General features: G+C 32.8%; 5 protein-coding genes and 1 long non-coding RNA gene across 9 annotated transcripts; 4 read left to right on the top strand and 2 right to left on the bottom strand.

Moving 5' to 3' along the window:
• Positions 1 to 252239: 252239 nt before the first annotated feature.
• LOC126886763 (uncharacterized) lies at positions 252240 to 253891 on the top strand. The gene is made up of 2 exons (XR_007698764.1): positions 252240 to 252603; positions 253097 to 253891. It is a non-coding gene; the product is annotated as an uncharacterized LOC126886763 (long non-coding RNA).
• A 58313-nt stretch (positions 253892 to 312204) lies between these two features.
• On the top strand, positions 312205 to 458468 carry LOC126886311 (zwei Ig domain protein zig-8-like). The gene is made up of 4 exons (XM_050653185.1): positions 312205 to 312360; positions 344413 to 344623; positions 442472 to 442768; positions 456841 to 458468. The coding sequence occupies exons 1-4, from the start codon at positions 312205 to 312207 to the stop codon at positions 456948 to 456950; spliced, it is 774 nt and encodes a 257-aa protein (XP_050509142.1). The 3' UTR covers positions 456951 to 458468.
• Positions 458469 to 505126: 46658 nt separating this feature from the next.
• Positions 505127 to 506453, bottom strand: LOC126885905 (testis-specific serine/threonine-protein kinase 3-like). The gene has a single exon (XM_050652700.1). It carries the CDS (start codon positions 506349 to 506351, stop codon positions 505194 to 505196), a length of 1158 nt encoding a protein of 385 aa, XP_050508657.1. The 5' UTR covers positions 506352 to 506453; the 3' UTR covers positions 505127 to 505193.
• A 70900-nt stretch (positions 506454 to 577353) lies between these two features.
• Positions 577354 to 765414, bottom strand: LOC126886762 (A disintegrin and metalloproteinase with thrombospondin motifs 12-like). The gene is made up of 17 exons (XM_050653786.1): positions 765261 to 765414; positions 746735 to 747108; positions 743363 to 743435; positions 737589 to 737851; positions 672073 to 672287; positions 658119 to 658268; positions 647181 to 647327; positions 645257 to 645497; positions 643718 to 643927; positions 641021 to 641126; positions 640460 to 640584; positions 635960 to 636080; positions 631312 to 631438; positions 619886 to 620006; positions 591221 to 591480; positions 584589 to 584868; positions 577354 to 578015 (listed from the first exon to the last, which is right to left on the bottom strand). The coding sequence occupies exons 1-17, from the start codon at positions 765364 to 765366 to the stop codon at positions 577536 to 577538; spliced, it is 3399 nt and encodes a 1132-aa protein (XP_050509743.1). The 5' UTR covers positions 765367 to 765414; the 3' UTR covers positions 577354 to 577535.
• A 13732-nt stretch (positions 765415 to 779146) lies between these two features.
• LOC126886755 (A disintegrin and metalloproteinase with thrombospondin motifs 7) lies at positions 779147 to 1064185 on the top strand. Of its 4 annotated transcripts, none has more exons than XM_050653778.1 (14): positions 779147 to 779468; positions 806739 to 806886; positions 922971 to 923296; positions 943061 to 943254; positions 948832 to 949093; positions 953068 to 953432; positions 974589 to 974735; positions 980077 to 980317; positions 992080 to 992395; positions 1008180 to 1008307; positions 1045155 to 1045405; positions 1049130 to 1049247; positions 1058318 to 1058659; positions 1064005 to 1064185. In XM_050653778.1, the coding sequence occupies exons 2-14, from the start codon at positions 806796 to 806798 to the stop codon at positions 1064143 to 1064145; spliced, it is 2922 nt and encodes a 973-aa protein (XP_050509735.1). In that variant the 5' UTR covers positions 779147 to 779468; positions 806739 to 806795; the 3' UTR covers positions 1064146 to 1064185. The 4 variants fall into 4 exon arrangements, with proteins under 4 accessions (XP_050509735.1, XP_050509734.1, XP_050509732.1 ...); XM_050653777.1 differs by having other exon boundaries at positions 806736 to 806886; XM_050653775.1 differs by having other exon boundaries at positions 806688 to 806886.
• A 41684-nt stretch (positions 1064186 to 1105869) lies between these two features.
• LOC126886758 (uncharacterized) lies at positions 1105870 to 1135190 on the top strand. The gene is made up of 5 exons (XM_050653783.1): positions 1105870 to 1106232; positions 1115407 to 1115503; positions 1118540 to 1118644; positions 1126048 to 1126203; positions 1135013 to 1135190. The coding sequence occupies exons 1-5, from the start codon at positions 1105946 to 1105948 to the stop codon at positions 1135151 to 1135153; spliced, it is 786 nt and encodes a 261-aa protein (XP_050509740.1). The 5' UTR covers positions 1105870 to 1105945; the 3' UTR covers positions 1135154 to 1135190.
• Positions 1135191 to 1153433: the final 18243 nt, after the last annotated feature.

Raw genomic sequence — 1153433 nt, 5'->3', positions numbered from 1 at the left:
CGAGTAGCGAAAAATAAACAATACTTTGTAAAAACATTCAACATTGGTTGATATTCCGCTGTTTTCATATTATTTATTGACCTAAGTTTTTGTAAAATGCACTAGTCTTTTTTAAAGATATCATTGGACAATTTACTCACTGTTTTTGGATTTTACAAAATCGCTTGGATTGGCATGAAATTTGACATAAGCATAGCTAACATGTCAAAGAAAAAAGTGATATTGTGCCAGTGTGTGCTTTTTTCTGGGGATGAGTACCACCCCCTTCTCGAGTGTGAAAAAATATAGGTAAAAATATGTCCGTAAGTGGATAAACTAATTAAATTCCTTGTATTTTTTGTTTTTAGATGGTTTTTCGTAAATAAATCAAAAAGTAAGTATTTGATCGAAAAAACTATTCTTAGCAAATATAAAGCTTATAAAACAGTAAAAAAAATTATGTATGTATGAAGTCTGGACACACAATAAAAACAGAGTTGGAGCTGAACAACAGTTGGTTCTTATTCGTCGAATTCCAAATCGACTAGTTCAACGTAAAATATCCAAAAAATAACGCACTTTTCGGGGAAAACTCGCCACAAATTTTTTAAAGTGTTTAAAAAAGTTTTATTTTTGTTATTTAAAAAGTATCTATTCTATCACCATCAGCATCAAAAGTAAGTTACGCTTTAAATAAAATATGTCCCTTTTTTTGCTAAAAGAAATCGTGAAAATCACCACCTAATTAGCATTCCATATGAAATTAATAGTTACCGCCCTAGTTAATTTACTTATATTATACTGTTTATATGATCTATAAGATTTATTGGCAAGAAATGCTTATTAAAAAAAATTGGTTTTAAAATAAAAAAATTTTAATTTTGAAAAAAAATGCCTTGGTTTAAAATAACTTAAACATTAGTGATACTAAATATCTCAAAGAGTAAAAAATGTACATATCACATAAACAATACATAAGTAAATTAGGCGGTGATTTTTACATTTTTTTAACAAAAAAGAGACTTCATTTTGATGCTAACTAACTTTTGATGCTAGAAACGTTTATAAAAATACAAATAAAACTTTTTAGACATTTTATAACAGTTGTAAGTCATGAGTTTTTCCCGAAAAGTGCTTCGTTTTATGGTTATTTCATGTTAAAATATTCGATTTGTATTTTGACGAAGTAGAACCTGCTTTTCATTAAGGTGATACAGTAGCGATCAACAGGTAGCCAAAACGCGTTCCAAGATTGCGGCTGTAATTTTGAATATTTTTTCGAGATATTTGGCACACGTATTCGTAATATAATAAAGAATGGCGGTACAGAGCCGAATTTGAAAAATATATTAATATGTGGAAATTACTCTGTAATTAAATATAATATTAAAAAAACGAGCCTGTACCGCCATTAAGAAGAACAAAAAAATACACTTTCTTCAAATAAAATTTTTATCCGATGCCTAGATTTTGTGTCATTTTGGAACTACTAATGAAATACAAAATTTTAGTAGTTCCAAAATGACACAAAATCTAGGCATCGGATAAAAAAGTTCATTTGAAGAAAGTGTATTTTTTTGTTCTTCTTAATGGCGGTACAGGCTCGTTTTTTAAATATTGTATTTAATTACAGAGTAATTTCCACATATTCATATATTTTTCAAATTGGGCTCTGTACCGCCATTCTTTATTATATTACGAATACGTGTGCCAAATATCTCGAAAAAATATTCAAAATTACAGCCGCAATCTTGGAACGCGTTTTCGCTACCTGTTGATCGCTACTGTTTCCTCTTAACTACAACTCTACTTTTACAGGGTCTACAGACTTCATACATACACCATTGTTTTCACTTTTTTATACGCTATATTTTTGCTAAGAATATTTTTCGTTAAAATACTTTTTGAGTTTTTTTCTAAAACCGTCTAAAAACGTGACTTTTTTGTTGAAAAACGAACATAATATATTCACTTGCAAATAACTCAAACAGTATGTTAAGAAAAAATCTATAGAACAAAAACTAGCTTAGAATTACTCAGTTTATCCACTTTAGGACTTATTTTGAATGTATGTCTTTTCACATTATAAAAGTGGTTGTACTAACTCCCAAGGCAAAAGCACACGTCGGCACAATATCACTTTTTCTTTGACCTGTCAGCTATGTGCATACCCAATTTCATGTCAATCCAAGCGGTTGTTTAAAATTCGGAGGTTTTGCAATATTTACCGTGAGTGGATGGACTACAGATATATGTATATTAGATAAAAATTATAGTCTCAGCGAATCTTTGAAATATCTCCATTCCTTTGAAATGTTACATTTTTTAAGCCTTGAGGGAGTAGGCGCAAAATTATGACCAATGCTATTTAAATGCATTCAGTTTATTCGAATCCTGAGAAAACTAATAAGAATTTTGGAAAAATTTAAACGCAGAATGAAAGATTACATTATAACCGAGGGCGAAACTCTCTAAAAACTTTTATGTTTATATTGATAAGTGAAAGGGTGAAAAAAAAAGAAAATTTAGTGTGATTTTTTATTTCAAATATTTAATTCAAAAGAAATTTTTGTTTATTCTATTCTTTTTGACATGAGGCTGTATTTGATTTCTCTATGTCATTGTATGCTATTGGTTAGTTCCTATCATTTCAGCCGACGTACGTCACGATTGGATCAATAGGGCCGAACATACATAACTAAGGCCCTTTTGGCATGATGCTGTATTATTTTGAAGTCGATACAGCCTGAATATTTTTTTTTATTTTTTTACGTTCTATGTGATTAAAAAAATTAAGAATCACCGCAATTTTAGCCCACCACCCCCTTCCCCTTTCCCCACATCAAAAAATGTCAATTTTTCGATTTTATTTTTTTTTAAGTTGGTTTGCAATTAAATTATAAATTACAAAAAATTCACACGCACAGCTGAGGCTTTTACAAAACATATATTTTTATGGACCCGAAGGTCGAGTGTACATAACCTCAATGTTTTTTGTTTTTTTAATAGGTACGTATAACTTTTTTTGGCGATGGCTGCATGTCTAATTTTTTTGCGTTTTGTGAATTTTATCAAAATCTGTATTTCTGACTTTTTTCAGATTTATTCGTAAGGTGCGCCATCTTCAAAAATCCGGAAAACTGGTTTTTTCGGTAGTTTTTTGGGATTTTCTCCATTTTATATACTTCAAAATAGACTAACTCAAGGTTTTTTATAGGTTACGTATATATAATTTGAAATAACTGAGTTTTTAGGGATATTCAAAAATTGTGTAAAACACCCAAACCCCCCAAAAACTATGTTTTTTCAAATTCTTAAAAGTTTCTTAATTCTTTCGTACCCCATGAAGTTAAATTACAAAGCCATTAAAATATAACTAGAGGTGATTCATACCTACTTACCATCTCAATTGAATGCAATCATCGGCAAAGCCATCTTTTAGTGTCATTGTGTCATCCCCAAAAATCTACCTGGGTCTTAAAATGCAGGTATGCATACTTGTTCCGTTATAACTCTTATCTTTTAAAATTTTGTAGTAAAAGCATTTCTATAGCTATAGTGAGTTTATTGCCCTACCTCTTTATGTGGCTTAATGATTTGGATTGTAAACACAGATAAGAAAGGGTGTGATAGACCAGAGAAATTAGCAAATAAATGGCCTCTTTCGTGACATCCGTTGATACAGGTATCTAAGAACTGCTTATGGCATTAGGGTAAATTTAGTTACAACAGTATCCAATATAAAAATTATGCAAAAAATCAAACGTACTTTTTAACTTATAAACAATATATAAACAATTAAAGATCGCTATTTGATTGTAAATATTAAAGGTGGAGACCGGTATGCTGTATGGAAAGGTGATACAATTTTACTGAAGAGCATAGAAAATTCTTTAAAATGAGTGTTTGGAAAGTTCTTTTTGTTAATTTGTTGCTTAGTTATTGGGAAAATAGCTTCAAAAGTCGATTTTTTGAAAATAATTAATAACTTTTCTAAAAATACACTAAAAGCTTTATTTTCGCGTAAGTAAAGGAACAATATTAGAAGTATTCAGCCGTTAAAATTTCAAGAAGTTTTACCTAATAGTTATTGCAAAATTGAAATTGTTTATCCCAAAAAGCTTCTATCTACAGCGTTATTATGCATAAACTATTAGGTCAACATAAATTCTAAAGACATCAAACCAAAGAGAAAGGTTCAATTTATCAAATTTGATCAAGTCTTGAATAAAAAGTTTATAATAAATATTATAAATAATTATAAAATAATTTTGAAAAAGTAGTGTTATTTTAAGCTTATTCGCGAACTCAAGCGAGGGTGCTGCCGCTTATTTTGAACTAGAGGAATTGGGATGAAGATTTAAACAAAACATCCGTTAACCTATATATCAATGTCGATTGAATGCTTGTCTGGTGTGTTCATTTAATGAATGATTTATTTATATTAATTAATTACATCAATAAAAATATTAATTATATCAAAATGCATTATCCCAATTACATCGGCCATTTTCATGCAACTGCACTGCCACCTATAGTCGATTGAGTTCGCGAATAAACAATTAAAATAACAACCGCATTAACATGTGGGAATTAACTAATTTTGATGGGAAATAAGCCACAATTTTACTAAAAAAAAATGGTTTTATTTTGACAACGACACCCGATTTGAGCGTCGAAACGTTAATAAAATCAGTTTTTTTAGTAAAATTGTGGCTTATTTCCCATCAAAACTAGTTAATTCCAAAAATGCCACAAGAAAATAGCTTCAGAACAACACGTAGGAAGTTAATTTTTTTTATTCGACATGTTGGTATTCTTATAGAAACTGAAACAAAAATTTAATGCCCTACAACCCTTAAAACCCGAGTTAGCCACTTTTTTCAAAAATTCACCGGGGCTTTGTTTATAAATATTAGAAAATTTGAAAAGCAACATTTAAACGAATGAAAGAGCATGTTTATACAAAAAAAAATTAAAACGATTCTTTTAAAAACGAGCCGTCCATGATGCGCCAAAAGTGAAGAGTTTAAAAGTAAAGCGATTCTTACCCTCTTGATTTTATTATCAAAAACTTAATTCACAACTACACATTTATAAAAGGCGCAATACCTCCGGTAAGATTTAGGTACAAAATTAACAAAACCCAAAAAAAAATATATAATACAATATTCCAGTTACCCGTCGTTTGTCACCATTAATCCCTTTATCCTAAAGATAAATAACAGTTTGTCGACGAAAATTCCATTCGATCAAATGTTCGTCGATGAATTGTCCATTCGATGAATTGTGCATTCGACCAACTGTTTGTCGACCAACTGTTGTCGACCAATTTTCCGTCGACGAAGTGTTCTCGACCAGCTTTCCGACACCGGATTTGGGTGTCATTGTATTCTGTTGGTTAATTCCTACCATTTTAGCCACCGTACGTCATGATTGGAAAAATAGCAGCGAATATACGTAACTAAGGCCCTTTCAATATTTTACTGTAATTGATTTTTCTGTGTCATTGTATTCTGTTGACTGATTCCTATCATTTGAGCCGCCGTACGACACGTTTGGACCAATGGGAGTGAAGATACGTAACTAATACCTAACAAGAGGTTTACTCAAACTTCTTTTTTGTACTTATACCACTCGGTAAAAGTACAAAAAAAAGTTTGGGTAAACTTTTGCACAACTGTGTAAATACTAACGAAAAATCTAAAATATTAAAAAAAATTAGTGGAATCCGTTAATCTGTTCTCGAAAAAATTAGCTATGAAAATGAGCATAATTTTCTATATCCCTAACTTTTGACGAGCAGTTTAGCTTAAATGGGGAAAAGCGGTAAGCTTAGACCAAACACCAGTAGGAGGCATTCAATTAATTGAGGAAAAAAATTAAATGGATAACAATATTTATTTCAGTTACACAAAAGGCATTGTCCCGCTAGAATGTTTGAAATCACAATTAATAGTCCTACAAAAAAGACAGGCGTTTAAAAGTGATAAGACCATTGAACAATAAGCCTGTGAGCTACCTTTTAAACACATTCTTAAAAATAATCCATAACACAATTAAAAAAAGGTTTGTTAAGAAATTCTTTTATAGACTTCAGAAATTCAACAACTTCTCCTGATTATGTTTAAAAAACGTACGGAATGCACTAAATGAAAAAAAAAAAAAGAAAAAGATTTATCATACCGTTATACTATAATATATCCTTACGTTGAATATTTGATGCTTCCCTGTGGAGTATAAAACGGACAGTTGTGTTTTTCCCGTGATCTGCCTTGTTTAGTCTTCTTTGTCGTTTTATTCGTTAAATCCTATCCTCTTAAGTCACAGCGTCAGAAAGCAGTGGGTATATGCAGTGAACGGGAGGCCTATGTCGAACAGTGAACGTTGGGGCCCTTTCGCGTTTATCATATGTAGAGAAGTCGCTTGTCAAAAACTGGACGTATGTAATCGTATTCTATTTGTTAAATACTCTCACATAATATGTCATACCATGTGCGTTAATCCATTTTATTTCTACAATTTTAAAGTGTTATTACATGCCGTCATTTTCATTTGTCTACACCATCGTATTCTGCCAGTTAAATCCCATCGTTTCAGGCGCTGTACGTCACGATTGAACCAATAGGACCGAAGATACATAACTAAGGCCCTTTTGACCTGCTGCTTGTTTGATTTTTCTGTGTCATTGTCTTCTATGATGCCTAAGGCATATTTATGACATGTCTTGTTTTTAAAGAAAACAAGTAATTGGACTTCGTAAGTCCTAGGTTTTCACCCAAAGTAATCGAAAGTAGAATTGGAAGTCGATATTTGAATTCTTCGTGTAACTTTGCGTGGATTGATATACAAATTTACTAATTTTGAGTCATTTTTACTAAACTGTTTACACAGAAATAACTCTAAAGATTCAAACCTTTCAATACGCTTCGATTTATGTGTTCGTATACTATTTCTGAGTCTATTGGGACCGTGCAAGTTCGGCAAAACGACACCTGGTTTCTACGTTCTGCAACTTTATTCGCACTTTTAATTATATTGGCCAATTATATTAGTCCTGGTTACTGGATAATTGTCAAGGCCATAATCCAAAAAAATAATAAGAAGAAAAAATAAGATTCAGGTTATGTTATTAAAACGTAAACAATTGTATGTAGTAAATAAAATTAGTTATTAAAATGCAGTACTGCAAGCAAAATACAATTAATTTAATTTGCCTTCATATAATAATTGCATATAATATCAATATTGCAGAGCAACATATAATTTTTCTTCTTCAATGACAGTAGGTATGAAATGTACGTCAATTTGACAATTTCAATGGACAATATGAATTATTTAAGAAAGTTGCAATATTTCTCCGCTATTCGCGCACGATCGTTTCTCGTATCCGTTCCAAGTACTTGCACACCGCGAATAATGGCATTTCCGGTTATAACTTTTTAAGCGGAAATTACGTAAAAACCAAAATTTTACATTTGTTCTCATCTTGCTAAGCCACGTTGAATAATATATCACTTATTCTCTTTCGGCAACTTTAAAATAGTAAATACTTACGGTTGCAACTCTAAAACCGGAACTCCGACGTCAAATTTCTCATCTTTAATAATACCATCCTTAAGTTAAAAGCTTTCATTCGACACCCGATTTGTCATTCTATCTGTATTAATAACGGAGGAGTTGTATTCGCGGATGGACAGACATACGGACAGACAGCCTAGGTAAAATTTTTCATCTTTAATACCATGCTTGAACTATAAGCTATCATTTGGCACCTCATTTGCCATTATACCTGGTATAATGACGGAGGATTTATACTCGCGGTCGGAGGGATCGACGGACAGACAGCCTAGGTCAAATTTTTCACCTTTAGTATCATCCTTGGATTATAAGCTTTCATTTGACACCTCATTTGTCATTCTACCTGGTATATTGACGGAGGAGCTATATTCGCGGTCGGACGGACCGACGGTCAGACAGCGTAAGTCAAATTTCTCACCTTTAGTACCATCCTTGGATTATAAGCTTTCATTTGACACCTCTTTTGTCATTCTACCTGGTATAGTAGAGGAGTTATATTCGCGGTCGGACGGACCGACGGACAGACAGCCCAAGTCAAATTTCTCACCTTTAATACCATCCTTGGATTATAAGCTTTCATTTGACATCTCATTTGTCATTCTACCTGGTATAATGACGGAGGAGCTATATTCGCGGTCGGACGGACAAACGGACAGACAGCCTAAGTCAAATTTCTCACTTTTAGTACCATCCTTGGATTATAAGCTTTCTTTTGACACCTCATTTTTCATTCTACCTGGTATAATGACGGAGGAGTTATATTCGCGGTCGGAAGGACCGACGTCTCACCTTTAGTACCATACTTCGATTATAAGCTTTCATTTGACATCTCATTTGTCATTCTACCTGGTATAATGACGGAGGAGCTATATTCGGGGTCGGACTGACCGACGCGACGGACAGACAGCCTAAGTCAAATTTCTCACCTTTAGTACCATCTTTGGATTATAAGCTTTCATTTGACACCTCATTTGTCATTCTACCTGGTATATTGACGGAGGAGCTATATTCGCGGTCGGACGGACCGACGGTCAGACAGCGTAAGTCAAATTTCTCACCTTTAGTACCATCCTTGGATTATAAGCTTTCATTTGACACCTCTTTTGTCATTCTACCTGGTATAGTAGAGGAGTTATATTCGCGGTCGGACGGACCGACGGACAGACAGCCCAAGTTAAATTTCTCACCTTTAATACCATCCTTGGATTATAAGCTTTCATTTGACATCTCATTTGTCATTCTACCTGGTATAATGACGGAGGAGCTATACTCGCGGTCGGACGGACAGACGGACAGACAGCCTAAGTCAAATTTCTCACTTTTAGTACCATCCTTGGATTATAAGCTTTCTTTTGACACCTCATTTTTCATTCTACCTGGTATAATGACGGAGGAGTTATATTCGCGGTCGGACGGACCGACGTCTCACCTTTAGTACCATACTTCGATTATAAGCTTTCATTTGACATCTCATTTGTCATTCTACCTGGTATAATGACGGAGGAGCTATATTCGGGGTCGGACTGACCGACGCGACGGACAGACAGCCTAAGTCAAATTTCTCACCTTTAGTACCATCTTTGGTTATAAGCTTTCATTTGACACCTCATTTGTCATTCTACCTGGTATAATGACGGAGGAGTTATATTCGCGGTCGGACGGACCGACAGCCTAAGTCAAATGTCTCACCTTTAGTACCATCCTTGGATTATAAGCTTCTATTTGACACCTCATTTGTCATTCTACCTGGTATAATGACGGAGGAGCTATATTCGCGGTCGGTCGGACCGACGGACAGACAGCCTAAGTCAAATTTCTCACCTTTAGTACCATCCTTGGATTATAAGCTTTCATTTGACACCTCATTTGTCATTCTACCTGGTATAATGACGGAGGAGTTATATTTGCGGTCGGACAGACCGAAGGACAGAAAGTTTAAGTCAAATATCTCACCTTTAGTACCATCCTTGGATTATACGCTTTCATTTGACACCTCATTTGTCATTCTACCTGGTATAATGACGTAAGAGTTATATTCGCGGTCGGACAGACCGTCGGACAGATAGTTTAGGTCAAATTTCTCACCTTTAGTACCATCCTTGGATTATAAGCTTTCACATTTTTTCAAAATTGGGTGAAAACAACTTGATGCCAGAATGATTTGTTGATGAAAATAATATATACATTCTCAAATTGCCTATTTTTCGTTGTGGATAATATTGTATTCAACAGTGATGCCAAATTTCTGATGCCAAAATGATTGATAATGAAAGTGGGATATACGTTTTCATGTATATAGCGGCAGCGACAAAACGGTAAAACACTGAACTAAATGTATATAATATTTTCACTGTGCCATCATTTTGAACTCAAACATTTTATGGAATAAACTTATATAAGTCAGTAAGGAATAAACAAAGAAAGCTGATATATTAAAGTAACATCAAGGAATCAAATCTCTAACTACAGAGTTGATTAGACTTCTGCTAACAAGTACAGGAAAAAAGTTATTAAGGTAGTGTAAAGTGGCATCGATATACAGATGCCACTTTGCAAGACGATGCCAAATTGATGGTAAATGCATAATGTATCGATGCCAAATTGATAGTAGGATTTATATATATATATATATATATATATATATATATATATATATATATATATATATATATATATATATATATATATATATACATCCCGCTATCATTATGTCATCTTTTCATGTTGCAGTCATTTGGCATCACCAAGAAATACTATCATTTTCGAATTTTAATTCGTGTATGTTTGTTGAGCGCATTTTTTAACGCCCTGTATCGTTCTCAGTTTTCTAAAATTTTAATTTTAAAAATTTAAATTATATACAAAAATTTTTACACTTCATAACCATTTTGACTTCCACCACATAAAAATGTGTATTTCCCATCATTTTGCCGCTTTTCGACGTTGCCACGAGTTACAAATACCGATCTTTTGAGGACAGGTAGAAAAGGTCTATTGTAAACTTAGAGGATGGAATATTTTGGTAAAATATTCCATCCTCTCAGATTATAAACTACATAAAAGGTAGGTTCTTTACCTGTTCAGCTGGATTACCAAGCAAGGGTCTAAATATTTTACGAGTTGAATTGTGTTTATTTGATTTCATCTGTTAAATTAAAATTTCTCATACCGACTTAAAATATTTGTTTGAAAAATTCATTTTATATTTTCGTTTAATTTACTTAGGGTTTTTGGTCAGAATTTTGAAGAAACGCTTGGTTTGACATACAATTTGGGACACGTACCTATAGCTAATATGTTAAAGAAAAAAAGTGATATTGTGCCGATATGTGCTTTTGATCTGGAGGTGAGTTTCGTCGGTTATAGGGTATGAAAACAAATACGTTCAAATAAGTCCGGAATTGGATAAACTGACTAATTCTAAGCAACTTCTATTTTATAGCGTTTTTCACTAAGTCAATACTTTTAGAGATATTTGCGAGTGAATATGTTCATTTTTCAACAAAAAAAAAAAAAACGTTTTCATACGGTTTTTCGCAAATAACTCAAAAAGTAGGTACTTTATTGAAAAAAAATTAGCAAATAGTACCTAAATATAGCTTATAAAAAAGTGAAAAAATGGTATATGTGTCAGGTCTGTAGACCCAGTAGAAGCAGAGTTATTGCTAAGCTTTGTTTTAAAACCAAGAGGAGTAGGTAAACTAAATGGCAGATTCACATCCAAGAAAGTCACTAGAAATATCATCAGATAAATCTTCTTTTTTGGTTGATCATATCGGCCTTTGACGGTAATCTTGACTAAAAATCTAAAAATAAAAGGAAGAACGCAGAAAATACAAAAATTGCTGATAAAATAAATAAACTGACCTATGAAATGCCAATAGTGTCAAAATTTGATATGAGTAAAATTTCCTGAGGTTGTACCAATTACAAACAAGGTGTACGGCGCGGGAAATTTGAATGACTCCTCTTGTTTAAAAACAGACTATAGTGAAAAATAAGCTCTTATATCTCAAATTCCAAATCGAATATTTTAACGTGAAAAAAAAAAATGAAACACTTTTCTGGGAAAACTTATTACAACTTTCTTAAAGTGTTTAAGAAAACGTTTATTTTTATTTTTTTTTAAAGTTTCCAGCAGCAAGAGTAAGCAGGTTACGCTCAAAATACAGTTGTTCCTTTTTTTTTGGTTAAAAATATTCTAAAAACTCCCTCTAATTAACAGCCCAAATGGAATTAATCGTTACCACTTCACAAGTAACTTTATGTATTGTTTGTGTTTGTAAGTTTCATCAGTTCAAAGTGCTTATTTGTGGAAAAATTTGGTTTTAAAGTAAATTTTTTTAAATCTTTAATTTTGAAAAAAAGACTTTTGTCAAAATAACTTAAAAATTATTAGTGATACCAAATATCTTAAAGAGTAAAAATGTAGGTGTTGCTTTTTTAAATATTTGGAATTTTTTGATTTTCTGGAAGACAAAAATTGGTTAAGATATGGCTGTTCAAAATTTGCATATACATACTCGTGACTAGTGATTCGTTCGAGGCCTTTCAACAAAACCCCTTTCAAAAATAAGCATTTTGAACCAATGCAACTTACAGATCATATACAGGGTTTCCCCGAAAATAGTGCGTTCCTTAAAGGTATAGATAGAAAGCACAATGTAGAGCAAAAGAGTCTTATAACATTTTATTCTAAATTCAGCCGTTTGACCAAAAATCGAAAATACATTTTGATATGCAAATTGATACTCAATTAGTAAATAAACAAGGGGTCCCATTAGATTAAATTTCACAGTCACAGGTTCTTCTACGCCATGTTGCCAGGTCATATAAATTTATGAAAATAAAAATTTACTCTTATGGAGAACAACGTAATTTTTGTTGAAACGGTTAACTTTAGGAAAAAATGTTACAACACCTTTTTGTTCTAAATTGTGTATTATATCCACACCTTAAAGGAACGCACTATTTTCGGAGACACCCTGTATAAACAATACATTTATCTAAAGTAACGTGTGAAGCGGTAACAATTAATTTTCATGACTTTCTTTTGCCAAAAAAAAGGGAACGATTTTATTTTCAGCGTAACTTGCTTACTTTTCACGCTAGAAACTGTTTTAAAAACACCAAAAAAAATTTTTTTAAAAACTTTAAAAGAGTTATGATGAGTGTTTCCCGAAAAGTGCTTTATTTTTTTGGTTATTTTACGTTGAAATATTCGATTTGGTATTTGACGAATAAGAACCTATTTTTCATTAGCTGCAACCCTGCTTCTACTGGGTCTACAGACCTTATACTGACACCTCTTTTTCATAAGCTATATTATTGCTAGGAATATTTTCTTCGATAAAATATGTACATACTTACTTTTTGAGTTATTTGCGAAAATACGTCCAAAACGTGTTTTTCTATGAAAAATAAACATATTCACTCCCACATACCTCGAAAAGTATTGACCTAAAACTTTTATAGAACAAAATTTGCTTAGAATTAGAATTAGTCAGTTTATCCACTTCCGGACTTATTTTGCACGTATGTTTTTTCACCTCCAAGAAGGGGTGAAAGTCACATCCAGGACAAGAGAACATATCGGCATAATCTCACTTTTTTCTTTGGCATTTTAGCTACGTGTGTGCCAAATTTTATGTCAATCCAGGCGGTTCTTTAAAATCTGGAGGTTTTGCGATATTTTATCGTGAGTGAATGGAATAATAATTATTACAACGGCAATTATTGCCGTTGTCACTTTTAGATAAGAAGTCATTATCACAATGATATAGTCAGGTTAACTGAATTGTATAATTATTGTTTTTATCATTAAATGTGAAAACCTAGAATTATCCATGTCTGTCCGTCAATAAACACAACTCGTCTATTAGTAGGACAGAAAGAATGACAAATAAGGTGTCAAATGAAAGCCTATAACCAAAATATGATATTACATGTGAGAAGTTTGACCTCGGACTGCCTGTTCCAGAGTTGCAACCGAAAGTACTGTTTTAAATTCGTCGAAATAGTACAAACTATTGGTCAACACGACTAAGAAAGACCAGAACAAATACATACTTCCGATTTCATGCCTGTCTGTTCGTCCATATCTGTAGGTGAACAAAATTCATCCGTCATATCAGCTGACAAAAAGTTACACGAAGGGTTCAAATATCGACTGCCGGTTCAACTTCCGGTCACTTTTTGTGAAAAATTAGAACTTACGATGTCCAATTGCTTGTTACAATTTTTTTTATAAGTGTTCTACTCTATCTATTCTGACTTTTCATTAACTTACTTAGATCACATATAATTTAATACAGTTTTGATGTCAGGGTCTTCAAAATTTATGTGGTGAGTTCCGGTATGTGATGAATGAAAAACGACTCCATAAGCAGAAGAAAAAAGTGTTCTCAAGACCTAAGACAATACATCGACTCACAAGAGCGTTGTGACAGTAGCAAAAATTCGAGTTGGGGTTCTAATTACTTTCTCATGCTGCTTACTCTCCTGACTTGGCCCCCTCCGATTATTAAGTGTTCCCAAATCTGAAGAAATGATGGGCGAGTCACAAAGTTTCACAAAAAAGCGAATATTTCGCGAAATGAACGTCAGATCGAAAAACTAAAAAATGCGTGTTCAATATTTTTCAAAAGTCTATCGAATGATACCAAAAACGAACCCCCACGGAAAGGGGTGAGGAGTAAATTAAAAATTTTAAATACGAACCCTGCGATATTTCGCGAAATGAACATCAGAGTGCCAGTGTGTGCTTTTTTTCTGGGGATGAGTACCACCCCCTTCTCGAGTGTGAAAAAATATAGGTCCAAATAAGTCCGTAAGTGGATAAACTAATTAAATTCCTTGTAACTTTTGTTTTTAGATGGTTTTTCGCAAATAAATCAAAAAGTAAGTATTTGATCGAAAAACTATTCCTAGCAAATATAAAGCTTATAAAACAGTAAAAAAAATGATGTATGTATGAAGTCTGGACACACAATAAAAACAGAGTTGGAGCTAATCAAAAGTTGGTTCTTATTCGTCAAATTCCAAATCGACTAGTTCAACGTAAAATGTCCAAAAAATAACGCACTTTTCGGGGAAAACCCGCCACAAATTTTTTAAAGAGTTTAAAAAAAGTTTTATTTTTGTTATATAAAAAGTATCTATTCTATCACCATCAGCATCAAAAGTAGACCGGGCAGTATCGTCGCCCCCGCTAGCGAAATTATTCCGATTCGATTTTTTTGCACAAACTTACTCAAAAAGAGGTCCTTATAACATATCCAAAGGGTGCCGGGCGGTGCATTGGTCGAAAAATTGTTTAAAAAATTTGTTTGAAACAAATTCACAAAAACAATTTTTTCATTTCGAACAATTTTTTTTAGATAACTTGTGTCATTCTGGGCAAAAAAGGTGTCTTGCTATTTTTGTTTAAAATTGATTGTTGTCGAGTTATATGCGATTAAAAATTTGAAAAATGCGAAAATGGCCATTTTTAAGTCTTAATAACTCGATTAAAAGTTATTATTATGAAATTAAAAAGTGAGCAGATCAAGTTTCAAACCCTTGCTTCAAGGTCCTTAAGAGATTTTTGTCATTATTTTATTACAAAGCTGTTATTTTTAATTATTAATAATTAGCGCTATAGTCCCGGATTTATCGTCGCCCCTGTTAGTGAAATTATTCCGATTCGATTTTTTTGCACAAACTTACTCAAAAAGAGGTCCTTATAACATATTCACAAGGTGCCGTGGTCGAAAAATTGTTTAAACAATTTTTTAAACAAATCCACAAAAATAATTTTTTCACTTTGAACAATTTTTTTTTAGATAATTTTGGACATTCTGAACAAAAAAGGTCTCTTGTCAATTTTCTCTAAAATTGATTGTTGTCGAGTTATACGCGATTTAAAACCTGAAAAATGCGAAAATGGCCATATAACTCGACAAAAATCAATTTTAGAGAAAAATCTCAAGATACCTTTTTTGCTCAGAATAACCCAACTTATCTAAAAAATCGTTCGTAATGAAAAAATTATTTTTGTGAATTTGTTTAAAAAATTGTTTAAGGTGATACAGTAGCGATCAACAGGTAGCCAAAACGCGTTCCAAGATTGCGGCTGTAATTTTGAATATTTTTTCAAGATATTTGGCACACGTATCCGTAATATAATAAAGAATGGCGGTACAGAGCCCAATTTGAAAAATATATTAGGTAATATTTGAAAATTATTCTGTAATTAAATACAATATTAAAAAAACGAGCCTGTACCGCCATTAAGAAGAACAAAAAAATACACTTTCTTCAAATAAACTTTTTTATCCGATGCCTAGATTTTGTGTCATTTTGGAACTACTAAAATGTTTTATTTCATTAGTCCAAAACAAAATTTAAATTTTTTAATTCGACAAAATATTTCCACGCACAGGCTGTGGTCTGTATTAATTCGAGAACCAAGAGAGACAGCTCATTAACCGCCTTTCATTTTTTCTTAGAAAATAAACGATCTCTACACAAAGTACTTATAGGATAATACGCCGCCGTTATGAAATGATTGTAGGATGTTAAAATGACGAAGGATGTTTTACCCGGAAATCCGAATTTTATATACTTTTGTTATATTTAATACCCTAATAGCACACGACATCCTTTGGACGTCCAAAATAGGTCAATTTTTGGTCCTAACGTCCATGGACCATAAACGGACGTCCTTTGGACGTCCGACGCTGGACGTACTTCGGGTGTACTAAATATGTACGTCCTTTGGACGTCCGGCGTTGGACGTCCTTCAGGTGGACTAAATATGTACGTCCTTTGGACGTCCGGCGTTGGACGTCCTTCGGGTGGACTAAATATGTACGTCCTTCGGACGTCCGGTGTTGGACGTCCTTCGGGTGGAATAAATATGAACGTCCTTTGGACGTCCGTACTCGGACGAAATACGGACCTTTTCCAATCGTCCATATTGGACATATTCTACCAATAAGGGGATTAAACAGCAAAATTATTTAATAAAATATTAACTTAATTATGTTAATAAAATAGTTTAAATGGAAAAGATTATAAATCATATTTAATTCAAAACTGTATATGTAGTTTAATATCTAATACATGTTTTTGTTTTTATGTAAAGTGTGAAAATCTGATCGGTAAATTATTCGTTATGTCCACTCTACATCAACAATAAATTGAACAAGAAATTGACGAAGTTATTCAAGGCCAAATTTGACGAGTACAAAATGTATGATTTGTAAAAGAAAATGAAGGAATTTGATGAAATAGAACAATTGGATATGTTTTATTTTGTCAAATTTCTTTATTTTCTGTTTATTCACGGCAAAATTGGAAGTAGAATTGTGTTTTGTATAAGCCAAATTTGACCTTGAATAACTTGTCGTCAATTTCTTGTTCAATTATTGTTGATGTAAAGTGGACTTTATAATGTTTTATTATTCCCGTTACCAAGATGATAGAAGTTTGGTGGTTAATTCTAATAAGCAAAAATATAATTTTTATCAATGTATCCTTACTACAGATGAATATTGAGAGCATCTTTTTGAAGTTGAGCGTACGTGTGCCCAAAATAGGTCCAGTTTTAGTCCTAATGCGGATGGACTATAAATGAACGTCCTTCGGACGTCCGACGTTGGACGTACTTACGTGTTGAATAAATATGAACGTCCTTTGGACGTCCATTGGACGTCCGTGCTCGGACGTCCGTTGGACATTGACATCGATCCGTGAGCGTCATCTGCAAAGAAGAAAATCACAAGCCAGGACAACCAATCCAAATAGTGAGTGTTTCAAACTTTTGTGTTGTGTTGTCAAAAGTTTATTTAATTATTTATGTTTTTCCTTACATACTTACATATTTTTTCAAGCTTTTTGGTATATTTTTCATATTTTTTACTATATTTCGATAAAAAAATTCTTCGCAGTTTTATCCTAATCAACATCATCATCATTCTATCCAAAAAGGCAAATCGCCAAAATCGCAATTTTATCATAATATGATATGTATATTTGCATTTTACCACATTTTTTCGATGTTTTGAAACATTTTTGTATATCTTTTGTGTATCTATCTATATTTTGTATATCACCCCTCCTCGGGGTGAAACTCACCCCCCAAATTCACATACTAATTTGTAAGTACACATACTTTGTAAGTATGGAATAAAGGTTGCTTAATATTAATCAGTTTATCGAAGTCCGGACTTATTTTGAACGTTTTTCACCCCAGAGAAAGAGTGAAACTCACCCCAGGGCAATAGCACACATTGGCACAATATCACTTTTTTTCTTTGGCATGTTAGCTATGCGTATGCCAAATTTCATGTCAATCCTTTAAAATTTACAGCAAAAACCATCAAAGAATGTAGTAATACTTGTTTTCATGAAGTCGGTGATAGAGTTTGACAAATCTTTATGGTTGTTAAATATCTTTTAATTTGTGTATTCGATTTTTAAAGGTAGGTACTATATACGTCCATTTGGCACAATAAAAAATAAACTTCGACCGGTACATATTGCTTGTATCGATGCTCGGTGCATTGTTCAGTCATAAATTTTACCTGTCCCTATAGCGTCGGCCGTCGGGTCCTATTGTAAATTATTATAATAATAGTCCGTCTCGGTATTTTATTATTTCTGTCATAAGTATCTCTGTGGAAATACAAATGCTGCTTGTAACATCCCAAAAACCAGCTCTACTATTAATTGTACTCGTATAAATAAGTGTATAATATGTACCTACCTACTTATTTATTGTATTCATTTATAGACCTGGATCCCGCGTAATAAAAAAAGTTGATTAACAGCAAGCTGAAAATTTGTTAATAGCTTCACGGTGTCTAGTCGGACAAACTTTGATGTACGGGAATACTGGAACCGGGGAAGTTTTAATTGTGGAACAGGTTAAAAACTTGGAACATCAGACTACCGAAAACGTTCCATGTATTTTGTCGGACAGAACTTCCAATTGATTTGTTACCATTTCATTAAACTCTTATGCAAAAATCAGACTGCGTACCAGTCTACTTTTATTCTCTTAATATTTTTACTTAAAAAAAGTGTACTACAATCATCTCGCTAAACTTAATATAACTGTTTTCGAGATAAACCCATTTTAAATCTGCGATATAACATAATTTTTTGCATAATATTGTAGTTAAATCCGAAAAATCAACTTAAAACCATAATAATAATTGTGCCAATTCTCATTTATGTCATTTATATTTTTGGAGATTTTTATGGTTTATAAGTTATTTTTCGAGTTTAGCGAGACGAATGTAGTATATATTTTTTAAGTAATAATATTAAGAGAATAAAAGTTTTGATTCGAAAAGTATATGTAATGTAGAGTTCCCTCAGCGATGTGATATAATATTATTACAGTATAGCTCCCCGTGCATGACAAGCTTATGGAGGTAGCCCATATAGCCTAGGATATAATATTATTAAAAAAATCACTTAGATGGGACAATGGCTTTAGGAAATTCGAGACATCAAAAATGGCCCATTTTTAAGGTGGTGCGTTAATTTCTTGGAGAAATGTAATTATAATTTAATGTAAATAATCTAATATCCAATAATTGTAAATTAATATAAGATGTAATATAAGTTCCTTAAAAAATATATTTTTTATTTCCCACAATACATTCTCCACAGGTATAAATATCGTCTCTAGACGTCCACCGAACGTCCTCCCAGGACGTTAGATGGATGATCGGCAGCAATACATTGGACCAAACTGGGACGTCCTATGAAGGCCCAATTGACGTCCACCGAACGTCCCTTCGGACGTTAGGTGGACCTCCATTGGGCGTTTGGCAACGTGGAATTTGGACCAAAATTGGACGTCCTGTTAAGGCCCAATTCACGTCCCCTAAGACGTCCGATTAAGATCCAATTTACTCCGATTAAGGTCCAATTTACGTCCAATTAAGGTCCCATTTACGTCCGATTAAGGTCCAATTTACGTCCGATTAAAGTCCAATTTACGTCCGATTAAGGTTCAATTTACGTCCGATTAAGGTCCAATTTACGTCCGATTAAGGTTCAATTTACGTCCGATTAAGGTCCAATTTACGTCCGATTAGGGTCCAATTTACGTCCCCTAGGACGTCCGATTAAGGTCCAATTTACGTCCGATTAAGATCCAATATATGTCCCCTCGGACATTAGATGGACGTCCAATGGACGTTCGGTAGCGCGACATTTGGACCAAAATAGGACGTATAAAGGACGTTCCTCGGACGAAAACGGACGTCCAATGGACGTCCCTAAAGTCCGTGAAGGACGTCCATTGGACGTCCTTGTGCTATTAGGGTAGGTACCTACCTATAATTCTGGTGATTTTTTAAATCCTCTATTGTTAAGAGAATTTACACCTTTAGCCAAAGTTTTACGATTTTCTAACGGAAATTAACAAGTTATTTTAAATACGCACCAATTATCGATGTTGAAAGGAGTTTTTCAAGTTATAAAAATATTTTGTCTGATCAAAGAATATGTTTCCTCGTAAAGAATTTGGAAAAACACATTGTAGTGAATTATAATCGAAGATATATTTATAGTGATATTGTTGTTTTATTTTAAATAGGTAACTATTGGTAGCAGTTTTTGTAAAAACTGTGAATAAATTGCATATATAAAAAATGATTTTATTTGAAAAATAATAAATAAGATTACTAAATAAGACAGAAAATTTGTGGTTTCCCGAAATGCGCATTTTTTGAATTTTTGTGCATATCTTGCGCATATTTCGTAATTTTTTACCGCATATATATGCGAATATTTCATCAAAATTGATCGCATATAAATCCGCTCCCTAGTCATTGTATTCTGTTGGCTGATTCCAATGATTTGAGCCGCCGTACGACACGTTGGGACCAATGGGAGTGAAGATACGTAACTAATACCTATCAAGAGGTTTACTCAAACTTCTTTTCTGTACTTATACCTACCACTCGGTATAAGTACAAAAAAGAAGTTTGTGTAAACCTTTGCACAACTGTGTAAATACTAAAGAAAAATCTAAAATATTAAAAAAAAATAGTGGAAACCGTTAATCTGTTCTCGAAAAAATTAGCTATGAAAATGAGCATAATTTTCTATATCCCTAACTTTTGACGAGCAGTTTAGCTTAAATGGGGAAAAGCGGTAAGCTTAGACCAAACACCAGTAGGAGGCATTCAATTAATTGAGGAAAAAAATTAAATGGATAACAATATTCATTTCAGTTATAGAAAAGGCATTGCCCCGCTAGAATGGTTGAAATCACAAGTAACAATTAAGAGTCCTACAAAAAAGACAGGCGCTTGAAAGTGATAAGACCATTGAACAATAAGCCTGCGAACTGCCTTTTAAACACATTCTTAAAAATAATCCATAACACAATTAAAAAAAGGTTTGTTAAGAAATTCTTTTATAGACTTCAGAAATTCAACAACTTCTCCTGATTATGTTTAAAAAACGTACGGAATGCACTAAATGAAAAAAAGAAGAAAAAGATTTATCATACCGTTATACTCTAATATATTCTTACGTTGAATATTTGATGCTTCCCTGTAGAGTATAAAACGGACAGTTGTGTTTTTCCCGTGAGCTGCCTTGTTTAGTCTTCTTTGTCGTTCTATTCGTTAAATCCTATCCTCTCAAGTCACAGCGTCAGAAAGCAGTGGGTATATGCAGTGAACGGGAGGCCTATGTCGAGCAGTGAACGTTGGGGCCCTTTCGCGTTTATCATATGTAGAGAAGTCGCTTGTCAAAAACTGGACGTATGTAATCGTATTCTATTTGTTAAATACTCTCACCTAATATGTCATACCATGTGTGTTAATCCATTTTATTTCTACAATTTTAAAGTGTTATTACATGCCGTCATTTTCATTTGTCTACACCATCTTATTCTGCCAGTTAAATCCCATCATTTCAGACGCTGTACGTCACGATTGAACCAATAGAACCGTAGATACAAGACTAAGGCCCTTTTGACATGATGCTGTAATTGATTTTCATACGTCATTGTATTATATTAGTCAAATCCAGTTATTTTAGGTGCTGTACGCCACGATTGGACCAATAGGAGCGAAGATACGTAAATAAGGCCCTTTTGACATATTGCTGTATTTGATTTTTCTGTGTCATTGTATTCTGTTCATTAAACCCTACCATTTGAGCTGCTGTACGTCACAATTGGACCAATAGGACTAGATATACATAACTAGGGCCCTTTTGACTTGTTGCTGTATTTGATTTTTCTGTGTCATTGTATTTTATTTGTCAAGTCCTATTATTTGAGATGCCGTACGTCACGATTGGTCTTATAGGACCGAAGATACGCGACTAAGGCCCTTTTGACATGAGGTTGTATTTGATTTTTCTCTCATTGTATTCTGTTTGTCAAATCCTATCATTTGAGGTGCTATACATCACGATTGGACCAACAGGACCGAAGATACATAACTAAGGCCCTTTTGACATATTGCTTGTTTGATTTTTCTGTATCATTGTCTTCTATGATGTCTAAGGCATATCTCTGATATGCCCTATTTTTAAATTGGACTTCGTAAGTCCTAGGTTTTCACCCACAAGCTTTTATTTGACACCTCATTTGTCATTCTACCCGGTATAATGGCGGAGGAGTTATATTGGCGGTCGTACGGACCGACAGAAAGAGTACTCAGCTCAAATATCTCACCTTTAGTACCATCCTTGGATTATAAGCTTTCATTTGACACCTCATTTATTATTATAGCTGGTATAATGATAGAGGAGTTACATTCGCGGTCGGACGGACCCACCGACAGACCGCCTAGGTCAAATATCTCACCTTTAGTACCATCCTTGTATTACCAGCTTACATTTGACACCTTATTTGTCGTTCTACCTGGTATAATGACGGAGAAGTTATATTCGCGGTCGTACGGACCGACAGAAAGATTGTCTAGGCCAAATATCTCACTTTTAGTACCATCCTTGGATTATAAGCTTTCATTTGACACCTTATTTATCATTCTACTTGGTATAAAGACGCAGAAGTTATAGTCGCGGTCGTACGGACCGGCGGAAAGACAGCTTAGGTCAAATCGCTCACCTGTAGTACCATCATTGGATTATCAGCTTTCATTTGACACCTCATTTGTCATTCTACTTGGTATAAAGACGCAGAAGTTATAGTCGCGGTCGTACGGACCGGCGGAAAGACAGCCTAGGTCAAATCGCTCACCTGTAGTACTATCATTGGATTATCAGCTTTCATTTGACACCTCATTTGTCATTCTACCTGGTATAACGACGGAGGGGTTATATGCGCGGTCGTACGGACCGACGGAAAGACAGCCTGGGTCAAAAATCTCACCTTTAGTACCATCCTTGGAATATAAGCTTTCATTTGACACCTCATTTGTCATTCTACCTGGTATAATGACGGAGAAGTTATATTCGCGGTCGTACGGACCGACAGAAAAATTGTCTAGGCCAAATATCTCACCTTTAGTACCATCCTTGGATTATAAGCTTTCATTTGACACCTCATTTGTCATTCTACCTGGTATAATGATGGAGGAGTTATATTGGCGGTCGGAGGGACCGGCGCACAGATCGCCTAAGTTAAATATCTCACCTTTAGTACCATCCTTGTATTATAAGCTTTCTTTTGACACCTCATTTGTCATTCTACCTGGTATAATGACGGAGGAGTTATATTTGCGGTCGGAGGGACCGACGGAAAGACAGCCTAGGTCAAATATCTCACCGTTAGTACCATCCTTGGATTATATGCTTTCATTTGACACCTCATTTGTCATTCTACCTGGTATAATGATGGAGGAGTTATATTCGCGGTCGTAAAGACCGACGGACAGACCGCCAAGGTCAAATATCTCACCTTTAGTACCATCCTTGGATTATCAGCTTTCATTTGATACCTCATTTGTCATTCTAGCTGGTATATTGACGGAGGAGTTGTGGTTACAGACAGACGGACAGACGGACGTGGATAATACAAAGTTTTCACATTTTTTCAAAATTGGGTGAAAACAATAAAACATGATGCCAGACTGATTTCTTTATGAAAATAATATATACATTCTCAAATTGTCTATTTTTCGTTGTGAATAATATTGTATTCAACAGTGATGCCAAATTTCTGATGCCAAAATGATTGATAATGAAAGTGGGATATACGTTTTCATGTATATAACGGCAGCGACAAAACGGTAAAACACTGAACTAAATGTATATAATATTTTCACTGTACGATCATTTTGGACTCAAACATTTTATGGAATAAACTTATATAACTTAGTAAGAGGTAAACAAGGAAAGCTGATATATTAAAGTAACATCAAGGAATCAAATCTCTAACTACCGAGCTGATTAGACTTCTGGTAGTAAGTACAGGAATAAAGTTATTAAGGTAGTGTAAAGTGGCATCGATATACAGATGCCACTTTGCAAGACGATGCCAAATCGATGGTAAATGCATAATGTATCGATGCCAAATTGATAGTAGGATGTATATATATATATATATATATATATATATATATATATATATATATATATATATATATATATATATAATGAAAAGTTGTTTGAAATTAAAGACTATGTTTAAATATACCATTACGTCACTCTAATCGAAAAAAAATTGAATTTTTTCTCAAATTACGGATATAGCAATCATCATTTTATTACAATTATTATGATAACTATTTTATTATCAATTTTACGAAAAAAGTTATTTCTCATAAAATGCTCAACCTGGTCTGAAATCTAAGATAAAATCATCAGATATCAAACTTTTTCAACTTTGTACGAGGTATGTAAAAAATATAAATTTTTCTTAAGGGTTAAGTGCCTTTATTTGTTACAATATTTTAACTAGAAGGAGGTAATTGAATTCTGAAACATATATTGTAATTCCAAACATCTTTTCTTTATAACAATTTTCGATATTGTGAAATATAAAGGTACTTTACTCTTAAGTGAAATTCATATTTTTTGACATACCTCGTATAAAATTAATAAAATTTGATATTTGATGGCTGCATCTTAGATCACATATGATGCAGAGTATTTTATAAGGAATAAGTTTTTTTCGTAAAACTCATAATAAAAAAGTTATCAATAGGTTCCCAGTTACGCAGACATACTGTATAAGAGATAAAAAAATTTTTGTTGGACATTTATTATTGTTGAAGCTTATTATTAAATGTATTTTAGGTAAGTTTTACAGAAAAAAGTTTTGATCGTATAAACATTTTTTTAGCAGATAATTTTCGGTTTTTGTATTAGATTTGTGTTATCTTTCTTAATTTTCTCAAAAAGAAATAGTTTATTTTACTTCTAAAGTAAAATAATTTAGTGCATTTTAAAGACTACATCCTAACTAATCTTTCAAAAGGCATGTATAAACTTATAATAAATTTGTTCAAACTTGAGTAATACCGTCTAAAATTGGTAGTAATTCTGTAAATCTACGAAGTTTTCAAAAATTACATTTTTTGAGACGTAGTATCATTTGAATTAAATTTCTGAATTTTTTTTAATGAAACATCGTTTATAAATATATTTGAAAGTAAAGTTGTGCAAAATTGAGAGCTTTATAAGAAAAATTGTAGTTACACATTTTTAAATCATTTTTAAACAAAATTCATTTAAGTCTCATTTTCCGCCCACACCGTACTTATGTCCAGATATTTTATTTCTTTTTATTATAACCGTAAGATAGCTTAATTATTCTTCTTTGGGGTCCAATTTGTAAAATTTGATTTCATGCATTAGTTAAAAAATTACATTAAAATAACTCAACCGTGCACTTCGCCCAACGCTAGTTTACCGTGCGCCAATGTTTGTGAGAAGGGTCACTTTAGCGTTATAAATAAAAAATTATGGAAGCTACAGATTTAATTTTAGAAAATTCTTTATAAAAGGTTTTTTTTTTGTAAAATTTTCTGAATTTTTCAATGGTCAACTCAGTTTTTTGTAAAATTTATATTTTCGGAGTTATTTAAAAAAACATCGAATTTCGCAGTTCATTTGTTTAATAAAAAATGAAGCACCCACTTCTCGAGTAGAACTTTTTGATATGTTGTTTATTAAACATTTCTTAATGAAATTTCAAAAAGTTCTATCTTGTTTGATTTTTTCCGAAGTAAAAATCTATATGCAATCCCCTATATTTTAACTTTAGATACCTACTTGATAACTTCGAAGAAGAGGTAAAATTGGAAATTAAAAGTATGCGTACTAGTTATACTTGTGAGTTAACAAAGATACAACGGTCAACCAAAAGCGGCTCCTAAGGCTTATCTTCTTAATACCCATGATTGCACCCATCAACGATGTCATTTCCTACGTATTATATACTGTATTACGAGCTTTTTTTTTCGATGATTCTTTTATACATCTCCTAAACGTATGACTTCATTATAAACTTACGACATCTTTCAAAGCATATGTGTTAAACAGTTCCTTTTCAGATTGTTTAAGTAGCATGGCTTTCATTTCCGCTTCATTCCACCAAAGTGATTCAATTTGGTTGAACCGTGTAATTTCGCCTAGACTATATACGCCGTGTGCAAGTACTTGGAGGGGATACGAGAAACGATCGGGCGCGAATAGTGGAGAAATCTTGCAACTTTATTAATGAATTCATTGTCAATTGAAATTGTCAAATTGACGTATATTTCATATCTACTGTCAATGAAGACGAAAAATTATATGTTGCTCCACAATATTTATATGATATGCAATTATTATATAAAAGTAAATTTAATTAATTGTATTTTGCTTGTAGTGGTGCATTTTAATAATTAATTTTATCTACTACATATAATCGTGTACAATCCGACAAGCGATAGCTGTCGTTTACACAACGAGAAATACACAATTCGAGAAGGTCATCCGACAGGTCTCGCTTGTCGGATTGTACCTTTTAATAACAAACTTAGTATTACTTTTCTTCTTATAATTTTTTGTGCTATGGCCTTGACAATTATTGTCCAGTAACCAGGACCAATATGATTGGCCAATATAATTAAAAGTGCGCAAACTGTTGCCGAGCTATGAAACCAGGTGTCGCTTTTCCGAACTTGCACGATCCCAAAGGACAGAGCTAAAAGTGCAGGTATACGACGGAGATGCAAGGTATCATCATCATCAGTGGCGTTACAGCACTCTATGAGCCAAAGCCTTCTTCAGAACAATCGTCCATTCGCCCCTGTCTCTGGCAACTCTTCTCCATGCTCCAATTCCAATAGATTTCAAATCATTTTCTAGGTTGTCTTGGTACCTTAGTCTCGGTCTTCCTTTTTTTCGTTGTCCTATCGGCCCTCTTCGGTCAAAAACTTTTCTGACTATGGCATCTTCCTCTCGTCTGATTACATGACCTATCCATCTAAGGCGTGCTACCTTAATGCATTTTACAACGTCAGGTTCTCCAAAACTTCTATACAACTAAAAGTTGTAACGCCTGCGCTACGAAACCTTGTTCTTTTATGCCTTCATATCGACGGCTCCTAAGTATACTGAGTCAACTGCTAGAATAGTAATTGATGGAGAAGAGCGATTTTAATAACAATTACGATATTTCGATGTGTTTCTACGCAAACATATAGATTTTTTCTGTGTAAATATAATGATATAAGACCTTTTTACTTGTGAAAAATTATTTTAAATTATTTACTTAAATAAAAAGATATTGCATATACACCAGTATATATCGTAATATTATAATGAATATTGGATCAACTACCAGTTACATTTATATACGCCGTTTCTAATAAATGTGGTTTAAAATGAATAAGATAATTATTTTACACTGGCTAGAAATTTTCTTACCTTTTCATAATATTTTAAAATAAGTATTATATATTCAGCGACCTCAAAAATCCCGCGAGTAGTCCAGTCGCATCAATTTAGTGCCAAAATAGCGACCCTGGGCACCAGGTACTCCGGAGGTCAATTCTTATAGCATATTCGTGTTTAGCGACCCTAAAAACCCGTGAGTAATCTGTTTACATCAGTTTAATACCGAAACCCATCGAAACTCTAGAAGATGACGTTTCACTGACCTTGGACACCAGGTGATTCGGGGTTATTTATACGATTTTGTTTAAAACTTGACTTACTATACGGGGTAAATAATCTTATAATGTTAAAAATTGTATACTGGTCTAATAGCAAAAATAAAAAAATAGTATCACTTTTGGCTTTAATAAAAACTTAAAAGTTTATTACAATATTTCTTTACAATAAACAATAGCAGTCCATATGCAGTTATAAACAAAAATCAACAATTTTTAATAAAAACGGAACCTAAACTAATTATTATTTTTAGATTAAGGTACCAGGTACTTGATTTACTGTAACAAGTTGGTAAAAAAAAGAATGTGTGTGTACTTTGTACGCACGTAAGAAGATATTCTTCTATTATATAATAAATAATTTAAACAAGTAAATATACTTAAAAGGTTATTTGTATTTTATTTAAAAATCAAACTAACTTATCTACCACTTTCAAAAAATTTTTATTAAAACAACCAAAAATAAAAAAAAATGAATCGCCCAGGAATTGAAACCGCAACCTTCCAATCTCAGTGCTAACGCATTTCCCACTACTCCAGCGAGGCCCTAGAAATAGACATGTAAGTTTCGGATATAATTACACAACACGGCGACATATAGTGTAAAAATGTTATGCTTATATAATATTTTATTATTTTACTACAGGGAAACACAAATCCAAAAACACAAGAATTATAATAAATAATACATTTCCTAAAACCACTAATATATTCTTTTAATGACTTATTTGCACGGTTACAGATACATACATACCTATCTTGAAAGATTAGCAATGAACTACATACTGTCAGAACTACATACTGTCAGTGTGCGCAGGCGCGCAGATCACGTACAATTTTACCCTCAATCGATTCGCCGCTAAAGAAGAATATCTTTAATAAAAAAAAAATAAAAATAATTCTTTAGCATAAGATAAACAATGTAACATCTACAAAGCATCAACCTCAGAACTTAATTAGACTTAATCACTTTCCTCTCTGTTAGAAAATGTTACTCATAAATGGTTAAAAAATAAATGGTATTCTTTAGGGATTAACAAATTTTTACAAAGATCCAATAGATCTTTATGCTTATTTTTGTCAATGGGAATGGTTTTGTCGTAACAGATTTTTATGTCATTAACATCAAAATTAAACTTTTTTCTTCTTCGTGTAGCTTTAGTGTTGTTCACGCAATCTATCTATTTGTTAGTATTATCTTGATAACTTGTTTTAAATAAGATCTTAAAAGGATTTGCAGCTTCAATTTTGATTTGACAGAGGTAATCTTTTGCCATTGCATTTTAGATCCATCACCTGTAGTTGTTCAGTTATTAATTCCTTTCAGTTCTGCTTTAAAGTTTTTAATTAAATCTTGTGATATCTCCCTGACTTTGTACGGCTTATCATCTGTTTTAACAAATCTGAAAGCAGTGTACCACTGTTCAGAAGTAAATAATATTTTGTTCTTGGTCTCTCTTTCTATTAACGCATGCATACTGTCACCTTCATTTTGAGTATGACCAACTATCACAAAGCGATGCCCGATGTCGATGTTAAACCTAGAGCAAGCTATCATGTACATTAAGAAAACGATCCTGTTCCTGTTCTGACCTCCACAGTTATCGGACCAGAATCGATAATCTTTGATACCTGCACCTACTGTGTCTTCTATCAATTTATATATACAGCTAGCAATCTCAAAAAATGATTAATAAAAATCAGGTATATAATCATATATCAATTTTTTGTCATAATCTTGACGATGTACCGTTAGTGGTCAAAAAATAATTGTAGATTTTTTAGTAATATAGTGGAATTTTTATTATTATTTTTATTTTCGCGTTTAATTTTAAGTAACTCTAATAGATTCCATTAAGTAGCGGTTTTAACAAAAAACATCAGTTATCATAATGATGAAAAATAATATAAAATAATAGAATCAGCCTGCAGAAATTTTCCCTTAATTTAAATACGCATTAAAAATTTTTAATTTAAAAATGTTAATGTGTTCCATTTAAAAAAGAAAGGAAATAAGAGATTTTCTTTATTTATAGGAACCATTCAACAAAAGAGATAAACTTCGTCTAGTTTCTCATTCAGAGCTTTCTGTAGGTACTACTTGGACAAATTTCCTTTTACAGCTTTTCCCCTAATTTTAAAAAACACATTAAGAAAACTTTTGCAAATATACCCACTTATTTATTTCAACTGATTCAAGTACAATCTACGAAAAATACTTCTCTCGTATACGGGTGTATCTTAAATTACACCAGTATACGAAGTAAAGTACCTTTAAATGAGCTTACAAAAGATCAAGTTACTTACCGCTGTCATCCATAATCTGAACATTGGTATCGGTGATATTCTTTTTCTCATGATCATCTTTCAGTGCGTCACAGTTTTTCGATTTCTTTCTAACGCATTAAATTGTATATGACAGAAAATAAGGCACGTCGAGTATTACTTTGGTAATTATTCTAGTTCGGTGATTATTCTAGTTGTCGATAGATGGCGCCATAATAAAAAAAATAATTTTTTTTTAATTAGATAATAATATTACAAATATAATCTGTATAATTTATAAGACTATACAAATCAAAGAAAATACCATTTTATAAATGCAAGAAACACATTTGATTTGGTTTTATTCCAAATTGAAAATAAAATGTGACAACTGTCAGATTTAACTAAAATGACATGTTAGAATAAATGTCATAAATGTCTATTATCACGGACCTCCCCTTTTTCCTATCATTTGTTACGCACTGAAAAATGATCATGAAAAGGACAATATTTTCAGGTTTTCCGTTGATATCGGTGACATTTTTTTGTTTTTCGTTCATATCGGTGACATTTTTAGGTTAATACTGTTATATATTAACCCTTAAGTACTAATACACCGTCTCTCAGACGGCATCGTTTGTTGAAAGTGGGATATTTCCCTTCCTAGAAAAATTTGAAGGTCATCCGTTTATGACTTTTCAAGTTGGGTTGTTATTTACTAGTATTGGATTCGGCAATTTGCTGCAGGTTGTTATTCGAAAGATATTTAGACTCAAAGTGTGATTTCCGTCTAATAGACGGTTAGTGTTTGTGCCCAGTTCGTCATTTAACATAATGTGCCCCAGTCCGTCAAAAAGTTCAAATAAGGGGATAAAGACTATGAGGAAACTCTTTTGAAATGACTTGATGAGGTAGAAGACGACGTAAGCGAAGTGGGATCAATTTGTGATGAAAATGTTGCCACTGACTACCATTGCTACACTGTACAAATTTTAGTGCCTGTCAGTTTTTTTTTGTTTTAATATTTTTTAAATTTTTTTTTATTTTCATGTTTATTACTCTTTGTTTAACTCGATTGTAAATTTTTATCAAAATTCTTTAATTTGTTTCATTTTTATCCCACTTTTTTTCAGGAATAAAAAGTCACACAAACAATCCTTCCATTCTTGTTATAATGTTTTGTAGTTTAATAAATACAGAAAAACTAGATCAATTACTGTGTTTTTTAGATAAGTAATACTTTCAGTAAGTCATCGAAATATTTTTTTGCATTATAATATTTAACAAAAGAAAAATAACCAGTAAAATGTGAAACCCGTCTGTCAGGCGGTTAGTTAGTGTTTGCGCCATTAATTTAAGATGTTAGTACTTAAGGGTTAATAATAAATCAATACTGTTAAAATCATTTTAAGTAAAGTCAATATTTTTCGACCCCTTTCACCCTGCATTTTACTATTTAAACTTACAGTTATAATAAAAAAACACCACAACACTATCTATAGTTTTAGTAAAGAATAACTAACACACCAATAACGTATCGAACCCTCGAATTATGTATTTGATGTTCGAGAAAGAGTTTTTAAAAAAGTATTTTATTTTCAAAATATAAATCAAAATGTGAAACAACAGAAGTGTTAAACAAACTGAACTAAGTTAAGCAAAAGTTGAATACAAGTAGCAAAAAGTTATTATGATATGAAAGTCCCTCTATTTATAAGGTATTATTGCGCAGATTCTAGTATCGTAGAATCTGCAGAATCCAGTGGCGTAACTCTCGTTCATCGTACACTGAGTCAGGTGACACTTGTACCAGGATGAATCCCTCCGGATGCGGCGTATACAGGTACTACTGTACTTGGCTCGGTATACGGCGTAAAATAATTAATGAAGCTGCAGTTATACCAATTGACGCCACTTTATCTCGGTTATTTTTTTAAATTTTCGATTTTTTTATATACCTGTCTATAGGCAATGAATTGGTATGTCCATAACAACAAAAAATGCAAAATACCTTAATTTGTTAGTTGACTCAGTATACTTAGGAGCCGTCGATATATTCGTCTTAGTATTTTTCGCTCGAAACGTTTGAGCAGTTCTTGGTCGTTCTGTGTAAGTGACCAAGTTTCTGAACCATATGTTAACACTGGTCTTAAAACCCGTTGTCCTAGGTGAGCGACGGAAAACGACGCGACGCGATGAGATGCGTTGCGATGCGATGCGACCAGTAATTCACGCGACGTGTGGCTTATGTAGCGTCGCATCGCGTCGCTTTCCATCACTCAAACCAGGACAAACGTGATGATGTCCATTATTCATTCCTATTCTTAAGTGTGGGGAAGTATACGGCAGTGTTACTAGAAAATTCCTATTTTAAATATTTAGCTAAAATTTCCATAAACGAAAAAGAAAGACAACAAATGTCATATATTTAGAACGAGTAAATTTGGAGAGTTTAATCATTTATATCCAAAATTAATGAAATAATCCACGTTGGTTTAAAGAGTATTGTGGCTTATTCACTTTCGATTATATCATTGCAGCTGTTAAACTCAGTATTATTAAAAAATTGGAAAGAAATCCTTTGTAAAAGGTATAAAATTTTTTTTATTAAAAATCCCTTAAAAGGGCTACATCACAACAAAACGTTTTCGATTTTTTTTAAAAATCATCATCAGTGTTCGATAAACTGGATGCTAGCTGAGCCACAAAAGAAAAATATTTGGGTAGAAACCCTTTACATAAAATATAGATGCCTTAAAAGTGCATACTTCAGTAAAAAGGCCTGTGATGGTCACATGGCAAACAGGATAATGCCCTAAGGTAAGGTATACAGGTTTCCCAACACGTGGGATCCAAATTGAGTTGATCACATTTCAATGACTTAATGGCATCCCACGTGTTGGGAAACCTGTATATCTTACATTAGGGCATTATCCTGTTTGCCATGTGACCATCACAGGTCTTTTTACTGAAGTATGCACTTTTAAGGCATCTATATTTTATGTAAAGGGTTTTTACCCAAATATTTTTCTTTTGTGGCTCAGCTAGCATCCAGTTTATTGAACACTGATGATGATTTTTTAAAAAAATCGAAAACGTTTTGTTGTGATGTAGCCATTTTAAGGGATTTTTAATAAAAAAATTTTTATACCTTTTACAAAGGATTTCTTTCCAATTTTGTGATTGATGGTATACAGCCAACTACAGGAAAACCTTTTTCTTTTCCTTGTGGATTCAGTATTATTAACTGAGCTATCAATAACTATCAATAAGTAATTTTCAAAAACCAAATTCTATTGAGGAGAGGCTGTTACTGACTTTAAGATATGTTAATGAAAAAACACTGGTAACATATAGTTATTATTAGTTTTTATTTATTTATTAAACTATCGTGTAGCATAATTTGAATTGAAAAAAGCAATGGGACGTCACACTGTGTCGTGTCTCGTCGCGAACAAATCAAGTTCGCACTTCGTCGCGTCTTGTCGTGAACTGAGTAACCCGAAAACGTAGGCCATACACAAATACAACCATTACTTGATATTTTCGCGTCGCGTCGCGTCGTGTCGCGTTGTCGCGTTTGTCGTTCACCTAGGACAACGGGTTAGTGTTTTGTATACGGTCAGTTTCATTTTTCTAGGCATTTTTGAGGTCATCTGTCTTCTTAAGTCATAGTAACACTTATTGACGACCACTATTCTTCTTTTAATTTCTTCACTGACATTGTTATCTTTAGTTAGCAGCGAGCCTAAGTATATGAAGGTGTCGACACCTTCCAGTTATAGGTCATCAATTATTATGCTTTTAGGTGTCGGGTTGCTTGACCTAGTGCAACACATATGTATATTTGGTCTTTTGAAGATTTATATTTAGTCCCATTCTCTGTGCAGATGCTCTGAACGACCGAAATGCTTCAGTCAGAGATTCTGTGGGCCTCAGTGGCGTAACTAGTCTGACCTGCGCCCCAATGCAAATATTCCTCGTGCACCCCTATTCCCAGACTTATTCTCAAAGTCAAGACTTATCAGCAAAGTCAGGCAAATATGCAGGCTTACTTACTTTCCGTGTCCGGAACACCAACAACTTTAAATTCTGTATTTCCAGTGGTTGGCCACACAGATGGCCCTGCCATTTGCTATAATTAAGTCTTCTTCTGTGCAGGTCTCTCTCATCTCTGTGCATGATAGTAGATGCCGGCTGGTCTGAACCGCGCCACAGTCGCAGGTATCGTCCTCCTTGTATCCCCATATTTTTAGGTATTAGCACAACGTGAAACGCCGGTTCTTAGTCTGTTTAGCGCTTTCCAAGTCGGATACGGTAAATTGTGTCCAGCAGCCATTTCCTCTGAGGAAGGAAAATGTGTCGCGATAGCTGACGCTTGATGTTTTCAGGAACCTTTTCCGAGATCATAGTCTGCTTGGCTGAGTTTGGTGGCCACATAAGGGGTGTCTTCGGTCCGTCTCATGCTTTTTTCGTTCTACCTCTGACGTGACCTTCCTCCTGATAGGTGGTGGAGCAATCCCAGCTATGGGGTATATCTCTTCGATAGGTGTCGGTTTCAGGCAACCCGTTATTATACGAACCGTTTCATTTAGAGCCACGTCGACATTCTTTGCGTGAGCAGAGTTTGCCCATACTGGTGCTCCAAACTCCGCGGCCGAAAAACATAATGCTAAGGCAGAAGTACGGAGAGTGTGTGGTTGTGCTCCCCATTTTGTATTAGTTAGCTTGCGGATGATATTATTTCTGGCACTTACTTTTTTCTTGACAGTGGTATCGGTAAGACAGAGTTCTATCCAGACAGACGCCAAGATATTTTGGCGTTTCGTTGTGTTCCAGCATCTGACCACGCCATTCCACCTCCAGCGGACTTCGGGCATGCTTGTTTCTAAGGTGGAAAGCACATACCTGGGTTTCTGTGGGATTGGGTTTCAGATGGTTTTTATCGTAGTAGAGTTTTGCGAGTAGCCGTTGATGGTTAACTGTGTCATAGGCGACAGTTAGGTCTATGAACGCTACTCCTGTTATTTCTTTCCATTCAAAACCATCTTCAATATGTTGGGTGAGATTAAGAATTTGACTGCAGCAGCACTTTCCGTGTCTGAATCCTGCTTGTTCTGGAATAATTTTAGTCTCCACATATTCAGTGATCCGGTTCAGTATCATTCTTTCAAATGCCTTGTAAAGGTGACACAAAAGAGAGACAGGTCTAAAACTCTTTGTATCCGCTGGTATACCGCAGAATATACAGAATCGACCTGGTTTCTTCTTAAGCTTCTTTCATTTGGAATATTCCAGTTGCGGTATTTTATTCATTCCAAGAAACATGCGCAGTTCGTTTTGAAAATCTCTTGTATATGCACCGTATTTTTAAAAATACCACTATATGCAAAATTCAAAATCAGAGAAAGATTACTCAAAGAAATATTACAGTAATTTTAAAGTTAATTATTAAAAAACATTATTATTCAAAAAATTAATTAAAAGTAAAATTAAGGGGCTATCCTAGTGTAAAACTACGAAATTCACATACTTTTTTGTTAATTTCTAAAATACGAAGAACTGTACTAATTGTTTTGAAAATTTGCATTAGAATTTACTATAAAAAGAAGTACATGTAAAATAATTTTCATAAAAAAATTTCGAAAATTAAACGATTTATGCGCCATCTACTTGCACCGTGAAAATAAAAACATAGCTACACTGCCGCAGTAATTGGGACTAATAGAGACCCTGAAACATGAAATTTCAAAGTTATTATTGAAATATAAGTTATTTTCTATACCATTAACTAGAAGTATTTGTGGCCGGCCACAGTTTCTCGTCTGTGATGCAACGTCAACGCCACATAAGAACTCACGGTAAATCATCGGAAACTATTTTTGTGGATCCACAGAGTGCCCGGCCACAGTCGCCCGTCTGTTATTGCGCTAACGGAATAAAATTCCACGAATATTTTTTTTTCATTTTGTTTTTTCGGGAAGCTACAGGGAGTTTTGCTTCAACATATTTTTTGCTAAAATATTTCCAGAATATCAGTTTTTTACGCCCCCCTAAGGCCTGCGCCCCAATGCACCGGATTGGTTGCATTGGCGTTAGTTACGCCACTGGTGGGCCTACCTATGATGTCTATGTCATCTGCGTACCCGACAAATTGTACTGATTTGTTAAAGATAGTACCATTCGTAGTAATCGGGGACTCTCGAATTATTTTCTCTAATGCCAGGTTAAATAAGAGACACGATAGTCCGTCACCCTGTCTTAGTCCATTTTTGCAATGGAAGGGTCTTGAGAGATCCTTTTGGATTTTTACCATATTCTCTGCACCTGTGAGTGTAAGTTCAGTTAATTGGACAAGATGAAACGGTATTCGAAATTCTACCATAGCAAGTAGAAGTTTATTTCTATTAACGGAGTCGTATGCGGCTTTGAAGTCAACGAATATGTGGTGGGTGTCGACTAGGGTGCATCGAAAAAATAAAAGTTGGAAATGTTGCTAGTAATAGCGTGAAAAAGTTGCTAGTGTTATTTTTTAGCATACTAGTATTTTTAAATTTTTTTTCTAAACGAATCTTCTGCCCCCCAACGGCCTTGAATTTTATCAAATATCTGATTTTTAGGGAAATTTCAATATCTTTTATTTGGAATAAAATATGTGCTAACTCGATCTAAGATCAATTAAAGAAAACATAAAATGTTGTCAATTGCAAATTTAAACGATATTTAAAGTTTTATTTGTTTTTTCAGTCTCCCCAACCCCTTTGAAATTTCCCGCTTTGTGAGTCCGTGCGTGTAATTTTCGCTTATGTTTGGTGCAGTCCGTTACTTTGTTATTATTATTGTTTGTAAATTAAAGATTTTTAAAATAGATAAACCAGGACCTTGGGGTATAAAATCAAGATGTGCTAGCTGTGGACCGCCTTATTTTTGGGGCGGTCCACAAGATATATTTGGTACCACCAAATAAACCTGAAAATGTTTTACCGAAATATAAACAAGTGATGAAGTTTTCTGGTTGATTGAGGATAAAAAACTCATCAAGAAAGAGCCAGAATTTTGTGGTATTGCCGAACAGGTTGCAATTAAATTGGAGGGAATATGGAAAAGGCTTTAATTCCAATAATTTAACATACAAGAATTATTCAGTTTTTAAAAGCCTATCATGACAAACATATGAAACTTATGAAACCATTTAAGAACATGCAAAACCATGAAATTTTATTGAAATAAAATTCAATGCTTTAATTAACTCTTGTCTTTGTAGCAAATCTCAAAAAGTTCCTCTGGATTACCGCGAATTTCTATTAAATCAAAGAGATCCCAGAAAATGGTGATAAGCTCGATTGATAGGGAAAACAAAAACAAATATAATCAGAGAGAACAACGGTAAAAGAAGAAAGTTACCGACGCAAAGACAAAACTTTAGCTCAAGTAAGAAACAGTACCAAGTATTATGGTCAATCGATCATGGAAGAACACATAACACTTGTGCATGAGCCAGGGTGCAAATATTTCGGATATGGGTATCCGCTGTCTGGTATATCAGAAAGTATCAAAATCCAGCTGTTGCATGTGACGAAACAGTCGTAAATACTGGCGATAATGGTGATGTAATACGGCTGTTTGCCAGTGACCAAATCAAAAAACGTTTGGGTCTTCAAGCTTTCTCCTATAAAAATTTTGATTCAAACGAGTACGTTGAGTTAATTAATTAACAAGAATATCACCTTACACAACCACCTATATTCTCTAGATTTTCGGGTGGCAATCTGCGAGATTTTATTAAAAATCCTAACTTAGACCCGTTTAACATTGGGATTGAGAAATATCACTGCCACAAGCAATGTGTAGAACGATATGTCAAGCTTGTGACACAAGCTTCTCTAGCAGTTTGTGGAGCGTATTCGAGGGAAGGATTTATAAAAACTCGAATTGATTCCAGAAAAACTATGCCTGACTTTAATGCTAAATCGGAAGACATCTTCGAATAGAATGCTTTTACCATATTTTTTTGTAATATTTATATACCTAATTTTGTAATTTGCTTTATATTTATTTTAGTATTAAAAAACTTGGGTGACGTCAGGGAGATGGATAAGTTAGGCTATTTTGTTATAAAAAGAATGTTTTAGTATACTTTTCGTAAGTAAAATTTTTAATTGCCTTGTGAAACGAGAAAATATTTTCCAATTTAAACCGAATTTATTTATTTAAGTTCTATAAGGTATTACATTTCCCTTACAACAGAAATTTGTATATTAATGTATTTTTTCAAATTTTTAGTTGCCGTGGGGGGCAGAAAATATTTTTTTATTTCAACGCAATTTTACTAAAATACTAAAGAGTGTGTTAGGCAACTTTTGTCAGCTATTACATTTTCGTTTCGAAATAAAAATTTTTTTCGTCTGTTACCATTTTTTCAAAATTTTTAATTGTCTTGGGGGAGCAGAAGATATCTTCGAATTTAAAAAAAAATTTACCAAAATACTTAACAGTTGATTGGGCAACTTTTGTGAGGTATTACTTTTCCATCGCAAAAAAAAATTTTTCACCTTTTTTGATGCACCCTACTGTCGACGCCGAACTATATAGTCCTGTCGCCAGGGGGGGTACAACGGCCTCCTGTATTCAGATGGACTTACCCAAAAAAAAATTTTTTATGTATTTTGACCTGTAGAACACGAATTTTTTGGGTAACAGTTGATCCGGATGTCGATAAGATTGTTATAAACCAAGAAGTTGAGGAATCACATAACAGCGATTTCTCGCAAAACAAAACATTTTTTTGTATTTTTTGGGCCATTCTAACAAAAAATGTTCCAACAAATTTTTTCGTAGGATGCATAGTTTTCGAGATAAACGCGGTTGAACTTTCAAAAAATCGAAAAATTGGAATTTTTGAACCCGAATAACTTTTGATTAAAAAATAAAATAGCAATTCTGCTTACCGCATTTGAAAGTTCAAGTCAAATTTTATCGGTTTTAATTATTTGTATTGCTAAATATTTATTATTTTATTGTTAAACAAAGCTATAAACAGCTAGTGCTTGAGTGATGTTTTCAATGATTTCTCATTTAAAATCGAACGAGTAGGTAGCCGAGGTAGAAGTGCAAGCGGGGCTATTTCTATGTAGCATGCATTAAAACGCATGTATTAGGCACGGGAAACACTATGTGTTTATAGCTTTTTTTAACAATCAAAAAATAAATTTTTATCAATGCAAATATTCAAAACAGATACAGTTTGACTCAAACTTTTAAAGGCGGTAAGCAGAATTGCTATTTTATTTTTTATTCAAACGTTATTCGGGTTCAAAAATTGCAATTTTTCGATTTTTTGAAAGTTCAACCGCGTTTATCTCGAAAACTATGCATCCTACGAAAAAACTTGAAGGAACATTTTTTGGTTAGAATGACCCAAAAAATACAAAAAAATGTTTTAGTTCTCGAGAAATCGCTGTTATGTAATTCCTCAAGTTCTTTGTTTATAACAATCTTATCGACATCCGGATCAACTGTTACCCAAAAAATTCGTGTTCTACGGGCCAAAATACATAAAAAAAACTTGGGTAAGTCCATCTGAATTAAGAAGGCCGTTGTACCCCCTCTGGCGACAGGACTAATATGGTTTTTTCAAGGATCTGCCTCACTGTAAATATCTGGTCCGTTGTTGATTTATTAGGACGGAAACCGCACTGATATCCTCCCACTATTTGTTCGGCGTAGGGGAGGAGTCTTTTGTATGATACGTTGAGGTACGGAGAGGCAAGGAAGAGAACATTAAATGGGTAAGAAACAGAATAGTGGAATGGAATGACCATATAAGCCAAACGACAACAAATGAGTAAGGACGGCGAGAGACGGTTTCGCAATAGGAAGACGATCAGTAGGAAGAGCACGAAAGCGATGGCATGACAAGTTACTGGAGGCACATTGAAAAAACAAACAGAGTCATGGATATACAAAAAGAAGAAGAATAAGAAGAAAAACAAGAATAATAAGAGAACAATACTAAAAAAGAAAAAACAGATACGAAAATCAATACATAATCTTATTACTAAATAGATTGCGGTCCTCGATTAAATCCAAATAATTGATTACTCAAAAGGTAAACGAGTACCCTTCGAACTAGTTTTGAATGATATAATATCTTCATTCATTTATCAACTACTCATAGGGAGAAACTTGAAAATAGGGCGTAGTCTCAGTTTACGAAATATTATGGGTAGGTACATGACTATCAAAACTTTTAAGGGCTAGGAAAATGGAATGCTACAAATATAACAATCTTTTTCTATTCTCATACTATATTAGAGTCCTTTTCATGAGCACTTTTCAGTGCGTCACAGTTTTTCGATTTCTTTTTAACGCAATAAATTGTATGTGACAGAAAAAAAGGCACGTCTGTGATTACAGACATTTATAACATTTATTATAGTTATTCTAGTTGTCGATAGATGGCGCTATAATCGAAGCAGAAAATATTTACGAATTATATAATATACCTACGAATATACTCTGTACAATTTATAAGACTATACAAATCAAAGAAAATACCATTTTATAAATGCAATAAACACAATTGATTTGTTTTTATGCCAAATTGCAAATAAAATGTGACAACTGTCAGATTTAACTAAAATGTCATGTTAGAATAAATGTCATAAATGTTTATCACGGACTTACCTTTTTTTCTATCATTTGTGACGCACTGAAAAATGCTCATGAAAAGGACTCTATAAAAATTATAATGTCACTACCTGTATCATAATCAACCTCATTAGAATACAGATTTTCATTACGATACAGATTTTTAACCAATAGAGTCGCGATAAAGGTGGCACACGCGCAGTGGCCAATGGCAAGTCAAATACATAGGCTTTGACAGTTCTAAATATACAGTATGTCCCTGTAAGTTGTATCCATATGGAAAACTTTTTTATTATTAATTTTACGAAAAAAAGTTATTCTTTATAAAAAGTTCTGCATGGTCCAAAACCTAAGATTTAACCATCAAATATCAAATTTTTTCAATATTATAGGAGGTATGTCAAAAAGTTTGAGTTTCACTCAAGAGTAAAGTAGCTATATTTTTCACAATATTGAAAATTGCTATTATGAAAAGTTGTTTGGAATTAAAAACTGTATTCTAGTATGCAATTACATCCTTCTATTTGAATTTTTTTTTTTTTTTTTTTAATTATGGATAACTAACATTATTTTCAGTTATTTTAATTTAGATAACTCTTTTATTATTAATTAAAGTTATTCATAAATGGTTCTGCATGTTTTAAAATCTAAAATACAACCATCTTTTGTCAAATTTTATCAATTTCATACGAGGTATATCTAAAAATATGAATTTCGCTCAAGAGTAAAATACGTTTATTTTTCACAATATCGAAAATTGTTATTATGAAAAATTATTTAGAATTACAAACTATGTTTCAGTATGTAATTACATCCTTCTAATTGAAATATTCTGAACTATAAAGGTACATTACTTTTGATCTAAATTTATCTTTTTTGACATACCTCGTATAAAATTAATAAAAGTTGATATAAGATGGTTGTATTTTAAGTTTTAGACCATCCAGAACTTTTTATTAAGAATCACTTTTTTTCGTAAAATTAATAATAAAAGAGTTATCAGAATTGAAATTACTGAAAAAATAATGATAGTTATCCATAATTTCTCAAAAAAAAAATTTTAATTAGAAGGATGTAATTGCATATTAAAATATAGTTATTAATTCCAAACAACTTTTCGTAATAGCAATTTCCAATATTACGAAAAATAAAGCTACTTTACTCTTGAGTGAAATTCAAACTTTTTGACATACCTCGTATAATATTCAAAAAATTTGATATTGGATGGTTAAATCTTTGGTTTTGGACCATGCAGAGCTTTTTATAAAGAATAACTTTTTTTCGTAAAATTAATATTAAAAAAGTTTTCCATATGGATACAACTTACAGGGACATACTGTATAAATAAACTGCCAAACTGACAAACTACTTAATTTGTTTGCGTTACAAAATTAATAAATTTGAATATATTTTTTGTTGTGAATGGTCATAAAAAAATCGTGTATGCAACTTGCATTTAATTATCATTGTGAAGCTCGTACTCTATACGAAACTCGACGCTAGCCGTCTCATTTCGTATCCCTCATACTACCTTCATAATGCCCATCATTAAATGCTCGTTGCATAACATACTATTCTAGTGTTAAATAAACAATTTTTGATCAAAAATAAAATTATGCCACTTCCACTAATACAGCACACCGATAGAGCTCCAAAATTTAATACAGAAACGCAGAAAAACCTCATAATATACTACAAATAATCCAAACAACAACACAGCGAATTTTTCTCGCTCGTTCGTTTCAGCCGTATCTCGTTCCCAGCCGCTACAAGCAATATCTTTCCGACATTACATACATAAATTTCTCTTATGAAAAGTGGCATTACACTCAATTCTGCGGGAAAAAGGGTCAATCCTAATTTGAATGATTTTCCGCTTCATGTTCCCGGCCAAACCGTCCGAAGATATTAGGCGGACCTTAAAGAATGTTGAGCATTAAGTCTGGGAATAGTCTGCTGCCTGAGAGCGCCACTGGACGTTGGGTAACAGGTATTAGTGAGATTTGTTTTTAACGCAAATATACATTTTTGAATCACTATAATTTTCCAGTTATAATGTATAGGAGATAACGTACTCAGCTTTGAGTGTAGAATTAATTATCAGCCAATACTTTCGAGTATAAATAATAACAAATTGAAAAGTCTAAGATGCAGAATTTACCACTAAAGTAAAATTAAAATGGTAAATAGTTATTTAAATCTGAAACTTTTCGTGTTGAAAGTTCTTTCTGGTACATCCTTTTGTGTGTGTGTGAGAGAGAGTGAAAAAATGGCTTGGATGCGGGTCCGTTAGCCACAGATTTTTATTTTATTTTTACCTCAATTTATTAGTTTTGTTATATTTATACCTATTTCACTTGGTACATCCTTAATCTGCGAGTTTTACAATTTATAAGACCGCAGACGACGAATATAGAAACAAAAAGAACTCCACTATATGCAATCAAATTCTGTGAGAATGGTTTAACGGATCCTCTGCATCCCTTTACCGAGCTCCCATCAAAAAAATAACTATAATTAATTTGATAGCCAACGTTCAATAATCGAACAGGGCACATAAAAAAGAAGATTATTTTGTGTTCAATTACATAAATTTCTGTAAAACTGATTATAGAGTATTATATCATGCCACATACCCCCTTCATCCATTCAGATAAAGGATAGTTATACAAACTAAAATTAACGGAAGAAGGCGGTATGTACAGTTTTTATTTATTTGTAGGAAAAATACTAAAAATAAAAACAAATTATCAACATTATATTTGTAATGGAATGCTTATAGCAATGTAAATAAAACCGAATAACACAAACAACATTTTCCTGAAAAAAGTAGACGAATAAAAATTTTAACTGCCCATATTTCAAAAGGTAGGCTTTGTAACATACCTCCTTCTTTCACTTAGGTCTTTAATTATCTATTCTGTAAAGCAACCAGCTGTTACTAATTTCCACAAACAGTTTATACACTTTGTTTAGAAGCTTGTTGGTTATTCCGTCTGGTCCTGGTGACTTTCTATTTTTGAGTGAATGCTACTTCCTAAAAACTGATTTCTATTTTGTGTCTTAATTCAGATAGGTTATTGTTTTGATTAATATTTTCCTTTCCTTTAAACAGTTTCGTCAAGTATCTTTCCCATTCGTTTGCTGGTATGTTATTGTATTCCCTCAATTCTGCCATTTCTTTCCGTTGGTTTCTTATCTCCATATTTGTTTTTGTATTCCCATTTTCAATGTGCCTATATGATACCAAAGAGCCGGTTCGTATACTGGATAACTAAAAAACTTTTTGTAAATTCGTATTTTTGTGTAAATAAATGTTTTTTAATTCTTTAATTCTAGTTTTTTGCTGTATTCTATTAAATTGTCTAATTATAAAAATTGCAATGTTATTAAGGGTGGTCTTTAAGGGTTGAAATATTATGATATTATATCCTAAAGCATAAAACAATCATTATGTAACCAGTCAAAACCAAATTTTACTTATATTAAAATTTACAATGTTTTTATAAAATTTTTGACAATAAGGGTAGTTTATACCCCTAAAAATAATCAACGCCCTTAAGCATGATATAGAATATGAAGTACAGGGTAAGATGATCCTAACTCCAAATTTTTATGTAAATTGATGTAAGCCGAAATTATTCTTTTAGGATACTTAAACTTTTCATATATAGCTCCAACAAGGGTGGTTTTAAGGGATGAAATATTGTGATATTATATCTTAAAGCACAAAACAATCATTATGTAACTAATAAGAAGCAAATGTTGACAATATTAAAGTTTAAAATGTTATTTTAAAATTTTTTACAATTAGGGGTGGTTTTCATCCTTAAAAAACCAAAAGCGTAAAACGGCTCAATATAGAAAATGAACTAGAGGGTAAAATGAGCCTAATCCCAAATTTTTGTACAAATGGATGCTGGACGAAAAAATTTTTGCCATTTTTCCAGCTTCATTTCCTCGACTATAGGTAATAAATATTATTTTTATTTTTCTAACACTCAGATAGGTTTTTTATATCGTATTTTTTATCATTGGATTTTATTAGGCATTCTATGTAAATATTATATTTTTCTTCTCGTTTTTATACTTATTTTTCCTCTTATAATATTTTCCGTTCCGACCGACGCGACGCAACCAATGGCTGCTGTTCATGCGAAACAGTATAAACATATATTTCGGAGGAAAAAGTTCGACAGCAACATATTTCCAAGTGTGACCCTTTTATAATATAACTTGAAGGTTATTCTAGGCCAAAATATACTTTAGGTGTATATAAGTTAAAGAGAAAACGAAATATTAAAGTATTTTTCACAAAGTTACAAAAAATGAACTTTGTTTTTGTGATGTACTTTAATAAAAATAAATTAGGCACTACAATATCCAATATATTGTGTAAAAAAATATAATAGAGTTCAAGAATCAAATTCAAAGAAATAACCCGTGTCAAAAAATAACTCCGAAATAAAATAGAACATCATTAAGCAAATAGTAGTAAACAATGGGTACAACGAACAAACAATTAATAAAATTTTAAACTAAAAACTCCATAAGACAACCCTGAAATTATTCTTCCCACTGCCACAGAAAAAACCCAGTAACTTCTGCTCTATCACATATGCTGGCAAAATATCAACAAAAATAGTCAAACACATAAAAAATAACGGAGTGACACCAGCTTTTAGAACAAACACCTTAAGCAAATACATTAGGAACAATAACAGCTAAAAGAACAAGCAATTACTGAGTGGTGTACACAGACTGACATGTCGTGACTGACCAAAAACTTACATCGGTCAAACTGGCAGAACCTTTTACAAACGGATAGCGGAACACAGACGGGCTTTCAATAATAGAAAAACAGAATCTACGTACACACGTCACCTTCTAGATCATAATCATTCTTTTAATAAAAAGTTTCAAATCTTTTATATTCAAAATAAAGGCCTTAAGCTATCCTTGTTAGAATATTTATCATCATCATCATCATCTTGGTTCAACAGCCCTTAGAGGGCCTCGACCTTCTTAAGCTTTCTACGCCATTCTGTTCTGTCCGTTGCTTGCATTTTTCAGTTGCCGACTCCGATCTTCTCGGCATCTTGTGTTACCCCGTCCATCCACCTCAGCTTTGTTCTACCCCGTCTTTTCATTCCCATGGGTTGCGCCGTTAAAATCTTTTTCTGTTTTTATCATGTTCGATTCAGGGGCCCAGGCTACATGTCCTGCCCGCTGTAGGTAGTTTCGCTTAATTATAGTAGTAATATCTTTTCCACCAAACGTATGCTTGTAGATATTCTGCAGCTCAAAGTTATATCTACGCCTACATATTCCGTTATCACAGACCGCTCCGAATATCTTGCGTAGCACCTTGCTTTCAAAAATCGATAGAGCGGATTCATCTGTTTTAGTTAACGTCCATGCCTCCGATGCATATGTGAGAACGGGGACTATCAATGTTCTATACAGCCTTATGAGAGTTTTTTGAGTACTTATTAGAAATCTATGGAAATTAAAATACATGAAATAAATAAATTAAATAACTCTGAATGACCAACTTGGTACAAACAGTTTCCCATTCCTCATCCTATTCAATTAGAGACTTTAAAATGCAAACACATAGTATAGGGGAGTGCAATTAGAACGAAAACATGCATTGGTTCGGAAAAATTCAAACAAGCTTATATTTTTCTAAAACTTTTTTTGTTAGTTTATGTACAGGTTAAAGTAAAAAGTTCTACTCGCGGATTTGGCCGCTAATTGTTTATTAATTGTTTAAACAATGACAATTCTTTTTTGTATTAATAATTTTAAAAATATCGTTAAATTCATCATTTTACTTTGATCAAATATGTTTCTATTTTGTTTTTGATTATACTGAATCCGAATATGGCATTACAATTTGAAAATTCTTATACAAAAGCTCTTATACAGTATGTCTGCGTAGCTAGGAACCACATGGAAAACTTTTTTATTACCAATTTTACGAAAAAAAGTTATTCTTCATAAAATGCTCTGGATAGTCAAAAGACTAAAACTCAACCATCAGATATCAGATTTTATCAATTTTATACGAGTTAGGTCAAAAATATCAATTTCGTTTAAGAGTAAAGTACTTTTAATATTTCAGAATATCAAAAAATGCTATTATGAAAAGTTGTTTGCAGTTAAAACCTATGTTTAAATATGCAATTACATTATTCAAATCGAAAAAATTTTTTCAATTTTTTCTCAAATTACGGATAGGTACTCATCATCATTTTATTACAATTATGATAACTATTTTATTATCACTTTTACGAAAAGAAGTTATTCTTCATAAAATGCCCTCCTTGGTCTAAAATCTAAGATACAACCATCAGATATTAAACTTTTTTAATTTTATACGAGGTATGTAAAAAATATGAATTTTTCTTAAGAGTTAAGTGCCTTTATTATTCACAAAATTTTAATTAGAAAGATGTAATTAAACACTAAAACAATTTTTTTAATTCCAAAGAACTTTTCTTAATAACAATTTTCGATATTGTGAAATTGAACGATACTTTACTCTTGAGTGAAATTTATATTTTTTATCATACCTTGTATAAAATTCATTAAATTTGATATTTGATGATTGCATCTTAGATTATATACGATGCACAGTATTTTATAAAGAATAACTTTTTTTCGTAAAACTGATAATAAAAAAGTTATCAATAGGTTCAAAGTTACGCAGACATACTGTATAAGAGCTAAAAAAAAATTTTTTTGCTGAATTTTTATTATTGTTGAAGTTTATTATTAAATGTATTTTAGGTAAGTTTTACAGAAAAAAGTTTTGATCACTTTATATAAACATTTTTTTAGCTGCTAATTTTCGGTTTTTTTATTACATTTTTGTTTTCTTTCTTAATTTTCTCAAAAAGAAATAGTCTATTTCATTTCTAAAGTAAAACAATTCAGTGCATTTTAAAGATTACATCCTAATATTTAAAAAAGCACTTATAAAACTAATAGATTTGTTCAAACTTGAGTAATACCGTCTTAAAGTGGTGGTAATTCTATAAAACTACGAAGATTTCAAAAATTACATTTTTTAAGACGTCATATCATTTGAATTAAATTTTTGAGATTTTTTGAATGAAACATCATTTAGTACGATGCAGGAAAGGTAAATTGTGCAAAATTGAGGGTTTTATAAGAAAAATTGTATTAGTTACACATTTTTAAATCATTTTTAAACAAAATCCATGTAAGGCTCAATTTCCGCCCCCACCGTACTTATCCCCATATATTTTATTTCTTTTTATTATAACCATAAGATAGCTTAATTATTCTTCTTTTAGGTTCAATTTGTAAAATTTCATTTTATCCATTAGTTAAAGAATTACATTAAAATAACTCAACCGTGCACTTCGCCGTACGCTAGTTTACAGTGCGCCAATGTTTGTGAGAAGGGTGACTTTAGCGTTATAAATAAGAAATTATAGAAGATACAGATTTACTTCTAGAAATTTCTTTATATAAGGTTTTTTTTGTAAAATTTTCTGAATTTTTCAATGGTCAAGTCAGTTTTGTTCTAAAATTTATATTTTCGGAGTTATTTAAAAAAACATCAAACTTCGTAGTTCATTTTTGTTTAATAAAAAATGAAGCACCCGCTTCTCGAGTAGAACTTTTTGATATGTTGTTTATTAAACATTTCTTAACGAAATTACAAAAAGTTCTATCTTGTTTGATTTTTTCCGAAGTGAAATTCTATATGCACTCCCCTAGTAAAATAAATGATTTGAGAAAGGCAGCCTGCCGAAACATGTAGTGACATTAGGTTATAATAGATTTTGTGAAAGTCTTGAAAATGTTTTATTGTTAGATGAAATGAATTTCCATCAAGTAACGGTCGAATCTCTCAATTATATAAGAGGTATTCATAATCTGATCTTCACCGTAGAATAACTTGTCAGTTGTTTTTATAGTTATATAAATAATTATCCAAAACCAAAATTAAATTTTATGAAGCAAGCTCTTTGATATCCCTATTTAATATTTATATTAATCTATTACTAACCGCTGAATTCAGTTAATATTGAAACAGCAAATTAATGACACTATTACCAAATGTACATCCATTTGAGCTTTTTAAGAAAACATAATAATTTCTGTCTGTTCATTGAACACGAAATGTAATTTTCTGTTTATTTTAACCTATAAAATAATAAAAGCTACAGAGATCAAAATGTATATCAATTGTTGAATAATATGTTACTGTCAGAGTTGAACGAGTTTGTGTGTTCCGATTATATAAAATTATATATTCTCCTTTTCATGAACATTTTTCAGTGCGTCACAAATTATAGAAAAAAAGGTAAGTCCGTGATAATACACATTTACGACATTTATTCTAACGTGACATTTTAGTTAAATCTGACAGTTGTCAAATTTTATTTTCAATTTGGAATAAAACCAAATCAATTGTGTCTATTGCATTTATAAAATGGTATTTTCTTTCATTTGTATAGTCTTATAAATTGTACAGATTATATTGATAATAGTATTATTTTATTTAATAAATAATTCTTTTCTGATTATGGCGCCATCTATCGACAACTAGAATAATCACCAAACTAGAATAATTACCAAAGTATTCACAGACGTGCCTTTTTTTCTGTCACATACAATTTAATGCGTTAGAGAGAAATCGAAAAATTGTGACGCACTGAAAGATGATCATGAGAAAAAGACTAGTTTTAATTAATGTATATTTAATGTATATTGCTATTGTCATAATCAAAACAGATTTTTTATTGTTATTGATTTGTATTAGTATATGTTATTGATGAAATATTTTCTGATATTTTTCTGAAGCTAATTAATTGACATTTTAATATTATTTACCAGTCATTGACCTAGAGTCCTAGAATCTTTATTCGGAAAAGAAAATCTAGTCAGATATATAAAGGCCCATAGACTAACATGGACAGGGCATGTGATGCTCAGTAATGACAATCGCCTCATAAACAATGTGTTCTGGGAAAGACCAGATGGAAGAAAGTCTGCAGGCCGGCCTAGAAAAGGTAAAAAGGTGCAGTCAAAGAAGATCTAGAGAAAATGGGAGTGCGACAATGGGAATTAGTGGCACAGGACCGACAAACATGGAAGGCAATAGTAAACGCGGCAAAGACTCACGAAGAGTTGTAGCGCCATTGAAGATGATGATGGTCATTGACCTAATGTTATCCGGTTTGAGGTCTGCCTCTACTTCTTTTATGTGCCCTTGGTCGCCATTTAACAACTCGCTTCGCATAACCGTTGCCTTCCATTCTTGTTGTGTGTCCTGCTCAGTTCTATTTTAACATGGCACTTAATTATGCTTTTGGATTAAATCTGCTACTTTTGTAATTTCCTCTTCTTATTTCTTTATTAAATTTTTGATCGCTGAGCTTAATGGTGTGTATTCTCCGTTCCATTGATTTCTGAATCACGTAAAGTTTGTGTACTAAGTCGTTGCTAAAATCCCATGTTTCAATTCCATGTGTCGGAAAGTTTTTCTAAAGCATTTGGCACCTTTAATTTAAAATTTGTAACTGTTTGTAATCTTCCAACTGATGCCCATGCTAAAGAACATCTTCTACGTAAGTAGACGTAAGTCATAATTGGCCTATATACTGTCCTATATATCTTGGCCTTTGTTTATGTCCGTAGATGTTTGTTGCGCCAGATATTGTGTTTAAGACATCCTGCTATTCTGTTGGCTTTGTTTATTTGTTGGGCAACTTCCGCTTCTGTATCTCCATGACTGTGCATTAGCACACCCAGGTAGCTGATACTTCTTTCTTGCTGGATTATTTTGCTGTCCACTTCCAGCTTGCACCTTATTGAATCTTTAGAGATTACCATACTTTTTGCTTTATTTGGTGATATTATCATTTTGAACTTTCCTGCTAATATATTAAATTGATATAAAAGTCTCTGAAGGTCATCCTCACTCTCTGCAATAAGTATGGTGTTATTTCCGTAGCATACTATAGAGATAATATCTTCACCCATTCTGTACCCTATACTCTGGTTTTTGATTTTATGAATAATTTCATCCATGATTAGGTTAAACAGCAGCGGACACAATGAGTCTTCTTAACGTATGCCTCTTTCCACTGGTATCGGCTGTGTTAGTTTGTCTGGCCTGTCTGACTATCTTGTTAATTATGTCAAACCTCATGATTTATATTTATACATAATGATGACATGAAATGACCAGTTTCAACAACATAATCAACTACCCTCGTATTAGAATTTTGAACGAGCTTAATGATATTAACGTGATTAAAGATGTCAATAAACGTGTAGGAATAATAAACAAATTGCACCAGCTATGAAATAGCACGATATTTGCATGTTGATACATGTTCAAACTCGAAAATAGCCGTGTGTACATGGGACTGCAAACAAGCCTCGCACAGACATTACTCAATATTACGTTCCGCAATTGCGATACGACTAACTATAAATAACTTGAAACAAATATTTACTGCGACAAATATTTAGCACTGAATATCGAATTAAATAAAGGTCATCGGGGAATTATTCTCTGTAGATGTTTAGTTTAACCCATTAACTCCCAGCGTTGCATACACGTAACATTTTTAAAAATATTTTTTTGAAGTGAAAACTTCTTTAGGGACGTTGTGCACTTTTGGATGGGGGAAAAGTATTAAATTAGCGACCGTCATCACTTCGGCGAAATAAATTTTTGAAGTGGAAATTCAGAAAAAAGTATTGAATTAGAAAGAGTGTGTACCCGAAGGCACTTGACTCGCCAGAAGTTTTGACTCCTATCGGCACTACCCCGAGTGCCTTAAATTTTTTTTATCATCATCAATCTGCCAATCGCGTCCACTGTTGGACATAGGCCTCCCTCAGTGTTTTCCAGTGTTCTTTACACTGGGCCACTTGTAGCCAATTTCCCGCTACTCTTTTTATGTCGTCGCGTCGGTATATCTAGTCGTCCTCGTCTTCTTTTATAGTTTCTGGGCCTTCGCTCCATGATTCCTCTTATTCACTGTCCATCTTGTGTTCTAGCTAAGTACCCTGCCCAGTTTCACGAAAGCGTCGTTGCTCTTTCAGTGACATCTTGAACTCCTGATCTTTGCCTGATTTGTCCGTTTGTTCTGGAAGATGTGGTCTGGAAGGCTCACAAATCAGCATTGCGCGTTCCATGACTGATTGTGTAACTGAGTTTATTCGCGGATTTTTGCGTCAGTCTCTGCTCCATAAGTTTGTACGGGCGAATCACATTGGTTATAGACCTTTGGCTTGAGGCACATGGAAATTGAACCTTTTAGAATATGGCTTAGTTTGCCAAATGCTGTCCATGTAACGCATATTCGCCTCTATATTAATTTCATGTGATTGATTATTATCTTTGCTTATTTTGATCTCATGTCCCAGAAATTTATAAGTGTCTGTTTGTTGTATGATATTATTTTAAATAGTTATATTTCCATTCATTACGGGATTTGTCATTAGTTTTCTCAAAGTATAAAATATCAGAATAAAGATAACAGGACGAAATGATGGTACCCCTTTTTTATATGTTATTAATATATGTATGCCTATTTTATGCTGCAAAAAAAACTTTTGTACTGGAAAATCCCATTGTTGCGTATACGCAACATATTTTTATGAAAAAACTAAGGACTTTTATTTTTTTTTAAATAATAAATGACTATTCAGATATATTTTTAGCAGTTAAATTGCAATAAAAAAACACGTTGTTTTTTTTCAAATCTTTGGAAATAATGAATTAATGTTTTACTAGGAAGACCCTCTTTTTGTTTTTCTCTAAACTGCTTTTACCCATTAGGTTGTCGGATTTTTTATTGTGTTGGTGTCTGTTCTCTTCTTACATTTGGTTTTTCTTATAGATATCATTTTCATTTCTGTGCAGTTATCTCTCAATTTTTATTATAATTTCGTTTGTCTAGATTTTTCTTGTCCGTCCTCTCTTTCGTTTCTGTACACTTTTAGTTTTTAATATTCTCTTTTGCTATCTTTTCTCTCCCATCCTCCGTACGTGCCCAAAACTATTTCATTGTTTTTCTGGTTATTACTTATTAAAGATTTTTTGAACTAGTTTTTATAATTTCTTATTTTGTCGTTTCTAGTGTTGTGTGTTCTTTTCCTTAAGAGGGTAAGTGCAAAATCTTGGTGCAATGATATTTAAATGAATTAATTTTTTTTTGAATCTTGAGACAACTAATAAAGATGTTTGAAAAATTTTAACGCAGAATGAAAGACTATATTATTGCCAAAGGCCGAAAGTCCCTAAAGACTGCTATAATGTTTATTTTAATAAGTCACCGGGGTGAAAAAAAAGAGAGAATTTAGTGTGATTTTTAATTTTAAATATTTCATTTAAAATAAACTTTTTTTTATTCTAAGGGACTTTCAGCACTCGCTAATAATGTATTCTTTCATTCTGCGTTTAAATTTTCCAAAAATATTTATTACTTTTCTTAGGATTCGAAAAAAATTAATGCATTTAAATAGCGTTAGACCAAGATTTTGCGCGTACCACCTTAATACTTTAATTTCATTAGAATTTCATTTACATTCATGCGTCTTTAGCAAGACTGAACTATCTACAAGAAAAGAAAATAATCGTTTCGTTTTGATTCAATTCGAGACTCTTGCCATCCTCTGACATCTGCTGTTTCGGAATCTATTCCTTGTCAAAGAGGCTTTGCAAGAAGACTGAATTGGACCATAAAGAAACGAAAAAGATGGTGCAAATACTAAAATATTTGCACCGGAGTACGGTTAGACTGTCCTCCAACGGGGACCGATGAAATGAATGAAAATAATTTCGACCACGAACCAAGAAATCTGTTAACCGATGTACACAGTACCAAGCAGCGCCGCTTGGAAAATATTCCAATAATGCGTCGCAGATTACTTATATGAAACGCGTCATTTTGTACTCTAAGGGCCAAACCAGTCGGACCACTCTACAGCGCTACTCTGTGGATCCACAGAGTGGTTGCAACAGGCGATTTTCTAGCGCCGGCGACTACGCTGCAAAGTGGATCGTTTGGAAGGATGCGGCGTTTAATGTAATGAGTGAAAAAAAAGGAAGCTTGTTCAAATGATTAAAAACTTTCCGGCTAATAATCTTTTTTATAAAAGTGTGTTCGTCAAAGTCAGTGTTTGTGATGTCCTTTAGTTTTAAATATTTTTTAAAATTTCTACCCTTTTAAAAAAATACCAATAAACTCCATAAACGAAATTAGGAAGAACCAGACAAAAGAAGCTATATCACTGAAAGAAGCACATGAACAATTAACCAGTACATCTGGTATCCTACCGCCGTAAAATAGTTTGATACAATTTTCAATATAAAAAAAAACACACATAAATAGTAAGACTCCCATTACAACTGACTGAATGAGGTCCTGTTTTTAAGGAGATGATGCCATTAAATATATTATGTAAACATGTTAACCTGCAACCCTCTTTAACCGATATCTTATCGTTTTGTTTTCTACAACAAACAATAAAACCTTTTTTTGGCAAAGGTTTGGACCCCACTATTTAACATAAATAAACAAACAAGATTGTGAGTATTTGTTTTGTTCAGTTCAATGATGGATTCAGACGAGGAAAGTCTTCTTACTCGTCAGAAAGCATAATTAAATGTAAATATAAATAGAGAAAATATTGTTTACCCGATTTACTCTTTTCGATAGGGCTACCTTTCAAATTCAAATCTCGTCCCACGCTTTTCCTTTCAATCCCTATAATTATACCCTCGGGTTCTTTTATCCCATATAGCCGGTCTGTTTTGAAATTCAATTAAAAATCTTTCGGAATCAAAATTCATTTTACGTGCTCACCGTGTAAACTTTCGTCAATATTTTTGGCAGCTACAAAAGTGGTTCGTCTAAATGGGTTTTGCCACTAGTGGACGCCACTGGCAGTACTTACTTACTTTCCGTGTCCGGAACACCAACAACTTTAAATTCTGTATTTCCAATGGTTGGCCACATAGTTGGCCCTGTCATTTGCTATAATTAAGTCTTGTTCTGTGCAGGTCTCTCTCATCTCTGTGCATGATAGTAGATGCCGGCTGGTCTGAACCGCGCCACAGTCGCAGGTATCGTCCTCCTGGTATCCCCATTTTTTCAGGTTACTAGCACAACGTGAAACGCCGGTTCTTAGTCTGTTTAGCGCTTCCCAAGTCGGATACAGTAAATTGTGTCCAGCAGCCATTTCCTCCGAGGGAGGAAAATGTGTCGCGGTAGCTGACGCTTGCCATAGGTGTATTCGGCGCGTCTCTGGCGCTTCGGGGATGGATCTTGATGTTTTCAGGAAGCTTTTCCGAGATCTTAGTCTGCTTGGCTGAGTTTGGTGGTCATATAAGGGGTGTCTTCGGTCCGTCTCCTGCTTTTTCCGTTCTACCTCTGACGTGACCTTCCTCCTGATAGGTGGTGGAGCAATTCCAGCAATGGGGTATACCTCTTCGATAGGTGTCGGTTTCAGGCAACCCGATATTATACGGACCGTTTCATTTAGAGCCACGTCGACGTTCTTTGCGTGAGCAGAGTTTGTCCATACTGGTGCTCCAAACTCCGCGGCCGAAAAACATAATGCCCAGGCAGAAATGCGGAGAGTGTGTGGTTGTGCTCCCCATTTTGTATTAGTTAGCTTGCGGATGATATTATTTCTGGCACTTACTTTCTTCTTGACATCTTGACAGTGGTATCGGTAAGACAGAGTTCTATCCAGACGGACGCCAAGGTATTTTGGCGTCTTGTTGTGTTCCAGCATCTGACCACGCCATTCCACCTCCAGCGACTTTCGGGCATGCTTGTTTCTCAGGTGGAAAGCACATACCTGGGTTTTTGTGGGATTGGGTTTCAGATGGTTTTTATCATAGTATAGAACTAAGTCTCCCAGGGCATCTGTCAGTTTCACTTCGACTTCATTGAAGGTTCTTCCCTGAGCTGCCACCGCTGTATCATCAGCGTAAATAAATTGCCTTGTTTGTTGGTGTATGGGTTGGTCGTTGGTGTATATGTTGTATAGAATCGGCGCGAGGACACTTCCCTGTGGTAGCCCATTTTTTTGGTCCATCCACCGACTGTTCTTGGACTGGAGCTTTACGTAGAAGCGTCTATTCTGGAGGAGACATTTCACTAACCTTGTTAGTCGGAAATCCTTTGTAGTTTCGTATAGTTTTGCGAGTAGCCGTTGATGGTTAACTGTATCATAGGCGGCAGTTAGGTCTATGAACGCTACTCCTGTTATTTCCTTCCGTTCAAAACCATCTTTAATATGTTGGGTGAGATTAAGAATTTGCCTGCAGCAGCACTTTCCGGGCCTGAATCCTGCTTGTTCTGGAAAAATTTTAGTCTCCACATATTCTGCGATCCGGTTCAGTATCATTCTTTCAAAGGCCTTGAAAAGGTGGCACAAGAGAGATACAGGTCTAAAACTCTTTGTATCCGCCGGATCCTTCCCTGGTTTTAAGAGGGCTACCACTCTAGCTTTCCTCCAGATTTTGGGCATTTGTAATGTACGGATGCAGCAATTCATCATTTTTACGAGCCACTCTACGGTTTTTAGTCCAAAGTTCTTTATTTGCTCTGTTCGTATGTCGTCCAGGCCAGCCGCTTTATTATCTTTCATTTGATGGATCGCGCCTCTCATCTCCTCTAGACAAAAAGAGGTACCTAGAACATCTCTTTCTTCGTCGATATTCCGTTGAGCTCTCACCTTGTTCTTTCTTGATGTCGTCTTACCGTTCATTAGAAGATGATGGGCTATCTGATCGGGTGTGACTTCTGTCATGTTGACTGCCGGAGCAGCGGGAGGCAGCTGGCAGTGAGGCTCGGCGACTGTGGCTGGCCGCAGTTGCTCGTCTGGGGTGCAACCTCCACTTCACATAAGAACCCACGGCCAATCATCGGAAGCTGCTTTGTGAATCCACAGAGTAGCGCTGCAGAGTGGTCTGTCTGGTTTGGCTCTAATACAAAGTATGGTATGACAAAAAGGAAAATAATCGTTACGTTTTGATTCAAATCGAGTCTCCTGCCATCCTCTGACACCTGATGTTTCGGAATCTATTCCTTGTCAAAACGCTTCGCAAGAAGACTGAATTGGACCATAACGAAACGAAGAAGATGGTGCAAATATTAAAATATTTGCACCGGAGTAAGGCTAGACTTGGTAAAATTCTTTTCACTCATTTTATCTACAAGAAGCATAAATAAGGAATTTCGCAGCCAAGTCTAACTAATATTTTTTTCGTCGTCTCTATATATCTTCAGAGTCAGAGATAGATTATTTTTCAGTATTTGTTCCCGCACTACTTAGGGGAGTGCAATTAGAACGAAAACATGCATTGTTTCGGAAAAATCCAAACAAGCTTATATTTTTCTAAAACTTTTTTTGTTAGTTTATATACATGTTAAAGTAAAAAGTTCTGCTCGCAGATTTGGCCGCTAATTGTTTATTAATTGTTTAAACAATAACAATTGTTTTGTATAAATAATTTTAAAAATATCGTTAAATTCATCAGTTTACTTTGATCAAATATGTTTCTATTTTGTTTTTGATTATGCTAAATCCGAATATGGCATTGCAATTTAAAAATTCTTATAAAGAAGCTCTTATACAGTGTGTCTGCGTAGCTAGGAACGCAGAGCGTAAAATGCTCTGGATAGTCAAAAATCTAAAACTCAACCATCAGATATCAAATTTTATCAATTTTTTACGAGTAATGTCGAAAATATGAATTTCATTAAAGAGTAAAGTACCTTTATATTCCAGAATATCAAATAATGCTATTATGAAAAGTTGTTTGAAATTAGAAACTATGTCTAAATATACAATTATATTACTCTAATCTAAAAAAAATCAATTGTTTCTCAAATTACGGATACTCATGATCATTTTATTACAATTATGATAACTATTTTATTATCACTTTTATGAAAAAAAGTTATTCTTTATAAAATGCTCTCCCTGATCTAAAATCTAGGATACAACTGTCAGATGTCAAACTTTTTAAATATTATACGAGGTATGTAAAAATATGAATTTTTATTGAGTTATGTGCCTGTATTATTCACAATATTTTAATTAGGAGGACGTAATTAAACACTAAAACAACCATTAAACACTAAAACAATATAAAATTTTTTACTTCCAAACATCTTTTCTTAATAACATTTTTCGATATTGTGAAATGTAAAGGTACTTTACTCTTGAGTAAAATTCATATTTTTTGAGATACCTCGTATAACATTAATTAAATTTTATATTTGATGATTGCATCTTAGATTATATGCGATGCAGAGTATTTTATAAAGAATAACTTTTTTTTCGTAAAACTTATAATAAAAAAGTTATCAATAGGTTCCAAGTTACGCAGACATACTGTATAAGAGCTAATAAAAAATTTTTTTGCTAAACATCTATTATTGTTGAAGCCTATTTTATTAAATGTAAGTTTTACAGAAAAAAGTTTTGATCACTTTGTATAAACATTTTTTAGCTGGTAATTTTCGGTTTTTGTGTTACATTTTTGTCATCTTTCTTAATTTTCTTAAAAAGAAACAGTTTATTTCATTTCTAAAGTAAACTAATTAAGTGCATTTTAAAGACTACATCCTAAGCTTTAAAAAAGCACTTATAAAACTGTAATAGATCTGTTTAAGCTTGAGTAATGCCGTCTTAAAATGGTGGTAATTCTATAAAACTACGAAGATTTCAAAAATTACATTTTTTGAGACCTCATATCATTTGAATTAAATTTTTGAGATTTTTTTAAATAAAACGTCATTTAGAAGATGCTTGAAAGGTAAGTTGTGCAAAATTGAGGGTTTTATAAGAAAAGTTGTATTAGTTACACATTTTTAAATCATTTTTAAACAAAATTCATATAAGGCTCATTTTCCGCCCACACCGTACTTATGCCCATACATTTTATTTCTTTCTACTATAACCATAAGATAGCTTAATTATTATTCTTTCATGTTCAATTTGTAAAATTTCATTTGATCCATTAGTTAAAGAATTACATTAAAATAACTCAACCGTGCACTTCGCCATACGTTAGTTTACAATGCGCCAATGTTTGTGAGAAGGGCGACATTAGCGTTATACATAAAAAATTATAGAAGATACAGATTTAATTTTAGAAAATTCTTTATACAAGGTTTTTTTTGTAAAATTTTCTGAATTTTTCAATGGTAAAGTTAGTTTTTTTCTAAAATTTATATTTTCGGAGTTATTTAAAAAACATCTAATTTCGTAGTTCATTTGTTTAATAAAAAATTAAGCACCCACTTCTCGAGTAGAACTTTTTGATATGTTGTTTATTAAACATTTCTTAATGAAATTACAAAACGTTCTATCTTGTTTGATTTTTTTCCGAAGTACAAATCTATATGCACTCCCCTAATTCGTACTATTCGAATTCTATTATTATTTACTTTTTATCGACCATAAGTAAGCCTAAATAAAACGCTATATTGTTCGAATAAAATCTGGGCGGCAAGGGATAATTATAGACAAATAAAAATAAATTGGATAATAAAAGTATATATTTCGCAGTCTCTCGTTTAAATGTAGTTTATTATGCAATAAAGGATGCTTATATCATCAGATTTTTCTACTCGACATTGCTGAACGTCACAAAAGTGTAGGACTTTCAGCTTTTATGCGCCATATTTTCCAAGTATTGGACTATACTCGGCTCGCTCGTTTACGTTTATGAACTCTAATGATGTTTATCTAAAAATGTAGTTTGTGTTTTAGCCCCACTTAACGTTAATACGACCGAGAATAAAGTGGAACTAAAGCTTCGGAGCCATTAGGTCGCACAAGAGGGTTTTTCTACGCAATTCTGATATTTGTATTGAAACTAGAACAGAAGTACGTAACTTGGTTATGCCTTTAGTGTTAAATTAAAGTATGGCTTATTTCCCATCAAAACTAGTTAATTGCAAAAATACCACAAGAAAATGGCTTTCGAACAACATTAAATTAAAGTGTCAAGATGAACTTTTTGCCTTGTGGATCTAGGCGTATAATTTCACGCACGATTTATAAATATTTCCATATAGTTTGTATATTATTTAACTGACAACAAGAAATAGAGACTAAAAGAGAGAAATACAAAAAACTATTTTTATACAACGGGCAACGCTGAAAAACATAAGGATACACAAACCAACCATGATGGACAACTCTTAAACCATCTAAAGTACGCTGATGACATCGTTTTATAAGCGATAAAAAAGAAGAATTGTTTGCAATGATGAAAGAACTGGACATAGAAGCTGGAAAGATAGGCCATAATATGAATTTCAGCAAGACCAATATCATAAAAAATATAGTTGAGGAGCTCACAATGAAGATCGGACACGATGAAATAGAACAAGTTCACGATTATACAGTATGGTCCAAATGAAAGGAATAAATTCGATATTTCGTAAACCAACTATTTTAGAGAAAAATCCCGAAATAGGTCGATTTTTATTTTTAAATTATGATATTTTGGCATATATGTCATACCAGTGACGTCAACCATCTGGGTGTGATGACTGATGACGTAATCGATGATTTTTTTGAATTGGAATAAGGGTCGTGTGCTAGGTCATTTGAAAGGTCATTCAATTTTCTATTTAGTAATATAAACATTTATATAATTATTTGTACAGGGTGTCCAAACAAATTTTGTTAATTAAATTATTTGACAAAGAAAAAGAAGAATGTATGTAATTAATTTAATTCAAGATACATTTTACTGTTGCCCAAAAACAAAACAAAAATGTTTATTTCACAAATAATCATTGCTTTTCGATTAAATTATATGTTCATGCAAGTTACCGCCAACCACCTGCATCTTGGAAGTTTGAACATTTAATTTAAGCGAAAAGCAATGTTTATTTGTGATCTAAACTTTTTTTCTGATTTCTGACAGCAATAAAATGTATTTTGAAGTAAACAAAGTACATACATTCTTCTTTTTTTGAAAAAAATGTAATTTAAACAAAATTTTTGGACACCCTGTATAAATAATTATGTTAATGCTTATATTACTGAATAGAGAATTGAAGAACTTTTCAAATGAGCTAGCACACGCCGCTATTCTCATTTAAAATATCATCGATAACATCATCACGCCCAGATGGATGACGTCACTAGTATGACATTTATTCCAAAATGTCACAATTTAAAATTAAAAATTGTCTTCTTTCGGTATTTTTCCTTAAAGTCGCCGGTTTACGAAATAACGAATTTATTCCTTTCATTTGCACCATACTGTAATAGTATATCTGGGTCACATTATAAAGCTTAACAAGCAAAAACCAAACAGCAGAGATCAACATACGAGCAACCACCCCAAAAAAAAGGAGAATTAATAAAGAAAATAATCAAAAATTGATTTTAGGCCACCACTGTGGATTTAGGCTGCAAAGAAAATAAAATATGCATAGGCAATAAAGTGTGGCAGATAGTGTGTTGCTTTATTTTCCATAAATACGTTATCCATAAAATGAATAGGTGACGAAAAGAAAAACAAAAACTGGAGTGCGCCAAAGCATTTCTGAGGTTTACGGCGCCACTGTGCCGTAACGGTTCCTGATACGAAAAAATGCATAGGACCTTATTTGTATAGAATATAGTGTTCTTTAATTCTGTATAAAATTTGTTTTAAAAAAATGCATAGGTAATGAAAAAATCGTCAAAACATGCTCTCCAAGGGATAGGGGTAGTTTCTGCAGTTTATTTTCAAGGATAGGAGTAGTTTCCGCAGGGATGTTGCAATAATCATATATGTATATATTTATGAAAAACCCTATTGATGGAGCATATGTCCATATGTGTCAAAAAGCAAAAAAAAATGTTTCAACCCCCCTTTATGTATTTTTTTGGCTACAGGGGTTGCATTAAGAAATCGCTTTTGGTGTCCATGCATGGGTAATAAGAACGTGCACAAAATGATATATGAAGCATTTTAATAAAGGGCATGGTGTGTGAAGGATTCCAACAAAATCACTTTCTTTATTAATTCTCCTTTTTTTGGTGTGGTTCCGGAAAAAAAATAGGGGTGCATTATAGAAATTTGTAAATAACTTCAGTACATGGATAATCGCTGAAAGCTTTTTTTTCTAGCATAGACCGTTCAGATGGTATACAAGGGGTTTTTTTTTAAATGGACCACCCTGTAATTAAAAAATGGGTAATTGCCCTTAAATAAAACCTATACCAAAGAATCGGCCACTTATTTGTGATTAATCTCCCCATGGTTTCTTCTTAATTTTCATTACAGTTAGGGAAAAATAATTTTTTTTAAACACATCTTTTTTAAAAACTTGTCAACTCTGGGGCGCCATCCTCGCTAAACGGTGGGTGATAGACATATGCTGTGGAAAAATGAATAGTAGGAAATATAGTCCTCTTAATTTTAGTATTAAGTAAATTTTTTGCAAAACGTACAGGAAGGGCTACGTTTCACAAAAACCACAAATTACCCCCTTTAAAGAGATGAAAAGGGGTGTTTCGGGGCTAATTGTTTTAAGAAAAAGTTAGTCTTATAATAAGCACTCCTTGATATACCAGAAAAAAATAAAACCGGACTTGTGTCCATTTTGCGAGGTTCAACCTTTGTTTCCTACCCTAATAAGTTTGTTTAAATTTTATCCGTATACTATACATTTTTTATTTTTAAAGTAAATTTACACAAAAATGTGAATAAAAATTCAACTAAACGGTCTATCTACCTTTAAACAGCATCTCCCACACATCCACGTTTCCTCACCACTTCCGGAGTCCTAGGTCGTTCCTTAACTCGCACCGAAGTCTCTTCCCTTTAAATCCCACAAAAGATTTTCGAGACAGGTCGAGTTCATAATAACAATTTTGTTCATACATCGCGAGTAATTGAAGGTGAAAGCTCAGAAGGAAGCAGTGGCGGCTCGTGGCCTTGGAGACAGTGTCGGCAAGGTTTTTTTGTCTCCTCATACAGGTATACCATCAAACTAAAAGGCTTAAATCATCATAGGAGATTTTGTTGTTTTTTGTTTTTTTTTCCTTGATGTATTTGACATTCTCTCTTGTTTCATGGTGTTTCGACCATACGTGTTGATTCTTTTGAGACAAGATAAATCCCGTTTATTTGAGGCAGAAATTGGTGGTAGTGGTGAAAAGATAATTGATGAAAAGTTTGTTATAATGCATTGCAGTACTTACTACATAGAATTATACATACATATTTTGTAACTTATCCCACTGTCTAAAAATATTTGGATCGGCATAATTTTTAAGTACCTAACTTGTTATAATAAATATCGTGGAAATTCTTTGGCGAAGGTAACTTTTAAATTTTGAATCGTCACAGAGGTCAAAAATTTGCAAATCTTCAAAATTCGAAAAACGAGTATCTATTTGCATATATTAGTAGGTATCCAAAATTTCAAGATATACCTATTCGTTTTTCGAGATATGTATCATGTTGTCTTTTTTGGAATGGTTCGGAAATATCAAGCGAGTCCAAAATGTCACTGCGTATATATTGGAAACTACTATCATTACGAAAATCTCTGAGATTTTGCACCAGCTTTCGTATTCTATTTTCTGAATAAATAATGTCAGTTGACTGATTTTGAAGAATAATGAATATCTTGGGCAAACTCTGTCTTAAAAATATTTAAAAGAATTTAAATTTAAAAGAAAGTTCTCAAATCGATTGCTTCACGGATCGAGGTATCGCCAATTTCAAAATCGTCGCTTCGATAATAAAATCAAAAACTTCCAAAAGCTGTTCACGAAAATCTGCTACAGATACTAAAACTACCAGAGATAATCTGCTTAGATAAAACTAATCGAGATTTAAAATTTCATCGCGTCTGACAAACTGTTCGCTTTTTTTCGAAGCAAATTTGTTCTAAAGCAGTAATCCGTTTAGATGAGCTAAACTGGCAAGAAAAGACGATATTCTCTATTTTTTACACGTATCATGCAAAACTAAATTCATTATATGCGCATAATAGTGAGTAAATAAAGCTTGTGATGCAATATGTAGTTTTAACTTTTGCCTGGAGACCATGCAATTCACCACACATCACAGCAACGCCGTCATAAGATTGCCCCAGTTTGACCTACCAATTTATTTTTGAGATCAAAAAATTTTTAAAAATTCTTTAAAACATCAAAAATATATTCTGCCTTATTGCTTTTACTCACGTTTCTAAAACCTAAAAACCTCTCATAAATATTACCACGTAACGACGTAACCCGTATCGAACAACAATAATTGATAATTGTGAATGACATGATAATCAGAAGTTTCATCTACTTCCAGCGAAAAGCAAATGGTTTTCTAAATCTCAGATTCAATAACGTTATTCAAAATGTAACTATTTGATTATATTTATTAGTTCATTCTGTATTACGAATACACTTCGAATCAGAAAGTAAATATTTCTAAAACAATTTTATTATTTTCTCTATAATTACTTTGATTTTTAACAAATGCTTCGATCCATCATGTCCACTAAATGATAATTCCCGACAACTTAAAAACATTACAATATCAATTAAACGACGTAAAACGGCGTGATTATTTTTGACAATTTCTGCCGATGCGATCTGGCGATGCACTACCGACCGGCAGATTTAAATATGCCGTACCTGCCTACGGAGAGAATGTATGTTCGCTTGCTCATCGACTTGTTATTTCGTTGAGTTTTACGTGTAAATCGTCAGCTACAGATGCGTTGGGTACGGCTAGCCGAAAAGTCAGATGAATGGCTCGGATCATTCATTTTTTGAGAAGTCTGTTATGCGCAGGGATCACTTAACGCTCGGATTGATCAAATCCTTTTAAAAACCACGAATAAAATTTAGTCTGTATTATCTGACAGATTTTTTTTACTTCACAGATACAAATATTAAAAAAATCTATCTATATAAATGTGTGGGTCGGCACTGCCGACCCTGCCGACCCTGACCGGCCGCCACTGGAAGGAAGGAATTACAGCGTAGCGTAGGCGTGAAAATGCGGCGCATTTGGGTGTCGGAGACTAGCAGTATGTTTGTGTGGTTTGCCTTTGGCTTCGGCCGTAACACCTGCCGACTCTCGTCGCTGAAAGGACCAAAATTGATGGCTGGGAAAGGATTTCGTTGCGGGTAGAGATGTGAGTGCATCAAATATATATGAAGTTTGGGTGTTTGGTGCAGGAAAGCATCAATCACTTTAATATTGATACGAGTAGTAGCTCTCATAAACGAAGAAGTCGAATAAAGAAATGGGATGCTTGGTTCATATTTGTCCTGTATAATAGTATGGTATAACTAGACCCAAACCCAGACATACAAAGTGAAAGTTATCCTCCAACACCAAATTATTGTACCAGTATATGGTCCACATAATGTTCAGAAAAAAGTCACACCATTTTGAGCGTCGGGTTGGGGGGGGGGGAGGGGTGAAACGGTAAATTCGTAGTTTTTTATTACGTTTTTCGTCAATATTTCTAAAACTATGCGGTTTAGCATGACCAATCCTCCATACAAAAATGTACAAAAATGGAACTAAGGAAGGTCCTATGCATAATGCTTCTAAAATGATCGGTTCCAAAGTTACGGAGGTAGTATTAGTCCATGTGGTGAGACCGCTCCCGTCTGGAAACATTTCTGATTCGTTTTCTTTGTGGATTCCTATTCAAAAATGTCCCCTTTAAACAAATCTGAAGGGTGCCGGGCGGAATTTTTGAGGAGAAATTGTTTTAAACAAATACAAAAGATCACGTTTTTTTTGCACCGGAGCATAAATTTTGAAGTTTTGTGGGTGATTCTAAACAAGAAAGGTATCTTGTAAATTTTCTAAAATTTTGATAGTTTTCGAGTTATAGGCGATTTAAAATCTGAAAAATGCGAAAATACGCATTTTCGATGCTTAAAAACTCATATTTAAATTAGTATTTTTGAGGTTACCAGACACTTAAATTATAGTTTAAACATTCAGCTTCAATATTATGAAAAGTGATTGCTTCTAGCCCTAATTTAAACCCTTGTTTTTTAATTGTAGTCCATTCTTTCACGGTTTTTGCTCTAAATTTTAAAAAAACCGCAACCGCTTGGATTGACATGAAATTTGGCATACGTATATCTTACATGTCAAAGAAAAAAAGTGATATTGTGCCGATGTGTGCTTTTTGCCCTGGGGGTGACTTTCACCCCCTCTTGGGGATGAAAAAATATATGTCCAAAATAAGTCCGGAAATGGGTAAACTGACTAATTTTAAGTAACTCTTGTTCTATAGAGCTTTTTCGCCAAGTCAACACTTTTCGAGTTATTTGCAAGTGAATATGTTCATTTTTCAACAAAATAACCACATTTTTAGACGGTTTTTCGCAAATAACTCAAAAAGTAAGTATTTTGTCGAAAAAAACGTTCTTAGGAAAAATATAGCCTATAAAAAAGTAAAAAAATGGTGTACGCGTTAGGTCTCTAGATCTCGTAGAACCAGAGTTATAGCCAATGAAAAATAGATTCATATTCATCAAATTTCAAATAGAATATTTCGACGTGAAATATCCAAAAAATTAAGCACTTTTTGGGGAAAATCTATTATAACTTTTTTAAAGTGCTTAAAAAATCTTTATTTTTGTTTTTACAAAAAGTTTCTAGCATTAAATTTAAGCAAGTTACGCTCAAAATAAAGTTGGTCCCTTTTGTTTTTTCAAAAAAAAAAAATCGGGAAGACCACCCCCTAATTAGCAACTTAAATTAAATTAATCGTTACCGCTCCACAAATTATTTTACTTATGTTGTGTTTATATGATCTGTAAGTTTCATCGATTCAAAGTGCTTATTTTTGAAAAAATTTGGTTTCAAAGTAAAATTTATCAAAATTTAAATTTTGAAAAATATGCTTTTTTCCAAAATAACTTAAAAATTGTTAGAGATACCAAAAATCTCGAAAAACAAAAAAAGTTAGATTTGCTTTTCTGAATATCATGTATTTTTTTGTTTTTCTGTTAGACAAAAATTGATTAAGATTTGGTGTTTCTAAATTTGCATACATTCGTGATCAGTGACTCGTTCAACCCCTTTTAACTACAGCCCTTTCAATAATAAGAACTTTGAACCGATGAAACTTACAGATAAATATAGACAATATATACGAGTCAAGAAACTTGTGAAGTCGTAACGATTAAGTTCATTTAAGATACTAATTAGGGGGTGATTTTCTCGATTTTTTTACCAAAACCAAAAGGGACTAACTTTATTTTGAGCGTAACTTGTTTAATTTTGATGCTAGAAATTTTTTTTATAAAACAAAAATGAAGCTTTTTTTAAACACTTTAAATAAGTTGTAATGACTTTTCCCCGAAATTTGCTTCATTTTTTTTATTTTACATTAAAATATTCCATTTGGAATTTGACGAATACGAACCTATTTTTCATTAGCTATAACTCTGCTTCTACTGGGTGTAGAGACGTGATATATACACCATTTTTTTTAAATTTTTTACAGTCTATATTTTTGCTGAGAATGTTTTTTTTACAAAATACTTACTATTTGAGTTATTTGCGAAAAACCGTCTAAAAGCGTGGTTATTTTGTTGAAAAAATGAACATATTCACTGCCAAATAACTCGAAAAGTATTGACTTAGTGAAAAAACTCTATAGAACAAAAGTTGCTTAAAATTAGCCAGTTTATCTATTTCCTGACTTTCTTTAGACGAATATTTTTTCACCCCCAAGAGGGGGTGAAAACCACCCCCAGAGCAAAAGCACATATCGGCACAATATCACTTTTTTTCTTTGACTTGTTAGCTATGTGTATGCCAAATTTCATGTCAATCCAAACGGTTCTTTAAAATTTAGAGGTTTTGCAATATTTTACCGTTAAAGAACGGACTATTGTTAAATATGCATGTCCATCCGATTGTTTTACCGGTGCGGCGCGCTCTATTTCAAAAATCTCCAATTTTCATCCGAAAAATATTTTTTCTAGATTCTTTAGGACATTCGAAATAAAATAAGTTTCTTGACATTTTTCTCAAAAGTTAACAGTTTTAAAGTTATAAGTGATTTAAAATCCAAAAATGCGTTGTTTTGGCATTTTTCGCATTTTAAATCACTTATAACTTAAAAACCATTAATTTTTGAGAAAAATGTCAAGAAACTTATTTTATTTGGAATATCTTAAATAATATAGACAAAATATGTTTCGGAGGAAAATAGGAGATTTTGGAAATAGAGCTCGCAGCACCGGCAGAAAAATCGGATAAACACGCATATTTAACAATTAAAAAACAACGGTATAAATTAAGGTTAGACGTGATCACTCTTCAGAATCTTGAATATGAATGTTTAGTCTTCAATTTAAGTATCTGGCAACCTCAAAAATACTAATTTTAAATATAAGTTTTAAGCCTCGAAAATGCGAATTTTCGCATTTTTCAAATATTAAATCGCTTATAACTCGAAAACTATCAATTTTTAAGAAAAATTGTAAGATACCTTTCTTGTTTAGAATGATCAAGAAAATCTAAAAATATATGTTTCAGAGCAAAAACGTGATCTTTTGTATTTGTTTCAAAAAATTGTTTAAACAATTTCTGCCCCTTCTGCACCCTTCAGGTTTGTTTAAAGGGGACATTTTTAAATAGGAATCCACAAAGAAACCGAATCAGAAATTTTTTCGAACGGGAGCGGTCTCACCACATGGACTATAATATAGTATAATAATTGGTCCAAAAAAGGCCTAACCCAGACATCCAAAGTGAAAGTTTTCCTCCAACACCAAATTGTTTTCTATGGTCCACATATTGTTCAGTAAAAATTTACACCATTTTGAGCGTCCGGTTAGGGGGGAGATGGGGGAAAATTGGTTAAATTAGTAGTTTTTTTACGTTTTTCGTCAATATTTCTAAAACTATGCTTTAGCGTAAACAATATTTTATACAAAAATGTTCTACATAAAATTTAAAACAATAAAGGTCCTATACATAATTGTTATAAAATCAACGGTTCCGGAGTTACGGAGGGTGAAAAGTGGAGGTTTTCGATAGTTTTTATATTTTTTGAGCAATTTATAATAGATATTATTACTGACGAAAGAAATTTTCTTTAACAGGATTGTGTTTTGTAAATAAAATTTGCTACTTTAGTGGCCGATGGTATGTTAGTGACAAGCTCTTGAAGAAAAGTCAACCTCACCATACTAAAACATCATCAACTGCCCAAATAATATAAAAAGTATCGAAAACTTCCACTTTTCACTCTCCGTAACTCTGGAACCGTTGACTTTATAACAATTATGTATAGGACCTTTTTTGTTTTAAATTTTATGTAGAAAATTTTTGTATAGAGCATTGTTTCCGTTAAAGCTTAATTTTAAAAATATTGACGAAACGTAAAAAACTACGAATTTACTTAATGACGCCCTGTATAACATCTATTTTCTATTACGTAAGTATCTATACATTTTGGCGTTTATTTATAAAACACCCTTCATTTTGCAGAATGGTAAAAAACAGTAAATTGTTATATTGATTTAACAATGTTTACATTAATAATTTTACTTATATTTGACAGTTATATTGTACCTACTTGTTAGTTTTAGTTCTGAAAAATTTTGTTGGTAATTTACATAAATAAATTAATTAAAAATGAAAAAATGACTTGTTATGTGAGGAAGGTGGAAAAACCATATATAACATGGGAGTAAAGTGCCTTTTCCTCCCTTGAATGATTACTTCATTCTCGGGAGGAAAAGTAGCACTTTCCCCCCTTGTTATACAGATAACTATATAAGATATAGAGGGTTTTCACTCACATATCCTGGTGGCTCAATCATGTGCTTTAACCGTTAAGTATCTTGTAATTTTTAACCTTAGTAAAAATTGAACGTTACCTTGTCTTCATTAAAAATATTTCACATATTTCAGGTAAAAAGCGCTGATGATAGATCTCTTATTCCGACAACGTTATATGGTATTACCCTTTTTAGGGATTTTAATAAACATATCATCTATAATCGATTTTAATAATTTTTTAAATGCTATTATGATGTTTTTTGTATATTTCAGATGTTTTTTTTGTAAAACGTTTATTTTAATTTATTTACGTAAGCCATTACATCATTACTGCATCAACAGGACAACGAAAACAAAGCTTTTCAGTTTTATAGCTTTTATTAAGATAAGATTTTGTAGTTTACTTGTAGTTTCTCATCACAATCGATGAGAAGTCTTTTGACTTTATATTTCTTCATAAAGAGATTGCTGCAAGCGTACATTGGTACATTATGTATTTAATAATATTCGCCAGGTAGATTGCTCGTTCCTATTCAGCTTTAGAATTTAGTGCTATGATTACACAAGGAGCAATAGGCAGCCGTTAGGACTGTATTACTAGGATTTAGCAAAACTGATACAACGTCAAAAGTGACCGCTTAAATATACATAGCGAGTTAAAAATTGAAAATTTAGCAGAGTAAGGCTCAAAGATATCATCGATCTTCTATATAACAAAAACTATTGAAATCATCCACTAAAATAAGAAAAGAAATGGAGGTCAACATAGATAGACAACCTACAGTCTGTAGATATAATGGCATAATCAGCGGAATAAGATAGGGGGATTCATTGAACGCTATTCTGATCAATTTAATCATGGATGAAATGATCAAAAGTGGCAACAAAATAAGATGATAAAAAAGGAAAAAAGTAAAAAGGCTTTGTTACATAGACGACCCAATATTGATAACCCAAGATAAAGGTAGTCTGCAAAACTAGTCCACAGATTTATCATAAAAGCAAAATCATTTAATATGACAATCTCAATTTACAAAACTAAAAATAGTAATCAGCAGAGAACCAATCAGACGTAAAATAGAAATCGATGGCATCAACATTGAACAAGTAATGGAAATAAAATAACTTCGAATTACAATGTCTAGCTATAAAGACCTTGACAAAGAAGTGGGAAATCAAGTAAAAAAGCACGTGGGCTAGCAGGATGCCTTAATAACAATATAGCAAAACCTACATATTATTAACCCTCGAAGCTCATACTTGGGTGTGAGATACCCACGGAGGCACTTAACTGAATGTAGCATGCTCAGTCGCATTTCAATGGTAATTCCACTTCATGTACTTCACTTCAGTCTGTAGTCTACCAAGGACGTTTGTGTAGTTGCGGTCTCATTTGAGCAATATTTCCAATCACGAAAATTTATTGAATACAGGCTAGGGTATGTAGCACCCATGTGTGAGGTTTGCAATCAAGTGTGCCTTCAAGTTAAAGACCTACCAACACAACATCCCACAAGATTAGTAAATCAGCTAGGTGTTATATCTTCAAAGAAAGAGATAAAAAACAAAATGTGTATACTGGGCTAGCCATAAAGCATTCTGCATAGAGCATAGAGCTAAACTGTGTTATGAATGCAGTCACCAAAATGAGTGGAATTGAAATACCTGGCTAAGAGTGAATATGAGCTCTATAATCAAAAAGTGTTACCTTTTATTTATAAAGACCATTTTGTTGTTAAACTAAGCTTAAATATTTTGAATTGTGTTTTTGGTTTTTAGAAAATATTTTTTAATTGTTTTTATATATTTTTCTTTTTGTATTACTACAATTAACAGAGAGAAAATAAAATGAATGATTTAATCCTTCTTGTGTATTCAATAGTGATTAGACAGTCTCTGGAAATCATAAAATGTTTACTTTTTTTTTTATTTCTTCACAAAAAATCATTGGGTATCTGATACCCATGTGTACGGATTATGTTAAAAAAAAGTGTGATCTTCCAGGGTTAATATTGAGATGAAGTCAAGAATTAATAAAGTAAGTATAAGACCAATAATGACATACATTTCAGAGACAAGATCCCACGCAACCACAAAACAAAAAATACTGGAAACTGCAGAGGTGATAGTACTGCGAAGGTACAGGAACTATGCAGAGATATCGAAAGAGAATTGAGGAGTTTTGAAGAAAACGTAATACACCTTGTATAAACGAAGGGACATTTAACAGAAAGAAAGAATGTGATAACTACATAAGCAAAATGGGAGATAATACAATATATAAATCACCAATCGGTAAAAGAAATATCTGGAGCCCGCGCAAAAGACGGAATAATAACATTACATAGACACTTCTATGCGTCAATGAACAAGAATAGTTGCTTATAAAAAATAAGGAGAAGAGGAAGAAAAATATCTGTAGGCAACATAATACAATCTACGGACGTTCCAATGCTTGATTTGTATAAAAGAACCTTTGAGAATATCAGTAATGTGGGCAGACCACGGAAAATATGGAGTAACAATATTACATATAGGCAAAAACTAAGAACATAAAAAAGGACAGAATTACCTAATAATAAGGTAGAAGAAGAAGAAGAAGAAGAAGAAGAAGAAGAAAAACAAGTAGATGAAAAAAAAAGGAAAAAGAAAGGGAAGAAGAAGAAAAATGATTTACTCACTATTTTTACCAAAAACTACAGCAATATTTTATATAGCGATTATATTGGCCATAAATTAAAATTTTTTGCAAAATATTTTACTGTAAAGATAAAATTTTTATTTAAATCAAATATTATTTTCACTTAAAAAACGAACTATCTCGTTATATTTTGCTGAGCTATCCGGTTTTATAGAAACGTCTGCAGGGATTTTATAGTTTCTACTAAAGAACCTATCAATTTTGATTGATATTTAGACCTAGTCGTAAACATTTTTATTATCTCGATTATTTACAATGTCGTAAAGTTTGCTAACGATAAAGTTGGCGAAAACGATTTTCTAATAAAAACCGTCCTAATCAGGGACGCTGCCTTTAACGGAGGGTTTGATGTTGTTCCAATTAAAATGAGATAATTTATTTATTTAGAATGTGATTTTTTTCCATTAACGACAATAAAAAATGTTGGAGACCGGACCTGATTCCGAACCACTTAGTTTGTTTAATTTTAGCTCCCATGTATTTGCAATTTTATACAGTATTCTCTTCTTCTTCTTTTCCTTCGGCCTTTCCCCATAATGAGTTTGCCGTTCTCCTCATCCACAGTGCTATATTCTCCCAGTCACCTTTTCTGAGGTCTCTATCTATCATACAGGGTAGCGAGAAAGTATGGAAACACGATAATTTCTCGGATACCGCTTGAACGATTTTTATAAATTTTGGTGGGCAAGGATGTTCTAATGTGGCCGATAATATAGTGGTAATTACATTGTTGTCAGATCTTCCGTTTTTCTGTAAATCTAATGAACTTTCTCATTTTAAATCGAACACCCTTTATATTTTTTGCGCTTTAAAGTCCTTAAGAAACACTGATTATTTTTAATGTTATATTCCCTATACCTAACTGCCGTAATTTCGAAATTATTGCTACATTTATTAAAAAAAAATTTAAACAAATTATAAAAAAATGTTCAGCCCGGGTAGATATTATTTTAGGTTCTTTGTATCATTGGAAACAAAAAAGGTCTTTTGTAATTTTCCTCTAAAGTTAATTATTTCCGAGTTATAAACAATTTAAAACTGAAAGACATCGAAAAATGACGATGTTCAAGGTTCAAAAACACAAGTAAAAAATCATTTTTAAAATTAGAAAGTACCTAAATTCAAGCTCAAACCTTCTTGTATCAGATTCCTGTAAGAACTTTTGGCATGTTTTATTCTAAAATACTGTTTTGTTTTTTAATTTTTAATGAAGCTCATACGAGAGGACGGGCGAACGGGCATTAACAATTAAAAAATAATATTTTAAAATAGAATAAGACCAAATCACTTATCGGTATCTGACACAATAAGGTCTGAACTTGAATTTAGGCACTTCGTAATTTCAAATATAATATTCTTTTACATGTGTTTTTAAACCTAGAAAATCGTCATTTTTCGATTTTTTGCAGTTTTAAATTGTTTATAACTCGGAAACGATTAACTTTTGAGGAAAATTACACAAGACTTTTTTGTTCCTAATGATCCAAGAAACCTAAAATAATGTCAACCCGGGCCGATAAAATTGATTTTTATAATTTGTTAAATTTTTTTTTTTATAAATGGAGCAATAACTCCGAAATTGTGGCATTAAGATATAGGAAATATAATATAAAAAATAATCAGTATTTATTACGGACTTCAAAACGCAAAAAATATACAGGGTGTTCCATTTAAAATAAGAAAGTTTATTAGATTTCCAGAAAAACGGAAGATTCGACAACAATGTAATTACTACTATAATATTGGCCGAATTAGAAAACCCCTACCCACCAAAATTTATAAAAATCGGTCAAGCGGTTTCCGAGAAATTACCGTGTTTCCATACTTTCTCGCTACCCTGTATAATTTTTTATGTTTTTCATCTCCTAGTCTTCCTTTCCGTCTTCCTCCTGGCTGGCCTCAGTCCAATATTCTTTTCGGTCACCTGTGCTCTAGCATTCTTTGTACATTCCCGTACCACTGAAGTGCTCTCTTTTTAAATTTTTTTGTAATTTATCATTCTACTTCCAGTCTGTTTCATATTTCCTCTGTTCGAATTCTATCCTCTCTGGTGATTTGTTGATATCTCATATATTCCAATTCAACTGTTAAACTATTAACAAATTTTCAGCTTGCTATTAATTAACTTTTTTGGTACGCGAGATCCATGCCTATTATTATTAAAAAAAGACATAAAAACGTGAATAATAAAACAATAAATAGATTGAAACAATATACCTATCTATTTTTAGAAACGGATCGAAATCATCATATCCAGATTTAGCCATACGGCTCACACTCCCTCTAAGGGGAAAATTAACTCATCCCAGATACCTACGGTATCAAAAGGATTGAGCTCTGGTGGGAGTCTTTCTATGTTATCGAGCCCTAGGTGACCTGGTATGCAGGTGTATCTCCCAAAAATTTTCGTACACTTCTGGCCGTCGCGAGTAGTACAGCTTTCTGCATGATCTTATAAAGATGTTCATTGAGACCCAACTTTTTTATGCTTTCGAGAAGGGTCTTCGGAATGACTTCAGTAGTAGACAATAATCGGTATTGTCTGGGTACTTTGCATTCTCCATTGTCTCCGTATTTGAATTTGCAGATTTCTGTACTTGGCGATCTTTTCAGTAAATATAGTACGTAGATTATTGTTGTTAGAAATTGCCTCATCAACGAGTGTTGTTTGTGTCGTTAATTTATTGATTAATACGAGATCTGGTATATTGTGTGCCACTGTTTGGTCTGTGAGCACAGTGCAGTCCCAGTAAGGCTTATAGTTGTCATTCTCAGGCATACTCTCAGGCACATATTGATAATATGGGAGATGGTCCGCTTGGAGACATCCCAGTTTGATAGCTATCTCTTGATGAAGGATCTTTCCAACTGAGTCATGCCGTTCCTTGTTTCCAACTGAGCCATGCCGTTCCTTGTATTCAGTTGCAGCAAATGCCTGGCAGCCCCCGGTAATATGTTAAATGATTTTTTGGGCTTGACATCCATATCGGCATCTGTCGTTTTGAACCTGAGGGTCTTTGATGATATATTTCAGGTAATTGTTGGTTGGTATAACCGGATCCTGAATGGCCAGTAATTAATCTTCTGTTTCGGGGAACATCTTTCCTTATGTCCACCAGTAGTTTGACGCTATATTGTCGACATAATCTTGGCTGACCTCATTGGGATGTCGTCCGTACAGAGGTTTACCCATCAAGGTACCTATTTTTTCGTCCTTAGTAAGGTGGTTTATGCGCATTTCTGGTTACCTCAGTTTGATCGGTGTTATGTCATCTACTGCGCAGATAGCGCGAAGTAGAGTAAATGTCTCAGCCTGCATCTGAAAATAAGTTCTTAAATTAGCAATTTATTTATATAATTGCTCACCTATATCCATAAGTCCTCTTCCTCCTAAATTCCGTGGTAATGTCGTTCTTACTACTGCACTTTTTGGATGGTGTTTTTGTGCCTATGTGAGGTGTGTACTTACTTTTCGCTGAAGATTTTCTATGTCCGTTTTTGTCCACCTAACAATGCAAAATGAATAGCTAAGCGCGGAACATGTGTAGGTGTTTAGTGCCTTACAGAATTTTCTACTGTTAAGGTGTGAGCGAAGCAGTTGTTTTACCCTTCGTATAAACTCCGTAGTTATCTCTTTTTTCATTTGTTTATGGTCAATTTTCCGCGTTTGCTTTACTCCAAGATATTTATACATATTTATTTATTTAATCATCATATTATTAGTAACATTACACCGGGCCGGTTTTTTATCAACAATTAACACCAGAGCAGTATAATATGGATATTATTATAACTAATTTTGTAATTAAGAAATTTTTGCTATTTTTGGTGTTGATGTTGTATGCAAGAATGCATGAGAAGACATCTAATGGAAGACCGAGAAAGCAATAGACAAAGAAGCAAGAAATCTTGATGGTCTATCGTGGATGAGAATGGCTACAGACCGTAACGAAGGAAGAACTTTGCTGAGATAGGCCAGGACTTATACAAAATTGGGCCGTATTATGTTGCACGGAATTCTTCAGATACCGTATGGAAGCTTAATATTTTTATAGTTTTATTGATAAAGTTTGTCCACCCCTGTGGCTTGTCCAAAATAACTGTAAAACATATTTAAGATATTGTTCTGAAGCTATTTTCTTGTGGCATTTTTACAATTTTAACTATTTATAATGGGAAATAAGCCACAATATTATTAAAAAATGATTTTTATTAACGTTTCGACGCCCAAATCGGGTGCCGTTGTCAAAATACAAAATACTATTAATAGGGGAGTGCATTTAGATTTTCACTTCGGAAAAAATCAAACAAGATAAAACTTTCTGTAATTTCATTAAGAAATGTTTAATAAACAACATATCAAAAAGTTCTACTCGAGAAGTGGGTGCTTCATTTTTTATTAAACAAATGAACAGCGAAGTTAGATGTTTTTTTAAATAACTCCGAAAATATAATTTTTAGAAAAAAACTGACTTGACCATTGAAAAATTCAGAAAATTTCACAAAAAAATCTTATATAAAGATTTTTCTAAAATTAAATCTCTAGCTTCTGTAATTTTTTATTTATAACGCTAAAGTCACCCTTCTCACACACATTGGCGCACTGTAAACTAGCGTTGGAAGAAGTGCACGCTTGAGTTTTTTTAATGTAATTCTTTAACTAATGGATCAAAAGAAATTTTACAAATTTGACATGAAAGAATATGAAATGAGCTATCTTATAGTTGTAATAAAAAGAAACAAAATGTATGGACATAAGTACGGTGTGGGCGGAAATTGAGCCTTACATGAATTTTGATTAAAAATGATTTAAAAATGTTTAACTAATACAATTTTACTTATAAAACTCTCAAATTTGCACAACTTACCTCTAAATAATCTTACTAAACGATGTTTTGTTCAAAAAAATCTCAAAAATTTAATTCAAATAATACGATGTCTCAAAAAATGTAATTTTTGAAAACTTCGTAGTTTTACAGAATTCCCACCATTTTAAGAAGGTATTTCTCAAGTTTGAATAAATCTAATACAATTTTTTTGATATTTTTTTAAAACTTAGGATGTAGTATTAAAAAAACACTGAATAATTTAATTTAAAAATGATGTAAACAATTTATTCTTGAGAAAACTAAGAAAAATAACAAAAAAGTAATACAAAAACCGAAAATTACCAGCTGAAAAAATGTATATACAGAGTGATCAAAACTTTTTTCTGTAAAACTTACCTAAAATACATGTAATAATAAGCTTCAACAATAATAAATGTCCAACAAAAAAAAATTTGTTAACTCTTATACAGTATGTCTGCGTAACTTGGAACCTATTGATAACTTTTTTAATATGAGTTTTACGAAATAAAGTTATTCTTTATAAAATACTCTGAATCGTATAGAACAAAAGACGCAACCATCAAATATTAAATTTTGTTAATTTTTTACGAGGTATGTCAAAAATATGAATTTCACTCAAGAGTAAAGTACCTTTATGTTTCACAATATCGAAAATTTTTATAAAAAAAAGTTGTTTGGAATTAAAAACTATGTTCCAATATGTAATTATATCCTTCTAATCGAAAATTTGTTTTTTTAAATATTGTTTCAAATTAATTATACCCAACATCATTAAATGTTCACTTATTATTTATGATAACTCTTTTATTATTAATTTTATGAAGAAAGTTATTCGTCATAAATAACTGTGCATGGTCTAACACTTAATATTCAAATATAAAATATTATATTTTATCAATATTATACGAGGTATGTAAAAAAATTTATTTCGCGCAATAAATATGTACCTTTATAGTTCACAATATTTCGATTAGAAGAGTGTAATTGCATATTGACACATCGTTTTTAATTCTGAACAACTTTCCATAATAACATTTTCAGTATTATGAAAAATATAGGTATTTTACTCCTAACTGAAATTTTTATTTATTGACATATCTTGTACAAAATTGATAAAAATTGATATTTTCTGATTGCATTTAAAGTTTTAGAATATGCAGAGCTTTTTACTAATAATAACTTTTTTATTTATGATCCAATTGCAACAATTTTTGAAGATGCAACCAATCTTCACTTTAAACGAATTTATTACCAAGTTTAAGCTTGGTTAAATATATTTTTGCCAGCTGACAATTGGGGCTGGAAAAAAGATAACTCGGGTATGTCACCAATCACCATGACGCAAGATCCCGCCCCAAGTGAACTGCTGAAAATGATTTTTTGTGCATGCAAAACTGGCTGTGGGAGTCAATGTGGATGCAGAAAAGCTGGATTATTCTGTACCACTGCTTGTTCTCATTGTTTCGGACAAGACTGTTTGAATTGTCCCGTTTTAAATGAACAAGAAATTGAAGAAAGCGAAGATGTCAGCGTAGTTGGAGGTGATATTGAAGAGATAGATTTTGAATAATTTGTTCTTTCTTTCTAATACATTTTAATTTTTAATATTATTGTGAAAATTATTTGGTTATCTTCTTTTTAAGAATGAAATTCCATATTTGTTTGATTGGATTCTACTTGTTTTTCATTTAAATATCCGCCATTTTGGATCCGCCATTTTGAAATTTAAATTTTTAATCTTTAATTCAGATTCAACAACTTTTTAAAAACAAAGAAAATAGATGTTCTTTTTAGAAAATACGCATTTTGGATCCGCCATTTTATAGTTTATAATGTTAACATTTAAGTTAGGTTTGTCAAAGCTCTCAAACATAAATATATTATGTAGAAATAAATACATTTTTTAAAGAAATTATGATTTTACAACTATTTTTTAAGTTATCCGCCATTTTGGATCTGCCATTTTATAATTTAAATTATCAAAATTTGATTCAGGTTCAGCAACCTCTTAAAAATATCCACATAGGTATATGTAAACAAACACGTTTTATAAAAAAATTCGGATTTTACAACTACTTTTTAAGGATTTTTAGGAAAAAATCCGCTATTTTGAATCCGCCATTTTGAATTTGCAAATTGTAATGTCAGATTCGGGTTCAGCATAATCAAAACTAAAATAAAAATATTTTTTATCAAAATAAAATGTTGAATTCACCCATATTCTTAACATTATTTATACAAAACAATTGTTATTGTTTAAACAATTAATAAACAATTAGACAATTAGCGGCGAAATTTGTGAGTAGAACTTTTTACTTTAACATATTTATAAACTAACAAAAAAAGTTTTAGAAAAATATAACCTTGTTTGATTTTTTCCGAAACATTGTATCTTTTCGTTCTAATTGCACTCCCCTAAAAAGTAAAAAGGAAGAAATTGTTTACCTGGCATTTTTACATTTAACAATTAAACAACTATTATATAACTATTAAACAACTATTAAACAACTGTAGCAAATTATAGCCGGCACATTAGATCTTGGCCTTGAGTTGGCAATGTTAACTGTGAATGAGCTGGTCATGATAAGATACGGAGGTCGCCAACTAATTTTTTTGACAGAAGTGATCCCCGATCTAAGAAAATTTGGGAAACACTGCTTTAGACTGACGTCAAAACAACTGTAGTATCTAGATTTGTTAACACAAAGAACAAAATAAATGAACACAGGTAATATAAATAATGTAAATAAAATAAAAAATTAATGAGGGAACTTAATACAAATGACCTGTGCCTGAATTTACTACAGCAGGATAACACGTTGTTTAATTAGTTTAATTACTTTTAATTACGTTTTCCCGTTTACATAGAGTCGAACTTACAATTTCAGAAAAATTTAGACACAAATGCAGCGCCGGAAATGTAAGAAGGAAGAAATTGTTTACCTGGCATTTTTCTGTAGTAAACAACTGTACCGTGTACTAGTGTACAACTGTTAACTGCGAATGAGCTGGGTATGATAAGGATAGGGAGGTCGCCAACTAATTTTTCTGCCAAAAGGGGTACCCTAAGAAAGTTTGGGAAACACTGCTTTAGACTGACGACGTCAAAACAACTGTAGCATCTAGATTTGTTAACACAAAGAGCAAAATAAATGAACACGAGTAATTTAGTGTAACATCCAGTAATTTGCCTCTACAAACGTTCGATTTCAAAATATAGGTCAAATAATTACTGGCAACGCTTGGAGATAAACAAAATTACACGAGTTAGTTTTCTAAACGTGGTTATTACACTTTTCGTGTGATGGTTAATTACAAGAGTTACTCTTAAACGCCCGGTATTTGTCTGGAGCTCTAAAACTTTTCTTCGTATTTAACTCAACTCTGATTACGGAGTTGAAAGTTTCGATGTTTTCCATTTACACGCAGTGCGCTGAGACATTGAGTTTTTGGGCTGAACAATTAATGCCAACTTTATACGGGACGATTCTAAAGTTAATTATAAGTGAGGGGTTGTAGTTTGTTTAGAGGTTTTGTTTCTGAAACTGGTGAAACCTTGTTTTGAGTTTTAGATCGGCTATTCAAATATTAAGGTATTCGTTTTCGTATTAATAGAGTTTAATTAGTTTTGATATCTAGGCCAATGCTACAATATAGACTTTGTTTCCATGTTCTTTGATTAAAAGGACTGGCCTTGCATCGACCCAGTATCATACATAATATGTGATATTATTATTAACACCAAGCTGTGTTTTTATATATTTTTCTATAAATTTTTGGTTTTATAAATATATATTACTGATATAGAAATCAGCTACAGACTCACGGAAGTCTCTTAAATGTGACAATATATTAGTTTCGTTTAAAAACCATTTTACGTTTTATATAAATATTATATTTTTACGTTTTATATATTATAAAAAGCTCCACAGGCCTTAAAGGGATGAAAAGTTTAATTTTCCATTACTATTAATATTTATATTTATTATTTATATAAAATACGTTCATTATTTCTAACAGTTTTCCATACTATTATTAAACACTACTGTCACCTTCTAAAGCCGCCTGCTCCACTAGCAATTTTGCTCCTCCATCTTCATTACTCTTAATATCATACTCTTAAAGTAACTCCCATGCCCCCTAAAGGGAGATTCCTTTGTCCTGAAGAGGCTCAATGTTTTTTCTCTATAAGTAATCCTCAAAAATACTTTTTGTAACCCTTAATATTTTTTTTTTTGCTTTTTTGCTTTGTTCTTTTTTGCTTGTTTTTCATTCTTTTATCGGTTTTCGCGAGAGTTACTTAAGACAATATGTCCTTTCCCAATATTTAAATGTTTCAATCCTTTCCGAAATATCGTATTCTTTGTGCTTTGATTACCATCGATATTTTTTATATTTTATATAGTTCTTTCAATCCTTTATTATTCCTCCTTCTTCATTGGCCATCTATTTTTACATCTCCATATATTTTGCTCTTTGATATTTTCCTCTACCATCTTTATAAAAGGTCTGTTCCTGATTTTTTAAGCATCCACGTTTCACATGTTTATGTAGCTCCCTGATTTGGTAGATTCTAATTTTTGTTTGAGATATATTTGGATTTCATTGCTAATTGCAATGCTCCATATTTTTTGATTCGTTTTGCTATTTTTGTCTTTATCTTCCGTTGCTTAGATCCCTTTTTATCTAGTTTTATATCCAGGAAAATAAATTATCAAACTCTTTTGAGCATGTATGTATTTTCTCGTTCTACTTCCAATACGCAATTATCTTCTTTTTCTTGATGTGTTTCTCTCATTATTACATATTTTGTCTTTTCCTTATTTGTTATAAATCCAATTTTTTTGCATCTTTTTTATATTTTTCATTAATCCTTTTATGTATTTATTTATTAAGCGCAACAGGCCTTGTAGGCCTAGGGCTAAAATGTTTACATTTCTGATTACATAAATAATAAATAACTTAATATTTTTTATATAACTTATAAATTTTAATTTTATTACACTTCAGTTTATTTATACGCTCCTTCACCACCTCCTTCCATCTCCTTCTGTCCAATGCTAGTTCTATCCATCAATCAATGTTACTTTTCTTCAAGTCTTCGTACACACTGTCCTTCCATCGTTTTCCATTATCTCGATGGGCCCCAAATATCGTATTCGTTGTGCTTTGATCGTCGTCGTGATCGTTGGCTCTTTATATAGTTCTTAAAATTCTTTATTGGTTCTTCTTCTTCACTGACCTTCTATTTTCACACCTCCATTATATTGCTCTTTGCATTTTTCTCTCCCATCTTTCTAAAAGGTTTCTGACTTTTTGAGCACCCATGTTTCGCATTCGTATGTTACTGTAGGTCTGATAACACTCTTATAGATTCTTATTTTTGTTCTTCTTGATACGTATTTGGATTTTATTAATTTGCGTAATGCTCCATATTCTTTATTTCCTTTAGCTATTCCTGCTTTTGTGTCCCTTTCCTCATGCCCATTTTCATCTATTTTGGCTCCCAGGTAAATAATTTCTTTGGCTCTTTTGAACGAGTGTGTTTTTTCTTCATCTATTTGTACTAAGATGTTATTTTCCTTTTGGATCTCTCCCATTATCATATACTTTGTCTTTTCTTCATTTATTTTAAGTCCCAATTTATTGGCTTCTGTTATTATATTCTTCATTAACTTTTGTAGTTCTTTATTGCTTGTTGCTAATTGTGCAAGATCATCTGCAAATACTGTGCATTGGTGGCCGTTTTTAAATATCGTTTCTTGCATGTTTCTTCTGCTTTTCCTGATTATTATTTCCAATGTTAAATTGAACGCAGTTGTTGATAGTGGGTCTCCTTACCGTAATCCGTCCTTGGTTTTAAACTTTTTGGATGTATACCCTTTCCATATTATTTCATTTGTTGTGTTTTCCATCATCATCTTTACCATCCTGATAATTTTACTTGGTATCCCCAATTCTTTCATCAGCTCGTACATCTGCTATCTGTTTACTGTGTCGTAGGCCTGCTTAAAGTCGATGAACAAAGCATATAGTACTGTTTTATATTCGTAACATAAAACCATATTAATCCTTTAGATTTTTCTTATTTTTCATCAATAGTGTTAGACTATCGGCGAATACTCTACATGGATGGCCATTTTTAAAGATTATATCCTGCATATTTATTGTGGTTTTTCTGACTATTACTTCCAGTATCAGATTAAGAAGGGTAGGTTATATTGGGTCGCCTTGTTGTACTCCTTCCTTCGGTTCAAAATTATTTGATTTATATCCTTCCATGCTATTTTGTTTGATATTTTATCCAGAACCGTTTTTACTATCCTGACGATATTACTTGGTAGGCCGATCTCTTTCATTAGTTAGTACATCTGTTATCTATTTAGCCTATCATAACTCTACTCAAATTCAACGAACAGGACATATTACTGTCACGATTATTTGTTAAATTCTTTATTGTTTATTTTTCTATTTCACTTTTTAGCATTCCGTATCATACAATTCATTTGATTTGTATTTTCTATTAGTTTATAGAAATGGTGTCTTTATTCGTGTTTAAAACTGCTTCATATAAATATGCTTTTCTACTTTTGTCCTTGTCGGTTCCTGGTTCTTCGTTTAGTCTGCTGGTTATTTGTTGTTTATACTTCTGCGGTATCGTATTATCTTTTGGTATTTCTGTGTGAAATCGTTTTCTAATTTCTTTGTTTGTTTTATTGGTTTTCTGATTGGTTTATCTTGTTATAGCATGTAGCTGATGTCACCTTGAAGACGAAATACAATTGAAATTAATATTAAAAAAGGACAAGGAACATACATCTTACTCCATTTTTAAGTTTACATTTCTAAATTTACTTTTTTAAGCTTGTATCTGCCTCAAAGTACGCAATATCATTTCCCTTTGGTGTTCAATGATTGAGAAAGTTTTTTTCGAAATCCCAATAGAAGGGACGCATTGTCAATCGTAATTTTGCTCTAGCATCCATTTAAATGCACCATTCAGCAGTGACGCATTTACATTTTATTCGGCAATAGGCGTGATAGAAGTGAGAATGTTTTTGTCGCGGTATACAAAAAACATGTAAATTGTTCCATTCAAATGCCAAGGGTTACATGGAAGTCAGGTTTGGCTTCCACATTTTCTCTTTTATTCATCATCATTATCTTTTTATTTAAAATTCGTAGCAATAAAACTAATGAGTAATTTTTGTTAGTATACTTAGTATTCGAATAGAATCTGCAATTTTGTCATTTTGTTTATGAAAACTGACAATCGTCATGACCACTCTAATTTTTTAAGCAATAATGAGGTGGAAACTTTTAGCTCTAAGATACCAATATATCTGAAGAAAAGGGTACTCAACAGTTGTACTCTATCAGTTATGACTTATGAAATATGGCATAGAGACCGTAGCAAGTGACCTGACTTCCACCATGTAATCAAGTCACACTACAGCTCAGATGTTACCTAGGGCATAATGGTAAAATATTTCTAACATCCATGTTTTAATTGGCATCTTTAACCGATGTTTCCTTAACGGACCACGTATATAGGGCTTTTACCCACATATTTTTGTAAAATTATATCTTGGTGGTTAGCATGTAAACTTCACGTAAACACTGATGATGAATGGTAAACCAGTCGAAAACTAGTTCTGATTGTGATGTAGCCCTTTTTAGGGATTTTAAATATACCTTTTATAAAGGATTTACTGTTTTTTGTATTACATGGTATATAAAATACAGGAAAACTTTTTCCTTGTGGAATTTTATAAGCACTTTCGATCTGATGAAACTTAGAGTTCATATAAAGTAAAGCAACTTATGAAGCGATAACGATTAATTTCATTTGAGATGCTAATTATGGGGTGATTTTCCCGTTTCTTTTTTACCAAAAAAAAGGACCAACTTTATTTTGAGCATAACTTGCTTATTTTTGATACTAGATCATTTTTCATAAAACCAGAATAAAGTGTTATTAAAAGCTTTAAAAAAGTTGTAATGAGTTTTCCTTAAAAAGTGCTTAATTTTTTGGTTATTTTATGTTGAAATATTCAATTTTGAATTTGACAACTATAAACCTGTTGTTCATTAGCTACAACCCCGCTTATACATTATTTTTTTCACTTTTTTATAGTCTGTATTTTTGCTAAGAAAATTTTTTTGAAAAAATACTTACATTTTGAGTTATTTGCGAAAAACCGTCTAAAACGTGGGTTTTTTGTTGAAAAATGAACATATTCACTCGCAAGTAACAACTCGAAAAGTATTGACTTCGTGAAAAAAGAATGTGTGTGTACTTTGTACGCACGTAAGAAGTTATACTTCTATTATTATGATTTCAACGAAATTAATATACTTAACCGGTTATTTGCATTTCATTTAAATATTCAACTAATTTTCTTACCTACCACTTTTAAAATTTTTTTATTAAAACGATACCAAAAATAAAAAAAAAGAATATGAATCGTCCGGGATTTGAACCCGGGACCTCTCGATCTCCGATGACACGCTCTACCACTGAGCTATATACCATTTGCTTTGACAGGTTTCAAGATTTCTCATACATACTGACAAATTTAATAGACCAATTGGTCTATTCAATTAGCTCACTTAAGTGAAGTATACAAAAATGATTTAAATATACTTACTATTATTATAAAATATCTTATTCTCGAGGAAGACAAATCCAAAGACACAAAAATTATAATAAATAATACATTTACTAAAAACACTAATATATCCTTTTAATGACTTATTTGCGCTGACAGCGCTGATACATACATCTTGAAAGATTAGCAACGAACTACATACTGTCTGTGTGCGCATGCGCCAGGCATTATAAAAGTTCACTCTCGATCGTAAATAAGTATAACTTTAAAAACTGTATAGAACAAAAGAATGTATTGCTTAGAATTAATCAGTTTATCCACTTCCGGACTTATTTTAAAGGTTCTTTTTTAACCCCGAAAATGGGTGAAACATACCCCACAGGGTAAAAGCGCACATCGGACAATATCACTTGTTTTGTTTGACATGTTAGCTACGTGTATGCCAAATTTCATGACAATCCAAGTGGTTTTTTAAAATTCAGAGCACAAACCGTGAGCAAACGTACTATAAACCGTTATTTTTGCAATAATTTATTAATAACAAAGTCGGAACGTAGTTTAAGCTATCACGATTAGTGGCAATCGATTTAGCGTATAAAAATACTATGAAAATAACTACAAACTTGCTGTAGATGTTCATTATTTCGAGCTTTTCGGCGAATAAACAACTATTTGGTTATCAACAAAATAAGAACATATTTTGAGTAATCGCGACTAGTTGCATTCGATTTAGCGACCAAAAATACACCAGAGACGAACTTAACACTATCAATTTATTTACAGGGCTCCTAATAATTCCTGAAAAATACCTAATTTTACCATAGTTTGTTAATAACAATTAAACGCAATATATTTGGGCTTCCAGACCAATTCAATTAGATTCAGCGGCCCAAAAACCTATAATACCACCATCAAATCACGGCCAGCTAGAATTTCCCACGGGACCCCCTATGTTGCGATTAGACTATGGGCTAAAACGTCTACTGCCGTATTTGTCTGCCTACGGCAAACAATGTATTTATAAATTTTATTCTTTAAACATCTCTAATCCGGACCTGTATCGAATTGCCTCCATTCGGTGCAAAGCTAGAAGAGAATAACTACATTTCATTTGAATTCTATAGCAAAAGCTTCAGAACTTTTATTCCTACTTTTTGGGACCGTTCTGATCGAACTATGTTCAATGTACGAGGAGTTTTTGTGCCGCAGGAGCCACTGAAATTTTACTTAAAGTTAAAAATTGTTTCCACGACGTACCTTTTAACATTTCGAAGATCCAATTACGTTTGCCAGGTTTACATCTGGAAATGCACAAAAAGGAGAATTACAGATACTGTTCTGAAGGCATTTTCTTGTTGATTTTTGCGTTTGAAATACTATAGTTTCTGAAATTGCACCATGAGTAACATTAAAAGTTTTCTCAGTTATTCTGGAATAGAGAGTTGCTAATTTAAACTTTACAGTAGATTTTATTATTCAAATAATTTAAATTATTTTTGCAGACAAACCTTTGCTTTTTTTTAAAATCCAAAATCAAATGAAACTTTAACCAAAAATTGGCTTTATCTTGTCATGTCATGTCACTCTTGTCAAATTGTATATCCACTTCCTAATTTCTCAGTTGGTCTGTGCCCATTGAATTGGCAAGTACCTAGCATCTTCGAGCAGGGAACATTGGCAACCTTTTAGCATGTGTTCCATTTTATCTATCAACATCGGCTTGTAGTCATTAAATTTTAATATATTATATTATGTAAACCATATACAATGAGGTTAACACTATTTACAGTGTGCTAGTTTCAAACTACTCGGCAGGATGTAAGTATTCCCACATTTTTCATTTTAACAGTCACAATTTTAACCTTTTGCTTTAAACTAACGTGGAAATACTTCATTCTAGGCACTGAAGATGTTCTGTATAGAACGAAAACGTTTTGCAATCCATGACATTTTATATTTTTAAATAAACAATTTTATACCAGAATACATCTCGAAGTTTTTACTTCTGTATTGGTTTATTAAAAGTTTTATTTTTGACCTTTCAATTTTTAGCTTAAAAATTATTTTTAATATAAGAATTTACTAGTAATAGTCCAGGGCGCATCTGTTTTGAGATGGACGTTGAGAGGTGACTCAATTTTTTTTGCAGAAATTGCTTGAAAATAAATCAAATAATAATATTTGAGTTATCCTCCCTCTCAAGAAGGTCCGGAACATTGTTTAAATAATCAAAATGTCAAAAAATTAAGGAAAAATTCGATATTTTTCTCGGTTTTTTGATTATAACTTAAAAGTTTTCATTTTCGAGAAAAGTTGTAATGGCGTGAAAGTTGCGTAATTAAATTTGATACAATATAGAATTGGTTAAAAATTTAAAACATAGTCACCCTAGCTGCAAAATAGCAATAATTGCGAAAAAAAACCATACAAAAACAAGTATTGGCATTTTACGTTTTTCAACCATTTATGCTACACTTAGGACCTTCATATTTCACCCAGAAAAACGTTATGACACAGTAAAACAATACTGTAAATTTAATTAAGATCGGTTCAATAGATTTTGCAAAATAAATTTTGCAATCCAGCTTTCGCAAAAAAAAATTATTTATTCAAAATGCTACAGGACTGAAAATAAAGCAGATAGCAAGTTGAAATTTTTTTTGCTTATAGAAGTGTATTGTACCTTTCATTTGCAGTTTGCAAAATTAAAATTGATTAATTACCACGGCGTCAGGAAATTTTTTAAATAAACATTAATTTTTGGTGCTACGCGCAGGACAGCGGTGTTCGATTCACACAAGTTGATTTTCACCAAAATTTCTTCCAATCTTTATCTAATATATTATTTTTTTACTCTATATTTTGTTGTATTTTAATATTTTAATTCCACAAAAATCAAACTAATTTTATTATTGTTTGTGAAATATTGTTTAAACAATTGCATATGTTTTAAAAATAATAAACTTTTATTCTCTAAGTTAAAATATATGAACAAAGAAAGTTTTTGCTAATAAAAGTGTTATTTCAAAGGATAGAAAATGTGTTTTTATTTTGCAATAAACAAATTTATTTATTTATATCGAAATGTAATAAAAATTAAAATGTACCAATCATTATCAAAGGTCAATGGAATGCCCAATCAGAGCAAACTATCCGCTGTCCTGCGCGTAGCACCAATAAATTAATGTTTAATTAAAAAAATTCCTGACGCCGTGGTGTTAATCGATTTTAATTATGAAATATTGCAAATGAAAGTTACAGTACACTTCTATACGCGAAAAAAATTTCAACTTACTATCTGCTTTATTTTCAGTCCTGTAACATTTTGAAAAAATGAATTTTTTTTGCGAAAGCTGGATTGCAAAATTTATTTTGCAAAATCTATTGAACCAATCTTAATGAAATTGACAGTGTTGTTTTACTGTATCATATAGTTTTTCTGGCTGAAATATGAAGGTCCTAGGTGTAGCATAAATGGTTGAAAAAAGTAAAATGCGAATACTTATTTTTGTATGTTTTTTTTTTCGCAATTATTGCTATTTGGCAACAAGGATGACAATTTTTTTAATTTTTAACCAATTTTATATTATAGTAAATTTAACCACGCAACTTTTATGTTAGTACAACTTTTCTCGAAAATGAACACTTTTAAAGTTATAATCAAAAAACGAAGAAAAAAATCGAATTTTTCCTTAATTTTTTGACATTTTGATTATTTAAACAATGTTCCGGACCTTTTTGAGAGGAAGGATAACTGAAATATTTTTATTTGATTTATTTTCAAGATATTTCTGCAAAAAAATTTGAGTCACCTCTCAACGTCCAAATGTACTAATATTTTTACAGATGCGCCCTGGTCTATAAATCATTCCAGTTTCTTTAAATTAAATCCACGATGGTAAATCGTGACTATTCTAAAAAACGATATAAGGTCGAACTTCACCTAGCTGTTTATCCGATATTTATTGGATATTATGTAATTTAACACGTTAACAATTACAAAAAACAAGTGGTGTCCGATCTAATGTTGTTATAACACTAATTAATTAATAATTAAAAAGTGACTTTTTTTATTTTGGCCCAGGCATATTTTACTTCAGATTTTTTGGATCATTCTAAACAAAAAAGATCTTTTGTAATTTTCCTCTTAAGTTGATCGTTTTCGAATTATAAACAATTTAAAACTGAAAAAAGAACGAAGGATGGCGATTTTCAAGACTCAAAAATAAGTATAAAGTATCATTTTTGAAATTACGAAGTAGGGATGGCGGTTTTTGACAAAAAACCGGTTTTCGATTATACCGGTTTTTTTTGCTTACGGTTTAACCTGGCGGTTATAACCGGCCAAAAAAACCGGTTTTTGGAAAAACCGGTTTTCGGTTTTTTTAATCCAACAGGTTACAAAGTTACATTTACAATTACAATTTTCCTCTCCTCCCAAAATCAAAGAATTCCCCAACCATTTCAACTTCAAATTTCCCAGACTCTGAAATGGGATTTAAAAAAAAAATATTATCAACATAAATATTTTACTTAAAAATAAATTGGATAATGCAATATATCTTTTATTTTTGCTACCATCAAAAAAAAAATTATCATGTATTACTTTTAACACGTTTGTATACATTTCTAGAATAGGTACATTTTAACTCATTTAATACTTCCTGTATGGGTGTATCGTTTTGAAAACGTAGGGAAATTCTTAGAGATTCGTATTCGTAATCAGTAATACGATATGCATAGGCAGAGCATTATTTTTGGTAATCAGGTAAAATCATTCACCGACTTTCAATGTCAAGAGTTAAGAGTTTAGTGTGAAAAATAGATAATGTTTGGCTTGCGTCTAATTCAAACAGACACTTCTTATGTAAATATTATGATTACAAATACATTTTCAAGGAAATATTAAATAAAACTTCATAACTGATTCTGCTGGCTGATGTGAGATTGCACTTTCAGTTCGCTTCTGTATTTATAAAATAAAATAAAATTTGAATTATGGTTTTGTTTGGAATAGTTACTTGAGAATAATAATTATGATTGGGATCCCAAATAATACCTAACCTAATCCTAATCACCGTAAAAACCTAATAACCGGTTTTTTCTTTAAAAAGAAAAAACCGGTTATAACCGGGACAAAAAATAACCGGTAAAACCGGTTATTGCGAAGTAAAAAAACCGGTTTTAGGTTTAAACCGGTAGGTTTTTCCCATCCCTATTACGAAGTACCTACCTAAATTCAAGTTCAAGCCTTACTCTATCAGTTCTTGAGAATTATTTTGGACATAGTTGTTAATGCCCGTCTCCCCATACCTTTCTCGTTAACAATTCAAAAAAATATATTTTAGAATAAAGCATGGCTAAAATTCTTCTTCCTTTACAGATTTGAATTGTTTGTAACTCAAAAAGGATTAACTGTAGAAAAAAATTACAAAAGACCTTTTTTGCTTAGAATCTTTTTCTTCATGTGCCGTGCTCGATTATCGAACGTTGGCTATCAAATTGGCTATAGTAATTTTGTTAACGGCAGCTCGGAAAAGGGATGCAGAGGATCTGTTATACCATTCTCTCAGGTTTTTAAGCCATGACGTTCTTCTTCGACCTGGCCCTCTTCTTCCGTCTACCTTGCCTTGTATTATTAAATGGAGTATATTATATCTCTCTGGGTGTCGCATAACATGGCCAAAATATTCAAGTTTTCGATTTTTAACTGTTCTGACGACTTCTGTGACTTTGCCCATCCGGTGCAAAACAACTTCGTTACGAACTCTATCCACCCAACTTATTCGTAGGATTCTTCGGTATACCCAAATTTCAAAGGCTTCCAATTTCTTGAGAAGAGTATCTGTTAAAGTCCAACCTTTGACACCGTACAAAAGAGTAGAGAACACATAACATCTCACTAATCTAATTTTAAGATTCAAAGTAATGTTGTTTCCACATAAAAGTTTCTTTATCTTAAAGAATTCAGCTCTGGCCTTCTCCATACGTATTCTAATTTCTTTGCTCATGTCCCAGTTCTCATTTAGATTACAACCAAGGTAGGTGATACTGTTAGTTCTTTCTAATTGTTCACCATAAGCTGTTACTACTTCCGGTTGTATTGGCGTCTTACTGACAACCATCACCTTGGTCTTTGCGGTGTTTAGCTTGAGTCCATATTCATCACACGTTGTGGTAATCATATTCATCAGATGTTGAAGTTCTTCATAATTGCTCGCAATTAACAACGTGTCATCCGCATATCTCAAATTATTAATATTGACGCCATTCATTTTGATACCACATTGAGCATTATCCACTGTTTTATTGAAAACAAACTCAGAATAGATGTTAAATATTAGTGGGGACAAAATGCAGCCCTGCCTTACTCCTCTTCGTATTTGAAGTTCTTCAGACGTGTCCCAGCCAATCCTGATGTTTGCACGTTGATGCCAGTAAAGATTTTTGATAATGCGTAGGTCTCTGTCATCAATACCCACTTTCTGAAGAATAGCAATCATTTCCGTATGTTTTACCCGATCAAAGGCCTTCTCAAAGTCAATGAAACACCTATAAACCGGATGTCCGACATCTCTGCATCTCTGTACCATAACCTGAATACTAAACAGTGCTTCTCTGGTCCCAAGATTATTGCGGAATCCAAACTGTGTATCACCAAGCTGTTCTTCTATTTTTTGGTACATCCTAGAGTGCAAAATTCGTAGAGATATCTTTAAAACATGACTCATCAAGCTAATGGTTCGGTAGTCACTACATCTTTTCGCGTTTGCTTTTTTAGGTATCGTCACAAAAGTCGACAGCAGCCAATCCGTTGGTATATAGCCAGTTTGATAAACTTTATTAAAAAGATGAAGGAGAGGCTTTATTTGCTTAGAATGATCCAAAAAATCTGAAATAATATCTGTCCGGGCCGAAAAATTTTTTTAATTGATAAAAAATCCATTTTTTAAATATTAATTAATTATAGCTACATTGCTAAATTGTAGCTAAATTACATTTCCAATAATTTTTATCCAATAAACAGCTAGGTGGAATTCGACCTTGTATCGGATCCTCTATCATTTGTTATACATTGATAATAGATGAGCCTTGGATGCTAAATTTGAATTTACTAGAGTGTTATGGGGACCTATTGCGTTGTGAAGATTAGGTCCTAAAACCAAAAAAAAGTTAAGTTAAGTTTACCAATTTTTAAATAATTTTTTTATTTTTAAAAATCGTTTTTTTCTGAGTATATCGCCATAGATTCATCGTAAAAATGTTTCGAATAAAAGTTACTAATTTTTACCTAAGAAATGTAAATCGGCAATAAAAAATGGAAGTTCCTATATAAGATTTTAAAGTAATCCCCCACCCCAACTTCGTGGGGGTGGTGTTTGATAACATTCGATAGATTTTTGAAAAATATTTAACATGCATTTTTCAATTTTTCGATCTGATGTTTATTTCGCGAAATGTCGCGAGCTTCCTATTTAAAATTTTAAAGTTACTTACCACACCTTTTAGTGGGTGGCCGTGTTTGGTATCATTCGATAGATTTTTGAAAAATATGGGACACCTATTTTTCATTTTTTCAATCTGTTGTTTATTTCAATAAATATTTGCGTTTTTTTGTGAAACTTTGTGACTTAAGCCCTCTCCCCGCTCAAATCGAGAGATTTTTCAAATATACAAAGTATATGCCAGCTATACAAAGTTGAAGTATATGCCAGCTATTTCATATTATTTACGAGAAATATTCACGGCGGAAAATCTGATGTTATCTTCCAGTACATTATTTTCATCAATTTTCTATTTTGGGTGCCATATGGGCCTTGTTGTGCAAAAAGCAACCAACCCACATTTTTGAGAAACATAAGGTAATGTCACATATCAATTTAAAAATGTGTATTCTACATTGTGTAAAAAGCAATCAAGCCATCCTAAATTTTAAACCGTGAAAAATACTACTCCAAATTATTTCTGTTTAATAATACTTCACTTATGATTTCGCATAAGACAACCAACCCACTTGTATTGTTTGTGTGACTGAATTACATTGCACTGTCGAAAAGTACCAGCCAAGTGGATTGATATTGTTACGCCGATTACGGTTCCTGGAATGTTGCATCTTTTTGTTTTTACGTGTAGGCACTGACCAATATTAGTTCGTGCTTAAATATTAAAATATTTGTTGTGTTATATCTATTATATAGGGTGTCCCAAAAGTAGTGGAACGGTCGAATATTTCGCGAATTAAACATCGGATCGAAAAACGGAAAAATACGTGTTCAATCATTTTCAAAAATCTATCCAATGACACCAAACATCAACCCCCACTACACCCCCTGGAGGTGGGGTGGGGGGTAACTTTAAAATCTCAAATGGAAACCCCTAATCTTTCTTGCAGATTTGGATTCGTTACGTAAAAGTAGGCAACTTTTATCCAAGACATTTTTTCGAAATGTGGATAGATGGCGCTACAATTGGAGAAAACGATTTATCCTGATACCATAGGTAAATTATAGAAACGGTCTAATATCTCGAGAAATACACTTCCAAATGAGAAACCAAAAAACAGGTTTTTAATATTTTTCGAAAACCTATCGACAAACACCAAACATGACCCTCTAACCCACCCCGTGGAGATGGGGTGGGGGGTAAATTTAAAATCTTAAATAGCAACCCCCACTTTTTATTGCAGATTCGAATTCGTCATGAAAAATTAAACAACATTTATTTGAAACATTTTTAAAATTGCTGATAGATGGCGCTAATAAATCGTATTTTTCCAATTAAAGCGCCATCTATCAACAATTCTAAAAAATGTTTCGAATAAATTTTGCTTAATTTTTCATGACGAATCCGAATCTGTAATAAAAAGTGGGGGTTGCTATTTAAGATTTTAAAGTTACCCCCCACCCCACCTCCAGGGGGTGGGTTGGAGGGTCATGTTTAGTGTTATTCGATAGGTTTTCGAAAAGTATTAAATACCTTTTTTTTTGGTTTCTCATTTGGAAGTGTATTTCTCGAGATATTAGACCGTTTCTATAATTTACCTATGGTATCAGGATAAATCGTTTTTCCCAATTATAGCGCCATCTATCCACAGTTCGAAAAAATGTCTTGATTAAAAGTTACTTACTTTTACGTAACGAATCCAAATCTGCAAGAAAAACTAGGGGTTTCTATTTGAGATTTTAAAGTTACCCCCCACCCCACCTCCAAGGGGTGTAGTGGGGGTTGGTGTTTGGTGTCATTGGATAGATTTTTGAAAATTATTGAGCATATATTTTTCAGTTTTTCGATCCGATGTTTAGTTCGCGAAATATTCGACCGTTCCACTACTTTTGGGACACTCTGTATGAAGAAATCTTTGAATCTTTAATGCGAAAAATATGTTTAAATAAAGAACTGTTAAAATAATTAAAGCGGCTCGCGAAACTGCAGAAAATGGTAAGTTTTAGGATTAAGGCTATGTTTATCTTACTTTTTAAATATTATGGTTTGTTGTTTTGACCGATTATCGCATATATTTTATTTGTATTGATATTATGTTTAATAGTAGAAATTCTACTGTATGGTATTACTGAGTTGACTGAAATTATTCGGTTTTATTCATGGATTTTGTCGGTTGGTTGGATTTTGCACATTGCATTTTATTAGATATATTTCCAACAGCAAAAAGAAACTAACCCTCAATATGGCTATTTTTTTTGTAAAAATTTATTAGGATAATTTTGATACTACTACGATAAAATTGCTATAAAATAAACTATTGATTAGTGAAGTTATCGTTTAAAAAAATATGACGGAAAATTAAATATTTAGAAAAACATAAAAAGTTAATTTTCTCTTAATTTACAAATTGACGGTTGGTTGCTTTTTGTTTAACATGACCCGCTCCCCGCTCAAATCGAGAGAGTTTTGAAATATACACTATTCTTCATGTACTTGTCTTAATCTGACGTTTTCTAGTTTTTATAAGGGTAGATTTTTTTACGGATTGCCCCCCTACGCACGCCTCCGTATTAAGAGTCCATAGTCCATATATGGTGGGGGTACATTTACAGTGTACAAGGCTTCTCCCCATGTGACTTTCTGACGCGCTCTAGTAACGCGCAAAATCCCCCCTTGGATTCCCCTAGCGTTGAAGTATCTGCCAGCTATTTCATATTATTTACGAGAAATATTCACGGCGGAAAATCTGATGTTACCTTCCAGTACATTATTTTCATCAATTTTCTATTTTGGGTGCCATATTAGGTTCTCCTAACGTTAGTATTACATTGACGATTTGTTTGCGGTCTTCAGTTCAATTGTTGTTCGGTACTTTGTATTCCTGTGCAATCGTAAATGTTCTTCAGGCGTGACATTTGCCTCCTTCCAATTCCTCTGTAGACCTCAACTTTACAATTCATGATAAGCTGAAGGATTCTGTACCTGTCTCTTTAAGAATATGCTCTAGGTAAGAAATGTTTCTTATGTAGTTTAACAAACAACCATTCTGTTGGTGTTTCTCCAGATTTGTATATTTTGTTAAGCATCTTTATGATTATTGCTATTGATTCGTTGTCCATTAATTTGAGTAGTTCAGCTTGAACATTATCAAGGCCTGCAGCTTTGCCATCATTTAGCTGTATTATGGAAAAACGCAATCCAGGCCGTAGAAGAATGTCATGGTTGCGGAATTTGAGAGAGTGGTTTGGCTGCACCACTAATGAACATTTAGGTCAGCTGTAAACAAGGTCACGATAGCCTTGATGATTTACAACCTCCGATAGGAGTGGCACAAGAAGAAGAAGAAGAAGAAGAAGAAGAAGAAGAAGAAGAAGAAGAAGAAGAAGAAGAAGAAGAAGCTGTATTATTGCTGAATAAACTTCCTGTTATAATATGTCCATCATTTACCTCTTCTTCAAGCTCAAACGTGGTATTTCTGCGTAGCTGCTGTAAATAAAGTATAGATAGCTGTGATGATAATCAACCTTTGATAGAAGAAAGAGCCACAAGAATTTTATTTATTATTTTATTTATTATTTTTTCTATTAGTTTTTCTATTTACATTATAATAATAATTAATAGCAAAGGATGTACCTACTCAATTACTCGAGATATTAAAAATTTCGGACTGATTCTTAAGTAACAAAAATGTATTTTAAAAATGAATTTTAATTTACATATTTAGTTACCTTAACTTAATCCAATACATCAGTTATTTACAATGAAAGTAAAATATTAAAACTAAATAACATTTTTAGTCGCACTAAGGTCTCCATCAACTGAAAATTCCGATCAACAATTCAGAAGCTTTCCTAATGATGTTTTTTTACTTGAATAACAAAGAGCGATTTTTTGACATGATTCAATAGCCAAAAAGTAAATAAAAACGAGGGGCGGATAAAAATAAAAAGCGAAAGAATGAAGAAAAAAAAATGTACTTTGCATATTTCTGCTTTCATGGGTTAGGATTTTTGCATATGAAACAGCAAACAGCAAAAAATGTTTTATGCAAGCTTTAAGTAAATTTTTTAACATTTATTTGGTTAAAAATTGTGTGCCAAAAATAATAGTCGATTTCAGATCAGTGTAGAGTACTATATACAGTAGTAGTAAATGCGCTAAGAACCGAAAAATGAACGCAAAAGATGGAAGACATATTATATTATGTTGTGAAATAAAAAGGAATGAAACTAGTAGAAGTGGAATTTACCGATTCTTCTTCTTCTTAAAGTCCGTCTCCTATAGGAGGTTGGAAATCATCACAGCTATTCTTATTTTACTGGCGGCCGCCCTAAATAGGTCGATGGAACTGCAGCCGAACCATTCCCTCAGATTTCTTAACCAAGATATTCTGCGCCTACCGATACTTCTCTTACCCCTGATTTTACCCTGAATGATCAGTCTCAGCAGCGAGTATTTGTCACCTCTCATAACATGGCCAAATTATTCAAGCTTTCTTCTTTTAACAGTAAGTACAACTTCACATCCTTTTCCGATCCGACGTAAAATTTCGGCATTCGTCACGTGGTCCACCCAAGATACACGTAGCATTCTACAGTAACACCACATCTCAAAAGCTTCAATGTTTTTAATGCTGCCCATCTTCATGGTCCATAACTCAACTCCATATAATAAAGTGGAGAAGATATAACACCGCAGCATACGCACTCTCAGATCAAGATTTATGTCACGACTACAGAGAAATATTTTCATCTTGTTAAATGCTGATCTAGCTATTTCTATTCTTGCTCGTATTTCTTTTGTTTGATCGCCTGTATGATCCAGGCAAACTCCAAGGTATTTATAGGAGGAGACCCTTTCTATAACGGTGTTATTGACAACCAAATCATTCTTGGCGTGTGGATCTTTTTTATTACCGATAGAAGCCTATAAATTTACTTTATGGCCAACCCGCACTAAAGTCATTCATTATTGTACTCATTTGCCCTCATTTGCGGCAGTAAAGTAACACTTTATTGTACTGAAAGAAGAATTTTACTTTACCTACCGCGATTAAACGAGATTGAATGTAAGTGGTCGATGGCAGTAATCTATCACTTATTTGAGTAACTTACAATTTATTTACTTTAGATATTTAAAAATATTGTACACAATTTGCGATATTACCAATTAAATTTATGTCAAAAAGTGAAAGTATGTAGTATTTCGCAATTATATTCATATAAAGTAAATTAAAACTTTACCGATTTACTAAATATTCAATATTGATAACTATCGTTTAAAAATCGAAAGCGACCATCTTGCAAAATTATCTGTCATCAGTGTCATGAAATTATTATGACGTTTAAAATTTAAAAAGTTCTTAAATTGTAAATTGTAAGTACCTAAGTGTTGAAACCAATATAAAATGCGATAAAATTTTGCATGCACTACGTCAGTAAAGAGTCTTTATCTAACTCGTCTGTTATTCTCCTCGCACGCTATGCTCATTCTGCTCATAATATCAGACTCGTTCGATAAAGAGCAACTTTACTAGCTCGGTACATAAATAAATATTATCGCCAACCGTCACTAAAGTCATTCATTATTGTACTCATTTGTCCTCATTGGCGGCGGTAAAAAACACTTTATTGTATTGAAAGAAGAATTTTACTTTACCTGCCGCGATTAATATAATTAACCGAGATTGAATGTAAGTGGCCGATGGCAGTAATCGAATAGCGAGTATTTGAGTGGACTTTATTTATTTTAATTATTAAAAATATTGTACGAAATTTGCGATATTATCAATTAAATTTATGTCAAAAAGTGAAATTCTGTAGTATTTTGTAATTATATTCATATAAAATAAATTAAAATTTTATCAATTTAGTGATTATTAAATATTAATAACTATCGATTAAAAATCGAAAGCGGCCATCTTTTAAGTTATCTCTCAGCTCTGCCATGAAATGAGTATGACGTCTAAAATTTAAAAAGTTCTTAACCCTGGAAGATCACACGTATTTTTTTTTACATAAACCTCACACATGGGTGTCAGATACCCAATGATTTTTTGTGAAGAGATAAAAAAAAAGTAAATATTTTATGATCTCCAGAGACTCTCTAATCACTATTGAATACATACGAATAATTAAATCAATAATTTTATTTTCTCTCTATTAATTGTAGTAACACAAAAAACAAAATATTAAAAATACCTAAAAATAATTAAAAAACATTTTCTAAAAAACCGGAAACATAATTCAAAATATTTTAAATCAACTTAACAACAAAATGGTCTTTCTAACTAAAATATAACACCTTTTGATTATAGAACTCATATTCATTCTTAGCCAGGTATTTCAGTTTCACTCATTTTAGTAGCTACATTCATAAGACAGTGTGGCTCTATGCTCCATGCATTATGCTTTATAGCAAGCCGAGCATGTACGCTTTGCTTTTCCATCTTTGCCTTTGGAGGAATAACACCTAGTTTTCTTTACTAAATTTGTGGGATGTTGTGTTGTTAGGTTATTAACTTGAACGCACACTTGATCGCAAACCTCACACATGGGTGCTACATACCCTAGCCTGTATTCAATAAATTCTCGTGATTGGAAATATTGCTCAAATGAGACCGCAACTACACACCCGTCCTTGGCAGACTAGAGACTGAATTTACATAAAGCAGCATTACCATTGAAATGCAGCTGCGCAAGCTACATGCAGTTAAGTGTCGCGATGGGTATCTCACACCCAAGTGTGTGCTTCCAGGGTTATATTGTAAATTGCAAGTAAGTGTTAAAACCAACATCAAATTATGTTGGCAAATATTATTTTATATCAATAAAACATATGTTAACGGATTGTCAGATATGCCAGCAAACGAGAAGTAAACTCAACCTTCCCAGGGACATATCTGAGCTTCTTAGATACAATACAAATATCAAAAATATCATACAGTTTTTAACGGAAATAGGAATAAAAGACATTTAATTGTATCACAAATTTTTCAGGTATACTTTTTGTTAGTACATATTTATGTATCTACTTAATATTACAATCTCTTTTTATTTTCAATATGTATTTTCCATTGTTGTCGTTTATAGCCCAGTGGTTCGAACGGCATTAAATTTAAAAAATATATGTTTGCGATAAAATTTTGTATGCACCACGTCAGTAAAGACTCCTTATCGAACTCGTCTGTTACTGGCCTCGCTCGCTACGCTCGCTTTTCTCGTAATATCAGACTCGTTCGATAAAGAGTCACTTTACTGACTTGGTACATAAATAACTATTACATTACATTGCCACTATCCACTATCGATAGTTTCCTCCTTTAGACGTTATCTTGAGAGTTAGTTGACTTTTGTCATAATTATTACACGCTTATTTTGAACATTAACATTCTTTTAAATATAAAGTAAAAATTGATTGAAGAGAATAAAGAAAATGTAAATAAAAACAGTTTAATTAATAGTAATTTTTTTATACAATTTAATTTTTGATCAAGAGTAATTTCTACTATGATATGAGAGGTCGCATACATTCTTGTCAAGATGACATGGGGAATTAAAATAAAAATGTTTTTCGCCGCCATACGTTATACATATGACTGAAGTCAATTATCTACATAAGAACACGCTTCATTTCGTACTATCTCACCACTTTTAGTTATTAAGTTACCAAAGGTATTATACCGACGACCGAAAGCGTTATTATCTATAATATCCGTGGTGCCTTCAACGTTTAATGTCCTACTAAATTATTCTTTGTATGCAAAAAATTTGAATGAATTTTGAATTAATACATTTCAAATAAGTACATTTACCAGCAATAGTCGTAACATAATTGTGGTAACCATAGTTTTACTTCGGTTTTTTTTGTCAACTTGACAGTATTTAACTAGTTATTTAAATTTAACGCTCTAGGGCGTTATTTTAACAGCCTAGTGCATTATATCATATTTAATTATGAATTTTAAAACATACTTAATAAACATGTGTCAAAGTACTTAGAAATATCTATCAAATGAGCCCCCTAACAAGTTGATAGCATTAAAATTTATGTTCCAAAAATGTTTCAAAATTTATCTTTTAAAATTTTTTCCAAAAAATGTTATTTTTTTTTTAAATAACTCCGTTAATTTTTACGATAGCAGGTTCACCTAAAAATAATTTGAAAGTTAGTTACAAGGGTTATTAAACCACGTTGAATTTTATCTTTTAAACTCCTACCTTTTTTTTTAAATATAAGGTTAACTGGCCCCGGTTATATGGTTCTCGTAGCAAAATTTAAGCTTTAAACGTTTCTATCTCAGTTATTTTTTACCTCACAGAAATAGTAAAACAGGTAAAATACTTGGTACAGAAAAAACTAATATTTGGGTGTATACAGTATGTCCCTGTAAGTTGTATCCATATGGAAAACTTTTTTATTATTAATTTTACGAAGAAAAGTTATTCTTTATAAAAAACTCTGCATGGTCCAAAACCTAAGATTTAACCATCAAATATCAAATTTTTTGAATATTATACGAGGTATGTCAAAAAGTTTGAATTTCACTCAAGAGTAAAGTAGCTTTATTTTTCACAATATTGAAAATTACTATAATGAAAATTTGTTTAAAATTAAAAACTGTATCCTAGTATGCAATTACATCCTTCTAATTGAAAATTTTTTTTTTGAAAAATTATGGATAACTAACATTATTTTTAGTTATTTTAATTCAGATAACCGTTTTATTATTAATTTTACGAAAAAAAAGTGATTCTTAATAAAAAGTTCTGCACGGTCTAAAATCTAAAATACAACCATCTTTTGTCAAATTATATCAACTTTATACGAGGTATGTCAAAAAATATGAATTTCGCTCAAGAGTAAAATACGTTTATTTTTCACAATATCGAAAATTGTTATTACGAAAAATTATTTAAAATTAAAAACTATGTTTCAGTATGTAATTACATCCTTCTAATTGAAATATTCTGAACTATCAAGGTACTTTACTTTTGATCTAAATTTATCTTTTTTGGCATACCTCGTATAAAATTGATAAAATTTGATATAAGATGGTTGTATGTTAAGTTTTAGACCATCCAGAACTTTTTATAAGGAATCACTTTTTTTCGTAAAATTAATAATAAAAGAGTTATCAGAAATTAAGTAACTGAAACAATAATGATAAATATCCATAATTTAAAAAAAAATTAATTAGAAGGATGTAATTGTATATTAGAATATAGTTTTTAATTTCAAACAACTTTTCATAATAGCAATTTCCAATATTACGAAAAATAAAGTTACTTTACACTTGAGTGAATTTCAAACTTTTTAACATACCCTGTATAATATTCAAAAAATTTGATATTTGATGATTAAATCTTAGGTTTTGGATCATGCAGAGCTTTTTATAAAGAATACATTTTTTTCGTAAAATTAATAATAAAAAAGTTTTCCATATGGATACAACTTACAGGGATATACTGTATAATTTTTTACGTATATTGAGTACTTTCGGGGTTATTATCAAAAGAAAATGAAAATTACGATACTTTCAAAAATTCTGATTCTTTTGAATTTCTTTTTTTTCAAAAATATGCATTCTAAACCGGTCAAAATTCTTGAAATTATTACGTATACTAATATAAAGAAATTGTTCTAAGGATTTCTATAAATTTTAATTTTTGTTGAAATGGGGTATGTTTTATTTTTCACTTTTTCCTAAAAAATTCGAGGCGGTTCTTTTTTATTCATCATAACTTGCTTAATTTTGATGCTATAAACTTTTTCTGGAGCTCAGTTGATAGGTATTCCAAATTACTATGACAAAATTACTTAGTAGGTTTATTTTAGGAAATGCATCGTTTTCCCATTATTCAAGCTTTAATACTTAGATTTGAGTACTCGTCGAAAAAAATATACATTAAATTACTCATAACTCACCTTGAATTAACATTATGTAGTTTAGTTCATTAAGTGAGGAGTGTATTCAATTTTTTATTATCTTCAATTTTGGTAATAATAATTTTTTTGTAAAAGCTTATATATTTAGCTTTAAAACATGAATTTTTTACGAAAAAATAAAATCTTTGATTTTTAATACCTCAAAAAGTATTGATTTATATTCATAACTTTATATAACAAATATTGCTTAGAATTTGTCTCTCTATCGATTTATGGTATTATTTTTTATAAAATAATTTTCACCCCCAAGAAGGGGTGGCATCCACCCCCAGGGTAAAAGCGCAAGTTTGCATGATATCACCGTTGTTCCTTGATGTATCCTCTAATTACTCACCAATATTCATGAAAATCGATGGAGGTTCAACGAAATCGGAGGTGAAAACCTTCAGTGACTGCACTAATACTTACACGATATTTTTATAAAAATTGGTTTACGGAGATACCCCGTGTTATGACCAACTTAAAGAAAATATTTTGACATATATGCCACGTGCGGTTATACCGAAAGTGAATAGAGAGTGTAATGGAATACTTTATATACAGGGTGTGCCAGACTAATTTATCCAGGCTATATCTCTTAAACGAATAGAGATCTTCGAATGGGACAAAAACTGATCTATTCCATTTGTAATACACTATAATATGACGTAGAAAAATTATCCCCTAAATATTCATCCCTTAGTTACAACCCCTAACTTTATTTTTTTTAATAGCACCCTGTACATATTTTTATAGTTTTGGACGTGATCTTCTATCGTCTATTCAACACATTTTTTTTTAAATTAAATCGGATGTTAAGTAATCAAGAAAATATCAATTTATTTTTGATAATAATTATGTTTCCCAGACTAGTTTATCCAGGCCCTATTTCTTAAACGAATTGAGATTTTTGAATGGAACAAAAACTAATCTATTCCATTTGTAATACACTTTAATAGAAAAATAGAAAAAACTTTAATTTATTAATGGCACCCTGTATCTAACTAAGGGATGAATATTTAGGGGATGATTTTTTTCTACGCTATATTAAAGTGTATTACAAATGGAATAGATCAGTTTTTGTCCTATTCGAAAATCCGTACTTGTTTAAGAAATATAGCCTGGATAAATTAGTCTGGAATTAATAATCAACAAAAATAAACTGATATTTTCTTGATTACTTAAAAACCGATTTTATTTTTAAAAAATGTATTGAATAGACGATCAAAGACCACATCTAAAACTATAAAAAAATGTACAGGGTGCTATTAAAAAATTAAAGTTGGGGGTTGTAACTAAGGGATGAATATTTAGGATATAATTTTTTCTACGCCATATTAAAGCGTATTACAAATAGAATAGATTAGTTTTTGTCCCATTCGAAAATCTCTATTCGTTTATGAGATATAGCCTGGATAAATTAGTCTGGGACACACTGTACTATTGCATTTTTGGTTTTGCGCAAATGTTTTCCAAATTTCTTTCTTTTCCAAATATCAAGTATAATCAGATGGCGTTAAAATGATCAATTGTAGCTTGTCAAACGTTATACTTTTTTTTTAAATAAAGTTTTCTAATTTTTGTCAATTTTTTTCAGGTAAGTGTTCCATTTAATTCTGTCAGAAACTTTTTGGTAAGTACCGTTCTTCAATTTCAAGTACTTATGTCTTACTTTTCAGTACCAAATAGATTTGTACAGTAGATGTATACAGTAACATAGAAATCTATGTTGTGTATACATACCAAGGCTCTTACCAAGATAAGTACTTAGCCTCCAAAGAGTAACAACAATTTTGGAAAGTGGCGATTTATTATTCAATATTATTTCGCCTTATAGCTCGATAAACTTGACCCAGGGATGCTCCAACTTGCTTAATACCCCAGGCTGTGGGTGAAAAAAGGTGATATAATTCAGGAATTTTTGAAACCTATCAGGTGTTGTAAAGGACGGTGCCAGGAATAACTTTTGGTAAAATGTGACCAAAAATATTGTGAGCTTTTTTTTTATTGCGATTTTCATTTGTTAAATTTGCAATTTTTAAAGATTTTAAATTTTGCAGCTTAGGATATTGATTTTAGAGAAAAACTTTTTTAATAGAAAGTTACAATCTACACTAGAAAGAAATCTACAATTTGAGCTATGGTAAGTTTCATTTCGTGTATTGGTTATTGCAAAACAGCCTGCGAAAAGTCCAAAATGGCCGTTTTTTACGATTGCGTTATTTTAAGCGATTTGCAAAATTCGGCCGCTCGCAAAAGCACCGATTTTAAAAATAATTTTTAATAATTAAATGTAACTATATTTTATAATAATTTTTATTTTAAGATAATATAAGTCTTTCTTTAGTCAACGACTGTAAAATAATTTCTTAGTTGTTATAAATAAAGGCACTACGATTTAAGAAAAAAGAAACAATTATCTCGGCTTCAGTTGGTTGTAGAAAATTTTAATTTTTTTATAAATCTTCGTTTTGTCTTCAGTAACAATAATCTGTAAGTTAGAAACTCATAGGATGCACAGGGCCGCTTCAGCTCTAAATGTTTATAACGAAATTTGCCTCCTTATTTTCAAACCCAACATTTAGCTCGGCTTCAGTTGGTCGTAGAAATTTTTTTATTTTTTATAAATCTTCGTTTCATCTTCAGCAACAATAATATGTAAGTTAAAAACTCAAAGGATGTACAGGGCCGCTTCAGCTCTAAATGTTTATAATGAAATTTGCCCCCTTATTTTCAAACCCAAAAATTAGAGGTTTAAAAATGTTTTACGCATTTATTTACATCAGAATATGAAAATATAACTCATTAGAAGGAGATTGAATGTTTCACCAACTCTCTACGATTTTTTTTTCAAAAAGTTATAGCCTTCGACATTTGACCTCTTGGGATAAACAATTTATAATATCTAAGCAACAAATTCGTTAATCCGGCCTTACAATTTTTTTTATGTTTGGAATTGAAAGATCTTCATTTTAAAGCTTTAAAAAATAAAAAAAATTATTTGTACAATAAATAACGCAATTGTAATAAACGGCCATTTTGGACCTTTCGCAGGCTGTTTTGTAATAACCAATGAACAAAATTAAACTTACTATAGCTCAAATTGTAGGTTCTTTAATTTACTACAACTTTCTATTAAAAAGTTTTTCTGTAGAGTCAATATCCTAAGCTGCAAAATTAAAAATCTTTAAAAATTGCAAATTTAACAAATGAAAATCGCAATAAAAAAAAGCTCACAATATTTTTGGTCACATTTTAGGAGAAGTTATTCCTGACATCGGCGTTTACAACACCTGATAGGTTTCAAAAATTCCTGAATTATATCCTGAAATCGACCTATTTTTCACCCACAGCCTGGAGTATAACCCGTCTGGAAAATACGTTTTCTCCGTCATTCGATTTAAATTTCTTCTCATTTGACTTAAATTTCTACACGACAAGTAACTTTTTCAAGTTTGGAAAAAAAGAAGACATACAGGGTTAAATCTGGAGAATATGGTGGATAGCACAGCAGTTCGTAGCCCAAATCGACCAGTTTGGCCATGAAAACGTCGGGCGTATGAGCCGGTGCGTTGTCGTGGTTGAAGAGCACTTTTTTCCTCAATTGGGACTATTTTTTCTGCAAGACGGCGTCGAATCGACCTAATAATTTGGCATAGTAAAGCCCTGTGACCGTTTTGCTCTTTTTCAGGAATCTGATACATCATACTTGGTGAATCCCAGAAAACAGTAGCCCTCATCTTTCTGGCCGATAGGACAATCTTCGCCTTCTTCGGGGAGCGCTCTCGGAGTGACGTCCACTATATATTTGGGTTCTGATTAGTACTGGGTCTCATGGTGCATAGATAAATAATATAGTATATACGGATAGATAGGCAACTCGGACATCTTGGATTTAAAGCACCCTATGTAACGCACAGCTGGCACAGCTGAATGTGGCTGCATTTTTATGTTTGTGCATCACAGTGTTGCCATGCTCTTTTCTATATATTTCTTTCATAATTTTAATCAATGTTAAATATACCTACAAGAATAATAGAATAATAACATTTACTTCTCCGTCATTATACTAGGTATAATGATAAATGAGGTGTCAAATTAAAGCTTATAATACAAGCATAGTACTAAAGGTAAGAAATTAGAGCTAGGTTGTCTGTCCGTCTGTCTGTCTGACCGCGAATATAACTCCTCCGTTACTATATCAGGTAGAATGACAAATGAGGTGTCAAATGAAAGCTTATAATCCAAGGATGGTACTGAAGGTGAGAAATTTGACATAGGTTGTCTGTCCGCCTGTCCGTCCGACCGTGAATATAACTCTTCCGTTACTATACCAGGTAGAATGACAAATGAGGTGTCAAATGAAAGCTTATAATACAAGGATCGTACTAAAGTTGAGAAATTTGACATAGACTGTCTGTCCGTCCGACCGCGAATATAACTCCTTCGTCACTATACCAGGTAGAATGACAAATGAGGTGTCAAATGAAAGCTTATAATACAAGGATGGTACTAAAGTTGAGAAATTTGACATAGGCTGTCTGTCCGCCTGTCCGTCCAACCACGAATATAACTCATCCGTCACTATAGCAGGTAGAATGACAAATGAGGTGTCAAATGAAAGCTTATAATACAAGGATGGTACTAAAGGTGAGAAATTTGACATAGGCTGTCTGTCCACTTGTCCGTCCAACGACGAATATAACTCATCCGTCACTATAGCAGGTAGAATGACAAATGAGGTGTCAAATGAAAGCTTATAATACAAGGATGGTACTAAAGGTGAGAAATTTGACATAGGCTGTCTGTCCCGTCTGTCCGTCCGACCGCGAATATAACTCCTTCGTCACTATACCAGGTAGAATGACGAATGAGGTGTCAAATGAAAGCTTATAATACAAGGATGGTACTAGAGATGAGAAGTTTGACATAGGCTGTCTGTCCGTCTGTCCGTCCGACCGCGAGTATAACTTATCCGTCACTATACCAGGTAGAATGACAAATGAGGTGTCAACTGAAAGTTTATAATCCAAGGATAGTAGTAAAGGTGAGAAATTAGACCTAGGTTGTCTGTCCGTCTGTCTGTCTGTCCGCGAATATAACTCCTCCGTCACTATACCAGGTCGGACGGACAGGCGGACAGACAGCCTATGTCAAACTTCTCATCTTTAGTACCATCCTTGGATTATAAGCTTTCATTTGACACCTCATTTGTCATTATACCTGGTACAGTGACGAAGGACTCATATACGCGGTCAGACAGACAGACGGACAGACAGCCTATGTTAAATTTCTCACCTTTAGTACCATCCTTGGATAAGCTTTCTTTTGACACCTCATTTGTCATTCTACCTGGTATAATGACGAAGGAGTTGAGTTTGCAAACAGACAGACAAGACGGACGGACGGACAGACGGACGGACGGACAGACGGACGTGGACAATTCAATGTTTTCACATTTTTTCAAAATTGGTGAAAACAACAACATAATAAACTTTACTTAATTGGTGTTTCAAAACTACTTACATTTAACAAATTAGGTACACAATATTACAAGGTTTCTAGCAAGTTAAACGTCACAATGATTTAAAATAATCAAGTAAAAACCTATGTATACATAACATATTAGAATATACCTAAAATACACAAAAATGATACATTTCACACACAAATATAATATCACAAAAAATTGTAACGTGATAGTATGAAAAAATAGAGGATACGGCAACGGTGTTACATGTGACGGTCGGCCCGGGTCGGATTCAATGCCAATATCTACCCAGACATATTTTAGGGTGCTTTAAAATCCAAGATGTCCGGCAACTCAATGTATAAATTTGGTTCATTAGCGCCTCTTGCGACCGTAGTGATTACTAATCACAATCACCATTTGGCGGGAAATTCAAATGTACAAACATTCATTTCATCCGTATAGTGCATCTTGCGGGCCATTTCGTTAGCTACTAATTAAATTATCTTATTATTTTCCAAGGAATTATCTCACATCTCACCTATATTATTAAAATAAAATACCAGAACTTACTAAGCTTGTTAAAGAATGTTATTTAAATAATATTTAAGTAATACTCATGGATTATTCGACATTCTCAAGTTACGAAATATGTTGTTATTATTTTGGCTGTCAAATTTAGTAAGGAAAAGGGATCTAAAAACGTTATTCAATTTTTTTTAAATAATATGCGTGTATTTATTTGTTGTTTCAGACAAACCAGTTATAAACTAATTACATATTTACCTATGCATTTTTGTAACTTTTCTATGATTTGTACACAACAATAATAAATCATGTTTAGTTTTTTTACTAAAACAACGCAAAAGTTCTTTCCCACAATAGGTAACTAAACCTAAACTTTATAAACGACGGATAAGGAACCAACTTAAATTACAATTGCTAAGAATAAATCGTTAAAGACAATATAATCAAAATTAAAACCATATTAAAACTGTAAACTAATAGAGTTTTTCATTCACAGTCATTTGTTTCGAGCTTCTGTCATGTGTCACATATTATTAATATATCTACGTCATACGTCTTTGGTATATACCAACCATACAAAAAAAAAGACGTATGAGGTAGATTTATTAATATTATGTGACACATGACAGAAGCTCAAAACAAATGACAATCGATGAAAAGCCCTATGAAAGACATATTTCAACTAACTGACATTAATTTTGACAGAAATTACATTTTCTACAACTCCTTGGACTTATCTGTCCGGATTTGGCCTTAAAAAAATATGGTAACCCTACCAATAGCGTGCATACGGGTAATGACCCGAATTTTTAAAGAAAAAATAGTACGCCACCGAGATAAGTCAAATTAAAAATAATTTTTGCATTCCTCGTTAAATTTACGACAAAAAATCGTTTTTGTCTTTTCTTTATATGAGGCGCCGTTTTTATGCAAAAAATATAATATCTTAACGTTTACAAAGCATTTGAAATAAGTTTCTATGCATATAGAATTTACCTCGAAAAATTTATAAGCGTTAGGATGTTTTATTCTGTTGCATAAAAATGGCGCCGCATATGAAAAAAGACAGGAATGATTTTTTGTCGTAAATTGAACGAGTAATTAAAAAATGATTTTTGATTTGACGTTTTTCAGTGGCGTACTATTTTTTTCAAAAAATTCAGATCATTACCTGTACGGGCGCCAATGGTGAATATAAAATTATTCTGTCACCTTTAAAGGAGGTAATTTTGAACATTTGTTGTAGCTTTGCACCTAGTTAAAATCTTTTTAGTAATATTTTTTGTTATTGTTCTACTTTGATATTATTATATTGGAGAGTTCTTGATAATGTGTTAAGAAATGAAAAATACGCTCGAAGATATTTTATTTTTTCGCATAAAAACGGTGCACCATAGGAAAAAAATACAGGAAAAGTCCTTTTTGATAAATTAAACATGAAATACAAAAATAATTTTTAATTTGAAATATCTAAGTGGCGTACCATTTTTTTTTAAATTCAGACCATTACTCGTAGGCTGGCCCATGATGAATATAAAACTGTTATTTGCTTCCCAAAAATGCGCAATAACTACATCTTGAAACCCACCAAATGTAATTTTCATATTTGAACCAGTCTTAGGGCAGTAAAAAAATTGGCGGATTGAAATAAAAATTTCAACACCTTTTATTTCGTAAACAAAGCAATTGCGGACATACGTTTATAGAGCAAACTGCCATTATTTTTTCATGTAGAATTCTACCTTAAAGTTTTTCATACTTATTTACTAACACCCTGTATATACAAAAATTCTTCGTATATCTTAGTGGTATCATATATCAGCGGGAACTTATCTATCTATTAGCTGACGTCTCTCTGAGACCTAAACTAAAAACAGCACATTAAAGCAGTTTATAACTATACAAGATACACAATGCCGACACTCCAATGTATATCTATTAGTTTAATCCAATGTTACTATGCTACACTATACCGTCGCATTCCATCCTTTTGACTAGTTTCATTCCGACCACGACTAGAGCTTCCTTTGACTGCCGACCACTGTGATCAACATTGAGCTGGTGCGGCGTGGCCACCCCGTTCACCAGATTGAAATCATATCGAAAGTGTGTGGAATATCATGAGAAGAAAACTGTTCACTTTGCATCATCTTCCACAGATTCTGGCCCAGTTAATCCAGCAAAAATTTTGCCCACTTGATCATTTCATTCTGGATGTAAATCTACCAATCCATTTATCACCTCCATTTTTAATAACCACTTCCTATAAAGTCAATAGTAAATAAAAATGGGTCGCAAACATTTGTTATTTTTTTTTAATAAAGATGGAGACCTTGTAAATATACAAAACTTCTTCGTATATCTTAGTCGCATCATATATCAGCGAGAGCTTATCTAGTTGACGTCTCTCTGCGACCTAAACTAAAAACAGCACATTAAAGCAGTTTTTAAATATAAAAGATACACAATGCCGACACTCCAATGTATATCTAGTTTACAGTAATCAATCTTCTTGAATGAGGTTGGTCTAGAGTCTAGAGGATGCAGTGAATTTTTAGAGAAATGCATTTGTTATCTCTTTGTTACAGAAACAGATTGGATGGAATAATTTTTATATAAATTAAATATCTTTATGTGGAAGAAATGTTGTTTACAAAAGTATAATAACCAAATAAATATTTAAGTTGACATTAATAAAGATATTTGCTTAATGAGTCTGAGTTCTAAATTCACTAAGTGGGTACCCATCCCTAGATAGAATCTAAAAACCTATTGTTCAACCTAAGCATGAATGAAATAATAAAAAAAGAAAAAATTAGAAAGGATACCAAATGGGAGAAAAAAATATCCTTAAAATAATCTGCTACGCAGGCGATGCAATACGAATCGGTCAAAGTGAAGATGATTTACAACGTACGCTGAACCAAGTTAATATAACTTCAAAAAAATTTAACATGTTAGTTTCCCCAAAAAAGACATAATGCATGGTTAGAAAAGCAAATCTACTAAGATATAAATTAGAGCTGGATGGTCAAACAGTAGAACCACTGGCGTAGTTTATACAGTGATGACCGCGCTAATAACCGGCAAAATAGCACAAAAGATGGAAAAGTATTAAGTTGTGAGATAAAAAGGAATGAAACTAGTCGAGCTGGGAAATTTAGCGATATTTACCCAAAAATTTCATTATACAGTAGAACCCGCTTATTGGAATAGCCTTCGTGCCAATCAGAAGTATTTCTATAACCGGGATATTCTAATAACCGATCATTAGTCGGTAGTAGAAACGTTTTGTGCCCTCAAATTTCTATTCCTTAAACCGGGATATTCCTTTAAGAGGTATTCAAGTAAGCGGGTTTGACTGTATTTATTGTTTCCCACCTTTAGACGTATCGGACGAGCTTAGCAACTGCTACTGTCACTGTTGTTTGGTTGACATACTGTTGTTTAGTTGACATACTCCACTGAGACGTGTAAAGGTGGGAAACAATCAATAAAATGTAAATTTATATGATCGCTATATTTACCAGCTCGACTATTTTCATTTCTAAAATGTATAAACATTTTTAATTTCTTTGTAATACGAAAATGCAGCAGCTGCATAATACTCTGGTTAAATCGAAGAGTGCAGGAAGAGTCTATATCGGTTTCGGAGGTTTTCTCCTCCTTATCAGTAGACACAATATCCTCTTCTCTCCGATTTCCCCAGGTATCATACTTTTACCGAAAAACAAAATAAGTTATCAATCGAAGTAGCACAGAAAATGACAATAAATATCGTTCCAATACCACAAGATTGACAACAGGTGGAATACTTCCTTTGGTTACAACCTCCCGAGACTTTCAAAAATTATTAATCATACAGGGTGACGAGGAAATTAAGATGAGAGAATTTTAAATAATTCACAACCTATCTGCTCAGCATGGTAAAAGTTCCAACAAGAAAGATTCCTTAGTGTTCAACAAAAGAGTAAATGAAATAAAATGTATAAACATTTTCAATTTCTTTGCAACAGGAAAATGCAGCAGCTGCATAATACTCTGGTTAAATCGGAGAGTGCAGGAAGAGACTATACCGGTTTCGGGGGTTTTTTCCTCCTCATCAGTAGTCATATAACCTCTTCTCTCCGAGACTCTTCCTGCACTCTCCGATTTAACCAGAGTATTATGCAGCTGCTGCATTTGCATGTTGCAAAAAAATTGAAAAGGTTTGTACATTTTATTTCATTTACTTTTTTGTTGAGCACTAAGGAATCTTTCTTGTTGGAACTGTTACCATGCTGAGCAGATGGATTGTGAATTATTTAAAATTCTCTCATCTTAATTTGTGATTATATAATGATTTATAAATTTTGAAAATCTCAGGAGGTGTAACCAAAGAAAGTATTCCACCTGTTGTCAATCTGGTGGTACGGAGGCGATATTTATTATCGTTTTCTGCGCTACTTCGATTGATAACTTATATTGTTTCAGTTTCATTTTTTTTTATCTCATGACTTATACGTTTTCTATCTTTTGCGCTATTTTGCCGGTTATTAGGATGCTCATTACTCATTAGTGTATGTCTGAAGGCATCACACTATCTAGCTACGGAAAGCTCAAAAGAGAAGTGGAAGACCAAATGCATAAGTAAACAGAGCCGCAAGTTGCCTGAATGAAATAATACGGATAAATAAAAATGGAGGAGGAAACGAAAAACAGATTTACAAAACAGTCATCAGACTAGCAAAGACATACGCAGCAAAAACATTATCTGACACAGACAAGACAAAAGTAATGCTAGAAACAACACAGATCTATGATAGAAACTTTGGGACATAGGTAGAAGTACAGATATTGACGAAGTTTCAAGATGGAGAACATTTAGATATTCGTAAGAAACAAAAGAGTAGAAGGAATATATAAACCTAATGACAACAAATAGAGTAATAAAGACGGCGAGAGACGGTTCCCCAAGACAAAAGTAATGCTAGAAACAACACCGATCGATGATAGAAACTTTGGGACAGAGGTAGAAGTACAGATATTGACGAAGTTTCAAGATGGAGAACATTTAGATATTCGTAAGAAACAAAAGAGTAGAAGGAACATATAAACCTAATGACAACAAATAGAGTAATAAAGACGGCGAGAGACGGTTCCCCAATAGGAAGACGATCAGTGGGAAGGCCACGTTAGAAGAAGAAAAAGAAGCTTAAATAATATATTTTAATTATCTCGTCTTTTTTCTGTTTCTAGCACTTTTTACAGTTTTTTATTTATTTGTAGTTTAAGTTCATCCATTGGATGTTTGCATCTTAATCTTTTCTATTATCGGTGATAACTCGTATAGTCCTGTCGCCAGCGGGGGTACAACGGCCTCCTTAATTCAGATGGACTTATCCAAGTTTTTTTTATGTATTTTGACCCGTAGAACACGAATTTTTTGGGTAAAAGTTGATCCGGATGTCGATAACATTGTTATAAAAAAAGAACTTGAGGAATTACATAACAGCGGTTTTCCTCAAAACCAAACATTCTTTTGTATTTTTTGGGTGATTCTCAGCAAAAAATGGTCTTACAAAGTTTTTCGTAGGATGCATAGTTTTCGAAATAAACTCTGTTGAACGTTCAAAAAATCTAAAAAGTGCATTTTTTGAACCCGAATAACTTTTGATTAAAAAATAAAATAGCAATTCTGCTTACTGCATTTGAAAGTTTAAGTCAAATTCTATTGGTTTTGATTATTTGCATTGCTAAAAATTAAGTTTTTATTTGTTAAACAAAGCCACAAACATATTATAGTGCTTCCCATGTCCAATGCATGCGTTTAAATGTACGTAATCTACGTAGAAATTGTCTGTATACTCGCCTACGCGTTCGATTTCAAATGAGAAATGCATTGAAAACATCATTCAATCACTATGTGTTTATAGCTTTGTTTAACAATAACAAAATTAATTTTGAGCAACGAAAGTGATTAAAACCGATAGAATTTGACTTGAACTTTCAAATGAGGTAAACAGAATTGCTATTTTATTTTTCAATGAAAAGTTATTCGGGTTCAAAAATTGCAATTTTTCGATTTTTTGAAAGTTCAACCGCGTTTATATCGAAAACTATACATCCTGCGAGAAAACTTGTAAAAACATGTTTTGCTTAGAATGACCCAAAAAATACAAAAAGCGTTATGTTTTGCGCAAAATCACTGTTATGTGATTCCTCAAGTTCTTTGTTTATAACAATCTTATCGATATCCGGATCGACTGTTACCCAAAAAATTCGTGTTCTACGGGCCAAAATACATAAAAAAAGACGGCTGTGTTTTCGTTTTGCAACGAAAATGAAAGTGGTTATTCATTTTTGATTTACATTTACTCTGTGTGGAGTATGAAGGGAACCATTCTCGTTGGAACTTTACCGCGCTGAGCAGATGGGACGTGAATTGTAAATTGTAGAATTCCCTCATCTTCCTTAGTCTCAGCATCCGTATGGCTTGCAAATTTTAGAAGCCTCGGAGGTGTAACCAGAGAAGGTTCCCATTGTTTTCATTCTGGTGGGATGTAGAATAGCGTTATGTTGTTTTATATGCCATTAGAGTGAAAATTTAGTCTTTTTGCTAGCAGTTGCCGCTAGGGCATCTATGCCATTTCGTTCGTTGCAATCCGGGACTGCACGCTGGGGTTTGTTTTGGTTGGATCGGGGAGAGCAGCATATGTGTCTCCTGATGAGAGACTAATAAGTTTCGAAACTGGTAGGGGTGCTTGCAGCACTCTCTGATTGGACTAGAATATGGTTCGGCTGTGTTTTCGTTTTGCAACGAAATTGAAAGTGGTTATTCATTTTTTTTACATAAAAAGAACTTGGGTAAGTCCATCTGAATTAAGGAGGCCGTTGTACCCCCACTGTCAATAGGACTAGTAGTAGTTCTTGATGCATCCTTTTTCAATATCGTTTTTTATGACGGTTCGAGTTACCGTCATTCAGAAATGTTTTAAACCCTCAGTATGCTGTTGGTAGGGGAGCAAAGTATGCTAAATGTGCAGTCACTCGAGCGCTTTGGGGACCTATTGGGTTGTGAAAAGTAGGTCCTAAAACCAAAAAAAGTTAAGTAAAGTTTTCCATTTTAGTGGGCGCTTGCCATTTTTTAATTTAATTTTCCATTTCCAACAATGGTTTTTTCCGATTATAAAGTCATCTATCCATAATTCGAAAAAATATTTCGAATAAATGTTACTTATTTTTACGTAAGGAATCCAAATCTGCAATAAAAAATGAGGGTTCCCATTTAAGATTTTAAAGTAACCCCCCACCCCACCTCGGTGGGAGGTCGTGTTTGGTGGCATTCGATAGATTTTTAAAAAATATTGAATAAGTGTATTTTACAGTTTTTCGATCTGATGTTCATTTCGCGAAATATCGTGGGATTCGTATTTAAAATATTAAATGTACCCCCACCCCTCTCCGTGGGAACTCGTGTTTGGTATCATTCGATAGATTTTTAAAAAATATTGAGCACATATTTTTTAGTTTTTCGATCTGTCATTCATTTCGCGAAATATTCGCTTTTTTCTTGTGAAACTTTGGGACTCGCCCAATTCCTTACGCCTGGCTCAAATCGTCAGATTTTTTAAATATACACTATTTTGCATGTACTTAACTTACCTTATCTTAATCTGACAATTTCGAGTTTTTTTTAAGGGTAGATTTTGTTTTTCGGACCCCCCTTAACGAACTCCCCTGTGTTAAGAGCCAATATATGGTAGAGGTACATCTACAGGGTACCAGGTTTCTCCCCATATGATAATCTGACGCGCTCGAGTAACTGCAAAAATCCCCGCTTGGGCTCCCCTACCATGTCTAGAACGTATGCACTGTGTTCTGCTTGATGATTTTAGTATTTTACCATTGTTTGGTTTTAAATAAATAACTTATCGCAACCATATCATCCCCTTCTGTTTGTTAACACAAAAAGTAGTTTAAGCTCTCCCCATTCGCTTCGACATGTTCCCCCAGGACACCTCGAACCGCATCGAGGGGATGTCAACGAAACTCGCAGCGTCAAAAATTGTGCAAATACTCAGTTTCACACTCGCGAGTTCTATGTTGTTTTTGTGTCAATCGTTAGTTCAAAGCTAAAGGGCTTATACGCTGGAAAGCTCTGTTATGCTATTTATACAGTTAAAATTAATTAAAACAACACACTCCACTTACAGGTGTTACAAATTTACATTTCCTAGGTTTGTCGGTCTGTCATAAACAAAACACTTGATATTGCGTAAACGTTTCGGATATTTGCCATTTCCAATAACCACTTTAAAATTTACAGTTGCACACATTGGCGATGTTAAGTCACAATGACGACCTCTCGTGGATTTTGGCGGAACTAAAATAAGGGCTTTTTCGTTTTATTGGCCTGCACAATGGGGATCCTTAATGTCAAATCGTTGTCAGTATTTTCTAAAATCAATATAATTAATAAATTTTAATACAAAACATTTAATTAAAAGCTTACAAAAGTGTCTTTTAAAGAACATGTTCGTCCTAGATTTACTCCAAATATTCTGCAACACAACATACACATAAGAACACTTTTGATAAAAGGTTTGTAAGCTGTTATAGGTCTAAATCCCGCGTATGAAAAGAAAGTTGATTAATTGCAAGCTGAAAATTTGTTAATAGCTTAAGGGTGTCTAGTCAGACCAGCTTTGATACATGGGAACACTGAAACAGGGGAAGTTTTAATTGTGGAACAGGTTAAAATTGGGAACGGTCAGCCCACGAAAACGTCACATGTATTTTGTTTGACAGAACTTCCAATAGGGCTTTTCATCGATTGTCATTTGTTTCGAGCTTCTGTCATGTGTCACATAATATTAATATATCTACGTCATACGTCTCTGGTTTGTATCAGTGTTATATACCAATAACGTATGACGTAGATATATTAATATTATGTGACACATGACGGAAGCTCGAAACAAATGACTGTAAATGAAAAGCCCTATTGATTTGATATAGTCGATGTGGTTAGACCGCTCCAGTCTGAAAAACATTTAATTTCTAATTCAGTTTCTCTGCTGATTCATATTCAAAAATGTCCCCTTTAAACAAATCTGAAGGGTGCCGGGCGGAATTTTTGGGCAGAAATTGTTTAAACAATTTTTTTAAACAAATACATAAGATCACCTTTTATTGCCCCAATCCATATATTTTATGTTTTTTGGGTCATTCTAAACAAGATAGATATCTTGTGATTTTTCTCAAAAATTGACAGTTTTCGAGTTATAGGCAATTTAAAATCTAAAAAAATGCGAAAATAAGCATTTTAGAGGCTGAAAAACTCATAATATTTAAATTAGTGTTTTTAAGGGTGTCAATAACTAGGACTAAAGTTTAAACATTACTTTTCAAGATTCCGAAGAGTGATCTGGTCTAACTTTAATTTAGACCGTAGTTTTTTAATTGTTAATTATGCGTGTCCGTCCAGTTTATTTGCCGGTGCGGCGCGCACTATTTTCAAAAATCTCATATTTTTCTCCGAAAAATATTTTTTCTAGATTCTTTGGGACATTTTAAATAAAATAAGTTTCTTGACATTTTTCTCAAAAGTTAATAGTTTTAACGTTATAAGCGATTTAAAATCCGAAAAATTACAAAAAAACACATTTTCGCATTTTAAATCGCTTATAACTTTAAAACCAGTAGCTTTTGAGAAAAATGTCAGGAAACTTATTTTATTTAGAATGTCCCAAAGAACCTAGAAAAAATACTTTTCGCAGGAAAATATAAGATTTTTGAAATAGAGCGGGCCGCACCAGCCAAAAAATCGGATGGACATGCATAATTAACAATTATAAAACTACGGTCTAAATTGAAGTTAGACCCCATCACTCTTCGGAATCTTGAAAAGGAATGTTTAAACTGTAATCCAAGTTATTGGTACCCTTAAAAATTCTAATTTAAATGAGTGTTTAAGCCTCGAAAATGCGTATTATCGCATTTATTAGATTTTAAATCGCTTATATCTCGAAAACTGTTAATTTTTGAGAAAAATCACAAGATACCTTTCTGGTTTAGAATTACCCAAAAAATCTAAAAGTATATTTTTTGGGTCAATAAAAGGTGATCTTATGTATTTGTGTAAAAAAATTGTTTTGACAATTTCTGCCCAAAAATTCCGTCCGGCATTCTTCAGATTTGTTTAAAGGGGACATTTTTGAATATGAATCCGCAAATAAACCGAATTAAAAATGTTTTTCAGACGGGAGCGGTCTCAACACATGGACTAATACCCTTTCATTAAACTCCCATGCAAAAATCAGGCTGCTGTAAATCAAACTAAAATAGATAGGAAAAAATCCAACTAACATTCGGTACAAGAGAAAAATACTTGACAGGCATGACCTGAGTTTGCAACTCAAATTATGCATACTTAATTATGTATACTGAGGTGTATGTATTTTATGTATTATTGATGGATTGGATGCCAAAAAGAATATAAGTAACAGAATAAAAGTTTCAGGTGTGGGCTTATAGAAAAATCTTGAAAATAAATTGGGTCGATAGAGTTATGAACAACGACGCTTTTATATTAAGGGATGAACAAGGAAAATGAGATATTAACTACAATTAAAATAGGAAAATTTCAGTATCTGGGCCATGTCATGGTAAGTGAGACATACGTTGCTATAGCTGTAGATCACTATTTAGGGAGAGGTATTAGGCAGAAGAAGCATAGAAAGTTGACATATATCCTGACTAAACAAATTGAGAAAATTGTTACAATTGTAGTTCTGTTAAGCTGATTAGAACAATAGTATCAAAGGTAAAGGTAACCATGATGATAGCCAATCTTCTTAAAAGGGATGGCCACTTGAATGATAAGAAGAACCGTTTTTAAAGTATCTGCAAATTGTGTATTTACAAATAATGTCAATTTATCAAATTGTGATATATATGTTGAAAATATCCTTGATATCAGTCTTATTATTAATGCAAGTTTGATTTTCCTTATGTGAATCATTTCCAATAAACATCATTAGTTGTAATTCTGCTCTTTGTTCAAAATTTGTACATTTTCAAAATCAAAACCATAGTTATTTTCTATAGAATGTGTGGCTAAGGCGGTGGTGTTTACTTTGTTAGCTTGTGTAAAACTCTTCTATATAGATATTGGTTTGTTTGACCAATATATGTCAAATTGTCTTCACCATTTACTTTATAAACAACATCTGACTGCTGACTGCTGTATAATGATCTACAGAAACGTATATCTCCTTTACGATCAAAAGTAATAGGAACGGAACAAAGTTGTCAACAGTTTAATTTGATACACATAATGTTCCTAAAATGTTCTGTAGGGTTGCTAGTTTACAATATACAGCGCGAAAACCATTTTCGCCCAAATTTCCAAGATGGACAGTTTTGGCAATCCGACAAACATAAACTTAAGCTTATACTAACTTGCACTAGACATCAAAAAAATAAAATTGCGTTCTCTGAAAAAGTCAACCCTAAATATAACTTTTCAATGGACTAAGACTATAATAAGAAAATTTCAAAGTTTGTTTGATCACCACTAACTTATTTATTTTAGGAAAAGGACCGAAAGACAGTTTCTACATACTCAAATCTGAGTAAAGATGAAAAATAATAAAGCCAGTTTTTGTTTTTATTCGATTCAGAGTTGGACCACCATCTCAATATATGTAGCTATTTCAGCATCCCATGTATCTTCAGTGAAGGTATGCAGTCGCAACTCTGAAGCGAATATTAACAACCCTGCCCATTTAAGAGAAACCATCGCAATACAATGATTCCACCTTTTGAGACGCAATCTAGCGACATCTCTCGCCATCGAGGAAAACAACGAAAAACCGTAGATACAAAGTTTACTACTTTTTAAACAATTAGAATAATTGAAATAAAAACATATTAAATAATATTTTAAATCCAAGATTTTTCGTTAATAAACTGCTTTCTGCATCCTGTATCTCTGGCTCTTACAATATATAAGCACAAGAGACGACGAAAGTAGGAGAAAGCAAATAGAGGACACTTTGGCCACGCATTTACCTTCTTGCCGTCTAGGAAAAGGACCGAAAGACAGTTTCTAAATACTCAAGTCTGAGTAAAGATGAAAAATAATAAAGGTAGTTTTTGTTTTTATTCGATTCAGAGTTGGACCACCATCTCCTATAGCAATTTCAGCATCCCATGCATCTTCAGTGAAGCTATGCAGTCACAACTCTAAAGCGAATATCAACAACCCTGCCAATTTAAGGGAAACGATCGCGATACAATGATTCCACCTTTTGAGACGCAATCTAGCGACGTCTCTCGCAATACGAGGAAAATAACGAAAAGCCCTATATACAAAGTTTACTACTTTTTAAACAATTAAAATAATTGAAATAAAAATATAATAAACAATATTTTAATTGTTAATATTATAAATTTAATAAATATAATTAATATTGTTTAAGTATTATATTTTTATTTCAATTATTCCAATTGTTTAAAAAGTAGTAAACTTTGTATCTAGGGCTTTTCGTTGTTTTCCACGTATTACGAGAGACGTCGCTAGATTGCCTCTCAAAAGGTGGAATCATTGTATCGCGATGGTTTCCCTTAAATAGGCTCTTCTTCTTCTTAAAGTGCCTATCCGTGCCGGATGTTGGCGATCATGATGGCTATCTTGACTTTGTTTACCGCAGCGCGGAACAGTTCAGTGGTAGTGGTGTTATACCACTTTCGTAAATTTTGAAGCCAGGAAATGCGTCTTCTTCCCGGTCCACTTTTACCATTTACCTTCCCTTGGAGAATCAGTTGGAGAAGGCCGTAACGTTCTTGATTTCTCATTACATGTCCTAGATATTCTAATTTTTTTGTTTTGATGGTTATGAGAATTTCACACTCTTTCCCCATTCTACGCAGGACTTCCACATTAGTAATTCGGTCAACCCAGGATATACGTAAGATGCGCCTATAACACCACATTTCAAAAGCTTCGAGCCGATTCATAGATGCTTAAATAGGCAGGGTTGTTAATATTCGTTTCAGAGTTGTGACTGCATAGCTTCACTGAAGATGCATGGAATGCTGAAATAGCTATATGGAGATGGTGGTCCAACTATGAATCGAATAGAAACAAAAATTGCCTTTATTAATTTTGATCTTTACTCAGATTTAGGTATTTAGAAACTGTTTTTCGGTCCTTTTCCTAGACGGAGAGAAGGTAAATGCGTGGCCAAAGTGTCCTTCCTCTATTTGCTTTCTCCTATTTTCGTCGTCTCTTGTGCTTATAAAATATATTTTAAAAGCCAGAGATATCGGATGCAGCCAGAAAGCAGTTTATTAACGAAAAGTCTTGGATTTAAAATATTGTTTATTATATTTTGATTTCAATTATTCTACTTGTTTAAAAAGTAGTAAACTTTGTATGTAGGGCTTTTCGTTATTTTCCTCGTATTGCGAGAGATGTCGCTAGATTGCGTCTCAAAAGGTGGAATCATTGTATCGCGATGGTTTCCCTTAAATAGGCAGGGTTGTTAATATTCGCTTCAGATTTGTGACTGCATAGCTTCACTGAAGATGCATGGGATGCTGAAATAGCTATATGCAGATGGTGGTTCAACTCTGAAACGAATAAAAACAAAAACTGCCTTTATTAGTATTTATTTTAATATACAGGGTGTCCCGAGAAGATTGGTCATAAATTATACCACAGATTCTGGGGTCAAAAATAGGTTGATTTAACCTGGCTTATCGTAGTACAAATGTGCACATAAAAAAAGTTACAGCCCTTTGAAGTTACAAAATGAAAATTAATTTTTTCCAATATATCGAAAAATATTAGAGATTTCTTATTGAAAAAAACATGTAGCATTCTTATGGTAGGAACATCTTAAAAAAAATTACACAGTGAAATTTGTACACCCCATAAAAATTTTACAGGGGTTTTGTTTAATGAAAGCCCCCCCCCCTCCAAAGTTTTGTGTACGTTCCAATTAAATTATTATTGTACTACCATTAGTTAAAGAGAATGTCTTTAAAACTTTTTTCGTCTTAGTACTTTCTCGAAAAGCCAGTTTTATCGATATATTTTGAATATTTGACAAATCCACCACATATTTGTATATGGTTAAGTACGATTATAGAGACCAGGTAATAATATGAAAAATTTATAATTTACATTTCTATCATATGAAAAAAAACAAAGAGGTAAAAAAGTTTTAAAAACACTGTATTTAACTTACGGTACAGCAATACAAGTTTAATTGGAACGTACACAAACATTTGGGAGGTTTAAAGGAACGAAATCCCCATAAAATTTGTATGCAAACATATTAAAAAGAAGCCGCATCTCGATAAAAACTGACTTATCGGAAAAATACTAAGAGGTAAAAAAGTTATAAAAATATTGTGTTTAACTAATGGTACAACAACAATAATTTAACTGGAACGTACACAAAAATTGGGGGGGGGGGGTTTAATCAAAATCCCATAAAATTTATATGGGCTGTACAAATTTCAGTGTTGTTTTTTTAAAGATGCTCCTGCCATGAGAATGTCCATTTGCAATAAAAAATCTCTAAGAGTTTTCGATACACGAAAAAAAATTGATTTTCATTTGGTAATTTCAAAGGGCTGTAACTTTTTTTGTGCGCACAAAATCTGTGGCATAATTTATGACCAATCTTTTCGGGGCACCCCGTATAGAATAAACAGCATTGATTCTTTGTGAAAACACAACAATGGCCCCCGTAGATTTACGCACAATCTCCACAACTCTACTCAATGTATATACTGACACACTGACTCCCCGGGAAAGTTTCGCAAGGAAATTCAGTCAACCACAAATTACGTAACATATGTAGAGCACACCTCGAGACTTTCCTGTAGAGTAAATAAAGTTGCTACAGGAACGTCTCGCTCTTCCAGAAGAAAAGTGACGCAAGTCAAGAAATGCACAATTCTAGTTTTCTTGCTTATTTAGCTCCAGAAATCCTACTCTTTTGTCAGGAAAAGTGTCACATATATGTTTATTTCCAACTTCGTAAAATGAAGGTAGTGTAGTTATTCCTTTGGCTGTAAAATAACTATTTTTAATCAGGAACAATGACACTTTTCAGTTATGCTCTGACGTTTGATGTAAATGTATCGTTATTTATGACGAAAACCATTGTATTTCTATAAGTGTACTAGGCATTTTTGTTAATGTTTAAAAACTGACCAATATTTTAAAATTAAAGTGACATAACTCAAAATATTTGTTTTTTCCCTTGTTAAATCAGATATAGTGTTTTTGTGGTTTTGCTTCTTATGGAATTACTAATTTGTCTCTCCGGAAAAAAGATGTTTTTGAGTTGTGACACTCTTCTTCCGAATGAGCGAATAGTACATGAACAAACACTGATTATTAAAAAAATCCCTTTTGAAAAATGCCAACACAACAACAATGGCCCCTGTAGATTTACGCACAATCTCCACAACTCTATTCATTGTATATACTGACACACTGACTCCCCTGGAAAGTTTCGCGAGGAAATTCAGTCAACCGCAAATTACGTGACACATGTAGAGCACACCTCGAGACTTTTCTGTAGAGTAAATAAAGTTGCGACAGAAGCGATTGTAGTCAACCGGGGTGCGTAACTTTCTCTCTAACAAAACAACATAAGTTAGAGGAGTGTGTTGTTCTGAATACGAATAATAGGGAAGTTTCTTTATTTCTGATGAAATTTATAGAGTTATATTAGTTCAGAGAAATAAGGGAAAAAATATCCTGTTGGTGACATAACCCTCTCCAGGGATAAACCAAATTTTTGAGTAGTATGGACATCTATAATAATAATCTATATGTTTCCTGCAGCCGCTTTGGATGATATACATAGCTATAAACAAATGAAGATCAAAAAACTGTAAATTTTCGCTTTTTTCGTCTATTACCAAAGAGTTAAGTATTTTAAACAAATTTGAGAGTAAAAAACTCATAAATCGTATAAAAAGCTTCAATATGGCGTTTACTGAATATATCTGTCCTTATTGGTTGCTAAGAAAATTGCAAAATAAATAATAAATTTTGAGATTTTATAAATATTCATAACTTATGTAAAAATTAACTTAAAACCTTCTTATTACACCGAATGCTGATACTTTTGGTGCTTAAATCGTACCCTCAATTTCAATGCAATTGGTCAAATATTTTAAAAGTAATTTAATTTGTTTTCGAACATTTTTTTTGCAACACCATACCTAAGTCAAAAAATGATTAAGTTACAATAATATTTTGGATAGTTTATGAAAGGAGAAGATTTACACTATTATTTTAATTAAAAAAAAAATGACAAAAAATAATTATAAATATTGCAAAATTGTTTTGCAAGGACAAGTCTAGGAAATTGTTTTTCTTTCTAAATGTGTATAAAAATTCAGTCTTTCAAAATATAAAAAAATAATTTTTCTACGGCTAACGGTTAAAAAGTTATTCTAATTGTTTTTAGGTAAGCAAAAAATCGATATTTTTGTCAAATAATTTTACACTGTTTACAGTTACTTTTGGTAATTTTTTTTTATTAAGTTAATAGTATAAAAATGTTCTTCTTTCATAAACTGTCGGAAGTATTACTGTAACCTCATAATTTTCTGACTTATAGTGTTGCAAAAAAAAATGAATTTGGGAAAAACAAATTAAATCACTTTTAAACTGTTTGACCAACTACTTTGAAATTTAAAATATGATTTAAGTAGAAGAAGTCTTAGCATTCCATGTAATAAGAATGTTTTAACTTAATTTTTACATAAGTTATGAACATTTATAAAATCTCAAAATTTATGACCTATTTTGCAATTTTCTAAGCAACAAATAAGGATAGACATAATTCAGCGAACGCCATATTGAAGTTTTTTATATGATTTATGAGTTTCTTATTCTCAAATTTGTTAACAATGCTTCACTTTTAAGTAATAGGCGAAAAAAGCGAAAATTGACCGTTTTTTGATTTTCATTTGTTTATAACTATGTATATCATCAAAATTGGCTGCAGAAATCATATAGGTTATTAATATAGATGTCCATACTACTCAAAAAAATTGGTTTCGGCCTGGAGGGGGATGTGTCACGAGAAAAATCTTATTTCTCTCGACTATATAGTTTCCTTAGTAAAGGACGCCGGCACTTTTTTAACACATTTTGAAAAAATATGAAATCGTTAAAGTATCCATGTCGGTCTGTTCCAGATACTTTGCCAACACAATTCATCCGTCATTATACCAGACAGAATGACAAATGAGCTGTCGAATAATAGCTTATAACCCAACGATGGTATTAAAGGAGAGAAAATCAGAAGTACTGTTTTAAAGTCACCGAAACGATACAAGCGATATAATATCTGATGCGCCGTAGTAAGACGGTAACGAATATACATTTCCGGTTTTATGCCTGTCTGTCTGCTCCTCTGTCTCTTCTCGAATATAACTATTTCGTTATTGAAACAGAGAAAATGGCAAATGAGATGTAAATGAAAGCTAATAACCCAAAAATATTATTAGAGGTGCAAAATTTGACTTCGAACTTCTGGTTTAAGAGGTTTTAAGAGTTTTTCGACGTGCCTTAGCCAGAAAAGAACAAATCGGTTTATCTTCGTCGGTCCGTCCATCTTTCTGTCCGTAAACACAACTCCTTCGCCGTTAGAAAATATAGAATGAGAAATGGCGTGTCGAATGGGAGCTTATATCCAGAAACTGATTCTAATAGTGAGAAACCTCGGACTTCGGTCCAGAGTTGCAATAGGAAGAGTCGTCAAAATAGTCGAAGCGATATATTATTCGACGCGTATTATTAATATGAAAAGAAATGTGTAATCGGAAGTCCCACATAATAGTCGCAAAAGTAGTACATGTCATAATATATCAATCATCGTATGTTGAAAAGTTGAGCTCGAATATTTCTAGTTTGACGCCTTTTCCGGTTAAAATTTTATATCCGGAAGTTTGGAAAAAATTACTCAAAATTAGTGAAATCGTATATCAATCGACGCGCGACGCAAAGGTACATGGAGGGTTCAAATATTGACTTCCAGGGTGAAAACCTAGGACATACGAATTCCAATTGCTTGTTTTATGTAAAAGTGGTTTCGTTAAATTGTCTAAAATTTTGCAGAGGTAGCTTTAAATTAGCAAACGTTTCTGGCTATTACCAGAGGCATACAACGGGGGAAAAGAATGGTTGACCTTTCCTGAATTCTACGCCACTGACGGAACTGCTTTTAGTATAATTTTTAGATTCTTCAATAATCTCCATGTAAATAATATACTCTTCATTTGTAACGATAAAATCATGATAAATTAATCAAAATAAGTGTTCCGTTTCATTTTTAACTTCAGATATCTCAAAAAGTAATAACTTTATCGATATATGTTTTGCATACAAATTATTGGAGAGTCAAAAAATTGCATTAAAGCAGCAATTCGGCCAGTGGCTTAGAATATGGGAAGGGTCGACTAATGACTTTCCCCCGTCGTACTCCTCTGGTAGTAGCCAGAAATATTTGTTCAACATAATTTAGTAGTGTGTACAGTACCTACACTTGCTGTCAAGTATGACAAGAATATATTATATGAAACTCAGTGTATTCTCACCCTGTAACTCAGTAAGGAGCCACATTTTATTTGAATCATTTTAGATTAACCTTCGTCGGGCGGCATAGGTACAATTGTAACTTTTGTGTTTTAAAATTGTGATAACTTTTTTTGTTAAAGAGATAGAATCTTGAAATTTTGTGACATCCCTACAATTATCCAGTAGATTAGGTGAGCCAAATATAACAAAGAAATCTTTATCCAGTTCCCAACAGGGGGCTCAAATTTTTCTTACCCCCATAAACGACGGCATAGATTCATTTGTAACTTGTATTTTTTAATATTATAAAAATTTAAATGTTAAAATTTAAATATTTAATCTTATAAAAAATCAATATATTTTGTATTTAAATGATAGTTTATTTGAATCAAAATACAAAAATTAATTTTAGTGTGGATCTTCGCAACATACATGTCGTTTTAGACAGAGAATGTTCGTCACACGTAGAAAACAAACTACACAATTTTTTCTCGTTTTAGGTTGGTTTTCCGTTCATTTCAACAAACATGGTAACTTCCGATTACTGCAGTAGATCCATGAATGCTGTGAGATACTTGAGGAGGAGTATATACAGCAAGACAAATATCTTTATAAAGATCCTTAAAAACTTCTTGCGTTGGTCCTTTTTGTGTATTGGATTGTGATCTCGATATAATGTAGGATGCTAAGCAAGTAACGTCAATCATATAAAAAAGGCCAAGTACCAACGCAATATTCGACGCTTGAGCGTACATTCACCCAGCATTTTATCCATGGTATCAACCCTTCTTTGGCTTTACTCTGATACTTAATTATTTCAGGCTACTTGTCTTGTCATATGGAAGGACGAGAGTAACACTACTGCTTTGTTTTTCTTTATCAAATAAGAGCATACGGTAGCATCATGATTGTATGCCAGATTTGTGGAAAAACATATTGTTGAACAGAAACACTTGCTTGCTTTCATATTGGTGAACATAAATCTCTATTTTTTTTTTCTAAATGAGGCCACTAACGTTTAGACTTTGACATAAATTGGTAAAATTCAGCTGAAAAGCTGCTAAAAAGTTATATGTGGTCACCTTTCGCCCAGAACCTTTATAAGACGTGACTGGATCCAAAACTGTTCGTTTGTCAACGTTTTAAAAAAACATATAATATACGTCTGAATTGCCAATATAAATGAGTCAGATTAAATAAATTATCAGAAGAATTTTTTTTACTTAGCAACAACATTTTTGTTTATTTTAGTGTATTTTGTATTTTGACAACGAAACCCGATTTGGGCTTCGAAACGTTAATAAAATCATTTTTTTTTGGTAAAATTGTGGCTTATTCCAATTAAAAATAGTTGATTATAAAAATGCCACAAGGAAATAGCTTCAGAACAACATTTTTCCCTCATATTTATATAAAAATTATATATATTTACCCCCTTTGTAAAATAAGCTAATGTGTTCTTGTTATATACCATATGAATCAATTGAAAATATCTTCCTTTTATAAACAACTTACAACCTAGTAATTTGTTAAGAATACTTGCGTGATTGGAAAATCGATGGAAGAGGACGGAATACTTGAAAGACGCCGCCTGTGAAAAGAAATATCATCGTTGGTTTTTATTTGGACGTCGACGATTGCGTAGTTATTGCTAAAGCGCGATCATTATCTCACAAAGTGATATCAACAATTCAAAGGAGTTGACTGTCAATTCCAGTGTCGGCATTTTCTGATGCTTAATAATTGCCTTTAGTGCCTTTCGCCACCGTTTCGGTTGGAAACTTCAATGAAGCAACTCAATAATCAATTCATAAAGGGGGAATGCGCGTATGGGGATTCTTTAGAAAGTAATTTGGGGGGATTTTGTCGAGTTGTTGGATTTTGTGGAGCTGAATCACGCACCCGAACGGGTAAAGTTAGGGGAGCAAAGTGGGTGTGAAATAGTTTCTGTTGAGGCATTTCACGTTCGTTCCGCAAAATTTTATGAAAATCATTATAGGTTGCTTTCACGGCGTACAGCAAAATCGAAGTTGGTTTCTATATACTGTATAACGATGTGACTTTCTGTCGTTAAAGCACCGCCTACTTCTGTTTTCATCCCTCGTAATAGGCCAACTGTTTGTTTTTGATTTGAACATGATATTTCTATAATAATATACAGGTTGTTTCATTAATAATTGGAAATATTTTAACTGTAGATCATTGGGCTCAAAATATTAAGATTTAACCTTTGTCGAGCGGCATAATTTTACAACGGTAACAGACGGCATAGGTACATATTATCTTGAATTATCCTATTATATATTATCTTAAAAATTCCACATATATTGAAACATAGTTTTCATCCACGTTTATTTGTTTGATGTTTGTCAATATGTGTATACCTACAAATGATCATTAGTATTAATGAATCTACATCTAGTTTGCCAAAATTCCGACAAAAGAGGTATAAATAGAATCAACGAACAAAACTTGTGTGAGATGGGAAATATGGAGTCTCTGCGACTCATACCTGCAGCTGTATCTCGTGACTATCTCAAGACTATGCTAGTATTTATAAGATTTGACAACGAAAATACCCGCCAATAAAACCAAAAATTCGATAAGGCTGCACTCATACGAGATATCTGCACAATGCTGAATAAAAATGTGTAACAAGACTACAAACCATCCCAATGAATAACCACAGATGAACAATTGTTTGCGTTTAGAGGCCACACCTACACAATTTCACAATATATATCTTCCATTACAGTTGCAGTTCTAGCCTGGGGCGGGAGGGCAGTCGCTCCCTCAGTTTTTACAGGACTTTTGTACTATAATCTTCGTTAAGAAGGCACGTTATCCTGTTTATTGACCGGTTGTGTTCCCTTGCCCCCCAGTTTTTTTGGTCTAGAACCTCCACTGCTTCCATACCCACTAAACATGGTATTTTGGATTTGTAATGCATCAAATACCTTATCCCATACAAATTCGTCTTTATACAGGGTGTCCCGGAAAATAGTGCGTTCCTTTAAGGTATGGAGAGAATACACAATTTGGAAAAAAAAAGTCCTATACCATTTTTTTCTAAAGTTAACCGTTTCCAAAAATAAGTTAACATTGTTTTCCATATACCTGTATTTTAATGTTTGGAAATTTTAATAAACTGGCAACATCGTACGCACTACGGAATAATAACATAATAAGAACTCGTTTGTGATTGTGATTAACAGTATTTAAAATAATCCAACCTAATAGTAGGTAATACTTATGTATTTACTATTTGTTTACTATTTTGAAATGTATTGAAATACCTATTGCATAATTTTAAACGAATTACACATCTTTTCTTTTAACATAAAAACACATCTTTTAACTGAACTAGTATTATGTATTTAGTAAGGTTTAAATAGGTTGAATGCTGAGTATTGCTGAGGGCTTTAACTGAATTACATAGTTTTAATAGTTTACAGTGGAACTTAAATACACCAGATAATGTCTCAGTAATTTGTTTACTTGTGAACTGAAATAACTAAGTCGTACTTACTTGAAAATAATTATTATACCGAATAGATGTTTCAAGTAACCTTTCACAAACACCATTCATAGGTAATAACATAATAGGTAATAGTTGTCAGATTTAAATTTGCCTACCAAAATACATTTTAATTTTTTGGTCAAACGGTTGCATTTAGAAAAAAATGTTATAAGAGTTTTTTGTTCTACATGGTGCCTTCTACCTATACCTTTAAGGAACGCACTATTTTCCGGGACACCCTGTATTTGAAAAACAGAATATGGTTCCCGACAAGTTAACGTTGACAAACGAACAGTTTTGGATCCAGTCACGTCTTATAAAGGTTCTGGGCGAAAGGTGACCACAGATAACTTTTTAGCAGTTTTTCAGCTGAATTTTACCAATTTATGTCAAATTCTAAATGTTAGTGGCCTCATTTAGAAAAAAAATAGAGATTTATGTTCACCAATATGAAAGCAAGCAAGTGTTTCTGTTCAACAATATGTTTTTCCACAAATGTGGCATACAATCATGATGCTACCGTATGCTCTTATTTGATAAAGAAAAACAAAGCAGTAGTGTTACTCTCGTCCTTGCATATGACAAGACAAGTAGCCTGAAATAATTAAGTATTAGAGTAAAGCCAAAGAAGGGTTGATACCATGGATAAAATGCTGGGTGAATGTACGCTCAAGCGTCGAATATTGCGTTGGTACTTGGCCTTTTTTATAATATGATTGACGTTACTTGCTTAGCATCCTACATTATATCGAGATCACAATCCAATACAAAAAAGGACCAACGCAAGAAGTTTTTAAGGATCTTTATAATTTTTGTCTTGCTGTATATACTCCTCCTCAAGTATCTCACAGCATTCATGGATCTACTGCAGTAATCGGAAGTTACCATGTTTGTTGAAATGAACGGAAAACCAACCTAAAACGAGAAAAAATTGTGTAGTTTGTTTTCTACCTGTGACGAACATTCTCTGTCTAAAACGACATGTATGTTGCGAAGATCCACACTAAAATTAATTTTTGTATTTTGATTCAAATAAACTATCATTTAAATACAAAATATATTGATTTTTATAACATTAAATATTTAAATTTTAACATTTAAATTTTTAAAATATTAAAAAATACAAGGTACAAATGAATCTATGCCGTCGTTTATGGGGGTAATAAAAATTTAAGCCCCCTGTTGGGAACTGGATAAAGATTTTTTTGTTATATTTGGCTCACCTAATCTACTGAATAATTGTAGGGATGTCACAAAATTTCAAGATTCTATCTCTTTAACAAAAAAAGTTATCACAATTTTAAAACTCAAAAGTTACAATTGTACCTATGCCGCCCGACGAAGGTTAATTTAAATGATTTAAAATATATGATCATCTAAAATATGATAAAATATATGATAATCTAAAATGACAGGATAATGCCCTAAGGTAAGGTATACAGGTTTCCCAACCTGTAAACCTGTATACCTTACCTTAGGGCATTATCCTGTTTGCCATGTGACCATCACAGGCCTTTTTATTGAAGTATGCACTTTTAAGGCATCTATATTTTATGTAAAGGGTTTTTACCCAGATATTTTTCTTTTTTGATGTAGCCCTTTTAAGGGATTTTTAATAAAAAATTTTTATACCTTTTACAAAGGATTTCTTTCCAATTTTGTGATTGATGGTATACAGCCAACTACAGGAAAACTTTTTCTTTTCCTTGTGGATTTTTTAACACGTTAATTTCCGACAAAAGAAAAAATACAAAGTTATAGCAGCAACTCTACTATGGTTCATTCCACCAACATACGACTGTTTTGGATTATCGCGACAACGAATATTTCAGTGTGCAACATAAGAAGTACGAAAGTAAATGGCGCTAATAAATATTCCAATAAACAGCAATGTAATTTGCAATTTATTTTCGTTCTTCATATTTTGCACAATGAAATATTCGTTGTCGAAATAATCCGGCACAGTCGTGGAATAGGGTATAAGATGTAAATTAGAGCTGGATGGTCAGATAATAGAACAATTAATGATGAAGTTACGGAACGGCTACCGAAATCTCGAAATATGAGCGGAAGATCTAATATATAGATCAAACAGCCGCAGGTTGCCTGAGTGAAACAATATGGAGAAATATCGGAAAAGAAATGAAAGGCAGAATTTACAAAACAGTCATCACTAAAGCTCGGATTATAGGCAAAATGCCTTTTTTGCCTATTTTGCCTATTATAATTGTTTTTTGCACTTTTTGCCTTTTTTCGTAAATTCCGCCTATTTGTGCTTTTTTAAAATTTCATGGTACTACCCATGATATTATTCTATTACTAAACCATTCTATAATAAAATTTTGGGTCAATAATAAAATATCAATGATTTGTTTATATAACAGATTTCTAGGAAAATGTACCTGATCGAGACTTGAGGGTTAACTATTTGGAAATCCCTAAGCTTTATTAGTTTATTATCAGTTGTACAGTCGGTTACTGTATCAGAGTTTAGTCACAAATTGCTATATCCTAGTTTAGTTTTGTTGCGTATACCGAAAAGCAAAAAACACGCTTTAAAACGTTTTAGATATTTGTGTGAAAAGATGACATCTAAATTAAGGCTATGGATCGCACCTTATTCGGAACTTTCTCTAGAAGGAGATGGATCATTTTGTAAACCATGCGGCAAATCGGTAAGTTTTATTTTTTCTCTTTTTTTCTCGTCCCACAACATAACTAAATTCTAAAGCGGTTTTAGAGTTCTAATTATTTTTTTTTTAATTCTCAGATTTTACTTCATAAACGTAATTTGGAAAAATTAAATTCCTCTAAGTTAGCCCAAATATCTCTGCGGGGTAGTTTAAGCAGTTCAAAAAAAAGGAGGAAGACGCATTTAAATTTGATTTATGCCAGATGATGATTGCATCCAACATTCCTCTATATAAAGTTAATAAACCTAGTTTTAAATGCTTTTTCGAAAAATATCTTAATAAATCCTTACCGGACGAGAGTACATTGAGAAAAGATACTGTGGAAAAATGTTATGTGGAATGTAGTTCAAAAATTAAGAGGGAGTTAGAGGGCAATTTTTTGTATATTATCGTGGATGAAACGACAGATGTATGCGGCAGGTATATAGCTAATTTAATGATTGGAATTTTGAACGAAAACTTTGCGAGAAAACCTTATTTAGTTGCCGTTAAAGAATTGGAAAAAACAAACAATTTATCAATAAGTCGATTTATACAAGATAGTTTAACACACCTCTTTTTACCCAACCCTATACCAGTGAATAAAATAGTTTTAATGCTTTCAGATGCTGCGACATAATATGTTAAAAGCTGATGTTAATTTAAAGATTTTTTATCCTAATTTAATTCATTGCACTTGTGTAGCCCACGGGGTCAATAGAATTGCTGAAGAAATAAGAAATCTATTTCCGTTGGTAAATAATTTTATAAATTTTATGAAAAAAGTTTTTGTAAAGGCTCCGTTGAGGGTGCAAATATATAAAGAAAGACTTCCCGATGTCCCTTTGCCACCTAAACCAGTAATTACAAGGTGGCGAACCTGGCTCGAAGCAGTTTTTTTACTTTGAACACTGCAATGAAATAGAATTAGTTATGTCAGAATTTTATGATGATATTTCCGAAGCGATTCGAGAAGCAAAAAAAAATATTAAAAAATCCCAAATTGAAACAGGAACTCGCTTATATCAATGACAATTATAAATTAAAATAAGAGATAAATTTATGTGAGTCAGTAAAATTAATAGATAATTTAAAGACGAAAATGAAATCGGCACCTGGAAGTAACGGTCAATTAATTTTTAAAAAAATGAAATATGTTTTCGACAAGAATGAAGGTTTTTCGTTTTTATCTAATGTTGCTAAAGTTTTGAATGGGACGTTTTCCGAGGAATTACAAATTATGCCAGATTTATTATCCGCTCTGAAATATGCTCCAATTACATCTGTCGATGTCGAACGTTCGTTTTCAATGTACAAATTAATTTTAAGTGATGGAAGACATAGTTTTAAGACCGAAAATATTGAAAAATATTTAGTTGTTTCTATTAATGATAAAATTTTAAGTGGTTACAATGTTTAATTATTAATTAACAGTTATTTAGTTACTAGTTTATTTATACTAATGTTATGATTAGGATGTGTAAATGTACCTGCCTTAAGTTAATATTACGTTAATTCACTTTGTACAATAAATAGTAAGTTATATTCTTTATTGCCTATATTTTGCCTAAATGTTAATATTCCTGCCTTTTTTAATAAAAATCCTTTGCCTATATAGGCGCCTTTTTCTTCAATTTTTGTTGCCTATAAATCCGAGCTTTAGTCATCACACCAATAAGGACATATAAGGCAGAAACACGACCTGATGCAGAGAGGACAAAATAATGCTAGAGACAGCAGAATAAAAACCCTTCGAAAAATTAAAAGTACAGATATACGATAGAAAAGTGAGGTGGTGAACATTAGTAACTGGATAGGAACCAGAAGAGTAGAATAGAATGACTAAATAAGCCAAATAAAAACATATAGAGTAGTGTCTTAGATTTACTTACACCAGTGAACAATATTTATATACCAAAACATTACCAACATTAACTTCAGGGATTACAAGCTACATAGGGAACGAACTAACGTCTCCAGAAGAATTCCACCACAGCTCTATATATAAACGTCTTACTATTACACAACTAACCAGTTCATTACAGGAGATGAAAGACTCAAGCCCAAGATCCGACAATATCCCAGTCGTGCTCCTATAGCAACTATCAATCTAAGCAAAAAAACACCTACTGCGACTTTTCAATCAACTTTGGCAACACCGGCAATATTTGTCTATATGGGCAAACACCACAAATCTGCAGTTCTTAAAAATCAGAAAGCCTGAAATACGGTGGTCAAAAACTCACTAATTGTCTCAAATCATTTAACAAAATATTGGACAGAGCAAAGATACCACAAGATTGGCATACCAGTATCACAATACCGATTTTTAAGAAAGGACAAAAGTCATGTCCGGACAATTACATAGGAATAACTTCCTTAAATACGATTATGAAGTTATTCACAGGCATACTCAAGGATAAATAATTGGAATCACAGATGTAGAATAGAGAAGAACAGCAAGGATTCAGAAAAGACAGGTCGACGACAGACGCAATATTTGTCATGAAACAAGTGAAAGAGAAGTCAATAGAATATAACAAACCCGCATATATTTGCTTTCCAGTTTTTTCGAACACTAATTCGAAAAGTGTGTAACCTATTGCTGAGTTCACAAAAATTTTGTATTAAAAATAATAATATTGTACCCACGTACTTTAATTTGCAGGGAATTTTGACACTTCCATCGTAAGATACGCACTTAAATATTTACGAATATTTTCCCAAGCTCCAGTTGCCTGGTGATGATACGCTATGGAGCTTAATTGCTCTATTTGTAGCATTGCGCATGTTTACATAAACATTCTGTCCAGACACTCTGAGCCTTGGTCTGTTACTATCTGGGTACTCGGTAATCCATACCCCAAAATTAAATTTTCTACTAAAGATTTGGCTACTATTTTGGCTAAATTATGTGTTAGACAAGGATGCGTATTGTCACCTGACTTATTCAACATTGAAGGTGAACCTGTCATGAGGCTGGCTATAGAAGGATGGGCTGGTGAAATAACAGTAGCTGGTAGGAAAGTATCCAGTTTAAGATTTGCTAACACTACACTACACTACACTTACTACACTTATAGAAGCAAATGAGCAAGAAATGATTGATCTCCTGCGTAGAGTTGAGTACGAAAGCAATAAAGTTGGTCTGAAAATCAATCAAGCTAAGACAAAAATAATGGTGGCCGACAGATTCCACACTATTCAACTGACTAACACGTTACAGGAATACCTAATAATAAGCGACTTTTTCTTTCTCGGGTCTAGTATAACTAACGATGGTAACTATGAAGCAGAAGTTTGGAGACGTATTGGTATGGCAAAAAATGCGATGAGACGTCAAACTAAAGTTTGGAAACACAGATCTACCTCTCAAAATATCAAGATGAGACTGGCGAATGTCCTTGTATTCTCAATATTTCTATATGAAACAGAACAGCTGCGCATACCTCGGACAGGTCAGAGGACAAACGTTTCCATTCTAAATCAACTCGAGAAAATGGCTGTCCACAATATGTCTGCAACGGTTTCTGTAATTCTTCAATCACGTTATTCGCAGATGTGACGATAGTTTAGAGAGGCTAATTGGTTCTGAAGGCGTTCCGGGGAGAGGATCAAGAGTCACCAACTAGATGGTCTGACCAAATTAAGAAATCAGCTGGAAATCAATTCTGCGAACTTATAAGAGCAGCTGAAGATAGAGACCGCTGGAGAAAAATTATTAGGAGAATAATTAAAAAAAATGACGATCATCGGTAATGGGGAAACGACTAAAGGGAGAGAGAGAGAGAGAGCCAGAGAGAGAGAGAGAGAGAGAGAGAGAGAGAGAGAAAGAGAAAGAGAGAGTTTGGAGTCGTATTGTTGTCTATCGATGTATCAGTCAGTGGTTCTTTAGTCATATTTGGGTACTTCTGTGACCCAAAATATCTGCTGATTCTACATCTAGATGGCTGAGTACCGGTCCCTCTAAACGCACGTTTTGGCTGTAAACGCACGTTTTGTCTATTATAATTCACATTATTTGCAAGACACCTACTATTTTAATAATTGTGAATTTAACCAAAATATTTGACAAACCCTGTGTGGAATATTGCACAGACGGAAAATACATAATCTCGTTTTAATTTCTGGTAGACATCTCTTCTCTTTCAACATTTATACTGGAATAATTAAACCGAGCCCCCTAACGGTCGCGCCAATGAATCAAACTCTTGAAAGTTTCTCCATTGAGCGCAATTTGTGTTCATTTCCCGTGACCTTCTGACGACAGCTTGTGCGTTCCTTTTGAAGACTTTCGGCATCTTTTCATCTTTGATTTTATTTTTGATCGCGCTTCAAGAGCCGTCTCTTCGGTCGGGTGATATTCTCTAATGAAAAAAACTTAAAAGGGAGAAAAGAAATTTGGTTCTAGGCTGGTGATAATTGTACTTAAATTGGGATCTAAATAATGGAATTTATTAGAACACACGACGAAAACAATTTAATTGAATCGTTTGTTATCAAAAGGGGTAAAACAGCATGTAAACTTTGTTTCGAGATATTGTTGAAATAGTCTAAGTTGGTGAGTTGTTTGGGCATATATTTAACTTTTTCTATTCAGACATTTTTTGGGACCAACAACACCGCAGCAATATCCACAGTTGACGTCATCGGGAATCGTATAATAAATAATAAACAAAAATATATTTCTATTCGCTTGTTCTGTGGTCAATCCGCAAAACATTTAGTACGTTGTTTAAAGGTAAAATATTGCAAAATCTCCAAATTTAAAAAAAAAGCTTGGATTTACATGAAATTTGGCATACACAAATACACATTAGGGTGGAACGAAAGGATAGAAAAAAAAATTTTTTCTTTCATGGAACTTTCTAATAGCACTCGAAAGTTGCCTTATCACGTCTACAATAAAACTACAAAATATTTTTGTTCTAGGTTTACATCTTGAGGTGCCGCAGGAGCTTTGAAAAGATAGGTTTTTAACAAAAAATACAGAAAATTTAAAATATTTTTTATATATAACCTGGTGACGTACATTTCTTAGTACATTTGACTAACATTTCTTAGTCAAATATTTTTTCTAATAACAGTTAACATTGCTATCTGTACACATTGCTATAAGATTTCTTTAGTTACAATATTCATCTTGATACTTAAATAAAATGGTCTTTTGTCTCAAACTTGGGCATGATCTTTTGAAGCGATTTTTGCTTCAAGACCACAGACACTAAGATATGACACAGTCACCAGCTTTATGGCTCTTTTCACTGCCTTTGTATGACAGGCAAAACACGAAAAATCCACACACTGTACCTGACAACTAGGGTCTCTTGCTTCACTTATATATTTTTTAAGTCCTCGTCAGTTCTATGTTTTGTCATAGGAGGCTAAGTAATTTTATGCTACCGTCCAGTTAATTATATCTATATCAATGTAAGTCATTGGCATTAAAGTTAAGCTTCGGAACAACAAACTTCCTTACACCATTTATGAGTTCCGATCTTGCCTTCAAAAGTCGCAGCAGACCTAGCTCCCTTATATGTTTTCTCTTGTCCCATTCCTTTGAATTACTGGATCAATTATTTAGAGATGTTCCTCACAAAGATAACGTGAAAATTTGATGAGTCTCCATAGATGTTTTGATCCATTTACACAAAATGATTTCAGTTTAATATGAAACCAGACTGGGACATACACCTTCATCACATACATAGCTACAGTTTTCGGATTATTTGAAGGATTCTCTGTTGCAACATATAACCGAAGAAGGCGATTGGCCAACGTAAGCCATCGTGAATAAGCTAATTTCCCATGGTTTTTTTAAAGAAAGATCAGAAGGATATACACCACTGGAGATTGCTTTGCACATTTCAAGTAAATATTTTTGATCTGTGCTTAGATCATCCTTAATCTCTAGAGTAGGGAGGTTGTTTTGTATGGGAACGAAATTAACCACATGAAGCTGGTTACAGATTTCAAGTTCTTTGCCTAAAAGCCCTCCAAATTCGTTAAGGCCTTTAGTTTTTCCATCCAATGTGCAAAACAAATGATGCAAAGGCAATTAATTATTCATTGGTATAGAACAAACAAATTGGCCACTTCAGCGGCTTATTTTGGTTTTCTTCTAAAAAACAATTACACCATTGTTAATGCCGGTGTTAGTGGCAGTTCCACCAAATCCGACAGCTGTTATATTGGAAATGTTCAAAAGATTGTCCTCTTGAAAATGATCCATTATCTTTTATAGCTTCACCTGTTCCGGAAGCAGAAGTTATATACCCTAGCAAGGTTGATCCAGGTTCCTCTACTATTGAAATGTGCTCTTCTGCTATAGTCAGAATGTTAAATTGTATTAAGGGATGAAATAAATATTTCCTATTAAATATTTCTTTAAATGTGGAATTCGAGTTTAAACTTAGCCAGTTTTAGTAAAAATAAACAATGGATTGTTGTAAGTTAAAACTAAAATTATCTTGAAAGAGTAGTTTTAGAGTGTGTACTTATCATTTAAAATAGGAATTAAGACATTACAATAGCTATTTTTTACCAAACCAAAATCATCAAAATTTGCAAAATTTAACTAAAAATTCTAACTTTCATCCCTTCTGCGGCACCTCTAAAAATATTTTGTTTGGAACAATATTTTATTTGTGGCTTCACAATGGCTATAGGCAACTTTCTATCACTATTACACATTGAAATTATAAAATAATTTTTTTCGTTCCACCCTAATACACATAGCTAACAAGTCAAAGAAAAAAGTGATATTGTGCCGATTTGTGCTTTTGCCCTAGGGGTGAGTTTCACCCCCTTTTGAGGGTGAATAATTTATATTGGAAATAAGTCCGAAAATGGATAAAAAGACTAATTCTAAGCATTTTTTGTTCTATAAAGTTTTTTCACCAAGTTAATAGTTTCGCGTTATTTGCGAGTGAATATGTTAATTTTTCTACAAAATATCCACGTTTTCAGACGGTTTTTCGCAAATAACTCAAAAAGTAATTATTTAGTTGAAAAAAAAAATTCTTATCAAAAATATAGCACGTAAAAAATTGAAAAACATGGTGTATATATTAGGTCATTATACCTAGTAGAAGCGGAGTTATAGCTAATAAAAAATAGGTTCATATTGGTCAAATTCCAGATCGAATATTTTAACGTGCCATAACCAAAAAACCCAAAACACATATTGAAGCAAACACCAGTAGGGAGAAGGTCAAAGGGAAGACCCAAACTTAGATACATGGAACAAGTGGAACAAGATCTGAAAACACTTGAGATTACCCACTGGAAGAACAAAGCAAGGAACAGAACAGAATGGCGGAAAATCCTAGAACAAGCCAGGACCCAAAAGGGTTGTCGAGCTACTGATGATGATGATGATGAAAACCAAAAAACGGAGCACTGTTTTAGGGAAAACTCATTTTAACTTTTTTAAAGTATTTAAAAAATGCTTATTTTTGTTTTTTAAAAAAATTTTTAGCATCAAAAGTAAACAAGTTACGCTCAAAATAAAGTTGGTCCTTTTTTTTGGTAAGAAATCGGAAAAATTCACCCCTTAATTAGCATTTCAAATGAACTTAATTGTTACCACTTCACAAGTTTTTTACTTGCGTGTGTATTATTCATATGATCTGTAAGTTTCATCAGTTCAAAATCCTTATTTTAGAAAGAGCTGTAGATAAAAGGGCTTGAACGAGTCACTTATCACGATTGTATGCAAATTTAGAAACACCGAATCTTAACCAATTTTTGTCTTACATAGTAACAAAAAATACAAAATATTCAGAAAACTAAAGCCGACTTTTTTTTATTGTTTAAGATTTTAGGTATCTCTAACAATTTTTAAGTTATATTGAAAAAAAGCATTTTTTTCAAAATTAAAATTTTTATAAATTTTATTTTAAAACAAAATTTTTTCAAAACTAAGCATTTTTAATCGATTAAACTTACAGATCATAACATAAACACAACATAAGTAAAGTAACTTGTGATGCGGTAACGATTAATTTCATTTAAGTGCTAATTGGGGGGTGATCTTCCTGTTTTTTTTTTGCCAAAATAAAGGACCAATTATATTTTGAGCGTAACTTGCTTACATTTGATGCTAAAATTTTTTTATATATAAACAGAAATAAAGCTTTTTTAAACACTTTACAAAAGTTGTAATGTGTTTCCCCCAAGAATGCTTCATTATTTGGATATTTTACATTGAATTATTCTATTTGGAATTTTTCCAATATGAACCTATTTTTCATTAGCTATAACTCTGCTTTTGCTAGGTATAGAGACCTAACATATACACCGTTTATTTTTTTCACTTTTTTATAGGCTATAGTTTTGCTAAGAATATTTTTTTCGGCAAAATGTTTACGTTTTGAGTTATTTGCGAAAAATCGTCTAAAAACGTGGTTATTTTGTTGAAAAATGAACATATTCACTTGCAAATAACTCGAAAAGTTATCCATTTTGGGACTTATCTTGGACATATAATTTTTCACCCCGAGATGGGATGAAAGTCACCCCCAGGGCAAAAGCACACATCGGCACCATCTCACTTTTTTTCTTTGACATTTTAGCTATGCGTATACCAAATTTCATGTCAATCTAAGCGGTTCTTTAAAATTTACAGCAAAAACGGAGAAAGAATGTACTTATTGGCATTAGTTCGCATTATCTATAAATCAGGATCTCCGATTGTATTGGCGGGTTTCATTTCAGTTCCAGATTCGATAGAAGAAACATCTAATTTAATTTGGTTCAGTCAGCTAAGCGTAAGAACATACAGGGTGTAATAAAAAGATAGATTATAAATTAAGTCACCTATTCTGAAAGAAAAAACGAGAAAATCCACCACATATTTGTAAATGGTTAAGTAAGATTACAGAGACCATAACAAAGCCACATGTTCATTTTCAATGTAAAATCCCTAACGGTTTTCGATATTATTGAAAAAAAGGGCTGTATCTTTTTTTGTGCATATTTTTAATGTTAGAAAGTCCTGAGGATTCCAGAGCACAACTAACACTTCCACTGAGGAAGCTACAGCTATTAACTGAGGAAAGGAACACCAAACGCTTATAACGTTTCAAACAATTAAATAATATAGGAAATTATGTATCTGAGACTTTCCTATTTTCTTTAATTTATGTCACGGCATAAAAAAAAGTTGGTTTAAACATAAATTTTGGAAAAACACAATACATGACAAACCTGGTACCAAGGAAAATTCAAAAGTCGACGTCAACGAAATAGCATTGGTCCATAAATATAAATACTTAGAGCATGAAATCCAAATTGCCAGGAAAAATCAAACTACCGAATTACAGAGAAGGATCACCTTAGCATGGGCAGCATATGGAGCTCTATCAGACATCTTCAAGAGCAACTTGCCAAATTATTTGTAAAGAAAGACGAAACTTAGAGAGGACCAAAGAAGAATGGATCGGTCACTACTTGGACTGACTCTCAGAGACAGGATCGGAAACGAAGAAACCAGAAGAATAACAGGCGTTACAGATGTCATAGAGCGAGTAGAATGGCTGAAGTGGAATTGGGCGGGCCATGTAGCCAGAATGAAGAACGGGAGGTGGACCCAAAAAATTACAGTGTGGAGACCAAGAGAAGACAGAAGAATTAGAGGTAGACCACCTACACGATGGACAGACGACGTCAAAAGGATTGCTGGGAATTGGTTGCAGAAAGTCCAAGATCGACAAAACTGAAAGAAATTAAGGGAGGCCTATGTTCAACTTTGGATGCAGAAGGCTGGATAATGATGATGATGATGTCGCGGCAGCGAGCGGATTTTAATCTATTTTTGAAATTCACCTTAAAAACAATTTTGTTTCGTTTTGATTCAAAGGCGGCAAGCATCTGCACTGATGAAGTTTATAATAGAAACCGCGCTGTCTGTAGATTTTGCCTTTCCTCTGAATCGAAATTAAACATAAATTGTCTTCAAATTCACTTCTATCTTTACTCAGATTGCGAGTACTAAGAACTTTTTCTCGTACCTTTTCCTAGACCAATGAAAACTGAATGTGATTGCAAATTGTAGAAACCTTTCCGTTTTCTATATTCGTCGTCTCTATGCCCTGTAAATTGTGTAAGGCAGAGATTCAGGATGTTAACAGAAAATGGTTCTAATACGGAAAGTTTGAGATTTAAATTAGTGTCTATTATTATTTTTAATAATGTATTCTGTATCTGAGACTTTCCTATTTTCTTTAATAGGAAAGTTCTCGACAGCATTCTCATAGTAAATTTCACTCTATTTTTGAAATTCCCCTAAAAAGACAATGTCGTTTCCTTTTGATTCAGAGGTAAGCAAACATCTACACTGATGAAGTTTATAACAGAGAGAGCGCTGTCTGTAGATTATGCCTTGCCTCTGAATCGGGATGAAACATAAATTGCCTTTTAATTCAAACAAGGAAAGGTTAATGCGAGTTAGTGGTAAAATCAAAGTAGGAAGTATATATCGGCATGTCTCGCACAATGAAAAGAGCAAGGATGAAAAAAAAACAAAATATGTATAAGATGGAAATCAACCGCAGACACGTGCTTCTGACTCAGTAGTCGTCATCAGTACGGTATAGCCAAGTTAGAATAGGTGTGTGTTAACTTGGGAAAAGATCACTACAGGGGCAATGCAATCAATACATACAGCTATTCTAACTTAGCTATATCGAACTCATGACGACTAATGAGTCAGAAACCCGTGTCTGCGGTTTCATTCCATCTTATACATATGTTGTTTTTTTGTAATCCTTGATATATATATATACTTTTTACCTTGATTTTACTTTACTACTAACTCACAATAACCGTTGCTTGTTTGATTGTTTGAAACGTTCTAATCGTTTGGCGTTCCTTTCCTCAGGTAGCTGTAGCTTTCTTAGTGGATGTGTTAGTTGTTGCTTTGAAATCCTCACGACCTCCTAACATTATTACCAAAAATTGGTTGCGTTGCTCCTGTACTGATCTTTTGCTAAGTTAACACACACCTATTCTAACTTGGATATACCGTACTGACAGTTGTCTGCGGTTGATTTCCATCTTATACAAATTACGTTTTTTTTTTATTCTTGTTGTGGGACAAAAAAGTGAATCTTCTTCTTCTTCTTTGTCTAGCTATTCACGTTCACATCTGAAAATAAGCCTCTTCAAGTCTTCCTTTCCATTGTTTTTTGTTGTATGTTACTTGTAACCAATTTTTCCCGGCAGTTCGTTTCAGATCATCTGTCCATCTCATAGGAGGTCTGCCTCTGGGTCTTTTGTGTTCGTATGGTCTCCAGGTTAGAATTTTTCTGTGCCATTTGTTTAGATCGCTCCTAGCTACATATCCAACGTATTCCCATTTCAATTTTAATGGTTTTTGTACCACATCGGTGACTTTGGTTTTCTGTTTTATCCATGTATTTGTTTTCCTGTCCTTAAGTGATATGCCAAGCATTGCTCTTTCCATCACGTGTTGAGTGACTGAGTATGTTCATATTCTTTTTTGTGATTGTCCATGTTTGTGCCCCATATGTTAAAATCAGAATAATGTATGCATCAAAAACTTTAGATCTAAGATGTAGTTAAATTTGCTGATTTCTGAGTATATAGTTCAGTTTGCCGAATGCTACCCATGCTAACTTTCTTCTTATTTTTATTTCTTCCGTTTGAATTTCCCTATTTAGTATTATTTTTTGTCTTAAATTCTTCAACTTTTTCTATAACTTTGTCGTTTATTATTGTCACGGTTTCTTCGGAGTGCAAGACTTTTGTTTTGTTTAAATTCATTTTCAGTCCTATTTAAGAAGATTCTGTGTGTAGTTCTGAAAGCATGGTTTGCAGTTCTTGTAGGTCAGTAGCTATCAGGATTATGTAATCCGCAAATCGTAGATTACTGAGGTAGCGTCCATTGAGGTTTATTCCCTTATATTTCCAATTTAGATTTTTAAACACGTCCTCCAAAACTAAGGTGAACAGTTTGGATGATAGAGTGTCTCCCTGTTTGACTCCTCTGTTTAATGGTACAGGGTTCGTGTATTCATTTTCATTTAGGTAGTATGTAGCTGTAGCTTGGTTCATAGTTTCTTTTATTAAGTTAATATATCTGCTGTTTATGTACTCTACAATTTTGCATTGCGTTTATTACGGCCGTGTATTCTATAGTGTCGAAAGGTTTTTCGTAGTCTACAAATGCTATTAAAACTGGAAAATTGTATTCGTTACATTTTTCTATTAATATTTTTGTGGTTAACAGGTGATTGGAAAGAAGGCCCGAGGATTGGAAAGAAGGCAGAATTATATCAATATTTAAGAAAGGAGAAGTAACTGTAACAATTATAGAGCAATAACTGTAACAATTATAGAGCAATCTCTCTACTGAGTACAACATATAAAATTCTAACAACCCTCATCAAACAAAAACTCAATAAATTCACAGAGAAAAAAATTGGGGACTACCAACAAGGATTCAGAGAAGGCAGATCCACTACAGATGCGATCCACATAGTTACACAAACAATCGAAAAATGCCACGAACACAACATAGAACTCCACATCATTTTCGTAGACTTCAGACAAGCCTTTGACTGTATTGGAAGAAATAAATTATTTATTGAAATGAAAAATCAAGATATACCAGCAAAATTAATCAGATTAACAAAAATGACCATGGATGGAACTCGAGCCAAAGTAACAACAGAAGAAGGTAGCACAAAATCAATTGCAATAGAAACAGGAGTGCGACAAGGCGACTCCTGTCAACCACATTATTCAACATAGCACTAGAAGGAACAGTCAAGGCCAGCAAAATTAAAGGAACTATAGCCCACTCCTCAACACAAATATTTGCTTATGCAGATGATTTAGTTCTTATGGGAAGAGACAAGGAAAGATTTAAAGAAGCAGTAGCAATCCTGGCAAAAAAAGCACGGAAAAGAGGTCTAGAAATTAACGAAGGAAAAATAAAATATCTACTCTGCTCTAGAAGAGAAGCTAACAGGATGAGAAAAATCAAAATAGAAAACTACACTTTTGAAAGAGTCCAACAATTTAAATATTTGGGAGTAATAGTGAATGGCCAAAACAAGAGAAGTGAAGAAGTAAGGAAACGAAAACTAACAGGCAACAAAACATACTGGAGATATCATAGGCTTATGAAGGGCAAGAACTTATCCAGAAATACAAAACTGAAAATATACAGAGTTGCAATCAGACCAGTAGTTACGTACGCAGCTGAGACAATGTGCCTCACGGAAAAAGATGAAGAAAAATTGAGAATATTCGAAAGAAAAGTCCTCAGACGCATCATGGGCCCGATAAGAATGGACAACGGAGAAATCAGAAGAAGAATAAACCATGAACTAAGAGACATAATGAAGGGAGAAGATATAGTTAGATTTATTAAATCACAGAGGCTGAGATGGCTGGGACACATAGAAAGAAGGAAAAACGACCGACTGATTAAGAAGATCACCAGATGGAAACCGGCAACTGAAAGACCAAGAGGAAGACCCAGAGAGAGATGGGAGGACCAGGTCATGAGAGATATCAAAATTCTGGAAGTGAGAAACTGGAGGGAACTATGCACATATCGAAGTGAGTGGAAGAAAATAGTAACGAAAGCCAAGTCATACAACAAACTTTGACAACATACAAGTGGAATGCGGAGTGATTCACCGCAATAAGCAAATCTGAGAGCTCTAAGTAAGAGCGGCAAACATTCCACCTAGAATGAAAAGCCCCGATGATGATGATGATACCTGCTGTATATGTACTCTACAATTTTGCATTGCGTTTATTACGGCCGTGTATTCTATAGTGTCGAAAGGTTTTTCGTAGTCTACAAATGCTATAAAAACTGGAAAATTGTATTCGTTACATGTTTCTATTAATATTTTTGTGGTTAACAGGTGATCGGAAGTTGAATAGCCTTTTCTAAAACCTGCCTGTTCATATGGTTGGTATTCATCTAATTTCCTTGTTAGCCGGGTTTCCTTATTTTTTTTTAACAAAAAAATTGAATAATTTAAGATAAAAACTTCCTTATTACACATCGAACCAAGTGCGGGCAAGTTCCATACCTAATAAGTAGTCTACTTGCTTATCACCGTAAAGTTTTCTATCAACGACACAGCATGAATTAGGTATGATATTCTTATGTTACATTATTCAAACAAGGAAGTTCGCCAAAGTTATTCACTGAGACCCGAAAGAACTCTCGCTGTGTTTTATTTTTATATCTCAGGGCAGGTAATAAACTTCTGATGGTATTGATAGAATCTGAGGAGTATTCGGGATGATCTAGCTAACTTGAATTTACATAAAACCAATGGAAGCGTGAATTTACATTATTTATAGTAGGGGAGGAAAGTATGCTAAATGTGCAGAAACTCGAGCGCTTTGGGGACCTATTGGGTTGTGAAGAGTAGGTTCTAAAATCAAAAAAAGTTAAGTAAAGTTTTTCATTTTAGTGGAGGCTTTCCATTTTTAATTTAATTTTCCATTTCCAATAAGCGTTTTTTCCGATTATAGCGCCATTTTTCCATAATTCGAAAAAATGTTTCGAATAAAAGTTACTTATTTTACGTAAGGAATCCAAATCTGCAATAAAAAATGGGGGCTCCTATTTAAAATTTTAAGGTAACTCCCCCAGCCGACCTCCGTGGAGGTCGTGCTTAGTGTCATTCGATAGATTTTTCAAAAATATTGAATAAGTATATTTTACAGTTTTCGATCTGATGTTCATTTGGCGAAATATCGCAAGATTTATATTCTCAGGATAAATATCGTATTTAAAATATTAAATTTACCCTCCACCCCTCTCCGTGGGAAGTCGTGTTTAGTATCAGTCGATAGATTTTTAAAAAATATTGAGCATATATTTTTTAGTTTTTCGATGTCAAATTCATTTCGCGAAATATTCGCTTTTTTCTTGTGAAAGTTTGGGACTCGCCTTACGTCCGGCTCAAATCGTCAGATTTTTGAAATATCCACTCTTTTGCATGTACTTAACTTACTTTATCTTAATCTGACAATTTCGAGTTTTTTTAAGGTAGATTTTTTTTTCGGGCCCCCCTTAACGAACTCTCCTGTATTAAGAGCCAATATATGGTAGAGGTACATCTGCAGGGTACCAGGTTTCTCCCCATATGTTAATCTGACGCGCTCGAGTAACTGCATAAATCGCCGCTTGGGCTCCCCTACCATTATTTTTATGTTTATTTTTAATGAAATAAATATTAAATAAATATATTCGTTTTTGTAAAAAGTTGTATAAATAGTATGTTAATTAAGTTGAAGTAGAAAGGAAGAATTCGTATACCTACTCTAATTACTTTTTTTTTACAACAATATTTTACTGAAATGAGATAATATTGATTCTCTCAAACAATACTTGGTTATTCCTACAGCCAAAATAAACCAGCGTTGAAGATCTATCTCTCTCATCGCTTGTTTGGTTAAAATATTTGAACGAATTATGAAAACCAGACTATAACGGTGGTGTCAGAACAAAAATACATTTAGTCCATTCATTAACGGTAAAATATTGCAAAACCTTTAAATTTTAAAGAACCGCTTGGATTGACATGAAATTTGGCATACACACAGCTAACAAGTCAAAGAAAAAAAGTGATATTGTGCCGATATGTGCTTTTGCCCTGGGGGTGGTTTTCACCCCCTCTTGGGGGTTAAAAAATATTCGTCCAAACAAAGTCAGGAAATGGGTAAACTGGCTAATTTAAAGTAACTTTTGTTCTATAGAGTTTTTTCACTAAGTCAATACTTTTCGAGTTATTTGGCAGTGAATATGTTCATTTTTTCAACAAAATAACCACGCTTTTAGACGGTTTTTCGCAAATAACTCAAATTGTAAGTATTTTGTCGAACAAACATTCGTAGCAAAAATATAGCCTATAAAAAATTTAAAAAAATAGTGAATATATCACGTTTTTTTATTTAGTAGAAGCAGAGTTATAGCTAATGAAATATAGGTTCATATTCGTCAAATTCCAAGTGGAATACTTTAACGTGAAATAACCAAAAATGAAGCACATTTCGTGGAAAACTAATTTAAACTTATTTAAAGTGTTTAAAAAAAGCTTCATTTTTGTTTTATAAAAAAAATTTCTAGCATCAAAATTAAACAAGTTACGCTCAAAATAAAGTTAGTCCCTTTTGGTTTTGGTAAAAAAATCGAGAAAATCACCCCCTAATTAGTATCTTAAATGAACTTATTCGTAACGACTTCACAAGTTTCTTGACTCGTGTATATATTGTTTATATTATCTGTAAGTTTCATCGGTTCAAAGTCCTTATTATTGAAACGGCTGTAGTTAAAAGGGGTTGAACGAGTCACTGATCACGAATGTATGCAAATTTAGAAACACCAAATCTTGATCAATTTTTGTCTAACAGAAAAACAAAAAAATACATGATATTCAGAAAAGCAAATCTGACTTTTTTGTATTTCGAGACTTTTGGTATCTCTAACAATTTTTAAGTTATTTTGAAAAAAAGCATATTTTTCAAAATTTAAATTTTTAAAAATTTTATTTTGAAACCAAATTTTTTCAAAAATAAACACTTTGAATCGATAAAACTTACAGATCATATAAACACAATATAAGTAAAATAATTTATGGAGCGGCAACGATTAATTTCATTTAAGTTCTTAATTAGGGGGTGGTCTTCCCGATATTTTTTTGCAAAAACAAAAGGGACCAATTTTTTGAGCGTAACTTGCTTAAATTTAATGCTAGAAACTTTTCGTAAAAACAGAAATAAAGCATTTTTTAAACACTTTAAAAAAGTTAAAATGGGTTTTCCCCAAAAAGTGCTTAATTTTTTGGATATTTCACGTCGAAATAAATTATTTGAAATTTGGTGAATATGAATCTATATTTCATTGGCTATAACTCTGGTTCTACGAGATCCAGAGACCTAACGCGTACAACATTTTTTTTACTTTTTTATAGGCTATATTTTTGCTAAGAACGGTTTTTTCGACAAAATACTTACTTTTTGAGTTATTTGCGAAAAACCGTCTAAAAATGTGGTTATTTTGTTGAAAAATGAACATATTCACTCGCAAATAACTCGAAAAGTGTTGACTTGGCGAAAAAGCTCTATAGAACAAAAGTTACTTAGAATTAGTCAGTTTACCCATTTCCGGAGTTGTTTTGGACATATAATTTTTCACCCCCAAGAGGGGGTGAAAGTCACCCCCAAGAGGGGGTGAAAGTCACCCCCAGGGCAAAAGCACACGTCGGCACAATATCACTTTTTTTCTTTGACATGTAAGCTATGCGTATGCCAAATTTCATGTCAATCCAAGCGGTTCTTTAAAATTTAGAGCAAAAACCGTGACAGAATGGACTAATTCCCAGTATCCCAAAATTACTTTCGTAGAAACAGAAGAATTACGGATAGTGATTCTCAATTAAAAACTAGTATTCAGCTATCCCGCTCAAATAATGATTATTTATTTCAAGTCATTTCTCATTCATCCACTATTACCTTTCCACCTTAAAATTTCGCACATAATTTTTCTTGTTTACTTTGACCTATTTTTTAAAAATTTTCAGTAGTAATTGCACAAGAGCTCTAAAATTATTGAATTTTTCCCGAGTGACACTTTGACAGTTTTAATTTCACGAGCCGAAGGCGAGTGAAATGTCAAAGTGTCACGAGGGCAAAAATTATATATTAATTTTAGAGTTCGAGTGCAATTTGTTGCGATTATTTCATGAATAAAACTGTTCAAAACCAAAATTTTATTGTAATTTATATGTAAGTACCAATTAGTGAAATTAAACACACAGTTGTTATAAATATGTATTTAACGGTTGAAAGTCATCACTTTTATAATTTTTAAAACATTTGTCATTAATAAAGACCGGATTATATGTTCCTGTTTTGACTGAGATATGTGGATATTATATATGTCTGAAATATGAGTAGAATATGTTGAAAATATTCCCTAAAAGTTTAAAATATGTTCAAAATATGTGGAATATGTGAAAAGCATTTTAAAGTAACAAGAAAATATGCATTAAAAATGTATAAAACTTTATTAAATAACGGTAAGTACATATATTATACCGGGTGTCCATCTATATTTTCCCCCATTTTAACTGCCGATAACTTCTAAACCGCTCAAGATAGAAATATGCGGTTTTAGCTAAAATGTTTTATTTTAGTAAAAGTTTTGTCTGAATGGATTAAATTTTTTACATCGCTTTCAAATACGAAAAAAAAATGGCGGATTTTTTAAAAAAACTTTGTTGACTTTTTTTTAATGAAACACCCAGTATATTTTTTTGTAAATTGAAAGAAAGGTCATTCATCTATCCAGCGATATAAAGTTTTTCAAAGTCGGTTGTCAAATGACTGATTAATTAATTTTTAAAATGAGAGGTGCAACTCTCTAACTAAGCAAATTGATATTATGTTATGTGATTTCCACATTGCATCTCTCATTTTAAAAATTAATTGGTCAGTCATTTGACAACCGATTTTGAAAATTTTTATATCGCGAGATAGGTAAATGATCGTTTTTTTCAATTTTTTAGGTAAATGGCCATTTTTCATATCGCTTTTAAATAAAAAATGGCGGATTTTTGAAAAAAAAAACGTTGTTGACTTTTTTTATTAAAACACCAGTATATTTTTTTTAACTTAAAAAAATGGTCATTTACCTATCCAGCGATATAATTTTTTTTTAAAATCGGTTGTCAAATGACTGAGAAATTAATTTTTAAAATGAGAGATGCAATGTGAAAATCACAACATAATATCATTTTGCTTAGTTACATGTTATTTAGGTATGTGGTATCCACGCTGCACCTCTCATTTTAAAAATTAATTACTCAGTGATTTGACAACCGATTTTAAAAAACTTTATATCGCTGGATAGGTAAATGATCGTTCTTTCAATTTGCAAAAAAATATACTGGCTGTTCCATTAAAAAAAAAGTCAACAAAGTTTTTCTCAAAAATCCGCCATTTTTATTTTCGTAATTGAAAGCGATATAAAAAACTCAATCGATTCATGCGAAACTCTTAGTAAAATAAAACATTTCAGCGAAAACTTCATGTTCCTATCTTGAGCCGTTTAGAAGTTATAGGCAGTTAAAACGGGGGAAAATATAGATGGACACCCGGTATTGACAAAATTAACCTAACTATACCAATGTATACCTATCTAGTACCTATTACTTACGTTTCTACATTTTATTCCTTCTTGTAAAAATAATTCACAATCAAATGTTTTTCAATATTTTCAATAGTAAAATTATGTCGCCTATCCGTTGGTAGTAATTTGTATGTTGAAAAGCTTCGTTTAACATCAACTGATGTGATTGGTGAAAATTTTAAAATTTTAAAAATCTCCGCATTTAAATTGGTATTAACATCAAAATCGCCACAACAAATTTGGTTTGCTTCGTGTAATAATTTTAAATCACTATTTTTCTGTAGAGTTTCAATACATTTTTTATTTATTCATTGTCCAATTTTTCCAGAAACTTTCTCAACGTTTTCCTTAAATGTCTGAATTAAATTAAGAGACTCTTGTAGGGGAAGCGATTCAGTTTAAAGATTGAGGATGGTTTCATAAACAAATTCATAATTCGATTTAATAAAACAAAGCTCATTGTGCAGTGACCTGTTTTCTAAAATTGATTTGCATTTCCTAAAGAAAGAAAAAATTTACCCGCTATTCAATTTTGATGGTGGGTTTTTCCTAGGTCTGCGACGATTCTTGTGACATCAACAAAAATTTCGCTAAAATTTGTTAAAAATGTGCCAAAATATGTCAAACGGTCGAAAATATGTTCAAACCATCCAAATATGTTAAAAAAAAACGAAAATGTTCTAAATATGTAAAATTAAGTTAGTGTTAAACGCCTTTAATTATCATAATTCGTCCACATCCTGAAGCGTTTGATTGTATCTTTGATGGTTATCGATATGCAAAAAGCATATAATCCGGTCTTTAGTCATTAATGTCACTGAATGTATTTTTTCGTAGCAACGAAGGGCATCTGACGTAATATGCTTAACGACGGGAGATTATCAAAAATTATCACCTTAATTTGCATGTCTGTAGCTTTGTATTGGTCAGAATCTCCTATGAATGAAATAATCTATATTAGGCAACATTCTATTAACACAATAGTTATTTTCCTAACAAGTGCAGAAAGTCTTTTTTTTCCGCACGCGACTGCAGTTTGCCGAACGACGCGAAGTGGGAGTTCATTTTTGCAGGCTCGTAGAAAATATATTGCAGTTACCATATCTCACAAATATATGTCAAAATAACATCAGTCATTTCTCAAGCCAATGTTCAATATAACATGTTAAACAAATTTAAATTATCACTTTTGTAAGTAATCAAATATTTAACTTTTTTCCATTTTTAATCTTAATAAATTTACAGTTTTCTCCTGAAGAAATCACCAAATTGTGATGAAATATTGAGACCTAGAACATTTTTATTTCATCTGATCGAATCGCCGCTATTAAAAAAAAATGAATGTGTGTACTTTGTACGTACGTAAGAAGTTATACTTCTATTATATGATTTAAACGAAATTAATATACTTTTTATTTATATTTTATTTAAATATTAAACTAATTTATACTTACTACTTCTCAAACATTTTTATTAAAACAGTGCCAAAAATTAAAATAATAAAAGAATAAAACACACACAAACACATTAAAAATGCCACAAATGATTTCTGAACATTAATTGTCGAAAATTTTTTTAACTAAATACGTATTTTCTGAAAATAAAATTATATAATAAATATACTTACAATCATAAAATGTATAAAAAAAAATTAAAATATAAAAGTTTTTATATCAGCGCGGTTGGTATATTGTGGTTCATTCGCCTTAAACGCTTCGCCACGGAGGCAATGTGTCATTATGTGCGAAGATCGACTAACTAAATGGATTAAGCTTTTGACATTTTTGAATTAAATTAAATTATTTTGATTTTGAATTGAAATCATTTAGAATTGAAAAAATACAACAAAACATAGAGTAAGAAAACAATATATTAGGTGAACATTGATAGAAATTTTGATGGTAATTAAATTATGTAAATAAAAGTATTACATACTATGTATTTTGGTAGGTTCAAATTGGTAGGTACCTATGATACATTTACAATTATTACGTACCTGTTGCTTTTAAAAACTATTTAAATGTCACTACAATTATAAACTTTTGGTTTCTGTCCTCACAACAATAAAACTAATATATTATACATTTGTTTACCTTCATATTGAACAATTATTTATTATTAACAGATCATTTCAACACCCAATCAGAGCCCGTATAACGACTAATACCATACTGTCGGTGTGCGCATGCGCGCAGATCAATATAAATTCACCCTCAATCTCAATCACGCCTAAAGAAGTATAACTTCAAAAATACTATTTATTTAACAATGCAGTGAACTCTCTCTTGAACGGACAGTAGTCGTTCCTCATAAAGTGTCCGTTTAAAGAGGTGTCCGTTAAAGAGAAAAAAAAATATGTTAACTTAAATGTTTTAAAAATAATTGCATGTATGTATGTATATATAAACAGAGATACTGGGTTTAATATTACATAACACAAGTTGTGGATGACCATGCAGCATTGTCTATGAAGATTGAATATTGAACTTTTCGCGATTTTCTCTCTGCATTCTTCTATCAAAATATTATATTGGTACAAAATAGAATTGTGATACCGAATATTTAGAAGCCTTGCCTCCAATGCCCCTTCCTCCTTTCAGGGTATAAATTTTCTTGGGTAATGCTCTAAACTCTAAAAAATAATCCTGTCTCACCTGCGTTAATAATAGGTTTCTTCCAACAAAACGAAAACCATCCATGTAACGATTACTGTCCTGCGCAGTGAACAAAATAAATCATGGAACGCACGATATACAGACACAGAATGCATGGAACGTATTATTTTATAGTAACGTGATCGTTACATGATGGTTCTTCGTTGTGTTGGAACAAAACTCAACGCTTAGTTCCCTTGCAACTTCTAATGAATTTTATTGAATAATTTTACCAGAAACAGGAATATTTTTAGACCGCACTTCACAAAACCAATCGAAAACAATTATTTATAGGTCTAGTACAGTAGCATCGGTTTTCAAAAATTTTCTTTTCGCTTCCAGGTGACCGTACGCGATTTATAGCACTCGCTCCGTTGTCGCTCGTACTCTAAAAATCGCGTGCGTTCGCAAAAAGCATACTTCACGAACTGTTTCATAAACAACTATTTTACATTAGTTGTTTTAATTCAATGAACGCAACATTGAAATAAATTACAATTCATTGAGTGAGTCGATTTTTTTGCTCCCAAGTGTAGTTCTTCGTCCATTATCCTAATGTATCTCTCTATTTTGTTTATTAACACTCTAATTTCTGTATAGAATTTAAAAACGTTCGTAAAAACAGTGATAACTATTTTACAGAAATACGATGTCCTATAAAATAAAATCTTAAGATCTTCTTTTTGTCTTCGGAGCAATCTTTGAAATACCATCCTCGCAATTTTCCTGCTTTCACATCGCCAGGAACTTTTAGGACCAGCAGTTGCTCTCGCGATAGTGGAAAATGATGACCCATATTTATTTCCAGATCTTTTTCAGCGATGCAATCTACGTTATAAAATGTTATAGTGCAATATACTCCTGGGAAATAATAGTGTCGTCCAGTCATCGTAATAAAAGGAAATAGTTCGTAATGTAGAAGAGAATAGGTTTATAATTTGTTTGAAAGACAAGGGTTTAATGGAATTTGTTAAGGCAAAGATGGTAATATAATTTAAAGAGAAAAGTAGCTTTATTTAACGAATAAGAAAGCGCTACAGAAAATACAGGGAATAATTCTCGTCGTGGAATTGTGTAGTAACTATTTCGATGAATGAGATTCTTCTTCTTCTTAAGGTGCCGTAAATTTCTAAGTATACATCTACCGTACATTGTTTTGTCGGATGAGACCCGTCTTACCCTTCATATTTCCTTTGAGTTGGTACTGGTTGAAGAAAAGGTCATCAATCTCCTCGTAATATGTGCCTTAAATATGCAGTCAAGTTTTTACATTATGAAAATAATTGATGGATTCGACCGTTACTTGATGGAAGTTCATTGTATCTAATAATAAAACACTGAAAACGTTTGTTTTCTATACTTCCACAGAATTTATTATAACTAAGTGACTACAGCTGTTTCGACAGAGTGCCTTTCTCAAGTGATATAGTTTACAATGTGTTTGCCTTTTTAAGTCTTCAACTGAAGAGGTTCAGGAGTGGGGAGCTGTTTGTCTCGAGTTGGTCATTCAGAATTATATCTGTATTTTTCAGTTTATTAATTTCCATAGATTCTAAAAAAGATAGCTTAAGGCCTTTATTTTGAATATGCAGAATTTGAAACTCTTCATTGAAAAAATGATTATGATCTAGAAGGTGAAGTGCGTATGTAGAAGTGTCTGTTTTTCTATTGTTGAAAGCCCTTTTGGTTTCTGCTATCCGTTGGTCAAAGCCACCACACGTTAGTTTGTACACACCACTCTGTAGTTGCTTTCTCTTTCGGCTTTTATTGTTCTTAATATATTTGCTTAAGTTGTTGTTAGTTCTGAAAGCTGGTGTTATTCCTTTCTTTTTTATGTATCTGGCTATTTTTGTTGCTATCTTAGAAAGGCGCTGTATCTGAGAAAGGCACTCTGCCGAAACAGCTGTAGTCACTTAGTTATAATAAATTCTGTGGAAGTATAGAAAACAAACGTTTTCAGTGTTTTATTATTAGACATTATGAAAAGTTGTCTATCTCTTGGCCCGCTCTTTTTAATACTTCCTTATTTCTGATTGTGTTCTTCCATGATATTCTTGCATTTAATGTTGTTCTGAAGCTATTTTCTTGTGGCATTTTTGCAGTTAACTAGTTTTGATGGGAAATAAACCACAATTTTACTAAAAAAAAATGATTTTATTAACATTTTGACGCCCAAATCGGGTGTCGTTGGCAATATACAAAAAATATTAATGAATTAAACAAACATAATAAAAAGAAAATACCAGGATTAGTAAGTCAATAACATATAGAGTTAGTAAATATTTTTTATTTTAGTATTGTTTATATATCTATGTATTATTAATATTATTTATAATTTAAAGTAACTACATATTAAGGTCATAATTTGGTATTAGTTTTGAGAGTAAACTAAAGTAAGACCTAATACTTACGATGTCGGGATAGTGTCACGAGGTTTTTTCCTGGCTTTCCCTCGTGATTTATTATGGAACCTTTAGAGCGAGAACTTAACTGTCACAATTACATGTGGTTGTCTTTTTAAAGACAAATCACATGTTATGATTTATTTGTGACGAATATGCTTGAGTTGGAGGTGATTTCATGTAATCGAATGAACTATCTTTCAATAAAGTCGTCGAACGCAACTCATAAAAATATTGGCAATATCATTTTAAAGTCTCCTACTTAAAATATATGATATATTATGTCTGAATTGCCGATATAAATAAGTCAGATTAAATAAATAGTTATTAGAAGAATTTTTTTACTAAGGAACAACAGTTGTGTTTAATTCATTAATATTTTTTGTATTTTGACAACAGCACCCGATTTGGGCGTCGAAACGTTATTAAAATCATTTTTTTAGTAAAATTGCCGCTTATTGGTTGTGGAGATTGAAGCTGTCAGAGTTTATATGGATTTTATACGGTGCAAATTGTATAATGCCCATTTTCTTTATATATTTCGCTACAAGTTTTTGTAGAAGTAGTCAGCTATATTTTGTTATTTTATATCTATTCTTGACAAGTTAGATATAGATCTTTGTACGCTACCTTTTATGTTGTCGTCTTTTTCTTCCTAGTACTAGGCTGGTTTGCTGTTTTCTGACACTTTGTTTGGTTTAGAAACTACATAAAACTGTGTTGACTGTGTTCACTGAAAGCTTATACACATATCTGAAGAATGCGTGTATCTGCTTAGCGTGCCCAATCTCTCTCTTAAGTGGAATTGAGGTTGGGGGTAGTGCCTAGAGGACCGTATTGGTACGTGATTAAAAACATTCATACATAAGGTTGAACTAAATAAAAAATGAATAATTATTTTATTTAGTTCTACGTATTCTTATGTACGGTGTTTGTGTTTGTTTTGCGCTAGTAGTTGCCTTCTTTTCTTCATTAGTTAGCTAGTTTCGTTGTTTATTTTGTATTTTTAATGTTGTTCTGAAGCTATTTCCTTGTGGCATTTTTATAATTACGTATTTTTTATGGGAAATAAGCCACAATTTTACTAAAAAATGAATTTATTAACGTTTCGAAGCCCAAATGGGGCTTCGTTGTCAAAATACAAAATACTATTAAAATAAAACAAACATGTTGTTGCTAAGTAAAAAAATTCTTCTAATAATTTATTTAATAAATGAGTCAGATTAAATAAATTATTAGAAGAATTTTTTTACTTAGCAACAACATGTTTGTTTTATTTTAATAGTATTTTGTATTTTGACAACGAAACCCGATTTGGGCTTCGAAACGTTAATAAATTCATTTTTTTGTATTTTTACTTTTAGTTTTCTTTCGGATCTGTAATAAAGCAATACAGCGTGGAGAAGGTTTCTATTTGTTTGTGTTAACAAATTTTGGCTTCAATTTGGTTCTGATTATATGGAGGATTTAGTTCACATTTACTATTAATGTGTCTTAATAGGAACGAAACCTGAATAAAACATTTTTGAGTTACGCACTCTGTAAATAAAACAAAAATGTTTCAACAAATACCTCAGTGAACAAACTACTTCAGCTTCTCTTAATATTCAGCTTATTTTATATATAAAAAAATCACAACAAACTTCTTAAAGTATATTTAGGTTTAAAAGTTATAAACTTAGAGTGCGTTGTTTTAAATTAAATATTGTAAGCTACTCGAAGTTTTCAAAAGAGAACTCATCCAATTAGTGCTAAACAGACTTCTTTTAGTTCTACAAACTTTACAAGTTTTCTAAATCGTAGAAGTCCTCGTCTTGATGTAGATTTTTAAATAGGAGAATCCCATTTTCACATTGATACTAGATAAATAGTGATAAATGTTAAAAAGCTTTTAAGTGTTTTTTTGATGGAAAGTGTATTAATTTAGCTACAAAAAGCGAACAACTGGGAATAAGTAGTTCTTGCATAATTTATTAAATATGTTATTGAGAACAACTTCTTTTAAAAATATGTTAGGGTATAGGAAATCTAACACTTACAATATTATTTGAAGGTATATTTTAACAGTTTGTGGGCGACCAGTTTCGGTATTCACAATTTATATGCCATCATAAGGGCCTTGTCAAAATTAACAAGCTATGGTTCATTCCACGAATATACGACTGTTTTGGATTATCGCGACAACGAATATTTTAGTGGGGAACATAAGAAGTACGAAAGTAAATGGCTCTAATAATTATTCCAATAAACATCAATGTAATTTGCAATTTACTTTCGTTCTTCATATTTTGGTCAATAAAATATTCGATTTTGAGGTAATTCAACACAGTCGTATGTTCGTGGAATAGGGTATAAAAAAGTTATTTAAGTGACAATACAGTAGACCTAGTTTACAATTATGGGTCTAAGGTTTGTATGTTAGTTTGTAAATAACAAAAATGTGTTCACACATGCTAATGTTAATTGTTCTTCTTCTTAACGTGCCCTATCAAATCCCCTTGACGTTGGCGATTAACATGGCGAAACTGTCTCTGTCTCGAGCTATTCTAAATAGGTGTGATGCTTTCTTTATTCCCGTCCACTCCCGGATATTCTTCAACCAAGAGGCCTGTTTTCTACCAATTCCTCTGCGTCCTTCGATTTTACCCATCATAATAAGTTGAAGAATATTATACCGGTCTCCCCTTACTACGTGTCCAAAATAGGTCATGTTTCTATATTTGATGTTATCAAGCAGCTCGCGGGCAGCATTTGCTCTCTTAAGGACTGCCACATTTGTCAGGATAGCCGTCCATGGTATTTTTTTTAAGCTCCATTTAATTTACAATCTGTTATCACTCGTAACAACAAGTAAATTTTATGACAATTATTAGAAGAACAAATGACATGTAGGAGTTCTCTCCAGTGAGAGACGGTGGCCAACGGTGCAACCAAATGCAACGGTGGCACTGAAATTCTCGCGTTAGAGATTCCATAGTAAATCACGAGGGAAAACCAGGAAAAAAAGTATGTAGAAAATAAAATGCAGTAAAATAGGGTAATAAATGTAAAAGTAAAATGCAGTAGGATGTGGTTACCCATATTAAAGGAGGAAGTCAATAGAAAGAAAATACCACAATTAGTAAATCAGTAACATATCGAGTTAGTACATATTTAGTATTTTAGTATTATTTAAAATTTAAAATATCAAGTCAGAATTTGGTATTAGTTTTTAAGAGTAAACTAAATGTAAACCCAAATACTTACGATGTCGGGATAGTATCACGAGGTTTTTTCCTGGTTTTCCCTCGTGATTTACTATGGAATCTCTAACGCGAGAATTTCAGTGCCACCGTTGCATTTGGTTGTCTTTTTAAAGACAGATCACATGCTATGATTTTTTGTGGCGGATATTATTGAGTTGGGATTGATTTCATGTAATCGAATGAACTATCTTTTAGTAAAGTCGTTCCAGGAACGCAACTCATCAATATTGGCAATATCATTTTAAAGTCATCTACTTTAAAATGTATAATACGTGTCTGAATTGCCGATATAAATGAGTCAGATTAAATAAATTATTAGAAAAATTTTTTACTAAGCAACAACATTTTTGTTTATTTAGTATTATTTTGTATTTTGACAACGACACCCGACTTGGGCGTCGAAACGTTAATAAAATCATTTTTAGGTAAAATTGTGGCTTATTTCCCATTTGAATATACTTGATTATGTATTTTGTTTTTGACCAGTTTATATTTAAGCCAAACTCTCTTCCCACTGTGTCAATGGCATTTAACAGGTGTTGTAATCCATTCATATCATCACTTAAAATAACTGTATCGTCTGCATATCTGATTGTATTTATCAGAATTCCATTAACTTTCACACCTCATTACAAATTAAGCAGTGCTTCCTTAAATATTCTATCTGAATATAAATTAAAACAGTGGGGACAGTGTACAAACCTGTCTGACACCTCTTTGTATTTTGCATATTTCTGTTGATTTTCCATTTATGCAAGCTGTCGCTGTTTGACGCCAGTATAATTTTTCTATGATTCGTACATCTTGACTATCAACTCCTTTATCCTTTAATATTTTAATTAATTTGTGATGTTGTACTCGATCAAAGGCTTTCTCACAGTCAATAAATACAGCAGAGACGTCTTTCCTTTGATCTCGGCATCTCTTCAATAATACATTTAGTGCAAAGAGTGCGTCCCGAGTTCCCAGTCCATTTATGAAACCAAATTGTGTTTCGTCCTGGTCTTCTTCACATTTATCTCTGATTCTACTGTGGATGATACGTAGAAAGATTTTCAAAGTGTGGCTCATAAGGCTTATCATTATATAATCGCTACAGTTTTTCGGACGTTATTTTTTTTTGGTAGGGTTATGAATTCGGACTTTAACCAATCTTCAGGGATATCACCAGTCGAATAAACATCATTAAAAAGTTTGACTAGTATTCCAATGTTTTCCTCATTTATGAGCATTTAACATTTCTCTAAGTATGTTGTCAGGACCAACGGCTTTCTTGTTTTTTGCCAATTTTATAGCATGTAGTATTTCTGATTTTAGTTTTTCTGGTCCTTCACCTTCATCTAAAGTCTCCAGTTCTTCGGGTCTATCATCATTACACAGTTCATTTATGTAATTATACCAGGTAGTTCGATTTTCGTGTTCGTCTATTATCATTTTTCCCGACGAATCGGTTATAGTACGTGGAGTTTTCTTATGATAAAGACCAGCTACTTCTCTAACTTTTTAAACATATTAAACGTATCATGTTCTTTATTCAACTTTTCTAATTCCTTGCATTTATCCTCCATCCATTTTTCTTTAGCTACCTTTATTTTTTGTTTAATTAGTTTCTGTTTTTCTTTGTATTATGTCTTGTTATCTTTCAGTTTTCTTCTCTGCTCCATCAATTCCAGGATTTCATCAGTCATCCATTGTTGTTTTTGGTGCCTCTGCATCGTTGTATATTTTTCCATTGCTTTTCAGGTAAGATCTTTAAACGTGTTCCATATTTCTGTATTGTTTTCATTTGTTGAATTCTTTAGCTGATAATTCAGGTCATTTTCTATTAGCGTTTTGTTGGATGCTGAGATGTGTAATTTTGGTGTTTTGGCGCTTTCTTCGACTTTTTGAGCTTCACTTGGATGCCAGCTATTAGAGGGTTATTGTCTGAACCGATATCTGCACCAGGATACGTCGTTGATAATATGTTAGTTAACTTAATGTTAACTGTTACAGCTCATATATTATAGGTATGTTATCAGTACAATAATAACAAAAAGTTCACTATGATGTTATAGTGCAAGCCTATTATTTGTCTTGGTCGATTTCAAACTCATAAGTATTACCACCATGTAATTGCATTATGTTGATGTAATATATCTTTCTCTTGACGTATGGGTTGTATATAGAACTATTTTATTAATGAATGTACCTGTCAGCTGCTGAGAAGTAAATTTGGAAGTTCAGTGTTGCAATAAAATTCCTTTATGATATAAAATAAAATCATCCAAGTTGATTTTGGACGGCACAAACATTGTTTTTTGTAATATTTCATTTAAATGAAACTTTTTGTTGACTCTAAGGGACTTTCTGGCGTCGGTAATAATATAATCTTTCATTCTTCAAATTTTTCAAAAATATTTATTAGTTTTCTCAGTATTCGAGAAAAATGAATGCATTTAAATAGCATTATACCAAGACTTTGCGCCGGACCCCTTAAATTATAGAATACTCTTCATTAATATATATTTCAGTATAACAAACTGCTGTATTACGGTATTATTTGAGAGACGAAATTTTTGGTGCAAATAAAAATGAGTTAAGGCCCCGCCGGAAATTTAGGTCAAACATCAAACACAGCTCGCGAACATGAAGTCCATGTACAACAATAGTACATGTTCAAAATGCTACTACAAACTAAAATCCCACTAAAATTCTATTGTTATCGTCGTCAAGAGAAACGCAATCGGAACGTTAGTGACTGAAACGTATATGAAATGTTTGCTCTGTTAGCTTGCCATGATAAATGGGAAATTTATTTGTCTCGTTTATTTTATAGCTACCGGTTAACGAGATGGGATTAGTTTTAAAATTGCATGCTAGCCAGACTGGCCGCCACTTAAGGGTTTTACATTGACCAGTTGGCGAATGCTTTCAAAATGAATGGAGTGCACTCGAGCAAAGTGCTTTTAATAAGTGTCAATAGGTACAGATGAAATCAATACCGGAAAATGTTAAAAAATCTATTAAAGGTGCATGTTTATATTTTTATTTTTATAAAAAATAGACCACACGATGTCTGTCATCACTAAAAACAGGCAAATATGTAAAGCAAAAAGCTACTTTACTAACGTCGCAAGACAAGATATTTTAAGACTTATCATAGAGAAAAGTAATATTTATACCTCATCTAACTCGCCATTCTGTGACATGTGTTTCGCTATTTTTAGCTATTCAGACAGACTTGACTTCAAAGAGTTCTTCTTTTTCTCCTTCCTGCTTCCTTAATAGGCTCGCGCCTGTTCTATCTTCGGATGCCTCCTCGTCAGATATCCAGGTTGTCACTCTATCTCTTCTTTGGCCTTCCTATAATCGTTTAGCCGTTTGGTGATCTGCCTCGTGCTATATTTACCAGTCCTCCTTCTCCCATTCTGCTTATATGGCTATACCATTCTTTTATTCTTTTCAGTGTCCAGTCATTTATGTTCCCTATACTGCAGTTTTGCCTGATAGTCCTGTCGCCAGTAGGGGTACAACGGCCTCCTTAATTCAGATGGACTTATTCAAGTCTTTTTTATATAAAATCCACAAGGAAAAGAAAAAGTTTTCCTGTAGTAGGCTGTATACCATCAATCACAAAATTGAAAAGGAATCCTTTGTAAAAGGTATAAATTTTTTTTATTAAAAATCCCTTAAAAGGGCTACATCACAACAAAACATTTTCGATTTTTATAAAAAATCATTATCAATGTTCGATTTAAAAATAAGTATAACCGATTTAATGAATATAAAGTTATTATTTAAATTTTGACAAAGGTTAGAGCAAGTTGGTTATACTTACAAACTGGATGCTAGCTGAGCCACAAAAGAAAAATATCTGGGTAAAAACCCTTTACATAAAATATAGATGCCTTAAAAGTGCATACTTCAATAAAAAGGCCTGTGATGGTCACATGGCAAACAGGATAATGCCCTAAGGTAAGGTATACAGGTTTCCCAACACGTGGGATCCAAATTGAGTTGATTACATTTCAATGACTTAATGGCAACTGAATGCGAAATGAGTGATGTTTCTGAAAGGTGTCAAAAGACAGATGGACAACGTGACGAGAAATTTACCCTGTATTACGACAGCCAACTAATTGTTAGTAAAATATTTAATGAAAATTTACATAGTAATAACAAACATCAACAAAGTTGTGGCTATAATTACATTTAAGTAAGTACCTTGAATATGTAAGATGAACGTGAAGTATGAAATGATTTTTATAATAAGAAATAGCCAGAATCTATGCAGCCATCTATACATGTTCCTATTCAAATTGAAGTAAGTCCAACTGTGCTGTTGTTTGATTTACTATGAATTAAAAGGAGTGTTTGGTTTAATTGTACCAATGGCAGAGTAAATTAGAGAGTCTGTAGTAAATGGAAGTCTGATATTAAAGTAGTGTTGAAATTAAGATAAGTTGTATGAGTCACAGGAGGAAACTGATATGATATAACGATATGTGAATTAATTGGTTAAGGTACCTGAGTGTTGATATTGGAAGTGAAGAAGAATATCAATTGAACTAATAACCTGGCAAAAGTATGAGGTCCTTTTATGTAACATAAGCATCTAGGACTAAACATGTTTATGAAATAGGGATTTTTTCTATTTTTTATTTTTTATACCAAGTTATCGAGTTGAATTGAAAAAGTTTAAAACTGGATGGATGTATGAAGGTGTATTGGAAAACAAGCAATATGTGTAAAATTAGAAGGTAGTGAATAATTTGTGATTTGATATCAGAATTGTTTACTGTAATGAGTTGTGATAAAAAAGGCTGGGCGCCCCAGAAACCAGACCCCACATCCTATGGGTAAGAGAGTGGAAGAATTAGTATAAAAACCTTTTATAAATATTTTTCTGAAGTTTAGTTGGACCTATAACGAAAACCTGATCAAATTGCAATAAGTTATGAAATTGGGTGGAAGAGATCAAATAGTGTTAGAGTTGTGACTGGTCGATTTAGTAAAAACTGTGGAAAAAGTTAAAGTAGATTATTTTGGAAGACTAGTAGAAGTTAAGTTATCACAACGTTTTGTTGTGATGTAGCCCTTTTAAGGGATTTTTAATAAAAAAATTTTATACCTTTTACAAAGGATTCCTTTCCAATTTTCTTTTTTATATATTTTGACCCGTAGAACACGAATTTTTTGGGTAACAGTTGATCCGGGTGTCGATAAGATTGTTATAAACAAAGAACTTGAGCAATCACATAACAGCGCTTTTTTGCAAAACAAAATATTTTTTTGTGTTTTTTGGGTTATTCTAACCAAAAAATATTTTTACAGGTTTTTTCCTAGGATGCATAGTTTTCGACATAAACGCGGTTGAACTTTCAAAATATCGAAAAATTGCAATTTTTGAACCCGAATAACTTTTGATTGAAAAATAAAATAGCAATTCTGCTTACCGCATTTGAAAGGTCAAGTCAAATTCTATCGGTTTTGATTATTTTTATTGCGAAAAACTAATTTTTTTATTATTAAACAAAGCTAAAAACACATAGTGATTGAATGATGTTTTCAATGCATTTCTCATTTGAAATCGAACGAGTAGGCGCGCATACAGACAATTTCTACGTAGATTACGTACATTAAAACGCAATCATTGGGCACGGGAAACACTATGTGTTTATAGCTTTGTTTAACAATAAAAAAATTCATTTTTAGCAATGCAAATAATTAAAACCAATAGAACTTGATTTGAACTGTTAAAATACAGTAAGCAGAAATGCTATTTTATTTTTAGTCAAAAGGTATTCGGGTTAAAAAATTGCACTTTTTCGATTTTTTGAAAGTTTAACCGCGTCTATCTCGAAAACTATGAATCCTACGGAAAAACTTGTAACAACATTTTTTGCTGAGAATCACCCAAAAAAATATAAAAAAAAATGTTTTGTTTGCGTAAAATCGCTGTAAAATACATAAAAAAAGAATGGCTAAGTCCATCTGAATTAAGGATGCCGTTGTACCCCCCTGGTGACAGGACTATGAGGTAAGTGCTACGTTGTCTATTCCATAATGATTCTCCTGTGATATCTCGGACTATTTTCATTTCACATGTTCCCATCAGTCTTTTTGTCCTTATGGTGTCAGGTCTTGTTTCCGCAGTGTAAGTCGTAATTAGCCTACTGTCCTATAAATATTGGCCTTTGGTTCTGTCCGTAGACGTGTGTTGCGCCAGATAGTGTGTTTAAGATATCCTGCTATTCTTTTGGCCTTGTCTATTTGTTGGGCAACTTCCGCTTATGTATCTTCATAACTCCACCTGCAAGGGCTTTGGGTGGATTGAGTAGCTTAGTGGAGGAAGCCCAAATAGCACAATAAAAACATTTTAGTTTTATTTAAGGTTTATAAGTGTTTTATTGTGGTAAATAAGATAATGGTTTTAAAGTTACCTTGTTATATAGTGCCAGAACCTTAAAACTGTTAAGCATTTGTCACCAGTTTTAAAGTATCTAATATAAGTAGCAAATAATACTAATTAATCTTAATAGATAATTAGTCTTATTGCAGTTTTAAAATGGTTTATTCTCAGTTCACTTTAAAACTAATCAGTTTTATGAAGAACTTTCGGGCTGTTTGGTTTTATTAGATTCTAGTTTGTTACCTTTTAGTTTTATTACAGTTTTAAAGATATTCCTAATATGACTAATAAAACCTATTATTAAAACTACTTGATCTCAAGACTATTATGTCAGTAAAACATATGCCTTAAAACTATTTTTTTAGTTTTCTTTAAAGTTGCTTTCTTAAAAGCAATTAGTAGGCTAAATTAAAACCAAACGCTCTTAACTGAATCAAATTGGTTACCGTAAAGCCTAAACTATGCTTCTTGTTAGAAACAATAGAACTAAACTCATCACCTCTTCTTTAATGTCCAAAATGGTCAGCCATTTGTTTTAGAGCGAAACAGTGGTGTAGTGTGTTGTAAAAAGTGGAAGTACAGTTAGTATGGAAGAAACAAGTCGTCGCAAGTACTTAAAATATAAAAGAACTGGTCATTTTAAAAGTAAAATATAACACACAGCACTACGACCGCTCGATTTTAGGTTAGATTCACATTAAAACCGAGTGGCATTATTGACAGCAGCATTAAAACTAAATGGTTTTAATTCTAAGGCAACCTTGCTTTTATTTAGGTTATATGCTCCTAGAAAGGTATAAAATAAAACCATTTGATCTTAACAATTTTCTGTCGATAGACCAAATAGTTTGATTTGGATTTCGGCCATATTGCTTTCTGGAGATGCTGAAAGCCATGATAGATTATAATATGAGGCTTATATAAAAATTATAAATAAGCGTCTTAAAGATATAAATTCGATTTATTTTAACATTAAAACATTAAAATTGTAGATAAAATTATTTTTCTTTCAAATTAATATTTTTCTAATTTAAATTTTTTTATTATTTTTATTTTTGAATCGCCAAAAGTCAGAAATTTTAGGGCGCGTGAGTTATTTAGACCTATTTTTGTTAACGTTATCAATAAAGTTGGGTGCGAAAGTGTTTTTCTACCTTGACAAGTAATAATTTTTCTACCTTGAAATAACCAAGTAATTTTATTATTTTATGGTTACAAATACGTATCTACCTATCATAACACATGTAAAAATTTGTTAGCCTATATGGAGTATATGGGTTTAAAGAAACATTTACTGTGGTAAATTGTCTTTAAAAGTCTCCATTGAAGAAACATTTTTAAGTTTGCTATAAAACTGCCTGCACTTAAAGTGTCTTTTAACATGGTTTTAAAAGCACCTTCACAGCAGCTTTAAAACCAGTTACTGAAGAAAACAAAGTTTTAAGAAGGTTTTTATTTTTGATTTTATTGACCTCTTTCAGAGTGGGCCCTTTTATGCTGAAAGCGGTTTTTATTGCAACCTTAAAGTTTACTTAAAAACCAAATGGTTTTAATTTTAGTTTTATTCTACAGTTTTAAAGCATCATTAAAAGACTTAATAAACCCGTTCGGTGCTACTTGGGAGGTCTCGGGTGAGTCTAGTAACCTACCCGGAGTAAAAAGAAATCATACTCACAGACACTAAAATGTGCCTCGGAGTAGGACTGCTTCAAAGACGAGGCAGATAATACCTTTTCGAATAAAAGTGGCTAATACACAACCATGGAGTCATTAACAGATATGACCCATCTGTAATACGGAAGCAACCTACTAGCTTGACATTAATATGTCCTTTTCCGTTAAGGACACTAAATGGCGTCTGATATTTATTAGAAAATATCTAAGAACACCATCACAAGTAGAAATATTTGCGCTTTGCTACTTTAAAAATAGAATAAAGATAATGTGCATTTAATATTTCACGCAAGGTCCGTCTGTAAAGCTAAAAATAGCGAAAGAACTATCACAGAATGGCGAGTGAGACGAAGTGAATATTCCTTTTCATATAATCGGAACGTTAGTGACTGAAACGTGTATGAAATGTTTGTTTTGTTAGGTTGCTATGATAAATGGGAAATTTATTTGTCTCGTTTATTTTATAGCTTCCGGTTAACGAGATGGGATTAGTTGTAAAATTGCGTGTCCGCCAGACTGGTCGCCTCTTAAGGTTTTACATTGACCAGTTGGCGAATGCTTTCAAAATAAATGGAGTGCACTCGAGCAAAGTGCTTTTAATAAGAAGTGTCAATATCTATAGATGAAATCAATACCAGAACATGTTAATTAATAATTTTAATATATCTATTAAAAGGCGAATTTTACTATTTTTGTTTTTTTTTTATAAAAAATAGATCAGGCCATAAATGTCATAACTAGTAACTTAATTTTAACTTTAACTAACTGAAATAATCAAAAGTACTCAAAACCGGGAAGCAAAAGTGAATCATCTTTATTAGTGCGAATCTTGGTAGTGTAAACAAAAACAACTGTTGTCCTCTGTTCAGAGTGGTTAATATTTTTGTCATTTGTGTGTTGGAGTACTTACAGAAATTGCCAAGAAACGTAAAACATCTTATCTTGGACACATATTTAGAGACGACAGGTATATTTTCCTTCAACTTATTATGGAAGGGAAAATAGAAGGAAGACGCGGCCCAGGTAGACGACAAATGACTTGGCTGCGCAACATCAGAGAATGGACAGGATTAGACTTTCAAAGTCTAATAAGAAAAGCCCAAAATAGAGACGACTTTGCAGAAGTCATCGCCAACCTTCGTTAAGAAGACGGCACCCAAAAAAGAGAAGAGTGTTGGATATCTCAATATAATTAGCTGGACAAAATGTTTTGTCGTATGTTTGAGAGAGGTGTTATGTTTTCTTGGGGTTGGAAGTGATCCACGACGGTCTAAAAATTCAGTGTGCGTCTTTAAGATTATGTCATCTCTTTCACCCGGCATATCTTTCATTTAGGTGCAATGAACATATATCAAGTTCTTTCGATAAATAGTCAAAAGTTAATTATCAGTAAAACAGATACCAGTAGCTCCATTAAACTTACAAAGTTTCAAGTTTTTGTTTTAAATAAAATGTGAGCAATTCTTTTTCGAGAACTAATTAGTGCAGTCAACGAATATAAAAGAAAATTGCAGTCAATAAATTATTCATTTATTTAAGTCAATAAAATATTGTTTATTATTTTTATTTCAATTATTCTAATTGTATAAAAGTAGCAAACTTTGTATCTAGGGCTTTTCTTCTTCCTCGTATTACGAGAGATGTTGCTGTTTTGCATCTCAAAAGGTGGAAACATTGCATTGCAATGTTTTCCCTTACATAGGCAGGATTGTTGATATTTGTTTCAGAGTTGTGACTGCATAGCTTCACTGAGGATGCATAGATGCTGAAATAGCTATATGGAAATGGTGGTCCAACTCTGAATCAAATAAAAACAAAAACTGCCTTTATATTTTTTAATAAATTATTGTTGCTGAAGTTGTCACAATGTACCAGTCATAGAGAATTTAAAATTGTGCTTTAAAATCAGTATTGTTTCTTTGTTATACAAAAGAAGAACCAGTGAAGTGTAAGTGCTGCGAACTTTTTCATCTGGACTTAGGAAGCGAAGAACAATAATTGCAAAGCGACACAAAAGTATTTAATATTGCAAATTTTATATGTGACAATGGAATACATATTTTAAATTGTAAAACCAGAAAGAGGTCCGTCTGTTTAATTACTATCTAACTCTCTTCTCTTGGTCAAATAAGCAAGAAAAATCTAATTAAATTACCTAGGTTATATTTATTTTTATATAATTTTTTACCTTTATATAATTTATATTTATTTTGTAAAAATCCAAAAATTTGTAAATATTTAGAATAGAATAACATAGCTCAGAATTGTACATTTATGTAAACATTAAACAAATTCTGATATCCTAGACGTGTTACATAAAAGGCCTTTTTAATAAGTCTATTTTCACATTTGTAATATCCTAATGTATTGCTGACTGCATAACTCCAAGTACCTATTTATCATTTTTCATGTTCATATATATTTTTTTTTTTTTTTAATCATCGTATCCCGAATGAAGTACGTGCCTCCTAGTGGCGGGATACGGGCAACAATACATTGGCTTATAGGGCAGTCCTTACAGTAGGGATCCTGGCCTATACAGAAAAATGCAGGCGGGTGTGGGGTAATACTGCACTTTGGTTGCATTGGTGGTGTATTGGCTAAACGTGCAGGACAGGGCAGGGTATGGTGCTGATAGAAAAGGCATTCAGGCATCAAATATCCAAAAATCTTTTCAGGCCATAATAATGAAAAGACCTTCTCCAAACGAAATAAAAACTTATACTGAAATGATGGCATCTCCTGAGGTAAAATGTTCCGGAAGTAAAATGAGCCTCCATTCGGATCTCCGGGTGAGGACTATCTCAGGGGGAACACCATTACAGGTTAGAAAAATCAGGATAGGGTCTTGGAATCTTGGTAGTCTTACAGGTAAGAGTCTGGAGTTAGTGGATGCGCTCAAACGAAGAAGAGTTCAAATTGCTTGTATTCAAGAAACTAGGTGGAAAGGACAAAGGGCGAAAGAACTAGGTGATGGATATAAATTGTGGTATGTAGGGAGTAGTAACACTAGAAATGGAGTTGGTATAATTGCTGATAGTGAAATGAAAGATAACGTAGTAGAAGTTGTAAGAACGAGTGATAGAATGATGTCAGTGAAATTTGTAATTGATAAAGAGGTATTGAATGTTGTGTGTGTGTATGCTCCTCAAACAGGTCTGGGTGAGAATGAAAGAAGAGCTTTCTATGATCAATTGGGAGACATACTGAGTGATATTCCAGCGGAGGAGAAAGTTATAATAGGAGGTGATTTCAATGCACATGTGGGCCAAGCCAAGACAGGATATGAAACAATACATGGGGGATTAGGCTTTGGAACTAGAAATGAAGCTGGAGATGACATGCTAGAATTAGCAACAGCATTGGATATGGCGATTGTTAACACATTCTTTAAAAAGAGAGAAACTCAACTTATTACCTACAAAAGTGGACAACATCAATCCCAAATAGACTACTTCATGATAAGGAAAGAAGACATACGTGAATGCAAGGACTGCAAGGTAATAGTTAGTGAGACAGTAAGCCAACAACATAAGCTGCTTGTTCTGGACATCGAAGTAAAAAGCGAAACTAAACAAAAATATCGGAGAGGACCACAAAATATCAAGTGGTGGATGCTAAAAGATGAGAAGGAAGGTCTATTCAGGGAAAGAATAGTAGAAAAAATATGTTGGAACATGAAAGGAAGCCCTAACACAATTTGGAGAAAAATGGCCAATATTATTAGAGAGACGGCTATTGAAATACTTGGGAAAACGTCAGGAAAGAAGTTTGAAGATAAAGAGACTTGGTGGTGGTCAAATGAAGTACAAGGAAAAATAATAGAGAAGAGAAAATTATATAAAAAGTGGCAAGAAACCAGATCGGACATAGATCTTCAAAACTATATGGTCGCCAAAAAGGAAGCGAAAGTAGCAGTAGCAAAAGCTAAAGCAGAAGCGTATTCAAACCTATACGATCAACTTGATACCAGGGAAGGCGAAACGAAGATATATAAAATAGCCAAACAGAGAGCAAAGAAAGCAAAAGATTTTAATCAGATTAGATGTATCCGAGATGAAAATAATAAAATACTAGTTCACGAAAGGGATGTCAAAAAGAGATGGAGAAAGTACTTTGACAGCTTATTAAATGAAGAATTTGACAGACAGCCTGTAGAGTCAACGGAGACAGTAGCAGCAATGGTCACCAAAATAACCAATGAGGAAGTGGCTCAAGCGCTTCAAAAAATAAAGAAAGGAAAAGCGGTAGGACCAGATGATATTCCTGGGGAAGTATGGAGAGCATTGGGAGAGACAGGAACAAGGTGGCTAGCAGGTCTATTTAATAGAATTATGGAAGTTGGACAAATGCCAGACGAATGGAGAAGCAGTATACTGGTACCTGTTTACAAAAACAAGGGAGATATACAACAATGTACAAACTACAGGGCTATAAAACTGCTTAGCCACACCATGAAAATATGGGAAAGAGTAATTGATAGACGGATACGTGAAGAGACCGAAATATCCGAGAATCAATTTGGCTTTATGCAGGGTAGATCAACAACAGATGCAATTTTCACTATAAGGCAGTTGATGGAAAAATACAGGAGTAAAGAAACAAACGCTCATATGGTATTCATTGATCTTGAGAAAGCATATGATAGAGTTCCTCGAGAGATTCTGTGGTGGGCACTCAATAAGAAAGGAGTCCCTGGTGAATATGTAAAGATTGTGAGGGATATGTATGAGGGAGTAACGACTAGTGTTAGGACAGGTGTGGGAGAGACTGATAAATTTCATGTGAAAGTAGGATTGCATCAAGGTTCTGTGCTTAGTCCGTATTTATTCTCATTAGTTTTGGACCAGATAACAGCGAAAATACAGGGTAACATTCCATGGTGCTTAATGTATGCTGATGATGTCGTGTTAGTAGGAAATAGTGAAAGAGACTTAGAACAAAAACTGGAACAGTGGAGACAAGCTCTGGAGGAAAAAGGTTTAAAACTTAGTAGGACAAAAACAGAGTATTTGGAATGTTCATTTAAAGATGGAGCTACTACAAATAAAATGGTATCTTTGGATGGTGAAATGATTGTAAAAAGCAATAGTTTTAAGTACCTAGGATCGGTATTACAGAGTAATGGAGAAATAGATGGAGATGCATGCAGTAGAATTAGGGCTGGATGGATGAAGTGGAAAGAAGCGAGTGGTGTGTTGTGTGACAGAAAAATTCCAATGAAGCTGAAGGGAAAATTCTATAAAACAGCCATAAGACCAGCTATGATGTACGGAACTGAATGTTGGGCAGTGAAAAAGAAAGAGGAACAGCGAATGCATGTGGCGGAAATGAGAATGCTTAGATGGATGAGTGGAGTGACAAAGAAGGATAAAATTAGAAATGAGTATATTAGGGGAAGTCTAGGTGTGGCACCAATTGATGCCAAAATGAGAGAGCATAGGTTAAGATGGTTTGGTCATGTTCAAATTCGAGACGTTAACCACCCAATACGAAGAATAGCTGAAGTGCAGATTCCTGGAAGGAGTAGGAGAGGAAGACCAAAGAAGACCTGGGGGGAGACGATAAGGCAGGACATGTTGGTAAAGGGGATTAACATTGATATGGCCCAAGATAGAATTGTGTGGAGAAATGCAATTAGGGAAGCCGACCCCGCATAGGGATAAGGCAAAGAGAATGATGATGATATATTTTTAATCATCACATATTTCACAGTTTTTTAGATTTAGTTTCGAATATTTTTAACACCATTATAGGGATATTTGATAATGTTTTATTTTAAACATCAACATAAACTTTAAATTCGTTGGCTGAAGTAACAAAACACTTTATAACGTCGCATTGGCAGTCTGTCTCTGACATACTTCTAAAGTTCCTTCACCTTTGAGTTCAGTTGACACTCAATTTTCAATATGTCAGCTTTATCCCTTTCATATCACATCCACATCGATTTTATTCATAATATGTAGTATCATTTAAGATCTCGCAAGTTTTAAAGGGTTTTTACCCATAACTTTTGGTGGTCAGGCATGCATGCTATTGTAAGTATGGCCCCTGTCAATTCTTAACCTTAGTTAACTTTTACAACATTGTCTTTTATTAATTAGGTTATACTTATCATTTTAGGGCTTAACACTGATGATGTTAATCTTGTTAATCCGAAAACGTTTTGTTTTGTGATGTAACCCTTATTGGGGTCTTTTGAATATACCTTTTACAAAGGATCCTGTATTTTTTTTATTTATTTATTTTGTGATTCTGATTTGTCTCTAATTCAATTTCACTTGATTTGGTTATCTACACCTCTAAATTTAAACATCGTTGGATATTTCATCCAGTCATAGTTGTCTGTTTTTTGACATGGCTAAGTGATTCTCTAACTTGCTACGCCTCTGTAGCTACTGCATATTTTTATTGTAAAACTTCTAGACAAATATTATCTTTCAGCATGCAACTGTTGCAGCTTGTTTTCTTAAATTAAAACACTTCATAAACGTACCAACTTCCAAAGTTAACATACGCTCCATGCAGCCGTTGCTTTTAGTACGGAACTAATAGTTTACCAAAGCAAATACGAACTCCCTTTTGACCTTTCCGTGAAACTTTTTGCTCATCCACTATAAATCAATGAGCTTCAAGTGTATTTTCTTTTACATATATCCCGATTTCCAAGTTTCCAAGTTTACCTACAAGATTGAATTTACTTTCAGTAGCTGAATTTTGCATAACGTGATTGAATCGCGGTATTACTAGAAGTTGTTTTATGATGTCCATCTGCCATCTGCCTAGTAGGTAATAAGCGTTTTTTCTGATAATGAAGCTGATGACAGATGTATAGTGTCATTCCAATAAACAATATCTTTTAAATTTATCTAAAACCAAGTACAACATTGTTTTTGTGAGTTTATAAATGTTTGCCCTAAAACCTAAACTGAAGTCTGTGTAATGCAGACAGGTCGGATGGCGGTAGCCGTTTTAGTCTACGAACTTTGGCATCGTGCACGTTTAGTTGGGTGTATAACCGATTTAGGTGCACTGATACTCTCTCACTATAGTTGTTACTAAAACGATGTAGGGCTTCTTTGATGGATTCTAAAGGGATATCATGTTAAATGATTTTGTTATTTACGTAGTAGGGAGCATCTACAGTGACTCGTAGTATTTATTTTTGAACTTCTGCCAGATGGATATGTTGGAGTTGCCAGCAGTTCCCCACAGCTGGATACTGTGGCTCCACAAAGGTTTCAAGACTTTTTTATTAAAAAATATTATGGTATTTAATGATAATCCAGGCTTAGACCAATTATTGTCATGCTTATTGCAAGTAGATAATCTTTGGAGAAGTTTTCTATTTCATGGTGTTTTATGCTGTCTCATAATGATTATTGCTGTACCTTCACATGCTTTGTCATCTGGATGTTTAGTAGGTACAGTTTATATTTTGGGAATCGAAGATCATTTTTGTCTAGTGGTCCAAAGCAGTGGTGAGGAGGTTCAATATTGTGCTCATTTGTTCCATAAGTTTGCGAAGCATATCTTCATATATCTTTGCTGTGTTGCTGTTGGGTGGACTCTCGATTGTAAGTTGCTTCTTTCTCTTAGAACTGGTTATAATTTTTGTTGTAGTTGTTTATCTACTAGACACCCTCTGTAATTTGCCTTGTGTTCACCCCCATAATTAACACATTTAACATTTAACTTTGTAGCATGTAAAATCTCCACATTTGCTCATTTACAGGATTTTCGGCAGTAGTATTTAGTGTGTTCAGATGGCTGGCATCTTGTGCATTGGGTTATTATCCTCCTAGAATATGGAGGTTCACATTTTATGATTGCCAAATTTTTCTTTTTTATACATATGTTTGTGATTTTTTTTTATTGTATGTCTACGTAGAACATCGGCGCTTTATGTTATGATATTACTGGAAGTAGGAATATATTAATGAAGCCGTTTTCAGTACGGAAAGAATAGTTTACCAAAGCAAATATGAACTTCCTTTTGACCTTTCCGTAAAACTTTTTGCACATCCACTATAAATCAATGAGCTTAAAGTGTACGTTCTTTTACATATATCCCGATTTCCAAGTTTCCAAGTTTACCTACAAGATTGAATTTAGTTTTCAGTAGCTGAATTTTGCATAATGTGATTGAATCGCGGTATTACTGGAAGTAGTAATTTATTAAAGAAGCTTTCTAAATTTCATACTCCACGCTAGAGCAGGTACGCGGTTCAAGGATTATATTTAAGAATTTTGGTGTATATTCCAGCAAGTTTGCCGTGGAAAACGAGGCTTGATATTAAGTTACGGTTCGGGAAGTTCTAGCTCGAGAGCGATACAGTTCACTCTCTGTATGACACGGAAATAGTTTTGGAATTCCATCAAACTTATTATAACTTAAAAATAGTAAAGGTTAGATTTTACAAAAGTTTACTCAAGTAAAGGTAATATTGCCTACGCATATTTGAAGCTACAAAGTTAGAGAAATACATATATGTACCATACTATAAAAAAATGAGAGGTTTAGAGCAATATAGTAAATTTGGATTTAGCGATTCTATATGCACACAAGTGTACTGGCATCATAATAATTAACATCATGACATCTACACTCCTAGCGGAGAGATTGCCGCCCTATTTGGGTTCTTCACATTTATTTATTCATTAACATTTTGATTTGACAATTGGTTGTGGGACTTGCCGTCTTCTACAATATTTCTCCGTTCGTTGCTGTTTTTGCTTATGGTTGTCTATTCTCTAACTCATTCTTTTAAGGATCCAAATTATCTGGTTATCCTATCTCGTATTCGATCTTCCTCGTGATCTGCTTGATACTGGTCTGTATTTGCTGAGTTTCCTGATAACTTCTTCAGATTTCTCCATTCTATGTGTCCCATATATCTGAATTTATTTAAGTTGAAGAATCTGACGATGTTTTCTCTTTTCAAAAGTTCTCTTACTTCGGAGTCCATGAATTTTCTAAATTCATTATTAGTTAACACCTTGGCTGCTTTGCGGGACAAATAGGGTATACGGGGCCTACATGCCTCGTAACGTACTCTGTTTAAGTCTAAGACTAAAAGTAGTGATAAGTAAAGACCGGATTATATGTTCCTGTTTTGACTGAAATATGTGCATATATATGTCTGAAATATGAGTAAAATATGTTGAGAATATTCCCTAAAAGTTTAAAATATGTTCCAAATATGTGGAATATGTGAAAAACATTTTAAAGTACCAAGAAAATGTGCATTAAAAAATGTATAAAAGTTTTATTAAATAACAGTAAGTACATATATTAACAAAATTTACCTAAATATACAAATGCATACCTATCTAGTACCTGTTACTATTACTTACGTTTCTACATTTTATTCCTTCTTATAAAAACAATTCACAATCAAATGTTTTTAAATATTTTCAATAGTAAAATTATGTCGCCTATCCGTTAGTAGTAATTTGTATGTTGAAAATCTTTGTTCAACATCAAGTGATGTGATTGGTGCAAATTTTATAACATTAACAATCTCCGCATTTAAATTGGTATTGACATCAAAATCGCCACAAATAATTTGGTTTGCTTCCTGTAATAATAATTTGAAATCACTATTTTTCTGTAAAGTTTCAATCCATTTTTTATTTATTGATTGTCCAATTTTTCCAGAAACTTCTTCAGCGTTTTCCTTAAATTTCTGAATTAAATTAAGGGACTTTTGTAGTGGAAACGATTCAGTTTCAAGATTGAGGATGGTTTTATAAACAAATTCATAATTTAATAAAACAAAGCTCATTGTGCAGTGATCTGTTTTCTAAAATTGATTTGCATTTTGAAATTGCACCAATATTTGTTTCTTCAAAACATAAAATTAGTTCTTTTATAGGGAGAAAATGTAACCGCATAAAAACAGGCAGCTTTTAAATATGTTCCCCAACTTGTGATTATAGGCTCCGGTGGCAAAGGAGTACTTGGTAATTTTTCTTTATATATCTGAATCCTTAAAGGCGATTTTAAAAATATTTTCTTTAAGTTGCTAATTAAACTATTAAACGTAGGAAATGAATTTCGAATTTCTTCCGCCACTCTGTCTAAACCATGCGCCAAACACGTCACATGAATTAAATTGGGATATAAAACTTTTAGTTGTTGGCCAGATTTGACCATGTATGACGCAGCATCGGAAACCATAAGCAAGATTTTGTTAGCTGGAACAATGTCGGGAAGGAAAAAGTTCATGAATGCATCATTTATAAACCTAACCATTGTTACATGGTTAACTGTGTCAAGCTGTTTGTAGCCAAAAATATGTCAAAATATGCCAAAATATGTTAAAAATATGCCAAAATATATCAAAAATATGCCAAAATATGTCAAACGGTCGAATATATATGTTCAAACCATCAAAATATGTTAAAAAACCGAAAATATTCTAAATATGTAAAATTAAATTAGTGTCAAACGCCTTTAATTATCATAATTCGTCCACATCCTGAAGCGTTTGATTGTATCTTTGATGGTTATCGATATGCAAAAAACATATAATCCGGTCTTTAGTGATAAGTTTAAATTTTCCTTTAAACTGTTTAGGTTTCTGCTAAGCAATGCTATGCCATCAGCGTGAGCCACAAGTTGCGACGTCGATGATATAATTGTACCTTTTATTTCTGTAGCTCTTTTTGTTAATTATATAGTGACATTAAATAGTGACGTTGTGAGAGAGTCGCTCTGTCGTACTCCAGTTGCTATTTCTTTAATTTTTCGTGATTCCGTCATCTGTTGTTATTGCTGCTGTCGATCCTTCCATTGTCATTTTCGTAATCTTTATGAGTTTCGTTGGGATGTCTAGGTTTTTATGTCTTCTATTAGGTCGAGTCTGATTAAGCTGTCAAATGCTTGCTGAAAATCTGTGAAAAGGATTAGTCGATATCATGTTCGTAATATTTCTCAAGTGACTGCTTGAGTTTGTGCATTGCGTCTATTGTTGACCCTTCCTCTCTAAATCCCTGCTGGTAGTTTCCAATTTTAGTTTCAACGTATTTTGAGAGTCTTTGTCTAATTAAGGATTTGTAGCAGCTATTTAACAATGTTATAACCCCTCTATAATGTCGTATTCTGTGGTGTCACCTTTCTTAAGGATATTAAATATCCACCCTGTTTTCCATTCCTTCAGCATTCTTTCTTCTTCCCAAATCCTTATTATTAGTTACCATACTTTCCTTTATTACATTTCTATTCCTAGTTCGTTATTTACATCCTAGTCTCCTATAAGTTCATGAATTCATCTCTTTTTTGATTTGTACAGCCTGAGTCTGAGTCTTTTTTTCTTCTCCTATATTTCTTCATGTCTTCTTATATACAAGTCTCTTTAATATCACTGTATTTGTTTTTCCAATCAACTATGGAATGATTCTTTACACTGCTGTAGAATATAATACTGCTCCAAATAAAATAAATTTTTGTGTTCAAGATGCAATTATGAACGCATGCATATTAAAAAAAATAGATGAACTTACTGCCATACTAATAGCGAGAGAATACACTGAACTACTTTAACTATAGAAACGTAAGCAATGACGTGCGGTACGTTATAGCGCAAGAAAATTTCACGTCAACGTAGATCAAAGACTAAAGGTACACAAATGGTGATCTGGGAATCCTTTATAAACACGTTTTACAACCAAATATGTTTTTGGCGCAGTATGACATACCGCATGTCAGTGGTTAAGGCACGCTGGTCAGTGATTAAGGCATACCGACACTCCATAACGATCGTTGCGTTTAATAAACTTGTTTTAGTAAAATTTTTAAAAAGGCATAGAAATAAATGGCCTACCCATATGTGAAATTAGACACGCCGATGACACAATTAATACTAATAGCAGAAACTATTACAGATCTACAAAGAATTTTAGATAAGGTTTTCTTTCGTTTAAGAACACGAAATTCATGGTTATGTCAAAGAAAAATATTAGAAACATCAATCTACACGTAAATAATAAGACGATAGAACGATTTCAGAATTATAACTTTTTAGGGACAAACATTAGTGAAACAAACGATTATACCAAAGAAATCCGAATTAGAATAGAAAAGGCTAAAAGTGCATTCACTAATATGAAACAAAAATATTATGTAGTAGAGACCTCAGAATAAATCTTAGAAAGCGAGTACTAAAATGTTATGTATTTTCTGTTCTTTTGTATGGTGTGGAGACATGGATTCTCAATAAACAATTCCTCAATAGATTTAAAGCATTTGAAATGTGGACGTATCGAATAATGCTGAGAATCTCCTGGACAGACAGAATAACCAATGAGGAAGTACTAAGGAGAATACAGAAGAGCAGGGAGATACTGAATTCCATCAAAATAAGAAAACTTCAATACGTGGGTCATATAACACGTGGTGACAGATATGAACTCCTAAAATTAATTATGCAGGGAAAGATTCAAGGAAGGCGCAGCATAGGTAGGAGAAAAATGTCCTGGCTGAGAAATCTCAGAGAATGGTTTGGATGCAGCTCAACTAAACTCTTTCGGGCTGTAGTGTCAAAAGTGAGAATAGCAATGATAATTGCCAACCTTCGTCGCGGAGATAGCACGTGAAGAAAAAGAAGAAGAAGAAGAAGAAGAAGAAGAAGAAGAAGAAGAAGAAGAAGAAGAAGAAGAAGAAGAAGAAGAAGAGTAAAATTTTAAAGTAAATAAATTTGAAGCACTTTTTCTTTACAAAGAAATTTATCGGCCCAATTTGAGGAGCTGTTACGTGTAATTTAATCAAACAGTCCAGTTGACAGAGTAATTTTCATGGCATGGCTTGATTTATAGAGAACAAGTTTTCAAATCGAATTGAATATACAGTGGAACCTCGATAACTCGGATTAATCGGGACCGCGGCCGATCCGGGTTATCGAAAATCCGGGTTAGCCGGAGAGCATTGTAAAAATTAATAAAATACGGTATACTTATAAATAAAGTCCGTTATAATTAAAACAACATGAAATATATATGCATATTACACATCTAACTTACCTATTATAGTTGTAGTATAGACAGTATAGATAGAGTATTGTTCATTTCTAGGTAAAAAAACTCATTCAGTTTCGGTTGTGTCAATTTCGTCTGCCATGCGATGTTATGTTATTTACGAACAGTGGCTCTTTCATTGTTTAAAGTTTAAAAGACCATTGTTCTAAAAATAATTTTTTAAAAGACAGTTGAAAATAAATAAAGGAATAAAAAGTGCCTGTTGTTTGCGATAGCCCGATAATGGATAATGAACGTTCTGCCGCCGCGCGCCGTGTGCCATGAGTCATTTTTACATATTATATTATGGTCAAAGCCAAGTTTTATCAATGAAACTCGATATTTTTAAGACATTCCAGAAGCGGCTACAGATAAAATGTTTTAACATAATACATACATTTTTATTGTTGAAATGTTTGTCTGATGAAAATCGGTCCGGGTTAGCCGGACTTCCGGGTTATCGGGGGCCGACTTATCGAGGTTCCACTGTACTAACAAAAAACTTTTTAGATTTTTATTGGAAAAGTGGAATTATAGTGCTGTAGTTTTAGCTATGTTAATATCCGACAATCCTATCATGTACATATTATATTGAAAAAACAATTTTTCAGATCTGACAGCAAAAAACATCGACTAAATTAAAAAAAAAACGTTTGGTTGTAATTACACCCCAACCCAACAGAGAGGCAGCGTGACAATTTTGGTCAAATGTATTATTATAACTAAAAAGCTGACGTTTTATTTTTACGGGTCACATCCATAACTAGCGAACCGTGTAATTTATTTTGTACATAAAAAGTCTCGAAAAACTTTTATTTCTTAACGAAATTTGTTCGACAAACACTGTGATGTTATAAAAACAACCTTTCTAGCATTTTTTGCAGAAAGTGGTAAAAGACGTAGGAAAATTTTCAAGTTTTTTATTGACAAACCTTTTGTAACAAAATTATAAAAGTTAATTGCGAAAACTTGTTACAACAATCATCCGGCGTTTTCAAAAAATGTTTACTTTTATTTAGTTTTCCTTGAAAACCATATAGTCCAGGAATCGAAGCTTTTCACCTCGCAATTTTTACAGAATGAATCGATTTGCTTGAAAATAAGTGGTGGATAGTCCAAGGATCAAAATATATATGATGCCGAAAGGCACTTTTACCATGGGAGTGGTTGCCACCCCATCTCGGAGGTGGAAATTTTTTATTATATTTTGACCGCAAAAGTCGATAAAAACATTCATTCTAAGGTAAAAATGCTCTATAGATTTTTTCGATAAAATTAATAGTTTTCGATTTATTCGCCATCGAACTTGTTAGTTTTATATCGAAAAAATCAATTTTTTTCGATAATACTCATTTACGACTCACTCAATTTTTGCCGTAGAAAAAAAATTTTCAAACCAAGTTCTTGGGAATTAAATAACTTACAATTTCATATTTAAACATTTTTTCGTATCTCTGATGCTTATCTTTCTATTCTGAAGAAAATGGCATTTTTTACCAAACTACAAAAATTCGTTATTCGTTTTAAACTTCAGTTTTTTTAAAACTAATCATTCTAAGCCAGCCAAGTTTCTAGAATCTATTAATAATACATAAATAAAGAAGAATGAATAAGGTCAACGACTAAAAACACCGCTAACTTACATTATTATGCTTCCAATTGGATTTCTCCTTTTTTTTCAAAAAAATATCGATTTTTTAACCGTAACTTTTTTATATTTTATCTTAGAAAGTTTAATAACAAAAGAATTTTGTAGGTTTTTACAAGATCTATAAGGCTATTAATAATAAATCCTTTAAAAATATTCAGTTACAAACAGAGGTGACATTGAAAGGGTTGATAAAGGTGGTTTTTGCATGTTATTACAAGTTTTAATTGTCAATAGCTCACTCAATTTTTGCTGTAGAGAAAATTTTGTCAAACCCAGTTCTTAGAATTTAAATAAGATACAATTACATATTTAAATATTTTTTCGTATCTCTGATGAAAATCTTTCTATTCTGAATAGAACGTCATCTTTTACCAAACTACAAAAACTCGTTTTTTGCCTTTAATTCCATTTTTTTTAACTAATCATTCTTAGCCCATCAAGCTTCTAGAACACATTAATAATACATAAATAAAGAAGACCAAATCAGGTCAGTGACTAATTATAATTAGGGTGGTGATTAGGCAGTTGTTTCCGATTACTTTTTGTTGAAAAAGAAATAGGGGCTGACATTTTTCTTACTGATTCTTTTCATTATAAGTCACTTAATTTTTGAGCTAGTGACTTTTTTTATTTCTGGAGATAGATATTTTTAAATACATACTTTTAATTAGTTTAAACAAATTATTCTCGAAAAAATGCATAGCTTTCCCGTGTTTTGACTTTGAAACTACAATATTTAGGAATTGACGAAGAAGAGCTAACATATTATAATAAAGTATAGCTCGATTACTATTGCTCTTAAAGAAAATAAAAAAAACGGTTTTGTTTATTTTTTCAAAAGCTTCATTTTTGTTAAGTAAAATTGTTTTGGTCAAACGAAACTTTTTGAGTAATTAACAGAAAACTGATTAAAAACATTGATTTTTTCGATATAAAACTAAGACTTTCAATAGCGAGTAAATCGAAAACTATTAATTTTATCGAAAAATTGTATAGAACGTTTTTTGCTTATAATGAATGTTTTTACCAACTTTTGCGGTCAAAATATAATAAAAAATTTCCACCCCCGAGATGGGGTGGCAACCACCCCCATGGTAAAAGTGCTTTTCGGCATCAGATATATTTTGATCCTTGGACTATGCACTATTTATTCTCAAATGTTCAAGCAAATCGATCCATTCTGTAAAAATTGCGAGGTTTTGTCCTATTTTAAACTTCATTAGGTACTTGGACTAATAGCTTTTAAAAAACTATTTGACTTTCTAGGAGCCTTTTTGCCATCAGTATAATAAACACTTTTAAAAATTTATCAGAATAACCACAAGGTATACATTTAAGAGTGTTAGAAAAATCTACCAACAATAATAGACCAGTATTCCTGTGTTTTGTAAACTAGGTAAAAGTTATTCGCAGATGTCATTTGTAGCCCAGTAAATGACCGGTTTGGCATGTAATTTTCAGGGGCAAGACGGATTTGCTTGAAAATTTGGATTTAGGTTCTACTTACCCTATATTTCAAAGTTGAAATTGTGCCGTTGGTTCCTTTTACTATGTTTAAAACATAGTAAACAGTTTAAAACATAGTTTAAAACATTTAAAACAACATATGTTTAAAATAAGTCTGAAAATGGATAAATTGACTAATTCTAAGCAACTTTTGTTCTATAAGGTTTTTTAACTGCTTTAATACTTTTCGAGTTATTTGCGAGTGAAAATGTGCATTTTTCAACAAAAAAAAACACGTTTTCTGGCAGTGTTTCGCAAATAACTAAAAAAGTAAGTACTTTATCGAAAAAAAAAATCTTAGAAAAAATGTAGCCTGTAAAAAAAAAGGAACAAAATGGTGTATTCACTTGGACTACAAACTCAGAAGAAGCAAAGTTGTATATCATGAAAAATACGTTCGTACTCGTAAAATTCCGAATCGAATGTTTCAAGCCGAAGTAACCAAAAAATGAAGCACTTTTCGCAGAAAACTCATAAATACTCTAAAGCGTCTAAAAATATATTTATTTTTATTTTTTATAAAAGTTTGTAGCATCAAAATTATGCGAGTTACGCTCATAATAAAGTTGGCCCTTTTCTTTTATATATAATAAGTCGTAAAAATCTCCCCCTATTTAACATTCCAAATGAAATTAATCGTTACTGCTTTGCCATTTACTTTATATATGTATTGCTAATATGATCTGTAAGTTTGAGCGGTTTGAAGTGCTTATTTTTGGAAAAATTTGGTTTTATATTAAAAAAACTTTTTTTTTAATCTTGGAAAAATTACACTCTTTTCAAAATAACTTCAAAAGTATTAGTGTTAAAAATCTCAAACAGTAAAAAAATATAGTTTTTACTCGCATAAACACTACGTTTTTTTTTAATTTTATGTAAGATAAAAATTGGGTAAGATATGGCTGTTCATAATTTGCATACACTGGTGATTAGTAACTCGTTCAAGCACTTTTAACTCAAACTCTTTTAAAAAATAAGGGATTAAAAAATATATTTAAGTAATCTTATTGCCCTTAGAAAAATCTACAAATTGGTTTTTTTTAGCACTTTATAGCTTAAAAAGTAACCTAGTTATTAGTAAAAAACCAACCACATACAAGATGAGGCATTAGTGCCAGGAAGTCCAATTACTCGTTTGTAGAAGAGATACGAAAGAAGTTATTTAGATAAAGTTGGGGCACAGATAGGACCATACTCTAAATATATTTTCAAATATACAGGGCCACTCGTATTGACAGGGTGACACAAACCTATGTTTTTTTAAATGGAATACTATACTGTATGTTTTTGCATTTTTGGATTCTCCTTGATGCCTTTTCTCTCAAAATAAAGGATTTTGTACTATTATATGAGATAGTTTAAAAGATATTTATCTATGGTTTTTGCCATTTCGTTGTAAGTCCATAACATATCGAGGATACATTTATATTTTAAAATAACTTACATATAAAATCAGAGTTTGTAGTGAATTTTGAGAGTAAACTAAATGTAAGGCCAAATACTTACGATGCTGGGTTAGTACAATAAGGTTTATTTTCCTGGTTTTTCCCTCGTGACTTATTATGAGATCACTAACACGAGAATTTTGATCAAATACTACAATTTTTACTACAAAAGTTAAAGTTGATTTACAGAGGAAAGGACTATCTTCCAATAAAGTTGTCGAAACAACGCAACTCATAAATATTGGCAGTATCATTTTAGTCATCGAATTTATAATGTATAATTCAAGCAATTGAACTCCGTAATTATGTTAATGTTACCATTACTGAATGGAGAGTTGAATAACCTTTCAAATGCGCTACCACACGAGTCCTATTCCCTATTTAAAGATAAGGGTTGGGGGAAGTGGAAGGGAGGGGGTTGACAAATGACAGGTGTATGTACCGTAAAAATGTGTCCCCATTAGATCAAAAATCAACCTGTTTCGTCATTTCGTTAAAATCTAATAAATACTGCCAAATATCGAGGTGGACTGTTTTCTTTGGCCCACACTGTATACACAATGCAACTATTCGAATTTCTTCGCAAGGGGTCATTTTCATAACGGTAGAAATTATGTGGCAACAAATTTAATCAGTAAAGGAATCTAAGTTTAATGTGACCGTATAATTAAATAATTCCAAATTGCTTGAATTTACAATTATATAATTTTTTTATCATAGGGGTATTTTTGACCCCTAAAAAATTTAAATCAACTAACGGCAGTATTCAAATTTTGAAATAAAAGGTAAGTATAACCTAAATCCAAATTTGAATGCAAATCAGTAACGACATGGTATTCAATTAGGTACACTGCTTGTTTGAATTGTAACTATTCTAGGGGGTGAAATTTAAGGGTTAAACTGTGATAAAATCTTAAACTATGTTATTTCATGTTAATTGACATTCATTCATTTTATTAAAATATGATTTGAATCAATTACCCGCTTTAATTTACAATTATACGATTTTTTTATAATAGGGGTTGTTTCCTCCCCTAAAAAATAAAAAGCAACCAACGACACAAATTCAACTTTGAAGTGGAGGGTCAGTAGAGCCTAAATCTTAATTTTCATGCAATTCGGTGTTGCCCCTTAAAATTACACGGTACTGGGCTATTGGTAGATGCAACGAATTAAAGCGCAATAAGAAAATTAAAAATATCTTTAAAAAAATTAGCATCTACAGCTTTGATAAAAAGCTCTCAAAGAGTTCTTTCGAAAAATTTATTTTTTTATTTATGGTACTTTTTGGTTCACAAATGGTTCAAAGGTTCGACAAACCCATCAAAATGGTTTAGGGGACAAGCAATGAAAGAAATTAACTTTCAAGAAGCAACATTTTTCTGGTAAAATAAATTTGTTTACTAATGGTTGGACATATCACAATTTACTATAACGGATCATGTTTAGGTGTTCTTAAAAATAGGTATATTTTTTGAAGTTTATCTATTCAATCTAACAATATATTCAGTACAATTTTTGTTGCAAGTATAGTTAGAATTTTTTATTATTGTGGTTTTATCTAAGTTATATGAAAAGAAACTATCTTTATCGTGAAACACAGCTACAAGATATTGGAATGACACTGGGTGGTATGAACATAAACAAAACAAAAGTACTCTACATTTTCAAGAAACTGGAGATGTAAGGGAAATGCATATTGGTCCAACAAGAGATACACAACCGGTACATGACAGGTTTTTTCGCCTTCAGGCATTAAGGAACCCCAATGTTGCCACTATCCAGCTAAGAAGTGAGCTTCAAATTATTCTGCTCAAACTGTCAGAAATAGGTTGCATGAGAGTACGTTTTACTCTTACTCTAAACCTCCCATTAGAGTTCCAATATTATCCCGTGGGAATCGCACAAGGAGACTAGAATGGGCTGAAGAAGGTCAAATTTGGCAAAAACGAGAATGAGCAAAAAATTTTCAACGATGAATCCAGGTTTGGCAGAATCAAGAACACCTGAGAACGCATCTCGCTTGCAAACCGTTCAAGAAGTTGACAGATATCAAGAAGGAACTTTGATGGTTTGAGTTTTAGTTTCAATAGGTTTTCGAACTGATCTCAATCATACTGAAAGATTAAGAGCACATGAATATGGAAATCATATTCTTGAACCCATTGTTCCTCCACATGTTGCACAATTCGGAGAAAATTTTGTGCTAATGCAAAACAATGCACGTCCACGTGTTGCAAGAATTTTGAGAATTTTTTATAGCAGAACTATATTCAGGTATTGCCCTGGCGTGCTCAATCCCTTTACTTGAATCCCCTAGAGCAGGTTTGGGATATGCTAAAAATACGTGCACAATAGCAAGGGTTAGTGTTCCAGGGAAGCGCTGCTAAATTATATGCAAGAGCAATTGCAACAAATTGAACAAGACAATATTGACAATTTGATAAGAAGTAGGCCATATCGATGTCAACAGATCGCTGTGAACACAATCGAGGTAGTCATACACTCTACTAACAAGAGCGTACGATTTTTTTTTTAATTTTAGTTGAGAGTTCTTTTTAATAATTGTTTTTTATTGAGTCCTCTGTATACAACAACCAGTTGTTATGTTATTTACAATTTATCATTTAGCAGCGTTCAGATTTGTTGAATTTCAATATTTTCCATATAAATTGTCAATTTACCATTTAATTATTAAAAAAAAACAATAAAGTCCATGTGGTGAGACCGCTCCCGTCTGAAAAGAATTTCTGATTCGGTTTCTTTGTAGATTCCCATTCAAAAATGTCTCCTTTAAACAAATCTAAAGGGTGACGGGCGGAGTTTTTGGGCAGGAATTGTTTAAAAAGATTTTTTAAACAAATACAAAAAATCACGTTTTTTTGCTCCGAAATATATATTTTTAAGTTTGGTCTGTCATTCTGAACAAGAAAGGTATCTTTTAATTTTTCTCAGAAATTGATAGTTTTGGAGTTATAGGCGATTTAATATCTGAAAAATGCGAAAATACGCATTTTCGAGGCTTAAGAACTCATATTTAAATTAATATTTTTGAGGTTGTCAGATACTTAGATTGAAGACTGAACATTCAGCTTCAACATTCTGAAGAATGATCGCGTCTAACTTTAATTTATACCGTTGTTTTTTAATTGTTAAATATACGTGTTTATCCGATTTTTTTGCCGGTGCGGCGCGCTCCATTCAAAAATCTCCTATTTTCCTTCTAAAAATATTTTTCCTAGATTCTTTGGGATATTCTAAATAAAATGAGTTTCTTGACATTTTTCTCAAAAGTTGATAGTTTTTAAGTTATAAGCGATTTAAAATGCGAAAAATGACAAAAAACTCATTTTTGGGTATTAAATCGCTTATAACTTTAAAACTATTAACTTTGGAGAAAAATGTCAAGAAACTTATTTTATTTAGAATGTCTCAAAGAATCTAGAAAAATTATTTTTCGGGGGAAAATAGGAGATTTTTGAAACGGAGCGCGCCGCACCGGCAAAAAAATCGGATAAACACGCATATTTAACAATTAAAAAAGAACGGTATAAATTAAAGTTAGACGCGATCGCTCTTCAGAATCTGGAAGCTGAATATTTAGTCTTCAATTTAAGTATCTGGCAACCTCAAAAATACTAATTTGAATATGAGTTTTTAAGCCTCGAAAATGCGTATTCTCGCATTTTTCAGATTTTAAATCGCCTATAACTCGAAAACTATCAATTTTTGAGAAAATTTACAAGATACATTTCTTGTTCAGAATGACCGAAAAAACTTAAAAATATATATTCCGGGGCAAAAAACGTGATCTTTTGTATTTGTTAAAAAAATTGTTTTAACAATTTCTGCCAAAAAATTCCGCCCGGCACCCTTCAGATTTGTTTAAAGGGGACATTTTTAAATAGGAATCCACAAAGAAACCGAATCAGAAATTTTTCCAGACGGGAGCGGTCTCACCACATGGACTAATAAAATCCCTTATAAAAGGTATATATTTACAATCCCTAAAAAGGGCTACATCACATAACTAGTTTTCTATTGGTTTACCAATCATCATCAGTGCTAACGTGAAATTTACATGCTAACCACTAAGGCAAGCCGCACACTAACGAAACATGAAACGTAAAACATGAAACATGAAACGTAAAACACGTTTCATGAAAATAAAACACGGCTAAACAAATCTTGAAGTCCGCCTACCAATGAAACGAGTGTGATTTATGCTCATAAGATATTTTTATTATCGGAGAGTTTCATAAATGGCCGGACGTTTATTTATTTAGCAGTGTTTTACTTCCATGAAACGTGATTTACGTTTCATGTTTCTTTGATGTGCGGCCTGCCTAAGATATAATTTTACAAAAATATGTGGGTCAAAGACCTGTACAAGTAATCCGTCAAGGAAACATCGGTTAAAAATGCTAACTTGCATGGATGTTTAAAGCATTTTTCATTAATATGCCCCAGGTAAAATCTGAGCTGTGGTTTGACGTGTTCACATTATATCTTGGTGGATAGCATGTAAATTTCACGTAAGCACTGACGATGATTGGTAAACCAATCGAAAATTAGTTCTGTGATGTAGCCCTTTATAGGGATTTTAAATATATACCTTTTATAAAGAATTTTATTGTTTTTTGTATTACATGGTATACAGCCAACTGCAGGAAAACTTTTTCCTTGTGGACATTTAATTTTTGTTTGATAACTTTGTCCCTAGACCATTTTGATATCTTTGTGAAATTGTAAAAAATCATGTAACTTAAAATAGAACACAACATTTTTACCGTTTTTATAATCTACATTTTCAATATACATCCTTGTACGTAAATTCCAATTTCATCTAGTTTTATCTCCAGCGGATAAAACAGGAAAATTAGAGTGACAACGAAGAACGACTCAAAGGATAAGAACAAACATAAATCAGTTTTGCATCTGAAACAAAAGGTAAATTGTAAAAAGTCGAATTAGAGAGCAGTTGAATATTAACAAAAGATCTTTTTACTGCAACATCAAAGGAATTATCTTGTTAACGGATATCAGGAAGAGGATACGTAGCTTTATGTTTAAATAATGAATAAAAATTTACAAACCTAATTTAATTTCCTGAGGTCCAATTTGTTACAAGTAAAGTCATTTTTATTTTGACGTATCAAGATTATACGTCAATATAAAGAAGCAGCATACTGATTGGTGAATCTGTTGAAAATGTTGAATTTCGGCTCTCCCTATTATTTTGCATTAAAAGTCATGAGTAGAGAGCGGAATATATGCAAAGTGCATATAGATGCATATATTGCATATTTTCAGACAACAAACACAACATTGCATATTTAAGCTAAACACGATTTATTTTGCATATTTTAAAAATAAATTATATAAAAGTTTAAAATTTTCCTCTCTTAATGTTGTTCTGAAGCTATTTTCTTGTGGCATTTTTATAATCAAGTATATTCAAATGGGAAATAAGCCACAATTTTACCTAAAAATGATTTTATTAACGTTTCGACGCCCAAGTCGTGTGTCGTTGTCAAAATACAAAATAATACTAAATAAACAAAAATGGTGTTGCTTAGTAAAAAATTCTTCTAATAATTTATTTAATCTGACTCATTTATATCGGCAATTCAGACACGTATTATACATTTTAAAGTAGACGACTTTAAAAAAGCGTCGAAACGTTAATAAAATCATTTTTAGGTAAAATTGTGGCTTATTTCCCATTTGAATATACTTGATTTCCTCTCTTAGTTGGAATTTTATAATTTCGATATGAACGAGCTCGTTATTTATCTATCTATCGCTCATTATTATCTATCTGGACTTTCCCATTACTACCTGAATTTAACAATTATGGGTGTTCCCAGAAAAATATTATTTTATTAGCGTAGCAAGTCGTAGGTACCTACCTGCTTTTAAGGGTCTAATATTTATTTTGTCAGTTTCCGGCCAACATTTGTTTAAAGTAAACGTTGTATCGTATTTAGTATTTTTGAAGTGATTGGTATATATTAAATTTAAATATGTCTACCATTCAAAACAGTGCTTGGATAAAGTGTTTTCCCGAGTTAAAGCTAAGTGGAGACAAAGTATTTTGCAAGGCCTGTTCCAAAATCGTAAGCTACATTCATTTTCACATTTCATTTTTTAAATGAGGAACTGACAAACAAAAGCATCATGTCGCACAAAAGAAATTTTTCTGGAAAGAGTGTTTTTATTTGACAAATTCGCTTTTACTTCTATAAAGCCGATTTTGATGCCATAAAAGACGTTGTGTTAGATATTCAAAATGACTCGCAGTGTGTAACTGAAAGTCAAGAACTTTTAAGTAACGTACAAATTGCTAAAGAACTTATGTTCATAAAAGTTAATTTTAGTTTTTTACCAGATCTAATAAAGTCATTAGAACAAAGGAATTTACAATTAAGTGATTCGGTTAATCTTGTTAACACTTTTTCTGCTCATTGTCAAAAAATTCCCGGAAATACAGGGACTACAATTAGAAATAAATTAAAAATGTTTTAGAAAAAGATGAGGGCTTCGATTATTTGAGGAAAGTTGTACGTATTTTTAAAGGCAACTTTTCTGAAGATCTTACGACTTGGCAAATTAGTTTACTGCCTAAATTAAACTATTGTCCTATAATATCAGTAGATGTAGAACGAACTTTTTCTGTGTCCAAACACGTTTTTAGTGATAGAAGGCAAAAGTTGCTAGTTGAAAATTTTGAAAAATATTTGATTATAAATTCATACTATAGTTTAGATTCTTAATTTAATTATAATATCAGTTTTTGTGTGGCATTTCATTTGTTTTTATGTGAAAAATAAATATGTATTAAACATAAATTTAGGTTGAATTTTTTAAACATAAATGTTTATATTTAATATATTGTTTAATTTTTGAGTATTTTTAATATGCATTTGCATATTTAGACAAATTTAGAAAAAATACCTGCATATTTGTAGTAAAAGTAATGCATATATGCGCATATTTTGGTAATGTTGTGTTGCATATATTCCGCTCTCTAGTCATGAGATATTATTTGTAGAGTACTATTTATATAGAGGATATAAATTCTATTGTCAGAGTACATGGCAAAAGGTTAGTTACCAGAAACAGTCTTCTGCGGACATAGATGGGGTGAAAACCCCATTTAAACCCCCAAAAAATATATATGTTGGCATTACGAACTGTTGCCCGCTACTATGTGTTACGTTACAAACTGTTGCGTTATGAGACTGTTAGGTTACGAGATGTCATGGAACCACGAAATCCACCCCTGTGCAGAAGACTTCAATGTGTGATCCAACCAGTTCTATATTTTTTTCTTTGGCGTTGTTCTGATTGGTTCTTGTTTAGTTTTCCTCCACAATTCTTTATTTGTTATGCTCTTGAGCTAATATATCTTCAGAATATTTACAAAAACTTGGATTTTTCTTGCATTTGCATTTTCTCATTTTCAATGCCTCAATCCCATATTATAATATTACTCACTTGACTCTTTATTCATATTATATCCTTATTTTTTGGTTAATCTGTATTAATCGCATTAATAATTACATGAATGTCATAACATCAAAGTGGGTATAGTTTCCATCATCATAATAAAAAAATAAAAAAAAGAGAATAGTATAAATACGTTGTACAAATTGAAGTATAATTTTAATGTAGATGTAATTAGATTTAAATAATTATTTATATTTTATGTAACAGTATTCTACTATCTTTTTAATGTATTACACGATATACACACTATTCCCGTGATTGGCCATTTTGGGTTTTAACGGGATAGTGCCAGATGTTTATTGTTTTATGTGTAAATAATATAATTATTGTAAAAATTTTATACAGATACATGTACATGGAAACTAATAAACATATTATAATTATCCAGATTTAGCCATACGGCTCACACTCCCTCTAAGGGGAAAATTGACTCATCCCAGATACCTACGGTATCAAAAGGATTGAGCTCTGGTGGAGCTCTTTCCGTGTTATCGAGCCCTAGGTGACTTGGTATGCAGGTGTATCTCCCAAAAATTTTCGTACACATCTGGCCGTTGCGAGTAGTACTGCTTTCTGCATGGTCTTATAAAGATGTTCATTAAGACCCAGCTTTTTTATGCTTTCGAGGAGGGTCTTTCGAGGAGGTAATTATTATTATTATTATTATTATTATTATCTCCATTATGTTTGAGTTACAAAGGCCTCTTGTACTTTTCCTATTCTGTGTTTAATGTCTGCATGGACCCCATATTTTGCACTAATTATACTGTCTAGGTAGCAGAATTCTTTAACCATTTTTATTTATTCTTGCTTGATGTATACTTCTCTGTCTTGCGACGTGTCCTGATCATTTCCACTTCAACTTCGTAATGTGTTTTAGGATGTCTTCCACTCCAGTTCTTCGCCGTAACTCATCATTTCGTATTCTGTTTCTTAAAGTTAGGCCAAGTATGGATCTTTCCATTTTTCGTTGTGCTACTTGTAACTTTCTTATTGATGCTTTAGTCAACGTCAGTGTTTTAGCTCCATAAGTAAGCATCGGAAGTACGCACTGGTTAGATGCTTTTCTTTTTAGCTTTATTGGGATGTTTACCTTGAACACGTCTCTTAGTTTGCCATACGCAGTCCATCCTGAAACTGTTCTTCTAGATAATTCGCATGTTTGGTTGAGGACAGGCGCATGTTTGGCAAGACACAGAGAAAATAGATGGACAAGGAAGATTTTAGACTGGCGGCCAAACAAGCGAAGTCGTGGAAGACCACCTACCAGATGGACCGACGACATTTATAGAATAGCGACAGACTGAATTGCAGATGCGCAGCACAGAGAAGGGTGGAGACATCTTGAGGAGGCCTATGTCCGACAGCGGACAACTTTGTCTGTGTCATACACTCAACGAAAAAGGTACGTAATATTAATAAAAATGTTAATTCAGACAACAAAAGCAATATTTAAAATTTGTCCAATTCTTGGTTTTATTGGAACAACAAAGCGATTTTCATCAATCCATTATGTTCGTTAGTTGATCCAATGTATTACGTTTATTGAATGGATGAACATATATTTATTAATATTACGAACAATGTTCACTGAGCCAAGGAACACTATTCATTGAAACAACAACGTCGTTAATTGACCCACGAAGACTATTCGTTGTGTCAATAACAATGTTATTTTTCCTAACGTATGTCGTTTATTTCTACAATTATTTCCGTTTATTCTTAGAATTAATTCCGTTCATTCTCACAATAAAGACCGTTATTCTTACAAGCAATTCTATTCATCCCTACTATGAACGTATTTTATATTGATAATTACTGAATGCATTAGCTCAATGTATGATACTAATTGATTAATAATAATTTTGCAAATCCCCCTTTTTTGTCCTAAACCTAATGGAATTTACACTGTGTGATTTCTCATATGATTTCACTTATGCAATCCGCTGGAAAAAGTGTTCCCTTATTAACTTATTTATTTTTAGCATATAAGCAAAACGCTCGGACAGGTCGATTTTTAAAATAATTAAAGTGTATTATAACATCAATGTTTCGAACTATATGCAATCCCTCTTCAGGTGACAGCCACAACTTTAGTTTTTTTTTAAACGGGAAAGTACATCATGTGACAAAGCGTTTGAAATAGTGATTCCAAAAATATATAAAAGTTCCAAAATCCTTTTGGAGAGCGCAGGTGCAAAATTTCGATAGAAATATATTTAAAGGCAGACATTTTTTTTTGGAATCCTGAGAAAACTAATAAGTGTTTTTGAAAAATTTAAACGCAGAATAAAATATATGATTACAAGGGCTGAAAGTTCCTTAGAATAAGCAAAAAGTTTCTTTTGAATGGTATATTTGAAATTAAAAATTATACTAAATTTTCTTTTCACCCCTGTGACTTATTAAAATATTCTTTATAGAAGTTCTCAGGGACAAAGACCCTCGATAATACTGTAATATTTTATTCTGCGTTTAAATTTTTTAAAAATAATAATTAGTTTTCTCAGGATTTGAAAAAAAAGAATACGATAATAGACACACGAAAACTTCCAGTACGGACTACACTTGGAACGAAATGAAGTTATTCGTCACTTCGGCAGAGGTAACAGCATTTTTTAACAAAGAACAATAAGGAAAAGCCGTTACATTTCAAATAATGGTCAAGCAAAACATTTATTGTTTCAACAACTTCGTTTATTGTTACCATGACGCATTTATTGTGGTTATTAAACGCAGTAGTACATTGATTAATGCATTCGTTGTCACAACAATCAGTTTACATTTACGGATTAATCAAATATTACTCTATATTAACAACATTTTAACATTGTTTTAATGAAATCTCTCTTTGCTGCCAGAATTACCATTATTTATTAAATATACGAAACTAACTTATTGTCTGAATAAATTGAATGTTATTGATTAATGTACTCTAGTTATTTTCACAATTATTATTTAATCATCATGACAATAACCAAAAATATTGATCAATGTCTAAAAGTTCGTTGAAACAAAAAATTAAATTGTTATTTCAACGAAATACTATTCAATAATCACCTTTTAATAAATATTACGAACTACATTTTTTTGAGTGTGATGATCATGGTGCCATGTTCACTTATTCCTATTCTTATAGCTACTCTCTTAATGATTTTAAGGACAACTTGACCCAGCTTGTCCTCCATTTTCCTTATCATGTTCTTCATATCATCTATTATTGTGTGTGAGACCAAGCAGATATTATCTGCATATTTGATATCTGTTAGTTTGTTATTTTGAAAGTAATTCCAATGGATTCCATAGTTTCTCTCTGTTTTTTCCAGCATATGATTTAGACAATAGAAGACAGAGAGAGGACAAAAACATTGCTCGAAACAGTGGAGATGAAAACCCTCCGAAAAATCGATGGTAACACACTATGGGACTGAGCTATAAGTACAGATATACGATGGAGGTGCAAGGTGGAGAACATTAATAAATGGGTAAGAAACAGAAGAGTGGAATGGAATGACCACATAAGCCGAACGAAAACAAATATAGCAGCAAGGGCAGCGAGGAACGGTTCCCCAATAGGAAGACGATCAGTAGGAAGACCACGAAAACGATGAGACAACTTACTGGAGGCACATTGAAAAAACAGACAGTCATGCCTATACAAAACGAAGAAGATGGGGAATAACTTTCGGATGACCAAGGGGGTAAATTTGGACCCCAGCGTATGTTTTTCTTTAATGAATTCAAAAATATTTTCAATTTTTATCTCATTATTTTTTATTTGACTTGAATATCATTCTAGAGAGCCTCATATTTTGAAATAAAAAAAATTCCCTATATTTTACGAATAAAAAATATATTCTGAAGTTGATGTTTAATAAAATACCGTCTATTACGTAAAATTCCAAGTAGTTTTACACTGCGCGTTATCAAAATCTATTTTTAGACTGTGGTGCCTGTTATGTATGAATCATGTCATTCCTGTCTGCTACATTTAGTTATTATTATTATTTCCTGGCGTATGTTATTATAGTTTCTTAGTATTTTGTGTACATATAAGATATGGCCCGCAAATATCTTACTGAGGCTGAGTTACAGGAAATTGTTACTTCTAGCGATTTTTACGATGATATAGAAGATGAAATAGTATCATAAAACGGGGATGTATTGTTAGATGAAGATTTAAATGTTGAAAACATTCATTCCATTTTTGACCTTTGGTCATTTTTTACCCCCGTTGGTCATCCGTGTAACAAAAAAAGGTTGGTCATCGGAAGGTTAAGGCATGTGTTAAAGGGCAGATTTGCCTTGATATTAATTTTTATTAAATATTATATATTTTCATGTCCTTCTCAAAACTTCCGTAACTTTTATATCAACCAAAACTTTTACAATTCTTTTGTGGTAAAATTTATGTCTACGCAAATTTGATTATACTCTAGAAAATAGCTGATATAACAAATAATTTCCAAATCAAAACTGACATCTTCAACAAGACCTTTCAACACATTCCTCAACTTCACTCTCCTAAAGTTTTTTAATCTACGCTAATGCCGACAGCCTCAAGTCGTTCCAAAAAGTCAACTACTTACTTTTCCAGCTTCTCTTTTTAATTCAGACTTTTAGCTGTTCCACTAGATTGAATTGAGTTAGAAATTTAGTTCTTCGTATTGTATTTTCGTCGAGTGATTCCCCAACTCGAGCGGTGCGGAATAGTATACTTAGCGCCGAGTTGTTTGTTTCTAATTATAGTTGTTAACTCGGTAAATAAAATCGCTGTGAGCGAATTCAAATTTGATCTAACTGCATTTCGGATAAATGCAAATGACTTTTTAATTGTTAGACTGATAAACAACGAAAATTAATCATTTAATTTTGCTTCAGCGGAAGTTGTTTTGACTTTAAAGTAAGGAATCGTAAGATTTAGTCGTTGGTGCACATAATTTTCTAGAATTATAGTACGTATAGGTTAGGATTTCTCTAATTTTTTCCCAGCAATGCCACATCATCAGCATACATTTAGCACAAGGGAATGTTACCCTGTAGTTTCGCTGTTAGCTGATCCAAAACTAATGAAAATAAATAAGAACTAAGCACTGAACCTTGTTCAATCCTATTTTTACATTAAATGTATCAGTTTCTCCCATGCTTATTTAACACTAGTTGTTACTCCCTCATACACATCTCTCACAGTCTTTATGGTAGGGAATAAAGTATGCTAAATTTGTAGTCACTCGAGCGTTATGGGGACCTATTGGGTTGTGATTATTACGGCCTAAAATCAAAAAAAAAAGTTAAGTAAAATTTTCCATTTTAGTGGACGCTTTCCATTTTCTAATTTAATTTTCCATTTCCAACAATCTTTTTTTCCGATTTTAGCGCCATCTATTCATAATTCGGAAAAATGTCTCGAATAAAAGTTGTTTATTTTTACGTAAAGAATCCAAATCTGCAATAAAAATTTAGGGGTCTCATTTAAGATTTTAAGTAACCCCCCACCCCACATCCGTGGGAGGTCGTGTATGGTATCATTCGATTTTTAGATTTTTCAAAAAAATTTTGAAACTGTGTTTTGCAGTTTTTCGATCTGATGTTGATTTTGCGAAATATCGCGGGTTTGTATTTAAAATTTCAAGTTTGCCCCCCACCCCTCTCCGTGGGGGATCATGTTTAGTACCATTCGATAGAATTTAAAAAAATATTAGGTAAAGACGTGTTTTTAGTTTTTCGATCTGACGTTCATTTCGGGACGCTTTTTTTTGTGAAAATTTTTGACTCACTCATTTCCTTACGCCCCGCTCAAATCGTCAGATTTTTTAAATATAAGGTACACTCTTTTGCATGTACTTAACTTACCTTATCTTAATCTTACAATTTCGAGTATTTTTTTTTTCGGGTCCCTCTTAACGAACTTCCCTGTGTTAAGAGCCAATATATGGTAGAGGTACATCTGCTTTTCTCTACCAGGTTTCTCCCCTTATGATAATCTGACCCGCTCGAGTAACTGCAAAAATCCCCGTTTGGGTTCCCCTATCATTACATATTCACCTGGGACTCCTCTCTTATTGAATTCCCACCACTGAATCTCTAGAGCAATTTTATCATGTTTTCTCAATATCAATGACTACAATACTTATGAGCGATTTTTTCTTTATTCCTGTATTTAATTTTGTATTTTTCCATCAACTGCTTTATAAGTAAAATTGCGTCTGTTTTTATCTGCCCTGCATAAAGCCAAATTGATTTATCGGTTATCTCGGTTTCTTTACGTATCCGTATATCAATTACTCTCCCATATTTTCATGGTGTGACTAAGTAGTTTTATGGTCGTGTAGTTTTTGCAATATTGTATATTTATCTACCTTGTTTTTGTAAACAGGTACTAATATACCGCTTCAATATTCGTCTGGCATTTCTCCACGTTTCATAATTCTAAATACGTTAGCCAACTTGCTCCTGTATCTCCCAATGCTCTCTACACTTACTCAGAAATATCGTCTAGTCAATCACTGCATAAATATCAACTGCTTTACTTTTCTTGATCTTCTTATAGTGCTTAAGCCTCTTCCTCCTGGGTTATTTTGGTAACCGTCGCTATTACTCTCTCCGTTAACTAAACTGATTTTCTTTCAACTTTATTTAATAAATTGCCAAAATACTTTTTCTGTGGCTGAACTTAGGAACTTTTCTATGGCTGGTTTAGAGTGCTAAGAAATACGTTTTGTTGTATCTTCTGGGTTTGGTAATGATGACTTAGATCATGATGAATATTAGGGCTTATGTCCAGTTTTCTAAGTTGGTTTTTGCAGAATTCAGACACTCTAGAAGTTGCTTCAGACGACTAGGTTTCTAGTTTGCCCGTAATGATCATACAGATCATTCTTCTGTTCAGCATGAAATGTAGGATTTGGTTAGACCGCGTGGCATATGTTTTTAGAACAGCTAATTGTAAGTTTATCAAATTTTTCGTCGGTTTTCTACCTTATGCTTAATATGTCTAATATGGTTCTATAATTATGCGTGACACTTATCCCAATTTAAAGCCTATTTAAGCCTATAAAATCAAGCCTACTTGAGCGTTATGGGGACCTATTGGGTTGTGAAGATTAAGTCATAAACCAAAAAAAAGTTAAGTTATTTTTTTCATTTTAGTGGTAAGTACTTTCCATTTTTTTATTTAATTTTCCATTTCCAACAATTGTTTTCTGATTATAGCGCCATCTATCCATAATTCGAAAAAATGTCTCGAATAAATTATTTTTACGTAAGGAATCCAAATCTACAATAAAAAAGTGGGGGCTCCTATTTAAGATTTTTAAGTATTGCCCACTCCACCTCCGTGGGTGGTCGCATTTGATGTACAGTGGAATCTCGATAACCCGGATTAATCGGGACCGCGGCCGATCCGGGTTATCGAAAATCCGGGTAAGCCGGAGAGCATGGTAAAAATTAATAAAACACGGTATACTTATAGATAAAGTCCGTTATAATTAAAATAACATGAAATATATATGCACAGTACACATCTAACTTACCTATAGTTGTATAGAGTATAGTATAGACCAGGGCTTCCCAAACTTATTCGTGCTGGGACGCCTTTGGGACTTTGCTATTTTTTTGCGACGCCCCTCAACCCAACCCCCAATAATACTTACCAATTTTAGTACTAGCCTAGTAACAGGTTATAGTTGTGACAAAAATACAATTTGAACATTTATAATTTTTACTAGAAATTAAGAATGAAATAAAAACATAGGCACAAAAATAGAAAGGGATGTTTATTTATGTAACTGGCTGGTCAATGTGAGGGATGTGCTTGATTTTTGAGCACAGCTTATGAAACCGGGGCTCCAGTTTGGAAATTACCCCTCACATTTCTTTTTCTAAGTTTATGTTTGACCTGTACTTGTTTTTAATTATTGCAACTGCAGAAAAGCGCGTTTTGCATAAGTACGAAGTCACAAATAACAATAAAACCTTTAATGCAGCAGTGCTGATGGCATGATATTCATGAGAAACTGAGGTCCAAAATTCAAACAGTTTTTATGAATTCAAAATTCAGTGTGGACGACTGAAAAGAGTTTCTATCCTAGTGATATTACTCCAGATCTTCGGGAAAATATTTCTCAAGCTGTTCGCTCAATGATAACATGTGTTGTGTAAACATATTTTTTAAAGAGGGATCGAGGATTACTATCGATTTTTCGTGTAGAATACCTTGTAAAGCAGGGAAACAGTAAATTTCTTGATCTTCTAATTTTATCTTCCATAAGAGCAACTTCTTCTAAAACCCAGTAATTTTATCTGTCAATTGCAGGATATGAGTATTGTTTCCCTGCAAAAACTTATTAAAATTATTATATTTAATTTGTTAAATATGTCACAGAGGGACGCTAATTATATTATAAACTCTGAATTAATAAAATTTTGGGTATCATTATGCGATTCTGAATGTAGATACGTGTGTAAAATTCATTTCTTAATTCGTATACACGTGAGAGTACGTTGCCTTTGGACAGTCAACGAAATTTGCAATAATAAATTAAAGAGGAGTGCTCGGCCCCACATCTTCACAAAGTTTATGGAAAAGTCTTGATTTCACGGATCGTGTTTTAATGTAGTTCACCATTTTAATAATGCTATCCATCACAACACTTAAGTCAGGTGTAATGTTCTTTGCTGCTAAGGCCTCTCTATGTATGACACAATGTGTCCATTTTACACTTGGAGCCTTGGTTTTAATGAGAGCTTGTAGTCCTCCAAACTGTCCAGACATCGCTCGGGCACCATCCGTACACACCCCTACACAGTTATCCCAGTTAATAGTATTTTCAATCATAATATATGAGTTTAAAATCTCGAATAAATCAGTAGCTTTACAACTTTCACACATTTTTCTGCAAAATAATAAATTCTCAAATATATTTGTTTCTTGTATGTACCGTACATAACATACAGTCGGAAAAATGGAAGAATACCCATGAACGAACATATAAAACACGCTGTATTTTCCTGTCACTGTGTCACAAAGAAAATTGCCCAGCGCAAGTACATGTAATAATAATTATTACATGTACTTGCGCTGGCCAATTTTTTGTGTGACATGGTGACAGGAAAATACAGCGTGTTTTATATGTTCGTTCATGGGTATTCTTTCATTTTTCCTACTGTATCAATTGAGCATCAGTCGCCTCGTCCAATTGAATGGCAAATAAACCTGAAAGTTTCCCCACAATTTGCTCAGTAATATCTTCTGCCATGTCGTGAATACTAGGAACAATTTTTTGAATAATTTCGGATAATTCAAGGGTCTATCGACTTGATGTTGTATTTTTTATTTGATTTATTTATTCATACATATATTTTATACTCGTTTAAAATCAAATAAGTATATTTTCTGTATTAAAAATCCGTGATGACACGCGACGCCCTTCTGACAACGCCGCGACGCCCCATTGCGTCGCGACGCAGAGTTTGGGAAGCCCTGGTATAGACAGTATAAAGTATTGTTCATTTCTAGGTAAGAAAACTCAGTCAGTTTCGGATGTGTCAATTTCGTCTGCCATCGGAACAATGTTATGTTATTTAAGAACAGTGGCTCTTTCATTGTTTAAAAGACCACTGTTTAAAAAATAATTTTTTAAAAGACAGTTGGAAATAAATAAGGGAATAACAGGAGCCTGTTGTTTGCGATATCCCCAGATAATTAACATCGCTCTGCCGCCGCTGCCGCCGTGTGCCATGAGTCATTTTTACTATGGTATAGTTCAAATTACACAAATACCCATTATCTCTCAAATATTATATTATGGTCAAAGCGTTTTATCAATGAAACTCGATATTTTTAAGACATTCCAGAAGAGGCTACAGATAAAATGTTTTAATATAATACATACATTTTTATTGTTGAGATGTTTGTCTGATGAAAATCGGTCCGGGTTAGCCGGACTTCCGGGTTATCGGGAGCCGACTTATCGAGGTTCCACTGTACTTTGATAGATTTTTTAAAAAATATTGGACACGTATTTTTCAGTTTTTTGATCGAATGTTCATTTCGCGAAATATTGCCGGGTTCCTATTTAAAACTTTAAAGTTATCCCCCACTCCTCTCCGTAGTGGGTCATATTTGGTATAATTCGAGAGGTTTTTGAAAAATATTGAACACATATTTTTCAATTTCTCGGTCTGACGTTCATTTTGCGAAAATTTGCTTTTTTTTGTAAAACTTTGTGACTCGACCATTTTCTTGCTCCCCGCTCAAGTCGTCAGTTTTTGAAATATACTGTTCTGCATGTACATACTTAACTTAGCTTATCTTAATCTGACAATTTCAAATTTTTCTGAGAGACTTTTTTCGGACTCCCTTAACGAACTCCCCTGTATTAAGAGTCCATATACGGCAGGGGTGCATTTACAGGGAACAAGGCTTCTCCCATGTGATTTTCTGACGCGCTCGAGTTACTGCAAAAATCTCCACTTGAGCTCCCCTATCATAAAATACATTATTCAGAAATTGTTCAGTTCCCATTTCAATTGACGAGTATTATGTATCAGATTTTTAATCAACAAATAAATCAGTTCTGAAAGTGTGATAGCGTGCTTACCGTTGTTAATTGCATCGTATAAAACCTCCATATTTCCAGATTGCACAACTGCATCTTTTATATTCATTTACTTAATTGAACCAGAAAATTTCCATATTTCAGTTGATTTACTTGTTTGATAAATAATTCATTCTGTGCCGGTTAGCCACTCATTTCGCCTTTCGAAACTATGCGCCTTATAATTGGCCACTACAATATGCCCCTCGCCAGTCGCGACATGACCTCTTTAATAAACATGAAGCAGACGCCTAATATTTTTCATCATTTCCCGCCACTATAAAACACACGACTAGACCAGAAAATATTCAAGTTTGCCGTGCTCCAGCCAGATACATGGCGAAGATAGAAGAATTATGGCTGGAAGTGCAGACAACAAATATGCTAAACTCTGAATAACAAAGTTATTATGCTGATATTGATTTATGTAGGACCTAGTGTTTAAGTTTGTCATATTTTAGCGTTAAATTTATTATTTGTCTAAACAATGTAGAAGAATAGTCTAAGAGAGGAGTGGCTTTGCTCGTGATAAGTAATATGGACAAACTATACGGTGATATGTTGAATTAGTTGTGTACATGACTTTACCCAACGGGCGGAAACCAGAGTGGGGGACGAGGGTAGTTATAAGGGGTCAAAAGTCGCAGTGTTTATTATTTTTTTTGTGACGCTCATGATCGAGGTAGTGCACCAAAATTTGGGAATAAGTAAGTCATGACGTAACTAAGTAAAATCTCTAGGGGCGGAATGCTGCGTGGCCGACGAATGGGTGGGGGCAGAAGTGAATATAAAAATTATAAGGGGTTTTTTGTGACGTTCATGATCGAGATAGTACACCAAAATTTGGGAATAAGTAGATGATGGCATAACTAATTAAAATATCCAGGTGCGTAAGGCTACGTGAGGGACAAAGGCGTGGCGGGCAGGGGTCCGTTTCTTGTCCCCCACGCAGTGTTCCGTCCCTGGAGATTTTTCTCAGTTACGTCACGATTTACTTATTCCCAAATTTTGTTGCACTATCTCGATCACAAACGTCACAAAAAAAACCCTTATAGTTATATTTGCCTCTTCCCTACACCTTTGTCCCCTCAGCATTCCGCCTCTGGAGATTTTGCTTAGTTGCGTCATGATCTACTTACTTCCAACTTTGGTACACTAAGCACTCTCGATCACTAAGGTCACAAAAAACATCTTATAATTTTTATATTCACCCCTGCCCCCAACCATTTGTTCCCCAAGCAGCGTTCCGCCACTAGAGATTTTGCTTAGTTACGTCATCAATCACCTACTATTCCCAAATTTTGATGCATTATCTCAATGATGAGCATCACAAAAAAAAAATAATAAAAACCGTTGAGGGAATTTGACCCTTTATAACTACCCTCGTCACCCACTTTGATCTTCGACCCTGAAGATTTTACTTAGTTATGTCATGGTCTATTTATTCCCAAATTTTAGTGCACTATATTGATTAAGAGCATCACAAAAAACCCCTTATAATTTCTATATTCACCCCTGCCCCCACCCCTTTGTACCCCACGCAGCGTTCCGCCCATGGACATTTTGCTTAGCTACGCTGCTGCTTTTGCTTACTTACTTATTCCCAAATTTTGTTACACTATCTCGATCATGAGCGTCACAAAAAAAATAATAAAATTATTAACTGGTTACCGCCTCTGGAGATTTTACTTAGTTATGTCATGGTCTACTTATTCCTAAATTTTCGTGCAATATCTCGATCATGAACGTCACAAAAAAAACCCTTATAATTTTCATATTCACCCCTGCCCCCCCACCCTGATATCCTTTTCACATGTCCCAGCCAGCGAAGCCTTTTAATTTTAACCACATGGCTGAATGAGTGCTTCCCAAACAGTTCTTGAACTTGCGAATTCGTCCGTCTTCTCCATTTGTTCTCTCCCACTTTCACACAACCAAAAACCTTTCTCAGCACGCTCTGTTTCCATCTGTAAAATGCATTTTCTTTCTCGCTTATTCAGAACCCAACACTCACTAGGTACTATAAAGTACTGTAGGTTGTATCACCATATTATAATATAATCGCGATTTTGATGCACTTGAGATAATACTACTTTGTAAAAATTTGCTCAACGCTTCAACTGCTCGCCTTTCCTTCGCAATTATTTGTTCAATTTCTGAAACTTTACCTCCTTTTTCTATTACAGTCACCCCTAGGTATTCAATTTTTTTCACTTTCTCGAAATAATATTCTTTTCCATAGTTGTCTATTCTAATTTTCAAAAAATGTTCTCCATTTAGTGTATCTCCCCATTTCCATAAATTTTGTTTTGTTTTCGTTAATTACTAGACCGTACTGCTTAGCTCTTCTTTAAGAAAATTTAAAGAATATTCTTAGCAGTTCTCTTTTTGTTCTTGTTACCAATACAATATCGTCTGCAAATGCAAGTACCCTCTTCTAGTCCTGAGTTCTTTTATCATGGATCGTACCCTGCGTTCTGATCCCGCTTTCCCTTAATGTTGCCCCTAATACACAATTGAGAAGGACAGTTGACAGAGGATCTCCCTGCTTCAAACCCCCTCGTACTTTGAACTTTTCTGAGAGGCTACCCTCCAGTGTTACTCGATTTTCTGTTCTGTCCAGTGTCATTTTCACCAGTTTGACCAAGTGCATGATAAAGAGCTTCATGTTTAGCTGTTGTTCGTAGGTACCGCTCTGTAACATCTTTAGTACGAAAATCTGACCGATGTATAGTAGATCTATCTTTCTTAAAACCACCTTGATATTCCCATATCTGCACACTATCATATCTGCCAAATTTTTTTCTTATATCAGATTATATTGTCTCAGATTTCTCACCCCTTGATGTCTGCGCTACAACTGTTAATGCGGGACTATCTGATCATGAAGCGGTTTATACGAAGTTTAACATCTTTAGCAAGTCCTCCTCGGAAACTCGACGTTTAGGCAGGATTTTTTCCGGTCGGAACTTTCGTAAATTCCAAAATTTATGCTTAACCTCTGAGTGGCACTTTCCTTCCATGGACGTCGATTATAATTTCAGTGATTTTTTGAATAAGCTGGTCTGTATCTTCAATAAAGCATTTCCTTTAATCACAATTAAGCAAAAACATCGCAAACCCTGGACTACCAAAGGTATCCGCATATCAGCCAAAAACATGCGTTCACTACTGTATATCAAGAAATTTACTACCAACGTCTCTGTTACTGAATATATCACCAAGTACAGGGCAATCTATTTAAAACTTATAAAATCGGCTAAAAAATTGTATTATCAAAATCGTCTCAGAAGCTCCAAAAGTGTTGCAAAAGAAACGTGGTCCATAATAAACGATCTTCGAAATAAAACTCACACAGCTCAAACATTTTCCCTTTCAGACCCAGAAAATCTAAATGAATATTTTGTTAATGTGAGTAAAAATATAACATCAACTATTGTGTCACAACAAGATCCCATTTCCTATCTCCCTAATTCAGGAAAGGTTTCGAATTCATTCTTTATAAGACCAGTTGGTAAATCTGAACTGATCCAAGCAAGCAATAGTATCAAAAGCAAATCTTCCTGTAGTACCCATGGACTATCCAAAAAAATTTTCTCAAATCTCCCAGACAATGTGTTGGGAGTCCTCATCTCTCTAATAAATGATTCTTTTGAGAAAGGTAAATTTCCAGAGTGCCTAAAGACGGCCATCATTATTCCTCTTCATAAGGGTGGTGAAAAATCTATTGCCTGCAATTATAGACCTATTGCATTACTACCGGTACTCTCCAAAATTATTGAAAGACTCCTAAAAGCCCGACTTATGTCCTTTCTCGTTGATAACAAGATTTTATCACAAAATCAGTTTGGATTTTTAAATAATAAATGTACCACCGATGCCATGTTTTCTGGACTACATGAGGTTTATCAAGCATTAAACAATAATCTCCACACTGCCACTGTTTTTTGTGATTATGCTAAAGCTGTTGATTGTGTAAATCACGACATTTTGATAAAAAAACTAGATTTCTATGGAATTCGAGGTATTTCTTTGAACTGGTTTCAATCTTACTTGGAAAATAGGAATCAACTGGTTAGAGCAAATGATACAGACTCTAGTCTCAAAAATGTTGTATGTGGGGTACCGCAAGGTTCAGTATTGGGTCCTCTACTTTTCCTTATCTTTATTAATGACATCACTAGTTTAAAAATCGATGGAAAAGTTTTTCCTTTTGCTGACGATACCAGTATCACTTGGAGCAACTCAAATATCGCAACTCTTCATGCTACTATAACTTCTGATCTACTCACAATAAAATCCTGGTCAGATTCTAATTTACTCTCTTTTAACGTAGATAAAACAGTAGCATTACCCTATAAAGGAACTCTTCAACCCTTACCTCTTCATAACAGCCAGATCAGTATCGTTGATTCTGTAAAGTTTCTTGGTATTTTTTAGATAGCAACCTTAAATGGTCCCTTCATATCGATGTGTTAAGCAAGAAACTATCCTCAGATTGCTTTGCAATAAGATCTGTCTCTAAGCAAATGCATTTAGCCTCCTCCAAAATAACATACTTTTCATTGTTCGAGTCCCATCTTCGATATGGTCTGCCTTTTTGGGGTTTTGGTACAGCTGCCCAATCCGATGTTATTTTTAAATTGCAAAAAAGAGCAATCAGATATCTGTTTGGCCTCAGAAGAACAACACATTGCAGAAGCTACTTCAAAGATCACAGAATTCTAACATTACCTTCTTTATATATTTTAGAAACTGTTTGCTTAATTCGTAAACATCTACATGTTTTTTCAGAAAGACCTAGACATGACTATTCCACCAGAAATTCTACTTTTGACATCTATTTACCGATCCCGTCCAGTGAGTTAGTAAAGAAATCTATATTATATTCTGCAAAAAAACTATACAACCATCTCCCTCTACAACTTAAATCTGCAACATCTTTCCCCAAGTTCCGTAAAATGACTAAAGCCTATTTATCTGAAAGACCATATTATTCAATAGCAGAGTTTCTTAACTAATAACTAAGAAATTACAGTTTTGTTATGTATAAGTAGAATCTTAATCTATATTTGAGTGTCATATGCAGCAGCATAACTTATTAAATTACTTATTAAATTTCTTAAGGTAGATTACGCAATTTGCAATTTTTTTTTAAATTTTGCAATAGATTGTTACTGATGTTTATTTGACTTTATTATGTTTTATTTATATTGACGATTTGTATAATTTTAGTAAATTGTATTTGTTATTGTTTTTATTTATGATTCTTGTAAGCTTTGTCTATAAAATTGTTAAATTTTTCATGACAATAAAGCATATTTCTATTCTATTCTATTCTATAACCTTGGCAAGGACATTATGTAACCTTCACACTGAGATTTATCTCCCTTTTTAAACACCGGACATATTACAGCCTGACTCCATTGTTTTGGCATTTCTTCCTGGTCCTATATCATCTTTAGTTTGCAACATATTCTCTTTTCTAATATTTTATACCTATGTTTAATCATAACTCCAGAGATGTCGTTGACACCCGCACCCATTTTATTTTGTATGCTTCTTAAAACTTCCACTATTTCCTCGTCTGTCGGAGGTTCCACTACATCCTCCTGGTTGTAGTTTTCTTGTATTACTTCCATCCGAACCTCGTCATTACCTTCCTGCCTCAAAACAGACATCTAAAATTTCTCGTATACATGATGTTGTATGGCGGGGGCTATCTAACGACTGGTAAAAACGCACTAACATACACTGAGCAAAAGAAATCTCCATTTTGACCATTTTCTAAGCTTTGCACTTTGAAAACTTTGAATATTACAATTCCTTTGCAAATCTCGACCAGATTAAAATTTCTGCTTAAGAAATTCCCCTGAGTAGACTAAAATGCTTCATTAGAGCTTCACCGAACACTAATTTTAAGAACAAAACGCTGACGGTATTATTCGAACCGCGTACTCTAAAATTGTAACAAAAGTTTAGGTGAAGTCTTTATGTAGCCAACTTCTTCTTGTGCGAAAGAAACAGGAGTGGGTATTTATTAGCCGAGATAAAGACCCTGTTTTGTTTTTCTTTTGTGTATCGTATTTTCTAGGGATTTTCTTTGTTTTTCTTTTTTCTTGTCGGTTTCATTAAATTATAATAACGAAAAGTTGCTTCGGAGATTAGAGCTTAGCCGTTGCGAGAAATTTGTAACAATCGTAAAATTTGATTTTACAACAAAAGCTTGGATAATACGTAGGTTAAAATTAGATTCAAATTTATTAGTTTTTTCTGTCTTTTTATTTAAAAAAGGAGATAAACACGAAATAATACAGTGAAAAGTTTGTTAAATTTGTTTTGTCTCGTTGTGGTATATTACTTACAATATTTTTAGTACAAAAAGAAGTTAGAATTAGAAATAAAATTAAAAATGTGCTTTATTGCCATTGAAAATTGTACAATTTTATCGATAAACCTTACAAAATGTCCAAAAATAACAAAAGACTAAGTTTTCAATCTAACAGTACCTAAAATAATATTAAAAATATTACTCCCCACACCAGATTAAAAAAACTGAAAATTTAAAATGTTTATTCATTTTTGATCTAAAAATTACAATTACAATTTATTCCTCCTTACTGAGATATATAGAGTGTTCTATTACAAATATCCTAAAATGATTTTAGCCCATTGTTTTAACACCCTCCAATATTTTTTGTTCAAATCTGACAAACGGTTTACACATGTTAGAATACTTTTAGTCCAGAGAAATAAGATTTTTCTCGTGACACATCCCCCTCCAGGCCGAGACTAAATTTTTTGAGTAGTATGGACATCCATATTATTAACCTATACGTTTCCTGCAGCCAATTTTGATGATATACATAGTTATAAATAAATGAAAATCAAAAAACGGTAAATTTTCGCATTTTTCGTCTTTTACCAAAAAGTTAAGCACTTTAAACAAATTTGAGAGTAAGGAACTCATAAATCGTATAAAAAACTTCAATATGGCGTTCGCTCAATATGTCCATTCTTATTGGTTGCTTAGAAAATTGCAAAATAAATCATAAATTTTGAGTTTATATAAATATTCTTAATTTATGTAAAAATTAACTTAGAACCTTCTTATTACACGGAATGCTGAGACTTCTTGTACTAAAATTAAATTTTAAATTTCAAAGCAATTGGTCAAATAGTTTAAAATTATTTAATTTGTTTTTCCCAAATTCATTTTTTTTGCAACACTGTAAGTCAGAAAATTATGAGGTTAAAATAATACTTTACAGTATGTGGACAGTTTATGAAAGAAGAACATTTCTGGACTTCGGAGGTAAACTACACTATGTCATTTTAAGCAACTTTTCAGTAGGGCCATTTGAATATTTTAAAAATCTTATATTTCCCATAATTAGATATCTTTCGCTCTGAAAGACAAAGTGATCATATTTTAATCCTAACATATAACTAGTTTATACAATCCAACTAATAAAACGGTAAATTTTGCCCTAATTACTGTAATTAATGTTAATTTACAGTGACATAGTGCAGTTTACCTCTGAATGTTTTAAAAATCTTTTATATCCCATTCCCATAATTAGGTATCTTTCGCTCTGAAAAACAATGCGATCGTATTTTAATCATAACATATAACTAGTTTGTACAATCCAACTAATGAAATGTTAAAATTTGCCCTAATTACTGTAATTAATGGTAATTTGCAATGACATAATGCAGTTTACCTCTGATAGGTTTGATCTAAACTTACTAAACTTATAAAATATTTATTGAATTTAAAGGTATTTAAGCGCAAAAAATAGCTAGGTACTTCTCATGAAACAAATTTTTATTTTAGTTAAATATTATTATATTAAAACCTGTGTGAACGGCCACCTGTCAAAATCGGCAACCTGTACTAACGGCCATTTATATAATACAGACGCGGCCAAATAATCTCATTATTTTTTAAAACCCATTTTATAGAAATTTACCAGTTACTATCGGCCAAAATATTTTTGTATGGGTACTTGTTGATAATACATAATACCCAGTATTGCGAAATACCCAATACTATTTTATTACTTATCGTATTTATCTAAAATGGGATTAAAAATAACCTGCATAAGGGTTGGTGCGGCGAACACGAAGAAAGGATGTCGTAAAATAAGAAACCTTTGTCGCTAAGAAGCATAATAAAAATATTATAATAGCTGAGAAAGTGAAAAGTCTGGTTTAAATTTACAAAAGATTGCCGAAAAATATAGTGTTGTAAAATTATGAAGCTGTATTATAAAAAAATAGAAGTAAGTTGAAGAATTCTTTAAAACGCTTCACTAAATCCTAACATTTGATAACAATCTGAACAGATTCTGTTTTTTCCGTAGTATACAGTATCTGGCTAAATTATTAGACGCACTATAAATGATTTTAAAAAAATGGTTATTATGAGGTAATACCATTATAATACTAAATAGGTTTTATGTATGTACCAGGCATAAGGGTATATTGGTTGGTTGTCCATTTAATTTTATATATTATATTACAAATAGAACATTATTATTAGTGAAACAATATGTATTAATAGACTTTTGAAATAAAACAGAAATAACAAGAATGTTGGCAATTTGTTGCTGACATATTGTGGCTCAACAAAATAATAATATTTAATAATACTTGTTGTTATTTCTGTTTTTTTTTTATATATTTTTTTTAATTTAGCCTTATTTTAAGTGATGCATAACTTTTGAAATTATATGTATAATTAGAATAATACCATTCGAAATAGAAACACCAATTTTTAAGAGAAGGTACACAATATTTGTTGTTTGTTCATTACAATGTATTAATAACCACGATTTTTATAAAAACAACTAGGTACCTAACTATAAAAAAGAATAAATGAAAACAAAGAGATTTATTTCTGTTCAGAAGAATAGTTACCTATGACCCGTTTGCCGCTAGGTGCTCAGTGCACTAAGTCAATATAGTGTTGTTTGCGATCAACACTCAGTTAGTAACTGTGAGGTAAAAACACCCAAGTTTACATGGCGCTTTTTACCTCTCAAATTATTGGAACATAATGTTCTATTTTTTTGGTAATTTCGTTTTCGTGGTCATTAGTACCAAGTGTAGTATACCTCTAGAAAGAATAAAGAGTTAAAAGAATAAAAACAAAATAACGCCATGTCGACATAGTGTAGTTTACCTCCGAGGTCCAGATTTATACTATTACCTTAATTAAAAATAAATAACAAAAAATAATTTTAAACAGTGTAAAATTATTTTGCAAAACATGTCGATTTTTTGCTTACTTAAATTAAATTAGAATAACTTTTTAACCGTTACCCGTAAAAAAATTATTTTTTCATATTTAGAAAGACTAAATTTTTATACACATTTAGAAAGAAAAACAACTGTCCTAGGACAATTAGGGACAAAGTTAGCCCCCCCAATTTTTTAATGCACATGTTTTTCCAAAAAAATTTTGCAATATTTATAATTATTTTTTGTCATTTTTTTTAATTAAATTAATACTATAAATTCTCTTCTTTCATAAACTATCTAAAGTATTACTGCAACTTCATCATTTTCTGACTTACAGTGTTGCAAAAAAATTGATTTGGGATAAACAAATTAAATAACTTTTAAACTATTTGACCAATTGCTTTGAAATTTAGGGTATGAATTAAGCACCATAAGTCTCAGCATTCGGTGTAACAAGAAGGTTCTAAGTTAACTTTTATATAAGTTATGAATATTTATGTTATATGAGAAAATATTAACCTTGAACTAGCTTAAGTTCGCCGACTTCATATTTCATCATCCCATTCCCATAGAAACCGCTGAGCACGCAGTAGATGAACTTTGTACGAACCGTTGGTCAATTCTCATGGGAACAGCGATTCAGCACTTCATACCAAACCTATAAATTGCCATTTTCAGATGCCGGGACCACTCTTAGCTGCAACTTCGACCAGTCCAGTTATTGTAGTCATTTTAAATTAATTTAACTTTGTACTATTATGTAAACTTATTGTGTAACAAATAAAATTCTTTTTTTAAAAAGTCAAATACGTGATTAGTGATCTAACAATTGGCGCAGTCAGTAGGATCCGTTTAACGTTGCTAGAACACGTGTATACTCACTGGCAACGGCGGATTCTCATCCCTTAACGGATCAAAGAATCTACGGAAGTCCTCACTCCTGTGAACTACGGAAGGAACACCCAGTGAAGCCCCTGGTAGCCGATCAGAGAGAACAAGACGACCCTTAAAGAAGAAAGCATCTCCGAACAACCTCACTCCTGTGATCTACGGAAGGAACACCTAGTGAAGCCCCTGGTAGCTGAGCAGAGAGAACAAGGCGTCCCGATGTTCTTCTTTATGTAAGTGGATTTTGAATCATCTCGTTAATAATTTTGTTTTACTAATTAACGAAATTGACTATACTGCAAGTCAATTATTAATCAAGATACATAAAAAAAATAAAATACAATTTGATTATCTAATATTTGAAAGTATTAATATTGACATTTTTCTTTATACTATTTTATACTGATATTTTATTGACATAATTTTATTACTTGGTATATTTCTACCATATTTTATTGACATATTTTTACTTGCTATATTTTTGGTATATTTTCTCTTGATATTTTTATTGATATATTTGATACATTTTTATTGATATATTATTTGATATTTTTATTGATACATTTTGTCTCTATATAACATTTTTATTTTTATTGATACATTTTGCCCTTTATATACCACTACATTTTTTATCTCCCTTACATACAGACATTTTATATTTCTCCATACTTCTTTTTTTCATATTTGTTTAAAAATATCCCGCAAAATGCCCGAGACACGTTCCCAAACTCAACAAGAAATCGAACCATACAAGCTTTCGGAAATTTTTTGCATTATCCCAGAATTTGAAGGCGATCCGATTTCTCTTTCAACATTTTTAGATGCGTGCGACTGTGCTATTAAGATGGCTACAGGCGATCAGCGCGTTCTTTTAACGATTCACATAAAAAATAAACTCAAAGGTAAAGCTGCACAGCTTATTAATTCTAGAAAACCACTTTCTTATAAAGAAATAAAACAATTACTAAATCTACATTTCGGAGACAGTAGAGACCTGACCTCCTTAATACAAGACTTACAAAGACTAAGACAACTATCTAACGAATCTCCTCTAACTTTCTTTAATCGCTTACAAGTTTTGAATGCAAAAATGTACGCCTCGATCCAAATTGCAGATTTATCCGCAGAACAAAAAACCGCCCAATGTGACTTAATCGATACCATGGCCCTAAACACACTTTTAACCGGTTTGGAACCTCGTCTAGGACAAATTATTAGGGCTAGTAACCCTAAAGATCTCATTGAAGCAAGCAATCGTATCCGACGCGAACTTCAATTGTCATATTTTGAAGAACAAAAATCCAATTCTAAGACAACTATTCCTAAACCCTCTCAGCCAATGAGAAGACCCTCGTCTCAATTTACAAAATGCACAAATTGTGGCCGAATAGGTCATCAAAATTTTGAATGCCGTTCTTCCCGTTTCGTACAATCAAATCAATCTTTTTCTAGGCCTAACGGTTATCAAAACCAATATAATAATGGACCTAACAACTATCAAAACAATCAAAACCCTAATAGGAATCAATATTCCTCCAACAATCCAAATTTCAACCAACAGAGACCTTCTTTTTCATCTCAAAATCAAAATCAAAATCGTCCATCCGTTATTCAAAGAAACCCAAATTTTCAAAGGGCACATGTTCTAAATGAATACCCTGATGAAATGACGACTAACTATTATACAGACGATTACTATACAGATAATAATTATTATAATACCGATAACTACGAAAACTATGAAACAGATTATTATACAGAAAATAATCCACAAACAGATAACTTTTACGAAACCAATAACACACTCGACACAGAAAATTATCAGGATTTTCTTTCACTTCAGAATCAAAATGATCCTCCCAACCATACGAACCATTCAACGGATATTACGAATATCCAAGAACAAATCCAGGCACTCAACTTAGACAATTTTCATCCGGATCTCAATTTTCCCGAACAAAGGTTCCTGTAACCCCATTTCATACCATGAGTTCCAAAAATTTATATTACATTAACGATGCTACCAACACTTTTAAACTTTTAATCGACACAGGTGCTGGAATCACTGTTTTCAAAGAAAACACAGCACGCAATTATCATAATAGATTTCCTGAAAACGTTACTATCCAAGGTATAACCGATCAAAAATTGTTAATAACAGAATCTGTCCTTATTCCTTTCACTGACGATAATCCCCACAAAGTCTTTATTTTCAATTTAGACATTGACTTCGATGGCATAATAGGCCTAGACTTTCTAGATCATTATGAATGCGTAATAGATCTCAAATCCCGACAGTTGCATACAAATTTTAAAACTCTCACCCTTCACAAGGTAGGACACGATACAAACACACCTCCTAAAGACATATCACCGACACACCCTACGGAAACAAGACAAAATGAACCTAAAATAAAAATTAAACCAGATTCTAAACAGGAATCAAATTTAAAATACCAAAACCCTATGAATGAAAAATACACTATCGTAAATAACCGAGATCAAGACAAAAATCTTGAAAGACCGGAGAGAAAACGAATAAAAGGAAAAAACATAATTACCATTGACAGCCGGACCGAACAAATATGCAGACTAAAATGCAACTTATCAAATACAGATGCCATATTATCAGCTCAAGAAATAGAAAAAGTTAGATTACCTCATGCATTAGTCCATGTAGACGAAAATGGAGAATTCTTAACTTCCGTCCTAAATGCTAATGCTATGCCGAAGACAATCGAATTTTCAGACATTTCAGTTGAACCTTTCAAAAATTCGGAGACAATCCTAGCCTACAACGGAAATGATTTTGGAGAACCCGTAGTAGATAGAACAAGAATAATTAAAGAACAACTAAGAATTGATCACCTAAATTGAGAAGAACAAGAACTGATTTTAGATATCTGTACTGAATATGCAGATATATTTTATGTCGAAGGCGACAAATTGACTTTCACAAACGAAATCAAGCACAAAATCGATACAAACAACGCTAAACCTATCTTCACTAAATCCTATAGATATCCTCAAATACATAAGGAAGAGGTAAAGACGCAAATTAATAAAATGTTAGAAGAAGGAATAATCCAGAAAAGCGTGTCGCCATATTCGAGTCCAGTCTGGGTTGTACCGAAGAAATTGGATGCCTCAGGGAAACAAAAATGGCGAGTTGTTATTGATTATCGCAAGCTTAACGAACTGACAGTACAAGACCGTTATCCTCTACCACAAATATCAGAACTATTAGACCAATTAGGAAGATGCCAATACTTCACAACACTAGATTTAGCGTCTGGATTTCACCAGATTGAAATAGAGCCACAAGACATCCAGAAAACGGCCTTTTCCGTCGAAAATGGGCATTATGAATTTGTCCGCATGCCATTCGGACTAATGAATGCTCCATCTACTTTCCAAAGAGTAATGGACAACATCCTCTTGGGAATACAAAACGAAAGATGCCTAGTATACATGGATGACATAATTATCTACTCACCCACTATCCATGATCACATGTCACGACTAACAGAAGTTTTTAAAAGGTTACGAAAAGCAAATTTAAAAATACAGCCAGACAAATGCGAATTTTTAAGAAAAGAAGTGGCATATTTGGGCCACCTTGTAACAGAAAATGGTGTAAAAACAAATCCAGCTAAAATTTCTTGCATCAAAAACTTCCCGGAACCAAAGAACACCAAAGAAATAAAATCATTTTTAGGCTTAGCCGGTTACTACAGAAGATTTATTCCAAATTTTGCCAAAATTTCTAAACCACTTACGAAACTACTCCAGAAAGACGTACCTTTTATCTTTAATTCTGAATGCAAAGAAGCCTTTAACGAACTCAAAAATATTCTAACATCAGATCCAATACTCATATATCCGAATTTTGAGGAACCATTTTTACTAACAACTGACGCTAGTGCATTCGCGATTGGAGCCGTTCTATCACAAGGCCCTATAGGAAAAGATTTACCCATAGCTTATGCCTCTAGAACATTATGCGGTGCAGAAACAAAATATTCAACCATAGAGAGAGAGTTACTAGCTATCGTATGGGCAGTCAAACATTTTAGACCATATCTTTTTGGCCGAAAATTTACACTTATTACCGATCATCGACCCCTTACATGGCTTTTCTCGATAAAAGATCCCGGAAGCCGATTAGCGCGTTGGCGCCTAAAACTCGAAGAATACAATTATAAAATAGAACATCGTGCAGGAAAAATAAACAGAAACGCTGATGCCCTCTCAAGGATTAAGATTAACCATTTTAAGGATTGTGCAAACTTTCAATCGAAAATCACATTACATGCATCGAATGAAGACGACACGGACACACAAGAAAACGAGGAAGACAACGATGAAGAAGATATAGAAAAAATGTCCGAGGAACTTGACAAGTTTATCGAACTTTACAGAACTAAGTCGATAATCGATTATTCTAAAGTTGAAATATCGAATACGGACTTATTAGACAAATCTAACAAAAATATTGTTACCTTTTTCTGGCAAAATAAACTTGAAGAACTTCACGAGAAAATAATGAATGACATATTCGAAGAAAACATGGAATATAGTAACAGAAGAATTAATATTGTACACAGCAAAACAGTAAAAGATCGAAGATATTTTATTATACCATTACCTTTTGATCCCGAACGAGTAATATCACACCTGTTTCTTGTACTTTTTGCAAATAAAGATCAATTCGATGAATCAAAAATATATTGTGTCGAAAATAATCTCGAACTACCTATTCTAGAAATATTTTCTTATATTTTTGCTGACAAAGAATTAAAATTAAGAATCTGTCAAAATATAATTAAAACAGTCAGCGAAGACGAAATCTCTCAAATTTTAGATCATTACCATTGTGGTAAAAATAATTTACACCGTGGAATAAACGAAACTGTCAGAAGAATAAAACAAAAATATAATTGGAAAAATTTAACAAAAGATGTAGAGAAGTTTGTAAAAGCATGTGAAATATGCCAAAAAGTTAAAATTTGTAGAAAAAACTTAAGTGGACCACTAGTCATAACAGAAACTCCAAAAACACCATTCGAAAGAATCAATATGGACATATTCGAATACCCTACTAGAAATTATGCATTAACTATTCGTGACGAATTGACAAAATTCACACAAGCCTATCCTTTAGAAGACAAAAAGGCAGTAACAGTAGCCAAGACACTCCTACTCTTCTTTCAGCACTATGGAACACCACTAAGAATTCATTGTGACTGCGGTCGAGAATTCGAAAATACTATAATCAAAGATCTATGCGAATTATATGACATCAAACTAACATTTTCTAGTGTTAACCATCCACAATCTAATGGATCCGTAGAGAGATTTCATGCCACACTCTCAGAAATGATTAGAGCAAATCAAGCCGAAAACCCGAATGATCATCCCTTCAATATACTCCCTTATGCAGTAATATGTTATAACAACACGAAAAATAAGACCCACGGTTTTACACCATATGAACTTATATTTGGGCACACTGCAGGCCGTCCACCAGAAACTCTATACGATCAAAAAACACTAATGAGTAAATATATTCGAGACCTAAATAATCGCATGGAATATTTTTACAAAGTAGCCAGAGCAAAAACAGAGAGACAGAAAGAAAAGGCGAAAGTAAGATTTGACGAAAATATTTCAGCGCAAAGACCTGATTTTAAAATTGGTGACAAAGTTTACGTAAAAGAATCCCAAATTAAATCAAAATCGGAAAATCTTTTTAATGGACCTTTCGAAATTCAAGAAATTTTTACAAATTCCGCAATTATCCTTAACCCCAAAACTAACCAAACCTCTAAAGTAAATTTTGACAGACTAAAACCTTATTTTGAATAATTTTCCTTTACAGATTCTATGGACTCCTTTCTATCGTCCAATCCCAAATTCTCCTCACTCCCATTAATAACACAATTGGAATATTTTTCCATGAAAAAGGAACTATACGAATATCTAACGACAAATGGACTTTACTTGTTTACAAAGAATTATTGCCTATCAAAACTACAATATCCAACAATGACAAAATTTTGGAAAACCTATTAGAAAAATTTATTAACGTGGATACACCGAGAAAACTTGCCTTTCAAGCCGAAGTACAGACACATGTTAGTCTGCTAAAACAAATCTCAAACTCCGTTAACTTAAAATATAAAGAGATAACCTCTGACACAGTACCTTATAATAAACGCGTAAAACGCGGTTTAGTAAATGGTATTGGAACAATATGGAAATCCATTACTGGAAATTTGGACGCCTCTGACGGCGAATACTTTAATAAATGTATAAATAAGATAAACTCCGATGAAACTCAAATTGAAAATCTCTTAAAAAATCAAATATCTGTTACCACTTCAATTATAAAAACTTTGAACACTACTATTCAAAAATTGCAAATAGACGAAGAAACCTTTAACAACGACTTAAAAACTATAGAGACTACACTTCTGGACATTAATAATGACATCTCCTTTTACCAAGCACAATTACAAATACTAGATTTATGTGAGTCCTTAATGGAAAGCTACGTATTTTTAGAAAATTATTTAAATGATATACTAAATTCTATCACATTCTCTCGCCTGCAAATTTTACATAGTTCTATTATTTCGCCCATAGACTTAATGGAAGCATTAAAAGAAATCTCACAGTCATTACAAAATAACGTTTTGCCTCTACCCACTTATATGTCAAATATAGCTCAGTATATTGACATAATAAAACTACAAGCTTATCAGCTTGATTCAAAAATTGTTTTCGTTCTCGAAATTCCGTTAGTTGATCCCGAAATCTTCACTTTGTATCAACTATATTCAATACCAATATTAGATAATCAAACTGGTTTTCATCATATACTTTCAACTGTTCATAAATACATAGCGCGAGATGATGATTCAATTTCATATGTCTTACCGACGGACACCGAAAAATGCAATCAAATCAGTCAAAACCAAAGAATGTGTACAGACATTCTTCCGTACCCCATAGACACCGATGCTATATGCGAAGCCCAGCTTTTGAAACCTCTCAGCAACTTGCCAAAAACTTGCCAGATGTCCATGCTCTTGGCACAAGGTTACAACGTTCAAGAAATTGACCGAAATTTATGGTTGCTAACCATTTCCGATCCATTACCAGTAACAATCAAATGTGCAAGAAAAGATGTCACTACACGAATAATCAAAACAAATTCAATCTTAAGATTAATTCCCGAATGTATTGCATTCATTGGCAGTACCAGAATTCATGCCAAAGACCAAATCGAGAAATGTACAAATATTACGTATAGAAGTCACCCAGTTAACGTACCCTACAGATGCTGTGACCATTTTGAGACAAAGAGTCACCTATCAAAATTGAAACCACTAAAACTCAGTAAGATCAACGTAGATGACTTAAATATTGCACAACACAAATTGGACCAATATTCGGAAGAACTGGACCATATCATGAGCCAATCATTCATCGAGGAACATTTACCCTTATTCACTATATCAACCTTATCCCTGATTATCATCCTAGCTATCTTATACCTTTGTTGTAAATATCGAACCAAAATATTTCCAAAAATTGCAATCTCCTTGTCCCAGGATCAGCCTCCAACTTCAGCACCACGCAGAAATTCCATTAGACAGAAATTTCAAAGCTTTACCTCCTTCAGAAGAAGACCCAATGTCCAACAAGAGAGCGAAGAAGAAGCAGAAACACCAATTACTCTGTAAAAGTCAAAGCAATAGCATTGACTTTTCACTAATAAGGGGAGCTGTTATATGAGAAAATATTAACCTTGAACTAGCTTAAGCTCGCCGACTTCATATTTCATCATCCCATTCCCATAGAAACCGCTGAGCACGCAGTAGATGAACTTTGTACGAACCGTTGGTCAATTCTCATGGGAACAGCGATTCAGCACTTCATACCAAACCTATAAATTGCCATTTTCAGATGCCGGGACCACTCTTAGCTGCAACTTCGACCAGTCCAGTTATTGTAGTCATTTTAAATTAATTTAACTTTGTACTATTATGTAAACTTATTGTGTAACAAATAAAATTCTTTTTTTAAAAAGTCAAATACGTGATTAGTGATCTAACATTTATATAAACTCAAAATTATGATTTATTTTGCAATTTTCTAAGGAACCAATAAGGATAAAAATATTCAGCGAACGCCATATTGAAGTTTTTTATACGATTTATAAGCTCCTTACTCTCAAATTTGTGTAAAATGCCTAATTTTTTAGTAATAGATTAAAAAACGAAAATTTAGAGTTTTTTGATTTTTATTTGTTTATAACTATGTATATCATCAAAATCGGCTGCAGGAAACATATAGGTTATTATAATAGATGTCCATACTACTCAAAAAAATTTGGTTTCTTATTTTTTCCTTATTTCTCTGAACTATTTAACCAATGTTAAAAAATAGTCTCCCGCTTTTACCAGAGGCGTGCTGTAGGGATATGTACTTCATTTTCCCCCTTTTCCCCCTATCAATCTACGCCACGGTCGTAATATTTCAGCATGGTTTTTTATTCTTTGGTACTTTTTACGTAAATATCATCGTTTTGTCTCAATGCGGTAAAGTGAGTAGTTTTCAAGTTATTTGCATTTAAAGGTAATGGATGCATTAAGATTATGTATTTTAAACATTAAAATCAGATTATCTGTTTAAAATACACATTAATCTTATTGAATCCATTACATCTAAATGCAAATAACTTGAAAAGTACTCACTCTATCGCATTGAGACAAAAGGATTATATTTACGTAGAAACTAACGAAGAATAAAAAAACATGCTGAAATGATTATTACCACAGTGGCGTAGATTGTGAGGGGGAAAGGGGGAAAATGAAGTATATCGTGGGCATACTGCAAAAACTGACCAAGTAAAATATCATGGTTTCGAGATAATCGATGTTGAATATTCTGTAATTTTTTATGAATTTTTTTAAATTATTTTAAAAGGATATGGTATTTTTTCTTTCCAGGTTATAAATGGTTGAAGTTAGTGATTCTAAATATCTCTAAAAATCGCAATAACCTTTTTGTTTTTCGAAATAAAATTGACTTGGTCACTTTTTGATGCAGAAATTTGCTCAAATTTAAATCATGGTCACAAAAAGATGGTTATTGATCAATAATAAAACGCAAAGAAAATATTTCTAATTTTATTTCTTTACAGTGTAAGGCTGAAGTTTCAAATAAAAACATTTACTTTATTTTTTAAATTGGAAAATAATAACAAAAATGTAAAAGTTTCTCTACTAGAATTAAACTGAATCCGGATAGGAGAAGTTGAACTAATCTGAATCCGAATCGGACAATACTGATGGCTCTGGAGCAACATATTTCCACTTTTTGATGATATTGACTGGTACCCAAGGATGGAATTCAAAGGGGGTTGTTCCTGTCTGACACAATTTTAGAAGATCCTGCTTTTTAAGTTTAGAAATAGGAATTTCTTTGGAGTATAATAGTAGTTGAATCTTTTATGTGATTTATAATTCGTTTAGTACGGCCAACTACATTGAATATAAGAAACTCTGGATCACTATAGTTGTACTTAAATAATATATATTGCGGTTTATCTGCTTCATATCGCATACATTTAATTTTTAACCAATTAACACGAGTTCAGTTTTCGTCAATGGTTCTATTTTTAAATATATTAGCAGCTAGGCTATTTACATATATCAAGAAAATCATTATACCTTAATTCCTGTACATTATATAAATCACTTTTTTTGTTTCGGCCAGTCTTAAAATGTGTAACCAATCATGCATAGTAGGTACTGGAACATTATATTTAGCATTTTTTATGGCACTGTGGATATAATCTACTTCCATGTAAGAATGCCCAGATTAAAAAAAATTATGCTGCACAATATTTAAATTGCTCTTTTTTACGATAAAATGAAAGATATATTTAATATCTATTTTTCCAACACGTGATCGTTCAACAAATAAACATACAACGTATACGTAAAACTAAAACATCAAAAGTGACCAAGTCGTAATATCCAATTGTCGTAGTTCAATGTTGACATGAATAAATATCAATCATACTTCATGCAAAAGTGACCAAGTCAACATGTTCATTTCTTCCAGTCTATTGATATGCATACCCAGACATAGACATTTGTATGTTATGTGTGTTGCGGGATCAAACCTTATAATTTTGCCTTGGGGATTTTTTCAGGTATTGGGTTACTTCTTTCGAGTGACTTGGTCACATAAACTAAAAATCGATAAAAATTGACTTGGTCAGTTTTTGCAGTATACCCACGATATATCCCTATAGCACGCCTCTGGTAACAGCGTAAAACTATATTTTAACACCAGTTAAAGTATCCGAACATGGGTAAACTCTTTGTGAAGTTTGAACACAAAATATTGGAAGGTGTTAAAAGAATCGGCTAAAATAATGTTAGGATATTTGTAATAAAACACTCTGTATTTCGGTAAGGAGAAATATTTTATTTAAATGTTTTAGGTTAAATCTTCATATTTTGTGCCAAGGTTTCTTCAGTTACTATATGGACAATTATTATTGAAACACCGTGTATAATAGTAAATGAAGAGAAATATTATTTTCGTCGTTAATCTTGTATATGAATTCGGCGCCACTGTATCCCCGATCGTTTCCTGTTTTGAGCCTTAGAGGCATCGACTTATTTCCTGGCGATTGAGTTTATATAAGCTCTTTTATGTATCTATGAAGGCGGATGTGATAAGTGGGTAGAAACGTAAGAAAAGAACATTGGTAATTTGATTCTGCACGAGATTGGCCCAAATTCATATTAAACTCAAGAGAGCCGATACCGGGGTATCGAACGGATCTTGGCGCGCGTGCATTAAAAGTGGATCATTTCGTTAAATAAACGTATTTAGTGGGCTTTAGATTTTAATGCGAAAGAAAGTGTATCCGCTAAAAGGGCACGCTCTGAGTGTCTTTTGAAAGTTTCAACAGGAGTAGAGGCTTGTTAAGAGAATATTTTGAGGTGGGAGGATAATCGGGTTTGAAAGAAAGCAGATTAATAGGATGATGATAGTTTGTGTTTCAGAAGGGAAATTACCAACCAAATAGAAAAAAACGACTTTTCTATTTATAATTAGTAATAGTGTTGCCCAAATGCAAGACCAAGACGAGACTTAGGGAGTCTTGGTCTTGGTCTTGCGCCAATACACCTGGTCTTGGTCTTGGTCTTGGTCTTGCACTCTCGGTCTTGGTCTTGGTCTTGGTCTTGCAGCAAGAGTCTTGCAAGTCTCGCAGTTACAACGTACGTTTCACAGATTCTACATGTGCCGGTGGGGGATGGCGTTTATTCGCAGTATTATAGTCGATGTAAGGGAGAGAACGTATTCGAAATCATGAAATAACAAATGTTATATTATTTGCTATTTCATCATTTCGAATACGCCCTCTCTTTACACCGACTATAATACTACGCATAGACGCCATCCCCACCGGCACCTTTAGAATCTTTACACTGTAACAGAGTAGGCACATTTTAATTTTGAATTAACATAGCCATAGTAATGACCAATAAAATTAATAAACGTCTAAACTGACATTGGGTAAGGTGTGATCCCACGATCGGCACGATCTAAGCGATCCGTGCTAATGCTCTAACTAACTGAGCTATCCATGGCCCACGGAAGTCAGTTTCTTAATAAACGTTTGCATTTAATATGCTTAAATGTGCCAAAACTAAAACATGGTTAAAATGCAAAAAACCAAATTAATGACATGAAACTGACTGTATTTCAAAGACCGTTATTTGTCTAGAAAGGAACTGATCGACCCTCACCTTATATGAGATGGAATAAAAAACATACAATTTGCCATTTATTTAAATAAGGAATAAAATACAATACAAATTAAATTACAGAACAGTACGCAATTGCTTTGATGTTACTATTACTAAGACTTTATCTTTATATTAATTATTTTGACCGGAATTAATACAAAGTACAATTCTTTATAGAAGATCTAGAAAAAATGGGATTGCGACAATTGGAATTAGTGGCACAGGACCGACAAACATGGAAGGCAATAGTAAACGCGGCAAAGACTCACGAAGAGTTGTAAGGCCATTGATGATGATGACAATTCTTTATACTCGTTACTATCCAATACCCTAAGTAGGATATTGTTACTTTCCCTAGCCCAATACCGTACCGTTATTTCGTTAAATACTTTAAATATTTCTGTATTTTGTTTATAGAGTAGCCGGAATTATCTGTTAATTTGTCTCGTTACTTTTGAATAACAAATACTACAATGATTAAAGTAATTTACAAAAGCATGAAAATAGAGACTTCATCTGTAAGTTTAAAATGCGAAAAGGTCAATGAAATTCCTTTTAAACTGTTAATTTTTTGTTTGTAGTCTGCTGCGCGATTAAAAAGAATAATGAGTTTAAATTTCTCTATCAAAGATAAGCCGTAAGCATACCGAAAACTGAAAAGGTAACATAATCTGTTTCACGATTAACAGACATGTGTCTGTTAGACATGTTTTGGTGTCATAAACGCCGAAGGATATGCATACCAAAGAAAGAAACTTATTGTTTATTGTTCATTATGTTAAAATATAATTGAAATAGACTGTTATTGATAGTTAGTCGAAAATAGCCGCGCATTTTCAGCAAATTTTGGTGTTTAACCGATATCGCACACTCAGCACAAACAATGTTAGTCTATAGGCCGATAAAATTTGTAATATGTATTATATTTTTCAATTTTTTGTCAGCTAAGCTGAGATAACGTAATATTTTTAAAATGTTGTGGCGGCTATTATCAAAATGTGGACAATTAATTTCAGAGTGAAGGAATAATCGTCTGCTGGGGCAGAATGCTCAAAATGTTTTGTTTTTACATTGTACTTATGACCTCTGTGTACGTATAAAATGTGCAAATGTTCTTTTAATCAATATTTTGATTCGCTATGTATGCTTATTGTATTGTTCGTAATGCGCATAAGTCCAATTTTATAAATTTTTGTTAGGTACATATTTTTTTGCGTCTCAAAGAGTCTCTATGCATCTAAACATATACCCGAAATATTATACTACCTAAATGACACTTGAGTCTAACTGCAAGACGCAAGAGTCTCGCAGTGTTAGTCTTGTTCTTGCTCAAATCTTGCAGGGTAAGTCTTGGTCTTGGTATTGCTAAAATTAGGCGGTCTTGGTCTTGGTCTTGGTCTTGCGAAAATGCAAGAACAAGACCAAGACTGCAAGACCAAGACCGATTTTGGGCAACACTAATTAGTAACATATTTTGTGAGGTGTTGAGGAGAACGGGAAAAGATAGAGAAGTTTTAAATACAATTAAAGTTACAAAACTGTAATCTCTGGACATGTTATGAGAAGCGAGAGTTATAACTTATTGCAATTAATAATACAAGGAAAAATACAGGGTAGAATGAGTCGTGGAAGAAGACGCATTTTCTGGTAAAACAATTTGAGAGCTTGGTTTAACTGCACTTCTGCAGTTATCTCTTTAGAGCAGCGTTATCAAAAGTGTGAATTGCCATGATGGTTGTCGAACTTCTTAGAGGAGATGGCACACGAAGAAGGACACATTTTGTGGATAATAATTTTTTCTCATTTTTCTCTTTCTTCATTTTATTTTAACCAACACATTTTTGAAATCGTTTTCAAAGTACAAATAAAAAAATTTCCAAACGGGATCAGTATTCTATATTGATTACTGATATTGATATGATGAAGGGCCATCTACATGATGGCCCTTCTTCCCATATTTTTACAATTTAAATGTGAAAGTGACATGTTAGTCCAGAAAGCCACTGCGCATCCGCTAGGAAAAATATTCTGATTCGGATTTTTTGCACAATCTTACTCAAAAAGGACTCCTTTTAACAAATTTGCATGTTGCCAGGACCAAAAGGTGGTCAAAAACTTTTTAAACGTTTTTTTTTGTTTTTTTCTTAAAATTATTTTTTTTGCATGGAAAAAAGTTTCTTTAGGTTTTTTGGATCATTCCAAACAAAAAAGATCTTTAGTGACTTTTCTCTAAAAATTATAGTTTTTGACATATAAGCCATTAAAAATTGAAAAATTGCGAAATCGGCCATTTTTAACCCTCAAAAACTATGTGAAAAACTGAAAATTTGAACGTTGCCAAGTTAGGTAGATATTCTTTAAACATCGATTGATGAAATCCCGAAGAGTTTTTTGCAATACAGTATTCAAAACTCCTTTGTCTTTTAATTGCTAATCAAGCGTGCGCGACACTATTTTCCACCGACAGTATGGTGCAAATGAAAGGAATAAATTCGTTATTTCGTAAACCGGCGACTTTAAGGAAAAATACCGAAATAGGTCGATTTTTATTTTTAAGTTATGATATTGTGGCATAATATATGGTATACTAGTGACGTCATCCGTCTGGGCGTGATGACGTAATCAATGATTTTTTTAAATGAGAATAGGGGTCGTGTGGTAGCTCATTTGAAAGGTTTTTCAATTCTCTATTCAGTAATGTAAACATTTACATAATTATTTATACAGGATGTGCTTCTACTCCTTTTTTTGTCAAATAATTTAATTTAATAAAAATTTTTTGGACACCCTGTATAAATAATTATGTAAATGTTTATATTACTGAATAGAGAATTGAAGAACCTTTCAAATGAGCTAGCACACAACCACTATTCTTATTTTAAAAAATCCTCATTACGTCATCACGTCCAGATGGATGACGTCACTAGTATACCATATATGCCACAATATCATAACTTAAAAATAAAAATCGACCTGTTTCGGGATTTACGAAAATAGTCGCCGGTTTACGAAATACCGAATCTATTCCTATCATTTGCACCATACTCTCGGTGGAAAATAGTGTCGCGCACGCTTGATAGGCAATTAAAAAACAAAGGAGTTTTGAATATTGTATTTCAAAAAAACTTTTCGGGATTTCTTCAATCGATGTTTAAAGAATATCTACCTACCTTTGAAACATTCAAATTTTCAGTTTTTCACATAGTTTTTAAGGGTTAAAAATGGCCGATTTCGCCATTTTTCAATTTTTAATCGCTTATATGTCAAAAACTATCATTTTTAGAGAAAAGTCACTAAAGACCTTTTCCGTTTGAAATGATCCAAAAAATCTAAAAAAACTTTTTTCCATGCAAAAAAAATAATTTTAGGAAAAAAACAAAAAAAAAACGTTTAAAACAATTTTTGACCACCTTTTGGTCCGGGCAACATGCAAATTTGTTAAAAGAAGTCCTTTTTGAGTAAGATTGTGCAAAAAATCCAAATCATAATATTTTTCCTAGCGGATGCGCAGTGGCTTTCTGGACTATGTGGCAATTTCGGTAAGTGTTGTAGTTGACCAACCAAAAAGACCACCAGGCCCTAAGAGTCTTAGGCTTGCTGCATTCTGTTGCTCTTTAACCCATCTCAGGATGATGATAGTTTGTGTTTTATAAGGGAAATTAATAGTTTAAATAATGAGGTAATAATTTTAGTAGATCAACAATTCTCCTACTATGAATACGTTTTTCTAAGAGCTTTCCTGATTTAATCAAGCTATAGCATCTCATCAATTTCCATAATTAAATATTATGGGATCGCTACTCTAGAGAGACTGATATTTTGTCTCAATATAATGAGGCATTAGCTTTAATATTTGCGGATTATGAAATGGCCTTTGACAGAGTAAATCAACAAAAAATGTTGGAAGCCTTGACAGATTACCAAATCGATTATCCGTATATAAATATTAAACACATATACCAATACGCAACAGCTAGTGTTAGAGTGGGTGATCGTCAGACTCAGAAATTCCCAATACAATGTCGAGTACGTTAGGGGGACACCATATTACCGAAACTGTTCAATACGCTTTTGAAACATATATAATTATGTAAAAGGGTAAAACTGACCGAGAAGGGCATAAAGAGAAGTGGAGAAAAGCTTAGCCGCCTTAGGTTTGCCGATGATATTGTGCTAATAGGGCTTTTCAACGCTTCTCATTTGTTTCAGGCATTTGTCTTGTATCGTATAATATTAATATATCTACGTCATACGTCTTTGGTTTGTATCATTGGTTTATAGCAATAACCTATGACGTAGATGTATTAATTATATATAACATGACAAAATCCCGAAAAAAATGAAATGCGTTCAAAAGCCCTAAAATAGCTGATGGGATAGATTAGGCCAAAGAACTTTTAAATCAGCTTGATCTTTCCTCGCTAGAAGGGGGACTGAAAATCAATATATCTGATGCCTGGTTGCACCAAGGATCTCAATCTTAAGACGTTCCTTAAGCTCAGCTTACCTAAGCATACGCGTTGCACCATTGAGTCTTAGATCAATTTTCAGCTTGCCAAAATGGATTGCCACGTGGATTGCATAGACAAGAATCCAAAATTCTGGTGCAACGTAAAAGAGACTTAAAGCGGCCCTGTCTGCAAGCTGAGTTAAGCTGGATCTTAAGATTTGTTGGTGCCACCAGGCATAAAACCCAGATGATGACAAATCTTGTAGTCAGAGAAGATATATACATAGGAGCAAGTTCCATAGAGCAGCTACTAGCTTATAAATATCTAGGTTATGCTAGGGGTGCAAAAGATCTATGTTTCTCAAAGGGCTATGGAGCGTACTATGTTGTGTGTCTCACTACGAGACAAGATCCCAAACCGCCAGCTACGACAAAGATCAGGAGTGGGTGATGCAGTAGAGAGAATAGCAACACTAAAATGGAACTGGGCAGGGCATGTTACTCGAATAACAGATAAAAGATGGACAAATGGAATACTGGTAAGGAGATCAAAAGATGATTCCTACCGAAGCAGAGGTCATCCACTAACACGTTGGACTGATGATCCAAAACTTGTTGTCATAGAAATTGGATACAAGAGACTTAAGATCGAAACAGATGGTAATTTATGAGGGAGATCTATGTCCAGGAGTGGAAAAGCGAAGATTTAATGATAATAGTCGGAATTATCGTTCATGAGTGATTATGTAAAATATGTTTGTATACTTTTAATTCATTCATATATTTTTAATATCTTTATGCATCTTCACCAGGCCAATTTCACTTTAACAAATGTTTTATAACAAGCTTCCTCGGCTATCTTGTTACTAAAGTAAAAAGGCTTTCAGCTCCCTCTTCGCCCGAAGAAAAGCAGTACATAAAGAAAATATCAAATGAGGCGAGAAAACATCATTTAGTTATTTCAAATGAGATCGAGCTTAGCTATGGCCGTATTCGCACCGAAAATTTCCAAGCGATTGTTTCGTGTTTCGTGGAAATCGAAGGAAGCGGTAGATGTTTTAAATTGATGAGAAACTAACAGCTGCTTTGGGAAACTAAATGGTGGTCTTTTTCGTTTTTGAAATCGTTGTATTGAGTGTATATTAGTTTTTTCCTATAACTTGGAAACTGGTACCTATGTATTTTTATTTATTTTGTTTAGAGAGAATGAGAAATTTTTAACCTTCGGAGTACGGAGATTATTTGACTTACTTAGATTACGAAGATGGGTCAAGCGTGACCCATTCTCATTTTATTTATAAGGATGTTTTAAATAGTCAGTATTATTAAACAGTATCTTTAATTTAACAAAAAACAAAGAAACATAAAAATTATAATCCTAAATTTTTGTATTTAAATTTTTTAAGATGGTTCACCATCCTGGTCTTTTTGGCAGTAGTTGCATTTAATTTTGACAATATGGACTTCTTCGCGTTTTGAATGGGTATTACAAACAAATCTTTTACACATGTCACACCTTTTTGAATATTTATTGTCACTACCCCTACAAGAATAACAACGACCTCATTTTGTTGCAGATTGCGGCACTTCGATTTGCTTTTTTACACTAACACTGGTGGTCTCTATTGCAGCGATTACGGATTTAGGGTATCCGGTGGGTTCTTCTTGTATTGCTTCCGCTCTTCAGTTTATATTGGGCGAGGTTAACTGTTTTCCAAGCTCCTCCAGAAATAGTTTTCTGCGATGTTTTATATTTACTTGGCTGTTTCATTCGGGATTTTTCGTATTCCAGAGAACGAAATCATTGTAGCACGCAATATCCAAAAAGTTGAAAAATATTCGTAAGGGCCATCTTCTTGTTGCTCTTTTAAATGTGTACTCTCTGATAAATTTATCTAAAATATCGACTCCACTTTTGGTTTTGTTGTAATCCAAAATAATCTTTGGTTTAAACTTTTGGTTTTCATCAGAAATTTCATGTTCATTATGTAAGGTCGATAATAATACAACAAACTTGTTAGGCTTGGTTACATATGAAACTAAGGTAATGTTTTTAGTGAACAAAAATTTTAAAGAATATAGTGAGCGATCTGTCAATTCAAGCAATGATTTGGGTAAACTCTTCCTATTTTTTCTGATAGTACCCAAAAGAGTTAAATTTTTGGATAATAGTTCTTCAGATAAAAAAATGTCGCTAAAAAAAATTATCAGTTGTAATATTTCGACCAGACCTATACCAATGTTCTGCAAGTGTTTTGACAACTCGTGGGCCTTGGTTACGTTCAGATTGATCACCAATCTTTCCAGTATATATCTCAAAGTTACAGCAATAAAAATTTTCAGCGTCACAATGGGTCTAAGCCTTTATACCGTATTTCTTTGGTTTACTTGGTATATAAATCAGAAATGGACATGTGCCTATTAGACACTACATTTGCTCCCAAGGTTAACTATCCACTAATATTTCTACAAACATAATCATTTGCCCTTGAATACATTCACTGGTAAACAGAGACGGCTGCGTTTTACGTGTATCTACAAACACATTGAAAAATTCTTCGAAATCCGAAGACCGGGTCAGGAGTGACCCGTCATTATAGATTTTACGTAGAGGAAAAACTGCAATTTGCATGTTCACGAATGATACACGAAAAATAGACTGAAACAAATAAGGAGAACTTACGATCAATCAGATTTGTAAAAAAATTATTTCATGAAATATTAAGAAATAAGTGAATTTCGGGTCACGCTTGACCCAGTCTTCGTACTCCGAAGGTTAAATAGTGGTAACTAGTGATGTTCAGAATCGAATACTTTCAAAAATCGAAAACTCAGTATTCCAGAACTTCTAAGAATCGAGAACTATTAATTTTGTGAATCGAGAACCTTATCCATTTTAATTAAAGTTGAGCCAAATTAAATATTGTTTAAGTATTATGTCTATATGGGATTAAGGCACAATGATTAGTATAATAAAAATTACATTTTTAATTAATTAATATTTGACATATAGATATCCCCTATGCAAATGGTTTTCAAAAAAAGATTATTTTAACAAAAGTTTGGGAAGATGTATAACCTAGTTCCATTAGGTTATGTATGTCTTTTCAAATCTTGAAATACTTTACCTAGATCTTGTAGGCCAGAGCAAGTGTGTGGTTGATTTTTGGGGGATACACTCAAAAAAATTTAGTTCGTAATATTGATTAACAGTGATTAGTGAATAGTATTTCGTTGTAACAACAATTTAATTTGTTGTTTCAACGAACTTTTAGACATTGACGAATGTCTGTCATTGGTTATTGTCACAATGATTGAATAATAATTGCGAAAATAACTAGAGTACATTAATCACTAACACTCAATTTATTCAGCCAATAACTTAGTTTCTTATATTTAATAAATAATGTTAATTGTGGCAGCAACTTACTTTCTTGATTTCTTACATGACAAGCAATTATATATGTTAATCTAGAGTAATATATGATTATTGTATAGATGTAAACTAATTGTTGTGACAACGAATGCATTAATCAATCTACTACTCCGTTTAATACCCACAACTAATGTGTTCATTGTGGCCATAAACGTAGTGGTTGAGACAATAAATGTTTTGCTTGACCATTTGAAATGTAACGGCTTTTCCTTATCGTGATACCCCTAGCTTCTCTGTGTTACCGAAGTGCCGAATAATAATTTGATTTCGTTTCCAAGTGTAGTCCGTAGTAGAAGGAAGTTTTCGTGTGTCTATTATCGTGAAATTTCGGTCGAATTATTTTTAAATGTATTCATTTTTTTGGAATCCTGAGAAAACTAATTATTATTTTTGAAAAGTTAAACGCAGAATAAAATATTACAGTATTATCGAGGGTCTGAAGTCCCTGAGAACTTCTATAATGATTATTTTAATAAGTCACAGGGGTGAAAAACTGAAAATTTAGTATGGTTTTTAATTTCAAATATACCATTCAACAGAAACTTTTTGTTTATTATATGGGACTTTCTGCCCTCGGTAATAATGTAATCTCTTATTCTGCGTTTTTCAAAAATACTTATTAGTTTTCTCAGGATTCCAAAAAAATGAATGCGTTTAAAAAGAATTCGATAGAAATTTTGCACATGCGCTCTCAAAAAGAATTAAAGTGTTATACATTTTTGAAATCGCTATTTCAAACGCTTTTAAATAAGCTGTCACATGACGTACTTTCCCATTTAAATAAATCAAAGTTACGCCTGTCACCTGAAGAGGAATCGTGTAAAGTTCGAAACATTGATGTTATAATATACTTTGATTATTTTTAAAATCGACCTGTCCGAGCGTTTTGCTTATGTGCTAAAAATAAATAAGTTAATAAGGGGTGGGAGGAGTGTAACACTTATTCCAGTGCACGGTATAAGTGAAATCATATGAAAAATCACACAGTGTAAAGTCCATTAGGTTAAGGACAAAAAAGGGGGATTAAGAAAATTATTATTAATCAATTAATATCATACATTGTGCTAATGCCTTCAGGAATTATTAATATAAAATACGTTCATAGTAGGAATGAACGAAACTAATTGTAAGAATGAATATACTTGCTTGTAAAAAAAAACCGTATTTATTGTGGGAATGAACGGAATTAATTGTAACAATAAACGGAAATAATTGAAGAAATAAACGAAATACGTTAGGAGAAATAAAACTGTTATTGACACAACGAATAGTCTTCGTCGGTCAATTAACGACGTTGTTGTTTCAATAAATAGTGTTCGTTGACTCTGTGCTAAAAGATGTAAAAGAGTGCTATGTGTTATCCTCCTTACTATTTTACTTCACTCCTAAGTAACAAAGGTAAACTTAAATAAATGAATCCAAATATATATGAAAAAAGGTGGCTAGTAGCATTAGGGATACTACATGAAAAAACGTCAGGACAGAAGTTTTAGAATAAAGCGACCGGGTGATGGTCAAGCGATATTAAAATAAATAAAAGGTAGAAGAAAATCGTATAACAGTGTCAAGAAAATAGCTCAAAAACTGACCTTGGAAGCTGTACAGTTGCCAAAAATGAAGGAAAAGTAGCAGTAGCAAAAGCTAAAGCTAAAGCAGAAGCGTATACAAATCTATAAGACCAACTTAATACCAGTGAAGAAATAACGAAAATTTATAAAATAGCCAAATACAGGGCAAAGAAAGCAAACGATTTCAATTAGATTAGATTTATCCGAGATGAAAATAATATAATACTATTTCACGAAAAACATATGCAAAAGAGCTGGAAAGTTTATTTTGGCAGTTTATTAAATGGAGCATTTGATCAAAAGTTGGTCACTAAAATAAAAAACGGAGAAGGTGATTTCAATAGATGAAAAAATAAAGAGAGGGAAAGCAGTTGTAACAGATGATATTCCTGGGTAGGCGAAAACAGCATTAGGACAGACAAGAAAAAGTTGGCTAATAGGTTAATTTAATAGAATTTTTGAAATAGGACAAATAATAGACGTATGGAGAACCAGTATCCTAGTATCTCTTTACAAAATCAATGAAGATATACAACAATGTACAAACTACAAGGCAATAAAACTACTTATTCACACCATGAAAATATGGGAGGGAGTCACTAACAGAGGGATACATGAAGAAACCGAAACATCTGATAAGCAGTTTGCTTGTATCCAAGGTAGATCAATAAGAGATGCAATTTCCCTTATAAGGTAGTTTGGGATAAAATACAGAAATAAAGAAGTAAACGCCATATCTTATTACGATCATATTCATTCATTGATCTTGAGAAATCATAATATGATAGAATTCTTCGAGAGATTCTCTGGTGGGCACTCAATAAGAAAGGAGCACCCGGAGGATCTCTAAAGATTGTGAAAGAAGTGTATACGGGAGTAACATCTAGTCTTATAACAGGTGTGGTAGAGACTGATAAAATTTATGTGAAAGTAGTAATGAACCACAAATTAAACCTTTTGATCTGCTTGACTCTCAGAAAAGATGACAATTAAGTTTTTCTCTCCCTTCCAATTTACTAAAAGTTCCAGTTCCAGATCCAGTTTTAGTGCCATAGCGCAAACTTATATAGAGGCAATTTCTACATTTCTAGAACAAATTGCTAATTTTTTATTATATTATGAGTTATCAAACTACGTTAGTTAATGTAGCTTAAAAAACAATCCTATAATTTATGTATCATTTTACGGAATAAGTAAAGTTAAGTTATTCACCGCAAACTTTCAATATTTGTTTAGCAGTGATATAATTCCGCTCGATTTAGTGGCCATACTTGCATAAACCTCGTGAAAAATAACTAAAACTTTGTGTAAACAAGCTTTAGTATTTACTGCGGGCTGAAAGTTTGATATGATAGTCTTGGGTAAACTAGAAGGAGAGAATTTGCATTTTAGCACGGCGAAAAATATAGGAATCTTCTTCGCCAGTTTATGGCCGTCGTAATGTAACGCTGTAATCCTATTATAGCTACATTATGGCTACCCGCTGAGTTGGTTTAACGTTAAAGAGAAAATCACATTTGATAATGAAATAAGAAAACTCTGGTAATACTTTCGCTTGAAATTTACCCTTTGTTTTCTAAAATAAAGGAAATCCGCTTTAAAATAATTGTAATAACTCGAATTATGTTTGTAATTACATACTAGAATTAAAGTTTTTTTTAATAATTTAATAAACACCAATAAGATGCTTCTTTTTCTTAGGGTGCCTCTCTGTTCCGAACGTTGGCGATTATTCTGGATATGATGGTTTTATTGGTTGCTATAGGCTGTAGGGAATAGTGGTGTTTTTACACCATGCTCTCAAGTTAGCAAACCAAGGTATTCTTCTTCATTCTGGGGCCTTTTTTACTTCAATTTTACCTTGTGACTTTGTCCATGGTACCTTCAGGATCCTTCTGTACAACCATAGCTCAAAAGCCTGAAGTTTTGATACAGTTTTTCTGTCCTTCAATGTCTGCGTTCCTACTCCGTATAGAAGCACTGAGTACACGTAACATTTAAGGAGCCTTATTTTTGTTTCTAGGGTGAGGTCATGGCTCTTGACCACAGAGCTCAAGAATGCACGTTTTGCATTTTCGATACGACACCTAAGCTTTAGGTGTCGCATCGACACCTAAATGGTATCTAGCGTTTAGCTTTTTCTAGCTTAAATTACTAGTAAAACTTAAGACTAAAGACAAACAGTCTCTTAGGTTCTGTTAAATATTGCACAAATAAATATTAACCCATACCATCACTTACACTATACCCTGTTTTCACTTAACTAACTGGAAGGGTTTTTTCTCTTGAATCTGCTAACTAGATCCTAATTTTCGAAGAGATGATGACCTCAATATTGACGTGTTGATGAAGCCGCTGTTCGTGACTCTTTCTAAGTTTTCAATGATTTTGTTAATAGTATCCATTTCTAAGTCCCTCTGGAGGTTACTGTTCCTAAAATACCAATGGTCCTTAGCACTTTGTTTTGAAATCTCTGGATGATGTCTAAATTACTATTACTAGCACAATCCCAAAATTGTCCCTCCACCGTAGCCTAGCGGTTATGTAATATGTACCCAAATATTTTGCGGTATCTGCATATCATCATAATATACATATACTATGCTATCATCGCATCGAATAAACTACTATTATTGGTAGATGAAACCGGCCATTAGTCAATTTTTGAAGTTATACTTTTTTAGGCACGATTGAGAGTGAATTTTTGTTATTCTCCGCGCATGCGCACACAGACAGTATGGACTTAGTTGCTAAATATTTCAATTTATGTAGATACGTATCAGCGCAAATAAGATGCAAAACCAATATATTAGTATTTTTGGAAAATATATTTATTATAATTTTTGTATGTCTGGATTTGTCTTCCTCATGAGTAAGATAATAAGTATTATTAAAACATTTTTATTTTATACTTCACTTGATCTATTTGTCACCGTAATTCCGTTAGAGTCGGCAAAATGAAAGAATGCCCGTGAACGAACATATAAAACACGCTGTATTTTCCTGTCACCGTGTCACAAAGAAAATTGCCCAGCGCAAGTACATGTAATAACATTTATTACATGTACTTGCGCTAGCCAATTTTTTATGCGGTACGGTGACAGGAAAATACAGCGTGTTTTATATGTTCGTTCATGGGTATTCTTTCATTTTTCCTACTGTATATCCGAGAAGCGATGTAAACAGAGCCGTGGTAGGTCATTGGTAGAGCATTCGAGTAGAGATCGAAAGATCCCGCATTAAAATCCGGACAATTCATATTCCTTTTTTTAATTTTTGGTATTGTTTTAATAAAAAATTTTTGAAAGTGGTAACAGGGCTGGATCCCGCGTATGAAAAAAAAGTTGATTAATAGCAAGCTGAAAATTTGTTAATAGGTTAAGGGTGTCTAGTCGGATAAACTTTGATATATGGGAACACTGAAACAGGGGCAGTTTTAATTGTGGAACAGGTTAAAAATTTGGAACGGTCAGACCACGAAAACGGCACATTTATTTTGTCCGACAGAATAGACTTAAACTCTCCGAACAGAGATTAAACTCTCATGCAAAAATCAGACTATTATTTATCACCTGTCATAATTCCTGTCATTTGAAATATTATACATGTTCCACTCATTAAAACGCCCATTTGGTGATAAATAGCAGTCTGATTTTTGCATGAGAGTTTAATCTCTGTTCGGAGAGTTTAAGTCTATTCTGTCGGACAAAATAAATGTGCCGTTTTCGTGGTCTGACCGTTCCAAATTTTTAACCTGTTCCACAATTAAAACTGCCCCTGTTCCAGTGTTCCCATATATAAAAGTTTATCCGACTAGACACCCTTAAGCTGTTAACAAATTTTCAGCGTGCTATTAATCAACTTTCTTTTCATACGCGGCATCCAGACCTATAAGTATTAAAATTTGTTTAATATTTAAATAAAATACAAATAAACTGTTTAAACTATATTGGCAGAATTGTTTGTATTTCCTTCAGAGTTGAGACTTCTGAGCTTCACCGATGAGGCATAAGGATGCTGAAATAGCTATATGGAGATGGTGGTCCCACTCTGAATCAAATATAAACAAAACCTGCCTTGATCTTTTTTATCTTACATTTATTTCGTTGAAATCATATAATAGAAGTATAACTTCTTAAGTGCGTACAAAGTACACACATATTCTTTATTTTATTTATTTTTTAAATTTAGATTTTGTTTTATTTAGATTTTTTTTATCTCCGATGTCCGATACGACCTAATAACCCAAATAAGATAAGTATACACACTCCAACAGCTATATTTAATAAAGAGAAACATTTCTAAATGTATATACATCTATATTTTTTTCTCTTAGTGGCCATGATGCACGGTAGCAAATGTATACCTACATAAAATATGTTCAAAAGCAATTTTTCCAGCAAAATGTTTGTTTTCTGCGAGTTGAGATAAAATAAACGTTTACACAATAGATTTTCGGTATACGTCTTTGTCTTGTTTTGTATTACGAGGCATACGAGATATATATTTCAAGTATCCACTTTGTGTACTGAGATATATCTTGACCATAATAATACGAGATATTTCTCGTGTCACAAACGAAAAGAATATGTAAGATGTTATGTTAAGGTTATGAAAATCATTTTTATTTTATTTTAACAAAAATAAACTTTTTTAATTCCTGTTTGGTGTTCTGTTATAAATAATACTTATTTATGTATTAAAAGCGAAAAGTGATACATTATTGCTTGAGAGTAAGAGTTACCGCTCGACGCGTAGCGGAGAGCGGTAATTACTCGAAAGCAATAATGTCACTTTGCGCAATACTCTGGGCTAATTAGCAAAATTCATGGAAAAGTTATTTACCAGCTATTTTATTGCTGGAATCGAATTATAAGATCCTATATATTAATAATATAGGTATGCAAAGTCCGCAGATAGTGTGCTACTTTTTTTATAAACAAAATGGCGTCGACAAATCGTATTTTTTTTCAATTATTGTTCTATAACTTCGAAGATTTTAACTTTATCACAAAAACACCCAAATAAAAATTCACCGCAATTAAATTCTACATAGATATATATTTTTCACGATTTGCTCCGACGAAAATTTTTCTCGGAAAATGCGGGTTTTCCTAACAAAAACTCTAATTTTCAAATAAAGTTTTAGGTAAGTTATTATTAATCAATAATTAAATAACTTAGTGACATAAAATCTTTCTTGGTATAAATTGTAATTCCAGAAGCCGGTGAAAATTAAACGAATATTTTAGCAACAATTCAATTGTTAATTAACAATTTACGATCGCAATAATAACCAAAATAATCATGATACATTGATCAAACTTTTAAAGATTATAAAGTTGAGATGCTTACTTAATATTTTATCGACAAAATATAAATTTTTCTTTTTTTTTGCATAATCTTTAAATTTTGAAAAAAAATAGTCATAATACGCTGGTCTAATTAGTAAAGTACAAAGAAAGGTTGTTTACCAGCAATTTTATTGCTGGAATCAAATTATAAGATCCTAATTATTATTAATATAGGTATGCGAAGTCCGCAGATACTGTGCTACTTTTTTTATAAACAAAATGGCGCCGACAAATTGTACTTTTTTCAATTATTGCTCTATAACTCCGAAGATTTTAACTTTACACCAAAAACACTAAAATAAAAATTCACCCAAATTTAATTCTACATAGAGGCATGTTTTTCCCGATTTGCTCCGATGAAAATTTTCCTCGGAAAAGTGGGTTTTCCCAACAAAATCTCGAATTTTCAAATAATTTTTTTGGGCCAGTAATTATTTATCAATAATTATATAGGTTGGTGAAATAAAAGCTTTCTTGGTATAGATTATAAATTCAAAAGCCGGTGAAAATGAAACGAATATTTTAGCAACAATTCAATTGTTAATTAACAATTTACAGTCGCAATAACAACCAAAATAATCATGAGACATTGATCAAACTTAGAAAGATTATAAAGGTGTAATGTCTATTTAATATTTTGTCGACAAATTATAATTTTTTCATTTTTTTGCATATTCTTTAAATGTTTAAAAAAATTGTTATAAACAAATTAACATTTCTCAGAAATTGTTTATTATATTCTAATTTTAAAAAATACTTAAAATGCGTATTTCATAGGTCTTGAAAATGAATACTTTAAAAAAAATTTCCAACCATTTGCAAAAAAGTTATGAAACAGCAAAGTAAATATACGTTTTCTCCGTTGTTTATAATTTGTTTTAATTGTTTCAAAGCTTAAAAGTGAGTCTATGGTACAATCTAATTACTCACAAAGAATGTCAGAAATTAGTACAATGGTTATATTTTAATCAAAGATTAAAAATACTTTTTTTGTAATTTTTAGCGCAAAAGTAGGCCTGATACAGAGTCGGAGCTAAAATGTTCACTCGAAGCGACTGACACGCAGCATATACATTATTTATTAAAAGTGTACGTCGCGCGGCCGATCGTCGCTCCGAGTGAATATTTTAGCTACAGTACTGTATTACTCTACTTTCGCGCGTGTAAATTACAAAAAAATATATTTATAATATTTAATTAAAATATAACCATTAAACTGATAATCGTTATTTTTTTGTAAATAATTAGCTTGTACTTTAAACTCACTTCTACGCTTTGAAAGAATTAAAAAAAAATTATAAAAACCATAGTAATCGTATGTTTACTTTGCTGTTTCATAACTTTTTTGCAAATGGTTGCAAAAAAGTTTTAAAGCATTCATTTTCAAGATATTTGAAATGCTCATTTTAGCTATTTTTTAAAATTATAATAAAATAAAAACTTTTTGAGAAACGTTAATTTGTTTATAACTATTTTTTTTAAACATTTAAAGATTATGCAAAAAAATAAAAAAAATTATATTTTGTCGACAAAATACTAAATAGGCATCTCATATTTATAAGATTTCAAAGTTTGATCAGTGTATCATAATTATTTTGGTTATTATTGCGACTGTAAATTAGTAATTAACAATTGAATTGTTGCTAAAATATTCGTTTAATTTTCACCAGCTTCTGGAACTATAATCTAAACCAAGAATGGTTTTAAGTCACCAAATTATTTAATTATTGGTAGATAATTACTTATCTAAAACTTTATTTGAAAATTAAAGATTTTGTTGGGAAAACCCGCATTTTGCGAGGAAAATTTTCGTCGGAGCAGATCGGGAAAAACACGTCTCTATGCAGAATTTAATCGCGGTGAATTTTTATTTGAGTGTTTTTGTTGTAAAGTTAAAATCTTCGGAGTTATAGAGCAATAATTGAAAAAAACACGATTTTCGAGCGCCATTTTTGTAAAAAAAGTAGCACACTATCTGAGGACTTTGCATACCTATATTATTAATATATAGGATCTTATAATTCGATTCCACCAATATAATTGCTGGTAAATAACTTTTCCCAAAAATGGCGTATTCTCCGATATAAGCCCAGACTACTTGTAATACATACAACATTATTTTTAGAATTATTTAATAAAAGGAAACTATTTTTAAATCATTAACATTATTGTAACTATTTTATATCTGTCATTATAATGTCATAACATTAACTTTAATATCTTTCAATATGAATGTTCAATGTGTTTTTATTGTATGGTTGTACGGTTGCTACGGACAACGCGCGTAAAATCAAACTCTACGCGCTAGAGCGATAAAGTGACGGTACTCAGTAAAAGTCAACTTTTCGTTGCCATTGGCAAGCGAAAAAGTTTTCTTTATCAAGTGATTTTAGAAAAAATACTTTATTACTGCTTCAAAGTTTCAGCTATCTTTGCCATTTTCAATAAGTAGTTTTTACGTAAAACGACATGGCAGAAACCTGAAATCTACCACTTGTTTAGGGTCATCTTTAAAATATCTTCCTTTCATGAGGTTTTGGACAGAATCCAGATCAATTTCTCTGCTATCGGATAATCCGCCTTCTTAATTGTACTTCATCTTCTGCTTCCGAGCCTCCATGACAAACCTTTCTAGACAGTGAAGCCCAAAAATCTACTATTGGGCAATTCCTCGAGTGTTTAGCTTTTCCCACTTGCTGTGAACTTCGACGCATGAGCAAACAAAAATAATTACTAAGAATAATAAATGAAAGAAAAATACCATAATTGGGTCATATGTTTAGAGGAAAGATATGAATTACTTCAAATCATATTGGAAGGTAAAGCACAAAGCCAAAAATCAGTAGGAAGACTCCGGATCTCAAGGCAGAAAGACTTGAGATGTTTTGACCTGTCTTTCGCAGAAATTTTTTGTGCAGCTGTTCCGAAGCTACAATTGCCTTTTGGATCATTAACCTTCGAAAGGAGATGGCGCAATAAGGAGAAGAAGACAAAATTAAGTCTTAAGGTTGTTCCAAAACGCTTTCATTGTAAATTTACTCCAATCAGTATTCATTCTACGGATGCTCAGGACAATGAAGTGCTTCAGATTAAAGATTTAGGTAGGAAGATTTAAAAAAATAAGTGTTTTATTTGGAACAAAACAGTTGGCCGTTCTATCAGCAGTAGAAAAGAAGATAATGCTGCAAACCATGGATTTAGAACTAATAACTTCCTCCAAGCCAATGCCTGTTAGAACTTCGATCAATACAGAATGATTAATACGATCAAATGCATTTGAAAGTCATAGGGCAGTCAATGAGGATATTTAGCTCCGAATTCCTTCCTACTACATCGATTTACTTGATATTTTCAGAGTAAGTAGGGAAGAGATCAGGAAACAAAGTCTACTCCATGCCGATGTACGTTTTTATATTGGGGCTGGTTCCCACCCCTTCTCGGGGGGTGGAAAATGTTTTGGTTAAAATAACCACGGAAGTAGCTAGAGAACCTAATTCTAAGCAAAAACTGGTCCATTATTTTTTTTTTTAAACTTAATATTTTTGAGTTATTCGTGGTTGAAAATTGGCTATTTTCATTGAAAAATTACACCTTTACTTTTCGGACGGTTTTCTGCGAATACTTTAAAAACTATGCATTTAACAACAAAACTATTAAAAGTTCTTTTGTAGCTTATAAAATACAAAGAGACTTGTTCCTTCCTAAATCTTCTAGTTGTAACACAAAAAGAGATATGGTAGGTGAGAAGAGTTTGTTTTTTTGGTGCATGCTCAAATCGGTGTATTCTACTTGAAATAACATAGAAACGGTCGATTTAAGGTGTAAAATACTACCAATACCTTTTAGAGTGCTTGAAAATAACTTTAAAATGAGCAATATTAAATGTCGATTACATTAAACCCAAGCGAGATGCTGCAAAATATTGATGACTAATGTATTTTAAGAAAAAATGGAAAGTATATTTTAACCCCTAATCCATCAGAATTTAAATACATCGTTTTCCTTATACAATACTCTTTATTGTAGTGTTATTTCTATGTTCAAAAAGGTGGACGGGTTTAAAATGAATGGTTTTTGAAAAAAATAAAATCAAATTATAGAGCGCATTTTTAAATTTTGTTAAAAATCTTCTTTTCTCCATGTAACTCAAAAATGATAAGAGATACGAAAAAAAGATAGTACCTAAACAAAAATGTAGGGGTTTTTAGACAAAAATTTTCTTTTAGTTTTTAATTACTGTATCTCTTATTGTTTTCAAGTTACAGGGAGAAAAAGAAGCTTTTAAAGAAAATTTAAAAATGCGCTGTATAATTTGATTTTATTTTTTTTTTTCAAAAACGATTCATTTGAAATTCCTCCAACATTTTAAACATAGAAATAACACTATAATAAAAGGTATGGTAGAAGGAAAACGATGCATTTGAATTCTGATGGATGAGGGGTTAAATAAACTTCTCATTTTTTCTTAAAATACATTAGGTATCAATTTTTTTGCAGCATATCTCGCTTAGTTTAAATGTAATCGACATTTAGTATTGTTTATTTTAAAGGTCTTTTTAATCACTACAGAAAGTATTGGTAGCATGATACACCTACAATCCACCGTTTCTTCTGTTATTTCAAGTTGAATACACCGATTTGAGTATGCACCAAAAAACAAATTCTTCTCACCTACCATATTTCTTTTTTGTATTATAACTAGAAGACTTATGACGAAACGAATCTCTTTGTTTTCTTATAAGCTATAAAAATGTTTTATATAGTTTTCTTAGTGAGATGCATAGTTTTTAAAGTATTTGCAAAAAACCGTTCGAAAAAGTGTCATTTTTTAATGAAAATGGCAAATTTTCAACCCCGAATATCTCAAAAAGTATTGAGTTTTCAAAAAAAGTATATAACAGTTTTTCCTTAGAATTAGGTTCTATAGCCACTCATGTGGTTATTTTAACCAAAAAATGTTCCACCCCCGAGAAGGGGTGGGGACCACCATCAAGATATAAGCACACATCCGCATATGGTAGACTTTGAATTAGGAGATAAGTAGAGGCTAGGCCCAAAATTTCATTAAAATCCATGCAGTAGGATAGAATTCGCAGGTAATATCCTGTTCTTGCTCTCATTAACTGGCGTATCAATAAAATAACAGTTCTGTCTACAGATGTATCGCGACATTTTTGAGCAGGTACGTTCAACCCAAATTGCACGCTCTAAATAATAATCACCATGTAGTATAATATGAACACTCTGTATAAATCATATTTTAAATAAGAATGTTATTAACCTTTAGGTTATCGAACATATATAAAAACAATATCAGTTTATAGTTTTGTATCACATGTTTAATATGTGTGAACTTGAACCATATTTGTTATTATTTAGATCGATATAAAATCATTGACATATTAAGCGTAGACTGGGCATACTCACCAAAAAACGTAACGCGTAAACAGCATGGGAATAGTCGATCGGTGGTCTATCTATCTCTTTTACCCAAGCGATCCCACGCATGTGACTGACAAAGATGGCTAGACCACTCAATCCTATGTCGACGGTACACCTCGATGCATTGAGTGGCATATCCCTAGCCAAGTCTATCCTTAACATGTCTCTGTATAAAATACGCTGAGGAATCAGTATGGGGAGATATTATATAGTTAGAGAGTAGTAACTATGCAGGTGTTGGCCGATGTGTTATGAATCATTGTTATTATTGTTTACAATTGCTGTCTGTTACTTAGTACGTTCTTTAACGGTAAAATATTGCAAAGAAAAAAGTAATGAGTGTGCTTTTGCTCTGGGGGTGAGTTTCACCCCTTCTCGAGGGTGAAAAATTATATGTCCAAAATAAGTTCGGAATTCGATAAACTGACTAATTCTAAGAAACTTTTGTTTTATAGAGTTTTTTCGCCAAGTCAATACTTTTCGAGTTATTTGCGAGGGAATTTGTTCATTTTTATACAAAATAACCACGTTTTTAGACGGTTTTTGGCAAATAACTCAAAAAGTAAGTATTTTGTCCAAAAAAATTTTCTTATTAAAAATATAGTTTATAACAAAATGAAAAAAATTTTTCATACATTAAGTCTGTAGACCCGGTAGAAGCAAAGTTGTAGCTAATAAAAAGTAGGTTCTTATTCGTCAAATTCCAAATCGAATATTTCATCGAGAAATAACCAAAAAACGGAACACTTTTCAGGAGCACTCATTACAACTTTTTTAAAGTGTTTAAAAAAGGTTTATTTTTGTTTTGAAAAAAATGTGCTAACCTTAAAAGTAAGTGAGTTATGCTCAAAATATTGCTGGTATCTTTTATTTTTTGGTAACAAGAATCGCGAAAAGCTCCCCCTAATTAGCATATCAAATGAAATTAATCGTTACCGCTTCACAAGTTACTTTACTTATTTATTTTTTATACGATCTGTACGTCTCAGCGGTTCAAAGTGCTTATTGTTGAAAAGGCTGTAGTTAAAATGGCTTGAACGAGTCACTCATCCCAAGTGTATGCAAACTTTGAACAGCCATAGCATAACCGATTTTTGTCTAACAAGAAAACAAAAAGTCCAAAATATTCAGAAAAGCAAAACGTACATTTTATTATTTCTTGAGATTTTTGGTATTACTAATAGTTTTTAAGTTATTTTGAAAAACAGCATTTTTTTCAAAATAAAAAATTTGAAAAATTTTATTTTAAAACCTTTTTTTTTCAAAAATAAGCACGTTGAATCGATGAAACTTACAGATCGTATAGACACAATATAAATAAAGCAACATTTGAAGCGGTAACGATTAATTATATTTAAGTTGTTAATTAGGGTGTGATTTTCCCGATATTTTTATGCCAAATCAAAACGGACCAACTGTATTTTGAGCGTAACTTGCTCACATTTGATGCCAGAATATTTTTTTACAAAAATGGACATAAAGCTTAAACTCTTTAAAAAAGTTTTAATGGGTTTTTTTCAAAAAGTGCTTAATTTTTTGGTTATTTCACGTTGAAATATATTTATTTGAAGTTTGGCGAATATGAACCTATTTTTCTTTAGCTATAACTTTGCTTCTACTAGGTCTAGGGACTTCATGTATACAATATTTTTTTCACTTTTTTACAAGCTCTACTTTTGCTAACAACTATTTTTTCCATAAAACACTTACTTTTTGAATTATTTGCGAAAAATTGTCTAAAAACGTGTTTGTTTTGTTGAAAAATGAACATATTATTCACTCGCAAATAACTCGAAAAGTATTAACTTGGTGAAAAAATTGTATGGAATAAAAGTTGCTTAGAATTACGCGTTTTATCGAATTTCGGACATATTTTGAACGTATGTTTTTTACCCCCGAGAAGGGGTGAAAGTCACCCCCAGGGCAAAAGCACACATCTGCACAATATCACCTTTTTTCTTTGACATGTTGGCTATGCGTATGTCAAATTTTATGTCAATCCAAACGGTTCTTTAAAATTTACAGCCAAAACCGTCAAATAATGTACTAACTCCGTTAAATAAAAGTATAATATTAGCAGATTAATTCGTATTTATTGTATTTAATTAATTTTGACCAAGAAGGCAATTAACAACACACAAATTTATGACAACCATGCACACGATACTTACAAATATAAAAGAAATTATCAATAATGAATGTTATTATTTTTTCCTATCAATACATCAATACAGCATAACGAATGCTCTACCAAATTTGCAAATCGATTCTAATCAAACACCAATCAATCCAACCCAAAACGCACATCATCAGCAACAAATAACTATGTTTTAAATAACAGCTTTTGTTCAAAATTGGGAACACGAAAACTAAAGAATTGTATAAATTTATTGCAAATGCTATGAATGGATTCTCTATTTGCTGTCCTTTGATCGACGATTTTTTCAAAATTTATTTATTGTTCGTCGCCGTTTTAATGCAAAATGCGTATTTGATTAAGTGGCGCAAAAATTGTATTATTTGTTGACAAACAAGTTTGTTTGTCAACAAATAAATAGTAGTATATTACTATTGTCTCTAAATTTAAATACTCTAGCAAATTATCTGTAGATTCAAACTTATGTACCTTCCTAGCGAGAATTAGCTAGATCCCAGGATATAAATAGCAAGAAATGTGATTGTAAAAATAAAACCAATAAAGATCTAACCTATAAATACTACAACTGAGAGTAAAGATCCACAAGGAAGACCATACTATTCAATAGAAGAATTTCTTAATGAATCACTATGAAAGTTGGGTTTCATAAGCAGTAGCTTAAACTTGTCAGTTCCTAATGTTGTATTTTATTTATTTATTTATTGGTTGTAAATATGTTCAAATTGCAATTTATATAAATTTTGCAATAAATTGTTTTTGTCTTTGCTTTCTATCCTATATACTGTATATTGACGATTTATCTAATTTTAGGAAATTGTAGTTATTATTTGTTATTGATATTATTTTTCTTTGCTTTGTTCATAAAATTGTAAAAAAATTCAGTGACAATAAAGCATATTTCTATTCTAAGACTTTGCTGTAGCTGGCTGTATACCATGAATAATTGCAAGTAAAATTTAATAAAAAATTTGATCCTGGTAAAAGGTATATTAGTCTAAAAAGCCCCTATAGGGCTACAAACATAGAAACAAAACGTTTTCGCTTTGTAACAAAAAAATTCGAAGTCGTTATTTTTTATGGTGCTAGTGCGAAAAAGTTGTGTTTTGATGTATAATACAGTCGAACCCGCTTATTGGAATAACCTTTGTGCCAAGCAAAAGTATTCCTATAACCGGGATATTCTAATAACCGATCATTGGTTACTACTATAAATGTTTCGGGACCTCAAGTTTCTATTCCTTAAATCGGGATATTGCTTTAAGAGGGATTCTAATAAGCGGGTTCGACTGTAAAACTGTAAGAAATCTTTTTTGTATTGGACCCTATCTTCAGGTTCCATATTAAATTAAAATTTTTGGAAAAAAAAAAAAAATTAAATTTAAAAAATTACTTTTTTATCAGTTCTTTGAATCTAAATAATTGTTTTATGATACAATATACTTTACATTTTAAGATTGGTAGTCTGATTTTGTGTTAAAAAATGGCGTAATATTTCTAGACTGCAACCTTGAACGAATAAAGCCATCCCTTGATTCTGCTCCACAAACAGCAACTGATGCTTCAGTTACTAACTTAACAGTGCTTTTCACGGATTTTGTTTGACAAGGGCAGTTTAAGACCTCTATGTTGTTGTAATTCCCAGAATCAATCATATCCCTTACATCTTCATTGGAAATATGTTTTAGCAAAGAGGAGCCGTAACTTTGAATCGAGAAATAGAAATTAAGTCATTATAATCTACAGCAATAAAATTTAATGTTGATATTTTGAATCTCCGGATCTTTTTTCTTTCTGACCTTCTCTAGCTTTCGGCACTCTGCGTAGTCCTAGCTCCCGTATATGTTTTCGTTCATCTTTCATCATACCGAGTAATACATTTTCGGGATGGGCAAAATAAGCATTCCTTTGGATAACGACATCGACAATTTTTCTTTGGTCATGTGGTAGAAATCGTGAATAATGGATAATTCGCCATTAGGATGCAGTTTTATATAGAACCAAACTGGTGCATACACTTTTTGGATGAAACTTACTAACATAATTAATTGGGGCTGGTACATTCAGTTCCAACATACAATCGAAGCAACCGATTATCAACTGTCAGCCACCTTGCGTGTGATATTTTCCCAGGTTTTTTAAGGCTCAAATCATTAGGACATTTTCCCGCAGCAACTGCTTGACTGATTTGGTACAAGTACTTCGGATCGATACTAAGGTCTGTTGTTTATAATAATATTGCTAGGTTGTTTTCTATTGCGACAAAATCGACAACAGCCTTCTCTTCACAGCGTTCCAGCAGTTTCCCTATTGACCCTGAAAAACCAAGTGGTCCACTGGTGCGTCCATCTAACTGTTGAATTAAATGGCGTAAAGGTAGCTCATTGCAATGAAATAAGCATACTAGAGATTGAAGTGAAGTGCCGCAGTATTTGTGACGTAGATGGTTGGACTGTAACTGTTGACAAAGGAGCAATGAATTCTTCTTCATGATCATCTGCATCAGAATAATTTGAGTCGAGACAAGCTTCTACTTATGGAAGGATTAGAGGAATCAACGGTACATGCTTTAAGAATAATTTCGTCAGTATTATATTTTTGAGAACTTGCCTTTGCCTTCATGGTTTTTTCCATTTTCTACCTTATTGCTGCAGATGCTGCAATATCCACTTGTCCAATTGCTATTTTTCGACAGGATCGTTGATCTTGAAGAAAAATTTTCTCATTTTGTGGTACTTTCTTGATTTCATCACAAGTACACACAACATACACACAGTTCCAGTCATGTTTCACTTGCAAGCCGCGATATTCAATAACTTTATACACACTGTAACGATAAGCGTTCTAATCGTTACTAAAATATTTATTCTGATAGGAACTAGGTATACAACCAACTATGCAACGAGTAGTTTAAAGTGTTGCGTTGATTTTCGGTGCGACTTGATGGAATATCTGGTTACTTTGGAATTGTTAAGTTTACAATCTGTCAAGGATTTTCCGCCGAACGTGGTTGACAGAAGTGAAAGACTTCACTCTTTCGAAGGATTTGGTAGAAATAACATCTCCAATCTCCAATGGCCGGTGATTCTATCTAGAAGAGAATTTGTGTTAAAATCTGGTTTTATGTGAATGCTGAATATAAGTTAGAAGTTGTGTTTTTTTTTGGTTTTGGTGAAGTATAGGAGAGGAGTTTCGTTGCTTTTTACAGCATCACCGGGTATGTAAAAATATCTTTCTATTTTTTTTCCTTTCTAAAAAAAAACCATACCATCTTTACCTTTTCCTAAGACGAGATTTATATCATACTAAAATAAATATTACACTGCAATAAGTAAATTTTCCATGCTTCACTACGTCTAATCAATGTTCTACAGATTAAAAAATTCTGAAATTTACGTTTTTCACTCTAAATAAGTTTAAAATCCTGACATTTTCATTCTCTCATTTAGCTAATTCTGTAAAGCAATCTTTTATTACAATATTAAAATTTATTTGTTCAAATACATACTTCCTTACATGTGTTCAAAAGTCTATTTTAAGTGAAAGTCATACCAAGGTCAATGATATGGCACGTATACACATCCAAACATCACTTTTTATTTAGTTTTTTCCTGTCAAGTTCTGATAAGGTTTTTGTACCTTTTTGTAAAGGCCCTCTGTCATGTGTACTAAAAGGAAACCAGCTAATCACCGGTTTTGTTTTCTTTTAGTCATTGGAGAAGAAGATAGAGTCCAAGTAGTCATTAATTTATTCTTTTAAATGGAAAAATACTAAGTTGGGAATTTTGGGTCAATTTTGTTGGATATGGGCATGGAATTTTTGTTGAGTTTCCGGTACTAGGAAGTACATCCTCGTCGAGACAAGTACCCTCCACCCCTAAGGTTGGGAAAACCTGGAAAATACTGTACTTGGGTCTCTTCCGATCATCACCCTCGAAGGAGGTTGGATGAGAAATACACCTTCACTTGTGTGGAAGCGACAGGTTTTATAAATAGAATTTGCATGTCAATTTATTTAATAATACCTTTAAATTTTACTCTTTTTGTCAATAACTGTTAATAATAATTTATCTTCATTTTTCTTAAAATATAATTAACCTAATAACATTCAATATTTTGATACATTAAATCTTTCCACTGTTTCTATCATTTGTTTACAATAGTTTGAAGGTTGTAAACCATCTTGTTGTAAGAGTGTTGTGCACAATATTCGGGGGTTTAGAACCTTATTTCATAACCTATTTAAATAAAATTTATTTCATCGGTTAGGCATTGTCACCTCCGATCAGATACGGGATTGTCAGCCAATCGTGTATCCTTCCTTAATCATAAGTTGTACACACTGTTGGATATAATTAATTTCTTACATATTTTCATATTGTAAAACCTGCGTTATCGACAGGAGCTTACTAGCCTAGTACGTCCGGTAAGTTAGCTAGTTTGTATAAAATTGTATATAGGGGTTATAGGTATTTTTTTTTCATTAAATTTGTTGGTTGTACATACTTATATGTTTTATTATCCTACCTTTTTGATAGTATTAGTTAGGTACAGCAATATAGGTCACGTGGAGAGCAATATATTCTATTCTTTCCTGGCGCTCAACACTACTTCTGAATATCTTCTTGGTCAATAGTTCTTTTCTTGTCATTACTCCTTATATTAAATTATTTTCTTTATCATTCAAGTATTTCAGTAGGTACCGTCTTACTAGGGCGTGCAAATACGGCCTGATCCTTCCCTGAGCCCTACTGTTTAGTCTCTTCAATTTCCAGCTAGCCTATTTGGAGGAAACTTCCATAAATAAGTAATTACCCTTTAAAGCTATATCTATTCTGCCACAACACAACCTCGTTTTTGTTACAACACCTTTCGAAACTGACAAATCTTTTCCATTTATGAATCAGATGCTTGCTGTGTGTTTGTGTACTTATCGCTTAAGATTTTGATACTATGTATAAATATTTTTAATCATATCTTGAAGGCACTTACGCGATAATGTTGGAATAGAAGCTTTTATTCATATTTGTTCTACTTTCGTTGCAACGGCATTCAAGACGTCGGAGATAGATGGATCTTAATTATTATTTGCCAACTTAAGTTCATAACGAATAAAGAGAAAGCACTTTAGAATGTCACACTTAGTTGGTAAGACACGATCATTGAAATTTTTGCCATATTGATTTTCTCGACAAAAATAATTTTTTTGTTTTTTCATTTTTCAAATCAAATATGGAACCTCAAGATATTTTTTTATTTCAAAATGCTCTCGTACCAATTGTTTTCATCACCTGACACAACTTTTAAACGATAGTCACAAGAATTTTTCTTTTCTTTTATTTTTTTGACCTTTTTCGTTCCACCCTAATGGTGAGTAGTGTTGCCCAAAATCGGTCTTGGTCTTGCAGTCTTGGTCTTGTTCTTGAATTTTCGCAAGACCAAGACCAAGACCAAGACCGCCTAATTTTAGCAAGACCAAGTCCAAGACTGACCGTGCAAGATTTCAGCAAGAACAAGACTGACTCTGCGAGACTCTTGCGTCTTGCATTTAGGACCGAATGTCGTTTTAGGGAGTATGGTAGTTCGGGTATATGCTTAGATGCATAGAGGCTCTACGAGACGCAAAAAATATGTAACAAAAATTTGGAAAATTGGACTTACACGCATTACGAACAATACCATATGCATACCTAGCCAATCAAAATATCCATTAAAAGAAAACTTCTCACATTTGATACGTACTCAGAGGTCATAAAACTATAATGTAAAAATAAAACATTTTAAACATTGTTTCCCAGCAGACGATTTTTTCGCTCTGAAATTAATTGTCCAGATTTTGATAATAGGCGCCACAATAGCCGCCGTCTAATCGTTTAGAAATATATGTCATCTTAGCTTAGCTGATAAAAAATATAATAATATAATAAATCTTGTCGGCCCAAATTATTAAAACTAAACATCGTTTGTGCTGAGTGTGCGATATTGGTTAAACAAACCAAAATTTGCTGAAAAAGCGCGGCTAACTATCAAATAACAGTATGTTTCTAATATATTGATTGAACATAATGAACAATAAGTTTCTTTGACATTGTTTATGACACCGACACACATGTCGCGTTGTTAATCACGAAACAGATTATGTTACCTTTTCGATATATATACAGTATGTCCCTGTAAGTTGTATCCATATAGAAAACAGTTTATTATTAATTTTACGAAAAAAAGTTATTCTCTATAAAAAGCTCTGCATGGTCCAAAACCTAAGATTTAACCATCAAATATCAAATTTTTTGAATATTATACGAGGTATGTCAAAAAGTTTGAATTTCACTCAAGAGTAAAGTAGCTTTATTTTTCGTAATATTGGAAATTGCTATTATGAAAAGTTGTTTGGAATTAAAAACTATATTCTAATATGCAAACACATCCTTCTAATTGAAAAAAAAATTTTTTGAAAAATTATGGATAACTATCATTATTTTTTCAGTTGTTTCAATTCTGATAACTCTTTTATTATTAATTTTACGAAAAAAAGTGATTCTTAATAAAAAGTTCTGGATGGTCTAAAACTTAAAATACAACCATCTTATATCAAATTTTTATCAATTTTATACGAGGTATGTCAAAAAGGATAAATTTAGATCAAAAGTAAAGTACCTTTATACTTCAGAATATTTCAAATAGAAGGATGTAATTACATACTGAAACATAGTTTTTAATTCTAAATAACTTTTCATAATAACAATTTTCGATATTGTGAAAAATAAACGTATTTTACTCTCGAGCGAAATTCATATTTTTTGACATACCTCGTATAAAATTGATAAAATTTGACATAAGATGGTTGTATTTTAAATTTTACGCCATGCAGAACTTTTATTAAGAATCACTTTTTTCGTAAAATTAATAATAAAAGAGTTATCTGAATTAAAATAACTGAAAATAATGTTAGTTTTCCATAATTTTTCAAAAAAAAAAATTTTTCAATTAGAAGGATGTAATTGCATACTAGAATACAGTTTTTAATTCCAAACAACTTTTAATAATAGCAATTTTCAATATTGTGAAAAATAAAGCTACTTTACTCTTGAGTGAAATTTAAACTGTTTGACATACCCCGTATAATATTCAAAAAATTTGATTTTTGATGGTTAAATCTTAGGTTTTGACCATGCAGAGCTTTTTATAAAGAATAACTTTTTTTCGTAAAATTAATAATAAAAAAGTTTTCCATATGGATACAACTTGGGACATACTGTATGTATATCTTTGATAAAGGAATTTAAACTCATCATTCGACAAACACAACAATATCCTACTTAGGGTATTGGATAGTAACGAGTAGAAAAGAATCTTTGTATTAATTCTTGGTCAAAAGAATTAATATAAAGATAAAGTAAAATCAAAGCAATTGCGTACTGTTCTGTAATTTAATTTGTATTGTATTTTATTTTTATTTAAATAAATGGCAAATTGTATAACTCTTTTATTTCTTTTATTCCATTTCATATAAGGTGAGAGTCGATCAATCATTTTCTAGACAGTTAATGTTCAATGTAATTGAAATACAGTCAACTTTATGTCATTGTCATTAATTTGCCCATGTAAGCTTACTAAATGCAAACGTTTATTAAGAAACAGACTGTCTCCCGTGGGCCATGGTATATAGTTGTTACAGATAGAGCAGGGCTTCCCAAACTGTGCGTCGTGACGCCCTGGGGCGTCGCCTAGTTGTCCCAGGGGCGTCACGTGTCAGAACGGACTTTTAATACAGAAAATATATTTATTACAATACTCATTTCCTGCAATTGGCAGATAAAATTACTGGGTTTCAGAAGAAGTTGCTCTTATGGAAGAGAAAATTAGAAGATCAAGAAATTGACTGTTTCCTTGCTTGACAAGGTATTCTACAAGAAAAATCAATAGAAATCCTCGATCCCTCTTTAAAAAATATGTTTACACAACACACGTTATCACTGAGCGAACACCTTGAGAAATATTGTTCCGAAGATCTGGAGTAATATGACTGGGTCAGAAACCCTTTCCAGTTATCCACATCATCTGTTTACTTGTGCGAAACGGACTTGTCTGCAGTCGCAGGAATCAAAAACAAGTACAGGTCAAACATAAAATTAGAAAAAGGAATGAGAGTGGCCATTTCCAAATTGGAGCCTCAGTTTCATAAGCTGTCCTCAAAAAAGCAAGCATATCCCTCACATTAACCAGCCAGTTACTAAAAAAATACCCCTTTTTATTTTTGTGCCTATGTTTTGATTGAGTTCTTAATTTCTAATAAAAATATAAATGTTCAAATAGTTTTTTTGTTATAACTGTAACTTGTTACTAGACTAGTACTTACTAAAATTAGTAAGTTTTATTGGGCGTTAGGTTGAGGAACGTCGCAAAAAAATAGCAACATCTCAAGGGCGTCACAGTACGAATAAGTTTGGGAAGCCCTGACGTATGTTGAAATTTTGAGTAATTGTCGAAAAACCAAAATTTTCAAAGTTTTGTTTTTCAGTTTTTCGGCTATACTGAGCAGTGTGTATGTCTAATCCTGACATCCTAACCGTTTAGGCACCATTTGAAATCTTAACTCAACACTATTGATTTGTTGTATTTGCGGTTCTTCTGCCTCTTCTTGAACTTAAGATATATAACCCCAAAAATATGCCGTTTTGTACCTAACCAGTTCTATAGCTGGCTTATGGTTGGTCAAAAGTCACAAACTAAACCGGTTCTAAATCGACCCTCATAACCTCTTGAAACACGGAAAAGAAAATCCAGATCGGTTTAACTTTTCCACACACATACATACATACATATCCACAAACATTTTCCCTTTTTTAAATATAAATTGAGTCACATTTCTGAGCTAGGTAACTTTTGAATGTTATAACCGATTTTTAAAATTAGACATGTGTTGGAAAGGTAATGATCACTACTATCGGAAGCCGCAAAGATCCGACTTAACTTGTCAAAATTTTTGGGAGTTTTGGGGACGAGAACGAAAAACAGACCCTAAATGGGAATGGCCTTAAAATCCACACCCTTGGACCAAAATGGATGGTTGACATATGGATGGGAGAGTCTTTTCCTAAGATGGGATTTGGCCAAATTTTTAGTTCAGTCAGACTGAGAAAATCAAAAATTTCGTGTATATCTTGTGTCGCATGTAGGGTGGTTGTGCGCAATTGAAGAGACTGGTAATAGCAATAAAAAGGATGAAAAAAAACTAAGCGTTTATTCACCTGTGAGCCGCAATCACTTGCAATTTTTAGGAATCAACTAATGACACAAATACTTAACTCTCACTCTGCAGCAAGGGTCGAACGAATCTAATTTACATACCAGCATAAACAAGTTTATCCCTGGCTTCATCCCTTATTTATTCCGAAACCATCGCAATATCTAGGGGCCAGAAGCACTTTTCTAAATCGTATACGTTTACGTCGCAACTTCCACTTTCAACGAGCCAACCTCGAATTCCATTCAGATGCTACAGACCTTTCAATAAACACGCTCCATATTTTTTCGTTTCCTGCCTTCTTCTCTTTTTTCATGTGCACTTGAAGTCCACGACCGGCAACTGAATTATCGACGCCTTCTTGAGTTTGTTTTGCGGGGCTCTTGAGAAAGGCATTCACCGACATTTGAGTTTGCATTTTATTTTTGTACGTGTATATGAGAAAAATTATAATACCGCTGTACAAATTGGAAAAAATGGGAAATACACAATAAACTATATAAAAGGTATTTTCAAAGACAGAAACTGAAAAACAAAGAAAAAATGTATATAAATATGATTTTGTTTTTCAAAATCTACACTATTTGAGTAAGCATTAAAATTATAAGAAAAATGTCCAAACATGTCGATATTTGTCCAATTTTGTACAGTCTAACAAATTCATTAGTTTTTATTAAACGCTTTTCTTTACTTCAATAGTTTGCATCAAATCTTTAGACGTTAATTTGACTGACTTTTCTTCAATGCAAATGAATAAAAATTTGCAGACATATCGCACCCTCAGTGCAAGACTGCAGTAAGTCAAAATAAGTAAGTTTCGAGATAAAGACGATTTTGTTTATTTTCTTGCTAATATCGGTGAAATAAGACACAAGTTTTAAGAAAAATTAACATTTAATTGTGATTTTGCATGCCTTTCGGCCTATGTTACATTAACCAAAAATAGAAATTTAAATAAAATAATATTAATGCAAAAAATTAGGAATTTCAAAGTTACAACACTTTTGCACGGAAAAAATTGTTAATCACTACACATTTAGTAGTAGAATTTCAAAGTTACAACAGTTTTGCACGGAGAAAATTGTAAAAAGTGTAGACACATTTACTTTTACAGTAAAACCTGTGTTACCGGCCACCTGCCAACATCGGCCACCTATACTAACGGCCCGTTTAAAAATTCCCCAAACCAAATATGTATATCTCTAGACTACAAAAATTGGCAATACCGGCCACCTTTCTATATCGGCCAATAGTTCTTTCTTTTTTAGTGTCCATTGCTGACAGGTTTTACCGAAGTTGTTGTCCTCTTCTCGTACATCATCTTGTGCCAAAATATTTTTACAGTAAAACTTGTCAATAACTGTCCCTAAAAATGACAGAAATATTGGCCGATATAAAAAGGTGGCCGCTAATACCAGGTTTTGCAGTCCACACATTTTGGTTTAGGGAGCTTTGAAACTTTCCGGCTAGTTCAGGTGGCCGGTTTTGACAGGTGGCCGTTAACACAGGTTTTACTGTATAAAAACTATGGTGGGCTTCTGGTATCATACCCGAATGGCATAAGTATACCAAATCTTTCTTTTTGGCCATTTGAATTTTTGCCTGTTCTTTGGCAAGTTTTCTGAGAATAGATATTTTTGACCTCTCAGTATTGTCAATACACAAGTTTTAAGATAACTGTTTTTCCTTTCATGAGAAAAATACTTTTTGATCGTAAATAATTAGTTTTAATTTATGTGGTTTTAATCCAATCTAACAAATAAATGGTCAAACGACATCGCACACATCTTATGGAAAATAAATATAATACATTAAAACTTGTCAATAACGATCACTAAAAATGAAAGAACTATTGGCCGATATAAAAAGGTGGTCGCTAATACCAGGTTTTGTAGTCCACAAATTTTGGTTTGGGGAACTTTAAAACTGGCCCGCTAGTTCAGGTGGCCGGTTTTGACAGGTGTTAACACAGGTTTTACTGTATCACACAAAGGACATAAAATTTACATGAATAGATTGGTCTCGAAAATATTTGTTTATTGTCTCAGCCGTTAATGGATTACGTCGACATAATATATATGAATAAAATTAAATGCTGTATATTAAAATTAAACACCACAGATATACAGTAAAACCTGTGTTAACGGCCTCCTGTCAAAACCGGCCACCTAAACTAGCCGGCCAGTTTCAAAGTTCCCCAAACCGAAATTTGTGGACTACAAAACCTGGTATTAGCGGCCACCTTTTTATATCGGCCAATAGTTCTGTCATTTTTAGTGACCGTTATTGACAGGTTTTACTGTAGATATTAAAATAACAAATATCTTATTTTTTTTCATTGCTTGTTATTGCTTGTTATCGAATCCGTTGCAATGTTCCGTGCAAAACTGTTGTAACTCTGTTACATTAGAGTTACAACAGTTTTGCACGGAACTTATGTTCAAAAACGCAAAATAGTTAAACTGTTGTTGTAATATTTAGCCCATTAAGCATTTGAAAGTTACCAAAGTTTTACAGGGGATATATATGCATGTTTACAATCGAATTCCAGGATTACTTCATTTTCATAAAATTTTGAGTTACTGCAGTCTTGCACTGAGGGTGCGATATGCATTCGCGGGAATAATACACGAATAGTCAATAATTTTTTTATGTTTATTAATTGTTTAAATAAAAAAAAACGATTTTAATGGAAAATACTTAAATTCTCTTGTTTTTTACAATGTAGAAACTTGAAACTCTTACGGATTGTAGCTAATGATATGAACTATACCTAACTTCACTTTTTACGTTAATTGTTTACGTTATGATTCGTAAATAAACAATAAAATTTTAAATTTTGAACGCTCATACATTTGTTTATATACACGTAAATCGGCATTTATTCGTGTCAAATTTCAATACGATAGGAAACAAAACTTCAACCAAAACTCGAATTCAAAAAATTCGTGTTTTATCGTAGTCTTAGAAAAACCACCGGTAGAGACGTTTTGTCGTATAGTATTAATTAATTAAACGCTTTTCTTTAGTTCAATCGTTTGGGTCAAATCTTTGGACGTTAATTTGACTGCCTTTTCTTCAATGCAAATGACTAAAAATTTGCAGACATATGCATTCGCGGAAACAATACACGAATAGTCAATAAAAAATGTTTTTGTTTATTAATTCTTTAAATAAAAAACGATTTTAACGGAAAATGCTTAAATTCTCTTGTTTCTTACAATGAAGAAACATGAAACTTTTACAGATTGTAGCTAATTATATGAACTATACATAATTTCACTTTTTACGTTAATTGTTTACGTTATGCTGGATAAATAAACAATAAAATTTCAATTTTTTTGCTGATTCCGACTACTTTTCATGTTTGTACATCATATGTTTTATACATATTTTAATAAATATGACGTATATTTTAATGTTTGAAAAGTGTAAGACTAAAAAGTAAAAATTAAAAAAATATGAAAAAATATTTTTAAGGAACGCTTTTCTTTAGTTACTAGTGACTAAAATTAAACATATTATAAAAAAATCAACTAAAAAGCAAAAAATAAAAAAAAAATAAAAAATCTAACACATTCGTTAAAGAAAAGCGTGGTGCGAAAACCGTTTATTCGATGAAGACGCGCCACGCTTTTCTTTGACGAATGTGTTAGATTTTTTCAATTTTTTTTTTGTTTTTTGCCTTTTGGTTGATTTTTTATAATATGTTTAATTTTAGTCACTCGTAACTAAAGAAAAGCGTTTCTTAAAAATATTTTTTTATTTACATCTGCTACAAGTATTCACCGTATAAATATGGTCTGCGGTGCATCATTTCAAAGCTCTGGTGCCACTCAGTATGATGCTAGAAACAGATATGAGGTTAGCAAGAGAAAGCAGAAATGAATTGTTAAAGGAGACAGTAACAGCAATAGTCACCAAAATACCAAATATGTACAAATACAAAATTCGCAGAAGAGGTCCAAGAAATTCAAAAAATAAAGCAATGTAAAGCAGTTGAACCATTTAGATCATATTTCTGGAAAAGTGTAAACATTATTTGAAGAGACAGGAAAAAGTTGGCTAAAGGTAGAATTCCGCACCAAGCGACCGATACAGGAGTCCGCGGCAGGCGACAGATAGGTCGCGATTGACGATAGTTGGTCGCTGGTCTCGGTCGCGGGCTGCAGAACTACCCTGATATAATTGCATTGAGAGCAGTTGTGGGGAGACCTCGCCTATCTGTCGCCTGTCGCGGTCTCCTGTCTCGGTCGCTTGGTGCGGAATTCTACCTTAACAGGTTTATTTCATAGAATTATTTAAGTTGGACAAATGTCTAACAAATGAATAAGCAGTGCATTAGTACATATTTATAAAAAACAAGGAAGATATACAACAATGTACAAACCATCAAACCAGTTCCATCAGGAACCATCAAATTATTTCGAAGTCCATACATAAGATATTGATAATCACATATTTGGTCAGCACAATCTCTGCAGCATGCTGTTATAATATGTACAATACACAGCGAAGACTTACAGAATTTACAAATATATCAGGTTCTTATTAAATCTTTGCAATAACCTCTTTTGTTTGGAGCTGGTTTTGGTTATGCTGCCGAAGGAATTCCAACGCATTTTGTAGTTGTTTACGCGCTCGTATTCTATGTCATTCCGGGAGTCTCTGTATAGGATATTGGAGGACAACACATCGTAAAAATATTAAAAATTATATTTGACTAATGTATAGAAATATGTGAAGTACCCACAGCTTGGTTAAATGCTCTTATAATATATTTAAGAAGGGAAATAAATACGAACTAGAAAACTATAGACCCATTAGCCTCATATATAAATACCAAATCAAAAGGAACAGACTTAAAAATAAACCGAGCAAAAATTAAATATCTAACCAACGAATCTCTAGATATAAATGGGAATATAGCTCTGTACAACAATAATATAGAAAAGGTTGAGTAGTATACAGGGTGTTAGTAAATAAGTATGAAAACTTTTAAGGGCTAATTCTACATGACAAATTAATGCCAGTTTGCTCTATAAACATATCTCCGCAAATGCTTAGTTTCGGAGATACGGGGTGTTGAAATTTTTATTTCAAACTGCCAATTTATTTATTGCTCTAAGAGCAGTTGAGCTATGAAAATAAAATTTGGTGAGTTTTAGGAGATAGTTATTACGAATTTTATGACATACAATTAAGAATTTTGTATTTATCATTGGCGCGCCTACGGGCAATGGTCTGAATTATTTTAAAGAAAAAAATAGTACGCCACTGAGATATTTCGAATTAGAAATTATTTTTAAATTCCACGTCTAATTTATGATAAAAAACCTTTCTTGCCTTTTTTCATATGATGCACCGTTTTTATGCAGAAAAATAAAACATCTTGGCGCATATTTTTCATTTCTTAATACATCATCAAGAACTATCCAATATAATAATACTAAACTAGAACAATAACAGAAAATATTACCAATACCATTTTAACTAGGTGCAAAGCAGCACGAAATGTTTAAAATGATCTCCTTTACAGGTAACAGAAGAATTTTATATTCATCATTGGCGCGCGTACGGGTAATGGTCTGAATTTTTTGAAGAAAAAAATAGTACGCCACTGAGATACGTCAAACTAAAAATCATTTTTGAATTCCTCGTTCAATTGAGGACAAAAAATCTTGCTTGCCTTTTTTTCATATGCGGCGCCGCTTTTATGCAAAAAAAATTAAACATCTTAACGTTTACAAAGTATTTGAACTGTTTCTATGCAAAAGGAAACTACCTCAAATACTTGGTAATTAAGATGTTTTATTTTTTTGTATAAAAACGGCGCCTCGTGTGAAAAAAAGGAAAGAAAGATTTTTTGTCGTCAATTGAACGAGAAATTCAAAAACGATTTTTAGTTTGACATATCTCAGTGGCGTACTATTTTTTTCTTCATAAAATTCAGAATTACCCGTACGCGCGCCAATGATGAATATAAAATTCTTCTGTTATCTGCAAAGGAGATCATTTTAAACATTTCTTGCAGCTTTGCACCTAGTTGAAATCTTATTATTAATATTTTCTGTTATTGTTCTAGTTTAGTATTATTATATTGGATAGATCTTGATGATGTATTAAGAAATGAAAAATACGCGCCAAGATGTTTTATTTTTCTGCATAAAAACGGTGCATCATATGAAAAAAAGGTAAGAAATGTTTTTATCATAAATTAGACGTGGAATATAAAAATAATTTTTAATACGAAATATCTCAGTGGCGTACTATTTTTTTCTTTAAAATAATTCAGACCATTGCCCGTAGGCGCGCCAATGATGAATACAAAATTCTAAGTTGTATGTCAAAACATTCGTAATAACTACTTCCTAAGACTCACCAAATTTCATTTTCATAGCTCAACTGGTCTTAGAGCAATAAATAAATTGGCAGTTTGAAATAAAAATTTCAACACCCCGTATCTCCGAAATTGAGCATTTGCGGACATATGTTTATAAAGCAAACTGGTATTAATTTTTCATGTAGAATTAGCTCTTAAAATTTTTCATACTTATTTACTAACACCCTGTATATGTATATTTAGGACAAAAAATAGAACTTTAAATAAATAAAACTTGCCAAACACTTTAAAGGCAAAAATCAGTTGCCAGTCCTGGCATACGGAACTGAAACTTGGGCTTTTAACAACAGTGTAGTCCACAAACTTCAAGTGACTCAGAGAGCTATGGAACGGAGAATGCGCAACATTAAGCTCAGTGGTCACAAGTCCAATGAAGATAAGAAGGCGATCAAAAGTAACAGATCTGATCCTGGGCAGGACACATAGGAAGAATGGAAGGCAACCGTTGGACAAAGCGAATTCTCGAGTGGTGACCAAAGGCAAGTAAAAGAATAGAGACCGACCTCAAGCAAGATGGACTGATGAAGTGATGACATCAAGCGAATGGCTGACCACGAATGGATGCAAAAAAACATCCAACAGATATGAATGGACACACCTCAGGGAGGCTTACATCCGACGATGGATGGAATATCTGTTGATGATGATGATGGTATGCGATATGTCTAGGTTATTAGTGGCCACTGCTACGTGATACTCCGATAGAAGTATCCGAGCGTTTTTTAAAAAGCCCTCATTTATTTATTATCGAATTTATTTAAGAAAGCACTGGAATATAATAAACCTGCATTTATGTGCTTTAGAGATCTGATTAATGCCTTCGATTGTGTAAGATTGGAAGAGGTGCTAAGATCGCTAAAGGAGAAAAATCGGCTCCACAAGATAATAAGGATAATTAACGACATTAATACGAAGAACAAAACCAGAATAAAAGTCGAGAATAAACTAACATCGGAAGTAGACATCAACCCGGGAATCAGTCAAGGGAATAGCTTGAGCCCATGCTTTTTAATTTAGCAATGGACAAAATCATAGAAAATATAAAAAAGTACTGGAAATGGATATAAGGTGGCAAAAAAAACACAAATAAAAATCCTCTGTTATGCTGACGACGCAATCTTAATCTCCGATGACAAGGATAACCTACAGCGAATGGCACACACTTTCAATACAGTGGCGAAGAACTACAACATGAAAATATCAACAGCTAAGACCAAATCCCTGGTAGTGCCAAGGAAACTCATAAGATGCAAATTAGTAATTAACAACGAACTAATTGAACAAGTCTCGAGATTCGAATATCTGGGAGTCGAAATATGTAATTATGGAGATGTTAAAGACAGCGTCCGAAAGCAAGCAAATAAAGCCAATTATTACGTGTCAGGATGTTTGAGGGATGTCATCTCGAGAAACAAAGATATGACGCTGGAAGGAAAAGTACGCATATACAAATCATGTGTAAAACCGATCGTGACGTTACGCGATAGAAACCAGATGTGACACAGCAGAAACCAAGAGGATAGGGAGGATACTGAGAACATCAGAAATGAGAACGTTAAGGTCAATAATTGGGAAAACACTGAGAGACAGAATACCGAACGACAAAATAAGAGGTCTCCGTAACATACAAGATATAGTACGGTGAGAAAGACAGAGAAGACGAGAGTGGAATCAGCAGGTGACGAGAATGGACAGCGAGAGAATAGCCCGTATAGTCAGGGATTCGAAGCCAACAGGCAAGAGACCAATAGGAAGGCCCTTTAAAAGGTGGCGAGATAGCTGGCAGTCAACATTATAGCTAGGAATACAAAGTCAAAATCGGTTAGGAACAGGCCAAGAGGCCTAATAAAAGAAGAAGAAGAATTTATTCCATTAGGCTGTTCTGCTCTGTAATAATTTTTTATTCCTAGACATCTCTGGAAATAAATTACGATCTTCTGTTTTAACAACAAGAGACATCTTTTGGAGTCTAGGTCGATCCGACCCTGACTGAAAAACTTTAATCTTCTCACATATTCTAATCCTTATCTCGATTCCCACTTTGAATGCAACTTAGCTGCATTCACAAGAATTTAAATCACTTATCGATTCGATTCCTAATAGAATAGAAAACTGTTAAAGATGTTAAAAGTCTATCTCTGAATATAAAGCGTAATTTACTAGGCCACATTAATTTTCTTGCCTCCACTTGGGTATGGAAATTCGTCTGCATTGCGGGGAATAAGGAAAGGCTGGTTGGAACAACTCAACGAAAATTCAAAAGGCTCGCATATTTGTTTGCATATATCTGTATGTTTCGTCGCAACTGACGCATCCATCGAATAATTCACGAAATGCTTCGTGTATTATTGTTTGCTGAACAAGAACCGAAGTTTATATGAAACTTCTTGAAATGTAATCATAATCATTGTAGATATGCTTAGTGGTTGTGAACGTTTATGCAGGATTTAATATTGGTTGCAGCAATTATCTTTCTGCAAGTGGGTAAATTTAAACAAATGAAATTTTTTCCTCTCTTTATGGTTTAATTAATTTTATAATTAAGAATATATGTTTGTAAATTTTAACGTTATTTGGTAAATTTTAGTTTTCAGAAAATATAAAATAAAAAATACATATCTAAAAATACTAAAATATCAGGATGGTGTCTATATTTGCTTACGCAAAAACCATCGCGCCTTGCAATGCACCGCTTCAAACTGTCGGCACTTGCCTTGAAAAACACAACACCTTGTTGCATTTCAATAAACAAAAAAAAACTTCGAACAACAATACAGATACAATAAACGCGGATCCAACTAATGCTATTAGGTCTGGATCCCGCGTATAAAAATTAAAGTTGATTAATAGCAAGCTGAAAATTTGTTAATAGCTTAAGGGTGTCTAGTTGGACAAAGTTTGATGTACGGGAACACTGGAACAGGGGAAGCTTTAATTGTGGAACAATTTAAAAATCTGGATCGTCAGACCACGAAAACGTCCCATGTAATTTGTCGGACAGAACTTCCAATTGATTTGTCACCCTTTCATTAAACTCTCATGCAAAAATCAGACTGCTATTTGTCACCTGTCATAATTCCTGTCATTTGACATGTTCTACGTGTTCCACTCATTAAAATGCCTAGTTGGTGATAAATAGCAATCTGATTTTGCAGGATAGTTTAATGAAAGGGTAACAAATTAATTGGAAGTTCTGTCCGAAAAAATACATGGCACTTTTTCGTAGTCGTAGTCTGACGTTCCACATTTTTAACCTGTTCCACAATTAAAGCTTCCCCTGTTCCAGTGTTCCCATACATCAATGTTTGTCCGACTAGACACCCTTAAGCTATTAAAAAAATTTCAGCTTGCTATTAATCAACTTTTTTTTCATACGCGAGATCCAGACCTATATCCTAAATTTTCATACTCATGCAGCGATGTAATTATCGCTGATAAATATTTTTTTTTTCGTCCTAAAGGATGTCCGGATTGGAAATCAAAACGTCAAAAACTAACAAAAATGTAATTATCATTACAATAAATTGCGGCTTAATCCCATCAAAAATATCATTGTCAACATAAAAATGATGATATTAAAGTTCTATAATATAAAAAAATTGCTCGATTTTCATTGTATTGAAATGTCTCGAATTTCAGGCACATATTTTCAAGCTTGTTCCGAATGCGACTGAATTGAAGTTGGTCATACTATCAATACTCATGTGTCTGCGGAAGTCGTATTACCTACCGCAGTGATAGATATCGTAAACTGTCACAGAAAAGCCAAAACTTGTCGAGTGTTTTTGGACTCTGGTTCTCAAGTTCATTTTATTACCAAAGCCGTGGCTCAATTTTTGAGGTTAGATCTTAACTTATTCTTTACTTGCCATCCTTGCGACGGAGGATGGCAATCATCATGGCTATTCTGATTTTAAATACTGCTGCTCTGAATAGTTCGATGATGTGCATCCGTACCATTCTTCTCCTTCCTACACTTCCGTTGCCCTGGATTTTCCCTTATATAATTAATTGAAGTATGTTGTATCTCTCATTTTGCATAACATGACCCAGGTATAGCAGCTTTCGTGTCTTGATGGTTTCCAATATTTCCATTCTTTTGTTGACTCTTCTCGTGACTTCGTTGTTTGTTACATGCTTGGTCCATCACATCTTCAGGATTCTTCTATACACCCACAGTTCAAATGCTTTCAAAATTTAGTAGTCGACGCTTCTATGTCTATGCTTCTATCCCGTAAAGCAGAATTGAGAAAATATAACACCTTGCCAGCCTAACTCTCAAGTTTAATGTCAGTTCTCTTGCACAAAGTACCTTTCTCATTTTATTGAAGTTTGTTCGTGCTTTCTCTATTCGAACTTTGATTTCTTTGAAGTAATTATTTTTAGAGTATCACCACGCGCCGATAAGGACTCAAGAAAGGATAAGGAGGAACTACTAATATAATGTCGCAGTCATATTGGCATTTAAAAGCAATTATCATTGAAACTCTTGACAAAATTTATATTTCAAAGAGCTAATATTTTCTAAAAATAACTGTAGTTTAAAATTTGTATTTTCACAGTTTCCGTAGTTTAAGTCGTCTTCCCCGTTTAACAACACCTGTTTCTTGATAAAACTTGCACCAACTAAATTGAGTTTTCCTCAAAACATACCAATTTTGTATTAACAATAAAGATACTGTCTATCTTAGATATAAAGTTTAACGAGAATAGTTATTTCTCCTGAAGTTTGCTTAATTAGGAGGGAGTTGCTTATTAAAACTTCACCCGCCTCAGTGCACTTAATGACGATTTTATTTAAAAACTTCTCAACGCTGAAACTTGCGAGTTTTACGGGAAAATTAAGTATAGAAAATAAAATACAACTATTTGAAAGTAATTTATAATACAAGCTCCATTATTATGGGTCTTTTTATTTATGAGTAGGGGAGAGTTGGATATTAATGCGCGTCGGGTAATTGCGCGCATCAGGAATTAGCCTTAGGTGCGCACCAATAACCGACTTTCCCGTACATATTAAATCCAAACGATTTATGTATACAGAGAGCACGTAAAGGTTGGAATAAATTCATTTTCTCGAGAATGGACAATTTTGGAAAAAAATCCCGAAACAGGTCGATTTCTATTTTTAAATTGCGACTTTCTGTCATATATATACTAGTGACGTCACCCATTTGGCGTGATGACGTCATCGATGATTTTTTTAAATAAGAATAGGGGTCGTGTTATAGCTCATTTGAAAGGTAATTCAATTCTCTATTCAGTAATATAAACATTAACATAATTATTTATACAGGGTATCATAAAACAGGAAAAAATGTTTATTTGACAAATAACTGTTGTTTTTTGCAAATTCAATATTAAAGCAGCCACCTAACTGCCACCTGAAAATTTGAGCATTTAATTTAAGCGAAAAGCAATGGTTTTTTCCAAATAAACATTTTTTTCTATTTTTGAGAGCAGTAAAATGTATTTTGAATTAAGTAAATTACACATATTCTTCTTTTTATGTCAATAAGTATAATTCAAAAAATAATTTTTTCGGCACCCTGTATAAATAATTATGTTAATGTTTATATTACTGAATAGATAATTGAATTACTTTTCAAATGAGCTATCACACGACCCCTATTCTCATTTAAAAAAATCATCGATGACGTCATCACGCCCAAATGGGTGACGTCACTAGTATGATATGTATGCCAAAAAGTCGTAATTTAAAATTAAAAATTGACCTGTTTCGGGATTTTTTTCCAAAATCGTCCATTTTCGAGAAAATGAATTTATTCCAACCTTTACGTGCTCACTGTATATACAATCCTGTTATTCCGTGAAGTGGTACCACGCTGTAGATTTCTGGCAGTGTCAGCTATCTATCTCCAGGTTTTCTTCATACTTTTGTAGTTATCTTCAATGGTTATTCACCATGTTTTGATTGTTCGCCCTCTCCTTTTTTCCTATTGCATTTGCATATTCCATTTGCATATTCCATTTGAGTGCTTGTTTTGTTATGTTTGTATTTTCTTTCGTCAATGTGTAACCCAACCAGTTCCATATTTTTCTCTTTATTGTTTTTCTGATTGGTTTTTGTTTAGTTCTTCTCCCTTGTTTGTTAGTTCTTTGTCATACTGCACACTAAATAATTATACAGGGTCAGGTTCAGGTACCAAAACTGATGTCGAAAGAAACCCTATACAGATAGAAATATTTTCTTTTGCATCATATTTAAATGAATTAATAAGGAATAATTTGTACTTACCACAAACTGTAGGTTTTTTCACTAATGAAACTTGAACATAAGAAAAACTTAAAAATAGTGCGTAGTAATAGAAAGAAAGTGACTATTTCTAACTCGACTAAACACACGCCAGTTAATGATATGAACACTCAAAAGATAATGTCTCTTAGTAAAGCGCTGACCAAAAGTTTTAAGGGTTAGAAAGTTATAATTCCACAAAATGGAATACATTTTAGAGAACTGCAGTAGAATTTATGATAGAATAATATAAACGACAAACTGTATTTTACTTTTAACATTGAAATATTCACAATAAACTAAATGTAATTGAAATAAAACATTTTCCCAATTTCCCTAGACTAGCACTCAGTTGCAGCTTTATCGGTTTGAGTGAATTCCATCGTCCCCTAGGAATAGTCGCTGTAAAAATGAAGTAATTTTCAGAAAAGCAGACAGATTTGTGTGAACCGAAATTACTCTCCGAAGCTATTAACTCCGCCAAAGGCGTGTTCATTAGCTAAATACTGTCACTAAACAACACTACTGCCAAAAATATTTTTTATTCAGAAATATAGATGCTTTCAAATAAGAAGCAACCGCTCAAACCGGCCAAAAAGTCGGTATGGCTTGTCTCTTTTAATTGAGTAAACCCCTCATAGATCTAGTTCGGTAATGATATCCCAAAAATTCATTTTTGCGATACAACCCATACGACGTTGTGTCTTAGATCGCATCCCGCTCTCATGTTTCTTACCTAGCGAGTTCTTCTTCTTCTTCTTCCTTCTTGTATGTTGGTTTTAAAGCCTGTTTGTTCTTCAATATAAGCCTATAAATTTGTTTAACTTATTGTACCATCGTTTTCTTGGTCTGCCAATAGTTCTTCGTCCATTTGGTGGCTTATCTCGTGGTATTCGTACTAACCTATCCTCTGCCATTCTACTCATCCGTTCGTTCCACTCCTGTTTCCGATTTTTCACTCATTCATTTATATCTTCTACATTGCATGATCTTATGTTTTGGCTTCTCTCCCTATCCAACAGACTTCTCTGATATTCGTCGAAGTATTTTCCTCTCTTTTGTTTCTAGTAGGCGTCTCGTTTTAAATGTGTCGGGACTTGTCTCCGCCGTGTATGTCAATGTAGGTCTAATTGCTGCTTTATAGATTCTTGCTTTTGTGTTCTGTCTTAGATGTTTGTTCTTTCAGATTGTATTATTAAGAGATCCCGCCACTTTACCTGCTTTTAAGTTTGTTGTCATACTTCTTGTTCAAAATCACCGTAACTGGTTATATTATATATTCCCAGATATCTAAACTTTGCTTCCTGCTTAATTATTTTCCCATCAATTTCGATTTTACATCGTAGTGGTTATTTAGATGTTGTCATACATTTGGTTTTTTCTGCTGATATTATCATGTTGTATGTCTTGGCTGTTGTATTGAAGATGTGTGGTAATCTTTGATGGGCCAGGTTAGCATTCTACCCATTGTAAAAAAAACAGGTGTCAAAGAATTGATATAAAGCCTCGAAACGTAGAGAGTGATTGGTAAAATTTTAAGGAATCTGGCATAGGAGTCAGCCAAATGCTTAAAAGGACTTTTAATTCACTTAGCGAGAGTTTTCAATACAAAAATGATTAGATTCTATTTATCTAATCGACGTTTCTAAGACGCAGATCTTACTGAGAAAGCACTATTAGATACAAATAAGACTGAATAAACAAAGACATATTATAGCATGTCATTTCGTTTGAAATTATAAGATACAGAACGTTTGTACGTTTATAGGAACTATACTAATTTTTATAATATAAAGGGTCGCATACAAGTAGTTCCGTTCTTAAGCAAATGAAATTAAAAAAAATAAAAGTTATTTGGATCGTTACACCATATGGAATAAATTTTATAGAATTGTGGTAACACTTTATAGTAGAATATAAACTACTAACTGTATTTTATTTTTGCATTGAAATATTCACAATAAACTGAATGTAATTGAAATAAAACATTTTCCCAATTTCCCTAGACCAGCACTCAGTTACAGCTTTATCGGTTTCAGTAAATTCCATCGTCCCCTAGGAATAGTCGCTGTAAAAATGAAGTAATTTCCCGAAAAGCAGACAGATTTGTGTGAACCGAAATTACTCTCCGAAGCTATAAACTCCGCCAAAGTGAATTCGCCAACAACATATTTCACCCAAAAACCATATTCTAACGAGTATAAGTGTTGACAGACCTTCCTCACACTCCCTTTGCTTGTTCCTCTTCCTGTCTCTTTCTGCCATCCTTCTCCATTATGCTACTACAAACAAGTGTGTGCACTTATACAGGGTTGAAGGACTGTTTAAAGGATCTTAAACTCAACAGTGTTGGTCTACTTCTCCCCCTCACTATTATCATTCTTTTAATGTAACATTATTTGAGAATCAGTCTCCTTGATTTCTTATGTATTTTCTTAGTATTAGATCGAATAGGTTTTAATAAAATGCAGCTGTAGAAAAAGATACAGTATATTAAATTTAATTTTTCTTGTTTCGCTTTTTTGACGACAAAAACGTGCTTTTGACGACGTATAAATAATTAGTGCAACTAAAACAAAAAACTTCGGTCATGAATGAGAGGACCTAAATATCGCTTACTCTGGTTGATCATTCAGGACAAAATCGACGGAAAACGATGGGTTGGAAGAAAACAATTGTCTGGCTGCGTAACATTAGACAATATACAAGTCAAAGGGTCCAGGAATGGTTTCATATAGCTGCCGACCGAGAAAAAGTATCTATTCGTTACAAAGTACTCTTTACTTACGGATACCGAAAGTAACGATTACTATACAAAGAGGCAAATCGTTATTTTTTTTGCATGGGCTGTCGCCACTCAGCCAGTCAAAATAAGTATATTTTAAAATCTAAATACATTTCAAAAATATAAAACAAAACAAAAATAAGAAAGTATGGAAACGTTACCGTAAAGGTGGTTGTTAATATTGCAATTATTTTATTCAGGAGTTAAGGTAGGAATAAGACAGGGTCACTTGCTTCTTCTCGTCTAGGGACCCTTCAAGACATTTTGTTTAGACATAACTAGACTAAGTCGCGGATAGAAAGTAAATACATCTGGGATAAAACAAAGGTAAATAATCATTTGTGGATAATGCATAAAGGTTGATTTTACTTTTACAAATAAATTCCAATAAACAGTCATATATTTTTTTCCTATTTAGAGAAAGTAGGTAACATAAATTATAAGGTGGAAATATATTATATTTTAATAAATTTTCAATTAGTTTATTCGTTTGTTGAGTATACTTGGAGCACTCAAAAAATATATGATTTAAGTCTCCCTCTTTTTGACAGTCTAGACATAGATTTGAAGATAAAATGTTAATTTTCGCCAAATGAAAAGGATAACAGGCGTGCCCAAATTTTATTTTAATAATGGAAGTTATATATCTGCGGGGAGCGGAATAATTTTTAAACCAGTACTCAGTAGGCACTTTAGATTGAATCATCGCATATTGAGAGGAACTATGTTTGCTAGATTCGTTCCATGTTCGTCTCCATTGTTCGTTAACTTCATTTTTAACAATTGCACATTTATCTGGATTAGAAGGTTTATGTCCGGTTAACGATCTATGTGTGATGGCTTTTTTGCTAATAAATCAACATGTTCATTACAGGTGATACCTGTGTGTGTTTTAACCCCTAGGAAATGCACTTCTCTTCGTTTTTTATAGATTTCATAAAGTATTTTTTTAATTTGGAAGATATAGTTGTTTAAATTATGACTTGGAAATATTATTGTCTGAATAGCTCTCAGTACGGAAAGTGAGTCAGAAACAATTACTGTAGACTTATTTTCTGTATTCATAAAATATAATAAAGCTTCATAAATCGCAATTGCTTCAGCACTGAATATTGAGAAATTTTATACATTTTCTCTGTATTGTTTGATTGGACATAAAAGGCACATCCAGTGCCAAATGTTGACTTCGACGCATCTGTGTAGATAATTATAGACTCCGAAAAAACGTCCAAGATTCTTCTTAAGGTGTTATGATTGATAGCTGCATTTTCATGATAACTTGGCATAATTACTTTTACCAAATGTAATAAAGAAGGAAGTCTAAGATTTCGTCTGGATTTGAAGTAACATCAAAGTTTGACATACTGCGAAAAGCTTCACAAAATGGAGGTGAATTCTTGTATTTCCAATATTTATTCGTCAAATCAGCTTCATTCAATTTGCTTATTTTTATATGAAGGGAAGGATCTTTATGTTGTAATTTCATAATGATGACTAGAGATATCATTGAAGCACAAGGTATCCACAACGAGTATTTGTGGGATATGCTTAAAAGAAAAATTAGAGCTCGCCGGGATAATCCACAAAACACCGCACGGCTAGTACAAGCTGCTCTTTAAGGATGGAGCAACCTACCACAACAAAATGTTGATAATTTGATTAGGAGCGTGCCCACGCAAACTGAGGCTTGCATAAGGACTAGAGGTGATAGCACTGACTACCACAAAATACAAAAAAAAAACTAAAATCAATTTAAACATTATTCGTTTTACATTGAAGTTTTGTATGCTATTGACTTTAAAACAACTACTTTTAATTTGTTTGTTAAACACTCTACTGTTTTATTTAATTGTTATGTATTTGTTACTAAATTGCTTTAAAATAAATATTGTTTGTCTCCGTTTGTTCGTTTTTTTAAATTCGCACGAAATAGTAAGAAATATCAGATGATTCCATATAAGTTTGGGTGTGTGTATATGTACCCTCAGACCCTAATGTGGATAGTCACTGAAAAGTCACTAGTTACTTAGTAACGAAATGTTATTTCAAATTTTTATTTTGGAAGAAATCGTTTATCGCAGAAAATTGTTAGTTTAAGAAAATTATTTTATATATAATTTAATAAAAAGTTAAATTACTCCTCAGTCATTCTTAAAAAAATTTTATAATCTTCTGGTTCTTAGTTCTCGTAATAACGTTACCGGTGCCCTTAGTTCACTTCTACGTTTAATTCATTCTCTACACCAGAATCTTCTTTTGCTTCGCACAGTTCTACAATATTTTTTTTCATTCAGTAGCAATAAATAGAACTGCATTTAAAATACCGTGATGAAACTCTGTTGGCGCATAATACCTTCATGTCAAATGAAACCTGTAATTTTTTTAAGCGTCCAATTCACTTGCATTCAAGTGAGTTGATCAAGTCACTTGACCTGTGTCAACGAAGCTTTAGAGACAAGATTCTAGACCAGTGATTCTCAACCTGTGGGGCGCGCCCCCTAGGGGGGCGCGCTTTTAGCAATGAGGGGGCGTGAAAATATAAAAGAAAAACACCTAAAACATTGACTAATTTACTAAAATCAAAGCAAAACAAAATTCTGATAAACAAAAAAATAAAATACCCATGAACAAGGAGCTATACATAGTTATGAGCACTGAATACTAAATCAACTAATTTAATGTAAATTAGTGACCTCCTTGGGCCTGTTTTGCAGAGCAAAGCTTATCAAAACAGGGTGTAATATTAGAAATAGACGCTCTCAGTATTTCTCTATATTTAGCTGCGATCTATATTTGGTCTTTAAAGCAGCCATCGCGGAAAATCCTGTTTCGCAAAGGTAGGATGGTGAAAACGGTAATAGTATACGAAACGCTCTGGTTTTCAATGCAGAAAACTCATCATTTACCCCTGCCCAAAATTCAAAGAGGGATCTAATATTAAACTGTTTCTTGATTTCGGCATTTGCTGTGAAGTCCATGAAGGTTTCTTCTTCTGCAGTAGAGAGCTCTTCGGGTGTAATTTGAAACGGATTCCCGACCCACTCATAACTATTAGGTAAGTATTAATTGGTCGTCGGCAAAAAAGTATCTTTTAAAATTTTTTGTCAGCATTGCTAAATGATTTTCAAAGGTTACAAAAACAACTTTCACGTGTTTTTCTTCAACCTGGTAAGTTTTAAGACATTCATCCACATTTTCAAATATTTCTAGGTTTTTTGCTTTAAATTTCTGCTCCACAATTTCAATTTTCTACAGACAGCGTTAATTTTATCATTCGTATCAAATATATGTGTATTGGCCCCTTGAAGTTGTAAGTTCAAAATATTTAGTTTCTCGAATATATCAACCAAGTAACTCAATTTCATTAAAAATAAACCATCGTGAAACATCTTGGCTTGCGGCCTCTTTTCTTCTTCTAGAAAAATGGCGATTACATGTCTTAATTCAAAACACGTTGTAAAAATTTCCCACGTAATAACCAGCTTGCCTCACAATAAAATAATAATGCTGAGTACAGAAAAGATTCTAGTTTTGAAAGGTCTCATTTTTATGTAGATAATTAACTATTGTTACAACCGCAGTTAGCACAATATTCAAGCCAGAGCTTCTCTGTTGATCATACAGTGTCTCTATTTTTGCTTAATTTATATAATCATTTAACATAGCAAATAATGCAAGCGACTTTGCTATCAATTCTATTGGTTTGCAGAAAAGTAGTTCTGCTACTGATCTGCCATCACAAAATCGAACGTAGGCAATAAAATGAGCATATTTATTGCTACTGTTGCCTCATCAAGCTGAATCGAAAACGGCTTTTCACGCAACTTCCTGATTAGCTGATCCTGTACATATTCAGCTATATCACCAATTCGGCCGGCAACAGTATCATTTGATAGAGGTATAAACTCCAATTTTTTAGCAAAATTATCTCCAAACACAGTTTCTACAATTTTAATTGCAGTTGGTAATATAAGATCTTCACCAATAGTGTTTGGTTTTTAGATCTGGCTATTTAATATCAGACTTTATAAGAGGCAAGTAAAGCTATTTCATTTACATTCAAAGTTTTTATTAAAACTAATTTTTGCTTTTCACGCCGTTTTAATTTTAACTCGAAGAATTCTCGGGGTATGTTAATGTACTCACTACGAAGCGTTTCCCAATGTCTTTTTAGTTTATTAGGTTTCATGCTGCTCAAGGTATATTATTATTGCATAGATATATTGTTATTGAAAGAGGGGGGGGGGCGCGGTGAAAATAATTATGGAAATTTGGGGCGCAAATGGTAAAACGTTGAGAAACGCTGTTCTAGACTTTTGGAAAACATTATTCATAAATAAATAAAAATATTTCTTTTACTTAATAGTCCACAATTAGTTTATACCTTAGGTATATACATAGAATATGCTACTATAAAAATTGTGGAATTTGTGAAATCTACGTATTTATCTTTATATGTATTTTTATATAATTTGTATGGGGAAAATTTAGAGAATTAATTTTATGTCAAAGACCACGAGATCGTAAATTTTCATCGCCCTGTATATGACCAAAAATTGTAAATAAAATAATTTAGCCATAAGCAGTGTTTCGTGGAAGAGTGAAAGCCTAGTGCTAAAGTTTCTACGGAGGGATTAATACATTTCAAAACAATGAACTAGAAAACGGTAGTTTTAGAAAGTTAATGTGCCGCTTTGGGTTTTTCTAAAATGTAAGTATAATTTAATTGTAATATCTCCTGGAAATTGACAAGACATAAAACTTGTATTTGTTCTTAAGAAAAAAATAGGGGTATGATGTATGGAGAATGCTTGTGATTGGCGAGGAGACCGATGGAGGGAGAATAGAGTGTTTTATTTTCGGATTGATGAGGGAAAAAGAATTAACTGTGTAATTGAGATTGGAAGTAACCAGTCCAGTTCGAAAGTAGTATTTTTGTGTAAAGTGGTTAATTTGGTGGCCGTGGAAGCAGATTCATGTTTGAGACGAAATCATGATCAAGTCGAAAAGTACAAACTCCTTGTGTCCGAATAGATTCCAGTTTCTGTCTGGAACGAGTGGCTGGTTTATATCAGGAGATCGGACATAGTAGAATTAAAGTTTTTTTTATTAGATAAGAAATTTTTACAACAGAATAAAGTTTAGCATACTTTTTGAATCTTATATTTATGGTATAGTATGTAAATAAATAATAGTTATACAATTTATATGATTTTGAGTATATTTATTTTCTATGTTTTGTCCTGGATAAAGTAAGCAATGAGAAATACTAGAGGCCACAAACTAAAAGTAATACATTAAAGTCAGTTAATTAAATAATTAATTAATCGAATTAATGAGATGGTGGTCAGTCTCATAACAGAGAGAAAATACAGAGCATAATAGTATTCATATATTTTTATTAAAGTTTACTTTTTTGTAACAACTTTGTACAATTAAAACTTGTGAACATTTTTACCGACCAAATGATCTCAAAAACAATATTCCAGAAATAAAGCATCTAAACCGATCTAAACCAAACAAGCATCTTCCTGTATTTTTATAGAACAACGTCTCCAGAAATTTACGAGGATCTTGTTGCCTCATCCCTTTCTTTATTGTATCTCGAGCGGGTCCTTAATACATCGCCTACCGGTATGATCTTAAATTAAAGATGGTGACTACGCCCTGGAGAGGTTTTGCTGCAAAAGAAAAAGTTAACCGCGCTGTGACTTTGCGTTATTTCATTTTCATATTTTTTGTCTCTAAGGTCATATTATACAGAGGTGGGTAATGTGGGCCATATTATGCGATAACATTATTACATCAATTCAATGCTAGCCAAAACACCCCCTTCGTGTCTTTTGAACAATTATACTTATTTTGTTTATTGTACTGTCTATTTCTTTATTTGAAGGTTTGTTTGTGCTGCTGGCTTTTATTTAAAAATATCCAGAAGCTTAGTATTATTCGTGTGCATTAAACAAATATTGAACGCAAACTTACGATACTGTTTATTCCTCTCTTATTTTGCTTTTATGCTTTCAACCTTTCATTAGTCGCATATATTTTGAGGATATGCATAGTCGCACTGGTTCAAGAGACCGGTATTTGTTGAACATTGTTTTTGGAAAAAATATGATACCTTCTCGTTAGTGAACAACAACCTGTGCTTTTATTAACTTTAATAATACACACACATAGTAAGAAACACATAATTAAAAACACAAGAAACATATAATTTGGTTTTTAATCAAATAAGCTAAAAATGATATTACTCTTAAAGCAGAAATTAAAGATTTCGATAATAAAAAATTACTATTATGAAAATTTTAATCTAATTCTTATAACGAAATGTCTGTAAGACAATAACGAAACAGTTGCAATACAATAGCTAGATGAACCGCGCAGAACGAAGGGAGAATCAACAGGAGGGGTAAATGACAGGTGCCGCGAAAATTTGAATTTTGGGTAGTATCTAAAACACCGACACTTCCGTAGTGTAACTTATATCTAATTAGTGACTATTATTGGTTAATATTAAGAACAATAGTTAAGATGATTTAATTAAATTATGACAACTGTAATAAACTTAGAGGAAAGACAGAGGATTCTCTGAGACATCTGAAAAGTGGAGTTAAGGGTTATTTATTATGTAAAATCAAACAGTGACGAAATTTCATTAAGATCATCAATATTAGTTCATCTGTTCATGGTTTCATGATGTATAAGAATGAGACATACCTATTTCAAGGAATATAATTTCAAGAACGATGATCAATATCATTTCACCTGTTCATGGTTGCAGGCTGTTTAAGAATGTGACGTATTTCAAGGAAGGATCTTTTAAATGAAATATCCTCAGTGGCTAAAATCTCAGCATTTTCAAAATCAAAACGGTGGTCTTTATATAAAGCATGTCTATGTAGATAATGTACAATAATGGTTGGAGCCATTGATATCACTGCGATGTGAAATAAGGCGTCCTTTCAATGAACGTACAGTTAGCCAGATATTGGAAAATTCACAGTCAGTACAAGGAACCCTGTAAACCACATTAGCCGTTTCCTGCTTAGTCAAGGGACTCTTATTGTTAGAGGACAAATTTATTTATTGACCTCACATTCCTTATCCTAATCCTGAGAGGCACAACTCTAAGAAGACTATACAAGTTATAAGTGAAGTGTGGAAAAAATTGTAGAGAACAATTAATAATTTTAGGAGTTCTGCATAAACTCTGAGCGATAGCTTCATAGGAACATCTGATTTTTCAGCTTCAGTTAAAATTTGTCTCTGATATGAGACACTAACAAAGTACTATGCCTCAACCGTGAACTCTAAAACTAAGACTTTGGACATTGGTTTAAAATAAATGATACAAATAGCAATTAACACACACTGGACAAAGGACAAACAAATTAAAATATCTATATGCTGCTACATTGTTCTAAGTTGGATGTACTTGATATAATAAAAAAATAAGCAAACAGCAGAATAATAATTTTAAGATGCGTCCATGAATAATTACGAATGATGATAAATTGCGTTGACTAGATATAAATTTGCTAAAATGTATCGTGAGTATGTCTGTTGTTACTGTAAACGACCGCATATTACGCACAAAAAATGTAGGGAGAGCTATAACTATGTTGTGAACCGATATTATTTTGCTTTTATTATTAGTAGGCGTATTTAATTTTCACCTCTTACAATTAGTCTATCATGTTACATTTACGAGCCACACTGCCCATTTTCTTGCAAGAGTGTAACTCGACTAATGTTTTCATCATAGGTTTACGGTTATCTCAAAATATACCCGTTATAAAGATTATTTAAGCAGCACATCATCAAGTTAGAAATTTCTAGAAAAAAGCTAATCTTGTGCATTACCGAAAAACACTCTTCTCTTTATATCAGCTCGGCAGTTTCATTTGTACTTATTTGTCGGTAACGCAACAAGGAAAAAAATAAAAGGAAAATTCCGAGTTAGTTGCCTATGGAGTCACGTTACATATCCCAATGAGGTCTCATTTGCCGAATGGAAGCTAAAGTTACATTGTCGTTGAAAATTCGAGAAAATGAGACTAAAAAGCTTTTTCATCGCCCCACGTTTCCACTAAAACGACAAACGTATCCCATCCAATCAGTCGAAGAAGTCCTGGTTGCGTAGCAGGAGCAGGGCCACTGCTCGAACTGGAATAATGGGCTCATGAAGTCGGTTTAATACTGGGAATGCTGCTCTCTACCACGTCTGAAAGGGGACAAAATTAATCAAAACGCTTTGTGTTTGGTTTCTTCTTTTATCAAAATAGACAAATTGGTGCTCATTATTTTAAGGAGCAGTTCCGACAGTGGGCTGGTTTTCGTTTCAAAACTAGGAAGTTAAAGTCAGTCAAACGATATGCTGTAATGTTCTTATTTTTTTTTAACAATTATTTTCAAACAAATTATATAAAATGAAATTTTGTGTTAATTCTAGTCCGTTTTGCTAAATTATCTGTCTTTTTTTAAACTATTTAATTCTACGTAATTGAGAGTGTGGTCTCAGAAATATTTAGTCATTGGCGTAACACACGGTTTAAAATAATCTATCTAATCGAATAAAAGGCTACGACGATACGTCAAGAGGCAACGCAGTTTTCCGGGGCTATAACACCTAGCGAGGAAGGCACGATAAAATAGAATGGAGTCAGGGAAAACTAGAGGGTGAGGATATAAAATTGAAGAGAGTCAACAAAAATAAAGGGGAGACACGATAAAATAGGTGGGAGACGGAAAAAATTACAGAGAGGTAAGAAAAATTAGAAAGTCTGGAAAATTTAGAGAAAGCCAGGAAAAGTTAGAGTAAGTAAAGGGGAGACACGATAAAATAGGTGGGAGACGGAAAAAATTACAGAGAGGTAAGAAAAATTAGAAAGTCTGGAAAATTTAGAGAAAGCCAGGAAAAGTTAGAGTAAGTCAGGAAAAATTAAAGTGAGCGAGCAACAATTATTAGAGAGACTCATGAAAAATTAGATGCAGTTAAGAAAACTTAGAAGGAAATATTTCCTAGCAATGTTCACACCCTGTAGAATTTTATTAGCATGACATCAAAAAATCTGTTTATTAATATAACGAAATCTTGGTATGCAGGGTTGGCTAAAACTGAAAATAAATATTTTCAGAGTTCTCTTAAATGGAACATTCTGTATTGTAAAGAAATGCTATTTTATGGTACTTAATTTACAGCTATACCCTATTCCACGAACATACGCCTGTTTTGGATTACTTCGACAACGAATATTTTATTGTGCAAAATATAAAGAACGAAAGTAAATTGCAAATTACACTGTTGTTTATTGGAATAATTATTAGCGCCATTTACTTTCGTACTTCTTATGTTGCACAGTAAATTATTCGTTGTCGAAGTAATCCAAAACAGGCGTATGTTAGTGAAATGGCCCATATTTTATAGTTTCCTATACCTAGTTGCTTTAACTTATGAAATTGTATTAGGTTGGCCGTGAAAATATTAAAAAATAATTTTTCGAGAAAAGTACATATTAATAATTTAGACTGATACCTAATTTATTCATATTGGATGAGATATCAAAATTCCTACGTGGTTCAGATTGTTGGTGTGTAAAATATTAATAAAAAAAACATAATATTCTATATATTTGGCTATGACTACACCAAATTTATTTAAAAATTTGACATGCGACTATTTTTATAGTGCCAGTTATTTTTTTACTATTACTAACATGAATTTTTCTAAGTAGGAACTGATTTATTTTTTGTGCTAAAAGAACGTAAGAAAAATATGGTACTATCGATAAGAACTCATCATTACAAATTTCCTGATTTCCAGATACCAACAACAACCAAAACGAGAAACTTTTCAAAGTTTACTAGAACGGTTTCAACTGGCTAGACACATATATTACGAAAATCGTAGTACTAATTTACGACTTACATTTAAGGATTACATTTAATTAATTTGTTTTAGTATTTGCAATAAATTTTATTCGATCAGATTTCTCGTAATCTACGTGTCTAGTCCGTTGAAACCGTTCTGGTAATCTTTAGTTTCTTTAAAATAAAAATAAAAATAAAGGAATTTATATTGACACAAGCTTTCCCCGATTTATATATTGCTCTATAGCATGCTTTTAATTTTAAATTTGACCAGAATTTTGGAATTTAATGAATTTTTAGACGGTAGTCATGTCCCTTTAGATACAGTTTTTACTTATCTCTCAAAATGTAAAAAAATACATAGCTTGTTTTTCTTTCACATGTTCCATTACTTTATAAAAATATAAGTCAACGCCAAGATCAACTAATAGTTCGAAACAATCTGGTATGCTCATATTATATCGTCCAACGAAGTTTACTATCAAATTTGTGATATAAATCATAGAACATCCGCAATCTAGCAGAGTTGGTGCTTTAATGCGCAATCAATATTCAGGTTAATTGATTTGTTGGCTTAGCATGTGTACATTATTGCTGAAAGTAAAAGCAACTGTAATTATTGTCTGATGGATGTGATAAGTGCTTGAATATGTACATTTTGTTAGAGTATCAAGAATCGATTATTGTTTGTTATTTCATGAAGAATCGGCTTTGAAAACTTATTGTACAAGTGTTTTAGAAAATAAGCAATTAATTTAATAAATAAATAAATGGTTAACCTGGGTTTCAGAGATAAAAAATTCTTAATGTATAAAATTCTTAAAAAAGCATCCTTTCGGATTAACTGTTTTAAGGGCATGGGCACAAACATTTTACGGCTATCCCTACTTTTTCTGTCTTTACACGGCAAATTACGTGTAGTAAAATTCTCACTGGTATGGATATTTAAACATTACTTGACAAATGTCATCATTACCTTTAAAGAGATGGCTTTTGCATGTTCTTGGATAACTGTTACTTGTAAAAATTGCACCATGAGTTCAGTTAATTAATATGATTATTTCATTCATAGAAGATTCTGACCAATAGAAAGCTACAGAAATGCAAATTAAGGTGATAATTTTTGATAATATCCCGTCGTCAAGTATATTACGTCAGATGCCCTTGCTACGAAAATATACTTTCAGTGACATTAATGACAATGAATGTTTTAAAAGTTATAAAGGTGATGACTTCAAACCGTAAAATATTTTATATCAACTGTGTGTTTAACAATAGTAATTAGTACTTACATAAATAAATTACTCATTTTTGCCCTCGTGACACTTTGAAATAATTTGACTCGCCTTCGGCTCGTGAAATTAAAACTGTCAAAGTGTCACTCGGGAGAAATTCAATAATTTTAGAGCTCTTGTGCAATTAATACTGATAATTTTTTTACTATGTATTCAGTGATTGTAATGATTTATATACTGGTAAAAAGTGATAAAGTGATTTTTTAATAATATATTGCTACTACGTAACGCTTACAATTTTGAACATCTAACAAAAAATACTTGGATCACAGAATATATCCTGCTGTATTATCTGCTTGGAGCTTCCATAATAAACAATAAATAACTTTTTATTAAGTTCACGTCTTAAATCAATTATTTATCAAATACACTATCAATATTATTTAATCAACAACTCAAAATACTCCCGATGCCATGTCAAATATTTAAAATTTTCACTGTCTTGTCACAAAACTCTATTCGACTCAGATAGAAAGATAGTATGACAAAAATATCACCACGGACATGGTGTCCATTTTTTTCGAATCCTGAAAAAACTAATAAATATTTTTAAAAAATTTAAAAGCAGAATGAAAGACTAAATTATTATCGAGGGCCGAAAGTACAAATAACAAGTTTCTTTTGAATGAGATATTTGAAATTAAATATCAAACTACATTTTTTCTTAGATTTTCACCCCTGTAACTTATTAAAATAAACCGTACAGAAATTTTCATGGACTTCAGCCCTCGGTAAGAACGTAATCTTTTATTCTGCGTTTAAATTTTTTAAAAATATTTATTAGTTTTCTCAGCATTCAAAAAAAAAATGAATCCCATTTAAACAGCATTGGAGCCTAAACTACGTACCCATACCCTAAAGTGCAGTCATGTTTGTGTTTATTTTATGTTGTTTATTTAATGCTACAATCTAGACAAAGACCCGTCAGTAACTTTTTTATAGATCCTAACACACTACCTAACGTAATCTAAGAATCCCCAAGTGGTGTATATGGTGTATTCTTAGCTTTTCTAATTTTTAAACCACTTTTTTCTTTTGCACCAATTACAACAATACCTGTTTCAGTTAACTTGCACTATGCTCTACATTAACTCATATGGCTTTGTCCTCTTGTGTCTTCTTTTTTGGTTAGAGCAATCCAGAAGCTGAATGCCCTCGGCGTTTTGGTGCTGTGAAAAACTTTCTTCGTACCTGTAGGCAATTTCTTCTATTTTTTCATCAACATACCCCACCCCTAGGTCTCTGTAGATATCTTGGTTGCGGATCTACCAAGGTGCGTCAACAATGTATGCACCTCAATACTTTTTTTTATATAGTTAGAATTATTTTAATATCAGTTTATTGATACAATTCCACAGTTGAATGCCGTACGTTCACTTAGGTTCAAGAATCTGCTTGATTAGTAAAAGCTTGTTATGAATTGACAAGTATGACTAGGTTGAGTGTCTTTTTAGAAGCCAATACATATTTTTAAATCTGATACCCAATTTTTCCCGTTTTTCCTTTACGTGTGCTTTCCTCCTCTACTTTAAGAACCCATCTCTATGATTTTTTATAACCATGCATCTCTACACAAAACGCAGTAACAGTAAACCAACAACTAAATTTTTTAAGACGACGTCGAAGCAGATTTTAAGATTTTATTATAATTAAGTGTCAAAATACATGACGGAATCCAAAGCTAATCCAGATTTTTTTGGGCCAGGAAATGAAAATCATGAGTAATAACTCCGGGAGGATTTTTACTTCAGAGCTCAGCCTGAGCCCAGCTTTTCTTTATCCCGTTAATCCGTTAAATATTTAAACGCTGTTGAAAAGTAAACAGCCTGTTTTACGGACGCTGCATGAGAAGATCTTTTTTTAATTAGCTTGATGTGATGTTTTTAAGTTCACGTCGAGGGGATGTTTATTAAAAGGTTTTTTTTGTGCTGCTTGCGTTTATTTCAAAATATCCAGAAGCTTAGTATTATTCGTGTGCATTAAACAAAGTCTGTATGCTGCTATTCATTCCTCCGTTATTTTGCTTTTAACTTTCCAGTAGTGGCGTAGATTTTCAGGACATGTATTATAGTAGGGTGGATCGAAAAATCGAAGTTTCGAAAACTGTTTTGGAATAGTGCGGAAAAGTTGCCAATTGGTATTACAAACCTAATCTTTATTTACGATTTTTCAAAAAAATTTTATCTTCTGCCCTCTACCGGGGGTTGAAAAAATAAAAAATACGAACTTATGATTTTAATTATAAAGTTAAGTAATAAGTACAGGTTATTATTATAAAAATGATATCCAACTGAAATATTTTTGAAATATGTCATATTTATTCTTCCACCCACCCCCTACCCTCCCACTGAATTTTGATTATTTATTGTTTGGAGTCTTTTTTGGACTCAAATTTTGGCATATCTTTGAGCGAATCAATTTTTACCTTGATAAAACTGTCTCTTTTTTGTGACCCAATAACCGATGAATTTGCTTCAGTTACGAGCATCACGATTCTCTCTACAGATTGGGTGTGACAGGAAAATGCAGCGATATCAATGATTTTCTCAGGAGATCTGGAAATAATATTTTTCAAATCCTCTACGTTGAAACCTTGAGACAATGGAGGACAAGTTATTTTATTGTTTTGCCAATTAATAAGATCAACATAATCATCTGCGTCAAAATTAATTTGTGAAATAATAAAAGGTTGGTTGTTAGATGAATCATTATTGGCCTTAGTTTTTGCATTGAGAATGCGACGCAAGCTCTCTTATATGCGGGCGAGTGTCATGCAGCATACATAGCAGAAGTTTTTCTGGATGTACAAAATATGAATTTCTTTGAATTACAGGGTCTGTAACACTTTTCAAATTTTGCTCTAGGTATCGACTACTCTTTATTTCTTTCCAGGGCTTCGGTTTAATAAATCGACAGAAAATTCCCCTGTAGAAATTGCGACACAAATTTGGAACAAATATTTCTGATCGGCACTTAAGTCAATTAAATCTGCACTATTTGATTTCCTATAGTTCCTGCAAAAGCTCTTGGACCTTGAGTTTGACCGTCAAGCTTTTGAAAAAGATGCCTTAAAGGCAATTCATTAGAGTGAAGCTGTCCGACAAATCTTTGTAAAGGGCGGCTTAAATTTAACTCTACTTGAGAAATTACACCATTTTTTCTTCCCGTATTTACCACAGTTCCGCCACATCCTACTACTACTAGTTCTTCTACATTATACCTATAACTCTCCAAAAAGTTCACAAAACTTCGCCAAATGCTTAGAGTCGATTCAGAAAGGGGTACTGTGTGATCTAAAAATATGGAGCCTGGCTCTTGAACTAATGAAAAATGCTCTTCGATTGCGGTTCTTCTGTGGTGCTTGCCTTTAATATTTTCGATAACGAAGGTTTTATCTTTCCTTCCGTCAAAATATATGGTCTTCAAAATTTCGGGGAAGTTTTGCATAAAACCTTTTCTTGATTGGTCTCTTGCTCTTCTCAATTTGTTACTGTCTATCATATTTTTCGTGTTAGCGTTGGTAACAATTCCAAGGTCTTGAAGAGCTGCCGTTGCCACAGCTGCTGCAGATCTGTCCGATAGCCCATACTGGTTACAAACTTTGACCAAGGTAGGAAGTTTAAAATAACTTCGTGAACATTGAAAGTGTAGGACTAATAAACATTACTGAAAGTCCAAAGGAGCAGCACCCCCGCACCCCTAAGATTGGACTAAACCAAACAAACCAGGACCACCAGGACCGGGCTTCTCTTAATAGTGCCAATTTTTTTTTTCATTTTTCAAAAGCCTGTAGAGGGCAGAAGATGTAATTTTATCCAAAAGTCGTAATAATACTTTCTTATTGTCGTTACTAAAGGTAACTTTTGGTGGGTATTCCAAATCAATGTGTCAATTTTTTTTTAATTTTGCGGTAATCGATCCACCCTAATGTATAGTTACGTCAGTCCAAGAGACCGGTATTTATTGAAGATTATTTTTGGAAAAAAACATGATACCTTTTCAATAGTGAACAACTCGGGCTTTTAGGATTAATGTTTAAAAAGGATATTTAAGTTACGTCTGGAGGACCGGTAGTCAAATTTTGAGTTAAATAACGTCTGCTCCGTGATAATTTCCAATTTCCAAGGGGATTACGAGCAGATAAATAGTGCGCCAATCTCTCATAGTGTGTGCATAAAAGTATAAGTGCAGTAGTGAGTGAAACAAGTCATCCAAAATATCGAAAAAGTAAGATCTCTCCATTACTTACTGTAAATAGGTAGATATCAATAATTATTCGAACAATACAGATAAAATAAAAACACTGATACAAAAGCAAGTTTCAATGGGACATATATTTTCAGGACATGCATAGTAGCGCCAGTTCAAGGGACCGGTGTTTATTGGATATTATTTTTAGAAAAAGTATGATACCTTTTCAACAAAATAGATAAAATATGATACCTTTTCACCAAACGACTATGGAACACGATGAAGGAAATCGAAATAACTCAGAAGTTAATTTAAACATAAAAAACCGTAAAAAACCTTTAGAAGAACAACAGGGTAAGAGTTAAAACCGGTAATACATAGTCCAACGAATTTAAAACCACAAAAGGCTTATCGTATTGATGCTCTACATCTCCGACACTGTTCAAGATATTCTTGGAACAAATATTACACCATGGAAAAAGAAATGTAAAGGGACGGGAATACCAATCCGTGATAAATTTTTGTACACATGAAGTTTTGCAGATGACCAAGTGGTAACGGCTGAAGATGAAGAAGATCTGTCCTATATGCTCCGAAAATTAGAAGAGGAATACACAAAAGTGGACTGGGAATAAACCTAGAAAAGACCGAATACTTAACAACATAACAATATACAGTGAGAAACTTGGAAATTGACGATGATAGGGAAGCTAACGGTACTGAAAAATTATTCAAACGCTTAGGAACAAATGAATGGGGTACTGTGGGGTATACAGACTACCACAAATACAAAGAAGAGAATATATAATACCTTTGTATGTAGTGTAATGACCTATGGAGCAAAAATTTGGGTACACTCAAAAAAATTTAGTTAGTAATATTGATTAACAGTGGTTACTGAATAGTATTTCGTTGTCACAACAATTTAATTTGTTGTTTCAACGAACTTTTAGACATTGACGAATGTATTTGGTTATTGTCACAATGATTGAATAATAATTGTGAGAATAACTAGAGTACATTCATCAATAACACTCAATTTATTCAGCCAATAACTTAGTTTCGTATATTTAATAAATACTGTTAACTCTGGCAGCAACTCACGTTCTTGATTTCGTAGATGACAAGCAATTAACTTGGTTTATTGTGACAACGTACAGATTTCATTAAAACAATGTACAAATGTTGTTAATATAGAGTAATATACGATTATTGAATAGATGTAAATTGATTATTGTGACCACGAATGCATTAATCAATCTACTACTACATTTAATACCCACAATCAATGCGTTCATTGTGACAATAATCGTAGTTGTTGAGATAATAAATGTTTTTTTTGACCATTTGAAAGTTAACGGCTTTTCCTTATCGTGATACCCCTAGCTTCTCTGTGTTACCGAAGTGCCGAATAATAATTGCATTGTGTTTTCAAGTGTAGTCCGTAGTAGAAGGAAGTTTTTGTGTGTCTATTATCATAAAATTTCGATTAATTATTTATATGGGAAATAAGCCACAATTAAAACGAAAAAATAATTTTATTAACGTTTCGACGTTAATTTAAAATGTATAATATATGTCTGAATTGCCAATATAAATGAGTGAGATTAAATAAATTATTAGAAGAATTTTTTTGCTTAGCAACAACACTTTTATTTATTTTAGTAATATTTTGTATTTTGACAACGGCACCCGATTTGGGCGTCGAAACGTTAATAAAATTATTTTTTCGTTTTAATTGTGGCTTATTTCCCATATAAATAATTAATCATAAAAATGCCACAAGGAAATAGCTTCAGAACAACATAAAATTTCGGTCGAATTCTTTTAAAATGTATTCATTTTTTTCGAATCCTGAGAAAACTAATTATTATTTTTAAAAATTTAAATGCAAAATAAAATATTACAATATTATCGAGGGTCTGAAGTCCCTGAGAACCTGTATAATGATTATTTTAATAGGTTACAGGGGTGAAAAAGAGAAAATTTAGTATGATTTTTAATTTCAAATAGGCATACCATTCAACAGAAACTTTTTGTTTATTCTAAGGGACTTTCTGCCCTCGATAATAATGTAATATTTTATTCTGCGTTTAAATTTTTCAAAAAAACTTATTAGTTTTCTCAGAATTCCAAAAAAATGAATGCGTTTAAAAAGAATTCGATCGAAATTTTGCACCTGCGCTCTCAAAACGGATTAAAGTGTTATACATTTTTGGAATCACTATTTCAAACGCTTTTAAATAAGCTGTCACATAACGTACTTTCCCATTAAAAAAATCAAAGTTATCCCTGTCACCCTGTCACCCTGTCACCTGAAGAGGGATCGTGTAAAGTTCGAAACATTGATGTTATAATATACTTTGATTATTTTAAAAATCGACCTGTCCGAGCGTTTTGCTTATGTGCTAAAAATAAATAAGTTAATAAGGGGGGGGAGTGTAACACTTATTCCAGTACACTGTTGTATAAGTGAAATCATATGAAAAATCACACAGTGTAAAGTCCTTTAGGTTAAGGACAAAAAAGGGGGATTTAAAAAATTATTATTAATCAATTAATATCATATATTGGGCTATTGCATTCCGTAAATATTAATATAAAATACGTTCATAGTAGGAATGAACGAAACTGATTGTAAGAATGAATAGAATTGCTTTTAAGAAAAACCGTATTTGTTGTGGGAATGAACGGAATTAATTGTAACAATAAACGGAAATAATTGTGGAAATAAACGAAATACGTTAGGAGAAATAACACTGTTATTGACACAACGAATAGTCTTCGTCGGTCAATTAACGGCGTTGTTGTTTCACTAAATAGTGTTCGTTGACTCAGTGAACAGAGTTCGTAATATCAATAACTAGTGTTCGTTGACTCAGTGAACAGATTTCGTAATACCAATAAAGTGATATTATGGTATACATAATGAATGTTCATCCATTCAATAAACGTTATACATTGGTTCAACGAAAGAAAATAATGAATTGATGAACATCGTTTTGTTGTCCCAATAAAACCAAGAATTGGACAAATTTTAAGTATTGTGTTTGTTGTCTGAATTAACATTTTTATTGATATTACGTACCTTTTTCGTTGAGTGTAATAAACAAACGAAACAGGTTCAAAATTTCAACAACTGAAATAGACTTCATGAGAAGAAGCAGCAGAGTGACAAGTATATATCGCATTAAAAATAAGGAGATAAAACGAAGAATGGCAGTAGAACAAGACATACTCAGCTACATCGAAGAAAAACTTTTTAATTTGGTATGGACATGTGAGAAGGGCAGAGCGTACAAGGTGGATATTAAAGATTTCGGATTGCAGTCCAATAGGAAAGAGAAGAAGAGGTACACCCCAAAGATCATGGAGAGATGAAGTGGACGAAGCCATGGAAAGACGAGACCTTAGATATGGAGAATGCAGAACAGAAAGGACTGGAGACGTAGGCTGAAAGGAAGAAGGCGGAAACAGCTTTAAAAGTCCTTATATAGATAGACGTTTTACCAGTTTAGGATTTGGGCTTTTATAATTAATAATACACACACTAAGTACAAGAGACATATATTACATAAGAAGTTGCATTTGGTTGTCTTTTTAAAGACAGATCACATGGTATGATTTTTTTGTGACGGATATTCTTGAGTTTGGATTGATTTCATGTAATCGAATGAACTATCTCTCAATAAAGTCGTCCCAGGAACGCAACTCATAAATATTGGCAATATCATTTTAAAGTTTTCCACTTTAAAATATATAATATATGTTTGAATTGCCAATATAAATGAGTCAGATTAAATAAAGTATTAGAAGAATAATCTACTTAGCAAAATCATTTTTGTTTAATTTAGTAGTATTTTGTATTTTGACGACACCCGATTTGGGCGTCGAAACGTTAATAAAATTATTTTTTTCCATTTAATTGTTGCTTATTTATATATAAATAGTTAATCATAAAAATTCCACAAGGAAATAGCTTCAGAACAACATTACTTAAGAAGGATTTTTCTTTTCCTTGGGTTGTATGATTGCGGAACTTAGGGTCCATTTTCCTATCTAACCGATTTTGCTCATTGTTACATAAATTTCAACTACTCTATTTAAAACATATGTTTATTTTCCTTCTCTATTAATACATTCCAACATCATATTATTATTATTATACATTAACATTTTTTACTTCTATTTTTCACTATAATATTATTAATTTTTTATATTCAATTATCATTTTTCTTTTTTGTATCTTTTTTTTTACATTTTTTTATTTTTTTGTTAATTTTTTTTGTTTCGGTTTTTCTGTTTTTTTGTTTTTTTTTTTTTCTTTTTTTTTGTTTTCTTTTTCCATTACGGTAAGACTAAAACCCGATTCAGCGTCTCGGAGGTTGTTCGTCTTCTTAATGGTTCATGCTCCTTTTTAATACTTATTACAATGTTTTTAGATTTTTTTTACAATATTTATATGCTTCTAAATACAGATAGTTGACCATAGCTACTCATATTTTCAGTTTAATATTTTTAATATGCTCAAGTAATAAAATGACCACTTGTGGATTATTGCTTTGATTTAATAAGAACTTTAAATTAATTGGATGTATAACATCCTTTAACCTATAAATTTTGTCCAAAAAGATATTCACTTGAGCTTGTATTAGAGGGCAATTTAATATTTGATGCTCTGCGTCTCCTATTTCTCCACAATTGCAATATGGATCGGTTTTTAAATGAATTTTAAATAGAAATTTGGGAACGGGTACGTGATTAAACCTCAAACGACAAATTTTTCTTACTGCATTTTTGAAATACATAAGAAGGTAAAAAAGACCTGCTAAAAATCCAATTTAAGGTAGCAATAATTTCTGTTTTTGCTACAATACACTACGTTGCCGTTAGAAGCGGTGCCCCCGTTTTGTAGTTTATGATTCGGATATTTTTTTCATTAATCTACATACACGAAATAGGAATCCAACTCCATTGACAGAAAAATGATATAAATCAATTAAAAGCATTAACTTATCATCCTTATCTTTAAAACTTCAATATCTTTCAACATTCTTACTTTATTATTTTCATTAAATTGCCTTCAACTAGAACTGAAGTGAACATCCATTAATTGATTGCTATTTTAGTTAGCAGCTGGTAATCATCTCGATATATCTTCGTTCAATTTTCTCTTCCAAACTTCTGACAGATTTTATAAACGATATAATACAGTTAATACTTGGAACTTTGGCACGTCTTTGTTAAAAATTGCTTTAATTTTAACCTAAGTTAAAATAGTGAATTTGTTGGAGTTGGTCGAAGATTAAACAAAGTTTTTAAACCATAAGCAGTAATGACAAGATTTCTTGATAGTAAGATTTTATGTTTTTTATTAAATTTATTATAGACCAGGGCGGATCTGTTTTGAGGTGGATGTGAAAGGGCTCTGATTTTTGCAAAAAAATTGTATGATAACTTCCGTATCCTTAACCCGCCAGTGGTCGCTATATGAGATTTTCTCTCATGGTTTCAAAAAATTGCGCACAGCTTTTTTTCTGGGAAGTTATACGTGCTGTAGTTCCTTCTAGTCCCCTAACTATCCTCCCTCGACAATCTAGTAGACTCGTCCGATCAGAGAGTGACTCAGTTTACTTAGTATCACCATATTGTTGAGCCAGTGCACTTCATGTGAGAGATTCTCTCATCAAGCGGCCAGCGGCGTCACCAACTGTGTATAAAAATTAATTTTATTTTTCCCCTTAAAACCTAAACTAATATCCTTTTATGATGTAATAAAAGGCGCCGTGGATGTGGTCGATGTTATAAAAATTATATATTCTGTTTCACGGGTTAGTTGTAGATGGTCACTTACCATATAATATATGTATATATTATATACAGAGAGAGTCTGTAAAGTGGAATACATTCAATATCTTAAATACTAATTGTTTTTTTGGAAAATGCTCAGACCCGTCGATTAGTATTTCAAATTGTCCTTTTTGGCATTCAATAATAATGTATACAGGGTGTCCCAATTTAGAGATATGACGTCATCGTCGATTTTCTTAAATGGCAACACTGTCATTTTGATAGCTCTACCATTTACAAGATAATAGAAAATAACAAAGTTATATCTGTAATTTGGAATATATTCAATAATTAAAATACTAACTGTTTTTTTGAAAAATGCTCAGACCCGTCGATTAGTATATCAAATTGTCCTTTTTGACATATAATAATAATGTATACAGGGTGTCCCAATTTAGAGATATGACGTCATCGTTGATTTTCTTAAATGGCAACACTGTCATTTTGATAGCTATTTTGATAGGGTGTGTAAAGTTATACACAACTGCAAAATTTCAAATTTGTATTCTCTACCATTTAGATGATAATAAAAAATAACAAAGTTATGAAAAAGAAGTAATCAACTAATAATTGAATTTAATTATTTCAATAAATTAAGCAAAAACTCATAATGTTGCCCTCAATTATTGTCAAATTGTCAATGGGCAACGTTATGAGCATTTGCTTAATTGAAATAAATAAATTCAATTATTATTTGATTACTTCTTGTTCTTCATAACTTTGTTATTTTTTATTATCTTGTAAATGGTAGGGAATAAAATTTTGAAATTTTTCAAATGTGTATAACTTTACACACGCTATCAAAATAGCTATCAAAATGATAGTGTTGCCATTTAAGAAAATCAACGATGACGTCATATCTCTAAATTGGGACACCCTGTATACATTATTATTATATGTCTAAAATGACAATTTGATATACTAATCGACGGGTCTGAGCATTTTTCAAAAAAACAGTTAGTATTTTAATTATTGAATATATTCCAAATTACAGATATAACTTTGTTATTTTCTATTATCTTGTAAATGGTAGAGAATAAAAATTTGATATTTTGCAGTTATGTATAACTTTACAAACCCTATCAAATTAGCTATCAAAATGACAGTGTTGCCATTTAAGAAAATCGACGATGACGTCATATCTCTAAATTGGGACACCCTGTATACATTTTTATTGAATGTCAAAAAGGACAATTTGAAATACTAATCGACGGGTCTGAGCATTTTCCAAAAAAACAATTAGTATTTGAGATATTGAATTTATTCCACTTTACAGACTCTCTCTGTATATTTTTCAATGTTAAATATTGGCGGCATCAATACTCATATTTTATATAAAAATAATAATAATAAAACAGAAAAACGTCGTGTCTTTTTAAAGCAAATGGCTTGATCGTTGATGAAACCTCATCTTTTTTGTAAAATTTTGTAAAGAAACGCAAAAGTCGAATATGTGAGATAAAACCTCACGCGCGACCACTCGCGTAACAACCTACCTAGCGACCAATGCCGGGTTAATTGACTTTCCCCCGCTTTCAAATAAATCGAAAATATTAACAACTATATAACTATATAACATTATTGTATAATAACGCTAGTAGCGTTAATTAATTGTTAATTTACTTAACGAAATATCTTTTACAATCTACATATGGGACTTTCGTAAATCTCGGGAACATGAATAAATGGTACTAAAGATTAAAGATCGATTGGATTAGGAATAACATTATTTATTTATTAACTCGAAATACACTAAGCGTCAAAATTAACGCACCACCTTAAAAATGGGACATTTTAATGTCTCATATTTCCTAAACTTGTTGTCCGATTTTTGTGATTTTTTTAATATCTTATAGCTTCGTTCTTCAAGAATATCAATGTAATAATATTGTTGCTAATCAGATAAGTTTCATTGTATACCGGGAGTAAAAATGATAGTGTGTTTTTCCTAAAATTTTGGAACACCCTATGGAATATTCTAGCATAAAATATTGAGATTAAAACTCGAATGTGGCCTTAGGCTTTGTTAACATTTCGCTTTTTGATTTATTTGATTATGTTGGATAATAAAAAAGTTAGATACTTTAACAACTAGCAAGTTCTTCATCAATACAGGGTGTTTCTAAATAAGTGCGACAAACTTTAAGGGGTAATTCTGCATGAAAAAATACTTAACGTTTAAAAATACCAAGTTTCTTGTAAAAGGTATATATTAAAATACCCTAAATAAGGGTCACAATACAAAACGTTTTCGGATTAAGGAATCCATCATCAGTGTTTAAAAGCCAAAATTTGCATGCCTGAGCCACCAAAATGTATCGGGTAAAAACCCTTTAAATGGTAATAATAAGGATGTTTTACATATTTATATAAAATTCATTGGATGGTATAGATAAACCTGGATGTTACCCAGGGCAACACAGGACTCTCTCCACGTGGTTGGAACTTTTTTTTTTGGAGAAAACCTCACATATTGGATTTCAATGGCCAACTCAAGCCAAGTTGGCCATTGAAATCCAATATGTGAGGTTTTCTCCAAAAAAAAAAGTTCCAACCACGTGGAGAGAGTCCTGTGTTGCCCTGGGTAACATCCAGGTTTATCTATACCATCCAATGAATTTTATATAAATATGTAAAACATCCTTATTATTTACATTTAAAGGGTTTTTACCCGATACATTTTGGTGGCTCAGGCATGCAAATTTTGGCTTTTAAACACTGATGATGGATTCCTTAATCCGAAAACGTTTTGTATTGTGACCCTTATTTAGGGTATTTTAATATATACCTTTTACAAGAAACTTGGTATTTTTGTGATTTATGGTATACAGCCAGCTACAGGAAGTTTATTTTCCTCCTGGACTTAACGTTTACTTTATAAACATGTGTCCACAAATGCTTCGTTTCCGATATACGGGATGTTGAATTTTTTCTTACAAACTGACGATTTATTTATTGCTCTAAAACCGGTTGAGATATGCAAATGAAATTTAGTAGGTTTTAAGAGGTAGTTATAGCACATTTTTTGACGTACAACTAAGAATTTTATAGTCACCATTAGCGTGCATACAGGTCATATTACCCGGTCATATTACCCGTATGCACGCCAATGGTAAATTTCAAATTCTTAGTTGTATGCTAAAAATGCCCAATAACTACCTCTTAAAACATACCAAATTTCATTTGCATATCTCAACCGGTTTTAGAGCAATAAATAAATCGTCAGTTTGTAAGAAAAAATTCAACATCCCGTATCTCGGAAACAAAGCATTTGCGGAGACATGTTTATAAAGCAAACGGTCATTATTTTTTCATGAAGAATTACCCCTTAAAGTTTGTCGCACTTATTTAGAAACACCCTGTGTTGATGAAAAACGTTGCTAGTTGTTAAAGTACCTAACTTTTGTATTATCCAACATAAGCGAATAAATCAAAAAGCAAAATGTTCAGATAGCTTAAGGTTATAGTAGATTTTTAATTTCAATATTTAATATACGCTAGAGTATTCCACACGGTGTTCCAAACTTTGAGGAAAAAACACACTACCATTGTTACACCCGGTATAAAATGACACTTATCTGTTTAGTAACAATATTACTACACGGATACTCTTGAAGAATAAAGCTATAACATATTAAAAAAAACACTTAAATCGGATAAAATTTTTAGGAAATATGAGACATTGAAAATGCCCCATTTTTAAGGTGATGCGTTAATTTTGACGCTTAGTGTAGATACATTAGGTAAGGAGTTCTCGCTCAACTCACCAGGGGTAAGACATGTAATAATCTATGCTCAGCTCGCGTAGGGAATGGGTTGAGAACCGTTGAAATCGCTCAGCTCGCCAAGAGGACGGGGTTTGGAAGGTTTCGGCACATGGTCGGGATATACTTAACTCACCTATTATACCTTTTTGATTATTCTCCGTTCAACTCACAGAGAATAATCAATCCGTTCCTTTTGTACACTGTCAGAGACGGTATAAAAACACGTTTTGTTTAATTCATTGGCGTACTCTAGGCGATAAAATTATATTATCGTCTCAGGTTTCACGTATTTTCGCCCGCCAAAATCGCAGTAAATTTAAAGTAACACTAAAATTGTGCAATAGCTTCGAATGCAACCAAAAAATACTACAAACCCGTAAAATTTCTTTCGCGAATTTAGTCCAGTACCTATGATTTATGGCATAATAGCATAATAAAAATATCCACCAAATAAAAATGAATACGGCCTTTTATATAGCGCGCCCGGCATCACTGAAAGAAATACAAGCAGATCGTTCAGTTGCGGTCAATTTGATAAATAAGGGACTGGGGTAAAACAATGCCAGCGCATGGAATGAATAAGTAAACGAAACAAGAAGCGAACGACTGTGTTTTGCCCTTTCTTGTTTGTCGTTAAGGTATTCCCGAAAATTTACGGCCCACAGACAATTTTTTATTTGTAACCCAAGAGTAGCTTGGGTAATACAATAAAAGAATTAATGAATGAAAGATTTTAGAGGGGACGTTGATAAATACGGAATAATTTGGGGGATCGGCTTGGTTTTTGCTTGAAAAGATTTATTTTAAAAGATTACGTTACAATTAATCATGAGGAAAATATTTTGTAATTGTTTATTATTTCATTATTGTTCTGAAGCTATTTTCTTGTGACCTTTTATTATTGTTTAATACTTTTATAACAACTATAAAGATCTTTCATTGAATGCTGCAAACGAAATATTTCGAACAATAAAAAAGACACTAAAACACTAAAAAAGAACAAATAAACAGAGAGTGTGGTGGTCCGAAATAAAAAAGCAAGTAAAAGTGAAGAAAAAACCATGGAAAAAATATGATATAAATGAGAATTATGATAGCTGTAAAAATCAAAGAAAAAAGGTAAAACTATTAGGTAGTAATAGCAGCAAAGAAAGATAATTGATAAACATTCAAAACAACCATAATACTCACATTTATTTTGTTGAAAAGCAAATTTAACAACACACATAAGATATTTAAGAACTGCATCTATAAAATAGCAAGCGAAGCGAATGCAGGATTTTACCCAGTCATGGGAACTTAAATTAGAGTAGTGATATCGCTCACAATTTTTATGCTGCAGTAACGAATATAAAATCAAAGTTATCAAAAAAACCCTACAATTTCGTTCTAAATAATTATTTTGGTCTCTCTTTTAATTTTAGAGTTACATGGAGAAAAGGCAGCTTTTTAAAAAAAGAATGTGTGTGTACTTTGTACGCACGTAAGAAGTTATATTTCTATTATATGATTTAAACGAAATTAATATACGTTTATTTATATTCTGTTTAAATATTAAACTAATTTATACTTACTACTTCTCAAACATTTTTATTAGAACAGTGCCAAAAATTAAAATAATAAAAGAATAAAACACACACAAACACATTAAACAAGCCACAAATGATGTCTGAACATTAATTGTCGAAAATTTTTGTAACTAAATACGTATTTTCTGAAAATACAATTATATAATAAATATACTTACAATCATAAAATGTATTAAAAAAAAACAAAAAAGAAAGTTTCTATTGGGACTCGAACCAGCGCTGATAAGCGCGGTTGGTATTGGAATTCTTTCGCCTTCAACGCTTAGCCACGGACACTATGTGTCATTATTTACGAAGATCGACTAACTAAACGGATTAAACTTGTGATATTTTGATATTTTGAAAATTGATAAAATTATTTTAATTTTGAATTGAAATGATTTAGAATTGAAAAAATACAACAAAACATAGAGTAAGAAAACAATATATTAGGTGAATATTGATAGAAATTTTGATGGTAATAATAAAAGTATTACATACTATGTATTTTGGCAGATCAAATAGGTAGGTTTATACCCATGATACATTAACAATTATTACGTACCTGTTGCTTTTAAAAACTATTTAAAAGTCACTACAATATTATAAACTTTTTTGTTTCTGTCCTCACAACAATAAAACTAATGTATTATACATTTGTTTACCTTTACCTTTACCTCCAAACCACAACTGTCCTACAGCTGCCATATCGGATAATTTTTGACATGTCATTTGAACATCCAATCAGAACAAAGTTATAATGCGCATGCGCCGGGCTGATAGGTTTTAACATATAAAAATTCACCCTCTATCGCCGGTAAAGAAGTATAACTTCAAAAATTTAAATTTAAAAAAGCGCTCTATATTTTAATCTTATTTTTTCAAAAAACCATGCAGTTTAAACCAGTCCTACTTTCTAAATATATAAATAATACTAAAATAAACGATATTTTAGAAGGAAAAAGATGAATTGAAATTCTAGAAGACTTCTGAAAAAACAAATCTCTTTGTTTTTTCTCTTTGTTCTTTCTATTATGCCATAAAAATATTTATTTGGCTTTTTTTTTCGATAGATGTATTATAGTTTGTAAGTCATTCGCAAAAACCGTCCGCAAAGGTATAATTTTTCAATGAAAATGGTAAATTTTTAATCACGAATAATTAAAAAAATTTATTTAAAAAAAAATACAAAACGTTATTTGTTTAGAATTTTAGGTTCTCCAATCAGATACAAACATATTTTTTGTTTCTTGAGCTCTTTTCTACTTATTGTGAAAATATCAAGTAAATTGATGCATTGGGAATTCAGGGCCAAACACCCTCATTGACAAAGCTATAATATTTAAAATTGTCTTTACTTTTAATATAAGCTAGGGATGGGAAAAACCTACCGGTTATAACCTAAAACCGGTTTTTTACTCCCAATAACTGGTTTTGACGGTTGTTTTTTGTCATTGTTATAACCGGTTTTTTCTTTTTAATGTAATAACCGGTGAAAACCTGATAAGTTAACTTAGATAATAAAACCTTAATAATTACCGGATAATAAAAAAATATTGAATTCCGAGAAAAAATACTGTTTCTTAAACAGTTGATAAATAAATAATTGAATAATTGATAAATAATTGAATAATTGATAAATAATTCTTGATTCGTTAATGACTCTCACGCTCACTGAAATATGTTTTAATAAAAAATGTGATAAGCTGAACTAGCAATTTCGATGAACTTGAGAATAAGCACGTCATGTTTGCTGAATTGGGGATCCTACTAAAAACAGATTGATATTAAAAGATATTAGTATCAATATAAATCAGCTGTGTGCTGTCCAGAATATGAAGTCATAGTTGTATTATTTATAATAAATGCTATACTTACACAAACGACCCTGTAGAATTACTTAAAAAAATGAAAAAAAAATAAAATAGTTTTGTGTATCTTGTACAAAATGTGACATTTTTTCGGAAATACAACAAATTTTCAAAAACATTTAGGACAATAATACATCCAGCTCAAAATTTTAACCCGCGAGTAGTCGCGCGGTGAGATAAAATCTCAATTGTTATCCTTTTTCGCGCTAACTTGATGAAAAATTTTGCAATTTTGAAAAAATTTCGTAAGTGCCTCGAGGAAAGGTGTAGTAATTCGTAGGAATTTTTTTTCTTCTTCTTCTTTTTGTGGAATTTATGGCATTGGGGAGAGCCAATTAGCTTTAACCCGCGAGTAGTCGCGCCGTTAGAGAGAATCTCACATTTCATCCTTTTTCGTAATATGTACAGTAAAATTTGTCAGTAACGGCCACTAAAAATGACAGAACTATTGGCCGATATAGAAAGGTGGACGGTATTGCCAGTTTTTGTAGTCTACATAATATAATTGGTTTGGGAAATTTTTAAACTGGCCGTTAGGACAGGGGGCCGATGTTGGCAGGTGGCCGTTAACACAGGTTTTTTTAATAAAATTGTTAGAAATATATATTTTCAATATAAAAAGTAAATAAAAATAGTACAAAATAATTTTTTTTTAATTCGTATTTTGAGATAGAATCTCACACGCGACTAACGACGTTACAGAAGTGAGCTCGACTACTCCCGGGTTAAGAATGATTCATTATTTGTTTTACTAGTTTTACTATTTTTGATGTTACATATTTGTTTTTATCTAACAATAAAACACTGAAAACGTTTGTTTTCTATACTTCCACAAAATTTATTACAACTATGTGACTACAGCTGTTTCGACAGAGTGACTTTCTCAAGTTATCACTTGAGAAAGGCACTGTAATAAATTTTGTGGAAGTATAGAAAACAAACGTTTTCAGTGTTTTATTGTTAGATAAAATGAACTTCCATGAAGTAACGGTCGAATCCATCAATTATTTGTTTTTATAATTCATATAGGTACACGTGTATACACGTTATGGTCTTATTCATTTCATACTTATAGTTTATAGTCTTATAAATAAATACCTAATTTCACTACTTTTATATTTTTAAATTATTTGGTATTACTTGGACCCGAAACTTTTATTAGGTTGGTTTATTATTATACAGGGTGTAACAAAAACGTAGGTCATAAATTAAATCACATATTCTGGGACCAAAAGTAGATCGATTTAACCTAATTTACCTTATACATTTACCTTATACATTTATTAGTACAAATGTGCACTTAAAAAGTTACAGCTCTTTGAAGTTACCAAATGAAAATTGATTTTTTCCAATATATCGAAAACTGTGAGATTTTATATTGAAATATATCATATATGGAGTATCACAAACTAAAGTGCAATGTAAATGTGACGTTGTAACTTATGGAGTAATGAATATTGTTCAAAAAACCTAAAACGGGTTTTTGGAATAACGGGTTTTTTTGACCGGTTTTAACCGCTAAAAGTTAAAAAACCGGTTTAACCGAAAACCGGTGTTTTGTCAACAACCGCCACCCCTAATATAAGCGACGAAATCGCCACATTATCGAACTATCCCACTTAAAACTATCTGAATATTTAAAACACAGTCGCACCATGTTACATTCTATCTGCTTGTGCAATGAATACAATTACTTCTAGAAACATTAAAAACTTGTGGAACATGCCGGCGCTTCTTACATTTTATCCAAAGTTTTCCACAACGGGACATCGGCAATGGCCGATCTCATCATCCATTAACTTTCCGCTGACTTGTTCTGGAACATCTGCGGCTACATCCTCATTTTCTGTTATTATACCAGTCGGGTAGGCAAAGACACGAAAACCTAGTTTAAAAGCAAAGAAAAATTGGCCTAGTAAAAATAATCGTCGGAAAATGCTGCGGTACAAAAAAACGTCGGACCAGTGGGTCGTGAAAATAAAATAAAAGAAACCGCAAAGAAAAACAGTCGTTTTGTGGGGATGGCCCTGGAGGAGCATGTCTAAACAAAAACAAGGGTTCGAATGTAAAAAATACGTTTGCGTCACATGTGGAGAATGGCTGTTTGGCTATAGGGACGATTTGTTGTTCCCGAGGGATATTGGGATTTGACACTTAATCATAATTAGTAAAACACTTATTAACGTAAGTGTAAATGTACTATTTAATGTAAATCAATCCAATTCTTATGTATGTTCATGAAGATTCATAACCGAAGCTGAGTACAATAATGGAGTAGAAAAGATAAAACCTAAGAAAGCAGCTAGGACTGATGGGATTCTGCCGTATATTCTTAAAACTTATGGTGAATGGTTAGAAAAACCATTGCTTCATATATTTAATTTAATAGTTTCCTCTAATAGCTATCCTGTAGTATAGAAAACCGATATTGTAACTGCTATATTCAAAACATGTAAGAAAATGAATGTAGAAAATTATAAACCGATATTGATAATGTGTGCACCAGCTAAACTATTCGAACAAATTATTTATTCTAATCTATATCATTATGTCGAAAAGTTTTTAGTATCTCAGCAACACGGTTTTGTAGCCAGTAAATCTACTAGTTCAAACTTATTTATTTACATCTATCGAGCATATGAAATTTTAGAATCAAAGTCCCAATTAGATACCGTATATACAGATTTTCGTAAAGCATTTGATACGTTGACCATAACGTGTTATTATCAAAATTAAATAAGTTTGGTTTATCAAAGAATTTTATCGAATTAACTAGATGACCCGGTGAACTTAGTTGCACCATAGGTAGTGTGTCATAATTAGATAATGTGTCATAATTTTGATTCTAGATCAGTTGCTTGAACGCAATGCTAGAGATCAATTACTCAAAATAAACTGCTCGAAAATGAATTGCTCGACATAAAAATTGATTGAAATACAAAGTCCTCAAATAAAAAATAAAATTATATGTCCAAATATTTAATCACAATAATGCAAAATTTGTAGGTATATAAAAAAGGTACATTTAATAGGACAAATTATATGATATTCGGAAAATAAAAAAAAATTAGAAAGAAAGGTACATTTAATAGAACAAATTATGTGAAATTCATATTTTGTTCAATTTGAGTTCAAAAGTTAAACTGTCGCACTTTTCTTTTATAAAATTTCCCGCTCGTTCTTCTTCTTTGCTCAGAATTCTTCTACTGCTTACGGTTCGCTATTTCGGAAACGGACGGCGCTAGAGAAAAAAAAAGTACCATTCTGTTCGGAATTCAGTAGGGAGTATGCGCTAACACAGTCGGGACGGCGTAAGACGACTGAACTCCGCTAAAATGTCGAAAGCGACGCATCCCTTACTATACTTTGATGCAGTGACACACACCAGGCACTCTTAAAATTTTCGTTGCAGCGGCATTACCGCGACCCATCCTAGAAACCATATCTCGCCCTAATGTCGCCAATCGGTTTTACGACTTCGACGGCACATCATAAATGCGTGCATCGTGGTACAACACAGACGTTTGAGCTGTTTTCTAGCGAATTTTTTTGTGAGTGTTGCCAAAGCTTGTTTAATGATGGAAATTACAGACTTGAACTATATTTTGCCTTGAATTTTTTACTCCCATATCAAATTATTTTTATGTGGGACTCATTGTATTTTTAATTTTTTATCTTATAGCTTAAAGAGCAACTTAATTAGGTACAATATTTCTATCTGGAAAAAAGTAATCTACTAAAAATAAATTATTTTTCAAATTTTACACAATACAGTTTTTACTAATAACTTATATATAATTTTATTTGATGCCTAGGTATGTAAAATAGTTCTCCAGTTCTCTAGTTCTCCACTATACCCTATTTTTCGCTTTCCCTTTCCAGTGTGTAATTTCCATCGATACTATTATATTCCTGAAACTTTTTTGCAGTCCTAGTCTACCTCGTCTCCTAGTCCCAACTGGTCTTCTTAGCAGTACCATCTTTGGCATTTTTTCCTTATCCATCCCCTCAACATGACCTGACCACCTGATTCTTTATGACTTTGTTTATCTTGGTATACTTGGTTCCTTGTAATACATCCTTAATTCTTGATTGGTGCTTCTATGCCAGCCGCCTTCTGTATCTGTATTCTTTTCCCTGAAAATAGCTCTCAGTACGTTCCGTTCTCAACTCTCTATCATTTCTCCTTCTGTTTTATTTAGCACCCATGTCTCACATCCGCAGGTGACTGTTGCTCTTATTACGGTTTTGTATATTCTGGTTTTCGTCTTTCTCGATACGTACTTTGCCTTTAATTTGAATAATTTTTTTGTTAATATTAATTTGTGAAACATCACTATTTCCCAATAAATGGGGTATAATAGAGAAGCATCAATTTAACACCTGTATTTGCTCAGTGGCGTACCATAGAATGGACAGCCTCTTAGCGTTATAAATAGTTTTTCTTAGGTGATATGCTTTCCCTCATAATGGTGTTATTTCTTGAACACGGCTCTTTTATACTTAATAATAACTCCTGAAATTATTTTTTAGACATTGTTGTAAAATTAAAAAACTTTTCTGAGCCTTTATTATATTAATTTCGTTATATAATGTGTAACAAAATTCCTTATAATTTCGTTCCTTTATGATGAGATGTATCCAATATCTGTGTTTCTTTCTTTCTTTAACCCGCCGTTACACGCGTCTTCTATTGTGACGTGGTTGCACGCGTATGAGCGTCGCCCTCACCTACATAAATTCGACTTATTTCGAGGAAAAATGAATGTCAACATGTATAAATATAAAATGGGTGGTACTCACATATTATAGAAAGTCTCGTAAACCAATTTCTTTTATTAATTTAACAAAACAAAAGTAAAAATAATATAGATCAAAAGCAAGTTTTCTTAATTTTCAATTTCAGCAAGCCACTGAAGAAATTAACGTTCTTTGCGCGAATTCATTTTACTAAAAATACAAATTAAAATTAACAACTGTTCTAATTCTATTTCTTTGTGGCATTTTTGTAATTAACTATTAATATTTTGTATTTTGATAACGACGTCCGAGGTGGAATTCGAAACGTTAATAAAATCAATTTTTCAAGTTAAATTGTGGCTTATTTGCCAATTAGAATAGGTAAATTTAAAAATGGGTTCTTAACCAGTGGCGCACCTAGAATTTTCCTCTGGGGGTTGGGGGGGTTTGCTTGGGCACCGAAAGTTTTTTGTATTATTTGTGAAAGACAAGTTACATTTTCCTACCTTCTTTTATATATAAACTGCGCGTCATAGAAAACGGGCACCCTAAAAATGGGTCATTTTTGATGTCGCGTATCTCCTAAACCTCTTGTCCGATTTAAGTGATTTTTTCAATATGTTATAGCCCTATTCTTTGTCAATATTACTATATTAATATTTTTGCAAAACAGGTAAATTTTCATTATATACCGGGTGTACGAATCAAACTGTGTTTTTTCTCAAAGTTCGCAACACCCTGTGGCATATTCTAGCATTTATAAAATACTGAAATTAAAATCCAACTATAGCCTTAGGTTTTCTTAACATTCTGTTTTTTAATTCATTCATTTATGATGGGTAATACAAAAGTTATGTACTTTAACAACTAGGCATGCTCTTTATCAGTACAGGGTGTTTCTAAAGAAGTACGACAAACTTTAAGGGGTAATTCTGCATGAAAACATAATGACCGGTTGCTTTATAAACATATGTCCGCAAATGCTTCGTTTCCGACATACAGGATGTTGAATTTTTTCTTAAAAACTGACGATTTATTTATTGCCCTAAAACCGGTTCAGATATGCAAATGAAATTTGGTGGGTTTTAAGACGTAATTTTTGAACATTTTTTGATATGCAATTAAGAATTTTTTATTCACCATTGGCGTACATACGAATAATATGATCGGTCATATTACCCGTATGCGCTCCAATAGTGAATAAAAAAAATTCTTAGTTGAATGTCAAAAAATGCGCAATAACCATCTCTTAAAACCTACCAAATTTCATTTGCATATCTGAACCGGTTTTAAAGCAATAAATAAATCATCAGTTTGTAAGAAAAAATTTAACATCCCGTATCTCGGAAACGAAGCTTTTGCGGATATATGATAATAAAGCAAACTGTCATTATTTTTAATGCAGAATTACCCCTTAAAGTTTGTCGAACTTATTTAGTCCCTAAAACACTTTAGACTTCTAAAACCCTGTACTGAAGAAGAACATGGATAGTTGTTAAAGTACATAACTTTTGTATTATCCAACATAAGCGAATGAATCAAAAAACAGAATGTTAAGAAAGCCTGAGGCTATAGTTGAATTTTAATTTCAGTATTTTATAAATGCTAGAATAATCCACAGGGTGTTGCGAACTTTGAGAAAAAAACACAGTTTGATTCGTACACCCGCTATACAATGAAAATTTACCTGTTTTGCAAAAATATTATTACAAAGATATTGACAAAGAATAGGGCTATAACATATTCAAAAAATCATTTAAATCGGACAACAGGTTTAGGAGATAAGCGACATCAAAAATGACCCATTTTTTAGGGTGCCCGTTTTCTATGACGCGCAGTTTATTTCTATATGCTCTGGGTGGGATTTTAACCCCCAAACCCCCCCTCGCTGTGCCACTGTTCCTAACCTAATCCAAACAATAATATTTTAATTAAACCTATATAAATATTAAATAAAAACCTAAAATTTTCTTTGAGATAACAGAAACGTGATTTCACCGTGATTGCACGCGCAGTGAGGAATTCCCTCACTTGAAGAGGGATGTCTCTTCTTTCAACTATCACACAGCACACTGACCGCCTGAAATATTCTATAACTTTTTCATACCCTCTCATGAACCATGCTAAAGGCATTCATGGGTGCTTAAGGTTATAGTACTAATTTACACAATTTCATTGGTTATAAACAAATATGGTGAGGGATTCCCTCATAGCGCGTGTAATGGCGGGTTAATATAAGATAAAATAAACTTGCATTTATTACAAAAGACAAATCGTCATAACTTTCAGACATCCTATCGTCACGTATCGTACAACAGCCAACACGCGACTAAATTGGGCAACAGCGAACCTCCACCAAAAGCATCCGCCAAAATTTTGATTATACCAGATTTGCGCCTCCGCCAAAATTTTGATTATTATACCAGAGATAATATGGTTCTTCGGCAAAATTTTGAAATATTTTTTGTACATTAAAAATAGTAATCGTGAAGTTAAAAACTTTATATTTTCACGGATTTTAGTACATTTTTCGCTCGTTCTTCTCGTGTGCTTAGTGTCGTCTCTCGTGCTCCCGTGCTGTCCTACGGCCTCGTTTTGCTATCTCGGAAACTAATTGAGCTAGAGAGACGATTTATAAACCGTTTTTTTTTTTTCGGAACTCAGCAAGGGGTCCACCTGCCAAATTTCATGAAAATCGGTCAAGTAGTTTCGGAGGAGTTTGGCAACAAAGCCTGCGAAAGAGAATTTTATATACAGCGTGTCTACTTAAGTTGGAAACATATGGGAAACTTTTTTATTATTAATTTTACGAAAAAAAGTTATTCTTTATAAAAAGTTCTGCATGTCCCAAAACCTAAGATTCAATCATCAGATATCAAATTTTCTCAATACTATACGAGGTATGTCAAAAAATGTGAATTTTGGTCAATGGTAAAGTACCTTTATTTCTCTCAATATCGAAAATTCTTATGATAAACAGTTGTTTGGAATTAAAAACTAAGATCAAATATGCAATTACATGCTTCTAATTGAAAAAAAAAATAATTTCTCAAATTTATGGATACCCAACATCGTTTTTAATTATTACAAATATGATAACTCGTTTATTGTTCATTTTACGAAAAAAATTATTCTTCATTAAAAGCTTTCCATGGTCTAAAATCTAAGACACAACCATGATATATCAACTTTTATTAATTTTATACGAGGTGTGTCAAAAAATATGAAATTCGCTCAAGATTATACTAACTTTATATTTCACAATATTTCAATTAGAAGGATGTAATTGCATATTGAAACATAGTTTTTAATTCTAAACAACTTTTTTAATAACCGTTTTTAATATTGTGAAAAATAAAAGTACTTTACTCTTGAGTGAGATGCATATCTTTTGACATACCTCGTATAAAATTAATAAAATGTGATATCTGATGGTTGCATCTTAGGTCTTAGGACATACAGAGCTTTTTATAAAGAATACCTTTTTTTCGTAAAAGTAATAATAAAAGAGTTATCGTATGTGTAATAAATAAAAACAAAGTATCAATAAATTTGAGAAAATTTTAGAAAATATTTTTTTTTAATTAGAAGCATGTAATTGCATATTTGATCTTAGTTTTTATTTCCAAAAAACTTTTCATAATAAGAATTTTCGATATTGAGAGAAATAAAGGTACTTTACTCTTGAACGAAGTTCGTATTTTTTGACATACCTCGTATAATATGGACAAAATTTGATATCTGATGATTGAATCTTAGGTTTTAGAGCATGCAGAACTTTTTATAAAGAATAACTTTTTTTCGTAAAATGAATAACAAAAAAGTTTCCCATATGTTTCCAACTTAAGTAGACACGCTGTATATAGATGTTAAACTATGAAATTTTTTTAAAAAAATAACGGTTAAAGATAAAAAGTGAAAATTTAGGATTGTATGTATCTTTTGCTTCTGGATCATATAGAATTAAGAAAAATCGGTTTGTCGAAAAATAAAAAAAATTATTAGGGGGGGCAAAGCCCCCTTATGATGTACGGCAATGAAATATAGAGAACAACCTACTCCCTGTCCGGTCGAGTCCACCTGCCAAATTTCATGAAAATCGGTCAAGTGGTTTGGGAGGAGTACGGTAACAAAGCCTGCGAATAAGAATTTTATATAAGATAAAAAATATTTGCAAAACAGTTCTTTTATAGTTAAACACAATGGGAATCGTCAGGTAAATTTGAAGTTAATTCGGGAGTGCCACAAATTTCTAATGTGGGACCTCTTTTATTTATACTTTTTATTAATGACTTACCATCTGTTTTAAAACATTCAGAATGTCTTCTATTTGCTGATGATTTAAAGCTCTTCAAACGCATACAAACTGTTAGAGACTCTGTATTATTACAATAAGATCTAATTAATTTACTTGAATGGAGCTATTGCAAGTTATACTTTAATGTGAAAAATGCTGTATATTTACCGTATCACGTTTAAAAGAACTTATTATATTTGAATATAAAATGAATGAAGAAACTTTACTGCGTTGTACAGATAATTTATTATTTTTCGCTGGCCACATAAATAATACAACTAAGCCTGCAAATCGATTATTAGGGTTTATAATTAGACAAACCTTTAATTTTAGAAATATAGCAATTCTTAAAACTTTGTACTAAACTTTAAAGACTTGTTTACACGGGTAGAGTAACGATGCAAGTACTTGATAGAGTAGAGTAGCTCTACCCGTAAAAACGCTCAGCACAGTAGAGTAGCAAGTAGAGTGTATAGTAGGTGGTAAAGTAGAGTGACTAGCAACATGTGGCAAAGTAACTCTACTCTACTACCACCGCCACCGCCAAAATGTCCACTCGCCTGCGCACTCTACCCATGGAACGCGCTCAATTCTGGTAGAGTAGAGTAGGTAGGAGAGTACATAGGGACGCTGTCATTCCGGCTCAAATTGTGTTTTTTGTAAAGAGTGAAAATGAAGTTCACCGAAGATGAAACTTTAAAACTTATAGAGCTGTATGGCGAATACCAGTGTTTATGGAATTTAGGTAGTGTACACTACAGAAACAAAAGTATGAGGCAAGCTGCTGAGGATGAAATCGTCGAAAGAACGGCAAAGGAGGGCTTTGGAGTAAACGCGCTCAAGCAAAAAATTAAGAATTTAAGGTGCACTTAAAATCAAGAGTGTTTAAAAATACAAAAATAAAAAAAATCGGGTTCACTATACTAGCATCAGTACTATTCTTGTACTCTCCTCGTGTGAACGGTATCAAGCCATTTTTGGTAGAGTAGCGAGTAGAGTCTACTCTTCTCGCTACTCTACTCTCCTCAAAACTCTACCCGTGTAAACAAGTCTTTAGACTTGTTTACACGGGTAGAGTAATGATGCAAGTACTTAATAGAGTAGAATAACTCTACCCGTAAAAACTCTCAGCACAGTAGAGTAGCAAGTAGAGTGTACAGTAGGTGGTAAAGTAGAGTGACTAGCAACATGTGGCAAAGTAACTCTACTCTACTACCACCACCACCGCCAACATGTCCACTCGCCTGCGGTCTCTACTCATGGAACGCGCTTAATTCTGGTAGAAGTGGTAGAGTAGAGTAGGTAGGAGAGTACATAGGGACGCTGTCATTCCGGCTGGAATTGTGTTTTGTGTAAATAGTGAAAATGATGTTCACCGAAGATGAAACTTTAAAACTTGTAGATCTGTATGGCGAATACCAATGTTTATGGAATTTAGGTAGTGAACACTACAGAAATAAAAGTATGAGGCAAGCTGCGGAGGATGAAATCGTTGACAGAATGGCAAAGGGGGTCTTTGGAGTAAACGAGCTCAAGCAAAAAATTAAGAATTTAAGGTGCACTTATAATCAAGAGTGTTTAAAAATACAAAAATAAAAAAATCGGGTTCACTATACTAGCATGGTTACTATACTTGTACTCTCCTCGTGTGAACGGTATCAAGCCATTTTTGGTAGAGTAGCGAGTAGAGTCTACTCTCCTCGCTACTCTACTCTCCTCAAAGCTCTACCCGTGTAAAGAAGTCTTTAGTAAGGGCAAAATTAGAATTTGGAGCTCATATTTGGTTTGGTGAGTATCAAACTGCATTAGATACACTGGAAAAAATTCAAAATAATTTTTTACGATATATTTATTTGAAAAATATTACATACGAGAAGATTTACTGAAGTTAGAAACACTCGCCTTAGAAATGTGTTTAAAATATTATCATTAGAAGACAGACGGAAACTTACAGCTTTAATATTTTTACATAAAATAATTAAAAATAAAATTAATTCAACTAAAATTCTAGCTTTGATTAGGTTCAATGTACCATTAAGATTAACTCGCAACATGGTAATATTTAATATTCCACTATTATCTACTACCACCAGGGCTCCTCTGGTGACCATGTTTCGACTAGCTAATAACATCAATACTCTAACTGATTTAGATTGATCAGTCTCACAAAATGTATTTTGGGGAACAGTGTCACGACAAATTATTAATTTATCGGCATAGGATTAGTAACTGTTTCTTATGAATAATATATAAGAATGGTTTGTATAATCTGATATGTTAGATCTACTACTTATTTTGTTTTTTGTTATTTTTATTTTTTATGTTTTTGTATATTTATTTTAGAAAATCTTATTGTATTAGTGTTACTCCAATAATAACCCAACATGCTGATGTGGATTCTATAATCTAATAAAAAAAGTACTCCGTCAAATGAAAGTTATTTAATTTTCCACTACTGCAAAAACAATCACAGAGCATTATACTCGTGTCCGTATAATCTGTCTGGAAACCCCGATAGAAAACGTCTAGTTGGTGAATGATTTATATTTGATCATTTCGTCCATTTGGCACGCAGTCGACTGTACAAAAACAACCTGGTCTATATTAGTGAGTTCATAAACTGAAATTTAGCGGAATGGAAAATTTCTGTCTGAGTCTAGCTGTCCGCAACATCAGAGATTTAGTTACTTTTGGGAGTAATGTGGATGAAACTAGCAGACCGAAAATATGTCAGGGCTAGAGAAAAATTAAGTCGATAATATATGCTCAAAGATTAAGTAAAATGGATTGACTTATAAGGATTCTCATATTAAGGAAATAAATTGATGGTCTCTGATAAGTAACCTCCTTTGAAATAAAAACAGGCGTTTCCATATAATTGGGATGTGAGAGGTGGCATTCGGATTTTTGCAGAAAAAGTTAGGTGACAACTTCAATAATTATAAATGATTTATGCTCCTTCTCAAATATGCCCGGAATATTAATAAAAAAATTTAAATATTTAAAAATTTCGAAAAATATCGATTTTTTTTTGTATTTTCATTGCTTATAACTTTAAAACGATTTATTTTGGAACAAAGTCGCGGGGAAGGAAAATAAAGATAATTGAATTCTGTATAATATACGACTAGTTAAAAATGTGTTAACTTATTAACCTTTCTGCAAAATAGCAATAAATACAAAATAAGGGGGCAAATAAGCCTGTTTTTTTCCAATGTTTTTCAACCACTTTGGTTGCATTTAGAACCTTCATAATTCGCTTAGAAAATTCTTACGATATACTTACACCGTCCACCAAGTTTCATTGAAATTGACTTAATAGATTTTGCATAATAATTTGCAATCTAAATTTTTTTTTAAAGTTCAAATTTTTTAAAAACTTTCTGAACAAAAAGTAGACCGTTAAGAATTTTTCTATTTTTTTATTTATAAAGAGGTTATCGACCTATCAAATACACTTTACAGAAATAAAATCGGATTATTTAAGCGGCCTCAGCACTGTTTTAAATTTATAAACAATGTTTTGGCTTATAAACAAATACAGTGAGGACGTTTGAGTTGGAATAAATTCATTTGCTTGAGAATGGGCGACTCTGGAGATAAATCCCCAAACAGATCGATTTTTATTTTTAAATTATATTTTTTTTTTTGGCATAAATATCATACTAGTGACGTCATCCATCTAGGTGTAATGACGTAATCTAAATATTGGAATTACTTTAATTCAATTTTTTTTTAATTTAACCCTGTATAAATAATTATCTTAATGTTTATATTAGTGGATACAAAATTGAATAGCCTTTCGATAGAGCTATCACACGGCACCTATTCTCATTTAAAAAAATCATCGATTACGTGATCACGCCCAGATGGGTGACGTCACTAGTATGATATATATACCAAAAAATTACAACTTAAAAATAAAAATCGAACTGTTTCTGGATTTATCTCCAGATACGCATATTCTCGAGAAAATGAATTTATGCCAACTCAAACGTTCTCACTGTATTTCAATTTTAATTCTATAAATTGTATTGGATAGGTAGTGAAACTCTTTATATTGTAAAAAAATTAGCAAACTTTTAAATAGTCTACATTTTCTTCAGAAAGATTTTAAAAAATTTGAACTTTTAAAAAAAAATTAGATTGCAAAATTATTCTGCAAAATCTATTAGGTCGATTTTAATGAAATTTGGTGAACGATTTAAATATGTTGTAAGAATTTTCTAAGCCAATTACGAAAGTTCTAAAAGCAACCAAAATGGTTGAAAAACATTGAATAAAAACAGTCTTATTTTGCCCCCTTATGTTGTATTTATTGCCATTTTGCAGAAAGGGTAATAATTTAAGAAATGTTTAAGTAGTAGTTTATCATACTAAATTCAATTATCTTTATTTTATTTCCCTACGACTTTGTTCCAAAATGAATCGTTGTAAAGTTATAAGCAAAGAAAATAGAAAAAAAAATCGATGTTTTTCGAAATTTTTAAATATTTTATTTTTTTTATTAATGTTCCGGGCATATGTGAGAAGGAGCATAAGTCAATTATTATTGTTAAAGTTGTCACCTAACTTTATCTGCAGAAATCCGAATGCCACCTCGCAGAAATCCGAATGCCACCTCGCACATCCAAAAATAGACGTTTTTTCACAGATCTGCCTGGTCTATGCCGCATTAAACAAGTTTCTATTCTCAATTGTAGAATTCTTTTGAATTCTGCCTTTTGTTTTCCAATCTTTATTTTTTCCGGTTTCGCCATTAATATAAAAAAACAATCATGGGATATGGTGTGGCTAAAAATTTTATTTTTTTATTAGTTTAAATGAAAGTGTATAAGTTCAATAATACTCTCTGAAAATTTCAAATTGATCGGAGTAAAATTACCAGAGATTCAGTGTGTTGAACATCCCTTCCTTCGACTCGCTTTGCCGTGGTTTCGCGCGAGCACGCTTGAGCGTAGTGAGAAAAGTTCAACAACTGTTCGCCTTTTCTTTTGTGAATTACGCCGCGATCCAGAAAAATATTTCGATGTGCAACACTTTACGATTTAACAGACAAATAAGAAGACAAAGACGAAGTTGTCAAAATTTTAAACGCGCTTTTCTCAAAAATGCTTTTTTAAAGACATTGTAACTCAAAAACTACTTGACCGATCCACCTGAAATTTTGCATGGATTTTCTTTAGACATTTATTGAGGTAACGCTGCCGAGATGTTTCTATGCTTATTTTTTGTTTAGCAATAATAAATATTATTGTTCTGAAGTTATTTCCTTGTGGCATTTTTATAATCAACTATTTTCAATGGAAAATAAGCCAAAATTTTACCAAAAAAATGATTTTATTAACGTTTCGAAGCCCAAATCGGGTTTCGTTGTCAAAATACAAAATACTACTAAAATAAACAATAATGTTTTTGCTACGTAAAAAAAATCTTCTAATAATTTATTTAACCTGACTCATTTATATTGGCAATTCAGACGTATATTATACATTTTAAAGAAGAAGACTTTAAAATGATATCGCCAATATTTATAAACGATCAAGAAGAAACAATAAAATTTACAATGGAAAAGGAATACAATAACACTTTGCCTTTCCTCGGTGTTTTAGTTTCAAAGAAGGATACTGGATATGAGACACAAGTGTATAGAAAACCAACACACACCAACAGATATCTCAATTACGAATCAAATCACAACATCAACGTTAAAAAGGGAATCACTAAATCCTTATATGATAGAGCCAAAATTACTTGTTCTAACGAAAATTTATTTTTAGAAGAAAAACAATAATTGTTAACATCTGTTTTATTAAAAAATGATTATCCTTTATCGTTTATAAATAAGGAATTGTTAAGATTGGATCAAATGGAAGAGAACAACTTAGAACGGGATCCTATAACATGCACAAGAAATAATACGAGGAAAATATCAATACCATATACAAAAAAACTATCCGAGAAACTTAAAACAATAGAAAATAAATTCAACATTTCAACAACATTCAAAACAACAAACACATTGAGATCTACTCTATCTAAAACTAAAGCTAACAATGAACAAGAAAGATCAAAGAATTGCATTTATAAAATACCTTGTGAATGCGAACAATTATATTTAGGTGAAAAATCAAGACCATTAAACGTTAGAATAAGTGAACATCAGTCTTATATTAAAAATAGAGAATTTGATAGATCTCAAATATATCAACACGCATGGGATAATGAACATAGAGTTCAGTGGAGTGATTCAAGTAAAGTCCTGAAAGATTCAGATAGTAAAAAGAGAAAAATCAAAGAAACGGCTCTAATTATGCTAAATGAAACCAATTGTGTCGCAAATTCCTCGGTAGAATGCAGTCGGATGTGGTTACCAATACTGAAAGAGGAAGTCAATGGATAGAAAATACCACGATTAGTAAGTCAATAACATATCGAGTTAGCACAAATTTTATATTTTATTATTACTTATTGTATATCTATGTATTATTATTATTATTTATAATTTAAGCATATTAAAGTCAGCATTTGGTATTAGTTTTTTAAAAGTAAATTAAATGTAAGCCCAAATACTTACGACGTCGGGATAGTATCACGAGGTTTTTTCCTGGTTTTCCCTCGTGATTTACTATGGAATCTCTAACGCGAGAATTTTACTGTCATCGTTGCATTTGGTTGTCTTTTTACAGACAGATCACATTCTATGATTATTTTGTGACTGATATTCTTGAGTTGGGATTGATTTCATGTAATCGAATGAACTATCTTTTAGTAAAGTCGTCCCAGAAACGCAACTCATGAATATTGCCGATATTATTTTAAAGTCTTCTACTTTAAAATAATGTATAATATACGTCTGAATTGCCAATATAAATGAGTCAGATTAAATAAATTATTAGAAGAATTTTTTTACTTTTGTTAACATTTTTGTTTATTTTAGTAGTGTTTTGTATTTTGACAACGAAACCTAATTTGGGCTTCGAAACGTTATTAAAACCATTTTTTTGGTAAAATTGTGGCTTATTTCCCATTGAAAATAGTTAAATAATTAATATGTTGATTTTCAGCGTTTTGCTACAGAAAACTTCGTCTGTATTTTTACTTTCAAGTGATACCAAGAACTCAAAAATCGTTAAAAGTAAAAAACTCGACAGCACTACCTCGAAAAACTCATGAGCTAACAAATTCTTGTTGAATTTTTTGTTTGGCATAACCCAGTAATAGTTCTGATGTTCACCGCAAAATCCATTTTTGTCGGAGGTTTCTGTAAAAATTTTCCATCGTTGGCTTATTTTTCAATAATTTTTCTTGACATTTTTTTTTAATATTCTTTTTATTGTATTTAATTATTCAATTGTCAACGGCATTTTGCCGTATTCTCGTCATCTTTTGCCAAACCTCATTGATCTTCTGAGGCTCTCATTCCACGACCTTCGTGGTCTACACCGCTTTCTTCTTCCTGGTGGTCTCAACTGAAATATTTATTTAGGCCAACGTTTTTCAGGCATTCTTAATAGATGCCCAAAAAATTTCATTGGTCTTCTTTCTACTCTATCTACTACCGCTTCCTTAGCGTTCATTCTTGTTCTTACTTCTTCGTTAGTTTTCCCTTCCCATCTTGAAATTCTTGCACTTTTTAGCCTTCTTTTCATATCTGCATTGAGAGTCCAACTTCCGAGCCATAACACAATACCGACTTTACTATTGCTGTGCCCACCCTTTTCTTCTTTTTGTTAGAAAAATTCTTATCCCACCAAAATGAGTTCAAGCTTCCCACAATTTGCCTGTCTTTCCGGATTCTCTGCTTTATCTCTGCTCCCCCGAATCCGGTCTTGTCAAGCAATGCTCCCAGGCATTTAAATGATTTCACCTGATTAATGTTAATATCATCATTGACAAGGACTTGAAACCGAGCCTCGCTGTTTACCACCAAATACTCCGTTTTTGTTAGACTCACTTGCAGTCCCCACTTTTGATACTCATGATACAACTTTTTCATCATAAATTCTAGATCAAAAGCATCCTGAGCTATCACGACCTGGGCCTCGATTTTTGAACCTTCGCTTCGTCATCGAACGTATTCGGTACGTATACTAAACCGATACGAAGCGAATACGTTCGATAATGAAGCGAAGGGTGAATAATCGAGGCACTGATCATTTGCAAAAATAAGAGAGAAAAGGGTGTTCTCATTAACTGGCTTCGCCACATCTTTTCATCCAGCTTCTAAAGGCTGCCTCAACATACAAATTAAACAAAAGAGGAGACATACTACAACCCTTTCTAAGCCCTCTTGTGACATTAATGGAGTGAATTGACAGATTCATCATCCTATCAAATCCATTATTGTCCATGTTTAGGAATGAAGGGTACATTTACTAGCTCGAATATTCTATTGAAATTCTATTCTAATTATATTGAAAGTTCCATTTCAAGATTGTTCTAAAATAATTCCAAGTGTGTCTTCCTTATTATCCATTTCCTTGTTTAATAGAGAATGATATAAGGTGCAACAATATTATGTAAAGCAGATTTTAACACAGCTTGTACCTATATTTGACTTTACTACTGTCAAAATCCTTTTCAAAATCTATTACTAAATCAAAAATGAATAACCATTTTCAATTTCGTTGCGAATCGAAAATACAGCCGCACCATATTCTAGTCCAATCAGAGAGTGCAGCAAGCACCTCTACCGGTTTCGAAACTTATTAGTCTCTCATCAGGAGGCACATATGCTGCTCTATCTGATCCAACCAAAACAAGCCCCTGCGTGCAGTCCCGGATTACAACGAATGAAATGGCATAGATGCCCTAGCGGCAACTGCTAGCAAAAGACTAAGTTTTCACTCTAATGGCATATAAAACAACATAATGTTACTCTACATTCCACCAGACTGAAAACAATGGGAACCTTCTCTGGTTACACCTCCGAGGCTTCTACAATTTGCAAGCCATACGGATGCTGTGACTAAGAGAGATGAGGGAATTTTACAATTTATAATTCACGTGCCATCTGCTCAGCGCGGTAAAGTTCCAACGAGAATGGTTCCCTTCGTACTCCAATCAGAGTAATCATGTAAACCTAAAATGAATAACCATTTTCAGTTTTGTTGCGAAACGAAAATACAGTTGCACCATTATCTAGTCCAATCAGAGAGTGCAGCAAGCACCTCTACCGGATTGGAAACTTATTAGTCTCTCATCAGGAGGCACATTTATGCTGCTCTCTCTGATCCAAAAAAAACCTCTGCGTGCAGTCCCGGATTGCAACGAACGAAATGGCATATACTCTGGGCTAATTAGCAAAATACAAGGAACAGTTATTTACCAGCAATTTTATTACTGGAATCGAATCTTATTATTGTATGTATTAATAATATAGGTATGCAAAGTCCGCAGATAGTGTGCTACTTTTTTTATATACAAAATGGCGCCCGAAAATCGTGTTTTTTTCAATTTTTGCTCTATAACTCCAAAGATTTTAACTTTACACCAAAAACACCCAAATAAAAATTCACCGCAATTAAATTCTACATAGACACGTGTTTTTCCCGATTCACTTTGACGAAAACTTTCCCCGGAAAAAGCCGGTTTTTCCAACAAAATCTTTAATTTTCAACTAAAATTTTAGATAAGTAATTGTTAATCAATAATTAAATAACTAGGTAATGTAGAAGCCCTTTTCGTATGGATTATAATTCCAGAAGTCGATGGAAATTGAATGAACAGTTTAGCAACAATTGAATTGTTAATTAAAAATTTACGGTCGCTATAATAACGACAATAATTAGGATGCATAATAATAACTATGATTTTTTCATAAAAAGACACTATACCTATCTAATGTACTTTACAGAATTAAAATTGGACTATTTAAGCGGCCTCAGGAATACTTTAAAATTATAAACAATTTTTTGGTTTATAGACAAATAAAATATCTCGGTAAATATTAAACTAAATTAAATTATGAAAACGGTATTCGAAAATTAGCAGCAGGACGCTGCTTATAAAAGAAAAAACGTTTAATTATGACGAGTAATTCCTGAGATACAACCGGTCAAAGTTGACCGGAATTTACGGCAAAGATATGAAAAATAGGATCATAATTTTTAAACCATCACCTTTTTATTTTTGTCCTCTTTCTCCACACCAATTTTCATATCTTTGAAATACTCATAATATATATTATTATAATAAAAACTATCGATAATACGTGTGAAAATTGCCAAAAATAGCAAAATTCCAATCAAAAATTAGGTTGGAGAAAATGTAACCCTCAATGCTCAAAATCGGTATACGTTAAAAAAATGCATTTTCTCGGCTTCCCATTGAGCAATTTCCTTCATTCTTTTTTTGTTCCCCAATAACTCGAGTAGAGCCATCAAACTAACGTATTATTAAATGTCACACTTGCTTTTGTTTTGTTATAATAGATTAATTTATTTATAAGAACAGAAAACTATATATTTTTTCCAGTTGTAGGCTTTTTTTAGATAAACTTACTAAAAGTGTACGTTTTAAAGTTAAAAACATAAATATTCTCATTTGAGAGCTCTATAATTATTTAAACAATTTTTATTTAAACAAATTAAAATTTTGTGTTATAATAAATAAATTAATTTATTATAACAAAACAAAAGCTAGTTTGACATTTAATAATGCGTTAGTTCGATGGCTCTACTCGAGTTACTTGGGAACAAAAAATGAATGAAGGAAATTGCTCCATGGAAAGCCGAGAAACTTGTTCGAGGGTTATTTCTCCAACCTAATTTTTGATTGGCATTTTGCTATTTTTGGCAATTTTCACACGTATTATCGATAGTTTTTATTATAATAATATCTGTTATGAGTATTTCAAAGATATGAAAATTGGTGTGGAGAAAGAGGATAAAAATAAAAAGGTGATGGTTTAAAAATTATGATCCTATTGTTCATATCTTTGCCGTAAATTCCGGTCAATTTTGACCGGCTGTATCTCAGGAATTGGTCGTCATAATTAAACGTTTTTTCTTTTAGAAGAAGAGTCCTGCTGCTGTTTTTCGAATACCGTTTTCATAATTTAATTTAGTTTAACATTTCCCGAGATATTTAATTTATTTATAAGCCAAAAAATTGTTTATAATTTTAAAATATTTCTGAGGCCGCTTAAATAGTCCAATTTCAATTCTGTAAAGTACATTAGATAGGTATAGTGTCGTTTTATGAAAAAATCATAGTTATTCTTATGCATCGTAATTAGTGTCGTTATTATAGCGACCGTAAATTTTTAATTAACAATTCAATTGTTGCTAAACTGTTTATTCAATTTCCATTGGCTTCTGTAATTATAGTCTTTACAAAAAGGGCTTTTATATTACCAAGTTATTTAATTATTGATTAACAATTACTTATCTAAAATTTTAGTTGAAAATTAAAGATTTTGTTGGAAAAACTCGCTTTTTCCGGGGAAAGTTTTCGTCGAAGAGAATCGTGAAAAACACGTCTCTATGCAGAATTTAATTTTGGTGAATTTTTATTTGAGTGTTTTTGGTGTAAAGTTAAAATCTTTGGAGTTATATAGCAAAAATTGAAAAAACACGATTTTCGGGCGCCATTTTGTTTATAAAAAAGTAGCACACTATATGCGGACTTTGCATACCTATATTATTAATATATACAATCGTAAGATTCGATTCCAGCAATAAAATTGCTGGTAAATAACTTTTCCCAAAAATGGTCTATTCTCCGATAATCATCCCAGACTAATAGATGCCCTAGCGGTAACTGCTAGCAAAAGACAAATTTTTCACTCTGGCATATAAAAATGTAGAAGCCTCGGAAGTGTCACCAGAGAAGGTTCCCATTGTTTTCAGTCTGGTGGGATGTAGAGTAACATTATGTTGTTTTACATGCCATTAGATTGAAAACTTAGTCTTTTGCTAGCAGTTGCCGCTAGGGCATCTATGCCATTTCGTTCGTTGCAATCCGGGACTGCGCGCCGGGGTTTGTTTTGGTTGGATCAGATGGAGCAGCGTATGTACCTCCTGATAAGAGACTAGTAAGTTTCAAAACCGGTATAGGTGCTTGCTGCACTCTCTGATTGGACTAGAATATGGAGCGGCTGTATTTTCGTTTCGCAACGAAATTGAAAATGGTTAGTCATTTTTGATTTACATGTTTACTCTGTTTGGAGTACGAAGGGAACCATTCTCGTTGGATCTTTACCGCGCTGAGCAGATGGGACGTGAATTATAAATTGTAAAATTCCCTTATCTTCCTTAGTCTCAGCATCCGTATGACTTGCAAATTGTAGAAGCCTCGGAGGTGTAACCAGAGAAGGTTTCCATCGTTTTCAGTCTGGTAGGATGTAGAGTAATATTATACTGTTTTATATGCCATTAGAGTGAAAACTCTGACTTTTTTTATATTACTAAAATTATTTCAAATGGACTCTTCACTTTAAATTTAAACTTTCCAACAGATATACCCATTTACATTTTCGAACAATGAAAAAGTTGATTATATCCAGCATATCGTACAATAGAAAATTAATAGCCTAATCTCGTTTGAATCGTAGCGATACTAAAGTTAAAGTGGCCAAGTTATGTATGATAAAGCTAGTAACAACTCTGGAGTTGACGTGAGGACGGAAGTCCTAGGTCAGCGAAACTAACTTTGTTGGGTAACTACTTTGTTTCATTACGGAAATCACTTTTCCGTTTTACATTGAACATTTTATGAACCTACAAATAAAAGCACATAACAAAAATTGAAACTATAATAATTTTGATAGGTGCAGCTGGCTCCTAAAAAAACTGATACGACTCTTAGTAAGATTTGATCATTTTGAGCAGTGTATGATGGTCTGACATTTTATTATATTTATTATGACAGACAAATAATAAAATAAACAAACAAACAGCCATTTTTTAAGGTTGAACAGGATAAGTTATCTGACATATTTTAAGATTTGGTAGTGACAGTGACAGTATGTAAACAATAAGTATTTTTCCTTCCAAAAATACTGCTCAATTTTCACTAGTAATACCACTAGAGGTCAAATTATTTCCGGAAATTTTTTTGAGCTCATGAATATTTTGAAAATTTCCCGAGTCGCAGACGAGGGAAATTTTCTAAAAATATTCATGATCAAAAAAAAATTTCCGGATATTAATTTGACTTCGCGTGGTATTCTGTAAGAAAATTCCACACCAAATTTGCATTTGAAAATCCAAAGCTGCATGAACAGATTAATAGCGCGCCATAGCTTTGTCAGCAATTATTATTTAGGCTTTCAAATTCGTAATTTCTACTCATTGTAGTTGCATGGGAATACCATTTCAAGATAGAAAATAGTATATTCTTCAATTTTACATAAGTTTTGAGTAACTACAAGCGATAGAAAATGAATCAAAACTAAATTATGTAAACAAATAAAAACCAGTCTGTCAAAAATGTTCTGTTATTGTAAACGTCAAAAAATTTCCACTATAATTCGCTGTTGGGTACCCCACGAGCAAAAAATTTCCGATAAAATACCTCCGTTGCCATGGTGACCTGTCAAAATAACGTATTTTGATTGGTTCAACATTACAGGTGTGGAATTTTCTACAAAATACGCTTTAAGAGTCGTATCAGTTTTTTGGAACCAGCTATACATAAAACTTACAAAGAAGTAAAACCTTCGTGTGAAATTGAATATTTTATTTAAAAAACCTTACCATCATCCAAACAGATTACAGATTATTCAGAACGTTTTCTGTATAGTTCCAGTCAGGCCATCATCAGTGAAACATTCTAATTGTAGTTGAAACTACAGTCGGAAAAATGAAAGAATACCCATGAACGATCACATCAATCTATTTTCTATTTGCTGTCTTTTTCTATAAATAACAAACGTTTGTTATAATACAAAATAAGTGATTGATGTGATCGTTCATGGGTATTTTTGAAGATATTCTTCTTTAGCGGCGATTCGATTCAGGGTAAAATTGTACATAAATATGCGCGCCTGCGCACACAGATAGCATATAGTTCATTGCTAATCTTTCAAGATAGGTATGTATGTATCTGTAACCGTGCAAATAAGTCATTAAAAGAATGTATTAGTGTTTTTAGTAAATGTATTATTTATTATAATTCTTGTGTTTTTGGATTTGTGTTTCTCTGTAGTAAAATAATAAAATATTATGTAAGCATAATATTTCTACACTATTTGTCGCCGTGTTGTGTCACCATTTGATCCGAAACTTACACGTCAATTGCAAGGACCTCGCTGGAGTAGTTGGTAGGGCGTTAGCTCCGAGATTGGAAGGACGCGGGTTCGAATCCTGGGCGATTCATATTTTTTACTTTATCGTACTACATACGAAGTATGAGTATAATAGATAAAGTTATAGGATCGTGCAAAAAAAATTTTCAGATTTCACTTTTTTTCGACGTTTTGAATCCCCCTGAGTCTAAAAAGCAAATAAAAAAACATGTCGGAAGTACGTACGTACGTACGTATGTCGCCACCGCCCAGCAAAAACTACTGAACCGATTTCTATGAAATTCGGTATAAGTAAGTTTAAGAGAATTTTGTCGAGAAACTAAGCTTTTGAAAAAAATCTCTCAAAGGGGGGCCGAAATAGGGGGGTTATTTGGGGCTCATTTTTGCAAATTTTGACCGAAAGGAATGAAATTTAACATAAAGTTAGCTCATCGATAGATAAATAGAAATACGGAATTTGACATTTCCAAATCCAAAATGGCGGCCAGCATGGCTGATCGCCCACCCGACACATTTCCCTACCAATCTAAAAACTTGTTTAAGATAAACTTAATTTGAAAAAATATTTATATAGCCCAAATATGAGGATACAACAAGAATATTATCGCTTCTCAGAAAAAGTTATGGGTTGCCTATATTTAAGGGGTCAAAATTTGACATAACTTGAACTAGATTTTCTCAAAAATGGCTCCAAGGAATTTGTTTATTTTTTGATATATTTTTGATGTCCTATAGATAAATTGAATAACATTAGTCATATTTCTTAACTCCTCATAGGAGGGGAGTTATGAATTTTTTATAACAAAATATTCGAGTGCCCGTAACTTCCTCTGTAATAGAAACCAAAATTTGAAATTTGGCAGTCGTATATAGTACTTTATTATCTATTATCACAATAAATTTTACCTACAATATGGCTTCCGGTTGAACCGGAAATGAAAAAAAAATCTTAATGTTTTAGATACGCCCGGTACATTTTTACACATTTTGAAAGAATGTAAAATTACCTTTCCAATGACATAAAACTCGTTGCTGTAACTCAAAAACTCGAAAAGTTACAGAAAATAGAAATTTTGCACATAGAATCTTATGTGTGTCCTCTCTCACACGATCATAGCAGAGCATTATTATAGGGCAGTCAATGAGAGTATTTGGCTCCGAATTCCATCCTACTACATCGATGTACTTGATATTTTCACAGTAAGTAGGGAATAGCTCAAGAAACAAAATCTACCCTATATACTATGGAGCTTTTATCTTGGGGCAATTCCCACCCCTTCAAGGGGGTAGAAAATTTTTTGGTAAAAATAAGCATGGAAGTGGCTAGAGAACCTATTTTTAAGTAAAAATTGATCTATACTTTTTTTGAGAACTCAATACTTTTTGAGTTTGACGGTGACACGTTTTCGGACGGTTTTTTGTGAATACCTTAAAAACTATGCATCAAACTAAAAACACTATATAATTTTCTTTTTAGATTATAAATAACAAAGAGATTCGTTCCTTCGTAAATTTTCTATTTACATGTAATACAAAAAGAGATATGGTAGGTAAAAAGCGTTTGTTTTTTGGTGCATGTTCAAAGTGCTCATGCTTTTGTAGTGTTTGAAAAGGCCTTTAAAACGAGCACCGTTAAGTGTCGGTTACATTCAAACTAAGCGAGATATGGTGCAAAAAATTATATGACTAATATACTTTAAGGAAAAATGAGAAGTACATACATTTAACCCCTCATCCACCAGAATTTAAATGCATTGTTTTTCTTTTGCAATACCTCTTAATATAGTGTTATTTCTACTTTCAAAAAGTTGGACGGGTTTAAAATGAAAGGTTTTTGAAAAAAATAAGAACAAATTATAGAGCGCATTTTTAAATTTTCTTAAAATTCTTCCTTTTGCTCCATGCAATTCGAAAATAAAATATCCACGAGAAGTGGTGGGAACCGCCCCCATGATAAAAGCGCCATAGTATATAATATATATGATAGACTTTGAATTAGGAGAATGGGCTACTCCCAAAATTACATTAAAATCCATGCAGTAAAATGCAAATATTGTAAACTATTAATTTCTCAGAAATATGAACTAATTTGAAATGCACGTATGACTAATATTCTATTGATTTATGCAATAATCTCTAGTGTGTCCCCGAAATATGACATCGAACATTTTCTCAAATGCAGCAATTAATGATGCGTAGAACCATAAAATATTTTCAGGTATCCAAGGTGTTTCTAAAATATCAAAAAAAACGAGTAACTGTGTTATTTTTATAGAATGCCAGTATCTAGTACGATAACGATAATAGATCGGTACGATAAAGTTCTCGGGCGGCCCTTCCGTTCAGCGTTTTTTATTTTTGGTTGTTTTAATAAAAAATTTTTGAAAGTGGTAGATTAGAAAGTTAGTTTAATTTTTAAATAAAATACAAATAACCTGTTAAGTGTATTTACTTAGTTTAAATTACCTATATAATAGAAGAATATCTTCTTACGTGCGTACAAAATACACACACATCCTTTTTTTCATTTTTCCGACTGTAGCACACTTTATGGTTGTTAAAAATTTGTATGACATATTTATGATATTAACCCTTAACTACTGACGTGGATGCCCTTAACTACTGAATATAAAGTTGCCTTATATCACTGTATTTGTTTTTTACATCAACTACGGAACGATTCTTTACAATGCTGTAGAATAAAATAATGCTCTAATAGACGAGGCAACGAAGCATTAAACCTAGGAATTTTGTGCACTAAGATGAATCGTCATGCAACTTTTTGCATTCAATTCAAGAGAGTGTCAGGCAATTTTGTGAACTAAATTCATCTCCGGCAAAAAATTTTGTGCATGAGAAAAAGCATTTTTAAAGTGCATCTCAATGAAATGGCAAAAACAGTTTAGGACTCAGGAAATATTAACAGAAATGAGTTCAATTTTTATATTTGGGGGTCTTGGAGGTCACTGAACACGAATGTCATGACGGCGATGGTCTCAGAGGTAAATGGTGCCCAGGGTGGAACTCGTCGCTTGGGACGACCGAATAATTCGCGAAATGAAAATTGGATCGAAAAATTGAGAAATATGTGTTCAATATTTTAAAAAAATTTATCGTATGACACTAAACACGACCAACCCACTCCACCCCCTGGAGGTGGGTAACTTTAAAATCTTAAAGAAAAACCCCATTTGTTATTACAGATTTGGATTGCTTACGTAAAAGTAAGCAACTCTTATTCGAGACATTTTTTAGAATTGTGGATAGATGGCGCTATAATCGGAAAAAACGATAGAAACGGTCTAATATCTCGAGAAATACACTTCCAAATAAAAAACCAAAAAATACGTCTCTTATATTTTTAAGAACCTATCGAATAACATAAAACACGACCCTCCACTCTATCCCCTGGATGTGGGGAGGGGTGTAACTTTAAAAACTTAAATAGGAGCCCACATTTTTATAGGCTATTGATTATGTTCAAAATAAGAGAGCTAAAAGGAACTACAACGTTAACGGGATTTTATTGTCTCATACGGTCAGTGGACCTCTAAATTTGAAAAAACCGTGGAGTGCTACCATTTAAATGGGTGCGTTTTTGAGAAAGGGGTGAATTAGTCCCTAGGCACAAGGTGAATTAGGGTGAGTTCTATGCACTTTTGGTACAAACACGTCTACAGGAAAACTGTTCCAGGTTAAATTTACTATCGAAATATCACATTTTAAAGTCAAAAATATTTTTTTTTACAAAAATATATTCAAAAGAAAAGCAAGAAAAAAACACGAAAGAAAGCAATTTTGTTTTTTGCCCCATAATTTTTTTCCACAGAGATATAGGTATAGATATACGATATAGATGTAGGATATAGATATAGGATATAGATGGAACTACACTTATAGCAGCAAATGAGTAAGAAATGTTTGATCTTCTGAGAAGAGTTGAGTACGAAAGCAATAAAGTTGGTCTGAAAATGAAAATGAAAAAAGACAAAAATAATGGTGGTAGACAGATTTGACACTATTCAACTGACTAACATATTACAGAAATATCAGATAGTAAACACCTTTGTCTATCTCGGGTCTAGTATAACTAACGATGGTAACTGTGAAGCAGAAGTTCGGAGACGTATTGGTATGGCAAAAAATGCGATGAGTCGCCTAACTAAAGTTTGGAAAGAGAGATCTATCTCTCAAAATATCAAAATGAGACTGGTGAATGCCTTGTATTCTCAAAATTTCTATACGGAGCAAAGACTTGGACTCTTCGTGCATGCGAGCGCCAAAAAATTGATGCTTTTGAGATGTGTTGCTGAAGAAGAATGCTGCGCATACCTTGGACAGCTCATAGGACAAACGTTTCTATTCTAAACCAACTCAATATTAAAAAAAGGCTGTCCACAGTATGTCTGCAACGACTATATGGTCTGACTAAATAAAGCATTTAGCTGGAAACTCATTCTGCGAAGCTCTTAGAGCAGCTGAAGATAGAGACCAATGGAGAAACATTGTTAGGAATATTGGAAGAAATCACGATCCTCAGTAATGGGAAAACGACAGGAGAAAGAGAGATAGGTATTGCTTCAGAGAAAAATAACTTCCATCCTTCCTCTTTAAAACAAAGTTGGGCAAAAATCACTAGGATTTATAGTCTCCGAAATAGGATTTCTTAAAATTCGCCGCTCGCAGCATCCCCATTATTTCGCAAACATTATTCTGTAACTTTTTTCTACATATTTCTAGGTACAGTCGAACCCGCTTATTAGAGTACCGGTTATAGGAATATCCCGGTTTATGGAATATAAATTCGAGGCCCCGAAACGTTTCCATTTACCCTTTAATAAATTTATCCGTTTATCGGAATATGGTTTAGTAACCTAATACCGCTTTTTAGAATAATTTTTTCAGGTCAACAAATAAATTTTAACGTACAATATCCTAAAAATTTTAAATTTGCCTGATATAATGGTTTGTCGGTAAGAGCTTCGAAAGCCTGCTGTTTTGTATATTATTACGGTTTGTCAGGTACCTAATACACTTTATTACTGTGTTATGCCGATCGTATGCCGACAAGGTCATAAAATAATTTCATTTGTCTACAAATTTCTATAGGTACATTGCCACACACTTGGCTGTTTTTAGAAACAGCATTTTTCTATAAGATTATTTATTACCAATAGAATATATATTCGTTTGTTCGGAAGTCTTTTCTAAAATCCAATTCCAATTTATTGTCTAATCGTTTCGTAATTATTTTTGTAAATAGATTATAAATTTTTATTTAAATAAAAAGATCTAAAACCATATGCATATACATATTGACATAGTGTGTACTATTATAACGTATATTCGGTACACTTATTTCAGCTAGCCACCAATGATCGGTTATTAGAATATCCCGCTTATAAGAATATTTTTGCTTGGCACGAAGGCTATTCTAATAAGCGGGTTCGACTGTATATGCAATGGTACATTTAGTAGAAAGAGAAGTTAATTGACTTTAAAATGGCTTATTTTATAAAACTATACGGCTCTTTTTAAGCAGGTTACGCTCTTTGAAGTTTTTATACTTTTAATGGTTTTTGATATTTTTAATGATTATTTTTTAAATTCTCATTATGACTTTTTTTCTTGTAAATTTAGTCATATACATTGTAGAATATCAAATGGTTGTTTTCTTTTTTTAAAATGGTGTATTGCAAAAAATTTTAGGACTATTTTTAAACAAGATATCCGTAGGATATTAAAGGGTACCCGTAATTTGAGAAAATTTTTATTTTTTTCAATTAGAAAAATGTAATTGCATATTATAACATAATATTTAATTCCAAATAACTTTTCTTAATAACACTTTTCGATATTGTGAAATATAAAGTTACTCTTGAGCGATATTCATATTTTTTAACATACCTCGTACACTATTGACAAAATTTTATATCTGATGATTGCATCTTTGGTTTTAGACTATGCAGACCATTTTATAAAGAATAATTTTTTTTCATGAAGATAATAATAAAAAAAATTTTCATATGGTTCCAAGTTAGTGGGACCTATTGCATGTGTATATGTCACATTTTAAAAAAGCATCCCTTGTTTAAAAATAGTCCTAGAATTTTTTACAATACACCATTTTAAAGTAAAGAAAATAAGCTTTCTTTTTTATTAGACAATGTATAATGTATATACCTAATTATTCAATAAAAAAAGTTATAATAGGAAATTTAAAAATAATCGTAAAATATATCAAAAATCATTAAAAGTACAAAAATTTGAACAACCATATTTTGCTTAAAAATAGCCATACAGCCTTCTAAAATAGACCGTTTTAAATGCAATTGACTTTTCTTCCTACTAAATGTCCATTGCATATCCCTAGAGGTACGTAGAAAAAAGTTACAGAACAATGTTCGAGAAGGAACAAGGAAAATGGGCGAAAATCGCTGTTAGTGGCACACTTTGAAAAATCATATTTTGGAAACTGTAAATTATAGAAACTTCTACCCCACGTCATTTTAAAGAAGAAGGATGGAAGTTTTTTTTCTGTAAAGCAATGCCTATACCTATATCCCCGTGGAAAAAAGTTATGGGGCAAAACAAAATTGCTATCTTTCGTGTTTTTTTCTTGCTTTTCTTTTGAATATATTTTTGTAAAAAAAAATATTTTTGACTTTAAAATGTGATGTTTCGATAGTAAATTTAACCTGAAATAATTTTCCTGTAGACGTGTTTGTACCAAAAGTGCATAGAACTGACTCTAATTTGCTCTGTGCCTAGGGACTAATTCACCCATTTCTCAAAAACGCACCCCTTTAAATGGTAGCACTCTGCGGGTTTTTCATATTTAAAGGTCCATTGACTATCTGAAACAATAAAACCCCGTTAACGTTGTAGTTCCTTTCTCAAATACATAATCAATAGCCTATTATTACAGATTTGGTTTCCTTACGTAAAAATAAGTAAGTTTTATTCGAGACATTTTTTGGAATTATGAAGAGATGGCGCTATAATCGGAAAAACACTATTTATTAGCGCCATCTATTAGCAATTAAAAATGTTTCGAATAAATATTACTTATATTTTCATGAGGAATCTTAATCTGCAATAAAACATGGGGATTCCTATTTAAGATTTTAAAGTTAACCCCCACCCCACCTCCAGGGGGTGGAGTGGAGAGTCGTGTTTGATGTTATTAGATAGGTTCTTGAAAAATATTAATACGTATTTTTTGGTCTTTTATTTGTAAGTGTATTTCTCGAGATATTAGACCGTTTCTATAATTTACCTATGGTATCACGATAAATCGTTTTTTTCCGATTATAGCGCCATCTATCCACAATTCGAAAAAATTTCTCGAATAAAAGTTACTTATTTTTACGTAAGCAATCCAAATCTGTAATAACAAATGAGCGTTTCCGTTTAAGATTTTAAATTTACCCACACTCCACCTCCAGGGGATGGAGTGGGGGGTCGTCTTTAGCGTCATTTGAAAGATCTTTGAAAAATATTAAACAAGTATTTTTCAGTTTTTCTCTCCAATCTTCATTTCGCGAATTATTCGATCGTCCCGCGAATTATTCGGTCGTCCCAAGCGATGAGTTCCACCCTGAGCACCATTTACCTCTGAGACCATCGCCGTCATGACATTCGTGTTCAGTGACCTCCAAGACCCCCAAATATAAAAATTGAACTCATTTCTGTTAATATTTCCTGAGTTCTAAATTTTTCATTTTCCATCGCTTCGAGATGCACTTTGAAAATGAATTTTCTCATGCACAAAATAGTTTGCCGGAGATCAATTTAGTTCATAAAAAACTCTCTCGAATTGAATGCAAAAAGTTGCATGACGATTCATCTAACTGCACAAAAAAATTGGTTTCGAGTGGCACATCATTTGAAAGGTAATTATACTTTATCGTACTACATACGTAGTATAGTATAATAGATAAAGGTATAGGATCGTGCAAAAAAAAATTCAGATTTCACTTTTTTCCGACGTTTTGAGTCCCCCTTAGTCTAAAAAGCAAATAAAAAAAACATGTCGGAAGTATGTACATACTTATGTACGTACGTACGTACGTATGTCGCCACCACCCAGCAAAAACTACTGGACCGATTTCGATGAAATTCGGTATGAGTAAGTTTAAGAGAATTTTGTCGAGAAACTAAGCTTTTAAAAAAAACCTCTCAAAAGGGGGCCGAAATAGGGGGGTTATTTAGGGCCCATTTTTGACCGAAACAAATGAAATTTAACTCAAAGTTATCTCATCGACAGCTAAATACAAATACGGAATTTGACATTTTTAAATTCAAAATGGTGGCCAACATGGCTGACCGCTCACCCGACACATTTCCCTACCTATATAAAAACTCGGAATGGGACGTTTCGATGCCGCCGGTTCATCGCCGGCCGTTTCGATGCCGCCGGTTCATCGCCAGTCCATTTCATCGCCGTCATATCTCGCATTTCCTAATTAATACTAAAAATAACTAATAATTGTAACTGTCGAGAATTCGGAAATATATCAGATAGCGATTAATTGACTGGCGATGAATCGGCCGGCATCGGCATCGAACTGGCGGCATCGAAACGGCGGCGATGAAACGTCCTAGACCCATAAAAACTTGTTTAAGATAAGTTTAATTTGAAAAGGTCGATGTATAGCCTAAAGATGGGGCTATAAGAAGAATATTATCGTTTTTCAGAAAAGGTTATGGGTTGCCTATACTTAAGGGGTCAAAATTTGACATGAATTTGAACTAGATTTTCTTAAAAATAGCTCCAAGGAATTTGTTTATTTTTTTATATATTTTTGATATCCTATCGGTAAATTGAATGACATTAGTCAGATTTCTTAACTCCCCATATCAGGGAAGTTATGAATTTTTTAATTAAAAAATATTCGAGCGCCCGTAACTTCCTTTGTAATAGAAAGTAAAATTTTAAATTTTGCAGACGTATATGGTACTTTTTTATCCGTTATCACAAAGAATTTTTCCCAAAATATGGCTTCCGGTTGAACCGGAAATGAAAAAAGAATCTTAATTTTTTAGATACGACCTATATATTTTTACATATTTTGAAATAATGAAAAATTACCTTTTCAATGACATAAAACTTGCTACTGTAGCTCAAAAACTCCAAAAGTTACAGTAAATAGAAATTTTGCTATAATCTTTTGTGTGTCCTCTCTCAAGCGATCATAGCAGAGCATTATTATAGGGCAGTCAAAGAGGGTATTTGGCTCCAAATTCCATCTTACTACATCGATGTACTTGATATTTTCACAGTAAGTAGGGAATAGCTCAAGAAACAAAGTCTACCCTATATACTATGGCGCTTTTATCTCGGGGCGGTTCACACCCCTTCAAGGGGTGGCAAATTTGTTGGTCAAAATAAGCACGGAAGTGGCTAGAGAACCTATTTCTAGGCAAAACTGGTCTATACTTTTTTTTGAGAACTCAATACTTTTTGAGTTATGCGTAGTTGAAAATTGGCCATTTTCACTGAAAAAATGATACCTTTTCGGACGGTTTTTTGTGAATACCTTAAAAACTATGCAGCGAACTAAAAACACTATATAAAACGAGATTTATTAGATTTTATTAGATAAAAATTATATATTAGATTATAAATAACAAAGAGATTCATTTCTTCGTAAATATTCTATTTATAATACAAAAAGAGATATGGTAGGTGAAAAGAGTTTGTTTTTGGTGTATGCTCAAATTGGTGTATTCAACTTGAAATAACAGAGGAACGGTAGGTACCAACGCCTTTTGTAGTGTTTGAAAAGGCCTTTAAAACGAGCACCGTTAAATGTCGGTTACATTCAAACTAAGCGAGATATGGTACAAAAAATATATGACTAATGTTCTTTAAGGAAAAATGAGAAACATACATTTAACCCCTCATCCACCAGAATTTAAATGCATTGTTTTTCTTCTGCAATACCTTTTATTAAAGTGTTATTTCTACTTTCAAAAAGTTGAACGGGTTTACAATGAATGGTTTTTGTAAAAAATGTGATCAAATTATAGAATGCATTTTTAAATTTTCTTAAAATCTCTCTCTTTCTCCATGTAATTCGAAAATAAAAATGTTCCACCCCCGATAAGTGGTGGGAACCGCCCCCATGATAAAAGCGCCATAGTATATAGGATAGACTTTGAATTAGGAGATAGGGCTACTCCCAAAATTTCATTAAAATCCATGCAGTAGGATAGCATTGACTGGCGTAATAGAAATAGAATGAAATGCAAATATTGTAAACTATTAATTTCTCAGAAAAATGAACTAATTTGAAATGAAAGTATGAGTATAATATTCTATTGATTTATGCAATAATCTATACATCTATAGTGTGTCCCGAAATATGGCATCGAACATTTTCTCACATGCAGGAATTAATGATGCGTAGAACCATAAAATATTTTCAAGTATACAAGGTGTTTCTAAAATATCAAAATAACGAGTAATTTTGTTATTTTTATAGAATGCCAGTATCTAGTACGATAACGATAATAGATCGGTACGATAAAGTTCTCGGGCGGCCCTTCCGTTCAGCGTTTTTTCTCTAAACGACGCTCTATTTTTTTTTTTAATTTACGTAATATGTTTGAAGATATTTTGGACTTTGGAAAATTTATTATAAATTAGTAAAATCCAAAATTATCTTTAATGTTATTCCGCAATTAAAAAAAAAAATAGAGGATCCTGTAGAGAAAACAAATACCTTTTGTGCCACTCGACTACACTTGCTATTAAAAAAAAACTGGGGGGCTGATGCGGGGCGGGAAAAGTGGGACGATTTTTGCATGAAAATTTGTCCCCCTTCAATACGAATTGACGTATTTTTTTTAATTCCGAAAAAACTCTTGATTTCTGAGTTACTGGGGTGTGGGGTCAAATTTTCATTGGAACGCTCTGTATAATAATTAACTTATAAAATATGAATTTTAATTATATTAAGTTTTAATCAGGTATTAAAAAAATTAAAAAGAGATACGCAACAGACGGGTTTCGAACTCAGGACCTCTCGATCTCCAGTATACCACTGTGCCACTGAGCTACCATATATCGATTCGTTAATGTACTTTAAAATGGTATTTAAATGTCCTTGCATTAGTCACATTTTTAAAAGAGTTTGAAATTAAAAAAATCGATTTATCCATAAAATAGCAATTAAATATTGCATTGTTAGCTAGTTTTGAGCTATTCTGAAATTTTCAGGTGCCTAGGAAACATAGAACTATGTTTAAAATTGATTACAAAATTTGTGGAGATAGTGATAAAGACCAAGCCAAGTATATAAAAACGTTTTAATAACATTTATATAATAAAATGTCTTCTTCTCTTTACTAAAGTATAATTATATTGTAAAAGTTGTCGTTATTTTTCCTAATTTTAGAATTCCAGATACGTCTGGAACGTGTTAAGTATTGTAAGTTTGTACAAAATTCACAAGAACATTTTCTTTCGAAGTAAAGCTGGACCCGAGCCAAGTTATTATGAACGCGGTTACATATTCACCAACATTTTACTGCAAAATGGACCTATAAGTATAATTTTAGTTATAAAGTTAAGTAGAAGTTTGGAACGACCATGTAATATGTAGTTAGTAACCAGAATGTGAGTAAAAATTGTTTGAATGGACAGTCCAAAAAATTATCTTCTTTTTTCTTTCAGTTAGTGACAATCTATGCACCGTAGGAGGCTATTATGCTATTAAACTTCTAGGGTTAAATAGTCTGGGGGTCAGTGCTGTTTCGTGTCCGATCAAAGTTCCTCATCGTGTCAGAGTGTCTTCTTAACTGTTTTGACCCAATGGATTCGAATTTTAAACTTACAGTTGCGTCAGGTGTATCGGGAACTCGTAAACTAGCAAATCGCACCGCAACTTCGTTAGTGCCATATCCCTAAAAAATGGAAAATTATTTTTTTTTATAAAAATATCATAAAAATTCCATTTTTATTCAGTTGCAATGCGAAGGAAAACAATCTTATTTTTCACTTAGAATACATAGCACAGTCCAGCATTCTGAATCGACGATTTTCGACTCTTGTTGGAGTCTCGTCGGAGAGAACGTAGGCCTGCTACTCCATACTCTAAGGGTCGATTTCTCATACCTGCGTTAATCTATGGTTCAGTTGAACCGGGTTCACGGGTGATCTCCGGTTCTGTTTGGAATGCATTTCTCATTGCGCGTTCATGTCAGTGCTCGTTCTACAGCTTTCGAGAAATGCCAATAGATGGCAAAAGGTAAAAACTGTCGCCATTTTGAACTACCTTTTTTATGCTGTTTTTGAATAAAGTTAAATTTAAGTATTTATAGTCAAATAGTCATTTTAATAATTATAAATAAATATTATAAAAACACAAATAATGTTATCGTTTATCGTTAGGCTTAATATAATAAAATAGGATATATTTATATTATGACAGCGTTTCGTGTTAATACAACGCATGCGTAGTCCATGAAATCATCTGAACTGAGTTCTGAAATCTTTGAACGGCCGAATTTCACCGTTCAAGCATCGTTCAAGTTTAAACTGCCATCGGTTGAACGGGAATTGAGAAAGACGATTTTGACTTTAAACTGACGTTTACTAGAAGTTCAGGTTAAACTGGAGTTGAACTCGATATGAGAAATTGGCCCTCAGTGACAAACACCTAGAGTTTATCCCCCACACCGCAACTGACGTGAATGGACTAGGTGACTAGCGTCACCTGACAATTGAAAGATGAAGGAGTTTTCAATCCTAATAGCAATATGAATAATATTTAAAAATATTAAAGTATTACTAAAAGATTTTTAAATTGAAAACTTATTGGTCCATTTCCTTGGTAACACCTCCATGGCTTCTAAAATTTGCAAGCCAGATGGATTCTGAAGCGAAGAATATAAGAGGGAATTCAAAAACTTACAATTCACGACCCCGTCTGTTCAGCTGGTAAATTATAACAGAAAATGGACCTAGTTACTCAAAGAAGTAACGACCAATATAAAAATAAAATAAAAATTCCATTTTTATTCAGTTGCAATGCGAAGGCAAAACAACCTTATTTTTCACTTAGAATACGGAGCGCAGTCCAGCACTCTGAATCGACGATTTTAGACTCTTGGAGTCTCATCGGATAGAACGTAGGCTTGCTACTCCATACTCTAAGTGACCAATACCGAGAGTATATTCCCCACAAGTGGTCACTTAGGTGGAGAGTGTTGGTCACTTAGCGTATAGAGTAGCAGGCCTACGTTCTCTCTGATGAGACTCGTCGAGAATCGTCGATTCAGAATGCTGGACTGCGCTCCCTATTCTAAGTGAAAAATAACATTATTTTGCCTTCGCATTGCAACTGAATAAAAATGGAATTTTTATTTTATTTTTATATTGGTCGTTACTTATTTGAGTAACTAGTTCCATTTTCTGTTGGAATTTACCAGCTGAACAGACGAGACGGGGTCGTGAATTGTAAGTTTTTGAATTCTCTCTTGTCTTCTTCGCTTCAGAATCCATATGGCTTGCAAATTTTAGAACCCATGGAGGTGTTCCCAAGGAAATGGACCAATAAGTTTTCAATTTAAAAATCCTTTAGTAATATTTTAATATTTTTAAATATTATTAATATTGCTATTAAGATTGAAAATTACTTCATCATTTTTTTTTTTTTGGTTTAGCAGTTCTTTTGGGCGTTGTCTTCATTTTAGAAAAATGTCATATAATTTAGTTTTCTAAAAATCTAGATATTGCGCCTGTAGCGTTATTACCGTTTCCGGTTTTGGCGCTCCCAGCATTAGCAAGCCCGCCACAAACCATCACGCGTCACGCTGTGGTCGAAAGTGGATGTGTGGTACGTACCGTTTATTTTTGAATATTGCCCTAACATGTGACAATTCATTTGTTTGCCAAAAAAATTACTGAAGTAAAACCTATGTTACTGCCATAGCCTGTGATAAAGCGGGTTGATATACCCTAATCCTCGAATTATGAGTATGGGTGCGTTAGCAATAGTGCCTTATCATATTTTAAGGTTGAATTTCAAGGTAAAGCAATGTCAATAACTAAAAATAAATACTATTAGATATCTACACACATAATCAATATGAGTGCATAATTTGGTTGACTTAGATATTGACGTTGCACAGAAAAAAATTTAAGAGTTGTTGCATATAAAATTTGTTTTTGCTTTCCCGAAAAGTTTGAGGTTTCGAGGTTATGGCAATAACGAAGTCGGATTGCAAAATTTAAGTGAATCTTCTGTCGGATTTGCTATCTCAGTTGCCTTTTCTTTCTTTTATATATATCCACGCGGCGAAGACAGTCGCTAGGGCAAACTCTGTCAGTCCTAATAACTCTAGAGTCGATATTTTCGCCTTCTATGTTCCCATTTGAGATGTGCTTCCTCCAGTGTTGTTTGCTGGATTGATAAATAATTGTTATGTTTCTTCTTTATTGTGGTTGATTCCCATGTTTAGTAGCCTTTCATTTTTCATTATTTTTTCTTTTTTTTACTGCTCATTTTTTATTGTCACGATCATGTGGCATTGGATATAGCATTGGACTGGCACTACGTCTGAAGATTAAGAAGATTCGGATCAGCAGATTCAGTATTCTTTTGTCAGAATCGCCATGTGCCGTTGGGTCTTCCCGACTCTTCCCAAGCATTCGTTGCTTGAACCACTCTGCACCTGAAAATACTTAAATAAGGAATACCTTTAATATAAAAAATGCTTTTCGGTAAAATTGTCGGTTGTGGGTTAGGACATTGTTGCTCTGACGGCCTCATTTGTGAGTAAACGGAGGTAAAGAAAGACAGTTTAACCATTTGAATGCTGATGACGTCTAAGTACGTCATACCGTTACTACTGCCCAGTGCGCATATCCTTTCTAGGCGTCATTTGCAGATATGCACAACATTGGTTTAGAGGTTAATATTAATTTAAAATATAAAGGAAAAGATTCCTCTCATTGGCTGTATACCATAATAAAAACTTACTAATGAAGTAAAAACCTCACATGTAGGTAGGTGGTATATAATTTATTAAAAATTTTTTTCTAAAAATGATCCAAGATGGATAAAATCACAAACGTTTTCGGACCAATCAGTCCATCATCAGGTGGTAGAAACTTCAGATCCAAAGTAGTTGGAACTAGCTACATATTTAGGTCAAAAGACCTTAATGTAATAATAATTATGCCATTTAGGCTACAAAAATGTCGACAATAAGTCGATGTCACAAGAAATTAAATTGCAACGGTATTACAAAGTGGTCTTCATCTTGGCCTCAAACTGACAGACTAAAGTCTAAAGTCTAAGTAAACTCTGACACGATGAGGAACTTTGATCGGACACGAAACAGCACTGACCCCCAGACTATTAATTTAACCCTATAAGTTTAATAGCATAAAAGCCTCCTACGGTGCATAGATTGTCACTAGCTGAAAGAAAAAAGAAGATAATTTTTTGGACTGTCCATTCAAACAATTTTTACTCACATTCTGGTTACTAACTGCATATTACATGGTGGTTCCAAACTTCTACTTAACTTTATAACTAAAATTATACTTATAGGTTCATTTTGCAGTAAAATGTTGGTGAATATGTAACCGCGCTCATAATAACTTGGCTCGGGTCCAGCTTTACTTCGAAAGAAAATGTTCTTGTGAGTTTTGTACAAACTTACAATACTTAACACGTTCCAGACGTATCTGGAATTTTAAAATTAGGAAAAATTACGAGAACTTTTACAATATAATTATACTTTAGTAAAGAGAAGAAGACATTTTATTATATAAATGTTATTAAAACGTTTTTATATACTTCTCTTGGTATTTATCACTATCTCCACAAATTTTGTAATCAATTTTAAACATAGTTCTATGTTTCCTAGGCACCTGAAAATTTCAGAATCGCTCAAAACTAGCTAACAATGCAATATTTAATTGCTTTTATATGGATAAACCGATTGTTTTAATTTCAAACTATTTTAAAAATGTGACTAATGCAAGGACATTTAAATACCATTTTAAAGTACATTAACGAATCGATATATGGTAGCTCATTTGCACAGTGGTATACTGGAGATCGAGAGGTCCTGAGTTCGAAACCCGTCTGTTACGTATCTCTTTTTAATTTTTTTAATACATGATTAAAAGTTGATATAATTAAAATTCATATTTTATAAGTTAATTATTATACAGAGCGTTCCAACGAAAATTTGACCCCACACCCCAGTAACTCAGAAACCAAGAGTTTTTTCAGAATTAAAAAAACATCTCAATTTGTATTGAGGGTGGACGAATTTTCATGCAAAATTCGTCCCACTTTTCCTGCCCCGCATTAGCCCCCCAGTTTTTTTTAATAGCAAGTGTAGTCGAGTAGCACATCATTTAAAAGGTATTTGTTTTCTCTACAGGATCCTTTTTTTTTTAATTGCGGAATAACATTAAAGATAATTTTGGATTTAACTAATTTATAATAAATTTTCAAAGTCCAAAATATCTTCAAACATTTTAAGTAAATTTAAAAAAAAATAGAGCGTCGTTTAAGAAAAAATTACCTTTCAAATGATGTGCCACTCGACCACACTTTTTTGTGCTGTAAGATGAATCGTCATGCAACTTTTTGCATTCAATTCGAAAGAGTTTTTTGTGAACTAAATTGATCTCCGGCAAACTATTTTGTGTATGAGAAAATGCATTTTCAAAGTGCATCTCTAAGAAATGGAAAATGAAAATTTTAGAACTCAAGAAATATTGAAGGAAATGAGTTCAATTTTTGTATTTGGTGGTTTTGGAGGTGAGTGAACACAAATTTCATAACGGCGATGGTCTCCTAGGTACCTGATGCCCAGGGTGGAGCTCGTCGCCTGACGCGATCGAATAATTTGCGGGACGATCGAATAATTCGCGAAATGAAGATTGGATAGAAAAACTGAAAAATACGCGTTTAATATTTTTCAAAAATCTTTCAAATGACGGTAAAGACGACCCCCCACTCCATCTCCTGGAGGTTAATGTTTAGCATTTGTCTTTCCATGGATCTTTCTTTCTTTGCTATTTTTTCCATATTTTCTTCTGTAAACGTCAATGTCTGAGAGCCATATGTTAGAACAAGGAGTACACATTAACTGAATACTCTTGTTTTTAGGTATTGCTGGTATTTTCTGTTCTTTAGAATATAAGACAGTTTTCCGAATGACGAACAGGCCAATCTTATTCTTCTCTTTATTTCTTCGGTTTGATTTTCTTTATTTATTCTAGTAATTGATGGATTCGACCGTTACTTGATGGAAGTTCATTTTATCTCACAATAGAACACTGAAAAACGTTTTGTTTTCTATACTTCCACAAAATTTATTACAACTATGTTATTACTACAGCTGTTTCGGCAAAGTGCCTTTCTCAAGTGATCACTTGAGAAAGGCACTTTGCCGAAACAGCTGTAGTAATAACATAGTTGTAATAAATTTTGTAGAAGTATAGAAAACAAAACGTTTTTCAGCGTTTTATTGTGAGATTTATTCTAGTGATTTGTCCTAGATATATATACCCTTTTACTCTTTTTTTATAGTAAAAAGACTGCAATGTAAAAGCAGCGTAAAATCGAGTTAGCACCCAGGACCTCGATTTTTGACCCTTCGCTTCGTTATCGATCATTCGTTATCTGTACACTAAATAGATACGAAGCGAATACATTCGATAACGAAGCGAAGTGTCAAAAATCGACGTCGAGTGAAGTATATTTCGTCTGCAATGAAATGATTAAGATTTAGTTTCAATACAGGGACTTTCACCATTCGCTTATGCATATTTAATCCTCTGGGACTCATCAAGGGGACTCTCGTAATATGCTAACCTTAAACTGTCATTCTTCATATCTAAAAAGTTTATAAATAATTATTAAAACAACTTAAGTCGTTTTTCCTTACCTTGCGCATCAATTCTGAACGGTATATCTTGGCCTAATGTGAAAAATGCATAAATCCAAAATACCTGGTTTTACAGGAGAGGCAAAAAACTAACAACTGTGCACTTATATACCAATAAATATAATGTGAACAGTGCACTGTTTAAATCCCTAAACAATTTAAATTCAAGGTCTTTAGTAATCAGTTTGTTAATTATCAAACAAAATGTTATGTCATTTGAACCTATACCATATAGATACTCAGTCTTTTACAATAAAAATGCTCCTTATTGTATAAATATCAGAGAATCACCGATACGCTTGAACAGTTTAACCACTAACAAGAGCGGACTTGTGCAGATTTCATATGGTTTTCAACATTAAAATGGACTTATTCAAATTTCACTTTCACAATTTTATCAAAATCTAGTAAACCATATTAGAAGAAAATAGAGCTGTACATAGCTTTAGGATAATGCTGCCATCAAAAGTCTGAAATTGAATATTTTGGACTTGTGCATTTTTCATATTAGTCCGATGATATGCAACTATTTGTTTGCATATACCAGCAATGATAGACGAATTTAGCAAAAACAACCTAGTTCTTTGCCTCATCTTGAATGAGGACAGTGCTAACTCTCACACAGCTCGTATAAGATATACATTTATGTAAAGCTTATGTGCAAATGTATATATCAATAAGAATATATTTTGTTATAGGTTTCTTGGGTACGACATCGAGACATCCATCTGTTAACAGTTGGAAGGTACACTTATACATCCGATCAACGATTCGAAGCCGTTCATACACCCCATACAGAAGAGTGGACGCTTAGGATACGGTATCCCCAGAAGAAAGACACGGGGATTTACGAATGCCAAATAAGTACGACGCCACCTATCGGCCAGTTTGTCTTTCTAACTATTGTTGGTGAGTATTTGAAATTTTCTTGAAGTTGAGTCTACATTAATTTCTATTTTACCATAAGAACATCCGTCTTTTACATACCTAGGTATTTTAGTTTTTCCTTTATCCTTCTCTACCCTGGACTATTTATCTTCACGATCAACTCTCCCCTTTATTCTTTCAAATTTTTAATTAATTAATAGAATCCAATAAAACTATTAGTATGAAAATATACGATATCCATTTGTTTTTAAACACTTTTATTTAGTTCAATAGTTTGCGTCAAATCTTTAGACGTTAATTTGACTGCCTTTTCTCCAATGCAAATGAATGAAAATTTGCAGACATATGCATTTGCGGGAACAATACACGAATAGTCAATAAAAAATTTTTTTATGTTTAATAATTGTTTAAATAAAAAAAAGATTTTAATGGAAAATGCTTAAATTCTCTTGTTTTTTAAGATGTAAAAACTTGAAACTTTTACGGATTGTAGCTAATGATATGAACCATACATAATTTCACTTTTTGCGTTAATTGTTTTACGTTATGCTTCATAAATAAACAATAAAATTTCAAATTTTTTGCCCATTCCGACTACTTTTCATGTTAGTACATCATATGTTTTATACATATTTTAATAAACATGACGATATATTTTAATGTTTGAAAATTGTAAGACTAAAAAGTAAAAAATTAAAAAATATGAAAAAAATTTTTTTTAAGAAACGATTTTCTTTAGTTACGAGTGACTAAAATTAAAATTATTATAAAAAATCAACCAAAAAGGAAAGAATAAAAAAAATTGAAAAAATATAACACATTCGTTAAAGAAAAGCTTGGGGCGAAAACCGTTTATTCGATGAAGACGCGCCACGCTTTTCTTTGACGAATATGTTAGATTTTTTCATTTTTTTTTCATTCTTTGCTTTTTAGTTGATTTTTTATAATATTTCTAATTTTAGTCACTCGTAGCTAAAGAAAAGCGTTTCTTAAAAAAAATTTTTTTCATTTTTTTTTATTTGACTGATAATTTTATTATGAAAAAATTATGAATGCTAGTGACTGAAAACTATGTGCATTTAGCTTTTCTACTTGGTTGATAGTTAACCAGTTTTGACATTAAATGTCGAATTATTTATCCTCTGTGATTTATAAGATAGTAAAATAAAGCAGAATATAATGGTGAATGACATTATAATAGAAGCTATAGAAGAGAGCCATAAGATACACTGCCAAAAGACATCACAGAGGTAACAAAAGAATAAGCCCCCAAACACAAGCATTAACGGAAGAGCGGAGAAAAATGCAAAGTAATAGAAGTAAAGAACACCATGAACGTAGAGAGATAAGTAAAAGAATACAAAAATCTATTAGGACGGACAACCGAAAATATAAAACCGAACAAATGGAATTGAATGGAATGGAATTCAACAAACAATGGAAGACAACAAGAGCCTTAAAGTTCTAAGAAGACAATTAACAAATGGCAAAAAAGAAATTACAAAATTAAAGAATAGAGATGAAACTATCATCATCAACAGAGATGAATTATTAAGGGTAGTAGAAGAGTTCTATACCGAACTATACAACAGCCAACAAAACCATGATGAGCCACTAGAAGATTCAGGAAAAAGGTTAGTCAACCAAACATCGGAATTGATGCCTAATATATCAACAGACCAAATCACAGTACCCTTATGCACGTCAATGGTAAATATAAAATTCTTAATTGTATATCAAAAAATGCAAAATAACTACCTCTTAAAACCTACCAAAGTTCATTTGCATATCTCAACCGGTTTTAGAGCAATAAATAAATCGTCAGTTTGTAATAAAAAATTCAACATCCCTTATTTCGAAAACAAAGCATTTGCAGACATATGTTTATAACACAAATGGTCATCATTTTTTAATACAGAATTACCCCTTAAAGTTTGTCGCACTTATCTAGAAACACTCTGTATTGATGAAGAACATGGCTAGTTGTTAAAGTACCTAACTTTTTTATTATCCAACATGATCGAATGAAAAAAAAAACATAATGGTAATAAAACCTGAGGCTACAGTTGGGTTTTAATTTCAGTATTTTGTAAATGCCAGAATATTCCACAGGGTGTTCCGAACTTTTAGAAAAAAGACAGCTTGATTGGTACACCCGGTATATAATGACAATTTACCTGTCTAGCAATAATATTATTACAGCGATATTGTTAAAGAATAAGGCTATAACATATTAAAAAATCACTTAAATCGGACAAGTTTAGGAAATTCGAGACATCAAAAATGACCCATTTTTTGGGGTGCCCGTTTTCTCTGATGCGCAGTGTATAATAACGCCACAAGTATACATTTATAGGCCATGCAAATACCCATTTAACAGCAGAAATGAACTTTAAAACAACTACAATATCCCTTTTCGGACATAATAACCAATTTATCCCCAATTTGTCCGTCTGATTCGATTTTTTGCGTAACAAAGTTAAACCAATCAGACATTCAATTTTGTATAACAATCGTAGTAACCACCAACGCCCCTGCAGGGCTGCAGGGTCCGTCGATTGCGTATTCCGCACTCACCCTTTCCACGGTCATCAAGACTTCGTAACGAAGCGGGATCTCGGCCCTCGAGGGCGAGTTTGGGGCCCTCCGAGACCGAGAAGCCGACCACATTCGGCATGCGAAAGAGATGAACTCATTAATTCACCGTAACTAAGACATGAATGACGATGACGGTCCGGTGGCCCGAAAAAATTCAATGTGGACCTTCTAGTTAACGTTCTAGCAAGAGTAGTTTGTGGAAATGGAGGATAGGTCGTAAATACGGTAATTAAAACTGGACAGTTGTTGGGAAAGTTTGTACTATTATTCACGTAATTAAGCAGCAATTTAAGACGTAGGTATATTACAGGAGAGTAAATGAATACAAAAAAGATATTGTAGCATTATTATTCCAGGTTTGTTATTAGTATGTATTGATATACAGTATGCGGCAAAATAAACAGTACTGAAATCGTCTTTTACGAAAATCCTTTGAAATTGTCTGAAATTCGAAACCCGCCTGTTAAGTATCTTTTTTTATATTGTTTTTAATTTTTTTTAATAAGTGGTTAAAAGTTAATATAATTAAAATTCTTATTTTATAAGTAAATTATTATATTATGTAAATATTATACAGAGTGGGCCAAACAATAGAGTCCACCTCGATATTTTACGAAAATCCTTTGAAATTGTCTGAAATTCGAAACCCGTCTGTTAAGTATCTTTTTTTATATTGTTTTTAATTTTTTTAATAAGTGGTTAAAAGTTAATATAATTAAAATTCATATTTTATAAGTAAATTATTATATTATGTAAATATTATACAGAGTGGGCCAAACAATAGAGTCCACCTCGATATTTGGCAGTATTTATTAAATTTGAAGGAAATAAAAAACAGGTCAATTTTTAATCTAAGGGGGACACATTTTTACGGTAGATACATCTGTCATTTGTCAACCCCTTCCCTTCCACTCCCCCCCTATTTTTAAATAGAGAATAGTGATCGTCTGCTAGCTCATTTGAAAGCTTATTCAATTCTCTATTCAGTAATATCAACATTAACATAATTATTTATATAGGGTGTCTAAGAAAAAAATATTTTAATTAAATTAATTGATACAAAAAGAAGAATGTATGTAATTTATTTAATTTAAAATTCATTCTACTGCTGTCACAAAACAGAAAAAAATGTTTTTTGATAAATAGTGTTATGCTCTGTATTTCTCTCTGTTATGAGATTGAACAGCAAATTCTTATTTTGATTAATTACTTAATTATTTTAATTATTACTTATGTAAAATATAACCAAAATTAAATTAAATTTTCTAATAAATTTTATTCTAAGGGCTATTTTAATTTTAATGCATTATCTTAGGTTTGTGGCTTCTAGTATCTCTAGTTGCTTCCCTATCCAGGGAGAAAACAGGGAAATTAAACACACTAGATGTCATATAAATGTTATAAATATTTTTTTCTAAAACCGTGTTTAAAATGCAATTTATCCATACGAGCGTTAAAAATGCTACTTTAAGGCACTAGTGCTTTAAAAATTTTAAGGCACTGCAGTTCGTATTGACCGTATAGGTAATTTTGATGTAATGTCAAAAAAATATAAAAATGGAATGTCAGTCAAGTTCAAGTAAAAGTTTTTGTAGATATTGTCCTGTAATTACGTTTGTAGAAAAAATATTGTATGATATGCGTGTTAAAAAGTACATTTTTAAGGCACTCATGTGAATTGCAGAACTCGCTTCGCTCATTCTGCAAACTTTGACATGCGTGCCTTAAACGTGTACTTTTAACACTTATATCATAAATAACTATTACTTATCCAATATACCATAAATTAATATAAGATTTAAAAATTATACTAAAATTCAATTCTGTTGCAGCTTTTTCTCATCTAATAAATTAGGCTTTAATTCTGATATCTCGTTTGTTTAAACAAAAATTTTATTTAAATAATTCGTTAGAATATTCTTACAAAAAATAAAATTTACTTTTCTCCTGTTGAATTGATTACTTATTTATTCTTTAAATTTTGGAATGACTAAATTATGCTATAGAACTGCTCAATACAAAAATAAAAAAATATGGTGTGGATATAAAACAAACTATCTCCGTTTCACAAAAATTCTGACTAACCTTTTTGTTTCTTCTTTACTTCTTCTTCCTGGATTGCGTAGTCCTCGATTCTCCCACACGTGCTCCTAGGATGTAGCGAAAGGTCCTTCTCGTCCAAACTGCTTCACCAACAAACAAACAACGAGACTCGCTCGAAATATCTATTCAGTTTCCTCTGCTCGATATCTTGTGCAAATTGATACCCACCGGCTACTCGTTCTAGACAGAAAACAGGAATCTCCTCGGACACAAGGAAAATTAACTTCCCAACTCGGTCAACGATTTCGTTTTACCAAGATTTTGCTCGCAAAGGCCAATTTCACCACTTTACACCGACTTCTCACTTTTTAAAAACTGGACTGTACTCTTCAGATATTCATTAAACAATGACCATTTTTTCTCTCCTAAAACACATACTCAACACTCTCATCCCTTCCATCCATCTATCTCCGCCAATCACAAACATCCTCTCTACCCACTACACCCATATGTTCATTTCTTAAGGACCCATTTATTTTGTATACAACTTTTCCAGTTTGTTAAATTCTAGGAGATACCAAATTACTTTTCGTTGTTTCAAAATGCTAAACAAAAAGCCTTATATTCTAAACTCAATAAATTGGTTGACTGTCTCTCCTTCTACGAATCATTTACAAATGTCCTATTGTCGATTCGAAAGCGAAATAAAATGTACTTTCTAATCTTCCCGCACCATTGTTTAAGTCCGTTCAGAGACCCATTAACGAACCACCTTAACGATTTCACTTTCGGCGATAACACTGTTTACTAACTAAATTATAATACATATTTACAATTTTTCTCTCGTGGATTTACAATCTCGTGGTCTCTGATATAAATTTATTTTGTAAATTTTTCCCATAAAAATTATACAACAATAGACATTGCTTTTCGCTTAATTTAAATGTTCAAGCGGCCACCCATCTACCTCTTGGTAGGTTGAATATTGAATTTAAGCAACAAACAATGTTTATTTATCAAATAAACATTTTTTTCTGTTTTCTGCCCGCAGTAGAATGAATTCCGAGTTAAATAAATTACATACATTCTTTTTTTTTGTCAATTAATTTAATTCAAAATAATTTTTCTTGGACACCCTGTGTAAATGATTATGTCAATGTTAATGTTACTGAATAGAGAATTGAATAAACTTTCAAATGTGCTAACACACGATCCCTATTCCCTATTTAAAAATAATGGGTGGAGAAAGTGAAAGGAAGGGGGTTGACAAATGACAGATATATGTACCATAAAAATGTGTCCCCCTTAAATCAAAAATTAACCTGTTTTTTTATTTCCTTAAAATCTAATAAATACTGCCAAATATCGAGCTGGACTCTTTTTTGGCCCACTCTGTATATACCATTTTAAATATTTTCTTTGATTTACATGAGTTTAAATACGCTGGAGCAATAATTATGCTTCTAAAAAAGTTGAATACAAAATTCTTTTTTCTATTCTCATAGTATAATATTCATCATAATCATAATAGTTAATCATAATGAACTTCATTATGATATATATTTTCATTACGATACATATTTTTAACCAATAGAATCGTGATATGACATTCGCGATGAAGGCGGCACACGCGCAGTGATCAATGGCGAGTCAAATACATACGCTTTGACAGTTCTCAATATGTAAAGAAACTGACAAACTACTTAATTTATTTGCGTTACAAAATTAATAAATTTAAATATGTTTTTCGTTGTGAATCATCATAGAAAAAATCGTGTAAACAATTTGCATTTAATTATTATTAGTAAGCTTGTACTCTATACGAAACTCGCCGCTAGGCGGCTCGTTTCGTATCCCTCATACTCGCTTCATAATTAAATGCTCGTTGCATAATATACTATTATGACATAGAAATTGAAACAACAACAGTTATTTATGAAACAGTTCGTGAAGTATGCTTTTTGCGAACGCACGCGATTTTTAGAGCACGAGCGACAACGGAGCGAGTGCTATAAATCGCGTAAGTTCGCAAAAAGTACTTCACGCACAGATTCATACAATATTTTATCTACGATAAACAAATAAAATAAGCTGTAACTCTTCGTCACCGGAATTCATTTCTATTCTACATTTTTTAGAACTTTGACATTTAAAATTCTAACCACTTTCAAACCACAAAACTGTCAAAACTTTTGTTGTAATTCATTGCTCATTTTGTCATCACCATGACAACGCGGAAGTTAAGGATTGTCACCATGACAACGCGAAAGTTAAAAACAGTGCGAAAAAATACATTGTTACTTCACGCACACCTCACGCACTGCGATCTATAATGACAGTTTTCACAAACTAAAAACTTATACATAATATGACATAGAGTAGATAACATAGTTTATAATTCTATATTGGGTCCTACAAATAATAATGAAAACGTTTTATTATAAAAAGTTCTTTTTATGAAACTATTTTGTTTCTAATCAGTAAATTTTGTTTGTATTAAGGTAAAAAAAGGTTTTTCACAGCTCAAAAATAAAAAAAAAACACCCATACCATTACAAGTGTATCAACATTTCTCTTATTTTCTCAGGGGTTCGAGTCAAAAGCCATAATTAAAATATTCTTGAAAACTTTTTAGCAACTTAACAGAACGAGACGGTCTGGAAATGGCGAATCGTATGGAAATTAGCTGGAATATAAATTTGTTTTCCAATTATTGTGGCTTTCTTCGTACGCCGCTAGTATTCCGCAGCTTTTGGTTAAAGTTCTTTTATCGTTTCGCTTCGGTTCATTTACAGGAGGTACATTAGATCATTTTGGTATAATGAACTTTGCTATATCATATCTGTGCATTGGGGCTAAATGGTTCAATCACAATCTTTAAATTTGAGAAAACAACGGTGGAAGAATAATGAAATTGATGAATGTGTTTTGTAATATAGAATTATTTCAGAATAAAAATTAAATTTTAAGTAATGCATTCGATATAGTCGAGGAAATGAAGCTGGAAAAATGGCAAAACCTCGCAATTGTTTCGTCCAGCATCATTTGTACAAAAATTTGGGATTAGGCTCATTTCACCCTCTAGTTCATTTTCTATATTGAGCCGTTTTCCGCTATTGGTATTTTAAGGGTGAAAGCCACCCCTAATTGAAAAAATTAAAAAATAACATTTTAAACTTTAATAGTGTCAACATTTATTTCTTATTAGTTACATAATGATTGTTTTATGCTTTAAGATATAATACCGTAACACTTCAACCTTTAAAACCACCCTTGTTGGAGCTATATATAAAAAGTTTACTTATCCTAAAAGAATAATTTCGGCTTGCATCAATTTACACAAAAATTTGGGGTTAGGATCATCTTGCCCTGTACTTCATATTCTACATCATGCTCAAGGGCGTTGATTATTTTTAGGGGTGTAAACTACCCCTTATTTTCAAAAATTATATAAAAACATTGTAAACTTTAATATGGGCAAAATTTGTTTGACTGGTTAAATAATAATTGGTTTATGCTTTAGGATATAATATCGTAATATTTCAACCCTTAAAACCACCCTTAATAACATTGCAATTTTTATAAGTAAATCATTTAATAGATCTATACAGAAAAAAAGTAGAATTAAAGAATTACAAAAACATTTATTTACACAAAAATACGAATTTACAAATACACTCTGGGCCAAAATTAACGGGACACCTTAAAAATGGGTCATTTTTGATGTCTTATAATATCTCTTAAACCTGTTGTCCGATTTAAGTGATTTTTTAAATATATTATAGCCTAATTCCTTGACAATATCGTTATAATAATATTGTTGCTAAACAGGTAAATTTTCATTGTATACCGGGTGTACCAATCAAACAGTGTTTTTTTCTTAAAGTTTGCATCACCCTGTGGAATATTCTAGCATTTATAAAATATTGAAATTAAAACCTAACTATAGCTCCATGTTTTCTCAGCATTCTGTTTTTTGATTTATTTGCCTATGTTGGATAATAAAAAAGTTAGGTAGTTTAACAACTAGCCATGTTTTTCATTAATACAGACGATTTAACTCACCAGCAAAATTAACCCCGTCACCTTTATTATTGTTTTGTTTACATTGTATGTGACAGTTTGTTTCCTAAATTTGTGTCATTGAAAGATTTTTGACATATAGTCGTTTTACGACATTGTTGCAAATCTGTTTCCGTGTTAACAACAATTCTTGAACAATCCCTGTAATTTCATAACATTGTGAGCGAATATTGTTTAAGTTAAAATTTTAGTGTTTATTAAAATTTGTTTGTGATTTTAAAAATGCCACTCGCTCCAACATATGCTGCTAGGGCAGTGGCTTTAGTTGATGCTGGTTACAGTCAACGTCATATCGCCCGTACGCTTGATTTATCCAGAACTACGGTACAAAATGCCATCAGACGATTTCGGGAGACAGGATCGTACAACCGCAGGCCAGGTCAAGGCCGACAACGATGCACTTCAGTTCGAGATGACCGCTTCATTGCCACCACAGTATTGAGAAATCGCTTTTGCACCGCTCCTGAAGCTCGTAGGTCTCTTTTTGAGGTGAGAAACGTCAGTGTGAGTAGACAAACGATTAGAAGAAGACTGTCAGAAATAAACTTGAGGGCTTTCCGTCCAGCTCGCGCACCACAACTGCTCCCACAACACCGTAGGACTAGACTTCATTTTGCGCGAGAATATGCTAATTGGACTATGGCGGAATGGACTATATGGCGACTGCAATACGGGGTCGAAAACTCGAACCTAAGTGTCAGAAGTCAGGTAAAGAACCTAATAAAGGGTCTTGTCCTGCTAGCTGGGAGAATGGACCTCTTATAGGTAACAGACGACTTAACTTCAAGTTAAGTAATCCCGAACCCATTGGGGACAAAAACCCTATGATGGTTAACCCGAGACCGAACGGTGTGTGCAATAAGCCTACTCAGGCTGCAGTACGGGCCCCATGGCCACCCGGTTCGATCTAACAATCAAAAAAAAAATGGCGGAATGGAAGAATATACTGTTCTCAGATGAGAGCAGAATAGCCCTAAAAGGTCCAGATGGACGCCAACGTGTTTATAGGCGTCAAAATGAAAGGTTTGCTCCATGCGCTATAACCGAAACAGTGGCTTACCGAGGAGGGTCAATAATGATTTGGGGAGGTATTTATTACGAAGCGCGTACTGATCTTGTTGTGTTCGGTAGAGGCAGTGTGAATGCCCAAGTATACGTGCAAGAAGTTCTCCAAGACCATGTCATGCCTTTTGCACCATTCATTGGTGATAACTTCAGACTAATGCATGACAATGCACGTTGCCATACAGCAAAATCTACCCGTGAGTACCTTAATGAAGTCGGGATTCAAGTTCTACCATGGCCAGCACACAGTCCCGATCTTAACCCAATTGAGCATATCTGGGACAACCTCAAAAGACGGGTAAGAGCGAGAGTACCAGCCCCTGCATCCCTTGAAGAGCTGAAGACAGCTGCGGTAGAGGAGTGGCAAAATATCCCCCAATCTGATATCCAGGATATCATGAATGGATTGCCAAACCAGCTCCAAGAAGTTCTAAGGGCTAGAGGCGGCAACACTCATTATTGATACCCAATTTTTTTTCAATTAGACTTTTATTTCCAAAATACTGTTAATTTGAATTTTCTTCGAAGATTTTTTTCATTGGATTTTTGCTGTAACAAACGACTTTTTTCAAAAAAAATATTATTTCTCTTCCGCGGAGGTAGTTTTCACCGTATCCTTCATAAAATGTGGTCCAAGGTTATCAATTTCTGCAAATTGAAAGAAATACAAGGTGGGCGGTTAATTTTGTAGGTGAGTTAATTATTACTTTAAAACCGGTTGAGACATGCACATGAAATTTGGTGGGTTTTAAGATGTAGTTATTGCACATTTTTTTGGCATACAATTAAGCATTTAATATTCACCATTGGCGCCCATACGGGTAATATGAGCCATCATATTACGCGTATGGGCACCAATGGTGAAAATTAAATTCTTAATTGTATGTCAAAACATATGCAACAATTACGTCAAAAAACCCACTAAATTGCATTTGCATACCTCGACCGGTTTTAAAATAATAAATAAATTAAAAGGGAAGTTCCCTATGTTGGCTGTATACCATATAGTTAAAAAACTCTAACAAGAAGTAAAACCACTTCTATGTAAATTGGTATATTTATTAAAACTTAAAAAATCCCAATGGATTGAATAAAATATGTCCAATTCATAACGTTTTCAGACCTATCGGTCCATCATCAGTGAATCTACAATAAAATAAGTAATCTCACTATTAGAATTGAAAGATGGTTGAAATTTTTTTAAAAGCTAAAAAAGTGTGGTTAGATTACTTACGTGCATACTTGCTAAATAGCCCCAGAACCAAACAATGGTTGAATTTAAAATTCAATTTACATTATTTAAAAATAATATTAAACAGGCTAAACGCCGATGTTAAAGGATATCGCCTATGGGAACATGGTGAAACCCTACCAAAACCTCAATCAACCATCTTGGGCCAACTTTGACTATAAAGTGTCACAAGTGTGTAAGGAACTGTTTGAAGTGACATTGACAGTAGAGAAAAAGGTAGTCGATTTTCAAAGTTAATTAACCAAAAGATCATGACCCACAACAAATGATAAAAATTTTAATATCTGAAAATGTCTAACATTTTAAATCTATTGGTTTTTGAAAAGAAATTGTGATATACAAAATTAATTTAGAATATAAGATTATTTATGTTGTTATAATATGTTGTTGATATAATGTTATGGTATACAGTCAAGCATGGAAAACATGAGGCTATATTTAGGTTTTAATTTCAGTATTCTACAAATGCTAGAATATTCCACAGGGTGATGCAAACTTTAAGAAAAAAACACAGTGTGATTCGTACACCCGGTATACAATAAAAATCTACCTGTTTAGCAACAATATTATTATAACGATATTGTCAAGGAATAAGGCTATAACATATTAAAAAATCACTTAAATCAGACAACAGGTTTAGGAGAAATAAGACATCAAAAATGACCTATTTTTAAGGTGGCCCGTTAATTTTGGCCCAGAGTGATATACAAATATATTGTGGCGTAATTGTCTTTTTACGCGATTGACTCTACTATTTTATTTATTTATATTTTTAGGCACTAAGTTTAATTTAAATAAATGAAGACTTACTTATATTATTTTATTTACATCACTTATTTATTTTAATAATTACAAATAACACATCTAATTTATTTACAACTTAAATAAATGATTTAATTAACTACACATAATAACTTCGATAACAACTAATATATACATTTCATTAAATCCGAATCGAGTACAATTATATTACGCGTCGCGGCTCATTCGTTGACTGACTGGCCTGTGCTTGGATTCCTGTTCTTTATATATACTTCGGCAGCGCTCGCTCCGAACGCCGTGGATAGGAATGGTATTGTCTCGTAACGCCGAGAAGTATCGAGAAGAATTAGGCCGGGTTGTGAGGCGTCACATTGCCCCCTCCTTAAAAGATGGTTCCTCCTGGAACCTTGTCGGGACTGGAACTGGATGCTGGTATCTGCAACTGGACCCTCTTTTACAACTCCCAGTTGTATAAAAGTGACAGGGGACGGTCTTCTCTCCGCACCAGTAACTATGCGGATTGCAACAGACTAACACCTGGACCTCGGTGTCTTTAAAAATTTCTTCTACCATATTTCGGATAACTCTCCAGTCTAATTGGCGGCATTCTAACTTTGGCATGGCTAACTTTTGCACGTCGGACTCCAACACGTGCTCTCTCAATTGAATTAATGCATCCCATACATCTTGGTAGGTAGGTTGGTCATGGACAGTGTCTTTTGTTACCAGATAGAATAGGTAACGTGATGCATCTTGGAGTTTCAATGCTTTGCCAGGAGCTGGCAGTTGGCATTGAAGTTCTGCAACTCGACCAAACTTCCTTCGGAAGGCGGATGCCAACCCTCGTGCGTCTTTGATACTGGCCGGGATGGTATGGGCCAGCGAATAGTCATCGGGAAGTGCGAGAAGATCTCGCTTTTCTTCAGTGGTAACACCATGTCTTGCTTTACCGGTACCTCCGTAGGCACCCATGAACTCTTCAAAGGTAAGGTCAGGTATTTCTCGAACTTGGTTGACTTCCACTTCTTCATCTACGTCGTGGTCTCCCTCGTACGGCGCCAACCGGTTATGGTGGACTATCATCGGCTTTCCCCTAGGAATCTTGCTTATTCGGTAGATAACGTCATTGATTTTCTTGACAATGAGGTACGGACCTTCCCAGAACTGCTGCAACTTGGGAGAACAACCTGTTCGCTTCTTTGGATTATAAAGCCAGACTTTGTCGTTCTCCTTGAAACATCCCTTCTCAGCTTGGGTATCGTATCGTTTCTTCATTCGGTCGCTAGCGATCTGAAGATTAGAACGGACCAACTCATGTATATCGTCCATTCTTCTTCGTAATTCATTCACGTAATCCTCACCAGCAACATCTTCTCCAGGTCGACATCCAAACTCTAGATCACAGGGTAGACGCATCTCACGTCCAAATAGGACTTTTGCTGGTGTTTGGCCAGTTGATTCATTAACAGCAGATCTATAGGCCATTGCGAAGAACGGAAGGTACTGGTCCCAGTCTCGTTGATGATTGGACACCATCTTTGTCAAATACTTGCCGACTGTCCTATTCATACGCTCCACCATTCCATCAGATTGCGGGTGATAGGCCGTGGTTCTTGTCTTCTTCATGCCTAGTTTATCACAGATTCCTTGAAATAGATCGCTCTCAAAGTTCCTTCCTTGGTCACTATGGATCTCCAGAGGTACTCCAAATCGGCTGATGCAGTCTTTGATTAACACATCTGCAATAGTGGCGGCCTTCTGGTCTGGAATTGCGTAGATCTCCACCCACTTCGTGAAGTAATCCATTACCACCAACATGTATTTGCATCCATTGTCACTTTCTGGAAATGGCCCGGCAATATCCAAAGCTATTCTTTCAAACGGACTTCCAACATTGTACTGTCTCATAGGAGCCTTTCTTTTCCGGTAGGGTCCGTTACTTGTAGCACAGGTAGTACATTTCTTACACCAGTCCTTCACATCGTCGGAACTATTCATCCAATAAAATCGTTCCCGAATTCTCTGAAGGGTTTTCTTTACACCAAAATGCCCTCCTGATGGACTGTCGTGTAACTGACGAAGTACTTCGGCTATTCTGCTCTTTGGAATCACCAACTGTGTTCTCCTCACTGAACCATCATCATTTTCTATTACTCGTTTGAGCAAGCTGTCTTCCAAGATAAATGAGTCCCACTGGGCCCAATACGTCTTAACTACTGAGCCTAGGCTTGATATTTCTTGCCAAGATGGTCGACGATTTTCTTCTTTCCATTTTCGAATCTTCTGTAAAACTGGATCTTTTTCTTGTTCTTCCTTGATCTTGGTAGGCGTCCACTCGTCGTTGACCACTGTTGTTCTTAGTACTGCTGCTTCCTTTGACTCTGTTTTGTTGCAATGGGAACATTCTGCTGGACACGGTCTTCTAGATAGAGAATCAGCGTTCCTGTGGCTAACTCCGGCCCGATGCTCGATCTTGAAATCATATTCTTGAAGTCGTTCAATCCATCTGGCTATCTGACCCTCTGGATTCTTAAACTGCATTAACCATTTAAGGGCGGCATGGTCGGTTCGGATTAGAAACTTCCTTCCGTAGAGGTATTGATAGAAGTGTTCCACTGATTTTACTACTGCTAGAAGTTCTCTTCTCGTGACGCAATAATTTCGTTCAGGTTTTGAAAGCACTTTACTAAAATATCCAAGGACTCGTTCCTGTCCTCCTTGGATCTGCGACAGCACTCCTCCAATTCCCACATTGCTTGCATCCGTATCTAAGATGAACTCTCCTTCTGGCAGTGGATACCCTAATATTGGCGCTGTAATTAAATGCCTCTTCAAAGTTTCAAAGGCCGTTTGGCAGTCTCCATCCCAGCAATAATCCCTTGCTTCCTCTGTAAGTCGCGTTAATGGCTTAGCAATATCTGCAAACTTCTTAATGAATCTCCGGTAGTAAGTACATAGTCCCAGAAAACTTCTCACTTGATGTTTATCAGTTGGTTCAGGCCACTCCTTAATTGAATCGATTTTTCCTTTGTCCACGGCCACTCCTTCTTTGCTGACTATATGGCCTAAAAAATTGACTTTACTTTGAAATAGCTGGCATTTCTTGGGATTTAACATTAACTGGGCAGCTTTAAGTCGATTAAAAACGTCTTCTAAATTCTTCAGGTGGTCTTCAAACGTCTCCCCCAAAACGATTATGTCGTCTAAATACACCAGGCATGTTTTCCAAGATAACCCTCTCAACACATTTTCCATCAGCCTCTCAAATGTCGCAGGAGCATTACAGAGTCCAAACGGCATAACGTTGAATTCCCATAATCCAGATCCTGTCGTAAAGGCCGTCTTCTCTTTGTCCACTGGATCCATTTCTACCTGCCAATATCCAGACTTCAAGTCCAACGTAGAAAACAATTTACTTCCAGCTAATGTGTCCAACGTGTCGTCGATCCGAGGCAGAGGATAACTATCTTTCTTGGTAACATTGTTCAACAAACGGTAGTCCACACAGAACCTCGTAGTTCCATCTTTCTTCTTGACCAGGACCACCGGAGAGACCCATGGGCTCGTAGAAGTTTCTATCACCCCGTCTTTCTTCATTTCTTGAACAATCCTTTCAGCTTCCTCTCTCTTCGCCTGTGGTAATCGTCGAGCTGATTGACGAATTGGCCTAGCGGTACCAGTGTCAATTTTATGTTTGACAACTGTCGTTCTTCCTGTCTTTCCTCCTTTCGGTACGAATATGTCACGATATTGCCTAAGAAATTCCCTTAATTTCCTTTTTTCTATTTGATTCAGAGATTGGCCTGCAACTGCAACCATTTGGTCGAACTTGTCGTTGGAATTATCTGATGTTGTCGTCTGACGGATTATGGACGTCACGGGTACACAAGTTCCTACTTTTGTCTCCTTCTTGATGGTCACCGGGTAGTCATTGACATTAATCAATCTCACGGGAATTTCTTTAGCAGAAGTAACCAATTCCTTTCCAATTATGATCCCTCGGCCAACCTCCTCGTCGTGGTTCCATGGCTCCATCATAACAGGTGTTCCTTCTTCTACAATTCCCTGTAGCCGCGCTACGATGATCGTTTCACTCCTCGCAGGCACAACTGTATCTTCTCTAATAGCTGCTAGCATAGTGCTGTCATCATGTGGATGAAGAAATACCTCCTCGTTGCCAACTTTGATTACCCGGTTCTTAAAATCCAACTGAAATCCATGCAAATTCATTACGTCCATTCCTAATATAACATCTTCTTCGATGTCTGCAACCATGACAGTATGGACGAACTTTTCTGCTCCAATCCCTAATTGTATCTGGATTTCTCCATGGGTGTTGGCGTTTTCACCTGTGGCAGTCCGCAGTCGCAACCTCGTTGGTAAGAGTTTCTTACGGCTGTTTAAAACTGACGGTCGTATAATGGTCCTGGTCGCTCCGGTATCCACCAACAATGTATACTTTTTACCATTTATTTCTCCATCCACATATACACTATCTTCACGACATTTCAAAGAAGCTATTAGTATTAGATGGTCTTTAGAGGAGTTCTGAGTCGAGGCTGCCCCCCTAGGGTCTGTGCGTTCTCTTATTTCCTGCTGGCGAGTTTCTTGATTTGCGTTCTTCCTTAAACTCCGTGCGTACCCCTTTTCACCACAATTGCAGCAATTCATGGTCTTCGTTTTCTTCGATGTAAAGCCTTTCACCATATTTACCAGCTGGTCAAGTTTGTCTTCATCCTCTTCTTCTTTCACAGTTCGAACTGTACTGTACTCACCAGAGGCCTGCGTAGCTGATTCGAACTCGAGGGCCGCGGACAATACATCGACCAGCGTCTTGTGACGAGCTAATCGCAGTGTTCTCTGCATTTCAACATCACGAAGACCATCCATAAATGTTTGAACAGCCAATATTTCCACCATGTCTTCGGGAGCTGTTGGATATGCATATCGTACCAACCTGGCAATATCTAGTTCATATTCTTGAAGAGCTTCATCTTTCTTTTGTCGTCGGTTTTTAAGCCGCGCCTGATAGACATACTCCAAATGTTCCTGCCCATAGCGCATGTTTAGTCTCTTCATTAGTTGTTCATAATCATTAGTTTCCTCTACTGCTATGGTCTCAAGTACATCTAAAGCCTCTCCTCGAAGAGCAATAACCAGGTTTACAGCTTTGTCTTTTTCAGACCATCCGTTCGCTCTTGCACCTGCTTCGAACTGTTTCACATAACTGTTCCAGGAAGACTTTCCGTCGAAATTTGGCACCTTAACACGAGCACTCACACTCCCTTCAACTATCGACTGTGGCTCCAATTTGTATTTGGTTTCATCATTTTTAATGTCTGTTAAGATGGGTTCCATACCTTTGTCTACTTTTTCCGTTTCCTGCATTTTCTTTTCTACTTCCTTGATCTTTTCTTCAAAAGTAGATTTTATGGACGATATCTTGTCGTCAAAATCCAAAGTGACCCTAGAGATCTCGTTAGTCATCTTGCTTTCAAGGGATGAAATATCACCCGAAACTTTCAAAATATCATTAGAAACTCTATGTTCTAACGATGTAATGTCTGTCGAGACTTTGTTCTCTAGCGATGTAATGTCTGTCGATACTTTCAAAACATCCGAGGAAACTTGGGAGATTTCACTAGAAACTTTGTTCTCTAACGATGTAATGTCTGTCGAAACTTTAGAAACATCGGAGGAAACTTTAGAAACATCGGAGGAAACTTTCGAAATCGACGAGATCACAGCAGCATGCTTGTCTTCAAACAAATAGGTTTCTGGATCTTGACCCTCTTCTTGAAGAGCGTTCTTTAGACGTTCGACTAGATCAGCCTTTTTCCCAGTAGTGTCCATGTCTCTCTCTTCTAACTGGTTGCGGAGCTCCTTAACGATCAATTCAGTAATTTTCTTATGTTGTGAAGACATTGTCACACACTTTATTTATTACGATTTATATTTTATTTATTTTTAAAAATTCCACACTCTATTTAAACCGAAAATTTACGTTAAATTTATGTATTTCAAGTATCCTCACTTCTGCACCATTTGTGGCGTAATTGTCTTTTTACGCGATTGACTCTACTATTTTATTTATTTATATTTTTAGGCACTAAGTTTAATTTAAATAAAGGAAGACTTACTTATATTATTTTATTTACATCACTTATTTATTTTAATAATTACAAATAACACATCTAATTTATTTACAACTTAAATAAATGATTTAATTAACTACACATAATAACTTCGATAACAACTAATATATACATTTCATTAAATCCGAATCGAGTACAATTATATTACGCGTCGCGGCTCATTCGTTGACTGACTGGCCTGTGCTTGGATTCCTGTTCTTTATATATACTTCGGCAGCGCTCGCTCCGAACGCCGTGGATAGGAATGGTATTGTCTCGTAACGCCGAGAAGTATCGAGAAGAATTAGGCCGGGTTGTGAGGCGTCACAATATTATAAGTATATTTGTAAAAATACATATACAAATAGTTTTTTAGTCATCATCCAGGATACGGACCGGTTCTGTGGTATTGTATACATTGAAAATCCTCTATAAGGGTACTATTCGAATTTATCGAAAAAAAAAATTAGTTCTATAAACATAGCTCCTTCATTTTTGGCGATAAAAAGTTTTGTCAATAATGGTTTTGTAGGAATTTTAAAGAGTTATAAGACTATGCAAATTAAATTCTGTAAAATTCCCTAATTTTCAATTGAGATGGGTTTAAAGGGTTCGAATAAGGGGGTGTTTGCTCGTAAATAGATGTTTTAAATAGCTATATTATCTCGCTAACTATTCACTGTAATGAAAATCTGTGCATAAGGAAATTTTAATTATTAAAAAAGCTACAATTTAGTAATCCTTCATTTTTTTCGTATCTCAAGTATTTTCGGAGATATTTTGAAGAAATGATAAAAAAATGCGAAATTGCAAAAAATCTATTTTTCTTTTAACTCCAATTTTTCTAAAATTAGGTCTTTTAAATAGATCAAGCTTCTTGGGTGTATTGACAATATAAATAGAGTTGTTCAATTTTTATGCTAGAAACTTTTTATTATTTTTTTGAAAAGATACAATTTTGATATCCACAGTTTTTTTTATTAAATGCATATTTTTTCAGTTATTCTCAAAAACCCTCTAAAAAAGTCGATATTTCCGTCGACAAACTGTTACTTTCAACCACGAATAACTCGAAAAATATTAGTTTTACGAAGAAAATGTAAAAAACATTTTTTTCTTAGAATTAATTTTACATTGATTTACATGGTTAAAATGAAATAAAAAATTCCCACCCCCGAGATGGGGTGGCAACTACCCCCAAGGTTTTAGCGTACAGCGGCATGATATAGAAAATGATCCTTGGACTATTCCCTACCTTCTGTGAAAATTTCAAGTAAATCCATGCTGGACGAAAAAATTGCGAGCCAAAACGCTTCATTTCCTCGACTAATAGTTCCTTGATTGAAGTTTATTTTATCTGACATTAAAACAGAATTTTCATTAATAACACAAAATTGATGACAAATTAATGGCCCTATAGCTTCCGGCAGTTTTGGCTGAGTGCCTTTCTCAAGCCTTCTTCTTCTTGACTGGCTTTACAACTCGGGGTGAGTCATCGCATCCACTACAGCCCTGCCTCTTCTACGATCTTGAACTTCCATTTCCCACTGTTGTAGCCCAATTCTCGACAAGTTGGCTTCAACATCCTCCTTCCATCATTTTTCTTGGGCTTACTGATCTGCTACCATCTGGTCTTTCACCAAATACTGTCTTTAAGGCTCTGTCTTCTTCTGACCTTACCACATGACCTGCCTTTCTGAAGTAATGTATTTTTACTAATCAAAGACACTTTATATAATTTAAATGAATTAATTAAGGAAAGGAAGGCCCTTTGTCTCAAGTTGATCATTCAGCATTATATCTTGCTGAAAATTGGATCATTAGCAAACCTTAGTTGCCGATTTTTAAAAAATACCGCTATTTTCTTTCTTCGCTATTGCCGATTAAAGGTAAAAGACGTGCAAGTATATCTTCTTGATTGTCGATGGTCGGTCGCGACAGTTCTCCACTTTATCTTCTACGTTTGAAGGCAATAAAAACGTGGTAAAATTTCGGAATTATCACTCTTCGCGTGTTCTTCTTCTTCTTATACTTGTTGTAGATCTGTGGATCTGTTAATTTCGACGTTGAAGTATTTCTTGAGAGATAGACTGCCAGCTATCTCTCCATCTTTTTGGTGGTCTCCCCAGTGAACACTTGCCTGCTGATTTTCCTTCTAGCGCAATTCTTGGTAGTCTGTGCTCCTCCATTATTTTTACATGACTGAACCATTCTCTTCGTCTTTGCCTGCGCTATCTGACTACATTTTGTACGCCACATTGTTCCCTGATGATATTGTTTCGTATTCTATCTCTTCTTGTTTTCCCTGTTATTGCTCTTAGTGTCTTCATTTCGACTGTTCGTAGCATGCTTTTCGTTTTGTTGGCTTCATCTCTTGATTCAATGCCATAGGTCATAACAGGTCTGATGCAAGTTTTATAAATTCTAACTTTGCTGTCCATTCTCATATTATATGGGTTATTCCAGACCACATCTCTCACACATACGGACAAGACAGCGGCCTTGTTAATTTGTCGTCTTAGGTCTCTGGCTGGGTCATGATAACTTGATAACTCTACACCTAGGTATTTGAACTGGTTTAGCTGTTCTATGGGTTTCCCCTCTACCACGAGCTTGCATCTAATTGGGTCTTTCGCAATGGTAATGCATTATGTTTTCTGCGTGGATAATATGTTCATGTTAAGTCGTCGACATGCCTGATAGAATCGATAAAATTGTCTTTGTAGGTCATCCTCGTCCTCGGTAATCAGAGCTGCAACATCCGCATAGCTCACTATACTGATTCTACTGTGGCTGAGTCTGTATCCTAGGTGTAACGATTCCACATCTTCTATTATTTCATCCATTAGCATATTGAATAGAAATGGACTGAGGCTGCTCTCCCTGCCTGATTCCTCCTGGTATTGGTATGCTAGCCGTAGTGGTGTCATTTGATTTAATTTTTATCGTGTTGTTATTGCTCATCTGTTTTATGACTTCAACAATGTTTGTCGGTATACTTTTTTGCTTAATTTTCTTTATTATATCTCTTTGCAAGTTAATACGCAAATATATCGTGAGTCCTTCTGTGAGTTTGATTATCGATGAATAAACTATCTTTCGCTCTGTGTAATACTGTAAAATGCTAATCCGTTATGGACAAACCAGTATTCCGCTAATTAAACCTCGTACGGGAAGCAACTCCATGTGAAACCAACATTATGTGAGGTTGAGCAATACTCGAGTGAACATTGACTTGGGTAAGATTTTTTATAAATTCAATTAGATATTTTCTATCTCTGTAAATCTCCCTTTAACAAAAACCTAATAGAGTCCACACAACTCTTCACAGTCCACAAAATTATCTCTGAAACATTTTTTTCTACGGCATACATTCTTCGTTAATTGATGTTTTACATTTTCCCCTAGGGGATGGAGCTTTAGGGGGAAGGAGTAGCAAATTTTTTTGGATCTTGTTTGAGGTCCGAACGAATAAAGCAAAGAAGAATATCAAAGAAGGTACATGTAGCCAAAATGGAAAACAAGAGGAAGAGGAAACGCCAATGAAGACATGGATGAACCAAATCGATGATATAGGTGAAAATAGAGACATGACTATAAGAGATAAGAAGAACTTGACCACCAATAGATGTGGATGGAAGAAATGGATAAAAGGAGGAACCTTACATCCGACGCCCTGAAGCGCACTGACGAATATTAAAAAGAAGAAGGTTTGAGGTCCCAAAATGACATTTTCAGCAAAATTAAGCTTGTTCGTATGATTTTTAGAAGTTGACCAATATTTTCATCTCTGATGACTGAACTATAAACTGGTGTTGAGTTTACATAATGCCATCCCCATTTAGTCAGTGACGAGTCGTCACTGTTTGCTTACCAATTTATATTTTGCAGCGAGCTGATTTCTTAAACTGCTCAGCGTGTAAACTGCTAAACTGATCCGTTTCTGCGGCCATCTACTCATTGTACACCCTTATCACGAGACGACCCCACCATCTCGAGCGTTACTTAACCATAAATTCAGTGTACACGTCAATAGTTTACGTTTATAAATAGATTGATTTAGGGAGATAACGAACGAGGTCCGGGTCTTAAGCTCTAATGGAAATAACGGACTAAACAAGCTGATAGAATAGCCCCCGAGAAACACTTGTAGCTAAAAGGATTAGATGGATTATAGATTTCCTGGGCCAATGGATTCGGTCAACTAAGTGCACAGATTACAATTATTCGAGGAAATCTCTTCAAGTGAGGGCTGGATATCTTGAGACAATGTAACTTTACGGGTGGCAATAATGCTCGAAACTGTGACAAACGAAGTATTAAGGGATTCCGTCAAATCATTCAGTAGTTGCTATGCGTAATATAACAAACACGTATATTAGAGACATCTATAGACAACGTGTAACAGCTAACAGCTGATGAAGACAAAGTATACTTTTTTACTAAATCCAATTTATTTCGCCTATTTTCATAGGCATCATCAGGGAAAAATACAATGATAGTTAGGTATTTTTACATAATAGATGAATTAGAAGCCCAATTACTGTGTGTGAGAATGTTTCTCAAGATGTTTGAAATAATTTGAGAATCAAATAAAATTAAACTAATAAAAAACTAATTAATAAATGTCACATATTTGACGTCCACAAATTAAAATTATTAATAATTAATGTAATTAATTTAATTATTTAATTAATTTAATTAATTTAATTATTTTAATTAATTGAATTAATTTAATTAATTTTATTAATTTAATTAATTTAATCAATTTAATCAATTTAATTAATTTAATTATTTTAATTAATTTAATTAATTTAATTAATCTAATTAATTTAATTAATTTAATTAATTTAATTAATTTAATTAATTTAATTAATTTAATTAATTTAATTAATTTAATTAATTTAATTAATTTAATTAATTTAATTAATTTAATTAATTTAATTAATTTAATTAATTTAATTTAATTTAATTAATTTAATTATGCAATATTAAAATTAAGTAAAATTTATATTTGACAGGCCCATGAATTAAAGTAAGATTAGACATATACTAGACAGTGGCGGCTCGTAATTTTTACAATAGGGGAGGCTATACCTAACTGTAAAATATCTAGGCAAATTTGCACTAGCAAAAAAATCCGCCAAAAAAATCTAATTTAGGGCTCCATTTTTTTGACCATTTTTTATTTACATTTTATAATATCATCATAATTCACAATTTCATAATACCATTTCATTTTAAAGATAGTTAGTCTAATTGTAAAAGTGTATTACCACAGTTTGTGTCGTTTATTTGTTAACAATTCTATCTCTGTAAGTAGATATGCATATCATAATAAATACAGATTTGAACTTTTGCAGTCCATAAAGGTTGAAGATTCACATTTTTTAAGATACTCAACTGAATTCGTTTAATTTTAAAAGCGGCCTACTGCGAATTAAAAAACGAGGTAAATTACCGATGTTTTGCTTTGCATTACAGATATAGGAAAAAGTTATTTGAACAAGTCGTTCCAAATATCATTCTAATCCTACATACCAAATTTCATCACAAAATTCACACTTTTAGTTTTTTCGTTATTTGTAGTCAGGATCCTAAAATCGCAGAGGAGGCTGCTGGTCGATTAGCCGCCCTTGCCCAATCTCCGGGCAGCGTGTGCGTTAAGTGATAATGCAACTCTAAGGAGACCGGGTCTCGTTAAACCATCCTTAAACGCAGCTGGGCTGCGCGGAGCATTAGCAAGTGAGATTTTCCGGCCAGCAGCCTCCTCTGCGATTTTAGGATCCTGACTACAAATAATTAAAAAACTAAGAGTGCGAATGTTGTGATGAAATTTGGTATGTGGGATTAGAATATTATTTGGAATAACTTGTTCAAATAACTTTTTCCGATATCTCTAACGCGAAACAAAATAGGAAAGTAAACAAAACAGTGTAGCTAGCATGTGTAAAAAATTTATGGGGAGGCTAAGCCTCCCTTGCCTCCTCTGACCAGCCGCCACTGTTACTAGATGACACTAGATGTACAATTTTATTTTATTCTAATAGCTAGTTGGTAAAGCTTTTGGTCATTATCCTATTAAGGTAAATAGTTTTAATAGTTTCTTAGCAATCAATACTATTAATCAATTAAGCGACACATATTAACAAGATAGAAGAAAACCTGTTAACTTTGGTTATGTCACTCAAATACATAATGCAGATTATTTTACTATAAATTATTATACTCTGATATGAAAGCCATCTTTAGAAGCATTTTCTAGTATAGTTTTTTCCACACCCAAGATTTTAAGGGAACTTTAGTCATGTGCTTATTATCATGCACATAATATGATTACTGGATTTCAGCAACATACCTGGTCTAATTTCTGCTTTGTAAATTTCCAGTTTAGTATTCTGAGTAAGCTTCCTATCTTTGAGGAGGTTGTTGTATTTCCAGTATGTTCTGTTTCCTTCCAGGATTCTTTCATTGTTTACTATGCTTCTATCATCAATTCTATTAATTGAGACCCCAAGATATTTAAAGTGTTCTAACCTTTCAAATTTGTCACTTTAACTGGGTTTTTTCTTTAGCATATTATTTATTTTGTTTTATTTTAATTTATTGCCAAATGCCTTTTGGATGTTTCCTTGCACATCTTCGCAAATTCTTCCTTTAAACTGTTTAGGTTTCTGCTAATAAATGCTATGTCATCACTCAGGGTACTCCACAAGTTGCTACTTCGATATTATATATAGCCCAGAGAAATAAGATTTTTCTCGGACATCTATATTAATAACCTATATGTTTCCTGCAGCCGATTGTGATGATATACATTCGTCTATTACTAAAAAGTGAAGCATTCTAAACAAATTTGAGAATAAGAAACTCATAAATCATATAAAAAACTTTAATGACGTTCGCTGAATATGTCTATCCTTATTTGTTGCTTAGAAAATTTCAAAATAAATCATACATTTTGAGATTTTATAAATGTTTAAAACTTATGTAAAAATTAAGTTAGAACCTTCTTTTTACACGGAATGCTGGAAGTTCTTGTGCTTAAATTATATTTTAAGTTTCAAAGCAATTGGTCAAAAAGTTATTTAATTTGTTTATCCCAAATGAATTTTTTTTGCAACACTATAAGTCAGAAAATTATGTGATTATAGTAATACTTCGGACAGTTTATGAAAGGAGAACATTTATACTAATAACTTAATTAAAAAATGATAAAAAGTAATTTTAAACATTGTAAAATTATTTTGCAAAAACTTTTTAACCGTTACCCGTAGAAAAATTATTTTTTCATATTTAGAAAGATTGAATTTTTATACATATTTAGAAAGAAAAACAATTGTCCTAGGACAATTAGGGACGAAGTTAGCCCCCCCCCCCTTGTTTTAATTCACATGCTCTTGCAAAATAATTTTGCAACATTTAGAATTATTTTTGTCATTTTTTTTTTAATTAAATTAATAGTGTAAATCTTCTTCTTTCATAAACTATCCAAAGTATTAATGTAACTTCATCATTTTCTGACTTATAGTGTTACAAAAAAATTAATTTGGGAAAAACAAATTGAATAACATTTAAACTATTTGACCAATTACTTTAAAATTTAGGGTATGATTTAAGCACCAGAAGTCTCAGCACTCCGTTCAATAAGAAGGTTCTAAGTTAATTTTTACATAAGTTATGAATATTTATAAATACTCAAAATTTATGATTAATTTCGCAATTTTCTTAGCAACCAATAAGGATAGACATTATATTCAACGAAAATTATATTGAAGTTTTTTATACGATATATGAGTTTCTTGCTCTCAAATTTGTTTAAAATGCTTAACTTCTTGGTAATAGACGAAAAAAGCGATAATTTACCGTTTTTTCATCTTCATTTGTTTATAACTATGTATGTATATCATCAAAATCGGCTGCAGGAAACATATAGGTTATTATTATAGATGCCCATACTACTCAAAAAATTTGGTTTCGGCCTGGAGAAGGTTGTGTCACCAACAGGATATTTTTTTCCTTATTTCTCTGAACTAATAAGTGTACCTTTTATTTCGGTAGCTTTTATTGTTCCTTCTACATCCACATTAAATATTGACGTTGATAGAGAGGTACCCTGTCGTACTTCAGTTGCTATTTCTATATTTTTTAGGAACCCGTCATCGGTTATTATTGCTGCCATCGATCGTTCTATTGTCATTATTGTAATCTTTAAAAGTTTCATTGAAAAATCTAGGTTTTTTATGTCTTCTATTAGGCCGGGTTTTATTAGGTAGTCAAATTATGCTTTCTTGAAATGTGTAAAAAGGATGTGCAAGTCGATATTATGTTCGTAACACTTCTTAATCGACTTTGTGATTATAGTTTAGTGTAATTTTAGTTAGTTTTTTTAATCATGTCAAAATTGTTTTACAGTTTTTCGTTATATTAAAGAGTACTCTAGTTACCTAATTTAAATCCTTTCAAGGTTATTATTTTTTTTATTTATATGGAACCTTAGTGCTGGTGACAATATTATATTTATTTTACACATTGATTTTCTTATTTCGCTACAATAATTTTTTTTGCATAGCGTCCATTGCATATTCCTAAAATCTACCGAGAATAGGTCATTATACATGGTTATACATGGTTATAATGTATATACATGGTTAATATAATGGTTCTTCCCTTTGCATTGTAACCCAACCCAGGTAAGTCTCAAATTTCTATTTAGTCTTTTTTTTTGTTTGTTTTGTGAGATAATTTTCACAATATATTGGAAAAGCCCTGAGTTGTTTCTCGAAACAAAAACAAGTTTCTATTTTATTTGATTTAAAACCGAATCTACCTCTATTAAAATGAAACATGAAATAACAGAAAGGCACTAAGCAAAAACAATTTTTAACCCTTTCAGAAGTTATAGCCTGAAGAAAACAGCCGCATAAAATGTCTCATAAAACTAAAAGCACTTCCATAATACCAGTTGGAAAATTTAATGAAACCATAAAAGAATATCACAGATATTACATTTTTATCATTCATACATACATATACGAACTTTATTAAAACGTTGCGATTTTATAAACTGTTTTAGGTTCAACTATTAAATGTGCAGCATCAAAATCTGGAGAAATATGGCGGCCATAACTTTCAAACATTTTAGTGCTAACTGAAAATTATTCAAAAAGTAATAAGGATTTACTTTAATAAAATGTGCGGTTATTTTTGATTAAAACATTCTTCTTTTGCTACTGTCTGTGATATTAAAGTAAAATGAGCGGGGAATTTTGCATTAGTAAAGTAAAATATTTGAAACAATTTTTGAAATATTGTATATACTCTACATATCTAGCGTATTCCTTAACACTCGTATTAATAAACAATAAACAATGACTAACGCCAGACTACCTTTAGTCCTAGGACTAAGTTGATCAGCGACTAACGTTGGACTAAGCTAAACCCTCTGTAGTCTTGGACTAACATTTCGGGGGCTGAGAACAATAAGGTTCCAAGCGCTATTTCACACATTTTTCAGGAAACAAATTTCTAATTTTAAACTGTCATAACTTCGTTATTTGCAGGACTGTAAATGTTAAAGTTATTTTAAACTACATTGTGGTAAATTGTGACAACACCTTAAGTTACATAATGTCATAAGTAACATTCAAATGTGTGACTTTGTAACATTTTTACGACGTCTGCAGTGTACTTGGAACCTTAATGCACTATAAGCCTTGTACTTGGAACCTTAGGGAATTAAAAGATAAACAGTTCACAGAAAATTTAAAATTTTCCAAAATATTGTAAGCGCAATTGGTGAAATTAAGCAATATATTTCAAAATAAAGCGAATATTAATTCTTAAATTGAAAATTATAACAAAAAAACAAGAAAAAAATATATTTCCTAAATTAAGCTTAAAAAGAGAGAACTTGAAATGAAAATAAAAAAATACTTATACATTATGGAAAAATGTACCGGTACCATGCAAGTTCGGAAAAGCGACACCTGCGACACCTTCGGAAAAGCGATATTGGCTAATCATATTGATCCTGGTTACTGGACAATTGTCAAGGCCATAGATCAAAAAATTATAAGAAGAAAAAGTAATCTTAAGGATATGTTATTAAAAGATAAACAAATTAAAATGCACTACTACAAGCAAAATACAATTAAGTAAATTTATTTTTTTATAATAATTGCATATCATATCAATATTGTGGAGCCACATATAATTTTTCTTCTTCATTGACAGTAGATATGAAATAAACGTCAATTTGACAATTTCAATGGACAATGAATATTTAAGAAAGTTGCAAGATTTCTCCGCTATTGGCGCACGATCGTTTCTCGTGTCCCCTCCAAGTACTTGCACACGGCGAATATAATTAAATTTCTTTAAAAAAAATGGTTATTCATTTGTGATTTACATTTTCACTCTGTGTGGAGTATGAAGGGAACCATTCTCGTTGGAACTTTACCGCGCTGAGCAGATGGGACGTGAATTGTAAATTGTAGAATTCCCTCATCTTCCTTAGTCTCAGTATCCGTATGGCTCGCAAATTGTAGAAGCCTCGGAGGTGTAACCAGAGAAGGTTCCCATTGTTTTCATTCTGGTGGGGTGTAGAATAGCATTATGTTGTTTTATATGCCATTAGAAAACTTAGTCTTTTTATCTTTTTTTATTGAATGCATCACGAATCAACAAACTTTTTACTGTATTTCTGACGTAAAATGTCTCTTGGAATCTTATAGACCAAACCTGAAAATATTTCACCTACCTGAAACCACATTTTATTATTGATTACACCGCCATCTAGAAAAAATTCAAAGTATTTCAAATATCATTCGATGCAAAATTCTTTATTAAATAGAATCCTTTACAAAAAACAGTTTTATACAAAATGTCGCCAGAAACCTTATGGTTCTCAACCCTCGATTTAATAAGAGGTAATAGCAGGTTTAGACCGAGAATAACTTGACGCTTAACATGAAACTTGCTATAATTAAATACATTATTTGCTTTTGCTTGCTTTTAAATAATATATTAGATATTATTCATAATGGAGAGAGATTATTTTATCAATAATTTAAGATTAATAGAAGAATTAAATAAGTACCTACCTAAATAAATCGGTGGAGCGAGATTCCTCTTGTGAGACATATTAAAATATAAAAAATTAGAAAACATCATTTAGAAGAACTAGAAGAAGGTGAATATAAGTCAAATACCGATTTTTAAAAGCTACAGTATTTAATATATAATAAAAAAAAATCATATAAAATATAAAGCACCAGGTAGCATCTTTTCAGAACAAAGTGTAACAAAAATTATCTCTATTAAAACATATTATGCAGAATGCAGGGTCTCTAAAGCCTGATTCTCATAGACGTGCAAGGAACCGGACCGGCAACGGCAAGGCACGGGAAAGGTTTTTGGAGTCAATTCATACTACGAAAGGCTTGCCGCGGGATAATTGCTTTGTGTAGTGAACAATATTGTTCTGAAGCTATTTCTTTGTGGCATCTTATGCAATTTATTATTTTATTGAGAAATAAGCCACAATTTAAGTTGAAAACGAAATTTAATGACGTTTCAACTTTCATTTCGGGAGTCGTTATATAAATACAAAACATTAATAAAATTAAACAAATTTTGTTTATGTTGCTTGGAAAAAAATTTTCTAATAATTTAATTTAATCTGACTCATTCATGTTGACAATTCAGACATACATTATAGGTACATTTTACAGTAGACGACTTTAAAATGATATTGCCAATATATTATTATATGAGTTGCATTTCTGGGACGACTTTATTGGAAGATAGTTAATTCGAAACTTTAACTTAAGAATATCCGTTATAAAATTCATAGCATGTGATTTGTCTATAAGAAGACAACCACAAGACAACCACATGAGTAAATCACAACGAAAGAACTATTACTATACATAGTCCAAGTAATGAAGCTTAAAATAGGACAAAACCTCGCAATTTTTACCGAATGGATCGATTTACTTGAAAATTTGAGAATAAGTAGTGGATAGTCCAAGGATCAAAATCTATATGATGTCGAAAGGGGCTTTTACCATGGGGGTGATAAGTGACCATAAGTGATGAACATTGTTCAAACAAGGCTAACCTGAGCACAGAGCAATGAGCAAATATGGGTTTCAATTGAACAAGAGGTTTTTAACTAGCATATTTTCTGATACCGTAAATATTCAAGAGTACAGAGACACAAAAACACTAATAAAATAAAATAAATACGTTTTGCCATCGTTTATGTTAACGCTGTAGGTATATTGGTGTATTTTATATTTCTTTTTTTTTAATAAGCTGAAAATTTTCATAATTAATTGACGGATTTGAACAGGAAGCTGATGAATTAATTTTTAATCTCAAGTTTAAACAACCTCTGCTTACAACAAACATCCTTCATCATAAATATCACGAATTTCAAACTCAATTAGGATATCACAGACGCTAATGGAACAAAAGTTCGCATACGTATTTCCGGGAATAATATCCCTTAGAAAATCGAGATATAAAACGGATAAGCCCCGAGGTGTAATGATATGCTGCTGTAAGGTAATTTCACTCATGTTTATTTTTCGCGAAGCAATTTTATCATTTTCTGAACGATCGGGTTTGTTTTGTATTACTTTTGGGCTTAAACAACGTAAAGGTAAAAGACACGATAAACTTCATGTTGATCAGAAGATAATGTAATATTTTGACAAAAAAATATTATGTACTTGCATTTTTATAGACCAGGGCGGATCTGAGACAATAGCATATTTGAATGTGAGAGGTGGCATTCTGATTTTTGCAGAAAGAGTTATGTGAAAATTTCAATAATAATAATTTTTTCTACGGCCGTGCTAAAAGAGCCACTTTCCCGCACGCATTTCGTTTCCGAAAGTAAAATACCTTGTAATATGGCATTATAATATATTATAATACATGCAATAAACTAATATTTAGATAGAATTTAGTAATTTATTTCAAATTTATCCTATTGTGTTCATGTTTTAATGAAATTGGCGCGATTATTTCATTCATAGGAGATTCTGACCAATAGAAAGCTACATAAATCTGAATTAAATCGATAATTTTTAATAATCTCCCGTCGTTAAGTATATTACGTCAGATGCCCTACGTTGCTACGAAAAAACACATTCAGTGACATTAATGACAACTAATGTTTTAAAAATTATAAAAGTGATGACTTTCAATCGTCAAATATTTATAAAAACTGTGTGTTTAATGGTACTTACATAAATAAATTACAATAAAATTTTGGTTTTGAACAGTTTTATTCATGAAATAATCGCAACAAATTGCACTCGACCTCTGAAATTAATATAAAATTTTTGCTCTCGTGACACTTTGACATAATTTCACTCGCCTTCGGCTCGTGAAATTAAAACTGTCAAAGTGTCACTCGGGAAGAATTCAATAATTTCAGAGCTCTTGTGCAATTACTACTGATAATTCGATGAAATAAAATTATTTTGACATAATATTTCAAGTCAGATCAGTAGACAATTACAATGGTTTTGAATCATCGTCATGGAAACCAATATCGTCGTCGTGGTAACCCATTATATTGAAAGTTTGGTTTTGACAACCTGGTCAAAGAATTAATTTGTGTATTTTCACTCCTAAATAAAAAAGAATGTGTGTGTACTTTGTACGCACGTAAGAAGTTATACTTCTATTATAATATAATTTCAACGAAATAGATATACCTACTTAACAGTTACAATACAAAAAATTAACAATAATTACCAAAATTTAACCAAAACTTAACAATGCCAAATATTAAAAAAAAAACGAAAAAAGTATGAATCGTCCAGGAATTGAACCCGCAACCTTGCGAATTCTCAATCTCTGGTACAATGCTCTACCAACAAGACCATCAAGGCACATACTATTAACGTGTCAGGTATACATATTTACACATCACGGTGACAAGTGAAATATAAAAATAGATGTTTTATTATTTTACGCCCAAGGAAGACAAATCCAAAGACACAAAATTATAGTGAAAAACCTTTTAAACCACATTTTTCAAATTGCGCAAGTTGTATTATTAATATTAATGTTAATAAATGAAATATAAATATTTTGACGTTTCACAATTTGACAATATCATAACAAAATTTGATCTACTATTTTTAAAACACTTACCAGTGTAAGATTCTTTAGCTTTGAATAAGCGAGATCGTAGATCGTCCCGGTTGATTGTTGTTATCCACAGTTCTCTACGGCTTCGAGTTAATAGGTTTTTTATTAGTAATTTTGCGGCACTCATACTAGTCACAGTTTGACGGGCTTTCACATTGTCATGCAACAATCATCTCTTCTATGTTAATAAGTCCAAAAATATAATGAAAATTATTTAAAAAGGCAGTATAACCATTAACTAACTTTTTGTTTGTTGTTTCTCTTCCTATAAATTTTAAAACGCAACAACCATACACCATACATAACCAAACCACAGTACCACAGCTGTGATACAGCTGCCATATTGGATAATTTTTGTCATGTCATTTGAACATCCAATCAGAACAAAGTTGTAATGCCACTGCGCCGGGATCAAAGGTTTTAATCCTATTAAAATTCACCCTCATATGCGCGTAAAGAAGTATAACTTCAAAAATTGATATAACTCTATTTTTTGTGGCTTTTTTCCAAACGTACGGTCCTAGAAAAAATATTGTTCCTAACTTATGCGGAAAGTGTCTTCCCGCACTCGACTGCTTGCCCGAAATCCGCTATCGCGTCGTTCGGGTCAACGGCAGTCTCGTGCGTGAAAGTATCACTTTCCGTACTAGTTAGGAAAATAAATATTTCCTGCTTCTCAAATAGGTCAGGCGTATTAATAACAAAATTAAAATATTAAAAAACAAAAGTATAGACCTCATTTTTTCTATTTTATTATTTTTTTTCTATTCTTTCTTATACCTTTAAAACGATTCATTTTCGAGCAAAGTAGTAACAGAAAATAAAATGGCGATAATTGAATTTTCAATTAGATACGACTAGCTAAGAGTAATTTATTTTTTAACTCTTGATGCAAAATAGCAATAAATACAAAAAAAGGGGGAACCAAGCCTTTTCTTATTAAATGTTTTTCAACGACTTAGACTTACGACCGTGAAAATTTGCTTGGAAAATCTTTATAATACAGTAAAGCAGCTCGCCCAATTTCATTAAAACCAATGAAATATATTTCGCATAATATTTTGCTATTTGAATTTAACAAAATGAAATAATTCAAAATCTTGCACAACAAAAACTAAACATAATATAGAAGTTAGCCAATTGTTTTTATATTTTTATATGAAAAAAAAATGTAATTGTAATAACAATATTTGTAAAAAATGATGTTGGGTATCGGTAATTTGAAGAAAATTTGCAATTTTTTTTGTAAATATGCAAAAACTATTGTAGTATTCTAAAGAGTTTCTGAGATATCTTAGTGTTGCACTGGCCTCCTTACAGTGAAATGTTAATAACGATGAACAAATATCGAAAGCCTGTTCAGATTGTTACATTGCTGTAAAATATAGCAAATCAAAGGGATATGCCAAGACAATATTTTAGTCGGTCAGCTGTGTAGAGAACTTACCAACGAGTTCTTTAGACCAGATCCCTTTAACAGGAAATCGGTACGGGTGACAGCAGGAAGACAACAGTCAGAGAAGATCGCGTTCTCACTGGTGCTGCAGATTTAGACTAGACGCAGACTGTTACAATGATTCAAATGCATATTCAGCAAGCCCCAGAAACAATAATCGGCATTTGTATTGTTCGACGAAGGTTAAGGTAACAGGGTTTGACAGCTTGCAATCTAGCAACGGGCCACTACTTACTGCTGCTTACAATAGACGCAGACTTATATTTTCCCATGAACACAGCTAACTGGACAATGAGCGATTGGAAAAAATATTATTTACGAATGAGTGAAGAATGTCAATTAAGAAGATGGAAAGAATATATGCAAGAATTATTCGAAGATGCTGCTCGAATTACGTATGAAATAGACAATCCCTACGGCCCAGAAATAATAAACGAAGAAGTAACTATGGCCATTAAGCGGATTAAAGATGGGAAGTCTCCAGGACCTGATAAGGTGCAGGGTGAAACTTTAAAAATATTAGAGGCACACCAAATTATAGCTCTTACGAAGTTATTCAACAACATATATGAGACTGGTTACTTACCAAAAGACTGGCTACTCTCAATATTAATTCGACTTCCCAAGAAAGCCAACGCTAGAAAATGTGAAGAACATAGATTAATTAGTTTGATGAGCCATGTACTTAAAGTACTCCTTACTATTATTCACTCGCGCATATACACCAAATTAGAAGAACAGCTGAGTTAAGTTCAATTTGTATTCAGAGCAGGAGTCGAAACGAGGGAAGCACTTTTCAGCTTGCAAGTTCTAACACAGAGAGCGAGTGATGTCAACTGCAATGTGTATGCATGTTTCATAGATTTCGAGAAGGCATTTGATAAAGTCCCACTTGGAAAACTAATCGATATCCTAAAAACATCGGGATTCGATGGTAAGGATGTAAGACTCTTCTCAAACTTATATCTCCAACAAAAAGCAACGGTTCGATTCAAAAATGAACTGTCCGAAATCTTCACAGTCGAAAAAGGAGTTAGACAGGGTTGCATACTGTCACCAGCATTATTTAACATATACTCTGAAAACATCTTTAGAGAGGCCTTGGACGAATCAGAAGTTGGTATTGCAGTAAATAACCAACTTATAAATAATATTAGATATGCAGACGATACAGTATTGCTGGCAGATAGTGCGCAGGGGCTCCAAAGAATCATAGATAATGTTGTAGAAGAATGTAGCAAATACGGCCTAAAACTAAATTGTAAGAAAACAAAAATAAAGATCATTAGTAAAAACACCGACATAAATACCCAAATTACCGTAAACAATACAGCCCTAGAGAGATTACAGAAAATATGCTATCTGGGCTGCAACATTAAGGATACTTGGGATCATAGCTACAAAATAAAAACTCGTATTGAAAAAGCCAGAAGCTCTTTTAACAGTCTTAGGATGATTCTGTGCAACTTGCATTTAAGTATCAATATACGCATAAGAATTCTTAGATGTTACGTCTTTAGTGTGGTTACATCTTATGAAGTGGTCTGGTCTAACGTCAACTGATTTATTTCGAGATGCTGTAAATAGAATAAGATGGGTCAATGTGGTCGCCAACATCTCCAGAAGATAGGCACCTTTAGAAGAAGTAAAATGTCAATATGGTAAAAATGGTCGAAATAAGTGGTTACTTTGGTGATGGCTCAGTAATGTTTTGAGCAGGGATTTCTTTTGAAGCACAAACGGATCTACTCTTGATTGAGAGTGGCGCACTAAAAGCGCACAGATATTTAGATCTAACATCATATGAAACCACATGCTGGGTTTATTCATAATGGTTTTCTGATAATGCAAAATAATGCGAGACAACACACAACAGTATCTTAAAGGTGATGGTATTCCAAAAATGGACTGGCCTCAGACTGTCCACCTTAAAGTCCAGACCTTAATCCAATTGAGCATATATGGAGCCTTCTCAAAAGGCATAAAAGACGTCGTATATCTGCTCCAACAACATGTAAAAAGCTTCGAATGGCTTTCGTTGAGAAATAGACCACTTTTTCCTGAAGAGACATCCAAAACGTGATCAGTTCTATGTCAAGTAGTCCAAGTAATGAAGCTTAAAATAGGACAAAGCCTCGCAATTTTTACAGAATGGATCGATTTGCTTGAAAATTTGCGAATAAGTAGGTAGTGAAAAGTCCAAGGATCAAAATCTATAGGATGCCGAAAAGCGCTTTTACCATTGGGATGGTGGCCACCCCATCTCGGGAGTGGAAATTTTTTATTATATTAACGTTCAAAACGTTCATTCTACGCAAAAAACGTTCTATATATTTCTTTGATAAAGTTAATAGTTTTCGATTTATTCGCTATCGAAAGTGTTAGTTTTATATCGAAAAATCAATGTTTTTACAAAGTTTTCTGCTAATAACTCCAAAGGTTTTCGTTTTATCAAAACAACTTTACCAAACCAAAATGTACCTTTTGAAAAAATAAACAAAACCGTTTTTTTTTTCATTTTCTTTAAAACCAATAGTGATCGAGCTATATTTTATTATATGTTCTCTTCTTCGCCAAATGCTAAATATTGTAGTTTCCAAGTCAAAAGACGGAAAAACTATGCATTTTTCGAGGATAACTTGTTTAAACTAATTTAAATTACATATATAAAAATATCTATCTCCAGAAATAAAAAAAAAGTCTCTAGCTCAAAAATTAAGTGACTTATAATGAATAGAATATCCCTATTTTTTTTCGGCGAAAAAGTGATGGGAAGCAACCCCCTAATCACCATCCTAATTAAAATTAGTTATTGACCTTATTTAGTCTTAACTATTTATGTATTATTAATAGGTTCTAGAAGTTTGACCGGCTTAGAATGATTAGTTTAAAAAAAAATAGTTAAAAGCGAATAACGAATTTTTGTGGTTTGGAAAAAATGGCCTTTTCTTCAGAATAGAAAGATTAGCATCAGAGATACGAAAAAATGTTTAAATATAAAATTGTAGCTCATTTAATTCCCAAGATCTTGGTTTGCAAAAATTTTTTCTACAACAAAAATAAGTGAGCTATTGACAATTAAAACTTGTACTAACATGCAAAAACCACCTTTACCAACCCTTTCAAAGTCACCTCTTTTTGCGACTGCGAATTTTAAAAATATATAGTATTAATAGAATTATATATCTTGTAAAAACCTACAAAATTCTTTTTTAACAAACTTTCAAAGATGAAAAATAAAAAGGTTACGGGTAAAAAATCAATATATTAATTTTTTTAAGGAGAAATCCAATTGGAAGCGTAATAATGTAAGTTACCGGTGTTTTTAGTCATTGGCCTTATTCATTCTTCTTCAATTATGTATTATTAATAGATTCTTGAAGTTTGACAGGCTTAGAATGATTATATTTTAAAGAATTATATTAAAAGCGAATAACGAATTTTTGTAGTTTGGTCAAAAATGTTATTTTCTTCAAAACATAAAGATTAGCATCAGAGATACGAAGAAATGTTGTAATATGAAATTGTAAGTTATTTAATTCCCATGAACGTGGTCTGAAAAAATTGTTTCTACGGCAAAAATTGAGTGAATCGTAAATGAGTATATCGAAAAACATTGATTTTTTCGATATAAAACTAACACTTTCGATAGCGAATAAATCGAAAACTATTAATCTTATCAAAAAAATGTATAGAACATTTTTTGCTTAGAATTAATTATTTTATCAACTTTTGCAGTCAAAATATAATAAAAAAATCAAATATAATAATATAATAAAAAAATGGGAAACCATCCCCATGGTAAAAGCGTCTTTCGGCATCATATAGGTTTGGATCCTTGGACTATCCACAACTTATTCTCAAGTTTTCAAACAAATGGATCCATTCTGTAAAAAGTGCGAGGTAAAAAGCTTCGGTTCCTGGACTAAAGAACCTTTGTGCCTTTTTGTACACCGTGTATTTCTTTACATGTTCAGATTTAATAAAGTTACATATTTAAATAATATTTCTCGAGTAACTATCGCCAAACCTGTTATTAAAGTAACGTGTTGTATGACTCCTCCCTGTATTTAAGAACAAACACCGAGCATCGTTCCAGCCATTAACGTAACTAAGACGAAGCTCTTTAATGCGGCCAGAACGCCCAACTACATCTAATGACTTGGTCAGGAGCTGGATATCTCCCGATAGCCTGGATATACTCTGGAACACTGAAAACGTGCCGATGGCCGGCATATGCTATTTCTCCGGGTCGTTGAATATCCCCTGGATGAATCCACAATGCGGTCAGACGCAAGATATATCCCGAAAGGGTGATACTTCCTTAGGGCTGAGAATGTGGTATTAGACACAAATTGGTGTTGGGATTTGTTTTATTTTCAAAATACGGCACAAACTTTGTATTATAAAATAGGGATAAATTGATATAATATATGTGCAGCAGTGACGTAACAAAATCTGTCGCCCCCCCCCCGCATAATTGGAAATGAGGCCCCCTTGAGAAATTACTAAATGCGACATGTGTCACAACAACTTATATGTGTTATAGCCCAGTAAATGAACGTGAAATACGGCGATATCGTGTAATTTTCAATGTCACCACCGAAGTGCTCCAGTCAATACTACTTTTCGAGTTATTTACGAGTGAAAATGTTCGACATTGTTCAACAAAAAACCACATTTTCAGGCGTACATAGGCGTAAGTACCTATTCGTAAGTAAGTAGCAGAAATGTAGCTTATACAAAAATGAAGTCTATCGACCTAGTAAATGCAAATTTGTAGCTCATGAAGAATTGTTCCTATTTGTCAAATTCCAAATCGAATATTTCAACATGAAATAACCAAAAAATAGAGCACTTTCCGAGGAAAACTAACAATTTTTAACAATAGTAGACTATGTTAAAAATCATTTGAACATAAATAGAGTTTTTGATGTCAAACTACTACAATTCTACAGGGTGTGAATATTGCTAGGAAGTAAAGAAAAAAAATGTAATTATCTTTTGAACTACCCTGTATAACATTACAAAACCTTATATTTTAAGAAGGAAGACATCCAGGAGAATCCAAAAATGTAAAAATATACAGGATGTTCCATTTAAAAAAAAACGAAGTTATAAGCCACTTCCGGTGTAACCGAAAGTAGCAAATTGAAGAAAATATTTTCATTAAAGAGATCACTCTTTAAAACCCCTTCATTCCAATTTTCATGATTGTGTTTCCTTTAGTTCTCGAGATATTTCTAATAGGACTTCTATCTGCCTCACCCTGTATATTAAGTGCACTAATTCACGGTCAAGTAAATGAAAATATCTATTATTTAAAGAAGATAGACTCATTTTCTTCATGCAGACTTGCGTGTTGCATATTAATTCGTGGTTAAAAATAGATGCATCGTATTTTAGTCTTCAAAAAACCTCCGAAAAGTAGGTACTCAGAAAACTGAAGAAGCGCGATATAAAATGTGTTGCTACAGTGACATAAGAATTATCATGTTTACATGAATGGTTCAGACTTACCTAATATAGGTCTGGATCCCGCGTATGAAAAAAAAGTTGATTAATAGCAAGCTGAAAATTTGTTAATATTTTAAGGGTGTCTAGTTGGATAAACTTTGATATATGGGAACACTGTAACAGGGGCAGTTTTAATTGTGGAACAGATTAAAAATTTGGAACAGTCAGACCACGAAAACGGCACATTTATTTTGTCCGACAGAACAGACTTAAACTCTCCGAACAGAGATTAAACTCTCGTGCAAAAATCAGACTGCTATTTATCACCTGTCATAATCCCTGTCATTTGACATATTCTACATGTTTCACTCATTAAAATGCCCATTTGGTGATAAATAGCAGTCTGATTTTTGCATGAGAGTTTAATCTCTGTTCGGAGAGTTTAAGTCTGTTCTGTCGGAGAAAATACATGTGCCGTTTTCGTGGTCTGACCGTTCCAAATTTTTAACCTGTTCCACAATTAAAACTTTCCCTGTTCCAGTGTTTCCATATATCAAAGTTTGTCCGAATAGACAGCCTTGAGGTATTAACAAATTTTCAGCTTGCTATTAATCAACTTTTTTTTCATACGCGGGATCCAGACCTGATACCAGCATAGCTGCACTTCGGCCTTATCTTTAGAAAACCATTGAACAGCGGTGTATCTAGGGGGAATAGGGTAATTTCCTCCGTAACACGATCCATAACTAAAGAAAAAATTGTTGAAACATAAAAAATATATTAGCTGACATAAAAATTACTACAGACAGAAAAATTCCACTTAATTAACCCGACAGTTAGGAAGATTAACATATTTTCTCAAAATGCATCACGAAAATCAAACAGAGTCCATAAAATAAATTTCCTTTTTATATCCCAGAGAACGGCAATTCTCGCCAATGGCGCACAACCCCCGTACATGCGACACTATATTTTCGATTTTCTAAACCCAACGAAATTGAAAAATTGTACCAACTCCCATCTTAAAGTTCAGGAAAAGACTCACCCATTCATATATTATCAACCATGCATTTTGGTCCAAGGGTGTGGATTTTACGGCCCTTCCTATTTAGGGCCTGTTTTTCGTCCTCGTCCCCAAAACTCCCAAAAATTGCGAAAATTTATGTCCAACTTTTGCGGCTTCTAATATTAATGATTATTACCTTTACAACGCATGTCTAATTTTAAAAATTGGTTATACCGTTCAAAAGTTACCGAGCTTAGAAATATGACTCAATTTCTATTTAAGAAAGGGAAAATGTTTGTGGATATGTATGTATGTGGTTGGAAAAGTTAAACCGATCTGAATTTTTTTTCTGTGTTTGAAGAGGGGTCAGGGCCGATTCAGAACCGGTGTAGGTTGTGACTTTTGACCACCCATAAGCCAGCTTTAGGACTTTGTAGGTACAAAACGGCATATTTTGGGGGTATATATTTTCGGTTCAAGAAGAGACAGGAGAACCGCAAATACACCAAATCAATAGTGTTGAGTTAAGCTTTCAAATGGTGTTTAAGCCGTCAGGATCAGACATACACACGGCTCAGTATCGCCGAAAAACTGAAAAACTATACTTTGAAAATTTTGGTTTTTCGACAATTACTCAAAATTTCAACCTACGAATTACGCCAATAACTGAGCGTTTGTAGAAGAACTCTAGTCAAATCTGACGGTGTATACCTCATATCCAGGAAAATTCGAATTTTTAAGTTCTAGGCTTCATAAATATGATCAAATCTATTTCCTATGGGAAAAACGCTTTTTCAAGCTCAATAATTCCTGTAATAGCTTCCGTTATCATACTTGACCTTAGATGCATCAGATACGACTTGTCAATACGTTTCAAACACATGTTTAGTGATCAGAATCGGTTAAACCGGTTAGAAGTTATTAAGCTACAAAAGTATAATAAAATTAACGATTATTTTCGAAATGGTTTATGTAGTTTAAGTGGTTACGACGCTAAATTTGATCTGGCAACGGGCAATCCAAGTTCATTAACCGGCCATCCCAATAATTTTTTTAAATCTATTTCGAATAGAAAAAAATCTAGTGTACATTCGATGGACACTAGATCATTTGGGAGATAATGCGACAAAGGCGACCATTTATAAAGCTTAACGTGTAATCGAGAAAAATTGCATTCCACTTCATTTATTTAATTTATAAAAAAACTTTGAAAAACTCCTGATACAAGAATAAAAAACCGCTAAACGCCGTAAAAATGAGTGGCGCATACAATATTCCAGCTACAAAAGATCTGATATGAATATTACGTGGCGCGAAAATGTAATTTCATTTTGATGCAAAATAAATAGTTTTATTTTAAAAGATTTTTCCATAATATTTGCTAAATTTGAAGTAAACGCGCCACAAAAGTGTTTCAAAATTCAAATTGTATCAAAGTTACTCTTTTGTGGCGCGTTTTACTTCAAATTTAGCAAACAATATGGAAAACTCCTTTAAAATAAAACTAAAATTTTATTTTGCATCAAATTGAAAATACATTTTCGCGCCACGTAATACTTATATCAGATCTTTTGTAGCTGGAATATTGTATGCGCCACTCATTTTTACGGCGTTTAGCGGTTTTTCATTCTTGTATATCATACCGAGAGATTTGTTTTCAGGACGACTACAAAAAACAAATTTAAAATTATAAAAAACACAAAAGCCTGTTATAGAATCAACAGAAATTGTAATTTTTAGCGCTAAATTTTATTTAATAAATGAATTCTCGTAAGCACTGTTTGAGGTAATCAATTCCTCATCCTTTATTTTACCTGTTTTTTTTTTGACAGGAACACTCTGTTTTTTGTAAGAAACAAAGAAACCAGCTAATTCACAATCCGCGACATGAAGTTTGTCTGTTTCTGGCTGGCCAGACGGCTACAACTCTAGAGAGAGACAAGGCAAGCGTGCCAGGACGAGAGGCGGAGAAAAAGAGGCATACGTTGGTAATCAGCACGTTTCCAGATTGAGAGAATGGACGAGAGATACGGCGTCGGGAATGCATGGATGGAGTTTTATTTAGAGACAAAAAGATACTACCGAATTGGAACTTTATGTTCTTTGAGTGATTTATGTCGAGATGTTGATTGAATTGTTGCTGATGCTACGTAAAGTTGAATTTATTCTGATGGTTCTACTGGAATACGAATACGAACGACAAGTCTGAATATGTGGAAACTAAATATATCTTGCAGAAAATAAACATTGAAATAAAATCAAATATATTATAAAACAAACAATGACTACTACGGGATCGTTCAATGTTTTTAATAATGTATCTGACCAAACATATGTGTATACATAATGATGGAAATATATAGGAATATTTTTTTAATTTTGACTGGGTATTCTTCCAAATAAACGTTATATTGAGATTTTCTTTTTTATTGCATGTATCATGTAAATATTATGTTTATACGGGATTAAGCCACAGTTATTGGTTGTAACGGAACATTACAGTTTTAACTAACTAATGTTTATAAATTTATGATTTAACAAATAAATATTGGGCTCACAAAAACTCGCCACCGCTATGTGAAGCATTTCGAAACACTGCGAATAATAATACTGAACTTGCAGTTGCAAATATAGTGGTAGATTTCGAAGATTTCTTTGAGATACTAAATGAAGTATATATAATACAACCCAAGAGAACACATTCTTAATATTCGTCAAATTATCGAAAAATCTCGAGAGTTTAACATAGAAACATATTTGTGCTTTGTTGACTACTCCAAGGCCTTCGATAACGTAAAATGGGATAAAATGTGGCATATATTTAGAGAAATGGGTACGCCAGAACAACTAATCTATCTATTACAAGCACTTTATGTAAATAACACCGCTAATGTAAGAGTTAATAATGTGGTTTCGAAGAACTTCCAATTAAAATCTGGAGTGCGGCAGGGATGTATAATATCCCCTATTCTATTCAAAATATATAGTGAACCCATTATGCGTCAAGTTTTTGAGGACTGGCAAGGTGGAGCAACGATAGGAGGAAGAAAAATAAAAAACCTACGTTATGCTGATAACACTGTTATATTGGCGTCTTCACCAGAAGAACTGGAAGAAATTATGAATAGGCTAGGAACTGCCCTCAAATTTCTCCATTTTTCGTGCCGAGACTGCAGCGGTATATAAAGCTTTAATTAATTTCAAATTAGCATCCTATAATTCTGCAGTAATTTTATCTGATTCATTATCTGTGATTGCTGCTATTCAAACACCTCAACTACCTTGTTGTACATACTTCTAATCCATACATTTTCTTAATAAAAAAAATCTTATTTGAAATTAATAATCACACCCAAAAAAATACAAATTATGTGGATCAAAGCACATTCAAGACTTACACATAATGAACATGTAGACAATTAGCTAAAAATTCCCTCATCCATGGAACAGTAACCAAATATCAGCCCTGAATTCTAGATGCTTTTGCTTGTTTAAGAACTGAACAGATGAAGAACTGAAAACACACTGGGAAAGGTACTGTAGCATATCAACAACACAATACAGTTTGATACAACCGATTATTCCGGAAAAACCTTGGTATAATAATTTTACCCTCCCTCGAAAATACTGTTATGATCTGCTTTTTATTAATTTTATATTAATGTTGTTCTGAAGCTATTTTATATTAATTATTATTTACTTATCTGATTAATTATCTAATTGTCGCAAATCATACATAAAAACGAATAAAAAATCTCAGGGTGCCTTTTTATACTATTAAAAAAAAATCTAAATTATCTCACGTTATACTTATCTTCTCTCGTGGGTTCAGTATCTCTTAGTTGATCCTAATCGGGATAAAATAGGGAAAAGAAATAAAGCAAAATATTAAAATAAACATACAGAATTGTCTTTTATTTGTCAAAATCAATATTCTAAAATCTATCAAATCTAAAACCTATGGACACAGATGTCCGAATGAACTCTTTACCACTTAAATTTATTATAGTAAAAAAAAACAATTTATCGGTTTGTTCCCGATGACTTTGGTAAAACAAACTAAACAAAACTAATTTATGTATTCGCAAGATTAGCTATACTTCCTATTTACTTTTAGAAATATTGGAATTTTAATTCATATGCCTTTTACTCAAAATTTTAGTTTCCGAACATAAAAATATCTTTCACATAAGTTGACTGACCTTTTTGCTTCACTCACTCTGATGTCTTCTCGTGACCCAAAACAGCTCTCCCTCGTTGACTATGTTAAAGGCTACTCATCAAAGCCCTCTCCGTTCTCCAGCTTCAAAACTATCAGCATACCAGCACCAATTCTCCAACAAGCCGGGCCTCTTTTGACACGTACTCGATTCAAACAAAACTCCAAAAATTCTCTGCTCTCCTTCTCACAATAATACAGAATCAAAGAGGTATTTCGTCTCAATTTGATCTGTCTCTCGTTCCACTTTTCAACACTATTCTCCACTATCAAACAGCCACTGGTACTTGCTAACTACTTATCCACCAAAACGTCGACCGCTCCTCAGCGCTGCCAAATAACATACTGACTTCTTTTTCAAACTCTCTCAATCATTCAAACCACGTTTCCCCTTCCAACTTGTCAAGAATCATAAACAATCTTTTCTATTCGACAAACAAACAGTCTTTTTCAAAATTATTCCGACCATCCTTAATTACTTTCGAGGAAACTCTACAACATTTACTCGGGTTGAAACAAATATTAAAATTCCAAACTTTCTTTTATAACCACCTTTTCTAGAAATTGATAATTACCTCACCTGTGGATTCTATAGTTCGCGTAATGAACAATCTATTTCCATTTTAAATCTAAATACATCGTCCTTTTCACTTTAATTATTCACAAAAGTCTTTAATGGTTCATCGGAAAGCTCATTAAAAGAGAAATCCACTTACATCTAAACTAAATTCTAATAAATATTTACAGCTCAATATACAGGGTGTATCAAATTTATGTGCCCGCGTTATTTAAAAAAAAATTTAATTTAATTTTCATTTTGCTTTTGATTGTTAAATTGAAAACACAATAATACATATCCACCATCGGTAGAATTAGATTTGGACATGTATGTTATCCTGCACATTTATTTAAAATAAACATATTAGATTCGAATATTTGTCAAGAATGTGAGGTTAAAAGTGACTTAAACCACAGAAAATCCTACTCCCTGTAAATATTCTCTTTATTCTGTCACTGAGTTAAAAGAAAATTTTTGACTGTTTGATATCTTTCTTGTCGGATAGTAAAATATTATTGTAAATAGTTATATTATTATTTGTAAAATATGTTTAACTATTTTTAATGGGAATAAGCCACAATTTTACCAAAAAAAAGGTGATTTTATTAACGTTTATGGTGGAGTTAACGGTGGAGATATGTAGATGATGGGTTTTCAATATGGCCTCATAGATCAGAATTGTTGGATACATTCCTGAATATTATAAACGATCAAGAAGGGACAATAAAATTTACAATGGAGAAGGAATACAATAACACTTTACCTTTCCTCGATGTTTTAGTCTCAAAGAAGGATACTGGATATGAGACTAAAGTGTATAGAAAACCAACACACACCAACAGATATCTCAATTACAAATCAAATCACAACATCAACGTTAAAAACGTTATCATTAAATCCATATATGATAGAGCCAAAATTACTTGTTCTAACGAAAATTCATTTTTAGAAGAAAAACAATTATTAACATCTGTTTTATTAAAAAATGATTATCCTTTATCGTTTATAAATAAGGAATTGTCAAGATTGAATCGAATGGAACAGAACAACTTAGAACGGGATCCTACAACATTCACAAGAAATAATACGAGGAAAATATCAATACCATAAAAGGACTATCCGAGAAACTTAAAACAATTGGAAATAAATTCAACATTTCAACAACATTCAAAACAACAAACACATTGAGATCTATTCTATCTAAAACTAAACCTAACAATGAACAAGAAAGATCAAAGAATTGCATTTATAAAATACCTTGCGAATGCGAACAATTTTATTTAGGTGAAACATCAAGACCATTAAACATTAGAATAAGTGAACATCAGTCTTATATTAAAAATAGAGAATTTGATAGATCTCAAATATGTCAACACGCATGGGATAATGAACATAGAGTTCAGTGGAGAGATTTAAGTATACCTAGTCTTGAAAGAATCAGATAGTAAAAAGAGAAAAACCAAAGAAGCGGCTCTAATTATGCTAAATGAAACCAATTTTGTCGCAAATTCCTCGGTAGAATGCAGTAGGATGTGGTTACCCATACTGAAAGAGGAAGTCAATAGAAAGAAAATACCACGACTAGTAAGTCAATAACATATCGAGTTAATACAAATTTTATATTTTAGTGTAACTTATTGTATATCTATGTATTATTAATATTATTTATAATTTAAACATAATAAAGTCATAATTTGGTATTAGTTTTTTTTTAAAGTAAATTAAATGTAAGACCAAATACTTACGATGTCGGGATAGTATCACGAGGTTTTTCCTGGTTTTCCCTCGGGATTTACTATGGAATGTCTAACGCGAGAATTTTACTGTCATCGTTGCATTTGTTTGTCTTTTTAAAGACAGATCACATGCTATGATTATTTTGTGACGGATATTCTTGAGTTGGGATTGATTTCATGTAATCGAATGAACTATCTTTTAGTAAAGTCGTCCCAAGAACGCAACTCATAAATATTGGCGATATCATTTTAAAGTCTTCTACTTTAAAATGTATAATATACGTCTCAACTGCCAATATAAATGAGTCAGATTAAATAAATTATTAGAAGAATTTTTTTACTTAGCAACAACATTTTTGTTTATTTTAGTAGTATTTTGTATTTTGACAACGAAACCCGATTTGGGCTTCGAAACGTTAATAAAATCACTTTTTTTGGTAAAATTGTGGCTTATTCCCATTAAAAATAGTTGATTATAAAAATGCCACAAGGAAATAGCTTCAGAACAACATTAGGAATAAATAAAGCAGAACACCTATTTAGAATAGCTCGAGACAGAGACAGTTTCGCCATGTTAATCGCCAACGTCAAGGGGACTTGATAGGGCACGTTAAGAAGAAGTTTCATCTGTGTTGTGTCTAGCATTATTTTTGTCTTGTCTGTGTCAGATAGTGCTTTTGTTGCGTATGTCTTTACTGGTCTGATAACTGTTTTACAAATCTGTTTTTCATTTCCTCCTCCATTTTTGTTTATCCGTATTGTTTCATTCAGGCAACTTGTGGCTCTGTTTACTTATTCACTTGATCTTCCACTTCTGTTTTGAGCTTAATATTTTTAAAAAATATATAAAAAAAATAAAAAAAATTAAACAAAACAAAATAAAAAATGAATAAATTAATTATTACCTATCTAAAATAAGCTAATAACTAAAAAAGACAAAAAAATATAAAAAAAAATAAAAAATATAAAAAAATCACTAAGAGGATTTAAACCTCCAAGGTATTGAACCGGGTTGACATCTTATCGTAGTGACTAAAAAAACAAAAAAAAAACAAAAAACAAATTCAAAAAAGAATGCAATTATTTTAAATATTAACATTAAGATTTTTATTTGTAACATGTATACACTATGTGTTCTCGATAAACATTAAGTATAATATATTTATAGTATTTATTAACATAGTATGTACATTAGCTGTAATGAGTAGGTAAAATAAGAAGTAACAAATTGTAATATTATTATAATAACCATGTTTCACTAATGGGCAATATCCTTAATACATTTACTTTTGATTGAGACTTGCTGAATGATTATAGTTCAAGCCAAAAAAAAAAACTAATGTTTGACGTTTCAATTTCCATTCCGGTAATCGTTCTGTTGTCACTTGTCAACCAGTTCAGTTGTCAACCAAACACGCCTAACAGTTCCTAAACTAGAAAGAATCGGTGCAGTTGAAGAAGTCTGTCAAGTACTACCAAAAAATGAAAATATAGATAAATATGCAAAAAGAAACTGGAGAAAAACAGAAAATCGAAAGAAAATGTTAACACAAAATCAAGAGCAAAATCAAAAGTAAAGACGAACTCAATTCAACAAAGCTCTAAAAGAAGATGAGTCTATAATAATAATACCAACTGACAAGAGCAATCTAACTGTAATTATTGACAAAAGAAAAGCCGATACTAGAAAAAAACTTCAAGAATTGTTCACAAGTGGACCTTACTCTGAACTAAAAAAGGAACCAATCCAATCACTGAAAGTCGCAATATAAAAAATACTACACTTAAAGGAATACCTGACAGACTACTAAAGATAAAGAATTATCACCCTATAGCAGGACACCACACTTATAAAATGTTCCAAATATTTACAAACAAAATTTATCCCTCAGATATTTTTGCAGCAGCAAGGGTTCTCCTTGCAACAGACTGTCAAAGTTCCTTCTAGATCTAATACAGTCTCTATCACACAACACAATGTCTTTTATCAAAAACTCAGAGCAGAGCTTTCAAAAACTAGCGAAATGCATTAAAATTCCACAAAAATTTTTGTTGATTTTGCAAAAAAAATTATAGGTATTTTTTGTTCTAAATGGTATACTTACCTCACACCTTTAAGGAGTGAACGGCCGTAGCTCAACGGCATGATCACTGGCCTCATACGCCAGAGCACGCGGGTTCGAGCGCTACCAACGACAATCAATTTTTCATTTCTAAAAATGATACGAGCCATTTCACCGTGCCTCGGAGAGCACGTTAAGCCGTCGCGTCGGTCCCCCTGGGCTGGTGTACATCGACACTAGTTAGTTGAAATAGGAGTAAAGATGTAAATGGCGCCGGAACAATCCGAAAGGATCTCCCCGGCAAAAATGCCATACGATATTCCAGATTTAGCCATACGGCTCACACTCCCTCTAAGGGGAAAAGTGACTCATCCCAGATACCTACGGTATCAAAAGGATTGAGCTCTGGTGGGACTCTTTCCATGTTATCGAGCCCTAGGTGACCTGGTTTGCAGGTGTATCTCCCAAAAATTTTCGTACACATCTGGCCGTTGCGAGTAGTACAGCTTTCTGCATGGTCTTGTAAAGATGTTCATTTAGACCCAGTCTTTTTATGCTTTCGAGGAGGTTCTTCGGAATGACTCCTGTAGTAGACATAATAATAGGTATCGTCTGGGTACTTTGCATTCTCCATTGTCTTCGTATTTGAATTTCAAGATCTCAGTACTTCGCGATCTTTTCAGTAAATTTACTACGTAGATTATTGCTGTTAGGTATCGCCACATCAATTAGTGTTGTTTGTCTTGTTAATTTGTTAACTAGTACGACATCTGGTCTATTATGTGCCACTGCTTGGTCTGTGAGCACAGTGCGGTCCCAGTATAGCTTGTAGTTGCCATCCTCAAGCATACTCTCAGGGACGTATTGATAATATGGGAGATGGTCCGTTTGGAGAAGTCCCAGCTTGACAGCTATCTCTTGATGCAAGATTTTTCCCACTGCGTCATGCCGAGCCTTGTATTCAGTTGCAGCAAATGCCTGACAGCCCCCTGTAAGATGTTGGAAGGTTTCTTGCGCTTGACATCCATATCGGCATCTGTGGTTTTGAACATGAGGGTCTTTGATGATATATTTCAGGTAATTTCTGGTTGGTATAACCTGATCCTGAATGGCCAGTAATGAACCCTCCGTTTCAGGGAACATGTTTCCTTATGTCAACCAATAGTTCGACGCTGTATTGTCGACATAGTCTTGGCTGACCTCATTGGGATGGCGCCGGTATAGAGGTTTATCCATCCAGGTGCGCATTTTCTCGTCTTTAGTGAGGTGCTTTATGCGCATTTCTGGTTCCCTCAGTTTGATCGGTGTTGTGTCATCTACTGCGCAAATAGCGCGGTGTAGAGTAGATGTCTCAGCCTGCATCTGAAAATAAGTTCTTAAATTAGCAATATGTTTGTCTAATTGCTCACCTATATCCGTAAGTCCTCTTCCTCCTAAATACCGCGGTAATGTCGTTCGTTCTACTGCACTTTTTGGGTGGTGTTTTTGTGCCTTTGTGAGGTGTGTTCGTACTTTTCGCTGAAGATTTTCTATATCCGTTTTTGTCCACTTAACAATACCAAATGAATAGCTAAGCGCGGGACAAGCGTAGGTGTTCAGTGCCTTAAAAAATTTTTACTGTTAAGCTGTGAACGAAGCAGTTGTTTTACCCTTCTTATAAACTCAGTTGTTATCTCAGTTTTCATTTGCTTATGGTCAATTTTCCGCGCCTGCTTTACTCCAAGATATTTGTACATATCGTTATCGCCCATGGCCTCGATGTTCTGATGATTAGAGAATGTTTCTACAGTTTTTAGCATTTCTTCTAGGTGTTCTCGAGTGGAAGCCATTAATTTCAAATCATCCATATACAACAGATGATTGAGCTTCGCTACTACAGTATTATTGCTTTTAATGCTAAAACCTGAGTCAGTGGAGTTTAATAGTTGGGAAAGGGGGTTCAAAGCTAAACAGAACCACAGTGGACTCAACGAGTCTCCTTGAAACAGGCCCCGGTTGATTGCGATATTTTCGGTTTCGATATTGTTTTCACCAGGTATTTGGAGGTGAATTTTAGTCTTCCAATCTCTCATTATATGCCTTAAAAAGGTCACTATGTTATCATCGACTTTGTATATTTTCAATATATCTATTAGCCATTCATGCGGTACTGAATCAAAGGCATTTTTATAGTCAATAAAAGCAGTAAAAAGGTTCCTTTTTTTAGTGAATGCCTGGTTAGAAATGACTGAGTCGATGATAAGCTGTTCTCTGCAACCCATGGAACCCATAGCGCATCCTTTCTGTTGAGGCTCTATGATATTGTTTAGAGCACAGTGTTGGGAGATACGCCGGGTTACACAGGATGTGACCAATTTATACAAAGTTGGAAGACAAGTAATTGGGCGGTACTTGGATGGATCTTGGGTGTTATTTTGATCCTTGAGTATTAAATAAGTAGTTCCCTGAGTTAGAAATGATGGTAATTCCTGCGGATTATAAATAACATGATTAATTAATGTTGATAAGCACTCATGAATACTCCAAAACTTTTTAAGCCAAAAGTTCTGAACTCCGTCTGGTCCAGGAGATTTCCAGTTATGAAGCTCTTTGATGACATTTGAGACTTCTTCAGTCGTGAATGGTTCGTAGTTAGCAGTGACGTAGTGGACGATTCCAGTCCTGAATACCATACGATAATATTATTATTATTATTATTACCTTTAAGGAAAGCACTATTTTCCGGGACACCCTGTATATTTTATGTGCATCGTATTTGTATAAATAAGAAAAAATCCAAACTACCTTGAAATCTAAATTCACTTTTCGATTATAATGTTACCTTTGTATACTAAAAAACACTATCCCCTATCATATAGACTTCCCGATACCTTTGGTTGTTAGCGTGCCTCTGAAGAAACATCTCGGGGATATCTGAGAATATCCGGCTGAATTAAGCCACACGTAACTGGCCAAATCCACGGTCGAGTTGTTGCATGCCTCAAGGGCTTAGTGTAATCTCTTTTGTGACATTTACAAGTTGACGCGAAGGGGTGGAAAATTTGCCGAAAGCATTTGTGTAATCTAGACAAGATGGAGGAAGGCTGATGCGGCTCGTACTCATATCCTTACGGCTGACGAGATATTTGTTGTGAGATATATGCAAATCTTAAGAACACTTGTCGCGTGAAATATGGGTGAAATATATTTTAAGACGCGGAAAGAGAAGGGAGAAAGTTTCTCTCTGTAAATATGTTGCGTCGAGCTCAGTGGCGTAACAAACTCCGTCGGGGCTCCCCCGCAGAATTGGAAATGGGGCCCCCTTTAAAAAATTACTATATGTGACATGTGTAACAAATACCTATATGTTTACAGCCCAGTAAATGAACTTAAAATATGACGATACCGTGTAATTTTCAGTGTCACCACCGAAGTGGTCAAGTCAAGACTTTTCCAGTTATTTATGACTAAAATGTTTATTGTTCAACAAAAAAAAACACGTTTTTAGGCGATTTTTCGCAAATAGTTCAAAGAGTAAGTATTTGATCAAACAGAATATTGTTAGCAAAAATGTATCTAGCTTATAAAAAAATGAAACAAAAATCTATCGACAAGTCTATCGACCCAGTAAAAGAAAAGTGGCTCATGAAAAGTTTTTCTTCGTCAAGTTCCAAATCCAATATTTCAACGTGAAATAAGCAAAATGAAATACTTTTCGGGGAAACTCATTAGAACTTTTTTAAGTGTTAAAAGAACCTTTAGTTTTTACAAAAGTTTCTAGCATCAAAACTAAGCCAGTTACGCCCAATATACAGTTAATCCCATTTTTTTGGTAAAAAAAATTATGAAAATCTCCCCCTATTTAGCAACCCAAATGAAACTAATCATTATCGCCTTACACATTACTTAACTTTTTTATAGGACCTGTAAGTTTCATCGGTTCAAAGTTTTAAAAGGGTTCTAGTTGAAAGGACTTGAAGGAGTCACTAATCACGAGTATATGCAAATTTTAAACAGCCACATCTTAACCAATTTTTGTGTTACAGAAAAACAGAATAAAGTCAAAATATTTATAAAAGTTATCACTAATACTTTTTAAGTTATTTTGGAAAAATGCTTTTTTTTACTATGAAACCATTTTTTTTTTAATAAAAACTTGAACCGGTCATCAAACTTACAAATCATATTATAAACAATAAATATTTAAAGTAAAAGGTAAAGCGCTAACGATAAATTTTATTTTGGGTGCGAAATAGGGGCAGATTTTCACGATATTTTTACCAAAAATCTTTATTTGATCCAACTTTAGTTGAGCGTAAATCGTATAGTTTTGGTGCTAGAAACTTTTATAAAAAATAAAAATAAAGATTTTTTTTGAAATATTTAAAAAAAGTTTTAATGAGTTTATCCCGAGTGCTTCATTTTTTGGTTATTTCGAGTTGAAATATTCGATTTGGAATTGGACGAATAAGATTAACTTTTCATGTGCTTCAACTGTGTCGATAAACTTCATGAATAAGTAGGTACACCGTTTTTTTGTATCTTATAAGCTCCATTTTGCTACAAATATTTTTTCGATATCTAATATTTCATTCGATCAATACTTATTTATGAGTTATTTGCGAAAAACCCGTCTGAAAACGTTGCTTTTTTGTTAAAAAATAAACATTTTTGCACGATTGATCATTTTTGACTGTTTACCGAGACAGATTTTACGTCTGTAGGTGACATTTACTAGTAACTCGACGGTAAGTAATCCAACTCGACGGTAAGTACTCCAACTCGACGGTAAGTAATTCACTTACCGTCGAGTTAAAAAATCTCTTAATTTTAATTTATTTTTTGAAAGAATAAAGAAAACTAACGAATTATTTATTAATATTGAAACTTTTGGTACAATTTGTTAAATTATTTAATGAAATCCCACTTGTTTGGGCTGTGGTTTCACTTCTAACAGAAACTCCTGCAGAATCGCATACATTAGTAGTATTGCTAGTATGTATTAGAATAATTGCGGAACACCCTTCTTCCCGAGCCCGTTCAATTTCTTCAAATTCACTTTCGCTCATATTTTAATTTATAATAATCAAAATTGTACTTAAAATTATTGACAACTAAATAAAAACTCAATTCTCCATTGTTGTTATGCACCCTAGTTACTACCTAACAACCAAAGTATCTATCTTGATAAAATGAATGAAAATAGTCAATATGACGAAAATGTTTAATTTTATAATTTATAATGGTATCAATCGTGCAAAAAACGTTATAAGCATGTCGAACGTTAAGGGTAACCGATCTCAGACAATAACTTTAGTCGTCGCACCGCTCCTCCTCCAAACAATTGTCTTCGATCGGTATAAAACCCTTACCGTTCTCCATACTTAATATACTATTTCACTCGCAAATGACTTGAAAAATATTAACATAGATAAAGAACCTCTATAGAACAAAAGTTATTTATAATTAGTCAATTTATACATTTCCGGGCTTATTTTAAACGTATGCTTTTCACCCCAAGGAAAGGTGTCACCCACGCGACTCGTCGCGTCGTGACGATGATTATTTCACTAGAAAACTGTCATTTATTGAGCTATTGGTGTATTCATTTTTACATATACCTATTATGACGACAAAATCCTTGTTATTATGACGACCATTGACATAATGGGGCCCCCCGTACGCTTCGTGCTGCGGGACCTCTGTTACGCCTCTGAATAATTGTATCGAAATACTAAACATAGGTAAAGATTAAAGAGAGAACCCATTTCTAGATTTAGAAATATTAAGTTTCTAGATATGAGATGATTCACTTGCCGAATACGGCTATTTAGAAATTTACGTTTTTAAATTTAAACACACAAAGTAATATCATATACCTATAACAGAGTTTTACATAATATTAGATGACAAGATGTGGCCCCTGATCGATTGGGCCTGCTTCTGGGCAAGCTTCAAGCTGCGGGGGCCTCTGTTACGCCCCTGGTCGAGCTATTTTAAATCTTGTTGTTTTCGTATTCTAAAAAATGTTTAATAAAATTTAAGATAGAATAAACGCTTCCCGTTAAAATCTGATTTAAAAGAGTGTTGTTAGTTAAGGTAATAAATAGTTAAGATAATAAATATAAAGGATTTTAATAAAAATAATTATACCGGGTTTCCGGACTTCCAAGATTCCTTAAGGAATCTTTCTTGTTGGAACTTTTACCACGCTAAACAGATGAGTTGTGAATTATTTAAAATTCTCTCATCTTAATTTCCTCGGCATCCTGTTTGATTTATAAATTTTGAAAATCTCAGGAGGTGTAACCAAAAAAAGTATTCCACCTGTTGTCAATCTTGTGGTATGAGAACGATATTTATTGTCGTTTTCTGTGCTACTTCGATTAATAGCTTACTTTGTTTTTCGGTAGATGGCTCTAGTTCATCCGTTCATGACGTTTCTTTCTTTGCAATTCTGAAGGGCCCAAAGTGTGATACCTGGAGAAATTGGAAAGAAGAGGATACGGGACTACTGATGAGGGGGGAAAGACCTCCGAAACCGGTATAGACTCTTCCTGCACTCTCCGATTTAACCAGAGTATTATGCAGCTGCTGCATTTTCGTGTTGCAAAGAAATTGAAAATGTTTATCTCTCTCTCTTGTCGTTTCTCCATTACTGAGGATCGTGATTTCTTCCAATATTCCTAACAATGTTTCTCCATTGGTCTCTATCTTTAGCTGCTCTAAGAGCGTCGCAGAATGAGTTTCCAGCTGAATGCTTTATTTGGTCAGACCATCTAGTTGGTGATCGTCCTCTTGATCTTCTCCCCGGAACGTTTCCAGAAACAATTAATCTCTCCAAACTGTCGTGGCCTCTGCGAACCACGTGACCAAAGAATTGCAGAATTCGTTGCAGACATATTGTGGACAGCCTTTTTTTAATATTGAGTTGGTTTCGAATCTAAACGTTTGTCCTATGAGCTGTCCAAGGTATACGCAGCATTCTTCTCCAGCACCACATCTCAAAAGCATCAATTTTTTGGCGCTCGCATGCGCAAAGAGTCCAAGTCTCTGCTCCGTATAGAAATATTGAGAATACAAGGGCATTGACCAGTCTCATCTTGATATTTTGAGAGATAGATCTGTCTTTCCAAACTTTAGTTAAGCGACTCATCGCATTTTTTGCCATACCAATGCCTCTCCGAACTTCTGCTTCACAGTTACCATCGTTAGTTATACTAGACACGAGATAGACAAATGTGTTTACCATTTGATATTCCTGTAACATGTTAGTCAGTTGAATAGTGTCGAATCTGTCGACCACCATTATTTTTGTCTTAGCTTTATTGATTTTCAGACCAACTTTTTTGCTTTCGTACTCAACTCTTCGCAGGAGATCAAACATTTCTTGCTCATTTCCTGCTATAAGTGTAGTGTCATCAGCAAATCTTAAATTGTGAGGTAGTTTTCACATCTGGTAGTGGCTCCTTTTTTGTGTAGTGGGATATAAATTGAGGTACACCAATCAGATGGCCATTTTCCTGAATTCAAAACAGCGACACAGATGGAATGGATGATATGTAATCCTTTGTCACCTAGTAACTGTAGTATTTCACATGGTATTGAATCAATGCCTGGGGATTTATTTCTCTTTAGTGATTTAATTGCATCTTTGACTTCAGCTAGTAAGACAGTAGGTTCTCTAGAGTAGTCAGTAGGTTCTCTAGGGTAGTCAGATTTTCTGCTGATACCTCGTTATTTTTATATAGCTCGCCACAGTAGTTTCGCCATGTTTCCAACATTTCATCAGTATGGGTCTTTAAATTACCTTCCTTATCTATTACATACCACGTTTAAGGTTTAAATTCTCTGGTAAGGAGCTTTATCTTCTGGAATAAGTCCCTCGGTTCATTTCGACAACCATGTTCCTCTATCTCTTTGCATATTTGAGAGATGTAATCAGCTTTATCTTTGCGGCACTGTTTTCTGATTTCTCTCGATAACGCTCTGTATTCATCGTTTGTTTATACATTTGTTTTATTCAGTTATTCATGTCGAGCAGGACAACTTTTCTATTTCGGAAGGGGGGTGTTTCATGAATATAGAAGTTGTCGCGTCCTACAACTGGAGTACCCTTAAAAATTTGTCGGACAGCAAATGGTAAATATTTTTGTCAAACAATCCTGCAAAAATCAGCTATAGGGGTATAAATTTTATGACTTTTTATGATGCGTGCGTCCCCCTTATATGGGGTGTACTATGGAGTCGTGAATAATGATTTTTTTGCAGGATTGTTTGATATAAATACTTCTTATTTACCGGTAATATTGTCCGAAAATTTTTTAAAGGTACTCCAGTTGTCGGACACACCTAGAAACCTCTCTATTTACAAAAAGCCTCCTTCCAAAAGTTTTTCGAAATAGAAAAGTTGTCCGACTCGATATGAATAACTGAATAAAAAAAGTCTCATAAGGCAGGTAATATTTTTTTAATCATGGGCCCAAGGACTAACATAAATATGATGATTCAAAGGATTAGCGAGTTGAGTATCTATGTAAATTACAGTCGACTGTAAAAGGTGTATTTTACTATTTGCTCTATTTTGTTACCTTTATGAGTACATGTGGCAATTTCATGTGCATTTACTTTTTCACCCTCGGACAAATTTTCATTTCAGCACTTAGTTTAATTAACACAGCAATGAACATAAGTTAGCGCGTCTTAAACCATTTCAAAGTTTACATTTCAAGTCTGCCGAACAGTTTCTCTCCCAAGAAATATTAAGTGTACTTACTTTCCGCGTTTTAGAAACCAAAATGGCGCAACTAAGAAGACACAGCGATTGTAAACTAGCACGGCCCCATAATCGTTACGGCTAAACGCAAATGACCCAAGTTTTCCTCTTCAACACTTTGTTTCTACGGTGGAAATTGTAAATTCACCTCTTAAAGATGCTTGTTTCTTGCAAACGGGAAATCTTTAATCTTCCGGACGGCCGGATTTAATTTTTTAGGTAACATTTACACGAAGTAAAGCGAGGGATAAGCTCATGGTCTTGTAAACGAGCCAGATAAATGGAGGTGAAGTTTAACAAGCATCTCTATTATCAGGATAACAATAGTTGAAAGTATAACTATATTTTCTGCTATACGTAGTACTAAAAATAAAATTGTTTATTGTATAAAATAGCCAGGGAGGTAGTGTCAAATTTGACCGGAGCATTTTAGCATGGCTGCTTTCTTTTTATTTACTTAGGTATTCCAAAGCTCATTAACAAATGATGTGTCAGCTGGTCCAAAACCCGGGATTTTAGACAAGAAAAGGTAAAATATGAAACTTGATGGAGAAACGCTACAACTTATATCAAATATTTATCTACGTGACTTGCAACTCTTAATAGCCTTGCTGACTTCTCTCCTAGCTTTCACTCAGGCAATCCGGGTTCAAATCCTGGCGTTGAATTTTCTTTTTGTTTTTAAAATTGACATTTTATTTTAAAAAATAATTAGTTGTATAATACTACATTTGTATTATTTATACGAGACAATATAAAAAAATCTGTATATCTTTTATAGAATTATGCATAGAACTTATGAAATAGAACTATGCATTTGATCATAAATATTATGATTGACCTTAATAAGCAAAGTTGTTGTAAATGAACCCCTGAAGCTTCCTGAGTTAGTACAACCAATCTAAGTGAAAAAGGGGGTTGCCCTCCCCACCCCCTCCCGACATTTTTTTGATTTTTTGGACAAACTGTTTTTTCTTAATGTAATATGATGTAGAACCAAAAGATACATACAACCCTAATATTTCCCTTTTCTATCACCAACCCCCATTTTTTAATAGCAATCTAAATATTTCCCTGTTCTCTATAATAGGTAGGTATATAAAAATTGATGTTTGTCTGTATGAGGAGCGATCAATCAAAACGCAATAAATCCTGTTTTTAGAATTCGAGTTAAATTAATACTAAATAGCTTTGTCATGAAATATATCCAGTGGTTACAGCCAATTCCTTCCAAACGCAATATATCCAATAGAAAATAGCTATCGAAAGTGTGCGAATCAATCAAAACACAATAAATCCAGTATTCCGCTGAATAACACCTTTATTTTAAAAATAATTATTTTTCAAAATAAAATGTCAATATTAAAAACAAAAAAAATTTCAACGCCAGGATTTGAACCGGATTGCCTGAGTGAAAGCTAGGAGAGAAGTCAGCAAGGCTATTAGGAGTTGTAAGTCACGTAGATAAATATTTGACATAAGTTGTAGCGTTTTTCCATCAAGTTTCATATTTTACCATTTCTTGTCTAAAATTCCCGTTTTTGGGCCAGCTGACACATCATTTTGTTAATAAGGTTTGGAATACCTAACTAAATAAAAAGAAAGTAGCCATGCTAAAATGCTCTGGTCAAATTTGACACTACCTCCCTGACTATAATGATCAAACATCAAATCTGATCGAACAGAAACTATTGTAGGTAATTAAATAAAATGAATTAAATGTAATCCTAAGGGCCGGTTGTTCGAACGCTAATCAAAAATGATCATTATCAAATGTTTAATTACTGTCAAAACTGCCAATGTCAACTTTGATTGGGTTGCTGAAAACATAATTATTGATTACAATTATGAAATTAGTTAATCAATTATGTTAATAATTGTTATGTTAATTGATTAACTAATCTCATAATTATAATAAATTATGTTTTCAGCAACCCAACCAAAGTTGACATTGACAGTTGTGACAGTAATTAAATATTTTATAGTGATCATTGTTGATTAGCGTTCGAACAACCGGCCCTTAGCGTCATTGGGAATCTGCGTATTAGTAAGCTGTTCTCGTAGTCTAAGTGTACAATCCATTGAAACCGTTCTAGTAAATTTTAAAAAGTTTCTCTTCTTGACTGTCGTCTATCAGGTAATTGCTGATTATAAATTCTTATTGCCAGTAGCATATTTTTGTTATAATCACGTAGCGCAAAAACCATATTAATCAGTTCCTCATTAGAGAAATTAATATTAGTAATGGTAACAAAGCAACTGGAACTATAAAAATAGTATAATGTAAAAATTTTCAGCAAATTTAATGTCAAAGTCAGCCAAATAAACAGAATATTGTATGTTTTTATTATTATTTTAAGGGGATGGGTACGTATTTTCGGCGACATTGCTATTCAAATGGGGATTCGTTTTTGTCGAATCCTTAGAAAATAATAAGTATTTTTGAAAATTTTAAACGCAGAATAAAAGACTACGTTATTGTCGAGGGCCAAAAGCCGCTAAGAACTTTTATAATGTTTATTTTAATAAGTTACAGGGGTGAAAAACTAAGAGAAAATTTAGTGTGGTTTTAATTTCAAATATCTCATTCAAAATAAACTTTTTATTTATTCTAAGGGACTTTCGGCCCTCGGTAATAATTTAGTCTTTCATTCTGCGTTTAAATTTTTCAAAAATATGTATTGGTTTTTTTTAGGATTCGAAACAAATGAACACAATGTCCGTGGTAATATTTTCCAAATATATCTTTGTCTTACAACGCACTCAGTCGAATAGAATATTGTTAGCATATTGTCAGTCAGACAGTGACAACCTTAAATATTTGACAGGGTATCGGAAATATTTCGAGTTGTTGATTAAATACTATTGATATATAGTGTATTTGATAAATAAGTGATTTAAGACGTGAACCTAATAAAAAGTTATTTATTCTGTATTATTTTTCGAAGATGCAAGCAGAGAATACATTAGGATAGGATATTCTATGATCCAAGTATTTTGTTGTTAAAGATGTTCAAAATCGTAAGCGTTCCATAGTAGCAATATATTATTAAAGAATCACTTTAACACTTTTCCTCTTTTCTTGATTGAGTATTAGTTTTTGTTGTACATATAAATTATTACAATCACTGAATACATAGTTAGTGAAAAAATTATCAGTAGTAATTGCACAAGAGCTCTAAAATTATTGAATTTTTCCCGAGTGTCACTTTGGCAGTTTTATTTCACGAGCCGAAGGCGAGTGAAATTATGTCAAAGTGTCACGAGGGCAAAAATTCTATATTAATTTTAGAGTTCGAGTGCAATTTGTTGCGATTATTTCATGAATAAACCGGTTCAAAACCAAAATTTTATTGTAATTTATATATGTAAGTACCAATTAGTGAAATTAAACACATAGTTGTTATAAATATGAATTTGACGGTTGAAAGTCATCACTTTTATAATTTTTAAAACATTTGTCATTAATGTCACTGAATGTATTTTTTCGTAGCAACGAAGGGCATCTGAAGTAATATTCTTAACGACGGGAGATTATCAAAAATTATCACCTTAATTTGCATGTCTGTAGCTTTCTATTGGTCATAATCTCCTATGAATGAAATAATCACATTTATTAACTGAATTAATAATTTGCAATTATACAAATAACAGTTATCCAAGAACATTCAAAAGCCATCTATTTAAGTTAATGATGACATTGTCAAGTAGAATGACATTCTAGTAATGTTTACATAGCCATACCAATGTGAATTTTACTACACGTAATTTGCCGTGTAAAGACACAAAAAGTAGGGATAGCCGTAAAATAATTGCGAATTATGTACCGATGGCTTTAAGTACCAATAATCTTAACTATTTCGTAGATATTTTAATATCTCAACCAATATTACAATTAATGATCAGCCTAGATTAATATGTATTTATTACTATACATTTTCTTGTATTTTTATATATTATACTAAACCGGTTTTATAGCGTTCTACGATTACGGGTTTCCGTTCCCAATAGCCACTCTTTTCTATTGGGACAGTCTTCTTCTCTTCTATTTCTTTCCGACATCGCCTTGGAGATGCCCTTTATCCATGTGGTTGCTAGTCTTCTTCGTTGTCGGTTTTTGTAGGGGTTACAAAAGATGGTATTACCAGTTGATTGAAGGCCTTAATAAAGAATGGCATCATAACTCACATTTAAAAAATATCGCAGAAGCTTGTATTCAGAACACGCTTAGAAGCTGTAATTGCAGCCAAGGGTGGCATCACTAAATGTTAAAATTAGGGATTTTTTGATAAAAATTTTAAACCACCAATAGTTTAAATACGTAAACCAAAAAAAATATTGTGCTGCTAGTTTAACAATCAACTTGATTATAAACAAGAAATAAGAGCGAGAACAGTGGTAGCGCGACAAGGCTTTATCAAAATGAAAAGCTTATTTTGTAACAGCAGCATTAATATCAGCATTATATGTTGTTTTCTGCATTGCTATGTATGGTCAATACTTTTGTATGGAACGGAGGCCTGGACACTTAACATAATAATAATAGTCTCCCGTTTTATATCGCTGACGCGGCTTTCGGGATTATAGCAGGGTAGTCTGCTATATCTAGCGCCTACGGTATACACTCAACATGTAACGCTATGAAAATCATTGATATTTCATCCCTTAATTTTTTTTATGCTATGACCGTATTTATAGTACGCCCCTGGTATAGATACATTTTTCATTCTTAATAGGTTAGCAAGTGAAATGTTTTTTTTTCAAGAACTGTCGAAACTTATTATGTATGATTTTGTTTTTCACGACATCGAATGTTGTGCTGTTTATCTAAATTATGTTCTTTGAAATTTGGCGTGGATATCATAAGTACCTCAAATTGTTTATATTCTACAGAGGAGGCGGCATTGCTTCAAAGAGCTTTCCGTGAGAAGGTGCCAGAATATCGCTGTTATGTTTATCTTAGAGATGAGTGGCTCAGAGTTTGATCAACAACAAGTGTTCTTTTTTGCTGACGCGTATGAGAACGGGCCTTGGTTGTAAAGACAGCTAAATCAGATTTTTAATGGGAAGAAGGTCGTAGGAACTACTAAGATCGGTTTTGTTTATTTTCTTGGTGATTCGATGAGCTGTTTCTGGTATACGCCAGAGGGTTTAACCCAGAGCGTAATTTGCAATTTCCTATTGGTTAAGATTTTGATTAAGTGAGTGCTTTAAGCCTTTAATTGGTTGTAAGAATTATTGATGGAAAGATCAAATGATTTTGGAAGGGCGTGGAAATTTAGAAGATTAAGTTTGAGAAGATTGAGAAAGTCAGTTACGTTTGAGCTGTAGAGAGTTCAAGTTGAGTTAGCCTCGGAGGTCTGCAGTGTTGCAGTACCTGAAAGGTTGAAGTTCCAGTTTAGTTTGTGTAAGGTGAAGTTTTTGTGCAATTTTATTGCAGAAGTCTTTGTGTTATAGTTATATTGTTTGTTCCATTGTGGTCTAAGCAAGTCGTTAGACCACCGCGTTCTTCGCTGTTTTTAGGCGAACGCGATATTTTATACCAATGCCGGTATGTATAATACTCTTTTCGTACGCAGGCAGGAGTAGAAGTTTTTTTGTGTTAGCAGTTTTTAACATCATAGTTACAGAATGGAGTTGCTTTTATTATATTTTTCATGATCCCGTTTAATCTACGAAAGGACTAATGAGCTCTTAAATATATTTGTTCGACTAGTGACGATTTGTTTTAAAAAATAAATGCTGAAAAAATAAATGCTGAAAAAAATGCTGACTAAGATGTACCAGGTAATATTTTTTTATGTAAACTTTTCTTTTTGGTAAACATGGTCTCTCTTTGTAAACCCGTAAGACAACGTAGTTCTTTTAATTTCATTTTGTTTCAATACTTGCGGCCACTGTTACTTGTTATGTACTTGATACTTTTTTGTGTGTTGTTATGTTTTATTAAAGCCATAATATTAGTTTTTACGAATTTCATGAGAAAACCTTTATATTAGCTGCTTATGTGATTTGAAAAAACAAACTACCACAAATTTCACTGTTTTCGTTCGTTCAGAAGTTTTCTCTTCGGTTTCTATAAACATTGGCCAACCGTATCACGTACAGTTTTCCAAACATTACAAGCTGTTGAATGAGGGAAACGACCAAAAGTATTCGGCAATATAAGTTATTATTTAGTAATAACAGTTTTAATATAAGACATTTTTCGTTCTCTTTTTGGTAATATAAGATCTTAATGGCATTCCGATGTCGAAGTGATGCTGTAGGTAATAAGAGTAACGAGAAACGTAATTTGCTCAGTCTGCACGTGCTAAAATATTATTGATTTTCTCGATCAGGAGCATATACTGGCAGACAAAAAATTAGGTCAAATAAACTTAATTTTAAACTAAAATTCTGACTTATTCCCAACAAAAATATTAGACTGTATTAAGAAGATGCCAGAAAAAAATAACTACTATTAAGTGAAATCCAGTTTACATGAACACCACTGAATCGAAACGAAACCCAACGGTGTATTTAAGCTGAATTATAAAAATAACATTGAAACGAAATAAGCGATGGACTACCCCAGCTAATTGAAATAATATTCAAAAATGTGTGTTCGTCTTGTCCCAATCTTAGAAATGAACTATGAAAGTTTGGAATGAAAGCAAACAAAACAGTATTTTTAACTAATCATATTTACTGTTCATAAAAATATAATAAAAATATGACTTGTAAAATGGATTAACAAATATATTCAAATTATTGCCAAAAACTATCAATTCTGAATTATACTTATGGCTTTTGGTGTCTGATGATAACTTCTTGATGTTGAATGGTACTGCTGCTGGTTCTGCAACGGGCTCTGGGGTTCTAAAGGCTGTACTCCACCAGGCCTACAGATGTTGGTCGTTGCAGTCTAGTTGCTGTGGTTGCAGTATGGATGACATGTCCCTCGTTGTTATATCGCCGGCGATTTGAGGATTCTTGAAGATCCCAGAGGGAGGGAGATGATCATTATCCCAAAAGCTAGAACAGTAAAACACATATCAACAATCAAGAAGATAAACCAACGTGTGTTGTCTGCCATTCTAATCGTCAGAGAGAGTAGCAGATGATAATAATAAATTAAATGAAATTTGGATGAGGAGAAAAGTAAAAATTTTATTACTAAACGTGCATATATGGATGAAAAGAAATATAGAAACCAAACACATGGTTGAAAAATTGAAGGTTAGGCATAAAAAATATTAGAAAAGTTATTATAAAAACGCTGTATGAAAAACTCACCCCAAGAAAATAATAATTGTTGATGGAAAATAATTCTAATATTCGAATTACATGCCAATTTAAGGAATAATTTTTCCCTTCCATTTTGTGTCTTCGGGTAGGGATGAAGTGACACTGTCATTGAAAACGACATTTGAAATTACCACCAAGTACTATGAAGTAGCAGGCATGTTCCGTATTGAAAGACAGTTACTTACAGAGTAAGAATGTACGGGGTACCGTTCAGTATGATGATATACATGTTAGATGAAAAGAGATATAAGTATTAAATAGAAGATAATAAAATAGGATAATAAAAGAGGCTAATAAAAGAGGATAATAAAAGAGGGCGCCAAACAAGTTTTTAACGAAAAAGTAAGTTAAAACGAATAGAAGAAAATTATTGTTAATGAAATATTAAATAAAATAAAGTAAAATACTTATTTAAAAATAAAATATCAAAGATGTGACGTTTGTAACGTTACAGCATTATAATTCACTTCCAGGACGCTGTAACGAGATCTCTTAAAGTAAAGATGAAAAGTCCCAGCTGCAAAATTCATTATTAAAATAATTAATAATAAGTTAGATCTAAAACTCTTCTCGTAACCATTTTCTGTTAACATCCTTAATCCCTAACTTTTCCAATTTATAAGACAACAGACGACGAATAAAGAAACCGAAAAGAACTCTATAATATGCAGTCACATTCCGCCGTACTCGTCCAGGAAAAGGTCCAACAAAAGATGGTTCTCAGTACTCAAAATCTGAGTAAAGATAAAAGTGAAAGACAGTTTTTTTATGTTTTTCTCTCTGTCTCTCCAGACGGTACTACTAAGCAATGACGGTTTATAACGTTCTCTACCGTTTTCCGACATCCAATCGCCAATTCGTCCGGCTGTTCCATATGTTCCTCTTTATGTTTCTTCCTCTCAGCTTTTCGTCTATTTCTTCGCTCCAACTTTGTCTCGGTCTACCATCTTTTCACTTTTCTTCTGGTTGCCATTTTAGTATTTCCTTGGTATTCATTTTTCATCCGTTCTTTGTATATATCCGAACCAGATAAGTTGTTTTGTTGATAACCCAAGTAGCACAATAAAAATATTTTAGTTTTATTTAAGGTTTATAAAGGTTTTATTGTGGTAAATAAGAAGATAATGGTTTTTAAGTTACCTTGTAGATACACACACCCAAACTTATATGGAATCACCATGTATATCAAAGTAATATTTATTTCTCTTGAAAAAACTTGTTATTGTTGCGAAGATTAAAGGTTTTTATTGAAAATAAACAAATATATAAGACAATCGGGTAGTACAGCCCGGTATGGTATAGATTATTTGCTTGAGTTGCAAGTTGAACGAAAATAAGTAAACTAACTTTTGCGTCCAAAAACGAAAATATGCCTTATGTGGGGTTATAAAACTTACAAAGAGGAAATATTATTGGTCTTGTGGAGAAAGTAATGTTCTCAGATGGACATAGCTGCAGAGTTAGGCGTAATACAGGGCGTTCTGTCCAAAACATATGCTAGGTAAAAGGAACTAGGAAAGCTCAAAAATAAATCAAGGGAAATTCGCCAAAAGTAATAACGGCTCTCCAAGATAATTTAAGTCCAATCAGCTGGAAGATACCCAACCATGTCTCACCTGCAGCTCCAAAGGCAGCTTTTGAAAGCTACAGGTGTAACTGTTTCAGTTGAAACTATAAGAAGAAGAGCTCGTACCAAGAAGTATACAGCAGGAGACAGTTATGGGTTCCCGAGTTATCCAGGCAGTACAAGATTGATCGCGTAAATTGGTGTCTTCACCACCAAAACTGAAACATTGGGAATTGACGAAATGTGCTATTTTCAAAAATAGTCAGGATTTAATGTAATCAGATGGAAAATCAGATGACCCACGAAATGGTGTACTTAGAGGTCGAGGAAGAAAAGGAAGAACGAGAACTCTCAGATCTGTTCACAAATATACAAGGGGAAGTGTAACGTTCTGGAGAGGAATTGTGATCCGTAAAAAAACTCCTTTAATTTTCATCCAATCAACTTTATTTGCTCACAGGTATGTTGATAACCTGTAGTCAGGCTCTGGAGAGGTGCAACAGGAGAAAATTTTATTTTATTCCATGATAATGGACCTCTACATACCATTAGAGTGACTACAGACATCATTGAAGTAGAAGGTATCCCTTGTTTGGAGTGGCCTGCTTGCTCACCCAAGCTTAATCCTGTAGAGTATTTGTGGGATATGCTTAAAAGAAAAATTAGAGCTCGTTGGGATAATCCACAAAACACCGCACGGCTAGTACAAGCTGCTTTTAAAGGATGGAACAATCTACCACAACCAAATGTTGATAATTTGATTAGGAGCGTGCCCAAGCAAACTGAAGCTTACATAAGGACTAGAGGTGATAACACTGACTACCACAAAATACAAAAAAAAAATTAATAAAAACAAGTTAAACATTATTCGTTTTACATTGAAATTTTATACGCTATTGACTTTAAAACAACTACTTTCAATTCGTTTGTTAAACACTTTATTGCTTTATTTAATTGTTATGTGTTTGTTATTAAATTGCATTAAAATAAATATTGTTTAACTTCATGTGTTCTTTTTTTTTAATTCGCACGGAATAGTAAGAAATATCAGATGATTCCATATAAGTTTGGGTGTGTGTAAAATGCCAGAACTTTAAAACTGTTAAGCATTAATTTTTCACCAGTTTTAAAGTATCTAATAAGGGTATCAAATAATACTAATTAAACTTAATAGATAATTTGTCTTATTGTAGTTTTAAAATGGTCTATTCTCAGTTCACTTTAAAACTAATCAGTTTTATGAAGAACTTCTGGACTGTTTGGTTTTATTAGACTCTAGTTTGTTACATTTTAGTTTTATTGCAGTTTTAAAGATTCTCCTAATATGACTAATAAAACCTATTATTAAAACTAATTGATCTCAAGACTATTATGTCAGTAAAACTTATGCCTTAAAACTATTTCTTTAGTTGTAGTTTTAGTTTTCTTTAAAGTTGCTTTCTTAAAAGCAATTAGTAGGCTATATTAAAACCAAACGCTCTTAACTGAACCAATTTGGTTATCGTAAAGACTAAACTATTCTTCTTCTTAGAAACAGTAAAACTAAACTCATCCCCTTTTCTTTCATGTCCAAAATGAACGGCCATTTGTTTTAGAGCGAAACAGTGGTGTAGTGTGTTGTAAAAGTGGAAGTACAGTTAGTATGGAAGAGATAAGTAGCAAGTACTAAAAATATAAACGAACTGGTTATTTTAAAAGAAAAATACAACACCTTGCAACCTTGCAACCTTGCTTTTATGTAGGATATAAATATGCCCTTGGAAAGGTATAAAATAAAACCATTTGATCTTAACAATTCTCTGTCGATAGACCAAATAGTTTTATTTGGGTTTCGGTCATATTGCTTTCTGGAGATGCTGAAAGCCATGATAGATTACAATATAAGGCTTACACAAAAACTATAAATAAGCATTCTAAAGACATAAATTTGATTTATTTTAATATTAAAGCAATAAAATTGTTGATAAAATTATTTTTATTTTAAATTAATATTTTTCGGATTTAATTTTTTTATTATTTTTATTTTTTAATCGCCAAAAGTCAGAAATTTTAGGGCGCGGTAGTTATTTAGACTTATTTTGTTAACATTATCAATAAAGTTGGGTGCGCAAGTGTTTTTCTACCTTGACAATCCGAAATAACCGAGTACTTTTTATTATTTTATAGTTACAAAAATACCTATCTACCTCTCATAACACATGTAAAAATTTGTTGGCCTATATGGAGTATAGGGTTTAAAGAATCATTTAATATGGTAAATTGTCTTTAAAAGACTCCATTTAAGAAACCTTTTTAAGTTTGCTATAAAACTGGCTGCACTTAAAGTGTCTTTTAACATGGTTTTAAAGGCACCCTCTCAGCAGCTTTAAAACCAGTTGCATAAGAAAACAAAGTTTTAAGAAGGTTTTTATTTTCGGTTTTATTGACTTCTTTCAGAGTGGGCCCTTCTATGCTGAAATCACTTTTATTGCTACCTTAAGCTTTACTTAAAACCAAATGGTTTTAATTTTAGTTTTATTCTACAGTTTTAAAGCATCCTTAATAGACTTAATAAACTCGTTCGGTGCTATTTGGATAAGTCATCTGTTATTGCTCGTGTGAGTTTCTTATTTCTCTAATGCGCTCGTTGGTAATCCTTTCTTATCTAGATCTTCATGCTACTTTTCTCCAAAAATCCATTCACTAGATTATTCAGTCTAGCATTCTAATCGAACGTTGGAATTCTTCTGGAATAATGTGAACCTGTACTAGAATGTACTATTCGAATGATCAATCCAGTCCAGTTGACTGGAATGGCGGTCTATTTTTCATTATATTTCATACATTCCAGTACCACTTTTCTTCTTCTTAAAGTTCCATCTCCTATCGAAGGTTGGATATCATAATAGCTATTGTTACTTTGTGACTGCTGCTCTGAATATTTGTCATAAACTACAGTTAAACCATTCTCTAAGGTTCCTCAGCCAGGAGATGCGTCTTCTTCCTATACCTCTTCTTCCTTAGATCCTTCCTTGCATAATAATTCTGAGCAACTCATATTTTTCTAATCTGATTATGTGACCTAAATATTCCAGTTTTCTTGTTTTTGTATTGTTCATAATTTTTAACTCCTTATGTAAACGTCGTAGGACGTCAACATTGGTAATCCTTTAAACCCACTGAATTTTCAATATTCTTGTGTAACACCACATTTCGAATGCTTCTATGTGTCTTATGTGTTGTCTCTTTAATGTTCAAGCCCAAATTCCGTATAGTAATATCGAAAGTATGTAGCATCTTAGAGCCCTGAATCCGAGAGGCAACTGAAAGTCTTTGTTTATAGGCATTGTCTTCATTTATATAAATGCTTGCCTTGCAGTTTCATTTCGGACTTTATTGTCATTTACTTTGGTCATTTTTGTCATCAACCCAGGTTCCCAGATATTTGTATGTCTCCACTTTTTCTATTTGGTATTGCTCTATCATAAACTTTTCATTTCCATGTTGTGTTTTTGAGACAATCATAAATTTAGTATTATTTTTGTTTACTTTTAGTCCTTGTCCAATGCAGTAATCGTTAATTTTATTTTTCAATTCTTGTAGCGGCTCCAGGGTGTCTGCTATTATAACGGTGTCATCAGAGAATCTTATGTTATTTACTGTTCTTCCGTTTATAGAGATTCCATCACTTCGTTCCGCTATGGCTTCCTGAAATAAGGCTTCAATGAACACCTTGATGTAAACTGTGAATCCAGTGTAAACTGTCATTGTCACTATAGTATTACCGATATTCTTAATGACTGGAATCGTTTTCATAGCTTTTGATCCATTGGAATTGTATAAACGAAATCATCCAATCAAGCACTGAACTGGATTACTCGTTGAATTACTGGACTGAAATAATGTGAACCGGACATAAAGGATAAGGCACACAAAAAAGAAGATTGGAGGAAATTACGATCCTCAGTAATGGGAAAACGACAAGAGTGAGAGGGTGAATTATGTCTAGTGTAGTTCTGTCTATTTTAGATTATTGTTGATACATTCCTAAAATTATACTTTACAGAAAGGTAAAACAGAGTTTTTAAATTTTCCAGTAAGTTTATTTACTAGATTTCTTTTCTATTGAAGCAGAAATATCTAAAAATGTTCACTTCGAAAAAAAAACCAGCTTATTAAGTTAAATAGTCAGTTTTCAGCTAACGAAGCATAATCAAATAATCACCGTTTTGTCTGGATTCCTTTGTGTAAAGTAGGGAAATTGTAAAACTCCATTCGCAAGACATTTCCCGCTAATAACAGCAATTCGGTATATCTCCTCTAATCTTCTACCTCGTTTATTTTGACTTTTGGTGCCATAAACATAAAACAGCAACGGTTTACTAACACGAAATTCCGGTGTAGCTATGGAAAAATATCGTTGCCGATGGCGCTTCTGTTCGCGTTCAGACTTAAGCCTGGATGTAATTTGTTTAGAAAACAAGTTTTGCTAAAGGAGGATATGAAAAATGGTTCGATAATGTGGTATTTCGTATTTTTGCTATTAATGTTTTATTTTATTAAATACAAAATCATTTAAGAAAAGTCACATTACCATTTATCCATTTATAAATCACTTCATAGTTAAAATTTTGAAAATAACAAAGTTTGATAGAAAATAGTTCATTTAAACAGCGCGAGCCGATGACAGTACACCATAACCGATTGGCGCAATTTATAAGATACACCGATGTAGATGAAGAAGTGGAAGAAAACCATGTCCAAGAAGTACCTGACCTGATTTTTGAGGAATTCATGGGAGCGTGATGGGAGGTTCCGGTAAAGCAAGTGATGGTGTAACTACTGAAGAAAAACCTCATACATACCTCCCCGGCCTGTATAAGAGACGGACAAGTGTAAGGATCCGTCTTTCATAGGCAGTTTGGCCGAGTTACAAAATGCCAAATTCCAGCTCCAGGAAAAGCTTTGAAATTTCAAGATGCATCACGCTACCTTTTCCATTTAGTAACATTCGACAATAGTGTGGTTACACAGTAGATGAATTATTCCGCGCAGCAGCCGATAGTGAAAGGTTTCATGAACTTTTAAACATGACGACGACCAATATCTGAATACGAACATGGCACCTAAAGAAGAAGAACAAAAGACACTGGCCATGATCAACCTACCTCCCAAGATGCATGTGAAACATTACTTTAGTTGAGGTAGTACGTAGTAGTTTCTAGCTATTTGAATTGGAGTGTTGTCCGAAATATGGTGGAAGAAATCTTAGAAGACTTCGAAGTCCAGGTACCAGTCTGTTGTAATCTGCATGGTTACTGTTGCTGATTGAAAATAATCTCTTGCCATTTGTTTACAACTGGGAGTTGTAAAAGAGAGTCCAGTTGCCGATACCATCATCCAGTTCCAGTACAGACAAAGCTTTAAAAGAAGCCATCTCTTAAAGAGTGAGCAATGTTACGCTACTTTTTTCTTAATAAGGCCCAAAATAAGCAAAGCTCGCCCCAATACGTTTGGAACCAACTTTAACACCCGCTGGGATCGCAAAATCTCTACCAGTAGACCATGCATTCGAGTAGACGACTGTCTGTCTCCAGAACAATCCATAACAGAAGGCCGTATCATTTAAATACAATAATTTGAATCGCCCATTCATTATGATGTGAACCGTTCGTTTGATTTTGCCGGGAAGACTTCGTAGAATAAATATTTATTAATTATATTTTTAGTAAAGTGTGAGTGTAAATAAAATAAAAATAAAGACTAAAAAATCAAGTAAAAAACGTAACGCTGTCATAAAAATCAGCCAAAATAGTAATGTAAAAATATAAAATATGTTAAAATATATAGTAAATTAAATAAATAAATTAAATAAATTTTATGCAAACTTGTGAAAATAAAAATTTAAAATATCAAAATATAACCAAAAATCATAGGAATAGCCACATTTAACAAAAAATGACTAGTACCTATGTATTAATATTTTTAATTTATTTACCACCAAACCAAAACTCAAAGCACATATATCTACAAATAAGATAAGTTACGTTGGAGCACCAATGTGTAACAGTAAATTTTCAGCTAACGTTAGGAGCAATTTTTTTTGCTTTGACTGGCTCTAACTCCAAGGTGTTACTACGTCTTATCTTTCTGAAAAAGAGCAAAAAAAATAAAAGATGATATAAAATAATCATATGTATTTATTATATTTATATTAAAAAAGAAATCAAATTTTAATAATAATAAAACAGAATAATTTTTGTACAAATTCGTACAAAATGTGAAAATTATACTTATTCCAAAATATATACAGTAGACTTCGTGTAGTTGAATGAATTGAAGGTAGGTATCATATTTTGTAGTATATCGTTGTTGAATGTACTTGTGTACAGGGTGTCCAGAAACTCTACCGACATACGAAGACAGGAGATTCCTCAGATAATTTTAAGATCATTTATTCCAATTCACCTAGTTCGAAAATGCTTCCTGAGGGAGATAGAGCTATTTGAAGATGGCGTCTGGTAATTAGTTTTTCTTAAATACCTCCAGAACGCTTCTATTTAGAGGAACGAAAATAGGTACGCGAATTTACATCCCAGAGATAAATCGATTGCATCCATTGCGAATCCCAGCCATCTTGTACCGGTCATAGGCGTCCGTTTTTTTTAGTGCAACGGTTATTAATTTTATCTCATAACTTTTTTGTCTTTAATTTTTAAGCATTTTTCACTCTGGATTATTAAATTTTGAGGTATTCTAGTAGTAAAAGGTACTCTTGCTTTAAGTCGATAGGATACACCGTTTTCTAGTAAAATCGATTTGAAAATTTTTCGTTTTTTGAATTAAAAAAAAATAAACAAAATATTTAGAAAAACGGTACGTATATTTATATTCCAGATATTGATCGATTTCATCAATTACGAATTTCTAGTACCGGTCATATGCGTCCGTTTTGGATAGGTAAATTGTCATTTTATCGCATACCTTTTTTGTCTTTAATTTTTAAGCGTTTTTGACACTAGTATATTAAATTATGTCGTATTCTAGTACCTACTTAGTACCTACTAAAAGTTAGTCTTGCTTTAAGTTGGTAAAATACACCGTGTTTTTTTTTAATTTTTCTTTTCATTTTTTTTTTAATTCAAGTAACGAAAAATGTTCAAAATAATTTTTCTAGAAAACGGTGTGTCCTATCGACTTAATACAAGAGTAAGTTTTAGTACTAGAACACGTCACAATTTAATAATCCAGAGTCAAAAATGCCTAAAAATTAAAGACAAAAAAGTTATTCAATAAAATATACGTGGCCCTACCCATAACGGACGCCTATGATAGGTACTAGAAATTCGCAATTAGTTCAAGTAATGAAGCTTAAAATAGGACAAAACCTCGCAATTTTTACAGAATAGATCGATGTGCTTGAAAATTTGAGAATAAGTAGTAGATAGTCCAAGAATCAAAATTTATATGATGCCGAAAGGCGCTTTTACCATGAGGGGTGGTTGCCACCCATTCTCGGGGGTGGAGGTTTTTTATTACATTTTGAACCCAAAAGTTAGTCAAACATTCATTCTAAGCAAAAAACGTTCTATACATTTTTTGGATAAAATTAATAGTTTTTGATTTATTCGCTATCGAAATTGTTAGTTTTATATTGAAAAAATCCATGTTGTTAATAAATTTTCGGCTAATAACTCCAAAAGTTTTCGTTTTATCAAAACAACTTTACTTAACAAAAATGTACCTTTTGAAAAAATAAACAAAACCGTTTCTTTTAATTTTTTTAAGACCAATAGCAATCGAGCTATACACTATTAAATGTTAGCTCTTCTTCGTCAAATGTTAAATACTGTAGTTTCAAAGTCAACAGAGGGGAAAACTATGCATTTTTCGAGGATACTTTGTTTAAACTAATTGAAAGTATTTAAAAATATATATCTCCAGAAATAAAAACAAAGTATCTAGCTCAAAAATTAAGTGACGTATATTGAAAATAATGTTAGTCCCTACTTTTTTTCAGCGAATAAGTGATCCGGAGCAACCTCCTAATCACCACCCTAATTAAAATTAGTCACCAACCGTATTTGGCCTTCTTTATTTGTATATTATTAATATTAGCATCAAAAATACGAAAAATGTTTTAATATGAAATGTTAGCTTATTTAGTTTCTAAGAAATTGGTTTGCAAAAATTTTTACTAAGGCAAAAATTGAGTACGCTATTGATAATTAAAACTTGTAATGACATGCAAAAACCACCTTTACCAACCCTTTTAAAGTCACCTCTTTTGGCGACTGAGGAATTTAAAAAGATTTAATATCAATAGGCTTATAGAATTTATAAAAACCTACAAAATTCTTTTTTAACTAATTTTCTAGAAAAAAAAATAGAAAAGTTACGGCTAAAAAATCAATATTTTTTTTTGAAAAAAAAGGAGAAATCCAATTTGAAGCATAATAATGTAAGTTAGCTGTGCTTTTAGTCATGAGCTTTATTCATTCTTTTTTATTTATGTATTATTAATAGATTCTAGAAGTTTGACTGGCTTAGAAAGATTAGTTTTTAACAAACTGGAGTTAAAAGCGAATAACGAATTTTTGTAGTTTGGTAAAAATGTCGATTTCTTCAGAATATAAATAGGTCTGGATCCCGCGTATGAAAAAAAGTTAATTAATAGCAAGCTGAAAATTTGTTAAAAGCTTAAGGGTGTCTAGTTGGATAAGCTTTGATATAGGAACACTGGAACAGGGGCAGTTTTAATTGTGGAACAGGTTAAAAATTTGGAACGGTCACACCACGAAAACGGCACATTTATTTTGTCCGACAGAACAGACTTAAACTCTCCGAACAGAGTTTAAACTCTCATGCAGAAATCAGACTGCTATTTATCACCTGTCATCATTCCTGGCATTTGACATATTCCACATGTTCCACTCATTAAAACGTCCATTTGGTGATAAATAGCAGTCTGATTTTTGCATGAGAGTTTAATCTCTGTTCGGAGAGTTTAAGTCTGTTCTGTCGGACAAAATACATGTGCCGTTTTCGTGGTTTGACCGTTCCAAATTTTTAACCTGCTCCACAATTAAAACTTCCCCTGTTCCAGTATTCCCTTATATCAAAGTTTGTCCGACTAGACACCCTTAAGCTATTAACAAATTTTCAGCTTGCTATTAATCAATTTTTTTTTCATACGCGGGATCCAGGCCTAAAAGATTAGCATCAGAAATACGAAAAAATGTTTAAATATGAAATTGTAGTTTATTTAATTCCCAAGAACTCGGTTTGAAAAAATTTTGTCTACGGCAGAAATTGAGTGAATCGTAAATTAGTATATTATTGAAAAACACTTATTTTTTGTTATAACACTAACACTTTCGATAGCGAATACATCGAAAATTATTCATTTTATCAAAAAAATATATAGAATATTTTTTGCTTAGAATGACTGTTTCCATCAACTTTTGCGGTCAAAATATAATAAAATATTTCCACCCGCGGGATGGGGTGGCAACCACCCCCATGGTAAAAGCGCCTTTCGGCATTATATAGATTTTAATCTTTGGACTATCCACTACTTATTCTCAAATTTTCAAGCAAATCGATCCATTCTGTAAAAATTGCGAGGTGGAAAGCTTCGGTTCCTGAACTAAATGGATGGAATCGATTTATCTCTGGAAGATAAATAAGCGTACTAATTTTCGTTTTTATAACTAAAAGTGTTCTGAAGGTATTTACGAAAAACTAATTACAAGACGTCATTTTCAAGGAGGTCTAGCTCCCTTATGAATCATTTTCGGACTAGAGAATTTGGTTAAATTGCCTTAAAATTATCTAAGGAATCTTCTGTATTCGTTTGTCGGTAGAATTTCTGGACACCCTGTATAAGGTGAAGTAGTTTCAGGTAGGTGTAGATTCCTGCATAGAACCGCCTGTAGTTCTGCAGCATTATGTCAACTATGTTGTTGTTATTGCAGTTTATTCCCTATGTGGTCTCCATATTATATGCTTCGGGAAGTCCAACCCAAATATTTATTAACAATAATGTTTATTTAGGTATAATTAAAATTTACAATAACTAAAAAACATAATGAGTACCAAATAAATTTTACTGAATCAGCAACTCACTGAAGTAGAAACTTAACAAATGCATAAAATCAAGAGAAATCGTAATAGAATAATTATTGAGAGAAAATTAACAAACCTGTGACGTTTGTAATGTTACATAGCTTATGCGCTGTTTCACATTATAAGAATTTCGATCGTGCGATGGTTAAAATCTACATAGTGGTTCGAGGAATCATACGGAATCTTTCTGCTTTCACCGAATGTTTCTAGCGGTGAAGGGAGAAAGATTCCATATAGGCCAATCAAGTTAGGTTTTTACTAGACATAACGGAAAAGACGAGGTTTAACAGTTGAAATGTGTAGTATGAGATATTACAAAAATCTTGGGATTCATCAATTTTTTAGTGAAACATTTTTTAAATAAACAATCAAAACGTCAAACTTAGTTTTTTGCTCATAACTTAAAAACTTGTTTATATAAAAATTTGACGTCCACAGGTAACTTTTTCAGAAAAAAAAGATACATCCAATGAAAATGATACACGCTAAATGAAAATCGGTTAATAAACAAAAAAGTTATTGCAAAACGGAAGACAAAATCACTGTTTTTGAATATTGTTAATAACAATTTTATTGTTCATTAGAATATGTTTTAATATAACTAAAATTGTGGGCATTATGGTGTTTGAATGGTGTGCAAAAAATGGTAAAGATCTGTTAAATAGTTTTCGCAAAATTGAATTTGTTTTTAAAAAATTTTGAAAAACGAGCTAATTTCTGAGGCTGGTCCAGTTAATATGGCTGAATGTATCTCAATAATCCGGGGCTCATTTCCTTCGTTAAGGTGTAGGTATACTAACAGCCTATGAAAAAAAATTCAAAAAAATTACATATACGTACACAAAATTATTTGTTAATAAATAGCAGTTTTTAAGCTTATAAACAATTACAATAATTTCGTACAAATTAGATCAAATTAAATGGCATTAAAAAATACGGAAAGCTGGTTAAAATACACAACTTCTAAAAAAAATTTTAGGTCGTACGATCCTTCGGGTCTGAGATAGCTCCTTTTTTTGAAAAAATCACTCTTACGTTAATTAACAACATTAAGATCTGAAATTAACCAATATTTTATAAGAAAAGTCAAAGTTTTTAACAAAGTTTTGAGCAAGAAAAAATGTTAAAAATTGTTTAAACAGTAGTGTTATAAACAAAAAGTATTTTGCGTTCCGACTAAAGTAAAAAATAGCGGGCGTAGTCGACTGACTGAATAGTGGGCGCGGTTGACGACCGGCAGCAACTCCTAAAATTACGTTATACCGACCACAAAAATCAACTTTAAAGTGAATAACAAATTTTCATCATTCCTTATGTTTTCGAGGTCTCCGAATACGAGTATGGATTTTATTTTTTTTTAGAATTAGTGGAACATGTTCAAAAATCAACTTTTATGCCAAAATGCGATAAATCAATATTGATGATTTTTAAATTTTAACTCACTGTATTTTTGGTCGCTGTAAATATTTCCTTTTGAAAATTTTACTGTGTTAACTTTGAGGCATTTAGATAACAATGAGATTTATCCAAAATGATCAAACACATTAAAAGAGAAGTTGTTAATTTTTAAACATTTTGTCGTCAGATTTCGTTAGTTTCCTGTTTACTTAAAAAAGTTGAGTGACAAACTTTTCAGCTGATAATTTTAACTAACACAGAAATAAAATATAATTCATGAAGAAGTTTTCCAAAAAAATTTAATTTAAAATATGCAATAGGAAAAATGTTATGTGACTTTATAGACGAGCGGCACACTGGCACACCCCAAAAAATGCTTATTTCTCGAGATACTGATACTAATTTTGGTAATACTTCATATGTTTGATGGTGCTGAAAACGAAAATTAGGGTTGTTTTGAATTTTACGTGGGGGAACATTATCAAAATCGCAACTTCACCCTAAAAATAAAAATCACGTTTTTTGCGTTTAACTTGCTACAACTCAGTTCCATTGTAATATTTTTTCTGAAAGTTTTAAAGTATATATTTCTCGCCATTCTGAAGACAATGGGACCTGCTTCAATATTTCTGTCTTGCTATAAAGAAAGTTATAATTTGTTTGAAGTAAAAGGTGCAGATTCTTGAATTGCAAAGTTTAATCGCAAAGTTGAGTGACAAAATTTAAAATTTAGCTGTTTAATTAATTTTATTACGTTAAAATCTAGAGTACAGAGAACAAAATGTTTTATAGACAAAAGGGGTGTAACTTTTAATTTAAAAAAACGTGATTTATTTCATTTTTTTTTATTTTTAGGGTAAAATTTCGATTTTGACAATGTTTCCCCATCTAAAATTCAAAATAAAACTCATTTTGGTTTTCAGCACCATCAAAAACATAAAGTAAGACCAAAATTAGCCATTCACCACAGTGTGGTTGATATCTCGAAAAATGAGCGTTTTTTTGGGGAGTACCACCCGTCTATAAGGTCGCGTAACTTATTTTCTGTTGCATATTTTGACTAGAAATTTTCCAGAAAACTTCTTCAGGACCTATGTTTTAATACTGCATTGACTACAATTATAAACTAAACAGTTTGTTACCCAACTTTTATAAGTTAACAGAAAACTAATGAAAAAATTGTTTAAACAATTTTCCGGCCGCGGTAGCTCTTGTTACCCTCTGGATTTGTTATAAGGAATTTTTTTTGTGTAAGTTTGTGCAAAAAATACGAATCGGAATAATTTACCTAACGGGGTCGACGATACAGCCTCGACTACACACGGATTCAAAATAGAGAAGAAAAAATGGCCTATACCTACCAATCGGGTTCTACTGTACCAAGTTTACTATTTTTTTTTTATCTATGGTACCACATTAAAATAATAATGTTTATCTTATTTTCATTGCAAAATTATCCAAAACAAAGCAGCTAATGGGATGTATAAACCTTTTTTGAAGTGGACTTTTTATTATCATTTTTTAAATTTATTTATTTAAAATATAATTTTACTAAATAAATGTGCAACATAATAATATTCATAAAATGCAAGTTTCTACCAAAATATAACTACTATAAATATAATATTAAGCTTCAAATCCGGTATACTGTCAATGTTAAAAATGGGCTGCAACGGTCTAGCGCTAGCGAATGGTAGTCCGCGAATTTATTCTCATTCGGCTACGCCCATTTTTTTTTTTACTTTAGTCGCAACGCAAAATACTTTTTGTTTATAACACTACCGTTTAAACAATTTTTAACCTTTTTTCTTGCTAAAAACTTTGTTAAAAACTTTGACTTTTCTTATAAAATATTGGTTAATTTCAGACCTTAGTGTTGTTAATTAACGTAACAGTGATTTTTTAAAAAAAAAGGAGCTATCTCAGACTCCCTGGGTCGTAGGACCTAAAATTTTTTTTTTGGAAGTTGTGTATTTTAACCAGCTTTTCGTATTTTTTATTGCCATTTAATTTGATCTAATTTCTACGAAATTATTGTAATTGTTTATAAGCTTAAAAACTGCTATTTATTTACAAATAATTTTGTGTACGTATATGTAATTTTTTTTTACTTTATTTTTCATAGGCTGTTAGTATACATCTTAACGAAGGAAATGAGCCTCGGATTATTGAGATACATTCAGCCATATTAACTGGACCAGCATCAGAAATTAGCTCGTTTTTCAAAAAATTTTATAAACAAATTCAATTTTGCGAAAGCTATTTAACAGATCTGGACCATTTTTGCACACCATTCAAACACCATAATGCCCTCAAGCTTAGGTATATGTAAACATATTCTAATAAACAATAAAATTGTTATTAACAATATTCAAAAACAATGATTTTGTCGTCTGTTTTGCAATAACTTTTTTGTTTATTAACCGATTTTCATTTAGCGTATCTCATTCGATGTATCTTTTTGTTCTAAAAAAGTTACCTGTGGACGTCAAATCTCTAAATAAACAAGTTTTTAAGTTATGAGCACAAAACTAAGTTTGACGTTTTGATTGTTTATTTAAAAATTGTTCCACTAAAAAATTGATAAATCCCAAGATGGGAAGGGTGAGGAAAACCCTTTTGTAATATCTCATACTACACATTTCAACTGTCAAACCACGTCTTTTCAATTATGTCGAAAAACGGCTTATTTTTTACTAACTTGATTGATCTAATATGACTGCTCGAGCCACTATGTAGATTTTAACTATCGCACGATCGAAATTCTTATAATGTGAAACAGCGCTAACACCTTTCACTGGGTGTTGAGGAGAAGACGCCTTCTTGTTGGACTCTTTAATGGATATAATTTAGCTAGCCTAGCTTTTTGAATTCAACATATTTAGTTATTTTTATTTATTTTGCAAAAGAACGGCAAATGAAAATATGTCTTTATACCCCTGTTTACCTGTTTTTAACAAAATCATCAGTAAGGACCCTACCCGTTATGCTAAAAGATAAAAAACAAAAGACGTATGTTTAAATTCCTTTCAAGAAAAGTAATTCTCAAGTTATTTACATCAAAAACAGTTCTGGAAGTTTTTAAAACACCCCTTGGTTATTTTCTTAGCAAAAGGTACATTTTAATTTCTGAAGAAGTCTGCTTTTAAAAATGTACGAGTTTATTTCCAAAAACAGAATTTAACTGTCTTTTAATTCACGTCTGCTCTTTATTGTTTTCAAAAGACTTTCGAATTGTTCTTTTTGAGTGAGAAGTCCTGTTGGCCTTTTCCTTGTTTTTGTTTTTTAAATTAAAACGTATAATTGTTACCAGAGGGTCGCAATGGCATTTCATGAATAAATTTGGTGTTAACGTCGAGCATTGACGTACATTTTGGTCCAGATTTAACGCAATTGACCTAGAATTGCAACGTAATGCTGTCTATTATTGATGATGATGTTTGACTTACAGCTTGACGTCATGGGTTATAGATTATTGCACTATGTATACAATGGTGAGGATGGATCAGCATCGTGCGTCATTTATACCTGACAAGATACAATGCAAACGTTTATTCTAGTATTGTTGTTTCCCATAAGTACCGGGTGTCCCAATAAAAATGGCTCTCGGCCATATCCCAGGAACCGTTTATAGTACAGCTGTGAGAAAAAAATATTTATTTCAAAAGTTGCCTCGGGAAAAGCCTAGAAATTATTTTCACAATTGTAGGTCCACCGCTAGGGGGCGTAATTGAATATCAACAATTAAAAAATCAAAATTTTACAAAATTTACCCAATGAAAGGCACTGGAAATCCAACCGTCGTATTATTCATAAAATTCTGCGCAGATTTGAATTCACAAGTTTAAGTCTACCTTTGCAAATAAGGAGTGGGAGGGAGTGGGATCCTTCTTATAAAAAATGGCTCTAAGTCCGGTTGTTCTGCTAAGTCTTAGTCACTAAGACTAAGTAAGTAGTGGATTTTGTTGCTTTGTTATATTTTATAGTGTTGTTTGTCTTATCGTTGTTTTAATTAATTATATACTGTTATATTTCTATTTGATATGAAAATTAAATTTTGATAATTATTATAAACAAAATTCAATTTAATATAAAATATTTTCAATTTTCTCAACCACGGGCATATAAATTTAGAACAACCTGTATACAACAAATTGTTATGTTTAATTTTAAGAAGTGATTAGAAGAAGCTTACGAAACTCGGGACAATGCGCCGAGAATAAACAAAGTGAATGGCGCGTGCCATTATCGTTGTTCGCGGAAGGTTCGATCATTAGCCTATGCTAAATAAGACTCAGTTGAAATAGATAATAGGTCATTATCGTTGTTCGCGGAAGGTTCGATCATTAGCCTATGCTAAATAAGACTCAGTGGAAGTAGATAATAGGTCATTAAATTTTGTAAATAGTAGAAAGTAATTTTAGAATGGGAATTAACTATTTCTTTTTTGAAATCCATTAAGCATATTTAGAAATATTAAAAATTGGGTTTTGAGGAATACTGCGAATGAGAGTTGGTGGTGGAAGGTTGATTTGTGAATCTGGAAGGGATATTTAGAAAGTAGGGGAATGAATGACAAATAGAGAGGAGAATGTTTTGAGCTGTCGAGAAGTGAAGTCCAGTAGTAGACGGTAGTGTACGGAGAGTGAGAAAGCCGGTATAGTTCCGTGAGTGTGGAGTATCTATCGTGGAACGAGAGGTAGGCCAGGTCGAGAGTAAAGAACCTCCTTGAGCCAAGAGTGTCCCGGTAGCTGATTGAAGTTTCGAAAAAGGTAGAAACACGGCATCACGACAGAAGCAGGAACGGGAGCTATACGAGCTAGTTTTCAAAGGAGAACATTACTGGAAGCCAGGACGAGGTTTTGATCGCAGCCAAGGATAGCAGGAAACGGGTCTTGTGTGAAGACATTCTCAGTTCACCAGAAAAAGGTCAGTCTCATTTGTTTGGACATGAATGTATGGGTTTTTTCGTATTAAATACCACATTTAAAATTGAAGAACATAATCAATAATATCAGAAAAGCTTCATCAAACTTAAATATAATTGTTGCTAATAAATCCTAATAGTTAAATGTTAATAAAAACTTTCAATTGGAAACCAAAAGGAAATAAGATTCCCATTTGTAAATGTTATGTTTAAGAATAATAAGATCTAGCAAATATTAAGCAGTGATTGCCATTTAAATAAAATAAACAATATTTTGATTATAATTATAACCCATATGTGTGTATTATTTTACTCTTTTCTTTCCTATCCCGATTAGGAACCATTGAGAAATACTTAGAAGCCACGAGAGTAAGTAATTAATTTTATAATTCGCCCTGAGATTGAAAACATATTGATATGTGATCTGGTAAATTAATTAGATTATGATTAATGCATTGATTAAATTAAATGACATATAAGAATATTATCTCATATCAATAATCAAGATCACATCAATACATACATCTGGAAAATGTTTATTTGTTTTTTCCATAACACACTACTTTTCCTTAACCTCGTTTACCGGTGACAGTAACAGTTATGTTTAAAATTTACACATTTCTTAAGATATCTCGAGATGTTTTGAGAAAAAGAGCTGTTTTCAACAAGAACAAGTATGCAAAATTCGATTTGGCAGAACCGAACTTACAGCCATTTTTTCATAAGAAGGTCCCACTCATCCCACCTCTTATTTGCAAAGGTAGACCTAAACTTGTTAAATCAAATATGCGCAGAATTTCAGGAAGAATACGATGATTGGATTTTCAGTGCCCTTTTATTAGGTAAATTTTGTAAAATTTTAACTTTTTTAATTTCTGATATTCAATTACGCCCTCTAGCGGTGGACATACAGTTATGAAGATAATGTTATTCTGAAGCTATTTCCTTGTGGCATTTTTATAATTAAGTATTTTCAATGGGAAATAAGCATGGGATAATGAACATCGAGTTCAGTGGAGAGATTCAAGTATAGTTCTGAAAGAATCAGATAGTAAAAAGAGAAAAATCAAAGAAACGGCTCTAATTATGCTAAATGAAACCAATTGTTTCGCAAATTCCTCGGTAGAATGCAGTAGGATGTGGTTACCCATACTGACAGAGGAAGTCAATAGAAAGAAAATACCACGATTAATAAGTCAATAACATATCGAGTTAGTACAAATTTTATATTTTAGTATTACTTATTGTATATCTATGTATTATTAATATTATTGAAGTTATACTTCTTTTCGCGCGATATGAGGGTGAATTTTAATAGGATTAAAACCTTTGATCTCGGCGCAGTCGCATTACAACTTGGTTCTGATTGGATGTTCAAATGACATGACAAAAATGATCCAATATGGCAGCTGTGTCACAGCTGTGGGACTGTGGTTTGGTTATGTATGGTTGTTGCGTTTTAAAATTTGTAGGAAGAGAAACAACAAACAAAAAGTTAGTTAATGGTTATACTGCCTTTTTAAATAGTTTTCATATCATATTTTTGGACTTATTAACATAGAAGAGATGAATGTTGCATGCCAATATGAAAGCCCATCAAACTGTGACTAGTATGAGTGCCGCAAAACTACTCATAAAAAACCTATTAGCTCGAAGGCGTAGAGAACTGTGGATAACAACAATCAACCGGGACGATCTACGATCTCGCTTATTCAAAGCTAAAGAATCTTACACTGGTAAGTGTTTTGAAAATAGTTGATCAAATTTTGTTATGATATTTGAACATAGCCACTTTGCACGATGCAAGTGATTGCGAAATTTATTAGTCGTTATACGGGCTCTGATTGGGTGTTGAAATGATCTGTCAATAATAAATAATTGTTCAATATGAAGGTAAACAAATGTATAATATATTAGTTTTATTGTTGTGAGGACAGAAACAAAAAAGTTTATAATTGTAGTGATTTTTAAATAGTTTTTAAAGCAACAGGTACGTAATAATTGTAAATGTATCATAGGTACCTGCCTATTTGAACCTACCAAAATACATAGTATGTAATACTTTTATTTACATAATTTGATCACCATCAAAATTTCTATCAATATTCACCTAATATATTGTTTTCTTACTCTATGTTTTGTTGTATTTTTTCATTTCTAAATCATTTCAATTCAAAATCAAAATAATTTGTTTTACATAATTCAAAAATGTCAAAAGTTTAATCCGTTTAGTTAGTCGATCTTCGCACATAATGACACACTGTCTCCGTGGCGAAGCGTTTAATGCGAGTGAACCCCAATACAACGCCAATACCAGCCGCGCTGGTAAGTTGGTTCGAATCCCAATAGAAACTTTTATTTTTTTATTTGTTTTATACATTTTATGATTGTAAGTATATTTATTATATAACTTTATTTTCAGAAAATACGTATTTAGTTAAAAAATTTTCCGACAATTAATGTTCAGAAATCATTTGTGGCATTTTTAATGTGTTTGTGTGTGTTTTATTCTTTTATTATTTTAATTTTTGGCACTGTTTTAATAAAAATGTTTGAGAAGTAGTAAGTATAATTTAGTTTAATATTTAAATAAAATATGAATAAAAAGTATATTAATTTCGTTTATAATCATATAATCATATAAGAGAAGTATAACTTCTTACGTGCGTACAAAGTACACACACACTCTTTTTTATAATTTAAACATATTAAAGTCAGAATTTGGTATTAGTTTTTTGAAGGTAAATAAATGTAAGACCAAATACTTACGATGTCGGGATAGTATCACGAGGTTTTTTCCTGGTTTTCCCTCGTGATTTACTATGGAATCTCTAACGCGAGAATTTTACTGCCATCGTTGCATTTGGTTGTCTTTTTAAAGACAGATCACATGCTATGATTTTTTTGCGACGGATATTCTTGAGTTGGGATTGATTTCATGTAATCGAATGAACTATCTTTTAGTAAAGTCGTCCCAGGAACGCAACTCATAAATATTGGCGATATCATTTTAAAGTCTTCTACTTTAAAATGCGTCTGAATTGCCAATATAAATGAGTCAGATTAAATAAATTATTAGAAGAATTTTTTTACTTAGCAACAACATTTTTGTTCATTTTAATAGTATTTTTATTTTGACAACGAAACCCGATTTGGGCTTCGAAACGTCAATAAATTCATTTTTTAATAAAATCGTGGCTTATTTCCCATAGAAAATACTTAATTATGAAGATAATTTCCAGGCTTTTCCCGAGGCAACTTTTGTAATAAATATTTTTTTCTTAAAGCTGTAATGTAAACGGTTCCTGAGATATGGGTGAGATCCATTCTTATTGGGACACCCGGTACATAATAATAGACGAAAACCACTTTGAGCCAGATGTGCGAAAAGGTATTGTACAGTTATTTTTAATGGTTATCGTGTTTACATTGTAATGGAATTTAATCATTATTCAGAAACTAAAATCCTTTTAATAAAAATAGATTAATTATTATTGTTTAATACGATATTATTTAGGTTACATAATATTAAATATGGGGATTCGGTCGCTGACCAGCGAATAGAACACACGTGTTTAGCTCGTATCTTAACTCGATTCTCGAGCAGATATAGCAATAAAACAATTGTGTTATACAAAAGTGCAGTGTAACTATAAACCAATATATGTAGGTACATAAATAAACAACCTAATTAGTTAACTAATTATACAGTGAAAAAATCGGAAAAAAGTAATTCCAACGATAAGGAATTAAATTCTTGTGTAAAGTGATAAAAACTTGTGTGATATCGAATATAAACAAAGCAGGTTTTTGCAGTAGGTGGAAACAAAACAATATTGTGAATGGTGTATTTCTACAGGAAAATAAAGCATATTAATAAACAGAATCAGCTGTAAGTAGAAAACTTTATTATAATATAATTAATTTTATTATAAACAGATAACCAGGGCCGGATTTTGATTTTGATTTTTACCTAGGAATAAAAGTGCTGGAAAATTAGTAACGGCTAGCGCGGGTGCGGGTGGGAATTTGAACTGTGAGTAGAGTTCTCCACGAAACTTCACCCGTGACGCATTGACTAATAACTCTAGCACGAAAAATAACTAGGAATTAAGAACAATGAGTTCAGATAGCGAATTAGATGATGAAATGAAAAGGAGAAGGGAAGAGGAGGAACATCCCAGCAAAAAATCAAAAATAACAGCTAGAACATCACAAAAAACAGATGAAGATAACATAAGTGGAATGGAACAAATGATGAAAATGATGAGGGAATTAGCAATGGATATAAAAGACATAAAAAAAGAACAATATAGATCTGGAGACGAAATCACACAACTAAAGAATGAAATTAAAGAACTGAAAGATCAACAAAGCGGCTACAAAGATGAAATAAAAAAGCTGCGAGAAACAAACGAAAAAGCTATAAAACAAATAGGTCAATTAGAAAAAGAAATTAGTATAGCAAATGAAAAAATAGAGAAATTGGAAAGAGAAAGAAAGAGAAAAAATGTAATAATACAAGGAATAAAAATTGATACAAATGATCAGAAAGTTTTACGAGGGGCTATGGAGAATTTTATGGAAAAAGAGCTACAAGTTTCAGTAGATGTAAATGGAGCAAGGAAAATAGGAGAAAATACTGTCATAGTGGAACTCAACAGCGTGAAAAACAAAATAGAAGTAATGAAAAATAAAAGTAAATTAAAAACCAAAAAGGACGAAAGAATCTATATTAATGATGATATGTCAAAAGAAGAAAGAATTATTCAGAAAGAAATTAGAAGCAAGGCTATGGTAGAGAGGCATAATGGAAAAAATGTAAAAATAGGATACCAGAAGCTAATCATTAATGGTGAAATATGGACATGGAATAACAACCAACAACAACTCATAAAAGAGAAAAATATACAACCAAAAAACTAGCAATACAACGAAAGCAGACTGAAATAACGGAGATGACATGGCAAAGTACAGGTACACGAAATAGACAAAATGTACAGATTATTAATGAAAAGCAGCCCATAAAAGAACATATATTAGTAGGAACATGGAATGTAAGAGGAACATACGAAGAAGGAAAACTGAAACACCTAGTAGATGAATGTAAAAAATATAAATTCGAAATAGTAGCACTACAAGAAACGAAACAACTAGGCCAAAACTCAATGGAAATAAATGACTATTTATTTTTCAATAGCGGAGGCGAAAATAGAATGTTAGGCACAGGATTTGTAGTAAACAAAAAGCTGAAAGATCTAATCGTTGACTTTAAACCAATTTCAGAGAGAATATGCATACTAAGAATAAGAGGAAAATACCAAAAAATAACATTTATAAACATACATGCACCGACTGAAGAGAAAAACATAGAGATAAAGGAAGACTTCTACAGTCAAATAGATACAGTATTCGAAAATATTCCCAAATACGATATAAAAATAGTACTAGGTGATGCTAATGCCAAAATAGGAAAAGAAGAAATATACACACCCACCATAGGAAAATATAGTCTGCATGAAACAACGAATGAAAATGGTCACCTCTTAATAGATTTTGCAAAAGAAAAAAACATGATCGTTATGAGCACGTACTTTCAACACAAAAGAATATATCAAGGAACATGGAGATCACCAGATGGAAAAACCATAAATCAAATAGATCATGTGCTCATCGAAAAAGACATGGAAAAATGTATAAAGAACATAAGAACATATACAGGGTGTCCCGGAAAATAGTGCGTTCCTTTAAGGTATGGAGAGAATACACAATTTGGAACAAAAAAGTCCTATACCATTTTTTTCTAAAGTTAGCCGTTTCCAAAAAAAAGTTAACATTGTTTTCCATATACCTGTATTTTAATGTTTGGAAATTTTAATAAACTGGCAACATCGTACGCACTACGGAATAATAACATAATAAAAACTCGTTTGTGATTGTGATTAACAGTATTTAAAATAATCCAACCTAATAGTAGGTAATACTTATGTATTTACGATTTGTTTACTAAAATTATTTTCTTTTGAAATGTATTGAAATACCTATTGCATAATTTTAAACGAATTACACATCTTTTCTTTTAACATAAAAACACATCTTTTAACTAAACTAGTATTATGTATTTAGTAAGGTTTAAATGGGTTGAATGCTGAGTACTGCTGAGGGCTTTAACTGAATTACATAGTTTTAATAGTTTACAGTGGAACTTAAATACACCAGATAATGTCTCAGTAATTTGTTTACTTGTGAACTGAAATAACTAAGTTGTACTTACTTGAAAATAATTATTATACCGAATAGATGTTTCAAGTAACCTTTCACAAACACCATTCATAGGTAATAACATAATAGGTAATACACTCACTATTCGAAAACATTTTCGCATTGACACTAAACACTAAACAGGATTCTTTAAAACTACCTGTTTACTATCTAAGTATCTTCTATCTATTTACATGGGACTGTCTATGCTTAAATTTGCGTACCGCACATAGTTGTCAGATTTAAATTTACATACCAAAATACATTTTAATTTTTTGGTCAAACGGTTGCATTTAGAAAAAAATGTTATAAGAGTTTTTTGTTCTACATGGTGCCTTCTACCTATACCTTCAAGGAACGCACTATTTTCCGGGACACCCTGTAGAGGACCGGATGCAGACACAGATCACTTTATAGTCGGAATACAACTTAAACAGGTTATACCAGTTCTTAGAAATCAACAGAAAAAAAGGTACAAAGTAACTAAACCTATTAGACTACTGTCAGAAGAAGAACAAAGTAAATATGAAAGACTAGTCACTAGAGAACTGGAAAATATTGCAGAAAATGAAAACATCGAACAAAAATGGACGCAAATAAAAGTATGTATGACCAAAGCAGCGCAAGTCAGTAATAGAAATATAAAAGATGGATTCAAAGAATGGTTTGATGAAGAATGTAAAATAGAACTGGATGAAAGAAATAAGTTAAGACTCAAAATTATGCAAGTGAAAACACCAGAGATGGAGATACAATACAACGAACAAAGAAAACGAACTAAAAGAATCATAAGAGTAAAGAAAAGAAAGTACAACGAAGATAAATTGAAATGCATAGAAGAAAACTATAAAAATGGAGAAGTCAGGAACTTATATCAAGGAGTAAAAAATGAGAAAAAGGGGTTCCAAAGAAAACCTGTACACTACAAAAGCAAAAATGGAAGGAATTTAGTAAGCGACGAAGAAATACTGAGCAGATGGAGAGAATACTTCGAAGAGCTTCTAAATGAAATTCCCACAACAGAATATGCAGAAGAAGAAGAAGAAGGACCGAATGAAAATATTGATCAAGAAGAAATGCAGGAAAGACCGCCTAATGAAAAAGAAATAAAAGAAATAATAGAAAAACTAAAGAAAAACAAGAGCCCAGGTAAGGATGAAATAACAGCTGAAATGTTTAAATATGGAGGACCAGTACTAATTAAGCATTTGGAAAAGCTGATAAAAGAAATTTGGGAACAAGAACACATACCAAAAGAATGGACTGAAGCCACACTGTGTCCAATTCACAAAAAAGGCGACAAAAGTTTATGCCATAATTACAGGGGAGTAGCCCTACTAAACGTTGCATATAAAATACTTGCAGTACATATAAAAGACAAGATAACACAAAAGATAGATAATGACATAGGAGAATATCAATGTGGATTCAGAAGAGGACGCAGCACGGTGGATCAAATTTTCCTGCTGCGTGAGATACAAGCGGAAAGCTACGAATACGGAAAATCTACAATGGCCCTATTCATTGACTTTAAACAAGCTTTTGACAGAGTTAAGCGAAAAGAAATATACAAAGCACTATGTGAAATTGGAATTAGTAAAAAATTAATAAAGATGGTAAAAGTTACACTCAGAGAAACAGAGAACAGGGTTAAAATAAATGGAAAGGAAACAGATAAGTTTAGGGTCGGTGAAGGGGTACGACAAGGAGACCCACTGTCATCACTGTTGTTTAGTATCCTTCTTGAAATAGTCATCAGAGAAGCCGAAATTAACAGGACAGGACTTGTATACCAACGAAAACACCAATGCTTGGCATTCGCTGATGACATAGTAATGATAGCCAGAAGCAAACAAGAATTACAAGAAATACTAAAAAGACTAGAGGCGATAGGAAGAAAGAAAGGGATATACATAAACGAAGAAAAGACTAAATATATGGAATGGACAAAACGAGAATACACACAAGGACAATACCTGACAATAAACACAGAGGCAAAAATATATAAATTCGAGGAAGTAGAGAGATTCCAATATCTAGGAGCGACATTCACTAGGAGACCAAATATAAAAGAAGAAATCCAAGCGAGAATTATGGCTGGTAATCGTTGTATCTTTGCTCTAAACAACTTATTGAGAAATAAGAACATATCTAGAGGGGCTAAGATAAGAATATACAAGACAGTGATAAGACCTATAGTCTTGTATGCCAGTGAAACATGGACGATGAACAAATCCGAGCAAGTCATGCTTAAAGTATGGGAAAGAAAAGTCCTAAGAAAAATATTTGGCGGAAAGATATGGAATGGAATGTGGATAAGAAGACCAAATGTGGAATTGGAGAGGATGTATGGTGAACCAAACATAGTAGGGATCGTAAAATCACAAAGACTGAGATGGTTGGGACATATCCAAAGGATGCCAAACACGAGACTTCCCAAAAAAATACTAACGGGAGGAATAGGAGGAAAGAAGAAGAAAGGTAGACCGAAAACCAGATGGAAGAAAGATGTTGAAAAAGACATAGAAGAACTGAAAATCACAAATTGGAAAAATAAAGCAGCAAATAGGAGAGATTGGAAAGGAATAGTAAACCAAGCCATGGGCCTTCTAGGCCTGGAGAGCTAAACTATATATATATAATATTAAATATATCGATGGATTACAACTTAAATAGAACGCACGGATTCGTTTAGTGTGACCCAGAGAATTCCGCTGATTAAGCATAAAATATATTATGATATTGTATTTACAAAATGAATTGAAGTAGAAAATATATAAACAAACACACATCTATAAAAAGGGATACACGAAATAACACATTATTATTAATTCTAATTGAGTCAGTCAGATATCATCAGTAGTAATTGCACAAGAGCTCTAAAATTATTGAATTTTTCCCGAGTGACACTTTGACAGTTTTAGTGAACTCCCGAGTGAACCGAGTGACTCGCCTACGGCTCGTGAAATTATGTCAAAATGTCACGAGGGCAAAAATTCTATATTAATTTTAGAGATCGAGTGCAATTTGTTGCGAATATTTCATAAATAAAACTGTTCAAAACCAAAATTTTATTGTAACTTATTTATGTAAGTACAAATTTGTACAATTAAACACACAGTTGTATGTATGCATGTATTTGACGGTTGAAAGTCATCGCTTTTATAATTTTTAAAAAATTTGTCATTAATGTCACTGAATGTATTTTTTCGTAGCAACGAAGGGCATCTGACGTAATATGCTTGACGACGGGCAATTATCAAAAAAGTTATCAGTTTAATTTAGATTTCTGTAGCTTTCTATTGGTCAGAATCTCCTATGAATGAAATAATCAGCTGAATACACTTTATTGTATTTAACCAATCAATAAAATAGTGACCAATTAAGTACATAATGTGTATCCAGTTATAACTCACCCCATCCTACGGGAACGTTGTGCGTTTAATTCCATACTATTTGAGTAAAAACAATAGTACTTACATAATATACAGGGTGTCCCGAAAAGATTGGTCATAAATTACACCACACATTCTGGAGTCAAAAATAGTTCGATTGGACCCAACTTACCTTAGCACAAATGTGCTCATAAAAAAAGTTACAGTCCTTTGAAATTACAAAATTAAAATAGATTTTTTTCAATATATCGAAAACTATTAAAGATTTTTTATTGAAAATGGACATGTATCATTATTATGGCAGGATCATCTTGAAACAAAATTATAGCGAGATTTGTCCACCCCATAAAATTTTTATGGGGGTTTGATCCCTTAAACCCCCCCAAACTTTTGTGTACGTTCCAATTAATTCATTATTGTGGTATCATTAGTTAAACACAATGTTTTTAAAACTTTTTTGCCTCTTAGTATTTGTTCGATAAGCGAGTGTTTATCGAGATGCGGCTTCTTTTTTAATATATTTACATAAAAATTTTATGGGAGTTTTGTTCCTTTAAACCCGCCAAGTGTTTGTGTACGTTCCAATTAAACTATTATTGCGGTACCATTAGTTAAACACAGTGTTTTTAAAACTTTTTTGCCTCTGTCTTTTTTTGATAAGTCATCTTTTATCGAGATGTGGCTTCTTTTTCAAAATATACCTAAAAATGTAAATTATAAAAATACATTTTCAGATTATTAACAGGTCTCTATAATCGTACTTACCCATATACAAATATGTGGTGGATTCGATAAATATTCAAAATATCTCGATAAACACTGGCTTATCGAAAAAGTCCTAAGAGGCAAGAATGTTTTAAAAACAGTTTGTTTAACTAATGGTGCCTCACTAATAATTAAATTGGAACGTACACAAAAGTTTGGGCGGGTTTAAAGGAACAAAACCCCCATAAAATTTTTATGGGTACACAAATTTCACTTTAATTTTTATTTAAGATGCTGCTGTCATAAGAATGCCACATGTCCATTTTCAATGAAAAATCTCTAAGAGTTTTCGATATATGAAAAAAAATTGATTTTCATTTTGTAACTTCAAAGGGCTGTAACTTTTTTGTGTGCACTATTGTATATTGGTAAGTGAGGTTCAATCAACCTATTTTTTACCCCAGAATCTATGGTATAATTTATGATCAATCTTTTAGGGACACCCTGTATAACACAATAATATATTGTAAAAAATAAATTGTTTACAAAAACATGAATTTGAAACCGTACTATATATAGGACATTAATGAACACCAGGACATATAAAATCCTTACCTTATAAACATTTGTCGCTGTAGTTTTTTGATGACATGCTGTACACTTTAAGTTTAAGTCAATGATCCAGTCGATCCTAGCACACTTTGTTATGCTTCCTTTGCTATGATATCGACTGGATGATTGAGTTGTCAGAAACAGAAACTGAGAGACAGAAACAGAAAAATATAAAACAAACAAGCTAGTCAGAATACAAACAGAAGAAGAAAAAAAGAATAGGGGTTGACACTTACCAAAGAAATTTGAAATCGTTATAGAAAATGACAATGTAGAAGAAACTTGGGGCATAATTAAAAATACTGTAAAAGTAGTAGCAGGTGACACTAGCAAATCTATCAAGAAACAACAAAAGCTATGGTTCGACAATGAATGTAAATTAGACATATAGAAACGCTGGAGGCTATGATTGGAAAGTTTAAGTCTAAAAAAGAAAAAAGCAGAAACACGTTTCACACAGCAAAGAAGAATAAAGCCAATTTGCAAAGTTATGCGCAAGGAAAAATCCAAAAGGGGTTTAGCAATAAATCAAAACAAAACAAAATACTTAATATGCTCAAGAAAAAATACAGTTAATTTGACAAGGCCAAATATTGGTGAATATAAGTTTAAAAAGGTAGAACACTTTAAATATCTTAGAGTCTCAGTTATTGGAACTAATGATAGATGCATAGTAATCAATGAAATCATCCTATCAGGAAATAGAACCTACTGGAAATATAATAACTTCTTCAAAGATAAGTTGCTTAATTAGACTACTAAACTGAAATATTTATAGAGCATCCATTAGACCAGTAATCATATATGGTGCTGAAGTAATATGTCTGACACACAAGTATGAAAAAATAATGAGGATCCTAGAGAAAAAAATTATTGAGAGAATAGAAGGCCAACTAAATTTAGGTAATAATAAATTTAGAAAACTGATACACTACCAAGTAAGAAAACTTTTGAAAAGAGAAGACATCAACAAATTTGTCAAGGTACAGAGACTTGGAGAGATTATATATATGGAAATGAGAAAACCAGAAGCTTTTATCAAGTAACTAAACAAAAGGCAGATTACGAGGAAGATCGAAAACCAAATACGAGAACCAGATAATTGCAGAAATTAAGACACCAAGTCACACAACTAATCTTAATATCAAAAGATTGCCTAACCTCTCCACACACATACGTTATATTTTTGTACCTTATGTTTTATATAATATTCAATTTGTATTTATACAAATATTATTAATTTTGTTGCTGAGTTCTATCAAATAATGGCGATATGTATAAATGAAAATAAAGTAATGACTATCAATAAAATTTTAACTAGCTCCTTCTTCTTCTTCTTCTTCTTATAACATTCTTCTTGGCCTGTTCCTTACCGATTTTGAGCTTGTATTCGTAGCTGTGATGTTGACTGCCAGCTATCTCGCCGCCTTTTAAAGGGAATTCCTATTGGTCTCTTTCCTGTTGGCTTCGAATCCCTGGCTATAAGGGCTATTCTTTCGCTGTCCATTCTCGTTACATGCTGATTCCACTCTCGTCGTCTCTGTCTTCTCCACCGTACTATATCTTGTAGATTGACATCCTACAACCCATAAATAGCAAATTATTCCCGACCAAACTTTAGTAAAATTCATCATCCCACGACTATATCAATATACAGAGTAGCTGGTGATCTGCATTAAGGCTATGGGTACATAATTCGCAAATATTTTACGTGTATCCCTACTTTTTCTGTCTTTACACGGCAAATTACGTGTAGTAAACTTCACACTGGTATGGATATGTAAACATTACTAGAATGTCATTCTACTTGAAAATGTCATCATTCATTTAAAGAGATGAGTTTTGAATGTTTTTGGATAACTGTTATTTTTATAATTGCAAATTATTAATTCAGTTAATAAATGTGATAATTTTTTCACTAACTATGTATTCAGTGATTTTAATAATTTATTTGTACAACAAAGACTAATACTCAATCGAGAAAAGAGGAAAAATGTTAAAGTGATTTTTTAATAATATACTGTTATGGAACGCTTACAATTTTGAATATCTTTAACAACAAAATACTTGGATCACATAATATATTATCCTGATGTATTGTCTGCTTGGATCTTCCACATATAATACACAATAAATAACTTTTTATTAAGTTCACGTCTTAAATCAATTATTTAACCAATACACTATATATCAATAATATTTAATCAATAACTCAACATATTCCCGATGCAATGTAAAATATTTAAAATTGTCACTGATTGTCAGTGTCTGACTGACAATATTTGCTGACAATATTATATTCGGCTGATATGAGTGCGTTGTAAGACAAAGATAGATTTGTAAAATATTACCACGGCATTGTGTATATTTTTTTCGAATCCTGAAAAAACCAATAAATATTTTTGAAAAATTTAAACGCAGAATGAAAGAATAAACTATTGTCGAGGGCCGAAAGTCACTTAGAATAAATAAGAAGTTTATTTTGAATGATATATTTGAAATTAAAAATCACACTAAATTTTCTCTTAGTTTTTCACCCCTGTTACTTATTAAAATAAACATTATAGAAGTTCTCAGGGACTTTCGGCCCTCGCTAATAACGTAATCTTTCATTCTGCGTTTAAATTTTTCAAGAATACTTATTAGTTTTCTCAGGATTCGAAAAAAATGAATCCCCATTTGAATAGCATTGCAGCCGAAAATACGTACCGATCATATTAATTATTGTACGAGTCGTTGTACAAAGACGAACAATAATATTCCCGTCTGTCTGTTTGTTCCAGAACCGATAACGAAAATTCTTGGCAGTTCAGCACCTTTCATCAATTATGCACTGAAGAAACATACCTTAATGATAAAAAAGAGCGTGACACCTGCGGAGTGCCAACAGAACCGATTCGATTATAATCTATTGTATTCAATTCGTTTCGATTATATTCTATTCTATTCGATTCGATAAGATTCGATTTATTTTATTTAATTTTATTTACTTTTATTTACTTTTTTCCTTAATTATATTTAATGCTCTTTAATTTAATTATTTTTATTTAATTTTACCTAATTTTATTTATTTTTACTTAATTTTAAATATTTTTATTTAATTTAATATGATTTCAATTAATTTTACTTAATTTGATTTAATTTTATTAAATCTTATTGAATTTTAATTAATTTTGTTTTGTTTTATTTAATTTTGTTCAATATTATTTAATGTATATTTAGTTTTACTTAATTTTGCTCAATTTTATTGAATTTCGGCTAATTATGTTTAATATTATTTAACTTTATGTTGTATTATTTAATTTTAATAAAAATATAGAGAATAAATGAATAAATGAAAATAATATAGTGATTATCAGTAGTAATTGCACAAGAGCTCTAAAAGTATAGAATTTTTCCCGAGTGACACTTTGACAGTTTTAATTTCACGACCCGAAGAGGAGTGAAATTATGTCAAAGTGTCACGATGGCAAAAATTCGATAATAATTTTAGAGATCGAGTCCAATTTGCTGCGATTATTTCATGAATAAATTTCTCTAGATTTCTATTGGTCAGAATCTCCTATAAATGAAATAATCGGTATATCACAAAAGAGTGAGAATCAATTGAAAATAATGCGACAGTTTTTCGAAAATTGGTTGTCTGGCAATAGGAACGAGAGCCCGCAGGGCTCGAGTGGCTATTGCCCAATGACAACAAATTTGAGTAAAAATGAAACATTATTTTCTTATTTATTCTTACTGTCGTGTGATATTCGTAAGATTATTTTTTAATACGTGTATTATGAATTTTTCTTAAATGTGACAGTTGTCAAAACTAGCAAACTGGTTGCCATTAAACAGAAACAATCTATTTAAAAAAAAGTTCTATCGGTAATTTTCTACAGTAGATAATTCTCAGTATAATTTTAATCTGATTGGACAGAATTAAACACGTGAACAAATATCTTACTATACGATTGGAAGTTAAAATCATCAAAAAATAATCAAAGAAATTTTATCAAGCTTGTCTTATTTAGGAATATGTGTGTTAAATTAATTATTCTCAGATTTGTTTTCCCACTCTGGTGGAGATTGACATCATACAACCCATAAATAGCAAATTATTCCCGCACCAATTTTAGCAAAATTCATCATCCCACGACTATATCAATATACAGAGTAGCTGATGTTCTGCATTAATTATTGTACGAGTCGTTGTACAAAGACGAACATTAATCTCCCCGTCTGTCTGTTTGTTCCAGAACCGATAACGAAAATTCTCGGCAGTCCCGAACTGTTCATCAACATGGGTTCGACGATCAACTTGACGTGCATCGTACAATACGCGCCCGAGCCCCCGCCAAATATAGTATGGTCTCAGAATTCTGAGGTGATCAATTTCGATTCGCCCAGGGGAGGTATCAGTCTGGTCACGGAGAAGGGATTTATAACGACGAGTCGTTTGCTGATCCAGAAAGCGGGACAAAGCGATTCTGGCCTTTACACATGCACCCCGTCCAACGCTAATACTGCCAGTGTCCGTGTTCATATTCTAAATGGTAAGTATTCGCTTAGATTTCTATTTCTTTTAAAATTTGCGCATATCGACAAAGTCTAGATATACACTGCTTAACAACTGAAGTCTAAATTTGCAAAACATTTTATGTATTTCAAAGTTTGGATTAAAAGAAGCAGAAAAGATTATTTTTTTTAATAAAATAAATAAATGAAAATCTGTCTAATATGGACTGTGAGATAATAGCAATTACTGTTCTGAGAGTTTAACCTGATGTAGGTATAGTGATCTATCTATTTAATTAGCCTTCTTCGGTCCATCTTTGAACACAGGCCTCCCCAATCCTTTTCCATTCTTCTCTCTCTGTCGCTACATTCATCCACTTATTGCTCACGTGCTTCTTGATATCATCTGACCATCTCATTTGGGGCATTCCTCTGCTTCGTTTATATGTTTATTAAGTATCTTGATGTCATTAGCTATTACCAGATTTTTCCCATGTTCCTCTATTTCTCTCTATATTCTGCCATTCTAGCATATTGTTACACATAAGCGCTTTTAGTAGCAAAAATATGTTTCGTGTATCGCGTGAAAAATACACCTCGACGTATTTTGCATTCTACCTTTCCCTGGATGGTAGGTAGGTTTTTAATGACCATTTCTTCGAAGCTCATTCCCAAAATAGCCAATTATTTTTTCCGATATTTGTATTCTTAGGATTTTTTTTATGTTTAGCGGGTTTAATATCGATTTATTTGTTTTACAGGTCACCCAAGATTCTCTCAGCATTTTTCATCAGCAGTACATCTCATACACATCTATAATATTTTTTATCTTTTTCCATAAGGTTCCAGATTTTCGATGAATTGATAAAAAGTGGAAAATCTAAATTTTTTACCAGTCTCACTTTTGTATCGATAGTTATTTTATGATTTTTCCAAATTTTGTTAATTTTTCCGTAGAGCTTTCTTCAATAATTACTGATTGGCGCTTTATTTTTCCAGTATAGCCTCATTTTTTGGATATAAACAAATTTATCTACAACGGCGATATTGTTTATCATCGGAAGATGATTTTTATTGTTGTTAGATCTGCCAATGTTAATAATTCTTGTTTTGTCTCTGTTTAATTTAAGACCCATTTTTAAGTTTACTTTTTCAATCCGTTGTTGCAGACGAATTCTCTTAACTTCGAAACTATCGGGGATGGTTGCACTATCTGCATATCTCAAGTTGTAAATCTCTTTCCTGCTGATAGTGATGCTACCATTTCAGTCCTACATAGGTTTCTGCATTATCCATTGAGATTAATATGTTAAACAGAATTGGACTTATTGTGCAGCCTTGCCTGACGGCATTAGTTACCCTGAACCTTTTGTTAGTTTCCCATTTACTGTAACTCTGGCATATCTGTAATTGTATAGGCTTTTATTTAGCATTGTTAGATGATTTGAGACTGCTATTTCAGACAAAACCTGTCACAGTTTACTCCAATTGTCTAGGTCGATAGCGCTTTACTATAATCTATGAAGCATATATTATAGGTTACGCTATTGAGTTTTCCGGATTTTTCTATAATCTGTGGTACGTTTAAAATGTTTTCTTAATACCACGTCCGAGGACAAAAGGTTCTTTCTTTTTCAATTTCAGGAATTAAATAGGGTCTACTCTCTATAGAATTATGTTTAAACTTATCTTACAGCAGTGTGCAATTAGAGCAATTATCGTGAGATATTTGCTACACAAATCTTTCGCTCCCTTTTTATGGCAATGGCTCTATTATTGGCTCTATGTCCCCGAAAATAATAGTATAAGGATAGAAAAAGCAAGAGTGTCTTTCACTAGCAAAAATGTTCACTATCAAGAAGTGAAGCAAATTTTCACTTCTAAAAGCGTCACCCAACCTCTCAAAATCCGACTTCTCAAATGTTATGTATTTCTGGTTTTATTGTACGGAATGGAGGCGTGGATAATAACCGCAACATTAATGAAGAACATCCTCACCCTGCTGTATACGTTGGAGAATACAATAGCCATCATGAAGAGTGGAAGTACAAAAATAGTGATGCTTTAATAAAATGGGCAGAAGATGAACGCCTGTACCTTTTGTTTGATGCCAAAGATCGACCAACCTTCAGATCCGCGGCATGGAAGCGGGAATACAACCCCGACCTATGCTTCGTTTCGACCAACAACAAAGACTTAACTTTTGGGGGTTCACGAAGAGTTCTAACTAATTTCTCACACAGTTAACATCGACCAGTAATAATAGAAGTAGGGACGCAAATCCCTTTAATTAGTTCTATCCCACGTCCAAGATGGAATTTTAAAAAGGCCAACTGGATTGACTTCTCTGCGGATCTGGATAAATGCCTAGGGTGGATTACACCTAATATCAAAAACTACCACAGATTTTTTGGTGCCGTGCTAAGTGTAGCCAAAAAACACATACCAAGAGGCTATCGCAAAGAATATATCCCTGGCTGGTCAGAAAATAGCGAGGAATTATATCAGAGCTTTCTTGAAACTAGCGACCAAGAAATAGCGGATAAACTACTTTACAGCCTAGATGCCGCTAGAAGCCAAAAGTGGACCGAAACAGTAGAAAGTCTAAACTTCCAGAAATCAAGCAGACAGGCATAGTCATTATTAAGAAAATTAGGAAGTGGTGTCCGTACGAAACGCCGAGAGGCAGCCGTAAAGCCCGATGCCGTAGCATCACATATATCCAGGGCACCAAAGGATAAAGCACACACCATCTATGTAAAGAAAGAACTTAAAACTTTAAAACATGTAGCCACAGAAACGGAGCATTGCCTCCCCTTCGCCAGCGAAGACATATCAGAGGCTCTTAAAGACGTTAATCCAGCAAAAGCACCAGGATTTGATAATATTCACCCTGAATTCCTAATAAATTGTGGCAAGTATACAAAAGTTTGGCCGGCTCGATTTTTCACAGACATCATGGAAACTGGAAATATTCCACAAGAACTAAAGCGCTCTAAGATAATAGCCATACTAAAGCCAGGCAAACCCGCCGACAACTTAAAAAAAACTACAGAGCAATTGCGCTTCTCTCTGCCATCTACAAACTATTAGAGAGGCTTATATATAATAGAATCAGCACAGAACTCTTCCAGGTGATCCCAGTCGAACAAGCAGGTTTTCGACTAGAACGAAGCTGCGCGGACCAGGTAATGTCACTCACCACCTATATCGAAGCGGGTTTCCAAAGAAGGCTTAAAACTTCAGCGGCATTTATTGATCTCTCGGCAGCTTACGATACAGTATGAAGAGAAGGCCTTATATACAAAATTCTCCGTGCAATCCCCTGTAAACCAATAGCACGCCTAATAGATATCATGCTCAACGACCGAATGTGTCAAGTAGTGATGGGCACAGATATCAGCCAACGAAAGAAACTTAAGAATGGCCTACCACAGGGGTCAGTGCTCTCTCCACTACTATTTAGCTTATACTTAGCAGATATGCCGGAAACACAATCAAGAAAATTCGGAAAGCCTATGACTGGGCCCTCACTACACGATGCAAAACACTAGAAACGTCTGAAGAAGTTCTGACGACACACTTATATATATTGGGCAATTTTTTTTGGCAAGTGGCGACTTCAACCAAATGCATCCAAAACAGAAGTTAGTTGCTTTCACCTGAACAATAAAATGGCTGGAAAGAACTCAAGATACGGTTTGAAAATACCACACTTACCCACAACAAAACACCGAAGTACCTGGGCGTAACACTAGACAGAACGCTATCATTTAAAGAACATTTAACAAAAACTGCCCCAAAGTTGAGTACAAGAAATAACACCATACAGAAGCTCTGCGGTACCACCTGGGGAGCATCGGCTTTCAATCTCCACTCTACTGCCTTAGCTCTTGTTTCTCGACCGCTGAATATTGTGCTCCAGTTTGGCTACACAGCCCACACGTAAAAAAGGTCGACACTCAGCTGCACAGCACTATGAGGATGATAGCTGGTACAATTAAATCAACTCCCACCCAATGGCTTCCAGTATTAAGTCACATCCCACCTCCACATTTACGAGGAGTTGTCGCACTTACACGTGAATACAAAAAGATCATGAACAATATAAATCTGCCGATCCACCAAGATACCGAGGATGCACGAAATACCCGTCTCCGCTCTAGAAAACCACCAATAAAAACGGCAAGAATGATACATGAGGAGTTAAAAATCACGAATGCATGGTCCCAAGAATGGAACGCATGGCAAAATAACATACCCTGCATTACCCACAAGCCACCAGGTTTTGATCTTCCACGCAAAACAAGGTCCATTCTAAATAGGATCCGAGCCAGACATGGGAGATGTGCATACATGCTACCTAAATGGGGAAAGAACCCGTCTCCTCAATGTGACTGTGGGGGGAACCATACCTTTGACCACATTATTGAAGAGTGTCCTTCAAGATCCTACAATGGTAGCCCTGAAGACTTTTTGTTTGCAACTTCGAGTCAATTGATTATATTAATACACTTGATGTTTGTTTGTAACTATTAAAAGTTTGTCATATACCTATATTACCAGTGTTTGTAATTTTGTTCTAAATGTGTTGTAATTGCCATACGACAAATAAATAAAAATTAATGAAGAACGTAGAGGTCTTCGAAATGTGGGCCTACCGACGTATATTACGTATCTCCTGGACACAACATGTCACCAACGAGGAGTTACTACGATAGACAGGTAAGGAAAGGGAGGTAGGAATAACTATACAAAAAATATAGATGGAATACCTGGGTCACGTTATGAAGCACAGCAAATATAGGGTACTTTGTCTAATTATCCAAGGGAAAATATATAACAGAAGTACTAGGAAAGAGGAGACGCTCATGGCTCTAAAACTTGCGTCAATGGTTCGGATTGATTTCTACCAAACTATTCAGATCTGTCGTAAACAAAGTCAGAGCCATGTTAATTTTCAATTTCTGGAATAGACAAGGCACGTGGAGAAGAATGATTCCATCACGATATCATTGTTTCATTAATTAAAATTACGGACAATCTTTCCATTATAATATATACCACGACACAAATTGATCCGCATCCAAAGAAAGTAGTGAATCCAATAAATGTTCATTACATCGTTATCCTCTTCCCTTCAAAACCAATATAGTCTAAGAGCTGGTAGCGGATTTTGTGCGTGATAAGTGATAACTAATATGGAAAAACTATACGTGGATATGTTGAATTAGTTGTGTACATGACATTCACCAACGGCCGGAAACCAGGGTTGGTGCCGAGGGTAGTTATAAGGGGACAAAGTCGCGATATTTATTATTTTTTTATGAAGCTCATGATCGAGATAGTGCACCAAAATTTGGGAATAAGTAGGTCATGATGTACCTAAGTAAAATCTCTAGGGGCGCAACACTGCGTGGCCGACAAAGGGGGGGGTAGGGGTGAATATAAAAAATATAAGGGGCTTTTTGCGACGTTCGTGATTGAGATAGTGCACCAAAATTTGGGTATAAGTAGACCATGGCATAAGTAAGTAAAATCCCCAGAGTCGGGGAAGGTAGTTATAAGGGGTCAAATTCCCGTTTTTATTATTTTTTTTCTGACGCTCATGATAGAGATAGCACACCAAAATTTGGAAATAAGTAGGTCATGACGTAACTAAGTAAAATCTCCAGGAGTGGCACGCTGCGTGGCCGACAAAGGGGTGGGGCAGGGATGAATATAAAAAAATGTAAGGGGTTTTTGCGACGTTCGTGATTAAGATAGTACACCAAAATTTGGGAATAAGTAGACCATGACAAAACTAAGTAATATCCCCAGAGGCGGAAACCAGAGTGGCGGACGAGGGTAGTTAAAAGGGGTAATATTCGCGGATTTTATTTTTTTTTGTGGCGCTCATGATGGAGATAGTGCACCAAAATTTGGACGTAAATAGGTCATGACGTAACTAAGTAAAATCTCCAGCAGCGGAACGCTGCTTGGGGTACAAAGGGGTGGTAGGCAGGGGTGAGTATAAAAATATATGGGTTTTTTTTGCCGTTCGTGATCGAGATAGTGCACCAAAATTTGGGAATAATTAGATCATGACATTACTAAGTAAAATCTCCAGTGGCAGAACGCTGCGTGGGGGACAAATGTTGTGCCAGGTCACAAAAAAAAATAATACACACTGCGACTTTGACCCCTTAAAACTACCCTCATCCCCAACTCTAATTTCCGGCTCTGGGGATTTTACTTAGCTAAGTGATGGTCTACTTATTCCCAAATTTTGGTGCTCTATCTATATATTTTCAAATTTTGGTGCACTCTCTCAATCACGAACGTCGCAAAAAACCCCTTATATTTTTTGTATTCACCCCCGCCCCTCCCTTTGTCGGCCACGCAGCGTGCCACCCCTGAAGATTTTACTTAGTTACGTCATGACCTACTTATTCCCAAATTTTGGTGCAATGTTTCAAACATGAGCGTCATAAAAAACATAATACAAACGGCGATTTTGACCCCTTATAACTACCCTCGTCCCCCACTCTGGTTTCCGGCTCTAGGGATTTTACTTAGTAATGTCACGGTCTACTTATTTCCAAATTTTGGTCCACTATCTTAATCACGAACGTCGCAAAAAACCCTTTATATTTTTTATATTCACCCCTACCCCCACCTCTTTGTCGGCCACGCAGCGTTCCGCCCCTAGAGATTTTACTTAGTCGCGTCATGACCTACTTATTCCCAAATTTTGGTGCACTATCTCGATCATGAGCGTCACAAAAAAATAATAAAAACCGCGAATTTGACCCCTTATTTCCAGCCACTCTGGTTTCCGGCTGTTGGTGAAAGCCATGTACACAACTAATTCAACGTATCCCCGTATAGTTTTTCCATATTACTTATCACGCACAAAATCCGCTCCTATCTCTCCGACTAATATTTTATCGCCAGACCTACATAAATGGACTTTTGATTAGTCAGAAGTGTAGGGAGTCTTCTTGCTCTCAAATGAGCTTTGTAATGTGTTTAAGATAATTGACTAAGTATTTTCTCTCCAAAAATTGTGCACGATACCCTTAATATTTCAGGAGCTTGGAGGAGTAAAGGCCAACCCGTAAAATGGTCATTTAAAAATCAAATTGAATTCAATTGAAGCTTTATTTGTGAATTTTATTAATTTGTATAATATAAAAAGTATTAAACCTCTTTTTTTATTTCATAAAAATCTTGCAAAATCCTCTTAAGTTTTTAAGATCTATCTGAAGGATTTCCATACCGTAGGAAAAGATTAGGGTGTAATTTGCGTAATAGTAGAGAAACTAAGTTTGCATAAAGTTTATTGTATATTGTAATTTTTATTAATAATTGGCGATAAACTTTCCGCTTACAAAGGCGCCTTTCATTATTCTGTTCGGGCAGTGCCTATCTCGGCCCAAGAAACAGGTAGGTCTTCTAAAAATGTCCCAAGTCGGCGCAAAGATTAAAACTGCCCGATATAAAATATACCAGCTCGGCTCATGGGATATTAATTGTTACTATCAAATAATTTTAAATCCCAACGGAAAAAATACATTTATAATAAATACATATTTACCAGAATAGGTACATAAACGCTAAATTAGGTATAATTTCAAGATAAAAACGTAATTGCTTTTGACTACATAAGCAGTTGCGTAGCAGTCAATAACAGCAAACAATCAATATGTCTCAAACATCTAACCAAGCTTTGTCCTATGTATCAGTAGCGAAATCGATTCCACGGCTAACATTTCCAACCAAGAGAAACTGTTTCTTAAATTCGCAAAGAACCCAATATCTTCCCTAATCTATAATTCATTCTGCGAAGATTTTAGAGCAGCTGAAGATAGAGACCAATGGAAAAAAAATTGTTAACAATATTGGAAGAAATCACGATCCTCAGTAATTGGGAAACGACAAGAGAGAGAAAGAAAGAGAGAGAGAGAGAGAGAGAGAGAGAGAGAGAGATAATTTTAAGATAAAATTATTATTATACCTACTAGTGGAGTACTAATAACTACCTGTTAATCCTCGAGCCGACCTGGTGGTTTTTAAAATGTGCCTGGGATATCATAAAGTACTAAAGGATGATATTGAGCAGAGATGGAAATACCCCTTCTGTCCAATGCTTCTGAGAAAGGATTGGAGTAATGAGCCGATGTATCGATAGAACGTAACACCGACAAAAACCATCTTTACAAAGTAAATATAAGGCATAAATAAGTAGGATTATTATAGTAATTTTACAAGTTAATATTGTATTATATCAATTTACGATTTTAGTTGGGAACAAGCCGTAAAATTAAAATAATAATTCCTAAGATTTACACGTTTTATTCACTTTGTAAAAATTTTTTGTCGGCATTGTAATAATACAGATTATACACCGTATCCCTCGGTAGACTGCACGCTATAGTAGAAATGCGAAGATAAACCGCATAATCTAGTTATCTAGTAGCATCACTTGTTCGCCCTTACTATTCTAATAGTCTGGGCTGATTATCGGTAGTAACTGCACAAGAGCTCTGAAATTATTGAATTTTTCCCGAGTGACACTTTGACAGTTTTAATTTCACGAGCCGAAGGCGAGTGAAATTATGTCACAGTGTCACGAGAGCAAAAATTCTATATTAATTTCAGAGGTCGAGTGCAATTTGTTGCGATTATTTCCTGAATAAAACTGTTCAAAACCAAAATTTTATTGTAATTTATTTATGTAAGTACCATTAAACACACAGTTTTTATAAATATTTGACGATTGAAAGTCATCACTTTTATAATTTTTAAAACATTAATTGTCATTAATGCCACTGAATGTATTGTTTCGTAGCAATGAAGGGCATCTGACGTAATATACTTAACGACGGGAGATTATCAAAAATTATCGATTTAATTCAGATTTCTGTAGCTTCCTATTGGTCAGAATCTCCTATGAATGAAATAATCGGAGAATAGGCCATTTTTGGGAAAAGTTATTTACCAGCAATTTTATTGCTGGAATCGAAGCTTATGATTATATATATTAATAATATAGGTATGCAAAGTCCGCAGATAGTGTGCTACTTTTTTTATAAACAAAATGGCGCCCGAAAATCGTGTTTTTTTCAATTATTGCTCTATAAATCCGAAGATTTTAAGTTTACAACAAAAACACTCAAATAAAAATTCACCGCAATTAAATTCCGGGAAAGTCACCAAATTATTTAATTATTGGTAGATAATTACTTATCTAAAACTTTATTTGAAAATTAAAGATTTTGTTGGAAAAACCCGGATTTTCCGAGGAATATTTTCGTCGGAGCAAATCGGGAAAAACATGCCTATATGTAGAATTAAATTGGGGTGAATTTTTATTTGAGTATTTTTGGTGTAAAGTTAAAATCTTCGGAGATATAGACCAATAATTGAAAAAAACACACAAAAAAAGTAGCACACTATCTGCGGCCTTTGCATACCTATATTATTAATATATTGGATCATAATATTCGATTCCAACAATGAAATTGCTGGTAAATAACTATTTTTTGTACTTTACTCTTTATACCAGCGTATTATAACTATTTTTTTGTTAAAAATTTAATAATTACACAAAAAAACGAAAAATTTATATTTTGCCGATAAAATATTAAATAAGCATCTCATCTTTATAATTGTTATAAGTTTGATCAATTTATCATGATTATTTTGGTTATTATTGCGATCGTAATTTGTTAATTAACAATTGAATTGTAGCTAAAATATTCGATTAATTTTCACCCGCTTCTGGAATTACAATCTATACCAAGAAAGCTTTGATGTCACTAAGTTATTTAATTATTCATTAACAATTACTTACCTAAAACTTTATTTGAAAATTAGAGTTTTTGTTGGGAAAACCCGCATTTTCCGAGGAAAATTTTCGTCGGAGCATATCGGGAAAAACATATCTCTATGAATTTTTATTCGAGTGTTTTTGTTGTAATGTTAAAATCTTTGGAGTTATAGAGCAATAATTGAAAAAAATACGATTTGTCGGCGCCATTTTGTTTATAAAAAAAGTAGCACACTATCTGCGGACTTTGCATACCTATATTATTAATATACAGGATCTTATAATTCGATTCCATCAATAAAATCGCTGGTAAATAACTTTTCCATGAATTTGGCTAATTAGCCTAGAGTATAACATGTTTTTAAACTTTAACTCAGTTTTCCCAAAACATCGTTTTTGCAGTTCGCCCTTACTCCTCCAAGCTCCTGATTTGTTTTATAGGAACATTTTTGAACAGGAATCCGCAAAGAAACCGAATCACAAACGTTTTTCCTACGGAAGCTGTCTTACAACCTGGACTAAATCCTGTTAGCATAGTTTACACACTTTTTGGTAATAAATATTCTATTTTGGTTGCGAAATAATTTACCACTTGTTTAATTTATCAAAAACTTCCAAACTGTTCATTTTAATAACCAACTTTTTAATAGAGTTCTTTAATTAAAACCGTTTTATAAACACAGTAAAACATTTTCTATGTTTCTTACATTTTCTTTATTTAGTGAGCATTGTTTGTTCGTCTCGGATTGTAGTCATAAGTTTTCGCAGAGTCTCCGCGCGCCATTATAAAGCAAAACCACACCAAACTTGGGAGATGTGGCAGACTTTGTTCTAGATAGAAATGTTCCTCGCAAAACGGATGGCTCGAAATAAGCTGAGGCGATTTTTAAACTTTTTCCGGCTTTAAAATAAGGGAAATAATTGTTTTCCTGGTTGATTGTTTCGTTGTGTGTTAGGTGTTATTTATTGTTAACTGAGTTTTCAAAAGTAGTCGAATTTATACCCAGCGCATTCACCGCACTTTTAAAAAATTATGTTTAAAATATGGCGAATGCGCATGGTATGATAGTGTAAAATAAAATAATTATTATTTTTCGATTCTTGTTTGAAATTAAATCAATAGATAGAATTTATTATTATTTTTTACATCTTATTATCTAATGAAGAAGAATCACTCCAGAATATAGTGAATCGTTTAACATCGATCAAAGAATAACATCTACGACAAAAGAAAGAGAAGAGAAAAAGTTTGATGAATGACAATAATATACTGAAGCTCATGAAAGAAAGAAGGAAAGAACAACAAAAGAAGGTACAAGATTAGAGACAAATAAGAATCTGGATACGAAAGAGTAAAGAAAATTGGATATAATCTCAGTGTGAAGAGAGAGTTGTTGGACCAAAAACACGATAAGTTTAATGTGGATAAAAAAGATAAACAATAGCATAGAGCAGAGGTTCTCAATCTGTGGTACATGTACCACTGGTGGTACATATCATTATTGGCGGTGGTACACAAAACACAGAAAAAATTAAAATAGTAGTACTTAGTAAGTATTGATAATACAATTTAAAAATATAGGTGGTACCAAAAATAATAAAAATAACTGTAGGTGGTACATCACTCAAAAAGGTTGAGAACCGCCGGCATAGAGGTCATTGCACATAGAAAAGAAATTATACCTGGCGCATTCACCATTCTTTAAAAAGTTTTTACTAAACATTCTTCTTTGGAATGAGTAGAAGATAGTGCACATCTACTCAAAGAATAAGTCAAAAAATCAAAGTTTCGAGAAAACGACGTTTAAAAATTGTCCTACAACATTTTCGGGTTAAATTAAATTTAAAAACTATTAAAATTAGAATAATAACTGCTTTAGTCAGTTGCAATGGTTTTTGAAGCTCTATAAAAAGTATATTAAAAATATTAAAAAAAGAATTATTTTTTTTGAGTTGTGATACTATACAGATAAAATAACGAAAAATTTACGAAATATTATTTATCAAAAGTGACACTTATCACTTTTCTTGAGCACATACGCAGATTGTTTTGAATAAATTACTCACATACACTGTCTTAACTCGACAAACTACGCTTTATACATACTTATCTTAGACCAGGGATTCCCAAACTGGGGAGCGCGCCACCCTGGGGGGCGTGAGTAGTACATATCAGGGGGGCGCGAGACAAGTTGAACATTAAATTCAATTTAGTTATTTTTCTAAAATTCAAAATTAACCGCTTGTTAGACTGTGTCTGGTAACGCAGAGTAAGCAACAGTGATCTCAAATACCTCTTTTTGACAATACTGTGAAACGCCGCATTGATGATATGACCGAAGACATACAAAACCAGGTAGTTGGTGCAGTAAAATAATGATGATATGACCGAAGACATACAAAACCAGGTAGTTGGTGCAGTAAAATAATCGCCGTTTTTTGCTATTCAGCTAGACGAGAGTACTGACATAGCACAATGTTCTCAGGTAATTTTTTATGTTCGGTATATTCAAAACGAAAGAATGTAAGACGAGCTACTCTTTTCTACAGAGTTGGAGACTAGAAACCACGACAAAAGCTATTAATGTTATGAAAGCAGTGTGAGAGGTTTTTGACAAACGTGAACTCTCTTTGCAAAAACTGATCAGTATCTGTATAGATGGCGCACCTTCAATGCTTGGTTTTAGCTCACGCTATTTGCAACTAGTAATAGAGAAAAATGCTGATGTGATTGGGATACATTTTTTTATACATCGACAAGCCTTGGTAGAACAAACTCTTCCAAATGAACTTATTATGGCTGTCTTAAAGTTGTGTATTAAAGTAGTGAACTACATAAAAAAAACAGTGCGTTGAATACTCGACTGTTTAAAACTCTTTGTGAAGATTCAGAAAGTAATCCCAAAACACTGCTACTTCATACAGATGTTCGATGGCTCTCAAAAGGAAACATATTGGCAAGATTATTTGACCTTTGAGATGAAGTAATCACCTTGGAACATCAAAAGCAAAATGATCTAAACATGGCCTTCAAAAAACATTGTACTCAAGTAATGCTGACTTATTTGTCAGACATGTTTACCTCGTTGAACAGCCTTAACCTAAAACTGCAGGGTGAAGACTCAAATATAGTAGTTACTCATTGTGATGGAGGCTTAATTACTCAACTTTGGAGGCGTAAAATATCAGCAAACCCCTGAAAATATTCAAATTTTTCTAAAGTAGAGCCAATCTTAGAAGAAACACGCTTCAAGGACATTTATGAAGGATCAAGTTTGAAAATCCAAATATCAAACCATTTGGAGAGCCTAATTGAAGAGTTCCAGAAATAGTTCTCAAACACTTGTGACAATTTTATTTACAGAATGTCAACTGATCCATTCCATGTCAACATAGACTCCCTGCCTGAATCACTTCAAGAAGATGCTTTGCAAATAAATCCAAATGATTTTTTGCATGATTCCTCTGCCAAATAATTTGTTATAATTGACAAACCTTCATTTTGGTTAAAATATATCAAAGTGTATCTTAGTGTATCACGGGAAGCTCTTTATTTATATTTGCCTTTTTCAAGTAACTGCGATTTTTAACACTTGTGGCAATTAAAACAAAGTATCGGAATAAACTTGATGCTGCTACTGACTTGTGCTGTGCACTTACTAAAACTCAGCCACGAATAGGCATACTAGTAAATAAAACGCAAACACATCCATCTAACTAACCAACCTAATATATTTTTCTTTTATTAATAATTTTTGTATTTTATGGAAACTGATATTGTTGTATCTTATGGCAGAATGAATAAATGTTTTGTTTTGTTGCTATTTAGGCGCATACAATTTATTGCAAAGGGGGGCGCGAGAAGCTTTCATCTCAACAAAAGGCGGCGTGGTACAAAAAAGTTTGGGAACCCCTGTCTTATGGACAAATATTTTGCAAAAGTCGATATGGGACACTATTTTTGTTCGGTGCGTCGTTGTTTTTGGATAATCGTATAATGACGCTAGTATCATCTAACGATAAATACTTGACTCATAGACGTGACACTTTGTGAGATAGGAGTTTATAGTTTTATTAAACTGTTGGTGCAATAAAGCCGATTTTAAAATTTTTAGATTTCTGACACTCTTCGAGCGGAGTTGCGATAGGATTTATAGACAAAAAGATAAATTTTTTGAAAACAATCTGAAATGTTGTTCTCAATACTTTAAATATTATTCCGAATGTGACATTACTTTTTCATACTCTCTTCGCTATATAGAAATTGTTGGTATACTGTTTTTTTTTTTATTCCAGGTGAACATCCCGCAGCAATGCACCATGGACACGGATCCTTGACAAGCCTTTCTCACGTCACTTTCTTCTTTAGTCTTATATTACTAATAATCCTTCGTCCTCCTACGTAGCAAAATTCTACCTTTCCATAGGCTAATCCTCGGTTAAAAATTATAATACCCACGATGTAACTGCTTTATCTAAAAAAATGTACATATGGTCAAAAAATCAAATTTGGGCTTAATACAGGGAATAAATATATCAATAAATATAAAACATAAATGGGGAAACTAAATACGATACAAATTCAAGGTTGTATCTTTAAATCCAATTCAGAATCCATTTAAAAATTGAAGGTGTACGAGAAGTTGTGACGAAAGCTTTTGGATCTTCTAGGTATGCCTGTAATTCATCTGTGCCCACCTGTGCCCATCGGTTAGTTTTATGTGGAGTGCCATAATCTTTGCTGGGCGTAGCCTATTTTCCTAATGAATAAAGGTTTTGCGGGTATACTCCAAGACCTGTTCAGATTAGGTTAACCTGTTAGGTTCAGACTGTTCAGAAAATTGAATACTTTGGGTACAGCTGTTTCATTTTACAACGTGCGCCATCTCCAGGTGGCATTGAAGTTGTCAGCTGAAAGTTGTTCTTCCGCTGGTATTACTGAGTTTCTGTATTTAATTCGTTCTTCAGTAATTGGGAGTTATGGATCATTATTAGTTTTTGAATATTCTTTAATTAAACCTTTTTTTCTTTGTAGACCAGCCGTTGTTATATTGCTGAGCTATATATAAAGCAGACCTAACGAGACAAAAATGGTCATAGAAGTAAGACAGTAAGGCTCACTGAGATTCTATATAAGGATAATTTCAATACTAGGATATTCCTAGGTCATCAGATCAGCTAAACTTTCTTCTATCGGTGTCAGATATATCGTATAGATGTATACAAGTTAAGAAACATTGAAGCGTGGAATGTCACTTATGGTAGTCCATTATTTAATATCCTCTAATACAATGTACGTAACTCCACAGAGCCCCTCTCTTAACCTTTTATTGAGTACTTCTCCGCACTCAACAAATCAATTGTAATGGGTGTTATTACATATAAACACACCAAATCTGGTGACTCCTTCACAATTTTAAGTGCCAGGTGGCAAGTGGAAGGTCTCATTTCTTCTAGACCTGACTATTTAAAGAATAACCTACAATGAGATATTTTGTAATCACGTTGGAATGGCTATCAATGGCCATATCCTATCCACAAAAAGTATTATGGACAGTTGCTCCTCCTAGTTAAAATCAGAACTATTGACAAAAAACAAAGGATACTCTAGTACTATAGCAGAGAGTACAAAAGAGCAATTGGGAACTTTTCAAAGTTTTTCCTTCCAGGTTCAGGCAATCTCGCGTTAGCCAATCTAGTATCTCAAAAATCGAAGCCTTCTACGAGAAGTTTTAAAACTATGAATCTCAAACACAGAATATAATATTTATACAGAGAGGGGCTAAATTATGGAATAAATTCATTTTCTATTAAATGGATGACTTTTTAGAGAAATCCGAAAACAGGTCGTTGTTTATTTTTAAATTACAATTTTTTGGCGTCATCTACATTTATTTTATACTAGGGACGTCATCCATCTGAGCGTCATGACGTAATCGATGATTTTTTTAAATGGGAATAGGGATCATGTGGTAGCTCATTTGAAATGGTGTTCAATTCTCTATTCATTAGTATAAACATTAATATAATTATTTACACAGGGTGGCAAAAAAATGCCAGGGAGGCAAAAAGAAGAAAAAATATATGCAATTTATTTAACTCAAAATACATTCGACTGCTGTCAGAAATTAGAAAAATGGTATACTGTTTGTGATTTAATTTAAGCGAAAATAAATGTTTGTTTGTCAAATAAACATTTTTTTCTATTTAGTGACAGGAGTATAATGTATTTTGAGTTAAATAAATTACATATATTCATCTTTTTGCGTCAATTAATTTAAATCAAAAATTATTTTTTTTGGTCACCCTGTGTGATCAATGTCAATAATGATATTATTGTTTATATCTGGAACGATCAAGTCTACACCTGTGGAGTGGCTTCCACTACTGAGCCACATACCTCCACCTAACCTTCGTCGTCAGCATGCTCTGCTTACAGAATTCCAAAAGCTGCTTAACAACCCGCAGTTACCTATACACACATATGTCGCCGACGCTAACTCACATCGATTGCGCTCCAGAAAACCTCCGACTAGAGATGCAATAAACTTGAGTTCCAACAATTTCCAAATGAACTCCCAGTGGAAGAACATGCAGAGCGACAGACCCAACCTAATAATGAGAAACACACCATGCATCACAGAAACTCCACCAGGTTTTGACCTCCCCCGAAAATCATGGTCAACCCTTAACAGGATAAGAACGGGTCACGGAGTCTGCGCAGATTCCCTTTATAAATGGAAAATGAGAACCTCTGCTGAGTGCGACTGCGGCGCCGAGAAACAGACCATCCAGCATATGATTGCCGAATGCCCTCGGAGAAAGTATGATGGAGATCCTCTGGACTTCGCCTCTGCAACACCAGCGTCGATTGAATATATTAATACATTAGATGTTAGACTATAACATATTTGTGATAATGTTGTGTATCAAATTGTCATACGCTAAATAAATAAATTGTTTATATTGTGGAATATAAAATTGAACACCCTTTTAAATGAGCTACCATACTACCCCTATTCGCATTTAAAGAAATCATGGATTACGTCATCACGCTCAAATGGATGACGTCTCACTAGTATGAAATGCATGCCAAAAAATTTTAACTAAAAATAAAAATCGACCTGCAGGATTTGTCTCCAAAATCGTCCGTTTTAGAGAAAATGAATTTATTCCATAATTTAGCCCCTTTCTGTATACTCCAACTCTGTAAAAAAGACTCCGAGAACCACTTATCAAAACAGGCCACAACCACCTTTCAGCTGCAGTCAGACTTCCAAGTTTCAACATTCTGAAATAATAAAAATAGAGGCAAGTTACAGCTGGTCTAGGCTACCGAGACGGAGGAAAATACTGGCGTAAAATTCAAAAAACTGGCAAAAATTAAAAGTTTTAACCGGACAAAAACTCAGATGTAGCTGATAGTCTGTGGCTGGAATAACAAGCCTCCAAGACCAACTTCAGGCGACCTGACATCTGATGAAGATTTGCTCAGTTCTGCCTGACGGGCGAGTAAACTTCATGTGTGTGTGTGTCACGGTTTCATCAGGTGAACTTGAGCAGTTTCCAGTTGCTAACAATCCGTTGACTGTATACTAATTTGTAGGTTAAATTTTTGCAATTTTTTACTCTTGTGGTCAGAGATTTTAAAGGTGATTCATGGAAGATTATACACAAAGCTAGAAAAGATATGGATGATACCCAATTTGGGTTCCGCAAAGGACTTGGAACAAGAGAAGCATTGTTTGCATTTAATGTCCTCTCTCAAAGATGCTTAGATATGAACCTGGATATTTATTCCTGTTTCATCGACTTCGAAAAAGCGTTCGACAGAGTCCGACATGAAAAACTAATAGAATTATTGAAAAACAGAGATATAAACAGACGAGACTTACGAATTATCATCAATCTGTATCGGAATCAAAAGGACAATATAAAGATAGACGAACAAGAGTCCGAGAATATTGATATAAAGAGCGGGGTAAGGCAGGGTTGTGTAATGTCGCCGCTACTGTTTAACGTGTACAGTGAAGCCATATTTCAGGAAGCGATAGCGGAACTAAGTGATGGAATTTCTATAAACGGAAGAACAGTAAATAACATATGATTCACTGATGACACCGTTATAATGGCAGACACCCTTGAGTCGCTACAAGAATTGTTAAATAGAATTAACGATTATTGCATTCGATATGGACTCAAAATAAACAAAAAAAAAACTAAATTTATGATTGTCTCAAAAACACAACATGGAAATGAAAGGTTAATACTAGAGCAAACCCAAAAAATGACAAAAATGACCAAAGCAAAGAAATTAAAGTCCGAATTGAAACTGCAAGGCAAGCATTTATAAAAATGAAGACACTGCTTACAAACAAAGACCTTCAGTTGCCTCTCAGATTGAGGGCTCTAAGATGCTACATATTTTCTATATTACTATACGGAATGGAAGCTTGGACATTGAAAAGGCAACATATAAGAAAAATAGTAGCGTTCGAAATGTGGTGTTACAGAAGAATGTTGAAAATTCAGTGGGTTCAAAGGATTACCAATGTTGAAGTGCTACGACATTTAAATAAGGAGTTAGAAATTATGAACAGTATAAAAACAAGAAAACTAGAATATTTGGGTCACATTACCACAGGAGAGAAATATGAGCTGCTGAGAGTTATTATGCAAGGAAAGATCCAATGAAAAAGAAGCATAGGAAGAAGACGCATCTCCTGGCTGAGGAACCTTAGAGAATGGTTTAACTCTAGTTCATTACAACTGTTCAAAGCAGCAGCCAACAAAGTTACCATAGCCATTATGATATCCAACCTCCGCTAGGAGGTGGAACTTTAAGAAGAAGAAGGTCAGAGATTTATTTCTGCCATCTCTGCAGAAATTTGGACTGGGTCACACATGTCTCAGGAAAAATTTATCCAAGGAATTATGGTGTAATTTTAGTTGAATATTTGTGACACTCATAAGTATGTCCAGTTTTTAAGAATATTAAAATAGCTGTCAGTCTTTCGGTATAAGGGGTGGGGTGGCGTGGAAAGCTGCTCTCATTTGTGTATTTTTATTTTTAACCAAGGAAGACAAGACTGTTAACAATTCGTTTTAACTGATTCGTTCATGCCGAGAAAATTGATATAATCAGATTTTTCATGTTCTAATGAAGTAAGGAGATTGACATGGATAATTTTTTTCTTCTTTGCAATTGTTCCTTACACCATTGTATCTCCTGCCTGTTTGAACTCTTTGCAAAAAAAACAAAAAATAAGGAAAATCTTCTGCTGGAGAATCTGTGATGAGCTGACAACCCTGTGAGGTATACATGAAGAGTGTATATGCTCCTGATACCTGACAGACGTACCGGTTCAGGAGTACCTGTCAGGTACTATACCTGATAGTGAGTGGTAGGCCTTAAATATACCTGTCCACTCAATTTTAACATTATTTGTTATAAAATGCATGTCTTTAAATATTTTCTTTTGATTTTCCAAAGATTTTTCAAATTTTTTCAAATGATTCTTGTAACCATATGTACAGTTTGTAAGAAAGCGGTTACGAATTCGAAAAACACATAATGTGATTTTACAGTTTTGTTACATAGTTTTTTATATTGGTCCAGAAGTTTTTTATATTAATATCTACATTTTAGAGCACGTAAAAAAGGCATTGAACTTACAAAAACGAGAACATTATTAGGTAAGAGAGATGTATGATAATTGATGTCAAATTGATCATTTTTACATTGATATTCATGACGAATTCCGTAAACAAATCAGGAAAATACAATGTAGACTATCGGCGAACACAGACGAAGTTGAACGAGTTTACTACATGTCCTCTATCTTTTTAATGTTGAACTTACTGACTATATTACTAGCTTAATAAGATATTTTAATCGCACGGGAAACCCGATAACTTTTTATAAACTATTTATAGTGTACATTTTCCCACAAATTGTCCGATAATGCAGATCTACTAGATTATTAGGTACATATTAAGGATTTCCACAGTTTTCACTTTATTCCTTCACTCAAGTTATCTCTAATTTTTTTTTCTTTTATTTTGCAGCACCCCTTTCTCTACATTTTTAATACCCTTGCTTCGTCCACTTTATCACTGAAATATATTCGGGGTTCTTCTTCTTATCGGGTTGCACTGTTTTTCTGTTTATCCAACGCTTTTTATCTGCTATCCTGACATGTCCGTACCAGGTTAATCTATTCTGTTTTATGTAGTCTATTATAGAGAGTGAGTTTTATGTATGAAAACCCTCAATTATCTCGGAAAGAACTTGCACGATTTTTATAGGTTTTGGTGGGTGAGGGTTTTCCATTGCTGCCGATAATATAGTGGTAATTACATTGTTGTCAAATTGTCCGTTTTTCTGTAAATCTAATGAACTTTATTATTTCAAATGGAATCCCCTATATATTTTTTGCGTTTTGTCCTTGGGAAAGTCCTTGGGAAATACTGATTATTTTTTATGTTATATTCCCTATACCTAAATGCCATAATTTAAGAGTTATTGCTACATTTATTTAAAAAATTTTCGGTCCGGGTAGACATGATTTTGGGTTCCTTGTATTATTGGGAACATAAAAGCTCTTTTGTAATTTTTCTCTAAAATAATCGTTTCCGAGTTATAAACAATTTAAAACTAAAAAAAATCGAATAATGACGATTTTCAAGGTTCAAAAACACAAATAAAAAATATTATTTTTGAAACTGTGAAGTACCTAAATTCAAGTTCAAGCCTTATTTTATTAGCTACCGATAAGTAATTTGAGCTTATTTCATTTTAAAACATTGTTTTTAGTTGTTAATGCAGCCCGATCGCCCCTCCTCTCATATGCGCTTCATTTACAATGAAAAAGCAATGATTTAGAATTAAACTTGCCAAAATATCTTATGGCAAGCACCTGGAGAAAGGGTTGAGCTTGAATTTAGGTACTTCGTAATTTCAAAAAGTATATTTTTTACTTGTGTTTTTGAACCTTGAATATCGTCATTATTCGATTTATTTTTTCAGTTTTAAACGTTTATAACACGAAAACAATTAACTTTACAGAAATATTACATAAGATCTTTTTTGTTTCCATTGATCTAAATAACGTAAAATCGTGTCTATTTGGGCCCAAAAGTCGATGTTTATAATTTGTTTAAATTTTTTTTAAACAAATGTAGGAAAACCTCTGAAATTATGGCATTTTGGTATAGGGAATATAACATGAAAAAAAGCAGTATTTCTTAAGGACTTGAAAACGCAAAAAATATACAGGGTGTTCCATTTGAAATAACAAAGTTCATTAGATTTCCAGAAAAACGGAAGATCTGACAACAATGTAATTATCAGCAGTAATTGCACAAGAGCTCTAAAATTATTGAATTTTTCCCGAGTGTCACTTTGGCAGTTTTAATTTCACGAGCCGAAGGCGAGTGAAATTATGTCAAATTGTCACGAGGGCAAAAATTCTATATTAATTTTAGAGTTCGAGTGCAATTTGTTGCGATTATTTCATGAATAAAACTGTTCAAAACCAAAATTTTATTGTAATTTATTAATGTAAGTACCAATTAGTGAAATTAAACACACAGTTGTTATAAATATGTATTTGACGGTTGAAAGTCATCACTTTTATAATTTTTAAAACATTTGTCATTAATGTCACTGAATGTATTTTTTCGTAGCAACGAAGGGGATCTGACGTAATATGCTTAACGACGGGAGATTATCAAAAATTATCACCTTAATTTTCATGTCTGTAGCTTTCTATTGGTCAGAATCTCCTATGAATGAAATAATCACTATAACATCGCCGTATTAGACAACCCACACCCACCAAAATCTATAAAAATTGTGCAATCTGTTTTCGAGATAATTGAGTGTTTCCATACATAAAACTCACTGTGTATATGAGTTTATTACCAATCTTTTTTAAGTCCTATGTTATTTATTTTATCTGTTCTTTTTACTCTGCAGCTTTTCCTTAGGAATTACATTTCTGTTAAATACTCTTATTTTGTTTTTGGATTTATAATTTATTATCCAATTTTCATATTCACAAGTCAGGATACTTCTTGTCATGGTGTTATATATTCTTCTTTTTGTTTTTATACTGATGTTCTTATCCCACATTAGGTACCAAGTTCAACTTTCGTATTCAGTCTCTTATTTGTCTTAGTGTATTTTTTATATCTTCTTCAGTTGTTCCCATGATTAAAATTATGAAACCTAAGTACTTGTACTTGTCTGTTCTGATTCTTTAATTTGTTTACTTGTGTCTATTTTCGGCTGTTTTATTTCTGTATCCTCTGTTGTTTGATATTCAATTTTCTTTAGGTTTATTTCCATTCCTTCTTTTTATATTTCCGTTCCAGTTTTCTCGTCATAAAGCTAAGGTCATCTTTGTCTTATGAGATCACTATTTGTTCGTTAGCAAAATTTATATAGTAGGTACTGGTTTCTTACTGGTATGCCCATTTCTTTGCACTTTCTTTTTCATGGTTTCAGGGTTTTTTCCAGAAATATTTTGAACCGGGTAGATGTGGAGCAGCCCTCTAGTAGTCTCTTTGTCGTGTTAAATGGACTGCATATTCTATTGCCCGTTAAAATAGCTATTCTGTTATTCTTGCAGAGTGCTTTTATTACATTTATTAATATTCGTAAATCTTCTATATCTTACATTGCTTCCCATAGCTTGGCTCGAGGTATCGAGTCATAGGCATTCTTAAGATGCTAACAGCCAGATGGATGGATATACTTTGGGCCATTATTTCTCTTTGTTAGTTGTTTGACTGTGTAGATGTGATCTAAGCATGCTTTTACCGTCTGCCCATAGACGTATAATGCTGATTCCTCGATGGCTTTTGCAGTTTTTTCTATTTCCTTTCTTATATTTTGATGTTCTATGTATATGCTTAATTCCATTCTGCCGGTAAGCCTTCTCCATTCATGCTCTCTCGAACATTTTTTGTATCATGCGGAATAGCTTTTCCGATCTGTTTTTATCAATTCATTTGGTATTCCGCTCGGGCCTTCTGTTTTTTTTTATTTTGATCGTTCTTTTTACCTCAGCTTTTTTTTTAGAATGTGTCGTTAATTTTCAAACTTTTGAAATTACTCTTTATTAATTTGTACTACAGATGGCACCATATTAAATAATTCATTGTTTGAATTACATAATAAAAAAATTTCACAATAAACTATTTCAGCGTATCGAAAATATTAAAAGTTTATGCATAAAAGCATGAAATATGCATTTTTCTAAATCGGGTGGTAAATCTAAATAATAGCTGTAAAAAGTGGTAACCAACAAAACATTCAATGTGACAGCTGAAATAGTAATATACAGATTAACTGTTATGTTCGTATTATAAAAATGATTTATAGATAGCACATTTTATGTGGTATATAGTTAAACAATCGTTCACTGCTTATAAAAAGCTTTTTTAGAGTCGGTCGTTAATATTATTTCCAAAAATAATTAAATGGATTTTAAAATCGTATACAGATGATCTGAGATTATAGTAACATACAAAATAAAATATTAAGAATGGTCAGAGGACAAAGAAAAGAAATGAACGAACTAATAAAAACGAAACACATTTAAAAGGAAACTTAAGCAGACTTTTTTCGATCTCTACTTGCTAACAACTCAGTGACAACAAATGAGGAAATAAAAATTGAACAAGCAGAGGTAAAGGATGCATTAAGGATATTAAAATATAGAAAATCACTAGCAGAGGACAGAATATCAAATGAACTCCTAAATCACGGAGGACAATATCTGGCCAAACAACTATTAAAACTATTCCAAAAGATAATGGAACAAAACAGAATACCACAAGAATGGAGATCAACCATTATAATACATCAGTTCAACAAGGGGGAAAAATCGGACCCGGATAATTACAGAGGAATTAAAATATTAAGCACACCACTAAAATATCACATAAAACAACCCAACACATGCCTAGGGTTTTTACTACTAAAAATCCACGAGAAAGTAAAATACCTGTAGCTGACTGTATACCATAAATCACAAAAAATACAAGATCGTTTGTAAAAGGTATATTTAAAAGACACCCCAATAAGGGTTACATTACAAAACAAAACGTTTTCGGATTAATAGGTAATCCATCAGCAGTGTTAAACCAATAGCATACATGCGTGAGCCACCAAAAAGTTATGGGTAAGAACCCTTTAAAAGTTTCAAAATCTTAAATGATACTACATATTTTTATTAAAACAGATAGATGTTGCAAATATTCCTGGATATAACCCAGGGCAACACAGGACACTAACCCACGTGGATGTGATATGCAAGGAATGTACCTCACATATTGAAAATTGAGTGTCAATTCCTGGGTTATATCCAGGAATATTTGCAACATCCAACCATTTCAAACATAATATGTAGTGTAATAATATAAGATCTTATAGCTTTTAAAGGATTTTTACCCATAACTTTTTGGTGGCTCACGCATGCATGCTATTGGCTTAACACTGATGGTGGATTACCCATTAATCTGAAAACGTTTTGTTTTGTGATGTAACCTTTATTGGGGTCTTTTAAATATACCTTTTACAAAGGATCTTGTATTTCTTTTTACTATATCTCTTTCAGTCACTCGACAACTTTCCAATACCATATTCTGTATTTTTTCTATCATTTCTGTTGTAGTTTTGAAAAGAGTCTTGGAAAAAATAATACCTTCCTTATCTAACATGGGAGTAAACCACAACGGGTTGTTACTAATAATACATTTTTTAATTTGTGACGACGTTTCTTGATTTCCAGCATGGAAATCGATATAAAAAAATCATAAAATAAAATTGTAAATAACTGATATAATACAATTTATGAATCTTAAAAAAAAACGGATTTAAACAGTCTGTTAAATTCAAAAGAACCGAAAAAATAATTATCGTTTTTGTAAGTTACAATGAATTTATAAAATAATTGTTGTAAATATTCAAAACTAAGCATATTTTTCTTCATGCCCGAATAAAAATTGCATAAAATAGTTGAATGTTAGAAGCAATATTGTTACATGAAACTACAATACTAGAATTTTTATTAATTCAAGCATTAAAAATATTTTTTTTTCTGTATAGAATCGCATGAAGAGGAATATGGGACGTCTCACAATTCAGGGACCACTAAAGGGTATATCGTTACATTTTTTTCATATGATTTAAACAGTACTTTTATGTAAAAGCTATATTTTATTATTAAAAGCAGACAAAATGTTAGTAAGAGTGTAGGCGCAAAATTTCGGGCCAATGTATTTTAACTGCATTAATTTTTTGAATCCTGTATAAACTAATAAATATTTTAAAAACATTTAAACGCACAATGTAAGATTACAGTATTACCGATGGCCAAAAGTGCCTAAAAATTTCTATGTTTATTTTAATAAGTTAGAAGGGTGGGAAAATAGAAAAAATTTAGAGTGATTTTTAATTTCTTATATTTTGTTAACATAAACTTTTTTTTTATTTTAACACTCCTGGACTCCTGGCCCTCGGTAATAATGTACCTAATTTTTCATTCTGCGTTTAAGTTTTTCAAAAATATTATTTTTCTACGACCGTTTAATAACATGCTCATTATTCGCTAATTTTTCATAGATAATAGCACACATTACTGTACCCGTGAGTAATAATTCATTACTCACGGGCTGAAGCTACGCACGGGTCATTACTCACGGGCTGAAGTTAGATTCAAGTGGCGCATGCCACTTTTAATATTAATCGTATGTAAACTGCAAATAAATAAATTTATTTAATACAATAATTATTGTAATTTATATCAATAGTTAACTTTGAAAAATTTTTAAAGGAATTTTTAACTGTAATGTCAGTATATTTGTCTAAGTTTATATCTTGTTTACTAAAAATTTTGACGTTTATCATTTATTTTAGTGACAGTGACATTAGCACATTTTGTTTATGTTAATTGGAATTTATAACTAATATTGTGTTTATTTTTCAAGTTATATTGTGTTAAATATGTTATAACATATTAGTATATAGTTATATAATTATATTTATATATAATTAAATGTAAATATACATTATAACTATATACAGTTCGTCTATTTTACTGACCGTTGCACGTCATTATCTACGCCAGAGATCTAAGTTGACATAGTTGCCAAAGTATAAAAAAATCCTGAATCCATTTTAAATCAAATAGATCACATAAATATTGTAAACGTGGATTACAACAAAACAAATTAATATTCAATGTAAATAAGTAAAACCTTAAGAAATAGAGAACAAGAATTAAGTTATAATCTTTTAAGATTTGCAGTGCAAGCGTTTTTGCACTGCATTGTTAATAATTAAAAAACGGCTCCGAACTTTTAGTATGAAGCCGGTAGGTTTCTTTGTATATGTCTACAATAATAACTAAAAAAGTTGTCAGATACCTCGATTATTCCAAGTCGTGATAAAATTAGGTGAAATTTATATTTTTATAGTAGAGGATGTTTTTATAGTAAAGTAAATAATAAAAACAGTAAGGGCCGGTTGTTCGAACGCTAATCAACAATGATCATTATTAAATATTTAATTACTGTCACCAAAACTGTCAATGTCAACTTTGTTTGGGTTGCTGAAAACATAATTAATTACAATTATGAGATTTATTATTAATTATGTTAATAATTATTGTTATATTAATTGATTATAGTCTCAGAATTGTAATTAATTATGTTTTAACAATTGACATTGACAGTAATTAATTATTTGATAATGATCATTGTTGATTAGCGTTCGAACAACCGGCCCTAAATATAATAAAACAGATACTTACAGTAAAGAATATAAACAAGTATGAAGTGTCATCACCGCAACTGTCAAATAAATGTTACCAATTTATTCTAAAATGTCACCTTCGTTCGATTACAGTTACAGTGTGATCCGAACAAATCTGCTTGATAAAAACGCTTTATAATCCATTTATACAAATTAAATGAAACCTATTATTGTGTATTTCTTTAGGTTAACATTAATAGAGATCTTCAAATATTATTTCTACGCGTATATAATAAAATATGTCTAGTGGCTGTAATGCCAGTGTACTCGGCAAAGTGATTATAAAAAAGAACACACCTACCGCCTAAATATTTCGTGTTGGTATCATGCGACGTCACAGGCTATGACGCGGATGACGTGCAACGGTTAGTAAATTAGATGAAGTATATATATATGAAATACGTCAACCGACAACAGCCATTTCCTATTTATTAGATTCACTGACAGTAGGTACAAATTTAAACTTATAATTTTTCGGAAACGAATAGAACTTATATTGACTATTTCTAGTTCTATTTTTACAATAAATAAGAATTTGGTAATAGTAGGCAACTAATTATTCAGCCACGCACTAGGGGTAAATAGCATTTAGGTATTTTTGTAAATTATTATAATTTAAATCTCGAGTAGTTGATAATTAAATTTTTTACTAATTAAAATAAAAAAACGTCGTAGAAAAAGTATAGTATTCTACTCGTATGTAATGGCTATTACTCACTCTGATGAATTACGACACTCGCCTACGGCTCGTGTCGCAAACTTCATCATCGTGAGTAATAGCCATCATTACATGCTCGTTGAATAATATACTATTATTCGTTTTTCAGCAATCAAAAAAATTATTACCTACATTTAAAAATAATTGTCCCCAAATTTTGCGCCTACGCTCTTAATATTCGAAATTTATAAAAACTTATACTTTATAGATATATCACTTATTACTTTCATAGATAATTTAATTAAAAAGCTATGTCATTTTTGCATCAGAGTAGCTTTAATTATTGTTTCCACTAATGTTAAATATTGTTAGCATTCTGTATAAATTAGCTGCGATCCTGTTCCAGATGGACGATTTCATGTAGGGTTTTTCTTTTTCAACAGAGTCTCTATTTTTTGTTCTGTCCATCATGTAGGAAATCTTCCTCTTGAAGATCTGGTCTTGGGTCTTATACCTTTTTTTCTACTACCAATAGTTCTACTACCAATTTAGGTATTCCTAATAGAGGATCCGATATAAGGTCGATTTGCACCGAGCTGTTTAATGGATCAAAATTATTGGATATGTAATTTAGCACGTTAACAATTACAAAAAACAAGGGTTGCCAGATATAATCTTTTTCTAACTATAGTTAGTTAATAATTAAAAAACGACATTTTTTTATGAATTTTAAAATACAGTTTTCGACCCGGGCAGATATTATTTCAGATTTTTTTGATGATTCTAAACAAAGAAGGTCTTTTGCATTTTTTCTCTAAAGTTGATCGTCTTTGAGTTATAAATAATTTAAAACTGAAAAAAGAACGAAAGATGGCAAATTTCAAGGCTCAAAAACATAAGTAAAAAATATCATTTTTGTAATCATCAAGTACATAAATTCAAGCTCAAGCCATTTTCTATCAGATCTCGATAAGAATTTTAGCCACGTTTTATTCTAAAACATATTTTTTTAATTGTTAATGAGGAAGGTTTCTTATGGGGAGACGGGCATTAACAACTAAAAAACAATGTTTCAAAATGAAATAAGTCCAAAAGCCTTATCAAGAACTGATAATAAGGTTTGAACTTGAATTTAGTTACTTCGTAATTTCAAAAATGATATTTATACTTATGTTTTTGAGCCTTGAAAATCGTCATCTTTCGTTCTTTTTTCAGTTTAAAATTGTTTTTAACTAGAAAACGATCAACGTTAGAGAAAAATTACAAACGATCTTTTTGTTTAGAATGACCAAAAAAATCTGAAATAATATCTACCCGGGTCGAATTTTTTTTTATTAAAAAAATGTCATTTTTTAATTATTATTATTAATTATAGTTAGAACAAGATTAGATCGGGCAACCCTTGTTTTTTATTATTGTTAACATGCTAAATTATATATGTATCCAATAATTTTTATGGATTAAAAAGATCGGTGCAAATCGACCTTATATTGTGTCTTAGACTATCCCTTTTACTTTTTTTAATAACCAGCCTTTAAATGAAGCACCTTCAGAATTGACAGACTCGTTCTGTGTTCTGTCCAGGACATGCGTAAAATATTCTTCTGTCATCCTACATGTCAAAGTCTTCAATCTTCGATTAATGACTTGAATCTTATTCTTCTTCTTCTTTTTGTGTAGACATGACTCTGTCTGTTTTTCAATGTGTTTGAATCTATTGATTCAATTCTGTCGATTTGATTGAGAGTCTATGTTTTAGCTACATATGTAGCAATGGGAAAATAGGGGCATTGACTAACCTTGCCTTAGTATTCCTTGTTATTGTTCCATATTTTAATTAATTTACCTGTTACGGTTCGTGCCAATACCAGTCTACGCTTGATTTCTGAGGAGCAATCTCCTTCGTTGGTGATCAGGGAGTCCAATAATAGTCCAGGGCGCATCTGTTTTGAGATGGACGTTGAGAGGTGACTCAAATTTTTTTGCAGAAATTGCTTGAAAATAAATCAAATAATAATATTTGAGTTATCCTCCCTCTCAAAAAGGTCCGGAACATTGTTTAAATAATCAAAATGTCAAAAATTGAAGGAAAAATTCGATTTTTTTCTCCTTTTTGATTATAACTTTAAAAGTATTCATTTCCGAGAAAAGTTGTACTGACATAAAAGTTGCGTAATTAAATTTCCTACAATATAGAATTGGTTAAAAATTTAAAAAATAGTCACCCTAGTTGCAAAATAGCAATAATTGCGAAAAATACCATACAAAAACAAGTATTCGCATTTTACGTTTTTCAACCATTTATGCTACACTAAGGACCTTCATATTACACCCAGAAAAACTTTAAGATACAGTAAAACAATACTGTAAATTTCATTAAGATCGGTTTAATAGATTTTGCAAAATAAATTTTGCAATCCAGCTTTCGCAAAAAAAATTCATTTTTTCAAAATGTTGCAGGACTGAAAATAAAGCAGATAGCAAGTTTAAATTTTTTTTGCTTATAGAAGAGTACTGTACCTTTCATTTGAAATTTTCAAAATTAAAATCGATTAATTACCACGGCGTCAGAAAATTTTTGAAATAAACAATAATTTTTGGTGCTACGCGCAGGACAGCGGTGTTCGATTCACACAAGTTGATTTCCACCAAAATTTCTTCCAATCTTTATCTAATATATTATTTTCTTACTCTATATTTTGTTGTATTTTAATATTTTAATTCCACAAAAATCAAACTAATTTTATTATTGTTTGTGAAATATTGTTTAAACAATTGCATATGTTTAAGAATAATAAACTTTTATTATTTAAGTTAAAATATATGAACAAAGAAAGTTTTTACTAATAAAACTGTTATTTCAAAGGATAGAGTATGTGTTTTTATTTTGCAATAAAATGTATTTATTTATATCGAAATGTAATAAAAATTAAAATGTATCAATCATTATCAAAGGTCACTGGAATGCCTAATCAGAGCAAACTATCCGCTGTCCTGTGCGTAGCACCAATAATTAATGTTTATTTAAAAATATTCCTGACGCCCTGGTGTTAATCGATTTTAATTTTGCAAAATTGCAAATGAAAGGTACAGTACACTTTTATAATCAAAAAAATTTTCAACTTGCTATCTGCTTTATTTTCAGTCCTGTAACATTTTGAAAAAATGAATTTTTTTTACGAAAGCATGATTTCAAAATTTATTTTGCAAAATCTATTAAACCGATCTTAATGAAATTTACAGTATTGTTTTATTGTATCATAAAGTTTTTTAGGGTGAAATATGAAGGTCCTAAGTGTAGCATAAATTGTTGAAAAACGTAAAATGCGAATACTTATTTTTGTATGTTTTTTTCACAATTATTGCTATTTTGCAACAAGGGTGACTATTTTTGAAATTTTTAATCAATTCTATATTATAGAAAATTTAATTACGCAACTTTTATGTTAGTACAACTTTTCTCGGAAATGAATTCTTTTAAAGTTATAATCAAAAAACCAATAAAAAAATCGAATTTTTCCTTAATTTTTTGACATTTTGATTATTTAAACAATGTTCCGGACCTTTTTGAGAGGGAGGATAACTCAAATATTATTATTTGATTCATTTTCAAGCAATTTCTGCAAAAAAATTTGAGTCACCTCTCAACGTCCAAATGTACTAATATTTTTACCGATGCGCCCTGGTCTATAATACAAATCTCTCTACTACTTAGAAATTCACAACTTGGTCTTTTTTCAGAAAATAATTATTTGCCCTACCTACGATGTTTATTTCTGTTTTTCCGGTGTTCATCTGTAGTCCAAAGTATTTGCTTTGGTGACTACATTGGTTTAGTGATTTGGTGATTTTATCTGACTACATTTGCCATACCCAGTAAAACCATAATAGTCTTCATGGTCATCAGAGAAGCTCTACTAACCTTGAATAGAACAAGTGTCACATCAGGGTTAGAAATGCAGTGGTATGCATCACTAACTCAAGGTTCGGCTAGTAATAATTTCATTGTGAAGTAGCGTAAAGGGCAAAATAGGAGTCAAAGCAAGTGCATTTTTGATAAACTAGCTACGAAGACGGTACGCCTAAGACTGTTAAAACCTCGTGATCTTTTTGATTGGTCAACTACAACAATAGAGGATATTACCAAATGTCACTTCCACGCGCAAATCGTCAAAAACTGGGAAGAAGAGGAATGATGTAGACTTGCCCGGGTAATACTAAGAAACCTTAAAAAGTCAGCATACTAGAGATACACTCCTAATAAGCACACCCCTGTTCACGTATTAGTGTTAACGAGAAGACAAAACTGTTGAGCATGTGAGCTTTAGATGCCTTATAAACCAGCCTATAATCAGCCAATAAAACTGCTTTAGTATGGTTACCTATTATCCATTGTTAAGCCGGTCCAATATCATTTTTTGTACACTCCAACCTTGTACTTAAACTGCTGCTTAGCAGTTCCAAAAATATTTATCGATCTTCTGGTATTATATAACGTTTACCACTATTTTTATTGAGGCAGGTTCAGTTGAAGTCATTAGATACAACAAACCGGCATATTTATGTTTCTTTGACCTTAAGAATGCATTTGAGATCGTCAAATTAAAGGTCATTTTCAATTTATTGTACGCAAGAGAGATACATCTAGGAATAATTAAAACCATCTAAAATATCTATTAGAGCAACACAATAAAATTAAAAAAAGAAAAAGAACAAACTGACTCAATTGAAGCTGACCATGAAATAAAACAGGGGAGTTTCCTGATTCTTCTATTGTCACAAAGGATCATGGGTGAAATAATAAAAATAGTAAGAACTGAAAAAGGAAACCAAATGGGACAGAAACAAATTAAGAATCTGCTATACAGACCACGCAGATCTAATCCCTCAAAGTGAGGATGATTTACAACGTATGCTGCACTAATTTAATAGGTTTGTTCTAGCATCAGTTTCAAACGGTTTGAAATCATCAGCGAATAGTTGACCAGCGCGAGTAGAGGGGTTAGCAGTGGTGACTGTAATATGCTCTCTCACTGGCCAACTGTTTGCTGACGGTTTCTGACTAGTTTGACTGTTTGCTAGAACAAACCTGTCGTTACCGCTAGAAAATTTAACATGTTCATACACTTGGTGTATGAACAAATATATGAACGGTGTCACACCACCCAGTTTATGTAAAGTAGCTTATATTGATTCCATTCATAAAAAAGGAAATAAGTTGGATTGCTCAAATTACAGAGTAATATGGGTACACTAAGCCGGATGTATGGGCGCATTCTTAGAAATCTCATTGAGATGGAACATAGGGAACAAGAAGAAGAAGGACAGGCTGGTTTCCGCGCTGAAAGGACTTGCACAGATAATGTCTCCTGCCTAAAACAATCAATTGAAAAAAATCAGCAACCAATCAAGAGACCCATCTCATGTTTGTTGACCTCCGTAAAGCATGTTTCTGTGACTAAATTGTGGAAATCACTGCAAGAAACTAACATCAGCTACACTGTAATCAAAGCCTTAAAAAATCTATATGAAAATTCTACATCACAAGTAAAAATTGGCAACACACTATTATATCTAAAAAGTTTATCGTTAACAAGGGTCTGCACCAGAGCTGCTGTATTTCACCAACTTTGTTCAAGACACATGTTGCAAAAGCACCCAACCAGTAGAAACCTAAATGCCACGGTATGGGTATAGACCTCGGAGAGCTTTGTTTATATACCTTACAATTTGCTGATGACCAGGTCATCATAGCTAATGATAAAGACGATCTACAGTATATGGCAAGAAAACTAAAGGAGGAATATGAACTGGAATATGATTTGGAAATTAATGACGAAAAAACTAAATACCTACCCATAGGAGCTGAGTTATCCAATATCGAACTAGAGGATAATGAAGAAGTCGCATACTGTAGTGAATACACGTACCTGGGAGTAATCTTCGATAGAACGGGAAAATACGATGAGCAAATAAAGAAAAGGGTAACACAAGCTAGAAGAAAAATTGGCTGCCTAAATAGAATACTTTGGAGCTTCGAAATATTAATACAGCGAAAATATAATATCTACGAAACACTTATTAAAAGCAGCCTACTTTACGGAGCAGAAACTTGTAGATTAACCGAGAACAACAGAATAAAATTAGAAGCTGTAGAAATGGATGTGTTTAGAAGATCGTTGGGTATATCCCATAGGGAAAGAGTTCGAAATGAGGAAGTAAGACAGCGAATTGGAATAGAAATAGATGGTTACTTAACAACAGACATTGAGAGGAAACAGTTGAGTTGTTATGGATTTGTTCAAAGAATGGAAGACACAATAGTGTCCAAAAAGATTATGCAGTGGGTCCCACCAAACCGCAAAAAAAACCGAGGAAGACCCAAAAAGACATAGAGAGAAGGGGTAACCAAAGCAATGAGTACAAGTGATCTTAGAGATGGCCAATGGGATGATAGAATGACGTGGAAGTTGGGCATCGGACAACGTCCAAAGACGTTCTAAAACCGTTCTACATATAAATAAATTTAACATGTCAAATCTAAACATCTAAATAAAACTTCCTCAAAGAAAAACTAAATGCATGTAAATCATATGTAACTCAGAGCTGGATGTTAAGGTGATAGAAATATTCATGAAGTTTAAATATATAGGCGTCACACTATCTAGCTACGAAAGAGAAGTGGAAGATCAAGTCAATAAAGCAAACAGAACCGCAGGTTACCAAAATGAAACAATATGGAAAAATAAATATAGCGGAGAAGAAATGAAAGGCAGAATTTACAAAACACTTATCAGACCAATAGTGACATACGTAGCAGAAACACGACCTGAAACAGATAGGACAAGAAGAATGCTAGCAACAGCAGAGATGAAAACGTTTCGAAAAATCGGTAAGACACTACAGGATAGCTAAAATACAGATATACAACGGAGACGCAACTTGGACAATACTAATAACTGCGCAAAAAAAATATCTACACAAAAAGAAGAAGAAGAATTAATAATTTAAATTTCCTAAGATTAAAACCAAATATTTATATAATAAATCAATATATTTCTTAGTATAGATCCGGCCCTGCTCAGTTGCTCGGTTCTATTTCTATTCCGCATATCAAAACGCTTAGCTTTGAAGCGAATGGAAAAGTTCAGCTTATTTTTCGCGAAACATGCAAGCCTTTTTAAAATCGATAATTCATACTGAGTTTAAATTCAATGGATATTTGACTAAAAAAGGTCTTATCCGTTGGAGAATATTCCATCTGGCATTTAAACATTGAGATGATCGACTGCAGTTATGGAAATTTAAAAATAACAGTTTATTCTGAAGTATCGATTTCTAAAGGTAGTCCAGAAGATTTATGAACGTGTTAGTCTGGATTTTGGCTTTTTGTAGCTTAAAATTAAATATATTCTAGTAATGAATCACTGTATAGGCTTATAGGCCGTAGTCCCGGACTAAATCTCTCTTCTAGTAGTTTAGGAAAATAAGTTTGTATACTGAGCTTTGTTTTTCCAATATCTAGTGGACTACAAATACACAGAATATAATAAAATCTCGAAATGGAGATGTCTTTCGCTAATCTCGAGTTCCTATATCGTTGATTGGGAAGAATAGTATGATATTTCAAAAACATCAAGTTTACAGAAAAAACAATTAAAGATTGAGATGGGTTGCGAGATCGGATTACTTAAGCAATACAATGTTAAATATCCCTTTCATCAGAATAATTAAAACTTGCAGTATTAACTGACAATGGGTTTTTCATTCAATCCATATACCACCCCCAACTCATATTTTTCATCCCCATTTTGAGTTATAATACTTCTCTTTATAAAAATTTTGTACTGTTTCACAATTATAAGGTTATTAGGGACAATAAAACGGAACAGTTTAAATGTTTTATTAGAGTTTAAACAACAATGAATGAAAAAAATCGCAGTTATAGTACAATACCAATATAAAAAAACAAAAAATTTGGGCTGCCATTAAAAAAAGAAAGTTTCTACAATTTAGCGTAAAAATCCCTATAGTATTGTGGCATAACCGCTACATTTTTTTTTCTTTTCAAAAAGAGAGAGCAGGCCAGCTTTCTTTTTTTCACTTATTCCCAATTTCTTCTTGTAAGCTTGTTTTAGAGTAACTTCACGTGCTGATGGAAGTCGTCGCTTGCTTTGAAGAACGTTTATGGTTTTAAATTCCTGTTCTTTGTACGACATTTTATATAGCAGGTGACTAGGATTTTCTTTGGTAACTTTTAAAACGCATATTCCTGAGAGAGGGACTGACCCACCTTCTTCCGTCTTAAAAGAATCTTTCATGCCCATATCACTTGATAGTTGTATTAGATCAAAAAAATTCTCATGGCCCATTTCACGTACGTTGAATGGATTTCCATGCTTCTTTGCTTGTCTAACGAATGTTACATATTTATCTGGTACGTAAACGTTCTATAACACCATATGCTCTATAAATTGAACGTTCTAATAACAGAATGAACGTGGTCTCCCTCGTTCTAAGTATGACCACTAATTAAAAATTTATGGGTAATGGACCTAATATTTTCCAGAATAGAAACTGCATAGATGTATAAAGCAAATACGAAGCGGTTCTTATTTTGTCCGAAACAGTTGTCAATATAAAATACAACATCTACCATTTCAGTATTTTTGGCGTTAACAGACTGCAAATAATTCCAAACGAACGAACCCACTTCATTTGCACCTCTGTGAGCAAGACCTTCGTGCCACATAAAGCACATTGCTTCCGTACTTTTAAGCTGGTACAATGTTAAATTATACACACTTAGTTTTGATACATAATAAAAAGAAGACGAGTCCCCTTGTGGACATGGCAATGCTGTCTGCATATTATAAAAAGCGTCAATTTTATCCGGAGAATTTTTATCCATATCCTTCTCTTTTCTTGCCAGTTCTTTGTCTTCAATATGGTTACTGTACTGTTCCTGAAGTTGTTATTTTTCTACCTCGGAGGCATTAGTAAAACCCTGGCAAAAATCACACTTATCTTTTTTTTGGAATAAAAAAAGATAAATTAAACTCTCCTTTGAATATATTGGAATACATCAAGTAGTTTACGTTAGGTTTCCCGAGTTGTTTACAACGCTGCTCATAATCTCTGTGCAGGTCGGCAAATAGTTTTTCCTCCTGCAATATATTCTTTCTTTGATTGAGATCGGCAGTAGTGGCTCTCAATTCGAGGAATAGATCGAATATGACTACGCACTTCTTCTTTCAACTCCTCAGGAACACTGCTATGTTTTTCATGTCTACCTCGATTATCTGCCTGTATTATTCCATTTACTTCATTATTTTGTTTGCGTAAATGGTCTCAATTACTTGAGAGTTAATGCAAAGAGTTGCCATAAAGAAGGATTTGCAAACACGAATTTTTTCTCCTGCGTATGTGAAAAAACATGCGTTATTAAGTATCTAGTAAGAAAAAAATATTTTAAGGAATAGAATGATAAAACGAAATAATTTCTTGGATTCGAGTTAAATTATGTTGAAGACAATATTAACTAAAAATATCACGTTATACTTAGGGCAAAATTATATTCAAAACTATGTTAACTCAAAATGAAATAAAGATAAAATGCCCACAGGTGTACTTATTTTATTCGAGAGTATCATATTATTTGTAATCATCATACTGACCAAAATTATAATAAAAATAAATGCTTACCTGTTAAAGAAGAGTATGATATTTTGAAATATAATTCTCTTGCTCCAAAAATATTCACTAATAAGATGCAAGCAGTGTTAATATATTTTAACTTATAATAGTATTGATTAAATAAAAATGACCTAAGCTTAGCACGAAATGTAGACAACTGAGTTACCCGAGTCTTCTCCACACCGGTTGTGTGGAAGTGGGAGATGCCATAGTTGGTCACAGAGCTCTCTAGTGCTTGTCGGTTAAACTGCACTTACAATACTTTTCTCCATAATAGATCCATTCATTCTGAGTAGATTGTTGATATAAACTAAAAATGAACTATTTTTGACTTATCATACTATTCTTAGTTCAATAAACCCCTAGTTCTAGTTTTTATCGATTTTCATAAAGCCTTTGACACAGTTGAACTTAGCAAAATATTACAGGCGCTTAGAGAATGCAGGCTAGATTATAGGTATACAAAATTATTACACAAAATATACTTACAGGCAACAACCATTGTCAAATTACATACTAACAGTAATCGCATAAAAATAGAACGGGGGGTTAGACAAGGAGACCCAATGTCACCTAAACTTTTTAATACGGTCTTAGAACATGCTTTCAAGAGTTTGGATTGGATGACAAAGGGAATAAAAATAGATGGAGAATACCTAAACAACTTACGTTTCGCCGATGATATAGTCATAGTAGCTGAGGATCTAGGTATGGCAAGAGAGATGGTACAAGAACTCGTTGTAGCTACAGAAAATGTAGGTTTAAATATAAACATTTTAAAAACAAAAATAATGACAAATTTGGTACCCAACCAGAACATCAGTATTGGTGGGAAGGAAATAGAACTCGTAGATAGATATAAATACCTGGGACATGAAATTACGATTGGCAGGGATAACCAGACTCATGAGCTGAAGAGAAGAATCGGTCTTGGGTGGGCAGCATTTGGAAAACTGAGAGAAACTTTTAAAAGTGAGTTACCCACATGTCTAAAGAGAAAGGTATTCGATCAGTGCGTCCTCCCAGTCTTGACGTACGGATCAGAAACACTTACCTTAACTAAAGCCTCGGCTACCAAACTAAGAGTCACGCAGAGAAGAATGGAGCGGTCAATGTTAGGAATAACTCTGCGAGACAAAATCAGAAACGAAGAAATCAGGAGAAGAACAAAGGTGACTGACGTCATCGAGAGGATAGCCAGGTTGAAGTGGAGATGGGCAGGACACGTAGCCAGAATGACAGATGGGCGATGGACGAAGAGGTTATTGGAATGGAGGCCAAGAGAAGACAAGAGAAGCGTCGGTCGACCACCTACAAGATGGACTGACGACTTAAGAAAGGTAAATAAAAACTGGATGAGGGCGGCGCAGGATAGATGGGGTTGGAAACGAGGGTAGGAGGCCTATGTTCAGCAGTGGACTTTTGAGGCTGGATGATGATGATGATGATGATACTATTCTTCCCAATCAACGATATGTAGTGATTGTTTTTGGCCAGGCCAGGCAGGAGAAGATAATAGTGGCTCCAAAATCTACGGAAGTGGTTCGGATTTACATCGTGCGACTTAAATTTAGTCATACCACAGAATTTCAGGTACTAATAGCTTAATTTGAGCTGCTATGGTGAGATCCCATCTTTATATTTCCAAACTTCCAGCGTCACGACCAAACTGAAACAGATTCTTCTAACTTTACAAGCTTACAAACTGAGGCAGAATCTTCAGTGCATTTGAACTCTCAACAAAGGAGGCGCTCAGAGCAACAGTGGCCTAACCCACATCACACAATTTTACCAAAACGCTTTTAGTACATTAAAGTTATGCATTAATTAAGTATTTTCAGATGCAGATTGGCTCAAGCAACTATTGGTTGATCTACTCTGCATCTAAAAATATTTAAATAAGGGATAACTTTAATGTAATTAAAGCGTTTTGGTAAAATTGTAGGATGTGGGTTATGCCACTGTTGCTCTGAGCGCCTCATAATGACCAATCTCAGGCAGGACCTTCAGTGCCTACGAGTACTAAGTCAAATGATCAAATACAGATAGGGCCATAACCGTAGGAAGGCTAATTTTGGAATGTTAAATACATTTCCAAATCTAACTCAACTAAAAGCTGTTGCTAAAAAAAGGCAGCCAATGTAAGCAAATTTGCTCGACAGCTTAAAAATTAAATCTGCTTGGAAGCTTCCAATGACGAGGAAGAACCGATCACCTCGGATAATGAAAAACCAGTCTTGGAGCCATTACTGTGTCAGGGAATGGTGGCTGCAGTGTCAAGTCTGTCACCAATGGTGTCAGGCAAAGTGCATTGGATTACCAAGATATGTTAAACATTGCAGAAAAGATTAAACCTCCCTATTTGTGTATTAAGCTTCTTTTTTTATTTTTGATCTTCACCATCATTTTATCTTTGCTTTTCCACTGTTGAACTTAAATCTCCCCCATAGTTTTCCATCTTTTTCGATCTTGTGCTTCTTGCATACAATTCTGATGGCAATGTTTTAAATTATTAGTCCAACATGTTGGTGGACAACATCTGCTTCGGTAGGTGTCATCCCTTGGTCTCCATTCATCATCATCAATGGTGCTACAGCCCTATGAAAGAGCCTCGACCTTCCCAAATCTATTACGCCAGTTAGTCCTATCCATTGCCAACCGTTGCCAGTTTGCTGCGCCTATTTTTCTCCCATCCTCATCTACACCATCTTTCCATCTAAGTTTTGGCCTACCCCTATTTCTACTTCCCACAGGTTGTGACATAAGGATTCTTCTAGGAGGGTTGTTATGCTGTGATCTTGCTAGATGTCCTGCATATCTTAGTCGTCCTATTCTTATAAGAGATACTACGTCTTTTCCACCAAATATATGTTTATATCTGTGGTATACCTCGTAGTTGTACCTCCTCCTTCAAATACCATTTTCACAGATGCCACCGAATATACCTCTCAGGATCGTTCGTTCAAATATAAGCAGAAGGTTTTCATCTGCCTTGGAGATGGTCCATGTCTCCGATCCATATGTCAACACTGGTTGTATAAGGGTTTTGTATATGGTTATTTTTGTTTTTTGGCTTAAGTTTCTGCTTCTCATATGTCTACTCAGTCCAAAATAGCATTTGTTCGCTAGGATTATCCTTCGCTTGATTTCTTCTGTCATGACGTTTTCCTTGGTGATCAGGGAGCCTAAGTATGTGAATTTGTCCACCACTTCAAAGGTAGAGTTATCAACAGAGGAATTGGTGACCGATGTTTATTGCTCTATTGTTGGGTGTTGATGCCACCATCTTAGTTTTCTCCTCGTTTACTGTCAGGCCCATATTTTTTGAGGCATTTGAGAAGGTGGTATACATTTCTTCTAGTTTGCGTGTTGTGCGGGCAACTAGGTCCACGTCATCGGCATATGCCAAAATTTGGGATGAATTATTGAAAATATTTCCTCTGTTGTCTATTCGGGCATCTCTGACCGCCCTTTCCAGAGCTATGTTGAAGAGGAGACACGCCAGCGCATCTCCCTGTCGCAGCCCAATATTCGTTTCAAACGCCTGTGATTGTTCGCCCTGTATTTCGACTTTGCAAACGACTTTACGCATTGTAGCCTTAACCAATCTTATCAGTTTGTCAGGGATGTGGAATTCATCCATGGCTTCATACAATTTATTTCTTAGGACACTATCATAGGCCGATTTAAAATCTACGAAAAGATGGTATGTGTCGATATTGAATTCAGTGGTTTTTTCCAGTATTTGTCTTAGCACAAAGATCTGGTCTGTTGTTGATCGACCAGGCCTAAAACCACTTTGATATTCTCCAAGAAGCTCCTCTGAATATGCACTTAGGCGACCATATAAGATGCTCGAAAATATTTTGTAAGCTGTATTAAGGAGGGTTATTCCCCTATAGTTTCTACATTCCAATTGATCACCCTTTTTGTGTAGCGGGCAAACGATTCCAAGACACCACTCTTCCGGGATTTGTTCCTCATTCCAGGCTCTTAGTATTATTTTATATATTTGATTTATCAGGGTAGCACCTCCATATTTAATAAGTTCCGCGGATATACCATCACTTCCTGGAGATTTATTATTTCTTAGGTGTTTTATTACATCCCGTACTTCTTGAATTGATGGAGGCTCTAATGATGTATTGTTGGTTGCTCTTGGGTTCGGTTGATTTGGATCTTCTACTTCGATGGTAAGTAGTTCTTTATAGTGTTCCACCCACCTTTTCAATATTTCTTCTTTTGTATTGAGTATGTGCCCCTCCTTATCCTTACATAGTCTTAGCCTTGGTTTGAATTCCTTTCTTGCATTATTCAGAATTTTATAGAATTTTCTTGTTTGATTTTTCTGTTTTAATGCCTCAAGTTCTTCTAGTATTCTATTTTCATAAGTTCTCTTTTTTCTTCTATGAATGCACTTCTCTTCTCTTCTAAGGTCTTTATATTTTTGTTGTTTTTCTCGGGTTTTCCTGTGCTGCATCTGTTTATATGCATCGTTCTTTCTTCTTGTAATGTCCTCACACTTGGTCTCCATTACAGTATCTAATTTATCCATATATTATCTGTCCTTCGAGCCACGTGAGCTGCTCAGTTCATCTTCGGTGTTTCTATACTCTCTGCAGCATCAGTAACTCCTGATCTTGATCGTAGCAGGGGCTTTGGGATCTTGTCTTGCAGTGAAACACCCAACATAGCACGCTCCATTTCTCTTTGAGCCACACGGACCTGTTGAACTGTTTTCCTTGTCATGGTGAACTTTTTCGCTCCGTATGCCAACATTGCCAAAAAACACACTGATTAAAAAGTTTTTCTTTTAAGGCTTATTGGTATATCAGTAGATTTGGCAGTGTGGTTCAACATGCTGAAGGCTGCCTAAATCAATCTTATACTACGGAGAAGCTCAAAGGTTTTTCAATCCCCTTCTAGTCAGAAAAGGTAAAGATGATTTAAAAGTTCTTTGGCCTTGATGATTTAAAAGTTAGCACAATATCATCTGCAAACGTCAGGTAGCTGAGCTTTTCAAGCTAAGCAAATTATAAGCCTTATGAGCCATTTACTTAAATCATTTCTAAAGGTCATTCACAAAAGAATATATAGGTACACAGTGCGAGGAACAACTAACAAGAACACAATTTGGATTTCGTGATGCTCTCGGAACACGGGAAGCCATTTTTGCTGTACAAGTGCTATTTCAGTGATAAAGGGATGTAAATTGTAATATATACGTATGCTTTATAGATTACCAGAAAGCATTTGACCGAGAAAAACATGACAAATTAATAACTCTAGAAACTGCAAGAAATTGGAATTGACAACAAAGATCTGAGAATTATCAGTAGTAATTACACAAGAGCTCTAAAATTCTATATTAATTTTAGAGATCGAGTGCAATTTGTTGCGATTATTTCATGAATAAAACTGTTCAAAACCAAAATTTTATTGTAAATTATTTATGTAAGTACAAATTAGTACAATTAAACACACAGTTGTTATAAATATTTGACGGTTTAATGTCATCACTTTTATAATTTTTAAAACATTAATTGTTATTAATGTCACTGAATGTATTTTTTCATAGCAACGAAGGGCATCTGACGTAATATACTTGACGACGGAATATTATCAAAAATTATCGGGTATAATATCACAAGAGAGTGAGAATAAATTGAAAATAATACGACAGTTTTTCGAAAATTTGTTTTCTGGCAATAGACACGAGAGCCCGCAGGGCTCGAGTGGATATTGCCGAATGACAACAAATTTGAGTAAAAATGAAGCATTAATTTCTTATTTATTTTTACTTTCGTGTGATATTCGTAAGATTATTAAAAGGTATATTAGTTAAAGAGGCCCTAAAGGGATACAAACATATAAACAAAACGTTTTCGCTCTGTAACAAGAGCATCATCAGTGTTACCTAAAATAAGTATAACCATATTAACTAAAGCAAATGTTAAAGTTAAAATGATGACCAAGGTAAAAGCAAAGTTTGGTTATACTTACAAGAACATGGTGAGCCAACCAAAAAATACAAGGTCAAAGCCTTTCAAAAAACAGACAAAAGTCTTATATAAATGAGTACATCGAAAAATCCAATGGATGGATAAAATTCCTAAGGATAAGGCCCTAGGGCAACATATGACTCCCACACGTGGTAAGTGGGTCAGAAGGTAACTAGGTCAATATGTTATAAGAAGTGGCAGGCAACTAAGAAATGATACTTCAAAAGCGAATCTGTCTGATGTCAGGACGACGTCTTCAATGATTGAAGTTTTATGAAATTTCGGTTATGCATCTACTAAAATTAGGGCCGGTTGTTCGAACGCTAATCAACAATGATCATTATCAAATAATTAATTACTGTCAATGTCAATTGTTAAAACATAATTAATTACAATTCTGAGACTATAATCAATTAATATAACAATAATTATTAACATAATTAATAATAAATCTCATAATTGTAATTAATTATGTTTTCAGCAACCCAAACAAAGTTGACATTGACAGTTTTGGTGACAGTAATTAATTATTTAATAATGATGATTGTTGATTAGCGTTCGAACAACCGGCCCTTAAAGTTATTTATGGTACAAACAATGATAACAGCTAACATCAGTGTGTTGGAATTATAAAATTACAAGAAATTAGTGAGAATAAATTATCTAAGATTTATAAAATAATGGGCGAATTTGTAATTCCATAATCATCAATGAGGTGTATATAAATAGATGAAGTAAAGATAGGCAAACCAAAATACAGGAGGCGTGTTTTGTGGTTTGTGTTAAAATTAGATAATTAATATTTGTGATCCAACACAAATGATGGTTGATAAAAAAGGCTGCATGAAGATGAGACAAATTAATAGGGGTTGTAATATTGAATGCTGAGGAATGTTGTAGTGCAAAAAAACTTGTTTATAATTAATAGGATATAGATGGATTCATCAACACCAATTTAAATGACTGAAAAGGTTGTTTTAAAGCTTATTCTGTCCTTTTATGTAAAATAACATCTAGGGCAAAGAAAAATTAATAAAATTGGATAAAAGTATCTAAGCTATGTCTAAAGTGAAGTTAAGTGTTGAGTAAAATTATTGAGTAAATGGGGAAAATTTTTTAAAAAATGTATTTATTTAATAAAATTAAGAGGTAAAACAGAATAAAAGAACGGTGGATAGATAAATGAAGCTGTGGATGAAAAAAAATTTGATATCACAATTGTGATAATTAATGATAATAATTATTGAGAGACTGGGAACTCAAGAGACCCAACAACCAAACAAACCTGATAATGTGAGTAGAAGGTGGCAATTTGCTGCGATTATTTCATAAATAAAACTATTCAAAACCAAAATTTTATTGTAATTTATTTATGTAATTACAAATCAGTACAATTAAACACACAGTTGTTATAAATATTTGACGGTTGAAAGTCATCACTTTTATAACTTTTTAAACATTAATTGTCATTAATGTCACTGAATGTATTTTTTCGTAGCAACCAAGGGCATCTGACGTAATTTACTTGACGACGGGGTATCAAAAATTATCACTAGTAATACCACTAGAGGTCAAATTATTTCCGGAAATTTTTTTGAGATCATGAATATTTTGAAAATTTCCCGAGTCGCAGACGAGGGAAATTTTCTAAAAATATTCATGATCAAAAAAAATTTCCGGATATTAATTTGACTTCGCGTGGCATTCGGTAAGAAAATTCCACACCAAATTTGCATTTGAAAATCCAAAGCTGCATGAACAGATTAATAGCGCGCCATAGCTTTGTCAGCAATTATTTAGGCTTTCAAATTCGTAATTTCTACTCATTGTAGTTGCATGGGAATACCATTTCAAGATAGAAAATAGTATATTCTTCAATTTTACATAAGTTTTGAGTAACTACAAGTGATAGAAAATTATTTTTTGGCGTTTTATTTTAAATTATGTAAACAAATAAAAACCAGTCTGTCAAAAATGTTCTGTTATTGTAAACGTCAAAAAATTTCCACTATAATTCGCTGTTGGGTACCCCACGAGCAAAAAATTTCCGATAAAATACCTGCGTTGCCATGGTGATCTGTCAAAATAACGTATTTTGATTGGTTCAAAATTACAGGTGTGGAATTTTCACTAGTAATACCACTAGAGGTCAAATTATTTCCGGATATTTTTTTGAGATCATGAATATTTTGAAAATTTCCCGAGTCGAAGACGAGGGAAATTTTCTAAAAATATTCATGATCAAAAAAAAATTTCCGGATATTAATTTGACTTCGCGTGGTATTCGGTAAGAAAATTCCACACCAAATTTGCATTTGAAAATCCAAAGCTGGATGAACAGATTAATAGCGCGTCATAGCTTTGTCAGCAATTATTTAGGCTTTCAAATTCGTAATTTCTACTCATTGTAGTTGCATAGAAATACCATTTCAAGATAGAAAATATTATATTCTTCAATTTTACATAAGTTTTGAGTAACTACAAGTGATAGAAAATGAATCAAAACTAAATTATGTAAACAAATAAAAACCAGTCTGTCAAAAATGTTCTGTTATTGTAAACGTCAAAAAATTTCCACTATAATTCGCTGTTGGGTACCCCACGAGCAAAAAATTTCCGATAAAATACCTCCGTTGCCATGGTGATCTGTCAAAATAACGTATTTTGATTGGTTCAAAATTACAGGTGTGGAATTTTCACTTTAATTTTTGTTTTTGTAGCTTTCTATTGGTCAGAATCTCCTCTGAGTGAAATAATCAGAAAGATTTATTACAATCAAATGGCTAAAATCAAAATAGAAAACTAGTTGACTCATAAAAAAGCAATAGAACGAGGAGTACGACAGGGCTGTATTTTATCTCCACTACTATTGAATATTTACTCTGAATTGGTATTTAAGGAAGCTTTAGACGGTTGTGCAAAGGGAGTATTAATAAACGGCGAATGGTTGAATAACATTAGATATGCAGATGACACCATAGTTTTTGCCGATAATCTGAATGATTTACAGATATTAACAAATCGTATAACAGAAGTCAGCAACAGATACGGACTAGCTCTAAACATAAAGAAGACCAAATTTATGACACTTAGTAAAAAACCAATACTAAACGCTCAACTTACAATCAACCAACAGAGCATCTAAAGAGTTGAGCAATATACATATCTGGGCACGAATTTAAATAGCCAGGAGGACCACTCGACAGAAATTAAACAGCGAATAATAAAAGCGAAAACATCATACGTTAGAATGAGACCCATTTTCAACAGTCGAGACATATTATTAAAAACAAAATACCGTCTGTTGAAATGCTACATATTCACAGTTCTGCTCTACGGAATGGAAGCGTGGACACTAACTGTTGCATCTATGAATCGGCTTGAAGGTTTCGAAATGTGGTGTTATAGGCGCATCTTAAGTACATCCTGGGTTGACCGAATTACTAATGGTCCTGCTTAGAATGGGGAAAGATAGTGAAATTCTCATAACCATCACAACAAACAAATTAGAATATCTAGGACATGTAATGAGAAATAAAGAACGTTACGGCCTTCTCCTACTGCTTCTCCAAGGGGAGGTAAATGGTAAAAGAGGACCGGGAAGAAGACGCCTTTCCTGGCTTCAAAATTTAAGAAAGTGGTATAACACGACTACCACTGAACTGTTCCGCGCTGCGGTAAGCAAAGTCAAGATAGCCATGATGATCGCCAACATCCGGAACGGATAGACACTTTAAGAAGAAGATTACTTTTATAAATAGTTTGCAAATATGGGAAAGTAGACTTAGGGTCCTGCAGGTACTGATGTGGCATCGCTTTAATTGGTATAAAATAAATAAATTAGGTACTTATGTCATTATTTTATAAAAAAATTATGAAATAGTATTCACATTTTTAAAACTGATTCTCTGTGATTGTACCAGACTAGTTTCAAATTTGTTGTATCTTCAAAATATATATTTTCTACAATCCCGCGCTTCTCATGGAAAACGTGTCGTAGATATCTCACCAGTGTTCCTACTAAATTTTCCAAACAAATCCGATCGTATTTGTTTTTCCTCTAAGGTTATCTCTGTGCCAATAAAACCGGTAACCAAACAGATCGTACTCATTTATTAACCTAGCGATATAATATCGCAGATATGACAGTATCGTGACAAACCGACCGTCAAGATAATTGATGGATCCAATTTAGGACGCATAATTACTTTCGAATGGAGGGACGTAATCGCCGGATCCGTTACAAATTAACTAGAATTAGTTCGGATATAGATACCTTCCCCTACATCCCTCCCCGTCTACCCTCGTTGCCGTGTAACACGAACTTTCGGGATATAGCTTTATGTCTGATGCTCTAATCGAAATACTCGTAGGGATCGGTGTTAGCCGGCTCGAATTTCAGAGCAATTGCGACTTATTTGCGCACCAAACTTATTTTGTGTTACAAACGAACTGAAATCAGTTACCTAGAAAAGCGTGTATTAAGGAATAAATAAGATGGTAAAAAAACTTTTATTTTGATTTTAAGATATTAGTTTTATGTATCTAAATACCCACTACGATGTAAAATTCAAATTGATGGGAAAATAATAAAGCAAGGTTTAGATATCTAGGAGTAGATATAACCAGTTACGGAAATGTTGAAGAGGAAGTACGACAACAAAGCTTAAAAGCAAGTAAAACGGCGGGATCCCTTAATAACACAATCTGGAAGAAAAAACACCTAAGGCAAGACCCAAAAGCAAGACTCTATAACGCAGCAATTAGACCTATATTGACATACACGGCGGAGACAAGACCTGACACATCTAAAACGAGACGACTACTAGAAACAACAGAGATTAAAATACTCTGACGAATATCAGAGAAAAGTCTGTTGGATAGGGAGAGAAGCGAGAATATAAGAAGATCATGCAATGTAGAAGACATAAATGGATGGGTGACAAAACGGAAACAGGAGTGGAACGAACACGTTAGAAAAATGGCAGAGGATAGGATAGTACGAATAGCACGAGATAAGTCACCAAATGGACAAAGAAGTATTGGAAGACCAAGAAAAAGATGGTGCGATAACTTAAATAATCTAGGAGGCTAATATTGAAGAAGAAACAGGCTTTAAAGCCTACATACAAGAAGGAAGAAAAAGAAGAAGTTTTATGTATGTATTATAATTAATCCAGTTAACCAATGATTGGTTGCTAACCTTGCCAACTATTCTCCATATATTATCCCGGCTTGGTACCGTCTGTAGTATAATCAAAACTATCGAAAATATCTACCAGATCAACATAATAAAAGTAAAAGTAGAAGATGTAATATGCACTTTGATCGAGACGCCTTTTTCAAGGCGCCAAAATCAAGAAAGATTAGTAATTATTTCAATGGGCCGGCCTTTACAAAATTTAACAATGTTATCCACAGATAAGACAAAAAACAATCAACCATTTTCGAGATCGTTTAAAACAATATGGTATGAAAACCATAAATTGCTAAGCGGAAGTTATTTTAAAAATTCACTTTTCTGTTTGCCTTGTCTGTTGCTCGCAAATTTGAAGCAAAATGTTTGGGTGAGTCAGGGATATTCAGATTTGAAAAATTTATCACCTAGTGTAAAAAAACATGAATCTTCGAAAGAACATTTAAACAATTGCTTAGATTTAAAACGGTTAGAAAAAAATAAACAAACTACTGACAGTGCTTTCGCTGGACATATTTCTCTATCTAATAAGATATACAGGGTGAGTCACCACTAACGGGACGGAAGATTACAGCGAAATGGTAAAAGATTTGAAAAAAATTTTAAATTAATAGTTTATAAGTTGATAAAAGCTACATTTTAAAATTATTTTGGAATATACAGGGTGTCCCAATAAATGACGGCGTATCAAAGTTATATTTTTTCTTATGGAACACCCTATATTTTCTTGCATTTTTTAATTTTCCGCAAAAAATAAGGTATAGTTCCATAAGGCTTCCCTATACCTATGTACAGAGTGTTCTGTGTTATGCTGACTTTTCTTAAAATGTAAAGTTTTAAAGAAGGCTTATTCTCAAGTTATTTAAGAAATTATAAAAATACTACTTCTACATCTAAATAGTTTTATATTGGTTAAATGTATTCCATGATTAATTATTACACATTTGTCTACAGGGTGTTCAAAATTTACAGTTCCATTATTGGACTATTCAATGTGTCATATGATGCTTATTTTAAATGGAACACCATGTATATTAATAAACAATTATACTATACAAGTTTACCTCTTTCGAATGGTATATGGATGTCCTATACCTAAGTGTCATAGTTTTTGCGTAATTTACAAATATTTAAATTCTTTATCTGTAAATCGATTTTAAAACAAAAGATGAAGTTAATTAATGTCATTGTATGACATTGTCATTTTATGACAATACGGTCTGGTAATAATCTTATAATTAATGCATCCCATGATTGATTATTACACATTTATTTACAGGGTGTTCAAAATTTACAGTTAGAGAACACCATGGATATTAATCGCTTATGTAATAGGTACACATTCAAAATGTTTATACAACAAGCGATTTTAAATGATTTGTTTACATTATTTACATAGCTGGTGCTATAGAAGCAAAAACGTTCGAAATTCTTAATTTCATAAAAATATCATCTGAGGTAGTAGGGTAGGAAGTGTAGCATTTACAATATTTTTAATATAACCCCATTTAAAAAAATTCATCTTGGTCAATCCTGGTGACCTAGGTGGCTAAATATATGGACCGAATCTATCTATCCATTTATTTCTAAATTTCATGTTAAGGTTGTTCTTAACATAACGTCAGAAATAAGCAGCAGCTCCGTCCAATTGGAGCCACATGTTTGTTCGCACGCTAAGGGGAAGGTTTTAAGAAGGATCCAAAAAACTTATTTTAAGAAATTTAAAAAAGTTGCTCCATTCAGATTTTCGTCAACAAAATATGGGTCGATAACGTACTAGCTCAGAATACTGCTCCAAACATTAACACTTCATCGGTGTTGGCGATCAACAGTAAAATGTTTGTTTCCTGTATCATAATAAAGTGAAAGCTATGTCTATTAACTAGACGATTATTATGAAAAGTAGGTAGATTCGTCTGTACACAATAAATTCTTAAAAAAATCAGGATCTTCTCCAAATTCTAAAGTCTATAAACGAAAAGTTAAACGTTGCTGTTCTGTCTAATGCTGTTGTAGTTGAGTTTTATACGGATGATAGTGGTTTTTCTTATATATTGTACATACACTCGTTTGACTGATTTCCAATCGACCCGAAATTTTTCTCGTACTAGTATTTGGGTTTTCCGTAACAGAAAGCAGTACATCAAGTTCGTTAACGTCATCAAAAATAAATGGTTTATTTTTATTTAACTTTTCGTATCTATGCAACATTACCATTAGCACAGAATCTATCGAGAAATCTCTTAAAAACGCCCTTTTTGTGTGTCTTCTATCAGGATACTTTTAAGCGTAAACTTTAGAAGCTAAGAGAAGAGACAATTTTAAAAATATTCCCCAATGCAAAGTAGCATGTCTACTCTTTCATAGATAGCGTGATTATTCGTTTTAGGAACAATTAAATTTGAATGTAATTGGCCCTGCCAAAGCCATCTTTAAGTAAAAAAAATTGAATTTCATACACGGATGTTTATAGTTTTGATAATTACCAGACCGTACTGTCACAAACTGACAAAGTCATACAATGACATTAATTAACTACATCTTTTGTTTTAAAATCGATTTACAGATTAAGAATTTAAATAATTGTAAATTACGCAAAAACTATGACACCTAGGTATAGGACATCCATATGCCATTCGAAAGAGGTAAATTTGTTTAGTATAATTGTTTATTAATATACATGGTGTTCCATTTAAAATAAGAATCATATGACACATTGAATACTCCAATAATGAAACTGTAAATTTTGAACACCTTGTAGACAAATGTATAATAATTAATCATGGAATACATTCAACCATTATCCAACTATTTAGATGTAAAAGTAATGTTTTGATAATTTCTTAAATAACTTGAGAATAAGCCTTTTTTTAAACTTCACATTTTAAGAAAAGTCAACATAACTCAGAACACTCTGTACATAGGTATAGGGAAATCTTATGAAACTGTACCTTATTTTTTGCGGATAATTAAAAAATGCAATAAAATACAGGGTGTTCCATAAGAAAAAATATAACTTTGATACGCCGCCATTTATTGGCGCACCCTGTATATTTCAAAATAATTTTAAAATGTAGATTTTATCAACTTACAAACTATTCAATTTAAATTTTTCTCAAATCTTTTACCATTTCGCTGTAATCTTCCGTCCCGTTAGTGGTGACTCACCCTGTATAATGAAGAAGTTGAAAAAGATTGAAGAAGTTGAAGAAATTGATGTTACAATTCTTTTAGCAAAACAAGAACTTACATTTCGCGGTCGTGATGAGAGCCATAATTCTTCAAACATGGGTAATTTTAAAGAAATTTTTAATTTAGTAGTTAAACGCGATCAGGAAACCAGGATCATGTTAAAAAATAGAAGGGGTGTTCACGGGTTTGTCAAAAACAATACAAAATGATTTAATAGATTGTCTTGCCGATTACGTAAAAAATGAAATTTTAACAGAAATTAATGAAAGTCAATTTTTTTCTATACTAGCTGACGATACTACTGATATAACCGAAAAATCACAGTGTACTTTAACAATCCGTTTTGTTAATAAAGTTGGTCAGGTAACAGAAAGATTTTTAGGGTTTTTTGATGTTAGCGATAATAGATCTGCAGACGCTCTATATAGTTTAATTTCAAACGTGCTTGAGCCATATGATTACAAAAATAAATTAATTGCTCAATTTTACGATGGTGCAAGTGTAATGGCTGGCTCTTTAAACGGATTAAAATCAAAAATTAAAGTAGATGCTCCAAAAGCAATTTTTACACATTGTTGCGCTCATAGATTACATTTAGTATTGCAAGACGGCTCAAAATGTATTACAAACTGTAGGATATTTTTTGTCGCCTACCCGAAGTATATGTGTAGCCTACCCGCATACTGAGGTCACGAGCCGCCACTGCAAGTCTTTGTCTTTGGTTTTCGCTGAATCTGACGAGTTCTTATAAATACGAAGTCTATGATACAGTAGTAGGAATTAAGGTATCTTCTTCTTCTTTAATTACTCTGCATCGCTCGTAAATTATTTTTTTAACCTGTTAGTATTTTGTTGGACTCAGAAATTATTGGTGCTAGCTAATTTTAATAAAACATCAATTTTTAATAAAAAACAATAATAAATTATGCATCTGGGTATGACTGAAGGTACTAATAGTGTTTAAAAAAATACTAAAATACTTTGTAAAAGGTAAATTTTATTTAAAAAACCCTTATGGGGTTACACCAGAGAACGTTTTCTAATTTTCCGTAATGTGAAAGTCTAACTTCCGGAAAGCAATCCACATGTTGTGTGCGGAGTCCTGTAACACTTGATGTTGTCTATAATAAATATTTTAAACATCACATTTGATTTAATATAAAAATGTAAACTTTATATTATAATAATTTTAAAACATTTAAAGGGTTTTCACCCATATATTTTGGTAGCTCAAGCATATTAACCCTTTCGCTGCGGATGAAGTCGTGATACTTAACTACAGTGTAACCTCGTTAACTCGGATTAATCGGGACCGCGGCCGATCCGGGCTATCGAAAATCCGGGTTAGCCGGAGAATATGGTAAAAATTAATAAAATACGGTATACTTACAGATAAACTCCGATATAATTGAGATAACATGAAATATATATGCACAGTACACATCCAAATTACGTATCAATTACGCCTTTATCAATTCCACCTCATGCTTCTAGTTTCTTTTCCATTGTCACTACACCATTTTTACGTTTTGTTGCCATTACGTAGACAAAAAAACACGCAAACATAAAATCTATAACGAAAGATTAGAGAACGGAAGCGAACAATACGACTGTAGTGTACTACACACAATACGGTCTCAATGGCAACGATCTTATGTTATTTAATAACAGTGAAGACTAAAAGCATTATTTAAAAAAGAATTTTTAATAGCCTTTTAGTCTTTTTTAAACACTGCTAAGACAGTTTCAAATAAATAAAGGATACTACATGTGCCTATTGTTTCCGATAACACTACAATGAATGTCGTGTGCCATGAGTCATTTTTACTATCGTATAATATGTAGTTCAAATTACACAAATACCCATTATGTCTCAAATAATATATTACATTTATTTTTATTGTTGAAATGCTTGTCTGATAAAATCGGTCCGGGTTAGCCGGACTTTCAGGTTATCGGGGGCTGACTTATCGGGGTTCCACTGTATATCGTTAGCCTCAAGTGAACGCTGTCTTTCGAATCACCTACCGCCAAAGGGTTAAAAACCTGTTAAGAGCACTGTTTAGTTCGAAAACGTTCTATTATGTAGCCCATTATAGGCTATTGATTATGTATTTTAGAAAGGAACTACAACGTTAATGGGGTTTTATTGTTTAATATAGTCAATGGACCTCTATATATGAAAACCCGCGGAGTGCTACCTTTTAAAGAGGTGCGTTTTTGAGAAAGGGGTGAATTAGTCCCTAGGCACAGGGCGAATTAGGGTGAGTTCTATGCACTTTTGGTACAAACATATCTACAGGAAAATTGTTCCAGGTTAAATCTACTATCGAAACATCACATTTTAAAGTGAAAAATATTTTTTTTTACAAAAATATATTCAAAAGAAAAGCAAGAAAAAAACACAAAAGATAGCAATTTTGCTTTTTGGCCCATAACTTTTTTCTACGTGCATATTGGTATAGGAATTGCTTTACAGAGAAAAACTAATATTATTGGTCTTTAAACTGGCGTTTTGTAGAAGTCTCTACGATTTAGTTTCCAAAATATGATTTTTCAAAATTCGCCACTCACAGCGATTTTGGTCCATTTTCCTTGTTACTTGTCAAACATTGTTCTGTAACTTTTTTCTACGTAGCTTTAGGTATATGCAATGTTACATTTAATGGGAAGTAAAGTCAATTACCTTTAAAACGGTTTATTTTAAAAGGCTGTATGACTATTTTTAAGCAAGATATGGTAGTTCAAAATTTTATACTTTTAATGATTTTTGATATATTCAACGATTATTTTTAAATTTCTCATTTTAACTTTTTTTATTGTATATGTAGGTATATACAAATATACATTGTCTAATAAAAAAGAAAGCCTATTTTATTTACTGTAAAATTGTGTATCGTAAAAAATTCTGGGACTATTTTTAAACAAGATATGCTTTTTCAAAATGTCACATATTACACATGCAATAGGTCCCACTAGTTGGAATCATATGGAAAACTTTTTTATTATTAACTTTATGAAAAAAATTATTCTTTATAAAATGCTCTGCATAGCCTAATACATAAGATGCAATCATCAGATATAAAATTTCATCAACAGTGTACGAGGTATATTAAAAAATATGGATTTCGCTCAAGAGTAAAGTACCTTTATATTTCATAATATCGAAAAGTGTTATTAAGGAAAGTTATTTAGAATTAAAAGTTATGTTATAATATATAATCATATTTTTTAATTGAAAAAAAAAAAATTTAAAATGTTTCTCAAATTACGGATACCTTTGGATATTCTACGGATATCTTGTTTAAAAATAGTCCTAGAATGTTTTGCAATACACCATTTTAAAGTAAAGAAAATAAGCTTTTTTTATTCCACAATGCATATATAAGTCGTAATGAGAAATTTAAAAAATAATCATTAAAAATCTCAAAAATCATTAAAAGTATGAAACCTTGAAAAAGCATAACTTGCTTAAAAAGAGCCGTATAACCTTATACAGTAGACCAATTTAAAGGTAATTGACTTCTCTTTCTATTAAATGTACCATTGGATATACCTAGAAATGTGTAGAAAAAAGTTACAGAACAATGTTTGCGAAATAATGGGGAAAATTGCCCAAAAATGATGTGAGCGGCGAATTTTGAAAAATCCTATTTCGGAAACTGTAAATCTTAGAGAATTCTACCAAACTAAATTTTAAAAAGGAAGGATGGAAGTTATTTTTCGCTGAAGCAATGCCTATACCTATATCCCTGTGGAAAAAAGTTATGGGGAAAAAAACAAAATTGCTTCCTTTCGTGTTTTTTTCTTGCTTTTCTTTTGAATATATTTTTGTAAAAAAAAATTTTTTACGTTAAAATGTGATATTTCGATTATGAATTTAACCTAGAACAATTTTTCTGTAGACGTGCCTGTGCTAAAAGTGCATAGAACTCACTTTCTCTCACTTCTCACTCATTAGAAACTCTAATTCACCCTGTGCCTAGGGACTAATTCACCCCTTTCTCAAAAACGCACCCATTTAAATGGTAGAACTCAGCGGTTTTTTATAATTTATAGCTCCACTGACCATATGAGACAATAAAATCCCGTTAACGTTGTAGTTTCTTTTAGCTCTCTTATTTTGAACATAATCAATAGCCTATTAAGAGATTTCTAAATAAAGTATACCATTTATAAAGAATTTTACTAATTTTTTGAAAATAATGGTATACAGGAAATTATTTTACTTGGGGATTTTCTAATACTGTTTATTAATATTTTATTCAACAATACTGCCGGAAAAATATTTGCGTAACGTATACCCTTTGTGAATCGTTCTAAAAAATAAAAATATTACAAAATATTTGTACATATCAATAAATTAGTATATATAATAAATTATAAGCAACGATTTTTCTCCTGTAAATAATGTGGAAAATTCTAATTAGGATTAAGATTGGTTAAATATTTTGTATATATTTGAATATAGATGTTTTAGTGTCAAATAAAATAAAATACCATTTTAATTTGTGTTTTATTTCATTTCTTAGGTACATATGGAGAAGAAATCAAAACAAGCAGTGCACTGGACAACATTTTTTAGTATGTAGGTCATTGTACCAGCGTAAGAATAAGGGCACGTCCATAGTGCACGCTGCCTGATTTGTGAGTCAGAAAGCCGAGTCCGTGTTGGGAAGAATCCTAATGACAGCGCACAGGTGCACTTTGGACAAGCCGTTTAAATAGGAAGGATTATTTGCACACGGACTATTATGTAAATTTCAATGTAAAACTAATAATGATTAAATTGTATTTATTAATTTTTTTTTTGTTTTTTTGGTAGTCAGTGTTATCACCTGTAGTCCTTATGCAAGCTTCAGTTTGCGGGGGCAAGCTCCTAATCAAATTATCAACATTTTGTTGTGGTAGGTTGCTCAATTCTTCAAAAGCAGCTTGTACTAGCCGTGCGGTATTTTGTGGATTTTCCCGGAGAGATATAATTTTTCTTTAAGCATATTCCACAAATACAAATAGGGTTAAGCTCGGGTGAGCAAGCAGGCCACTCCAAACAAGGGATACCTTCTGCTTCAATGATGTCTCTAGTCACTCTAATGGTATGTGGAAGTCCATTGTCATGCATGAAAATTAAATTTTCTCCTGTTGCACCTCTCCAGAGCCTAACTACAGGTTATCAATATATCTGTGAGCAGTTAACGTAGATTGGATGAAAATTAAAGGAGTTTTTTTACGAATCACAATTCCTCTCTAGAACATTAAACTTCCCCTTTTATATTTGTGAACAGATCTGACAGTTTTCGTTCTTGCTTGTCTTCCTCGTCCTCCTAAGTAGGTACACGATTTCGTGGGTCATCTGATTTTACACAACTCCTGACTTTTTCTGAAAATAGCACATTTTGTCAATTGCCAATGTTCCAGTTTTGATGGTGAAGACACCAATTTAGACGATCAATCTTGTACTGCCTGGATAACTCAGGAACCCATAACTGTCTCCTGCTGTATACTTCTTGGCATGGACTCTTCTTCTTATCGTTTCAACTGAAACAGTTACAACTGTAGCTTCAAAAATCTGCCTTTGGAGCTGCAGGTGAGAAATGGTTGGGTGTCTTCCAGCTGATTGGACAATTAAACGATCGTGGCGAGCCGTTATTACTTTTTGGCGACTTTCCCTTCTTTATTTTTGAGTTTTCCTATTTCCTTTTACCTAGCATAGGTTTTAGACAGAACGCCCTATGTTACACCTAGTTCTGCAGCTATGTCCCTCTGAGAACATTACTTGCTTCACAAGACCAATAGTGTTTTCCCGTTGAAGGTTCTATAACTCCACATGAGGCATATTTTAGTTTTTGGACGCAAAAGTTAGTTTATTTATTTTCGTTCAATTTGCAACTCAAGCAAATAACTAGGGAGCGGATTTATATGCGAGCAATTTTGATGAAATATGCGCATACATATGCAGTAAAAACATACGAAATATGCGCAAGATATGCAGAATAATTTCAAAAAATTCGCATTTTCAGAAATCACATATTTATCTACAATGAAATAAATGTATCGATTTTCCACTATCTTCTTGATTTTTTTATGGTATCGTTGTAAATTTGAGGTACGTATTTTTTTTTCAATGTAATTACATCGGGAACACTTTTCTTGTAATATGTTTCCAAAAAACTTTTAAACATGGGTTTTTACAGTTTTTTCAAAGGTATGTTTGCACAAACCATCGCCTCACATAATTCCAAATTAAATTTATATTTAAATTTTTTATTTTATATTAAATATATATTTATTTATATTTTTTATATTAAAATTTATATTTAAATTTATATTGTTCATTGGATGAAGTCATCAACGATTGTATACTGTCCATGGGTAACTGATCAACTTTCGATTCGCTCATTTTCTTGCATTTTGACTTATGTAGTTCTGTCCCGACGTGTTCTTAACCGAAAATTTTCGCTGAGATGGGGTCTACGAAAAATATCATATACGAAAGAGTTGGCTTTCACCTTTCTCTTTGTGAAGACAGATAAATCAACTCAACCACCCACATGCTTGTGGTATAGTCATATGGTGCCTTGAGGTTTACCTTTTAAATTTCACCCATCGCCAGGGTTTAATAAATAATATGCCAATGTAAGACCTTTGGTCGGAATTTTAAGGGTTTTAACCCATGTATTTTTGGTGGCTGAGCATGTAGAGCTTGCTTAGAACACTGATGATGCTCTCTTTAGATCGAAAACGTTCTGTATGTTAATGCAGCCCTTTATTGGAGTTTTCAAACTAATATGCCTTTTACACAGAAGATTTTTTTCTTCAATTTTTGTAATTAATGGTATACAGCCAGCTACAGGAAAATTTTTCCTTATGGATACTTTTTCAAACTGTTTAAACTACTTAAAATGTTGAGGATTCAGCGAAAGATTATTTACTAAAGAAAACAGAGGAAGAAAGCAATCTTAAAACTCACCATTTTACTACATGCTTTGCAAAATAATTTTCCATTGGTGCAAAGAAGCTGGGGATAGGTTCTGATCTGGGAATAAACCTGGCTAGAATCTTTCGGCATATTGTACTGTTCACAAACAGAAGTACTTTTACACAAAAACTAAACATTCCCATTGACCGACTAAATGTGACTAATTTTACTGATTTACGGGATCTTATTTAAATTTCCATTAGAGAATCGTAAAACGATGTTTAGAGATGTAAATATTCTTTTAAAAATTGTGTAATTAACATCATACAATCATTTTATGACGGCGTACTATACGCACTTTGTGGGTGAAGATCGGGTGTTTTCTAAGAAAAACCGAAAAGGTAGTAAATGAGCCGACTTCAGGTAGTTCTCGAAAAGATATGACAGCATTTGCGGGGGAATATTTTGTGTCGAATTAAAAATTTTTTGAATTTTTTCGTTTTGGACAAAAAAGTTTTTAAATAGACACATAATATGCAAGTTTTTTTAAAAATATGCAAAATTCGGTAAAGTTTTCAAATATGCGAAATATGCAGGCAATATGCATTTAGCATAAAATCCGCTCCCTACAAATAACCTATACCGTACCGAGCTGTACTATCCGATTTTCTTATATATTTGTTTATTTTCAATAAAAACCTTTATTCTTCGCAACAATAACAAGTTTTTTCAAAAGAAATAAATATTACTTTGAAATACATGGTGATTCCATATAAGTTTGGGTGTGTACATATATTTATGACAAGTTTGTCGTTGCACAAAATATAAACGTAACAACTTTTCTGGTGATTGCTTTCTCATAACGACTATAACAAACCCGACACCTTTCGCGATTTCCTACTCTACGAAATTGTTCTAACATTCAATTTTATTCGATTTCCTCGGACTTCAATTCTACATCATTAAATTTAGCAGTTTTACGGATTAGATATTTGAAACCCGCTTGAAATTCGCTTCCTTTTGCGAAAACAGCAACCCTCATCGATTCTCGGTTTGGCTTTGTCATTGTCCCCCAGGAACATGGGAACTATCTTTAAAACCGCTGACGTTACGATTGAAATCGATGTTTTAATTGAGAATCGGTGCATGTTCAACTGCATGCGGTAAAATAATTTTTTTAATCATTTTTATTTAGCGTGGCACCTAGAAATGGTTTTAAATATTTTATTGCTGGTTTTACCAACGACCAATAATAATTAATAGTAGTCTATTCCATAAATAAAGCTATAAGACCAATAACTAACACATATAAGTACGTTTAATCAACGTTATATAAGACTTATACAGGGTGCCCAGAAACCCTATTGACAAACGAAGACAGGAGATTTCTCAGATAATTTTAAGACAATTTAACCCAATTCATCTAGTCCGAAAATGCATCCTAAAGAAGCTAGACTATTTGAAGATGGCGTCTGATAATTAGTTTTTCTTAAATATCCCCAGAACGCTTCTATTTAGAAAAACTAAAATTAGTACACATATTTATCTTCCAGAGATAAATCGATTTCATGAATTGCAAATTTCTAGTATCGGTCATACGCGTCCGGGTAGGGCAGCATTTATAACAATATTATCGCATAACTTTTTGTTTTTAATTTTAAAGCATTTGGGATTCTGGATTATTAAAACGTAAGGTATTATAGTACTAAAAGATACTCTTACTTTAAGTCGATAGGATACACCATGTTCTAGAAAAATTGATTCGAAAATTTTTCGTTTTTTGAATATCAAAAAAAATAAAAAAAAAACTATTTAGATAAACGAAAACTGGTACGTTTATTTATATTCCAGAGATGAATCGATTTCATTAATTTCGAATTTCTAGTACCGGTCATATGAGTCCGTTTTGGGTAGGTCCATATATTTTATCACATAACTTTTTTGTTTTTAATTTTTAAGAATTTTTGACACACTTTTGATTATTAAATTTTGAAATATTCTAGTACTAAAAGTTAATCTTGCTTTAAGTTGGTAAAATACACCGTTTTTTTTGAAAAATTTTTCAATTTTTTTTCAAATTCCGGAAACAAAAAATTTTCAAAATGATTTTTCTAGAAAACGGTGTGTCCTACCGACTTAAAGCAAGAGTACCTTTTAGTACTAAAATACCTTACATTTTATTAATCCTGTATCAAAAGTGCTTGAAAATTAAAGACAAAAAAGTTATGCGATAAAATAACCGTTGCCTCACCCAAAACGGACGCCTATGACTGGTACTAGAAATTCACAATAGATGGAATCGATTTACCTCTGGAAGATTTATATGTGTACCAATTTTAGTTTGTCTAACTAGAAGTGTTCTGAAGGTATTTAAGAAAAACTAATTACAGGACGCCATCTTCAAAGAACTCTAGCTCCCTTAGGAAGCAATTTGGGACTGGGTGAATTGGGTTAAACTGTCTAAAATTATCTGTGGAATCTCCTGTCTTAGTTTGTCGGTAGAGTTTCTGGACACCCTGTATATGGCTTTTGTCGATTTCGAACGCGCCTTTGACCTCTTATTTCATGCTACTATATGGAAAATTTTACAGCTAAAAAACATCCAGCGAAAAATAATTATCATGATAAAGTCACTGTACACTGAGGCGAAATGCAGCGGACACAATGGGATCAACAGTGACGAATTTAACGTACTTACTTGAGTCAGACAGTGATTCAGACTTCTTTTTAACAATGCTGTATACTATGTTCTCTCAAAATTAGACTCACTTTCCACTGAAGCCAGTAAAATAGGTTTGAATATCAATATTAATAAAACCAAATCAATCATGTGAATAAATGCAAGAAACAACATACTATTTACTACTAACCACATGTATGTATACTAATCTGTAATAACGGATATCAATGGTACATTCATTTTATTCCACCACTTGAAACGTCCTCTTCTCTTCTAAAATGAAATAAAAGTGATTTTGGCTTCTCAGCTTCACCTTATTTCACTGAATGGGATGATCTCCTTTTTTAGTATTCTTATTTCTTCCTCCTCTTCCATCACCTTCTGGTCTGATATAAGAGTTCTAACATAGTATGAGGTAATATTTATTTGTCTCTCTTTGGGGTAGCAATATTTTTTCCGGAGGTTCTTAACACCCATCTGTTTCAACCCTTTTCCAACCGCAACCTTGGTTGGGGATGTTAGAGCAGCCGGAGACTGAAGGTCGTTCAGCAGCTTCGTCTTTGATAAAAATTTGCTTTTGGGGTCTTAAGCCATTAAGGTCTAAGGCAAGCCGCACACCAAAGAAACATGAAACGAAAAACATGAAACATGAAACGTAAATTACGTTTCATGAAAATAAAACGCTGCTAAACAAATCTCAGAGTCTGCCTACCAATGAAACGAGTGTGATTCATGCTCATGACACATTTTTATTTTCGGAGAGTTTCATAAATAGCCGGACGTATATTTGTTTAGCGGTGTTTTATTTCAAAGAAACGTAATTTACGTTTCATGTTTCTTTGATGTGTGATTTGACTTACGCCACTCATGGCTTACTATACTAAGTGGTTAAAAATTGAGGCCATTCTTTCTCAAAAATGTTTCTTCGTTTTTTGATTATAACTTTAAAAGTATTCACTTCTAAGAAAAGCTGCACTAAAATGAAAGTTGCGTAATTAAATTTCCTAATGTTGTTCTGAAGCTATTTTAATGAAACGTTAATAAAAATCATTTTTTAATAATATTGTGGCTTATTTCCCATTCTAAATAGTTAAAATTAAATTTCCTATAATATAAGATTGGTTAAATTTTTTTAAATTGTTACCCTTGTTGCAAAATAGCAATAATTGCGAAAAAAAAACATAAAAAACGAGTATTCGCATTTTACATTTTTTAACCATTTCTGCTACACTTAGGACCTTCATATTTCACCCAAAAAACCTTTATGATATGATAAAACAATAGTGTAAATTTAGTTAAGATCGGTTCAATAGATTTTGCAAAATAAATTTTGCAATCCAGCTTTCGCAAAAAAAATTCATTTTTTCAAAATGTTGCAGGACTCAAAATAAAGCAGTAAAATATATAAACAGGTATACTATACGCTATTTATTTAACACATTTTTATAACATGTACGTTACAAAGTAACTGGATACAAGACTACCGTTTCTTTTTCTTGGACGTTTCTCCAGCTTTTTCTTTATCTGTGGCTCCTTCACCACTCTTTTTTTCTACCACGACATTCTGAACAAAGGGAAAACGTTGAGATTTCAAAAATATGCTCTTATCTTTTTCTAGATCCGTTTGTTTAATTAGTTTCAACGTTGAAGATTTATTGTAATCCTGACTTGTGCTATCTTTGGTAGTTTTTAGTCTTTCGACATATTTGGAGAATTCCTTTCTAGCTTGGTTGAGACATCTCTGTTCATCAGCATTCATTTCCCACAATCTGTTGTCCATTCTTATCCAGTCTGAGTCTACGATTTGGTTAATTTTCCAACGAGAGGTGGGATCAGGGTCTAGCAAACGTTTTGTGATTTGTTTTACTTCTTCGCTAAGAACGTCAACTACTTTGGACCGGAACTTCCATTTTTTCTGCGTTTGTCGATTGATTAAATTTCTGACATTTTTTTCTTCGAAAGGCATCGATTTATTTAACATTGCGTACAGTATGACGCCAAGGGACCAGCAATCGGAAGATTTTGGATAGTATGGGCTGCCTCGAAGTAACTCAGGAGCAGCGTAGTTCAGGGAACCACAGTACGTAGCACTGGTAACATTCTGTCCATCTGCATTTATCACAAATCGAGCGAATCCAAAGTCAGCTATCTTTAGGTTGTTATTAGCAGAAATTAAGCAGTTTTCACATTTTAGATCTCTATGAGCTACTCCCATCTCATGAAGATACTGCACGGCTAAAGCAATCTGCCGAAACCACACTCTAGCTCTATTTTCTGAAGTGGCGCCATTTTTTAACAAATAATCTAGAAGATCCCCTTTTTCTGCTAGTTTCATAAATATATAATATCTTTGTTTTCTTAGAAAGATACTCTGAACATGGATAATATGGGGATGATTGATCAAAGCTAGTATCTCTAACTCTCTTGGTAAAAACTTTTTTACGAAATCCTTAGGGGCTTTCTTTGTATCAATAATCTTACATGCTAGTTTTCTTGGATCTTCCTTTTTCTTTGAGTCATTATATTCGGTAAAGAACACTGGAGCGTAGGAACCTTCTCCTAATTTTTTTAAAATCTTGTAGCCTTTTTGAAATAGAACCAGTTCATCTGAATCTTTAGGTGCGGGACCCTTGCGCATAGTTGCTATTAAGAGTCATGGTGAACTACAGTACTAGAATTTTATATGTTTTATATAGAAGTTTATATTTTGGTTTATACAAATGACATTGTCAAATTTCTTGGTTACTTCAACTCGTCAACGTCAACGAACCTACACAAAAATACTACATTTACTAATTACCTGTAGTATATTTTGTTATTATTGACATCCACTTCAAAATAAATAAACTTAAATTTTATTGATCCGATATAATTAAACAAGAATATGGGACAAGTTAATTTTTTTCAATTAAGATTTACTTATCTTGACGACGACTGTTTAGAGTAGAGTAAGGTCCCGTTTTATGCGGTGGATAAGTTCTTCAGAAAACCGCATATAATGGTTAGGGAGCAAAGTATGCTAAATGTGCAGTCACTCGAGCGCTTTGGGGACCTATTGGGTTGTGAAGAGTAGGTCCTAAAACTAAAAAAAGTTAAGTAAAGTTTTCCATTTTAGTGGGCGCTTGCCATTTTTTAATTTAATTTTCCATTTCTAACAATCGTTTTTTCCGATTATAACGCCATCTGTCCATAATTCAAAAAAATTTTTCGAATAAAAGTTACTTATTTTTACGTAAGGAATCCAAATCTGCAAAAAAATGAGGGCTCCTATTTAAGATTTTAAAGTAACCCCCCACCCCACATCCATGGGGGGTCGTGTTTGGTACCATTGATAGATTTTTCAAAAATATTGAATAAGTGTATTTTACAGTTTTTCGATCTGATGTTCATTTCGCGAAATATCGCGGGATTCGTATTTAAAATATTAAATTTACCCCCCACCCCTCTCCGCGGGAGGACTTGTTTGGTATCATTCGATAGATTTTTAAAAAATATTGGGCACATATTTTTTAGTTTTTCGATCTGTCATTCATTTCGCTAAATACTCGCTTTTTTCTTGTGAAACTTTGGGACTCACTCATTTCCTTACGCCAGGCTCAAATCGTCAGATTTTTGAAATATACACTCTTTTGCATGTACTTAACTTACCTTATCTTAATCTGACAATTTCGAGTTTTTTTAAGGATAGATTTTTTTTTTCGGGCCCCCCTTAACGAACTCCCCTGTGTTAAGAGCCAATATATGGTAGAGGTACATCTGCAGGGTACCAGGTTTCTCCCATATGCTAATCTGACGCGCTCGAGTAACTGCAAAAATCCCCGCTTGGGCTCCCCTACCATAAAAAATAGCATAAAAAAGACTTTACTTGCATTGAAAAAGTAGGGATACGTTCCGTAATTTTCTAAAATCACAAAAAATGGTGGACAGTTGTCCACCAAAAATTGTGTCTTTGATGTTTTTTTTCTTCATTGGGCCAAATAAAATCTTAATGAAGAAATTAAAAACGCAGACTAACGATATTGAGATTGCAAAAACGTCTTCTAATGGAACATAAAACTTTACGACATTTATAGGCTATTGATTACGTTTAAAATAAGAGAGCTAAAAGGAACTACAACGTTAACGGGATTTTATTGTCTCATATAGTCAATGGACCTCTAAATTTGAAAAAACCGCGGAGTGCTATCATTTAAATGGGTGCGTTTTTGAGAAGGGGTTGAATTAGTCCCTAGGCACAGGGTGAATTAGGATGAGTGCTATGAACTTTTGGTACAAAGACGTCTACAGGAAAATTGTTCCAGGTTAAATTTACTATCGAAATATTACATTTTAAAGTCAAAAATATTTTTATTTACAAAAATATATTCAAAAGAAAAGCAAAAAACAACACAAAAGAAAGCAATTTTGTTTTTTTCATTTTCCCTATTATTTCGCAAACATTGTTCTGTAACTTTTTTTTACACATTTCTAGGTATATGCAATGGTAAATTTATTAGAAAGAGGAGTCAATTACCTTTAAAATGGTCTATTGTATAAGGTTGCTTGACTATTTTGAAGCAAGTTCTGCTTTTTCAAGGTTTCATACTTTTAATAATTTTTGATATTGTTTATGATTATTTTTTAAATTTCTCATTATGACTTTTTGTCTTGTACATTTAGGGATATACATTGTGTATAGGGATTGCAATCCGGTCCGGCGGATCCGGTAATCCGGCGGATCCGGTATTTTTTCACCACTACCGGATCCGGCAAATTTTGCCGGATCCGGTCCGGTAACTAGAAGGTAGAACTGAAGATGGTGAAAGCACGGATAACGATGACGACGACATTCTAAATGAAGCAGAAGGAGCAGCAGATATGACAGTAATATTGAATTTAAATTATCCTGGCAATCGGGTTCAAATAAATCCTAGATACAACGATCTTCTTCAAAAAGTGCGGAATGTGGTAAAGTTGCTCAAAAAATCGCCTACCAAATATGATACGTACCTCCAAAGGTATGTAAAAGAAGAAATAGGTAAGGAATTATGTCTTGTCTTATATTGCCGCACACGCTGGAACAGCCTTCTGGCTATGGTCGAAAGATTTTATAAGCTTAAACAGTGTATCGAAAAATCTTTAATTGACATAAAATCCAGTATCAAATTTACGGACCATAATTGGTCATCAATTAAAGGTTTAATTGACAGTCTGCAGCCATGTAAACTGGCTGTCGAAGCATTAAACAGACGAGAGTCTACCCTTCTGACTGCAGATACAACCTTAAAATTTATTTTAGAACAATTAAACAAACAAGGCACGACCTTCAGTGGCGAATTAGCAGACACATTACGTGAAAAAATAAAACAACGCCGGACTTTTATGACCGGTATATTAATTTATTTACAAAATCCAGCAAATTATAATGAATATTCAAAACAATCTGATGATACATTTTTCATGCCAAAGAAAACTTTCATGCGACATAAAATGACAGAAATTTTAAAGAGACTTACAACAAATGATGAGGAAAATGTAAAAACTTCGGAAGAAGAAGATGGCAGCTCTGATTCAGATTCCGAATTGGTGAAAACTAATTTAACATTAAAAGAAGAATTAGAAAATCAAATCAATCACGAAATGAAAGATTACAAATACGGCAAGCAAACAAATTACAAAACAGCCCTCGATTTTGAAAAAATATTACAAAGGGAAATGACATGTTACGAATTAGATGGAATAAAAGGAACGTATTTAACCCTTCTATATAACTATTTATTGACCATTAAGCCAACTAGTGTTGAGGCAGAAAGGGCCTTCTCGGCTGCAGGATATATTTGTACTTCTTTAAGAAGTAGGTTAGGAGACGACACAATTAATACAATATGTTTCCTTCGTTCATATTTTCAAATGCAAAAATCAAATTGACTTTTTTAATTATGTCTTTGTTTTTGTTTATTAATTATAGTTAAAGTATAAAAAGTTTATGTTCTTATGCAAAAATTAATGTTTTATTTATGTTTTTATGTTTTAAATCATATATAATACTTTACTTAGTGTATCTTGCCAGTGCCAATGGCAATACCGCAAATTGCAAATATAATCAGGTATACTGCCAATCCGGTCGGATCCGACCGGATTATCGTAAATCCGACCGGATCCGGCCGGATTCGAAACCATACCGGATTGCAATCCCTAATTGTGTAATAGAAAACAGCATATTTTCTTTACTTTAAAATGGTGTGTTCCAAAAAATCTAGGAATATTTTTAAACAAGATATCCGTAGGATATCCAGGAGTATCCGTAAATTGAAAAAAATTTAAAAATTTTTATTTTTTTTTTTTCAATTAGAAGAATATAATTGCATATTATAATATAATTTTTAATTCCAAATAATTTTTCTTAATAACACTTTTCGATATTGTGAAATATAAAGGTACTTTAGTCCGGAGCAAATTCATATTTTTTAACATACTTCGTACACTATTAATAAAGTTTTATATCTGATGATTACATTTTAGGTTCCAAACTAGGCAGAGCATTTTATAAAGAATAACTTTTTTTCATAAAATTAATACTAAAAAAGTATTCCATATATGGTTCCAACTATTGCATGTGTATATGTCACATTTTGAAAAAGCATATCTTGTTTAAAAATAGTCCTAGAATTTTACAATACCCAATTATACAATAAATAAAGTTATAATGAGAAATTTAAAAATAATCGTAAAATATATCAAAAATCATTAAAAGTATAAAATTTTGAAAAACCATATCTTGCTTAAATATAGCCATACGGCCTTCTACGATAGAAAATTTTAAAGGTAATTGACTTTTCTTTCTACTAAATGTTGCGTATACCTAGAAATTCGTAGAAAAAAGTTACAGAACAATGTTTGCGAAATAACAAGGAAAATATCCCAAAATCGCTGTACCTGGCGAAATTTGAAAAATCAAATTTTGGAAATTGTAAATCACAGGGACTTTTACCAAACGCCATTTTAAAGAGGAAGAATGGAAGTTTTTGAAGTTATACTTCTTTAGGCGCGATTGAGATTGGGGGTGAATTTATATTGATCTGCGCGCATGCGCACACCGACAGTATGGTATTAGTCGTTATACGGGCTCTGATTGGGTGTTGAAATGATCTGTCAATAATAAATAATTGTTCAATATAAAGGTAAACAAATGTATAATATCTTAGTTTTATTGTTGTGAGGACAGAAACAAAAAAGTTTATAATTGTAGTGACATTTAAATAGTTTTTAAAAGCAACAGGTACGTAATAATTGTAAATGTATCATAGGAACCTACCTATTTGAACCTACCAAAATACATAATATGTAATACTTTTATTTACATAATTTGAGTACCATCAAAATTTCTATCAATGTTCACCTAATATATTGTTTTCTTACTCTATGTTTTGTTGTATTTTTTCAATTCTAAATCATTTCAATTCAAAATCAAAATAATTTAATTTAATTCAAAAATGTCAAAAGCTTAATCCGTTTAGTCAATCTTCGCACATAATGACACATTACCTCCGTGGCGAAGCGTTTAAGGCGAATGAACCCCAATATACTAACCGGGCTGATAGCTGGTTCGAATCCCAATAAAAACTTTAATTTTTTTATTTATTTTTTATACATTTTATGATTGTAAGTATATTTATTATATAATTTTATTTTCAGAAAATACGTATTTAGTTAAAAAATTTTCCGACAATTAATGTTCAGAAATCATTTGTGGCATTTTTAATGTGTTTGTGTGTGTTTTATTCTTTAATTATTTTAATTTTTGGCACTGTTTTAATAAAAATGTTTGAGAAGTAGTAAGTATAAATTAGTTTAATATTTAAATAAAATATAAAAAAAAGTATATTAATTTCGTTTAAATCATATAATAGAAGTATAACTTCTTACTTGCGTACAAAGTACACACACATTCTTTTTTTTCTGTGAAGCAATGCCTATACCTATATCCCCGTGGAAAAAAGTTATGGGGCAAAACACAATATTGCATCTTTCATGTTTTTTTCTTGCTTTTCTTTTGGATATATTTTTGTAAAAAACATGTTTTTGACTTTAAAATGTAATATTTTGCCTAATTTCACCCTGTGCCTAGGGTCTAATTCACCCCTTTCTCAAAAACGCACCAATTTAAATGGTAGAACAATAAAACCCTGTTAACGTTGTAGTTCCTTTCTAAAATACATAATCAATAGCCTATTAATTAAGGGCCGGTTGTTCGAACGCTAATCAACAATGATCATTATTAAATATTTAATTACTGTCACCAAAACTGTCAATTTCAACTTTGTTTGGGTTGCTGAAAACATAATTAATTACAATTATGAGATTTATTATTAATTATGTTAATAATTATTGTTATATTAATTGATTATAGTCTCAGAATTGTAATTAATTATGTTTTAACAATTGACATTGACAGTAATTAATTATTTGATAATGATCATTGTTGATTAGCGTTCGAACAACCGGCCCTATAAATGTTTCAATCCAGAAATCAAAATGTGTTGTTTATTATACTGCAACTTGAAATCAGCAACATTTAAATTTAATTTAAAAACAATGAATACCTTTCAATGCGAAATTCAGATTGATATAATAGCTGCATGATACATCATGTAACAAAGGGAATACCCGAATTTGCAAACTCTCAAACTACTGGATGGAGATAGTTAATATTAATAATACTAATTGTTAAAAATATACATTTTTGAATGAAATACCAACCGCATAACTTCGAAATCGCATAATAATAATTCCCATGAAAAGAGACCTTACTGTACACGTATTGTACCGGGTGCCCCAATAAGAATGGCTCTTGTACATATCTCAGGTACCGTTTATAGTAAAGCTTCGAGAAAAAAAAATTTATAACAAAAGTTGCCTCAAGAAAAGACTGGAAATTATTTTCGTAATTGTAAGTCCACCGCTAGATGGCGTAACTGAATATCAAAATTTAAAATCAAAATTTTACAAAATTTGCCTAATGAAAGGGTACTGGAAATCCAATCATCGTATTCTTCATAAAATTCTGCGCGTATTTGATTTCGCAAGTTTAAGTCTACCTTTGCAAATAAGAGGTGGTGGTGAGTGGGAACCTTGTTCTGAAAAAATGGCTGTAAGTCCGGTTCTGCTGGATCGAATTTTGCAAACTTGGTCTTGTTAAAAATAGATCTTCTACTTCAATGTAAAAGTTATGATTCCGAACCAGCCTAATAAGTAATATGCCAGCTAGGAGGCGTTATTTAATTTTTTTTCAGAAATCTAGTTTTCTTTGGAAAATATTAAATATAAGTATGCATTGTTAATCCTGTATTATAAAATTAGATTAAATTAGCAATAGAATAGTGAAAACCGCATGTCGATACCTTTTTTATATCTCGAGATACCTTAAGAAACGTCCAAATTTTAAACATAACTGTTACTGTCACCGGTAAACTAAGTTAAGGAAAAGTAGTGTGCTATGTAAAAAACAGAGAAACATTTTCCAGATGTCAACGTATATAAATATAATTAATTAAAACAACAATAAGACACACAACACTATAAAATATAATTAAGAAATAAAAACAACTACTTAGTGGTGACCTAAATGTTAAAATTGTTGCCCATCATTTTCCATGCAAGCATTTACTACAGTACTACTACACTACTCGAGAAAACATGATCCAAAGAATACGAAACGCCATTCAAAGCATCTCGAGAGCAGAAATTGAGACTGCTGTTTAATCTACTCTTGAAAGAGTAAATGCTTGCATCGAAAATGATGGGCAAAAATTTGAATATTTAGGTCGTCACTAAATAGCTGTTTTTATTTCTTTGTTATATTTTATAGTGTTGTTTGTCTTATTGTTGTTTTAATTAATAGGGCTTTTCAACGCTTCTCATTTGTTTTGATCCTCTGATATATGTCGTATAATTCGTTTATAATATTAATACACGACATAAGACACAGGCTCGAAACAAATGAGAAGCGTTGAAAAGCCCTATTTTATGCGTTGACATCTGGAAAATTTTGTTTTTTCCATGGCACACTACTTTTCCTTAACTTGGTTTACCGGCGACAGTAACAGTTATTTTTTTAAATTTACACGTTTCGTATGATATCTCGAGATAGAAAAAAGGTATCGACATGCGGTTTTTGGTATTCTGTTGCTAATTTGGTCTAATTTTGTAATACAGGATTAATAATGCATACTTGTATTTAATAATTTCCAAAGAAAAGTAGATTTCTGGAAAAAATTAAATAACGCCTCCTAGCTGGCATATTACTTAGAAAGCTGTTTCTAAATTATATCTCTTACATTAACGAAAAAGGGATGTTTTCAACAGAACCAAGTTTGCAAAATTCGATTTAGCAGAACCAGACTTACAGCCTTTTTTTCATAACAAGGTTCCCACTCACCCCCACCTCTTATTTGCAAAGGTAGATTTAAACTTGTGTAATCAAAGATGCGCAGAAATTTATGAAGAATACGATGGTCGGATTTTCAGTGCCCTTTCATTAGGCAAATTTTGTAAAATTTTGATTTTTAAATTTTTGATATTCAATTACGCCCTCTAGCGGTGGACTTAAAATTATGAAAATAATTTCCAAGCTTTTCCCGAGGCAACTTTTGTTATAATTTTTTTTTTTCCAAAGCTGTACTATAAACTGATCCTGAGCCATTCTTATTGGGACACCGGTACACTACTGTTGGAACGTATTTACAATTTGCCATTTGCCACTTTATTCATTGCTGCTGGGATACATGTATACCAGGAACTCCACATGACCAGATCTGTATATATTTAAAATGGAACATAATAATAAGTCATATTGAAAGCCTTAAATATAAGAAAGGGAAGAGATGAATAAATATATAGATAGATTACTGAATCCCAGTGCGCCGTTGAATTTTTAATAATAATTAAAATACTTTGTATAACTTTTCTCGAGGCATAAAATTTTACGATACTTGCAATAGGTTTCTATTAAATTGAATTTTTAAGAAGACCGTTAACATTATACAGAAAGTTGAGAACTTCATTCTAGAAGCTCGCTATTTTATAAATCATAATTAACTGAGGAAATAAGGGCACCGAAATGCGATTCAGTAAGAAAAGTTTTGCTCTTTCGTGTCTTATCATTTCGAGGCAGGCTCGCAATTCGCAGTATCCGTGAAAAACTGCTTAATCGTTCTTGTTCCGCTCAATTTTATTCGAGACTCCATGTCTCATTTTCTCCTCGTGGTTCGTTAAATTCCATTTCTGCGAAATTTCCAATTATTGCTTCTCATTTTTTACTATTGACATCGAATCAAAGTTAATTGAGTAAAACGGCATTCGTCTGGCCGCGCGGATTTTTATTTGAGTGCTACGTTTTGGTTGGAAGTTTATTCAAAAAGTGTGCTAATTTGAGTAGAAAACTGTTTATTCAATACTGGACGTAAAGGGACAAGTAAAGGTCAGGAATAGTAACTTTGTTTTAGTTTGTGCAACGAGAAATATTATTCACTGGAACTAAGAATGTTTGATGAAAAAAAATTAATATTTTCCTTAAATATAGACGTATATAGGAATATTAAAAAAATGTATAAAACAATTGAGCATTAGCCCAGGTGATATTGGTTCTAAAACACCCTAATTTGAGTAATTCGTGTATCCTCATCGGACCACGCGTACACATATGTGTACAAATTAATGAACGTTCATATTTGTCAGAGTACGTGTCTTAATTTGAATTTAGATCAACATAGTGTTCCTTGAAACACATCACTATCTCTCTATCTAATAAATACCTCAAAATTATACCAGTTCCTGGCAAATAGTTGAACTGAATGTTTGTTTTTGAGTACGCTAAACAAATGGATACTTCACGATGTAAATTTTAATCGATATCTTGTTTGGTCAGTCGTCGAAAAAAAAATAGATCAGGTAATATTTTTTCTACGGATTAATTTACAAGATATTTTGTACAGTTTTTTTTTTAAATTTTATTTTCTGCAAAGTTATCAGACATCAAAAATATTTGTCCACAGATGTGCACGTTAGGTATTAATGCCATATTTATATTTGTACATATTTGTGACCGTAGGCTCTTTAAAATTAACTATTATTTCTTTTCATGTGGAAAATTCGTTTTATCCAATGCAGAATTAGAAGAAATTTAAAAAAAATGAAAAAAAATTAAACAACAGTTATACTAATACAACTAACTGACGATGATAGCGATTATGTGCTAAAAGCGCAAAAGCGAAAAATGAGTAAGTTAATTGATATTTAGTGTAAATCAATCTGAATTAAGGCTTTATTACATAATACCAAATAATAAAAAAAGTGAAGGCTGATAATATGATTATACAAGGTTAAGTTCTATCTATCTATTGTTCTTCGTTTATCCAAAGTTAAACGTAGCCGCCCCCTCATTTTGCACTTTTCTTGGTTCAGTGCTAATGGTGTCGATCTGGTCCCTGCGTATCTTTTTAGGTCATCCGACCATCTCGTCTGTGGTCTGCCCCTTCCTCTTTTGTAGTCCCAAAGTTTCCAGTGAGCTGTCGCTTCATTCCATCTTCCGTCTCTTTGTCTGCTGTTGTGTCCTGCACATTTCCATTTGAAAGTAACTGCATGTTTAAGGTACAGTTACCTTTTCTTAATAAAAAAATATTAGAAGTGAATAAATTTTGATTTTATTAACATAATATTATCTTAAAATTATTTTTTTTCTAGTTTTCATATTCGCAAAACATGCGCACAAATTTCGCGAATGCGGATACGAGAATGCGAATATGCAAAAACATGCGAATATTCGCGAATGCGAATGCGAATACGAATATTTGTTACATCACTATTACTAAGAAATAAAAACGTATCAAGATGTGTCAAATTACGAATATACAGAACAATTATGAGGCCTATAGTAACTTACATGACACTAAATTAAAAACAACAAGAAATATTGCAGATATGGGAACGAAAATTACCAAGGAAAATATTTGGAAGCAAAATGGAGAACGGCGTTTCGATCGGATGGACAAATGAAGATCTGAGTTATATGGAGAATCCATATTACTAAGAATAGTAAGTATCCAACGAATAAGATGGCTAGGACACATAGAAGATATTAGGGTAAACTACCAAAAATGCTACTGTCAGGTACAACAGGAAGATTACAGAGAAGGGGTCGACCCATAAAAAGTTGAAAATGTTTGTAGAAGTTGATCGAAAAAGACGATCAACGTCTCAAAAATTGGATAATGCAAGGATTAGGCAAGAAAAGATGGAGTCAATGACGAGAATGTCAAGAGCCTACTATTTCCAACTAGCTAATTATTATTATTATTAACAATCAAAAATATCATTGCATAAGTAAATATGTAGATTTTTTCAAAAATATTATTATATTTTTTATGTTGTCTGTCTCCGACTTTATTTAAAAATATGTATTAATCTTCGCTAGAGCAGTGGAGGAAACAAGTATCCGGAATGGGAATAGACATAGGTGGGGATGATGAGGAATACATGGACTACATGTTTAGAAAACTAAAGAAAGAATATGAAAAATAGGGCCTCAATATGAATATATCAAAGACAGAGTATCTTAAAATAGGGGATGATAAAGAAGATCCATATTTAGAAATTAGAACCATAAAAACATGTAACGAATATAAATATCTCGGATCTATGATATCTAAAGCAGGCACTACCAAAAGAGATATCGAAAACAGAACGCAGCAGGCCAAAAAAGCGGTAAACATTCTAAGCTCTCTACTATGGTCTAAAGATATAAGACAAAAAACGAAATTGACAATCTATCGTACCTTGGTAGAGCCTATTATGACTTATGGGGCAGACGTTTGGCAGATCACGAGAAAAGATAGAAAAAGGATAGAAGTAGTTGAAATGGATTATCTAAGGAGAGCGTGTGGTATATCCAGCAAAGATCACATCAGGAATGAAGATATTAGAAGGAGGACAAATACTGTATATTCCAGTGTAGACAGAATTGAAATAAGAAAACTAGTGTGGTATGGTCACGTGAAACGAATAAATGAAGATAGATGGCCAAAGAAAGCTTTAAATTACATACCACAACAAATAAGAAGAAGAAGGGAAAGGCCTTAAGTTGCCTGGGAAGAAAATGTACGGCACATCATGAGAGATAGAGCAATCAAAGAAGACGTATGGATGGACAGAAAAAGATGGCGGTCGAAATGCGAGAAGCGGCAGAGGCTGTAGGACCTAGCTTATAGATAGATAGATTTGTCAAAAGAATTAAGACAAACTTTTAAAAGTATATACTATTTTTTAGTTGACTATAAAAATTGTGCTTTAGACTGTAAAGCTTCTTTATTGTACATTTGAATCAGGACAATCGATATTTCTAGGGGACTATTTTTTCTATTTAAAAGTAATTTACGGACCTTTAATTTATTTTCCGTCCTTTGTTACAAAGAAATAATTTAGGAACGTACCAAAAAGGACAATTCAATCAGAAAAGTTCAAATTTAAATTGACTACGTGATTTTTGGGTTCGTTTTAATTCGTTTTGTTTTCTCCTCACGTGAAATAGGCCGATATCTAGGGAGATTTAAATTGGCAATCTAATTTTTTAGGAAATAAGAAATCCCAGACATAATAAAGTGAAAGAAATGACGGGTAGGTACATACAGAAAGCTAAAAAAACAATATGAAGAAATAATAAGAAGACTGGAGGGTATATCAGAATATAAATCAGAGTGAGAATAAAATAGGATATCAAAGACCTATTCTATATTCCATCTACGACAGAGATGTCCCAAAAACGACATCAATATAATAATTGAAGATAATGCAAAAATAGGAACAGAAAATATTTTGTAAAGCCCATACATCCGAAAATGTATGAAATTATTTTTTATTATGCTTTATCCTATCTTAGAGAAAACCAAACGGAATTTTACAGGGATCGGTTATGAGTTCTACTCTATTTTTAATAACAATAAACAATATAATAAAAATCATTGCAAAACCTTCTCAGGCAAGATCATATGCTGATGACCTGCTGAATATTACAAGAACACTTAAATAAACTAGTAAATTGGATCCTAAGCACAGGTTTTAGTTTTTGGTCTAATAAAACAAAATGTTTAATATTTTCAAAAAACCATGTTGAGGATAAAGCACGACAAGCTGCTGGAGATACTAAGCAATATTGCAATAAACACCTGTGTTTTGAGGATTATCAGCAATCTGTACTGGAATCAAACATCATCTATCCGAACAGAGGCAGGAGAATCCGACGATATCAAAATCAAACTTGGGGTCCGTCAGGGATGTATACTATCACCACTGCTGTTTAACATCTACTCTGAGGAAATCTTTCAAGAAGCAATGGACGATGTTGAAGCCGGAATTCAAATTAACGGAGAATGTATCAATAACATAAGATACGCAGACGACACAGTGGTATTCGCTGACAGTGGTAAAGCCCTCCAAGAATTAATAAACAGAATCGCAGAGGTCAGCCAGAGATACAGTCTTTCGCTAAACACTAAGAAAACAAAATGTATGATGATCTCTGAGAAGGAACAGCAATTTGGACAAATCACTGTGAACGGTCAACAAATAGAAAAAGTAAAACATACACCTACCTTGGTACGAACGTCAATGAAAATTGGGACCATTCCATAGAAATTAAATGTAGGATAGAGAAAGCAAGATCTGCATTTCAAAAAAATGGCAAAGTTATTCAAATGTCATGACTTGTCGATACCCATAAAAATCAGGTTACTACGATATTATATCTTTCCTATACTGTTGTACGGAGTTGAGTGGTGGACTCTCACAGACGCCACCTGCAAAAAAATTGAGGCGTTTGAAATGTGGCTTTATCGTCGAATTCTGAAGATATCTTATACCGACAACATTACTAATCAGGATGTTTTGCTGAGAATGCAAAAAGGAAAAGAGCTGTTAATCACAATAAAAACAGCCAACCTCGAATACCTCGGTCACATCATGAGGAATAGTGAAATATATGGACTGCTGCAACTAACCTTGCAAGGAAAAGTGGAAGGAAAGCAGGGACCAGGAAGTCGAAGGATTTCCTGGCTGAAAAATCTACGTACGTGGTTCAACACAACAACCACAAATCTTTTTAGAGCAGCAGTGTGCAAAGTATAGATTGCCATGATGGTCGCCAACATCCGAAACGGATAGGCACTACAAGAAGAAGATATTGAGGATAAAACAAACATCCCGCTTGAGAAACAAAACCTTTCCTAAACAAACAAAACATATCGGAAAAGGGAATATCGCCAACGAAATTAAAACAGAATATTTGTATATATAGCTTCCAAGGGTAGTTCGAAGTACCCAGGTTTTCTACAACAATATCCATAAAGTTATATGGACTTTTCCACTGATAGAACAACAGAAAAATCAAAAAGTTCACATCCTAATAGAAACAAGGTACTTCTCTATTCTGATAGATATACGTACTTATCTTGGGGATAATATAGATCCAGACCTAGGCCTTGTAGGCTCAAAAATAAGAGCACAAAAAAGGGGCAAGAAAAACACTTGCTACAATTAAAAATTCTTGAAGCCCCGCACACTAGAAATGTATCAACATTATCTTGAAAATAATTACACTTTTATAAAAAAATAACTTTTTGTAATACCACGTTTTTATTATTTAATGGACACAATATAAAAGTCTCATAAAAACAATTATTTTTCAAATCATAATGTCAATTTTAAAAATAAAAGAGGATTTCCGTTACCAGTAATCGAACCCGGCCTCTTGGATGAAATTCCGGTGTCTTATCCAGTAGACCATCGAGATAAATGCTTCAAGTATCATAATATAATATATTATTATCTAGTAGATCATCAAACTACGCTGTGACTGACCGACTTGATTTTGTGACAATTACGCTCCTTTTAGATATAACTTTGTTTATGACCTTTCCGTGGTATGTACATCTGTACAAGAGCTGTTGTTGCATTTTGATCGAGTTTTGAGGTGTTTTGCAAAATAAAAGTGCTATTAGCATAAGCTAAATTTTACAAATATAAACGAAATTAATTTGGCTGAAATCGGACTTTTCATTCAAAAGTTATCGTGCTATTAGTTATACAGGGTGGTCCTTAAGTAATTGTACAAAAAGAAACAGTAGATTCTACATTCTAAAATATTACGATTTAACCCAACTTACTTTAATAAACTGTTGATATTAAGAAAGATACAGGGTGGTAAAATTAAACTTTCTTTTTATTTATTATTGAATATTCCCTGACAGGTATGAGATAACAACATGAAATTTGGTATGTGGGGGTTTTTTGGGTCGAGAAAACTATATTCTCTACCAAAAATTATATATTACCCAGAAGGCGCCACATACGCCTTTCAGCACTAATTTATTACGTTCAATTTTTTTCCCTCACTCTGTATAATTTTGACATTAAAATTTGTATTCTCCTATTAGTTTTACTTAAAAAAGGTATACCTTTTTCATCTCGCTAAACTCAACCGTTTTCGAGATAAACGCATTTTAAATCTGCGATACACCATCATTTTTAGCATAATATCATTGTATAATAGTTACACCCGAAAATTAACTTAAAACCATAAAATTATCCAAAAATGTATCGCAAATTTCTTCAAATGGAACTTGCGATGCAATATGCAATGACATAAATTTGAGAACTGGCACAATTATTATGGTTTTAAGTTATTTTTCGGGTGTAACTACAATGATATTATTATGCTAAAAATAATGGTGTATCGCAGATTTAAAATGCGTTTATCTCGAAAACGGTTGAGTTTAGCGAGATGAAAGAAATTTACCTTTTTTAAGTAAAACTAATAGGAGAATAAAAATTTTAATGTCAAAATTATACAGAGTGAGGGATAAAAAAATTGAACGTAATAAATAAGTGCTGAAAGGCGTATGTGGCGCCCTCTGGGCAATACATAATTTTTGGTAGGGAATTTAGTTTTCTCGACCAAAAAGCCCCCACATACCAAATTTCATGTTATTATCTCATACCTGTCAGGAAATATTCAATAATAAATAAAAAAAAGTTTAATTTTACCACCCTGTATCTTTCTTAATATCAACATTTTATTAAAGTAAGTTGGGTTACATTGTAATATTTTAGAGTGTAGAATCTACTGTTTCTTTTTGTACAATTATTTAAGGACCACCCTACATAGGTAGATGTGAATATATATGTTATGCATGGTAATTAACATAACTAAAAAGTTAAAAAAAAATCCTAAAAAATATTTTTACGCTCTTTTCAATGGCAGTATTAACTTTTTGAAAAATTAATACATACAGGGTGAAAAAATTTAAAAAAAAAACAACATGTTTTTGCTGAAAAACACAACTTTTAATAAACCAATTCTTCCGATTCAAGACCTCGATCCTATACATAAAAAAAGAACCTATATACCAAATTTGGTTGAAATCTGACGTCTCATTCAAAAGTTATCGTGCTATTAGTCACATATATGTATAGTAGTCATTTTGAATGCCCCCATTTTTGTAAAAGGCAAAATCTGAGATGGCCTCATATCTAAATTTGAACCTTTATATGTGCAGTATATGTGGTCCAAATTATATACTTCTATCATTAAATGCACAATTGTTTCACATATCGGCTGCACTGTCTATGAAAATAATAATACATTGATTACAATGAAACCAAAGGTGAACTAGATACTGTAGACAAGATGTGTGCTGCTTACTCGGTCTCTAGGATAACAAATAGTTGGCCGTGTATAGCTTTCTATAGGGTGATAAAAATTGGTGGCATACATTCTCATATTTTATACAAATTGGCCTGTCCAGCGGCAACTTCTAAATCTTATTCTTCTTCTTTTTCTTCTTCTTCAGCCTGCCTGCATCCACTACTGGACAAAGGCCTTTGCATAAGTTGTCCATTCTTCTCTGTTTTGTGCTATTTGGTGCCAATACTCATGCGGTAGCAAGTAGGTACCCCTCTATGATCCCGATAAAAAGTATACTTACTTCAGGGAGGTAGCGTCCCTGCCCACGCGAGCTCTTGGTCTTTCCTTCCCTCCCTACTTAGAAGAAACCAGACCCAAACCAAAATAATAACCTACCTAAATCCCCCGATAAATTCCTTTCCTATATCCCCCGTCTGACCAGGACGGCGAGTTATGGCCAACTCACTCCGAATAGGTATTAAAAATTATCAAATATCGTAGAGTTTTTCTAAAAAATTTGTCAGATCAACACTCAGACAGTTACCTCAAAGTATAAGCGCTTTCCTCAAGTTTGAACCTGATACCCGTTTCAGGTAATTCTCATACCGCAAAACATATTTTTTTAAATCTTATAACAATGTTCCTATATTTATTTCAAGAAAAAATGTCATTTTCTAATCAGACCGGTCATTTTCCATACTTCTTCTTCTTGTAGTGCCTAACCGTTTCGGATGCTGGCGACCATAATGGCAATCTGCACTTTGCACACTGCTGCTCTGAAAAGATTTTTAGTGGTTGTGTTGAACCACGTACGTAGATTTTTCTGCCACGAAATTCTTCGCCTTCTTGGTCCTCACTTTCCCTCTACTTTTCCCTGTAAGACCAGTTGCAGCAGTCCATATCTTTCACTGTTCCTCATGATGTGACCGAGGTATTCGATTTTTGCTGTTTTTATTTTGATTAACAGCTCTTTTTCTTTTTGCATTCTCAGCAAAACACCCTCATTATTAATGTGGTCGGTATAAGATATCTTCAAGTTTCGACGATAAAGCCACATCTCAAAAGCCTCAATTTTCTTACAGGTGGCGTCTGTGAGAGTCGACGACTCAACTCCGTACAACAGTATAGGAAAGATATAACATCGTAATAATCTGACTTTTATGGGTATTGACAAATCATGACATTTGAACAACTTTGACATTTTTTGAAATGCAGATCTTGCTTTCTCTATCCTACATTTGATTTCTATTGAATGGTCCCAATTTTCATTGACGTTCGTACCAAGGTAGGTATATGTTTTTACTCTCTCTATTTGTTGACCATTCACACTGCTTCGTCCAAATTGCTGTTTGTTCTTAGAGATAATCATACATTTTGTTTTCTTAGTGTTTAGTGAAAGTCCGTATCTCTGACTGACTTCTGCGATTCTGTTCATTAAATCCTGTAGGGCATCAGAACTGTCAGAGAATACCACAGTGTCGTCTGCGTATCTTACGTTATTGATACATTCTCCGTTAATTCGAATTCCGGCTTCAACATCATCCACTGTTTCTTGAAAGATTTCCTCAGAGTAGATGTTAAACAGCAGTGGGGATAGATACATCCCTGACGGACCCCACGTTTGATTTTGATATCGTCGGATTCTCCTTCGTCTGTCCGGATAGAGGATGTTTGATTCCAGTACAGATTGCTGATAATCCTTAAATTACAGGTGTTAATTCCAATATTGGTTAATATCTCCATCAGCTTGTGTTTTACTGTATCGAACGCTTTATGGTAATCAATTAAACATGCATAAATATCGCAATTTACGTCTCTACATCATTAAAATAGCACTTTTACACTAAATAGAGCCTCTCTTGTACCCTCTGCATTTCGAAAACCAAACTGTGTTCGGCTGATTTTTTTCTTCGCACAATCTATATATCCTTTGGTGTGTAATTTTTAGAAATAGTTTTAAAATATGGCTCATTAAGCTGATGGTTCGGAAATCACTGCAGGATACGGACTTTTTTTTCTTTGGTAAAGCAACAAACGTCGACTTAAACCATACTTAGTTGTTTACTATTTTTTTTCGTTTCAGCTCGTAGTTTGTATTTCTCGATCACTTTTTACTGAGCCTGATGATGAGGCCTAGAAACCGGTGGTCCACCCCTTTTGGTGGAATTTTCTAATAACCAATTGTATAATTTCATCGTTTGAAATCTATAACGCTTTAATAAATCCACATCTTACAAATTTATCTACATCTTTGAAAATTATAGATTGTTCAAATGAAATAAAAAAAGGTCAATCGCTGCCAATTTAAAATTTATGGGCAAAGCTTCTTCTCTGATCCCCTCAACGTCTCAGTCTGTTTGATATTTAATTTTAAAATAAGGTCCGAGACTCTGATTGTGAAACAAAAGCTTTAAAATATATATTTTTTGGAGATCCTCTTATAACGAGCTTCGTCCATATTTTATAAGCGAAGTCGGAAATAAAACTGGCAATTCCTTTGCTCAAACATTGACTTTTGCGAATATTTAAGGACCTAATTTCCGGTCATTCTTTTGAGAAAATCTATGAAGATTTTTGATCGTTATTTTGTGTTACTTTGTTTAATTTCGGAAATACACTCACCGGCACAAAATTCCGCCACCAAAAATTTTTGATTAATTTATAACTTTATTATTTGTACTTCAATTTTTTAAGATTATTTCATTAGTTTATAGGTACATGTTTTTGTACCGTTTTTTATTATTTCGGTAAAAAAAATTTACTTAGATGGCATTATACGGGGTGAATAGAAGCGTTGTATTTGCTGCTAACTTCTATGAAAAATTCTAAAATTCTAAAAAATTCTTAAATGCATAAAACGTAGTAGCTGCTAATGCTTCAAGTACGTACTACATTTTTGAAGAATTTGCTACACATACAAAGCATTTACTTTCCTCCGTAGCATCTGCTACTATTTACCAGATACATAGAAGGATGTACTACGCTTTTGAAGTATTTGCTAGTTTAGTAGGATTTGCTTCAATTTAGGTGAAGTTGGTGGATGAACGACTTCAGCGTATGTGTTTTTTGGTAAAAAATTGCAGCATTTATGAATGTTCGTCGTAGAAAAATCAACAAACCAGAAAGAAGATACAATGACGATATTTATCGTAAAATATTTAGGTAATTATCATGAATCGTACATTTTTGCTTATACAGTGCGCTGGAATATTAACTATTACCTCCCATATTAACTCATTTATTTTTAGTATATAAGCAAAACGCTCGTAGAGTTCATTTTTAAAAATAATATATCATAGTATATTATAGCATCAATGTTTTGAACTTTACGCAATCCCTCTTTAGGTGACAGTCATAACTCTGATTTTTTAAATGGGAAAGTACATCATGTGACACCCCATTTAAAAGCTTCTGAAATACTGATTACAAAAATGTATAATACTTGGGCAAAATTTCGGTCAAATGCTTTTTAACTGTATTCATTTTTTTCAAATCCTGAGAAAACTAATTTAGTATTTTTGAAAAATTTAAACGCAGAATGAAAGATTACAATTATTACCGAGGGCCAAAAGTCCCTTAGACTTAGAATAAACAAAAAGTTTCTTTTGAATGATATACACTCCTGGCCAAAAAAACCTGGACACCTTAAAAATGGGTCATTTTTGATGTCTCGAATCTCATAAACCCGTTGTCCGATTTTAGTGATTTTTTTAGTATGTTATAGCCTTATTCTCTAAGAATATGGATGTAGTAATAGTGTTGTTGAACATGTAAATGTCATTGTATACCGGGTGTAACAATAATACTGTGTTTTTCCTGAAAGTTCGTAACACCCTGTGGAATATTCTAGCATTTAAAAAATATTGAAATTAAAACTCAGTTGTAGCCCTAGCCTCTCATAAAATTCTGCTTTTTGACTCATTCACTTATGTTGGATAATGAAAAAGTTAGGTACTTTGATAAGTAGCCACGTTCTTCATCAATATAGGGTGTTTCTAAATAAGTGCGACAAACTTAAAGGGGTAATTCTGCATGAAAAAATAATGAACGTTTAATTTATAAACATATGTCTGCAAATGCTTCGTTTCCGAGATACCGGGTGTTCAATTTTTTCTTACACACTGACGATTTATTTATTGCTCTAAAACCGGTTGAGATATGCAAATGAAATTTGGTGGGTTTTAAGAGGAAGTGATTGGCCATTTTTTGACTACAATTATTTATTTTATATTCACCATTGGCGTGCATACGGGTCATATTACCCGGTCATATTACCCGGTCATATTACCTGTATGCACGCCAATGGCGAATATAAATTTTTAGTTGTACGTCAAAAAATGTGAAATAACTACCTCTTAAAACCTACCAAATTTCATTTGCACATCTCAACCGGTTTTAGAGTAGTAAATAAATCATCTGCTTGTAAGAAAAAATTCAACATCCCGTATCTCGGAAACGAAGCATTTGCGGACATATGTTTATAAAGCAAACTGTCATTATTTTTTCATGCAGAATTAACCCTTAAAGTTTGTCGCACTTATTTAAAAACACCCTGTATTAATGAAGAACATGGCTAGTTGTCAAGGTACCTAACTTTTTTATTATCCAACATAAGTGAATGAGTCAAAAAGCAGAATGTTAAGAAAGGCTAAGGCTACAATTGAGTTTTAATTTCAATACTTTTTAAATGCCAGAATATTCCACAGGGCGTTACGAACTTTCAGGAAAAAACACAGTATTATTGTTACACCCGGTATAAAATGACATTTACATGTTCAGCAACACTATTACTACATCCATATTCTTAGAGAATAAGGCTATAACATATTAAAAAAATCACTAAAATCGGACAACAGGTTTATGAGATTCGAGACATCAAAAATGACCCATTTTTAAGGTGTCCAGGTTTTTTTGGCCAGGAGTGTATTTGAAATTAAAAATCATACTAAATGTTCTCTTCGTTTTTACCCCTGTAACTTATTTAAATAAACAATATAGAAGTTTTTAGGGACTTTCGGCCCACGGTAATAATGTAATCTTTCATTCTGCGTGTAATATTTTAAAAATTCTTATTAGTTTTCTCAGTATTAAAAAATTTAAAGCATTTAAAAATCAGTGGACCGAAATTTTGCACAAGTATTATAAATTTTTGTAATCAGTATTTCAAAAGCTTTTAAATGAGGTGTCACGTGATGTACCTACTTTCCCATTTAAAAAAATCAAAGTTATGACTGTCACCTGAAGAGGGATCGCGTAAAGTTCGAAACATTGATGCTATAATATACTATAATTATTTTAAAAACCGACATGTCCAAGCGTTTTGATTATGCCGAAGTTTCTGCCGAAGACTGTTGAGCTCGAGCACAGGAAATTTGAGCTTCGGCTGCTTCAATTTGTTTTCGTAAGCATATTTCGGAGCTCTGCCTGTTAGTTTTTGGCAACCAGAATTGGAGCTAAAAAGAACGTTTTCATCATAATTTTTTTTGTGATGAAACCTCAATCTCGTCTTTTACCCGGGCTTGACAAGCACCTGGTACCCTGTGCAAGGCTGGATTTTCTCCAATGTTCCATAACTCACAGAATTTTCTTTGCCAGTCAGTTAGTCCGATTTTTTTGTTACCAGTTTTTGTTAACGTCAACAATTTTTTTAACTTTTGTTTTCATGTTGTTGAATTTCTTCAAAATCTGTTTTGAATCTAGGTTTTTTCGATTATTTCATTAACGGCAGCAGTTAATTTATTGAATGCAGCTTCTTTTTCATTTTTAATTTTTGGGATCATTCTTTTATCAAATAAAATTTGATAATTTTCAAGAATATTAACAAACAATAGGGCACTACGGCTGACGCTATGTTTAGTAGTAGATCCTTCAAGTCAGTGGCAGGTACTTCGGTTGTGTAGTACGGTCTTCTCAACAAAGAACCTACTTTTATGTAAAAGAAAATGCTACAAATTAGATACTATTTGCTGAAGCAATAGCATCTACTACGTTTTATGCATTCCAACCAATATGTAAATAATACCAAACTTGAGCAAGTTGATAAAATGGTATACCTTGGACAGCAATTAAATTGTAACGCAGAAAGTCACGGCGAAATTAGATCTAGGATAGAGCAGGCTAGAGCCGCTTTTAGAAGGATGTCCAAGGTATTATGTAGCAGAGACCTAAAATTGGCATTGACGATCTGCCTACTTCGCTGCTACGTCTTCTAGATCTTATTTTACGGTGTCGAGTCCTGGACTGTGAATAAAATCGATCTAAATCGCCTTGAGGCTTTCGAAATGTGGTGCTATAGAAGAATTTTAAAAGTTTCCTGGGTGGAGAAGATTCGAAACGCCACAATACTAGAACGTCTCAGCAAGACTACTGAGATCATAAAAAGCATCAAGCAGAGAAAGCTGGAGTATTTCGGACATGTAATGAGAGGTCCCAAATATAGGTTGCTACAAAATATCATGCAAGGAAAAATAGCAGGCAAACGCAGTCCAGGACAAAGAAGAACCTCATGGTTGAAGAACTTGCGACATTGGTATGGTGTTGATACAAGCATGCTATTTAGGGTGGCAGTGAATAAAATTAAGGTAGCTATGATGGTAACCAACGTTCTGAAAGGACATGGTACATGAAGAAGAAGAAGAAGTCGTAGGTAGATAACTTTTCTAACGTTGATGATCTTTAGCACCTCATGATCTGTCCCTTTTTGAAGTTATACTTCTTTACCGGCGATAGAGGGTGATTTTTTTATATGTTAAAACCTATCAGCCCGGCGCATGCGCATTATAACATTGTTCTGATTGGATGTTCAAATGACATGTCAAAAATTATCCGATATGGCAGCTGTGGTTTGGAGGTAAAGGTAAAGGTAAACAAATGTATAATATATTAGTTTTATTGTTGTGAGGACAGAAACAAAAAAGTTTATAATATTGTAGTGACTTTTAAATAGTTTTTAAAAGCAACAGGTACGTAATAATTGTTAATGTATCATGGGTATAAACCTACCTATTTGATCTGCCAAAATACATAGTATGTAATACTTTTATTTATATAATTTGATTACCATCAAAATTTCTATCAATATTTACCTAATATATTGTTTTTTTACTCTATGTTTTGTTGTATTTTTTCAATTCTAAATCATTTCAATTCAAAATTAAAATAATTTGATCAATTTTCAAAATATCAAAATATCACAAGTTTAATCCGTTTAGTTAGTCGATCTTCGTAAATAATGACACATAGTGTCCGTGGCTAAGCGGAGAAGGCGAATGAATTCCAATACCAACCGCTCTTATCAGCGCTGGTTCGAGTCCCAATAGAAACTTCCTTTTTTGTTTTTTTTTAATACATTTTATGATTGTAAGTATATTTATTATATAATTGTATTTTCAAAAAATACGTATTTAGTTAAAAAAATTTTCGACAATTAATGTTCAGACATCATTTGTGGCTTGTTTAATGTGTTTGTGTGTGTTTTATTCTTTTATTATTTTAATTTTTGGCACTGTTCTAATAAAAATGTTTGAGAAGTAGTAAGTATAAATTAGTTTAATATTTAAACAAAATATAAATAAAAAGTATATTAATTTCGTTTAAATCATATAATAGAAGTATAACTTCTTACGTGCGTACAAAGTACACACACATTCTTTTTTTTCTTGAGATTTTTTCGTTGGTGGTGTGGGTTGTTCAAGGTATTTTCAAGATCCCTCTATAAAGCCAGGTGTATTAACAATCCAGATAAAAAGTAGCATAATGATCCTATTAAACAGAAGTTACCCATCAATTATGAGTATGCTTAAGCAATTTATAAACTAAACGTTGCAAATTTCAACACTATGAAAATTATAACAACGATGTGATTTAAAGATTTAAAAAAAAATGTTATCTAATAAATGATCAAACCGTTACTTTATCAAAGCTCCAGATAACATAATAGTGCATAATAATAATGTCATTTGTGAAATAGTGTATTAACATAAAGTCTTTTTAACAAACACTCGAGTTTGGCAATCTCTTTATCACAAAAATTTATGCGTTCTCCCTATTTTATACCTCGCACCATAAATCACGTCTGCCATAAAAATCTAAAAAGTCCTGTCCGAATATCCTTCAAAAGAAAGAGGCTATAGTTGTTATTGAATTGGAGATTCGCTTGTTTTTCTCCATTTATGAGATTTTCATAAGACGTCCGAGATTGATGTTATGAATTCTTTTCGAATCACGTCGGATGGCGGTGGGTAGGAAAAGATTTCGAATACGTTTGATGCGATTTTGGCATTTGAACGATGGTTTTACTGGGAAATTCGCAAGTTTTAAGGAAATACGATAGAAGTTGGAATTTTTCCAAAGAAATCAGTAAATGAATGGAAAATATTCATTAAATAATGACGATCTGGCTAATTTCTGGTTTCCAGTACAGTTCTCAGATCTCTACATTTGTTCGTCTCCTCCAAACGTCTTCATCGTCTTTTACTCCCCCGAATATCTTCCTTATAATCCTCCCACTCCCAGATGTTCAGCATATTCTCTTGATTTTTGTTCATGACCCATGTTTCGCTTCCGTAGATTACTTTGGGCTGGATCACTGTTCGGTATTGCATCAATTTTGCCGCTCTGGAGATGTTTTTTAGCTCACAGCAATTTGTGTAGGGCTCCGATAGTCTTTCTTGCTCTCGAAATCCGCTTCTCATTTGTTTGGCTTTCTTCCCCTTTACTTGTTAGGTTTACTCCTAGATAATTAAACCCCTTCATCTTTTTTGAAGCAATACTATTTACTCTCCTTGTTTGTGGTAGTCTTCAGTTTTTTGTCTTAAAATGTTTCCATATACTTTGTTTTCTGTTTATTAAGGGGGGGGGTATGGTTTGAAATATTTAAGTTATTTTTATTGTTTCAAATAAAAGTGCATACTTTCAAGAATACTGTATAAAATTTCAAAATAATCGGAGTAAACTTACCAGAGATACAGCGTGTTGAATATCCCTACCTTCGACTCGCTTTGCCGCGACTCCGCGCCAGCACGCTTGAGTGTAGTGAGAAACGTTAAACAACTGTTCGCCTTCTCTTTTATAGATTACTCCTCGATTCAAAAAACATATTCCAATATGCGTCACTTTACGATTTGGCAGACAAATAAGAAGATGAAGATGCAGTTGTCAAAACTTTAAACGCATTTTTCTCAAATCCGGTTTTTTCCGATGCGTTGGACACTGTAACTGAAAAACTACTCAGCCGATCTACCTGATATTTTGCACAGGTTTTCTTTAAACATTTCATGAGGTAACAACGTCGAGATAATTTTTTTTTTTGTTTATTTTTTGTTCAACAATAATAAATCTCTTGATTTTCACAAAAATTTTACCAAAAATTTCATTTTTTTGATTTCTGAGTAATACCAAAAATTCAAAAATCATTAAAAATAAAAAAACTCGACGTTGTAACCTCACTGAACTCATAAGCTAATTAAATCTCTTTAAGTTTTTTATTTCTTATAATTTAGTGACGAGTTCTGATGTCCACCGCAAATTCCATTTTTTTGTGAGCTGCCTGTGAAAATTTGTCACCAATGGCTTATGTTCCAATATTTTGTATTAAATTTTTTTTTCAAATATTCTTTGAATTGTACTTAATATGCTTATTTAATTTAAAAATAAAATAGTTGTACCGTAGCTTCAAAAAAAAATTCACAAAAATGTGCTTGATATGTTGATTTCAAACCATACCCCCCTTAATAATCAGTCCATACTGCTTAGCCTTCGCTTCAAAGAGTTTAAAAATCTTCAGCAGTTCCCTTTCAGTTATTGTCATTAAAACTACATACATCGTCCGCAAGAGCCAGAACCTAGCTTCTGTTGTCATAGATCATACCTTTCGTTTAGTATTCCATTTTCTCTCAATATTGAATCCAACAAGAAATTGAAGAGTACTGTGAACAGCGGATCTTCCTGCTTTAATTCCCATTTACCTTTAAGTTGTTCCTGTTAGGCTTCCTTCTATCCTTACTCTATAGTCGGTATTTAGTAAGGTCATTTTTTCTAGTCTGATCATCTTTTCCGAATTTCCAAGTATTCTTAGGGCCTGGTATAGACGACTAATATCAAAGAATCGTAAGCTTGTTTGAAATCTACAAAGAGGTTTGTTTGCTGTGCCTCGTACATACCTACTCTGATATGAATCATCTTCCATACGAATATTTGACCTATGATGGATTTGCCCTTCTTAAATCCTCCCTGGTACTCATCAACCAGCTCGTTTAAGTGCTTTTCCAGTCTGATTCTTATGGCTCTGGCGGGTACCTTATATTATATTACATCTAGAAGAGTGATGAAGATATGCCTTTGCAACTGCTTTTTCAGCGTGTTAACCCTATTTTTAAGTATTTAAGAATGTATTTAAGAATGCCCTTGCTGAAATGAAAGTAAGTCCGGGTATTATACATATTATCAAATCATTGTACAGCGATAATGTAGGATATGTCAAGATTGGCACACAACTATCTGACTGAATAAAAATAGAAAAAGGACTGAAGCAAGGGTGTAGCTTGTCACCGTTGCTATTTAACATATACTTAGAAGTCGCTTTAAAAGAATGAAAAAGAAGTTGTGGACTAATGGGAATCATGATCGGAGATGACTGCCTCTTTAATATTTACTTTGCTGACGATCAAGCAGTGCTGGCACACGATTCGTATGACATGGAATTCATGTTAACCCGCCTTTACTCAGCCTACTATTAAATATAAATATAAAAAAACATAATATCTAGTCGTGAATTCCGACGCCCACTTTGAAATCCTAATAAAAGAGAACACACCAGTTAAACAAGTTGAAGAATTCAAATATCTGGGAGCTGTAATAAACAGAGAAGGCCTAGGCAACAAAGAAATCCAAACGCAAGTTGAACAAAGTAGGAAAGTAGTAGGTTGCTTAAATTCCGTGTGGTGGGATAAAAATATATCCAGAACTACAAAATTAAGAATGGGCAAGTCATTTGTGGAATCGGTGCTAATGTATGGAAGCGAAGTCTGGGCATTAAGAGCAGAGTCCAGAAGAAGGATCAATGCTGTGGAAATGGACTACATACGTAGAAGTGCTGGAATCTCCCGATTGGACAGAGTACGTAACGAAGAAATAAGAAGAAGAATGCAGGCACACGATACAGCGGTAGACAGGCTCGAAAGAAGAAGCCTAAAATGGTTCGGTCACTTACTTAGAATGGACGACCAACGATGGCCAAAGAAACTCCTGAAATGGAAACCAACAGGTAAGAAGAAAAGGGGAAGACCAAGACTATCCTGCAATGACACGATAAGGAAAGCCATGGATCACCGAGATTTGGAAGAGGAAGATGCCCAGGATAGAAACAGATGGCGGTTAGCTGTGGGGATGCGGCGTCAGCCGATATGACACCCCTTATATATATTGTTATGATCTGCTTTCTATTACTTTGATATTAATTATTATTTATTTGATTAATTATTTAATTCTCGCAAATCATACATAAAAATTAATAAAAATTCTCAGGGTGCCTTTTTGTCATAAGAAAAAATTAAACTATCTTAGGTTATACTTATCCTTTTTCGTGGCTTCATTATCTCTTAGTTAGTCCTTATCGGGATAAAAATAGGAAAAGGAAATAAATAGAGATACCCGTAAATAAACACATACAAATACCTTTATTATCAAAAGCAATGCTCTGTAAATTTATCAATTAAATTCTGTGGGCATAATTGTCCAACCTTTGTGGGCATAATTATTGAAACCTTTATCATATAAATTAATCTAATTCAAAAAAATATTTATCGCTTTGTTCTTGATACCATTAATAAAACAAGCTAAACAAACAAATTTGGTATTCGCAAAATTACTTATACTTCCTATTAAATTTTTGAAATGTTGAAATCTTAAATGCATATGCTTTTACGTAAAAAAATTAACTTCCGATTATAAAGAAGATCTATCACATACGTTATTGACTGACCTTTTTGATTCACAAACAATGATGTCTCCTGTTGACCCAAACAGCTCCTCCTTGTTGATTATGTTAGGCTACCAATCAAAGCCCTCTCCGTTCTCAGCAAACAATCCAGCAGGATACCAGCCACTATTGCTCCAAAACACAAGCCAGGCCCTCTTTTTTCCAGTACTCGTTCAATAACTCCAAAACTCTCTCCTCTATTTCTCTCAACAATAATTTCCTGAGACCCACGTATCTTTTTTACTTGGTGTCACAAATAATTTTAATAACGATAATTCTTGTAACTTACTCTCTTGGACTTTACAGAATCAAAGAGGTATTTCTTCTCGATTTGATTTATCTCTCGTTCCACTTTTCAGCTACTCTCACTATCAAAACCACCACTAGTACTTGCTTCTGAACTACTTACGAAAACTTTTGACTGCTCTTTTCGGATGCCGGTAACACAATGATCTTTCTTTTCCAAAACTGTCTCAACATTCAAACCTCTCTTTCCCCATTCCAAATTGCCAAGCCAATCAGAAACATTTCTCTCTCCACCTTACTCTTTTTCATTCGAAAAAAACCCAGTCATTCTTTCAAACAATATTTCTACTCAACTTAATCACTTTTCGGAAATTATCTAAATATTCTGGTCCTTACACAAACAGATTTAAAATTCCAAATCTTTCTACCATTAATTTTTCTAAAAACTAATAATTACAGTTACCTGTGGTTTTACCTTTCCCGTAATAACAAAACAATCTTTTAAATCATAATCCTAAATAAATGTTTCTTTCACTTTACTTATTTACAAATGTCTTTAATTCTTCATTGAAAAACTCATTAAAAAAGAAACCCACTGCGTGAAAGCTAACTTCTAATAAATATTTACAAATCAATATACAGGGTGTATCAAATTTATTTGCCCGCGTTATATTAAAAAAATAAAATTTTTATTCTATTTTTGATTGCCAAATTGATACACAATAATATATAGAAGAATGTAAAATACATTAAAGCTTTCGTCCCTAGTCGCCAATTTGTGAAATGTACCATAGTTAAGATATAGTAGTAAGATAATAAAAAAATCCTCGTATTCTATATGCAAAAATAACTTTTCTTTCTTGTGATTTATCTGACGCCGCTGTTACAAAATAACGATCGAGTCAACTATAAATAAACACGCGGTTATATTGTCGATTTAGTAAACATAGCAACAAATCAACGAATCAGCTTTTACATGGAGTATTGTTGTGCCCCACCTCATTGTTTTTACATCTTTCGCCATAATATTTCCCCGGCCATGATTTATTTGCTAAATTGCATTTGCGTATCCGCCAAGAAATGTATTCCTAATGTATAAGCAATAAGTTTTCCTGAAAGGCCGAAGATTTATAACGCTAATAATATTAAGAACCATGAAAAGGAACAATAATTCACTCATAAAGTGTTTGGATGCTTTATGGCTTTATAGAAAGGTGAGGTTGTAAAATATCAGCACGGCAGGAGAATTTGAAATCGGGTGGGGATAATTACGGGAAGAAGTAAAAATGCCAAACAATACTTTGGGGATAGCATGGGCGGGGATCACGGCTTATATTTTATTTATGAGACGGGAGATTTTATATTCTCTTTGGTGGCAGCTCGAAATGGAAATACCGGTCTAAAATAAAAGAGCTGACATGTTTTGTATACGCTTTAAAAAATTAAAGGGGTGGAGACAGGGTGAATGTCATGTCAAGTATAGGGTTGCTTACATTTTTTTATAATATCTTCTTAAGAGATTTGCAATCTATTTAGTAGGCAATGAGCGGTTTTTTTTGACAATAAAACTGAAGACATGTAGATTATCAATTCAATGAATAATCTCTTTTACAGTTGTTTAAACCTAAGTTGAACATTGTTTGTGTGAATTTATAAATGAACTTCATTTGGTATTCATTTGAACTTCATTCAGATTTGGTAGTACTGACACTCTTTAATAATACCTACTATATTTTATTATTATATTAGTATACAGGGTGAGTCATGAGGAACTGTACATACTCCTACCTGGTATAGAGGCTTCTATGGGGAATAACAAATAACCATTAAAAAGTGTCTACTCCCCTTGTTTAATAATATACAGGGTAAGTTTCACATTCTGACAGAAATTTATATTCGTCATAATTTTTGAACGGTCAGATCGATGTGTCCCTTATTTTGGTCAATCGTTACACTATTACCACCTAATCAACTGATTTATTTAAACTAGAAAAAAATCAAGTCCGGCTTTAAAAAATTTGTTCGTTTGAGTCTTAGAAAAAATTTCACCCTGTATACGCTTTTTGAAAACTCTAATATTAATTTTACAAATTAGACAAATAGGCAATTAAAATGACACAAAATGTACTTAGTGTTTTATAAAAAAATCAAATTTGACTATGAATTAAAAATTTGGTAAAGTGAACCATAAATTTAAAAAAAATAGCTTTTATTACAAAAATTAATTTTTCTAAATAAATATTTGATTTATGTTACCACCCATTCAACTGATTTATTCAAACTAGAAAAAAAGGTGCAGATTCGTGAATTGCAAAGTTAAATCGCAAAAATTAAGTGAAAGAATTTAAAATTTATCTTATTTATCACGTCTATCGATGGCTCAGTGTGAAAACCTCATATCTCATTAAATTACAATTTTACAGGAGAGGCAAAAACTGATTTTCTGCATAATATAACCTAAAAACAAAAATTACGTTACGTATTTTTAATTCGAGCACATTGAGACATATATCTGATATTGGCACAGAACTAAAAGTGTTAAATGTTGCTATTAAATTGGGAATACAGATTTTAACTATGAAAAACACGTAAATATCCTTGCAGTATATAGAGCCTTTGTCAAGTAACTATGATAACCTCATATATCTTGATATACGTGTTTTTCATCTCAAATGAAGTTGTGTTTATTATTATTTACCAGGTTTTCATTTTTCATAGCTTATTGCACACCTCCAAATACTAGGTCGATACAATAATCTTTTGATTTAAAGTTCATAAAATGTTCCTATATACCGGACTACCTTTTGTTGTTCACAAAAAACATTTCTGCAAGTCGAATCTCTCAAACAAACCCTCCAAATTAAGTACCAAGTTCTTGGTTATAAATATACGTGGTATTCACACTAAATCAAGAGAGCAATAATTGATATACCTACGTGGTTTCTTTTTTCGGCTGTAGAAAATAGTCTAGTGTACTTGGAATTTTTCTAACAGTTGCAAATCGTAAGATACAAGGTTTTCAAACCAAAAACCACCAAAACGTCATTTTCGAACAAAAATGAGATACGAGGTTTTCACACTAAGCCATCGCTATGTTAAGCTATAGAGTCCAAAGAGAAGTGTTATGGGGAGTTTTAGATCTAGACGTGTTATGATAAAAAAAATTGTGAACCTTTTAATTTTAAGAAAAACGTTGTTTAATTTTTTTTATTTTTATGGTAAAATTGCGATGTTGACAAATTTGATTTTTTAATAAAAAATTTAGTAATCGTGTGGGGAAAAAATAAATAAGCCATTTTAATTGCGTATTTGTCTAATTTGTAAAATTTATATTAGAGTTTTCAAAAAGCGTATACAGGGTGAAATTTTTTCTAAGACTCAACAACTAATTTTTTAAAGCCGGACCTGATTTTTTTCTAGTTTGAATAAATCAGTTGAATGGGTGGTAACATAAATAAAATATTTATTTAAAAAAATAAATTTTTGTAATAAAAGTTATTTTTTTTAATTTATGGTTCACTTTACCAAATTTTTAATTCATAGTCAAATTTGATTTTTTTATAAAACACTAAGTACATTTTGTGTCATTTTAATTGCCTATTTGTCTAATTTGTAAAATTAATATTAGAGTTTTCAAAAAGCGTATACAGGGTGAAATTTTTTCTAAGACACAAACGAACAAATTTTTTAAAGCCGGACCTGATTTTTTTCTAGTTTGAATAAATAAGTTGATTAGGTGGTAATAGTGTAACGATTGACCAAAATTAGAGACACATCGATCTGACCGTTCAAAAATTATGACGGAATTTAAATTTCTGTCAAAATGCGAAACTCGCCCTGTGTATTATTAAACAATGGGAGCAGACACTTTTTAATGGTCATTTGTTATTCCCCATGGGGGCCTCTATACGAGGTAGGAGTATGTACAGTTCCTCATGACTCACCCTGTATTCGTCTTCTGCTGTCTTATAAATTGTAAAAGTCGCAGATTAAGGATGTACCAGAATGTATTACCAACAAGAGAAGTTTCAGATTTAAATAACTATTTGCCATTTTAGTTTTTATTATAATGGTGGATTCGGTATCTGAGAATTTTCAGTTTATTTAAAAGATGTCGCTGAATTGCGTCCCAATGTGGATTTAAATGATCTTTGAAATTTCACTTAAATAGACGAGCTGGCTCGTTTTTGCTTCAGGGGTGTGCACGCTAGCTCTGCTGAGGAAGCCTGTAAGGCAGAAACAGCCGTCCAGGGATTGTGCATCCCTCTGAATCGAAAGCAAGCAAAAACCGTCTTGTACTTTTTCACAATAGTTGACAGTAAAACTATGTATGGCTTCTTTGATGGATTCTAAAGGGGTATCATGCTGAATGATTTCGATATCGATGTAGTAGGGAGCATCAGCAATAGCTCGCCGTACTTTATTTTGAAACCTCTACAAGATGGATATTATGTTGGAGTAGCTAGCAGTTCCCATTTCAAGATTGTTTTTTATAATAATATTTTGTTGGTTGGGCCGGTGTAGCTCAGGCGGTAGTATGCCTGGCTCGAGTGCTGGTAGGCCGGGGTTTAATCCCAGCGACGCGCGTCGGCAAGAACAACAAGACATTTTTAAAATGTCTATAGGCCCCAGGTCGACTTAGCCTGAATAAAATGAGTACCTTGAGTCTTGAGTAAAACCAGGGGTAATAATAGGCGGTCGAAGCGTAGCACTGGCCATGTTACCTTCCTTGTATACCGTAGGCCCTAGATATAGCAGACTACCCTGCTATAATCCCAAGGCCGCGTCAGCGGTATAAAACGGGAGACTATTATTCTTATATTTTGTTGGTAGAGGTTTGATCTGCGATAGATGAGACAATACATGTTTTTTAGTTTGAGGCCAAGTTCCTTGCGCTTAGTGAATATGTATTTTGTCTAAGTCAGTCGTCTATTCAGGTGGATGTCGAGGTATTTGGCGTTGTGAGATTGTGGCAGTTGACTAGTTTCTAGATTTCTAAGGCCTGATGTTGGGTCACTGTGGGATGCCAAAATAGCTGTATCATCAGCAAATGTCGCAACAGCGGTAAGTCGTGCTGGCGGCGCGTCTGCAATATACAATAGGTACACGATCGGTCAAAGTACGCTACCTTGTTGATCTCCTGAATTTATTGGATACAACTCTGTATATTCACGTCCATGGTTTATTTGAAAGTGCCTATCTCTCAGATATGATTTTAGAAGTTTAAAGTGGGGATGGGGCAGTAGCTTCTTTCGTTTTACTTGCATTTCTTCATTCCTGATCTTGTCGAAAGGCTGATTTATATCGAGAAAAGCTGCTGAACAATATCTTTTACCATTTAAATCCTTATTTTTTTATTAACCGCTGTATGAACTTGCTCTATTGTCCTGTGTTCATTGCAGAACCTGAATTATTCAACTGTAATTATCTTCTTTTCGTCTATTACAGTTTTTAGTTAATTAACATATTTTATAGCATCTCAAAAACTTTTGAAAGAATTGGCAGTAGACTTATCGGTCTGTAGGAAGACAACTCTTCTGTTTTCTTCCCGGGCTTGGATAAATGATCTGGGCAACTTTCTAGATGCTAGGGAAGTAATTTATCCGTAAACTATATCTGTAAGTAATGCGTATCTAGCACTTTTCAGATAGTTCTTATACGTATATAATTTTTCTAGACACGAAATCGAAACCAGGAACATTTTTGTGTTAATTTCTTCCAAAATTATTTGTTCAACTTTTCTAATATACAGTGACCGTGTTATGACGCAGATCTATTTGGAAGGGTACCTTTATTTAGATAGTCGGTAATCTCATATCCTTTTCAGCCGATAATTCGGAAGGGATGGGCATAAAGACTTTTTAGATACTTGCTAAAAGCTTCAGATTTTTGTTTGTCATTTCTGATTGGTTACCCAGATATCATTTATGATTGCTGAATGATTGGTGCTGAGACTTTTAAAATTTTATTAGTTGCTTTCCACAGCGAATATTCTTCGTCCTTTCTGAGTGTAAGGCTTTCCATTTATCATTGGATTCCCTGATTTTGTTCTGATATGACTAGTTCGTTTTTTTTTTGTTTCTTGTGATCCTAGCTTGTTGTGACTGCTTTGTAAAGTGTCTTTTTGTGGCAATTTTTTCTCGAACAAAAGGAGTTATTAAATTTTTTCCTTGGCACGTTTCATAGTGTGGGATGGCAAACAAGACAGCCTCATGTATAATATTGGTCAACTTTTCAGCCTCCTTTTCTCCGTTCATTTTTTAATGGCTGATTTAAAGTGAATAAATTATCTCATTTTCCCTCAGGCGACCTAAAAACTTTATTAAAATAGTCACCCTCAGGCACACACATCTACTTAATGCCCACATATTTTTGTAATAAATTTTAGTTTCACTTATGGCGGTTTTAGAGAAAATAAATTTTCCGCAACATAATAATATACTATATATTATGACACTTCAAAAAATACATAAACTGTAAAATTAGAAATTTGTTATCTATTAGACATAGACCCCCGTAATTATGACGCGACAAAAATCGGCCGCACTACTGCTGAAAGAAGAAATAAACTTTGCAATAGGTACCAAAAATTCTGTTTAACTTTCCAATTCAACTTTTTTGCAGCTGTCTCATAATCCGCCCTTTAGAAATACAAAACAGAAAAGCAGTTTCTTAGGAAATCTTTGATTACAATTCCCTGGATATAACAGAAAAACAAACAAAAGAATATGTATAATATTTAATTTAGAATGAAGTTCACGTTACAGTCAAGCCAGCAGAGTCTGCTCGCCATTTTCTGGCAAAAGATGATTGCCCCAGGGCCCCAAAGTCTTCTTTGGAGTTTCGTGAAGAGAACAGTGTGCCTGATGCTGACGAATTGAATTAGACCAGTGGCGGTTTTGCTCCTCCGCGGCCGTCGAGAGGGCGGCTGGCACAGGCGTAGGTGTAAAACGATTATATGATCTATATTTTTGATTTTCATTCACGTGAAACTTATTATTTTTTAGTAAATTTAATGAATTTTTTTTTGGTAAAAGGCATATTTATTTACAAACCCTTAAAAGGGCCACAATTATCACCACCAAACGTTTTCGCTCTCTAAAAAGAGCATCATCAGTGTTACAAGCCTAACATGCTGAGCGACCCAAAATTACAAAGTTAAATTTTTTTTGAAAGTTGACAAAATAAATAAATTGTGGAATCCAAAGGATAGATATAATCCACAAGGATAAGTCCCTAGGGCAACATATGACTCCCACGTGTGGGTTGCTAGGTAATGATTAGCTAATCGCAATGAGAGAGGTGAAAGGCTACTCTGTTTCGTTGCCGCAATCGACGCTTTAAGTGTCCATGCTTCTACCCCATAAATCACAGTCGAGAAAATATAACACCTGACTCTCAAGTCACTGCTAAGTATAATATACAAGGTGTCCCGAAAAGATTGGTCATAAATTATACCACACATTCTGGGGTCAAAAATAGTTCGATTGAACCTAACTTACCTTAGTACAAATGTGCTCATAAAAAAAGTTACAGCCCTTTGAAGTTACAAAATGATAATCGATTTTTTTCAATATATCAAAAAATATTAGAGATTTTTTATTGAAACTCGACATGGGGCATTCTTATGGCAGGAACATCTTAAAACAAAATTATACTGAAATTTGTCCACCCCATAAAAATATTATGGGGGTTTTGTTCCCTTAAACCCCCCAAACTTTTGTGTACGTTCCAATTAATTCATTATTGTGATACCATTAGTTATACACAACGTTTCTAAAACTTGTTTGCCTCTTGGTATTTTTTAGATAAGCCAGTTTTTATCGGGATGCGGCTTCTTTTTTAATATGTTTACATAAAAATTTTATTGGGGTTTTGTTCCTTTAAACCCCCCAAATGTTTGTGTACGTTCCAATTAAACTATTATTGTGGTACCATTAGGTAAACACAGTGTTTTTAAAACTTTTTTGCTTCTTAGTCTTTTTTTGGTAAGTCACCTTTTATCGAGATGTGGCTTCTTTTTCAAAATATACCTAATAATGTAAATTATAAATAAATTTTCAGATTATTAACAGCTCTCTATTATAATCGTACTTAACCATATACAAATATGTGTTGGATTCGACAAATATTCAAAATATCTCGATAAACACTGGCTTATTAAAAAAGTACAAAGAGGCAAAAAAGTTTTAAAAATATTGTGTTTACCAATAGTGCAACAATAATAATTTAATTGGAACGTACACAAAAGTTTAGGGGGTTTAAGGGAACAAAACCCCCATAGAATTTTTATGGGGTGCACAAATTTCACTTTAATTTTTTTTTAAGATGTTAATACTATAATAATGCCACATGTCCATTTTCAATAAAAAATCTCTAAGAGTTTCCGATATATGAAAAAAGATCGATTTTCAGTTTGTAACTTCAAAGGGCTGTAACTTTTTTGTGCGCACTATTGTAGATAAGTAAGTGAGGTTCAATCAACTCAAAGGGCATAATACTCATTAATGATCCTACTTAAATCAAAATACTCTCAAGACCAGCAAAAATAAGAATATATAAGACAATAATTCGTCCCACAATAACACATGGAAGCGAAACATGGATTTTGAATCAGCGGGAAACGACAAAATTACTGGTACTTGAAAGAAAGATACTGCGGACTATCTATGGGCCTTGCAGAGACGAGACAACAGAAGAATGGAGAAGAAGACACAATGATGAACTCCAGACCATATATGGAGATGAAAACATAATACGCTACATTAAAGCAAACAGAATACGATGGGCGGGTCACGTGCTAAGATCAAGTGACGAAAGACTTCTGAACGCCACATTCTGGGAAAGGTCCGATGGAAAAAGGCCAGTTGGTCGCCCAAGAAAGAGATGGAAGGACGCAGTAGCCAGTTATCTACGCAAAATGGGAGTACAGCAATGGGAAATAGCTGCTCAGGACCGACAACAATGGAGGGAAATAGTAAACGCGGCCAATACTCACATACAGTTGTAGAGCCAAATGATGATGATGATGATGATGATGAGGTTAAATCAACCTGTTTTTGACCCCAGAATCTGTAGTATAATTTATGATCAATCTTTTCGAGACACCCTGTATAATCAGAACCCTTATACCTTACGGTGTCGGGTTTACAATTTCTACATTATAATAACTAGTACCATACTAATCATTTAAAAACTTTTTTCATTCATTTCGATTCTTCGCCACAATGGTTGCCTCTCTCCATGTTACTCTTTTCTTTTCTAGTATTCTTCTTACTACCCCATTTCATGTTGTTCTTGGTCGTCCACTTTTCTTCCTTTTCTGTATTTTTGCTTCCCAAACTTTTCTCACTGGTCTCATTTTGTCCATTTGCAAGTGTCCCCACCAACTAAGTTGTCTTTTTTAAATGTATTTCAGAGTAGCTTCTATATTTAGATCTTCTCGTATATCAGTATTTCTTAATCTATCATGTCTGGTCACACCCTTAAGTCTTCTTAGATATTTTATCTCGACTGCTTGGATTCTGCTTTTTTGTCTTTCATCCAACACCCATGTTTCACACCCATAGGTTAGTATAGGCCTGAATATCGTATTGAACACGTTAATTTTTGTTTTATGTGTTATTTCGCTTTTGTCGATAAATTTCTGGTGGTTCATTGCATAATAAAGCTTCATTGTTTTGTGTATTCTATTATTGATTTAAAACTCAGTTCATCCTGTTGCATCTATTTCCACCTTTCTATCTATAGATATTGAAACGATTTTACTTGCTCTATGCTAACATCTTGAATCACTATATTCACTATCTCTGGGTTTTTATCATTAACCGTTACTTTTGTTTTTTGTTTGTTTATTTTAATGTCATATTCTTCTATAACTTCATTCCAGAGATTTAGATTGTACTGTAAGTTGTTTCTACTGTCCGCTATTATTACTACATCATCAGCAAAAGCTTCTTCAGATATTCTACTTTTTGTAAATTTCTATGTCCTACATATAATATTTTAGCCTTTACTCTATATTTCTTTGTGATCTCGTCTAAGTTAAATAATAATGGACTCAGTCCCCCTCCTTACCTTAGTCCCTTACCTACTCGTTGTAAATGGTTCTGATATCGTGTTATTTCTTTGTATGTTGAATTATTCTTATTAATTTGTTACTGACGTCTTTATCTTTTAAAATGTTCCACATTTTATTCCTTGTAACTCGGTCAAAGGCTTTTTCAACATCTACGAATCCATAATATATTATCTTTTGTTGTTGCAGCGATTTTTCCATCAACTGCTTGATTGTAATATATGATTCATCACTTTGTGATTTTTCCATATTACCTTCAACTATTACTGTTAATCTTTTAATAATTATTTGCTCAAAAACTTTTTCATAGCAGTGCTTATTAGTATTGTCCCTCTGTAATTATTACAGTCCTTGCAATCTCATTTTTAATGTATTGGTGTAATTAATGCCGTTTGCTAATCTTCTGGGTTTGTTCTTCCCTCCATGCTTTTTTTACATATTTCCATTAATATTTATTCTCCTATTTGCCCTATGTTTCTTAGCATTTCTGAAGTGATTTAATCTTTACCAGGAGGTTTCCCATATTTCAGATTTTTAATTGCCTCTCTTACTTCTTCTATAGTAATTTATTCTTGGTAATTGTTTTCATTCACATTACTGGGTTTATCTACCACTGTTTCAATTTTTTCATTGGCTTCCAGTAGTTTCTCAAAATATTATTTTCATCGCTCCATTGTTCCTTGTTCTTGGGTTAATATATCTCCTTTCTGGTCTTTAATATACTTATTATCTTGTTTACTTCCTTTTCTAACGGGTTTGAGCACCCTATAGAAAAGTTTTTCGTTTTCTCTTGAATTTCTTTCCATTTCTTCTCCTAATTCTTTCCATTAATTTTGTTTTGATTTTGTTATTAAATCTTTTACGTGTTTCCTATATTGATCATAATATTTTGTTGTTTTATTAGCCAGATATCGTTTCCAAGCAATTTTCTTCGTCTTTACTGCTTCTTTAATATCGATGGTCCACCAAGCTGTTTGCTTTTTATTGCTACTCTTTTTGTAATTACCGCATATTTCTTTTGCTTTATCTAATATAATGGTCTACTATAATGGTCACTGCTAAGTACTTAAGCTAAAATCTCTTCTGGGTCACGACGACCAGCTCCAATATAGTCGGGACAAACTAAACCCCACTCCTCTCATACTTGGGCAGTGGGGTGGAATCGTCCGTTAAAGCATAAATTCTCTTCGATGTTCCCGATGTAACAAATGGTTTTTCCAGAGGAGGCGATCCTCTTGACCTCCTTAGCAAGCTCTCTTTCACCGTCCAGTTCCCAAACCGTGACCTCATTTTTAGTTTTCGTCATCCGCTTTACCTTTACATTTTTCTCTCCCAGTCCTAAGAGAAGTCCTCGCACCATATCGGTAAAGGATTTATCCTTGCCCTTGCTCAGCACTTCTACACTGTTTTTAACGGCAAGCTCTCTAAAGCTCTCTTTCTCTCCGAAAAGGGTCACTGTCAGACCCCTACTTCTCACTTTGCACTCAGATAGCTTACGGAATCACCAAGATTACAGATAGCTTCAATTAATTATACAGGGGAAAATCCAGGACAAGAGAAGTATAGGAAAAAGAAGAATCTCATGGTTAGTAACTTAAGGGAATGGTAAGGATGCACATCAACCGAACTATTCAGAGCAGCAGCATCTAAGATCATAATAGCCATGATGATTGCCAACCTTCGTCGCGGAGATGACACGTAAAGAAGAAGCTCACGGAATACCTCCAACCCAAGGCTGTCAAAGCCCACACATTTATGCTTCTCCTTTCATCCTTCTCTATTTCTAAAAACTCAGCGCTGATAGAAACTTGACAGCATCCAGTTCCTTACCCCTACCGAGGATGTGTTTGTGCGTGCGCCATTCAGTGGACACTCGCTCACCCTCATCTTTGTCCTGCTGGAACCTTACATACATCATCCCCAAGCCTGCGGTCTCGTTACCGAATACAAGGGAGCTCGGTAAGCCAGGATAAAACTTCTTGAGCTTCTAGATCACCCTCGCATCTTCAGCGTTCCGGCATCTCCAATATTTAGGACAGTCAAAACTTATTTATTCCCTATGAAGAACACCAATTTGTCAATTGTGTGATTTATATGGGAGAGATTGGGTTCCATATTAATGCAGGGAACTGAAAAACATTACCGAAAATGATTTAAACCGTTGTAGAAGAGATGTCACAATTTTCAAGGATTCATCTCTCTGAACAGGATTGGATCAAATAATTTATGGTCACACATCTCAAAATATAGCCACGTTTTGCAAAATATATTAAACGTATACGAGCAGGAGTTGATGACAACAAATAATTAAGGAGCTTTTTCGAATATCTGGTAGTCGAGTTAGGTGGTGTTCCTCCAACAAACATCTGGAATTGAGATGATGGCAACTGATAATCCCGGCAAAGAGAAACTCATTGTTAGGAGAGGATAGAAGTATCCAGAACGAATTAGAAACGCTTAAAAGACATACGTGTTCAGTGTGCATCATGTTCTGTGGAAACGTTGAAGGTTGACTTTTAGCGCTCTTTGTTGTTTCTCAAGATGAAACAATGTGTTTAGAACATCTTGCTCAAAGAGATAACGTTTAGAGTCTTACTAATGTCTACAGCTTACAATTTGTAAATGAAATCAAAACTTTTAGTTAATTCCCTCCATAAAAATAATACGAAACGCCACAGTAAAAGGCGCACTTGTGAGTTTAGGGTTTTCTTACCGTCGTCAATGTTCTTCCGGATGACTTTGTTCGGGTTGATATGGAGTTATTACATACGTATGGAATTTTCATTAAATTCGGTGAGAATGTAGCAGGTGCTGTGTAGTGAAATGAATTTTTCCGTAGTTGTGTGCCTTGTGCGCTTTTCGGAAAAACTTATTTCTTATTCCATAATCTATAACGACATTGTATTACTGAGGTTAAACTTTAATAAACAATTTAAAACATTTTCTAGTTAAACCCTTCTACTATAAATAGTAGGGTAACTATTGAAGAATAAAATTTTAAATTGGTATCATTAAAGTGAAATATTTTGAAAGGGTTTCTAATTCTAATGGCTATGAAACATAAAATTATATAAACACTCAGGTTTTTTTTAAGAAAAAATATTAATGTATACTAAAATATTAGCACTTTAAAAACTCATAAAATTACACAGTAATTGGCATTACGCCAGTCAATGGGAGCAAGAATAGGATATTACTTCCGAATTCTATCCTACTGCATGGATTTTAATGAAATTTTGGGAATAGCCTCTACTTATCTCTTAATTGAAAAATCTACCCTATGCGGATGTGCGCTTTTATCTTGGGGTGGTTCCCACCCCATCTCGTTAATGGAAAATTTTTGGTTAAAATCACCACGGAAGTGGCTAGAGAACCAAATTCTAAGCACAAACTCTTTTATAACTTGTTTTTGAAAACTCAATATTTTTTGAGATATTCGTGGTTGAAAATTGGCCATTTTCCTTGAAAAATGACACCTTTGCGGACGGTTTTTTTCGAATACCCTAAAAACTATGCATCTAACGAAAAAACTGTAAAAAATATTTTGTAGCTTATAAAACAACAAAGAGATTCGTTCCTTCATAAATCTTCTAGTTGTCACACAAAAAGAAACATGGTAGGTAAAAGAGTTTGTTTTTTGGTGCATGCTCATATCGTTTGTATGGAAAATGGAACAGAGTTGGAGCGAATTAAACGCAAAAAACGTAATTTCATTTTTTGCTTCATTTTTAAAATAAAATTGCAATTTTGACAATGTTCCCCCACTTAAAATTAAAAATAAACCTCATTTTCGTCTTCAGCACCATCAAAACCTTAAAGTATGACCAAATTTAGCCACTCACCACATCGTGGTCAGTATCTCGAGAAATAAGTGTTTTTTGGGGGAGTGCCACTCGTCTATAAAGTCACATAAATTTTTCCCTATTTCATATTTTGACTTGAAATTTTCCAGAAGACTTCTTCATGACTTATGTTTTAATGCTGTGTTGGTTAAAATTATCAACCGAAAAGTTTGCCACTTAACTTTTTTAAGTAATCATGAAACTAACAAAATCTGACGACAAATTTTTTAAAAATTCCTCTTTTAACTTCTATAAACATTTCGGACCAATTTCATTGTTATCTAAATACTTCAAGGATAAAACAGTAAAATCTTCAAAAGGAAATATTTGCAGTGGTCAAAGATACAGCGAGTTAAAGTTGAAAAATCATCAAAATTGATTTTTTGCATTATTGCTTAAAATTTCATTTTTGAACATGTTCCACCAATTCTAGATAAAAATAAACTTTATATTCGGATTCAGCGACTCGATAGCATAAACAATGAACAAAATTCGTCATTCACCTCAAAGTTGATTTTCGTGGTCGGTATAACATCATTTTAGGGGTTGCTGCCGCTCGCCTATATAGGTTTTTATTATTTAGCTAAAGCTTTCAATTGAAAATGTTTGCGAAGGAAACACAACATATCTAAACTGTCGTCTGTCAAACTACTGCGTATTTTAGAGGCAATATAACCAGCAGCAGAAAATTCCCTTTCGGCTTCCGCACTTGTCGACGGTATTCCTTTTAATGCTTTATATGTAAATGTAAGATATTTTCCCATTGACCCCCCAGATTCATAGAGTCATTTCTTTTTTATAATGGACTCAAGTGTATTAGCTCGATATGGTGACGGGCACAGTACATTACATTCTGACGATAATGTTAACTCTAACTCCTGTTGCAATGTAAGATCAAGATCGGAACCCCATGACAGAACATCTACATTGACGTTTCTTACTTAATCAGCCTCTTCGTCACACGAAGCGTGATAAATCGGTAGTGAAATCACTTTTCTACGTTGTTGTAAAATACGTCGGCGCAAAAACAAAGTTAATTCTGAAGCTAACGTTGAATGATTATCTTCCTGTATTTTGATCATAAATTTGAGCATAGCTTCAGCAGTAATGAGATTTTCCAGAAGACTTCTTGACGGCAAAAGAGTTTAACAGCAAGTTTTACCGGCTTCAAGATATTTTTTAGATTTACTAAAGCGTCAAAATTTCCAAAAAAATCTACGGGCGATAGCGCTGGCGAGAGGTTGAATGTACGCTTTTTTCCCGCGCCTCTAATCCCGTATCATGTGGGATTGGAAAATGACGCGGGATCCAGCAATACCAAGATCTCGATATTCCGGGATTGGAAGCCCTACTTCAAACTCTTTAAGTGATAATCACTAGTTAACACTCGAAAATACCGCAAACCTCTCTCTGGATCAACTATCGCTTTTTTCTCTGTGAACTAATTTAAAACGCGTGAATCCGCTAAAGACGATAAAGTAAAAAATACAGCCAATCAGTTATAGACGAAACCTCTGAAGCCAATTGAACATCCTACAAAAGGCAACCATATGCGAAATCTGCATATATGTGACGTTGATCGATGCGCGAGTGGTAAAGCAACGACTTTGTATCATACGTGCAGTCCACATAAGTCTGAAATTATATTAATAACTTCACACACACATGCCTTAATTCGCACATATTTTGGCGATTTATTCATTTATCATTTATCATAACTCATAACAGATAAACCTTGGTTTTCTAAAATGGAGTCGACAAAGGATATGAAAAGAACCATATGCAGAGTGAAATTTAACCACTGTCTTACAACATCATATATATATTTAAACTTAATCTAGCTGATGGTCCACAATGTATTTGTGGTCAGTTGGGTAACCTACAGCATAAAATTTTTACCTGTTCTCTTATTTCTAATTAGTCCAGAAAGCGACTGCGCATCCGTTAGGAAAAATATTCTGATTCAGATTTTTTGCACAATCTTACTCAAAAAGTTCAAGCTCAATCTTATTCATGGAAAAAAGTTTTTTTAGGTTTTTTGGATCATTCCAAACAGAAAAGGTCTTAAGTGACTTTTCTCTAAAAATGATAGTTTTTGACATATAAGCGATTAAAAATTGAAAAATTGCGAAATCGGCCATGTTTAACCCTTAAAAACTATGTGAAAAACTGAAAATTTGAATGTTGCCAAGATAGGTAGATATTCTTTAAATATCGATTGATGAAATCCAGAAGAGTTTTTTGCAACACAATATTCAGAACTTCTTTGTTTTTTAATTGCTAATCAAGCGTGCGCGACCCTATTTTCCACCGTTGCATGTGTATACAGTATGGTGCAAATGAAAGGAATAAATTCGTTTTTTCGTAAACCCGCGACTTTCGTAAATCCCGAAACAGGTCGATTTTTATTTTTAAATTATTATATTGTGGCATATACGGTATACTAGTGACGTCATCCATCTGGACGTGATGACGTAATCGATGACTTTTTTAAATGGGAATAGGGGTCGTGTGCTAGCTCATTTGAAAGGTTCTTCAATTCTCTATTCAGTATAAACATTTACATAATTATTTATACAGGGCGCCCAAAAACTAACCTAACCTAACAGCAACACACATTTTCAATATACATTTTCCCCGTTTAATGCATATCTTAATGAATTTTATTAAATTAAATTATTTGACAAAAAAGAAGAATGTATGTAATTTATTTAATTCAAAATACATTTTACTGCTTTCAAAAATCAGAAAACAAAATTAATTTCACAAATAAACATTGTTTTTCGCTTAAATTAAATGTTCAAACTTCCAAGAGGCAGGTGGCTGACGGGAGTTGGCTTGAATACTGAATTTAATCGAAAAGCAATGATTATTTGTGAAATAAAAATTTTTTAGTTTTGGGGTAACAGTAAAATGTATTTTGAATTAAATAAATTACATACATTCTACTTTTTTTTCAAATAATTTAATTAAAAACTTTTTTTTGGACACGCTGTATAAATAATTATGTAAATGTTAGAGAATTGAAGAACCTTTCAAATGAGCTAGCACGCGACCCTAATTTTCATTTAAAAAAATCATCGATTACGTTGTTACGTTCAGATGAATGAAGTCACTAGTATATATGCCACAATATCATAACTTAAAAATAAAAATCGACCTGTTTCGGGATTTTTCCTTAGAGTCGCCGGTTTACGAAAAAACGAATTTATTCCTTTCATATGCACCATACTGTGTACACATGCAACAGTGGAAAATAGTGTCGCGCACGCTTGATTAACAATTAAATAACAAAGGAGTTTTGAATATTGTATTGCAAAAACTCTTCGCGATTTCATCAATCGATGTTTAAAGAATATCTACCTACCATGGCAACATTCAAATTTTCAGTTTTTCACATAGTTTTTGAGGGTTAAAAATGGCCGATTTCGCAATTTTTCAATTTTGAATCGCTTATATGTCAAAAACTATTATTTTTCTACAACCACTATTCAAAGTGCACTTTTCTGCACGGTTTTATGTTAGCAAACTTGATATTTTCTCACAGTATAAGATATTTGACATTAGTGTGCAGAAAAGTGACGTTTCTGTGCCGCAAAGTGACGTTTCTGTGCCGCAAAGTTCTTTTCTGCACAGTTGACTACCTCATTCTGAGTAACGTTATATTCTGTTTACATCCGTGGACTACCGCATTCTGAGTAACGTTATATTCTGTTTACATCCGTGGTTAAACTTTAAACAAATATATAACCTATAAGACAATTATTATTATATTTAACTATAGCATAGAAACTAAATTATGGATGTTACAACTGTTTTATTTTACAATTTTATACTTATTAAACATTTTATAATTATCAAATAACCAATAAGGATTTAGCAACCTGTGCAAGAGACGTCGAATGAAGTAGGTTTTGTGTAAATCCGTGACTGCATAAATATAATGTCAATAATGTGTAATAATTGTTTAAATTTAAACAAATTAAGGCAGTGCATTAATTTTTTAACTGATTTCTGTGCAATTTATTTAGGTATAAGGAATTTAAATTGATTAGTAGGTATTAATTAAATACAGTTTAAAATTTATCACATAGATACCTATTATAATTAATCGTCGTTTGGAAATTGTGATTTTTATTTTTAGGAAAAACTGTGCTTATAGAAAAAGTATAGTGTGAAACACGTGCAGACAGGTAATTTCTCACTCGTTTGAATTGCGGCGCTCGCTTGCGCTCGTACCGCAACTTTTCAAACTCGTGAGAAATTAGTACCTTTCTGCACTTGTTGTACAATATACTATTTTAGAGAAAAGTCAATAAAGACCTTTTCTGTTTGGAATGATCCAAAAAGCCTAAAAAAACTTTTTTCCATGCAAAAAAATAATTTTAGGAAAAAAACAAAAAAACAAAACGTTATTTTTGACCACCTTTTGGTCCTGGCAACATACAAATTTGTTAAAAGGAGTCATTTTTGAGTAAGATTGTGCAAAAAATCCGAATCAGAATATTTTTCCTAGCGGATGCGCAGTGGCTTTCTGGACTAAATAACGTTAACATGTTTTTAAATTCACTGTATTCTTTGACTGATATCCATATCTATCTTCTTGATAGAGCAAGTATTTCTTGTAAATTGTTATACATAGGTATATTAAAAAACAAAAAAAATATAATAAAAAAAAGAATGAAAAGATATAAAAAATATATAGGTACAAAAAAATATATAGAAAAAAATAATAGAAAAAAAAATATAATAATTAAAAAAATATAATAAAAAAAATATGTAGATAAAATGAATGACGAACTTGGACAGTCCATAGTAAAAAGCTTTCGAATTAATAGTCGAGGATGGATTTACTTGAAATTTTCACAGAAGGTAGGGAATAGTCCAAGGATCATTTCCTATATCATACCGCTGTAAGCTAAAATCTTGGGGGTGGTTACCACCCCATCTCGAGGGTTTGAATTTTTTAATAAATTTTAACCATGGAAATCGATGTAAAAAGTAATTCTAAGAAAAAATTTTTTTTTACATTTTCTTCGTAAAACTAATATTTTTCGAGTTATTCGCGCTTGAAAGTAACAGTTTTTCGACGAAAATATCGAGTCCTTTAGAGAGTTTTTTGAGAATACCTCGAAAAATATGCATATAATAAAAAAAACTGTAGATATTAAAATTGTATTTTTTTGTAACACAAATCAAATTCTTTTTTTACAATATCTTTATGACCAACACAAACCGAGATACGGTTCGTTAATTGTTAGCTTTTTTCGTCAAATGTATAATTTTAGATATTCAAAGCCAAATACCGGGAAAATTTTGCATTTTTTGAGGAAATTTTTAATAATCTTTCTTTAAGTATACAATTAGATCTTTCAAAAAAAGATAATAAAAAGTTTCTATCATAAAAATTTAGCGACTTGTGATCAAAAAAAGGTCGGTACCTGCTTTTCTCTACGAAAAAATCAGTGAAAACAACCCCCTAACTACCCTCCTCATTGAAAATTAAACTTAACCTTTCTGTAATTCTTTGTGTATTTGTATTACCAACACATCCAAGAAGTTTGACCTATTTAAAAGGCCTAATTTTAGAAAAATTTGAGTTTAAAGGAAAATTGATTTTTTGCAATCTCACATTTTACACCCTTTACTTCAAAATATCTCTGAAAATACTGGAGTTACGAAAAAAATCATGGACTACTAAATTGTATCCTTTTTAATAACTAAAATCCAGTTGTGCATAGATTTTCATTACAGTGAACCGTTAGCGAGATATAGCTGTTTAAAACCTCTATTTACGAGCAAACACCCCCTTATTCGAGGCTTTTACACCTACCCCAATTAAAAACTAAGGGATCTTACGGAATTTAATGTACAAAGTCTTATAGCTCTTTAAAAATCCTACAAAATCGTTTTTGAAAACATGATTTGAAAAAATGAAGGAGCTATGTTTATAAAACGATCTTTTTTTTTCGAAAAATTCGAATAGTCCGCTTATGGAGCATTTTCAATGTATGTATAATACTACAGAACCGGTTCGTATACTGGAAGATGAGTAAAAAACTATTTGTATTTGTATTTGTGCACATTTGTAAATTCGTATTTTTCTGTAAATAAATGTTTTTGTAATTCTTTAATTCTACTTTTTTTTTCCATATAGATCAATTAAATTATCTACGTATAAAAATTGTAATGTTATTACGGGTGGTTTTTAAGGGTTTAAATATTATGATATATCCTAAAGCATAAAACAATCATTATTTGACCATTCAACACCAAATTTTACCCATATTAAAGTTTATAATGTTTTTATATAATTTTTGACAATAAGGGGTAGTTTACACCCCTAAAAATAATCAACGCCCTTGAGCATGATATAGAATATAAAGTACAGGGTGAGACAATCCTAATCCTATTTTTTTATGGAAATCGATGCAAGCCGAAATTATTCTTTTAGGATAAGTCATTTTTTTATATATATCTCCAACAAGGGTGGTTTTAAGGATTGAAATATTATGGTAGTGTATCTTAAAGCATAAAACAATCCTTATGTAACTAAATAGAACCAAATGTTGACAATATTAAAGTTTAAAATGTTATTTTATAATTTTTTACAATTAGGGGTAGTTTTCACCCTTAAAAAACCAAGAGCGTACAACAGCTCTATATAGAAAATGAACTAGAGGGTGAAATGAGCCTAATCCCAAATTTTTGTACAAATCGATGCTGGACGAAAAAATTGCGAGGTTTTGCCATTTTTTTCAGCTTTATTTCCTCGACTATAAGTAGAGTTGCAGTTTTTGCTGTGGAACTCTGAGAACATCATGAAGAAAAAAAAATTAAAAAAAAATATTATAAAAAAATATTAAAAAAATACAAAAATAATTATTTATTAGTAGAATTGTTTATTAGAGATTAATATTAGTATTAGTTCTAGGATAAGATACGGAAAAATGACTAATAAAATAAAAAATAGTAAAATTGGCGAATGGATTTAGTATCCTCAGTCATATAAACCCAAATAAACAACAACCATTTATGCCCGGTTGCACCAACAGATCTTAAGCTTAAGTCGAGAATATCATAAGAATTAATATAATATAATTATAATATATTACAATAAGAATACCATAATATAATAATATATATAATTGATAATAAGGTAAGAACCTAAAATTATGGTGCAACGTAAGTGATACTCAAGGAGGCCCTATTTATAAGTAGATCTTAGCTAAGCTGGAGCTTAAGATCTGTTGGTGCAACCAGGCATTAAATAACTATTATTTTTTATAAAACAGCAGATCCACACGTTTACACCCAATCAAATAATTGCTGATTGTAAAAAACGCCGATGCAGTAAAACTCAATAAACGCCGATTTGCTAATATTTCCGCCAATGTTAGGCAGTGTTAACACAATTTTATTTCATCGCAGAAAAACGATAAAAACCACCCCGATGGGAACCGTTCCATTATTTGAATAAACAAGTCCGATCCATGTTTCCAAATCCCCTTTGAATTTTTGCCGACACATTCGCTTTGTATTACTCATACTATAACCATCATCAGCATTGATTTGTATGATTTATTATCTTGTCGGCCGCACCATCCACAATTTCTTTGAATAATACATCCAGTCCACGGTAGTACATATAAAATAGAGATGTTATCATAAATCTGTCGAAAGCTACAGTGATAAATCACGATTATGTTTACGATTCCTCTGTATATATCAATATTCAGGTGATCATTATACCGGAATTTGTAGGGGGAGATTTTCGTTTACAGGGTGTCGTAAAAATTTAACTGATCGAAACGTTCCTCCTTGATTTCTGTATTTTTTGAGAATTAGAATATATCTTCTAGTTTTTCTACTACGTATACTGTTTTATATGCCATCATATCTTATTTACTTATATGTCAGTTTCTAAAGACTTCTAGGTCTAAACACGTGCAAAACATTAAAAATTCAGAAGGAAATCTTTTATAGCATGATGTGCTGTTCATCCGGCGTTATTAACCAGCTAGTCAACAGAGGACTGAACGCATTGCCATACCAGCGCATCCCCACTACGTGCCACCTCTCCGATGAAGCCTAGAAGTGATGGTTACTGAGAGTGTACTTCTTAACAGATTCGAGGATCAGGAAATGAAATCAGTAGTGAATTTACAGAAACTCAAAAAAAGGCTGCCAGTGCTCTGTAGTAAAGAGGTGTTCCGCCGGAACTGTAACCGCTGTGAGCGGTGGCTGCCATCTACGACCCGGAGCTGGTGGATGGGTAGCTTTTTGTCGATACTCGATTGTGATCACACACACTGTATTGTTTGAAGTGTGATGAGCTACGAGTCTGTGTGTCTAATTATGTAGATAGATTGAGTCCGTGTATCGTGATTGCTATTGTATATACTGTGTTGTATATTGTATTATTCCAATATTGTTATTATGTTTTTGATGTTCAAAATAAATACAATTTTATTTTTCTTTTTGCAGAGGTCCTCCTAGGGAGCGTTCTCCGGAACGAGGCGAAGATAGAATTATATTTTATTTTGTTATTTTAATTTTAAACGGTATATAAAAATCCATCAATATATTTATTTTCTTCAAACCTGTGTTTTACTGAGTCTGTTGTCCTGAGAAGATTACCCGTCACAAGCATATAGCATATTATGCCTTCTGTATAGGATGTATACAGAAGATATACCAAGGATACCCAGAACACTACCCAGCTTTTATGCAGAGAAACCTGGGAATGCAATTGAAGGGGTGGCTGCAATAACCAGGCAGCTCCACTTTTTTACGAAAATAAGATTTTCCGTGACTTACTCTTAACAAAAATCGGCCGATCGTTCCCTGCAACAAACGGGTATCTCTTAATAAAAGCACATAACTGGCAACGATATTTGGAGCTACCTTGCTTTCGGTTTGTAGCAAAGGAGCTGCCCGGTTCTTGAACTTAACTGTCGGCAAAATAATATAATATAAAATATAGAAAAGATATAAAAATATGCATGGAATATAAAAAATTTAATTCCAATCAAATCGCCTTCAAAGGAGATCACCTTCACCTTTGTTGGTCTGTGTCCATTGAACTGACAAGAACCACAAGTTTTTATCGAGCAGGGAACCATGTTGCCCTTTGAGCACTCCTAACACATTTAGTCTTTTAACATCGACTTGGAGTCGCTATAAATATTATATAGTTATCATGTAAACCATATTTCTCGATGTTACCAATTTCATAAGGTTGCTAGTTTCTTGTACTAAGCAGAACGAACTGAAGATGATCTGATCTAGATCTAAAATGTTTTACGAATCCCTTTGGATGACTTTTAATGGTTTTTAATAAACTTTTTTATACCATTATACAAACGAAGTTTTTTACTTCTGTATGATTTTTTAATTATGGTATACAGCCAGCTACTGGGTATTTTCCCATTGATTTTGCTAAATATTGTAGTTTCGAAGTCAAAAGACGAGAAAACTATACATTTTTCGAGGATAGCTTGTTCAAACTAATTTAAAGTATATAAAAATATATATCTCAAGAAATAAAAAAAGTATCTAACTCAAAAATTAAGTGCGTTATAATGAAAAGAATGTCAGTCCCTATTTTTTTTCAGCGAAAAAGTGATCGAAAGCAACCCCCTAATCACCATCCCAATTAAAATTAATCATTTATCTTATTTGGTCTTCTTTATGTATGTATTGGTAATAGGTTCTAGAAGTTTGACCGACTTATATTGATTAGTTTAAAAAAAAAGGAGTTAAAAGCGAATAACAAATTTTTGTAATTTGGAAAAAATGGCCTTTTCTTCAGAATAGAAAGATTAGCGTCGGCGATACGAAAAAATGTTTAAATATGAAATTGTAGCTTATTTAATTTTTAAGAACCTTATTTGCAAAAATTTTTTACGGCAAAAATTGAGTGAGCTATTGATAATTAAATCTTGTAATACATACCATGCAAAAACCACCTTTACCAACCCTTTCAAAGTCACCTCTTTTTGCGACTGAGAAGCAAGGAAAAATTTACTATATGAAGTTATTTCTCTCATGATTATGAATATATTAGAAAAAATATTGTTTTATTCCTTTTTTGTGGATATTAACTCTTGAGGTGCGTATCCATTAGGTTCGCTGCTCCGCGCTCCCTGTAACTTGAAGGTGCGTTCCTTTTTTGTGCATATTAACTTTAAGGTGCTTATCCATTAGGTTTGCTGCTCCACGCTCCCTGCAACTGCTGCAATCGATACGACATGCGCTCCTTTACAGGTAAAGGTGCGTATCCATTAGGTTCGCGCTCCGCTCGGCGCTCCAATCGGTGGCGATTTATAGGTAGAGGAGCGCATGCCGTATCGATTGGAGCAGTTGCAATGAGCGCGGAGCAGCAAACCTAATGGATACGCACCTTAAAGTTAATATCCACAAAAAAAGGAACACAACAGTATTTTTTTCAAATATGTTCAGAATCACGAGAAAAATAATTTCTTAATATAGTAAATTTTTCCTTACTTGGCCTAATAATTTGGCCAGGTACTGTAGATCTTGTAAAAGCCTACACAATTATTTTTTATTATACTTTCTAACATAACAAATTAAAAAGTGACGGTTAAAAAATCAATATATTTAAAAAAAAGGGATAAATCCAATTGGAAGCATAATAATGTAAGTTAGCGGTGTTTTTAGTCAATGGCCTTATTCATTCTTCTTTACTTATGCATAAGTAAGAGATTATAGAAGTTTGACAGGCTTAGAATGATCAGTTTTAAAAAAACTGGAGTTAAAAGCGAATAACGAATTTTTGTAGTTTAATAAAAAAAATGCCATTTTCTTCAAAATAGAAGGATTAGCACCAGAGATACAAAAAAATTAAATATGAAATTGTAGGTTATTTTATTGCCAAGAATTTGGTTTGAAAAAAATTTTTCTACGGCAAAAATTGAGTGAATCATAAATGAAAAATATTGATTTTTTCGATATAAAACTAACACTTTCGATAGCGAATAAATCGAAAACTATTAATTTTATCAAAAAAATGTATAGAACATTTTTTGCTTAGAATAAACGTTTTTATCAACATCTATGGTCAAAATATAATAAAAAATGCCTTTCAGCATCATATAGATTTTGATCCTTGGACTTTCCACTACTTATTCTTCAATTTTCAAGCAAATCGATCCATTCTGTAAAAATTGCGAGGTGAAAAGCTTCATTACTTGGACTATATCAATATTTAGAGTGTCACCACGCCCTGAAGTCAAGGGACAAATTTTTAGCAGCTTATCATCTTATCCCTAAATGTATAGTCTAGGTTGACTTCTAGGTTATTAAAATTTCTTACATTTAATGTTTTTGAGTTTAATTCCGATGAAACAGATAATTTTGTTTTTGGGCAGGAAAAAATCATTTTGGCCACAAGCAGCAATATTTTAAGCTACATACAGGGTGTTAGTAAATAAGTATGAAAAACTTTAAGAGGTTTAACTACATGAAAAAATAATGACAGTTTGCTCTATAAACATATGTCCGCAAATGCTTCGTTTACAAGATACGGGGTGTTGAAATTTTTTTCCCGAACTGCGAATTTTATTATTGCTTTAAGACCTTTTAAGCTATGAAAATTAAATTTGATGGGTTTCAAGAGGTAGTTATTGCGCATTTTTTGGCAAAAAAATAACTATTTTATAGTCATCATTGGGGCGCCTACGGGTAATGGTCTGAGTTTTTTAAATAAAAAAATAGTACGCCACTGGGATATTTCAAATTAAAAATTATTTTTGTATTCCACGCTTAATTTATGATAAAGAACCTTTCTTGTCTTTTTTTCATATGGTGCACCGTTTTTATGCAAAAAAATAAAACATATTCGCCTTATTTTTCATTTCGTAATACATTATCAAGAGTCTCCAATATAATAATGCCAAACTAGAACAATAACAGAAAATATTTCTAAAAAGATTATAACTATGTGCATGGCTACAACAGATGTTCAAAATTACCTCCTTTAAAGGTGACAGAGTAATTTTATATTCACCATTGGCGCGCGTACGGGTAATGGCCCGAATTTTTTTAAGAAAAAAATAATGCGCCACTGAAATATGTCAAATTAAAAATCATACTTGAATCCTATTTGAATTCCTCGTTCAAGTCACGACAAAAAATCGTTTTTGTCTTTTTTCATATGAGGCGCCGTTTTTATGCAAAAAAAATAAAATATCTTAACGTTTACCAAGTATTTGAAATAAGTTTCTATGCATATGGAATCTACCTCGAATAATTTGTAAGCGTTAAGATATTTTATTGTTTTGTATAAAAACGGCGCCGGATATGAAAAAAAGACAAGAATGATTTTTTGTCGTAAATTGAACTAGGAATTCAAAAATGATTTTTAATTTGACGTTTCTCAGTGGCGTACCATTTTTTTTCTTTGAAAAATTCAGTCCATTACCTGTACGGGCGCCAATGGTGAATATAAAATAATTCTGTCACCTTTAAAGGAGGTAATTTTGAACATTTGTTGTAGCTTTGCACCTAGTTAAAATATTTGTAATTTTTTCTGTTATTGTTTTACTTTGGTATTATTATATTGGAAAGATCTTGATAATGTATTAGGAAATGAAAAATACGCTCGAAGATGTTTTATTTTTTTGGCATAAAAACGGTGCGTTTTTCCATAGGAAAAAAATACAACAAAGGTTCTTTTTCATGAATTAAACGTGGAATACAAAAATAATTTTTAATTTGAAATATCTCAGTGGCGTACCATTTTTTTCTTTAAAAAAATTCAGACCATTATCCGTAGGCGCGCCAATGATGAATATAAAATTGTTATTTGTTTTCCAAAAAAAATGCGCAATAACTATCTCTTGAAACCCACCAAATGTAATTTTCATATCTCAACCGGTCTTGGAGCAATAAAAAAATTGGCAGTTTGAAATAAAAATTTCAACACCCTGTATCTTGGAAACAAGCATTTGCAGACATATATTTATAGAGCAAACTGCCATCATTTTTTCATGTAAAATTATCCCTTAAAGTTTTTCATACTTATTTACTAACACCCTGTATTTGAAAATCAGTTATTATGGTAGGGGAGCCCAAGCGGGGATTTTTGCAGTTACTCGAGCGCGTCAGATTATCGTACGGGGAGAAACCTGGTACCCTGCAGATATACCTCTACCATATATTGGCTCTTAACACTGGGAAGCTTGTTAAGGGGGGCCCGAAAAATAAATCTATCCTTAAAAATACTCAAAATTCTCAGATTAAGATAAGGTAAGTTAAGTACATGCCAAATAGTGCATATTTCAAAAATCTGACGATTTGAGCGGGGAGCGTAAGGAAATATATAAAAGCGAATATTTCGCAAAATAAACGTCAGATCGAAAAACTAAAATATACGTCGTCAATATTTTTCAAAAATCTATCAAATGCTACTAAACATGACCCCCACGGAGAGGGGTGGGGGTAAATTTAAAATTTTAAATGCAAATCCCTCGATATTTCGCAAAATGGACATCAGATTGAAAAACTGCAAAATACACTTTCAAAATGATTTTGAAGAAGCTATAGAATGGTAGCAAACACGACCCCCACGCAGGAGGGGTAACGGGTTACTTTAAAATCTTAAATGGGACCCCCAAATTTTTATTTCAGATTTGGATTCTTGTAAAAATAAGCAACTTTTTTTCGAGACATTTTTTCGAATTATGGATAGATGGCGCTATAATCGGAAAAAACGATTGTTGAAAATGGAAAATTAGATTAAAAAATCGAAAGTACCCACTAAAATGGAATATTTTATTTTATTTATTTATTTATTTTTTTTTTTGTTATAGGACCTAATAATCACAACCCAATAGGTCTCCATAACGCTCGAGTGACTGCAAATTTAGCATACTTTGCTCCCCTACCATTAATCTCCAGACACACTTTCCACAAATAATTTCCTTGTTAAATCAGTTTTACAGTTTAAATATATATTTGCCAACTCTGTATACTTCATGATAATTAATTGGCCTAGTCGAACGAAAGAAAAGGCGCAAAAAGTTTGATTTCTTGAAAATTTCTCTAAAATAATGAGCTGGAGACAAAGATTGATATCGTTGTTTTTGGACGTCGTCGTTCGGCATAATATTATTTCAACTTTTTACAAAGAGGATAATAAATTTCTCCGAAGAAAAGAAATGACTGAGTTTTATAACTTCCGAATCAAAGATTCGGAAAGAAGATTTAGGAATTATTGAAAGGTCAGAATTCAATATAGAACTTTTTTAACTTGTTAAACAAAAGATTAGGATACAGCTATTTTGCTAAAAGATGGCGGATATATGAGGCGATTTCCGGAAAATGTCAACGATTGTTTTAAGTTTTATTAATTACGGATGAAGAATATTATTAGAAGTATTGAAAACTTAGTTTGATGAAAGTTTCTATATTTACTGGAAATAATGTGTAAAACTTTTAGTTGATAGATAAAAAGAAATAATGATGTATTTTATATTAGGGCAGTCAATGAGGGTATTTGGCTCCGAATTCCATCCTACTATATCGATTTACTTGATATTTTCACAGTAAGTAGGGAATAGCTCAAGAAACAAAGTCTACCCTATGCCGATGTGCGCTTTTATCTTGGGGTGGTTCCCACCCCTTCTGGAGGGTGAAAAATGTTTTGGTTAAAATAGCCACGGAAGAGGCTAGATAACCTAATTTTAAGCAAAAACTGTTCTATAATTTTTTTTTTATAAAACTCGATACTTTTTGAGTTATTCGTGGTTGAAAATTTCGCCATTTTCATTGAAAAATTACACCTTTTCGGGCGGATTTTTGCGCATACCTTAAAACTGTGCATCTAATAAAAAAACTATATAAAATATTTCTGTAGGTTATAAAAAAAACAAAGAGATTCGTTCCTTCATAAATCTTCTAGTTAAAATACAAAGAGGGATAAATATGGTAGGTAAGAAGAGTTTGTTTTTTTTTCCTGTATGCTCAAATCGTTGTATTCAACTTGAAATAACAGAGAAACTGTCAATTTAACGTGTATAATGATACTAAAACCTTTTGTAGCCCTTGAAAAGACCTTTAAAATGAGCAATACTTAATGTGGATTGCATTCAAACTAAGCGAGATTCTACAAAAAAGTTGATGACGAATGTATTTTAAGAAGAAATGAGAAATTTATTTATTAACCCATCCATCCATCAGAATTTAAATATATCGTTTTCCTTTTGCAATACTTTTTATTATAGTGTTATTTCTATATCCAAAAAGTTGAACGGGATTGAAATTAATGGTTTTTGAAAAAAATAAAATCAAATTATAGAGCGCATTTTTAAATTTCCTTAAAAATTTTTAATTTCCTCCATATAACTCGAAAAAGATAAGAGATACTAAAAAAAGATACCACACAAAAATGTAGCGCTTTTTTAGACAATTTTTTTTTCATTACTGTATCTCTTATCATTTTCAAGATACATGGAGAAAAAGGAAGATTTTTAACAAAATTTAAAAATGCGCTCTATAATTTGATCTTTTTTTTTTTCAAAAACCATTCATTTTAAACCCATACAAATTTTTGAACATAGAAATAAAACTATAATAAAAGGTATTGTGAAAGGAAAACGATGCAATTACATTTTGGTGGATGGGGATTCTTATTTTTTCTTAAAATACATTAGTTATCAATTTTGTTTGCAGCATATCTCGCTTAGTTTTAATGTAATGAACCTTTAAGATAGCTCATTTTAAAGACCTTTTCAAGTACTACAAACGGCATTAATAACATTATACACCTAAAATTGACCTTTTCTCTGTTACTTCAAGTTGAATACACCAATTTGAGAATGTACCAAAAACAAACTATTTTCACCTACCATATCCCTTTTTGTATTATAAACAGACGATTTATGAAGGCAAGTGTTTTCTTTGTCTTTTTAAAACCTACAAAAATGTTAAATATAGTTTTTTTAGTTAGATGCATAGTTTTTAAGGTATTCGCCAAAAACTGTTCTAATAGACCTGGATCCCGCGTAAGAAAAAAAGTTGATTAATAGCAAGCTGAAAATTTGTTAATAGCTTAACGGTGTCTAGTCGGACAAACTTTGATGTACGGGAACACTGGAACAGGGGAAGTTTTAACTGTGGAGCATGATAAACGTGTCGTCCTGACAAGTTTATGATTGTGAAAAATAGCAAGTTTTTTTTAAGTTTATTCGATAGCCAACGTTATGTAGTATATGAGAAAATGTTTGTCCGACAAAAATGTTGGGCATTTTAACGAGTCCGACACGTAGAACATGTCACATCACAGAAATGATGTTGGTGATGAATAGCAGTCTGATTTTTGCATGAGAGTTTAATGAAAGGTTAAAAAAGCAATTGAAAGTTCTGTCCGACAAAATTAATGGGAAGTTTTCGTAGTCGGACATTCTAAACAGGTAAGATATAGACAAAAATGCTGGTGATAATTAGCTTTCCGACAAAGACGAAATTTAATTAAGTAAATTATTCCTTACCAAGAATGACTGTTGTCGGAAAAAAATAAGGGGTAGATTGTGTAGTCGGACAATTTAAAAAAATATTTTTTTAAATTTCAATAAGGGGTGATTATTCTATGTCAAAAGTACCTGCAAACAATTACAATCGATATCTTTCGATTTATCTCAACATAATTTAGCTACCTCACTGTAATACATTTATAGTAGATCAGGCAAATTATATTATGGCTTGAGTGGTCTAGCCTTTGTCTGCCACATGCGCGGGATCGCTTGGTTAAAAGAGATAGATAGACCACCTATCGACTTTTTGCACTGCATTCCCTGTCTACCCTTATGTCTATGAATACATTTCCATTTAAGAAAAACTGTCACTTTTGACAATAATTCATAATAAATTGCAATCGTAACTTCAAATTTAAACTAATCGATTTATTTTGGCAGCAAATTATTTCTAGCCATGTGGCATATTAATTACATTAATATTTCATTTGTAGAAAGTTGAGGAAAATTACGTTATACAATTTTAGTAATAATTTATTTAGGTACCCTTTTGCAATCAAGCAAAGCATTATAGCACGAAGAATGATATTCAATAGAATTTTCACAATTATCTGGCAACTGAACCTCATTGAATTGATGACGAAGTATTTTACTAAATTTGTAAAATGTTCGAAAATTACTCAAAAATGTTCCGTTGAATGGTTTCACTTTTGATTTGGCGACTTAAAATTTAAACTGTTGACACCCAAAAATAGACACAAAAACACTTTTTAATTTCCAACACACGTGGCAAACAGAAACTTAGAGACCATGTACATTCAAATACTACTTTGTATAGCACAAAGTGTCACACTGACAAATGCAGCCTTCTAATACATACTTCTAAGCATAATGTGTCACATAGATAAATAAAAACAAAAATAAAAACTTCTTTTTATTTCTCTATGATGTGTCATATTTACGTCTATTCTTATAAGCACCGAAGTTTTAGACTCTTCACATTTTTCAATGTATACAACGTTTTTTGTAGGAAATTTTCCGTAATTTCTGATGCGCCTAATTAGAAAGCCCTAAGAGATTGCTTTCACATGTTCTTTGACATTTTTTATTATCATTTTCAGAATATCTAGAACAAACTCCACCCAAAAAAATAATTGTTTTGCAATATATACATGAATTGATACTTAACTCACTGTTTTTAGAGTGTGCATGTATATTATATGCACATGCAAATATGTGAATATAAATAATAATATATAACTAAAATAGCTTTATAAATATGTGACTAAGTCATTCTGAAAAAATGTTTTTTATTTATTTCCTTCGATTTGCCAAACTATTTGTCCGACATATAACTTTTTGCGTTACAAAATATAATTTGTACATAAACAAATCAAAATTAGCTTGCTATTTATCACCAACATTTTTGTCTATATCTTACATGTTTAGAATGTCCGACTAGGAAAATTCCCCATTAGTTTTGTCCGACAGGACTTCCAATTGCTTTTTTAACCTTTCATTAAACTCTCATGCAAAAATCAGACTGCTATTCATCACCAACATAATTCCTGTGATGTGACATGTTCTACGTGTCGGACTCGTTAAAATGCCCAACCTTTTTGTCGGACAAACATTTTTTTCATATATTATATATCGTTGGCTATTGAATAAACTTAAAAACAACTTGCTATTTTTCACCATCATAAACTTGTCAGGACGACATATTTATCATGCTTCACCGTTAAAACTTCCCCTGTTCCAGTGTTGTCGTGCATCAATGTTTGTCCGACTAGATACCCTTAAGCTATTAACAAATTTTTAGCTTGCTATTAATCAACTTTTCTTTCTTACGCGGGATCCAGGTCTATAAAAGGTATTATGTTTAAATGAAAATGGCCAATTTTCAACCACGAATATCTCAAAAAGTATTGAGTTTTAAAAAAAAATATAGAACAGTTCTTGCTTAGAGTTAGGTTCTCTAGCGAATTCCGTGGTAATTTTAACCAAAAAATTTTCCACCCCTAAGAAGGGGTGTGAACCACCCCCAAGATAATAGCACACATCGGCATAGAGTAGACTTTGAACTATGAGATAAGTAGAGGCTAGGCCCTAAATTTCATTAAAATCCATGCAGTAGGATAGAATTCGGAGGTAATATCCTATTTTTGCTCCCATTGACTGGCGTATAAATATAGAGTGTTCTAGTAGTTTCCAACTGAACAGAGATGTCGCACAGGCCAACAAAATGAAAAAAAGCTTGGTGCAGGAGAAATAACAACGAATTTTAAATATTTATCTATGAATCAAACACTAAAAACTTTTGTTTTTTATACTTTCACAAAATGTATTACAATTTATTTTTACTACAGCTATTTCGATAGAGAACCTGAACAAATTTAATAAAGGTGAGGATGGTCTCAAGTTGGTCATTTAGAATTATATCTGTGTTTTGTTAGTTCATTAGTTTTTTAATCATAAAAATTAACTATCTGGTAAATGAAAATTTAACAAATCGTTATTGGATAATTAAATTATTATAAGACCCGATGTAGCCACAACACAAAGTTCGAAAACTCAGATATCGAAACAGGAGTGAAGACATTAGAAGAAAATGTACTAAAATAATAAATGTAATAAAGTACAGTGTATAAACGAATGGAGACTAAATAGAAAAAAAGGACATAACAATATAAACAGAATGGGGGGATCTGTGTGGTCAAAATAGCAAGAGATAAATCACCAATCAGTAGAAGAAGTATCCGTCAACCGCATAAAAGTTGGAGTGACAATCTTTCATAGAAGTATCAATTCGCCAATGAACAAGCAAAATTGCTTATAAAGAGGAATAGCAAGAAGAAGAAAAATATTATTGGACAAAGAAAAACGCTTCTCCTTTGGCAGACGTATTTGTTGATAAGAACTTATTTCAAAATAGTTCTGGATAGTGTAATATCATTACATGCACATCTTCGATTTTATTATTGAAAAATCTACCACCATAATCCGTCAGTATTCAGATTGTAATATCAAACCAAGCCATGATAAAAACCATTCTGAATAGCCTCGAGTCAAACTTAACTAAAAAAAATATATACTGTTATATTTCTATTTGATATGAGAATTAAAATTTTATAATTATAAGCAAAATTCAAATTAATATAAAAGATCTTCAATTTTCTCAGCCACGGGCATGTAAATTTAGAACAACCTGTATACAACAAATTATTATATTTAGTTTAAGAAAGTGATTCGAAGAAGTGTACGAAACTCGGTAACAATGCGCCTAAGATAAACAAGTTGAGTGACGCGGACCATTATAGTGTTTCGCGGAAGATTCGATCATTAGCCTACGCTAAATAAGACTCAGTGAAATAGATAATAGGTCATTAAGTTTTGTAAAAAGTAGAAAGTAAGTTTAAATTGGGAAATGATTATTTTTTCTTGAAATCCATTAAACATATTTAGAAAGATTAAAAGTTGGTATTGAGGAATACGGCGAATTAAAATTTGTGGTGGAATGTTGATTTTTGAATCTGGAAGGGATATTGAGAAAGTAGGGGATGAATGAGGATGAGAGATCAGAATGTTTTGAGCAGTGGAGAGGTGAAGTCCAGTGGTGGACGGTAGTGTACGAAGAGTGAAAACGCCGGTATAGTTCCGTGAGTGTTGAGTACCCATCGGAACGAGAGGTAGGCCGAGTCGAGAGAAAAGAATCTCCTTGAGCAAAGAGTATCCCGGTGGCTGATTGAAGTGGTTCGAAAAAGGTAGAACACGACATCACGAGAAAAGCAGAAACGAGAGCGATACGAGGTAGTTTTCAAAGGAGAACATTACTGGAGGCCAGGACGAGTTTTTCATCGCAACCAAGGGTAGGAGGAAACGGGTTTTGTGTGAGGACATTCGCAGTTCACCAGATAAAGGTCAGTCTCATTTGTCAAGACATGAATGTATGGGTTTTTGTATTAAATACCACATTAAAAATTGAAGAACATAATCGCTAATATCAGAAGATTTTCATCAAACTTAAATCAATTTGTTGCTAATAAATCCTAATAGTTTCATTATTAATAAAAGTTTTAAATTGGAAACCAAAAGGAAATAAGATTCCCATTTTTAAATTTTTGTATTAAATAAATATAAGATCTAACAAATATTAAGCAGTAATTGCCATTTATATAAAATAAACAAAATTTTGATTTATAATTGTAATCCATATGTGTGTATTATTTTAATTTTTTCCTATCCCGATTAGGAACCATTGAGAAATACTTAGAAGTCACGAAAGTAAGTAAGTAATTTTATAATTCGCCCTGAGATTGAAAACATATTGGTATGTGATCTGGTTGATTAATTAGATTATCATTAATGCATTAATTAAATTAAATTACATATAAGAATATCATCACATATAAATAAATAAGATTGCAACAATACATACGGGTATAATATACAGTGAGGACGTTTGAGTTGGAATAAATTCATTATCTCGAGAATGGCTGAATTCGGAAAAAATTCTGAGACAGGTCGATTTTTATTTTTAAATTATTACTTTTTGGCATATTTTATATATCATACAAGTGACGTCATCCATCTGGGCGTGATGACGTAATCGATGATTTTTTTAAATGAGAGTAAGGGTTTTGTGATAGCTCATTTGAAAGGCAGTTCAATTCCCTATTCACTAATATAAACAATCAATTTATTAAATTTATACGGTGGGGGGGGGGGGCAAAAAATATTTTCTTTTGGTTAAATTATTTGACACAAAATGAAGAATGAAATCAATTTATTTAATTCAAAATACATTTTACTGCTGTAAGAAAACAGGTAAGAATATTTATTTCACAAATAAACATTGCTTTATCTATCGCAAACGTTATAGTTGCAAACTGTGTCGAAACAGCTATAGTGACAGTAAATTGAAATAAATTTGGTGAAAGTATAAAAAACAAAAGTTTTTAGTGTTTTATTCTTGGATAAGATGAACTTCCAGCAAATTACGTAAAAAACTCATGTCTTTTTTTAATCAAGTGTGAAGTTTTATTAAAAGGTAAAAATAAAGAAATTATTTTAACAGGTCAAAAGCAAAATCTTGTTTAGTCTGTAAGAGAAAATTGTCTAACTACTTCGACATACTCTTGTCGTATTGGTAAGGTTTCTACATTAATTTTGTTTTAGTATAAATTGTTCCCACCCGACGATTTTTTTCTGAAAGGAAATACATTAGCCGAAAAAACTTTTCTCTTCGGCGGCCGTTGATTTTCCGGATTGAATGTAGCCGAAAAGCCGTCGAATAATTTTCCACAAATTGAGTTCATACGCCCGAACAACAAGCAGACCGTGCACTCTCTATTTTGCGGGTATATGCGTACAGTTCCCTGTCAAATTGTTTTCTGCATCAGCCCCTTTGTTATATATGTGTGACATATTACGAAATTTTGAATAATCCTTACGCATGAACGCGCCCTCATTATGGATCCAGGATCCAGATGCGACGTGTTACCGCAGTTTCGGCCGAGCACGTGATTGCCAGTCTCTGTTGCCACACCATTTAGGTGCGATACTTTCAAACATATCCGTTTAAGTATTATTTTAAATAACGTTTTTTTAATAATGTTTTGATTACTTTCAATAATGTATGGCAATTTATGTGTATAATTTCACACATTTTACGACGACTTTTAAAAAAAATGTTAAAACAAGTCAATTTTAATCGAATTCCCTTCAGTTACTAACTACCTATATTCCGTCTAATATACTTACCGTTGCACGTCATCCGCGTCATAACCCGTGACGTCACATTATGATACAAACACGAAATATTTAGGCGGTAGGTGTGTTCTTAGAATCATTTTGCCGAGTACACTGGAATTACAGCCACTAGACATATTTTATTATATACGCGTAGAAATAATATTTGAAGATTTCTATTAACATTTAAAGAAACAAACCCTAACTTGTTTCATTTAATTTGTATAAGTGGAATATAAAGCGTTTTTATAAAGCACACTTGTTCGGATTACACTCTAACTGCAATCGAAAAAAGGTGACATTTTGGCATAAATTGGTAACATTTATTTGACAGTTGCGGTGATAGCACGTCCTATTTTTTTTCTTTAATATAAGTATTTTTTTATTATATTTATTGTTTTTATTATTTACTTTAACGTAAGATTATCACTTAATTCTTGTTTTCTATTGATAAAGTTTTTATTTATTTACATTGAATAATAATTTGTTTGTTGTATAATCCACGTTTGCAATAATTATGTGATCTATTTTAAAATGGATTAAGGATTTTTTTATACTTGGCAACAAAGTCAACTTATATCTATGACGTAGATAATGACGTGCAACGGTAAGTATATTAGACGGACTGTACAGTCGGAAAAATGAAAGAACGCCCATGAACTTTGTCTAAATTTTCTCTCTCTCTCTCTCTCTCTCTCTCTCTCTCTCTCATTTTAACATGCTATAGACTATTGAGTTCAATACTATACAGTTGTTTGGCTTTATTGTATGTGATTAAAACCAAGACAAAGTTGTTTTTTATGTTTTATATATGTATATATGTACATGTCTCTCGTTTTGTGATTTTAACTTATAGTTTGTATTGTGAAGAGTTTTTTTACTGGGCCTGATGATGAGTCATATATTGTAAGACTCGAAACCGGTTGCCCCATGATTATATAACAACTAATAAAATACAAACTTAAGATGGCGAGTATTGACTCAATTACTATATCCAATTGTACAAAATAAGTGATTGATGTGATCCTTCATGGGTATACGCTCTGAGCTTCGCTGGTGTCGCTCCTAGCGGTTACTAATTCAACTTTTACCGGTAATTTTTAAATTTATTATTTAATTGTTATCGCTTAACATTTAGAACGCAAAAAAGTAATTAAATTTTAATCGATTTTTTTAAGATTTTTCTAATCATTTTGACGTTCTATTGATAAAATATCAATTTCTTACTTCGGATACTTTGACAATAATCGTGTAGATGGCGCTAATATTATAATAGATTATTTATAATTAGATATTACGGAACATTAAAAAAAACTTAAATTCAGTATTTAAAACGTAAGTATATTTAAGGTAAAAATATATATCACAGCTTTGACCAACTAATATTGTTTATAATTAATGTTTTTAATTTTAATTTTAAATTAATCACTTTGACATTTATGTGAAATTTCCAGTAAACGTTTACAAACTTGTCACTACTGGCGTTCGCGAACTTGTAAATATCCCCTCTACGTACGAGCTCACAGCGTATAGGGCATTTCATCGATTGTCATTTGTTTCGAGCTTTTGTCAAATGTCGTATAATCTGTGTATAATATTAAATATACACGGATTGTACGATGTATGACAGAAGCTCGAAACAAATGACTGTGAATGAAAAGTCCTTTTCTTTCATTTTTCCGACTGCATATGTGTTAGACATTACTTATTTAAGTATAATGCAATGCAAATGTGTTTAATAAATTTATGATTTGAGAACCAGACGATTTAAAAAATCTTAAAACACGTCTGTTTTAATTCTTGAATGGTCATCAATTGAATGTCTCTATGTGTGGAACATTACGTCATCAGTGTCGGCGTCATGACATAATGGACGATTCTTTTTTAATACCAACCTAGGTCACAGTTTCCCTCATTTGAAGGGTTACCTAATCGACTTTGTAACGATGTATTATTCGAATATTTATTTGTACAAGGTTAACCAAAACTGTTGGTTTATTAATTATTCAGTTAATTTGTAATTAACTTTTAGTAATATACAATAACACACAAAGAAGTATTGACATTGACAACCTTGCGCAATGATGCAATGAGAAAGAGATCACAACGTGACTATATTTAATAAACTATTAGTAATTGCTTTTTTTTTCTTTTTTGGCTTGGACTATGGTCATTCAGCCAGTCTCAATCAAAAGTAAATGTATTAAAGATATTGCCAATTAGTGAAACTTGGTTATTATAATATTATTACAATTTTTTACTTCTTATTTACCTACTCATTACAGCTTAATGTTTATCAAGAACACATAGTGTATACATTTTACAAATAAAAATATAAATATTAATATTAAAATAAATTCATTCTGTTATTCTAAATAAATAAGTAATTGCTGTTATAGACCAGGGTGCATCTGTAAAAATAATAGTACATTTGGACGTTGAGAGGTGACTCAAATTTTTTTGCAGAAATTGCTTGAAAATAAATCAAATAATAATATTTGAGTTATCCTCCCTCTCAAAAAGGTCCGGAACATTGTTTAAATAATCAAAATGTCAAAAAATTAAGGAAAAATTCGATTTTTTTCTTGGTTTTTTGATTATAACCTTAAAAGTATTCATTTTCGAGAAAAGTTATATTAACATAAAAGTTGCGTAATTAAATTTCCTACGATATAGAATTGGTTAAAAATTTAAAAAATAGTCACCCTTGTTGCAAAATAGCAATAATTGTGAAAAAAACATACAAAAACAGGTATTCGCATTTTACGTTTTTCAACCATTTATGCTACACTTAGGACCTTCATATTTCACCCTGAAAAACTTTATGATACACTAAAACAATACGTAAACTTCATTAAGATCGGTTTAATAGATTTTGCAAAATAAATTTTGCAATCAAGCTTTCGTAAAAAAAGTTCATTTTTTCAAAATGTTACAGGACTGAAAATAAAGCAGATAGCAAGTTGAAAATTTTTTTGCCTATAGAAGGGTACTGTACCTTTCATTTGCAATTTTGCAAAATTAAAATCGATTAACACCACGGCGTCAGGAATTTTTTTTTAATAAACATTAATTATTGGTGCTACGCGCAGGACAGAGGATAGTTTGCTCTGATTGGGCATTCTAATGACCTTTGATAATGATTGATACATTTTAATTTTTATTACATTTCGATATAAATAAATAAATTTGTTTATTGCAAAATAAAAACACATATTCTATCCTTTGAAATAACACTTTTATTAGCAAAAACTTTCTTTGTTCATATATATTTTAACTTAAATAATAAAAGTTTATTATTTTTAAACATATGCAATTGTTTAAACAATATTTCACAAACAATAATAAAATTATTTTGATTTTTGTGGAATTAAAATATTAAAATACAACAAAATATAGAGTAAGAAAATAATATATTAGATAAAGATTGGAAGAAATTTTGGTGGAAATCAACTTGTGTGAATCGAACACCGCTGTCCTGCGCGTAGAACCAAAAATTATTGTTTATTTCAAAAATTTTCTGACGCCGGGGTAATTAATCGATTTTAATTTTGAAAATTGCAAATGAAAGGTACAGTACACTTCTATAAGTAAAAAAAAATTCAACTTACTATCTGCTTTATTTTCAGTCCTGTAACATTTTGAAAAAATGAATTTTTTTGCGAAAGCTGGATTACAAAATTTATTTTGCAAAATCTATTAAACCGATCTTAACGAAATCTACAGTATTGTTTTACTGTATTATAAAGTTTGTTTGGGTGAAACATGAAGGTCCTAGGTGTAGCATAAATGGTTTAAAAGACGTAAAATGCGAATACTTGTTTTTTGTATGGTTTTTTCGCAATTATTGCTATTTTGCAACTAGCGTGACTATGTTCTAAATTTTTAACCAATTCTATATTGTAGGAAATTTAATTACGCAACTTTTATGTCAGTACAACTTTTCTCGGAAATGAATACTTTTAAAGTTATAATAAAAAAACGAAGAAAAAAATTGAATTGTTCCTTCAATTTTTAACATTTTGATTATTTAAACAATGTTCCGGACCTTTTTGAGAGGGAGGACAACTCAAATATTATTATTTGATTTATTTTCAAGCAATTTTTGCAAAAAAATTTGAGTCACCTCTCAACGTCCATCTCAAAACAGATGCGCCCTGGACTATTAAATGCATCTTTACAAAGCTGTGGCAGTGAAATTTTACACTGCTTATTTTATTGTCATTATTCTTTTACTATGGTTTGCAAATAAAAAAACTTGTTTGATTCCGTGTTTTGTTTTCATCAGTCAGCCGCTAAAGCATTTATAGATCTCATTATATCCTGTATCTGTGTCCTTCAGCTGTAACATCCAATATATACCTATTTGTTCAGAACCTATCAAAAATTATTAAATATTTACACCACGATATAAATATCATGTTATGGCAACACTGTTACACGTTACCACTTGTTTACACACATGTATACATACGGAGTTGGCGTTGCAAACGCGAAATATCAGAATAACAATCCGGTGGTGGTTTTTTCAAATTTAATTAAAATTAGAATTTTTTGAAACTCATTTTGGTTACACATGTAGTACGTGATTAAAGGGAAAATGACAATTCCGCATTGGAGATAAAAGACAAAAAGCAAAATCGAACATCGTGACATTTGTTAATCAATAACCAAACTCACTATGTATTTATTGACTTTTGAATGCAACCACATTCGCTTAGTGATTGAAATTATTTCACAAACACAAAACAGCATCATATGCCATTGTGATAGTACTTCTATCATGTACCTACCTATCACGTTGATTGATTTTATCAAGTGGTTGATAAAATATATCCTGTAGTCAGTCTATAGTCCATTCAAATGTTACATTTTTAAGACTTAGCGTGCATTTTGCAGAGAATGCAATTTTATTATTTTTTTATGTGTTGGGGTTGGTGGTAAGTTTATGTATAAGTTAAAGTTTTTGTGGTTGCCACTCTTGTTCTATTGCCGGCATCTTGGAAAAACAGGTACAAAAATAACTTGTTTGTTATTGTAATTTATTATTTCTTTACTGAAGGCACGATTTTTTAGGTAGTGTCCACAGTAAGCCTAGTTCAAAGAAAATATTCAGAGAAGATAATAATATAGGGTGTTCCATTAAGAATGTCCAATCTCTAAGTTATAGATTATATACATACCTCAAAATACTAATATTTAATCCAAATCACTTTAATGACATGTGGCTCCTCACTGAGCTACAGGGTTTTTTATAAAAAAAATTTAAAAATTATTTTCACCCAGTACTTTAAAACTATTTGACCTATCCTTATAATACTTGGCAGAAAGTGTGACTACTGCACGCCTTACCTAATTATGATAAATAAATATTTCTAACTACTACCAGAGGCGTACAACAGATGATAGTGATTGGTTGGCCCTTCCCAAATTCTACGCCATTGATGGAATTGCTATTTTAGTGTAATTTTTAGATTTTTTAATACTATTTATGGAAATAATATATTCTTCATTTGTAACGATAAAATCATTAGTTTTCGAGATATTTGAAAATTAAAATGAAGCAACACAATACATTTATTAAAATAACTGTGCCGTTTCATTTTTAACTTTAAACATCTCTAAAACTAATGACTTATCGGTAAGAATTATTAAGACAATATTATTTGCACAGAAAATATTGGAGAATCGATAAATGGCGCTAAAATAGTAATTCCCCAGTCGCGTAGAGTTTGAGAAGGATTAACCATCCACTATCCCCTGTCGTAGGCCTCTGCTAGTAGCTAGAAACGTTTATTGGTCATAATTTAGTAGGGTGTACAATATACACTCTTTTTCAAAAGGACAATAAGGATACGGCAAATGGTTTTAAAGTTCTGGCTAAAAATAGTTTTTAAATTTTTAAATAAAGCACCCTTTAACTCAGTAAGGAGCCATATTTTAATTAAGTGATTTGATTTAAATCTTAATATTTTGAGATCTAGAATATACAACTCAGAGATTAGACATTCTTACTGACACACCCTGTATACATACATAAAAGATTGTAAACAGCTAGTGCAGTTTCCCTGCCGTCAGCAAAGATTTCCATTTTTCACTATCTTTCCAGTCTCCTTTTTTCAATCCTTCCTTTGACATGGCTTCGTCTATTTTATTTTTCCATGATCTTCTCGGACTCCTTTCCTTCCAGTTTCTCTTGAGCTCCATGGTGCAACCATGTTTTTCTATGTATTCTGCTCTACGTACCTGGCCGTAAGTATTGTAAGGAATAATAAACAGAATAAAAATAAAAAAGTTACAATATCTGGAACACGTAATGAGAGAACACGTATTAAGGGGGGAGGAATATAGGAAGAAGAAGAGTGTCATGTTTGAAAAATTTAAAGAACTGGTTCAAACGAAGTTCAATAGAACTTGTCAAGGCAGGAGTAGATAGAGTAAAGATAGTGACGATGATAATAAACCTCCGATTTGTAGATGGCACTTAAAGAAGAAGACGAGGTGAGCTAATGAAACAGTAAAAAGATCTATTTTAAAAGACTTTATTAAACTAAATATATAACGTATAATATAAAAATATATATGTACATAAGTTCCTATAAACTAAGAAATTCTTTCCATCTAAATATTTTTAGAAAATCCCTTTTTTACATAATTATTTTTACAATAAATCATAATAGTATTTGATACTTGTGATATCATGCTTTTATCTTGAATGGTTTAATGACTCTTCCTCTTTGATTTTGGTTTTTCCTCATCATTTACTTTGTTTTTCGAAGCAACCTTTTTGGAACTCTCAGTTGTAATTTCTCCCTTTTGTTTTGCTTCTTCCTTTGTATAATTTGACGCAACGGTCGAAGACAACAATTCCTGTTTCTCCAATTTATTCTGTCCCAATTCTTTTAATTTCTCTGCAGCTTCCTGGCCTTTTACTACAACAACGCTTCCTGTGTCCAATTGGTCTCCAACGGTGTCGCCCATGGACTCAAAGGCACTATCAGAAATGTTTAGTGTGTCATGGGAATGTTTTAATGGTACCCTAAGAAGTTTTATCTCTGTTTGTGGAATTCGGTCTTTGATAATTTGACCGACGCTGAAAGTTATGTTGGTGGAGGGGGCTTTTGTAATTTCGTTAGTGTTTTCACCACAACTATCTTTGCCGCCGTTTAGGTTTATGACATCTACTAAATTATCCAGATTCTAAAATCATAAATGTATTTTTAAAAGAAATATAAAAGATTATACAGGGTGTCCCGAAAAGATTGGTCATAAATTATACCACACATTTTGGAGTCAAAAATAGGTTGATTGAACCTCACTTACCTGTGTACAATAGTGCACACAAAGAAAGTTACAGCCCTTTAAAGTTACAAACGAAAAATCGATTTTTGTTTCATATTATATCGAAAACTCTTAGAGATTTTTTATTGAAAATTAACATGTGGCATTCTTTTAGTAGCAACATCTTAAAAAAAATTAAAGTAAAATTTGTGCACCTCATAAAAATTTTATGGGGGTTTTGTTCCCTTAAACCCCCCCCCCAAACTTTTGTGTACGTTCCAATTAAATTATTATTATTGTTGCACTATTAGGTAAACACAATATTTTTAAAACTTTTTTGCCTCCTAATACTTTTTCGATAAGCCAGTGTTTATCGAGATATTTTGAATATTTGTCGAATCCACCCCATATTTGCATATGGTTAAGTACGATTATAGAGAGCTGTTAATAATATGAAAATTTATTTATAATTTACATTATTAGCTATATTTTTAAATAGAAGCCACATCTCGATAAAAGGTGACTTATCAAAAAAAAAAATAAGAGGCAAAAAAGTTTTAAAAACACTGTGTTTACCTACTGGTACCACAATAATAGTTTAATTGGAACGTACACAAATATTTGGGGGCTTAAAGGAACAAAACCCCCATAAAATTTTTATGTAAACATATTAAAAAAGAAGCCGCATCCTGATAGAAACGGACTTTCTAAAAAATACCAAGAGGCAAAAAAGTTTTAGAAATGTTGTTTTTAATTAATGGTACCACAATAATGAATTAATTGGAACGTACACAAAAGTTTGGGGGGTTTAAGGGAACAAACCCCCATAACATTTTTATGGGGTGGACAAATTTCACTATAATTTTGTTTTAAGATGTTCCTGCCATAAGAATGCCCCATGTCCATTTTCAATAAAAAATCTCTAATAGTTTTTGATATATTGAAAAAAATCAATTTTCATTTTGTAACTTCAAAGGGTTGTAACTTTTTTTATGAGCATATTTGTACTAAGGTAAGTTAGGTTCAATCGAACTATTTTTGACCCCAGAATGTGTGGTATAATTTATGATCAATATTTTCGGGACACCCTGTATATGATGATATAAAAATAATAAACACTGCATTTTTCATAATTTTAAATTTTTTACATTCAACCTCTACATCTCTACAAGTCAGCAGAGAATTATTTGTAGGTATTTAGAACGATAGAAAGTTTTCATCATCATGGAAGATTTTAGTGCCAGCTTAGAGCTGCAGATAAAACACCACATCGGAGCAGATTGACTTGGAAGCAGAAACGAGAGAAAAGACCTTCTAGAAAAATTCGCAGAAGAAACATAATTAGTTGTTACCAGCACGTTCTTCCAATTATTACCACTGGAAAACTGTACACTTGGAAACCCCCTCAGGACAGACTGTGGAGGATAGTTAGAAATCAGTAGGTTACATTTTAGTAAATCGACAATTACCAAACAGCTTCACATCTGTCCAGACCTAGTAGACTTGAAGACTCACCACCTTTTACTGATATTTCGAGTCAAACTCAAAAGTGTACATTGAAACCAGGGTATAGACATGTAGGGAGTCAATGAAGGTATTTGGCTCCGAATTCCATCCTACTACATCGATTTACTTGATATTTTCACAGTAAGTAGGTAATAGCTCAAGAAACAAAGTCTACCCTATGCCGATGTGCGCTTTTATTTTGGGGGTGGTTCCCACCCCTTCTCGGGGGTGAAAAATGTTTTGGTTAAAATAGCCACGGAAGAGGCCAGAGAACCTAATTTTAAACAAAAACTGTTCTATAATTATTTTTTGAAAACTCAATACTTTTTGAGTTAATCGTGGTTGAAAATTGGCCATTTTCATTGAAAAATGACACCTTTTCGGACGGATTTTTGCGAATACCTTTAAAACTATGCATCTAACAAAAAAACTATATAAAATATTTCTGTAGGTTACAAAACAACAAAGAAATTCGTTTCTTCATAAATCTTCTAGTTTAAATAAAATACAAAGAGGGATATGGTAGGTAAAAAGAGTTTGTTTTTTGCTGCATGCTCAAATCTCAAATTGGTGTATTCAACTTGAAATAACAGAGAAGCTGTCGATTTTAGGTGTATAATTATACCAATAACTTTTGTAGTGATTGAAAAGACTTTTAAAATGAGCAATACTATATGTCGATTATATGAAAATAAGCGAGATATTCTGAAAAAAAGTTGATGACTAATGCATTTTAAGAAGAAATGAAAAGTATATTTAATCCCTCATCCATCAGAATTTAAACACATCGTTTTCCTTCTGCAATACTTTTTACTATAGTATTATTTCTATGTTCAAAAAGTTGGACTGGATTAAAATGAATAGTTTTTGAAAAAAATTAGATAAAATTATAGAGCGCATTTTTAAATTTTCTTAAAAATCTTCCTTTTCCTCCATGTAACTCGAAAATAATAAGAGATACGAAAAAAAAGATACCACACAACAATGTAGGGCTTTTTCAGATAAAAATTTCCTTTTTATTTTTCATTATTGTATCTCTTATCATTTTCAAATTACATGGAGAAAAAGGAAGATTTTTAAGAAAATTTAAAAATGTTCTCTATAATTTGATCTTTTTTTTCAAAAACCATTCATTTTAAACCCGTCCAACTTTTTGAACATAGAAATAACACTATAATAAAAGGTAATGTGGAAGGAAAACGATGCAGTTACATTTTGGTGGATGTTGGTTAAAATTAGTTCTCATTTTTTCTTAAAATACATTCTCATTTTAAAGGTCTTTTCAAGCACTACAAAAAGTATTAGTAGCATTATACACCTAAAGTCGACCGTTTCTCTGTTATTTCAAGTTGAATACTCCAATTTGAGAATGTACCAAAAAACAAACTATTTTCACCTACCATATTTCTTTTTGTATTATAACTAGAAGATTTTTGAAGGCAAGTGTCTCTTTGTTTTTTTTATAACCTAAAAAAATGTTTAATATAGTTTTTTTAGTTATATGCCTAGTTTTTAAGGTATTCGCAAAAAACCGTTCGAAAAGGGTATTATGTTTCAATGAAAATGGCCAATTTTTAACCAGGAATATCTCAAAAAGTATTGAGTTTTCAAAAAAAAATTATAAAACAGTTTTTGCTTAGAATTAGGTTCTCTAGCGAATTCCGTGGTAATTTTAACCAAAAAATTTTCCATCCCTAAGAAGGGGTGGGAACCACCCCCAAGATAAAAGCACACATCGGCATAGGGTAAACTTTGAATTAGGAGATAAGTAGAGGCTAGGCCCAAATTTTCATTAAAATTCATGCAGTAGGATAGAATTCGGAGGTAATATCCTATTCTTGCTCCCATTGACTGGCGAAATGCTAAAAGATTTTAATATGAAAATGGTGGTCCAAGACAAGTTAAACAAGCAAATGACTGCGATATAAGAAGATGAATCGAATGTAGAACAAAAGATCAAACAGATTACAAAAATAGTTCAAAATATAAAGGAAAACTTTTAAAAGAAGATAAATTAATACAGTAAAAAAATCATGGATACGGATGAGATCCTGAAGCTAATGGACAAAAGAGTAAAAGTCTAAAATGATCCCGATAGATATAAAACGATAAATATAACAATAGAAAAATCAGAGAAGCGAAATAAAAATATAGCAATGGAGAGATGAGAGATGCAAAGAAATTGAAACTTGTTAAAGTATTATTATAGTCACGTACATAGGATAGTTGAAGAACCCTTATCGTAGGGGAGCCCAAGCGGGGATTTTTGCAGTAACTCGAGCGCGTCAGATTATTACATGGGGAGAAACTTTGTACCTTGAAAATGTACCTCTACCATATATTGACTCTTACTGCAGGGGAGGTTAAGGGGGGCCGAAAAAGAAATCTATGCTTAGAAAAATTCGAAATCGTCAGATTAAGATAAGGTAAGTTACTAAGTACATGCAAAACAGTGTATATTTCAAAAATCTGGCAATTTGAGCGGGGCGTAAGGAAATGGGCGAGTCCCAAAATTTCACAAGAAAAATGCGAATATTTCGCGAAATGAATGACAGATCGAAAAACTAAAAAATACGTGCTCAATATTTTTCAAAAATTTATCGAATGATACCAAACACGGCTGTCCACGGAGAGGTGAGGGGTAAATTTAAAATTTTAAATACGAATCCCGCGATATTTCGCGATATTAACATTAGATCGAAAAACTGAAAAATACACTTATACAATATTTTTGAAAAATCTATCAAATGGCACTAAACACGACCCCCCACGGAGGTGGAGGGACTTTAAAATCTTAAATGGGAGCCCCCATTTTTTATTGCATATTTGAACTCGTTACGTAAAAATAAGTAACTTTTATTCGAGACATTGTTTTGAATTATGGATAGATGGCGCTATAATCTAAAAAAAAAACGATTGTTGGAAATGAAAAATTAAATTAAAAATGGAAAGTTCTCACTAAAATGGAAAACTTTACTTAACTTTTTTTGGTTTTAGGACCTACTTTTCATAACCCAATAGGTCCCCATAACGCTTGAGTGACTGCACATTTAGCATACTTTGCTCCCCTACCATTAAGTGGAGTAAGACAGAGACAGGAAAGAAATCAAACTGATTCATCATCTTGGATAAACAGACTAGAACAGTAACGATTAAATAATAGCTAGAATAGCTATTTGAAGACCAAAAAGATAAAAATTTTAAGAATGTTGCTACAGCAAATTTATTCTTCTTCTTCTTCTTCTTTTTATAAGAGGTCTCTTGGCCTGTTCCTTACCGATTTTGAGCTTGTATTCGTAGCTGTGATGTTGACTGCCAGCTATCTCGACATCCTTTTAAAGGGCCTTCCTAATGGTCTCTTGCCTGTTGGCTTCGAATCTCTGGCTATACGGGCTATTCTCTCGCTGTCCATTCTCGTCACATGCTGATTCCACTCTCGTCGTCTCTGTCTTCCCCACCGTACTGTATCTTGTATGTTACAGAGATCTCTTATTCTGTCGTTCGGTATTCTGTCTCTCAGTGTTTTCCCAGTTATTGACCTCAGCGTTCTCATTTCTGATGTTCTCAGTATCCTCTTGGTTTCTGCTGTGTCACATCTTGTTTCTATCGCGTACGTCATGATCGGTCTTACACATGATTTGTATATGCGTACTTTCCCTTCCAGCCTCATATCTTTGTTTCTCCAGATGACATCCCTCAGACATCCTGACATGTCATTGGCTTTATTTGCTTGCTTTCGGACGCTCTCTTTAACAAGTACATAACTACATATTTCGATTCCCAGATATTGAAATCTCGAGACTTGTTCAATTAGTTCGTTGTTAATTACTAATTTGCATCTTATGGGTTCCCTTGACACTACCAGGGATTTTGTCTTGTCTGTTGATATTTTCATGTTGTAGTTCTTCGCCACTGTATTGAAAGTTTGTGCCATTTACTGTAAATTTATTCTGCGATAATAAACTCAACAACGTTTACAACACTGTATGCTTCAAAATCAGGCGCTTCAAAAAAAAAAACAGGAGCCAATAAATACTAAGAATACCTTACCATAAGTCTCGTGAATCATCTTCTAAAATAGTTCCTAAGGATAATCCATAAGAGAAGTTACTGAAAGAAGAGCTGTGTGAAAGTGAGGTTTTCCCCAAGTCAAAGTGAGGTCTTTATTCTCACTAAAACACTTCACTCATTAACAAAAGATCCAAAGACTTCAGTTGCGACATATAGTATGGTTGATTATGAGAGAGCGTTTGATCCAGTACAGCAAGCCAAGATGATACAAAAATATTAGAAGAAGTAGAAATTAAAAAGCAGGATCTGAACATAATTAAATACGTTTACTGAAATCAGACCCAGATTCTCAGAATTGAAGGAAAATTATTCGAATACATGGATAAATTTATTGAAGAGATAAAATTTATGTTTAAGAGGAAACAGTAGCGATCAACAGGTAGCAAAAACGCGTTCCAAGATTGTGGCTGTAATTTTGAATATTTTTTCGTGATATTTGGCACACGTATTCGTAGTATGATAAAGAATGGCGGTACAGAGCCCAATTTGAAAAATATATTAATATGTGGAAATTACTCTGTAATTAAATAAAATATTAAAAAAACGAGCCCGTACCGCCATTAAGAAGAACAAAAATATACACTTTCTTAAAAGTTTATTTGAAGAAAGTGTATTTTTTTGTTCTTCTTAATGGCGGTATAGGTTCGTTTTTTTAATATTGTATTTAATTACAGAGTAATTTGCACATATTAATATATTTTTCAAATTAGGCTCTGTACCGCCATTCTTTATTATATTACGAATACGTGTGCCAAATATCTCGAAAAAATATTCAAAATTACAGCCGCAATCTTGGAACGCGTTTTCGCTACCTGTTGATCGCTACTGTTTCTTCTTAAAACAAATTAACAAAAAAAAATAACACACAGAAAAACAATTAATACAATGAAAAACTTTATACTTTATATATTTTACCAGATATCTCTTGTCATCCTTTCTTTTGATTCTATTGACTTGCACCCAAACATCTCTTAGCATCTCCTCCGGAGCCCATTCAGCTTGCCTGGCTTTACATTTCACGGGAGAGTCGCACAACTCGCTAGTGGCGGGTCTGACGCCTTCGCAATTGGAATCTTCGAGCAGGATATCTTCTGCCCCTTGTTTGGGACTTTCTCTGGCACATTGTATTTCTCTAGTTCGCAGTCCTGTAATGTTTTTGCACGCTTTGCACTGGCTCCATTTTCCAACCTTCCACCTAGGCAACGTTGTTTAATAACAAAATTAGCATTTCAAGCCCAATACATTGATGTTAGCTATTGTTATTATTTTCAATATCACTATAAACTTTTACTTGTTGGCTAGAGAAACATTACATAAAAACATTATAGACGGAGAGGCAGCGCTGAAAAATCTCTTTGAATTTACTAAAACTAGATTGTCCACAGTTGATTACTGTGATTGTGTGGAGAAACATACTGCCGTCGGTCGAGCGAAACGTAGAACAGGGGTTACTGAGAGGGTATCAAAGTTGCTTTCCTACGAAGGTAAATAAATCCATTTACTAAGGCTGAAAATCAGTACACACATTCTAAATTGAATATAAATAAAAGTTATTATAGTCGGTCAGCTGTATGATGGGACAGAGCCGGTCGGTCGGCCCCAATAAATGTACAGGGTTATTCATTATATTTTGACCCCCTTGTAAACTGCTTTATTTACAGAATTAGAAAAAAATATAAAACACAAAAGTTATTCGATTTTTTAATTACGATTTCCGCATCTATTGAATAAGAGGATTTATCTAAACTACGATTATTTTCGTTTTAAATTGTTCTAGCAAAATAAAATTTAAGATAACACTGAGTAATCCTAACGGTCATTTTGTTCATTTAATCTTATCGTAAGCGGCAAAATTTACAAACGTAACCGACAAGATTTATGGCGCTTACTATCATCTATCGGTACTACCTTGCCGTTTAAGATACCAAGGCACAAAATGAGCTTGAAATGCGGTGGTTACAATAAAAATTAAATTAAATTTTAGACACTTAGGATGTTAAAAATGAATAACCATTTTCAACTTCGTTGCAAAACGAAAATACAGCCGTATCATATTCTAGTCCAATCAGAGGGTGCAGCAAGCACCTCTATCGGTTTCGAAACTCATTAGTCTCTCATCAGGAGGCACCTATGCTGCTCTCTCTGATCCAACCAAAACAAACCCCGGCGTGCAGTCACGGATTGCAACGAACGAAATGGCATAGATGCCCTAGCGGCAACTGCTAGCAAAAGACTAAGTTTTCACTCTAATGGCATATAAAACAACGTGATGTTACTCTACATCAGTGGTGCTCAAAGAGTCGATCGCGATCGACCGGTCGTTCGCCAAAGTTTTTGAAGTCGATCGCGATTCACGGAAAAATACAAATGGAAAAGATATTATGTCTCCTATCAAAGAAGTCCTGTTGTAACATCCAATGGTTACTATCATGCGGCTATCTCCGCAATATTCAATACTTAAGGTGAAACGCTCTATAGACGTATCTAAATCATGGGAAAGATTTGAAAAGCAAAGTTAAAAGTGATACCTACTATGAAGTGTATAATTTCCTTTCTTTGCAATTTGACGATTCAACCGATATTAATGATACCGCCAAGTTGTGTATTTGTATTCGGATGGTATTTTCTGATATGTTGGATAGAGAATAATTGTTAACAACGCCTCTGAAAGAAAAAATTAGCAGAGAAGATATATACAACGTTTTGTTTTTTAATTTTGTAAAATAATAAGAGCTACCGATTTACAAACTAGTGTGTATTACAACAGATGGTGCACCATCCATGACTGACGTTAACAATGGATGTGTTGCACTATATCGAGGTAACGATGACTTCCCATCGTTTTTTCATTCCATTGCATCATTCACCAGCAAGTTTTGTGTTCCTAAATTTTAAACATGAAAGACGTCATGAAGATAACAACAAAAATTGTAAATTGCGGAACACACTGATTTACTTTTGCATAAAGATGTGAGGTGGTTGAGCCGTGGAAAATTTTTAGATAGGTTCCAGGAGTTACTTTTCGAAATAATTTGTTTTCTAGAAGAACTAGGGAACGAGGCTCATCTACTTCAAAACCAAAAAATGGCTCAGTGAGCTGGCTTTCGTATCAGATTTAGCAAATCATTTAAACCTCTTTAATTTGGAACTACAGGATAAAAATAAAACAATTATTATCGATGTGATGAGCACAGTACCTACATTTTTTTTATCGACAAATTGAAATTATTGATTAATCAAATGAACAGAAAGGATTTAAACAACTTTCCGTCGTTGAAAAAAAAAGGGTAAATCTCATTTGAATTATGTTTATTATTAGGAGATTGAGCTACAAGCAGTTTCTTAGTGAGTTTGATAGACTCTTCGCTGATTTTAAAAAACACAGATATTGTAATAAATTTTCTTGTGAAGAGATGAAAAAAATTGCCACTGAAATCTCCATTACTTTCAATTAGATTCAATCAGCTAATTTCCGTCCAAAATGAGGTACTGAAAATAATATCGGATATATATCTTCAATCCAGAGCGACCAATACGAACTTTTTTTGCCTTTTATATCGCCAGACAAATACCCGTCTTTGAGGTAAGTAGCTTTGCAGTTCACAGCATTTTTGGATCAACATACTTGTGTCAGTCTGCATTTACCCAAATTAAGGTAGTAAAATCAAAGTATCGTAATCGGCTAACTGATGCTTGCATTTTTGGTCCTCGGTAATTACGTACCATCATAATATGAATTAGTTGTGGATGATACGCAGTGCCATGCATCAACATCCAAATAAAATTAATATGAAAAACATGATTTTAATTACGACTCTCTGTAGTTACAACTTTTTATCAAATAGAAATGTGCAATAAAGTGTTTCATTTTCAAAATTGTTTTTTTTTTACTATCAGTCGATCGTTGGAAGCTTGAAGTTTATGTGGTAGATCCCACGCAGTATAAGTCTGAGCACCACTGCTCTACATCCTTAACCGTTACATGGTTATTCATTTTTGATTTACATGTTTACTCTGATTGGAGTACGAAGGGAACAATTCTCGTTGGAACTTTGCCGCGCTGAGCAGATGGGACGTGAATTATAAATTGTAAAATTCCCTCATCTTCCTTAGTTTCAGCATCCGTATGGCTTGCAAATTGTAGAAGCCTCGGAGGTGTAACCACAGAAGGTTCCCATTGTTTTCAGTCTGGTGGGATGTAGAGTAACATCACGTTGTTTTATATGCCATTAGAGTGAAAACTTAGACTTAGGATGTTATTATGAGAAAAATAATTTTGAATTAGCTGTAAATTATCGTAAGTAACCATTTAGGATAAAAATCGTATTTTTGGAAAATTGATGCTTACGATGTTTTGTCAAAAACCTGTCGACACGTCGAACAGTCAAGGAATTGTTTCATATAGCTGCCAACAAAGAAACATTTCATCAGCTTGATAATACGACGATAGCCAACGGAACGCTTGAAAACAAGCACGGCACACATAATCTTCACACTGCCACCGTTTTTTGTGACTACGCCAAAGCTTTTGATTGTGTAAATCACAACATTTTGATAAAAAAACTAAATTTCTACGGAATTCGAGGCATTTCTTTAGATTGGTTCCAATCTTACTTGGATGATAGGAAACAACTGGTTAGAGCAAATGATACAGACTCTAGTCTCAAAAACATTGTATGTGGGGTACCTCAAGGTTCAGTATTGGGTCCTCTACTTTTCCTTATCTTTATTAATGACATCACTAATTTAAAAATCGATGGAAAAATCTTTCTTTTTGCTGATGATACCAGTATAACTTGGAGCAACACAAATATTGCAACTCTTCATGCTACTATAACTTCTGATCTACTTACAATAAAAACCTGGTCTGACTCAAATTTACTCTCGTTTAACGTAGATAAAACAGTAGCATTGTCTTATAAAGGAGCTCTTCAACCCTTACCCCTTAATAACAGCCAGATCAGTACCGTTGTTTCTGTAAAATTTCTTGGTATTTTTTTAGACAGCAACCTTAAATGGTCCCTCCATATCGATTTGTTACGGAAGAAACTCTCTTCAGCTTGCTATGCTATAAGATCTGTTTCGAATGAACTCAATTTAGCATCTTCCAAAATAACATATTTTTCTTTGTTCGAGTCACATGTTCGTTATGGTCTTCCTTTTTGGGGTTCTGGTACAGCTGCCCAATTCGATGTTATTTTCAAATTACAAAAAAGAGCAATAAGATATCTGTTTGGCCTCAGAAGAACAACACATTGCAGAAGTTATTTCAAAGATCACGGAATTTTAATCCTTCCATTTTTGTATATTTTAGAAACTGTTTGCTTAATTCGTAAACATCTACTTCACGAGAAATTCTACGTTTGACGTCTCGTCTATTTGCCGACCCCGTCCTCGGAGTTAGTAAAGAAATCGATATTATATTCCGCAAAAACAAATGTACAACCATCTTCCCCTACAACTAAAATCTGCACCATCTTTCCACAAATTCCGTAAACTGACAAAAGCCTACCTGTCTGAAAGACCATATTATTCAGTAGAAATTTTTTTTAGTCAATAACTGAGAAATTACAGTACCCTTTGCACAAGTAGTATTTTTATTATTTTTTTATCTATATTTGGGTGTCATATGCAGCAGCTTAACTTTTTAACTTTTAAACATTTTTTATTTATTATTAGGTACACTATGCATTTGCAATTTATTTAAATTTTTGCAATTGATTATTTCTGTTATAACTTCATTATTATTATTATTATTTAAATATATTGACGATTTATGTAATTTTAGTAAATTGGATTGTTACTGTTTTGTTTTTTTGACTATTTATAAGCTTTGTCGATAAAATTGTAAAATTTTTTATGGCAATAAAGCATATTTCTATTCTATTCTATTCTAAATAAGAATATTTCTAGTTTATATTATTATTATGACTTGATGTAATCTATTTACTAATCGTAGCAGTGCTTCTAGACTGTCTAAAAAAATACCGGTGTCGTCTGCGAATCTTATGTTGTTCAAGATTTTTCCGTTTATTGATATACATACCCTATTCATGAATAGCCCGATCAAAGAACAATCTGACCCAAAAAAAAAATAAAGGAAGGGTGAAGATTTGGGAATAGGTAGTTAAAATTGTTCTATTATTATATAAGAAAAAGTTTACCATTCTACATCCCCTCCATTTTGGTGAAGTACCCACTCTCGAACGTGAAAAATATACATTCAAAATAAGACCGGATAAAATGACTAATTTTAAACAACTTTTGTGTGAATACTTTTCGAGTTATTTGCGAGTGAATATGTTCATTTTTAACAAAAATAAACATGTTTTTGGACGGTTTTTCTGAGATAACTCAAAAAGTAAGAATTTTATCGAAAAAAATGATCTTAGCAAAAATATAGCTTATAAAAAACTGAAAAAAGTGGTGTATGCACGAAGTCTGTAGACCCAGTAGAAGCAGAGTTGTAGCTAATAAAAATAGGTTCTTCTTCGTCAAATTCCAAATCGAATATTTCAATGTGAAATAACCCAAAAATGGAGCACTTTTCCCGGAAAATTCATTTCAACTTTTTAAAGTGTGTTAAAAAAGGTTTATTTTTGTTTTTTAAAAACACTTATAACATTAAAAGTAAGTAAGTTACGCTCAAAATATTGTTGGTCTCTTTTATTTTTTGGTAAAAAAAAAATCGCGAAACTCACCCCTTAATTAGCATCACAAATACATTTTATCATTACCACTTACCATAGGTAAAGTCACTTGTGAAGCGGGTAACGATTAATTTTATTTAATATGCTAATTAGGGGGTGATTTTCGCAAAAAATAAAAAATACCAGCAATATTTTTAGCGTAACTCACTTACTTTTAATGTTAGAAGTTAAAAAAAATAAACCTTTTTTTAAACACTCTAAAAAAGTTGTAATGAATTTTCCCCGAAAAGAGCTCCGTTTTTGCGTTATTTCAAAATGAAATATTCGATTTGGAATTTGACGAAGAAGAACCTACTTTTCATTAGCTACAACTCTGCTTCTGTTGGGTCTACAGATCTCATGCATACACCATTTTTTTCAGTTTTTTATAAGCTACATTTTGCTAGGAATATTTTCTTTCGCTAAAATACTCATTTTTTGAGTTATCTGCGAAAATCCGTTCAAAAACGTGTTTTTTTTTATTAAAAAAGAACATATTCACTCGCAAATAACTCGAAAAGTATTAACTTAGTGAAAAAACTCTATAGAACAAAAGTTACATAGAATTAGTCATTTTATACAATTTCGGACTTATTTTGAACGTATATTCTACCCCAAGAAAACATTTTTCACCCCGTATTTCCCAATTTTTGCAAAATGGAGGGGATGTTGAATTGTAAACTTTTTCTTATATAATAATAGACAATTTTAACTACCTATTTCCAAATTTTCATCCTTCCTTTATTTTGCGGAAGTTTTCGTAAAATTTTGTGTTCCCTGATCGGGCTAGAAGGAATATCTAAAAACTATTAATTCTTCAAAATACTACAGGATAGAGACCTCTTGCATAATACTCACTTTGTCTTACACGGTTGTTCGTTGCATTTCTTAGTCAGAGCCTCTGGTTTCTGTTCTCCGGCGCAAAAATTCGTACTCACTTTCCCGGCTTTTTCTTCGATGCAGTCGAATTTGGAGAGCTGAATGCCGCCGCCGCATTTTGCGTCGCATTCCCCCCATTCCAGCAATTCCCAGTGGTAATGGGGGGAATAGTTTAGGTCGGACGATGGTTCGGCATACTTGTAGCGGTATCCGACGTTTTCCTGTTTATAGAAGCAGACCTTAAAAGAAAAAATTCATTAAGAGAATAATTAAAGCAGTTTATAATGAATTATTGTCGGCAATATTCTCTGAATATACGTATGTATAATGTATTTTCATTTTGATGGAAAATAAAATTATAGTTTTATTTTGAAAGATTTTTCCATAATATTTGCTAAATATAAAGGTAAACGAGCCATAGAATAGTACTTTTGATAAACTTTGAAATTTGATGCTCTTTTGGGGAGGCTTTTACTTCAAATTAGGCAAATATTATGGAAAAATCTGTCAAAATAAAACTAGAATTTTATTCTCCATTTAAATTAAAATACATTTTTGCGCCATGTAATATTCATATCAGCTCTTTTCTAGCTGGAATATTGTGTGCGCCACTCATTTTTACCGCGTTTAGCGGTTTTTTATTCTGATATCAGTTTTTCAAAGCACTAATAGACCAAGAGGCAGCGCTGAAAAATCTCTTTAAGTTTACTAAAGCTAGATTTTTCACAGTTGATTACTGTGAATGTGTAGAGAAACATACTGCGGTCGGTCAAGCGAAACGTAGAACAGGGGTTACTGAGAGCGTATCAAAGTTGCTTTCCTACGAAGGTAATTAAATCCATTTACTAAGGCTGAAAATCAGTATACACATTCTAAATCAAATACAAATAAAAGATATTATAGTCGGTCAGCTGTATGATGGGACAGAGCCGGTCGGTTGGCCCCAATAGTCGATTGAGGAAATGAAGCATTTTGGCTGGCAATTTTTTCGTCCAGCATGGATTTACTTGAAATTTTCACAGAAGGTAGGGAATAGTCCAAGGATCATTTTCTATATCATGCCGCTATCATACGCTAAAACCTTGGGGTGGTTGCCACCCCATCTCGGGGGTGGGAATTTTATATTTTATTTTAACCATGTAATTCGATGGAAAATGTGATTCTAAGAAAAAAATGTTTTTTACATTTTCTTCGTAAAACTAATATTTTTCGAGTTATTCGAGCTTGAAAATAACAGTTTTTCGACCAAAAAAATCGACTTTTTTAGAGGGTTTTTTGAGAATACCTCGAAAAATATTCTGTATATTTTTGGCGATAAAAAGTTTCTTCAAAAAAAATTTTGTAGGATTTTTAAAGACCTATAAGACTGTGTAAATTAAATTCCGTAAGATCCTTTAGTTTTTAATTTGGGCCGGTTTAAAGGGTCCGAGTAAGGGGGTGTTTGCTGGTAAATAGAGGTTTTAAACAGCTTTATCTGGCTAACTGTTCAATGTAGTTAAAATCTGTGCAAAGAGTAATTTTAGTCTTAAAAAAATCTACAGTTTAGTAGTTTATAATTTTTTTCGTATCTTTAGTATTTTCGGAGATATTTTGAAGTAAAAGGTGAAAGATACCAAATTGCAAAAAATACATTTTTCTTTAAACTCCAATTTTTTCAAAATCAGGCATTTTAGATAGGTCAAACTCCTTGAGTGTATTGATCATATAAATATAAAAGGAACTACAGAAAGGTGAAGACTAATTTTGAATTAGGAAGGTAGTTAGGGGTTGTTTTCACTGATTTTTTTCGTAGAGAAAAGCAGGTACCGATATTTTTGATTATAAGTCACTTAATTTTCATGCTAGAAACTTTTTATTATCTTTTTGAAAGGTCTAATTGTATACTTCAAAAAAGATTATTTAAGTTTTCCTCCAAAAATGCAAATTTTTCTCATTATTTGGCTTTGAATATTTTAAATTATGCATTTTATGAAAAAAGCTAACTTTTAACATGCCGTATCTCGGTTTGTTTTATTAAACATAATTTGGTTTGTGTTACTAGAAGATACAATTTTGATAGTAACAGTTGTTTTTGATTAAATGCATATTTTTCGAGGTATTCTCAAAAAACCCATTAAAAAAGTCGATTTTTTCGTCGAAAAACTGTTATTTTCAAGCGCGAATAACTCGAAAAATGTTAGTTTTAAGAAGAAAATGTAAAAATCATTTTTTTTTTGGATTACATTTTCCATAGAATAACATGGTTAAAATATAATAAAAAATTCCCACCCCCAAGGTTTTAGCGTAGTTTTACCAAACTACAAAAATTCCTTATTCGCTTTTAACTTCAGTTTTTTAAAAACTAATCATTCTAAGCCAGTCAAACTTTTAGAATCTATTATTTATATATAAATAAAGAAGAATTAATAAGGCCAATGACTAAAAACACCGCTAATTTACATTATTATGCGTCCAGTTGGAATTTTTCTTTTTTTTTCAAAAAATATATTGATTTTTTAACCATACCTTTTTTATTTTTTATCTCAGAAAGTTTGTTAGAAAATAATTTTGTAGGATTTTACAAGATCTATAAGCTTATTAATATTAAATCTTTTTAAAATTCTCAATTGCAAAAAGAGGTGACTTTGAAAGGGTTGGTAAAGGTGGTTTTTGCATGTTATTGCAAGTTTTAGTTCTCAATAGCTTACTTAATTTTTACCGTAGAAAAAATTTTTGCATTTCAGTTTCTTGAGAATTAAATAAGCTACAATTTCATATTTAAACATTTTTTCGTATCGCTGACGCTAATCTATCTATTCTGAAGAAAACGCCATTTTTTCTAAACTACAAAAATTTGTTATTCGCTTTTAACTCAATTTTTTAAAAAACTAATCACTCTAAGCCGTCAAACTTCTAGAACCTATTAATAATACATAATTAAAGAAGATCAAATAAGGTCAATGAACAAGTTTAATTAGAATGGTGAATAGGGGGTTGCTTCCTATCACTTTTTCGCCGAAAAAATAGGGACTGGCATTCTTTTCATTATAAGTCACCTAATTTTTGAGCTAGATAGTTTTTTTATTTCTGGAGATAGATATTTTTAAATGATTTAAATTAGCTTGAACAAGTTATCCTCGAAAAATTCATAATTTTTCCGTCTTTTTACTTTGAAACAACAATATTTTGCATTTGATGAAGAAGAACTAACATATAATAAAGTATAGCTCGATTACTATTGCTCTTAAAGAAAATTAAAAAAGACGGTTTTGTTTATTTTTTCAAAAGGTACAGTTTTGTTAAGTAAAGTTGTTTTGATAAAACGAAAACTTTTTGAGTTATTAGCAGAAAACTTGCTAAAAACATTGCTTTCTTCGATATAAAACTAACACGTTCCATAGCGAATAAATTGAAAATTATTAATTTTATCAAAAAAATGTATAGAACGTTTTTTCCTTAGAATGGATGTTTTTACCAAGTTTTGCAGTCAAAATATAATAAAAATATAAAAAAAACTATTCCATACCCCCAGAGACCATCAAGTAGTTGTAGCCCCCCTTAGGATAACCCTGGTTACACCTCTGTAAGGAGAAGGAGAGTGTCAGGCTTGAAGAATTTAAGGGAATGGTTTAAATGCAGTTCTACAGAACTCTTTAGAGAAGCGGTAGATATATTAAAGATAGTGATAATTATATCCAACCTCCGATTAGGTATTAGGAGAAGAACCTTTGGTATTAGGAGAAGGCACTTAACCAAGAAGAAGAATGAAACAATAAAAAGTACTGACTCCATATTGACCAAATATCTACATATTTTGATATCTGCCATCAACATTTTAAAAGTGGAGGTGATACTGACAGTATACCTACGGATAAAACCATCATTCCATAAATCATTACTTGAATCAGTACATACTTCAATATTTCTATTGTAATAAAGATGTCGCTATCGTCGTTTTTGTATTAAGTTGGGTTCAAATCTGTATGAAACAAAGGTTTCGTGAGATTTTCATTTATGGAAAAACTTCATCTCTCATGAGTACATATGGAAATATTTCTGTTGTGTTTGATAATGTAGAAATTGGTGCAACGTTAAGCGATTTTTGCCAAAATAGCTTTCCAAACTTTGAATAAAACATAACTCCTCAATCAATTTTTTTCTACATTAACAATAGCTAATGAAACTATACTACAATAGAACCATTTATAAAAATAATATTGAGACACTGACGTTTTTCTACGGCAAAATGTTTTTCCGTCTATCGCTTCTACGCAATTACAAAATTGATGCAAAGATTGTAAATTATCTGCTACGTTTATCAATTCTTCTGGAGTTGAAGTAAATTGAGAAATCGCAATAAATTAACAAAAAATAAATTAAACCGTATCAATATTTACCCGTGCATATTTTTTGAGCTCATAAATGAGAATTTTGTAAGTTTCCATTATTGGGATACTTATAGAATCTGGTGATATAACAGCTAAATCCTTGAAGTTTCATCCAGTTGCAAAGTAGCGTAATGTTAAAGGTAACCTATCTATACTGATATCTTGTCGAGTTAGAAATGGTGATACCATTTTTAATAATTTCTCGAAAATCTCTTCGTTCATATGAGAATAATTTTTATAATCGTTAAATTCACCGGTAACGTGAATTTCTTTTAGTAGAGTACGATGAGAAAAATTTGCACGTTTTTGTAACCACTTTTGCACCCAGTATCGGCGACGACGTTTAGCGTGATACTTCACTGCACATGCTAATAAACTGCTCGTCAAAAGTTAGGGATATAGAAAATTCTGCTGAATTTTTATAGTAGATTTTTTTGTGAACAGATTAACGGATTCCGCTAATTTTTTTTATTATTTTAGACTTTTCTTTAGTATTTACACAGGTATACAAAGGTTTACTCAAACTTTTTTTTTGTACTCATACCGGGTGGAAGAAAAGAAATGTTTTTCTTATGTTCAGTTTTAGACGCCCTGTAGGGAGGACGAGGTACAAATGGGAGTATATATCGAAATCGTATTGTAGTCTTATGTTCTGTGAACATTTTGTTTTTTCAATGTCCCTGATATCTTTAGAAATAAAAAATAGACGGTTTTGTAATTTAACATGTGTTTTAACCGAAACCAAAGTTTGAGACACCTTGTAGGGAGAAAAAGGCACAAAGGTGAGTATACCTCGATATTTTGTTGTAGTCTCAGATTTTGTGAATATTTTATTTTTTTAATTTCTCTGATATCTTTAATACCAAAAAAGCTAGACGATGTTACTCTTTATTATGTGTTTTAACTGACGACATGCGTCACATCACACATGTGAAACATAGAAAAACATATTAAAGAGTAATACCGTCTAGTTTCTTTGTTATTAAATATATCGAATAAATTAAAAAATAATATATTAAAAAAATATGAGACTACAACATAATATCGGGGTATACTTACCTTTGTGCCTTTTTCTCCCTACAAGATGTCTCAAACTTTTGTTTCGGTTAAAACACATGTTAAATTACAAAACCGTCTATTTTTTTTGTTTCTAAAGATATCAGGGACATTCAAACAACAGCATGTTCACAAAACAAAAGACTACAATATTAGTCTGATGTATACTCACATTTATACCTCGTTCTTCCTACAGAGTGTCTCAAACTTAACACAAGAAAAACATATTTTTTTCTTCCACCCGGTATAAGTACAAAAAATAAGTTTGAGTAAACCTTTGCACAACTGTGTAAATACTAAAGAAAAGGCTAAAATAAAAAAAATTGCGGAATCCCTCTGTTCGCGAAAAAAATCAACTATGAAAATCAGCAGAATTTTCTATATCCCTAACTTTTGACGATATTACAGCAATGCATGCTTTCTTTTTCAAATCCGTTTTTACACACAAAATAGAAACTCTTTGTAATAAAAGATTTAAGTTTAAGTCAAGCAAAACAACAATATCAATATTACTTACGTTACTGACTCAGTAATACTGATCGTGTAAGGTAGACCATCAATATTCGAAGTATTGATATAAAGCTGGGGTATAATGTCAGTATTACTGATCATCAGTAATAATGATCGTGTAAGGGCTTCATAAGTGATCAATATCAATCTCAAACTTAGTTGGAGTTAGCCTTTCATTTTCACAAATACTAGTGATTTTGTTTTTCCATTTATTATTTTATAAGATATTATATTATATGGCAAAATACCTATATCAATATTCTGCTTCTTATATTATTTATCGATATTTATTTCCTTGTTTTCTATATTTCTTACATTCCGACTGGCTCCTTTAAGCCTATTCTTTATTCAAAATTGTTTATTAGTGCAGTAACTGAAGGTTTTCACCTCCGATTTCGTTGAACCTTCATCGATTTTTATAAAAATTGTTGAGTAGTTAGAGGATACTTTAGGGAACAAAGGTGACATAATGTCAACTTGCACTTTCACCCTGGGGTGGATGCCACTCCTTCCCGGGGGTGAAAATATTATTTTGTTTAAAATAATACAACTAATCGACAGAGGGTCACATTATAAGCAAAATTTGATATATAAAGTTATTAATATAAATCAATACTTTTTGAGTTATTAAAGATCAAACATTTTACTTTTTCGTAAAAAAATGCATGTTTTAAAGCTGTTTTTCACGTATAACTAAAAAAGTATAAGCTTCTACAAAAAATTTATTATTGCAAAAATTGAAGGTAATAAAAAATTTAATACAATTCTCGCTTAAAAACTAAACTAATGTCAATTTTAAGTGAGTTATGGGTAATTTAATATATATTTTTTTCGACGAGTACTCAAATCTAAGTATTCAATCTTAAATAACGAGAAAACTATGCATTTTATAAAATATACCTGTTAAACACTTGTCAAAGTACTTCGGAATACCTATCAAATCGGCTCCAGAAGAAGTTAATAGCATTAAAATTACGCAAGTTATGATGGAAATAAGGGAACCCTTTTGATTTTTTTAGGAAAAGTGAAAAATAAAACATACGCCATTTCAACAAAAATTAAGATTTATAGTTATCCGTACTATAATTTCTTTATATTAGTATAAGTAATGATTTCGAAAATTTTGACCGGTTTACAATGCATCTTTTTGAAAAAAAGTATGTTTTTAAAAAATCAGAATTTTTAAAGTTATCGTTATTTTCACTTTCTTTTGATAATAACTCCAAAAACTTAATATACGTAAAAAATTAAATATAATAAAATTTTTGTTTTTTGTATTAAATACTATAGCAGTTTTACTATTTCAGTAGTATAAAAAATAACCGAGATAGAAACGTTAAAATTTAAATTTTGCTGCGGGAACCATGTAACCGGAGCCATTAAAACCTTTTATTTAAAAAAAAAGTAAAGGGTTTTTAAGATTAATTTTAATGTGATTTAATAGCCCTTGGAACCAAGTTTCAAATGGTTTTCAAGTGAACCAGATATCGCAAAAATTAACGAAGTTATTTAAAAAAAAAACAATAACATTTTTTGGAAAAATTTTTAAAAGATAAATGTGGAAAAAATTTTGTAGCATAAATTTTGATGCAATCAATTTGTTCTGGGGCTCAATTGATAGATAGTTCTAAGTACTTTGACAAATGTTTAATAAATTTATGTTATAAAATGTGCATCATTTTCCCGTTATTTAAGCTTAAATACTTAGATTTGGGTACTCGCCGAAACAAATGTACATTCAATTACCTATAACTCACTTTTAGTTAACAATAAAATGTTTTTCTAGTAAGAAGTTTATTTCATTTTTTATTCTCTTCAATTTTGCAAATAATAACTTTTTTGTTAAAACTTATAGTTTTGAATTATTTATCAAAAATTGATGAAAAACATGCATGTTTCTCACGAAAAATTAAAGCTTCGGTCTTTAATGACTCAAAAAGTTTTGATTTATTTTAATAACTTTATATAACAAATTTTGTTTAGAATTTGTCCCTCTATCGAAGTATGGTGTTATTTTAAGAAAATAATTTTCACCCACAGGGTTAAAGCGCAAGTTGGCACCATGTCACCTTTGTTCCTTGAGACATCTTCTAACTATTCACCAATTTTCATGCAAATCGATGGAGGTTCAACGAAATCGGAGGGTAAGCTCATATCCACCTTCAGTGACTGCACTATATCCTTGACGCATCTTATTCGTATTTATAAAATGCATCACTTAAAATTAGACAACAAGGTTACAATGATCTATGAAAGAAGTCTGAGTGTTTTTTGTTCGATATTAAGATACAAAAATATACATGGATCTAAAAAAAATATCCTAAAATTATAGATACGAGGGTCATTCGTAAAAAAATGTTACCTTTGACGCTGAGACAAAGTGCGACGTACTGGGAGAAATCTGGCAACACTGCCTTACACATCAACTCTCACACTCTTTTCCTCCATCAGTTTCGTTTCGCTGCATTGCTCAGTGTAGGCCTAGAAGCCTTCGAAGGTGGAGGTGTAGGTCGCCGTTAATAAGTCCAATGTGAAATTTATGCTGTGATACGTTTTTTTTTAAATGCAAAATGGACATCACTATTCCCATTATGGGTGAAAGTGCACATGTGTTCAACATGCTCGCAAATGGTGTGGAGAATTTAAAACGATCCTTGCCCTTTTCCCTAACTTTTGTGAAAATTTCAAGTAAATCCACGCTGGACGAAAAAATTGCGAGCCAAAATTCTTCATTTCCTCAATCGACTATTGGGGCCGACCGACCGGTTCTGTCCCGTCATACAGCTGACCGACTATAATAACTTTTATTTATATTTAAATTAGAATGTGTGTACTGATTTTTAGCCTTAGTAAATGGAAATAATTACCTTCGTAGGAAAGCAACTTTGATACCCTCTCAGTAACCCCTGTTCTACGTTTCGCTTGACCTACCGCAGTATGTTTCTGTACACACTCACAGTAATCGACTGTGGACAATCTAGTTTTAGTAAATTCAAAGAGATTTTTCAGCGCTGCCTCTCCGTCTATAAACTATTATCGCCGAAATGGACTAGTGGTTACGACGCTAAATTTGAGATCGGTAATCCGAGTTCATACTCTTCTTCTTCTTCTTAAACCTTCAGTAATCCAACTTTGGATATAGGCCCTCCCCAGTTCACTCCAGTGTTTTCTATTTTTCGCCACTTGCTTACGGTTGTGTCCTCCAATCTTTTTAATGTCATCAGCCCACCTCATTTGTGGCCTTTCTCTGCTTCCCTTTCCTATCCATGGTCTCCATTGTTGTATTACGTAAAAAAACTAAATTTATGATTGTCTCAAAAACACAACACGGAAATGAAAGATTAATAATAGAGCAAACCCAAATAGAAAAAGTAAAGACGTACAAATATCTGGGAACCTGGGTTGATGACAAAAATGACCAAAGCAAAGAAACTAAAGTCCGAATTGAAACTGCAAGGCAAGCATTTATAAAAATGAAGACACTGCTTTCAAACAAAGACCTTCAGCTGCCTCTCAGATTGAGGGCTCTAAGATGCTACATATTTTCTATATTACTATACGGAATGGAAGCTTGGATATTGAAGAGACAACACATAAGAACAATAGAAGCGTTCGAAATGTGGTGTTATAGAAGAATATTGAAAATTCAGTGGGTTCAAAGGATTACCAATGTTGAAGTGCTACGACGTTTAAATAAGGAGTTAGAAATTATGAACAGTATAAAAACTAGAAAACTGGAATATTTGGGTCACATTACCAGAGGAGAAAAATATGAGTTGCTGAGAATTATTATGCAAGGAATGATCCAAGGAAGAAGAAGCATAGGAATAAGACGCATCTTCTGGCTGAGGAACCTTAGAGAATGGTTTAGCTGTAGTTCATTACAACTGTTCAGAGCAGCAGCCAACCAGTGACCATAGCCATTATGATATCCAACCTCCGGTAGGAGAGGGAACTTAAGGAAGAAGAACGATGGCAAATGGTCTTGAAAAACCATTTTTTTATATTAAATGGATCTGGTCACATTTAAGAGGCCTATAACTTAATAAATGTATGTGGAAATTTTGAGTATGTTTATTATTATACAAAAAAAATATTTTTGTTGCGTTTAGTCTTATATGTATTTCTTCTTGTTCATCTTCTTTCCACAAACAAGTTCTCCTTATCTTTTATTTCGATTTTTACCTTCTTATTCCACCATGGTGCCCGTATTCTTTTAATATTATTTTTTGTGGCACCACATGCTAAGTAGTTTTGCCGTATTTGCTATTATACTGATTTATGATATAATTTCCGTTATTGTCTTGTGGTGATTTCCTTGTGTATGGCCTCAGAACTGTTTGTTTCAGGAGGTCGCGATGAGTAAAAAATGAATCTGGCTCACTTGTTTATTCAATCACTACATACTCTTACTGCACTGTTTAGTTATATTATGGAGGAGACACGAATTAGCCCTTCGGTATGTATAAACTTCGAATAATAACTTTGCTTCAATTCGACCCCTTCTCGTGTTTACGTTTACTGTACTTATATTAACAGTTCAATGGGTCTATTGAATAAAAAGAAGTATTTGCTTTTACATACAAATATTTAAGTATTTACTTAATAGTAATTGAATAAAGTCATTTCTTTAATGTTTTATTTAATTATTATTAAGTAAATACTTAAATACGAGGAAGTATAAGCAAACACTTTTTTTTATTCAATAGACCCATTGTCAAACGTAAGTAGGTCGGAAAACATTAGATGACCCCGCAAGGCTGAATATCATAATATCCAAAACATTACACAGTTTATTTTTATACTTTTCTAGCTGCATGCAGAGAAAGATTAAATTGATTTAATTATGAAATATGTGATAAGGTTATAATTTAAATAATGTCACAGACTTATGACAACAAACAGAAGATCACGGAAGATCACGAAAACAATGGAACTACAACTTACTGAAGGCACAATGAAACAACAGACCGGACGGACAAACAGACAGAGCCATGTTTATCCAAAAAAAGAGGAGAAATAATCAGAATAAATACAAACTAAACCTATTATGGATCACAAACATTTGGTTGCCTTAAAAAATACGAGAACAATACAAATTAGCCCTCGTAAATCGCTCTTTACTGTATAAAGGTATACACTAAAAAGTCCTAAAGACATATTTACTCTTATGTACCACTATCTGGTGCGATAATGTTGTGAGAGTACACCTCGGCTTCCACATATTAGTTTGCATTCGCCTAATCACCGGAACGTAAACATAACAGTTCTGATGTGATTCTGTGGTAACCGCTGCGGCTCTCCTGATTAACAAACTAATTAATTTGTCTTATCTTTCGTTTTAGAGAGTGTCAAGGATGTGGCGTGGCGTCTTTGTGGTGTATTAAGCTGAAAATTTATCTCTTTAAGATTCAAGAGGAGCTGTGAAACAAAGGAAAAAAGTGGGTTAACTTGTTTTAACATGGAGTCCACGAAGAAATATAAAACAATGTCAGATAATTGTTATTTGTTATTTGTATATTAGATCAGGAAGGATCTGTTTCTAGGTGGATGTGAGAGGTGGCATTCGGATTTTTGCGGATAAAGTTAGGTAATAACTTCGTTAATAATAATTGACTTATGCTCTTTCTCAAATATGCCCGGAACATTAATAAAAAAAAAATAAAATATTTAAAGATTTGAAAAAATTTCGTTTTTTTTTTCTATTTTCTTTGCTTATAACTTTAAAACGATTCATTTTGGAACAAAGTCGTATAGGAATAAAACAAATATAATTAAATTTTCTATCAGATACGATTAGTAAAAAATGTCTTAATTTAACACACTTGCTGAAAAATAGCCATAAATATAAAATAAGGGGACAAAACAAGCCTGTCTTTATTCAATGTTTTTCCATCACTTAGGTTACATTTGGAACCCTCCTAATTCGCTTAGAAAATTTTTGTAATGTGCTAAAACCGTTAACCAAATTTCATTAAAATTGACCTACTAAATTTTGCATAATAATTTTGCAATCTAAAGTTTTTTTTTTAAATTAAAATAATTTATAATCTGGCACAACAAAAACTAGAACATAAAAAGATTTGTCAATTTTTTTACGTATAAAGAAGCACTCCGCCTATTAGGTCTGGATCCCGCGTATGAAAAAAAAGTTGATTAATAGCAAGCTGAAAATTTGTTAATAGCTTAAGGGTGTCTAGTCGGATAAACTTTGATATATGCGAACACTGAAACAGGGGAAGTTTTAACTGTGGAACAGGTTAAAAATTTGGAACGGACACACCACGAAAACGGCACATGTATTTTGTCCGACAGAACAGACTTAAACTCTCCGAACAGAGATTAAACTCTCCTGCAAAAATCAGAATGCTATTTATCACCAAATGGGCGTTTTAATGAGTGGAACATGTAGACTATTTCAAATGACAGGAATTATGACAGGCGATAAATAGCAGTCTGATTTTTGCATGAGACTTTAATCTCTGTTCGGAGAGTTTAAGTCTGTTCTGTCGGACAAAATAAATGTGCCGTTTTCGTGATGTGACCGTTCCAAATTTTTAACCTGTTCCACAGTTAAAACTGCCCCTGTTCCAGTGTTGGCATATATCAAAGTTTATCCGACTAGATACCCTTAAGCTATTAACAAATTTTCAGCTTGCTATTAATCAACTTTTTTTTCATACGCGGGATCCAGACCTATATCTAATGCACTTTACATAATTGAAATCGGATTATTTAAGCAGCTTCAGCAATGTTTTAAAATTATAAACATTTTTTTGGTTTATAAACAAATTAGTGCTGTGTCCAGGAGGGGGTGCTACGGGCTCCTTTATTTAGATGGACTTACTAAAGTGTTTTTTATGTATTTTGACCCGTAGAAGACGAACTTTTTGGGTAACAATTGATCCGGATGTCGATAAGATTGTTATAAACAAAGAACTTGAGGAATTACATATCATCGTATTTTCGCAAAGTAAAACATTTTTTTGTGTTTCTTGGGTAATTCTAAGCAAAAAATGTTCTTACAAGTTTTTTCGTAGGATGCATAGTTCTCGAGATAAACGCGGTGGAACATTCAAAAAATCGAACAATTGCAAGTTTTGAACGAGAACAATTTTAATTAAAAAATAAAATAGCAATTCTGCTGACAGCGTTTGGAAGTTTAAGCCAAATTATACCGGTTTTAATTATTTGCATTGCTAAAAATTTATTTTTTTTTTTTTATTATTAAACAAAGCTATTTGTTTACAAGTCAAAAAATTGCTTATAATTTTAAAACATTGCTGAGGCCCCTTAAATAATCCGATTTTAATTCCGTAAAGTGTATTAGATAGAAAGAGCACCTCTTTATATGTAAAAAAATTAGCCAACTTCTAAATGGTCTACTTTTTGTTCAGAAAGATTTTAAAAAATTTGAACTTTTTTAAAAACATTTATATTGCAAATTTATTATGCAAAATCTATTAGGTCAATTTTAATGAAATTTGGTGGACCATTTAAGTAAGTTATAAGAATTTTCTAAGCGAATTACTAAGGTTCTAAGTGTCACCAAAGTGGTTAAGAAAGATTGAATAACAACAGGCGTATTTTGCCCCCTTATTTTGTATTTATTGCTATAATGCAGAAAAGGTAATACCTTAAAACCTTTTTAACCAGTCGTATATCACACAAAATTCAATTATCTTTATTTTATTTTTTACCACTTTGTTCCAAAACGAACCGTTTTAAAGTTATAAGCAAAGAAAGCAGAAAAAAATCGATGTTTTTCGAAATTCTTAAATATTTTAATTTTTTTATTAATCCTCCGGGCATATTTGAGAAGAATCATAAGTCAATTATTATTACTGAAGGTGTCACCTAACTTTATCTGCAAAAATCCGAATACCGCCTCTCACATGCAAAAATACACGTTTTTTTACAGATTAGTCCTGGTCTATATAGAGTTAATAATATTTCACGGCTCTTGTTTCGTTTTACAACGATATGATTATTTAGTTCTATTAGTTTTACTACTAACGGAGTCTGCGGGACCATTTTTCGTTAAAAATTTACTGCGCTGGATAGGCGAGAAGTGAGATGAAACTTTTACATCTCCATCACCCCCCCTTTGCTCCAGAATTCGTTGGTTTGCAAATTTTAGAAACCACGAAGGTGTTACCAAAAAACTTGGTCCCAATACAGTTTTATTTTTAATGTTATTTTAATATTTTTAAAGAAAAACTTTCGCTTGTTTAAGCAGATGTTGCCACGACACCATATCACGTTGTTTTATGATTATTCGATACTAGCAGCCGATTTGTTTCAATTTGTTCAGATAGTCATATACACTTCCTGACGAGATCCTAACAAGGTTCGAAACCGGTTAGAGTGCTTTTGATGCTTTCTGAACGAACTGAAATATAAGACGGCCCTTGTTTCGTTATATAATTCGAAGCTGACATTACTTGCGCCACGATTTTTTTCAAGTCAGCGGAAATCAGTTCAACCTCATTTAGATCAAGATGCTACAGTGGTAGTCGTGATACCTCATATTAGTGCAGTCACTGAAGGTTTTCACCTCCGATTTCGTTGAACCTTCATCGATTTTCATGAAAATTGGTGTGTAATTAGAGGATACCTCAAGAAACAAAGGCGACATGATGCCAACTTGCGCTTTTACCCTGGGGGTGGATGCCACCCCTTCTCGGGGGTGAAACTTATTTTATTAAAAATAATACCATAAGTCGATAGAGGGACAAATTATAAGCAAAATTTGTTATATAAAGTTATTAAAATAAATCAACACTTTTTGAGTTATTAAAGACCAAAGATTTTATTTTTTTGTAAAAGAATGTATGTTTTAAATCGGTTTTTCACGTATAAATCAAAAACTATAAGATTTTACAAAAAAGTTATAATTACTGAAATTGAAGATAATAAAAAATTTAATACATTCCTCACATAAAGAACTAAGCTAATGTTAGTTCAAAGTGAGTTATTGGCAATTAAATGTGTATTTTTTTTTCGACGAGTACTCAAATCTAAGTATTCAAGCTTAACCCTTAAACGCCCAACCTTTTTTAGGTCCCATGTACGCCCAAGGGTGGGTAAAAAATGTCCACCTTGAAAATAGCTAATATATTTATTGAGAGTTGTTGGAAATGGATTAAACTTAAGACTCTGATGCTTAAGAAACACAGCATCTTCTAAAATATTAATATAAAGAATTTACTAACCTTAAAACAAAATTACAATATAAATCAAAATTAACATAACAGTAACTGCCATTAATTCAAATTTGTCGATTTTCTCCACATTCTTCCTTTCAGCCTCCTCATTGGCGGATAATTATGTCGATAATGTAATTATACGTCGATAATTATATGGATTATGTTCCTACCAACGAGAAATTATAGAGAAACCTTTAGTAACAAGTTTTACCAAAGGTGTACTTTTTATGACCACCCATATGTAACTCAAGATATTACTTTTATTTTCAAAAATATCGGTAAAACCAAACTAACATTAGATAAAGGGCTGTATTTGTAACAATAAATAATTTTTGAAAAATTTTTACACATGTAATAAATAAGTTACAAGGGAATACGCATTAGGTGGACATTTTTTACCCACCCTTGGGCGTTTAAGGGTTAAATAACGGGAAAACTATACAACCTATAAAATATTCCTGCTAAACATTTGCCAAAGTACTTCGAAATACCTGCTTACTGAGCTTCAGAAGGTAATAGCATCAAAATTAAGCAAGTTATAATGAAAATAAAAGAACCGTTTCGAATTTTTTAGGAAAAAGTGAAAAATAAAACCTACGCCATTTCCACAAAAATTAAAATTTATAATAATCCTTCAAATAACTTCTTTATATTAGCATAAGTAATGTTTTCGATAATTTTGACCGGTTTAGAATGCATATTTTTGAAAAAAAGATATAATTTTAAAAATCATAATTTTTAAAATTAGTGTACTCATATTCTTTTGATAATAACTCCAAAAATACTCAATATACGTAACAAATTATATATAACCAAATTTTTGTTTTTTCTATGCCAAATATTTTACCTGTTTTACTATTTCTATAGAGTAAAAAATAACCGAGATAGAAAGGTTTAAATCTTAAATTTTGCTGTGGGAACCATGCAACCGGGGTCATTAAACCTTTACTTTTTTAAAAAAGTAAGGGGTTTAAAAGATTAGGTTCAACGTGCTTAAATATCACTTGGAATTAACTTTCTAACAGTTTTTAGATGAACCTGATATCGTAAACACGAACGGAGTTATTAAAAAAAAACAATAATATTTTTTGGAATAATTTTTAAAAGATAAATTTTGAAAAAATTTTGGTGCATAAATTTTAACGCTATCAACATATTCGGGGGCTCATTTAATAGATATTTTTAAGTACTTTGACGAATGTTTAATAAGTTTATGTTATAAAATGCATCAATTTCTCGTTATTTCAGCTTGAATATTTATAGTTCTTTACTCGCCGAAAAAAAAAATATATTCAATTACTTATAACTCACTTTTAGTTAACATACAAAGGTTTTTGTAGTAAGCGATTTATTTCATTTTTTATTAGCTTCAATTTTGATAGTTATAACTTTTTTGTAAAAACTTACACTTTTTGAGTTGTTGATGAAAAATTGGTTAAAAACATGCATTTTTCTCAAGAAAAATTAAAATCTTTGATCTTTAATAACTCAAAAAGTTTTGATTAATTTTAATAACTTTATATAACAAATTTTGCTTGAAATTTGTCCCTCTATCGAAATATGGGGTTATTTTTAATAAAATAATTTTCACCCCCGAGAGGGGTGGCATCCACCCCCAGGGTAAAAGCGCAAGTTGGCACCATGTCACCTTTATTCCTTGAGATATCCTCTAACCACTCACCAATGTTCATGCAAATCGATGGAGGTTCAACGAAATCGGAGGTAATAGCTCATATACACCTTCAGTGACTCCACTATATCCAAAATTATAATAATACGGTCAATAAAATACTTAACACGTAGAGACTCACGGGGTGTATCCTGTATCATTTATGTTTAATTAAAGAGGCCTCTAAAATTTAACTTTTAGCTGCCATATTAAACTTTTAGATTAGATTGACATTTTATAGACCACTTCAGACCGCAACTCATTATAAAGGACTGGCTAAAATATTTTTTTAGAGGAATCCACTAAAAATTTTTTAAGTAAATACGTTAACGTCGCACGTTGACCGTGTTTAAATTACTTGTAACCTAGAAAATGGCCTAAAACTGACTGTCGCCAAATCTATAATGACATTATATATTTGTTGTGAGCCTGTAGCCAGCAGAGACTGGATATTGAATGGTGCATGCATATTAAGTTTGATTAAATTTTTATAGAGAGAGTTTGAATGCTGTTGAAACTTAGTACATTCAAAAAAGGTATGACCAAGATCACCCTGTTTTCCGAAATTTTTGCAACCATCCTCCAATCACATTTATTTTAAATAAATGACTTGGATAACACGCATGCCCAAAGCGTAGTCGATTTATGGTTGTAATATATTTACGTGGCGCTTTAAAAGTCTTCAACCAAATGTTTTGTGGGATCACCTGTTGTGGGGTTCGTTAAGCAGTAAAGATTCCATTGATCTTTCCATATCGATAGTTGGTTTCTTTTAAAAATCATATTGGCATCTGATACATATATAAATAATATGACAATAAAGTGCCTGATATTATACTGGACTTAGCTAAGTAGTCTACGTATTCATTATCTTTGAGTCCAATATGTGCCTTAACCCAAATAAATATTATATTGAAGCCAGAGTCTTCTAGATTTTAACTGATGTGATTCTTTATTAAAAATATATACTGATTACTAAATGTTTTGGGCAAAAAAGTATTTTTGATATTCTGTAAAACTGAAAGGCAGTCTGAAAGAATTAACGTTTCTTAGTATAACAGTTTTTAATATATAATTTATGTTAACCGATGGCCAATGATTCCGCGAGAAAAATTATGTTAAATATTATACTGAAGCTATTTTCTTGTGGCATTTTTATAATCAAGTATATTCAAATGGGAAATAAGCCACAATTTTACCTAAAAATGATTTTATTAACGTTTCGACGCCCAAGTCGGGTGTCGTTGTCAAAATACAAATAATACTAAATAAACAAAAATGTTGTTGCTTAGTAAAAAATTCTTCTAATAATTTATTTAATCTGACTCATTTATATCGGCAATTCAGACACGTATTATACATTTTAAAGTAGACGACTTTAAAATGATATTGCCAATATTAAAGAGTTGCGTTCCTGGGACGACTTTACTAAAAGATAGTTCATTCGATTACATGAAATCAATCCCAACTCAAGAATATCCGCCACAAAAAATCATAGCATGTGATCTGTCTTTAAAATGACAACCAAATGCAACGGTGGCACTGAAATTCTCGCGTTAGAGATTCCATAGTAAATCACGAGGGAAAACCAGGAAAAACCTCGTGATACTATCCCGACATCGTAAGTATTTGGGTTTACATTTAGTTTACTCTCAAAACTAATACCAAATTCTGACTTGATATTTTAAATTTTAAACAATACTAAAATACTAAATATGTACTAACTCGATATGTTACTGATTTAATAATTGTGGTATTTTCTTTCTATTGACTTCCTCCTTTAATATGGGTAACCACATCCTACTGCATTCTACCGAGGAATTTGCGACACAATTGGTTTCATTTAGCATAATTAGAGCCGCTTCTTTGATTTTTCTCTTTTTACTATCTGCTTCTTTTAGGACTATACTTGAATCTCTCCACTGAACTCTATGTTCATTATCCCATGCGTGTTGACATATTTGAGATCTATCAAATTCTCTATTTTTTATATAAGACTGATGTTCATTTACTCTAACGTCTAATGGTCTTGACGTTTCACCTATATAAAATTGTTCGCATTCACAAGGTATTTTATAAATACAATTCTTTGTTCTTTCTTGTTCACTGTTAGGTTTAGTTTTAGATAGAATAGATCTCAATGTGTTTGTTGTTTTGAATGTTGTTGATATGTTGAATTTATTTCCTATTGTTTTAAGTTTCTCGAATAGTCCTTTTACATATGGTATTGATATTTTCCTCGTATTATTTCTTGTGAATGTTGTAGGATCCCGTTCTAAGTTGTTCTGTTCCATTGTATTTTGACAACGACACCCGACTTGGGCGTCGAAACGTTAATAAAATCATTTTTAGGTAAAATTGTGGCTTATTTCCCATTTGAATATACTTAAATATTATACTGTTACTAACTTTTCCATTTTTTTATTTAAAATTAAAGCTTTATATATACAGTTTATTACATTTTAAAAAGGATTATTATAAATCCTTTATTAAATAAGTTTCATATTATTTTTCCAATTAACCTGAACCAATTTGGATAAATTACTTCCATTTGATGTCAAATGTTTTTGTGGCAACTATCAAAATATAGTAATTTTCAATTTGATTATTAATAACAGTAAAACAATAAATAATTTAATGTTTTTTAGATTAATGTTTACATTTGCATTGAAATAAATACCCCTGATATTTGTTTTAATTTTATATAAACATCGGACAATTATATAATAATAAAATTCGTTTGTGTGAGTACGCAATGAATAAAATGTGATACTTGATTATTTATGGCTTCTTGCAATAGAAGCGAATACGATGTGATAGTTTGAATTTTGGAATTTGTGAAATATGTTTCCAAAAATTATAGGTAACTTGTTTAAGGTATGAATAACCAATGATAATTTAAAAAATTTCTAACATTTCGATTTTAATTCCCGCAAATAATATATACAATGGGAAGGACAGATCAATTTTTAAAAAGATGGACTGCCATGTTGTATTAGCCCTAAAAATATAAGGAATATTTTAGCACTCAAAGTGGCACCCCTTAACAATGCTGAGTGTTGGAGTTTCAAATATACAGGGTGAGTCACCACTAACGGGACGGAAGATTACAGCGAAATGGTAAAAGATTTGAGAAAAATTTTAAATTAGTAGTTTGTAAGTTGATAAAATCTACATTTTAAAATTATTTTGAAATATACAGGGTGTCCCAATAAATGGCGGCGTATCAAAGTTATATTTTTTCTTATGGAACACTCTATATTTTATTGCATTCTTTAATTTTCCACAAAAAATAAGGTATAGTTTCATAGGGCTTCCCTATTCCTATGTGCAGAGTGTTCTGAGTTATGTTGACTTTTCTTAAAATGTAAAGTTTTAAAAGAAGGCTTATTCTCAAGTTATTTAAGAAATTATAAAAAAATTACTATTACATTTAAATATTTGGATATTGATTGAATGTATTTCATGATTAATTATTACACATTTATATACAGGGTGTTCAAAATTTACAGTTTCATTATTGGATTATTCAATGTGTCATATTATTCTTATTTTAAATGGAACACCTTGTATATTAATAAATAATTATACTAAACAATTTTACCTCTTTCGAATGGTATATGGATGTCCTATACCTAGGTCTCATAATTTTTGCGTAATTTACAATTATTTAAATTCTTAATCTGTAAATCGATTTTAAAACAAAAGGTGCAGATAATTAATGGCATTGTATGACATTGTCACCTTATGACAGTACGGTCTGGTTTTTATTTTATAATTAATGTATTCCATGATTGATTATTACACATTTATTTTCAGGGTTTTCAAAATTTACAGTTTCATTATTGGATTATTTAATGTGTCATATGATGCTTATTTTAAATAAAACACCATGTATATTAATAAATTATTGTACTAAGCACAGGTTCCTCTTTCGAATGGTATACAGATGTTCTATAACTAGGAGTCATAGTTTTTGCGTAATTTACAATTTTCTTAAACTGTAAATTGATTTTAAAAATAATATTTAGTCACTCAATTTTTAAGCTGTACGAAATAAATGTTTGTTTACGGTATCATAATGAAATGAAAATTATGTCTATTTACATACTAGTAGACCATTATTATGAAAAGTAGTTATATTGGTCTGTATACATACATTAAAAAAATCAGGATCTTCTATAAAGTCTAAAGTCCATAAACGATAAGTTAAATATTTATCACAATCCTGTTTGGTCTAATACTGGTGTAGTTGAGTTTTATACGGATAATAGCGGTTTGTTTTAAGTATTCTAACAGTCGCAGTCGTTTGACTGATTTACAATTCACCCGAAATTTTTTCTTTACTAGTATTTGGGTTTTCCGTAACAGAAAGCAGGACATCAAGCTCCTTGACGTCATCAAAAATAACTGGTTTATTTTTATTTAACTTTCCGTATGCAACATTACCAGTAGCGCGGAATCTATTGAAATATCTCCTAAACGTCCTTTTTTGGGTGTCTTCTATCAGGATACTTTTGAGCGTAAACTTAAGAAGGTAAGATACAATTTTGCGAACACTCCCCAATGCAAAGTACATACTATGTCTACTCTATCGTAGATAACGTAATTATTCATTTTTAGGAACAATTAAATTTGAATACCATACACGGATGTTTATATTTTTGATAATTACCAGACCGTACTGTCATAAAATGACGATGTCATACAATGAGATACATCTTTTGTATTAAACTTGATTTACAGATTAAGAATTTAAATAATTTTAAGTTACGCAAAAACTATTAGACCTAGGTGTAGGACATCCATATACTATTCGAAATAGGTGACTCCGTTTAATTTAATGGTGTATTAATATACATGGTGTTCTATTTAAAATAAGCATCATATGACATATTGAATAATCCAATAATGAAACTGTAAATGTTGAACACCCTATAAACAATTGTGTAATAATTAATCATGAAATACATTCAACCAATATCCAGCTATTTAGATGTAAATGTATTTTTTTCATAATTTCTTAAATAACTTGAGAATAAGCCTTCGTTTAAAACTTTACATTTTAAGAAAAGTCACCATAACTCAGAACACTCTGTACATAGGTATAGAGAAGCCTTATGAAACTATACCTTATTTTTTTGCGGACAATTAAAAATGCAATAAAATACAGGGTGTTCCATAAGAAAAAATATAACTTTGATACGCCGCCATTTATTGGGACACAAATGTAGATTTTATCAACTTAGAAACTACTAATTTAAAAATTTTTTCAAATCTTTTACCATTTCGCTGTAATCTTCCGTCCCGTTAGAGGTGACTCACCCTGTATAAGTAATATAAATGCAAAAAAATAAAAAATACTTAACGGTAGATATGCATTAACAGATCATGAAATCAATCAATAACAGACCATGGAATCAATTCCACAAGATTAACAGAATTTACAACAAATGCGAAGAAGATTTGGTCCGGAACAATTTGGATGACGAAACAGTATGGAAACTCGAGAAGCTTTGTTCAATTTCAGTGTTCTCAAGCAAAAGTGTCGGGATCAACAAAAATATGTCTACTTGTGCTTTATGGATTATGAAAAGACTTTTGACAAAGTCACACACGATTAGATAATAGAATGCTTGCAAAAAAGAGCCTGGATCCAAACGACATTAATACAATGAGTGTACTCTACTGGAACCAAAACGCCTCTGTCAGAACCGAAAATGGGTGATATTGAAGCCATGAACATCCACAGAGGAGTTAGAAAAAGTTGTATACTATCGCCATTATTATTCAACTTTCACTCAGAGGAAATCTTTGCATAAGCTCTTGATGAAGCACAAGAATAAATAAAAGTCAATGGGAAAATCGTGAACAATATCAGGTACGCCAATGATATATTACTGACTGCTGGCAGTGAAGAAGAACTACAAATTCTGTTAACCAAAGTAGTGCGAGAAGGAGAACTACATGGCCTTAAGGTGAATGTGAAAAAACTAAAACAATTGTAATTTTAAAAAAGCACACACCAGTTATAAACATATTAGTCAACAACAATCTCGTTGAATAAGTGAAAAAGTTTAAGTACCTATAGTGGAAGTCACATGCAGATGGCAATGTATGGATGTAGGGTAACAGTGTTGCCAATTCTACTGCCATTGTAAATTTTGCTACTATTTTAAAATAAACTGGGCCAAACTCAAAAAAGTTCACAAAAGTGTAGTATTTTTCCATTTTACACTCATAAATATTTTACAAAATATAATTATTCTTTTATAGGAGTCTGTCCATAACGTACGATTAAAAACTTTGACAACATTGTAGTTATTTATGCCATATACACGGAGAGAACAATTTCTTCCCTCCTAAAACACTGATTTCTTTGAGCTATCTTTGTTAAAAGTTACCATATATCATATTAACTTAAACATACCGCTTCACATATAAAGAAACGAGTTTTTTAAACACAACTCAATAATTTCTTACAGATAATTTCTTCAATACTAAGAAATGCATTAATGGTTACATTTTAATTTTCTTACCCTAAAGTTTTTGTTTCTTAAATTGAAAACTACAAATATTTTGCAGTAAGAAAATATGTTAAGTTTATCCATATTTATATTTGTGAACAAGAAATTTTCTTGCAATTAAGTAAATATATTAAACCACAAGAAATAATTCTTCAGAAATACCCTCTGTAGTAACTGTGGTTATTAAATAAAAACTTTATCATTAATGCCGAAATGTTACTTGCAAAGATATTTTCTTCCACAAAAGAATTGCACAGTAACCATTATTCACTATTTGTGATTTAATCTCAATGTTTGACAAGATGGCGTGGCATTAGTTCATTTTCATAGATGGATATTGGTTTTATTGGTATTCTTTTAAATCTAAGGGATAGTTTGAAGGTACGTACATGTACATAGGTATTAAATAAAAGTAAATTGATTTAATGTAATAATAATATTGTTGCATATTCGAATATGTAGTTCTAAAAGAAACAATATTACCTTTATATGCATTTTAGATATCTATATATTGATGGACAAATCTGAAAAGAAGAATCTTATTCTAACTGTGAAATAAGCCACAAATTAACTTAAAAAATGATTTTATTGACGTTTCGACTTCCACCTTGGAGAAAATAATATATCTAATATAAAGCTTCAGAACAATATTGAAAGGAGCTATTAACCAACTAGGGGCTTCCATAAATGGTAGACCTGTATACAGGTAAGTTCCTTTATAGAAATGTGTATACTCATGTATAAACTATAATATGTTCCTTGAATGTATCGTCTTCTATATACAATCCTACAATTCAACGTTATATCAAACATGGCGTGTGCTTTATTCGTCATAAAGAAATATTAGTTAGTCTAATAGAAACATCTTAATGATTAAGAACTTTTATTGATGAAAACTCAATAAGTTAATAGGTATAAAATAAATTAAGATGTAAAATAATAATACTTTTTGTAATAAAATTTCTTAATGATTAGGTTTGCTGTCTCTTTTAGATTATATCAATTAATAAAATTACAATATATGTCTGCTTCAATGTTTTACATTGGTTGTATTTTTCTTCTTATTTTAGCTAAACAATGTCTATTGTGTGATATTATACAGATCAATCATTAATAGTTCATATTATACAAAAAGAAAAAAATTAACATAGATGGGAGGATAAATAAAGCCATGTTTGAACTAAATATGATTGATTATTATTTGTTGAAATGCGAAGAAATGTTTTTGGATTGTAGACTGTTTTACTGATACCTACCGTTCTTATACCAAAAAATTAATAGTTTTTATGTGGGCCCGTGTATTTGTTTTTTTTTTATTTCCTTTTTTCAAAATAAGTATGTACTTATATCCTTATAAAAATTTTTTTATTAAAATAAGTTCACCCTTTCTCCATAACGGTTTCGTTTTAGGTAATTGCTGATACACAAAGTGCTATTAACAAAGAGAAGGAAAAATTAAGGAAGTTGGATTTGCCTCTCCATCCTTTTATTATTTTATAGAAGCCAGTGGTTTAAGAGTGGAGAAATTATTTGTATGTATTAATATCTAACGTTTAATATCCTGTTTTTATTATCTAATAAAGAATAATTTTACCTTAAGACAGTGGCGTAGCGTGAGTGTCGGCCGCCCAGGGCGGAAGACAATTTTGCCGCCCTCTTATTTAGGTATTTTAATTTATTGTATACTATACATTAATTATAGAAAACTTTTCGGCGAGAACAGTCATCATTATTTTGCATTATACAGGTTGGATTAAATAAGAAAGTTTATCTAAGTTACAATCACGTTTATTAATACAAAAATTCTTTTACTTTAACCAATTAGATACATTGATATAACTTAGGACCTTATTACTTCAGATTAGGTACACCTTGACGATCGAGAAAATTAAATAAAATCAATTTTTAATTAGAACTAGAACGATACTATAATGTTATATTTTTATTTTTATTGAAAAGTAATATGAGTATTTGTTAGAATGTAAAACAAAACCTCCGTCTTCAATTAAAAATTTATACGTCTACTTTTTTTAAGAGCAAAGTCTTTTATTGCACCGTCAATGTCTATCTCATCACCCATCTCTTGCTCAATAGACAAAATAGCCAAATTAGTTAGTCTTAGAGTACTCATTGTCGATCTTAAATAATTTTTAATCAACCTTAATTTTGAAAAACTCATCTTGCAGCTGGCATTGCTTATAGCAACTGTGAAAAATATTCGGAACATTATTAAAATATTGGGCAGAGTTTCTTCCAGCTTGGATTTAACAATAAATTTAAATAATTCAAGTAAGTCTGCATTAATCAATTTCGTTGCCTGTAGCAGCAACGAAAGTCCGCAGTCGAAGTTTTTCCAGCTTGAAACCCTACTCGTCAATTTCGTCAGATGCGTAATCTAGGTCTAGATTACATTCATTTTTGTATGAATCTAATAATATAGCCGGCGTTCCATAAGAAAACATCCGTTCAATTCTGTAGCTGTTGAAAATGCTCACGAATTTCTACAATAACTCTATCTAACGAAGAAAACAGCTTTCGTCTCAACTCATTTTCACAAGACAAGTTATCACCTCTAGTTCCGTCATCAAAAATATGCTTTCTTGTTATGCGCCTCCGAGGTTTTATGGAAATTCGAAGTTCTTCACACATATTATTTGCATAACCTACAGCGCCATTTTCCCATTCCTCTGTTTTCTCTGTCAATATCATCTGCAAAGCATTTACTTTCTGAGCATATAATCTTATGTCAAATCCCCTTGTTTGTAAATATTTTTGTGCATCATTCACTTCATGTAGCACAGGTTGCCACAGGTCCAAAAAACAAAGAAGGGAAAATGACTGCGTCGAAACTAGTAAAGCACCTGCATCTGTCCTCGTGTTTAAGCTTTCACCTGCCTCTGTCAGTTTTTCCAAAGTGACGAGAATGTCGTTGTAATGATGCCATGTCACATTTACGGCATCGCCTCTTGCACTCCACCGTATGTCTTGAATCCTTCTTTTGCCTGTAGCTGCTATCAGAACTTCCCAACGATGTATCGATGAGAAAAAAAAAGAATGCAACGTTCTAAAGTGCCGAAAAAAGTTGTGCTGATTGTTACTAATAAACGGGGAATTTCCACAAGTCAGTATAGACGTTGCCGTTGTTGCCAGTCGCTACAAAATATCATTCAAAGAAAAGGAATTCTCCGAATTCGTCACAAAATAAGTAATGAAAAATTCCATGCTTCTTTCAATCGGTCCAAATTTGTAGTTGCGATAAAAATATAAAATGGTTCAAATATTTACAAAATATTTTTATTATTTATTGTTAATTTTTGCCGCCCGGGGCTGGCCGCCCCTGCCGCCCCTACTCCGCTACGCCACTGCATTAAGAGTATAATTTATTTCGACGTATGTTATATCACTTTATTTTTAAGAAATGTAACTTAATTTTAATATACAATTATATCTGCGAAATATACTTCTTAACATTAAATACATTAATTAATAATGGTAAGATAGCAATAATCCTTACTAAGAAATATTATTGCTCAGGAAGAAGAGTTTTGTAATGCCAAGAAAATATATTCTTATGACAAATATAATTTCTTTCTGACAAATGGGTTTGCAGTTTGCAAGAAAGTGATAGTTCAATCATGTTTAAGATATATTTCTTTGGGTATATTAAAATTTATTTGAAATATTTTATAAAATTATATCTTACATACAAAGATATATTTCTTAGGCAATACGCCAAGTCGATCTTTCTTAAATATTAATAAAGTTTCTTTATGTCAAGAATTTTTTTCTCTCGGTGTAGAAAGCACAGGAGTATCTCTATTACGCTGGCATCTGAATGTGAACTTCAATATAGGATGTTGGATACATGATACATGAAATATTAGGCCAAGAACAAGAGGTTAAATATAGAATATAACAGACAAGTAACACCTTCTTTAAGATGCGACAGTTACTCACTACCAATAATCTTGGTCTATCCCTACGATACCGCATGAAAAAGTATTATGTCTCTAGTGTACTATTACACGTCATGGAAACTTGGACGTTGACAGTCAGCTCGTTACGACGTTTAGAGAGTTTTGAGATGTGGGTGTTTCGTCGTATGCTGAAAATTCCATGGACCGACCACGTTAGAAACGAAGAAGTTTTAAGGCGTATGAATAGAGAACGTGAACTCACAGAAATTGCCGAGAATCGTAAAACAGCTTATTTTGGACACATATTTAGACACGACAGGTACAGCTTTATTCAGCTTGTTCTTCTTCCTCTTCTTCGTCCAGCTATTCACGTCCACATCTGAACATAAGCCTCTTCAAGTCTTCCTTTCCATTGTTTTTTGTTGTACGCTACTTGTAGCCAATTTTTCCCGGCAGTTCGTTTCAGATCATCTGTCCATCTCGTAGGAGGTCTACCTCTGGGTCTTTTGTGTTGGTATGGTCTCCAGAGTAGAATTGTTCTGTGCCATTTGTTTAGATCGCTCCTAGCTACATGTCCAGCGTATTCCCATTTCAATTTTAATGATTTTTGTACCACATCGGTGACTTTAGTTTTCTGTCTTATCCATGTGTTTGTTTTCCTGTCCTTAAGTTATATGCCAAGCATTGCTATTTCCATCGCGTGTTGACTGACTCTGAGTATGTTCATATTCTTTTTTGTGATTGCCCATGTTTTTGTTCCATAAGTTAATATCAGAATAATGCATGCATCAAAAACTTTAGATCCAAGATGTAGTTGAATTTGCTGATTTCTGAGTATATAGTTCAGTTTGCCGAATGCTGTCCATGCTTTCTTTCTTCTTCTTTTTATTTCTTTCGTTTGAATTTCCCTATTTAGTAATATTTTTTGTCCTGCTTGTTATAGAAGGGAAATCGAAGGCAGTTGCAGCCCTGGTAGACGAGAAATGACCTGGCTGCTCAACATCAAAGAATGGACAGGATTAGACTTTTATAAGAGAAACCCACAACAGAGAAGACTTTGCAAAAGACGGAATCGATCACAAGCATGTTTTGGATTCCTCTGAAGCAGTTGTTTTACAGAATTATAAAAAACATATATTTTTGAAAATGGTACACAAAAAATAAAACAAAAACTATGCTAACACATTATCTGACATAGCAAAATTAAGTAACATTTTCTGGTATGCTTTTTTTACTACAAAAATGCGCTTAGGTTACTCGAGATTTCTGACATCATAATCCTACTTCGTTGCTAAAACATTAGAATAGTAAATAAATTATGATGTATTTTACAAATGTCAACTTAATATAATAATCAAGTATAACTTTTAGTATTAACAACATACTTACATGAAATATTAAATCTTCCGTGGTAGGCCCATGTACGACTAAGGATTCTCGTCCTGGTTCTGGATGATTGTAGATAGCTTCAGTTTTTCCAAAATTCTTCGTTCCGTCTTTCTCTTCACGACTAAAGACAAATGTAAAGTAAAAAACACTAAGGCAAGTCCCAGTAAAATATATATTACATACAAATTGTTTAAGTTAAATATAGAATCCTAATAACTAGCTGGTCTTTTTTTTACTAATAATGTTTTTTAATAGGTAGTGACCACAGAATGATAAAATGCCCGATAGAAATAGACCTTGTGAAAGATAGATACCGCATGATCAAATAGAAGTCCAGTACACCTACGTGGACAAAGCAGGAGATAGATAAATGCATTTGAAGAACACATCAACAGCATTCACAAAATCAATAAGAATACAGACCTAATTTATGTACACGCCCTGAATGACATTATAATAGAAACTATAGAGGGAATCTCAATAGCTTATTTTATTAGCTCTATGGAAAACGGTAAAAAAGAAATACGAAATTAAAGACTAAAGATAGAAATATCATCACCGATATAGATGAATTACTAAGGGAAAAAGAGGAAAATTCTGCAAAATTATTTCAAACAGTTGGAGTGGGACGCCAAGGAATTAATGTTGATGGATAAATGCACCTACACCTACGATTCCCAGACGAAATAAGTCTGATAACAAATAATATAAGAGATTACTAAGAACAGAGACCACAACACAAGCAGCAAAAGCAGCAAGAGTAAGTGGTTGCCTCCGAGAAACCATATGGAGAAACAAATATCTGACCACGGAAATCAAAATAAAAGTATACAAGACAACAGTAAGACCTATCCTAACATACGCAGCGGAGACAAGGACCGATACAAGAAAAACGAAACAACAAATCAACAATATCGAAATGAAATTATTAAGATCAATAGCGGGCATATCATTAAGAAACAGGTGGATAAAATAAAAAAAACTGGAACGAACATGCAAACCGAATGGGACCAGAAACATTAACGAACATCTGTAAAAACAACAAGCCGTATAGAAGAAGACCCGTTGGAAGGCCGCCGAAAAGGTGGAAAGAGAATGTACAGTCAACAACAACTGAAACAGAATAAGAGGCAGACAAACGGGAGTAATCCTAGTCACGAAGAGATTGAATCTGTGCTTACTCAGTTAAATGTCGCCTGTAAGGAAGTTGATATGAACATAAATTTTCGAAAAACACAATTCATAAAAGGAACTAATAGGCAAAGATGACAAATACCTAATTTATGGAAATGCAGGAAAGCTGCAATACACACTGTTAAGGCCATCGATACATAATTCGCAAAACATTTTACGGCTATCCCTATTTTTCTGTCTTTACACGGCAAATTACGTGTAGTAAAATCCTCACTGGTATGGATATGTAAACATTAATACTTGACAATGTCATCATTAACTTTAAAGAGATGGCTTTTGAATGTTCCTGGATAACTGTTACTTGTATAATTGCAAATGATTAATTCAGTTAATAAATATGATAATTTTTTGCACTAATTATGTATTCAGTGGTTGTAATAATTTATATGCTGTACAACAGAAACTAATACTCAAGCGAGAAAAGAGGAAAGGTGTTAAAGTGATTTTTTAATAATATATTGTTACTATGGAACGTTTACAATTTTGAACATCTTTAACAACAAAATACTTGGATCACAGAATATATTCTGGCCAATTCTGTGCTTGGATCGTCCATAAATAACAAACAATTAACTTTTTATTAAGTTCACGTCTTAACTCAATTATTTATCCAATACACTATAAATATTATTTAATCAACAACTCAAAATATTCTTCTTCTTCTTCTTTTCGTTATTGCTCTCGCTGCAAGGCGATTATCTGCACGATTTAAAGGCGACCTTGATATAGTCCGGCTTTAGCCATACCAAAATCGCTGACTATGTTCTTGTAAGAAGCTTTTGATGAGGTGTGAGGTGTAATATAATTAAATGAGATTAATTGGGTCAGGTTAAGTATGATTAAAACATAAATTAAATGACAAATAGCAACATATAGGTAACACGAATACATATAAACAGTTGAGCCTTGAAATTTGTAAGCTTATTTTGTTAATTGCTAGAAAACGCATTGCAGTTTATAAGCTTATTTGGTTAATTGCAAGAAAACGCATAATTACATTGACTGATTCTTCCGTTAAGGAACTTAGAATATTGTATATAGAGAGCGGTGTTTTGAAGTTAATGGAAATGGATTTTGTGTATATATCAAAATTAGGAATCACATTAATCGGGCATTCAAAAAAGATGTGGTTTAGATCCTCGAGACGACCACATTCACAAAAAGGATTATCTTTTATATTCATTATATACAGATGTTGTTTTGTTAAACAATGACCTGTGCGCATTCTAATGATAGTGTCTTCTATTTCTATATGGAAAATTTGAATACCAAGGTTTTGTGGGAAAGAAGTCTTGAATTGTTTTGTATTGCGAAGTCTTCTTCTGGACTAAAGATTTCAATTTGTCTTGGTACTCTTTTGTAATTTTTCCTCTGATGACTGATAGAGCATCCTGGGAATCCAGTTGTACTTCCATTGGTACATTCAGGTCTCTTCCTATTTTTGCCAGTATGTCAGCCTTGGTGTTACTAAATATATTAGAGTGTCCAGGTATCCAGGAAAGGAGACTTTTGGTGCCATTCTCATTGGCTGAAGATATAAGTTTCTTTGTTTTTAGGGCCCTTTTATCTGCTGACTCAGATATGTTACATGTTTCCATATAGGTTATTGCATTGAGCGAACCAGAAAAAATTATAGCTTTATTTAGATGTTTTGTAATTGCTACTTCCACCGCTTGATGTATTGCAATACTCTCTGCTTTGCTTATGCTTAGAGCTCCAGGCAGTCTTGAGGAGAAATTATATTCAATATTCAAAATTATATTCTTGAAGAGAATTATATTCTTGAGAAGAAATTATATTCAATACTCAAAATATTCCCGATGCCATGTCAAATATTTAAAATTGTCACTGTCTTGTCAACATATTCTATTTGACCCAGTGCGTTGTATGACAAAGATAGCGAATGTTCGATTTGGAAAATATCACCACGGACATGGTATCCATTTTTTTTCAAATTCTGAAAAAACTAATAAATATTTTAAAAAAATTTAAACGCTGAATGAAAGACTAAATTATTATCGAGGGCTGAAAGTCCCTTGGAATAAATAAAAAGTTTCTTTTGAACGAGATATTTGAAATTAAAAATCACACTACATTTTCTCTTAGTTTTTCACCTCTGTAACTTATAAACATTAGAGAAGTTTTCAGGCATTTTTGGCCCTCGGTAAGAACGTAATCTTTCATTCTTCGTTTAAGTCTTTCAAAAATACTTATTAGTTTTCTCAGGATTTGAAAAAAAAATGAATCCCATTTAAATAGCATTGGAGCCGAAACTACGCACACATCTCCTTAAAAGACGAAGACTAAAGTATAAAGTAAATAAAAGATAGACATCAATAATATCGACGGTTGAAAGGCAAAAGTTACCAAACGCCAATTTGGGCGATATTGAGATATATATATCACTGAAATCAGAAAATTTTTCTGCGTCGATTGATTGTATCCTCATGTGGCTACGATGAATTTTTTGTCGCTTGGTAATTTAAAATAATTGACATTTTTAACAATTTTCGGCGACCAAGCGACTAGAATTTGGTAAATTTAAGAACAACTTTCATTTGGTACCTATCCCATTTTAATCCTTTGCAGTTAGTAAGTTTTTGTTAGATTGTATTTTAAATGTTTGAGTGCTTAGTGATTTTTTACAAACAATATCTAGAGTTTTTAAAATGCTTAAGAAATTTTATCCCATCCAAAAATATTTTTTTTATCATTTATTACTTTTTTTCGCACAATAAATAAATACCATTTTTTGTTTAGTTAATTATTTCTAGATGTAACTTTCTTAAACAAGATCAATAATTTTTTCTTTCTACATAAAATAGATGGAGTTTGTCGCTTGGTAATAATTTACCTGCCGTTTTTTTAATGTTTTTGTTGCTTAGATATATTTCTTTAAAAAATAAATTTTAAAAGGAAGCTTATCATTATTGCACGTAACCTGTTCCGCCGCTAGAACGCATCCAAATCATAGTTTCATTAAGTGGTTAATAACAGAATATCGGTCAGTGTGCTCCGAATTGTTGAATAGTTGTTGAAATCTATATTTTTTAGTATTGGGTATTACTTATTATTTTAACTCATTTTTGGACCTACGTAATCGTGTTGTTTTATTAATATAATGGATAGTTGAAAATGAATACCTACACAATATCCTAAACCTAGCTTTGGCAAGCGCAGGGGCATCTACCAAAGATTTACTTTTGGTAAGTAGTGTAGCACTATGCCAAGAAATCAGTAGGTACATATTTCAAATAAAAAATTTATACATTTCACTTATCATGCATGTCGTTTGGATAAATATTCCAGAGAAATAAGATTTTTCTCGTGACACATCCCCCTCCAGGCCGAAACCAAATTTTTTGAGTAGTATGGACATCTATATTATTAACCTATATGTTTCCTGCAGCCGATTTTGATGATATACATAGTTATAAACAAATGAAGATAAAAAAACGCTAAATTTTCGCTTTTTTCGTCTATTACCAAAAAGTTAAGCACTTTAAACAAATTTGAGTGTAAGAAACTCATAAATCGTATAAAAAACTTCAATATGGCATTCGCTGAATATGTCCATCCTTATTGGTTGCTTAGAAAATTGCAAAATAAATCATAAATTTTGAGTTTTTAAAAATATTCATAACTGATGTAAAAATTAACTTAGAACCTTCTTATTACACGGAATGCTGATACTTCTTGTACTTAAATTAAATTTTAAATTTCAAAGCAATTGGTCAAATAGTTTAAAAGTTATTTAATTTGTTTATCCCAAATTCATTTTTTTTTTTATTAAACACTACAAGTCAGAAAATTATGAGGCTACAATCATACTTCGGACAGTTTATGAAAGAAGAACATTTATACTATTACCATTATTAAAAATAAATGACAAAAAATAATTTTAAACAGTGTAAAATTATTTTGAAAGAACATGTCGATTTTTTGCTTACTTATAAACAATTAGAATAACTTTTTAACCGTTACCTGTAGAAAAATTATTTTTTCATGTTTAGAAAGACTGAATTTTTATACACATTTAGAAAGAAAAACAACTGTCCTAGGACAATTAGAGACAAAGTTAGCCCCCCCCCCCCCATTTATTTAATTCACATGTTTTTGCAAAATAATTTTGCCATATTTATAATTATTTTTTGTAATTTTTTTTTAATTAAATTAATACTGTAAATTTCCTTCTTCCATAAACTATCCAAAGTATTACTGTAGCTTCATCATTTTCTGACTTACAGTGTTGCAAAAAAAATAAATTTGGGATAAACAAATTAAATAACTTTTAAACTATTTGACCAATTTCTTCGAAATTTAGGGTATGAATTAAGCACCAAAAGTCTCAGCATTTCGTGTAATAAGAAGGTTCTAAGTTAATTTTTACATAAGTTATAAATATTTATAGAAACTCAAAATTTATGATTTATTTTGCAATTTTCTAAGCAACCAATAAGGATAGACATATTAAGCAAACGCCATATTGAAGTTTTTTTATACCGTTTATGAGTTTCTTACTCTCAAATTTGTTTAAAATGCCTATTTTCTTAGTAATAGACGAAAAAAGCGAAAATTTAGCGTTTTTTGATCTTCATTTGTTTATAACTATGTATATCATCAAAATCGGCTGCAGGAAATATATAGGTTATTATTATAGATGTCCATGTTACTCAAAAAATTTGGTTTCGGCCTGGAGGGGGTTGTGTCACCAACAGGCTATTTTTTTCCTTATTTCTCTGAACTAAAAGACGAAACGATTCAAAGGAATGTTGTTCTGAAGCTATTTTCTTGTGGCATTTTTACAATTTTAACTATTTAGAATGGGAAATAAGCCACAATATTATTAAAAATATTATGAATTTACTATGAGATCTCTAACGCGAGAATTTTAATGTCACCATTGCATGTGGTTGTCTTTTTAAAGACAGATCACATGCTATGATTTTTTTGTGACGGATATTCTTGAGTTGGGGTTGATTTCATGTAATCGAATGAACTATCTTTCAGTAAAGTCGTCCCAGGAACGCAACTCATAAATATTGGCAATATCATTTTAAAGTCTTCTACTTTAAAATGTATCATATATATCTGAATTGCCGATATAAATGAGTCAAATTAAATAAATTATTAGAAGAATTTTTTTACTAAGCAACAACATTTTTGTTTATATTAATAGTATTTTGTATTTTGACAACGGCACCCGATTTGGGCGTCGAAACGTTAATAAAAATCATTTTTAATAATATTGTGGCTTATTTCCCATTCTAAATAGTTAAGATTCAAAGTAAGGCCTGTTATTAATATGATAATTACTAGACTTAGGCAAATATGCAAATTGCATATTTTTCATATTATGCATAAAATATGCAAAAATGTCAAATTTTGCATATTTTTATAAAAGTATGCATAAATTGCATATAACTTGAAATTTTATCACGTGTATAGATATATTCATGAAATAAAATCAACGAAGAGCTTGGAAATCCGAATATACGTTGTTTCAATATTTCTAGATATTTATTGTAATGTTGTCCTTGAATAAGGGTTCCAAACTCTGCTAGTTTGTACAAAATCCAAAATGTCTAGGTAAAAATTTTAATTGGGAGGGTCAGTTTTAGAAATTAATTATTATGTTGTAAAATTGATACCGGTAACCCCTGTCCTTGTAATATTATTGTGAATTGCAATTTGAAATTGCCGAGAATAAACGCTCTGTTTTCTCGTACAATAGCCTTTAGTTGCGTGCTTCTAATTTAGGCTAATAGTATTTTTTCTTAGATAAAGAGAAAAAAAAACAAGAATCTCTTGTAAATATTTGGGGATCTTCCTGCTTTCATAGTCATATTATCTTGATATTTTTGAGATTCCTGATTTTAATTGTTATGCAAATAGTTACCAGGTCCTTTTTGAAGTACTTAGTTCAAGTACTAGGTGGGACATTTTAAGAAACAATTTAATTTGAAAGCAAAGATTACCGTATAGGTATTTGAAAAATGCCCCAGTTACATCAGTTGATGTCGAAAGTTGATGTGGAAATAAGTTTTTTCATGTACAAATATATTGTACCTACTCAGAAACCACAAGTTTTTGTTTGAAAAATTTAAACAGCCGTTTATCATTTAGTGTTAGCACAATTCTAAGTAATATCATTTATTTGTTAAAATACTTAAATAGTTAAATACCTAAGCTTAGTTTGTAAAATAAATAAATGTTAATTACTGTAAATTATGACATATTTAAGATATTTTATTATTTCTGTAAATAAAATTATGTATGTATATTTACAGTAAAACCTGTCAGTAACGGCCACAAAAATGAAAGAATAATTGGCCGATATAGAAAGGTGGCCGGTATTGCCAGTTTTTGTAGTCTACATATAATTATGGCATATAAAAGTGGCCGGTAACATAGGTTTTACGGTAGGTACTTCTATTTTTTTTATTTTTATATGCATATTTTCTAGATAAACATGCATATTTTTGTGTAAAATGCTGCATATTTATGCGCATATTTCATATGTTTTTATTTGCATATTTGCCTAAGTCTAATAATTACTGTTAATTATATTTTTTAGTTTTCTACTTGAACCATTTTACCTGTCACAAAACATGAATGGTTTTCGGATAGGTTATATTTCTTAAAATACAGTCAAAAATTTATCAGGTTTAGTCAATTTTACCAGTTCCGATAATAAAAATCAGTCACCTTCAGTATTTTTTTCCAGTTGAAGGTAAAAAAATATAGTCGGTTGGTAACTTTTTCCTGGTTGCGATTTAGCAGAAAATATTACTAACCGACACTATTTCATAAACTATTAAAACAATACATAGTCTACTAGGGGTAGTTTATAAAGTATCTAAACTGCATTTAAAGTTCGTTGGAATTATGACAATAAAACCACTAAATCATGTTTTATGAATTTTTTTTCAAAATTTCAAACTTTAAACCGCTCTAGTGTAAAGTTAGCCAAATGTCGCTTGGTCATTTTTGCCTTTCAGCCGTCGATATGTTTTATCTAAAACGTCAGCGTCTATTAATCTAAACCAGGCCTGTCCAACATACGGCCCCCGGGCCACAATGCGGCCCGCGTAGGCCCTTCATCCGGCCCGCGAGTCCCTTCTCACCGAACCCACACCCACGCAGAGCCACAGAGCTCACGCACATCCAGTGATGCCACAGCTACCGATTTTTCGGTAGATCTACCTGAAATGTCCGAAAACCTGTAAAATCTACCGTTCTACCGAAATCTCCTTTTTTCTACCGCAAAAACAAAATTATTACAAAATTTCTTTAGCGGATGGATTTGGCAACAGAGTTTGGTTAATTTTCAAGAATTTTTGAATCACTTTACTTAAATAGCTTGTAACACGTGCGAGCCAGGCAGCAGATATCAGATACGGATTTACTAATACTTTTATGACCACTGACCAGTCCTTTGTGCTTTTATAAATACGATTTTGGGGGTAAAATATATCTACCTGAATGAGTGAATAGTGAAGGATTGTGGCTTATTTTGATATAGAATATAGAAGATAATTCCAAACTAAAAATAGTATTTACTATTAATACCTTAAACAGGAGAAACTTCTGTACCTGTACCTTTTAACTTTATTATTTATACTCGCGTATAAATACGGCTAACGGTAAACGTGCAGATACAGTTCCAGTTCGGAAACAAAGCGAAGATCAGCGAATACTTAAGGGCGATACAAGCAATTATAACGGACTTAGTGAAGATTCTTTTGGCGATTTGGTTCATTTGTGTTGCAGTGTTGATTTGTGTTTGTTGCAGAACATGATGTCATCAGAAAAAAAACGTAAAGTTGACAAAGAATGTCGAATATTTAAAAACAGTTGGACTGACACCTTTTTTGTCATAGAACAAAATGGTAACATACTGTGCCTCATATGTCATGAAAAAATATCAGTTTGCAAGGAGTACAATATAAAGCGGCATTATTTCACAAAACACGCTTCTAAATACGATGAATACCAAGGTCAAATTAGAATCGATCGAGTAAATTCGTTGAAAAAAAATATGATCGGTCAACAGGCGATGTTCAGAATACCAACAGAAAACTCCGAGACAGCCACAAAAATTAGCTTCATGATAGCAGAAGCCATTGCCAAGCGAAGCAAACCCCTATCAGACGGAGAATTTGTCAAGGAATGCTTGGAGATGTTTGCATCGGTAGCGTGTCCGGAGCAAGAAGCATTAGTTAAAAATATAAGCTTGTCACATCAAACCATAGCAAGAAGAATTGATGACATGACCAAAGATATTGAATCGTCTTTAAAAACGCAATTGAAGAAATGTGTTTTTTACAGTTTCGCACTCGACGAAAGTACTGATGTATCAGATACCGCACAGTTGGCAATTTTTGTAAGAGGGGTAACAGAAGACTATACCGTGATCGAGGAATTGCTTGATTTGCGTTCAATGAAAGATACAACCACCGGAAAAGATATCTACGAAGAAGTAAAGAGTTGCATAGAATAATATGAACTACGAATCGAAAATCTTTGCGGATTGACTACAGACGGTGCTCCAGCAATGACAGGAAGAACAAGTGGTTTTGCAGCTTTAATGAGCAAGAACGGCACACATACAATCATACAGCATCATTGTATTATTCATCAAGAACAGCTGTGTGCAAAAGTACTTGAATTGAAACACGTGATGGATAAAGTAGTGCAGACAGTTAATTTTATACGTGCAAGAGGACTGAATCACAGACAGTTCCAGGCTTTTCTGTCTGATGTCGGTTCAGATCACGAAGACATCGTGTACTTCAGTAGCGTTCGCTGGCTCAGTAGAGCATCCACACTTAAACGATTCTATTCGTTGCTCAACGAAGTAAATATTTTTCTTGAAAACAAAGGTCAAGAAATTGATTTCCTAACTGATGAGCAGTGGTTGGCTGATCTGGCCTTCCTGGTTGATATTACTAAGTACCTCTCTGATCTTAACTTAAAACTGCAAGGAAAAGATCAATTATGCACGCAGTTATATGAACACATTCAAGCTTTCACAAAGAAGCTCATATTGTTAGAAAAACAACTGGAACAAAAATAGTTGGTTCATTGGGAGACTCTATCTGCCAGAAATCAAGAAATGTTGGACTTAGCCAAGTACGTGTCATTGTTGCAAAGATTGAGGAATGAGTTTGAAGAGAGATTCGTAGACTTCAAATTACAAATTCCTAACATGAAAGTGTTCCAAAATCCGTTTGAAATTGAAATTGATGGTGCTGTGCTGAACTTACAGATGGAATTGATTGAACTGCAAAGTGACTCTCTTCTAAAAACGGCATATCAAAGTTGCCTTCCGAACAGATTAATTGAGTTTTATAAAAAATATATTAATCGGAACCAATACCCAAACCTTACCAAATTAGCTCTTCAACAAATATCTTTATTTGGTAGTACATATATTTGCGAGCAGCTTTTTTCTCGCATGAAATATAATAAATCGAAAACGAGATCATCTTTATCAGACAATCATCTGACAGGCATTCTGCGCATAGCTACTTCTAAAATACCAGCTGACATAGATACACTGTGCAAACAGAGAAAATGTCAAACATCTCATTAGTAATAAGGTTTTTAGAGTGATAAGTAAAACTAAGGTTTTCTTCCTTAATAACGTAGGGACGTAGACAATATTCTTGTATATTTTTATTAACTGTTGTTTTTTTGTTAAATATTTCATTGATTTCAATTTGTTATTGATTGATTTTCTTTTGTTTGTATATAAAAAATACCTAGGTATTTGAAATAAAGATATCCAACTTATTTACTTTTTTTTCTAGGTACTTATATTATAAGTACCTACTTCCTATTTAACCTACTTATCTACTTAAGTTACTGTTATTTACTAAAAAAAGGTAGTTTATCTTTCAATACTTGCTGCCCATACTTAAAGTATCACTTTTTTGCAATGTAATAGCAAAAAAAGCAAAAAATAAAGACTACCGAAATTTGACGATTTCTACCTAAAAAAATCTACCGCAATTTGATGGATTCTACCTGAAAATTAGCAGCAGCCTACCGAAATTTTGTCCAAGACCTGTGGCAACACTGCGCACATCCATCCATCCAATAGTCAGTCGGCCCGCTACAGTTACAAAATTACAAATCCGGCCCTCCACAAAATTATGTTGGACAGGCCTGATCTAAACGATCGTTATTGAAAAAACATTGACCTGGGAAGTGTAGGATGCACTTACTGCTCTCCGTTCAGATAAAATATCTTTTCAGATTTATCGGTAACAGCGATAGTGTTTACTGACGGCGCCAATTCTTCGATCCTCACATTCCTGCTACCTTGGGGAATCGTCGCCACTTTCTTGTAATCTGAAACAGAAATCATGCTGAGGCGTGTCATCGGCAAGGAGAAAAGAATCTCGAAATCACAGGAAAACGCTCGACTGACCGTGGATGAGGAGAGCGAAAGAAGCGGGGAAAAGTGAGACCTAATTGGGGCATTGGCGTCCATTTGAGCCATCGGAAGTCATTTCGTCGAGAAATTGCTGTTATTTATTATCTTTTGAGGCCCATATACCCCTAATTCAAAGGTCGAAAATTGTGAAGCCATATAAAAAGATGTTTTCGGCAACTTTACTTATATTTCCTCAATTTTTTTTGGGAAATTTCAGACTTCGTAGAACATAATTTGAGATTTTTCACTTCTAATCAAACACATAATAAAAAAATATGAAAAAAAAATTTAAGAAACGCTTTTCTTCAGTTTGACACGAATAAGCGCCAATTTTTATATAAACAAATATATGAGCGTTCAAAATTTGAAATTTTATTATTTATTCAGGAATAATAACGTAAACAATTAACGTAAAAAGTGAAATTATGTATAGTTCATATAGTCCTGTCGCCAGTGGGGGTACAATGGCCTCCTTAATTCAGATGGACTTACCCAAGTTTTTTTACGTATTGTGACCCGTAGAACACGAATTTTTTGGGTAACAGTTGATCCGTATGTCGATAACATTGTTATAAACAAAGAGCTTGAGGAATCACATAACAGCGATTTTTCGCAAAACAAAACATTTCTTTGTATTGTTTGGGTCATTCTACGCAAAAAATGTTGTTACAAGTTTTTTCGTAGGATGCATAGTTTTCGACATAAACGCGGTTGAACTTTCAAAAAATCGAAAAATTGCAATGTTTGCTGCTTAACGCATTTGAAAGTTCAAGTCAAATTCTATCGGTTTTGATTACTTTCATTGCTAAAAATTAATTTTTTTATTGTTAAACAAAGCTATAAACACATAGTAATTGAATGATGTTTTAAATGCATTTCTCATTTGAAATCGAACGAGTATACACGCATACAGACAATTGCTACGTACATTACGTATAGTCCGTCCGCTATAACTTTTCCCATTCGGTACGATTCATTTTCAATCAAATTAAATCAAAACATAAATTGAAACGAATGTCGATGTGTATATACATTTTGTATACTGTATACTATATAGGGTGTTTGGTAGATCGATGGAAATTTTTTAAGGGATAATAGGGGACGCCATTTGCAACATTTTTTGCTAATATTGTATCGCTCAATCTGTTAAGGTTTCCGAAATAAAGTTAAATTTGTCAATATTCGAAAATTCGTCTATTTTATTTTTAAAAACAATTATCTAAGCGAGATACTTCCCTGACATACAAAATGCCTTACGTATTACTTGCTCAGATTGCAAAAACCCTTCGTTGTTAATGCATCTCCAAACACAATTCGGATGTCAAAACAGTAAAACGCACCTTTCATACGCATACAATAACCATGTTTATAAACCAAAATAAACCACTTCATAGCAGGTAGATTGTTTGTTAGAATAGCAGGTAGATTGTTTTTTGTTTGTTATGCGTTCGGAGAATGACGATAGCTGATGGAAATTGTATGCGAAGAGTCAGTGTTGTAGGTTTACATTTTTATTCCATTCGAAAAACAGGGAGGAAGTACGCCTAGATAATTTTTAAACGTGAAATAGACGGTTGTCGAATATTGACAAATTTAACTTTATTTCGGAAACCTTAACAGTTTGATCGATACATTATTAGCAAAAATGTTGCAAATGGCGTCCCCTATTATCCCTTAAAAAAAATTCATCGACCTACCAAACACCCTGTATACTACACACATCGGCGTACTTTTCACTTTCTGTTTTGACTTAATTTGATTGAAAATGAATCCTACCGCATGGGAAAAGTTATAGCGGATTACATTAAAACGCTGCATTGGGCACGGGAAACACTATGTGTTTATGGCTTTATTTAACAAATAAAAACATAATTTTTAGCAGAGAAAATAATCAAAACCGATAGAATTTGACTTGAATTTTCAAATGCAGTAAGCAGAATTCCTATTTTATTTTTTAATCAAAAGTTATTCGGGTTCAAGAATTACACTTTTTCGATTTCTTGAAAGTTCAACCGCGTTGAACGTCCTACGAAAAAACTTGTAAGAACATTTTTTGGTGAGAATTGCCCAAAGAATACAAAAAAATGTTTGTTTTGAGAAAAATCGCTGTTATGTAATCCTTCAAGTTCTTTGTATATAACAATCTTATCGACATCCGGATCAACTGTTAACCAAAAAATTCGTATTCTACGGGTCAAAATACATAAAAAAACTTGGGTAAGTCCATCTGAATTAAGGAGGCCGTTGTACCCCCCTGGCGACAGGACTAATGTCATTAGCTACAATCCGTAAAAGTTTTTACATTGTAAAAAACAAAAGAATTTAAGCATTTTTCATTAAAATCGTTGACATTAAAAATATCTGCAAATTTTCATTTATTTGCATTGGAGAAAAAGCAGTCAAATTAACGTCTAAAGATTTGACGCAAACTATTGAACTAAAGAAAAGCGTTTAAAAAAGTGAGGAAACCTTAAAGCAGCTATTTGAAATATTTACATTACTGAAATTAACTTCACATAAGCTTAATAGTCCAGGGAAATAGAATTTTTCCTAAGACAAAAAAATGGAAGTCACAATAGATGGACAACTTTTAGGACCTATAGAAATAGGCAAAGGCAAAGACAGAACTATGCTCTTCAATTTAATCATGTATGAAATCATCAAAAATGTCAATTAAGGAAAAAGATAGAGAATGGGAAACAAAGATGTAAAATAGTTTGTCATATAGCCGATTAGACAGCGCCATCTACAAAACCTTTCAACACAAATGTAACCTCAATCTTTTGTTGACATAAATCCAGAGTTTCATTGCGATAAAACTAGTCGTGTAGATACAGTAAATTTTTGAAATTAACAAGGCAGTCGAAAAATGGATCTTAGTCAATTAGTAAACATTTTCGAGCAATAATTTTTTACAATATTCGGACAGGATTATCCCAACAGCAGTGATTCGCTGAAACATTTTCGGTGTTTGGGAATGAAGCATCACATCTGTCAACTATTTCCCGCTGGTATTGCAAATTTTAACGTGGTCGCTCCAGTCTCAGCAACGAATCAACTACAGTCACACAGCAAAACATTAATGCGGTTATAGGGATCCTTGGGCATTTCAGAGACCTCCATCCAAAAGATCCTACATGAAGAATTGGGTGTTACAAAGTCGTTTCCCGTTGGATCCCTTATTTGCTCACAGAAGAGCAAAAAGCGATTGGCGTTAATTGTTGTCGACAAACATTGGAAAGGTTCAACAAAGGAAGATCAAAAAACGTTTATAGTATTTTTAGCGGCGCCTCATCTACACCATCCTTCCATCGCAGCAAACTGGCAACGGTTGGCAATGGATAGGACTGGCTGGCGTAATAGACTTGGGAAGGTCGAGGCTCCTTCATAGGGCTGTAGCACCATTGATGATGATGATTGTTAGCGGCGATGAATTCTGCATTTACTCATACGAACCGGAAAATAAATGTCAATCCGCAGTGTGCATGTTTCACGATGAGGCAAAACCAACAAAATTGATCCATTCTCGAAGTGTGTCAAAGAAAATGGTCGCAACTTTTGTGTAAAAATCTGGTCATGTGGCAACAATTGCTTGACAAGATCGAAGAACGGTTACTTCTGATTAATATATTATAACCGTTTGTATACCAGGAGTTATCGCGAAACTCAGACAAACCAACACATAACGAATCACCCTACATCAGGACAATGCAATTGCTTACACTGCCCAAGAGACAATGGAGTTTTTGGAGCTTCAAAACATCGAATTGGTAAACCGTCCACCGTATTGTCCCGACCTAAGTTTCAAAAACTTCTTCACGTTCCCAAAGATCAAGAAATCAATGCGTGGGTAGCATTGGATTTTAGTCGCCAGAAGAAGCCATCGATGCAAAACAGCGGTTTTGCAGGTGTCAACTCCAGACTGAAATAATTGTTTTACCAATTGGTTTGAACATTTGCAAAAGTGTATGGATCTTGGTAGGACATAGGTACTTTGAGAAGTCATAAAGTACTTCAAGAACATACATTATTTGTGTTTACGTCTATATTATACACAACAAAAAGACAACTCTCTAGCATCTAGCCTAATATCAGAAGAACAACTTGTACCATTGCTATACTGTATTTCACGTTAAGAATAGAACGTTACGCTTATGGAGATCAGTGTTGACAAACCTCTCGGACACGGGTGGCTACTCGACTGCCGATATACGATTCATTTTAATCAGTATGGCGTGGCATCGGCGCGCTTCTATCGTTCATAAGAAATGCATGGGGCTATCTTCGCAATATTTTATTCTTAACGTGAAATAAAGTATAGATAAATAACACATAATACCGCCTGTATCAAGTACTCCATCCCATACTTTCGTTAAGAACGCCCATGATTCGAATCGATTAAATAAATTGTTGCATATTTGATGTGGAATAGTTACCACGAGCGCCGGTGTCTTTGTAGACTTCGTCTATAATTTTGCACTGTGTTCCGTCGCCATTACAAATACCGCACACATCTTCCACCGCATCTGAGTCCAGTTGATAATCACACCCAACCTTCTGAAATGAAAAAATAATTACAGTCGATATAACAGTGCCATAAATAATACCACGAACAATGCGGCGATGCCATAATGGGAAAATAATGCACGCTTGGATGATATTCCGACAAACACGCAGAGAATTGTATTTACACATTTTTTGCATTAATAAGCGGTTGGTAATATCTTGTTCAAGATACAGCACGGCAGGTTCTTATGGTTGTGATTAAATTAAATGTCTAGTTTATGTATTCATACTCGAAGAACGGTAAAATTTTAATAACGATAAAATCTAAGTGAGACCTTAACTTTTAAACACAATGCTTATGTAGTAAACTTATGTCTACCGTAAAGTTTGGTGTAAGTTCTATAATCAACTGTTTCGTCTTTTTCTGATGAATTCCTCCACCATTCCAGAGATTTGTGAGTTACCCACATTCGTGTCGCCTTTCATGTTACTGCCTTTACAAAGCCTTAAAAGGGTTCCGGTCCAACGAACTGCATTGAGTCTTGTCAAGCCATTTTATCTGCGTTTTCAGTGCCCTTATGACCCTCACGAACCGGTATCTAGGCTACCGTAACCTTGCTACGATCTCCTAGTTTATTTATGACAACCACAAAATACCATACTAAACTCGAAGTCAAACAATAAGGAATGCACGTAATTTTCCCCTTGTTGCCATATTCTAAGTTTGAAAAAATATATAAGGAATAATCAAATTTTTTTGACATGCCATTCCTATTACAGCGAGCAGTTTAATGGCTAGAAGTAGGTAGTAACGATTATAAAATATATGACGTCATTATTATATTTGGTCAGATGGTAAATGGTAACTGACGTCTGTCTTAATATTGTAGGTTAAATATAATGTCAAATTATTGTTTTCAAATTATAATTTATTTATTTAGTTTATATCTTAAAACAGTTTATTTTTCACCAACTTCACTTTCCCTGCCCTATCCTTGACTAGTCTTGTATGGTAGGTTTAATTAAGCGTTAATTTTAAGAAATGTTGTTGGCTGAATGGACACAGCTCACAAAGGGGATAAAAGAAAAAGAAAAAAATAAACGAATCAAAAATCTCATATAACCTTATTCGCGGTGTGAAAGTACTTGGAGGGGATACGAGAAACGATCGTGCGCGAATAGCGGAAAAATGTTGCAACTGTCTTAAATAATTCATATCATTCATACTGTCAATTGAAATTGTCAAATTGACGTGTATTTCATACCTACTGTCATTGAAGAAGAAAAATTATATGTTACTCCCCAATATTGATATGATATGCAATTATTATAATATAAAAGTAAATTCATTAATTGTATTTTGCTTGCAGTACTGCATTTTAATAATTAATTTTATTTGCTACATACAATTGTTTACCTATTAATAAAATAGCCTCAGTCTTATTTTTTCTTCCTAAAATTTTAGTTTTTTTGGGCTACGGCCTTGACAATTGTCCTTTTTTACAAAGGACAATTAACACAAATATGCCTTTTTTTTCTTTAGCACATTGAGCTGCGATATATGGAAGTTATAATTTGAATTACTTTATCTATTTGTTAGTTAACTGGATAACCAGTACTAATGTAGGCACTTTCCCTAACAACACAAAACATTCCAGGAATGTACTATCAAAGTTCTATTAATGTTTGAATGTACTGGACATTCAAGGAACATTCGGTGAATATCTGATTAAGTTATTCGTGGAATGTTACCACAAGACATTCTATGAACATACTACCAATGTCCTATATTTTAAGAGAGGCCATTTACTATTCAATTTGCATTCATTTTCAAATTTGCTGCGCGTGTATATGTATTTAGGCAATCCAAACCACGTGACTTCTGGTTCTGGTTGGCATGGTTGGCATGGTTGTCAGGTTACAGAGGTTATGTTTGTAATATCATTTCATTTCATCATTTCACTGTTTATCGTCATATTTTGGATTCATTTGGATTTCGTTTGCTCTATTTTGTGAACTTTATAAACTTTACCACACTGCAAAGTGATTATTTAAGGAAATTATTATTGGAGACACCAGATGTTTGGAGAAAGGTAGGGCAAACAATTTTTATCAATGTTTATTTTTCTCTGATATTTATCAATATTGATGAATTTTGCAAGCAATAACATTATTTCTTTTATTGTTTTAAATATTTATTGAAGCTGAAAATAATTGGGGATTTAGATCCATATACAATTCAGTCAGAATTGGATTTTACCATAAAGTGCATTCCACCAAATTACTATTATAGATATTATAGATGAAAGCATACAAAAGCCTTCAGGCACATAAATATTTTACAGCTGGATTTGTTTTTAAAGTTGGAGTAAAGTTGGAAGTCACAAGCAACAACTTCGTAAGTACCTACAAGAAAATTGAGGAAATCCAGCTCCTGGATACTACTGGGCAAACTAGAAGATTGAAGAGGACAAAGCCTTTTGAACTAGTTTGAGTGATAGTGAAAAGCAGAGCATAATGCTTGTGTGCATGTGTATGTTAGAATAGTGCGGTTAGAAAAGCAGAGCATAGTGCTTGTGTGCCTGTTAGATTAGATAAGAGACGCTATGGCTAAGCTCTTCATTTTAAGGAACAGTAGTAATTTAGGTTAAATTAAAATTGCTCATTGGTCAGAGTTATGATCAGATTGTAATTCTAATGAACAATTCAATACAATGAATCGTCATTGTAGTGATGATTATGGAAAAAAATATATGACAAGATTTTGTGCAATAAAAATGTTTATATTTATCAAGGATGTATTATTTGGTACGGCTACATATACAGTCGGAAAAATGAAAGAATACTCATGAATGAACATATAAAACACGCTGTATTTTCCTGTCACCGTGCCACAAAGAAAATTGTCCAGTGGAAGTAACAATAATTATTACATGTATTTGTGCTGACCAGTTTTTTGTGTGACACGGTGACAGGATAATACAGCGTGTTTTATATGTTCGTTCATGGGTATTCTTTCATTTTTCCTACTGTCTGCTTTTTCATGAATTTTGTAGGAGATGAAAAACTTGTTTGGGCCACCTCGTGTTTTCATATATTTTTTGATTTGTTTTGTAGTAAATTCAACTATCTATTTACTACAAAACAAGTCAAAACTTACGTATGAAAACAGGAGGTGACCGTAAAAAATGTTTTTCGTCTCCTGCAAAACTCACGAAAAAACATATAGGAGGTATTGTCACATCACTGACGATATATTTCAGAGAATGTCTAAAAAATATACTTTGAATGTCCTAAGAACATTCATGGAATGTTTCAACAAGACATTCAGTCTAAACAATATATACTGTGAATGTTCAAAGAACATTCGTAGACATTCATGGAATGTTCCAACAAGACATTCAAGGAATGTTTAAAATGCTGACACAGCACTTTTCTGGGACTTTCCAGGGACGTTCGTGTGCTTTTGGGGACATTCCAGGAATGTTTTCAATGTCCTGTGTGTACCTTCTAGGAACATTCCTGGAATGTTTTGTGTTATTAGGGTTATCATATAATTATGTGAATTGCCCTCACTTGTTTAAATAACTGTAATTCTTGTCCTTGAGGTTATAGGGTACAACCATTGTTTACTTCTTGATATTATTTTTACTCTTTAAACACTTTTACAACTGTGTTATTACATCGCTTTGAATTTTACCGCGCTGTACTGCAGCTGTCAGTCACTCTTTTAAAATTTTTTAAGGTTGTCTACCTCTTGGCGAGATGTCAGTTAGACCTGATAAATCAAACTCCATTTTCTCTTGTGTGTTTGCTGGGCATAGATCGACCTGTTGGTAACTATTAAACTTTAAATCTTCAAATTGCATATTAGCATTCTAATTCTATAATGATGTTACCTAAAGTTAAAATGAAGTATGCTTAAATATTATTAATTCTGGAAGTGTGAATCTGGTTTTTTCTTGGTTCTTTTCTGACATTAAAAACAAGCTAGTTTTTTCACTTGTTTTTATATGTGACTGTTACCACATGGTCTTGTCTTTAGCTGTATTAAAGTTTTTTAATTATTAACTACACTTAAATATACACTTAAATGTTTTATATACTTTTATATTACATTGGTTCATTCATGGATAAGATATTTTTTACTTTGTACATCTTATCTCTTGCTACATGTCTTTTTAAGGTAACACTAATGTTTTTTTACGTCTCTTTTTGGATGTTGCTTCTTATAACACTCATTTTGTAGATGAACTGATGATGTCTACTGAGCAGTAGACGAAACGTCTTCAATAAATAGATGAAGCAGCCGAATTCTTGGTCTCTCTTTTCCACCCACTTGACCGAAAAACCCTACACTCACGAGTGCTCCTTTTTTATGTAACTATTACCTGTAGACCACAATCTAATTAAAAATGAATAAAACTTACCTTGCAAGTACCACTTATGCACATATTCTTTGTGCCTGCCTTACACGGCGTTCCATCCCTCACTCTTGGCTCCAATTTTGCAAACTTTCGCAGCTCATTTACGCAGTACAGTACACAAGGCTCCTCTTGATAGAAAAATACAAACCAAATTAATAAATATTTTTTATAAAATAAAAATAATAGAAGAAAAATTTAATAATAATAGTCTACCTTTTATACCGCTAACTCGGCTTGGGGGTCATAGCCGGTTAGTCTGCTATATCTAGGGGCTACGTTATACAAGGAAGGTAACAGGCCCAGTGCTACGCTTCAACCGCTTATTATTACCCCTGGTTTTACCCAAAGTACTCATTTTATTCAGGCTATGTCAGCTTGGGGCCTATAGATATTTTTAAAAATTATATGGTTTCGCCCGCGCTGGGATTCGATTCCCGGCTTTCTCTGTTGAAGTCGGACATCCTACCTATTCGGTAGTATTCGCCTTTTAAAAAAATAATTTATCTAGTTATATATAGAGGTCATTGAAATAACTTTATATTTGAATCTTAAGTATTAATTTACCTTTTTTAAGATATGGTTTCCAAGTACGTAGTTCGCCCTTAAAAGGAATTGTATTTCTCTCTGTACATTGGACCTCTCTAAATGAGGGTTGATCAACTGGACAATGCTAAAATTAAGCAAATAAAGCTCTATTAATGTTTACAGTTTCAATAATGATCAAAATCTTTGAATATTTTTTATACTGATGCTATAGCATTGTATTAGCGAAATCTTTGAACCAAATTGGCCTGGATCCCGCGTATCAAAAAAATGTTATTGATAGCAAGCTGAAAATTTGTTAATAGCTTAACAGTGTCTAGTCGGACAAATTTTAATGTACGGGAACACTGGAACAGGAGAAGTTTTAATTGTGGAACAGGTTACAGGTTTCGAACGTCAGACTACGAAAACGTAACATGTATTTTAACGGACGGAACTTCCAATTGAATTTTGCCCTTTCATTAACTTCTCATGCAAAAATCAGACTATTGTTTACCGCCAATATAATTCCTGTCATATGACATGTTCTACGTGTCGCACTTATTAAAATGCCCAACCTATGTATTTGTCGGACAAACATTTTTTTATATGTTATATTAAGTTTACTATTGAATAAACTTGAGAACAACCTACTAGTTTTTACAATCATAAACTTATCAGGTATTCCACAAAAAAAATCACGTTCCACAAATAAAACTTTCCCTGTTCCAGTGTTCCCATACATCAAAGTTTGTCCTACTTGACACCATTAATAGTGGAGCCACTGAAAGTTTTCACCTCCGATTTCGTTGAACCTTCATCGATTTTCATGCAAATTGGTGAGTAGTTAGAAGATACTTCAAGAAACAGAGATGACATGATGCCAACTTGCGCTTTTACCCTGGGGGTGAATGCCACCCCTTCTCGGGGGTGAAATTTTTTTTATTAAAAATAATACCAGAAATCGATAGAGGGGCAACTTCTAAGCAAAATTTGTTATATAAAGTTATTAACATAAATCAATACTTTTTAAGTTATTAAATATCAAAAATTTAATTTTTCCTTAAAAAAATGCATGTTTTAAAGCTGTTTTCCACGTTTTACTCAAAAACTATAAGCTTTTGAAAAATACTGTGATTACCAAAACTAAAGACAATAAAAAAATTAATACACTCCCCACTTAACGAACTAAACTACTGTTATTTCAAAGTGATTTATGAGTAATTGAATGTATATCTTTTTCGACGAGTACTCAAATCTAAATATTCAAGCTTACATAACGGGAAAACGATGAATTTTATAGAATACACTTGTTAAGCACTTGTCAAAGTACTTAGGAATACCTATCAAATGAGCTCCAGTAGAAGTTAATATCATCAAAATTAAGCAAGTTATGATAATAATACGAGAACCCTTTCGATTTTTTTAGGAAAAAGTGAAAAATAAAAAATACGCCATTTCCACAAAAATTAAAATTTATAGTAATCCTCACAAGAATTTCTTTAGGGTAACATAGTTAATAATTTCGACAATTTTGACCGGTTTAGAATGCATATTTTTGAACAAAAAATATAATTAAAAAAAAATCAGAATTTTTAAAATTATCTAACTTTTCATTTTCTTTTGATAATGACTCCAAAAATACTCAATATACGTAAAAAATTATAAATAACTAAATTTTAGTTTTTTCTGTTACAAATACTTTACTATTTCCGCAGAGTAAAAAATAACCGAGATAGAAACATTTAATATTTAAATTTTGCTGCGAGTATCATGTAACCGGGGCTATTTAAACTTTTATTTTTAAAAAAGTAAGAGGTTTAATCGACGTTTTTTAATAGCTCTTGGAATAGACTTTTAAATAGTTTTAGATGAATCTGATATCTTAAAAATTAACGGAGTTATTTACAAAAAATCAATAACATTTTTTGGAAAAATTTTTAAAAGATACATTTTCCAACATTTTTGGTGCATAAATTTTAATGCTATCAACTTGCTCGAGGGCTTATTTGATAGATATTTCTATGAGCTTTGAGAAATGTTTAATAAGTTTATGTTATAAAATGCATTATTTTCCCGGTATTTAAGCTTGAATACTTAGATTTGGGTAGTCGACGAAAGCAATATACATTCTCTTACCTTTAACCATACACCAACATACACCAACATACCTTTAACTCACTTTTAGTTAACATTGAAAGGTTTCTATAGTAAGGAATTTATTTGGTTTTTTATTAGCCTCAATTTCGACAATAATAATAACTTTTTTGTAAAAACTTATAGTTTTTGAGTTATTTATGAAAAATCGGTTAAAAACATGCATTTTTCTCACGAAAAATTAAAATCTTTGATCTTTAATAACTCACAAAGTTTTGATTTATTTTCATAACTTTACGTAACAAATGTTCCCTATAATTTGTCCCTCTATCGAATTATGGGATTACTTTTAATAAAATAATTTTCACCGCCGAGGAAGGGTGGCATCCACTCCCAGGGTAAAAGCGCAAGTTGGCACCATATCACCTTTGTTCCTTGAGATATCCTCTAACCACTCACCAATTTTTATGCAAATCGATGGAGGTTCAACGAAATCGGAGGTAATAGCTCATATCCACGTTCAGTGACTGCACTATAAGCTATTACAAAATTTTGCAGGAATGTCGCCACTTCATACTACTTTCGAGACCCTATACCAATAGTTACCAACTTTATAGTAAGTACCTCTAAAATTAAACGTACCTCTTTATTGCATATCTTATATTTCTTTCTTTCTCCCAAGCAGTATCTTCCACCGTACTGAGGAATCGGATTGTCACAGTCTCTTTGGGCTATCGAAACGCCACCTCCACAAGTTCTTGAGCAGGATGACCAGGAACCCCAAGGTCCCCAACCACCATTTACTGCGTCTGGTCGTTCGCCGATCTCGATACATTTTTTGTGGAAACACCACTTAAATCAAAAAAAAGAAAATTAACAAGATTCAGTTTTCCTATTTTATATAAGAATTTGATCAAACATCGGTCACCAACTCACGGTTGATAACTCTATCTTTGAAGTGGTGAACAAATTTACATACTTAGGCTCCCTGATCACCAAGAAGAACGTCATGACGGAAGAAATCAAGCAAGGATAATCTTAGCAAACAAATGCTAGCAAGGATAATCCTAGCAAACCATATACAAAACCTTTATACAACCAGTGTTGACATATGGATAGGAGACATGGACCATCTACATGGCAGACGAAAACTTCCTGCTTATATTTGAACGAAGCATCTTAAGAGTAATGGTTCGGTGGCATCTGTAAAAATGGTGTTTGGAGGAGGAGGTACAACTACAAGATACACCACAGATATAAACATATATTTGGTGGTAAAGACATAGTATTTCTTATAAAAATAGGAAGACTAAGATGGCAAGACATCTAGCAAGATTACAGCAGAACAAGTCTCCTAGAAGAATCCTTATGTCACAACCTAAGGGAAGAAGAAATAGGGGCAGGCCAAAACTCAGATGGAAGGATGGTGTAGATGAGTATGGTAGATAAAAAAAATAGGCGCAGCAAACTGGCAACAGTTGGCAATCGATAGAAATGACTAGCGTATAGGCTTGGGAAGGTCGAGGCTCTTTTATAGAGCAGTAGCACCAGTGATGAATTTGATCAAAGCGGAAGAGAACATTAAGCAGCTTTTATTTACTCAAAACTGAAACATATGTGTCATTTCCTTAGGTTACGCTGCCATGAGATTTTTCTTCTATTTGTGATTCTGAAATAAAATTTCTTCTTCTGAAATGACAACAGTAATCTACAGCTAGAACAAAGGATTGAACTCTAAAATCTCGACTCTGAAACAAACCACTAAAGATTGGCTACAGGCTCCAGAGATCTGAATTCGTATAAAAATGCTATGGATATATTAGGTAGAAAATGTCAAAAGAAATTTTGAAAACGTTTACCGCTTTCAAGTATATTGAACTCTAAAACCTCGACTCTGAAACAAACCACTACAGATTGGATACAGGCTCCAGAGATCTGAATTCGTATAAAAATGCTACGGATATAATGGGTAGAAAACGTTAAAATAAATCTTAAAAACGCTTACCATTTTCAAGTATATTAGAAACAGAACAAAAGTCACTGAAATAAGGTCATTGATATTGTTGTATACGTAAACAGAAAGAACATGGACATGTGGACAATCAGGGTGCTCAAAATGGAAAAGATGTGGAAAAATATCGAACAACTACCATATATTTATTAATCAAATACAATATTTACTTTGTTGTTACCACACTTTGTTCCATCTGCCGGTGGCTCACCTCTAGACGAACAGGAACTAGGTTCGGTTCTGCAGTACAATGTTGCACAAAATTCTTCCTCTTCCAGTATACAAGTGGTAGATCCCGGAAACATAATATCGCATTGAGCATCCGAGTCATAAATGGTTCCAGGAAGGGCATTCCTCATCGAATAAATAGATACTTCTGGTTCGTCGTTGAGGCAATCACCCAAGTTGTTCCTTGAAGTAAATATTGAATATTAATTAAAGTATATTACAGAATATTACTAGAAGAATATGGTCACCTAGAAAGAATGCCATATAATCGAGCTGTAAAAGTAATACAGAGATGGAAACCCCAAGGAAATAGAACATAACGAAGGCCCCGTAAAAGATAGACAAGAATAAAAAACCGCTAAAGGCCGTAAAAATGAGTGGCGCATACAATATTCCAGCTACAAAAGATCTGATATGGATATTACGTGGCGCGAAAATGTATTTTTATTTTGATGAAAAATAAAATTTTAGTTTTATTTTAAAAGATGTTTCCATAATATTTGCTAAATTTGAAGAAAAACGCGCCACAAAAGAGTAACTTTGATACAGTTTGAATTTTGAAACCCTTTTGTGGCGCGCTTACTTCAAATTTAGCAAATATTATGGAAAAATCGTTTAAAATTAAACTAAAATTTTATTTTGCTTCAAAATGAAAATACATTTTCGCGCCACGTAATATTCATATCAGATCTTTTGTAGATGGAATATTGTATGCGCCACTCATTTTTACGGCGTTTAGCGGTTTTTTATTCTTGTATCTCAGGAGTTGTTCAAACTTTTTTATAAATTAAATGTATAAAGTTGCAATTTATTAAGAAAAAAGAAAAACCTTTGAATGAGAAAAGTGTGACCCTTGTCCTTATCCCAAAATTTTTATTAAGATTAATTTAGCAAAAATTCACTTTGAAAATATAATGTTTATTATATCCATTCTTTACAAAAAATTCGGTCAGACTTAGATAACCTTAACTTAGATTAGTAATTAGATAGTTTAGATAAGATATATTATGTTTATGTATGTACTATTTACTTTGTTTCTGGCCGCATGGTCTAATCCTAAAGCCAATAAAAAAAAGTTGCAATTTTTCTCGATTACACGTTAAGCTTTATAAATGATCGCCTTTGTCGCATTATACCCAACAACTCAAAATATTCCCGATGCCATGTCAAATATTTCAAATTGTCACTGATTGTCACTGTCTGACTGACAACATGCTGACAATATTCTATTCGACTCAGTGCGTTGTAAGACAAAGATAGATTTGGAAAATATTACCACGGACACTGTGTTCATTTTTTTTTAATCCTGAAAAAAAAAATATTTTTGAAAAATTTAAACGCAGAATGAAAGACTAAATTATTACCGAGGGCCGAAAGTCCCTTAGAATAAATAAAAAATTTTTTTTTGAATGAGGTCTTTGAAATTAAAAATCACACTAAATTTTCTCTTAGTTTTTCACCACTGTAACTTATTAAAATTAATATTATAGAAATTCTCAGGGTATTTCGGCCCTCGCTAATAACGTTAGCTTACATTCTGCGTTTCAATTTTTCAAAAATACTTATTAGTTTTCTCAGGATTCGAAAAAAATGAATCCCCATTTGAATAGCATTGCAGCCGAAAATACATACCCATCCCCTTAAGTTAAATTATAAGTAAAATGTTTTTATGGCATGTTTCCGTAGATATTTTGCTAATAAATTTTGTAATGTAATAATGTAAAAAAATTATACTAAAACTAAGACATTATTTATCTCAAGAGAACTCTCTCATGCAAGACAAACTACAAAATAAATACGTTCATGTGTCGGAGCGACTACGAGTAGTCAAGCATCTTCATAACAATATAATTGAATGGATCTTACTCGAACAAAGCTGTCATAAATCCTCTGCTACACGTAGACCAGCGTGTAGTAAACATATGAACGTAGGGCGCCATAATATAATAAGACTCATCCTCTGCTTGTGATGGACAGGCTGACTCGCCTTCGGTGTCATGGGCACATCCCATTCTGAAAAATAATTGTTTCTATATATCTTTTAGATATATTACATAAAATAAGTTAAATAATTATGACAGGAATAAAAAATAAATATGTTTTATTATAAAAAGTGGACAAAAGTCTGGAAACGCATAATTATCCCTTAAATGGATGGTCCGGATAGAAAAACAGGGATAACCCTATTTTGCCAAATAAAAATTAGAAATCTGATGTTTGTAGCAGCAATTAGACCAGTAATCACATATGGTGCTGAAGTAATGTGTCTGGCCCAGAAAGAGGAAGAAAGATTGAGGGTCCTAGAGAGGAAAATAATTCGGACGATAGCAAACCCAATAAACTTAGGTAATAATGAATTTAGAAAACTCATGAACCACGAAGTAAGAGGGCTTCTGAAAGGAGAAGATATCGTCACATTTATCAAGGCACAGAGACTCAGATGAATGGGACATATAGAAAGGAGAAATTCAGAAGCCGTCATCAAGAAAATTTCCAAATGGAGACCTGTATCAGGCAGACCACGAGGCAGACCCAAAACTAGATGGGAGAACCAGATAGTCGAAGACCTTAAGAAGATGGGAGTCAGAGAATGGGTAACCATAAGCAAAAACAAGAACGAATGGAGAAAAATTGTAGAAGATGCCGTCACACAACCAATTGTAAAACCAAAATGTTAATGCGGATTGATTCACCGCGACAAACGATTCGTAAGAGCCCAAAGAGGGCGCCAATCACTCCGCTAGGAGTGTGGATGCCATGATGATAATGATGATGTTTGTAACGATGCCAGATTTTCCATTTTTCTGATATCATTAGTCACTTTGGGCTTTAAAATATAATACCCTGTATATTGTATGGTATACAACAGAACTCTTTAGGATTTAAAGATTTAAATCAGGTGAACAAGGAGGCCATTCAATACTACCCAATTTGCCAGTCAATTGTCTGGGAAATGTTTGATCTAAATAGCTCCGAATATTTACACCAAAATGAGCTGATCTTTGTCTTGGTGAAACCATATCTCAATAACATTGGCTCAAAACTTGTTTTTCAGGGCAGGTATAATTTCATTTCTAACTAGTATTTCATAATATCATCACTTGGCTAAATAACCTTCCTTAAAAACGGCCCAACTAACTGAGTGTACTCGACCATACATCATTTAGTTCTTCTGGTCGTTGAATATGGCTTTCGCGTATCCAGTGCGGATTTAACTCACTCCAACTTTAAATTTTTGCGATTTTGATTCGGACAGAGTGTAAACCAGTGTTTCCCAACCTTTTTTGGGCCATCTCCTCGTTAACCTTTCTAAAATTCCTATGGACCCCTACTATGTAATATGTATAGTATACATATATGTTACCGTAAAAACCCTATTTCAGTTAAAACCAGAATTTACTAGGAAAAACTAGTTTTAACTATGAGCTTTAGACAATTCTAGTTTTAACTAGTGAAAACTAGAATTATCAAATATTTTCAGTTAATTCTAGTTGAGACTAAACATATTTCAGTCAAAACTAGTTTTTACTAAACTTTTCAGTCATTTCTAAATTCAACTAAAACTCGGAATATAATTTGCTGCTCTGGTTGTTTGTGAATAATTTCTCTAAAACGTAAAATACTGAACAAGATCATTAACGTAAAAAACTCAAGTCCTTTGACCACTTGTTATTGTCTTGCATCCAGACTGCTAACATTTTTTCTCGATGTCGTGTTTAGCTCGCTGTACTGAACCTTGACTCTGGTTGTGCCTTGGTTTTCCATGAACTAATTTCGCCTTAGGCCAGTATGACATTACCGCATTTATAACTGCATTATCGAACTCTCGGCCATTATCTGAAAGTAAAATGCATTAATGTAAAAGTCAAGAATATATCCGTTTGATAAGCAACTTCGTCTGCCCTCTTACTTTGTATTAGTCTCAACAAAACAAATTTTGTTAAATGATCTTGATAAACCATAATAAACTTGTAGCCGTGATCCTCTTGTGATTGCATATCGATCAAATCTACCTAACATCGACTATTTATTTCTGAATGCAATATAGGTTTCGACACAAGATCCCTCTTCGCTTTACTCTTCTTCTGTTGGCATGTCTCACAAATTGATATAAAATTACTGAACATACCAATTGTTATATTTGCGTATTTTTTGGTGGTTTCAGTCTTCAACCTATCCCAACTTCCATGACCAATAGCAACGTGAGCTGCTTCAATTATGTCAAAAATATCTTCAGCAGGTACATATTTAATGGGTTCAATTCTAGAAGCCAACTTTTTTATTTCGCCAACTTCAACAATTCTAAATCATTTTAGTGTTTTCTGGGCAGACAGTTCCGCATCTTGTACTTCGGGCATTAATTTATTAAACATGCTTTGGTCACAACATTGTAGTGACTTTCTTTCTTCTCGGTCTGTTCCTTTGGTAAGATCTTTTCCAAAAAAACTTTCTTTTCAAGTTCTTATATCTCTGCTCTCAACCTAATCTTAGACATTATCACTCATGGTGAATAATACACCGTAGTGTAATAATGGTAATATAACCAATAAAAACGATGCAGAAAAATCAACAGTTGCACACACTAGTTTGTTACCGTTTGTAACCCTACCCCGAAAACACCAAATCGTATTTGTCTCTTCTCGCAACGATTTTAACTGGTATTCGCTAGTAATTCCAGTAAAAACTAGTTTAAACTAGTATAAACTAAAACTACTCTAAATTAAATTTGTTCGGGATTTCTAGTTTTTACTGAATTTAGCAGTCAAATCTAGCTTTGACTAGTTAAAACTAGAATTGTCTAAAGCACTTAGTTAAAAGTAGTTTTTCCTAGTAAATTCGGATTTTAACTGAAATCGGGTTTTAACGGTAACATATATAATTTTTGATATTAAAAAATGGAATTGTTCAAATATTTTTCTATATTAATTTATTATTTTAATTTGGTTCTTGATGCTTTTTGCACAGATATTTTATATTAGGTTCCAATTTGGTTAACTTCAGTCTCAAGTTGTGTAATACCCAGCTTATTTCTTTTTTTTTTTACCAGAAAATCATTTACAGTACTGAATTCACATTCAGCTAAATATGATGAAATGGCAGCAATAGTTTTCTTTCACATTTGGTTGGATTTGGATATTTGATTTCTGTTTCCTCGCAAAGTCATGCCATCGCTCTTTTTTTATTAAATACATTTTTACCTGACTCATTATTTTGCAATTCTGCGAGTTCTTCTTGATAATGCACATTTGATATATCGGAAAAATCCTCTAATATTGGCTGCATCATCCATGTTCAAAATCAATTTGTTTTAAATCAGAAAAAATTTCTTTTAAATCAGGCGATATCGTCATGAGGGGTGCCAAATCCGTTATGTGCATTTTTTCAATTTTTTTTTATTTGGCAGTTCGATTCCATTTTTGCCGCTCTATCGATTGGTATTATCCGTTTTGTGAAATTCGACCTAGAACTTGCACTTGCTTATCCTTTATGTAAAGTCGTTATAGGAAGATCCGTTATGTGTTTGAAATAACACATAACGGATTTGACAGTTCTTCATACCTACGTGCACGACGCAAGAAATGTGTTCTCGTAGTGAAAAAGTGTGTTAAAATAATTGAAAGCTTGTCAAAACTACGTATTTTTCACATTAAAATCAGTGTTATAATAAATATAATGGTAAGTACTATTTTTTGTTTTCCTAATAAAACTAAGCAAACACCTATTTAAAAACGACATCGCAAAACTAACCTCAAATTTATCCTTTTTGTGTGCATTAGCATTGGCAGTGGGGTACTAAATCTAAACGTTCGATGTTCTTCCTAAGGTACTATAAAACTGCAATGAGGCTATTTTGCGTTACTTGCACATTGTTAAACATTAACAGCTGCTGATATAATTCATTCTTTCTATTAACATTTTTGTCGCAACTTATTAGATTAGGGTAAGATTGGTAGGACGGATAGTAGCGATAAATTAATGAGGGAAGTGAAAGAACAGTATATTAAAATGTGTAAATATTTACACACTTTAATATACTCTTCTTTCACTTCCCTGATTCATTCAAGTATGTTCAGAATTTACCAGTCTTTCAACGATAAATTAATACCCTACCACAGCCAAGAATCTACTGAATATTATATAACACCTTTTTATCACTGCTGTGTTTGGCAATAAAGAATTTCATTTCATATGTATTTTGTTTTTTACAGAAACTATGAGTTCTGCTTCACAGCGATCCAGACTATTGCTAGACCTAGCAGTAGGTAGAAGAAGTATAGATTCCAACGTCCCTTCAACGTCAAAGGTATCAATTTTATCTAATGTTTTCATACCCAAAGCTTATGATCCAACAAGCAAGAAACATACTTTTTGCGGTACAGAAAATTGCCAATCTGCTGAATTGGATCCAGTTACTACGAAAACGTCTCCTTCCAAGTATGCTCCTTTTGGAGAGACAACAAATGAGGTTCATTGTAGTGATCAGATTGATGTACTTACTTGTGAAGAATCGGAAGTTATGGAGTTCACTTCAAACCCCCCACCAAGCACTTGTTGTAATTCATACCATATATTGGAAACCGGGTGCAATAGTCACGTATTACCACAGATACCTACAGGTGAATTCATTCTAGATGCAGAGACTGGCATTCTCAAACTCGTAGATGTTATGGAAATTGTCGACTCGAACAATTGTTACTTGGATGAAGTCAGTGGTCTATTTTTACCGAACGAACCATCTGAAGTACCTGAAAACTTCGATTTTGACGATAGTAGCGGCTCCGAGACTTCCGAAACTGAGAATGTCTCCAAAAATCGAAATAAAAATAAGATACAACGGGTTCTAGGTCAAAAATACAACAGCCGTAAAAGGAAATGCATTGCTGACGACAACAGTAAATCCAAGTCTTACTATGACCTGCATACAGGAAGGTCTATAAAAAAAAACAATGCTTACATTCTGCAACCGCTAAGTCTGATAGGAGCTTTCTCTGCAGTTTGATATCAGAAGACAGACGGCAATCTTTTTTCAAGTATTTCTGGTCTCTTGGTACCTGGGAAGCAAAAAAAGCATACCTCAAAAATCTTATCCGCATGCGCCCCGTGATCAGACGACGTAAAGAGTGTGTCCCTGAAAATCAGCATAAAAATTTAGCATTCGACTATTTTCTTCCAGACGACGAAAATATGCCTATAAGAGTCTGTAAAAATTTTATAATGAACACGTTAGACTTGCAGGCTGAAACCGTCACGGAATGGATCAAGGCACTTCAGGCGGAACAACCTGCAACTGGGACAAACCAAGACCTAAGAACTAGACATCAAAAGCGAACGACCAAGACAATAACGACTGTGACTAATAATGCAGAAAAGCAGCAATCTGTTAAGGAGTGGTTAAATTTATTACCAAAAGTAAGCAGTCACTACTGTCGGGCATACACTAACAGGATGTACGTTGAAGATACCTTCGAGAGTAACGCTCACATGCACCGGATCTATCTTATTTGGTGTCAAGACAACACGAAACCAAAAGCTAGCAAAAGGGTCTTCTATATGGTATTGTAATCAGAAAAGGTTTCCATCTTCAAACCTCGGAAAGACCAGTGCGATGTGTGTGTTTCCTACAAAGAAGGACATACATCCGAAGAAGATTACAAACTTCACATTCTGAAAAAGAATGAAGCTATGATTGCTAAATCAGATGCTTTAAGCTTGACGGTCTTTTCAGATGTATTGGTTATTACTATGGATGTACAAAGCGTCCTACTGTGTCCAAAAATATTAGTTTCTGTTCAATACTACAAGCAAAAATTGCAACTGCACAATTTTTCTATATACTTAAACAACACACAAGATGTACACCTATACGTATGGCATGAGGCGAATGGTGGAGTGACGACCAATGAATTCACAAGCTGCATCGTAGATTTCTTAAAAAAGCAAACGGCATATAAAAAGTTTATATTGATTTCAGACGGATGTTCCTACCAAAACAGGAACAAAGTCTTGGCGTCTGCTTTGGCAAACCTCTCGAAGACCCAACATGTCGAAATAGAGCAAATAATACTTGAAAAAGGACACACAATGATGGAAGTTGACAGTGTACATTCTACGCTAGAGAAGAAATTCAAGCCACCAATTTATGCTCCTGTCGACTATGTAACTAAAATGACCGAGGCCAGACCAAGACAACCATATAATGTGCATTATTTGGACTACACGTTTTTCAAAGACTATGAGAAGGTTTGCAATTATGATTCTATCAGGCCGGGAAAAAGAGCTGGAGACCCTACAGTGAATGACATCAGAGCTTTGCATTACAAAGATGGTGAAATATATTATAAACTGCGTCAGCCAGATGACTGGCAGAAACTTCCTCAGCGTGTGCGAGTAAACAGTAATAGCTTGAAATCCCTGTATACTGAAGCTCGGAAAATCGAAGGCACAAAATTCGAGAATCTCCAATCATTGAAGCAATACCTGCACTCTGACTATCATGGTTTCTACGACAGTCTAACTCATATTTAATCCTTATAAGAAACTGATGATGTCTGCTGTGTGTGTGTGGATGCAGTGTAACTGGAGAAGTATTTCTATCGTTAAGTGATTTTATATTATAAAGGTTTTGATCTCGGAATTGTTCTCGTAATTGTACTTAGCTAAGCAAAATACTTATTTTCTAAGCAAAAGTCTTATTACTTTTATTGTTATATATGTACAAAAGAATGTTTTACAAGACTTCTCAACATTAAGACTGTTTTAAAAATGGTAGGTACATTTGTTCCTATAAGTATTATTAATCCTAGTGCTATGCTACTTTATTATTGTTCTAACTGAAATATATTATAAACTGCGTCAGCCAGATGACTGGCAGAAACTTCCTCAGCGTGTGCGAGTAAACAGTAATAGCTTGAAATCCCTGTATACTGAAGCTCGGAAAATCGAAGGCACAAAATTCGAGAATCTCCAATCATTGAAGCAATACCTGCACTCTGACTATCATGGTTTCTACGACAGTCTAACTCATATTTAATCCTTATAAGAAACTGATGATGTCTGCTGTGTGTGTGTGGATGCAGTGTAACTGGAGAAGTATTTCTATCGTTAAGTGATTTTATATTATAAAGGTTTTGATCTCGGAATTGTTCTCGTAATTGTACTTAGCTAAGCAAAATACTTATTTTCTAAGCAAAAGTCTTATTACTTTTATTGTTATATATGTACAAAAGAATGTTTTACAAGACTTCTCAACATTAAGACTGTTTTAAAAATGGTAGGTACATTTGTTCCTATAAGTATTATTAATCCTAGTGCTATGCTACTTTATTATTGTTCTAACTAAAGACGAAAGAGTTTATTTTGTATCTTGTTTATTTTTCATATATTATGTATTTACCTCACTCCTTGAGGAAGGACGAGATAAAGTGAACGCGATGTACATTGATTTTGTAATAATTTTGTTTTGTTACTTAACTATGATAGTTTATAAAATGGGGGTCAAACCATAGCGTGAATATTATTTGAAGTAAGGAGCTTTACAGTGAATGCTTATGGATAGTGCTTTGATATCAAGACTAATCAGTTGGCCCCTACAATAATATAAAAACTTTTGATTATTTTTTTATATTCAAATATTAAGAGTGGTTCTGATTACATTTTTGCTATGAAAACATTGTGTAGTTTTTTTTTATAATTAATCTAAGGCAATTTTCTTGTAGATTTTAACACATAGTGGTCAAGTTTAGCTGTAAATTTAGCTACGTGCAAATCCTTCATGTGCGTCCTATCACATGCAGGAGACTTGTGATACCGAAAAATCCGTTATGTGCAGATTTTGAGAAAAAAAAATTCTGGTGCCTTAGTCTTTTGTTTATATGTAAAAAATTTACATTGGATATATGCAAAAATATATAATTTAATTTTCGGCATTCAAATTTTTTTCATAGGAGTAGTAGAATAAAAATAAAACAGTATTTTTGCTCTCCTGAAAAGTTACCGTTTTTCACATAAAGGATTTGGCACCCCACATGACGATATACTATTCAGATGTTTGACAATAATAAGTAAAGCGTTATCAGTTACTTCACATTTTTGGAGTCAATGAAACTGTTCAAATTTTTCAAAGGGTACCAAACAGTTCCACAAATATTTTCAATCATCTTAGGTAGCCATCTTAGTTTAGTATGAAGTAAAAGTCTCGTGGGGTCTTCATTTTGTTCTTCACAAAATAACTTGTACAGGAGCTCACATTTGGTATTAGTTTTATTAGTTTTAATAGCATTAATACACTTTATTACTGGATGCAGTACTTCATTTAGAACAGGTGAGATGTTTTTAGCTACCAAGTTTTCCTCATGGATAACAAAATGCACAATAATAATTTCTCGATTTGCATCTTTCATCAATTTTTAGCAGCCATTTTTCTTGTCCATCATATTAGGAGCACCATCTGCAGCACAAGATTTTATATTTTTTATTGGTATATTATTGACGTCAAGCAGTTTTTTAGCTTTTTATATATCTTTGGAGGTAGTGGTGCTTTATAATCATTTACAGAACAACAATTTTTCAACAAGCTACTCTTTCTCAGTACATATCTCTTACGTTAGTTATCAATACTGCCTCACTGTCTCTGAAATTTGATTCATCCATTTTCACTGACTTTCCTATTTTCAGCTTTTCAACAAGTTGTTTTTCTATATCTTCACTTATTTTGTCTATTCTTCTGCTAACAGTATTGTTACTGAGTTGCAAAGCTTTTACATATTTGTCATCTTTTTCAAGAATTGTTAAGAAATGCTGATATTGATAAGTATTATTAAACTCTCCCCTACAGTAGGATTTTTCCCGTTTGAGCGATTAATAAAGAAATTTGATAACTAGCCTCAAGAACACGACTATTAGTTGAAGTATGAGCAGTAAAGAGACTTTAATGTTGTTCTCTTTTCAAGATTTTAAGTTTACTTGACGTCGAAAAACATCCAGTCGATATTTTGGTCTAGCGAAATACTTATACGCTTTTTTCGTTAAATTTGGTACCGAAACCTACCATTGAATTTAAAGGACCAGTACCGAAAGGGTTAATCTAGTGTTGAGTCCATTTTCGAATTGCCCCCCTTAACAATCAAATTGCCCCCTGTGGGGTGTGGGCCCCACCTTGGGAAACACTGGTGTAAACATTACTACGTTGGGAAACCATATCTTGTTAATGAAGTACCAATTAAAATTTTGTTTATCATTACCTCATAAACTGTAATATGCGGTCATATTCATCTTCATTTAATTCTTGCAACAACTGGATTTTGTAGGATTTTAATGAATTCTTATGTTTCGCATAATATATTTCCAGCTCTGCCTGAGAATATATTATGTGAATTTTAAACGAAACTCCTTTACTAGTCCAGTTTCCTCAAAACGCTTTACGATATTTGTACCGTCTCGTCGCCTTAGGGGTAAGAGAATGGATTGGAAACATTTTTCATTTTGATTGTAGAGCTTTTGAAAACACATGAAGTAACTGTCAGCTATAGTTAGTAATACAATTTGTTTTACAGAACTTTCTATAAACGTCAAGCTGTATTTAATTTTATGAATTAATGTCAAAACCACAGCATTCTATATTTACTAAATTACTTCAAAACTAGAAAAGAAGCAAGAATATGAAACTATTAGGTCATATAAGTTGACAAATACAGAGAATACCGAGAAGTACCAGATGACCATAAATCAAAAATTAGAAAATACTAAAGAAATTAGAGAGGGTCAAAACGTTGAACAATTATGGAACTACTTCAAAGAGACAATACTAAATACAGCGACAGAAGTATCTGGAACAAGTAAAAAGAGCAATAAAAGAAAGCAAACTGCATGATGGAATAAAGAAATAAAACAAGTTTAAAGAAAGAAAAATGCTTGGAAAATATACTTACAAAACAAAACACCAGAAAACTATGAAGAATATAAAAAACACAGGAGACTAGTAAAAGAACTGGTTACAAAGGCAAAGAAGGACAAATGGATAGAATTTGGAGAAAATATGGAAATAAACAGTAAGTAAAATCAAAAACTGTTCTATGGAGTATTAAAATCAATGAGAAAAGAAAAAATTCAAGAATTAGGAAACAAAAAGAATAAAACTAGCGAAATTCTTACAGAAGAAAATGAAATAATGAACAGATGGAGAGAATATTTCTAAGAGATGCTACAAACTCACTGCTATCACGAAAAAAACAATGTAGTGAACCAAAGAATAGAAGTAGACAATTTAGACCCTATAACCATAAATGAACTGCACGAAAATGTATTGAAAGATTTTGAAAATATAATAATATAATCTCGTATGGATCAAATGGAGTAGGTTGTAATATTAAATAAAACAAAGTGACTAATGATATCAGAAAAATGGTAAATCTGTCACCACTGCAAACATCAAATTTGAAATCTCGATATTGCAGAATAGGCTCTTTTCTTTTTGTGTAAATTTCAGAATATTAATTTAAAACGGGCTCCACACTCTCGGCGAAGTTACTTCGCCGCTAAAGTTGACCGAAGTCCGAAGTACCTCTCTACACACTCGTTCTAGTTCGCGAGGAAGTGCGATACCGACAAAGAGCGGTGCGATATCGACAAAGATCCCTTTGACCAGACCGACAGAGAATGGAAGTAGAACGAAGTGAGGCAAAGTTACACAAGGTGGCCGTCTACACTCTCGTACTTGTTGAACCTCGATCGACTTCGGCGAGAGTGTGGAGCTCGCATAAGAGATTATTAAGCGTTTCCAGGCTTTTGTCCACTCTGTATACGTACACGTGGCCAATTTCGTGAGCAACGACGATTCCCAAAGTTAAACCACCGTCTTCATTAATGGCGCAATTTTCTTCTTTTGTACAAGCTGCAGCGACGTAAGCTAAACCCATCAGTCCACAATCCTTGCCTTCATCCGCACATATGTCGTACCTGAAAAAATAAAAATCAAGTTTCTGCACAAGTATTAAGACTGTAATACAGCGTTTCTCAACCTTATACCCTTTGCGACCCAATCTTCCATAATTATTTTCACCGCGTCCCCCCTCGTTCAATAATTTCGACAAAAAACAGTAAAATCTTACTTTTTAGTATTGAGTGCTCTTTATGATTATAACTCCTATTCAGTGATCATGTGTATTTTATTTTTTATTTTGTCAGAATTTTGTTTTGATTTGATTTTAGTAAATTAGTTAATGATGTTGGTGTATTTTTTTATATGCTCACGCCCCATAATTATTAAAAGCGCGCCCCCCTAGGGGGGCGCGCTTCACAGGTTGAGAATCGCTGCTGTAATAGATAAAAGTAGTATAAGAGTTAGGTAGGAATGTATAATGTTTCCATTCTATTCAATATAGGGTATGTCAAGGTAGAGCAACTTTAGTAGAAATAAAAAAACTACGATATGCTGATGCCACGTTTATGTTATGTGTCTTTGATAAACCCTACAAAATTGAAACAAGGAAACGTAAGAAGTCAAACGTGGAAAATGCGTATTACATATAGACTCCACCGATGGATCCTGAATGGAAGAAGGCTCAGGATGCGGGATATACAAAGAAGCGTAGTCCAAACTGGACTGACTGGAATCTCCTAGCCGCAAAATAGATAACCCGAAAAGGTACAAACTTTAGTAAACGTTAGCAGGTAAAACCATAATAACCTGCACAGACAGCAGACAAGCGCTACTAACCCTGAATAGACCACTTGCCAGATCAGGGTTGGTAATGGAGTGTCATGAGTCTCTAGCCCAAGCTTCGGATGGTAACACGATCATCTTGATCTGCGTTAAAGGATACGATAGAAATAAAGGCAACCGCATTGCTGACCAGCTGGCTAGGAAGGCAACAAGCCTAAGACTCTTACGGCCTGGTGATGTTTTTGGCTGATTAACTACAACAATCGCGGAAATTTTCAAATGATACTCTCATATGCAAACCGTGAAACGATGAGAAGAAGGGCTCGAATGTAGACTTGCCAAAGTAACATTAAGGAACCTTGGGAAGTCAGCATCAGAAAAACACTTGGAAATACCCAAGAAAAACCTACGCTTGACAGTGGGTTTTTTAACTGGCGACTGTCAACTAAGCAAACACACACTGGGGCTAGTAGACACACCTCTATGCAGGAAGTGTGAACCACACGACGAAACACGAAATTCGTTCGGCGCGCCCTCGTCTACACCTGCCGATATAAGTGTCCCCTGGTGATTTGTCCACCATCCTGGAAATAGTAGGATTAACAATGAGCTAAGGATGACAGCTCCTGGGAGGATGCAAAACGGGTCAATTATGGCCTGTGCTGTGGAACTGACTCGTCCTCCCAACTAGGCTATTGATTATGTTCAAAATAAGAGAGCTAAAAGGAACTACAAGATTAACAGGATTTAATTGTCTCGTATGGTCAATGGACCGGTAAATTTGAAAAAACCGCGGAGGGCTACCATTTAAATAAGTGCGTTTTGAAAAATGGTGTGAATTAGTCCCTAGGCACCGGGTGAATTAGGGTGAGTTCTATGCACTTTTGGTACAAACACGTCTACAGGAAAATGATTCCAGGTTAAATTTCCTATCGAAATGTCACATTTTAAAGTCAAAAATTTTTTTTTATAAAAATATATTCAAAAGAAAAGCAAGAAAAACGAGACTGAAAGCAATTTTGTGAAAGCAGGGATATAGGTATAGGCATTGCTTCAGCGAAAAATAACTTCCGTCCTTCCTCTTTAGAATGAAGTTTGGCAAAAGTCTCTAGGATTTATAGTTTCCGAAATAGGATTTTTCAAAGTTCGCCGCTCACAGCATTTTTGGGCCATTTTCCCCATTATTTCGCATATATTTTTCTGTAACTTTTTTCTACGCATATCTAGGTATATGCAGTGGTAGAATGGTCTACTTTTAGTAGAAAGAAAAGTTAATTACCTTTAAAAGGGTCTATTGTGTAAGGTTATACGGCTCTTTTTAAGCAAGTTAAACTTTTTCAAGGTTTTACTTCCTTTTAATGATTTTTGATATTTTTAATGATTATTTTTTAAATTTCTTATTATGACTTTTTTTCATGTACATTTAGGTTTATTTTCTTTACTTTAAAATGGTGTATTGCAAAAAATTGTAGGACTATTTTTTAACCAGATATCAAGAGGATATCCAAGGGTATCAGTAATTTGAGAAAAAAATTAAATTTTTTTTATTTTTTTCAATTTGAAGAATATAATTGCACATTATAACATAATTTTTAATTCCAAATAACTTTTCTTAAAAAACACTTTTCGCTATTGGGAAATACAGGGTGATTGATTAGTAGGGTAAAGCTCAATGGCTCCGCTATAGTAATATATAGCAATAAAAGTTAATAACAAACATTTTAGCCACCTTTGAGCTTCACATTACAAAATTAGTTAGAATGTTACAGGGTGTTCGATAACACAGTGGCAGACCAAACTTATGTTTTTTTTAAATGGAACACCCTACATTTTATTTTAAATTCAAAATTCTGTTAACTTCTCCATCACAAAAATATAAAGGTCTGTTATGTTATACAGGGTATTTACAAAGTTATAACCAATTTTATATGAAAATCGTAACAAGTTCAACTCCCTGTATATATAAAAATAAGCAAAACAACAATGGTTTATTAATGCCATATTTTTTAACATATTGTCAAAATTTTGAAGAATGGTCGATATTGCTAATTTTCTTTATATTAAATACAGGGTGAATCAAAACGCAAGTACATTATTTTCTCAGTAATTTTAAATGGAACACCCTGTATTTTATATCACTATTGAAAAGTACCATTACCGTACTTTAATTTTTAGATAACATTCCCTATGTCTAAATTTATTAGTTTTCGAGACATTTTCATTTTTCAATGGACCAGTAGCGTGGCCACCCAAATCACCAGAATTTAATAAACTGGACTGAGTTTTTTGGGGTTACGTTAATAATGAAGTTTATAAAATACCTCCAACAACAAGGGATGAGATGAAAAATAGAATACAAAGTGTATTTCGATGTGTTAATTTACAAATGCTCCGTAGAGTAAGTAGCTCATTCAATGATCGTTTTTAGGCGTACATAAATGTGTTAGGAGATAATTTTTGAACACCTTATGTAGGTAATTAAATATTAAAAATATTTGATTAAAAGTAGCTTCTAATATTTTCAAATATGTTTTTTTGCAAAATGTATTACTGATAAATTATGTTTCATTCTTTATTTGTTACATTGTTACATTTACATACAAAAGCAGTGTTTAATTGTCTTCACAAAATAGTGTATTTTGTGTTTGTGTGTTTTTTTGTGAAATTTATTACTAATTTTCTTGGTTTATTTGTTGCATTTACATAAAAATATAGTTTTTAATTGTTTCAAAAACGTTGCATGTAGTGGTTGTGTTTTTGTTTGTAAAATGTATTACTAATAAATTATTTTTATTTCTTTATTTGCTACAGTGTTACATTGATTACCAGATTGATAATCGGTAATCTTCAATTGTTAATTCAGTCATGGCTTACTTAAAATTTAGCTAAATTTAAACACCTAAAATAATTTGCTCTGAAAAATGAAAATATCTCGAAAAATAATAAATTTGGGCATAAAGAATGTTATATAAAAATTAAAGTACGTTAATGTTACTTTTCAATAATGATATAAAATACAGGGTGTTCCATTTAACATTACTGAGAAAATAATGTACTTGCGTACACAATAAATAAAAAATATGGCATTAATAAACCATTGCTGTTGGGCTTATTTTTATTTATACAGGGAGTTGAACTTGTTACGATTTTCATACGAAATTGGTTATAACTTTGTAAATACCCTGTATAACATTACAAACCTTTATATTTTTGTGATGGCGAAGTTAACAGGATTTCGAATATAAAATAAAATATAGGGTGTTCCTTTTAAAAAAACAAAAGTTAGGTCTGCCACTGTGTTATCGAACACCCTGTAACATTCTAACTAATTTTGTAATGTGAAGCTCAAAGGTGGCTAAAATTTTTGTTATTAACTTTTATTGCTATCTATTACTATAGCGGAGCTATTGAGCTTTACCCTACTAATCAATCACCCTGTATAAAGGTACTTTACTCTTGAGCGAAATTCATATTTTTAACATACCTCGTACACTATTGATAAAATTTTACATCTGATGATGGTATCTTAGATTTTAGACTATGCAGAGCATTTTATAAATAATAATTTTTTTCATACAGTTAAAAACAAAAAAGTTTTCCATCTGGTTCCAACTTAAGTGGAACCTATTTATTGCATGTGTATAATATTTCACATTTTGAAGAAGCATATATCTTGTTTAAAAATAGTCCTAGAATTTTTTACAATAAACCATTTTAAAATAAAGAAAATAAGCTTTCTTTTTTATTGTCCAATGTATATATATGTAGTTGAATTAATATACAATAAAAAAAGTTATAATGAGAAATTTAAAAATACCTAATCGTAAAATATATCAAAAATCATTAAAAGTATAAAATTTTGAACAACCATATCTTGCTTAAAAATAGTCATAAAGCCTTCTACAATTGACGTTTCTTCTTATTAAATGTAACTTTTTTACTAAACTACCTATCTAAACTGTAACATACCTAAAGCTACGTACAAAAAAGTTACAGAACAATGTTTGAAAAGTATCAAGGAAAATGGGCCAAAATCGTTGTGAGTGGCGAACTTTGAAAAATCATATTTTGGAAACTATAAAACCTAGAAACTTCTACGAAATGTCATTTTAAAGAGAAAGGATGGAAGTTTTTTTCTGTGAAGCAATGCCTATACCTATATTCCAGTGGAAAAATGTTATTGGGCAAAAAACAAAATCTTTCGTGTTTTTTTCTTGCTTTTCTTTTGAATATATTTTTGTAAAAAAAAATATTTTTGACTTTAATATGTGATGCTTCGATAGTAAATTTAACCTGGAACAATTTTCCTGTAGACGTGTTTATACCAAAAGTACATCGAACTCACCCTAATTCGCCCTGTGCCTAGGGACTAATTCACCTCTTTCTCAAATACACACTCCTTTAAATGGTAGCACTCCGCGGTTTTTTCATATTAAGAGGTTCATTGACCATATGAAACAATAAAACCCCGTTCACCTTGTAGTTCGTTTCTAAAATACATAACACTGGGAACACATTTTTTGTTGAGTTAGATCTGACACTTGTTTTTCACTAATTTTTGCCGTCTGAATCTGAGAATGACCTCAGATTTTCTCTATCACGTCAACTTTTTAAACTACAGGATATCCTCAAAAATCATGCATATAAAGGAACGTAAAATAAAAATCAGTTTACAATACAGTTTACAAATCATTTAATTTAAGTTAAATCGAGTTCTTACAAATAAAATTGTTTAATAATGAACATTACTGACAAATTAAGAAAAAAATTTGCGTTTATGGCTTTTTCTGGAGTGTTCAGGTTGTGTACATTCGCGCTTGATGCTCCAAAAATAGTCAGCAATCATATGTACATCCCATCTACCTTGGTACCGTGCTTTCATGATGCAACAGAAGCAAATAAATTTCCATTATGGAGGAGAACACATTTCAGGCTCCACTTTGAGCTATCTATAAACAGTCTCGAGTCAGATGCGTTATACATAGTTTGAAATTCCCAATTCTTTCATTAAACCACTTACATTATGGCCAAACACAAATCCACCTTCACTTTGAAAATATTGCAGAAATGCCCTTTCTCGTCTTCGAAAATAGGATACCTTGGCACCCTTTTCAAGCAAGTTTTTCTCATTGAGTCGTGATGCTAAGAGCTCTGAAGCTTTTTTGGATAGTCCCAAATCTCGCACCAAATCATTTAGCTCTTGTTGTTCGAATCCCTTACGTGCGGAGTCGTCTTAAATTTCGAAATCTTCATCGTTGGAGTAGCTTTCAACTGCACCATATCCGTATTCCTCTTCTTCCAAAGAGGGAAATTCATTGAAAACTGGCACGGTACCCCAGTTAATAGGTAAAAAAACATGAAAAAATGTTAAACAGGGTTTTGAAGGTGCTAAACGGTAGAGGAGTGATAACTGATGATAATTCCGTCAAGACGTACAGCTAATTTTTCTTCTTCTTTTTTTTAAACAGTTACAAAGAATGAAAAACTCAGTTTTTTGACGATAAAACGTTTTTTGTTCATTTTAGAGAAAAATGTTTCAAAGAAATATTGTAGACCTTAAAAAGTTCTTTACTTTGGTGGGACACATATTGAAATATATAAACAATTGACCGAGATAATTGCAAAAAACCCTCATTTTTGCACTAATTTATAAATATTGATAACTTTACTTTTTGCATAATGATTTATAATTTAACTACTTTAAGTTATGCTATTTAATGGGCTATTTAAGTGTGCCAAATTTCAACCAGTCGACCAAATAGTTTATAAGTTATTCAATTTGTTTATCCAAGAGAGCAATTGTTTATACAACTGTTCTTGCCCTAACAGTGACTCTAGAGATATTTAGCAAATCGCAATCAGTTATTCGAGAATCTATTTTTAAGATATATTAAAAAAATTTAACATTTTATTAAAATTGTTATTAAAAAAACCGTTTGAAAAAGGCCCTAATTTTTAGGTTATAAACAATTAGAATAACTTTGACAGTTTTTATGTCACACGTTTGCATGTAGGCTCACTGGAAAGCTGATGAAAAAATACATATTAAAATAGAAAAATTAATTGTATATGACTAATATGAATCAAGTTATTATTTTTTTAATAAATCAATTTTGCCTTGTTTATAAACATTAAGAGCTGAAAATTGAACATATTGTATTTATGGGAATCTATATTTTATGATCCAGTGTATAGATTGCATAGGCAGTGAAATAATAAAAAAACTTATTATTATAACGGTATCGCTAACTGACGGTACTCGTGAAACACCACCAACGAAAGTGAAGGTGGGAACTGTTCGAGCTTCGCTTCCTTTTTTGGAAAAAAAACTGCAATAAATTATCACCTTCCATAGCTCGCGCAACCTTCTTTTTTTAACTGGGTTAGCTCAAAAAAATAATAAAAACTGTGCAAATTTCAACTTCCGGGAAAATGGGAAAATCCCGTGAAAATCAATTGATTTAATTATACTATAAAAGTTATTGAATTTTACAAGTATTTCGTAAAAATTCCTTTAAATTTTATTAAACAAAGTATATTTTTTATATAAGTATAAAATAATTATAAATTAGTACAATACAATATTTATTTATTTTAATTGCATTAATTAAAAGTATATAAAAGTCCTTAATAGTTTTTAAAAAATTAATTTTTGTTTTATTATGATTTAATTGAAAGAAGCTATTAATATTTGTCTAGGTAGGCATCTAATAAGTATAAAAATAAATAATAAAACATTGTTTATGAATTTTAATTTGATTATTCTAGTGAACATCTACAACTTCTAGACTTCTCGGCAAGTTACAGTTAGTTCATCGTCTACAAAGTCTGACTCGACATCGTCAAGAACCACTGCAGCGCGATTGCAACATTTTTTCTCCTGTTCTTCCACTGCACACTCTGCACAGTGTGTACAAAGATCCGTACAGTTTATACCATATTTTTTACAGCCACATCTTGTACTTTTGCAACCCGTTAAACATTTACATGCTATTTGTTTTAATATCACTTAAGGAGTCAAACAATATAAGGTGTAAATGGGTTCAAAATCAATATCAGTCTTTTTCTATCCATATTGGGTATGGGTAGCATCCAGTTTTTTACCTAACCAGTGTTGTAATTGATGATAAACGCAAATTTTTTTCCCTGTATTTCTTACAAATTTTGTGTGTGTGTGTGTGTGTGTAGAGGAAAGGGATGGCCTTAGACGCAGTCTATTAGCCACAGAATTTATTTTTATTCATACGCATATTTATATTAGATGTATATAAGATTAAATATCGATATTAGCTTCTTTAATGAAATTTATTATAGCATCGAAGACGAGTTTATTATTGCTAGATAACAGGGAACCGATGTTGAGAGGGAGAGGTGTGTTGTGTTCTATTAAGGAATTATATAGTTTAAAAATAGCTGTGCTATTCTTTTGACACTCCAGGAACATGTGGTTAATGTCACCTATGGACATGTTGTCACAGTCACATAACGGGGAGTTAAGTATCCCTAATTTATGAAGGTGCGCCGGAAAACGGCCGTGATTCAATTTTAAGCGAGTTATAACTGAAGTATATCTTTTGATATAATCAAAAGTCGTATGCGGTATTTTATTTGGAAGTTGTGGATAAAGCTGAAAATAAAGATTTTTCGATGTCTTGCTAAAATTATTGTAAGATTCTGTCCATCTGTCTTTAATAGATTTTTTTAATTTAGTACTTAAGTCGGTATGTGAAGATATTTTTACGAATTTATCTGATTTACAAGCTTCTTTCGCTTCATAATCAACCCTTTCGTTACCGATAATACCGCTGTGACCTTTTACCCATATGAGGATTATTTTTTTATTTTGCTGATTTAATTGGTACAATAAGTTTTTTATTTCACAAATTAATTCTTGATTATATATATTTATTGGAGGTCCTTCAATAGCTTGCAAAACGGACTTAGAATCTGACATAATACAAACAGTTTGAACTGGATTTAGCGTGCACCATAATAGGCTTTTTTTAATCGCCAAGGACTCGGCGCTGTAAATAGAGAATATATCCGCTAGTTTAAATTTTTCGACATGATTGATGTGTGAAACAAAAAATGCTGCACCTATTCCAACCTCACTTTTGGACCCATCTGTAAATATTTTAGTTACATCCTTTCCAAAAGCATTCAATGTGGTGGTGAGTATTTGGTTATTTAAAATTTTAAATTCGTAACTCATTTAATGCCAATATGTTATTGTGTTTTTTGTATGTAACATCAATTGCAGCAGAATACAAAGCAACAATGATATATCCGTTTTTCATGATGTCCTCCTTGTTAGCATTCTCGTCATAAAAAATATTTGTCAGATCTAAAAAGTTGTATCACACCCAGTAAAACTATATAAGAAGAACCCAACGTATTTTCTTATATGAGATTGTTTAAACCTATTACAACTATAATAGATAGATAGATTGTCCTTTTTCGCTTTTATTTTCTTTCAAAATATATGTAATTGTCCGGAACAGAGAGTTGCGTCAATACTATGATTATATCGGTATCATTACAAATTATTACAACGATCTTGTCAGGTTCATATGTATGTTCGTAAAGAGATGTCTGCACTATTAATACGTCTGCATCTTCATCTGCTACTTTAGTTCGGTACCCAGATTTGTTGAGCTCTGCACATAAAAGTTGAATTAATTGTAAATTGTTTTAAATTGGGATTCCATTCTAAAAAATAAAACGAAGCTATTCTCACCTTCACATTCGTTGGCGGTGTTTCACGAATACCATCAGTTTAACGGGTCATGGTCATGACTCATGAGTAGTCATGACTTTTTATTTTTTCACCGCATATGCAATATATGAAGTGGATCATAAAATACAGATTTTCTTAAACAACTCATTCAATTTTCAGCTCTTAATGTTTATAACAATGGAAATATGATTTATTGAAAAAAAAATTCTAACTTGATTTATATTGGTCACATAAAATTCTTTTTACAATTTTAAAGTATATTTTTTCACCAGCTTTTCAGTGAACCTACATACAAGCGTGTAACATAAAAACTGTCAATGTTATTCCAATTGTTTATAACCTAAAAAGTAGGGTCTTTTTCAGACGGTTTTTTTAATAACAATTTTGATAAAATCTTAAAACATTTTCAATACATCTTAAAATTAAAGTCTCAAATAATCGATTGGGATTTGTAAAATATCTCTAGAGTCACTGTTAGGGCAAGAACAGCTGTTTAAACAATTGCTCTCTGGCATAAACAAATTGAATAACTCATAAACTATTTGGTCAATCTGGTTGAAATTTAGAACACTGAAATAACCCTTTAATTGGCATAATCTAAAGTAGTTAAATTAAATTTCGTTGTGCAAAAAATACAGTTATTAACATTTATAAATTAGTGCAAATATGAGGGTTTTTTACAATTATCTCGGTCAATTCTCTATATATTTTAATACTTGTCCCACCAAGTTAAAGAACTTTTTAAGATCTACAATATTTATTTGAAACATTTTTCTCTAAAATGTACAAGAAACGATTTATAGTCAAAAAACTGAGTTTTTCATTCTGTGTAACTGTTTAGAAAAAAGAAGAAGAAATATTAGCTGTACGTCTTCACGGAATTATCATCATTTATCCCTCATCTATCGTTTAAAACCTTCAAAACCCTGTTTAACATTTTTACGTGAAATCGATGAATTTTTTCCCTATTAACTGGTGTACGGGGTTTTCGGCTGAATATGGCACTGGGCGTGTAGCTGACAGTAAACTAGGATACTTCTATTTTACATTTGTTTGTCTTGTTTATATCCTGATGTTTTCACTATACAAAAGTAACAATCACTTGAATGATCTTTGGGCTCACGCCAAATCATAGGTATACCAAATGGAAGTTTAGCACGTTCTCCCTTGGTCCACATCCGTAAACCCGGAAATGCACTTTATGAGGTGCCCATACTTTATCTTGATTACCAAGTTTCACTTTAAAATAGGCAAAATATGCTTGTCTGACAAATGTACTAATGTTTGTCCTTTGACTGGGAATGGTAAAACTGCCACATATATAACAAAACGAATCGGGGCTGTTTTCGCACTTACCACGTATAGGAGCAGAGGTAACCATGAGGAAACGTTTCAGTTCAAACACACTAAGCAGTTCTATACACTTCAGTAACAAAATACTAAATACTGCTAACCGAAACACAACGTTTCACCACAATATAACAGACATAACTGAATTTAACAGGCAAGTCTAGAAAAATTGCAGTTATCAGAGCGTCATTACCCCCACCAGGCGCCCCACCCCCATAGAAAAAGAACGTGACGTGATAGAAGAAAACTAAAAACAGTTTTGAAATCAGCATGCCTAATTCTATAAAAAACAGCTAAGAAATCTAACTCAACAGAAATTAAGTTTCAAATTGTTCCCCAGTGTAATCAATAGCCTATACTCTACATCAGCGGTTCTCAATCTTTGAGTCATGTACCACCAAATACTTCTTTTATTTTTGGTACCACCTAACTGAAATACCGATCTAGCTAGGTGATCTAATTAACTATAATAGTGGTGCTTATTTTAGCTGTTTTGCGTTTTGTGTACCACCTCAAATAATGAAATGTACCACCAGTGGTACATGTACCACAGATTGAGAACAGCTGCTCTACATTAAAGGTTCCACACATATTTCTACGAATAAGTGTAGCTGTCGGATTTGTTAACATTGTAAATTTTTGAAACACTACGGCCACACGGCCAGCAGGGCCTATTTTACCGCTAGGCCCATGAGGCCCCTGCCTCGGGCCCGCATTTTAATGGGGCCCGAAAAGATAACTAGAAGAATAATTTTATTGAAAAAACAAAATAAATTTTCACAATTATTTCATTTTACGAACAAGAAATGATAAATGATAACAAATTATGTTACGAGTTATCTCCATAAACCATTCTAATCATAAAATTGCAATAAGATTGATTTGTCGGCATTAATAACAATAAGCAAAATTTAAACACCACTCCGAAGGATTAACAAGAGGTACGATTTGCAAGAGGTATTGTCACGTATTTGTCATAATATTTATTCAAAATTCACTTTATAGTTTGATGTTTAATGCCTTTTTGTAAAGATAAAATATTGCTTGCTTGTATTAGTTTTCAGTCCTGTTCTTTTTAAGTTAGCTCAACTAATCTATTCATTAATCATTAGTCGTTTAATTAAATTTCTTTAAACACTTATTTTTCTTAACTAAGTAATCAATGCGTTATTATCATGGGTTACTAACATTTAAGTGGTAGTGAAAAAGGAAAAAAAAACCAAAAATTAAGAGAACAGGTACGACAGTCACAAAGAGATGCAATATTATCATATTTTACACCCCAGTGCGCAAAAAGGAAGTTCGTCCTTCCATCCTGTTCTTCTTCTTCTACAGCACTACAGCCCAAATTGAGCCTTGGCCTTTTTTTTTGCCTCCAACCTTGTTTATCTGTCGCTGCTCTTCTCCATACATGGACTCCTAAAAATGCTTGTGCATCGCTGCTTACTGTGTGTTCCCAGTGCTTTCCTTGTTTTCCAACCGCTCTCTTTTCCTGCATATAGCGTCCAGTGCTCTTTTTGGTAGCCTATCCTCTCCTATTCTTATCACATGTCCAGCCCATTGCAATCTTTGTATTCTAATGAAGTCAGGTGTGTTTCCTTATAAAATTGATAAAGCTCGTTGTTGTATTGAATTCACAGGTCATAGTTTTCTCCTCAGTACTTTCTTTTCGAATGTGTCGAGTTTGTTTTTGGATGTTTCTTTCAGGACCCATGCTTCATTGCTATAGCATGCTATTGGTCGAATTGAGGTTTTAGAGATTCCCATCTTTGTATTTCGGTGGACACTGTTAGACCGAAATATATGGGAAAGGGCACAATAAGTTCTGTTTGCCTGCGTTATTCTCCTCCGTATTTCTGTATCTTCTAATCTATCGGCATATATTTCTACTCCCAGGTATGTAAACTTTTCAACCATTTCGTCATCTTCATGTATATTGTTTTGTGGGAATATACTCTTCTTCTCGTTTGTATCATTATTTTTGTAATTTCTGTGTTAATTTCCAGACCTATCCGTTTCGTTTGTGTTTTTAACTCTGCGTATGTTTTATGTTCTCCTGTTGATGTTCTACTCATAATATTAATATCATTGGCATAAGCCTGCATAAGTCTGCATTTGCCTAACCGCATACTCCAGTGCCAGGTTAAACAATGTTGGGGCCAGCTCATCTCCCTGCTTCAGTTCATGCGAGATTTTGAAAAAGTCTGTCAGGTGGTTTTGTACTTGTACACATGCCTGAGTTTCATCTATTGTGTCTTTAATGAGTCTAATTAGCTTGTGTGGTATTGCCAATTCAGTCAAAGTATAGTCTCTTCCTTTTGACTGAGTCGTATGCCTGTTTGAAATCTACAAACACGTTGTGAACATCAATGTCGTGTTCCCATGATTTGCTCAAGACCTGCTTGACTGTAAATATTTGGTCCATTGTCGATCTTCCCCGTCTGATACTCTCTAATAATATTTTCTGCTAGTGGCTGGAGCCGCTGGTTTATAATATACTTACGTGAGGATTTTATATGCCATACATAGTACAGAAAATCCACGCCAGTTTTTACACTTTAAAGAATAATTAAATAATATTTAATTATTCAAATATAAATCTTATTTATTGTTAAAAAGATTAAATTTCTGCAGGAACTATATTTCTATTAAAAAATTAATACATTTAAAAAAGTTATTATTACTATTAAATTTTTGTTTGTTAGGGGCCCGAAAATTATGTAGTGCCTCGGGCCTGATTTCAAGTAAAATAGGCTCTGACGGCCAGTGTTAAAATTTAGATAAATTACCATAGTTATTTACATTATAATAATGAATATGGCTTAAAGAGTAAAACCTTGTAAAACAGTATGAATATTTAGAACGTCATTAGCTACAAAGTGGTAATAAACTAATCACCCACCTCTATTTATTTAGAACATCAAACATTTCATGAGTAATCGCGTAATATCCATTAAAATTTCTACATAAACTCTAAATCATAAAGCAACAAACTGAGTCGCCCACCTTACCTCGTTAACAAGACGGCAATATCATGATAATTCGGATTAGTTATATCTTTGGGATTAATCTTGACCTGCCACTTGCAGAAGCTGGCGAGCGTGCTCTCCGCGTCGGTGTTTATCACCAGGTCGATTTCCTCTTCTTCTTTTTCTAAATACATAACGCGCACCACCACGATATCCATTTGGTTGCCGCTAGAAGCGTCGTGGTAAAAGTCTGATACCTGAGGACAAATATAGCCTGGAGTAAATAAAATAAAATCAAAATGTAACTCGGTATAGCTTGAAATAAATGTTATAAAGGCGAATTCAAACAATAAGGCTCGCACGTAATTTTCCCCATGTTGCCACATTTTAAATTTGAAAAAATATAATTACTTACTTACTTACTTACGCCGTCCTCTTGTACCTTGCTTTATTTTCTTTTAATTATTTTACTTTATTTTCTTTTAATTATTTCACTTTATTTTCTTTTAATTATTTTACCTTATTTCCTTTTAATTATTTTACTTTATTTTCTTTTAATTTTAATTATTTATTTTACTTTTGAAAAAATGTATAGGGAATAATTACATTTTCTTGACATGCCATTAATATTATAGCAAGCATTTCATTGGCTGGAAGTAGTGACGAGTACATCTATGGCGTCATTATTATATTTGGTGAGATGTTAAATGGTAACTACTGACGTCTGTCATAATATTGGAGATTAATTATAATGTCAAATTACTATTTTCAAATTATATTTTATTTATTTAGTTTCTATTTTTATTAAACTATTAAACTATTTTACTTTATTGTCTTTTAATTATTTTATTTTATTTTATTTTAATTATTTTACTTTATTTTCCTTTTATTATTTTTTGTTATTTTCTTTTAATTATTTTACTTTATTTCCTTTTAATTATTTTACTTTATTTTCTTTAAATTATTTTACTTTATTTTTTAAAATTATTTTACTTTATTTTCTTTTAATTTTAATTATTTATTTTTCTTTTGAAAAAATATATAGGGAATAATTACATTTTCTTGACATGCCATTCCTATTATAGCAAGCATTTCATTGGCTGGAAGTAGTGACGAGTACATCTATGGCGTCATTATTATATTTGGTGAGATGGTAAATGGTAACTACTGACGTCTGTCATAATATTGGAGATTAATTGTAATGTCAAATTATTGTTTTCAAATTATATTTTATTCATTTATTTATATTTTAATATCAGTAATTTTTTAACCAGCTTAACTTTTCCTTATCTATCCTTGATTGTTTGATTATTGGCACAGCTCTCAAAGGCCATAAAAGAAGAAGAAAAAAATAAGCAAACAAAAATCTTACATAACCTTCTATAGGACTTGACTTTGACATTTACAAATAGTTATCTTTGTTTCACACTCTTAAAGACAAAGAGAGACAGTGTAGCCGGCAGCTGCTGTGGTAAATACATACGTATATGTTTTTATTTGGCAACAGCGCTTTCCAGCTAAACTTGACGGTAGCGAAAGTTTGTATCAGTGGGTTATGATGTCATTAAATCTATGACGTCATGCCTGAGTGTTTGAATTTTAGTTTATCAAAGTTTAAGTGAAAACAAAAGATATTTCCAAAAAAGTATATGATTCGTATAACTGGATAATTGTTTGTTTAAATACCTAATAAAAAATGAGCAATTTTTCACAGAATTTTCTTTTATAACTACTGCGATAATTCATGTTTTTTGAGAAGGTTTTTACGGTTTTTTTGCAGAATTGAAAAAAAACTTTTTTCTAAAATAGCATTTCTCTTGTTTTCGTTTCACGGCGAAATTCTTATGTATTAGTTTTACTCCCAACTGAGTATCGAGACCATGTTTTCGTTGGAATTTTGCCACGTTGAATAGACAGGAAGTGGGGTGCAAATTATAGACTTCCCCTAGTCTTCTTTAATTCAACATTCGTATGGTTTGCTAGTTATAGAAATACGAAGGTGTAACTAGAAATATGGTCTCATTAAAAGTATTTTCTTCGGATAAAAAACTTGGAATTAAAAAAATCTTTCATTTAAGATTTGCTGAATTAAATTTGAATCTTAATTTATTTAATTATAAATGACGCTCGAAACACAACTGATCCGTCTGCATATATTTCTACTCCCAGGTATGTAAACTTTCCAACCGCTTCATGTATAATGCTCTGTGGGATTATATTTCTTTTCGTCTGTGTCATTACTTTTGTTTCTTCTGTGTTAAGTTCCAGACCTAGCCTTTGTGTTTGCGTTTTTAACTCTAGTATGTGTCCTATGCTTCTGTTGATGTTCTGCTCATAATATTAATATCATCGGCATAAGCGGCCAGTTGAACCGTTCGGTTGGTCAGTAGGTTTTCTCGTCCAGTTTGCATTTGCCTAACCGCATACTCCAGTGCCGGGTTAAACAATGTTGGGGCCAGCCCATCTCCTTGCTTTATAGTCCTGCTATATTAGTCCTTGCGAAATTTTGAAAAAGGTCTGTTCGGTGGTTTTGTATTTATGACGTTCACTATAAACATTATAGTAAATATTAATTTGCATCCAATTTGGGAGCATCGCTAAAGTAAGGTATCAGTTTCTCCGAATGGTCAAACGCGAAGTACAGACTATGTGAGATTTAATAAATATCTTCGCTTATGACAATTTTTGAGAGGTCACTGATTAGAACTTTCGCACATTCATACTTCTTATGGGGTACAGTAGAGTGGACCATTAACTGTTCAGTCATCATTCTCTTTGCCTTATCCCTATGCGGGGTCGGCTTCCCTAATTGCCTTTCTCCACACAATTCTATCTTGGGTCATATCAATGTTAATCCCCTTTACCAACATATCCTGCTTTATCGTCTCCACCCAGGTCTTCTTTTGTCTTCCTCTCCTACTCCTTCCAGAAATCTGCACTTCAGCTATTCTTCGTATCAGGTGATTAACGTCTCGACGTTGAACATGACCAAACCATCTTAACCTATGCTCTCTCATTTTGGCATCAATTGGTGCCACACCTAGACTTCCCCTAATATACTCATTTCTACGTTTATCCTTCTTTGTCACTCCACTCATCCATCTAAGCATTCTCATTTCCGCCACATGCATTCGTTGTTCCTCTTTCTTTTTCACTGCCCAATATTCAGTTCCGTGCATCATAGCCGGTCTTATGGCTGTTTTATAGAATTTTCCCTTCAGCTTCATTGGAATTTTTCTGTGACGCAACACACCACTCGCTTCTTTCCACTTCATCCATCCAAACCTAATTCTACTGCATGCATCTCCATCTATTTCTCCATTACTCTCTAATACCGATCCTAGGTACTTAAAACTCTTACTTTTCACAATCATTTCACCATCCAAAGATACCATTTTATTTGTAGTACATAACTCCATCTTTAAATGAACATTCCAAATACTCTGTTTTTGTCCTACTAAGTTTTAAACATTTTTCCTCCAGAGCTTGTCTCCACTGTTCCAGTTTTTGTTCTAAATTTCTTTCACTATTTCCTATTAACACTACATCATCAGCATACATTAGGCACCATGGAATACTACCCTGTAGTTTCGCTGTTATCTGGTCCAAAACTAATGAGAATAAATGAGGACTAAGCACCGAGCCTCGGTTCAATCATACTTTTACCTGAAATTTATTAGTCTCTCCCACACCTGTCCTAACACTAGTTGTTACTCCCTTATACATATCTCTCACAATCTTTACATATTAACCAGGGACTCCTTTCTTACTGAGTGCCCACCACAGAACCTCTCGAGGAACTCTATCATATGCTTTCTCAAGATCAATGAATACCATATGAGCGTTGGTCTCTTTATTCCTGTATTTTTCCATCAGTTGCCTTACAATGAAAATTGCATCTGTTGTTGATCTGCCCTGCATAAAGCCAAATTGATTATCAGGTATTTCGGTTTCTTCACGTATCCGTCTATCAATTACTCTCTCCCATATTTTCATGGAGTGGCTAAGTAGTTTTATAGCCCTGTAGTTTGTGCATTGTTGTATGTCTCCCTTGTTTTTGTAGACAGGTACTAATATACTGCGTCTCCATTAGTCTGGCATTTGTCCAACTTCCATAATTCTATTAAATAGACCTGCTAGCCAACTTGTTCCTGTCTCTCCCAATGCTCTCCATACTTCCCCAAGAATATCATCTGGTCCGATTGATTTTCCTTTCTTTATTTTTTGAAGCGCTTGAGCCACTTCCTCGTTTGTTATTCTGGTAACCATTGCTGTTACTGTCTCCGTAACTCCACAGGCTGTCTGTCAAATTCTTCATTTAATAGACTGTCAAAATAATTTCTCCATCTCTTTTTGACATCCTTTTCGTGAATTAGTATTTTATTATTTTCATCTCGGATACATCTAATCTGATTAAAAGCTCTTGCTTTCTTTGCTCTCTGTTTGGCTATTTTATATATCTTTGCTTCGCCTTCCCTGGTATCAAGTTGATCGTACAGGTTTGAATACGCTTGTGCTTTAGCTTTTGCTACTGCTACTTTCGCTTCCTTTTTGGCGACCATATAGTTTTGAAGATCTGTGTCCGATCTGGTTTCTTGCCACTTTTTATATAATTTTCCCTTCTCTTTTATTTCTCTTCTATAACTGTTCAATTTTATTCTCTTCTATAACTGTTCAGTGTCTAGCGATAATCGAAAACAGTCGCAAATTCATGAAATATATATACTTTACTGGAAACCTTCTTCTTCTTCCTCTTCTTCTTTTATATAAGCAGTACTGCCTGTTTTTCTTCAACGGTGCCTTTCATTCTGCCCCTAAGTTTTCATTCCATCTTTTCCTTGGGCGTCATATACTTCTCCTGCCCAACGGTGACTTGTCCCTGGCTCTTCTTACTATCATTAATTCAGACATCCTGCTTATGTGCTCATTCCACTCATCTTTTCTGTTCTTTACCCAGGTATTTTTATTGTCTATCCCACATATGCGTCTGATTTTCTCACTTCTTACCCTATCCTGTAGTCCTTTTCCAGCAATCCTTCTTAAGATCTTAATTTCGTTGGTTTCCAGATGTCTTTGTGTTTTGCTTGTATCTGGTCTTGTTTCGGCCGTGTAAGTCATAACTGGCCTAATAACTGACTTATATATTCGGACCTTTGTTTCGAATCTTAGGTGTTCGTTTTTCCAGAAACTTGGGTGTTTCACTGGAAATGACATAAAATAAAACGGAAACGAAATTCACCCTAAAACAATCAGTTATAAATACTTGTATAATATTTACTTTATCCTCGCGGCCGTTATATACAATATTTCTGACGTTGGCTCAAATTGGATCTCAAATTTGCTTCTATTTTCATCCATCCCCAGAGTCAATAGACACAAGTGTAGTGGGCGTATAACAAATTAAGTAAATATCAATTCATAATAAGTTGTCAGCGGAAATGCTTCTAGCATTCTCTCTGAGTTGGATTATTGTACGATGCAAACTTACAAGAATTATAAACGTGTTTGCAGGACTAAGTGAATTTGTTAACTTTGCAACGATATTTGTGATATTCACAGGATGATTTCTTATTATACAGAGCCAGTGGCGGATCCAGGGGAGGGCGATGGGGGCGATCGGCCGCCCTCTCAAACCAAGTTATATATAAAAATTATAAAAACATTAATTTATTCATTTTTTTATAGAAATTTAGCCAATTGGCCCCCCTCTTGACGATGCTGGATCTAGCTGGATCCGCAACTGTGCAGAGCCGTTGAAAAAAATCGTAATTAAAGCAGGCCTTTTGTAACATATTGTTATGCTTTGTATTTCTCTTCTTTTATAGGATTGATCAGCAAATTCTTATTTTGATTAATTACTTAATTATTTTAATTATTACTTATGTAAAATAAAAACAAAATTAAATTGAATTCTCTAATAAATTTTATTCTCAGGACTATTTTAATTTTACTGCATTAGCTTAGGTTTGTGGCTTCTAGTATCTCTAGTTGCTTACTTCATCCAGGGACAAAACAGGGAATTAAGCACACTCGATGTCGTATAAATGTTATAAATATTTTTTATTTATCCAATATACCATAAATATAAGATTTAAAAATTATACTAAAATTTAATTCTGTTGCAACTTTTTCTCATCTAATAAATTAAGCTTTAAGGCCATTCCTTCTAAAACATAACGGTGAATATCCTCTTTCTCAAAAATTTCTTTCTACACGTAAACGTTTACGTGCAGAAAGCCCAGATCAAAAATTCTGTTCACCTGTTATCGAGCCGATAGACAAACCGGACACCCCCTGGGTGGCAGTTAAGAAGCTAAACATAAAACGATTAACTTGTGGTCATTCTTTTCTTCAGTCGGATTATGGGTAGGTAATTAGAATGTACATTGTAAATTATTGTAGAAACGTGTAAAGTTATATTTTCGAGAACAATATTAATTTAGATTTCAAAATTTTTAAATAAAACAAAATTAGATAGGTACAGCGTACAGCATGATATTTTTAGGTAACGGTATTGCTGAATTGGGTTTTTTTTTTTAAATATAATGTCTTTTGTTTTTAGGTTATTTTTTTTAAGGACAAATTGGCTGTCTTAATTTAAACGTTGATTAAGGCTTGGAAATGTAATACATTTTTGTGAAATGTTGAGAATGTGGCGACTCGATACTCTTGTCTCTTGACATATCCTAGACATATAAGTCTTTGTGGCTTTATTATTTTAACTATATAGGATCTGGTGGGTTATATAATTCTTTCAATTCTTGGTTAGTTCTCACTGTCTAAAGTTCTCTGGTGCCATCCTTAACTGCTCCATATATTCCTCTAAGAATTCTTCTTTCTGCGATTTTTAAGTTTTGTTATTGTCCATGTTTCACAGGCATTCGTCATTTAGGTCTTATTACAGAATGGTAGATGCTTATTTTCGTACAACTGGATACATAATCTAATTTCAATATTTTTTTGTAACGCAAACCAACAACGATTGGCACTTTGTATTTTGTTGTTAATCATTGTTTATGAGTAATGTTATTATCAGATGTGTTCGTAGCTCCCAAATGTTTAAACTGATGAACCCTTTCCTTTCAAAGTTGTTCTGATGCATTGTAACGTTTTGCCCTATTCTGTCTCGCTGCCCCGTTCATGTTGTAGCTATATATTTTGTTTTATCCTCATTTATTCCTCGGATTGTTTTGCGGAATTTCTCAGTCTAATAAAGTCTTCCTTGACACTGATCGTTGTATTTCCTACTACTATATCTATATAATCGCCTAATCGGTGAAAGCTAGTATAATGCGAAGCACTTTTGTTATAGGTATATAATGTGAAGATTATGTAGTATAATGCGAGGAGTGTTTCTGTGCTCGTTTTCCTCACAATACGCTCCAAAGCGATACTGAAGGGAAGTGAGGATAAGGTATCTCCCTGTTTGAGACCACCGTTGATTATAAAGAATGTCGACTATTTTCCTTCAATTCTTACAGCACTCATAACTCCGTCTACATATATATGCTTTTGTGATATTTATCAATTTCTTTGGTATTCCTAGTTCTACCATGGCATTCCACAGTTCCACTCGTATACTACTATCATATGCCTGCTTAAAATCTATAAAAAGCTGGTGTAGTGTCTTGATGCATTCCCAGTATTTATCCATTAACTGCCTAGAGGTATAGCACAAACTATACCTCTATAGTTTGTGCAATCCATCTCATCATTTATCACCCTGTTTGTGTATCTGAATGATAATACTCTCCATCTAGGAGGTTGGTAATTGATCTTCTTTCCAGTTTGGCAAATCAGCTTACGAAAGGCATGTGTGTCTCCTCTATTTTTCAAACATTCTGCAGATACAGTGTTGGTTCCTGCGCTTTGTGGTTTTTATGTTTATGGATAGCTCTAGAGTCTTCTTCGACTGTAGATTCTTCTACTATGGGTTCTGCCGTAGAATACACACATTCCTTTCAGGTTCCAGCTGACATGCTCCCAAAATTATGTCTATGAAGCATAGCCTATAATAATTATGATTAAAATTAATTTGAAATCTCTGCCTACATAACTGCTGGGCGAATTGAAACGGATAATGAATTTAGGAACATGAAATATACATAAAATCAATAACAAACATGAACTGATAGTTACAGATATGGAAAATATAAAATTGAATATAATATATTAAATATATGTTAAAGACTAAGTTTTCACTCTAATCTAATGGCCTATAAAACAACATAATGTTACTCTACATCCCACCAGAATGAAAACATATGAAATATATGTTCTCACGGAAACAGAAAACTGCTAAGCAAGGTGATTACATTGAATCAATAGACGACGAACTGAACTCCTTATATGTGGCACCAAAAAACTAATTCGACTGATTACAAAGATTGTCAATATGTGTATAAATGGATACCCCGTTCCCAGCTAATGGAAAGCGGCATAAATTTCCTCAATGTACAAAACAAAGAAAAGCAAAAAAAGGCTATAGGATGCCTTTCTCTGGAACAAGAAAATAACAGAAAAGATATAATTTAATATCTATGAAACTGGTAAAAAGCATGCTTTTATACGATTGTGAAATGAGGCGATTAACAGAGAGAAATATAAGAAAGACAGAAGCCGCGGAAATGGATGTAGTAAGACGAACGCTAAGTACTTCGCTAAGGTCTGGAAATTAACACAGAAAAAAACAAAAATAATGACTCAGAGGAGAAGAAATATAATCCCACAAAACATTATACATGAAGATGACATTGAAACGGTTGAAAAGTTTACATACCTGGGAGTAGAAATTGAATATATGCCGACGGATCAGAAGATGGAGAAATACGGAAGAGAATAACGCAGGCAAACAGAGCTTATTTTACCCTCTCCCATATATTTCGGTCTAAAAGTGTCCACCGAAATACAAGGATGAGAATCTATAAAACCTTAATTCGACCAATAACATGCTATGGAAGTGAAACCGGGGTCCTGAAAGAAACATCCAAAAACAAGCTCCACACATTCGAAAGGAAAGTACTGAGGAGGACACTAGGACCTGTGAGGGAAAATGGAATCTTCAGAAGTAGATACAACAACGAGCTTTCTCAACTTTATAAGGAAACACCCCTGTCAGACTTTATTAGAATACAAAGATTGCAATGGGCCGGACATGTGATAAGAATGGGAGAGGATAGGCGACCAAAAAGAGCACAGAATGCTAGAATGTAGGGAAAGAGACCGGTTGGAAAGCCAAGAAAGCGCTGGGAAAACATAGTAAACAGCGACGCACAAGTCCTTTTAGGAGTCCGTGTATGGAGAAGAGCAGCCACAGACAGGCAAGGGTGGAGGCAAAAAATAAAGGAGGCCAGGGCTCAATTTGGGCTGTAGTGCCGTAATTTCGAAACGGGAGAGGATAAGAAATAAAGAAATTAGAGCACGCATGAGAATATAAGGTACAGTCATGGATGACAGACAACGAAAGTAGCTAAAATGGTTCGGAAATGTCCAACGAATGAAAAACATTAGACTCCCGAAACAAGTAATTGCATTGTCACCTACAGGAATACAGAAGAGAGAAATACCTAAGAGAATATGGATGAAAAGAATAAGAAACTCAATGAGCTCCAAATCCAAAGAACTTAGAGAAGATGAATGGAACAGCCGAATTGAATGAAAAATGGGATCGGATAACGTCGAAAGACGTTCTAAACGGATTATGCATACATGATAATACATATAATGAAAAAGTTTATACAAGTAACACGTATTATAAGAATTTCAGTAGCATCATGAGCAAGATCGATAAAATGAAATTACATTAAATTTATAAATATAGAATTGTGTAATGTTTCTTTAGAGGGTGTTTTGAAATAAAAATTATAATAAAAATTTTGTCAAAAGTCTAAATAATCTTTGTCCATTCATAAGCACTAATTCGTTTTTGTACCTGTAATAACATTATTGAAAATCCTACCGACAGGGTTCCTTTACCTGCTGGCTGGCCGCGGGCTGGATATCGACAACAAGGACAGAATGACGGCCGAAAGAGATACCTTTTAGCAAAACTTTGAGATTTTTAAAAAAGTTTAAACAAAATAGCTGCTTTGTGTTACCCTTTATGTTAAAAACAAAAACAGATTCGGAAAGTGGGAAAAATTCTCTAGTGCCGTATTTAAATTTAAATTTTTTTACGTTAGTTTTAAGCAAAAAAGTTAAAAAAAAACATAGTGTTTAAACAATTTAATAATTGATAAGCAAATAGTGCACTAGAACTTTTTAATACCTTTCATATAAAAAAAGAATTATCTAAATATCTGCCATAGTTTTTGCGTTATTTTGTTTAAACTTTTACATTGGAATTTAGCTATGCTCAGAATCGTGAGGAACAGCCTTAATTCTGATATCTCCTTTGTTTTGACAAAAATTGTATTTAAATAATTCGTTAAACTATTCTTACAAAAATACTAAAATTTACTTTTCTCCTTTTGAATTGATTACTTAATATCTCTTCTTGAAATTTTGGAATAACTAAATTTTGCTATAGAAATGCTCAATACAAAAAATAAATAAATATGATGTGGATATAAAACAAACTCTCTCCGTTTCACAAAAATTCTGACTAACCTTTTTGTTTCTTCTTTACTTCTTTTTCCTGGATTGCGCAGCCTTCGATTTTCTTACACTTGCTCCTAGGATCTAGCGAAAAGTCCTTTTCGTCCAAGCTGCTTCACCAACAAACAAACAACGGAACTCGCTCGAAATCTCTATTCAGTTTTCTCTCTGCTCGATATCTTGTGCAAATTGATACCCACCGGCTACTCGTTCTAGACAGAACACAGGAATCTCCTTGGACACAAGGAAAATTAACTTCTCAACTCGGTCAACGATTTCGTTTCACCACGAACTGCTCGCAAAGGCCAATTTCACCACTTTACACCGACTTCTCACTTTTTTTAAAACTGGACTGTCCTCTCCAGATATTAATTACACAGTGACCATTTTTCTCTCCTCAAAATCAGACTCAATCCTCTCATCCCTTCCATCCATTATTCTTCGCCAATCACAAACATCCTGTCTGCCCACTACATTCATGTTTTCATTTCTTAAGGACCCATTTATTTTGTTTACTTTTCGATTTTGTTAAATTCTAGGAGATACCAAATTACTATTCGTTGTTTCAATATGCTAAACAAAAAACCTTATATTCTAAACTCAATAAATTAGTTTATTGTCTCTCCTTCTACGAATCACTTACAAATGTCCTATTGTCGATTCCCACGCGAAATAAATGTACTTTCTAATTTTTACCGCATAATTGTATATCCGTTCAAATAACCATTAACAAATCACTTTAACAATTTCACCTTCCGCGAAAAAACTGGTTACTAGCTAACTTATAATATTTACAATTTTGGTCATATACAGGGCGATGAAAATCTATGATCTCGTGGTCTCTGATATAAATTTATTTTCTAAAGTTTTCCCATAAAATTTTACAACAATATACAGACGAGTTGTTTCTCCTTATTCTTCTTCTTCTTCTTCTTCTCGTAAAACTATAACCTGGGGTGGAACTGGGCTGACGGCCCAAGACGCATCTATCTCCAACGGTCGCTCATGATAGTTGAGTCAGTAGGTAGCCACGTTGTTCTTAAATCTGACCATATGTTATCTCTCTTTCGCATCCGTGAACATCTTAAGGCGCTTCTCCTGGTCGGGACTTCCTCCCAGATTAACTTGGTTAGGCGGTTATTAGGGAGCCCATGGACATGGTGACCCCATTTTAGAAGTTGGGACTTAATCTTTTGGACTGCTTCACTATCCCTATACATCTCTTCTTTTTCAGTGCCTTATCTGGTCCGGATGTTGGCGATCATCAAGACTATCATTGTTTTGTTGACTGCTCTGCGAAACAGCTCCGCGGAGGTTATCCCAAACCATTGTCGGAGGTTTTTCAACCACGGGATACGACGGCGTCCCGGTCCTCTCCTGCCAAATACTTTGCCCTGCATGACGAGTTGAAGAACTCGATATTTTTCTTCGTTCCGCATCACGTGGCCAAGGTACTCAAGCTTACGCCTATACATCTGTTTGTCCTAAAAATTTGTTCGCAGTCGGTATTGGTTAATATTACGATCGTGATAGAGTCCAAAGGTACTTCTGAGGATTTTTCTCTTAAAACTGATCATCTGCATTTTCCTTCCCCAGGTTACATGTGTTAGTATGAATCATGCGACTAAAATTATTACTACTTTTGGCAAGCTTGTATAATTTTATTAATATAGCCTGAATACGCTCTCTTCCTGAGAGCGATGGGAAGATCAGTGCTCGGGGTGAGACTTATAGACAAAAAAAATGGATTAGAAGCAAAACCAATGGTAAAAGACGTAGGAGCAACATGTAGAGAACATGTTGCCAAAATAAAATAGAGCTTCGCAGGACACAATGCCCGACGGAAGGATAAAAGATGGAATCACGAAATACAACAATGAAGACCATAGTTTGGAAGGAGAAGCCGAGGTTCATGTCCAAAGTTTGATACTTAAGGCTGAATAAGAAGCCTAAATACGAGTATATGTATTGTTATATTTCTATTTGATATGAAAATTAAAATTTGATAATTATAGACAAAATTCAATTTAATATAAAATATTTTCAATTTTCTCAACCACGGGCATATAAATTTAGAACAACCTGTATACAACAAATTGTTATATTTAATTTTAAGAAGTGATTAAATAAGACTCAAGTGAAATCGTTAATAGGTCATTATCGTTTGTTCGCGGAAGGATCGATCATTAGCCGATGCTAAATAAGACTAAGTGGAAATAGAGAATAGGTCATTAAAATTTGTATATAGTAGAAAGTAATTTTAGAATGGGAATTAACTATTTTCTTTGAAATCCATTAAGCATATTTAGAAAGTTTAAAAATTGGTTTTGAGGAATACTGCGAATGAGAGTTGGTGGTGGAATTTTGATTTGTGAATCTGGAAGGGATATTTAGAAAGTAGGGGAATGAATGACAAATAGAGATCAGAATGTTTTGAGCTGTCGAGAAGTGAAGTCGAGTAGTAGACGGTAGTGTACGGAGAGTGAGAAAGCCGGTGTAGTTCCGTGAGTGTGGAGTATCTATCGTGGAACGAGAGGTAGGCCAGGTTGAGAGTAAAAGAACCTCTTTGAGCCAAGAGTTCCCGGTAGCTGATTGCAGTTTCGAAAAAGGTAGAACACAGCATCACGACAGAAGCAGGAAACGAGGGCTATACGAGCTAGTTTCAGAGGAGAACATTACTGGAAGCCAGGACGAGGTTTTGATTGCAGCCAAGGATAGCAGGAAACGGGTCTTGTGTGAAGACATTCTCAGTTCATCAGAAAAAGGTCAGTCTCATTTGTTTGGACATGAATGTATGGGTTTTCGTAGTAAATACCACATTTAAAATTGAAGAAACATAATCAATAATATCAGAAAAGCTTCATCAAACTTAATAGAATTGTTGCTAATAAATCATAATAGTTAAATGTTAATAAAAACTTTCAATTGGAAATCAAAAGGAAATAAGATTCCCATGTGTAAATGTTATGTTTAAGAATAATAAGATATAGCAAATATTAAGCAGTGATTGCCATTTAAATAAAATAAACAATATTTTGATTACAATTGTAACCCATATGTGTTATTATTTTACTCTTTTCTTTCCTATCCCGATTAGGAACCATTAAGAAATACTTAGAAGCCACGTATGTAAGTAATTAATTTTATAAAAAGCCCTGAGATTGAAAACATATTGATGTGTGATTTGGTAAATTAATTAGATTATTATTAATGCATTGATTAAATTAAATGACATATAAAAATATTATCTCATATCAATAATCAAGATCAAATCAACTGTCGTCCAACGTGGAGGGCATGGAAAAGTATTTCTAGTGGCAAATTTGAAGGATAGAAAGAGTAAAGCCGGTATTTGAAAATTTATATGCCTGTGGTAAAAAGTGAGATACTTACATTTGATAACATAAAATTTTAGATCTCTTTAGGTACAAATTTTACATAACTGATTTAATATTTTATTTTTACGATATTTACATTTGATATATTTATTGACAATTTATAATATTTGGGTGAGAAAAAGTCGTCTTGGTAACATACTAGTAAAATTTCATATTTGGCGGGGACAGTACTTCTTGAAAACAAATGTCTGTGACAAGAAGCCAAAGCAAAGACAACAAAAAACAAAAAGAACATTCAAATCAAGAGAATAATTCAGACCAAGAAGATATTTTAGACACGACAATCATGGCATCAGGACAGCAAGAATTATCAGGAATAGATAAATTATTACAAATGATACAACTCCAGTCACAAAGAATAGAACAGAAAATGGATGAAACACAACAAAAACTGGATGACAATTAAAGAGAAACAAAACAAGCAATGGATGAAGCAAAAAGGACGATGGATAAAAATCAGGAAGAAACATCAAAGAAAATGGATAAAGTGGAGCAAAAAATGGATGACAATCAACAGGAAACAAAACAAGCCATAGAAGAAAACAACAGAAATATAGAGAGTATTAAGAAGGAAATGGTTAAAAAAATAGAAGAGATTGCAGAAAAGAGCGAGAAACAGGAGTTAGAGATTAAAGAAATCAAAATCAAAATAAAGCAGATAACGAATTGCCAGCAAAAGGAAATAGAAAAGTTGGAAAACAAGTTGGAAAACGCTATTAAAGCAGACATAGAAGAAGTGGAAAGAAAGATTGCGGAAATCAATATTCAACAAAATGTCGGAGAAAGAAGAGAAATGGTTATACATAGCACAGATGACGTGAAGATAAGGTTTGGCGGGGATGTAAGAAGATTACACCCAGTGCCGTTCATAAATAGCCTGAAAAAGAAAATACAGCACATCGGAAATTTCGAAACAGCAAAAGAAACTATCAGAAACCATCTCAAATATGAAGCAAGCCTATGGTTCGATAGCAAAGAAGAAGAATTCGGCAATTGGCAACAATTTGAACAAAAATTTTTGAATTATTTCTGGGGAAAGGTCCAACAATTGGAAATTAACAAGGAATTGCAAAATGGGAAATACAATGATAGGATGGGTGTATCAGAAAGGACATATGCTTTGCAAATTTACAATAATGCAAAACATTTACAATATAATTACTCATCGGAACAATTAGTCGAACTGATTGCAAGACATTTCGAGGAAACGCTGGAAGACCATATCACATTGCAAAATTACAAAGACATAGATAGTTTATGCCAATTCCTACAAATAAGAGAATCACGTCTAAGAGAAAGAAAATCAAGAAGGTCGCGAGAAGATTACAGGCCCCGAGAAACACAAGATTACAGAGATAGAAATCAAAATAGGAGGGACTATACAAGACGAGATTTTAATCCCAGAAGGGAAAACGAAAATAGAGACAACGGAAGAGGAAATTATGAACAAAGAAATAGGCAATGGAATGAGGATAGAAATCGAGAATACCAGAATAGAAACACCACACGCTCAAATCAAGAAAACAGAAATAATGGTAGACAAAATGAACAGGGATATCGAGAAAACCGAAACAGATCCGACAGACCAAGAGAAAATAGAAGAGAAGTAAATAATACCCAGACAGATGAATATGACGGAGAGAGACAGTATGACGAAAAAATAAACAACGATGAGCAACCGGCGTCTTTTCACGACGGCGCTCACTAAAAACCAAAAATCAAACAGGAATCTTTTGTCACCCCAAGGAGTTTATTAAATTGGCAGGAAACAACGAAAAGAAAAATGGAGTTAATTTAAAATTTGTGGATGGATTTATTAACGAGAAACCAATTAAAATTATGATAGACACTGGATCTGAAATAACATTGGTCAACAGAAAACTAATAGAAGAAGTTAACTTAACAAATTTAATTTACAAAATACCTAGGGTAAATTTAGTGGGCGCAAACAAACGGACATTGGCAACTATAAATGAAGGCATACGAGTAATGGTACGACTGGGTAAGAATATGTATGCACTACAATGTGTAATAATGCCAAATATGTCACATGACATGATAGTAGGAGTTGACGAATTGGCAGAAAAACATGTAGTGATAGATTTTAAAAATAATACGATGAAACTAACAGAAGAAAAAGAAAAAGAACAGGACAAGGAACATGAGAAACAAAATACGGACGAATCAGGTAAAGAACAAACAGTGGAAATGAATTTGGCAGCGAAGCAAGGACAAAGAAAAAAAAGGAGAAAAGGTCGGAAAAGGATAAAAGAAAATGAAACCTGTGGCTCCTCAAAAGAAGAGTTGAGCCCAGAAGAAGAAAGTTTGAGAGTATCAGAAACAAAGGAAACCTGGGATTCCTCAAAAGAAGAGACGAGCTCAGGAGAAGAAGAAATAAAGCTAAAAAATGAAAGTGAAAAGAATATGATTGAAACAGTAGTATTTGAAGAGGAGGTATATGCAAACGAGGATGCAGAATGCACGGTAAACATGTGTGAAGAATCTGAAAAAAAAGACAGAAAATTGATATGTGGAGAAGGGAAAGAAAAAGAATTGCGGTTGATGTTAAGAAACTACGAAAATTTGATCAATGAGGAAAACAGAGTGGCGAAAAAGTACGAACATTCATTTGAGGTGAAAAACTTGGGAAATTTTCGATCAAAGACTTACCCGATTCCATACAAGTATCGACAAGAGGTGAAAGAAGAAATAAATAAAATGTTGGAAGATCAAATCATCGAAAGATGTGATTCACCGTATGTTAACCCGATTGTGATAGTAAAGAAAAGCAATGGAGAATTGAGATTATGTTTAGATGCCAGGAATATCAACCAGAACACTGTATCACAATATGAATCACCTCTAAACATCGAGGCCATTTTTGGAAGAATCACCGGGTCACACATATTTTCGAAAATTGACTTAAAACACAGTTTTTGGTTGATACCGTTAGCTGAAAAGTGTAGAAACTACACCGCTTTTTCTATTGATGGTATTGTCTACCGGTTTAAGGTAGTGCCATTTGGATTGCAGAGTGCTTGTGCTGCACTCGTCCGAGCTCTACATACCATTTTGAATCGCCATGAAGATTTCATAGTTCATTATATCGATGATTTATTAATTTTTTCACAAGATACTCAGAGTCATCTGGAACACATAGAAATAATTCTGAAAGAATTGGACACAGCGGGATTGAAATTAAACATTGAAAAATGTCAATTTTTTCAAAAAGAAGTCATTTATTTGGGTTTTCAATTGGACACCAAAACAGTAAGATTAGCCGAAGACAGAGTCAAGCTCATAGATGAATACCCAAGACCAACGAATTTGAAAACATTGAGAGGTTTTCTTGGCACGATAAATTATTTTAAAAAGCTGATTCCCGATTTGAGCCAAAAGGAAATCCCTCTGATAAAATTGCTTAAAAAAGGAATAAAATGGAATTGGAAAGAAGAACAGGAGGAAGCTTTCGAAACATTAAAACGAGAATTCTCAAAAGGAACGAAAATATACCACCCCATTTACAATTTACCTTTTATACTCCGAACTGATGCGTCCATACAAAAATTTGCAGGAGTTCTGTCTCAAATACAAAACGACCAAGAAGTACCGATATGTTTTATATCTCGAGTGACTAAAACACATGAGAGAAAATATAGTGTTACAGAATTGGAGTTTGCCAGTGTACTATATTGCGTAAACAAATTGAGGTTTTACTTATTGGGAGCAAAATTCACAATCGAAACAGACCATGCAGCTTTAGTACATATCATGAAGAATAGATTAGTAAATAATAGAATACATAGAGGCATTCTATTATTACAGGAGTATGATTTTGAGTTCCGATATATAAAAGGAAAAGACAACATAATAGCCGACGCTCTAACACGGGATGAGGACACCGGAAAAAAGGAAACAATTACTCTACAGGTGGGACTAAATAGATTAATACAAGAAGAAGGGATATATTCGTTAAATGAGATAAGGACAAACCAGGAAGACCTAGAGGAAAGAGAGAAAAGAAGAGCGGAAGCAGAAAATAACATATATTTTAAGAGAATAGACGGAAAGGAACTATATTTAGTGACACAGACATTGGCCGAAAAGATAATAAAGAAATTACATGAGGACAATGTGCATATCGGTAGCAGAAAAGTTTGGCTCGTTTTTAGGGAAAATTACAGAAGCCGACAGGATTACCGCATTGCAAAGGAAATTACCCAGAAGTGCGATGTATGTCAAAAATATAAGAGTCGGAATTTCAAAAACGAAAATGTTGCCAAAAATATTGAAACCCGAAACAAACTAGACATTGTAGCAATAGATATGTTAAGCGATCTAATTATGACCACTAAAAGGAACAAACATATTCTGGTAATGGTGGATGTGTTTTCAAAATACGTAAAATTATATAGTTGCCGCACCACAAAGGGGGAAGAAATATTAAGAAAAATCGACAATTTTATAGCCATAGTAGGAACACCAAAAAAGATTCTACTGGACAATGCAACGTATTTCCGAAATGATCGTTTCAAGGGACAACTTCGAGAACGAGGAATAGAGACAAATTTTGTCAGCATCAGGCATCCACAGAGTAATCCTTCGGAACGATTCATACAGGAAGTGACGAAATTTCTCCGCATTGCAACAGATGGTCAACATCGCCACTGGGACAGGAAAATGGCGGAAATAGAAAGGTATCTAAATACAATTCCGAGCACAGTAACAAAAGAGACCCCAGAATACATCATGAAGGGTGTACTGCCGATAAGGCCATGGGAAGACCAAGAGCCAAAAGAATATCAACAGGTGATTGAAACCGTACAGAGAAGATTACGGCGAAGCAACGAAAAATATATCCAAAGACAGGGACAAAATAGAAAAAGAAGACCAGTGACTTTCCAAAAGGGTGAAAAAGTACTCGTGAGGGCATTACGAGTATCAAATCTTCCTGGGGGCATTTGCGCAAAGTTGATGCCTGTTTTCGAAGGCCCGTATATCGTGAATAATGAAAATGGGATAAATAGTTATGAGTTGAGGCACAGGAACTCGGAAAAGATCCGAGGAATTTATAATATTCACGATGTATACAAATATCACGAATAAAAGACAGAATTACATGAAGTAGATAGTAAGTTAGGATATAAGACGTAGATTAAAGTAAGGAAATATACAGGGAGTTGGTTTTGCCTCGAGAAAATTTATTTAAAAATGCAGATAAATTTTATCGAATACAAGGCGGGGATTTGTTATATTTCTATTTGATATGAAAATTAAAATTTGATAATTATAGACAAAATTCAATTTAATATAAAATATTTTCAATTTTCTCAACCACGGGCATATAAATTTAGAACAACCTGTATACAACAAATTGTTATATTTAATTTTAAGAAGTGATTAAATAAGACTCAAGTGAAATCGTTAATAGGTCATTATCGTTTGTTCGCGGAAGGATCGATCATTAGCCGATGCTAAATAAGACTTAGTGGAAATAGAGAATAGGTCATTAAAATTTGTATATAGTAGAAAGTAATTTTAGAATGGGAATTAACTATTTTCTTTGAAATCCATTAAGCATATTTAGAAAGTTTAAAAATTGGTTTTGAGGAATACTGCGAATGAGAGTTGGTGGTGGAATTTTGATTTGTGAATCTGGAAGGGATATTTAGAAAGTAGGGGAATGAATGACAAATAGAGATCAGAATGTTTTGAGCTGTCGAGAAGTGAAGTCGAGTAGTAGACGGTAGTGTACGGAGAGTGAGAAAGCCGGTGTAGTTCCGTGAGTGTGGAGTATCTATCGTGGAACGAGAGGTAGGCCAGGTTGAGAGTAAAAGAACCTCTTTGAGCCAAGAGTTCCCGGTAGCTGATTGCAGTTTCGAAAAAGGTAGAACACAGCATCACGACAGAAGCAGGAAACGAGGGCTATACGAGCTAGTTTCAGAGGAGAACATTACTGGAAGCCAGGACGAGGTTTTGATTGCAGCCAAGGATAGCAGGAAACGGGTCTTGTGTGAAGACATTCTCAGTTCATCAGAAAAAGGTCAGTCTCATTTGTTTGGATATGAATGTATGGGTTTTCGTAGTAAATACCACATTTAAAATTGAAGAAACATAATCAATAATATCAGAAAAGCTTCATCAAACTTAATAGAATTGTTGCTAATAAATCATAATAGTTAAATGTTAATAAAAACTTTCAATTGGAAATCAAAAGGAAATAAGATTCCCATGTGTAAATGTTATGTTTAAGAATAATAAGATATAGCAAATATTAAGCAGTGATTGCCATTTAAATAAAATAAACAATATTTTGATTACAATTGTAACCCATATGTGTTATTATTTTACTCTTTTCTTTCCTATCCCGATTAGGAACCATTAAGAAATACTTAGAAGCCACGTATGTAAGTAATTAATTTTATAAAAAGCCCTGAGATTGAAAACATATTGATGTGTGATTTGGTAAATTAATTAGATTATTATTAATGCATTGATTAAATTAAATGACATATAAAAATATTATCTCATATCAATAATCAAGATCACATCAGTATGTAAACTACAAAGTGTATTGCACTCATCCCTGATGGACTTCTCGTTACATTCGTATTTTATCCTTGTTCGTCTTGAAATAGAATCTCCCCGTTTTCGATTAATAAAAAGTATTGTAGTTATATTGCAAAAATTGAAAAAATATTTTAGATTATTAGATGAGGACCTTTTATATATGATATAAGGAAATATAAGGAAAAAAGTGGTTAAAATCACCATCTTGAAATGTTATCGTGGTTCTTTCCAGTATAAATGTGTAAAACATTTAAAATATATATACATAATTCTATATAGATTGAGGGAACATTTTCAGGAACTCTACAACCAAGAGGGTGTATTGGAGCCGCCGACTACGAGGAAATAATGGAAGTTTTAAAAAGCATAAAGAATAACAAGAGTGTTGTTGGTATCAACGACATCCCTGGAGAGATTATTAAACATGGGGGTAGAATATTAGAAAAGAGAATATGTAGCCTACTAAAAATGATATAAGAAAAAGACTAAATAAGAAAAAGACAACCATAAAAATTGCTACGTGGAATGTGAGGAGCTTATTCTCTTCGGGAAAATTAGATAACGCCGTGTTGGAAAATGGATCGTTTGGGTATAGACATATTAGGCATAAGCGATACACAATGGTCAGGAAATGGCAAATGCCCCACAACGAATCATGGTATGTTTTATTATGCCGGAAGTGACACCACAACCCATCGATACGGAGTTGGAGTCATCATCTCAAAAAAATGGAAAGATGCTGTAGCAAATTTTACTCCATTCTCAGAGCGCGTGATGTTAATACAACTGAAAGATAAGAAGAACATAATAAACATCATACAAGTGTACGCTCCTACAGCAGGCAAAGACGAAGAGGAAATAGAACAATTCTATAATAACTTAGAAGAGGTGATGAGAACAACAAAGAGACAACACATTAACATAGTAATGGCCGATCTGAACGCCAAGGTAGGTCAGGGTAAAGTTGGAGGAAATGTCGGTGAATACTGCTTAGGTAATAGAAATAAAAGGGGTGATCGTTTAGTTCAGTTTTGTCAAAGCGAAGATTTAATAATAACTAATACATTCTTTAAATTACCCCCAAGGAGACTGTATACGTGGACGTCACCTCAACACACACAAGAAAAAGTAATCAGAAACCAAATAGATTACATAATGGTGACAAAAAGATACCGTAATGCCGTGAAATCTACTAAAACTTACCCTGGAACTGATATCGGTTCGGATCATAATCCAGTAGTATCTGTGTTAGAAGCTAGACCAAAGAAAATGAGAAAAACCATCATCCCAACGTTAGACTTAAGTCAGCTTAAAAGTGAACACCGACGACAAACAGTGCGCGAAGAAATCAACACCGACCTCAGTGTAGCAGAAAACCAAATCCGCAGAACAGACAACATAGATGAAAAACTGAAGTATATAAACACTATAATAAGAACTACGGGAAAGAAACACCTAACCAAATCTCCAAAGAAACATAAGGTGTGGATGACACCAGACATACTAGAACTAATGGATGAAAGACGCAAATTGAAGAATAATTCGGAAAAATACAGAGAGGTTGATAAGAGCATAAAGCAAATAATAAAGAAGGCCAAAGAATCATGGATTAAAGAACAATGTGTAGAAATGGAAGACTATGAAAGAAAGTATGACACATGCAATATACATAAAAAAGTAAAAGAACTTACAGGAACCCAAAGAAGACATCAAATAAGTTTGCTTAAGGACAAAGACGGAAATATTATTGTAGACTTAACAGAAAAAATTAATAGATGGAGTGAATACATAAGAGAATTGTTTGAGGACAACAGAAATAACATTGACAAGGTAAATGGTGAAACGGGACCTGAAATCCTAAAATTTGAAGTAGAAATGGCACTTAGAAATTCCAAAACTGGAAAGGCAAATGGACCCGATGAGGTTCCTACTGAATTACTAAAGCTCTTGAATGATGAATCAATAGGTATAATATTGCACTTATTTAACACAGTATACAATACTGGTATTATACCTCAAGAGTGGCTGCTGTCTACATTCGTTACACTGCCAAAGAAATCCAATGCAAAAGAATGTTCAGAACATCGAACAATATCTTTAATGAGCCATCTACTAAAGATATTTAGTGTTAATTTATGTTTTATCGATTTTGAAAAAGCGTTTGACAGAGTACGCCACGACAGGCTAAGAGACATTCTTGAAAGAAAAGACATAGATAATAAAGATCTGCGAATAATTCTCAACTTATATTGGAATCAGAAAGCTAACATCAAAATAGAAAAGAGATATCAAAAGCAATAGAAATACGTAGAGGAGTAAGACAGGGATGCATTTTGTCACCACTGCTATTTAATGTATATAGTGAAAGCATCTGTCAGGAAGCCCTTTTGCAAGCAAATGAAGGAATCGTAATCAATGGAGAGGTTGTAAATAATATTCGATACGCAGACGACACTGCACTAGTTGCAAGAACAGTAGAAGAATTACAACGATTACTTACAAACATAAATATTGCTTGCAATAATTATGGCATAAACATTAATATCAAAAAAACCAAGCATATGGTCTTCAGTAAAATCATGACACAACCAGCACATATTAGTAAAAACGGCATTCAAATTGAAAAAGTATCAAGTTATAAATACTTGGGAACTTTAATAAACGAAACTGGAGACCAAAACAATGAAATAAAAAGACGTATCGAAATTGCCAGGGCCACCTTCATAAAGATGAGAAAATTCTTCTGCAACAGAGATATAAGCATCCCTCTACGATTAAGAATGCACAGTGGCTACGTATTTAACACGCTATTATACGGTGTAGAGGCCTGGACTCTCAAACAGAACAACATAAAAAATATTGAAAGTTTCGAGATGTGGTGCTACCGTCGAATGCTGAAGATAAGTTGGGTTGATAGAATCACAAATCTTGAAGTAATACGAAGGATCGGAAGAGACCCAGAAATTTTATTAACGATAAAACGAAGAAAACTCGAGTATTTGGGTCACCTGATGAGAGGTCATAAATACGCATTACTTCAAAATATAATGCAAGGAAAAATAGAAGGAAAACGGAATCCAGGCCGTAGAAGAATGTCGTGGATGCGGAATTTGAGAGAGTGGTTTGGCTGCACCACTAATGAACTTTTTAGGTCAGCTGTGAACAAAGTCAGGGTAGCGTTGATGATTTCCAATCTCCGATAGGAGTGGCACAAGAAGAAGAAGAAGAAAAATGATATGAGGCCATAAGAGCCAGTGTGGCCTAACTGATTTAACATTACTTTACATAATCAAAGAAAATGATCAGAAGCTATCAATGTCCGCTTGTTTTAATAATTGTATGTTGACAAATAATGACTCTTGGTTAACATAAAACTTATTATGTGTGGATTATGTAAAGTAATGTTGAAACCAGTTAGGCCACACTGGCTCTCATGGTCTCATATGAGATCAAGAAGAAATGCCGAAACAATGGAGTCAGGCTCTAATATGCCCGATATTTAAAAAGGAAGATAAATCTCAGTGTGAAAGTTACAGAGGTATCGCGTCACTTGATGTAATTTATAAAGTACTTGCCAAAGATATAAGAGAAAAATTAGACAGATTAATGTTGGTGTGCAGGTAGGGGAATAGCAAGATTGTTTTAAGAAATTAAGATCTACGATCGATCAGATTTTCGTACTAAAAATGTTACAGAGCGATCCCTACGAACAACAGCTAAACATGAAGCTCCTGCTTATAGTCCAGGAATCGAAGCTTTTCACCTCGCAATTTTTACAGAATGGATCGATTTGCTTGAAAACTTGAGAACCAGTAGTGGTTTACCCAAGGATCAAAATCTATAATATAGATTTGCCGAAAGGCGCTTGCCGAAAAGCGATTGCCATATTATGATGCCGAAAGGCGCTTTTACTATGAGGGTGGTTGCCACCCCATCTCGTGGGTGGAAATTTTTTATTATATTTTGACCGCAAAAGTCGGTAAAACTCTAAGCAAAAAAATTTATTTTATCGATTTATTCGCTATCGAAAGTGAAGTTTTATATCGAAAAAATCAATGTTTTTCGGTATAGGTACTCATTTACAATTCACTCAATTTTTGCCGTAGAAAAAATTTTTTCGAACCAAATTCTTGAAAATTAAATAACCTACAATTTCATGTTTAAACATTTTTTCGTATCTTTGATACCAATCTTTCTATTCTGAAGAAAATGGCAGTTTTTACCAAACTACAAAAATAAATTCGTTATTCGCTTTTCACTCCAGTTTTTTAAAAATTAATCATTCTGAGCCAGTCATACTTCTATAATCTATTAACAATATATAAATAAAGAGGACTGACTAAGCCAAATGACTAAAAACACCGCTAACTCATATTATTGTGCTTCCAATTATTGGATTTCTCCATTTTTTTTTTTAAATATATTGATTTTTTAACCGTAACTTTTAAGTTTTTATGTTTGAAATTTTGTTAAAAAATAATTTTGTAGATTTTTACAAGATCTATAAGGCTGCTAATATTAAATTCTTTTAAAAGTCTCAGTCGCAAAAAAAGGTGACTTTGAAAGGGTTAGTAAAGGTGGTTTTTGCATGTTATTACAAGTTTTAATTGTCAATAGCTCACTCAATTTTTGTCGCAGAAAAAGTTTTTGCAAACCAAGTTCTTGGGAAGTCAATAATATACAATTTCATATTTAAACATTTTTTCGTGCCTTTGATGCTAATCTTTGTATTCTGAATAAAAAGGCATTTTTTACCAAACTACAAAAATTCTGTATTTGCTTTTCACTCAATTTTTTTCTAAACTTATTATTCTAAGCCAATCAAATTTCTAGAACCTATTAATAATACCAAAGTAAAGAAGACCAAATAAGGTCAACGACTAATTTTAATTAGAGTGGTGATTAGGAGGTTGGTTCCGATCACTTTTTCTCTGAAAAAAAAAATAGGGACTGACATTCTTTTCATTATAAGTCACTTAATTTTTAAGCTAGAGACATTTTTTGTATTTCTGGAGATGTTAGTAAGAGATCAGTAGAAAACTGATTAAAAACATTGATTTTTTCGATGTAAAACTAACACTTTCGATAGCGAATAAATCGAAAACTTAAAATTTTATCAAAAAAATGTATAGAATATTTTTTGCTTAGAATGAATGTTTTTATTAACTTTTGCGGTCAAAATATAATTAAAAATTTCCACCCGCTAGATGGGGTGGCAACCACCCCCATGGTAAAAGCGCCTTTTGGCATGATACAGATTCTGATCCTTGGACTATCCACTACGTGCTGAGGAAGATTTTCGGTGGTGTGAAAGTGGAAATGTGGAAGTTTAAGAACAGTTTGGGAAGCCAATAGTCAGCCATATGGTTAAAATTAGATGAACTGGATGAGATATGTTGAAAGGATGTCAGGGGACCGATGGGCGAAGAGCATATTGTTAAGAGGCGAGAGAAGAAGGAGGGGTCGACCGCGGAAAAGTGGCTGGAAGCAGCCAAAGAGGATCTACAAAGAGCAGGCGTTGTAAATTGGAAACATCTGTCCTTGACAGAGTAAAGTGGAGAAAGACAATTGAAAAAATTTCAAGCCATGATTCCGTTAGGCCTGCAGTGCTCTTATATAAATTCTATACATTGTTTCACCTTGTATCCTTATAAATGATACTTTATAGGTCCTTTTAATCGAAATCTTTCACCTTTCACGGTATATCTACACCAGATGTGAACGAATACTATCTGACCATATCCGTTTACTCTGTTTATGGTTCACTTCGTTCAATTACTGCGTCGATATATCTTCCAAAAATGTGTAGGTACGAATAAGATTGAACGCAGATTAAAATGGTAGCTGAACAAGTTCTGCCTACCACTTGCCTGTCTGCAACTATATATGATGGCAGATAAGAGATAGTAGGAACATGTTAAATGCATTTAAGACATTTTGTATTGGTTTTCAAAGTGCTGAAATTGATTTTGTAATGGTTACACGCGGAGAATAATTAGATTCGTCCATCGACAGCTTATATTATGTTTAACACTACGAAATTCTTGTTTTTAATTAATAATATTTCGAAAAAACAGCTCAAGAAATAATTAACGTAAGACACCAACAATGTCAAATAAAGTACATAGCCCAGTAAATGAACGGGAAATACGGCAATACCGTGTAATTTTATTTTTAAGGGCAACCCCGAATTGCATGAAAATTTGGATTTAAGTTCTACTTACCCCCCACTTCAAAGTTGAAATTGTGCCGTCGGTTGCTTTTACTTGGGGGGTGATAGTCATCCGTTCTCGGGGGTGAAAAAACATACGTTCAAGATAAGACCGGAAATAGATAAACTGACTGATTTTAAGTAACTTTTGTTCTATAGAGTTTTTTACGTAAGTCAATACTTTTCAAGATATTTGCGATTGAAAATGTTTATTTTTCGACAAAAAACTACGTTTTCAGACGGTTTTTCGCAAATAACTCAAAAAGTAAATATTTGATCGATAAAAATATTCTTAGCAAAAGTGTAGCTTATTAAAAACCGAAAAAAATGGTTTATCAGTAAAGTCTATCAATCGGGTAAAAACAAAGTTTTAGTTTATGAAAAATACGTTCTTATTCGTCTAATTCCAAATTGAATATTTCAAGGTGAAATCACCGAATAATTAAGCACTTTTCGGGAAAAACTTATTTAAACTTTTTTAAATTGTTTATAGAAAGCTGTATTTTAATTGTTTCTAGCATTAAAAATAAGCAATTTACGCTCAAAATAAAGTTGGCCCTCTTTTTTTTGGTAAAAAAATCATCAAAATCTCTCCGTGTTTAGCTCCCCAAATGAAATTAATCGTTACCGCTTTACAAACAAATTAATTACTTATCTATTTTTTATTTGATCTGCCAGTCTCACCGGTTTAAAGTGCTTATTTTTAAAAGGATAGTTGAAAAACTTGAACGGGTCTCTAACCACGAGTGTATGCAAATTTTGAACAGCCATATCTTAACCAATTTTTGTCTTAGGGAAAAACAAAATGAAACTAGCATATTTATAATAGCAAAACCTACATTTTTTACTCTTTAAGATTTTCCTTATCACTAATACTTTTTAAGTTATTTTGAAAAAAGGAAATTATTCAAAAATTTTTAGAAAAATTTTTTTTATTATAACACCATTTTTTTTAATAAGCACTTCAAACCAATCAAACTTACAGATCATAATATAAACAATACACATACAGTTAAAATAAATGGTAAAGCGGTAACGATTAATTTTATTTAGGGTTCTAAATAGAGGGAGGTTTTCACGATTTTTTTTTACCAAAAAACTTTTTTTCAGTGTAACTCGTTTATTTTTGATGCTATAAACTTTTGTAAAAAACAATTATAAAGCTTATTTTAGATGCTTTAAAAATGTTAATAAGCTTTTCCCGAAAAGTGCTTAATTTTTCGGTAATTTCGCGTTGAATTATTCGATTTGGAATTGGACGAATAATAATGTATGTTTCATGAGCTACAACTTTGCTTTTACTCAATTTATAGACTTTACTGATACACCGTTTTTTTACTTTTTTTATAAGCTACACGTTTGCTAAGAATATATTTTTCGATAAAATATTTACTTTTTGTAGGAAGCATAGGAAAAAGGTAAGTTAAATTCAAGATAAATTCCCCTTTAGAAATTTCGGGCTGATTTAAGAAAATGTAATAAGTTAAAACTCGGTCGATGGCCTTTTGCTACATTGTATCAACAAAGTATGTCTCTCTCTCTCTCTCTCTCTCTCTCTCTCTCTCTCTCTCTCTCTCTCTCTCTCTCTGCAATAAGTTATTACTTTCACAACTTTCAGCATCCGCTATTACCAAAACTGATTCTGATGATTGTTTCATCTTATTTTGTTGATTATCTTGTCAAATTTTTAAATTTTTGGAAAACAAATATGTTCATGTTATAACTTATGTAATAACATGTTTCGACAACAAAATTCTTTTGTTATTTTTATTGAAATGGATATTATTTTATGTTACGGATATCGTTAAAAAACAGTTTATCTTTGAGGGCAACAGTAGGACAACTAACTTTTTTTCCAATTATTTTTCACTTTTTTATGAATTAATATAAATTGTTATGTGACGCATATAAAGTTTTTTTTTATATAATGGCTTTGGCTTATCCAATTAGCCAGACTATTTGTTTTTTGTATGGTATTACAATAACAATTAATTTAATCATCTAAGCCTACTTATAATCTAAATTTACAGTGTGTTATAATATTTTTGGATACATTTTTCAATTTTGTGTGATATATTTACAATTATTTTTAATTTTATTACCTAAGCCTATTTAAAATTTAAATTTACAGGACGTTACATATTTGTAAAGACATTTTAACGTCTGCATATTATTTGAAAAATAATTTCATGTAAATTAATAGATAAAGGGCAATTTAGATCAACTAACCCTTCATACATTATTTTAATATTTTGTCTGTACTGTCCACACTCCAATATGAGGTGCTGTAGATCTACAATTCCAGCATGTAAAGTTAGGCACTCAAACAAAATTCCAGGTAAATCCATTACAATATAAAAAAGTTATTAATTACTGAAGTTTCGTAAACTTTTAAATTGCGTTTTTCTCGAAACTACATTATTTTACATATCTTACTGTTGCTTTGAGGCGACGAAATAGAATAAGATGAGACATCATTGGAAGTCTCTTCTTCATGCCCAAAAACATGGAACAAAGTACCCCGCACAAACCTTATGGAAATTAGATCCCAGTGGATTTAGTTCATACTTTAGGAAAATACACTTTGAAGCATCCTGATAAAAAGGTATGGTATAGTTAGACCCAAACCCAGACATCCAAAGTGAAAGTTATCCTCCAAAACCAAATTGTTCTATATGGTCCACATATTGTTCAGAAAAAAGTCACACCATTTTGAGCGTCGGGTTTGGGGGGGAGAGGGGGGAGAAATCTGCAAATTCGTAGTTTTTTAAGTTTTTCGTCATTATTTCTAAAACTAAGCGGTTTAGCATGAACAACCATTTACAAAAAATTGTTCTACATTAAATTTGAAATAAAAAAGGCCCTATGCATAACCCTTCTAAAATGAACGGTTCCAAAGCTACGGAGGTAGTATTGTATAATTGGTCCAAAAAAAGGCCTAACCCAGACATTCAAAGTAAAAATTTTCCTTTAACACCAAATTGTTCTATATGGTCCACATATTGTTTAGTAAAAAGTTACACCATTTTGAGCGTCCGGTTTGGGGGGGGAGATAGGGGAGAAATCGGTAAATTAGTAGTTTTTTTACGTTTTTCGTCAATATTTCTAAAACTATGCTTTAGCGTAAGGAATGTTCTATAGAAAAATATTCTACATAAAATTTAAAATAAACAAGGTTCTATACATAATTGTTATAAAATCAACGGTTCCAGAGTTACGGAGGGTGAAAAGTGGAGGTTTTCGATACTTTTTATATTTACCGATTTCTCCCCCCTCTCCCCCCCCAAACCCGACGCTGAAAATGGTGTGACTTTTTTCTGAACATTATGTGGACCATATAGAACAATTTGGTGTTGGAGGATAACTTTCACTGTGGATGTCTGGGTTTTTGGTATAGTTATATCATAAATATTGCCCAAAAAATATAAAAAGTTTCGAAAACCTCGACATTTCACCCTCCGTAGCTCTGGAACCGTTGATTTTATAACAATTATGTGTAGAATATTTTTTGTTTTAAATTTCATGTAGAACATTTTTTTATATAACATTGTTCACGCTAAAGCATAGTTTTAGAAATATTGACGAAAAACTTAAAAAAACTACTAATTTACCGGCTTTTCTCCCATCTCCCTCCCAAACCGGACGCTCAAAATGGTGTAACTTTTTACTGAACAATATGTGGACCATATAGAACATTTTGGTGTTGAAGGAAAACTTTTACTTTGGATGTTTGGGTTACGCCTTTTTTTGGACCAGTTATACAATAGGGAACTTGCACAATTTTTTTTATTACATAATAATGTTCAGTTTTGTTTAAAAATGAGATTTCCAAAATTTCACGCTTCAAAAACTCCTAATAACTTAGAAATACGTATTTAAAGTCCTCAGCGGTATAAAATAGTTCAAACGTCCCGTGACGTCACATAGTTTTACATTAGTTATTATTATGGTTATGTTTCGCTGTGTCTAAGTACACGCTAACGTGTGCGCAAATAAAAAAAGTTAGGTATGTACACGCGAATTAAACTTCATCAAGCCAGTGACGTTATTATTTAGCGTGCGCAGTGACTGTATATTTTGGTACATGCTATTTTGATATGTTTAGCGTGTGTTTGATAGAAAAATATTTGTTAAAGGAAGGGAAGGAAGGGAAGAATTTGTTAAAGCAGAACTATTCAGATGTTTCAAACTTAATTGTAATAAATCAATGTATATGTTATAGTCAAAGCACGAATTTTAGACACTCCTAGGTTTGACTAAGCAATCCTCAGGTCTGACTGACGGTTTTAGTCAAAGCCCGAAATAAATTACAGTTTCGGCCTTTGACTAGTCAAACCTAGGAGAGACTACGTTGGTTAGGCAAAGGTCGAAATTTAATTTTATGAAATCGGGGTTTGACTAGTCAAACCCCGATTCAGCTCTTAAAATGTCGTAATTTGTTAGATTATGTTTAATACAACGTAATTTTTTAATTTTAATGTTTATTATTTTTATATTGCCGTAATTAAAATAAAAAAATTAGTGTTTGTTTATTCTCACATGTTGAGGCATTATGGCATTTAGAGTTGCACAATACCTACGTTAGCCCTTTTACACTTACGTAATTTGAAAGAGCATTTATTATTGCTGTAGCATTTTATAAGTCCTTGCCCTCCAAATTTAGAATCTTTTGTGTACTAATTTCTCTTGGATGCAGATACAGCTTAACGTCTGGAACATCTTCCAAATTAAGAAATTTCTCTTTGCATTATCTTATTTGATTTCCTGAAAAAAGTGTGTTTATTAGTGTGTGTTAACTCTATATAAACCGTCAATTGTTTTATCTTGTATGATACTGAAAATATTTCGAGCATCCTCTTTGGCTCTATCAAAGCTGGGGATAGGTATTGTTACAGTTTTTCCGATCAAAATTGAAGCCACTTTTTTTCACTTAATTGTTTCATAGCATTAGCCTGGGCATGAAGACCTTCAATCGCATTTCCTTTATTTATTTTAATCTTTTATGTATGTGCACAACGCATGCTCGAACGCGTACCAAGGAGATGCTCGAAATATTTTGGGTATCATACAAGATTAAACAATAATTTACGGTTTATATAGTGTTGGTACGAAATACGAAACAATAAACACAGTTTTTTCAAGAAATCAAATAAGAGAATGCAAAGAGAGTTTTCCTAATTTCGAAGATGTTCCAGACGTTAAGCTGTCTCTAAGAGAAATTAGTACAAAAAATTCTAAATTTGGAGGACAAGGATTTATAAAATACCACTGCAATAAGAAGTGCTCTTCAAAAAGTGTAAAAGGTCTAACGTATTGTGGAATTCTAAATGCCATAATGCCTCAACATGCGAGAATAAACACTATTTTTTTTTATTTTAATTACGACAATATAAAAATAATAAATATTACAATTAAAAAATTCTATTAAACCTAATCTAACAAATTACGACATTTTAATAGCTGATCGGGGTTTGACTAGTCAAACCCCGATTTCATAAAATTAAATTTCGGCCTTTACCTAACCAACGTAGTCTCTCCTAGGTTTGACTAGTCAAAGGCCGAAACTGTAATTTATTTCGGGCTTTGACTAAGACCGTCAGTCAGACCTGAGGATTGCCTAGTCAAACCTAGGAGTGCCTGAAATTCGGGCTTTAACTATAACATATATATTAAAATATATATTTAGGTTAGCAAAATAAATATATGTATTTAGTTGACATAACACGTAAAAAATATTGTTAAAATAATTTTTATACGTAAGTTAATTATTATAACCAACTATTCTAAATGGGAAATAAGCCACAATTTAACTAAAAAAATGATTTTATTAACGTTTCGACGTCCAAATCGGATGTCATTGTCAAAATACAAAAATTAGTCAGATTAAATAAATTATTAGAAAAATTTTTTACTAAGCAACACCCTTTTTGTTTAATTTAATATTTTGTATTTTGACAACGACGTCCGATTTAGACGCGCCGAAACGTTAATAAAATAATTTTTTGGTTAAATTGTGGCTTAGTTCCCATTTAGAATAGTTGATTACAAAAATGCCACAAGGATAATAGCTTCAGAACAAGTTAATTATTATTGTGAAAGCTTTAGGTCTTCTTTTTATTTTAATCTTTTACGGTAATACATACTATTTCATTTATAACTAAAAAATATACATATTAATTTATAGTCTCTTATCTTTTTCGTACTGTTTTAAAATGTTCTTAAACTCATTAAAAGAACTAAATAAATGTCCACACTCCGTAGTTAATTTAAAAACAAACACTAAACAAATAAAAAATAAGAAATCACTGACACTCTAACTTTTTTATTTGCGTACACGGTAACGTATACCTAGACACAACCTTATATTTAGGTATATTCTTCTTCTCCTTCTTTAGTTTATTGGCCTCCACCTACTTGGGTATTTGGCAAGCTCATTGTCGTGGAATAAGTCAAAAATATTTATATTCTAATGACATTTATCGTATGTCATTGTAATAATATATACCAGTTTGTTAAAATTGTAGTTTTATACTGTTTTTGAAAGAAAGGAACGAAGGTTTACTATTGAAAATAAAACCATTTTGTAAAAGTACGAATTTTTCTATGAATAGTTCAAACGATCAAAAACACTTGTAACGTCACATAAATGTATTTTCTACTGACGTTTATAACGTCTAATTTAAAATTCTGTTTATGTTAATGGAAAAATGTAAATGTAAAACCAAGTGACGTCACGAGGCGTTCTGGACCACCTGTTTTAATTTGAATTTTTAATCGTCTTTAGGGGCCAAACGAAAGACAAACAAAACTTTTTTATTTTTGATACATGTTTTAAATTATGTTGTGTTTTGATTTATAACATTTTTTTCGAATTTAAAAATTTATGCAAGTTCCCTATACTACCTCTTTAACTTTGGAACCATTTATTCTAGAAATATTATGCATAGGGCCTTTTTTATTTCAAATTTAATGTAGAACAATTTTGTATAGAAGGTTGCTCATGCTAAACCGCATAGTTTTAGAAATATTGGCGAAAAACTTAAAAAACTACGAATTTACCGACTTCTCCCCCCTCTTCCCCCCAAACCCGACGCTCAAAATAGTGTGACTTTTTTCTGGACATTGTGTGGACCATATAGAACAATTTGGTGTTGAAGGATAACTTTCACTTTGGATGTCTGGGTTATGCCATCTTTTGGATCAACTATACTATACTACATGGGCACATCTCGATCGTATGGAGGATTTTCAAGATATAGAAGCACAAACTCGGAAAATTATAAGATTTACTGGGTATTCCAATTCCCCGAGTTACTGGTTATCTGGCAACATGTAGAAGTTTGTATTAAATAAAAGTACTAGTAGTCTAGGATTTTTTCCTGGCTATCCAATGGCGACCTTTACTTTGACTTTGACCTTCAACAGACGTCATCTTCTAGAGTTTTGATGGTTTTCTGCATTTAATTGATGCAAATGAATTACTGGAGGGTGTTTTGAGGTCGCTAAACACGAATATGCCACCAGAACCGACTCCCGGAACACCTGCTTTCCAAGGTAAATGAAAGGGGCTCCTGAAGTTTCGAGGGTCTTCGGTACTACATGGATGCAAGCGGATTACTTATAGGTTTTTGGAGTTGCTGAACACGAATACCCCATCAGAGCAGACATCGGAGTACCTGGTGCCTAAAGCACATCATGCTTTGGAGATTCGAGAGCTTTCGGTACTAAATTAATATAAACTGATTACTCACAGGTTTTTGGTGCTGCTGAGCGTAAATACGCCATCAGATCCGACCCACGGAGCACCTGGTGCCTAAGGCAGGTCTTCTTCTGGAGTTTCGACAGGTTTCGGCATTAAATTGATGCAGATGGGTATTACTCATGGGTTTTTGGGGCTGCTGAACACAAACACGACATCAGAACAGACATCGGGGTAACTGGTGCCTAAGGCAGGTCTTCTTCTAGAGTTTCGACAGGTTTCGGCATTAAATTGATGCAGATGGGTATTACTCATGGGTTTTTGGGGTTGCTGAACACAAACACGATATCAGAACAGACATCGGGGTACCTGGTGCCTAAGGCAGGTCTTCTTCTGGAGTTTCGACAGGTTTCGGCATTAAATTGATGCAGATGGGTATTACTCATGGGTTTTTGGGGCTGCTGAACACAAACACGACATCAGAACATACATCGGGGTACCTGGTGCCTTAGGCAGGTCTTCTTCTGGAGTTTCGATGGTTTTCGGCATTTAATTGATGCAAATGACTTACTAGAGGGTTTTTGAGGTCGCTAAACACGAATATGCCACCAGAACCGACTCCCGGAGCACCTGGTTTCCAAGGTCAATGAAAGGGTCTCCTGAAGTTTCGAGGGTCTTCGGTACTACATTGATACAAGCGGATTACTCATAGGTTTTTGGAGTGGCTGAACACGAATACCCCATCAGAACAGACATCGGAGTACCTGGTGCCTAAAGCACGTTATGCTTTGGAGATTCGAGAGCTTTCGGTACTAAATTAATATAAACTGATTACTCACAGGTTTTTGGGGCTGCTGAGCGTAAATACGCCATCAGATCCGACCCACGGAGCACCTGGTGCCTAAGGCAGGTCTTCTTCTGGAGTTTCGACAGGTTTCGCCAATAAATTGATGCAGATGGGTATTACTCATGGGTTTTTGGGGTTGCTGAACACAAATACGCCATCACAACAGACATCGGGGTACCTGGTGCCTAAGGCACGTCATCTTCTTGGGTTTCGCGAGTTTTCGGTACTAAATTAATGCAAGCCGATTACTCTTGTGTTTTTGGGGTTGCTGAACACGAATATGACTTAGATAAAAGTCTCTGGAGTATCTAGTGACCACGGTGAATAGCACTATCAAAATAGAATATAGTAAATCGATCTTAAAATAAATGAAGGAAAAACATTGTCAGATATAAATTGTGTTTATATTTATAAATAATTAAAACAATTGAAAAAACTTTTCACCAGTTTGTACGCTTTCTTTAAACAGCAACTCAAAAAACCTTGCAACTCACTCCAATTGCATCATTAAATGCCGAAAAAATCTAGAAGATGACGTCCCTTGCAGTGGACCTGGCCACCACGTGGTCCGGAGGTCAATTCTGATGGCATATTCGTGTTTAGCGATCCCAAAAACCCATGAGTAATCTGTTTATATCAATTTAATGCCGAAAACCCTCGAAACTCTAGAAGATGACGTCCGTTGAAGGTCAAGGTCAAAGTAAAGGTCGCCATTGTATAGCCAGGAAAAAATCCTGGACTTCTAGTACTTTTATTTAATCCAAACTTCTACATGTTGCCAGATAACCAGTAACTCGGGGAATTGGAATACCAAGTAAATCTTATAATTTGCCGAGTTTGTGCCTCTATATCTTGAAAATCCTCCATAAGATCGAGTTATGTCCATGAGAACTTTTCATCACAATGCTTCAAAGAGTATTTTCCCGAAGTATGAACTATATCCACTGGGACATAATTTCCATAAGGTTTGTGCGGGGTACTTAAATTTACTTAATACTCTTTTAATGATGTAGATTGTAAATAAACATAATTACATAAAAAAATGTTTATTCTTGTAGGTTTCCACTGGTCAGAATCTCTATGAATGAAATAATCAGATAAATCCGATAGTTACCAGCCTGTTGAACAAGCGGCATTTCGCAAAAATACCTTAGAACAGGGGTCACCAATTAGCGGACCGCATCCGGACCGTGAGCTAGTTTTGTGCGGACCGTCAATAAATTCAGAATTTACCTAGTTTTTGGCAATTTTGAAAATGTTTGGCTATCAAAATGTGTACTATGTTTGGCTCAACTTATGTGTGCGAAGCCGCTTTATCAAGAATGAAATTTATTAAAAACCGGTAGAGATCTCACTTAACAGATGAATATCTCAACTCCCTAATGAGATTCAGTTGCACTAAACTCACTCCAAACTTCAGACAGGATGTACATAAAAAATGTCATTTTTCTCTCTGATTATTTTTTAATGATTCTAACTTCCAATCGTATAGTATCTAAGATATTTGATCACGTGTTTAATTCGGTCCAATCAGATTAAAATTATAATGAGAATTATCTACTGTAGAAAATTACCGATAGAATTTTTTTAAGTAGATTTTTTCTGTTTAATGGCAACCAGTTTCCTAGTTTTGACAACTGTCACATTTAAGAAAATATCCATAATATACGTATTAAAAAATAATCTTACGAATATCACACGACAGTGAGAATAAATAAGAAAATAATGCTTCATTTTTACTCAAATTTGTTGTTATTTGGCAATAGCCACTCGAGCCCTGGGGGCTCGCGTGTCTATTGCCAGATAACAAATTTTCGAAAAACTGTCGCATTATTTTCAATTTATTCTCACTCTCTTGTGATATTATACCCAATAATTTAATTTTGTAACATATAAAGAGTTTTCCCCCTTATTGTTAGATATATTGACTAATCATTAATTTTGAAATTAAGTAAGCTGTAATATAAAATTGTCATGTGCATTTTTTTATATTCATTTCCTCTCTACTATATGTTAAGTAGGAGTACTTTTCAGATGTGCATTTAATTAAAATAATTTTTAGATTTAGTAAGTTTGCAACAAATACCTTGCATTGAAACTAATGTAGAAAAAATAACATGGCAATATTATTGTCAATTAGCATTGTGTACTATGATTATTTATTCTACATTCCTCAGTTTCCTTTCTACAAAATTGAAGATGTCTAAAAACTTCATTAGCATTTAAAGTATAAATTCCTAATTTTTAAAATATTCTCAGTAACAATTTACAATACTGCTGTTTTCAAAATATACTGATAATAACATCAAAACAATATACAATGAATTTATATCTTATTTATTGTACCAGGAAAACTTACAGGAAAGTATACAGTAACCAAAAACAATCAGATATTATTAGTTTTCCTTTCCATATTAGTCCATGTGTGAGGCCACTTTCTTATGAAAAATGTTTCTGACTCGATTTCTTTGCGGATTCCTGTTCAAAAATCTCCCCTTTAAACAAATCAGAAGTGTGCCGGGCGAAACATTTTTTTTTTAAATTTAAAATTACTTTTTTACCTCGCAAAATGTATTTTTAGGTTTCTTGAGTAATTATAAACAATAAAGGTCTCTTGTCATATTTCTAAAAAGTTGATAGTTTTCGAGATTTAAAATCTGAAAAATGCGAAAATATGAATTTGCAATGCTTGAAAACTCTTAATTTTAATAAAATGGCAGATCTTTTTATTTAACATGACCCAAAAATGCTAAAAACATATTTTCGCGGACAAAAAGGTGATATTTTGAATTTGTTAAAAAAATATTAAACAATTTCTGCCCAAAAATTTCGCCCGGCAACCTTCTGATTTGTTTATAGGGGATATTTTTTAACAATAATCCAGAAAGAAACCGAATCAGAACAGTCAGACACAGGCAGCATAAATCCGGACCCCGGAAGTGTCATAGGTTTTCGAAACGCACCTTCAGGGAAACTAATTGGTGACCCCTGCCTTAGAACACCAACAGACAACAAAGCGACTTATCGAAAAGTGTAACGAATACAATGAACCTCTTTATTTGGCATTTGTGGATTACAACAAGGCATTCGTTCTTATTTTTGTTGACTTCCTCATCAAAGCATTTGATACAGTGAAATTAGAAAACAAAACTATAGTATAATATTGTATCACATTTTTTATAATTTTTTAGAGTATTGAAATACTCTGTATGCATAATTGTTTTGTTTAATCCGCCGTTATTACATAATTTTAAGCCCTGTCGTGTGTTTTAGTCTCTTTTCCCAACAACAAGCTATTATTTACCATAATAATGAAGTTATTTTTGCAATTAACGACGGACAATTCGTTGTACCGGCAATCGAAAGATAAATATTGAGATAGGGAGCCTGATAATGACAAATTACACAGGTAGGGCTAATTTATGCCACTGATGTCGATGCGTATCTATTATCAATTTATTATTAATTGCGTATATGACGTTTAATAACTATTTACCGGTGGAATCATAATGGCATCGATTTATTATCTGGTCGGAGCCAAAAAATCGATGAGTGATGTTCGTCGATGCGCCGTTATAGTGCAAGTTTTTTGCTCCTCGCGGGTTGATTTGATGACCTACCGGCACGTCTTTCTCTGCGGGCATGCAGTTGCACGGTTAAATGACTGCGAAACTCTTATTTTTATTATTATTCTTGTTAAGGATCAAACCCACACATAATGGTATATTTATTTTAGAGTTACTCATAAACAAATTACAGAAACTATTAACAGTGCAGTAACCGAAGGTGCATATGAGCTATTATCTCGGATTTCGATAAACCTCCATAGATTTTTATGAAAATTGGTGAGTGGTTAGAAGATATCTCAAGGAACAAAGGTGACATGGTGCTAACTTGCGCTTTTACCCTGGCGGTGGATGCCACCCCTTCTCGGGGTGAAATTTTTTTTATTGAAAATAACTACAAAAATCGATAGGACAAATTCTAAGCAAAATTTGTTATGTAAAGTTATTAAAATAAATCAATACGTTTTGAGTTATTAAAGATCAAAAATTTTAATTTTTCGTGAGGAAAATGCATGTGTTAAACGGGTTTTCATAAATAACTCAAAAACTATAAGTTTGTACAAAAAAGTTATTCTTACCAATATCGAAGACCATCAAAAATCGAATAAATTTCTTACTAGAAAAACCTTTTACTAGTAATTCTAAGTGAGTTATAGATAAATGAATGAATATTTTTTTCGGCGAGTACCCAAATATAAGAATTCAAGCATAAATAAGGGAAAATGATGAATTTTAACATATGTATTATACTTATTAAACATTTTCGAAGCACAAAGAAGTATTTATGAAATGAGCTCCCGAAGAAGTTCGTAGCATTAAAATTTATGATCCAAAAAATTTTCAAAATTTATGCTCAAAAATTTTTTCAAAAAATTGTTATTGTTTAGAATAACTCCGGCAAATTTTTTGATATCATGTTGACCTAAAAAGGGTTCTCTTATTTTCATCATAACTCGCTTAAATTTGATGCTATCAACTCTTTCTGGAGCTTATTTGATATGAATTTCTGAGGACTTTGATAAGTATTTGAAAGTGATATTTTATAAAATGCATCGTTTTTCCGTTATTTAAGCTTGAATACTTGGATTTGAGTACTCGCCGAAAAATGTATACATTCAATTACCCATAACTTACTCCCAATCAACATTAAATGGTTTTTCAAGTAAGGAGTGTATTTAGTTTTTTATCTTTAATTTTGATAATTATATCTTTTTTATAAAAGCTTATCGTTTTTGAATTATTTGTGAAAAACCCTTCTAAAAAATGCCTTTTTTTACGAAACACTAACATATTTGATCTTAAATAACACAAAAAGTATTTATTTATTATAATAACTTTATATAACAAATTTTGCTTAGAATTTATCCGTCTATCGATTTATGGCGATATTTTTAATATAATAATTTTCAACCCCGAGAAAAGGTGGCATCCACCCCAGGCTAAAAGCGCAAGTTGGCACCATGTCACCTTTGTTCCTTGAGGTAACCTCTAACCCTCTAACCACTCACTAATTTTCATAAAAATCGATGGAAGTTCAACGAAATCGGAGGTGAAAACCTTCAGTGACTACACTATAAGGCATTTTCATGTTTTTATTGGAAATAAGCCATAATTTAACTTTATAATCAGGTACATTTATCTGTAAATGTACCCCTACCATATATTGGCTCTTAAAACAGGGTAGTTCGGTAAAGGGGGTCCGAAATAAAAATATATCCTTAGAAAAACTCGAAATCGTCATATTAAGATAAGGTAAGTCAAGTACATGCAGAACAGTGTATATTTTAAAAATCTGACGATTTGAGCGGGCCGTAAGGAAATGGGGCAGTCACGAAGCTTCACAAAAAAAACAGCGAAAAAAACCCATCACAGAGAGCGATGGGGGTTAAGTTTAAAATTTTAAATGGAACCCCGCGATATTTCTCGAAATGAACATCACATCGAAAAACTGAAAAATACAGATACAGTAGAAGCTATATATTCGCGGAGTATATGTTCTGTAAATATACCGAGAATACAGAAACCGTGAATATGGAATGGTAACTTATATGGGATTATACGGGATACGTTCCTAGGTGACGAAATAACAAAGCAAATACTTAAAAAACTGTTTAGTTTAAGTTTTTGACCATACATATTAATTACATACTATCTTCGGGTTTAGCAATGGTTTAAAGAATTTAGTAACATTCTCTTGCTTGGCAGTGTTTAAAAACTCCTTCAATTCAGATTAGTATTTAGCAGTGGCATTACCAATTTGCCTCTTAAGAATAATGCTTCGTTTGATAGATGGATCAATTTGCATAAAAAAATCACAAAGCTCATTTTCCATTCTTAAACCTTTACTCATTTTTTTTTCAAATTAAATGTCACGTTTCCAGTGCTTGTTAAATCCGCTTCTTTAATGAATTGTGAATTTAACATTTAACGCCAGTCCTTTGACGAAGGTTTCGGAGCCATGAATATTTCTTCCGACCAATTCCTCTTTTTACGTCGATCTTTCCATTGAGTATTAACTGCAGCATCCTGTATCTGCTACCTCTCATTATATGTCCCAGATATTCAAGTTTTCTCTTTTTTATCATCTTGGTTAAATCACCTTCGCCTTGACCTACTCTGTTTAAGACTTCTCTGTTTGAAATGCGTTGAACCCAAGATATTCTGAACATTCTACGATACGACACATCTCATCTCATATAACCTCCCCTACTATAAGGAAAATGCAAGGATTGCTCTCAAAATTCCGCTATTTGGAAAAGTTTTTGGACATTGAACAGCTTGAAATTCTTTATAAGTCTCTAGTACAGTCTCATCTGGTGGAGTAGCTAATTGCGATCTGGTGACTATTCAACATTATTAATGTATATAAATCAGAGTTCATTGCTAGATCAAAATTTTGTTTGCAGAATTCATTATTTAGTTGAAAACTAGGTATTATCAGTACAGTACATAATGTGAATATATCCAATATAGTTGATACATCTTCTTCTAATTGTCAATGTATCATCATTCTCTAATATTTTGTCGATTATTTGCAGTCTTATCTAATGGCACTTTTTTAAATAGACCATTAAATAGGACAAAGAAGAGAACAAAGACCAATTTTAGTCCATACTGTAAAATCTTGCCACATTGATAGTGTTCAATAAATATTATTCTTAACATAATGATATTTTCTTTGTTCAATAATTTGGATGTCTCTGTACCTACATATAGTCCGTCCGCTAAAACTTTTCCCATGCGGTACAATTTATTTTCAATCAAATTAAATCAAAACAGAAAGTGAAACGTACGCCGATTTGTGTAGTATATAGTATACAGTATACAAAATGTATATACACATCGACGTTCGTTTCAATTTATGTTTTGATTTAATTTGATTGAAAATGAATCGTACCGCATGGGAAAAGTTATAGCGGACGGACTATATGTAATTTATATGAGTAATCTCCATACAATTCTTATAATTTTTTAATATCTTATAAAATACCAATTGCATAATGAAATAAAAATTCAATTGATTTTTTTTTCATCGCTCTACCGCTATCACATTCAATTAATGATTGATAGGAAGACTCTGTTTATTAAAGTGAAGTGACGTGGTGAAAAAAGCGGTTAGCGATGTATTCTCTGAAAGAACTGGACTCATAAATTTAAAGATGAAATACATACCGTTAGAATTGAATTCTCCGATACAATCTTATCATTTATGAAGTAAATAGATAATGTAAAACGTCATACATAATATCTAAAGAGGTAATGAGATATACGATTTTTTTTTGTTTGCAATACATAGTTGTGAAACTGATTTATTAGGGGAGTGCATATAGATTTTCACTTCGGAAAAAATCAAACAAGATTTAACTTTTTGTAATTTCATTAGGAAATGTTTAACAAACAACATATCAAAAAGTTCTACTCGACAAGTGGGTGCTTCATTTTTTATTAAACAAATGAACTGCGAAATTAGATGTTTTTTAAATAACTCCGAAAATATAAATTTTAGAAAAATACTGACTTGACTGTTGAAAATTTCAGAAAATTTTACAAAAAAACCTTATATAAAGAATGCTTAAAATTAAATCTTCTATAATTTTTTATTTATAACGCTAAAGTCACCCTTCTCACAAACATTGGCGCACTGTAAACTAGCGTACGGCGAAGCGCACGAATGAGTTATTTTAATGTAATTCTTTAACTAATCACTTAAATGAAATTTTACAAATTGAACATGAAAGACGAATAATTAAGCTATCTTATAGTTATAATAAAAAGAAATAAAATGTATGGGCATAAGTACAGTGTGGGTGGAAAATGAGCCTTACATGAATTTTGTTTAAAAATGATTTAAAAATGTGTAACTAATACAATTTTTCTTATAGGACTCTAAATTTTGCACAACTTACCCTTTCAAGCATCTTACTAAATTATGTTTCATTTAAAAAAAAATCAAAAATTTAATTCAAATGATATGACGTCTCAAAAAATGTAATTTTTGAAATCTTCGTAGGTTTATAGAATTACCACCACTTTAAGACGGTATTACTCAAGTTTGAACAGATCTATTACAGCTTTATGAGTGCTTTTTTTAAAGTTTAGGATGCAATCTTTAAAATGCACTAAATTATTTTACTTTAGAAATGAAATAAACTATTTCTTTTTGAGAAAATTAAAAAAGATAACAAAAATGTAATACAAAACCCTAAAATTACCAGCTACAAAAATGTTTATACAAAGTGATCAAAATACCTAAATAATACTTTTTTCTGTAAAACCTACCTAAAATACATTTAATAATAAGCTTCAAAAATAATAAATGTTCAGCAAAAAAATTTTTTTACCTCTTATACAGTATATCTGGTAACTTGGGACTTATTGATAACTTTTTTATTATCAGTTTTACGAAAAAAGTTATTCTTTATAAAACACTCTGCATCATATATAGTCTAAGATGCAATCATCAAATATCAAATTTAATTAATGTTATACTAAGTATGTCAAAAAATATTAATTTCATTCAAGAGTAAAGTACCTTTATACTTCACAATATCGAAAATTCTTATTAAGCAAAGTTGTTTGGAATTAAAAAATTATTTTAGTGTTCAATTACATTCTTCTAATTAAAATATTGTGAATAATAAAGGTACTTAACTCTTAAGAAGAATTAATAATTTTTACATACCTCGTATAAAATTAAAAAAGTTTGATATCTGATGTAATTGTATATTTAAACATAGTTTTTAATCAAACAACTTTTCATAAGAGTATTTTTTGATATTCTGGAATATAAAGTTACTTTACTCTTTAACGAAATTCATATTTTTGACATAGCTCGTATAAAATTGATAACATTTGACATCTGATGGCTGAGGTTTGGCTTTTTGACTATCCAAAGCATTTTATGAAGAATAACTTTTTTTCGTAAAATTGGTAATAAAAAAGGTTTCCATGCGGTTCCTAGCTACGCAGACATAATGTATACGCTCTGAGCTTCGCTGGTGTCGCTCCTAGCGGTTACTAATTCAATTTTCACCGGTAATTTTTAAATTTATTATTTAATTGTTATCGCTTAATATTTACAACGCAAAAAAGTAATTAAATTATAATCGATTTTTTTAAAATTTTGCTAATCATTTTGACGTTCTATTGATAAAATATGAATTTCTTATTTCGGATACTTTCACAATTATCGTGTAGATGGCGCTAATATTAATTTATAATTAAATATTACGAAACATTAAAAAAACTTAAATTCAGTATTTAAAACGTAAGTATATTTAAGGTAAAAATATATACCACAGCTTTGACCAACTAATATTTTTTATAATTAATGTTTTTAATTTTAATTTTAAATTAATCACTTTGATATTTATGTCAAATTTCCGGTAAACGTTTACAAACTTTTCACTACTGGCGCCCGCGAATTTGTAAATATCCCCTCTACGTACGGGCTCACAGCGTATAAGAGCTTCTGTATAAGAATTTTCAAATTGCAATGTCATATTCGGATTCAGCATAATCAAAAACAAAATAGAAACATATTTGATAAAAGTAAAATGATGAATTTAACGATATTTTTAATAGTTATTTATGATGTAAGTGTCAAAAGTACACGTTTAAGACACGCATGTGAAAGTTTGCAGAATGAGCGATAGCGAGTTCTGCAATTCACATGAGTGCCTTAAGAATGTACTTTTTAACACGCATATCATACAGTATTTTTTCTAGAATTGTAATTACAGGAAAATATCTACAAAAATTTTACTTGCACTTGACTGACATTCCATTTTTATATTTTTTTTTTGACATTACATCAAAATTGTGTATACGGTCAATCCGAACTGCAGTGCCATAAAAATTTTAAAGCACTAGTGCCTTAAAGCAGCATTGTTAACGCTCGCATGGAGTGCTAAAAATTGCATTTTTAACACGGTTGTAGAAAAAATTATTTATACGAACAATTTTTATTGTTTAAACAATTAATAAACAATTAACGGCAAAATCTGCGAGTAGAACTTTTTACTTTAACATGTATATAAACTAACAAAACAAGAAAAATATAAGCTTGTTTGAATTTTTCCGAAACAATGCATATTTTTGTTCTAATTGCACTCCCCTATATGGCAATTAGCGTCTTTTATTTTTACTCATAATAGAGATGAATAATTTTAATCTATTTATTTTATGTACGAACAGTATTGCTCAGAAATCTTACAGTTTGAGTTAAAATAACTTACATAGAAATAAAATACAGCGCAGTAAAGTTTTATAATAAAAAACATTCAAATAGAAGGCTGGGGTCCAAGGAATTTGCTGGGACAACGAAGAGTATGAGTCTTAATTTTAGAAGAACTTTGCTTATTACGCCAGACAAATCTTGAAAAAAGCATGTAATACAGTAAAAATTAGATTCGGTTCAATTTGAAATGAATAATTTTTCAATTCATCAATGAAATTTTTTATAAATTAAGTAATTTAACTAACAGAGGTGGTAACACAAATGTTGCAAATTCTTCCGCAGTGGGTTATAACAAATCATCACAAGTCAATTTCTAACGGGAAAATTAAAAAGATAGCCAGAGTAGGCCCATTTATAGGAAGATATTCAAATAAAAAATATACCGTTAAATTGTGTGCGCTGCTGTGAACAGTCCTTTGGAATATTTGCAACCAAACGTGACGAAACTGAAATTGAAAAAATTAACGGAATAATCTTTGGGCGCTTTTTTTGAAGGATTATCTTCTATATTTAAAAAAAATCCACCAACATCTTTAGTCAAAATAACCATGTTGTAATTTTTAAAAAGGTTTATTACAGTTGGAACTAACGGTTAAAATCGTTAAAATCATTCCAACTCTTCTCCCTAGTAATTACATTCCTAATAAATACATAAGGTTTGGCCTTATTTTATAAAAAAATGGCTTACATTTTTAATTTTAATAATATTCCATTATACAAATTTTCATGGATCATTTACTTCTGAGTAATACATACTAATAAGTTTTATTTGTTATTTTACGATTATATATTTTATTGTCCATTCAAATTTAAAAAAATCAAAACATGCTTTTTGATTTACCGTATAAAATTATTAACACACGTTTTGAATTTGCCACCAAACGTTTTAGTTAAGATTACAGGCGCTTTTGACGCTAGAATCGCATCCCAACTCTTTTTACGTCACTTACCTTACTAGAGAGCTATGTCTATGGGCTAGGCTAAGTTACATTTTCTGTAGGTTAGTACTTAAGCGTCATTTTGAGGTTACCAAACTCCCTTATCGCATTTTCCTCAAATAAACGTTAAACCGACAGATATAAAATTTTTCAATGCAGTACAACTTGCTTTTTAGAACTTCCACATTTTAATAAAATGTTTCAAGCTGTAAACTATTATATGACCGTAATTTTCATAAAATATTTTACGTTTCTTATATTATTACATGCATAATACTAGTATTGCGCAGTTGCCCTACAATTTTTATAATACCATCAACTGATATACAAGCCTCCAACTAGTAAAACCTGAACTAATCGATAAATAGATATATACGGGGTGTTGAATATAAATCACTATTTAGTCTGAAAATGCTTCTAATGGAGCTAGAGATCTTTGAAGATGGTGTCTTATAATTAGTTTTTTTTTAATACCTCCACACCGCTTCTTCTTAGAAAAACGGAAACTGGTACGCCTTTTTATACACTGGGGTGCAAAATTAACCGAACACCTTAAAAATTGGTCATTTTTGATGTCTCGAATTTTCTAAACCTGTTGTCCGATTTAAGTAATTTTTTCAATATGGTGTAGCCTTATCCTTTAGCAATATAGCTGTAATAATATTGTTGCTAAACAGCTAAATTTTCATTGTATACCGGGTGTACCCATAAAACTGTGTTTTTTTCTCAAACTTCGCATCACCCTGTGGAATATTGTAGCATTTATAAAATACTCAAATTAAAACCCAACTATAGCCTCATGTTTTCTCAACATTCTATTTTTTGGTTTATTCGCTTATGTTGGACCGTAAAAAAGTTAGATACTTAATAATTAGCCATGTTTTTCATCAATACAAGGTGTCAAACCTATTTCCGCAAATGCTTCGTTTTTGAGATAGGGGGTGTTAAAATTTTTCTTACAAACTGACGATTTATTTATTACTTAAAAACCGGTTGAGATATGCTAATGAAATTTGGTGAGTTTTAAGACGTAGTTATTGTACATTTTCTCACATACAAGTAAAAATTTAATATGCACCATTGGCGCGCATACGAGTAATATGAGCCGTCATATTACCCGATTTTGCAGCGGATCTGTTGAAAGATCAGAAGTTGCTTGGAATTAACCCATATAATAATAATTAAGTTATTCTCCCACTCAAAAAGGTCCGGAACATTGTTTAAATAATCAAAATGTCAAAAAATGAAGGAAAAATTCGATTTTTTTTCTTTGTTTTTTGATTATAACTTTAAAAGTATTCACTTCCAAAAAAAGTTGAACAAAAATAAAAGTTGCGTAATTAAATTTCCTACAATATAAGATTAGTTAAAAATTTTTAGAATTGTTACCCTTGTTGCATAATAGCAATAATTGCGAAAAAAAAACATAAAAAAACAAGTATTTGAATTTTACGGTTTTCAACCATTTCTGCTAAACTTAGAACCTTCATATTTCACCCAGAAGAACTTTATGACATGATAAAACAATACTGTAAATTTGGTTAAGATCGGTTTAATAAATTTTGCAAAATAAATTTTGCAATCTAGCTTTCACAAAAAAATTCATTTTTTCAAAATGTTGCAGGACTAAAAATAAAGTATATAGCAAGTTAAATTTTTTTTACAAATAGAAGAATACTGTATCTTTCAATTGCAATTCGCAATATTAAAATCGGTTAACTTTTACGTCAGGAATTTTTTTAAATAAAACATTAACTTTTGATGCTACGCGCAGGACAGCGGTGTTCGATTCACACAAGTTGATTTCCACCAAAATTTCTTCAAATCTTTATCTAATATATTCTTTTCTTACTCTATATTTTGTTGTATGTTCATATTTTAATTCCACAAAAATCAAACTAATTTGATTATTGTTTGTGAAAAATTGTTTAAACAATTGCATATGTCTAAAAATAAAACTTTTTTATTTTCTAAGTTAAAATACATGCACAAAGAAAGTTTTTGCTTAAAAAGTGTTATTTCAAAGGACAGAGTATGTGTTTTTATTTTGCAATAAACAAATTTATTTATTTATTTCGAAATGTACTAAAAATTAAAAATTATCAATCATTATCAAAGGTCATTGGAATGCCCAATCAGAGAGAACGTATCCGCTGTCCTGCGCATAGCACCAAAAATTAATGTTTATTTTAAAAAATTCCTGACGCCGTGGTAGTTAACAGATTTTAATTTTGCAAATCGCAAATGAAAGGTACAGTATTCTTTTATATTATGTAAGAAAATTCATTTGGAAAAAATGAATTTTTTTTTCGAATGCTGGATTTCAAAATTTATTTTGAAAAATCTATTAAACCGATCTTAATAAAATTTACACTATTGTTTTATCATATCATATAGTTTGTCTGGGTGAAATATGATTTCCATGAAATATGATTTTTATATGACCAAAAAATGGTTGAAAAGCGTAAAATGCGAATACTTGTTTTTTTATGGTTTTTTCGAAATTATTGTTATTTTGCAACAAGGATGACACTTTTTAATATTTTCAGTTAATTCTATATTGTAGGAAATTTAATTACGCAACTTTTATGTCGATGCAACTTTTCTCGAAAATTAATACTTTTAAAGCTATAATCAAAAAACCAAGAAAAAATCGAATTTTTCCTCATTTTTTGACATTTTGATTATTTAAACAATGTTCCGGACCTTATTGAGTGGGAGGATAACTCAAATATTATTATATGAGTTATTTTCAAGCAATTTCTGCAAAAAAATATGAGTCACCTCTCAACATCCAAATGTACTAATATTTTTACAGATGCGCCTTGGTCTAATACTAGTATCGCGCAGTTGCCCTACAATTTTTATAATACCGTCAACTGATACAAGCATCCAACCAACCAGTAAAACCTGACCTTATCGAAAAATAAATATGTATATATAGACGGGCTATAAAACAAAGAATTATTATTTTTAAATCAACGTTTGCATATTCATTAGCTGTACCGCAGGTTTTTCGCATACATATATTCAGCGTTTTTGTTTTTGTTTTGCGATCATTAAATTCAACCTAAAAATACGGTTTTTGTAACGAGTCAGTTCAATGTTTAAACAAACACCTAGCAGGTTGTTTTTTTATTTTATTGTCGCACCAAAACTTATAACATAAATAAAATATCAGCTGATATATATATATTTAAACGAATTCCTTTGTGCTTTTTATTTTTCTTTCTCTGGCTCGCAGGAAAAACTCATAATGTTTTTTCTTATAAATATATTTTTAGTAGTGAACCGCAAAGAGTGAAATGTTTTTACATTATAGGACTTTTCGCTTCTCTAAACGAAAGCTTTTTTCTTTTTTCTTTTGTTTAGTACCCCAGTTCTATTACAATCAAATTTTTGTTCTCAAAAGTGCGTCCTAGATACTACACTCGACAACAAATTGTATAGTTGGAAAGTAAAAACATATATTTTTTCGTGTTTAAATATTATTATGATATTTTGCAAAATTTCTAAAACTATTTTCTTGCGACATTTCTTTCGATTCAAGAAGGCGCCAGGAAAGTTTATGAAGAAAATTCAGGGGGGTAAAATAAAAATTTCATTTTTTGCATAACGGAAATGCACAATGGAAAACTGGAAAAGTAATACTTATATAAAGAATTAAATCGAAATAAACCTAAAAAAAACTAAATATCTAACAACGGAGAATAGAGAGATAAAGCAACTAGAAATATGCGAAGGTAAACAAATCAAAGGAACAGGATAGTACAAGTATTTAGGTTTCATATTATCAAACAAAGGAATAACTGGAGAAGATATAAAAAAATGACTAGGACACATAAGAGACTGAATACGAAAAGTACCTAACTAAGAAGACAACAGCAAAAACCTGTGCTAATTATAGAACCATCAGTTTGTTAAACCATTTATTGAAATTTTTTTGTGAAGGTAACACATGGTCGTATCTACAATAAATGCGAGGAATACCTAAGTGACACACGGTTTGGTTTCCGTAACGGGTTTGGAACGAGAGAGGCATTGTTTAGGATAAACGTACTTGCTCAAAGATGTCGAGATATATCTGTAGACATATACTGTTGTTTTATTGACTTTCAAAAGGCATTTGATCTTGTTAAGCACCTATATTGATCGAAGTTCTAAAAGATATTGACCTGGACGGCAGAGATGTTTGAATAATTGCAAATTTATATTGTAATCAAACAACATCAGTTTTAGTAGATGGTGCGGAATCACAGGCTCCTAATATTAAAAGAGGAGTACGGCAGGGATGCCTCTTGTCGCCCCTGCTTTTCAACGTTTACTCCGAAAATTTTCAGAAATGCACTTTCTGAAATACAAGAAGGAATAATTAGTATGAACGGTGAAGTCATAAATAATTTGTGAAATGCGGACGATACAGTACTCCTAGCTTCTAGTCAAGAAGATCTGTAAACACTACTAGTGTCGTTGAGGGTTGTAGGGAGACAGGTCTGCATCTGAACATAGGGAAAACCAGAATACTCGTAATAAGTAAACAATAGAATATAAAATCGTCTATAAGTAAATAATACCAAACTTGACCAAGTTGATAAAATCATTTACCTTGGACAGCAATTAAATCGTTACGTAGAAAGTCACTGCGAAATTATACCCTATTCCACGAACATACGCCTGTTTTGGATTACTTCGACAACGAATATTTACTGTGCAAAATAAGAAGAACGAAAGTAAATTGCAAATTACATTGTTGTTTATTGGAATAATTATTAGCGCCATTTACTTTCGTACTTCTTATGTTGCACAGTAAAATATTCGTTGTCGAAGTAATCCAAAACAGGCGTATGTTCGTGGAATGGCCCATATATCTAGGATAGAGTAGGCCAGAGTCATTTTAGAAGGATGTTCAAGGTGTTATGTAACAGAGACCTAAAATTGGACCGCGTTATGTAATAGCGGATTAAGCGCCAAAATATAGTTTTGAGATAAATCGGTTTAAAGATTTTAAATTTGTTTTTGGTACTATTTCTAAAATATAGTACTGACATGTTTCATATTTAATATATTAATGCAAATGTAAATAGACTTTTACATGTGTTTAAAATTTTTTAAAAATAATTTATATTTTAAAAGTTATTCGATCAAATGTCGCTTAATTCGTTAATGATTTTTTAAGATATACATGAGTTAAGATCCGAATACCGGATTAAGAGACATATTTGTCGCTTAATCTGATGTTACCTGACAAAATATGTCTTTTAATTCGATATCTTAAACGTTGGTAAATATGTTATGTTTTGTAATAAAGAATTAACCGACTATTCGTGGCGCTTGATTCGTTATTACACTTACAAAGATGCGGATTTTTGTTTATGACAATGGATTATGTACCATTATTGGCGTTTAGTTCGATATTACAAATCCTAATGTGAGATTTTTCTTAATAAAATATAAAACGTCGCTTAATACAGGCATTTAAAAACATATTTTTTTTAAATTTTTTTACAAAAAACATATTTTTATACATAGATTTGCACCCTAGCTCCAAGATGGCACTAATATCTCGATTTTGGACTTTTGGCGGTTAATCCGTTATTACATAATGCGGTCCAATTGGCATTGAGTATCCACCTACTTCGCTGCTGCATGTTCTCGGTCTTACTTTATGGTGTAGAGTCTTGGACTGTGAATAAAATCAATCTAAATCGCCTTAAGACTTTCAAAATATGGTGCTATAAAAGAATTTTTAAAACTTCTTGGGTGGAGACGATTCGAAACTACACAATACTAGAACACTGGGCAAGACTACTGAGATCATAAAAAACATCAAGCAGACAAAGCTGGAGTATTTCGGACATGTAATGAGAGGTCCCAAATATAGGTTACTGCAAAATATTATGCAAGGAAAAATAGCAGGCAAACGCAGTCCAGGACGAAGAAGAACCTCATGGTTGAAGAACTTGCAAGATTGGTATCCTGTTGATAAAAGCATGCTATATAGGGTGGCAGTAAACAAAATTAAGATAGCTATGATGGTAATCAACTTTCTGAAAGGACATGATAGGTACATGAAGAAGAAGATACGAAAATTGAACCGGGTACTATGAGATATGAACATCAGTATAAAAACAAAAAGAAAAATGCATAACAAAATGACAAGAAAGATAATAATTAAGAAATTCAAAAACAAAATAAAAGCAACAGAGATGGAATTTCTAAGGAAAAGCTGGAAAGTAACAAGAAGATATAGAATAAATAATAACATAGATATTAAGAAAATAATGGTATTCCCATTATTTTATTCATATAATTCAGATATAACAGACTGCATAGAACAGAAGTGATTAACCTGGCACTGACATGTCAAAAGAGCAGACAAAAAACGTTCGATAAACCGAATAACAGAGGAAAGTCCGATAGTAAGAAGGAAAAAGGCATACCCCAAAGATCTTTCCCAAAGAGATGAGGTGGATAAAGTAATGGAAAGAAGAAATCTACAGGAAGGGTACTGGCAAAACAGAAAGAACTGGAAAGAATGGATGAATGAAGGAATATCGTCAAAAATGTGGAAATCATTAGTATTTAAAATATATATGCAAAAAAAAAACATTTAACATACAGTAGAGCGTCGATAATCCGGACTAATTGGTACAGGGGTAGTTCGGATTATCAAATTGTTCGGATTATCGAACATATGTTCAAAATACATACAAAGCTCATAAACATAGTACATATTATGTTCATACGTTTTAGTTACACGGAATAAAACACCTGCATAATAAACAAATATATTGTATGTATTTCTGCATAAACAAAACAAAAATCCGCGGTCATATTTTTCCCATATTATATTAAATCCAAAAATTCGGTCCGCGATCATATTTTTTAATTATACCGGGTGTCCACTTATATTTTCCCCCAATTTAACTGAGTATAACTTCTAAACGGCTCAAGATAGAAATATGCGGTTTTAGCTGAAATGTTTTATTTTAGTAAAAGTTTTGTCTGAATGGATTGAATTTTTTATATCGCTTTCAAATAAGAAATAAAAGATGGCGGATTTTTGAAAAAATCTTTGTTGACTTTTTTTTAATGGAACACCCAGTATATTATTTGTAAATTGAAAGAAAGGTCATTCACCTATCTAGCGATATAAATTTTTTCAAAATCGGTTGTCAAATCACTGAGTAATTAATTTTTAAAATGAGAGGTGCAACGTGGATATCACATACCTAAATAACATAACTAAGCAAGTTATGTGATTTCCAGATTGCATCTCTCATTTTAAAAATTAATTGCTCAGTCATTTGGCCACCGACTTTAAAAATTTTTATATCGCTGGATAGATAAATGACCGTTTTTTCAAGTTTTTAGGTAAATGACCATTTTTTGTATCGCTTTTAAATAAAAAATGGCGGATCTTTGAAAAAAAAACGTTGTTGACTTTTTTTATTAAAACACACAATATATTTTTTTGTATCTTGAAAAAACGGTCATATACCTATCCAGCGATATAAAATTTTTTAAAATCGGTTGCCAAATGACTGAGCAATTAATTTTTAAAATGAGAGATGCAATGTGGAAATCACATAACATAATATCATTTTGCTCAGTTATGTTATTTAGGTATGTGATATCCACGTTGCACCCCTCATTTTAAAAATTAATTACTCAGTGATTTGACAACCGATTTTGAAAAACTTTATATCGCTGGATACGTGAATGACCTTTCTTTCAATTTACAAAAAAATATACTGGGTGTTCCATTAAAAAAAGTCAATAATTTTTTTTTCAAAAATCTGCCATTTTTTTTTCGTATTTGAAAGCGATATAAAAAATTCAATCCATTCAGACAAAACTTTTACTAAAATAAAAAATTTCATCGAAAACCGTATATTTCTATCTTGAGCTGTTTAGAAGTTATAGGCAGTTAAAATGGGGGAAAATATAAGTGGACACCCGGTATAATTTTTTTTGCGTTTGGATTAGCGAACGTTCGGATTACCAGGGTTCGGATTATCGACGCTCTACTGTATGATATTATATTCTAGTCTCTACGGTTGATAATATTTCTGTTTGGTTAATTTACAAACTAAGACACCTACAACGGTCGGAAATTCGAAATTTTACTTGGTATAATGAGATAGTAATAAAATAAAAGTTGGACGTGTTTATAAACTAATATTCGTGTACTACCCTGGAAATAAAGTGGAAAGTCTGTAGCGTTGTAGTAAAGTTTAATGAAATTTTCCACCAGTTTATGGCGCACTATCTAATAAAAGGAAAAATATATCGCTTTTATTACGTGGCTCAATCAAAACAAAAAGTGTTTTAATTAAAAACAATAAAATTGATAGGATTTTATGGTTTTTGTTAGTTTTACAGAGAAAATGTCTATGGTACTTTTTAAAAGCATGAGTTTATATCTGGAATTGTCGAAATTGAATGAAATAGCAATAAAATAAAAACAGAATTTGCGATAAAACAACAACAACAAAGTTTTGCAGTGGCTTTAAAGAAAGCAGTCTAGATCAGCGGTTTTCAATTTGTGGTACATATACCACTGGTGGTACATATCATCATTTGCAATGGTACACAAAACACAAAAATTAAACTAGTAATACTTAGTAAGTCTTGAAAATACAATCTAAAAATATAGATGGTACCAAAATAATAAAAAGAACTGTAGATGGTACATGATTCAAAAAGGTTGAGAACCGCTGGTCTAGATAGCTACGCCAAATGACATAAAATAGATACATTATAGATGTAATAGATATGTACATAGATACATATATGTGAATTACATGAAATTATGTAGGATCTGTAGACTCTCTGGCAATGTTAAACGTGTGTAGAAGGCTTTTTTTTATATGAGAAACTATTGGATCATTTAATATAAATCATATAAAACGGAAATAAATGAGATCATCATCACTATCAATGGCATTACAACTATTTGTGAATCTTTACCGATATCGTATGTAAATGTGTAAAAGCTGTGCCAATCAATGGAAAACATGAATATTATTATAGAATTAATAAAAGCCGTCAAATTACTATATAATAGACCCATAACAAAAATAAAAACAGGATCATAAATATCAAAAGGATTTGTAAAATCAAAAGGATTAAAACAAGGATGTTGCATGACCCCACTTAATTTAAAATATATCTCGAAAGTGCCTTAAAAGAGATGGAAACAAAAATGAAGAACAATTGGGATACCACTCAACAACACTGTGGTATATACGCTCAAAATTTGCAGACGATCAATTAATAATGATTCAAGATTGTGACGATGTAAACTACTCGTATATGGCCCCAAAATTAATAGAAAAGTATGATTTATTTGGCCTAGAAGTGAATAAAAGGAAAACCGAATACATGTGCATTGGAGGAGAACAAAAAATCTCATATTAGACGACATGACCAAGGTGAAGCACTGCTACGACTACAGATATCTAGGTATCAATATTTCGCACGATGGAACATTAGACAAAGCCATAAGAGCAATAAATACGTCAGGTAGAAAAACCGTAACAATGCTATGTTATGTCAAGTCAACAGTATTTTCTGGGACCAATCCATCAGCAGAGAAAATAAAAAGAGAATATCAAACTATAGTAAAAAGTATCACTTATACAGCTGTAAGGTATGGGCACTGAAAGAAAGGACTCTGACAATGGTGAGAGTGATGGAAATAGATTTTTGGAGAAGAGCAGTAGGAAGATCTAGAAGAGAAATAATATACTAACGCATAAGAGAAATAATGGAAATCAAACGAACAATCACGGATTACTTAGGAGAGAGTCGGCGAATGATGCGCTTCGGGTAATTGTGCGCATCAATGTTTCTAATCTCCAATTTAATAAAATTGCAAAAACTATATTGTCGGGCCAGTTAGTAGCAACTGCCATATCTATCCGACACAAACTAACGTCGGGAGATACTTTACCGGTTGGCAGTTATCGTTTACATATTTTCGCGTGGTATTATATTGTTTGTGTGTCTGAGAAAATAAGCGATAACTTTTTTTCTTGATAGAAATATAGTTTAAAAAGTACTTATATCCTTTATTTATGTGACCATTTTAAACACTGACATAGTTAGTTTTGCTCGATTATTTTTTGTTTTTATCAAATTTTTTGTTATGTGATGAAGTGTAACGTCGTCTAATGTGCGCATTGCGCACCATGAGCCGGCAAGTACATAAAGGCATTTTTTACGTTCTGTGACTGCGTCATAAAACGTAAACAAGCGTTGAATAACCGTCGAAGAGAAAGGGGCAAAGAGAAAACTACGAAATTGAAAAATGGTACAAAAAGGAAAATTTTTGAACACAACAGCTCCGAAGTTATTTCAGAAGGTGAACTATGCCATGATGATGAGTTGGACAATCTCGTGTCAGATCAAAATGACTTCTGTGTATTGTGGTAATGGTAAAAAAAAGATGAGGTATGGTGCAAGAGTTCGATATATTGTCAATAGTCTCATGACATGTGTATACGACAGGATAGTCCAGAAAGGTATATATTTGTGACTTCTGCAATACTTACATTTTTTTTAAATATCTGTAACTTGGTTTCTTATCTTTTTCCGTATAATTGTTTGTTCCTTTAATATTTATGTTCAATAAGCTACATTGTCGAAGGTAATTTTTAAGTTCTATTATTGCGCACAGTTATCCGATATATGCGCACCATTAGCCGAATAGGTCGGGCAATTGTGCGCATTACACTAATTGGAAATTTCGCTTCTCACTCTTCTACTATTCAACAATTCATTAAATGCGGTCCCTACCAATATACCTAAGCGTTTGAAGTATATCTTCAAAAAATTTAGAAACTGAACTGTTTCAATTTTGTGAAATATCCTGAATTTGCCTTAGGTGCGCACCAATAGCCGACTATCCCTTATTAACCAAACAACTTATTTGGTTCGGACGTATACAGAAAATTGATGAACGACGAATACCAAAGGAAATACTAAAATCGCAACCAGAAGTAAAAAGAAAAGGAAGCAGACCGGGAAAGAGCAGGACCGAAGGAATAGACAGAGAGCTGAGAGAAGGAATAGACAGAGAGCTGAGAGAAGGAAAAATAGAAGATGACCTATGGAACAACCGGACGAAGTGACGTTTTCAAGTCGGAAAACGGCGGAGAACGTTATAAGCTGGCATGTAGTAGTAGTAAAATAATTGTTGCAGGGGCGGCCCGTCGGGGTAGGCAAGTTAGGCGCCGCCTACCTTCTTCAAATGTAGTACAATAATATAAATTATTAATATAAATTACTTATTTCAAAATTGTAATTTATAAATTTTGACACAATACCTACAATAAAATAGCAAAAATTATCCAAATTATTTTTAAAAATATCCAAAAAATTTTCTCCGTAGTTATAATTATTGTACGCTCCTTGTAGTGTCAGTAGTACTGTATAAGATTATATATTCTTCCTTGGTCAGGCACTTGAAAACGTAGCCTGAAATAGAACGACGCCAACATCGAATTGACGTGCGATCTCTCTCTGTTTACGCGAGCAGGCCTGCTGCAGGTGTGCTGATAGCGACCGTATTCTACGATTTTGAAAGGGCGAATAGGCACAGAGTCTTATAGCCGGACCTACAAAATTTTATCAGTTGCTTCTCTTGTGTCTTGTGAAACTGTTTTAAATAATTGTTTTTTGACTTTGGCTGTTATTAGTAGGTTAAGTATTGAATAAAACTAGGTAGGACAATTTAAATTTGTTTATGAAAACTGAATAATAAACAGGTAAATTTGAGATCGGTCTGTTGAAGGGCATTTTAATTTTATATTAATTTAGTAATAATTCACTAACGACAAATAAACCTGTGAATAGTTATTTGTCAGTCGTCCATTATATTTTTATTGTGTTTCAATACAATTTGGATAATTTAAAGTTAAACTGACGAATTGTGTTATTAGATTATATAGATAATTAAAAATTTAAAGCGAGGTTTTTTTTTCTTGGGTTTGTATGACTGCGGACCTTAGGGTCCATTCGCCCATCTAACCGAGTTTGCTCATTTTTACATTAATTTCAACTACTCTATGTTTATTTTACTTCCCTATTTATACATTACAATATCATCATATCATTATTATTGTTATTATTTTACATTCACATTTTTTACTTTTAGTTTTCATTATATTATTCATCTTTTTATTCAATTAAATTTTTTTTCCTTTTTTTGTATCTTTTTTATTTTTTTTTGTTATATTTTTTTTGTTTTTTGTTTTTTTTTTGTTTTTTTTTGTTTTTTTTTCATTACGGTAAGACTAAAACCCGATTCATCCTCGCGGAGGTTATTGGTCTTCTTAATGGTTTCTGTTTTTTTTTATTATTACATTGTTTTTACATTTTTTTTACAATATTTATCTAATTCTAAATACAGATAGTTAACCATAGCTACTCATATTTTTAGTTTAATATTTTTAATATGCTCACATAATAAAATGACCAGTTGTGGATTATTACTTTGATTTAATAAGAATTTTAAATTAATTGGATGTATGACATCCTTTAACTTATAAATTTTGTCCAAACAGATTTTCACTTGAGCTTGTATTAGAGAGCAATTTAATATTTGATGCTCTGCGTCTCCTATTTCTCCACAATTGCAATATGGATCGGTTTTTAAACGAATTTTAAATAGAAATTTGGGAACCGGTACGTGATTAAACCTCAAACGACAAATTTTTTTTATTGCATTTTTGGAAAGATTCCCCTTTATAAACCATGGTTTTTTGGGAATCGTTTCTTGAATTTCTTTGTAATGTTTGCCTTTTTGATTGTTTTTATTATCTTCTTCCCATTTTGATTTCCAAACGTTGTTAATAACTTTTTTTATTTCATTTGTTGTAGATTTGTATTTTGTTCCTTCTCCTTCGTGTATGGCCCTTTTAGCTAAGACATCAACTGTTTCATTGCCCAGTATTCCACAATGGCTTTTGACCCATATTAGATGTATTGTTTTGAAATCTTTATTTAATTCTTCAACTTTTTGTAATATTTCTAAGATGATATAATTTATTTTAGATGTAGATTGAAGGTGCTTAATTTTTTGCAAAGCACTTTTACTGTCAGAGAAAATATAAATTTTCTTGTTTGGAAGATGTTGGCAGTATTTTAGGGCTTCTAATATGCCTATTAATTCAGCTGAGTATATGCTACTATTTGCGTTTAATTTAAACATCTTACTCTCATTTGTTTGAGGATCGTATATTGCACATGCTGTTCCTTTAGTACTTTTGGAAGCATCAGTGTAGATTTGATAAGCATTTGATGATAGTTCTTTAATATCAGCTTTAAACATCACATCTCTAATACATGTTGGGTAATTGGAATAATCTCTTAGGAAGTTTATTTTTAAATTTTTTAATTGTACTGTATTAAAAATATAATTTAAATTAATTGGGGTTGTATGTAAAGTTTCTTTATATTCTGCCAGTTCTCTATAACATTCAGCAATACAGGGAGATTTCTTTTTTTTTCAATAACCTTTTATTAAATCATTTATCGAAAGCCAATGAATTTTATTAATTATTTCTGATTCTTTATGTGGTAAATTTACTAAGAATTGACTACACAGTTAATTTATTCTTAACCTTAATGGCATCTCTGCGCACTCCACATGTAGATTGTTTATTGGAGTAGATTTTAAAGCACCTATGCAAAGTCTTAAACATTTATTGACAACATTTTCAATTTTTTGTAGATGAACATTTGCTGCATCTGCATAGAAAATAGATCCGTAGTCTATTATTGATCTAATATAGGATCTATACATCAGTAAGGAAATATTAGGATCTGCTCCCCATTTAGAATGTGAAATGGTTCTCAACACGTTCACTCCCCTTTCTGCTTTCTTAACTGTGTTTTCTATATGTTCCTTCCATAAGAGTTTCTGATCCAAAATCACCCCAAGATATTTTATTGATTTTTTAACCGGAAATTTAATACCATCTATTACTTCTATTTCCTTTGGAATGGCTTTCCTACGTTTGGTAAATATACATGCTTTTGTTTTTTTATTTGAAAGGGACATACCATTTTTAAACGCCCAATTTCTAATTGCAGTGTAGCTCTGTTTTACCTTTTCTACACCTGTATTTATTTCTGTTTGGTCACTATAAATTACCAAATCGTCTGCAAATTGTAATATTTTAGTATCTGTTACCGATTTTTCCAAATCATATGTATATATTAGGTATAAAATTGGACTTAATATTCCTCCTTGTGGTAATCCGTCTTGAGCTATTTGTGGTCCTAAGCGTTCGTTGTTAATTTGAAGATATAATATTCTATTATTAGGTATACAATTTGATTATTTTTGTGTTAAAAGACTCTGGTAATCCAACTTCAATCATTTTATTATACAATATGTTGAGGTTAACATTATCGTATGCACTTTCAATATCTATAAATAGAGATGTAACTGATTTATTGTTAGTGAAGGATAAATTAATATCTGTTATTAAATGACTTAGATTTTCTGTACCAGAATAACCTTTTCTGAAGCCGAATTGGGTCATTGACATTTTTTTATTAAGTTCTAGCCACTTCTCCAGTCTGATTTTAACCATTCTTTCAAAAGTTTTAGCAATACACGATCCCAAAGAGATACCTCTATATGAATCTGGTGACTCAGGACTTCGATCTGGTTTTAGAAAAGGAACAACTAAGAATTCTTTCCAACTAGAGGGGTAACTTTCAGTTATCCATATATCATTGTATATTGCCAAGATCATCTCCTTTGCAGCTATCCCTAACTTATTTAGCATAACATAGTGTATATTATCTATTCCAGGAGCTGTATTTTTAGTTGGTTTAATGGATGACTCTAATTCGTCCATAGAAAATTTTTTAGTTAGACTGTGTCTTTCTGTATTTACTGGATACAATATATTTTGTCTCGGACCTGGCGGTGCAATTTTATTAAAGAAAGTTGTTGTCCATTCCCCTTCTATTGTTGAATTTATTGGTGGTTTGTACACATTCTTTAGCTTTTTAACCTGTCCCCAAATATTTTTAATATCTGTGTTTCTGTTTAAAGACATGCAAAATTCTTTCCACGTTTTCTTTTTATTCTGTTGTATAATTTTTTTCGTTTGGGCTACACATTTATTATAATTAATGTAGTTTTCCATTGTTCCTTTTTTCTTGTACCGTCTTAATGCTACCTTTTGTTCTTCGACTGCCCTACTACATTCCTGATTCCACCAATGTTTATTAAATTTTGGATTAATCGATTTTCGCTTCTCTGGTATACTGATTGCATTGACCTCATTTAGTTTAGTAATAAAATCTGTATATCTGTGACTGCCTTTATGAGTTTGTGCATATTGTTCCATATGGTAGGAAAAAATCTCCCAATCTGCTTTATCAACATTCCATTTTTTCCAATTAGTTTTACAATCTATATTACTTAAACTAACGTTTATATTCATTTTCATACAAATTACATAATGATCTGAGCCTAGTGTTGTATCGTCTACATCCCATTCAAATAAATGAGCAATATCGGTTGTACAAAAGGTAATATCTATAGCTGATTTATTAAAAAATCCCGGCCTTGGTAATACCGTTTCTTTACCAGTATTTAAATATACAGTACCACTCTCATCGCATGCTTCTAATAGATTTTTACCCACTCGATCCGTAGTACTACAACCCCAAGCAATATTGTGACTATTAAAGTCTCCACCAACTAAAAATGGTTTTTTTAAACTATTAAAAAAAAATTTTCCAATCATTTTTAGATATAGATAACCCTGGTTTTACATAAATAGAGTATATATTTATCTTTTTTCCTAAATTTAAGTGAATGGTTACCTGTTTGCACATTACATTATTGATTTTATGAAATGCTGGAGCTGGAGAAAAACCTATACCTCCTTTTAGCAGTACAGCCACTCCTCCATATCCATCACCTCTATCTTCTCGAAAAATATTATACCCTGTGAATTTAATATTTATGTTTGGTTTAAACCAGGTTTCTGACAAAAAGCATACAGATATATCCTTTTCAAAAAGATATTTCTCTAAAGTACTTTTATTTGATAATACTGATCTACCATTCCATTGTAGGAAATTTATATTAGCCATTTCTAGTAAGAATTTTCTCTATGCTATTTTTTAAAACTAACAATGTATTTGCTTCTAAAGATTGATTTAAATTATTGAGAATAGTTGTAAAGCATTCCAAAATATTATCACACACATTTTTTTATTTATTTGTAAATTAGATGAAATATTATGTTACTGTGGTACATTATCAAAATTACTATATACTGTTTGTGATTGTGATTTCGGTTTACTTAGTATTTCTTTACGTTGTTCAAGCGTTACCGTGTCGTTTGTTATCGAATTAACACTTTCTGTTCTTCTACGTTTTGTTATTGTATAATGATTCGATGTTTGAATATTTTTTACTGCCGATGAGAAATTTTTTTGATATTTTGTTTTAGTCTCATAATAAGATATTTTTTCTACGTTCATTATATTTTTAATACTCTTTTGTTTTTCTCTTTCTGGACACTCAGCCCTTATATCTGTTGCGGAATGATTCCCGTTACATAATATGCATTTTACTGACTCTTTATCTAAACATTTTAAACTCTCATGTTCTCCAGCACAAAACCTACACCTGTCTGTTCCTCTACACTGAAAACTAACGTGTCCGTACCGTAAACATTTCAAACATTGAATTAATCTCGGTTGATACGTTTCTACTTCGTACACTAATTTTTCTATAACTACCTGATGTGGCACTATTTGCCCTTTAAATGTAACAATTATGGTAGATGTAGGTACAAAATCTGCATTTCCTTCTGAATTTATAACCTTTCTATTTATTCTTTTGACGTCTATAACATCAAAATTATATCCGTATCTTGGTTTAATTAATGATTTCAATTCTTTTGTATCTAAATCTTTATCTACCAACTTAATTACGCCCTTTTTTTGAATAAGAAAATTTGGTAAATACGCATTATAATTTTTAATAGCTAAATTTTTTGACAATATTAATTTATTTGCACTTGCTCCCGAATTTAGTTCTACCTTAACTTTATTTCTACCTATAACGGTTATTTGTTTAATATTATTTTGAATCTTCGGAACCGAATTATTTATAATTTTTGCTGTCCCAATCCGAAAAAATTTTCCAATGCTGCCTAGACTATTTTCAATATAGACATAATAAGGTCCATTATCAGTTGCAGTATACAAGTTTTTGTTTGAGTTCTTAATTACCTGACTATTATTTACGCTCGGAGTGGTATTTACCTCACCTAACTGACTGTTATTTGTAAAATTAAATCTTTTTGATATTACTGTATTTTGATTAGAAATATTATTTTGACTTACCGAAGCCTCTGAATATTTATATTTATCATGATTTTCCGTTACCTGCGTATTTTTCTGAATACTACCTAATCCGGGTGTTTCCAATTCTGTTTCCATAATCTCGCCTTCGTTGTTGAATTTTACATTTTTTCCTCGATCTGGTGGTTCAGGAGGTATATCGTTATCCATATTATTATTGTCCATTAATGACTATAAAAAACCTGTATAATTTCACTCACTCGATACACGACCGATTCGTTTGAAATTTTAACACTGAAGGTAAAGCGAGGTTAATTGTTAAATTATCAATTTATTCGAAGAGTAAATTATTATTTGATACATAAATAAAATAAGTAATATTTGACTTTGTTGAAACGTAGGTGTGTTAGTTTTATTGGTGGAAAAACTATAGTCATCGAATATGAATATTTTAAACGATGTAATATGCAGTTTGATCGAGACTCCTTTTTCAAGGCGCCAAAATCAAGAAAGATCAGAAATTATTTCAATGGGCCGGCCTTTACCAAATTTAACAATTTTATCCACAGATAAGACAAAAGACAATCGACCATTTTCGAGATCGTTTAAAACAATATGGTATGAAAATAATAAATGGTTAAGCGGAAGTTATTTTAAAAATTCACTTTTCTGTTGGCCTTGTCTGTTGCTCTCAAATTTGAAGCAAAATGTTTGGGTGAGTCAGGGATATTCAGATTTGAAAAATTTATCAGCTAGTTTAAAAAAACATGAATCTTCGAAAGAAAATTTAGACAATTGCTTAGGTTTAAAACAGTTAGAAAAAAATAAACAAACTATTGACAGTGCCTTAGCTGGACAAATTTCTCTATCTAATAAGATATATAATGAAGAAGTTGAAAAAGATTGAAGAAGTTGAAGAAATTGATGTTACAATTCTGTTAGTAAAACAAGAACTTGCATTTCGCGGTCGTGATGAGAGCCATAACTCTTCAAACATGGGTAATTTTAAAGAAATTTTTAATTTAGTAGTTAAACGCGATCAGCAAATCCAGGATCATGTTAAAAAATAGAAGGGGTGTTCAAGGGTTTGTCAAAAACAATACAAAATGATTTAATAGATTGCCTTGCCGATTACGTAAAAAATGAAATTTCAACAGAAATTAATGAAAGTCAATTTTGTTCTATACTAGCGGACGATACTACTGACATAACCGAAAAATCACAGTGTACTTTAACAATCCGTTTTGTTAACAAAGTTGGTCATGTAACAGAAAGATTTTTAGGGTCTTTTGATGTTAGCGAGAATAGATCTGCAGATGCTCTATATAGTTTAATTTCAAACGTGCTTGAGCCATATGATTACAAAAATAAATTAATTGCTCAATTTTACGATGGTGCAAGTGTAATGGCTGGCTCTTTAAACGGATTACAATCAAAAATTAAAGTAGATGCTCCAAAAGCAATTTTTACACATTGTTGCGCTCATAGATTACATTTAGTATTGCAAGACGGCTCAAAATGTATTACAAATTGTAGGATATTTTTTGTCGCCTACCCGAAGTATATGTGTAGCCTAACCGCATACTGAGGTCACGAGCCGCCACTGAATTGTTGTTACCTTTATTTTATTTATTATACATACCATATTCATGATTGTCATAATATAGTTCTCCATATCCTTATCCTTGTGGTGAGTAATAAACTTTTTGTCACAAACCACCAATATTTCAAGATATCTATGTTCACTGGTTGTTCCTCGTTTGCCGACGACAGCTTGACCTCTCTTGAGTAACTTGTCTTTGAATCGTTTCTTCCAAGCCGTTTCCCAATCAGCACTGGTACCGCAATGGGCAGATTTGGCGTCAACGTGGGAATTGCTTTGGTGTATCATATGCAAATGGTGGCCTAAAAATATTGCTGAGATATATTATAGAGAATCAAAGGGATCAAACAAAAGAAGAATAGGACTCATTATCAAAAAGATTCCGAGAGAATGGCTAATATCTGAGTTTATCCCAATACCTAAAAAACACAACGCAATGAAATGTCAAGAATATAGAAGTATAAGCATGGTGAATCATGTTTTAAAGTCATCTTGTGAGTGATATATGAACGTGGCTACAAAAAAATAGATCATAGAATAACAGGAAATTAACAGAGAATAACAAAGACTAAGAAGACTAAGAAAAGCCGTTGGTAAAACATAGAACGATGTTGAGATGTCTACTGTGAGCTATTCACAGTGCCGGATTAAACAATAGGCAAAGTAGGCAGCTGCCTAGGGGCCTCGGCCTCAAAGGTGGCCTCGCAGGGCCCATAATGAAAAAATTATAATTAGATTTAAATAAAAATTATAAATCATATTATGTTGAAAAATTCAAATATCGCGCAATACCATAAAATTGTTGGTGAGCGTATAAAACTACATTACAATGCATACTTTTATTCACATAGAAAGCCTATCTTCTGATAATAAGACGCTAATGAATGCCGTTTGGTAAAAGGAACAGTACTGCCTACCAGTCTGCACGGTTTCTTAGAAAAGTAGTATGAGCAAGAGCAAAAAATGAGTCAGTGACCATTTGCTACCCTCTCTTTCATTACCCATGTCGTTCGCTAGATGTCAGGCAAATACAATGGTCTCCGGACTCATTTATCTAAGATTAAGAAACTTTCAATTTACATTTTTTGTGCCGCACACTCGCTTTAGTTGGAGTTAAGTGCTGCTAAAAGTTGCATTGGCCCCGTAGGAGCAATATCGTATTTAGGATTTGTTTAGTCCGTGTACCATTTTTTTCAGCCTCTACCCACCATTGGGAAGCTACGATCAAATTCTTGAATTAAACTCAACTAAGCGATCCCATTCGCCACGATCTAAACCTTGTCCTTAAAAGAACAAGCAGTACTAGATGGACTGCAAGGGCTGGTGCAACAAGAGCTTTGTTTAAAGGTTACAACACCTTCAAATCTGCTCTTCATACTCTTGCTGAAGACTCTAATCAGAAAGCTGAAATAGTACATGAGGCAAAGTGTTTGTTGAAAGAAAAGTCAAAACAGAAATATTCATAATGAATGAGTTTTGGGCAACAATTTTAGAACTCATCAACGCTGTCAGTAAATAATTACAGAGAGAAGAAATTGAACTTGAAACTGTAGTTCAGCTTCTACAATGACTTTTGGAATTCTTAAAATCCCAAAGAGATAATTTTGCTGACTACGAGCAGAAGGTCTGCGATCTACAATACTCTAAATATACAGACGAGAGTAAGCAAACTACATTTCGATGACTCTAATTCCAGAAGTTTTTCTACAGGGTGGAGAAAAGTTAAAGGTTAAAGAATCTACCAATTTTGGATAAGCTCATTAATGAGCTGAGTCGTCAGGTAAGAGCATAAGAGTCAGTATATAACTGAGTATTTGGTGTTTTGTGTGTTTTTCCAAAACTGAGTGATACTCAAATAAAGGAGTGTGCTTCAAAACTACATGAAAACTATACCAACTGATGATATTGAACATAAAATTTAAGATGAACTGATACAGTTCAAACATTTTATAGTCCATCTTCAGGACTTGTAGCGAAAACAATTTATTCCTGCTTGATAGTGTTTTTGGGCTATTTATGAAAACAAACTTAGTAGCTACTGACAAATTTCGAAGTTTCGAAATTTGTCAGTAGCTTGTAAAATATATCTGACGCTAATGATTACAAATGTAACAGGCGAACGGTCGTTTTCAAAAATGAAAATTGATAAAAACTGCCACCATTCGACAGTGGCACAAAATAGACTAGCATGTCCCTCAATTATGGCTATTGAGAATGATGTGCTCGGAAATTTGGAAGTTGAAGATATTTTAAGTAGTTTTGTTTCTATGAGACTCAGAAAAGTTGCTTTATACTAATTATAAGGCTTTGATTGGTTAAATTGATAAATATAATTTCATTTATAAATGTAATAACAATTACTTTCCACATTAACAAAAATAAACAGAATGATTCAATTTGGACGTTACGAATTGTCCGTTTACGAATTTGTATAGTTACGAACTGTCCCCGTTACGAAGTGTCGCCGTTACGAAGTGTCGCTGTTACGAATTGTCCGTTATCAATTTGTCCGGTTACGAACTGTCGCGTTACGAGGTGTCATGGAACCGTGGAATGGATCTGAACACAAAAAAGAATGTGTGTGTACTTTGTACGCACGTAAGAAGATATTCTTCTATTATATAATAGGTAATTTAAACGAAGTAAATATACTTAAAAGGTTATTTGTACTTATTTTATTTAAAAATCAAACTAACTTTCTTATCTACCACTTTCAAAAAAGAAGAATATCTTCAAAAATTATATAATAATATACTTACAATCATAAAATCTATAAAAAAAAATAAAAAAATAATAACTTGCTTGGGGCTCGAACCCACTTCACGTCTACCGCGCCGTACGAAAGCTGACGGCATTTCAAACTAGACCACATTCGCGTGTACGTCATGTGGGAATATACACAAACTAAACGTTTACACCATAAATTTATATGAATTTAATAAAATTATTAGTTTGATTTTTGTCGAAATAAAATACAACAAAATATAGAGTAAGAAAACAATATATGAGATGAAGATTTGTAGAAAGTTTGTTCGTAATCAGATTACGTAAATTAAAGCATTGCCTACTAATAGGTAACTACATTATTTTGTTAACATTTTCCAAATAGATAGGTATTGAAACTATTAGGTATTTCCAACTGAAACATTTAGAATTACGTACCTGCGGCTTTTCAAAACTATTTAAAAAGTCACTATAATTATAAATTTGATTTTATTTCTGTCCACACATCAATAAAAACTAATATTATACAAAATTGGAAAGAAATCCTTTGTAAAAGGTATAAAATTTTTTTATTATAAATCCTTTAAAAGGGCTACATCACAACAAAACGTTTTCGATTTTTATAAAAATCATCATCAGTGTTCGATCTAAAAATAAGTATAACCGATTTAATGAATATAAAGTTATTATTTAAATTTTGACAAAGGTTAGAGCAAGTTGGTTATACTTACAAACTGGATGCTAGCTGAGCCAGAAAAGAAAAATATCTGGGTAAAAACCCTTTACATAAAATATAGATGCCTTAAAAGTGCATACTTCAAGAAAAAGGCCTGTGATGGTCACATGGCAAACAGGATAATGCCCTAAGGTAAGGTATACAGGTTTCCCAACACGTGGGATCCAAATTGAGTTGATCACATTTCAATGACTTAATGGCAACTGAATGCGAAATGAGTGATGTTTCTGAAAGGTGTCAAAAGACAGATGGACAATATTTTTGTTTAAATTATACAATATTTTTGTTTACCGATAACCTCCATATTGAACAATTATTGACAGATCATTTCAAAATTTCAACACCCAATCAGAGCCCGTATAACCACTAATACCCTACTGTCGGCGTGCGCATGCGCGGGGATCAATCAAATTTTACCCTCAATCGATTCGCCGCTAAAGAAGAATATCTTCAAAAAAGTCATGATTGTCAGTAAGAACATGATTGAAGACGAAACTATCTACGTTAAAGAAAAAGCTTTAGAGGAAGAGTCCAGATGCAATTACTTGAGCTAAACAACCAATGGGACCGCAGCCTTGAATGAAAATCACGCATTAAGATAACCAGAAGCGCTTTGAATAAGATCAAAGCAGTATTACGCAATTAAAAACTGGGAATAGAAATAAAAACTAGAGTATCAACATGCTACGTATTATTTCTTCTTTTATATGAAATTGAGGCCCGGACTTGCCACTTTTGAGATGTGGTGTGGTGATATTGAATAATGTGGAAAATATTATGGACATATATTCTTCTTGATGTGCCTATCCGTGACGAATATTGGCGACCATCATGGCAATCTTCACTTTATCTGCAGCAACGCGGAAAAGCTGCACAGATGTTGTGTTGCACCAGTTTTTGAGGTTCTTCAACCAGGATGTTCTTCTGCTTCCTGGACCCCGTTTTCCAAATATTTTTCCTTGTAGGATGGCTTGAAGAAGGGCACATCTGGATTCCATTGTGGTGGTCATTACCTCACGGTTCTTTTTCATTCTTCTGGGGACCTCCTCATTTGTAACTAAGTTAGTCCACGGGATTTTATGTATTCTCCGATATGGCCACATCTCAAATGCTTTCAATTTTCTGCAGATATCTTTGTTCAAGGTCCATGATTCCACACCATAAAAAAGAACAGAAAATACATATAGATTATAGATAGATTATAGACATACCACGTAACAAACATGGAAATATTAAGAAAAATGACAAAGGAAATAGAAATACTCAATATCATGAAGGAAGGAAAAATGAGCTATTTTATTCATATAGCATATAGTAAGAATGAACAATATGAGTTACAGTAGAATACAGAACATATAAAACACGCTGTATTTTCCTGTCACAGTGTCACACAAAAAATTGGCCAGCGCAAGTACATGTAATAATTATTATTAGGTTAGGTTAGGGAGACCGGGGTTGGTTGTTACAGATTTGGCTAAAAGAATAATATAACAAAAACGATTTTTAAGAAATGTATTTTAAATAAATCAAACAAAAGTTTAACACATCTTTTACTTATTAAAGAACTGAAATAAAACTTAAACACTATTGAGTTAGACAAAAAGTGTAAAATATATGCTGACGACAAACGTAACAACCAACCCCGTTATGGGGCTGGTTATTACAACCAACCCCAAAAGAATGGTTTGTAAAAAATGCTAAATAACTTTAACAAAACTATATTTATTGAGCAACTTATAATAAAAAAGAAACATAATATACTGAGGCATTTACACGTCACAAGAATGTTTAATATCATTATGTATTACCAAAGATATTAATACTTACTTCGGCACATTAAATTTTATTCGGAGGCATGAAAACACATAAACACACTCTACGGGATTATACGATGGACTGGCGCTGTGTCGTTTGGATATATTATAGGTAACAGACATGCGCGAAATTATTCAGAATTGTTGTGGAGTCAACGACTATTTGTAAGTAATAAAAGCGTCTGTAACAACCTGCCCCTGTAACAACCAACCCCGGTCTGCCCGGGGTTGGTTGTTACAGGGGCAAGTCCTACATGTACTTGCGCTGGGCAATTTTCTTTGTGACACGGTGACAGGAAAATACAGCGAGTTTTATATGTTCGTTCATGGGTATTCTTTCATTTTTCCGACTGTAATAAAAATGATGCTTGTATAATTGGTTATACGGAAAAGTGGAAGGAAAAAAAGGACCGAGGGGACAACGCACTTCCAGGTTGAAATATTTAAAGTAGTTGAGTGAAAAACCAATAATAGAACGGTTCAGAACCGCTGCAATAAAAAATATAACTAGGGAAATATTAACGGTATTATGTATTTACCTTGTTGATTCGGTTGATGGTGTTCCAAAGGTTCTATAAAGTACCGCTTGTTACCAAGAGTGATGTATCCAGCCTAAAACAATTAGTATCTATAAACTATTCAACACTATATCAAATTGATACGTAAATTTACATGTATACGCATGTCTGGTTGATTAAGAGAAAGCGTTTAATTGGGTAAAGTACGCTGAGACGATGCATATTATACTAAAAGAAGCTGGAATTAACAACGAAGATCAGAAAATACATACAAACATTTACTGAAATCAGACCGCAAACCTCGGAGTTGAAAGTGAACACACCTAATATGTGGAAAGAAATCATTTGTTATTTAAAGGCAACGTGTGTTGCCTTAAAGACAACGCTGTATTTTGTCTTTGCACGAAACTGAAAAAAGTATTCTACTTAACGAGTACCGCTTAAACAACACCATATTATATACAGATGGCATTATATTTTGCGGACAATCTAGAAAACATACATATCCTTGTGAACAAAATTACATATTACAGTCAACAGTATGGATTAAATATAAACGTAAAGAAGTCAAAGCTTATGAGCAAGAAAGAGATAACAAAAGGTCAACTCTACGTCAACCAAAACCCTGTAGAAAGAGTCACGCATTTCAACTGCCTCGGTAGCATACCAAACAGGTAAGAATTTTGCGATTCTACGTCTTCTGTGTTCTTTTTTACGATGTTCAATCGTCGACCTTACACGAAGACGATTGCAGAAAATTGGAAGCATTTGAGATGTAGCTATATCAGATAATACTTAAAATCCCGTATACTGACCTGGTCACAAATGAGGAGATTCATAGAAGAATGAAGAAGGACCGAGAGGTGATGACCACTATCAAATCTCGAAAGTTACCAAACTTCGGAAATATTATGCAAAATTAATCCAGATATGAACCTCTACATGCTATCCTGCAAGGAAAACTATTGGGAAAGCAAGATCCAGGAAGAAAGGAGTTCAACAAAACATCTGTCCAGCTTTTCCACGCTGCTACATCAGTAAGATCTATAAAATATCTAATTTTTCTGAAGATATTGAGTTATGATATAATTATATTGAGGCAATTCTTCTTCCTAAAAGTGCTCTCTTCTGAATGGAGGTTGGCGACTACACAAGTACACAAAAACACAAAAGAGCAATCTTTATTTTTTTAAAGTACAACATGGAAAATTAGTTGGGTCCCGGGCGTGGACCTGACACCACAGCCGGGATTCGAACTCACGACCTTTGGATTCAAAGGTAGGCTGTGTTACCACTGAGCCACAGAGAGGTTAAAACTGGCTGCAGTATGAGAAATATGAGTCACAACCTCTGTCATACACCTCGTATAATGTGTATATTATACCTTAAAGTTCATACTAAACCCTTCTTTCATTGCATCATAGTTTGTTGTACGGTTCTTAGACATTACTACGGTTGCCTAGATCGACTAACCAATGAACATTAGGGGTGAGATTACGTCACGAGAGTTTACTGTCATTTGAAACGTAATATGATTTTTTCGAATCCTGAGACAACCAAGTATTTTAGAAAAATTTAAATGCAGGATGAAATATTACATTATTACCGAGGGCGGAAAGCCCCTTAGAATAAACAAACAGTTTCTATTGAATGAAATATTTGAAATTAAATATCACACTTCTCTTTTATTTTCAGCCCTGTAACTTATTAAAATAAACATTATATAAGTTTTCAGGGACTTTCGGCCCTCGGTAATAATGTAGTCTTTCATTCTGAGCTAAAATTTTTCAAAAATATTTATGAGTTTTCTCAGGATTCGAAAAAAATGAATAGAATTAAAACACATTGAGAATTTTGACATGCGTCAAAATTTTGCATTAACTCAATGTAAAATTCTGAACTGTTGAATTCCAGCTTCCCTAATTATTTTACATCAAAAGACATTAGAAACTATTTGTAGAGGATTGAAATCTGTATTGGAAACAACTGTTAAAATTGGTCTACGTAATTAAACATATTCCAAAATTTTGTAAAAATGTAATACATTTCAGTTTTCAGCCCAAACTTAGGCCACACACAATGCAATAATGTTCACATTTTTGAACTGTCAATATTTTTATTTTATCATCTATTGTTTAAAAACAATACAGTTGATAAGATACCCTCAGTTAATAAAGATTTTTTATTCAGTCAATGGTGTGAGCACTGTCGAGCACTGTCAGTTAAATAGTAACGTGTGGCCTTACTTTTACACGCATACCTATTGTGGCAAATGTATCATATTTTTCAAAATTTTGGAATGCATTTAAATCGTAGAACAATTTTAACTTTTGATTTTAATACAGATTTTAATTCTCTACAAGTATTCTCTCATGACTTTTGATGTAAAATAATTAGGGAAGCAGGAAGCAGAATTTTACATTGAGTTTCCTATGGCCCTTTTTACGATTCACCATCCGGTATAAGATAAAATGTGTACTATTTGTCTTATTATTTCATAATAACACAAATAATACACATATATACACAATAACACACATTCAATGATCGAAAATTATTTAAAAATATGGGAATGTAAACTCTTGTGACGTAAAGCCAAAAATATAAGTCTCCCCACCACCGTCGGACAAGGCAACCGTAATAAAGTCTAATAACCGTGAGTTTGTCGAATTCTCTTGTGATTATCCTACATAGTACTCGGAAAATTATGTATTTGTTGACGTTGACGGACAGTTTCATACTTTCACAATGTCAAGGGGTAAAATTACAATTGACCATTCCAAATCACGTGATACAATATGGCCGGCAGTGGGCAAAAATTTAATAATATAGTGTTTACATCAGTTTTTGTAAAGAATATCCTGTTTGGTTTTGTTTTTTATTGTTAATTGTGCACCGAAATTGTGATAGCAAATAAATATAAACTAGTTTATCGCCTACAGAACTGAATTATCCCATAGTAGTTATTGACACAAACTGGTGACTAATATGGGATAATTCAGTTCTTTAGGCGATAAACACTTCATATTTAATTTGTTATCACAATTTCGCAGATTTCCTTACACAATTAACATAAAAAAAAACAACCAAACAGGATTTTCTTTACAAATTAATGTCGATGTAAGGTTAGATTTTGCCCACACCCGGCCATGTTTGACGTTTCATTGGAATGCCTAATTATTGTCATTCTATGTTAGTATAGTTTGACATTTTATCGTTGACGCACGGAAAGAAATGTTTGGTATGAATTTTATACAGTTATTGTAAAAATTAACTAAATGTTGATATTTTTTTAATTATTTATACTTGGTTAAATAGCAGTTGACTGCTTTTTAGACTTAAGACATAAAGCCTTTCATTTAGATTTAAGCCTTTTTAAACCTTTTTGCTTACCAATCCATCACAAGTACTTAAAGCTACTCTAGATCCGTTCTGTCCTCGAACTTCACCGGTATAATGGCAAATTCTCTCCCTATCGATACGCTTAAACCTCTCAGTGTCCCTCCTCAGTTTCGGATCTCTACGCTCCACAATCAGATCGGCCGAAAGAAACTCGTGATTGGGCCACAAATCGATCACGTGGTCCTGACCGTTCAGTGTCAGGCCGTAGTGAACCATACCGGAATCCTGCGACGTTCTTTTCCTGCGAGATTTCGAGGGGTCATGAACGAAAAAATGGGGTAGGTCGAAGGACAGGAAGTCTCCCTGGGAATCAAGTTTGTGGGGCACTGTGAGTTTATAATTCTCTATCGATTTTGTGTATCTACCTGTAAAAGGACAAAAGTGAACTGAGAGTGGTGTTTTATTAATACACTTAAAGCTGTTGTAACGTTAAACACGTCGAATGCCACCACAATTTTCTGAAATCTAGCCTAAAATGATAATTTCATTTAATTAATTTATGTTATTGCAAAGCTCTTAAGCAAGTCACGCGCAGGAATACTACACTACAAGACATATTATAGATACATAATATGTAACGTTATAAACGTCAAATGTTTGTTATATTTAAATAATTATTTCGTTCCAATATCTTCTGTCTCAAACAACTAATCGAAAAGACATTAACAACCAACCAAGAGACCCATCTCATGTTTGTTGACCGCTGTAAAGCATACGACAGCGTTCTTGAGACTAAATTGTGAAAATCGCTACAAGAAACTAACATTAGCTACACTCTAATCAAAGCATTAAAAAATCTATATGAAAATTCTACATCACAAATAAAAATTTGCAATACACTAACTAAAAAGTTCATCGTTAAAAAGGGTCTGCTCCAGGGCTGCTGTATTTGACCAACGCTGTTCAAGATATATGTTGCAAATGCACTAAACCAATGGAAACGTAAATGTCACGGTAGGGGTATTAACCTCGGAGAGGTTTGTTTATATACCTTACAATTTGCTAATGACTTGAACTTGTTACGATTTTCATAGAAAATTGGTTACAACTTTGTAAATTCCTGTGTAACATAACAACCTTTTATATTTTTGTGATGGGGAAGTTAAGAAGATTTCGAATATAAAATAAAATACATGGTGTTCTATTTAAAACAAGTTTGGTCTGCCACTATAATTCAGTCAATTTGTAGATACTCTACGAGCTCCCTAGCGGGAAAGTTTTGGCGTAGTCCTGATTTCTTTCATTATAATATGTATTTTAGGCTGCTGAATCCGAATATGAGGTTTGCGGACAAAATTTCTTGACGGAACATTGAAGAAATCGCGAAAAAAGCGAAAAATTTCTGATTTTTTCCGCTTTTTTGCTAAAATCTGGAAAACTATTAACTTTTAGTATTTACTATATTATATCTAATCACTATTTACTCTTTTTCAGACAAACCGTTCGGTCTAAAGTGCAAGTTGAAAATTGCCAATTTTAACGGTCTCGGTAAAACGCACTTTTTACATTCCAAAACTTTATTTTTTATTAGAATGCTGTCATTTGATAAATTTCTCTTCGTTTTCTATACAAATGATAAATGTTAGTTCATAATATGATTATGTTATGTCTCTTGTGACAGCTTCCATGAATCCATTTCATCCTAAGAGACCGGGAATGTCTCTGCTTTTCCCTTAGACAGGGCCGCGCCAAGGTTTTCAAGCGCCCCGGGGCAAGAAATTTTAGGCGCCCCTTTCCTCCTCCCTTTGTAAGTAGAAACGGACTACAGTAGATTCTCTCTATAACGAGCACGGGTATTACGAGGTTTCGGTTATAACGAGGTACCCTAGATGTCCCATAAAATTCCTATTGAACTATAACACCGCTGTAAAGAGGCATATTTGGTTATAACGAGGAAAAATAAAATCGAAAAATATGTTTCTTTACCTGTTTTTAGCGAAGCAATAGCTATAAATAAATATCTCAACTGCATGTATACAGACATGCCCAACATCTGTGTGCCTTTCGAGGCCAGTGCTGTAATAAAATCTACCGCCTGTAATAAACTAAATAAATAAATAATAAATCTATCGACCGATATTAAATATTGTACGAAATTTACAATTCATGATGGCGAAGTCTCATTAAGGTCGACGATCGACACCTAATAAACTACGTAAGAGGCATCAAACATTTCAGTGGTGATGAACCTCATTTCGTGAAGAACCTGATATAACCAGATCCGCTTATAACGAGGTAATTAGTCGGCCTTTTCAGTTCTCGTTATAGAGGGAGTTTACTGTATTTCTTACGTGTTAGGAATAGAGGATAATTTAAAAAAAAACACTAGATTTTGAAAGGAATCTTTTATCTAAAAACAGGTAGGATTGTAGGAACATTAATAAAAAATATCAAACAATAAAAAATTAATTAAATATATACCTATGCTTATTCGCGAAAAGATGTTGATATCACAACCACGTGGTTCAGGGATAACAAAGCTTTCAAATTGAAGATTACTTATTTCTATGTCTCCTTCTGATTTTAAGACTGGCTGTAAATGTGATATATCTCTACTACTAATTTCATTTTCAGGGTCTATGATGATATTTTTTTATGTAGAGGGCCGCGACTGCGTTGTATCTATCTGTGCATTAACATTAGTTGCTAATGTTGTTCTGCACTTTGATAAGGCGGACGTCGATGGTTCATCCGGATGTGGTTTAGACAAGAATTGAGTTATTTTCCCATAGTGTTTCTCTAAATTTTCTTCGCGTTTTCTTTTATTAATAAGATTTTGATGTCCGGAAAATTTCTTCTTTCGTTTTTCTGAGGACATCTACCAAAAAATCGAATGTTTAAGAAAGGTAAATAGTCGAGCAAGGTAGTTATTTTTTTTTTGTTTGAAAGATTAGGTATTTTTCTTTAACCCTCGGATAACCAATATGAGAAGCGTTCTGGAGGTATTTAAAAAAACTAAATACAAGACGCCGCCGCCGCCATTTTCGGACTAGGTGAATTGGGACAAGTTGTCTTAAAATTATCTAAGGAATCTCCGGTCTTCATAATATGTTGGGAGAGTTTCTGGACACCTTAGAGAGGCCTGGTAATAATATGAAAATTTATTTAAATTTTGCATATTTAGGTATATATTTTGAAACATATTAAAAAAGAAGCCATATCTCGATAAAAACTATTAGGACGGGATCCCGCGTACCAAAAAAAATAGCGAAAAAAAATTGGCCGTTTTCTCTACAAAAAGTACGGCTCAAGAAAATAGGTTTATGTATTTTCCTCTTTGGGGTTTTGTTCATCCTATACAGAAGTTGTTCGCCTGGAAGTGTCAGCATTCGCAAGCGATCCGCAGAAAATTGACCTGTCGTGTTTACACAATAGGTGTCCGATAACGCTGATTTTAACGGACATACAATCGACGGATACCACATTTTTCACGTCATAGGTGGCATTTCTTTTATTGCACCGAAACATGCAGTAGCTCCTAACCAATCCATTCCTCGGTTAAAAACGGAACTCGCGCCTGTGGTTTGTGGTAGTCAGGGAGCTGTTTAACTAATTCATTTTAAAAGGACAAAACCTCAAGGTTCATCAGAAATCAAAATAACAGATCCGAAGGAAATGTTGACACCAACTGAAACTGTGACTCTATCTGTACCTGATCTTCTGTGGCTCTAAGGGAAAAGCAGAGACATTCCCGGCCTCTTAGGATGGAATGGATTCATGAAAGCTGTCACAAGAAACATACCAAATGCACTGACATTATTTATTATTTGTGCAGAAATCTAGAAGAAATTTATCAAATGACAGCATTCTAATAAAAAATAAAGTTTTGGAATGTAAAAAGTGGGTTTTGCCGAGACCGTTAAAAATTGGCAATTTTTAACTTGCATTTTAGACCAAACGGTTCGTCTGAACAAAAAGTAAATAGTGATATTTGTAGAGAATTTTAAGTACTTTAATTTCTGTTAACAGACCATTTACTGAAAGTAAATAGTTTTCGAGATTTAAGCAAAAAGGCGAGAAAAAGCAGAAATTTTACGCTTTTTTCGCTATTTTTTCAATGTTCCGTCAAGAAATTTGTCCGTAAACCTCATATTCGGATTCAGCAGCCCAAAATACATATATAATGGAAGAAATCAGAACTACCCCAAAATTTTCCTAGTCAAAACACAATTTTATTGAATCACTATGTTACCGAATACCATGTAACATTATAACTAATTTTTTAATATGAAGCTCAAAGTTGGCTATAATTTTTGTTATTAACTTTTATTGCTATATATTACTATAGCGGATCTACTGAGCTTTATCACACTAATCAATCACCCTGTATATAGGGCTTAATTAAATACTCCAATATAAAAATGTTTTCTCTTTATGTAACTTATATGCAGTTACTTACTGTTATACCTATTCTTAACTGTAGTATTTGATGGATTGTTACATAAAGATACAAGTATAATGTCATGTAAGAAGGAAAACTAAAAAAAATATTGTACACACCTACAAATGGAGCATGTATATATTGTTTTTTGTACTGTGAACTAAAACGTAGATATCAATGTCAGGTACTATAATGCGTGTGTTTTTTCTGAGTTTCTTTTGTTCCCAACTCGAAAGTTTATATGCATCCTTGAGGCAAGTATGTTAGATATATTTAACAAATAGCTCGGGGAAATGTGATATATCTCATGACTATGACAAATTCAAGTATCTGAATTTTTTTTTATATAGGCCTATATAAAGAAAGCCTATACGTTTTTCTGCAGAGATTTAGACGTGTTTTTTTAACTTGTTAACAATAGTAGGGGAGCGAAATATGCTAAATGTGCAGTCACTCGGGCGCTTTGGAGACCTATTGGGTTGTCAAGAGTAGGTCCTAAAACCAAAAAAAGTTAAGTAAAGTTTTCCATTTTACTGGGGACTTTGCATTTTTAATTTAATTTTCCATTTCCCACAATGGTTTTTTTCGATTATAGCGTCATCTATCCACAATTTGAAAAAATATTTCGAATAAAGTTGCTTATTTTTACGTAATGAATCCAAATCTGTAATAAAAATTTGGGGCTTCTATTTAAGACTTTTAAGTAACCCCTCACCCCACGTCCATTGGGGGTCATTTTTGGTACCATTCGATAGATTTTTTAAAAATATTGATTAAATGTATTTTGCAGTTTTCGATCTAATGTTTATTTTGCGAAATATCGCGCGATTTGTATTTAAAATTTACCCCCCAACCCTCTCCGTGGGGGGGGGGTCATGTTTGGTATCATTCGATAGATTTTTGAAAAATATTGAACACGTATTTTTTAGTTTTTCGATCTAACGTTCATTTCGCGAATTATTCGCTTTTTTGTGAAAGTTTTTAACTCGCCCATTTCCTTACGCCCCGCTCAAATCGTCAGATTTTTTAAATATACACTCTTTTGCATGCCCTTAATTTACCTTTTAACTAATCTGACAATTTCGAGTATTTTTAAGGATAGATTTTTTTTCGGGCCCCCCTTAACGAACTCCCCTGTGTTAATACCTAATTATGGTAGAGGTACATCTGCAGGGCATCAGGTTGCTCCCCATATCATAATCTGACGCGCTCGAGTAACTGCAAAAATCCCCCCTTGGGCTCCCCTACCACAAGTTAGTGTAAAAAATGCAATTTTTCAATTTTGGCTCTTTGTAAACGGCCAATTTCTCATATCGAGTTCAACTCCAGTTTAACCTGAACCTTTAGTGAACGTCAGTTTAAAGTCAAAATCGTCTTTCTCAATTCACGTTCACCCGATGGCAGTTTAAACTTGAACGATGCTTAAACGCTGGAATTCGGCCGTTCAAAGATTTCAGAACCCAGTTCAGATGATTTCATGGATTACCCATGCGTTGTATTAACACGAAACGCTGTCATAGTCATAATTATAAATATATCCTATTTTATTATATTAAGCCTAACGATAAACGATAACATTATTTTTGTTTTTATTACTTTTATCGACCCTAAGGGTCGATTTCTCATACCTGCGGTAATCTATGGTTCAGTTGAACCAGGTTCACCGGTGAACTTCGTTTTTGTTTGGAATGCATTTTTACTTTATCGTACTACATACGCAGTATGAGTATAATAGATAAAGTTATAGGATCGTGCAAAAAAAATTTTTGTTATCTATTAGCACAATAAATTTTACCCACAATATTGCTTCCGGTTTAACCGGAAATGAAAAAAAATCTTAATTTTTTACATATGCCCTGTATATTTTTACATATTTTGAAAGAATGTAAAATTATCTTTCCAATGACATAAAACTCGTTGCTGTAACTCGAAAAGATACAGAAAATTGAAATTTTGCTAGAATCTTGTGTGTGTCCCCTCTCACGCGATCATAGCAGAGCATTATTATAGGGCAGTCAATGAGGGTCGAGGGTATTTGGCTCCGAATTCCATCCTACTACATCGATGTACTTGATATTTTCACAGTAAGTAGGGAATAGCTCAAGAAACAAAATCTACCCTATATACTATGGCACTTTTATCTTGGGGCAATTCCCATCCCTTCAAGGGGGTGGAAAATTTATTGGTCAAAATAAGCATGGAAGTGGCTAGAGAACCTATTTCTAAGTAAAAACTGATCTATACTTTTTTTGAGAACAATACTTTTTGAGTTATGCGTAGTTGAAAATTGGCCATTTTCATTTAAAAATGACACGTTTTCGGACGGTTTTACTTTATCGTACTACATACGCGGTATGAGTATAATAGATAAAGTTATAGGATCGTGCAAAAAAATTTTTTTCAGATTTCACTTTTTTTCGACGTTTTGAGTCCCCCGGAGTATAAAAAGCAAATAAAAAAACATGTCGGAAATACGTACGTATGTACGTACGTATGTCGACACCGCCCAGCAAAAAGTAGAGGGCCCAGAGCACGCCAAATAGAATTCTATTTTGCTGACGTCACAAAATAGAATTTCATAATGGGAGAATCGACGGTTGTTAGGCAACGTGACGTCACTAAAATAGAATTCTATTTGGCTTGCTCCCACACCTGGACCGATTTCGATGAAATTCGGTATGAGTAAGTTTAAGAGAATTTTGTCAAGAAACTAAGCTTTTGAAAAAAACCTCTTAAAGGGGGGCCGAAATAGGGGGGTTATTTGGAGTCCATTTTTGCAAATTTTGACCGAAACGAATAAAATTTAACTTAAAGTTAGCTTATCGATAGGTAAATAGAAATACGGAATTTGACATTTCCAAATCCAAAATGGCGGCCAGCATGGCCGACCGCCCACCCGATACATTTCCCTACCAATCTAAAAACTTGTTTAAGATAAATTTAATTTGAAAAAACATTTATATAGCCTAAAGATGGGGCTATAACAAGAATACTATCGTTTTTCAGAAAAAGTTATGGGTTGCCTATATTTAAGGGGTCAAAATTTGACATAAATTTGAACTAAATTTTCTCAAAAATGACTCCAAGGAATTTGTTTATTTTTTAATATATTTTTGATATCCTATCGGTAAATTGAATAGCATTGGTCAGATTTCTTATCTCCTCATAGGAGGGGAGTTATGAATTTTTTATAAAAAAATATTCGAGTGCCCGTAACTAGCTCTGTAATAGAAACTAAAATTTGAAATTTGGCAGACGTATATAGTACTTTGTTATCTATTAGCACAATAAATTTTACCCTCAATATGGCTTCCGGTTTAACCGGAAATGAAAAAAAAACTCTTAATTTTTTACATACGCCCTGTATATTTTTACATATTTTGAAAGAATGTAAAATTATCTTTCCAATGACATAAAACTCGTTTGTGTAACTCGAAAAGTTACAGAAAATTGAAATTTTGCTAAAATCTTGTGTGTGTCCCCTCTCACGCGATCATAGCAGAGCATTATTATAGGGCAGTCAATGAGGGTATTTGGCTCCGAATTCCATCCTACTACATCGATGTACTTGATATTTTCACAGTAAGTAGGGAATAGCTCAAGAAACAAAATCTACCCTATATACTATGGCGCTTTTATCTTGGGGCAATTCCCACCCCTTCAAGGGGGTGGAAAATTTATTGGTCAAAATAAGCATGGAAATGGCTAGAGAACCTATTTTTAAGCAAAAACTGATCTATACTTTTATTGAGAACTCAATACTTTTTGAGTTATGCGTAGTTGAAAATTGGCCATTTTCATTTAAAAATGACACGTTTTCGGACGGTTTTTTGTGAATACCTTAAAAACTATGCATCAAACTAAAAACACTATATAATTTTTTTTTAATTATAAATAACAAAGAGATTCGTTCCTTCGTAAATTTTCTATTTATAATACAAAAAGATTTATGGTAGGTAAAAAAAGTTTGTTTTTTGGTGCATGCTCAAAGTGCTCATGCTTTTGTAGTGTTTGAAAAGGCCTTTAAAACGAGCACCGTTAAATGTCGGTTACATTCAAACTAAGCGAGATATGGTGCAAAAAAATATATGACTGATGTACTTTAAGGAAAAATGAGAATTACATACATTTAACCCCTCATTCACCAGAATTTAAATGCATTGTTTTTCTTTTGCAATACCTCTTGATATAGTGTTATTTCTACTTTCAAAAAGTTGGACGGGTGAACAAAATAAGATAAAATTATAGAGCGCATTTTTAAATTTTCTTAAAATTCTTCCTATTGTTCCATGCAATTCGAAAATAAAAATGTTCTATCCCCGAGAAGTGGTGAGAACTGCTCCCATGATAAAACCGCCATAGTATATAGGATAGACTTTGAATTAGGAGATTGGGCTTTGGGCTACTCCCAAAATTTCATTACAATCCATGCAGTAAAATGCAAATATTGTAAACTATTAATTTCTCAGAAAAATGGACTAATTTGAAATGAAAGTATGACTAATATTCTATTGATTTATGCAATAATCTATAGTGTGTCCCCGAACATTTTCTCAAATGCGGGAATTAATGATGCGTAGAACCATAAAATATTTTCAAGTATACAAGGTTTTTCTAAAATATCAAAATAACGAGTAACTTTGTTATTTTTATTGAATGCCAGTATCTAGTACGATAACGATAATAGATCGGTACGATAAAGTTATCGGGCGGCCCTTCCGTCCAGCGTTTTTATTACACGTTCATGTCAGTGCACGTTCTACAGCTTTCGAGAAATGCCAATAGATGGCAAAAGGTAAAAAGCTGTCGCCATTTTGAACTAGCTTTTTTATGCTGTTTTTGAATAAAGTTCAATTTAAGTATTTATAGTCAAATAGTCATTTTAATAATTATAAATATATGTTATAAAAACAAAAATAATGTTATCTTTTACCATTAGGCTTAATATAATAAAATAGGTTATATTTATATTATGACAGCGTATCGTGTTAATACAACGCATGCGTAATCCATGAAATCATCTGAACTGGGTTCAGAAATCTTTGAACGGCCGAATTCCACCGTTCAAGCATCGTTCAAGTTTAAACTGCCATCGGTTGAACGTGAATTGAGAAAGACGATTTTGACTTTAAACTGACGTTCACTAAAAGTTCAGGTTAAACTGGAATTGAACTCGGTATGAGAAATTGGCCCTTAGAGTTTAATATTTGAGATAAAATGATAACAATTCAATTGGAAGTTCTGTCCGACAAAATACATGGAACGTTTTCGTAGTCTGACGTTCGAAACCTGTAACCTGTTCCACAATTAAAACTTCTCCTCTTCCAGTGTTCCCGTTCCCATTCATCAAAGTTTGTCCGACTAGACACCGTTAAGTTAATAATAAAGCAGCTTGCTGTTAATAAACTTTTTTTGGTACGCGGGATCCAGGCCTATCTATTAGACTGCCCAAAATACCCGGATAGGTGTACTCTCGATGACTTATGGACAAGCAGCTAACTATCATTGGACACAGCTGAATACTGGGTTCAGAAACTAGGTATAATTTTCCAGACAAAAGATAAAGTAAACATGGTGACCTTGTAACGGAAATGAATACACATATTATTATGCCTAACGTATAAAAACTAGACTAACGAATCTATTTTCCACACCCATATTGTCTTTCCCGATTTAGTGACATTACAAAATATCCCGATTTGATAAAAGCGGACAAATTGTGGTAGGTAATCATCTATCTATCCCAGCGTTTCCGATATTTGTATTTATACAATTGTATTTGTTCTCTTTGTATACCTCGTTATGTGGTGAAGCATTATTCCCTGGACGTTATGAATTAGCTGTGAATTCGATTTGCTAATTATTAATGGCGCTGATCATTGTTGAATGTATGACTGTTGAAAACGATTAAAATTCGAGAAATAACCACCATTAGACAGTGCTAGAGCGAAAATCACGTTTTGGGCTCATTAAAATTTTTAATTATTCCTATGCAAGGGTTAGTTCAATTTTACAAATCATTTATTAATATCAAGCAAAGGACAGTTATTTTTAACGACAGTTAGTTCAATTTTAAATATTTAAATAGTTAGCAACAATAAAGAAATCTTTCAAGCTGTGAGTGTCATAAACACATTCTGTACAGGTTGGAATAATCTATCTAAGATTGTACGCGGTAAAGTTAAAATATGTCTATAATCAGTCTTATAGTCAATGAAAGGACGATTATTAAGACACAATGAAATTTACACACGAAACACAACCCACTGACTTTAAAATAAACCAACTGGGCATTGATGTCAAATTAAAACCATATACAGAGACAGCTGGTGCTGAAGATATACGTTCTTAATAAATGCATTACACAAGCTATACTAGAAAGCCAAAAAAAACATTGTCCAATAAAGAACGAAGAGAAATTCATTGAGCATTGAAACCAAAACCGCAAAGAAGCAGAGAAAAAATATAAAAGAAAATCTAAACAAAAGTAAAGAAAAAATAAAGAAGATGAGTCAAGAAATTCAGAAATTATTTGAGAAAATATAATAATAAATAAATCCAAGAAACGCTAAAGGCAAATAAAAGCTTGCATGTATTTTGTGACTTGATAATATAATTTTATCGTCTAGCTAGAGTACGCCTATGTATTAAACAAAACGTGTTTTTATACCGTCATTGGCAGTAGAAAATCCATTTGATTGTTCTGTGTGCTGAACGTAGAATAACCATCCAGCTATTATAGGTGAGTTAAACGTATTTCGACCATATTCCGAAACCCAGCGTATTGGTGAGCTGAGCGAATTCGACGAGTCACAACCCCATCCTAAGCTACGCGAGCTAAGCGGAGATATCCTGCCATTTGCTTTTCTTCTGGCGAGATGAGCGAGATTTCCTCTCCTTATACATATATTTCGCGTTAATAAATAAATACAATTCCTAATCCACTCGGTTGTCATTTAGAATCATTATTCATGTATCAAATATCGTCACATCCACCCGAGATTTACGAAAGTCAGATATGCAGGTTGTAAATACATTTTGATAACGAAATTAACAAGTAATTAACGCTAATTACCTTATCTTTTCTATATTTGGTTTTAAAATAAATGTCTTATAAAAACGAATCCTGTCTTCGACTGAACTTTTCAAAGAAAATTAAAAACTGGAAAGAGTCAGAAACTAAAAAAAAAGAGTGAAATAGTAACTAACAGAACTCAGTTGTTAAAACCTGTAGAAGATTTCGATTAAACGACCTCCTTTTTTTAACTTTATAGAAGGGAATCTGGAATCTTAAAAAGACATCTCATTCCAGGACACCGCCTGACTGACCTTAGTGCAGGATTCATTTTTCGTATTCCCGGCGATAGTTCCCGAGGTACTTTAAAACACCCTCTAGTCGCCGAAGCTATGCCGAATGCCTACCTGCTAAACCAGACACTTTTTTGTCATCAAGCGCTCCAAAAACGGAATGGTCGCTGTAAGGCCGAATTCGCTTCAGAAGCACTTCCTTTATTCATCCACAAACTCTAAGGAAGCAGGCCTCTCCCTTTTTCTTGCTTCCCCCTTTTTTAGTCCCAGAAAATGGTTTTTTCATGACATCACGGCATCATGACAATGGCATCACCCCCAGACCGGCATATTCTCCTTGTCCAAAGTCTGGCTTACACAATCTGACTAACTAATTCGCCTACTTATCAAATATTATTGAGGCCGGAGCAGTTCAGGCGGTAGTATGTCTATAGGCCCCAGTAGACAAGGCGAAAACGGCGGGTTCGTTGGGAAAAATATTCCCATGAGTTTTTTTTGCATAATTACATTCGTGAGACATCCCAGAATAAGGTTCAAGAAGTCGCCCACGTGAAAAGTGTGCAAAATTTTTAAAAAAAATTTTTTTTAATAAAATTACAAAAATCAATATTTTTGGCCCGAACAATTTTTTTGTAGGTATTTTGGACCATTCTGGATAAAAAAGGTCTCTTATAATTTTTCTCTAAAGTTGATCATTTTCGAGTTATAAGCTATTTAAAATTGAAAAAAAAAAACGAAAAATGGCGATTTTCAAGGCTTAACAACTCGGTTAGAAGTTATTATTATGAAAGTCAGAAAGTGACTAAATTAAAGTTTAATGCTCCCTCTACAAGATCCTGAACAAATTTTTGTCATTATTTTATTACTAAGCTGTTATTTTTAAGTAATAATATTGAGCGCCATGCACGTGGTAGCCGGCCGTAAATGCTGAGTGCGAGAGAGATGCCACTCCGGCAGTCCAATTGTGCATCTTACTTGCACTCACATTTACGGCCGCCTACCACGTGCATGGCGATCATTATTATTACTTAAAATTAACAGCTTAGTAATAAAATAATGAAAAAATTTCTTCAGGATCTTGTAGGTAGGGCATTAAACTTTGATTTAGTCACTTTCTGACTTTTATAATAATAACTTTTAACCGAGTTATTAAGCCTTGAAAATCGCCTTTTTTCGTTTTTTTAATTTTAAATTGCTTATAACTCGAAAACGATCAACTTTAGATAAAAATTATAAGATACCTTTTTTATTCAGAATGGTCCAAAAACCTACAAAAAAATTGTCCGCGCCAAAAATTTTTATATATTTTTATTTAAAAAATTTATTACAAAAAATTTATATTTTTCTTTACATCAAGAACTTCCTCCGCCACCTGAATACATATTTAAGTATAACCTGCCAAAGCAAGATATTTCTACTATTGTCAGATTAAAAACTCGACACGGAAAATATGAGGCACATCTGCACAAACTAGGAATAGTTAATTCATCAGTCTGTTTTTGTGATAATGTTTCGATTAGAGATTTGAACCATATTTTCTTTGAATGCAAAATTAACGAGAGATATATAAATCAATTGTATTACAATTTACGACAAACACAAGTTCATTTTCCAATTAGTATAGAATATCTACTAAGTTGTCATAAAATGGAAATATTTAAATTACTCATAAACTACTTGAAAGAAACAAATATAGTCATTTGACTCAGATAGGTGGGAATATAACAAAACTAATAAATTGAGGTAAAAATAAAATAAAAATCTGTGGCTAACGGACCCGCATCCAAGCCATTTTTTCACACACACACACACACAAAAATATTGATTTTTGCAATTTGATTAAAAAAACTTGAACCACTTTTCACGTAGGCGACTTTTTGAACCTTATTCTGCGATGTCTCACGAATGTGATTATGCAAAAAATCTCATGGGAATATTTTTCCCAATGGATCCGCCGTTTTCGCCTTATCTACAGGTCGACTCAGTCTGAATAAAATAAGTACCTTCTCAAAGCCGCGTTAACATTAAAAAACGGGAGAATATTATATACATACTATCATGCCGTATTCCCTCTACCTTCAACTTACAACATATTTTCCTCTTACCTTTGTCGTTGGTACAGAACACAACAACAACTACCTGCAAACGATAAAACAACTAGGTCAAGGAAATGACCTAGGCAAAATCAACATTATGTTGATTTTGCCTAGGTTAACAACAGAATCATAAGTCACTAGTCAAGCTTGTAAAATTAGTTTGTCTGTTTGTTCCAGTGATTGGCACAGGAGTTAATATAATTGGCGCCCGGTAATAATTTTCTATTTATCGACTAAATATCAGTCTAATTACGCTAGCTAAGTACCAATAGTTTGTCAGCGGTTTTCTCGTTCTCTTTTCGTAATTTAGGGAATAATTGTTGACCAAAAGTGGGCTTGACTTTTTCTATATCTCACCAATGTAAAATCTTACAGTGTACGATACTGCGTAGTAGGTTGCCTATTAAAAAACACTATTAAATTTTTTTAGATACTTACGAACGGATTTCAGCGCTTCTCAAAAATAATCAACTTTTCTGTCACTTAAAATTAATGGAATTATGGAAGAATCAGTCCCTTTGATAAAATCAATCGGCGCCGTGCATGCCGCATATGGCAGAACTGTTCCTGGATGCGGATTATCCGAAATATGGTTTTAATTAAATCTAATTAGCGTTGATCAATAGTAATGGAATTAAATATAGGACCTTATTATAGTTGAACGTCGATAGAGCTATGTAATTTGCCGATAGTAAATCTCTGTTAGGCATGCAAGATGTATGTTTACCTTCAGCGTATTAAACGGTAATTGCAAGTGGAACCTATTTTAATTGAAAATTGAGTCAATATACTTTATTGATGACAATTTATGTTGATTTTTGTTTGTGACGTCTGTCTATAACATGCGGTGGGATAGGTTAACATGATATACTAGAGCGCTCCGACAAGTACTTAGCCTACGAAAGAAAAACGAAAATTTTTGAAAGTTCAAGGGGTCTCCAGAGTATTCTTCCGTGGAAGCGTTGACCCCCACTCTACTTAATTTCTGCCCAGAGAGAGTTTTTTCCAAGTTTGGAAACAAAAAGAAGTCACACGGGGCCACATCTGGAGAATATGTTGGATGTGGTAAAAATGGGGTAATTAAATAATATCTTATTTGGGATATTCTTTTAGTAGATGAACAAAGGTTTAAAATGGCGGTTTTTTAATTTTGGTCCGATCATCTGCTGCTTCTGAAATTGCAAAATAAAACTAAAATTTAGAAAATAAAAAATTTGCTATAACTTTTGCAAAAATGAACTTAGACTTTGATATTGCATGAAAAGTTGAGTCCAACACTCCATATAATGCACAAAAAATTTCAAGATGATTCGTCAATTAGTTTAAATTTTATTCAATTTGTTTATCCCAAAGAGCTTTTTTGCAATGATATTGTTCAGAAAATAATAATGTGTATCATTATTCTGTGGAATAGCAATTCTGTGGAAACCATATGAAAGAAGAATATTACTTGTATTTTAAACGTCTTTAAAAAAATCAATAAAAACCCATTTTTATCATTCCGAAAACATTTTACAAAAATAAAGACAATAACGTCGACTTTGCAAAGTAACAAGACACTTACTCAACACACACACTACACATGACATTAGGTACCTAACTGCAAACACTCACCGTACCTACCATGCCAACGGCCATTAGTTGTCGAGGCATAAGCTAAATAAAAAAAAACTCTATTGATATTGACTGCAGACTAAACCTACTTTGGGATTTGAAAAGCTGATATTTTTACACAAATTTTCAAAAAAAAAACTTTTCGCCTAGGTTAATTTGGTTTCTCAGTTACAGAGAAAAATCAAAATTGACATATTTGATACAATATAATATCGTTGTTCTTATGTATTTGTGCAGAAGATTGTGACGTTGCCAAATTATTATTTCGGAATAGAGTGGGAATACTTATATCTAACTTATACGCTGTGAGCTCGTACGTAGAAGGGATATTTAAAAATTCGCGAGCGCCAGTAGTGACAAGTCTGTAAACGTTTCAGTGGTGGCTCGTCAGGGTCGGCAGGGTCGGCAGTATCGACCCACACATTTATGGGCACATTATAGATTTTTTAAATATTTAATTTAATCGGAGTTGATGATATTCGTTTCTGTGAAATAAAAAAATATATCTGTGAGATAATACAGACTAAATTTTATTCATTGCTTTTAAAAGACTTCGATCCCGATACGTTAGTTAAGTGATCCCTGTGCGCTGTGCGTAAGAGACTTTTCAAATTAATGAGCCTACAGCCATGCACCCGCACCCGATTGCGATTGTGTGAATTCTTATTATAAAGCCCGGCACGGCATGCCGTCCCCAGATCGAGGTTTTGCTATATAATAAGAAGCTATGGAATATTAGCCGATAGGCAACCAATTATACATTCTACGTACTTATTTGAATGCAAAGTACGGCAGCGGGTACCTCTGCCGAGGCCGAGCGGTGATCTGCAAACGGCAGAAGGCACGGACAATTATGAAATAGGTAAGTAGTTTTACGTCGTTTAATTATTAATATTATTATTGATATTGTAATTCTTTTAAGTTGTTAGGAATTACCATTTAGGGGACAGGATGTATCGAAGCATTCGTTAAATCAAGTTAATTATAGAGAACAAATAAAATTGTTTAACAATTACGATCTGGAATTTTCTAAATTATTTTCTGACTCGAAGAATATACCGGCGTACCTAAAACAGCACAGAATGAAAGAATCAATTAGTAGTTACATTTTGATCCTTTTCGGTAGAAGTAGACGAAACTACTGATAGAGGTAACATGTCATTCACAAGTATCAATAATTGTTCTTCGATACGCGTTACGTCTAAATTTATGAGAGGTTGTTAGGTTTTCAGACGTGAGTAGAAGCCATAAAACAGAATATATTTTTGGTGTTTTAATTTAAAGGATAGATTAAATTTTTTGATATCAAAAATAAATTGGTAAGGCAAATTTATGACGGGGCTGTCTTGATGTCCAGTGAATTGTATGGTCTCCGGACAAAAGTTAAAACAATTGCACCAGGCAAAACTATTATTTACTCACTGTTATAAGTCATTGACCTCTTTGACTATTCAAAATTTAAAAGTTACGCCAAAGAATTTTCAAAATATCTATTAGACAAGTTCATTAAAAATTATCCATAATTTTTTAATCAAATAAAATAAGAAAATGAATTAACAGTTTTATATTCTGATCCAAATATTTTCGGAAGGTGGGATAAGTTACAGACTATGTATAATTTTATATACTGCAATTCATTAGGTACAACAAACTGTTCCCGAAATTAATAAATTATTGTGCTCAAATGTGGGCAAATTCTGTCTCAAATGAACGGGATTTCTCTTGTCTCAAAAGAGTTAAAACGTATTGTCGAAACACCATGAAACAGGAGAGAATGTCAAACTTGTCTCAAATGTCGATAGAAAAATACTTTTAAAATCCCTCCAAAACAATAATAAATTTTAAAATTACATACCCATTTTGCTACTTCGAAACAACATAGACTAGAGTTAATTTATAAACAGGGATAGTTTCTAAATTTATAGGAAAAAAACAAAAAAAAACAAAAACCAAAGATCTCCTATGAAATTGAAGCCTTTGGAGACAAAACCTTGCCGACCCTGTCCCTAAAGCCAAGAGCCGCCACTGAAACGTTTACTGGAAAGACATAAATGTCAAAGTGATTAATTTAAAATTAAAATTAAAAAAATTATTTATAAAAAATATTAGTTGGTCAAAGCTGTGGTATATATTTTTACCTTAAATATACTTACCTTTTAAATACTGAATTGAAGTTTTTTTAATGTTCCGTAATATGTAATTATAAATTAATCTATTAATCTTAGCGCCATCTACACGATAATTGTGAAGGTATCCGAAGTAAGAAATTAATATTTCATTAATAGAACGTCAAAATGATTAGCAAAATTTTAAAAAAATCGATTACAATTTAATTACTTTTTGTGATGTAAATATTAAGCGATAACAATTAAATAATAAATTTAAAAATTACCGGTGAAAGTGGCATTAGTAATCCGCTAGGAGCGACACCAGCGAAGCTCAGAGCGTATACCGAGTGTATTAGTAACAAATTATTTTTGTACTATATCTACCTTATACTTAGGAGTGCTTAGGATAACTATTCTAGATATAAATACGGAATAACCTTAGAATACGAGTGTTTTATTAGTAACAGTGTTTGAGTTTAAATAGATTCAGGTATGCACAAAAGATATGACGAAGTGCGGTGAGGCTACATGTGTTTAACGACCTCACATAATATAATCTAATCTAATCTAACTATACGAAAGTACAAGAAAGAAGCATAACAACCCAAATAATATACAGGAAGCCTTAGGAGAAAACATGAATGTTAAAAACAAAACAGGTTACTTAAACGACTCTGGTTTATATACTTAAGTCATTGTAACATATTAATGGTATTATATTTTATATCACTGATAACTCCCATGATTGCAGTGAACAATAATAAAAAAGGAAATTAATCAATTCGGAAGACGATTAATGGGGTTTCAGTTGATTATTATACATTTCAATAACATATCATAAAAATAAATATAATGGACTACGCAGCTTCTATTACTAATTCAAAATTAAGCAATTAAAATGAGGTAAACAATTATAATTATGTATTATTGACGTAGAGATAGATTTTCTTGGTAATGGTGCGTAACGGTGAGCGTAGTTCCCTAAAATTAGTTTGAATGGGTTGGCTTACCATTTAAAGGTGTTGGTGATGCAACAGGAAATGGCGTAAAGAGGACGACCACAGATACACATTTCATTATTATATTGTATATACACATTGTTCTTTTTGTATACATAAGTGTATAATATTTACAAGATCATTGTGACATGATATAATTTATGTATAAAACGTCACTTAACAATCAAATTGCCAATCTCATGGGAGTGAATTTTAAGATTATTTCATTCACAGAGATGTTGACCAATAAAAACCTTCAAAAATCAAAATTTTAGCGAATTTTTCCTTCTATAGAGATTCTGGCCAATAGAAAACTACAAAAATTCAAATTTCAGCGATTGTTTCATTCATAGAGATTTTGACCAATTCGCGATGATGACAAACGCTGAGCGTACATGCATTTGAAGCAAGTAGGTAATTAGTGCGGCAGATTCGTGCAAATATTATAAGAATTGTGCATTTAATGATAGAAGCATATAATTTGGACCACATATACTACACATATAAACGTTCAAATTTAGATGGGAGGCTATCTCAGATTTTGCCCTTTACAAAAATGGCGGAGATCCAAAATGGCGACTATACATATATGTGACTAATAGCACGATAACTTTTAAAAGAGACTTCAGATTTCAACCAAATTTGGTATGTATGTAGGTTCTTTTTTTGATGTATGAGATCGAGGTTTTTAACCGGAAGAATAGGTTTACCAGAAGTTGTGTTTTTCCTGGTTTTTATGTAAAAATATGTTGTTTTTTTTTCAATTCTTTCACCCTGTATGTATTAATTTTTCAAAAAGTTAATACGGCCATTAAAAAGAACGTAAAAATATTTTTTAGGAAATATTTTGAACTTTTTGGTTATGTTAATTACCATTTAATAAATGCAAAACGTATCTTCACATGTACCTATAAGCGGCAGATTCGTGCAAATATTATAAGAATTATTCTGCGTTTAATGGTAGAAGCATATAATTTGGACCACATATACTACACATATAGAGGTTCAAATTTAGATACGAGGCCATCTCAGTTTTTGTTCCTTTTACAAAAATGGCGGGCATTCAAAATGGCGACTATACATATGTGACTAATAGCACGATAACTTTTGAACGCGATAACAGATTTCAACCAAATTGGGTAAATAGGTTCTTTTTTTATGAATAATATCCAGCTGTTGAACCGGAAGAATCGGTGTACCAGAATTTGTGTTTTTACTGTTTTTTTTATGTAAAAATATGTTGTTTCTCTTTCAATTCTTTCACCCTGTATATGCTAATTTTTTAAAAAGGTAATACCAGCATTGAAAAGAGCGTAAACATATTTTTTTAGGAGATATTTTCAACTCTTTAGTTATATTAATTACCATTTAATAAATGCATAACTTATCTTCACATGTAGGTACCTATGTGCGGCAGATTCGTGCAAATAATAATATAAGAATTACTGTGCGTTTGATGGTAGAAACATATAGTTTGGACCACACATACTACACATACAAAGATTCAAATTTAGATATGATGCGTATCATATCAAAAGTAACAATCTCCCACCTAGACCAATCTGAGCAAATCTATAAAAACGATTTAGACATAAAAATCTGAAATTTTAAAACATTTATTTCTACAGGTACAAAGTTGTTACATTCATAACTATAATAAAAAGAGTAAATACCTTGTAGTCTCATTAATATAAAAGAAAATCGCATTAATATAATGGATATTGCTGACTTTGATATGAACCGTTGGAGATTGTTTATTTTGTTGTGATAGCATATGGAGATTGTTGACTATGCACCAGATAATTTAAAATATTCGTTTATGAGTGAAGATGGGGATTAATGATTAACATTCAACTTAAATTATAATTTATTGTTATTTAAAGTAAACAAATTATTTAGGAATTAAACTTAAACGACATATTGTATAGTGTAGATATACAACAAAATTGTAGGCTACATACCTTGATTCTTTCTTCAAAGTTCTTTTCCAATTCTTCGACTTTGAAGGTCTTTGTCTGGAATTTTCTTGATTTGTTTCAGTAGGATATTGTTCCATAATTAAAAATATGTTATACCACTCCTCAAAACTAAATACTTTTTGTAATAAACCAAATTTTCTAATTGTGTTTTTCACGAAACAACCACCATTTGTATGTTTACAAGCATACTAAAATGACATTATCAACATGAAGTGTGGTTAAGTCACGTGATGGATATCTTGATGTTCATTGGTTGAATTGGATATTGTCAACTATGCTGTGAATACCCCAAGGAGATTGTTAACTTTGCAGCAAATGCCAGTTTTATTATATAAATTTGTCAGGGATTTTGTCTACTTTGACAAAAATACTCCGACTTATCCTATAAAGAAATAGCTAGAGTGCAAGGGAGAAAAAACGAAAATCTCAATTTTAATAAAAATTGGAGATTGTTAATTTTGATATGACACGACTCATATGAGGCTATCTCAGATTTAGTCTTTTACAAAAACTGCCGCCACGGCGGCAGATTCAAAATGAATCTGCCGCCCATAGGTACATGTGAATATACGTTATGCATTTATTAAATGGTAATTAACACAACTGAAAGTTTAAAATATTTCCTAAAAAATATATTTACACTATTTTCAATGGAGGCATTATCTTTTTGAAAAATGTATATAAACAGGGTGAAAGAATTGAAAAAGGAACAACATATTTTTACATAAAAAAATAGTAAAAACAAAAATTCTTTTAAACCGATTCTTCCGAAACATATTTTTACACAAAAAAATAGTAAAAACACAAATTCTTTTAAACCGATTCTTCCGTTTCAAGAACTCGATATTATTCATCAACAAAACCTATAATACCAAATTTAGTTCAAATCTGACATCTCGTTCAAAAGTTATCGTGCTATTAGTCACAAATGTATAGTCGCCATTTTGAATGCCCGCCATTTTTGTAAAAGGAACAAAAACTGAGATGGCCTCGTATCTAAATTTGAACTTTTATATGTGTAGTATATATGGTCGAAATTATATGCTTCTACCATTAAATGCACAATAATTCTTATAATATGTGCACGAATCTGCCGCATATAGGTACATGTGAAGATACGTTTTGCATTTATTAAATGGTAATTAACATAACTAAAAAGTTAAAAATATTTCCTAAAAAATATTTTTACGCTCTTTTCAATGGCGGCATTAACTTGTTGAAAAATGAATACATACAGGGTGAAAGAATTGAAAAAAAAAAGAGCATATTTTTACATAAAAACCAGTAAAAACACAACTTCTGGTAAACCGATTCTTCTGGTTCAAGACCTCGATCTTATACATAAAAAAAGAACCTATATACCAAATTTGGTTGAAAGCTGAAGTCTCGTTCAAAAGTTATCCTGCTATTAGTCATTTGCTAGTTATCCTGCTATTAGCCACTCATTTGCAAGTTATCCTGCTATTAGCCACTGTTGTAGAAATCAAAATCTGACATGGCCTCCCATCTAAATTTGAACCTTTCTATGTGCAGTATATGTGGTCCAAATTAAGTATATACTTCTATCATTAAATGCACAATTGTTTCACATATCGGCTACACTAAATATTCATTATTTTATTATTATTTATATTATTTATTCTATATACGAGACGGTGGAGACGAAAGGTGGAATACAACGGATTTGGCAGGAAGAGTGTATAAAATGCATAAAACACACCGACACTGAGGAAACGAGACATATGATACTGCATGGAAATTGCAAACATGGTTTTATTGGTGGAGTGGACCTCGTATTTTCGTCAAAAGCAAAACCGGCTGATTATCAGTAGTAATTGCACAAGAGCTCTAAAATTATTGAATTTTTCCCAAGTGTCACTTTGACAGTTTTAATTTTACGAGCCGAAGGCGAGTGAAATTATTTCAAAGTGTCACGGGGGCAAAAATTCTATATTAATTTTAGGGATCGAGTGCAATTTGTTGCGATTATTTCATGAATAGAACTGTTCAAAACCAAAATTTTATTGTAATTTATTTATGTAAGTACAAATTAGTACAATTAAACACACAGTTGTTATAAAAATTTCACGGTTGAAAGTCATCACTTTTATAATTTTTAAAACATTAATTGTCATTAATGTCACTGAATATATTTTTTCGTAGCAACCAAGGGCATCTGACGTAATATACTTGACGACGAGAAATTATCAAAAATTATCGATTTAATTTAGATTTCTGTAGCTTTCTATTGGTCAGAATCTCCTATGAATGAAATAATCACGTTAACATATACCTACTTATACGGAGGTAATTATGAAATGGTAGAAATGAAAACTACTTCCAAGTTTGCTACATGAACCATCTGTTATATTTTGGATAATGTCCTTTATCTAGTCTATAATTAACCTAGGCATCATTTACAATATAAATGACGATACCGACGACAGTGACTCTGAGTATGGATCTAATTATTTATCACACTCTAAGGTAATACCTACGTTCATTTGTTTAATACAAAAAAATAGTATGTGTACTTTGTACGCACGTAAGGAGTTATACTTCTATTATGTGATTTCAACGAAACAAATATATTAAAAACAGTTTATTTGTATTTTATTTAAATACTAAACTAATTTTAATACATTAGTTTCCAAAAAATTTCCTTAAAATAATACCAATAATTAAAAAAAACTAACTTTAGACTGTCGATGTCGTGTGCGTGTAGTTCATACTGTCGGTTTTATAAAAATTCACTCTCCAAAATTTTCCCCATCGCGCCTAAAGAAGTACATCTTCACAAATTTTTTAATGTCTGAATAATTGTATATTTCTCTAAATGAATATAAAATACATTATCGGTTCAAACCGTATTTTTACTTGTCTTCGACAGTGCTTTAACTATTGGGAGAATTTGCTATGGACTTTCTCAGCACAACGGAAAATTTCAGCCAAAGCTTTCATCCCCAATCCAAAATAGTCGCAAATTCTTGAAATATACAACATAAATTCCATTCATAATTATCTTTAAATCGATATTTTTTTCTAAAATTACATAACAATTTCCTTTACCGGTTACATAATTACCAGCAGCAATCAACTCATTACCAACCTACATACAATCAATCTTTTTAATCTGGTCCAAATATTTTTTCAACCTACCTGTTCTGTAACAATGACGCATCGTTTAATTGCCGATGCTTTATTCAAAAACGATAATTTCCGGAACAAGTTTGGAAAATGGGAAGCTGAGATAAAGTTGATGGACCAAATGCCGTTTGCACCATACGAGTGTATAGCAAAAACATTTTATAATGAAAAGTGATTTATGAGGTAACATATATTGCCAATTTCTGAGTGAAAGCACAAATTATTGTAAACAAAATACTTATTTAAAAATGTTTCGAAAGGACTCGTTTCAACATTTGTCATCTTCAGCTTTATAAATTAGGAGAAGCTACATCGAGTCTAATTTAAATGAAAGTGGGAAAGTGACTGGGTTGCCAACGTTATATGGAACATCCCAAATACATAATTATTGTATCAAAATGTTTTAAAGAAGGTTATTAAAACCCCAAAAGTCCAAACGTACTCATGTAGTGACCATTTAGAAAATAAACACAATCTTTTTTCAATTCACAATACACAGAAGGAGTTATCTAAAGATTGGGAATGCTTATTGGAACCAACGCATAGAAGAAAAGTACACACTTTTAGCACAAAAATAATTAGCTAAAAATTTAATACACTTTATTAGTCTAGAAAGCCACTGCGCATCCGCTAGGAAAAATATTCTAATTCAGATCTTTTGCACAATCTTACTCAAAAAGGACTCCTTTTAACAAATTTGCATGCTGCCAGGACCAAAAGGTGGTAAAAAATTTTTTAAACGTTTTTTTTTTTGTTTTTTTTCCTAAAATTATTTTTTTTTTTGCATGGAACAAAGTTTTTTTAAGTTTTTTGGATCATTCCAAACAAAAAAGGTCTTTAGTGACTTTTCTCTAAAAATAATAGTTTTTGACATATTATAAGCGATTAAAAGTTGAAAAATTGCGAAATCGGCCATTTTTAACCCTTAAAAACTATGTGAAAAACTGAAAATTTGAATGTTGCCAAGATAGGTAGATATTCTTTAAACATCGATTGATGAAATCCCGAAGAGTTTTTTGCAAAATAATATTCAAAACTCCTTTGTTTTTTAATTGATAATCAAGCGTGAGCGACACTATTTTCCACCGACAGTATGGTGCAAATGAAAGGAATAAATTCGTTATTCCGTAAACCGGCGACTTTAAGGAAAAATCCCGAAACAGGTCGATTTGTATTTTTAAGTTACGATATTATGGCATATATGGTATACTAGTGACGTCATCCATCTGGGCGTGATGACGCAATCGATGATTTTTTTAAATGAGAATTGGGGTCGTGTGCTAGCTCATTTGAAATGTTCTTCAATTCTCTATTTAGTAATATAAACATTTATATAATTATTTATACAGGGTGTCCTTCTACTTCTTTTTTTGTCAAATAATTTAATTTAATAAAAATTTTTTGGACACCCTGTATAAATAATTATTTAAATGTTTACATCACTGAATAGAGAATTGAAGAACCTTTCAAATGGGCTACCACACGACCCCTATTCTCATTTAAAAAAATAATATATTACGTCATCACTCCCAGACGGATGACGTCACTAGTATATACCATACATGCCACAATATCATAACTTAAAAATAAAAATCAGCCTGTTGCGGGTTTTTTTCTTAAAGTAGCCGGTTTACGAAATAACGAATTTATTCCTTTCATTTGCACCATACTGTATACACATGCAACAGTGGAAAATAGTGTCGCGCACGCTTGATTATCAATTAAAAAACAAAGGAGTTTTGAATATTATATTGCAAAAACTCTTCGGCATTTCATCAATCGATGTTTAAAGAATATCTACCTACCTTGGCAACATTCAAGTTTTCAGTTTTTCACATAGTTTTTGAGGGTTAAAAATGGCCGATTTCGCAGTTTTTCAATTTTTAATCGCTTATATGTCAAAAACTATCATTTTTAGAGAAAAGTCACTAAAGACCTTTTCTGTTTGGAATGATCCAAAAAACCTAAAAAAAACTTTGTTCCATGCAAAAAAAAAATTAGGAAAAAAACAAAAAAAAACGTTTAAAAAATGTTTGACCACATTTTGGTCCTGGCAACATGCAAATTTGTTAAAAGGAATCCTTTTTGAGTAAGATTGTGCAAAAAATCTGAATTAGAATATTTTTCCTAGCGGATGCGCAGTGGCTTTCTGGACTATATAGTACATACGAAAACAAAGGTAATACAAAAAAAATTAAAATCTCCAAGAAAATTCGAAAATATAAAAAAAACAATAATCCTGAAGTCGGAGGAAATATGCGGATTAAGACAATTTAACAAACATTTTAAGAGAACAGAATGGTGGAGTAAAAATACTAATAAATAAAAAGAAATTTGCCTGGAAGAAATACAGCTAAAAACTCATAGAAAGTGATAAGAAGGAATACATTACCAAGAGAAACATAGCAAAAGGAGCAGTCAAAATGTCAAAAAGAGTAAGCCAAGAAAAATTTGGGGGTAGCTTAAACGAAGGATATAAAATAAATAAGAAATAATTCCGGACTTGCATAAAGAGGTTAAAAGACAAAGAAAGAAAAAAAAAAAGAATAGTTGAAAGACTGATGGGTTTGTACACACTTGAATGAATAAAGGAAATAAAAATCTAGTATGTCAAAGTGTGTAAATAATTTATTTCTTTAGCTGAGGGCTTTCGACATAAACGTCATCATCGGAGCTAATGGTCAAATAGTAAAAAAGTACCGTCACATTGAGGTGTAATCATGTGCATCTTATGAATATAAATATGATTTTTGATTGCAAATGCTAACTCCTGTACGGAGGACAAAGCAGCAAATAAGTTAGCTATAAAGCATATACATCGATAATAGAGAAAAGACTAACGGAGTTTGTGGAATCAAAACTGATAACAATTTAACGTATATTTCTTCTATTTTCCTTAATAGAAAGGAAAATAGAAGAATGGGAAGAACTATAGGTACTTGACATTTATTGACCAAAAGGTAGCTTCTGATTCGATTTACAGGAAAAAATATGGGAATATCTTGAACAACCAAAGTTCCTAAAGCATTAATAAGAATCATAGAAAGTACATACAAGGTAGTCAGAGGAAAAGTACAAATGGGAGGCCAAAGATCCAATGAATTCAAAATAAATGAAGGAATAAAACGTGGAGATAGTTTAAGCCCAGTGTTGTTCGTCATAATAATAGACAGAATAATTAAGAACCACAGAGCATAGGAACTTGGAACCAATTAAATTACAAAGTTTACTCTAGGCACCTGATAATTTAGTGGTAGCAAACAATATAAATGAAATGAAAAAGCTGGTGAATTCGTGGACTGAAAAAAATACTAAAAATGATAATGGAGATGAATATAAATAAAACAAAAACGATGAGAGTTAATCAAAAGCAATACCAAAACAATAGGAATATGGATGGTGGAAGATGATAATCGAATTGAGCAATAGTAGAAAAAATAACAGCGTACGAATATCTGGGCAGCGTTATGACCAATGATGACAAAATAGATGCGGAAATATTAAATAGAGGAAATAAATCGACGCGATTATATACTACACAATTAATACGCTGAAGACGCAAGGAGATTTGCTGAGCCCAATAATATTTAATATGATAATGAATGAAATCATAAAGAAAGTTAAAAAACAAGAGGATATAGAATGGGAGAAAAGGAAATAAAGATAATATGCTACTCCGACGACGCCATAATAACAGCTGAAGATGAAGATGACCTACAAAGATTAATTAAAGAATTCGAAGACACGGCGATCATATACTACATGGTGATCTCAACAGTGGAACCGAGACGATGTAAACTGGTAGTAAATAACAAAATAATAGAATAAGTGATGAAAACGGAATACTTGGGAAAAAAGCTATCAAGCTACGTGAAAGCTAAAAGTGAAAGAAAAATTACAAAAACAAGTGAATATGGTAAACAGAACAGCAGGATGTCTCAACAGAGCAGATAGGGCGAAAACACAAAGACTGCTGGAAACAGCGGAAATGAAAGTCTTACGAAAAATAACAGACCATACTCTAAAAGACAGAGTAAGAAGTGAGGAAATACGAGCGAGATGTCGTATAGATGAAGTAAACATGTGGACCAAAACAAGAAAAATAGAATGGAATCAACACATAGAAAGAATGAAAGAAAATAGAATAGTACGGATAGCACGAGACAAAATCGCAAAATTGAAGAAGATCATTGAGAAGACCTAGGAAAAGCTGGTCAGACAACGTCAATTGAAACTGAAAACCGAAGTAAAACAGCCATTGAGCCTATTTATAAAGTAGGAAAAAGAAGAAGAAGAAGAAGACAATTAATACAACAATACTATGTGTTACGGTTTTTTTTTTAACCTTCACAATTTATTTATATATTGTTATGCTCTACCTTTTCTATTTAGATTAATTAGCAAATTATTAATTTGATTGATTCCAATTATTTTATTTATTGCCTATGTAAAGACAACTAAATTCCAATTAAATTTTCTAATTAATGTTATTATCAGGGCTAATTTTGTATTTGATACAATACCTGTAATCTGTGGATTCTAGTATTTCTAGTTGCTTACTTCTTCCAGGGTAGAAACAGGGAAATTGACAACACTCAAATTCATATAAATGTAATCTATTGTTTTATCAAATGCCGTGTACATATGATTAAAAAATATTAAAATTTAACTTTGTTGCAACAATTCCTAACTTAATAAATTAATGCCCGATTTCACCAACGATACCTAAACAGTTGCCTTATTAAGTAATTCTTATCGATAGGAACTTCTTATGTCAATACTTAGGAATAATCGCATTTCACAACTAAAAGAAGTGCTTATCTAGGAAATGCTTTCCTAGGTATCACCTAGGTACGTTTGAACTATTTTTGATAAATAAAAAGAAGAATAAAATGACATTTCCTTACTTTTTCGATTATTTGTCATTATTGTTAGTTTGCCAATTTGGTTTTGTTCAGTTTTGTACTGTTATAGTTATTTTATTTAGTAGTTAGTTATTTGTGCATTAAGTTTGTATATAATAAATATAGTCTTCTATGTTATTTGTATATGTACAGTGAAATGGAGGAAAATAAAAGAGTTGTAAATTTCACATATGACGAAAAATTGAAGTTAGTTGAATTGTCATTAATGAAATAATTTTAAAATAAATAATATGTTGAAAATTGCTTTTTATTATTAATTTTTTTATGATACACTTTTAGTTATATCATGAATGGGTTTTTGAAACACAACACTAGTTTGTTAGGTAGTAGGTAGACTACATAATTTTGTCAACAGACCTGTAAAAAACTTTAAAGGATTTTCTATATTTTCCAACACATATTGTATTAATAATATAAAAGAAAATACAAAATTACAACTAATAATATACCTAATATTACAGAATAACAGAAAAATTAAGGTAAGAAGCAAATTATTGACAAACGTCACAAGTACATTAGTCAAAATTGTAAAAATATAACCCGACTGTCAACGATAAGTAATACCTAAAGTTTAGGGAGATCGAAATCCGTATCCTAACGTAAGGTAATGCTTAAGCGGTTTAGGCAATTCTTATCGTATGGTGAAATCCGTTTTAGAGTTAGGAAGTACCTAAACCCACTTAGGTAATTCTTAAATATTTAGGTATCGTTGGTGAAATCGGGCATAAAACTCTAACTCTGATATCTCCTTGTTTTGACAAAATTATTTATGTAATTAATTTCTTATTTCCTCATACTAAATTGAATGAATTTTACTTTTCTTCTTTTGAATTGATTTCTCAAATTTGAAATGACTAACTGCATTACAAAAAAAATTGTTCAATAAACAAGTAAACAAATATGGTCTTGATATAAATAACTTTTCTCCATTCAGACAAATGATTTTACTAACCTTTTATTCTTCACTCCCTCGTTTTCTGGATTGCGCTGTCCTTGATTCTCTCAACACGTACTCTCTGGTTGTTGCGAAAAAGTCCCCCTCGTCAAAACTGCTTCCAAGAAAAAACACACAGGACTTGCTCGAATATCTCGTGCACAAACGGATAATAATCAGCTATTTGTTCTAGACAAAACAAAGGAATCTCCCTCGGACCAGGAAATTAACTCTTCAACCGGCCGACGATTTGGTTTCAACTTGACTTTGCTCGCAAAGGCTGATCACACCACTCTACACTGATTATACACTTTTAAAACTCGACTGCTTTCTTCCGATGTCAATTACACAGTGTCCGTATTTTTCTCTCAAATCCATACTCTCACATCCATTATCCCTTCTCCCCATATTTTTCGTCCACTCAACAACAACCTCTCTCAAACCATTTATTTCTTAAGAAACCCAATATTCTTCCACATAACTTTTGCAATTTGTCAAATTCAAGGAAAATCATAATTAGTTATTTTCTACTTTCTACTCTTACAACTAAAATAATACCGTTTGTATACCACATTAAGATACCTTCCCCGAAGGATCTTAAAGACGTTATTGTCCCGTCAACGCTCTCTCCATTTTCTAATCACCGAAATGTTTTGTTAATGTCCCGTCAATTTCGTCGAATAATTATCACTAATCGTTTTAATTTTTCCGAAACACTTGTTTACTAGTGAAATTAAATTCTAAACAAATTTGGCCATATACAGGGTGATGAAAAACTATCATTTCATGGTCGTTGATATAAATTTAATTTTTTTGAATTTCCTTAGAAAAAAACAATTCCACAACAATATGTTAAACTGATGTAATATTTAAATACTTTAAAACCCCCTGGTTACGCCTATGGTAGCTCCTATAAAACAGTTGTTGCATTCGCGAAAAGGTTCTGTTCTGTTGATTTGTTTAAGAATGGGTTGAGATTCTAGAAATATGTTGTCTCTCTCGTTCACAAGTTGTGCATAGGTTCTTGTCACGTAACTGAATCAACCAGGGATTCCGTTCTTGAATGGTTCGTCTGAGTTGGAACTCAGATCGAATGGCATTAAGCTAAAACGGATGACATCCGGTCTGTCTTCGACTGTTCTGGAACGAGTTCGGATTGCAAGGGGTAAACCTTTACTAATCCCTTTCCATCGTCGAAAATAATACAGCCCAAGTTTATGAAAACTTATCGTCTCGAGGAGCTTGTGCCAGTGATGGATTTGGGGCTGTAAATTTTGTTGTGCCGATGGACATTTGTTTGGTTACGGGACATAACCCCTTGTGACTTGTGAGGAAAGACATCGTGACAATTCTCTTGTGGCCACCTAACACCAACAGGTAAATATGTTTAAAGATGTTATTAGGCTTATAGCCTCTAGTATTTCTACTGTCTCGTATAGTCCCTACTGACAGTGTATTTTCTCTCCTTGGTAGGCCAACTTCCTGAGGACACACTTGGGGGACTAGTGTAACTTTTAGTGTAACCAGCACCAGTAACCAGCACCAGTAACAAACCCTAGTGGACATCTAGTACCAGAGTAAGCAAGGACAGAGAAAGTCAGTACCCTTAAAATATCTTTCTTTTTTTATATATACCACATTTTTTATACTCCACAGTGTGTCCATTTTTGTACAGATCTAGGTCTTTTCTCTACCCTCATTGTACACCTGGATATAGCTATAATCAAGTAAATACAGGGTGTATATTGAATTGTACTTAGTTAGTTCCACGGGTAGACTTACAGAAGTAGGTATTTGACACTGGATGGTAGTAATGTAACGAATATTCGTATTCGCATGTATTTGCATATTCGCATTCGCGTTCGCATTCGCAAAATTTGTGCGAATGTTTTGCGAATACGAATATCAGAAAAAAAATAATTTGAAAATAACTTTAGATTAATAAAATCAAAATCTATTCTCTTTCTCATCTTTTTTTATTAAAAAAAGGTAACTTAACCTTGTATAATCAGATTATGATTTGTTTTATTATTTGGTATAATGTAATAAAGCTTAAGATTCAGATTGACTTACACTAAATATCAATTAACTTCTCATTATAAATTTAGAAAACATTTCAAAAATAGAAACAAATTAAAAAAAACTGAACATTCGCATTCGCATCCGCATTCGCGAATGTTGTTATTAGATATTCGCATTCGCATTCGTATTCGCGAATGTTTAAAAAACGACATTCGTTACATCACTACTGGATGGTATAAATTATTCACATTAATTTTGTTATAATAATATTATCATAGTATGGTACGGTACATATCTGAGTCTTGCTGAACGGAGGTACATTTTTACCATTCAGGGTGTAGTGTATATTTCTATTGACCATATCCTAGGGTTGTATATATATTATGTGATAAGTTAGGGCCTTTTGAGGACATAACAATATTCTCTATTTAACCGTTCAATAGTCTTTATATTGTTTTTATATTTTTGATTCAACTCCCCATTTATGTTTTATTTCATAGTTTATATTAAATAAATCTTTGTAGCTATGGATTGTTTTAATGCTCAGAAATAACCGGATCACATTCTACTAACCCATAATAAATCCCTGAGATGAGATAGAGAGATTAACTGAATTTTGTATAATATATTAATATTCATTTCATTTGTTCAGTAACATCTCTCGATCTTTATTTTTCCGTAACATATGTATTTAATCGAATATTTGAGAGAAATGTGCGGGGAAACAAAACGGGATAGGATACGAAATAAAGATATTTGACAAATGAAAAACTATGTATTGATGTATTGAACCAAACGACATTTCGAACAGATACATAGTTGTAGGTGTAGTCATTAATTGTGATTGCTATTGGTGGGTATAGCAGCAGCAGCCCGACAGACATGGACCATTCGCTTGGGTGAAACAAAACACCATTATCCATCTCTACAGTTGAATCGGTCTCGAGAATACGAGAATCAAGTAGTAGACTGGTCAAGTGGTCAGATACACTCTCTCAAGTCTTTGTTTCCATTCGCTATTATTCAAAGCTGACCGGGCGCGAGTGACAGGTGCACTTGTTTTGTTTTTCGAAGCGTGCAATATGTGATATTTGCAGATTCGGTTGTTTACGTTTTGGATGGATTACGACTCTTTTATTTTTTTGCTCCGGTGAGACAGGATGCGTTCGATCGGGACGTGATTTGTGAAGCTGTGATTTATTGCGTTTGTTTGGTTTGTTGACATTCATTTAAACATTAATCACATTGTATACGGTAATAGCTACAGAATTAAAATGGTTCTTTCCTTGTAAATATCATTGATAACGTGATTTATTTCATTTTTCGCCAATTTATCGGGAAAAGGCGCAAACGCGTATTTTTTACATTGAAGCAGCTCAAAACTAACTTATTTTGTTGTTTTTTCTTGATCTGCTTCTTTAAGTATCGTCTCCCAATCGAAGGTGGGATGTCATCATATTTACTGCACTCCCTACTCCGTAGAGTTATAGGTATTCTTCTCCAATCCCCAAAATGTTTCAACCATTACACCTTTTTCTATAGTCGTTCCTCCTCTTATCTTTACCTGTATTTATCAATCTTTGCATTTCATATCGCTGTCCCCTCATTACATGTCCCAGATATTATAACTTTCTTATTTTTATTGTGGTTTTTATTTCGTATTCTTTGCCCATTTCTTGTAATACTCTGTACTCTGGTGTTTGCTTCTCTGTCCATAATATTCTAAGCATCCTTTTGTAACAGCACATTTCGAATGACAGTAGCTTATTTTTTATGTGATCTAATCTAAGGTCTTTATTGCGAAGAATAGTTTTCATTTATACAACCACAGTTTTTACTATTTCTATCCTGGACCTTATTTATGATAAATTTGATCATTATTTTCGGAAATCCAGGTTACCAGGTACCTATATTATGCATTTATCAACCCTTTATATCGGTACATTTCCCAATTGTATGTTTGTTTGTATATTTTTGTTTTCTTTGTTATTATCATACCTATATTTAGTGTTTTTTCTATTTCATTTTAGTTCATATTTTTCATAGCAACTTATTGTCTTGTTTGATAGTACCCAGTTGGAGTTTAGTTGTTTAGTTGTCATCTGAATAAATATCTTCTTATGTTATTAATTGTTTTTCCGTTAATTATTATTCCTTCTCTTTCAGATGATACGGCTTCTTCAAAATTGGATTCACTATATACATTGAATAGTAATGCAGACAGTATACATTTCTGCCTAACTCCTCTCCTGATTTCAATTTCTGAAGTGGGTTCATTATCTACTATAATTTCTGCTCTTTGATTCCAGTAAAGTTTTATTAATATTTTTTTAAAACTAATAAGTATTTTGATAAATTTAAACGCAGAATGAAAGATTGCATTATTACCAAGGGCCGAAAATCCCTGAAAACTTCTATAATATTTATTATAATAATAGAACTTACATTCTTATAGGTCTGGATCCCGCGTATAAAAAAAGTTGATTAATAGCAAGCTGAAAATTTGTTAATAGCTTAAGGGTGTCTAATCGGATAAACTTTGATATATGAGAACACTGGATTAGGGGAAGTTTTAATTGTGGAACAGGTTAAAAACTTGGACCGGTCATACCACGAAAACGTCACATGTATTTTATCCGACAGAACTTCCAATTGATTTGTTACCCTGTCATTAAACTCTAATGCAAAAATCAGACTGCTATTTATCACCAAATGGGCATTTTAATGAGTGGAACACGTAGAACACGTCAAATGACAGGAATTATGGCAGGTGATAAATAGCAGTCTGATTTTTGCATGAGAGTTTAATGAAAGGGTAACAAATCAATTGGAACTTCTGTCGGACAAAATACATGTGACGTTTTCGTGTTCTGACCGTTCCAAATTTTTAACCTGTTCCACAATTAAAACTTCCTCTGTTTCAGTGTTCCCATATATCAAAGTTTGTCCGACTAGACACCCTTAAGCTATTAACAAATTTTCAGCTTGCTATTAATCAACTTTTTTTCATACGCGGAATCCAGACCTATTAAACGCTAAAATGTTGCAAAACCTCTAAATTTTGAAGAACCGCTTGGATTGACATGAAATTTGGCACACACAGCTAATAAACCAAAGATGATATTGTGCACAAAAGTGATATTGTGCTAATGTCGGCTTTTGCCCTGGGGGTGAGTTTCACCCCTCTCGGGGGTTAAAAAATATATTTCCAAAATAAGTCCGGAAATGGATAAACTGACTAATTCTAAGCAACTTGTGTTCTATAGAGTTTTTTCACCAAGTTAATATTTTTCGAATGATTTGCGAGTGAATATGTCCATCTTTCAACTAAATAGCCACGTTTTTAGACGGTTTTTATATGAAATATGAACATATATTCGTCAAATTCCAAATCGAATATTTTAACCTGAAATATCCAAAAAATGAAGCACGGTCTGGGGAAAACTCATTACAACTTTTTTAAAGTGTAAACAATCTTTATTTTCGTTTTATAAAAAAAAATTCAAAAGTAAACAAGTTCCGCTTAAAATAAAGTTGGTCCCTGTACTTCGGTAAAAAATCCGGAAAATCACCCCCTAATTAGCATCTCAAATGAACTTAATCGTTACCACTTCACAAGTTTCTTTACTTGTGTCTGTATTGTTTATATCATCTGTAAATTTCGTCGGTTCAAAGTCCTTATTTTTGAAAGGGCTGTAGTTAAAAGGGCTTGAACGAGTAACTAATCACAAGTGTATGCAAATTTAGAAACACCAAATCTTAATAAATTTTTGTCTTATAGAAAAACAAAAAAACACAGTATATTCAGAAAAGCAAAGCCGATATTTTTTATTGTTTGAGATTTTTGATATCTCTAACAATTTTTAAGTTATTTAAAAAAAATATTTTTTCAAAATTAAAAATTTTAAAAATTTTACTTTAAAACCAATTTTTTTTAAATACCTAAGCACTTTGTATCGGTGAACCTTACAGATCATAAATTATAAACACAACACAAGTACAGTAACTTGTAAAGCGGTACCGCTTAATTTTATTCAAGTTGCTAATTAGGTGATGATCTTCCCAATTTTATTTTGCCAAAACAAAAGGGACCAACTTTATTTTGAGCGTAACTTGCTTACATTTGATGTTTGAAATTTTTTTTAAAAACAGGAATAAAGATTTTCTTAAACACTTTAAAAAAGTTGTAATGAGTTTCCCCAAAAAGTGCTTCAGTTCTTGGATATTCCACGTTGAAATACTCTGTTTGAAATTTGGCGAATATGCTTCTTTTCATGAGCATTTTTCAGTGCGTCACAAATGATAGAAAAAAAGGTAAGTCCGTGATAATATACATTTTACTGACATGACATTTTAGTTAAATCTGACATTTGTCAAATTTTATTTGCAATTTTGGCATAAAAACAAATCAATTCTGTTTATTGCATTTATAAAATGGTATTTTCTTTGATTTGTATAGTCTTATAAATTGTACAGATTATATTCGTAGTTATATTATATAATTCGAAAATAATTTTTATTTCGATTATAGCGCCATCTATTGACAACTAGAATAAATGTTATAAATGTCACCGACGAAATGTAATCACCGACGTGCGTTTTTTTCTGTCTCATGCAATTTAACGCGTTAGAAAGAAATCGAAAAACTATGACGCACTGAAAGATCCTCATGAGAAAAAGCATATAAACCTATTTTTAATGAGCTATAACTCTGCTTCTACTAGGTCTGGAGACCTTATACATACACCATTTTTTTAAATTATTTACATGATATATTTTTTGTAAAAACGTTTTTTTCGATAAAATAATTACTTTTTAAATTATTAGCGAAAAACCGCCTAAAAACGTGGTTATTTTGTTTAAAAATGAACATATATTCTTTACTCGCAAATAACTCGAAAAGTATTGACTCGGCGAAAAATCTCTGTAGAGCAAAAGTTGCTTAAATTAGTCAGTTTATCTATTTCCGGACTTATTTTCTACATATGTATATTCTTTCACACCCGAGAGGGGGTGAAAATCACCCCCAGGCCAAAATCACACATCTAACGATATTAAGTTTTTTTCTATGACATATTAGCTATAGGTCTGGATCCCGTGTTTGAAAAAAAAGTTGATTAATAGCAAGCTGAAAATTTGTTAATAGCTTAAAGGTGTCTGGTCGGATAAACTTTGATATATGAGAACACTGGAACAGGGGCAGTTTTAATTGTGGAACAGGTTAAAAATTTGGAACGGTCACACCACGAAAACGGCACATTTATTTTGTCCGACAGAACAGACTTAAACTCTCCGAACAGAGATTAAACTCTCATGCAAAAATCAGACTGCTGTTTATCACCTGTCATAATTCCTGTCATTTGATATATTCTACATGTTCCACTCATTAAGACTCCCATTTGGTGATAGATAGCAGTTTGATTTTTGCATGAGAGTTTAATCTCTTTTCGAATAGTTTAAGTCTGTTCTGTCGGACAAAAGACATGTGCTGTTTTCGTGGTCTGACCGTTCCAAATTTTTAACCTGTTCCACAATTAAAACTTCCCCTGTTCCAGTGTTCCATTATATCAAAGTTTATCCGACTAGACACCCTTAAGCTATTAACAAATTTTCAGCTTGCTATTAATCAACTTTTTTTTCATACGCGGGATCCAGACCTACTATGCGTATGCCAAATTTCATGTCAATCCAAGTGGTTCTTTAAAATTTACAGCAAAAACCGTGAAATAATGTTTGAAATTAGTTACAGGGATAAAAAAGGAGAAAATTTAGTGTGCTTTTTATTTTCAAATATTTCATTCAAATAAAAACATTTGTGTTTATTTTAAGGGACTTTCGGCCCTCAGTAATAATGTTATCTTCAATGCTGCGTTTAAATTTTTTAATAGTCCAGGGCGCATCTGTTTTGAGATGGACGTTGAGAGTTGGCTCAAATTTTTTTGAAGAAATTGCTTGAAAATAAATCAGATAATAATATTTGAGTTATCGTCCCTCTCAAAAGGGTCCGGAATATTGTTTAAATAATCAAAATGTCAAAAAATTAAGGAAAAATTCGATTTTTTTTCGTTTTTTGATTATAACTGTAAAAGTATTCATTTCCGAGAAAAGTTTTACTGACATAAAAGTTGCGTAATTAAATTTCCTACAATATAGAATTGGTAAAAAATTTTAAAAATAGTCACCCTTGTTGCAAAATATCAATAATTGTATATTCCATATTTCACCCAGAAAAGCTTTATGATACAGTAAAACAATACTGTAAATTTAATTAAGATCGGTTCAATATATTTTGCAAAATAAATTTTGCAATCCAGCTTTCGCAAAAAAAATTCATTTTTTCAAAATGTTACAGGACTGAAAATAAAGCAGATAGCAAGTTGAAATTTTTTTTGCTTATAGAAGTGTACTGTACCTTTCATTTGCAATTTGCAAAATTAAAATCGATTAATTACCACGGCGTCAGGAAATTTTTTAAATAAACATTAATTTTTGGTGCTACGCGCAGGACAGCGGTGTTCGATTCACACAAGTTGATTTCCACCAAAATTTCTTCTAATCTTTATCTAATATATTATTTTCTTACTCTATATTTTGTTGTATTTTAATATTTTAATTCCACAAAAATCAAACTAATTTTATTATTGTTTGTGAAATATTGTTTAAACAATTGCATATGTTTAAAAATAATAAACTTTTATTCTCCAAGTTAAAATATATAAACAATAAAGTTTTTGCTAATAAAAGTACTATTTCAAAGTATAGAGTATGTGTTTTTATTTTGCAATAAACAAATTTATTTATTTATACCGAAATTTAATAAAAATTAAAATGTATCAATCATTATCAAAGGTCATTGGAATGCCCAATAAGAGCAAACTATCCGCTGTTCTGCGCGTAGCACCAATAAGAATGTTTATTTAAAAAAATTCCTGACGCCGTGGTAGTTAATCGATTTTAATTTTGCAAAAATTGCAAATGAAAGGTACAGTAAACTTCTATAAGCAAAAAAAATTTCAACTTATCTGCTTTATTTTCAGTCCTGTAACATTTTGAAAAAATGAATTTTTTTTGCGAAAGCTGGATTTCAAAATTTATTTTGCAAAATCTGTTAAACCGATCTTAATGAAATTTACAGTATTATTTTACTGTATCATAAAGTGTTTCTGGGTGAAATATGAAGGTCCTAGGTGTAGCATAAATGGTTGAAGAACGTAAAATTCGAATACTTGTTTTTGTATGTTTTTTTCGCAATTATTGCTATTTTGCAACAAGGGTGACTATTTTTTAAATTCTTAACCAATTCTCTATTGTAGGAAATTTAATTACGCAACTTTTATGTCAGTACAACTTTTCTCGTAAATGAATACTTTATAAGTTATAATCAAAAAACGAAGAAAAAAATCGAATTTGTCCTTCATTTTTTGACATTTTGATTATTTAAACAATGTTCCGGACCTTTTTGAGAGGGAGGATAACTCAAATATTATTATTCAATATATTTTCAAGCAATTTCTGCAAAAAAATTTGAGTCACCTCTCAACGTCCAAATGTGCTAATATTTTTACAGATGAGCCCTGGTCTATAAATGCACTTGTTAGGTTTCTCAGGATTCCAAAAAGATGCCACTTTAACTACTCTTTTTAATATCTTTAAAACCACACCATCTTCTTATTCTGCTTCCATCTGTTTTTTTTTCTATTGTCTTTGAACATTTCATGATCAATTAGAATCTTTGCTTTTAAATCCTTTCTGATTTATGTATTGCTATTCTTTGATGTGGTTTTTGGTATCTTTGGTTTATTAGTAAGGCTACACTTTCATTGGCCCTGTTTTATTTGGCTGATCCACTGTAGGTTGGTATATATTCACGTAAATTTGATTGTCTGTCATTTCTGTTTTGTTTCCCTTAGAGCGCATATATCTGTTTTTCTTTCGGCACTCGGGTTATACCTTGGACTCTTGTATTGAGCAATCTAATCATTTAATAATTCCTTCCATTAAAATTCTTTTTGTTTTTCCAGTTTATCGTCTTTTTATTTTGAGAAATATTTTCTAGGCTTATATGAATGATTCTTTTTATATGAATGAAGTTTCTTTGGTTTTCCTGATACAAAATTAATAAAAATTACGTCGTTTTCAGCTTGTAAAAAAACCTGTTTAGTAAGCGACACACGCTATGCATTTTACATGGGATCTGTTTAGGTCTTGTCAAGATAAATTTTATCGATGTATTATCCCATCTGATCATTTTAATTTTAGTATATTTCGTTTTCCTCGCTCATCCTCTATATGGTAGTTAGTGTATCTACTTTTTTCTAGTTTTTAATGTAAAATATGACAAGGTGATACAAGAGAGAAATACCAGCAGATATGTAGGTACTTTTCATTTAGGTATTACTAAATACAAGAAATTGTATTACAACTTATTAAATACACAACAAAATAATATGCAACTCTGGAAGGATACCAACAGAATGGGTTAAGTCTGAGTTTTTTGCACAACCAAAAAAACCAGAAGCCAAAAAATGCGAACAATAATGCAATAAAATTGACTTACGCTCCTTCTCAAATATGCCCGGAACATTAATAAAAAAAAAATTAAAATATTTAACAATTTCGAAAAACATCGATTTTTTCTAATTTCTTTGCTTATACCTTTAAAACGATTCGTTTTGGAACAAAGACGTAAAAAAATAAAATAAAGATAATTGAATTTTGTATAATATACAACTAGTTAAAAATGTCTTAAAGTATTACCCTTTCTGCAATTTAGCAATAAATACAAAATAAGGGGTCAAAATAAGCCTGTTGTTATTCAATGTTTTTTAAAAACTTTGGTGGCACTTAGAACCTTAGTAATTCGCTTAGAAAATTCTTATAACATACTTAAACAGTCTACCAAATTTCATTAAAGTCGACCTAATAGATTTTGTATAATAAATTTGCAATCTAAATTTATTTAATAAAGTACAAATTTTTTAAAAACTTTCTGAACAAAAAGTAGACCATTTAGAAGTTGGCTAATTTTTTTACATATAAAGAGGCGCTCTACCCGTCTAATACACTTTACAGAATTAAAATCGGATTATTTAAGGGGCCTCAGCAATGTTTAAAAATTATAAACAATTTTTTGGCTTATAAAAAAAATGTTTTGTTTAAAAATAAAAAAATAAAGTTTTAGCAATGCAAACAATCAAAACCGGTATAATTTGACTTAAAATTTCAAATGCTGTTAGCAGAATTGCTTTTTTATTTTTTAATCAAAAGTTATTCGGGTTCAAAAATTGAAATTTTTCGATTTTTTAAAAGTTCAACCGCGTTTATCTCAAAAACTATGCATCCTACGAAACAACAAGAACATTTTTTTCTTAGAATTACCCAAGAAATACAAAAAAATGTTTTATTTTGCGAAAAATCGCTGGTATGTATTTCCTCCAGGTCTTTATTTATAACAATCTTATCGACATCTGGATCACTGTTACCCCAAAAATTCGTGTTCTACGGGTCAAAATACATTAAAAACTTGGGTAAGTCCATCTAATTACAGGAGGCCGTTGCATCCCCTGCTGGCGACAGCGTTAATTTGTTTATAATCCAAAAAATTCTTTATCACTGTAAAACATTGTGAGGCTACCTAAATACTCCGATTTTATTTCTGTAAGGTGTATTAGATAGGTCGAGCGCCTGTTTATATGTAAAAAAATTAGCCAGTTTTTAAATGGTCTACTTTTTGTTCAGAAAATTTTTAAAGAATTTGAACTTTTTTAAAAACATTTAGATTGCAAAATTATTATGCAAAATATATTAGGTGGATTTTAATGAAATTTGGTGGACGGTTTATAGACCAGGAACGATCTGTTTTGAGGTGGATGTGAGAGGTGGCATTCGGATTTTTGCAGATAAAATTAGGTGACAACTTCGGTAATTATAATTTACTTATGCTACTTCTCAAATATACCCGGAACATTAATAAAAAAATTAAAATATGTAAAAATTTCGAAAAACATCGATTTTTTTCAAATTTCATTGCTTATAACTTTAAAACGATTCATTTTGGAACAAAGTCGGACAGAAATAAAATATAGATAATTGAATTTTGCAGGAGATACGACTGGTTTAAAATGTCTTAAATTATTACCCTTTCTGCAAAATAGCAATAAATACAAAATAAGGGGGCAAAATAAGCCTGTTCTTATTCAATGTTTTTCAACCACTTTGGTTGCACTTAGAACCTTCATAATTCGCTTAAAAAATTCTTACAACATACTTAATCTGTCCATCAAATTTCATTAAAATCGACATAATAGATTTTGCATAATAATTTTGCAATCTAAATTTTTTTAAAAAAGTTCAAATTTTTTAAAAACTTTTTGAACAAAAAGTAAACCGTTTAGAAGTTTGATAATTTTTTTACATATCAAAAGGCGCTCTACCTATCTAATACACTTGACAGAATTAAAATCGGATTATTTAAGCGGCTTCAGCTCTGTTTTAAAGTTATAAACAATTTTTTGGCTTTTAAGCAAATATTGTGAGGGCGTTTGAGTTGGAATAAATTCATTTTTTCAAGAATGAACGGCTCTGGAGGTAAATCCCGAAACAGGTCGATTTTTATATTTAAATTATAATTTTTTGGCATATATATCATACTAGTGACGTCATCCATCTGGGTGCGATGACGTAATCGATGATTTTTTAAAATGATGATAGGGGTCGTGTGCTAGCTTATTCGAAAGGTTATTCAATTCTCTATTCACTAATATAGACATTAACATAATTATTTATACAGCGTGCTAAAAATTTTTTTTTAATTAATTGAGACAAAAAGAAGAAAGTGTTTAATTTATATAATTCGAAACACATTTTACTGTTATCCTAAAACAGAAAAAAAATTTTATTTGATAAATAACTGAAAAATGAATTTATTTCAACTCAAACGTTCTCACTGTATTTGTTTATAAGCCAAAAAATTGTTTATAACTTCAAAACAGTGCGGAGGCCGGTTAAATAATCCAATTTTAGCTCTGTGAAGTGTAGTAGATAGGTAGAGCGCCTCTTTATATAGTCCAGGAACCGAAGCTTTTCACCTCGCAATTTTTACAGAATGGATCGATTTGCTTGAAAATTTAAGGATAAGTAGTGGATAGTCCAAGGATCAAAATCTATATAATGCCGAAAGGCGCTTTTACCATGGGGGTGGTTGCCACCCCATCTCGGGGGTTGAAATTTTTTATTATAATTTTGACTGCAAAAGTTGATAAAAACATTCATTTTAAGCAAAAATTGCTGTATACATTTTTTTGATAAAATTAATAGGGTTCGATTTATTCGCTATCGAAAGTGTTAGTTTTATATCGACAAAATCAATGTTTTTCGGTATTATACCCATTTACTGTTCACTCAATTTTTGTCGTAGAAAAAAGTTTTGCAATCCAATTTATTGGAAATTAAATAAGCTACAATTTTATATTTAAATATTTTTTCGTATCTCTGATGCTACTCTTTCTATTCTAAAGCAAAAGGCATTTTTTACCAAACTACAAAAATTCGTTATTCGCTTTTAACTACATTTCTTTAAAAACTAATCATTCTAATCCAGTCAAACTTCTGGAATCTATTAATAATACATAAATAAAGAATAATGAATAAGGCAGATGACTAAGAACACCGCTAACTTACATTATTATGCTTCCAATTGGATGCCTCCTTTTTTCTTTTTATTAAAAAAATATATTGATTATTTAACCGTAACTTTTTTATTTTTTATCCTAGAAAGTTTGTTAAAAAAGAATTTTGTAGGTTTTTACAGGATGTATAGGGCTATTAATATTATATCATTGTAAAATCCTGATTCGTGAAAAGAGGTGACTTTGAAAGGGTTGGTAAAGGTGGTTTTTGCATGTTATTACAAGATTTAATTTTCAATAGCTCACTCAATTTTTGCCGTAGAAAAAATTTTTGCAAACCAATTTCTTAGCAATTAAGTAAGCTACAATTTTATATTTAAATAGTTTTTCGTATCTCTGATGCTAATCTTTCTATTCTGAAGAAATGGGCTTTTTTTACCAAACTACAAAAATTCGTTATTCGCTTTTAACTCATTTTTTTTTAAACTAATCATTCTAAGCCGGTCAAAGCTCTAGAGCCTATTAACAATACATAAATTAAGAAGACCAAATAAGGTTAATGATCAAATTTAATTAGGGTGGAGAGTAGGGGGAAGTTTACGATCAGTTTCTCGCTGAAAAAAATAGGGACTGACATTCTTTTTACTATAAGTCACTTAATTTTTGAGCTAGAGACTATTTTTTTATTTCCCGAGATAGACATTTTTAAATACTTTAAATTAGCTTCAACAAGTTATCCTCGAAAATGCATAGTTTTCCCGTCTTTTGACTTTGAAACTACAATATTCAGCATTTTACGAAGAAGAGTTAACATATAATAAAGTATAGCTCGATTACTATTGATCTTAAATCAAATTATAAAAAACGGTTTTGTTTATTTTTTCAAAAGGTACATTTTTGTTAAGCAAACTTGTTTTGATGGAACAAAAACTTTTTGAGTTATTAGCAGAAACTAATTTGATTTTTTGAATGAACAAAAAAAAATGTATAGAACGTTTTTTGCTTAGAATGAATGTGTTTACCAACTTTTGTTGTCAAAATAAAATAAAAAATTTCCACCCCCGAGATGGGGTGGCAACAACCCCCATGGTAAAAGCGCCTTTCGGCCTCATATAGATTTTGATCCTTGGACTATCCACTACTTATTCTCAAATTTTCAAGCAAATCGATCCATTCTGTAAAAATTGCGAGGTTTTGTCCTATTTTAAGCTTTATTACTTGGACTAATATGTAAAAAAAATTAGCAAACTTCTAAATGGTCTACTTTTTGTTCAGAAAGTTTTTAAAAATTTTTAACTTTTTTAAAAAATTTAGATTGCAAAATTATTATGCAAAATCTATTAAGTCGATTTTAATGAAATTTGGTGGACAATTTAAGTATATTGTAAGAATTTTCTAACCGAATTACGAAGGTTCTAAGTGCAACCAAAGTGGTTGAAAAACATTTAATAAAAAGAGGCTTAAAGGCCCCTTTTTTGTATTTATTTCTATTTTAAAGAAAGGTTAATAATTTAAGACATTTTTAACCGGACGAATATGATATATACAAAATTCAATTATCTTTATTTTATTCACCCACAACTTTTTTCCAAAATGAATCGTTTTAAAGTTATAAGCAAAAAAATTGGAAAAAATTGATATTTTTCGAAATTGTTATATATTTTAATTTTTTTAATAATGCTCCGGGCATATTTGAGAAGGAGCATTAGTCAATTATTATTATTGAAGCTAACCTAACCTAATTTTATCTGCAAAAATCCGAATGCCACCTCACACATCTAAAAATAGACGATTTTTCACAGATCCGTAATGATCTATTAAGTATCTTATAAGAATTACTTAAGCGAATTACGAAGGTTCTACGTGCAACTAAAGTGTCTGAAAAACATTGAACAAAAATAGGCTTATTTTACCCCCTGATTTTGTATTTATTGCTATTGTGCAGAAAAGGTAATAATTTAAGACATTTTTAACCAGTCGTATATCATACAAAATTCAATAGGGATGTTCACTAATTTTTAAATATAGTTAAATTCAATAGATTACAAGGTATATAATAACGTAACAATCATAAAACTCTTTAAAAATGTATATTTTTTAAGATAAATGAGTTCATAATGTTGATTTTCTTGGAGGCTAGAAAAACGGTACCCTGCAGCGAGGCTACGGTCTGTGACGTCAGCAGTCGTAACGTCTTTGATCGACGACTAGTTTTGTATACTTATTTACTCAGTATATTTGAATGTGCGCAGTTTTTTACGTATTTAATTATTAAAAATAAAGCCAAATAAGTGGTGTTTTGTTCCTGGGTTTGTAAATACATCAAAAAACAGTTCTGACAAGATGTTTATTACCGTTTCAGCCAATTTAAAACAGAAAAAGAAATGGTTTGTTTCAGCTAGAACTTAAAATAACTAACTTAAGGAACTAACTTAATAAAATAAACATTATAGAAGTTTTCCAGAGACTTTCGGCCCTTGGTAATAATGTAATTGTTCTTTCTGCATTTACATTTTTCAAAAATACTTATTAGTTTTCTCAGGATTCGAAAAAAATGAATGAATTTAAATAGCATCGGACCAAGATTTTGCACCTACCCCCTTAAAGAGTAAATGAAAAAGTTTCGGGACCTCAAATTTGTATTCCTTAAACTGGGATATTCCTAAAAACGGGATTCTAATAATACATACAGTAAGAGTAAACCTTGAAATAACTACATGTGGATGTAGGTATGACTTTATATTATATTAAAATCATTAATAATTTAGTGAAAAGATTGGTTGAAATGAAAATGTATAATACCCAAGTTCAAAAATATTTTTTACCTTGGAACAGTTGTCAACTCGAAATACGAAACAACCGAAATAAGATCTAGAGTTGAAAAGGACATAGCAACATTTAACAATATGCATGAGAAATATTTTCACCCATTGCGACATAATATCTCTCCCACTAAAAATGCGGCTGCTAAAATGTTATTATTTCCGGTCTTGCTATATGGCTCAGAGGCCTGGACAATAATGGAAACATTAATGAAAAGCTAGAGGCATTCGAGATGTGGGTGTACCTACGTATCCTCAAAATATCCTGGGCGACCCACACCAACGTACAGGTATTGCGTCGAATGGGAAAACAAAAAGAAATCTCTTTTACAATTAAGAAACGAAATCTTAAATATTTCGGTCATATCATGAGGCATGATAAATATCGTATACTCCAACTGATAACGCAAGGTAAAATAGAGAGCAAACGGGGACCCGGAAGAAAAGACACTCATGACTTAAAAACTTATGCCAATGATTTGGACAAAAATCGATCGAGTTATTCAGAAACGCCTCAAATGAAATTAAAATTGCCATGATGATAGCCAACGTCCACAACGGACAAGGCACATGAAGAAGAATAAAAATATTTTTAATACACCTAACCAAGGTAAAGTAATAACCAGCCAATGTATTTATACAATATGCATGCGTACAATGCAAGCATACAACTTTCTCTATTTTTTTTTGTGGAGTATTAAGCATTTATTTTTTTAGCTTAAAGAAGACATGGAAAATTATATGGAATATACACTCAGTAAAGCTGTGGTAGATTTATTTTTTTACAAGATGCCAATAAATCATACACCATTGTTACATCTACACTACAGTCGGTAGTTTATACGAATCGGCTTTCTGAAAACCTTCTTCCATTTTATTTGTTTATTTTTGTAAAACCCAAAATATGTCCTTACAAACAGTCTATCCACTTTAAACTAAACAAATTCGCTATAAAACTCCATTTTAACCCTGATAAAACAAGAAGAGAACAAAATAAAATGACCTGAAACGTGAAACAGGTAAACAGTAACACTATGAGAATGGCGCGCGCTTGGAGTATGCAACTAGTGACGTCAGGCCAATAGAGAAGCGTTCTTGAAATTTAAAATAATGCTAGATTTCTAATAAAGATTTTTTATAGAAAGACTTTTTCAATTTTGTTGAAATTTTGGACAATTATTCCTAGGGTGTTTCTTAATCGTTTTACATGTTTGAAATGACTTTTTAATTTTTTGTGAACATCCCTATTATCTCTATTTTAAAGTTATAAGCAACGAAAGTATAGAAAAAATTTGATGTTTATCGAAATTTTTAAATATTTTAATTTTTTTATTAATGTTCCGGGCATATTTGATAAGGAGCATAAGTCAATTATATTTATTGAAGTTGTCACCTAACTTTATCTGCAAAAATCCGAATACCACTTCTCAGATCCACCTCAAAACAGTTCCACCCTGGTCTATAAATTTGTTCGTTTGTAAAGGTAATTGTAAAAAAATAATTAATAAATAATAAAATTACTTAATCGATTTTACAAATATTTAGTAAATTTTAAAAATACAGAAAATAAATTGTATGAAGCTTGGTGCTAGTCTACAGGACCCCATACTGTCGCACTTTTTTGACGAAACCTTTTGACGAAGCCTTCGTTGTATTAATATTTCGTCCATGTACCTAATACGAACCACTGACGGTTTTACTGTTTATAGCCACTTATTTAAATATAACTAATAATTTTATTATGAAAGAACTTTTGGTAATTCACAAAAAGCATTATGTAGAGTCTGGATTATATCTTGAGTTGCAATAAACATGCAGAAGTGCAGGAAAGAATTATTGATTCATTTCATATTCAAGCATCATCTAAAAATAGCTAAGTCTTTGGGAAAAATAAACCTATTCACTCGAGTGTTTTCGGTATAATGGGAATTTAAATTACTTATATATGTTGTGGATGGTATATGGATGCGCCTAAAGTGGATGACGTGGAAAATCACAAACATTTTAAAAATAAAAATTTCGAGAAAATAAACGCAACAGTAATATTACTATTATCCGTTGTAAGGATAATAACAATACATTAACGATCCCATCTCAAAACTGTCCAGAAATCAACATGGTAACTAAAACAGACAAAAAAATGTATTGAGGTCAAAGAAATAATATATGATGCACAGAAATAAAAATGCACAGGTAATGTGAAATACTACTACTACTATCGGTTTACAGCGTTCTCCGACGCCTTCCGACTCCTAACCGCCATTCTTCTCTGTTTAACCATAGACCTGGAGGGATTTCTCTTTCCTCTAGTTCTTTTTCAATTCCCTCCCTCCAGCTTCTTCTCGGCCTTCCTCTTTTTCTTCTCCCTTGTGGTGTCCATGCCAAAATCTGTTTAGGGATCCTGTCATCTGGCATTCTCTGTACATGGCCGTACCATACCAATTGTTTTGTTTTTATGTCATCAAGTATTGTATGTGTTACTCCCATCATTTCTCGTATTCTCTCGTTCGGTATCCGATCTCTTCTTGATTTGCCTGCTGCTCTTCTCCAGAAGTCCATTTCTGTTACTAGTAACATTTATATATTATATATACATTTACATATATATATTATAAATATGTAATTATGATGTCAATGCTATATATACCTCATAAGTGCAGACTAACACTGAGACAACACGAACTATGGAAAAGCTAAAGAAATAGAAATCCTTGGAAGAATTCACGGAAAAATTGAGCAGGAAAAACAGTAATGTTGACAACGTAGTAACAGAAGTAAGAGCGAATATATTTCTAAGAATAAAAAGGAAATATTGAAACCTTCTCTCTGATATGCCGATTAGTCTAGTCGCAACATAGGGGGTCCAGTGGGCACTTTTAGCTCGCCGCGATTTGATGGTGGTATTATAGGTTTTTTGGGTCGCTGAATCCAATGGAAATGATCTGGAAGCCCAAATATGGTGCGTTTAATTGTTATTAACAAATTATGGTAAAATTAGGTGTTTTTCAGGAATAATTAGAAGCCCTGTAAATAAATTGATAGTGTTAAGGTCTTCTCTGGTGTATTTTTGGTCGCAGAATCGAATGCGACTAGTCTCGATTAGTCAAAATACTTTCTTATTTTGTTGATAACAAAATAATTGTTTATTCGCCGAAAAGCTCGAAATGCGCTATCTACAGCAAGTTTGTAGTCTTTTTCATAGTATTTTTATAGGCGATTGCCACTAGTCGTGATAGCTTCAACCATGTTCCGACTTTGTTATTAATAAATTATTGCAAAAATAACGGTTTATAGTACGTTCACTCACGGTTTTTGCTCTAAATTTTAAAAAACCACTTGGATTGACATGAAATTTGGCATACACTTAGCTAACATGTCAAACAAAAGAAGTGATATTCTGCAGATGTCTACTTTAACCCCAGGGGTGAGTTTCACCCCTTTCGGTAGTGAAAAAAGAAACCTTTAAAATAAGTCCGGAAGTGGATAAACTCATTAATTCTAAGCAACTTTTGTTCTATACAGTTTTTTCACTAAGTCAATACTTATCGAGTTATTTGGTTTTTTTGTTGAAAAATGAACATGTTCACTCGCAAATAACTCGAAAAGTATTGACTTAGTGAAAAAACCGTATAGAACAAAAGTTGCTTAGAATTAATCGGTTTTTAATTTTTTAATTTTTCACCCCCGAAACGGGGCGAAACTCACCCCCAGTCTAAAAGCACACATCGGCACAATATCACTTGTTTTGTTTGACATGTTAGCTACGTGCGTGCCAAATTTCATGTCATTCCAAGCGGTCTTTTTTAAATTTAGAGCAAAAACCGTGAGTAACCGTTATTTTTGCAATAATTTATTAATAACAAAGTCGGAACGTGGTTTAAGCTATCACGACTAGTTACAATCGATTTAGCGTATAAGAATAATATGAAAAAGACTAAAAACTGGCCGTAGATACCGCATTTAGAGCTTTTCGGCGAATAAACAATTATTTTGTTATTAACAAAATAAGAACACATTTTGAGTAATCGCGACTAGTCGCATTCGATTCAGCGACCAAAAATACACCAGAGAAGACCTTAACACTACCAATTTATTTAGAGGGCTTCTAATAATTCCTGAAAAACAACTAATTTTAGCATAATTTGTTAATAATAATTAAACACACCACATTTGGGCTTCCACACCACTTCCATTGGATTCAGCGACCCAAAAAACCTATAATACCACCATCAAATCGTGGCGAGCTAAAAGTGCCCACGGGACCCCCTATGTTGCGACTAGACTATATCGGTTACGAATGTAGGTGATCATCATGGCAGCCTTTATCAGCAGCGATAAAAGCTGCACAGATGTGTTGAACCAGCTTCTGGGGTTCTTTGACCAGGATGTTCTTCTTGTGACTTCGTCAGTCCACGGGATCGTAAGCATTCCCCAATATAGCCACATCTTAAATTCGTTCAAGGTCCACGATTCAACACCATAAAAAAAACAGAGAATACGTAGCATCATAACATTCTTACTTTTTTACCAAGTGAGAGGTTATGGCTCTTAATGAAAGAGTAAAATTAAATGAGTACTAATAGGCTATTGATTATATTCAAAATAAGATAGCTAAAAGGAACTACAACGTTAACGGGGTTTTATTATTTGATATGGTCAATAGACATCTATATATGAAAAAACCGCGGAGTGCTACCATTTAAAGGGGTGCGTTTTTAAGAAATGGTGAATTAGTCCCTGGGCACAGGTTACATTAGGGTGAGTTCTATGCACTTTTGGTACAAACACGTCTACATAAAAATTGTTCCTGGTTAAATTTCCTATCTAAATATAACTTTTTAAAGTCAAAAATACTTTTTTTTTTCAAAAATATATTCAAAAGAAAAAGCACAAATAAACCCAAAAGAAAGAAATTTTGTTTTTTGTCCCATAACTTTTGTCCACTGAGATATAGGTATAGACATTGCTTCACAGAGAAAAAACTTACATATTTTTTCTTTAAAATGATTTTTGGTAGAGGTCATTTGGATTTACAGTTTTCGAAATATGATTTTTTAAAGTTCGCCACTCACAGCAATTTTCGGCAATTTTCCTTGTTATTTCGCAAATATTGTTCTGTAACTTTTTTCTACGTAACTTTAGGTATATGCAATGGTACACGTAATAGGAATAGAAATCAATTGCCTTTAAAATGGTCTACTGTATAACGTTGTACGACTTTTTTTAAAGAGATTATGGTTTTTCAAGATTTTATACTTTTAACGATTTTTTTATAATATAACATACAAATAAAATAAAATTATTATATAATATATTATATATTATATACTAGCTATTATAAAAAAAATATTATTTTTTACATTTTTTACGATTATTTTTTAAATTTCTCATTATAACTTTTATTTTCTTGTACATGAATATACTATCTATATATTGCGCAACAAAGAGGGCTTACTTTCTGTTCTTTAAAATGGTGTATCATCTATATTTAAATACATAATGGAAAACGAGTGACTCTTTGATATTTTTTACCTGTAATATTTAAAATTATTTCTTTTACGAAAATTACATAAACATTAGTCTTAAAAAACATCACTTTAGTTAAAATTATTTAAACGTTGACATTTAAAAAAATTTCAAAATCAAAGTCCATCTCCTCGATGGCATTAGCTTCAATATCTTCCTCTGACACCTCAGTTATCTTCCCACAGTTAGAGTTCCCACAATTAGTACCCATGCACATGCACCCTTTGCAGAATATTGAACAACTAATTCCTATCTTCCTACAACCGCAGTTTTTTGTACATCCTTTGGTACATTTACATGCTATTTTTTCAAGCAAAGCTTGTGGTGCAGGAGCTTTGACAGTAAATATTGGAATTAATCCATATTTTGAAGTTTGCCCTATATATTACCTATAAAAAATAAGATTCAATCATAACACACAATCACATAAAAAAGTTATAATGAGGAATTTAAAAAATAATCCTACAATCAAAAATCGTTGCAAGTACTTATTACAATTTGAAAAAGCATATCTTATTCAAAAATAACCCTAGAATTTTTTATATTACACCATTTTAAAGTAAACAGAATAAGCTTTCTTTTTTATTAGTTAATATATACCATATAGAAAAAAAAGTTATAATGGGAAATTTAAAAGTTAATCGTAAAAAATATAAAAACTCGTTAAAAGTATAAAGTCTTGAAGAAGATAACCTCTTTAAATAAAGGCGTACAACATTATACAGTAGACCATTTTAAAGGAAATTGATTTCTATTCCTTTTACATGTACCATTGCATATTCCTAAAGTTACGTAGAAAAAAGTTACAGAACAATATTTGCGAAATAACAAGGAAAATTGCCCAAAATTGCTGTGAGTGGCGAATTTTGAAAAATCATATTTCGAAAACAGTAAATCATAATGACCTCTACCAAACATCATTTTAAAGAGAAAATATGTAAGTTTTTTTCCGTGATGGTACCTTCACGATGGTAAGTTCCGTACCTATGTCCCCGTGGACAAAAGTTATGGGACAAAAAACAAAATTTCTTTCTTTTGGGTTTGTTTGTGCGTTAACTTTTGAATATATTTTTGTAAGAAAAAGTATCTTTGACTTTAGAAAGCTATATTTAGATAGGAAATTTAACCAGGAACAATTTTTATGTAGACGTGTTTGTACCAAAAGTGCATAGAACTCACCCTAATGTAACCTGTGCCCAGGGACTAATTCACCCATTTCTCAAAAACGCACCCCTTTAAATGGTAGCACTCCGCGGTTTTTTCATATATAGAGATTCATTGACCATATGAAATAATAAAACCCCGTTAACGTTGTAGTTCCTTTCTATAGTACATAATCAATAGCATATAATGAAATAATAAATAAAATTAAGAACTAAAAAATCATAGTACTTAAATTGGAGAAAAAAACTTAAAATAATCTACTATGCAGACCATGCATTACTAATATCTCAAAGTGAAGATGATTTACAACGTAGGCTGCACAAACTGAAAATAACCGTCAGAAAATTTACCATGTTAATTTCCCCAAAAAAGAATGCATGGCTATAACAGCAAATCTACTTAGTTGTAAATTAGAGCTGAAGGGTCAGATAATAGAACAAATGATGGAGTTTGAATATCATCGTCATTCTCTTTGCCTTATCCGTATGCGGGGTCGGCTTCCCTAATTGCATTTCTCCACACAATTCTATCTTGGGTCATATCAATGTTAATCCCCTTTACCAACATGTCCTGCCTTATCGTCTCCCCCCAGGTCTTCTTTGATCTTCCTCTCCTACTCCTTCCAGGAATCTGCACTTCAGCTATTTTTCGTATTGGGTGATCAACGTCTCGACGCTGAACATGACCAAACCATCTTAACCTATTCTCTCTCATTTTGGCATCAATTGGTGCCACACCTAGACTTCCCCTAATATACTCATTTCTAATTTTATCCTTCTTTGTCACTCCACCCATCCATCTAAGCATTTTCATTTCTGCCACATGCATTCGTTGTTTCTTTTTCTTTTTCACTACCCAACATTCAGTTCCGTCCATCATAGCCGGTCTTATGGCTGTTTTATAGAATTTTCCCTTCAGTTTCATTGGAATTTTTCTGTCACACAACACACCACTCGCCTCCCTCCACTTCATCCATCTAGCCCTAATTCTACTGCATGCATCTCCATCCATTTCTCCATTACTCTGTAATACAAATCCTAGGTACTTAAAACTATTGCTTTTCACAATCATTTCACCGTCCAAAGGTACAATTTTATTTGTAGTAACTCCATCTTTAAATGAACATTCCAAATACTCTGTTTTTGTCCTACTAAGTTTTAAACATTTTTCCTCCAGAACCTGTCTCCACTGTTCCAGTTTTTGTTTTAAGTCTCTTTCACTATTTCCTATTAACACTACATCATCAGCATACATTAGGCACCATGAAATGCTACCCTGTAGTTTCGCTGTTATCTGGTCCAAAACTAATGGGAATAAATAAGGACTAAGCACCGAGCCTTGTTGCAGTCCTACTTTCACCTGAAATTTATCAGTCTCTCCCACACCTCTCCTAACACTAGCCATTACTCCCTCATGCATATCTCTCACAATCTTTACATATTCACCAGGGACTCCTTTCTTATTGAGTGCCCACCACAGAATCTCTCGAGGAACTCTATCATATGCTATCTAGGCGTCAAACTATCTAGCTACGGAAAGCTCGAAACAGAAGTGAAAAATCAAGTGAATAGACAAGACTGGGCTGCAGGTTAACAATATGGAGAAATAAAACTATTGACAGAGAGGACAAAACGAAGCAAACGAAGCTAGAAGCAACGGAGATGCAAACCCTTCGAGAAATCGATGATAAGATACTATGGAACACAGCTAGAGGTACAGATATACGATGACTAGACTAGAATGGAACGACCACATAAGCCGAATGACAAGAAATAGGGTATTCAAGACGTCGAGAGATGGTTTCCCAATAGAAAGACGATCAGTGGAAAGACCACGAAAACGATGGAACTACAAATTGCTGGAGGTACATTGAAAAAACAGACCGAGTTATGTCTACACAAAAAGAAGAAGAAGAAGAATTTTTTCCAGTTTCCTATCATTTCCGGGCGATGTATGTATTGCTTTATTTCTGCTACATTTCGCTACTTTCGATTCATTTAATCTTTTACCACCCAATCTTGGGATTATACTGTCATATAAACATAAGTTAAAAGTCTTTGGATTTTTAAAAACGAACTTCTACTATATGACATCTTATGAATTTATCTTAAATTATCTTCCGATATACAGGGTGTCCAGAAACTCTACCGACAAACGAAGACAGGAGATTCCTCAGATAATTTTAAGACAATTTAACCCATTTCACGTAGTCCGAAAATGCTTCTTAAAGGAGCTAGAGCTATTTGAAGGTGGCGTCATGAAATTAATTTTTCTTAAATACCTCCAGAACGCTTCCACTTAGAAAAAAGAAAATTGGTATGCATATTTACTTTTCAGAGATGAATCGATTCCTTGCATTGCAAATTAAGTCGGTAGGACATACCGTTTTCTAGAAAAATCGATATGAAAGTTTTTCGTTTTTGGAATTTGAAAAAAAGTTGAAAGAACTTTTCAATTCAACAAAATAGTAGTATTTTGCCAACGTAAAGTAAGAGTAACTTTTAGTACTCGAATACCTCATAATTTAATAATCTACTGTCAAAAATGCTCAAAAATTCAAGACAAAAAGTTATGCTATAAAATAACTGTTGACCTACCCAAAACGGACGCCTATGACCAGTACTAGAAATTCGCAATTAATGAAATCGATTTATCTCTGGAATATAATTAAATGTACCAGTTTTCGTCTTTCTAATTTTCAAATCGATTTTTCCAGAAAACAGTGTGTCCTACCGATTTAAAAGAAGAGTACCTTTTAGTACTAGAATACCTCACAATTTAATAATCCAGTATCAGAAATGTATAAAAATTAAAGATAAAAAAGTTATGCGATAAAATAACCGTTGCCCTACCCAAAACGGACGCCTATGATCAGTACTAGAAATTTGCAATGGATGGATTAGATTTATATCTTGAAGATAAATACGCGTACCAATTTTTGTTTTCTTCTAAATAGAAGCGTTCTGGGGGTATTTAAGAAAAACTAATTACAAGACGCCATCTTCAAAGAGCTCTATCTCCCTTAGGAAGCATTTTCGGACTAAGTGAATTGGTTTAAATTATCTTAAAATTATCTGAAGAATCTCCTGTCTTCGTTTGTCGGTAGAGTTTCTGGACACCCTGTATAGTAGAAGCCATGCTTCTGATAATAAAAAATTACTTTCATCCACAGATACCTTTCGTGCTGCATTAAACATTGTGATTAAAATGTTTTCGAAAAAGTGTCGATTCCCGAGACTGAATTATTTTTGGTGCGCTTAAATGAACAAATAGGGTATTTGGGACATGTTTTGCAAGGGACGAGTTTTCTTCTCCCCTTTCAAATGAACTTCGATGTTCTTCTCTTCTGCCATGGATTCTTCGATCGGTCTGTTCGATGTATGATTTGTGACAGTTCTAAAAATATCGTTGGAAAATTAAGGAGAATACCCTACAGTCATTTATTAGATTCCTTTGCATTTCGTCCCTACCATTTCCAACTATCGAATGTGAAAATCGGGTTTTCAGATTCGATACCTTGTCCTCGCATTATACGTCATACATCTTGTGGCAAATTCTCGTTATTGTAGCTTGATTAGGAGCGCGGGAAATATGATGTTTAAACCATCGAATATGAACATTTTTCCATTTGGTTGACTGCAAACTGACGAAAATGGTTTATTCGATACTTTTGTTTTGTATTAAATATAATTAAAGGTAATATTTCTACAACGCTAATTGTCGAATGTGTCACATTCGTTAGTTTGTGTTGTAATTTATAACAGTTATTCAATTATTATAATCTGTAAACTGTCGGAAATGCTAAACTGCTGAGAAGAACAAATGCGAATTTTGTTTCAGTATAGCTTCCAAGAAATTCTTGTGAGGCAGTTTATGATTTCATTTTAACGGATTTCCATTATTTGATTATACAGTTATTCACTATTATACATTCGCTACTTTGAAACATCGGACCGAAAAAAATCTTTGATTAATACAAAAAGCAAAGTAACCTATGTGATTTTTTGGAAAGAAGAAAATGATAAGCAGTTCAAATTTGTCATCAATCTAACAAGAATTAAACATTAAATACAAAAAATATAAAAATTTTCCCATTTGTCAATGCGCTGATTAAGGAGTCTCCAAAAAAACAGGTATTTTGCTCTCCTGAAAAGTACCACTTTTTACATTCGATAGTTGGAAATGGCAGGGACGATTTATACATAAATTGGAAAAGAATCTTATATTTTATAGATTATCAGTAAAACGTTAACGTTGTTCCAATCTTAGAAATATGCTGTGATTCAATGATTACTCTTGAGCTCATCTTAAAGGGCCTAGCCGGGTAAGATGATGAAAAGTGCCCCCAACTCGATTCGAGTTCCATATAGGTCACCGTTTAGTATATACAGCGAAACTAACTTTCTGAAATTTTTAGCCCCCTAGGTGGTCATGTGACCCACCTAGAGCCTAATTAGGCTTTTTATGTTTTTATTTTTTATCTCGGCCGCATCGAGAAGTACCGAAAAACTTTAAATACAAAATTTTTAAGATTTAAATAGTTCTGTCCAAAATTTTTTTTTTATTTTTGGCGGGAAATTTAAATTTTAGAACGATTTTAAAATTTTAAATGAGTATGAAAAAATAACGAAGACATTCGTTTTCACGAAAAAAATATATAACGTGTATTTTGCATAATATTTCACCCTGAATTTTTTAAAATTTTTAAAATTGGTGAAACGCACCTTCAAAAATAAAAAACCGCATTTTTTCGGTTTTTTTTTCGTTTTTTGATATAATTTTATACATATTTTTCAAAAAAGGTAACACCGTCACTGGAGCAGGTAAAAAATATAAAAAGAATTGGGATTTGCTTAATAAAAATTTTTTGTAACACCATCCATTTTCAAGATACAGGGCGTTGAAGAAAACAAAATTTTACACATTTTTTACGATTTTGCCGAAACTATTGGCAACATTGTAATAAAACGTGGCGAGTTTTAAGAGGTGGCTATTGTGCATGTTTTGACATACAATTACGGATTTGATATTCATCATTGGCGCGCTTAGGGGTAATGGTCTGAACTTTTCAAAGAAAAAAAGATAGTGCGCCACTGACATATTTCAAATTAACAATCATTTTTAAATTCCTCATTCAATTTGCGATAAAAAAACTATCTTATCATTTTTTCATACGAGGCGCCGTTTTGCTGCAAAAAATAAAATATCTTAACGCTTCCAAAGTATTCGAATTAGTTTTTATAATGGACGTACGAGGTTGTACGTATGTAGATGTAGGTAGAAACTACTATACCGGGTGTCCACTTATATTTTCCCCCATTTTAACTGCCTATAACTTCTAAACGGCTCAAGATAGAAATATGCGGTTTTCTCTGAAATGTTTTATTTTAGTAAAAGTTTTGTCTGAATGGACTGAATTTTTTATATCGCTTTCAAATACGAAAAGAAAGATGGCGGATTTAAAAAAAAACGTTGACTTTTTTTTAATGGAACACCCAGTATATTTTTTTTGTAAATTAAAATAAAGGTCACTCAACTATCCAGCGATATAAAGTTTTTCAAAATCGGTTGTCAAATCACTGAGTAATTAATTTTTAAAATGAGAGGTGCAACCTGGATATCACAGCAAATTGATATTATGTTATGTGATTTCCACATTGCATCTCTCATTTTAAAAATTAATTGCTCAGTCATTTGGCCACCGATTTTAAAAAGATTTATATCGTTGGATAGGGAAATGAACGTTTTTTAAATCTTTTAGGTAAATTACCATTTTTTATGACGCTTTTAAATTAAAAATGGCGGATTTTTGGAAAAAAACGTTGTTGACTTTTTTTATTGAAACACCCAGTATGTTTTTTTGTAGCTTGAAAAAACGGTCATTTACCTATCCAGCGATATTTAATTTTTTAAAATCGGTTGTCAAATGACTGAGCAAATAATTTTTAAAATGAAAGATGCAATGTGGAAATCACATAACATAATATCATTTTGCTTAGTTATGTTATTTAGGTATGTGATATCCACGTTGCACCGCTCATTTTAAAAATTAATTACTCAGTGATTTGACAACCGATTTTGAAAAACTTTAAATCGCTGGATAGGTGAATGACCTTTTTTCAATTTACAAAGAAATATATTGGGTGTTCCATTAAAAAAAAGTCAACAACGTTTTTTTCAAAAATCCGCCATTTTTATTTTCGTATTTGAAAGCGATATAAAAAATTCAATCCATTCAGATAAAACTTTTACTAAAATAAAATATTTCATCGAAAACCGCATATTTCTATCTTAAGCCGTTTAGAAGTTATAGGCAGTTAAAATGGGGGAAAATATAAGTGGACACCCGGTATAATAGAAGTTCGAATACTTTGTAAGGGTTAAGATGTTTTATTTGAGAAACTCAAAAAGGATTGTTAATAATTGGAAATATGTCAGTGGCGTACTATCTTTTTTCTTTAAAAAGTTCAGGCTATTACCCGTATACGCGCCAATGATAAATATAAAATTCTTAATTGTATGTCAAAAAATGCACAACAACTACCTCTTAAAACTCGCCAAATTTTATTACAATGTTGCCAGTAGTTTCGGCAAAATCGTAAAAAATGTGTAAAATTTTGTTTTCTTCAACTCCCTGTATATTGAAAATGGATGAGATTACAAAAAATTTTTATTAAGCAAACCCCAATTATTTTTCAGCTTTTCACCTATTCCAGTGACGGTATTACCTTTTTTGAAAAACATGTATAAAATTGTATCAAAAAAACGAAAAAAAAACGAAAAAATGCGGTTTTTTATTTTTAAAGGTGCGTTTCACCAATTTTAAAAATTTGAAAAAATTCACGGTGAAATATTATGCAAAAATACACGTTATATATTTTTTTCGTGAAAACGAATGTCTTAGTTATTTTTTTATACTCATTTAAAATTTTAAAATCGTTCTAAAATTTTTTAAATTTCCCGCCAAAAATAAAAAAAAAATTCGGACAGAACTTTTTAAAGCTTAAAAGTTTTTTATTTAAAGTTTTTCGCTAGTTCTCGATGCGGCTGAGATAAAAAATAAAAACTTAAAAAGCCTAATTAGGCTCTAGGTGGGTCACATGACCACCTAGGGGGCTAAAAATTTCAGAAAGTTAGTTTCACTATATATGCTAAACGGTGACCTATATGGAATTCGAATCGAGTTGGGGGCACTTTTCATCATCTTACCCGGCCTAGCCTAGCTAGGCCCTTTCCTTTATATAAACGGTAGAAACCATGCTTCTTATATAAAAAGATTACTTTCATCCACAGATGCCTTTCGTGCTGCATTAAACAATGTGATTAAAATGTTTTTGTAAGAAGTGTCAAGATACCCGAGACTTAATATTTTTTTGGTGCGGTTAAGTGAACAGATACTCGATGAGTGGACTTATAAGGCCCTACAAAGGGAGCCGCCATTGGTTCTTCGTTTCATTGACGCTTATCAGTGTGGCGTCGGCTGAATACAAAGGTGAGTAATTTTATCGTCTTTATATGTTATGAATAGGTTGTTTTGTTGTAATGCTAATAGTACGAGAGGTGGTTATCGATTCCTGATGGAGTACAATAGCAGTAATGTATTTTAAATTTGTGGCTTATCTACAATGGATTATACAACAATAAATGGTATGTCTATAAAACCGAATACACCCAGAACATGTTTTTTATTATAGTTTCCATGATAAATTAGAAATATCTGAGGCATAAATTATGCATATAGGAAATGTTCAGGAATCTAAAGTCAACTGTAAACTACTTTATTTGTTTTTATTTATGGTATTACATATTTTAATTTATAATCTGCTTCATCGAAGATATCCGTAAATAGTTTGATTGTTAAATACAAGTAGAGAGGAATTGAGACAAGCTGCCCTATGGCAACCCTCCCATTATATTTTTTACATTAGATCATATTTAATTTATAAAGTCTGTTGGCTATAATTTATTCAATCGTCTTGCAAATCCTGGAGGAACGTTTAGCATCTTGCTTCATTATTTGGATAACTTCTTGGTCCATCAAGGTAGTTCTTTTCTTCCTCTACCAAACGTGTAGCTGAATCCTCATGTAGTGGTTTATTGCTTTGTATTATCTTGATATTTGATGGCTTGGAGTAACCCCAGAGTTGGACATCATGGGTCCAAATTGATTTTAGAATCGGTTTTTTATCATAAATTTATATAGAAGCAGTTTATTGTCGATAGTGAGTTTTGATTTTCGACCCAAAAGCCAGCTTCTTTGTCGTATTTTGATGCTGATCTGGGTTTTCTTGGCGAATGTACGACTCCATGTTAATCGTTTGTCAAGGGTTAGTCCCAAGTATTTAAGTTGTGTGCTGACTGGTAATTGTGTATCACTTAATGTTATTGTTCGACATACATCCCTTCGGTTTGTAAAAGGAACCTGGGTTGACTCCGTTTCATTTACTTTCACCTTACATTTGTTGAGCTATATTCCCAATTGGTTAAGGTAGTTTTGCAGTTGTGCAGACGCGATAATGGAGTCCTCATTGACAGCGATTATGGTGGTATTATCGGTGAATTTAGAGATTTAGATTGTTTGAGTTGTTGGGATATCTGCGGTAAATAATAGGTAAAGGAGATGACCCAGGCTCTATCCTGTGGTACACCTGATTTAATAGGTTCTGTTAGGAAGTTATTGTGTTGTGTTTTACTCGGAAATGACGGATTTAATGTAGGATTTCATAATGAGGTAGTAGGAGGTTAGAAGAATGCTTTTGAGTTTGTAATACCGCCGAGCAGTACGTATTAATTCAAAGTCCTCATTGATTCTCTATACGACAAGCTCTGTGTACCTGTTGAATTGTTAAATGTTATTTTATAAACCCAATTTGATGTAATGGTATTAGTTTTTTGTGTTTAGTAGAAATAGGTATTTGGCTAGTAAGCGTCAGCATTTGAAAAGCTTTGAAAAAAACTGGAAAAAAAAGACAAATTGGACGGTAGGACTTCAAATTTTCTGTGCTAATTTTCATTGATATGGGAAATGACTTAATCTCATAGAGTTAAATAATTGTGTCAGAAATTAGAAGCTTTTCTCTGGGAGTCGCTGAAAAGTTTAATTCTTTTAACGTGGTGGATTAGTCCGCATATATCCTTAAGGCTATTTTTAAGCGTTATTATGTTTTTTCGCTTTTTCTACCATCATTTTCTACTCTCCCCGGTTTTAAATCTTTTAGTAGTTGGTCTTTTCAACATATTTTTAGTCTTTCTCTTGTTCTGTTTATTACTGGTCTCCAATTCGTTATCCTTCTAATTAGTGCGTGTTCTTCTCTTCTTTGTGTGGGCCCAAACCATCTCAGTGCTTGTACTCTAATAAATTTTACGATATCTTCCACTTCGATTATATTTATTACTAGCTGACCCAGCAGACTTCGTACTGCCTCAATAGATAAAAACAAACTTTTGTATACAATAAACTTAAAATAGACAAAAGGAATTCGTAATTAATAAACAAAAAATGCTCGATGTGAATGAGGTTTTATTATTATTTTTAATTAATTACACATGATGTTTGAAGTAATAAAGTTTAGTTAGAAGTAACAAAATAAAGTTTGTAGTGCAACAGTTACAATCTTAAATTTGTTTATCTTATAATGAATATAACAGCTTTGTTTTATCTACATTCAAAACAACCCTGTATTTATGATTGGGTTTGGGATGGTTCCAACTCTATAGGTGTTGATTAAATAAAATAAAATTAAATTAAATAAAACTAAACAAAATTAAATAAAAAAGTAAATGCAGTAGGCTAAATTACAATTAAATTAAATTAAATTAAATTAAATAAATAAAAATATATAAAACTGAATAAAATTAAATAAAATTAATGAAATTAGATAAAAATAAATAAAATTAAATACAAATAAATAAAATCATATTAGGAAAAAGACTAAGTTTTCACTCTAATGGCATATAAAACAACATAATGCTATTCTACATCCCACCAGAATGAAAACAATGGGAACCTTCTCTGGTTACACCTCCGAGGCTTCTACAATTTGCAAGCCATACGGATGCTGAGACTAAGGAAGATGAGGGAATTCTACAATTTACAATTCACGTCCCATCTGCTCAGCGCGGTAAAGTTCCAACGAGAATGGTTCATACTCCACACAGAGTAAATGTAAATCAAAAATGAATAACCATTTTCAATTTCGTTGCAAAACGAAAACACAGCCGAACCATATTCCAGTTCAATCAGAGAGGGCTGCAAGCACCCCTACCGGTTTCGAAACTTGTTAGTCTCTCATCAGGAAGCACATATGCTGCTCTCCCTGATCCAACCAAAACAAACCCCAGCGTGCAGTCCCGGATTGCAACGAACGAAATGGCATTAGATGCCCTAGCGGCAACTGCTAGCAAAAAGACTAAGTTTTCACTCTAATGGCATATAAAACAACATAATGCTATTCTACATCCCACCAGAATGAAAACAATGGGAACCTTCTCTGGTTACACCTCCGAGGCTTCTACAATTTGCAAGCCATACGGATGCTGAGACTAAGGAAGATTAGGGACGTGAATTGTAAATTGTAGAATTCCCTCATCTTCCTTAGTCTCAGCATCCGTATGGCTTGCAAATTGTAGAAGCCTCGGAGGTGTAACCAGAGAAGGTTCCCATTGTTTTCATTCTGGTGGGATGTAGAATAGCATTATGTTGTTTTATATGCCATTAGAGTGAAAACTTAGTCTTTTTGCTAGCAGTTGCCGCTAGGGCATCTAATGCCATTTCGTTCGTTGCAATCCGGGACTGCACGCTGGGGTTCGAAATTGAAAATGGTTATTCATTTTTAAATCATATTAATTTAAATACCATTAAATAAAGCTAAAAAATTAACTAAAAATAATAAGTAAATTTAAAAAAATTATAAAATTAAATAAAAGTACACAGAATCTAATAAAAATAAATAAAATTTAATAAAATGAAATAAAATAAAAAAAAATAAGTGGAGTTAAAAAATGAAATAAAATAAAATAAACGAAAATAAATAAAACACTTAAAAATTAAATAAAATTAAATAAAATTTTATAATTTTCTGCTTGTTCTTTTCGTGTGCTTAGAATTTTTCTCCTGCTTACGGTTCGTCAAAAAAGTTCCGTTTAGAGATATTTTTTGAAAATTTCGCAAAATTTAAAAAATTCATATTTTGCCCAATTTGAGTCCCAAAGTTAAACTGTTCCACTTCTCTTCTATGAAATTTGTCGCTCGTTCTTCTTCTGTCCTCAGAATATTTCTACGGCTTAAAATATTGTATTTCGGACACCGATTGCGCTAGAGAATTTAGTACGGTAATACGGAAAAATAGATAACAACCTATTCTCAGTCCTGCCGAATATAGGAGTAACATTTCATAAAAATCGGACAAACCGTTTCGGAGGAGTATGGCAACAAACACTGTGAAAATAGTATTTTATACATATAGCTGTAATAATTTTGGTGGCTACTAAAAAGACTATATAAAACCGTATTAACCTTCCCTGAACTTCTACAAATAATTCAACATTAAATTTAGCCAAATCGGTTCAGCCATTCTCGAGTTTTAGCGAGACACACGAACAGCAATTGATTTTTATATATAACATTTCATTATTATTTCAATGAATAAATAAATTAATAAATCGAAGTATCGTTTTTAAATTATCATACTCCAAGTTGGTTTTAAAAAGTAAGTGGGACCACCTACCGCTCGCACGCCTTAATGCTCACGTGTGAGCAGGCTCTTAACGGGCAGTAAAATAAAACAGGACTAGACTCCAACCGCCTTATGCAACGTCCTGTTTGATAATTTCCAGCATCTAGGCGATAAAAATGGCGCTGAAAAGTTCTTCGACAAGGTTTAACACGCCATAAATATTTACATTCAATCTATAAACTATTTTATGGCGTTGGTACGGTGCATGTCGTGTAGTTACGGATATAATACGGGATAATTAGTGCCAACATCGGTACTGCCATATATTAAGAAACATGTCGAGAACGTTTACGTTTTCTTGAGCGGTTTCATGTAGGGACACTGATATTTATTGAACGAGCAGTAAATAAGGAAGTGAAATAAGAGCTACAATAAGGAAAAATGTGTTTATTTATATTTTAGTACAGAAGAAAACGCCTAAGAGTGCTTGGAATTCCGGAAAACATTATCAGACCAGTAAAAATGACCTTAATCGAGACCGACAATAGTGTGACAATAAAAGGAAGGCTAACAGGAAAATTTGAAGTTAAAAGGGGAATAAATCAGGGAGATCGGCTGTGCACAGTAATATTTAATTTGTTGCTGGAGGAAATATTAAGAAAGAATGGAATAAGAACGAATCATGCCGTATTTATGACAACAGAAGCCAGGTCCGGGCCTTTACGGACGATATAGGGTTAATGACAAAAACTGAAAAGAAACTGCTGACAATTTGACGCCAAGGCTAGAGACTAAGTATGTCTGGGTGATTTTATGTCTTATTTATGATTTTAAATATAAATATAACCAAGTTTATGCTCCCACATCAGACAAAGACGAGGAAGAAGCTATTGAGTTTTATGAGAACATCAACAAAATTATACAGAAAATTCCACGACAGGAAGTTCTTATCATTATGGAAGACTTTAATGCCAAGATTGGAGCTGGAGATAAGACGAGGTACATCGGAGCACATAGACTTGGAGTCAGAAATGATAGAGGAGACCTCCTAGAAAAATTCGCAGAAGACTCAGAACTCGTTGTCACCAACACATGTTTCCAATTACCATCTCAAAAGCTGTACACATGGAAATCCTCTCAAGACAAACCCTGGAGAATTATTAGAAATCAAATAGATTACATTTACAATATTCCTATACAGCTTTACATCTGTCAAGACTTATCCTGGAGCAGACTAAGAGACGGATCACGTTCCACTGCTGGGAGTATTTCGCGCCAAACTTCCGGATTGTTTGGTTTTATTAGATTTTAGTTTGTTACCTTTTAGTTTTGTTGCAGTTTTAAAGATTCTCTTAATATTAGCAATAAAACCTATTATTAAAACTACTTGATCTTAAGACTATTATGTCAGTAAAACATATGCCTTAAAACTATTTTTTTAGTTTTCTTTAAAGTTGCTTTCTTAAAAGCAATTAGTAGGCTATATTAAAACCAAACGCTCTTAACTGAATCAATTTGGTTATCGTAAAGACTAAACTATTCTCCTTGTTAGAAACAATAAAACTAAACTCATCCCTTCTTCTTTCATGTCCAAAATGGTCGGCCATTTGTTTTAGAGCGAAACAGTGGTGTAGTGTGTTGTAAAAGTGGAAGTACATTTAGTATGGAAGAAATACGTCGCAAGTACTTAAAATATAAACGAACTGGTCATTAAAAAAAAATACAACACACACAGCACTACGACGCCTCGATTTTAGGTTAGATTCACATTAAAACCGAGTGGCATTATTGACAGCAACATTAAACCTAACGGTTTTAATTTCAAGGCAACCTTGCATTTATGTAGGATATATTTATGCTCTTGGAAAAGTATAAAATAAAACCATTCGATGTTAACAATTCTTGTCGATAGACCAAATAGATTTATTTGGATTTCGGCCATATTGCTTTCTGGAGATGCTGAAAGCCATGATATATTACAATATAAGGCTTACATAAAAATTATAAATAAGCGTCTTAAAGACATAAATTCGATTTATTTTAACATTAAAACATTAAAATTGTAGATAAACCTATTTTTCTTTCAAATTAATATTTTTCGGATTTAAATTTTTTTATTATTTTTATTTTTTAATCGCCAAAAGTCAGAAATTTTAGGGCGCGTGAGTTATTTAGACCTATTTTTGTTAACATTATCAATAAAGTTGGGTACGCAAGTGTTTTTCTACCTTGACAGTCCGAAATAACCAAGTACTTTTTTATTATTTTATGGTTACACATACTAGGTCTGGATCCCGCGTATGAAAAAAAAGTTGATTAATAGCAAGCTGAAAATTTATTAATAGCTTAAGGGTGTCTAGCCGGATAAACTTTGATATATGGGAACACTGGAACAGGGGCAGTTTTAATTGTGGAACAGGTTAAAAATTTGGAACGGTCACACCACGAAAACGGCACATTTATTTTGTCCGACAGAACAGACTTAAACTCTCCGAACAGAGATTAAACTCTCATGAAAAAATCAGACTGCTATTTATCACCTGTCATAATTCCTGTCATTTGACATATTCTACATGTTCCACTCATGAAAACGTCCATTTGGTGATAAATAGCAGTCTGATTTTTGCATGAGAGTTTAATCTCTGTTCGGAGAGTTTAAGTCTGTTCTGTCGGACAAAATAAATGTGCCGTTTTTGTAGTGTGACTGTTCCAAATTTTTAACCTGTTCCACAATTAAAATTGCCCCTGTTTCAGTGTTCCCATATATCAAAGTTTATCCGACTAGACACCCTTAAGCTATTAACAAAGTTTGAGCTTGCTATTAATCAACTTTTTTTTCATACGCGGGATCCAGACCTATACGTATCTTTCTATCATAACACATGTAAAAATTTGTTGGCCTGTATGAAGTATATGGGTTTAAAGAATCATTTAATATGGTAAATTGTCTTTAAAAGTCTCCATTTAAGAAACCTTTTTAAGGTAGCTATAAAACTGCCTGCACTTAAAGTGTCTTTTAACATGGTTTTAGAAGCACTTTCACAGCAGCTTTAAAACCAGTTGCTTAAGAAAACAAAGTTTTAAGAAGGTTTTTATTTTTGGTTTTATTGACCTCTTCCAGAGTGGGCCCTTTTATGCTGAAAGCGGATTTATTGCAACCTTAAAGTTTACTTAAAAACCAAATGGTTTTAATTTTAGTTTTATTCTACAGTTTTAAAGCATCCTTAAAAGACTTAATAAACCTGTTCGGTGCTACTTGGGTAAACTGGCTTGATCACTTAAAAAGAATGCCAGAAAATCAAGCTGTAAAAATAATCCAGAGACAGAAGCCCCAATAAAATAGACCAAGAGGAAAGTCCCGTAAAAGATGGATAGACGACGTAGAGGAAGGACTATCCGGTAGGAAACAGAGCAGAATGGAACAACATTGTTAAGCAGGCCAATAATCACAAAGGGTTGTAGCGCCATTAGAAGAAGAAGATTTGGTTTTATGTCATTATGGCATTACAGTTTATTATCTGATCCGCGATGTAAAAGTAAAACAGTTTAAAAAACTGAACAAAACAAAACAAATTGTTAAAGTTAACATGCATTTTTAATTTAACCCTTTAACGCTCTCTGGTAGCTATATATGCCATAAGCTATTACGGCTTAATTTGTCATCAGAGTTGCGGTGAAAACAATTTTTATAGGCAAAGTCGATACACTGAATGCTTGCTGGTAGGTGTGAATACCGAAAACCTGTATGCGGCGTGGGAACCACGTGCTTTTCACAAAACTGGTATGATAAGCTACCATTGCCCCTTTCTGCAAAAGTCTATGTAAAAAATTGTTCAATTTTATTTTTGTTTTTTGCACAAGTGTCATTTGGAATAAACTACTTGGACAAAAATTGAAGGTAAGTGTCAAGTGTACTTTTTTTCATTATTTTTAACTAGCAGATAATTCTTTAAAAGCACTGGCATAGTTATTGCAATAATAATGTTTTATGAGAATTGTAACCCCAAAATTTATTGTTTTTATTTATCCCGGCATACAAACAATTTTTATTTTTTCGTTTTGAAAGTTATGCCAGTTATTAAACAATATTGTGGCAACAAATTTCTGTAAAAATATTGTTGTTTGACATTAGCGATAGGAAAATATTTTTAATCATTTTGAGGATTGTACCAAATAAGAGGTTATTTTTTCACATACTAAACCAAAAAATCTCGAGATCGTAGTTTACCCCCAATACTAAAATTTTTACGGATACATTAAAGCAAAGTTTAGTATTTATTTGCTAGACAAGGTTCTATAAGACTTTAAATTATTTATTAGACCTATTTGTCATTACAATTTTTCCAGTACAATATTTAGGTTTGGTTAGATTTTTCCAGTACATTACTCCTATGTTTTTTTAGATGTCTAGAAACCGACCGCTTACAGAAGCTGAACTCCAGTATACACTGTGTCCGTAAAGTATGGAACAAATTATTTTTTAGCTAAACAGAGCATTTTAAGAAATAATCCTGAAACACGTCGATTTTTGATTATAATTTACCGTATTTTAAAATAATATTCTAATATACAGGGTGAATTACTTTCGAGTAATGACGTCACCGTCATTTTTTTTAAATGGAACACCCCCATTTTGTCTCAATTTTCGGATTACTCTAGCTGAGCAGATTCCAAAAATGTATCACATGTTGATTCAAATTGGTACAGTGTGGACAAAAATACAATAGTTTTGTGTGTACTCATAATATTAAATTTTAATTAATTTTTGATATTAAATTAAAATATTAAATTAAACAATATCAAAAATTAATTACAATCAAAAACTAATTAAAATATCAAAAATACAATAAAGTATTTTTGATAATATTGTTGATTTAACTAACGCGTTACTTTATGAACACACACAAAGCTATTGTATTTTTGTCCACCCTGTACCAATTTGAATCAACATGTGATACATTTTTGGAATCAGCTCAGCTAGAGTAATCCGAAAATTTAAACAAAATGGGGGTGTTCCATTTAAAAAAAATGACGGTGACGTCATTACTCGAAAGTAATTCACCCTGTATATTAGAATATTATTTTAAAATACGGTAAATTAAAATCAAAAATCGACGTGTTTCAGGATTATTTCTTAAAATGCTCTGTTTAGCTAAAAAATAATTTGTTCCATACTTTACGGACACAGTGTATACTGGAGTTCAGCTTCTGTAAGCGGTCGGTTTCTAGACATCTAAAAAAACATAGGAGTAATGTACTGGAAAAATCCTTACCGTAAAGCTAGCAGCACCCACTGTTTCTTGAAAACGGCTACAGCAATAAATTTTTTCTTTCTGTAATAAATTAGCAATAAATTAGCAATTAATTCCTTGGGGTTGAATTTTCGATTTTCATCATATTTTTGGGGGTGAGTTTTACGCTAGGGGATGATGGGGTAGCTTTTCAGGATTGGTTAATATACCAATCAAGAGCAATCAAATAGCAATAAAATATGCCGTTAAAATGATCCCTGTACTCCTCTTCATTGCCGAGGTATAGAGTGCTGCTAGCTTTACCGTAAAGCTAGCAGCACCCACTGTTTCTCGGAAACGGCTACAGCAATAAATTTTTCCTTTGCGTAATAAATCAGCAATAAATTAGCAATAAAATATAGTCTTAGTCTGAATTTGGTGTTATGAAGTGGTGCTGCTACATAATAATTCTAGCGGAAACGAAGATTTTGATAATTCGGATCAAGATCCTCACTTTGATCCAGATGACGGATTTGGTTTCAAGCACAACAAACTGGCTAGGTTATTTCCTAAAAACATTTTTTCTGATGAAGACGACGAGGATGAACAACTGTTAGCATTACCTCAAGCAACAAATTCTCTACCTTTTAGACGCAGCAATAGTAAACAGCTATATTTTATATAAGGAGACTGAAAAAAAAACTCAAGTGCTAAGCCTATGACTGCATTACAGTTCCGCAGTGAACTAGCTGATAATTTGATTAGCACTTTTACTTTCAGAAAAAAGTCTGGACCACCATCAAACTCAACTTTGACTGCTGGTTCACACTTACCCACCAAAGGAACTTATAGGCGCTGTGCCCTTTGTGCTTCATCTAAAAAGAAACAAACGCGCAGCAATTTGATTTGTCGAGTTTGTAACGTTGCTCTATAAAAAGACTATTTTGCACCCTACCATAGTAGATAGAAAGTTCTTAGATAATAAATTTAAAATATTACTGTATTTAGTTTTTTTACATTTTCAAAATAAAATATTTTTTTTATAAATTTTTGTAATTGTTTTTACTGGTCGTTATATATACCATTGCCCACTAAGTATTAGTTGTTTGTCAAAATGCACACTGGTAGCTATATATACCACCCTTTCCAGCCCTTCTGGCACAGAAAAAATTTTTTTAAATATTTTTTGTCTTATTAACGATGCATAATGAACTACTTTTACTATTCAAATCTATAGTTTTACAAAAACAATAGTTCTGCCCGTTAAAGGGTTAAAACCGCAAAAACACTTTCATAATAATTAATATTCCAAATACATACTACAGTCTGCTAAATATAATATCAAGAAACATAAAATATAGAGTCTCAGCCAAGACGAAGAAAGTCCAGAATCAATACAAATGGATGTGGGCGAAGAGTCCTCAGCGGCGGATCTTTGAATGAAGCAATCATGGATGATACATCGTCAATAATCCTTATCATTAACCATATTTACATAACAGTGACATAAACCTGTCAGAGCTGAATACTGTAAATAATCCTCTTTAGTCTCACTGTCGAGGAAGGATTATGTCGTTAAAATATGGCTCCTGTCAAATTAGTACTTCGCCGTAGAATTTGAAAACTGGTACCTACCGACAATGGTTACACAGAGAAAAGAACATTTTTAACAACGAATTAAAAAATTATAAATTATGTAGAGTTTCAAAGATTAAAAAACAATATTTTTATTTAAAGCGTTATGCAGGTTGAGCCTTTATTATTCTCGTCTAGGTATCTCCTTTTTACACCCCGTTCCTTTCCATGATTTATCTCAAATATATACAAATTTGCCTACTTCTTCTACTTCCCTTACCGTTCCAGCTTTAGCCATACGACTCTCACTCCCTCTAAGGGGAAAATTGACTCATTTCAGATACCTACGGTATCAAAAGAATTGAGCTCTGGTAAGACTCTTTCCACGTTATGGAGCCCCAGGTGATTTGGTATGCTGGAGTATCTCCCAAAAATTTCCGTACACACACCTTGTCGTCGAGAGTAGTACAACTTTCTGCATTGTCTTAAATAGATGTTCATTTAGACCCAGCTTTTTTATGTTTTCGAGGAGGTTCTTCGGATGACTCCAGTAGTAGACGTAATAACAGGTATTGTCTGGGTACTTTGCATTCTCCATTGTCTTCGTATTTGAATTTCCAGATCTCTGTACTTGGCGATCTGTTCGGCAAATTTAGTACAAAGATTATTGTTGTTAGGTATCGCCACATCAATTATTAGTGTTGTTTGTTTTGTTAATTTATTAACTAGTACGAGATCTGGTCTATGATGTACCCGTTAGATCTGTAAGTACAGTGCGGTCACAGCATAGCTTGTAGTTGTCATTCTCAAGCATACTCTCTGCAACGTATTGATAACAGTTATTATTATTACCTTGCCGTATATTATTATTTCATTATATAGGTGATCATTATTTTTTAAGATTTTTGTTTTATCTGTGTTTATTTGGATAGTATCGGAATACTATGCCAATTTGTCAATTTTTATTTGCATTCGGTGATCAGTTAGCAGGCAGCTGTCATTTGCAATTTCAAGACCTTTTGACTGTTTGTGTCTGTTATAGACCCTATAAGAGTAAGATTTTTTGGTACATTTTGTTTCTTCTTATATTTTATTATTCCTTTTCTCATTTAAATAGGGTCTAATAAAGTCTTCCAAGTTAAATCCTAGTGCATTCTAGGACGAAGTCCAAATTCATCCCGGTTTCATCCTAGTTTATCCTAGTTAGGGACGATCTTCCTAGTTTGGGACGGTGTTCGTAATACGAAGCGAAGCCCAATCTCATTGTGAATACCACCGAGGCTCACAATTCTTAACTTTTTATCCATTTCAAAATTTATTATAGTCACAAATAATTATATTCAAATTCAAAAAGCTGCCAAAACGTTATCATACGATTATTTTTGCCGGAATTTTTCTATTTTTCTAATCAAAAGTTATTCCAATTACATATTTATAAGGGAACATTTAAATGTTTTGCTAATTCTCGTGTTTGTGTTATCCATAATTCATAATAGTTATTTATGATATAAGTGTTAAAAGTACAATTTTAAGGCACGCATGTGAAAGTTTGCAGAATGAGCGAAACGAATTATGCAATTCACATGAGTGCCTTAAAAATGTACTTTTTAACACGTATATGATACAATATTTTTTCTACAAACGTTATAAATTTATAAAATACAATATTTTTGTTAATTGCTGAAACCATGAAACCTATGACCCGTAAAAGGTAGAACTGGTTGTCTACACTCGAGGGGAATGTCTAAAAATTATTAGCGAAAATATTATACCGTTACATAAACTTGTTTTTTCTACAAACGTGTTAGAAATGCAATAATACAGTTTAAATTAAAGTTTAAAAAACCTTTTAAACCACCTTTTTCAAATTGCGCAAGTTCAATTGCATTTTTAACACGGTTGTAGAAAAAATCATTTTATGTTAAATTTTTGTCATGTTCTGCTCATTCTTAAGTCTCTACTATACAGGGTGAGGGAGGTAAAGGACCTATGAGAAATATCTCTAAAATAAAGGTAAGAGAATCATGAAAATTGGAATACAGAGGTTTTGAGGTGTGAACTATTTAATGAAAATACTTTGGACTCTTTTCTACTTCCGGTTATACCGGAAGTTGAGTGTAACTTCGTTTTTTAAATGGGACACCCTGTATATTTTCACTTTTTTTGGAGTCTTCTCGATTTCTTCTTTTCTAAAATATAAGCTTTTATAATATTATACAGGTTAGTTTAAAAGATAATTACGTTTCCTTATTAATTTCCTAGCAATATTCACACCCGTTAGAATTGTAGGAGTTTACTATTGTTAAAAATTATTGGTATAGTTAAATTCTTCATTTTAGTATACAGGATTGGTCGAAACTCGGAATGAGTATTTTCTGTTTTCTTAAATAAAACACCCTGTATTTTAGTATTGTCATAAAATGCTATTTTATGGTACTTTTTAATTTCTTAAGCATTCCCTATACCTAACTGCTTTAGTTTGTGAGTTATTGGTGATTAAAGCGAAACATTAATTGCAACACAAAATACGTGAAATTTTATTAGGTTGGCCGTAAAAATATTCAATCACAAATAATTTTTCGGAAATAAATACATATTAATCTAGACTGATACTTAAAATTGCCAATAATGGTTGAGCTATCAAAATACCTACGTAGTTAAGATTGTTGGTGCGATTAACAATTAAGCACAAATTAAAGCAGTTAGGTATAGGGAATACTTAAGAAGTAAGAAAGTACCATAAAATATCATTTCAATACAATACTAAAATATAGGGTGTTCCATTTAAGAAAACTCAGAAAATACTCATTCCGAGTTTCGACCCACCCTGTACACTAAAATTAAAAATTTAGCTATACTAATAATTTTAAACAATAGCAGACTATATTAAAAATCATTTAAACATAAATAGAGATTTTGATCTCAAATTACTACAATTCTACAGGGTGTGAATTTTGCTACGAAATGAATAAAAAAACCTAATTATCTTTTAAACTACCCTGTATAATATTAGAAAACCATATATTTTAAGAAAGAAGAAATTAAGAAGAATTTAAATATGTAAAAATATACAGGGTGTCCCATTAAAAAAACAAAGTTATAAGCAACTTCCGGTATAAACGGAAGTACCAAATAGATAAAAATATTTTCATTAAATAGATCGGTCTTTAGACCCCCTTCATTCCAATGTTCATGATTCTGTTGCCTTTAGTTCTCGAGATATTTCTAATAGGCCCTTTATCTGCCTCACCCTATATAGTAGATGTTTCCTTTTAGCAAATTTTGCTCTTGATATTTCTGTACGTCTTTTAATATATTGTGTTTGTTCTGCGTTTTGCCTAACCAATATTTCTAGATATTTTTATTTGTCTACCCTTTCTATCTGGATATTATTAATATGGAGTGTATCGTTGTCTTTTGGATGTTTTGTAATGACCATGAATTTTGTTTTCTTTAAGTTCATGTTAATACCATATTATAGTACTTACACTTTTTGTTCAGCCGTTCCAGTATGTTTGTCAGACTTTGTAAAATTGAAGTAAATATGACAGCGTCATCGGCATATCTTATATTATTAAGGATTTCACCATTTTTGATCGTTTTATCCTTACACTCTCCTAAAGCTTATACTTAGGCTATTGATTATGTATTTTAGAAAGGAACTACAACGTTAACGGGGTTTTATTGTTTCATTTAAACAATGGACCTATAAATAATAAAAACCCGCGGAGTGCTACCATTTAAAGGGGTGCGTTTTTGAGAGAAGGGTGAATTAGTCCCTAGGCACAGGGCGAATTAGGGTGAGTTCTATGCACTTTTGGTACAAACATGTCTACAGGAAAATTGTTCCAGGTTAAATTTACTATCGAGACATCACCTTTTAAAGTCAAAAATATTTTATTTTTACAAAAATATATTCAAAAGAAAAGCAAGAAAAAAACACAATTGATAGCAATTTTGTTTTTTGCCCCATAACTTTTTTCCACGGAGATGTGGGTATAGGCATTGCTTTATGGAAAACAATCTTCGATTCTTTCTCTTTAAAATGGCGTTTGGTAGAAGTCTCTATCATTTACATTTTTCAAAATATGATTTTTCAAAGTTCGCCACTCACATCGATTTTTGCCAATTTTTGCTTGTTACTTCTCAAACATTCAGTCGTGTGATGGATGACCGAAGTTAAGTTTAACGTTTGAGTTAAAGTTAAGATAACTCTCAGGGATAACGTGCCCATTTAACTATATAGGTAAAATTTGGTGTGATGTATCGCTCGCAGTTATGAGATAGTTATATCATCAACGATATATTAGAAAGAAGTTTTGAGGAACAAATTTTGAAGTAACAAAGAGAACCTTATGTACAAACAGTACAAATTGGAGTGAGCGCGAGATATTGTTCCGAACATACCCGTCGTCGGCTACCGCCGATGACCGAACAGCAAACAGCTGTTTGGGTTCCTTGGTGTTTCTAAGTTGCTTTCAAACGGTAGATAGAAACAGGGTTGCCAGATTGGTGTATTTTTCCAAAATTTTGGGTTAATTTGAAAGCGTCTATTGAAATTTTTCTAAGCAGAAATTGTAGTGGGATTTTTTGGGGGCGGAAAATTATCGATGATTTTAAGGGGTCATGGTAAATTAAATTTGCGAATGTACATAGAACTGTATATTATACTCCCATATAATCGAAGACGATAGGAACTATGAATTATTTCCATGGCCCTCGTTGATATTGTAGTAAGAATTTTGCTTTACTGTTCTCTTCATTTGACTAATAATTTATTAAAATGCGGCAACAATTTAAACTTGGGGACTTTGGGGTATTTGAGCCTCAATTTAAGGGAATTTCAGTTTCTAAGTGGGGGATTTATAAAATATCATCTGATCTGGCAACTCTGGATAGAAAGCTCAGTAGGTACTTAAAATAAAATTTCAACTTATATCGCTCGATTTGATTTTTGTATAATTTTTAAAATTGGATTACCCTTCTATTCTTAATTATTAAATTACTAGCTTCTAAATTCACTTGATTTCTGTCTAAACACAAGTCAAAAGATGAACCTAACCTTGCATAACTACAGAGTTATCTCATAACTTGAGGTTTAACGTCGCGTTATAAGTGACCAGATAACTCAAGAACTGTCAAGAAATAACGCAAATAGTTTAAGTTAAGTATGATACATCACACCAATTCGATGGTTATAACATAACTACAGGATAACTTTACGTTAACGATAACTTCGGTCATCCATCACAGGGCTGATTGTTCTGTAACTTTTTTCTACGTAGCTTTAGGTAGGTATATGCATTGTTACATTTAATAGGAAGAAAAGTTAATTACCCTTAAAATGGTCTCCTACAGTAGGCTGTGTGGCTATTTTTAAGCAAGATATCTTCTTCTTAAAGTGCCTATCCGTTCCGGATGTTGGCGATCATCATGGCTATCTTGACTTTGTTTACTGCAGCGCGGAAGCAAGATATGGTTGTTCAAAATTTAATACTTTTAATGATTTTTGATATATTTTACGATTACTTTTAAATTTCTTATTAGAACGTTTTTTATGGTATATTTAGGTATATATATTGTACAGTAAAAAAGAAAGCTTATTTTCTTTACTTTAAAATGGTGTATCGTAAAAAATTCTAGGGCTATTTTTAAACAAGATATGCTTGTTCAAAATGTGACATATACACATGCAATAGGTCCCACTAAGTTGAAGCCATATGGAAAACATTTTTATTATTAACTTTATAAAAAAATATTGTTTATAAAATGCTCTGTATAGTCTAAAACCTAAGATGCAATCATCAGATATAAAATTGTATCAATAGTGTACGAGGTATATTAAAAAATTTGAATTTCGCTCAAGAGTAAAGTACCTTTATATTTCACAATATCGAAAAGTGTTATTAAAAAAAGTTATTTGGAATTAGAAATTATGTTATAATATGCAATTATATTCTAATTGAAAAAAATAAAAAAAAAATTTTTTTCTTAAATTACGGATACCCTTGGATACCCTACGAAGATCTTGTTTAAAAATAGTCCTAGCATTTTTTGCAATACACCATTTTAAAGTAAAGAAAACAACCTTTTGTTTTATTTTACAATGTACTTACCTAAATTTACAAGGAAAAAATTCACAGTGAGAAATTTAAAATATAATCATTAAAATTATCAAAAATTATTAAAAGTATAAAACCTTGAAAAAGCATAACTTGCTTATAAAGAGTCGTGTAGCCTTATACAATAAACCATTTTAAAGGTAATTTACTTCTCTTTCTACTAAATGTACCATTGCATATACCGAGAGATGCGTAGAAAAAAGTTACAGAACAATGTTTCCGAAATAATGGGAAAATGTCCCAAAAATGATGTGAGTGGCGAAATTTAAAAAATCCTATTTCAGAAACTGTAAATCGTAGAGACTTTCACTAAACTTTATTTTAAAGAGGAAAGATAGAAGTTATTTTTCACTAAAGCAATGCCTATACCTACATCCATGTGGAAAAAAGTTATGGGGCAAAAAACAAAATTGCTGTCTTTCGTGTTTTTTCTTTGCTTTTCTTTTAAACATATTTTTGTAAAAAAAAATATTTTTGACTTTAAGAGGTAACGTTTCGATAGTAAATTTAATCTGATACAATTTTTCTGTAGACATATTTGTACCAAAAGTGCATATAACTTACCCTAATGCACCCTGTGTCTAGGGACTAATTCACCCCTTTCTTAAAAACGCACCCATTTAAATGGTAGCACTCAGCGATTTTTTCAAATTTACAGATCCATTGACCATATGAGACAATAAAATCCCGTTAACGTTGTAGTTCCTTTTAGCTCTCTTATTTTGAACATTATCAATAGCCCTAAAGACAGGAAAATACATTCCTGTCTTACACCCCAAAGATTTTCTATTTCTTTCGAAATTTGACTCCCAATAATTCTTATTTTGACTTTCTGTTTCCAGTAGTAGCCCGATCAAAGAACACAAAACTTTACGAAAACCTCAAAAAAAAATAAGGGAAAGATGAAAATTTGGGAATAGGTAGTTGAAATTGTCTATTATTACCTATATAAGAAAAAGTTTACAATTCTACATCCCCTCCATTTTTGTAAAATGTTTGTCAGACCTCTTCAGATCACCTCTTTTGTTAAATGGAGGGGGTATTCCCCTCCATTTTACAAAAATGGAGGGGAATACTCCCTTCTCGGAGGTGAAAAATATACATTCAAGATAAGTCCGGAATTGGATAAAATGACTAATTCTAATCAACTTTTGTTCTATAGAGTTTTTGAAATTATACTTCTTTACCGGCGATAGAGGGTGATTTTTTTATATGTTAAAACCTATCAGCCCGGCGCATGCGCATTATAACTTTGTTCTGATTGGATGTTCAAATGACATGTCAAAAATTATCCGATATGGCAGCTGTGGTTTGGAGGTAAAGGTAAAGGTAAACAAATGTATAATATATTAGTTTTATTGTTGTGAGGACAGAAACAAAAAAGTTTATAATATTGTAGTGACTTTTAAATAGTTTTTAAAAGCAACAGGTACGTAATAATTGTTAATGTATCATGGGTATAAACCTACCTATTTGATCTGCCAAAATACATAGTATGTAATACTTTTATTTATATAATTTGATTACCATTAAAATTTCTATCAATATTCACCTAATATATTGATTTTTTACTCTATGTTTTGTTGTATTTTTTCAATTCTAAATCATTTCAATTCAAAATTAAAATAATTTGATCAATTTTCAAAATATCAAAATATCACAAGTTTAATCCGTTTAGTTAGTCGATCTTCGTAAATAATGACACATAGTGTCCATGGCTAAGCGGAGAAGGCGAATGAATTCCAATACCAACCGCTCTTATCAGCGCTGGTTCGAGTCCCAATAGAAACTTTCTTTTTTGTTTTTTTTAATACATTATATGATTGTAAGTATATTTATTATATAATTGTATTTTCAGAAAATACGTATTTAGTTAAAAAAAATTTCGACAATTAATGTTCAGACATCATTTGTGGCTTGTTTAATGTGTTTGTGTGTGTTTTATTCTTTTATTATTTTAATTTTTGGCACTGTTCTAATAAAAATGTTTGAGAAGTAGTAAGTATAAATTAGTTTAATATTTAAACAAAATATAAATAAAAAGTATATTAATTTCGTTTAAATCATAGAATAGAAGTATAACTTCTTACGTGCGTACAAAGTACACACACATTCTTTTTTTCACTAAGTCAATATTTTTTGAGTTATTTGCGAGTGAATATATATGTTCATTTTTAACATAGAAAAACATGTTTTTGGACGGTTTTTCGCAAATAACTCAAAAAGTAAGTATTTATAGAAAAAAATTTTGTTAGCAAAAATATAGATTATAAACAAGTGAAAAAAATGGTGTACGCATGAAGTCTGTTGACCCAGTAAATGAAGAGTTGTAGCTAATGAAAAGTATTTTTTTTTTCATCAAATTGCAAATTTAATATTTCAACGTGAAATAACCAAAAAACGGAGCACTTTTCGGGGAAAACTCATTAAAAACTTTTTAAAATGTTTAAAAAAACGTTTATTTATGTTTTAAAAAAACTTCTAACATTAAAAGTAATAGACCAGGGCGCATCTGTAAAAATATTAGTACATTTGGACGTTGAGAGGTGACTCAAATTTTTTTGCAGAAATTGCTTGAAAATAACTCAGATAATAATATTTGAGATATCCTCCCTCTCAAAAAGATCCGGAACATTGTTTAAATAATCAAAATGTCAAAAAATGAAGAAAGAATTCGATTTTTTTCTTCGTTTTTTGATTATAACTTTAAAAGTATTCATTTCCGAAAAAAGTTGTACTGACATAAAAGTTGCGTAAGTAAATTTCCTACAATATTGAATTGGTTAAAAATTTAAAAAATAGTAACCCTTGTTGCAAAATAGCAATAATTTCGGAAAAACCATACAAAAACAAGTATTCGCATTTTCCGTTTTTCAATCATTTATGCTATACTTAGGACCTTCATATTTCACCCAGAAAAACTTTATGATACAGTAAAACAAAACTGTAAATTTCATTAAGATCGGTTTAATAGATTTTGCAAAATAAATTTTGCAATCCAGCTTTCGCAAAAAAAATTCATGTTTTCAAAATGTTACAGGTCTGAAAATAAAGCAGATAGCAAGTTGAAATTTTTTTAACGTATAGAAGTGTACTGTACCTTTTATTTGCAGTTTGCAAAATTAAAATCGATTAACTACCACGGCGTCAGGATTTTTTTTTAAATAAACATTAATTATTGGTGCTACGCGCAGGACAGCGGATAGTTTGCTCTGATTGGGCATTCCAATGATCTTTGATAATGATTGATACATTTTAATTTTTATTACCTTTCGATATAAATAAATAAATTTGTTTATTGTAAAATCAAAAAACATACTCTATCCTTTGGAATAACACTTTTTTTAGCAAAAACTTTCTTTGTTCATATATTTTAGCTTGAGAATAAAAGTTTATTATTTTTAAACGTATGCAATTGTTTAAACAATATTTCACAAACAATAAAATTAGTTTGATTTTTGTGGAATTAAAATATTAAAATACAACAAAATAAAAAGTAAGAAAATAATATATTAGATTAAGATTGGAAGAAATTTTGGTGGAAATCAACTTGTGTAAATCGAACACCGCTGTCCTGCGCGTAGCACCAAAAATTAATGTTTATTTAAAAAAATTCCTGACGCCGTGGTAATTAATCGATTTTAATTTTGCAAATGGCAAATGAAAGATACAGTACACTTCTATAAGCAAAAAAAAAATTCAACTTGCTATCTGCTTTATTTCCAGTCCTGCAAGTTTAAAAAAAAATAATTTTTTTTTACGAAAGCTGGATTTCAAAATTTATTTTGCAAAATCTGTTAAATCGATCTTAATGAAATTTACAGTGATGTTTTACTATATCATAAAGTTTTTCTGGGTAAAATAGGAAGGTTATAAGTGTAGCATAAATGGTTGAAAAACGTAAATGCGAATACTTGTTTTTGTATGGTTTTTTTGCAATTATTGCTATTTTGCAACAAGGGTGACTATTTTTTAAATTATTAACCAATTGTATATTGTTGGAAATTTAATTTCGCAACTTTTATGTTAATACAACTTTTCTCAGAAATGAATAGTTTTAAAGTTATAATCAAAAAACCAATAAAAACATCGAATTTTTCTTTCATATTTTGATTATTTAAATAATGTTCCGGACCATTTTGAGTGGGAGGATAACTCAAATATTATTATTTGAGTTATTTTCAAGCAATTTCTGCAAAAAAATTTGAGTTAGTTAAGTCAGTTAAGCTCAAAATATCCTTTTTATTTTTTGGTAAAAAGAATCGCGAAAATCACTTCCTAATTAGCCCCCCCCCCCCTTTAAAATTAATCTTTACCGCTACACAAGTTACTTTGCCAATGTATTCTATGATCTGTAAGTTTCATTGGTTCAAAGTGCTTGTTTTTGAAAATGCTGTAGTTAAAACGGCTTGAACGAGTCACTAATCACAAAGTGTACTTATGCAAATTTTGAACAGCCATAGCATAATCAATTTTTGTCTAACAGGAAAACAAGAAATACAAAATATTCAGAAAAGCAAAACGTACATTTTATTACTATTATTATGTTATTTTGAAAAAAAATTGGAATTTTTTCAAAATTAAAAAAAAAAATTTGAAACCAATTTTTTTTCAAAAATGAGCACTGTGAACCAATGAAGCTTATAGATCATATAAACAATATACAGAGAGAGTCAGTAATTTGGAATAAATTCAATATCTCAAATACTAATTGTTTTTTTGAAAAATGCTCAGACCCGTCGATAGTATTTCAAATTGTCCTTTTTGACATACAATAATAATGTATACCCAATTTAGAGATATGACGTCATTGTTGATTTTCTTAAATGGCAACACTTTCATTTTGATAGCTATTTTGATAGGGTGTGTAAACTTATACACAACTGCAAAATATCAAATTTTTTTTCTCTACCATTTACAAGATAATAGAAAATAAAGTTATGTTTGTAATTTGGAATAAATTCAATAATTATAATACTAATTGTGTTTTTGAAAAATGCTTAGACCCGTCTATTATTATTTCAAATTTTCATTTTTGACATACAATAATAATATATACAGGATGTCCCAATTTAGAGATATGACGTCATCATTGATTTTCTTAATTAGAAACACTGTCATTTTGATAGCTATTTTGATAGTGTGTGTAAAGTTATACACAACTGCAAAATTTCAAATTTTTATTTCCTACCATATACAAGATAATAAAAAAATAACAAAGTTATGAACAAGTAATCAAATAATAATTGAGTTTAATTATATTATTTATATTAATTATATTAATTATATTATTAATTATATTATATTAATTTTATTATTTCAAATAAGCAAATGCTCATAACGTTGCCCATTGACAATTTGAAAATAATTGAGGACAACATTATGAGTATCTGCTTAATTGAAATAATTAAATTCAATTATTATTTGATTACTTGTTTTTCATAACTTTGTTATTTTTTATTATCTTGTAAATGGTAGGGAATAAAAATTTTAAATTTTGCATTTGTGTATAACTTTACACACCGTATCAAAATAGCTATCAAAATGATAGTGTTGCCATTTAAGAAAATCAAGTATGACGTCATATCTCTAAATTGGGACACCCTGTATACATTATTATTGTATGTCAAAAATGACAATTTGAAATACTAATCGACGAGTCTGAGCATTTTTTAAAAAAACAATTAGTATAATAATTATTGAATTAATTCCAAATTACAGACACAACTTTGTTATTTTCTATTATCTTGTAAACGGTAGTGAACAAAAATTTGATATTTTGCAGTTGGGTATAACTTTAGACACCCTATCAAAATAGGTATCAAAATGACAGTGTTGCCATTTAAGAAAATCAACGATGACGTCATATCTCTAAAATGGGACACCCTGTATACATTATTATTGTATGACAAAAAGGACAACTTGAAATACTAACCGATGGGTCTGAGCATTTTTCAAAAAAACAATTAGTATTTGAGATATTGAATTTATTCCAAATTACAGACTCTCTCTGTATAAGTAACGTAACCTGAGAAGCGGTAACGATTAATTTTATTTGGATGCTAATTAGGGGGTGATTTTCGCCATTCTTTCTACCAAATAATAAAAGGGACCAACAATATTTTGAGCGAGACTCACTTACTTTAATGTTAGAAGTTTTTTTTTAAACAAAACTAAACCTTTTTAAACACTTAAAAAAATTGTAATGAGTTTTTCCACCGAAAATTGCTCCGTTTTTGGTTATTTCACGTTGAAATATTTGATTTGAAATTTGACGAAGATGAACTTACTTTTCATTAGCTACAGCTCTGCTACAACTGGATCTATAGACTTCATGGATACAGCATTTTTTCACTTTTTTATAAGCTATATTTTTGCAAAGGATATTTTTTTCGATAAAATACTCTTTTTTGAGTTATTTGCGAAAAACCGTCCAAAAACATGTTTTTCTTTGTTAAAAATGAACATAATCTTCTCTCGCAAGAAGTATTGACTTAGTGAAAAAACTCTATAGAGCAAAATTGCTTAAAATTAGCTATTTTATCCAATTCCGGGCTTATTTTGAATGTACATTGTTCACCCCCGAAAAGGGGGAATTCCCAATTAATGGGGGTATTAACAAAAATTGGGGGAATGTAGAATTGCAATTTTTTTCTTATATAATAATAGACAATTTCAACTACCTATTCCCAAATTTTTATCCTTCCTTTTTCTGGGGTCAGATTGTCCTTTGATCGAGCTATAGAAGTTGACAATATTTTTCAGTTTACAGTTTCTCTGGACTATAAACGTATATTCAAAAAGTTCTATATGCGCTGGGTATTTCTATTCAATATTGCTATAAACATTGCTTTTAATTTATTTACGCGTGAGGGATTTTTGTTCACAGTTTCGAAAATGGCATAATTTTAGAGTTTATTGTAACGAATTTTAGTTTGTTTGAAATTCATTCTAACAATAAAAATGGTTTTACGATGAAAAATAGTCTAAAAAAAATTCAGCCGAACAAAGCAATTTTTGAAAACATTTTATTCGTTATCTCACGCAAAAATCATTTGTTACATTTTACCAAATATTATATGTATGTGATATTTGTATAGCAATTTGTATACCAAATATTAATTGGATATACGTTTTCAGTTAAAACCTAAAATGTCCATCAATAACCCATATCTTTTTGAATTTTATAATGTAAATATCATGTCAGTCAATATTAATTTTATATACTATCTACCACATGAACCACCAAATCCAATAACAAGAAATGAAATACAAAAAAGAACCTACTGCAGTAAGTATCGAGTTTATTTAATTATTATTATTTATTTATTATTTATATTTTAAATAAATAGTACTCTACACAGTAATCCCGAAGCCAATATGAAGTTACGGATCCCAGTTTGGGGTACTGCATCTTGGAGAGGTTTCAGTCAAAGGTCCGAATTCGAATTGTAATGGCCTATGGCAGGGGTCACCAATTAGTTTCCCTGTGGGATCTGTTTCGAATACCTATGACACTTCCGGGGTCCGCACTTGATGCTACCTGTGTCCGGTTGTTCTGATTCGGTTTCTTTGCGGATTCTTGTTAAAAAATATCATCCCCCTTAACAAATCAGAAGGGTGCCGGGCCAAATTTTTAGGCAGAAATTTGTTTAACACTATTTTTAACACATTCAAAACATTATGCCCCCGAAAATATATTTTTAGAATTTTTGGGTCATCTTACACAAGAAAGATCTTTTTTCTCAAAAGTTGATTGATTTCGAGTTTTAAGCGATTTAAAATCTGAAAAATGCGAAAATAAGCATTTTCGAAGCTTGAAAACTCATGTGTAAATTATTATTTTTGAGGTTGTCAAGTCATAAAATTGAAGTTTAAACATTAACTTTCAAGATTTTGATGAGTATTCGTGGTATACATATTTCAATTTATACCGTTGTTTTTAATTGTTAATTATAATGCGCGAAAACTATCAACTTTTAAGAAAAATGACGAGATACCTTTTTTGTCTAGAATCGCCCAATATACCTAAAAATACATTTTTCGGGGCAAAAAGATAATTTTGAATTTAATTAAAAAAATTGTTTCCTATATAAAAAAATGTACAACCTGTCTGAAGTCTGGAATGAGTTTAGTGCAACTGATTTTCATTAGGGAGTTGAGATTCATCTGTTAGCTTAGATCTGTAAATATTTTTAATAAATTTAATTTTTGAAAAGGCGGCTTCGCACATATTATAAGTTGAGCCAAACATAGTACACAATTTCATGGTCAAACATTTTCAAAATTGTAAAACACTATATTCTGAATTTAATCGCGGTCCGCTAATTGGTGACCCCTGCCCTATGGTATGTTACTAATAATATTATTAGACACGACCTAGAAATTGCAACCGTAAAAGAAGAAATGAGTAATTGGGATTTTCCCATTGATTTGATTTTAAGAAATGAGTAACTTTTCTCAGAAATACGAAGACACATTGACCCAACATCCCAAGAGATTAGCGAGAAACCTGATGAGACAACCAGTTAGTCGGAATACACCCAGTGATCTACCATCACGATTTTAATTATGTGCCCTAATCCTAATTCCCAGAGGCAAACACTTTTATAGTTTTAACTATTTAATGGGAAATAAGCCACAATATTATTAAAAAAATGATTTTTATTAACGTTTCGACGCCCAAATCGGGTGCCGTTGTCAATATACAAAATACTACTAACATAAACAAAAATGTTGTTGCTTAGTAAAAAAATTCTTCTAATAATTTATTTAATTTGACTCATTTATATCGGCAATTCAGATACATATGATACATTTTAAAGTAGAAGACTTTAAAATGATGTTGCCAATATTTATGAGTTGCTTTCCTGGGACGACTTTACTGAAAGATAGTTCATTCGATTACTTGAAATCAACCCCAACTTAAGAATATCCGTCTCAAAAAAAATCATAGCATGTGATCTGTCTTTAAAAAGACAACCACATGCAACGGTGACATTAAAATTCTCGCGTTGGAGATCTCATAGTAAATCACGAGGGAAAACCAGGAAAAACCTCGTGATACTATCCCGACATCTTAAGTATTTGGTCTTACATTTAATTTACTCTCAAAATTAATACCAAATTCTGACTTTACTATAATTTTGTTTAAATTATAAATAATATCACTAATACATGGATATATAAGTAATACTAAAATATAAAATATGTACTAACTCGACTATTGACTTACTAATTGTGGTATTTTCTTTCTATTGACTTCCTCTTTCAGTATGGGTATCCACTACTGCATTCCACCGAGGAATTTGCGACACAATTGGCTTCGTTTAGCATAATTAGAGCCGCTTCTTTGATTTTTCTCTTTTTACTATCTGTTTCTTTCAGGACTATACTTGAATCTCTCCACTGAACTCTATGTTCATTATCCCATGCGTGTTGACATATTTGAGATCTTATATTAAAAATAGAGAATTTGATAGATCTCAAATATGTCAACACGCATGGGATAATGAACATAGAGTTCAGTGGAGAGATTCAAGTATAGTCCTGAAAGAATCAGATAGTAAAAAGAGAAAAATCAAAGAAGCGGCTCTAATTATGCTAAACGAAACCAATTGTGTCGCAAATTCCTCGGTGGAATGCAGTAGGATGTGGATACCCATACTGAAAGAGGAAGTCAATAGAAAGAAAATACCACAATTAGTAAGTCAATAGTCGAGTTAGTACATATTTTATATTTTAGTATTACTTATATATCCATGTATTATTGATATTATTTATAATTTAAACAAAATTATAGTTAAGTCAGAATTTGGTATTAATTTTGAGAGTAAATTAAATGTAAGACCAAATACTTAAGATGTCGGGATAGTATCACGAGGTTTTTCCTGGTTTTCCCTCGTGATTTACTATGAGATCTCCAACGCGAGAATTTTAATGTCACCGTTGCACGTGGTTGTCTTTTTAAAGACAGATCACATGCTATGATTTTTTTGTGACGGATATTCTTGAGTTGGGGTTGATTTCAAGTAATCGAATGAACTATCTTTCAGTAAAGTCGTCCCAGGAACGCAACTCATAAATATTGGCAACATCATTTTAAAGTCTTCTACTTTAAAATGTATATGAATGATATGTATCTGAATTTCCGATATAAATGAGTCAAATTAAATAAATTATTAGAAGAATTTTTTTACTAAGCAACAACATTTTTATTTATGTTAGTAGTATTTTGTATTTTGACAACGGCACCCGATTTGGGCGTCGAAACGTTAATAAAAATCATTTTTTTAATAATATTGTGGCTTATTTCCCATTAAATAGCTAAAATTGAAAAATGCCACAAGAAAGTAGCTTCAGAACAACTTTTATAGTTATGTGAAATATGCATACAAGCTAAGCACTCCCAAGAAGCTGAAGCTTTTTTCACTTGAAGATCCTTTCTGTGTGGGGGATCATCCCATTCTTGGTTTGGTTTTACAGTTATTGGTGTGACTTCGCTATCTTCACTACTTTTCTCCATTCTTCTTTCACTTTCATTGTCCTTCCTACGTCTCTAATTTCCATACCTCTTTCACTGGTTGTCTCCATCTCAGTCTGCCTCTGGTTCTTTATGACTCTTAACGGATTTCACTTCTGTCTTCTCATTATATTATGTCCATACTATCTAATTCTCCGTGATCTTATTGCCCTAATTATGATCTCTTGACCCATCCATTCTTGTATTTCGTGACTCATCCATTGTTTTGCATAGTCTTAGTCTTCCCTCTTTGGTCGCAGTATTTTTCTCATATTTTTTCTCTTAAAAGCTTTCAGTTATTCTTCTCTATTGCTGTTAATGTAAATGGCTCTAATGCATAATATACCACTATTGGTCTTATGGTCGTTTTTTATATTTTCATTTTTATCTTCTTATCTCTAAACATTTTTTATTTCTGTAGAACGCTTATTTCCCGCTTAAATTCTTCTTTTCAGTTCTATCATCCAGACTTATTATACACTATCAAATATTTGAACGTTTCAGCCACTTCAAAGCTGTGTGCGTCTATTGTCAATTCTGTCATTTGTGCCTCTTTTTCTTGTTTACGTTCATGTATTTTGTTTTATTTTCATTTATTTCCAGTCCTCTCAGCTTAGCTTCGTTTTCTATTTCTTGAAAGATTTTTTAGTGCCCTTTTATCTCTGGCTACAATGCTTAATATCATCCGCATATTCCATTATTTGTACTACATTCGTATTTATAGTTCCTACGTTTTGCAGCTTTTTTATTATCTGTTTGGCCTCAGAGGAATAACACATTGCAGAAGTTACTTCAAAGATCACAGAATTTGAACCCTTCCATCTTTGTATATTTTAGAAACTGTTTGCTTAATTCGTAAACATCTACATGTCTTTCCACCAAGACCTAATCATGACTACTTCACGAGAAATTCTACGTTTGACGTCTATATGCCGACCCCGTCGTCTGAGTTAGTAAAGAAATCTATATTATATTCCGCAAAAAAACTTTACAACCATCTCCCTCTACAACTTAAATCTGCAGCATCTTTCCCCAAATTCCGTAAACTGACAAAAGCCTACCTATCTGAAAGACCATATTATTCAGTAGAAGATTTTCTTAATCAATAACTAAGAAATTACAGTACCCTTTGCACATGTAGTATTTTTATTATCATATTTTTGTCTATATTTGGGTGTCATATGCAGCAGCTTAACTTTTAAACTTATTACTATGCATTTGCAATTTACTTAAATTTTGCAATTGATTACTTGTGTTTAACTTCATTACTATTGTTATTATTGTAAATATATTGAATGTAATTTTAGTAAATTTGATTGTTATTGTTTTGTTTTCTTCACTTTTTATAAGCTTTGTCGATAAAATTGTACAATTTTTCATGACAATAAAGCATATTTCTATTCTATTACCTTGTCTAGTGTTAGAATAAATATGTAGTACCATTGAGAGCGCATCTCCTTGAGACTCCATTTTTTATAGTTATTATTTCTGTTCTTTCTCTTCCGGTGTCTATTTTTGCTTGAGAACCTCATATTGTTCTTTCTATCATCCTTTTAATTACCAATTTTATTTGGTATTTTACTCTCTTGTAAGTCTATGATCATTTTTCTTCTGCTTAGTTTGTTAAATGCCTGTTTAAAGTCTAGGAAAAGGATATGTGTTTCTTTAATGACCTCGAATGTTTTCTCTATCACTTATTTTAGCGTATAGATAGATAGCATCTATAATAGTGGATCTCCCTTTTCTGAAATCGTACTGTAGTCCAGGACGCATCTGTTTTGAGAATTACGTTGAGAGGTGACTCATATTTTTTTGCAGAAATTGCTTGGAACTAACTCATATAATAATAATTGAGTTATCCTCCCACCTTAAAAGGTTCGGAACATTGTTTAAATAATCAAAATGTCAAAAAATGTAGGAAAAATTCGATTTTTTTCTTAGTTTTTTGATTATAACTTTAGAAGTGTTCACTTCCGAGAAAAGTTGCACTGACATAAAAGTTGCATAATTAAATTTCCTACAATATATGATTGGTTAAAAATTTTTAAAAATTGTCATCCTTGTTGCAAAATAGCAATAATTGCGAAAAAATATAAAAAAACAAGTATTCGCATTTTAAGTTTTTCAACCATTTATGTTACACTTAGGACCTTCATATTTTACTCAGAAAAACGCTATGATATAGTAAAACAATATTGTAAAATTTCAATAGATTTAATAAAATAAAGCAAAATAAACAGCTTTCGCAAAAAAAATCATTTTTTTCAAAATGTTGCAGGACTAAAAATAAAGCAGATAGCAAGTTGAACTTTTTTGCATATACAAGAATACTGTACCTTTCATTTGCAGTTTGCAAAATTAAAATCGATTAACTATCACGGCGTAAGGAATTTTTTTAAATAAACATTAATTTTTGGAGCTACGCGAGGGACAGCGGTGTTTGACTCACACCGTTGATTTCCACCAAAATTTCTTTCAATATTTGTCTAATATATTATTTTTTACTCTTTATTTTGTTGTATTTTAATATTTTAATTTCACAAAAATCAAACTAATTTGATTATTTTTTGTGAAATATTGTTTAAACAATTGCATATGTTTAAAAATAATTATAAACTTTTATTCTCTTTTATTTTTATAAAGTTAAAATATATGAACAAAAAAAGTTTTTGCTAAAAAAAGTGTTATTTCAAAGGACAGAGTATGTGTTTTTATTTTGCACTACAGAAAGCTTTACGACTAGCAAGGCCGAAAGTTTTAGATGAAGCACTTGCTATTGCATTGGAACACGAAACGGCTAGTCAAACTTCACGAGGATATAGAGTAAGAACCATTGAAGAAAGTGACGAACACAACGATGAACGTCTGGAGGAAATGGTACGGAGAGTATTAAGTAATCAGATGCCAAAGAGACGCGAGCCTAGATGTTGGAATTGTGGAGACGTAGGCCACATTCGTCGTAATTGTAAGAAGATCGTACAGCCGTCGGAAAACTAGAGCGGGTCGACACCAAGGGGCAACTGCCGACCTCGAGAACTAGAGCCCCCATAGTAACTGTCAACCTCACGTCCTCCGGTGGAATCCACAACTTATACATCGAAGGTCGTATCAGTAATAGATGTAGATCATTTTTGGTGGATACAGGTGCAACGAGAACTATCGCACGTCCAGATGTAGTACGAGACCATAATAAATTATCACCTGCAACAGTAAAGCTTAGAACAGCGACTGGTGAGCTAATTAATACATATGGCGAGGCTAATATGTCAGTATCCATTGGCCAGACCACAGTTGAACATCAAGTATTAATTGCCGAGATCTCCGACGAATTCATATTGGGGATGGACGTACTAAGGAAAGTGGGGGCAATATTGGATGTTCAAAATGGAGTTCTCAAGATCAATGGTGAAGAGTTGCCCTTTCACGACGACAAAGAAGATGTCATCCGCTTACTTACTACATGCGACGTAACCATACCCGGTAATAGTGAGAAAATTCTGATGACCATGCTTGATGGACACTGCCGAGAGGGAAGTTTAAGGATGGTCGAAGATGTGGATAATGTCGAGTTCCTAACGGCGAAAACTTTGGTAAAAGTTCGAGATGTGATCCCTGTAAGAGTTATGAATTTAAGGGAAACTGCTATCAAGTTAAGTAGAGGAGCTTTGATCGGGCAGTGTGTTCCCGTGGCTTCAATTTGCTATGTGAATACCAATGAGAAATCATCGAAGGCGAAGTATCCAAAGGAGCTTGTTGAGATGATCATTGAAAGATGCCAAGATCTTGATCATGAACGAACTGAAAAAGTGACGTCTATGCTGATAGAGTATCAAGATGTTTTTGCTATTGACACGAAGGATAAGGGAAAAACAAGCATAGTGACGCATAAAATAAATACCGGAGACGCTCAGCCAATCAGACAACGGCCTAGACGACTTCCATTTGCGAAAAGAGATGAAGCCGAAGGGATTATCAAGGATATGGACAAACAAGGGGTAATTGAACCATCGAACAGTCCATGGACATCACCAGTAGTTCTGGTAAAGAAGAAAGATGGTTCAACGCGTTTTTGTATCGACTACCGCCAGCTCAATGCGGTAACAAAAAAAGATAGTTATCCTTTGCCCAGAATAGACGATACACTGGATACTCTCTCCGGTTCTCGTTGGTTTTCCACACTCGATTTAAAAAGTGGATATTGGCAAGTAGACATGGAGCCAGCCGATCGGGAGAAAACCGCATTTTCGATAGGATCAGGGCTTTGGCAGTTTACGGCTATGCCGTTTGGTTTATGTAATGCCCCTGCCACATTTGAAAGATTAATGGAGGCAGTTTTAAGAGGTCTAACATGGAAAACATGCCTGGTTTACTTGGATGATGTAATTGTGGTTGGAAGGTCCTTTGATGAACATGCCAAGAATCTAATAGAAGTCTTTCAACGATTGAGGGCAGCGAACTTGAAGTTAAGTCCGAAGAAATGTCACATGTTTCGACGAGAAGTTAAGTATTTGGGACATATTGTATCGAGTAATGGTGTAACAGCTGATCCTGAAAAGATTGAAGCAATTAAAGATTGGCCAGTACCAAAAGATAAACATGAAATTAGAAGTTTCCTTGGCCTATGTACATATTACCGACGATTTGTCAAAGGTTTTGCCAATATCTCCAAGCCCCTAACAAAGTTGACGGAGGAGGGCAAAGAATATACATGGAGTGAGGAGTGTCAAAAAGCTTTTGAACAACTACAAAGGGCTCTGATCAGTGCACCGATATTAAGCTACCCGGGACAGGCAGGAAAATTTGTTTTGGATACCGATGCTAGCAACAGTGCCATAGGAGCTGTTCTCTCACAAATCCAGAATGGACAGGAAAAAGTCATCGCTTATTTCAGCAAAGTCCTGTCGAAACCAGAAAGAAACTAATGCGTTACCAGAAGAGAACTGCTGGGTGTAGTGAAGGCTTGCGAACATTTCCATAAATACTTGTACGGCAGAAAGTTCCTTCTTCGAACAGATCACGCTGCTCTAAAATGGCTCATACAATTCCGTAATCCAGAGGGCCAGATGGCAAGATGGTTAGAACGACTGCAAGAATATGATTATGAGATAGAACACAGGGCCGGAAGAGTTCATTCAAATGCTGATGCCCTTTCGAGACGACCATGCAGTGCAAATTGTAATCACTGTGCCAAATTAGAGGAACGATTTTGCCCCGTGAGACGAACCACCGTAGTTAATGAGCAATGGCAGCCCCAACAGTTACAAAACGCCCAAGAAGATGATCCATGTATAAAAAGAGTATTGGATTGGATGCGGCAAGGTGAAAGACCTAGTTGGCAGAACATTAGTGCATGTAGTCCAGAAGTCAAGGCCTACTGGAGCCAATGGAATTGCCTGGTACTAAAAGATGATCTTCTGTACAGAACCTTTGAGAACGATGATGGTACAGAATCTAAGCTGCAGTTGATTGTACCTAAAAGTAAAGTGTCAGAAGTATTGCGTCAGTTGCATGACGGTACATCAGGTGAACACTTTGGTATTACGAAGACTCTGCAAAAGGTTCGAGAACGGTTCTATTGGGTGAACTGTAAAGATGATGTAAGAAGATGGTGCCGGAAATGTGAACTGTGTGCATCCGGTAATGGTCCAGTTGGTAAAAAGAGAGCACCCATGAGACAGTACAATGTTGGAAGTCCTATGGAAAGAGTAGCAATCGACATTGCAGGTCCATTTCCAGAAACCGATGCTGGAAATAAATACATTCTGGTAGCCATGGACTATTTTACGAAATGGACCGAGGCCTATGCATTACCGAATCAAGAAGCTGCTACCGTTGCAGAGGTACTTGTTAAAGAATTCTTCAGCCGATTTGGTGTTCCCTTGGAGATCCACTCCGACCAAGGGCGAAACTTTGAGTCAGCTCTTTTCCAAAACGTTTGTAAATTGATTGGTGCCAATAAGACCAGAACAACACCCCTGCATCCTCAATCAGATGGAATGGTCGAGAGGATGAACCGAACGATGGGTAAACACTTGTCCAAAGTTGTATCTGAACATCAGCGAGATTGGGACCAACACATTCATTTATTCCTGATGGCCTACCGCTCGGCCGGGAATGAAACTACAGGTCAAACACCAACCTGCCTGATGTTGGGTCGTGAAGTTCGTTTGCCCTGCGACCTAGAGTTTGGCTGCAGACCTTCCGAGGAATATGTTGCAGGCGAAGAATACGTAGACCGCCTGAAGTTACGAATGAACAACATTCATGAACTTGCCCGACAACACATCCAGATAGCCAGTGACAGAATGAAAGATCAATATGATTCTCGCTGTAAGAACGAAAGCTTCGAAGTAGGTGATCTTGTCTGGCTTTATAATCCACAACGTCGTCGAGGCCTGTGTCCTAAACTGCAAAGACAATGGGAAGGTCCGTATGAAGTTAAGAAGAAAATAAATGACGTAATATACAGAATTAAGAAGTTGCCAAACGGTAAACCAAAAGTTATTCACATAAATCGTCTCGCACCATATGCTGGCTCAAATGAAACAGAGGAAGCCCGAGTCCTCCAACAGGAGATGAAAGATGCACCACAGCCAAGTTTTAAGGAATTTATGTCAAATTACGCAGAAAGAAAGAGTGCTAGATTCGGCGTGACCACAGAAGTTCAGCAAGATCTGTTTGGTGTTCCAGAAAACGTCTCTCTAGCCCACTGTGTTGCCCAAGACCTCGAGATGACTAAAGGAATCTCGTCCGTATTCAATAGAAAGTTCGGCCGCCTGGACGAGTTAAGAAATCAGCAGCCTAAAATTGGAAGAGTACTGCGATTGGAAGATGGTCCTCGATCTTTGCTGTATATGGTGACCAGGAAGTCTTATACGGACACGCCAAGCTATGAGAACATATGGCGTGCTCTAAGTAATTTGAAGAAAATCGTGTGTAATTATGACATCAAAGATTTGGCTTTACCAAAAATAGGCCATGCAGTAGAAAATCTGGATTGGAAGATTGTGAGAAGCATGCTTGAAGTGGTCTTCAGAGAAACTGGCGTACGAATTACTGTGTGTTGCATGAACCCGAAGATGTCGGATCCTTCAAAGACAGTAGACTGTTATTTCTTCTTGAAGGGTGTATGCAAAGCTGGAGAGTCGTGTAGATTCCGCCATCCTGGGCCTTCATCTAGAGTTGCTGATCGGGACGCTCAGATCTTAAGAGGGGAGCAATGTAGCAAAACAATGAGTCACCAGCCGCAAGGCGTAAGCCGAGAAAAGTCTAGATCGAGCACGCTATACGTGGAACCGATGCGCGGTTGTTGGAAGGTCACACGATAGTCGGAGAGCTGGCTTAGCCCGGAATGATCGAGAATAACGACTAGGATATATAAGGCATAATTTTTGTGAATAGAGTTTAGTCTTAAGCTAAAGTCGGTAAAGTAAACTTGTATAAATAAATAATAAAGTCGTATATAAATTACGAACCGCTAGTTTTATTGTAATTAGAAGTAATTACACTAATCACGCTACAGTATATTATTTATAGCTCCAACAAGGTTGGTTTTAAGGGTTGAAATATTATGATAGTATATCTTAAAGCATAAACCAATCATTATGTAACTACTAAGAACCAAATGTTGACAATATTAAAGTTTAAAATGTTATTTTATATTTTTTTTCAATTAGGGGTAGTTTTCACCCTTAAAAAACCAAAAGCGTACAACGGCTCAATATAAAAAATGAACTAGAGGGTGAAATGAGCCTAATCCCAAATTTTTGTACAAATCGATGCTGGACGAAAAAATTGCGAGGTTTTGCCATTTTTTCAGCTTCATTTCCTCGACTAATCGAATTTTTCCTTAATTTTTTTGACATTTTGCTTATTTAAACAATGTTCCGGACCTTTTTGAGAGGGAGGATAACTCAAATATTATTATATGAGTTATTTTCAAGCAATTTCCTTCCTCTCTCAACATCCAAATGTACATACTAATATTTTTACAGATGCGCCCTGGTCTACTGGTACATAATCTCCTATACGTTGTGCTATGTACGTTACGTTGGTAGTCTTTCTCTAATATTATACTAGTCATTACTTTACATATCAGATTCAGTATACCTACTAATTGTTCGGGAGTTTTTACACATTGTGTGGTCTCCTTGTTTTGAGATTGTCAATATTCTCCTTCTTCCATTCTTTGGGCATTAATGTGAGGTATATATAAAGAAAATGGTTAAAGAGTCATTTTTTCTAAGACACCTGCAGTACTAAGTGGTCATAATATTTACTTGTGTTACACATTGTAAAAATAAATTGGGAGCTTAAATAATAATAATAAAAAAATAATTACTGGGTACTACCATCAGACACAGCCTATTCATCATTATTAGTAGTTATTAATAAATAATTATTAGTTTTTTTTATTTCGATCAAAAAGAAGTCGTTGTTTGGCGTGTACCGACGCATTTGTACACCTGGTGGTACTTGGTGGTGGTACTTGTTGCGCACTGCCATCGCAGATGTAAATTATTCAATTCTTAATTGCTTCTCGCTTCGATATTTAAATTGGCCTCTTCCGTTTTACGAAGAAAGGTACATCAGGGGCGACGGAAATGGCAAAAGTTGTTTTGCGTGGGTCGTCATTGAATGAATTGTGGTTTGGTACTTCGAATGTTTTCGATTTTGTATATTGACTTTATTATTTTATTTTTGATACAAAAAAGTCAAAGAAATGACAGATTATAGAAAAAGTGGTCCTCGAAAAAGTATACGAGATCAGTAACAGGCTTCATTCCGATATGTCTGAAAGAATTGAAATGTTGCAGTTATTGACAGACAACCCATGGAAAAATGAACCTTATCCAGATTTATGCGCCAACAAACTGCTGACAAAATGAAGAAGAAATAGAAAACTTTTATAGCGAACTTAAAAAAACATTACATCCCACAGCATCTAGAGACATAACAGTGCAATGCGACGCCTTTATACATGGAAATTGCCAGCTGGCAAAGACAACAAAATCGTCAGAAATCAAATTGACTACATTCTAATAAAGCACAGATATCGAAACTCAATTCAGGCAGTAAAGGCATATCCAGCAGCGGACGTATCTTCTGATCACAGTCTTGATATTTCTAGGTTCACGTCGTGCGTGAAAGTAAATTTTCCCTCGCAGCGTGCGGGAACGTAAAATACCTTGTAATATGGCATTATGATATATTAAAATACATGCAATAAACTAATATTTAGATATTAGTTACTAATTTATTTCAAATTTATCTCCTTGTGTTCATGTTTTAATGAAATTAGCGAGAAAATTCCACACCTGTAATTTTGAACCAATCAAAATACGTTATTTTGACAGATCACCATAGCAACGGAGGTATTTTATCGGAAATTTTTTGCTCGTGGGGTACCCAACAGCGAATTATAGTGGAAATTTTTTGACGTTTACAATAACAGAACATTTTTGACAGACTGGTTTTTATTTGTTTACATAATTTAGTTTTGATTCATTTTCTATCACTTGTAGTTACTCAAAACTTATGTAAAATTGAAGAATATACTATTTTCTATCTTGAAATGGTATTCCCATGCAACTACAATGAGTAGAAATTACGAATTTGAAAGCCTAAATAATTGCTGACAAAGCTATGGCGCGCTATTAATCTGTTCATGCAGCTTTGGATTTTCAAATGCAAATTTGGTGTGGAATTTTCTTACCGAATACCACGCGAAGTCAAATTAATATCCGGAAATTTTTTTTTGATCATGAATATTTTTAGAAAATTTCCCTCGTCTGCGACTCGGGAAATTTTCAAAATATTCATGATCTCAAAAAAATTTCCGGAAATAATTTGACCTCTAGTGGTATTACTAGTGAAAATTCCACACCTGTAATTTTGAACCAATCAAAATACGTTATTTTGACAGATCACCATGGCAACGGAGGTATTTTATCGGAAATTTTTTGCTCGTGGGGTACCCAACAGCGAATTATAGTGGAAATTTTTTAACGTTTACAATAACAGAACATTTTTGACAGACTGGTTTTTATTTGTTTACATAATTTAGTTTTGATTCATTTTCTATCACTTGTAGTTACTCAAAACTTATGTAAAATTGAAGAATATACTATTTTCTATCTTGAAATGGTATTCACATGCAACTACAATGAGTAGAAATTACGAATTTGAAAGCCTAAATAATTGCTGACAAAGCTATGGCGCGCTATTAATCTGTTCATGCAGCTTTGGATTTTCAAATGCAAATTTGGTGTGGAATTTTCTTACCGAATACCACGCGAAGTCAAATTAATATCCGGAAATTTTTTTTTGATCATGAATATTTTTAGAAAATTTCCCTCGTCTGCGACTCGGGAAATTTTCAAAATATTCATGATCTCAAAAAAATTTCCGGAAATAATTTGACCTCTAGTGGTATTACTAGTGAAAATTCCACACCTGTAATTTTGAACCAATCAAAATACGTTATTTTGACAGATCACCATGGCAACGGAGGTATTTTATCGGAAATTTTTTGCTCGTGGGGTACCCAACAGCGAATTATAGTGGAAATTTTTTGACGTTTACAATAACAGAACATTTTTGACAGACTGGTTTTTATTTGTTTACATAATTTAGTTTTGATTCATTTTCTATCACTTGTAGTTACTCAAAACTTATGTAAAATTGAAGAATATACTATTTTCTATCTTGAAATGGTATTCCCATGCAACTACAATGAGTAGAAATTACGAATTTGAAAGCCTAAAAATTGCTGACAAAGCTATGGCGCGCTATTAATCTGTTCATGCAGCTTTGGATTTTCAAATGCAAATTTGGTGTGGAATTTTCTTACCGAATACCACGCAAAGTCAAATTAATATCCGGAAATTTTTTTTTGATCATGAATATTTTTAGAAAATTTCCCTCGTCTGCGACTCGGGAAATTTTCAAAATATTCATGATCTCAAAAAAATTTCCGGAAATAATTTTACCTCTAGTGGTATTACTAGTGATAATTCGATGAAATAAAATTATTTTGACAAAATATTTAAAAGTCAGATCAGTAGATAATTACAATGGTTATGAATCGTCGTCATGGAAACCAATATCGTCGTCGTGGTAACCCATTACATACTCAAAGTTTGGTTTTGACAACCTTGTCAAAGAATTAATTTGTGTATTTTCACTCCTAAATAAAAATTGATACAACTCTATTTTTTGTGGCTTTTTTCCAAACGTACGGTCCGAGAAAAAATATTGTTCCTAACTCATGCGGAAAGTGTCTTCCCCGCACCCGACTGCTAGCCCGAACTCCGCTATCGCGTCGTTCGGGTCAACGGCAGTCTCGTGCGTGAAAGTATCACTTTCCGCACTAGTTAGGAAAATAACTATTTACATTTTCTTCGTAAAACTAATATTTTTCGAGTTATTCGCGGTTGAAAATAACAGTTTTTTGACGAAAAATTTTTTTGAGGTTGTTTTGAGAATAACTCGAAAAATATGCATTTAAGCAAAAAGACATTAGCTATCAAAAGTGTATCTTTTAGTAACGCAATCCAAATTTTTTTTCTATAATATTTTAACGACCAATATGAACCGAGATACGGCATCTTAAAGGTTAGCTTTTTCCGTCAAATGCATAATTTGAAATATTCAAAGCCAAATAACGGGAAAACTTTGCATTTTTTGAGGAAAATTGATATAATCTTTTGTCAAGAATACAATTAGGCCTTTCAAAAAATAATAATAAAAAGTTTCTAGCATAAACATTGAGTGAATTATGATCAAAAAAAGTCGGTACCCGCTTTTCTCTATGAAAAAATCAGTGAAAACAACCCCCTAACTACCCTTTTAATTAAAAATTAATCTTCACCTTTCTGTAATTCCTTTTATATTTGCATTATAAATAAACTTAAGAAGTTTGACCTATTTAAAAGAAAATTTTAGAAACATTGGAGTTTAAAGAAAAATAAATTGTTTGCAATTTCGTATTTTTCACAATTTTCTTCAAAATATTTTAGAGAATACTGGAGATACGAAAAAATGATGCGTTACTAAATTGTAGTTTTTTAATAACTAAAATTTCCTTATGCATAGATTTTCATTACAGTGAACAGTTAGCGAGATATAGCTGTTTAACACCTTTATTTACGAGCAAACACCCCCTTATTCGAGCCCTTTAAACCCACCCTAATTAAAAACTAAGAGATCTTGTGAAATTTAATTTTACATAGTATTATAGCTCTTCAAATATCCTATAAAATCATTTTTTTTTAACTTTTTATCGTCAAAAATAGCTATATAAGCAAAGTTTATAAAACGAATTTTTGTTTTCAAAAAATTTTCAATACATTTTCAATTTCGGTATATAATACCACAGAACCGGTACGTATGCTGGAAGATGACTAAAAAACTATTTTTTGTATTTGTTTTTGTACATATTTGTAAATTCATATTTTTGTGTAAATAAATGTTTTTGTAATTCTTTAATTCTACTTTTTTTTCTGTATAGATCTATTAAATTACTATCTATTTATAAAAATTGCAATGTTGTTAAAGGTGGTTTCTAAGGGTTGAAATATTATGATATTATAGCCTTAAGCATAAAGCAATCACTATTTAACCAATAAAAACCAAATTTTACCCATATTAAAGTTTACAATGTTCTTATATAATTTTTGAGAATAAGGAGTAGTTTACACCCCTAAACATATTTAACGCCCTTGAGCATGATATAGAATATGAAGTACAGGGTGAGATGATCCTAATCCCTAATTTTTGTATTAATCGATGCAAGCCGAAATTATTCTTTTAGGATAAGTAAATTTTTTATATATAGCTCCAACAAGGGTGGTTGTAAGAGTTGAAATATTATGAGATTATATCTTAAAACGTAAAACAATCACTGTGTAACTAATAAGAACCAAATGTTGACAATATTAAAGTTTAAAATGATATTTTATAATTTTTTACAATTAGGGGTAGTTTTCACCCCTAAAAACCAATAGCGTACAACGGCTCAATATAGAAAATGAAATAGAGGGTGAAATGAGCCTAATCCCAATTTTTTGTACAAATCGATGCTGGACGAAAAAATTGCAAGGTTTTGCCATTTTTTCAGTTTCATTTCCTCGACTAAAAACAAAAATGTAATTTTTATTACATCAATAATTGTGGCTTAATCCCATATAAACACAATACTTAAATATGAGTTCATACCTTAAAACAATTTTAATTTTGTTATTTTTGGTTATGTCTCTTCAACTCCAGGGCATCTACCCGTATATTCTCGTTCATTATCTGGAATACATCCCTTATTACCTCTCTATCAGTCACCCCAGTCCATCCGGATTAAAACTTTTGACATTGATCGCTGCTATCCAACAAAAATCCCCAATATCATTTGTGAAAAGCAATAGAAACAATTGATGTGCGTTAAATTTCAACATGTCATTGTCATTGTCGGACTTGGTTAGATTTTAATGAAACATCATAAAGGGTTCTGAGTTTTTAGGCAATTGAAAAAGCTTTGACGGTAATCCAAATTTGTTCGTGACAGGTGTAGGATGGCTGAAAATTCTTACAAACCGTTATTCACGCAACGCGGAAAATGTTATAACGTTATAAACGTTTAAAACGTTATAAAAATTCGTGACTTTATTTTCTTTTTTATTTTTAGGTTAAAATTGCAATTTTGACAATGTTCCTCCACATAAAATTCAAAATAAACCTCTTTTTCATTGTCAGCACCACCGAATACATAAAATAAGACCAAAATTGGCCATTCACCGCCCATGATCAGTATCTCGAAAAATAAGCGTTATTTTGGGGATGTATAACGTCTATATTAAAAGTTGCGCCATTTTTTTCTATAAAACATTTCAGAAAAAAAACTAAAACTTTCCAGAAAACTTCTTTGTAGGTACTCTATGTTTTAACATAAACGTGATTAATAAGATAAATTTCAAATTTTGCCACCCAACTTTGCTTTTAAACTTTGCAATTCACGAATCTGCACCTTGTACTTTAAACAATTCATAACTTTTACTAGAATAAGACTATAAGCTTAAAACAGATACCATTGTCTTCAAAAAAGCGAGCAACATATAGTTTACAAACGTTAGAAAAAAGTATTAAAATGGACCAGAGTTGAACTGAGTTAAACGCAAAAAAACGTGATTTCACTTTTTTTATTTTTAGGGTAAAATTGAGATTTTGACAATATTCTCTCACTTAAAAGTTAAAATAATTTTTTTTTTTTCGTTTTCAGCACCGTCAAAAACATAATCTGAGAAAAAAATTAGCCATTCACCACCGATTTTTTTTTTCCCTTCCGGAAGCCGTCCGTGCATGCACCCCGGTGGCACTGCAGCTTTTCAGCTTATTGTGCTTCCTTCCATTTGTTCTCATGACACCCAATCCAATAATGCAGTGCCCTTTACTAGCCTGTAAAGGTCCATTGGGTTAGTGCCATACACTGTCGGACTTGGTTTGCAGTCTCCATATATTGCTTGTCTCTTACGATCCAGCGCCTCGCAATCGCACAATAAATGTCTGACTGTCTCGATCTCTCTATTGCATAGTCTGCAGCTGAGATCTCCGTTATATAGTCCTATCGTGTGTAGGTGTCCTTTTACTGGAAAGTGTCCAGTTAAGAAACCTGTAATAATTTTGAGCTGATTCCTGTTTATTTTGAACAGTTCTTCAGCTCTTTTTGCGCATGTCTGAGGTATAAATCTCTTCGCATGCTTTTGCGTGGGAATTTCTTCCCAGTATTCTTTGTGCTGTCTTCGTATCCAGCCTCTTAATCGGTCTCTGATTGTGCTTTTGGGCACTCCCAGTGCCGGTTCTGGACCGAAGTATCCTGTTGCTGATCCTCGTCTAGCAAGTTCGTCAGCTTTTTCATTACCAGCGATCCCTTGATGTCCAGGCACCCAAATGAGTTTGACCTCATTATGTTCCGCCAGGGTGTCAAGTTCTTCGCGGCATTCCCATACAAGCCTTGAGGATATCCTTGGGTTCTTTAAAGCCCTCAAGGCCGCTTGGCTGTCTGAACAGATATTGATTCTCTTATTAGTATAAGTCCTCAATCTGTTTATCCGTGCACAGTGCAGGATTGCATATACCTCCGCCTGAAATACAGAGGTATATTCTCCTAGTGGGATGGAACCGTTATAGTTCCTATCCTCACTATATACTCCTGATCCCGAACCATCTTCTGTCTTGGACCCATCTGTATACCAGGTGTGGCCCTCATACTTCAGATGTCTGCCAGGATCTTCCCATACCTCTCTGGAGTGTATTTCCACCTGAAAAGGTATTTCCATTTTATATTTGGGGATACAATGGTCTGTTATCATCTCCCATATTGGATCCCCGCATATATCATTGATGCTGCAGTGTCCTTTGCCCACTGCAATTTTGCTTTGATTACCCTGCAGTCTATGTAACCCCATCCTTGCCTCGCCCTTCACTGTGATGTGTAAGGGAGGAAGGTCTAGTAAGGCTTCCATTGTTGCAGTTGGTGTGCCTCTCATTGCTCCTGTTATGCTGAGACAGACAAGCCTTTGTATCTTGCCTAACTTCTCTATAGCATTTCTCTGTTGCACCTTTGGCCACCAGACCAATGCTGCATACGTTATTGTGGGCTTTACCATCATGTTGTATATCCAATACATCATGTCCGGTTTAAGTCCCCATGTTCTGCCATGTGTGCGTCTGGTCACCATTAAAGTGGCCATCGCTCTTTTGGTTATTCGTTCCAGGTGTTGATTCCAGGTAAGCCTTGAGTCTATTATGACTCCGAGATATTTTACCTCCCTCTCCACCTTTAGGGAGATCCCCATGAGATTCACAGGTCCTATTCCCTCTAATTTTGTCCTTCTGGTGAAGGCTACTATTTTGGATTTGTGAGGGCTTACGGACAATCCTACCTCACTTGTCCATTTTGATACTACATTCAGGGCCTGTTGCATGTTATCCCTGACAGTTGTATTGAACTTGCCCTGAGCCAGAATGACAAAATCATCTGCATAGCCCAGGACATTATATTTTTTCCTGTTGAGCGTTCCAATCAGTCCGTCCATAACCAGATTCCACACTAACGGAGATAATACACCTCCCTGTGGGCATCCTCTGGCAACCCGTGCTGACATGGTCTCGCCCATCAGTGTCGAATATACCACGCGGCTTTTAAGCATGCATTCTATCCCCCTGCAGCTTATTTCATCCACTCCTTTCAGCCGGATAGCCTTTGTGATTGCATCGAATGAGGTGTTGTTGAAGGCTCCCTCTATGTCGAGAAAGGCTCCCAACATCACCTCTTTGTTTTCCAGAACATACTCCACCCTCCGTACTAGATGGTGCAGTGCTGTTTCTGTTGATACACCTGGCCTATATGCATATTGGTCTTGTTCTATTGGTCTTTCAACCAATATTCCATCCCTAATATGTCTATCTACCAGTTTTTCCAATGTCTTTAGTACAAAGGACATCAGACTTATTGGTCTAAGGGACTTCGCAGTCATACGTCCACCCTTACCAGGCTTAGGTATGAATGCTACCCTTGTCGACCTCCAAGCAACTGGTACATACCCCAGCGCAATACTTGCACGAAGTATTGTACACATTTGCTTGTACATTGCTTCTGTACCTTTTTTGCAAAAGTACAGGATAAATCCCGTCCGTTCCCGGTGATTTATATGGTTTAAATGAACTTACTGCCCATTTTATTTTGTCTGGTGTCACCATCTCTTTTGCAGCTCTCCAGCTTCCCCTATTTCCATATTTCATGGTAACTGGTCCTTCTTGCTGTAGAACTTCTGGTGTCATCATTCTGGTGACCGACCCAGGGAAGTGAACATTGAAGAGTTCCCTCAGCGTCTCTTCACTGGTCTGTGTGTAATCGCCTGACTCCATTTGGAGCGTGGCGATATTGCTCTTAGGTTCTTTCGAGAGAACCTTTTGGAGTCTAGCCACTACTGCAGTCTGTTCTATCTCCTCGCAGTGCTTCCTCCATGATTCTCTTTTGGCTTTCCGTAGAGCCTTGTTATATTCAGTCAGAGCTTTGCGATATTCGCTCCACTCGCCTGATCTCTTGGCAGAATTGAATTCTTTTCTCGCATCTCTCCTTCTTTTAGCAAGTTCATTGTTCCACCAGGGCACTTTCCTGTTGGAGCTCCTCACTGTTACGGGACAGTTATCTTTATATGCTTCTATGACTATATCCTGAAATTGTTCAGTAGCCATATCTAGCTCTATTGTGTTCCTTATCCTCTTTATAGCCCCATGAAAACTATATGTCAGGTCTTCTTGATACGCTTCCCAATCAGTTTTCCTGGGGTTTCGATAAGTCTCTGTTTCGTGCTCATAGCCCGTTATTTCAAAGTATATGTGTCTGTGGTCTGAGAAACTCGCCTCATCAGACACATGCCAGTTCCTAACGATGCTGCTTGCAAATGCAGTCGCCATCGTTATATCGATAACCTCCTTCCTATTAGCAGTCACAAAGGTAGGTTTGTTGCCTACATTTAGTATGTCTAAATTATATTCCATAATAAATTGTAGTAAGTGCTCACCTCTTTCGTTGTTTCCGGTGCTCCCCCAGCTGATGTGATGTGAGTTGGAGTCACAACCGATGATTATCTGTGATCCTTTGCCTCTGCAGTCTCTCATCAGCTCCTCCAATTCCCTTGGTGGTGGTGGGTTAGGATCATCATAGGGCAGATAGGCTGATCCGAGTATTATCTCCTTCATCCTACCTCCCTCTGTAACTTTTAGTATTACTGCTGTTAGATCCCTAGAACAGAAATTAGTTAACGGCAGTACCTTAATGTTGCTTTTAGCTATTATGCAGGTTCTTGGTACTTCAGCGGATCTACTGTAAATCAGTTCTCCACTTATTCCTGAGAGACCTTTTATTTTACCCTGGTTTACCCAGGGTTCTTGGATGAGAGCAACATCAAACCTTTCCATCGCCACAGCAAGTTCTGCCGAAGCTGCCTTACTGTGTTGAAGGTTGGCTTGGATCACTCTCACCTTTGTCATCTCCATCTGTCTCCCGCACGATCTTGAATGCTACCCTTCCCATCCTATAAAAGGCCTTGAGTTGGGTCTGCTTCAAAGCCCTAAAGGAGACCTTGTCGATCGAGTACGCAAGGATTTCTCCTTGCCCCTCGACCTTCTGGCTTTTCAGTGTCCAGTCTGTCGTATTGAGCCCTGCATTCTGCTTGCCCAAGCGACTCCTGAACACTTTTTCGCTTATGCCGGTCTCAGGCACGTGCACAAGCACAATCGGTCTTCTCAAGTCCTTGGATTCGATCAACTTCAAATCCGCCGACTCCCAGAGATCCCGAAGCTCTCGTACCGTCCCCTCCAGCCAAGATTTGGTAGGCTCATTCGCGCAGTGGATCCACAGAATCCCCGCGCTGAATGTAGTTCTTAGGAACTGCAGTGGATTCTGACTTCCGCCGGGTGCCTTATCCACTGCCTCTTCCAGTTTTGTTCGAACCAGTTCTGCTTGTTCCTGGTTCAGTTTTACCTCAGGATGACGTCTGTCTACCACCGCCATCCTCAGTTTGTCTGTCACTTCGCCGTAAGTGCCAGTCTGCGTTTTACTGCCCCTTACCTCTTTAGCGCTAGCAACTGTGCCAGTCTGCGTATTACCGCTCCTGGTCGCATTGTTAGCTGCTTGTTTCGTAATTCCCTTCGGTCTTTTGGCCTCGGGGTTTTTTGTTGGGGTCGAGTTGTCAGACCGGGTCCTTTTCACTCCCGTGGTCTGGTCACTTTTCCCCTTTTGGCCTTTGGTCTTATGTGGGTTCTCTTTAACCCACGTCCCAGCAGCTATTTTTTCGGCTTTCTTAAGCCTCCGTTTTTGAGCCCCAGATAGCTTTTTTGTCCCGAGACTTAGTTTCTCGAGGCTTGTCTCTAGCTGGTCAGCTTCAATACCTCTCTCCTCGGCATGGTCTGCTGTTTCCACAGCTCCCTTGTCCGTGTGTTCTATATGGTCTGCTGCTCCCGCAGCTTCCATTCTTGTTTCTTCGGAGAGGTCGCCCATTTCTGAGTCCCTCTCCGCTTGTTTAATGTTTCTCTTTGGTTCCACGATTGTTCCCACGAGTAGGGTCGAAATAAATGTCGAGTACGGCAGTGCGCCCTTACCGCACCAAGGCTATATTCCCCTAGAGTTCGCCATCTCTCTAGGGCATCGCTTCAGATACACTTTACTCCCTGTACCATGCATCCCGTTGGCACGATGGTGTTACACCTTAGGATTGGGAGGATGGATCATTTGGCGTTACCCAGGGTGCACCACGTGGAGGCGATCCAACGCTACACCCCATTCACCACCGATGGTCAGTATCTCAAAAAAAAAAAATCACGTTTATGTTAAAATAGACAGTACGAAGAAGTCTTATGGTAAATTTTAGATCAAAATGTTTTACAGAAAAAAAAATAGTGCAACTTTTATTATCGACATTAGAAATCTCCAACATAACGGTTATTTTTTTTTTTGGTCAGTATCTCAAAAAATTATCGTTATGTTGGAGATTTCTAATGTCGATAATAAAAGTTGCACTATTTTTTTTTTCTGTAAAACATTTTGATCTAAAATTTACCATAAGACTTCTTCGTACTGTCTATTTTAACATAAACGTGATTAAAAGGCTAAATTTTAAGTGTGTCACTCAACTTTTGTGATTCAACTTTGCAATGCACAAATCCGCACCTTTTCCTTTGAAAAATTTATAACCTTTATCAGAATAAGAATTAAAGCTTGAAGCAGGTACCGTTGTCTTCAGAAATGTTAGAGCTGTATACTGTAAAAATTTCAAAAAAAAATATTAAAATGGAACAGACGTGTAGCGAGGTAAACGCAAAAAAACGTGAAATTCAATATAAACCTCATTTTCGTTTTCAGCACCTTCAAAAATATAAAGTATGAGTAAAATTAGCCATTCACCTCTCCGTGGTCAGTACCTGGTCATTTTAGGGGTATATCTCGCTCGCCTAAAAGGGTTCTGAGTTTATAGGAAATTGAAAAAGCTTTGACGGTAATCCAAATTTGTTCGTGACAGGTGTAGGATGGCTGAAAAATCTTACAAACCGTTATTCACGCCACGAGGAACATGTTTTAACGTTATAAATGTCAAATCTTTATTAATATACATTTAAATAATAATTATATTATTCGCAATTTCTTTTGAATTTATATATACAGTGATGAGCGCACTAATAACCGGCAAAATAGCTCAAAAGATTGAAAATATAATACATTCCGAAACAAAAAGAGATGAAACTAGTGGAGTTGGAAATAATCGTTATAAACGTATAAATTAACATTACATTACATAGTTTCCCACCTTTAGACGTATCAAAGGAGTATGACAACTGTCACTGTGACAGTAGAATTTTATAAAATACTCCTGTCACAGACCTTTAAAGGTGGGAAACTATGAAATGTGATGTTAATTATTTATACGTTCATAACGGTAATTTCCACCTCCACTAGTTTCATCTCTTTTTGTTTCGCAATCTGTTATGTTTTCCATCTTTTGAGCTATTTTGCCGGTTATTAGCGCTCTCATCACTGTATAATATCGGTTCACAACATGAAATTTGATGTTAATTATTTATACGTTCATAACGGTAGTTTCCACCTCCACTAGTTTCATGTCTTTTTGTTTCGCAATGTATTATGTTTTCCATCTTTTGAGCTATTTTGCCGGTTATTAGCGCGCTCATCACTGATTTGCCTGTATTGAGGCCACACATGAAGTAAAGGTCGTGTAACTTCATATTGTAAACTTTCAGTAGGACTAAGATAAAAGGCACCTATAATAAAATCACAATAAAGATCCACTAGAAATAAAAAAACCAAGTCACTTGAATGTTACGAGGACCACTCCAAAATCATGATTTAAAATGTATCTTCTTCTTGTGGTGCTTTCTCCTTTAATGGAGGTTAGCGACTACACTGGCAAATCGGTCTCTGTCCAGTGCGGCTCTAAACAAAGGTGTTGAATAAGTCCGGTCCAGTCTCTGATATTTCTGAGCCATGAAATCTGACGCCTACCGGGGCCCCGTTTCCATTCAAGCTTACCCTCAGTTCAAGATGATCAGTTGCGCGAGGTGGTACTTTTCGTTACTCATTATGTGTCGCAGGTAGTTAACTTTTCTGACATTTACAAGGTACATACATTTACAATGTATATCAATTGTAAATCCCAAATAAAGATTCACAAAGTTTATACATTGTAAAATCATGATTCGGGCTCCTCGTAACTTTCAACGTGTCTTGGTTAGTTTATTTCTAGTGCACCTTTATTGCGATTTTAGTATAGTACGGTTCTTAGAGCACTATTTGGTATTCGATGGAGTTGTTTTATCAAATATGGTTTTGTTGAATCGTAAATAATACAAGCGTAATCGAGTTTGGACCTTATCAATGACATACATGACAGTAGAGTTTTACTATCTGCTCCCCAAATGATTTGTGCAACAGTAGCCCTAATATTGTCTTCATCTGGAATAGCTGCAACTTTAAAAGGTAGGCGAACTACACATTCTGCCTTGAAATGTCCATTAAACATACAAATCAATGAAACACCAGCTTGCAACATCTCCAAAAATAGCGCGATTAAAAACCAAACTCTATTTTGGTAAAAAATTCGAATCTATGAGTCAACCCTTCCGAAAAATCCGCTCGAACTTTTAACAACTCACGAATACCTTTCATATTTTTTGTTTTAAACATTTGGAATTCCTCTCCTCAGGTAGCTGTAGCTTCCTTCTGTGGATGTGTTAGTTGTTGCCCCGAGTTCTTGGGATCTTCTAATATTATTGTCACAAACTGGTCGCACCCTCCTGTAGTGATTCTTTCTTGGGTTAACATGCTCCTTTTCTAACTTGACTACATCGTACTGATGACGACCATCTAGTTAGAAATACATATTTACGGTTGCCTTCCGTCTGCATACGATTTTGTTTTCTTCCCCTTATGGCGAGGTAAGCCATAACATTTTACTTTATTTCTTTACCATTATTTACATTTGTGAGTAATAGATATTATCTTGACTAAATTAATAGTCAAAGTTAACAAAACCCACCCAATATATATTATTGTCCTCGGTGATTATTTTGCTTAATAAATTAATTCGAAATAAAATTAATGAGAAATGTAATTGGATATTTTATTAAAATATAACTTTTATTGTATTGTCACTTTGATTTAATATTTTTATGTAAAGTAGATACACCACATGCAAATGTGCAGCAATAAATATTGAGTCGTAAATAAAAACGTAGAATTTATAACTAATGTCGTTGTCAGTTCCTGTGTCGGTATTTTTTCTTAGAATGGTGGCGGAATATTCAAAGAATTAGAGGTTTTTCGTTGATATATAAATATAAACATATAATATGTAGTGAGTTTGATTCTTGAAATTTTTACTACAGAGTTTCTTGAGCTTAGGTTCATAAAAAAGGTTGTCTATTATATTATGACATTTTCATTCACTTTTTTTCGAAGGTTCAGCAAGATATCCATGTCTTTTTCAAGAAATATTATTGACTAAAAAACAATTTTTAACGATCTTAGTATTGACTTTCTCGTTCGATTGACATATTGCTATACTAGCTACTGTATGAAGTGGAAGCGTGGACTCTAAGTGATGCTATGCTTAAGCGCTTGGAAGGCTTTGGGATGTGGATATACAGACTACTACTAAAAATAAGATGGGTTGATATAATATAATGAAATGGTCGTACAACTGAAAAATACACTTATTTATTATTTTTGAAAAATCTATCGAATGTTACCAAACACGAACGACCCCCCACGGAGGTGGGGTGGGGGGTTACTTTAAAATCTTAAATAGGAGCCCCCATTTTTTAGTGCAGATTTGGATTCCATACGTAAAAATAAGTAACTTTTATTCGAGACATTTTTCGAATTATGGATAGATGCCGCTATAATCGTAAAAAACGATTGTTGGAAATGGAAAATTAAATTAAAAATGGACAAGTCCCCACTAAAATGGAAAACTTAACTTTTTTTGGTTTTAGGACCTACTCTTCACAACCCAATAGGTCCCCAAAAGGCTCTAGTGACTGCACATTTGGCATACTTTGCTCCCCTACCATAAACACTTGGTTTTGTATCTAGGCGTCCTTTAAAATACATACTATTGATCTTACGATATCGCATCGGTGTCAAGTCATTGGGCTAGAGCACATTCAAATTGGAGAGATGAATGGCATTCGGTATTGTTCACAGACGAGTCCAGATTTTATCAATGACGATGTCAGGTTGTTCCATTTTGAGTAGATGGTGTTATGGTTTGTGGACTCGGAAAAAGCATTTGATTGGGCGCCACGTAACAAGATCTGGGAAAATTAAACATTCTACGGTCAGAGTTGATATATGCCGATGGCCTGGTAATTGTGGCAAAATCAGAAAAAGACTTGCAAGTGAATGTGAATGTTTGAAATGAAGCTTTTAAGAAATTTGGATGAAAATAAATATTGAAAAAACAGAAGCTTTGGTGATATCGAAAACTCAAGAAAATATAAATGTAAACCTGAATAATGAGACCATTACACAAGTAGAGGACGATATCTAGGATCAACAATGAATGGACAAGGAAATATAGAACCAGAAATAAACAGCAGGGTAATAATGAGTGCAAGAAAATTATATTATGCACTAAATAAAAGTTTTATTAGGAAGAAAGAAGTAAGCCTGAAAACAAAAATTAAAGTATTTCAAATTCTATACGAGCCGGTGCTACTCTACGGTAGTAAAACGTGGACAGTGAACGACAACATCTGTAGTAAAGTTCAAGCATGCGAAATGCGATATTAACGTGCGGTATCCGGGGTGACCAGACGTGATCATATAAGAAATGAAGACATACGTGAAAGGTGCAGTATTGGAAGGACCTTAGACAGACTTGAAACGAAACAGTTATCGTGGTTCGGGCATATGACGAGAATGAGTGAAGGTAGAACTGTAAAGACGGTATGGAAAGCGGCATCCGACAACAAACGACGAAGAGGCAGGCTAGCAAGAACGTAAATATTGGAAAGGCTTGTGAAAAAAGAAATAGTGGGTGGAGAGAAGCAGAAAGATTATCTACTGACCGAAAGGCATGGAGACGTCTGATTTTTCCACTTACCTCGACACCGTAAGGTACAAAAGGACGGCTTAAGAATGTGTTATGGTTTGGGCTGGAATCTGTACTTCTACCTTTTCCAGGACACTATGAATGGTGAGATGTAGAGACGGGATATTATTGAGCATATTAGTAATAATTTTTATGCACCCATTGGGGACCAGTTTTTTTTTTCTCGACGATAATGCTCGACCGTATAGATCTGGCCGTTGTCGAAGAAAGTAGAGATTTTTATGAAATTCCTTATTTGTCATTACCCCTTGTGCTTGTCCTTGTACCCATGTACCTTGAACATGCATAGGCATGCTACTAATATGGCTTGCAGATCAATTACCCCCTCCGCAGACACTTTAGCATCTTCAAGAACTGTCACCACGGTTATGGGGAGAAATTGCTCAAGAAGCTGATGGTAATTTAGTAGATAGTATTGTATGCCATTTTAGGAGTCAAGCAATAAAGTTGTCAATGGTGGAGATACGACTTAATATACCACAATGTCTAATTGCAAAATTTAATTTTTATTATTTTTTATGGATGATTATTAGTTTTTATACATTTTGGAAGTAATAGTATTTTTTGTAAATAACTATAAAATATGTTTCATTTAAAAAATAATAATTAAATTTACAAGTTGTTATAGTATAGTTTATTGACAATATCCCTAATTTATGCCGCGCATTTATATATTTTTGGAAATCGTAAATTTCGAGACTGACTCATTTCTTTAAGGACACATCGCAAAATGACTGTCTAGCTCCAGGTGTTTCGTTTAAGAAAATAAGAATAATTATAAGTAACACGACGGGCTATAAACATATCAAAAATCCAAATATACACAGACAAAGTTTATTTTTAATTCGTATATAATTAAATGTTCCAGCGATAGTACATAATTTATCTCATTAATGAGTAACCAATATCCTATCTTTCCGTTTGATCAAAAAGTTTAACAAAATACATATTTATTAGGTTTGTTTATTTATTCAGAAGTTGAGAAATTATCAAATAAATTTCGGGTTCTTGTTAACGTTTTAATGAAGTGAGAAAACCTATGAAGATGGTCATAGAAAATGTTTACTATGTATAGATGCTGTTGCAGAGACAATGTAGGAGCAGAGACGGAGTTTGTTAATCATTTAATTAATAAATTTCAGAGAAATAAAAAGTCCCAGATCTAAACAATGAATCTGAAAATTCTCGTGGAACCACTTTCTTGTAACACCCTTAATCCCTGCCTTTTACAGTTTATAAGGCAAGGAGACGACGAATAAAGAAGACGAAAGGGACTCTATAATATGCAGTCACATTCCGTCTATTCGTCTAGGAAAAATTCCAAAGAGAGTTAAATCCGTTAACTCAAAATATGAGTAAAATGAAAATTAAAAACAGCTTATGTTTTATTTTGGTTCAGAGATAATCCATTTTTCTCCACCATCCACCTTCTAATCCACCATTTCAGAGATAATATTAGTTTAATTTCGTATCACACGGTATATTAGTTTTAAGATATAGACTTATAAAATTGTTTCCTCAAATTCAATAATCTGTACGGATTATCTGCCGGTACCTGCTTGAAAACTAACTTTCCAAATATAATCCTCATGCGTTCTTCAGAACTATAACAATGCCAGTATTTAGAAATTCTTATCTATCAGTTTTTGTTATCCAAATTCCCAAGCAGCCCGATTCACAAGAAAGACATCTGACGTAAATTTTAACCAAAAGGGAAAATCTGAAGGTCAAGGAAGACCGTTGCGATGAAATGGGGATGCGGGGTGTTCCTGTGTTCGGACAAGACAGTACGGTTGAAAGAGCCAGACGGGACAGTCGTACAGTTGGAGTGAGCTCAACGCTCTCGGTTTCGCGCAAACCGGACTCTTAATAAGTGTTGAGTAACTAGTGCTGGTTTTCAGAAATCCAACACAGCTACCAAACTGCGAGACCAACAGGGGGATATCATCACAGACAAAAACCAAGAAATCTGCAAAATATGGACAAAATACATACAAGAACTCCTTGATGATACTAGATCCGAACAACCTCCATCCTACATATGTGATGACCACTTACCAATCACATCAGATGATGTGGAAAAAGCAATATCACAACTAAAATATGGCAAAGCTCCTGGACCTGACAATGCATATGCTGAACTCATAAAACTATTTAATACCGACGGTACTCAACGCCTAATAAAAATATTTAATGACATATATTTGAGCGGAGTAATACCAAGTACATTGCTGAAGTCGACGTTTATTGCTTTACCAAAGAAACCAAAATCCGTATCCTGCAGTGATTTCCGAACCATCAGCTTAATGAGCCATATTTTAAAATTATTTCTAAAAATTATACATCAAAGGATATATAGACTGTGCGAAGAGAAAATCAGCCGTACACAGTTTGGTTTTCGGAATGCATTGGGTACGAGAGAGGCTCTCTTAGTATACAAGTGCTATTTCAACGATGCAGAGACGTAAATTGCGATATTTATGCATGCTTCATTGATTACTATAAAGCGTTCGATACAGTAAAGCACGACAAGCTGATGGAGATACTAACCAATATTGAAAGAAACACCTGTGATTTAAAAATTATCAGCAATCTGTACTGGAATCAAACATCAACTATCCGGACAGAGGCAGGAGAATCAGACGATATCACAATCAAACGTGGGGTCCGTCAGGGATGTATATTATCACCACTGCTGTTTAACATCCACTCTGAGCAAATCGTTCAAGAAGCAGTGGATACTCAGACGACACGGCGGTATTCCCTGACAGTTACGACTGTCAGGGATAACAGAGATACGGACTTTCACTAAACACTAAGAAAACAAAATGTATGTTGATGTCTAAGAATGAACACCAATTTGGACGAATCAGTGTGAACGGTCAACAAATAGAAAGAGTAAAAACACACACCTACCTTGGTACGAACGTCAATGAAAACTGGGACCATTCCATAGAAATTAAATGTAGGATCGAGAAAGCAAGATCTGCATTTCAAAAAATGGCTAAGTTATTCAAATGTCATGATTTATCATTTCCCATAAAAGTCAGGTTACTGCGATGTTATATCTTTCCTATACTGTTGTACAGAGTTGAGTCGTGGACTCTCGCAGACGCCACCTGCAAGAAAATTGAGGCTTTTGAGATGTGGGTTTATCGTCGAATCCTGAAGGTATCTTATACCGACCACGTTACTAATGAGGGTGTTTTGCTGAGAATGCCAAAATAAAAAGAGCTGTTAACCACAATAAAAGCAGCCAAAATCGAATACCTCGGTCACATTATGAGAAACAGCGAAAGATATGTAACTAATCTTGCAAGGAAAAGTGGAGGGAAACGTGGACCAGGAAGGCGAAGGATTTCCTGGCTTAAAAATCTACGCACATGGTTCAACACAACAACCACAAGTCTTTTTAGAGCAGCAATGTGCAAAGTACAGATTACCATGATGGTCGCCAACATACGAAACGGATAGGCACTACAAGAAGAAGAAACTAGTGTCAATTATTTTTATGTTTCTGTGCTCATAGTGTGTTTATTGAGCTGTCGCAAGCAAGCTATCGGCGATAAAATTTCGTTATTGTAATATGTAGTTCTTTAGTAAATAGACTTAGTGAAAACGTTCTTTTCGTATATTTCATTTGTCCCAAAGCCTTTGGGTGGTCTTTCGTATAAGTATAGAAAAAGTGAAACCATTTACCTAAGGAAAGAAAATTCAGTTTCTCAAGGGGAAAAACCAGCGACCTATGACTGGTGCGCGAAACAAAGGCACCAAGACGACGTGTAAGGCTACGGCTCCACGGGCGACAAATTTACGCTAGCAGTAGCCGTAAAACGAACTTAGGTTCCGCGGAACGAAATAGGAATAGCCAAACCGAACCGACTACGCACAAGTCCTGTAGTCGGTTCAGTTCGGCTATTCCTATTCCGTTCCGCGGAACCTTAAGTTCGTTTTACGCCTACTGCTAGCGTAAATTTGTCGCCCGTGGAGCCGTAGCCTAAGGACAACAACAACTGCGTCTTTGCACAATCCCCACACGTCCGTTTCGGTCTTCAGACCTCGTCAGTGGGGCTATATGATCAATCAAAACGAAACCAAGCAGCCTATTTAAGCAGAATTATGATGATAATCTAAATCCGTTTTCTGCTTCATCTTATGTATGTTCTGTTAATATTTTTAATGTTTTGTTTATTATTTTTTTTAAGTAAGTACGTATCGACGTCAATTCTAGGTAGTTATCACATTCTCTCCTCTCTCTTTTTTTATATGGGTACTGTTAGTGATACTTTCCAGTCTTCCGAAATGTCTTTGTTTTAAATATTTTATTCATTATTCTATCAATTGTTCTTATCATCTTCAGGGTTCTGTAGAATATGGTTACTTTTGCTATCTTCCTACATTTTTTCTGTGATTTTTTTCCAATTATCTCTCTGCTGCTGTTACTACTAGTTTTTCCTTTTTCTTTCATTTTTATGCATCTTGTTTATTTTATCTTTTAAATACTGTTTCCATACTTTTTCTTCAGTTTTACTTGTTTTGTTATTTCTTGGAACCACCACGCAGTCTGTTTCTTTGTTTAATTCTTTTTACTTGTTACACATACTTGCTTAGCTGCATCCAGTATTAGATCCTTGAAGGTATTCTATAGGTTGTTGAATGGCTTGTATGTCGAATGGCTGGTATCTACTTTTATCCCTTTACCAAAAAGGAACAACGCAACAAAGTGTAAAGACCACCGACTGATAGGTCTGATGAGCCATTCCTTAAAATTTTTCCTCAACGTTCTTCACTACAGAGTCTCCACAAAATGCGAAAAGGTTATTGGTTGCTCACAATTTGGATTTAGAAAAGGCCTGGGTACGAGGGAAACACTAGTTTCAACCCAGGTGCTAACCCAGAACTGCTACGATCAAAGGAAAGATGTAATGATGTGCTTTATAGATTATCAAAAAGCATTCGATAGAGAACAACATCAAAAATTAGTATATATACTAAAACAACTCGACATAGACCAAAAAGATATTCGTTGTCTAGAAGCTCTTTACTGGAATCAAACAGCTGTCGTCAAGGTGGATAACGAAACAACGCAAGCTCAAAAAATTCTCAGAGGTGTAAGACAGCAATGCATTCTCTCCCCACTACTGTTCAATTTATATTCAGAAGGTATCTTCTAGAAAGCGGCATCAAATTAAATGGTATCTGGGTCAATAATATACGATATGCGGATGACTCTGTCTTAATAGCGGACAATACAGGGTGTCCAGAAACTCTACCGACAAACGAAGACAGGAGATTCTTCAGATAATTTTAAGTTAATTTAACCCAATTCAATTAGTCCGAAAATGCTTCCTAAGGGAGCTAGAGCTCTTTGAAGATGGCGTCTTGTAATTAGTTTTTCTTAAATACCTCCAGAACGCTTCCATTTAGAAAAACAAAAGTTGGTACGCGTATTTATCTTCAAGACATAAATCTAATCCATCCATTACAAATTTCTAGTACCGATCATAGGCGTCCGTTTTGGGTAGGGCAACGGTTATTTTATCACATAACTTTTTTATTTTTAACTTTTATGCATTTCTGACACTGGATTATTAAATTACGGAATATTCTAGTACTAAAAGGTACTCTTGTTTTAAATCTGTAGGGCACACTGTTTTCTAGAAAAATCAATTTGAAAATTTTTCGCTCTTTGAATTAAAAAATTTTTTTTCCAAAAAAAAAACGGTTTAGAAAGACCAAAACTGGTAAATTTATTTATATTCCAGAGATAAATCGATTTCATTAATTGTTAATTTCTAGTACTGGTCATAGGCGTCCGTTTTGGGTAGGTCAACAGTTATTTTATAGCATAACTTTTTTTCTTGAATTTTTGAGCATTTTTGACACTAGATTATTAAATTATGAGGTATTCGAATACTAAAAGTTACTCTTACTTCATGTTGGTAAAATACTTCGTTTTGTGTTGAAAAATTCTTTTCTTTTTTTTTTCAAATTCCAAAAATGAAAAATTTCATATCGATTTTTCTAGAAAACGGTGTGTCCTACCGACTTAAAGCAAGAGTACCTTTTAGTACTATAATACCTCACGATTTAATAATACGGTGTCAAAAATTCATAAAAGTTAAGAACAAAAAAGTTATGCGTTAAAATACCCGTTTCTCTACCCAAAACGGACGCCCATGACCGGTACTAGAATTTTGCGATAGATGGAATCGATTCATCTCTGAAAACTAAGTATGCATACCAATTTTCGTTTTTCTAAATCTAAGCGTTCTGGAGGTATTTAAGAAAAACTAATTTCATGACGCCATCTTCAAAGAGCTCTAGCTCCCTTAAGAAGCTTTTTCGGACTAGGTGAATTAGGTTAAATTGTCTTAAAATTATCTGAGGAATCTCCAGTCTTCGTTTGTCAGTAAAGTTTCTGGACACCCTGTATTGTAGAAGACCTTCAAATCCTTCTTATTAAAATTGGAGAACATAGTAAGAACATGGAAATTAGCATCAACATAAAAAAGACAAAGTTCCTTATAATCAGCCGTCAATTATGTCAACATCAAAATGCAAGACTAGCATATAACAATCAAGATGTAGAGCACGTAAGAAAATTTAAGTAGGTACCTGGAAACCTGGCTATATGAAGACTAGTGTCGGATGTGGAAATTAAATGTCGGATATAACGGACCAGAAGCGCATTCATAAAATTCAGAAACGTCTTTACGAGTTCTTACTTTGGCCTTAACCTAAGACTAAGATTCACAAAATGCTATGGTTGGTCCTCCTATATGGCATGGAAGGATGGACTTAAAAAATAAACACAATGAATAAGCTAGAGGCATTTGAGATATGGATTTATCAACGAATCCTTAAAGTTCCCTGGACCGCACGAATGACAAATGACAAAATTCTAAGAAAAATTGGTAAAGAACGAGTACTGCTATGCACAATTAAACAGAGAAAAACGGCATACCTGGGGCACGTAATTAGAAACGAAATATACCAATTTCTGCAAACCTTAATTGAAGGAAAAAGACGAGTGCGTAGGAAAAAATGGCATGGCTCCGTAATGTTAAACAATGGAGAGGACTAAGAAACATACGAGACCTAATACACAGGGCAAGGGATAGAGATAAATGGTCAAACGTGATCGCGAACATCCATTCGTGGATTGCATAAGGAGAAGAAGAAGAATAAATTCTGCGTACGTGGTTTAACACAACAACCATAAATGTTTTCAGACCAGCAGTGTACACTGTACAGATTGCCATGATGGTTGCTAACATACGAAATGAATAGGCATTACCATAAAAAAGAAAGGCTCGGAAGATATGGCAAAGAACTCGAATTACAGAAAATAAAAATAAGCTAAATAGGCTCACACAACAGCTGCAAAGGTAAATCTCGAAAATTAAAAACGAATCAATCAATAAGTACCTGAGAGAACTAACTGATGATGAATGCACCGATTACTCACTTTGGAAGGCAGCCAAAAAGATAAATAAGCCAGTTCAGCATGTACCTACTTTACGAAAAGAAAACAGAACATGGGCAAGAAATCCCAAAGAGAAAGTGGATGCGTTCGCTGATTATTTAGAAAACATATTTCAGCCAAACCCTGGGGAAACTCATGTAGACGATGGACCAGTAGCTTTTGATTCTGTTAACATAAAACTAACTACTACAAAAGAAGTTCAAACAATAATCAAAAACATCAATACAAAAAAAGCGCCTGGGTTTGACCTGATCAATGGTGAGATACTAAAAAAATTACCTAGAAAAGCCATAGTAAAGCTTACTACACTAATAAATGCATCCTTTAGGCGTAGATATGTTCCCATCCTTTGGAAAACTGCAGAGGTTATAATGATACCAAAAGTAGGACAAGATAACCATGAATTAACATCATACAGGCCAATCTCCTTACTATCCATAATCTCAAAGGTGTTTGAAAAATTACTACTACGAAGAATGAACCATATAATTGAAAAAAAATATTATTCCAACTCACCAATTTGGATTTCGTGATAAACACTCCCACAATTGACCAGATCCATCGAATAGTATCTCAATGAGCGGCCGTGGGTAACGGCATAAACGCTGGCCTTATACGCCAGTAGACGTGGGTTCGATCCCTGCCAAAGACAAACCATTTTCATTTCCAATAATGACACGAGCCGTCTCACCGTGCCTCGGAGAGTACGTTAAGCCGTCGGTCCCCCTGGGCTAGTGTACATCGACACTAGTTACTTGAAACAGGGTTAAAGATGTAATTGGCGCTGGAACTATCCGAAAGGATCTCCCCGGCAAAAATGCCATACGATATTATTATTATTATTATCTCCTTACTATCCTTAATCTCAAAGGTGTTTGAAAAATTACTACTACGAAGAATGAACCATATAATTGAAAAAAATATTATTCCAACTCACCAATTTGGATTTCGTGATAAACACTCCCACAATTGACCAGATCCATCGAATAGTATCTGAAATAGAAAAAGCACTGGAAGGGGACAAAATTTGTTCGGCAGTATTTCTGGATATCGCAAAAGCATTTGACAAAGTATGGCACGACGGTCTCTTAATGAAGCTAAAGAAAATATTTCCTATGCAACTCGTTGAAATATTGAAGTCATACCTACACCAGCGAACATTTCGAGTTAAAATGGAAAACGAGTACTCTGAGTTAAAGCAAATAAATGCAGGGGTTCCACAAGGTAGCGTTCTTGGACCAATACTATACCTTTTGTACACGTCTGACATTCTGGAGAGGGAAAACATCCAACTGGCCACATTTGCTGATGATACAGCAGTCATGACAATAGGAGCAACTATAGAGGAATCTACGATTAACTTACAAAATGCAATTAATGGCATAGAAGGCTGGTCCAAAAAATGGCGTATAAAGTTTAATGAACAGAAGTCAGTTCATATTAACTTCACTAACAAGAAAATCAATAATCTTCCAATTATCCTAAACAACAACGTTGTTCCTAATAAAAAAAAACAACGAAATAAATTAAATCTCGACGTCAAACTAAAATTAAATCTCGACGTCAAACTAAAATGGAAGGAGCACGTTAAAAAGAAAACTGAACAGATGAAGATAAAGTACAAAAATATGTATTGGCTAATAGGTAGGTACTCTCAACTTTCCATCCAGAACAAAGTACTAATTTACCAACAGATATTGAAACCGGTGTGGACCTATGGCCTGCAATTATGGGGCTGTACCAAAAAAAGTAATTACCGAAATTTAGCGACGCTCCAGAACCGAATATTAAGGAATATTGTATGTGCTCCTTGGTATGTTCCGAACGACGATTTGCGTAGAGATCTTAAAATCAAATCTATTCCAAATGAAATTAAGAAAGTCGCCAGGAGACATGAAGACAGGCATCCCAACCATGAAGCACTTCAGCTTCTTGTCAACGAACCCCAGATGCGAAGGCTCAAGAGGACTAAACCGTTCGAGCTCGTGTAATGTGTGAAGTTGTGCCGGGCTTAGTTAGTGTTGTGCATTGTATTGTAGCCACAACAAATACGTGAGCAATTAGTGAAAAGCAGAGTCAGTGCTGTGCTGTGTAGCCACAACAAAGAAGTGGACATTTCATGTAAAAAAAATGCTAGGATTGACCAGGTGACATCTAGTTTACAAACATTTTTAGGGAAATTAGGTTAAAGAAAAAATACTGATTAATCTTGTAGATTAGGTGTATTTATATTGTTTAAATAAAAAAAACATAACAAGAAGAATACGACTAATAAGATGGTGATGAGGCGACATTCCATATTAAAGCGGTTAACATTTTATTATGACGACATTTAATATAATATTAACCAACTAAGTACATATTCGTATCTTCGAGCAAGCGCTGGGAGAACTACAGGAAGGCGTATTAGTCAACGGAGTGCGTCTGAACAACATTAGGTATGCCGACGACGCTGTAGTTTTTGCAGACAGTCTAGATGGTTTGCAAAGAATAATGTCGCGCATATCAGATATAAGTAGAGAATACGGACTTGATCTCAATACGAAAAAAACAAAGTATATGGTAGTCAGTAAGCGCGAAATATTAAATACACAGCTTTTGGTTAACCAACAACTAATTGACAGGGTCGACAGCTACGCATACCTTGGTACCAACATAAATAGCCAGTGGGACCACTCAAGTGAAATAAAACAACGCATAGGAAAAGCGAGATCAGCGTTCATATTGATGAAGTCTCTTTTCAGAAGCCACGATTTACCTCTTGCTACCAAAATCTGTATCATCAGATGCTATGTATTTTCTACGTTATTATACGGAGTAGAGGCCTGGACACTTTCCGAGGCTTCTTTGAGAAAACTCGAGGCATTTGAGATGTGGTGTTACAGGCGCATTTTGAGAATTTCGTGGGTGGATCGTGTGACTAATATTGAGGTTCTACGTAGAATAGGCAAGGAATGCGAGATTATTAACATAATCAAAGAGCGCAAACTATAATATCTTGGCCATGTTATGAGGAATGAACAGAGATATGGCTTGTTGCAACTCATTCTTCAAGGCAAGGTATTTGGAAAGAGAGGACCAGGGAGAAGAAGAATATCTTGGCTTCAAAACCTGAGAAAGTGGTTTAATACATCGACAACCGGACTATTCAGAATAGCAGCAAGCAAAGTTAGGATAGCCATGCTGGTCGCCAACATCCGGAACGGATAGGCACCTTAAGAAGAAGAAGAAGTACATATTTTTATGTGTTTTAGACTGACTCAATCAAAAATTATATAGCGCGCATTACAGCATCAACTCTTTTTACGTCCGCAATCCGCGAGCAATAACAATTTGCGAGGCTGTAAAAAAATCAGCGATTTAACGATTAAGAGCGAGATTTTATCGTTAATTAAAGCCATATTCTTACACGAATATCATACATTCTTGATCTTAATGGTGCATTTACAGATGTAATAACAGTCTACAGATATATTTAGTTATCTTCAACATCATTAAGACGCCGTTGAAGATAAATGTACATTGATGGAGTTGGTTCGTTTAAAACGTTTGTCTCAAAATAACATAATTTTTTTATTGATGATTTTTTAGTATATTATTTTACGTTAAAAAAGTAGCTTACAGCTTTTTTTAGCCGTCTAAGTGACCCTGGGCTTAAGATATGCCTCTCTAAATGGTCGAAAATAACATTTTTTTTCCATATATTTGAAGAGCTATATCGAGGGTTTACGAGCAGATTGCACTAAGTCAAAAATCACTGTTTTGAGAAAATCAAGTTTTAGTAAAATTTTTAAATATAAATCAAAATTACACAAAAAGTATTACTTTTAGTTTAATTCTATTACTTGTATAGAAATAGTAATGGTATTTTAAAAAATGTGGTATATTACAACAACAGTTATTGTTTTTGGTTAATTAGTAATCATTTTTTTAATAAATAATGAACTGTTATGTAATGTTACTATTTTACACAAGTAGACACACAACTAATCCCATTTTAATGTTAATTTTAGTTGTATCAATTTTACCATTATATATAATGTTTTATCCTAAAATCTTAGACAACTAGAATTTCGGCATTAAAAAAATCCTCTTGAAAAATAAAAATAGAAAAGAACAATAGAAATTTTCAGAAATTTAATTACTAGATACAAAAAATACAAAAAGCAAATAGATGATTAGTCTTCTTTATCTAGACCAGGGAATTTAAGGTTTTTAAACACTGCACATAGAAACTTGTAACTTTTTGAACTGTGTTCAAGATGATGTCAGAAAAAAATCTACAATAGAAAAATGGATGAAAATGCATACTTGCATTTTAAAATTGTAAAGAATGCATCGAAAGGTGCATAAACATATCCAAATAAGTGCATTGAGGGTCAGTTTTTGTCACTCGATGGTTCTTTTGTCGTTAACGCCATCAGAACCGACCACCGGAGCACATGGTGCCCAGGCTCACTACTAAGGCACATGATCTGGAGTTTCGTGGGCTCTCGGCGAATTGATGCAAACGATTACTCGAGGGTTTTTTGGACCGCTGAATAAGAATACGACATCTGAACCGTCCCCCGATGAACAAACACCCTCCAAAATCGATAAGGTAACATACCTTAGCAGTGACCTTGGGTACCAGGTGGTCCGGATTCGTCTCTGATGGCGTATTCGTATTAAGTGACCCCAAAACCGCCTAGTAATCTATTTGCTTGCATTAAGTGCCGAAATCACTCGAAACTTCGAAGATGGCGTGACCATAGACACCAGGTGTCCGTTCTGAAGGTGCATTCGTCTTCAGTACACCCAAAGACTCCCTGAGTAATCTATTTGCATCAATTTAATGCCGAAAACCCTCTAAACTCCAGAAGATGATGTGCCTTAGCAATGACACTGCGCCTTAGGTACCCTCGAGGGTCGGTGTTGATGGCGAATTCGTATTCAGCTACCCCAAAAGCCCCCGAGAGACAAAATCTGGCCCTTAATTATCTTGACATGTCTATGCACTTTTGGATACATTTTATGTAGTTTAAAATGCAATTATACATTTCCATTCATTTTTCTGTTGTAGACTTTTTCCCAACATCATCCTGAACACAATGCAAAAAGTTGCAAATCTCTAGATGCTGTATTTAAAATCTATTTACTTTCTCTTAAAAAGGTTTTTCTTTTTTCGTACATTAACCTTTTGATTAAACCTAACGATAGGTATACAGATTGTACAACCAGAATGTTCTAAGTCAAAATTAATATAGTGGTGTATGTTCGGTTTTCGCAAAATAGTACAAGCAGACTGCATTAAGAGTACTTAATGCATTCTGCTAGTAAATGAAACAATCAAACTGACTTAGTATTAAATTTTTTTCTGTTATTATAATAAGTACGACTTAGTGTGTCTTTGCAGTATATAGAGCATACCTTTTTATATACGAATGCATTAATAGTTGAATAACTAAAAAAATTGACTTAGTGCGTTCTGCTGGTATACCCTCGATATCTTTGATCCTAATAGCCCGATTTTAGCGAACGTCTCATTATTCTTACTAAAATGTGAACTTTTTTAAAAACTAATAGAATTATTGAAAAACAGATATATAGACAGACAAGATTTACGAATTATCATCAATCTGTATTGGAATCAAAAGACCCCTTGCCTCCGTGGTCTACCTATTCTGTGGTTAGTCACCCTGATCGATCCCTGGGTGTAAAAAGTGATTTTCCTTTTCCCATCCTTGCTCGAATTTTTTGGATTCGTCCTAATTTCGGTGCTTGTTAGGATTAGATAGTTTTTAGTTTATTATATGGTGCTGGCTAAATGGGCATAGTTCCCAAGGGCCAAAAAAAATCACAAGGCCAATATAAAGATAGAAGAACAAGAATTCGAGAATACTGATATAAAGAGACGAGTAAGACAGGGTTGTTTTCTGTCGCGCTACTGTTTAACGTATACAACAGTGAAGTCATATTTTAGGAAGCGATAGCGGAGCTAAGAGATGGAATCTCTATAAACGGAAGAATAGATAGTAAATAACATAAGATTCGCTGATGACACCGTTATAATAGCAGACACTCTGGAATCTCTAGAGAAATTGCTAAATAGAATTAACGATTTTTGCATTCGATACGGACCAAAAATAAACAAGGGAAAAACTAAATTTATGATTGTCTCAAAAACAAAACATGGAAATGAAAGGTTAATAATAGAGCAAACCTAAATAGAAAAATTAAAGAAATACAAATATCTGGGAACCTGGGTTGATGGCAAAAACGACCAAAGCAATGAAATTAAAGTCCGAATTGAAACTGCAAGGTAAGCATTTATAAAAATGAAGACACTGCTTAAAAGCAAAGACCTTCAGTTGCCTCTCAGATTGAGGGCTCTAAGATACTACATATTTTCTATATTACTTTACGAAATGGAAGCTTGGACATTGAAGAGACAACACATAAGAAAAATAGAAGCGTACGAGATGTGGTGTTACAGAAGAGTATTGAAAATTCAGTGGGTTCAAAGGATTACCAATGTTGAAGTGCTACGACGTTTAAATAAGGAGTTAGAAATTATAAACAGCATAAAAACTAGAAAACTGGAATATTTGAGTCACATTACCAGAGGAGAAAAATATGAGTTGCTGAGAATTATTATGCAAGGAAGGATCCAAGGAAGAAGAAGCATAGGAAGAAGACGCATCTTCTGGCTGAGGAACCTTAGAGAATGGTTTAACTGTAGTTCATTACAACTGTTCAGAGCAGCAGCCAACAAAGTGACCATAGCCATTATGATATACAACCTCCGATAGGAGAGAGAACTTTAAGAAGAAACCCAGAAGTCCAGTAATTAGAGATTCTTGTTTACATCTAGGACTAACATTGCCTGAATTTTTAGGCAACTTGAGATTGTCAGGCAAAAGTACTCTCAGTTTACAAGTGACAAAAAAGGAGATTTTAATTTATAATGCTCGTTTGAAAGATATTTATAAACACTTTAGTTCGCCAGTATCTATATTTTCTTTCCTTTATTAGTTTAATTGTGACAATAAGTAGAAAATTATAAACTTTTTAAGTCTTTTTATGTTATTCTTAATCTATAAAATACAAGGTATATTTTGCAGTATACAAGTAAATCGGTCCACTGGACTAAGAGATATAGCCCTTTAAATATAGGGTAAAAAGGGCTATTTTTGGACCTATAGAGGAGCATACCTCGGGCCCAGACAGAGTCACTTATAGGGCTAAAAATGAGCTATAGACTATTTTTTAAGTTATAAATAAGAAACTAGAAATTATGTGAAACATAAAATAAATTTTATAATATAGAAATATGTTAAATTAGATATGCTAAAAATACAATACTAACAGCAGAAAATATTACAGATCTACAAAGAATTTTAGATAAGATTCTTGCAACTAGTGAAGAATTTGGTCTGTCACGAGACATAAAAACAACAAGAATTGTGGTGATATCAAAGAAAAATATTAGAAACACCAATCTACACCTAAATAATAAGAGGACAGAACGAGTTTAGAATTATAACCATTAGGGACAAGCATTAAGAAAACAAACGATTATACCAAAGAAACCACAGTTAGAATAGAAAAGGTTAGAAGTACATTCAATAATATGAAACAAATATTAGGTATGTAGTAGAGACCTCAGCCTAAATCTTAGAAAACGAGTGCTATGTATTTTCTGTTCTTTTATATGGTGTGGAGACATGAACTGTTAATAAACAATGTCTCAATAGATTGGAACCATTTGAAATGTGGACGTACCGAAGAATGCTGATAATCTCCTGGACAGACAGAATAACCAATAAAGAAGTACTAAGAACAATAGAGAACAGCAGGGAGATACTAGATTCCATAATAAGAAAACTACAATATCTGGGTCATATAAGACGTGGTGACAGATATGAATTCCTAAAATTGATAATGTAGGGAAAGATTCAAGGAAGGCGCAGCATAGGTAGAAGAAAAATGTCCAGGCCGAGAAACCTTTGAAAATTGTTTGGATGCTGCGCAGCTGAACTCTTTCGGGCTGTAGTATCGAAAGTTAGAATAGCAATGATGATTGCCAACCTTCGTCGCGGATAGAACCTAAAGAAGAATGAACTAAAATTTGATAAAAATTCGCGGACGCCACAGATGTACTGAAACAAATTAAAACGAAGTCATTGCAGTAATTATACAGGGTGTAACGAAAATACAGGTCATAAATTTAATCACATATTATGGGACCAAAAATAGTTTGATTGAACCTAACTTACCTTAGTACAAATATGTATATAAAAAAAGTTACAACCCTTTGAAGTTACAAAATGAAAATCGATTTTTTCCAATATATCGAAAACTATTAAAGATTTTTTATTGAAAATGGACATGTGGCATTCTTATGACAGTAGCATCTTAAGAAAAAATTATAGTGAAATTTGGACACCCTACAAAAATTTTATGGGGGTTTAGTTCCTTTAAGCCCCCCTAAACTTTTGTGTACGTTCCAATTAAATTATTATTGTAGTACCATTATTTAAACAAAATACTTTTAAAACTTTTTTGGCTCTTAGTCCTTTTTCGAAAACTCAGTTTTTATCGAGATATTTTGAATATTTGTCAAATCCACCACATATTTGTATATGGTTAAGTACGATTATGGAGAAATTTATGTATGATTTACATTTTTAGGTATATTTTGAACCGTATTAAAAAAAAGTTATATCTCGATAAAAGTTGCCTTCTCGAAAAAATACAAAGAGGCAAAAAAGTTTTAAAAACATTTTGTTTAACTAATGGTATCGCAGTAATAGTTTAATTTGAGCGTACACAAACATTTGGGGGGTTTAAAGAACAAAACCCCCATAAAATTTTTATGTAAACATATTAAAAAAGAAGCCGCAACTCGATAAAAACTGCCTTATCGAAAAAATACTAAGAGCCAAAAAAGTTTTAAAAATATTGAATTTAACTAATGGTACCACAATAATAATTTAATTGGAACGTACAGAAAAGTTTGGGGGGGTTTATAGGAACAAAACCCCCATAAAATTTTTATGGGGAGCACAAATTTCACTATAATTTTTCTTTAAGATGCTCCTGCCATAAAAATGCCACATATCCATTTTCAATAAAAAATCTCTAACAGTTTTCGATATATTCGAAAAAATCGATTTTCATTTTGTAACTTCAAAGGGCTATAACTTTTTTTGTGTGCATATTTGTACTAAGGTAAGTTAGGTTCATTCGAACTATTTTTGGTCCCAGAATATGTGATTAAATTTATGACCTGTATTTTTGTTACACCCTGTACCGGGTGTCCCAATAAGAATGGCTCTCGGCCATATCTCAGGAACCGTTTATAGTAAAGCTTTGAAATAAAAAATTTTATAACAAAAGTTGCCTCAGGAAAAGCCTGGAAATTATTTTCATAATTGTGGGACCACCGCTAGAGGGCGTAATTGAATATCAAAAATTAAAAAATCTAAATTTTACAAAATTTTCCTAATGAAGGGGCACTGGAAATCCGATCGTCGTATTCTTCATAAAATTCTACGCATATTTGATTTGACAAGTTTAGGTCTACCTTTGGAAATAAGAGGTGGGGGTGAGTGGGAACCTTGTTATGAAAAACTGGCTGTGAGTCCGGTTCTGCTTAATCAAATTTTGCAAACTTGGTCTTGTTGAAGACAGATCTTTTTCGTCAATGTAAAAGTTATGATTTCGAACCAACTTACTGAGTAATATGCCAGCTAGAAGGCGTTATTTAATTTTTTTCAGAAATCTAGTGTTCCTTGGAAAATATTAAATACAAACATGCATTTTTAATACCATATTACAAAATTAGACAAAATTAGCAACAGAATAGCGAAAACCGCATGTTAATACCTTTTTTCTATCTCGAGATATCTTACAAAACGTGTAAATTTAAAAACATAACTGTTACTGTCACCGGTAAACGAAATAATTCATTAAAAGTAGTGTGCTATGGAAACAACAAAGAAACATTTTCCAGCTGTCAACGTATATTAGGTCTTTTCAACGCTTCTCATTTGTTTCGAGCCTCGTTCATATCTCGTATATTAATATTATACACGGATTATACGGCATATGACAGAGGCTCGAAACAAATGAGAAGCGTTGAAAAGCCCTATTACAAAGAAATAAAAACAACTATTTAGTGATGACATAAACGTTCAAATTTTTGCCCATCATTTTCGTTGCAAACATTTACTCTTTCAAGAGTAGATTGAACAGCAGTCTCAATTTCTGCTCTCGATATATGCTTTGAATGGCGTTTAGTATTCTCTGAATAATGTATTCTAGAGTAGTATATGATGGGCAACAATTTGAATATTTAGGTCGTCACTAAGTAGTTCTTTTTGTTCTGTGTTATATTTAATTTTAATAGTATTGTTTCTCTTTATATTGTTGTTTTAATTAATTATGTTTTTATACGTTGACATCTGGAAAATGTTATTTTGTTTTTTCCACAGCACACTACTTTTCATTAACTTAGTTTACCGGTGATAGTAACAGTTATGTATAAAATTTACACGTTTCTCGAGATATCTTGAGATAGACAAAAGGTATCGACATGCGGCTTTCGCTATTCTATTGCTAATTTAATCTAAATTTATAAAGTATGATTAAAAATGCATACTTGTATTTAATATTTTCCAAAGAAAACTAGATTTCTGAAAAAAATTAAATAACGCCTCCCAGCTGGCTTATTATTTATTAGGATGGTTCAAAATTATCACGCTTACATTGAAGAAAAAGATCTGTCTTCAACAAGACCCAGTTTTCAAAATTTGATTTAGCAGAACCGGACTTACTGCCATTTTTTCATAACAAGGTTCCCACTCACCCCCACCTCTTATTTGCAAAGGTAGAGTTAAACTTGTTAAATCAAATATGCGCAGAATTTGATGAAGAATACAATAATCGGATTTCCAGTGCCCCTTCATTAGGAAAATTTTGTAAAATTTAGATTTTTTTATTTTTGATATTCAATTACGCCCTCTAGCGGTGGACCCACAATTATGAAAATAATTTCCAGGCTTTTCCTGAGGCAACTTTTGTTATAAAATTTTTTATTTCAAAGCTCTACTATAAACCGTTCCTGAGATATTGCCGAGAGCCATTCTTATTGGGACACCCGGTACATGCCCCCATTGGAAAATGTAGTACAAAAGTCAAAAATCTGGTTCCAGTACTATTTTAGTTTTCGAGTAAAGTGTTTATCATTTAGCCTTAATCCGTTACTGCTATAGAGTGGCCGCATACATAAATTTACCAGCATCCAGCTGATCTTTACAAGAACATGAATGAAAACGACTGAATGAATAATCCTTAAAATATGGACGAATTAAAAATTTGCATAAAAGAATTTAGTAATTCATCCCAACCCAGTCAATTTCCATAAAACAACACATAGGGTAAAGTTGTGCCAATTTTTTTATCTAGTTTCTTATAACACACCCAGATCAGATTATTTAGCCACATAAAAGTGAGGGAAGAAGTACTCGAGCAAATGAATAAATCAAATAGAGAAGCGGGATTACACTGAACTCTAATAGAACTAATCATAGTGAGATGTTTGTTAGACACAATAAACCAATGGGTCAAAAAGAGGTAAAAATAGCCAGAGATATATCGCCAAATAGATGGAAACTAGGATGTCCGACATAAAGGTTGTTACCCTACGTCAATATTCATAAGTAAATACACCCCACAATGGCCGAAAATCTATAAATCCATTGTCAAATCTGTACTAACATATGGATGCGAAACGTGGACCATGACCAAAGCAAACGAAGAAAAGATCAGACGAAAAGAGAGACTTGTACAACTGATATGGTAGGAGATTCGTACAGTAGGGATGGCGGTTTTTGACAAAAAACCGGTTTTCGGTTATACCGGTTTTTTTGCTTACGGTTTAACCTGGCGGTTATAACCGGCCAAAAAAAACGGTTTTTGGAAAAACCGGTTTTCGGTTTTTTTAATCCAATAGGTTACAAAGTTACATTTACAATTACAATTTTCCTCTCCTCCCAAAATCAAAAAATTCCCCAACCATTTCAACTTATAAAAAATTTCCCAGACTCTTTGAAATGGGTTTAAAAAAAATAATATCAACATAAATATTTTACTTAAAAATAAATTGGATAATGCAATATATCTTTTATTTTTGCTACCATCAAAAAAAATTTATCATGTATTACTTTTAACACGTTTGTATATATTTCTAGAATAGGTACATTTTAACTCATTTAATACTTCCTGTATGGGTGTATCGTTTTGAAAACGTAGGGAAATTCTTGGAGATTCGTATTCGTAATCAGTAATACGATATGAATAGGCAGAGCATTATTTTTGGTAATCAGATAAAATCATTCACCGACTTTCAATGTCAAGAGTTAGAGTTTAGTGTGAAAAATAGATGATGTTTGGCTTGCGTCTAATTCAAACAGACACTTCTTATGTAAATATTATGATTACAAATACCTTTTCAAAGAAATATTAAATAAAACTTAACTGATTCTGCTGGCTGATGTGAGATTGCACTTTCAGTTTGCTTCTGTATTTATAAAATAAAATAAAATTTGAATTATGGTTTTGTTTGGAATAGTTACTTAAGAATAATAATTATGATTGGGATTCCAAATAATACCTAACCTAATCCTAATCACCGTAAAAACCTAATAACCGGTTTTTTCTTTAAAAAGAAAAAAACCGGTTATAACCGGGACAAAAAAATAACCGGTAAAACCGGTTATTGCTAAGTAAAAAAACCGGTTTTAGGTTTAAACCGGTAGGTTTTTCCCATCCCTATGTACAGGCAAAAAACCACTCGGACGCCCCAGAATGCAATGGAGAGATAACATCCAAGCAGATCTCCGGAAAATTAACATTCCATTTGACCCTAGGTTGATGGAAGACCGAACAAATTTTAAAAAAGTTGTACCGTCATCCAGGACCCACCAAGGGTTGTAGCGCTACGTGATGATGAATGGCCGAAAATCCAAAAGATTGACAGAGAAATTAAACATGCAAAGTCGTTATGTACTAGCTGTGTGATTTATTACTACCTAATCATAAATCTAACTGGACATGTTAATTTTTATTTTCTTCTTCTTCATGTACCATGTCCTTTCAGAAGGTTGGTTACCATCATAGCTATCTTAATTTTATTCACTGTCACCCTAAATAGCATGCTTGTATCAACACCATACCAATCTCGCAAGTTCTTTAACCATGAGGTTCTTCTTCGTCCTGGACTGCGTTTGCCTGCTATTTTTCCTTGCATGATATTTTGTAGCAACCTATATTTGGGACCTCTCATTACATGTCCGAAATACTCCAGCTTTCTCTGCTTGCTGCTTTTTATGATCTCAGTAGTCTTGTTGAGACGTTCTAGTATTGTGGAGTTTCGAATCTTCCCCACCCAGAAAACTTTTAAAATTCTTCTATAGCACCACATTTCGAAAGCCGCAAGGCGATTTAGATCGATCTTATTCACAGTCCAGGACTTGACACCATAAAGTAAGACCGAGAACACGTAGCAGCGAAGTAGGCGGATCCTCAATGTCAATTTTATGTCTCTGTTACATAACACCTTGGACATCCTTCTAAAAGCCGCTCTAGCCTGCTCTATCCTAGATCTAATTTCGCCGTGACTTTCTGCGTTACAATTTAATTGCTGTCCAAGGTAAACGATTTTATCAACTTGCTCAAGTTTGGTATTATTTACATATATAGACGGTTTTATATGCTGTTGTTTACTTATTACGAGTATTTTGGTTTTCCGTATGTTCAGATCCAGACCTGCCTCCCTACAACTCTCAACGACACTATCAAGTAGTGTTTGCAGATCTTCTTGACTAGAAGCTAGGAGTACTGTATCGTACGCATATCGCAAATTATTGATGACTTCACCGTTCACACGTATTCCTTCTTGTTTTTCAGAAAGTGCTTTTCTGAAAATTCTTTCGGAGTAAACGTTGAAAAGCAGGGGTGACAAGAGGCATCCCTGCCGTACTCCTTTTTTAATATTAAGAGCCTGTGATTTCACACCACCTACTAAAACTGATGTTGTTTGATTCCAATATAAATTTGCAATTATTCGAACATCTCGGCCGCCCAAGCCAATGTCTTTTAGAGCTTCGATCAATATAGAGTGCTTAACACGATCAAATGCCTTTTGGAAGTCAATAAAACAATAGTATATGTCTACAGATATATCTCGACATCTTTGAGCAAGTACGTTCATTCCAAACAGTGCCTCTCTCGTTCCAAACCCGTTACGGAAACCAAACTGTATGTCATCCAGGTATTCCTCGCATTTATTGTAGATACGACCATGTATTACCTTCAGAAAAATTTTCAATAAGTTTAACAAACTGGTGGATTTATAATCAGCACAGGTTTTTGCTGTTGTCTTCTTAGGTAAAGCTATAAATAGTGAATTAGACCAACCATTAGGTAGTTGTCCGCTGGTATAAATGGTATTGAAAAACGAAGTTATAGCCTCTAAAACATTGCTATCATTTATAAGCTTGTATATTTCAGTTGGAATTTCATCAGGACCAGTCTCTTTGCCATCTTTTGATGATTGTATGGCTTTTATAACCTCAGAGCGTGTTATTAGGGGTCCGTCGCAGTTAGTAATATCGGGAGGTCAACTACTCCTATCGTCTTCGAATAGGTTCGTGGCGTAATTTTCCCATTCTTTTCTTCTTCTGAAGTTTGCTCTCTACTTCAAATATTATTTTACCATGTTTATCCTGTAGCAATGCAGTTTGTTTCTTATTGAAGATACCAGCCGCTTCTTTCACTTTTTTATACATGTTAAACGTGTCGTATCTGTTTTCAAGTTCTTCAATGTCATGGCACTGTTTGGCTAGATGTTGACTTTTTGCTTCTCGTATTTTGCATCGAATTTCTTTTTGTATGCTGTGATAAAGTGTTTCGTTGTTTTTCGTTAATTTTTATTTTACAAACAGAAATGTTCAATAATTGATACCTTCATACAACTTTATGAAATAAATATTAATTTCTCGCTGGTAAAATATTTGTTTTAAAGATGATCTGAATAAGAAATTATATTAAATGTAAATTAAAAATTTGAATTTACCTTAGTCATTGTCATATTATCATGATATGAGAACTTATTATTTAATACAATATACCTACAAATTTGGTGGAACGATAGAAAATACAATACCTAATTCTAAAAGTATCATATAAAAAACATAAAGAGTTTCCCACCTAAATACACTTTCGGATTTTTAATAATCCTACCACTAAACACAAGATTTTATTATTTGTTAAAAAATGACTAACCAAATGTAGTTAATGTTCGTTCGCTAAACTCAGACACAACTGGCTAGTGATTTTAGTAGGTAATTTTTTTGTATTTGGCCAATTTTGCCAAAATTGGCAAATTTACTAACTTTTTAATAATTATTAAATATTTAGTACTTATTTTATTGCCAATTTTACCAAATTGGCAAAATTACTTACTAAAATCACTAGCCAGCTGTGTCTGAGTTTAGCGAACCGACTTAGTTCTACTTTCACTACAACCTAAGATTGCAACTAAACCCTTTTTACATGTATATTGTAACTTAAATCTCTGAAGACCAATTTAGGTTTCAGATATAATTCGCAGTTCTTCAGGGCTTCTATAACTTGCCGGCAAATATTTATTTAACGCCTGACTGGTACCAAGGCGTGAAGCGACCATAACTCTATAACTCAACTGCCTAGATCGCAGTCGAAATAGGAATCTGGTGGTACTGGTGTGGTCAATACCACTTGAGTAGCGAGAAGCCAGACCCAGACTTGTCCAAAGTCCAGACCCCAACTAAATTCCTTACTCTCAATCTCCACCACGATACTTTTCGTCGGTAATAATCCCCCTCGCTGCGATTTGAGTAATTTCTCTTCTTAATCCGGTCTTGATTGAAAACTCCGATTTAGTTTAAAATTACTATGGCGAAACAGAGAATAAACGAATTGAACAGAAAGACAATAAATAATCAGCATGTTGGTAAAGGCATCTATCAAATGCAAAAAAAAAACTTATACTTCTGCTCGCGACATTTTCCAATCCAAATAAATGTTTCGATTTTGTTCATTTTAACCGACACTTTTGAGACGCAAATCTAAAAGCGTTTACAGATAAACAATTTAAAAAAAGGACGTGGTTGTTTTCATTCGATGCAATTAAGACCGTATGCATAAACATTCAGTGTTTGCCCTTCTAGTTCGGAATTCAAGTGTTTCTCTTTCCAAGATTTGTAATACGTGAATTAAATCCATATTACGGAATTAAAAAAGAAATGCTACAAGATCATCGTGTACTTTACGACAATGAAAGAGCTGATAGATTTTCCAGAAGAATTTCAGCTACAAAATAAATGTACTTCGGTCCAGAACTGGTCTTTTTTTATGGTATAGACTTGGGTGTCAATTAACCAGTCACAACTTTTTTGTTTTCTATTCATACATAAAGAAGGTAATGAGGTCCTTAGAGTTCCATAGCAAACTCTTCCACAGCTCTCTACTCAGTTAAAAAGCTGCAGCTGGCCGCTACGGACTGTCCAAGTTACTCACCACATTTTTCCATTATACATCTTATTCTTCTTCTTTTTCCATATGTACAAAATATATCAAATTATCAGGATTAATCAATTTAGAGGTTAATTTTAGTTTCACAGATAAATTTCATTAAACAATCATATACATTTTTGCTGTTCAGAGACAATAGATAGGATATATTGAAAGGTGGAAAAGATTACATTTTATTAAATGTAATGAACAGAAAAGAAAATAATAAAAAGAACTGGTCTTGGCAGTCATAAAAATCGTCCACGATGGAAAAAAGTCTGGATCCTCACTGACAAAACCTACCCGGTAAAACACATGACAAAATGTTTATTGTACAGGAATGTGCTAATAGCGCTGAAATACTGCGAAAAACAGGCAGGAATCAGTTTAGGGTATTAACTGGCTTTCTTACTGGATTTGCACCAGTCAAAGAATACCCGCATACAATCAGAAAACCTGAAACATTCAACAACATCCAACTTGACTGCGAATAGATTGTAGGCGATAAATCCTTTTTGAGGACCACCACGTGACTAAAAAAAGAATGTGTGTGTACTTTGTACGCACGTAAGAAGTTATACTTCTATTATATGATTTTAACGAAATAAATATACTTTCAACAGGTTATTTGTATTTTATTTAAAGATTAAACTAATTTTTACTTACTACTTTCCAAAAATTTTTATTAAAACAATACCAAAAATAAAAAAAATAGAAAACACACGGATTCGAACCGGAGACTTCTCGATCTCCGGCCACACGCTCTACCACTGAGCTATACTCCCTTCGCTTTGACAGGTTACAAGATTTCTCATACATACTGACAAATTTAATAGACCAAGTGAAGTATATAAAAATACTTTAAATATACTAACTATTATTATAAAATATCTTATTCCCGAGGAAGACAAATCCAAAGACACAAAAATTATAATAAATATATTTACTAAAAACACTAATAATATATTCTTTTCACGCACACCTTATTTGCGGGACATAAAGATGTAGCGACTAATACCATACTGTCGGTGTGCGCATGCGCCAGGGAATGTAAAAATTCACCCTCGTGCCTAAAGAAGTATAACTTCAAAAATATGTTGTTACCCACGTTTTGCTTTCTGCATGTACGATGGTCTCCGTTTAACATACATATTTAAGAACGTCAGAAAGGTAGTATGAATATATTTATATGTTCACTCTAGAACACGCTGGTTTCTCTGCTTCTAATTGAGACTTTCCATCGAAGCGACTACCTTCTGGAAATATATGTTGACTTCTAGCACCAAAGTGGCTTCATACTTACGCTATGCGTTGGAGAGTTCTTCTAATTTGATTCGTACCACCCAGGCCCGTGCGCAGAATTCGTTTATAGGGGGGGGGGGGGTTTGACATATGTGTATCATGTTAGGTTATGAAGTTAATAAAAAATAATAAGAAACTTTTCTTATAAATGAAGACATTTTATTGTGTCTTGGTCTTGACTTGATATTCAGTTATTATATAATAAATTAACTCTGCGAGGTGTAGAAAAAAACTTCTCCAAAACTCTTTGCGGATCGACCTCGACATCGCGATGTATATTGAGCGAAGCTAATCCGTTCAGCCGATCTTCAGACATTGTTGACCTGAGGTAAGTCTTGACGTCTTGAGGCGACGCAATGTTGAAAAGGAGCGTTCATTCGTTGCTGTCGTTACAGGCAGAACTGCCAAAATGCGAAGCATTTGATGTACATTTGGAAACGCATCTCCATTGCACACATCGAGTGCTTCAAGCGAATTTTTAACGTTCTTTCCGGCGATGCGTTGACGCCAAAGTTTGACTTCGTCTACCCAGATGTCACGGGAATCATCCCGCAAAATTGAAGAGTATGGTTCAAACAGTTGAGCGCAGGATTCTTCATTGAAATTCTTCATTTTGTTGGGGAAGAGGCAAGCAAAGTTTGATAAAATTTTGCGGTGATTCAAAAATCGATCTTGTATATGGGTCAGAAACAAATCAATGTATGGGATGTAAATCGTTATGCGAAAATAATCTTGAACTGAATCAGTTTGTACGTTGGAGCGTTGAGTCTGTTTTGACGCGAGCCTTGGTTTCCGCAGTTCGATGTCGTATTTTGCGCTGATTTCGCTCACGGTTTTGAAAATTCCTCTGAAGTCCTTTTCGGCGTTTTCTCTTCTTTCAAGCAGGACTTGTTTCGCAGCATCAGCCAGTTCGATAGCCTCGCCAAGATCCTGGTTTTCGGACTGAAGTACTCGACTGAGAGACAAAGTCAAAGAATGTACTGAGCTCAAAATATGCATGGAGATCTGGAAATTAAATTCAAAGAATGAAGAATATACAAACATCTTATAATAGAGAGCTGGTAACGTGCTAGTGTGAGTCTTGAATTTTACCTGGAAATTTGCAGTTTTTATTGCTGAAAGAAGTTGGAAAGCTCCAGATAAAGTCGTCGGATCCTTCCAGGTGGTCGAAATCACATCAAGAGCGCGAATTACTGCTGGTTGTAAGTGCAGATAAGTTGCGACAGACTCGTGTTGCTCTACCCATCTGGTTTTGCAAAATTTTTTCAATTTCTTCAACCGACTTTCACGTAGCGTCTCATCTTCATTGATCGCATCTTGAAGAGCATTTTGGCGTTTCGGATAGATGAAGAAAGTATGAATGCTTTCGAGGGTTCCCAAACAATTTCTGATTGCTGTTATATTGCATGCAGAGCTGACTGCCAAATTAAAGCTGTGAGCCGCACAATGGGAGTAGAGCGCGAGTGGATAACGCTCTCTGACAACAGCTTGGGCTCCATGGAATTCTCCGCTAACCGCTCTCGCGCCATCATATCCCTGTCCGAGAAAATATGTGCAATTAAGTCCGGAAGAATCCAAGAAATTGAGATAAGAAGTTCCTATTCCTTTTCCAGTGAAATCTGCGATAGTGATGAAGCACAAAAAATCTTCACGAATGATAAACTTCCCGTCGCTCTTATCCAAGTATCGAGTGCAAATTGAACTTTGTTCTATTCCTGCAATGTCCGGTGTGTCATCTCCAAGAAAAGAAAAGCCCATCGATTCGTTGACTCGATCGACAATGTGATTCATGATCAGATGAATCATGGTGGTACTACCACCAACAATTAGATAGTGTAATCGGTACGAGGGGGATATAATTTCCATTTAATATTTAATTATTATTTATTTAAAGTTGCAAAACTGCAATACCATCCACTACACCTCTAAACCTGTAACCAATAGATGGTTCGAGACTCCTGGAGTGGTTCAGTGAAAAAAATAGAAAATGTACAATAAGCCAACTGATCGCAGTACGACCAGTTTATGAAAGACGGCTGCTAGGAATAAAAACTAATCATTGACAGATTCAGCTCTCTATGTATCTTCTCGAACCAGCAACCGTCACTCAGTGTACAAACTACTTCATCTCATCCAAATCCACTGGCCAACGATCTCATGACCCTACCACTACTTAAAAGACAAAAAATGTTTTTTGATTTTTCCATCGCTATGAGCTAGACAGATGTTACTCATTTGTGTAAAACCCAGAAATTTGGTAATACAAACTAAACATGGGTAAAGGGTGCTTACCACTGGGTGTAGATCCCACTATGTCATCTTTTCTCTCTTTCAAACATTTTTCTTGGACATGAAAATTTTAAAAATCCACAGTAAAACATGTAATCAAATTCATTTCAAAATAATATGAAAAAACATAATAGTATTTATATGGTAAATACATTCGGGTGCAAAAAAATCGATCCGCTTAAAAATTTGGTCTATTTGATGTCTCGAATTTCCTAAACCTGTTGTCCGATTTAAGTGATTTTTTACCATGTTATAGCCTTATTCATTAACAATATCGCTGTAATAATATTGTTGCCAGACAGGTAAACTGTCATTGTATACCGGGTGTACGAATTAAACTGTGTTTTTTCTCAAAGTTCGCATCACCCTGTGGAATATTCTGGCATTTATATAATACTGAAATTAAAACCCAACTATAGCCTCCGTTTTTCTTAACATTCTGTTTTCAGACTCATTCGCTTATGTTGGATAATAAAAAAGTTAGGTACTTTTACAACTAGCCCTGTTCGTCATCAGTACAGGGTGTTTCTAAATAAGTCCGACATACTTTAATGGGTTATTTTACATGAGAAAATCTTCAAACGCTTCTTTCCGAGATACGGGATGTTCAATTTTTTTTTACAAACTGACAATTTATTTATTGCTTTAAAACCAGTTGAGATATGCAAATAAAATTTGGTAGGTTTTAAGAGATAGATATTGCGGATATTTTGACACACAATGTAGAACTTTATATTCACCATTGGCGTGCATACGGGTAATATGATAGGTCATATTACCCGTATGCGCGTCAATGCTAAATATTAAATTCTTAATAATTGTATGTCAAAAAATGTGCAATAACTACGTCTTAAAACCCACCAAATTTGATTTGGATATCTCAACTGGTCTTAAAGCAATAAATAAATCGTCAGTTTGTAAGAAAAAATTCAGCATGCCGTAACTCGAAAACGAAGCGTTTGTGAACATATGATTATAAAGCAAACTATCATTATTTTCTCATGTAAAATTACCCCTTAAAGTTTGTTGCACTTATTTAGAAACACTCTGTACTGATGAGGAACATGGCTAGTTGTTAAAGTACCTAACTTTTTTATTATCCAACATAAGCGAATGAATCTAAAAACAGAATGTTAAGAAAAAATGAGGCTATAGTTGGGTTTTAATTTCAGTATTTTATAAACGGCAGAATATTCCACAGGGTGATGCGATCTTTGAGAAAAAAACACAGCTTGATTCGTACACCCGATATACAATGACAGTTTATCTGTCTAGCAACAATATTATTACAGCCATATTGTTAATGAATGAGGCTATAACATGGTAAAAAAGTCACTTAAATCGGAAAAGAGGTTTAGCAAATTCGAGACATCAAAAATGACCAAATTTTTAGTTGGGTCGATTTTTTTGCACCTGAGTGTATATAAATTTCAGAATAACAATATCTGTATAAGTAAAGCGGTTTCTTATATTTTTTACCGCAGCTCCATCCTACCTCGGCCTAATCCCCCAATTAAATTCAGCGCTTTCCCGAAATTTCATGTAAATGTTTAATCCATGCAAATTAATGCATTTGTGGGTGGGTTTCCGGTAAATCGGCTATTTTTTTTTAATATCACACCTGCAATCGAACCAACGATCTACCGAGATGGCCTTGATAATAGCGATATGAATTTAATTGCTTTATTAATGAACGAGACAAAGTTTATATCTCTGTCACCGCTTTTTCTACCGAATTATTCACCGACATTGATATTTACGACCAAAAAAAGGAAAGGTGGAACTAGATACTCACGAATCAGTTAATTAAAGGTTTAGCAAAGGTGAGAAATCCTTTTAACCATGTTAATACACTGATCAAAACGGAAAAGAAGTCGAGTTAATAAAGATGTTCGTATTTTTAACTAATTATTTTTTATGTATATTTTTATTTTTAATAAAAAAATCATTTATAAAAGGTATATTTATTTAAAAAAAAACCTCAACGGATCACATCTATCACAGAACGTTTTTTCAAACTAAGTAGATCATCATCAGTGCTATTACAGGCAAATCACATGCTGAGCCATCAAAAATACATGGGTAAAAACCCTTTAAATGTTAATAAAATGTGTTACAATGACATTATTATTGAAAAATACAATAGATGGATAAAAATCCCCTATGCTTATGACCCCCCATAAGGCACATGGGTTGCTTAATTGACAATATATGTCTTCACATTAAGGACGGTGAGTTGCTACTCATAGGTGCCAAAGGCCATATCCTTACGGATTTTTCAATAATAATGTCATTGTAACACATTTTATTAACATTTAAACGGTTTTTACCCATGTATTTTTGGTGCCTTAGCATGTGATTTGCCTGTAACAGCACTGATGACGATATACTTAAATCAAAAACGTTCTGTGATAGATGTAGCCCTTTGAGGGTTTTATACCTTGTGGTATACAGTGTACAAGTAGTTGAAACTAGCCACTTCACCTATTGAAGTGGCTAGTTTCAACTACTTGTACACTAGACGTTTACACTGATGATGGTCAGTCTGACCGAAAACGTTTGGTACATTTTCCACTTCCACATAGATAAATTTTAAGAATTTTAATAAATTCATATACCTATATACAACAGAAGTGTTTACTTCATTGCACGTTGACATTTTATTAAATTTTTAATCCCTAGCACTTTCCTTTACAGTACGTTCATGATTTTCTTTGTACTCTTCTTGAAAAACCGGATGTAAGTATCTTCCACTGTGAAGACGCCACGGTGGTGTATTTTTTATCTGGTGCCGCATTTCCCAGTACTTCAAACTGTCCGATATGGCCTTAAGTGACTATAGCAGCCATATGATTTATCGTAATTGTTAAGGCACCTCGGGCTTCTTTGTATATCTTCTTCTGCTTCTTTGTTGCTCCGGAAATTACATGATGGATTTATGCAATTACGAAAATTATAGGTGAAAGTCAATTTGAATATTTATACTTTTATGTGTTACCTATAGATAAAAAGCAGAATGTTATCGATGGACTATAAGAGTAAACAGTTTTGAGGACAAGGATATCACTTTTTTTATTTACAAATTAATAGTCGCTTTAAACTCCTGGGCCATTTGAGACATTAGTTATTACATTACATATTTATATTAGCTTATACAGGGTGTTTCATTAACAATTGTCCCTATAGTAACTGGAGAAACCTACAAAATATGAAGATTTAACCTAAAACACTTCAATAAAATATTCCTCCTTACCGAGATACAGAGTGTTTTATTATAAATATTCTAAAACGATTTTAGACCATTACTTTAACATCTTCCAATATTTGTTGTTCAAACTTGACAAACGGTTTACATGTTAGGATACGTTAACTAGTGTTAAAAGATAGTTTCCCGATGTTAGCAGATGCGTGCTGTAGGGATATATACTTCATTTTCCCCCCTTTTCCCCCCTTATAATCTATGCTACTGTCGTAATAATCATTTCAGCATGTTTTTATGATTCTTCATTAATTTCTACGTAAGTATCATCCTTTTGTCTCAATGCGATAGAGTGAGTAGTTTTCAAGTTATTTGCGGTTAAAAGTAATGGATTCAAGAAGATTATGTGTATTTTAAAAAGAAAATCTGATTTAATGTTGAAAATACATATAGTGGAGTAAATGAAGGTTTTTACCTCCAATTTCGTTGAACCTCCATCGATTTTTATGAAAATTGGTGAGTAGTTAGAAGAGACCTCAAGGAACAAAGATAACATGATGCTAACTTGCGCTTTTATCCTGGGGGTGGGTACCACCCCTTATCGGGGGTGAAAATTATTTTGTTAAAAATAACCCGAGAAATCGATAGAGGAACAAATTATAAGTAAATTTTTTTATATCTAGTTATTAAAATAAATGAATACTTTTTGAGTTATTAAAGATCAAAGATTTTCATTTTTCGTGAAAAAAATGCATGTTTTTAAGTGGTTTTTCATAAATAACTCAAAAACTATAATTTTTTACAAAAAAGTTATTACAAAAATTGAAGATAATAAACAATTTAATGCACTCCTTACTTTAAAAACCATTTAGTATTAAATCAAAGTGGGTTATAGACAATTAAATATATATTTTTTCGGTGTGTATTCAAATCTACGTATTCAAGCTTAAATAACGGGAAAACGGTGCATTTTATAACATATACTTATTAAACACTTGTCAAAGTACTTATCAATACCTACGAAACGAGCTTTAGAAGAAGTTGATAGCACCAGGATTTAGTAAGTTATGATGAAATTAAGAGAACCCGTTCGATTTTTTTAGGAAAAAGTGAAAAATAAAACATGTGCTATTTCCACAAAAGTTAAAATTTACAGTAACCCCTATTAGGCTTTCTTTATTTTAGCGTAAGTAATGATCTCTGAAAAACCTTAACTGGTTTAAAATGCATATTTATGAAAAAAAAAAGTATGATTTAAAAAAATCAGGATATTTATATTTTCGTAATTTTCATTTCCTTTTGATAATAACTCCACAAATTCTCGATATACGTACAAAATGACACAAAACTATATTTTAGGTTTTTCTTTAGTAAATGTTTTATTGTTTTTAGTATCTCTATAACATTAACAATAACGGAGATAGAAACGTTTAAAGCCTTAATTTTACGGCAAGAACCATGTAACAGGGGCACTTTAACCCTTATCTTTAAGAAACTGAGGGATCTAAAGGATTAAAATTAATATTGTTTTAAAGTACTTAACATTACCTTTCAAATGGTTTTTCGACAAACCTGATGTCATACAAATTAACTTAGCTATTCTAAAAAAAAACAATACATTTTTTTGAAAAATTTTTGGAGCATAAATTTTTAAAGATTTTTGGAGAATAAATTTTAATGGTATCAACTTCTTCAGCAGCTCATTTGATAGATATTTCTGAGTACTTTAACAAATATTTAGTAAGGATATGTTATAAATGCATCGTTTTCCCATTATTTAAGCTTAAATACTTAGATTTGAGTACTATCCGAAAAAAATATACATTCAACTATCTATGACTCATTTTAAGTTAAAAATAAAAGATTTTTCGAACAATAAATTTATTTAGCATTTTATTAGCTGTAATTTTGGTAATTATAACTTTTTTGTAAAAACTTATATTTATGAGTTATTTATGAAAAACCGCTTTAAAACAGGTATTTTTTCCACGAAACATTAAAATTTTTGAGCTTTAATAACTCAAAAAGTATTCATTTATTTTAAAAACTTGATATAACAGATTTTTCTTAGAATTTGTCCCTCTATCGGTGTATGGGGTTATTTTTAATAAAATAATTTTCATCCTCGAGAAGGGTGTTTAGAAGAATTATTCATCGAGACCTTAAAATGGATATGGTACAAGAAGTCATCACAAAATGTAGCGCTGAATACATTGCTAAGTTGGAGGGTCATGAAAACCAGTTTGCACTTAACCTCCTAGACAATTCCCAAGAACAGCGTAGGTTAAAGAGGTTCAAACCACTGGACCTACCATTTAGAGTAAACTTTTACCACTACTTAGTAAACCACTTTTTTGGGGAAAACTCAATTTAACTTTTTTAAAGTGTTTAAAAAATGCTTATTTTTGTTCTTTAAAAAAATTTTTAGCATCAAAAGTAAACAAGTTACGCTCAAAATAAAGTTGGTCCCTTTTTTTTGGTAATAAATCGGGAAAATCACCCCCTAATTAGCATTTCAAATGAACTTAATTGTTACCAGTTCACAACTTTTTTACTCGCGTATGTATTGATCATATGATCTGTAAGTTTCATCGGTTCAAAGTCCTTATTTTTGAAAGAGCTGTAGTTAAAAGGGCTTGAACGAGTCAATTATCACGAGTGTATGCAAATTTAGAAACACCGAATCTTAACCAATTTTTGTCTTACAGAAAAACAAAAAAATACAAAATATTCAGAAAAGTAAAGCCGACTTTTTATTGTTTAAGATTATTGGTATCTCTAACAATTTTTAAGTTATTTTGAAGAAAAGCAATTTTTTCAAAATTAAAATTTTTAAAAATTTTACTTTAAATCCAAATTTTTTCAAAAATTAGCACTTTGAATCGATGAAACTTACAGATCATATAAACACAACATAAGTAAAGTAACTTGTGAAGCGGTAATGATTAATTTCATTTAAGTTGCTAATTGGGGGGATATCTTCCCTATTTTTTTTGCCAAAACAAAAGGGACCAACTTTACTTTGAGTATAACTTGCTTACATTTGATGCTAGAATAGTTTTTTATAAAAACAGAAATAAAGTTTTTTTACACACTTTAAAAAGTTTTAATATGTTTTCCCCAAGAATGCTTCATTATTTGGATATTTCACATTGAATTATTCTATTTGGAATTTTTCGAATATGAACCTATTTTTCGTTAGCTATACCTCTGCTTTGGCTAGGTATGGAGACCTAATATGTACACCGTTTTTTTTTACTTTTTTAAAGGCTATGATTTTGCTAAGAATATTTTTTTAGACAAAATGCTTACGTTTTGAGTTATTTACGAAAAACCGTCTAAAAACGTGGTTATTTTGTTGAAAAGTGAACATATTCACTTGCAAATAACTCGAAAAGTATTGATTTGGTGAAAAAACTCTATAGAACAAAAGTTGCTTAAAATTAGTCAGTTCCCAGGGCAAAAGCACACATCGGCACCATATCACTTTTTTTTGTTGATATGATAACTATGCGTATGCCAAATTTCATGTCAATCCAAGCGGTTCTTTAAAATTTACAGCAAAAACCGTAAAAGAATGTACTAAATGTTATCGTCAAAATATTTAGGCTTAACTTTACTTAAACATAGAAAGTGATCAATGAAGAAGTTACAGTTAAGAAGAAGTAGATATCAATAGCATAGTCAAAGAGTTATGAGTCAAATAACGTTAGCTATCCCATTTTTTCCAACTCTGGCAACTCTCCCCTATATTTGTAAAATTTTGGTGTTTTATAATTGTAGAAAAAAGTATAATAATATTAAACATTGTTAAAATAAACTCATTGTGATATCTGCACGCAAAGGTGGATTTTCTAATTTTGTTCAGGCCATTTGTCTTAGCACCCAATTCAAAATATGTTTTTATTATCGTACATTTATGGTGAAATCTAACAAAATTTAGTGTAAGGTTCTAGAAATAAACGTCAGTTTTAATTTACGCAAGGCAGGTCCACAACATAAATTTTTATTTTAAGAGAGCTAATGGAAAAACTTTTGAGTAGACGAGAAATACGTGCACCTTATAGTATTTATTAATCTTGAGAAGGCATATGGCAAAGTTACCAGAAACCTATTGGTACTAAGTAGGAAATGAGTGCCGGCTGAATATGTGAGAGTAGTGCCAGACATGTATGAGATGGTCACAATTAGAGAGAGCGAATGCAGGTTAAACTGGAAAAAAAATTGTGAAAGCAGGGCTTCATTAGGGTCCCGTTTTAAACCCGTATTTATTCTCATTCATGCTGGGTCAGATAACAGATGAAATTCAAAGGAAGATTCTTAGTTCTAGCAGATAATTTTGTGCTGTAGGACAGTCTGAGAGAGAAGTGGAGGAAAAACTAGATCAGTGGAGACAGGCGCTTTAAGAAAAAGTATTAAAATTAAGTAGGACAAAAACAGAATATCCTTTTAAAGATGGTATTCTTAATATGCATAGAGTAGTAAGCCTGGATAAACAAATCACACAAGATGTTAGTTTTATGTATGTAGGATTGATATCACTGAGCAATGGGAATACAAGTAACAGAATGGATGCATTGGAAAGAGGTAGGTGGAGTAATGTGTGATAGAAAGGTACCAATAAAACTAAAAGGTAACTAACTGAATGCTTTAAGACCAGCTGTGATGTACAGTACTGAATGTTGGGCAGTTAAACATAGGGATGAACAGAAGTTGTATATTGCTCATATGCGAATGCTTGGTTAGCTGAGTGGAATAACTAAAAAAGATAATGTTAGGAATGAGTATATAAGAAAAAATTGGGTGTGGATCCTATTGGAAACAAAATAAGAAACAGGTTAATAGAATACAGGTTAAACAGAATATTAGCAGTTCATAATAATTACTAACGTTTATCTGACACCTTGCTTGAATGAATGAAAAAAATTTATTTAGTATGTCTTTTCCGGCTTTGAAAGGATTTGAATACATTTATAATTGTAGATAAATGAATTCTATAAGTTATTTTTTAAACAGGAGGAGTAAACTAAAAAGACAGATTCACACCCAAGAAAGTCACTAGAATAATAACCAAATACATCTTCTTTTTTGGTTAATCTAGTCGGCCCTCAACGGTAATCCATAAATATATGGATTATATTAAATTAATACGTAGCTAAAGAGTTCCAAAAACAACTGCTTTTTATATAAAAGCAGACTAACAATCTAAAAATTAAAGGAATAACACAGAAACACACAAAAATCGCACATATAACTTAATTAGCCTATCAAATGTCACTAGTGTCAAAATTTGATAAATGACATTAGTGTCAAAATTTTATAACAGTGGAGTAAACTTGCCTGCGGTTAGACCAATTACAAACAAACAATACAGCGCGGTAAATTTGAATCACTCCTCTTGGTTAAAAAACAAACTAGGAATCTATTATTAGGAACACAGATATCTGCAATGTGCGTAAATAAATTTTAATTTTTGTTATGAGTTGGGCCGCCATATTGACAGAAGGTTCTAATATTTTAAAAAAAATTAATATTACAATACCTTAATGGACTTAATTTGGTTTTTAACCTCCCAAGTAGCAATTTGTCGACGCGACAACGTTGTCTACCGCGTGGCAACGTTTTCTTACAACGTTGTTATTGCCTAAAAGACGACCCTATTCTGCACTGATTTGGTGGACGATTTTTGAGTTGTCTTGACGTTGCCTAGGTCCTAGGCAACCTCCTGTTTAAGCAACATCGTTTCGTAACCGTTGCATAAGACAACTGAAGCGACTATAAGAAGCACCTGCGCGTGCAATGGTTGCTCAAGGAGTCAGACTAGTTATGTTTTTTTACCTATATTTTAACACCTGTATGGTGAATGCGAAAACTAAAAAGTAAACTGTTTTGACATCGTATTGGGTATTTAAATTTATATGATATAAATACATAAAGGACTTATTACTTGATGTGAAATTTATAAACGCATCTCAGATTACCGTCAAATATGGATATTTCACCTTTAAAAAACACACGCGCTGCTTTTTTTATGACATTTTTGACAAAAAATATGCAAATTTAAAAAATCAAATTTTAATATAAAAGTCAAAATTTATGTTAAAGATGTTCTGTATAAATTTAATGTATTGATGGTGCTTTTAAAGTTATCAGAAAATGCCTGAATTTTTTATATTTTGTGTTTTCATTTTCTTTACATCCCAAAAATCGCAAGTAAAACCAAAATGGCGCATTAAACAATATTACCAATATTACTAAAAAAATACCTAATTACCAACCTTAGACGGATAAGACAACTTAGAAGTCCAATCGCCAACCAAACCCGGCCGCGCCGACTATCAAAACCATTTTAGAACGCACCCTCTTATTGGGTGGCAGAGGTCATGTGACCAGTGTCAAAAGTGTATCATTCTCATTAACAGCGTTGCCACATTTAGTAGATTTCTACTTTTTTGGTAGATTTTTGATATTTTTTAAAAAATTCTAGTAGGCAATATTTTTTAGTAGATTTTTGGTATATTTCAACAGAATTTGATCCATTTTTTTCGAATCATGAGGAAACTATAATAAGTCTTTTTGAAAAATTTAAACGCAGAATGAAAGACTGCATTATTTAGAAAAACCAAAACGTTTCTTTTGAACGAGATATTTGGAATTAAAAGTCACTAATTTTTTTCTTTTTTTCACCCCTGTAACGTATTAAAATAAACATTATAGAAGTTTTCAGGGACTTTCGGTCCTCGGTAATAACGTAATCTTTCTTTGTGCGTTTAAATTTTTCAAAAATACTTATTAGTTTTCTAAGGATTCGCAAAGAACGAAAACATTTAAAATACATTGAACATTTTAACAGACGACATTTTGCGCCTATCCCCTTAAGTTAGCTGTTTTTATTATAAAAAATCCCAAATATATCTCAAAAATACTTAAGTATATTTTAGTTTTTGATTTAGTAGATTTTAGCTAAAAAATGATAATTACCTGTTGGTGGTTTGGAATAATTAGGTTTCCAATTTTGTGGAATTGCTCTTGGGACATTTAGGACGGATGTCATATCACTGCATTACTGTATATTTAATGGTCTAAAAAGAATCTACTGATTTTGTGAAAACAAAACTACTGAAAGAGTTAAAACTGACCTGGCAACCCTGTCTACCAAAGCAGATACAAAGATGGTTATCAAATCTCAAATCTTCTGATAAAACAATGGAATGGAAACCAGCTATTAAAAAAACAAATAAACAGGTTGTTAAATAAATCGAAAATTTCTATCAAAATAAAATATATAATAATTAGTTTACCATTATAACATTTTTAAGTCGTTGCGATTGTTGAAACAACTGAAGTGTGATATGTAGTTGTCAAAATGGTAATAAATTAGTTGCCCGTATAACTACAGGTTGTAACATCGTAATGTCAGTCGGGGTAGGGGACGTTGGCCGAAACAACTGAAAATGCTCTCGGGCAACGTTGTAGACAGTGCATTTGTTTGTACTGACAACCAATGCGTCGAAAAATTGCTACTTGGGCTACCTGGCCTTTTTTTAATTAAAAATCGTAGTTTTTATGCCATGCTATAAAAATACATGAACATAAAATTCACATCCGCAAATCCAGTTACCTAAAAACCCTTGGGGGTAATTCGAACAGGTCAGAGGAGAACACTTTATAAAAACCTTCAAGAATGGTACTTACTCTGCCCTCACCCAAGCCCAAGCCAGTAATCCCTTCGTTAATAAGAGTCTTGTTAAATGATGAACTAGTGGCTCCAGTCGGCATGAACTTGTTCTCTAAATAGCTGGCCGTTAGCTCTACACATTCTGCCCCGTGAAATTAATTTGTTCGTCCATAAACTTGAAAATGTGTAGAATTTCCGTATCCAGAAAGGCAAATATGCGAGTAACGCATAGGTATATCCGTGTTCTATATTAGCAATGCAAAGCTAATAAAAATGAATATTTCCGGAGTAATCCGTGGATGCGAAAAATTGCTACGTTTAGATTTGTTGAACGTTTATCGATTCATTGGCCTAGAGAGAGAATATTTTTGTTATCACAAAGTGACGGTTTACTCCACGGAAATAAGGCAAAAATATACCATGTTCGTTACACTTAACCAGCCAGGTTGCAAATGGGTTTTTTGGGTACTATATGGGTACCTAATACATTATAAATACAAAAATTCCCGTGGTCACAGTTCGGACGAGAATTTTATTTATTGACAAACAAGAGTCAAAAATGATAATTTGTTCATTTAAATCGCTACAGGTAAAAATAATTAAATATTTTATTTTGGGTATTCAACTTTTAGTACATAGATGAGCAGAGGTTTAAAATGGCAGTTTTTGAATTTTGGTCCGAGCATTTGTTACTTGAAATTGAAAATAAGACTACAAGTAGTAGCGCAGTCAATGAGGGTATTTGGCTCCGAATTCCATCCTACTACATCGATTTACTTGATATTTTCAAAGTAAGTAGGGAATAGCTCAATAAACAAAGTCTACCCTATGCCGATGTGCGCTTTTATCTTGGGGGGTGGTTCCCACCCCCTCTCGGGGGTGAAAAATGTTTTGGTTAAAATAGCCACTGAAGAGGTTAGAGAACCCAATTTTAAGCAAAAACTGTTCTATAATTATTTTTTTAAAACTCAATACTTTTTAAGTTATTCGTGGTTGAAAATTGGCTATTTTCATTGAAAAATGACACCTTTTCGGACGGATTTTTGCGAATACCTTAAAAGCTATGCATCTAACAAAGAAACTATAAAAAAATTTTGTGTAGGTTATAAAAAACAAAGAGATTCGTTCCTTCATAAATCTTCTAGTTAAAATACAAAGAGGGATATGGTAGGTAAGAAGAGTTTATTTTTTTACTGCATGCTCAAATCGGTGTATTCAACTTGAAATAACAGAGGAACTGTCGATTTTAGGTGTATAATGATACCAATAAGTTTTGTAGTGCTTGAAAAAAACTTTAAAATGAGCAATACTAAATGTCGATTACATTTAAACTAAGGAAGATATTCTGCAAAAAATTTGAAGACTAATGTATTTTAAGAAGAAATGAGAAGTATATTTAACCCCTCGTCTATCAGAATTTAAATACACCGTTTTCCTTCTGCAATACTTTTTATTATAGTGTTATTTCGATGTTCCAAAAGTTGGACTGAATTAAAATGAATGGTTTTTGAAAAAAATAAGATCAAATTACATAGCGCATTTTTAAATTTTCTTAAAAATCTTCCTTTTCCTCCATGTAATTCGAAAAATATAAGAGATACGAAAAAAATATACCGCACAAAACTGTAGGGCTTTTTCAGATAAAAATTTCTTTTTTATTTTTCATTACTGTATCTCTTATAATTTTCAAGTTACATGGAGAAAAAGGGAGATTTTTAAGAAAATTTAAAAATGCTCTCTATAATTTGATATTTTTTTTCAAAAACCATTCATTTAAACCCATCCAACTTTTTAAACATAGAAATAACACTATAACAAAAGGTATTGTCGAAGGAAAACGATGCATTTGCATTTTGGTGGAAGGGGGTTAAAATTACTTCTCATTTTTTCTTAAAACACATTAATTATCAATATTTTTTGCAGCATATCTCACTTAGTTTTAATGTAATGGACCTTTAACATATCTCATTTTAAAGATCTTTTCAAGCACTACAAAAGGTAGCATTATACACGTAAAATCGATCGTTTCTCTGTTATTTCAAGTTAAATACACCAATTTGAGAATGTATCAAAAAACAAACTATTATCACCTATCATATCTCTTTTATGTAATATAACTAGAAGATTTATGAAGGCAAGTGTCTCTTTGCTTTTTTACAGCCTACAAAAATGTTTAATATAGTTTTTTTAGTTAGATGCATAGTTTTTAAGGTATTCGCAAAAAACCGTTCGAACAGGTATTGTTTCAATGAAAATGGCTATTTTTCAACCACGAATATTTCAAAAAGTATTGAGTTTTCAAAAAAAAATATAGAAAAGTTTTTACTCAGAATTAAGTTCTCTATCGAATTCCGTGGTAATTTTAACCAAAAAATTTTCCACGAGCCCCAAGATAAAAGCACACATCGGCATAGGGTAGACTTTGAATTAGGAGATAAGTAGAGACTAGGCCCAAAATTTCATTAAAATCCATGCAGTAGGATAGAATTCGTAGATAATATCCTATTATTGCTCCCATTGACTGGCGTATAGTTCGAAAATAAAAAGTTTGTTATAAATTTTGCGAAAATTAACTCTAAAGACTTTAAAATTGCACGAAAAGTGAAACAGTATATATGTTACAGTTCAAGTTGATTCTCAGTTAGAGTTGACTCCAACTAGTTGGAGTCAACTCCAACTGAAACGAGCAGTAAAAGTTGATTTTAAAAATTTAAATCAACTTTTACTAGTTGGAGTTGACTCTTCCTGGATCGATTCAGTAAATGTTGATTATACGAGAATCTCAAGTGCATTTTTGATGAGTGTGCGTTTCTTTGTTTTGACCGTTTCAACTACTTATTAGTATAGTCTGTAACGTCGCCCCCGTTAGGTAAATTATTCTGATTCGATTTTTTGCACAAACTTACTCAAAGAAATACATCCGTATAACAATCCTTATAACAAATACACAGGGTGTCACGCGGTACCGCGGTCGAAAAAATGTTTAACCAATTTCAGTAAAGTCAGTCAGTAAAGTGACTCTTTATCGAACGAGTCTGATATTACGAGCAGAGGAACAGACGCGTTCGATAAAGAGTATTGAGGTGGTGCGCAGTGGTGTCATGGTGTGGGAACGCGTGGGAACGCCGTTCCCGCACTGGTTAAGAAAAGAAAAAAAATAATAGAGAATTTAGGTTTTGTAAACAAAAATTAGCAGTGCGTTCCGGCACTGCGTTCCCGCACTGCTAATTTTGCCATGACACCACTGGTGGTGCGTACAAAATTGTATCGTCAATCATAAAAAACATTAACACTTACTTACAACTTTGAGGAATTTTTTTTAATTTTAGACGAAATAAAAAATTCGTATGACAGTAATGACAGATGACTTTTGCATGATGGCCGGTTTTGATGTTTAATCGATAGTTATCAATATTGTATACCTACCTAATTACTAAATCTGTAAAGTTTTGATTTATTTTGTATGAATATAATTGCAAAACATTACAGAATTTTACTTTTTGACATAAATTTTATTAAAAATAAGATAAATTTTGTACAATATTTTTAATGTTGTTCTGAAGCTATTTCCTTGTGGCATTTTTATGATTAATATTTATATGGGAAATAAGCCACAATTAAAATGAAAAAAATAATTTTATTAACGTTTCGACGTTTTAATTTAATTTTTTAATTTTAATTTTATTATTAATAATATTTTTAATAATTAAAGTAAATAAATTTTAATTTCACTCAAATAAATAATCGATTGCTGCCATTGACCACTTACATTCAATCTCGGTTAATTTGATTAATTATCGCGGCAGGTAAAGTAAAATTCTTCTTTCAATACAACAAAGTGTTACTTTACTGCCGAAAATGAGGGCAAATGAGTACAATAATGAATGATTTTAGTGAAGTTTGGCGATAAACAATGATTTTAAACAAATGCGCAAAAATACATAATTTTTTCACTTCGTTACATTTTTTTTTAAATCCGTTGGGCCTTTTTTTCTCTAAAATTGACTGTTGTCGAGTTATTAGCGACTTAAAATTTGAAGAACGCCAAAATAACCATTTTCAATGTTTAATAACTCGGTTAAAGATAATTATTGTGAAAGTCGAGCGAGCGGCCGTGGAGTAACGGCATAATCGCTGGCCTCATACGACAGTGCACGTGGGTTCGAGCCCTGCTAAAGACAAACCATTTTCATTTTCAATATTGACACGAGCCGTCTCACCGTGCCTCGGAGAGCACATTAAGCAGTCGGTCCACCTGGGCTAGTGTACATCGACACTAGTTACTTGAAACAGGGTTAAAGATGTAATTGGCGCCGGAACTGTCCGAAAGGCAAAAATGCCATACGGTATTATGAAAGTCAGAAACTAAAAAAAATCAAAGAATTAAACTACCTCTATAAGATCCTGAAGAAATTTTTGTCATTATTTCATTAATAAGATATTATTTTTAATTATCAACAATGAGCACTAACCGAGTATTGAGGCGGCCGTTAATGTGAGTGCGAGTGAGATTCACCATTGGACGGCTGGAATGGTGCATCTCTTTAGCACTCACCATTGACGGCCGCCTAATACGCACTTAGCGCTCATTGTTAATAATTAAAGATAAAGCTTAGTAATAAAATAGTGACAAAAATTTCTCCTGGATCTTGTAGAGGGGGCTATAAACTTCGATTTAGTCACTTTCTGACTTTCATAATAATGGATTTTAACCGAGTTATTAAGCCTTGAAAATGGCTATTTTCGCATTTTTCAAATTTTAAATCGCGTATAACTCGACAACAATCAATTTTAGAGAAAAATCACAAAATACCTTTTTTTGCTCAGAATAACCCAAATGATCTAAAAAAAAATTGTTCGAAGTGAAAAAATTATTTGTGTGAATTTGTCTAAAAAAAATTGTTTAAACAATTTATCGATCAAGGTACTGCCTGGCACCCAGTAGATTTGTTATAAGGACCTCTTTTTGAGTAAGTTTGTGCAAAAAATTCGAATCGGAGTAATTTACCTAATGGGGGCGACGATACAGCCTAGACTAATTTGAACATATTCAGTTAATTTCTAGAATGGGCTGTTTGTGTGAATCAGAATTAACTTTTACTAAATGGCATTGGGAAGAGTATACTTTTCCTAGTTGGAGTCTACTTTTACTAGTAAATGTTGAATATAAATCTTCATTTTATATTTATAATCAACTTTTACTGAAACCAGCCGTTAGAGTTGACTCCAACTAGTTGGAGTCAACTCCAACTGGATAATCAACTTGAACTGTAACATATATAATGGACAAAAATTTTGAAGACCATTCCTAAATTAGTTTAAATATTCGATTTGTTTATCCCACAGAGCTTTTTTTGCAATATTATTGCTCAGAAAATCATAATGATATAGCAATTCTGCGTAAACCACATGAAAGAAAATTACTTATATTTTCAAAGTATTTAAAGCTAAAGAAAAATGTTGCAGTTTTTGCTGTGGAACTCTGAGAACATCATTTAAAAAAATACAAAAAAATATATTATAAAAAATTATTTACAACAAATACAAAAATAATTATAAAAATAAAAATAAAAAAAAATAAAAAAATAAAAAATAAAAAAATAAAAAAAAATAAAAAATAAAAATAAAAAAATAAAAATAAAAAAATAATAAAAATAAAAATTTTTTATTTTTTATTTTTATTTTTATTTTTTTGTTTTTATTTTTTATTTTTATTAGTATTACTCCTATAGAGTAACTAGGTCCATTTTCCGCTTGAACTTTACCACGCTGCAGACGGGGGTTGTGAATTGCATAGTGTAGAATTCCTTCCCCTTAGTCTTCACTGCCGCATCCATGTGCTTGCATATTGTAGAAGCCTTGGAGGTTGTCACCAGGAAATGGGCCAATAAAGTTTTTCAATTAATCTTTTAAAAATATTTAATTTACAAATATTTTTATTAGGTTTGAAAACTTAGTCTTTTACAAAAATAATTATTTATTAGTAGAATTGTTTATTAGAGATTAATATTAGTATTAGTTTTAGGATAAGATACGACAAAATGACAAATAAATTAAAAAATAGTAAAATTGGCGAATGGATTTAGTGTCAGCAGTCATATAAACCCAAATAAACAACAAAGTATTTTAAAAAATCAGTAAAAAGCCATTTTTACCATTCAGAAAATATTTTTCTAAATTAGAGTCATTTTTGGCTTATAAATAATTCAATTACTTTGTTAATATCGGCTGTCGAGTAAATCTGCTTTGGTGTTTTAAAAGCATTTTCAAAATTTTCAAAAAAAAAAGTTATTGCAAATTAAACCCATTTTACCCATTTTTTCAAAGCATTTTTAAATGAATACTTATTATGGCTTGGTATTGTGTTTTACACAAGCCTAAAATCCTATTTGGCATTCATCGAAAAACCGAGACGCGTGTAGTAACCTTGCGGTATACCTTAACATAAATACATAACGATACATTTATTTTAACAAGTGGTATTGTGGGGTCCCAGTGGATCCCACGACAAAGAATATGAGTTGTAATTTGGCTACTAATTAATACATGGAATTGTGACTTTGTGTAATCTTCCATTACTAGTATTTCTATCGTTTGATATGCAACACGTGTTAACATAAACTCTAATTTAGAAAACAGGAACGAAAAATCTCAAAAAACCCCACTGTACTGTTCTTCTTCTTCTTGTAGTGCCTATCCGTTTCGGATGTTGGCGACCATCATGGCAATCTGTACTTTGCACACTGCTGCTCTGAAAAGATTTGTAGTGGCCGTGTTGAACCACGTACGTAGATTTTTCAGCCACGAAATCCTTCGCCTTCCTGGTCCTCGCTTTCCCTCTACTTTTCCCTGTAAGACCAGTTGCAGCAGTCCATATCTTTCACTATTCCTCATGATGTGACCGAGGTATTCGATTTTGCCTGTTTTTATTTTGATTAACAGCTCTTTTTCTTTTTGCATTCTCAGCAAAACACCCTCATTAGTAATGTGGTCGGTATAAGATATCTTCAGGATTCGACGATAAAGCCACATCTCAAAAGCCTCAATTTTCTTGCAGGTGGCGTCTGTGAGAGTCCACGACTCAACTCCGTACAACAGTATAGGGAAGATATAACATCGTAGTAATCTGACTTTTATGGGTATCGACAAATCATGACATTTGAACAACTTTGCCATTTTTTGAAATGCAGATCTTGCTTTCTCTATCCTACATTTGATTTCTATAGAATGGTCCCAATTTTCATTGACGTTCGTACCAAGGTCGTCCAAATTGCTGTTTGTTCTTAGAGATAATCATACATTTTGTTTTCTTAGTGTTAAGTGAACGTCCGTATCTCTGACTGACTTCCGCGATTCTGTTCATTAACTCCTGTAGGGCTTCAGAACTGTCAGCGAATACCACAGTGTCGTCTGCGTATCTTATGTTATTGATACATTCTCCGTTAATTCGAATTCCGGCTTCAACATCATCCACTGCTTCTTGAAAAATTTCCTCAGAGTAGATGTTAAACAGCAGGGGGGATAGTATACATCCCTGACGGACCCCACGTTTGATTTTGATATCGTCGGATTCCCCTGCCTCTGTCCGGATAGAGGATGTTTGATTCCAGTACAGATTGCTGATAATCCTTAAATCACAGGTGTTAATTCCAATATTGGTTAATATCTCCATCAGCTTGTCGTGCTTTACTGTATCGAACGCTTTATGGTAATCAATGAAACATGCATAAATATCGCAATTTACGTCTCTACATCGTTGAAATAGCACTTGTATACTAAATAGAGCCTCTCTTGTACCCACTGCATTTCGAAAACCAAACTGTGTTCGGCTGATTTTTTTTTCGCACAGTCTATATATTCTTTGGTGTATAATTTTTAGAAATAGTTTTAAAATATGGCTCATTAAGCTGATGGTTCGGAAATCACTGCAGGATACGGACTTTGTTTTCTTTGGTAAAGCAACAAACGTCGACTTCAACCATGTTTTTGGTATTACTCCGCTTAAATATATGTCGTTAAATATTTTGGTTAGGCGTTGAGTACCGTCGGTGTTAAATAGTTTTATGAGTTCAGCATATGCATTGTCAGGTCCAGGAGCTTTGCCATCTTTTAGTTGTGATATTGCTCTTTCCACTTCATCTGATGTGATTGGTAAGTGGTCATCACATATGTAGGATGGAGGTTGTTCGGATCTAGTACTGTTAATGTACTGTTAACTGTACTGTTAATGTAAGTATTTTATCCACCGACCTCTTAGTCGTGAATTAAGAGATATAATAATAAAACTAGGTGTTGCTCCACTTCCTGCAACCTATATTGAACTTGAACCGGTCAAAAAATTTAAATGCCACCTTTGTCAAAGACAAGCTGACAAAAAAAGTAAGCAAGTGAGTGAAAAATGCCGAAATCAGTTTTTGGCGCGCGATTGCCCATTACTATAAGCAAACAAACCGTTCGAACAGGTATTACATTCCTACAGGTATTACATTTCCTAACAGAAACATCTTTACATTCTGAAATCCATGATAAGGAACTAAACATTGACGATTACGTTATTTATCGATGTGATCGTTCAAAAGAAACAAGCAATGTTCAACGATTGGGTGGATCACTAATTGCAGTTAAGAAAACACTACAATCTTCAGTTTTATAATCTACTATATTAAATATAGAAAATGTTTTTGTACAAATCATATGTGCTACTAAGAAAATTCTTTTTGGGTGTGTCTACATTCCTCCAGATTGCTTCGTTGGAAATTTATGAAGATTATGCAAGATCAGTGGAAGAAATATTGGCAAGTCAGAATTTCTCGTCAGTATTTTTATCTGGTGACTTTAATCTATCAAAGATAAGATGGGAAAGTGATGAATTTGGTTCTAAAGCTATCGGTATGTTAACGGATAAAGTTGAATGCATATCTGACCTTTTTGCTTACTTAAATTTTTTTCAAGTAAATACTATACCTAATTATCTCGGTAACTACCTTGATTTGATTTTCACAAATGTTGAAAATATAAAAACACGAGCCAAGACCCTACCAATTGTTAAATGTGACAGACATCATCCAGCCTTAATTTTTGATCTAAATCTTGATAAGATATCTTTACTAAAATTTGACTATGTTTATACTGATTTTAGAAATGCTAATTATATCCAAGTGAATGAATTTTTAGGTTCTTTTAATTGGGATGATATTTTTAAGAGTAATAATATTAATCAAGCTATACACATGTTATATGAAATATTACATTATGCTATAGACGTTCTTATACCAAAACATAGATGTAAAAACCGCAAATTTCCAAAATGGTACTCACCCGAATTGAAAGAACTTATTTTTTCTAAAAAACAAGCTCACAAAAAATATAAGTTAACAAAATTACCTGAAGATTATAAAATTTTTTCAAATCTTAGAAAAGAATGTAAAACTCAATCAGTAAATAGCTATAATGTATATGTTAGGGATCTAGAAGGGATTGTGTCAAATAAAAAGGAATTTTGGAAATTTGTAAATAGTAAACGGAATCATTATGAATTACCTAGTACTATGAATTATGGCGATATTTCAACGGATGATCCTCAACAAATTTGTAACTATTTTAGAAGTTTTTTTGCCTCTGCATATACAATTTCGAATTCTAGTTTAGATACAGCAAAATCGTTTCTATATAATAATTATGTCGATATTAATAGTTGTGATATTAGTGAAGTAGATGTATATAATAGCATAGAAAAAATAAACCTTAATCTAAAATGCGGCCCTGATAATATTTCACCCATTTTTGTTTATAATTGTAGATTCATCCTTTCTCAGGTTTTATGTAAAGTTTTTAATTTGTCGTTGTCTCGAGGTGTTTTTCCTGATAAATGGAAATATAGTTATGTTACCCCGATACACAAAAATAACGATAAGAAATCTATTGAGAACTACAGAGCAGTTTCAAAAATCTCTATTTTTGCTAAAATCTTTGAAATGTTAATAACTGAAAAATTATATCCAAAAATAAAATCCATACTAATAAATGAACAACATGGTTTTATGTCAGGTAGATCTACATCTATAAACCTACTTGTATTGGAGGAATTCATTTTAGAGGCCTTGGAAAGCCGGTGACAGGTTGATGTGATCTACACCGATTTCTCCAAGGCATTTGACAGAGTGAATAAGGATATATTAGTTAAAAAATTATCTGCATTAGGAATTCATGGATCATTATTATCATGGCTTGAAAGTTACTTAACAAATAGAAGACAATTTTTCAAAATTCATGATTGCTTATCATCAGAAATTAAAGTCTTATCAGGAGTTCCTCAAGGAAGTCATCTCTCTCCAATGCTTTTTAATTGTTTTCTCAACGATGTTTTAAACTGTTTTTCCGATTGTAAAATATTACTGTATGCTGATGATTTAAAGATATTTAGGGTAGTTAAAGATGTAAATGACTGTCTTCTAATACAAGAGAATCTTGATAATTTTTTCAGGTGGTGTTGTGACAATAAACTGAATTTAAATACTGATAAATGTAAAATAATGAGATATCACAGAATCTTACAACCTACACTCTTTAACTATTCTATTGACAACAAAAACTTAGAAATTTTAACATCCATTAAAGATTTAGGCATTATTTTTGACTCATCTTTGAGATTTACTAAGCACTTTGAGTTTGTTGTTAATAGAGCTTGAAGTTGCTTGGTTTTGTAAAACGTAGTCTTTCTGATTTTAATAATATAAATTGTCTTAAATCTGTCTATTGTGCATTAGTTAGATCAATATTAGAATATTCAAGCTGCATATGGACACCCTACTACAGATGCCACATCGATAATATAGAGAAAGTCCAAAAAAAATTTCTAAAATTCATTGCATATAAACTAAATATACCATCTGAAAACATCAATTATAGTGAAGTTCTCAACTTATTAGATTTATCATCACTGGAAAATAGAAGATCATTTCTTGATTTAGTTTTCTTATATAAGATTGCTAATGGATTGGTTGATTGCTCAACACTTCTTGAGAAGATAAAATATAGAGCTCCTCAATGTAATACTCGTAGTAAAGAACTATTTTTTGTAGACTTTCATTGCACCAATTATGCACAGAACAAAGTAATTGAAAGAATGTCTAAGGGGGCCAATAATATCGATATTGACTTTTTTGACTGTTCATTGCCTAGTTTTAAGAAAAAATTGAAAAAAAAAAATGCTAAATTGTATTTAATATATATATATATATTTTTTTGATTTTTCAGTCTTTATTAAGTGATATTGTTCTATATTTTAATATGTATTTATGATTGTGATACTACCTATACCTATTGTGAAATGTGGTATTTTTGTAAATGGTATTTTTGGCCGTAAATAAACTATTTATTTATTTATTTATTTATTTATAACATTGAAATATAATATGATAATAACATTCTATAATATTCTAAGCAAATTGAGTAATTTGTAATCGACCATTAAAGTAAACAATCCGGAAAATGGAGGCGATTTCATGAGTAATATTCATACATACGAGCAGATTGTGCAGTGAGCTACGCCCATATTATTATTTATTCAGACTCATAGAGTTGATTAAAAGTACGACCAATGGCGATTGATTAAATCTATTCCATGCAATTAGTGTTGACGAGTGGAAAGGTAGAGTGCACCTGGATTTGCTATTGCGTCTTTTCATTGCAAACGGGTACTAGGAAACTGTTTTTACGAGAAATATGGAAATTTATGTAAAGTTGTAGAATTTGTTACGCGGAATTAGATATTTCAATATAAATGGTACGAAACGACTTAATGGAGGTGAAATGTTGCAGGATTTCTTGAAAATATGACACAATGGAAGTACTAGAAGGTAGAAATAATAGTATATTTTATGAGCAAGGCAAGAGCAAGCATTGAGACGATTTGAGCAAGTCGCAATTTAAAGCTTAAACAAACATGTTACGCAAAGCACTTTAGATATTTCGACGTTTATAGTATATTTCATAAATTTGTGAGTATTTTGTAGTAATGAATTTAAAGCTGTGACTTAAAGTGTCCGCTGTACTAAGAAAGGTAATAGCAAATTCTCTCAATATTAGAAGTGCGGTCGAAGACAAGCGTTTCGACATTACTGTCATCATCAGTTTTATTAATCAGGAGAAACTAAATCTGAAATTCGTAAGAATTTCTTCTCTTTCTTTTTTTTGTATAGATATGACTCTATCTGTTTTTTCAATATGACTCCAGAAAGTTGTCGTTCCATCGTTTTCGCGGTCTTCCCACTGATCGTCTTCCTATTGGGAAACCATCTTTCGCCGTCCTTACTACTCTATTTAATGTTATTGTTAATGTTGTTCTGAAGCTATTTCCTTGTGGCATTTTTATAATTACGTATTTTTTATGGGAAATAAGCCACAATTTTACTAAAAAATGAATTTATTAACGTTTCGAAGCCCAAATAGGGCTTAAAATTAAATAATTTAAAATTTAATAATTTTTTTACTTAGTAACAACATGTTTGTTTATTTTAATAGTATTTTGTATTTTGACAACGAAACCCGATTTGGGCTTCGAAACGTTAATAAATTCATTTTTTAGTAAAATTGTGGCTTATTTCCCATAAAAAATACGTAATTTTATTGTTATTCGGCTTAGATGGTCATTCCATTCTACTCTTCTGTTTCTTACCCTGTTATGAATGTTCTCCACCTTGTATCTCCTCCGTATATGTGTACACTCAAAAAAATGTAATCGTAATATTGATTAACAGTGATTATTGAATCGTATTTCGTTGTAACAAAAATTTAATTTTTTGTTTCAACGAACTTTTAGACATTGATCAATATATTTGGTTATTGTCACAATGATTGAATAATAATTGTGAAAATAACTAGAGTATATTAATCAATAAAATTTATTCAGCCAATAAGTTAGTTTCGTATATTTAATAAATAATTGTAATTCTGGCAGCAAAACACTTTCTAGATTTCGTAGATGATAAGCAATTACCTTGATTTATCGTGACAACGTACAGATTTCATTAAAACAAGGTACAAATGTTGTTAATATAGAGTAATATTTGATTATTCTGTAGATGCAAACTGATTGTTATGACAACGAATTCATTAATCAATCTACTACTGCGTTTAATAACCACAATCAACGCGTTCATGGTAACAATAAACGCAGTTGTTGAAACAATAAATGTTTTGCTGGACCATTTGAAATGTAACGGCTTTTCCTTATCGTGATACCCCGAGCTTCTCTGTGTTACCATTGTTTAAAGAATAACTATTAGTTAAACAATGCTGTTACCTCTGCCGAAGTGCCGAATAATTTCATTTCGTTTCTAAGTGTAGTCCGTACTGGCAGGAAGTTTTCGTGTGTCTATTATCGTATTCATTTTTTTCGAATCCTGAGAAAACTAATTCGTATTTTTGAAAAATTTAAACGCAGAACAAAATATTACAGTATTATCGAGGGGCTGAAGTCCCTGAGAACTTCTATAATGATTATTTTAATAAGTCAAAGGGGTGAAAAAGAAAATTTAGTATGATTTTGAATTTCAAATATACCATTCAAAAGAAACTTTTTGTTTATTCTAAGGGACTTTCAGCCCTCGGTAATAATGTAATATTTTATTCTACGTTTACGTTTTTCAAAAATACTTTTCTAGTTGCTAATTTTCTCAGGAGTCCAAAAAAATGAATGCGTTTAAAAAGAATTCGATCGAAATTTTGCACCTGCGCTCTCAAAAAGGATTAAAATGTTATATATGTTTGGAATTACTAGTTCAAACGTTTTTAAATGAGCTGTCACATGATGTACTTTCCCATAAAGTTCGAAACGTTGACGTTATAATATACTTTGATTATTTTAACAATCGACCTATCCAAGCGTTTTGCTTATGTGCTAAAAATAAATAGGTTAATAAGGGGGTAACACTTATTCCAGCGCACTGTATAAGTGAAATTATACGAGAAATCACACAGTGTAAAGTCCATTAGGTTTAGGACAAAAAAGGGGCATTTACAAAATTATTAATCAATTAATATCATACATTGAGCTAATGCATTCAGTAATTATTAATATAAAATACGTTCATAAAAGGAATAAATGAATCTGATTGTAGGAATGAATATGATTGCTTGTAAGAATAACCGTATTTATTGTGGGAATGAACGGAATTAATTGTAAGAATTAACGGAAATAATTGAAGAAGTTAACCAAGTTGATTGAATGTATGAAGCAGTGTACGTTAGGGGAAATAACACTGTTATTGACAGAACGAAGACTATTCGTTGGTCAATTAACGACGTTGTTGTTTCAATGAATAGTGTTCGTTGACTCAGTGAACAGTGTTTGTAATATCAATAGAGTGATATTATGGTATACAGTATACATAATGAAAGTATTATATATTAATAAATGGATGTTCATCCATTTAATAAACGTAATACATTAGATCAACTAACGAAAATAATAAATTGATGAATATCGCTTTGTTGTTCCAATAAAATCAAGAATTGGACAAATTTTAAGTATTGCTTTTGTTGTCTGAATTATCATTTTTATTACTATTGCGTACATTTTTTGTTGAGTGTACTTCTAGCTCTGACCCATAATGTATTTCATGGATTTTTCCAAGGGTTATCTCTGCTGTTTCTAGCACTTTTGCTGCCCTGTCTGTGTCAAGTTGTGTTTTTGCCACGTATGTCACTATTGGTCTGATGACTGTTTTGTAAATTCTGCCTTTCATTTTTTTTGACATTTTCATTTCTCCCTTATGCAGCATACGTTGTAAATCGTCTTCACTTTGAGAAATTAGTATTGTATCATCTGCATAGCTGATTATTTCAAGTTGTTTTTTTGTTTGGTATCCTTTCTTATCTTTTAGTTTTCTATTATTTCATTCATGACCAGGTTGAACAATAGAGTGAATCCCTCCACTTATTCCATTGCCAGCTTCAATTATGCCAATTGCTCTTCCTCTACCTTTTTATAATAAGTCCGATAACAGAATATATTTTGACTGCTAACTAAGTTACTGTCAATGAAACTTACTTACTCCGTGGCGTTACAACCCTTCGTGGTTTTTAGCCGACTCAACAACATGGCCCACTCTTCTCTGTCCAATTTTCCCAGCTGAGCAACCTCTATCCAATTTTCCACACCCATAGCCTTAGATCTCCTGCTAAATTATCTCGCCACCGGAGTCAAGGGCGTCCGCGTGGTATTCTTAAGCCCGGCGCAAATTAAACCTAAGCGAGACACAACCTGCGCCGCACAGTGTTCAAAATTGGTCAAAACGTGATCGAAACTCAATTTGTTTAAACTGTAAAAGTGATCCGGCTGAAAACTTGGAATATTTGAGGTATTATATCGTATAACGGGTATATTATAACAGGGATCGTTTCTTTTTTAGTTTTCATCCCTTCATTAGGGGGTGAATTACTTAAAAAATATCGTTATACAGGGTGTTTCATTAAGAATGTCCAATTTGATTTGCAGATTCTAGACCTCAAAATATTAGGATTTAATCCAAATCACTTAAATAAAATGTGGCTCGTTACAGAGTTACAGGGTGTTTTATTTAAAAGTTTAAAAAATATTTTTGCTCATTGGTTTAAAACTATTTGACGTATCCTTTTCATACTTAGCAAAAAGTGTCGGTACTGTACACCCTATAAAATTATGTTAAACAATCGTTTCTGGCTATTACCAGAGGCGTACGACAGGGGACAGTGAATCATTGAGCCTTCCCAAATTCTACGCTATTGGCGGAACTGCCATTTTAGCACAATTTTTCGATTCTACAATACTATCTATGTAAATAACATACACTTCATTCGCAACGATAAAGTCATCAGTTTTCGAGATATTTGAAGTTAAACATATGTAACAGCACAGATATTTAATTAATGTATTGTGCCGCTTAATCTTAAACTTCAAATATCTCTATTACCAATGATTTTATCGTTAAGACTGAAGAGTATATTATTCATTATTAATGATAAAATCATAAGTTTTCGAGATATTTTAAAATTAAGCGACACAATACATTATTCAAAATATCTGTGCCGTTACTTGTTTAAGTTCAAATATCTCAAAAACGAATAATTTTATCGTTAGGTGTGAGGAGTATATTATTTACATAGCGAGTACTGGAGAATCGAAAAATTGCGCTAAAATGGAAATTTCGCCAGTGGAGTAGGAATTGGAAAGGATCAACCCCTCACTGTCCCCTATCTCGTACGCCTCTGGTACTAACTAGAAACGGATATTTAACATAATTTGATAGTGTACATAGGGTGTAACATAGGGTGTATAGTATCTACACTGTCTGTCAAGTATAAGAAGGATACGTAGAATAGTTTTAAAATACTGAGCATAGTTTTTAAATTTTTAAATTACACACTCTGTAACTCTGTAAGGAGCCATATTTTATTTAAGTGATTTTGGTTAAATCTTAATATTTCGAGGTCTAGAATCTACAACTCAGACATTGGACATTCTTAATGAAACGCCCTGTATATATATATATATATATATATATATATATATATATATATATATATATATATATTTAACAGTGTTATGAGTGGTAAGAAATACTCAATACTTTTAGAAAAAAACACAGTATTATTATACAATGACATCTTACCCGTCTAGCAACAATATTATTACGGAAATATTGTTAAAGAATAAGGCTATAACATATTAAATAACTTAAATCGGACAAGAGGTTTAGGAAATTCGAGACATCAAAAATGTCCCATTTTACAGGTAGTGTGGTAATTTTGCTGGTTAGTGTATTAATATACACGGATTATGCGACAGATTATGACGGAAGCTCGAAACAAATGAGAAGCGTTGAAAAACCCTATAACGTATCTGCGCGTAGAGCTAACAATTTTTGATGAATTCGCACACATTTACATTTACTCCAAATCCCAACATTTTTCCCAATCGCGCCTAAAGAAATATAACTTCAATAAATTGTTAATATAGCTATTTATAAAACTAATATATTCTCTATTAAGCAAAAACACTACTTCATCAAAACTAAAATCTCTTTTCGCAACCCCAACAAATATCATGTGTTTGACATACATGTAAACAATACGTACGGATGCAATTAATTCAGACTAAACGCGCGCAGCGCTTGATTCAATGCTCCATGTACTCAGTTGCGCAGTTTTCTGCAGTTTGTGTTATATCTTTTTTTATTCCTTACACTATAATCTTTCATCTAGTGAAGGATTTAACGTGGCACAAGATGGCACAATAAACGTAATACGCTGTCAAACATTAATTTTATCAAAAACTGTATTGGTTTTTAGCCAGCCGATTATATCAAAATTATAATCACCTTTCCGTGAAGCTAACTATATCATTTTAATCTTTAAAGTATGTATTTTTATCTCCAATAATTACTTTTACATTAGCTATCCACATAAATGAAGTAATAATCAAAGTAAAAGGCATATTCTGAGGATTTAAATTTGATGTATAAAATTATACTGAATTTTGTACTTTTGATCATTAATACATCTGTCCCTAACAAACTTAAAAAATCAATTTTTGCTGAAAAGTTGCATCATGAGTAGTACAAACAAATCCCTTAATTTCGGCATTCTCAGATTTATTTTTTTTTGGACTTTCGATCACGTTTCCTTCAATTTTGGACACTATGCGCCGGTGGGATGGGTGACCCATGCATTTATTTTTCTAGCGTGCCGCATATTGAACACAACCCAACCCAACCGTTGGCTATCGATGTGGCGAATAGAGACGGGCAAAATCAGTGCGGACATGACTGTAACGGTTACTTGTGATACCGGTTCTCAGTGGTACTGAGTACAAATACTGATTACAAAATACTGATGTACCTGATCCTTGTACTGAATTGAGTAGGCAACTTAAAATCGGTATTTCCGTATTTGTAACTAGTAACGTTTTAAAAATATCTTACACGTCCCTAGTAGTCGTAGCGATATGACTTTCAAAATCATCGAATTTGATCATAAGCGGGTACATAAAAAGATATCTTACACTGAGTATTTTATTTCTGCATATAATACCTACATACTTAAAATAATCTCTCCCCTACTGCTCGGTTATAACTCATATTCCTCAATTTACTGCTCGGATTACAATCATTTACAATTACTGCAGGATCGCAATCATGTACAATTACTGCAGGTCATAATTCATAATTCCTCCGCTACTGATCGGTCATAAAAAATATCACTATCTGCATATTTAGTTTTTAATTTTTAAGTATAAACAAAAATGTAATATGCCGACAAGTTGAATTTGAGGGTAATGCGATATTTTTATCGATCACGGTGTTAAGTAGCATGAATCATTTTTCACCTTATTTTTCTAATAATGTGTTTTTGTAAAGGCATAACTTTGATTATTAATTTCGTATGGCCGCTTATTTAGTCTACCAAAAGTTATCGGAATTTAATGACAAAGACAACGCAGTTTTCACTCGGGGTGTTGACTATGCTAATATTTTTATTGATCATAATAAATTTTACTTAGGTAAAGTCGGGTCCATCGCTATTTCGCCCGTCGGCTAATTCAAACAGATAATAAATATTTTTGTATGTTATGAAATTCGAGTAACCGATGTCCAGGGACGTATCGCGATATTTGTTATTTCACCGACACAAATTTTTTGATGCAAGTAATAAATCATAAAAGAACAATAATGTATTAGTGTGTATATTATAGTCAAAAAGCAGAAAATCTGATTTTGGAAAAACAAACAAAACTTTTAGTCCAGAGAAATAAGATTTTTCTCGTGACACATCCCCCTCCAGGCCGAAACCAAATTTTTTGAGTAGTACGGACATCTATATTATTAACCTATATGTTTCCTGCAGCCGATTTTGGTGATATACATAGTTATAAACAAATGAAGATCAAAAAACGGTAAATTATCGCTTTTTTCGTCTATTGTCAAAAAGTTAAACACTTTAAACAAATTTGGGAGTAAGAAACACATAAATCGTATAAAAAACTTCAATATGGCGTTCGCTGAATATGTCCATCCTTATTGGTTGCTTAGAAAATTGCAAAATAAATCATAAATTTTGAGTTTTTATAAATATTCATAACTTAGGTAAAAATTAGCGTTGAATCTTCTTATTATACGGAATGCCGAGCCTTCTTGTACTTGAATTATATTTTAAATTTCAAAGCAATTGGTCAAATAGTTTAAAAGTTATTTAATTTGTTTATCCCAAATTTATTTTTTTTGCAACACTATAAGTCAGAAAATTATGAGGTTACAATAATACTTCGGACAGTTTATGAAAGAAGAACTTTTATACTATTACCTTAATTAAAAATAAATGACAATAAATAATTTTAAACAGTGTAAAATTATTTTTCAAAAACATGTCGATTTTTTGCTTACTTATAAACAATTAGAATAACTTTTAACCGTTACCCGTAGAAAAATTATTTTTTCATATTTAGAAAGACTGAATTTTTATACACATTTAGAAAGAAAAACAAGTGTCCTAGGACAATTAGGAACAAAGTTAGCCCCCCCATTTTTTTAACTGACACGTTTTTGCAAAATTATTTTGCAATATTTATAATTATTTTTTGTCATTTTTTTTAAATTAAATTAATACTGTAAATTTTCTTCTTTCATAAACTATCCAAAATATTACTGTAACTTCATCATTTTCTGACTTACAGTGTTGCAAAAAAAATTAATTTTAGATAAACAAATTAAATAACTATTAAACTATTTGACCAATTGCTTTGAAATTTAGGGTATGATTTAAGCACCATAAGTCTCAGCATTCCGTTAATAAGAAGTTTCTAAGTTAATTTTTACATAAGTTATGAATATTTATAAAAACTAAAAATTTATGATTTATTTTGCAATTTTCTAAGCAACCAATAAGGATAGAGATATTCAGCGAACGCCATATTGAAGTTTTTTATACGGTTTATGAGTTTATTACTCTCAAATTTTTTTAAAGTGGCCAATTTTTTAGTAATAGACGAAAAAAGCGAAAATTTACCTTTTTTTGATCTTCATTTGTTTATAACTATGTATATCATCAAAATCGGCTGCAGGAAAAATATAGGTTATTATTATAGATGACCATACTACTCGAAAAATTTGGTTTCGGCCTGGAGGGGGTTGTGTCACCAACATGATATTTTTTTTCCTTATTTCTCTGAACTATTTATATTTCTTTGTTTTTTAAATGGTTAAAAGTGAAATGTAAAAAAAAATATCACTCTACCACCCTGTCGGAAAAAATACTAGGTGATACAACGGCATCTTCTGTAGGGCTTTTCAACGCTTCTCATTTGTTTCAGGCACTTGTTATGTCATACAATTTTAATATATCTGTCATACGTCTTTGGTATGTATAGTTATTGGTATATACGTATATACTATATACCAATAACGTATGACGCAGATATATTAAAATTAAACGACATATTTTATGACAAGTGCTTGAAACCTATGAGAAGCGTTGAAAAGCCCTATTAGCGTTTAACGATGACGTACCTACATAGAAGAAACTGTGGAAAAGTATATTACATTTAAGAAAAACTGAATTATTTTAACTGAAATAATCATCATATTAGCGTACCTTGTTTAAAATGTTTCTCCTGCAGACGAGCTCTCATCATCGTCACTATCCACCAGATTAATAATAAGTTTTCCACTGTTTGAAAAAAATTGTCCTAGTCTTCTGTACTCATCTTCTACTTTCACTACATGGTTTACTGCTTCTTTCCAGTCGGCACTTGTAATTTGTGATAGTTCATATCGAATTAAATCGACCACTTTCGCGTCAAATTTTGGAAAACTATTTTTCCTCCGAATCCGTTTTTTTACTTGTCCCCAAATAAGTTCGATAGGATTGAATATGCAAAAATAAGGTGGTAACCTCAAAACAGTATGGCCATGTTGTATTGCAATAGTGTCCAATATATATTGTTTCTTATAAGTTTTGGTACGAAGCACTTCAAGTAACTGTTTCTTATTATAGTTGTCTTCAAAATACAAATCATTATCCGAGAGGAAATCTTTTAGTTCCTGTTTTGAAGACGAACTGTTAGGAATTTTTTTTGAGAAGGCTTGAGTGGTAGCTTGCATTGTACATAACTATTACACTGCCCGGTGTTATATTGGGAAGTAGTGTATTTTTAAACCACTCTTCGAATATAGTAGAATTCATATTCTGATGATAATCTATACTACATTTTTCTATTTTTTTTCCGCAAAGCATTAACCCATTTGGCACCCAACCATTTGCAGATCCACAGTGCACAATAATCATCCGGGAACCTTTATTCGGAGGTATGCCTTTCAACTGGCACCTACGTGAACCATCAGTCCAACCCTTGCTAGCGGTATCATGCGTGTCATACCATGTCTCGTCTAAATAATATATAGTCCGCTGTTGGTCTCGATATTCTTGAATTTTTTCTAAATAATCTAAACGCCAGTGTACTATCCCCTTACTTTCCATAATAGCCACCCGTTTATCAACGATTTTGTATTTGAACCCAAGTTTTTTCAGCCGTCTACGTAAAGTGGTTTTAGGGCAGCTTCTTCCCATCGCAACAAGCTTGGTGTATATAATGTCAATTGTCGGTATTACATTTTGTTTGTATTCCTCGTAAACCAAATTCCTTAAACATTTAGCAGTCACGATATTAATTTGTTTAGGTTTTCCAGCACCCGATCTTGTTTTTCTCTTTTTAACACCACTTTTTACGATGTCGCGCATGGTAAAATAAGGAATTCCTGTTAGAAATGCCGCTTTTCTTATAATACTCCCTTTACAACTATTTTCAGGATCATTTTGAAGATTTTTGTAAACGTTCATACAAATTCTCTTAGATTGTTCATTCAAAACAATCCTTTTCTTTGGAAGTCTTAAACACTTTTCTACAGTTACAGTCTCAGTGTCATTGTTTTTTGTATCACTTACACTTAAAAGATTGTTGACTACTACACTTTCTCTACTACTACTTGGGTTCTCTTGCTCCCATGCACGAAAAACTGTAGGTGATTTTTCCCATGGTCTAAACATTTTCTTTATACACACATAGACAGTTTCAAACAAACAAACAACAAAAAAATACTACAATTATTATAACTACTCAACAAAATTTCAACACAACTTAAAATTGGAGCAATGCACAATTAATAATGCACATCTATCGATAAACAAGCTCGTTGCAAAGATACAATTAAACTAAAAATTTGCAAGTCAGGCCCTAGTCCCCAGTCCCAGATAAGGCACGTGCTGGTGTTTTTACAATCCGGTTACGCATCGTAAATCAATCAGTCTAACACTTGAAAATCTGATATTTGGGCATTAGTACAGTTAAAATTGTTAAACGATTATATTTAGATATTAAGCAATATAATTATTGAAACTTTTTTTCTACTTTTAAGGACAAAAAAGCAAGTTCATTAGCGGAACGTAATTCAAAATTATTCTGCACATTATATTTGAAGCAATATTTGGTTAAAACATCTCATTTTTAGTGGTAAAAATATATTATGTACATGTATTAATTTGTCTGGACTAAAGGTGGTAAAAGACTGTCTGCAAGTTACATTTTTGTTTGAATTTGCCGACGGGCGATAGATAGATGGTGTCAACTTTACCATCCGTATTCATTTAAGATACGTCCATCTCGCAAACAAAAACAAGTAAAAATAAACATCTGGCGGTGAGTCACGCGTTCCACAGCCCAAAATTGTACGCTGACGACAAACGTTCCCAAGCGAGACATGCGAACGCATGCACTGATAGTAGGGTGCGCAAAACGGTCTAAGCAGTTCGCCGGTGCAGGTTGTGTCTCGTTTAGTATCAATTTGCGCCGGGGCTTACAGTTGGGACTTCCTCCCATACCAGCCTTACTGTTCTTTGGTCGGAATGTCTTCTGAGGTGTCCAGCACATTGGAGTCTTGTGGACTTTATTTATTTTATTATGTTGGCTGCTGGATAAAGTTCAATGAATAATCCGGTCAACTTAGACATCAAAATGCTTGGCAAATAACAAAAATTGCCGGAGAGCCAAATTTTGGTGGAGAGCTAGGGTATACCATAACAAATAAAGTTTAAAAAGTCCCCATCGATCCCATGTGTGCGTCAAAAGTTATTCGGGGTCAAAGGTCAAAATTTGAGATTTTTTGGATTTTTTTCGAAAACGGTAGGTTTTATCAAAAAAAAAAACCTTAAACCAAAGTTGTAGATCTTAAAATTCTCTACAAAAATAGTCCTTACTATTTTTTTCCTAAGAGTTGCCATTCCTGAGATATGGCGATTCAAAGAGTCACATTATACATGATATGCACACGTTTCCACACCACCTGTGAGGTAGTGTACTCGGCGCGTTTTTTACCGTGGTTTCCCCTGTAGGCCTACTCCACTAACTGTTTTGACAATTTTAGAATAATTTAAGGAAACAATACCGGTCAAGTTCTAGATATTACCTTATTATTGATATTGATTATTGATATTGCTATATTGATTTTTAGGTTAACTATTGTTTTGATTTCTTTAGATATTTTAATCAGGTTCATATTCTTGAAAGTCTACTTCAACAGTCAATTCTTCTTCGATTTCATCTTCTTCCTCTTCCTCTTGCTGGATGTTCAAAAATTGTTCAAATGTGACTGAGTCATTTGGCACTACAACCTTTTTTGCAATTGCAAAAAATAGTGTTAAGGAGTTTTTCTGGAGCAGGTGGGAGTAAGCTTTTAATCGGTTCCAGAGTATTATCTATTAATTTCCAACCCCAGTCTTCTGGATTCAGTTCATTGCCTAGCCATGTTTGAACTTGATAATATACTCGATACAAATGTTGAAAAGCAGATGCTGATGTTGGAGGAAGACATGATAGTTGTACTTGTTTCTTGTTTCGCGTATTTTTTACAAAAGTTAAGTATCGGTATATATCAAGACAAATAATTTTTTTGGAGCTCCATAAACCGCAAGAAGAAAGCGAATTCCTTCCGTAATTATTGTTTGCGGTGTAGAATCAAGTTCTGTAAAAACTTTACAGCAGTCAGTCAAATCTTTTTTTTTTTCGAATAATTTAAGTACTGACGTTTTGCCCCTTCTGTACATTGCGGACGTAGTGTCGCAGCCGGTTATCGCATGTAAAAATAAAATGTACTTTTGGCATTTGGGATAAGCCGATAAACTATTCGAAAAATATATCTCTGTTCGCTGTTGAGCCCTTCCAGGTTTCAGAAAATAAATTACTTTATCTACTGGAGTCCTTGCAGTAATCAGTACCAACAAATCAACACCTTCACCAACTACAATTGTGTTTGTTGCCTTAAATTTTTCAATTGGTGTCTCAATTATAAGGACATCTGCGCCATTTTTAGCTTGTTTCACTTCAATATTCGCAGCTGTTAATTTGTCAATTACCATTTCAGCTTTCTTTCAGCTTTCTTCTTGCGGTTTATGGAGCTCCAAAAAAAATTATTTGTCTTGATAAATACCGATACTTAACTTTTGTAAAAAATACGCGAAACAAGAAACAAGTACAACTGTCATGTCTTCCTCCAACATCAGCATCTGCTTTTCAACATTTGTATCGAGTATATTATCAAGGTCAAACATGGCTAGGCAATGAACAATGAACTGAATCAAGAAGACTGGGGTTGGAAATTAATAGATAATACTCTGGAACCGATTAAAACCTTACTCCCACCTGCTCCAGAAAAACTCCTTAACACTATTTTTTGCAATTGCAAAAAAGGTTGTAGTGCCAAATGTGGATGTAAAAAAGTCGGGTTGCTGTGTTCTCTAGTGTGTACCAACTGCCAAGGTCAGTCTTGCTCAAATGTCCAGTTTAGTACAACAGAGGAAGACTCCTGTGATTTTAATGAAGAGACCAATGACTCAGTCACATTTGAACAATTTTTGAACATCCAGCAAGAGGAAGAGGAAGAAGATGAAATCGAAGAAGACTTGACTGTTGAAGTAGACTTTCAAGAATATGAATCTGATTAAAATATCTAAAGAAATACAAACAATAGTTAACCTAATAATCAATAGCAATATCAATAATCAATATCAATAATAAGGTAATATCTAGAACTTGACCGGTAAAAACTAAAAACTAAAAACTAAAATTGTCAAAACAGTTAGTGGAGTAGGCCTACAGGGGAAACCACGGTAAAAAAACGCGCCGAGTACACTACACTACCTCACAGGTGGTGTGGAAGCGTGTGCATGTCATGTATAATGTGACTCTTTGAATCGCGATATCTCAGGAATGACAACTCTTAGGAAAAAAATAGTAAGGACTATTTTTGTAGAGAATTTTAAGATCTACAACTTTGGTGTAAGGTTTTTTTTTTGATAAAACTTACCGTTTTCGAAAAAAATCCAAAAAATCTCAAATTTTGACCTTTGACCCCGAATAACTTTTGACGCACACATGGGATCGATGGGGACTTTTTAAACTTTACTTGTTATGGTATACCCTAGCTCTCCACCAAAATTTGGCTCTCCGGCAATTTTTGTTATTTGAAATGTCTATATAGACCGGGTTAGAAACGTCAGTTATAATAATTAGTATGAAGTGAGTTTTAAAAATACATCGGTATGGTTATAACATTATAGTTGCATAAGCTTTTATAATTTTTTATATTTATGTGCATTATCTAACGTTGTTTTTTTTTATTATTTCAGGCCTTTACACGCCATTTCTTTCCCATGCCCATGAAACCATTCCAAAAAGAGTTACCTCCACAGGAGAACATCTATCCGACGATGTCACAACACACCACAAAAGCTCAGATTCTGTACATTTTAATATATCACTGGAACAAGACGTATATTTTTTAGTTCTTCGACCAACCAACGCCTTTTTTACAAAGTCAGTAGTAATAGAACGAAGAAGTAGGGATAATTATACAAGGATGGCACCTTCTTTAATGGGCAGTTCCTGTCATTTTCAGGGGATAATCGATGGTCAGGAAAGTTCGAGGGTAGCTATTTCTACATGTAACGGATTGGTAAGTTATTCCTTTGAACAGAAAAAATCATATCCATAGTGCCACCTGGTAACTATTTAAAGAACATGTTTTTCCAAATCAACACCAAAGAGTATTTAACCTTCCAAATAAATATCCTACTCCGACAAAATTGAAACAAACAAAACTACAGAGTTAATCCTTCCAAAGAGGGAGAACTATTCCGTATAATTACCAGTCTCGATTCCAAGCCCTTTTGAATGTTGACTTAAAATTCACTTCTTTATGCCAACGATATGTCAACGTCAAAAAGATTCTGGCTTGACAAACATCTGCGAATATTTATATTTCTAATGCTTCGTTTAAAGTAAGTTACCCGTTAATTTGCTCAAACAAAAACCATTGTGTTTGTGCCGTATGAGAATTCTCCATTGTGTTTAACCGTATGAGAATTCTTCTTCTCATATTTGCATCATAACTCTGGATGGGCTTTGGCCTGTCTGGCTATGTGACTCCACTCGGATGTATCTTGTGCCCCTCATCTACATTGTCTTATGTTCATGGTTTTCAGGTCATCCAACCATCTTGTTCTGGGCCTTCCTTTTTTTCGCCTTCCACTCGGCTTCAATTGTAATATTTTCTTTGTTGTCTGTTCATCGTCTTGTTTATGCACATATCCCAGTCATGACAATCTTTGACTTTTCACAAATTGTACAATATCGTAATCTTCATTCAATTCATTAACCTCGTTGTTTCTCCTGATTCTCCATGTGCCGTCTTCCTCTTGCACCGGGCCATATACTTTTCTTAGTATTTCTCTCTCGAATATCCTGAGTTGGGCTTCATCCCTTTTCGTCCTTACCCAGGTTTTACAACTATAGGTTACTACGAGTCTATTTAATGATCTGTAGATAGTCATTTTGGTTCTTTTGTCCAATATTTTCGATGTCATCAATCTTTTGTTAACATAGTATGAACGATTCCCGCTGGAAATACGTGCGTTAGTTTCGCTACGTACGGAATTCTTCTGATTGATTCATGTGCCCAGATATGTGAATGTAACCACACGTTCAATAGTATAGTTTTCAATAGTATAGTCTATTGTGATATAATTTTCATTAGCAGGTGTTCTTTTGACGGTCATGTACTTCGTTTTTGCTTCGTTTATTTTTAAGCCCCTTTTTTCGTGCATAAGGATCAATTTCTTGAACGCTTTCATTAGTCGTGGCCTGTTCCTACTAATGCCCTAATAACACCAAATATTCCATGTATGTTCCTAGAATGTACACACAGGACATTGCAAACATTCCTGGAATGTCCTCAAAAGCACAAGAACGTCGCCTAAATGTCCCAGGAAAGTCCTGTGTCAGCATTTTAAACATTCCTTAAATGCAGAAGTATATAGCAGAAGTATATGTGGCCATACCAAGTAATACATCCTTGATAAATATAAAAATTTTCTTGTTATACAGTATGTCCCTGAGAAAACTTTTTTATTATTAATTTTACGAAAAAAAGTTATTCCTTATAAAAAGTTCTGCATGGTCCAAAACCGAAGATTCACCCATCAGATATCAAATTTTATGAATGTTATACGAGGTATGTCAAAAAGTTTGAATTTCACTCAATATTGAACAAATAATTTCACTTTATTTTTCACAATATTGAAAATTACTATTATGAAAAGTTGTTTTTAATTAAAAACTATTAGGTCTGGATCCCGCGTATGAAAAAAAGTTGATTAATAGCAAGCTGAAAATTTTTGAATAGCTTAAGGGTGTCTAGGCAGATCAACTTTAATATATGGGAACACTGGGACAGGGGCAGTTTGTGGAACAGGTTAAAAATTTGGAACGGTCAGGCCACGAAAACGGCGCATTTATTTTGTCCGACAGAACAGACTTAAACTCTCCGAACAGAGATTAAACTCTCATGCAAAAATCAGACTGCTATTTATCACCTGTCATAATTCCTGTATTTGACATATTCTACATGTTCCACTCATTAAAACGCCCATTTGGTGATAAATAGCAGTCTGATTTTTTGCATGAGAGTTTAAGTCTGTTCGGAGAGTTTAAGTCTGTTCTGTCGGACAAAATTAATACATGTGCCGTTTTCGTGGTCTGACCGTTCCAAATTTTTAACCTGTTCCACAATTAAAACTTCTCCTGTTCCAGTGTTCCCATATATCAAAGTTTGTCCGACTAGACAGCCTTAAGCTATTAACAAATTTTCCGCTTGCTATTAATCAACTTTTTTTTCATACGCGGGATCCAGATCTATATATTCTAATATACAATTTCATCCTTCTAATTGAAAAAAATTGTTTTTTGAAAAATTATGGATAACTAACATTATTTTCAGTTATTTCAATTCTGATAACTCTTTTATTATTAATTTTACGACAAAAAGTGATTCTTTTTAAAAAGTTCTGGATGGTCTAAAACCTAAAATACAACCATCTTATATCAAATTATATCAATTTTATACGAGGTATGTCAAAAAAGATAAATTTTGATCAAAAGTAAAGTACCTTTATAGTTTAGAATATTTCAGTTAGAAGGATGTAATTACATACTGAAACGTTAGTTTTTAATTCTAAATACCTTTTCATAATAACAATTTGCGATATTTTACTTTTGATCTAAATTGATCTTTTTTGACATACTTACCTCGTATAAAATTTATAAAATTTAATATAAGATGGTTGTATTTTAGGTTTTAGACCATCCAGAACTTTTTATTAAGAATCACTTTTTTTCGTAAAATTAATAATAAACGAGTTATCAGAATTGAAAAAACTGAAAATAATGTTAGTTATCCATAATTTTTCAAAAAAAAAATTTCAATTAGAAGGATGTAATTGCATACTGGAATATAGTTTTTAATTCCAAACAACTTTTCCTAATAGCAATTTTCAATATTGTGAAAAATAAAGCTACTTTGCTCTTGAGTGAAATTCAAACTTTTTGACATACCTCGTATAATATTCGAAAAATTTGATATTTGATTGTTAAATCTTAGATTTTCGACCATGCAGAGCTTTTTATGAGTAATAACTTTTTTTCGTAAATTTAATAACAAAAATGTTTTCCATATGGATACAACTTACAGGGACATACTGTATATCAAATATCTTGATAACAAATCTTGTTATATATTTTTTCCATAATCATCATTGTACATTACAATTACAAACTGGTCATAACTGACCAATGAGCAATTTTAATTTAACCTAAATTACTACTGTTCCTTAAAATGAAAAGCTTACCCCATAGCGTCTCTTATCTAATTTAACAAGATCGTGCACTATTCTAACATACACAGGTACACAAGCACTATGCTCTGCTTTTCACTATCACCTATCACTCAAACTAGTTCAAAAGACTTTGTCCTCTTCAATCTTCTAGTTTGCCCAGTAGTATCGAGGAGCTGGATTTCCTCAATATTTTCGTACTTATGAAGTTGTTGCTCGTGACTTCCTGCCATCTTCTTGATGATTATATCCAGGTTCCATTTCTAGGTACTTATGGAGATCACTTTTTGTCACATACCAAGGAGGATCTACAATATTTCTCAGTATTTTGTTCTGGAATCTTTGTAAAATTTTTATATTACTTGGTCTAATAAGTACACCCCCATAGTGGGCATCCATAAGTCCATACAGGTCTTAATATTTGTTTATAAAGTAATAACTTATTATGCATCGACAATGTGGAGTTTCTTCCAACTAGCCAATACACTTTTTATATCTTTCTTTTGCCTTTCATAGCCACAAGGCTATACGTTTCCTTCCTGGTTTTTTGTAGAACACTTTCAGCTGATTCTGAAAAAAAAATTAAAATGAATGGTAATTTTTCTATTCTTTACAATTAATAAAAATCAAAAGAAATGGGTACTATTTACAGGTAATATTATGCATAAATAAGTCGTTTCATAAAGAATAAAGGAAATTGAAAACTGATTTTATAATACTTACATAATTGTTTAAACAAAAGAGATCCAGCCAGAGCAAAACTAACAGACAGAACAGCAAAAAAGCCACTAATTTCCATTTTGTACCCAATCATAAATTTTTAGGTTATCATACAATGTGATGACCACGCGGCACGCGACCCTACTTACATAGAACACGCGCGGCAAATTTGAAAATGAACGCAAATTGAATAGTAAATGGCCTCACTTAAAATAAAGGACATTGGTATTATGTTCGTAGAATGTCTTGTGGTAACATTCCACCAATAATTTAATCAGATTTTCACCGAATGTTCTTTGAATGTCCAGGAAATTCAAACATTAATAGAACTTTGATAGTACATTCCTGGAATGTTTTGTGTTGTTAGGGTGATAGCTACTTCGTCTGTATATGCAATAACTTGTACTGTCTTGGTGTTTATATGGTCGGTTACATTGGTTTTTCTGATAAACGACTCAAGAACTGGGTTGAATAGCATGGTTGATACAGCGCCTGCCTGTCTTACTCTCATGTTGATGTCAAACAGAAAATAATCAATTCCATAGTGCCACCTGGTAACTATTTAAAGAACATGTTCTTACAAATCAACCCCAAATACTATTTAACCTTCCAAATAAACATCCTGCTCCGACAAAATTAAAACATAAACAAAACTACAGAGTTAATCCGAGAGAAGCTAAAAGAGGGAGAACTATCCGGTATAATTGCCAGTCTCGATTCCAAGCCCCTTTGAATGTTGTGAACAACAAAGGAAACAACACTGGTATAGAAACGAGTAACGATGCCATTGTCTGTCTTTATCTTGAAAGCTATGGCTACATCATAACTACCGCATATCAGTTCAATCACGTGACCTAACTTCCACCTTAATGGAGGCAAATTGTCCACTTTAATAAACACTAATGTATTTTCCGCCACTTCACCATGGGTATTAGTCCACTTGGTACGGTTTTGTAGGTCGGAGATGAATTCCTTGTTCTAGCGCTCCTATTTGTGCTGAGAAAGCTGCTGTATATGCTGTAATTTCGAGGGACGATTAGCTGAAATATGACGAAAATCTGGATCTGGATTGGTAGTAAGTGATCTTCCAATGAGAAAATGTGCAGGGGTCAAGGGGTAGAGATCATTAGGATCGCAGGATAAACTCTAACAACACAAAACATTCCATGAACATACTACCAATGTCCTATATTTTAAGAGAGGCCATTTACTATTCAATTTGCGTTCCTTTTCAAATTTGCCGCGCGTGTATCTATGTATTAGGCAATCCAAACCACGTGACTTCTGGTTGGCATGGTATACAAAAAGTTATAGAGGTTATGTTATGTTTGTAATATCTATTTTTCATTGTTTATCGTCGTATTTTGTCTATTTTGGATTCATTTCGTTCATTTGGATTTCGTTTGCTGTATTTTGTGAACTTTATAAACTTTACCACAATGCAAAGTGATTATTTAAGGAAACTTATTATTGAAATTATTATTGGAAATTCCAGATGTTCTAGAAAGGTAGGGGAAACAATTTTTATTTACTGTTTATTTTCCCTGATATTTATTATTATTGATGAATTTTGCAAACAATAACATTATTTCTTTTATTGTTTTAGATATTTATTGAGGCTGAAAATAATTAGGGATTTAGATCCATATTTATACAATTCAATCAGAATTGGATATTACAGTAAAGTGCATTCCACCAAATTACTATAGATATTTATACATAACTGGTGGAGTATCACAGTTACTACTCTAAGCAGCAGATTAAAGCATACAAGAGCCTTCAGGCACATAAATATTTTACAGCTGGATTTGTTTTTAAAGTTGGAGTAAAGTTGGAAGTCACGAACAACAACTTCATAAGTACCTACAAGAATATTGAGGAAATCCAGCTCCTCGATACTACTGGGCAAACTAGAAGATTGAAGAGGACAAAGCCTTTTGAACTAGTTTGAGCGATATGTGATAGTGAAAAGCAGAGCATAGTGCTTGTGTGACTGTATATGTTAGAATAGTGCATGTTCTTGTTAGATTAGATAAGAGACGCTATGGGGTAAGCTCTTCGTTTTAAGGAACAGTAATAATTTAGGTTAAATTAAAATTGCTCATTGGTCAGTTCTGACCAGCTTGTAATTGTAATGTAGAATTCAATATAATGAATCATCATCGTAGTGATGATTATGGAAAAAAATATATGACAAAATTTTCTGCAATAAAAATGTTTATATTTATCAAGGATATATTATTTGGTATGGCCACATATACTTCTGGTATATCGTCGGTGATGTGACAATACCTCCTATCTGCTTTTTCATTAATTTTGTAGGAGACGAAAAAAACAGGTCATCTCCTGTTTTCACATGTAAATTTTGACTTTTTTTTTAGTAAATAGATAGTTGAATTTACTACAGAACGTGTCTAAAAATATCATATGAAAATAGGAGGTGACTGTAAAAAAGGTTTTACTCTCTCTTACAAAACTCATGAGGAAACAAATCGGAAGTATTATGTCACATCAGCGACTATATCCAGGGAATGTATAAAATATATACTGTGAATGTCCAAAGAACATTCGTAGACATTCATGGAATGTTCCAACAAGACATTCAAGGAACGTTTAAAATGCTGACAGAGGACTTTCCTGGGACATTTAGGGGACATTCTTGTGCTTTTGAGGCATTCCAGGAATGTTTTCAATATTCTATGTGTACATTCTAGGAACATACATGGAATGTTTGGTGTTATTAGGGAAGGCTCATTGGCTGAAAGTCTTGGTGATTATATACTTGGTTACATTGGTTTATTTGATAACCGACTCAAGAACTGGGTTGAATAGCATGGTTGATACAGCAACTCAGTGTCTTACTCTCATGTTGATGTCAAACAGAAAAAATCATGTTCATAGTGCCACCTAGTAACTATTTAAAGAACATGTTCTTACAAATCAACGCAAAACAGTATTTAACCTTCCAAATAAATATCCTACTCCGACAAAATTGAAACATAAACAAAACTACAGAGTTAATCCGAGAGAAGCTAAAAGAGGGAGAACTATCCCGTATAATTACCAGTCTCGATTCCCAGCCCTTTTGAATGTTGACTTAAAATTTAGCTTCTTTATACCAACGATATGTCAACGCCAGGAAGATTCCGGCTTGACAAACATCTGCGAATATATATTTCTAATGCTTCGTTTAAAGTAAGTTTCCAGTTAATGTGCTCAAACAAAAGCCATTGTGTTTGTAGTGTATGAGAATGGAGAGACGAAACAATTGGCAACGGAATGAATGGGTGAAAAGGACAAAGTAAATTTATGGATACGAATGGAAATTATGATTCAAAGAATTCTCAGTCTGGGGAACTCGATGGGATTATTGACTATGTAAAATAGTTTATTTGTCTAGATGTAAAATTCGAGGATTCTTGTTATCTCCAGCATAAAAGATTTCTGACTTTGGAAAAATACATTTCTGCTCTTTGAATTACGTTGTTTTGATGAAAAGAAAATTATACTATACGTTTTCTATAAATCGTAACAGTATTATTCTGTTCAAACAGTTAATTGGCTAGAAAATACAGTCTCATAACCGGTGTTAGCAAACCTGGAGAATGGAATTATTGTGCTAGGGCCGTAAAATTCCAGTAAATTTGAAAAAAATAGAGTAGATGAGAAAAACTAAACGTCAAATTCACTTTTATCGCATTAAATAATTGTTAATTGTTATTAATTATTTTTATAGTAGGGAAGCAAAGTATGCTAAATGTGAAGTCACTCGAGCGCTGTTGGGACCTATTGGGTTGTGATTATTAGGTCCTAAAACCAAAAAAAGTTAAGTGAAATTTTCCATTTTTGTGGGGACTTTCCATTTTTTAATTTAATTTTCCATTTCCAACATCGTTTTTTCGGATTATATCTATCCATAATTCAAAAAAATGTTTTGAATAAAAGTTACTTATTTTTACGTAAAGAATCCAAATCTGCAATAAAAATTTGGGGCTCCTATTTAAGATTTTAAAGTAACAACCCGCCCCACCTCCTTGGGGAGTCGTGTTTGATACCATTCGATAGATTCTTCAAAAATATTGAGAAATTGTATTTTGCAGTTTTTCGATCTGATGTTTATTTTTCGAAATATCGCGGGAATTGTATTTATAATTTTAAATTTACCCCCCACCCCTCTCCGTGGGGAGTCACGTTTGGTATAATTCGATAGATTTTTAAAAAATATTGAAAACTTAGTTTTTAGTTTTTCGATCTGACGTTCATTTCGCGAAATATTCGCTTTTTTTTTGTGAAAATTTTGACTCACCCATTTCCTTACGCCCCGCTCAAATCGTCAGATTTTTGAAATATACACTCTTTTGCATGTACTTAACTTACCTTATCTTAATCTGACAATTTCGAGTATTTTTAAGGAGAGATTTTTTTTTCGGGCCCCCTTAACGAACTCTCCTGTGTTAAAAGCCAATATATGGTAGAGGTACATCTGTAGGGTACCAGGTTTCTCCCCATATGATAATCTGACGCGCTCAAGTAACTGCAAAAATCCCCGCTTGGGCTCTCCTACCATTACGAAACTACAGAGTTGCAAACGTTTCCATGTCGCACCCTCAGTAATATAGAGGCACAATTCAAAAAAGTAGATTTTTGGGAAATCGCGTTTAAAAATTCTGATTTTCAACATTACAGCTATTTTTTCAAATAACATGCTTATTATTTAAGTTATAAATGTGAAATTTGGCAGATTTGTGATTTGATAATTGCACTATAAATAGCAATGAGAAAAAATATTAGTATAAATAAATTCCACTAATTACATGTAATTGAAAAAAATCCTTTCAAGTTAGTCCCATATAGTACAAAAAAACAACAGAAAAAAGGAACTGTTTAAGTTTGATCCCTTATACAATGATTAATGCGCTGTCACTAGTTATGCAAAATAGCGATTTATTATACCCGAAAAGATTGGTCATAAATTATACCACACATTCTGGGGTCAAAAATAGTTCGATCGAACCTAACTTACCTTAGTACAAATGTGCTCATAAAACAAGTTACAGCCCTTTGAAGTTACAAAATGAAAATCGATTTTTTTCAATATATCGAAAACTATTAGAGATTTTTTGTTGAAAATGGGCATGTATCATTGTTACGGCAGGAACATCTAAAAACAAAATTATAGTGAAATTTGTTCACCCCATAAAAATTTTATGGGAGTTTTGTTCCCTTAAACCCCCAAACTTTTGTGTACGTTCCAATTTAATTATTATTGTGGCACCATTAGTGAAACACACTATTTTTAAAACATTTTTGCCTCTTATGACTTTTTCGAGAAAAGCCAATGTTTATCGAGATATTTTAAATATTTATCGGGTCCACCACATATTTGTATATGGTTAAGTACGATTATAGGGACCTGTTAATAATCTGAAAATGTATTTATAATTTACATTTTTAGGTATATTTTGAAAAAGAAGCCACATCTCGATAAAAGGTGACTTATCAAAAAAAGACTAAGAGACAAAAAGGTTTTAAAAACACTGTGTTTAACTAATGGTACCACAATAATAGTTTAATTGGAACGTACCCAAACATTTGGGGTTTAAAGGAACAAAACTCCCATACAAATTTTATGTAAATATATTAAAAAAGAAGCTGCATCTCGATAAAAACTCGCTTATCGAAAAAATACTAAGAGGCAAAAAAGTTTTAAAAACGTTGTGTTTAACTAACGGTACCACAATAATGAATTAATTGGAACGTACACAAAAGTTTGGGGGGGTTTAAGGGATCAAAACCTCCATAAAATTTTTATGGGGTGGACAAATCTCACTATAGTTTTGTTTTAAGATGATCCTGCCATAAGAATGATACATATTCATTTTCAATAAAAAATCTCTAATGGTTTTCGATCTATTGAAAAAAATCGATTTTCATTTTTTAACTTCAAAGGGCTATAACTTTTTTATGGGCACATTTGTACTAAGGTAAGTTATGTTCAATCGAACTATTTTTGACTCTAGAATGTGTGGTATAATTTATGACCAATCTTTTCGGGACACCCTGTATTATATTTTGCATAATATAACGGCTCAACTAAAAACTGTTCTATATAATACAAAATGTTAAAACGCATACTCACCAGGACTTTCGTCATAAAAAGACATGTTACTGATTGCTCCGTTGTAGCAGTAAAAACCAGAGGTGGCGAGGGAGAGTGAGAGAGAGGCATAAATATATTTACCGAACCATTCATGTTCTTTTTTCTCCCTCTTTCAATGCTAACCGGTAGAGAATTTCATTTTGTGCCCTTATCGTTTAAAATCACAGTTTTTGAGTTTTAAAAACACAAATTTTGAGTTGAGCCCTTATATTACTGAGGGTGCGATGTTCTCTCTGTCTGGCTACTATCCACCAGTTATCCACCCTCAATATCTCTTTAGCATTGGTTCTTATTTCGTCTGTCCACCTCTTCCTTGGTCTTCCTACTAGTCGAGGCTCGAAGTCGAGGTACCACCATAGTTTCGCTAAGCATTCTACTAGATGTTCTGTCATTATCCATTCTTATGAAGTGGCCATTGCTACAGAAGGTGCTTTGTAATATTGGTTGGACCTTATTCTCCATATACCATTGTCGCACATGTGTTCCAATATCTTCCCTAATATCTTTTTTTCAAAAGTAAATAAGGTTCATTGTCTTTCTGTTCTGATCCATGTTTCGACGTCATATATTGTTGTTGGACATATACAATGCACCAACTGAATTAATTGATAGGTTGTCCGCTGTGAGCACTATACAGGGTGTTTCATTGGGAAAGTAACATACATTAACTGCAGAAAGAGGACACCTTTCTGATTATGTCATTATCCATTCTTATGAATAAAGCTCGGATTTATAGGCAACAAAAATTGAAGAAAAAGGCGCCTATATAGGCAAAGATTTTTATTAAAAAAGGCAGGAATATTAACATTTAGGCAAAATATAGGCAATAAATATTAGGGCAATATTATAGGCATAATTGCCTATAAATAGGCAATATTATTTATAACCACTTAAAATTTTATCATTAATAGAAACAACTAAATGTTTTTCAATATTTTCGGTCTTAAAACTATGTCTTCGATCACTTAAAATTAATTTGTACATTGAAAACGAACGTTCGACATCGACAGATGTAATTGGAGCATATTTCAGAGCGGATAATAAATCTGGCATAATTTGTAATTCCTCGGAAAATGTCCCATTCAAAACTTTAGCAACATTAGATAAAAACGAAAAACCTTCATTCTTGTCGAAAACATATTTCATTTTTTTTTAAAATTAATTGACTGTTACTTCCAGGTGCCGATTTAATTCTCGTCTTTAAATTATCTATTAATTTTACTGACTCACATAAATTTATCTCTTGTTTTTCTAATAAGGTAATTGTGGTAACTATTAATTTATAATTGTCCTTGATATAAGCGAGTTCCTGTTTCAATTTGGGATTTTTTAATATTTTTTTTGCTTCTCGAATGGCTTCGGAAATATCATCATCAAATTCTGACATAACTAATTCTATTTCATTGCAGTGTTCAAAGTAAAAAAAAACTGCTTCGAGCCAGGTTCCCCACCTTGTAATTACTGGTTTAGGTGGCAAAGGGACACCGGGAAGTCTTTTTTTATATATTTGCACCCTCACCGGAGCCTTTACAAAAACTTTTTTCATAAAATTTATAAAATTATTTACCAACGGAAACAGATTTCTTATTTCTTCAGCAATTCTATTTACCCCGTGGGCTACACAAGTGCAATGAATTAAATTAGGATAAAAAATCTTTAAATTAACAGCAGATTTTAACATATATGCCGCAGCATCTGAAAGCATTAAAACTATTTTATTCACTGGTATAGGGTTGGGTAAAAAGAGGTTTGTTAAACTATCTTGTATAAATCGACTTATTGTTAAATTGTTTGTTTTTTCCAATTCTTTATCGGCAACTAAATAAGGTTTTCTCGCAAAGTTTTCGTTCAAAATTCCAATCATTAAATTAGCTATATACCTGCCGCATACATCTGTCGTTTCATCCACGATAATATACAAAAAATTGCCCTCTAACTCCCGCTTAATTTTTGAAATACATTCCACATAACATTTTTCCACAGTATGTTTTCTCAATGTACTCTCGTCCGGTAAGGATTTATTAAGATATTTTTCGAGAAAGCATTTAAAACTAGGGTTATTAACTTTATATAGAGGAATGTTGGATGCAATCATCATCTGGCATAAATCAAATTTAAATGCGTCTTTCTCCTTTTTTTTAACTGCTTAAACTATCCCGCAGAGATATTTGGGCTAACTTAGAGGAATTTAATTTTTCCAAATTGCGTTTAGGAAGTGGGGTTCCACAATGCTGGTCAATAAAGTACTTTTTTCTACTTGAAATCTGAGAATTTAAAAAAATAATAATTAGAATTCTAAAACCGCTTTAGAATTTAGTTATGTTGTGGGACGAGAAAAAAAGAGAAAAAATAAAACTTACCAATTTGCACATGGTTTACAAAATGCTCGATCTCCTTCTAGAGAAAGTTCCGAATAAGGTGCGATCCATAGCCCTAATTTAGATGTCATCTTTTCACACAAATGTCTAAAACGTTTTAAAACGTGTTCTTTGCTTTTCGGTATACGCAACAAAACTAAACTAGTAGGTCTGAATCCCGCGTATGAAAAAAAAGTTGATTAATAGCAAGCTGAAAATTTGTTAATAGCTTAAGGGTGTCTAGTCGGATAAACTTTGATATATGGGAACACTGGAACAGAGGCAGTTTTAATTGTGGAACAGGTTAAAAATTTGGAACGGCCAGACCACGAAAACGGCACATTTATTTTGTCCGACAGAACAGACTTAAACTCTCCGAACAGAGATTAAACTCTCATGCAAAAATCAGACTGCTATTTATCACCTGTCATAATTCCTGTCATTTGACATATTCTACATGTTCCACTCATTAAAACGCCCGTTTGGTGATAAATACAAGTCTGATTTTTGCATGAGAGTTTAATCTCTGTTCGGAGAGTTTAAGTCTGTTCTGTCGGACAAAATACATGTGCCGTTTTCGTGGTCTGACCGTTCCAAATTTTTAACGTATTCCACAATTAAAACTTCCCCTGTTTCAGTGTTCCCATATATCAAAGTTTGTCCGACTAGACACCCTTAAGCTATTAACAAATTTTCAGCTTGCTATTAATCAACTTTTTTTCATACGCGGGATCCAGACCTATAGGATATAGCAATTTGTGACTAAACTCTGATACAGTAACCGACTGTACAACTGATAATAAACTAATAAAAATAAAGCTTAGGGATTTCCAAATAGTTAACCCTCAAGTCTCGATCAGGTACATTTTCCTAGAAATCTGTTATATAAACAAACCATTGATATTTTATTATTGACCCAAAATTTTATTATAGAATGGTTTAGTAATAGAATAATATCATGGGTAGTACCATGAAATTTTAAAAAAGGCACAAATAGGCGGAATTTACGAAAAAAGGCAAAAAGTGCAAAAAACAATTTTAATAGGCAAAATAGGCAAAAAAAGGCATTTTGCCTATAATCCGAGCTTTACTTATGAAGTAGCCATAACTCTTTGTTGAACCTTATGCTCCATATACCATTGTCGCACATGTGTCCCAATATCTTCCCTAATATCTTTTTTTCAAAAGTAAATAAGGTTCATTGTGTTTCTGTTCTGATCCATGTTTCGACGTCATATATTGTTGTTGGACGTATACAATGCACCAACTGAATTAATTGATAGGTTGTCCGCTGTGAGCACTATACAGGGTGTTTCATTGGGAAAATAACATACATTAACTGCAGAAAGAGGACACCTAGGCGGTCTCAAAAATACCATACTTAATGGGTCTTACTCCATTAATAACAGAGATACTGGGTGTTTTATCTATTTTGCCATTTTCTTAATTGGTTCATAACTTTTTAACCACACTGTATATTTATTTTCTATTTGGCACGCAAATATCGTTTAAGGTGTACAATAAATCAAATTATTTACAATTGTAAGAAATCCAGGTCCGGATTAAAAAAAATTGGAAAAATATTCCAACCCAAAAACAACACCCTGTACATTAATTTTTTTTAAATGGATTTTTCAGTTGAAAAGAGAATGAAAAACTAAATTTAGTGATGTACTTTGAATTTTTGGCAAAATGATTTTTCTGATCAAATTTTGAATTTAAATTCTGAAATTATGTGAATTTCGAGAGCTCTAAGTAGAAAAAAATTGAAATACAGTTTACAACTTGTCAACCGCACTGTATATTCATTTTATATTTAACACACGAATATTTTTTAGGAGTCCAATCAATTAATTTATTTACAAATAAAAAAAATCCAGGTCCGGATTAAAAAATATTGTATAAATGTTCCGACCCAAAAAACACCCTGTATATTATTTTATTTTTAAATGGATTTTGCATTTGAATAGAGGCTGAAAAACTAAATTTAATGGTATACTTTGAATTTTCGGCAAAATAATTTTTCTGGTAAAAATTTGAATTTGAATTCTGAAATTATGTGAATTGCGAAGCTCAAAGTAAAAAAAATAAAATATGATTTAATTTTAATTAATACCATTATTTAATCTAAATTGGTAAAATATTAACATTTTGACACATAACAATAATTTTTGATGGTAGTAATTTTGAATAAGTACTTTAGTTTTGAATAGTTATGCTGCACATTTTCTCTGTTTTGTAATAATTTTTAGATACTTTGTTGATTAAAGTGATGTATTCTTTATTGACTCTTTATTATTTATTCATTATTTTATATAAACAATCTTTCACAGATAATAAAAAAACTGAAATGTTTTAAAATTTTACCAATTTAGATTAAATAATGGTATTAATTAAAATTAAGTCCAATTTAAATTTTTTCTACTTAGAGCTCTCGCAATTGACATAATTTCAGAATTCAAATTCAAAATTTTATCAGAAAAATCATTTTGCCGAAAATTCAAAGTATACCACTAAATTTAGTTTTTCATACTCTTTTCAAATGCAAAATCCATTTTAAAAAAATTTAATATACTGGGTGTTTTTTGGGTCGGAACATTTTTACAATATTTTTAAATCCAGACCTGGATTTTTATAATTGTAAATAAAATAATTAATTGGACACCTAAAAGAATATTCGCGTGTTAAATATAAAATAAATATGCAGTGCGGTTAACAAGTTGTAAGTTGTATTTAATTTTTTTTTCTACTTAGAGCTCTCGCAATTCACATACATAATTTCAGAATTCAAATTAAAAATTTGACCAAAAAAATCATTTTGCCGAAAATTCAGCGTATACCACTAAATTTAGTTTTTCATCCTCTTTTCAACTAAAAGATCCATTTTAAAAAAAAATTAATATACAGGGTGTTTTTTGGGGTCGGAACGTTTTTACAATATTTTTTAATCCAGACCTGGATTTTTTATAATTGTAAATAATATAATTGATTGGACACCTAAAAGAATATTCGCGTGTTAAATATAAAATAAATATACAGTGCGGTTAACAAGTTGTAAGTTATATTTAATTTTTTTTCTACTTAGAGCTCTCGCAATTCACATAATTTAAGAATTCAAATTCAAAATTTGACCATAAAAATCATTTTGCCGAAAATCCAAAGTATACCACTAAATTTAGTTTTTCATCCTCTTTTCAACTAAAAAATCCATTTTAAAAAAATTTAATGTACAGGGTGTTGTTTTTGGGTCGGAAAATTGTTCTAATATTTTTTAATCCGGGCCTGGATTTTTTACATTTGTAAATAAATTAATTTATTGTACACCGTAAAGGATATTTGCATGCCAAATATAAAATAAATATACGGTGTGGTTAAAAAGTTATGAACCAAATAAGAAAATGGCAAAATAGATAAAACACCCAGTATCTCTGTTATTAATGGAGTAAGACACATTAGGTATGGTATTTTTGAGACCGCCTAAGTGTCCTCTTTCTACAGTTAACGTATGTTACTTTCCCAATGAAACACCCTGTATTGAAATGTCCTCTACTGCACTAAGCAGTGAAGAACCCTAATGAAACAGCGAAAAATATCTTCTTCTTCTGCTTCTTTCTCTTTATAAGAAATTCTGTTTGTTCATTGGCGGATTGATACTTTGATGCATCTATGGAAGGTTGCCATTCCACCTTTTGCGCGGTTGTCCGATACTTCTTCTGCAGATTGGTAATTTATCTCTAGCTATTTTGACGACAGGGGCCTCCAAACAGTGTAATTCAAAAATATTTTATTTCCATTACTGGTTTAACACTGACGCTATCGATTTCTTTACATCTGATTAGTTCTTTGCTGATTATTTTTTTCGTTTTCTAAGATGAGATATTATCATACTAAATTATTCTGCTCTTATGTTAAATCTGCGATCTAGTCCTTTCAGACTATCTTCACCTTGGGCTATCAATATTTGCGTATTTTTACTTATTTGTTTCTCATTCTATATCCTCTTCCTTTAGTGACACTTTTGATGATTTCATCCATGATTTAATTGAAGTGAATAGGGCTCACTAAGTGCCCCTATGTTATTCCGCTGCCATTGTCTATGGGATCTGTAAGTTGTCCATCTATTCTGACTTCCATTTTGTTGATGTGGTAGTTGATTTCAATAGTTGTTATGATATATACGGAATATGGATTACAGCTGTGAGTCTTGCTCTGTCGAATACTTTCTTTAAGTCCATCAGACATAGTAATGCTGGTCTATTACACTCTAGTGATTTCTCTGTAATTTGATTTATGACGAATATTGCACCTGTACACATCTTTCAGTACGAAATCTCTGTTGCTCATCTGCTAAACTTATCGTCTGATAGTTATCATTAGTTCTTGTAAAATTTTAGTTGGAAGTTTTAGAGTAGTATTTAACAAGTTTATATATTGTAGTTTTCTGTCTGTTTTTATCTCCTTTTTTGAATAGATGTTATAGTAAGTAGATGTTGTTATCAGTAGACAGCGCTCAGCTAGGAATTAATAAATTTTATACTTATTCCCAGTCATTCAATTGTATGTTTGTTTAATTGAATGTAAAATAAATTATCGGTTCAAACCGTATTTTTGCTTATCCTCGAAGTGCTTCAAATATTGGGAGAATTTGCTTTTAACTTTCTCAGTACAGCGGACCGTTAAATCAAAACTTTCATCCCCAATGCAAAATAGTTATAAGTTCGTAAAATATACTATATAACGCCGTAAATGCTTAACTTGAAGAGTACAGGGGAAAAACAAGAAATGTCACTTTTTCATGAATTTTGGCTTTTCTCGCCATGTGGTAGCAAAAACTGAGTACTATCGACTAGACTATCGATTCAGAACAATAACCAGAAAGATCAGTCTATATAAATTTTTTAAGAATTTGTATCCAGGCGAAGGAGCAGGATTGTCCGCACGCCACTGGACGAAAATAAGGAATGTTAGCAGTTTTTTGGTGCATTCTTAAATTAATAACTTTATAGATTTATATTATATTAAGATTATAGACCAATAATTGCTAGAATTCTGCTAAGATTCTCCTAATGGTCTAAGAGCTAGCAACGTTTTCGAGCAACTATTTTAAGACGGCTGATTCTTTAATATAATATTCCCTATGCATCCTAGAACACCTTACCGGCCATCTGGCTACTGAGACAGGTTGCGTTCATTACTGCGCAGCGCACCTGTGCAGGTAAATATATCGAATTTAAAATTATTTTAAGACGAACAATTTTTTTGCCATTACTTTTTAAACATTATTAGAAATATAAATTATAACTGCCAGGCATTTCTGTGGTTGCTAAATATGCGCCAGACGCTATTTTTTATAAATAATAATTGAAAAATTTAAATAATTTTAGTATGTCTGAAATTTTAATATTATGTTATTTACACATAAATAAATACAAAATTAATTTGCCAGACATTAACTCGGTTGCAGTAATCAGCCAGATGGATTTAAAATCATTTAAAATGATATATATTTTCATCAAAACGTACGCTGGCTGTGTTAAGAAATAAGACAAACAAAAGATTCAGGTAAATATATTTGAAATTAGTTTAAGACAAAAAATTTTTTTGTCATTACTTCTCAAACATTATTAGAAACATGAATTATAATTGCCAGACATTTCTGTGGTTGCTAAATGCGCGCCAGACGCTATTTATTATAAATAATAATAGAAAAATGTAAATCATTTTAGTATGTCTGTAATTTTAATATTATATTATTAACACATAAATAAATGCAAAATTAATTTGCCAGACATTAACTCGGTTGCAGTAATCAGCCAGATGGATTTAAAATCGTTTAAAATGATATATATTTTCATCAAAACGTACGCTGGCTGTGTTAAGAAATAAGGCAAACAAAAGATGCAGGTAAATATATTTGAAATTAGTTTAAGACAAAAAATTTTTTTGTCATTACTTCTCAAACACTATTAGAAACATGCATTATAATTGCCAGACATTTCTGTGGTTGCTAAATGGTAACTGTACATTATTATAGTTTAAATTGTATTTCACACGCGCACTCAAAACTTTTTTACACTTTAACAGTTTTTCATCCACAAAAGTTATTATATTCTCGTTTTTTTCCTTGCAAAACACACATTGTATTTTATTTGCCATTATATTGTATCACAATTACTTTTCACTAAATAGAAACTCGACAAGAATCGTTAACAAACTGTGAATTTATTGCGACTGTGACTGACCATCTTAATAACATGTGCGGACAACATTCACCCCCGAAATTGTCGTATCTTTTGTTTGTCTAGTTTCTTAACCCAAGCAGCGATCGTTTTGCTGAAAATACACATTATTTTTATGATTTTAAGTCCATCTGGCTGATGAATGCAACCGAATTAATGCCTGGCAAATTAATTTTGCATTTATTTATGTGTAAATAATATCATATTAAAATTTCAGACATAGTACTAAAATGACTTAAATTTTTCAATTATTATTTATAAAAAATAGCGTCTGGCGCATATTTAGCAACCACAGAAATGCCTGGCAATTATAATTCATATTTCTAATAATGTTTAAAAAGTAATGACAAAAAAATTTTTCGTCTTAAAATAATTTTAAATTCGATATATTTACCTATACAGGTGCGCTGCGCAGTAATAAACGCAACCTGTCTCAGTAGCGAGATGGGCGGTAAGGTGTTCAAGGAAGCATAGGGAATAATATATTAAAAAACCAAGTGTCTTGAAATCACTGTTTTCCCGACGTTGCTAGCTCTTGGTCCATAAGTAGTTTTTAGATATCATAAGAATTAAACCTTCGAAAGAGTTGCGACTTCTGAGCTTCACGGATGAGGCATAAGGATGCTGAAATAGCTATATGGAGATGGTGGTCCAACTCTGAATCAAATATAAACAAAACCTGCCTTGATCTTTTTTATCTAATTAAACCTTTATTGGTGCATATCTCAATATGTATAAAATGTGACATTCCTTGTTTTTCCCCTGTACTCTTCACTGCTGAGTTGATATAATTATGTGCCCTATATTTTCCATTCATTATTTCCTTCGTTATTCTTAATCTTCATGTACCATGTCCTTTCAGAACATTGGTTACAATCATAGCTATTTTAATTTTATTCACTGCCACCCTAAATAGAATGCTTGTATCAACACCATACCAATCTCACAAGCGCTTCAACCATGAAGTCTTTCTTCGTCCTGGACTGCGTTTTACTGATATTTTCCCTTGTATAATGTCTTGTAAAGTTTGGATTGTGAGTATAATGTATAGCTATATACCTTATTCTTTTCTAGACGGGTGTTATTATCTCCAACAAAGGAAAGTACTACATCGAACCTGCTCACCATCCTTCAAAAATAGTCCAACCTGGACACAAACATTTAATTTATAAACGATCTGCAGCCCTAAACAAGTACCCAAAGAGGCGAAAAAAGAAAAGGAGAAGGCAGAATAATTGCGGTACGAGGGTGCCAAGGCGATGGACACTGTAAGTACTTTTAATCCTACTTAACGCATACTCCCATATTAGTATAGTATAGTTGATCCAAAAGATGGCATAACCCAGACATCCAAAGTGAAAGTTATCCTTCAACACCAAATTGTTCTATATGGTCCACACAATGTCCAGAAAAAAGTCACACCATTTTGAGCGTCGGGTTTGGGGGGGGGGGAGAGGGGGGGAGAAATCGGTAAATTCGTAGTTTTTTAAGTTTTTCGCCAATATTTCTAAAACTATGCGGTTTAGCATGAACAACCTTCTATATAAAATTGTTCTACATTAAATTTGAAATAAAAAAGGCCCTGTGGATAATCTTTCTAAAATGAATGGTTCCAAAGTTACGGAGGTAGTATAGTATAAGTGGTCCAAAAAAAGGCCTAACCCAAACATCCAAAGTAAAAGTTTTCCTTCAACACCAAAATGTTCTATATGGTCCACATATTGTTCAGTAAAAAGTTACACCATTTTGAGCGTCCAGTTTGGGAGGGAGATGGGAGAGAAGCCGGTAAATTAGTAGTTTTTTTACGTGTTTCATCAATATTTCTAAAACTATGCTCTAGCGTAAACAATGTTATATACAAGAATATTCTACATGAAATTTAAAACAAAAAATGTTCTATACATAATTGTTATAAAATAAACGGTTCCAGAGTTACGGAGGGTGAAAAGTGGAGGTTTTCGATACTTTTTATATATTTTGGGCAATATTTATGATATAACTATACCAAAAACCCAGACATCCAAAGTGAAAGTTATCCTCCAACACCAAATTGTTCTATATGGTCCACATAATGTTCAGAAAAAAGTCACACCATTTTGAGCGTCGGGTTTGGGGGGAGAGGGGGGAGAAATCGGTAAATATAAAAAGTATCGAAAACCTCCACTTTTCACCCTCCGTAACTCTGGAACGTTGATTTTATAACAATTATGTATGGAACCTTTTTTGATTTAAATTTTATGTAGAACATTTTTCTATAGAACATTCCTTATGCTAAATCATAGTTTTAGAAATATTGACGAAAAACGTAAGAAAACTACTAATTTACTGACTTTTCCCCCATCTCCCCCCAAACCGGACGCTCAAAATGGTGTAATTTTTTACTGAACAATATGTGGACCATATAGAACAATTTGGTGTTGAAGGAAAACTTTTACTTTGGATGTCTGGGTTAGGATTTTTTTGGACCAATTATACTATACTACCTCCGTAACTTTGGAACCGTTCATTTTAAAAGGGTTATGCATAGTGCCTTTTTTATTTCAAATTTAATGTAGAACAATTCTGTGTAGAGGGTTGTTCATGCTAAACCGCTTAGTTTTAGAAATATTGACGAAAAACGTAAAAAACTACGAATTTGCAGATTCCTCCCCCCTCAAACCCGACGCTCAAAATGGTGTGACTTTTTTCTGAACATTATGTGGACCATTTAGAACAATTTGGTGTTGGAGGATAACTTTCACTTTGGATGTCTGGGTTTGGGTCTAACTATACCATACTATATGTTTATTATTGTTGATTTCTTTTTATATTGTATAGAAAAGGGTATTTTTGAAAAAACAATTCTTTATAAAAGGTATATTTATTAAAATTCCCTAAAAAGGGCTACATCACAGAACTAGTTTTCGATCTGATAACAGATCATCATCAGTGCTGACATGATGCTGACATTCTAACCACCAAAATACAAAAATATTCGGGTAAAAAATCCTTTAAACTTGTTTCTATTCAACATGTGAACAACTCGATTTGGGCTGAAATGGTACCCTGAGCAGAATACATGAGATATTTTGTGCATCCATGCTCAATTTCACATTTATAATCTATGTTTCCATGACGGATCAAGTTTAAAGGGGTTTTACCCGAATATTTTTGTATTTTGGTGGTTAGCATGTCAGCATCTTGTCAGCACTGATGATGATCTGTTATCAGATCGAAAACTAGTCGTGTGATGTAGCCCTTTTTAGGGAATTTTAATAAATATACTCTTTATAATGGATTTTACTTGTTTTTCGTAAATATGGTATACAGCCAACTACTTGAAAACTTTTTCCTGGTGGATTTTTATTTTTAAAAATCTTCCTTTTATACACTTTTTACCGTTAGCGTTAACGTTAACGCACATATTTAGTTTAGGTTCTTCTCATTCTTTAAGTGCCGTCTCCCATTGGATACCATCATCACTATCTTTGCTTTATCTACCGCTGCTCTAAATAGTTCTATTGAACTGCGTTTAATCCAGTCCCATAATTTTTTAAACTATGATCCTCTCCTTCTTTCTATACTCCTTCCCCCTCTTATATTTCCCTGTATTATCAATTTGAGCATTTAATATCGCTGGCCGCTCATTAGGTGCCCCATCTATTCCTCCTTCCAGATTTTTATTTATACGACAATGTGTTATTTTCAAATATAATTTGAGAAAAAGATTTATTAAAATTAAATGTCCACGACAACGACAATACAAATTCATATTTATTGTATAGTTTGTATTTTTGTATTTTTAGAGAATGCGCAAAAGTTGGAGAGTAACTGTATGTATATATGTCCTGTGGTATGTATCCCGTTTTGTATATTGTTACCTACTATATTCTTTAACGTTTCATTATTTATGTATTTTAAGCTTTCTAATGGGATTTGGTCTGGACCTACCGCTTTGTCATTTTTGCTGTTTTTGATTGCCATTTTAATTTTTTCTGCTTCATCTACTTCATCTTCTACTTCTACGTCCATCTGTTCTGTTCTGTTGTCTGTGGACAATTTATTAATATATTTTGTCCATCTCTTTAATTTTTCGTTAATATTCAGCACAAGTTTTTCTATTGCTGTGGGAATTCTTTAATTTTTTGTAAGTGATAAAATTATTATGTTTTTACTGGTATTCTTCTATGTCTACACATTATTCTTTTCACCATTTTTCTTTCACTTGCATAGTTTTGTATTTTGTATCTGAGACATACTTCCCAGTATGGCTCAGATATCTTACAGATACCAGAGATACCAGAAGAAATTAAATCATCCATGGTATAAAACCAATATACCAAAATGTCCGAGAAGAAAAGTTTTTAACCAATGTGTGCGATTAATGTTGATAAAGACTTTTAGTCAAAGAGCTGGGAGCGGATTTTGTGCGTGATAAGTAATATGGAAAAACTATAGACTTTCCCTAACGGCCGGAAACTAGAGTGGGGGACGAGGGTAGTTATAAGGGGTCAAAGTCGCGGTCTTTATTATTTTTTTTGTCACGCTCATGATCGAGATAGTGCACCAAAATTTGGGAATAAGTAGGCCATGACGTAACTACATAAAATGTCCAGGGGTGGAACGATGCGTGGCCGAAAAGGGGGAAGGCAGGTGTGAATATACCAAATATAAGGGGTTTTTTGCGACGTTCGTTATTGAGATAGTGCACCAAAATTTTGAAATAAGTAGACAATGACATAACTAAGTAAAATCCCCAGAGCCGGAAATAAGAGTGGGGGGACGAGGGTGGTTATAAGGGGACAAAGTCGCGGTTTTTATTTTTTTTGTGACGCTCATGATCTAGATATTGCACCAAAATTTAGGAATAAGTAGGTCATGACGTAACTACATAAAATCTCCAGGGGTGAAGCGCTGCGTGGCCGACAAAGGGGTAAGGCAGGTGTGAATATACAAAATATGAGGGTTTTTTTGCGACGTTCGTGATTGAGATAGTGCACCAAAATTTGGAAATAAGTAGACCATGACATAACTAAGTAAAATCCCTAGAGGCGGAAACCAGAGTGGGGGACGAGTGTAGTTATAATGGGTAAAAGTCGCGATTTTTATTATTTTTTTGTGACGCTTATGATTGAGATTGTGGACTAAAATTTTCGAGTAAGTAGGTCATAACGTAACTAAGTAAAATCTCTAGGGGCGGAACGCTCCTTGGGGTACAAAGGGGTGGTAGGCAGGGGTGACTATAAAAATATAAGGGGTTTTTTGCCGTTCGTGATCGAGATCATCATAATCATACATCTCCAAATGAAGCAAAGGGCACCTTGCGGTGTTTCAAGTAGCATGAGGAATGATGGTGAGGTTGCTAGTCCCACGCATCATCTGTTGAGTTCCGTCCAATTTTGTTTACTAGTTTTAACTGTAGTTAGTGTAAAAATATAAGGGGTTTTTTGCCGTTCGTGATCGAGATAGTGCACCAAAATTTGGGAATAAGTAGATCATGACATTACTAAGTAAAATCTCGAGGGCCGGAACGCTGGGTGGGAGACAAATGTTGTGCTGCGTCACAAAAAAAAATAATACAAACTGCGACTTTGACCCCTTAAAACTACCCTCATCCCCAACTCTGGTTTCCGCCCCTGGATATTGTGCTTAGTTACGTCATGATGATCTACTTACTCCCAATTTTTGGTTCACTATCTCAATCCCTTAATAATTTTTATATTCATTTTTAAGTCCCAAAAAATCCCTTATAATTTTTATATTCACCCCTGCCCCACCCCTTTGTCGGCCACGCAGCATGCCACCTCTGAAGATTTTACTTAGTTACGTCATGACCTATTTATTCCCAAATGTTGGTGCACGATCTCGATCATGAGCGTCACAAAAAAAATAATAAAAACCGCGACTTTGACCCCTTATAACTACCCTCCTCCCCACTCTGGTTTCCGGCCGTTGGGGAAAGTTATGTACACAACTAATTCAACATATCCCCTTATAGTTTTTCCATATTACTTATTACTAAAGACCGGATTATATGTTTTTTTGCATATCGATAACCATCAAAGATACAATCAAACGCTTCAGGATGTGGACGAATTATGATAATTAAAGGCGTTTGACACTAATTTAATTTTACATATTTAGAATATTTTCGTTTTTTAACATATTTGAATGGTTTGAACATATTTTCGACCGTTTGACATATTTTGGCATATTTTTAACAAATTTTAGCGAAATTTTTGTTGATGTCACAAGAATCGTCGCAGACATACGTCTGACTTTGTTCCAACTAATAAAATCTTGCTTATGGTTTTCGATGCTGCGTCATACATGGTCAAAGCTGGCCAACAACTACAAATTTTATATCCCAATTTAATTCATGTGACGTGTTTGGCGCATGGTTTAAACAGAGTGGCGGAAGAAATTCGAAATTCATTTCCTGCAGATAATAGTTTAATTAGCAACGTGAAGAAAATATTTTTAAAATCGCTTTTAAGGATTCAGATATACAAAGAAAAATTACCAAATACTCCTTTGCCACCGGAGACTATAATCACAAGATGGGGAACACGTTAAAAGCTGCCTGTTTTTATGCGGAACATTTTCTCCCTATATAAGAACTACCTACTTTTAAGTTTTGAAGAAACAAATATTGGTGCGATTTCAAAATGCAAATCAATTTTAGAAAACAGGTCACTGCACAATGAGCTTTCTTGAAACTGAATCGCTTCCACTACAAGAGCCTCTTAATTATTTAATTCAGAAATTTAAGGAAAACGTTGAGAACGTTATTTTGTGATTATTTAATGATTTTTTTTCTAAATTATCAATAATCATCATTGTCAATAATTTTTATTGTTTTACAGCTTAGAATGGCAAAACCAACAAGGAAAGCTCAAAGTTCAGAGAAAGAAACCCAAAGCCAGGAATGTCGTAAAAATATCAAACGTACGACGATCCAACATGAGAAAATATAGATACAGAAGAAATAGAAAAAAAGCTGGAAGGAATCAAAGGTCTGTAAGTTTAAATCATTATGTGGAGACTTTAGTCGTTGCTGACGCCAATATGGTAGATTTCCATCAAGATGGGGATATCGAGACCTACATTTTAACCCTAATGAATATGGTAAATATACAAGATCATTAACCATCCAACCCAGCGGCCATTTTGATCCCTACGTACTATAATATTCTACCATGTGTGAAGCACTCCCAGAATTCATTTTTTTTTCTTAAGTTCTCTCTAGTTAAAAAATAAGGCTGTCTTCCTCCCCCTTCCCCCAAAACGTCATTTTTCCGTTTTTATTTTTTTTATTTCGGTGGGTTGCAATCAATTTAGAAATTTTAAAAAACTACTCGCGTTGTTGAGTCTTTTACAACACTTGTATTTTTTTATAGACCCAGAAGTTGAGTGTAGATATATAACCTAAAAATGCATGTTTTTCGAAAAAAGTGTATAACGATTTTTTAGAGATAACTGCAAGTCAATTGTTTTTATTTTGTGTATTTTATTGAAAACTATATTTCTGATTTTATTAGATTTTTCCGTAAGGAAAATGTTCAAAAACACGAAAAACTTTGGAAGTTTCACGGTTTTCTTTGAGGTTCGGGGGATTTTTTCCATTTTATAGACATTAAAACGAATCAAATAAAGGTATTTTTGGATTAATATATAGCGGGAAGTATCAGAGTCCTTTAGGTAATTGAAAGATTGGGTGAAACACCTTTAAACCGCCAAAAAATGTTTTTTTCGGGGTTTTTAAGGGTTTTATTCTAATTTTTTGCCTGGTTAATCATATTTTATGAGATCGATACAACCTGAATCAATTTTTTAATTTTTACGCCACCTTCAAAACCCCGATAAACCGGTTTTTTAGGGCTTTTTAAGGATTTTCTCCAATTTATAGACTTCAAAATAGATCAAATCATTTTTTTTTGTATAGATTATATAATAATCTCAAGTAACTGAGACCTTAACGACATTCAACCAAAAAGCTATGTGTATTAAAACTCGCAAAATAGGGGTTTAAACTCCTAAGGGGTTTAATACTTGAAAAAATATGGTTTTGGGGGGATTTAAAAATGTTTCGTCTAATTTTTTAATGTCTTAAAGGACTCATTTACTATAAATAATATATAACCTATAAAAAAAACCTTGATCTCATCTATTTGAAATCTGTAAAATGGGAAAAATCCCCAAAAGCCCATAAAATAGTTATTTTCCTAACTAGTGCGGAAAGTGATACTTTCACGCACGAGACTGCCGTTGACCCGAACGACGCGATAGCGGAGTTCGGGCAAGCAGTCGAGTGCGGGGAAGACACTTTCCGCATCAGTTAGGAACAATATTTTTTTCTAGGACCGTACGTTTGGAAAAAAGCCACAACAAATAGAGTTATATCAATCTTTATTTAGGAGTGAAAATACACAAATTAATTATTTGACAAGGTTGTCAAAACCAAACTTTCAATATAATTGCTTACCATGACGACGATATTGGTTTCCATGACGACGATTCAAAACCATTGGTATTGTCTACTAATTTGACTTTTTAATATCATGTCTAAATAATTATATTTCAACGAATTATCAGTATAGACCGGGCAGTATCGTCGCCCTCGCTAGCGAAATTATTCCGATTCGATTTTTTTGCACAAACTTACTTAAAAAGAGGTCCTTATAACATATACACAGGGTGACGGTCGATGCCGTGGTAGAAAAATTGTTTAAATATTTTTTTTTAAACAAATTCACGAAAATAATTTTTTCATTTCGATCAATTTGTTTTTAGATAATTTGGGTCGTTATGAGCAAAAAAGGGCTCTTGTCATTTTTCTCTAAAATTGATTGTTGCCGAGTTATATGCGATTAAAAATTTGAAAAATGCGAAAATTGCCATTTTCATGGCTTAATAACTCGATTAGAAATTATTATTATGAAATTTAAAAAGTAACCAAATCAAGCTTTAAACCTTTTCTTTAAGGTCCTGAAGAGATTTTTGTCATTATTTTATTACAAAGCTGTTATTTTTAATTATTAACAATTAGCGCTATAGTCCAGTATGTATCGTCTCCTTCGTTAGTGAAATTATTACGATTCGATTTTTTTGCACAAACTTATTCAAAAAAAATTCTTATAACATATCCACAGGGTGCCGGGTGGTGCCGTGGTCGAAAAATTATTTAAACAATTTTTTTAAACAAATTCACAAAATTTTTTTTTCACTTCGAACAAATTTTTTTTAAAATAATTTGGGATATTCTGAGCAAAAACGGTCTCTTGTGATTTTTCTCTAAAATTGATTGTTGTCGAGTTATACGCGATTTAAAATTTGAAAAATGCGAAAACGGCCATATAACTTCACAACAATCAATTTTAGAGAAAAATCACAAGAGACCTATTTTGCTCAGAATAATCCAAATTATCTAAAGAAAATCGTTTGCAATGAAAAAATTATTTTTGTGAATTTATTTTAAAAAAATTATTTAAACAATTTTTCGACCATGATACCGCCCGGCACCCTGTGGATGTGTTATAAGGACCTCTTTTTGAGTAAGTTTGTGCAAAAAAATCTAATCGAAATAGTTTCGCTAACGGGGGCGACGATAAAAATGGACTATAGAGCTAATTGTTAATAATTAACAATAACAGCTTTTTACCAAAATAATGACAAAAATCTCTTCAGAACCTTAAAGAAAAGGTTTGAAACTTGATTTGGTTACTTTTTGAATTTCATAATAATAATTTTGATCGACTTATTAAGCAATAAAAATGGCCATTTTCGCATTTTTCAAAATTTTAATCGCATATAACTCGACAACAATCCATTTTAGAGAAAAATGACAACAGCCCTTTTTTTCTCAGAATGACCTAAATTATCTAAAAACAAATTGTTCGAAATGAAAAAATTATTTTCGTGAATTTGTTAAAAAAATTGTTTAAACAATTTTTTCGACCACGGCACCGCCCGGCACCCTGTGGATATGTTATAAGGACCTCTTTTTTAGGTAGTTTATGCAAAAAAATCGAATCGGAATAATTTCGCTAGCGGGGGCGACGATACTGCCCGGTCTAGTAGTAATTGCACAAGAGCTCTAAAATTCTATATTAATTTTAGAGTTCGAGTGCAATTTGTTGCGATTATTTCATGAATAAAACTGTTCAAAACCAAAATTTTATTGTAATTTATTTATGTAAGTACAAATTAGTACAATTAAACACAAAGTGTTTATAAATATTTGACGATTGAAAGTCATCACTTTTATAATTTTTAAAACATTAATTTTCATTAATGTCACTGAATGTATTTTTTCGTAGCAACGAAGGGCATCTGACGTAATATACTTAACGACGGGCAATTATCAAAAATTATCAATTTAATTCAGATTTATGTAGCTTTCTTTTGGTCAGAATCTCCTATGAATGAAATAATCGCGTTAATTTCATTAAAACATTAACAAAATAAGATACATTTGAAATAAATTAGTAAATAATATATAACTATTAGTTTATTGCACGTATTATAATATAGTATAATGCCATATTACAAGGTATTCTACTTTCCCGCACGCCGTGCGGAAAAGCGCAACTTTCGGAAACGAATTGCGTGCGGGAAAGTGGTTGTTTTGGCACGGCTGTAGAAAAACTAGTTTGTCGAATTTTTATGATGACACACACTACGGAGAAATCTAGAAAAAATCGGGAAAATATTTGTTGATAAAATTCACAAAATAAAAAAGAAAAATTGACCTGCCGCCATCTCCCCAAAAAAGTTATAAGTACACTTTTTTCGAAAACAAAAATGCATTTTTAGGTTATTTTTAGTTGTGTTAGTAATACATTTTACCTGCAGGTCTAGAAAAATAGACAAGTTTTGTAAAAGCCTAAGTACCATGGGTGTGAATTTTTTGAAATTTTTAAATTGAAAAAAAAATTAATTCTGGCAGTGACAACATTTTGTCTATCTTAACGGGGGATACCCTTTATTATTATTTCTCAAGAACTTCTTTTTGAATATCGTTAGGCTGTTATTTAAAATACTACATTTACTTACATTCCAATACAGTCCAATTCAAAAATGTTTTGTTCTTATCTGTTTAGGTGTCAATGTTATTTCAAGACCCAAGCCTCGGCAACAGCGTCAGCATCGTCGTCGTCAAAATCATTCTGATAGAAGATCCCCAATCGGAACCAGTCCTTAATGTTTCCACCAACGCGGACGTCACCCTCCGATCGTTCTGCAAATGGCAGCTGGGTCTTAATCCTGGAAAAGACTCGCACCCCCATCACCACGACGTCGCTATATTGGTCACCAGGAAGGATATTTGCGCCAGGCAGGAGGCGCCGTGTGGAACCTTGGGTGTTGCGCATATTGGTGGCATGTGCAAGGCGAGCAGAAGTTGCAGCGTTAACGAAGATAATGGAATCATGTCGGCGCATACCATTGCGCACGAATTGGGTCATAAGTAAGTTATAAACGTCAAGGAGTATATTCTTCTTAATTTTCAATACTTAAAAAACTATAAATATTTCCATTTTGAATATTTTGAACAATTCTTTAAAGTATGTCTTATGTGTCATTAACAAATAGGGATTGCAATCCAGCAGCATTTTCAATCCAGCTGGATTTTTGCAAGATTGGCCTGAATCCAGCTGGATCCAGTAAAATGTGGAATCAAAATAAAAACACGATTTTAATGTTTTTTTGTCTGTATTCTAAATTTCTAAACAAAAGAAACATGAATTATTTAGTTTTTTGGAAGTGAGACCATAAAAAACATATTTTATCTATCGTCTTATCGCCTAACCTACCTACAGAACTGCCCATATAGTCGGTTGCGGAGAAACCCCTTTCGACCTATTCTGGTCGGTTTTAAGGTCATCAGATAGTCGTATGCCATGGACAAAATGATCTCCTTTCACCTGTTCGGTCTCATAAACGGCCATTTCTGTTTCCAAAATATTTTCGTAATCTTTTTGAGAACTAGTTTTTTTTTGTTTATAAAAGTTTTTCCTTTCTTGTTTCAGTTCAATCTCAAGTTCTTGTTCCAAAGTAAAATGTAAGGGCTTTGGATTAGTTGACCCACCTTCTTCCTTTATGTCCTCTTGCACTGGTTCCACAGTCACTTGTTTATATTTATACTACTCACCAAATATTTCATTTCTTGTCGCATTGCATTTTTTTTCGGCATGGGAAATAACCAGGATTGTTTAGTCCTTCGTCATACTTTTTTAGATTTTGTAAGTACACTAATGTACCTGTAATTTCAGAGATGCGCCGTTCCTCGATTCTGTTGAGTAATGCTTCCTATAGACTAAGGCTAGAGTCCCGGTTAATTATTTTGTCTAAGACAAATTTCATGGTTGTGTCGGCCGTTATCAAAGTGGGTTCTCTTCTGTAAAGAGCTTCTACAGCCAGTTTCACCGGTTAAATAGTGGCGATCAACTCATTGATTATTGACCACTCTCCAGCATAGAATTTTATCGCAAAATCAATGTCTATCAACACTTTATCGATTCAAACTTTTAGGCTGTAGAAACTTTCCAGCATACTAAGCTACTGCTAGCACGATATAATGACAAGTTGTCGAATCACGGCTTTGAATAAAGGGGCTAATGAAGACATTAAGTAACTTATTTCAAATTTGACACGTTTGCGGATCCGCGCTGCTGGATTCAGCACGGTTTGCTGGATCCAGCTGGATTGCTGGATGCTAGATCCAGCAATTGCAATATCTATTAACAAAGAATCGATTCACAATAAAACAGATAAAGCTCAAGAACGCAGCAAGAAACACAAGCAAATGAGAGAAATAGAGGCAGAACTCAAACCAGATTTAAGGGACTGGTTTGAAGTCATAATTGTCATGAAGTCATGAAGTCTTCTTTACGTTTATACTGAGTCTATTACAGTAAACATTGTTTACTATTATAGGTGATTTTCTTCAAAAGGACTTGTAGGACTTCTAGGTTGTGGTTTCATAAATACTGTGGTGTCATCTGCATATTTGATTATGCTTACCCGGTACCAGTTTAGTAGAATGCATTTTTCTGTTTCGTGCAAAGCCTCGATAAATATTCTTTCCGAGTATAAATTAAAGATTGGAGGAGACAAAATACAGCCTTGCCTCACTCTACGCTTGATTTTCACATATTCGATGTATCACCTTGAACTCTGAGCTTTGCGATATGATTCCGGTAAAGTTATCTTATTATTTTCAGATCTAGATTGTTAATTCCTGCTTATTTTAGTATATGTGTTATAGTCAAAGCACGAATTTCAGGCTCGCCTAGGTTTGACTAGGCAATCCTCAGGTCTGACTGACGGTCTTAGTCAAAGCCCGAAATAAATTACAGTTTCGGCCTTTGACTAGTCAAACCTAGGAGAGACAGGCAAAGGTCGAAATTTAATTTTATGAAATCGGGGTTTGACTAGTCAAACCCCGATCAGCTATTAAAATGTCGTAATTTGTTAGATTAGGTTTAATAAAACGTCATTTTTTAAATTTAATGTTTATTATTTTTATATTGTCGTAATTAAAATAAAAAAATTAGTATTTATTCTCGCATGTTTAGGCATTACGGCATTTAGAGCTGCACAATACGTCACATCTTTTACACTTATATGGTTTTGAAGAGCACTTCTTATTGCAGTGTTATTTTATAAATCCTTGTCCTCCAAATTTAGAATCTTTTATACTAATTTCTCTTAGAGACAGCTTAACGTCTGGAACATCTTCGAAATTAGGGAAATTCTCTTTGCATCCTCTTATTTGATTTCTTGAAAAAAGTGTGTTTATTGTTCCGTATTTCGTACCAAATAAACCGTCAATTATTGTTTTATCTTGTGTGATACCCAAAATATTTCGAGCATCTCCTTGGCACGCGTTCGAGCATGCGTTGTGCAAAAACAGAAAAGATTAAAATAAATAAAGGAAATGCGATTGAATGTCTTCATGCCCAGGCTAATGCTATGAAACAATTAAGTGGAAAAAAAGTCTTCCAATTTCGATCGAAAAAACTGTAACAATACCTATCCCCAGCTTTGATAGAGTCAAAGAGGATACTCGAAATATTTTGAGTAGCATACAAGATAAAACAATTGACGGTTTATATAGAGTTGGTACGAAATACGGAACAATAAACAGACTTTTTTCAAGAAATCAAATAAGAGATTGCAAAGTGGAATTTCCAAATTTCGAAGATGTTTCAGACGTTAAGCTGTCTTTGTCTCTAAGAGAAATTCGTACAAAAGATTCTAAATTTGGAGGACAATGATTTATAAAATGCTACTGCAATAATAAATGCTCTTTCAAATTACGTAAGTGTAAAAGGTCTAACGTATTTTGCAACTCTAAATGACATAATGCCTCAACATGTGAGAGAGAATAAACACTAATTTTTTTATTGAAGTTATACTTCTTTACCGGCGATAGAGGGTAAATTTTTATATGGGAAAACCTAGCGACCGGGCGCATGCGCATTATAACTTTGTTCTGATTGGATGTTCAAATGACATGTCAAAAATTATTCAATATGGTGGCTGTGGCACAGCTGTAGTTAGATTATTTATGGTTGTTGCGTTTTAAAATTTGTGTGAAAAGAAACAACAAACAAAAGTTAGTTAATAGTTATACTGCCTTTTTAAATAGTTTTCATATACCTATATTTTTGGACTTTTGGACTATTTTGGACAAGGAAAACTCATTCTAATTTGATAAGTACCTAGTTTTTATTATAATCATATTTTAATTATACATTTGGATTCGGTTGAAATACATACATTTATTTTCTCAAGAATGCAGATTTTAGAGAGAAATCCCAAATTAGGTTCGATTTTTATTTTTAAATTATGATTTTTTGGCGTAGATTTATTTATCTAGTAGGTATGTAATGCTTTGATTTACATACTTAATTTGATTACCAACAAAAGTTCTACCAATCTTCATATAATATATTGTTTTCTTACTGTTTTGTTATATTTTTATATTTTCTTCCACAAAATTTAAACTACATAATTTTCAAAACAATTGTCAAACAGTAAAACGTTCAGTTACCGTATTTTTCCACATGATAAATAATGTGCGATTGGACGAGTGAGTCTACGCTTCGATTACGAGTCAAAGCGGCACGAAATTCAAGGGTTCAATTCCCGATGCAAGTTTTATTTTTTATGCATATTATGATTGTAAGTATATTTGTTATATAATTTTTTTTTTCAGCAAATGCGTATTTAAAATTTTTGCCAACAATTATTATCGTCCAGAAATCATTTTTTCTTTGTGGCATTTTTCAATGTGTTTGTGTGCGTTTTATTCTTTTATTTTTTAAAATTTTTGGTATAGTCTTAAAAATCACATAATAAGTAGTAGAAGTATAACTTCTTACGTGCGTACAAAGTACACACACATTCTTTTTTTAATTACGACAATATAAAAATAATAAACATTAAAATTAAAAAATTACGTTTTATTAAACCTAATCTAACAAATTACGACATTTTAATAGCTGATCAGGGTTTGCCTAGTCAAACCCCGATTTCATAAAATTAAATTTCGACCTTTGCCTGATCAACTTAGTCTCTCCTAGGTTTGACTAGTCAAAGGCCTAAACTGTAATTTATTTCGGGCTTTGACTAAGACCGTCAGTCAGACCTGAGGATTGCCTAGTCAAACCTAGGAGTGCCTGAAATTCGGGCTTTGACTATAACATATGCATTATCTTGGTGTACTGTACTCGAGCAAACGCTTTCTCGTAATCAACCGCACATGTACATGTACATATATTATATTGACGTATTGACGACCATTGACGTATCGGCCACTCTGAAATAAGACTTGTACTAAGAATAAAGCCTCTGTAGTACCAACAGGATTTATGAAACCGAACTGATTGGGAGACATTTGACTTTTGCAGAGCTTGTATATTCTCTCTCTTATGGATTATCTGTAGAAACAATTTTAGGAGACGACAATAAATGAGGCTTATCGTACGGTGTTCTTCGCATTTTTGGGCTTCTGGTGTTTTGTAAAAAGCAACTAACTTCAGACTTCAACATTTGTGTGTGTGTGTGTGTGTGTGTTCACAAAGAGGGGATGGCATTAGATGAACTTTTTGACACAGATATTAGACTTCAACATTTGTCTCCAACAGAACATTTCAATGGCGTCTATCTTTTTTCTTTCCAATTGTCTCAGGGTTCAAGATTCACATCCATAGGTCAGTATTGTGAATATTAAGTAGTTGATCAACCTCATCCTTAACGCTCTAGAAATTTGAGAGTCCTTCCATACTGTGGTCAGTTTTGCTGTGACAACTTTTGCTAGATAACATCTACGTTTTATTTCTTCCTGTAGTGGCCCTGTGTTTGTGATCAATTATCCCAGATATAAGTATGAGCTCACAACCTTAAACTGGTCAATTGTGATTATGTGTGGATGATTGTTATGTAGTCTATCCACTACCATGATCTTTGCCTTTGATATGTTTAATTACAGACCAAATATTAGACTTTCGTTTTCGACCAATCGTATAAGATCAATCAGCTCTGCTTAACTATTTGCAAGAAGGGCTGTGTCATCTGCGAAACGTAGTTGTTTGTTTATTTTGTGACCATTTATTGACATGCCATTTTCCCATCCTTCAAGTAGTACTCTTCCCATAATATGCTCCCCATTTATATTGAATAATTGTGGAGATAATAGCTATACATCCTTTTCTGGTACCTCGTCCTGGATGAAATAGGTTTGAAAGTGTGTCAAGCACTTTAACTAATTCAGTTATGCTTTGTATATAGTATATACTATACAATTGCACGTCTATGAAACAGTAAGGTCTTACATATTTGTTAACATAGTAGGTATTAATTTACACAAATTCATTTATTTACGATCTGACCCCTAAGTCTGTGGATAATTAACAAAATGGAAGCTATCACCCAGTATATATTATGTAGTTACGTACCATGTTCATTCATTTATATTCATTTTCTGCGAATAATCGCCACCTCCAATCCATTTCATCCTTCCTTTAACATATAACAAATTTGCCCGCTAGTTTTAGTGTTATTGCTATCAATTTTAAAGTGTTTTTTTCGTCGGTTTTCCTTGAATATTGAACTAATTTGGCGACAAACTGATATTCCAAAGCATTTTGTGTTCTGGTGTTGGGATTGTTTCTACGCATGAGGAGAAAGGTTGATTTCGAAACATGGCAAGTAGAAATGGTGCGCAAAAGTCTAACGAACGTACCGTGTCGATCAGGAGAGCAGAATTTTTGAGGAGCAACGCGACGATTGACGAGAAGCTGAGGATCATCTTCAAGTGCCGATGGGAAAACTCGGATCAGTTTACAGGGCGATCTCGATATTTTAATAATACACTAATTCTTATGTTCTCGTATTTGTATCGGAGTTTTCTTTTATCTAATGTTATGTTTGTCCATTGGGAAACAAATATGTAATATTAATGATGAAATTTTATCTTCTTGACTTTCCAATCTGATGGTACTGTAAAATGTCTAGTTTTTTATATTTTATAAGTATAATTTAAATATCAAGTAACAGAAGAACACAAGAACCAACAGAAAAAGAAATAATTTAAGTATGTAAAAAGAGAACTAAACAGAAATCAAAGTGCAGGAGAAATATTACAAGTAGGAAGATATAGGTATACTTACCTACTGTAGAAAAAGATAGCTCGATTTATTAAGAGCATACAGTAGCACGTCATCAATATAACTTCGGAAGATAGTATCATACCTTTTTTCGTAAGGTCTGCGAAACTTTGACAACAGTGGTAATTTTTGACATTATCTAAGATCAATATTTTGACAATTATACTCATAGGCGCGCCAAATGGAAGTAATAGAAAACAATTTTGTTATTAGTAAATAAATATTTATAAAAATAAACCAAAATGGGTGAAAATTTTATGTTAACATAGGTAATAGCACGAAATAATAATAATAAATAATAATTTCGTTGGGAAGCGAAACAAGAGCCGTCTTATTTCATTTAGTTCATAGAGCGCCAAAGGCACACTAACTTTATATACTCGCATTAGAATTCGAAATATTTTTGTGTAAAATATACTTACCTACATACATATAACTAAAACTCACAATTAACAATAATCTATTTTTTTTTCAAATAGGCCAACAACTTCGTTCTATTACACAAAAATAAATTAAATTAACTATAAATAAACACTACTTTCCTATGAAACAACAATAACGAATTCTTAAAATAATACACTACTGCACTGAACAGATATCGATAAAGATAACAGAACAAGAACAGATAAGAGAAAATCTGACGCAGGTTCGTCAAAATGACAGTGACAATTTCTCTATGTTGCCTAATTCGGTGTTACGTATAATATCTTCGATTTCTTGTGTAAAATCTACAGATGGGATAAACAAGTTTATTTGAAAAAAGTGGATTTTTTTGTTCTTCTTAATGGCGGTACAGGCTAGTTTTTTCAATATTGTATTTAATTAGAGAGTAATTTCCACATACTAACATATTTCTCAAATTGGGCTCTGTACCGCCATTCTTTATTATATTAAGAATATGTTTGCCAAATATCTCGACAAAATATTCAAAATTACAGCCGCAATCTTGGACCGCGTTTGTTGCTACCTGTTGATCGCTACTGTAGCCTCTTAAAAAAAATGCCAGATCAATGGAACAATGCTCATCTGCCCAATTCACAAGAAAGATAATAAAACTGTCTGAAAATTACAGAGGAATCATTATTAGCAGTAGAAGTGTATAAGGTATTAGTAAAAATTTTAAGAAGTAGAATACTGTCTACTATATTGTTGGCTGGGTTCAGACAGGAAATTATACCAACCGACCAAATTTTTATGCTAAAATTATTACAAAACAACAATTATGAACAAAATCTAGGTTTACATATCATTATTATCATCAACAGCTATTCCATCCATCGTCGTATTAGTTCAGAGAAATAAGGAAAAAAAATATCCTGTTAGTGACACAACCCCTTCCAGGCCGAAACCAAATTTTTTGAGTAGTATGGACATCTATAATAATAACCTACATATTTCCTGCAGCCGATTTTGATGATATACATAGTTATAAACAAATGAAAATCAAAAAACGGTAAATTTTCACTTTTTTCGTCTATTACTAAAAAATTAGGCACTTTAAACAAATTTAGGAATAAGAAACTTATAAACCGTATAAAAAACTTCAATATGGCGTTCGCTGAATATGTCTATCCTTATTGGTTGCTTAGAAAATTCCAAAATAAATCATAAATTTTGAGTTTTTAAATATTCATAACATGTGTAAAAATTAACTTAGAACCTTCTTATTACAAAGAATGCTGAAACTTATGGTGCTTAAATCATACCCTAAATTTCAAAGCAATTGGTAATATAGTTTAAAAGTTATTTAATTTGATTATCCCAAATTAATTTTTTTTTTGAAACACTGTAAGTCAGAAAATGATGAAGCTACCCAGCGTTTCTCAAGGTTTTACCATTTGCGCCCCAATTTTCCATAATTATTTTCACCGCCCCCCCCCCTCGTTCAATAACAATATATCTATGCAATAATAATATACCTTGAGCAGCATGAAACCTAATAAACTAAAAAGACATTGGGAAACGCTTCGTAGTGAGTACATTAACAAACCCCGAGAATTCTTCGAGTTAAAATTAAAACGGCGTGAAAAGCAAAAATTAGTTTTAATAAAAACTTTGACTGTGAATGAAATAGCTTTACTTGTATTGCCTCTTATAATGTCTGATATTAAATAGCCAGATCTAAAAAGCCTAACACTATTGGTGAAGATCTTATATTACCAACTGCAATCAAAATTGTAGAAACTGTGTTTGGAGATAATTTTGCTAAAAAATTGGAGTTTATACCTCTATCAAATGATACTGTTGCCGGCCGAATTGGTGATATAGCTGAATATGTACAGGATCAGCTAATCAGGAAGTTGCGTGAAAAGCCGTTTTCGATTCAGCTTGATGAGGCAACAGTAGCAATAAATATGCTCATTTTATTGCCTACGTTCGATTTTGTGATGGCAGATCAGTAGCAGAACTACTTTTCTGCAAACCAATAGAATTGATAGCAAAGTCGCTTGCATTATTTGCTATGTTAAATGATTATATAAATGAAGCAAAAATAGAGATACTGTATGATCAACAGAGAAGCTCTGGCTTGAATATTGTGCTAACTGCGGTTGTAACAATAGTTAATTATCTACATAAAAATGAGACCTTTGAAAACTAGAATCTTTTCTGTACTTTGCAAAGACATGGATGCGGTACATTCAGCATTATTATTTTATTGTGAGGCAAGCTGGTTATTACGTGGGAAATTTTTACAACGTGTTTTGAATTAAGACATGTAATCGCCATTTTTCTAGAAGAAGAAAAGAGGCCGCAAGCCAAGATGTTTAACGATGGTTTATTTTTGATGAAATTGAGTTACTTGGTTGATATATTCGAGAAACTAAATATTTTGAACTTACAACTTCAAGGGGCCAATACACATATATTTGATACGAATGATAAAATTAACGCTTTCTGTAGAAAATTGAAATTGTGGAGCAGAGATTTAAAGCAAAAAACCTAGAAATATTTGAAAATGTGGATGAATGTTTTAAAACTTACCAGGTTGAAGAACAACACGTGAAAGTTGTTTTTGTAACCATTGAAAATCATTTAGCAATGCTGACAAAAAAATTGAAAAGATACTTTTTTGCCGACGACCAATTAATACTTACCTAATAGCTAATAGTTATGAGTGGGTCGGGAATCCGTTTCAAATTACACCCGAAGAGCTCTCTACTGCAGAAGAAGAAACCTTCATAGACTTCACAGCAAATGCCGAAATCAAGAAACAGTTTAATATTAGATCCCTCTTTGAATTTTGGGCAGGGGTAAATGATGATTTTTCTGCACTGAAAACCAGAGCGTTTCGTATACTATTACCGTTTTCACCATCCTACCTTTGCGAAACAGGATTTTCCGCGATGGCTGCTTTAAAGACCAAATATAGATCGCAGCTAAATATAGAGAAAGAACTGAGAGCGTCTATTTCTAATATTACACCCTGTTTTGATAAGCTTTGCTCTGCAAAACAGGCCCAAGGAAGTCACTAATTTACATTAAATTAGTTGATTTAGTATTCAGTGCTCATAACTATGTATAGCTCCTTGTTCATGGGTATTTTATTTTTTTGTTTGTCAGAATTTTGTTTTGCTTTGATTTTAGTAAATTAGTCAATGTTTTAGGTGTTTTTTTTTATAATTTCACGCCCCCTCATTGCTAAAAGCGCGCCCCACAGGTTGAGAATCACTGAGCTACACTAATACTTTGGATAGTTTATGAAAGAAGAAAATTTACAGTATTAATTTATTTAAAAAAAATGACATAAAATAATTATAAATATTGCAAAAACATGTGATTTAAAAAAATGGGGGGGCTAACTTTGTCCCTAATAGTCCTAGGACAGTTGTTTTTCTTTCTAAATGTGTATAAAAATTCAGTCTTTCTAAATATGAAAAAAATATTTTTCTACGGGTAACGCTTAAAAAGTTATTCTAATTGTTTTTAAGTAAGCAAAAAATCGACATGTTTTTGCAAGCTAATTTTACACTGGTTAAAATTATTTTTTGTCATTTATTTTTAATTAAGGTAATAGTATAATTGTTCTTCTTTTATAAACTGTCCGAAGTATTATTGTAACCTCATAATTTTCTGACTTATAGTGTTGCAAAAAAAAAAGAATTTAAAATAAACAAATTAAATAACTTTTAAACTATTTGACCAACTGCTTTGAAATTTAAAATATAATTTAATTACAAGAAGTCTCAACATTCCGTGTAATAAGAAGGTTCTAAGTTAATTTTTACATAAGTTATGAATATTTATAGAAACTCAAAATTTATGATTTCTTTTGCAATTTTATAAGCAACAAATAAGGATGGACATATTCAATGAACGCCATATTGAAGTTAATTACACGATTTATGAGTTTCTTACTCTCAAATTTGTTTAAAGTGCTTAACTTTTTGGTAATATACGAAAAAAAGCGAAAATTTACCGTTTTTTGATCTTCATTTGTTTATAACTATGTATATCATCAAAATCGGCTGCAGGAAACATATAGGTTAATAATATAGATGTCCATACTACTCAAAAAATTTGGTTTTGGCCTGGAGGGGATGTGTCACGAGAAAAATCTTATTTCTCTGGACTATATGTAAACCTCGCTTAAGTGTGTCCATTCTCTCCCTTAGGTATTTCTATGCGTTGTTTTTTGCATCCATTCGTGGACAGACATTCGCTTGATATCATCGATCTGCCTCTACTTATCTTACTTGTTCTTGGTCGCCACTCAAGAATTGCCTTCGTCCAACGGTTGTCTTCCATTCTTCCTATGTGTCCTGGCTAGTTCCATTTTATCATGGCAATTTTTTGGAAGCAGATTTTTTTTACCAAGGTAGAAGCATCACCAGATCCCTCAATTCAATTTCATGGGACAAAGATATCAGGAAGGGAACAAAGAGAAGAATATATGAAAGTATAATGAAGAGGGCTACAATCTACGGTGCAGAAGTTTGGGACATAAGTGCAAGAAATAAAAATAAGCTATTTAGTACAGAAATGGACTTTTTGAGGAGAGGTTTTCAGGTTTCGAGATTAGAACATGTAAGAAATGAAACAATTAGAGAATGAAGGTGGAAAAAACTATAATAGACGATATTGAAACGAGACAGCTGACATGGTTCGGTCACGTAAAAAGAATGAATGAGACTCGCTGGCCGAGAAAAATATTAGAGTGGATCCCACCGAGAAGAAGAAGAGGACGACCACGGAGAAGCTGGAGGGACAATATTCAGGAGGCAATGGATTCGAGGCAATTAGATGAAGATATGTGTTACGATAGAAAAAATTGGAAGCTGGGTATGGGGAGGCGGCGACAGCCGTAGAAATCCATTATATATAATTTTTTGGATCACATCTCTTTCTTTTGATTGTCTTCTTGTTTTTTTTTCGTTGGACTTGTGATCGCTGAGCTTAATATTGAGCAATCTCCGTTCTATAGATTTACATATGCTTTTTTTGATTTTAAACAGGCCGACGACTCCTTCTCACGAAACATACTATACGAAGCAATGAGAACACGAGGAATACCAGAAAAAGTGATACGAATAGTGAAAATGACGGTAAACAATACAGTCAATAAAGTCATGTTAGAAAGAAATATTTCAAATCAGTTTGACATCAATAAAGGATTAAAACAGGCTTATTCAACCTAGCACTAAAAAAAATCGAGGAGCGAATATCGAGACTTTATATGTTGTTACTTTCGGCATTAATTCTGTCGCCTGGTTTGTGATTTTGGCCAGGGCCTTATTTCGCGATAAAAGAATTCGACAACCTCACGGATTTCGGTTCTACCGTATAGGCGAAGCAATAAAGCACTAAAATCGGCCTTACCTCCGAAAAAAAAACGAGAAGACGAATCTTAATAATTATTTTTGCATTCGATTCGTGAATGCGCCAGGAAATTTTGTGACCACGAGCCATGATATAATATTGAAAAACTGCATACAAAAAATGCATTCTTAAAGTGCATTTCAAACAGACAATAAAAAAATATAGAACTCATCAATTATCGGCGGAAATGAGTTCAATTTTGTTACTCTGGGGTTTTTGGGGTCGCTGAAAACGAATATGACGTCGTAAGTGATCTCCGAAGTACCTGGTGACCAAGGTACCTACTATTTACCTCGTCATTAAAATTCATTAAAAACTTAGTCAAAAATCATTACTCGGGGGGTTTTTGGAGTCACTTTCATTTATTAAGCGAAAAGCAATGTTTATTTTTCAAATTAACATTTTTTTTTATTTTATGACAGCAGTAAAATGTCTTCCAAATTAAATAAATTATAAACATTCTTTTTCTTGTCTCAATTAATTTAATTAAAAAAAATTTGGGCACCCTCTATAAATAATTATGTTAATGTTTATATTAGTGAATAGAGAATTGAATAACCTTTCAAATGAGCTATCACACGACCCCTATTCTTATTTAAAAAATCTTCGATTGCGTCATCGCGCCCAGATGGATGACGTCACTAGTATGATATATATGCCAAAAAATTATAATTTAAAAATAAAAATCGACCTCACTCGTAATTTATCTCCAGAGTCGCCCATTCTCGAGAAAATGAATTTATTTTAACTCAAACGTCCTCACTGTACCTATCCTATAACTTCAGAGGCCTATATCTTAAAACCATGATTTTTTGGAGCTACGCGCCCAGTGAGTCTTTTGTTCTACACATCAAGGACTATCAGAACCCAAAGTTTCAGAGCATTTGACAGAGAGCCATTTTCCATAAGGTTTCTACGGGGTCCTTTGCCCAAATTATTATCATTGCTAAACCATGTAAACCACCGACTGAACCTAATTCATACCGTCCCATCAGCTTACTACCTGTTATTTCTAAGGTATTTGAAAGACTAATTCTGAATAGTATTTAAGATCTTGTTGAAGTCGATGAACTTATACCACAGCATCAATTTGGTTTCCGACAGCATCACTCCACCATTCAGCAATGTCACCGAATCACTAACACAATAAAAAGCTGCTTGTAAGAGAAGAAAGTATGCGCTTCTGCTTTTCTTGGCGTAAAGCAGGCATTTGACAAGGTTTGGCACGACGGTGCCAAACTTATTTAAATTGAAAACACATATGACTCACTAAATATATCTCATTCTCAAACCCTACATCAACGAACGATATTTTCAAGTCAAAGTTAACGCTTCAACATCAACTTTCATCCTATCCGTTCTGGACTCTCCCCAGGTAGTATCCTTGGCCCATTCCTATACCTAATCCATACAGCAGACATACCTACCAATAATGATATCCTAGTGGCTACTTTTGCTGACGATACAGCAATTCTAACTTCAGACGCAGATCCTGAAAATGCTGCAAACAAACTTCAAGATTACCTATTAGTGCTACAAACCTGCTTGAACAATGGAAGATTAAATTTAACGCCGAAAAATTGACAGCAGTTACTTTCACAAGACAAACATGTTCCCAAGTATTACACATCAATATTATACCAATTCCACAAAAATCTGAAGTGAAATATTTAGGGATGCATCTGGATCAGAAGCTTACTTGGAAAACCCATATCAAAGCCAAACGGTCACAGCTAAATATAAAAGTTAGACAAATGTACTGGCTACTTGGAAATAAGTCAAAACTATCACTCGAGAATAAAATACTAATCCACAAGATCATCCTCAAACCCATTTGGCCTTACGGAATTGAACCTTCAATTTGGGTTGCAGTAAACCTTCCAATACCAAGATCCTACAAACTTTTCAATCAAAAACCCTACGAACAATAGCCAATGCTCCATGGTACGTATCCATCCATACCATACACAATGATCTTGGTATTCCATTCATAAAAGAAATCATTGACCTTCAAGCAAACAGAGCCAAAGAAAGAAATTCCACAAACGATTGTCAAATCATCAGAGAACTATACCAACCACGACTACCTACTAGACGTCTAAATAGAACCTGGCCCGAAGGTCTTGGAGATTAGGTGAAGACTTGGAGAACCGTTAATAGACGGTACCCGCTACAAGCCACGTACCAGTCAACACATTTGCTAAATACTCCTCTAACACTGAGTAGATTGTAAATATGCTGTAATAAATAAATAAAAAAACTTTTCCTGGTTACAGTCCCTGATCCTTAACATCACAAGTGGAATTTACATACACTGATACTCTTGTATTGCATTGTAAATTGCATCTGGTAAATTACATTATACTGCAACTATGTACCAACGTTTTCACTTAACTAATTGTGATCCAATAATTATTTCGTATTAGATATTCAAACAGGATTTCTTTTCAATGGCTGCACCTTCTACCATCGCGTCCCCATAATTTACTAATTAAGGAAAATACGCAGCCGGAAGAACTCACTGAAATTGTCTGTCGACGAAACGAAATAAATTGTCTATTTAACTCGTCCTCGTCGAGCACTTGGTTAATTTTATTTGGTTCTTAACCTTATAGAGCTGCCTGCCAGGATTTCGTATAATCTCGGCATTAAACAAGGTTCAATAAGAGCACAGAGGCGCAACCTTTAATGTTTCTGTAGGGACTTTCTGATTTTTGCATCTTTTTTTTAAAGCAATTTTCGGATTTTCTTTAATAGCTTGGTTTTGTTCAAAAGCAATTAAAAAAACCTACTTCTTTAATGGTAACGTCATGCTTTGTCAAGACTTTATGATTTTAGAGCAGGGGCCGAGATATCTGTAATCTTCCCACATAACTTTCTCCATAAATTGCTTCTTCTTCTTCTTCTTCTTTAGGTGCCGTGTCTGTATTCAGACGTTGGCCGTCATCATGTTTACAATTTCCTGAAATCTCTCTCTATCGGCTGCTGCGCGAAATAATTCTTCTACTGTGCAGCCACACCATTGTCTAATATTACGCAGCCATGAAAGTTTCTTTCGACCAATCCATCTCTTTCCCTCCACTTTTCCTTGTATTATAAGGCGAAGCAGATGGTATTTAGGTCCTCTAATTATATGGCCGAAGTATTCTGTTTTTCTCCTCTTTATGATGCTTATGAGCAGACGTTCCGAATTCATCATTTAAAGAACATCTTCATTGGAAGTGTGCGAAACCCACGATATCTTTAGGATTCGTCGATAGCACCACAATTCGAATGCTTCTATTTTGTTTAGCATTGTGGTTTTTAACGTCCATGTCTCACAACCATACAATAGGATAGACCACACATAACATTTCAGCACCTTCTTTCGAATATTCATCGACAGGTTTCTATTACATAAAACTGGTTTCCAGGTCATAAAAGCCTTCCGTGATATTTCGATCCTAGTTATTACCTCTTCATCAGAGTTACAATTTACATTTAACCAGCTGCCAAGGTACTTGAAATGATTTACCCGTTCTAACTCCTCTCCATCAAGAGAAAGCTGACCTTGATCTATATTAATCTTTCCAACTGCCATTGCTTCTGGCTTTCTGAATTTCTTTCTTGCATAACGTTAGCTTATACTTGTAGGTATACCAGTCTTGTTTACTTTTGGTTTTGTTAAATACGCTGCGGACTTCTGCCCTAAGCTTCTTTAAACCTTTATTCCACCAGATTGTATTACTGTCCGTATTCTTCTTTGGTAAGCCGCCATAATAGCTTCCCTTACCGTTTCTGCTGCCGGATTTGTTATATCCTCTACGCTACGTCTTTAAATAAGTAAGTACTTTACTCGAGATTTAATTTAGGATGGAAATAAATTGAGGTCAAATCGTATATGTCTGTGATCCGAACATGAGGGTTCATGAGACATATCTTTTCTTCTTCTTCTTCTTTTGCCCTTTAATTCGTCCAATTTTGTACATAGGCTTCCCCCAGTTTCCTTCATTCGTCTCTGATTAGTGCTTTTTGTTTCCAGTGTGTCCCTCCTATCTTTCTAATGTCATATCCCCATCTCATCTGGGGTCGTCTTCTTGCTCTCTTTCCTGTCCATCGTCTCGATTGTTGTATTTTGTATCCACTTTTTGAGTACTTGTTGTATCAGGCACATGCCAATGTGATATTATATTACTTAACTTGCTTGTGCCGAATGTTAAATCTAACACTTATTTGCTTGCCCTAGTGACAAGAGTTGGTATTTTCCTTACATTGGTTATAATTAAACCTTAAGATAAAATGAAATTCAAAATACTCACCCCTTACGTTAATAATTGTGCTGTCTCTTATGATGTGGTGTGCGTTGGCATCACCTCCTATAATGGGCTCTAATCCTTTACCTAGACAATATCCAATTATATCGCTTATAATGCTTAGTGGACTTAGAGCTTCATCACCCGGAAAGTACGCTGAACACACCACCAGTTTCTTCTTTCCTGCTTCAGGGTTAGAGTTAGAATGTTTATAATAATATTATAGACTGTAACGGGTAGTTCTTTCAAGACGATAGACTCAGTAAAACAGAAGTTAAAAATAAAGTAAATATATTAAAGATAATTATATACAGTTTAAAACAAATAAAATAAAATATAACTCCGTCTTCTGCAAAGGAAAAACAATATTAAACTTTCTTACAGTTATCCAATCATAATAGCAACATTAAAATAATACGATAAACAGTATATTTATATACAATAACAATATCGCTACGTTATATCAACATAGCCCTATATTCCGATCCGGAGATCATTCCTCGCTACTACCTCACACTGCGATAACGGTCATGGCAAGACTCCACGTCACTACTGTGGCGTCCGCCGAGGCATAGTCCCACCTCACATACGGTGCATCTTTTGCCAAGCCAGCTAATGCTAGTTCAATACGCTAGCAGCAGCTGTTGAGCCATGGTTAGTTCAATTCGCTAGCCACGACTGATTTTTTCATTCTCCTAGCTCGCCTTAAATATGCTCTTGATTCCCTCTCTTTCGGTTTCCACCAGCGGTGCTATGCGCCAACGCTGACACTCCTGCGGTCGTCTTTGGTAGAACAGCTCATCGCTTGTCGTGGCATCACATCGTTACACCCCCTTCTCTTTGGAAAACAAAAAAATGTAGCATACATTTTTTTTGTGCCGTGTGTGCAACACGGCTTGGACTCATCAACAGTGTGGTCTTGGTTGGTTCTTCCCTACTTCATAAACTGGTCCTGGATGGCTGTCAAGAAGATGCTTCTCTCTGTATATCTTGGGCGTGGTCCCCTCATATCCATTGGGACAGTGTGCCAAAGCTTTTCTACCGCAAATGGTCACATTCTTCCTGCTGGCTGCATCTGCGATGGTTTACTCTTAAGGCATGTACTTTTTGTCGGTTTTCTTTTCGCAAACTGGTCTGGGATGATTTTCAAGAATATGTTTCCTTCTGTAGATCTTGTTCGTGGTCCCCTCAAATTTATTGGGACAGTTTGTTAAGGTCAAGGTTTTTCTACAGCAAATGGTCACATTTGCTGTAGAAATTATCATCGTAATTAATGTGTAAAATCTACTAATTGCTGTAAGTTATGCACGACCTTGGCCTCATAGCTTTAGGCGTTTACCTTACCTTATTTAGTTGAAACATTCTCGCCTATCCTTCAAGGGCTCTTACAGGAGTATTACATGCGTTTTTGTTCCACACTCCTAACCAGCGTTGGCGCTGCTGCTTTTGTGCGTTGAAGATACAGTAGCCTTATTTCTCCCTTCATTACGAAGAGTTGTCCAGTTCTGGTTCGGTGGATTTTCCTTTTTCTTCTGTGGGTCTAACACATTCTTAGACATTAGTTCTTACGAGTGTGCTGGTTTCGTCTGTGGAAGGTTGCTCCTCTTTCTTAACCTCCATATGTAGAGAAGTTTTCCCTGTTTCACTGGAACGAATGATACCCTCTACCCTTGCATCACCATAATTTGCTAATTCAGGAAATTACGCAGCCGGAAGAACTCACTGAAATTGTCTGTCGACCAAAACGAAATGAATTGTCACTTGTCCTCTTCGAGCACTTGGTTGATTTTATTTGCTTCTTAATCTTATAGAGCTGCCTGCCCAGATTTAATATAATCTCGACATTAAACAAGGTTCAATAAGAGCACAGAGGCCCAACCTTTAATGCTTCTGTACGGACTTTCTGATTTTTGCTTCTATATTTTAAAGCCATTTTCTGATTTTCTTTAGTAGCTTGATGTTTTTAATTGTTGTTACATGTTGACATCAATTTTACCTGTAGCATCGTTGGAAAGCAATGATATTTAAATAGTTTCTTCTGATGTTTCCAAAGTTTCTAGGTATAGCCCGGTTATAGATAAATGAGACATTTAAAGAGATAGACCAATTGGTGTACAAGTGGTAATACCATTTGTACACCAATTGGTCTATCTCTTTAAATTTCTCATTTATCTATAACCGGGCTATACCTTGTTTCATTAGAAAATAAAGTTACCTTTCTTCTCTTGATGATAACATGTCTTCGTGTCTTCATGTCTTTTGAACAAAAAATAGAATAGAATAAAAGAAAGATGGAGGAAATAGGGACAGCATCCAAAGAGATTGTATAAATGATAGTGGACATAAAAGACGATAAAAGAGACGAAATGAAAGTTAGAGACACGGGCGACATAGGGAGTGGACGTTATGTTCGTGTGAAAGTCCCAAATTTCGACAGAAAATTGTCATTGAATAACTAAATGAATGACAAAATAATGATGCAAAAAAATGCTGTAGACCTCAATATTGCTCTTCAAACCGTTGGATGCCCTTCATGGTCTCAATCAACTTAAAAAAACCTTTCTTTCATTTGACTGAAGAATAGACTGATCATGCGATATGTTCAGGAATACTTGGAACACGGCTACCAGTCAGAGTTCAAAAATCGAAGACAGAAGCTGATTCCCTCTCTAGAAGGCCGTATCCAGTAAACTCTCCCCACTGCAACAAAACAAAATCCAAGAAAGCAGCAATGTTAAGAAAACGGTGATAAATGACTAGTGGGTGCCGACAAAGATCAGAGAAGAATAAAAAAAGATTCAGTTTTACAGAAAATTCAAAAATGGAAAGAAGAAAGCCTTCGACCGTCTGGACAAAAAATGCCAAGTTTATGCACCATAGTTAAAACTTATTGGGTACAGTGTGACACCTTTATCATGGAAGAAGGCTTGCTTAAACGAGTAATGGAGAATGATGATTGCAAAAAGAGATCACAGTTGGTGATTCCAAAGAGAAGAATAGCTGAAGTAAGTACTTCGTCAGTTATATGACATTCCATCAAGAGGGAATTTCGACGTAAAAAACTGTTTAAGAAAACATTCCTATTAGATGAATAGTTCCGAAGATGTAAAGGACTGGTAATAAAAACGACGAAGTCTGGGTCTATGCAGCAAAAGGGTTGTTCTCCCAAATTGCAAAGTTCTAGGAGAGTCTGTACCTTATTAGGGGGAAGATTAACGATGCCATTCATCGTATTATTAAGATTCCAAGGGTAAAACCGATCATAGTACACATACCACAACCGGCTGGCTTCACTCGAAGGAAACCACCACGCAGCTGAAGCAGTGAAAGTAAACCAAGCCTAAGAAGTACCTAACATCACGTTTGAGAAATTTATGCGGGTATATGGAGGTACCAGTAAAGCAAGACATGGTGTTACCACTGAAGAAAAACAAGACCTACTCGCTCTTTCAGATGACTATACACCATACCATTCCCTCCAGTACTAAAGGCGCACATGGATTGGCATCCATTTTTCGAAGGAAGTTTGGTAGAATTGCAGCACTTCAATACCAACTACCAACGCCCAAAAAAGCTTTGAAATTACAAAATACATCACGTGGCCTTCTTTAACTGGAAAAAATAACACTTTCAATGACCAAGCCTCCTACCCCAACCCCCCAACCCAAAATTAATGAGAAAATCAGCTATGCCAATGCTAGAATGCCGCTAATTGTATTAGAGGTCTGCCCGAAATATGGTGGAGAAATTTTTTAAAGACACCGAAGTCCAGGTACTAACTAGTCTATTGCTATCCGCATAGTGCGGAACGAAAACTGTCAATTGCCACTTTTATACAACTGGAAGTTTAAATGAGGGTCCAGTTGCCGGTACTAGCATCCAGTTCCAGTTCTGACAAGGTTCGAGGAGGAACCACCTTTTTAGGAGGGGGCAAAGTTACGCCAATCCCTTGGTACATCCCTGATATAACATGCCTACGCTAGGACGATTAGATTCACAGCTGGCTGATGCCGCTGAGAAGCTTCAATGGAGTTCGGTCCGTGACTTGATTCGTGATTAAATAATTTTTTTAGTGCTTTCCAATAGCACCTGACTCTTCTTCTTGTGCCATCTTCTAACGACGATTGGCGATCACTTCTTTAAATGCTTTTGCATCTTTTGTAACATGGAATATCTGTGCAACACTGAGGTTAGTCCAAACACTGATATTCCTCAGCCAAGATTCCTTATTTTTTCCTAAGTATCTGATTATAAACTAGAATAATGAAATATTTCAATATTCTCGTCTAGTACCCCCTGAACGTTACAGCTATGTGGTAAAAAGTCGTACAAGAATTTAATAAAGTATATAATTGTATAGTCTTTCTAGTCAATGCGAGCAATTATTATGCAAATACCGAATACATCTAGCAGGAATTACATAGTCTCTTTGTCGTTTTGTTTCATTACAAATTCCAGCTCTTCTTACCGTATTAACAGGGTTCTCGTATAATCCAAATAATAATTACGGTTGATAAAATATTTATGTATTACAACTAGTGAGTAATAAGTATTAAGTGGTTTCCCTCGGGCGACCTTAGATTAAAACAAGAAAAAATGAAATGGATTCATATAATTGAATAATATTGAGATAATGTACTCGTAATCCGTTAATAAATTAAGAAGATATAGACCAGGGCGGATCTGTTTCAGGATGAATCTGAGAAATGTCATTCTGATTTTTACAGAAAATGTTGTGTAGTAGTAACTTCAGTAAAAATAGTATTTTTCCCTCCCTCCCAAAGAGGTCGGAAATGTTAATAAAAAATTCTTCTATTCACCAATATATTTTTGTTTCAGTTTTGGTATGATTCATGATACAGAAAAAACTGGATGTAAACGAAGGGAAGGCAATGTCATACATATCATGACGCCAAATTTCGAAGCTGATACTGTGACTGTCAATTGGTCGAATTGTAGCAGAAAGGACATTACCAGATTCTTAGAGTAAGTTTCTTAAATATTTTTAAGATTTAAGAAATTTTTCAAAAATAATAGACTTGAAAATTATCTAACAGTGACCACCATTCTTATTTTGGAGAAAGTACCATTTACTGTACTTGTACTTACTTGGGGAGGAACAAAAGTTGAACAGAGAAAACCAACACGCAGAAGTAGACTGAAGAATCCGCATGAGATGGGCTGCCATTAGCAAACTTAGAATTATCTTTAAGAACAGTAGTATTCCCATAAATCCAAGGCAAGCGTGAGGGTAACATAGCGTGCAGTGGAACCAATTAAGCTGGTAAAACTTGAAGAAATATGTAGAAGAACACAAGTAGATGATGTAATCATACCTAGGCCCAGTGGCGTGCGGTGACTTTTTCGGAAGGGGAAGCGATTCAATAAGGATATAAAAATATTTTCTTAAGGGTCGAGGTTCGAGCCACTTCCCACCTGATAACACTCTGATGCACTATAGGGGCTCTCTATCAGCAAAGTGCTTATGTGAGACGTCCTAGCTACAAGGACTTACACACTAAATCCTACCCCGATCAATGCGTGAGGCACTCTATTCCCGCTATTTCTAGTGACTAGTGACCTATCATTGATCTATATTGCTAGCTCGGGCCTTGAGTCCTCGCGCCGGGCTTTGTTTCCTAAAGAAGAGTTCTATTTAAAAAAAAATATATTCCGAGGCATTTTCCACAACACACAACTTTCAACAATGTGACACTTATTTATACTTGAGGTCTATTCTCCTATCAACTTCTGATAATTGTTGAATGCAGTCTTTTTCAATGGATAATAGGGCTAAATTTCGCTTGTTGAATTTCTTTTAAACTCTTAATTTGAAACTTTTAATGCATTTTAATAATGAAAAACTTTGTTCAACTGATGCAGTTGTGGCTGGGATAGTTAGTACCTACTCCTTCACACAACTTGACCACTTCACACAGTGACTTGTTTAAACCAGTAGTTATAAAGAAATACCCAGATTTCTGGGTATTTCTTTATCACTTATGTCAGTTGTTTCATAAACGACACTTAACTGAGAATGCAAAGCTGAGATATCAAAAGATTTTCATTATTTAATCGTAGTGAAATAAATTCCTCTGTGGGAAATTTTGATGAATTATAATTAGAAATATTAAGATTATATATAATTCTACAAATTTTAAATCGTTAAAATTTTGATCGTTAGAATTCATTTGTTATAGAATATTATCAAAAGATCTCTCTGTTGCCGACATTATCAATCTTCATTATTTTTCTTTCATGTTCAAACCCCATATTTTCAGTTTTATCCCAAATATTTTTAAACTGCTCTCGTTTTTTAATTATCGTATTAATAAAGTCATCAATTTGTCTTATACAAAATGCAATGTCATTTGACTTCATCTGTAAAATGTCAAATAAAAGATCAGTAACAGGAAAAATATCTGCAAAAAATTTAAATCGAAATACATATTCTTTAAACGAATGTACGTAACGGTGTACGTATTTACCTAACCACCGCGCTGCAGCAGTAACAGTCGGAAGGCGCTAGGATGCGCTAGGACGATCGCTTCCAGAATAACAAAATTCGCGCGACTAGTGGGTTGCGGTCGTTGAACCCTGACCAATTTTTAAACCGGACAACTGCATGACAAGCGGCGATTTTGAGATGCGCTTCTGTCAGGAGTGGACCGAATAATATGTAGTTGAATTGTGTGCATATTGATTTCGTTCGTACGCGATTAATTTTTAATATTTTTCAATGCGTAGGCCTAGGTAATAATATGTAGATTACTTGGATTAGGGAAAAAATTTGTTATTAAATAGGTATTAATTAATAATAGATTTAGATAGGATTTAGATAGGAAGAGAGCTAAGTTTAAATCTTAAAATTCGCCTGATGAGATGTTACGTGCTGTCAGTTCTTTTCTATGGAATGGAAGCTTGGACACTGAAAAAGATCGATACAAGGAAAATAGAAGCATTCGAGATGTGGATGTACCGCAGGATACTGAGAATATCGTGGACAGAGAGAGTGACAAACATGGAAGTGTTGCGAAGGATGCAGAAAGAAAAAGAACTTGCGCTTACTATTAAAAAGCGCAAACTGCAATACTTGGGACATATAATGAGGGGACAAAAGTACCAGCTACTACAATTAATTATTCAGGGAAAAATAATAGGTAAAAGATCCATTGGCAGAAGAAAACATTCATGGTTGAAGAATTTAAGAGATTGGTACAAGTGCAGCAGCTGCCAATTATTTAGATCTACGGTATCAAAAATACGCATAGCCTTGATGATAGCCAAACTTCGGAACGAGGACGGCACCTGAAGAAGAAGAAGAATAATAGATATATTTTCTTATATCGAAGTAGGTATAGGGAAGCGGCGCTTCCCCCGCTTCCATGGACCGCACGCCTCTGCCTAGGCCACATACTAAGAACTAATAAGTACCAATATGCTCAACTTATAGTGAAAGGAAAGGAGGGAAAGAGAGAGCTAGGAAGGAAAAGACTATCGTGGCTCAGAAACATCCGACAAAGGACAGGGCTAAATTTTGAACAGCTAATAAGAACAGCTGAAGACAGAGAAGAGTGTGCAATTGTAGTAGCCAACCTCTATTAAGGACAGGGCACTTTAAGATGAAGAAGATGGTGTAATACAATGCGCTGCTTCATTAAAGTAGTCTTGGGTAGGACATGGCAGACTTGTCGAATTCTGCCAAAGCAAGGAGCTGGTAGTAATGAATACATTATTTAAATTACCTAAAAGAAGATTTTATACCTGAATATCACTGGCGGATTCGGAAGATCACATTGTAAGAAACCAGATAGATTATATTTTAATCAAATCCAGATATAAAAACACTATAAAGTCTGTGAGAACATACCCCGGAGCTGACATGAGTTCAGATCATAATCCATTAGTGGGTGTAATGAAGATAAAACTGAAAAAGATCCAAAAACAAACAAATATACCACGATTTGATGTCTCAAATATAAAAGAAGAACCTGTACGCCAGAGGTTAAAACAAGAAATAAATGATAACTTGAAAAAAATCAAACAAGACGTGATAAAACAACAAATGTTAATGACAAATGGAACATGATATAAGAAACGTTATTAGAAGCAGGAAAGAAAATATTACCCACAAAAATAATAAAAAAACAGAGATGGATGGAAGTAAGACAAAATACAAGGAAATACAGAGATTAATAGGAAAGAAAATAAAAGAGGCCAAATCTACGTGGCTGGCAAATCAATGTAGTGAAATAGAAGAATATTCTAAAAAGTATGATAGTTTAACATGCACAATAAGATAAAGGAAATCACAAACACACAGCGAAAAAAGAAAGATGGCCTTCTTAGAGACATAAAATGGAAAATTATTATAGAAGTCACAGAGAAATTAAAAAAGTGGAAGACATACATAACAGATCTGTTTGAGGATAATAGACAAGAACCGGAAGAAATCGACAGCGAAACGGGACCAGAGATCACAATGGAGGAAATCGAACAAACAATACGAAATGCAAAAAACGGAAAAACTGTAGGTCCAGACGAATTACCTGCGGAATTACTAAAATGTCTAGACGATAAAACTCTACCTGTACTACTGGATCTGTTTAATGAAGTATATAAAACCGGAAAAATCCCTCAGGAATGGTTGGTGTCCACCTTTGTAACAATACCAAAAACAATATGTGCCAAAGATTGTTCGGACTATAGGACAATATCACTAATAAGCCATACCCTCAAAATATTTCTTAAGGTGATTTATGGAAGATTATACAGAAAGCTAGAATATGATATGGATGATACCCAATTTGGGTTCCGCAAAGGACTTGGAACAAGAGAGGCATTGTTTGCGTTTAATGTCCTCTCTCAAAGATGCTTAGATATGAACCTAAATATTTATTCCTGTTTCATCGACTTCGAAAAAGCGATCGACAGGGTCCGACATGAAAAACTAATAGAATTATTGAAAAACAGAGATATAGACAGACGAGATTCACGAATCATCATAAATCTGTATTGGAATCAAAAGGCCAATATAAAGATAGAACATACAGTGAACAACTATACAGTGAAGCCATATTTCAGAAAGCGATAGCGAAGCTAAGTGATGGAATCTCTATAAACGGAAGAATAGTAAATAACATAAGAGTCGCTTATGACACCGTTATAATGGCAGACACCCTGGAATCGCTATAAGAATTGCTAAATAGAATTAACGATTATTGCATTCGGTACGGACTAAAAATAAACAAGAAAAAAACTAAATGTATGATCGTCTCAAAAACAGAACACGGAACTGAAAGGTTAATGATAGAGCAAACCCAAATAGAAAAAGTAAAGACATACAAATATCTAGAAACTTGAGTCGATGACAAAAATGACCAAAGCAAAGAAATTAAAGTCCGAATTGAAACTGCAGCAAACTGAAGCATTTATAAAAATGAAGACTCTGCTTACAAACAAAGACCTTCAGTTGCCTCTCAGATTGAGGGCTCAAAGATGCTACATATTTTCTATATTGCTATACGGAATGGAAGCTTGGACATTGAAGAGACAACACATAAGAAGAATAGAAGCCTTCGAAATGTGGTGTTACAGAAGAATATTGAAAATTCAGTGGGTTCAAAGGATTACCAATGTTGAAGTGCTACGAGGTTTAAATAAGGAGTTAGAAATTATGAAGAGTACAAAAACTAGAAAACTGGAATATTTGTGTCACATTACCAGAGGAGAAAAATATGAGTTGCTGAGAATTATTATGCAAGGAAGGATCCAAGGAAGAAGAAGCATAGGAAGAAGACGCATCTCCTGGCTGAGGAACCTTAGATAATGGTTTAACTGTAGTTTATTACAACTGTTCAGAGTAGTAACCAACAAAGTGAACATAGCCATTATGATATCCAACCTCCGATAGGAGAGGGAACTTTCAGAAGAAGAAGGGTAGGACATGTTACCAGACAACATCTAGGTTACATAAGAGAGGTATTGGTTAATCTCCAAAAAGATGGCTGGACAATGTGAAAGAAAAAGTGGAGCATTCTGTCATATTCCTGTGTAGACTTAATTTAAGATTTTTAATGTTTTTCTATTTTGTTGTATATACATGATTTTCTTCGTATTTTTCTGTATCGTTTCCTATTTTTCTATTCCACTATACTATTAGTTTTATTTCTGTTTTATTTTCTTTTGCTTTACATAAGGTTGGTTGCAAGTTTAAGTTGAGTCTTTTTATTTCCCTTCAGTAGTTCGAAAGTTTATATTATTTTTAATATATGTTTTAAGCTTTATCATAATTCAACTTAAACTCAAATAATGAAATTCCTTTTAGCAAAGGTTTGGGCCAATGCCTCAAGGACAAACCGAAAGATCTGGAAAGGTACAAGTACCCTGATCTTCCAGCCGGTGTTATGTACGATGCCAACTATCAGTGTAAGTTACAGTTCGGAAAAAAGGCGACACTGTGTACCCCGCCAGATGAGATCTGCTTGCATCTGTGGTGCTCCATTAATAACACTTGTACCACCCTTCTGAGGCCAGCTGCTGAGGGAACGTATTGTGGAAAACATAAAGTAAGTTCAAGAGTTTTTAGAATATTATTGCTGATACGTTTAGACCAGGGCAGATCTGTAAAAAGCAACTACTTTGGATGTGAAAGGTGTCATTCTGATTTTTGCAGAAAAATTTTATAATAACTTCAGTAACAATAATTGGCTTGTTCTTTCTCCAAATTAGGTCGGGAATATTACTACAAAAATTAAAATCATTTAAAAATTATTAAAACATCGTTTTTTCTAGTTTCCTCGCTTATGACTTTAAAAGAATTCATTTTGAAGAAAAGGGGTAATGAAATAAAATACCAATAATTATACTACAAACACAATAAAGATACACTAGAAATAAAGAAACCAAGATACGTTGAATGTACGAGGAGCACGCCCAAATCATAATTTACAATGTATACAGGGTGTTTGGTAAAGAATGGGCCATAGCCTAAACTTAGTTTTCTGAGGTTAAAATAGGTCGATTTAAGCTAACTTACCTTAGTACAAAAGTTGATAATAACCGAAATATAGGGTGTCAAAGTTAAACTTTTATTTTATTTATTTTTGAATATTTCGACGCTGTCAAGCCAAAACGGCATAAACGACATTAACTTGATTTTTCAGGAAACACAAAAAACTGATTATTTTTATTTTTACCAATTCTGCTTATCTGCACAGTGACTCAAAAAAATTGGTGATTTTTTTTTCAAATTTTAATATATTGTGAATATTAATGTGGCTGAAAATACTGTCTGAAATAAATTAAAAACTATAAAATGGCGCTTGTGTCCAATCAAGATATAACATTGGTGAATATGCCAAACTTATCTCTGGCGTTTGTGTCGATCGCATCGTTGTAAGGTTAGTCAATATGGCGCTTAAAAGGGATTTATGCCATTAATGAAAAAAGAAATGAAAATCAAAAATTGTCGTTTATGCCAACAAGAAAAATGATGAAATTACGAAGATTTTTGATAGGGTTTATTTTTTATTAATCAAAAATACATTCTAAGTTAAAAACAAAACTTTAAATTCTTTAAACATGCTTTGGTGCTAGGATGAAATACTTAAAAATAAATATGAAATACTTAAAAGTGGATATCTAATAATGAGTAGTGGATTCTAATTCATAATGACTGTCAATATTTGGTTCAACATCCGTATTGATTTGATTGTATGTATTTTCCTTATTTTGATCGCTACTTATACCGGCATCCAAATCATTATCTGCTGCTAAGTTGAAACATGATGTGAGATCGTGACTAAATATTCTTTCTTCTACTGCAACGTCTGGTGGTTCCTCAAAGATGATAATGTCATTGCTAAAAGCTTCTGCAATGTTGGCGTTATAAATGTCATAAACCTCTAAGGGAAATATAGGGGGATTATTGTCAGTCAGTATATCTTTTTGTACTGATTCGGTATATGTTTTATTTTCATTTAGTAAGGCCATTATTTTTTTACTTCTGCTATTCATGTTCAACAAAAAAATGGCATAAACGCCAAAAATCGATCGCCATTTTTAGCTATATAAAATTGATTTGAACTCTATGCTGTAATACAAAATGAATTGTTCATCACACTAGTACAAAGTTACAGTAGAATATTTTAAAATAAACTTTTTATTTGCGCAATTTTTAAATAAGAAACCTGCATAAGAATACCATTGAGGAATGGCACTTGTGTCAACCACGATGTAAATATGTGGTTTTGGCATAAACGTCTCATAGTTTTCAAAGAAATTCATTGTGTTTACGCTTCAAAAATCAATACAAATTGAAAATATTGCAAAGGTAGATAATACCATGTCAGTTATCCATAAAAATTGTAAAAATACATACCTTTACTATTATTACTGGACCGAAATGTACACAATGATAATCTTACGGGCACTGGCGATTATGTCAATCGGTGTTCACGTCGGTATTCACGTGCGTGACTAGACTGGCGTTTATAAAAATTTTAAACCTATATTACACCTATTTCACTTTTTCTGCGGTTATTCCGCGTTGACTGTCTGGTGCGGAAATTAAAATCCTATTTTTTAGTGCAGCTAACTAAAAAGTGGTCATTTTGGCGTTTATGCCGTTTTGGCTTGGCAGCGTCGATTTACTGACAGACATGGGATAACAACACGAAATTTAGTAAGTGGTGCTGTTATTATACAATCTACTAAATTATGTTACACACACGTTTCTGGCTACTACCAGAGGCGTACGACGGGGGAACGTGAAGAGTTGACCCTTCCCAAATTCTACGACACTGGCGGAATTGCTATTTTAGTGCAATTTTTTTGATTCTACAATACTTTCTATGTAAGAAACATACTCTTCATTCGTAACGATAAAGCCATTAGTTTTCGAGATATTTGAAGCTGAAAACGAAGGAGCATAATATATTAATCAAAATAAGTGTGCCTTTTCATTTTTAACTAAATATCTGGAAAACTAACGACTTTATTGTTACGAATGAAGAGTATATTATTTGCATTCCCTATTCTACTTTGCAAAATACATATTATATAGATAGACCAAGAGGCAGCGCTGAAAAATCTATTTGAATTTACTAAAGCTAGATTTTTCACAGTTGATTACTGTGAGTGTGTAGAGAAACATACTGCGGTCGGTCAAGCGAAACGCAGAACAGGGATTACTGAGAGGGTATCAAAGTTGCTTTCCTACGAAGGTAATTATTTCCATTTATTAAGGCTGAAAATCAGTATACACATTCTAAATTAAATATAAATAAAAGTTATTATAGTCGGTCAGCTGTATGATGGGACAGAGCCGGTCGGTCGGCCCCAATAGTCGATTGAGGAAATGAAGCATTTTGGATCGCAATTTTTTCGTCCAGCATGGATTTACTTGAAATTTTCACAGAAGGTAGGGAATAGTTCAAGGATCATTTTATATATGCCGCTATCATACGCTAAAACCTTGGGGGTGGTTGCCAACCCATCTCCTGGGTAGGAATTTTTTATTACATTTTAACCATGCAATTCGATGGAAAAAGTGATTCTAAGAAAAAAAATATTTTTTACATTTTCTTCGTAAAACTAATATTTTTCGAGTTATTCACGGTTGAATATAACAGTTTTTCGACGAAAAAATCGACTTTTTTAGAGGGTTTTTTGAAAATATCTCGAAAAATATGCATTTAATCAAAAAAACTGTAGATATCGAAATTGTATCTTTTAGTAACACAAACCAAATTCTTTTCCTATAATATCTTTAAGACCAATACAAACCGAGATACGGCATGTTAAAGGTTAGCTTTTTCGTCAAATGCATAATTTGAAATATTCAAAGGAAAAATATTCGAGAAAAAATAAAATAATCTTTTTTCAAGTATACAATTAGACCTTTCAAAAAATAATAATAAAAAGTTTCTAGCATGAAAATTAAGCGACTTAAAAAAATGTCGAGACCTGCTTTTCTCTACGAAAAAATCGGTGAAAACAACCCCCTAACTACCTTCCTAATTCAAAACTGGTCTTTACCTTTCTGTAGTTCCTTTTATATTTATATTATCAATACACTCAAGGAGTTTGACCTATTTAAAATGCCTAGTTTTGGAAAAATTGGAGTTTAAAGAAAAATTGATTTTTTGCAATTTGGTATTTTTTACCTTTTACTTCAAAATACCTACGAAAATACTGAAGATATGAAAAAAATTATAAACTACTAAATTGTAGGTTTTTTAATGACTAAAATTATTCTGTGCATAGATTTTCATTACAGTGAATAGTTCGCCAGATATAGCTGTTTAAAACCTCTATTTACCAGCAAATACATCCTTATTCGAGTATTTTAAACCCGCCCCAATTAAAAACTAAGGTATCTTACGGAATTTAATTTACACAGTCTTATAGCTCTTTAAAAATCCTATAAAATCGTTTTTGAGGGGTCTCATTACTGAGAGGGTATCAAAGTTGCTTTCCTACGAAGGTAATTAAATCCATTTTCTAAGGCTGAAAATCAGTACCCAGTGAGATATAATATTTTTCCAAAAGTAGGCATGTTAAATAAATCAAACTCCTCGAGTGTATCGATAATATAAATATAAAAGGAATTACAGAAAGGTGGAGACCAATTTTGAATTAGGAAGGTAGTTAGGGGGTTATTTTCACTGATTTTTTCGTAGAGAAAAGCAGGTACCGACATTTTTTTGATTATAAGTCGCTTAATTTTTATGCTAGAAAATTTTTATTATTTTTTTTTTGAAAGGTCTAATTGTATACTTGAAAAGAGATTATTTAAGTTTTTCTCGAAAAATGCAAATTTTTCTCGAATATTTTTCCTTTGAATATTTCAAATTATGCATTTGACGAAAAAGCTAACCTTTAACATGCCGTATCTCGGTTTGTATTGGTCTTAAAGATATTATAGGAAAAGAATTTGGTTTGTGTTACTAAAAGATACAATTTCGATATCTACAGTTTTTTTGATTAAATGCATATTTTTCGAGATATTTTCAAAAATCCCTCTAGAAAGTCGATTTTTTCGTCGAAAAACTGTTATATTCAACCGCGAATAACTCGAAAAATATTAGTTTTACGAAGAAAATGTAAAAAATATTTTTTTTCTTAGAATCACTTTTTCCATCGAATTGCATGGTTAAAATGTAATAAAAAATTTCTACCCAGGAGATGGGTTGGCAACCACCCCCAAGGTTTTAGCGTATGATAGCGGCATATATAAAATGATCCTTGAACTATTCCCTACCTTCTGTGAAAATTTCAAGTAAATCCATGCTGAACGAAAAAATTGCGATCCAAAATGCTTCATTTCCTCAATCGACTATTGGGGCCGACCGACCGGCTCTGTCCCGTCATACAGCTGACAGACTATAATAACTTTTATTTATATTTAATTTAGAATGTGTGTACTGATTTTCAGCCTTAGTAAATGGAAATAATTACCTTCGTAGGAAAGCAATTTTAATACCCTCTCTGTAACCCCTGTTTTACGTTTCGCTTGACCGACCGCAGTATGTTTCTCTACACACTCACAGTAATCAACTGTGAAAAATCTAGCTTTAGTAAATTCAAATAGATTTTTCAGCGCTGCCTCTCGGTCTAAGAGTCACAACATTTGCTTATACATTTGACGCACTGTCCGTCAACGTGTTAAAATACGCGTCTTTGACTGAACTGTTAATATTAATTAAAAAAATATTAATTGAAAATTATTCTATTTCTTTATTAGCTTAAAAATTGTATAATTGTTAAAAAAAATACTAGTCTCTCGTATTCAACGGATTTCAATGGTTCGGAGTTTATGTGAAAAATTAAATGTCCTTTTATATTTACAAAAAAATTCAACTATCCTTGATTCAGACATCCTGCTTATGTGCTCATTCCACTCTTCTTTTCTGTTCTTTACCCAGGTATTTATATTGTCTACTCCACATATGCGTCTGATTTCCTCACTTCTTACCCTATCCTGTAGTCCTTTTCCAGCAATCCTTCTTAAGATCTTCATTTCGTTGGTTTCCAGATGTCTTCGTGTTTTGCTTGTATCTGGTCTTGTTTCTTGTCTGACTCAAGGATAGTAAGAATAGCCAGGGACAAGTCACCGTTAGGCAGGAGAAGTATAGGACGCCCTAGGAAAAGATGGAATGACAACTTAGGGGCAGAATGAAAGGCACCGTTGAAGGAAAACAGGCAGTACTGCCTATATAAAAGAAGAAGAAGAAGAAGAAGAAGAAGAAGAAGAAGAAAAAAATTCAAGTATTTAAGGGTTTTTTGTCGGCTCTGCATTATTTTTAAAATTAATAGCTTTTTTAAAAAAGTTAAGATTTTCCAAATTATTTTCTACTTGATAGTTTAGGCTTTATGCTGAAATCTTATGTACTGTATCCCGAATGAAGTACGTGCCTCCTAGTGGCGGGATACGGGCAACAATACATTGGCTTATAGGGCAGTCCTTACAGTAGGGATCCTGGCCTATACAGAAAAATGCAGGCGGGTGTGGGGTAATACTGCACTTTGGTTGCATTGGTGGTGTATTGGCTAAACGTGCAGGACAGGGCAGGGTATGGTGCTGATAGAAAAGGCATTCAGGCATCAAATATCCAAAAATCTTTTCAGGCCATAATAATGAAAAGACCTTCTCCAAACGAAATAAAAACTTATACTGAAATGATGGCATCTCCTGAGGTAAAATGTTCCGGAAGTAAAATGAGCCTCCATTCGGATCTCCGGGTGAGGACTATCTCAGGGGGAACACCATTGCAGGTTAGAAAAATCAGGATAGGGTCTTGGAATCTTGGTAGTCTTACGGGTAAGAGTCTGGAGTTAGTGGATGCGCTCAAACGAAGAAGAGTTCAAATTGCTTGTATTCAAGAAACTAGGTGGAAAGGACAAAGGGCGAAAGAACTAGGTGATGGATATAAATTGTGGTATGTAGGGAGTAGTAACACTAGAAATGGAGTTGGTATAATTGCTGATAGTGAAATGAAAGATAACGTAGTAGAAGTTGTAAGAACGAGTGATAGAATGATGTCAGTGAAATTTGTAATTGATAAAGAGGTATTGAATGTTGTGTGTGTGTATGCTCCTCAAACAGGTCTGGGTGAGAATGAAAGAAGAGCTTTCTATGATCAATTAGGTGACGTACTGAGTGATATTCCAGCGGAGGAGAAAGTTATAATAGGAGGTGATTTCAACGCACATGTGGGCCAAGCCAAGACAGGATATGAAACAATACATGGGGGATTAGGCTTTGGAACTAGAAATGAAGCTGGAGATGACATGCTAGAATTAGCAACAGCATTGGATATGGCGATTGTTAACACATTCTTTAAAAAGAGAGAAACTCAACTTATTACCTACAAAAGTGGACAACATCAATCCCAAATAGACTACTTCATGATAAGGAAAGAAGACATACGTGAATGCAAGGACTGCAAGGTAATAGTTAGTGAGACAGTAAGCCAACAACATAAGCTGCTTGTTCTGGACATCGAAGTAAAAAGCGAAACTAAACAAAAATATCGGAGAGGACCACAAAAAATCAAGTGGTGGATGCTAAAAGATGAGAAGGAAGGTCTATTCAGGGAAAGAATAGTAGAAAAAATATGTTGGAACATGAAAGGAAGCCCTAACACAATTTGGAGAAAAATGGCCAATATTATTAGAGAGACGGCTATTGAAATACTTGGGAAAACGTCAGGAAAGAAGTTTGAGGATAAAGAGACTTGGTGGTGGTCAAATGAAGTACAAGGAAAAATAAAAGAGAAGAGAAAATTATATAAAAAGTGGCAAGAAACCAGATCGGACATAGATCTTCAAAACTATATGGTCGCCAAAAAGGAAGCGAAAGTAGCAGTAGCAAAAGCTAAAGCAGAAGCGTATTCAAACCTATACGATCAACTTGATACCAGGGAAGGCGAGACGAAGATATATAAAATAGCCAAACAGAGAGCAAAGAAAGCAAAAGATTTTAATCAGATTAGATGTATCCGAGATGAAAATAATAAAATACTAGTTCACGAAAAGGATGTCAAAAAGAGATGGAGAAAGTACTTTGACAGCTTATTAAATGAAGAATTTGACAGACAGCCTGTAGAGTCAACGGAGACAGTAGCAGCAATGGTCACCAAAATAACCAACGAGGAAGTGGCTCAAGCGCTTCAAAAAATAAAGAAAGGAAAAGCGGTAGGACCAGATGATATTCCTGGGGAAGTATGGAGAGCATTGGGAGAGACAGGAACAAGGTGGCTAGCAGGTCTATTTAATAGAATTATGGTAGTTGGACAAATGCCAGACGAATGGAGAAGCAGTATACTGGTACCTGTTTACAAATACAAGGGAGATATACAACAATGTACAAACTACAGGGCTATAAAACTGCTTAGCCACACCATGAAAATATGGGAAAGAGTAATTGATAGACGGATACGTGAAGAGACCGAAATATCCGAGAATCAATTTGGCTTTATGCAGGGTAGATCAACAACAGATGCAATTTTCATTATAAGGCAGTTGATGGAAAAATACAGGAGTAAAGAAACAAACGCTCATATGGTATTCATTGATCTTGAGAAAGCATATGATAAAGTTCCTCGAGAGATTCTGTGGTGGGCACTCAATAAGAAAGGAGTCCCTGGTGAATATGTAAAGATTGTGAGGGATATGTATGAGGGAGTAACGACTAGTGTTAGGACAGGTGTGGGAGAGACTGATAAATTTCATGTGAAAGTAGGATTGCATCAAGGTTCTGTGCTTAGTCCGTATTTATTCTCATTAGTTTTGGACCAGATAACAGCGAAAATGCAGGGTAACATTCCATGGTGCTTAATGTATGCTGATGATGTCGTGTTAGTAGGAAATAGTGAAAGAGACTTAGAACAAAAACTGGAACAGTGGAGACAAGCTCTGGAGGAAAAAGGTTTAAAACTTAGTAGGACAAAAACAGAGTATTTGGAATGTTCATTTAAAGATGGAGCTACTACAAATAAAGTGGTATCTTTGGATGGTGAAATGATTGTAAAAAGCAATAGTTTTAAGTACCTAGGATCGGTATTACAGAGTAATGGAGAAATAGATGGAGATGCATGCAGTAGAATTAGGGCTGGATGGATGAAGTGGAAAGAAGCGAGTGGTGTGTTGTGTGACAGAAAAATTCCAATGAAGCTGAAGGGAAAATTCTATAAAACAGCCATAAGACCAGCTATGATGTACGGAACTGAATGTTGGGCAGTGAAAAAGAAAGAGGAACAGCGAATGCATGTGGCTGAAATGAGAATGCTTAGATGGATGAGTGGAGTGACAAAGAAGGATAAAATTAGAAATGAGTATATTAGGGGAAGTCTAGGTGTGGCACCAATTGATGCCAAAATGAGAGAGCATAGGTTAAGATGGTTTGGTCATGTTCAACGTCGAGACGTTAACCACCCAATACGAAGAATAGCTGAAGTGCAGATTCCTGGAAGGAGTAGGACAGGAAGACCAAAGAAGACCTGGGGGGAGACGATAAGGCAGGACATGTTGGTAAAGGGGATTAACATTGATATGGCCCAAGATAGAATTGTGTGGAGAAATGCAATTAGGGAAGCCGACCCCGCATAGGGATAAGGCAAAGAGAATGATGATGATGCTGAAATCTTATGTAGTGTGTTTTTATATTAAAAATATTTTCTGGATAAATTAAGACGGTTCTGTGTGGCTCTTAAATACGTGAAAATGATTATTGAAAATACATTGATGTTTGACCCTTTTTATAATAATACTTATTTGTCAATTTGTAATATATAATACCTTGTAGGAAATTTAATACTTGTTAAACTTTCTGTCTCCACAATTTTTTTCTAAAATACATAGCTACTGAGATGTAACAACGAAAAGGAGAGAAAATATTGAATTTTTCTAAAAATTTTAACAAATTGTTTTAAAAAAAGCTTAGCCCACCTTGTGGGTCCGTATAGCAAAATTATCATTTCTAATAATATTTTGAAAAGATTAAAGCAGAAAAAAATAGGATCATATACGATTTACCCCACCCAAGACAGATACCGCCTGGTCTATGTAAAATTCTTATAATAGATTTATAAATTTTAAATATAATCTAACAATAAAACACTGAAACTGTTTTTTTTTCTATACTTCCACAAAATTTATTATAACTATGTGACTACAGCTGTTTCGGCAGAGTGCCTTTCTCAAGTGATTTAGTTTACTATGTGTTTGCCTTTTTTAAGTCTTTAACTGAAGAGGTTGAGGAGTGGGGAGCTGTTTGTCTCGAGTTGGTCATTCAGAATTATATCTGTATTTTTTAATTTATTAATTTCCATAGATTCTAATAAAGATCGCTTAAGGTCTTTATTTTGAATATGCATGTTTGAAACTCTTCATTAAAAGAATGATTATGACCTAGAAGGTGAAGTGCGTTTGTAGAAGTGTCTGTTTTCTATTGTTGAAAGCCCTTTTGTGTTCTCCTATCCGTTTGTCAAAAGTTCTGCCAGTTTGACCGATGTAAGTTTTCGGACAGTCACCACAAGTTAGTTTGTAGACACCACTCTGTAGTTGTTTTCTCTTTCGGCTCTTATTGTTTTTAATATATTTGCTTAAGTTGTTGCTAGTTCTGAAAGCTGGTGTTATTCCTTTCTTTTTTATGTATCTGCCTTTTTTTGGTTGTTATCTTGCCAGTATATGTGATAGAGCAGAAGGTACTGGGTTCTTTCTGTGGTGGTGAATAGACTAATTTCAAGGCTCTCTTATGAAGTTTTTGGTTTAAAATTGTATTAATTGTTTGTTCGTTATAGCCATTGTTTATTGCTATTTGTTTAATGATGTTCAGTTCTATTTCGAAGTTATTTTTTGACATGGGAATTGCTGTTAGTCTATGTATCATGCTATGGTAGGCTGCTAATTTATGTTGTGTAGGATGGGATGATGAATTGTATATAGTTGTGTCAGTATGGGTAGGTTTATGCTATACGGAGAACTCATGTTTGTTGTGTAGTCTGGTAATTGTTACATCTAGAAAGTTTATGGACTTCTTCTGTTCTGTTTCTATTGTAAACTCGATATTACTATGAAGTGAATTAATGTATGATAGAAATTGGTCAAGTTGCCTGTTCACTCCTGTAAAGCATACTAGTATATCATCCACGTATCTCCACTCTCCACCAATATAATGATATACTAGTATGCTTTACAGGAACAAACAGGCAACTTGACCAATTTCTATCATACATTAATTCACTTCATAGTAATATTGAGTTTACAATAGGAACAGAACAGAATAAGTCCATAAACTTTCTAGATATAACAATTACCAGACTATACAACAAACATGAGTTCTCCGTATATCATAAACCTACCCATACTGACACAACTATATACAATTCATCATCCCATCCTACACAACACAAATTAGCAGCCTACCATAGCATGATACATAAACTGACAGAAATTCCCATGTCAAAAAATAACTTGGAAATAGAACTGAACATCATTAAACAAATAGCAGTAAACAATGGCTATACCGAACAAACAATTAATAAAATTTTATACCTAAAACTCCATAAGAAAGCCCTGAAATTAGTCTATCCACCACCACAGAGAGAACCCCGTACCTTCTGCTCTATCACATAATATACTGGCAAGATAACAACAAAAATAGCCAGATACAAAAAAAAGAAAGGAATAACACCAGCTTTCAGAACTAACAACAACTTAAGCAAATATATTAAGAACAATAAGAGCCGAAAGAGAAAACAACTACAGAGTGGTGTCTACAAACTAAATTTTGGTGACTGTCCGAAAACTTACATCGGTCAAACTGGCAGAACATTTGACAAACGGATACTAGAACACAAAAGGGCTTTCAACAATAGAAAACCAGACACTTCTACATACGCATTTCACCTTCTAGATCCTAATCATTCTTTTAATGAAGAGTTTCAAATTCTGCATATTCAAAATAAAGGCCTTAAGCTACCTGTATGAGAATCTATGGAAATTAATAAACCAACTCGAGACAAACAGCTCCCCACTCCTCAACTTCTTCAGTTAAAGACTTTAAAAAGGCAAACCCATAGCAAAGTAAATCACTTGAGAAAGGCACTCTGCCGAAACAACTGTAGTCACATAGTTACAATCAATTTTGTGAAAGTATAGAAAACAAACGTTTTCAGTGTTTTATTGTTAGATAAAATGAACTTCCATCAAGTAACGGTCGAATCAATCAAATTTTTAATATTTATTAACATGTATTTCTTGTTTATAATGCAATACAACTGTAGAATATTATTTTGTCGACTACCTCATGTTATATTTGCAGTGGTGCAAGGATCGCGAATGCGTCTTGATGCTGGAACCTCCCGCTCCCATCGACGGCGATTGGGGAGACTGGAGCTCGTGGAGCGAGTGTTCCAAATCCTGCGGCGCGGGGGTTTCCGTGATGGAGAGAGAGTGCAACCACCCGACGCCCGCCTATGGAGGCAAGTACTGCGTCGGCGAGAGAAAGAGATACCGGATATGCAACACTCAAGCTTGTCCACCTGGGGAGCCTACATTTAGAGCGAGGCAATGTTCCGAATACGACGATGAGCTTTACGAAGGAAAGAAATATAAGTGGCAGCCATATTTCGATGAAGGTAAGTACGTTTTAGTGTATATCACGAGAGGAGTAAATAATTAATTTTTATAGTCCCTTACATCGGTTGTTTCCTTAACAGTTATGTTGACGATATCCTCAATAATTTAATTTAATTTGTTATTGATCAGGATGTAGCCTTGTCCTTCTCTGGGACTCGTTGTAGGACTACATAGACCAGTGTTTCCCAACGTCGGGCCCATGCCCCACAGGGGGGCAATTCTAAAATGGACTCAACACGAGTTAAATCCTTTCGCTACTGGATATTTAAATGCAATGCTAGGTTTCGGTACCAGAAACGAAAAAGCAAATTCTTAAATAATTGCGGTAAATAATTATTAGGTATAATTTCGCTATAAGTACCAAAATTTCAATTGGATCCTTGGTGCCTCAAGTAAACTAAAAATTTTGAAAAGAGAAGAACATTAAAATCTCTATTAGGGGAGTGCAATTAGAACGAAAAGATACAATGTTTCGGAAAAAATCAAACAAGGTTATATTTTTCTAAAACTTTTTTGTTAGTTTATAAATATGTTAAAGTAAAAAGTTCTACTCACAAATTTCGCCGCTAATTGTTTATTAATTGTTTAAACAATAACAATTGTTTTGTATAAATAATGTTAAGAATATGGGTAAATTCAACATTTTATTTTGATAAAAAATGTTTTTATTTTAGTTTTGATTATGCTGAATCCGAATCTGACATTACAATTTGCAAATTCAAAATGCCGGATTCAAAATGGCGGATTTTTTCCTAAAAATCCTTAAAAAGTAGTTGTAAAATCCGATTTTTTTATAAAACGTGTTTGTTTACATATATGTGGATATTTTTGAGAGGTTGCTGAACCTGAATCAAATCTGGATAATTTAAATTATAAAATGGCATGTCCAAAATGGCGGATAACTTAACAAATAGTTGTAAAATCATAATTTCTTTACAAAATGTATTTATTTCTACATATATTTATTTTTGAGAGCTTTGATAAGCCTAACTTAAATGTTAACATTATAAACTATAAAATGGCGGATCCAAGATGCGGATTTTTTTTAAAAGAACATTAAAAAGAACATTTTTCTAAAACATTTATTGTCTTTATTTTTAACAGGTTGTTGAATCTGAATTAAAGATTAAAAATTTAAATTTCAAAATGGCGGATCCAAAATTGCGGATATTTAAATGAAAAACAAGTAGAATCCAATCAAACAAATATGGAATTTCATTCTTAAAAAAAAGATAAACAAATAATTTTCACAATAATATTAAAAATTAAAATGTATTAGAAAGAATATTTAAAGAAAAACAAATTTTCGATTAGAAGGATTTAATTACATATTGAAACATAGTTTTTAATTCCAAACAACTTTTCTTTATAAACATTTTCGATATTGTGAAATATAAAGGTACTTTACTCCTGAGTGAAATTCATATTTTTTGACATACCTCGTACAAAATTAACAAAATTGGATATTTGATGGTTACATCTTATGCTATATATGATGCAGAGTATTTTATAAAGAATAACTTTTTTTCGTAAAACTGATATTAAAAAAGTTATCAATAGGTTCCAAGTTACGCAGACATACTGTATAAGAGCTAAAAAAAATTTTTTTGTTGAACATTTATTATTTTTGAAGCTTATTGTTAAATGTATTTTAGGTAATTTTTACAGAAAAAAGTTTTGATCACTCTGTATATACATTTTTTCAGCTGGTAATTTTCGGTTTTTGTATTACATTTTTGTTATCTTTCTAAGTTTTCTCAAAAAGAAATTGTTTATTTCATTTTTAAATTAAAATAATTCAGTGTTTTTTAAAGATTACATCCCAAGCTTTAAAAAAATAACAAAAAACTTTTATTATATTTATTCAAACTTGACTAATACTGTCTTAAATTGGTGGGAATTCTGTAAAACTACGAAGTTTTCAAAAATTACATTTTTTGAGACATCGTATTATTTGAATTAAATTTTTGAAATTTTTTTTGAATAAAACATCGTTTAGTCAGATGATTGAGAGGTAAGTTGTGCAACTTTGAGAGTTTTATAAGTAAAATTGTATTAGTTACACATTTTTAAATAATTTTTAAACAAAATTCACGTAAGGCTCATTTTCCGCCCACACCGTACTTATGTCCATACATTTTATTTCTTTTTATTACAACCATAAGATAGCTTGTTTCAGCTTCTTTCATATCCAATTTGTAAAATTTCTTTTGATCCATTAGTTAAAGAATTACATTAAAAAAACTCAACCGTGCACTTCTTCCAACGCTAGTTTACAGTGCGCTAATGTGTGTGAGAAGGGTGACTTTAGCGTTATAAATAAAAAATTACAGAAGCTAGAGATTTAACTTTCGAAAAATCTTTATATAAGGTTTTTTTTGTAAAATTTTCTGAATTTTTCAATGGTCAGGTCAGTTTTTTTCTAAAAATTATATTTTCGGAGTTATTTAAAAAAACATCTAACTTCGCTGTTCATTTGTTTAATAAAAAATGAAGCACCCACTTCTCGAGTAGAACTTTTTGATATGTTGTTTATTAAATATTTCTTAATGAAATTACAAAAAGTTTTATCTTGTTTGATTTTTTCCGAAGTGAAAATCTAAATGCACTCCCCTATATGTACTACCCATACTTCAACTAAGCATCGTGTTCTTAAGGATAGTTATCCAATTTATTTATTATTCGCTTAAACAGGAAAAATCATACTGTCGGAGAGAATTTAATAACACCATCATTTCTTAACGGTTCTTAAAAAAGATGACAAATATCTAAAAGCTGTGAAATTCAGTAACAATACTGTTAACAGAAAAGTAGACGAAATGAGTGAAGATATTGAAAAACAACTTGTTGAAAAGATGAAAACAAGAAATTTGTCAGTGAAAATGGCATGGATCAACTTAAGAGACAGTGAGGCAGTATTGGTAACTTACGTAGGATATACTGATACATAAAGGGCAGTTTGTTGAAAAATTGTTCTGTAAAAAACTAGAAAGCACCATCAATTTCAAAGATATATGTATAATAAGCTAAAAAACTGCTTTTTGTTAATGATATACCAATAAAAAATATAACATCTTGTACTGCAGATGGTGCTCCTAATATGATGGGCAAGAAAAAGGGCTGCTTAAAATTGATGAAAGATGCGAATCCAGAAATGATTATTGTACATTGTGTCATCCATACGGAAAACTTGATAGCTAAAAACATTTGGACTGTTCTAAATGAAGCACTGCATTCAGTAATAAAGTGTGTTAATACTATTAAAACTAATGCCAAATGTGAGCGTCTCTTCAAGCTATTTTGTGAAGAACAAAATGAAGACCCAATGTGACTTTTACTTCATACTGAAGTAAAATGGCTACCTAAGATGCTTGATAAGATTTGTGACTCAGTTTTATCCTTTTTGAAAAAGTTTGTACAGTTTCATTGACTCAAAACATGTGCAGTAACTGAAACCGCTTTACTTGTTATTGCCAATCATCTGAATATTCTATCGGCTGATTTCAGAGAAAGATTTTTTGATACAAAACATATTGATTTTGAGCATGGATGATGCAGCCAATGTTCGAGGATTTGCCTGATGTGTATATCAAATGTGCAGTATCAAAGTGTGTTTAACAAAAAAGCGAGGAAACAAAAATAAATATCCAAATTCAACAAAATGTTCAACAAAGCTACTGCTACCATTTCCATCTTCATATTTAGCTGAATGTGAAATAAGTGCTGTAAATGATTTTCTGGTAAAAAAAAAGAAATCGGCTGGATATAACACAACGTCAAGACTTGAGACCGAAGCTAACACATCGCACACATCTTATGGAAAATATAATGTCACTCAAATTCAATAAAACTTACATGAATAGATTCGTTTCAATGTAACGGTCACTTATTATCATTGCGCCAACTCTGAATTTTCAGTAACGCCAGCCACATTGTTTGATTTGCTTGTCTGGATAATGTTTAGAAGAAATGCGTTCAATGTGCTTCCCCGTTTAGGATTTTGTCCTCTTCAGGGTTTGAGGTGAATGTATTGTGTTGGCAGCAAAAGCAAACAGTCCGAAAAACACACTGGGGCAAGCGCCGTGTCCTGGTGTTCTTGGATCCTGGGTTATGCCGGACGGTGGTGTCCAGAAGGCTAAGAAGTCAACAGAGAAGAAAGTTTGATGGGTTGTTGTTGGTTCCATAGACATTTACGTGTACTGTCCGTGCTTTGCTCTCGACCAGTCTCCCTAGAAACCATTGTACAACGACAGGCGAACCTGCGTCCCTCGTCGGCGGTCAGGAGGTGGCTTTGAGTGCAGCGTGGACAGTGTGCGTTCGAGTGGAGAAAATAGTTGCGGCTATTTTCTTGGGACGAACAGGTATAATTGTGCAATGAAGTTGGGAAACCGCAAAAAACCAACTTCTCCCTGTTCGGGGTAGGGAAGAGGAAATGTTAGAGGTGGGTACGGTAGGCTAACGGGGTAGCCTCAAGGATGTTTTCGTACTCCACCGGGAGTTCGTCAATGCATGTTTGCATTAGAGCGGACGGTACATGAATCTTTTTGCGTTTGGGCTTTCGGTGGAGTACGTGGCCGGAAGATGAACAGGAACATTTGAGAGATTCTTGTGTGTCGGAAGGGGGGCCGTTGATTACTTTGATTGTGAAGTTCCTGTTCAGAGAGTTTATTCTCTCGGTGATTTTGGGGGTGTTCGAGATGTTATGGATTTCGTTTGAGGGATATCGCCAGTGCTCATAGTTGCATCTACGCAAGATTCTACGTTCTGTTCTCAACAACCTCTCTTGTTTTTGTCTTGAACAAAGAGAGTAGATACATGATTTGTACTCCATGACGGGTCGAATAAAGGTCTTGTAAGTGTGAATGAGAGTCTTCTTGTGTGTCTTGCCAATTTTTCCCGAGAGAGCGTTGAGAAGTCTGGCCCTGTTCCTTACCCTATCTAAAGTTGCCTTTAGATCTGCGTCCCAGTTGAGAGTCCTGGTGAACAGTACTCCCAAATAGTTCGCAGTCGGGCTAACAACAAGCCTTTCTCCCAACAGTCTCAGTGGATATTGGTCGTCTTCATTGCGTATGATTCTATTTGACACAGAAGGGGCGCGAAACACAATTGTTGTTGTTTTGTTCGCGTTCAGCGTGACTCTCCACTTACAACACCATTCGCCGACGCCGTCCAACAGAGCCTGGGCTCTTCTGAAGAGGAGTCTTGGGTTGTATCGAGAGGTTGTTGAGAGCAGAGTCGTGTCGTCTGCATAGAGAAACAGCCGAGTACCTGGGATATTTTGGTTAGTGATGTCGCTGTTGTAGATGATGTACAACAGCGGTGCTAGGACTGAACCCTGGGGAACTCCAGCTTGTGGAGTGAAGGGGGTGGACTTTTGATCGCCTATTTTAACTCTGACAGTACGGTTGTGGAGGTAGGAGTGTACAATTTTGGTAAATTGCAATGGTAGCCCGATGTCCAGAAGTTTCCGAACAAGCCCGTCGTGCCAGACCTGGTCGAAAGCCTTCTGCACATCCAGAAATGTGGCTATGGCGAATGAACCATCGTTGATGGTTTGAGTAACTTTGGTAGTGAAATCTATTAATGCATGTTTAGTAGATTTACCTGACTGGAATCCGTATTGGAATTTTGGTATGATATTGTGGTTTTCGAGAAAGTCATTGAGCCTCTCTTTTAGGATTAGCTCAAGAACTTTACCCAGAGTATTGATTAATGAAATTGGTCTATAGGATTCCACGTCGGTTGGGGGTTTGCCTTTTTTCAAAAGCATGATGGTGTTGGCCACCTTCCAAGGAGTAGGAAAGTGGCTGTTTTTGAGACATGCATTGAATATTTTAGTTAGAAGAGGAATGATACTCTCTGGAAGTTTTTTGAGGCACCTTCGGTTGATGCCATCAGGTCCGGGAGCGCTGTTTTTGCCGATTTGGCAAAAGCTCTCCGTTTCCCTGTCTGTGAGGGGGTCCATGATAGGATCATAGACTGGAATGTAGTGGTTGAGAGTAACATTTACAATGTATTCTGTGTTGAATTTAAATATGCGATCAAAGTTCGGGTTATCTGGAGTTTGAAAATTGTTTTGAAGCGAATTTCTGAATGCTTCGGCTTTCCCTTCTGGGGAATTGACTATGTGATTGTTGACCAACAGATGGGATGGTTGAGATAGTTTTTGTTTTGTTAGGACTTTGAATTTTTGCCAGAATTTACCTCCGTCTCTGTAGTCCAGTTTTGAGGTAGCATCTTCCCACCGGCGAGCCGTTAGGACAGATATCTCCCTCTTTATCCTGGCACAGATCCGGTTGTACTCTGTTTTGATTAGTGGGTTTCTGTTGGCCTTGTATTGACGTAGAAGACGTCGTTTTTGTTGGATTTTGGCAATGATGTATTGTGGAAGTGCCGGTGATGTATAGGTTATTTGTTTGAGTGGAATTGCGTGCGTGATCGCCTCAGTGATGAGGTTCTCGATTTCGGTTGCACTGGTGTCGATACTATCGTTAGTATCGAGTTCGCCTAACATAGGGAGATTTTGTGTGATGAAGTTTTGGAATTCAGTCCAGTTAGCGTATTTTTTCAGTAATAAGAGCAGGAATTGATATAAATTGATCTGAAATCAAATGGGTAGGTACATAAGTTGGAGAGGGAAAAAATATTTTAAGATATCCAAATTATCGGGACTTCATAAATCTTTTAAGACTATTAAGCCTCTTACCTTGTAAATCATAAATGACAACGCACTTCCAGTGACGCACCGTAAAACAAGGGTATTTAATGCACTAATGAGAATTTAACAGAATTTTATTTAATTAACACTATTGAATTACGACTTAAATTGCATTCTACTGTGTTTTAACATTATCGATCAATTAAAAGAAAATTAGCCAAATCGTTTGCTTTAGAAAGAATCAAAAGTTTTTGTCACTAGTCAACTTTATCTGGTAATTATTGTAAACTAGTAATTATTATAAAGGGTCGTTACGTTCCGCCAAATGGTTAGTTTTTGTCGAACTGTTGTTCTACTATTAACTATTTTAATTAGTGAAAATGCAGTGTTATATTTGTGATGTTCGAGTTCGTGCTAGAGGTTTTCGTCGAGTTGAGAACTTAGATAATCTTCCACCAAGATTTCAGGAGATTGCATTGGGTCGCCGCATGAACAACAATCTACCGGAAGCCAATTTTGATATTGGGATTGTGATCCACATAAACTGCTACAGATACATCATTAAAGAAATTGAACAAGGTAATGATGATAATGTGAATGCTTGTAGATTCAAGTGTGTATTACAAAGAAATAATTTATGTTTTGTATGTGATAGAGCTAGAAATCTTGAACGTTTGTCATTAGAAGCTAGAGTAGATATCTACATGAAACGAGAGATTTTTGTACGAAAGGGTGCTTTATGTTGCAGTGATCACATAAATGATGACAGTATGTTAGATCATAATATAATAGAGAATTTGCGTGGTAATATGCGTACTGTTAACTTAAGTCCGAAAGAAGTTTCAGAGTGGTTTCAAGCGTTACGTCTGACAGCAATTGAAAATACTACTAATCGTTTCGAGACAGAAACGGGTATTCAAGAGAAACGACTTCAAAGCATTGACAAACTTAAGCAAAAATAATTTTCAAGATCTTTATACTTATTGCGATGAGGTCGTAGTTTATGATAGAACTAGAGTTATTACTAAAAAGGTTTTAATTACATTTCTTATGAAATTAAAATACAATTTAAGTGACGATTTATTAAAACTTTTGTGCTCATATTCCAGCAAATCCAACGTTAGTCTGACAATAACTGCAGTACGTACAAGTCTTTGTCAACGATTTGTTAGAGAAAATCTGGGTTTAGAAGCAATTGGTCGCCAAGAATTTATTAGAACCCATGTTACAGATTTTGCTAACTCTTTGTACAATCCGAATCCTGACAATCCTCAAGCCATTATTTACATAGATGGAACCTATCTCAAAATTCCCAAATCGTCTAATTTTCGAAGTCTTCGCCAAACTTATTGTCTACATAAGGGTTATCATTTAATCAAACCTGTTTTAATAGTCGGACTTGACGGATATATTTTGGACTTACAAGGCCCCTATTTTTCTGATTCAAGAAATAACGATGCTGCAATTTTACAACATCACCTTGAAGATGAGGAACAAGACGAAGTAAATAACCTGCGTAACTGGCTGCAACCAAATGATATTGTAATTGTAGATAGAGGCTATCGTGATTCTATTTATTTATTAAATTATTTAGGCCTAGAATGTCATATGCCACCACTTCTACCAAGAGGACAAAGACAGTTGTCTACTGAAGATGCTAATAAAGCGCGATTAATTACTAAAACAAGATGGATAGTTGAAGCTCGGAATTTTTTTTTTTTTTTTATTTAATGTTGTAATATTTACAATCTGTCCTCAACTGAGAACAATAGGTAAATTATTTGACAAAAATTGAAAATTTTGACCTGTAGAGGGAGATCCAGTGATCACCCTCTTTACATAAATTAAATTAAAACAAATTAAAATAAGTTTAGTTATCACAGATTATTCGAATCTTCTTGCTAGATCCACTACTTTGAATCTCTTCAGGCGTCGTACATCATTGTGGTCATCAGTAAGGTTGCTGGCTAACTCATTTGGATGAGATTCTAGTCTCTTGGAATATTTTTTGTAATATTCCGTTATTACTGTTTTTATGGATGGCACATTGAGGTCTTGCTCTATCACATAGTTTGGCACGTACCAAGGGGCATTCAGCATTGTTCTAAGGACTTTGTTCTGGAATCTCTGCAATATTTCTAGGTTAGTTTGACTGGCTGTCCCCCAAAGTTGGATACCATAGGTCCACACTGGTTTTAATATAGTTTTATATATCAGCAGTTTGTTTTCAAGTGATAGTTGAGATTTACGACCGATGATCCAGTACATTTCTCGAAATTTTATTCCTAGTTGTTTTCTTTTTGTAAAAATGTATTTTTGCCAAGTTAATCTCCTATCAAGATGGATTCCTAGGTACTTGACAGTATCGGTTTGTGGGAGTTGAGTTTCATTTAGTGTTACAGATGGACATGTTTGTCTTCTCATGGTGAAGGTTACATGGATGGATTTACTCTCATTCGCCTTTATCTTCCATTTTTTAAGCCATATTTGTATATTATTAAGGTCTTTCTGAAGGGTTCTGGATGCTGTATTTGGATCATGGTGAGAGGCTAGTACAGCAGTGTCATCAGCAAAAGTTGCACACGTTGTTTTGTTACTTGTGGGTAGGTCAGCAGTGTAGAGCAAGTACAATACCGGTCCCAAGACACTTCCTTGTGGTACTCCGGCTTTTATTGGTCTTAGGCTTGTGTATTCATTATCCTGCTTGACTAGGAAATGTCGGTTGGAAATATAGCTTTTTAGGATTTGATAAAAAGGATGAGGAAGGTTTTTCTTTAGTTTAAAGAGCATACCAGCATGCCATACCTTGTCGAAGGCCTGACCAATGTCCAGGAATGCAGCAGAACAATACCTTTTATTTTCTAGATCACTTCTGATGTGTTTTACCAGTCTATGTACCTGTTCTATCGTTCCGTGTTGTGTTCTGAACCCAAATTGGTGTTGGGGAATTAGTTTCCTTTCTTCTATAACTGGGGATAATTGTTTAAGGAGAAATTTTTCCAAAATTTTTGATAGAACAGGTAGCAGGCTTATTGGTCTGTATGAAGTCACCTGAGTTTTATTTTTCCCTGGCTTAGGTATGAGAATAATTTGAGCAACTTTCCATTGTTCTGGGTAGTAACCTAGCCTAAATATTGCATTAAATACTTGCGTTATCATTTTCAGACCTTTGCATGTCAATTGCTGCAGTACTTTCCCGTTGATCAGGTCATACCCTGGAGCTTTTTTTGGACTGATTTCATGCTGGATCATATTTCTAACTTCTTTAGTGGTGATTTTTTGTATAGGTAAATCCATCTGGTAGGGCGATTCCAGGAAGTAATTTATTTCTTCCTCTGTGTCACCATCTTCCATGGGATGTGGCTGGAATACATTAGTGAGGTGATTTGCAAATGCTTCGGCTTTTTCCTTATTATTTCTACACCAGTTTCCCTCTTGGTTTCGTATTGGTGGTATTTGTTGTTTCGGGTGTTTGATTTTTCTCGTGGCCTTCCAAAGGGTATATTCACTATCTGCGTTTGCTGATAAACCTGTAAGATATTCTTGTATTTTGTTATTTTTGATATTATGCAATTGTAGTTTAATTTCCTTGGTGATTTTATTTAATTTCGCCTTGTTCTCATGTGTTCTTTTTCTTCGCCACTCTTCCTTTATTTTTCTCTTTCTAGCAATCATTTCCTTTATTACAGTTGGGCAATTCTCTTTCAATTCTGTTTGGTAGCAGTCAGGGGTAGCATACCAAGCAGCTTCTTGTATAGATTTCTGAAGATTTTCTACTGCTGCGTAGATGTCACTTTCTGTTTTCAATGGGATGTTTATGTCAATTAGTTCATCTAGTTTAGTCTTGAAAATGCTCCAGTCTGTTTTGTTACTGTATAGTGATGGTTGTTTAGTACTGTTTGTTATTTGTGCATACCATGTCGCGATTACGCTAGAGTGGTCAGAGGGTAGATCGTAACAAGATTCTACTTTTGCCAATTTAACATTAATTCCTTTAACAATATAAAAGTCGAGTAGATCAGGTATTTTTGCATTGTCGGTAGGCCAGTAAGTTGGTTCCCTTGTGGTGAGGTAATTTGCATTGGTCGCATTTATAGCTTTAAGAAGTTCTCTGCCTTTTGTGGTAATAATTCTGGATCCCCAGGTAGTATGCTTAGAATTAAAATCTCCTCCTGCTATAAATCTATTTCCTAATGTCTTAAAGAAATTTTCAAACTGTTCCGTTTTGTTATTGTGCTTTGGCGGACAGTATATAGCTGATACTGTTAGTGGGCCTAGTTGATCTTCCACAACAATGCTGGTGGCCTGTAGATAGTCGCATTCATGTTTTTGTATTTCGTAGTGCTTTAGTTTATTACTAACTATTATTGCAGTGCCTCCATGTGCTTTTTCGTTGGGATGTTGCGTATGATAAGTTGTAAATCGTGGAATATTGATGTGGATTTTGGATGTAAAATGAGTTTCTGTAATCAGCATTATGTCAATTTTTTGTGTGTTAATAAATAGTTTTAATTCTTCTACATGTTGACTTAAGCCATTGGCGTTCCATAATACTAGCTTTAGTAACTGAGTCATTTCTGGTTGAGAATCATGGTCAGGAGGTTGAGCATAGTGCTCATTTGTTCCGTCAGTTTTTTTAACATGTCTTTCAGTTCTGACATGTCTGTGTGGTTATTAGTTTGATTTGGTATATGTTGTGTAGTAGTTTGGTTGGAGGCTTGCTGGTTAACTGCTTGCGTTGCTTGTGCGTATGTTATTCCAGGTTGCACATAGTTGACTGTTGTAGTTCTATCTTGGTTTGTCCTCGCGTTGTGTCGTCTCAAGTTAGGGAATTTAAGTTTTTGTAATTGTTTGTGAACTTCACACCCTCTATAATTTGCGGGGTGATTTTCACCACAGTTAGCACATTTAACATTACTGTCTCTGGTTTTCCTTGGACATTCTTTAGTGTAATGAGGTTCTGCGCATTTGACACAGCACGGTTGTTTATTGCAGAAGTTTTTTGTGTGGTTGTATTTTTGACATCTACTACATTGCGGAATTATTCTCTTGACATGCGGTGCTTCGAATTCTACTATGGAATGCATTACTTGTTTAATGTTATAGATGTCCTTGTTATTATCTTTTGTTTCTAGATCAATGTAGAACATAGGCAGCGATTTTTTAGTTTGGTTGTGTAGTATATTCCATATATTTATAACATTATGGTTTTTGGTTTTAAGATCTTCTTTTATCTCTTCTAAATTTGTCGTGGGGTGCATGCCTTTAAGAACCACTCGGTAGTGTCTTTCACTTTTAGGTTTATAAGTGTGGAAGTCCGTGTTTTTTGTTTTTAGAGCATTTATTATGGCGGTGTATGCTTTGTCTGATTTTGGTTGAATTTTTATTTGTTCGCTGTTGATAGCTTTAGTGATAAAATCATTTTCTGCTACTTGTTGCAATAGATCGATAAGAGGCTTGCAGATCTGCACGCCTGATACAAATATTGGAGGTGGTTTTGGTTTTGCATCTGTATTTTTAACTGTATCTTCCAAATTGTCACTTTCATCTATTGAACTTAGTGCTTTAAATTGATTTTGTGTTGTTATAGGTTTACTTAACCAGTACTCACCAAGTTTTGTTTGTCTTTTGTTACTTCTAGGCATTTCTGGACTGCTTCTTAATCTTTTTCCGGTAACCTCATTCCATTGCTGTTCTTCAATACTGGCTGTTTGTTTATTTGTTTGGTTTATTTGTAGTGAATCATTAGGTTGTTGGGAACAAGTGGGAATTTGTATAGGATTTTGGATCATTGGAGCCATGGTTTTTACATTTTGTTCATAATTTGGTTGGGAATAAAAGCCTGTTGAAAAGTTGTTCATGTTACCTGCTCGGTTGATACGCCACTGGAATCATTGCTGACGATAACTCGCTGCTAACAGCTTTCAATGAGCCAATGTTCTTTTACTTATTAACGTTAAAAATTAAAATGTTATTAATAAAATATAAACACTCGTAAAATCCGCAATAACTAATTGCTTTGTTTAAAAACTTTAAATACATTCACGAATTTTTAGACACAATGAAGCTCGGAATGGACATTTAAAAAGTATTTTTAAATTGTTTTGTGGATTAATACCGGTCCATCATGTGCCTAATATTAGAATGTTTTTAAAAATTGGGTGCAGTTTAATTAATAAATATTTTCCACCTATTCAAATGCAACGTGCAACTGCAGAATTGGCAGAAGCAATGCAGGAATTGGCTGCATATGAAAATGTCGTAAAAGCTCGTGTTGAAGTTGACCGTTTGGACTTACAACGTATTCAAGACGATGCATGGGTGAATTTAGATGAACTTATTTTACCAGAATTTAATTCCAGCTTCAGATATTGATACTTTTAGCAGACAAAAACTTAAAAATAATTGGCAATTGCATTACAGAGAATGTAATACTGGCTCAAATTTTGCTCATTGTAACCCTAGGATATTCTCAAAAAGATGGTTTTACACAGAATATAACAGACATTTTATAAAGACCATTAATCGGTTGAGAGCCAATCATGCTCTTACGCCATCTTATATGCATAGAATCGGCTTGGCAGATACTCCCAGATAAGTTGTAAACGTAATTTGTAATAAATAGGCATAATTTGTTAATGTGGTTTGAAAAAATTTAAAAAAAAATAAAAAATAAAAATAATAATAATAATATTAAAAAAAACACAAAATAAAATAATAACAAAAAAAATAAACAAAAAAAAAAGAAAAAAAAAGGAACAAAAATAAAAAAGAATAGAAAAAAAAAAGAAGTAAAAAAGTGTTTCGCACAAATTAAAAAAAAAAGCTACACAATGTACCAATGTATCTATAAAAATAAAATTGTAGAATGTACTTATGTTATAAGAAATTTATGACTATGAATCTGCAATCAATCAGAAACAAGTCTGGCTAATTGGCTCTGCCAAAGCCATTTTTCAAAAAAAAAAAGGTCTAAAATAGATTAATAATAGCCTAGGAACGTTCAAATCATAATAAACTATATGAATAAAATAATATTAAAATAGAAAAGTAAGCCTAACGTTTAGTTTTTATTGTATCCCTATGAGCATTCGAGAATCGGGTCAAGTTTGGAGCGCTGTAAAACCTAGATAATTAAATAGAATTAAAACACCTTTATAGTGGAAATTGTTCGCTGAAAAATCACCTACAAAATTTCTATAATGTTATTTTATTGTAAAATGAATATTGTAAAATGAATTGAAAAAAAAGTTATAACCTTCAAAAGGAAATTTGTTAAAAAATTTTTACTTATTTTTGTTTATATCTTTTTTGTTGGTCACTTGACGATAAAAAGTAATAGAAATAAAATTATAGAAAATTTAATTTGCTACATTTTCCACCGGGGGACAAGAGTGGCGACCCCAAAAACTTGAACTTAAGCTTCTACTGATCTCCCCTTAGTCCAGAAAGCCACTGCGCATCCGCTAGGGAAAATATTCTAATTCGTATTTTTTGCACCACAATCTTACTCAAAAAGGACTCCTTTTAACAAATTTGCATGTTGCCAGGACCAAAAGGTGGTCAAAAATTTTTTAAACGTTTTTTTTTTTGTTTTTTTCCTAAATTTTTTTTTTTTTGCATGGAAAAAAGTTTTTTTAGGTTTTTTGGATCATTCCAAACAGAAAAGGTCTTTAGTGACTTTTCTCTAAAAATGATAGTTTTTGACATATCAGCGATTAAAAATTGAAAAATTGCGAAATCGGCCATTTTTAGTCCTCAAAAACTATGTGAAAACCTGAAAATTTGAATGTCGCCAAGGTAGGTAGATATTCTTTAAACATCGATTGATGAAATCCCTAAGAGTTTTTTGCAATACAATATTCAAAACTTCTTTGTTTTTTAATTGCTAATCAAGCGTGCGCGACACTATTTTCCACCGACAGTATGGTGCAAATGAAAGGAATAAATTCGTTATTTCGTAAACCGGCGACTTTAAGGAAAAATCCCGAAACAGTTCGATTTTTATTTTTAAGTTATGATATTGTGGCATATATGATATACTAGTGACGTCATCCATCTGGACGTGATGACGTAATCGATGATTTTTTTAAATGAGAATAGGGGTCGTGTGCTAGCTCATTTGAAAGGTTCTTCAATTCTCTATTCAGTAATATAAACATTTACAGAATTATTTATACAGGCTGTCCAATGAAATATTATTAAATTAAATTATTTGACAAAAAAAGAAGTAGAAGAACACCCTGTATAAATAATTATGTAAATGTTTACATTACTGAATAGAGAATTGAAGAACCTTTCAAATGAGCTACCACACGATCCCTATTCTCATTTAAAAAAATCATCGATTACGTCATCACGCCCAGACGGATGACGTCACTAGTATACCATATATGTCACAATATCATAACTTAAAAATAAAAATCGACCTGTTTCGGGATTTTTCCTTAAAGGCGCCGGTTTATGAAATAACGAATTTATTCCTTTCATTTGCACCATACTGTCGGTGGAAAATAGTGTCGCGCACGCTTGATTAGCAATTAAAAAAAATAGGAGTTTTGAATATTGTATTGCAAAAAACTCTTCGGGATTTCATCAATCGATGTTTAAAGAATATCTGTCTACCTTGGCAACATTTAAATTTTCAGTTATTCACATAGTTTTTGAGGGTTAAAAATGGCCGATTTCGCAATTTTTCAATTTTTAATCGCTTATATGTCAAAAACTATCATTTCTAGAGAAAAGTTACTAAAGACCTTTTCTGTTTGGAATGATCCAAAAAACCTAAAAAAACTTTTTTCCATGCAAAAAAAATAATTTTAAGAAAAAAACAAAACAAAAAAAAGTTTAAAAAATTTTTGACCACCTTTTGGTCCTGGCAACATGCAAATTTGTTAAAAGGAGTCCTTTTTGAGTAAGAGTGTGCAAAAAATCTGAATTAGAATATTTTTCCTAGCGGATGCGCAGTGGCTTTCTGGACTACCTACACATTAACAAAATAAAATTGACTCATCTAACAAATGCAAGGTATGGCTTAAAAAATGTAACATTTCATTGGACTATTTACAAAAATGTTATAATGACTACGAATTAACCGTTAATTTCTTGTTTTTTTTTATATGCAGGTGAACCTTGCCAGTTATATTGCAGCGACGCCAATGAAACAGTAATCGTTCCCTGGGGAGAGTTCGCCAAAGATGGAACACCCTGCAGCGTCGTGTCTAGAGACGTTTGCATTTCAGGTATATGCAAGGTAAATCTCTTTGCTCCACGTTCTTTGTATCATTAGGCAATTAGCTATATTGGTGAATCTTCCGTAATTCAACAATAATTGTATAATTTAGTTTGACGTTAACATGGAAACTATTATCGTCTTAAATCTTAAATTTGTTGCTAGATAAATTAGACGGATCTGAGAGTTTGTTTTGAAACGAATAGAAAAACAGATTTATTTAAAAAGGGAATTTAAAATGTTATTGCATCTTCATACTAGTGCAGTCACTGAAGGTTATCACTTCCGATTTCGTTGAACCTCCATCGATTTTCATGAAAATTGGTGAGTAGTTAGAGAATACCTCAAGAAATAAAGGTGACAAAGTGCCAACTAGCGCTTTTACCCTTGGGGTGGATGCCACCCCTTCTCGTGGGTGAAAATTATTTTATTGAAAATGATACCATAAATTGCTAGAGGGACAAATTCTAAATAAAAATTGTTATATAAAGTGATTTATATAAATCAGTACTTTTTGAGTTATTAAAGATCAAAGATTTTATTTTTTCGTAAAAAAATGCATGTTTTAAAGCTGTTTTTCACGTATAACTCAAAAACTGTAAGCTTTTTCAAAAAAGTCAAAAAATGAAATACTCTCATCACTTAAACAACTAAACTAATGTTAATTCAAAGTGAGTTATGTGTAACTGAATGTATATTTTTTTCGACGAGTACTCAAATCTTAGTATTCAAGCTTAAATATCGGGAAAACGATGCACTTTATAAAATATACCTGCAAAACACTTGTCAAAGTACTTCAGAATAAGCAAGTTATGATGAAAATAAAAGGACCCTTTCGATTCTTTTAGGAAAAAGTTAAAAATGAAACATACGCCATTTCCACAAAAATTAAAATGTATCGTTAACCTTACAATAATTTCTTTATATTTCAACAATTTTGACCGGTTTAGAATGCATATTTTTGAAAAAAAGATATATATTTTAAAAAAATAAGGATTCTTAAATTATTCGTAATTTTTTTGTAACTCCAAAAATACTCAATTTACGTAAAAAATGATATATAACCAAATTTTAGTTTTTTCTGTATCAAATGTTTTACCTTTTTTACTATTTCTATAGGGTAAAAAATAACGGAAATAGAAACGCTTACACCTTAAATTTTGCTACGAGAACCTTGTAACAAGGGGAACTTAACCTTTTATTTTTTAAAAGATAAGGGGTTTAAAAGAATAAATGTAAGGTAACTTAATAGTCCTTGGAATTAATTTTCAAATAGTTTTTAGGTGAACCTGATATCGTAAAAATTAACGGAGTTATTTTAAAAAGACCATAACATTTTTTGGAAAAATTTTTAAAAGAAAAATTTTGAAAAATTTTTGGATCATAAATTTTAATGCTATCAACTTGTTCCGGGGCTCATTTGATAGTTATTTCTAAGTACTTTCACAAATTTCATTATAAGTTTATGTTATAAAATGCATCATTTTCTCGTTATTTAGGCTTGAATACTTAGATTTGGGTACTCGCCGAAAAAATATACGTTTAATTACCTATAACTCACTTTAACTTAACATTAAAAGGTTTTTCTAGTAAGGACTTTATTTCATTTTTTATTAGCTTCAATTTTGGTTATAATACTTTTTTTGAAAAAACAAACTAAAAATTTGCATTTTTCTCACGAAAATGAAAAATTTTGATCTTTAATAACTCAAAAAGTTTTAATTTATTTTAATAAAGTTATACAACAAATTGTGCTTAGAATTTGTCCCTCTATCGGATTTTGGGTTATTTTTAATAAAATAATTTTCACCCACGAGAAGGGGTGGCATCCACCCCAGGGTAAAAGCGCAAGTTGACACCATGTTACCTTTGTTCCCTGAGATATCCTCTAACCACTCACCAATTTTCAAGAAAATCGATGGAGGTTCAACGAAATCGTAGGTAATAGCTCCTATCCACCTTTAGTGACTGCACTATACTATGTTTTCTTCTGTATTTTACTTTGCCGTTTATTTATTTTATACATACAAAATTGTTTGTACATTCGAATGTACATAAAGCCGCTACTAGTTAATATAGATTTTATTAAAGTTGAAAAATTTTACATGTATAATGTAAAATTTCACTCGTCGCGTATATGGACACTTCCAACTATTTCGTGACGCTAGTTTCGTGACGATTGCCTCAGCATTTGACTATAGAGAAAAAGTAACACAACGCCAGTAATTATGTAGAATCGCTTCAATAAAAAATTTTCGGTGTATTCTGAATTTCACAAAGACCTTAATAGAATTTGGCAAATTTATTTAGTTCGGAACGTTCAATAACCCATTCTAAAAAATGGCTGTTGATATTTATTTAGATGACAGTAAAATTCTCCTTTAAGTGAACGTAATAAAAAAGCTTCTGCTACTACGTCGACATAGTAAGTCATCATCATCATCCAGACTTCTGCATCCAAAGTTGAACATAGGCATCCCCTATTTTCTTCCAGTATTGTCGATCTTGGGCTTTCTATAACTAATTCCCAGCAATCCTTTTGACGTCATAGGTGCATCGTGTAGGTGGTCTACCTCTACTTCTTCTGTGTGCTCTTGGTCTCCACACTGTAATTTTTTGGGTCCACCAGCCGTCCTTCATTTTGGCTACAGGGCCCCTTACTTCAGCCATGCTGTTCGCTCTATGACATCTGTGACGACTGTCCTTTTTTTGATTTCTTCGTTTCTGACCCTGTCTCCTGAGAGTCAGTCCAAGTAGTGACCATTACATTCTTCTTTGGGCCACTCTTAGTTTGGTTGTTAATAATAATGTTTCGGCGCCGTAAGTCATGACTTAAAGCACACATTGTTCGAAAGTCTTCTTTTTCAAATACTTTGTCAAGTTGCTCTTGAAAATGTCTGATAGAGCTCCATATGCGGCCCATGCTAAGGTGATTATTCTTTGTAATTCGGCAGTTTGATTGTCCCTGGCAATTTGGATTTCATGCCGTAAGAATTTATATTTAAGGACCAATGCTATTTAGTTGACGTCGACTTTTGGATTTTCGCTTGGTACCAGGTTTGTCATGTATTGTGTCTTTCCAAAATTTATGTTTAAACCAACTTTCTTACAGGTGGCATCTAACTCAGTAAACATAGTTCTAATTTCTTTTAAGTTGTCTGTTATAAGAACTATATCATCTGCGAATCGTAGGTGGGAGAGCCTTTCGCCGTCGACATTAATTTATTCCTTTGGCGTCCCACTCCAATTGTTTGAAAGCATGTTCAAGTACTGCCGGAAAGAGTTTGGGGGATAACGTGTCTCCATATCAAATTCCTCTTTTGATTTTTATAGATTTGGTATCTTTGTGTAATCGGTCAGTCATGGTTGCATTATTGTATACAGAGTGAGCCATGAGGAACTGTACATGCTCCTACCTCGTATAGAGGCCTCTATGGGGAATAAAAAATGACCATTAAAAAGTGTCTGCTCCCATTGTTTAATAATATACAGGGCGAGTTTCGCATTTTGACAGAAATTTGTATTCGTCATAATTTTTGAACGGTCAGATCGATGTGTCTCTTATTTTGGTTAATCGTTACACTATTACCACCTAATCAACTGATTTATTCAAACTAGAAAAAAATCAGGTCCGGCTTTAAAGAAATTAGTTCGTTTGGGTCTTAGAACAAATTTCACCCTGTATAAGCTTTTTGAAAACTCTAGTGAGAATTTAACAAATTAGACAAATAGGCAATTAAAATAACATATTTATTTTTTTCCGCACACGATTGTTTAATTTTTTATAAAAAAATCAAATTTGATTATAAATTAAAAGTTTGGTAAAGTGAACCATAGATTTAACAAAATTAACTTTTATTACCAAAATTAATTTTTTTTTAACAAATATTTAATTTAGGTTACCACCAATCAACTGATTTATTCAAACAAGAACCAAATCAGGCCCGGATCTAAAAAATAAGTTCGTTTTGGTCTTAGAAAAAATTTCACCCTGTATGCGCTTTTTGAAAACTCTAATATGATTTTTACAAATTAAACAAATAGGCAATTAAAATGGCATATTTATTTTTTTCCCCACACGATTACTTTATTTTTTTTTATAAAAAAAAAATCAAATTTGACTATGAATAATTAAAAGTTTGGTAAAGTGAACCATAGATTTAAAAAAAGATAACTTTTATTACAAAAATGAAATTTTTTTAAACAAATATTTAATTTATGTTATCACCCAATCAGCTGATTTATTCAAACTAGAAAAAAATCAGGCCCGGATTTAAAAAATTAATTTGTTTGGGTGTTAGAAAAAATTTCACCTTGTATACGTTTTTTGAAAACTCTAATATGAATTTTACAAATAAGACAAATAGGCAATTAAAATGGCGTTTTTAATTTTTCCCCACACGATTACTTATTTTTTTATTAAAAAATCAAATTTGACTATGCATAAAAAGTTTGGCAAAGTTTTTGCATAGATTTAAAAAAATTAACTTTTTTTACAAAAATTAATTTACAAAAACAACGTTTTTCTTAAAATTAAAAGTTTTACCATTATTTTTTTCTATAACACGTCTAGATCTAAAACTTCCCATAACACTTCTTTTGGACTCTATAGTTTAACATAGACGTGATCAAATTGATAAATTTTAAATTTTTCCACCTAATTTTTGCAATTTACAAGTTTGCAACTTTTACAAGAAGAAGACTGAAAGTCTACAACAATTTTCATAGTCTTCACAATGGTAAGAGGTATGTGCTGTAAAAATTTCAGAAAAAAATATTAAAATGGAACAGAGTTGTAGCGAGTTAAACCGTGAGTTCATTTTTTTTTTCATTTTTAGGTTAAAATTCCGATTTTGACAAATTTGATATTTTAATAAAAAATTAAGTAATCGTGTGGGGAAAAAAATAAATATGCCATTTTAATTGCCTATTTGTATTATTTGCAAAATTCATATTAGAGTTTTCAAAAAGCGTACATAGGGTGAAATTTTTTCTAGGACCAAAACGAACTAATTTTTTAAATCCGGACCTGATTTTTCTCTAGTTTGAATAAAGCAGTTGATTTGATGGTAACATAAATTACTTATTTGTGCAAAAAAAAATAATCTTTGTAATAAAAGTTGTTTTTTTTTTTAAATCTATGGTTCACTTTACCAAACTTTTAATTTATAGTGAAATTTGATTTTTTTATGAAAAATTAAGTAATCGTGTGCGGAAAAAAATAAATACGCCATTTTAATTGCCTATTTGTCTAATTTGTAAAATTCATATTAGAGTTTTCAAAAAGCGTATACAGGGTGAAATTTTTTCTAAGACCTAAACGAACTAATTTTTTTAAAACCGGACCTGATTTTTTTCTAGTTTGAATAAATCAGTTGATTAGGTGGTATTAGTGTAACGATTGACCAAAATAAGAGACACATCAATCTGACCGTTCAAAAATTATGACTAATACAAATTTCTGTCAAAATGCGAAACTCGCCCTGTATATTATTAAACAATGGGAGCAGACACTTTTTAATGGTCATTTGTTATTCCCATAGGAGCCTCTATACGAGGTAGGAGTATGTACAGTTCCTCATGACTCACCCTGTATGTTCGCTATCAGTTTGGAGTACCGATAATCTATACGACTTTCCCCCAACGCTCTCATTATACTGTTAATTTCTATCGTATCAAATGCTTTGCGGAAGTCTACGAAAGCCAGGACCAATGATCGGTTGTATTCGATAGATTTTTCTATAATTCCTTTTATACAGTGTAGGTGGCCGTTAGTGCCAAAGTGTTTCCTAAAAGCTGCCTGTTCTATAGGTCAGTAAAAATCTAATTTTGTTTCGTTTCAAGTCTATTTGTTATTATTCTTGTGAATAACTTATAGAGGTGGTCTAATAGGCTTATGGACCGGTAATTCTGATGTCTGTTGGATGTTATGGAATCCCGTTCTAAGTTGTTCTCTTCCATTCGGTCTATTCTTAAAAGTATTCATAAGTATTCCTTATTTTGCGTAAATGACAAAGGATAATCATTTCTTGATAAAACAGACGTTAATAGCTATTTTTCATTTAAGAACGAATTTTTGTTAAAACAAGAAGTAATTTTGGCTCTATGGTATAAGGATTAAATGATTCCTTTTTTAATATTGATGTTGTGATTTAATTTGTAATTTAGATATCTGTGTAGAAAACCAATGCACGACAACAGATATCTGAATTGCAAATCAAATCATAACATCAATATTAAAACGGGAATCATGAAATCCTTATATAAAACAACCTAAATTACTTGTACATACTAACGAAAACCCGTTTTTAGAGGAGAAACATTTGCTAACATATGTTTTATTAAAACTTGATTATCCTTTGTCCTGTATAAATAAGGACTTTTTAAGAATATTCCGAATGAAACAGAACAAGTTATAACGGCATCTTATAACATTTGCAAGAAATAATACGAGGAAAATAACAATACCAATAATTTTATTTATAAAATACCTTGTGAATGCGAACATTTTCATTTAGGTGAAACATCAAGACTATTAAATATAATAATAAGTGAACATCTATATTGTTTAAAAAATAAAGAATTTGTTAGGTCTCAAATATGCCAACACTCATGGAATATGAATATAAAGTTCAATGGAAAGACTTAAGTATAGGCCTGAAAAAATCTGATCTAAAAAGTCTCACAAATTGCCCAAATGCCTCGCACATTCCTCGGCAGAATGCAGTAGGAGCTGGTTACACATATTAAACGACAAAATTATTAAAGACAAGAAACAACTATTGGTAATCAATGACATGATAAGGATACATCATTTTATATATTATAATTACATCCATATAAAATTAGGGACTACTTCAATAGAAAGAAAAGATAAAAACGTAGAGCATTCCTGGGTTATATACAAGGAAGCAATCTTAGAAGCGGCAAAGGAAGCTTGTGGAACCTGTAGAACCGTCAAAAACAAGAAACAAACAATCTTGGTGGACAGAGAATGTGAAAAAGGGTATTAAAAATAAGAAAACCGCTTGGAAAAACTACTTGGCCAATAGGAACGAAACTAGTTATGAAGAGTACAAGAAACAAAGGAAAAAAGCAAAGGAACTAGTTGCAGAGGCAAAAAAAGTAAGTTATTATTATTATTATTATTAAAGAAAAAGGAGCCGAGGTCTAGGACCTATATAGCTCCATTTGACTAAAAAGAACTATGCAAAAAGGAACCTAAACTTAAGACTACATACGACTTATAAATTAATTTAATTTAAGAAACGAAAAATTATTGTTCCCGTGATACAGAACTAAAAGAGTCATATTTATTTTTGAAGCAATTTACAGATACAGCCCCGACGACGTCGTGTGGAAGTGAGTTCCAGGTATAAAATATTCTATTGGATATAGAGTTCCCACGACATTTACTGTGAAACTGTTGTCTGGCTAATTTGAATGGATGACCCCGCAATCTAAGGTCGTTACTCAAAGGAAAAAAATGTGAGAGATCTATCCCAAACTTTCCCTGTAACGCTCTATAAGCAATTATTAAATCCCCACGAAGTCGTCGGTCCATAAATGTAGGATAATTTAAGTAGGTTAACCGTTCTTCGTAGGAAGGACGACGACGGCCATAAGAAATTCTTGTTGTCCATCTTTGCACAGTGTTTACGCACATTTATACTGATATCTGACAATACGAACCAGTACGCCAATGCGGCTAATATTAATACATATATGGTTCATTTTTTACTACCCCACGCTCTCAAGCAGAGGGGATTGAAGTTCACCAAAGGCAGATTCCAGAACCCCATTCGAGTCAAAACATTCAGAGAAGCAACACACATATTAACCTTTTATTTTTGAATCGGATTATATACGCAAAGACTCGTTGAAGTTTAGCAAAACTCGAAAACCTAGTTAGAAGGTCAAAATCTTCCGAAAGTAGGGCGAGACAAGTCTTGATAGGTTTTAGTTCCGGCAAATCGGAGGTAGTAGTGTCAATGTAAGAATTGGGCCATTCATGTTCAGAGTTAGTGAGCCACACGGGGCCATGAAACCAAGACTCAGAAGTCAGAAGTGCCTTTGGATCAATACCTCGTGTCAAAAGATCAGCAGGATTGTCGGAGGTATTGACGTATCTCCATTGGTTATGATTAGTCAAACATTGTATTTGCGATACTCTGTTGGCTACGAAAAGTTTTAATAAGTGAGGAGAAGTATGTATCCATGCAAGCACAATTGTAGAGTCGCACCAGTAGTACGTGTTCTCTAAATTGTGTCTAACTGAATTTTGAATTTTGCCCATAAGCTCACTTAGTAAAAGTGCTCCAGATAGTTCAAGTCTGGGTATGGTAACGCTCTTAATTGGAGCTACTCTGGTTTTGGCACAGAATAAGCTTGAAGTTATGTTTCCCAAGGCGTCAATACATCGTACATAGACAGAAGCACCAAATGCAGACTCCGATGCATCACAAAATCCATGCAGTTGAACGGAAATAGGGTTTGGACAAAAAGACTGTCTGGGTATTTTGAGATGATTAAGTAAGGACAATTGGGACCTATAATGTGACCACAAACTGTGTAGGTCATGGGGCAAAGACTCATCCCATGAAACCTTTAATTTCCAAAGTTTTTGGAGAATAATTTTGGAAGTAATTGTAACTGGAGATATCAGTCCCAATGGATCAAATATCTTTGCAATCGAACATAAAATTTGCCTCTTAGTTATTTTCTTTGTGAAATCCAAAGGAACAATTGTATACTGCAAAGTGTCATTCGCAGAGTTCCAAGCTAAGCCGAGAGTTTTTTCTTGTGGTTCAGTACCAATCTGTAGAATAGAAGATTCCTCGTTAAAATCAGCAATGCGTTTGTCATTTGATTTCCACTTCCTCAAAATGAATCCATAATGGCTCAGCAGGTCCGATAATCCATTCTTTATCTTTAGGACATTCTCAAGGGTTTCTCCACCAGTAAGAAGGTCGTTGACGTAGAAGTCGTGCAATATTATCAATGATAAGTTAGGATGCTTCTCTGCGTTCAGATGAGCTACCTCGTGTAAAGCTCTAATAGCTAAGAAGGACGAAGAAACCAAACCGTAAGTGACGGTGTTAAGTGTGTATGCATGAATTTCGTCAGCTGGATGAAATCGCCATAATATTTTTTGATAATTACGCTGATCCTCTGTAATAAGTACTTGACGATACATTTTCTCAATATCAGCACCTAGCACAATGTTATGTGTTCTGAAGCGCAGTAAAATGTCAAATAAAGAATCTTGTATTGTTGGCCCAGGCAACATTAAGTCGTTAACCGAAAGACCGGAATCGCTAGGTTGACTTCCATTGAAAACTACTCTTAATTTTGTAGTAGTCGAGGAATCTTTCACAACACCGTGATGTGGTAAAAAAAATCCGTGATTGTCTTGGTTGGGTGCAATTGACATGTGGCCAAGTTTTATGTATTCATTAATAAAGTCATGATATTGCCGCTTTAGATCGGGATTTCGATCCAATTTTCGCTCCAAGTTAAGGAATTGTTTAGTGACATTAGTTTTTGAGTCACCCAAAGAGGAAAAGGGGTGCTTTAGAGGAATAGATACAATAAATCTACCGTTAGTGTGTTGTAAAGTCGTCTCCTTGAAATAAGTCTCACAGAATTTGTCATCATCTGAGAGATAGGTAGCTTTCGGACATTCTTCTATCTCCCAGAACTTTGTGAGTGTTTCGTTAAGGTCAGTTTCAGTCGAAACGTAGCAGCTTAGTGTGTCATTAGAGGACTTAGTGCTGGAGATAGGACCAGAAATAATCCAACCCAGCTTTGTTTTATGTAATATGGGACCAAAGTTGGTTCCCAATTTAATTTGACCAATGCACAATAAATCCCAGAATGTGTCCGCACCAATAAGTAAATCAATATCGGCAGGTTGGTAGAAATTTTTGTCTGCAAGTGTAATATGTTTGGGTATAGTTAGAATAGCAGGGTCAAATGAAAATTGTGGTGTACTTCCTGTGATGTTAGGCAATATTAAGCACGTGAGTTTCTTGTTAAAATCATTTATTGTCGATTTCATCTCAACCGACACACAAAAATTGACATTTTTATTCATTTGAGCAATACCAAATATGGAAATATTAGTTCTCATTTTCGGTAGTTGTAAAATATTGTATAAACGTTGACTAATAAAGTTAGATTGACTGGCGCTGTCAAGTAAAACCCTACAATCATGAAAATTTCCATTTTTGTCAGCCACTTTAACCATGGCAGTGGAGAGTAAAATCTGTGGTTTGACAGGTGAATGGCATGTTAAAGTAGAATAACTAGAAGAAGCCTCGTTAGCCTGAGGTGCGTTAATAGGAATGTCAGCCTGTACAGAAGTTTGTTTAAATATTGAATGGGTTGCATATGTGAGTCCATATTAAATATAGTAATGAAACACAGACTTACTCACAATCATTTAATTATACTTTGACGACCGGTTTCGATCTCTACAATATACAGATCATCTTCAGGTCGGCGTTACAAGTAGTTAAATGATGCCGTTACAAGGATTGCGTTGCGACTTAGTTGTTGTCATATTAGTACGTCCAAATTATGCTAATTGGTTTGTTGGGATAGTGATAGGGTAAACAGACATGTTACGTAGGTTAAAACACAGTAAGATTTCGAATTTGGAATGGATCCTGAAGGAAGATGCGTATGTGAAACGGGTGATGTTTTGTTCGAATGGAGAAAGACAATGCTCCAGGAGTTGCGTATTAATTGTAGCAAAGTATGAAATGTTATTCTAGGCTCTTGTACAAATGTGATGGTCTTAGCTCGTAGATGTTATACGATGCGGGCAGAGGTCAAAGCATAGGAAATGACAAATAGGAAAATGTTGTCATAAATTAATCTAATTTAAGATATGTTGTTCTCAGTAAATTAACTGAGGGATGTCATAAGTATAAAAATGTCATAATATTATGAAGTAGTAAGTGCCATACACTGTGAAACTATGAAGTGTATAGAAATTAAAGGAAAGCTAGTTAGTTAAATGAAAAAATATTATTATCAAAACATCGGTTAAGAAACTTTAAATTGAAAAATTGAAAAAGGTAAGAAATTGATAAAATTAAAGATTATTTTGTTTGAGCTATTGTATAATGGGATATGTACAAAGAAAAAGAAAAAGAAAGAAACGAAATATTAATGGAAGGGTGTAGGCACTTACTTGAGAATAGTTTTTAACTAAATAAATAAATTAACACATAACACATAGGGTTTAAAAGCACAAAGACATAACAATTATTGGTAAAAGGTTTTTTAAGGGAGGTAGCACTACATTTCCCCAATTACTATTTAACTTAGTTTTTACTTCCTAAATTGAAGTCTAGTTTTTGTGTTTTCAAGAGACTCTTGAAAACACAAAAACTAGACTTCAATTTAGGAAGTAAAAACTAAGTTAAATAGTAATTGGGGAAATGTAGTGCTACCTCCCTTAAAAAACCTTTTACCAATAATTGTTATGTCTTTGTGCTTTTAAACCCTATGTGTTATGTGTTAATTTATTTATTTAGTTAAAAACTATTCTCAAGTAAGTGCCTACACCCTTCCATTAATATTTCGTTTCTTTCTTTTTCTTTTTCTTTGTACATATCCCATTATACAATAGCTCAAACAAAATAATCTTTAATTTTATCAATTTCTTACCTTTTTCAATTTTTCAATTTAAAGTTTCTTAACCGATGTTTTGATAATAATATTTTTTCATTTAACTAACTAGCTTTCCTTTAATTTCTATACACTTCATAGTTTCACAGTGTATGGCACTTACTACTTCATAATATTATGACATTTTTATACTTATGACATCCCTCAGTTAATTTACTGAGAACAACATATCTTAAATTAGATTAATTTATGACAACATTTTCCTATTTGTCATTTCCTATGCTTTGACCTCTGCCCGCATCGTATAACATCTACGAGCTAAGACCATCACATTTGTACAAGAGCCTAGAATAACATTTCATACTTTGCTACAATTAATACGCAACTCCTGGAGCATTGTCTTTCTCCATTCGAACAAAACATCACCCGTTTCACATACGCATCTTCCTTCAGGATCCATTCCAAATTCGAAATCTTACTGTGTTTTAACCTACGTAACATGTCTGTTTACCCTATCACTATCCCAACAAACCAATTAGCATAATTTGGACGTACTAATATGACAACAACTAAGTCGCAACGCAATCCTTGTAACGGCATCATTTAACTACTTGTAACGCCGACCTGAAGATGATCTGTATATTGTAGAGATCGAAACCGGTCGTCAAAGTATAATTAAATGATTGTGAGTAAGTCTGTGTTTCATTACTATACTACTAGAAGTTTGTTTATTTGGCTGCTTTGGAAAATGCAACAGAGTGTTGTGGACCTTACCACATTTCTTGCAACCGGAAGAGTGACATTGTTTTGTGGAATGATTGTTGTTTAGACAATTAATGCACAATCGTAAACCTTTAGCTTTATTTAAACGTTCAGAAGGTGTTAATTTTAAAAATGATTCACAATGGTAAATGTTATGTTCATTGTTACAAAAAACGCATTGTTTTGTTGCGTTAGTAAGAAATGTCTTTGTTTTTTCCCTTTGTTTAAAGTTACTATTAGATTTATTACTTGACTGTTTGGTTTCGGTTTCCAACGTTTGTAGCATTCGACATTTATCTTTTAGGAAGTCAGTCAACTGAGAGAGTGTGCGAATTTCGCTAGCATTAATTTTGTTTTCCCAGGAGCGTCTGGTAGCGTTATCGAATTTGCTGGCCAATAAGTATATTAAAATATCATCCCAATGTTCGGTGGGACGTTCCAAAACTTCCAAAGCATTTAAATGTTTTTGTAACCCGTTTAAAAGTTGCCTAAGTCCAGTGTGTGACTCGTGTTGTAATGCCGGTAGGTTAAATAAAGATTTGATGTGAAAATTTATTAGAAGTTGCTTGTTTTCAAACCGTTCTTTAATAAGCGACCATGCTACTTCATAATTTGCATCACATATTTGCAACGAGCTGATTGTTTCTGCAGCCTCCCCTTTTAAGGAGAGCTGTAGGTAATGGAATTTTTGGACATTTGCTAGAGCATCGTTTTCATGTATTATGGATGAAAAACTGTCACGGAAAAACATCCAGGTTTCCAGGCTCCCGTCATACGAAGGCAAATTCAGGATAGGCAGCTTTACCGAATGTAGAAGGTTGCCCGCCCGAGAACCTGATGTGCTAGCACTGTCTTGTTGGTCGACAGGGTTATCAGGAGCTTTAGTGTTTAAAAAGTGTGTTACCTCGGCCATTAGCGCATGAAACATGTTCTCAAAACTACATCGTTCTGGCTCATGAACAGTTCTATAATTTTCATCACACTTACTGTCCAAATTTTCGATGATTTGTTGAGCTTCTTCAAATTGGTCAATCAATTTTTCAGCCCTTACAAGCCTAGCATTTAACTCCGTTAAATCAGGCTGATCTTGTGTTTTAATGGTGTTAAAGTATGCGCTAAATCTCGTAAGGTGATTTTTGATAGTTGTTCGTTTGTTCTGTTCTGTTTGTAAACGCTCTGATTCCTTTTTGTTTTGTTTTGACATTGTGATCAATATTCAAATAAAAAGATAAATGTAAAAGGAAATGTAAAATGCAAAAATACCTACTATAATATTTGTTAAAGAAGAAGAAAGGTGTAAAATAAAATGTAAAATAAATTATAGTATGTACCTAATGTAGATAATGTCAAAAAATGTAAAAATTGTAAAATGCAACAATTATAAAATGTAAAAATACCTACTACCTATAATAATTGATAAAAGAAGAAGAAGCGTCTAAAGAAAAATATAAATGTAATTAAATGTATTATTGTGTAATGATTCGAGCCCAACGTATTTGTAAAATAAATGTTTAAATAACCCTTAAAAAATGTTTGTAAAGTTTGTGAAATAAATGTTTAAATAACCCTTAAAAATGTTCAAAATTCGAAACTATAAATATTTAAAATGTCAAAGATAAAAATGACACCCCGTCTATGACATAAAAAAGATAAAAATGCAGTTTGCCCGTGAAGCAATTAAATCTTTTAACATAAACTCAAAAATGTCTTATCGTAAATAAAATACCACGTTTCTGTTATCAGATTTCAGTACTTATAAATCAAGATATTTTAAGGGTAGGTATATGAAAATGTGAACACTGACCTTTTTTAAACTGGGCGTGTCTGTCTGCCTGTCTGCGATCACTAGGACACTGGTAATTAATTATATATTTGCTCGAAGAACCAAAATGTTTGTTTATACGAAGCTGAAGAAAAAGGTTGATGGGTGGTCGTAAATCACTTCGCACTTGTTAATATTTTTCGTAGCCAACAGAGTATCGCAAATACAATGTTTGACTAATCATAACCAATGGAGATACGTCAATACCTCCGACAATCCTGCTGATCTTTTGACACGAGGTATTGATCCAAAGGCACTTCTGACTTCTGAGTCTTGGTTTCATGGCCCCGTGTGGCTCACTAACTCTGAACATGAATGGCCCAATTCTTACATTGACACTACTACCTCCGATTTGCCGGAACTAAAACCTATCAAGACTTGTCTCGCCCTACTTTCGGAAGATTTTGACCTTCTAACTAGGTTTTCGAGTTTTGCTAAACTTCAACGAGTCTTTGCGTATATAATCCGATTCAAAAATAATACCACGAAACCTCGGCAGTTTCGTATTACGGGCCCTCTTACTGTACAAGAGTGTACCGATTCGGTGAACAATTTGATTCGTATCGTACAGCTTAGACACTTTCCTGACGAATACCACTTATTGCAATCTTCCCAACCTATCAACAAAGACAGTAAATTATTGGGCTTAAATCCTTTCTTTGACACTTACACTAACACCATAAGAGTTGGAGGTCGTCTAACCAACTCAAACTATGAATTTAGCAAAAAATACCCTGCTGTGCTACCTGCTAATAGCAACTTAACAAAACTTATCGCACAACACGAACATATAAGACTTTTACATGCAGGAGCACAGAGCACTTTAGCATCTCTCAGAGAGAGAGTATGGCCTTTGTCCGGACGAACTCTTATGAGGAAAATTATACATGAATGCACACGTTGTTTCAAATTTAATTTAAGAAACAAATCCCCTCTTATGGGGAATCTTCCCCTTCCACGTTTAACTCCTTCTAGGCCGTTCTCCACTTCCGGCGTTGACTATGCTGGACCTTTCCTTCTTCGTGACAGGACGGGAAGAAACTTTAAAACTACCAAAGCATATATTTCACTATTCGTTTGCTTTGCATCTAAGGCCATACATTTGGAAGTTGTAAGCGACTTAACGACTGATTGTTTCTTAGCAGCCTTACGTCGGTTTATGTCTAGACGAGGTAAATGCACAACAATATATTCAGACAATGGAAGTAATTCGAGATAAAAAACTTCTTAGCTTCTAACGCTATTGACATTGAAACTAATTTAGCTTGTGATGGGATACAGTGGAATTTCATAATTCCTAGAGCGCCACATCAAGGTGGATTATGGGAAGCGGGAGTAAAGTCCGTAAAACACCACCTTAAAAGAGTGGTCGGCGACGCCTCTTTAACTTTCGAACATTTTACCACGTTTCTGTGTCAGGTGGAAGCATGCTTAAATTCAAGACCCATTTGTCCTCTTTCCTCCGACCCTAGTGATCCTACTGCCTTAACTCCTGCGCATTTCCTGATTGGAGATACCCTCACGTCAATTCCTGACCCCATCAATTACTGCGACATTAAGGAGAATAGACTTTCTCAATATGAACGAATGCAGCAGCTACGCCGACATTTTTGGACCAGGTGGTCCAAGGAGTACATTTCCACTTTGCAACAACGAGTAAAGTGGAAGCAGAACTGTCAACAACACTTACATATCGGAACATTGGTTCTGATCAAAGAAGATGGTCTGCCACCTTTGAGATGGAAGCTCGGACGCATCCTCGAGACTCATCCCGGTAAGGACGGCGTTATCCGCCATCCGTGACGGTGAAGACCGCATCCAGCATCTTCAAGAGACCTGTGGTGAAGCTGTGCGTGTTACCGTCTCAAGGTGAATCGCAGTGAGACATTTATTTTAAACAATCTTAATTTTTTTATTTTATTTTGCACAATTTTAACTTTACTGACTCTACGCTTTGTTACTATTTAGCTCGGACAGTGAAGCGTAGTGAGCAATTATTTGAACAATTTTAATTTTACTGTTCGTCGAACAATTTTGATTTTACTTTACTTTGAACAATTTAAATTTACTTTATTTTAAATACCTTTAATTTGCTATTTTACTTTCGTTTTTGTATATATCCTACTTTATTACTATTTTACTTACATTTACATGCTTTATTACTAGTACAAAGAATGTAAAGGATCTGACTGTTTTTGGTGACTTTACTGTAAGTAACCAATTGAAACCCGATGGTTTCAAGGGGGGACTTATGTTTACGCACATTTATACTGATATCTGACAATACGAACCAGTACGCCAATGCGGCTAATATTAATACATATATGGTTCATTTTTTACTACCCCACGCTCTCAAGCAGAGGGGATTGAAGTTCACCAAAGGCAGATTCCAGAACCCCATTCGAGTCAAAACATTCAGAGAAGCAACACACATATTAACCTTTTATTTTTTAATACTGTTATATATCTAGTTTACTCAATATACGTTTAAATTCAAAAATATTAACAAGTGCGAAGTGATTTACGACCACCCATCAACCTTTTTCTTCAGCTTCGTATAAACAAACACACAGATTCAAGTAGATCAGAATCCCTTTGCCAGTCGACATTCCACACGGGTCCGGCAAACTCTAAAATAGGTCTTACATATACACTAAAGAGAGCAACAAAATTTTTTGGCGATATCTTAGAGAAAGTCCTAGATAATAAGTAAACTGATGTTCTAGCTTTATTGCATACCGACTGGATATGTTCAGACCAAGATAATGTTTCCGTCACAAGTACACCCAAGTCTTTTTGCTGCAAAACAGTTTTTAGAGAAACATTAGAAAGTACATACCGATTCCTTGGATTGTTTTTACCTAAATGTAGAACTGCACACTTGGATGTGTTTAATGACAAGCACCAATCGTCTACCCACTTAGCAACCTCTTGAAGGTCGGTCTGTAATTGATTGTAACCAGAAAAGGGATTTGCATATAACTTTGTGTCATCAGCGAAAAGCGATATGTTACTTTTTAGGTGAATTGGCAGATCAGCAACGTACACTAGGAACAAAATCGGCCCCAACACTGAACCCTGCGGAACGCCACTGTATACACTAAACATTGAGGAATAACAGTCACCAACGCGTACGCAAAATTTACGGTTTATTAAAAATCCTTTAATCCACTCGAGTAAGTTTCCTCTAATACCGTTATGTTCAAGCTTAAATAGTAGTCTTTTGTGAGGAACTCGATCAAAAGCCTTAGCAAAGTCTAAATATATAATATCAACAGGTTGATTACTATCCAAACAAAGAGACCAGTCATTAACATATGTTAACATATTAGTAACTACCGATCTTCCAGGTACAAAACCGTGCTGGGAAATAGGAATTATATTATTGTTTAAGAGAAAGTTCATAACCGATTCGCGAATAAATGATTCCATCAATTTAGCTGCAATGGATGTTAGACTAATTGGTCTATAATTGTCAGGATCTAACTTGTCACCTTTTTTATAAATTGGAGTAACACTAGAGATTTTCCAGCCATCAGGTAAGGTGTGTGACGAAAATGAGGTTTTCATTATAAAACTTAACGGATGGATAATCGAGTTTGCACACTTCTTAAATAAAATTGCAGCGAAACCGTCTAATCCGGGAGCGGAAAAGGATTTTAAACACAAAATTTTTTGTTTAAGAATCTCTGGATCAAAGTCTATGTCACTAATATCGTAGTTATTTCTTGTAGAAACAACACGTAAAGTATTCGGAAGAGCCTCCTCGATTGTAAACACTTCTTGAAATTTTTTGGCAAAAATAGTAGCAACTTCCGTTTTCACTGAGGTTGGTTCGCCTGTTTCGGTTTTTAAAATAGGTAACGAAACTTTAGATAAAATAGAATTTCTGACATATTTATAAAGAGGTTTTTTGTTCTTATTTGAGGACAGTTGGTTTTCAAAATTTTGTTTAGATTTAAAAATAGTTGATGTTAAGTTATTAGAAAAAGTTCGATGATTGAGGTAGTCAGCATTCGTTTTACTTCGTAAATACTTTTTCCATAATGACTTTTTAAATTTTATCATTTCAAATATTTCTGAATTTATCCATGGCTTATTAGGATTACATCTACGTTGCACATAATGAGAGTTCGTGCGCATGGATTCATTCAGAAAATTTTCAAAAATTTCCCACTGTTTGTTAACATCCCTACCATTCAACATATCTGCCCAATTTGCAGTAGATACATCTAAGTTTATACGATGATAGTTTATTCTTTTATATATCATAAGCATATTATTTTGTAATATTTCCGACTTGAGGATCTGTATGGAAGTTGAAATAACTGCGTGGTCCGACTTTCCAATTGGAGATGTAACCGAAATATTAGTTAAAAGATTAACCTCAGAGGTTAAAGTAAGATCTGGCTGAGAAGGTTGTTGATTCAGACGAAGACGAGTCGGTTCATTGATTATTTGTTCTAATCCAGAATTTTCTAAGAAATTAATAAAAAGCTGAGATTGAGTATCATGAGGGTGATTGATCAGCGGCCAAGAAATGTTGCTTAGATTGAAATCACCAAAAACAATTAAGGTTTTATGTTTGGCTATGAGCGTTTCCAATTGACTGTATAATTCTTGATCACTTTGAACGGAACTGTAACCAGGTCTATATATACAAGCTATAGCAAAATTTATTTTTAACTTTTTAGAAGAAAAATTAAGCGTCAATCCTTCATAATGGTGATCAGAGAAGTTTTCACAAACAATGTTAAATTGGCAGAAGTCAGACTCCTTTGCATATATGCAACATCCGCCTCCTATTCTCCCTATGCGGTCTGCTCTAAAAATTTTATACCCAGGTATATTTACCATAGAGTCCAAAATATTTTTGTGTAACCAAGATTCTGATACTAAGAACAGTGAAGGTTTTTCGCATTGCATAAAAGTAATGGTATCTAAAAATTTCGCTTGCAGAGAACAAAGATTAGTATACATAATACGCCATTGATAAAAGTTGGGCAGAATTTGGAGAGAAAATGAAACAAAATAGCAAAGGAAACCAAAAGCTGTTTTATAAAATCTTTAAATCGTTCAGGCAGGATATAAAAGAAACAAATACATATATTAGAGATTCAGAAGAAAAAGTGTTAACCGAAAACAAAAAAATAATGAGCAGATGGAAAGTGTATTTTCCAGAATTTCTGGAAGCAACGCATAGAGATACAGTGGAGGAGGAAGTAGGAAACATACTGCAACAAGGAGAAACAGATCAGATAAAATTAGAAGAGTTAGAGGATGCTATTAAATGGCTAAAAAAAGGAAAATCTCCTGGGTTTGATAGAATAACGAACGAAATGCTGAAGCACATGGGTGAGAAAGGTAATGAAGTACTCTTGGAGATTTTTAATGAAATATGGAAGACAGAGATAATTCCAAAAGATTGGGAAATGGCGCTTATTTTGCCCGTTTACAAGAAAGGAGACAAGAAATGTTGCAGTAATTATAGAGGAATTTCTTTACTGTGCACGTCTATGAAAGCCTTCGAAAAAATAATTGAGAGGCGACTGTATAAGAAAATTGAAAGTTCACTGCACGAAGCTCAAAGTGGATTCCGTAAAGGAAGAAGCACCCAGGACCACGTATTCACATTAAAACAAATAATAGAAAAAGTTAAGCAACAAAACCAGACAGCGTCACTGGCATTTATAGATTTGGAGAAGGCTTTTGATAAGGTGAAGAGGGATAAATTGTGGGAAATACTGAAGAAAAAAGGTGTAGAGGACAAAACATTAAATATGATTAAGGACGTGTAACGAGTGAAGGACTGAAGCAAGGTGGAGGGGTGAGCCCACAATTATTCAATATATTTATGGACGAGATCATCAGAGCCTGTTCAAACAAAGCGAAGAAATTAAAAGTAGGGTACAAAAATTTACAAATGGTGAGGATTTCGGAGGGAGCATTCGCAGACGATGTGATGGTAGTTGCAGAAAGTGAACAAGACCTCCAAAGTAATATGGAAATCTGGAATGAAACACTAAAAAGATATGGAATGATCTTGAATAAAGAGAAAACCAAAGTAATGAAGATAGGAGACAATCAAAAAATGAGCATTTCAATTGAGGGAAGAAAATTAGAACAAGTCGACATGTTTGAGTATTTGGGCACTAAGATAGAGGATTCAGGAGATGAAGAAATGGAAATCAACTCAAGAATAGAAAAAGCTATGAAAACGCACTATCTAATGAACAGGGGTTTAATAGGAAAAAGAGAAATTTCACGAAAAACCAAGATGAATGTATACAAGACGATATTCAGACCAATCCTCACTTTCGGTTGCGAATCGTGGGTATTAACAAATAGGCAGAAAAGTAAATTACAGGCCACTGAAACGAAATACTTGACAAGAGTGAGAGGAGTCACGAGAAGAGACAAAATTAGAAATAACATAATACGGGAAGAGCTAACATCCAACCCTTGATCTCATTTATCGAACAGAAACAGCTAAGTTGGTGGGGACATCTGCAACGTATGGAAGACCAACGACAGGTTAGAAGAGTATGGGAAGCCAAAACATGGAATAAGGCAAAGAGAGGAAGACCTTAAAATACCTGGGACAAGACAGTTGGGGAACTGCTGGTAAGAAGAGGAACCACTTGGAAAGAAGCAAGAAGAATGGCAAAAAATAAAAAAAATGGCGAAAATTTGTATACCAGTAGATGGTATAAGTGGCTCCTGATTATATATTATATATACATATAAAATCAGAACTTGGTGTTATTATTGAGAGTAAACTAAATGTAAGACCAAATACTTCCCCTATCGGGATAGTATCTTGAGGTTTCTTTACTGGTTTTTGCCTCATGATTTACTTAGGGATCACTTACAGGAGTATTTTAGAGTCATTATTGCACATATGGTCACGGGCTATAATTTTTCTGACCGGTATTCTTGATTTCATGAAATGGAATAAACTATCTTCCAATACAGTAGTCTCAAGAATGTAACTCAAAATATTGCCAATATCATTGTTAAAGTCTTATACTTTAAAATGTACTGTAAAATGTATAAGTATATGTCTGAATGGTCATATGAGTCGGACAGAATTACATTTTTAGAAGAAATTTTTTACCAAAAAATCGGTCTTGGGGTATCGCTAAAGTAAGGTATCAGCGTCTCCGAATGGTTAAAAATCCAAGTGCATAATATGAGGGATTCAATTAATATCTACACTTATGTTAATCTATCAACCACATTAAATTCTAGGTAATAACTACTCTGGTGGTGTAACAAATATATTTTGAAGGTAAATATAAAATAAAAATAATGTTTAAGGTTGATCTGAACCCCCCCAAAAATAAACTACACATTCAAAAAATTTGAAAAAAATTGAGAAGGTATATGTGATCACTAGAAGTATTTTGACAAATTTTGAGCAAACTTCATGTTTTCGTTTTCGAAAAAACTCAAAAAAACTCCTTTTTTTCAAGTATAAAGCGGGAAAACTAAACATACAATTTTGATAATTTTCTTACAGCATAAAGATATAATCCTAGGAAATACTTATGATTTTTTTTAAAATTTTTGAATATACAGTTTTGCCACAGTAGGAAAAAATAATATGTTTCGGCTTATAATAAAGCTACCGGTAAGAAATTGGATAAAATGTCAATAACAACATATATAAAACTGTAACAATGGAAAATATTTCCAATAAAATGTTGAATATTTTTTCCTAAACATATGAAAAATCTCGTTAAACAAGAATTATATGTTGAATTGCCGCTAAGAATTTGTGCCGCCATGACATGGCGCCATCTACACCATCGGTAATATTTATGTTCGATAGATAGCAGTGCCTTCTGCTTCAATCGCGTCACACAGAACTTTATCCTAACAGCGTTGCCATATCAATTACTTTGTACAACGAAATGTTTTAATGTTAGTAGGTAATATAAGCCTACTACTATAACGTCTATTTATAACGCATCAACGTGACCTTCTGAAATTAATTTAACTACTTTTGTTGAAATATTTTCAGTCCCCTTGGCCGTATTAGATTTTGATATATTTAGGGCCGGTACTTTCTGTTTCCATTAAACCCTAGTTGGCAACTGGCATTTTAATGTTTTTAAGTACCTACCATAAAGTTGTCTTTTTTTATTTGTATTTTTTCATGTATCTCTGAAGCTTTGTATTTGACTATATTTTGAATTGGAATTGGAGCATAGTCTTCATTTGTCAAATAGTGTTTCTAATAACTGCCATCCATGGTATTTCTCTTTTGTCGCACTTTTATGTTTATTAAAGATTTTAATTGAAATTATTACTTTATCTTTAAAATTTTCATTGTCCAGTACTTTTTGCATTTGTGGTGAGCTAAATTTAAGGGAAAACAATTGGACGATATATGTAAATAGATATGGAGTAAGAGCAGTAAATAACCACTTCTAAAATTAATTGAGGAGAGGTTAAAAATATTTTCACCTTCTTATTAAAAATAAAAAAGGATCAATATACAAGGAATAATAGGTAACAATCAATTTTAAAAATCTTACATCTATATTGATTTCTTCTCTGTACAAAAACAACAGAAATAAATAAGACAAAAGAAAAAATGTGTTGTCACTTAATAATAGGTATGTTAAATAAACGTATTGATTAGTCTGATGGAAGTAGAACTTAAAACTGTTATATGGAGCTAATCTGGATCGGTATAAATTAAATGAGAAAGAAAAAAATCTAATAAACAGTTTCTTTAAGAGCAGGAAGAGAAAGATTATGGAATATTAGAAAATGAAAACGGCGCGGCAGAATAATCATCGATAAAGAAGTAAAAAGAGGAAACGCGATAACTATATCTGGAACAATTGTTTTATCTGATAAGAAACGAAGAACAGCCAGAAATTGCTATCAAAATAAAAAAATATAGTAAAGCAGTGTGGATTGTTTCTGTGTTTGAAAAAGGTTATGGGTTTTTACGAGCTTGTCCGGACGGGTCAGTAAGTGACCATAATATTGTGGAAGTTAAGTGACTGTATTCATCTCGAGAATATACATCTCTCTCTAGAGGCAGCCGAATCCATAAAAACATGTAGCTTGTTAAGTGAATGTCCCTAAAGAAAACAATAACTTCTTCTTTAGCCTGGTTGCATCCACTCCTGGACAAAGGTCTCCCATGAGTTCTCCACTCTTCTCTGTTTTGTGCTATTTGGTACCAGTGTCTCCCCACTTTTGCTTTGAAGTCATCTAGCCATCGTCTTTGTGGTCTTCCTCTCCTGCGACTATGCTCGCGTGGTCTCCAATGTAAAATGTTTCTCGTCCACCTTTCGTTGTTTTGCCGTGGCACGTGTCCTGTCCTATCCAGCTCCATTTCATTTGCGCAATTCTTCCAATAACATATTCCACCTTCGTCCTGTTTCGTACGTCCCATTTCGAATATGTTCTCTCAGAGATACTCCTAAGATAGCTCGTTCGATGGCCCTCTGTGTTGTTCTTAATATATTGGCTGATAACCCTGTAAGTGTCACGGTCTCCACTTCATAAGTCATAACTGGTAGAATACAACTGTTGAGTACCCTTTTTTCTAGTTTTATTGGTATCTTTTTGTTTTTCAACACATCACTGAGTCTTGCAACTGCTGCCCAAGTAATTCAGATTCTTATAGCTATCTCGTCCGTTTGATTCTGTTTGCCTAGTTTGATCGTGTGACTCTTCGACACTTTCGATCTCACTTCCAACTAAGTCGATTCTGATATTTTGATTTGTCATCACTTTTGTTTTATTTAAATTCATTTTTAAACCGCCTTTCTCAGATTCATGTTTAAGCATCTTTAGCATGTAGATTGGTTCTTCTGTATTGTTGCTTATGAGCACTATATCATCGGCAAATCTTAGATGACTTCCTTGCGTTATTCATTCCGTTTAATACGGTCCAGAGTTCTATGGAATCGAATGCCCCATTGTACAGCAAGAACAACAATACAAATGAAATATTAACGGTAGGCGGCCAGCAGTCTGAGAGGGTAAAAAATATATTTACTGGGAACGATAATCACAGAAAATAACGATTATACTCCAGAAATAAGAGAGAGAATTGAAAAAGCACGTGCCAACTTCGTGAAAATGAAAAAGATTTTATGCAGCAAAGATCTGATATTGGCCCTCAGAATAAGGCTAATTATATGTTATGTACACAGTGTGCTTTACTAAGGAGCTGAATCATGGACATTAAATCGAAATACAATAAATCGACGAGCAAGACAGAGAAGAACTAGTTTTGGTGTTAGTGAAATAGTTTTGAGTATTTTTTTCTGTTAACAATCATTTTTAATATCTTTATTATAACCTTTTTGGACCTTATTCTGCGGTATCTCATGAAACTGATTACGCAAAAAGATCTCATGGGAATATTTTTCCCAAGAAACACGATGTTTTCGCCTTGCTTAAACATATTTTGCCGAATTTAAAATCAAAATCCTATTCTTTTCTTCTATTCTTTTTCTGATTAATTATTTATATGGGAAATAAGCCACAATTAAAATGAAAAAATAATTTTATTAACGTTTCGACGCCCAAATCGGGTGCCGTTGTCAAAATACAAAATATTACTAAAATAAACAAAAGTGTTGTTGCAAAGCAAAAAAATTCTTCTAATAATTTATTTAATCTCACTCATTTATATTGGCAATTCAGACATATATTATACATTTTAAAGTAGAAAACTAAATCATAAAGTATAAACCTAACCTAAAATAAAATCTAAATCTTTTCATAACCTTGTTCATATGGAACTGTCTTTAATTTTGACCAAAAAAGGTAAAACTGTTAGGCCTGTAAAATTTGTAGTGCGTATGAAATATATCAAAAGGATTTTCTGCAAATAATTTCTTAGTAATACTGTAAAAGAAATATTTTAATACTACCTGACCCGGCAGACTTTGTACTGCCTCATTAGATAAAAACAAACTTTTGTATACAATAAACTTAAAATAAACAAAAGGAATTCGTATTTTTAATTAATTGCACATGATGTTTGAAGTAATAAAGTTTAGTTAGAAGTAACAAAAAGAAAGTTTGTAGTGCAACAGTTACAATCTTAAATTTTTTTATCTTATAATGAATATGACAGCTTTATTTTATCTACATTCAAAACAACCTTGTATTTATGATTGTGTTCGGGGTGGTTCCAACTCTAAAGGTGTTAATTAAATAAAATTAAATTAAATTAAATGGAATTAAATAAAATTTCATAAAAGTAAATAAAACTAAACAAAATTAAATAAAAAAAATTAAGTAAATTAAAATTAAATGAAATTGAATAAAAGTAAATAAAAATAAATAAAACTGAATAAAATTAAATAAAATTAATGAAATTAGATAAAAATAAATAAAATTAAAAACAAAATAAATACAATAATATTAATTTAAATACAATTAAATAACTCTAAAAAATTAAATAAAAATAATAAATAAATTAAAAAATAATAAAATTAAATAAAAGTAAATAGAATATAATAAAAATAAATAAAATTTAATAAAATGAAATCAAATAAAAAAATAAGTATAATAAAAATAAAATAAAATAAACGAAAATAAATAAAATATTAAAAAATTAAATAAAATTAAATAAAATTAAACAAAATTAATTAAAATTAAATAAAACTTTATAATTTGCTGCTTGTTCTTTTCGTGTGCTCAGAATTTTTCTCCTGCTTACGGTTCGTCAGAAAAACTCCGTTTAGAAATTTTTTTTTTAATTTCGCAAAATTAAAAAATTCATATTTTGCCCAATTATAGAATAGAATAGAAATATGCTTTATTGTCATGAAAAATTTAACAATTTTATAGACAAAGCTTACAAGAATCATAAATAAAAACAATAACAAATACAATTTACTAAAATTATACAAATCGTCAATATAAATAAAACGTAATAAAGTCAAATAAAAATCAGTAACAATCTATTGCAAAATTTAAAAAAAAAATTGCAAATTGCGTAATCTACCTTAAGAAATTTAATAAGTGATTTAATAAGTTATGCTGCTGCATATGACACTCAAATATAGATTAAGATTCTTCTTATACATAAGAATACTGTAATTTCTTAGTTATTGGTTAAGAAACTCTGCTATTGAATAATATGGTCTTTCAGATAAATAGGCTTTTGTCATTTTACGGAACTTGGGGAAAGATGTTGCAGATTTAAGTTGTAGAGGGAGATGGTTGTATAGTTTTTTTGCAGAATATAATATAGATTTCTTTACTAACTCACTGGACGGGATCGGTAAATAGATGTCAAAAGTAGAATTTCTGGTGGAATAGTCATGTCTAGGTCTTTCTGGAAAGACATGTAGATGTTTACGAATTAAGCAAACAGATTCTAAAATATATAAAGAAGGTAATGTTAGAATATATAACGAAGAACAGCGGCTGAAATATGGTATTGACATGGCAAAAAAAGGAATAACGACTTTGGAAAATGAGGGAAAAAACGATACAAATAAAGAAAAACATGAGGAAATAATAAAAATTGGAACCTGGAATGTACGAAGTACGTACGAAGAGGGTGCCTTAAAAAATTTAGATAATATTATGGAGAATTACAAAGTAGACATCCTGGCCTTACAAGAAACAAAACAGTTGGGAACTGAAATAGTCAAAATAGGAAAAAGAACCTTTTTTAAGAGTGGCGGGACAAACAGATATTTTGGAGTTGGATTTATGGTGACAGAAAAAATAAGTAAATTAGTTATAGACTTCCAAGCAATATCAGATAGAATATGTTATTTAAGAATAAGAGGAAAGTACAGAAAAATTAGCATCATTAATGCACATGCCCCCACTGAAGAAAAAGACCTAGAAACCAAGACAGAGTTCTATGAGAAGCTAAGTAATTTGATGGATAAAATTCAGAAATATGACATAAAGATAATCGTAGGAGATATGAATGCCAAAATAGGAAGAGAAGAGATTTACAGAAGTATAACGGGTGGAAAAAGTTTGCATAAGGAATCAAATGAAAATGGGAAAAAATTAATTGAATTTGCAACAGAAAATAAAATGAAAATTGTAAGCACAAGATTTGACCATAAGGATATTCATAAGATAACTTGGATATCTCCAGATGGAAGGACAAAAAACCAGATAGACCACGTATTAATAGAAAGTAAACATATCAGAGCAATTACCGATTCCAGAAGCTACAGAGGGGCAGATACCAATAGCGATCATATTCTAACGATAGCCAAACTTAAACAAGAGCTGCCAAGAAACCCAAGAACAGCAAAAGAAAGATTAACATACAGGATAGAATTACTTAAAGAAGAAAAAACGGCAAACAAATTTGTGGCAGAGATAAATAAAAGACTTCGTTACCCCACCGCAGAAGATATTGATGAAGAATGGAGGAATATACAGATAGCGATGACAGAAGCAACGGAACTATGTCTAGGAAAAGTACAAGCAGAGAAACGAAGAGACTGGTTTGACGAGGATTGTAAAATAGCATTGATACGTAGAAATAAAGCAAAAATAGAAAAAGACAAAAATAATACACAGGATACTACAGAAAAATATAAAATGGCAAGAAGAGAAGTAAAACAAATCTGCAGAAAAAAGAAAAGAGAACATCTTGACAAACAGTTGAAAACAATAGAAGAATCATACGTAAACAAGGAAATAAGAAATTTCTACCAAGAAGTAAAAAAATCTCGAGGAACTGCAAAGAGTAAAACAAGTTATTGTAGAGGTAAAGACGGTGTGCTTTTAGGAGAAACAACAGAAAAATTGAACAGATGGGCGGAGTATTTTGAAGAACTATTAAATGAAAATAAACAAGCAGAACCCCAGGAAATAAAACAACATGAACAGGATAACACAGAACAACAACGTGAAGAAGAACCTACACTACAAGAAGTAAAAGAAGCAATATTGAAGCAAAAAAATAACAAAAGCGCAGGAGAAAGCGGAATTCCGGCAGAGATTTTTAAAGTAGGAGGAGAAAAGCTGCAAGAAAAAATTTTCCGACTAATATTAACAGTCTGACAAAAAGAGGAAATGCCGCAACAATGGAACAATGCACTCATCTGTCCAATCTACAAAAAAGGTGATGAAACAAGTTGCGAAAATTATAGAGGAATATCGCTATTAGAAGTGGCCTATAAAATACTTGCAAAAATCATCCGAAATAGATTGCAAAAGGAGGTAAATAAGATCATTGGAGAATACCAAGGAGGTTTTAGACCAGGAAGATCAACAACAGATCAAATATGTTTATTAAAACTAATACAGAACAACAGCTACGAACAAAATTTGGGACTACACATGTTGTTCATTGACTTTAAACAGGCTTACGACTCAGTGGACCGAGATATGCTATATGAAGCAATGAGATCCTTGGGTATTTCAGGAAAGCTGGTTAAATTAGTGAGAATGACGCTCAACAATACAAAAAACAGGATAACACTGGAAGGAAATTTTTCAAAACAATTCACAGTGAATAAAGGACTGAAACAGGGTGACCCTCTATCTACAGACTTATTTAACTTGGTACTAGAACACATAGTAAGAAGGATAAAAATTAATACAAGCGGTACCATATTTAACAACAGACAGCAGTTTATAGCTTACGCTGATGATCTAGTCATCCTAACAAGAACAAAGGAACATCTCCAAAAAATATTCCAAAAGTTCGAAGCGGAAGCAAAAAGGTATGGATTAAGAATCAACCAAGGAAAAACACAATACATGGTAATGAAAGGAGATATAAATAAAGAGGATAACTATATAAAAATGAAAGGAGAAGGAGATGAATATAAATTTAAGGAAGTAGCAGAATTCGAATACCTGGGAGTGACTGTAACCAGTACTGGAAGGGAAGAAAAAGAAATAGATAAAAGATTATTGAAGGGAAGTCGAGTTGTGGGTGCCTTAAACACGATATTAAAAGCAAAAAATGTATCAATAAACGCGAAAATCAGAATGTATGAAACGATAATACGGCCCACAGTGTTGTATGCGAGCGAAACGTGGGTAATGAATCAACAAGAGGAGAAGAAGATACAGATATGGGAAAGGAAGATCCTGAGAAAAATTTTTGGAGGTATACAGATAGCGGAGAAAACCTGGAGGAGACGAACAAATGAAGAAGTAATGAGGATGTATGGGAGACCAAAAATAACGACAAAAATACGAGCCCAAAGAGTTAGATGGCTGGGACATATTACTCGAATGCCAGAAACTAGAAACGTCAAACGAATATTGAATGACAGAGCATTGGGAAAAAGGAGACGAGGTCGACCAAGGAAGAGATGGTTAGAGGCTGCAGAGAGGGATTTGGAAGAAATCGGGGTGAAGGACTGGAGAAAGAGTGCAGAGGACCGAACAGAATGGAGAAATATTATCCAGAATTTAGAAGCCGTAGGCCTATAAGGCCTGTTAGCGCTGTTATATATATATATATATATAATGTTAGAATTCTGTGATCTTTAAAGTAGCTTCTGCAATGTGTTGTTCTTCTGAGGCCAAACAGATATCTGATTGCTCTTTTTTGCAATTTAAAAATAACACCGGATTGGGCAGCTGTACCAAAACCCCAAAAAGGCAGACCATATCGAAGATGGGACTCGAACAATGAAAAGTATGTTATTTTGGAAGAGGCTAAATCCATTTCCTTCGAGACAGATCTTATTGCAAAGCAAGCTGAGGATAGTTTCTTGCTTAACACATCGATATGAAGGGACCATTTAAGGTTGCTATCTAAAAAAAATACCAAGAAACTTTACAGAATCAACGATACTGATCTGGCTGTTATGAAGAGGTAAGGGTTGAAGAGTTCCTTTATAGGGTAATGCGACTGTTTTATCTACGTTAAAAGAGAGTAAATTAGAATCTGACCAGGATTTTATTGTGAGTAGATCAGAAGTTATAGTAGCATGAAGAGTTGCGATATTTGAGTTGCTCCAAGTGATACTGGTATCGTCAGCAAAAAGAAAAACTTTTCCATCGATTTTTAAACTAGTGATGTCATTAATAAAGATAAGGAAAAGTAAAGGACCCAATACTGAACCTTGTGGCACCCCACATACAACATTTCTGAGACTAGAGTCTGTATCATTTGCTCTAACCAGTTGTTTCCTATTTTCCAAGTAAGATTGAAACCAGTTCAAAGAAATACCTCGAATTCCATAGAAATCTAGTTTTTTTATCAAAATGTCGTGATTTACACAATCAAAAGCTTTGGCATAATCACAAAAAACAGTGGAAGTGTGGAGATTATTGTTTAATGCTTGATAAACCTCATGTAGTACAGAAAACATGGCATCGGTGGTACATTTATTATTTAAAAAGCCGAACTTATTTTGTGATAAAATCTTGTTATCAACGAGAAAGGCCATAAGTCGGGCTTTTATGAGTCTTTCAATAATTTTGGAGAGTACCGGTAGTAATGCAATAGGTCTATAATTGCAGGCAATAGATTTTTCACCACCCTTATGAAGAGGAATAATGATGGCCGTCTTTAGGCACTCTGGAAATTTACCTTTCTCAAAAGAATCATTTATTAGAGAGATGAGGACTCCCAACACATTGTCTGGGAGATTTGAGAAAATTTTTATGGATAGTCCATCGGTACTACAGGAAGATTTGCTTTTGATACTCTTGATTGTTTGGATCAGTTCAGATTTACCAATCGGTCTTATAAAGAATGAATTCGAAACCTTTCTTGAATTAGGGAGATAGGAAATGGGATCTTGTTGTGACACAATAGTTGATGTTATATTTTTACTCACATTAACAAAGTATTCATTTAGATTTTCTGGGTCTGGAAGGGAAAATGTTTGAGCTGTGTGAGTTTTACTTCGAAGATCGTTAATTTGAGTCCCAAAGTTAAACTGTTCCACTTCTCTTCTATGAAATTTATCACTCGTTCTTCTTCTGTCCTCAGAATATTTCTACGGCTTGAGATATTGTATTTCGGACACAGATTGCGCTAGAGAAAAAATTTTAGTACGGTTCTGCTCGGAATTCAGCAAGGAGTCTACCTACCTAATTTCGTATTTTCACGTCATTATTATGAGAGTTCTGGCGTAATCAGCAACCCCCCTTGTGACGTACGGGTATGAAAAGTAGATTACACGTAGAGAACCTATTCTTTGACCTGCCGAATACACGTGTAAAATTTCATAAAAATCGGGTAAACCGTTTCGGAGTAGTATGGCAACAAATACTGTGAAAAGAGCATTTTATACATATAGCTGTAAAAATTTTGGTGGCTATTAAAATGACTACATGAAATCGTATAAACCTTCCCTGAACTTCTACAAATATTTCAACATCAAAATTAGCCAAATCGGTCCAGCCGTTCTCGAGTTTTAGAGAGACACACGAACAGCAATTGATTTTTATATAAAAGGTGTCCCAAAAGTAGTGGAATGGTCGAATATTTCGCGAACTAAACATCGGATTGAAAAACTGAAAAATACGTGTTCAATAACTTTCAAAAATCTATCCAATGATACCAAACACCAACCCCCACTACACCCCCTGGAGATGAGGTGGGGGGTAACTTTAAAATCTTAAATAGAAAACCCCAGTTTTTCTTGCAGATTTTAATTCGTTACGTAAAAGTAAGCAACTTTTATTCAAGACATTTTTTCGAACTGTGGATAGATGGCGCTATAATTGGGAAAGACGATTTATCCTGATACCATAGGTAAATTATAGAAACGGTCTAATATCTCACGAAATACACTTCAAAATGAGAAACAGATTTTTAATGTTTTTCGAAAACCTTTCGAATAACACTAAAGTGACCCTCCAACCCACCCCCTAGGGGTGGGGTGGGGGGTAACTTTAAAATCTTAAATAGCAACCCACACTTTTTATTAGAGATTTGGATCCGTCACGAAAAATTAAGCAACATTTATTCGACACATTTTTTAGAATTGTTAATAGATGGTGCTTTAATTAGAAAAATACGATTTATTAGCGCCATCTATCAGAAAGTTTAAAAAATGTTTCGAATAAATGTTGCTTAGTTTTTATGGCGAATCCGAATCTGCAATAAAAAGTGGGGGTTGCTATTTAAGATTTTAAAGTTACCCCCACCCCAACTCCAGGCGTGGGTTGGAGGGTCATGTTTGGTGTTATTCGATAGGTTTTCGAAAAAGATTAAAAATCTGTTTTTTGGTTTCTCATTTGGAATTGTATTTCGTGAGATATTAGACCGTTTCTATAATTTACCTATGGTATCAGGATAAATCGTTTTTCCCAATTATAGCGCCATCTATCCCCAGCTCAAAAAATGTCTTGAATACAAGTTGCCTACTTTTACGTAACGAATCCAAATTTGCAAAAAAAAACTGGGGGTTTCCAGTTGAGATTTTAAAGTTACCCAAACCCCCCTCTCCCCCACCTCCAGGGGGTGTAGTGGGGATTGATGTTTAGTGTCATTGGATAGATTTTTGAAAATGATTGAACACGTATTTTTCAGTTTTTTTATCCGATGTTTAGTTCGCGAAATATTCGACCGTTCCGCTACTTTTGGGACACCCTATACGGGTGTTAGTAAATAAGTATGAAAAATTTTAAGGGCTAATTAATTCTACATGAAAAATGAATGCCGGTTTGCTTTATAAACATATGTCCGCAAATGCTTAATTTCCGAGATACGGGGTGTTGAAATTTCTATTTCAAACTGCCAATTTATTTATTGCTCTAAGACCAGTTGCGCTATGAAAATGAAATTGGGTGAGTTTTAGAAAGTAGTTATTTCGCATTTTTTGACATACAATTAAGAATTTTGTATTCATCATTGGCGCGCCTACGGGTAATGGTCTGAATTTTTTTAAAGAAAAAAATAGTACACCACTGAGATATTTCGAATTAAAAATTATTTTTAAATTCCACGTCTAATTTTTAATAAAAAACCTTTCTTGCATTTTTTTATATGGTCATGGTGCACAGTTTTTATGCAGAAAAATAAAACTTCTTGACGAGTTTTTTCATTTTTTAATGCATTATCAAGAATTATCCAATATAGTAATACTAAACTGGAACAATAACAGAAAATGTTACTAATAAGATTTTAACTAGGTGCAGAGCTACTACAACAAATTTTAAAAATGACCTTCTTTAGAGTTTACAGAAGAATTTTATATTCATCATTGGCGCGCGTACGGGTAACGGTCTGAATTTTTTTAAGAAAAAAATAGTACGCCACTGAGATATGTCAAACTAAAACTCATTTTTGAATTCGTCGTTCAATTTACGACAAAAAATCTTTCTTGCCTTTTTTCATACAAGGCGCCGTTTTTATACAAAAAAATAAAACATCTTAAAGCTTACAAAGCATTTGAGGCAGTTTTCATATGCATAGAAACTTAGTTCAAATATATTGTAAACGTTAAGATGTTTTATTTTTTTGCAAAAAAACGGCGCTGCATATGAATAAAAGGCAAAAAAGATTTTTTGTCGTAAAGTAAACCAGCAATTCAAAAAGATTTTTAATTTGACCTATCTCAGTGGCGTACTATTTTTCTCTTAAAAAAATTCAGACCATTACCCGTACGCGCGCCAATGATGAATATAAAATTCTTCTGTAACCTCTAAAGGCGGTTATTTTTAACATTTGTTGTAGCTCTGCGCCTAGTTAAAATCTTATTAGTAATATTTTCTGTTATTGTTCCAGTTTATTATTATTATATTGGATATTTCTTGATAATGTATTAAAAAATTGAAAATACGCGTCAAGATGTTTTATTTTTCTGCATAAAAACGGTGCACCATATAAAAAAGGCTAGAAAGGTTTTTTATAACAAATTAGACGTGTAATTTAAAAATAATTTTTAATTCGAAATATCTCAGTGGCGTACTATTTTTTTCTTTAAAAAAAATCAGACCGTTACCCGTAGGCGCGCCAATGATGAATACAAAATTCTTAATTGTATGGCAAAAAATGCAAAATAACTACCTTCTAAAATTCACCAAATTTCATTTTCATAGCTCAACTGGTCTTAGAGCAATAAATAAATTGGCAGTTTGAAATAAAAATTTCAACACCCCGTATCTCGGAAACGAAGCATTTGCGCACATATGTTTATAAAGCAAACCTGAAATATTTTTTCATGTAGAATTAGCCCTTAAAATGTTTCATACTTATTTACTAACACCCTGTATAAGATTTAAAAGAAAAGCTTTTTTTTCAATCCAATTAATAAATTATGTACTTATTTCGTATTTTCATTACTCTGGAACCATTCACTTTCGCACTTCTTATTCCACTCAAAAAAATTTAGTTCGTAATATTGATTAACAGTGATTATTGAATAGTATTTCGTTGTCACAACAATTTAATTTGTTGTTTCAACGAACTTTTAGACATTGACGAATGTACTTGGTTATTGCCACAATGATTGAATAATAATTGTGAGAATAACTAGAGTACATTAATCAATAACACTCAATTTATTCAGCCAATAACTTAGTTTCGTATATTTAATAAATACTGTTAATTGTGGCAGCAACTCACGTTCTTGATTTCGTAGATGACAAGCAATTACCTTGGTTTATCGTGACAACGTACAGATTTCATTAAAACAATGTACAAATGTTGTTAATATAGAGTAATATATGATTATTGAATAGATGTACACTGATTGTTGTGCCAACGAATGCATTAATCAATCTACTACTGCCTTTATTCCCACAATCAATGCGTTAATTGTGACAATAATCGTGTTTGTTGAGACAATAAATGTTTTGCTTGACCATTTGAAATGTAACGGCTTTTCCTTATCGTGATACCCCTAGCTTCTCTGTGTTACCATTGTTAAAAATAGAGTTCTTTGTTAAACAATGCTGTTACCTCTACCGAAGTGCCGAAAAATAATTGCATTTTGTTTCCAAGTGTAGTCCGTATTAGAAGGAAGATAAGGATAAGATATTACTTATTTTTTATATTTGAATAAAAGTAAGTTTTTTCTGATAAGGTAAATACGGGAGAACATTCTAATTACAAATAAACTTGTCAGTGTCTTATGTTTGTAAGTGTTTACTTTTAATATTGTCTTGTGATGTTATTTATAAGATGAACTAAAAATTAAGTTTCGAATCCTGAATGAAAAAAATAATTAGTATTTTTGAAAATTTAAACGCAGAATAAAATATTACAGTATTATCGAGGGTCTGACGTCCCTGATAACTTCTATAATGATTATTTTAATAAGTCACAGGGGTGAAAAAGAGAAAATTTAGTATGATTTTTTTTTTCAAATATACTATTCAAAAGAAACTTTTTGTTTATTCTAGGGGACTTTCAGCCCTCAGTAATAATGTAGTCTTTTATTCTGCGGTTAAATTTTTCAAAAATACTTATTAGTTTTCTCAGGATTCCAAAAAAATGAATGCGTTTAAAAATAATTCGATCGAAATTTTGCCCCTGGGCTCTCAAAAATGATTAAAGTGTTATACATTTTTGAAATCACCATTTCAAACACTTTTAAATGAGCTGTTACATGATGTACTTTCCCATTAAAAAAATCAAAGTTACGCTTGTCACCTGAAGAGGGATCGTGTAAAGTTCGAAACATTGATGTTATAATATACTTTGATAATTTTTAAATCGACCTGTCTGAGCGTTTTGCTTATAAAGGTTAAGGACAAAAAAGGGGATTTAAAAAATTATTATTAATCAATTAATATGATAAATTGGGCTAATGCATTCAGTAATTATTAATATAAAATACGTTCATAGTAGGAATGAACGAAACTGATTGTAACAATGAATAGAATTGCTTGTAAGAATAACCGTATTTATTGTGCCAATGAACGGAATTAATTGTAACAATAAACGGAAATAATTGTAGAAATAAACGAAATACGTTAGGAGAAATAACACTGTTATTGGCACAACGAATGGTCTTCGTCGGTCAATTAACGACGTTGTTGTTTCAATAAATAGTGTTCGTTGACTCAATGAACAGAGTTCGTAATATCAATAAAGTGAGATTATGGTATACATAATGAATGTTCGTCCATTCAATAAACGTAATACATTGGCTCAACTAATGAAAATAATGAATTGATGAACATCGCTTTGTTGTTCCAATAAAACCAAGAATTGGACAAATTTTAAGAATTGCGTTTGTTGTCTGAATTAACATTTTTATTGATATTACGTACCTTTTTCGTTGAGTGTCTGTACAGTAGAATGGACCATTGGCTGTATAGTGTCTAGCGATAATCGAAAACAGTCGCAAAATCGTAAAATATACTTTAGAATGTTCTTGCAGTCTATAAATTGAAACTTTTATGCGCTATTTGCCTTAACAAATGTATGGAAGTTTTTCTATGGTCATATTATTACTGTTATAATTAGGTACTTTTAACACTTGAATAATCCAATCCATCTGCTAATATGAGTATGCAGTTTAGTAGAGGGAGCTAATTTAAATAAAAAAAAAACGTGAAATGGACTATAGACATGTTATACACAATTTATTTGAAGTAGGAATTTTGCATATCTCTTTGTAGGTTACACCAGCCATTTTCCTAGAAATAAATTCAAAATGACCCCGCATCCTCTAAAGAATTCATGCATGATGGCATAAAACGACGACTCTTCATATTTCCATAATTTTCATTTTATCCATATTCCAGAAAGTCGGCTGTGACTGGGTGGTGGACTCCCAAACAGAGGAGGACGATTGCGGCATTTGTCAGGGAGACGGGAGCAAGTGCGACAAAAAGCAAGGGGTCTACGATAAACAAAATTGGTCTCCCGGCTACAGGGAAATTGTGGTCATACCGAAGGGGGCCAGAAATATACGGATCGAGGAGAAAGACCATTCAGCCAACTACATCAGCATTGGAAGTGCCCTCGAAAGGAAGTTTTATCTCAACGGGGAGCGGTGAGTATTTTTTTAGAGGCCTAAGCCAATTTTCCGATATGAAATATTTACGAAATGTGTAATAATCTTAGGAAACGTATTGCGGCTATCGGGAAAATGAAGTTGCTATTTTAAAGTTGTTTATACCTTAGGACAGGATTGGTTTGGGGATATCATGAAAAGATATACAACATAAATTTTCGCTCTTATATTAGTCTGGGCAGATCATCGGAGAATAGGCCATTTTTGGGAAAAGTTATTTACCAGCAATTTTATTGCTGAAATCGAATGATATGATTGTATATATTAATAATATAGATATGCAAAGTCCGCAGATAGTGTGCTACTTTTTTTATAAACAAAATCGTGTTTTTTCAATTTTTGTTCTATAACTTAAAAGACTTTAACTTTACACCAAAAATACTCAAATAAAAATTCATTGTAATTAAATTCTGCATAGAGACGTGTTTTACCTGATTTACTTTGACGAAAAGTTTCCTCGGAAAATGCTTGTTTTTCCAACAAAATCTTTAATTTTCAACTAAAATTTCAGGTAAGTAATTATTTATCAATAAATTAATAACTTGGCGATATAAAAGTTCTTTCGGTATCAATTATTTTTTCCAGAAGGCGATGAAAATTGAATGAACAGTTGAGCAACAATTAAATTGTAAATTAAAAATTTACGGTCGCGATAATAACCACAATAATTATGATACATACGAATAACCATGATTTTTGTATAAAAAGACACTGTACTTATCTAATGTATTTTACAGAATTTAAATTGGTTTAAGCGGCCTCAGGAATATTTTAAAATTATAAACAATTTTTTGGCTTATAAACAAATAGAATATCTCGGTAAATATTAAATTAAATTAAATCCTGCAAACGGTATTGAAAAAAAAACTCTTCTTGCAAAAGAAAAAACGTTAAATTTTGATGAGTGGTTTCTGAGATACAACCGGTCAAACTTGACCGGCATTTACGGTAAAGATTAAACAATAGGATCATAATTTTTGAAAAATCACCTTTTTATTTTTGTCCCCTTTCTCCCCACCAATTTCCATTTCTTTAAAATACTCATAACATATATTATTTTAATAATACTATCGATATTATGAGTGAAAATTGACAAAAATAGCAAAATTCCAATCAAAAATTAAGTTGGAGAAAATGTAATCTGAAAGTTCAAAATCGGTATACGTTAAAAAAATGCACTTTCTTGGCTTCCCATGGAGCAATTTATTTCATTCTTTTTTTGTTCCCAAGTAACTCCAGTAGAGCCATCTAACTAACGCATTATTAAATATCAAAGTTGCTTTTGATTTGTTATAATAAATTAATTTATTTATTATAACAAAAAATTTTAATTTGTTTAAATAAAGATTGTTTAAATAATTATACAGCTTTTAAAATGAGAATATTTGTGTTTTTAACGTTAAAAGATACACTTGTAGTAAGTTTATATAAAAAAGTCTACAACTGGAAAAAATATGTAGTTTTCTTTCTTATAAATACATTAATCTATTATAACAAAACAGAAGCAACTTTGACCTTTAATAATGCGTTAGTTAGATGGTTCTACTCGAGTTACTTGGGAACAAAAAAATCATGAAGAGAATTGCTCCAATGGAAGCCGAGAAATGCATCTTTTAACGTATACCGATTTTGAATTTTGAGATTACATTTTCTCCAACCTAATTTTTGATTGAAATTTTTGGCCAATTGCACTCGTAATATCGATAGTTTTTATTATAATAATATATGGTATGAGTATTTTAAAGATATGAAAATTGGCGTGGAGAAAGAGGACAGAAATAAAGACTGTTCTTCCTGTATGATGTTTAGAAGGTTCCTGAAATACCCTTTCTATTCTTCTGTTAGTTCTTTATCGTCGATTATCATATATGACCTTGATTGTCTCTCAGTGTATGGACATAATTGGTTCTATGTCCATTTTTCTCAGTGGAAATTGCTTTATATAATTCTCTGGAGCCTGGTTGGGGTCGATCTTTCTCCATAGCTTCATACTTTTGTTGTTCGTAGTTTCTTTTCTTTGTGCATATCATTTTTCTTGTTTCTTTTCGGCAGTCCTCATATTCCTTTTTACTTTATCATTCCAACCTTCTATTACACCTCATCATTCCATCACCAAGTTTCGTTGTCCCTAGGAGGTACTTTACCAGATTTTTCCCCTAAATAGCCCTTCCTCTCCCACTCCTGTCACAACTTTTCACAATGTTTCCTCAAGTTCTTTTAACACTCTACTCTTAAACACTCTTGCCAAATCCTTATCCTTTAACTTTCAACGCTGTACTTTCTGGAATCCTACTTTCTTTCCTTTTCGCTTCTCCTTTATCTGCACATCCATATAAACTTTTTGCGGTGATCAGGGGAGCTCGTTTACGAGAAAAGCCTAGTCCCTAAACTGTTTTCCGTATTCCTTCCTTCCGTTGATTTTGCAAAGTTTTTACTGCGGGATAACCTTTCTGATGCAAACCCTCCTCCGTTATACGGGATTAGGACCAGATAAAGGAGGTACGGATAGTTACTTCTTCTTCTTCTTTTTATATAGACATGACTCTGTCGTCTGTTTTTTCAATGTGCCTCTAGTAATGTCGTTCCACCGTTTTCGTGGTCTTCCCACTGATCGTCTTCCTATTGGCGAACCGCCTCTCGCTGTCCTGACTACCCTATTTGTTGTCATTCGGCTTATGTGGTCCTTCCATTCCATTCTTCTGTTCCTTACCCAGTTATTAATGTTATCCACCTTGCATCTCCGTCGTATATAATATGTACTTCTAGCTCTGTCCCGTAGAATCTTGCCATCGATTTTTCGAAGAGTTTTCATCTCCGCTGTTTCGAGCAATCTTTTTGTCCTCTCTGTATCGGGCCGTGTTTCTGCCACGTATGTCATTATTGGTCTGATGACTGTTTTGTAAATTCTGCCTTTCAATTCTTTTCCGATATTTTTATTTCTCCATATTGTGTCATTCAGGCAACCTGCGGCTCTGTTTGCTCTATTCACTTGATCTTCCACTTCTGTTTCGAGCCTTCCGTAGCTAGATGGTGTGATGCCTAGGTATTTAAACGCCATCACTTGTTCTATTATCTTACCTTTCAGCTCCAATTTACATCTTATTGGATTTGCTGATATAACCATGCATTTTGTCTTTTTTGGAGAAATTTCACGTTAAATTTTCTGGCGAATTTGTTGAATTGGTGCAGCATACGTTGTAAATCATCTTCACTTTGAGAGATTAGCATTGCATCGTCCACATAGCAGATTATTTTAAGTTATTAATATAGTTACTGAGTTAGTCAATCCACCTAGCAACTACCACAGGCGTAGTTTTTATGGAAATAATACAACTTCATGTAGGTAATAACAATTCTGTGTAGGATTTTGTGATCTGAAATTAAGACCTCGTAGGACACATTTTCTTTTTATGGTGCCTAACAGGGCTATTTTGACGTTGCTGATTGGTGTCTTAAAAGTCTGGTTGTCTTCCTGCCGCCATCTTGGAAAAAGGGGTGCAAAGGATTTTCGCGCTGTATCTCGTAAATTGGCAACACTGTAGAAAATTTTATCGGCCTTTTTTATAGCAAATTAAATTGTCAACAATGATCTACACATGTCATACATTGCAACGGAATAAAAGTTAGATTCCTTTTAAATCGACATATTGTTCATTTATTTAATCTCAATATTTCTGATCCACGTTGATTTATTTTTTTTCAGACATATTTTCCTCCCGGGGGAATACACCGTTGCTGGAACACAAGCTTTGTATGGGAGGGACAATCATTTAGAGAAAATTCGGATCCCGGGACCGATAATGGAGCCTATCGTTATTTATGTAAGTATTTTTAGGAAAAAAAGGAAATGAAATATTAATGAAGTATTGATCTGCAAGGTGTATTAGGAGGGGAGGTATCATGTTTTTAGAAGATGGTACAATAAACTGATCATAAATATTTGATAACTACTTAAGTAAAAAAATAGCGCATGTCCTAAAAGTTTCGGCACAAAATATTTATATTTATCTCATATTTTATTGAAAATTTATTTAAACACTAACTAGTTATCATAAATCTATCCAAATTGGAGACAATAGTACTGAAAAACTACCTATCAAACGTGGAGTACGACAGGGTTGTGTTTTGTCCTAAAAGTTTTTGCACAAAATATTTATATTTATCTCATATTTTATTGAAAATTTATTTAAACACTAACTAGTTATCATAAATCTATCCAAATTGGAAACAATAGTACTGAAAAACTACCTATCAAACGTGGAGTACGACAGGGTTGCGTTTTGTTACTCAGTATTTTTAATCTGTACACGGAAGCAATCTTTGGATGGGACGTTTTGGATTACAGACTCAAAAAGGGACGCTTTGGATTACAGACAAAAGGAAGTAAGGCGGAGAAGTAATTTACAGTATCAGATACGCTGACGATACAGCCATTCTTGCAGAAATGTTACAAGATCTCAAGATATCAGTAAATCTAGTCAGTGAAGCGCAAGTCGTCGGAGAGACATTAAACTCAACATGTCAAAGCCAAAGTGGATGACAGTTGGAAAGATTAATAAGGTCAATATCAGCTTTCTTTTAATGAAGACGGGATAGAACGGATAAACCATTTCCACTACCTTAGCAGCTGGTTAAATTGTAACTCTGATGAAGAGATAAAAATTAGGATCGAAAGAGATGGATTGGTCGAATGAAACTTTCATAGCTGCGTAATGGTAGACAATGATGTGGATCCAGAGTAGAAGAATTATTTCGCGCAGCAGCCGATATAGAATGGTTTAGTAATAGACGAAAGTTTCATCGAATGTCTCTCATGAGGTACTGGATGGAATTCAGATTTTCTCTCAGTTTTCGTAAATTCTTTCGACAAAATAGATTAATAATCATCTCATCTCATTGTTTGATTTGCTTGTCTAGAAAAATGCTTTAGAAGAAATGCGTACAATGTGTTTCCCTGTTTAGGATTTTGTCCTCTTCAGGGTTTGAGGTGAATGTTTAGTGTTGGCAGCAAAAGCAAACAGTCCGAAAAACACACTGGGACAAGCGCCGTGTCCTGGTGTTCTTGGATCCTGGGTTATGCCGGACGGTGGTGTCCAGAAGGCTAAGAAGTCAACAGAGAAGAAAGTTTGATGGATTGTTGTTGGTTCCATAGGCATTTACGTGTACTGTCCGTGCTTTGCTCTCGACCAATCTCCCTAGAAACCATTGTACAACGACAGGCGAACCTGCGTCCCTCGTCGGCGGTCAGGAGGTGGCTTTGAGCGCAGCGTGGACAGTGTGCGTTCGAGTGGAGAAAATAGTTGCGGCTATTTTCTTGGGACGAACAGGTATAATTGTGCAATGAAGTTGGGAAACCGCAAAAAACCAACTTCTCCCTGTTCGGGGTAGGGAAGAGGAAATGTTAGAGGTGGGTACGGTAGGCTAACGGGGTAGCCTCAAGGATGTTTTCGTACTCCACCGGGAGTTCGTCAATGCATGTTTGCATTAGAGCGGACGGTACATGAATCTTTTTGCGTTTGGGCTTTCGGTGGAGTACGTGGCCGGAAGATGAACAGGAACATTTGAGAGATTCTTGTGTGTCGGAAGGGGGGCCGTTGATTACTTTGATTGTGAAGTTCCTGTTCAGAGAGTTTATTCTCTCGGTGATTTTGGGGGTGTTCGAGATGTTATGGATTTCGTTTGAGGGATATCGCCAGTGCTCACAGTTACATCTACGCAAGACTCTACGCTCTGTCCTCAACAACCTCTCTTGTTTTTGTCTTGAGCAAAGAGAGTAGATACATGATTTGTACTCCATGACGGGTCGAATAAAGGTCTTGTAAGTGTGAATGAGAGTCTTCTTGTGTGTCTTGCCAATTTTTCCCGAGAGAGCGTTGAGAAGTCTGGCCCTGTTCCTTACCCTATCTAAAGTTGCCTTTAGATCTGCGTCCCAATTGAGAGTCCTGGTAAACAGTACTCCCAAATAGTTCACAGTCGGGCTAACAACAAGCCTTTCTCCCAACAGACTCAGAGGATGTTGGTCGTCATCATTGCAAATGATTCTATTTGACACAGAAGGGGCGCGAAACACAATTGTTGTTGTTTTGTTCGCGTTCAGCGTGACTCTCCACTTACAACACCATTCGCCGACGCCGTCCAACAGAGCCTGGGCTCTTCTGAAGAGGAGTCTTGGGTTGTATCGAGAGGTAGTTGAGAGCAGAGTCGTGTCGTCTGCATAGAGAAACAGCCGAGTACCTGGGATATTTTGGTTAGTGATGTCGCTGTTGTAGATGATGTACAACAGCGGCGCTAGGACTGAACCCTGGGGAACTCCAGCTTGTGGAGTGAAGGGGGTGGACTTTTGATCGCCTATTTTAACTCTGACAGTACGGTTGTGGAGGTAGGAGTGTACAATTTTGGTAAATTGCAATGGTAGCCCGATGTCCAGAAGTTTCCGAACAAGCCCGTCGTGCCAGACCTGGTCGAAAGCCTTCTGCACATCCAGAAATGTGGCTATGGCGATTGAACCATCGTTGATGGTTTGAGTAACTTTGGTAGTGAAATCTATTAATGCATGTTTAGTAGATTTACCTGACTGGAATCCATATTGGAATTTTGGTATGATATTGTGGTTTTCGAGAAAGTTATTGAGCCTCTCTTTTAGGATTAGCTCAAGAACTTTACCCAGAGTATTGATTAATGAAATTGGTCTATAGGATTCCACGTCGGTTGGGGGTTTGCCTTTTTTCAAAAGCATGATGGTGTTGGCCACTTTCCAAGGAGTAGGAAAGTGGCTGTTTTTGAGACATGCATTGAATATTTTAGTTAGAAGAGGAATGATGCTCTCTGGAAGTTTTTTGAGGCACCTTCGGTTGATGCCATCAGGTCCGGGAGCGCTGTTTTTGCCGATTTGGCAAAAGCTCTCCGTTTCCCTGTCGGTGAGGGGGTCCATGATAGGATCATAGACTGGAATGTAGTGGTTGAGAGTAACATTTACTATGTATTCTGTGTTGAATTTAAATATGCGATCAAAGTTCGGTTCAGATTAATAATAGATTCATAACTATTTATAGTGAAATAGAAAAAGACAAGAAAGCACAGCCAGGAGTAGAGATGAGAATATCAGAGAAAGGTCTATTAGTTAGAGAGAGAAGCGAGAACATAAGAAGGATATGTAATTCAGACGACATAAATACATGGATAACCAAATAGAAACAGGAATGAAGCGAACACATGAGCAGAATCGTAGAAGATAGGATTCTAAGAATAGCACTAGACAAATCACTAAATTATTGAAGAGGAGAAGAACAGGAAGGCAAAGGAAGAGATGGATTGATAATTGAAATAATGCAGAATGGTAATATCGAAGAAGAAACAGGAGTTAGGAGCCTATTTATAATAAGGAATAAGAAGAAGAACACTAAAAACTGTTTTCAATGTACGTCCAGTAAGTTGCCTTTATATCGTGTTTGTGGTTTTCCTATTGAGGTAACTACTATTATATAGAAAATTTATTGCAAACTAGCTGAAAATGCGAACATTATCATAACGAAAACTTTGTTTATTTACGTATTTTAATTCATAATATGGAAAATTTCCTATTATGAAAAGTTGCTCAGAATTAAAAATTATGTTTTAATGTGCAATTATATCATTCTATGTAATTTAAATGTTGTGAATTATAAAGGTATCTACTTCGAAATTCATATTTTTTATGTACCTCGTATAAAATTAATTAAATTTTATATGTGATGGTTGCATCATAAATCTTAGACCATGAACACCTTTTTATGAAGAATAACTTTTCTCCATCGAATTAAAAATAAAAGAGTTACAAATGAAAATGTTGTTGGTATCCATCATTTGAGAAAAATCTTCAAATAATTTTTCCATTAGAAGGATTTAATTATTGCACATATGTATAAGACCATAATTTTTTATTCCACACAACATTTCATATATTCGGTTCGTTAAACTCAGACACAACGGGCTAGTGATTTTAGTCAGTAATTTTGCCAATTCGACAAAAAATGATTACTAATTAGTTAATAATTACTAAATAATTAGTAATTTTGGCAATTTTGGCAAAATTCGCAAAAACAAAAAAAAATACCTAGTAAAATCACTAGCCAGTTGTGTCGAGTTTATCGAACCGACTATATTTTAATTTCATAGCAAATGGAATGGTCCATTTATTATAAAGGGGCGGCCGTATATTCGTATAAACCTTTTTAAAGCTGTTAATAAATTATTGCTTTTAAAATATACTCAAATTGTATTTTTGAACATTTTATTTATTTTATATAATAATTAAATTCATTATCAAATGTCATTGATGTTTTATTAATACTTAATTTAAAATTTCGTTTGACATTCACGAAGTATCAAACTCAAATGTAAATAACCTATGCTTTGCTTAACAAATCGAGATTAAAAAACTAGCCTACTTAATAGCAACGATTTCAGCTGGACGTGTAGTGTGTCGGCAGAAAATAAAACGATTGTGACGTCACATTTTAGATTTTGAGGTCGATTATCTCGAAGACGGTTAGAAATATCGAAATGCCGTTTACAAATTTGGATTCAGAAGAAAAAATACATACGAATGCATCGATAAATCTGATCAGAGTATTGCAGGAGCGGCAACGCAATAACACACACACCTTTGCGAATTTATAAACGAAATGTTTTCGTTGACAATTTTCATTTCATAACAAATGGAACAGTCGGTTTATCATTAGGTAGTCCCATTAAAGGGGAGGCCGTATACTCGTATAAACCTTTTTAAAGTTAATAAATTATTGCTTTCAAAATATACTCAAATTGTATTTTTGAACATTTTATTTATTTTATATAATAATTAAATTCATTATCAAATGTCATTGATGTTTTATTAATACTTAATTTAAAATTTAGTTTGACATTCACGAAGTGTCAAACTCAAATGTAAATAACCTATGCTTTGCTTAACAAATCGAGATTAAAAAACTAGCCTACTTAATAGCAACGATTTCAGCTGGACGTGTAGTGTGTCGGCAGAAAATAAAACGATTTTGACGTCACATTTTAGATTTTGAGGTCGAGTATCTCGAAGACGGTTAGAAATATCGAAATGGCGTTTTCAAATTTGGATTCAGAAGAAAAAAATACATACGAATGCATCGATAAATCTGATCTGAGTATTGCAGGAGCGGCAACGCAATAACACACACACCTTTGCGAATTTATAAACGAAATGTTTTCGTTGACAATTTTCATTTCATAACAAATGGAACAGTCCGTTTATCATTAGGTAGTCCCATTAAAGGGGAGGCCGTATACTCGTATAAACCTTTTTAAAGTTAATAAATTATTGCTTTCAAAATATACTCAAATTGTATTTTTGAACATTTTATTTATTTTATATAATAATTAAATTCATTATCAAATGTCATTGATGTTTTATTAATACTTAATTTAAAATTTAGTTTGACATTCACGAAGTGTCAAACTCAAATGTAAATAACCTATGCTTTGCTTAACAAATCGAGATTAAAAAACTAGCCTACTTAATAGCAACGATTTCAGCTGGACGTGTAGTGTGTCGGCAGAAAATAAAACGATTGTGACGTCACATTTTAGATTTTGAGGTCGATTATCTCGAAGACAGTTAGAAATATCGAAATGCCGTTTTCAGATTTGGATTCAGAAGAAAAAAATACATACGAATGCATCGATAAATCTGATCTGAGGATTGCAGGAGCGGCAACGCAATAACACACACACCTTTGCGAATTTATAAACGAAATGTTTTCGTTGACAATTTTCATTTCATAACAAATGGAGCAGTCCGTTTATCATTAGGTAGTCCCATTAAAGGGGAGGCCGTATACTCGTATAAACCTTTTTAAAGTTAATAAATTATTGCTTTCAAAATATACTCAAATTGTGTTTTTGAACATCTTATTTATTTTATATAATAATTAAATTCACTATCAAATGTCATTGATATTTTATTACATAATACTCAATTTAAAATTTAGTTTGACGTTCACGAAATGCCAAACTCAAATGTAAATAACCTATGCTTTGCTTACCAAATTCAGATTAAAAAAACTAGCCTACTTACTATAAACGATTTCAGCTGACGTTTAGTGTGTCGGCGAAAAATAAAAGGATTGTGACGTCACATTTTAGACTTTGAGGTCGATTATCTCGACGGTTAGAGATATCGAAATGCCGTTTTCAGATTTGGATTCAGAAGACAAAACTACATAAGAATCCATCGATAAATCTACTCTATGTATTGCAGGAGCGGCGACGCAATAACACCTTGTTCGCAGTCCTTGCGAATTTATAAACGAAAAGTTTTCGTTGCAAATGTTGTTCGGAAGCTATTTCCTTGTGGCATTTTTATAATCAACTATCTTTTTTTGGGAAGTAAGCCACAATTTTACCAAAAAAAAATGATTTTATTAACGTTTCGAAGCCCAAATCGGGTTTCGTTGTCAAAATAATAAAATCATTTTTTTGGTAAAATTGTGGCTTATTTCCCATTAAAAAATAGTTGATTCGTTGAAAATGTATTAGTATGTATTATGATTTCCACTTAGTGCAGTCACTGAAGGTGGATATGAGCTATTACCTCCAATTTCGTTCAACCTCCATCGATTTGCAATAAAATTGGTAAGTGGTTAGAGGATATCTCAAGGAACAAAGGTGGCATGGTGCCAACTTGCGCTTTTACCCTGGGGGTGGATGCCACCCCTCCTCGGGGGTGAAAATTATTTTATTAAAAATAACCCCACAATTCGATAGAGGGACAAATTATAAGCAAAATTTGTTATATAAAGTTACTAAAATAAATCAAAACTTTTTGAGTTATTAAAGATCAAAGATTTTAATTTTTCGTGAGGAAAATGCATGTTTTTAACCGATTTTTCATAAATAACTTAAAAACTATAAGTTTTTACAAAAAAGTTATTATTATCAAAATTGAGGCTACTAAAAAATCAAATAAACTCCTTATTAGAAAAACCTTTCTATGTTAACTAAAAGTAAGTTATTGGTAATTGAATGTATATTTCTTTCGTCGAGTACCCAAATCTAAGTATCCAAGCTTAAATACCGGCAAAATGATGCATTTTATAACATAAACTTATTAAACATTTGTTAAAGTTCATAGAATATCTATCAAACAAGCCCTCGAACAAGTTGATAGCATTAAAATTTATGCAACGAAAATGTTTCAAAATGTATCTTTTAAAAAATTTTCCAAAAAATGTTAGTGTTTTTTTTGTAAATAACTGCGTTAATTTTTAAGATGTCAGGTTTACGTACAAACTAATTAATATCTGATTTCAAGAGCTATTAAAAATATCGAAATTAGTCTTTTAAACCTCTCACTTTTTTAACAATAAAAGGTTAAATGGCCCCGGTAACATGGTTCTCGCAGCAAAATTAAAATTTTAAACGTTTCTATCTCGGTCATTTTTTACTCTACGGAAATAATAAAACGGGTAAAGTATTTGGAACAGAAAAAACTAAAATTTAAATATATATCGTTTTTTACGTATATTGAGTACTTTTGGAGTTATTATCAAAAGAAAATGAAAAGTAGGATAATTTTAAAAATTCTGATTTTTTAAAATTGTATCTTTTTTTCAAAAATATGCATTCTAAACCGGTGAAAATTGTTAAAATCATTAACTATGTTAACCTAAAGAAATTCTTGTCAGGATTACTACAAATTTTAATTTTTGTGGGAATGGCGTATGTTTTATTTTTCACTTTTTCCTAAAAAAATCGAAAGGGTTCACTTATTTTCATCATAACTTGCTTAATTTTGATGCTATTAACTTCTACTGGAGCTCATTTGATAGGTATTGTCGAAGCGAAGATCGGTGGAATGTGCGCATTTTATCAATGAAATTCGATATTTTTAAGATATTCCAGAAGCCGCTATAGATAAAATGTTTTAACGACCTATTAATCATTCATAATTACTCAACGGATATTAGTACAGTTAAAATAATTAAGACGATAACCGGACAACATTGATTTAATGAGTAAAATTTAGTTTTTTTTTATTTTAATGACAAAAAAGCAAGCCCATTAGCAGAACCCAATTAAAAATTATTTTGCACATCATATTTGAAACATTATTTGGTTGAAAAATCTCATTTTTGTTGTCAAAAAAAAATATATTAATTTGTTTGGACTAAATTAACGTTGTGCTTATCTTAAAAAGGATATGTTAGTATCCACATTCGCACAGTGTTGCCAAACTGAATTTTGTTATTTTGGGTGTAAATTTTTTCCACGGATCTCCGATGGTACTATACTCCGAAGTACTTTGACAAGTGTTTAACAAGTATATTCTATAAAATGCATCGTTTTCCCGTTATGTAAGCTTGACTACTTAGATTTGAGTACTCGTCGAAAAAAATATACATTCAATTACCCATAACTCACATTGAAATAACATTAGTTGAGTTCTTTAAGTGGGGAGTGTATTAAATTTTTTATAATCTTTAATTTTGCTAATAATAGTTTTTTTACAAAACCTTATCGATTTTGAGTAATACATGAAAAACAGCTTTAAAACATGCATTTTTTAAGAAAAAATAAAATTTTCATATTTTATAACTCAACAAGAATTGATTTATGTTAATAACTTTATATAACAAATTTTGCTTAGAAGTTGCCCCTCTATCGATTTCTGGTAATTTTTTTGTTAAAAAAAATTTTACCCGCGAGAAGGGGTGGCATCCACCCCCAGGGTAAACGCGCAAGTTAGCATCATGTCACCTTTGTTCCTTGAAGTATCTTCTAACTACTCACCAATTTTCATGAAAATCGATGGAAGTCAACGAAATCGGAGATGAAAACCTTCAGTGACTCCACTAACTTGCTAATTCAACATTTTTCCAGATCTACTACAGAGGAAACACTTTCAATCCAGGAGTTGAATACAAATACTCGATCTGGAAACAAGTGAAACCCATTGAAGTAAAATACTCGTGGATTCTCGGTGAGTGGTCCCAGTGCTCTGTAACCTGCGGTGGTGGTACACAGCAACGAGAACCTCTTTGCCAAGAGTTGGTGCTAGAAAGAATGTCATCTGAAATAGAACGACCAAATATGGTGGACGAATATTACTGTGAACCACAAGATAAGCCCGATATGCAGATGAGGGCTTGTAACGAAGACAACTGTCCATCTAGATGGTGGTTCGGGCCTTGGCAAGCCTGCAGTGCGTCGTGTATGGGGAAGGTAAGTACAAGAATGCTTTGAAGAGTTCTTGGTCCGATAGTTTTTTTTAAGTCTCCTAGAGAGGTCTGCAAACTGCCTAGTAGTCAATAAGCGTTTTGTTCTGACAATGAAGCTGATGACATGTGTATAGTATTATTCCAAAGAATAATCTCTTTTTAAAGTTATCTAAACCTAGTTTAAACATTGTTTGTGTGAATTTATAAACATTTGCTTTAATATAAACTGAAGTAGGTATAAGTGAAGTGGATATGTCGGTTGATAGTAGACATTTTAGCCTACAGACTTCATTGGCATCGTACACGTTTAGTGCTCAACTATAAGCTAAGCGATTTGGATACATTGACTCTTTTTCACTATTACAAGAGTAACAGGTCTCCTGAGAATTATGCAGGTTTTAGTCAACTTAGAGCTCAGTGCAAAATTTTATCAAAAAATTGTTATGCTAATTATGTACATTCAACTGAGATTTCGATCCAAGCTAATCCAAAAAATTTTTGGAAATTTGTAAACAGTAAGAAAGAAAATAATAGTATGCCTGTCTCAATGTCACTCAACAATACACTAGCCTCTAATGGCAACGATATTGCAAATTTATTTGCTAGCCATTTCTCTTCAGTTTTTAGTAATAAAACTCTTAAGCATAATGACAATTTAATACAGGTACCCCGTCAAAATATCCCCGTCAAAAAAGCTCCGACAAAATAGCCCCGACATAATATCCCGCACACAAAATAGCTCCGACAAAATAGCCTGCAGACAAAATAGCCGCGGAATAATAGCCCGCCGACAAAATAGCCTCGACAAAATAGCCCCGACAAAAAAGCTCCCTTCAGAATTCATCATGAAATAATTCCTTAAAAATACATTTTTTCGGAAATGGTAATTATCCTCTGTTCAGATGTTTATCTAAACCACATTCAATAAAAATGGTCTTTTCAGAGAACTCGAGACCTGTCTTCCCTGCCTCTTGGAAGTTTGAACATTTAAGTAAAGCAAAAATCAATGTTTATTTATGATATAAACATTTTTTTCTGTTTTCGGGCAACAGTAAAATGCATTTTAAATTAAATAAATTAAATACATTCTTCCTTTTCGTCACAAACAATTTAAATTAAAAAAAGTTTTTGGACACCTTGTATAAATAATTATGTAATTGTTTATAAGAGGCTGTTTTGCCCGGGGCTATTTTAGCCGGGGCTGTTTTGGCCGGGGCTATTTTGTGTGCGATCTATTTTGTCAGGGCTATTTTGTTGGCGGGCTATTTTGTCGAGGCTATTTTGTGTTCGGGCTATTTTGACGGGGCTTTTTTGACGCGGCTTTTTTGACGCGGCTGTTTTGACCGGGCTATTTTGACAATTTAATACAGTCTAAGGTCTGTGTATCTTCCTATATTATACCAATTTCAAAAATATACGAAAAACTTTCAACTCTTAATGTCAATAAGGGACCTGGGCCAGATGGTATTTCTCCCATTTTTCTTAAACGATTCTCTTTTATTCTGTCTCGGCCGCTTTATCTTATTTTTAATAAATCCCTTCAGTTGTGGGAATTTCATGACTTTTCCTGGAAACTATCCTATGTCACTCCAATTTACAAAGCAGGTAATAAAGCTGACATAACGAATTATCGTCCTATTTCTATTCTCGGCACAATTCCCAAGGTATTTGAGAGTATTGTTACTGATTACCTTAATTATGACTGCTCTTGGATACTAAATTCTCAACAGTTCGGATTTTCTTGTGGTAAATCAGCAGAACTTAGTTTGTTGCTTTATGTTGATACCTTGTCTGAAGCTTTGGAGAGGGGGTTGCAGATTGATTCAGTATATACTGACTTCTCCAAGGCTTTTGATAGGGTGAACCATGATCTTTTGTTACATAAGCTCAAATTATATGGCATAGAAGGTTCTGTGTTGAAGTGGTTGGGCAGTTACCTAACAAATAGAACACAACAGGTTAGGGTTAATCATCATTACTCCAACACTTTTCTAGTAACCTCTGGTGTACCTCAGGGCTCTCATTTGGGTCCACTTTTGTTTAACCTTATTCTTATTCGCTGATGATCTTAAATGTTATCAAATCATTAATAATCAAGATGATGCAATATCATTGCAATCAGATTTAGATAATTTAGCCAACTGGTGTCTTGATAATGGGATGGATTTGAATGTCAACAAGTGTCACATTATCCGGTTTTGTCGGAATCATCATTTATCAGTATTTAATTATATCATAAATGATCAATTTTTGGATACGGTAGACTCAATTAAAGATTTAGGTGTTGTTCTTGATTCCTCTCTGAGCTTTAACCATCACATCAACAATATTACTCAAAGATCCATGAAAATGCTTGGCTTTGTTAAAAGGACAACTCTTGATTTCACGAACGTGTTCGCTATTAAAATGCTCTATTGTTCTTTAGTCAGGACGCACCTTGACTACTGTTCTCCAGTTTGGTCCCCACATTATTTACACCTCAAGAACAAACTTGATAGTGTTCAACATAATTTTCTTAGATATATTGGGTTCAAAAAACACATCAATTATAATTATACAGATATGGAACGATTTTTGAATATCTCTTCTCTGGATGTCCGTAGGAAGCGTAAAGATCTTACAGTATTGTTTAATATTATCAATGGCATATATTACTGCCCTGAACTCCTTGCTAAAATATTGTTGTTTGTTCCACCACGATCAACAACACAAATTCAAACCTTTCATATTTCTTTTCATAGATATAATTACTCATATTTTACTTTTGTTCCTAGAACACTAAGACTTGCTAACTCCCTAGGTGACCTTTTACTTTTTGGTAACTCTGTTGATGTTTTTAAGAACCATTTAACCAAATTAAATATTTAGCAATGTCATAACCTTGTTATTTGTTAGTAATTAATGTTTTGTAATTATTTTACTTTGTCATGTCTTTTTAAATGTTTTGTACTCTCTCATTTTATTCTTATATATTCAACACTGTAATTATCAATATCTTATTAATGTATTACCGAATTGGGCTTGCCCGTATCCGCTGTGAGCTCGTACGTAGAGGGGATATTTACAAATTCTCGAGCGCCAGTAGTGGCAAGTCTGTAAACGTTTACCGGAAATTTGACATAAATGTCAAAGTGATTAATGTAAAATTAAAATTAAAAACATTAATTATAAAAAATATTAGTTGGTCAAAGCTGTGGTATATATTTTTACCTTAAATATACTTACGTTTTAAATACTGAATTTAAGTTTTTTTAATGTTCCGTAATATGTAATTATAATTTAATCTAAAAATCTTAGCGCCATCTACACGATAATTGTGAAAGTATCCGAAGTAAGAAATTCATATTTTATCAATAGAACGTCAAAATGATTAGCAAAATCTTAAAAAAATCGATTACAATTTAATTAATTTTTTGCGTTGTAAATGTTAAGCGATAACAATTAAATAATAAATTTAAAAATTACCGGTGAAAGATAATTCCAGTAATCCGCTAGGAGCGCCACCAGCGAAGCTCAGAGAGTAAAAAAATAAAAATATTGACACTAAAACGATGTATAGCTCCTCTGATGGATTCTAAAGGTATATCATGCTGACTTATTTCGTTATTGACATAGTAGGGAGCATCAAAAATAGGTCGCAGTATTTGTTGGAACTTCTGCAAGATAAATATGTTGGAGTGAGTAGCAGTTCCATATAGCTGGATGCCGTAGGTCCACACAGGTTTCAAGATTGTTTTGATCTTTTTAACCAGTCTTGGTACTTGTTCAGACTAGTTTGCAGGTTCCTAGAGAATGATTTTGGAAGAGTGTCGGACGCCAAAATGGCTGTATCATCAGCAAATCTCGCAACAGTGGCAACTCGTGTTGATGGCACGTCTGCAGTATACATGTAGGTACATAATCCGTTCAAACATGCTACTTTTTGAAACTCCTGTATTGGTCTGACAGTAAATGAGCTTCCTCTCTTCTTCTTGTGCCACTCCTATCGGAGATTGGAAATCATCAAGTCCTGACCTTGTTTACAGCTGACCTAAAAAGTCCATTAGTGGTGCAGCCAAACCACTCTCTCAAATTCCGCAACCATGACATTCTTCTAAGGCCTGGATTCCGTTTTCCTTCTATTTTTCCTTGCATTATATTTTGAAGTAATGCATATTTATGTCCTCTCATCAGGTGACCCAGATATTTGAGTTTTCTTCGGTTTATCGTTAACAAAATTTCTGGGTATTTTCCTATCCTTCATAAATGAGCGTATTTCACCAAATTATGTCCACTTTTTCAGGTTTTAAAAGCACTGAGCTCTAATGCAATATTTTAAGATGAAATTTCTCAGCCTGTTCCACATTTGTCGTAACACTAGTTGTTACAAGAAAGTTATGCGTGACGTCCAAGGTAATGCCTTGGATGTTGTCAAGCAGTCCGAGTGACGACCGGAGCTATCTTGAGTCATAACAAGATGTCTGAAAGCCAGAACTTGGACCGCTAAAAACCAAAAAGGAACCCTGCGAACCAACAGAGAAGATACAGCAGAAACATGGAGATTAGATTGCCGGGAGCTGTATTATAGCCGTGAACAAGCTATACAGCCTGTTCACCAAACTCCTAAAGAAATGAAAAAATAACCTAATATACTCGAAAATTAAATAAGATTGGCGATCAGTAAACTCAAGTATAACAAAGCACCAGGTCCCAGGTCCCGACATGATAACAGCAGGAATGCAAACAGAATTTACCAAAGATAGAGGTACTCGAGAACACCTTAAGAACATAAGACAAATAATAGAAAAATATAGAGAACTCAATATCCCAGAATACATGTGTTTTATAGATTATCCCAAAGCATTCGACAGGGTCGACAAGCTATTTTATTGTGGCATCTCAATGCAATTTACTAATAAGGCCCCATTTTCCTATTTATCTAGACAAGAATATGACATTAAACGCTCTAGATAGGTATTTTTTTTTAATTGTTGTGTCACGAAACAATCATTTTTCTTGCTTACAAAAATCTAAGTTAATAATGCGAGTACCAAACTTCATTATTCTATGATAAAAGTCGTATATAAAGCTAAGATACGGGAGATCTTTCAAAATTTTCTTTTATTAAGTCAAGTTTAATTTTCAAATTTTGCCCCCTTAATTTATCCTGCCGAAAAATAGCCCTGTCTAGCGGGCTTCAATTATCTGTTAACATGATCGAAAGGATTTCGACCTCTAGGTCTAGGTTATGTAATAGAGCTCTGTAACAGAAACACATTCTACAACGAACTGCCATCTATATTTTAATGAACGTTTAACACATGTATCTTTTATTGTAAATATTTTTATTGATCGACTTTCTGGTTGCAGGGAAAGAAACCCATGAAACGCCGAAGTGTTGTGTGTGTTGATGGTACAGAGATGGCGCTGCCGGACAAATTCTGCGACAAAAGAAACAAGCCATTTGAATACAAACCCTGTACATCTATACCAGTTTGTGAAGATATCTAACTTACTTTTTTTTTTTATTAATAAAGTACTTAATACGTTTTTTAGTCTATTCTTTCAACTTTTATTTATTTTTCCTCGTGTTAGATAACTCTCTTATTTATATGTTTTATTATTTAGTGGCAGTGCCGGATTTACCACTAGGCCGACTAGGCCGCGGCCTAGGGCCGCAAGCAAAAGGGGGCCGCAGCGTTTTTAAAAAAACTTTTTCGGTGAAAAAAATGTGTAAAAAAAGCCGTGTCCGAATATGGATACGGCTTTGCACTCTACTATGCATGATGACATCTAATGCATCTGGAGAAAGATCATTCAGCGTGTTGAAAAGAATCAAAAATTGACGAAGATTCTAGATTGGTTAGTTTTGTTTCAAATGCAAAGCTTTTTCAGCCTTAGACTTTAACGATTTGATTAAAGATTTTGCAGCCAGAAAAGCTAGAAAAGTGAGTGTTTAGAGTTTAGATATGAGATTTATTATGAGTATGGAGTGGACTGAGTGTCAATGTTAATCACTAATCCAACTTTATCCAAATGACATTGACGTTTTTCAGTATAAGACAAGTGACAATTTGACGATCTAATAGAAGTTTATCAATTTGTGGTATTCTTAATATTTTTATTTTTTAGTACCTACCGTAGCCTATTACTATTACAGTTCATAATATTTTGCTTGTTCTTTTACTTATACCTATAATGTCTTTTCAACTCGGCTTTTTTTAGTCTTTTGTTGTCACCTGTATATGCTTTTTCCCCCGGATGAAACAAATGCTATTAAATTTTAACAATTAAGGGCATAGGCGCAAAATGTCGCCTGTCAAAATGTTCAATGTGTTTTAAATGTATTCATTTTTTTTCGAATCCTGAGAAAACTAATAAGTATTTTTGAAAAATTTAAACGCAGAATGAAAGATTACGTTATTACCGAGGACCGAAAGTCCCTGAAAACTTCTATATTGTTTATTTTAACAAGTTACAAAGGTGAAAAAAAGAGAACATTTAGTGTGACTTTTAATTTCAAATATCTCATTCAAAAGAAACTTTTTAGTTATTCTAAGGATTTTCGGCCCTCGGTAATAATGCAATCTTACATTTTGCGTTTAAATATTTCAAAAATACTTATTATTTTTCTCAGGATTCGAAAAAAGATTAATACATTTAAAACACATTGGACACTTTGAAAGGCGGCATTCTGCACATATATCCTTAACTGCAATACTAATTTATAATATAATAATTTTAGCAATATTAATAATTTTATAAATAACTGGTGTTTGCTAACTTTTTGAATGATATTTTCTAATATATAGAGATTGTTGTTAGAGCTGTTTTGGGGTTTTAGCCAAATTTGTAAACCAAGATTATTTAATTAGTGAATACAACATTTCAACATTTCTATTCATTTATGTTATGCTTTGTATGTTGTACCAATTTTAAAAAGTAAAATTAAAATAAACGTTATGTAATAATATTATGTGCTTTCTGCTTTAATTATATAATCGTGATGTTATCGGGGGCAGCTCGGGGTAATTTGGCCTAGGGCCGCAAGTACCCTAAATCCGGCACTGTTTAGTGGAGAATGTAAGATAGCAATACAATGGCAGTCAAATTGTCTGTTTTGATATATATATATATATATATATATATATATATATATATATATATATATATATATATATATATATATATATATATATATATATATATTGTTATATTTCTATTTGATATGAAAATTAAAATTTGATAATTATAGACAAAATTCAATTTAATATAAAATATTTTCAATTTTCTCAACCACGGGCATATAAATTTAGAACAACCTGTATACAACAAATTGTTATATTTAATTTTAAGAAGTGATTAAAACGATACTCGGAACAATGCGCTTAAAATAAAACTAAAGTGAAATCGAAAATAGGTCATTATCGTTGTTCTCGGAAGGTTCAATCATTAGCCGATGCTAAAGAAGACTTAGTGAAAGTAGATAATAGATCATTAAATTTTGTAATTAGTAGAAAGTAATTTTTAGAATGGGAATTAACTATTTTCTTTGAAATCCATTAAGCATATTTAGAAAGTTTAAAAATTGGTTTTGAGGAATACTGCGAATGAGAGTTGGTGGTGGAATTTTGATTTGTGAATCTGGAAGGGATATTTAGAAAGGAGGGGAATGAATGACAAATAGAGATCAGAATGTTTTGAGCTGTCGAGAAGTGAAGTCGAGTAGTAGACGGTAGTGTTCGAGGAGTGAGAAAGTCGGTGTAGTTCCGTGAGTGTGGAGTATCTATCGTAGAACGAGAGGTAGGCCAAGTTGAGAGTAAAAGAACCTCCTTGAGCCAAGAGTTCCCGGTAGCTGATTGCAGTTTCGAAAAAGGTAGAAGACAGCATCACAACAGAAGCAGGAAACGAGAGCTATACGAGTTAGTTTCAGAGGAGAACATTACTGGAAGCCAGGACGAGGTTTGATTGCAGCCAAGGACAGCAGGAAACGGGTCTTATGTGAAGACATTCTCAGTGCACCAAAAAAAAGGTCAGTCTCATTTGTTTGGACATGAATGTATGGGTTTTTTCGTAGTAAATACCACATTTAAATTGAGGAAACATAATCAATAATATCAGAAAAGCTTCATCAAACTTAAATAGAATTGTTGCTGATAAATCATAATAGTTAAATGTTAATAAAAACTTTCAATTGGAAATCAAAAGGAAATAAGATTCCCATGTATAAATGTTATGTTTAAGAATAATAAGATATAGCAAATATTAAGCAGTGATTGCCATTTAAATAAAATAAACAATATTTTGATTACAATTGTAACCCATATGTGTTATTATTCTACTCTTTTCTTTCCTATCCCGATTAGGAACCATTAAGAAATACTTAGAAGCCACGTATGTAAGTAATTAATTTTATAAAAAAGCCCTGAGATTGAAAACATATTGATATGTGATCTGGTAAATTAATTAGATTATTATTAAAGCATTGATTAAATTAAATGACATATAAAATTATTATCTCATATCAATAATCAAGATCACAACAACTGTCGTCCAACGTGGAGGGCATTATAAAGTATTTCTAGTGGCAAATTTGAAGGATAGAAAGAGTAAAGCCGGTATTTGAAAATTTATATGCCTGTGGTAAAAAGTGAGATACTTACATTTGATAACATAAAATTTTAGATCTCTTTAGGTACAAATTTTACATAACTGATTTAATATTTTATTTTTACGATATTACATTTGATATATTTATTGACAATTTATAATATTTGGGTGAGAAAAAGTCGTCTTGGTAACATACTAGTAAAATTTCATATTTGGCGGGGACAGTACTTCTTGAAAACAAATGTCTGTGACAAGAAGCCAAAGCAAAGACAACAAAAAACAAAAAGAACATTCAAATCAAGAGAATAATTCAGACCAAGAAGACATTTTAGACACGACAATCATGGCATCAGAACAGCAAGAATTATCAGGAATAGATAAAATATTACGAATGATGCAACTCCAGTCACAAAGAATGGAACAAAAACTGGATGAAAATCAACGTGAAACGAAACAAGCCATGGAAGAAACATCAAAGAAAATGGATAAAAATCAGGAAGAAACATCAAAGAAAATGGATAAAGTGGAGCAAAAAATGGATGACAATCAACAGGAAACAAAACAAGCCATAGAAGAAAACAACAGAAATATAGAGAGTATTAAGAAGGAAATGGTTAAAAAAATAGAAGAGATTGCAGAAAAGAGCGAGAAACAGGAGTTAGAGATTAAAGAAATCAAAATCAAAATAAAGGAGATAACGAATTGCCAGAAAAAAGAAATGGAAAGTTTGGAAAACAAGTTGCAAAACGCTATTCAAGCAGACATAGAAGAAGTGGAAAGAAAGATTGCGGAAATCAATACTCAACAAAATGTCGGAGAAAGAAGAGAAATGGTTATACATAGCACAGATGACGTGAAGATAAGGTTTGGCGGGGACGTAAGAAGATTACACCCAGTGCCGTTCATAAATAGCCTGAAAAAGAAAATACAGCACATCGGAAATTTCGAAACAGCAAAAGAAACTATCAGAAACCATCTCAAATATGAAGCAAGCCTATGGTTCGATAGTAAAGAAGAAGAATTCGGCAATTGGCAACAATTTGAACAAAAATTTTTGAATTATTTCTGGGGAAAAGTCCAACAATTGGAAATTAACAAGGAATTGCAAAATGGGAGATACAATGATAGGATGGGTGTATCAGAAAGGACATATGCTTTGCAAATTTACAATAATGCAAAACATTTACAATATAATTACTCATCGGAACAATTAGTCGAACTGATTGCAAGACATTTCGAGGAAACGCTGGAAGACCATATCACATTGCAAAATTACAAAGACATAGATAGTTTATGCCAATTCCTACAAATAAGAGAATCACGTCTAAGAGAAAGAAAATCAAGAAGGTCGCGAGAAGATTACAGGCCCCGAGAAACACAAGATTACAGAGATAGAAATCAAAATAGGAGGGACTATACAAGACGAGATTTTAATCCCAGAAGGGAAAACGAAAATAGAGACAACGGAAGAGGAAATTATGAACAAAGAAATAGGCAATGGAATGAGGACAGAAATCGAGAATACCAGAATAGAAACACCACACGCTCAAATCAAGAAAACAGAAATAATGGTAGACAAAATGAACAGGGATATCGAGAAAACCGAAACAGATCCGACAGACCAAGAGAAAATAGAAGAGAAGTAAATAATACCCAGACAGATGAATATGACGGAGAGAGACATTATGACGAAAATATAAACAACGATGAGCAACCGGCGTCTTTTCACGACGGCGCTCACTAAAAACCAAAAATCAAACAGGAATTTTTTGTAACCCCAAGGAGTTTATTAAATTGGCAAGAAACAACGAAAAGAAAAATGGAGTTAATTTAAAATTTGTGGATGGATTTATCAACGAGAAACCAATTAAAATTATGATAGACACTGGATCTGAAATAACATTGGTCAACAGAAAACTAATAGAAGAAGTTAACTTAATAAATTTAATTTACAAAATACCTAGGGTAAATTTAGTGGGCGCAAACAAACGGACATTGGCAACTATAAATGAAGGCATACGAGTAATGGTACGACTGGGTAAGAAGATGTATGCACTACAATGTGTAATAATGCCAAACATGTCACATGACATGATAGTAGGAGTTGACGAATTGGCAGAAAAACATGTAGTGATAGATTTTAAAAATAATACGATGAATCTAACAGAAGAAAAAGAAGAAGAACAGAACAAGGAACAGGAGAAACAAAATACGGACGAATCAGGTAAAGAACAAACAGTGGAAATGAATTTGGCAACGAAGCAAGGACAAAGAAGAAAAGGGAGAAAAAGTCAGAAAAAGACAAAAGAAAATGAAACCTGTGGCTCCTCAAAAGAAGAGTTGAGCCCAGAAGAAAAAAAATTGAGAGTATCAAAAGCAAAAGAAAACTGGGATTCCTCAAAAGAAGAGATGAGCTCAGGAGAAGAAGAAATAAAGCTAACAAATGAAAGCGAAAAAGATATGATCGAAACAGTGGCATTTGAAGAGGAGGCATATGAAAACGAGGATGCAGAATACACGGTAAAAGTATGTGAAAAATCTGAGGAAAAAGACAGAAGATTGATATGGGAAAAAGGGAAAGACAACATAATAGCCGACACTCTAACACAGGATGAGGACACTGAAAATAAGGAAACAATTACTCTACAGGTGGGACTAATTAGAGTAATACAAGAAGAAGGGGTATAAGACGTAGATTAAAGTAAGGAAATATACAGGGAGTTGGTTTTGCCCTCGAGAAAATTTATTTAAAAATGCAGATAAATTTTATCGAATACAAGGCGGGGATTTGTTATATTTCTATTTGATATGAAAATTAAAATTTGATAATTATAGACAAAATTCAATTTAATATAAAATATTTTCAATTTTCTCAACCACGGGCATATAAATTTAGAACAACCTGTATACAACAAATTGTTATATTTAATTTTAAGAAGTGATTAAAACGATACTCGGAACAATGCGCTTAAAATAAAACTAAAGTGAAATCGAAAATAGGTCATTATCGTTGTTCTCGGAAGGTTCAATCATTAGCCGATGCTAAAGAAGACTTAGTGAAAGTAGATAATAGATCATTAAATTTTGTAATTAGTAGAAAGTAATTTTTAGAATGGGAATTAACTATTTTCTTTGAAATCCATTAAGCATATTTAGAAAGTTTAAAAATTGGTTTTGAGGAATACTGCGAATGAGAGTTGGTGGTGGAATTTTGATTTGTGAATCTGGAAGGGATATTTAGAAAGGAGGGGAATGAATGACAAATAGAGATCAGAATGTTTTGAGCTGTCGAGAAGTGAAGTCGAGTAGTAGACGGTAGTGTTCGAGGAGTGAGAAAGTCGGTGTAGTTCCGTGAGTGTGGAGTATCTATCGTAGAACGAGAGGTAGGCCAAGTTGAGAGTAAAAGAACCTCCTTGAGCCAAGAGTTCCCGGTAGCTGATTGCAGTTTCGAAAAAGGTAGAAGACAGCATCACAACAGAAGCAGGAAACGAGAGCTATACGAGTTAGTTTCAGAGGAGAACATTACTGGAAGCCAGGACGAGGTTTGATTGCAGCCAAGGACAGCAGGAAACGGGTCTTATGTGAAGACATTCTCAGTGCACCAAAAAAAAGGTCAGTCTCATTTGTTTGGACATGAATGTATGGGTTTTTTCGTAGTAAATACCACATTTAAATTGAGGAAACATAATCAATAATATCAGAAAAGCTTCATCAAACTTAAATAGAATTGTTGCTGATAAATCATAATAGTTAAATGTTAATAAAAACTTTCAATTGGAAATCAAAAGGAAATAAGATTCCCATGTATAAATGTTATGTTTAAGAATAATAAGATATAGCAAATATTAAGCAGTGATTGCCATTTAAATAAAATAAACAATATTTTGATTACAATTGTAACCCATATGTGTTATTATTCTACTCTTTTCTTTCCTATCCCGATTAGGAACCATTAAGAAATACTTAGAAGCCACGTATGTAAGTAATTAATTTTATAAAAAAGCCCTGAGATTGAAAACATATTGATATGTGATCTGGTAAATTAATTAGATTATTATTAAAGCATTGATTAAATTAAATGACATATAAAATTATTATCTCATATCAATAATCAAGATCACAACAATATATATATATATATATATATATATATATATATATATATATTAATACAACAATAGAACGGACAACACAATAAAAGTAAAAGCAGAAGAAAAACTAACTGGCTCAACTGATAACTACTGGCAGTGGGATAAGACAGGGAGACTCCCTGAGTCCCCTATTGTTCAACCTGATCATGGATGAAATAATGAAACAAGTAAAAACTAAAAAAGGATACCAAATAGGAGAAAAACAATCTAAAATAAATCGTCTGCTCTGCAGACGACGCAATACTAATCTCCCAAAATGAAGATGATTTACAACGTATCTAAAACCAGTTTAGTATAACCGTTAGAAAATTTAACATGTGAATTTCCTCAAAAAAGACCAAATGCGTGGTTATAACAGCAAATCTAATAAGATGTAAATAAGAGCTCCAGGGCCAGGTATTAGAAGGAGTCATAGAGTTTTAATACTTAGGCATCACACTATTTAGCTATGGAAAGCTAGATGCAGTGAAGTGAAAGTGTAAGATCAAGTGAATAAAGCAAACAGAGAAGAAGGTTGCCTAAATTAAACAATATGGAGAAATAAATATATCGGAAAAAGAAATCAAAGGCAGAGTTTACAAAATAATCATCACGATTAATGACATACGCGGCAGAAACACGACCTAATAAAGGAAGTACAAAAAGAATGCTAGAAACAGCAGAGATGAAAAACATTCGAAAGTCGATAATAACACACCGATAGAGCTAGACGTGCAGATATACAACAGAGATGCAAGGTGGACAACATTAATAAGTGGGTAAAATACAGAAGAGTAGAATGGAACGACCACATAAGCCGAATGACAACGAATAGGGTATTTTATTTAGCGTATGGCTTAAGTACATCACAGAATATATTTAGATTTATGCATTATACAATGCATCACAAACAGATGTCCAATTTTTTTTGTATATTCGATTGACCCTTCGGTTGCCATTACAAAGTCTATAGGGTCGCCTGTGTATGCTCTGCGTGGGCAGTCCTGAACAATGTGTCTGCTCGTCTGTCTTGCAGCGCCGCAGTCACAAGAAGGCGAGGGGAGTTTACCCCATCTGTAGAGGGAGTCAGCGCATCTTCCACAGTTTGTTCGAATTCGATTAAGGGCTGCCCAAATCTTACGGGGACGTTCAAATTCGCCAGGTTTTCCTATGGTGTCCGGTAGACTATGGTAATGCGGATCTGTCCTACTTTCCCAATCTTCTCTCCATCGGGTATTTAAGTTAAAGTTGGATTGCTGCATCGCTTGAGCAGATAGTAGAGGGAGTAACCTGGATCGGAGATGGTTTCCAAGAATATCGGGAATGTCGTTGTGGACTAGAAGCTGGCGACTGTCCACTATTTTGTTATATTCTTTAACCAATGCATGTTCGCGGAGTAGGTTGGGTGGTGCTATATTACTAAGGGTAGGTAGCCACATTGTAGGGGTGGGCTTAATTGTGCCTGTTATCATACGCATAGCACGGTTTAGTTGGGTGTCGTCCAGGTGGGTATGCCTGCTATTTAGCCACACTGGTGCACAGTATTCTGCCACCGGATATATCAGGCCAAGAGCAGAGGATCTTAAAGTTGATGCTGTGTACCCCCATGCAGTGCCGCAGAGTTTCTGTATTATATTGTTGCGTCTTTTCAATTTTGCTGCTGTTTGCGTCAGGTGTTCTCTGAATGTGAGCGTTATGTCTAGAGTAACCTCAAGATATTTCGGATATTTATTGTGTTTTAACAGCTTGTTATTAAAATACACTCGCAATTCTCTGTTTGCCAGCTTGTTGTTGAGATGAAAAGCTGATACTTCAGTTTCTGTAGTACTTGGTTGTAGTCTCCATTTCTTAAGGTATTCGCTGAGGATGGATAAGTCATTCGTGAGAGTGATTTCTGTAGTTTCTAGAGATTGGTGGCTTGTTGCAAGGGTCCAGTCGTCAGCATAATATCCAAACTTCCGAGATTCGGTTTCAGGCATGTCAGCAATATAGAGGCTGAAAAGTAAAGGGGCAAGGACAGAAACCTGTGGAAGACCATTTTTAAGTTTCATCTGTCTACTCGTCTCCTTTCCCATTATAACCTGGAAGGCTCTGTTTGTCAGCATGTTGTCAATGAGGTTAATTATCTTTCTGCAGGGATAATACGGGCCAGTTTATATATTAATCCCTGTCTCCAAACAGTATCATATGCTGCTGTTAGATCTAAAAATACTGTTGCTGTCTTTTGTTTCTTTTGAAAACTAGCTTCTATAAAAGTTGTTAATGACAGCACTTGGTCCGTACAGCTTCGATGAGGGCGGAAGCCAGCTTGTTCAATGGGGACATTTTCTAGTATCCTGTGACTAATTCTGTTGAGAAGAAGCATTTCTAATAGTTTATATAACATGCTGAGTAGAGCTATGGGGCGGTAGTTTTCTGGCTTATCGTTTGATTTGCCCGGTTTCGGAATTGCAATTATCTTTGTTCGCTTAAGTGAGAAAGGAATGTTACCTGACTGAAGTATACCATTAAAGAACATTGCAAGCTACTGTTTCGTGTATGCAACACTGTATATCAAGATCTCTGGATGGATACCATCAAACTCAGGTGCTTTACCTGATTTCATTTCTTTCAGCGCATATGTGATTTCAGAAATAAGTATTCTTGCTGAATATTCGGAGTTCGTTCTGTTAATTTGTTTTAATGCCCTTAAGTCTCTTTTCACGTTGGTAGTATGTGTTCGATCTCATGGAGCTCTGGATAGAGATACTATATGGGAGGCAACCTTGTTAGGAGACATTTTAGACTCTCTGGATTTCAGCTGGTTAGCTCTTCCAATTTTCAGCAACAGGGACCATGCCTGCCGGCTTTATTTTTTGAAGTCAAGGTTTTCGACAGTCTTTATCCATTTTTGGCGTCTAGCTGTATCGATGTTGTGTAACAGCTTGTCGGCTATTTCTCGGTCACCACTTTCGAGAAACTTTAAACACCTTTAATTTGCGGAATATGAAAGCTCATAAATAGCTCATAAATCAGGGCTATTTGTTTTTTAATTTTTGCAAGTGGGGGGCAGCTCAACACGGGTTTATAAAACACGTTTTACAAAAAAATATATTTTCGGTGCGGTATGGCATACCCCATGTCAGTGGTTAATGGTTAATATTGGTTTTAATGTTATTCACCATGATATCGTGCAATCATGAATTTGACTTAAAACGAAGAAAGTATGTCCTTAAAACTAAGTTATTTTTTCCATCACAAAAATTTGTTACTGTTAATTTAATTATAAAAAATATTGTTATGTAAAACAAAAAGTGTTACCAATAATTAAAATAAATGAAAACATTATTGAACATTAATACATCATGATAAAAATCTTCAGATAACACCTACTTGAGTCAACGGAAAATAAAAATTACAGGCATAAACCTTTGATAAAATGTCCTTTTATTGAGTGAGTTAATATTTGCTAACCTTCGTGAACATGAAAGCTTAAAGGTTATACTGTTTATTATTTTAAAAATACGACGACAGTGAACTTTTAAATAATCCAGATAAAATCGGGAAAGGAGCGTTATAAAATAATAAAATATGGAACGTTTTAAAATAAGTAAATAAATAACGATAACCCTACAATTTATTCGCATAAGCTATGCACTAGATGTCAACATTAGCTGACAGCGATGTCGCCATCAGGCACATAGAGATGGCTACTTCGTTCAGTTTTTCAATATTTTTGGATAACATTTACTTGTATAATCGCATAAATTATTCATTAGTTTAATTAATAGAATTATTTTTCACTATCTATGTATTCAGTGATAACAATAATTTATATACTATACAATAAAAACTTATAATCGAGAGAAGAGAAAAAGTGATAAAGTGATTTTAATAATTTACTGTTACTATGGAACGAGTAGATAAATTTTCAACACCTTTAACAACTAAAATCGTTGTTTACATGCACTGTTTAGTATAAATCTTCTTGTAGTTTCATGACCGTTGTCGATCGTTGGATATCATGTTATCTACCATACTCACTATTGTGACTTTATTGGCAGCAACTCTGAGTAATGATGTAGTCGATTTTCCGTACCGTTTGCTTAGGTTTTCCAGCAATGATGTTCGTCTTCTACCAGGGCCGCATTTACCTTGGATTTATCCCTGAATGATCAAATGTAGAAGTTCATATTTTTCAGGTTGTCTCGTAATATGACCGAAGTATTCCAGCTTGCGTTTCTTGTGTGACAACCTGGAATCGTCAATGTCTGTCTATCCGTCCGTAAACACAACTACTCTGCTATTAGGACAGATAGGATAACAAATGAGGTATCCAATGAAAGCTAATAACCCAAAGATGGTATTAAAGTTGAGAAAGGGCCTAGCCGGGTAAGATGGTGAAAAGTGCCCCCAACTCGATTTAAATTCCATATAGGCCATTTTTTAGCACATATAGAGGAACTCACTTTCTGAATTTGTTAGCCCCCTAGGTGGTCACGTGACCCCCTAGAGCCTAATTAGGCTTTTTATGTTTTGTTTTTTTATCTCAGCCGTATCAAGAGCTAGGCAAAAACTTTATTTACAAAAGTTGTAAGTTTTAAAATGATCTATATGAAAAAGGTTTTTTTTTTAATTTTTGGCGGGAAATTCGAATTTTTTAGAACAATTTTAAACTTTTAAATAACTCTGAAAAAAAACTAAGACACTCGTTTTTACGAAAATCAATTATAACGTGTATTTTTGCACAACCTTTCACCCTGAATTTTTTCAGATTTTTAAAATTGGTGAAACGTACCTTTAAAAATTAAAAACCGCATTTTTTCGGTTTTTTTTTTTCGTTTTTTGATACAATTTTATACATATTTTTCAAAAAAGGTAACACCGTCACTAGAATAGGTAAAAAAATTAAAAATAATTGAGGTTTGCTTTATAAATTTTTTTTGTAACGCCATCCATTTTCAAGATACAGGGCGTTGAAGAAAACAAAATTTTACACATTTTTTACGATTTTGCTGAAACTACTGGCAACATTGTAATAAAACTTGTCGGGTTTTAAGAGGTTATAGTTATTGTTCATGTTTTGACATGAAATTAAGGATTTGATATTCATCATTGGCGCGCATAGGGGTAATGGTCTGAACTTTTTAAAGAATAAAGATAGTACGCCACTGACATATTTCAAATTAACATTCGTTTTTGAATTCCTCGTTCAATTTGTGACAAAAAATTTATCTTCTTATTTTTTCATACGACGCGCCATTTTTATTCAAAAAATAAAAGATCTTAACCCTTACAAAGCATTCGAACTTCTATAGTTTCTACATCTACATACATAAACTCGGTACATCCATTATAAAAATTAATTCGAATACTTAGGAAGCGTTAAGATATTTTATTTTTTGTAACAAAACGGCGCGTCGTATGAAAAAATGGTAAGATAGATTTTTTGTCACAAATGGAAGGATCAATTCAAAAATGATTGTTAATTTGAAATATGTCAGTGGCGTACCATCTTCTGTCCTTTAAAAAGTTCAGACCATTACCCGTATGCGCGCCAATGATAAATATAAAATTCTTAATTGTATGTCAAAAAATGCACAATAGCTACCTCTTAAAACCTGCCAAATTTTATTGCAATGTTGCCAGTAATTTCGGCAAAATCGTAAAAAATGTGTAAATTTTATTTTCTTCAACGCCCTGTATCTTGAAAATGGATAGCGTTACAAAAAAATTTTATTAAACAAACCCCAATTATTTTTCATTTTTTATCTATTCTAGTGACGGTGTTACCTTTTTTGAAAAATATGTATAAAATTGTATCAAAAACCGAAAAAAAACCGAAAAAATGCGGTTTTTTATTTTTAAAGGTACGTTTCACCAATTTTAAAAATCTGAAAAAATTCAGGGTGAAATATTGTGCAAAAATACACATTATAATTGATTTTGGTAAAAACGAGTGTCTTAGTTTTTTTTCAGAGTTATTTAAAAGACGACTCTTAGGTAGTTATTTAAAAGACACTTAAAAGACGACGAGTTAATATTTTTTAATATTTTTCAATATTATTAATTTACTATTAGGATTGAAATCTTGCTTCGTCTTTCAATTGCCAGATGGCGCTTGCCACCTATTATCATCATTTTGGTTGCGATGTGTGGGAAAACCTCTCGATGCAATTTAGTTGGAGTATGGAGAACAGTGCCTACGTTCCTTCTGATGAAGCTCCAATAAGAGCAGAAAATCGCGGTTAAAGGAACTGGACTGCACTCCGTATTCTAATTAAAAAGTAAGATTGGTTTGCCTTCGCATTGCAACCGAATAAAAATGGTACACATTTTTATTTTAAGTTATTTAAAAGTTTAAAATTGTTCTAAAAATTCGAATTTCCCGCCAAAAAATTAAAACATTTTTTTTTCATATAGATCTTTTTGAAACTTACAGCTTTTTTAAATAAAGTTTTTGGCTAGCTCTTGACGCGGCTGAGATAAAAAATAAAAACATAAAAAGCCTAATTAGGCTCTAGGGGGGTCACGTGACCACCTAGGGGGCTAAAAATTTCAGAAAGTGAGTTCCTCTATACGTGTTAAAAAGTGACCTATATGGAATTTAAATTGAGTTGGGGGCACTTTTCACCATCTCGGTGAAACCTGGCCTCGGACTCTCGGTTTCAAGGGTTGCAACCGGAAGTACTGGTTTAAATTCACCTAAATAGCACAAGCGTATTATTATTAGACACGCATTAGCAAGACGAGAAGAAATATATATTTCAGGTTTCATGTAAGTATGTCCGTCCGTATGTACCTCTATAATAAATACGACTCCTCGTTATTAGAACAGATATTTGACCTCGGGTTTCCGCTTCTAGAGATGCAACCAAAAGTACTGTTTTAAAGTCGCCGAAATAGTACAAAAATATATTATTCGACGCGCCTTAAAAAGACGAGAACAAATATTTACTTTCGGTTTCATGATTGTGTGTCCGTCCCTCGGTCTTTCTGTGAACACAACTCCTACACTATTAGAATGGATAGAATAACAAATTAATGAGGTGTCGAAGCAAAGATAATAACTCAAGAATTTTAATAGTGAGAAAATGACTCTCGGTTCCAGAGTTGTAAGCGAAAGTACTGTTCTAAAGTCACCGAAATAGTATAAGCGATATATTATTCGACGAGCCTTAGCAAGAGAAGGACAAATATATACTTCCGGTTTTTATATCACTTCCAGTTAAAAAGGTGTAATCGGAAGTGGCACATTGTAGTCGTAGAAACAGTAGATCTGATATATTAATAATATTGTATTGAAAATTCGAGCTCTAATATTTAGCTCGGATTTTGATGTCATTACCGGTTAAAAAGTTATGACCGGAAGTTTGACAAAAATGACTCAATCGACGCAAAGTTACAGAAGGAGTTCAAATATCGACTTCCGCTTCTATTTCTGGTCACGTTGGGTAAAAATTTAGGACGTATGAACTCCAATTTCTTGTAATTTTGTCGTTTTTTGCTTCGAATTAAACAATATTTTACAAACCTTAATAATTTAGTAACTAATAATTAAATATGTCCTATAAAAGATAATTGCGCATCACATTTTTTATTTATTCGCTAGACAATTATATTCTAGAACACAAGATATAATTTGCAGAAATAAATAAATAAATATGTTGGTATTTACACATCACCTTTTTAATTATTGGTTAAAGTTAGAGACTGGACAATAGGGTGGAGCGAAAAAATCAACTTTTAAAATTTAAAATGCCTGTATGCGGAAAAGTGGTCTGCATATTTGTTGTAATACCCTGCAAAATTTCAAATCGATCGGACTTCGTTTAGCGGTGCCCCCACTACTTCGAAATTTGAGGCTATTGGCCTCCCACTAAAGTAATGCGCCGATGCGCCCGCCTTCGTTAATACTTACTTGGTTAATTTTGGTAGTAGTTCGATTCGAGAGCAAACTGCGTTTCTTGTATTAGTATCAATTTAGATGCAATACAGTGAACCGTTGTTTTATTCTGTGTTGTTAAACTGTGTCCGTGAGATCCGTAAAAAAAGAAAACATGCCTAAAACACGAACAGACGTCGCTTGTTGTGTTTTTGGAGCACCAAGGAAGTTTAAAGACAATATGTTACCGACCTGTGCTGATGTTATCAGAAACTTTTTGTGTATTCGCCAGTTTATGAAAGAAGCTGCAGCAAATAATGCTGAACCAACTGTTAGTGACATTAATGAAATTCTTCTTGTTGAATTAAAATTGCTGTGGGTTAAAGCATCCATTCCGATAATATCCGATCAACAAATTAAATCTAAATTAAAGGAATTACATCAAAAATACAGAAATATTAAAAAACCTATGAAAAGTAGAAACTCAGCCAATATGCAAAGAAAGGTTAAAGATTTTAGAGATTTATTGGAAAAGAAATTGTTTGATATTGCATCATGCAAATGTTCTGACTATTTATTATGCAAATGCAAAAATAAAATACCGGCTCGAGAGCATGACTTCATTAAAGATCAGAGGCATGATAGAAAAATGGTAATTGGTTCGGTGGATAAAGTAATTACCAAAAAACTAGAACGCTCTATTTACCGGAAAATTGTGGAAACACAATCTCCAATAGCTACATCTTCTTCATCAAGATCCGAAACACATCTTCCAGTAGAACAAATTATAAGTGAGTCTTCAGATGAAAGTGCCACAAGTGTCTACGAGAAAAATACAAAAACCGGAACAAAAGACGATTTACCGAATACAAAAAAAACAAAACAAATGCGAATTAGTTTGCCAAACTTAGCTCAAGCATGCGATCGTACAGGAGTATCTGATAGAGTAGCATCCATAATAACAAACTCGGTGTTGCAAGATCTAAGTTTCATCTCGGTAGAAAGTCATGACAAAATCATAGATCGGAGTAAAATTAGGCGGGAGAGAAAAAAAAGGCGCAACCAGATTAAAATTGATGATACAAAAATTTTTAAATTTCTTCATGGAATCTATTTTGATGGTAGAAAAGATAGAACTCTACAAAATGAAATGAAGGATAATAAATACTACAAAACTACCATATCTGAAGAACATATTGTCTTAGTCTCTGAGCCCAAGTCAAAATATATAGGACATATTAGTGTATCGTCGGGTAGTGCAGAAGAAATCAGCAAGACAATGTTGGACTTTCTAAATAAAAATGTAGACCTTGATAATTTGGTAGCTGTTGGATGCGACGGAACTGCTGTCAATACAGGTATTCACAATGGTGTTATCCGTAAAGTAGAACTTGCAATTGGTCGATCAATGCAATGGTTTATTTGCATATTACATACCAATGAACTACCTCTGCGCCATCTAATAAAGCACTTGGATGGAGAAACTACCGGACCACGTGAGTTTTCAGGACAAATTGGAAAAGGACTACAAAACTGCGAGCATCTTCCTGTAGTTAAATTTGAGCAAATTCGATCAGTTTTACCCAAATATGATGCAAAGGAAATCGAGAAGCTTAGCACGGATCAGAAATATTTATTTGAAATTAGTAATTCAGTATCTAACGGTAAAATCTCGAGTGACTTAGCAAGAAGACAACCGGGAAAAATTTCACATGCTAGATGGCTAACAACTGCAAGCAGAATTCTTCGTCTTTACGTAGCAACAGATCCTCCTTCGGAAAACCTAAAATCTTTGGTATGCTATATACAAAACGTATATGCCCCACTGTGGTTCGAGATTAAAGCAAGACCATTTTGTTTTGATGGACCAGTACATTTATTTAATTTAGTAAAAAGGACGAGGTATTTGTCACCTGAACTGCAAAAAATAGTGGACAGGATAATACAAATTAATGGTTATTTTGCACATCCTGAAAATGTGTTGATAGCAATGCTTTGTGATGAACGGCAGCATATCAGAGAGTTAGGTTTGCGGCGAATCTTAAAATCCAGAAACTCCCATGAAATAAGAAAATTTAAAGTCCCAGAAATTAACTTTAACGCAAATGACTACATTGAAATGATTGACTGGCAACAATTAGTGATAAGCGAACCTCCAATGACAAAAAAAATTTCAACAGAAGATCTAAAACAGATGATTAAAGATGTTCCTGAAGAAATGGAGATACTACGTTTTCCCTGTCACTCCCAAGCTATAGAACGCTGCGTTAAGTTGGTAACAGAGGCATCCTTAAAAGTATGTGGGCCTGAAGCAAGAGATGGCTTCATAAGGTCCCAAATAGTTTCCCGACAAGCATTACCTAAATTTAACACAAAAGTTGAGTTTTTAGCTAATCTCAAGCATTAAATCATAAACGTTTTAAAGGTGGGTGGGTGGGTGGAACTCGAATTGCAGCCACCTCCTCGTGGTGAGTTCTGGGTTGTTTTCACGGAAAACAAGCGAAGAGCTGCAAAAAAAATCACTTTATTTTAATTTTTAGGTGGCTCGGGGCACCGGAAAAAATTATCGCATCAAATTCATTTTTTGCAAGCTACTTACACTACACGTGAGACCACTTTTCCACATACAGGCGAAAAAATTTGAGAAAAAAAAATTTTTGTTTTATTTTCACGTTATCTTAATTTTTAGGTGGCTTGGGGCACCGGAAAAAATTATCCCATCAAATTCATTTTTTGCAAGCTACTTACACTACACGTGAGACCACTTTTCCGCATACAGGCGAAAAAATTTGAGAAAAAAAAAAATTTTGTTTTATTTTCACTCCACCCTACTGGACAATATGCACTGAAAAATGTCTAAAATATGCATGCAATATGCATTTTAAAACAGACTGCAATTATTTCTATGAAAATAGTTTTAAGGTTCAGATTAAAGACAGGGTGGTTTCTTAGAAAATATACGGACCTATACAGGATAATGGAGAATGGCGTACAAGAATGAACCACGAAATAAATAGAGTGTTTAACAGGCCGACTATCATAAAAGAAATACGAAGTAAACGACTGACTTGGTAAGGATACGTAGAAAGGATGGATGATAAGAGAAATACAAAAAAAAAAGTATTTAGAAAAGAATTAAATGGGAAGAGACCGAGAGGTAGCCCTAGAAAGAGATGGATTGATGGTATAACCAGGATTTGATAGACCTAGGAATACGAGAATGGAAAAAACAAGCAAAGGAAAGAAAAACATGGGCACCTATAGTCAAACAAGCAAAACACACATACCGCCGAAAAGACCCCCTCAAAAAAAGAAACAAGAAAGTAATATTTTAGATAAATATCGTTTAGAACTTTTGAGGAGTTGTTTGTGTGGCTGGCCTCCACACCATGTAAAACTTTAGAGCCTAGAAACCCCAACGGGCGACCATGGCCCTCCATGGGCTGTCAGCGGTCACCTATGATGATGATGAATTAAAATTGATTTTAATAATTCACATTTTCTCTTGCATCACATCAATGTTAGCGTATTGTGTGTTGCATATATTGTTTATTAAATTATACACGATGTATCTCCGACTACATATTATTACTCCTCTATTGTTGGTAAACAAATGTAATTATTAATAAACAAAGACAATATTTTTTTAAAATTTAGCTAGTGCCTGGACAAACAATGGCCATTGGCATGGTAGATATGTACCGTGAATTTTTGCAGTTAGGTACATAGTTTCATGTGTAGTGTGTGTGTTGAGTAAGTGTCTCTTACTTTGCAAAGTCGACGTCAAAAAATAAATTATAATTACATTTTTTTCAGAGTTACAATTTGATAAATACAATGCATAGTATCAAGTGGTACAACAAACCCAATGCATTTAAAAAATGTTGATTATATTATTAACGAAATGTAATAAAACAACCGGCATACAGATTGGAGGTTTGACAATAATAATGTCATGGAGTATTTTTATTGGGGTAAGTTTGAATTTCATTTATAAAAATATTTTTAAAATATTGTATATTTGATGTAGGGAAGCTCCCTATATCAAAGGTGTTACTGACAAAATCGACAGAATTCTTAAACCACGAGGAATAAAAACAATATTTACCCCCCAACAAAAACTTTCATCTCTTGTCCGATCCGTCAAAGACAACATTCCAAATGAACAACACGGAGTTTATGAAATTCCTTGTGCAGACTGCTCCCGATCTTACATAGGACAAACCAATCGTAGAATCCAAAATAGGATTTATGAACATTCCATATCTGTTCGCAATTCCGATTCAGTTTCAGCCCTAGGCCAACACTAGCTTCATACAGGTCACAAAATTGACTTTGAACACTCCAGAACCATAGCCCCCATCCACTTCTACAAAACAAAGGATTATCCGAGAAGCTATAGAAATCGAAAAACGGCCAAATTGTCTCAATAAAAGAGATGACGGCATCCGTTTACCTTCGACTTGGAGACCCCTCCTAAAGAAAACATCGTCTGCTCCAATTCTCGCAGTCAAAAATCTTCGCGCCAATCCAAATCCTGCTCCGAATAGTCTTCGCGCTAATTCCCACTCCGCCATGTCAGTCACGTCAGTCCACGGTATAAATAACCGCCCCAGCGTCAACAACAACAGTAGTGCAGTGAGTAGTGAAGTAGTGACTAGTGACTGTTGTGTCTGGAGCCTCAGGAGACTGAGACCCCGGAAGTCCTGAAGATGACGTAAGAGAGGACGTCGAAAGCTCGGCCTAGAAACCAACGACGCGGTTCAACCCGGAAGCCTGGTGAGTTTAATTTCATATTAATTCTTTATTGATATTGATTTTAGATTTAAGTTTTATATATTGTTGTAGAATTGTTTTTTTTTTTAATTAAAAAAAATTATAGTTCATCATTTAAAAAGAAAATTAAATTTATATCAAAGACCATGAGATCATAGATTCTCATCCCAATTTAATTTAGTTATTAAACAGTGTTTCGGCAAAGTGAAAACGATTAGTGATAATGATTCGACGAAATGAATTGGTACACTAACAAACAATTGGGGATTAGAAAGTGGACATATCGTTTGGCGAGAACAATAATGTTTTGAAAATGTTCCGGGAAGATTTAATGATGGTAAACATTTTCTTTTAGTTTTTAGAAGTAAAAGTAATATGTAGGAAAAAACTAATTATGATATTTCTTAAAATTTGACAAATTGCAAAGTTATACAGAAAAATATTTGGTTCTTCAGAAATGTGGTATGAAAGTTTTTGAGAGAGGCTTGTTTTTTGATTGGGTGGAAAAGATCGGTAGAAGGGATAAGAAAGTTGGAGTCTGAATTTGCGAGAGAAAAGAGGGTCACTTTATAATGGATATCTGATGAGAGCAGTCCAATTTTAAAAAGTGAGAAGTCAGTGTATAGTGTTGTGATCAAGTTCAAACCAAATCGTCGACCGGTTGAAAAATTAATTTTCCTGGTCCGAGTGAGATTCCTTTGTTTTGTCTAGAACGAGTATCTGATTGTTATCTATTTGCACAAGATATCGAGCAAGGAGAAAATTGAGTAAGAGAATTCGAGCAAGTCCTGTGTGTTGTTTTGGAAGCAGTTTGGACGAGAGGGACCTTTTCGCAACATCCAGAGAGTACGCTGGGAGCATCGAGGACCACGCAATGTGGAAAAAAGAGGAAGTGAAGAAACAAAAAGGTTAGTCAAATCATTTGTCGGAAGGGAGAGAATTTGTTTATATCAGAACCAGATTTGCTTATTTGTTTATTGAACATTACTATAACGCAGTTAGTCATTTCAAATTTAAGAATTTAATTCAAATGAATAAAAGTAAAATTTATTAAATTTAGTATGAGAAAATAATAATTTATTTAAATAATTTTTTTTTGTAAAAACAAAGAGATCTCAGAATTAAAGTTTGATTTATTAAGTAAGAAATTGTTGCAACAAAGTTAAATTTAGTATTTTTAAATAATATGTACACGGATTATTTGGTAAATGAATAATATATTACATTTATATGATATTGAATGTTTTTAATTTCCCTGTTCCATCCTGGAAGTAGTAAGGAACTATAAATACTAGAAGCCACAGATCATAGGTATTTTATCAAATACAAAATTGGCCCTGAGGATAAAATTTATTGAAGTATTTAATTTGAATTTAGTTTTGTTTTGCATAGGCAGTGATTAAAGTAATTGAATAATTAATTAAATTAAGAATTTGCTAATCAATCTAAATAAAGAGATAAAGTAGAGCATAACAAAATGGCGTCCCAACTGATGGTGCATTAGAGAGTATTTCAGGTTGCAACTTTGAAAGGGAAGAGAGAGAAAAAGCAGGTGATTGAAAATCTATTTATTGAGTGGTCAAAAGTGATATATTTGAATTACGACTTATAAATTTCCTTTAGGTACAATTTCTAATAATTTATTTTATTTATTAGATATTGGCATTTGATGATTTTTTGAAATATTTGACAATTATTACATTGGGTATGGGAAAATTTTTCGTGTCTGCAACAGATAGGGTGTTTTAAGGTTTCCTATTTGGCGGGGATAGTATTCCTTTAAAAGAAATGCCAGAGACAAGAAACAAAAGCAAAGAAAACAAAAAAACAAGGAGAACATTCAGAAAAAGAAGAACGTTTGGAATAAGGATTTAACAAATTTAATTTACTACAAAATACCTAGGATGAACTTAGTGGGCGCAAATAAACGGACATTGGCAACAATAAATGAAGGCATACGAATAAAGGTACGATTGGGTAAGAGATTTTATGCACTACAATGTGTAATAATACCAAATATGTCGCATGACATGATCGTCGGAGTAGACGAATTGACAGAAAAACACGTAGTAATTGTTTTCAAAAATAACAAAATGAAAATCACAGAGGAAAAAGAAGAAGAACAGGATAAGGAACATGAGAAACAAAATACGGACGAATCAGGTAGAGAACAAACAGTGGAAATGAATTTGGCAACGAAGCAAGGGCAAACCTGGATTTCTCAAAAGAAGAGATGAGCTCAGGGGAAGAAGAAGAAAGAATATTAACAACAAAAGAAAGTGAAATTTGGGATTCCTCTAAAGAAGAGATGAGCCCAAATGAAGAAGAAGAAATAAAGTTAACAAATGAAAACGAAAAGGATATAATTGAAACAGTGCTATTTGAAGAGGATGCAGGATGCACGATAAACATGTGTGAAGAATCTGAGGAAAAAGACAGAAAATTGATATGTGGAGAAGGAAAAGAAAATGAATTGCGATTGATGTTAAGTAACTATGAAACATTGATAAATGAGGAAAACAGAGTGGCTAAAAAGTACGAACATTCATTTGAGGTTAAAAACCTGGAAAACTTTCGATCGAAGACTTACCCAATTCCATATAAATATCGACAAGAGGTGAAAGAAGAAATTAATAAAATGTTGGAAGATCAAATCATCGAAAGATGTGACTCACCGTACATTAACCTAATTGTGATAGTAAAGAAAAACAATGGAGAATTGAGATTATGTTTAGATGCCAGGAATATCAACCAACACACTGTATCACAATATGAATCACCGCTAAACATCGAGGCCATTTTTGGAAGAATTACGGGGTCACAAATATTTTCTAAAATTGATTTAAAGCACAGTTTTTGGTTGATACGCTTAGCTGAAAAGTGTAGAAACTATACCGCTTTCTCAATTGATGGTATTGTCTACCGGTTAAAGGTAGTACAATTTGGATTGCAGAGCGCTTGTGCAGCACTCGTACGAGCTCTGCATACCATTTTAAATCGCCATGAAGATTTCATAGTTCATTATATCGATGATCTATTAATTTTTTCACAAGATATACAGAGTCATTTGGAAAACATAAAAATAATTCTGGAAGAATTGGACACAGCGGGATTAAAATTAAAAATTGAAAAATGTCAATTTTTTCAAATAGAATTAATTTATTAAGGTTTTAAATTGGACACCAAAACAGTAAGCTTAGCCGAAGACACAGTCAAGCTAATAGATGAATAACCAAGGCCAACAAATTTAAAAATATTGAGAGGTTTTCTTGGCACGATCAATTATTTTAAAAAACTGATTCCCGATTTGAGCAAAAAGGAAATTCCTCTAATAAAATTGTTAAAGAAAGGTATAAAATGGAATTGGAAAGAAGAACAGGAGGAAGCTTTCAAAATATTAAAACAAGAATTCGCAAAAGGAACGAAAATATATCACCCCATTTACAATCTACCTTTTATACTCCGAACTGATGCGTCCGTACAAAAATTTGCAGGAGTTTTGTCACAAATACAAAACGACCAAAAAGTGCCGATATGTTTTATCTCTCGGGTGACAAAAACACATGAACGAAAATATAGTGTGACAGAACTGGAGTTTGCCAGCGTACTATTTTGTGTAAACAAATTAAGATTTTATCTGCTAGGGGCTAAATTCACAATCGAGACGGATCATGCAGCGTTGGTCCACATCATGAAGAATCGATTGGTGAATAACCGAATACACCGAGGCGTCTTGTTATTACAGGAATACGATTTTGAGTTCCGATATATCAAGGGGAAAGATAATATTATCACCGACGCTCTCACACGAGATGAAGACACAGGAAAAAGGAAGCAATCACGTTACATGTAGGATTAAACATCTTAACACAAGAAGGCGTGTTTTCTTTAAATGAAATACGAATGAATCAAGAAGAACTGGACGAGAAAGAAAAACGAAGTTCAGAGAGGGAAAACGACCTGTATTTCAAAAGAATAGACGGGAAGGAACTTTATTTGTTGACGCAAACATTGGCAGAGAAAATTATAAAAAAATTACATGAGGACAATGGACATATTGGCAGCAGGAAAGTTTGGCTGGTTTGTCGAGAAAACTATATCTGCCGACAGGACTGCCGTATTGCCAAGGAGGTTATGCAAAGATGTGAGCCGCGTCAAAGATACAAAAGTCGGAACTTCAAGAATGAAAATATCACAAAAATATTATACCCCATGGAAAATTGGAAATTGTAGCAATAGATATGTTAAGTGATCTGATCATGACGACCCAAAGGAATAAACATGTTTTGGTGATGGTGGATGTCTTTTCAAAATATGTAAAATTATACAGTTGCCGCACCACAAAAGGAGAAGAAGTAATGAGAAAGATCGACAATTTTATCGCTACAGTAGGAACACCAAGAAAAATTCTCCTGGACAATGCAACGTATTTCCAAAATGATCGTTTCAAAGGGCAGCTGCGAGAAAGAGGAATTGAGACAAATTTTGTTAGCATCAGATACCCTCAGAGCAATCCTTCTGAACGTTTTATACAGGAAGTGACAAAATTTCTCCGTATTGCGACGAATGGACAACATCAACGATGGGATAGGAAAATAGCGGAAATTGAAAAGTATCTAAACACCGTCCCAAGTACAGTAACCAAAGAGGCACCGGAATACATAATGAAAGGTGTCATGCCGATAAGACCATGGGAAGATCCAGAGCCAAGAATATACCAACACGTGGTGGAAACGCTACAGAGGAGGCTGCGACGAAGTAATGAGAAATATGTTCAAAGACAAAATCAAAATAGGAGAAGAAGACCAGTGACGTTCCAGAGGGGCGAAAAAGTGCTTGTAATGGCTTTAAGAGTGTCAACACTCACTAGCGATATTTGTGCGAAGTTAATGCCTGTTTTCGAGGGTCCTTACATAGTAGATAACGAAAATGGGGTAAATAGCTCTGTTTTGAGACATGTTGATTCGGAAAAGATCAGAGGAATTTATAATATTCACGATGTGTACAAATATCATGAGTAAAGGAAGGAAGGACACATAGGAAATAGTTAAGGTAGGAAATAGGAAATAAATTAGGATAATGAAATAGGTATACCGGATAATTATTGTTTTGCCTCGTGAAAATCGGTTGCAGATGCAAAGAATTTTATCGAATTCAAAGGCGGGGATTTGTTGTAGTATTTTTTTTGTTAATTTAAAAAAATTATAGTTCATCATTTAAAAAGAAAATGAAATTTATATCAAAGACCATTAGATCATAGATTCTCATCCCAATCTAATTTAGCTATTAGACAGTGTTTCGGGAAAGTGAAAACGATTAGTGATAATGATTCGACGAAATGAATTGGTACACTAACAAACAATTCGTGATTAGAAAGTGGACATATCGTTTGGCGAGAACAATAATGTTTTTAAAATGTTTCCGGGAAGATTTAATGATGGTAAACATATTGTTTTAGTTTTTAGAAGTAAAAGTAGTATGTAGGAAAAATCTAATTATGATATTTCTTAAAATTTGACAAATTGGAAAGTTATATAGAAAAATATTTGGTTCTTAAGAAATGGGTATGAAAGGTTTTGAGAGAGGCTTGTTTTGATTGGGTGGAAAAGATCGGTAGAAGGGATAAGAAAGTTGGAGTCGGAATTTGCGAGAGAAGAGAGGGGCACGGTATAATGGATATCTGAGGAGAGCAGTCGAGTTTTAAAAAGTGAGAAATCTGTGTATAATGGTGTGATCGGCCTTTGCGAGCAGAATCAAGTTGAAACCAAATTGTCGACCGGTTGAAAAGTTAATTTTCTTGGTCCGAGGGAGATTCCTTTGTTTTGTCTAGAACGAGTAGCTGATCGATATCTATTTACACAAGAAATCGAGCAAGGAGGAAAGTGAGTAAGAGAATTCGAGCAAGTCCTGTGTTTTGTTTTGGAAGCAGTTTGGACGAGAGGGACCTTTTCGCAACATCCCGAGAGTACGTTGGAAGAATCGAGGACCACGCAATCCGGAAAAAGAGGAAGTGAAGAAACAAAAAGGTTAGTCAAATCATTTGTTGAAATGGAGAGAATTTGTTTATATCAGAACCATATTTGCTTATTTGTTTATTAAACATTACTATACCGCAGTTAGTCATTTCAAGTTTAAGAATTCAATTTAAATGAATAAAAGTAAATTTTATTAAATTTATTATGAAAAAATAATAATTTATTTAAATATTTTTTTTTGTTAAAACAAAGAGATATCAGAATTAAAGTTGATTTATTAAGTAAGAAATTGTTGCAACAAAGTTAAATTTAGTATTTTTTAAATCATATGTACACGGATTATTTGGTAAATGAATAATATATTACATTTATATGATATTGAATGTTTTTAATTTCCCTGTTCCATCCTGGAAGAAGTAAGCAACTAGAAATACTAGAAGCCACAAATCATAGGTGTTGTATCAAATACAAAATTGGCCCTGAGAATAAAATTTATTGGAGTATTTAATTTGAATTTAGTTTTGTTTTACATAGGCAGTGATTAAAGTAGTTGAATAATTAATTAAATAAAGAATTTGTTATTCAGTCTAAATAAAGAGATAAAGTAGAGCATAACAATATCTATATAAGGATTGTATTTATGGGTTTAATACAGTAAAAAATATAAATTTTTTGCATGTGGAAAAGAGAACAATCTTGTATTGGACAATTTTTATAATATTAGTTGTTTGTTAGATTATTTCATTTTTCTGTCTGTCCCTTAGACAATATTTTAAAAACTTAAATAATTTAGTAACTATTCGTTCTTCAAAAGCAAATTACGCTTCACCTTTTTAAGTATTCTGTAATAAATTATATTCTAGAACCTATGTAGCCAATAATTATCACAAATAAATAATTTAATTTATGAAACTAGATTTCTTTATAAACACCAGCTTATTAATTATCACTTACATTTTACCGAGTATAATTTTAGATGCAGTTTATCCCCTGTAAGATAGCGTCTTCGTAAAACGAGTGTGAATAATCTAGAATTATTTATTAGTTAGGTACTAAGTTGATTTTTCTGTTTTAAATCAAACAAAAATTCAACAATTTTCGTCAAATGGGGTTCATAAAACTATTATTGGACGTAAGTTAATTAAAATAATAACAGTCTTTATTTTTTTTTGTGGTTTGAATTTAATTTTTTTAATTCCATTTGATTCGTGACGCAATATCTTTTATACGACATTGTATAATTTATTAAGATTAAAAGAAATGCGTGTTGGCAATTAAAGATGTTTTGTTTGGACGAATTTCGAAGAAAAATACTTTAGTGTTTATTTTAAAATTACCTGAACCCATATTTAACAGGTACCTAAGTCTACTAATAATATATCTCCCTATTTAAAAACAATTTAGAACAATATTTTCGAAAACGTGTTTGTATTATTAAGGTGGTGCAATTAAAAAAATAACAAAAAACTGGATTTTTTTAAATTTTTTTTATATAGAAAAACGACAGGTGTTCCATGCTAAATACCAATAAATTCATTTTACAAATTTTTTATATTATTTTTCTAAGGCTTATATGTTTAATTTTTGATAACTATATCACATACTCATTGTTAGTGTCGTAGAAATTTAAAGTAATATTTCAACATTTAATTTTATTGATTTTTCTACTGGTGCAAAAATGCACCACTGGCAAAATACATAATTTTAATCTAATTTTATTCTGCCTATAAGTAATTAATAATTATTAAAAAAGGACTTTTTATAAATTAAAAAAAATCGGCCCGGCAAATATTATTTTAAATTTTTTTAGATCATTCTAAACAAAAAATAATTTTTGTAATTATTGTTTTCTTAAATCGATCGTTTTAGATTTATCAACAATTTAAAACTGAAAAAGGAACGAAAAATAACGATTTCCTAGACTCAAAACATAAGTAAAAATATCATTTTTGAAATTAGGACGTACCTAAATTAAGGTTCAAATTTTATCCTATCAGTTCTTGATAAATATTTTGGGCTTATTTTATTTTAAAATATTATTTTTTAGTTGTTAATACAAACCGATCGCCCTACTCCCATAAGGAACCTTTCTCATTAACAATTAAAAAAATTTTATTTTAGAATAAAACATGCCAAATGCATTCATGACGGGACCTGATAGAAGAAGGTTTGAACTTGAATTTAGGTACTTAGTGACTACAAAAATAATATTTTTTAATTGTGCTTTTGACCCTTAAAAATCGTCATCTTTTTTTTTCAGTTTTAAATTGTTTATAACTCGAAAACGATCAACTTAAGACAGCGTTTCTCAACGTTTTACCATTTGCGCCCCAATTTTCCATAATTATTTTCACCGCGCCCCCCTCGTTCAATAACAATATATCTGACATGCAATAATACATAATATACCTTGAGCAGCATGAAACCTAATAAACTAAAAAGACATTGGGAAACGCTTCACAGTGAGTACATTAACAAACCCCGAGAATTCTTCGAGTTAAAATTAAAATGGCGTGAAAAGCAAAAATTAGAAAAATTTTGACTGTGAATGAAATAGCTTTACTTGTCTCTTATAAAGTCTGATAATTAATAGCCAGATATAAAAGCCTAACACTATTGGTGAAGATCTTATTACCAACTGCAATCAAAATTGTAGAAACTGTGTTTGGAGATAATTTTGCTAAAAAATTGGAGTTTATACCTCTATCAAATGATACTGTTGCCCGCCGAATTAGTGATATAGCTGAATATGTACAGGATCAGCTAATCAGGAAGTTGCGTGAAAAGCTGTTTTCGATTCAGCTTGATGAGGCAACAATAGCAATAAATATGCTCATTTTATTGCCTACGTTCGATTTTGTGATGGCAGATTACTAGTAGAACTACTTTTCTGCAAACCAATAGAATTGATAGCGAAGTAGCTTGCATTATTTGCTATGTTAAATGATTATATAAATGAAGCAAAAATAGAGACACTGTATGATCAACAAAGAAGCTCTGGCTTGAATATTGTGCTAACTACGATTGTAACAATAGTTAATTATCTACATAAAAATGAGACCTTTGATAACTAGAATCTTTTCTGTACTTTGCAAAGACATGGATGCGGTACATTCAGCATTATTATTTTATTGTGAGGCAAGCTGGTTATTACGTGGGAAATTTTTACGTGTTTTGAATTAAGACATGAAATCGCCATTTTTCTAGAAGAAGAAAAGAGGCCGCAAGCCAAGATGTTTCACGATGGTTTATTTTTGATGAAATGGAGTTACTTGGTTGATATATTCGAGAAACTAAATATTTTGAACTTACAACTTCAAGGGGCCAATACGAATATATTTGATACGAATGATAAAGTTAACGCTTTCTGTAGAAAATTGAAATTGTGGAGCAGAAATTTAAAGCAAAAATCCTAGAAATATTTGAAAATGTGGATGAATGTTTTAAAACTTACCAGGTTGAAGCACAACACGTGAAAGTTTTTTTGTAATCATTGAAAATCATTGCTGACAAAAAATTTTAAAAGATACTTTTTTGCCGACGACCAATTAATAAGTACCTAATAGTTATGAGTGGGTCGGGAATCCGTTTCAAATAACACCCGAAGAGCTCTCTACTGCAGAAGAAGAAACCTTCATAGACTTCACAGCAAATGCCGAAATCGAGAAACAGTTTAATATTAGATCCCTCTTTGAATTTTGGGCAGGGGTAAATGATGAGTTTTCTGCACTGAAAACCAGAGCGTTCCGTATACTATTACCGTTTTCACCATCCTACCTTTGCGAAACGGGATTTTCCGCGATGGCTGCTTTAAAGACCAAAAATATAGATCGCAGCTAAATATAGAGAAAGAACTGAGAGCGTCTATTTCTAATATTACACCCTGTTTTGATAAGCTTTGATCTGCAAAAGAGGCCCAAGGAAGTCATTAATTTACATTAAACTTGTTGATTTAGTGTTCAGTGCTCATAACTATGTATAGCTCCTTGTTCATGGGTATTTTATTTTTTGTTTGTCAGAATTTTGTTTTGCTTTGATTTTAGTAAATTAGTCAATGTTTTAAGTGTTTTTTTATATGTTCACGCCCCCCATGGCTAAAAGCGCGCCCCCTTAGGGGGGGGGCGCCCCACAGCTTGAGAATCACTGACTTAAGAGAAAAATTACAAACGACCTTTTTTTGTTTAGAATTATCCAAAAAATCTGAAATAATATCTGCACGGGTCGAATTTTTTATATACAAAAAAATAGTCATTTTTTATAGTTATTAAGGTACCAAGGGTATTATAAGGATAATAACTCTTGAGGTCAATGGTGTATATACCGAGGGCCTTTGGCCCGAGGGATATACGTTGACCGAAAGCGTTATTATCTATAGTACCCGTGGTGCTTTCAACGTTTAATGTCCGACTAAATATTCTTTATATTCAAAAAATTTTAATGAATTTTGGATTAATTTGTTTTCAAATAAGTACATTAACCAGCAATAGTCGTAACGTAATTGTGGTAACCATAGTTTTACTTAGGTTATTATTTGTCAACTTGACAGTATTTAACTTTTAAATTTAATACCCTGGGGCGTTATTTTTCAAAATAACGCCCTAGGGTATTAAATCATACTTAACTGACTTCGAAATCATGTCATTATTAGTCAAATAATATACCAGTCGGACATTATAGTTATTAAGGTACCAAGCCTATTATAAGGATAATAACGCTTGAGGTCAATGGTGTATAGACCGACGGCCTTCGCCCCGAGGTATATACGGTGACCGAAAGTGCTATTATTATAATACCCGTGGTGCCTTCAACGTTTAATATCCGACTAAAGTATTGTTTTTATGCAAAAAATTTAAATGAATTTTGAATTAATTAGTAAAAATATTAGAAGAAAATGTAACGTACAGTGTATAAACGAATAAAAATTAAATAGAACAAACTGGAATAACCAAATAAACAGAATGGGAGAGTGTGGTCAAAATAGCAAAAGATAAATTACCAATCAGCAAAGTATCTGATGACCGCACGAAAGATGGAGTTACAACCTTCCATAGAGGTATCAATCCACCAACGAACAAGCAGAATTGCTTAGAAAGAGAAAGAAAAAGAGAAAATGTATTACTAATACAATATTTTTATAACAAATAGGCTAAATAAATATGACAAATACGTGTTGAGCATGGCATTTTATAGAAATTGTAATTTCGATACTGTTTATTTTGACGAATATTGAATTTCCTATGATACTGATTGCACAACTTACGTTTTGTTTTAGGCAGCGCCAAAAATTGAACATATGAAGATGACCATTTACAACACCATATTCGTCGGTGTGTGGCCGTTAGTTTTTGACCAGAAACCGCTGTACAGAAGAATCTACAACATCTACTCTTGGTTTATATTTCTAGTGGCATTTCTTTACGTCACCACTGAATACATAGAACTATATCTCATTATAAAAAGGAACCTGGGCATATTTAGGTTTATCAAAACAGCTGTGTTGATTCCTAGTTACACCATGGGGCTCATGAGAGGCCAGGCTGTGAATACTCCACGTACTCAGGAGTTGATTAAGAAAATTGAGGAACGGGAAAGACAGATATATGAATCTGAGGATGACGGTATCATTAAAATTTACAAAGAACGTGCCACGATTAATAATAAATTCAATTTTTACTATATGATGCTTAGCTATTGGGGTAAGATTATTCGACTTTTATAAGCTCTACTGATTTGATAGAATTCAATCAAGGTGTTGAAAAAATAATTATTATCCAGATTTAGCCATACGCCCCTTACTCCCTCTAAGATGAAAATTGAACTAATCCCAGATACCTAAGGTATTAAAAGAATTGAGTTCTGGTGGGACTCTTTCCGTGTTATCGAGCCCTAGGTGACTTGGTATGCTGGAGTATCTCCCAAAAATGTTCGTACACATCTGGCCGTCGAGAGTAGAGCTGCATTCCCGGGAAATTCCCGGGACAAATTTCCCGGGTAATCAGTAAAAAATGGAAATCCCGATTCCCGGAAATTCTTAAAAATTTCCCGGGATTTTTTTAAATATTTTATTTTAAATTATGAGCGGAGATATTACTAACGTAAAATGAATAAATGATTCTGATACAATTATTATCCCTGCTTAATAATCATTTTAAATTATTCCACTTAAAATATTTATTTTGCAATTATATTTTAAACCTTACAATTATGGCCTTAAATCAGAATATATCATATCAGGCGACATAAACATTCTTTTGTTTATGCGACGATCCGATTCATTTGGAAGCAGAAGTGTAACCAGGATGACCCTAAGGGGGGGGTTATAACCCCCCAAAACCACCCCATGGTTACGCCTATGTTTGGAAGTAAGAATTATAAGATAGGAAATTTAATACGTTATCGTTATTATTGGTGCAAATCAGCTGACCGGACGTTTTAAAATATTACTCACTGCACTAAAAAGCATCAGATCTAGTACATCAACAGAAAGTCTGTATTCAACTTTAGCAAATTTCTGTACAAAAAAAGAGCCACCCTGAGAGATGAAACACTCAACAATTTATGTTTTTTTAAAACATATTTCAATAATTAAAAACAACGAAAACAAAAATTCAGGTTAAACACAAACTTATAATTATTTTTCTATTTTTAAAATTTCCTTTAAAATTTTGAAGTTCTCTAAACATTTTTTATTTGTAATCAAAGGACCCCGCAGAAACCTTATGGGAAATGGCTCTCTGTCAAATGCTCTGAAACTTTGGGATCTGGTAGTCCTTGATGTGTAGAACAAAAGACTCAATGGACGCGTAGCTCCAAAAAACCATGGTTTTAAGATATAAGCCTCTGAAGTTTCAGGTACAGATGACGGTTGAGTTGGAATAAATTAATTTTCTCGAGAATGGGCGACTCTGCAGATAAATTACGAATCAGCTCGATTTTTATTTTTAAATAATAATTTTTTGGCATATATATCATACTAGTGACGTCATCCATCTGGGCGTGATGACGCAATCGACGATTTTTTTAAATAAGAATAGGGGTCGTGTGATTGCTCACTTGAAAGGTTATACAATAATTCTCTATTCACTAATATAAACATTAACCCGCGAGTAGTCGCGCGGTGAGATAGAATCTCAATTTTTATCCTTTTTCGCGATAACTTGATGAAAAATTTTGCAATTTTGAAAAAATTTCGTAAGTGCCTCGAGGAAGGGTGTAGTAATGCGTAGGAATATTTTTTCTTCTTCTTCTTCTTTTTGTGGAATTTGTGGCTTTGGGGAGATCCAATTAGCTTTAACCCGCGAGTAGTCGCGCCGTTAGATAGAATCTCACATTTCATCCGTTTTCGTAATACAGTAAAACCTGTCAGTAAGGGCCACTAAAATGAAGGAACTATTGGCCGATATAGAAAGGTGGCCGCTATTGCCAGTTTTTGTAGTCTACATATAATTGGTTTGGGAAATTTTTAAACTGGCCGTTAGGACAGGTGGCCGGTGTTGGCAGGTGGCCGTTAACACAGGTTTTACTGTACAGTAAAATTTGTCAGTAACGCCCACTAAAAATGAAAGAACTATTGGACGATATAGAAAGGTGGACGGTATTGCCAGTTTTTGTAGTCTACATACATATAATTGGTTTGGGAAATTTTTAAACTGGCCGTTAGGACATGTGGCCGATGTTGGCAGGTGGCCGTTAACACAGGTTTTTTAATAAAATTGTTAGAAATATATCTTTCAATATAAAAAATAGATAAAAATAGTACAAAATAAAAATTTGTTTTAAATTCGTATTTTGAGATAGAATCTCACACGCGACTATCGACGTTACAGAAGTGAGCGCGACTACTCCCGGGTTAACATAATAATTATTTATACAGGGTGCCCAAAACTTTCTTTGAATTAAATTAATTGAGACAAAATGAACAACGTATATAATTTATTTAATTCGAAATACATTTTAATGCTGTCAGAAAACAGAAAAAATGTTAATTTGAAAAATTTCGCTTAAATGAAATGTTCAAACTGCTAAGAGGCAGGTGGGTGGCAGCTTTAATATTGAATTTAAGCGAAAAACAATATTTATTTATAAAATAAACATTTTTCTCCTGTTTTCGGACAACAGTAAAATGTATTTTTAATTAAATAAATTATATACATTCTTCTTTTTGTCTTCATTAATTTAATTAAAAATTTCTTTTGGGCGCCCTGTATAAATAAGTATGGTAATGTTTATAATAGTGAATAGAGAATTAAATAACCTTTCAAATGAGCTATCACACGACCCCTATTCTTATTTAAAAAAATCATCGATTGCGTCATCACGCCCAGATGGATGACGTCACTAGTATGATATATAAGCCAAAAAATTAAAATTTAAAAATAAAAATCGACCTGATTCGTAATTTATCTCCAGAGTCGCCCATTCTCGAGAAAATGAATTTATTCCAACTCAAACGTCCTCATTGTACCTATAACTTCAGAGGCTTATATCTTAAAACCATGATTTTTTGGAGCTACGCGCCCATTGAGACTTTTATTCTACACATCAAGGACTACCAGAACCCAAAGTTTCAGAGTATTTGACAGAGAGCCAGTTCCGGTTTCAGACGCCATTTCCGGTGACAGACGGTTTCTGCAGGGTCCTTTATAGGTTTTTATACTAATTGCATTGAAAAATTAAAGCAAAAACAATTTCTTATTTTTATTTTTAAATTTTCCGATTCCCGGGAATTCTCGGGAAATCCAAATTATCCACCCCCGATTCCCGGGAAATCAAAAGGCGCCGGGAAAATGGAGCTCTAGTCGAGAGTAGTACATCTTTCTGCATGGTCTTATAAAGATGTTCATTTAGCTCTACCTTTTTTATGTTTTCGATTGACGTTCTTCGGAATGACTCCAGTAGTAGACGTAATAATAGGTATTGTCTTCGTATTTGAATTTCCAGATCATCCAGATTTCTCTATACCTGGCGATCTTTTCAATAAATTTAGTACGTAGATTATTGTTGTTAGATATCGCCACATCAATTAGTGTCTATTATGTGCCACTGTTTGATCTGTGTGTGATAGTGTGAAAAGAGACAAAATGCTGAAAGACCTCCGAAATCTAGGTATACCAAAAAAATATATCAGCCTCATAAAAATGACGTTGCAGGGTTCAAAAACCGCAGTTAGAGTAGATGGAGAACTGTCTCCCCTGTTTGACATCAACATGGGGGTGAGATAGGGACACGCACTTTCAACCATGCTGTTCAACCTAGTTTTTGAAGCAGTCATCAGAAAAACCAATGTAACCGGCCATACAAATACCAAAACAGTACAAATTACTGCATATGCAGAGATGTCGCCATTATTAGTAGAAGCAAGACACGACTAAATGAAACGTTCAAGGAAATTGACCCTGAAGCAAAAAAGAGGGCTTAAAATAAACGAAAAAAAACTAAGTACATGACCATCAAAAGATCACCTGAGAATGAAAATAATATAACAATAGACAACCATACTACTGAACGTGTGGATGCCTTCACATATCTGGGCAAAGAAATCAATCAGAAGAATTCCGTAAATAGTGAAAGTAATGCACGTATTTCCAGTGGAAATCGTACATACTATGCTAATAAAAGATTTATGACATCGAAATTATTAGACAAGAGAACCAAAATGACTATCTACAGAACTTTAATTAGACCCGTAGTAACCTATGGTTGTGAAACCTGGGTAATGACGAAAAATGATGAAGCCCAACTAAGGACATTCGAGAGAAAGATACTGAGAAAAGTATATGGCCCGGTGCAAGAGGGAGACGGCACATGGAGAATCAGGAGAAACGACGAGTTTATGAACTGAATGAAGGGTATGACATTGTAAGATTTGTGAAAAGTCAAAGACTGTCATGGCTGGGACATGTTCAGCGACAAGAAGACATGAAAACGACAAAGAAGATGTTACAGTGGAAGCCGGTAGGAAGGCGGAAAAAATTAAGACCCAGGACGAGATGGTTGGATGACGTTGAAGACGACTTGAAAACCATGAAGACAATGGAGGAGAAGGGCCCAAGAGAGATCTGAATGGAAGGACATAACCAGACAGGCAAAGACCCATCCAGGGTTATGATGCCAAAAGAAGAAGAAGAAGAAGTTTGATCTGTGAGTACAGTAATATTATTATAATCCCAGATACTTACGGTATCAAAGGGATTGAGCTCTGGTGGGACTCTTTCCGTGTTATCGAGCCCTAGGTGACTTGGTATGTTAGAGTATCTCCAAAAAATATTCTTACACATCTGACCGTCGAGAGTAGTACAGCTCTCTGCATGATTTTGTAAAGATGTTCATTTAGACCCAGCTTTTTTGTTTTCAAGGAGGTTCTTCGGAATGACCCAGTAGTAGACATAATAGTGGGTATTGTCTGGGTACATTGCATTTTTCATTGTCTTAGTATTTGAATTTTCAGATCTCTGTATTTGGCGACTCTTTCAGTAAATTTTGTACTTAGATTTTTGTTGTTAGATATGATAGATATGATGTTGTTAGATTGAAAAAATATGTTGGAACATGAAAGGAAGCCCTAACACAATTTGGAGAAAAATTGCCAATATTATTAGAGAGACGGCTATTGAAATACTTGGGAAAACGTCAGGAAAGAAGTTTGAGGATAAAGAGACTTGGTGGTGGTCAAATGAAGTACAAGGAAAAATAAAAGAGAAGAGAAAATTATATAAAAAGTGGCAAGAAACCAGATCGGACATATATCTTCAAAAATATATGGTCGCCAAAAAGGAGGCGAAAGTAGCAGTAGCAAAAACTAAAGCAGAAGCGTATTCAAACCTATACGATCAACTTGATACCAGGGAAGGCGAAGCAAAGATATATAAAATAGCCAAACAGAGAGCAAAGAAAGCAAGAGATTTTAATCAGATTAGATGTACCCGAGATGAAAATAATAAAATACTAATTCACGAAAAGGATGTCAAAAAGAGATGGAGAAAGTATTTTGACAGTTTATTAAATGAAGAATTTAACAGACAGCCTGTGGAGTTAACGGAGACAGTAACAGCAATGGTTACCAGAATAACAAACGAGGAAGTGGCTCAAGCGCTTCAAAAATTAAAGAAAGGAAAAGCAGTCGGACCAGATGATATTCCTGGGGAAGAATGGAGAGCATTGGGAGAGACAGGAATAAGTTGGCTAGCAGGTCTATTTAATAGAATTATGGAAGTTGGACAAATGCCAGACGAATGGAGAAGCAGTATATTAGTACCTGTCTACAAAAACAAGGGAGACATACAACAATGCACAAACTACAGGGCTATAAAACTACTTAGCCACACCATGAAAATATGGGAGAGAGTAATTGATAGACGGATACGTGAAGAAACTGAAATATCCGATAATCAATTTGGCTTTATGCAGGGCAGATCAACAACAGATGCAATTTTCCTTGTAAGGCAACTGATGGAAAAATATAGGAATAAAGAGACCAATGCTCATATGGTATTCATTGATCTTGAGAAAGCATATGATAGAGTTCCTCGAGAGATTCTGTGGTGGGCACTCAATAAGAAAGGAGTCCCTGGCGAATATGTAAAGATTGTGAGAGATATGTATGAGGGAGTAACGACTAGTGTTAGAACAGGTGTGGGAGAGACTGATAAATTTCAGGTGAAAGTAGGATTGCACCAAGGCTCGGTGCTTAGTCCTTATTTATTCTCATTAATTTTTGACCAGATAACAGCGAAACTACAGGGTAGTATTCCATGGTGCCTAATGTATGCTGATGATGTAGTGTTGATAGGAAATAGTGAAAGAGACTTAGAACAAAAACTGGAACAGTGGAGACAAGCCCTGGAGGAAAAAGGTTTAAAACTTAGTAGGACAAAAACAGAGTATTTGGAATGTTCATTTAAAGATGGAGTTACTACAAATAAAATGGTATCTTTGGATGGTGAAATGATTGTGAAAAGCAATAGTTTTAAGTACCTGGGATCGGTATTACAGAGTAATGGAGAAATAGATGCAGATGCATGCAGTAGAATTAGGGCTGGATGGATGAAGTGGAAAGAAGCGAGTGGTGTGTTGTGTGACAGAAAAATTCCAATGAAGCTGAAGGGAAAATTCTATAAAACAGCCATAAGACCGGCTATGATGCACGGAACTGAATGTTGGGCAGTGAAAAAGAAAGAGGAACAACGAATGCATGTGGCGGAAATGAGAATGCTTAGATGGATGAGTGGAGTGACAAAGAAGGATAAAATTAGAAATGAGTATATTAGGGGAAGTCTAGGTGTGGCACCAGTTGATGCCAAAATGAGAGAGCATAGGTTAAGATGGTTTGGTCATGTTCAACGTCGAGACGTTAATCACCCAATACGAAGAATAGCTGAAGTGCAGATTCCTGGTAGGAGTAGGAGAGGAAGACCAAAGAAGACCTGGGCGGAGACGATAAGGCAGGACATGTTGGTAAAGGGGATTAACATTGATATGACCCAAGATAGAATTGTGTGGAGAAATGCAATTAGGGAAGCCGACTCCGCATAGGGATAAGGCAAAGAGAATGATGATGATGATTTTTGTTGTAAGATAGCGCGATATCAATAATTAATATAATTAGTGTTTATCATGTGCAATTGTTTGATCTGGGAATACAGTAATATTATTATTATCCAGATTTAGCCATACGGCTCACACTCCCTTTAATGGGAAAATTGACTCATCCCAGATACCTACGGTATCAAAAGGATTAAGCTCTGGTGGGACTCTTTCCGTGTTATCAAGCCCTAGGTGACTTGTTATGCTGGAGTATCTCCCAAAAATGTTCGTACACATCTGGCCGTCGAAAGTAGTACAGCTTTCTGTATGCTCTTATAAAGATGTTCATTTAGACCCAGCTTTACAAAGAAAGACTCATTATACAAGGAAAGGTGGAAGGCCGAAGATCAGGAGGAAGATCCCCAACAAGATGGATCGATCAAATTACAGGAATATGCAAAAGACCTATGCATGAGATAAAAGAAATGGTCAGAGACAGAGATTTTTGGAGACGTACAATACACTACATCACGTCGACCACTACACTCCCTCCGGGGATCAAGATTGAAGAGAGAGATCTATCAGATATGATTTTAGAAGTTGAAAGGGGGAATGGGGCAGTGGCTTCTTTAGTTGAACTTGGAACCATTCATGCCACACCTTGTCGAAAGCTTGAATTATATCGAGGAAAGCTGCTGAACAATATCTTTTACTGTTCAGGTCCTTATTGATTTGATTTACCAATCTATGAACTTGTTTTATTGTTCCGTATTTATTGCAAAATCCGAATTGGTGATCTAGATTTATCTTCTTTTCGTCTATTATAGGTTTTAGTCTTTTAACATATAGCTTCTTAATATCCTTGGAAAGAATTGGCTGTAGACTTATTGGACTGAAAGAAGACAACTCTTATGCCCGGGCTTGGGTAGCATAATGATTATTTGGTCAACTTTCCAGGTGCTAAAAAATCTAGTCTATAGAATTTAGTGGTAATATAGAGTTAAATCTGTAAGTAATAAGTCTGTAGCACTTCTCAGATAGTTTTTGTAGAATTTTCCAAGATAGCAAATCGAAACCATGAGCTTTTTATTTTATGTTATTTTCTTCCATAATTATTTGTTTAACTTATCTAATAGTGAACTTGTTATGAGACAGATCCATTTGGAATGGTACAGTTAGATAGTCGATAATTTCGTGTTCTTCTTACCCCTCTATAGTCCATTCATTAACGGTAAAATATTGCAAAACCTTTAAATTTTAAAGAACCGCTTGGATTGACATGAAATTTGGCATACACACAGCTAACAAGTCAAAGAAAAAAAGTGATATTGTGCCGATATGTGCTTTTGCCCTGGGGGTGGTTTTCACCCCCTCTTGGGGGTTAAAAAATATTCGTCCAAACAAAGTCAGGAAATGGGTAAACTGGCTAATTTAAAGTAACTTTTGTTCTATAGAGTTTTTTCACTAAGTCAATACTTTTCGAGTTATTTGGCAGTGAATATGTTCATTTTTTCAACAAAATAACCACGCTTTTAGACGGTTTTTCGCAAATAACTCAAATTGTAAGTATTTTGTCGAAAAAGCATTCGTAGCAAAAATATAGCCTATAAAAAATTTAAGAAAATAGTGAATATATCACGTTTTTTTATTTAGTAGAAGCAGAGTTATAGCTAATGAAATATAGGTTCATATTCGTCAAATTCCAAGTGGAATATTTTAACGTGAAATAACCAAAAATGAAGCACATTTCGGGGAAAACTCATTTAAACTTATTTAAAATGTTTAAAAAAAGCTTCATTTTTGTTTTATAAAAAAAAATTCTAGCATCAAAATTAAACAAGTTACGCTCAAAATAAAGTTGGCAAACCAAGTTGGTAAACCTTTTGGTTTTGGTAAAAAAATCGAGAAAATCACCCCCTAATTAGTATCTAAAATGAACTTAATCGTAACGACTTCACAAGTTTCTTGACTCGTGTATATATTGTTTATATGATCTGTAAGTTTCATCGGTTCAAAGTCCTTATTATTGAAACGGCTGTAGTTAAAAGGGGTTGAATGAGTCACTGATCACGAATGTATGCAAATTTAGAAACACCAAATCTTGATCAATTTTTGTCTAACAGAAAAAAAAAATACATGATATTCAGAAAAGCAAATCTGACTTTTTTTGTATTTCGAGACTTTTGGTATCTCTAACAATTTTTAAGTTATTTTGAAAAAAAACATATTTTTCAAAATTTAAATTTTTAAAAATTTTTCTTTGAAACCAAATTTTTTCAAAAATAAACACTTTGAATCGATGAAACTTACAGATCATATAAACACAATATAAGTAAAATAATTTATGGAGCGGCAACGATTAATTTCATTTAAGTTGCTAATTAGGGGGTGGTCTTCCCGATTTTTTTTTTGCAAAAACAAAAGGGACCAACTTTATTTTGAGCGTAACTTGCTTAAATTTAATGCTAGAAACTTTTCGTAAAAAGAGAAATAAAGCTTTTTTAAAAACTTTAAAAAAGTTAAAATGGGTTTTCCCCAAAAAGTGCTTAATTTTTTGGATATTTCACGTCGAAATATTCTATTTGAAATTTGGTGAATATGAATCTATATTTCATTGGCTATAACTCTGGTTGTGCGAGATCCAGAGACCTAACGCGTACACCATTTTTTTTACTTTTTTATAGGCTATATTTTTGCTAAGAACGGTTTTTTCGACAAAATACTTACTTTTTGAGTTATTTGCGAAAAACCGTCTAAAAATGTGGTTATTTTGTTGAAAAATGAACATATTCACTCGCAAATAACTCGAAAAGTGTTGACTTGGCGAAAAAGCTCTATAGAACAAAAGTTACTTAAAATTAGTCAGTTTATCCATTTCCGGAGTTGTTTTGGACATATATTTTTTCACCCCCAAGAGGGGGTGAAAGTCACCCCCAGGGCAAAAGCACACGTCGGCACAATATCACTTTTTTTCTTTGACATGTAAGCTATGCGTATGCCAAATTTCATGTCAATCCAAGCGGTTCTTTAAAATTTAGAGCAAAAACCGTGAAAGAATGGACTACTAACCGTTATGGCCGTCAGTAGACGGTGTTCATTTTTCTAGTTAAATTCAGAATTGTCAATAAATATAGCTTAAATGATATTGTTTTTGTTTTTAAAATATAAATTAAAAAATTAAAATTCAAAAACAAACAATATCATTTAACACCGTCTACAGACGGTCATAACGGTTAGAGGGTTATTGTAAAGGGAATTGCAAATTTTATGGCGGTTTGACATAAAAATAAACAAAAATAAACGTAAAACAGCCATGATTTATTTATTTATAATTTTCAGATACCTTTAGCTATTTATATATATTAGTTCCTGTATTTTACCCATACCAAGAGATCTACGATCCTGTCACAAACCAAACCAAACTACACAAAGATATGCCAATTTACTCCTGGATCCCATTTGACCAGGATGAAAACTATTACATGGCGCTCTCATGGGTAGATCTTGGTGCAACTTGTTGTGCAATCTACAATTATGGAACCGACATCTTCTTTTTCAGCTTTTTTAATTATATTCTGGGACAACTGGACATTCTTAATTATATTATTTTAAATTTTGACAAATATAAGGAGAACATTAAGGAACAGCTTGAATGTGACGACGAAAAATCTAATTTTGTAACCATGCAGCTTTGCATAAAAGAACATCAAAGGGTAATGAGGTAAGTAGATTGTACCAGGTGATCCGAATGCTCATATACAATTCGGAAAAGTCTATACTCGGACTCACGAGTAGATTTCAGCGTTGGCTCTTACGGACAATGTAAATCAAATGAAAGAAAACGCTGCGCTGTTGCGTGTTCATCGTCGGCCTTACCGTGGCAGAGCCGACTTCAGATGCGAGTAAAACGACACGGGAGTTTACCTATGGTGATAATATCAAGAACCAATTGAGAAGACTTGTCCACATGGTATTTTTCTTAAAGACCATACCTCTCACAATCAAAGCTAACCTGGATGCCGTTAGTTTACACGAACATTTGAAAAAAAAATGGAAAAAAGAGGAAAGAAAGTAGTAATGAAGGAGCGTTCGGACATAATAAATTGGAGGCATAAATTTCTCATAAAAATAGAGGATTATCGATCGCAAGGATACAATATTTTCTATTTGGATGAAAGTTCGGTAAATATATACATTAAATAAGGTATGGACAGATTCAACCACAACTAGTAATAAAGATGCATTTTTAGAAGGCTTGACTCCTGCTCTTAAAGATCCAAAACAAAGAGGTCCGAGATTTGTCTTGTTAGATGATAGATCTGTTAGAGGTTTTTTACCAAGTTCAGAATGTGTATTTTTAACAAAACGAAATAAAGAGCAAGTCTTTCGAAGATTGGTTTGAAAATAAACTAATTTCAAACCTCCCGAAGATAGTGAAAAAATCAAACAAAATATCCCAAGAAACTCCTGGAACAAACATAAAATTCAAGAATGGTTACGAGATGGTTTGGAATTCAAGAATGCGATAGAGATGGTTTGGAGTCAAGTTAAACATTACGTTGCTGCCCGAAACGCTGATTTAAAAAAAAATGTGTGCATTAACAACACATACATCAAGCGTTTGCCAATGTCTTTGCCAAATAAACAATGTTAAATTATGATTTTTAATTCTAAACATCTTTCCTTTAAAATAATTTTTGAGATTGTGTAAAAATATAGATAGGTACTTTACTCTTGAAAAAAATCACATTTTCTGACAAACCTCGTATACGTCTAATAAAATATGCACTAAATAATACAGGGTGAGTCATGAGGAACTGTACATACTCCTACCTCCTATAGAGGCCCCTATGGGGAATAACAAATGACCATTAAAAAGTGTCTGCTCCCATTGTTTAATAATATACAGGGCGAGTTTCGCATTTTGACAGAAATTTGTATTCGTCATAATTTTTGAACGGTCAGATCGATGTGTCTCTTATTTTGGTCAATCGTTACACTATTGCCACCTAATCAACTGATTTACTCAAACTAGAAAGAAATCAGGTCCGGCTTTAAAAAAATTAGTTCGTTTGGGTCTTGGAAAAAATTTCACCCTGTATAAGCTTTTTGAAAACTCTAATATGAATTTTACAAATTAGACAAATAGGCAATTAAAATGACATATTTATTTTTTTCCGCACACGATTGCTTAATTTTTTTATAAAAAAATCAAATTTGATTATGAATTAAAAGTTTGGTAAAGTGAACCATAGATTTAACAAAATTAACTTTTATTACCAAAATTAATTTTTTTTAACAAATATTTAATTTATGTTACCACCAATCAACTGATTTATTCAAACAAGAAAAAAATCAGGCCCGGATTTAAAAAATAAGTTCGTTTTGGTCTTAGAAAAAATTTCACCCTGTATACGCTTTTTGAAAACTCTAATATGATTTTTACAAATTAGACAAATAGGCAATTAAAATGGCATATTTATTTTTTCCCCACACGATTACTTATTTTTTTATTAAAAAATCAAATTTGACTATGCATAAAAGTTTGGCAAAGTTTTTGCATAGATTTAAAAAAATTAACTTTTTTTACAAAAATTAATTTACAAAAACAACGTTTTTCTTAAAATTAAAAGTTTTACCATTTTTTTTTTCTATAACACGTCTAGATCTAAAACTTCCCCCATAACACTTCTTTTGGACTCTATAGTTTAACATAGACGTGATCAAATTGATAAATTTTAAATTTTTCCACCTAATTTTTGCGATTTACAAGTTTGCAACTTTTACAAGAAGAAGACTGAAAGTCTACAACAATTTTCATAGTCTTCACAATGGTAAGAGGTATGTGCTGTAAAAATTTCAGAAAAAAAATATTAAAATGGAACAGAGTTGTAGCGAGTTAACCGAGAGTTCATTTTTTTTTCATATTTAGGTTAAAATTCCGATTTTGACAAATTTAATTTTTTAATAAAAAATTAAGTAATCGTGTGGGAAAAAATAAATATGCCATTTTAATTGCCTATTTGCCTTATTTGTAAAATTCATATTAGAGTTTTCAAAAAGCGTATACAGGGTGAAATTTTTTCTAAGACCAAAACGAACTAATTTTTTAAATCCGGACCTGATTTTTCTCTAGTTTGAATAAATCAGTTGATTGTATGGTAACATAAATTACTTATTTGTGCAAAAAAAATTAATTTTTGTAATAAAAGTTATTTTTTTTAAATCTATGGTTCACTTTACCAAACTTTTAATTCCTAGTGAAATTTGATTTTTTTATAAAAAATTAAGTAATCGTGTGCGGAAAAAAATAAATATGCCATTTTAATTGCCTATTTGACTAATTTGTAAAGTTCATATTAGAGTTTTCAAAAAGCGTATACAGGGTGAAATTTTTTCTAAGACCCAAACGAACTAATTTTTTTAAAGTTGGACCGGATTTTTTTCTAGTTTGAATAAATTAGTTGATTAGGTGGTAATAGTGTAACGATTGGCCAAAATAAGAGTCACATCGATCTGACCGTTCAAAAATTATGACGAATACAAATTTCTGTCAAAATGCGAAACTCGCCCTGTATATTATTAAACAATGGGAGCAGACACTTTTTAATGGTCATTTGTTATTCCCCATAGGAGCCCCTATACGAGGTAGGAGTATGTACAGTTCCTCATGACTCACCCTGTATTACATTAATTTTTTATGATTCTAAAACTAAAATAAAATACAGGGTTTCCTTTAAAAAATTTAATATAAAAATTTATATCATTGATCCAAGTTTGGTTATCTAGTATGTAGATGTATGAATTACTAATTTAAATTTATAGCCACTGCAGAGCTACGTGTTTTTGCCGAAGAAATTTTTAATATCACTAACAGTTTTCCCAGTACACTCCGTCTCGTTGTCACACCCTGTATAATTTGTAAAAAAATATGATTTCGTGGTTTAATGTTATCGGTTTGTCGTACCTGCATATGGGCCAACGCGGTCCTGTTTTGTGCTTGCCGATCGAGGATGTGCCTAGCTTTTAAACGGCAACCTCACTTATCATAAGGACTGCACTGAAATCTACTAGTAAATCCGAGTATAGGGATACTCGTAATTTAAAATAATAAGACATAATTTCTTCTTTAATTGTTTTGAATAAATAATAATCGATTTGTAGTGATTAGTAGTATTAGTCCAAGTAATGAAGCTTAGAATAGGACAAAACCTCCCAATTTTTACAGAATGGGTCGATTTACTTGAAAATTTGAGAATAAGTAGTTCATAGTCCAAGGATCAAAATCTATATGATGCCGAAAGGCGACTCGCCATGGGGGTGGTTGCCACCCCAGCTCCGTGGTGGAAATTTTTTATTATATTTTGACCACAAAAGTTGGTTAAAACATTCATTCTAAGCAAAAAACGTTGTATACAGTTTTTGATAAAATTAATAGTTTTCGATTTATTCGCTATCGAAAGTGTTAGTTTTATATCGAAAAAATCAATGTTTTTAATCAGTATTCTGCTAATAGCTCAAAAAGTTTTCTTTTTATCAAAACAACTTTGCTTAACAAAAATGTACCTTTTGAAAAAATAAACAAAATTGTTTTTTTTTATTTTTTTAAGACTAATAGTAATCGAGGTATACTTTATTATATATGTTAGCTCTTCTTCTTCAAATACTAAATATTGTAGTTTCAAAGTCAAAAGACGGGAAAATATGCATTTTTCAAGGATGACTTGGACTGCGTTATGTAATAACTGATTAAGCGCCAAAAATTCAAAATCCGGATTATAGTGCCATCTTAAAGCTAGGGTGCAAATCTATGTATAAAAATATGTTTTTTGTAAAAAAGTACAAAATAAAGCGGTTTTTGAACACCTGCATTAAGCGACATTTGGTATTTTATTAAGAAAAAGCTCACATTAAGATTTGTAATATCTAATTAAAAGACAAGTTGATTTTAAAGAACTAAAAACTCTTACAACAAAAAGTGGAATATCAAATCAAGCGCCAATAATAGTATATAATCCATTGTCTATAACAAAAATCCGCATCTTTTAAGGGTAATAACTAGAGCTCGGGAAATATGCAAAATGCATATTAAGCGCATATTTGCATATTTTGGAGAAATTTTATAAATGCATAGGCATTTATTAAAATTGCATATTTTCTGACTTTTTTGCCTCAAGCAATTCAAACAGAAAACAATTTAAAGAGAATGAAGTCCCAGATCTAAACAATAAATCTGAAAATTCCCTTGGAACCACTTTCTGGTAACATCCTTAGGCTACGGTTCCACGGGTGATAAATTTACGCTAGCAGTAGCCGTAAAGCGAACTTAAGGTTCCGCGGAACGGAATAGGAATAGCCGAACTGAACCAACTACAGGACTTATCCTATTCCGTTCCGCGGAACCTAAGTTCGCTTTACGGCTACTGCTAGCGTAAATTTGTCGCCCGTGGAGCCGTAGCCTTAATCTCTGCCTTTTACAATTTATAAGGCAACGATACGACGAATAAAAAAGACGAAGGTGACGCTGCAATATGCAGTCACATTTTGTTAGTGAAATTTTTTTATTATTATTAAGTGATGCTGCGCCAAATCAATAAAGATGGAAAACATTTAAAAATATTTTTTTCAAATTTGCTGCTTGTTTAGCACAACTTTAAATAGAGTAGCAGAAACTGGAAGGACAGAATTTCCAATAATCAATACCCTTGTATCAAATATAAAAACATATTGTTAAGCCCTTCTGCGAATAGAGGTGTATAAAGATTGTTTACCTAATGTGTCTTTACCACCTGAACCAGTGATAACCAGTGGTAACCAGGGGAAGATGGTTAAGTTCTGTAAATTTCATAACCGATAATTTTGAGGAAATTAGAGGCGTCATTTGTAGTTTCGATGTAGATAACTCAGGTGCTATAAAAAAATTTTTGGATGTTTTAAAAAACCGCTATTAAAAAGTAATTTGACACATATCCAAACCAATTTTGTAAATATTGCTGAACCAATTATTACTAAATTAGAAAAGCCAAACCTTTTATTAAGCCAAAGTATTGAAATTATCAATTCATTAAATGAAAAAATTAAACATCTTGGGGAAACCACCAAAGTGTATCAAAAATTCTGCACGGTGCGGTGTTAAAGAAAAATGAGTGATATCAAAAAATAATTCAAATAAATAATATTATTAAGATGGGAAAATGTGAAGATAATTTTTAATGTTATAGGTATAGGTAGAACCCACAATTATACAATATTTTAAGTTTGCTCCTTTAACTTTGTGTGAAGTAGAAAGAAGTTTTTCCGTGTATAAACAATTATTATCAAATAGACGGTTCAGTTTTTCAGTAGAAAATTCAGAAAAACGTTAGTATTGTATAATTTTAGTGGTAATAATATAACAAAGAATGATGGTGATAAATATAAATAATAAATAAATATAATTATGTAGGTAATTGAAATTTCAATAAATATTTTTTGTGACTGGCAAAAAATAAATATTTTTTTTTCGAGTCTCGAGGGCTAGGGCCATTGGCATAAAATAAATAATTAAATACCTTCAAAACAAGGATTACTGCGTTTTTTATTAATATGCAAAAAGCATGTTTAGTGCATATTTCAACTGTTTTTTGTGCATATTTGCATGCATATTTTAGGGTTTTTTAAGTGCATATTTCCCGAGCTCTAGTAATAACGAATCAAGCGCCACAAATATTCGGTTAATTCTTTATTACAAAACACAACATATTTTCTAGCTTTCAAGTGATCGAATTAAGCGACATTGTTTGTCGGGTAATTCGTTATTTTAAAACAAAGTTCGAGTTTTAAAACAAATTAAAACAAAGAACAATACGTTATTTTAAAATAAATAAATGTAAAAAGACTAAGTTTTCACTCTAATGGCACATAAAACAACATAATGCTATTCCATATCCTGCTGAGACTAAGGAAGATGAGGGAATTCTACAATTTACAATTCACGTCCCATCTGCTCAGCGCGGTAAAGTTCCAACGAGAATGGTTCCCTTCATACTCCACACAGAGTAAGTGTAAATAAAAAATGAATAACCATAACCATGAAATTGAAAATGGTTATTCATTTTTTATAAATAAATGTATTCAAAAATGTTTATTCATACTTTGAGAATATCCTCGGCAAGAGTTGGCCGACCGGTATTTAAAAAAAAGTTTGTTCAGCAGAAGTTATTAAAGACCATAGAGGAGAAAAACCGCTACCCATCGAAAAATGCCTGAAGATCAAAAATAAAAAATTATTGATCACATCAGCAAATTTCCAAAATACACATTTCCACATTATTGTAGAAATCAAAGTGAACGATATTTTTTAAATAGTGATGTAACCTTAGTAGACATAATGTTTAACTTATATAAAAAAGAACATCGGGATAGTGTTTCTTTTGCTTCCTATAAACGCATATTTTATGACAATTTTAATTTGCAAAGAAAACGACTTAAAAATGACACATGTAAAAAATGCGATAAATTTGCAGTTAAAATCCAAAGTTCTGCATCTGAGCAAGAGAAAAAACAATTTGTGAGACCGAGACTCATCAAGATGAAGCAAAAGCGGCTAGAAATCTCATAAATTCAGATCTCCAAAAAGCTAAAAATGAACAAAATGTGGAGGTACTGATTTTGATTTGGAAAAAACCCTACCTTTACCACGAATTCCAACGAACGAACAACGTATTTTACAAAAGGCAGCTGTGGCTTTAAAACTGTGGTAACTATTTAAGAAAAACTGGGCGAGGCTATTTCTATGTTTGGGTCGAAGGCACAGCAGGAAAAGGAGCACAAGAAGTAAGCTCAATTTATTTAAAATATTTGCAAGAGAACCAAACACCTCAAATGACTGAATTGATAGAGTGTAACAGTTGCGGAGGACAAAACCTCAATATTAAAATTGTAATGCTTTTAAAATCTGCGCTTGAGCCTACACCATCTTAAAAAAATGACGATGCGCTAGTATCAGCACCCAGTTTTATGCCCAATGACACCTAATTTGGGGACATAGAGTCAGCACTAAAGCTCCAAAATCTTTGGAACTGGAAAGTGTGACATTTAATAATGCGTTAGTTAGATGGCTCTACTCGAGTTACTTGGGAACTAAAAAAAAATGAAGAAAATTTCTCCATGAGAAGATGAGAAAATGCATTTTTTGACGTATACAGATTTTGAACATTGGGATTACATTTTCTTCAACCTAATTTTTGATTGGAATTTTGCTACTTTTGGCAATTTTCACTCGTAATATCGATAGTTTTTATTATAATAATATATGTTATGAGTACTTTAAAGATATGGAAATTGGTGTGGAGAAATAGGACCGAAATAAAAAGGTAATGGTTCGAAAATTATGATCCATTTGTTTATATCTTTGCCGTAAATTCCGGTCAACTTTGACCGGTTGTATCTCAGGAACCACTCATCACAATTTAGAGTTTTTTCTTTTAAAAAAAGCGTTCTGCCGCTTTTTTTTTCAATACCGTTTTCATGATTTAATTTAATTTAATATTTCCCGAGATATTCTATTTGTTTATAAGCCAAAAAATTGCTTATAATTTTAAAATATTCCTGAGGCCGCTCAAAATAGTCAAATTTCAATTCTATATACAAAATCTTCGTCTTTTTATACAAAAATCATAGTTTTTCTTATGTATCATAATTATTGTGGTTATTATAGCGATCGTTACTTTTTAATTAAGAATTCAATTGTTGCTAAAATGTTCATTCAATTTCCATTGGCTTCTGGAATAATAATCTATATGAAAAGAGCTTTTCATTACCAAGTTATTTAATTATTGATAAACAATTTCTTATTTAAAATTTTAGTTAAGAATTAAAGATTTTGTTGGAAAAGCCCGCATTTTCCGGGAAAAATTTTCGTCGAGGTAAATCGGGAAAAACACTTCTTTATGCAGAATTTAATTACGGTGAATTTTTATTTGGGTGTTTTTGGTGTTAAGTTAAAATCTTTGGAGTTATAGAGTAAAAATTGAAAAAAACACGATTTTCGGGCGCAATTTTGTTTATAAAAAAAGTAGCACACTATCTGCGGACTTTGCATACCCATATTATTAATATATACAATCATAAGATTCGATTTCAGCAATAAAATTGCTGGTAAATAACTTTTCCCAAAAATGGGCTAGTCTCCGAATCTGCCCAGACTATACGTCGTTGATATGTTACTGGTTGTTATTCTTCTCATTGGAATTGGATACATCGTTGGATACCTCACTACAGAATTAAGATAAGGATTTTTATTAATTTATTTTTTTTATGCCTTTATGTTCATTAGCCTTTATTAATTTTAGTTTATTTGTGAGTTTTCGGTTGCGTTTTCGGTTTGTTATACTGGTTTATGTTTTAAAGCGGTTGCGCCGGAGCTCACGCGACGTTTATAATTTTCGGTTCATTTTGAGGGCTAGCAGCCCTATTTGCTTTGTCGCAACTAGTTACTAGGTAGGTTATCGTTGTGGTTGTTCAATATCATTATATTTGTTCAATTTTTTTTTTTTTTTTTTGTTAATTATTGCATAATTACGGACTAAATTTATTTATTATTTCTTTATTTATTATTAATAGATAATTTATACATGAGATATCGCCTAATTTCATTTGTTCCATACGCCACATGATTTATACTGCAACAATTTGGTAGGTTTGGAGTTGCAGTCTACTTTAGGCGTGGGCCGTGGGGCAAATCTGCCTGGCGCCCAGTTAACATCTATATTAAGGTTGAAAGAGAAGTCTCAACGAAGCCCCCATCTCCACTAGAGTATAGCGGGCTACACCTTTGTTGTCATCCGACAGCCGGTGTAGCAACGTAGCGTCCGTTCACGAGCGGCCAGGCTTGAAATGTTTTAATTTTTTTTAGTTTTGTTAATAATTACAATATTGCTATGCGGAGTGTGATGTTGCGAGACTTTCTGCAGAGTTCTTTACAGATAGCATTGGTATGTATTTTCGCATTGGTAAGTAAATCATTATCTTTATACTTAGTAGCTTTGATACTTTGTTTTACTTTGCCATATGAATCTACTTAAAATTCCACATGATGTTCACCCATGTCCTTTAATCATCTATACCTTGTTCTTGCACTTATACAGGGTGTCCCGAAAAGATTGGTCATAAATTATACCACAGATTTTGGGGTCAAAAACAGGTTGATTGAACCTCACTTACCTATATACAATAGTGCACAAAAAAAAGTTACAGCTCTTTGAAGTTACAAAATGAAATTCGATTTTTTTTCATATATCGAAAACTCTTAGAGATTTTTTATTGAAAATGGACATGTTGAATTTTTATGGCAGCAACATCTTAAAAACAATTAAAGTGAAATTTGTGCACCCCATAAAAATTTTATGGGGGTTTTGTTCCCTTAAACTCCCCCCCCCCCAACTTTTGTGTACGTTCCAATTAAATTATTATTGTGGCACCATTAAAAGTCTTTTGCCTCTTAGTACTTTTTTGATAAGTCAGTGTTTATCGAGATATTTTGAATATTTGTCGAATCCACCACATATTTGTATATGGTTAAGTATGATTATACACGCCTGTTAATAATCTGAAAATATATTTATAACTTACATTTTTAGGTATATTTTGAAAAAGAAGCCACATCTCGATAATAAAGGTGACTTATCAAAAAAAGACTAGGAGGCAAAAAATTTTAAAAACTCTGTGTTTAATTAATGGTACCACAATAATAAGTTTAATTGGAACGTACACAAACAGTTGGGAGGGGGGGGTTTAAGGAACAAATCTTCCATAAATGTTTTATGTAAATATATTAAAAAAGAAGCCGCATCTCGATAAAAACTGTGTCGATAATAAGTTGTAGCGTTCCGCTACGTTTACGAGTAGCCACTCCCGACAACCGTAATAATTAACATCGAATAACAAAAAGTTTACCTTACGATCGAGGTAGGAAAAATGAAAACAGAATGAGTGCTAGCTAACCAACGACTTAAGAAGGTCAAATAAAGGCAAATATGTGTTGGAGAAAAACCGGCAGACGTATACATAAAAGAATAGGAGAGATTCAATAAATCTATTTTGGAATTGCAATTACAAGGCAAGCTAAATATATCTGTAAAGATATAAGATACCTAATGAGAACCTCTCTTTTTAGCCGTACCTAGAGAATTATAAAATAGAACCAAGCTTTTAATATCCCACAAAGACAACTTATATGGAAAATGCACTAAGAATAACATTCCTATTAATTATCCGGAACGTAAATCTTCCCCAAGATGTGTATACTCATAGAGCCGCTTACCGTCTGATAAACCGGCACGTCCATAAGCCAACACTTGGAATTAGAGCTGAAGGAATTTCATCTAGATTGGAACAAAGATAAGTGTACTTAATTAATGTTCTCATTTATAGACCGAATTGTGTTCCGCAATATATTATATATTTATTGGACATTTGTTGTTAAGTACTAGATTATTTTTTTAACTTCCCTTATCATATCTTTTACTATCGGTTGTGTCTACACAACAAATAATATTTTGTCAATTTTTCATCTAAATCTCAATGCATGTAAGGGAACATAAGTACTTATAGACCTAAAGCATTGGTCTCTATAGGGTTCATTACATAATAACTTAGGTATTGTGGTAGATAATATACAAGTATAATATTAATACGGTCTTATGAAGAATATCATCTGGTTCTGTTGACTAGCACTCACTATTGTTTTTCTGTCTCTTTATTGTTTGTATCTGAAAGAAACGTAAACTCATAGAAATCGTTAAATCGTCGGAAACTTTGACGTTATCTGCTTATATCTTGGCAACCAAAATTTTAACATTACTCATATTCATTATTTATATTATTAATTAAATTTTACTATTATATATTCATCTTGCAAGCCAATGTTTTACATTATTATACATTATTTATATTTTTAGCTAGAAATTTTACAATATATATATATACATTAGTTACCAAAATCTTACTTTACATATATCTAGATATTTTTTTTCACACAATAAAAATAAGGTATACCTATTGGGTTTGTATCATTTCACCTGCACCTGATATCTCTCAACTATATGTGTTCATATAATATTTTATTTCAGGATTAAGTTATTTGGATTGTTTATATCTTTCTCCTTATTTCTCTCTCTCTCTTTCTCTCTCTCTCTTTCCCCCTCTCTCTCTCTCTCTCTCTCTCTATATCTCTCTCCCTCTATATATATATCTCTCTCTATATATCTCTCTCTATATATCTCTCTCTCTATATCTCTCTCTCTCTCTTTTCTAGTCTCCCACACTGTTCTATCAACGAAGTAAAGGCTCTAAAAGGCATTTACTTCTGGCGCCCATCTTTGGTTTATTGATCATAGGTCAGTTCTTTTCTTTTAAGTATTTCATTACTTTTTAATTTTTCTGGTTTCTTCCTTTATCACTATCTCTTTCTCCCCTAAACAACAGCACGAAAATAAGCCGATCTCCACTTCCTGAGCTTTTACGTCTCATCCTCATCCTCATAATTAATTTGTTATCTTCATTCTAATTTTAACTTGTTAAGCCGTTTCTCACTACTCCTTTCTCTTCATCAATCAAATTTTAGTACCAAAAAAAATATAACCCTACTATAAGGGTTACAAAGTTTCCTTCCTTGTTTTTTATATACACATTGTTATTATATCTTTTTCCCTTTCTTAGTTTCTCTGTAAAAGTTTCTAATTTCTTTTCTTTTATAGTAGCCTTCTATTTTTTTACTCTTTGTTCATTACTTGCTCTTTTGTCTGTTTACCTTTTTCACTTTTGCTCACTGCTACTTTTGCATCAGGTCACTGTTTTTATAATCAGTACCTGCACTTATAACACGATGAAATATTAATTCCTAAAACATTCTGTGATTTCGTCCGAAATGGTTCTTTTAAATAAGTACATAAATTTAAATATACCCTTTATAAGGGATTATTTAATACAAAATTTTGTAGGTAAATAAAAAAATTAAATACATGGTGTACTAACAGATTTTATTTTAGTTGGAAGTCAAAATTCCAGCCCTGACAGCTGGAGGGGTATATGGATTTATTCTTCTGTGCAGATTAGGAATCTACTACTGGTTTGCTAACGAAGTAATGACGCGGGTAAGTCTTTTGGGGTGCAAAGGTTATCTAGGGTCTAGAAATACATATTACGAATAATTAGAAAGTAAAAACGTTATCAAAAAATTGTAGTAATTGTTATAAAGAGAACATATTATTTATGTTTTAAGAAGCGAGGGCGTACCTTCAAAAAGATGCATAAAAAAATAAAAAAGTTTATTTTTGCCATATTTACCTTTTTATTCAATCCAAAGACAAAGACAATTATTTGTCCTTTTATTCAATCTCATTTATGATACAGATTTAAGCTTCAAATCCAAACCTTATATACCCCAGGCTGTGGGTGAAAAAACGTGATATAATTCAGGAATTTTTGAAACCTGTCAGGTGTTGTAAAGGACGATGCCAGGAATAACCTATATTAAAATGTAACCAAAAATATTGTGCGCTTTCTTTTTTTTTGCGATTTTCATTTGTTAAATTTGCAATTTTTAATGATTTTTAATTTTGCAGCTTAGGATATTGATTTTAGAGAAAAACTTTTTAATAGAAAGTTATAGTAAATTAAAAAACCTACAATTTGAGGTACGGTAAGTTTTATTTCGTTAATTGGTTACTGCAAAACAGCCTGCGAAAAGTCCAAAATGGTCGTTTTTTACAATTGCATTATTTATTGTACAAATAATTTTTTTATTTTTTAAAGCTTTAAAGTGAAGATCTTTCAATTCCAAACATAAAAAAAAATTGTAAAGCCAGATTAACGAATTTGTTGCTCAGATATTACAAATTGTTTATCCCAAGAGGTCAAATGTCGAAGGCTATAACTTTTTGAAAAAAAATCATAGAGAGTTGGTGAAACATCCAATCTGCTTCTAAAGAGTTATATTTTCATATTCTGATGTAAATAAATGGGTAAAACATTTTTAAACCTCCAATTTTTGGGTTTGAAAATAAGGGGGCAAATTTCGTTATAAACATTTAGATCTTAAGCGGCCCTGTACATCCTATGAGTTTTTAACTTACAGATTATTGTTGCTGAAGATGAAACGAAGATTTATAAAAAAAATAAAAAATTTCTACGACCAAGTGAAGCCGAGATCATTTTTGGGTTTGAAAATAAGCGGGCAAATTTCGTTATAAACATTTAAAGCTGAAGCGGCCCTGTACATCCTATGAGTTTTTAACTTACAGATTATTATTGCTGAAGACAAAACGAAGATTTTTAAAAAAATAAAAAATTTCTACAACCAACTGAAGCCGAGATAATTGTTTTTTTTTTTTTTCTTAAATCGTAGTGCCTTTATTTATAACAATTAAGAAATTATTTTACAGTCATTGACTAAAGAAAGACTTATATTATTTTAAAATAAAATTTATCATAAAATATAATTACATTTAATTATTAAAAATTATTTTTAAAATCGGTGCTTTTGCAAGCGGCCGAATTTTGCAAATCGCCCGGCTCGCTGCAAATCCGCGCGCTCGGAAAATTTTTACGTAACTTGTATTAAATTTTGATAGAAAACCATTTAATAATATTATCATTATAATATACAGTCTATTTACCACTGTATTTGTTTTTCTTGATAAACTTTTATATGTGAAATCCAAAACGAATAGTCACTACAAGAAGAAAAAGTTTTATATTGTATATTATAGTAAAAAGTAACATAATTATTATTATAATTATATAACAATGAAAAAATTAAAAATATAGTTATATATTTCATATACAGAGAGAGTCTGTAAAGTGGAATAAATTCAATATCTCAAATACTAATTGTTTTTTTGGAAAATGCTCAGACCCGTCGATTAGTATTTCAAATTGTCCTTTTTGACATTCAATAAAAATGTATACAGGGTGTCCCAATTTAGAGATATGACGTCATCGTCGATTTTCTTAAATGGCAACACTGTCATTTTGATAGCTAATTTGATAGGGTTTGTAAAGTTATACATAACTGCAAAATATCAAATTTTTATTCTCTACCATTTACAAGATAATAGAAAATAACAAAGTTATATCTGTAATTTGGAATATATTCAATAATTAAAATACTAACTGTTTTTTTGAAAAATGCTCAGACCCGTCGATTAGTATATCAAATTGTCATTTTTGACATATAATAATAATGTATACAGGGTGTCCCAATTTAGAGATATGACGTCATCGTTGATTTTATTAAATGGCAACACTATCATTTTGATAGCTATTTTGATAGCGTGTGTAAAGTTATACACATCTGAAAAATTTCAAAATTTTATTCCCTACCATTTACAAGATAATAAAAAATAACAAAGTTATGAAGAACAAGAAATAATCAAATAATAATTGAATTTATTTATTTCAATTAAGCAAATGCTCATAACGTTGCCCATTGACAATTTGACAATAATTGAGGGCAACATTATGAGTTTTTGCTTAATATATTGAAATAATTAAATTCAATTATTACTTCTTTTTCATAACTTTGTTATTTTTTATTATCATCTAAATGGTAGAGAATACAAATTTGAAATTTTGCAGTTGTTTATAACTTTACACACCCTATCAAAATAGCTATCAAAATGACAGTGTTGCCATTTAAGAAAATCAACGATGACGTCATATCTCTAAATTGGGACACCCTGTATACATTATTATTATATGTCAAAAAGGACAATTTGATATACTAATCGACGGGTCTGAGCATTTTTCAAAAAAACAGTTAGTATTTTAATTATTGAATATATTCCAAATTACAGATATAACTTTGTTATTTTCTATTATCTTGTAAATGGTAGAGAATAAAAATTTGATATTTTGCAGTTATGTATAACTTTACAAACCCTATCAAATTAGCTATCAAAATGACAGTGTTGCCATTTAAGAAAATCGACGATGACGTCATATCTCTAAATTGGGACACCCTGTATACAACTCTTTAGAAGGAGATTGGATGTTTCACCAACTCTCTACGATTTTTTTTCAAAAAGTTATAGCCTTCGACATTTGACCTCTTGGGATAAACAATTTATAATATCTAAGCAACAAATTCGTTAATCTGGCTTTACATTTTTTTTTATGTTTGGAATTGAAAGATCTTCATTTTAAAGCTTTAAAAAATAAAAAAAAATTATTTGTACAATAAATAATGCAATTGTAAGAAACGGCCATTTTGGACTTTTCGCAGGCTGTTTTGCAATAACCAATCAACTTAATTAAACCTGCCATACCTCAAATTGAAGGTTTTTTGATTTACTACAACTTTCTATTAAAAAGTTTTTCTCTAAAATCAATACCCTAAGCTGCAAAATTAAAAATCATTAAAAATTGCAAATTTAACAAATGAAAATCGCAATTAAAAAAAGCGCACAATATTTTTGGTTACATTTTAGTAGAAGTTATTCCTGGCATCGTCCTTTACAACACCTGATAGGTTTCAAAAATTCCTGAATTATATCCTGAAATCGACCTATTTTTCACCCACAGCCTGGGGTATACCTAAGCGTCTGATAAGCCTTATGAGTCATGCAGTAAAAGTCCTATTAAAAGTCGTACATAATCGTATCTATAGAAAGTGCGAAACAATCATCGGAGACGATCAGTTTGGATTCAGAGCCGGCATGGGAACGAGAGAAGCCGTCTTCAGTTTACTAGTTCTCGCCCAAAAATGCTACGACCAACAGAAATATATATTTATATGCTTTATAGACTTTGAAAAAGCATTTGATGAGTAAAAACACGACCTATTGTTAGAACGTTTGCAAGAAGTCTACTTAGATGGAAAAGACATCAAATTACTAAAAAACTTGTACTGAGAACCAAAACGCCAGAGTTAGGATCGAAGGTTTCACATCCGCAGAAGTAGAAATTAGGAGAGGAGTTAGACAAGGATGTGTTCTGTCGCCTCTGCTGTTTAATCTTTACTCCGTGTTTCTATTTAAAGAGGCACTTGAGGATCCCAAGGATTGAGTCAAGGTGAATGACGTAAATATCAACAGAATCAGATACGCCGATGAAACGGTATTGATTGCGAATTCCGACCTGGGTTTCCAACGACTCATCGACAAGACCAACTCGATCTGTGAGCAATTTGGTATGAAAATAAACATTAAAACATCAAAGTGATGTCAATTCGAAAAAAAAAAACAAAATGTATCTCAACCTTGTAAAATAAATGGACACATTTTAGAACAGGTCAATAGATTTAAGTACCTGGGATGTTGGATCGATACTAGCCTAAATTATAATCTAGAAATAAGATCAAGAATAGAAATGGCCAGAAAATCTTTCGAAAAAATCAAAAAACTGCTTTGTGATTCTCAAATAAAACTCGAAATTCGACTAATACGTTTATCAAAATATTACATCTGGTCGACCCTTCTCCATGCAGTTGAGACACGGACCCTTAAAACATCAACAGTAAATAAATCGGAGGCTTTTGAAATATCTATCTACCGGAGAATGCTCAAAATTTCATGGATAGCGCATACCTCAAACGAAGAAGTTCTGCACAAAATAGGCAAGGAAAGAGAACTTTTCAACGCAGATAAAGTTAGAAAAATATCATAGGCCACATACTGAGAAATAATCAGTATCAATATTCTCAATTTATAGTGAAGGGAAAGATCGAGGCAAAGCGAGGACTAGGAAGGAAAAGACTATCGTGTTTCAGAAACATAGTCCAAGTAATGAAGCTTAAAATAGGACAAAACCTCGCAATTTTTACAGAATGGATCGATTTGCTTAAAAATTTGAGAATAAGTAGTGAATAGTCCAAGGATCAAAATCTATATGATGCTGAAAGGCACTTTTACCATGGGGTTGGTTGTCACCCCATCTCGGGGGTGGAAATTTTTTATTATATTTTGACCTCAAGAGTTAGTAAAAACATTAATTCTAAGCAAAAAACTTTCTATATATTTTTTTGATAAAATTAATAGTCTTCGATTTATTCGCTATCGAATGTGTTAGTTTTATATCGAAAAAATCAATGTTGTTAATAAGTTTTCGGCTAATAACTCCAAAAGTTTTCGTTTTATCAAAACAACTTTACTTAACAAAAATGTACCTTTTGAAACAATAAACAAAAAAGTTTCCTTTAGTTTTTTTTAAGACCAATAGTAATCAAGTTATACATTATTAAATGTAAGCTCTTCTTCGTCAAATGCTAAATACTGTAGTTTCAAAGTCAAAAGACGGGAAAACTATTCATTTTTCGAGAATAACTTGTTTAAACTAATTTAAAGCATTTTAACATATCTATCAACAGAAATAAAAACAAAGTCTTTAGCTCAAAAATTAAGTGACGTATATTGAAAAGAATGTTAGTCCCTACTTTTTTCAGCGAAAAAGTGATCCGAAGCAACCTCCTAATCACCACCCTAATTAAAATTAGTCATTAACCTTATTTAGTCTTCTTTATTTTTATATTATTAATAGGTTCTACAAGTTTGACTGGCTTAGAATGATTAGTTTTTAAAAAAATGGAGTTAGAAGCAAATAACGATTTTTTGTAGTTTGAAAAAAAAATGGCTTTTTCTTCAGAATAGAAAGATTAGCATCAGAGAAACGAAAAAATGTTTCAATACGAAATTGTAGCGTATCTAGTTCTCAAAAAACTTGTTTGCAAAAATTTTTACTACAGTAAAAATTGAGTGAGCTATTGATAATTAAAACTTGTAATAACATGCAAAAACCACCTTTACCAACCCTTTCAAAGTCACCTCTTTTTGCGACTGAGGATTTTAAAAAGAATTAATATTAATAGGCTTATATAACTGATAAATATCTACAAAATTCTATTTTGCCAAACTTTCTAAGATAAAAAATAGAAAAGTTACGGTTAAAAAATCAATATATATTTTTGAAAAAAAAAGGAGAAATCCAATTGGAAGCATAATAATGTAAGTTAACGATGTTGTTAGTCATTGGTCTTATTCATTATTCTTTATTTATGTATTATTAATAGAATTATGTATTAGAAGTTTGACTGGCCTGGAAAGATTATTTTTTAAAAAACTGGAGTTAAAAGCGAATGACGAATTTTTGTAGTTTGGTAAAAATGTCGATTTCTTCAGAATAGAAATATTAGCATCACAGATACGAAAAAATGTTTAAATATGAAATTGTAGGTTATTTAATTCCCAAGAAATTGGTTTGAGAAAATTTTTTTTACGGCAAAAATTGAGTGAATCGTAAATTAGTATATTATTGAAAAACACTTATTTTTTCGATATAAAACTAACACTTTCGATAGCGAATAAATCGAAATCTATTCATTTTATCAAAAAAATGTATAGAACATTTTTTGCTTAGAATGAATGTTTTCATTAACTTTTGCGGTCAAATTATAATAAAAAATTTCCACCCCCGGGATGGGGTGGCAACCACCCCCATGGTAAAAGCGCCTTTCGGCATCATATAGATTTTAATCCTTGCACTATCCACTACTTGTTCTCAAATTTTCAAGCAAATCTATCCATTCTGTAAAAATTGCGTGGTGAAAAGCTTCAGTTCCTGGACTAACATCCGAGTTTGCAATTGTAGTTGTCAACCTCCTTTGAGGATAGGGCACTTTAAGAAGAAGAAAGAATCTACTACACTTGGTTTGGATCAGTAGTCTTTTATGGAGGCGTTAGTTACTAAGTTTTTTATGCATCTTTTAGAGGGTGCGCCGCTCGCCTATAGTGAGGCGTTTGTAAAAGTGAAGATTTTTTTCGACTCAATTTTAAGGCTCAGTTACACTGCGCTTGTAACTCGTACTGATAAGAAAAGGCTTCCTTCTCTAACCTTAATATATGCAACCCGTGATTACATTCCAAATCGGAAAATTGTCCGCGGAAAATAAAATCCTGAACATATCCTGGACAAGTTTACGCTGACGCCTGCGCCTTGGAAACTAATCCCGAACTTACTCTGAATACGTTCAGTTTTAGTGACTCGTACGATTTATTATAGGCTATATACAGTAACCGCCACGCTACTAGACACACGGGAACATTGAGCTAATACAGTCTTAGACCGTTCACTTGCTGCACTGTTTAGTTTTATGTCTAGGGACGTTTAGAACGTCAGAAAATTTATAGAAACCGAATATTAACATATAAAGTTGACAGCTAATAGAACAGCTCTATGTGACGTTTATAGTTGTCATTGTATTAAAGTTGTAAAAGTCTTGAAGTATTGTAATATTCTTGTTGTTTGAATAAAGTTATTTTAAAGCAGAATAACAATACTATTAATAACTGTTTTTTGTATGGAAAACCATTATTTTGAATAGTTTCTTGACAGTAACATGACAGACATGAAAGTCACATCTGAGAACGGACCACATTAGCCCATAAGTGTAGAAATTAGGTAGGTACTCACTCATGTATCAAGTAGTGTGGCGCTTACTGTATACTTATATATAGGTACTTATAGCGTCGTGTAACTGAGCCTTTATTATCATTATTTTTAGAGCCTTGACTTAGTAACTGCACTATACACAGTACGATGGTACGAAAAATCACCAAGAACAAAGGCACTAATGAATATTTTCATGCTTAAATGTAATCAAATAACAGGGCTGCAGATAGGAACATTAACAGTGATGTCTTATGACATTTTTATTGGAGTAAGTTTTCAAATCATTTTAAGTAAAAAAAAAATAATAATGTAAGTGCACTTTGTACGCATGTAAGAAGTTATACTTCTATTATATAATTTCAACGAAATAATTAGGTATATTTGAAACAATTTATCGTCGTCCTAATCTGTAAACTGCGTAACTCCATAATTCTCTGAAAATGAGTTATTACTGTCATCGGCTTTAAAAAGTCCCTACTTATACTTTAAACAAAGACGCTTTACCAGATGAGTAAATAGCAACCTCGTCATATACAGCGTATCTCCCTTGCCGCAAAATTTAATACGAAAAGGACGTAACTCCCTAGTTCGTCATACCACACGACTGACCTCTCACTGTCGTTATTTACCGTTATTTTGAAATATTTTCAAGAAAAAGTTGGTGGTAAGTAATATTAGATAATTTGTTAAATATTATACAAATGTTAGTGATATGTGTATTTATAAAATACATATTTCCGTTTTACCATCCTATCTTTTAAAATGGGAGATACGTAGTATTCTCATTAGTCATATTTAGAGAGATAATTTTTTGTATCTGCTGTAAAATTTGGGTAATGGAGTTACGCAGTTTACAGATTAGGTCGACGTTATTTGTATTTTATAAAAATATTAAATTAATTTTAATACTTACTACTTTCCAAGAAAATTTCTTAAAATAGTACCAAAAATTAAAAAAAAGTCAGGCAAGGCAACAACATGAGGTGTTCCCAAGCACTTACCCATCCAAACCTAACCTCTCTCGACACTGATTGACGACGGTAATCGGGCGACAACCGGTGCGGTGTAAACCAGTGTGCTATGGCCGCAGCTAGGTAACAATATAATAAAATTGATACCAAAATCATACCTAAACAAATACTAGACGTAGGAGCATTAACATCACCAAATATCGGATCAGACCATAAAATGGTGCTTGGAATATTTTTGATCAAAATACCACAAAACAATAAAAAACCACCCAAGTACCTCGAAAAACTAAAGCTGGCTTGAAGTCAACGAGCCTTTTTTTGTAGAGAAATATACCACAATTGCTAGGTATGATCGTCCAAACTCAGCTCATGGAGGCACCCTAATTCTTTCTGCAAACAATGATTTTTCTCTGATAACAAAATATGACTTTTTGTTGAATGAAGCCTTCTTTGAATTTTCCTTAGTTTTTAATAAAAATCTTAATCTTTACATTATTTGCATCTATAGATCACCTGACTCTTCCGTGGAACTATTTTTTCAGAACCTGCTAAATTTGTTAGATGACTTGCCTCACAAAAGCAGAAAAATTCTATGCGGAGACTTCAACATAAATTATGCTGCTGCTTGTGCTACCCAAATGTTCTTGGTCAACATATTTGAATCATATGGTCTATCAATGCACGTTAATTCTCCTACGAGGTTTACAAAAACTACATCTACCATAATTGATTATATTGTCTCCGATTTCTCACCCCTTGATGTCTGCTCTACAGTTATTAGTGCGGAACTATCGGATCATGAAGCAGTATATACGAAATTTAACATCTTCAGCAAACCCTCCTCGAAAACCCGACGTTTAGGTCGGATTTTTTCCGCTCGGAATTTTCATAAATTCCAAAATTTATGTTTAACTTCTGACTGGCATTTTCCTTCTACGGACGTGGACTATAATTTCAGTGATTTTTTGGAGAAGCTTGTCTGTATCTTCAATGAGGCATTTCATTTAATTACGACTAAGCCAAAACGTCGCAAACCCTGGACTACCAAAGGTATCCGCATATCAGCAAAAAATATGCGTTCACTACTTTATATCAAGAAATTTACTACCAACGTCTCTGTCATTCAATATATCACCAATTACAGAGTCACATACCTAAAACTCATCAAATCAGCTAAAAAAGCCTACTATCAAAATCGTCTGGGAAGCTCCAAAAGTGTTGCAAAAGAAACTTGGTCCATAATAAACGATCTTCGAAATAAAACCCACGCAGCTCAAACTTTTGCCCTTCCAAACCCTGAAAATCTAAACGAATACTTCATTAACGTGAGTAAAAATATAACATCAACTATTCAGTCTCAACAAGATCCCATTTCCTATCTCCCTAATTCAGAAATTGTCTCGAATTCATTCTTTATAAGACCAATCTATAAATCTGAATTGATCCAAACGATCAATAGTATCAAAAGCAGATCATCTTGTAGTACTGATGGACTATCCATAAAAATCTTCTCAAATCTCACAGATAATGTGTTAGAACTCCTCGTGTCACTAATTAATGATTCCTTTGAAAACGGTAAATTTCCAGAGTGCCTAAAGACAGCCATTATTATTCCTCTTCATAAAGGTGGGGAAAAATCTAATGCCTGCAACTATAGACCTATTGCCCTACTACCGGTACTCTCCAAAATTATTGAGAGGCTCATAAAAACCCGACTTAGGTCCTTTCTCTTTGATAACAATATTTTATCACAAAATCAGTTCGGCTTCTTAACTAATAAATGTACAACTGATGCCATGTTTTCTGTACTTCACGAGGTTTACCAAGCACTAAACAATAATCTTTATACTGCCACTGTTTTCTGTGACTATTCCAAAGCTTTTGATTGTGTAAATCACAACATTTTGATTAAAAAACTTAATTACTATGGAATTCGAGGTATTTCTTTAAATTGGTTCAAATCTTACTTAGATAATAGGAAACAACTGGTTGGAGCAAATGATACTGACTCTAGTCTCAAAAACATAGTACGTGGAGCACCACAAGGTTCAGTATTGGGTCCTCTACTTTTCCTTATCTTTATAAATGACATCACTAATTTAAAAATCGATGGAAAAATTTTTCTTTTTGCTGATGATACCAGTATCACTTGGAGCAACTCAACTATTGCAACTCTTCATGCAACTATAACTTCCGATCTTCTTACGATAAAAACCTGGTCGGACTCTAATTTACTCTCCTTTCCCGTGGATAAAACGGTAGCATTATCATATAAAGGTGCTCTTCAACCCCTGCTTGTGAATAGCAGCCAGATCTCTACCGTTGATTCTGTAAAATTTCTTGGTATCCTTTTAGACAGCAACCTCAAATGGTGCCTTCATATCGATTTGTTAAGTAAGAAACTCGCCTCAGCCTGCTATGCCATAAGATCTGTTTCGAAGGAACTCAATTTAGCATCTTCTAAAATAACATATTTTTCTTTATTTGAGTCTCATCTTCGATATGGTCTTCCTTTTTGGGGGTCTAGTACAGCTGCCCAATTTGATGTTATTTTCAAATTACAAAAAAGAGCAATAAGATATCTGTTTGGCCTCAGAAGAACAACCCATTGCAGAAGTTGCTTTAAAGATCACGAAATTTTAACCCTTCCATCTTTGTATATTTTAGAAACTGTTTGCTTAATTCGTAAACACATGCATGTCTTTCCAGCAAGGCCTCATCATGACTACTCCACCAGAAATTCAACTTTTGATGTCTATTTACCGATCCCGTCTTCTAAGTTAGTAAAGAAATCTATACTATATTCCGCAAAAAAACTATACAACCATCTCTCTTTACAACTCAAATCTGCAACATCCTTTCTCAAGTTCCGTAAAATGACAAAAGCTCATTTATCTAAAAGACCATATTATTCAGTAGAAGAGTTTCTTAATGACTAACTAAGAAATCACAGTAATGTACAAGTAACTAAAGTGTATTTATCTATATTTGGGTGTCACATACAGCAGCTTAAACGTATTAGTTCCTTTGTTTGTGTTTTATTATATTATGTTGTATGTTCAATTTTTGCAATTTATAGTAATTTTGCAATATATTGGTTTTTGTTTTTTTACTTCACTTTTTTAACTTGTTTATAATTTTATAAAATTGTATTTGTTATTGTTATGTATATCTTTTTCCTGACTTTATATTAAGCTTTGTCCATAAAATTGTATAATTTTCAGTGACAATAAAGCATATTTCTATTCTATTCTAAACATAGAGTCTCTAGAGAACTAAAACACACACATGTATAAAAGACATTTAGAACAAAGATTTGAGATAAACCCAGTAACAACAGGTGAAGGAGTAAATGAAACATGGGCAAAAATAGAACATAATATATTACAAGCCGCAAAGGAAAGCATAGGAGTCAGAAAAATTAACTTGAATTCCACAAAAATATCAAAGCCCATCGAAAAATCGATGGTAAGACCCTATGGGACAGAGCTATAAGTACAGATATACGATGGAGATGCAAGGTGTATAACATTAATAACTGGGTAAGAAACAGAAGAATATAATGGAATGACCACATAAGCCGAATGACAAGAAATAAAGTAGTAAGGACAGCGAGAGACTGTTCCCCAATAGTAATACGATCAGTGGGAAGACCACGAAAACATTTAACAACAACTTACTAGAGGCACATTGAAAAAACAGACGACAGAGTCATGTCTATACAAAAAGAAGAAGAAGAAGAAAAGAAGAAATCTAAAATAAAATGGGAATTTAAATGAGTCAAAGAGAGAAAACATATTTTCGGAATCCCCACTTCATAAATCTTTAAGGCAGAGGTGTATAGATAATAAAGTAGGTATAATTTGGCCAGGCGTACAAAAGTATATAGTTTGTCTAATCTAAATAGTATTTATGAATGACAGTGTTGTCAAAGCTCTTTTCAATAGACACTAAACTAATAGTGTTTACGAATGACAGTTTTGTGTACTTCAAAAATGTGATTTCGATAAATTTTAAGTACAATTTACACCGTTATTAATTAAAATTCAAAGTTGGTGCAATGATATGAAATGATTGTAATTTAGAGACCAATCTATTCATGTAAATTTTATTTCATATGAGTGACATTATATTTTTGGTAAGATGTGTGCGGTGACCTTTAGCGACTATTCCCTCTGTGTCAAATACATTGTGGAATAATATATTTATCTTTTTTTGCAGATTCTCAAATCAGCCTACTCGTTCATGACGTTTGTAATACAAACATAAATACAATGTGTGTTTCTAGGTATTAAGAAAATAGTAAATCCAGGTAGAAAGTTTTCACTGCTTTTAATGTTATTAGACACATAGGTGATAATAAAGTATTATAAATAATATTATTTATTATATTAGTAATATAAACAATATAATTGATTTATTTATATGCATACCCCTTCCATATTACATTTTTGGTATCCTTCACGTTTTAAATTACATATGGTTCTTTTCATGAGCATTTTTCAGTGCGTCATAGTTTTTCGATTTCTCTCTAACGCATTAAATTGTATGTGACAGAAAAAACGCACGTCTCTGATTACATTTCGTCGGTGACATTTATAACATTTAATCTAGTTGTCAATAGATGGTGCTAATAATATAATATTAAATAATATTATATTATTCTATATTAAAAAAATTTAATCTGTACAATTTATAAGACTATACAAATCAAAGAAAATACCATTTTATAAATGCAATAAAAACAATTGATTTGTTTTTATGGCAAATTGCAAATAAAATGTGACAACTGTCAGATTTAACTAAAATGTCATGTTAGAATAAATGTTGTAAATGTGTATTTATCACGGACTAACCTTTTTTTCTTTCATTTGTGACGCACTGAAAAATGCTCATGAAAAGAACCATACCAACGACATTAGAAATAGAGATATATATAATAGGTATAGTTGACTCGGAATTTGGCTAGATAATTTAAACTGAAAATAACAACATTAATTTTGGCAACATTTGTGAAAAACAACACAGTACCTAATAACAGGTAATGTGATTAGCAGACTAATCATTATTCTTTCTTAGTAAACTGTTGTATATACAAACAATTACGTTCGTAAAAATTATTGTACCAAATAAACTAGCTAAATATTTAATACAGTAAGAAATAATACATCTTATGCAATAATAGTACAATTAAAAAAATGTGGAAAAAAATAAGTTTTTATTTATCCGGGATTTTTCAATTTTTCCGAGAGGTGAAAATAGCCAAGTCCTTATTACTTTGAAATATAAAGGAAAAGATTCCTCTCATTGGCTGTATACCATAATAAAAACTTACTAATGAAGTAAAAACCTCACATGTAGGTAGGTGGTATATAATTTATTAAAAAAATTTTTCTAAAAATGATCCAAGATGGATAAAATCACAAACGTTTTCGGACCAATCAGTCCATCATCAGGTGGTAGAAACTTCAGATCCAAAGTAGTTGGAACTAGCTACATATTTAGGTCAAAAGACCTTAATGTAATAATAATTATGCCATTTAGGCTACAAAAATGTCGACAATAAGTCGATGTCACAAGAAATTAAATTGCAACGGTATTACAAAGTGGTCTTCATCTTCGGACCACTTCATAGAAGGATCCAACAAAATAGATAAAAGATGATATATATTTAGTTTGGCTGAAGAAATATGTATTACTAGATGTGAATGTAAATAAGAAAAGTAGTAATGAGGGGACTGAGAAATCCAGAGACCCGACATCAAAGTATCTGGAAATGAAAAAATAACAATGATGGGACAGGGAAGATATAAGGTTATTAGTGTGTAAGAAAGGGAAAATAATTAGTGATGAAAGAAGGGATGTAAGTTGATATTGGTGAGTTGGTCTGTTACAGAAAATTAGACAGTGAATAAGGTTTAAATGAGTGTAATAAGTCATAGGTATAACTTATCGAAAATGTGGTTTAGAGTGTAAATCGAGTGTAAATGAAGATGGATATGTAAAGAGGAATGGATGAATGGTGGATATCTTGACTATGAGAAAAGTTGGCGATGCAATGGAATGAAGTCTCGATTAAACGATACGTGACGGTTAACGCAATTAGAGCTATTTTGTTTTTCGTTGACTATTTTTAGGTCCTCATACAGGTCCAATTTTAGGTAGTCTTTCTGAGGAATGTTGTGTAACAAGGAAACGTCTTCTGTGATGTTGAGAGTGTGTTTTTGTTGTTTAAGATGTTGTGAGAAAGTGGAAGTGTTCTCTCTTTTCTAGGGTGTTTTCTGGGGAACGAGAATCTAGTGATCTACAAGTTCTACCTATATATGTGGCACAACAATCAGAGTATTGTAATTTATAGACTCCACTACGATTCATGTAATGAATAGGTTCCTTAGAATTAGTAAGACACTGTCCAAGATTATTAGGGACTTTGAAAGAAATATGGATGTTGTCAACTGCTCTGTTTAACAGATATTTAATGTCTCCAGCAAGACGTTCATGGTGATAAGGTAAGGAAGCATAGATGGGTTTGTTGGTCTGGTCTCTGGGGAATGCAGTCTCTCTCAGTACCCTAAGGTGTCTCTTATGAATGATTTTGTTTATGAGATTGGGGTCATAACCGTTATTGAATGCTATTTGACGTAAGATATTGAGTTATTTATTGTAGTTAGATGTAGATAAAGGAATGGTTTCTAACCGATGTACATAACTGTGAAAGGCTGCATTTTTGTGTGACATAGCGTGGTTGAAAGATATTGGTATGACATGATCCGCTTGTGTAGGTTTCCTATAGATACTGAAATCGAATTGGTTATTTAATCTGGTGATGGTAAGGTCAAGAAAGTTAATTGATTGGGACGATTCTAGTTCCAGTTCTAGTAGTTTTACAAAATAAGGTTTTTATTTTTTGTGATTTATGGTATACAGCCAGTACAGGAATTTTTCCTTGTGATATTATTAGATTAGGTTATATTAGGTTAGATCATTTCCTAGAATTCCTAATTAATATTAAAAATAAATAATAAATGTAACTGTCGAAAATTGGTCGGAAATTCGGAAATAAATCGGTTAGCGATTACCTGACTGGCGATGAATCGAAAAGCGATGAAAATTTTTGGTTCAAATTAAAGGTAATATACTAGGTTACATGTATAAAATTTTGAAATAGCCATTAATTATTCATTAGAGGAGAAAACAGCTATCAACTTACCTTAAAAATCGTGTTTCCTGCATCAAAAAACAGGTGAGGTCTTACTGCTCCGGCACAGATTACTCAAATGAGGTAGAAATGAATACACACGACTGTTGGTGGTAAAGGGACACTAATTTTAACATTGTCTGATAGATAGCAGCAGACAGTTAGTAGAATTAAGGGGTACCCGGTTTTGTCCAACTAGCCCCTACTCGAAAATGAAATAAGATTGGCGATCAGTAAACTTAAGTATAACAAAGCACCAGGTCCCGACATGATAACAGCAGTAATTCAAACTGGATTAACCAAAGGTAGAGGAACTCAAGAATACCTTAAGAACATAAGACAATAATAATAGAAAAATATAGAGAATTCAATATCCCAGAATACATTTGTTTTATAGATTATCCCAAAGCGTTCGACAGGGTCAACAAGCTATTTTCTTGTGTCATCTCAATGCAATTTACTAATAAGCCCCCATTTTCCTATTTATCTAGACAAGAGTATGACAATAAACGCTCTAGATAGTTTTTTTTTTAAATTGTTGTGGTATGAAACAATCATTTTTCTTGCTTACAAAAATCTAAGTTAATAATGCAAGTACCAAACTTCATTATTCCATGATAAAAGTCGTATATAAAGCTAAGATACGGGAGATCTTTCAAAATTTTCTTTTATTAAGTCAAGTTTAATTTTCAAGTTTTGCCCCCTTATTTTATCCTGCTGAAAAATAGCGCTCTCTGCGGGCTTCAATTATATGTTAATATGATCGTAAGGATTTCGACCTCTAGGTTATGTAATAGAGCTCTGTAAACACATTCTACAATGAACTGCCATCTATATTTTAGTGAACGTTTAACAAAATGTACATCTTTTATTGTAAATATTTTTATTGATCGACTTTCTGGTTGCAGGGAAAGAAACCCATGAAACGCCGAAGTGTTGTGTGTGTCGATGGTACAGAGATGGCGCTGCCGGACAAATTCTGCGACAAAAGAAACAAGCCATTTGAATACAAGCCCTGTACATATATACCAGTTTGTGAAGATATCTAACTTATGTTTTTTTTATTAATAAAGTACTTAATACGTTTTTTAGTCTATTCTTTAAACTTTTATTTATTTTTTCCTCGTGTTAGATAACTCCCTTATTTAAGTAGGTACCTACCTATATGTTTTATTGTTTAGTGGAGAATGTAAGATAGCAATACAATGGCAGTCAAATTGTCTGTTTTGATCTATATATCAATACAATACAACAATAGAACCGGACAACACAATAAAAGTAACAGCAGAAGAAAAACTAACTGGCTCAACTGATATCTACTGGCAGTGGGATAAGACAGGGAGACTCCCTGAGTCCCCTATTGTTCAACCTGATCATGGATAAAATAATAAAAGAAGGATACTAAATAGGAGAAAAACAATCTAAAATAAATCGTCTGCTCTCCCTAATACTAATCTCCCAAAATGAAGATGATTTACAACGTATGCAGCACCAGCTTAATATAACCGATAGAAAATTTAACTTGTGAATTTTCTCAAAAAAGACCAAATGCGTGGTTATAACAGCAAATCTAATAAGATTTAAATAAGAGCTGCAGAGCCAGATATTACAAGGAGTCATAGAGTTTTAATACTTAGGCATCACACTATTTAGCTATGGAAAGCTAGATACAGATGTGTAAGATCGAGTGAATAAAGCAAACAGAGAAGAAGGTTGCCTAAATGAAGCAATATGGAGAAATAAATATATATCTGAAAAAGAAATGAATTGCAGAGTTTACTTTTACAAAGTCCCAAAGTTTCACAAGAAAAAGCGAATATTCCGCGAAATGAATGACACATCGAAAAACTAAAAAATACGTGCCCAATATTTTTCAAAAATTTATCGAATGATGCCAAACACGACTTTTCACGGAAACGGGTGGGGGGTAAATGTAAAATTTTAAATTCGAATCCCGCGATATTTAGCGAAATGAACATTAGATCGAAAAACTGAAAAATACACTTATTCAATATTTTTGAAAAATCTATCGAATGGCACCAAACACGACCCCCACGGAGGTGGGGTGGTGGGTTACTTTAAAATCTTAAATGGGAGCCCCCATGTTTTATTGCAGATTTGGATTCCTTACGTAATTTTTTTTGAAACTTGCAAATTTACAATCTACTCTACAAAGGAGTATTAAGTAAAACATAAATTATGTAATGTTTTGTAGGTATTGCACTGTATTCACTAACACAAGTGTTAATCACACAAATCTTCTGGCCACTGTCTCTTGAGTCTTCGAACTGGTAATGGACGATTGGTAAGCGTGGAAATCAGCTCGTTGTTGTGATTGATACTTCTTTTTTATGTTTATTCGCATGCAATCCTATTCCTATTACGTATTTTATAAATGTATATTTAAGTCCTCATGTAATGTTTGGTTTGAAATATACGAGGGTGCATTTGCAATGATTCTTAAAGTTTTTGATTGGTATTTCTGCAGAATTTTGGTGTTTGATGGTTTCGTACATCCCCATAGTTCAATCCCTTAGGTCCATATAGGTTTTAGTATTATTTTGTATATTGCCAGTTTGTTTTCTATGGATAATTGTGATCTTCTACCAAGAAGCCAATTCATTTGTCTGGTTTTTAATTGGAATTGCTGTTTTTTAGCTTTAGTGTGCGCTTTCCATATTAGTTTCTGATCAAGGTGAATATCTAGATATTTGACTTCGGTCTTCATTGGGATAACTTGGTGGTTTATTGTAACATGTGGACAATTTACATCTCTGTTCGTAAATGTTATGTGAGCCGATTGTGGTTTACTTTGATTTTTCCATTTTTGGAGCCAGTTTTGTAATCGATCTTAATGTGTTTGTAGCTTGTTGCAGGCCACTACTGGATCATGGTCAAAGCGCAATTATTGCTGTATCATCGGCAAATGTGGCGATAGTTGTTTCGTTGGTAGTTGGTATATCAGCAGTGTAAAATAAGTACAAAAATGGTCCCAAAACACTGCCTTGGGGTACTCCTGCCTTTATGAGTTGATAGCTTCTATTACCTTTTTCCATTTTGACATCGAAATGTCTGTTGGAAAGGTATGATTTTAGAAGTAAGTAAATCTGACTCGGCATGTTTGTTTTTAGTTGGTATAACAGCTCCTTACGTAAAAATAAGTAACCTTTATTCGAGACAATTTTTCTAATTGTGGATAGATGGCGCTATAATCTAAAAAAAGTTTGTCGGAAATGGAAAATTAAATTAAAAATGGAAAGTTCTCACTAAAATGGATAACTTTACTTAACTTTTTTTGGTTTTAGGACCTAATCATCACAACCTAATGGGTCCCCATATTGCTCGAGTGACTGCACATTTAGCATACTTTGCTTCCCTACCATTATAAAAAATATTATATAAAACAAAAAGTGCTACCAATAATTAAAATAAATGAAAACATTAATGAACATTAATACATCATGATAAAAATCTTCAGATAACACCTACGTGAGTCAACGGAAAATAAAAATTACAGGCATAAACCTTTGATAAAATGTCCTTTTATTGAGTGAGTTAATATTTGCTAACCTTCGTACATGAACATGAAAGTTTAAAGGTTATACAGTTTATAATTTTAATTAAAGATACGATGACAGTGAACTTTTAAATAATCCAGATAAAATCGGGAAAGAAGTGTTACAAAATAATAAAATATGGAACGTTTTAAAATATAGTTATTAAGGTACCAAGGGTATTATAAGGATAATAACGCTTGAGGTCAATGGTGTATAGACCGAGGGCCTTCGGCCCGAGGTATATACGTTGACCGAAAGCGTTATTATTATAATACCCGTGGTGTAACCCTTATATGTAAAAAATTTGAATGAATTTTGAATTAGTTAATTTTCAAATAAGTACATTTACCAGAAATAGTCGTAACGTAAATGTTAGACTATTGATTATGTATTTTAGAAAGGAACTACAACATTAACAGGGATTTATTGTTTCATATAGTCAATGCACCTCTGTATTTGAAAAACCGCGGAGTGCTACCATTTAAATTGGTGCGTTTTTGAGAAAGGGGTGAATTAGTCCCTACCCTAATAGCACAAGGACGTCCAATGGACGTCCATTGGACGTCCTTCACGGACTTTAGGGACGTCCTTTGGACGTCCGTTTTCGTCCGAGGAACGTCCTTTATACGTCCTATTTTGGTCCAAATGTCGCGCTACCGAACGTCCATTGGACGTCCATCTAAGGTCCGAGGGAACGTATATTGGAACTTAATCGGACGTAAATTGGACCTTAATCGGACGTCCTAGGGGACGTAAATTGGACCTTAATCGGACGTAAATTGGACCTTAATCGGACGTAAATTGGACCTTAATCGGACATAAATTGGATCTTAATCGGACGTCCTAGGGGACGTAAATTGGACCTTAATCGGACGTAAATTGGACCTTAATCGGACGTAAATTGGACCTTAATCGGACATAAATTGGACCTTAATAGGACGTAAATTGGACCTTAATCGGACGTAAATTGGACCTTAATCGGACGTAAATTGGACCTTAATCGGACGTAAATTGGACCTTAATCGGACGTAAATTGGACCTTAATCGGACGTAAATGGGACCTTAAGCGGACGTAAATTGTACCTTAATCGGACGTAAATTGGACCTTAATCGGACGTCCTAGGGGACGTGAATTGGACCTTAACAGGACGTCCAATTTTGGTCCAAAGGCCAAGTTGCCAAACGTCCAATGGAGGTCCACCTAACGTCGGAGGGGACGTTCAGTGGACGTCATTTGGGCATTCATAGGATGTCCCAGTTTGGTCCAATGTCTTGTTGCTGAACATCCATCTAACGTCCTGGAAGGTCATTCGGTGGACGTCTAGCGACGATATTTAGACCTGTGGAGAATGTATTGTGGGAAATAAAAAATATATTTTTTAAGGAACTTATATTTCATCTTATATCAAATTACAATTATTGGATATTACATTATTTACATTAAATTACAATACACTTCTCCAAGAAATTAACGCACCACCTTAAATATGGGGTATATTTGATGTCTCGTATTTCCTAAACCTGTTGTCCCATCTAAGTGATGTTTTTATAATATTATAGCCTAGGCTATAGGTTACCTCCTTAAGCTTGTCATGCACAGGGAGCTATGCTGTAATATATGTATATTATATCATATCGCTCTCTATAGTAATGTGATATAATATATATTACAGTATAGCTCCCTGTGCATGACAAGCATAAGGAGGTAACATATTCTAGGGCCTAGGCTAGAACATTATAAAAAAATCACTTAGATGCAACAACAGGTTTAGGAAATTCGAGATATCAAAAATGCCCAATTTTTAAGGTGGTGCGTAATGGGCTGTATATACAGGGTGTAACAAAAATACAGGTCATAAATTAAATCACATATTCTGGGACCAAAAATAGTTCAAATGAACCTAACTTACCTTGTACAAATATGCACATAAAAAAAAGTTACAGCCCTTTGAAATTACAAAATGAAAATCGATTTTTTCGATTATATCGAAAACTATTAGCGATTTTTTATTGAAAATGGACATGTGACATTATTATGGCAGGAATATCTTAAAGAAAAATTATGGTGAAATTTGTGCACCCCATAAAAATTTTATGGGGGTTTTGATCTCTTAAATCCTCCCAAACTTTTGTGTATGTTCCAATTCAATTTTATTATTGTGGTACCATTAGTTAAATTCAATATTTTTGTTTCTTAGTATTTTTCAGATAAGGCAGTTTTTATCGAGTTGCGACTTCTTTTTTAATATGTCCACGTAAAAATTTTATGGGGGTTTTGTTCCTTTAAACCCCCCAAATGTTTGTGTATGTTCCAATTAAACTATTACTGAGGTACCATTAGTTAAAAAGAGTGTTTTCAAAACTTTTTTGCCTCTTTGTATTTTTTCGATAAGGCACGTTTTATCGAGTCTGGCTTCTTTTTTAATATGGTTCAAAATATACCTAAAAATGTAAAGCATAAATAAGTTTGCATATTATTACCAAGTCTCCATAATCGTACTTAACCATATACAAATAATATGTGGTGGATTTGACAAATATTCAAAATATTTCGATAAAAATTGACTTTTCGAAAAAGCAATAAGAGGCAAAAAAGTTTTTAAAACGTTGTTTAAATGGTAGGTACTACAATAATAATTAAATTGAAACGTGCACAAAAGCACATTGTTTTCGATACATTGGAAAAAATCACTTTTCATTTTGTAACTTTAAATGAGTGATAAAGGCACAGAGACTTAGATCACGAGGTCACATTGAAAGGATGCCAAAAACGAGGACTCCGAAAAGGGTACTAAACTACACTATAGCTTCAAGAAAGAGAAGAGGAAGACCGGAAAATAGATGGAAGCAAGAGGTCGAAAAAGATTTGGAAAGAATGGTGTTACAGGGTCAGAAAAGAAAAATGAATAAGAGGAAGGAATGGAGAAAAATCACATATCAAGCCAGAGAAGATCTCAGTACATAAAGAAACGTGAAAATGAAGAAAAAAACAAACTTTTCAAGCCATGGGCCTCTAAGGCCCTTGGTGCTATTAATATATAACTTCAAAGGGCTGTAACTTTTCTTTTGTGCACATTTGTACTAAGGTAAGTTAGGTCCAATCAAACTATTTTTGGTCCCAGGATATGTGATTAAATTTATGACCTGTATTTTTGTTACACCCTGTATATATATATAAAGGTTATATTTGGTTCTTGGGACATCAAAGTATATTTTTTTGACATTCCCTGGATGTGACATACCTCCGATTTGTTTTTTCATGAGTTTTTTAAGAGAGACTAAAAACTTTTTTTATGGTCACCTCCTGTTTTCATATATTTTTTGACATGTTTTGTAGTAAATTCAACTATCTATTTACTACAAGACATGTCAAAATTTACATGTGAAAGCAGGAGATGATCCTAAAAATGGTTTTTCGTCTCCTACAAAATTCATGAAAAATCAGATAGGAGAATTTGTACATTACAATTCTCTGATGTTTGGGAAAAAGGGCTTAAGTCAGAAATGCACATCGATAATGTTTTGATGATTTCTGGACCAGAAAAATCGGCTCTTTTTATTGGTACATACAGTTTACGTCTACAACAGTTTTTTGCTGGTCCAGAAATCATCAAAACATTAGCAATGTGCAATTCTGACTTACGCCCTTTTTGCCAAACATAAAAAAAGCAATCTGGTCATAACTGACCAATGAGCAATTTTAATTTAACCTAAATTACTACTGTTTCTTAAAATGAAGAGCTTACCCGATAGCGTCTCTTATCTAATCTAACAAGATCGTGCACTATTCTAACATACACAGCCACATCACGCACTATGCTCTGCTTTTCACTATCACCTATCACTCAAACTAGTTCAAAAGGCTTTGTCCTCTTCAATCTTCTAGTTTGCCCAGTAGTATCGAGGAGCTGGATTTCCTCAATATTCTTGTACTTATTTAAGTTGTTTGTCGGGATTCCTGCTATCTTCTTGATTATTATATCCAGGTTCCATTCCTAGGTCTTAATATTTGTTTATAAAGTAATAACTTATTATGCACGGACAATGTTGAGTTTCTTCCAATTAGCCAATACACTTTTTATATCTTTATTTTGGTTATATCTGGTTTTTTGTAGACCACTTTCAGCTGATTCTAAAAAAAATTAAAATGAACGGTAATTTTTCTATTTTTTACAATTAAAAATCAAAATATTTACAGGTGCATAAATGATTCCTTTCATAAAGAAAATTGAAAACGGATTTTATAATACTTACATAATTGTTTAAGAGATCCAGCCATAGCCAAAACTAGCATACTAAACAGTACAGTTGAGTACAGCAAAAAAAAGCCACTAATTTCCATTTTTCACCCCCTTATCGATGCATTTTTTTCCAATCAAAATTTTTACTAAATTTTTAGGTTATCTTATGATGAAAATGAAATGATGACTTGATGACCAATGACCACGCGACGCTACATAGATACTCGCGCGGCAAATTTGAAAATGAACGCAAATTGAATAGTAAATGGCCTCTCTTAAAATCTTGTAATGGAAAATTTTACCCCTCCAGGAAGACATTGTACTATGTTCATAGAATATCTTGTGGTAACTTTCCACCCATAATTTAATCAGATAGATGTTCACGGAATAGAACGGTAGTACCTACATTCCTGGAATGTTTTGTGTTGTTAGGATTAAACTTTTATTTTATTTATTCTTGAATATTTCCTATTGTTAAACATTTGTAACCAATAATTTACAAATAAGATTTTCATTACATTACATAAAATCAAAAACATGTTTTGGATATTAAACTATATATAGTTTATAATTGTAATAATTGTATATACAATTTTGAATTAAGATTTAATCTTTTCGATTTAAACTACAGTAAAACCTGTGTTACCGGCCCCCTGCAAACACCGGCCACCTGTACTAACGGCCAGTTTAAAAATTCCCCAAACCAATTACAGTAAAACCTGTCAGTAACGGCCACTAAAAATGAAAAAGCTATTGGCCGATATAGAAAGGTGACCGGTATTGCCAGTTTTTGTAGTCTAGATATAATTGGCTTGGGGAATTTTTAAACTGGCCGTTAGTACAGGTGGCCGATTTTATCAGGTGGCCAGTAACACAAGTTTTACTGTATATCTAGACTACAAAAACTGGCAATAACGGCCACCTTTCTATATCAGCCAATAGTTCTTTCATTTTAGTGGCCGTTACTGACAGGTTTGACTGTATTTCATTAACGTAAAGTTAACGCGTAAGTTAATATTTTATTGAATTATTTTGCTATTTGATCCCGTAATAATGTGTCCAATATAAAATATATAAGCGTTCATAAAACGTCCGTATTTCGTCCAGTATGGACGTCCAAAGGACGTTCAACGTCGGACGTCCAAAGGACGTCCATATTTATTCCGTCCGAAGGACGTCCAACGTCGGACGTCCATATTTATTCCTTCCGAAGGACGTCCAACATGGGACGTCCAAAGGACGTCCGTTTATAGTCCATGGACGTAAGGACCAAAAATGGACCTATTTTGGACGTCCAAAGGACGTCGTGTGCTATTAGGGTAGGCACAGGGCGAATTAGGGTGAGTTCTATGCACATTTGAAGAGTACAGGGGAAGAACAAGGAATGTCATATTTTATACATATTGAGATAAACAACCTGTAAAGGTTTAATTCTTATGATATCTAAAAGCTACTTAGGAGATTCTTAGCAGAATTCTAGCAATTATTAGTCTATAATCTTAATATAATATTAATCTATATTAACTTTTTAATTTAATAATGCAACAAAAAACTGCGGAAATTCCTTATTTTAGTCCAGTGGCGTGCGGACAATCCTGGTACTTCGCCTGGATACAAATTCTTAAAAAATTTATATAGACTGAACTTTCTGGTTACTGTTCTGAATCGATAGTCTAGTCGATAGTACTCAGTTTTTGCTACCACATGGCGAGAAAATCCAAAATTCATGAAAAAGTGACATTCCTTGTTTTTCCCCTATATTCTTCATTTAGTGCAAACACGTCTATAGGAAAATTATTCCAGGTTAAATTTACTATCGAAATATCACATTTTACAGTGAAAAACATGTTTTTTACAAAAATATATCCAAAAGAAAAGCAAGAAAAAAACATGATAGACAGCAATTTTGGTTTTTGCCTCATAACTTTTTTCCACGTGGATATAGGTATAAGCATTGCTTTACAGAAAAAAGACTTCCATCCTTCCTCTTTAAAATGGCGTTTGGTAGAAGTGTCCCTGTGATTTACAACTTCCAAAATATGATTTTTCAAATTTCGCCCCTCACAGCGATTTTGGGATATTTTCCTTGTTACTGCGCAAACATTTTTCTGTAACTTTTTTCTACGCATTTTTAGGTATATGCAATGGTAAATTTAGTAGAAAGAGAAGTCAATTACCTTTAACATTTTCTATCGTAGAAGGCCGTATGGCTATATCTAAGCAATATATGGTTTTTCAAAATTTTATACTTTTAATTATTTTTGATATATTTGTCGATTATTTTTAAATTTCTCATAAAAACTTTTTTATTGTATATTTGGGTATATGTATTGTGTAATAAAAAGGAAAGCTCATTTTCTTTACTTTAAAATGCTGTACTGTAAAAAACTCTAGGACTATTTTTAAACAAGAGAATATGCTTTTTCAAAGTGTGACATATACACATGCAATAGTTGGAACCATATGGAAAACTATTTTAGTATTAATTTTATGAAAAAAAGTTATTCTTTATAAAATGCTCTGCCTAGGCTGAAACCTAAAATGCGATCATCAGATATAAAATTTTATTAATAGTGTACGAGGTATGTTAAAAAATATGAATTTGCTTAGGAGTAAAGTACCTTTATATTTCACGATATCGAAAAGTGTTATTAAGAAAAATTATATGGAATTAAAAAGTACATATATTTTAATATGCAATTATATTCTTCTAATTGAAAAAAAAAATTTAAATTTTTTTCAAATTACGGATACCCTTGGATATCTCATGGCCTACGGATATCTTGTTTAAAAATAGTGTTAGATTTTTTTGGAATACACAATTTTAAAGTAAAGAAAATATGCTGTTTTCTATTATACAATGTATATCTCTAAATGTACAAGAAAAAAAGTCATAATGAGAAATTTAAAAAATAATCATAAAAAATATCAAAAATCATTAAAAGTATGAAACCTTGAAAAAGCAGAACTTGCTTCAAAATAGTCAAGCAACCTTATAGAATAGACCATTTTAAAGGTAATTGACTCCTCTTTATAATAAATGTACCATTGCATTGCATATACCTAGAAATGCGTAAAAAAAAATTACACAACAATGTTTGCGAAAAAATGGGGAAAGTGGTCCAAAAATGCTGTGAGCGGCGCATTTTGAAAAATCCTATTTCGGAAAATATAAATCCATAAAGACTTCTACTAAACGTCATTTTAAAGAAAAAAAAGTGTAAGTTAATCTCTGTTGAAGCAATGTCTATACCTATATCCCCGTGGAAAAAGTTATGGGGCAAAAAACAAAATTGCTTTCTTTCGTGTTGTTTTTTTGCTTTTCTTTTGAATATATTTTTGTAAATAAAAATATTTTTGACTTTAAAATGTAATATTTCGATAGTAAATTTAACCTGAAACAATTTTCCTGTAGACGTCTTTGTACCAAAAGTGCATAGCACTCGCCCTAATTCACCCTGTGCCTAGGGACTAATTCACCCACTTCTCAAAAACGCACCCAGTTAAATGGTAGCACTCCGCGGTTTTTTCAAATCTAGAGACCCATTGACTATATGAGACATTAAAATTCCGTTAACGTTGTAGTTCCTTTTAGCTCTCTTATTTTGAACATAATTAATAGCCTATGTGGTAACCATAGTTTTACTTAGAGTTTCATTTGTCAACTTGACAGTATTTAACTCGTAAATAGACTTCGAAATAATGTCATTATTTGTCAAATAATAGACCAGTCGGACATTAAGTAAATAAATAACGATCACCCTTCAATTTATTCGTATAAGCTATGCACTAGATGTCAACATTAATTAGTTGACAGCGATATCGCCATCAGGCACATAGAGATGGCTATTTCGTTCAGTTTTTCAATATTTTTGGATAACAGTTACTTGTATAATCGCATAAATTATTCATTAGTTTAATTAATAGAATTATTTTTTCACTATTTATGTATTCAGTGATTACAATAATTTATATATATTCCGATGGGTGAGTTGCTGGAATTTAATTAAAAATGAATATAATAAAACAAACCGTAATTTTATTGTTGTAACGAAAATGTGTTTTCGTTTAGGTCTCTCGGAGAGGGTCCAGTCGGTGTGTGTGTGAATCGTTCGAATGCTGTGTAGTGACTAAAGAAAAAAACCACAAACGATAAATATGTTTGTGTTTCTTTTACTTTGACTAGCTGTCAATAAATCACTAGGTCTGGCGTACGCTTTCGCAGTTTTAAGAAAACAATTTCGATGCATTCTTTGTTGACATAATGATCTTAGTCCAGTCGGGTTAGACGAATAACAGGCCTAACCTTGCATTAGGAGCTGCCTCAAATTTTATTTTTCTAATCTTTAGGAAGGGTTATTATTAATAAAAATTTAAAATCTCGACTGAATTTCACTGTTGCGTTAGCCGCCATCTTGATTTTAAACGAGAACCGTTTTTGCTCAATATCTCCGCCACTTTCAATTTTTTGACAAAAAGTGTAGGAACTGAAATTGTTGAAAATATTTTCGATTTTCTATAATTTCATTTATTACTATTTTTTTCGTGCGGTCGATATTTTCCGAGTTATGAGGGGAAAATAGTGACAGTTGGAGCATAATTATGGAATTATTGAATTATCTCGTTTATTATTAGTTCTACAACAAATATGTACCTATACAAAAATGAAGATAATTAAATTCTACACAATTTTGATCTCTTTCATTTTTTTGCTAAAATTAATATTTAAGGTAGTACGTATGCGGAAATGGCGCGAGCGTAAGACCGGATTGATTTTATAGCAATTGTTTTTGTTCAATATCTACGCCATTTTCAACTAAAATTGTTCAAAATATAATTTCCTACAATTTCTTTTTAACAATTTTTTTCATGCGGTTGATATTTTCCGAGTTACATGGGAAAATAGTAAAAAGTAGTGGGGGAGCATAATTATTGAATTGAATTTTGTTTCCGAACTGCCCCAAATTTTATAATTTTATCCTTTAGGAGAGATCAATAGTAGTGTAAATTTAAAATCTCGACTGAATTCCGCGGTTGCATTAGCCGCCATATTGATTTTAAATGAGAACTGTTGTTGCTTAATATCTCCGCCATTTTCAACTTTTTGACATAAATGGTAGGAAAGAAAATTGTTGGAAATGCAATTTTCTACAATTTCTTTGGCACAATTTTTTTATACGATCAATATTCTCCGAGTTAAGGGGGAAAATAATGGAAGCGGAGGGGAAGCATAATTATTGAATTGTCTCATTTATTATTAACTTTACGACATAATTGTACATAAACAAAAATAAAGACAATTATATTTTATACAATTTTTGAAACTTCCAATGAAACGTCAACCAAACTAAGTATATAAAAGACATAAAAAGAGATTATATGCATTAAGTTCACTTAATTTTATTAACTAGCGGGTTTTATTGGTTGAATTTGTCGGTCGATATTTTAAGTTTTATGTCATCTAATATATCGTGATGTTTCAACAATTTTTTTTTTAATTTTAAACCCTGTTGGGGGGAATTTTCCCATTTACCCCCCTTGTAGACCCGCCACTGGTTCTCTCGAAAACTTGTAGTAAATCGTAATTGCAACAATTTCAGTACTTACACTTTTAGTCGAAAAGTTGAAAATGGCGGAGACATTGAACAAAAACAATTGCTACAAAATCAATCAGGTCTTACGCTCGCACTTTTACCACATACGCACTACCTTAAATATTGATTTTATCTAAAAAATGAATGGCATCAAAATTGTACAAAATTTAATTCTCTTTAATTTTGTATAGGTATATATTTGCTGTAAAACTAATAATAAACGAGATAATTCAATAATTAAATAATTATGCTACAACTGTCAATATTTTCCCCTCATAACTCGGAAAATATCGACCGAACCAAAAAAATTATAATAAATGAAATTATAGAAAATCGTATTTTCAACAATTTCAGTTTATACACTGTTTGTCAAAAAATTTAAAATGGCGGAGATATTGAGCAAAAACGGTTCTCGTTTAAAATCAAGATGACGGCTAACGTAACGGTGGAATTCAGTCGAGATTTTAAATTTATACTAATATTGACCCTCCCTAAAGATTAGAAAAATAAAATTTGGGGCAGCTCCTAATGCAAGGTCAAATGCTATCCCGACTGGGCTATCTGATATGATAACTAATTTATGTGGGTGGGGAAACAGATGTTGACAGAGTAAAGCCATTTCACTCTTAGCATTTTTGTGTTTAATTTAATGTGAATTTCGAATGACTAAGTTGTTTCGCTTTTGAGAGAAAATATTAAAATTAAAATTAGCGAAATAGTAATTAAAGCGTATCGCTATATATACTATACAATAAAAACTTACAACCGAGAGAAGAGAAAAGTGATAAAGTGATTTCAATAATAAACTGTTACTATGGAACGAGCAGATAAATTTTGAACACATTTAATAACTAAAATCGTTGTTTACATGCACTGCATGTCATATTGAAATTTCGCATAATTCTTCTTGTAGTTTCATGACCGTTGTCGATCGTTGGATATCATGTTATCTACCGTACTCGCTATCGTGACTTTATTGACAGCAACTCTGAGTAATGATGTAGTCGATTTTCCGTACCGTATACTTAGGTTTTCCAGCAATGATGTTCGTCTTCTGCCAGGACTGCATTTACCTTGGATTTATCCCTGAATGATCAAATTTCCTATTTTTCAGGTTGCCTCATAGTATGAGCGAAGTATTCCAGCTTGCGTTTCTTGTGTGACAACCTGAAATTGTCAATGTCTGTCTATCAGTCCGTAAACACAACTAGTCTGCTATTAGGACAGATAGGATAACAAATGAGGTATCCAATGAAAGCTAATAATCCAAAGATGGTGTTAAAGTTGAGAAATTTGGCCTCGGACTCTCGGTTTTAAGAGTAGCAACCGGAAGTACTGGTTTAAATTCACCGAAATAGTACAAGCTTATTATTATTAGACACGCCTTAGCAAGACGAGAAAAAATATATATTTCCGGTTTCATGTAGGGGAACCCGCGGTGGAATGGGGTACCTCAGTTTGTTAGTAATTTGTGCGATATTTAATGAAACTACATCATCATTTGACAAATCATATGTTTATTTATTTATTTCTTTACAAGGAAAATATAGCTAAAGTTATCAAAAAATAACTTTTCTGAGAAAAATGTGCATTACAAAAAAAAGGAAATTTTCCCCTTCTGCCCCCCCGCTAACTTCAGCCCAGCCTCCTGGTGGGAGACCTGTTTCAAATTCACGTTGTTTCTTTTTTCGCCGAAATATTAACATTGGGGGCATGTAACATCCGGAAACTGAGCAACGTATTTCGGCTGTGACAGTGGTGCCTCTTTCAGCAGAACTTAAGACACCTACTTGACGTTGTCCTCTAATAGCTATTATTTTCGAAAACTGCTTGGGAACCACGCTAATATCCGTTTCACCACAGTTAAAAATTCTAGTGGCATCTAATTCGTGCTTGTCCAGAATTTCATTAAGCAGATTAAAAAAATTCGATACTGCTACTCTATTGAATCCCATAGCCCGTGCTCCAGAAGTTGCTTCGGGTTTTCTTAAGCTTAAATCAGGGTGACGTTTGAAAAAACCATTACACCAGTCTTCTCCTGCTATTTCATATGTTCTGTTGAAATTATGCTTGCAGTTATTCTTTTCTGCTAACTGGTATGCTAGTCGGCGAAACTCTTTCATAGTCATGCCGAACAGTTGTTTTTGCATATCTTTCAGATAAACGACAAGCTCAAGCTCTTGCTCAATAGTGGAAACAGTTTTATACTTTCCTGACGTTTTATCAATGACAGCGTCTGGATTCTCTCGTCCTTTCTGAACATATCGCTCCAGCGTTGATGATGGGACACCAAACCGATTAGTCGCAGCCACATATTCTTTTTTGCACTGATACTTAACCGCATCTACAGCTTGCTTCATAACATCGGTAGACCACGACTGCGGGGTGGTTTTCTTTTTGTAGTTACGTACCATCTGCGATCAATAAAAGATGTAATCAATACGAGAATTTCAAACGAGAAAATACGAGAAGAAAAATATTTATCAATACTAAATATAATCGGGGGCGGAATGGGGTATACCCCATTGTTCCCCACCCATTGTGCCCCAGACAACCGTTCCCAGAAACATTAGTGTTATAATAGGTTATAAAAAATCAATGGGAAAATCCCAATAGTTGGCTGTATACCATAGTTTAAAAAACCAATATATAAGTAAAAACTTCGAGATGTATTCTGGTATACAATCGTTTATTTAAAACTATAAAATATCATGGATTGCAGAACGTTTTCGTTCTAAACAGAACATCTTCAGTGCATCCTGCCGAGTATTTTGAAACTAGCACACTGTAAATAGTGTTAACATCATCGTATATGGTTTACATAATGTAATATATTAAAATGTTATGACTACAAGTCGATGTTGATAGATAAAGTGGAACACATGCTAAAAGGGTGCCATGGTTCCCTGCTCGAAGATGCTAGGTACTTGCCAATTCAATGGGCACAGACACACAGACCAAGCAGTTGGTCTGTGCCCATTGAATTGGCAAGTACCTAGCATTTTCGAGCAGGGAACCATGGCACCCTTTTAGCATGTGTTCCACTTTATCTATCAACATCGACTTGTAGTCATGCACTGAAGATGTTCTGTTTAGAACGAAAACGTTCTGCAATCCATGACATTTTATAGTTTTAAATAAACGATTTTATACTAGAATACATCTCGAAGTTTTTACTTCTGTATTGGTTTTTTATAATAGGTTATGTTTATTGGACGCGAGTCATTACTACAGTTTTAGAGAGCTAAAAGTATATTGAAACAAACATGTATGGTTAATTTTGAAAAAAAGAACAGTAAACAGTATAATTACCTTAGCGACACAACGAAAAAATTAGAATTTACAGGTTTCTTCTTTGATCTCCGATAAAACACCAACAATGCGTACTCCCAGACTGACAATAACTACTTCATACGACTCGACGCCACAGTGGTTCCAAATGCTGAAAACGTGGTCATGAGGCGAAAAAAGTAGTCCCTATTTAGGGATTTTCATGTTTACAGTTGTTTTCTCATACTATCGTAGAGTCCTAATACGCAGGTATGAGGATCAGACTGGACGTATTCTGGTTCACAACTCAGGAACAAGTGGACCATGTCCGGGGTTATTTTGGCCGGCAGCGAAAGTGAAAAAGAACGCGTATATTGAAAACGCTGTAAAACGTTTTGTAGTTTATCACTTTTTTCGCTGTAAAGCAGATTCTTCTTTTTTAAGTATGTAGTAATGTAAGATGTAACTTAAATCAACATTTATTAACAATAAATGCCTTAAATTTGTTAATGCATAAATAGTGAAAATATACTTGAAATAATTAAAAATTTGTAAAGATGCATTCCAAAAGTACAAAATTCTGCACAATTCTGCGACTAATGTTTATTAATCTTAAAATATATAGTAAGGAGATACAGAATCACTTTGGTTTAGCTGCCTATAACTGCCTATACAGTGCTATCAGTTGTTTGAATACAAAAGTGGGAAATGACGCATATTACATGATTCTGGCGATTGTTGAGTATGTATGGGCAGTTGTACATAAGTAATAGGTTCTGAATATTGTACTTCATAAAGAAACTGTATTGGTAATCAGCAGTTTCAAAAGTCCCTTATAGTATAACATTTTAAACAAAAATGCGGTTAAAATAAAATTTTCGAACTTCTTTCGTCCATATTGGGTCCGCCATTTTGTTTAAAAAAAAAGTAATGTTAGATTTGTAATTAGCTACCTTAACCTACCAAATTTGACAAACAATTTTCATTTTTGATTGATATTTTCAATTTCTTTCCGCCATGTTGGATCCGCCATTTTGTTTTTCAGAAAAAATAATGCCAGATTCGTAATCAGCGATGCCAAAAACCTTTGAGAACGAAAGTAATTCCAATATGTATAAACAATATACGCTTTTAAAGGTTCATGACCACGTTTTCGGCATTTGGAACTACTTCATACGACGTGACGAACTAAGCGTTTTGATTGATATTCGCGTGTCTATGTAGTTTGTAGGTAATCTGTAATATCACGTCGGTTTCCCATTCTGCCACGGTACCCCGTTCCACCCCGGGTTCCCCAACAAGCGTATTATTATTAGACACGCCTTAGCAAGACGAGAACAAATATATATTTCCTGTTTCATGTAAGTATGTCCGTCCTTATGTACGTCTATAAATACAACTCCTCGTTATTAGAACAGATATTTGACCTCGTGTTTCCGCTTTTAGAGATGCAACCAAAAGTACTGTTTTAAAGTCGCCGAAATAGTACAAAAATATATTATTCGACGCGCCTTAGAAAGACGACAACAACTATATACTTTAGGTTTCATGATTGTCTGTCCGTCCCTCGGTCTCTCTGTGAACACAACTCCTACACTATTAGAACGGATAGAATAACAAATAATGAGGTCTCGAAGCAAAGATAATAACTCAAGAATTTTAATAGTGAGAAAATGACTCTCGGTTCCAGAGTTGTAAGCGAAAGTACTATTTTAAAGTTACCGAAATAGTACCAGCGATATATTATTCGACGAGCCCTAGCAAGAGAAGAACAAATATAAACTTCCGGTTTTTATAACAGTTCCGGTTAAAACGGTGTAATCGGAAATGTCGCATTGCAGTCGTAGAAAATAGGAGATTTAATATACATATTAATAATCTTGTATTGAAAATTCGAGCTCGAATATTTAGTTCAGATTTTGATGTCATTTCCGGTTAAAAAGTTATACCCGGAAGTTTGACAAAAATTACTCAAGATTACTGAAATCGTATATCAATCAACGCAAGGTTGCAGAAAGGGTTCAAATATCGACTTCAGGTTCTACTTCAAGTCACGTTGGGTGAAAACCTAGGATTTAAGAGGTCCAGTTGATTGTATTTTTGATGTTTTTTGCTTCGTATTAAACAATAATTAATTATTATTAAATAATTTAGTAGAAAATATGTCCTTTAAAAGAAAATATAATTGCACATCACATATTTTATTTATTCCCTAGAAAATTATCTTCTAGAACACAAGATATAATTTACAGAAATAAATAAATAAATATGTTTGTATTTACACATCACCTTTTTAATTATTATTGGTTAAAGTTAGAGACTGGAAAATATGCACTGAAAAATGTCTAAAATATGCATGAAATATACATTTTAAAACAGACTGAATAAGCACAATATGCAAATATGCATTTATAATAATTTAAATACATGCAATTATTTCTATGAAAATAGTTTTAAGGTTCAGGTTAAATACAGAGGGTTTCAATTTAAAATAAATTTTGTTATAATTTCGTGACATATTTTCTAAACTTCTTGTTTTGTAAAAAGTAAACCTACAAAATATATGTATAATACCTTAAAGTCAAAGTTTTCAACCTAATAGAAGTATTAAAAATATTGAAAAATATTAAAAATATTCATAAAAGATATTTAATTGAAAACTTATTG

This window comes from Diabrotica virgifera, chromosome 6 (assembly GCF_917563875.1).
Source record: "Diabrotica virgifera virgifera chromosome 6, PGI_DIABVI_V3a".
NCBI lineage: Eukaryota > Metazoa > Arthropoda > Insecta > Coleoptera > Chrysomelidae > Diabrotica > Diabrotica virgifera.
Note: the sequence above shows the minus strand (reverse complement) of the source record. Positions and strands in the feature narration are given on the sequence as shown.

Excerpts from the sequence above, each read along its gene's own strand:
- LOC126886762 (XM_050653786.1), bottom strand. The coding sequence starts at position 765,366 with ATGTATACAAAAAGAACAATGTGTATATACAATATAATAATGAAATGT. Across the intron at positions 647,328-658,118 it reads GCTCACGAAATTGGCCACGT|AATGGGATGTGCCCATGACA; the intron begins GTACGTATACAG and ends ATTATTTTTCAG. Across the intron at positions 643,928-645,256 it reads CAAAGTGTGGTAACAACAAA|TGGTGTTTCCACAAAAAATG; the intron begins GTAAATATTGTA and ends TTTTGATTTAAG.
- LOC126886758 (XM_050653783.1), top strand. The coding sequence starts at position 1,105,946 with ATGCCAATTTACTCCTGGATCCCATTTGACCAGGATGAAAACTATTAC. Across the intron at positions 1,118,645-1,126,047 it reads CTAACGAAGTAATGACGCGG|AGCCTTGACTTAGTAACTGC; the intron begins GTAAGTCTTTTG and ends CATTATTTTTAG. Across the intron at positions 1,126,204-1,135,012 it reads CTTATGACATTTTTATTGGA|GGAAAGAAACCCATGAAACG; the intron begins GTAAGTTTTCAA and ends TTCTGGTTGCAG.
- LOC126885905 (XM_050652700.1), bottom strand. The coding sequence starts at position 506,351 with ATGCGCAAGGGTCCCGCACCTAAAGATTCAGATGAACTGGTTCTATTT.
- LOC126886311 (XM_050653185.1), top strand. The coding sequence starts at position 312,205 with ATGAAGTTCACCGAAGATGAAACTTTAAAACTTATAGAGCTGTATGGC. Across the intron at positions 344,624-442,471 it reads TGTCTTTCTAACTATTGTTG|AACCGATAACGAAAATTCTC; the intron begins GTGAGTATTTGA and ends TGTTTGTTCCAG. Across the intron at positions 442,769-456,840 it reads CCGTGTTCATATTCTAAATG|GTGAACATCCCGCAGCAATG; the intron begins GTAAGTATTCGC and ends TTTTTATTCCAG.
- LOC126886755 (XM_050653778.1), top strand. The coding sequence starts at position 806,796 with ATGAGTGGACTTATAAGGCCCTACAAAGGGAGCCGCCATTGGTTCTTC. Across the intron at positions 949,094-953,067 it reads TTTTAACCCTAATGAATATG|GTGTCAATGTTATTTCAAGA; the intron begins GTAAATATACAA and ends TTATCTGTTTAG. Across the intron at positions 1,045,406-1,049,129 it reads TTTTATCTCAACGGGGAGCG|ACATATTTTCCTCCCGGGGG; the intron begins GTGAGTATTTTT and ends ATTTTTTTTCAG.